Consider the following 1153433-nt stretch of genomic DNA (forward strand, 5'->3'; position numbering starts at 1 on the left):
AATTAGAGATTGTATTTATGCATATGAGTTAATAAAATGTATGTTGTATCTACAAACATGGATAAAACAGGATTAATGGCCATCAGACCAAGAAAAGCATCTTGAAATTAGCAAAAGAAACATAAAGAGGGCAGCGGAGTTGGCAAAGAGGTTGTGACAGCTTAGTCAGCTATGGTGGTAGGAAGTGAAGGCATGATTCTGGATTGACATGTAGGTGAGAGAGAGGTGAATTTTATCATTTGTCTTTGTGTGTTCAGTTGCTTTATTTCTATGCCTTTCAATAAGCTGCACACAATATGGTTTGTTTGGTTGATGGTTTTCTTTTTTTTCTTTTTTGCTACTGGCTGTGCTTTTGTTCTCAGTGACTTGTAGTCTTTATTTTACTATTTCAGTTGTTTTATCAGATCTCTGTTACTTCTCAGTGTTTTCCCCTTGGGCATTTTGGGTATCTAAAACACATAGTGTTTGTTGTGTCTTTTATTATGGATTGCTTCCCTTTTCCCAAATTAAGCCTTGTACACACACAAAAAAATCTCTTAATTTTAAACTTCAGAGAACTTTAGTAGGTCCATTCTGACATGCATATGGTTTTGTCTCATTTTATTTAAGTGATTTGTGGTGGTTGAAGTAGAGGGAGGCTTGATATAAGATAGCTTTGGCATCACCATGTGTGTTGAACAGGATAGTTTGGATTCAGCTCATCAGTTAATCATTGTTCAACCTGGTGAGTCATATTTACCTCCAGCTGTGCTTTTACACTCTAAGATGCTGATACACTGATCATCTTAATTCTTGCCCTCTCCAGCAGCCTTTTACAGGTCCTCATTTTTGCTACCTTGGCAAAATATGTTGCCCTTAAATTTGAATTAAAGGGTAGTGTTCAATAGAACTGTTTGAGATTTTCCAAATCTCTGTGAAAATTGTGAATTTGAATTAACCATTGTAAACAAATGGATGAAGAGAAGCTCCTAAAGTGTGTTTGAAAATACTCCATTTTGCCAGCTCCAGAACTGTGATTACTCACTTAAAAAGTTTCTATTACCTTTTTAAAAAATTTTTTATTCACCTTCCATGCAGTTGGAACAAAATTCAGCAGTTAAGACTGATAAAAAAAGCGTGGACTCTTCCATGCTAGGAAACCAGTAGCAGATTTAGGAACATTTTCAAATTTGAGGTTCAATTGAAATTAATTAAAGAATTGTGCAGATCATTAGAGTAAGTTTTGTGTTACCTTTTCAGCTTGGCTGAGAAAAGACAGGAGAAACCACTACTGAAGTATCTGTCTATTTACTTGCAGTATTGGGACCATACAATTTTCTTCCTCAGGCCATTTCCATTCTTATAGGCTAAAGTCTGTAAGTGAGGTCAAAGAGGATTAATTCATTTTAGAAAATTAGAAGTTTCCTTGACTTCTCAGGGAACAATTGGAGAAAGAAAAGGAGAGGAGGAAAAAGCTGACTTTCTTGGACCTGAGTATCTTCTCCAGTCTACTGTAGAGAAATGGAGGATACTAAGCTGATATTTTATTATAGTTTCCAGAAAGATTTTCTCCTCTGCTCCAAACCTGATACATTACTGGTTTCTCTGGAATATTATTTCCTTGGAAAGTCATCATGATGAAATTTAGTATTTGTGTTCCTTCACATGCCATTTTACATGTATTATCATCAACTTTACTTCCACCTTTCTCAAGTAGTCAAGCAGCTTCCTAGTGCTCAGGTCTGTGCTTGTCCAGGTAGACTGCTTTTAGTAATCTAGGCTAGGTACAGATGTTACACTTATCGTGAGATAAGTACAGTGAAAGCACTCTATAACAGAACAGATGTTCGTGGCACAGAGAGAGCTATAAAAATGGTGGATCCCACTCTAAGTTAATTCTGGATGGATGTGTATCAGACTACGGCACTTCTAGTTAGAACACTTTATCAAATATCTGTACCACATCCTATCACAAGTCAAGGTAGATCTCATTCTACTGGTATCTCAATGGCCCCTCACAGGGCGGTATGCTCACCTCAGCCAGTGCTCATCTGTTCTGGATGAGAATTGGCCCAAATTCTCACACAGAGGAGACAGAAAAGTCTGTTTCCTCCTTGCATGGCCAGAGCATGGGGAAATGGAGCTCCTGCTGCATAACCCTTTCCACACCCCCACCTCCTGCAGCTTGCTAGCTCAGGTCCTGAGACAGGCAAGCCATGCAACTGTCAGGAGACTGGAGTAGGCTGGGAGGGATAACAGAGTCTCCTGTTAAATGGGCCCAGCCCACTCCTGCCCAAACCCAAGAGAGCAATCTGGGCAGAACCATGCAGCAGAAGGTCTCTATTTGCCCTCCTGTGCCTGCCCCAGCTGTGGTTGCAGCTCAGAGCCACATGTTACTTTTTGCTGTGCTGGAATTAGGGGAGGGGAACAGAGCCCCCTTGCTGCATGGGCCAGCCCCCAGCTTACTGGTTCAGGTCTTAGCGAGGAGCCAGATTGGGCCTGTGCAGAAGGGGGACTTAGTTCCTCCCACCCACCTGTAGTTTCCAGTGCTGCAAAAATCTATGTGTGGCACTAAGTTACAGCTGTCAGGAGTTTGGGGTGAGCTGGGGGGAAGAACAGAGTCCCCCTGCCTGGGCCTACCCCAGCCCCACCCCCACCCCCACCCCAAGACCAAAATCAGTAAGCTTGGGGGAACATGTGGTAGGGGGCTCCTCCCTCACCCTCTGCCTGCCCCAGCTTCCTGATACCTGCAGCTCACAGCCACGCACAGCTTTTTGCTGTGGTGGGAACTACAAGTCCCCCTGTAACTTGCCACCCTCCCTTCCCCCACACAGCTTGCTGGCTCAGGACTTGGTGAGAAGTAGAACCATGCAGCAAGGGGACTCCATTCCCCACATCTGCTTCTACTTCCTGGTGCAGAGAAAAATAGTTTGCATGGCTCTAAGCTGCAGCTGTCAGGAAGCTGGGGGGAGGGAGCGAGAATAGAGACCTCCTACCATGTGGCCCCCAACAGCTTGCTGATTCACAATTTGGTCCCTCCTCCCAGCCCACCCCAGTCTCCTAACCGCTGCAGCTTGGAGCCACATGCAGCTTTTTGCTGCACTGGGAACTAGGGGTGGGTGAGGGGGGATGGAACAAAGCCCTGGTGTGCTTACCCAGCTTGGGCCCCCCAGGACCACAGCCAGAAAGCTGGGGGCCTGTTCCCCCACCCTTGTCCCCCAGCCACTGGCACTGACCACAGCCAGCTTCTGGAGGCGGGGCAGGGCCATTCCGGCCAATCAGGGGTGACTGGCTGTTCAGCCAGCATAGGCAGGGTCTAAGCTCTCTCCTGCGCCCCACCCACCCAACAGTGAATGCCTGTTCTGTTTACTCATAGTCTAATCTAATCTGATCTAATTGCTTTGAGTAAAGCAGTTAGAGCGCTTCCACCTCAGCACTGTTGAACATCTGTACTTAGCCTTAGTTAGCTTGCTTATGGATACATTGAGTGTTTCTTGATACACAACATCTATAGTATAGTCATATCAGTGCTGTTTCGAACTGGTAGAATTGCTTCTACCTGGAAGCTTACAGGACCTCTCAGTCTGTGTAATCAATTGTAGTTCAATTGTTTGAGTTATTTCAAAGTCAAAGGTCTGCATGAGCCAAGCGGTCCATCATGCTACTGTGATTAAGACACATCAGGTACTGCAGCCAGTGACAGACAAGGAATGAGTCTGGAAGCAACTCTAGCTGCCTCTAGCTCCTCAGTCTAAGTGACCAGGTACACATTTACTGTTTGTTTGACTAGGGGAACCTTTGGCACTAGCCTAGAATGTGGCTTGAACTCAGGTTTCTATAGCCACAAGACACTAGAATTATTCTGTTACCGTTCTCTCAGCATAAAGTTATATGATGGCCTCTAAGTAAAATTTGTTTCCATTTCCTGTACCTGCATTTTCAAGTTATTCTTTCATCTGCTTTGTGCAAAGATTTTGAACAGAAAAAATATTGCAAGAAAAAATGTGTCTTGGCAGGAAAATCTGGATCATCTAGTATTTCAAAGGAATTAACTACAGTGAGAAAAAGGATGGTTTGAGGTCAATCATAACTTACTAAGGTATTCAGTCAGTGTCAAGTCTGGCTTTGAGCTCTGGTTCGAAATATTTAACCTTTCTATTACTGCAGAAACTCCAATCAATCTATGTTACAGTCACCTTGCAAAAAATAACTGAAATCCCTCAGTCAGCATTTACAGAGCAGTCTATTTTGTTAATTCAGATAGGCTGACAGAATCTTGGCATCTGAAACAAACACTTATAAAAATCTACCCTGTAGCTTTAGAAGAATAAGGAGTATAAGCTACATATAGATGCTGAATTTCCCCCTCCCTGTTTGTATTAAGGTGTATTTTTTCCTATGATTGTTGTGTTTTCTTTTTACATGGAAATATTTTGTGAAATCAAAATGTATTTTAACGGTTCCATTCTAGGCTCATTATATAAAAAGCATGTTCTGATCAATGATGTATAGGCGGTCATGTTTCAAATATGTAACAAATTATATGCAATATTTCAAGGGTACAGTGCCAAAGTAGCAAATGTTTTATTTAATCAAGAGGCCATAGGACACTCATAGTCACTATTAAAACTTACTAATGAATGGACACACATCAAGTTAAAGAGTTAAGAGATCTGAGTTTTAATGAACAGTAATTCTTACCACATTTAATCCTGTCTTGGTATTTGTGCCTTTGTGAGGTATTATCCAATTTAACATCCAGTCAGGTAACAGATGTATTTGGTTCATCATTTCTCATTCACGCTACATAAAAGCGCTTTATAGTCTTCATCCTGCAGAGTCCCTTGTATAGTGGTTAGTTCTGTCTGTTTGTTCAGTGTTAATTATTTTTTCTTTTATGTTTAGGGAATTTGTGCAAATAGGTATTCAAGCTAATGAGATCTTAAGATTTGTGTATACATAATACTAACTGTATAAATTCCTCCTTACTCCTTCTTGCCCTCAGCTCCTCAGGCAGTTACAGTAAAACAGTAAAGTTTTTTGATTTCTTTGAATTTTTTACTTCAATTTACAAGCAGTAACTACACAAATAGCAGTACCCATACAAGTAACACTGTCTGGTGGCTTGCTTTATAAGAACCTGTCTTCTGTTGCTTATAAATTTTGTCAAACATAACCATTTAGGTTGAAATTTCCCATCTCACATGCCTGTCTTGAGTTGAATTATTACATGGGAAATTCAAGACAAAAGGTTTGGCCATTTTTCATAATGAAATCTGTGGGAAAATGTTTTGCTCATAGGTGTCTGAAGAGTTCATCTGTATTTAAGGATGCAACTGAGTCATTAATTGAGTTATTCATTTGTGATGTCATCTTTCCTCCTTGCCCAGTATCTTCCTCATAATTTTCCTGCTTTCCATTACCATTTCATAATCCCAATTGTTATGAAAGTGTGACATACTTCAATTTATGATGCAATAGAGCCATAAGGAACTAGGCTTGTGAGGTGGTAAAGCAAGAAACAGAGGAAAAGGGACAAGAGGGACTTAGAGATGTGGAGAATGGGATGAATAAGGAGCCAGGATGGATAGTGTATGGGCCTAGGCAGGGGAGAGAGAGACAGACAAAGGGATGAGGTTTGGGACAAGGGATGGGGGGGAGGAGGGAGGGAGGTAGAACTGTTTGTTATCACTAAGGTGCTGTTCCTTCTGAACCTGAAAATGAACTCTTGTGTGCCAGGGACCCATCATCCCATTGTTGTGACAGAAAGCTGTGCTAGTGACTGGCCAAGCCATTTTAATCAAGTATCTCTCCTACACAAGAAGGACTTCCTTATACTTCGATGACTTAGGATTGGAACCCTCCGCGCCTCAGATCTCTGATCCAGAGCATGGACATGATATCATTTTTTCTCACAGAGGTGTGTACAGATAATTTCCGGTGTCTACGAAACCAAGACACTGCCTTCAGTCCTATCCATCTCTCAGTCCTAACTCCTTATTTCAGTCGCATTATCTTTGTGTAACCTGGGAACACCCAAGGGTGTGCCTGTCCTCAATTGAAAAGGATAGATGAGGTGGGTGACAGAGCTGTGAGAAGGATACCTGTGATATGAATTTGGGTCCCTCTTTCCTCTATAGTCAGCTCTACACCAAAGCTCTTAACTATTTACAGTTTATTAAATTATAATCTACATCTCTATATCTATCTGTTGATCTATCTATCTATAGATAGATACACACACACACACAGACTATCCTTATCCAATATATACAGGTAATTATCTACAGTAGGTATCACCCAATAAATAAAGGAAAACTTTCAGTAAGCATTTCCAGTGCTATCATTTAACAGCAATAAGAGTATATACACAAGTATTTACAATATGGTAAGGCAGGAACCACCTCCTGGGAATGCTTGTCCTAATGGTCAACCCATCTCAAGGATCACCTTCTCAACCTTGCATCCTACAGAGGCCTGGTGGAACTGGTGAGCCCTTAGGATGCCCGTGTGAGGAGGAGGGGTGGAAAACCGAAGGGGTGAACCAGGTAAGTTAGGGTAAACAGGTAGTTTACAGGGAACCCAGAAGAATCATTGGCAGAGTACAACCAGATAAAAAGGAGGTGTGAGCAGGCAGCTTACCAATGAGGAACCAATTATATAAAACTAAACCAATCCCATCACATAGTGTGCAATATATCCACAATCAGGATAACAGTCTTACAAAATATATGGTGCAGCATATTACAAGATATAAGGTGCATCTACCCCTGGATTCCAGTTAGCAAGGGGTACCTCCCCTCCTATGGGTCTAGCTGGGAGGAAACCTTTCACCCGGGACTTCCCTCTGGGGACTGGCCTTATTTCAGGATTGCCTACCCTGAAGGACCCAATTCTGCCAGCAACTCACAGTCCTGTCTGAGGAGCTGTCGACCAGGACTCAGGGTCCTCTGCTCAGCCAGAGGCCCTCCAGCACTGTTTGCTCACATTGAGACCTTCCTTCCTGGCCCTGTGCCATGCTTTGGGCACTGAGGGTTCTTCCAGCTCCCAGGGGAAATCAAGCTGCTGCTGGCTGGGTTTACCGAGCCTTACGCCTGGGCCTTCCCTTTCCTGGGCCCTGTTTTAGACCCCGGGGCTCTTTTGGTTCCTTGGCCAGGCCACACTGTGGGGCTCTGGCTATCCAGCTTATGCTGGGTCTAACCTGAGCAGCCTTGAGCTACTCCCAGGGATGGCTCTCCATGTGCCAGTCTGCACACCACTCACCACTCCCTGAAATCCAGAGGACCTGAAGCTTGCAGATCTGAACTCAGTCCAGGAGCTCCTCGCCCTCTCCCTTCAGGAAAGGGGCAGTGTTGGCTCCTCCCCACTATCTCCTGGAAGTGAGAATACTCATGAAGTTTTGAGCTGCTAAAATCTTTGACTGAGCAAGTGCAAACTGATTTTTCACCACTTATAGTTTGGCCAGACTGGGGCAGAATTTCACTAGGACAGCAAAAGGTACATCTTTAAAAAGTGGATACAGTCCACTTTATGACAAATTTGAAGGCTCAGCTTTTTATCAGGGTCTTTTAAATTAACTTTAAAAAGTCAATATTTTTTAACATGGGTAAAACCATATATTTATGCCTGTCTTCAGTCTTGGAGAGGATTAATTCTTTTGCCTGAAATTATATATGTGTGGGGGGGGGGAGTCAGGGGGGAGGGGAAATCAGTAGGTAGCACCATGGAAAATTTCAGCCTGAATGCATTAAATCTGGCAAAGGTGTATAAGCAACTGAGAACAGGATCTTGTAATGAAAGTGTCAAGAACCTTATTAATAGGCAGTGCTACCAGCTGTGCCTATAATACAAGATCTGATATGTACGATATATGTGGCCTTGTATAGATTCCATGTCAGATGACTGGGAAGCAGTGTGCTGCACAGGCAAGAATCAGTTTTTTTATCTTAAATTTTTTGATTTTTGAAAGCAAATTTTTTTTTTTGCCCTGTGGGTTCTGTCAATGCCACCCCCCCACCCCACCCTATTTGGACAAAAGGGGAAAAAAAAAACCTTTCTTTGTTTTTGAATGTCTACTTCTATTTTCAGTGAAAAATAATATTGCAGAATAATATTTTGAAGAAATACACATACAAATTAAGCTGATGTACATCTTATACAGTCATACTAAGGTTGATACTCCAGGGAAAGACTTTAAATAGAACTATGAAAACAAAATGTTTGACTATAATAATTAGAAGCCACGTGCCTGATTTAAACACTGTGTTTAATTGATTTAGTTTTAAATTGAAACTATGAAAGAACACATAGAAAACATTTTCCAGATTTGAATGCCTGAAATTCAGCTGGCAAAAATGACATGCTTCTAATTTCATAAATGGGAAAATACACCAATTTACATGTGAATTTACAGAATCAGATTATTTCAATGGTTTGGATAATTGATAAGATTCTCTTGAATAGTTGTATTTGTTGGCATTCCATTCACACAGTAGATTTTCTTTCATTCCTGATATTATTCTCCTTCATCCCCCTCTCCCCACCTCTAGCTTTAAAAGGTTGATATCATTTCAAAATTCCCTATGATCCTAGGTAGATTTCTCACATGGATTATCAAAGACCTACTGTCTTTTACAAAACCCACATTTGCAGTGATATTGCCCTAGAGTGGCTCATTAAAGTGAACTGGTGCTCACAAATCTAATACTGTTCAATATTTGATTTTTATAAACATTTCATTCCATCCAGAGACCTACAAATATACAGTGGCTTATCCCTGCTTATCCCTGGAATTACAGTAGACCCAAGGAAGGTCACAGTCCTTTACAAGTTATTGCTGCACATAAATTGATCTAATCTTCTGAATAATGGCTCAACATGTTGTTGGTCAATATTTTATTGCTGCTACATCTTGAAAACACACAGTGAATTATAGGCACAGTTGTTATCACTCAACGTTGCCGACATAACAATAATATACATATGATATTATTGCTCTTCTTATGGTACTATTTATGAAACAAGCCTCTGGATGAATGATTTTATTTCTGTATTATTAAAAGCCTGTTTAATTTATGGTTGAAACAGCCATTGCCATAGTATGGTTCAAATACAATTTGTTCAAGGCCAGGAATGTAATTCAGTGTAGTTGTTTGCTGTAGCAATGACCTTCCATATCTAAGGATAACAACCTGAATTTGTTTCTGATTCTGGAAGCCAGTCCATACAATTGATGTGTCTTGTTTCAAAACCTGATTTGCGTAAGAGAAGGAAGATAGGCAATCACCAGAAACACTTTGTTGATGGTAAAAAGAAGGTGATAGATCAGCATTGTTATGGATGATCTGCAATTTTCAAAACCTTCCAATTTCCCTTTTCCCTGGCTTTAGAATAATAGGGCAGGTACACACACCATCTCTACTAATATTAGGAAAGGCCCTGAAATTACTTAGATGAAGTAGGCTACATGGTGCGTGGCATAAGTGTTCACACTCCGTGTACATTATACGCATTCTTACTTAGATTCAACTGAATTAATTTCTTACCCTTCAGAGTGCTGCAACTCCGTGGCCTACCTGATGGAGTATATACTCAATCCCATTTCACCTATTTATTTTCCTGAATACATCTCTGTTGCTGAGGCTTTGCTTGGGTTAATATCACTCTTAATTTCTACTCTAAGTGGTAAATTTCATTCTAGATGGCAAATGCAACATTAATGCTAATCCATAAATATTGAAAATAGTTTGAGCCATCAGTTCTCTGCCATAAGGGAAAAACTGTTATATATAGGATATGCTGGGTATAATTCCTTCTCTTCAACAATACATGCAACTGTTTTTTATTCCCTAAGCAAATTTTCCCTGTTGGTAAATCCATTTGATTGGTAAGCTGTATCAGGAAGTATGTGCTGGTTCAAGCAACTATGAAACAAGCAATTGTCTTGGGGTTCTAGTTAAGAGTACCATGCTAAAGAAATACTATGTAGGTAGTCTAATGGTAACAGAACATGAAAGTCTACCAAATGAGGAATGGGACCATAAAAAAAAACAGAAGACCTGAAACCTGTTGTAAGGAAACAGTGTAACAAGGTGGCTAATATAAAACTTAGATCACAGACATACCAGAAGTATCCTGCAACAGAATGAAAATTTTTAGCACAAGGTGGAGTGAAAAAAAGAAAGCAAGAAAGCCAAGGAATAATGTGTTTGTTTTGCAATTAAAAAACTAATTAAAAGAATACTACTGAAGGACTGAGCACTGAATGGTGACAGGTATGATGACATCAGTTAACTTCCTACTTGCCTCTACCCAGAGATTTTGTAGAGAAATGTACTACACACAACCATTATGTTTTGCTCCGTTGGGTGACCAACTCACAGGTCGCTGTCTTTCACAATATTGTACATGAAAGGTTACACTGGCTCAAGCAACTATTGTTCATTCATGCAAGCATGAAACATAGAAAATGTGAGTCTGAATTGTTTATTGTAAGAAGAAAAATACTTGTTTAATTTAAAAGAAAAGTACGTTTGTTACAATTCAGGATAAAGAATGTGCCACACACAACTATTACAGTTAGGAGGCCATAAGCATACTAGAATAGTTAAATAGCTCGTGTTAACCCAATGTGCATAATATTTACAATAAAACAACACAGTGACATAATCTCATTGATATGCATCATTTTCTTTTTTGTCATTATAACTGCAGAAACTGTATTGTAAAAACAGACCTTAATTTTTTTGCACCAGAAGCTTGTAACTAGATCTGTGAATTTCAAGGAGTGAATTTCATGGAGTAATCCCCCTTACAGTCAAAGAATTATTCTTCATTTAGAATAAACAAATAAGCAAATGTTAATATGCTTAGTTGGAACGTAATGAATAATAAGTAAATTAATACATATTCTAGCAGGTCGAGCATCGTTTAAAGGAGCTAATCAATTTTTTTATTTTTTATTTACAGATCTTAACAGTTACTTGCATGTGAGACTGAAATATAAGTGCTTCATCCAAAGCCCATTGAAATTAAAGGGAATCTTTCCATTGTTTTAATATTCAGTTAATAAGACCCTGAATTTGTAACACTTTTGAGTGAGCTGATGTAGGTGTGCTTACCAGAGCCCAAAGCTAATTGGGTAAATTCTGAGGAAACTTTATTATTATTATTATTTAAAAGAATAATTTCTGATTCTTCAACATTTTGATAGTTTGTGGAAACTATTATATTTCAACAAAAGTTCTGATAGAAACCAGATGGTACAGTGACTCTCAACTGAGAGCTTTCTGAGATCCTTTTAAGGGTGGCACAGCACCTGATCTTCATGCATGCACCCATTAGTATCCTGTAAACAAGCAGTGCTTGTAGCTGCTTTTATATTCTGTGTTCCTGCTCTAGATGGGTTGCCTGCTGCAGCCCACAGGTAGGCCCCATGGCAGTTGCTCTTGCACTCCATGGATGTGTAGTTGACATAGTGGGGCTGTTCTTTTCAGCTTGTTTCATCCCCTTATTCCTCCCATACTCCTGGAGTCAACAGGAGGAGCCATGGGAACGTATGGTTCCAGTTGCCGGTTTGGGAGTTCCCAGAGATGCAGTGATGCTGGTAGGGGCTATGCTTACCCCCAGAAGTACATGCTTAATGGTAGCAACTTACCTTCTCTTCTTTCTATGTGGTGTGGCCCTCCATAGCCAATGTAAGAAAAGTTAAGCAACCTTTCATGCTTTGCCTTTAAATACAGCAGAGTTACTGGGAGCACCCCAAATCTGGGTGACTACAGCAGATACCTCTAGGTTAAACCTTGCCTTTTTGTTTTGTATCAAATGTTATAGGATAGTTACCCAGGACTGTGATTAGTTCTTAGAACTGCTTTTCAGTTTTGAAAAGTAAGGTGGCTATACCTGTTGTAATTGAATGTGTTACATTTGTTATAATAAGAAAATATTAATCTAGGTCTTATCATTTTAATGCTGGTGTATTGATTTGAATAGACTTAATGCTAAAATAAATAAACTAATTTAAGACAAACTAATTTAGAAAAAACTAAAAAAAGAAAGTTCTGAATCCCCCCCATGAAAATTACAATACTTAGGGCTCTTATGGACCATAAAAGGGGGCAAGTATCATGGGTAAAAGCTTGTTCCTGAGATGAATTTTCAGATGAACTACTCTCATTCATTATTCATTCATTCTTTAAGGCAGCGATTCTCAACTTGTAGTTTCAGGTGAACTTTAAAGGTGTTGTGGTGGGCTGCATAGTATAGCAGCTACGCAGTGCACAACTATAGCAGCCCTTTTGTGTGGAGATAAGTGTTTGCTCTTCCTCCCAATCTGCTAAACTAGGGTACTGCTAAATTTGGAAAAGTTATAGAGTAGTACCTTGAGGCTAAAAGGGCTAAGGACCACTGAAACAGAGGGTTCAGCCACCCATGCTTACAAGGTGGCCAGTCATATGGATTGTCTTGGGGTTGGGATGATGTAGCTTTTGTGACAGAATTTGGAACACCAAATCATTTGAAACAGAATTATCATTCTCTGCCCAGCTCTAACGAAAAGTGTAAATCCTTAGCGGAGTAGGTGAACTAGTGAAGTATTTCTCATTTTTCCCTGGATGATACACTGTAAATACTGCTGGTACACAAAATTTACATATAACTTTGATATTTGTGTTGGTAATAAAACAGTATTATCAATTCAGTTTTACATTTATGGGATTGCTGATAATAGCAAAGATTCCCAGATTATTTGGAACCATAGTTTAAAGTAATTGCTTTTTATATTGCCTGCATCCACAAAGACCATTTCTTTCCTGCTGTTTAATGCAAAGACATTTTCTTCAAGTGCAAAGGTGCTTCTTACATATTCCATTTTTGCAGTTCATGTTTTTTGTTGTTTGATCAGTTCTTTGCTTAGCATATGCAGTATTTGGAAAAATATAAAACACCACATCAATATGACTGAACCACAACACTGTCTTTGGGCATTGTATAAAACTTCCTGTTCTTTATTAACATAAAAACAGCTCCTCAAAAAAAATCATCAGAGAAGAGTATAGTGTGTGCAAAGACTAATACATCACAACTAACTTGATCAATCTTAGGAAGAAAGAAGACTTTAAAAAACACTTGCCCTTTACCAACTTCATCAACCCTAGAAGAAAACAATACTTATAATAAATAAGCATGATCCTTCATGATAGTATTTAATACAGAGTATCTTAGGTTTTTATATTTAGTTCCTTTCTGGTTTAGTTTTCACCCTTCAGCCATCTTTTATGGGCACATTCTGGAACTGTTCGTAAAGTTGTGTAGGACCTTATCTTATGAATGACTCCATTGGCTTGATTGAGGCTGCTTACAGAAGGAAGGATACTTTACCATTAGTCAGTATTTAAGAATCTGGTTCTTAATCTCTTGCCTGTCTATTTCAGAAGCTTTAATGTTCCTTAAATCAGGATACTTATATCTTAAGGTTAGGGGGTTTTTTCGTCTTCAAGGCACTCTATGATAATAAGGCATTGGTCAAAGTAACTTAAACACTGGTTTCATCGTATATAACTGTGCGTTATAGAAGTGCAGGGATGACAAAGCAATGGAAAGGAATGTCTGTTCCTTCAACAGGGTTGAATGCACAAAACATTGTTTTCCTAGCCTATGCCAAAATATATTTTAGTTTTAGAATCTAAAAATGGGTACATTTTTGGGGATAGAAAATGTACATGGTAATCAATAAGGCATAGCCAAGGGCCAATCTAAGTACAAGTTCTTAAATGTATATTTATACTTGTGAAACCTACTATGTACTTGAAAGGGGACTTGACAGTGGCTTTCTGCTATATCAGAGGAGTGCATCAGGAGCTTGGTGAACAACTGTTCACTAGGGCACCCCTGGAAAAAACCAATTAATACAAATTCCTGGAAGGCTGCTTCAGGCTTAATACCAGGAAAAACTCCTTCGTAGTCAGGGTGTCCAGACTGTAGAATAAACTCCCTCTAGAGGTGGTGCAGTCACCTACTGTGGAGGTTTTCAAGAGGAGTCTAGACAGTCACCTCGCAGTCTAGACAGTCACCTGGGGTCACCTAACTGTCTAGACTGGGGAGGGGGCAGTTTATAACCAGTTGTCCCAAATGAGCTGATCTGAAATATGATATGGAGAGCAGACTCCTAAAATGGGAAGTAAAATCATTAGCTGCTTTTGTAAGGTCACTTCACAAGGTTTTTCCAATGCATATGTGTACCTTTTTTTGAGAAATTAATCTGATCATTAGTCATGGGCTTTGGAAATGTACTTCATTCTAGCCACTGAGGATATTACTAGTTTTCTGGAGTTCTCTTAAAATCCAAAAAATAAAAAATAAAAAACCCCAGTAATTGGTTCAAATTCATGATGTAATCTTGTATTATTCATCTTCCAAAAAATGAGAGAGAATGGCATATTCAGAATACTAGCATCTGAGTATTATAACTCACTACATGAAGGAAAAGCTCCCACACACAGAATTAAAGGCACTTATACACATGCCCAATGCCTGCTCTGATGCATATTGCGGGCAACCCCCACTTAAGGCTGTTTTGCTTAGTGCTCTTTCCCTATAGTGCTCATTTCAAATTGGTACCTGATTCCACTTAGCATTTAGCAACTACAAATATTGTAAAAAGAAGTGCTATCTTGGGACATTAAAAACACTTGGGTCATCAAAAACTTTTGGTTTTGCTTAACACTAGTTTGACTTAATGCTTAATTTTTCAGGAACAAATTAAGAGTGCAGGGATTGCCTGTAATTAGCATGCTGCAGCACTCTTGTGTATTCAGCATGCCTGCACTTCAAAATGGCAGCAGGGGCACTAAGACTTATCAAATGAGCTTTAGTTAAAGCGCCCCCATCACCATTTTGAAGCACAGGATGCTGAATACATGAGATGCTGCAAGCACTTGAATTATAATAGCTCTAATTAAAAGACACCCATACTATTAAAAAACACTTGTAAAGACACCCATACTCTAAGTAATCATTTGGGACCACTTTGCTTCCTAAATGAACCTATAAAGCACTAAACACTTGCAATTTACTATTTGTCAGCTCACAGGATTGTGGAGTGATGCATGCTAGTGGAAAATTGTTCCCTACCTGCATGGTGCAATTAAAAAGAAAACTCATTTTAGGTTAATAGTATCAAACTCTCCTCAGTTATTCTTCAAATTGCACATACAACAACATGTATATGCTTACCTGTTTCTACACTTTCTAAATAAAAGAGAGAAAATAGTCCCAAGTGACCAGTTGCAGCAGAGCTCCATCCACAAAGAAAAGCTATAAACTGACATATGGATCTGAAGATAAACATGGTTAAAAGTGACACATCCCACATCTTCATTGTTCATGTTACAGATACCGGTACATGGATGGCTACCTTGCTTCTTCCAAAAACTGCTGTCTTACCATCCTTGTGAAAGGGGGATAGATACAGTCCTATTAATATATACTTGGGAATGCACGTGCACAAGATTCACTGAATCCTGCCCCAAATTCCAGAAATAATCTACTTACTACTGTCTCCAAAGGACAGTGATATGTAATTTCTCATCTGATGTTTCAGAAGTTAAAAGCTAGATCACCAAAATCTGGTGTGTATCTGGATTTTCTGTTCACGGAGCAAAGTGCTCTGCTGAACAAAATTAGTTACTGAATTTCTGAATCCTCTTGCTGTTTTTGCCCAGAACTGTAGTCTGGAAAACCCACATTTTTAATGGCAAGGCATTTTTAAAAATGTCAAGGCAGTGGATATTCAAAACGTAAGCAAATGGGTAAACTTTTTGAAAAAAATTCGTCATTACTATTTAAGAAACCTTGAGCATATGCTGATGTGGGATGTATTAATACAAGCACTACAACTAGCTGCATAATGGCTGAGTCTGCAAGTGCCAGTAGGAAACTCAAAATTAAACTGAAAACTACAGGAAACAAAACAATATATTTTTCCATTAACAGTTATTCACTAGTTAAATTTCTCTTATTTCAGGCTGTATCTAACCCATATATTCACTGTAGTTGTTATTAAAATAGTCGTCTTTGGGTTGATTTCAGCTGATAAGAATTGACAAAGTGGTATTGACTTCAATAAAACAAAAGTAATTGGAATTTTACCCTTCAAATTGATTTGCCCCAATGCCAAAATTTCCCTATCTTATTCTTTTCCTCCAAGATAAAAGTAAGCATTGTGTGAAATCTTGCATACAGATAGGCTAGTCAATATAAGAAGTTAGAATGGAAAGGGAATTATCACTTAAAATAATACATAACGCACTACACTGAAAAGAGAGATTTTTTTTTTCTTTTTAAACCTACTGAAATTGGACTTGGTCTTCCCAATCCCCAAATGCAAAAAGGCCTAGTTATCATTGCTTGCTACTAGTGCAGTATTTTTACAGAGAAATCTTAGGACCCGGGATTCTGTTGAAGTCACCCTCTTATCAGTATCTTCTTATACTTTGGGTGAATTCCTCAGCATTGCCAATAATGGCCCATAGTCTCTAGTTCTAAATTGTTAATATCCATTTGAACTGCATATTAGTACCTAAATGCAATAGCTGAGATCAGACTCTGTACTGGGCTTTGTTCAGATGCAGGATAAGACATCCCGTGCATTTATGAGCCTGTAATTTAAACAGACAAGCTGGGATAATGGTAGGAGAATGACAGCATGAACAAATGGTGGGAATGGAGATACTACATGGCTTATATGTGTTCTTAAAGGAATCCTACGGAAGATCCAGAAACTGAGTCTGGATATCCTTCATCATGGGACCCCAGAATTGGGCACAGGTTGGATGCAATTCCTGAATTTGCACTTTGGCCAACATAATAAAATAGAATTTAATGCATAGGGTCAGATTAGGAAGAGATGGGGTGATCCACTGAAGGGATGTAGCACAAGATGGTACTTTTCAAATAGTTTTGGAGATGCTGCTTTGATAAGCATACCCCTGTAGTCCCTGGAGGAATTCTATATTTCCCCCTGCATTATTTCAACTATTAATACGTATTTTCAGATATGAGAATAGAAGCTTGCTTTGTGGTTTATTAAAATATGGTCATGAATCACATCTGGCCTTCTCAAAACCAGACTAAAATTTGCAAGAAAGCTAATGATAAATTACCACTAATTAATCCAGCCTATTTTAAAAAAAAAAGAAACTTGTACAATATATTTAGAAGATGCTTACATTTTGATATATTGGGTTTGCTCAGTATTTATGCATCAGAATGAATGAGAATACTGAGGGTTAATACTCAAGTTATCATGACCACTGTCTTTGCTTTTATGCTGTGATATTAAATAGGTAGAAAGCTACATCCTTCTCTTCCATGGAGTAGAGCTTTCTTTTCACCCTGGCATTATTTCTGTTGATGCTTTATAGGATGTACTGAGTGAGAGGCATATGCTAATCACTTTCAAGCTCCAAACTGTGGCTGTAAAGGAAGTTTTCTTGTTGATTTTTCAGCCATGATACCAACTTAGCGTATTTGTTTTCAACATGACTGTTGTCCTGTTTCCTATTGCTCTTTTAAAAATATATTCTGTTTGTATCATTATTAGTTCAAATTCCAAATGACTTGTGTTCCACCATAACTGTACTGCTTTTTATAAAAATAGTGTTTGGGGAGTCTTAATATTTGTGTTCACCCTTCTGTTTACTATTTGAACCAGAATTACTGCTTTTAGTTTGTTGCATGACCAATGAGCTTAAACAATACTGTTTGACTTGAGAATAATTAATGGATATGCAGAGGATGGACAATGAAGAACAACCAACCTACAGGCCAATATGTTTGCTTTAGATTCAGATTTTCAAGTTATTTAGATTTTTTGCAAGTAAGCACCTAATAGGATTTGCAAAAGTAGCTAAACTTATATGCTTAAAATCAGTTTAGAGTTAGGGCAACTCTGAATAACTTACAAAAGAGTTACCTATACTTTTAAGAACCCACATTGTTTCGTAAGTCTATTCCTTTAGAATCCAAGGCCATCTTTCAATGGTGAGGACATTATTGTGAAGCTCTCTGGAGAGGTGGAAAAATTAGCTATATATACTAATTGCATAGTTCTGTATTGATCATGTAGTACATCATTAAGATACAAACAATCATTTTAAGAAATAAGTATTTGATCCTTGGTATAAGTAACTTTTCACTAAAGTGTAAGAAATTAGCACGACTGCTTACAGTTACTATGGGAAAATGTGCTCGCAAGAATGTTCAAACAGTGCAGAAAATAATAGTGCATGTATGGTTAAAAATAAATGTGTAGATGCATTATTTGGGATGTAATAGTACCTGGAGGACCCGGTACATCATGAAACTTATTAAGTATGGGTACTTACAGCAATTACTTATTTCCTCACAATAGGGAAAGAAAAACCCAAACTGTGATTGCAACAGTTGAGTTAATCCTTTCAGTCTGGTGTAGGAGGAGATTATAAATCAAACAAGGAGATTAGAGACTGCAAAATATGCACAAGCTTTAGTTGTTTTTGGTAATACCACAGTGGCACGATATTTTGGTGTATTATATTGGGCAGATATGACTGGCAAAGAAAGAGAATACATTAGATTAAAAAAATACTATTGTGATTTTTTTTTTTAGATATTCTTCATGTTTCTGTAATAGTCTCTTATATGTTTGTGTGTATATGGATATTACATCAAGAATATATATATTTATATTAATTTTGTATTTGCATTCAAATGTTGTATTGCTTTATTTAGCAGTACTTGATTTATTTAACACTCTTGATTTGGGATCTTTGGGGAGTTCAGGCAGAGACATTGTAGTCTAACCTTATGGGTGACGGACAGGAAGAGAAAGAATAAAAGATTCTGTCATGATGCAAGTTGTGAATTTTTTTGTTTGCTTAATAATGAAATGCAGGGGGGCAGGGCGTGTAAAGAAAATGTTCTATGCAAACTTTCAGGCACATGCACCCTTCTTCAGGCATAGGGAGTCTCTGCTGATGATCTGAGATCTCCAAAGAATGAAAGAAGTTAAAAGTGTGACAGGAGGTCAGTGAGAGTGGAAATTAGGAAAACAGGGAGTAGAGAAGGGACGGGAGGATGAAGGTAAAATAATGCCGAAAGTAAGCAAAGGAGACTGCTATAGTTGAGTTCTCCAAGGTAGAAAAGAGGCAGTCTGTAAAAAAAATAAATAACTGGAAATTAGGAAGACAAAGAGTAGAAAAGGAGGGGAGGGAAGGAAGGGGGGTTGGGTGGGGGGGAGTAAATGGGGAGAGTAAATGGTAAAGTTAGGCAGTTGCCTGGTGAATTGGATGCCAGGCAGGTTATAATGTGTCATAAATCCAATGAATATTTGGTCCATGATATTTTTTTATCCAGTAGATTTATGAAGTGAAGTTAGTAGGCTTGTCTATGAAAGGTGTTTTGTAAGTTTCCTTTGAGGATTAGAACTGAGAGATTAGAGACAGAGAGATTGTCTTGTGAGAAGTGGGCACCCACAGGTAGTTGGATATTTTTGCTTTCTTGGGTTTTCAGTGTGCATTCATTCTGGTATGCAGTTTTTGTTTGGTTTCTTCTACATATTTTCCATCATGGCATTTGGTGCACTGGATGAGATGTATAACATTTGGTGGTGGTTCTGTTGTGGGGTAAGGTTCTTGTGGGAGTGGTGGAGATATGTTGGCAGGTTTTGCATTTCTAGTCCTGGCATGGTCTAGATCCATTTGGTGTGTTTTGGATCATAGGGAGATTTGCTTCTGGTGATGAGGTTAGCAAGGTTTGGTGCTTGTATAAAGGCTGGGATGAGTGGTTCTGGAAAGCTCTCTTTAAGAACTGGGTCATCTTCTCATATGGGTTGCAATTGTTTGAGGATTTTCCATGTAGATTCCAGGGAAGGGTGCTATGTCATAATTATTGGGATGTGATCCATTTCCCCAGCTCCCAGATCGCTTCCCTCAGCTCCTCCCAGGAGGTGTGGGCCCCGGATGATGCAGGATGACAGCAGGCCCTCAGCTATTTCTCCAGCCAGCAGCAGCAACCTGCTAAAACCCCGCATGCAGATCTGGGGGTCATGCCCCCCAGGAAGAGCTGGGGGAATGATCAGAGAGCTGGGGAATTGAATCGTGAGTTCCGAGCTCCCAAGCAGAAACGCAGCACCCTGCCGAGCTGCACTGCACCCACACCATGGTTTGGGTGTCAGGCGGGGGTGGGGACTGATTTTCACTGCCCCCCGCTGCACAGAGGGGCTCTGCTGCAGATGCCTAGAAGCCCCAACTGCCGCTGCCAGAGCCGGCGAGTGCAGGGCTTTTTTTTTTTTTTTTTTATCTCCAAAGCTCCGGAATCACTGGCTGCAGATGACAGCATGCTGCTGTTGCCAGCTGGGGCCAGTGACAGCACCTGAGCCTGCCTGGCGCAGCCTGCACCGAGTGCCAGGAAGAACCCAGGGCTGGTGTTGGCCCTAGCTGGCAGCCACAGCCTGCTGTCATCCCATGTGCAAATCCTGGGTCCCACACCCCCCGGGAGGGCTGCGGGGCTGTGCCAGACTCCTCCCGGGGAAGTGGGCCCCCAGATCTGTGTGCAGGATGACAGCAGACTGCTGCTGCCAGCGAGTGATACTGGCTTTACTTTGAACAGTTTGCAGTGAAGTGTCACAAAATTTCCTCCACCTATCTGCTTGAAATTTGGCAGCCTTCATAGCCACAGAAGGGGCTAACATCCCTGCAAGTTTCATCCAAATCAGACAAGAAATGACAAAGTTATGGCAACTTCTCCTGGCACCCCCACTCACTGGCTAGCGTTCTCAGGAGGGGCACCAGCACTCTTTCCTGTCCCTCTCCCTGAGAACACTGGCTGTCAGTGGGTGCACTAGCACTCTCAGGAGGTGCATATGCACCTCTGTGCACCTCATATGCATCACCACTGGTTATAGGCATTTTCATGATTTCCTATTATAGTCCATGGGCGAAACGTTGAAACATATCAAAACAGTTTCAATGAAATGAAATGGAACAGTGCTTCAAAACAGCAAAATGAAACATTGTTGCTAACATGGGCTTCATGATTAGTGAAGCCTGTGTTTTAATTTAAAATGCTGATAGCAGTTTTACTGGATTCCTTTTAACTCTTGAAAATTTAGGGGAAATGGTACAAGCTCTAGTTGAGGAACAAACTGCTCTGTATTTAATGGAAACAAAGGTGCTATGAGTTAGTCAGCCGTATCTCTTTAAGACCTACCACAGGTAGACCCATTGAGAGTAACGGGTCTGTTTTGGTATTCAATTTAGGATGTATTTAAATATTTAAAGGATTGTAGCTTTGGATAATAAATTCCTAGAGGCCAGGATAGTTAGGTTTATCTTTGGCTTGATTTGGTTTCAGTGTGGATGTTTAGCATGATCTACTGGTTCCTTCATGAACATTTAATTATAATTATATATTCACGCAGTAAGAGGAGCCAGTATGGGAGGTGAGCTTCTATTCAACAGAAAGGAAAAGAAAATAGTACTGTTTCTGACTGGGACTTGAGAAACGGGGTTGAAGTGCAACAACTTGAGTTAATGAAAATGGGAGTTGCTAGTTATGTTTAAAATTTTAGAATTTTTCATTATGCTTCTATGAACCAAGGAAGCAGATGCTGTCAGGTTGATTTGTTGGTCTATTTTTTGAAGGATAACTGAAAGTACATGCAATTAGTTGTTCGGTTTTTTTAAAGTCTATGTTTATTTAACTTTTTGAGGGAGCAAATGGGTGGGAGTAGGAAAAAATGATATGACCAAAAATAATAAAACAAAAATACTCCAAAAACTGATATCCAGTTACTATTATCAGATAGGCAAAGCAAATTTGAAAACTAAATATTGCAAATATTTAATAGGGGTCAGTGGACAATAGATTTTCTGGGTTTTACATACATATTATATTAAAATAATAAACGGTGGTTAGAGGAAAATTCATATGCATATGTTTGTTTTCAAAGGTAGTAAGAATTTCCATATTAAGGATATCCCCATGCTTTGTTGAATCAGATGGCCATTATATAGTCCTTATCCATAGCACACTTTAGTCAAAGAGTAGCTTTCCACTGACTTCAGGCTTTTTGTCAGTGCCAAGGGAGGGGGTAAGAGGGGAAAATATATGAAGATTATAGGGTAGCCTGTGAAATTAGTCTGCCCAGCATATGGTCCCAAGAACAGAATAGAGAACAAACTGGCTGACTCTCATTGTAGTAACCCATCTTTTCCTGGTTTGGGAAGTGAGGAGGTTTTAGGGGAGTAAGTTGCATTTTCTCATGTAGCCTGGATGAGCAGTCCCTAATGCATCCCCACCTTATTATAGAACAAAGTAATAGTGAGACTTGTTTCCCCTTACTCCTACGGTGAAGTGAGGAGTGGGAAAACCTTGCTTCTTGGATTGGGCAGCAATAGAATGTCTTGTTGCTGTCAGAATAAAATCAAAAGGGGAAATCAGTTTTTCTAATGGACATAACACCTTTTACAAAGGTGTCAGTCATTGTGGATGTGTTTATTTATATACATATTGCATTTCATAGTGAAATTGTTCCAAAGTCTCATATAAATTGTCATAAGCCTGTATATTTTGCAGCTGTGGTAGTTCCCTTTGAAAGGATATACAAAAGGAGTAATAGAATGAGTGATTGATAATGAGAATAACTCCTTTTAAGGATCAGGCAAGATGTTAGAGGGGAAAGGAAGTATGATCTGTGTTGACACAACATTTAGTTTCCCATTGAATAAATATCCCATATTTTTAACATAGAAGCAGATTACACCTGGTGCCAATCATTCTCAGGCTCATTAATTCTGACATGGAGATTTCATTTTATGTACTCAGCTGATTGCTATAAAATGTTTTGTGTTTGTTCTGTTAGTTGATGGAGAAAAATTTTCACTGAACATGTGGACTTACTTTTAGTAGGTTAGGCTTTTTTTCATGCTTGTCACCTACATCAACTGAAAATGGTTATGTTTAGTTGCCAGTCAGCAATCTAATGCCAGTTGTAAATGTCTTTGCTTTTAACTGGGCTGTGTCATGACATATGTGGAATGTCATATGTAGAAATTGAGAACTTCCAGTAATAGTGAGGCAGAAAAAAGAGGACAGAATAGACAGAATATTGCCTGTACATTGGTATAGTCTCCCTTGCCCCCCCCCACCCCCGCTACCATCTTCTCCATTAAAAAGAACAAGTTATTTTATAAAAAATAAAGTTTTGTTGCATGCTAAAGCTAAGAACGGTTTTTGAAGTTAAAAGGGGCTGTGCAAAACAGCACCGTTTCAATTCGACTTCCAATTTGACGATTTGATGAAACAGTGTTTTGTTTTGAGTTTTGTTTAATTTTGAAAGCATTGTTCCATTTCATTTCACTGAAACTGTTTTGCTGTTTCTATGCTGTTTCAATGTTTTGCCCATAGGTTATTATGGGGAAAGTGCAGCAAGCAGGCACATCGGGAGGCTCACCCACACCCCCAGGAGGGCTGCGGGGGCTGTGCCGGAGTCCTTCCAAGGGTGTGGGCCCCCCAATCTGCCTGCCAAATGAAAGAAGCCAGGTGCTGGTGCCTTGGACCAGCGTTGGGAAGATTGCTGCTGCCTCCAGTCCCATGCAGCAGCACCTGCTCCTCTCATCCAGCAGGCAGATCAGGGGCTCACCCACACTCCTAGGAGGGCTGCAGTGGCTGTGCCAGAGTCCTCCCACGGGTGTGGGCCCCTGATTTGCCTGCCAGATGACAGCCCACATCCAGCGCCAAGAAGATCGGTGCTGCTGCTAGCCCCAGGTGGCAGCATCCAGCTCCTGTCACCCGGCAGGCACATTGGGGGCACAATGCTGGGAGGACTCTGGCACAGCCCCCACAGCCTTCCTGGGATCCCAGCGGGCTCCCGATCTGCCTGGCAGCTGACGGAAACTGAGTGCTGCCACCTGAGGCCAGCAGCAGCCAGGCCTGTCTCTGGGGGAGTGAATTGGGGTGACCACCCTGGGTCCCATACTTTGGGGGCCTCCAGGGAGCCAGGTGGAGTGGCCATTGAAATTCTGCAAGGCCACCACCACTGGCTTCACATCTAACTGCTCACTACCCTTCCCCTCACCCTGTACTGGCTCCGGCTTGAATGAGGGTGTGAGACCCGAGGCAGATCAGCTCATGTGGGGACCTTCCTCTGCCCTGACATCAGGGCAGCAGGTCCCTGCACAAGCTGATCTGCCCCAACCCCATACGGGAGCCGGTCCAAGGAGACCAGCCCCCACGATGATCCTGTGCACCCTGGATACGAAGAAGCCACCGCCACCATCAGTGGCAGTAGCAGCGGGGTAGTGAGTGGCTAGATACGAAACTGCCACTGGCAGCACTTGGCTCCTGTCAGCTGGCAGGCAGGTCAGGGGCCTGCCAGCACCCCCAGGAGGGCTGCAGGAGCTGTGCTGGAGTCCTCCTGGTGGTGCGTGCCTCTGATCTACCTGTCAGGTGACAGGAGTTGGATGCTGCTGCCTGGAGCCAGCATCAGCACTGATCTTCCTGGCACTGGGTGGGGGTTGTGCCCAGTGCTGGTCTGTCATCTGGCAAGCAGATCGGGGTCCACAGTCCCTGTAGCCCTCCCAGGGGTACAGGCGAACCCCCACTCTGCCTGCCAGATGACAGTAGGCGAATGCTGCTGCCTGGGGCCAGCGCTGAAGCCATTAAGCCTTTCAAAACATTTCAAGTTCCCTTGTTTTGTTTCAAAGCTGTTTTGAAGGCTTTTGTTTCATTTTGATTTCACTGTTTTGAGCTCAAAATGCATTGCAGCAGCTTCAAAACGAAACACTGGGAGAAATTTCGCATAGCCCTAGTATATAATATCTGAGGCTAGCTTCTGTAAGCTTGTATTTATCTACAGTAGAAAACCTGGAAGAATGATTCTCAAACAGCACTGATCCCATGACCAGTCCTATTCCAGTTCAAGAGAAGTATGCCCAGAATTGGAAGATAAAGATGCTTTCTTTCTTCCTTTTTCCAATTCTGAAGTGAATACTCAGAAATTCAAAATCCATTTTTTTAAGTGTGCTCTTAATATTATGAAAGTATCAAAATAAGCAACTTGATTTTTAGAACAGTTCCCGTCAGTGAGAAATGCTGGTGCCTAGTACTTCTGAAAAATCAGAGAGTCGAGCATATAAAGATTTAGGAACTTTATTTCCAGCAATCATTTTAAAAATGAATGTTAGCCTAAATGCAATCCAGATCTGATTTTCCATATAAGTCGTTGCTTACCAGAATATTGTGTTTCTGTACTAGTATTGTGTGGTCGTGTCAGACCCAACATTTCTAAATTTCACTACTATGGAGAGGTGCAGATGCCTCTTCCCAGAAATGGGAGAGTGGAGTTCAAATGAGGCTATTATTATGATTAAATATGAAGAAAAGTTCAGCACTCTGAGACTGCAGGAACATAAATAGAAACATAAGTAGCTTTGCAAGCAACCAGGCTCTTGTAGCTTTGAAAGCAACAATACAGTCTATCAACCAGCTGTATAGGAGAAAATATGTGGAAGTGATCAGGGGTCGATCCAAGAAGAGTTCAGTTGTGTAGTTCCACACACCACACACCCTTTCATTCCTGCTCCAACCAGACTTTCATACTACTGCCTGGGAAGGGAAGGAGCATTCCTATTAGTTTACTTCATGGCTCATTATCATGGATTCCTGCTCTACTCCATAGATATCAATGATACTCAATCCTTTTTAATGGTCTTGATGCTTCCCTTTCAAACCATCATTTCTTCTGCAATGTTGATGTCTGTTTAGCCATTCCTTGTAATATTTCTCCTCTACTTTACAAAATCCAATAAGATATGTACATATAACTATGATGACTGGAAGACTTAATGACACAATACACTTTGACTATTTTTGCCTAATACATTGTATTTTCATTTTTAACTTTATACTCTAGCAAATGAGTGCATACTCCAATAGTTTTTTTCCCCCTTGGTTCTTAACTGGAACAATATAGCGCTAGCCTGCTACCATATTAGTAAAGTTTCTAGTTCCATTTTAATTGGAACAAAATCGGTGTTGTGTTACATATGCCACACCATCTGCATCCCCCTTCCCCCCATTTTCAAAATCCTAAATCCATTCGTGGTGGATGAAATATGCCAGGCCATCCTGAATATAGGAAACGTAAAGTTAGATTGCAATCCCAGGGCCCACATGAGTATGGTGGATTATGGGCAGCTGTGCCTTTGAACTATGAGTGTTGGAGAAACCCCATAAGGGATCTCTCTGTGAAATTGTATGAAGCCAGGTGCTTTTTGAGTTTGCAGTTTTCATTTGAATTCTCTCTTCATAGATTTCATAGACATTTGGGCTGGAAGGGACCCTGGAGGATCATCGAGTCCAGCCCCCCACCCCAGGGGCAGGAAGTCAGCAGGGGTCATAAGATCCCAGCAAGATAAGCATCCAAATGTGTTTTGAAGGCGTTCAAAGTGGGTGCTTGAACCACCTCAGGTGGCAGTCTGTTCCAAACCTTGGGGGCTTGGATAGTGAAGAAGTTTTCTTATGTCCAGCCTGAACCGGTCACAGTGGAGTTTGTGACCATTCAATCTTGTCATCCCTTGGGGGGCTCTGGTGAACAGTCATTCCCCCAGATCCTGTTGAGCACCCCTCATAAGCTTATAGGTGGCCATCGGATCACCCCTGAGCCTGCGCTTTTCCAGGCTGAATAGCCCCATTGCTCTCAGCCTATCATCATAAGGTCTGCTTTCCTGCCCTCTGATCATGCGCATGGCTCTCCTCTGCACCATCTCAAGCTTCTCCACATCCTTTTTGAATTGCGGAGCCCAAAACTGGATGCTGTACTCCAGCTGTGGCCTCACCAAGGCCAAGTACAGTGGGAGAATGACATCCCAGGATCTGCTTGAGAAGCATCTATGGATTTTTTGCTCACTTTACTAGCTGCAGCATCACACTGAAGGCTCATGTTCATCTTGTGGTCAACCATGACCCCTAAGTCCCTTTCATCTGTAGAGCTAACCAGCGTAGCACTACCGAGCCTATAAGCATGCTGCAGGTTTTTCCTCCCAAGGAGGAGAACCTTGCATTTTTTGGTGTTGAACACCATCAGGTTCTCATCCACTCATTTCATGAGTCTGTCAAGATCTGCCTGGATCACCCTCCTGTCCTCAGGTGGATGCTTTACCCCAGAGTTTGGTACATATACATAACCTATCCCAATAATAATCTTTTTGCATGTCCAACTGATGTATGTAATTTGCATTTGATCCTACACCATTAAAGGCAAAGGATATTTTACTATTTACTTCATGAGACTGAGTAAAAGCCACAAGCAGAGAATATGCTCATATGGGCTTTGCAGTAGTGCAAAACATGTTGACTCTTTCCTTTACCTAGTAGGTACGTTATAAACTGAGACTGAAGTGTTTATATTTTGATTGAAAATACAAAGGTTGTAAGGTTTGAAAGAACTTCTGAGTGTTTTTAATATAAAACACGTAAAATAAAATCATGAAAGGACATATTTATTTGCATTTCTGCCACTTGTCCCAACATTAACCAATTCTCCAGGTTTCTGGTCCTTTTTAAAAGTCAGGAAGAAATGTGTGGTATCACTGTGTAGCAAGTTCAGGTGCCAGGGGTGACCTGACACATCCTGGTGGCCATGTAACCCTTGCCATTCCTTAGCTCCAGGGTACCCTCTCCTCTCACTCACTTGCCATGCCTTGATTTAATTATCTGATTGAAAGGGAGGCTGCCTAATGGGTCCTAGATTGAGCCCCCATTCCTCTAGTTGCCAGCAGGTCCTTCCCAGATCCTGCTGGTCTCAAGCCTGTCCTCACTAGGTGGGCCTTCATGACCCATTTGCACCCTTCTTGGACATCTTAGGACTTTTCACAGCCTTAGGACTATTCTCAGCTCTGACCTCCTCTAAGCTACAGCCATGTCCATATCTCACAGATTTTACCAATTCATTACTTTGGGCTTTTGGCCCCAAATCAATATTGGGCTACTTCAGGCCTCCACACCCTTGTTGGGCCTCAGCCTTCCTGGCCTCCACCCCTTTCCTCTCACTGGTTCCCTTAACTTAGGCTCACTGTCCCTGACTTGGCTTCTGCATTCCAGATAGGGTGGCCATCATAGAGGATGGTCTGGTTGTCCTCTATTGGTATGAAATGGATGCCTTTATGTCCTCTATTTTCCTCTTGAAGCCGAAAACTAGAATGTCCTCTATGATGGCCGTCCTAGTTCCAGCCCTAGTCTCATCTTCTCAGGCTCTGACTCTGCCCCTCTTGGGCTTCAGCCCCACAGCCCTAAGCCTGTGAGCTGTACAATAAAAGCATCCTCATCCTGGGTCACAGCTCATTACAAGCCCTCAGACTGTTGCATGCAGTTCCCAGGCATTAACTTCAACTACAGTCCTCAAACTCTTCCCTCTGTGTCTTGCAGCCCCAGGGTGACTGCCTTGCCTGTTTCAGGCCCTGGGCTTGTATGATTCACAAGTCCTGCCCTCTTCTGATCAGGTAGTTTGCTAACCTTGATGCAGCTGCCTTCCTTTTATTCTAATGGGTTGCTTACTATTGCTACCCTGGTTGTCCTATCAGTGTCTTCATTGCTTAGGCAGGGTTTTCCCCTATTGTTTATTGCTTGGCTGCTGGCCCTGCAATAGTCATTCTTATTCTATAGCGCTATGGCTGCCTACTCTCCTGCAGCCGATCTGTAAGATGCAGTCTCCTCCTCACCTGAGGATATCCCTGCTGCTGCTGCTGCTGCTTTCAAGTAACAACAGCCTCTGCCTCTCCGTTACACCTTATTTCACTTATTTTCTTGTTTTTCACCTTCTAGCAGTATTGATCACTCCTAACTACAGAGGAGTTTTCAATATTTTGCATTCTGTGGATGTGTCAGCTATTGTAAATCTTAATATCATTTGTTGGATGTTTTCTATAGTTCTTTATCAAGGGTTTCATTGGTATTTCATGATAGGAAACTAACAGTTTCACTTAAAAAAAAAGATATATGCTGTTATGCTGTTCCCGCATATCTGGGGTTCCCCATAGGTATGTCCTGAGTCTCATATTGTTTAATATCTTCATTAATAATTTGGATGATATAATCAAATGCACACTTAACAAATTTGCAGATGACAGCAAGTTGGGTGGTATTGCAGATACTCCAGAGAGTGGGGTGAGGATCCAGAACAACCTGAATAGATTGGAAAATGATTCATAGTCAGATGAAATCCAGCAAAGACAAGTGCAAAGTTCTTTATTTGGGATGAAATAATTTTATGTATAAATACAGACTGGAGAATGGCCTGCTAGTTTGTGTTAAGATAGTTTTACTATCTGTACATGGCACTGCATTTGTGCTGAGGTGCCTTTGTCTGAAAACTGGATTCTCTGCAGGACTCAGTTAATACTGTCGTTGTCCTAAAAGGGAACCACTGTGACCTGGCAGTTTGGGGTATCAATTTTGTGTGAATAAATGCTAAAAAGATGTAGAGGATTTCCAAAGACTGCATTCAACCCATCATTCCCCTAATTTTGCTGCATCCCTATAGATCAAGTGTGCTCAAGCCCAATAATGGGCCAGATCCAACCTGCAGCAGAGCTATGTCATTCAGCTGCAAAGCTGTCCAAGAGTGCAGGAATTCAGCAGTGGGGAAGCGATGGCAGTGCTAATTGTCACTCACCCACTAAAAAAACTTTCCAGACTAATGGGGAGCTTTCCAGGCCAGATAATATAGCTCATGTACCTGGGCATGACCAGGTACCGACACAAGTCATCTGGCCTGCAGGGCTGAAACGCTGGCTATCACTGCTATAGAATATATTTTTATTTCTTCCAAGAATTAATAGCTTTTTTTAATTTTCCAATATATGAACATTTTATCAGTCTTTGAACACCACCTGAGAAGAAGTTATACGTGGAAAAGTCCTGAAGATAATGTTAGAAACCAAATTGAATACATTACCATCAACAGAAGATTCAGGAATGCAGTCAAAAACTTACCCAGGGGCAGCTGTGGAAGTGATTATGTACTTGTAGAATGCACCATCAAGATAAGGTTGAGGATACTTAAGAAACAGTGACAAAGAAGCTAATTTATTCAGTTTTAATGGAAAAAGATCTGATTAAAGAAAGGTACACAATTGCAGTCAAGAACTTGAAGAGTAAGAAAATGTGTTAAACTAGGAAATTTTCAAAGAAGCACTACTTGAAAAAGCCAAGGAGTTTATTCCATCAAAAGTAAGGCAAAAGAAACAGAAATGGATTACTGAAGAATTCCTTGAACTTATGGAAGAAAGATGAAAACCCATAGTATGGAAGAGTATAAGAAACTGGACAAAAGAATTTGATCAACGTGCAGTGAAGAAAAGGAAAATGGCTTAATGAGTTATTCCGCAACAGTTGAGTAGAAAAGCCATCTATTAAGAAGAACATGGGCAGTGTGAAAATTTTTAAGTGAGAAGTACGAACAGTTATCAACTGAATGAACACCAATAAAGCTCTAGGACCAGATGAGATGGTAGTAGAACAAATAAAATGTTTGGAAGTGTTTGGTATAGAAAAGTTAACGACTGTTATCAACGAGATTTATGAAAATGGAAAAATACCTGAGGACCTCAGTTAATCGCTCTTTATTGCACTCAACAAAAGACCTGGAGCCATTGAATGTGAATTCCATTGAACCATCAGTTTAATGAGCCATGTGACAAAGAACTTATTAAAGGTGCTGATGTTGAGAGCTAGTAGTAGAATAAGACTGGAGATTGCAAAAGTTCAATGTGGTTTTGTTGAAGATTGAGGTACAAGAAATGCTATCTTCATGGTATGAATGCTTTTGGAGAGGGCAATAGAAAGGAGGAAAGACTTTTTCTTGTGTTTTATTGATTATACTGAAGCTTTTGATAGAGTCAAGCATGAGGAGTTAATGAAAAAGCTGGAAGAACTGGATAGTGTTGGTAAAGATTGAGAATTTTAAGAAACCTCTATTGGGACCAAACTGCAGCAGCGAAGATAGAAAATGAATTAAGTGATTTCATCTAAATTAAGAGAGGCATGAGGCAAGGCTGTGTTTTTTCATTTGACTTATCCAACTTGTACAGTAAGAAAATGCTGAGGGAGATTGAGAATTTACCAGGGCTGATCATTGGCAGAGAAATTTTGAACATCTTGCATTATGCTGACAGTCTTAATAGCAGCATGATGACAGTCTTAATAGCTGATTCAGAAAAGAAGCTGCAAGGAATTTTAGATAAAATAGTGAAAACAAAGAAGGGTTTAAGTATCAAATGTAGAAAAACAGAATGCATGGTAATTTCAAAGAAGATCATTCCTGTATGCAACATCAAAGTGAAAAAGGAACAGATAAAGCAGGTCCATAAATTTAACTACTTGGGAAGCTGGATAACATCAGGTGGTAAATGTGATCATGAAATAAAATGGCAAAAGATGTATTTCTGCAAATGAAAAAGATATTGACAAATAGTAAAATTTGTATCAGAACAAAGTTAAGAATTTTAGATTGCTATGTTATACCAGTCCTCAAGTATGCATCAGAACGCTGGACAATATCACTAAGTATGGAAAAGAGAATTGAAGTAAGTGAGATGTGGTTCTTAAGGCACATCTTGAAGGTAGGTTAGACAACTCATACGTCAGATGAAGGTATTTTGTTAAGAGCAGACTGAAGGAGAAAACTGCTGATTAACATCAAAAAGAGAGCTGGAGTTTCTCAGACACGTTATAAGAAAAGAGGAAATTAAAAGTCTGGTCATAACTAGAAAGAGTGAAGGAAGGAGAGAACATGGAAGACAGAGGTTGACATATGCATGGGCAACTGGTACCTCCTGAATCACAGGTGGCACTTGTCCCCCAGCAGCCAGTCAGTTAGTGGGGGTTCCTCGCAGCTGGTCTCACACGCCAACCTGTAAGGAGCAGCAGTGCTTCTCCTGGTGCCCCCAATCCCTGGCCAGTGCTCTCAGGGGGGGCACCAGCACTTCCACCTGCCCCCACTGCCCATTGCTTAATCAGGGAGTGCACCAGCACTCTCAGGGGGTACAGGTGCACCCCTGTGCACCTCCTTCGCCTCGCCACTGGACATATGTCAAGAGTCTATCTAACTTGATGAATGTATCAACACTGGAAATTCTGTATGCCTCAAAGAGAAGAGATCTGTAGAAGACCATGGTCACCCACATCCTGTTCAGATATGGTACCAAGAGAGAGAGATCAGTCTTTGTATAAATTGAAAGCATACTCTGTTCACACTTCATTTTGACTCCTGGGTTATCTTATTCTTGTTAAATCAAGCTGTTGGGATTTGCCTCAATTTCTACCTCAAATATTTATGGAAAATTAAGTAATGGCTATTTACTTGGTTAAATCAATAAATTTTTTCAAACCATGCCTACAAAATAGGTTTGAATAAATAACTGGATAATATTTATAACTTTTTTTTTGTTGTTCCCTGACTAACATGCCTGGAAAAGGGAGCCTTGATGAGCTAAAAAAGGGAGTATTGATGAGCTGTCACTGTCCCTGAAAAATAAACCCTGCTACTGAATGGGAGGTTTTAGGACTAGCGTTCTAGACTTAAGTACCAGAATTCTTCCTGTGTCCTCCTTCCACATTGCTATTAAATCCTTTATGGTCTTTAGCCCTTACTGTCACAATTTCCCATCTGCCATATGGATATTATAGTACTCCTCTGTTACGTGGGAATGTTGTAAAGACTAATACATTTGTAAAAATAGTGAGATGTATAGTGTACAGTAACGGAGGAGCAATACATAATTTAAATAGGTAGCCATTTCCCTTATTTATCATCATGTAGTTACACTCATCTTCACCTTTTTTTATTTTGCCTCCTGCATGAATCATGCAATCATAGTAACGCAGTGGTTTTCAAATCATGTTCTGCAGAACCCTGGGGTTCTGTGATAGGTCATCAGGGGTTCTGCAAAGAGACTGGGAGTAATAGCAGAATGGGCCAGGAGGCGGCGTGTTGCCATTGCTGGCTGAGTCACCTGGCTTCTGCTCCACTCTTCAGAATAGAGATAGAGGTTCCACAGCATAAGAAGTGTTACTAAATGATCCCTTGACTTGAGGAAGTTTGAGAGCCACTGTGGTAGTGTAAGAAAACCCTGAGACTATGCACAGTATTATTAAAACTTACTATCTATGGGTCTTTGGACAACTGTAAGGTTTCACCTAAACAGATCTGATAAGAATCTGAGATAAAGACTCTAAGCTTTTCATGGTTTAATTGATATTGCTTAGATTTGTATGGCTTAGATTTTTATGCTACACTGTTGGACATTTGGATATATATACAAATAATAGAAGAGCTTTTCAGAACCAACTTGTTACTTTCAGAAGATATATAAAACATTCCATTCATAAATCTGAATAACGATAGTGTATCTTCTTTAGAAAAATCAAGTACATTTGATAGAATTTCATAAACTAACTTATAAAGGTATTGTGTACCAGCTTGGTATCTATGTCAAGTTTAATTTATTTTTGTATATCTTTATTAAAGAGTTATGCTTCTCACACTTCCTGAACCATCATGGCTACAACAACACTCCAACCCTAAAAGAGTAAAAAAGGCATGATAAGTTTTCCTAGCACTTTGATCATTACAAACTTAAAAACATTTCAATTTTCAAAATAAGAACGTATAATTTGGCCTAAAATAAAATATTAATATAAAATCTTATTATAACAGGTATAGATTTCATTGAGACCTGGTGGCAGCCTATATGTACATCAAGGGTGGTGTGCATCAGGATCTGGGGGGACGTCTGTTCACCAGAGCACCTCATGGGATAACAAGGACCAACAGTCACAAATTCCTCCAAGACTGTTTTAGGCTGGACATAAGGAAAAACTTCTTTATTGTCCAAGCCCCCAAAGCCTGGAATAAGTTCCCTCCACAGGTGGCACAAGCACCTACACTGGACTTCTTTAAGAAGCATTTGGACGCTTATTTTGCTGGGATCCTTTGACCCAAGCTGATTTCCTGCCCTTGGAGCAGGAGGCTGGACTTGATGATCTCCCAAGGTCTCTTCCAGCCCTAATGTCTATGAAATCTATGGAATATAAAATCTTATAGTAACAGGTATGAAAGACATCAGAATAAAACTTTAAATATTGCTTTAAGAAGAAAAGCATTGAAACATCTAATCATTAACTGTGAACACATTGTGAATATATTTCACACCTACCTGACATATAGTTAGAGAAAATATTCAGAAAATCAGTGAGAAAGGAATATAAATCAGTTATTTATAGTATGAGAAAAAAAATTTTGAAAGACTAATTTACAGTTGTAAACAACACATAACAGAAGGAGGGTAGTAGCTAAAATCTGGTGCTGTATTGTTTTTATGTAGCCTTTTTTTAAAAAAGAAAGGTAAAAGGTAAAATGCCAAGTTTAAGATATGGCTATGTGATTGGGGGCCATATACTTAAATTAAAATTAATAGAGAAGTCCAAATTTTACACAGTCTGAAGATCTAGTTCTTTGTTACAATTTTTAACTTATTATAGGTAAAGGCTTTGTATTTATGCATTGTAAATGTTGTAATAGTTAGCATTATCTTTTTTGGTACATTTGTGAAATGGCATGAGGGTCTGCTTGAAAATCTGTTGCAGCTGTGGAAGTAGTTAGCACTTTTGAAAATGATATTGTTTATTTAAACTAAGAATTTAGGACCCTGCCCAATTTGGTAAATAATTTGGGCTTCACCTCCACATAATTTCATAATGGGTATGTTCTTAAAAAATAACTATGAGATAGAAGTGTATAGTAAGTTAGGGCAGGGTGGGAACTCATTCCGAAGTTAAAGATTGATAGAGATGGTAGCATGCATGGTCCAAAGCAATGCTTAGACCAAGAGTGAAAATTGGAGGTTTGAGCCAGAGATGAGGAACACGGCCAAGTCAGGGGCTCTTGATTTTCATTGGAGTAAGGGAACCACAAGGAAATAGGTGAATGGGGCTAGGAAAGGGGTAAAGTACCAGTACAGATCCAGGAAAACAGGGCCCAAGGCAGGAAGTGAAGAAAAGCCTTAGCAGAGTTCAGAGCAATAGCACAGCTATGGGCACATGAGTAGGGCTGAGACCCAGGTGCTGCCTAAGGAGGCAGGTGGGCCACAACACAGCTGGTGGGATGCCACCTCTTCCTGCTCCCCAACATATCCTCTTCCACTTCTGTGCAACAGCACTGGTCAGATTCAGCACTGGATATGAGATGTGTGAGGAGAACAGAGTAGCAGCAGTGGAGTTGGCACTGGTCAGAGGTTTGATTATAGGCAAAGTGGAGGGAGGTGTCAGCTAACCCTCTTGCTTCTTTATTTTGCCACTGAATTTCAGCTTTTAAATTGCTACTTGATAGATTTCATGGGTTGTTTCCACATTAATCCCTCCTGTAGCAGTGACCTGTCCTGTTACTCTGTCAGCCCCAGCACCTGCCCCTATCCCTACTGTGGTGCACTGCCACCAGCCAAGATGCACAACTACCCAGTTACATTTCTGATTCAGAGTGCTTGAATGCCCATCTTTCCAAGAGTGCTAACAGCACAGTCTAAATATTGATGGCTTAGGACCCATGTCCAGTCCTGCATTCCCAAGTAAACATTGTTTAGATATGCACCATGAAAACCAATAGTGTACGCTTCGTAAATACAACAGTAACATCAGCCTGTAGGACAGCATACTTTGTGTATTTAATTTTTAAGAATAAGAGTGAATTCTTTTTCTGAATAACAGTTGCAAAGCAGTCTGTTATACAAGCTCTTCATTTAAAGCAGATACTGGCATGCATTAGATCTGTAATCACATAAATACCAGTGCCATAAATCTGACAAGATTTCCTATTCACATTTGTTATTACCCAGTGGCTGAACAACAGGGAATCAAGCATTGATTGGATGCATATCAAAGCACTCACTGATCTATTAATCCTTATAGATATAAAATGCTGAAACCCTCAATTACTTATCAAAGATGGAGTTAACAGACAACCTATGTCTATGCCATGTATTAATTGTCATTGGTATGAACCCCAAAGTATGTTGTTGTATAGGAAAAAGTCATATTGTTCTTTTAAGCCATAGAAACCAGACACAAAAACATTGAAAGTCAATTCTTGATCATGTTCTCTCTGTATTTAAGCTGGTCAAAAATTTAAATCAGAACAGGTTTTTTCAGAAAAATGCTGTTTCATCAATATGTTTTGTGGGAATGTCTCTAGTTCAACCATATATGACAGAGAAATTTTTAAATGCTCCATTTTGACTTTCTCAATAATGTCAGTGCTTTTCACTGTAGTATAGCACTATGTTTACTATGTATATAATATCTACAATAATAAAAAGACATCAATATTAACAAATTAGAAAGTTCCAAACTTTCAATTAAATATTTAGAGATTGACTTACATACTAATTAAAAAAGAAAACACATCTCTCAGTTACTTACATGATAACAAATTTCCCTTTCCGACCAGTTTTAATTCGTGATAAGTGAATTGATTAATGTTGTTTCCCCCTGAATGTTACTTTTTAAAATTCTCCATAAAATACCTTCTAAATAATTTGTATTCATGTAAATAAAAATATAGGGAGATCTGTCTGGATGGAGTAATTGTCTTTTGATTTTCTTTTCTTTTATAACACTGACAGGAAGAATGCAAACTTTGGTTGGTTGGTGTTATTGTAAATGTGAACACCAACCTGGTAGAAAGTTTTCTGAAAAGATCAGCTCTCTTAATATACTATATCCAGAAATCTGATTGATTTGTAATAGGTTTCAGTGACTTCTTGTATGGGCAGGCCTTGGATACGACTCTATGGCCGGGAGGCTTTACATCACCTCCTTTCTAGCTCGTAAGCCAGGGGTGGGAAAAATGCCCAGTGGCCAGACTCCATTTCCCAGCAACCCTGACCAGCATTCCTGCAGCTGGTTTCCATGGAGACCCCAACAGCTTCAGCATCATGACAGCACAGGGCCAGCGTTTCTATGGAAACCAGCCCCAGCCATGCTGGCAGGGCGTGTAGCTGGACAGGGAGCTGCAAACTAACAGAGTTGGGATCTTGCAGTGGTGACAGCATGGTCTGGAGCCACGTCAGAGCAGATTGCAGCTCTGCCAAGACTCCAGACCATGCTGTCACTGCTGCAGATCCCAGCCCCAGAGCAGTTCCCCACCCAGCCGTACACCCTGCTAACCCTGTTGGGGCTGGTTTCCATGGAAGCCTTGGCCCTGCACTGTCACAGCCCCACTGCTCCTGGGGTCTCCATGGAAACTGGCTGCAGTGATGTGGGTGGGGGCTGCTGGGAAATGGAGTCCACTGCAGGCCTGATCTAGCCCAAGGTCCAAACTTTGTCCGCCGCTGTTAAATGTACAGAAGATATTCATTTTAGTTTGGCCCATGCTCATAAGTCTTCATGTTTGTCATTTTAGGGGGCATCCTATGGAAGCTCTTCTGGATCAGAAATCTCTCCATTGAAATTATTGAAATAAATTCAGAGATGGTAGAGGGACAACCTCAGCCTTCTAAGATTTACAAGTCTTTTAAGTCATCTTTTGGCAAAGATGTCAGATAAACAATACTCCTGGAAGATGAACCAAATATCAGTTTTTCATTGCATGCTGTTCACACAGTAATACTGAACTCCTTTTTAATAGGCCCATAAAGGTTGTTTTATAAATATGGATTAGAATGATACTAATAGAATGTTGTCTACCTAGTAAAATACTTCTGGCCAGTCCTAGGGCCATGTATAGCAATAGCTAGAGAAATTTGTCTTTGCAACTCTGTTTATAGTGGATTGAAAGGTGTGGGTTTTAGTATTTTTGTTTTCATTTACTGTTTTGTCCTCATTGTCCATAAAACTAGTTCATTCTCTTAAAATTTACTGCAGTAAAAACAGTTCATATTTATGGCACTAAGACATTCTTTAAACAGAAGAGTATGGACTATGTAGTAATGAGTGATTAACTCCCTTGTTAAAAATTACTCTTAAAATACCTTTTTCTCTTGATGACTTTTGTCATAGGAAGTAACAACAGTGGTTGCAGTTAAGGTATTGGGCTGAAATGGCATGAGCTCATTTCCTGGGGATAATAATGCTTTTCTACCTCAAAAGGGGTATTATGAGGATAAATTTATTAATGACTGAAGTATTTGGATATTACTATGTTGAGGACTATATAAGTACCTAGTTTAAAGCACTGGATGATATTCACATATAAGAAGAATATGCCCTTCATGTTCCAATTACCTGGTAAGCAACACTCTGGAAAATAAGCCAATGAACCTGAAGGTCATGACTAAATGGCTCTTGACAGTTATCTGTACTTTTTCTTATATTTCAGTGTAGTAGTTTTATATTAGTTCATTAGCAAAATGCAAAATGTTAAGTTTATTAGGTAAACCGATTGATGTGTTGAAAAATGATGCATTAAGGAGATTAGAAGTGCTGGCATAAAAAATTATCAGCATACTGTAACTCCCAAATCTATTACAAGTATTTATCTGTGACTTGCAAGGAGTAAGAAAAGAATTGATTTCCCATTCATCAATTTACTGCTTATTTTTCAGCTGAACAGAAAGTATTATATAAAGGAAATCAATTGTTAGCTGTTACGTCTCCACTTTATTGATATTGCCTAAGCTTGCAAACTAGTTTGTGTAACTCGGATACACCCAAGGTTGTGCCCTATTCTCAAGCGGATGGGATGGGTAGGCAGGAGGGGGGTGCTGTGAGAGGGATGCCAGAATTTGGACCAGATCCTTCTTTCCTCTACAGAGTTAGCCCAAGCCCAAAGTTCTTAACTATATACAATTTATTGAAATACCAACATATATATCTAAAACTCTTTAAGATAGATATAACTAGAGATATAAACACAAATATACATATAAAGGTCTGTTAGCTGGAGGTAGTCAGCCTTAGGAAAGGCATTCGGGTAAGTACCTGTGCCTCAAGCCCAGAAGAGGGGTGGATCCCAGGACAGTCAATCCAGCAAGTTTATACCACAAGTGGGTTAGCTAATAAAGACATCCTTATTAAGCCCACTATACAGAATTAACACACCCAATTATTTATAACACCAACAATAACAATAGATACTGAATAGGAAACATAACTATACAGATATTAGCTGCACCCTATCTGGGTCCCAACCACTTAGAAATGGGATAGGGTCTTCTCCTGCTAATCCCACTCACCCCAGGGTCCCTTTTCCAGGGGGCCCCTCCCCTGCAGGACCTGGGTTCCTGGTAATTCACAGTCCTTCCTTTGGAGGCTGTCAGTCTGACCTCTGGGTCCCCACATTGTCTGAAGCCTCCTGGAGCCATTGGCCTCAGGTTGAGGGTTCTTCCCTCTGGGCCCTGGGCCCTGTGCCCCGCATTGGGCACCCAAGCTCCTGTGGGAGCCAAGCCCTCACTGGCTCTGGTTCCCCAGCCTCATGCCAGGGATCTTTCTCCTTTCCAGGCACTGCTTGGGGCACCAGGGCTCTTTTAGTTTAATATTGAGCCACACTGTAGGGCTCTGGTTATCTGGTCTAGAGCCAGACATAACTTGAGCAGCCTTGAGCTGCCCCCAGAGACGACTCTCCATGCACCAACCTGCACATCATGTGGGGCCTGAGCAGCCTTGAGCTGCTCCCAGGGCTAGCTCTCCATGTGCCACTTTGCACTGTGGGACCTGCTGACCCTCCAGGATTGCAGGCTCAAGCCACCACTCACGGCTCCCAGAACCCTGGCTCCATGTACCAAAATGTGCACCTTGACACCCGGCCAGCTGCCAGAATTGCAGGCTCGAACTGCCACTTTTGACTGTCAAAACCTTGACTCTGTGCACCAAACCATGCACTGTGGTGGGCCTTAGTGGTCTCACACACTCCCAGGGCCAGGTATCTGTGCATCATCCCCAGGCACCATCCACAGCCCAAGCGGTCTTGCATGACTCCCAAAGCTGCTCCTCCAGTAGTGGCTTCAGGAGCCTTGGGCTTATTGCCCACTGGGGATGAGCTTCCCAGATTTTCTTGCTCCACTCTTCTGAAGTTCCTCACCACATCTCTTCCCCCAGCCTGCTGAGCATGTTCCCCTTTTATACTCTTCAGGGGCTCCAGCCCCAAAGTTCTCTGGACCTGGCTGGTGCAGTTCCAATCCAGGTCCAGCTGCTTCTTGCCCCCTCCCTTTGGAAAGTGTGGGGCATTGTTTCCCTTCTGCTGCCTCTGGATTGGTGGGTGGGCTCCACCAATCAAACAGCAGACCCTCAATCCTGGGACTCAACCCAAGCTCTGAAAAGTCAGCTGGTCTTTGTAAAGTTTGTATGTAGGAGTACCAAAATATTATGGCAATTAATGAAGCCCTACTCCTTGTCATACTCTTACTGGAATTATGGGGAAAAAATCAAGTTATTTGGCAGAGCTAGATCAGGACCTAGAAAAAGAACACAAAATATGTTCTAGAGCTGGGTCTTTATCTGGAAAACAGAGTAAGAATATTCTGACCAAAGGCCCTGGCTTCTATTTTTTTACTGTATTACTGGTTCACTGTATGATCTTGGACAACACTGTAATTTGGCCATATATCAGTTCTCAACTGTATCATGGAGAAGATGCATCCTTATGAAGTGTTCAGAGATTCTCAGTTCATCCTTCACCATTTGATATTAGCTTGGCCAAACATGAAGTTGAATGTATGCTTTTGTTCTGTAGTAGAACAGCACGTAGAAACATACTCTTCACTGTGCTCATTGACCAGAATTGTGTGTCACTATAATGGATCAATGGCAGACTGATGGATAAGGATTACATTTTAAGAAATGCTCATTTAATATGTTGACTTTTTTTCTTGCTCTGAAGAATTCAATAAGCATAATTCAAAGTCTATATCCTATAATAATCCCCTCACAGAATATGCCTTTAATACCTGTATGTAATAACTGAACTTATTAAAATACATATGTACAATCTCTTTTCATTTTGTTGCTTCTGAAGGATTGAACAGCACCATTTGAATGAGGCACTTTTGAACATAGTAGTTGAAAGATAACTGCTCTTTTAATCTTATGAGAGGAAAACATAAACTGATGGAGCTGTGTACATGCAGATTGCACAGTATAAATTGAGTATCTGTGTCAGAGTTACTGAACCTGAAATCTGATAAAAGATGAAAATTATTGAGAGAACGTGTTTTAGAAGTAGATATTCTTCTTTGACAAGGTAAAAGAAGACTGTAATAACCTTGACTTGGACATGGAATCAGCATGATTAGAGTCAGTGCAAATTTCAAGCCCACTCCCTGACAATAAATAAATGGAGGTGTCAAGTCTCATTTCTATCACCTTCAGTAATGACCTTGAATGCATGCAAATGTGAAATTTACTCAATGGGGACTCTCTGGCAACTCTACGATTCAACTGTGAAATTAGAGTAGTTTGTACTTAAAGTGGAATTTCACACCTGCTGAACTAGCAGTCTGTTTCTGAGTTGCAATAGCTAGGTATAGCCTTTGTACAAAGCTGTAATTCTATTTGTTTGTGTGAAAGTGTAACTTTCACAATGGCATCTGCTTTATGTATAAATTAAATGAATTAATTACAGGGCATTAACCATAAAAACCCAGTCAAAGGTACCCCTGTGATAACATTACTATGGTAGGTTTTGTCAAGTTTATTCATTGTCAGTAATTAATTTATTATTAAACTTTTGCAGAAATGAGTATACAGATAAAAACATGTTTTTCCTAAGGAAGTTGAGCATGGCAATAACATACATCATTTTTTCCCCTGAGCTTCTTGATTTGGCCTACGAGAGACAGAATACCATCTCACCAAAGTTTTGATAGAATGCAGCTAATCCCCTACATATCCCAAAGAGCTTTGAAAATAGACAATTGTTGGTTACATAGGAAAAACATTCCTGCCAGTGCTTATACAGCAGTAACAGGAAAAAGTGACACTTCAAGTCTATATAAGCCTTTCTGAGAATTATCCCTTTTTGGGACCTTATCATGGGAATGCTAATTTACGGCTTAGCTATTGTTGGAAACTTGAAAAATATGCTCATCCAGTTCATTGTGCATGTATGGAGATACCACAAAAACAAAAATTATAATGGTCGCTATCACTAGAGTAAAAAAAAAAAACCACAATAAAAATGGAAAGCAAACAAAGTTGTTTTTCATTAGAAATAGTATAAAAAATTACATGTAGAGTTTAACTTCCCCAAAGTCTTCGGTGGTTTACAGTTTACCTTCACTTCCGTGCCTATGTCTCATGGTCTGGCTGTGGTTATAGTGGTGTATCTATTGCACATTGGTTTGATGCTTGAATTGCTTTTGCCAACCAGCTGGTACAGAGAGCTATTCCAGCAACAGTGTTGAATTGGTAGAAGACAATTTGAGGCTTATTACCGCCAGTGAGTTCTAAAGAAGTACAAGTTCATTTGCATCATGCAGTAACTTTATGGGAGTTTACTGAGGTGAATGAACTTTTAGAAGGCCTAATGTAAATGTGAGAAGACTGAAAAATTTCAGTGGGACTAAAGTAACCAGATATTCAACAAGACTATCTCAGTGTTTGAGTTCTGAATAGAGAGTGTTTCATGATAACTTGCGACTGGTTATAGAGGTGGTATCTTGGACCATATCACAGGACTAAGAAATCTAGTTTCCTCCTAAAATGTATGTATGTTCTTGTATAGATTTGGCCTTAGGCCGAAATAGCTTTTCTCAATGCCTGCAGTTTACTTTGATGTGTTCAAAGATAAAATTTTATCTCCTTTCAGTCTTCATTTTGTGAAGGCTGCAAAAGCAGTTATTTTAGACTTCCCACATAAGAAAAGCTCTCAGTTACCCTGATCATCTTAATAGCTCTTTTTTGCACCAGTTCAAGCCTAGGTTCATTTTTCTTGAACACATGTAACCAGAACTGTACACAATATTCCAGATGAGACCTCACCATTTTCTTATACAATGGCATTAATACTTTCTCATCTTTGCAAGAAATACATCACTTGATATATCCTAGATTTTCATTTGCCTTTTCCACTGTGACATTACATCGTTTTCCTGGGATCAACTTTTACATCCAGGCCTTTCTCACACTCATAGCTCTCACCTGCCTAGGAGAACACCATAATAACTAGATTATAAACTGCACTAAAAGATCTGAGGGCAGTTGGAGAATGGCGCTTTTGTATCCATTTCCCTTTCTAAACAATGAAATGTTTACTGGAGAAAGGAACAGAGCCAAGGTAAAAGTTAAGATCCATGTCCACTCTGATTCAATGTAGGGATTTGAATCTTGTCTCTTATTTCTTTGGGTGAGTATCATAACCACTTGGATATATTCAGGGAGAAGGCACTTCCAATCTATTCTGTTGGAACTGTTTCACTTTGTACACAATAATTAAAGTTATTGAAACAATGAGCAAAAGGATGAGTGACACTGTAACCGGGTGGCCAGCATGTTATCCTGGCAGGTGGGAACTGTAGTTTTGAATCCTGCCCTCAGCTAAAGGAGGGAACTAAGTCCAAGTCCTCCAGATTATGGCTGATTGGCTTACTGTGTTAGAAGGGAACACCACCAAGACCAGCATCCTCCTTCATTAAAAGATACCACTGGCAATCTTATGAACATAGCCTTTCATTTAATATTTCTTTTACAAATGCAAAAGCAAAACAGTCCTCTTTGGGCTGAATAGAATGTCTTATGTCAAATGAAATGAAAATTGGGAAGGGAAGGTAGACAAGAAAAGAATGCAGACTTTTAAAATGCAATCTATCCAAGCCAAATATCTCAACCTGATTATCAACATCCCCCTAACAAGGGAGTTTTTCCAAATATCTAACCTCAACTTCTCTTGCTGCAACTTGAGATTGTTGTTTCTTGTTCTGTCATCTACCACCACTGAGAACAGCCTAGCTCCATCCTTTTTCGAAACCCCCTTCAAATAGTTGAAGGCTGCTATTAAATCCCCGCTGACTTCTCTTCTCTAAATTAAATAAGCCCACCTCCCTCAGCCTCTCCTCATCAGCCCTGTGCCCCAGCTCCTGAACAATTTTTGTTGCCCTCCTCTGCACACTCTACAATTTGTCCACATCCTTTATGTAGTGGGGGGCCCAAAATTGGACACACTACCCCAGATGTGGCCTCACCAGTACTGAATAGAAGGGAATAATCACTTCCCTTGACCTGCTGGCAAGACACCTACCAATGCAGCCCAGTATGCCATTAGCCTTCTTTGCAACAATGGCACAATGTTTTTTGATATTCAGCTTATTGTCCACTGTAAGCCCCAGGTCCTTTTCTGCACAGCTGCAGCCCAGCCAGTCAGCCCCCAGCGTCTGGGATTGTTCCATCTTAATTTCAGGACTTTGCACTTGTCATCACTGAACCTCATGACGTTTCTTTTGGCCTAATCCTCCAATTTGTTTAGGTCACTCTGTATCCTAGCCCTAACCTCCAACATATCTACTACTCCCCCCAGCTTGGTGTCATCTGCAAACTTGCTAAGGGTGTACTCTATGCCATCTTCCAGGTTGTTGGTGAAGACATTTAACAAAACAAGCCCCAGAACTGACTCCTGGGGCACTCCACTTGATACTGGCTGACAACTAGGTATCTAGCCATTGTTTATTACCCTCTGAGCCCAATGATGCAGCCAGTTTTCTATTCACTTTTCACCTTTCAGTTTTCTATTCACCTTCCAGCCCATACTTCCTTAGCTTTCCTGTGAGAATGTTGTGGGAGACTATCAAAAGCCTTGCTAAAATCAAGGTATACCACATCCAGTGGTGTCCCTGCATCCACAGAACCTCATCATAGAAGACAATCAGGTTGGTCAGATATGACTTGCCCTTAGTAAATCCATGCTGGCTCTTCCTAATCACCTTCTTCTCCTCCAAGTGCTAAGGAATAGATTCCTTGAGGATCTGCTCCATGATTTTTCCAGGGACTGTAATAAGGCTGACTGATCTGTAGTTCCCTGGATCCTCCTCTTTCCCTTGCTTAAATATAGGCACTGTATTTGCCTTTCTCCAATAATCCAGGACCTTTCCTGATTGCCATGAGTGTCAAAGATGATGGCCAATGGCTCTGCAATCTCATCAGCCAACTCCCTTACAGCACCCTTGGGTGCATCCCATCCAGCCCCATGGACTTGTGTATGTCCATCTTTTCTAAATAGTCCCTGATCCAGGGGCAGGCAGTTATTTTGACTGGAAGGCCCCTTAATAAGTTTCAGTGAGCTATTGACAGCCACAAGGGTGGCCCTGCCCCTTGATAAGTGCCTGCCCCCTGGTCGCCATCTTGGAACCAGAAGTCTCACCTACTAACCCTTGACGTTTGCCATTGAAAAGTCCCTCCCTTTGCCCCCAGAAGTAATCCTTTTTGGAAGGGGGTTTGCCATCTTGGAAACAGAAACCCCCCCAAATTATATACTAAAAATCAAAATCCACAATAACATATTTTATTCCTGCTGCCCACTGGGAATGCTGGAACTGCTGCCACTGCCGTTGGTCAGTCTGGATGGATGAGTCCAGAGCAGGTGCGGGGTGCGCCAGGTCAGGGCACATCCCTTGCTAGCTACAACTCCAGTTGTACTTTGGCCTTCCTGACTTCATCCCTAGATGACTGAGCAACACCTCAGTAGTTATTTGTCCAACTGTCCACTTATAAGCTTTCTTTTTGTAATTTAGTTTACTGAAGCGTTCTCTGTTAGGCCAAGTTGGTCTTCTGCCATACTTGCTGGTCGTCCTGCACTTTGGGATGGTTTGTTCCTACACTCTCAGTAAGACTTCTTTAAAGTACAGCCAGTTCTCCTGGACCCCCTCAGTCTGGCTTCCCAAGGGATCTTGCCCATGAGAAGTCAGTTGAAGTCTGCTTTTCTGATGTCCTTACTCTGCTGCTTTCCATCCTTCCTTTTCTCAGGATCCTGAACTCAATTATCTCAGGGTCAGTGCTGCCCAAGTTGCCATTCACTTCTATATTCCCCACCAATTCATCCCTGTTTGTGAGCAGCAGATCAAGAAGAGCATGGCCTCTAGTTGGCCACTCCCATACCTGCACCACAAAGTTGTCCTCAACACTCTCCAAAAAACATCCTGGATTGCCTGTGCACTGCTATATTGCCCTCCTGGAAGATGCCCAGGTGATGCAAGTCCCTCATGAGAACCAGGGCTTGTGATCAGGAAACTTCCACTAGCTGCTTGAAAGCATCGTCCGCCACTTCCTCCTGGTCTGGTGGTCTTTAGCAGGCACCTGCAACAGCATCACCCTTCTTGCTCTCCCCTCTGACCCTAACCCAGAGATTTTCAACAGGCTTGTCCCCAGTTTCATACTGAAGCACTGAGCAATCATACAGCTCTTTTCCCCTGCCTGTCCTTCCTGAACAGTTTTCTGCACACCATGAGAGTATTCCAATCATGCGAGCTATCCCACCAAGTCTCTGTTATTCCAGTCGCATCATAGTTCTAAATCTGTGCAAAGACTTCCAGTTTTTCTTGTTTGTTTCCCAGGCTCTGTGCATCATGTACAGACATTGTAGGTAAGCAGCCAGTTGCCCTATTTGAGAAGAATGAGAAGCTCTCCCTTTTTCCCCCCTTCTGTTTGTACTTCCTCCAGGTCCCCCACTTCTTCACTTACCTCAGGACTTTGGTTTCTATCCCCTGGAAAACCTATTCTAAAGCCCTCCTCACTAGGGTAGTGAGCTTGTCTGCGAAGATGTTTTTCCCACTCTTTGTCAGGTGGATTCTATCTCTTCCTAGCAAACCTTTTTCTTGAAACAAAATCCCTTGATTGAAAAAGCTGAAGTCCTGCTGTCGATATCGTATGTGCAACTGTGCATTGATCTGCATGATTGATCAGATCTATACTGATAGATAAATTCAATGCTTTTGGTCCATAACAAATACCTAGAACAAATCTAGTGTTATGAACATCCTTCCCCAAAATGCTTAGGACCCACAGTATTGTTGTTCCCATAATATCTCAAGTTTTTTGGAATATATTACATCCCTGCCTCAAATTTAGCTTTTCTTTCCTTCCTAAACATGGTATATACTTCAGTCCTTTAGTTTAAATTATGATTGATAATCCACTTTTTTTTCCTATCTCTGTAAAAACTTAGTTAACATAGATTTAATAGATTTCACAGACATTAGGGCTGGAAGGGACCTCAGAAGATCATCAAATCCATCCCCCCGCCTGAAGGGCAGGAAGTCAGCTGGGGTCATAGGACCCCAGCAAGATAAGCATCCAATCTACTCTTGAAGGTGTTCAGTGTAGGTGCTTGAACCACATCTGATGGCAGGCTGTTCCAAGTCTAGTGGGGTCAGACAGTAAAGAAATTCTTCCTTATGTCCAGCCTGAAATGGTCTTGCAGGAGTTTGTGACCGTTTGACCTAGTCATCCCTTGGGGCGCTCTGGTGAACAAACATTCCCCCAGATCCTGGTGGTCACCCCGATAAACTTATAGTGGCCATCAGGTCACCCCTGAGCCTGTGCTTTTCCAGGCTAAAGAACATCTTTCGATAGTTCAAGTTCCTCCGTTTAATTACAACACTTCTTGTGTTACAATGTACAATTTCAGATGTCTCTTGTAGACCTACAAAAATCTAGCTAAATAAGGTACAGTATTACCTCTTACTAACAGTATTACTTACTTAGACATTGCTCTCATCAGTAATGGAATTTTTTTCTCCTTTCTATCTTATCTGCTTAACTCAAGTGTTCCTTTATCCATAGTTCTATCCCTGTTTATCTTGATTTCTTCTTTGTGTACTAGAATTATGTTAGTATAATATGTATATAGGTATGTAGTATGAGTGATGTAGCCATGACGGCCCAGATTTTATGTGAGTTAAGGGCTTATTAGGGTGATATCTTTTATTGCATCAACTATGTTGTTGGGATAAAGTACACTTTTTCGAATACAAAATCTTCTTCCTCAGGAGTGTATATATGGGTATACATACAAAAGTATCTGTGTATTTGATGTTACAGTTTTCTTCTTTCTTGATTTATTTGCATACATTAAATAATCCTTTACCTTACAAGATATTGGAATATTGTTTTTAATAGAATTGTTTAAAGTATCATAAATACTGCTTTTTCTGGACTAAGGTCATGTTACATTTAAAACAGAAATATGAGAATTGTATGGGAGCTCTGTTCTGCTCTGAAGAGTTAAACAGAAGTTGAATTCTTGGCAGTTTTTGCAGTTAAAGCTGATTCTTCTTGTTGGCCTGTTGTAGGTAACATTAAGATTCCCTTTGTTTAAAATAATGGATACTGCTGGATTAATTAATATAACCTAAAAGGATTTTTTTAGTCTGTTTCACTGCAACTTGCCAGATATCCAGGCCATCATTGAAACCATCCAGAACTTGCTTCCTAAAGAACAGGACCCTGGGGAAGAAAGCAGTACATGCTGCACATGCATGCACACATTTTTCTTTCCTGAGAACTGCTTAATTCACTGTTTTGGTCTACATGAAGAAGCTCAGATCAGAAAGTTTGGAAATATGTTGCAACCAGTCTAAATGTGGTGTTATTATCATATACCTAACAGTATATTCTAAGCTCAGACACTGCAAAGTCTAGTTATACTCTTCTTGTATGCAGTATGGTGGCAGTGATGCACGTTTATGTGTAATTCTCATTAAGAATAAATGAGAAAATGTGATTATTTAAAGTTAATTTTCTCCTACTGTGCAAGCATCACTGAATGTAATCTGCATAGTTGGTCTGATTGAATAAAGAGCAATAGCTTACAAATTGATTTGTTTTCCTTTAGACAATGATTAGGACCAATTTAGCTACAAAGGTACATTTTTGATAAATGCGTTAAAAGCAATAATTAAGGAATAATATGGCCAGCCACTTCAAAGCATACTTTAAATATAAGCACGATAAAGATTTTTGGATAATGATAAAATAAATAGTAGTCTCCCGCCTCTTCAGAGTGTTTTCATCCTTCATTCCCTACTTAATGAAGAGATAGTTTCAGATGGTAGCACAGTGTGACAGAATGGCTATATTTTATTTTGTGTTTCTACTGAAGCAGTGTTTAAAATGTGCACCTTCTGCTATGTTGTACAATAAAGCAATAGTTTACATTCCCTCACAATGAAATTGCATAGGAGCCCTGAATTTGTTCTAAATGTGTTATTTTTTAGAAGTTTTGCAAAATACCGTTCTTAGACAAAAGAAAGCTTTCTATGGTAAGACATTCTAAGAAGCATGAGAGGATTCACACTTAAATTTGAGTGACAGTTTCCTTGATAGGATCATAAGTAAAATTTTTGTGAAGAAAATGCAAAGTTAATGAGGACACTTTGCCTGTATCAAGGTTCATGTTAGTCATTTCATATAGTGCCAGAACAATCAACTATGGATAGTCACTTGTTGAATACCAGGAAAATGCCATTTAAAAGTTGTATCAAAATCCTTCTTTTTGTTATTGTTTTAATTTTGTGTTCTGCATCAGCATCTTTAAATACAAAAATCACATGGAAAATGTTCTGAAATTTTATTTCAAATCAATGGACAGCTTGTTTATTGAATTATGAAAAAGAAAATAAAACCCATGTGGATACTAAATTGTACCTTTTTATATATTTTCATATATATTGTACCGAAACATAACTTTATATTGTGTAAAATCTTTCTATAAACTGAAAATAACTATTGAAGGTAGCATGAACTGAGTGGTGGGCTAATGCAGGAAGAAAATCTGTGAAGTTTAGGAAAAGAGTTAAGTTTCCCAGTCCATATATAAGCTACATTATGTACCACATCAGCCATGAAACCTCAATAAGCCTCACTGTGTAAGCAGCTACCTTACTTCATTTGAACCTAAAATTAAATAAACATATTGTATAAATTCAAATATTCTGCTCCTTGGCATTTAATATAGCGCAGTAATAACATTAAGTTATGCAGTACAAACACTCTTCCCTGCCTTAGTCCCTCCTTTCTCTGGTTCCTACATTCAAGACTTCTTACTTCTAGATTCTTGTTCTTCTTGTACAGTCATTCTCATCTCTTTTAATCCTTAGGCTGTAAACAGATGTCTCATTTGAGGTGGTCCTGAGTGTCCTGAGTTTTGATTTGAATCAAAACAGGAGCAGCAAAGCTAGGGATGAGGAGGAGTGCAGCTGACAGAAAGGTTCCCATGCCTTCCAGAGACTGGAGTCACCCCGATTTAGAGAAGGTGTGGGGAGCAGTTGATCCCACTCCTTCCATAGATTGGGAGGGATGGAAAGAGTGAGAGGAAGGGAAGAGCAGCTATCAACTGCTCCCCACCTGCTTCTGACTCTGAAGTCTCTGGTATAGCAAAGGGGCTCTCTGCTTGCCTCACTGCTCCCACCCCCCAGGAACAGGAAGACTGGAGCAGACCACACTTACCCCAGAATGGGATCAATCCAGTTTCAGGAAGGTACAAGAAGCAGGGAAGAGGGAGCAGCTGTAGACTGAATCTCCCATAATCATTTCTAGTGGTAGAAATTTTCCACTGCTAGAAATGAAATTTTGTATAGAACCACAATTAGTCACCTCAGTGAGATTTTTTTTAATGGTCTCATTCAATGCTTCAAGGCACATATAATGAAAACGGATTATAAAATTTAGGTTATCACTTTAAAATTAGGCACTGGATTTCTTAGATATTTTATCCTTTCATCAAATAACATAAAACACTCTGAGCTGAACAACTTCTGCTGAACATTCCCAGATTCTACCAAAAGAAACAATGTTAGGAACTCAAATATTTGCTGTTTGCTGAGTGATTTTTAGAGTACTCTTTCCTTTCTTATGTCATGGTCCTTTAATTTATAGATATAGATTCAGATATAGATATATAATCATTGTGCTCATTGAATTCATACTGATAATCTAAAGCCCTCAATTTAGCATAAGTTTTTGTTTAAACATGAGATTAGTTCTGTTATCTCCTTTAAGGTTAAACATGTGCTTTAAGGGCTTGCTGGATTGAGATAGGCTAGATAGGCTGCCAGTGGCTTTGCTTATTCTTTTATCTTTATTTTTTTTTTTGTCTTTAATTCTAGAAACATTGTTCCTGTACAGAATTATGTGTTTAGAGTCAATAAGATAGACTTTATTAATAAATATTTAAAATTCTTTCAAATAATTGCAACATTTCTGCTTGTTAATTGGGCTTCTGTGGTTATTTGAATCAGTTTGCTATGCTTCAATGCATTTATTACACCTGTGCAAAGCAGCTAGTACTCATTTTGGATTCAGATTTGGCTAATTCGGGGGACAGTGATTCAATTCAGTGATTTGAATCACTGCCCTGATTCAATTTGGCTGAATCTGATTTAGAGATTCAGCTGCTGCTGAATCTCTGAATCAGCTAGGCGAGGCCTATCCCCCACCCCTCTCCCAGCTCAGCAATGGCTGGCCCGCCCACCCCAGCTCCCAGCACTTGTTAAAAAAAAGCCCCAGCTCACTGGGTGCTTCTGGGTGGGGGTGGGGCATCCCTACTGTCCTCCACTGCCCCACACTGCATAGGGGGCTCTGCACAGTCCCTCCAACCCTCCCCTCACTCCCCTGTCCTCCCATGGGTGCCCTGTACAGGCCAGCTCTGGCCCTTTAAGAAAAAAAATACCCCAGGACTCACTGTTCCTTTGCCACATTGGGGGCTCTGCATGAGTCCCCCAAAGCCGCTGCAGGTGTGGTGAGTCCTAGGGCTTTTCTGTGTTTTTTTCTTAAGGACCAGAGCTGGCCCAGGCAGGGCGCCCGTGTGGGGGCCAGGGGAGCAAATGGGGTCAGCAGGCTCATGCAGAGCCCCCCAATGCAGTGTGGGGCAGTGGGGATCACCCCTCTGCCCAGCAGCACCCAGTGAGCACTGGGGCTTTTTTTTTAAGTACCAGGAGCTGGTGCAGGCAGGGGTAGCCATGATGGGGCAGGGGTCGGGGGGGCTCGGGGAGATTGGAGGGCTGTCAGGGGCCCGCCCATGGTCCCCTTCCCCAGGGCCCACACCCCCACCCCCACCTCTAGTATTTGCCATCTTGGAGTCAGCTTCAGCTCCCTCTTGCAGGCACTGGGCACTGCCCAAAATATCAAAGCTCTCTGAATCTTTTCCAAAGATTCGGAGAACTTTGAATTGATTCTGAGCTTTAAATTGGTCACCTGATTCTATTTGGATTCAGAGGTCTGGCCACCAAATCGCGCTGAATCTCCTTTGAATTGAATCAGCACCCAAAGCTTTGCACAGACATACTATTTATCCTCTTTATTCATATCCCAGTTAATCACAGAATCCAATCAGAAGATTCATATGCATATGTTCCTGACACTTGGATATTTTTGCATTATATGTACAGAACAAAAACTTCATGAGAATAATCTATTCAGGCCTGTCTCTGAAATATTTTCTAAATTACAGTAGGTAGATTTCACTGATTTCTTTTTATGGTGAAAATTAATTTGCTGCAAGATCCACTTCTGCTATGACTTGAACAAGAAAGCAGCAAACCAGTAGTCATCAGGCTAAGCATTAGTTGGGATAACTTATTGTATGAACATGTAAAGGATTTTTATGTATGTAATTAAATCATTTTAACTGTCAGATCTTGTTACTGTAATAGTCTTCTTTTCTCTACATTGATTTTATTGCAACCATTTATTACTTGAGTTTAATTAGTTGGTAAACTCTTACATGAAGAAGCCATTATTACCTGTGATTGGGCAGCACCTAGCACAATCATGTACTGATCCTAAATAAGGTCTGTGACTACTAAAGTCACATCATGAAATTAAACACTGTTCATTAGAATTAACTGTATCTGCCTGAGTGTCTGGAGTATTATAAGAACTGTAGTCCAGGTTGTAAGTACAGGGATCATGATCTCTACCATTAAAGTCAATGGGAGCTTTCCCTTTAACTTAAAGTAATATGTATTTATTTGATTTAAGTTGATTTCTGTGCCACTCTTCCCAAGAAGGCTAATGGTAGTTTATAATAATAAAAACATAATAGTAAATAAAATACCATATTAAAATGGTGTAAGATACACAACTTACATGTACCTTGTTTTTGAAAGGAAGAAAAAGGAAAAAAAATAGACTAATTTGCTGCATAATAATGCATCACTGTCTACACATGTGTAGCATTTTGGTGAAGCACGTGTATAGCATTTTGGTGAAGCAGACTTATTTACCACTCTGCTGGATAGTCCCATCAGATGCACAGTATCCGGCAGCACAGTAAATTACTGTGCTTAAATGCATGTTTAGACAGTGACATCAGGATTAGTTTATTCTATCTCAAATTGAGCTGGAGTATATTCAGTCACAATAATTGCACATATAGATGCCCCCACTGAGTAGCAGCAGCTAGGGACTTCAGCCTGCTCATTGTTCTGCTCTCTGTATAATTACCCATAATTACTGTCACTTTTCCTTTGGCAAGAGCTTAAGCAACAGAAACTGTTGTTGCCGTATTTACTAGCTTACACTGTGTACCCAATTTCCAGCATCTTTTTTTTTTAAAGATGTGTGTTGTATATGAGAAAATATGGTAATACACCAGTTTTTTCAAAGCATACCTAGACTTTACCCCACCTGCTAAAAGCTTCCCAGCTAAAATGGTCCTACACTGCTTGTGTAAGATGTTCCTGCTGAGGCTCTGGGGGCCTCAAATGGGAGACAGTTCTAAAGCTGAGATGCTAAAACCTATCACATGTTTTGACTAAGATGACTTGTATAAATGGTACTTACAGGAATTTGCTTTCAACTGACCTTAGGGATGGTGATGGAGCATAAAGGAGAGGTCCTTAATATATGATTAAGACATAGGAGTTACTGAAATTTTTTTTTAAAAATCATCAAAAACATGAAATATATATCAAAGTATTTAAAACATACCCCTTTTCATTTTATTCAGATTAATATATTTTTAAATATTTCTTTATAATTCCATTATCAAAATATTATTGAAAATGTTAAGTGTTTGATTTCAGGTTTCATTACGAACTTATTTGTAGATGTGTGTTTTGAAGTGCCCATGATCCTTTTTAACATATTGTGGCGTCTTTCTAAATCCTGCCTGGATCCTTTCTCTAACAATGGCTGCATGCACATGTTAAAATGATGCGAGAACAAACCTGGGAGAATTATCTCCTGATAGGAAAATTTACCTAGAGATTCCTGAACAAATATTCAAATGTTTGAAGAGCAGAGAGCTTGCAGTGCTGATGCTGCACAGTCAGGGGCTATTGTGTACACATCTCGGTGTGCTCTCCAGGCTCCTTCTGTCTGCCTGGTGACAAATGACAGCAGTGCACAGGGCAGTCCTGACTGGATGCCTTGAAGCCTGTATCTCCCTGTAGCACAATTTGGGGATAGAAAGGGGGCATGTTCTGCCCCCACTCAGCTATAGCAATAGAGTGCAATGAGCAACACACTGTTCCTGTGGGAGGGGAGGGTAGTCTGTGACCGCAAAGCTCCTGGGATGCAGAAGAACTGTGCTGTGACTTCTCTCGGAGGGAATGGGCACATATATTCACTCTCGCAAGAGAAATTCTCCCAGGAATTGATTTAATCCTGGTTGTTCTCAGGTTATGTTTCTCTTAGTTATTTTTGGCCTGGGAGAAAAGTCCTAACATCTGTACACTCATGGTTTTTCCAGGAAAAGCAGCAAATAAATGTATGCACATGATATCACACCCGACTCTGGCTATAGTGTGCATGTTCATGTTTTATGTTGTAAATAACTGTAACTTCTTTTGATAATCCAACTGTTGTCTGGAACAGGGGTATCAAACTCATTCAAGGTCACGGGCTGGCTCCAGACCATGGGTCTCCTTCCTGGCTGGATTCAACCCAATGGATGAGGGCTACTGTAGTGGCCACCATGACAGCAATGGTGGCAGAATGGGGTCCCATTGTATTAGAAGCTGTGCAGCAGCTGATGTGCAGGGTCCAATGGCAACAGGCAGTGAAGAGGTGTGAGCAGTGCAGAGTCCTTCCTATCATGGGAGTAGTGCAGGGTCCCGGCAGTGGCACTGCAAAGTTTGCAGTGGTGGGGGAGGATCAGCATTTTCTGGAAGCAGAGGCAGTCTAGTGTTTGGTAACAGCAGGAGCAAGAGTTTGGGGCAGTGCAGCACCAGTGGAAGTGGGAATGGAGGCTGCAGGAGATGAGAAAAGAGATGGTCAGAGAGCTTTTATTGGGTCTGAATGACTTCAAGTGAGCATGGCCAGATGAACTCCATCCCAGGATACTGAAGGAACTGGCAGAAGCAATTGCAAAGATCTTAATAAAGTGATAGGAGATGTTCTAGGTACCAGAGGACTAGAAAAGAATGAACATGGTGCCTCTCTTCAGAAAGGAGATTGTGGTGAATTACAAACTAGTTAGCCTCACCTCAATACCTTCAAAGTTACTGGAGCATATGCTAAGGAAGGCCATTTGCAAGCATCTGGAGGAGGAAAAGCTAATCACAAGCAGGCATCATGGTTTTATGACAAACAAATTGTGTCAAACAAAGTTAATCTCCTTCTTTGACAAGGTAACTAGTTGGGTGGGTGAAGGGAATGTTTTGGAGATACTGTATCTGGACTTCAGCAAAGTTTTTCACAAGGTCCTGCACAATCTTCTCATAACAAACTGGAGAAATGTGGGCTAGATGAAACTACTACAAGGTAGATACATAACTGGCTCAAAAGCTGCAAGCATAGAATAATTTATGGTTCCATGTCAGAAAGACAGGAGGTTTTGAGTAGAGTCCCACAGGTGTCTGTCCTGGACCCAGTGCCATTCAATATGTTTATTAATGATTTAGATACTGGCATAGACAATTTCTTGAGTATGATTGCAGACTACACAAAACAGAAGGATTGTGAACATGTTGGAGGATGCTAACACAATTCAGAAGCATCTTGACAGATTGTAAAGTTAGGATAAACCTAACAGGATGAAGTTCAAGGTGCTACAAAGGAATACTCAAAATATAAATACAAAATGGATGACACCTGGCTGTATGTGAGCACTATGAAAGAGGACTTCACAGTCTTGGTAGATCACAGACTCAATATGAGTTTGCTGTTTGATGCAGCTGCAAAAAATGCAAATGCAGTTTTGGGATACATCAATAGAAGCGTTAGGTGCAAGACATGGAAGATAATAGTGCCACCCTACTCACCACTGGTTATAACTCATCTAGAGTACTGTGTGAAGTTTTAGCTTCACATTTTTAAAAGGGATGCGGAGAAGTTAGAGAGGGTCCAGAGGTGGGCAACAAGGATGATAAAGGGCTTGGAAAGCAAGACATAAAAGGAGAAGCTGAAGGAACTAGGCATGTTCAGCTTGTGGAAAATGCATTTAAGAATGGACATGACAGCAGTCTCCAAATACCTGAAGAACTTCCATAAAGAAGACTGAAAGTATCTTTTCTCTCTTGCTACTGAGAGGAGGACACAGATGAATGGCTTGAATTTGCAGCAGAGTAAGTTTAGATTGGATATCTGGAAAAACTGCCAAGAGAAGTTGTGTACCCTCCATTACTGGAGGTGTTCCAAAAGGGGTTGTGAATAGCCACTGATTGGGGATGATCTAGGTGTAGCTATTAGGGGTATGTGAAATGGGCCATATTCAATTCCCACAGAAATGTCCACTCCCCCCCCCCCCCCCCCCCCCCGCATGCTCAGTGGCAAAAGTGGAAGTTGATCAGAAGTACTGGCTTGGTGATTAGCCACAAAGGGGACCCTGAGTGCCCCCCCCCGCCCTGACCCAGGAGGCACCAGTTGCCAAGATAGCAGGGTGCAGGAGGGGGGCCCCCAGCGCGCTCCCCAGCAAACCGGGAAGAGGACTGGAAGTGCTTTGGATCCACTTCCAGGTCTGCTGCTGAGCACGCTGAGGCTCCCCCTGCACTCCCGTGGGATGCTTCATCTGCCCCAGCATCACAGCATTCACAAGTTGCCTGGTACCTTGAGGTACATAGAAAAAACATGTAAAGCTGTGTCTAGGTCCAAATTGCTGAATCTTTCTGAATCTCTCTGAATCGATTTGGAGGGTTCCAATTTGATCTAGAGAGATTAAAAGGTCTCCTGATTCAATTTGGATTCAGAGATTCAGCAACTGAATTGGGCCAGATCTCTTCTGAATTGAATCAGGGACCGAAGCTTCACGCAGCCCTAGTAGCTATATCTAAGTTCTACTATGGGTATTTGTAATGCTTCTGGGCTTAGCTGGTTGCCCCCACCCATTCTTTCTGCCACCTGTCAGTGTGTTTTTAAACCTCCCTCAGAGGCATTGTGTGTTGGCTACAGCTCTAGTGCTCCTGGACCAAAGCTGAAAGTCTCTGGCTAAAGGGTCTTGCCCCTTTGCTCAAGGTCTGACCGATTGACATATTTGGAGTTAGGAAAGAACTTTGCTCCATGGTCATATTTTGGCCCTGGACTGATTTAAATTGCAATCTCACATTTTTCATGAAAATAATGAAATTAAGATACAGTTGATAGTTTTATGTGGAGTTTAGATTATGGATTGTATAGGATGATTTGGACAGGGATGATCTAACCTCAGGCAGGGAATTGGACTAGATGACCTCTGGAGGCCCTTTCCAGCTCTACTTCTCAATGATACTATAAGTGTGGGGCCTGCCAGTGGTAAGCAAAGGCCAGTGGGGCCCAAATTGCCCTCATGTAGTCTGGTGGGCCAGATAGAGCGGCTCTTCCAGCTGAATTTGGCCTCTAGACTGTATGTTTGACACTGGTCTATAAAATCCTGTTCCAGAAATTTCTCATATGCCTTTAACATATCTCTTTCTATGTTTCTTATATATGCATTTTCAAGACCCTGCATATTTTGCATCCTTCACTTGAAGGAATACAGATGTAGATCCATGTCCTATCTTCAAGTTATATGTTTACTTATATTCCTGTGGCTGCCTAGGAAAGAGAGAGAGATTGAGACACATTGAGATGCTACTGAAGACTATTCTAATGTGATCCTTAAAGTTCAGAGGACAGTCTGAACAGTAATAATTATCCCTTCTTGCTGCCAGCCCCTGTAAGCACTTCACAAATTCAAGTTTCTGATTACTTATTTTCATGGCTTTGTTAACTTGGGTAGAAGGGATTCTGCATAGGCTAGGTAGGTTTACTGCGTAGGCTAGGTAGGTTCAAACAATCATACTGCTTTTGTGGGCTGCATTGCTGCCATTTTCTGACTAAACTCAAGAAAGAACTAAAATTTGCCCCATGCTATGGTATTCTTTCAATTGCATATAAAGTATGAATGTAGATAAGACGTTGTTGTTTCCCATACTTAATTTGAATTATGAGCTTGCCTGTATGAATGGTTCATCTCATCAAATCAGAGCCCAGCCAATAAAAAAGAAGTTGTTTCTGTTTAGAGAATGTGAATGCCTTTGTATGGGTTAAGATCAGACTTATTCTGTTGAACTGTTCAACTCCCTTTAATTGTAAATCAATTTAGTAATAGTTTAAACAAATGAGCAACTTTTTTATATGATACATTTATTATGTCTAATATTAGAGAACAAATGTTTTACAGTTTCTCTGGAATCTCTACTTTATATTGGTGTCTTCTGCCCTCCCTTTAAGCATATATGGCCAGCCACTAGTAATAGGGTGCTTCAATGTCAGCCCTCATAACTCAATTTTAAAGGCATTATATGTCCAGTTTACTGGCAGAGATTGTGCTGAAGATAGGAAGCAGTTGTTAGATGCATGTAAAAAAATGCCAACAAGCTATCTGTGGCCATTAAAAACATTATTTTGACTGTAATATTTATCACTCTGTGTTAATATTGTAAACAAAGAGCCAGATTTGCAGGTCTAAATCAGCATTATTCCGTTAACTGCAGCAAAGTATACTGATTTATGTGACTTGGCTGTAAGTGGTTGAAAATATTTCCATGTATGTAAAAGTTCTTTCTTTAACTTATAGTACAAGACTTATTTTTCTGTGGCCTTCTAGCCTGTCTTATTTGTGTATCACCGTTTGGAAAATCTTTCCAGTCATAAATATTAAAAAAGGAAAAGAAAACTTGACAGTGGAAGCAGCTACATAAGAATGAGAAATAGACAGATAAGCGATAAGCAGAAGCAGCAATTTACAGCATTTTATCTATGGCTTCTAAAGATTCATAGTATACTAGCCCTTATATACAACATTGGTCCAAGACCTGAACTGGGGTAATTGTGTTTGGAGGAAGAAAAAGCAAGACACATTTCTGGGAGTGTTACTTGTTTTGTTTTGTCTTGCTTTTGTTTCTGGAATGCTGATCGTTTGTACTGACTCACATTATCAGAATGTTAGAAATAAATTCCCAAATTCCAGCAATAAATACAGAATTTTCTCCTATTGTGACCAGTTTTAAATAGAAAAGAATTTCCAAAGCAGTTTCTTTTCCCCTAAAATTTTAATTATTTTCCCTAACCAAGTTTTTATGCACGAAATTATCAGGTTGCAGGATGACAGGCTATTTAAAATAACATAAAATAAAAATAAGTGAAATATTTTTTTAGAATATATGTATTGGTTTTTATTGTTCTATATTGCATTCTATAAAAAAAGATCCAGATTTGATTTTTTTTCTTTTTTTAATGTTGAGCATTCTGGCAAGGAGCAAAGTCATCTTAGCATCATTTTGGCACCAGAGGCATGAATTCAACCCTTGTTCCAGACTTCTCCTCTCCCATTTGACATGGCTATATATCTGTATATGGGTACCATTTTACATGGTCTGGAGGACAAAGGTGGATGAATGTGACATCATTCATGTTAGGGGTTGCAGAAATTGGGGCACAGCATCCATATTAACTCAATTTTCTTCTAGATATAGATGGAGACGGTAGCATAACTGAGAGGGTGAAGGGACAACTGGGGCAGCAGCCCTGGAAACTGCCTTTGGTGCCTGCCACTATTAGGACTAGAGCAGGCAGCCATCAGGTGGCTGATTGTAATGTGCATTTTCAAACGCTGGCCTGCTATGTAAAGAGGGTGCCTGGCTGCTAGCAAGGGAGGTAGCAACATCAGCCAACTGAGCTTCTGTTCGGGGACCTGGAGTTAAGGGAAGGGGCTCTGGGGAGGTGGAGGCCCCTGTTGTCCTGGGTAAAACATGAAACTGCACCCTTCCAGGGAAGGGTGGCCTGGTGGGGCTTCTAGTGGCATGAGAGCCCTCAGGAAATGCAAGGCCAGTTACCTCCCTGGTGAAAGGTGGGAAGGGGCACCCACATCCCTGATGGGGTTCCAGTAGAGCAGGGGGAGTCCAGGCTCATTAGGATCCCTGAGGCAGAGTCCAGGCCAGAGGAAGAGCTATGCCCAGGCAGCAGGGTAAAGCCTGGGGGTATGAGTAAACACCCTGAGAGAGAGGGGCAATGGACAGAGAGACCCTGAGAGAGAGGGGCAATGGACAGAGAGACCCTGCTGGAGAGGGGCAATGGATAGAGGCCCAGTGGGGACATGGAGGCCTGGCAAGGGGCCATTTAAATCAGCTGGTCCTGACGATCTCCACCCCAGAGTGCTGAGGGAATGAGCTGAGGTCATTGTGGGACCCCTGGCATGGCTCTACAAGCACTTGTGGTGCTCTGGTGTGGTGCCAGAGGACTGAAAGAGGGCCAATGTGGTTCCCATCTTCAAAAAATGGAAGGAGGACCCAGGGAACTATAGGCCAGTTAGTCTTAGTTCAATCCTGGGTAAGCTTTTCGAGAGAATTATCCTGGCACATGTCCACGAGGGGCCAGAGGGGGAGGTTGTGCTTAGGGGCAGCCAATATGGGTTCATCAGAGGCAGGTCATGTCAGACCAGCCTAGAGGCCTTCTATGACCAGGTCACAAAATCCTTAGATGCAGAGGTAGCAGTGGATGTAGTCTTTCTGGACTTTAGGAAGGCCTTCGACACTGTCTCTCACCCCTTTCTCATTAAAAAAACTAGGGGACTGTGGTGTCGACACTTACACAGTCAAATGGGTCGCTAACTGGCTGGAGGGCTGCACCCAGATAGTGGTGGTCGATGGGTCATTTTTCACCTGGAGGGATGTGGGCAGTGGGGTCTCCCAGTGCTCAGTCCTTGGGCCCACACTGTTCAACATCTTCATCAGTGATTTGGACGAGGGGCTAAAAAGCATCCTGTTCAGATTTGTTGATGATACTAAGATGTGGGTGTGCTAGAAGGAAGAAATAGGCTACAATTGGACCTGGACAGCTTACAAGGTTGGGAGAATGAGAACAGGATGGGCTTCAACACTAACAAGTACAAGATGATGCACCTGGGGAGGAAGAACCAGCAGCATACCTACAAGCTGGGGAACTCCCTTCTTGTCAGTGCAGAGGCAGAAAAGGATCTTGGAGTTATCATTGATGCCAAGATGAACATGGGCTGGCAGTGTGGGGATGCATTCAGGAAGGCCAACCATTCTTTGTCATGCATCCACAGATGCATCTCAACTAGGTCCAAGGAGGTGATCCTCCCCTTCTTTGTGACACTGGTCAGGCTGCAGTTGGAGTACTACATCCAGTTCTGGGCACCACACTTCAAGAGGGATGTGGACAACATGGAGAGGGTCCAGAGAAGGGCCACTCACATGATCAGGGGGCAGCAGGGTGTCGCGCCCCTAATGCCGGTGCACCCTTGACCTGCGAGCCTGGGTCGGCACGACCGGCTTGGCGCAAGGAGGGGGATTTATAACTGGACAGGTGGGTGATAACGGTGAGCAGGAGTCAGAGGATTTAAACACAGTGTATGGTTAAACAAAAGGTTAATTTTACTTACGCTACTGATGTGCTGCAGCGTAGGCAGAGGAGTTGATTTATTCAGTTACAGCATGCAGATATCATGTTACCCAGCAGTTACAGGGTGGGTAAGAGAGTTGCTTGTTACAGATTCCGAGCAATTCATACAAGCTGTTGCAGTCTGCAGGTTACCAAGAGCTCTTGATAAGAAAGATTACGATAGAGATAGAGAGATCGATGGGCCAGCAAGATGGAGATACGCCAGAAAGATACGTAGGCGGAGAGATAATATTTGTTCACGATCTGTTCTTCTTGAGTGTATACACAGTTCTCTGCTTTGGGCGGAAGTTCTTTCAAAGTTATATTTGCCAAAGGTGACCAATTACTATACACCAGGCATGAATAATTAATGAGTTGGCACTTGTGCTTTCTTTGTTTGCTCAGGTTTCAGAAAAAGGGGGGTTATTTTTACTTGGGTGGTACTGGTCCTGTTTGGTTACAGGATGGTGCGCATAGTATATTAATTAATTTTACAACTTCGCTAAAGTAGTTTCATTTTTATCTGGTCACCATGGGTACCGATATCTTTGTTTTTTTGACGTCACGGTACCAAGCTAAAATTTGTTCAAGGTTAGTGTCTTTCTCTTGTGTTGGAACTCAAGTGATTTGAAATGAGGCACAGACAGGGGTGTGTATGTGCAGCACTGTTAATACCGAGGGATAAATTACAATTACAGAGTTTGTTGTGTTAGCTTCTGACCTTTTGCCATCTGACCTTTTGCCATCGGCATCTGAAATCAAAGACTTTGATCTTTGACACAGGGAGGAGAGGCTAAAGGACCTGAACCTGTTCAGCCTCCACAAGAGCAGGCTGAGGGGGGATCTAGTGGCCTGTTACAAAGTAGTCAGAGGGGACCAGCAGGCATTGAGGGAAGTCCCTGTTCCCCCAAGCACTACCAGGAGTGACTAGAAATAACAGTCACAAGCTGGGAGAGGGTAGATTCAGACTAGACATCAGGAAGCGCTACTTCACAGTCAGGTTGGCTAGGATCTGGAACCAACTTCCAAGTGAAGTGGTGCTGGCTTCTACCCTGGGGGTGTTTAAGAGGAGGCTAGATGAACACATTGCTGGGGTCATTTGACCCCAGTACTTTTTCCTGTCAAGGCAGTGGGTCAGACTTGATGATCTGCTCAGGTCCCTTCTGACCCTACCAACTATGAAACTATAGGAGCAAGGTAGGATGAAAGTTGTAGAGTCACTCAGCAAATATTTAGGTGAGGGCAGAGGGAGATGCCCGATAGACTGTGCCAGGGCTGACCAAGGCATGGAGAGATAAGCCCAAAGCCAAGTGAAGCTGGGCAGTATGAATGTGGCCCAGGAGAGAGGCCGGGTGAGAGCCAGTGGATGAATAGGACCCTGATGAGAGAGGGGTGGCATGAAAGTCATCCTCCCAGGTAGCATGGAAGAGTTACAACTCTGTGCCCAGTTTGCTCCAGACCTAGGACAGAGAGGTACACACAGAGGAACATCTGAGAGTCATGGGGCATGTACAGAGGTGGTCGGAGTATGCACTTATTGCCCTAGTCATCAGGGCATACAAAAGGTAGCCTCCTGCTCAAGAAACAGCTGAACTTTATTTTCATCAGGGCATGACAGGAAAGTGGAGAGGGCAGACTGTCCAGAGACAGGGATAGACTGGAGGCATAGACCTGGCCAGGAAGGTAACCCCGTTACAGACAGATGCAAAAAAGCTGCTACAGCAGCCAAGGATATCAGTGCCTTTGACATCATGGTAACCAATCGTGCCCCATGCGTTCTGGTTGCCTCAGTTACGGAGTTGACCTACTATGCCTTTGTGTAGATATTTAACCTTTCCTTTTTTTATTTACTTTTCCTTATGTTGTTCCTCATAATGATATGAATGTAATTGATAAATATTAGTTACTGTGTTTTCACCACACGTTAGTGAGTGGAGGAATGTGGTATTTAACCTAATTTTATAGATGGGGAAACTGAGGTATGGCGAGATTAAGGTCAACACTACCTTGCTGAGTTTGCATGCTCAGTTTGAATCAACTCCAAGTGCTTGCTTCAGAACACTTAGTGTTAGATAGAATCAGATGTTCAAAGCACAGTTCCCAGTGTCTTCAGTTGTGGCTGTGAAGGCTCAAAGATTCTGAAAATCAGGTCCTGGGTTTGGAAACTAGAAAAGGAGGAATGGATGACTGGAAACCACAAGCAATAAATTTAGTTTAAGTGATTTCATTAAGAAAGAACCCTGTGGTAGTGGAAGGGATACAATTTGTTTCCCTAGGGTGGTACTGCACTGCATTAAGCATGAGACTATTCTTTCTTTACCTGCGATCTCCTGTCACATTAACACTTTTCAACTTCTGCAGCAGCTGAGGCAAAGAGCCAAAAATGAAGAGTTTCTTTTAATTCACAACTTTTTTCAATCCCCAGAGCAGGTACATTCTCTGCAATAAATGAAGCAGGTTGTCTTATAGGAAAAAATATGATGTTACCATGTAATCAAAGTCTGCATCATAATGTATACACATATTATATGAATTAAGTTAAACAAGAAATTTAATTATGGCAGTTCCTATCTTTTACATATTCAGGTTTTCTGTTCATAGAATCATAGAAAATGAGGGTTGGAAGGTCATCTACTCCAACCCCCTACTCAAAGCAGGACTATCCCCAACTAGATCATTCCAGCCAAGCCTTTGTCTAGCCAAGTCTTAAAAACCTGCAAGGCTTGAGACTCAACAGCCTTAATGTATTTTAATGCATTTTTTGGTTCTAATTTCTCAGGTGTTTACAAGGCAGAAAATTGAATGTCATCACATAAGTGATTCTGATACCTATGCTGGTCATCAAGAGGGCTGGTACCTATCCATTTACAAAGATGCTAATAGCAACCTTAGAACCAACTTTAGAGGTTCATAGAAATATGACTTTCACAAACATTTGCAAATACCTGAGGAATGGTGAGAAATTCAAGCTCCAATTTCATTAACTCTTGTCTCTCTAACAATTTCTGCTTTGTTCTTCTAACCTGTCTCTATCTCAGTCCTCTTTCCTACACCTGGATCCATATCATATTCCCATTCTCCTCACCTTGAGAGTCCCAAGGTGCTGACAGATGTGCAGCTCCCCACTCTATCTCATGATGTTTCACAGAAAGTGCCATGAGTTACAGCAACCCTCCAACCCAACAGATATTTGCTGTTGGGCGGGGGATCAAGCTTCACTTTAGAGTTGATCCAGGAGAAGCTGTCTGTCTGCCTCTCCTCACTACCCTTGTCCGCCCCAGCTCTGGTGCTGCCTGCAGAATGGAAGGGAAGGAAGATTGCTCCAGGCTGAGTTTTGCCCAGCCTGAGCTGGAGGTGAGGTGGGGGGTGTGGATTGGAGCCTGCCCTGATTGGCACAGGAGAGAGAGAAGCTAATGAAGGTGCTCCTCTTTGGAGTGTCTTCATCTGAACCCTCATTACATGAGGGCTAATTTGTCGTTCTGTCAGGGCATGGCTGTAGAGCATTTTCAAGGAGCTGATCATGAAACAAATGTCACTTCTTTCAGCACCCCGTGCCCATTCCTCAGAATTCTCATACCAGTCCTAGTCTCCTGGTCCTGCCAGAAATGTTCTTCTGCCATCTTCATGACTAAGGATTATCTTCATCTAATTCCCTTGTGTTCCAATCTTTATATCTCCCCTATTTCCAGTCTTTAGTTTACCTTGGCTTTCTGTTCTAGTTTCTTTGCCCAGCTGTTCCAAGTCTCTGAACTCAACCCCTAATCCTTGTTTCTTCACCTTTTATTTCCTGCCAGTCTCTAGTCTGTTTCTGTTCCATCAGGCTCTTTGTCCTAATATATTATCTCCACCATATTATCCCACAGAGGCAGCTGAAGTCCATCCTGTATTTGAAACAGCATCTTCCTTCATGATGTTGTTGTTCATGAGTAATGTGAATATCTCAAATATTTTTGCTAATAACTATAGTTTGCACTATAACATCTTAAACACGTATATAATGACAGAGACATCACAGGCCAAATTATCTGACTCCATTATTCCTCTGAGATGGAGTTACAACAGCAAAGAATTTGACTTACAATAGACATTTAATGACAAGTATACAGCATGGGAAGGAAAGAAACTTTTTTGTCAGGGTCATTATAAAGGTTATATTTTAAGTTCCATATATCAAAAAAGGCATTTTTTAACTAATTGAAGAAAACTGTAATTGGTTTCATCAATAAACTAAAAGACCGAGTTTGTGTAACAGGTTGTCTTTTAACGGAACACATGTTGTTTGTACTTACTTGAAACAAAAACTTCTTCTCTTATTACTGCTGTTGTGGAACTTTTCCAGCTTTTATCAGATTGATAAAACAGGTGTGATATATTCTTGGCCTGTTTTGGTCTATTTTGTACTTATAAGAACAAAAGAAAGACCCAATACATTAAGCATAGTGTACATGATATGTTTTCAAAACCCTGGGTAAAGTCTGTGTGAAATGCTTACGGTACTATTTCAAAGAAGCTAGTTTTCTAGCACACTGAAGTAGGAAATTACTAAAAAAGCTGTGAGACTAGTAACTTTGGCAACAGTAACAGTTTGTTGAGCCTAAGATCAGGTCCCAGGTGTCAGGTGGACCAGAAATACACAAAGGCATTCTTTCTTGCAGGTTTCATATCTATTTTTATCGAATCTGGGGCCTGGTAGACAGATGCATACATATCTCACTCAGTTTTCCTCCAAGTCAAATTCCAGCCTGAAATAACTATTTCAGTCAAAGTTATGAATAACTGAAAATAAGAGTTGGTGTTTGGAAAAATCTATCTTTGGCTTAACAAAATTTTGTATGCCTACAGTGATAACAGCATGATAGTAATTGCTGATTTATAGTAGTTGCCAAACATTGAAAAGAAAGGTAAATAGTGTTTGCAACCACCACAGGTTATTTAACCTACAAAACTCCATATTTCAGTTCTACAAAATAGATGCCAGAATTTAACTTTGATTTTCAGTGTCAATTGCTTTGGGTAAGAGACCAATTTCTTGAATTGTTGTTCTCGAGAAGAAAGAAAATAGAGGGATAAGATTCCATTGTACAACATTCAAGCAGCTATCTTATCAAAACAGAATAACAATTGCAATTTATTTGGGATTCATTTTACCATGAAGAAGACTATTCACTCACTATTTTCAACAGTCTACGAAACTAGTGTCCAAATCCTTCAGTAAAAAGAAGATTGTATTACTTGCAAGGGAAATTTAAAAGGAAAAATGATGGAGTGAACAGATCAAAAGGGTTATTTCTTTTTTCCTAGGAGGTACATGAGGCATAATAACCAGAGGTAAAGCCATGTCTTCTTTGTAATCAGAGTTGCTCTGTGGGCCAGCTCCAGCTGGACATGACTGAACATGCTTTGATAGCCATATTATATAAGAAACTTATTTCCAGATCTTCATGCCAGTTGTAGTACTTGTTTTGTATTGACTTTTCAATAATTTAAGAGCTAAAAGAAATGCTGAATATGTTTAATAAACAGTGTATGTGTGTGTGAATATATTTCAGTATCATCAATTGCTTTCTAAGGTAAAAATGCCCAGAGAAAACAGAAACAAAAACAATCCAGGGGATTATCTGGATTCCTGGGAATGTTAAACCTATACATCTCCAAGGAAATACCCATGGAAGGTGCTGTTTTGATGTACCACTACATGCTTCAGATAACAAGCAGCCCCTAATGACTGCATGAAGTACATAATGCGGTTAGAATGGACTTGTATACTTCTACATATTCTGTATTCTTTTTACCATCATACTATGGCTCTAGTGGTCACGGCACATAACCTCTAAAAATGATGTGTGATGGCTCATATATTTACCCTTGGATTTACACTGTTGTCCCTTCTATGTGGATCTTTTCCCCATGCATAGGCCTATGCAGGACTTTAAAGAAATTGTAGTCTGTTGCCATAAATAAATTATATGATTATTCTCTTCATTTTTTAAGGGTAATCTTACATGATTCTGTGAGTTAAAAGAAAAAAGAAAAAAGGACCATCTGTAAACAGGCCTGAATTTATTAGTGGGGACATGCTATAGTTTTAATATATATTTTTATTCTTAAATGTTAACTAATATTTCCTGAAATGTTGCTTCTACAATTTGTTATAGGATTTCTATTTTGCAAAAACCAAAAATCATTTATAGTAACCTCACTTAGCTAGACCCACACTGTCTGTCCCAGTGGTCCATCTCCCCTGCCAGATGGTGACTGTTAGCACCCTTTCACCCTATACCCTTTCACCGTGGTCTCCTGCCTGGGCTGCACTATAGCTTGGCCCTGTAGGGAAAACTGAAGGAGCAAGATCCCAGAGGCCTCCCCCAACTGCCCTCCCTGACAAGCAGTCATGTGCTACTGCCTGGCCTGGGCTGCTCTGGGTGGAATGACCTCAGAATCCTTTCCCCATAGACTCCCCCTCCACCACCACCCACCCGCACAAAGCAGTGGGATGTCACTGCTTGGCCTGGGGTGCTGGGAGGAGAGAGACCCCAGACCCCTTTTTTCCATAGTCCTCCCACCCAGGCTATACCATGGTGTAGGCCTTCAGGAGAAGCTGCAGGGAGGGAAACCTGTGATCCCTTCTCTTGCAGCCTTCCCCCCTGCCAGCAGTGGTGCTCTGCTGCCTGACCTGGGCTGCTGTGGGGAGAGAGATCCTGGAATCCTCTCCCTGCACCCACCTCCCCCCTCACCTGGGATGCACTGCAGTGTGGTCTGGCAGGGGCATCTACAGAAAGAGAGTTACTGGAGCCCTTCTTTTTCACTCCTGCCCCCCCCAACCAGCTGGGCTCAGCTGGGCTGGGCTGTGGTGCACTGCAGGGCTGGGACAGCTGTAGGGACAGAACTGCCCCCCCCCCCCCTTTCTTCAGCCCCCACCACCCACTGGCAAAGCTGCTCACCCTGCTGGAATCAGAGGCTGTCACTGACTAGGGTCAGTAACCTCCAAGGAAATTCCCACGGAAGGTGCTGTTTTGATGTACCACTACATGCTTGGATGAAACCACTAATGTCTAGATGAAGTACTTGATGCTGTTAGAATTGACTTGTATACTTGTACATATTCTTTTTTACCATCCCTCCCTTCAGCTGCTCCTGAGGGGCCAGGGCCAGCTTAGGCATGGGCAAAACAAATTATCTCTGCCTGCAGTGGGGATTTCACTCTAAGTTAATCCTCAATGGGATCTGAAACATGTTAGCACTGGATTTATGACCCAAATAACTTGTTTGGGGCAGACCCAAACTCTTAGACCAACCACAACTTCTCCATTCAATAATAGGCAATTTTATTGCTATACAGTGGTAGCAGATAAGAATAATGCAGACTCAGGCAAAAAAAATCCACCCCAATTCTACATCTACCAGTCCTGGGGTAATCACAGATGGAAAGTACATGTGGCCAATTCACAAGCTTCACCCTCTGATTCTTTCTTGAATGTCAGATGTCAGCAGCCTGGAGGTTGAGGGCCAGTGGGGTGGGTGGTGGCATGCTCTCTGTCCACAGTGGCCTCGTGTCTCCCCCTGGGGTGCCCTTTGCTGCTCTAAAATTCATCCTTTTGTATTCTTTCTCTCCTCTGGTGGCTCTTCATTCTTCGATACTGTTGATTGGTTTCCCTGTGATTGTCACGTTCTGTTCTATCAGCATATTCCTTTATTTCCCAAACCCATCACATGCACACATCTTAATTTGGTCCATCCACCAGAACTGGAAATCTCAAGGGCTCTGCAGTTTGACACTGTGACCTGATGCCAGTTCCTTACCTCTGTTTTGGAGTTTTCCAGAAACACTGTGGTACATATCTTCAATTCCCCAGCTTGTGTATGCCTGCTTGTCCATTGACCTCAGACACGGTGTCTGATAGTTCCAGATACAGTGGATCTTGAAGGAAACTGTCAAAACCAGGCTTTTAGAAACCAATTAACCCTTGCCATTTCCTTGCACCACTGTTCTAACACATATCTACTTTACCTACAAGCCAATTCCTAAAAGCAAACCTCTCAATATCATTTTCTTGCCATCAGCACAGACTTTCATAAAAAGCACTTTAGGTTACTACACATCCATTGAGGGCTAACTTATAGTGCAATCCACCATTTTTAAGAGCTCTAAGAGCCATTCAATTACAGCTTTAGAGCACTTTTTGCTTGCTTAATGTCCACTATATGCAAGATCTGATCTAGCCCTTTTCTCTGAAAATGAGGCCTTTCCTTTTACAGAAAGGGTAGTTTATTTAGGGCATTTATAAAAGGCATGTCTACACCATGCCCCTAGTAATCTGGGGACCATCATTCTTAAATACACCTTGCCCTTCCACCTTCAGTGACGTGCAACAATATGGCAAATAATCTATTTGGGGGGGGCAACTTTGCTGCTGCTCTTGAGAACTCTGGTATTCCTGAGATCATCAGAGTGGGACTGCCCATGTAGTGCTTTACAATTTTATTTCTGGGTTTGTCACATGAGAGGAAGAACAGGTTGATGGGGAATACTCATCAGTGACATCCTGAGAGGACCAATAATACAATATAGATATAACCTATAGAGATGATTTTTAATTCTTTTCTGTTCTTCCTTTGAACCTATAGAAGTGTGAATGAGATGAAGTTGTGTTTCCAGGGTTGGTCATATTTTTCCTATTTTGTGGTGGAGTGGAATGAATTTTCCTGGGTGCTGGGAGAGATAATTATTTCTGAAAGAATCAGGACTATTTTATAGCCAAAATGCCCTCAGACAGTGGAGGAATGTCACAGGAAATGACCTGTGATTGCGTAGCCCAGTCCCTAAAATGATTGGGAAAAGTATGCTGTAAAGCTAAAATCTCCCAGTCCTTTGTCTCTAAACCAGATCAGCTGGTTTCTTTTCCTCCTGTTTGCAGATTAGAGGATAACCTACAGGCCTTTGTTCCTAGGTAGGACAAAAAGAATGTAGTCCAAAACCTATTCCTTACAGAAAGATGAAAGGTTAAAAAGATTAAAGTGCTGCTCCAATCCAATAAAGTGAGTAAAAAAAGAAACATGTCTCCCTTTTGTTTTCATTCATTGTTTTTAATTTTGATCCTGTGTTTGACAATTTAGTTTCTATTTCTGTCTCTATTATACTGACCTATCAATCATTAGTGAATATTTGAAATATATTTGTCATCTTCCTTAGTATTCATCACCAACCAATGTCCTGTAGAGAGAATAACATTTTTATTTGCTCTAAAAATATACTATATCTGCTTGTACATCTAAGGCACACATACTATCAATACTTCAGAAACAGCCCTTTCTTTAAGTGATGAAAAAAAGCACAGGTGGCAGTGAGGCCTATTTCTACACTGAAGTAATTGATAATTTGTGATTTTTTTTTTCTTGAAGCATGCAAGACAGGAAATTCCTTGGTGTATTGCAGTAGTATGCAGTACAGATGTAAGGGAAAGCTAGGTGTCACTCAGTAAGGAATCCTGTTGGTATGATTGACACACAAAGCAAATTTTTTTGCCATTCTGATGTGTGCTTTCTTGCGGAGGGATAACTTGGAGACAAACTATAGGAGTAATCCCTCCCTATTGTCATCTGTCAAAGAGATTTTTATTCTAATGAAAGCGATCTGTCTTGTGTGCAAATACTAGCCTTAACTGTTTGATATGCACAGAAATTCAATCAGATGCTTAATTACATCTTAACATGAGTTCCAAACAGCTGGCTAATTCCCTTGTTTCTGATTAAAGAGATTACAAAAATAAAATTTAACATTGCATTTACATACAGCTCTAAGAGGAAACATTTGCACATAAGTTTTAGTCATTTAGGAAATTCATGTCTGTTCAGCACTAGGGATCAAAGCTTTTAGTACAATGAATCTCAGGCTGACAAGAGATTTATTTTTGAAAAAGGAGAAGGAAATAGCAAATGGAATTTGTCAAATGTTCTGCTTGTTAGTTATGGCAAGCTTCAATTTAAAATTTTAGGTCAACAGACTTCTGCAGATCTTGGAAATTTTATTTCATACATGCTATTGCAATGGCATAGGAATTAACTTCATTAAACCTTCACATGCACAATAAACTGAGTAAGTTTTGTGTTTTTAGGTTGTATTTGTTTTTGTATCCCAAACAAGTTACAAAAAACTAAACACTAATTTATTAAAATTAATTTGCTAATATTCAGAAATAATATTTGACTCTATGGCTTTTTAAACTTTTTATTACTATATTTAAATGTCGGCTTAATGGTAACATTTTTAGTGAAAATACAGTTGTTATAAAGTCATATTTTTAAACATATTTTATCTTTACAGATGATGGTATAAAATAGTCATCTATCCTGAGGTATTGGTTGTAGTTATGTTGGTCTAAGGACATAGGCAGACTAAGTTCTTTGGATATATCTGCTATCTTTTATTAGACCAACTGAAATAGTTGGAAAAGTTCTTCCTTTCAAGTTTTCAGGTACAAACAGCCTTCTTCAGGCTGAGGAAGTCTGCAGTCATCCTGTGCTCTTCCTGGATAGAACAGAATAGAATAGAATAGAATCCGGAGACCAATATGCAAGAATGCCAGTCAGTAAAAATGCAAATTGAGGCAGCCAATAGATGAGAAACAGGTTGGGGAGGGAGGAAGGGAATGTAGACCTGGTGATAAGATATAAGCTTAGACACTATCGAGAATGTTAAACTACAAACTACCATATACAATAAACCCATAGACCAACATGCATATCTGCTAGGCCTGTGCAAGGCTGCTAGTTTCATAGTTTCTAGGGTCGGAAGGGACCTGAGGAGATCATCTAGTCCAACCCCCCGCCATGGTAGGAAAGAATACTGGGGTCAAATGACTCCAGCAAGATGTTCATCTAACCTCCTCTTAAACACCCCCAGGGTAGGAGCCTGCACCACTTCTCTTGGAAGCTGGTTCCAGACCATTCACTTTGGATTCAGATTTGGCTGATCCAGGGGACAGTAATTCAATTCAGTGATTCAAATCACTGTGCTGAATCAATTCAACCAAATCTGATTCAGAGATTTGGCTGCTGCTGAATCAGCTGAATCTCCAAATCACACAGCCACCCCCACCCCCAGCCACAGCTCCTGGCTCTTTGGGGAGAAAAAGCTCCCACTCACCAGCTGCTGCCAGGCAGGGGGGCAATCCCTGCTGCCCCACACTGCCCTGTGCTATGTGGGGGGGTCTGTCATGAGCCTCCCAACCCCCTCCCACTCTCCCAGCCCCCACCATGGCTGCCCCACCCACCTCAGCTCCCAGCCCTTTAAAAACAAAAACAAAAAAGCCTGCACTCACTGGCTCCTGCCTACCAGGGTGGCAATCCTCGCTGCCCCCCACTGCCCTGTGCTGTGTGGAGGGCTCTTCCACAAGCCCTCAGAAGCCCTACGGCCACTACAGCAGCGAGTGAGTCTGGGAGGGGTTTTTTTTTTAAAGGTTTGGGAGCTGTGGTGGGCAGGACAGCAGGGATTGAGCCCGTGTCTGGCAGCAGCCAGTGAGTGGGGGCTTTTTTTTAAACAACCAAGAGCTGGGGCCAAGTAGGGCAGCCATGGGAGGGAGGGCTGAGAGAGTAGAGAGGTTCGGTGGGTGCTCAGGGGGGTTGGAGGAGCAGCCAGGGGATGGTGTCTGCAAGCCCCCCCCCCGCATTGTCCCCTTTCCCCTCCTCCAGCTCCCCTCCCCCACTCCCTACTTACCAGCACGAAGTCCAGGTCCAGCTCCCTGCTGCAGCCAGTGGGGACTGCCTGAATCATCAAAGCTGTCCAAATCTTTTCAAAATCAATTCAGAGAGCTTCAAATTGATTCATACCTTTTAATTGGTCTCCTGATTCAATTCAGATTCAGAGCTTTGGCCACTGTATCAGGCCAAATCTCCTCCAAATATAATCAGCACCCAAAGCTTCACACAGCCCTAATATCTGCACAAAATGTGTGATATCAGATGGCACATTACAACCTGCCTAACATCTGATACCCCATGTAACCTCTCTTAATAGGTTCCGGGAAGGATGGGATATCATACATACTGGTGTGTAGTTCATTGGTATTTTTTTTCTGTACTACAGCATTTTTTCACGTTGAAAGAGGTAGCTCTTTCAAAAGTGCAATCTATTTCTCTGGAGCAGTGTCCCTGTTGAGTAAAGGCACTTTTAAGATGTGTGATGTGATGATTACGGGTGTTCTTCTCAGTGTAAATTTGGTGGTACCAGATGGCTTGGCTGTATTTTGCATCTTTCTCCATGTGTTTAAGGTAATTCCTTGTTCTATGCAGATACATATATTGGTCTGTGGGTTTCTTGTATATGGGGTTTGTATTTTACCATTCTGGATAGTGATCATAAGCTAAGTCTAAGCTTACATCTACTGTTTAGAGAAGTTGCATGGGGTATCAGATGTTAGCCAGGTTAAGTCACTGCTCACAAAACAACCATTCTTTTTTCACTCTCAGTTCTAATCCTTAAAGGGACTTTACAAGACACCTTTTGCAGATGAGCCTACAAACTTCACTTAATTGACCTACTGGGCACAAAAAATCATGGACTAAATATAGATGTTGAATGTGGTCTAGCTGCCTCATGATGGGAATGGACCTACAGACAGCCTCAAAGCAATGACTGTGGTCTGCCACTCAGACTCATTTTACCTACAGTGTCTTCACCTTCACACCACAGTGTCAGCTAGAATAGTTGTGACCTTGCTCCTACATAAGGTCTGACATCACAGAATAGATATGGGCATTTGCCCTGGTGGCCCAACCAAACTGGTTCTGGACCGTTGCCTTGCCCCAAATGGTTTGTCCTCTCTGCTTCAGTTCAGTTTGGGATATGAGGTGCTGTCTCAGGCATCAGGTGCCTCAGGGTGTAAAGCTGGGCTCTGGGTGCCAGCATTGATTGGCACGATCCTGCAGTGGGGTGGCATATTACCCAGGAGGCATGCCTCTCAGAAGTTCTGGGGGCCACAGTCAGGGTCTGAGGGCTGCAGAGCCCAGCATGTGCTTGCAGTGGGGAGGCACAGAGCCCACAGGCCAGGCTGCTGGTGGCACATGGCTCAGGGGGAAGAACTGGTGGTGACACATGGCTCAGGGGGAAGAACTTGGACAACTTGGGACAACTTATCAAGGCCCTAAGAGGCCATAACTCAACAGGGAGGAGAGTTCAAGATGAGTGGTTGCTCATTAAGGGAGAGATCCTGAAAACACAAGGGATGTCCATCCCATCTCAGATGAAAGGTAGAAAAAGGGCACAGCAAGCCCCTCGGCTCAGCAGGAAACTTGTGGACCTCCTACATCTAAAAATAGAGGCTTATAAAGGATGGAAGACAGGAATCACAACTAAGGAGGAGTATTCTGCACTGATCCTTACCTGTAGGGAGCAAACCTGGAAATCCAAGGCTGCAACCAAACTCCAACTGGCAACACTTATCAAGGACAATAAAAAGACTTTTTTTCAGCTATTTTGGGAGTCAAAAGAAAAGCAAGGGCAACACTGGACTCCTGCTAAACCAAATGGGACAAATGACAACCAACGCATAGGAAAAAGCAAACCTGCTTACTGGGTACTTTGGGTCAGTTTTTCACCAGCCCAAAGGGGCCCCCCTGCCTATCATGATGTAGGATGGCCAGGGTGACGGTGAATTTATACCCAACATTGGTGTAGACCTTGTAAAGGAACACCTTGAGAGACTGGACACCTTCAAGTCAGCTGGTCCTGATAGATTGCACCCCAGAGTACTTATGGAGCTGGCAGGCATCATAGCCCAGCCACTGGCAAGGATATTTGAAAACTCGTGGCACTCTGGTGAAGTACACAAAGATTAAAAGAAGGCCAATGTGGTGCCTATCTTCAAGAAAGGGAGGAGTGTAGATCCATGGAACTACAGGCCAATCAGCTTGACCTCAATCCCTAGAAAGATTTTGGAAAAAATTATCAGAGGAACCATTCTTAACAAGCTAGCAGTTATCAACATCCTGAGGGACAGCCAGTACAAGTTTGTTGTGGGTAAGTCTTGCTGGACCAATCTCATCTCCTTCTATGATCAGGTAACACATCACCTGGACAAAGGAGAAGAAACTGACATAATATATCTGGACTACAAAAAAGCCTTTGATCTGGTATCCCATGATCTCCTCATGGAAAACTGGCCAACTGTGGCCTTGGCTACATTGCAGTCTGATGGCTGGGTAACTGGCTCTGAGGCTAGACTCAGAGTGGTGGTCGATGGAAGTAAATCATCATGGCGCTCTGTGACAGTTGTGTCCCCCATGGCTCCAACCTTGGACCTGTACTCTTTAACATCTTTATTAATGATGTGGACACTGGTGTCAGAAGCAGACTGGCCAAGTTCGCTGATGCCACTAAGCTTTGGGGTAGAGCGTTTACACCCAAGGATAGGCTGGTGATCCAGGCTAACTTTGATAGGCTTAGAAAGTGGGTGGATAAAAACCTGATGATATTCAGTATGGATAATTGCAATGTATTCTACCTCGGGGGGGCGGGGGGGAGCACTTATAGGCTCAGCAGTGCTACACTTGCTAACACCACGGCTAAAAGAGACTTGGGGTCATGAGCAACCACAAGATGAACATGTCACCAATGCAGTGTCACAGCTGGTAAAACAAACAAAACTCTGGCTTGCATCCATAGATGCTTCTCAAGCAAATCTCAGGATGTCATCTTCCCACTGTACTTGGCCTTGGTGAAGCCACAGCTAGAGTACTGCATCCAATTCTGGGCTCCATAATTCAAAAAGGATGTTCAGAAGCTTGAGAGAGTCCAGAGGAGAGCCATGCAGGAAAACAGGCCTAATGAAGAGATGCTCAGAGCCATAGGACTCTTGAGCCTGGAAAAGTGCAGGCTCAGGGGTGGCCCGGTGGTAGCCTATAAGTATATAAGGAGTGTGCATCAGGATCTGGGGGAACACCTGTTCACTAGAGCACCCCAAGGGGTCACAAACTCTTCCAAGACCATTTTAGGCTGGACATAAGGAAAATCTTCTTTGATGTCCAAGACCCCAAGGCCTGGAATAGGCTCCCTCTAGAGGTGGTGCAAGCACCTACTCTGGACTCTTTTAAGAAACATTTGGATGCTTATTATGCTGGGATCCTTTGGCCCTAGCTGGGGCAGGGGGCTGGACTTGACAATATTCCGAGGTCCCTTCCAGCCCTAATGTCTATGAAATCTATGAAACTACGGTCTAGGGGCTGCAGGGACCAGTATGAACCCACACAGGTGGGAAACAGTGCTCAGGGCCCCAGGTGTCAGGCAAGGGGTCTGGAGGCCAGCTCAGGTTAGCCAGCAAGCTGTCCCTGCCGAGTGGCTAAATAAGCTGCCAGCCACATGGTTCTGTCCCAAGCAGGAAGCTGGCCTCCTGCTGGAATGACTGACTGAGTGCAGGCTGCACCTCATGCCAGTGTCAACATATGTACTACTGCTCAGTTAATGTGTCATTTATGTAGTGCCTGTATGTGTTGGTACTACCAAATGGCACATTAGACTAATGCTCAGTAAGTCTCATGCACACGTGGTAAGCGATGGTAATGCTTTACTGTGTATTAAATTCGGCTAATATGTAGTAAAGCAAGTCATGTAGACACACTTGCTATGTAGTAAATACAAATACAAGACATTCTTCACTGGCCATCTGTAATAGAGTTAGGCAAGCTTGCAAATGCAAGATATTATGAAGAATGTCTTCCATTCAAAAGCTTGCTAAACTCTACTACAAAGGTGGTCTAATAAAAGATATCACCCTGAGAAATCCCTGCCTCTCACGTAATATCTGGATCATCTTGGCTACATCTCTCTTAAACTTTATAATGAACACCATTCTCACCCTGTTGCATAATAAACAGATTTAACATTTTCAGCTATTTGTTCAGTCAACAGCTATAGGTTGAGTAAGTAGGTTGCATCAAATGTTGAAATTTGTTCCAAAGTCTCATTATTTTGACAAGATAGATACATCATTGCATCCTCAGATGTTAGACAGTATCTGGTTGTCCACGTGGTCCTCTAAGTCCCCAAAATGCCACTTGTTCACAGTCTGACACTTCAAACCTGACCACATAACCCTATTCATGTGAATGACTGGTGATACACCAGATATAGAATACCAAATTGTGTGCAAGTGGTATTTGTTTGAACTTAGGGTACAATATTTATGACTTGATATGGCAGAGGTGGGAAGTTAGTTTGGCTGGAGGGCCACTTAGGGAGTTTTGGTGCACTGTTGTGTATGGGTCAGTACCTACTCCCTTGCAAAAGATCACCAAAACTCCTTAACTGGCTCTGCTCCAAGGTCCAGCCCTGTGACATCACCACCTGGTGACCCCAGCCCCAGCACTGGGATCTCCATGGAAACCAGACCAGGATCCCCACAGACAGCATACACTAACCTGGGAGGTTGGGATGGGGCAGCCAGAAGGTGGGGGGTGGCATTTGGGAGCAGGATGGCTGGGTGGAAATGGGATTTCAGGGTGGTGACAGCATAGGGCTAGGGACTGGAGCAGAGCTGCAATCCACTCATGGCAATCCCTTGCACATGGAACTGGCACCCACTGCAGGGATGTGGAGCAGTGGATTGTGGCTCTGCCCCAGGCCTCTCCCTGTACTGTCACAATCCCATGATTCCAGCCCCATCCACCCACCAATCCCACTCCTGGACTCTGCTCCCAGCCCACCTGTGGCCCCATCCCATTTGCCCAACTGAACAGCCCTGCCTGAGCAGGTCCATGGAGACCCTGCTCTCCCATTTGATCTGGTGCCCCTGCTGGTGAGTGGGGAAGGTGGGGCAGCATGCCCAGGTAGCAGAACTGGGACCAGTGCTAAAGGTAGCAACAACACAGGCAGTGGAAGCTGAAAGCTGCCACTGCTGGCGCTGCCAGGTAGAGTATTTGGGCTGCTATGCTGCCCCAGCCCTGCTGTACACCTGGGGCTGGAAGGACAGGCCACATGTACTGTAGCCTGGGTTGCTCTGTGCACCTGTAATGGGTGGAGCTGAGGGACCCTCTGCAGGGCAGATAAAATTTCTTGGTGAGCTAGATATGGCCTTCAGGCTATATTTTGCCCACCCCTGCGATATGGTCATCTAGACATCCAGAAAAGAATAGAACGCCACGTGGGCAATAGCATACTAGTGAGGAGTGAGAAGGGCCATGGCCCCCAGGCACCAGCCTGGGGGAAGGAGTGCCATCCAGGTCAAGAAGCCACAGCACCTCCCACATTTGGCCCACCCACCCACCCAGTGTGTTGTACGGTTCTTTACCTGTTACACCAGAAATTTCAGCCACCACCATTCCCCTGTCTAGTGTGCTGTGGGGGCTGAAAAGCATTCTGAGATGCTGGTGGACTCTGCTTTAACTTAAACCAAGAAAGGGTCTGGGACAGAAGTTCCTTAACCAGTTTGGCCCAAATCTGTTAAGTCTGATACTACATTCAACCAGGTTTATCTTAAACCAGTTTTGGCCATTTCGAAACTGATTTATGTGCACTGAACTTCTGTTCTGTTACAGATTTAAACCAGTTTCTGATCACTTAAATTAGTTTACAAGTCACTTCTGTCCCTAGCTATATTGGCCTGAATATTGACAGTACTACAGTGTACATGGGCTCAGGAATTTTGTTTTTCTATTATTATTTTCATAATCAAAAACATTAATTATGTATTGCTAATAAATATAGAATATGTGACAGCACAGATAGACCAGGCAGAGGAAAAAAGGTGTGAGGAGGGTTCTGTTTGTTCTGCTCACCCTAATCTGCTTGTATGCCTGACACTTTCATCAGGTAGGTCATGCAGAATCTCTTAGGCAATGTACATAATGACCCTGAATATGTATGTGAGTTTCAATGACATTTTAAGCTAAGACTTGGATAAATACCAACAGGGTGTCTTGCCAACGGCTTAGTCAGCAGTCTTCAGAAGTACAGAAAATTAAATTAGAAAAAATATATAAAATGCCTTACCAGACAAAAAAGGATGAAAAAGATTTAGAAGAGTTGAGAAATGCCGTGTTATCACTTATGCTTAAGGTTTACGCAAAAGAATAGATCAGAACATGTAAGCAGCAAAGTGACATACAAAACCAGACCTCCTTCAAAACTTATGCAGTAAAATACACATACTGTTCTATTTTTTTAATTCCTGCAAGAAACAGTCATGTTCAAAGTTCATTTAGTATTTAGTTTACACTTTAGAGAAAAAAATATAATATTAATCTGAGCACAAAGAAGATAGTTCAGGTGTCTCAAATGATGAAAAAACTAGCTCTCCATATCAAACTTCTTCTTAGAAATATTTTAAACTTCAACATTTAAAACTTGAAAATCATCCAAGAGTCAGACATATTCATAAATTAATTACCATATTTAACAACAGATTTAAAATCTGGAAAAAGTAAGGCATTCTTTCAGCAATATGTTTAGTGATTATAATAGCAATTATACGTATATGTGCATGGTTAAACAGGTTTAAGTGATCAGAAACTGGTTTAACCTTCATCCATTCTCATGAAACCATAACCATTTTTGGTCTCATGGGGTAACTTGTTACTCAACCCACATGAACAAAATAGAACCAGTGACAACAGTGTAAATGTACCAAAAACTATTTATTAAACATACAGATTGTTTGAAAGAGTATTTATGATGATTTGAATCCAAAATATTATTTACCTAGAACTATGAACAACATTTAAACTTTTTTTAGAGATTCAAAATGTGAATGAACAATTTGCTATGTCTGCAGTTCACACCATTTTCAAACTAACAATTACTTCCAAAAATATTTCCTAAGTGTTTTAACTAAATATTTCATTCCTCACAAAGCAGTGGTGATATACCACGGTGCACACAAGCAAATTGCTTAAATCTTCACGTCATTTCCAGGTTTTGCAATCATCTGTCCTTGGAGAAAAAGCACAACATCCACTCATGCTTGCACAAGGTTCTACTGGGGTGCACTGTGGCAATTTGAAATTTAGGACAGTCATACCAGATGTGATAGATTTAGACAGATTACATGTATGCATCATTCGTACTTTTATTTGTCCATCGATCAACTGTTCTCCAAGCTCCTGCAAAAAAATGCATCATCTTCTTAAATGTCATCTTTGCTTCCAGTTTGCATTGTGGCCTAGCCAAATGATGAGGCTGGCAATGACAGCCACATTCAGCATATTGAAAAATAGTGTCATTGGCCATCTGTTGATTTTGCATCTGCAGGTGGTCATACGGACTAAGTGGTCAGGGTTATCCTCTCCACCCTTGTTTTTATTGTAGTCATGGTTGATATGTGGCTTTCTTTGCTCCATCTGCTGACAGGCCATCATGCTTGACAGCAACAGCACACCTTTGGATTTCTTTGGAACATAGGAAATAGGGTGCGCTCCCCATCCAAAGCAAAATCAGAGTGGAAGATGGCCATCCATTAGTTACCGTGGATACCTGAAGTAGACATGAATGAGGTGTGAATGCATGCTGACCTTTCAGATGCATCCACCCAAAGTGGCCAAACAGAAATTGCACAAAAATGTATACAGAATTTGCACTGGGGTAACAAGTTACCCCAATGCATTAACATGGGCTTTGGGGTAAGTTGCTACCCCATATGAAAAAACACATTCATGCCTGGGGTAACATGTTACCATGGGCAGTTTTTCATTCACAGCGAGCAAACCATTCATGTAAGCTGGCTGTTCTTTGGGATTTATTGTGTACTGCAGTGCCAGTGACAATGTCCTAAAAAGGAACACTTTTAGATGTTTCATTAACTTTAAGATAATGCACAAAATATGTGTCTGGGGTAGGAAATTACCCCATGGGAATGTATGAAGGTTAAACCTGTAACAGAACAGAAGCTTAGTGGACATAAACCAGTTTCAAAGTGGACAAAACTGGTGTAAGATAAACCTGGTTGCAGATAGTATCAGACATAACCGATTTGGGTCAAACCAGTTTATGGAACTTCTGTCCCAGACCCTTTATTGGTTTAAGTTAAGCCGGAACCCCCCAGCTTCCCAGCATGCTTTCCGGTTTTGAGCTGGGCTGTGCAGAGCAGGGCTGGTCCTGACCCTGTGCTCCCTAACCAGAGCAAGGCCAGGGGTGTGGCCCCGAGGCAAAGAGGACAGGGATGGGTCTTATTCCCCTTTCCTCCCCTCTCCCCCTGGAATCCCAGCTGGGGTCCGCCTGGCCATGGTACAGCAGTCTCTGTCAGGGTGGCCCCCCTCACTGCTCTAGCGGCAGGGCCAAATGCCAGCCAGTATGATGAAGGAGGCAGGGAGGGGGTTTACTTCCCCCCTGCCTGCCCCTTTCAGTTCTTTAACAACTGCATGTTAAACCATTGCCTGCACAGCAAAGGTAATTTAACACCTTGTTAAAATGTTAATCCAAGAGCCATCAAGACTGCAATATGGGGCTAACACCTTTCATTGTTTCTCAGTTATTGACCCACCTACCCAGAAGAATGTTTTTTCCTATTCAAAGACTTATTCAAGGAAGGGACAAGATAGGACCCTTCTTAAGGACAAGACTTTATCCCCTCCCACCTCTGGCAAAGTGGCAGAGACTAAAGTAAGTAGTTGATAGGGGATGAGGAAGGGGAGGGAGTGTGATTCTCCTCAGCTCCCCTAGGCCATGTTGAGTGGAGCTCCAAGCCCTGCAGGACCAGACTGAGATGTAGGAAGTGTCAGCAAAGACCTGGCACAATCATTGCATGTATGTGCTGGAGATGGAGCTAAGGGAATAGGAGAGGGTCCTAGACAGCTTGAGCTAGAGTGACAAAAGAATGCAGTGAACTACATTTACATTATAAAGCAGAAGCTGTAAAGAGTGGGAGACTGGAATGCCTAAGCAAGGATTTGTCTTTGTGGTTTATTACATTCCAATTAATTTAGACTAAGCTGTGTGTGCTCTCACTGTGCTTTACTGGGCTGTATCTTAGCTTAGGTAACAGTTTCTGGTTTCTCTGTCATGTGCTTGAGGTTGCAAAGTGCTGTGTTCAATACATGCTTGCTTCAAAGAAAGGACTATTCTCTTGTTCAAGCTTTTATGAATTTAATGCCACTGCCGTTTTCCCCACCCCACTCCTCAGTATGGCAGTAGCTGCCCCCCTTTTCCTCAAGCAGGATTGGGGACAGAAGCCAGGCAGGCACGGCCCTCCCTACCCCTACTGTAGACCCAGGCCCCCACCCCAGCATGCTAGCCCTGGTCTGGTGCCTGGCCATGCCCCCTCTGGTACAGCAGAGAGGCATGTGGCTGCATTTCTTGCATCAAAAGTAAATGTCTGTACATTTGTTAATCGGTTCAAGCTGTGCAGCTTATACTAACCTGAAAAGACTATTGATTCAGCCTCTGGCTTTTTTACTGTTGGTATTAGCCTGTGTGTTTATTACATGTGCATGCACATGTGAGCGCGCATACACACACACACACACATATTATTGTTAGTATAATAACTAAACATATTGCATAATGCACACACACACAAACACACACATATACATATTAGGTAGAAAGAGAAATGTCACCTAGTGGTTTCAGGTAAAGAATGAAGCCAGGGACAGTCATTTCCCTAGCTTTGATATAGATTTTTTCCTATGGCTATTTTACACGTCATTTCATACTTCCTGCTTGGTTCTCCTACCTATAAAATGGATATATAAGCCTACTTACCATGTAGAATATTCAAAATATTAAGAATGAATTAATATTTGTGAACTAATTTCTAAACAGTTTTGTAAGTGTTAAGTATTATTTTAATATCAAATAATGAGTCTTGTTGTCATGATTTTTTAATTGTAAAAGAATCTAAAAGTCTTAAGACTTATCGTTACTAAAAGAAATGCCTATGTGTAATATGACCTCCTCAATCACTGAAAGAAAAAAACTAGATCCTATGGCTGTAAGTTAAAGATAAGATCATGGGATCATGCTAACAATTATATCTGCCCAATTTCTGCTGAAGATGCAGCCACTTAGAACATTACTATCACAAATCTTTTAGTCCTGAAAAATCATGGCTGGCTACCCTTTGTCAGTGACCATCCACATGTACCTCTTAAGCACTAGTGCCCATAAGCATTATTTCTTCTGTTAAGCAGTATTCCATTAACTTTTATGATGCCATGTCCATTTTTCTGATCTTTGTATCAACATGGTTTTTACCTGTATTAAATAATCTTAATGAAATATTGGAAATCCCAAAATTATGACAGAACAAAATAATTAAGAAAGGTGCAAACAGAGCCTATAATTGATTTTGTTTGCCAATGTATGGGTCACTAGGGTGCATAAGACTTACAAGAGTTTATGTCCCTTAGAAGAAACTATTTCTTCTATGAAGCTTTCCTTCACATAGTCTGGAAAGTTTATCTATTCTCTCTAGTTTTGCCTTCTTGCAGGGGTCTTCACTGCCACAACTTGTTTATGCAGTCATCAGACAAATGGCTTTTTTTTTTGCCTTGAAGTCCAATTTTTACATATTCCTAAGCCTGACTTGAATATTTATTATTCTGCAATTATTAAAAACATAGCTACACTGCTTCCTAGTGGTGAATGAATGAATTCAAGTATTGTTTGTTTTCAGTTAAACTTTATGTAGCTTTTAAAACTCTGAAAATGCAATTGCAGATTTTTATTCTTCAATTTTGTGTCCAGGTAATTTTATATTTTTTTTTAAGTTAGTCCATAGCTTGGTAAATGATCTGCAAGTGGCGATGGAAACTCAGAATTACTGCAACTCTGTTGAGTGACTAACCACAGGGTACAAAGACATTTAGGGTCCTGCTACTGCTCTTAAAGTACATTTTAATGTTCACTAAGGGTTCTGTTTTAGCCCTATCAGCTGAAATACTATGTCTACACAACAGCAATTCAAATTCCCTTCCCCTTGCTATAATAAAGTGCTATATTTGGCATGCTTTGGGGGAAAAGTGGAGAGAACTGGGTTTTTGTTTGGTTGTTTTATTCCCTTCTTTGGATTTCTCTGCTTTTCAGTTTCACCCTGATTACAAGTCTTTGTATAGCTACAAATGAGGAAAACCTCATACCTCTACTTGAAACCAAGCTAAACTCCACCAATGTGCAATTTGCAACTCTATTAGCCTATGTTACAAAGAAGTCTGTGGCTTTGTTAAATTGCAACTAAGTCTAGGGGTAGTCAAGGCCTTAATCCCTGTTTTCAGCGAGATTGCATTTTCCAGTTGTTATGATGTGATACGAATATTTGCTCATACAGATCTTGAGGAGCATTAAGGTGTTTAGGAATTCTTGCCAATACTCACCCAATTAGCAGAGTAATATATTCTTGCTAATACTACCTGGGAATAGGTAGTATTCACATCCGTTTATACAACAAAATAAAAAATCGCTGTGGTAAACTGTTTTCCAGACCCCCACATCTACTGCTGTTTATAATAGTTATTCTGTAGTGATTAGAAGTACTGGAACCTGATTATGTCACTTTTACACCAGTGTAAATCCTTTGATTTCAGTGAATTATTCCTCCCTTCCATGAGAGAATGAATTCCTCCCTACAGAACACTATTGTGCTTTCAGTAGGTATACAAAACATTAAACCCTGTAACAGGCTGTAGTAGCATAAACATATGTTACTGTTGTGAAGACTACCATCTCTCCTGGAAAGGCAATAGGAAATATAGAATATTTTCCTCCTTTAAACTGATGATGACACAGATGCCTATAATATAGGCTTATATACCAATATGCTAAGCATTCCACTATTTTAATGTAGGGGGTGACAAATAGGGGTAGCTCAGTAAAGACAGAATTTTCAGAGGTCTGTTGAAAAACAGGTTGACATTGAGATGAAATGTAAATAAGAAAGAAGAATGATTTGGGGATTATTTCCCCTTTTTTTTTTTTGAAGGACTGCTGCTTCTGCATGCTGTATGAACCTGTGCATAGGCTGACAATTTTAAAATCCCGGAAATCCAGGACATCATCCTGGAAATCTGGGACATGGCCTTCCCCCAACGCTTCTCACCAGTTGGTGAGGGAAGGGCTGTGTGCTGGGCAGACAGCAGTGTCTTTCTGCATGCCTGCGAAGTGCTTGGTGCTGCAGTAACTCCCACATGACTGCACTCCGTACCCCTACATTTCCAGGATCCCTATTATAATTCCCAACAGCCATCCAGGACCAACCTCTGAAATCTGGGAATGTCCCATCTAAAACAGGACATACGGTCACCCATACCTTGCAGAACTATAATGATTGGGTTGTGGTTAAGATGCTAGAGCACAGTTCTGGAGATCTAAATATAATCCCCAGTTCCACTATCAATTTTTTGAAAGTTTGAGGAATGTATTTACACTTTCTGTGCTTCAGTTCCCTGTAAATGGAAACAATAGCTTTCTTTTCCTTCAAAACTTTATCTGTTTAGGGTCAAATTCTAATACCTTCACTCATGGCTAGTAGCAACCTATTTCATAAGTGGGACTGGTTAAATAAGCATAAGTGGGACTGGTCAGTAGCAACCTATTTCCATTAATTGAAGTGGGATTGGTTCTATAGTAGGAGTAAGTACCTAAAACTGAATTCTAATTTGTGTGGTAATATATATTTATCTTTCATATATAATTGTGTGGTTACATGTATAAGCAGCAACTAGCCTAATGGAACCTGACTTCTTATTGGTTAACTTCTAAGTGAAACTGTGACACTGAAAATAGCAATTCTTTATAGCTCTATGAAGTGAACAAGTTGTTTTTTCTTTAGTTGTATCAAATACTGGCAAGAAATCCTGATTCAACCCCAAAACCAGATGTTTATAAATTTTAAAATAATCTAAAAACTGTTGAATGCATTTCTCTTGAAGCTGTTCATAGATCTATTAAGAGTTCAGTTACAGTTATTTTCCCAAGCTTCTGCTCTGTCCACATGTCTATGATCTGGCCATCTGGTTTAACTAATTTCTACTTCACAGTAACCCATTGGAAGAAGTCAGTAGTGGAGAGGCATGGCTAACTTTCACATCAGTAACTTTTTATCAAAGCCATGCAGAAAAGGGGATCTAGTTACTGGAAGTATAGTTGGTCACATGTTCTTGTGTTTTCACAATAGTCGTTCAGCTATTAAAATACAGTAACTGTGACAGACAAAACAGATTTTAAAATCCATTTTCTCCATGATGCACAGTAGGTTTTTCTCACATAATTCCCATTATTGTTAATGGGAGTTATGTGCTTGACTCCCTTGTGTATTCTGATGAAAATAGATCCCTCTGCGTTTAGACAGAAACATATCCAGAAGCCATGCTACACAGTGTTCAGAATTTCATTATAGGAAATTAATTCAGCCTAAGTATGTCATATTTTAGACAGTGTGTTGTCAGCATTCAAAATAACCCATGGCATATATATGATCTTTTATGTATTCACAGTAGCCCACAGAAATCTTGAAGTCATTTTTGTTTTGTTACTAGTGACTCGGGCATTTTATTTTTCTGAATTAAGTTCTGATTAACCTACAGCATTTTGGCAAAAAACATAAATATATAAACAACTTTATTTTGTTTTTATTGTAAAATACTATATGAAAAATATTACTCCATACAAAAATTAATTTTACATTTGTGTGTGTGCATGCTTTAGTGAATGTGTGTGCATGTGTGTAAAAAATATGTATAGGCACACATATGTATACATTAAATACATATAAGATGGTAGGGAAGTGGTCAGGCTGTATAGAACTTGGAGTTGCTCTGGGTGATTCAGTGAGAATGTATCTTAAAGCTCATGGGAGAAAACAAAGGAATAATAGCTGTGACACCCTTGAAAAGTATATTTTTAAGCATTGGCCTCTGTCCTTCCTGTCTACCACTTCACATTGTTGCAAGGCCACTAATGAACCTTGTATGCTGGAAGTATAGGGACTAAGACACAGTGTTTAGATGCTGTCTACATTTTTTGGCAGCAGGCCAGAACGATCTAACCTAGGTCTGACCCAGCTGTGCAGCCCACCAGGGGAAGAGGTGGGGGGGCTGCCAGAATGAAAGGGACCAGCCAAGGTGATTGCTGTCCCTATCCCTCACCACTGATTGGCTGAGAGGGCTGCCTGCCAATCAGTAGAGGGGCAAGGACACATGACAGATTGCCCTCTCAGCCAATCAGTGGTGAGGGACAGGGCCATATGACAAACAGCCCTCTCAACCAGTCACAGTGAGGGGTGAGGCCACCAGGGCCCCTTGGCCAACTGGAGGCATGGAGGGGCCCACCCCAATATGCTCATGAAAATGGTGGCCAGCCCTGTGATCTGTCCATAAGATCAGCCTGCCTCCTCAATTTGGGTGGTCCCTGGTGATAGGCAATTATATAACCTTTTGGTGGCAAGAGATTTCCTCTCCAAACAAGATACGAAAACTCTTGTAAATAAATACAGTTAGCAAAATAATTTTTCTCATTCATTTAATGGGACTTCTTGTGGTATATGTCATTAAACCAACATGAATAAGGATAACAGAATCTAACACAGTTTGAGTTGTAGTAGTGGACAACAATGGTAAGTCTTTGAGGGACCATGCCCTAACCTGAGTAAACATATGGAATGATTAAGATTTTGCTTGAAATGAATGACTTGCCTAGAGAAAGATTATATTGAGAATTACCTTGTAGAAAACTTTCCTTTAAAATGAATGATCACGAAAACTTGTGATCCATTTATTTCCTTTTGTATCTATCTATGCACCAATCAATTGACAGATACGCAGGTCATGTAGGAAAACATACTCTAGCTTTTATGCCTTATTTGTCATTTTTATGATTTTGACTGTTAGTTAGATGGCTAAATATTTTCCAAATGTAAGGACATAATTTATGTACTGCCCCTGGATATTGGGCCTTGCACTGCTACAAAACGTATATATGATGCAACTAAATCTGGATCTGTTCTTTGTTTATAGGTAAGATAGTGACTTACACTGTTTGTTGGGGTGTAAATAACTGTGCTTATCCCTCAATGACAGCTGCATAAACCATCGTACAAATGTTGTAGGGTATGACAATGCACATGTGCAGTTCGTGCAAAGTATTAATATTCTCTAAATTCTCACCTTGAGTTACTTCGAGGTGAAGTTTTTATGTGGCCATACCCAAGACAGGGTTGTCCAACTGGTGGCCCATGGGGCCACTGAGGGGTAAACTACAGCCCCCAAGCTCCTTGTCCAGGCACTACTACCCCTTTTGCTTCTTGCTGCAGCTGCTAGAGTCTCTGAGTTCCCCCTCCTTCCTCCAGCTTCCTCTGCCTGATCTCACCACTGGGGGTGAGGCAGAGCAGTGCAGCCTGTGAGGCTGAGGGACCCCATGGCCAGAGAGATTCAGGAACCTCATGTGGCATCTATGCTGGTGCAGTTCAGCAGAAGTCACTGTCACAGCATGGTGTGGGGAGTGAGAGTGGTATGTGGAGGGGTGGGGTGGGGGGGTTATGCAATACAGTGCAATGAGGGAGGGCCTTGCATGGCTCAGTGTGCAGTGTGTGGCAGGGGTCTTGTCGCCCCCAGCTGCCCAGAAGCCCAGACCTAAGAGAACTGAAGGCTTATACTTAACCAAACATGTAGCCTTTATAGCAAAACATCATAATAGTAATAGCAGTGTTATAGAAGTAGCAATGATCAATATTGTCTTTTCAGAAATTGCTTGTCCATAGAAACCAAATTTCTGAACAGACAAACAATCCATACCCAGTCAGAAGTGGTTATAGAGTTGGGAAAGAGGAGCTAACTGTGCTACTCCATGGTAACAGCATTTTGTGTCCATTTTATCCCACAACAAATAGAAGATGAACTGTGTTGATTTGCTCATTACTTTATTCAGGGATAAATGGTCCTGGTTTAGCTTCCACTTGTAACAGGATACAGCGGCCACAGCAAACAGTTATCAGAAATCAGCTGATGTGTGGTAAGCCCCCGCCCTCCCTCATTAACTTTGTATCATTTTGTCTGTCTGTACCTGGAGATTGGATGGGGATAGATCAGTTTTGAAAACAAATAGACACCAAGAATGTCAATATGATCAAAATGTTCCTTTATAGCTTTACAATAAACAAAGAGAGGTGTTAACTAGTCGTCTCCTCCTCCACTCTTCCTCCTACCCCTTCCCTGAAGAGTTGCAGCTCCAGTAGGCAGTGGGAGTGGCAGAGTGGTGTCAGAAGCAGTGCGTCATGCTGGAGCAGTCACCAGAGATTTTTTTGCTGCTGGGGGACATGTCACCTCCTTTTTTTTTTTTTTGCTGCTGTCACCTATGTTGGTAGCAAAAATAAAGAGGTTACATGTCCGTCCAACAGTAGAAACCACTTTTCTCAGAATTCCACTCAGTCATATTTCTGTGACACGACTTTTCCTGTTCTCATGTCCCAGGCTGCTGCCCAGAGGTACAGCATGCAGGGGAGCTGCCAGGGGCAGATGTGGGGGGAAGAAAAAGGGTGGGAACAAGGGATGGGCATGTGGAGTTCTCCCTTGTTCCTTTCTAGCACCCCCTGTCCCTGCCTTAGGCAGCGTCCAGGGTTCATGTCCTCCTCAGCTACCTACCCTTACATCACTGCTCGAACAGGAAACTGCAGAACAAGGAATTATCCACAGACTGAAATATATTTTCTTTGGTCTCAACAGGAACTATGGAGTCTTATTCTATTACTTGTATCCCCAGGTTAACTGCCCCATTCATCGTAATTGAGCTAAACAATTCCCCTGATAACTCTCCCCTTGTACCTTTGCCTTGTATATGCATTTTTTATTTCTGCCACTACAGTCACAATATCTGACAAAGTAGGTTGTTACCAACTAAAGCTTATGCCTCTCTGAACCCGTCTCTAAAATGCCACTTTGTCCTACCTGTTTTCTAGTCTTACAAACCTTGGGCTCCAGTCCTCCAAAGACTTAATAGGGTTCCATAGCAATACAGGAGCTAATTGTGGGATTAGGAGCTAAAAATCTATAAACACAACCCTGATAATAATAATCACTTGAATTTCCTTAAGTGAACAAGGCACCTAGACCAGCAACTTATTTTATTATTTTGTTTAGATGCATTTTGTCATATGTGAACCTGGCTTGTCAAGCCAGCATTCTAATTTACTAATTTCTTATTTGAAATTCAAGTTGCTTTTGCTAAAAATAAAAAAATGTGTATACGTACTTTCAGGGCAATGATAAGAATGATTTTCCCCCCCTGTGCATTCTCACATGTGCAGATGTGCAGTGTTCACATCTTTTCGATTAACTGCTTTGGCACACTTAAGAGATATAATCCCCTATTTGAGCTGCATTATGGAAATCCATATCCAGTTTTTGGACTTAATCATAACTCTCCTTGGAGTCAATATAATTTGGCTTCAGAATATGATCCTTTAGGTCACTAGTATGCAGTCATTTCACATATAGCAAATGCTCAATGCCAATACTCAATGGATTTTTACTTGTGGAATGAATGCAGAATATGGAACAGAAAACAAGACTAAATAAGATGTCCATAGTATGAGGTCAAGAGAATTAGCTCCAGACATGTTTAGTTTGTTGAAAAAAAATAAGTACACTTATATGCTAGGGAAAACAATGGGTAGGGTATATGCTCATGATTTTCATATTATCTGATGCCATTCTGTGGAAATAAAGAATGAAATACAATTCTGTTATTTAGTTACCTTTAAATGTTTACATGGAGAAAATAAGCAGATCGGTTTGTTTTGGATGTGTAGTTCATAAATGTTTCATTCCAGTCTTACTCTGCCATCTAGTGTTTAAAACATTAAGTTTCAGCTAAACCAAAAGCTAATCATTCGCATGCAGGGGAAAAACTTAAAAAGCATATATTTACAATGTGTTATTTGGGCCAGGTAATATTCCATATTCTAGAAACAAGCAAATACAATAAGTGAGATAAGAGGCACTAATGATCAATGATAAAATATAGTTCTTGACTCTTACAAGTAACTCTGTATAGCTTAATTAATACTACATTTGTTTGTGAAGTTAGTAATTGTCACTAGTAGAACTGGTAAATTATTGCTAGCTACCAGTTTAGTTAAGATTTTAGATTTACTTTTGGTTAATTTTTTAAGAACTGATCTAGATGCTCCTTAAAATGTATTTGTTAGACACTTCTGGACTGCTATTTCACTTAGGCCACTGGTAGACATTAAAAAGAAGGTACAATAGGATTTCATGTGCGAGCCCAACAGGTGTGCCTTATGCTATGCCACACTGTGCTCACCCAGCTGGGACCCCTGCTCAGCTGACCAGTGCTCCCAGCCTCCAGAGCACATAGAAGTCAATTTGTCAATTAAAAATTGTCAAGCATCCAATCATAAAAAGCACATGACTTAGGTAACTGAAAAGGTGATCAGCATAGCTGAAAACAAATACCAAGAAATCAAAGGCCTCTGAGCCATATTATACTTAAAGCATGATTAACTGGTTAATCATTTCTTAACTACTGACCTGGTCACACATTCATTCAATTAATGGCATGATAAAACTAGAAATAAGTACTACATTTATTACACAAAAATGTATTATAACTCAGTTGTTGGTTCCTATGAAACCTTTAATTGAATCTGTGACCAGTGCTCCCACTTCTCCGGGACACACAGTTGCTATACCAGAGAGGATCACCAGAATGTGAAATTAGTATCCATGTCTGAGAAGCAGATTGACCCTGGAGAGGCATGTCTGGAGGGAAGACCTTCAGAAAACATCTTAATGCTGCACTTCAGTAAGTTTCCTCTTATCCTCTGAGTCTGTTATTAATTTATTTATGATTAGTTCTCTGATGCAGGTATCACTTTTATACGTCTCAAATATGAGGTAACTGAGAATGAAACTTTCTCATTAAATATTTCACTATGCACTGTTCTTTTTACAAGTGTAGTGTTACTGTTTCAGTTTTTTGCCGTATCTCTCCCTACCTTCTGCTTCCCATTATTAGGTCTTTGCCCTCGTATGCTTTGTGACATTCTTGCTCTTTGTTAAACAGGTGTACCCCTTTGCAAGCTTGTATTTCATTGGTGAATGAAACATTTCCAGTGTGTATTCATAGCTTTTTTGGGGATGAAATTGGTGTATTTGATGGTCAGCATGAGCTGATAGATTCCTCATTGTTGCTGGTGAGGATTCCATTTTCACTTAGGTCATTGTGGTCATCATCAAATCCCATGATTACGCAAACTGCCAGTGTTGATAAAGTTATTCTGTGATTCAATGGGGAATCTCATAAGGAGAGTTCCTCTGATAGTTCAAAGAGATATTACACACTTTTGTTTTTTAATGTATTTATTTTTTTGCATGGAAGGTGCTAGGAACAATTGGAATGATGAACAAATAATAAAGAGCTGTGCCTATGCCTGTGCAGAAATTTCAGAATTATTCTTTGGGTTCATATATCTTTTGGGGACTGCAGTGCACAGGACAAAATAAGGTTGTATCTGCCAGTGATTTTCCGAAGAAGGGAAATATATAGCAATCTTGCCTTTGTAAGAAGACAAAAGGATGGAGTAGGTGGCCATAATAGGTCATTTCTGTACCTGTTTCTTTTTTTTTTTTGGGGGGGGGGGGTCCTCTCATTCCCTGTTCTCATAGTAATCTTATTTCTTTTTGCCTTCTTTAATCTACTGTTAACTCTCCTTCCTGTCTGAAATCTCTATTAATTTCAGACAGAATCTTTTCTTCACTAGCATTCTCAGAGCAGTGACTTATTGATTATATTGTATTACCAAAATGCAGCTTGACCTCAGAGGGATAGCGTTTTCCCAGCAGTACAATACCCAGCTTTAATATAAACTGACAGTTCTGCATTGAAAAGAACCAAAGGGAAAGGAGAAATAAATTCAAATACAAAGGCATGCTATACATACTTTGTTTTAAACCTACAGTTTACAGTGCTCTAATAGTTAATTTGCAAAGGGTTTTTTTTCCTTTTCTTTTTGGGGGTCATAAGAACTGCCATTTACTGGGTAGACCATAGGTGGTCTTGCCCAATATCATGTATCACACAGTGGCAGAAAGTGGATGCTGAAAGGGAGAGTGAACTGGGTGTCACCAGGATTTTTTCTACAGTTCCTCTCTCACTTGCAGCCTCTAGCATTTAAGGTCCAGGAAGTTCTGGATTTCCCCCTAGAGTCAGAGGCTGTCCCCCTAATTCCCATGGTTAATAGCTACTGATTCATGTTTCCTCCAAGAATTTGTCCAATTCCTTTTTGAATCTGGCTAAACTGTCAGCTTCCACAACATCTTGTGACAATGAGTTCCATACTTTATGTAAACAAACAAACAAAACAAAACAAAACAAAGTCATTTTGCCAGTTTTAAACTTGCAGTGCACTAGGGGGTTCATTTTATGACCTCTGTTACTTGTATTGTGAGGGATAGTAAATCACTATTTACTTTCTCTTCACCATTTAGCATTTTGCAAACCCTTATCATGTCTCTCCTCAAGCCTCTCTTCTAAACTGAATAGGCCTAGCTTCTTAAGTCTCAAATCATATGTAAACCCCTCCATACCACTAATCATCCTTGTTGCCATTCTCTGTACCTTCTTTAGTTTTCCTTTTTTCTTTCTGAGGTGTAAGGGCCAAAACTAGCTACTGCATTCAAGGTGTGGATGTACCGTGGATTTATTAAAGGGCATGATGATACTTTCCATTTTGCTTACAGTTCCCTTCTTAATTATTCCTAACATTTTGTTTTCCTTTTTGTCAGCTACTGAGCTGATGTTTTTAGCGACTGTCCATAATGACTCCCAGATCTCTTTCCTTTGTACTAACAGCTAACGTGGAGCCCATCATACTGTAGATATAGTTTAGGTTATTTTTGCCCAGGTGCCTCGGTTTACACTTATCTACAGTGAAACTCAGTGTAGTTGCCCAATTAGTAGCCCATTCACTCAATCATCCCAGATCTTCTGTAGTTCCTCATGGTCCTCCCTGGTCTTTAAAACTTTGAATAATTTTTTGTCATCTGCAAATCTGGCCACCTTACTTCTCACCCCCTTTACCGGGTCATTTATGAATATGCTAAACAGCACTGATCCCAACACAGATCTTTGGGGTAATCTTTTGTCATTTCAGCATCAGCAACACATAATAGTCTCCGTAAAGTTACTTAATTTAATTTTATCAGTTGAAGAGATGAATAAGTGGGAAGGAGCCTGAAACCTGCTAATTCAGGGGTGGGCAAAGTCCAGCCCATGGGCCAGATCTGGCAGGCAGTTGACTCCATTTCCCAGCAGCCCCTGCCAGCATGGCTGGGGCCAATTTCCATGGAGACCCCAGCCTCAGCTGCACTGTGATAGTGCAAAGCTGGGGTTGCCATGGAGACCAGCCCCAGCCATGCTGGCAGAACACATAGCAGGGCAAGGAAGGGGCTCCTTTGGAGCTGTTGGGATCTTGTGCTGGGGCAGCCTGGTCCAGGGCCAGGGCAGAGTTATGATCTGCAGCCTGCATGCTCTGGACAGGGGTGTGCAGGCAGTGGATCGCTGCTGTGTCCCTGCTTCAGACCAGGCTGTCACTGCTACAAGGAGCAAGGGCAGAACCATGATCTGCTTGCCTGTTTGTCTTTTCCTGGAGCATGCAGGCTGCAGATCACATCTTTGCCCTGGCCCTGAACCAAGCTACCCCCGCCACAAGATCCCAGAGGCTCCAGATCATCCCCCTTCCCTGCCTTGCTACATACCCTGCCACCACGGCTGGGACCGATCTCTACTGCAAACGCAGCCTTACGCTATCACAGTGCAGCTACAGCTGGGGTCTCCATGGAGACCTGCCTCAGCCATGTGGGCAGGGGCTGCTGGGAAATGCAGTCTGGCTGCTGACTGGATCTGCTATTTTTCCCACCCTGTGCTAATTACTACTACTGTGCCTTTATCTAATGATCTCAGGATGCTTAAACATGTTGGGCTGCCCTATCTATTATGCAGTGATAATGCGTCATGGACAGGTAGAAATGGAAACCATGGTAGGACTGCTACCATATTCCAGCAATATTCAGCTACAGGAATGGTCTCTTGAAGGTATACAGAAGTATTGCTGCTGAATAGCTCTAAATCAGTTATTCTTTCTGATATCCTAGCTGGGTGGACATGTTTATTAAAACTGATAGCCATGGGTGACTATTGTCAGTTTTCTGATTCTAAGAGCTTCCACTAACCTTGGATATCACACAATTTATGCCTACAGTTTTTCTTCATTAAATAAAATGGAATGACATTAACTTTGAAGTCAGAAAATTCAACTGAGGTATTATTAGAGTATGTTGAAAAAATGTGGGTGTGAGAGGCCTTTTTCCTTATGCTGATTGGGAGGGAATCTTCATCTTGTGTGTGTGTGAAGGGGGTGTATTTACCTATCACAAGGATAAGTTACTGCAGGCCATTTGAACAAGATATATAGTAGAGACCACTGTGCACAGTCTCCTTTAGCTCTGACTCTTTTTTCAAGTTGTGGTGAACCACTAAATTTAATATATTTTAACTTCCTCTTCAGTTCCACAGCTGAGCTGCACCTTGCTTTCCTATTTCCAAAGAGTCCTGTGTTTTAACCAGCCTTAAATGTCCTGCAAATATCACCAAATAGGGCCTATCCAGATTCTCCCTGTTGTCCCCTCCCTCAGGGTGGTGCATACAGTTACTGTGGTCCCACCCTGCATGGGCCAAGTGTGTATATATGCATGATAAAATAGTATACACTAGATGCATCTACATATTGGCATACAGTAATGTTGCTATGGCACCATACTTTAGTACTTCCTTTTGGAAGTACAAAGGCACAGCACAGTACAGGTGGTTACTGCGCCATGCGCACAGTGCATGGTTAGATTTTACCACTAGCTGGCCACAGTGATGCACTATACTATGGCATCACTATGGCAATGTAGCTGCTGATCACGTGTAGACCCATGTGATCACTATGTTACCTTAGCACTCTGTAGTAATCACTGAAACGCCCACTGAAGACACATTTTTTATGTTTGAGTTCTCACTTTTTCCATTCAGGAATCTTTTTATATCTTTCTTCAATTATCTAAAGAAATCCTATGAAAAACACCTTACAAATTACTCCTGACAACTTCCAGTCATAACACAATTTTTAGTAATAGACACTAAACACATAGGGCTCATGGAGATTTGACTACCATGAACATAAGGCCTCTCACCTAGCATCCTTTCCTAATTCTACATGTCTTCCTGATTTCTTTCATGGCATAGGTGAAGTCTAGTACTCATAGACTGCTTTGTACTGAATACAGTCTCTGCCTCAGATAATCTCTCCGAGGAAGTTAAAAATGCAGGAACTTACAGAGGTTTGGTGGTCAACAGACTGCTGTTTTTTGTACAGTCATCTCTTTGCCTTACCTGCTTCATGCCCTCTTAACCTTTCTTCAGGAGTATGTTAGAACCTAATCACAAAGATGGAGAAGATCCAACAACACTGGACTTTCTTTTATTACTTCCACATGTTTATGTATAAGTGTTCATTCTTGTGAGTTACCCTCACAAGAGAGACCTTCCAGGCTGAGATTGGAGCATTTTTCCCCTGGGAGAAATTGAGTACATGTTTGTATACTTGTAATTTCCACCAAGAAAGCAGCAATTCTCTGGTTAACATAGAGTCATAAAGAAGTAGGGCTGGAAGGGACCTTCAGAGGTAATCTAGTCCAACTCCTTGCCTGAGGTGGGATCATCCCTATACAAACCATCCCATACAAGAGGAGAGTTCCCCAACCTGTAAGTGTGGTGCCGGTTCTTCCTCCCCACATCCTTCCAGGTCGAGAAGAACCCATCCACTACCACCCTCTGGGTGCGGCCCTCCAACCAGTTGGCGACCCATTTGACCGTGTGGGCATCGACACCACAGTCTCCCAGCTTTTTGATGAGGACAGGGTGAGAGACAGTGTCGAAAGCCTTCCGGAAGTCCAAAAAGACTACATCCACCATAATGCAAACCATAATCTAAACTCTACAGAAGACTATCCTCAACCTTGACACAACATAGACATAACACTCTTACCTGCTACAGGTAGAGCAAGGAAACCAGAGCAGCCAATGCCCTACTTCTATAAAATGTTGTAAATATATGCTCAAGATGTCCGCAGTAAAGAGCAGCATAGGACTCTAATATGTATTTCTGGAACATGGCATTTAGTAGTTACATTGGATACAGTCACCTGTTCTACTGATAAACCCCAGAAATGCAAGCAGTCATTTTTAGTACAAACTACAGTTTGTTTAAGCGCTGGAACAAGGACTCTGACAGATCATTCATCTGCTATTATCATATGCTCTAATTCTGTATCTTGCTTTGTATAACTTATTTTTGCAACCTCTACATGGGTTCTGGGGCCCAAGGTGTTTTGCATAATATTGGTGTAACTGAGCATGGTAAATTCCCATATATTAAATCTTTAATGAGCAAATATTTATAAAATACTCAGCAAATATTTATAAAGTACATACTGAGCAAAGTAAATGCCTTTCAGATAAACAGAATTTAACTATTTTTAAATCAAAGTTAGTGTGCATTGAGTTGACTTGTCATGTATCTACAAGTTAATATGACTGCTGTAGTTATTCTGTGTTGAAAAATGTATTTCATGCAATGAGACAAGACTATACACTGTGTCATATTTTTTATTTTTCTAGACTGTTAGGTTTTTTTGTGGTGGTGGTTTTTTTTACCAAGCCTTGCACAAATTTATATGTGCCATTAGGTTATAACAAGCCATTTAAGGTGGTGGTTCAGTGTTTCCAACTGCTTTCCCATCTTAAACTTGAACAATAGTATGTATGTATCTTGATTATTTTGTACAGGTTTCCCTCACTTTATGCAGCATCTGTATGTGCAAATTCACTTTTATGAGATGACCCTTTTATACCAAAAATTCATTATATGCAAGGTAAATTCACTTTTATGTGATCAGTGTGGTGCAAACTCGCAGTCAGCTGCTTTATGTGGTGCATTGTGGGAGTGATGTGCACCAAAATATAGTGTCCTGTCTGGATCTGTGCTTCTCACATTATCTGCAACACACATTTCTGTAGTTGCCATCCCCATTATAGTAACATTCACCACCACCCTGTGCTTGTGTGTACTGTCTGCTGGTGGCGAGTACCAAAATTGCCTTGTAAAAGTGGTAGAAATGGGTCTGAGGGTCAGTACAGTTGAGGTCTTGGAACATAACCCTATTTGTTACATTGTAAAGTGGGTTCCCTTTATGCAAATTCAAGTTATGTGCTGTTTTCCAGGAATGTATGTACAGCATAAAGCGAGGGAAACCTGTACGTTCATTTAAAAACAGAGGTGCTCTAGTACAGAACAGTAAAAAGGCCTTGACAAGTTATTTGCAATATCTGTGTAGCACCATTAAAAATGGACCCACATGAAGGAAGAGGAAGGGCTGCCCTGCAAAGGGACAGAGTGCCAAGAGACAAAGTTTGTCTAAGCAAGGACACCATTTACCCTGAGGGCGAGTGAAGCTGCTTTGGAGGCAGTCCTCTTTGAAGCAGGAGGGGTGATGTAACCCCTAACAAACCAGCATGGTTTGAAGAAGAAACATTAGAAAAAGCCTGGGAAGAGTCCTGGCCTGGGATTGGCTGAGAGGCTTGATTAAAAGAGGGGAGCAGTTTTCCCAGGGAAGAGAACAAAGGTGAGAGAGAGGGGTTGAGAGTCGGGCAGAAGACCAGGAAAAGTATCTCCCCATGGCTGTCCCTCTGAAAGCCCCTGTCAGAGCCTTGCAGAAGTAGCAGCAAGAGGCTGTACCAAAGAGAAATACACTGTGTCCATTCTCCTGCCCTTCCCCTGGGAGCCCTGCCCGGAAAGGCACAAGATAGGAGCTGCCTGTCAGGAGCCTGGGAAGAGCCTCCTGTGTGGCTGGGTGAGCACCAGGGGCAACTGGTACCACCTTAGGAAGGACACATGCCCCCCCAGAGACCAATCAGCAACTGGGAGGGGGTCCAACTGCGGCCAATCTTGCTGACCGCGGCAAAACTCACTGACCAGGAAGCAGCCACAGCGCTACATATAGCGCTCCTACTCCCCACTTGGTGCTCACAGGGGGGCACCAGCATTCCTGCCTGCCCCCCCGCCCATCACCTAAGTGGGGAGTGCAGCCTGTCACAGGTTGCACCAGGGGTCTCAGGAGATGCACATGAACTCCTGTGCACCCCCTACATGTCACTGCTGGTGAGCACAGCAGGGGAAGGGGACATAGAACCAGGGGAAGATGGCTGGAGACTGTCCTGGTTTTCCCCCATGAGTGAGAAGGCACCAGAGAGGGGCAAGCTCAGGGTGCTGGAGGAAGCCCTGGGCTAGAGAGGCAGGGACTGCTCCAGCCACCAGAAGCCCCGGGGCAGGCAGGGCCCAGGGGGGAGCTGCGTTTGCCAGGTGCTGTGAGGCTGTGCTGGGCAGGGGACGTGGTTACAACCTGCAGCCCAGATGCTGCTTCCTGCTGTGCCAGGGGCGGGGAGTCTGGGCAGGGATAATCTGTCTTGCAAGTACTGCAGGGGAGGAGCCACCACATGGCTGCACTGAGACCCTGGAAGCTTGTGAGAGGAATGCATCCTGTGGCAGGGACACAGACCAGGCCTGCTTTCTGAGACACCCCACCAGGGGCAGTGCACACAGGGTCCTCAGTACACAGTGTACAAGTTATAGACTGTGTAAATAAGTTCTTATGGTTTATTAGTTGGAATATCAATGTATTTTTGTATTGGTTCCTTATTTATTGTGAGTAATTTGTATACTTTCTCCTACTGTAATGTGCATCCAAGAAGCATTAACCCTTAAGGCACCATCACCAGGTCATGTGGTGTAAACATATGTTTTATTGCATTGGTTATATGTTACCTTGTAAATAATTAAATCCTGTAAATAGTTTTATAATGGTCTACAAGGTTGTTTGACTGTAAGAGGAGGCTCTCCACTTGGGGACCCTGCAGTGGCTACCAAGGGAGCTAGACAGGGCCACCAGGTACCCCAGAATCCCACTGTTCAGGTGAGAGTGTGGGAAGTGTTGTTCCCAGGGTCACATCCGTATTGCACTTGATTTAAAGGTTTTGTGGTGAACATCTCAGTAATGTTAAAATAACATAAGTTTTCATGTTTCTGTCAAACAATTTTTTTGGCTTTTTCTTTTGCTATTTGTATGATGAACATCATTCTCTCAAGTAAGAGAAAAAGAAGACAAGATTAGAAATCTTCCCCCACTCTCTCAATATTTTTTTCTGGATATGGGAATCAGTATGTTGAATGTATATATTGCATTAACAGTGATACTGACTATTTGAATGGCCAGTACCATACACACACTAATAATGAACATTTTGCTGTGCTTATAATATTGTCTGAGTCAAACCTTGGTATTAACAAGTTTGTTAAAGTTGTTATTAGAGATTTGGCATGTGACAGCATAAAATATTGCTACAGCACAACTTTGCTAGAAGTATATACACCATATATTATAAAAAAACCTGTATTGACAGTGCTTTATGTGTACATTGTACTCCACACTAAAGAGCTTGTTCCATGCCCCAAACAGCTTGAGTCCCAAAGCAACAGGTAGATACAGTATAGAACAAGGAAAAGAGTAAACTCAAGTCTGTAAATGGAGAATGATTGCTGCTGATGAAAAATGTAACAACAGCAGTATGAAACGGTATTTCATAAAATCCAAAAATTGGGGAAATATAGTTTTAGTAGAAATTCCTTGCCATGAATTGTTCTCTTACAAGAGCTATTGCCTTCTCTAGCAAGTACATGAACCCTGTGTATGCTAGCCTCAGCAAAGATCAATGCTCCCCAGTTATTAATAGCATCCTCTGAAACATAGGTCTGCAGATCCATTGATCAGTCAGAAAAGATAAAAAATTGTTTCTTATGCTTCATTAAATAACATGTTTGGTTTATTGGCTGATATTTCTTTTTGTGATATTTGTTATCTTCTGCAAAGCTCTTCTACTGTCTACCAGAATTTCACAGATCAGTAATCAGAAATGAGATTTTGATGTTCAACCCAATTCTGCTGTTAGACATTAAATATTCTATGTGAAGGTCAGGTTAGAGTTGATTCATGGTACCTAATATAAATAAACTTATTTCTATTCAATTCTGTCCTTCAGAGAACTTTTTCCGTAACTGTCTATTTGTACCTTAGATATTTGGTTTCCTTACTGCATTCAGAAATTTTATATTTCTCTTTAAAAAAAAAAAAAAGAAAGAAAAAACAGTTGAACACTGATTGCTTGTATACTTCCAAGGAGAATGTGATAAGAAGTAGCAGACTTAAATTGCAACCATAGAGATTTAGAACAGATATTAGGAAGAACCGTCTAATTGTGAGGATAATTAAATACTGAAATATATTATCAGGAGTCTTTGTCCAGACAAAATGGAGTCACTGGAAGCTTTTAAGTACAGATTACAAACAGCTCTCTGGGACAGTTTAAACAAAGATGATCTGCCTTAAAGAGGGAATTGGATTTGATGACCTCTTGAGGACCTTTGCAACCCTATTTTTCTATGTTTCTATGGTTTTCCTCCTTGTAGTCTGAGGCTCAGGCCACTGACACTTAAGATTTGATGAAGTGGTTAACCATGGCTTAAGTAGTGATCTGGCCACACATTCAGTCAATCAATGCCATGGCATGAAAAAATGAGAAATAAGCCACAAAGTTATTACACAAAATATGTGTAATTAAATTCTTGGGTGGTTCTTATCATGTCATTCATTGAATGTGTGGCCCATGCCCAGCTTCTGAAGCACACAGGGGCCTTTCAAGACTCTTGTGTGGTCCAAAAGCTGGGGATGCCCCTTAGCTGATTGGACACCCAGCCAGGGATTGCATTGTATGCTCCCCATCTGGGAACTCCTAGCACCTGACTGAAGCTCACAGCTGCAGGAGGCATGGCACACTTCTTGGCTGCGATCACCTGACCAGGGCTCCTAGCATAGGGAGACAATCTTGCTACTTGCCAGTATTCAAGTAGCCCAGAATCAGATTCTCCCTGTACGGGCAATATGGTGCAATGGGATCTGATTCAGAATCCCACAATTTCACCTCCTGCCATGCATTTGTGGCATGGCAGGAAGTGTGACTGTTGGGATCCCACATCACATCGCATTGAGCCCTTATTTTAATATCTATCAGGGACTTTAGATTACAATTTCCTGTTACTGGCATAATCCTAAAGTAACTGGAATTGAGAGTGTACAGCACACCCTATAAAGTGTTTAATTCAGTTCAGCCTTACAAGATCACATCTTAAATTAGTTACTATTTCAGAAGAAATGCAGCACCAAATTTTTGCAAGCTTTTTCATTCCCAAAGATTATTATTATTATTTAATTGTTTACCAGATTTCTCTCCCCTCCTTCACCCGCCCAACCACCCCCCACCCACACTCCCAAACTATTTTCTTTTTGGCTTAAATTTGGCTATTTTTTTCCCTAAAGCCCTAGGAGCAATTTTTTTAAGGAAATCTAAGCCAAACTCATTCACCCATCCCAGGGACAGGTGGGATATTGGCATGGGCTACCTCCTACATGACAGTTTCTCCATGTTAGGGTAATTCTTAATTAATTCTGTCTGACTCCTTTTTTCCTGTTATGCTGTTCTCAAAGAAAGAAAGGGAATAAAAAGAAAGGAAAACAAAAACAAATTCTAAAAATATGCTACAGTAGTAACTATATGATTGGTTTGTATTTGTTTTTACTTAATACGGGGCAGGAAAATAGTAACAGAGATCACAGACAAGGAATATATTTCAAAATGTTATTATAAGACAAAAATTATAGGCATCAAATGTGAAATAATCTAGACAAATGTCCAGGCAAGTTTAAGAAAATATTTATGGCTGGTCTGCTAAAGATGTTTATGGAATAGTAAGGTGTGAGCATATGAGAATTCATTGCAAATAACTTCTCCAGGAAATTATTTTTTTTTCCTCTTTTTTTCTTAAGTTTTCCTTTGGGACTAGCCCATTGAAGTTTTAGCTGAAGTTAGTGCAAGTTTTGCCACTGATTTCATCAGAGCCAAGATTTCACCCATAATTCATATTTCTATCTTTCTAAGTCTTGTCAGAATTTGTAATATCCTCACTCTACTGCTCCATTCACTGGTTCATGCTGCTACTTCATTATAATCAGATAAAGTGTGCTGGAACCCTGTAGTGTGGATGATGGTAATTTACAGGCTTCTTGCATTAGGACTATTGCCTGAGTTTTGTGGGGTTTTGCTGCCCAGGGGCTTTTTTGTGTATTTGTTTGTTCGTTCTTGGGGGTTTTTCTCCTTTTTCTCACCTAATAATACTATAATCTGTGTGTAGTTGTCTCCTTCCATGAGTTGTCTGCATTGTCTTTTATAAATGAATAAAACCACTCAGATGGAATTACATTTCTTTATAACAATAGGAGGTCAGGCATGTATATCAAAAGCTAAAGATCTAAAAATATATAACAGGCAATGTTTAAGCAGATATATTATCTTTTATTAAAAGTCTGAAATAATACAACTGTAACATTGCAAGAACATTGCAGTCAGACTAATATAAAAATCTAAATAAATTGGTAGAGCAGAATGTTATATCACGGTGTTTGGAGGGCTGAAGTATTGCTCAGGAAAGTTAAACATTGGAGCAATGAGAAAAAGCTACTTCACGGATGCAGAAAAAATGCTTGCACCACAACAGTATTGAAGGTGATACAGCATCCACAGCCATTGACAGATGTGAGGAAAGGGCAGTGGCAGTCAGAACAGGGAAAAAATGGTAATCTCCACAAAGAGTGAGTCCAAGTTTTAGATCCATGTGGTAAAATAAATTGTTTCTAATACATACAAGTTTAATAATGTGTCATTCACAGAATTTATTTATATCTCAGTATATGTAGCTGAACCCTCAATGTTCATGATGTCCACAGGCCATTTAAGCTTTATACTGCCTTGTCTGCAATGAGGGGTACTACAGGCTACTATGATTTAATCTCTCTTAATAAATGTACATGTGATATTGGATGGAATAAGAGTGAAGCAAGAAGGGGAGAGGTGATTTTAAAATACAGAGAACATTTATCTCTGCATCTGTTTATTAGCTGATAGAGTCCATCAGCTTAATCAGCTTACACTGAAGCTTTGTTAAGGTTTAACACAATTCAGTTGTGCGGCTCATTTTGGAGGGTATGGTCAGAGGAAATGGGAGAGATCACATCCCTTGATTAAGGGAGAGTGTTTACTTTCCTTACCTAGGTTTTCTTTCTCAACTGCACCAAAAGGGCAATAACATAATCCAAAATTCCATTAAAATAAATTATTTCACGGGGTTTTTAACCAAGCCCTGACCTAGCAACAGTGTCTTTCTTTCCATATATATACATGGAAACCATGAGTTTGCAGACTGATGTTAAACACTGTCAACATTAACAGGTATGGTGGTTTTTAATATTATATAATAACAGATCATAACTCTCCTGTAAGCAACATTTTCTAACGTGACATTAAATGAGAAACTATAAAATTTTATTGAAAATCAGTGTAATTTCCACAAAGTGGATTTCTTTTACATAATTTTGATGGACAATTTAATCCCAAGGTGTTTATGCAAAGCAGGGATTTTTCTTCCAAAAATAAATTAATCATAGGGTTTAAATTGACTTGAATTACAAAGAGGTAACACAGAAGTGTGAAACTCACCATTTTATAGAGATCCAGCAGAGAATCATGTAACACACAAATCTCATTTAAGATGAAATGGTGCAAAGGGACAATAGTAGTGCAAATGTTATTGCCTGCCATTTTGTTATGTCCATGAAATGCACTGAGTAATTTTTTTTCCTGATTTCTGGATGCTATAAATAACATAGTATCCATGAAGGAAGGCTGTGTGCTTTCAACAGTAAATGATAAAGTGTAATGTAATGCATCTTTGGTGTGCCTTTCCAAGTAGATAACAGAAAGTATTCCTTTGTCATTTTAGGGGAAGACAGCTCTTATGTTTTAGATTTTTCTTTGTTCTTCCATGACAAGCACAAAGGCTTGCACTTAAAATGCTTTAAAGCATATTGATCTGTAAAAAAAAAAAAAAAAATTTAAAGGCTTTTAGAAAGAATGGCAGACCTTGGAAGCTGTATTGAACTAGGAGCTGTCTCCATCTGCACCCTGTAAAGTAAAACAGGTGTTAGTCTAAATTTATCAGACTATGAAACATTGATCATGAACCTTAAGGTGTTCAGCGCACCCATGTAAGTAGTGTATCTACAAGGAATGGCTTTGATTTATTTCTCAAAAGGAATATGCTTGTGGTTTTACTTGAGGTTATGGTATATATTGATCATTATTTTTGTAACAAGGGAGTTGCATTTTAAGTTTGGTTGTAGTTCTTCATTGATGTGACAAACTAAAGCAATATTTTTGTCCAATATGTTTGAAAAAAACATTTTAAAGATGTAAAGTGCTAGGTAAATGTGCAGGCATGAACAAATCCAAGAATTGGATTTCCTGACACAATCTCCATTTGCACCACTGAAAATCAGGGGTAATTCCACTGACTTCAGCAGTTTTATTCCTGTGTTACAGTATAATGATTTGTAGCAGAGCCCTGCTTACATGCATGTTTGATCTTTTGATCTACTGTACATACCCTAAAATTGGCACACCCTCATTGAACATGTAGATTCAAAAGGTTAGTGGCCTGTTTGTGCATAGTTCCTGATTCATGCCCTAAAAGACTAAATGTAAAGGGCCAAGGGAAGCCAAGCCTTTGTTACTGACAATATCTGTTGCTAGGCTTCCCTCCTGAATTTCTTCTTTTCAGAGGCACACAAGGGCTGTGGGAGCTAATTATATGGATGCCAGTGGGAGGTCAGAGCTCACAGTGACCTGGGCTAGCACTTGGCTACCCCACTTCTTTTTTTTAAAGAAAGAGAGCTTGAAGAGTCCAGAGAGACTCCAGACTGGAATCACCCTTTGAGAGCATTCTCCCTGAGACTGGTATAACCATCACTAGCAAAGACAGCTGAAGCCATCTTATTAGAAAGACCCAAAACCCAGAGGGGGTGCAGTACCCAAAGCTCCACAGTGACAGCCCCCCCCCCACCCCCCAAAGCAGTGGCAGCCCTGAGACATCGCAGAGATGCTGAGCAGTAGCAGACAGCATACCTCTGTGCCAAACCAGAATGGAGGAGTGATGACAAAACTGGGGCAGCTATACCTAGAGACAGCAGGGACCCCAGAAATGCTTCAAGAGTGGTCTCAAAGCCATATGCCTGCAGTGGATCAGGCCAAAAGCTATAGGGCCCTGGAGCATACCACTGCTTGGCTGGAGCAGAGAGCTTGAGCCAAGCCTAGCCCTCCAACCCTGCAAGGCGGTGTTTGTGGTGGGGGGCAGGGATACAAAGATTCCTGGGATGCTGGGGTACCGTGAGTTAACTTGAATATGGAAAGGATCTGGGATAGAAGTTCAATAAACCTTTTTAACCTAAGTCATTTAATTCTGATACTACATTCATCCAGATGTATTTTAAACCAGTTTTGGCCATTTTGAAAGCAGTTTATGTGCACTGAGCTTCTGTTGTGTTACAGATTTTGAACCAGTTTCCAATCATTTATACCAGTTTATGTGTATTTTTTGTCCCTAGCCTAAAAATCTGTCATTTATCATACTGCAGCTTTGACATTCTACATGAATATGGACTTTTTAGTTTGGCTGAGTATGAAGCCATACAGATATGTAAGTGAATGCGCAAACTTACTGAATAAATTAGATATTTGAGTGCTTGAAGTTTACAGAGTTAAAATTGGTCTTTATCACTTTTAGATAATTAAGACTCAGCATACTAATACTCATAATTAACTTAGGGCTCTTGCCCCTGCTACTAGAAAGAAGTAAAAGAAGGGGCAGGAGGTCACCTGGGAGACCCAAGGAAATAAGATGCAAGGTGCAGGCTGCTCATAATTAGGTAAATAATAATCCCAGCAGTGTGAGAGAGTGCCAACAGAGCAAGTGCAGCTTGCAGGAACCCTGTACAGAACAGGCCAGGAAAAGGGCCATAGGGCAAGCAGAGGTGTAAGACACCACTGACTGAGATAAGTAACAATGCCTGGACCCTGCTGTAAGAGGGCCAGGTCAGTTGATTAGACTGGGGAAGAGAAAGGACAGTATAAGCTTGAGTCCAGAGGCACAGATTATCCTTGACCCTGGAGAAGGGAAGGACCTTGTTGTAGGGATGTGGGACACTTTCTGGATAATCTGGGATAATCTTAAACTGTATAAAGCCTTTTTTGTAATATTACCAAAAGACAGAACCCAGTTCAAGGAGCATCACAGATGAGGTTGTCACAAACCCGCTTCCCCCATTCCCAGAGAAAATGACAGGGAGAGGGAAAGAGGGAGAAATGTGGAGTTCTTGAGGAGCAGACTCAATTGAATTTTTATTGAATGACGCAACAATGGTCTCATAACCAGTAAACTAGTGTCGTGTTAGAGCAAATTAAGTCCAGAGACCTCATCTTCTTTTGGGAGGGCTAGTGACCAGGTACCAGCTGCAGTCTGAGGTCCCATCTTTTCTTCAAGTACCAATTCCTTGCTGAGTTTACTGTTTGTATAATGACGAACAGAGAGAATTATAAATAGGGATCTACCTAAGTGACACCTGAAGTATGCTATGCAGCAGGTCCTTTAATCCTGCTCGTTTCATTGCACCCCCCACCCACCACTGATTGGCCCAATGGCCCTGCTGCTTGCTCCTGGTCAGCTGGGAGGCAAAAACCACAGTTTTAAATATGCCACAGTTTTGGCTTTCTGCCATTGGCATAGAGTACTTCTGGCATGATTTAGGTAGATCTCTAATTATAAACCTAACTGGTTACGGTGTAGAACAATATATAGCATTGAACAAAGGCACAATGCCTAGCCAATTACATGAAATATGATATAATGAATAGAGAGCAAGGTCTGCTGCTGTGCCCTTCGAAGGTGCTAAAAGGAAAAAGAGTTCAAGGATTTAATATAAGAGTGGTGAATAAATAATGCTGGGGTGGGGGTGGGAATAGGCTAGGATGTTGTTTTAAGAGTGTTAGGATTACCTGCTATATGAACTTTTACTGCCACCTTACCTGGGAAATGAAGCAGTCTTGAGTTGCATCTCTTTGTCAGTCAGCATCATTTAGAAGTATAAGCTGATTATAGTTTGTTCCAAACCAAGAAGAAATCATAGCCAGAAGCTGGAAAAGCAATGACACGGTAGCTTCAGATAGCTGACAAGCTCAACAAACAGCCTCATGGTATTCTTCGAATAACTAGGGCGACATATGGCAATTTTGTGGGAGCCTGTTTGTGAGAGGGCCCTAAGGGTAGCTGACTAGATAAACACTCAGATCTCAGCTCAGTTGATTTAGATTTAATCAACTAAATAAAGGAAAAAGTATCTCAACTTGTAGGATCACATTTGGGGAAAGGTTATGATTAGGTCACAGTTAGATGATTAGGTCACGGTTAGATAAAATGTGTTAGCTAATTCTCTAACCTCACTTCAACCTTTTTACCCTGATGCAAACAGTTGAAGGCATGGAGGAATAGAACAACTGTACCAATTCTGTCAGGTCCCACATGCATATCAGGAACACCTCATTTCAACAATATCAAAGGCCACTGGTAACATTAACATGGACACCTGACCTTCATACGCCGCTGGAAGGAGCCCCTTGACCAAAGAGACAAGTATTCTGTATTGCATTTACCTAGACTTGGAATCACTCTAAGAAGAAAAAAAGCCAGACCCCTCATAAAATTTAAAAGCAACCAACATCTCTGAAAAGAGTTTCTAAAGCAAGGGAAATGTACCGTCTGGCTACATGGCTGGCTTTTTCCCTGTGAGAATTCTAGGCCAATTAGATTTTTAAATTCTTTAAAAAATCCTACTAATATGTTCAAAAAGGTCTTTGAAGTCCTTGACTTTGCCTATTGGCTATATTTAATTCTCATTTCTAATACCCTGATAACTGAGTAAACATCTTATTTGGAATTCCTGTTTTTAGTCCTGATTTTATGAGGAAAACATATCATGTGCGTATTAATTGAATAAGCGTGATTAAATGCATAAATCTCTTTAAAATATGTTTACAATAGCTTATATTACTTGGGGCTTAGTTAAATGATTTGAGGGATATGATAGGACAATCAAAGGATTATGTGTATATTAAAGGATATTCAGAAAGAAGTACCAACAGTTAAGTTGCCTGATACTTTCCATTGAAACCGCCTGTTTTCAGAGGTTTTCCCCAAAAGAAGCCATTTGGGCTTAAATGTTCAATGCCAGTCATTCACCTAAGGCTCTTTTTTTAAATGTTTCCCTTTATTGTTCAGTAGTTTCTGAGAAGAAAATTAGATGTAGATTGCGTTTTTTTGTTGGTGTAGAGTTTTTGTTATAAGAACATAAGAAGTGCCATGCCATACTGGGTCAGATGGATGGTTCATCTAATCTAGTATCTTTGTCTCCGATGGTGATAAAAGTGGATGCTGTATGGGAGGAGCATTGAACCTGATACTTCTAGAATGATCTATCCCCTATTCAGTACCCTCCCTGGCATCCACCATGTATTGGTTTAGAGATGCCACAGGAAACATCCCTCGTCATTATGTCCAATGCTATTAATAGATCTATTATCCATTAATTTATGCAGTCCTTTTTTTATCTACCTACACCACCACCTGTAGCAAGGAATTCCACAAGTTAATTACAAATTGTGTACAAAAGTACTGTATCTTGTTAGTTTTAAACTGTCACCTGATTTCAGCAGGTACCCCCTAGTTCTAGTATTTTGGGACTTAGCGAACAACAGTTCTCTGTTCACGTGTTTGGTACTGTTCAAGATTTTATGAGTTTTGCTCGTAATTTGTTTGGATGCATTCTTCGGAACCAAAACATAACATCTCAGAAGGAGTTATGCCCTGGTGTTAGACATGTGCTTTCTTGCATTTCTTTGAAAAGACATTCGCATTTGACTATTGCAGCCTTGTAGAAATTTTGTTTGTACATGCTTGACAGAAACTCAGAGAGATAGCAGGGTAGCCCCATGCTTTGGGCAACTGTGGAGGATGGGGCAGTGCAGGCTGCTGTGATGCTGACAGCTGTGTCATGATAAGTTGCTACTGAAGCAGCAACTTTTTTTGTGTCCACAAAGGTGGTGCCTGGGACTGCTGCAGAAACTTGTTAGATTTTGGCAGCTAATTTCTGTGCAGATTCTATCTGCACTTGAACCTGCTTCTTCCCCTGCATAGTGCCTGTACGTTTACTGGACTAGCATTGTGCCATTCCCAGAAAGTGACCACGCTTTCAACTTCCCAGGGCTCTTCTGCCCCTGGCTTCTAGAACTCACTGTGGGGTAAGTACAAGACCTGAGCAAGGAGGCTTGTTCTCTTCTGTGCTTTCAGTGATCGTCCTTCTGGCACCAGGACAGTATGGAGCAGAAGGAGAATGCAAGCTGACTCTGATAAAGGGTGATGAAGAAAAGGATGAGATGTATAAGGATGATATAGATGGGTGAGACAGCAGATTAGATGTGAATAGAAGCAAGAACAATGATCTGTGAGCAGGGGAGGAGATAGGCCAATATGAATCAGTAGAGAAAAAAAGCTAGGTATCAGATAGGAAGAATGGGCTGGAGCAGGCTGATGGGGGTAAGAGTTGTGGGGAACTGGGAGAAAGGATCTGCAACCACTAGAATACAGTCCATTACAGAGCTAAGAATTCAAACCACTATTCTTGCATGTCAGTTCTTCTTAAATCTAGAAAAGAACTGTGACATTCACTACTGGGCACATCTATATCTGCACCGTTACTGCGCAGTAACTGAAAATTACTACCTGTGTGTCTACATGTGCGTGCCCATAGTGTGCAGTAACTATGGTGACTTACACTGACTTGGGCATAAATTTGCTACCTGCAACATGCTGGTAGCAAATTTACACCCAAGTAGTTACTGTGCAGTAGGGCACATGAAGACAGCTTAACTCTTCAGTAACCCTGTTTGTGTGGACTGACTTGGGACTAACTTTAGTCCCAAGTCAGTCCACACACAGTGTTACTGCGCTGTGTACTGGCATAAAAGTCGTTTACTGCACAGTAAATGCACGTGTAGACATGCTCATCAAAGAGTGTTTGTGTTTCTTCCCCTTTATTGTCAATTCACTGTAAATGATAGCAGCTTTCTACTGCTGCGAGTTAGCTCTGGTAATAGAAGTAAGTAGCTGTCACTCTGGAGTTTCACATTCAGGAGCTCTAACTTTCCACATGAAATGTTTGGTTGATCAAATTTTAAGTAAAAAAAAGTGGGGGTGGAGGCAGAGGGAGTTTACAGGCAAAATCTTCATTAAAAGATAATTAAGGTTAGAAATTCAAGTACTTAAACTAACCTTCATTTTGGCACATTTAAGCTTTTCCTGGCAACCATTAGCTTATTTTGGCCCATTTCTAAGGGCTTATACAAGTGTACACCTGACCCTGTAAAATGTTTCAAAGGCATTTAAATGTTTTAATTGTGTCCACACCTGTCCAATAGTAGTACAGCACATTGCAGGTGCACCACTGTCAAGCATGGAAAATTTAGATGTGACTTAGTTGTCACATTTTTATAAGACTACAACTCAAGACACATGAGGTTTGATTTATGGAAATATGAAGTGCTCATGAATGCAACTCAGGGATGCAAAGTACTCATTAAAAACATCAAAATAAATTAAAACAAAGAGACTAATTTCAAGTAGCATGAACAATTTTAATTTTTTACTGTTGGTTCTAAAACCAAGAAAATCAAAATATTGGTAGAAATGACAAACAAGGCAGACAGACTAAAATCAAACCTAACTCTATTGTGGATTCATATCTGTTGATTGATAGGAATTTAGACATGAAGAAAGTATTAAAAAGAGCATGCTTCCATCTTTACCACATTGCTGTCTAAATTGGTAACTCAGCAAAATAAACAAAGATTTCGTATTGAACTCAAATCCACCACTCTGTAAAATTATGGAAAATCTTGTGTTGAAAGTTTATTTTTACAGCAGGACATTTTAGCAAATGTTGCTTTTTCTGATTATCTCATTTTGACCTTTTAAATTCCTGTTTATCTAAGATGCATTTTAACTCATTTTTTCTGTGTTAAACATACATTTTAAAGGTAATTATTTTTGGAGTGTCAGCATAGGTGTTATTTTTAGCCTTGGCAAAGTTCCAAAAAAAAGAGTAGGGGAAGACGTACATAAATTCTTTCCTTCAGCTTTCCCCCAAAAATAACAATTCTTTCATGTTAAACAGAAGTTGGTTGTAATATTTTGAAGTCCCATCATTTTCTTAACAGTTGGATATTCTAGCATTGATCTAGTCCATAGCTGCTTTATATTCACTTGTTTTAATGAATTAGGTTTGTTTTTCAATTCATGGCAGTTGCAGTGGCTTCTCCGAGAAACTGACTACATAGTAAATTTAACAATGGATATATTCCAGGTTTCAAAGTATCACTGAAAAAATCCTAAAACTAATAAATATAAAGGCGCACTGTAAAAAAGATTCCACTAGAGGGCAACGTGTACCCAGCATTTGACTACAATTGCCTGATTAAAAGCCTTTCATTATTCAACTGACTTGGATGAAGTTCATTGATTTTGTATTTAGCATTTGTCTGTATTAATTTGTACTGTTATCTATAGCTTGCACATTGATAACTGTTAATAGAAACCAATCCGGTTTTATACGGTAGTGAGCATGGGTGTTGCTGTGTATACCTCTAATTAATTACAATTAAAGTTTAATATGTCTTTCATTTATCACTTGAACTGTCTTAACACAGCATTCTTTTATTTTAGAATGCTTTCATGGCTAAAGAAATGCTTATAGTGTCTGTTAGAAGGTCAGGCAGTAGGGTGTATATCCATTGTGAGTACTCACACTGGAGAGTCTGCTAATGACAATGTCGGCAGGCTTCTAAAAAATCACCACAAAAAAAGTTACACAAATAGAGTATCTGTCCTTTGTGGGATATCTAAAAAGATTTTAAAATGGGAGAGAGAGAGAGCATCCATTTAGTCTGAAAAATGCTGTGCATCAGCTTAGCAAGGCAAAACTGTGTATTTCTTATGCGCATTGAGTAGAAGTTTACTGTGCAAGTAATTATAATAAATTGAGTTAGACTACTCATGGAGTAAGGATGGCCTATTCTGGGCCAAAGTAATTAGATTATTCCTGCTGCAGAATGACATCTGATCAATGGCATCAGCACCCAGCTTGCAATCTCATCAGTTTCCTGAGTTTCACAAAAATCAAATCCAGAGTGCTGATGAGCATTTTCATCACTGCCATTTCAGAGAATGAGGAGAATAAACCAAAACTTCCCCTTTAAATTTCTATTCATGTTACACACCAGCCTACCTTGTCTCAATATGCAAAATCAACTTTAAAAATCAAGTATGGATTTTCCATGGAAATCTGTTCCAGGCTACCACTCAGAGCAAAAAACCCCAAACAACCCCCTCCCCCTCCCCCCCCCAAAAAAATAAAACCAAAAAAAAAGCAACCAAGCCAAAAAACAAAACAGAAGTTGGCTTTGAAAAAAATAAAAGATTTAAAAGTTAACTCTTGCTATCTCTAGGTATCTTGAGTACCAGATGAAGAGCTTCCATTTCTGGAGAAGAAAATCTTATTGCAAAAAAATTAATGCTCTATTCACAGGACTGTAGGGCAGGAACTTTCTGCTCTATTCAGCTGTATCACAACAGAATGCAAGTGGATTGGGGATATTGCAAAGGAGAATGTAGGAACAGTGACCAGCACTGTAGAGGTGGCTGCACCTCCTACTCCCAGCTTCCTCTCCTTTTTTTTCCCCACCACCACTGAGATGGGCAGTCTGCACCACAGGAGTAGCAGTTGGGGACTTTTTTAAAGTTCCCAGAGCAAGTAAGAATTCCTTCCCCCCCCACACACACCTCGCTCAGAGGCATGTCCACTTCCACTCACTTCTCCCTTCCCCCTACTATTTAGCTCTGCCACAGTCCCCACTATCTTGGAGGTGAAGGGAGTCCCAGAGCCACTCCAGCTGGGCTTCATGGGGCTAGGCATAGCCCAGGACAGTGGCAGTGGTGGCTGATGGTTGAATTTCCCCATCTGCCAGCCTGGGAAGAAGTGTAGGAGAGTATCTAGGGGGGCAGGCAGGGAGAGGGAACCCTCCTGTCTGCTGCCACCACCAGTGCTACCACTGTTCCCCCCCCACCCAGCTTAACTGGAGCAGAGTAGGAATTCCCCTCACCCCACCCCACAGACAGCAGCAATAGTAGCAGGTAGGGAAAGGGAGGGGAGGGGAGGGGATGTGCTTTTGAGCCCGGAAGGGAAGGGGATGTTCTTACCTTCAAAGATTTAAAACCATCCCTGGCTATTTCTCTTGCCACATGGTCACAAAGTGGGATGTAGCCACACTCTTGCACACCTCTGGATATGCCCTTGCAACAGAATATGGGGAAAATAGTCCTCTTTTTAAAACTGGGAAAAAAAGAAAGGGTGGCGCTTTGCTTCATCACATAACACCGTGGTTCTCAAACATTTTTTTTCGTGAACCACTTGAAAATTGCTGAGGGTCTTGGCAGATCACTTAATAAACCTTTTGTTCTACAAATCAAACCACACAACTCATATTCCAATAATAGTAGTCTTACCTTACAAGTACAGATATTCTCGATTGTTTTGCAACCTTTCTGTGGACCACTGGAATGGAGCTCATGGACCAGTTGTGGACCACAGACCACAATTTGACAAACTCTGACATAACACATTTGATAATCCTGCACATGTCTATGCTGCTGCCACAGAAGTGACTTATTGACAAGGTAAATTAGTCCATCTCTGAGTTCCCTGCTGCTGTGGCTAGATGGTTGCTAGTAACTGAGCTGTCTTATTTAAAGCTTGCTCTGCGCTGGAGCTGTAATTTAGACCTCCAGTTAGCTTTATCCTAATTACTTCACTGTTTTACTTTACTATGTTAATAAACAGGTTGTAGATTGTTTTTTAGGTTTTTTGTTTTTTAATTAGGGACAACTCTGTCTCTTATGGAGCAGCACTTCTTTGTAGCAACTGTGATAGAAACTTGCTTCCCACAGTAATTTTTCATTGAGCAATTCTATATAGACCAGAATTGGAGGCTGTATGTAGCAGAAATCTGGGTCATTCAACAATTCTGAAGGTCCAGGTATGGGCCTACGAAGTATATATGTATGTAAACACCATAGGTGTTCCAGTCAGTCTCAGCAATGAAGGGCTGCCAGTGCCATTGGTGTATTCAACAATAATGCCGTCCATTTATTATTGATCAACATACATAGCTCACGCCATGGTTTTCATGAGACAAATGCCACCGAATTCTGCCAAGACTTGATTTCTTGCTCGTAGAGAAGTAACAGTCCTTTTTCCCCATGGTTCTGAGTTTTTCAGTGCTCACCTTATTTAGACAAAGTCTTTTTCCTTATAGTGTTTTGGATACCCTGAAGTATGTGCTGCACCTGGACAGAACAGAATTCCTGTCTAGTCTCTTTATGTTTCTGGGACACCTTTACTAGTTGCTAGTCATTGTACCTCACTGTACCATAATCTCTTCTATAAACTCCATAGAACCGAACTATTCTAGTACTACTGACTGAGGGCATTTGTATTAAAAATTCCCTGCCTCATAGGTTATTCTTAGGCTATTTTTTAATATAAATGTGATGGATGATATCAATGTTTATTTTTAAGCATTTATTTAGATTTTAATTGATTTTAATTTGTCAGGATTGCGTGAATTTAGGTATATAGGGGGAAGATAATTTATTAATGACAAGCATAATACTGTAGGACTGCCACCAGCTAAGAGGCCCACCTGCCATCGGTCCTGGATCCACTTGTCTGTAGCTCCCTCGTCTGCTTTGTCACTTCCTCTTCCTTTATTCCCAGCCTCCTGGGTTTCTGAGAGTTTCAGTCCAAACTACAGTCAGTACAGTTTGACATCAGCCATCATTTTTCTTATGTCCCTTTTCTATAAATTTTGATTATTAGCAATAGAAATCTTTTTCATCAGTCCATGACTGTAACATGGAATCAACATTTATCAATGTTTACCAATAAAATCAAGTCCTGGCAAGCATAGTTATTCTACTAGTATAAGGGTAAGATCAAAACCCAAAGTGGGTATCTGCCATGACTTGTACATCTGCATTACTATTGAAGAATCCTAGAAGTAGTAAAAAGTTACAACGATTGATAGATTTTTGTTGCCTTTGTTCCAAAACTAAGTCATATTGGTTTTTTTTTTATTTTTTGACTGGGAGTAACTTCATTCAGCTTCAATGACCTGGCTGTTCTTTGACCACTCTCATTTTATAAAGGCATATGATGAAGCATTTCATGATATGAGGCTGTGGGTAGCTCTTTAAATTTCTGGAAAACTGTGACCTCTATCCTGAATACTGGGTTGTCTTTCCTCAGGAGTTGTTCCAATGGCTATAAAAAGGCAAAAACATCTGGAAGAAGCCAGTGGTAGAAATTTAATATGCATAAATATACCTAAAACTGAGACAGACAAGGTTCTTTGGGTGAATCTGATATCTTTTATTAGACCAACTTAAATAGTTTGAAAACAATTTTTAAGCAAGCTTTTGGGTTCAAAAACCCTTCGTCAGGCTAAGGAACCTTCAGCAGTTGGTGTGTGCTCTTCCTGGATGGAATGAAAAGTAAAGAAGCCAGAGGATGGGCTGGTATGCTGTCGCAGTGTACTGAAGTGCCTGCTCCTAGAGAAGGACAGGTGTTGGTTGCTGGGGCGACCACAAGGGTCGGCTGACCAAGAGGGGGCAGGGCCTGGCCTATATAAACAGCCCAGGCTGAGGCCATAGGCAGTTCCCCTCTGGCAGCTGAGGAAGAGAGAGCTCGGCTGGGAGTAGGCAGAGTTGAGAAGCCTGATGGCCTGAGCAGCTTATGGGCAAGGAAACCAGGTAGATGAACCCCTGGCAGGGATGGAAATGACAATTAGCCAGAGGGCTTAGGGTTAGAGTTTTAGCCAGGAGGTTTGGGTTTGAGTTAGGGCCAATTGGCTGATGATTTTTGTTTGTTGTTACACCGGAGGACCGGGTGAGGCAGTAGGGGTTGGGGGAGGCCTCATGGGAGCTCCCCAGTAGTGGGGGAGGTTCCTGGCGCTGGAGAGGGTGCTGCGTTTTGGGGTGTCCAGACCCCGGCCCCAGTGTGGGCAGCATTGGGAGGAGCCCAGTGTGGGCACAGGTGAGAAGCCCCAGTGGGGCGTAGGACCCGAGAAGGAGGTCTGGGGAGCCAGGTAAGGCCAAGGCCGCCTGAGCCCCGATTGCGGGCGTGAGCGTGAGCAAGGCCCCAGGGAGGGCGACTGTATAAAGGCAAGCCCAGGGAGGGTGAGAGCATTGCGGTGAGCCCCAGGGAGGGCATACAGGAATAAGAGCCCCGGAGAGGGCGAGCATACAGGGAAAGGGTAGAAGGGGGCCACTAAGAGAAGACAATAGACTTAACAATGTCCGGTACACCTGAGAGGCTTGGGGCATGGTATAAGGGGTAGTAGGAGCCACGCACAACCCATAGGGCTGGGTGCACTAGATCGACCTACACGGGACAAGAGCTGAGATAAATAAGAGCACTGTGTCCAAGGGGACAAGTAAAGGCAGCCTCCCTTAGAATACTTGAACCATCAAAGATGTGGCAGGCAAGAATGAAGGTGCTTGACGGACAACTTGGCACGGTAGGGGGCACCAGGAGAGATCACGGCCACTCCTGGGCCCCCCACCCTGTGACATATGCATACAAGACAGGCAGTCAGTGAAAATGTAGATTGAGCAGTCAATGGGTGGGAGACAGGCTGTGTGGGGGGGGATGGAAGGGGGTTGAATAATGGAGAAGTACCTGGGGAGTCAGGTTATAATGTGTCATAAATCCAATGTCTATATTTAATCCATGATTTTTAGTATCCAGGAGGTTGATGAAGTGGAGTTCATAGGCTTGTCTCTGGGAAGTGTTTTGTAAGTTTCCTTTGAGGATCAGGACTGAGAGATTGGGGAGAGAGTGGTTTTCTTGTAAGAAATGTGCCCCCACAAGTGCACTTTAGTGAGTCATGGTCTATTCAGCAACTGTCCAGCTTTGACACAACCCCTAAGCCACAAAGCGCCTGGGCCACACGGTACAGGATCTCCACAGGAACCCTTCCAATCACAGAGGCTGTGCTGACCAAATGAGTTCTCATGTATAAATACATAGGTTTACATCTGCATCCACCAACTATTGTGCTGCTGAAAAGAATGTGTATTGATTATGATAGCTGAAGCCTCCTATATGTATTGACTGGTTGTTTAATTCTTCTTCCGTGGTTAGATCTCTCTTTTTCCTTTTGAGACAGAATATGTTAAGTATCTCCTCCTCTGTTTTCTGTCTTCTCTTCTGTGGGTTTGATGTCTATTCTGCATGGCTTTTCATGTTGATAGTCGCTTTTCCGTTTTCTCACTTAAGGTTCAGTTTTGAAGCATTTATCATACAAGACCTTTAAAAGATACAAACTGATGCAAAATGAGTTCCTCCAACATGACTATTTCCATTAAGAATATGAATCTCTTACAACTAGATTTGCAATTTGTTTGCCATGGCTGTTGATTGTCCTGCAGTTCTAAGTACCAGTTATTGCTGCTTCCATAAATGTTGCTAATTTTATTCTGTTGGGCCATAAACTGCTTGTAATTGTCTTTGAATTATTTCATTATTAATACCACAAACCTATCTGTTTTGTAGCATTTTCTCTAGGACATCTCTAAATGAACTTTGTCAAAAACAACACCATAATTTCACCTTGCCTCTTTGTCCAGTTATGAAATGTTAAATGCTCTATGTAAGGTGTGGCTTTGGGATGTAATGCTCTGTTAAGATTTGTTGAATGATTTTCTAGACTTCTAACTTCCATTTTCTCAGGTTGTGACAAATTCCTGAAGATGGACTAGGACACTTAGGAAAATTGCTTTCTATAATCTTATTTGCAAGAAAATACTAATCTAGTCATTCAATATTGCTGCCAATCCTTACTTTCTCTATTTTCTTATTGATTGCCATGTTTGTTTTTCCCATCATCAGTTTCATAAAGGGATTACTTAGTGCTACTAAGTGCCATGCCACACGTTATACTTGGCATGTGTTAAATGCGAGTCCCCTGAACTAAATTATAAGCGCCCATTCAAGCAGTAAAACACATACTTAGTGCACTTTATCATAAAAAGACTTGCAACATTTTGTGTGAGGAGTATCTCCGAATTATTAAGTAACATGTGTTCAGCTATTGTTGAAGTTTTCTGTGGAAATAATATGAGCTTTTTGTGGTCCTCAGCCAGGGACCTCTCTATTGTATCAAGCCTCTAGGTAGGATGAGAAAATATCATCTGGTAGAAGGAAGGAGTCACTTGTTATGATCCTCCAGAACCAAGTTGGAAGTTGGGTATCCATAACCCTCACTTAAGTAGTAATTCAAAAGTAGGCTTCTTTGGCCCTGCTATTAGGAAAGAAATAATTTAGTTCAGGGGACTTACTTAATCTCAAGAGTTTATCATGAGATTCTTCTAACTGATTATAGAAGTCCTGAAAGTAAAAGTTAACTATACATTGATTCTAGAAAAAAGGAATTTTTTTAGATTTTGCACTCATAGGGCAGGAGTGTATTTTTGCAATAGCTAGGATTGCCATGTAGGACAGCCAAAAGAGGATGCATGCTATATTCAGGTATAGTTTAGAATTTTGAATGTATGGTATGAAGATAAGTCTTCGTAATAAGATTCACAGATCTTCAGTGATGGTGAACAACTGTGTTTTACTACAGGAGATTGCACATGCAACTATGTTCTTTCAAAAAGGACTCCATTAGTGGCCATAAATTCACAAAGTATCATCCATTCTGACAACGACATCCAGTCCTGTTGCTTTCAGAAAAACAGAGGCCACATGCTGTTCTTAACACACATGGATGCTGGCATCTTTCTCACAGGAAAAAAATATGAGCCAGTAGCCATTTTGAACTGATCTCTGTTCCACTGAAAACAATGGAAATGGTAAATATTTTAAAGGATTTTTTTTCAAGATTTTTATTAACTGCCATCTGCTGACATAAACTTTATTTTAATAGTAGTAATAAAACAGTAGTAAATCCAACAACCATTGCTTGTAAACATTTATTTTCAAAAGCTTCCTGTTGCATTAGATCTTTTTTAAGGACTGGATGGAAAAACTAGTATAGGGGATGGGGGAGTAGAGCAAGACAATGAGGAAACTAGGTTATTAGTACAAGGCATGATGGATTTGGAAGTTGCATTACAGAAAATGTGAGGGATAGGCAAGAGCTGGGGAGATTAAAAATTGGAGCAGAAGGATGGCCCATTGGTTAAGAAACAGCACTGGGACTTAGGAGATCTAGGTTCAGGTCCCCATCTGGATTTTTAGGCAAATCATATGGGCTTAGCTTCTCAAAGTAATGTAGTCTCTCTGGGTGCACCTACATGTATGCTTCACTGCCGAGTCATCTAACTAGCTCCACAGTAAAGCATCACTATCTATGTGAGCACCTGTATTACAACATAGTAAATTAACTCTGAAGTAAGATAGTACTGTTAAAGACAGTACTATCTTATGGAGGAGTTATTAACTATGGTGAAATGCACATGTAAATGCTGACCCAGGCATAAATTGTACCTGGTCAGCCCAGGCAGCAGGGAGCTGGACCCCTGCCTGCTGCCTAGCCACACAGATTCGCACTTTGAGCACTCTCATAACCCATCCAGCCCCACCAACATCACCACCTGGAGCCCAGAGCTGACCCTGCAAGCTTGCTGCCAGTCTGGGTCAGCTCCACCCCAACACAAAATGCTGCTGTCCTGAGCACACGTGTAGATGCTGCACCCAGGACCAATTAACTTTGACGTGAACTGTGCTGGAGTTTATTCCATTGCCTTAATTTTATGTGTAGATGCATCCTCTGTGTCTCAGTTCACTCTGTAAAATCTGGTGTTGTAAAGATAGATACTTTAAACACTGTGAGAGAAGAGAATCAGAGGTATATTTTGCAGCTGCTTCTCCTGCTCTTGTGATGCAAAGTAGCTGTAAACCCTGTTTAACAGCTTGCCATCAAGCATCCAGAGCATATTCTTGTCAACAAAGTAATACATATAGGAAACGAAAAAACCTCTGGCCAGCAGGATGTAAAGGACTATTTCTTTGACCTAGGCACCCAGGTGATTGATGACCAATAAACAACTTTTCACGAATGAAACACTTCTGTAAGCTACTGTATGTTAAAATTCTAGCTTCTGCACCTATTCATCATAGCTACATGATGCTGTGATGAAGTCAAAAACCACCCACAAGGCTTCTGTCAATTTAGGATCCACTAAGAAAAATTCTTTCCTGATCCCCCAAACAGGCAATTAGTCAGACTGTGCTCTCATAACAATGCATCTCCTATACTACAGTCACAGGGAGGGAGACCACGGCAGGAATAAGAGGCTCAAAACATCCAGGCATATACATAAATTATTAGGATGGGGGAAGAGTGCAGAACTCATTGGCTGCCTTCTTTCTTTGGCTTAACAGTAGAAAGAAAACATTACGTGAACTGGAAAGAATCTTCCCCCTTCTTCAGTATGCATTATTCTTTCCTATTTGTGGGCTGTTCATTACCGACAAAACAGTTTGAGATTTTTTGCAATGTCTTAAAAGTCTTATATGTTTTAATATCCTATATCTTATTAAATATAGCAAAGACCACATTATGCACACATACCCATTTAGATATCTGAGTAAAATGGATATTTTATATAAAATGCCAACATTTAACGTAAGTCTAAATAGAATAAAATAATTTGTTTTAAGAAATTTTCAAAATCAGCTCCCAACCTGAACTGAAAAATAAAATATTCATAGTATACCACAGCAAAGGCATTTGTTCAGCCCTGTGTAATAAAAAGTCTCAAAATAAATAGAAAATAATATTTGCTAAGTGATGTCTTTGAGCTTTTTAGAAAACTACTGGTCAGTGAAACAGCCGATTCAGCAATATTGAACAAAGGATTATTCCTGGGTGCACTGTAAGTTGCATTAAGATAGCTGAAAGAGTTCACCCAAGCAGCAAAGGTTGCTGCATCCTTGACTATAATCAGTGAGAGGAAGCAGCAGCTGAGAATACATATGAATTTAGCTGGCCTGCAATGGGAAAAATCCTGTTAGTCATATATTGATTTGGAATATTCTAGTGCAGTCCCTTGCAATTTGGTTGAGAAGTAATCTTGATTTAAATGTTAAGATGCTGAGGTTTGCATTATTTGAAGAAGTTAAAATAGTTACTATAAACCCAAGGTTTACCTTGAAGAATAAGTGAGATACAATACAATGATGGCCAAGTAATAGCACAATGGCAAAAGAGCCATTATGGTCTTACACTAGACCAATTAAAGATGTCAAAGTTCAGTATTATTATTTAAATAGAATTGTATTGTATCTTCAGTTCCCTTGTTGTACTTGGCTAGGCACTGCAGTGAGAGTGAAGAGACTTATAATTTCATTCTGATTCAGCTACTGACTTATTTTCTGACCCTGAGCAAGTCATAGCTACTCTCCATACTTCTGTTTCCTCTACCAGCCTTTGTGTATCTTTTTTTTATTTAGATGTACAACCTTCAGGAACATAAACTGTCTCTTCCTAAATGCTGATGTACAGTCTTTGTTAGGATGTTGTAATAGGGAACCCCAACCCTGTTACCTTGAAAAGGGAAGGGAGCAGGAGGCAGATGTAGGGGTCCCTAAAGGAATAAGACTTTTGTGCTCTGCAAGGGCAGAGGTCTGCAGCAGCCAGCAGCAACACAGACCTGTTGGCTCTGGATTTAGGGTCCAGATACCTTGTCTGGGGCAAGAGGACCCACAGTCAGACCGACCACGACCTTTCCATTTGATAATAGGTAAATTTATTGATACACAGTGATAACAGAAAAGAAGCAATACAATCAAACAATTCTATATATCTACTAATCCTAGGACTGTCGTCAGAGTCAAAATACATCTTGTCAGGATGCAGGCTTCGCTCTGTTGTTTCTCTCAGGTGTCAGCAGTCTGGAGGTAGGATACTGAGGCCCACAGCCCCCCTCCACTGGGGTGCATGAGACGGGCTACTGGTATGCCCTTGGTCTATGGTGGCCTCGGGGACCTTTCCAGGGGGGACAGGAATGGGGACCCCTCTTGAGGAGAAGAAGGGGTGGGACAAAAAAAGGGATGAGAAAGAACAGGGAGGGACCCTTTGTTACTCTCAAGTCTCTGTTTTTGTATTCTCCTTCCCTTCTGATGACTCCTGATGACTTCATCTGTGGCTGTCTCTGGTTGGTTGTCTCACTGTGGTCACACATCTACGTAGGCTTCTGGGCCTTCTTCTAATTTGGCCTGTTCCCCCAAAACCGGGACTCAGGCCCCACTCTGTTCTGGGTCTTTATAGTTGGTGTCACTTATCTCGTGTTATGGGACAGTATGGTACGTACTTCCTTGGTTCCCAGGCTGTGTGTTCTTGTTGTATTAGACAACCTGTTTGCCTTGGAAGCTGTGATTTCGTGTTATGGGATGCCCCCCTCAGTTCTCAGGTTGTGTCCGTGCATTGGACTTGTTGTGCTAGACAGCCTATCTGCTTCCAGGGCTATGAGAAACTTTATGTGCTACATTCAAGTTTTTTAGAAATCCATTAACCCCTGATGCCCATCTTATAATGCATACATCTGTACCTATAAGCCAGTCTCCCCTCCCCCCCAAAAAAAGACCTTTAAATACCATTTTCAAGCTAACAAGGTCCAAACACTGAATCCTGAGGCTGCTGAGCAGCTAAAGAGGACTGCAGGGCAGGGAAATCCAACTGACCAATGGACTGAACCCATTGGTGACCCAGAAATCCTTGAGCCCATCCTGAAAAACTGAGATCAGCTGACAAGAAGTGGGCAGGGCTTGGGTGAATGTATAATCACTGATTCTCTGGGCTGGGGTAGGCATTTTAGACCTTCAGGCTGCAGAGGGAGGAGTTACAAATAGGGCTGGCTGCCATAGAGTAAGAGAGGTACCCTGGAGCAGGGGTTCTCAATCCTGGACCCCAGCCCTGTGCCAGGCCACAGCGGGCTGGCTGCCAGTTCGGAGCATGGTCAGTTGCCAGTCTGCAGCAGTCAGCTGCCAGAACAGAAGTGACCATGGACTGGCAAACCATGGAGCAGGACAGAGAGGTCATGGCTCCTTCTGCAGGGCCCATGGCAGCACAGGGTTTGGCCCAACCCCCACCCAGGGGGCTGGGGGTATCCTTATCTATCTTCTGGCTGGAAATTCTGGCCACAGTAGGCTGTGACTGCTTTGGGAACCCCTGCCTTAGAGAATGGGGAACAAGCCAGCCCTTTAGTTTAGTAGTGCTGCAGCTGAGAGAGACCCAAATTAGGATTTGAGTCTAAACCTGCATGCAGCAGGGAGAGGAGCTGCAAGTTGAGCTGGCTGCCAGGAAGGAAGGAAGGTAATTGGAAGGCTGGGCAGACAGGACATCTCTCTTGGGTAGGAGTGATGTAGCAGTCAGAGACCCAAGGATGGGTTTGTACCTGAGCTGTAACTGAGTGCTTTATGGTTTGTGTTTAGAGTTGTTTGGTTTTCCTTTGGAGTTTGAGGGGCTGAGAACAAGGGGATGAGGTCTGAGGCTGTGGGCCAGGGCTAAGGGTCTTAGCTAGAGGAAAAAGACAGAGAAGGCTGATACCCAAATGAGGGTTTGAGGCCTAAGGGGACACATTTATTGGTTAGGTCAGGGACCCATATGGAAATCACAACTGAGTGACACTTGTGAGATATGTGTGTAGTGATGGAGGTGGCTGGAGGCCACAATTATAGCCCTAAGGCATGGTTAGGCCCAAGTGTGCAAGTTTAGCTTCTGCAGGACCATGATTGGTATTAGTAAGGCAGAGAAGCCCTGGGGATTGCCTTAAAGGGGATGCATCCCTAGAGAGACATAGAGAGGCAGGATTGTGTTTGGGAACTGAGAAGCCCAAGGATGGAGCCAAGAGTCATGGCACCAAAGAAACTACTCCAATCCAAGGGTCAGCCTCCCCAGTATCACTGTTAATATCAAGGTGTGGCAGGAAGAGACAGGAGATAAGGGGGGCCAGTAGGGCTGTGCAAAGCTTCGGGTGCTGATTCAGTTTGGAGGAGATTTGGCCTGATTCAGCAGCCACATCTCCAAATCCAAATTTGAATCAGGAGATTCAAGGTCAAAATCAATTCAAAGCTTTAGAAATCAATTCAGAAAAGATTCAGAGATTCAGGCAGTCCCCACTTACTGCCACAAGGACCCAGACCCTGTGCCAATAAGTGGGGGTGAGGGAACCAGGGGGGCCCCCTCCAGACTCCATCCCCTGCCTGCTCCCCCTGACTCCCACCCACTCTCCCAGCCATGTCAACGGCTGTCCTGCATGGCCCTTGTGTCCCTGCTCTTCAAAAAAAAAGCCCTGCACTCACTGGATGCTGCCATCTTCAGCTCCCTCTATCCAAAAATGAAGTTTATTTCCTACCTATGAGGGCTTTTTACCATCGTGTACCATCTACACTTTTCCCAGATCCTGGTGAAGGGACTTTGATCCTGAAAGCTTGCAGAAAAAGACAATTGTCTTGCCATTTTCCAGTTGGTCTAATAAAAGGTATCATTTTGGAACCAAGAGTTCTAATTTTTTGCATGATCTAACTTTGTTCACCCTTATGCAGACTTTACACTTATATCACAAGTTAGGTCAATCTTTCCATCGCTTTCCCAAATTTAACTTTCTTACCCAAATTAGAAATTCCCATTCAGTTCCCACGTCTGTGTGTGTGTGTATGTATGTATGTATATGTATGTATATACATACATGCACACACACACACACACATATATACAGAGATATATACACAAAAACAAAATGTACGTCCTCTTTACCTGTCTCTCTCTTTTCTGGTTGTCTTTCTGCTAAGCCTTCTTGGTTTGCATATGGAGATGAAGATACTCGTTTTGTCTAGGATCTTTTACATATAACACTGCATTTGGTCAACACTACATAATGGTATGATGTTCTTTTCTTTTTCAGTTCATTCTCCTAAAACACCCCCAGATTTTTCATTTATCGAGACTGCTATAAAGCCCATTTCTTTAAATAGGGATCTGGAGCAGGCAAGGAAGGCTGAGATGTCTGCATGTTCTCCTGAATTCAAGGGATAGTTCCTTACTGACATATGATTATTTTTAAGGGGTCTCAAGCTGTTTTATAGAGTTTCTATTCTATGTAGCTTTTTAATAGTAGATACAAGAGGTCTAGAACATGGAGTGTTTGTTCTTTTAATTTTCGTTAAATAAAATAAACAAACATATATTTGTGGAGCCATGCTACACGAAACAGCTTGCTCTCCCTTTGCAAATATTGTTCAAGCTTGGTAATGAAGTTGAGAGCTGTTAACTGTAAAAGGGAAAGTTAATTGACTCTTAAGCATGTGTTTTGTGTATTCAGTAGCTGAGAAATATAGCCCAATTAGCATATTGACAAAGACCCATCTTGAAGATATGAAAGAGCATTAATGATAGGGGTAAGTGTCGCATTCTGACAGCTATGCATGTATATGGGTAGGGAGAAAACATGAGTTAGATCAAATTTATATTCAAGTTGGAAAGTCTCAGTGAGGCCTTAGCTTTGAAATGATTGGGGGCAGGAAGTAATGCAAATATTAATTTCATATTAATTCACCAGTTAAAGCTTTGAAAACCGAGCAACCTACACAACAGAAGGATCTTTATTTACACACAACTGCCAGTGTGTGTAAGTGATACCTTTCTGGGAAAGGGAACTAATATATGCTTTGAGTTCTAAAACAGAAAATCTATGAAGACTAGGATATAGATAATGCTAAAATATTCTGTATTTTAAGCTTACATCTAGTCTGGTAATACTTTTAGAAATTTCATTATAAGGTGCATCTATTCTTTGTTTTGTTTTCATCTCCTTTCTGTAACACACCTGTAAAATTCTGCTAATGGCTCTTCAAATGGAAGATGAGGATGAAATGTCTGGCGGATGTGTAAGACCTTCTCTTCAATAAAGTACCAAGGGAACAATTGCTTCAAAACCTTGATTTTGAAATGCATGAGTAATCCATTCACCTATTAACATTATTGGCATGAATGATCATATAAATGGATGGCATTCTATAGGATTTGGCTTCTGGATGTTCCCTGTTCTTATCTAATAAAATAACAGTGGATTAATCCTTGGAATGGAAAAGCACTAAGTGCATTCCAGTACATATTCTCAGATCCTTATGAGCATGAATTTAAACTCAATTTAAGGCAAAATTTCTAGTAGCCAATAACATTCCAGCATAAATATATCTTTACTGGTAATGTCTTTCTTTCAATTTTTTTTAAACTTTGGCCATTCCAGTACTAAATAGAGCAGATTGATATTTATGTATGCATTGGATTGATGTAAATCAGTATGCTTCTTAAAATTTAGCTTACAATCTTAAACAAGCTTGGCCTATCCTCATTCTTCATCCCTGTGTTGAAGATGTACAGTACAGTGCAAGGCAAATACACCATGTATAAAGATGTATATTTGCAAAAGTATATACTTGCCTGTAAACCATTGTCTTATTTCTCAATATTAAAATCCAATGTTAACAGGAGGTGGGGAGGTTCTTATTTTTCTACAGGGAAATCCTGGTTTAGCTGGTCATTTACCTTCTGACTCCAGTTTGCTTTAGATTGCTTAATCAAGAATATTTTTTCCAGTGACCTTACATATTTTTCCTTGTTTCTTTATATTCTGTAATGGATCTTTTTTAATATTTAAACTGTAAATCCTAGTTGATGAATTAGAGGACAAATAATCCATAATGAAACCTTATGGGACTGTCCCTTTCAATTATGAAGACAAAGGAATCAATGAGGCTCATTTCCCAAGTTAAATGAGGTGATGTTATTTAACACTACAATGAGAGACAATAACTAATGATAAATTACAAGTGAAGACCTATCGGATCATGCATTACCTTGCTCATAGAGGTGTGGAGGATTAATTAGTCCAGGCCTTACTGTGCAGGATGTACTATCTCTTGTAAGATGTTGGGAATCTTCAAATATGCTAAAACAAAGGAGTTAGCACCTGTTAGAATTGATCCATTAAATACGAAGCATGTTTGATGTATTAAGGATTTTTATCTTTATTAATACTTACATGAAGGACAATAAAAAACTTCCAATGTCTGGTTGCAGATATTCCTATAGAGTTGGGCCATCGTATTTCATACTATGATTCAGGAAAATACAGGAATTACTACAAACTAAGGAGTGGAGCCATTCAGGGTAGGGACAGACATTTCACATAAACTGGTTTAAGTTATCAGAAACTGATTTAAACCTGTACAGAACAGAAGTTCAGTGCACATAAACCAGTTTGAAAATGGATGAAACTTTTTAAAGATAAACCTCATTGAATGCAGTATCAGACTTAACTGATTTGGCTCAAACCAGTTTACCAGACCTTCCCCCCCAACATCCCATGCTCTCTGGTCTGGGTGGGGCTTTCTGCTTCACAGCAGAACTGGCTCCTCCCTTCTGCTCCCTGGCTGCAGCTCTGGCAGAGACTTGCAGGGACAGCAGGGTCTACCTGGCTTCCCCCTGCCCTACCTCCCTACCCCCCTCACCGCTTAAGCAGGAATCCCAACTCCCTCCCTCTCATCTCCCACAGCATGGATCCCAGCCCCATGGTCCCTAGGCACGTGGTATGCTAGCTAATGCTGAGAGGTGTCTGTGTGCGTCTCTCTCTAATTTCACTGGGACAGGCAGACAAAACAGTGATTGCTTAGGGCTAGTTAGAGCTAATCAACAGGTCAGCTGGTAAGCTGTTTAAGAAGAGTTTGAGGTAATGGAGAGAGCCTGTTGTTTTTCTGTTGAGGTGATAATCACTGTTACTAGCCCCCTGCTGGATTGCTCACCTGTTAGTTTGCTGCAGACAGTATAAGGAAGCAAGTAGAAGGAGATTGAAAAGCTCCATATCATCAACAGATGCATACACTGCACATCTCCCCTTGCCTCAGAGAGCTGGCTGGGGGCTGGCAACACTCCTGCCCCTTGAGCAGCCAGCAGTGAAAAGACCTCCCTAAACAGAGGTCCTGTCAGGGCCTCGCTAACCCCCTCCCCCCCCAGCTCAGTACTGTGCAAGGGAAGGGGGAGCTGCTCTAGCGCCCCCCCCACCAGCTTCTAGCCTGAGCCACTGCAGGCATGTGCCTGAATTTCCGCAGTCCAGAGAGAATATCTGTCCAGTTAGACACCAGTTCAGCCTCGTCAGATTAGACTAACCTGCAAAGATTGAATCAATTCAGGACCAGGCTTTTTGAATGTCTGTCCCTAGCCTAAAAGTTGATTCTTCAAGTTCTCAAAATAAAATCTTTGCTGCTTTATTATGAAGATTGAAACAAGAAAATATTGTATTTACTACAGCTTGACCATTTATGGAGACTGGCCATGAAGCTGCATCATATCATTTATACATATCTGGTCAACCCTCTGCAAGCGAATGTGGTGGTTTGCCTCCTATTGCCATAATTTAATTAACATCATTCTTATATAAATGGACATAATGAAAATTAATTTACAACAAGAATTCCTATAGAATACTCATATTACACTATTTTGAATGAAGAGAAATGTAATATCGTAGTAATGAATGGTACTTTGTTTATAATGGTTATTATTTATAATGGGTGTTGTACCCATTTAGGTTTCATATCAGTCAGAGGACCTGATTCTTTAAGAATACAGAATCTATCTCACACCATTAATATATTATAAATTATTTACACCCACTTTTAGATTTTTACACTTCCAGAAAAGGAAGTTTCCCCCTTTATTTGGAGGCAAAAGTTAAAAAACTGTCATGGAACTACTGTCATTTCCATACTGGTTTAATAAGTAAACCAGTAAGCTAAAACAAGTTATCAATACTATATTTCTTTTCTCTTCAAAATAGAATTTTGAAGAGAAAAGACTGGCTTTATGGGTCTTCGTGAAACCCTGGGCTGAAATATTGGCCTTGTTGTCTGCTGACTTCAGTGTAATCAGAATTCCAATCATGGAGTCAGTGGGTGAGTATCAGTGCTGCCCCCAAAAACTGTACAGCAGATAATTGAGGAGACAATGGACAGAGGTAAGACTATGGATGACCCAGCTGCACCCCCCCTCCCATCCTGCATGGGCAGCATTTGCTGGACATAGATGCAACTCTGTTAACAGAAGTTTTTCTGCTATCAGAGCAACACTGGCTCCCCCAACAACAGAAGCCACCCTCTATTAATAGAGCTGCACCTGCATGGGGAGTTTTGCTAGCAGCATTATGTTGCCCACAGGATGTAATATTTTTATGCTCTGGCTTGACGGAGCTCTGATGGCAAAACTTCATAATGTTGACAAGGGATAAATTGGCCTGAAGCCAGTTTTTGTCCCATAATCCTGAGCTGCTATGCAGGTTGGAAAGCTCCCCAGCAAATTTTTAGGCAGCCCTGTCTAAGAGCTTATTTACATAGGGAAGCTACTGTGAAGTCTTGTAGAGTGTGAATTTAAAGTTATTCCGCACCAGCTCCCTATGCGGATAGTCTGATTAGGCATAAAGAGTGCCTTTCATTCTGTTTTAGTTTCATCCACAGCCAAAGTAGAGTGAAAAGGGCACTTTTGCCTTGGAATAGCTATTACAGAACTGTGTTTCCACAATAGTGATTCTTGTCTTTCTTCATGTAAACAGACCCTAAATTAGAATAGCTTTGAGACTATTTGCATGTACAAAGGATGTCCATGTCTAAGTGTCTGTGGGATAGAGTTAGGGATAGGGCTTGACTTTTTCTGTTCAGACCTGGGGAAGAATGTCTTGCATTCAAAAGCTTGTCTAACTCATTTCCCAACTATACAGTTAGTCCAATAAAACATATCACCTACCCTAAGAATTCTTTGCCTTTCATACAATATCATGATGTTCATCCAAAAAAAGTTTCTGTCTGGGTTCTCCAAAGATAAATGTGTGACAAATGCCCAGCATTAACCAAGTTAACTCGATCTACTTAAAATATATAGTCTTTTATAAAAGTAGCCAATTTGTAAATGGCAGTTCAGCCAATATGCTAAGCACAAGTCATTATCTTGCACTTATCTTAGTTTTAGTAAAGAATGTGGCAAGACTGTGTCCTGTTTAAAAGTACAGCATCCCGCCAGAAGAAAGTATTTCAGTAATCCATTCTAGTGTTTCAAAAAATGTACGGAAAGTAGTATATTCTCCAGTTCTTTCTAGTATAACTGCAGATCACCACAGCATTTTCAGGAGTCTGCTCACAAACTGATATATCACTGTATCTTTGAAGAGGACCTTGTTCTGTTACTTCTGTGGAATTATTTCACATTTCTTTTAGTACATATTGAAAGCAAACTGATTCTCACAGACAAAAGGATGTTTTGTCTCTTTGATTGTAAAACTCTCCTTACACAGGCATTCATTTTCTCTTAAGAGATTTGCTGCTCTCCCAGGAAAAATCCTAAGTGTACAGATGTTCAAGATTTTTCTCCTAGACAAAAACGGCTGCTCCATAAGAAAAATACCTGGGGACCACCAGAGTTAAATCAATCACATGGGCATCTCTTGTGAGAGTGAATGTCTGTACACATTCCCTTCTGAAAGTTGCCATAGCACAATCCTTTAGTATCCCAGAGTGCTTTCCTTCTGCCCACCCTCAGAGATAGTGTGTCACTTGCTGGACTCCAGGGGCATGTGTAGACAAAACGCGGCCCTAAATTGAAGTGGTGGGTTTTAAAAACACTGTTTCAGTTTAGGGCTGATTAAACCCCTGTGTCATGCACATACCTTACCTGACTCCCTGGTGGGGAGGGTGAGCTGCTGGCAGGTGGAGCAGTCCCTGAGCTGCAGGGGCTGGTGTTAGCCTCTGTGGCAGTGGCAGTGTTCCCCCCCCCCCCCCGGCAGCACCCACCTGCAGGCAGCCGGCTCGGGCAGTCCCGGGGGACACTGCAGGTGTGGAAGGAAGCACCAGGCCCCTGTGCAACTAAAGCAGGCAGGCAGGTAGACTCTGGGGGGCAAGGAGAAATCAGGCTCACCACTTTTCTTGGGTGGAACCTGCTTTCCTGGACTACAACCAGACTGCCTGCAGGACTTCCTGCAGAGCCATGGAGATGCACAGGGCCCGGTGCTTCACTCCATGGCTGTAGGAGAGCACGCTAAAACTCCTCAAAGGAGTTTTAGTTTGCTGCACCCCAAGTCATTTAAGGTGCATTACGTCACCGAATTTCCAACAGTGACTGGAATTAATGCACAATACACCACCAAGGCATGCAAACACTAACACCATTAAAAGAGTGCAGAAGCATTTAGCCCACTTTAAAGTTTCATGCACACAAGCCTCTTGTTTCGTCTACACACAGCCTAGTGTTCAAGGCCAAGCAGGAAGTAGAACATGCCCCATACACAATCTCCACATTATCCTGCAGGGAAACACAGGCTGACCATGTGTGGACTAAGTCTGCCAGTCAGGGTTGCCATATACATAAGGTGAGCATATGACACCATGGGAAATCCAGGACGCTGCCCCGTCCCTATGTCTCGCAAATAAGCAGCACTGCTGCAGGCAGAGGCAGAGGTAAAGTAGCATGGTGCATCAGGCAGGTAGGCAGAAACAGTGCCTGCCTGCAGGCTGGCACATGATGTTGCTCTGCCTCCTCACCAGACTGCATCCTGCACCCTTGCAATTTTCTCCCCCAGCCCAATGCTTTGACTCTGTCCTGGCATGGGGCTATCTGGTATCCCTTTGGCTCCTGGCTGCAGCACCTGGAAGAGGCATGGAGCTCCATGCGGAACCAGGCACAAAGCACACTTATGGCCAGCAAGGCCAGGCTCATTGCTCCCCCACCCCCTGCACCTATTTTGCAGAGGTAGCATATGTAAGCACCTAGTGCAGCACCAGCTGCACCTGGGCAGCCTTTTGCTGCTACTGCAGCAGTAGCAGCAGCCACCACTGGTTGGCCCAGCCAGGGCTGTAGTTCCAGGGCAGAGTCCAGAACCCAGTGCCACCATCCCATCATGGGTCCCTGGCAGCTGGGCAGGAGAGGGGGAGGGATCCTGCTTCCCTCTGGGTAGGGGTATGAGCCACCCACCATGCCTACATCACACATGCGCATACACACACACATGTATGTAGGCTCCTATGCTCACAGCAGCTTTCTCCCCCTGCTCCACCCTGGCCAATCCAGGACTTTTGCTTCTATTTTCACCAATCAGCCAGGACACCAGGACAGCCTACAAAATCCAGGACCATCTTGGCAAAACCAGGATGTATGGTCATCCTATCTATGAACTGCTGTCTTCTGACACTAGACATCCTGAAAGATCCTGCAGAGCATGCTGAGATGTATGTATAGACTCTCCCCCTGGCTGCACAGTGTCAGCACTGCAAACTCTCCATTCTTCAGGGCCTCTGCATTCAGATGTCTGTACACATAGTTGTGGATCAGTTTTTCTATCCAGAACTGTGAGAATCTGCCAGATTACTTGAATGTGTGTATGCAACCTATAAAACCATGCTTTTGGAAAAGCTACGACGGTGTACCAGATTATATTTTAGGCTGCATGCAGGGTAGAGATGTACCTTGTAGGTTAACTGAATTGGAGATGCTTAAGCTTGCATGAACAATAGGTAACTTCAGCAGATGCTATGAAAAGATATGCAGAAAACAAGCTATCAAATAGAGAAAGTGATTTCAATACAGTAGACATGGAAGGAAGGGAGATGGGTGAGGAAAACAGTGCTGGGATTGGCAAACCATTAATAAACCCATAGGGATATAAGCTCTACATTACAATCATATCTTTTCTGATCCCATCAATACATAACTTACAGATGTGGAGCAGGGATTCCTACATTCACAATAAAATAAGAAAAAACATAGCCACTCAAATAAACAGAGCTAGACTTGGACCTCACTCCAACTGGCTACAGGAACAATCCCAAGATAAAAACAAAAGAGAATCCCTCTGGTTGTCAATTACAGCCCCCAGCATCAATACTTTGGACACATAGATGACCCAATACCCCCTGGAAAATGGTGACCATCTCAGGATAGCCACTGGGGACAAATCTGTCCTATCTTACTGGTGGCACCTGAACATTGAACAGCATCTTGCAAGCAACAGGCTACCTAATACCTATTCTCACCAAGCTACCAGACCTTGCAACAGACCCAAAAGCAATTTGTACTTCTTCATCAAGACAGATCACATCATCAGTAGACTAAATAACATGGAGGATAGTAGGCCTGTGTGAATAGGAAAATATTTGGTTTGGATTTGGATTCAGATTTGTTTGACTCAGAGGACAGTTATTCGATTTAGACATTCGGATCACTGTCCTGAATCATTCCAGCTGAATCAGCTTCAGAAGATTTGGTGCTGATTCAGTGATTCGGAATGGCCAGGGAGAGGCAGGCACAGCTGAGTGGCTACAGGTCTTATGTGGCTTCTCTGGCTGCGCCTGCTTCTCCCTGTGTGGGGGGAGCCCCAGGAGAAGCCACCCATGACTGCCCTATTCAGCCCTATCCCCCACTCAGCCCCAGCCTCTCAGCACTTAAAAAAAAAAAAAAAAAAAAAAAAGCCCTGCACTCACTGGATGCAGCAGGGGCTGTTGGACCTCCTGGCAGAACCTTCCCCCCTGCACTTCCCCCACTCCCCAATTGCTCTCCCATGCCCAGCCCTGCCCATGATGACCCCTGCCCTGCCCAGCCACACTCACTGGCAGTAAACATGGCTGTGGGGCTCTGGAGCCATGTGGCAAAGCCCCCACTCCCCAATCACCCCCTCCCCCACCTAGCCCCACCCCCAATGGCTGCCCTGCCCAGCCACAGCATCTCAGCAATTAAAAAATAAAATAAAGCCCCACACTCACCAGCTCTGGCAGTGGTGATTGGGGCCTCTGGGCACTCATAGCAGAGCCCCCCATGCAGAGAAGGGCAGTGGGGGGCAGCAGGTTTCTCTCCCCCACCTGGCACCCATGCAGCAACTGCCCCACGGTGCAGGTGCAACACAGCTCAGCATAGTGCTGTGCACTGTCTGGAAGCTGGGGTGGCTGGGGCTGAGTTCTGCTGGGCTCTGGCTGACATGTGGAGCTACCCCAGCTCCCAGACACTGCATGACACCCTACTGAGCCGCACTGCACCCGCACCATGAAGCAGCTACTGAGCGGCTGCCAGGCAGGAGGGCGACCTCACTGCCCTTCAGTGCCCTGTGCTGCCCAAGGGGGCAATCCCACTGCCCTCCAGTGCCCTGTGCTGCCTGAGGGGCTCTGTCATGAGACCCAAATCGCTACTGACAAAGCCAGTGAGTGAGGGGCTTTTTTTTTTTTTAAAGTGCCAGAGGATGGAGTTAAGTGTGGGATGGGGCCAGGCAGGGAAGCCATGGGGGCTTCTCCAATGGCTCCCTCATCTGTGCCTGCCTTGCCCTGGTGGGGGGAGCCATGGGGGCTATGCCCTGCTGCCGCTTGCCCAGCCAGCACGGATGCGGGGGCACAATGCAAGCGTGGCTTGCTCCAGGTGGCAGCAGGGCATAGCTCCCTGCTCACCACACTGCCACACCCACATGAGTCCTGGAAGTGGGGGCTCTGCCCTGCAACCACTTGCCAGCTGGCACAAGGGTTGTGGGAGGCGGGATGTGGGATGCAGGCACAGCAGAACTAGGAGAGGGGGCTCTGCCCTATTGCTACTTGCCCCCTTCTGCCTGAAATAAGCCATGCCCGCATCCTGCCCCTCCCAGCTGGGCAAGCAGCAGCAAGGCAGTGCCCCCACTCCCAGCACTGCTGCGCCCACATCCCACCACCCCACCCACCTTCCCAAGTAATGTGCCCCCTTCCCCAGCTGGGCAGCTTGTCCAAGCCCCAGCCCCAATCCCTCCCTCCTTCATGCCCCTTTCCTCCCCCCCTTCTCCCAACCCCAACAGCCTAACCAACTGTAGGCAGCTGTCAGCTGCCTGTTTAGTCTATGGTCGAAACGCCAAATCGGCCAAAGCTTTTCTTAAGCTTTTCTGAATCTATTCAGATGTTTTGAATTGATTTGGAGCTTTTACTTGGTCTCCTGATTCAATTTGGATTCAGGGATTCAGTCCCCAAATTGAGCTGAATCTCCTCCAAATCAAAACAGCTACCAAAGCTTTGCACAGCCCTAGATGATAGCATTTGGTTCTGGTTGTTTACCAGCTTCACCTACTTACAATGCCTTTCTCCTATATACATTGGAGAAATGGGACAATGCCTACATGAAAGAATAGGGGGACACTAGAGTGACAGCAAGGCCAAAAACATGCAAAACCTGGAAGCAAAATATTTTATCTTTCTTGAATGTTCTATTACAGACCTTAAAGTAGCTGTTCTTCCGCCTGTTCAATAGAAATTTCAAAGCCAAATCAAATACAAAATTGTGGAACAGGAATTGCAGAAAAGTCATATACAGATGGTATTCTTAAGTATGATATAACAGGGGCTATGTTTTGTTATTCCATTACCTTAATTATCATTTTTTAACCTCTTTGTCCATATGGGTTTATTAGCACTGCCTCCACTTCCCCTTTTTCTCCACCTCCCTCCCTGATTCCCATCTCTAATTCAGTCTACAAGGTGCGTCTCTACCCTGTCTTCTGCCTTTAGACTAGTATCACTAATTACCTTTCTTGGCTTATGTGTGAGGAATTTCAGAAAGGTAAGAAAAGTTGTGGCTATTTAAGAAAAACATAAAATTGAAAATGGAGACATTTATTTTCTATCTCTTTAGTCACTTGATTGCATCTTGGTCACCAATGTGTAGTCTGCTACATCTACCTTAGATGCTCCCATAACAAGAACAACCTTCCACTATCTTTCTTTCATTCTTATTGTGTCCAAAATTATATTATTCTCATTGTGTCCAAAATTATATTATAGACTGTATCTCCGTCCCCACGTGTGGTCACTTTTTGTACTTCTGGCCTTGTCACATCTAAAACAATTCAGCTGGTTCCATCAAATGTAAGAGATATTGGAAACAGGTGGTCTTTCACTGGATGTAGAAAGGAGAAATGAGTTCTTTAAAATCATAGAAAATTAGGGTTGGCAGAGACCTCAGGAGATCACCTAGTCCAATCCCCTCCTTAAAGCAGTGCCATCCCCAACTCTATCATCCCAGCCAAGGCTTTGTGTAGCTGGGTCTTAAACCTCCAGGGAGGTTCCTTCTACAGAACTGCTGCTTAGCCAGTTGGTCCTCAGCCTGTACTGATAGATGGAATTGTTCTGTCCTAAGTTCAGGACTTTGAACTTGTCCTTATTAAACCTCATGAGATTTCTTTGGGTCCAATCCTCCAATTTCTCTAGGTGTCTCTGAATCCTAGCCCTATCTTCCAGCAGATCTACTACTCCTCCCAGCTTGGTATCATTTGCAAATTTGCTGAATGCACACTCCACCCCATCTTCCAGGTTGCTGATAAAGATACAGAACAAAACCAGCCCTAGAACCAACCCCTGGAACACTCCTTTTGAGACTGGCTGCAACTACTCATTGAGCTATTAATTACTACCCTTTAAGCCTAATGACCAAGTCAGTTTTCTATACATCTCATAGTCCATTCATCCAAGCCATACTTCCATAGCTTGTTTGCAAGAATGTTGTAGGAGACTATCAAAAGCCTTGCTAAAGGTTTACTGTAGGGACAGGCCCTTGCTATTTGCTATCAATTGCATACATTAGTTTGAAATATTGAGGGTGGCATGAACCCAGATGGTCTTCTCTTAGTCAGACAATGGCAGGGAAAATCTGCGTGTCACTGAACAGAGGCAACTTTGAATGTTTCAATATCTACGCTGAGATTTTCTTTGTAGCATGCTATTGCACATTGGCCATTGACAAACGTGAATTTTGAATAGAAATTATTAAGTTGCTTGATTATGAGGAAAATGAGGGGAAAAGTAGAGGCTTAGAAACACTCTATTCCTACCATTTTGGAAAGATTGTAAGTTCAAAGGTAATGTGGAGCAATAAGTAACAGTGTTGGTCAGTTAACAGGAAGCAGTTATTGAAGTTTATATGCATCATGTTTAGTCATCTGTAGTTCTGATGTCTCTCTTTCGTTGCACATTTTTTATTGTAGTAGGAGGCAGGTTACCTCGTCTACTTATGCCTAACCACCAGGTACCAAGTCTATTCCACAGTGTCCTGGATGGCTCTCTTTTTGTCTTGCCTGTCATGCTTTGTTCTTTTGTAGTGGCTTTCAGTTGACCTTACAGGGTCAGGCAGCTCAAAGGAAGTCAACAGCACTCTGAACTGGAGCCTCTGTGGGACCTACTTTACCTCTCTTTTGGGAGGTCTCCCTCAGTTTTCCTCAAAAGCCTTCTTGAGGAACAGTTTTAAATTGTTGGGGTTATTATGATGCTGTTGGAAAGACAAATAAGTTTTCATTTTAAAATGTTGCATCTGATTCTCAAAAAAATTCTGGCCACTCGTTGAAACAAAAAATAATAGTAAGAAAGTTGAACTGGTCAAGAATTTTCTGATTTAGGATATATGCAAATGTTACACTTAGATTGACCTAACTAGGGTTAGGTCTATCTAAATGCTGATCTGTATAGATGTTCAGTGAGGTTATATCAGGTTAAAAAAAAATGGTCAGCATTTGATCTCAGTGAGTGCACCTGAGGAAGTGGACTGAGTGAGATTAAGCATCAGCTAGCCTGATCTACTGAACTTATTTACATTTACCAGGTCAAATGACTTTTCACTTAATTGTTTTATTTTGTATAATAAAATTAAAAGAGGTCAAAATTGAACTCTACTTTCTTGATTTTGTAAAAGTGCTTCCAGCAGTCTAAAATGCTTTTTTCATTTTACTTTTCTTTTCTTTTTTTGCGGGGGGGGGGGGGGCAGAGGGAGAGTGGGGATGGGAATTTTGGTTCACAGAAAATTTCAAATTATTTTCTTTGCTCATGTAGTAGAATGTTGGCAATTTTGAAACTGGAAAGTGCCCCGTCCAGAAAGCAGAGTCTGGTTCTTATGCAGTTTTCTTAGGAATTCAATGACAATCTCGTCTTTGAAGAAACCAAACTTGAAAGTCTAGCATGTTTTGACTCCATCTCGTTTAGTATATTTTTTCAATCATGGTGACATTTTCTTTAGAGATTTGTAGAAATGATTATATGAACTGAGTAGTGACTTTTCAGTGCTGTAGTTGTGAGCACTTACATAAGGTGTTCCTTAGAAGCCTCTGATTGCAGCAAGTTTGGAAATTGTAATTTAAAAAAGCAAATAAAAAAAGAAAAAAATAGAGGAGGTTTTAAATATCCAAGTGAAATACTGAGCCACATCCTTCTTTCACAAAATGTCATACTTTAAGCCCAGTTTTAAAATTAGTGAGGTTTTTGGCAGCTTTGATTCGTTTTCCAGCTTTGCAATTTTACCTTAAAGAAATCTGGTTAGTCTTATAAATGTTATAAAGGAAATTGCAGAACACCCAGGTCATCTAATCTATATAGAACTTTGTTAACCTGAAAAGGAAAGATTGATGTTAAGTGTTAAACATTACCCATTTCATTGAAATCATTGTTAAACCTGAGGGTATAACTTAAGGTTATGTTTATTCTGCTAAAGTACTTTGATGGAACAACACTTCCCTCTTTTTCAAATAAAAGTCTTCTCTAATCATATTTTAACACATTCTGCAAAGTGAGACTGAAATGCAGCTCACACAGATATCTTTGGACTTGAACAAATAAGTAGAAAGAGATTTGTGCTGATTTTATATAACCACATTTGAACTCATATGGCAAAAAGGAAACTTTTCTAAATTAAACTATTCTCCCTTATGGAAGAAATCACTAATACAATGGTCTGTCTTTTATTTTACAATATTTCAGCAGCTCATATAGCTCAAATTGCTTCACTGAAGAAAGTTAAAGATGGCAGGAATGAAAATGACATTGCTTATATTATTTTCATATTCATAAAAAACATAAAGGATGCTGATCTCAAACTCTCTATGCCATGACATAACTAATTTCCACAATAGAATGTAACACCAAGTTCAACAAACTACTCTTAAAAATGCAGAATGCATGTCATCAAACTAATAGTATGAAATAATAGAGTGTCTCCAGCTGTCACCCACCTCTATCCCATATCCTTGGATAGAGTTAGAGATAGTCCTTTATACAATACCTGGAACATTAATAGATCTGTGCTCAGCTCCTATCATAAGAGCTCCTCTCATGAAGGACACTATACCAGGAGGCCCCTACTGTGTTTATGATGAGGCAGATCCAATAGTATATTATGATAAGACAGTAAATGTCTTACAGAATCCAGTCCTAAACCATTTAGGGTCTTGTAAATTAAAACCAATACCTTCAATTCTACTAGTGTATTCACTGGCAGCTAATTTAGGTTCTGGAATATTGGTGTTAACATGTTCCAGGCATGAAAGCCCTTTTTATCAGGAGGCCCTGGAATTTTTTAATAGTTTTCATATGGTATAACTTCATGTAGAATGCAATATAATGATCTAATCCTGAGGTAACAAGCTGTGACAAATTCTGTAATGCAGAGAAAAGGATTGCAGTTTTATAACACTAACATGGTGGTGTGTACAGATATGGTAGAATACAGGCGTGCTCTCAGAGTATGGATGTCCTCCAAAATTTGTCACTGTTCTCTGCATGCTTCACAACAGTATATGAGTGGTGGGCCTCAGTAAGGAATCTATCACAGATCCCTTTGATGTTAAGACAAGAGTTAAGCAAGGTTGCATCATCACTTCAACTTCCTTACCTCCCCCTGCCCCCATGAAGATGAGGGTTGCAAAGTAATTAAGGGATTGCTGACTTGTTCCAGCTAATGAGAAATGTGCAGCCCTTTGCAATTAAAACTGCAGCAAACAGTTGAGGGATGCTTCCTTGTGCACTGAGTTCTGAACCTCCCAGATAGGAACGATGTACTGTGTTGAAAAGTGCAGAGTGATTTAACTCTAATTCTCATTGAAGTCAGCATTAAAAATCCTGTCGTTGCAACGGGATGTTATGCAATGTAAGACTAGCATTGAGTGCCACTTAAAATCCTGCATTTTATGGACCATTTTTGTCATGACTAAGGGGGACTGCCCACCCCATATGGAAATACTGGACATTTAGGACACTGTGCCCCTACCTCCACCCTCTTCCTTCCTACCAAGTATGTGCCATACTGCAGGGAGAGGTGGGGGCAGAGCAGCATGCTACAACAGGCAGCCTGTCCAGCTACCTTCCTGGGACACCAGACTGCTTCCCTTCCCAGCCAGACTACACCCAATTCCCAGGATATCCATTTTAATCTGTGAGCCACACCCAGGCCAACCTCCAAAATCTGGGACCGTCCCAGGAAAAACAGGACAGATTGTCACCATGGCTGCCTGGGCACAGGATCTAGGATCCTACCTAGGATCTAGTAACTCAAAGCAAAGAACAAGATTATTGATCACTGATACTTAAAACAAACCCAAACCATAGAGAGTGCATATTTAAGTCTAGAATTTCTCTGACTGAACCAGTACTGGTGCAGTGCTGCTTTGTCTCTCCCTGATTACTTCCCCCTTCCTCTCCCCTTTGCCCTCCTCCACCCCAAAGGAATCAAGGGACCACACTACTTTAAACCCTCACAGCTCTTCCCTTTTAGATATCCTTTAATCCCAGAATGAAGCAGTATTTGTGATCCTTCAAGATTTTGCCTCCTCTTCCCACCAGGGATTATCAGAAACATTTAGAGCAGGGGTGCCAAAGATATGGTTCATGGGTCATATCTGGCCTGCAGAGCCCCCTATATGTATGGACTGCACATGGCCTCAGTGCCTTGATTCAATGTTTGCAGTTCACATGAATAGTCTGAAACATGTGCTGCACAAGGAGTGCAGGTCCAGGGCTTGCATTACATAAAACATCTGCGCACTGGTTCTGGGGCCAGTTCAGACCCAGCTGACAGATCCAGTGCAGAGCACTGGTGTGGAGTGGGTGCTACATCCAGTGCATCCCCTGGACCTTCTTTGTGTACCATGTGGGATTGGTGCATGCTGCACACAGTACACAGGACTAGGGCAGGCTCATGTGCTGCATGTGGCACCCACACCAGACTGGCCCCATACACTGGATCTGGGACCAGTCTGTATCGGACGCAAAGAGCTGCTGAGTATTCTGGATCCAGTGTACATGGGTAGTCTGGTGCAGTCATCCCATGCAGTGCACACACTTGCCCTAGCCCTTCCTGCCCTGTTCAGTGTATGTCCTGAGCCTGTCCCATGCACCACATTCTGCACATGGGACTAACTGGGGCATGCTGCATGTAGTATGTAGGGCTAGAGCTGGCATGTGGACTGCAAGCAGAATGCAGAACCAGTCCAGGGTGCATGCTGCATGTGGCAACCATGCTGGACTGGTCCTGTGGCCCACAGACTGGCCCACACCTCTCATCTAGCCTTCAGGGCCAAATGAGTTTGATGCCTCTGATTTAGAGGATTCCACTGGATGTCTAAGAATGTGGACAAACTTTCAGTCTCCCAGGAGAAACTCTCCTGGGAGACTGAATGTTTGTCCACATTCTTAGACATCTCTCCTGGGAGTGATTTAGCCCTGGTTGTTCCTAGGTTATTTTTCACTTAAAGCAGCCATTTTTACTCTAGGATAAATGACCTGAACATCTGTATATCTATGGTTTATCCCAGGAGAGCAAGAAAAAAACAGAATGTACTAATAAGAACGTTCAAACCAGGCTATAAAAATCTATCCTAGCCAGTGACTTCCTCACAGTTTACCAGGCAGACCTGCTTAATCCAAGATAAACCCTTATCCCAATTTATTATTTCTCTCTTTTCACTCACCTTCCATAGTTCATCTTTGTTCCATATGCTTCTTCCAGCAAACTGTAGAGATGTTCAGCCCCCTGGCATCTGTTTGTTAAAGATACCTTTAACAGCCACTGAAAAGATTACCAGTATTTTATATTAGCTGTAATACTATTGCTAGTTGTTATATGTTCCACAGCACTATATAATATAAGAAATAACTCGGATAATCAGCTACAGCAAATAGTCTAAAAGAGTCAAAATAAAATTTACTTTGGCTAAGTCACAAACAAAGCAAAAAATGTTGAATATATTATTACGCTGGTTTGTCTAAAAATCAAAGCAAATAATAGGAAAAATCCAGAGGAAAAAATAGCACACACAGCATAGGTACAAAGTGGAGTTGTATTTAACTGAGCAGTAGTTGATTACAGTGAAGTGTAAACACTAACTAAAGGTGACATAAAACATTTAGTGCTGATCTCTTCTTTTTTTAAGCATTGCTGCATAGGGTTTATGAATTCTGACCTCACATTTCAATGTACTTTTCTATTTTTTCTTCACTTCTCTGTGACATCTTTTTATCCACACTGGAACATATTCCAGTGAACTTAAAGTACCCTGACAGCTGACAGGCAGGTAGGATAAATTGCAGCTATGTGCCTGTAGTCTGCATTTTCATGGGTTTTTTTCTTCTTCTTTTTATGGGCTTATAGCTGTAAATCATTGCCTTTGTCAGTTCTTATAGATCTCAGTTTTTAATGTGTACTACATAATACATGGGGTGGAGCTGTTTTCATGGAAGACGCCATTCCCATGTGCAGAATCAATTCCATCCCACAACACCCAATCAGAGATGATCTCAGAATTTGTCCAACCCTTGATGAAGTGAGGAAAGCCATCAAGAAGATGAAGACCAACAAGGCCTCTGGATGGAAAGGGCTGATGGAATCCCCACCAAAATCTGAAGCGGAGGGAACAGGAGCTCACATCACAGGTCCATGCCCTCATCTTAAGGATTTGGAATGATGAGGAAATCCCAGATGACTTCAGGGACACCATGTTCGTGGCAGTCTTCAGGAAAGTAGACAAGTTTGACTGTTGAAATTACAGAGGGATGACCTTGCTGTCCACCACAGGAAAGATCATTGCGAAAACCTTTCTGAACCATCTCTTTCCACTTGCTGAAGAGCTCCTCTCAGAATCTCAGTGTGGGTTTAGGACATCAGAAGCACAACTGACATGATCTTCACAGCTTGTGAGCTACAGAAAAAATAATAGGAACAATATAAACCTGTCTGTGGCAGCATACCTTTGGGTGCTTGTCACTTTAAGGGCTGGAGCAGACAACCGACAGGTGCCTGATTAAGGTGGCCATTTTCAAACAAAGGTCAGCAAGGCAGAGACAGCAGTTAGCTGCTTGCAGTTGAGGGAGCACCACTATCTGGCTTCCTTCCAGCATGGAACATCCTGGAAGTAAGGGCAGGAATTGAGGGATGGTGTGGAGGCTCCAGGTCCTGGGTGTGACCTAAAACTGCATCCTGCAAAGATAGGGAGGCCTGGTGGGACTGCTGGTGGTACGGCAGCCCCACTCAAATATCAGAACTGCTCACCTCCCTGGGTGAAAGGCAGGTTGGGGTGCCTTAACCCCAGCCCTCACAATACTGTGTGTAAGGGGGCTAGGCATGGCTATGGCCACCTGAGTCCAGGGAGTTTAAGACCCTAGGAAAGAAGCCTGGGGCCAGGCACACCTGTGGCCAACTGAACCTTCAGGGGTAAAAGACTTTGGAAACCCCAGGGAGGGGATAGTTGCATAGCTCCAGAGAGAGGGGGTGGCAGTGAAGGCCCTGACAGGGGTTGAGTAGGGCTGAGGGTAAGCCTGAAGGGCAGCCCAAGAGGTGTGCTGAGTAGGGTTGGGGGATGGCCAGAAGGCAGCACATGGGCCAACCCCCATGAGATCAAGTTGTTGAGTGTGGGAAACCCAGTGAGGGGCTAGGGTGGAGTTAGCCATCTAGGGTGTTCTTTTCCATCCCAAACTTAATCTTAGGTGACCATATCTACAGAAATCCAAACACTGGATGGACTCTAGGCTTCAGTAGTGTCAGTTCCTTTTACTTCATAAGACTTTTGGCTATATTTACAGCTTTTTGTCCTCACTGTGCCCACAAGCAGAGATCTGGCCATCAGTGGTTTCGGATCTAAAAAAAGGTCTACATAGTGGTAGCCTGGGCAGTTCTGTTGTGGTAACCAGAAAGTAAAACAATGTTTAAATAATTCTCTTATATAATAAGAACATAAGAACTGCCATTTACTAAGACAGACCATGGGTTCATCTTACCTAATATCCTGCATCACACAGTGGCAGAGAATGGGAGAGTAAACTGGATCTGACCAATGCTGAAATGGAGAGTAAACTGGGCATGACCAGGTTTTTCCTTCTCTTCATCTCTTACTTGCAGCCTTCAGCATTCAAGGTCCAGGAAATCCTGATTCAGAGGCTGTCCCCCTAACTCCCACGCTCAATAGCTACTGAATCATCTTTTCTCCAAGAATTTGTCCAATTCTTATTTGTCCAGTTCCATAGATTTATAAATGAGCATGATGATACTTCCCATTTTGCCTACAATTCCCTTCTTAATAATCCCTAACATTTTCTTGCCTTTTCAGCAGCTACTGATCTGATGTTTTAGCAAACTACCCACAATGACTCCCAGATCTCTTTCCTGTGTAGTAAAAGGTAATGTACAGCCCATCATACAGTAGGCATAGTTTGGGTTATTTTTGCTCAGGTGCCTCACTTTATACTTATCCCAGTGAACTTCTATGTACTTGCCCATTTAGTTGCCTATTCACTCAGTCGTGCCAAATTCTTTTGTAGTTCCTCACAGTCCACCTCGGTCTTTATCACTTTGAATAATTTTGTGTCATCTGCAAATTTAGCCAACTCTCTACTCACTCCCTTTTCCAAATCATTTATGAATATGCTAAACAGCACTGGTCCCAATACAGGTCCTTAGGAGACTTTGCTCTTTACTGTCCATCCCCAGAACTGACTGCTTATACTCTTTGTTTTCGATCTTTAAGCTAATTTCTAATCCATCAATGGACCTTCACTGTAATCCTCTGACTGCCTAACGTTATTAAGAGTCTCCGTTGGGGGACCTTGTCACAAGGTTTTTAGAAGTCCAAATATACTATGTCATCTGGATTACACTGATCCACCTGGTTATTAACACCCCAGAAGAATTCTAGTAGGTTGGTGAGGCATGCTTTTCCTGTGACAAAACCATGTTCATTCCTCCCCAACAAGTCCTCATCCATGTACTGAACAATTTTTTTTATTGTCTGTTTTATTATTTATGTTATTATTGTTTCTTCCAAAATTATAAGTTAAACTCTTTGGCCTGTATTTCCCTGTGTCCCCTCTTGAGCCTTTAAATATGGGAGTCACATTGGCAATCTTCCAGTCCTTTGGTACCAAAGCTGTTTTTAGTGATAGTTTCATACTACAGTTAGGAGTTCAGCAATTTCCTACTGCTGAGTTGCTTCATCAGGTGAATGCCATCAGGTCCTGGTGATTTGCTGTTGGTGCTTCTCGCATGGAAGTACATCAATATTCTGTTAGGAGGGTGCTCTTATTCTTGTACTCAGTTACTAAGGGTCATAAATTGATTGTCACTATCATCATCCTTATCACTATCATTTGTTTATTTGTATTAGGCTAGGAGCCCTAACCATGGACCTCTAGAATCCATTGTGTTAAGAGTTATTCATACAATAAAAGTGGGAAGAAGCTCTTATTTATTCTCATTTGAAGCTGCTTCACTTTGCATGAACAACTTAAAAAATCCTTGAGCTAAAGATTGTGCATGTGTTTGCATGCACGCAGAAGCAGAGCCAGGGTGGAGGAAGCGTGCAGTGCTGCACTCAATCCCTTCTGCTGTGCAACACAGTGAGCAGTTCCCTCCTCCCCTACCCATGGCTTGCAGGGGGCAGGCTGGGAAGGGAGCAGAAACAGAGATCTCTTAATTTCATAAATATTCTACTTTATAATAAAAATATCTTGATGAGTCATTCTGCCTGAATTTCACAAATACAATAGTTTAGGATTAATCTCTCTATATATATCTAATATCTTTTAAACATGCCTAATGCTCCCATCACCCTTTTACCTTCTGTGGGTGGAAGTCAGGCTGAAAACAAATGTATTCATTAAATTCTCTCCTTTATGATGCAGTAGTGTTTCAGAAATTATTTCAGAGTTCTTCGGACATTTGTCAAATATACAGTACAGCATTGCCAGACTGTCTGAAGCTACCTATTAAAACTGAAATTTTATTTGTATTTGTTTTAATCCTTCACTTTGTTGATAAGGAATTAAAGCAGGGGAAAGACATCGTTTCAGATAAAATCTATACCAGAACATTAGTTTGGGAGGCCTTTTTATCCACTTGCTGGTTCTGTTGTGGCAATTAACTGGCACACTCAATTCCCAGTATTTTAAATGTATAATCTCTGAGGGATAAGTCTCATTTATAAGGAATCTTTAATGAGGCAGAACTAAGACTCCAAAAATTGTGCTGTATGCCACTAGATACCCATACATTTAGATATCCTGGTATATTTATGGTGTAGGAGCATGTTTTGGTTATATTTTATATCTTCATGGGAATCTTCAATAATTAAAATTAGCTTTTGCTTTAGGTCAAGTGAACAGTATAATGTATTCTCCTGTTCCTGTATTAAATTAGTTTTTTTGATCATGTTTATATTAACAAGATCCCTGGGTGAAGCTGCTGCTAGCAAATGTGTGCCAGCTGTAATTTATTAGTTTGTTTTTCTGTTTGCACAGTAATCAGGGAAAAAAGTATCACAAGATGTTCTATTTAAAGTAAAAGCAAAATACTTCCAGCATATTGGATAATCTGTTATAATCCCCGGAACACTGGATAATATATTATAATCCTTTCTGTAATTATTCATCTTTTTCTGATTCTAGGCAGAACACAGAAAATAAATTGACATACAACAAATACTAAATTGTTAAAAATTATTGCAGGTGAGTTGAGAACCTATACTACCATGGTTACAAGAGCTATAGGTTCCCTCCAAAAGTGTAGATATAATAGAAACTTCAATAAATTTACATTATTTATTCAGATTTAAATGAAATGGTATGACGCAGCATTTTCCTTTCCAGTGTTCAATTAGATCCATCAAAGCAAGATCTGGTTTTTGTTCAGATAAGGGGTAAATGGAAAGGATTTCAGAAACATACAGTTTTATGTTAAAAACATATATCTATGTCAGTGTTTTGACTGCAAATACGTGGTGTTGACTACAACTGATAGTGCTCCCTTCCCCTCAGCCCATCCTACTTTGTTGGCACGGGGGTTTATTCTATCTACATTCTATTCCCATTGACTTGTGTGGGAGTTAGATTGAATCCAAAGAGAATAAGATTTTTTTTTATCTTGGATGCATGTTGAGTTTGTTTATGAAGCTACCCTGCTTTTTCAACAGGGATCCTTCCCCTGCTTTAAAAATGTTGTGTTTTGGGGGGGGGGGGGGGGGGGGGGGGGTTAATTGGTAGATGATAGTCGAAGGAACTAAAAATTTGATTTTAAAAAAAAATTAATTTCTGGTTCAAAAGTATGGGGAATCTGAAGCAGGAAAGTCTGAATGAATGATTTTGAAGTTCAAGGTATCAACACTTTTATTTTGATTTTATAACTCCCTAGGTAAATTTGTATTTTAAAAAAGAAAAATAGGAACTAGCATTACTTGTAGGATGGTCATATTCATCAGACAAATTGCTTTTGGCATTGTAGGAGAAAAATAAATCTGAAAAAAGACAGCTTCTGTTCAGTTTGTAATACTTAAACCTTACTATCTCATCTAAAAAATACATTAAAGTTTTATGTGCCAGGGAGCCACTATATGATATCATCAGATATGTATTCCAAGTCTCTGACACCTACGTCTACACTTTGTATGAGTCTGCTAGCAGCCCCATAGTTAATTGCAGGCCTACTGATATGCTCCTATTCTCCAGGAAATGGTGGGTTCCCAGAGCTTGATGTCTTTCATTCTTGTGCTGAAGGAACTCTACAAAAAGTTATTTATTTGACCAGAAGTGCATAGAATCATCCTACCACAGCATTAAGCCTCATACTATTTTCAAACAGAAAGGACAACTGGACAGGCCATTTAGAGAATAGCTTGACCTTTCAGCATTCACCACTAGCTACTTTTAAGCAACCTCTGCATGCCAAAAAACAAAAGCTTTCAAGGGTTATATTCAACAGTATTCATGACAAGTCACATTGTAAACCAGGGGTTCACTTATGGACTAAGATATTTCTCAGTATAAATAAGAATGGCAGAGCCTGGATTGCAAGTGACTTTATAGCAAAGCTTCCAATTTAAAACAAACAATATTTGAGCACACGATCAGTAACATTTGCTGGTAATATTTTTTCCACTGAACTATGTTATGAGATTTCTGGAAAACACTTATGTTATCATCTAGTGCTCAAATCTTTTGGCTTTGTGGGCCAGATGAGTCGCACAGGGCTGGTCTGCAGGCTGGATGGGCCCTGGGGCCTGGCACCATGCTCTCTCTACTCTGTGCATCAGAATTGGACATTGGATACCTGGTGCTACTCCCTCTTGTCTCCTGCATACCAGGGTTGAGTCCTGTGGTTCAGGCACTGTGCCCTTCCACCACCACCCCTCCCTCTGTGTGCTGGGATTGGGTTCTGTGGTCCTGGCACTGCCTCCCCCCCCAGACTCCCATTCACCAGGACTGGGTTCTGGGGGCCAGGACCACTCCATCCCACCCCCTGTGTACTAGGATAGGACCCCAGCAGTCCAGCACAACCCGTTTCTGGCCCCCAACACTGGGATTGTGCCCTGGGGCCTGGCCCTGTGACTGAGATTGGACACTCCATCAAGTATCAAGGGGAGCTGTGACACCATTCCCCCACCACCACGTCTCTGGACTCATGAGGAGCTCTATGGGCCGGATGGCACAGTGCTGCAGGCTGTGTTAGGCCCACCAGCCAGCGGTTGAGCACCTCTGCCACAGAGTAATTGTGACACGATCTGATATTCCATTAGAAATTGTTTGTAATTTCAGTGTTGTCTATTGAGTAACATACAAATCTTAGGTTTGAAAAGACCGAAATACTTTATTTACAAGTCAAGGGCTTGCAGACTAGGCTGGCATACTGTGTGTGTCAGATACTGTTTGTCCGGTAATTCCAGTTTTAATATTAAATCTCCTTGTTTCTATATACATTATTTTCAAAATCAAGACCTAGTTAGGGATTCTCCTTGCCTCCCTAAATCTTTCAGATTGTACCATATAGGCAAAAGATGCTGAGATTTCATGAATTTCATTCATAGTGATTCTAGTATTTAAAGCCAGGATTTTATCTGTTAAGCTAATAAAATAGCTTTGCTATTTTGCTAAAATAGTGTTTTCCATAAGTTTTAAAATACAAAAGAGACAGAGTTTTTATCTAAAGCAACCTTACTGACTAGCACATAATCCTTACATTTAGAACTAGGATTTAGGACGAGGATTTAGGTACATGGTCTTTAAGAACTCTCTCAGAAATTCTATGTAATAGCATCTCTGAAGATATCTCAGGCTGTACCCAAAATAAGCCACTAAACATCACAGAAACCTTCAAAATATATCAGAAACTAGGTCTACATGCCAGTGAGAAAGATATGTATTGCTAATTGGTAAGGCAAACTTGAGACCAGAAAAACAAACAAACAAAAACACAGAACTGAATGAGCAGAACAGCTAACACATTAATTTTTCTTTAAGGAGCTACATGTATAATAAAGATGCACAAAAAATCAAATAAGCTGCTGTTGGGATGGATTAATTTGGATGTATCAAAATTTATGTAGACTATGGTGGTCATGTGGATGCAGGAGGCATCTTAAGATGTCAGAAATTTGTCATTTAAAATTGCTATTGGTTTTAACTAGGAGCCAATATATAGGGATAGCTATTTGAGAGTTCTTCTTATTCCATGTTACCCCAATTACAAATCAGTAGAGTCACTGTACTCAGAGCAAGCTTTATGTTGGTGGGAAAGGTTTGGTGGAGATTGTTTCACATGAAGGAGCTCTGATTCTCAAATATTCCTCCCTACTATTACAGTTCAGCTTTGCTGCACCTTCAGCCTAATAAAAAATGTCATAGTTGAACCAGCATTCTTTTTCTAAATTTGGACCTATCATAGTGTATAAACTATTCTTATTGCCATTTTAAACTCAGTCGTAAAGGGACAAAAATAAAAATAATTGTCTTTCTTCCCTTTTTAAAGGAACAAGGTCAAACTTAAGTTTTTGACCCTGATAATTTATTATTCTTAAATTATTTACAGAGCCTACAAATTCATCTATATTTATGTATTTCTAATTGTTCCCCAATAAGTTTAATTTTTTTAATATTGAAAAATAATGACTGTGGACCAACATCACAAGTGACCTTACAGTAGTGCAGTAGAAAACATATGTGATGGATGACAAAAGCTTCCAAAAGACAGCGGATTCACCTTCAAGACTCTAAAACATTAATCTAAGCAGTAACTGCATTAAAATGGCTATTAAATATTATGGAAAAATAGTTTTTATTATTGTAGTAATTTGTCACAAAAGCAGAATGTTTATTACAATGCATTTAATTCCCTAGCAAAACCTGTTACTGTTCTGGTGGATGTTGTGTGAATAATATACAGTCTAACCACATAAATCCAGTATGCTTGGGACCAAGCACCTGCCAGAAATTTGCAAATGCCTGATTTATGAAACCGGCATGGCAGCCAGTCATGGGGAGGTAGGTGGAGGTAGCGGTAGCCAGTCCTGGAGCAGTAGCCACATACAGAGCAACGGCATAGGGTGGTGAATGGTGGCAGCAGCCACAGTGTGCAAGCTTCCCCTTCCATGTCTGGGAGGGTGGGGAGGAGCAGTGGCTGGTCCTGGAGTGGCAGGGGGAAGTGCCGGATTTTTTTATATTTCTGGATTTGGGAGAATTCCGGATTTTTGATATTTGGATTTAGGTTATACTGTAGTTTCAAGGCATTGCAAATGTTACCAAACCACAGTTTGTGCCCGACCTCAGAAGCAGGTTGATTTAGATGTTTTTAATATAACACTAGAGACCTCTCTAGGCATTCAGGTAAATGCATAATAGGATCTGAAGTGTGATCCACACAATCACACCTCTTGCCATGCACATGTGCATGGCAGGAGATGTGATTGTGGGATCATGCATCACATCCTACTGTGCCTTATAATAGGTACAGGCAGAGTCTAGGATCACCATCCCAGGCTCCTCCCTGTACCCACAAGTCAAAAACTCCCATAGCACTGAGTGCCATAGCTGATAGCACTCACAGCCATGGCATTGCCCCATGGCTACTGAAGCCAACAGTTCTGCAGCTGCAGGACTGTCCCAGTAGGCATGGAGTGCCACCAGGATAGAAATTCCTGTAGCTGTGGCTACAGGATAGAAATTCCTGTAGCTCTTAGTCCTGGCAGCCATGGGGCATCACTGGGAGAGAGAGTCCCCTCAGCTGTGGGACGTGCAATACCTGTAACATGTAGAGGGGGCTTTAGTTAGAGCACCAAGACACATGTATAACTTTAGCCATGTAATCCTTGCCTTGACTTGAATGGGATTTAAGTGCTAAATTTTAAACAATTACCTTAAAATTTGTTTTCTTACAATTAGATAAATATGAGGAAAAGTTAGTTTCCCCTCCTCAGACCTGGTGAATAATGTCTTGCATTTGAAAACCTGTCAAATTATTTCAACCATGTGGTTGATTCAACTAAAGATATCAGCCCTCCCCCCCCATAAAGTCTTGCACCTCAAAGTAGCACACATTATAGGACATATTCAATTTCTTAAATTTTAGATATAATTGTCTTGTTGTAAGCAAAAATATAAAATATGTGTGCTAGTAGTATACAATGAATCATGTGTTTTTGCTATTACGCTTTATCTTACTACTTCAGCATACAGGTAATACTATACCACACTTTAGGAGAAGTGTGCCCAGAGTCAGATGAAAAAATGTTTTTAAAAAGGTTAGAATCTAAGCAAATCTAACCCTTTTCTAAATGTGAGTGCTTGCTTGTGAGTTCTGGGCATACTTACCTTCAGCCCACACTGAAAATATCATTTTTATTATATATCTTTTTGGAAATACATTAGACTGAGTTTTCTCTGGTGATATCTTCAGTCCTTTGTTCTTGGTGGGATACAAGTTAGTAGTGAAACAATTTCTAATGTTTATTTTCACTGCTAATTGTTTTAACAGAACCCCCTTTACCAGAGAGCTTGATTTAGGGTTTTATATAACTATTGCATACTGAATGTCTTTTTTTCCTTTATGTTTTAGTCACTTATTAAAAGTATGAATTAGTTGCATGAGAGATTTATTCTGTAGCCCTCACAAATAGCTTCTTGGGGGAGATTTTCAAAGATACAATAGCAGCTAGATATCTAACTACTTTGACTTCAGTAGGTAGGTATCTAGCTTTCATTTGTGCATTTAAAATCTTGTCTGCTGCCTTCAATGGGGCTATGTGGACTACCCATTCCCATTGCTTTTTATGAGAATTAGCATCCAGATCCTTGAGACCTAACTTTGAAAACATCAGGCAGGCCATAGCAAGCAGGAGGTTCTGACCCTTTATGTCTTCATTAAGGTCAGTCAAGCTTTTTGCTGTGTTTCACAATGTTTTCTCACCAGCTCCTTTCCCCAATATGCTCTAGAACTGGTACCAACTCCAGTACACATGGCCCCAAAATTAAGTGAACTTTGTACTCCATGCTCACATCCTCATTATTTATATGAATAAACAAAGAATTTTTTTGTGCGTAAGTAGAATGATCATGTGTTCATGAATGCCAAGAAATTTCTTGTTTCAAGGGCATGACTAACAATTTATATGCCCCCCCCCTCAAAAAAAAAAAGATCAGCTCCCTGAAGGTGTTCTTAGCCATCTCAAGTGAAAAGAGCATATGTTCCATGTTCATATGGGCAACTCATGGTCTATTCATAGGTCTGTCAGACTACCATGCCCTCAAGGAAGTCTGTCCTACAGTAGTACTACCATCCCTCTCAGCCTGACCACCTGCACATCTAGGGCAGGACCAAACTGTGTCAGACCAGGAACCGCTCTGAGGTGGTGAGCTTAAATCTTTCTTTTACCTAACCTGTGCTATATCTGTACTATGGAGTGTGCTAGCCTGTTGGAGATGGTAGGAGAGGAACCCAAATGAAAGAAGTAATCAGGATACTGCAAAAGACTAAAAACGGATGTTGTAGAAAAAGATTTACTAGATATTTTTGCAGACAATAGAGTCCAGGGATGCCAGGGTCAGAGCAAGAGGGAACTAGAAAGGAAGAGAAATTTCAGTGACGAGCAGGAGTGAGTGAGTGTATGCATGACCTCTCTCTTGTCTAGCAATCCAAACTACCAAACCTTTATGTGTATACTTCCCTGACACATACTAAAAACATTGTCTACATGTTGGAAAGAAAATACAGAAGAGTGAATTAGGACTTCTGCAAGCAGTTGGCATAGTACAATCTAACAGTTTATTGGGAAAGCAGAATAGAACAAAATATTTCTACATCAGGTAAAAAAAATGTTTGAATTTGTGTTGGGTTTTTTTAAGTATGCCCCAATCCTTATAATCACATGTCACTCAAACACACATCCATTTGGCTCAGTGATTTTGATTGGGATTACCAATTTGTCAGATCTGATAATGATAAATGACTTTCATATATTAAATTCTCCTGGGTCATGTTAGTTCATCAGTTTGGTGTTAAAGACAGCAATAATGTATTGCAAAAAATTATTTTCAGTATGGTCCAGTAAGCATTCACATAGCAGTCTTATCCAGACATTAAAAGAAGTTCTCTCACTGATGCCAACAAAGTTTTGAAAAATGATGGACATATGCTGGTGTCAACACTGTATGAAAGCAAAATCATGCTGGTTAGCATCATGTTTCATTTTAATAGCTTCATATTTCTGTGCAATTATAAGAGTAATGTTTAATTGGTAAGAGGTTAGCAATGGGTCTACCCATCTGTTCTTGGGCTAACCTCCTGCTTTCTCGCCGGCCACACCTTGGTCTTAATTGATTAATTAATAGCTGTAATTAGGGGGGGAGGCTGCCCATTTTCTGCCCCACTGCTAGGGGGCGCTATCTGCAGCTCCATTCCTCCCCTACACTGCAGCCCAAGCCTCGCTGATGACATCATTATGTTCTCATATGCACCAGTCCCCCACGATGGGGCCCACCTCCAGGCCAGTTGGGACACCAGGCCCCTGGCTCTTGGGTATCCCTCTCGGTGGGCCTCCTTGCCCTTCTTACCCTCCTGGTCCTGGCCCCCACCTGGGCCAGTCAAGGGAAGCTCTGGCAAGCCCTGATGTATAACCCATACTCTTATCCCAGGGTCCCCCTCTCTGGGTTCTCCTTTACAGATGTGGGGACCTGGGGTACCTCACACCATGACTGGTGCCTCAGGGTCTCACAGGGAACTCTCACTCCCTCCATCCCAGGCAGCAGGTCGTGATGCTATGACCAGTGTTATCTTTGACCCACACTCTACCTCCCAATGGTGGAGGACTTATTGGGGTCAGGGCTCAGCTCTCTCTCTCTCTGGCTGAGCCCCCTCTCCTCTCACAGGGCTCCATATCACCCTCTCTCTGGGGCTTCTGCTCATTGCCCCCTCTCACTGTGGTTCCACAGCACTGGCCCCCCTCTCATATGGGACTCCTCAGCACAGCCCCCTCTCAACTGGGGCTCAGATATTATATTTGACCCAAACTCTGCCTCCCAGCATTGGAGGACTTATTGGGGTCAGGACTTGGCTCTCTCACCCTCTGGCTGAGCCCCTCTCTCCCTTCAGAGGGCTCCACAGTGCTGGCCCCCCTCACACTGGGGGCTGCACAGTGCTCATAACACTCTCTTTACTCAGGGTCTCTGGGCTTCCCTCCACAGGTGGGCTCAGGTGGCCATAGCTGTGCCTGGCCCCAACTCTCCTCCTCAGGGTCTCAAACCCCCACAACTACCTCTGGTGTACCACAACCCACCCCAAGGTGAGGGCTAGGGGTTAAGGCACCCAACCCACCTTTCACCAGGGTGATCACTGGCCTGCCATTTCCTAGGAGCTCCCACAGCACTGGGAGACCCACCAGGCCACCCATTCCCAGCATAGTGTAGTTTCCAGTTGTACCCAGGACCAGCAGCCTCCTACCGTCCCCTACAGCTCCTCCCTTACCTCTGGATTAAACTCAGCAGCCCTCAAACCAGACAATGTTGTTGCCTCTCCCCCCTGCCCCCCCCCCCCCAACAGCCAAACTGCCTTGTTTATATGGGCAGCCCTAAGCCTAAAATAGCTTCCCTCATTAGGCACCTGGAGGCTGCCAGCTCCAGGGCCTTAAAGTGGTAGGCATACATAGTGCCCTGCCACAGTATGCAAGTATTGCTTGAAAGAGTTTCCTTAAAAAGGAATGCTGTTGATCTTAATTGCACTGCATTATGGATATTCATAACATGGTGGATATTTGATAGCATCATTTACTTAAAATCCTCCTGAGGAGAAATTAATAGAAAACAAGTGTTGTTTATGTTAGAAAATTAATTGTTGTACCATTAGAATTGCTCTGTCTTCACATGCATGCCTATAAGATCCTGTTTTCTGGGTAAAGGAAAATGTGTTCTCCTAAAAAATAAGAGAGAGTGTGTGTGTGTGTGTGTGTGCATGCGCGCAGGTATAGAAATGTGTGAGATATTATGTGTCTTGGGATATATGCTATTGGAAATAGTTTACTTTCCTCTAACATAAAAGACTTTAGGTGGAAACATGAATATAATGTTATTGTTATGAATTAAATGTGCAAGAATCAGAAAATCTGTTTGAAATACAGCTCCCACAACAGGGTTAGTTTGAGCTTTATGTAAATATATTTTAGGACATAATAGTGACAGAAACTCCTTGGACAGGAGGCCTTGTTATTTTCAATGTTTGTACAATGCTGAGTACACTGTTGGAATTCAATGAATAAACAATAAGAGCACAAGGATAAATTATTAGAACTTTTTTTTACCTTTCTAAATTCTATGCATTTAAATTCCTAGTCTTAACATCCCATTAATATAGTTGTGCTGACTCTCCAAAAATGTTTAAAGTCCATGTACAGGTGTTACATTTCTACCGGAAGAATCACCACTCTCCTGGGGGAAACCAGAAAAATAAAAATGGTCATTCAGGTTCTCCCAGAGGAAACTTCCTCCCAGAGAGGGCCTGATTTTTGACCCCTTCATAGATAAAGCCTTGAGTCATAATTGAAGAAACAGTCATCTGACTGCCAGCAAGGCCTTTTTTTCAACAGAAAGATAGGCTTGGTCTGGATTTTATTGTGGGATGGCTAGGGGAACCCTAGTATGGATTTGGTGGGAACTCTTCAGTAACCCGGGGTTTGAGATAAGACTAAGTATTAGAACCTGAATTAAGGGACCTGGGATGAGCAGATGAGCTTCAGCTGAGGAATGCTAGGAAAAGGTCCTATATAAGGAAGCAATTTTGGGAATGGGAAAGATTATCTGTTTAACATGAGGGAAGCTGATGCACACCAGCCAGGTGAGAAGATTATCTTAAAATTTTGTAATGAAGAAGGTGAGATCTGCTTCCAGCCCTCAACCAGAAGGTGTGGAAACGAAAACCTGTAGCAATGGGTGTTGTTCCAGGAATATAAAGGACTTTGTGGTGAGCCTATAATTAAGGGCTACATAATCCTTACTGATGGGTAAAAGGGATCGTGAAAAACTTTGACCTAAGGGAAAGAGTGTGAGCCTAAGGAGGGACAAATAATAGTATATTGATCTGTCAGTGACTTTCTTCCACAGTCCAGTGCAAAATCTGTCTCTAAAAGGCTATGGCCTAATGAAAACTGGGAAGAGGGAGATGAAATATCTCTTGAGCCTTCATATTTCATAGCTTCATAAATTCTAAGGCCAGAAAGGACCATTATAATCATCTGTTTTGACCTTCTGCATAACATAGGCTATAAAATTTCACTTAGTAATTCCTGCATCAAGTCCATAACTTCTAGAAGAACCAGAGCATATCTTTTACAAAGACATTAGGTCTTGATTTAAGCTTCTCCACTGCACCTCTGGATAAGCAGCATGATAATGGTTAATTACAGAAGTAGTTACCTTGTTAGTTAACAAGTCTCCAGATCCCTAATAGGCTCAAGTAAGCATAGAGAAATTAAACTTCAAGAAGATTTGAATAGCACTATGCATCTGCACACTAATATTTCCCAAAAGGTCTGTAACAGATAAGAATAAATTACCCTTCGGTGATTCTTTAACCAGTTAATGCTTAACCTGTTCAGTCTTAAGTGGTTGAATGCCAATATTGACTCAGAGAAATGAATGCTGATGTTACTCCTGCAATCCCATAGTGACTTGGTATCCTCCTGAAATCTCCCTGAATTAATTGTTGCTGCAGCTGAGCCTGGAACTGAGGGGTAAAGTGCCCAAAGAGAACTACAAATAAATTGTGGTTGGTGGGTTCAAGTGCAGCTACAGGACATACATAATTCTAGCTCATTCAGCACTGCTAGTATAGATACACTAAACCATTTTTAGGAAAGGCAGTCTAAGACTTCAAATTCAGTTGCAAATGGTTCAGCTCCCTGATGTAGGCAAGCTGATGTGGAAGTCTTTTTGGATGGTATGTTTTCCATACTACCAAAGAGCAGTTCCCAGAAGCCTTTGCATCTTGGGCAGTGTTACGTTTTAAACACTTTAGACAGGGAGTAGGAGCGTGCCTTACCTGCTCTGATCTATTTCATCTGCATGACCCTGTACTGATACAGTTTAGCTAAATTGCTCTTTGACCCTGAATGAAAAAAGACACTTGTATCACTGCAAAATATGCAGACTTCATAGCTAGAGTTTGTATCAGTTTTGTTTCGTAAAGATACAATTGTTTTATCAGTCTATACCCTCATATGCTAAACAGATCAATACTTTCTATCCTTTAATGAGTGATTTTAAAGAGACAATGAGATACTATGGAAAGTTATATTAATAACTTAGAAATAGCACTTCCTTTTGACTTGGGACCACGTAAACTCAAACCATTATATTGCAAGGTATTATACAGTTGTCTGCATGTGATGATAAATTAAAGCTCTTGCTATGTGTACCAAAGAACTTATAATAAAAGGAGGGTTATTATCAGTGCTGCAGGACAGATTGAAGAAAAGGAGGGTCATACTTAGTCCTGTAAAGTCCTGATATAATGTTTCAACACAGAAGTCTTAATCCAGCAGTTCCCAACCTTGGGGTCACAACAATAAAAAATGGGGTTGTGCACTCCCAAGGAGAGAGGTATGGTGGGGGCACATACCCCCCCACATTTGTGCACATGGTGGGGGTGGATGCAGGCTGCTCACTGTGGGCTCGGGGCTCCTCACCCTGCTGCCCTACTGCTGGTGCCTCCATGGTAGAGTGGGGCAGGAAGGCTTATTGCTGCTGCTGCAAGCACCACACAAGCTCTGTCACCATTGCAAGGTACCCCCTGCCCACATGACAGCAGCAGGGAGAACAACTCCAAGCTGCTGCTGCTGGGCAGCAGGTACCTCCCCATGGCAGCAGCACTGGGCCTCCCCAACCTTCCACAACAGCTGCCCACTGGGCCACAGAGGCCCCCATGGGGAGGGCAGCAGCAGTGGGCAGCCTGCATCCTCCCTGCCACGGGCTGCCACTCTGGCCCTGCTGCCCATGAGGGAGGAGATAGGCTTTGCACTCTGCTCTGGCTACAGCAGCTGCAAGTTCCTGCAGATGGCAGCCAGAGCTTGGGTGCTACTGGGGTAGGAAGGGGGCTACAGGCCCTGGTCCTATAGCCCTGGCAATCTGGAGTCCCCTCCAGCAGGACTGATAGGGACAAGGGGCTATGGGTTACAAGTGAGGGGCACCAGCAGGGTTGGTGGGGTGGCGGACTGTGGGTAGGGAATGAAGGCAGTGGCAGGGCCAGGGGGCTATGGGTGGGAAGAGAGGGGCACCTGGCAGGGGGGAGGCAGTAGGGGGGCAGTGGGTTGGGTGTGTTGGACCCATGCTCTGTAAATGAAGTCATGCTGAGCAAGTTTGGGAAGCACTGTCTTAATCACTTCTGAAATTCTGCATAGTGTTGCCATGTGTGATTTAATATGTAACAGAACTGCCTGCATTTTAGAGGTGGATGAAGGTATCTTCCCATACGAGGTCTTGTGGAGGCATAAGATGTCCATATCCCTGGGACTCCATCAGAAATGGGAATAGTTTCTTGTAGATGGCAATCCCCTCCATACCAACAGCATGTTAGGAGTAACCCTTCTAATGGATTCCTTATGGAGATTTTTTTTTTCTTAAAATATTCTTCTTTAGTTCTTTTTTAAGGAAGAAGACCATTTGGTCCATAGTTTTGACGCTTACCATTAATTCATCCAATAGCATGGAGCAGATGGAATAGCTATTTAGCAATTTGAGGATTCAAAGAGGTCTGTGGAGAATATTGTGTTGATGTGGTAAGCATACTTTTATATTTTGCTACCCTTGGACTGCTGTGGTTTGGACCTGAAACCAAATTAATGACAATAAACAGAAACCAGTCTGGCAGGATTTTCAGCTATGAGTCAGCACAAGATTTTGGCTCTGGGATATTTTGTTTGGTCTCATAACTGCACTCCAAGGCCTTGGTTTCTTTTGACCTTAAACATTTTTTCTCCTGCCCCCTCAAATGCAGCTTCCTCAAAATCATGAAGGACTTTGTTCTGTAGCTTCTTTGTTTTTATATTCTCTTTACATTAATTGGTTCAGAACTGCTGTTTCAAATGATGCATTTTTTCTATTCAGGCTGTGAACTGCTGTTCACATTAAAGCTAACATGCAGCTGTCAGAATGCTAAGTGTTAATTATATTCTCTCTGTGCCGTATGTTTTTACTTTAAAATATCTAAAAAAAAATACTATACAGTGCACATTTATATTTATTCAGAGTCTTATGTAAACAGCAGCATGACAGGCTAACTCTCTGATGATGCCTAATTTATTTACAATTATTGTATGAAGAGGTGGCTTGTGCCAGCCTGTGAATTAGGAGGACAAATTAAAGCATCCATACTTTTGCCTCTCATAGACCAAAAGACATGGACGTCTAAAATTTTCAACCTTTTTTTTAGCATCAGGTGCAATTGAACTTCACCCTATGATAGAGAAAGCCCTAGTTGCCAGACTCAAGGGTTGATTCCCCATTGTTCCTTAGCCCTTATTTTCTACTCAGATAGCAGAAAGGAATTGTAATACATTAGATGGTACTAGACAACACACCTGGAATAACAGTATATAAACAAAAATGGAAATTTATACATACTTTTTTGTGCTGCAACATGCCATATATCCAGTGTGACAGATATCCATGCAAGCTGACACACTGCGCTGCATTGCTTGCAGTTGTATAAGCGGTGAAATGCACATCAGCATGGGGAAAATGGTCGCAATGTGCTTTTGAAGTAAAACACCTTTGTGTTTTAATTCAAAAGTGGGCCACTGCCAATTTTTGCACGCTGACACACATTTCGCCATTTATATAGCTGCATGCATCACAGCGCTTTTCAAAGCGCCCAGGACTGCAGTGGATGCATGTGTAAAAATGCCCACCAAGTATGTCAACAAAACTTCACTGTATTCTAGCCTTTTTAATCTGTGAAACATCCCCAAGGAGGCTGTGACATTTGAACAGAAATTATAGCTAGTCTGAAACTGTTCTAACTTCTGTTTGGGGTTGGGAAAGTCCCTATGTCTGGGTTTGCAAAGCTTCTCTTTTCTTACCCTATTTGTGCATTAAATATAGCTTACTCAAAATGGAGAATCTAGGTGCATCTTCATGTGTGCTTTATTGCAGAATTGATTAATAAGCTCCTCAGTAAAGTGTCACCATCTACACATGTGCTGGTATTAAGGTGCTGTAAACTAATTAAATCCTCCACAGGATAGCACTGTCAGGGACAGTCCTGTCTTATGGTGGAGTACTTTACTGCATTATAATGCATATGTAGACTGGAGACACAAATTGCGCCGGATCAGCCAAGCCGGCCGGAGGCCTGCTCCACCCTGGCTCAAACAGGTTCTGCCCTGGGCATACATATAGATGCTGTGCCCAGGAGCAGTTCACTCTGGCTCAAAGTGCTCCAGAGTTTATTACATTGCATTAATTGCATGTCTAGATGTACACTCAGAGTCTCTGTTTACTGATTTCTTCCCTTGCTTTTTGAACACACATTCATTGTCTTCTATTGGAGGCATTCTGGCTCACAACTGAAGATCCTTGAGAAAATATGTAGTAGAAGTTGCTATTTAAAGTTGTATAATGTATGTTAAATCTAGGGTTGCCATATTATGGTTATGGGAATATGGGATGGGGGGGTGCCACTACTGTGCATACACACACACATATGTACGCATGCACACACCTCTGCTGACCCCGTGCCTCCCAGAAACCCTGATGCTGGGCTAGAATGGGAGATCATGGAGGCCTGTGGCTAGGCTCCATTCCCTAGTGCAGAGGCTGGGCCCAGCTAGGAGTGGCTCCTCCCCCTCACCCCTGGCAGCTGCTCAGTGCTGTCATGTGGAGCCCAGGTCTAGGCAGCAGCCACAGTGGCAAGGCACAAGGCTGCCAGGCGTGGGCAGACTTCCCAGGTCACCCATGCAGGTACCCGAATCCCAGCCTTAGTCCCTTCCCCCAGCCCACGCTGCCATGGCTGATTCCTACCCCAGGCAGGAGGAGCAATGCCCAGCTCAGCCAACCTCTCACGACTCCAGCCACTGCTCAGGAAGAGACAGGCCAAGCACCACAAGTAGTAGCCTCTGTCTCTGCCTGCATCAGCTGAATCCAGGCCTTTTTCTTCTATTTACACCAACTGGCTGGGACACCAGGACAGCCTATGAAATCTGGTCCCAGGCAATACAGGATGTATGGTCACCCTAATTAAATCTCTTTTGCCCAGCCAATGTCACAAAAGCACAGTGAAGTCATAGTTCTTTTTAGCCTGTTCAGATGGCTAGCTTCACTGCCAGTAAAAGTTGCACTGTTGCAGGTGGTCACAACATTCCTGCTTACTTTGCAGTATTTCAATAATGTTGATTGCTCCCAAACCAAACTACACAAAGAGAATGGAGAATGCTATAAATGGTGAAGAAAGCTATAAATATATGGATAAATATAATTACCATTTAGATGCATATGGCTTATTTTGCTTTGCCTTTCTGTGTAATTTGAAATCATACTGAGAGATTAAATTTAGCACTTTATTGAAAACCTGCCTCATTCCTAGGTTTAGTGTTAACTGTAGCATATACTGAAAGCTATAATGCATAACATCTGATGCAGAAGGTCAGCCTGTACAATACTAATGCCCAACTCCGCTACTAGCAAAACAACATATTTTAGAATTGTATAAATAAGCTTAAATTATGAATACCCTTGAAGGCAATCATTTTGATCCTAAAAAAAAGCAGATATTCCTGATGGATTATTTTTTCTGTATCACACAATTGTAGGTACTATATTGCAAGGTCCTGGGCACTTATAGGAAGCGCTGGATCTTCTCAACTCCTGTTGCAATCATTTTGAATGAAGTATGCTCAGAACTTCAGGATCATACTCCAGACAAATATAGAGCAAGACTGCTTTCAGTAATATATAGGAAGGGTTAACAGCTAACTGTTATTGCAGTTCTACTCTGAAAATATTAAGCACACCCTGGAAGCCCTTAAGATCCAGCGGCAGGGGATTCTTAGATCCTACCAGGAATGAATGTATTAAAGTTAAAGAGTTAAATCTGAAAACAGCAAAGATTGATTTGCTTCAGGGATCATTTCCTTGCAAGGTAAAAAGTTGTTACACAACATGCAGTATGCACTGAAGAGAATAACAAATTTGCAAAGTCTTTCGGCATGGCACAGTATGAATTATCTGTAAATCAATTCAGGCTCCGCTGATTTAGATTTGGACAGGAGTGGATATTGCTCACTTATATTTGATTCCCTCATCCTCCCCCTTACTCTCCTCCCTCTTCTCCCTCCTCCCTCCAGACAGAAATTGCACAGGCTAAGTAGGACAGGTAAAACTGTCAACTTTTTTAAAGGTGTTTCTTTTTTTAAAAAGGTGTTTGCTTCTTTCTCTCTCTCCTTTTTTTTAAACCTTTCTTCTCCTCCCAGCTTCCTCTTTCCTCTCTTCCCCACTTCCCCCCCCCCCTTTTTCCCAGGCGCCACTTTCTATCTGCAAGCATCAGGGGAAGCTTTATAAACTATACTTTGCTCTCATCAATAAACGTAGTGAGTTTTGAGTGCCAAAATTAAATGTTCCATTTTGTCAGCTCTTTGAAGCTACAGTGAAATATGCAAGTCAAAGGGAAAAAAAACCATGGTTTGCTCCTGGGTCTGTCCCTTGTTATAGTGCTGTGAGGAATGTTGATAAATATTTGGAAGAACTGAGAGGTGGCAAAGAAAGGTTAGGAACTAGTGGTTGCTGATAGACCAAAGAAGGCTGTCAGTTCATCTCTCCTGGCATCAGATTCTTCGATTTTGAGGAAGGCTTTACATCTGTTCAGTTTACCTCTGTTTGGATAACACAAACACGATGGAAATACAATTTTAAAAATAAATATCTCTAGTAGAAATAGTATTTTACTTCTCTTTCTTCCGAACAGGAATAGTTAACTCTAGTTCATAATTCCTAGAGAAAGTCCTGTAATTCATCTCTATCAGTACCCCAGGTGGAGGTTGTTGGTTTTTTTTGTTTTGTTTTTTTTTTTACCTGGCATGGCTGTGCTGTCTCTCATGCTGCTGCTTTGGCTAGTAGAAATAACTGCTGCCGTGGACATTTCGGCCAGAATAAAAGCAGGGTCAAGGTGGAGAGGTGAAAAGAATCGTGAGTAACCTGGGCTTTTCTTTCTCTTCGCTTCTGCTTCTATTTCAGGAAATGTGATAGGCCTTGTTTAGCTGTGTAATTCAGCATCTCCAGAAGGTCATTCTTTAATAGTCACTTTAAACTCGTAGCATTTTAAGCATTTAAATATGCATGTAGAAAGCCTGGGCCACACCTTCTGTAAGCTCCACATATCTGCAGTACAGTCCTGTATTTCTCTGCAAGCTTTCCAAACAGTCTGTGCTGATTAACTCCTATATTTCCAGAGAGTTAGCAGATTGTACCCTGCAAAAAGTCTTATCTGTATTTAAACATTCAGCCTCAAGTATTTGAGACAATATTTCAAATGCTAATATTGATCATAGTAGCAAATTCTTTGAGCTTACAGTTTTATTATGTAACCTTATAAGCACATTAATTATCTTTGGAAATGTTATTGATCATATTAGTTAATATTATAACCATGGGGGGAAGAGGTTTAACACACAGTAATGCAGTCTCACTCCATGTCTAGCGCTAGCATTTTAAGGAAACAGAATATAAATATTCACATTGAAAATCAAAGTATATGAGTCATGATAATTATTTGAGTGCATATGCTGCAGGACTTCATGCTGCATAGATGGGTATTGACTAAGACATCCAGCAGCTTTTTTTTTTTTTTACTGTAAAGGGCAACTAAATTCTTGTTCCATGGTTAATTCTCCTATTTTTAGCTAACAGTGCAACTGCACTTATTCTCAGTCTGAATAACATACCTTTATTGTCATTGTAATGTCATATTTTTGACAGGCTTCCTTAGAAGTGTTCCCATGACAAAAAAGAATGACAACTAGAAATGATATGGGAATATTTTAAGTTTAATTCACTTGTGTGTGGTGTGAGTGCTCAGCAGAAAACCGATTAATAAAATATTCATCAATTGTTCTTATGTGGAAATCTTTTGGAGATTATCTGACTAGCTCTCATTGTTTGTGACTTCAAAAGCTGAGCTGTATTATTTCCTTATGTAATAATGCTGTGTTTTAAGGGACAGACATATGTATTATATGGTCAGTCACTCAGCCCTCTTGCCTGCAGCCGCAGCAGAGAGGTAAAAGTTTGAATGAACCTGTAGCATGAACCACCTATTCACATGTAGTTCAGAGCCGAAGCTCCTACTGCTCGTGATACTTTACCCCATGCTATTCAAACATACATCAGTCCTGCACAGATAGCCTAATTTAGTTCTAAATAATTTACCATATTAAATAGTTACCTGTTGGAAAGTTGTATTGCATTTTAACAGATCGGAAAACTGAGGCATAGAGAGGTTGAAGGCTGAGCTGTACTTAGCAGGCAAAATAAAACTGACCGATTATTTTTTTTTTCTTTTTATTCAGCAAAACCTTTAATTTTCAATGTAAATGTCTTTTCAAGTAAAAAGATATCAGTTTTCCCCAGGTATATCAGTCCTTGGTAAAATAAAAATAGCAACCAAAAATTTCTCAGGAATATTCTTTGTATTTCAAAAAAAATGGTTTTCAGAACATGAAATCTTTGACCACAGTTTTTAAAAACTGAAAATTTTAAGGACATTCCATTTTCCAATAAAAACCTGAAGGGAAAATCATATAAATAGTTTTTTCCACAAATATCTTCATTTTTTTCAATTTTTAACCAGATATGAGTCCATGGAAAGATCAAGGTAGTTCCAGATTCATGGCTATAATAGTCCTACTAAAATTAAGATCTGGAGCTATTGCTGCTTAGGATCACTAAGGGGTGCATCTACATGTGCACTTTAATGCACATTGGCTTATTTTAATGTGCATTAAAGTGTCACAAAACTCTGCTCCTTACCTAATGCACAATAAAACAGACTAATGCACATTTTTCTAGTACCTTACAATGGAGGGTGCCTATGCATGAGTGCAGAGGTTGCTCTGATGCATTGTAATTACAGTGCATCAGAGCAGACTCAGTTAATCAAGTCTGCTTAACCGTGATAATTACCATGCTCCAGTCAGCCTCTGCATCTCATGTATCAGCACCCCTGTGCTCTGAAATGGTGTCAGGGACACTTTATTTAAAGCTCATTGAATGAGCTCTTGATAAAGCACCCCTGCCACCATTTTGAAGCATGGGGACACTGATATGTGAGATACTCCAGGTGCTTTAATTAGAGCAGCTTTCAGAACTACTCTAATTAGAGTGCCACTCCTCCCCCCTCCTCCATCCTCCACAGCCCCAGAGCATGTATATAGACGCCCAGAGGTACTAGATTTAATGCACATTACCTAAAGTGTGTTAATGAATGTGTAGATGCTCCCACGGAATCTTTCTGGTCTGTTTTTGGGATAGATGGTTTCAGATTACTGAATTTTCTATCCAACACCTTTTAAAAGTACTAAAATCTATTTTAAAAATAAGAAAAACAATATTTGAACTATATGTAGATGCAAGACCAAACAAATTTGAACTACCAATATCATACTTTCATACTACTAATATCATACTTTTAATTATTATGAGAAATATGTTGTGGAGTGCTTGGGCAGCATTTGCTTAATCCAAAGCCTCTTGAATTTACTTCCCAATGTTTTTTTGGATCAAGCTCTAATGCCCATTTTATTGAGGAGGCAGCCATGTAGAACTGTTTGTTCTAATTACTGTATGATTGGCAAGAGCACATTTTGTAGGGAAAAGTATTTGCAATATGTAAATATTGTGTCCAGTATCCATGACGTTGGAACTTCTGGTAGCAGAATATGTAGCATCTGGTGATGCATTTTGAAGAGTCTCAGAAAAATTTGGCAAGTTCTTTCAGAGAAAGTTTGAAATCAAAATGCTGTGATATTACTGTTGCTTTATTCTTTGTTAGTTGTTTAGTAGTAGTTGCAGTTGTTGCTGAGGTTGTGACTGTGTTTGAGGAGGTAGTTTGGTTACTTTTTGCACTTCATTATAAACCTCTGTATTTCTCTGAACTATTTATGCTCAGAGAGTTGTATACTTACAAGTCTTATCTACAATAAGGAAAGAACACCTGGGATAACTTGCATTACTTTGAACATCAACAGAACCTTCTTCTGAAACAGAAATTCAGCTGACTTACTTTACTGGGTAAAAGACACTGCCTGTTGTCCTACCCACTGAGGTTCCAGAGAAATGGTCCATATGTTGTCTTGAGGGGCCAAGTCCTGCACACCCCAGGAAATTCCTGGAAGAATTGGGCCCCTCAAACATCAGGTGTTCCTTCTTGGGGAAAGCCTAGATATCAAGAAATGTAGGACACAAAATATAAGAGAAAAATCATTCAAACATTATGACAATGGACATTCTTTAGATGTAGGGACAAACGCCAGATGCTGTAAATACACTTTTCAATTCTTATTCTATTTGAAGCTATCATCAAATACTTCTGAATGCCTAGGTTGTACAATTTATGAAGGTTATGTTTATAGTGATGAACACTGGCCTGGTCCCCAATGACTAGATTTCTTTTGCCCTGATACTAAAAAGGTGTTGAGAATGTTTTAGTGCTTTTGTGATTACCTATTCTCTATTAATGCTGCAGTATAGACAATGCACTGTGACACTGATATGTATTTAAATCTGAACAGGCATTAACTTTCTAAAGTTATTTTCAGGTGCCTATAACTTTGTCAGCCTTTTACCTCACTGGCTGAAATTTTGTAAGTTTTTTTTTAAGTTAATATTTTTAGGAAATGTAGATCAAAATGAAGATTCATGGAAAAAAAAAACAGTGAATGAAATATTTTCCCTTTATGCAAAAGAAAGTTGTAGCCTCTTTGGAACGTGTCAGAAGTATATCTCAGAAACTTTACATTTGGCAAAGAGATGGTTGTTTGGTAAAAAATGATAGGGCTACATGTAGCACTACACTAGCGCAGCTACATAACATAATTTGGGGTAGTAGCACATAAAGCAGGGTGTGACATGCTTCACTCTTGAGAGAGCATGTACTATGCCCATTTCAGTGGAACTAGATATGGTTTTATTAATGAATTAAAAGGCATTGAAATGCAAACTTTCATTGCATATTGTTTATTTTTGTCATGTCTTTCATTCACCTTGTATATTGGACAAAAAATATCAGGCCACATTACCTAGCATTGGATTTTTAACAACCCTGTTTTCTTAATTAAAGTTGTATGGATTGTAATGAATGAATATAAAGTTCATGTAAGTTCTTCATTCACTGTATATATGAACATGGAAAAACAGAGATATGAAGGCTCTAGAGCAGGAAAAGAAAGCAAGAATCATAAAAGTCCTAAATCAATCCAAAGTATCCACTGCATTATAGAAATGAAGTAAAGGATTATAAAGTCCATAAGAAAATTAATATAACCAGTAGGTTTCTGGTTTTTGAATTATAAATTATAGTTTTGCTGAGCCTGTAATGAGTTTGCAAAAATTACTTGTTGCTTGTTTTGGCCATTCATAGATTCCAAGGCTGGAAGGCACCTTGGAAGATTGTGTCTGGCCCCCTGCACTAAGCAGGAAAGATAACTAGGGGTCAGGTGACCCCAGGAAGGTGACCGTCTAGTCTCCTCTTGAAGATTTCCAGGGTAGGTGATTGCATCACCTCTGGAGGGAGCTTATTCCACAGTCTGGACACCCTGATTGTGAAGCAGTTTTTCCTAATGTTGAGCCTGAATCGATCTTCCAGAAGTAATGTGGTCATTACTCCAGGTTTTCCCCTCAGGTGCCCTGGTGAACAGTTGCTCTCCGAGTCCTTGATGTACTCCCTTAGTGTAGCAGTAAACTGCTACGAGGTCCCTTCTCAGCCTTCTTTTCTTCAGGACGAAGAGTCCCAGATCCCTCAGCCTTCCCTCATATGGCTTGCTGTATAAGACTCTGATCATGTGGGTGGCACTTCTTTAGACTCTCTCAAGCTTATCCCTGTCCTTGTTAAAGTGTGGTGTCCAAAACTGGATGCAGTACTCCAGCTGCAGTCCCACCAGTGCAAAGTAGAGCAGAAGAATTTCTTCCTTGGTTTTGCTGGAAATGCATCAATTGACGCACACCAGAGTATTATTTGCCCTGCTGGCTACAGCATCACAGTGCCAGCTTATATTCATACTGTGGTCTATTATCACCCCCAGGTCCCTTTCATTAGTGGTGCTAGTCAGTTTGGTGCCACCAAACCTGTAGGTGTTTTGGGGGTTGCTTATCCCAAGGTGGAGCACTTTACATTTGTCAATGTTGAACTTCATCAGGTTCTGATCTGCCCAACTTGCTAGCCTATCTAGGTCCACCTGTATCTGTATCTTGTCTTCAAGCATGACCATGCTTCCCCATAACTTGGCGATGTCCATTAACTTAGCCAGTGACTCTTCACCCCCACATTCAAATCATTAATAAAGATGTTGAAAAGTACTGGACCAAGCACCAACACCTGCAGGACACTGCTGCCTACCCACTTCTTGCCAGGATGACACAGATCCATTCACTATGACTCTTTGGGTCCTATCCTGCAGCCAGTTTCTCACCCACCTGACTATCTTGGAGTTAAGCCCACAACCTCCAATTTTCTCATGAGGACATCATGGAATACTAGATCAAAGGCCTTTTGAAAGTCTTAGGTATACAATGTCAACCTGCTCTCTTGTGTCCAGGCGATGAGTTACTTGGTCATAGAAGGAGATGAAGTTGGTAAAGCAAGACCTGCCCACAAAGAAGCCATGCTGTCTGTCATTCAGAATCTTATCTTCTGCAAGATTATCACAGATAGAGTCCTTGATGAACTTTTTCAGGATTTTCCCTAGGGTGAAAGATAGGCTGATTGACCTGGTCCTCCCTCCTGCCCTTCTTGTGAATGAGCACAACATTGGCCCTCATCCAGTCCTCAGGGACTTCTCCAGAGCGCCATGAGTTGTAGAAGAGTTTCACCAGGGGTTCCACAATGACTTCGGCCAACTCCTTCAGCACTCTTGGAAGAAGATCATCTGCTCACACTGACATGTATATGTCTGATTTTTTTTAAATTGGTCATACACCAATTCTATGGCAATAGTAGGAAAGCAGTTATTCCTACCATGCTCATCCTGTATCTACCTGGGGTTATTTTCCCCTTGAACCAGTGAAAGACCAAGGAAAAGTAGTCATTCAGGAGTTCAGCTTTCTCCTGGGTGCTGGTAACCAGTTCTCCTGAGTTGCTGAGCAATGGCTCCACACTTCCATTTGTTTTCCTCCTGTTCCCTATGTAACTAAAGAAGGACTTCTTGCCCTTGATTCCCATTGCTAATCTAAGTTCAGTCACCGTTTTAGCCTTTCTCATCTGTTTCCTACAAATGCAGGCCATCATGGTTACATGGCCTCCTTGGGGCCTACCCCGAGCTTCCATTTTCTATAAGCCTTTCTTTTTTCTTAAGAGGACTGTGATTTCCCTGTTTAGCCAAGACAGCTTCACAGCCCTTTTGTTACCTTTTCTCTGTATGGCAATGGACTTCAAGGATTGTATCCTCAAGGAACAACCACTCTTCCTGCATACCTTTCACCTTTGGTCCCTGGTCCTGCAGCACTTCCCCTACTAGTGACCTAAGCTTGTTGAAATTTGCATTGTTGAAGTCCAAGACTTCAATCCTGCTATCAGATTTGTCTGTGTTACATTGGACAAAGAACATGTTGGTTTCGTGTGCGCTGTTGCCCAGATTTCCCTCTATATTTAAGTCAGAAACATTGATATGTTTCTATGAGATTCATATTGACGGTGCTGACTTGAGATATAACAAAAATTGTCTGTTAAGGAAACATAACTGGAAACTGAGATGTCCAGCTGCCTCTTTGCCTTTATCCCTTTTGCTGACTCTTCCTCTCATAAAAATTCACCAGAACTGACTTGTGAAAATTTGCTGAATCTTAGTTTAAAGATCCCTTGATGAACCCTTATAGATAAAAAATATGCATCTGTCACAGTCTAAGTGCTGTTGTCTGTGTAGAATTCCATTCACTTCAATGGGACACTGCACAGGCACAAGTATCCACACAGCTGGAGTGCATATTGGATACAACCAGTGGAGTCAGACTGGAGTCAGATTGAGGATTAAGAAGTTAATGTATTTATGTATGTTCTCATACAACTTGGTGTCCAGTGTGTTTCACAGAATAAGTTGATCATACTGTAATAGTTAACATTTTAGAATATAAAGGTAGGTTAAAGTGCTACAGATTGAAGTTCCAAGTGCTTCAGCAGGGTCTTTTGGCACTTTTACCCAATGATCAGCTTTACATAAAAGCACCAAAAACCCGTGCTGAAGCTCCTGATCTATACAGATGCTGGGGAGCCAGGTCAAAATGGCTTGCTTCATCTTTTGGTAAAGTTTTTCTTTTTTTAACCACCACATCTGTCAGCAGTGACAGATGGAACAACAACAACCTTTCATACAGTTAGGCAGTTACTCATAAAATAGTATATAGTATTGGATTTAATTACCCCCACTTTCAGTGTAAATTAGCTCTGACAACATTGTCATAAGATTTTATGGCAGGAAATTAATTCAATATTCAGAAATTACAATTACTGACCATTAATAAAATGGATTCATCAGCATGCCCCAATTTTAGGGTAAGAAAGCTTTCAGGATGCAATATCTCCATTGTATAAATGAGATGTGAGACAATTTCCCAACTGTTAAACCAAGGAATTTTATTTAGGCTCAATTTTAAAACCAGGTAATTTTATATAGAAGTGTATTTATTAAAAGCTGCCATTCTCATATGGCCTGTATAACTTCTATTATCACAGAAATACTGTCCTTGCTCAGCAAATATTCTGTTCATTTATCTCTGAGTTGTTTCAAAGTTGGAAGAATTTGAAGGCAAACTAACTAGTACAAAATGGAGTTAATATTGAAGTTATTCTAGCATTTATTATTTGATTATCAAAGAGATTAGGAAAAAATGTATTTTTGAAAAGGCCTGTTATAAAAAGGGATAATTTACTGTTTTAAGGAACAGAGAAGCTATGTGTTTTCTGATTCAGCTCCAGCTCACAGATTAAGATCTTCATTGCTTTTCTAGAATGTAAGCAGCAAAGAATAGACTCCATAAGAATCACAGGTGGTATTAAAATGAGGGACTAAAAAGCTTATGCTTAAAAATCATTTTTGTAAATCCTTTCTTACTGCTGTTAATAATGTGTTAATGCTAGTCCTATACCCACTAGAGTACTCTATTTGACGTATTATTATATTTTTAAATATATCTAACTTAATTTTCTGTATTTATGATTAAAATGTTTGATCATTTTAACTTATGGTTTTAGTTGGCTTTATAATCAATCTCAGTTTCTAGCACAAAGTTCTTGTTATCAATCTGCTAGGGTCTATTTGTCCACAGAAAAATTGAAGATGATAAAATGGTTTAGTTCTCTTAGGTTTTGGTATTTATTTAAACAAATCTAAATGTGATGGTGTTAATTATAGTCACAGAAATATATAAGCAGTAAGTAATGAGGTCTTTTGAAATGTCAGGCAGTCAGTGTTGAAAGTAAAACTTATTGATATAAGGATTCTGAAACTGAAGTGTTGTAGTCATTTTTTACTAAACTATAATCTGCTTCCCTACAATAGGAATTATACATACTGTATAAACACTTATTTTAAAATAAGTGGGATGATATATGTGAGTAAGTATGAATAGAGGTTCACAAGGTGACATTTTACCCTTTCTGTCCACTTGTAGTATGACCAGTTTCTGTTGAAGTATTAAGATAATAGGATTATAGGAAGGTTGGCCTGGAAGGAACCTCATGACGTTATCTAGTCCACTCCCCTGCTTAGGGCAGGACCATCCCTGAGTAAAACATCCCATTCAAGTGTCTGTGTAAATTGCTTTTGAGCATATCTAATGATGGAGATTCCACCACTTCTGTAAGTAGCTGGTTCCAGTGCTTGACTTACCCTCATGCTCAGAAAGTTCTTCATAATTTCCAACTTACACTTCCTCTGCTTCATTTTGAGGCTCCTTGTCCTATTCCCTACAGTCAGAGAGAACCTCTTCTCTGTATCTTCTCTACAATTGCCCTTCAGATAGTTGAAGACTGTTGTTGAATTCCCCTCCAGTAGTCTTTTCTACAAACTAAGCAGTCTTAGTTCTTTGGCCTTTCTTCATAAAAAAAAAATGTTTCTCAGGCCTCTAATAATGGATTTTGCCTGTCTGCTGAGCTCTTTCCAATCAGTTTACATCTTCCTTGAAGTGTGGGACCCAAAACTGGACATAGCATCCCAGGCCTCACCAGTGTGGAAGAATACTTCCCTTGATTTGCAAGAGACACTTCTGTTAATACAACCCAGTCTGCCACTGGTATTTTTTTTTGGAACAAGAGCACACTATTGGCTCATATTCAGCTTATGGCCCACTGTAACCTGCAGGTACTTGTCTGCAGTACAGCAGTAATCATTCCCCAGTCCATATTTGGGCATGCAGTTGTTCTGTACCACAAGCAAGACTTTGCAGTTGTCCTTGTTGACTTGTCTTTTCAAGCATCATAACTTTTCTACAACTCAGCATATTAGTCCATTTCTTAAAGAACCATTTATTTACTGATTTTCAGTTGAGATTTCCTGCAGATCAATAAAACTCACTTCAAAATAGAGAATGTAGACAAAATTGACTATATTTTCTTGCAAAAACCCTATGCCTTTTCCCTCAAATCCAGCTGCAAAAAATTGGGATGCACACTATATATTAGGGAAAGGGTTATCCATGAGTCTGGAAACATTGGGTGGGAGTGAGAGGGTGCTAACGGGTGGTAGCATCAATTGCCACAATTCCAGAAACTACAGAAATTAAGGCTGCCATTGCTCCTGCCTTTGCCTGGCCTCCTCCCTTCTGCCACCAAATTTCTGGACCCATGGAGAGCCCTGCTCCCAAATTGAGCACCAGATCAGATGGGGTTGGTCTTTGGACAAGCACAGAACTTCAAGTCTGACCCAGCATATGGCCTTACAAGTAGCTCTAGAGTCAGCATGTGGTCCTGGAGTTGACATGTGGCTCCAGAGCAAGCATACAGGGTCATACTCAGCCTGAGCAGAACTGACATGCCAGATCTGTCTCCACCACATGGCCCCTTTACTAGCATGCCAGGTCAGGCCCCACTGCATGGCCCCAGACCCTGGACATTGGAGTGACCATGCAGTTGGATTTGGCATCATCGTGGACCCAAATGCTAGGTTGTTCTGTGGACTCTAGTCCACAGGGCTAGCAGCAGACTTAGGAGCATGTTTAGCTCCCTAGCTGCTGCTACTCAGTTACCAAAAAGGGTAATTTTTTTTGTTTTCTTCTTCAGCCTGTCCTTCCAAAATAAGGTGTACACTGTATGCAGGGGTGTGCTGTCACCAAAAAGTTACAATACAGTAAGCTGATTCACTGTGTTATTACTCCCCATTTATACCAGACTTACCCAATGATATGAATAAAGTGTCACACTCTTAAAACTGGAGAGAAAAAAGGGTAAATCTAGATGTTACCTCCCTCTGGTTCTGCTAATTCATTTCATATCTTATTATTCTCAATATTACATATCTACATTAATAAATATACAAGTGAGTATATCAACCTGTAAACATTATATATTTTAAATAGGAGAATAAGGATCCCTTAACATTTTTTCTTTAAGGTTGTAATTACATTCTTTACTGTGATTTTTAACTCTTTCACATACTCACACATTTTAAGCTCATTACCCTCACTCGAGTGGAAACTTTTAAGGGGTTTAAGATTAAGTCCCAAACCAAGACTACCTGTGGAAAGAAAGTGCCTCATGAACAGAGGAAGATTTGGCACAGTAGCATTTACTCTTTGCTTTCTTTTAGGCCAGGGTTCAAAGCACTGTTTTGTTCTTTCAGATAGGTGGCTTGCTTACGGGACAGGCTTTTCAGTATTCTAGTGTTCTACCAAATGGCAGTCGCATGAAAATGCCAAATGGGAGATGTTATTGTTTTTTTAATATGTATTTTTCTCCCCTCATGGGTGGAGCCCATGAAGAAAGCAGAAGGGAAAGATGAGGGGAAAGCAAGGTTATAGAAGATAAGCAGTGAAATGAAGGACAAAGAAAAATATACAGAAGGGAGAGGGAAAAGACATATGAAAGAGAAAATAAAAAGGGGATAAGAAGGGAGATAAAGAAAGTAAAAATGGAATAATACAGAAAATGAGGAATTAGTCTTTCAGATCCACTAACCAGGGAATTTCTCTTGAGTACTACCTATTTTGCAATAATAATTTAACTTGCCATTTTAATTATAGTTATCTCTAAGATCTGGGAAGTGTCCTTTTATGTCTAGAAATAAATTTACTTAGAACTTTCATTTGTTCAAATTACAGAGATAAAAAAAGAATTGATTTATTTCAAAATCTATTCAGTAATTTCTTATACTAGAAACTGAAATGAGTTGACATTTATTCATGAAAGCAAAGGGATATTAGAATAATTAAAATTTGAAACATTTGGTGCCATGAAACTTTTGACCTTTAATACATTTGAATGGGATTGAACTGCATTTCAGTGAATATAAAACATTTGATAAATAGACAGTGACACTGGATTACAGGATTATATCACTGTAAAGTACTTTAGAGTTAAAATCCTGACACGAATATGCCATGCTTAGGTAGGAAAAATATGAAGAAATACAAACTAGTAATGATACATTTTATTTATTTTAAATTTGTGTAAAATTATTTAATTACAGTTTTTAATTACATTTCACTCTTCACATACGCTTTCTCTGTTAAAAGTCATGGTGATTTTTATAAACCAGTCATATACATATTCAAATATATATATGCTCCATATGCTTATTTCTCCCACACCATCTGTTAAAGCAAGGATTGTGTAATTCTTCCTTAAGCATATTTTAAGTGGGTTTAAATCAATTCAAATCTAATACAAAGTAATCAACCCATAAAGCATTAAGAATTTTCATGATCACCAACTAGAAATTTGACACTTTTTTCTCCCTTCTTGTATAAACCTTTACTTTAAACAGAATAGCTAATAATGAGATATAAGCTCGCCCAGGCATGTTAGGAGGGTATGCTAACTTGCTTTAAACAGAACAGCTAATGCATTTTTACCCTCCTAATATGCCTGGGAGAGCATATATCTCATTCGCCTAAACTGGGTAGTTTTTACTTAAAAACTCCTAAACTGCTTTTCCAGTAATCCCCTTTCTCCTCGTTTTTCACTGGCTGGTGAACTGAGGCCTGATAAGGCAAGAGTATCAGAAATGAGAGCGGGAAGTTCTGCTTTCTGAGTCCTCACTGGGTAGGGTTATGAAGAGGGGGAGTCATGACTGCCTTCCTAACAAGCTTCACTTATTCCAAAACCATAAATGACCCTTGCATGTATGTATGTGCCTGTATAATTGTTTTCTATGCTTAGGCAAGCCAGAGTAACTCTCTCTCTGAAACCGATGGCATTCCATACTGTACTTTCTTGTTAGCACCCAAATAAAACTTACACCTTGCTTTTAGAAGACAGAATGTAGTAAAACAAGATTTTTTTCTATGGTCATGGCTGACTTCATGACTTAGAGTAAGTCATCCTGGAAATATAGGCTAGGGACAGACATTCAAAAAACTGGAGCCTGGATTGATTCAATCTTCGCAGGTTTGTCTAACCTACCTAGATTGAGCCAATTTGCAAGTGAACAGACATTCATGAAATGCATGCACATGCCTGCAGTGGCTCAGGCCAGGCGCCAGGGGGTGCTAGAGCAGCCCTTGGTTGCAGGGAAGCTGTGCTGGGGGCGGGCATGGCCAGTCCCAGCAGTAACTTCAAGTGAACTGGCTGGGGGAGGGGGTAATTTTCCCCCCCTTCCACTCCCATTGGTGCTCCTCCCTTGCTTCCGTTGCAGTGGGGCACAGCCAGACACCAGCCGGAATGGCTTCCTGAGGTGCGGGCAGCAAGGACAGGAGTTATTCCTCCTTCTGTGCCAACTGCCCTGGGGGACCACAGCCAGGGTGTGCCCATCCTGACCACTGCTACTGCTGCTCACTCCCTGCATGGGACAAGTGGTGGGATAAGCCCCCTCCTGCCCACTCTGCCTGATACCAGAGGGAATGGGGAATAAGCCCCCTCCCTGTCCCCTCACCTAAGGAGCCCTGCCAGCAAACATCTGGCTGGGCCCCCAACCATGGCGCTGGAGTGGTGATGGGCCAGCGCCCTGATGGAATAGCAGCCCCTATCCTGGTGTCCAGTGAACATGAGCCTCTTCCTGGTAGAGGGGCTGCAAGCAGCAGCACTGGGGCTTGGAGGGGGCATAGCCCCCCAAGCCTCCCCCAGCACTGCCACCATCACTGCTTACTCCATGCAGTCTGGGCTTTCTCTGCCCCACAGCATGCCCCCTGCCGGATAGAGGCTTGCAGTCTGGGACACCATGACAGGGGCTGCAACCCCCATCAGGGTCACTCCCCCCTCACTGCTCCAGGGGGATGGGGCCAGAGGCTGGCAAGCATGGCTGCCTTAGGTGGGGACAGGGAGGTGGAGGGGTCACTTCCCCATCTGCCCCTGGGGGACTGCAGCAGGATCTGCTCACTCTGACTGCCACTATTTGCTCCCTGCAGGATAAGTCCCCTCCTGCCTCCTCCACCAAAAGCTGGAGGGAGGAGGGAATAACCCCTCCACACTGCCCCTCCAACCTAAGGGGGCCATGCCAGTCAGTATCTGGCCATGCCTCACCGCTGGAACAGTGAGGGGGGAGTGCCAGGTAGACACCAGCTCGGGTGTGTGCTGGTGGGAGGGGAGGGGGAATTAAACCTCCTCCCTGGCCAGTTCACTAAAGGCTACTGCCACAGCTGGCCACACCCCTGCTGCTGGAGCAGCCAGTGAAGAAATACTGGGACAGTGGAAGGTGTCGCGCTGCTGTCCGATCGCAGTGCAAGGGACCGGAACGGCGGGGTTACAAGGGCCGGTTAGTTCTCTATGGGACGGTTAACATGAGTCCAGCTCGCGTCGCCCAAAGAGACTGGAGGTGAGGTGATAGTTACGGAAGCAGAGAGTAGTTGAAGGTAGAGGTTTATTTACTCACAGTGAGTGTTGAGGAGAGAAACGAGATGCAGAAAAGTAGACTACTAATCATGTCGGGGCCAGCAATGAAACGGCGTTCGGCAGTTGGGAATTGTGAACAGGAGGCGGAAGCTAGGTGATCGGGCTAGCGTCCCTTGTGATAATCGAAGCGGGTGATGAACAACCTCACTTGGGTGCAGCTGTGTGCTCCCTTATATCACTCAGGTGATGCGTCCAACGGTGAGCTGGCTGTTTTCACCTAATACCTCTCAGGGTTCTGTGTCCTGGCCTTATTTGGCATTGCAGACTAGCTGACTTCACCTATGTTGGTGACGCTCTGATAACAAAAGTAATGGTGTGGCAGCGTTTGTTTTACCCTTTTGTGATGGTTGCAGGGAAGAAGGGTGGTGCTCGCCATGTTGGTGCCTTGCGCATCGATGCCACCATTATGGTGTGCGTGTGACAGAAGGATGGAGGCAGAGGAGTAAATCTCTTCCCTGCTCCCTTCTGGGGCCAGCCTCTGGCCAGGCGCCTGGCCCTACCTGTCCCTGCTCTAGCTAGGGAGCAGAAGGGAAGGGCCAGCCCTACTCCGGTAGAGCAGAAAGCACAGCCCAGAGAGCATTGCAGGATACTAGGGGACTCTGGTTTAAGTTAAACCAGGAAGGGGTCTGGGACAGAAGTTGCATAAACAGGTTTGAGCTCAATCAGTTAAACCTGGTTGAATGTAGTATCAGACTTATCTCAGACTTCTCAGTCATTTTCAGACTGGTTTATGTGCACTGAACCTCTGTTCTGTTACAGGTTTAAACCAGTTTATGATCACTTAAACCAGTTTATGTGTAACTTCTGTCCCTAGCCCTTATATCCAGGAAGTGTGATATCCCATGAGATAGTCTGGGTGAGACAACAGGAACTTGCTGGTCTGGCAGGAGAGTGACATGGCCAAACCCCAGACCCTTGCAAAGGCAGTAGCAAGACTGTTACTTCTTTATTGCAAATAGTTCTTAATATAAGTTCCTGTAAATACTAGTATTGTAAAGAAAAATGTCAACTCCACACCACAAGTCTCATCAAGATACTACAGACTATATGCAGCAGCTCGCTCGCTTGAGCTGGGTTAATTGCTGCTTCCAGCCCAAGTAAGAGTCAATAGCTATTGCAGCTATAAGAAGGTTAACACAGGACTCGGCCCATTCTGCTTGTTGGGGTTACATGGAAACAAAAGGTAAGTTGGCAGCAAGATCTTTTGCCCTTCTATGCTTCTACTCCAGAGAAGAAAATCAGCTTCTCCACTTAATAAAATTACCCTAATTTTAGAGGGCTGATTTTGGTGAAAGGCTATATGTGAGAAAATACTGTATTAGCGCTCTAAACATACAAACACAATATGAAAAGGTAACAGAAGCAAAATGATGCACACCTAACAGTGCTAACTTTGTTTGGCACCCTGCAGAACTCTTGCAAGGCTCTCAGGACACCCCCCCGGTGCTGCAGTAGCCTGGATGAGAATCACTGATGCAGGCACTGTTTGTGGTAATGTTTGTATATTTATTGTATCTACTGCAGTATTGATGAAAGAGTCAATCTGCAAAACACTGAAGCCTATACACACTTCCTGGAAAATGTACCTTGGGCCTTTGCTTATCTAAAAGATCTGCACCAGGCCTGGAATCTTCCATGAAATGTGTGCTTTTCTGAATCGGTGTCTGAAAAGTTGGAGCACCTGTTTCCACTCAACTCTTTTAAGTGCTGAGAGTGCAAAAAGTGAAGTGATCCAGTAAAACAAACATTTTGTGGCTATGTGTCTTCCTGATGGGTATTCATAAAATTGTTTGGGGCCGCAATGTTAGAATTGGGGTGGGTGAAAGTAAAGAGTAAAATTTAACCACTATTGCATTTTATCAATTATTATAACATGTAATTTTAATATTTTCCTTGTCTATGACTATGTTTTTGCTTTGTATATTTTTCCACTTTCTTTTTTAATTAGTATGGGATCCTCCCAAGGCTTGAGGCAATATGTTTAGTAACTTGATTCAAGCACCACTGAAAAGCAGCTAAAAGACAAAATGAAGTCAGTTAGGAGTGCAGAAGATATCTATCCCCCAATATGCATGGAATTGAAAATTTAGGAAACTTTATTCAAGAATAAGGTATGCTCACAGAAAATTTGCAAAAATCTTGATCAGAGAGAGATTTTACCAAAGCCACTTACTTGGAAATGTTACTGTCATGTATCCAGCAGTTAACCTTTCAGCTTTGAAGAAAATAATTCACAGAGACTTATTTAGGAGACAGAGTTACTAGAGTAGAATGGAAAATGATGAGGAAGAAAGAGAATGTAAAACAAATAACTGAGGAGAACTGGGAAGGGTGGAAGGGATAAGAAAACAATTTCACTAGAGCACTAGAAATATTTAAAACAAGAAAACTGAATGGTTTCCTCATTCACCAGTGTCAATCCAATCCTACACTCATGAGGTTCCAATGAAATTGAAGGAATTAGATTGACAAAACAGTTGGAGAAAAGTAGCAATGAATGGAACTCTATGTGGAAATGAAAAATCTTAACTCATGCTGCTGAACATTTACACACATATATTCATACTCTCCTCCATTGGTAGCTGACTAAGACTATCATAACCAAGGCAAGATACATAATAACGAATTTCTGCTAACCAGTGAAGCTATGGGCACTTTATGTCAATTATTTTGTCTCATCTTCCTCGGGGATTATTTTTTATAATGGAATAATTTGTTGAAAGTGTAAGAAAAATAGATTATCAAAACTTGTCAAGCCTGAAGTTTAGATGTACTTTATTAGTACCTTCATATTAATATCTTCACATATTACAATACATAGACCTACATTAGCAGATGCACTCAAAGTTCCTGTATGTCGCCACAGTAGGTAAATCCTAATTTCAAAATCCTAGGAACAGAAGACAGGGTAATCCTACAAAGCCCCTTCATGTTGTAAAACTGACATTTTCCTTCTTTGAGCTATAAATAGGTTACCCTTGTGGTTTGAAATGGTGGTAAAATGTTGCTGTCATCAATAGATTTCATATTATGCACTGAGTAATGAATTATCACACCAGGAAAGCCCTGTATGTTTTAGTATGACTGAATGTATATGAGATTTTTCTTTGTCACAAGCTGCTATCTACCAGTGAAACTAAGGATGCCAGTTAATATAGCTCAATAGCTTCATAAAGCAAATAATATTTTATACTTATCAATTTCTATTTTCTTTAGTGGGCAACTGTATGAATACAGACACCCAGCTAGGTAGCTGCTTTTGTGCCTCAGACCTGTGTACAAGATATGCATTTTTAAATTAAAGCTATAAAGAGATAAATGGAAATAGAAGACAGTTTACAAAACCTATTGCTGTTATTGCAATGTGTATTTTTCAGTAGTTCCCCAGATCTTGTTTTATGCAGAGTGTGACAGGGCAAGCTCAGGGCTGGGTCTCAACTTCTACCCACCCACCTGTCTACGTGGAGCAGTCTGTCCAATCTAACCTGCCACAACTTGCTGATTTAATAAACTGGTGTTCTAAATGGGAGGCTCCCAAGTATAATGCCCTGATACCAGGGGGTGCTATCCATGGCTCCATACCACACCTACACTATGGCTCATGCCTCACAGATGGCATCTAAACAAGTTCTTACACTTTGACTATAACTTGGTCTCTCAGCATCTGAGGATTAACTGGGGTGTCCTTCTGACCCAGTCATGTGGCCTTGACATGCCTGAGGACTTACTGGAGTTGTGACTCAGCCTGACTCCTTGGCTGAACAACACACTCAGTCTCTGGCCCAACTGTGGCCTCAGGCATCCATAGACTAACCTTGGCCTATCCACCCTCTACCTGGGGCTTCAACTTATGCCTTTCTACTCGGACCTACTACCTATGCCCTTTTTCTAGGTCCTTCACCCATGTTATTACATATGTGGGGGTTTGCCCTTGGACTGGTTGTCAGGCTGTCTCCTCAGCCCTACCCTGCATACCCCCGGTGCTTCCTTGTCTGTGATAGGGGGCAATGCCCCAAGGGAAAACTTACCTCTTAAGAAAGAGCTCCCAAGCTGGAGGGACATGGCTGAAAACTGGAAGCCCAGCAGGATCAAAACCACAGTGGAGAAAAACACTGTGGCAATGAAAAAAGAAAAAAACAACAACACAGGTTCAGTAAAAGCCAGGGTCACCTCTAGCTCCAGCATGGACCCACTTCATAGCGCTGTACCAGTGCTGGTTCACTGCCCGGCCCCTTAGGGCAGAGATAAAAGCTCCACTGGGAGCAGAGCCAGGAGGACCAGAAGTGAGGCTTCCAGTGGGGCCAGGAGAGCCCTGACAAGGAGAGAGCTTCAGAGAGGAGCAGTGGTGGCAACCAGAGAAGGAACAAGCTTGCAAGGGACAAGATATGTACCTGAAGCTGAGGTGTGGATCCTGGATGCCTCTGGACATGACTGGATGCCCAAGAACCCTACAAAGGGAAAAGAGATCCAGGAGTCCAGACCACAGTAACGACATAGCTAAGAAGCAGAAACGTCCCTGGAAACAAGGTAACCCAGGGACAGCATGGACCATAAGCCAACCTTCATTATGACCAAGAGCTCAGGCCAAGTGAGGTCCACAACTTATTTTTCTTTAAGATCAAAAGGCCAAGAAAAAAAGTACTACCATTGCTCACCTTAGTGGTTAAAGATAACAACTTGAGGTTGGCATAAGGCGGGGTATAGGGGAGGCAGAGCACTGAATTGGGAAACCAGACAAGCAAAGCTACAGAGGGTCCCAGGGAAGGTGGGACGTAACATCCTACTCCCATTAACATCTTATTTTTTCATCAAGGATGGGGTAGGAGAGAACCCCCTGAAGGTCTTCCAAGACAAATACTCCAACACCAAGCTATCCGGATCCCAATGAAACAGTGAAACCTGAAAGGTTCCTAAGAGCTAGGCATACTATCAAACACCACAAAAACTTACACTGTCCCTTCAGCCCTACTTAGCACCTGCATTATGCACAGACCTTTGGGTCATAAAGATGCCACCTCAGCTGTCAGGCCATCTCCCTAGGGCTACACTACTGCCCCCTCTCTGGGGCCACACAACATCCCCCTCACACTGGTGTCTCTGGGGCTTTACGCCCCTGTGGGGCTCAAGTGGCCGCAGCCATGCCTGGCCCCTGTGCCTGACCCTGAATCCAGGTTACCCACCAGGATCTGGGGGCTGGAGTTTTAAGATGCCCCTACCCTTCTTTCACCAGGGAGATCACTGGCCTTGCATTTCTGGAGGACTGTTCCTCCATGAACAGCCCCAGCAGGCCACTCATCCCCAGCAGCAGGGTGCAGTTTCCAGTAATACACAGGACTAGGAGCCTCCTGCCATCCCCAATAACTCCTGCCCTTACCTCCAAGATGTTCCTAAGCAGCAGCTCAGCTGAATGTTGTCTCTTCAGCTACTTGCAGCAAACTACTGCCTATGCCCTGTGGGCCTAGATTTAAGATGACTGCCTGTTCATGGCAGGCCTGCACCTGCTGGCTGCCTGCTCCCAGCCTTAAAGTAGCAGGCACCAAAAAGTGCCCTGTCACACAGGGCTCCAAAAATGGCCCAATAGTTGCTATGCACAAATGGTCTGAAACAACAGAGATGGAGGTTTTGTAAGGAGATTCTTGGTTCCCTAAGTACTGGAGAGCATAATAGAACATAGAGTTTGACTAGTTGACCTGTGAACTATAGCTCCTTTGACTGTGTACATGTATTATTAGGAAGATAATGATATACTGTATCCACTTCCCAGCTTCTTGATTGGAAGGGAGTATTCATTCACCCACCTTCCACAGCTGTTTACTCAGGCATTACATTCCTGCATCAAAAGCAGGTATTTCAATGTTTGGGGTCTACTTTATCCAAAAGTTCTAGAAGTTATAATATCTTAAATCACAAAGAAATAAGGCCTTTTAAACAAATACAGCTTAAAGAAAACAACTTGGTATGTTCACCTGAGAGAACAAAGAAGGTAGAGAAAATAGGCCATGGGCATCTTGTATTACTTGATTACAAAAAAATCTGAAGGATGGATCATTTTAATTTTCCTCTGCTATTAGACACTATGGATGTCTATACATTTGTTCATGTGTTTGGGGTGGGGGGGGCAGTGGGGTGTTTTAATTAAAACAGTTCCTGGAGAGCTTCTCTAATTAAAACACCACAGTGTCAGATGTATTCAGTATCCCACATTTCAAAATGGCAGTGGGAGCACTTTTACTAAAACTAATTCAGTGAGGTATAGTTAAAGTGCTCCCACTGCCATTTTGAAATGCAGGATGCTGAATACACATGATGGTGAGTCACACTGGAGTATTCTAAGTAAAACAGTCCAGCAGACTCGATTAATCAAATCTGCTCAAATATATTCTGATTTGAATGCATCAAAGCACATGTATAGCACCCTATGGGTGCAGACAGAAATGACTATTTTTGCCTGATCTGGCCACTGAAAGCACTCTAAGGCCATGATGTAACACAAGCCCATAGCTGCAGAGTGCTTTAAATGTTCTAAATCCTACAACAGTCTGAACCCTCATTACATGAGGATTCAGATGAAGATGCTCCAAAGTGTATCTGCTTGCACCAGGAAATGAGGTAAGCTGACAGCCCAGCCCTGCTCCTGGTGCTGTTTTCAGAATGGGATGTGGAGAGGGAATGGAGGGAGCTCATTCTGGAGTTTGCCCAGCCAGTGCTAGAGGGTAGAGTGGATGAATTGGAGTCCCCTATCCCACTCCAGTACAGGCTGGGAAACCCCAGAATGGATCTCCCTCCCATGCCTTCTCCTCCAATCGTGAGACAGCACTGGGGGCCAGAGTACAGAGCTAGGAGAAGAGTCTGTAGAGAGACAGCCTCTGTCCCTGGATCAGCTGCAAATTGGAGCTTGATCCCGCACCCTTCTGACCCAACAGCTAACATCTGTCAGGCTGAGGTAATTGGTTTAACTCATGGTGCTTTCTGTGAAGCACCATGAGTAAGACTGAGGAGCTGAAATTCTGTCTGTGCCCTTTGTGTTCTTGAAATGCCAGTTAGCCAGTCCTGTTCACTGTGCCTTTGGATACTTTCTTGTAAGGTGAAAAACAATTAAGGTGGTTTTAAGTGTACAAAGGATGTCCAAATTGTGATGCTAAAACTGAATATGAATGTCAAGATGAAAATACATGATTTGTTTTGCTAAATTAACATCTAACTTTCAAGGGCACCATCTATTTTGTTGTTCCACTCTTTCTCTGATTGCCACAATAGACTAGCAATGCAGGAGAGGTTCTGAGAAGTCTCACATATATGGGATTAAAATTCCTTGGCATTATCCTTTAAATATAAATATATTATGTACTGCATCCTTTCAATGAGAAATAATTGTAACTTAAATTCTTAAATCCAGTAGTATATTTTGTCCTACCCATACTGAGTGCTGAACTCACCACTACATCTAAGTGAAGCTCTGTGTGTCTGTGTGCATCTGTGAAATTAAATTCTTTTGACTTTTTTCTGATCCTAAGGCCAGTTGGGATACAGCTCAATCTCTGGTGCATTTTAGAGCAGTTCCAAACCTGGTCAAAGGCCATTTCACACGGCACTTAGTATGCGTTAAATACACTTAAAACATCTGCCTACATGTTCAAGCAGTAAAACAAACTAAATTCAGTCATAGCAAACATGCAACTTTTTGCAAAAGGGGTACATCCGTGTCATACTAAGTAATATATGTTCAACTATTGTCAGTTAGCTCTACAGAGCTAAGACAAACAATTTACAGTCCTCCAGCATCGCAGATTGTACCACTTGTGCTCCCTAGGCTGGTCTGACAGAACTCTACTGCCTGGGGGTTGTTACTGACTTGAAGGCAACAACCTTACCTTCCCCCTGGCCCATATGGCACCACTCTGAGCACCCACTAAAAGATCTGAGGTTCACAGATGCCTTCCAGATTTCTTTGAGTACATGAACAGCAAATACCTAGTTTCATGAACCACACCAAACCAGATAATGTCCTCCTCAGAGAACTGCAGGAGGACTATGAATTCCTGGAGCTCATCTCATCTAGGGTGAGGAGAAAACCATCACCACCAAGGATGGAAAGGAAAGCCAGCAAAACTAGGCAGTCTATGAGTTCATCACAGCCCAGATGGTGACTCAGGGGAAACAGCAAGACTGGCAGTAGATCCACTCTAAAAACAAGTGCATGAAGTCAGTGTGTTCAGAAAAGGGATGTTGACAGGGTCTCAGGCCTCAGGAAGACCATGGTCTCCTACTACAAGGAACTGTTGAGGATTTTTGAGTTGGGCCACACTGTCACTTCCTGCCACACATGCACTGCACACCCATGGATCTGGTGCAGCATAACAAAAAAAATGGCCATGGAAGAGCACCAGGATGCCTACTCAATGGACTTGTTTCCCACCCAAACTCTGGGACCAGACCCAGGACACAAAAACTATGGACAACTCTGACAAGACCCTTATTAGGTTGCCAAACAGGGACAACTCAGCAGAAGCCACTGGTAAGTTTCAGCAACTTTGGGGAAAGTGGTGACTGGTGGTGTTAATCTGGGTTGTGGGGTGCCTCATTGCTCAAGGGTGACATATTGAAGAGGTGGCTCATGGCTTGAAGGTGATTCAGGACCTACTCTGGGGCTGGTTTATTGCCCAGGGTGACTTGGGGTTTTCTCTATGGATAGTTCATGACTTAAGAAAGTGCCTAGGTCCATCCTTCCTTCCTTCTCATGTCCTTGTTGTGACAAGGTATTTATCAGAATTTGCAGATTCATTAAAATCTGAGAGGGCCGCACTATGAGCACTTCTGTTATAGTCTAGTGCATAGGTGTAAGTGGCAGTCATTACAGATTGGCCCCTGCCTCTGGGACTTGCCAAAAGGAAAGGGGCATTATTTTTGGGAATTGTTCATACACCTATGCTTGGACCACGGCAATTGTGCAAGAGCCAATGGTACAGTTAAGGCTTGATGGGCTAGATAAAGCACTTTGTGGCTACCTAATATTATAGTTAACCCTAGTTTAACATTCATTTATTCATGCAAAGCAGTAAAAGAAAACCTTATCCACCTGCCTTGCCCCACCCCACCCCACCCCACCCCACCCCCAGACAACCTGCCTAGCAATGGCAGCTCACAGCCTGCCTCTCTTCCCTCTGGCCTCTTTTTTCTTTAGATATCCCACATGCGCTGTGGTACTTTGAGTTTGAAGGGACTACCTCCACCCTATCTGGTTATTGGTTACTGCCAGTTGAATATATGGCACCAGTCCTTAGGGATGGGCTTAACAGAACTCATGCCCACATGGCCACAGACCGGTTCCCTGAGACAGCTTTTTAGGGTACTGACACACAGAAACACACAATCAAAGGCTTTTATTTAGGCACATCTGAGAGTGAACAGAAAGGTGGCAGAGAAAGGAAAGCGCAGAGGCAGGGAGATGTACAACAGATTGTAGACCCATGCTATCCCACACCCGCACCCCCAAAGGGCAATGTTGAAATGTCCAGTGGCAGTCCCATACACTCCTCTGTGGGAGCCAGGCATGGCTATATCTGATGCCAGGGAATGCTATCATCACTTGAGTCCCAACTTGGTAGCTACTTCCATTGCTGCAGGGATAATGGCTGGAGCCATATCAGGTGAGAGTCAAAGCTGTTTTCCTTCAGGATTTTTGGTCCTTCACACACTTCAGGATCATAGCACCATCATGCTCAGAGTATTCAGGCAGGGGACAGGACAGGACATCATTGTTCAGGGAAAAGCTTGGGGTGGGTGGGGACACAAGGTCATCCTAGTTCAAAACATGATGGATCATTGCTTTCCCTGCTAGGAGGTCGGGCAGAAAACTGTGGAGCTGTAATGCAGGTGTAGAAAGGTTTCCAAGTTTTCACATACTTGCCATGAAATCATTATCTTTCCCAAAGATCCATTATAATTATCTATTCTCTTCCAGTGTTCCAGGGCTGGTGGTGGCACAAGAGCTCACAGAAACAGCAGAGCATATCACATGCGGTCACTGTTTGCAAGGTCAAAGAGTTGGAATGGACCAGTATGATACCTATGGCAACATAAGTAGTGCCACACCAGGAACAGGCGCTCACAGCACTGAAGCATGGAGTGCCTGTGGATTAAAACAGTCAGGGCAAGGATTTGCTGGGTTCTGCATTTGTCATCCCCAGGAAGCCCCTGAAAATCTAATTCAGCTGGGGCAGTCAGTCTAGGAGAACTAGTTCTCAGGCTGTGCATGTAAGGTTCATAGTAAACAATTACTGTGCAACTGCTTAGAGCACATTCTAACTGTAATGTCTCATAATATTCACAAACTGAGTATCCCAAGCAACAAGGCCTTAAGTTTCCCTGATTGGCAGTATCTTCTAAGGTGCCATTCTACCAGTCAAAGCTTTCTAAGAAAATCAGTATGCTTGGTCCACTCTGCCTTTTCTGAGATGTACCCCTGCTGCTCATTCAGAAAGGTGAAACAGAAAGGCAGTCCTTCCAGCTGTGCGCCATCTTGAGATTTTCTTTCTACCAGAAGAATCTCCAACTCTCTACTTAGGCAGATTTTATGTCGCATGAGCAGTACACAGAACAATTGTAATAGGAGGCATGGATCTAGCTGCAGCAATTAATAAAATTTTAATTAAGTTGTTAATGTATCGCATAGGCCATGAAGATAATTGGCAGACTCAAAGTTGGCACCCTTTGCTCAGAACTTGTAAACTTTATTTTCATATCTCTCAACAATAACAACCTCCTTCATGGGAAATCCCAAGGCAGCCACTTCCTAAAAGAGATCAGGCAGATCACTATTCTGCATGAGAGTAACATAGGTCACGTGCAGAAGAAAACAGCTTGGAAAGCCTTGGAGCAAGTGGAGGGAAATAGTGATATGGAGTATGTTCCTGTGCCTTTGCCAGATTCCCAGAGTGGTTTGCATCCTTGTGTTTGGCTATACAACAAAAAACACCTTTGTTTGGAAAAACCTTGCAGAATGTTTCCCCCTTGGGGCTAATCCAGTGTGGGGTTGGGTTTTTTTTTAAGAAGAGGGCATTATCTAGCCAGTAACATTGTCCATACAAGAACAGACTATTAGTCAGTGTACCTTAGTATTTCATCTTTAACTATAGGCAGTATCGTATGCTTCAGAGAAAGTGTGAAGCCATTAATAATGGACGCTTAGACATTATTGTGAAATTTTGTCCTAACCACAATCAGTTAGTGGTTGACTTGCATCCTAGTACAGCATTAGCTAGCTCTTTATAATATTTCTAAAAGAGACAGTGTATTTGTATATATATCTGATGCTTATGAGAATATTATTAAGATCTTGAATTCAATTTTATGCTACAGCTCTAAGTTCTGTTTTATTTTCCATTATATAGAAATGCTTCCTCTCATGTTTGTAAGTTGTTGCATATTGTTATTTGTTAGACCCTTGCTTTTATGAAAGAATAAAAGTTCCTAAATTACTTTCTCCAAACTTAGGAATGTTAATTTTTTTCAGAGAAAAGAAATATTGTCTTAGTTTTTATATTTTGTCTGACATTGATAGGTAGATGATACAATGTCTTTAGAAAGCACTGATGTCTATGGCTTGTGCACAGGTGGACCATCCATTCCATGGGTAATTTTATAACTGTTATTTCAGGAGGCTTCCATGATCAAGGTTTATTTTTTTCTCCTCTGCTGCCTTGCCTCCCTCCCATCCCCTGCCCCAGTAGCTATATAAATGTTTGTGTTATTATTCGTCACTGTGAAATATTTTAATATTTCATGTCTTTTGAATTATGCACATTCTCGTTCTGTGTGATATAATTTATGAAGCCATTGTTAAACCTAAACTTTCAAAAGTCCTGATTTAGTTTTTGAAGAGTAAAGGGGATAAATGCAAGAAATATTTTATTTCCAATTAATAATCATTTGACTAGCTGTAATTCCACTAGTCTGGAAACATCAGTGCCAAAAAGCTTTGTGCCCTGGTACTGTATTATCAGGTCATGCTGTTTTTCTTTAGCTGAATACTATATTTAAAAACAAATCTAGAAAGACAGTGACTTCAGTCTCTCCTGGGTAAGTGCTGACTCAGTGCATTGGACTGGAAGCACATCAGGGATCAAAATCATACTCAGAATTGTAATTAGTCCCCAGCTTTGCTACTTGCCCTACAAAAGAAAAATACTTCAGTGGCTTGATTTGGTTTTCATAGAGATGGGGCTAAATCTTGAGCCTCTCCCTCCATATAGGTCCACTTGTTGGTGGGGAGAGGGAGGCATTATGTGCTTTGTGGGAGAGGCCCTGCCATGGTTCAAAAATCTGTGGAATCCCAAACCTATTTGGCAGCCCCCAAATAAAGGGTTGCTTGTGGAAATGCCTCCCCATCTCTCCCTTTCCCCTCATATAAGTGCCCCTGATAGATTCATACCTTTTTTAAAGAACAGCTTCTCCCTACAGCCCAGATAGGGTAGTAGGTGTAGAGAATATATTGACTAACACAGCACTCCTGCCACTTCTTTACTCTTCCTCCCCGTGTATTCTGGATGGGAAGTGTCAGGAAAGCAGCCTCTACTCTCTCTTCCATTTCCCCATCCTCACAGTAGCCAGAGTGTGTCTGGACAGAGAAGTCAGCAGAACCACTTTACCGCAGAGCTGACTATGGGTTGTAACAATTTAGCCCAAAGAGTTATATTAAATAAAATGTTTCATTTAGAACAGCTTATTTTACAATGTTGAGAAAGCTGTTAAAAATCCATAATACATCATAAGCTTTCCAGGGATTAAAGTAATTAATGTGCCCACACACACTTGTACAGATGAAAATGAAAAACTGGCTCTGCAGTGCACTAAACTCTTGTGTGAAGACATACCTTCTCTGATGAGCATAGCAGATATAGCTAGTTTACAAAAGCCTTTGTATTTTTTTTTTAGCTTTGAAATAAATTGCCCCTCCACGGCCAGCTTCAGATTGTTGGGTTATTGGGATTCAACCTAGCCAGTGAACTGGATTTGCACTAGGCAGTTATTTCCTATGGAGGGTTCCCTGCTTCCCTGCTCCTCTGCCCCTGCCCTGCTGCCCTCTGTTCTGTGTGGGGAATTAGGTTGGTTGAGTCCCAGTCTCCCCCATTTTTCCTCTTTGCAAGGCCTTGCTGAGAGTAATTATCTTCCACCTCTCCTTGATCACTTTGTCCTTTTGAGCCTGTTTCAAGTGACAAGCCAGACTTGCCTTGGCAATCAGCAAAAAAGCACTCATCCAGTCTCTTTGATATCATTCCTAGGGACTTGATGAGGAGCAATGTAAGGTTGTAAGTAAAGAAGGGCTGACTTCCAGGCAGTGACACAAGCAATACTGAATCAGGCAAGATGGTTCAGAGAATTTACATAAATGTGTAGTTATGCAACTCCTTTTAATGAAGAGGCTTTTATGACTGGAACACAAAGCACTACAGAAAGAACGAGATACTTAAGGAGAAACAGATGTGGTTTGTGTAGTACTAGTGAAAAAGAGACTACTGTTTTACATAAAGGAAAAACACTATGTAATATTAGTAACCAGATCTGGAAGATGATTCATTTAGTTTTACATTTACTGCTTTAGTTTTTGCTTAAAATATGTCTTCCAACATTAGCCAGTTGAAAATATGGTGTATGTGCATGTGTAGATATCTACATCAGGATCTACATATAAATATATAGATATGTATGTGTGTATGTCCCAGTAATAAAATCACAGAGCTAATGTAGAAACTATTCCAAGAATTTGTGTTTTTAGTGTTTCACTCTATTTTATGGTTCTATTCTTTTTCTCCTGAAACATTAGCTGTCCATCTACGGTAATATCCAAAGATAATATTTTCATCACAATCAATTCCTGATTACTTTAACATCTGTTGACGTAAGTTCTTAATGTTCAGGCCCCTATTTAAGGTACTTTTTTATTTTTTATGTTCTAGTAACATAAAAAGGGTCTAACTCTAAAACAAAGTCTCACTGACTAAGGTTTTTTGCTTTTATTTTGTTTAAAGACCACTGGGAATATTATGGTTTTACGTGTCAGCAATTAATGGTTTTATATGCAGTATTTGATTTAAAAATTGCATGGCCCTGAGTAGCAGTTTTTGGTAGTTTAGCAAAGCCTGCTTAGTTTCATACAACACTGTGACATTAATGTATTCTTTTAATGAGTGTAAACATTTTAGTTTGCATTTTATATGCAGCACCTTTAAGTTTTAATTGGACATTTGATAGTCTGTGTACATAAGAGCCCAGTAGATAATGTGGAAATTGTGGAGCAAGAAGCAATGATGCTATTGTGCTGGTGGATGCAGACTTCAGCCTGTTTTGTCATGGAGTCTCTTAGGAGTGTCTGCTATATTTCAGAAACTCTTTTGATATGAACTGTTAGAGAAATATGAAAATGATGAGGCAGGTGCCAAAGCAAACCTTTGACAGGGCTTGCCTCCCACTTAGTCTATAAGGTGTGTGTGTGTGTGTGTGTGTGTGTGTGTGTGTGTGTGTGTTAAGTGCCAAGATGGCAGGTCTAAAGTTTAACCTCAGCTTCACTGCTATAACAGAGTAATTGAAGTGGTGTTTTGTTAAGAATCAGAAAGGCCAAATTTCACTGGATGTGTCTACATGTGCAATTAATGTGAACCAATAAACTCCAAAGCTTATTGCTCCTGAGTTTTTTGCTCCTGGGTGCACCATTTGAACATGTGCCTGGGAGCAAAAACTTCCAGAGCAAATTGCTCCAGAGCTTATTCATGCACCCCACATGGAGCCCAGTCAGAACAGTCTGGGCTGTCAGGGGGCCCAGAGCATCAGCCTGCCAGTCCAGGCCTGCTGCAACTGGGCTCTATGTGCGTTTATACACATGCTCAGAAGTGGGGGTAGGGTGTGTTTATACATATGCTCTGAGGGGATGGGTGGTGCTTTAATTAGAGCAGCTCTGAGCATCACTCTAATTCAAGTACCCAGAGCGTCACGTGTATCAGCATCACCATGCTGAAAAATAGCACCGGGGAGCTTTAACTTAAGCTCATTCAGCAAATTTTAGTTAAGCCCACTGCCATTTTCAGTGTGGGGACACTGATGCATGTCATGCTGGAGTGGTCCAGCAGACTCAATTAATCAAGATAAACATGAGCCACCAATGTGATGTCGCATCTGGTAAAGCAAACCAAACTCTGGTTTGCATCCATAGATGCTTCTCAAGTAAATCTCAGGATGTCATCTTCCTGCTGTACTCATCCCCAGTGAGGCTGCAGCTGGAGTAGTGCATCCAATTCTGGGCTCCATAATTCAAGAAGTATGTTGAGAAGCTTGAGAGAGTCCATAGGAGAGCCACGCATGTGATCAGAGGGCAAGAGAACAGGTCGTATGAAGAGAGGCTGAAAGCCACAGGACTTTCCATCCTGGAAAAGCGCAGGCTCAGGGGTGACTTGGTGGGAAGTACATCAGGGGATGCATCAGGATCTGGGGGAACATCTATTCACCAGAGCGTCCCAAGGGATGACAAGGTCCAATGGTCACAAATTCCTCCAAGACCGTTTTAGGCTGGACATGAGGAAAAACTTCTTTGCTGTCCAAGCCCCCTATGCCTGCAATAGGCTCCCTCCAGAGGTGGTGCAAGCACCTACTCTGGAATCCTTTAAGAAGTGTTTGGATGCCTATCTTGCTGGGATCCTATGACCCTAGCTGACTTCCTGCCTTTGGAGTAGGGGGCTGGACTTGATTATCTCCTGAGGTCCCTTCCAGTCCTAATGTCTATGAAATCTATGACATCTATGAGTCTGCCCTCAGTACATCTGTTGGGGGCTGGCTGCAGCACAGGGTGCCTCACTGTTGGGCTAGTCAGCAGGCAGCTCCCATGCTGAGGCACACTACACCCCAGTCAGCTCTAGAGAAGCATGTAAAGATGGGGGAGCAGCCAGCCCAGGCTGGCTGGGGTGCAGTGTGCCTCAGCACAGGGGCTGTACAGCATATGGAGACTTGGGAGCAGCCAGCCCTGGGCTGACTGCTTGGCTGTCTCCACACACTGCAGAGTCCCCACGCTGAGGCATGTGGAGATGGGGAAGCAGCCAGCCATCTCTGCATTGACTGCTCCCTCATTTCTATGTGCTGCTCTGTGGCTGGCTGGGGTGCAGGGTGCCTTAGTGTGAGGCCTGACTGCCAACTAGACTTGCTCTCAGGCACCCTGTGCGCCAGCCAGCCAGGGTAACGACTACATGTGCATTGCTGCACACAAAACAGCTCTGCAGCAGGATAGTACTTGTATTTTACACAATTACCCTACTGCAGAGTTCATTAGTTCTGTGAGACCTAATAGGGGCACACATGTAGACGCCAAGAATTTACTGTGCAGTTAATTGGTCAGTGTACCCACTGTTAGCAGCAAGACTTGTATTCCAGGTTTTTCTACAAGTTTTATATCACTCTTAGGATTGGTTAGTTTCAGTGGACAGATAAACCAGAGAGGATAGGAATATCTCCTACAGCAAGAAAAAATCCTTTCCCTCCAGCTTCAGCTGTACAGGTTACATGACCTTGGGTTAACCCAACTTGAATCCAACACAGCCTATAATTTCCTATTTTGTCATAATGCTGGACTCACTACAGGTGTTCACTTCAGAAATTCAATCTCACATTTTAGGATCATCAGAGAGTTCAAAGGAACAACACTCTCTCACTCCTACAGAGAGACAGCGCCATATAAATGGCACCAGTTCTGTTCAGCTGGCCAGTCCTGTACCCTACTAATTAGTTGCAAGGAGATTAGAAAGCATGTAGCATTCTTCAGTTTTTAATAAAACATGAGGCTTTAAATTATGGTGTTCTGTATCTCTGATATGCCTCTCTAGAAGGCATTATGGTTGGCAATCATCAAAAAACTCACAAGAAATGTGTAGTATTCAGATGTTAATTGTGGCTCTATGGTCAAGCACTCCAAAAGATTATTTACACTTGGATGCTTGAGAAAATGCTGCAGTTACAACTGTAAGCCTAGTATTTATTCTGCTCCACTGTGTATGCATTTCCAAACCGTCTTTAATTGCACAGTGCTCTTTGTCAAATAATGGAATGTGTTGTATGTGAAGGGAGTGTGGGGAGGGGGGTTATTTTGTTTTTTGCTTTAGAAACCTACACGCACAGATTTTTCTTTAACTTTTTATAATTTCACTAGTGCCAGTCTTAGAATGGCATACTACAGCTTACGTGTTTTCACTTAGGTCCCTATCCTCAAATAGCGGAACGAACCCAGAGAGCAGGTAGCTGGATGAGAGGCTTAAACATATTTATGGGACAAATTATCCTCATTTTGAATTGCAAATTTTGATAAGTTCTCCTGGCATCCAACAAAACATGCAGAACCCCCTTGCATTTCATAATGTCTTCTCCAGGTAGAGCCCCTTGGCATGTTATAGACACAGAACTGCAGGATCTGTTACAAGTCCCTGGTGCCTTTACTAATTTATAACAATGTATCATTATCTAACCTGACACTTCACTATGTAGTCCAATTAGCTCTGCATGCATGCACAGCACATCTTTCGGTGTGCAGTTTGCAAGTTTAATGACAGAAAACTATACATACTTATTGCATGGTTTCCAGAAACTCCAGCTCTACATCAAAACCAATGTTTTCTAGGGAAAGGTGTTGAATGCCTGCTCCATGAGGGTGGCTGCCAGACAGGGTTTCATTTTTTAGATCTCTGCTTTTTCAGTTATGTGACTGTAAGACAAACATTGGGGGCAAAAGAGGGGGTTGTTTTTGTTTTTTACATTAGCAAGTGTGTATCTTTTTCATTCTCCTCTTTCACCTCTGAATCTGAAATTTTACATGTTTAAATTCAGGCATGAAAATTATGAAAAGTCATCAACCTATGAGCTTCTGGTAATGGTGAACTAGCCTGGAAACAACTCTGCGTCTTGAACTACAGGAACTGATCTTTATATATGTAATATTCTGTGGCCAAATGTGTATTAATGCAATCTTAGTGATGCCAAACTAGAATTGCAGAAATAAACTTGAAAGGGGTATTTGTGAGGTTTGATTAATTAGTATTAGTAAAGAGCTTATGTATTGTTGGATGAAAGATGCCATAGAAGGGCAAGCGGGGTGTGGAGGGATGCTGAGCTGATCTACCTGGCATGTCAGGGTGCAGGGTTATGAAAGCCCCCAGTGGAGGCTTTCACCACCCCATGTGCTGGCTGGGTAAGCCAATGGTGGACCAAGCAATGTGGTCCCCCTCCCTGCACCCCCACCTCTCACATGCAAAGGGCTGGGAGGGGATGGGGCTAAGGCCATGCACAGGAGACTCATGGGGGGGCACAAGATGGTACATGCTCCCCCTGATATTGGTCACCACTGAAGCGGCCACCAGCTTCTGCTAGCAGCTGCGGGTGGTCTCTACTTGCTGCTTGCCACCGCTGACAGCACAGACAGCAGCTGCAGGCGGTCTCTGCTTGCTGCCCGCTGCTTGCCACCCCCCACCCCGCACCAACACTGCCACAGCCACCTGTGGGTGGTCCCAACTCACCACCGCCATGCCCCCCAGCCTCTGGGGGCATGCATCATTCATGAGCCCATGCCAAGCTGGTGAAATGGGCTGCGGGAAAGAAAAAGCCCCCTGGTGGGGGCTTCCCTCTCCCAGCAATAGGCAGACCCCAACTATGGGGGGATAGTGTGTTATCCCCCCCATCCCTCACCTCCCATGGGGGTGGGGTGGGGAAGAGGCAGGTCTCAGCTGATCCCAACTTGGTGGCTGAGTTGCAGGGTAGCAAAGAACCCCAGTTGGGTCTTTCCCCCACATGGAGCAAACCCTGGCTTGGGGAGCCAGTGTCAGGATGGGTGTGTGCATTCCCCTCTCCCCACTCACAAACCTGGGGCTGGGACAGGGCTGAACCAATCAGAGCCCTACTAGACAGGCTGCAGAAGGTGAAAAGCCCCCCATGTGGGGGCTTTTCTTGTAACAAAAAGATCCCAGCTGGGGGACCAGAGATGGGTAGAGAATTCCCCCTTCCCACCCCCAGGTCCTCAGAGGCAGGAGCTAGGGAGAGATTTTTTGCTGACTCCCCCATCCCTGCAGCTGATAGAAGGTGGAAGTGGAGGCAGGGGTGGGGGGGAGGAGTGAAATATGTCCAGCAGCTAACCAGGCATGGGCTGTCACTAGGCTGAATTTATCAACCTTAGGCAGCTTGGCATGGAGGACAGTGTGCAGGAACACCCCTAGGCTCCTGGCCTGGGCCAGTGCAGACTTCTGCCTGTCTTGGCAACCCAAGCAGTGAACGTCAGTTCAGTTTGTGATCGGCTCAAGCTATGCAACTTGATCCTTACCTGCTTCTCTGGTGGCAGGGGGGAGGGGAGGGATGAGCGAGTTGTCCCTGAGCTGCACAGGGGCCCAGTGCTTCCCTCCATGGCTGCAGCAGGGCCGATGCTTCCCTCCACAACAGTAGCAGTGCCCTTGGCACTCAGCTCGTGTAGTCCCGGGGGGGCACCACAGCCATGGAGGGAAGTACTGCCCCCCCAGCAATCATGGAGGGAAGCACCGGGTTCCTGCACAGCTCAGGCAGACAAGCTCTGGGATGAGGGGAAAAAAAAAAAAAAAAAAGATCAGTCTCCTTGCCATTGTTTTGGGGGTTTTTTCCTTCAGTCAAGCCTATCTGCCTGAATGGGCTGCCATGGCTTGGTGTGCTGGCAGCAGAAGAAGGTGATGGGGGTGGCGCATGGGGTACTGGAAGCCTGCCAAGCCCCAAAGCACATCAGCTTCCAGCACCTCAGTAGCAAACTGAAACACCTCGGAGGTGCTTCATCTTGCTACATTCCAAAGTTGTTTAAAGTAGAATACACCACCAAGCATGCAAACAGCAACACCATTAAAGCAGTGCAAAAGGGCATTTAAGCTGCTTTAAAGACCAATTTTGTGGTGTGTACAAAGGCCCATGTTACACAAGGTTAGGCCCCCCACACAGGTAAGCACAGTAGCAAAACTGCTATTACTTTACTGTTAGTCATTCTTTGCATCAATTCCTGTAAATAAAGTCTTGTTTCTGCATCATAAGTGTCATCAAGACACTACCAGTGAGTTACTCACTGTTTCAGGCATAAACAACAGTGTTTAGCCAATAGCTACTTCTTCGAGACGGTTCAAAATTCCACCTCTTCAGTTTGATGAACAGACACAACCAGCAGCAATCTTTGAAACTGCATGATATGCACCGTGTCTCCAGTAATGCTCCTTTTCAAGTGAAGAAAACAGCTTCAGAGCTTAAAACAAGCATCCCAATTCTGAGAGGAAAGACAGAGTGTTGTATGTGAGGAAATACAGTATCAATCAGAACACCTTTAAATACTATGAAATACATTCTCTATGCTCCTCCATCCCTTGTGTTTTGATTTTGCAGTCAAACAAGTTCATCAGTCTGAAAACTAGGAGTAAGAAAAATATTTTAAGTGGGATCCCGATCATTCAAGCAGTTACAGTATTGTCAGCTATGGTGCTTATTCTATTGATTTGAAATATACTTTTCATGCTTGAGAGGTGACAAGATTCACTGTCTCATTTGCAAAATATGTGAGTTTGAATTTCAGAGGGGTGATGGAATAAAATAGATAAGCTATAATGTCCTCAATGTATTAATATTTTTTATGTAATTATTCATAGCATAAAGTTGCAATATAAACTTTATTTTATACAATTTATTTGCTTATATTTCAGTTTAAACATTTGAAATATAAGCACTTGCCGAAACCTGCCATTGAAATCAGCTCACTGTGTTTTAAATTAATGAGAAGGGTCATCAGTGCATTATTAAAACTGGTATTATTATGGTTTTCATCTTACCCGGTCCATAGCCTGTGCATTTTAGATTATTGGGAAAATATTGCGCGTCTAATTTAAGTTGGGATTCAAATGATCTTGGAGACCCAAATTAACATGGTGATTTGTTTAGTTTTTTTTACAGTTGCTAATAATTAGCTGCAAAAGTTCCTAGGTTGAAATTAGTGGAAAGCCCATACAACAGTGTTTATGCACAGAATTGAAAAACTTCTGTTATCCTGGCTAAAAGTGGGAAGATTGTTTTGATGCACTGTGTAAAGTATCTGTAGTCCATCTGTTGTGAGAAATAAGTGGTTTTTATATTCTCTAGTTGCAATAACATCTATACTTTTAATGCCCAAAAGAGGCATATGGTACAAATAACTGTTTAAAATACTGTTGCAATTGTTTTTATTACCAATAGCAGTAGCATAACTTGGGAGGTAGGGTGGAATGGGGTGACCAAGGCACCTGCCCTGGGGAGGCTGCCAAAATGACAGCCCCCAGGGAGCCTGTTGAACAAGTTTGCACTGAGGCAGCAGCAGCCTGTGCTGATGCTGACAGCCTGCATGAGGAAAGAAAAAATCCTTCTGCTCCCAGCCCATGCACCTCCCCAGGCACCAACATTTAAAGTTATGCCTCTGACCAGTAGTCCAACAGTCAAATTTGAAAACCAAGTGCCATTTTAGTGGCAGGGACACTGCTTGTCTTAAAGCTTAATCACTTCTAATGTGGAGTTTAATGCATATCATTTGACCAAACAGGGTATAAATGAAGTATACTTCAGGTGTATAGATTGTAGTCATGTTGGTCTAAGGTTGTAGGTAGACAAAGTTCTTTGGGTAAATCTGATATCTTTTATTAAACCAGCTCACATAGTTGGAAAATTATTCTTTTCTAGCTTCTTTGTATACTTCAGATAGAAGTTAAAAGAAACAATGAGCCAGAAACTCAGCTGATGGACACAACTTTACCTCTTGGGCTGAGGAGCTGGCTTAGTGTTAGAGAGTCAATTTTAAGAACATCATGTGACACTGACCCTGATTGATAACAGGCTTTTAGTTCAATAGTGCATACAGGAGTGCAGGCAACCAGATGGCTGCCCTTCTTCTGCTCCCTTGCAGTTGGTACCTGGTGCTGGTGTCCTACTCACCCATCCCTAGTTATGCTACCATGCTGAAATAAAAATAACTAATAAAGTGGAGTGTTGTAACCTGGTGATCCAGTCTAAGACTACAAGTAAACTACAGGATTCCACCCTGAGGCAAAGGCAGATGTAAACCTACCACCTTGAAAGGTTGCTCAAAGAAACTCAGAGTGGCTAAACAATCACCTTGCTGGGGTCGTTTGACCCCAGTACTCTTCCCTGCCATGGCAGGGGGTTGGACTAGATGAACTGCTCAGGTCCCTTCCGACCCTACTAACTATGAAACTATGAAGTGGTTAAAGACACATCTGGTCCTGCACAGTAACAGAGGCAATAGCAATATGTTTAATTATGCCTCTGAACTGGGTATAATAGCATCTAGCAACATTTATCTTTTGATCCTGACTGGAGTCCTTAGATGTTATCTTAATGCAAGTAAATGATAATTGCAACATAAGCTGTTTAAAGTCTAAAACATAATACTCAGCATATTTCATGGTACATAGTTTTTCTTTTTAAAAATGGTATTCATCTACATACTGAAAGCCCTTCAGCTTGTTTCCCATGAAACCTATATTTACAGAGAATATCTGGCTGCAAAATTGGTTCACAGAGGCCTGTAAAATCTTCAGGTGGTGAAAAGTGGAATTTTTATTATATGGTGTGGATGTTTTCCCCTTTGATTTAAAAGAGGATCTTGGCAGGCAATTAACCTGCATGTAGAGATCTTGCGCAAAGAAGTTCTGTTTGAATTGCTAATAAGATACTCCCTTTTCTAAAAACAGTCCATGATGACCTCTTGTTCTTGAATCCAAACAGCTGGTGTCTCAAATAGCTTATTAGCATCATTTTGCTAAATGCACATCAGGGTCTTATGAAATGTAGGATTTCCCCTTGGTATTTTTTAGGCTTCACCTCGAGCTTTAAAGACCAAACTCAAAAGTCAACTGCCTGTTAATGAATTGGCTTGCTTGCCTTCAATTTCACTTCTAATACCACTGCACATTCCAGTACAGCACTGGATTGGGACTCATGAAATCAAGGCTTCATTTCCTGCTCTTCTACATTTGCTGTGTGGCACTGGGCAAGTTACTTTGGTTTAAATCCAACAAAGGACTTAGGCACCAAAGTTCAAAATTGTGATTCTAAGAATTTCTACTCTGCTGTTGTATATCCTCTGGAAGGCCCTTGAACACACAAGCACCTTACTTCTTATTTTAAAGTTCCCCAAGTGCCTAGAGTTTCACCTTTATGCTTGTCCAGACTGCCCCAGTCTCAGCAAGACAAGATTCTTTTCCTAAGTCTGATATCTTTTATTAAATCAACTCAAATAGTTGGAAAAATTCTTTTTGCAAGCTTTCAGGTACAAAGGCCTTTCATCTGGCTGGGGAAGCACCTGCAGTTAGGCTGTGCTCTTCCATTCTTCCTGGAATCCATCCAGAAAGAGCACAGACCAACTGCAGATGTTTCCCCAAACTGACAAAGGGCATTTGTACCCAAAAGCTTGCAAAGAAGAATTTTTCCAACTATTTGAGTTGGCCTAATAAAAGATTTACCAACAGAACCTTGTTTGCCTACGTCCTTAGAACACACAGCTACACCCTATAGCCCAATCTTAACAAGGATGTTAAGCTCAGCACCTATCAAATGCCTATGTTCAAATGGGATTAGGAAACAAGGTGCTCTCTGCCTAAGTCCTCTGAGAGACTTGGTATGGTCACCACTTTCAGAGCATACAAAACCCATGCTTTTAGAATTGATGCAAAAAATGCAGTGCCAGCTGCCACTTCCTTTTAAAACAGTAATTGGATAACATACCAAACTAGTAAGGACTTAAACCCAAGGATCTCACATCCAGATGAGTATCTATTCCAGTGCTTCTCAAGTTTTTTAAAGCTCAAGGCACACTTTGGGAAATGCTGGGTCTTAGCTGTCACTCATTCCTCAACTACTGCAAAATGACAGTGACTTTTCTGTTGTATAGTACTTTTAAAAACCACAATGGGGCAAAACAAAATTGGATTCTTATTTGAAATCTCTAATCAATAATGTGTAAGTGTCTGTACACCTAAGAGTGCTAATATTGCACAACAACCCACAGTATCCCATGATGCTATGGCAGCTTGGTTAAGAATCAGTGGTCTAATGGTAGGACAACATGACAGACACCCTCGATGCTTTCTCTCTGGCTAAGGAGTCTTTTTCTATACAGGAAGTCAGCTTTAACATGAGGTTAGCGGGTTGTCTCACCCATCAATGCATTTAGGGCACTGACCTACATGATGAAAGATATAGGTTTAGGGTGTGTACTGAGTATGGGTCTCCCACAACCTAGATAAAGTCTTTAAATACTATAAAATAGTAGAGAAGAAATGCTACCCCTTTCTCCATCAGTAGTATTTAAAAGAGAAAGTAAGCTTTTCTCAGTTCTTTGATGGAAGGGGCTTTAATCACCTACCTTCAGGACAGGATTCATGACTGTGGATCCCAAGTGGGTGGCTTGGGAGTGGCTCCTTGCAGTCTTGGTAAGAAAATCTTCTGAGTGATAGGATTTAACACTGCCCCTGTTCTCAGTATTTTGCAGGTGTATATTCAAGGTCAATCTTCCTCAATAATCTATTTTAAATCCTATTCTGAGATGCCTCACTGTCTCTATGTGCTGGAATGAGTACTAGATAGGAACTTAGATGCCTAATGCAGAGTTCTGGGTTCTACTCCATGGTCCAGCCACCAAAAAGAGTGCTACAGATTTAGCCTTTCACATGTACCTAATGGCTAAGTACAGACTGTCAAAAAGCCTGAGGCTGAATCAATTCAGTCTTTTCAACTTAGTCTAAAATGCAGAGATTAAACTGAGAAACAACTGGACACACATTTACCTTTGATTCAGGAAATACAGTCACCTGCCTGCAGTGGCTCAGGCCAGAAGCCAGCGGCACTACAGCGCAGCTCTCTGGTGCACAGCCAGCATGATCTGTGTGTTCATTTCCTCTTCCTCCTGCCCTTGATGTCTCTGGGATTCGCAGTCCAGAATCACAGTAGCAGGACTTTACAGAGTTGCTCATTGCTTCCTCTTCCTGTTTCCAGATGCTTCTGGGTTTTGTAGTCCACAGTGAGTGTTAAGTTTAAAAGAGTGGGGCAGGGCAGCCATGTACTTGGGGGAAGGGTTTAACCCCCTTCCCTGGCCCTAGACCCCAGTCAAGGTTTGCCTGGGAGTAGGGGGGCAGTCCCTGCCCACCTCACCTTCTCTGTCAAAGCAGACAGCCCAGCCTAACCCAGGGCTGCAAAGCATTCTGGGATGCTGGGGGACTCTGATTTAACTTGAACCAGGAAGAGGTCTGGGACAGAAGTTTCATAAACTGGTTTGACCCAAATCAGTTAAGTCTGATACTACATTCAACCAGGTTTACCTTAAACCAGTTTCAGCCATTTTGAAACTGATTTGTGCTCACTGAACTTCTGGTCTGTTACAGGTTTAAACCAGTTTCTGATTACTTAAACCATTTCATGTGTAACTCGTGTCCTTAGCCAATGAGAGTGACATCCTTGGTCAAACATGATGCTACTCAGCAATGAAAAGTGAAATATGAGACTAATATTATTACACTAGCAGTATGGAGAAACACCATCAGTGGGAGTGAATTAGCATAGCTCCCTTGACTTCAATGAAATTACATTCTTTTATGCTAGATGATGGTCTGCCCCTGGAGGTTTATAATTTCAGACTTCAGATGATACCAGAAAAATATCTTCAGATCTATCATTCATCTTTCTTTAATGAAACCTCCAGAGACTTGTTTTGCAGCTTACCACAGAAGCAACACATCGTGGGGATTGTTTACCTGTTCAGTATCTCTACAGTCCCTGTTAGGTCATTCTCTGAGTGCTTCTCTGTGATCTCATCCCACTAGCAAAATACAGCCCATGGAGCTCTCAGAGCTTCATTTGTCTATATTTCACTGCAAAGAAATTGCCAAACCCACGTAACTTAAATTTTAGTTGTGAAAAGACTACTATTGAAAACAGTCTCTGAAACCCTGCTGCACAATGCAATGTGTTTAAACTGAAGGGAATATTTTTAACTCTAGTAAATAATCCCCGCCAGGCAATAAATCATGCATCTAGGGCAAGCTCTCTCCTGTGTTTTATGTTAGCTTTGTGAAATTTTAAACTTGAGAGATTATATCTTTCTGAGAGGAGTAGCTTTATTGAATCAGTTAAAAGAGAAAGCTGAGAACCACAAGGATTGGGCCATTGTGGAGGCAAATAGGGTCAGGTGAGTGAGGACAGAATGAGAAGCATACTCAAATTCAGATTCAAACAAGAGAAACATGGAGCAATGGTAATAGAGGTTGTAAGTGACCTTCTTTTAGCAGCTCTTAATACACTCAGACTGGTTTATTAATTCTCTTCTATCATCAGATGATATATGTGTCATAGCTAGTATGAAAAGCAATGTAGGAAATGTATCATATACTCATGCAATTATTTTTTTTAAATGAATTTCAAGTCCATAGGCATGCTTTTAACTGCTTTGTCCCTTTTGAATGATGTTCACTGCAGAATTACTCTTTTGTTGTTGTTAATATAAAAACAGCTGAGAAAGGATAGTTAGCCATTTGTGATCTTCAGGACCTGCATTCCTTCTTTGCAGGAGTTCCAGTTGTTTACTTTACACTCAGATGTCATGCAATATATTTTGTGTATTTCTTGAGACTGTGAGAATCATCTTTTGTAGTTAAATGCCAAAGATCAGGGTCTCTAGTCAATTTTGCTTCCTTTTCCACCATTCAGGGGATGCAAGATAGTGAAAACCAAGAGTACATTTTATACCAGGTATGAAGAATCCTGCTGTCCACCTCTGGCTCCTACATCTCCCTTTCTATGGCTACTGGCACAAGGCATTAAGAAGAAATGGAGGCTAGGTTTTGGTTGTTCTCTTGGACTGAAGACAGATTATGTAAGATAGGCTAGTGCTCAGGGCTGGTGTAAAGAAGCAAAAATCTGTAACTAAATCACAAACACCCACTTCTGTTGAACACCCCAGAGAACTTAGCTATAAGTAAGCACTCCTACAATTGCTTGCTGTTGTTGTAAATAGTCACTTTGATTTCAGTTAGGTTAGTATAGTATAAGCAGTAATCGTTTTAGTTTTGCGTTTTAATCCTATCTGCAGGAAATAGTTCCCTTATGACCATGCATTACGTACGTTTGAAATTCTGAAGATTCAGAATATCTTTTAAAACATTGTCTGTAGGAGTGATGGAACGCTTGGAAAGCAAACACTAGAAAAAGGATTTTTTTCACAATTCACAAAATCCTAAACTTTAATAGGTTAGATACTAAATTGGAATAAGGGCCTTAGCATTCAGTTTCCAACTTCAGTTAAAAAGTTCAGGCATATCTGTCATCTTTATTTTGACTTAGCATTAATCTTCTTCTGAAAATTAGCTGACAATGCTGGCAAATATTGATTGACAGAGCATCCTAGAGACAGAAGTCCTCTTTTTTGGTTCACTTACAGAAATGGAACCATTATAGCATAGAGTACTTACACTCCAAGCTTTTCTCCTTTTATTTGGTCACTTCTTAACTTCTGAGTGCTCAGATCGGCATCTTCAGCATTATCTTAACATTGGTTGTGCTGCAGTCATGTTCTTGCCTAGCAGCTCTTAAATTTGAGAGCATTATGTATATAGACAGGTTATATGTATGATCATTGAGAATACGAGTCAGAAATTTACTGTAAATAATACATATGCATTATAGCAATATTTCTGATTCACGTATAATCAATAGTTAAATAACTGGAGCAAGAGGAATTAAAATACAATCCACTTCAATGGATGTACAATCCTCAGTAGCTGAGGGTCTATCTACTGGCCTTTAATCCCCTTGTTTATATACAATATTATACAATATTGTCCATTAATAATTTTCTTTCAATGCTAGTTCAGTACAAGAGATTGATGGCAGTCTCAGGCTTCCTGCCATGACCTCCAGTAGGTGAGGTGTATATTGGCCCTGCCAACTGGCTTAGGAGGGATGCCAAAATTGTCCCCTGCCCCTGCAGAGTCCATACGGATGCTGCTACTGATGCACAGATGCTGCTACTGCTGCTCCTGCTGCTGCTTTAAGAGCAAGAGCTCCGGTGGGCAGAGTACATGGCAGTGGTAGCAGGTGCAAACCTTGCTTGTTATGCCACTGATGACCTTTTTACAAAATGAATGTGAAATTTGGATGAACCCAAAGAATCTGCTTCCTTATGTCTTCCAAAAATCTTACTACTACTTTTTTGCTTAGTATGACTGTATTGCGGAGGGATCCATAAAGTTTGAGAAGGGTGAATCAGGACTTCATTTACAGGCCCATGAAAAGTAGCAGTAGTAAGGTCAATTTTCATGTTAGCTTTTTTGTGGTGTGAGCAGTTGTCCACAAGGAGGTGGGCTCATATGAGTGAACAGCCATTAGATGACAACAGTTCCTTGTCATTACTATTGCTGAAAGGATTTGAACTGGCAGTCTTTAATCAGTTGAAAGTTGTGTAGTTAAAATGCTAAGTGTATTGTCTGAACACTGTGAAATTCTTAATATTCATGTCAAAAATGTCAAGACCATAGCACTTGACATTTAATCATATCCATAATTGTTTGTGTGTCTGCAGAACAGCACTTTTCTGCACTACATCATCGATTAAACTTAATTTTTTTCACATTTTCTGGTCCTTCAAAAATATTTTGACCATGCATGCTATTCCCTATTCCACAACAGAAGATGCTGGAAATGGAAAAAAAAAGCTTTAGAAAAGTCAGGTGATTTTTAATTTCTCACCGATAGTTCAGGATATCAAAAGAATCAATGTTTTGTTATTACTACAATAGATTAAACAATCTGCAATAAATACTGCTGATGGTTATTTGTGATGGCACAGAGTGTTATTTTTGTTCTCTTTTGTAAAATTACAGCTCATTTACCGACATAAAGCAATGATACAATAAATAAAACAACTGGCAGTGTTTTATTTCTCAGAAATGTGAAATCATGCTGGTTGGGAACTTTGAGTAGTATGTGTTTTCACAGCTGAAACAGTGAAATATCTGAGTATGCTTGAATCTGTTGCTTCTATGGCCAAAGAAACTGAAAATACTAATAGTTTTGCAAAATTATTACATCAAGATACTATGTGTTGTTCAAGAATGATATATTACTAACACCATGAAGTGACTGTCTGAAATACAGAAAGGATTATTAGGTCAGCTATTCTGACCTCCTGTTGGACACAAGGCCTAGGATATCTTCCAGTTCCCATAAAGTGAACCAAGTATCTGGTGTTTTGCTAAAGCACATCTTCTAGAAGAGTCAGATCTTGACTGCACATTGTAGTAGTCCATTGGAATTTAATGCAGAGATAAAAATCAAAGAATGGGTCCCTTCTCGCATTAGAAGATAAATGAAACAGCAGTCTTCTATTCTAATTTAGCTGAAGATACATGTTTTTAAATAGAAATTGTGTAATACAAGTAAGATTTCACTTATAATTTGCAACTTCAGATAAGAGCACTACTTTCAAATGCTTATTACAATATTCTGGTAGGTGTATGCCTGTTGTGATCAACTTGCCTTATGCATATGACAGTGCAAACTCACCAGTCTGTCACTGGACAGGGTATTAGTCCATATCACATTAAAAAGACAAAATAACAATCAGAGGGTTTTTTTTTTACTCTGATGTTGGGCAAGTATGCAGGTAACATGAATTCACTTAGGGGCCTTCTACATGTCATATTTATGCCACAATTAACATGTAATTGCAGCATAAATGGCAAGGGTGCTACACATGTACTCAAATTAAAGTGCCATAAGATAGTAAACTACCCATAAAATATTCCACATATAATGTACAACATTTTCATGCCTGGTTTTTATGGTGTATTAAATTGAATGTTGGGCTTGTCACATGCTGAGGCTGCCCAGCACTGATGACTCACAATCACCTGATTAGCATCAGAATTAGCCCTGGTCTCCAACCTGTGTGGCAACAATGAGCTGATTGTTGGCATTGGCCCCCAGGACAGCAGTTGGGCCCTGAGCTGCTCCCAGGGTGAGGGGAGCGGAAGGGTTTCCCCTGGTGGAAAGTCCAAACCCTGCTCCCAGCAGCTCTGGTGGGGTTTCTGAGTGCAGGGCATCAGAAGCCTGGGGTTTTAAGTACCTAGTGGGGAAGCCTTGGACCCTGTTAGAACTGCTGGGTGCAGTGTTTAAAGTCCCAGGGAGGAAAACGCAACAGCTACTGCTACTGGGGCTGACAATCAGTTGATTGTTGGCCCAGATAACCCCTAATGAGGCTGAACCATGACTGTCTAGGTTCAGGGCTTCCAATCAGCTGATCATTGGCCCAGGGCTAGGCCAAAAATCAGCCAGAATAAAGCCAAAATACTCAGCATGCAGTATGCATTGTGTTATGACTTGATGCACCACACCTTTTACACCCTGCTTTTCAAAATACTACATCTCTTCATACAGGGTTGAGTCTTGAAACCTGTCCTTCTAATGTTAGCAACATTCCCACTGGGGTATTTTCCCACAGGACTGTCAACCTCCTCACCCCAAAGTCTTAGCATCGCCATGCTTTCCTCCTCCTGACTTAAATAGAGAAGCATTTCTTCGCGATCTGCTGCAAATGGCAAGTGAGGCAGAGCTGGGGGTTCATTACATTCTATCAAAGAACAAGCCAATTGACAATGTTAGTAAAAACTTAAGCAGAGTTTTTACACTGTCCCCTTTTGCTTTCTGGAAAGCATATTGCTTTTGGGCAATAGCCACATTTTAAAATGGAGTGCAGGGAAGTACATGTTTGAGGATACTATACTGGGTAAATGTAATGTGTTCGGTATGTAGGAGGAGTGTTCTGTGTACTTTACCTATGACAAAAAAAAAAGGACTGAAAAGTAATCTTAGCTATTATCTACTCTTCAGAAACAACAGTGCTTGTGGCAAATTTTAGAGATCCTCTGTTCTGGATATCAGAGGTATAAACAGCACTGGTGGGTGCCAGTGACAACTGATACACAGAGAGGTAGTGACAACTTCTGACTGCTACAGTGCCACCAGCTTCATTGTATGTCTGCAGTGGCAGGGGTTTTCTTCCCTGTGCTCTGCCCCTGCAGGTTGGTGCTCAGACTGGCTGCCTCAGTCAACCTGCTGCTGGAGATTAGTCATATTGGAAAGTGAAATGTACACTACCCAACTTGTTATTTATCTTTCCTCCCCCCTGCCTGAGAGGTCCTGGTCCACATTTCTGTCAGTTCTGGGCTCCTGCAGCCAGAATATATTTTGGTGTCACTTTGTTAGGGTCAGAATTTCACAATCAGCATTTGGGGGTAGAACTTAGAGCCTCTGGTTCAAAAATTTTTGAGCAAAAGTAGAATCTCTTGCAGCTCCAGCTGTACTAGAGATTATGAATACTGGCTCAGAAGGTCCAATTTTGTCCTTCAGAAAGCATACCCATATGCACATGCAGGCAAAGCCTGATATGGCTTGGCATCATGGTTGCAATTACAGATACAAAATGACTGTTCACCTAGATCCATTCATTGTTAGTCCTAGAGGCCTCTCGGAAGTAGCATAAAGAGACAGAATACCCATTAATTCTACAGCTTGAGTTTCAGTTTCTGATAATTGAAAGATAAGTATAGCCAAAATGTATAAGTTGCCAGACTCAATACTCTGCTTAATTTTTTTCATAGTTGTCTTACTGCAGTACGTGAACATGCAGCAATGTGCGTGTGAGGTTTCGGTGATGGTTAATGACATATCGACTGGGCCTGGGCAATTTAACATAGTGAGAACTGTTGTTGTTAGGGTCTTACAAATTCTTCCAAATTTGGGATGTCTACAAAAATCACCTGGTACCTAGGTACCTGTTTCTGTAAGTTTGGTTCTGTTACTTTTTAGGGACTTCACATTCCCAACTGCAAAAGGTATAAAGACACAAAGCAAGGAAGAAACATTTGTAAAATATAGCCTCCCTCATACAAAGCAGTCTAAAAGATTTCTGATGTGGGCATAAGATGCACACACAGCAGTTTATTAGCATTTTAATTTAGCAGTGAGCAAAACTAATTACAGCTGAGGTAGGCTGAGGACACATAACAGGCAGATTCTATACAGCATCCCAAGACTATGGGTCAGGTGTCTGTATGTGGCTCCCTTGAAAATGATTACCTGATATATTTACAGGAATCACATAAGAACATTTCCAATTGCTCCTGGATGAGAGGTGGTATTGAAAAAAAGATACAAAAAATGCAAACTAAACATCCAGCATGCAGAATCACTGCTCACGGGAGGGTAGTTCATGGCAACTTAAAGCCACCTTTGTGCCTAACTGATCTTCAGCTGCTTTTGGAGCTACAGGATTTTCTAGTATAATTGCAGCAGACTTGGGAGAAATGGTCATGGTAATCACAGATTAGGAATTAAAATAGATGAAACACGTTTCAAAATGAACTGCACGATGTACACAGGATAGGAAAATAAAATCCCCCCCAAAATGTTGTTAGTGGATGGTGAGTAAAATAATAAGATGCATTGAAACACAGAGGAGGAGGAGGAATTTTCTCAGTGACCTACAGATGGCAGAGCAATATAACAAATAAGAAACACACTTCTAACGTATTGATTTGCATACAAAAAGCAGAGTATATACTTTATTTTTGAAGACTTATCTTAGGGAAATTCCACACTGCATTATTCTAAAAGACAAGGAACTTTCTGTAATTTCTTGTTCCCCTTCCAAGGAATGTTTTGCATGTTAATATTATGTCTCAATTAGTTATTAACCTTTTTGGATCCAAGTTGGAAACAATGTTCTATACCAGCAATTCTGCACAGGAGAAATATTAGGGCATTTAGTTTCCCAGTGATGTTTTCAAGAATCATTTGGCCAAATTCGTGCACTGAGAAATACCTACATTTGCCTGAAAATAAAAAAAAAATGCTCACGTTAAAATCAAGGCAAGGATGAAAGGCTTAATGCTTGCCAATCAAAATACCCTATTTGTGTTTGCATAAATAGGATGCTTGCAAACGTTTCATTTGTCTAACTTTAAAAAATATAGTCATTTATGAATGTTAGTGAGCATTTATTAGAATTATTCTTCAAGCATTAAACAAAGGCTGTAACTTTTTAGACAGCATGAGGAGTTTCCAATATGCTATATATTTAAGGAAGAAAGGCTGATGTTTCATATTATGGCTATCCAGTTTCCCCTCCTCTTCTGGGATACTATATTCCAGTAGACATCTACAACAATATTCAATACAGTTGGTTCACAAAGTTACAGAGGAGGGGCAATAAAAAGCCTTTTATTAATCTGGCAAATGTGAAGTATGTTCAAAAAGGTTTTGAAATCCCAGTTGCATTAAATATTTTTCTTCCCTTTATAATGCTGATACTTAACACTAGAGAAGAATGCCTTTTAAAATTATGCGGAGGGAGCTAAAATTCCACCAAAAAATATTAGCCATTGTGCCACAAAGAATATAAACTGGGAGGGGGAAAATAATCACTGTATGGAGTAGTTTATGCTAAGGATGGCCGAAAACATCCCAGTTCAGTGAATAGTATCTTTGTTGAAATATTTTCTATTTGTAACAGAAAATGAGACTCTTAAAAATATTTTCTTTCTGGAAAAGCAAGAAACATTCTGACTGTGGGAAGGTAGAAGAAGAAGAGGTGTGAACCAAAGGGTTACAACTCTGGCCTGAGACTTAGAAGAACAAGGTCTGGAGCCTTAGTCTCCCAAATCCCAAACCAATGTGCAGTATTTGGCTTTAATAAAAGGCATTCTCTTGCTCTCTTCCTTTCCACTCATGACGTAAGAAACCATCAGACAAGATTTTGTTGGACTACACAGTTAAAATATACGTACATCAAACATAGCAGTTTCACACAAGTGGTGTTTTCAACAGAAAAGAAGAAGCTCATCAAATTTCTGATCAGCTCTCTTTTATATAAATGCAACCAATTCTTTGAATCAGATTTTACACTGGACCAAAACACACAAACCGGGGTAAGGAGAAGAACAATGACTTTAAACCTTATTTAAAGTATCTACATTCTGATCCAAGTTGGAGTCAATGTGATCATTTTCCCAGCCGCAGCTGCAAATGAGGGTAGCCTCAGGCCTTTTCTAATTTGCACTTATTATCTGGGCCACCTAAAGGCTACACTGAAACTCCAAATCATGCAGATATTCAGCAGTATAAATGCTCCCCATCCAGGTGCAGAATTCAGAGGCCACAGGTCTGCAAGGACTTTCATCTGAATTACATCCTGTGACTCCACACTGATTCTGTGTTGAATGACTACTCTAACAAGTTATGATACTGTTACATGACTTCCTACTGCTGGAACAGTATATAGGACCAATTTGAAGTCTTATAAATATGAAGTGAACCTTCTCAAATACAAAGAACTTGAATTTCCAAGTGTTGAAGCACATCTAAGTGTTACTACGTTTAGATTTACATAATTTATAGAATTATAAAGCAATTTCACTTATGCAAAATGGACAATATAAACCAATTAATAATTTTGGTGTCTAAGACACCAAATGAGCTTGAGGCCAGCTGACCAAATATGGTTTAAGAATCCAGGAAGACCATATTTTTCCACATTGTAGAACACAACTCAATAACAAGTCATGTCTTCTAGAGCAGGGGGAGGCATTTATTTCAGGTGGAGGGGCACAGTACCAGCAGGAACTCATGCTGCACTGCACTATAGAGCTGCGCAAACCTTCAGTCACTGATTCGATTTGACAGAGATTCGGTGGCCGAAACTCCAAATCCAAATCAAATCAGGAGACCCTTTAATAGCTCCGAATCTAACTGGAACCCTCTGAATCAATTTGGAGAAATTCAGAAAGATTTGGCAATTTGGACATAGCCACAGCTTTAAATGTTTTTTCTACATACCTCAAGGTTCCAGGCAGCCCATGAATGCTGACCCGGAAGTGGACCAAAAGCACTTCTGGTCCACTGCTAGTTCTGTCGGGGAGTGTGGGGGGAGCCCCCCTCCATCCCCTCCGATCAGTGACTGGTGCCTCCTGGGTCTGGGGGGGCACCTGGGGTCCCCCCTGTGGCTGATTGCTGAGCCTAGGAGGCACAGGGGGGAGCCCCAGCACTCTCCCTGGTGGACCCAGAAGTGTACCGGAAGTACTTCCGTTTTCCACCAAGCTTGTGGGCCACCCCCCCCATGCTCCTGTGGTACACTCCATCCACCCCAGCATCACAGCATTCATAAGCCACATCTGGTACCTCAAGGTATGTAGTAAAAGCATTTAAAGCTGCGTCTATGGCCGAATCATTGATTCCTCGAATCAGCATCAAATCTTCAGATTCAGACAAATTGAATTGGGAACTGTCCCCAATTCAGGGCAAATCTGAATCAAATAGGACTCATTTCTCACACCCCTATTGCACAGCCCCGATCCTGCATGCCTTGCCCCTGCTCTGGGCTCACCCGTCCAGGCTCAGCATCACCAGCGTGGGACAAAAGCTGCTGTTCAGCATGGTGGGAAAGCGGCCCTTCCCCTCCCGCTGCCAGCAGTTCCCTGCTGCAGCCACCCAGAGCCTAAGCAGAGCTGCCCTCCATCTGCTCTAGCACTGCCATCACTGCCCTGTGGGGCATCCTGGAATTGGCAGTGACAGTGGTGGAGACACAGGGCAGCCCCACACAGGCTTTATAAGACTGCAGCCTGAAACTGCTGGCAGTGGGATGGGGAGGAACTGCTTCCCCTCCTCCCACGCTGAGCAACAGCTTTTGCCCTGTGCTGCCACTGCTCAGCCTGGGCGGGCGAGCCAGGAGCAGGCATGGGGCACATAGGGTCGGGGTCAGGGTCAGGGCTGTGCAGCACAGCACAGGTCCCCACTGGTACAGTGGGGCTGGGGCCAGCAGCGGTGGCAGCTAGAAGGAGCTGCCTGTCACCTGAGCTGCTTAGAAAAGCAGTCCAGCTCCACTGGGGGCTGCAGGACATGTCATGGCTCAACTGTGCCTGGGCCAGGCTGGACTGAGGGAGCCTCCGTGGGCCAGACAAAAACCCTCCTTGGGACAGAACTGGCCGACAGGCCGTATTTTGCCCACCCGTGTTCTAGAGCTTTTTTTTCCCCACATCTTGTGCCCCTGAACCTCTTTTCTCTATCTTATATAATCACACAGCACCTTACAGCTGACCACAGCAGCAGCATATTTCAAGTTTCCTAGAACAGTAGAGAGGAAAAATTTAATTTTTTCTCTTATTTCATTGAATAAACACTGATATAACAACTGGAGAAGAGCTAAGAGCCAGATCTTTGTGGGCCAGTACTGTGTCCTATGGACAAAAGCTTGAATATAAAAAATAAGCTGGGAGAACAGCTCAGCAGAGCAAACAATTTTAGTTAAAGGGGGCGCTTCTACAGGAGACACTACATTGCTGTCATGACAAGCAATGATGCTTAGCATCAACAGGCACTAGCCGTGATTCTGCTGCTACTGTGCAGTAGCAATGAGCTACAAAACGACCCATGTGCTGCTAGGCCTGTGCAGTACAGGCAGGTACTGCACAGTACCAACTGAGCAGTCATAGGCATGTGTCAACACACCCAAGGAATAATACCTGTAACAAGTAATAATATATACAGGAGAAGAAAATAAGTAGAAATTGTATTCCATTTAGGGATCAACCCAATTGTCCTCAAGGAGACTTGAGGTCCTACTTGCAAGTAAGAAATTGTTCTTTTCTTTAACCCAAAGAGACACACTCTTAAGAACCTTAAAAAAAAAAAAAGGAAATTTGAACTGGATTAAACTCTCTTGTTTACTGTCCCTCCATTTAGAGAGCATTCAGAGGAAATCTATGAAGTCATTTTATTTTACTTTTTCCATTTTCAGTCTTAGTACAACCTCTAAACCTACAATTTACAATGTGCGTAGGGACAGCTGCACCTGTGAGGAACCCCACTGATATCAGTGAGACTCCTTGTGAGCACAGCAGTCCATCCACCTGTGGGCTGTAAATTGCAAGATCAGAGCTTTAGTTAGTTCAGCTTATTTAAAGTTCCTGAAAGAGGAGCAATGGCTAGAGCCTGTGTGGTGCAAGCAGGTGCTGCGCATATTTTCCCACACAGCATTGCCAACGCACATCATTCTTGACCTACAGAAACCCTCCTTCGCTTCTGTTTTACAAATTGACAAGCACCCAAAAACCAGGCTAGATTTTGTTATTGTAATAACAAATAGAAAGCACCAAACAGAAATTGCTGTGTGATCTAGGTCCAGTTTGAGCTCAGTTCTCTGTACTTACAAGGCAAGTATAGTAAATATAGCCTTCACATTTTATTCACATTTAATTTCTTTAAAAGGGAAATTGGTAATTGTATTTGAAGTGTGTTTGTGTTTTGTTTGGTTGGTTTCCACTACAGCCTTTAGGTTTTGATTACACTTGTGTCTTTACTTTCCCCCTAATCAATATAGCAAGCAGGTAATAGCTATTTCACCACAAAAAAAATATTACTCGGAGATAATGCATTTGTGGTGTTTTACTGTGAGATAGCTGTTCAAGATCAGTTCTATGCCACCCCGTGCTTGTTGACCGTGTCAAGTTTACTTGGAAAAGCTAAAATGTTTGTTTCCACTAAGTTTTTATAGATAAATAGCTCATTTGCATTAGCTATCTCATGGTAACAGCATGCTTTATTCTTTCCTTTGTTTGTATGTTTCTTATATGTTTATATGTCACCAAGGCAATTTGAATAATCAGAATATGCAATTCAGATAAGAAAAATACACAACTGAATGTTACAAAATACCTGAAGGTATTTGGAAACTCTTTGACATGAGTTGGGCCACTGCGTAATTCTAGACTGTGGCCAGCTTAGTAATTTTGACTGGAAGCTTTTAGCCTGGTGACATCATTGTAACAGGGCTCCTACCCCATTACTGAAGGGGAGAGGGAGCCCAGGGGAAACTGACCTGTCCTTGGGATGGGTTAACATGGGCAAAGAGCTCTGGAATAAAATGGCCACCCATCCCACATGCACACAGTGACTGACAGGGCTGGGGATGGAAGTGGAGGGTCAGGTGACCCAGGAAGAGACTTATAAGCACAAGGGCTGAGCCAGTGGGGGCATTTTGACCATAAGACCCTCAAGGGGTAGAGCTCCAGGACAGCACGAGTCTGGATGGCCCAGAGGAAGGACTCTGAGCTACAGAGGACTTGGAAGAAAGCCTGCATCCTGGACAGAAACAAATAAGTGGCTTGGGCCTTCAACGTAGGACTTCTGGAGGGCAGGACTGGCCCTTTTGTTTTGGAGCAGACCCTGTTTTTTTTGGTTTTCTTTTATAGCACAGGACTGGATGTGGCTGAATGGGGTGGGTTGGAGGCCACAGGGGTATTGGCAGGGGCCTCTCAGCATAGAGCCCTTCCTGAGGCCACGACCTTGCAGAATGACTGTTATTGGTAGACAGAGGGAGGAAACAAGAGATGGCAAAGAGATGCTGCAGACCCAGAGCTCACAATAGTAAGACCAAGGGCTGAGGAGCCCAGAGCCCACAGGGACAGAGCTGGGGCCTGGGAGACTGCAATCCTAGGACAGTGGACCACAGGCTGAGGGTCATAGCCAGGGTAAAGTGGGGACAAGGCCAGAGGGTCCCAGCCCAGATAAGGGCCTACCCTCCAAACCCCTTCACCCTCCCTTTCAATCAAGGTGTGGCAGGTAAGATAACAGGGTGGGACCCTGAGAGGCCAAAGTGGACCGCAAAGTGGGGGTGTGGGTGGTAAATGGGAGCAGTGGTTTCACTGCCTCAAGCACTGAATGCATTACAGTCATACAGAGAGGAGGCTATTGTCAGAGTCACAGATACAGCCAATTCCTGCTACTCTCTTAAAATTAAGTGAAATTTACCTTTTGTGTGTGTGTGTGTTGTTTGGATTTACAGAGATTTGTTCATTAAACCAAAATGCAGACATCTTTGCAAAGTATTAGGCTACTTACAAACTAAAAAAAATACAAGAAGAATAGTGCTTTACTTTAAACTCCACTTACCTCCACCAAGTCCAGTATATGCCCAGAAGAGGCATTGCATTAGTTGGACCTGGCTCACGCAACATCTGTATAGATCAGGCAATTCAGCCAGGCTTTTTTTTTTTTTTTTATCTAATAGCTGACTGAATCTGAAGCATGTGAACTAACTTACTGCCTGTTTTGGTAAAGTATGGGTTTGTTTGTTTTCTTTCATGCCTGTCGGCAGGCTTAGTGAATATCTTTGTTGCCTAAAGTTTCTTCTGTCTCTGACTACCGTATAGATCATTGTCTTGACTCATGTTTCCATCTGGCACTACAGCTTCATTATTTCATATTTAAATTGTGATTAATAAGATTAAGCTTTGTGTACTCACTTTACGTTGCATCAAAGAGTTGAAAACTCTATGTTGGAAGTTTTCCTCTGAAATCTTGAGGTAGTTTAGTTTAATCTGTTTTAAAGTTTGTCCAAGAATTACATTCTCTAATCAAGAACCAAAAAATACAGTTCTTAATTAATGATTATCAAAGGGAGAATTGTCATTTTTCTGTGTTTTGGGGAAGACTGTGTGAAAGCACTCAATATATAGATAATTAATCAGATGGAGGAAGCTAGTGAAACTATCTAAAGTTTCTAGGAGAGAACCAGTTTTGAAAAGAAAAGGTTGGGTACTATTTATACTCTTTGGTGATGCCTGTACGGTAAGCTTCCCATCTCTAGTTACAGTGGCCTTGAGAACATTATGCTTGTCTGGCATGCAGGAGCCTAATCTAGGGGTGGGGATAAGAGAGGCACCAGCCCTGGATGCTGACATAGACTCCCCTGGGGTTCCCTGGGGACTTCATGTAAAGAGCAGCCCTGTGCTTCCAGGCCATAGGTACTGGGACATGGCAGAAGCAGCCTTAAGCCAGGTGCAGGAGTGCAGCAGGCGGTCTTTAAGTCTCCAGGACAGATAAGACTTCCCTTCCTTCTCTCTCTCACCTTTCTTGTGCTCTCCAGTGCTTGGCACCCGTTCCCCCTACCCCCCAGGAAGTTTTGCACATGGTGTCAAACGTAATAGCTATACCTATGTTAGCATGTTGCTTCTGCTTGGTATGTAGTAGTTTAAATAGTATGATGTGTGCTAGTGCCAGTTAGTTTCCTCTGAACCTAATTTACTTTCATGTACAGTCACTGCTATACTGCTTTTGGTTTTGGAAGTTGTCTTCCGTTGGCATCTGGAATGTGCTTGAGGGCACCATCACCAGGGCCACTGATTTATATCAAACAATACCTAGAAAACTTAGCAGTGTTCTTTATCTATCTGTCTCTATTATAGAAAATGCACATGAAGTGAATATATCAAAATAATGCCAATGCATAAAATAATATTAATATTCCATAACATGATAACCAGGGGTAGAATTAGCGTATAGAATCATGGAAAATTAGGGTTGGAAGGAACCTCAGGATGTCATCTAGTCCAACCCCCTGCTCAAAGCAGGACCATCCTTAACTATATCATCCCAGCCAAGGCTTTGTCTAGCTGGGTTTAAAAACCTCCAAGGATTCCACAACCTCTCTGGGTAATCTGTTCCAATGTTTTACTATCCATCTAATGAGAGAGTTTTTCCTAATATCTAACCTAAACGTCCCTTGCTGCAACTTGAGAACATTACTCCTTGCTCTGCCATCTGCCACCACTGAGAACAGTCCAGCTCCATCCTCTTTAGAAACCCCCTTATACTCTTCAGGTATTTGAAGGCTGCTATCAAATCATCTCTTAGTCTTCTCTTCTCTAGATTAAATAAGACCATTTCTCTCAGTCTCTCCTCATAAGTCATGTGCCGCAGCCCCCTCACCATTTTCATTGCCCTTCTCTGGACTCTCTCCACTACATCCTTTCTGTAGTGGGGGCCCAAAACTGGACATCGTACTCCAGTGCTGAATAGAGGGGAATAATCACTTCCCTTGACCTACTAGCAACACTCCTAACAATGCAGCCCTTTATGCTGTTAGTATTCTTGGCAACAGGGGCATGGTGTTGGTTTATATTCAGCTTCTTGTCCACTATAACCCCCAGGTCATTTTCTGCAGAGCTGCTGCCCAGCTGGTCAGCCCCCAGCCTGTACTGGTGCATGGGATTGTTCTGTCCTAAGTGCAGGACTTTGCACTTGCCCTTATTGAACTTCATAAGATTTATTCTGGCCCAGTCCTCCAACTTGTCTAAGTCATTATGAATCCTAGCCCAGCCCCCCAGCATATCTACTACTGCCCCCAGTTTGGTGCCATCTGCAAACTTGCTGAGGGTGCACTGCATCCCATCTTCCAGGTTATTGATGAAGATAATGAACAAAACCTGCCCCAGAACTGACCCACTTGATACTGGCTGACAACTAGATATTGAGCTATTCACTACTACCCCCTGAGCCCAACGAACCACCTTACAGTCCATTCATCCAACCCCTACTTCCTTAGCTCACCTGTGAGAATGTTGTGGGAGGCTGTGTCAAAAGTCTTGCTAAAATCAAGGTATACCACATCCACTGCTCTCCCCACATCCACAGAGCCATCCATCTCATAATAGAAGGCAACCAGGTTGGTCAGACTTGACTTGCCTTTGGTGAAGCCACTGTTTTTGCTCTTTTCCAGTAGTCCAGGACCTCACCCAGTTACCATGAGTTTTCAAAGATGATGGCTAGTGACTCTCCAAACATGTCAGCTAGCAACACTCCCAGCTTCTCAGAGCACAGGCCTAAAACATACACATCTAACCAAAGAAACACTCATCAAACCAAAGGCACAGACAGTCCTAAATCCCTTACATTCCCTGGGCACGATCTGGTGCATGGCTTCTCTTTCTCTTCTTCCTTCTCTTGTTCCCAGTGAACTGCCTGAAAACTGCTTGCCCTGTTTGCTGCCTCTCTCTTGCCCTGTTAGTGTAAAAACATAAGTGATTAGATTCTGCCATCCACTGCTAGAATTGGACTCAAAGCAAAAGTAGCAGGTCAGGCTTCTGTTTCTTTGGAAGAGCTTTGCCAGATTTCCTACAATAGAGTCTGAATATATTTTCCCTCTCTCAAGACAGTGACATTGGTCCCTCACTTTCCTAAATGCTAAATTCCATCACAGTTTTTTTTTTTTTATGGAGAAATTAAAACACAAAAGAAGTCTCTTATTGGTGCTATAATCTCCAAGAGCAGGGATGTGTAAGTATTTAATTGCAAAAGTCTTTTGATGTTTCAAAATTATGTTGTTATATTGTGAATGTGATTTAGTTTCCATTAAGTGTTGCTTGCAAATTAATCTATCTTAAAATGCTGAATGGGCGAACAGATTGTTCCCTCATTTTCAAGCAATCTTATAATTATATCAGCAGGACAAATAAGGAAGGGAATCTTAGAGGACACAACCTGATGGGCATTTTATGTAGAGGGAATTGTGGGGGAGCATAATTTGTCTCACATAAATGTGTATATAATTTTTTCTATATTCTATCCTTGCCTGATCAAAGGTTCTTTCTAGATTTTAATATAGGAATCAGAGATGGAGCTTGCTCATGCAGGGGTTTACTACTGTAACAACATTGAGTGTTCTTTTCAAAATTGATGTGCATTAAAAAAGCAATTACAAGGCCAGTGTGTACTGTCTTGAATGTTTTATACTATGTCCTTCAATGTGCAGGTTCACTTACTACTCCCAAGAAGTTTTAAATTTATTTTAAAGCTACAATTCTGTGAAATAGTAGAATACAGAAAAACCTAATAGATTTTCAACTCTACCCCAGCTTCAGTTTAGGACCTTCCTCAAGTGAAGAAGGCTGAAATAACAAGAGCAGAAGTGTGCCCAGGAGAAAGGATGGCTTCCTGACATCCCCATACTGGATAGCCACAGTTGGAAGATGGGAGAAGTTGGAATAGGGAAGCAAGAGAAGGATGTGCTTAGTGGATTTTTTTTCTGAGCCAAAGGGCTAGAGAAAGCAAAGAGCCAGGAGGTTAGCTGAAGAGCTTGCCAGTTGACTCATCTAAAATGAAGTAGGAAGACCAGGGAAAGCCACTTTGCCCCGATCTACCTCAGACAGCTAAGGGGGAACAATCTTATAGTTTCTAGGGTCAGAAGGGACGTGAGCAGATCATCTAGTCCGATCCCCTGCCATGGCAGGAAAGACCCCAGCAAGATGTGCATCTAACCTCCTCTTAAACACCCGCAGGGTAGGAGCCTGCACCACTTCTCTTGGAAGCTGGTTCCAGACCCTAGCCGCCCTGATATCTGGCAGAGTGGCCTGTGAGTTCCTACTGGGAAGAAAAGGAAAGGCTTATGATAGAAAGTATTGGCATGGATGATTGTAGAAGGGGCTAGGGAAGAGTTTCAGAAGTGGCAAAAGACACCAGAGCTCTGAGACACACATGGTTCTGTGTTTAGAACTAGTCATGATGCACAGTGTTAGTACTGTTATAGCTATTTTGCATTCATGATGAAAATATCCTGTAAGGGTTACTGAACTTCTTACATAACTTTTGACATTGACCCCTCCTCCTGGTTTGGTTCCATACCCACCTCAACTCTCCTGGTCCAGTGACCCTGAGGTCATAGTACTTTTTTGCCTTTGTGTGGCTGTATCCTGATGTCTCTTAACAGGTTGGCTTACTGAATTTAGGTACTCTACCATCTTCATAGCACATTCAAATGGATTACTAAATTCTTCAGATATATTTACTCAAGAGACAACATCAACCAGCAAGCAGATCTCCTGTCCAAACAACACCATAGCTAGTATATATCCCATAGATCATTGCATACTGCTCCATGACATTAGGGAGTAACTCATCCCGCTCCACCTGATTGTCTTTGATGAAGGAAGACAGCATGTCAACCAGAGTATGGTTGAATAATTCTACCAATTCATCAGATAGTTACACAGGGTGGTGCAGATTTTGTTGATTTTCAAAAGGTCATATACATGATAAAATAGTTGAGATTGAAAATTTCTCCCCTGGTCAGTGTGGAGGGAGTGAGGTACACCATGGTACCACACAAATCTCTCATCAAGCACCCTTGCCACAGGCAGGGCCTCCAGCTCAGCCAAGAGAGTGTATGCTTCTTCCCACTTGGGAAAAATAGTTAGCCAGTACTAAAACAAATATATTTCTATGGGGTGTAAGGGGTAGGAGGACTTGGAATATCTATTGCTGTCATTTTCAGGGGTCTTCCAGCCTATATGGAGACAATGGGAGTCCTAATATTACTCTTTGGTCCTTTGCAGGTACCACAGACCTTGTATGACCTGCACCAGTCCTTAACAGATGTTGTCCAGCCTAACCAGAAATGCCAAGACTGGACCTTAAGAAAGCCCAGATATCATAGAGGGTTTGCAAAATTTTGCTCAGATATCATACAGGGTTTGCACATTTTTTGATATTTCTAATAATGTCACCACAGTAAACAGTTCCTCTCATGTAGTTGCATATTAGCACTCAGTTTTGTTTAATGCGCGCCTTGCATAAGCCAGTATCCTTTCCTGGCTTCCTTCAACATCACTTGCATCAGTGTCTAATAAGAACGAGAACTGAAGGTCAGGCTACGCTAAGACAGGCGATGACATCAACCACCATTAGCTCTATAAAAGGTGTCTTGACATTTCCTGATCCAGATAAACTTCACCTTATCGGAGAGCTTATGTAAAGGGTTTGCAATGGTAGCAAAATCTGCTACAAATCTTCTATAATAGGAGGCCCAACCCAAGAATCTGTATAGTTCTGTTACATTTTGAGGTACTGGCCAGTCCCTAACAGCCTCTGCCTTCTCTGGATCTGGGCCTATCCCCTTCATGGAGATCACATGTCCCAGAAAGTTCACTTCACTGCAGAAAAGTTGATATTTGGTAGGTTTAATTTTTAAGTTGGCTTCCTTTATCCTCGTAAACAATGCTTTCAGTTTCTGCAATTGCTCCTGAAAGGTTTAGTCTTTCACAATGATATTATCCAGGTGCACCAGACAGGCTGTCCCTTGCAAATCTGCTAAAACAATATCCATTAATCTCTGAAATGTACTAGGAGCATTACATAAACCAAAAGGCATTAAATTCAAAAAGTCTATTAATGCAAAAAGCTGACTAATCTTTGTCCCTTGGATATACTTCCACTGGCTAGTAACCACTAGCCAGATCAAGAGTGGAGAACAATCAAGCTTTGGCCAGGAGGTTTACTGTGTCATTGATTCAAGACAACAGGTAAGCAACCTTAACAATAACATCATTCAGTCTACAATAATGCACACAGACCCACACACCTTGGCACACCTCCCCATTCTTCTGCACCAACACCACAGGGGCAGCCCATGGGTTGGCAGAGGGCCTGATGATACCTCTTTGGTTTCAACTGCTGATCAAAATCCTGCTGTAAATGGATGGGTACTCTTTGAAGCCCCTGTTTAACAGGATTGGCCTTGCCAGTATTAATCTGGTACTTAGTTAAACCTATATGTTCTAGGTCACGATCTCCAAGGCTAAGTGCATCTGCTGATTCCAATATGACTTATTGCACTGCCTCCACTTGCTCAGGCTCTAAACCATGATAATTTACCTTGAACTTGTGTTCCAATTTTCTTGAATTCCATTGAAGGTTATCACCTGTCTCTCTAAGGTCTGGGCTCTTGTTTGACCTCAGTACTCTTATAGCAACCAACCCCTCTGTTCCAGGGTCATCCTGCAGGACAGCCACATCTGTCTCAAACAGCCCAATCAGTGTGGTCTGATATGTGATCTTTGGGGTTCTACTAATGTATTAGCAACCCACACTGGAATTTCACTCCTGTGGCTCTCACCCATTGCAGTTCCAACCAGGAATCCTCATTCATTAGATTCTTCTCCACTACCACTTCATATACCCTTACTTGGCCATCTGTGGTATATAAGGGAAACACCTCCCCAGAAAGGAACATGAATGTTTATAGTGACCTTATAATTTTTTAGAAACTGGGTGCCTAACAAGACATCTTTGCTACAAGGATTTTACATGGGGGCTGTAGGCCTTGGATGCTGATGATTGTACCCCATTCTTCCAGAATTGGAAGTGCTTCTCCATTGGCTGCCTTGATCATAAGCCTACAGGGCTAAAGACTTCTTTCTGTCTCTGCTGTAGCTTTTCCTATACGTGGCTATGTACAGTGGTACCTAGGCACTTGAATCTAGGAGGAACTGGCAAGGAACTTCTCTTAGCTTTCCCTTTAGGTAGTATTCCAACCCTGCAATATTAACAATCACCACCTCATTCTCAGGACTTTAGATAACTAGGGCTTCCAGTTTTCTCACCACCTCCATTTCAGTGGCTTGCTTTATGGAAACATCCAAGCTATGCGGCTTCCCCAGCTGAAGCTGGATGCTCTTCTTCCCACTAAAGTCTATACTGATGACCTGGTCGCAGGCCAGCAGGTCCTGCATCTCAGGGCCAACTTATGGAAAGGTCTTTACAGCTAATCATCTTAGGGCAATACCAAACTCTTCCACTGACTCTGCTGAAGTTTTCTTACAATTAAAGAAAGTTGCATGAGCCCAGTCAGGGCCTGCACCTAGTTCCAAAGCATTCCTGAGGGCCCTGGTCAGGTACTTATTTGGCTTCACTCCCTGGCCTTCTCTGTGAGCACTAAGCTCAGGAATTTTAGCTTAGTGGTCTCATTCCACCCATTTAACTCAGCTGCCATTTCAGATTGTTCGCCCCATTCTTGTTTTTGCCTGCTATAGGGTGCTGGATGGAATACAGGCCTTAAGACACTAGATGGGAGGTATGTGTTTTCCCCTCCAACTAGAGGTACCCCCTCCTCCCTAGTACTCGTCTTCCTTAATCAAATACCCACACAACAAACAGAATATATGCTCTCATTGCAACAGTTTGCTCTGTGCCTCATTTCCTGTGACCACCAATTCCTATTTCCCTCACTTATGAGAGAGCCCCCCACTTCAGAATCCCACTTCAATCAACAATTTGTGCCAAGCCTGCAGCTCTAGAAAGTGACATGAGACAAGAAGGCATTCCCACTTTTAAATGGAAAATCATATAGGTTAGGGTCAGAAACCATGAAGCCAAAGAGAGGGAACAGGTAAAATATAGAGAAACAATACTGTGGTAACATACTTATTACCCTAGTTTCCTCCCAACCTCCAGAGGTGTCCCCAAGCAAGCCTTTAGTCCCAGAGTGCTCAAACAGCAGCCTGCACTTGCCCCTAAGTCTGAGTCCAGCTCCTTCAGACCACAGAGTCCTGACTGACCGTGCCAGTGGGATCTCCAGCTCAATTATGCCCTCCTCCTGTGTAGGGCTGACCAGGTTCCATGTGCACACTGGTCTCTCTTCTCTTCAGTCCATCCTCCAGCTTCCTGTAGTCCAAGTTAAGTCTTTACAGCTTTGCAAACTGCCTCCTGGTCCTACCTGCTGTTAAACACATTACATTCACATTACACCTGGTATTTTGTAGGGTGAGTCTATAAAATCCTGAGGTAGTGTCCTTCAGGGATGGATTATGAAAGAATTGAGGGGGCACCATAACTGAAGGAACTGGGATGGTATGCTCAGTAAGTACTCTTTAATTTAGTCTCTGCTAGTGAGGACTTGTTGACATCACTTTTCTTGGGATGTAGCTGTGTGAAAAATTTCACTACTCAGATCCATATTCAGGCTTCAACCAATAGGCTGCTCTGTGCCTGGCAGCTAGCATAAGGCATTTTAAATGAAGAGTTCTCTCAAATGTAGATGCATACTTGAAGTTATATTAAAGCAAGTGTCTGTTGATTTAAATATGGAACTCATAATCTGATGCCTCTACTTACTCGTGGAAATTTACTCAAAATATTATGCTAATCATGATTGACATTGTTTAAAGCTACTTATGTTTGTGCTGGAAGGACACATTAGTCACTGAAGATAACACAAGTTTTGTTTCCATGGTAGAATATCCCAGCTCATAGATTACAAAAATGTAGCCCATGGGCTTTAGTGGCTCAGATCAAATGGTGCTAGGCCCTAAAGGAGAAGACCCATTGGAGAAATGGATATTTATGCCAATAAAATGAAATCTGTATTACCTTTCTATTGTGTTACCCTAAGCTAGGAGTGATTCTGTCTTTCTTTATTATGCACCAGATTAAAGGCAGGATATTTTTGGACTGGAATTCATAGGATTCACTTTCTTAGTAGTGTTAGAGTAATACAGTCATGACAGTCCAGGAATTATGCATGCGGCAAGGATTTGGTGGCGGGGGTGGCAACTTGTACTGGACCAACTGTATGGTTGGGGTTGAATTAGACAAGCTTTCAAATACAAAGCATTCCTTAGGTCATCTGGTCATCTGAAGAAAACTTGTCTAATTTTATGCCAAATATACAGTTGGCCCAATAAAAAAAAAAAAAAAAATCAATCACCAAAAAAATTCTTGATTCAGTTCATTATCGTTCATAGCTGTTGCATCTGAAAGAAATGTTAATCTTGTTTTTTAATCAAACCCAAAGTAAAAAAAAATTTGGAAAGGATTCTTCTGTGCTTACATGTTCATACCTCACCTTGTCATTACCTTATGACACTGTTTTTAGATTTCCTTAGCATGCTTATGAGATATGTAATGTGGTTTGGATGAATATACTATGTGCTCAGTTGGTTGGAATACCTTCCTCAGGAATAATTATCAATAGCTCACTGTCAAACTAGGTAGTTGTATAAAGTGGGTTTCGATAAGGATTTCTCCTGGGATCAGCAACAGTCAATATTTTCACTAAAGACATGGATGATAAAATAAAGAATGCTTATAAATCTGTAGATTATACCAAGCTGGAAAGGGGTTGCCAGTACTTTGAAGGCAGAACTTGAATTCAAAATGATGCTAGCAAATTGGAGAAATTGTCAGAAATAAATAGGATGCAGTTTAATAACTAGAAGTGCAAAGAACTGCACTTAAGTTGGAATAATCAATTACACAAATAAAAATTGGAAAATGCCTGGCTAGGAGATACTTTTTCAGAAAATGGTTATAGAAGATCATGCATCCAAAATCATAGAATCATAGACATAGGGTCGGAAGGGACATTGTAGATCTTCAAGTCAGACCCTTTGCCTGGGCAGGAGAAAAACTGGGCTCAGATGACTCCAGCCAAGTAGGCATCAAGCCTCTTCTTAAAGATCCCCAGGGTAGGAGCCAGCACCACTTCCCTTGGAAGTTGGTTCCAGATCCTAGCTGCTCTAACTGTGAAGTAGTTCTTACAGATGTCTAATCTAAACCTGCTCTCCAAGAACTTGTGGCCATTATTCCTTGTTATGCCAGGGGGCGCTAGGGGAAACTAGGTCTTTCCCAAACCCTTCCGGTCCCCCCTAGTGAGTTTATAAACAGTCACCAGGTCCCCGCTCAGCCATCTCTTGTGAAGGCTGAACAGGTTCAGGCCCTGCAGTCTCTCATTGTAGGGTCTGCCCTGTTGTCCCCGGATCATGCGGGTGGCCCTCCTCTGGACAATCTCAATGTTGTCCACATCCCTTCTGAAGTGGGGTGCACAGAACTGGACGCAGTACTCCAGCTGTGACCTGACCAGTGTCACGTAGAGGGGGAGGATCACCTCCTTGGCCCTACTTGAGATGCACCTGTGGATGCACAACAAGGTCCAGTTAGCCCTGCGAACCGTGACCTCGCATTGTCAGCCCATGTTCATCTTGGAGTCAATAATGACTCCAAGATCCCTTTCTGCCTCCATGCTATCAAGAAGGGAGTTTCCCCTCTTATAAGTGTGCTGCTGGTTACTACCCTACCGTCCAAATCACTGATAAAGAAATTGAACAGCACGGGCCCAAGGACCAAGCCCTGGGGGACTCTGCTACCCACCTCCCCCGAGGTCGAATGTGAACCGTCCACCACCACCCTCTGAGTACAACCCTTCAGCCAATCTGCAATCCATCTGACTGTGTAAGCATCAATGCCACAGTCGCCTAGTTTTTTAATGAGGGTGGGATGGGAGACGGTGTCAAAGGCCTTGCTGAAGTCCAGAAAGACTACGTCCACGGCAACACCTGCATCCAATGCTTTTGTGACCTGATCATAAAAGGCAATCAGGTTGGTCTGACATGACCTGCCCCTAATGAAACCGTGCTGGTTGCCCTTGAGCATCATCCCTGAAGCTGGCCCATTGCAGATGTGCTCCTTGATGATCTTCTCAAAGAGTTTCCCTAGGATTGAGGTAAGACTGATGGGCCTACAGTTGCCCGGGTCCTCCCTCCTTCCTTTCTTAAAGATGGGGACCACGTTGGCTATCCTCCAATCATCTGGCACCTGGCCCAAGCACCACGAGCACTCCATGCCAAAGGCCCTGCAATAACCCCTGCTAGCTCCCTCAACACCCTGGGGTGGAGAGCATCTGGACCTTCCGGAAGCTCTCTAACCTGGTCCTCCCCAACCTGAAGTCTGGAGGCATTCCCGTTGAGTCTGTCTTGTATCATGTTGGGGAAGTCCCGGTCCCTGCACAAGAAAACAGAGGTGAAGAATTGGTTAAAGAGATCTGCTTTCTCCCCTGGTGCAACCACCAGATTGCCCAGAGAATCTTGCAGGGGCCCCACATTTCCCAGTGCTTTCTTCATCCTCCCTATATATTTGAAAAAGGACTTTTTATTATCCTTGATCTTGGACGCTAGTCCTAGCTCTATGTCCGCCTTAGCTTTTCTGACAGCCCCCCTACAGGCCTGAGCAGAGGAGGTATACTCCTCTTTGGTGATAGCACCCCCCTTCCACCGGGTGTACACTGCCTTTTTGGCAATCAGACACTCCCAGACGCCCTTGGTGGGCCAGGGGGGCTTTTGGGCACTCTTGCCCCCTTGCTTCTTGTTGGGATGGTCACCCTTTGGGCTCTGAGTATCGTCTTCTTAAGGAACGACCACTTATCTTGGGCACTGAGTTCCCCTGCTCTCAAGAACCCCAGCACCTCTCCCATTAATCTCCTCAACTCATTGAAGTTGGTCCTCTTGAAGTCTAGGGCTACCGCCTTGCTGCAGGCCCTTGACACCCTGCGCTGGATGGTGAATTCCAGCAAGCGATGATCGCTATCACCCAGGTGGTCAAGAACCTGGAGGCCCCTTACCAGGTCTTCACCTGAGGCCAGGACCAGGTCCAACAGTGCATTTCTTCTGGTGGGATTGTGCACCTTCTGAATTAAGTGGAGGTCCTGTATCTTCACCAGGAACCTCCTGGAACAGTCCAACCTGGCTGACTGTTCTTCCCAGCAGATGTCCAGGTAATTTAAATCACCTATAACAACTACATCCCTTGCCTTAAATGCCTCTGCAAGCTGGCCTGAAAATTGCCGGTCCAGCTCCTCCCCTTGGCTGGGGGGTCTGTAGTAGATCTCCACCATTAAATCCCTCTCCCCATGTCCCCCTTGTATCTTGACCCAGAGCACTTCAGCTCACCTCTCCTCTGACCCCATAAAAGATCATATTGTTTAAAAAAAATACTACAACTACAAAAACCAACAAAAACTACAACTACAAATGTCATATTGTATTTCAAAAATACAAAACTGGGACGTATGAACAATAATAATAATCGAAACTGGGATATGTGATACAATAGTATTTTATACAAGACATGCAAAGCGATGCTTCAATTTTTCTCAGAACTTGACTCATCTTAGTGTTACCACATTTCCAATTTTAAAAAAGAGGATGTGGGGAGGGGCGGTGTTAATTTTATTGCAGGGGGACAATTTTATTGCAGGGGGACAGTGATATGCCCATCCCCTACTGCTGCCCTTCACTTCCAAGCTACAGCCCCACCCCTCCAGCCCTGCTGCTGCCCCTCACTCACGACTCACAGTACCCTCCCTCCCAGACCATGCTGGTACCCTTCACTCAACTTGCAGCTCCCTCCATCCCTGTTGATACTCCACATTCCTGACCTGCAGCCCCCTGGCCCTGCCTGTGCCTGCACTCCTAACCCACAGCTGTCCTCCTGCACCACTGGTCCCCCTCACTCCCAAGTCACAGCTCTTCAGCAACTGTCTCACCCCCGGGAGCAAAGGGACTGGCCCTACTGCCACTAGCTGCAGCTGTCTGCTGCCTCCCCCCCCCCAAAAGGTCCCTCTCCCCACTGGAGAGGCAGACACACCACCCACACCTCCCCTCTCTGCTGCAACCCCAGTGCCTGGATAGCTTTCCCCAGTGATGGGAGGCACCCTTCCTCCACACACACACTGACAAGCCCTAGCCCTAGCCCTCCAAACCCTGCCCTCCTGCCCTCATAGACTTACCTGCCTGCAAATGCCAGAGCATATGTGAGACGCATGTGATGCCCCTGACTCCAATCGCCCTTCCCCGCTGCCCTCAGCCCCAAGCAGCTCCTTGCTAGGGCAAGCCAGGAAGTGCTGGGAACAGCTTTGATGCTGAGCAAAGGCAATGCAAAATCCCAGACATTTATTAATATTTAAAAAAACTGCCCAGGCAGAGATGGGAGGACACAAAAAGAGGACATGTCTGGGAAAACCCAGACATTAACCTTAACTCATCTGACACCCTTGTCCAGGTTTGGGAACAAAGCTTCAAGAAAGAGTGTAGGCAGTCAGAGGAAAGCAACCAAAATGATATGAGGTCTAGGAAACATGATCTTTGAGAAAAGATGAAAAGAATTGCAATTCTTTACTGTAGATAAAAGACCTGTTATGAGGGACATTGTAAGAGCATCATAATATGTTAAAAATATTAGTGCAGAATGGACTTGTGTCTACTAGGTTTAGGAAAAGAGGGAATGAATTGAAGCAAAGTAGTAGGTTAGACATTGGGGGGGGGTGGAATTTCCTACAGTAAAAACAACATGGAAAAGTTAAGTCCTGGAAAATGTGTGGAATGACAAGCATCTGTCAGGAATGGTTTGGGTATTGTTGAGCCCTCCTTGGAGCACAGGACAACCTCTCTTGAGCTCCCTTCCAGTCTTGTTTTTCAGTGGTTAATCTCACTGGCTTTAATGGGGCTGCTCCAGGAGTGTGTTTCTACTCAATGCAAGTAACAGTAGTAGAGTCTGAGTGACTGCAGTTTTTTTTTATTTAGTTCCTTTAACTCAGGGGTGATAAAGATATAGCCCACTGGCTGGATGTGGCCCACAGAGCCATAAAATCTGGTCCCTGATGCTGCCCATGGATCTGAGACATTAAAGACAGGCAACTAGCTTGATTCTCACCTGACCTTTTTGTGTCACAGCAAGCCCCAGACCTTTTGGCTGGACAAGCTCATTGTCCCATATTAAGTACCTCTGAATTATTCAGATTAACTCTTTGCCTCAAAACAATCATGACTAATTCAACTTAATTGCCTAGCTTTTAAACACCTGTGATATGCCTGTTATGATGCAAATTGTATCTTGGCTTAATCAGGGCTGAATGGGGCCAGATGAGTGATACCCCTGCTCTATCTAGCAATAGAATTTGGATGAGTATAGTTATTACACCAGCTATGTATTATTACTAATTGAAATAGAGCAATATATATGTAGGAGCATGTTTGGGGTTTGAGTCTTTGCTTGAATCACCATAAATCACTACAGAACATCATCTTACATCCACTTGGAGATGAAGCAAGGTTTCATAATGTGCTTGTGAATGGGTGCTGACTTGCATTTTTTAAAGTTACAGACATACAGAAGTGAACAGCCTATTGTTCTATTTCACAATGACAAATATTAGCAAAGGTAAACTGAAACTCCTTAGTTACCAGAGAAAACTAGCACCTTAAAAATTGGAATGTGGTTTGGTGAAATTCACCCTGCCAACAAGTCCCCTCTAGAAGTGTGCAGACATGATTCACAAAGAATATTTCTTATAATCCATATTCAAGAGGCAAGCAGAAAAGTGCTTCATCCAAAGTCAACTTCTGATGAATTTAGATGCTAGAATCCTGCTTAGAGAAATGTCTAGTGAAAGATTTAAACTAATTTCTGCATTCCAAGTTTTTTGCACTGTTTCAAAGTAATACAACCTATTCCCACGTTCATTGTGCCTGCATACTGTGTTTCCCATGTCATTCAGATAAATATTCTATACACCAGGGGTTATCAACCAGAGGTAGGCATACACACAGAGGTACTTGGACCAGCCCAAGGGAGTATGCATGGACAGGCAGTGACGGAGTGCCACTGCCTCCCAGGAGCAGGGCTAGGGTGGAGCAAGAGCAGCAGCATCCCTCTGCAGGGTAGGGAAGCTCACATGCAGTCACCACCACTGCTACACACTAGTCCGATGAGCTTCCTCTCCCCACAGAGATGTACCACCGCCCTTACCCCAGCCCATGAGCATCCCTGCCCTACCTCCTGGGAGGTGGTGCCATTCCATCCACACGCACCATCACTGCCTCCCTGCTCCATGTCTTGCCACATGCTACCCCCTCACTCAGCATTTAGATGAGTGCTACCCACCCCCAACAAACACACAGCATCTGGCTGTGTGCTACTTCCACTACTTAGTGTTTGGCCATGTGCTACCCCACCTCAGCGTCTGGCTGCCAGGGGTACTTAGACCCAAAAAAAAAAGGTTGAAACCCCCTGCTATACAACTATTCCAAATTAAATTCATTTTTTAAAGTATGTATGATCACAGCTATACATAGGATTCCAGGTGAAAAGTCACCAACACTTTGAACTGATTCAAAGATTCATAAATTCATAGATGATAGGGTCAGAAGGGACCCCAACAGATCATTGAGTCTGACCCCCCCTGCCTAGGCAGGAAAGTGTGCTGGGGTCAGATGACCCTAGCCAGATGCCTATCCAGCCTTCTCTTGAAGACCCCAAAGGTAGGGGAGAGCACTACCTCCCTTGGGAGCCCATTCCATGTTTTGGCCATCCTTACCATGAAAAAGTTTTTCTTGATATCTTGTCTAAATCTGCTTTCTGTCAGTTTGTGACCATTGTTCCTTGTTTACCCCAAGAGGCGCCCTGGTGAACAGAGCATCTTTGATCCCTTACTGTATCCCCCTAATGAATCTGTAGGTAGCCACAAGATCACCTCTCAACCTTCTCTTGCAGAGGCTGAAGAGATGCAGGTCCCTCAGTCTCTCCTCATAGGTCTTGTCCTGCAAGCCCCTAACCATACGAGAGACCTCCTCTGGACCTTCTCAAGTTCAGTGCCACATAGAGGGGAAGTATCACCTCCTTGGAACTATTCGTCATGCATCTGCTGATGCATGATAAAGTGCGGTTAGCTTTGCTGATGATTTCGTCACACTGATGACTCATGTTCATCTTGGAGTCCACTATGACTCTGAGATCCCTTTGCGCATCTGTGCTGCTGAAAGGGTCACTTTCTAACCAGTAGATGTGCTGGGTATTTTTGCACCCTAGGTGTAGCAGTCTCCAATTGTCCTTGTTGTACTTCATCCTATTATGTACCACCACTTTTCTAACCTGTCCAGGTCTGCCTGCAATCGTTCCCTATTCTCTGGAGTGTGCACTTCACCCCACAATTTAGTATCATCCACAGACTTGGACAGAGTACACTTCACACCCACATCCAAGTCACTGATGAAGATATTGAAGAGTACAGGTCCAAGGACAGAACCCTGCGGTACCCTATTGCCCACATCCTTCCAGGTTGATACTGACTCATCTACTACCACTCTCTGAGTGTGACCGCTAAGCCAATTTGCCACCCACTGGACCATGTAAACATCTATGTCATGGCCTCTTAATTTATGAGAATAGCATTAGATACCGTATTGAAGGCCTTGCTATAGTCCAAGAAAATGACAATAACCTCTACTCCTGCATCTAAGCATTTTGTAATATTAATAAGTGCTGTCATTAATATCTCTGCTGGAAATATCTTGAGTGATATATGTTAGTTCACGTTGTCTTCTTTTATGACCATATCCATGGGTAGATCTAGGTTTTTGAAAAGGGAGGTGCAGATGGTGTGGAACATCAGTGTATACAATACAGCACATTTTTCTCCAGTTAAAAAGAAATTAGAACCTTTACTAAGTGTTGAATAAAAGAGAAATTGCTAGCAATGGCTAACAGACTGCAATATTTCAGAAGAAAGAATAGTTTGAATAGCTTATCATCAAGGCCATTAAAAAGGGTAAAAGGTCATTAATTCGTGTGGAGTGGAGAGAGTTTCAGGAATCTGGGAGATGATAATGACTAGGGACCTACCTAAATTGCAGTTTCACCACAAACCACAAAATCCAGGGTTGTCTGCAAAATCCGTGGGGAAAAAAATTTTTAAAAATAAGTTTGATTAAGTCTTCTCGTCCCAGAGAGGCCTATCAGGCCACCCGGGAGAAGGCGCTGGCTGGTGGGGCAGCATGAAGGGGGCCAGGAGACAAAATGGCAGCTGCCTCGCCTCCTTCTTTCCCACCCAGAGCCTCTCTGCCAATCAGTACTGAGTGGCAGGAGCCAGATGAAGGGCAGTCAGCAATCAAGATGGTTGCTGCTTCCTCATCCCTTCTCCCCTGGGCTTTTTCATGCTGGAACAAAGTCATGAAAATGGCTTTGTCTCACTGCAAGTTAAGTAGGTCCCTAATAATGAGCCATGGAATCAATTCAGTATCTCAGCACTGCCTGAATAGAAATGCTGTTGCCTCTTCCAGGTGGTTGGTTTTAAAGTTAAAGTTAGTTGGAGCAGGAATCAAAGGAGGGTGCAACTTCATTGGCATGGATCCACCCCTAATCACATTAAGTACATGTCTCTGAGTCATACTCTTATCACTTGTATTTCCAAGTCCTTCTGTTCAGTCTTTTCTAACTGATGTAAAAATAGCTTGGTAGGCTTCTATAAAGTCCCATTACCTATATAATTCAAAATAATTGTAAGTCAGTAAAACTACTGGCAACTACTGCATTCTGGAAATGTTTCCTGTCCCTCCTGATAATCTTTGACCTGAGGGTAACTGTTCTGGGATGGGCTACTATTCTCTCCCTGCTTTTGTAGAGTTGCACTCTAGAGCCTAATACATAACAATATTTTTTCTCACGGAGCAGCTACCCTGTGTTCGTCTGCCATCTTCTTCTGTCTTCTAGTGTGTAGCATTGAACATCATAAAATATAATCTTGATACTTTTAGCATCCTGTGCTGAATCTCCTCCTGGGGGATTGAGAGAGATAAAGTGTAACTACCTCTATCCCTTGATCCCCAGAGTTCTTACCAGATAGTTGGCTGACAGATGGGTTTCCATGAACTTCTAACAGAAAGGAGAGAAACTACAGTTTCTCCATTCCAAAATTTAAGAAAAATATGTATCACTTTCTCCTCTTTATTTAATCTTGCTTTTTCCTGGCTTGCAATAGAGGAAACTGTATAATAGCCTGCATTGCTCAATACTGTATCCCTCCAGTGACCTGGAGACATTTTAAAGGGCTAGAATAACTTTGTACACATCTTTTTCATTAGGGGAGCCATTGCTCTTAAATAAATATTGTGTTAACACCTAAATACCATTTATAATAAATATATTTATAAATGTATCACCAGTGTGAAAAGAAAACAGAACTATGTTTTCATTTAGTACCAAATAACCTTTAGAGAGCAATAGAGGTTGCTTTGCAAACCACATGGCCCTAAAAATAGTAGTTTTCATTAAAAGTTTGAAATAACTGGGTTCTCTGGACAAGAGTGTTATAATATCTGGATGAAAACAGTAGCAGAAACTATAGTAGTAGACGTGTGTCCAAAATCTTATATTCCATGTTTTTCTATGTCCTTGAGGTTATATGGCAAAAAACACAATTCTGTTTTATAAAATATTCCAGGAAATATGAGGAAAACACCAAGGATTTTTTTATAGTACATTGTTAAATATTGTTTTAAAAAATCTCTAATCTTGTTTTGAGATTAGATTATTGCTGGCGTTAGAAGTGTACCTATGGCCCATTTTTGGTTTGGTTATCCATAAAACAGATGTTATTACACACTTTAGAGAACAATTAATACAGATTATCACATTCCTAAATTAAAAGTAATTTAAACCATCAGCTATTTCTTAAATAGCTACTTAAAGCCACAATCCTTAGAATTAAATATTTCCCAAAGGTCATATAACTCTCCTGACCCCATAATGTAGTTGATTTAGTATTAATATTGATTTAGTTTATTAGTAATATTTCAAAGAATGGAAAGAAACGTAGTTACTTTCTATTTATTATAACAGAGGCCCTGATGACCAAAATCTTATCTTCAGTTTTCAAAAACTACAAAGTAACATGATCTGATCTTGTTTTTATTTTGATCCCATGTTGTTTCATTTTCTCTAATAAGAAAAACCCTATTCCATTTATTAATAAAAAGAGCTCTTAACCCCTGGATTGTGGTTTTAAACACTTGTTATGCTTAGGCCACTCCAGAGCAGAATCCTCTCTGATCTGCACTACCCAGCTTTTGTGCCATTAAGGTGTGGCCATTCCCAACAGATGTGCTGCCCACGTTGAAGTCCTCCAGCATCCCAGGATTTCTCACACCCCCACCCAGAAAGCAGGGATAGAAGCTTGTCCTGGCTCACCTGCCCTCTAATGGCAACTCACAGCTTCAGCTCCTAGTCCTACCTCTGCTCACCAGGCCTCCAGTGGTAAGTCACAGTTGTGCAGGTGGGGGACAGTTGGAGGTTTCTAGACTTAGGATGTGACTACTCCAAACTCTAAGCTAGCACTAACCACAACCACATTTGTGTGGTTCATGGCATAAGGTGTAACAAAGTTCTTGGCCTCTTGGTGCACTTGGGTAATATTTTTCAAGCTTTTTTACACAAGCTTAAAGGTTAGAAGTTGACTTTAAGGAAAGTAATAGGTGAGATTAGATGACAATTACAGTTTACTAGGAGCTGAGGATTTATGAAAATTCTATAATACCGTGACTTATTCTAAAATGAAGAGAGTTGACAACTCTGAGTCAATATGTTTACTGATATCTAGGAATACTAGGAATATGTATTTTAAGTCAGTTCTGATTAATAAGAACAGAGATTATTCATTATTACCCAGCATGAAGAATGTGAAATACTTAATTTGGGGCTTAAGTGGTGCAAGGAGCCCCTGCAGTACAGTTGTAACAAGACACACTGGTCTTTCAAGGGTGGGCTCTAGTCCAACTTAATCTGTTTCTAGCATCCACCCAGCAATAGCATATATATGAGAGCTGTAATTTCCAAGATTTTCATGGCTTTCCAGGTTAATACCAAGGTATGCTGAAAATGGAAAAATGGTTATAAATATCTCTCTCCCCTTTTCTTGCTTAAGAAACAACAGCATTTCTGATGAGTTTCCCTAGCACACTACAGTTTGGGAAGAGGCAGCTTTTTGTGGACATGTATACTTAAAAGACTGGGTTGTGTGATAAAACCACATTCTCCTGTCACCAAATATTTCTTGTCCATAACCTTAACAGTAGTCTAGCAGCCATTTTTCATTGAGAATAGCCTGGTTTATTCTTACCAATGACAAAGGTAATTGGAAGACATTTTTAATAATACAAGCCCAAATTAAATGTGAAAAACTGCTGTGAAATTCTTACCAACATGGTACAAGATTCTTTGATGCTATTGAGCCATTTTTTCCCCTCAACTTGATGCTATCAAAAATAGTAATATTATGGGGAAAAAAAAACAAATTTGGGTTTGGAATTTTTTCTTTATGTTGACTGTTGTAAATAGAAATTCTGAAGTTAATGGAGTTCATTGAGGTAAATGTATGTAAATAAGAAGGCCACTGGGCTTATACGATTATAAACCTAACTGAATAGATTAGAATACATACACTGGAGCTAACCTAACAGGCAAATAGGCATTAAAGTTTATACATTTGGAATAGACGTAGCATTAAGGTTCATACCCTAGGAATAAACATAACAAGGTATATGTGGTGGTGCCAAGGACGACTTTGCCACAAGGTCTATGTGCTCCAGAGTCTAGGGTGCCAGCTCTTCGGCCCGGACAGTTTGACCCATAGTATGTTCCACTTGCAGAGTACACCCCCTGGTTCACCTGCTCCCCTTTCACCCTGCCCACACCCCAACTGGGTCTTCAAGTGAAATTCACTCCACAGTCCCTTCTAGCCAGGAATAGGCTCTGTGCTGGCAATGCTTTCAGCACATGCTTCACCCTTACTACATTCAGCAGAGTCATGAAGTGCATGGATTAGAGACAACAAATGAATATTCTCAATACCTGAATGATTCACGTAGTCCTGATTCAATCCAAATGCAAATCAATCTGCATGCTTTGGCAGTTACAGTTCATTAACTTCCTCGGATCATTGATAAATAAAACAACTTTTTATAAATCAAATGGTCTATTCGTGTCCCAATTAATTCATTGGCATGTCACTCTGTGACCTCGGGTGATTGTCAGTCATGCATTCCCTCAGAGTCTAAACAAATCAAAATCTTCCTGAAATCAACTGTTTCCCTTGGTCTCAAACCATTCGTTGCCCCCGAGTCATTAACTCCATCCAACCCAAGCCACAATTTATCCAGGCTTCTGCCCAATTGGTTAATCAAGCCCTTGTCACCCAAAGGGCACCAAAAACTTTAAAACAAAACAAAAGCTATCTTAACAAAAAACAAACAAACCGTGTGCTCCCAAATCCTGTCACTTTAAGGGCCATTCATGTCTGCCATTGCACGGTGCGGCTTCCTTCAGCGTGGTGCTAACCCCTGGCCTTCTCCTGTGCCATGCCTTGCTCACTCCTCTCTGGAACTGGGATCCCTGGGCTGGAGACCCCTCCAAGCCTCCCGTCTCAGAAACTGGTCCCTTTAGTTGCTCAAGGTGCTTGCTAGGACCTTTGTGCCATGTAGCTCTTTCCCCTGCCTCCCAGCTTTCCAATGCTCTGCTCCTTTCTGGCTTGGAGCTCTCACTTATGATGTCAGCTGGCCAATCTGCAGTCACCATGAACTTGTAAAACTGAGCTGATGCTTTGCTCATGGCTCTATCATCAACATCGTCACTGGCCCTGCAGGTGATTGTAAACCGCCTCCTGCCCTTACCAGGCTACCACTCTGTCCCCGGAAACCACCAGGGATGCCTCTCAGGAGGTTGTCACCTCAGCATTGCTCTGCTAGGCCCTTCTCCCTATGACACAAGGGAATAATAGTTATCCAATAAGAAAAATGCTTTCGCAATATGTAACCAAATGGCAAGTAAGAAATACTAGCAATGGGATATTTACACCAAGGGATGCTCAAGCTCTCTCTCCACTCTGAGAGCTTTAAAACCATCCTTCGATGTTTCTGCACACATGTTTACCATTTGTTCCAGACGCTACAATTGGGTCCCCTCTGCCGTGACCCACCGGATTGGCTTCACTGCATGTTTAGGCTCTCTCCCCTGCGTGTCTTGCCAGCTTCAGCCTATTAGGATCAGGCCAGCTGCAGCTCCTATGGGTCCATTACTCACTCCACCAGCTGCAGCCTGTTAAGATCAGTCTTGCCTCAGCCCTGGAGTCTCCGCTGCTCATCTCACCAATTGCAGCCTCCCTCACTCACACACTCTCTTTTCCCGACCCTTGGTTTGCCTGCCAAAGCCCAGCTTCCCCCAGGCTTCCTTCCCTTTTCCCAGGAGCCAGCTGGGAAATGGAGTTCAGGCTACCAATGCAGTCCATTACAGTAGGTTTCTTTCTTACAAAAGTCCTGCATCCCTTTAAAGAGAAGAATGATGTGCTAATGAATTGTATCTGAGAGTTTGCTAAAGAGACCAAATGAATGCTCAAAATCTTGCAACTGCATGTTAACAGTTAGTGTGAAGACTATTGTGGGAAGAAAGATACTATATAATTTTGATTTCTTTTCCATTAGGGGAGGGGGGAAAAAGCATTATTCCTTCTCACATGCTGTTTTGCCATGAGATTTGCATTTTGAAATCATTTTAGCCTTTCGTGATGTAATAGCATCTTGAATATGTTTTACTTAACAAATATTATTTGTTTGTGGGTGGATCTGTTCATGTGCAAACCTTCAGAAAAAGTCAGTGCTAATTCTGAATAAGTAGGACCAGAATATGTCCTGAAATGACATTAGTGATTATAGTACTGGGTCTTCTAAATTATTGTAGAGCTCCTAGATACAGACAGATACCCTGAGAAGTCTTTAAATCCTCCTGTACTCAAGGAAGCATAATTGTAAATTATGAAAAAAATGCTGATTATATGACTAATTTTTTATCTTTAGTGGGATAAATACAAATGGCAGCAAGGCTCACCCCTGGATTCCAGAGCCATATGAAAGCAGGAGGTGTGACCAGAGTTTGTGCCAACTAGTTGGTGAGCTGCACTGACATGACAATGAGCATCCAGGATCATGGTAGGGTTGGGGAGGGAGCCATTCCCCCTTCACCTGTGGCACACGAGTTCAAAAGGCACGCTGCTCCAAGAGCTCACTGAACATTCACTGCAGAGCCAGAAGAAAGAGGTGTGGCTGCACCTTCCTTACCACAATCGTGCATCCGTCCATGCATAAAGATATGGCTTTGCATAGACATCCATGCAGCTAAAACTCTTGCCCAGAGTTGTCCAAAATGAGACATTTTGCCTCAATTTCTGCATCTTTTTTTGACCTTGACAATTAATAGCTTCATCTGCTCAGCTCCCCCTGAAGGCTGCTTGAATGTGGCACCCTGCTGTTTGCCTCTGTCCGCTAGGTCTCCTTGCTCCGATATCAAATATAAGCTTATTATCTTTGCTTTCAAGACCTGTTGTGGTACTTTTTCACTCTGCCTATCACCTCTCATTCAATATGAGGGAGGAGGTAGCGACAGGGCACTTTCTGATCACCTCATGATCCCAGCATAAGGTCCCAGCACCTTTCATCTTCATGCTGGTCCTTTATGCACTGGAGCAGTAAACATGCCATATGCTTGTTGTACTTTTTTTCAAAACCTTCCTTAAGACTATTCCCTGCCTTAATTCAAAAACAGAAAACTTGATGGTTCTTAGACAATTGTACACTAGGGCTAGGTACAGATATTCAAAAGCCCTGAGGCAGAATCTAAGTTATGCAGTTTTCTGTAAGTAGCATCGTTTAGATGAGTAGCAAACTGAACACACATTCTACCCATGGGGGCAAATCTTAGACTGGGTTCTGACATTTTTAACCAGTCTATGTGTACCAAACATCTGTTCTGTTATGGGTATAGACTGGTTTCTGATCATTTACACCAGTAAATGTGTAATGTCTGTACCCTAGGACTCTTGTCCATCGGTAACTGACCCTGGCTTATTATTGCCATGTCTGTCCATCTGTTGTCTCTAGTTTTGTCCTGTAATAGGAAGCCTTTGAGGCAGGAACCATCTTTGTTCAGTTTGTCCAATACTAGCCCCAACCTCCTAGGCGCTGTGGTAATCCAGTTATTTAAATAATAAAGAATGGGATAAGTGAGTGTTCAGGTAGATCGGTCTGTTTCTCAAGGCATCTAAATAGTTACGCATTAGTAAAACATGTTTAGATGTTTTACTATTTTTACAAACATTTCAGTTTTCTTGCTCTATAAAAAGGTGACAAAAAGTTGTTTTGAGTTGCTGTTGTAAAAACACTGTGTAATCACCAGTGTGGATATTACAATAATATCAAGCTAAATAATCTTGGCCTTTATTCTCAAGCAGGAAAGCAACAAAACTTTCTCAATGCCCAAAACATATTCTTTCTATTTTTCCCACTTCCCCCTCCCTCTTTCCTACCCTTCCTTTATTTTGCCACATCTTAATCCATTCTCTATATATAGAAACTACAAAAAGGCAGGATTTTAACATATATCCAATGACAGCCACCATAGTGTTGCAGTCACAATATTTTTTTCTTCTTTGTTCCTTTAGGCAAGGACCCAGGGTGGTGCTCCATGCCTCATAAAATGTCAGAACTCCATTTCTAGTCAATGCAGAGTTACTCTCATCTGCCAAAACTTCCAGGGTGTATTCCTTCATGGCATAAACATAGCAGGACTGTTAGTGATCCAGAAGATAAAAATGCATTTATGGACTGCAAAGCAATTCAGTATGAGACATGTTTTGATATATGAGGACATGCCTTGGAACTTAGAAAATTTCCCTAGTAGTAACAGTACAGCATTTGGTAGCAGAGTCTTTGGATCATGTGGCAGAACAAATTATATCACTTTATTCAGGCTACAGAGCTGGCAGCAGCGGGTCCTGTTAACCTTAATCCTCAGAACATTCATTGACATGGAGATGAATGAAAGGCAACATTTTTGTTTATGGTAAAATTTTTGAACGTGTGAAGTGAATGAATCATTATGGACATCTGGGTCATAGGACTAGTACATGAAGGTGCCTTCACTCTACCCTGCCTTAAAGGCACAGTACTTTCAATTGATGTTCATCATTGTTACTAGCTATAATAAATTCCAAATTAATGCTTCTGTCTGTGCTTGAGGCACTGACTGAACTGAGGAGGGTAGAGGTGGTTAATGTTGGTGACCTCTGAGATATAAACAAAGGAAGAAGAGGGGAAGTAGGAGGAAGCAAGAACTCTCGCAACCAAAATACAACCAGCATTTCAGATTAATGATGGCCCTTTTTTATTCACAACATAGGGGAAGTTGCACACCTCTAAAAGCTGCTCCCAGGCTTCCCTTATTCTCACTGGCCATTAAATTACTGCTTGATTTTAACATCCAGAATAAATTCTGAAAATCCACCTGTCCTCATATCTTAGTTTTGAAACCTTCTAGGCATTAAAGCTGAAACTAGTAGTAAGTAGAAAAACAAATCAGTGTTTTCAGTAGCCCACAAGTTCCCATTAGCAAGCATTGTTTCATTCTATGCTAATATATACTTTAAGCCAGGTTTTTAGCTGAGAGGTTTATGGCTGATTTATTTCCTGGTACCAATGAAATTTAGTATATAAATGGTATAACTGGTCATAAAAGGTACATTAGTATTTGGACACTATGCTGATGGTCCCTTCCTTGTGCTCCCAGCATAAAGGGTGTGGTTAGAGCAGACGTGCATCACTAGAATTTTCATACATCCTATCCATCATGTCTACCACTTTGGTGGATTGAGTTTCCTGCCAGCAGATATAATTTAGAAAAGACTGAAGCTTTCTTCAACATGTGCAGGGGACTAAATAGGCACAGAGAGGTCATAGGAATGAGGGGATGGGAAAGAGACCTTAAATCAGTCCTGTGAGCAATTCTCAACTCATCTGATCTGGGATCTGCCATAACAGAATACTTGATTGTCTACACTAACAAAGAAATTTGAAATGTAGCCTATGCAAAGCAATATGTAGAATCCAGATAATTCTGCTTGCTTATATAACGCAACTGAGAAAACCTGTATTAACATTTGATAAGTTGTTTAATTCATTTGCAGATGTCACTAACCCTGGCTGTATATGGAAGTTCTATAGCAACAAAGTTGTAATTAGGGGAGACAACTCTTTTGGATAAGTTCATCCCAAAGGTCTATAATTTTGCAGATGTTATTAAGCAGAATGTAACATCCAGGTGTTGTCTCTTGAGTTTATTATAAAAGCTTTCCATTAGTAATTTAATATTACAAGAAATTCTTCAAATAAAATTCCATCAAGACAGGTTAAGGTCTAGTTGTCCTTCAAGTCCGTGGGTGGATCAGTTCCTTAAGTGTCAATGCAAAATTAGGAAGTGCAAATCAATGCATGTTCTTGCTGTGAAAACACAACTAGTATCATAGTCATCTAAGTGTGTGTTCTTAATTGATCATTCATCCAGAAGGTAGCTTATCTCTGACTTCTGGTGTGACTGGTATATTGTTCAGATCTTATTTTCTGGTGTCTGTGCAATTATATGCATGTGTTGATGTATCATTTGAACATTGGTGTATGTTTACTAGACCTTAATGCAGAAATATTCTGCATAGAATATATGCAATGCTTACATATCTGTCATTACAGTGATTGTACAGTGTCATAGGATGTTTCTGGTTTTCTAGTTTATAGCAGGGTATCAGTGTTATGAAGTGGTGTTTATTCGGAATTGCTGGGAAAAGTGATTGCCTGGGAATTCAGAAACTACATTCCATAGCAGTGGTGATGCGTAGAGGGTGCACGGGGGTGCACGTACATCCCCTGAAAGCTCGGTGCACCTCCTGGCAGGTCACACTCTCCACTTAGGCGACGGGCAGACGGGGCAGACAGGAGTGCTGGTGCTCCCCTGCGAATGCTGGCTGAGGAGTGGGAGTGCCAGATGAAGTGCCACGGCCACTTCCCGGTCAGCGTAATCGGCTGCAGGAGGACCCCTCCCCTCCAATCACTGACTGGTTGTGTTACTTAAAATTGCCAATAGCTCAAATTAAAAGCAAGACCTTAAAAAGAGAATAAAGCAAAATGCCATGTTTATTGGTTACGTGAAGCGGATCCATATGCTTGGACACACCAGTCATAGAAAGACATATACAAGCATACAGACAAAACTACTCCAGTAAGATATTATAGTTACCAGAAGATGTTATTCAATATTAGCACTGGATGTCCAGGTCCGGGCTTATTGAGAGTGATAGGAGCGGAGGAGGAGCAGACATGCATGTCTGTGCTCCATGAGGTTGCAGAGGGTGGATTCCCCATCTTGGCTTGTCTGCATCCCACTTTTATAGGGATTTCAAGTCTCTGTTCAGCATTGGGGGTTTTCCATGCTCAGTCTTAAATTAGAGGTTGTTTCTTCTTGTTATCTTAACTTGAGGTCATTCTAGTAAAATTGGTTATCTCCTCTGAAAGGACGTACTAGATAACTGTATCCAAAAGATGTGGAAGGGAAAGCAGGACCAGGCAGTTACCTGACTTTCCTGAGGTAAGGTAAATCCAGAGCGAAGTCAGGCACTGAATCCAGCCCAGAGATCCAAACATAATACTAAACACCTCAGCTCATGCTGTGCTTCTTATTGGTTAAGAAGGTAATGATGGGCATGATAGTGGAATAAAAGTTTGTTCTTGCTTAGGTTAGTGGCTTGTGATTCGCTGATGAATTTTGATTGCTTTTGGACATTGTTCTCGTGATTGATCATGCTCTGCAATTTGTTTGCTGCTCATAATACTTTGCTCAGTGTTAGACTCTTCCACACAGGGTGTGGGTTCTGTGTATTTCACCATAGTGTGGTATTAAGATATTTTAATAAAGCATTTGTCTCAGTCTCATTCTGTATTCTGAACACAGGCTGGAGTAATGTAAAATTTCCAAGCAGGCCCAGTAGCCTCTAATCCCTGTTTACTTAGCTTTTTTGTTCTTATTCTTATTCTAACTCATGTGTGTTTTCTTGTGCTCTGAAAAAAACACTGAAGTATGCTTAAATCTTTATAATGCAGAAAGGCACAATATTTGCTCATTACATAATGAGCTGTGCAAAGTCTTTCTGAGTAAAAGATCAGAAGATAATCCAGGGCTGGGAGTGGAGAAGGTTCCTCATTGCTCTTCAGCCCTTCTGAAATTTTGTGTCAGTCCAGACTTGAGCTGTGCTCTCTTTTCCAAGGGGCCCACCTGTGCACAGGCATGTGAAAGTATCACGCAGTGCTTCTGTAGACTGCAATGTACAGGGGCAGATTTTGGCTGCCCATTCTGCTGAGGGGCATACACCCCAGACTAATTGAAGGTTTGGGAGGTCCTGGGGGAATTGCCTGTATTGATCTCCCTTTCCATTTTGTTCATGGCATTACAAGGCCAAATAAGGAAGCTACATCAATCCTCAGAAAAGCATAATACAAAATTGCTTAGGTTAATGTGTTTCTTGCCAAGTAATTCTGAGTAAGGAAGCAGTAACCTGCAGCCAAAGCTAGAAGTGCATGCTCTGTTGAGTATTATGAAAGCACGAAATTGGTAAACATATGGCAGAGCCTCTGCTGTAGAAATTACAGGAGGTAAACAGATCTGCAAGTGGTACGTTTCTTACTGAGAACGTCAAACAGATTTTAAAATAGAAATGCCCCCAAGCTGACTTGGAGCCTAGCACAAATATTGAAAATGAAGGTATGGATAAATGAACATTTTATAGTTCATGTTTAAAAATTAAACAAAAAAGGAGTGTCTTTAAATATTACAATTCTAGTGGGCACAATTCTAGATAAATAGTCAGACAAGCTCTTATACACATTTCTATTGCCAAATAACGCAAGAGAGTAATAAATGATATTGTATGCAAGATCAAATTGTTGATCTAATGTTAATTTCCCAGTGTATTTAATCTCCCGTTAAATTTGGATTTACATTTTTATTGGTTTGGAGGTCATTATTTGTGTATGCTGTGGCATCAGTTTTCTAAATTGCAACTTTGTGCTTTCAAGCATAGCAATTTTCATTTGAAAGGGGATAAACTGATAATACACTGAAGAGAACCAACTGTTATACAACGTTTTCCAGGACTCCTTTCCCAGGATTTAATGGTTGGTCCTTTCATCTGACCTGGAAGGAACATAGGAGCAAAATAGCCATATTTCTTGTCTAATATAGAGTTTTAAATGTCTGTTTTTATGCAAAATTCCTATTGTGTGATGCCTAAACTGTTGTAGTGTGGCATTATCTAAGATAATTTAAATTTTAAAGATTATTCTAAGATTAAGTTTTAAACCAGTTCTTGCCTCACATACAACCTGAGCCAGATGCAAGCCCACTATTTTCAGAGGTGAAAGGCCAGTGTAATAATTTTGCCATTTACATTCAGACTACAGATAAATGAGTGAATTTGGATTCACCAGTTTCTATTTGCCCCCTTTGCACCAGATGTTAAGACTCTCTGCAAAGTCCCTCAGTGACCATTAGAACATAGACAGCTGGGATTTGTGGTTTATGTTTAATTTATTATTTCACTATTAATCTATCTGATTGTCAGAGAACTGTCTCCTTCTTATAGTTTCCAGAAGTTCTTGTATTTAGGGACAATTTAATTTCCCTCAAGATGGGATCATTTTGCCTTTGGCTGTAAATTTACATAGAAGACACTTGGCACCAATATTTAGGATGCCATTATCAGTAACCAGTGTTTAAACACATCTCCCTTTTACCATAAATGCATGGATGCTACCATGATTACATGTTAGTCACAGGTTATAAAGTATTCATAGAATTGCTGCTTAAGCTGTAAAATGTGTATCTGTATTTAGAAGTACAAAAACACTGACTCAATATTCAATACTAATGATAAGAAAAGCAGGGGGCAGGGGCTGGAAAGATGTTTTGGTTTTAACTTGAGGATTTTAAATCTGCAAAAGAGAAAACTTAAGAAAACTATGTTAATATCTTTCTGATAAAGGAGGTTATTCTAGCTCCACTAGTCCATAATACTATTTTAATAGCAATTTTTTGTTGCCATTGGTTATGTATTCCATACATTTATGGCAAGCATGGATATATATGGGGCTAGGAATCTGCCACCACCTAAATTCTCCTGCAGTGCAGCACATGCTACATCTTACATGGAAAGCAATATAGCCACTTTAGTTGTAGCACTGTGGACTAATTAGCACTGCTGAGAGGAGGGGAAGAGGTGTTGTAGGCCTAATTAGCACAGATACAGCAGCACAATAATGCAGTTTTACTAGTTCCTGTGCGGGCAGTAGCATACAGAGGTAATAGTTCAGGGAACACTGCCTGGGACTGGCTTGTGCATCAAATGCTTATCCAAGATAGGCCTGGTGATGTTGCTTCCCAAGCTAGAAGGAGAGGTAATTAGGGTGTCCACAACTGTATACTGGGGGAAGTGGGGAGTATGTTACTTTACTTCAAGGTAACATACTTCCTCTTTGAGATGTATTGTTCATGTCTCAGGGACCAGCCCCTGATTAAAAGTACACAGAAATTGTTAACCAATGGATGCACTATTATCAAGATAAGACATCTTATGCCATGGATGAACATTTGATCAAATCTTGTTTGTCTCACAGAACTTATTAATTCATTATCTTAGTGTTATTTAACTTCTCCTGTGTCCTGTCCCTTGTTGAAGAGTCTGCCAGTATATCAAAATGTCATTTTAAGGTCCTAATTCTGAAAACCCATGTACTCAGTTCTTGGGGCCACTCATGCCTCCATCTACACCCGGCCTCCACTGACTTAGGGTGCCAAATTATGCACAGCTGTTCGCACTAAGAGCTAAATTATGGTGCTGAGATTTGAAACAGAACTTCCCACTGAAGATAAGAGTATTCTGCTCAAAAATGCTCATAGGGATCTACTGACATTTACTAGGGAATTTTGGAAAATCTGTAATATTGTTCAAAAAATGCTTTTATGAAAATTTATGATAACTTGTGGGATTTCATAGTATCTGTGGAAATGAGACATTTACTGTATGTCACCATTTTAATTAAGAGAATGTAACCTTGTATCAGAAAAACTCCCACAGGTAAACCCTATGGTCACCATGAAGGTAATGCCACTTTAAATTATTTTAACTTGCCCTTTTGACATTCACCTATGCGTCTTTCCCAAAACACCTGCAAAGTTCCAAATGAATGCTGTTTATAGTGAGAAGTGTTCATGGGCTAAGGGGATCCTGCTGCAGACAATCCCATAGTTCCCCTCCTGACAATTTTTAATCCATATGGGAGGAAGATTGGTACTAATCAGCGGGTTGGGTTAAGTGAGGGGAGATGGGCAAAGGGAGGAGGCGTAGCAGCGATTCTGTGGCTGGGAGCTATGCCTGCACAGTTATCGTTCCTCCCAACTCCTCCTTTCCCTGGTTGTGGTGTGAATGCAGCTTCCACCTGGAAGCTGGGGCTGGGGAACTGAAAGTTGCTCCCATACTGCTCCTTCTCCTCACTCCTCCTCCCCAATCCCAGCTGAGCCATGTGCATCCCTCCTCTGGAGGGGGGCTTCATTCAGCCTAGAGGAGAGGGAAGGGGGGCAAGAAGAGGTGGCATTGGTGTGGACACAGTTCATTTTATCTCAGTACAGGCACAGACATAGACAAAGCCCTCTGGTTCCACAGACCAGATCCAGTGGCTCTCTGGGTCATATGCTACCAACCGCTGTATAGAAATATGCAAAACCACAAATATAGAGATCCTCTTCCCCAGGCATTTTGATTCAGAAATGTTGCAGAAGGAGTGAATTGTTTTTACTTTCCTTTTATCTAAGTCTCTGGGACAGGACACAGGAGAACTTAAATAACACTAAGATAATGAATTAATAAGTTCTGTGAGATAAATTGGTTTAGTAAAGTATATAGGCATGTGTAGCAAAACGGGGCCCTAAATTGAAGTGGTGGGTTTTAAAAAACACCACTTTAATTTAGGGCTGATTAAACCCCTGTGTCGTTCACACACCCCACTGACTTACCTGCTTCTCCAGCGGGGAAGGGAAGGTGAACTGCCCGCAGATGGAGTGGTCCCCAGGCTGCAGGGAGGGGGGGCTAGTGTTTACCTCCATGGCAGCAGTGCCCCCCCCCCAAACAGCACCTGCCCACAGGCATCCAGCTCAGGCAGTCCCAAGGGGCACTGCAGCTGCAGAGGGAAGCACCAGGCCCCCACACAGTTTAGGCAGGCAGGCTCTGGGCGTGGAGAAAGATCAGGCTCACTGCTTTTCTTGAGCACAGCCACCTTTCCCAGGCTGCTGCCAGGTCTCCTGCAGGGCTATCTACGGAGCCATGGAGCTGCACAGATCCTGTGCTTTGCTCTGCGGCTGTAGGGGCAGCAAACTAAGACACCTTGAAGGAGTTTTAGTTTGCTGTGCTCCAAGTCATTTAAGGCACATTATGCCGCCAAATTTACTACAGCAGCTGGAATTAATGTGCAATAAGCTGCTGAGGCATGCAAACACCAACACTATTAAAGCAGTGCAAAAGCATTTAGCCTGCCTTAAAGTGTCATGCACACATGCCTCTCATTTCATCTACACATGGCCTATGATGCCAATATGCCAAAAAAGATCGGAATTGCTAGATGTATTTTTAATATTGCATTAGTCCTGGCACAGTGCACAATGTGGCAAAGCTGTACAAGCAAGGCATTGGGTGAAGCCTCAATAGAATTGTAAGTCAATCATTACCCTACTTCTTCTGGGATGTTAAAAGGAACCCATCATCCATCAGACATAAATCTGCCTTTCTTGCACTGGAAGAAAGGATCAGAAATCTCCATGATACCATCCCTTGCAAACCCTTCCTGAGATTCCAGAGTAGAATGGGGCACAGCATGTATAAGAGTTGTGGAAGATATGATTCTCTGACATTGAATAGGAATTGTGATGAAAAAACTACACAAGCCCAGAAGGTATCACTTTTTTCAGTGACCTCCAAGGAAGAAGATATTTGTTCAGGTGAAAGAAGACCAGACAGATTGGATTTATCAGAATTCCCTTACCAACCAGCTGTAGAACTGATGAAAATCATTCACGTCTCTAAAATATTCCATAGGATCATTATATTTAAGTAGTGGACAAGCTGTGGCTTTCACAAAGACATAGCATTGATTCCCAATGGAAGAATTTGGTAAATAGGCATTTTTCCCACAGGATTTATCAAGGGACAGGAAAATCTAGTCCACAATAACTACCTCAGCAATTATTAGCAGTATTTCCCAGAGCAATAGCTAGATGGTAGCTCTGGTAAAGAGAGGCCATCATGTCTCTAATGTTCAGTTGAGAAAGCTGCATAATTTGGGATTTATTCTCCCTTTGAAACTCAAGCATAACCATCACTGATGCTAAATGGGAATTACACGTGTGCAGTGAAGGGAAAATCAGGGCACTTGAAAGTAAATCAACATTTTAGTATTCTAAGTGCTTTAGATGTGATTTATAAGTGATAGCGCATGAAAAGATTTTATTTCTATTCTCTCCCCAAAGGTATTCTGCTATGCTCTAATAATGCCACCTACGCAGATAATCAAATAACATTAGTAATCAGTTCCACATAATTGAGAGACAAGTGATATTGGAAACACTATATTACTGACTAGAAATAAGCAAGTTTAGGAAGCTCAGGAGTTAAACTTTCAATTATCTGCTCTGCTTCTGAACTAATGGCTTTTACAAGCCAATGCATGCATAGACCACAGTTACTATATCTGTTCAAACGTATTTTACTGAACAATGGGTCTGATCAATTTTTCATATTAATTGGAAATCAGTGGTGATATGCTACATCCACACATAATGAGTTAGTATACTTTAAAAATCACCAGAATTGTAAGGCCTTAAACACCATCTCAAAAGTGTCAGCTAATGTCGGAAGTTAGTAATGAGTCTAAAACACTGCATTGCTGAAATTAAACAGGATCCAAAAGAATGTAAATATGTTAACTAGAAAATTCCAATGCGAGATCATATTCATGCAATAAAAGTAGATAAACATCACTACTAGGGACTCATAAAGCTTAGACTACTTACTTTTATTTATACTTTATATTATATACAGTGCACAATCATTGAAAGAATTTTCATGAAAAAAACTAATGTTATGGTAATAGAATATCACAAAATATTGAAAAAATGGCCTCATTTAATGAAGTAAAACCCACATACAGTAGTATCACACTTTAGTTCAGTAACATAGGACTCCTATACATATGTGGAGAGCTGTTCCATTGCACTGGAAATCCAGTACATCAGAACAGACTCAATTCATTGAGTCTGCTGGAGTACAGAAGTTGGCGTGCTCTTGCAGTCTTCCATGTCACTTGTATCTGCATCCCCATGCTGAAAAAATGGTGGTGGGGCACTTTGAAATAAAATATGTTCAATAAGCTTTAGTTCAAAGTGCCCCGCCACCATTTTTTCAGTGGGGGGATGCTGATACATGTGACTCATATGTGCTTTTAATTAGCATGACTTGCTAACTAAACTGCCTGGTGCCATCCCAAACCTGTGCAAAAATGCTCATAGGGATCTACTGACATTTACTAGGGAATTTTGGAAAATCTGTAATGTTGTTCAAAAAATGCTTTTATGAAAATTTATGATAACTTGTGGGATTTCATAGTATCTGTGGAAATGAGACATTTACTGTATGTCACCATTTTAATTAAGAGAAGAGACCATATTAAAATCTCCACTGGTGCATATACATACAATGATTCCTATTAAAATCTGTGGTATTTTATGCTTATAAACCGATTACCTTAATATTCTTTATTTGATACCCAATAAATATTGTAATACCATTAATTACTTGCAAAGGAATTTGTAAAGATTTTTAATGGTGGTCACTATAATTCACGCAAGATTAAATTCTACCCTAAATTACCATTTACAACTCTAATTTAGGTCAGTAGCCAAACTGTAATTACTATTTAATGTAGCTAAAGCACCTGTGATTTACATGGTCTTTTGCAGACATAGAAGAGACAAGGTCTATCCTAGGGTTGCTTATGTGAAAGTAAAAGCTGAATTTGGAACGTTATTAGCTGAAGTCTTAGTCTTACACATGCAGTACTATTGATGGCCAGCCTGTTTTTTCAATGAGTTTCCTATGCCAGCAAATGGACTTCGTTATTGTCAGTTTTTCTTGTGATGATAATATTACGGAGGCCCTTAAAAGCAGGAGGATCTGTATCAGCAAAGATGTTTTCCAAAGGAAATAAAACTGTACTTGTGACAGGCCTAACTTGTCCACCAGAAGTTCATTAAATCAGAAGAATGGATCTTTCTTTACTTTTTATTCCTAGAGTATAAATAGTCTCCAAAATACATAAAAAGTCATAGGCAGAGCGTTAATTATTTTGTAAGCAGTAGGCCCCGCTGACAGTTTCATGGTACCATATCAATTTCATATAGGAAAGTTAAATATGTATGTAAGTGTTGTCAGTCATGCACTCAATGTATCAGAGTTTGTGTATTGAACAATGATTGGGATCTAGTAAAAGGTGTTGAGATTTTAATAATGCAAGGGTCAGGATGTTTTGAAATACTGTTCCCACAGCAGCCACAACTTTGCTGTCTTTCCCTATATTCAGCACAATAAGGTTTTGACAAGTGCTTGAAAGTCAAACACTAACCTAAAAAAGTATATGAGAGAGAGACACAAGACTTTAAAATTTTAAGTTCATTTCAGATGGGCAGAACTAGCAGATAGACAATCATAATGAGCCAAGTACAGGTGATATTTCCAACTTCACTGGTGCTCCAGAAATTTTGGAGTTCAGATAAAATAAGATACGAGTCAAAGCGAAGGCAAGGAGGATTACGCCTTCATTACTTGGGACTGCAGGGAGGCTGTTAGGAAGGCCAAGGCAGAGATGGAGCTAAGGCTAACAACCAGAATTAAGGATAATAAAAAGTCCCTTTTCAAATACACAGGAAGTAAGAAGAAGGCACTGGGTAATGTGGGGCCCCTACAGGATAGGCTTGGCAACCTAGTGATTGCGGCAAATGAAAAAGCTGAACTATTTAACAAATTCTTTGCCTCCATATTCCTGAACAGGGACTGGGACATCTCCCCAACTAGAATTGTGGATGGACCCAGGGGAGGCACCGCCATGCCTAGGGTCAGGGACAGCCTAGTTAGGGAACTTTTGGAGGGGCTGGACATGTTTAAATCAGTAGGTACAGATGCTCTTCACCCAAGGGTGCTGAGGGAATTGGCGGGGGTCATAGCAGGGCCCCTGGCATGAATCTATGAGCGCTTATGGGGCACTGGCCAGGTACCAGAGATTTGGAAAAGGGCCAATGTGGTCCCCATTTACAAGAAGAAGAGAAAGGAGGACCCCAGCAATTATAGGCCAGTCAGTCTTACATCAGTCATTGGGAAGACCTTTGAGAAAATTATCAAGGAGCACATCTGCCAGGGCCCAGCAGGGGAGGTAATGCTCAGGGGCAACCAACATGGGTTCATTGAGGGCAGGTCCTGCCTGACTAACCTGGTTTCTTTTTATGATCAGGTCACAAAGTCCCTGGATGGGGGTGTCAGGGTGGATGTTGTCTTCCTGAACTTTAAGAAGGCCTTTGACATGGTTTCCCACCACATGCTCACAAAAAAACTAGGTGCCTACACAGTCAGATGGGTGGCAAATTGACTAGATAGTTGCACCCAGGGACTGGTGGTGGATGGGTCATTTTTGACCTGGAGGGATGTGGGCAGTGGAGTACCCCAGGGCTTGGTCCTGGGGCCTGTACTGTTCAACATATTTGGACGGATGAGAATAGGCTGGAATTCAATGCAGACAAGTGCAAGGTGTTGCATCTAGGGAGAAGGAACCAGCAACACACCTATAGGCTGGGGAATACCCTTCTTGTCAACACAGTGGCAGAAAGGATCTTGGACTCATTGTTGACTCCAGGATGAACATGAGCTGCCAATGCGAGGAAGCGGTCAGTAAGGCTAACCGCACTTTGTCTACAGATGCGTCACAAGCAGGTCCAGGGAGGTGATCCTTCCCCTCTACGTGGCACTGTTCAGGCCACAGTTGGAGTACTGTGTCCAGTTCTGGGCGCCGCACTTCAAGAGGGATGTGGCTAGCATTGACAGGGTCCAGAGGAGGGCCACTCAGATGGTCAAGGGGCAGCAGGTCAGGCCCTACAAAGAGAAGGTAAAGGTCAGGCCCTACAAAGAGAGGGTAAAGGGCCTGAACCTATTCAGCCTCCACAAGAGAAGGCTGAGAGAGGATCTGGTGGCCATTTACAAACTCATGAGGGGGGACCAGTGGGAATTGGGTGAGGCTCTGTTTCCCCGGGCAGTACTCGGGGTTACTAGGAAAAATGGCCACAAATTGTTAAAAAGAAGGTTCTGGCTAGATATCAAGAGACATTACTTTACAGTTAGGACTGCCAGGCTCTGGAATGGACTCCCGAGTGAGGTAGTACTCTCTCCTACCTTGGGGGTCTTCAAGAGGAGCCTGGACAAATATTTGGCTGGAGTAATATGATCCCAGCACTTGTTCCTGCCTGGAACAGGGGGTCAGACCTGATGATCTGTTTAGGTCCTTTCTGACCCTAAGCACTATGATACTATCAAAGTGTTGGTTTTTCAAAATCCAAACTTAACTAACAGTGGCTAACAAAATCAATCCTTCTTTGGTTTATTCTATTTTTGGATCATTGTGTCTCATCAAATGAAGATTTAGCCTCAATGAAAGACTAAGACGGTCAGTCTTTATTATTAATGATAGCGGCAAATGCATTTTTCTGGGGTGTTCCTGACTCAACTAGGTTGTACTGGGGGAAAAAAAACTGCTTTTAAAATGTTCTCGACTGATGGGAATTTTGAAGGTTCCAGACTCCTGCTTGGTCCCAGGTTTAGTACCACACTGGGGCCAGTTGAAGACTCCCATATGGTTTGGGGGCTGGAATGGACAAAGGTGATTTTCTGACCCGTTCCCAGGACCACACTGAAGACCCTGTTTTGTGGCACCTTTAATTCCTTAACTATGTGCCAGGTTTACTATTTATTGTGCAGTTAGCTGGTTAAATGCATCTTAATTGCAACATCTGCAAGGGGCCTTTTTTCTCCAAATAAAATTAACACTGGACAGTAGAAGACAAGAGAAAAGAGAAAAGTTCTAGTTGAGTTCAATGTGTTTTTTAAGGAATGGGGCACTATAGAAAGACAGGAAAACAATTTCTTCTGTAGAGTTGAAGCACAATGCTCTTTGCCTACACTGACTGGAAAATTCATTCTTGTCTTCTGGCCATCTATCTTCCCTAGCACTGACAAGTAGAAATGGCACCAATGGGATTTGATCCCAAAATTGTGTCATGCTGTACATGTGTGGTGCAATTGTTTAGTTATGCTCAGGCCTAGTACTCCTATTGCTGTATTCTGATATCCAAGTCCTGGTTCCCTGTTACATATTTAATTAACTAATGATTTAATTGACTGCTGATATGATGACCCTTGTCTAGGGAGTTCATCTCAACTAAGGAGCCTTTCTCAGGTTCCCAGGGTAACGCTGTGCTTGTCAGTTGGTTCTGTCACAGCCCAACTCGGTGTTACCTTAAGAACTTTGTAGACCTTAAGCTGAAAGCCAAACAAATGTTAATTTACTTAGTGTTGTTCATTCAGTTTAGTGGAGCAGCCACACGGTAAAGTGAAAGATCTGATCTGACTGTCCTTCATCTGCACAGCTGTGACTTGCCCCTAGAGGCTTGATGACCAGGACCCATTCGCTGCCCCTCCAGGCAGAGTCTACATAGGCGACAGGAGAAAATATTATCTGGGGGTTGGGGGCACTTGTGCTGTGTACAGAGGCAAAGGAACACACAATGGAGATGCTGGGGGTAGTGATATAGCAGCAGGGCATGGCAGCACCATTGTGCGGCTGCTGTTGCCAGCCTCCACAAGATTAGTTTGGGGCAGTTAAGCCCTGTTAGCCCCGGCCTTTCACCACCTATGGGCAGAGAGTGGGCCCACCACTGTGTCAGGTTCAGCGAGACCACAAAGACCTAAGGAAGCAGCATCCCTGGAGCTGTCTAGTTTCACTGAAACAGACATAACAGCTCCTCACTGAGATCAGGCTTCAGACCTGGCAGCCCTGTTCTCAGTACAGAGTTGCTGCAGCTCTATGATACCAAGCTGCTTCCTCGGAGCACTCTGGTCTTGTTGAGTTGCAGTGGCTCCTCACTGAGAGCAGGGCTGTCAAGGCTTAAGCTCAGACTGAGTGGACCAATTCTTTTCTCTCCAGAGGTCAGGCAGCACCCACCACCCTGCACCCCACCAGCCAGCCTGCTGGCTAGGCAGGCACCACCTGAGCTCTGAGGGACCAGATCCCTTTTTTCTCTGGAGCTCAAGTGTTGCCCACTCTCTGCATCACCACAAGTAGGAGCAGGTCCATCCCAGGTGGCAGAGGGAGGTACTGGAGCCACCAGGCTCTTTGGGGCCATGGCTCTCACTCTGTGGAACATTCCTGGGGAAAACTTTAAATACCAAGCTCCACTGTGCACTGGTGTCCCTGATCATCCTAAATCAGTATTCTGCAATACTGGAGGACTTCAACTTGGGCAGAATAACTGTGGGAAGTGGCCACACGGTAATGGAACAGGAACAAAATTAGGTGAATTGGTGATACTCCTGCCCTGAAATGGCACAACTGTAAGCTGAATAATGAGTGCTTTAAGACATTTAAAAGTTGTTAATGTGCAGCAAATCCTGGGATTAAGAGCTCCAGAAGCCACCTAAACTTACTGTGTAAAGAAGCCCTTTGTCTTGTATTCAGCAGGCATGCATGTGTGCTTGCAAACCCTGTGCTTGCAAACCCATGGGTAGGACGCCCGTTCATCCAGAAGGCATTCTAAAACATAGAGAAGGACTTCAGTCTGGCCATTTAAGAATTTTTGTAAGAAAATAAGAAAATTCATCACATCATTTCGTATGATCATCTGAACAGTACCCTGTGGGCACATCTACATGTGCAATTAATGCAACACAATAAACTCCAGCGCACATCATGCTGGAGTGTATTGCTTCTGGGCAGTGCATTTACAAATGTACTCAGGACCACAGCATGTTGAGCTGAGTCAGAGCAGCCCTGGCAGACAGGAGACCTCAGGGGTCAGCCTGGCAGCCCAGGGCTGCTCTGATTTGGGTCAACATACTGTGGAGGGGCTGGCTGGGGCATGAGGGTGGTCCAGTATAGAGCTAGGTGGCGGGCAGCCCCTGCACTGAAGTATCTTTATGTCCCACCCAGCCTTGTTGGTGTCCATACATGTTGCTGTGCACTAAAAAATGGGATAATACTTGTTTTTACAAGTGGTAACTGTTGCACCACGTAACCGGCGTAGCCCTTGACCTGCGAGCCTGGGTCGGCACAACCGGCTTGGCGCAGAAGGGATCGATAACCGGACAGGTGGGGATTAGCGGTGAGGATGAGTCAGGTCACTTAAGCGTATTAGTTATAACAAAGATTTATTGTACTTACACTACAGATGGTTGTAGCATAGGTAGGATAGCTGGCTTTGTTCAGTTACAGTGTATGAATCAAAAACAAACTAGAAGGGTCTGTTCACGGGGTTCTTAAGCCGAGCCCTTGCTTTCTACCCTGGTGCCAAAGCCTGGGATAGGTGCGGCTGCCCGACTCAATAGTCCCAGAACTGGTCAACAGCTCATATAAGGGAATGCACTTCGATCAACCTTCTGAGAGCTCTTTGACGAAATGATCAGACGAACCGGTGAACGAGATACACCAAATGAAGAACAGCTGGCAGGGAGAAGGTGTCTGCAGGTGGCCAATCTGCTGACTGTCTCCTTGGTGTGTTCAGAGTTCTCCGCTTAATGGTGGGAATCTGCTCTTAGTTATAGTCAGCAGTGACCAATCACTTCATGCCAATTGTGAATATTTTCTGACCGCCAATTACGTTCTTACATAGTGACCTAGATACATATTCAAGCGACCTAGATACCCATTCATTTGACCCAGATACATTATTCATCTGGCTGCCCTCAGTGGGTTCAAAAGGTCAACCTTATGATTGGCACCTGCAATACTTATCATTGCAGACAACAAGCTCCTTAAGTGTGGAGAACAAACTTTTAACAAACTCCAACTGCAATGCTTCTTTTAGCAAAGAAATAAAGGCTACTAGTGCTCAGGGGTCTTTATGGCCTGCATCCTTACTAAGTTATTATGGCCTTTTGTTTTGCTGGCATCAGCACTCTAACTGACAGGTAAAACTCAGACATGACAGTAACCTACAGCAGAATTAATTAGTTTCCTGCAGCCTAACAGGGCCGCATGTGTAGACACTGCAGCTTTACTACGGAGCCAATTAGGCAGCCTTACAGTAAATGTCTTGTCTAGCTGCACCCTGTGGATGCTTCCACACGAGTGCACACATGCATCTTGCAGCATCTCAAAGCCCTTTGAGATGCTGCAAGAGGCATGTGCAGGAACGAAAAAACTGGAGGCTTAGTCCTCCAGAGACACTCTGCTAGCCAGCCAGAGAATCTCTATGGCTGGCCCTCACCCCAATGCTGAAGCATGCTGCTTGCCCACCTGGCAGTGCAGGTGCCAGGTGGCTGGGGCTGGGCCCCATTGCCCTGTGCTGTGTGGGGGCTCTGCCACAAGACCTCAGTGCCCCCAACAGCAGCTTCTACTGCCATTTAGTGCAGGGCTTTTTTTTTTTTTTTTTTTGAGTCCCAGATTGCCGGGACTGGGTGGGGGGAGGCAATTGGGGAGTGTGGGCTACATGGGTGGGGGCTCTACCATGAGGCCCCAGAGCCCCTGCAGCTGGTGAGTTAGTTTCAGGCTTTTTTTTTTAAGTGCCAGGAGGCTGGGCCTATGTGGGGCAGGTATTGGGGGGGAACTGGGGGTGCAAGCAGGGGGTGGGGCAGCCATCGTGGGGGCTGCAGGAGCTGGCGGGGCATGGGGCTAGGCAAGGCAGCAATCTGGGGGGCTGGGGGAGCAAGTGGGGGTGGGTCATCTGGGTCCTGCGGGGGGGCCCTGGAGGGGGCATGTGGCCCCTGTTGGGGAGGCTGTAAACCTTCTTGGGGGCAGTCCATGAGCTGTGCAAGGGGCTGCACTCTATGGGGGGCAGGGGACCCACCCCTCCTGAGCAGCCCCCCTACACAGTTTCCCCACAATCCACCCACAGCTACCCACACACCCCACAGCCCTTCATAGCCACCCTATCTGAGCCACTGCAAGCGCACATGCTTGCATGTGTGGATGTGCCCTGTTATTTTTAAATCATTGTAGTAATACTTTATTGCATACTCCTGAAAGCTGTGATGTTGTTTTTGAAAAAATAAGGTTTTCTTTTTGTTTTGGGCTTTTAAGTTGAGATCTCACCGTATAGTATGTAGAATTCTGCTCTTAAAACACTGAGCATGCATAAAATAAGGAGTAAAAGGACAAGCAAATTACTGAGATTAGTTCAAAATGGAAATTACAACAGCACATCTCTGAGATTACTCTTATAGATTTAGCGTTAATCCATTTTACTATGATTGTGTTTGCTACATGCAGCCCATGAGCAAAAGTTAATGTCTTAGATGATCTGTAGTTCTGCTCACTTGCATGTACACATGCACGGCCAGACAAAATGTTAGCATTGTCTGCTAATACCTCCACTTGTAAGACACTACTTATGTTTTCTGTTAAAGAATCAAAGCCATGGAAAGAGCTTCAGTAACTTTAGGTCCTTTAACTTTTTAATATTAATAGTGGTCAGACATTCATATAAATCTTGGGCTGCAGAATGTCTGTTGATTTATTATTTTTGAAGCCTCTTGTTACTCTAATACTCTCTGGAGCCAACCTTTCTGACAGCATCATGTAGGAATACTGGTGACTGACAAATGAAACCAACCTTTATGTTGTTTGCTATGTTTCTGGTGCCACAGAAGAGGGGAGCTTAAAAACAACCTAGGATCTTTAAAAAATAAATAAATAAAAAAAGCTAGTGGGATGAGGGAGCAGGTTATGTAGTTTCAGGAAAAGAAATGTTTTGTCTTCGCTGTGGCCCTAGAAATGTCGTCAACACAATGTCAAGCCTATTCCCTTAAGCAGAAATCTTTACCTAAGATAGAACAGCAGGAGGATTGAGAAAATGGCCTTTATAGCAGCATTATTTTTATTAACTCATATAACCACAAAATGGTTGATTCAGGTTTTCCACAGCTGTACTCTTCTATGCCATTCTGCTCTGTCTCTTAACCTATTACAGCAAAGAGTGAAGAATGGATTTCCTTTTTATGTTGTATACATTAGGTTGCCAAGATTAGTAGTAACAGGAAATTCAAATCATATTATATTATCCCTTTGCATTCCATTCTTTTTTAAAAGATGCAATCAGCTTCCTTTATACTGTTTTCTTTCTGGAAAAAAAATAAACAGTAAAAGTATTCAGAATCTGTATAACTGTCGGTATATATCGGGTTTTTTCTCTGTAGATCTCCTTAGGGCCCTTTGACCTGAGGCAAAAAAGAACTCATTACAACTTTAAAAAAATTTTAGAGTAACAAACAGGCTATTCATCAACTCAGGGGAGGGGTTTGAACTATAGTTTTGTTGCATCTCAATTGCCTAAACCATCAGTACTTCACAGGGAAATAGCTAAAGCAGTAGTTTTTACAGTCAGGGCACCCCTCCAGAACATTTTTGAATTTGGAAGGGCCCCAGTTGATTCTGTGCTGCTTCAGCTTACCTCAGTGCTTCCCAGCCAGGGTACCAGTGTTGCCACCATCTGGTAAAAGTGCCTGGCCAGATCAGGAGTGGCTGTGGCACACATACGCATGCCTGGCAGTACCCCCAGTATTGCACTGCCTCAGTTTTAGAGTGATCTGATAAACCTAAAGCAGGCAGGTGCACACCCTCATGCCACAGCCGTTCTTGGTCCAGCCCCATATGCACCTCCTGGGTCATGGAGCAAAGGCAGCATGGAATTGGGGAGCTAGATGTCTCTACTGCAGACATTGTCAAGAGGTAGAATCATCCCATACCCCTCTGTTTCCAGGAGGCATATATGGGACTGGACCAGGAAGAACTGCGGTGAGAGAAAGTGCTGTTGCCAGCTTTAGATTATTAGAAAAACTCAAACTAGGTTCTGTCATGGCCACTCCCTGGTTCAGCTTTTCCATGTCTCCTAACAACTGAGGCATGTGGGAAAGTTTTTGACTTGGACCTTGCTTCTATCTCCAGGCTGTTGTGCTGGCTGTAGCAGCATAGCATCCCTACCAAGTTCTCACTGAACTCTAGTTTAAGAACCAGTAAGCTAGAGTATAACCTAAGATATAAATAGTATTTTCTAAAAATGCACTTAAGGACTGTTGCAAATGTTCAATGGTTAGTTGTGTCAAATACCTAATTCAGGAGAGGCAGATAAAAATGATAACATAATAATAGCCCATCGCTACTTATTTTGAAGTTACTGATAAATACTACATATACTAGAATCCAAGATGACTTTAAATTTAAGACAGCTCCCAAATAATTATATTGTAGACATGGAAAATTATGTATTTTTTATAAGTTCAAGTTTTTGTCTTCCCCCCAACCACCACCACCATTGCAGCAGAAAAGCAGTGGGCCAGGCAGTAGGGAAAGCAGAGGTACAAGACAACCAGGGGGAAAGTAGAGGCAGGGGGGACAGGTCACCACCTGTTGGGTAGTGTGGGGAGCAGGCCATTTGATCCCCACCCCTTTCCCCTGGTGCCTACTACCCAACCATTACTGCCCACTGCCTGCCTCCCAAGGAGCAGCTGTGCAGGGATCCAGGATTGGCAGTACAAGTTTCTCCTTCCTTGCTCAGCTCTCCTTTTCCCTCCCCTATCTACCCCAGTGGCTGAGAGCAGACTGGATGGAGGAATCCGTGCACCACCACCATCTCCTTGCAACACAGGGTGGAGGCAGGTGAGGAATGGCTCTGGAGCTGCCCTCATAGCTATGTCTAGTAGCATACAAATGCAGCCAGCCACCCAAAATGGCTTTCCTTCACATGGCCAGCACTGACTTCTGATTGCCACTGCCACCACCTTCATAACTGTTGCTGTTTCTGACCAAGCTGGGCTGCCTGCACAGTTGCTCCCCACAGGTCCCAGCTGGAGTGGTCTGATACCCAATTCTAAGATGAGGCTTTGTTTTCCACAGGATGAATTGTGGGGAAAGGGAGAACCTCATCTTGGAATTGAGCAAATATTGTATGTGCTCACACAATCTTGAGATAGCTGAATATAGGAATAGAAATCGAGAGACACTGAAAAGGAAAAAAATGTAGATTATCTAGGGGCTAGGAGGGCAAAGGAGAGCTGGTTAGAGCTTGCATAACAGAATTTTGGTGAAAGGAGGAAATGTGAGAATGAGGGTACTGCATCAGAGGGAAACTGAAATACACTTCATGTCCATATTGGGATAAACTGGAAAGCATGCTGCAGGCCAAGTTTCAGTGTCAGAAGGGCACCCTAACCCTTTTTTTCTTACTGGAGCCTAAGCACCTCTGAAGACCTTGTTCAGTAGGACATGGGCATAAATCACACTAAGGTTCAAGTCCATTTTCAGTGGACTCTTCAAGATGTGGCCATCCTATGGATTTATGCAGTAGCAGAATGACATCTTCTGTTTAGTTTTTAATTGCCTTCTTAATAATTCCTAACACTCTGTTTGTCTTTTTGACTGCTGCTGAACGCAGGGCTCATGTTTTCGGTGTCATAATTCCAAAATCTCCTTCCTGATTAGTAACAGGAAATTAACAGCCCATCTTTATCTAGGTGTATCCTGGGTTATTTTTTCCCGTATGTATCATTTTGCACTTAGAAACATTGAACATCATCTGCTATTTTGTTGCCCCTTCACTCAATTTTGTGAAGTCCTTTTGCTGCTCTTGGTAAACTTCCATTTTTACCGTCCTGAATAATTTCATGTTATCTGCATACTTCATACCTCACTATGATCCATTTTCATCTTGATACCATCAAAACTCTAGTAGGCAGTAGGCACAACTTTTCTTTATAAAAACAATCTTCCTCAGCAAGTCCTGTTCACCTACCTATTTTATTTATTATAGTTTCAACTAATTTGCTGGGAACAGATGTTTGACTCAACTGTCTGTAATTCCCTGAATCCCCCCCAGAGCCCTTTGTGAAGACTGGTACTACATTGTCTTCCCTCCTTCCTTTGGTGCAGAGGCTGTTTTTAGTAATATATTGTATAATAAAGACAGCAGATCTACAATTTTGAGTTTGTGCTTCTTCAGGACTCTTGGGTATATACCATCTGGTCCTGGAGATTTGCCACGCTTTAGTTTATCAATTTCCTTTATAACCTCCTCTACTGACACTTGAGATTTAGTCAATTGTACCAATTTGTTTCCTATAATGAGTGGATCCACTATGGGAAACTCCCTAACAAATGAAGACTGATGCAAAAAACTTATCCAGTTTCTCTGCAATGGCCTTATCCAATTTGACAGTTCCCTTAACAACATGACTGTCCGGTGGTCCCACTGAATCCCTGGCAGGCTCCCTGACTCTTAAAAAGAAATACCATTGCTATGTTTTACTTCTCTAGCAAGTTGTTCCTTAATACTTGTTTGGTTTTACTTATTATTTTTCATTAAACTTGCCAGAGTTTATAATTTTTTTCTATATTCCTCATTTGGACATTACTTCCATGTCTTGAATGACTTATGTTTTATTTTATTTTGTTTTTGCCTGCTTGTAGCCTGCTTTATTTCACCATTTGTCTGTGCTGGCTTTTCTTTGTAGTATGCATTTACTTCGTGCACTTTTAAGATGCTGCAAGCTTTTAACCCTCTCTGCTACCTGCTTTAATTTCTCCCTAACAGCCTTATTTTTGTGGTTCCCCTTTTCAAGTTAAATGCTACAGTGGCAGGTTTCTTGGGGGAGACAGGGGGCGGGTTTCTTCTGCTTCAAGGATGTTGGATCTGATTACCTTGTGTTCACTATTACAGAGAGACACTGCAAATATTACTTCTTGGACTGAATATGGCACACTGCTAAGGACTAAATCTAAATTAGCTCCTCCTCATGTGGGCTCCAGGATCAGTTGTTATAAGGAACATGAGAATCATTTATAATAGCTTGGAAGACAACTATTAAGAACCCTGGAAGATAAAACTTTAAAGCTAAATTAGACTTCTAGGACTATCTTGAAAAGATTATGAATCTTGAATAAATTATGAATGATTATATTTGTGGGAGTCCAGCAGGAAAAATAATGCATCAGGGAAATCAGCATGGATTCATAGCAGGTAGATCATGCCTGACCAATCTGGTTTCATTTTATGACAGTATCACAAAATGGGTTATGACAGGGTCACACAGGAGTAGAGGTGAATGTCATTTTCTTGGACTTCAGCAAGGCCTTCGATATGGTTCCTCTTCCTATTCTCATAAATATATTAAGAGGCTGTGGCTTAAATGATTACACAGTCCGGTGGATGGTAAATTGGCTTAACAGTCACACCCAGAGAGTAGTAGTAGATGGGTCGGTATCAATCTGGAAGGATGTGGGCAGTGGGGTCCCACAGGGTTCGGTCCTTGGACCTGTACTCTTCAATATCTTCATCAGTGATTTGGATGTGGGTGTGAAGTGTACTCTGTCCAAGTTTGTGGATGATACTAAATTGTGGGGTGAAGTGCACACTGCAGAGGGCAGGGAACAATTGCAGGCAGATCTGGACAGGTTAGAAAAGTGGCGGTACACAATCAGGTGCAGAACAATAAGGACAAGTGTAGAGTGCTGCACCTAGGGTGCAAAACTATCCAGCACACCTCCTGGCTAGGAATTGACCCTCTCAGCAGCACAGAAGTGGAAAGGGATCTCAGAGTCATAGTGGACTCCAAGATGAACATGAGTCGTCAGTGTGACGAAATCGTCACCAAAGCTAACCGCACTTTATCACCCATCAGCAGATGCATGACGAATAGATCGAAGGAGGTGCTACTTCCCCTCTATACTGAATTGGTCCGACCACAGTTGGAGTACTGCATCCACTTTTGGGCACCATACTTCAACAAGGATGTTGATAGACTTGAGAGGCTCCAGAGGAGGATCACCATGTGATTAGGGGCTTACAGGACAAGCCCTATGAAAGACTGAGGTATCTGCACCTTTTCAGCCTCTGCAAGAGAAGGCTGAGAGGTGATCTTGTGGCCACCTACAAATTCATTAGGGGGCTACAGCAAAGGATCGGAGATGCTCTGTTCACCAGGGCGCCTCTTGGGGTAATAAGGAACAATGGTCACAAACTGACAAGAGCAGATTTAGGCTAGACATCAGCAAAAATTTCTTCATGGTAAGGGTGGCCAAAGTTTGAAATGGGCTTCCAAGGGAGGTGGTGCTCTCCCCTGCCTTGGGGGTCTTTAAGAGAAGGCTGGATAGGCATCTGGCTGTAGTCGTCTGACTCCCTAGGCAGGGGGTCAGACTCAATGATCTGTTGAGGTCCCTTCTGACCCTAGCATCTAAATCTATGAATCTATGACTAGAAAATCTCCCTTTCAACAGACTTCTCTGGTTTTGCCTTTTGTGCCACACAGTACTAGTGCATCAGTACAGTGCTAGTGCATCACTAGCAAGGCCAGTGCTAGTGATGCACTAGCACTGGGCCCCCTTGCACAGGGGGCACCAAATCAAGTGGAAGTAATGCTATATAGTACCACACAAAGTGTTGCTCAGCATATGATCTGCACTGGGCACCAAAATGCCTGGCTGCAGACCTAATTCTGGGTAAAATGTAACAGGTACAGTATGCCAGTTCATTTGAAGGTAGTATTAAGTATAAAGTAATTTTTATACAAAGGGAAAGATCAGATTAACCCAGGAAAAAATGGTTTGTGATTTCTCTCAACCAACCTATATTAGTCATCCCCTTTTTAACACAATGTAAGACTTTTTAGAAACTGTTGTCAATCTCAAGTTATACTTAGTTCCTGAGGATGCCTAAACAAGGGTATTCTGATACCGAAAAACTTGTCAATATCTATCCCAACCATGAAGTTAGTGCAATAAAAGATATCAGCCACAAGAATTCTTGCCTCTCACATTTCCTGGACCATCATGACAATATCACTTCAATACTACCACAGTATGTAATGGCCATTCATAGTTCTATCACAAATATGCTTATTAGGATGAAAATGGTGAGGGGTTTTTTTCCTTTCTATTTCTGCTATGTTTATAGTAAGCATATGAAAAGTTGTTGGTGAGGTATCGACTTTGGTGGAACTTAAACTAGGAAAATTCATATGCAGACTATGATGATTTGTTAATCTAGTTAGAGGAGGATTTCTTGTGGTACAGATTATAATACTAGTAGGCTATTTTCAGCCAGATAAGCATTTCCAAGTGAGACAATTAATGATTTAGGGGCTACTCACATGAGCAAAGGGTACAGGGTAGGGATGTAACTATCAAAGTCTGTTCCCAGGATCTTGCTGATATAATCAATGATTCTGATGCTGTAGGAGCACGGAAGGAAATAAAGAAAAGCTGTGCTTGCCTCTTAGGCCATAAAAGTGAGACAAAAGAAAAATCAATGATCCTCAAATAGAAAAGGGGAGGGGCATTAAATAAAGACATTTTTTGTAAGCAACAAGGTGTATTTCAAGCCCAGAAAGGCAAGAAATAGTATTAATAGAAGAAAATGTGACAATGTAATTAAGTGAAGATTTAACAAAATAAAGTGTATGCAAGATGTTTGAGATAAAACACATTCAGGACTGCAACACTAGTAGTACCTTATGCTACTGAGGTTGGCTTGAAACTGAAAGTGTATTTGCATGGTTTTCAATAAATGAAAGGATGATCATAACATTATATGGGAGTTTTTGTATTGTCCTATCTTCCAATATATGTTCCATTAGCACTTTGTGTTTTGAAAGGGTATAACTTAAAGAAATTGGTTTAATACAATGTGATATGCTGCCATATTGTCCCTGAAACAGATAAAAGGTTTCCCCTTTATCTCTTCCCATACTGTCAGTAATTACTTTAGCAACTCACATTATTCTGAGAACCAAGTGGGGATACACTGTATTAAAAGTCCCAGTGTCCCTGGAGAGGTAGAAGGGGCAAGACGCAACCTTGTTGTATGATGAATAAGGTTCAGTAACACCAGCAGCTGCCAAACAGATGAGCAGTTCTTAACTGAGTGAGGGTTCACAATGAGATCTGGGCCCAGAACTAATCAGATCTAATTAAGACAGACATGTTATGGTCCGGTAGTGTTGACAGGGTCAGTATTCTTATAGCTCTAAATGAGGCATGATATAATTAGGATCTAATTGAAAATCTGGAGGTGATACACAACCTTTATACTGCAGAACCAAAAAAAAGTTGCTCTTCAGGTTCTGTTGTGTACCTTATTAGATTTTTAATGCTCAATTAGGTAGTTATGTAAAAAAAATAAGTAAATATGACAGGAATCAAGCATGGTTCAAGGAAAACCTATTTGAATTTCCAACATCTGTTTGGATTTGATTCAAAGAGATATAGTAAAACAACCATACTAAGAGATTGGTTTCTGTTTGCTTGGTTTTCTGTTCAGAGCTTATCTTGATATACAGCAAGGCAAAGTGCTCTTAGATTATTTGACTGAGCCTCAAAAATACAATAAACTTTTTCAAAGTATGTGAAATATGATGTATGAGGTTTAGAGGCCGCATTTCCCAAACCTAATCTGTCACCATCAGGGTATCAACAGAGTGTGGACAGGCTGTCTCATTCTAGAGACTGTGGTCCCTTCAGTTTCATTGTGAGTGTGACTGACATATGGTCTTATCAATTATCCATACTCCATCCCAGGCTCTTTGTCACATAATGGTTTTAATTTGCAAATTTTTCTCTAGTATAGGATGTACATTTTTTTGGTTCTTTTAATTACTAAGTTTATTTTTATTTTCTTATTATGACCCTACATGTGTGCTAAAGTAAACCTTTCTAAGAAAGTAGAGTCGAGTATTTCTATATTTCAGTAAATCCTATAAAATCATTTACACATGAACAAAGTACATGTAAAATGCTGCCATTGTTAAAAGGAGAATTTTGAATTGATGTAGCATTTTATATCCAGGTAAATGACTACAAAACATGCAAAGCATTTGAATTACACAAATTTATGGAGTATAGACCCATCAGGGACTATTAAATACAATAGTTAGGGATGTAATGTACTGATGATGATGGAGAGGATATGACAGGAGCTAGGTTGGTCACTCTGTACATGGATAAATCTATACATCTGTACTTGACTACTTTGTCTAAAGTATCCATCACTTGCTACTGCAGAGATATAAGTGTACCTTTGATCTGAGCTAGTGACAGTTTTCCTATACTGAAGACAGTGCAGAAGCAGACTCGTTATAATTATGTGAAGTAGAAAAATTTCTGTCGATGGTAGAGATAACTAGAATTCTGGATCCATGGGAACATTGTTCTAGTACTGATTTTGTTCTGCATGAGAATAAAAAGATAAAATTCCCTCCAGAATGTACATTTTTAAAAGTTAAATTTTGGAATTATTGGAGCACATTATTCTGGTAATATTATGTCCTTTTAGTTCAGTAACATATATATATATATAAATAAAATAGAATGTGCTTTCAGTTCTTTTAATCATTGTGCTAGACTAAAGCTGACTATGTATATTATATATAGTCATATTATATATTTATATATATATATTATATATTTATATATATATATATATATATTTATATATATATATATATCAGTTTTACTCTAGCACAAATGTAGAGTTTTCATAAGAAAAAGTAGCATATCAGTAAAAATATCAGTAACATATTTATGTCCTTTTCCAGTAGTATATATGTTACATGCATAATATATATGCATGTATATAATATATAAGATTTGTATAAAATACAATAATGTTATAATATAATTTAAATGCTGAAATGTGTTTGAATTAAATATTTTAACACCAAAATGAAAAGAGAAGGTCTAAACAATATTTTATTTTCCCATTAATAACCCAGCAACAGAGTGGCATCATGTATTTCAACAAAAAATCTCCAGTGAGAAACTGCTCCACTGAAAAATTATCAAACACATCTAGTTAAAGTTAATGAACTTCCCCAATAAAGAGACTAGAACAGTATAACCCTATTGAGAGATATTGATTGATATCCTTAACTTCTGTTTATTATGAAACTTCATCTCTGCTCAAGCAAACTGTTCCCTGAAGTAACATTATACAGACCAATGATACTTAAGCAGACCAAGTAGCTCATATGCAAATAGCCCTATTGAAATCATAAAGAAAAAAATGTGTGTAAGAAGTATCCACTCTGAATATGCATTTGGAAGACTGAGCCATGAGCAATTTTCTTACACTGTGGTTATTCAAAGATCAGTGCTTGTAACATAGCAGGAAAAATTTAGCATAAAAATATAGGGTATGCACCATATAATTTTCAGGTAACAATCAACTGAGATGGACTCTCCCCTCCTCCCATCATAAAGTTTCTGAAAGAAGAGTACTGAGTTCAAAGTAGAAGATACTAAGCACCTTAAAACTGGGCACTGTATTTCATATTGTGCTAACAACCATGGTTAAAGAAAGTTGCTGACTGAGTGGCTCCACTAAGAAGAGAGAGAAGTTTTTCTTCCTTGAAGCCTGTTGTAATCTTATCTCTTTCCCCCTGCCACCTTGATCCAGCAAGCAGCAGAGAAGGCAAAGAAGGCAAAGGTACTGACCTTCCCAATTGCCTGTCCTCAAGCAGTTTCCAACACAGCTGTTGCTCAGAGGACTTTTGTGTCTTAATAGTGCAAAAAGAATGGCATTATGGCTATTTTTTGTGCAGGTATAGGAAACAGGAATGAAGGAGAGGAAGTCCTTGAATTCTTTCCTTCCGTCTGTGTGTATCCACAAAGAACAAGGTCATTTAGCGATGCCTTCACTTTATAAATAGGATGTGGACTATTCAGGAAAGAAATATAGTTCTTGATGTTGATAGATGGCACATATATCTATGAAAAGCCACCACTCAGCAATGCATTAAGGATGTGGGTTTTAGATGGTTGCAATATTCACTTTGTGTTCTTGCATAATTATCTGACGCATTTTGCTGAAAGTAGCTTGTTTAAACAAAACCAGTCTCTCATAAAGTATAATTGAAAACAATGTTTTTACCTAAAATGCGATTATTGTTGTAAGGAGAGAAAATATTTATCACTAAAGTATTTATTAAGAAGTATAACCAGTGTGCATAGGATCGAAGAGTTTCATTAAGCATATAGGTGTATATACATAAATAACTAAATTGTGAGTGATCGATGATTCTGTGTAGAATGTATCTAATTCACCTTGGAAAGAATGATATGTGGTTCTTCAGTTTGCAGTCATCAGTCAACTGAGTAAATTGTACAACTCACTTCCTGAAAGTACAATACAGGGATTATGCCACAGAATCTTGTACCCAGAAAATTTCAAGTAACATACTGAAATAATATACTGAAAATATATACAGTGATAAGGTCCCTCTGTAGCAGATTTCTATCCTTTTCCTTTTTACTCTAAGCTTTACAATACACCATCAATTCTTTTGAAATTCATGAAGATTCCTTTCTTCATCTTCCATGTTTGAAAAAGTTTGGGGTGAGAAGAACATGTTCAAAATAGACTAAATATGAATTGATAAAAGACTGCCAAGTTACTACTAAGGTACTGATCTTTTAGTAACCTGAATCCATGTGGAGGCCTACTAACCTCCTCACAGGAGAATTCTTCCATCTACGTGAAAGCAATTACAGATCAAGACTTAGTTATAATTTTTGCAGGACCTAATTTGGATATGGCTTGTTAAACCAGTTAAACTCTACATTTCAGCCTGTAAAAGAACCTCATATAGAACAGAGCATAAATTGCTTGAACGTTTTCTATTTTACAATGTAAGTAAATTTCACTAGATGCCATAACTAATTAATGTAAAAAGGCAATTGTTTTTGAAGTGGTGTGTGTGTGTGTGTGTGTGTGTGTGTGTGAACAAATAATCTTGTAAAGACAAAGTCCTTGTCATCCTGGACTGTTTAGAAAGTAGAACTCTCCATCCAACTGTCTTAGAAATTGTTGATGTCTTCCTACTTCATAAAATAGTCAGGACCTTTCTTGTGAAGCCATTCTTTTGACATCAAAGGTTTTCCTAACATGATAGAAAGGACCCCTCCAGATAAAATTCACTTGGTTATCCTTTACTTCTAGTTTTGCCACGTGTTTCCTTGTTTTGATGAAAGAACCATCTCTTTGTCATTCCTCCAAAAGTTAGCCACCATTGACTGGATGTTTACATAAGTGGTGAAACAAGAAAAGCATTGGCCCACTTCAGTACATTAAGACTGGTAGATTAGTTTTTTCTTCTTCTATTTTTTGAGCCAGGATAGACCTTCAATGTGCCTTCAGAAAGGCACAGGATATAGCTGTTAGCAGCTATTCTTTTCTTCCTATTTCCTAGAGTAGAAGGAAGCCAACTAGCCTTTATTACTCAACTTGAAGGAGTGATTGGCACCACTCAGCATCTAAAATAATGACAATGACCAATTAGTACACCAAAGAAGATTCACAAAATATCACTAGTCAAGGAAACCCAATTTTCTGGTCTTTTCAGCTTTATTTTACGCTAGAATCTTGAAGGTCTATATGGCTAATTGAATATAGGGAATCTCTCCAAGGCCAAAGAGTTAAGGCCATGTTATTTATAGTGTTGCATGTCCATTCATAGTGGAAGTGTCCCAAATAGTTGTTATACATGCATTAGGCCATAGGCTGGCCAAAAGCAGAAGCTGACCTAGGTTACATTAGAAACTTCGCAGCTGTTCAAGCTTAGTAAATAACTCATCGGCTCTGACTTGTTTAATTTGCAAAATCTGTGTAAAGGCCAAAGAACTTGATGCAAGAAATGCTCAAGGTATTCAGTGGCCGCCTGCCAGGACATGTCTTTTCATAAACCTTTTTTCTGACCATTTCTTTTCATGTTAGGCAATTGTGCTCAATGCATACCCTTTTTTGTCATCTTCTTGCACTATGAGGTACCTCCAACTGCCATTTTCTCTCACTTTTATTATTTCTTGTGTCTGGCAGTAATTGTAAAAGGGTTCTTCCTGGAAACCAAAGTTTATCAGAAACTAAAAAGACAAAGCAAGTCTAAGGCCCCTGGGAGACATTACACTTAAGATGAAATTAACCTCAATCACGTCTTACGTAGTAATCCAGCCACATGTTCAGAAGATTAATGGTACCACAAAACATGAAACCAGCCATGAAATTATTCCCCAAAATGTGTGTAATAACTATATAGCTGGTTTCTATTGCACCTGAAGTTGAAAGTGTGACAGGGTTCCCTGTCATGAAGCCTGATGCTGGCTGCATGGCAAGACTTGACTCACAGCTCCCCCCAGTACTGGTACCACCATGGAATCTCCAGCTGGATCTTGTATGGTCCTAGGCTGACACTGACAGTCATTTGATTGTCAGTTCCAGCCTCTGGACCACACTGGAGTCTCCAGCTGGCTTCAATGTAGTCCTAGGGTTGGGATCCACAGTCATCTCATGGTTAGCCCCAGCTCTGGGACTGCCCAGGTACACTGGGCACTCAGCTTTCAACTTGCTGGTGTAGGAGAAGCCTAGGCTCATGATCCTGGTCTCCTTCTACACTTATAATCATAAGGAAAGTTGTAGTCATATGACTGGTATCTGATCCTCCTTCTCAAAATTATGGAACTTGCCATCCATATGTGGCATGACATGAGGCACAGTTGTCAAGATCAGAAAACAGCTCCCATCATGCCATTAAATGAGCACATGCCAGGTTCATCATATACTACCTGAGATAGTGTTTTAAATTTTACTGTCATTAGTTGCATAATTTGGATTATTCACACTATCTCATTTCTCCTTACATAAATGTAGCTATGTTTGCAGTACATAGTTTTTCTTATCAAAGGCTTCCAGGCAATTTTTTTTTCAAGCTGTTGCCTTATAAGTGCTCATTGTGAATAAGGCAACCATTACTACCTGGTTATCTGAGTTAACCTGGTTATTAAATTTTCTATAGAGAGTGGAAACAACACATATTTATGGTATTTCAGATATCAATGTCATAACTGATGGCAAAAGAAGACTTTTTTAATGGTGTACATTTAGCCTGTCATGAAAAAGTTAAATCTTTATCACATAAAACCATTAACAAATTCAAAATGTTGTGTACAAATTTCCTGTTCAGAGTTGTGCCTACTGTTTTGTTAAATTCACATCTACTCAAGCCTAGATTTACTGGGCAGTAAACTACTTCAGAGTAAGGGTTTTGGGTAGGCATCTACACATGTGAGGATTAGGGAGAAGATTTACATCCAGTTCCCTACAACCCTGCAATAGGCCACTGCTGCCCCTGGGGGGAGCTCCAGGCTTCCCCTGGGTGCTAGCCCAGGGGCTGTTAGGAAGCACCAGGCCCGGAGACAGATGTCCCCCTGCCCAGGCAGCAGGGAGCTCCTGGCCCTGGCTCCTCAATCAGAGGCATGGGGCTTGGAACGTGCTACAGGAGAGATGCATGTCCCATCCCCCTTCCCCCATCTGCCAGTGGGGCAGCTAGCAACTCTTTCCAAGCCCCGTGCAGCTCTTTTCATCCCTGAAGCTCTTTCCAAGCCCCATGCCTCCATCACCTGATTGAGGTACAGGGCTGGGACCCGCCTCTGACTGAAACAGTTCCCAGCGAGCCCTGGGCTGTGTGGGAAAGTCTACATGTGCCATGGACTGCCCAAACTAGGACGGTCCCCAGCCAACTCCAGGCTGCATATGCTTCCCTGTGTAGCCTGGGGATGGCTGGGAAGTGTCCCAGTCAGGGGCAGGTCCCAGCCAGCTCCAGGCTGGGTAGGAACTGTCCCCATGCAAGGAGCTCCCAACCCCTACTGTACAATCACAATTGTGATTGCACAATGGGAGCTGGGAACCTTGTTTCAAGTCCTTGCTCCATGATTGCCAATAAAGGTCTCCCAGCGCCCACTCCCCAGTGGCAATTTCTGAGTGAGGGGCTTGGAGCTCCCTGCTGCTGGCAATCCCTTGTCCCCTTGTGGATGGCTGACCAGGAGCAGATTTTGCTCCCGGTCAAACATCTACTGCACCTACCAAATGTCAAGTTAATTTGCTACTTGCATTTTCAGGTAGCAAATTTACTCAGTATTAAGGAGGTTTGCTAAGAAGTAAGCATGTGCACATGTAGACACACATACTTACTTTGCAGTAAACTACACTAATGCGAAGTTAAGTGAATTGTGCATACAAACCCAGTGACTGTTACATATAGCTTCTACTTCTACTTGAAATACTTAACAACAAACATTATTATTTCTAAAAAAACATATTCAGGCTGGCTTTTTCCTGTTTTTAACTTGGGGCCATTAAACTTGCACTAAAAAAAGGAACACTTATGTATGTTATTAAAAAATGGTGACACCATGTCAACCAAATTAAAAATGTCAAAAGGAGGAAAATACTTTCTCATTTTATCACTTCAGTTAATCCCTAACTCCAACAAAGTTTATCGTTTAGAGTTTGGAATATTTTTCTGAAAGCTGGATTTGGCAGCCTCTCCTTTTTCAAAACTAAATCCAGGTTTGCTCTTGGGGGAGGAGTCCTTGAACAAATGCTGAACTGTACTTACATGTAAACACTTTTTCATTATGGAAAAAAATATATTTTTTTGTTTGTTTCTTTTGAGACATAATCACTAGAAGTCTACTAACCTGTATAAAGATATGCTTATCTGCTGACTCCTAGGTTTTCCCTACCCTCATTAGCATCCTATATATGTATCAAGTTTCATTGTTCAGAAGAAAGATTGTGAGTTTCTTGCTGTTGGTGAAATTATGCATTTTAGGTACTCAAATTTGCAACCTGTTTCTTTGTGACTAGGCCTTACCAGTTAAAGGTTGCTGTGAAGCTGACCCTGGCTATTGACACAAAATTCTAGTCTATCTGCCACCTACAGTAATTCCTAATTATTCAGCATGAGCATGTGTCAAGTGCTGATAAACTTCAACATTAATTTGTTTTCCACATGAGTTATCATCAATATTTCATATGAGCTGATAGGACATAACATTTGCTTTTCTCATTTCCTTTCACGGCAGTTTGTCTTGCCTTCATGATTATAATAAAATGGAAGGCTACAGGTTGAGAACCTTGATTGACATGACAAACCTCTGAACTTGGCTGTATATTGTCTTCCCTGATTAACAAAACCAACAGTCTGTTCAAGTATGGATCCTATCTTTATAGGTACTGAGCACCTTTCAATGGGAATTGATGATTTTCAAGACTTTGCACAAGTGAACATCTTTGTCATCAAAAAAATGAATACTGTCTATTTGACTAGAGAGTAACACATACATAGAGTAGCCTGATAAACTAACAGGAATACTTTGTGGCATGGCTGGTGGCCAGGAGTGCTGCAGAACTAGTAGGATCAAGTGTGAGAAATAAGGGTCAGGGAAAGATTGCATCACTTGACTCTCCAATACCTCCCATTGGCCAACCCTAGAAACACTTTTAATAGATTCAATGGGAAATAATATTGATCCAGGACTCCCCAGTCACTGAAGAGTTTGTCAAAACAAAGTTCTTGAAGGATGATGGTAGTGGTGAATTGACAAAAGAACTGATAGATCTTAAAATATTTTACCTCAAAAAATTTTTTTCCATGCTATTTGGTTTCTATGAAAAGTACTTTATTTCTGTGTCATTAAAAGGAAAATGTCTGGAATTAATGGTTTCAGTGTAATGTGACTGACCTGTTCATTGGGAGGCAAAGGAAGAAAAAGTAAAACTCTTTTATCTCCCCAGTGGTAACCAAGTATTGGGTAACAGTTGAATCATAAATATTGTTATAACAGCCAACCTTGGGATGACACAACTGGCCAAAGTAAAAATAAATAAAGTCACAAACTAAGATATACACATATTTTTTTCAGGATATTAACTCTACATAAGAAATTTCAGGTATTGGTAACAGGAAAAAAATGTGATAATTTGCACTTCTTCACATTCATTCAGTTTAATGAAGTTTGGGTAGAGCTTTCCAAAGTGTTGGGTTCGAAGAATGTGTTTCCCTTCTTTGGGGGGAAGGAAGAGTACAGTATAACTTTGACTGGTGGGCATTTAGATACTGGCATTACTACCCTGGGGGAAGATCAGAAAGGACACTATTTCAGAGGCATAGTTTCCCACTGAGGAATTTTCTGCCTAAAGAAACTGTCCTTTAGGAAGGTGGTACATAGGCATCACCGATGCCGGCTCTTGACTGAAGAAGTAATTCAGAAGGGTTTTATATGCAAGGTGTGGCACTTCAAAACATTATAAAAGTGAGTTACAGTGTACTGAAGCCTCCAGAGGACAGCAAGAGTTCCTCTCCTGCCCCTATATGAATAAAATATAGAAGGATTTGCATATTAATCTTCAAAATAAGATTTTAAAGAAATAAATAACCAGTTATCCTAGTTTTGACACATACTGATACCAGAATAATGCAATCTCTTCAAAGTCAGATTAATAATATTTGACTTCCTTGTTGCAAAGAAAGTCCAAATTACACAAAAGTTTAAAAAGGAGAAACACACAAAACTTTTAACTATTTAAATTACTTTACTTTTAGCCACTCTCATTCAGTTTACAGTACTTAACCACAAGCATTACAAATGAAGGCTGAGGGAGAAAGATGTGTCTCTGAAATCTAAATAAAGAGAAAGTGCTTAGGGGGCTTATATTGATCTCTAGTACTTGTATCATTTAGTTGTATAGTTCCTGTTCTAGCATACAGTTGCTTGAATTCCTTATGGCCCTTTCATTTCATTCTTGACAAAATACACCTTCTGTAGTATATATTTGCTTATCTCTGCATTTGCTGTTCTCTGTCCTGTTTTTGGTGGTATCCTGGGCAATACTGTCTGTGGAGTACAAGTGAAAGTGGGGGGGATGCACAGATATACACATTATAACATTGCTGCTGAGAAGTGGGTATGATTTAGAAGTCTACATGATGAAGCAGTAGAAATTAGAAGTTTTACTTTTCAAGGTGAAAACAATCACTTCTCACTGAGGATCTACCCCGAATGAAAATGTGTTCACTGAGGTTTGACTTCATTATCCTAGTAATGCAGGAATCTGCAGTCTATTTTTGAATCAAGATTAGTACAATTAAGAAAAGGCTTTCTTCTGATAATACACATTTATTTACTTCCAGTATGCCTTGTATGGCACACTGAGAATCTAGTTTTCCTTGTCTCCTAAAGGTGACAGTCAACCTACATGCCAATCCTAGAGCAACGACAGAAGTATAAAAATAAACGTTAAAAGCATCGTTTTGATTTAAAGATTCATTCTCATATGAGAATAACCACACCTCTCACCTTTAAACTTGCCATCATGATACCAGAAGAATGACAAAAGATATGTGGAACACATTTTGTTCTGGGGCGTGTATAAATGACAAAGCACTGTGGTTGTTAGTTTACAAAACCTGATTTTAAGAATATTCACTCTGTCTGACTTCAGTATTTTTGAAGACAGCAGAATCACAGATTGCATAATGTATAACTTTAAGACCAGGACAATGGGGTGTCAGAAGCATTTTACAGGCATCAGTGCATGAAAGCTTTCTGCTAAAAGGTTAGTGCCTATCTTAGTGCCTGCCTTCATTTAATTTATGAGGCAACTGAAGCACAGAAAGATTTAAGCAACTTGCCAAGATGACACAAAAAGTCTATGACAACGTTGGGAATTGAATCCAGCTCTCTCTTTATCTATGCATCTATCTTATCCTTAGAACTCCTCCCAAGATAACAGAACACTGCTATCCCCCATTATGGATGGGGAACTGAAGGATAAGGAGATTACATGATTTACACAAGGTCATTTAAGAAGTTTATGGGGGTGGAGAGTTGAACACAAGTTCAATTTTAGCCAAGTTCAAATCTGTGTTTAGATATCACCTTAGTCCCCCCTTTCCCTTTCATTCTATCATCATCTCCTGAATGATTCTGTTCTTAAGTAGCAAGACAACTCTCCCCAGATGGTACAGTCCAGTTTCCAAAAGTCCCAACATTTCAGTGTTACTTTTATCACTTTTGCTGACAGCCATTTGTTTGTTTGTCTTGTATTTTGCTGCAGTTCAATTCCCAGATCCAATGAGTCATATTCCATGTAATTTACCTTAAACCCCAAACTGCACTAAAGTCTTTAATCTCTTTAGCACACTGGGGAGCCGGGCAATTGGATTGGCAATCATTAATGAAACATCTGCATAAAATGCTGTCTCCTGCTCCCCTACCCCTATTACAGTCCCTTTGATATCTGTATTTTTTCTTAATTCTGTGTACAAAGGGCTCCAGATAGGAAATGGGAAAGAGGATATCTTTGACTAATACCTCCACAGATTAATTAAAGATGCCTTGTTTTCAAATTATACCAATCAAGAATATTTCAGAAGCTGGATCAGGTTCAGCCTACGCTTTAAGCATTCTCAGATTAACGCATGGGCTTTTGAAATGAAATCAACTAAAAACCTGCAGAATACTGCAGAATTCATAGAAACGGTACGTCACTCTGGACCTATTGGCCTGCGGATCATTAAGCAATGCACCACATCAATACATTACATTAATTTAACATTAAAAGCAAAAATATGACATCTTCTAATAAGAAGGCTCCTTCAGTATGTGGTCTTTGCACTTGGTATTCACCACTAAATTTAGTGTTAATATTTATATAAGATTTTTACTAAGTTGATATGAAAACAGTTGCTGCACAGGTCAACAAACATGGCATTTACATAGGATTATAAATATGCTAATTTGGTTATTTTTAATGTTTAGACAAGGAAATTCAAGAAATTGTCTGGGCTCTGTTTTGTTAAGAAAATTGCTTGCTGCAGACATCACATAAATGTAAAATCTTCTGTCATTTCTTCATGTTTTTGTACTTCAAAAAAAATAATTCCAAGCGAAATGAAATAATTAAGTAGAACATTTAATCTGAAGTCCTGAGGTAGACGCAGGAGAAATTTCAATTTTCTACAGACATGTTCAGCAATGTTCTGTAGTGTCCATGGCTGTTTAATTCACTAGCCAATAGCTTTTCATAACTGCAAACTCACTTACCATGCCTTTATTCCTTTTTTCAATCTCTTCCTATACAAAGTTTGACACTAGAAGGCCCCCATGACCACTTCTCTAGGACACACAAGTATTCTTTAACATATGGGGCAATATCTCTCTGGCCCCCTTGAGTTTAGGGCTCTCTGTGCCTATAGTGCTTGGATGTCACGATTCGGCCAACTGAAAAATGTTTTTACCATAAGTGCATCAGAGTAATAAATGTACAGCAGGCAGCCATCAATTGTTTAGTCATGAAGATGGCTGCAGACATAGAGTTACTGATTGTTGTAAGAAGGTTAAGGGATAGTTCAATCATATTTCATTCACATTAATAGCAAATCAAGCACTACCTCCTTTGCCGCTTACCTCAGTCCTTAATCCTTGTCCTTTGACTAAGCACCAGGAAAGAATTCTCCTGTCTAAGCCATGAAGTAGCTAGGAAGTCTCTTTGTGAAGGCTCAGATATTGAAGAAATTGCTGCCCTCAGAGAAACAGTGAGATAATGTCTTGAGGATGGATATAACACCATCTCTCCACAATCACACCTTCCCCAACCCCAACTTTATCACCACATAAAATGAATGCCACTTTTACCTCTCCCATTTCTTCCACATACGACAATTGTGACATTTCTGCTGCAAACAATAATCCATCCGTGGCCAGAGAGGGAAGGACTACGTTTGCCTCTAATGATTTTCATTTTCTTTTAGATCAATACATTATAAACCTTTCAATGTAAAAAGGTGGTAAAGAGATCAGTATAATTTGCAATAGATATGTTTTAATGTTGAAAGAAATGATATCGTTGTTTACAAGTGGTGTTCATTTTTCATGTCATTGTTCCCACAGGAATTAACATAAATCAGAAGAGCTCAAATGTTCTTAGTTTCAGTGTGGGACCAGCAGCTGTTCCCCAGAAGTTTAGTGACTAGACATGAGGGACTTTGTGAGTCACAAGTCAGACAGGCAAACTCATATATATCCAGTTTCATTCTTGCTGTACATGTGCCTGTAAGAGATTACGATAACAAAAGAATTGTGTTGGACTTGCAAGAAGTTGTGAGTTTAAATAAACAGTTATGTAACTGCCCCTATGGTAGTCTGTAAATCACAGTGGCACAAAAATGCAGTCTGTCGGTGGCAGTTTCTCTTGGGGTGTTCAGAAGTGAATTGGTATAAACATAAGTCATTGAGCTACAAGTTACTTGGCTAGAAAACTGCTTTTTAAACCAATCTTATCATCTACAAGATTAGTATTTTTTAGTCAACATTACATAATAACCTACATTTAGTAAAGATACTTATTAAGTAAGATACTTATTAAATAAGCCACTATTTTTTCCTTTTTATTTTGTTTTTGGGGTTTTTTCACTTGGGGCTAGACGTCTCTGTGACAGCCTGTAGAAAGGGATCAATCATTGCTGCATGCATACAGAGATGTCCCAAGAAAGAAACAATGGCTCAAGGGGCCATGATTGCTCTTCCAGTGGCATCATGATTCCTCTTCCTTCCTCTAGTGGTATCCTGACCTATTTCCACAATGTACTGCATCCTTCTCTCTAGCTCTGATCTACTGGGGCCAAGCAAATCTAAGGCTCTGCCAGTTTTCGAACCCTGACTTACCACTTCCTGCCCACCTGCATATCCATAAGAGAGGTCTCTTCACTGCGGTGTGCCCAGAAATTTTAGGTCTTTGGTAGTCAAAGGGGTTGAGTCCTTGGTTTCAGTAGAGCTAAGATTTCAACCTAGGTCTGTTTTATCTGTACAGCTGTTGAAGAGCTGAAAGATGGAGAGGTGTGTCTTCTTTCATTATACCACTGTTTATAACGTGGGTCAGGTACTAGTCCCTTTTTTATGACAAAGGAGGTTCACCATAATACTTAAATGCTATAGGTCTTCATAGCTGTTTTAATATAAGTATAGTACAGCATGTGCACTTATGTTGGTCTAGTGTAAGTTTTAAAATACCCCAAATTTAGACTGTTTAGATAATTCACTATTAGTGAATTCACCTTGCATTTGTTTTGTACAAACTGCATAATAAAATAACTTAATTTGAAATCTATCCCAAACCCAGCGCCTTCCTCTCAAGCTGTTCCTCTGCACTTCCTTTTTCACAAACTGTGAATACAATGTGACTGATAACTTTTGTTCCAGACTTCCATTCATAGCAGTAGGAGCTCAGTTCCCACATGTAGGATATTGTATGGCCCCATGTCAACAGAATGGACCCCTCGCTGTGATGAAGTAATAAACCAGCACCATTCTATAGAGACAACAGAATCCTGCAGATTTATAGATTTATTAAAGCAATGAGCAACATTGTATCTATTATTTATCTATATAATAGTCATGTGTAGGAATAGCTTTTTATATTTTTAAATGCTTGATCCTGTCTCCAAAATTGTTAGAAATTTTACTTAAAGAATACACATTGCTTTCACCTGCACAGAGAAAATTGCTCCCTGTCCATTACTTCACTAGTAATTGGAATTTAGTAAAGATTTACTGCATTAAACCAGCAGGTCCCATTTGACTATTTCATTAATAAAACTGTTATAACATGACAGCACTCTTTTACCTTATTTCACTGAATGTATTTTTTCCAGAGAATCCATCCTCATTGTTTCTTCTACCTTCTTGAAGTGCATGTTTGTGTAATCATGCTTTTTTTCATCTTTTTGATTTTGTATCCTAAAACCAATTTGCTGCAAGATACAACTGATTGATGGAAAAATAAGGAGGTTAGTCTGTTGACTTTTGACTTTTTTCCTAATAGAGATATATAGGGATATTTAACAATGGCAGTTTGAGTCTAAAGATTAATTTCCTTATACTGTTACTTAAATCTCTCTTCCTTATCCCCTGTCACAGTGCACCAATATAAAACATTCAGCAGAGAATTTTGAATTACAATAGCACTGAAAGAGGTAATTTAAGCAGTTGTTTTTATATGGGAAAATTTATGCTTTAAAAATGGTACTAGCACAAAGCTGGATTATAATAAGCATATTAAGTGCAAAATTATAGTAAGTGTCATGCTTTTAAAGGCAGTGAACATCCATAATCTGTACCTAACTTCAATTACCATTTATCAATTCATTGAATGAACAAAGCCATAGACAAATTTATAACAGCACAGTTGCTACATTCATCTTTTTCCTTAAATAATGTAATTTGAAAGGTGAAATGGTGGCCAATGCTAATCTTATTTATTACCTTCTCAGTTTTATAACTTTATAAAAGTATACCTTGTTTTATAATAGCAGTAAAGACAGTGGGTCATATCATCAGCTGGAAAAATGTGACCTAGCTCTATTGACTATAACAGAACTGAACTGATTGACATTAGCTGAGGATGTGACCTAAATTTCTGCCTTCAACCATAACTAGGTTCAGGACCAGTAGAAATTCCTAAACTGCTTATTTGGGCCCACTAATAGCAAGACCCAAGATTCAATGCTTTACCTGCCCCAAACTTCTATTTTGTGTTAGCTTTGGGGGAGAGTTAAATATTATGTTTAAAATCATTCACTATTATTTTTTTTTTACCTTTTCAAAAGAGTGTGTAGCTCTAGTAAAACTGGCATACATTAAAATAAGAAATGTCAAAACATCCTCCTCCATTTAAAACTAAAATCTGTTCATTCTCATTTCCCTCTACAAATGTTGCTTCTTGCTGGTCCTGGAATTGGGCTTTCTGGAATAACAAGAAGGATTGTTTCCATACATTAAGCCTGTTCATTAAAATACAAGGGACAAGATATTTAGGAAAGTATTTTCTTTTAAGAAATCAACAAGACATCTATATGTTATCTAATGTTTTCCTTAAAACCCAGGTCAACTTCCCATTGGGCAAATGGTAGCTTATCAATAGATTTCAGGAATGCTATAACAGATCCTTGAGACAGGAAATTACTTAAATTTCCTTTTTCAGACAAGAATATGAATTGCCTAAGATAATAAAATTAAACTTAAGAAAACACTTAACCTACAAAATAGTTCTTGCATTAGTAACACATTATATGATATACAGAATAGTATATTGTTATTTCTCTAATACCCATTAAGAATTTCGAAAAAAAAATTCGAAAAAAATCAACATTTAAAAAAAAAGAAAATGCATCAGGCTTACAAATATTTACAAAGAAGTGCTTATTAGAAAGATATAAAGTGTATCTTTAAAAGGACAATAGCAGGTGATACGCAATAAAAGACCACAATGTTAATAATAGTTGTTATACTAAGTGAGGCAGAAGGTTAAAGGTCAGGCTCACAGGGCAGCTGTGAAGTTCTAAAGGAAGCTGGTTCAATAAAAGAGGTACAGAATGAAAAGGAAGATTGATTGCTGGACAGTAGGGTCTACATCTGGCATCTTTGATTTCATATGGATTCAAATTCTAAACTATGTTTAGCAGCAGATGAATTGTGTTAACAAATTATTCTAATTAAAGCAGTTTCATTTCATTGTAAGTAAAAAATTAGTCTCTTAAGTCATTGGTATTTTTATCAATCTGGTAAAGATTGTCCTTACAAATAAAAACTGATTTGTGGTAATCCCCCTAGTAGTGGCATATGAGCAGTGTCATACACTGGAGAGCAATACCCTTTCCAGAGCTTCCTACATAAGGAGCCATCCGTCTGCCCCAACATCTCCTGCTGGGGAAATAAGCCAGATACCCAAACTCTTCCTTTAACAGGAAGAGCTACTAAGCAGCTCTAATATTTCGCACTCTCAGGAAGTGGCTTTTATGTCTTGAAGTTGTTTTCCAGCTAGAGAGTACTACATATAAAAAAAAACTCCTGCACAGAAATGTTTCTTGTGAAATCTTGTGCATAGATTTGAGGACAATTAAAAATACCATTCCAGAAGGTAACTATGTACTGGCTCTAGACCGCTAGAAACAATATGAGGCTGCATGCATACACATATGTTTGTATATACATGCATACGTTAAAGATCTGTATGTTGTGTGTTGATCATACGAAAATGGCTATTTAAAAAAAATCCTAAGTATATAATATGCCTTTGAAGCCTAAAATTTGAGAGCAATATTCACAGTAGACTGTTTGCAGTGTAATACAATCTCAGAATAGTTTACAAGAGTTTTCCTATAAGTCTGCCAAAATGTGTGGGTCATTCTATCTGTCAAAACTACTGAAGAGTATATTAAAAAACAAAACAAAACATAATTTTCACTGTCTTCTTTACAATATGCTACTTTGTGTCCATAAATGCAAATACAGAAATGCAGGAAGCAACAACTTCTGCCAATTGCAATTTTAATAAAATGTGTTGGAACAGGATTGCTAAACTGTGACTTGATGACAGCAAAAGCTAGCACTGCAAGGGAAGGCATTCAGATTTGATATTCTAAAATATGTTTCAGATTAACTTGGTTTGGGTATTCTTCTGTAGTTTTCAAAGGCACGAGCCCTACCCCTTGAAGATTTCTAACATTTCTGGGGAAAATACTCCAAAGATTTTTTAGCAAACCCAAAAGGTATTTTCCACCATAGTTAGCAGGTGTGGAAGGTTAAAGTACGTAGGACTTTGCAATGCAATCTGTTTAACAAATGAGATTACAACCAGGATAGTAATAGTACTTGTTTTAAATAATGTTTTTTTGCAAATTAAAGAACATTCAATAGCATTAATATGATATGAACCTACTGTAGATTCAAGTTTTTGCACTCCCATCTCTACTATAGGCTTAAAGAAAATGTGGATCCCAGTCAGAACATCCTATGCCAGCAGACCCAGATGTTTGAGACAGGAAACTACTGTCCAGCTACTTTCTTTAGATGTATGGACAATCCATTAAAAAGAAGACTAAAAACATTTGTCCATAAAGTTCATAAAAAATTGAGCTGCGTGGCGCAAAGCTCAGTTGGGGGTACTGAGGTATTCATAGATTTCATAGAAGTTAGGCCTGGAAGGAATCTCATCAAGTCTTTATTCTGGGTGGGAGCTAAGACAGACTTAGAAAGGTGGTGTTAAACTCCTAAATTTGAACCTTGCCTTTGTTACTGCTGTCCAGGGCTTGGCCAAAGGGTTACATTTACATTATATAAAGCATGTCAGTAAAGGTTTGGTCATCACTAAAAAGTTTGCAGATTGTCATTTGTCAGGGGATGGGGTCCTGTAGGATGGCTGTGATCTTCCCAAGGCCCCCTTACCGTGCCAAGTTGGCCCAATGGGCACCCTCGATTCTCTCCTGCCACGTCTTTGATCGAATGATTGATAGGGAGGCTGCCTCCAAGTCCTCTTGCACAGGGTTGAGATTGACTCTCAGGACCTCATGGGTCTCCAGACCTCTGGTGGGTCCCACTCCAGGATGGATGTCACAATGAGTGTTTTGGGGCACCCTCACCTTATGGGCAATGTGTGGCTCCACCCCTTTTCCATGCCCCAAGCCTCACAGATGGAACTGACATTGTTCGGTCTGGGCCTTGTTATAAATTTGGCCCCCTGGTCCTTCCTGGGCTCCCCACAGCCCTGTCTCACTCCACACCTCCCTGGCACTAAGGCTGTCCACAGCCTTATCTTGCTCCATGACTCCCTGGCGCTTGGGCTCTCCACAGCCCTGCAAAGTGCTGCGCCCTCTCTGGTGCCTGGGTCGGTGCACCCCCAAATGCTGCACCCTCTCTAGCGCCATGGTTGGTACACCTCCAAATGCTGTACCCTCTCTGGTGCTGGGGTCTCCACACTGCTGTGGGTCTCCTATGAGACCTCCTCTTTCCCCTAATAGCCTCACCCAAACCACCAGTCTTATACAGCAGTAAACAAAACAAAACACAAGCCCCTGGGCTGCAGCATAAATTCAAGCCATCTGGCTACAACATCATTCAAACCATACTGGGGAATACTCCAGTCCTCAACAGTGTCAGAAGCTGCTCCTGCAGTCAGGCCTCTCCCCTTTGGTTGCTCTGGGAGAGCTCCTTCCCCCTTCGCTGCTAGCAAGAAACTGCCTTCCTGGCCCAGCTCTGGGGTTTATTTATGAGCCAGGCCCTGCCCCTTCCAGTCAGCTGACCACTGGCAGGGGTGGGCCACTAGCTCATTTTAGCTGCCCTGGTAACCAGCAGCTGGGGGCTTTCCATTCACTGCTAGGGTTCTTTCCCTAGCAGTTTTTACTCTTTAAAGGAGCAGGGCACTTAAGACATCATTAAAAATAGCTTTTTGGATTGGCAACTCTGAGACCCTGTTTTTAAAAAGTTTATGCTAAAATACAGAATGAAGTGAAACTCCTCGTTGTCCTCTGAATCTCATGCATTTATATAAAATTGTGTTGTTATCTCTGCTATGACTCATGCTCATTTTCTGTACTTCAAAACCAGAAATACAACAATATGCTGGAAAGAAAAGGGATCAACTAGATGACTAAATGACTAGATATTTTGTTTTTCAATCTTATTTATCTAGCGATGCTAATAATTAGTGGTCCCACTTTCTTTACACACACACACATACACACACTATATAAAACCCTTGGTCTAATAAAAGATATCACATTTACCCAAAGAACCTTGTCTGCCTGTGTCCTGAGACCAACATGGGTACAACCAACAACCCTATATATACATAAAAAATTCATTGAGACAGACAGAAAGACAGAATCCAAAATATATATCATACATATAGTTTCCTTTAATTTGGATTTCATTTTGTGTCCTTTAATTAAGCGTTATGAAATCATAGGTATTTCTGTGATGAGGTATGATTTTAGCACTTCAGTTAGAACATAGCTAGATACTGCTACTCTCAGCAACTGGGTGTATCTATAACCTCTGCCATTTTGATTGATATCCACATGGACAGGCAGAAAGTAAGAGTCTGTCATTTTGGTATCCAGTTCTAGGATACTTGAGTGAATAAGACTGCCCTGAGGAAAATGGATGAATAGAGAACACCTATCTGTTCAGTCAGTATTATAAGTCTCTTGACTGCAATATTTTCCACAATATCTTTGGTTTCTTTTTTTCTTAGCCCTTGGTATGTCTGTCTATAAGGTACCTGGCAGATGTTACATTTAAGGTGTGATTGACCATTTGATTACATCTTAAATAGTAACCCGGTCACACAATGCAATTAATGGCATGGTAAAACAAGGAATAATAGACAAAGTTATTATAAAACATGTGTAAAAACTTGCTCCTATACACGTGCAGGGAGCCTGCTCCAACGCATTGGAATTACAGTGTGTCTGAGCAGACTCAATTAACTAAGTCTGCTGAAGCATGGAAATTATGCTCCAGCAGCCTCCAGCATCACCCTGCTGCCATTTTCCAGTGCAGAGATGCTGATGCACATGATGCCGTGGGCACTTTTAGTTAGTGCAGCTCTTAGAGCTGTACTAATTAAAATACCCCCTACACCTCCTGAAGTATGTGTATAAACAAACACCCTCTGTGTCTGATTCCTATTGCACCTTAAATTGAGCATGTGTTTAGGCATACCTGATTGCATCCCCCAAGGATGGGATTGTCCCCCAAGAGCTCTGACATGCCTTGGAGGCCAGAACAAGCAGTCAGATAATTGCGAGTCTGGGGTTGGGAGTGGGGTCAGCTGACTGACTGTAGGCAGAGACCAGGGTGATGATTCTGAGCTCCTGCTGCACCAGTAATACGGCGCACTTGGGATATGAACCCTGATCTTACAATCACACCTCCTGCTATACACATGTAGCAATTGTTGGGGCCATGCATCAGAACCCATTATACCTTTAACTGAATGTCTGCTAAATGTTCACATCATTCTCACTGATTTTAAAACTATCATCTGTACATGTCAGGCTGTCTTTCTGGTCTGATTTCCTCTAGGAATCAAAGGGAAAGTTGTGTCTGGAACAGACAAATCTGGAGTTGTACTTGCTGCATAAAAGACAGAATTAGGAGGGGATGCCAAAGATGTAAAAAGAGGGCAAATGGGTAGACCAGGCTTCCATCTGTGGCATGTTATCTAAATGTAATCTCTTCTAGAGTGCTTGCCATTAGGACATAGTTTTTTCCCATGTTGCTTCCTTAATTCCTTGAAAAATACTGAATCCTTAAAAACTGAAATGTTTCCCTACATGTCTCAGGGTTGGGAAAAGGCCTTCTTCACTGTATGTTTACTTTTTTTCTGTGGCTAAATATTGGTCACCTAGGTAATAATCATAGCATGAGACTTAATTGGTTCTGGTGTCAGGTGGGTTGTGGGTATACAGATACTGTGAGTATTGCTGTAGATTAGTGATTCTGATGCAGGAATAAAATAAAATATTGACAGTCATGTTAATTTTAACCTGTAAGATAATATTAGGTAAATGAAACCTGTGTCTTATTTTAATGCTTTGACCCAAGATGGAATCATGGCTGTAGTGTCATGAAAGCTAGATCCATCCTAAATCAGATATAAAGAGAGTTCATTCGTATATTAGAATATATGTTATAATGATGTGTTAATGTCATGTGCATGGGAGAGAGTAGTGATCACCTCACTAGTTGTAAAACCACAAGGAGACCCCACTCTATTGACTTCATATTTTGTGCAATTGATATCTTTTATAATTGCTTTATAAACTGCTTGTTTTACCAAGCATGTTTACAATTTGCACATGCAAATTAAATTAGTCCCCTATTTATCTTATCTAGAAAACAGGCGTAGTTTAAGTAGTGGCCCTTGCTAATATGTCAGTTCTTTTCCACAGAGATTACTTCAAAGTTTAACTATTTTTTTTCTTTTATGCTCATTTACAGCTTGTCTGAGACAATGGTGTCAGCTGCTGCTAATTGTTGTCACAGTTTTTGTGATGAGGACACCTGTCCAGTAGAATCTAAAAGGAAACAGCAATGCATTTCACACTGAACACCAACCAGCTATTATATACAAGGGTTTTTATATTTATATGTAATAGCAAAAGCTAGATGGAGTAATTTTTTTTCTTTCCTGTTCCTTTGTTTCCTTTTGTTTCCTTTCCTTTTCCTTTGTATTTCATCTTATTGGTTTTGTTTGCAGCATGTCACCTTCGTTACATTATGTGAAATACACTAGGCAAGTCTTTCATATACAAAATGAGGATCACTCAACTAATGACTCTTTTCCCCAGTGGTACAATGTTTTCTGGAGAAAAAAAAATTATTTTTCTATCACAAAAGTAAATCCTTTTCCTTTGACAGTAGGCACATTGTTTTGAATAGTAGAAAAATAGTGTGAGTTCTGCATGCTCAAAAACAGTTCCATATTTTTTCGATATGCTGTACTGCATGCTTGTGTATCTCAGACTAGAATTGTGATGACCATTATTGATGGTGTAGCTGAGATTTTTGTTTCATAGTATTGTAATGTGTGTATATTCTTAGCAAATGAATCTGTTTCTACCCATTATTTATAATGAGTTTGTTTTACACAAATCTAGTTGTTTGATTACCTGTGAAGCAGTTGCAATAGTTACAGTTTGTTTATAAACTTTATAGTTATCATGCATGCCCTGAAAGTAGTTCAACCACACTGATTAAACGTATTTGTACATTCAGTAAATCCCAATACGATGTTGCACAAGAAGATGTTAGCACCCTTTTTTATCATTCTTAATCTGATTCCTAATTTCTTTTCACATATGAGATCAGTGTTTCCAGTGATGGATGATGATATATTTCTAAAAGGCCTAAAATATATTTTTAAAAGCTGAATGACAATCAAAAATAACATAGTCACTACATAATATGGTTTGCAACAGAAAAACAAGCAATTTCGTATATAATTAGGGTGACCATACATCCCATTTTGGCTGGGAGAGGTCCAGATTTTAATGTCTGGTCCTAGCTGGCTGGTGAAAGTTAAAATGTGTATCCCAGGCACGGGGTAGAAAGGCAGAGTGGCCTAACCTGTGAAATAGCAAGCCCTAGCAGACAGCAAAATTGCCCTAAAATAAATAAGTATAATTCATGGAATGACCGTTAAAAGTAGAGATGATTGTTAACTGTGAAGTAAAAAACAATGGGTCATTAATGGGCCATTGACTCCCTTAGCTGCCTGAATAGTAATACTAGAGCTGCACCATGGTTCCTTGCCCATGCCTCTGTCCCAGTGCTGTTGACTTGAGAGGTGGGGGCAGAGGGTGAGCAATGTCCCAGATTTCACATTGTCCTGTATGGTCACCCTATATATAATATTACTTATGTAGAAAGATCCTCCTGAACTAAACTGTTTCAAGTATCAGATTCCTTAAGTGTTGGATATACTTGGGAATCCTTAGCAAAGCTGACAAAACAGATGATTTTCTTGTTTTCAGTGATAAGCTACCCTGCTTTCATCACCAAGGATTTTGCTAAGGTTCAGATTCAGTAACAGGCAGTAATTAACATACTGTTTAATTGCTAGTTTTCTAGTTTTCTGCTCTTTGAGGAAGATTGAACTGGTTATAAAAGAGCACTAAGGTTATGGGAGGACAGCGGGATGCTGTGATGCCTTCTTTACATCTGACTTTGTATTTTACAGCTAGAAAACCTGGAGTGTCCCATGGAAGCCTCTTTTTTGCTTTTGTATAATAATGTAAACACAAATAACAGATTTAGCAATCTGTTCTAATCATGCCCACACTTGACTTAGATGCTGTTAAATAGAAGTCTGTGAAAAAACGTGTCTTACAAAACTCCGGCGTGTTCTTCTGATTTCATCCCTGACCTGATCCAAAGCACTTTGAAGTGAATGTAATATTTCAGCTGATATCAATTGATTTTGGAGCAGGCCTTTTGGGCCAAATTAAATACATTCCATAGCCTGCTTTGTCTTTTATGATTTTACTAGGTCTGTAGATGAAGTAGATACCCAGCCTGTGTCCTAATTTCGGTTCACAGGCTGCTTGGTATGTGAAAGATGCAAAAATATCAACTGATTCTATGTTCGTTAGCTTCATTCTAACTTTTGGCCACAAGCAGAAAAGAACTTGGTCAAAATTATTATATAATAGTCTACAATACTGTATGACATCAAAAGAGTTCATCCCGTCCATTAGGGAGAAAATATGATGGAAAAATATCTTTTACTAGCATTGAGATACCAATTTTTTCACTAGTGGGCCTTGTATAAAATAGCTCATATGCTATACATTTTGAAAAAACAATGTGCACATTTTTGTGGTGGTGGTGATAGGTTGCATAGGCTCATTTATCAGCTGGGTTTGTATTTATTTAGTTTTAGGCTTTCAGTTGGATTTCTGTAAATGGGACCTTTGGGAGGAGACTAATGTGTTTGCTGTCCAGTGATACCACCTTTTCTATTTTACATGGAGATTAGAGTTCCTGAGAAGTATAGTAGCTGAACAAGAATCATAGAGTTCATATTGATAAGTCTGGAAATGCATTTGAATAAGCTATATGCAGGAATTAACTAGCTTTCCATTTTGCCCTGCAGTACTTCAGTTTTAGATTGAGTCAATTCTAATTCATTTTTACACAGATTATACTTTCATAAGCTTAATTACTATTCTTTTCCTAATGTGCCCCTGAGGAGTAGCTATTTTGCTGCAATTACAGAAAATGAAAAGCAGAATAAAATCCAGCTCTGCAGAAGGCTAGTCTTTTCAACTACACAAATTAGTTTTTCTTCCTGATCTATGGAAGAAAACTGCAGTGTTACTTTGAATTTGTTTGATCTTAAAAGACCCAGGATTTTTATTGACAACATTAGGAATAATTTGGCCCTTTATTTTTAGTTATACCATGTATATAATACCTTTCACAAATATACACAAATATAAACATTGACATTTTTGTGTAGATTAGGCATTCACTGTTGTTTTTCCTGAGATTTTCCAAAATATGATTTAGAATAAAAAGTATAAGCTGACATTTTAAATGGTGCATACACAAACAAAATTGTTTAAAATGTCTTTAAGTAGTGATAAGAGTCTCTTAGAGTACGTCCAGACAAGTGTGGCCACAAGAGTTAAAAAAAACAAAAAACACAAAAAAACCTGGAGCAGCACACACATAGGCAACGTGTGCTGATGAAAAGTGGACTCCAGCCACCTGGAGCCACACTGCGGCTGCCAGCTAGGCTCCACCAGGGAGGATCCCCACACTGCAGTCCCAGAAGGCCTCCATGACCCAGGTAAAGCTGCTGGGGCTAGCATAGTATTGGCCCCAGCCTCCCACTATGCCACCTGGGGCAACTCGCCCCCTATGCCAAAGTACACGTGGAATGGACATTCCCCAAGAACAAGTAGCAGTGGTGCATCTTGCACCACAGCTCTGGGGAACCAAATGTCTGCACTTATCTGGATGCAGCCAGGTTGTCCAAAAACTGATTCATAAATTAAATGGGTTATTTCCTCTCCGTCTCTCTCTGTCTCTGTCTCTCTCTCTCATTTCTACATGCACAGTTTATAACTAACCATCTCCTATGATTCCAGCATCATGAAATGAAGTCAGAAACAAGCAAGTTGAAAGGGTGTACTTGTTGGTTTTCCCCATCTCTGACAGCCTGCAAGTGAAAAGCCATGGATTCCTATGTTTTTCTCCTTTAAAGGAGAATCCATTTTTAAAGTTTAATCCATTTTTCAAGTTTGTTCACAACTCTCTCATACATTCTTGCAACCTACTTTTGGGTCATGACCCATGGGTTGAGAAACACTGCTGTAGTAGTCTTTTCCTGAGGCTTGTATCCCTTATACTCAATATTATTTGGTCTCTAATCATGGACTCTTTTAGGTCTCCAAGGTTGCATATCTAGCTCAGCAGTCTGAGGTCTTTGACAAACTCTATTGTCTCAAATTCTTTCTTCTGTCTCATGTGGAAATTATACCTTTCAAAGGTTTCATTTTGTTTGGGTATATAATATTCCTCAAACTTTTTTATTACTGGCCCATAGCTTTTCTGTTCTACTCCTTACAGTTGTAGGCTGTTGTAAAGAGACAGAGTTTCTGGGCCTGCTACATTTACAAAAATAGCTACCTTGAGTGAATCTTCCTTCTCTGTAGCTTCACTGGCTATCATATATATGATGACACTCTGGTTAAATTTCTTCAAGTTCCATGTGGGGGCATAAGACCCCAGTTTCCCTAGTTAGAAAGGGCCATAGTAGTGATGTCCCAGAAAAGGTGCAATTAGTGGTAGGCTCTAGAGTGAGGGCAAGAGTGGAAGCCCCAGGAGGGGGCAGTGAGGCCAAGGTTGATCTTCAGATGCCTGAAGCCGTTGTTGGGCCCGAGACCAAGTGATGCAGCCACTGGGAGTTGTGGGTGGAAGGGGTGAGTAGTTGGCCCTAATGAGGGGGCAAGAGTGACAAGTTACTTGGAGAGGGACTTGGGTTAGAGCTTCATCCAAGGCAAGGCAAATTGGCTGCTCACCGTTCAGATGAAGATCATGCGAGGGCCCAGGAGGCTGCACGCCAACCAGCCAAGGAGTATGAGTAGGGAAGCCTGATTGCTACAGGGTCACTCAAAGGAGCAGGGCAGGTTGAGTATGGGCCAGTGAGGGGCAGTATGCAAGAGGTCCAGTGAGAGTGGACAGAATGTGACAGGCTGAGTAAGAACAGGTCGGGTGAATGAAGCCCAATGGGGTGGAGTGAAAGGACAAATGCATGAGGCTTAGCAAGGGGCTGAATTTGGCCCAGCCACAAGCTGGAGCAGAGAGCAACTCAAGGATGCCATCTGTGAGGCATGGGACATGATAAAGGGAAGTCAGAGTCGTGTGTACACCCCTAGGCATTAAGGTCATAAATGGGCAGCCTCTCACATTTTTACAACCAGTATCTTAGCAACAAGGCGTGGCAGGGAGACTGGGCAGACTGCCTTAGACAGGTGGGTGGGCCAGTACTGTGACCAGGCCATGGGAGTTGACTCCTGTCACAGCAGCTTTCTGTATGACCTACCATAGAACTCTAGGCAGAAATGGCCCACTGATCTACATAGTATCTTGAAGATACTTTCATTTAATCTTTTCCAAAAAAAGCTATTAATCTATGTAGGGTCACCTATATGCAGTGCTTGGCATGCCAGAAAATGTGTTGAAATACTTTTTTACTCTTTTAATTCTGCCTTTTATGGTAGGAATATAAAAACTAGGGAAGTGATAACAAATCATTTTTTGAGTTTCCAAAACAACATAATTTTGGCTTGGCGGTATTCAGTGTTTATTTTCTATCTATTAATGCCCCAAACTAATTTGTTGTGTGAGTATTAATTGCATTGCACTCTATACTATTCACTATACAAGTTCTCTATACTATTTTAGACCCTAGTTCAGTTAAATACTTAAAGGTATGCTTTGGCAAATCTTTGTTAAGGCAGGTCCTTAAATACACACTCAAATTTAAACAAATGGATACTTAAAAGTAAGCATATGCATAAGCCCTCTTTCTGAATGAGGGTCCTTTTTGAATCTGAGGCTCAGGGCCAAAACATTTTGTAATTCCATAAGAAAATATACTGAGCAGGAGGCATTTAGTAGGAAAAGGAGATATGGAAAGTATAACCACACAAACAGACATTAATTTATAAAGAATAGGTACTTATTTTGAGATTTGACTAAAGTGGAAATGTTGGATGAAATGAAATGGAGAGCTCAGTAACATAATACTTGGAGGCAAGGTTTTCCCTGTGTCTATGGTACTGTATTAATCATAATTTAATCCATAGTAATCTTCTTGATCCCTATCACACAACAGCTGTAACCTAAAATGCATTGTTTCATTTGCTTGCTATGGTTGCAAAGCTGACAGAAAATACTTTCCAGCTAGCTCTTGCAGATACTTTCTGAAGACACTGAGTTTGAACATATGGGCTTCTATTTGGTCGTTCTTCTAAGCAAAGCAAACACAAACTAATTCTATCATTTTCAGGTCTCTTCCATTAGCTAATGTTGTTTCATTTGTGATGGTGCCAAGTTGCAAATGTGTTATATTTCCCAACCAGAAGCATTAACAGCAATGGCAGTGTAGGCCTGGAATGAGAAGTCACATACTTCTCTACAAAACATTACAATTACCTTCTTCCATTTTAGCCTTGGAATGGTACACATGCCATTTGTTTTTTGAAGTAAAAAAAAAAGACAACTATGTGAGAGAAAAACAAATAGAGGTTTCAAACTTAATACTCTTTACCCTAGTAAAAGATGGTCAATAGGATATCATGGTGGCAAAAGAATCTACAGTCTTGTAACTCAAATTCCTGCTTTGTGTAATGCAAGCACAAAGAGACTAGGGCCTCCAAGCTCTTATCTTGAACAAAAGAAATAAATGAGAAGCCCAATTTTTTGGAGGACCTATTAACTCCTTTCATGAACAACTGCAGAATATCTGTTCGGGGAAACCACTGGGATCTGAATCTTTAGAAAAATCCTAATCCTTTACTTCTTTAAAAGAGGAGAAACACCATTTGAAACATTTCATTTTAAGCACAGAAGATAAAGTTTTCCAAAGGTTTTTATGTTTTGTTTTCAAAGGGGATTTAGAGAGGGGTGGTTAGCCCTATTATTCTGAACTCAGGCAGGAGGGCAGGGTAACACCTTAGAGACTAACTCATTCAGTGAGGCATAAACTTTCATAGGCTACAGAATGCTTCATCCGATGCTGTGAATGGACTTGCAGAGAAAAGGGATACTAAATAAAAAAAGAGTCATTTAAATGCATAGTCCTGGCTTCTTAAATGCAAAGGATAGGATAGAGGGGAAGAAAGAATAATAAGAGGGAGGGCACTGCTGAGAGAGTTGAAGGTGGATTCAAGAGGTCAGAAGGGAAAAGCAAAGACGTTAACCCAGTGAGGAGCCCAAGAGTGATAAAAGCTAGTCTACTCAGAGCCTCTGTTGAGACCATACTTATTATAATCTGATCTGTGGATGATTTTAGTTATGTAATTTTGTGTTCAAGTTGGGTTTTATAGTTTTGTTGTTTAAGGTACTCTGAAGTCAGTGATGGGATAGAATTTAGGAATACTGATTCTGTAGCTTGACAGATGTTGACTTTGTGCTACCATGAGAATTTTTAAGAAGGCACAAAAACTAAGTGAACAGACATCATAGCCCTTTTGTGCACCACAAGTGCTGAGCTGTAGTGGCACCAAAAAAGGTAATGACAATGTAATAACAATGCTGCCTTTTTGTGCTGACTTTTGCTGACTTATGGTGGGAGACTGTGGGAGAACACGGCCTACCAAGGGACTCCCCTTGCATATGTCTGCAAGGCACAGAAGAGAGCTCTCTCCTAGGTGTTCCCCCCTTCACTTGAACATGGTGCCCCAATCCAGGAGTGATAGCAGAAAAAGTGCACTGGATGCCACTGCACCTATCCTGCTTCTCCCCCCAGTTAAGGGCCATGTAAAAGCAGAGGGAAGAATCCCTAGAGATGTTCCCCTCTCTGTGCTTGAAGACCCACTCTGGGGGAATCATTCTCTCTCCCCCTCTGCTTGCACTTCCCTAAGATTTTCCCACTTACAGACCATGCCCCAAGTTGGGACACAGCACCTGGGGCCCTTTACTTCCAGGTCCAGGCTCCTGAATCCCTGGGAGGGGAGGAGACTGACCTTGGGAGACAACTGCCCCAGTGACATCTGCTAGATGTTCATAATGTGAACCACTGTGCCACAATATATCATGGCACAGTTGATCGTGCTCCAAAGAGGATATCTGTTTCCAGCCTGTGAGACTTCACCACAAAAGAAACTAAAACTTAAATTTTTTAAGCTATTCAGATATTACACTACTACATGTTGCAGCACCTGATTGGCAAGAGCTCTAAGGCTTTGTGTATATCAGGAAATTTCTGCAAAGCAAATGAAAATGATAATTAACAAGCCGTTATCTATTTTTGGGTGAAAACTTAGCAAGTGTGAGGTACTTTGTTTCATTTGAAAAGTAATGTACTTATCTTATTATGTATGTCCACAGAAGAAGTTAGTGAAGAAGAGTTAGAGCACTGTAAATTAACACCCTAATTTGCTTCACAGTAACTTCGCTATAGAGACAAGTTCTTAGGGTCAGGTGTGTAAATTTGGGTATTTATGTACTGTATTGTCTGACTTTCAATAATAATTTGATACCTAAATCCCCTAAAAATGTGGGCCTGTTATTTTTGAAAATGGGAGTTACGCTCTTGTAAAATGTTACCCTGCATCCTTAACCACCTATAACATAAATTAATTAATAGTGGCAGAATACTGCTCTCTTGCAGAAGAATTTGGATTATATATTGAAATGTACATTCCTTTAGCTGTGGCTTAGATAGGCTGGGCAGAGTTTTATGTGTGCAAAGGTGGCCCAGAAAAAGCAGCCCTGTCCACAGGGTAATTCCAAAAAGTTTAACAGCTGTTCTGAGTTATATCTGGTTGCCCAAGAAGCTGCACTGGTTTCTTAGCATGTATATCTTTCTGCTGATGAGCCCAATGCACGGAGGCCCTGGAAGGCAGGAAATAATGTTATTTTCATCAAAAAACAGGTAATGTTGTTTCATGGAAATGGTTATACTATGTGACCTAGTTTATGTTCCCAAAGCAAGCTATCCAGAGAAGGAAAAGTGCTTGGGAACTTGCTCTTCCAACACTGGCCAGTAAGGGGACCTGCAGAGCAGCTGGCAGGACCTCTTAGCCCCCTTCCCATTTCAGCTCTGCAGCTAATGAGAAGGGATCCCATGCAAAAGGGGAAACCAATGCAAAAGGATGGAGTAGGGTAGCAGAAGCACCAGGGCTTCAAAACCTTGTTAGGTGCTCTTATGTATGTGCTTTTCCTCTCTCCTCACCTTGTACCTAGCTTTCCAAACAATTTTCCTCCCCCTTTCTCAGATTACTATTGTATGTAAGTAATGCATGTTTATTTACACTCTGCTTCACAGAAAAGAGATGTTATTGGTTACTTAAAGAAGCACTTGTGAAGGCTGGTTGGGGAAACGGAGGAGGGAGGTGATTCTTGTCATCAACTGCTGAGGTAGCAGAGCTCAGCGTATGTCACAAAGAGTCCCCTTACAGGAAGTGGGGGGAGGGCAAGAGCTCAGTCCACCCTGGGAAGCTGGAGGATCTGACCAAACTCTATAGCACCCTATGTATGACCAGCCACACATTTAGATTAAAGCTTGATAGAAACCAGATACAAAAACGTGCTCAGAGATGCCAACTCTCGTGAAAAAATCATGAGACTCCTGATTTCCAAGTCAAATTAACTCTGACCTCATGGTCTCCTGATAGATCAAATCTCGGGATTTTTTCTTCTGGTGAGTTTCGAAAGTGTAAAGCTGGTAAGTCTGTGGAGGGGAAGAGGTAGAGGGGAAGGGTGGGGGGGAGTTGGAGGCCCCCATGGTGAGAGAGGGAGTGGGGCAGGGGCTGGGGTGAATGGGGCCCTGGGGCTGGGGTGAGTCATGCAACATAGCTGTGGGTGGCTGTCTCTCTGTGTGCGTGTGTCTGTGTGTCTGCCCCTCACTCCCAAGCCACAGCCCTCCCCCAGCCCTGCTGCTGCCCCTCACTCCTAACCCACAGTTGCCCACATCCTACCAGGGTGCGTGGGGACTCCCCCTCCCTGAGCTCCAAATCCCACACACACCCACAACCCATACATCTTCATGAATAAGCCCCCCCCGCCACACACGCACACTTCAGAAATAGCATCTCATGATTTACATTCCAAATCTTTTCATTTTTAAGTGTTTGTCTCATAATTTTTGACACAGTGGGGTTGGCAATACTACGTTCTACATTTTTCAAGCAACTTTTTTTTGGCTGTTTGGCTGTTCTTGCAGCTGGTAGACTATTTCTGTCATGAGTTATTTTGCATGTGTAGTATGTCTAAATGTATTGTCCAGTTAACCAGTTAATTATACTATAATTGTAATGTATGTCATGGACCTGGGAGTTGGCTGAGGGAGCTAGTTAAGCTCTATGCTGTGTAAAGGGGTTCACCTTGCACAATAGGAAATGGTGTGACAGCCAGTTAATACCTGCCCTGCAGCCTTTTTGTAGTACTGAAAGGGCCCTTGAATTATTTGTGATGGGACACTTAACCCTGGAAAAGACAAACTAGGAAGAAGAAACTGAGCATTATAAGCAAAATGAACAAATGAACAGATACAAATCGTCACTCTGTTTTTCAAGAACTTGCAAGTATGAGTTAGAGCTGCTTTTTCTGGACAGTTTCACTTGTGGATCTGTCAATCATAAGATAAAGAATTCAACACCTACTGGCAACATTCAGGGGCCAACTATAGAACAATTTCTTCACTGTGCTAGAAGAAAACAGACTTTGTTTTTCCAGCAACATCATGTCTGGACATCTTCACATATTCAGTCCCTTAACTCCTGTATAAACATACCATTGTATGACCAACATCAAGAAATTCTTGCTCCCGGTTCTGGCAGATTAATCTCTTATCCCTCTATAATGTTCTAAGGGATTGATGTGGTGCAAGATTATTCCTAACACATGTTTTACTCTGGCATTTAAATACCTGTAAAGCTATACAGTCAGAGTAATTTTATACTGTTATTCTTCTACAGCTGTACTTTCTATTGGGCAATGAATATCAATTTCTTTATCTTGCTATATGACACCAAGGGCCAGCTTTACCCCTGCTGTGTAAACCCACATTGTCAAAGATGAACCCACAACTGAATTTAATTCCCCAAATTTTTCTTTGTTCCCATCTCCCCCAAGTAAGAGTTCTTAGGTCACCAGAAATTGAAATGAGAAGAAACCTTACCATTAATACGTTTGCATTGTTTCATGTTAGCAGCATACCTCTATGAAGAAACAAACAAGTTTACTTCCTAATGCAATGCAGACAATATTCTTTCCAACAGATTACTACATTATTCTTTGTGTTAATGACATATATCAAGGGTGTCAGACGTATACCCCAAGGGCCATGTCATCCAGCCCACAGGGCTCCCAGAGGGACTGCGAATTCAGAGGTGGGACAAGAGAGGTGGGGCACACTGTCAAAATCTGAGGTATGGAGTCCCGTTGGTGAGGCTTGTCAGCAGTGTGGCATGAGTGACATTAAATACTATGATCACAATTGCCCAGGGTGTTCACTCAACTGTCGTGTCCAGATGCAATTTGTGAGGTGTCCTATGGACTACATTCAGCCCAGGAGGCTGAATGAGTTTGACACTACTAATGTATATGATAAAGAATTCATATAGTCATATTTTAAATCTATTCAGGGCATTCAAAAACTGTGAAACATTGTAGCATCTCCTTAAAGAAAGCAAATATTAAATTAGTTAGAAAATATTGGAGAATATGCATGTGTATAGTGCCATAAATTGTGCCATATACATTACTTAGGTATTTCTGAAAATACATATTTTGGATACAGTCAATGAACACATATACTGTGAGAGACAGATAGGGGAGTGGGGAAGAAGATGCTCAGATATAATGATAGTTTATTTGAATAAAGCCCTTATCTTTAGCATAGGTCAATACTGGCTTACAATTGTAAAGCCACTGGGAGATTATTTAAATAATGGCATGATGGTATCTGATTCCTTCATCCCAACAATTGCACATCCTGCTATACCATATGTTGTATGGCACAACATACAATTATGGGGATCAGAGACAGATTCCAACTGAATGCCAGCAGCCCAGCCTGGACCACTGGATGCAGGTGATGAAAGGCTCCCGAGGGCAGAGATGGATGTACCACATCTTTATAGTTGGTTTGCAATTTTATTGTGCCATAAATTGGGCAAACGTGTGGCATTGTTGTCATTTGTGGTACAATTAACTTGTTAATCGTCTTATAAATATAAGGTGTGCTGATGCCCTTAGTATCATCAAAAATAGTTTATGAATACTGTATATGCATTCTTAATTTTTACCTGCTTTTTAACCTCTTCTCAAACTAGTTTACACTTTTGAATGATTACTTCAACTAATGTTTGTATTTAATTAATAATGAATAAATCAGCAAAATCTTTTAAAATAATGGGTGCTCCCATGAAAGTATAATCCATTGCTTTTCAATAAGAAAGAAAAAGAATACTTTATATCTGCTTCTTCTTTTAGAAGAATGTGTGTATATATATGTATGTGTGTGTGTATATATATGTAAGTGTATATCTACATTTCAAATATATAAATATATACAGTTTATGTATATTTATTTATTTCTAAATATGCAGGAATAACACACACACATATATTTATTTGTGTGTGTGTGATGTGTGTGTGTGTTATCCCTGCATATTTATAAATAAATAAATATAAATAAACTATATATGTTTATATTTTATATATATATTGAAATGGGTTTTTAGACACTCAAAAGAATATATTCTGTTTTAATATAACCCTACCCACACACAGTTGTTTCTAATTTGTTACACAGATAATTCTGCAGTTCCCCCATATAATGTATATAAAAACAATGGGACTTTTAGCCAGTGTACAGTAAAAACAAATGCATTAAATGTAATTGTGCCCACTGCCATAATAGATAAATTCAGGCAACCTAAGTACATAAAAAGGCAAATAAAAAAGAGGAATGTAACTGCATAGTTCAATAGGAATAAAAATCAATATGCAGTAAAGGAAGGAAGTACATAATATGGAAGGTATAACATTAGCACACATCAAGAGGGATGACCCATGAATTAAACCTTGGGCTAGCTTTAATTTGCAGAATCAGCTGTTTTTGACAGATAACAAAAAAACAATGAACATTCAGCCTTTTATGCTGCATTCCAGAGCACAGATTTGTAAAACATCATATAAACTAATAGTATAATATAACTGACTTCAAGTTACTTCAGCTGATTCAACAGTTAGGCACGAATTCGTTTCTACAACACTGATCATGAGATTATCACAGATACTTCCAGGCTCAGCACATAAGGCATTTTCAATTAGAATTGGAGATTAAACTTGTGGATTCACCATTATACCCTTGCCAGGGTGAAACTACATGGGAATCACATTCTTGTAGGCTCCCTTTGGAAGAGGCACTTTTTCATTAGTAATTCTTAGCATTCAGAGACTGAGTTTTGAAGTTCTCTAAGAGAACAGAGTGAGCAGTAGACAGACACTTGGTTGAGATGGTTTAGTCAGGGATGTTGTTTCTTTGAGTAGGTATCAAGACTAGATGATCTTGTGAGGTCCTTTCCAGCCCTACTTTCCTAAGATCCTATGAATAAGCAACATTACTGGTGACCTGTTACCATATGATATCATCTTTTCTTTGCTCTTGATTAGTTAGATGATGTCTACTGAACATTGCTTCCAGTATGTCAATCCCAGTAAGTCAGTTTAGTACAATAGATAATAAATTTATAGAAGTACTTATGTTTACTTGTTTTGGGAGAACAGAGGTCTCTGAAAAATGTCTGTGTTGAAAGAAAAAAAGGTATTTTTTAGGTTCTCTCAGTAAGAAGATATCCATTAAGGTGCAAAGTCACAATGCAACTTGTGGTGTAATGTGACCCTGTTGTCCCATACTGTCTCGTATCTCTAATCCAAACCTTAATCTCAGCGTTGCATTTCCTCCACAGTCGCAATCAGCATGGACAGGTATGGCATTTGTAGTGCTAACATGTCCTAGTATCGCTACAAAAAATGAATGTACTGGCTATTTGTACCACTACAAAAGCACTGAAAGTGCCACAAAGTATTGAGAGGCAAGGATTTCTTAGGGTGGTATCTTTTTTTTATTGGGCCAACTATGCAATTGGGATAAAGTTAGACAAGGTTTCAAATGTAAGACATTCTTTCTCGGGTCTCTGATTAGAGGAAACCAGGCACAGCAAATTAAGCACAGGATAGGGGAGGAGATGTGTACTGTGGTGTCTAGGAAGTTGATGTTGGTGTAAGGGTATTCCAGATAAAGTTTAATCAGGAATGATGGTAGTTAAACCTGTAGTGGAAGTCAGTAAGTGAGTTCAGGTATTCAGTTTAGATCATGAAAATATCATGTATGCAATGCAGATATAGTGCAGGGTTGATGGTGCAATTTTCTATATATTTTTCCTCCAGATGCTCATAAAGAGGTGGTTGGTATATTGGGTGGTTGTCTTTGTGCTCATAGTTGTGCCCATGGTTTGAAGGAAGTGGTAATTGTTGAAAGTTAAGTTGTGGGTGAGGATGAAGTGGATGATTTGTTCCTTCCCCCACACTGGTCATCTCCCACGCTGTTATGGAATTTATGGCCCATTATGATTTATCCAACACCTGAATACTTCCCAGACAAGGAATATAAAACTGACCTCCAACCCCTACCCCTCCCAATTCCCCCTTTTGATAGGTCTTGATCTCCTAGTACTCAGCTTCTTTTTATTTGCTAATTGCTCTTAGCCTCTACCCTATGCTGTGCTTAACTTGCTGTGCCAGGCTTCCTATAATCAGAGAGCTGAAAAAGAATGTCTTACATTTGAAAGCTTGTCTAACTTTATCCCAGGTACATAGTTGGTCCATTACAAGATGTCACTCAAAGAAATCCTTGCTTCTCGCATATTTTCTGGACCATCATGACTACAACATTATGCTACCAGAACAAAATATTAAAACTTTCGAAGAACTTCTCAGTATTATTATGTTTTATAGTGATGAATGTGATGCCTGTACAGTTATGCATAGGGCTACGGGGGTTTCTAGGATCCCCAGAAAATCACAATCCTCTGCTCTTCTGTCCCCTGTCACCTCCAGGGAAGAGGGACAGAAAGAAAGTAGCTGGCTGCCCAGCCTGGAGATAGCATCTTTTTCTTGCTGGTTTTGTCACCATCAAGTATTAGGAATCTGCTAATATTTATTCTCCCTTTAAAAACAACCCCTTCTCCATACTTACAATGTGAATTCTTAAACTTTGCCATAAAAACAGGGTGAAAGTTTCAATGAAACAATTTAAATAAATTCCTAAATGAATGAGAAGGACCTGGTAATGAAGCAATCATCTGCTATATAGAAACACAGTATCCAAAAGTACAGCATAAATAGACAAAAAGGCTTTTTGTTTAATAAATCAGAAGGTCCTTTAGAAAAAGTCTACCTTGAACAACTTCTTAACTTGGATAAATAATTCAATGACTCTATTTAAAATTCCAGGTACTTTATTGTAAACATTCATGGTTAAATAAATTGCCATTTACCAAGGATAAATAAATAAATGAAAAGAAAAAGGGCAATTTCTGAAACTAATGTAGAATAAAAAGGCAATTATTTCTTTAATTTAGAAAAAAAATTAAATCAAGTGATCTGCTGTTATATTTGTGTAATCTGTTCACATTTGTTTTTGTTGTTCTTTTTCTTATAACTTGGATTTATTATTGCCTATTTTATGTGTCTAGACCTAATGTATATATGTTAACTTAGTTCTAAGGAATGGTTACTGTCACACTTAATGAGAATTTCATTTGGAATATAGTTAAAACTTCAAATGTGCTTACATGAATGGGATAGGAATAGTATTTTCTTGTCATAACTAGAGCAGTATTTGAGCATGTTTGGCCCTATATCACCTCAATTGGCCCTGCTCAGTCCTGTAGTACCCTGTGCCATCCTAACTGGTCCAAGTTCTCAATCCAGCAGTCAGGGCCATGCTTTCCAGTTCCAAGGCTTCCCACCTCCTCCCACCCAGGCTGGAAATTTGATAGTAGGGGAGTAGGAATTAGCTGCTACTGCTCCCCTGCCACCAAATTTGCAGAACTATGGAGAATCCTACAGGGCAGATAACAGCTCTGTGGGCCAAGGGTTGAGCACCCCTAGCCTTATTTGTGCTGGACAGTTCATTTGCATATTTTTTGTTCTCAAGAAACTTGACTGCAACTCCACCTGATTCTCTTTGTGCCCATAAATCACCTACTTGTCTCAAAAAGGAGGTAATTTTAGGATGGTTTAAGATTCAAGTTCCTTACAGAATTTAAGAAACAGCCATCAGTGTGATCCACTGGCTGGGCTCTCTTCAGCTTGGGGGGCCAAGCTACGTTGCTACAGTCTTAGAAGTCAGCAGAGAGGAATTGTGGCCAACAAAGATCCAAAGTAAAGAACACAAAAACATCTGCTTTTTTGCAAGAAGATTAAAATGCTGAAAAATTAATCAGTTTGAGGAGTCATTCCTTTTATTGCCATTTTTTAACATTAAAAACAAAAATGACATCAAGAAAATTAATAATAGAGATAACTTAAGAAGTAGAATGAATCCCTTTGAAATCAGGGATGCTTGAAACATCAAGGCAGAATTTAGGTGGGTCCTAAAGTGTTGTTATTTGAATACTCTGTATAAGAAAAAAAATGAACCAAGCCAGGATATATACAGAATGAAATGTCCAGAATAACTTTTATGAACATATATTTATGTTGCTTTGGTTCCATTAAGTATTTTTATTTTGATATTTTTCTTCTTTTTCTATTTATGAGAGAAAATGCCTTGCATTTTCTACAAAAATAAGTAACAAAGACTTGAAGAAAAGGTAATTGTGCATAGTCATTATGTAGGTTGCATTATCAAGCTTTTCTTCTTTTTCCTTTTTGAAATAATGTTCTTCATTAAAATGTGAAAAATACGGAAGTGTTTTATTTATGATATCATATGTATTATTTATTACATTAAGCCTGAACACAGGTGAATATTTTTTTTAAATATGTATGGAATTTTTTCTCAGGCTAAGACTTTGTTAATTTTCATTCTGGTACAGGTTTTAAAACCACATTATAAATGTGTGATCAAATATTTTCAATGGAAACTTCAAAAGATCTTTGACTACTGCAGTATGAGTAGGCACCATGATAATATTATCTTTTATTAGATTGTTCAGCTATAAAGTAGAATTAATATTGTACTAATCGAAAAAATAATGTACAAGCAGTAGTACTTGTTCAAACATTATACTATCCCACTCTATTTTGTTCTGGAATTCCGAATATCATTAAGAAATGCTGAGAATAGAATTTTGAAAGTACACCTTCAAGTTATACAATATTTATGATGATAAAGAATGTATAGTTGGTTTCCCACATAATCTCTTGAGGCTCCTTTGTTGCATAATTAGGGTAGGTATAAATTACGTTTCAATAAAATCAGCTGACTATTTCAATAATGCAGAAAAGATCAAAGAACAAGTAAATTATAGACTATAAAATTATTATAATGTTGTATTTTTTTCTTTTTCTTTTCTAATGATCTTTTTAAAAATTGCTCTAGCATCTGCTAAAGAGGCAAAGGTGGCGGTAGACTCAGCAAGCTTTTGTGTTCCTCCTGGCCAAGCTGAGAGATTGCTAACTGTGTAATAAAGATAGATTACCACCATCCTTGATGAAGATCTTTGAATATTGTTCTCTGATTGATTACTCTCCTCTTTGGGTAGGAGGTAGCCAGTACCTCTGCTTAATCATCAAAGTCAAAAGTCAGTAATATATTTGGAATATATCTTATGAAATTAGTTTCTTAGTTAAAATTAATTTTGCTGTAAGTGTTTTGGATTTCACATTTTTGTAATAGGAAATAACAGAGATGTCGCAGCCCTCTGACATCTGCTAAACAGAACTATATGTAAATCTGCATATGATTATGATATTAGAAGAACTCAACCCACAATACACATGCTCCATGTTTTACTATCTTAATCTGCATAATCTTTCAGGTCATACTGCCTGCCCTGTTCATCTTATGTTACATGCATTTTTTCACTAACAGTGTGATTTTGGTCCCATACCTTTAAGAGCCAAAATATGTTTAAAACAAGCAGGGATACATGGTGACAGTCTATTTTGCCAGCCTACCCTTTCAGATGCCCCTTTTCTTATGCTACTCTCTGCTTAATGTACAGTGCCCTAGAGTGAAACTGGCTATTTATTTTGAACATTCATGCAGGTGATTTACTGTCTAGAGACAGATGGAGGATAAAAATGATGTCTTTCTTTAAAAACGGGAAAAGTAAGACCAGGGAATTATAGATCATTCAGTCTAAATTTGATACATGGAAAGAACACTATCATCAAACAATCATTTTTGTAAACGCCTAGAGTGACCACCTAGAAGTGATAATTAACAGCCAACATGGATTTTTCAGAAGCAAATTATGCCTAATCAACCTGGTTTCCTTTTATCACAAGATTGTGAGCTTAATACAATGGGGGGAGAGCCCTGGATGTGATTATACCTCAATTTTGGTAACACTTTCGACTGTCACCATAGCCTCATAAAAAACAGTCTAGATAAAATAACTGTAATATGGTCTTTTAACTGGTTAGAAAAACATGCTCAAAGAATTGTATTCCATAGCTCATTGTCAGACTGATAGGAAGTATCAAGCTGAGTCCCCGAGGTGTCTATTCTGTGTCCATAACTGGTCTATGTCTTTCTTAATGACTTGGAGAATAGAAAAGAGCACACACTTCATAAATGCTAGGGTAGCACAGATGAGTGGACAGGATTAGCATCTAAGTGACGGTAATAATTTGGAAAAAATGGTCTGAAATCTAATAATGATAAGAACAAAAATATTGACCTAGCAAGAAACAATCAAATATGCAAACAAAAATTGGGGATGCATTGCTGTGCTGCAGAAAAAGTCTAAAGCTTTCCCTGGCTCTGGAAATGTAGCAGCAGAGGAAGTAGTGGCAATTTTAATTACCACGTCTTCTAGAATCATGGCAATTAACATTGCTACTGCTTCTTCCCCCACCCCACAAATGTCCAGACCCATGAGGAGCCCTGCAGGCCAGATGGCATGGTCCATGTACAAGGTCACTCCATGCCTGGATCTGGAAAGAGTTCAGAGAAGAACAGTAAACATTATTAGAGGTCATACAAGGAACAGCCAAAGAAACTAAGATTATTTAGTCAAAGAAGACAAAACTCAGGGAATTGGTAATAGTTTTTTAATACAAAAGGGGTTGTTATAACAAGTACAGATACCAGTTGGGTCCTGTGCCCACAGGGACAGGACAAGAAATAATAGGCTTAAATGGAAATAATGGAGATTTTGATTAGATATTACAAAAAATGTACTATGGGAATGCTTAAGTACTGAAACGAATTACTTAGAAAGGTTGTAGAATCTCCATCTTTGGAAGTTTTTAAGTGAAGGTGATAGATATTTGTTTCTGATGGTTTAGACATGAATGATCCTTCCTTGAGCAGTGCGGAGGGTGGGGGAGTTGGATTATGGGATCTCTTTAGATCCGCAATTTTCTATCATTCAACAAAATTATGGCTCAATAGTAGCTTTGTCATTAGCTTTGACTTTAGTGGAATCTAGAATTCACCATTCATCCTGATGAATATTTAAAAATAAGGGGATAAAGTTAAGAACAGGATAGCCTGGTTTTGTCACAAAGCTTTTGAGACCTGTTAAAGTGCCTATTAACTTCCCAGTAGGAACTCATGAAAATCTCCATTGCTTGTTGTGTATAAACATAAACTGACCAAATTATAGAAGAATGTATTATCTCGAACAATGTTTCTGGTTACAGGGAGATGGACTAGGTGACATGAGACTTTTACTACTCAGATTGTTTATGGTACCTAAACTCATAATGTTTCAGTAGCTTGACAAGTCTTAAGCACCTGTAGATCTTCTTTCTGCTGATATTGTTTTATAGGCTTTAATTCTGTTTGGTAATTACTTTTTTAAAAAAAAATACAAGATTAATTTTTCATGTTTCACTATAATAAGCCATTATTGACTCTCCTGTCCTTGGAATAGTATAAAGATTTACCGGCATTGAAAATTAATATTGATCAGAACTAAGGACTAAGATGGTGGTCAATGAATATTAAATTAAGGATTTTTTATCCTCACAAGGTTAAACTATGTTTGTATAGCTTCTGTTGTATGTTTCTGCTCCTGCTGTGTGCCAAATGCATTAGATATTTGTAAATAGAACTTTACTACAAGCTTAGAAGCAGGTATTTTCCTAAATCTAGGTATGCTTAGTGAGAGAAGGCTATTCTAATGAAAATTGATATAATTATAATTATACTCTGTCTCTTATTGTACTACAGTTTTATCTATACCTACAAGTTTTTCCAGCATAGCTATGTCAGTTAGGGATATGATGTTTTTTCTGTACCTAACTGATATAAATATGTTGGCAAAAACATTTTGTACCTTCTGTATGCACATGTTGTGTTGAAAGAAAAGCCCTGTTACATTTATTCTCCATTTTGGCAGTACAACTATGAGCTGCCCCATACACAATAATGCCACTATGGCATGGGGACTTCACAGAAGTCACTGAGTGACTGAGAATTCAATATGGTGATGCCATATCTACAGAGCACAATACTAAAGCTTAGTAAAAGCATGTATGTCTTAATGTTCAGCTTTGACTCTTTCATTTCCTGTTCCTCCCTTCCTTCTGATGTCAGGTAAAATCTTGAAAGGTTCCTAAGTCCCATTGGCTTCCTTCATTTATTTTTCATCCCTGTTTGGTAGTATTGCAGTCATATTGTAGCTATGATAGTCCAGGATAGGATATGCAAGAGAGAAGGATTTTTTTGTTGGTTTATCTTTTGTTAGACCAACTGCATAGCTGAGATTAGACTTAGACAAGGTTTTGTATTGAGGGCATTCTTCTTCAAGGCTGAGGATTAAGTAAGCTCAGGTAGTAGTAAAAATAGTCTACAGGGTTATGAAACTGGTGAATAAAATGTTATCATGAATAGCTAACCTGTAAGAAAATTGCAGAAGAAAGGTTAGCTTGATTAGTGGAAGACCAAAATCGTTTTAAAAAAAGGAAGGGAGTGTTCATATTTGTGGAGAAAAGAGATTCTAGCAGAAATCAAACAGATTATAATCTGAGTCATGAAATCCATATCTGTATGCAGTCCTTGGTTCTTGATGCCTTGCTAGCTTATGAATTTTTGTTCTCAGGCTTACCTTCTGAAGGTGTTTTATAAATTTCCCTTGAGAACAAAGATAATGAGACAAGAAAGTGAACAATAGTTGTTCTGTGAAAAATGTACTCCTTTGTGTATCTCTGTCCTTAATTTTTTTCCCCATGAAGATTCATTTTGGTGCATAGTTTTAGTTTGGTTTCACTCACATAGTTTCCTTGAGGGCATTTGGTGTACTGGTTGACATATACCACATTCTCGGACAGGTATGTTTGGGACCCATGGAAACTGATGGTTTCATTGTCAGTGGGGGGGGGTGGTGCTTATCAGTGTAGCGGTAGAGATGATTTGACAGGTTTTGCATCTCTTGTTTAGGCAAAGCTGCACTCCTTTCGATTTTTGTTGATCAATGTGGAGTTTGTTCCTGATGAGGTGAGTGGGTTTTTTAAAGCAAGGAATAAGGCGATGAGAATATTTCTCTCAAGGTCTGATTTTTTTTTTTTTTTAATATAAATTGTGACTGATGATTTTTCTTATTGGTTCATGTCGGGGGATGGTATGTGACCACTAAGGGTTTGCAATTAGGAGAGAGAAGGTAGGGTCTTGTGTTGTAGCAGACCTCTTTCAAAGGCGAATCTTCACCTATATGGTCTACTTCTCTGCTTGCATGTCCTTGTTGTATAAAGGCAGATTACAGATTGGCAGGTGAGTATCATGAGTATTCTCATCAGAGCCTTCCCCTCTTTTTTTTCCCCCCAATTTTTAGCTCCCTTGACCTACCTTTTCTATTATGTTATCCTGTTTAAATAAATAAATAAAGAGAGGTAGAGAGAGAGAGAGACATAATTTATGAACCCTCTCCCTCTCCTGAGAATAGTTTTATTTTTCATTTCTTGTAAAAATTTTAAAAGCACTAAAGTCATAGTTTGATATAAGTCAATCTCCTTGAAAGTCAATGAGTCAGTTTTTAAAAAGTCCACCCATTCAAAATGAGATTTAGACTCCTGAGGCACTTTAGTCATTCTGAACCCTTTGTTTCTCTTTCACCATGTGGAGTCTTTGCCTTTGTGAGTCTTTTCCTCTATGGTTCTTTTTATGTGCTTCCCTATTTATTTCTTTTCCTTAATACCCTCTGTAGCCTCTTTTGCCTCATACTGCATCAGCAGCCTCCCCATCCTCAACTAATATTCATTTGACACTCAGGCTCCTGTACCAATGGCCTCTGCCTTCTCCTGCTCGGTTCCCCACTTCCTTCCACTCTCTCTCCCATTTGTAAAGTGACATTCCTGAATGGAGGGGAAAGCAAGGAGGCAGAATATCAACCCAGCATAGTTTTTTTCCTCTGATTCCTTCTGGTACAGCATCTCTTGCATCTCCATTTTTTTGCTCATACTCTGAAATGCACATTATCAAAAAGTCCCTTAGGTATGAGAAACACCAGTAGACCTCAACTGCACAATGCAGGTAGGTTGATAGGCTCAGTAGGGAAAAACCTAATGCCTTGATTTAGCATGATTTTAAAGCAGAAATAATATTTCACTTCTCTCAAAATAATTCCCCAGCACTTTCCTTTCTAGTTCACTCTTGCTGCAGGAGGCTGTTAAGGATCTTTCAGATAATGTATTCTGTAACAGGCTACGAGGAATTGAAAGTGTAGCTGTGAACCACATGCTCCCTCATTTGCTTTACAAACACTTTCTTTAAATGTCTTTATTAGGGGTGAAAAAAACCTTTTAGCTATCATGACAGTTGCTATAAATAATTGTTAAAGTTTCATTATATAATCAGCATGCAGAGTCCATGATATTAATATTTCTATGTGCAACAAAATGCCTTATCGAATTCAAAAGTAAATCCTACTGTGAGGAGAAATGAAATCTTATGAGCCTGACACCCCTTTAATTTATAGCACTTTAAATCATACATAGTGACACTGATGTAACTGGTGGTACAATACTGTGAGATTAGAATTTGGCCCTTTTTCTGATGCTCTTCTAACTATCTAATACAAAAGCCATATAAATAATAACTTATTGGCACGTAAGCTCTGTGACGCATAAATTTGCACAGTGAGAAGCTAGACATATAAATTGACAGATAGCAACAAATATGTCTACATTAGTTTTCCAGCGCAATCAAATAAAAATATTTGTGGATCCCTCTGTTAATATTAGATAATATAAGATCCAGCATGTCTAATCTCTGCAAAAGTTGCTGCTGCTGCTGCTGATAAATGATGATGATGCTTTGCATGGATATACAATTAGAGCTGATGAAAACTCTTGATTTCAATTTAATGGAAAACATTGATATGTTAAAATCTACTTTTATTTCCAACCAACATTTAAAAAAAATGTTTCCCATGAATCTGACATGCTGGAAAAATGAAGTAGGATTTTTCTGTTAAAAAAATATATTAAATTTCAAACTTTTGCTTTACTATGTGTTTTTATTTTTATATTTTTTACTAAGTCATAACATGCTGTGAGTAGTAGCAGCTGACAATGTATGCTACTATTCTTGACACATTATAATCTAACATTGGAAGTGGAGTTTTCTGTTTTATTTAAAAAATAATTAAGCAGAAGTTCTGCTTAGTATTAATTGAAACATTATCTTTTCTAGATCAGTATATCCTGTTCATGATGTAATGAAATAATTTGTTATGACTATATTTTGTGTACATTCAGCTCTAATGCTACCAACAAGTCAAGAAACAGTGTAAAAATAGACGCTTAAAAATACAAAAATCAAAATCAAAGCAAAGTTTTGACATTCAAAATTTCCAAATATGAAGCTGTCATTTGGTTCTTTTCATGAGAATTTTTGTTGAAATCAACTTGTTTCCCTACCAGTTTTAATTTTAGCAAGACCCCATTTTCTATCAAACTAAAAGCTTTCCATTAAAATGTATCTAGCGCTCTGAATCAGAGATCTAAAGGCTAAATATACCAGTGCATGTAGGTATCTTTAACTCCTATTTAAACCCTTACTCCCTAAGGGGAATGCCTAAATGCTAGCCTAAGTGCTTTTACAATATGAAATGTTACAGTGAGGTAAATGCTGCCTCCATTGTGAATCACAAAGAAACTGTGAACATAATATTGATGATGGAGCTTTGTTCCAACCATTGCATAACATTCATATCATGTAGAGACACTACTTAGCAGCAAAACTCTGTTACACTTAAATTGTTTAATTTTGGCCAATGCCAGACCATGTGGCTACCATTACTTGGATTTTGACAGTGCTACAGTGGTAAAATAACATGGAAAGCAGAACAGTCCCTGTGCTGCTTTTTACTACAGCTACTATGTAACTTACTGACTTACTCTCAAATATGTAGATGCTGGTGGTGAGAGGGACCTGAAAGAACAATTAGTTTTCCTCTACCACGGTAGGATTGCTCACTGGTTTTATATTCTAATAATTTATTTAGTTTTGAATATTTCAAGCAAAGCAGTTTCTGCCACTCCCTCTGGAGGATGTCCACAAGTAAAAGGCAACAATTCCCCTGAAATCTTCTGTGTGTGCTGAGCCTTTGACTGAGTATTGCTTTTCTGAACTTTGGCTGTATTCTACAACTTTAAATTATGCTGGGTGCATCTACACATGTAATTAAGGTGTATGAATAATTTCTGGACCTTACTGTTCCCGGGTACTGCATTTTTGTGGGTGCCCGGGACTGCAGCACATTGACCAGGTCGGAGCAGCCCTGGCTGGCAGGAGACCAATGGATCACTCATCCTGTCAGCCTGGGGCTGCTCCCCCTGGCTCAGTGTGCTGTGGAGGGTTTGGCTGGGACATGAGGATGCTTCAGTATGGGGCTAGCCAGCAGGCATTCCCTGCACTGAAGCACCCTTGTGCCCCAGCCACCAGGGCAGTGTCTACACATCCGCTGCTGCAGTATAAAAAACACTGCAGCAGCATAGTACTTGTATTTACTGTTATTGACAGGTACTATCCTGCTGCACAGTAAATTAGGCTCCCGCCTAATAGGGACACACTTGTAGATGTGCCAAGTTTCCTGGGTGTGTCTACACATTCATTCATTTGCTGTAGTTACCACACATTAAGTCTAGTATTTGGATAACCAAGTACTAAATCAATGTGCAGTAACTCATGCTGCTGAACAATAGCACAGGCACACAGGTTTATTTCAGATGCTAACTGTGCAGTAGCCTAATACTACTGTGCAGTAGCATATTAGCCTGTGTTTTGCTTGGCACACTGCTGCTCAGTGTTATTAGGCCATTGTGCAGTTAGCGTCTCATGTAGATGCACCCACTATGAAGCTAATTAACATATTGCACAGTAAACATCCCATGTACATGTGCCCACTGTGTAGTACATTATTCTGTGAGTATTCTCACTGAAAGAAATGGATACTACCTAGCCCTGAAGGAAGTCAAAATGACCATAGTGGGTCAAGTCTGTCCAGTACAGTTAGCAGCAGCTTCAGAAACAGGTTCAAAATATTCTTCAATATGTAGTTGTGGAAGTAACTGATGGTCATAGAATATTTCCACTTCTAAATCCAGTGAGTTAGAAATTGCTGAACACTTGACCCATAAGAGTTTACATCTCTTTCATGTTTTATTCTTGTTTGATATTTATTATTATAAGCTCTTGTTATTTACGTTATACACAAATATAAAATCATGCTAATTTCCAAAATGAAGTAATCAAAATGAGAGGTTTTAGGTTACCTTGCTTTTTCCCCTTAATGTATATAGGCTGCAATACTCACTTGAATAACATATTCATATTTTCACACAGAAGTTTTTGCCTCAGGCTTCCAGCCTTATGAAGTACACAGAATGGAGAGTGATCATTAATGAACAGCTATTCAGTATATTGTTTTTATGTCATGGTTCAAATGGCAGGCCTATGGTTTATTTACTGCCCACTATTCAAACCATGGGCTTTTGTAAGGACTTCATCACTACAGCTTGTGAGTTTTACAAATATAAATTTATTTTCATAAACCCAGCAAGCTTAAGGAATACATTATTATTCCTATTTTACAGGTGTGGAGCAGGGGCACAGAGATGAAGGTCAAAAGTGTTTCCTAATTTTAGGCAAACTGATTGAGAAACATAGGACCTGATTTTCACAGTTCTTAACATTAAGTATCACTTCATATAGTGCTATGCATAAACTGTATATAAAGCTTATATAGCACTGTGCTTATATATAAAGCACAGCTGCCATTCAATACTATTTTAACAGTGAGTGCTCAACATTTCTGCAAACCAACTACCAGGCTTTTGCACTGAGTACACACTAGATGAAGAAAACAGAATTAGGGGAGCCATGTGTAGAATTTGGTTTAAGTTACCTTCTCATAATTATACAAAAACTCTGTGGCAAAGAGAGAATTTGATTCTGAAGAGAGTATTCAACCATGTTAATGATGGGACCATAATTTCTGCTACTCTCATTCCCTGTGGGTACATCTACATGTGAAATTAATGTGAGCAGAGCAGTTAACACCGGAGTCAACAGTGCAATGTCTACACGTGCAATTGGGACAGCAGCAATTTGAGCTAAGGCAGAGCATGTCCCCAGCTGGCTGGGCTGACCAGGCACAATTTAAGTCCTTGGTCACCATCTACATGTGTGTTTCAGTGCAGTAAAGTATTCCACTGTAAGACAGTGCTGTACCCAACTGTACTTTCCTACAGCAGAGCTAACTAATTTACTGCACCCTAATACTAGCATACATGTAGACTGTAGTACTTTACTGTGGAGCCAATTCATCTACTCCGCAGTAAAGCACACATGTAGAAGCACCCTGTATCATCATTCGCTATAAGCTCAAGATGAACAGGAATTTTCCAGCACAACATTTTTTCCCATGAGGAGATTGTGATTTGCTCAACCTGAAATGTTTTACCAGACCACGTTTATTTCATTAACGTTCTGATCGAAACCAGTCAGGTTGCTGATGGAACCCAGTCTTACAGTGGTCCTTAGAGCATCTGCCTGGTCTCCTATTAGCCCACTTGCATGAAAGGTTAAAATAAAATGCCACTTAGACACTTTGAAGTACAAATTTTGGAATTTTATTTTGTGGTAAATTTCATATTTTGATTTTGTTTCATTTTGAAAGACATATGTTAATTCCTGGTTTTCCCATGGAGAAGGAAAACCAGTTTCTAGTCACCTCTATCACAATTGATTTAATTTCTGCCACAAATTACACACTCCTGTTTCATCCATCAAGCAAGATCCGCCTGATGCAGAGGCAGGGATCCTGTGGAAATAAAGCTGTTAATTTTATGATTTTTGTACATTGTTTTTAAGGCATTTAATAAAATAAATGGAGGGGAAAGTACAAATTCTATTATGTGGAGCTATGGGAGTGCCACATGGGGTCATTACCCAACTGTACTATCCTACATGGAGTCATGAACTTTCCAAGCCTTGCATCTAGAGACAGCTTTCCAAAATGAAAAAGAGCTGAGAATAAATATGTGAAATTGTTGAAGTTATAAGCAGCTAAGCATTGGGTTTTGTAATTGGAAGTGTCCAGCAACTTCAAATCTAGATGTCACTATTAGCTCAGATAAGTTCCCTCCTGATTTCTGCTAAATTCATGGCTTCTCTCAGTGATCTTTTGGAAATCAGTTCTATAGTCTCCTTACCAGTTAGGTTAATAAATTTGGGTCACCACCTGCCACTCCATTAGAAAGTGCCTGTTGGGATCATGGCTGCTCTCTGTAAGTACCAGTGGAGTCTCTGTTGAGGTGCACTGGTAGGGTCTCTGCTGTCTCTCATGGTCATCTCCTCGTATTGTGTAGGATTGCTACCATATGGAGTTGCTGCAGCTGCCCCAGAAGGACAGTTTTGTCAGCTCTAAGGATAGCCAGTTGGAGTCTTTGTTGCCTCACAGGATCACTGCCACCACTTGCAATGTCTGCGAGCGCTGTGGGGGTTTCTGCTGCTGATGGTCATCATTGAGTGTGCCTCCTCGGAGGTTCGTTATTGAGACAGCTTCAGCTATTGTTTATTGGAGAGGATTAACCAGCCTCAGCAAGAGTGCCCTTACGGGGTGACAGATTGCTCCTATCACAACCCTAAAGCTTTCCTTCTTGGCCCCCCAGAAGCCCTACCACTTCTATCACCATCCTTCCATTTCCCCACCATAGTAACTACATGGAACTTGCTGACTCTACATGTCTAATGAAGGTTTACAAATTCCAGAACAGCTAGTGCAGGCCACATGACCCACCCACTGCACATACAGGCAGGGTTATCAAACTTGATGCTTTTCAATTTCCTTAGATCATCCCTTGTTTTTATAGTATGAGATAAATCAAAGATATCCTGTTCCATCTTCTCTGCATAGACATCTGAAAATGCATGTTAAACCCATCTCACCATATATACTAGTAAAATCTGCAATACCAAGATAGGACATCTGGGTGTGGGGAGCGGGATGAATAAAACTAGCATTCTGAAATACAAGCAGTATGCTACTATTTTTGCTTGTGCAGTACCTAGTATAGCTGGGTAACCAATTTTAGCACTGGGTGCACAAATCCATGTGCATGTTGAAACAAAAGAAAATTCTTTGCCGATTCCAACCTATTTGCCTATGTATAATAGTGGCCCATATGCATGATGGTTTCTTGGAGGGAGGGGAATTCAGTGGGTGGAGATGGTAAACTCTGTGTGGCACATTCCCTTGGCAGATTTCTTCTTGAAAATAAGCCCTAGAGTTACTACTGATGAAAACTTGTGTTTGAGGCATGTGGCCTTGATAAATTAATCAGCAAATAAAAGTAATCATTAAAATTGGCATTTTGGAAAACGCTGCTGCCAGTGGCCCTCTTCCAGACAACTCAGCTTTTTAAAACTCTTTTAGAATAAAATTGCCATTGAATGAGACTCTGTGAGTAGAAGAAGGAAGAAAGCCTGTTTACTATTTCTGTCTAGCTCTTTTAGCTGTTTAAGATCAAAATAACATCAGAAGTGTTTACTACTTGAAAGAAAATCCAGGTTTTCATTTTTTAAGTCCCCCTCGGATAAAAGGATTTGATAATTTTAAGATTTCTGACAAGGAAACATAGTCCTGAATTCAGCGTGCACTCATTGTATCTATGTACACATTGTTAAGAGAGGCTTATTTATTCAGAGAATGTAGCTTTCCAGTTAAAAATATGGTCTTTCTGCTTCATTACTGTTTTCACTTGTATTTGGTGTACAAATTGTTTTTCATCGATTCTCTGCTTTTCCCTATTACTTGAAGAGCTTGTCACAGGTCTTACAGAAGATTCAGGGAGGTTTGTGTGCCTTGTAGTACTAAGAGCCTTTTTATTCCTTTGGAATTCTGCATTGAAACTAAAAATAAACTTTTCAGGCATTTATGTACAGTTGTTGATAAGCTTCTGTTGTGAGCAGAGCTAGAAAAGAAAACAATACCATAGTGAGTTACTTGAGTTCTTTTATTGCTTCTCCCTGTGCAACCTGCTTTTAACTGTTTATTTTATGCTGATTAAACAGACTTCTTTCATTAACTGCACTTCCTTAGATACGGTTTCCTTTGCAAGCATTTCAAGTGCCAAAAATAACGTCATCTCTCCAACTCCCCTCCACCCACTAACCTGTATTTTTACTAAGCCATTCCCAAACAATATGTAAATGTAAATATAATAAGGTTCCATTAGCCTAATCATTCTGGCACAGAGGGAAATTTGTCTGCCCGCATATGTCAGAGTAGCCGTGAAATAATTGTTTACAATAGGGGGTCAAATTTACTCAACCCCCAGGCTAGAATCAGATGAAAGGGCTACTTATGGACCAGATCCAGATGCTATGGCAGTGATGGGATGAATGGCAGCAGTCATGAGCTAACTCACCAGTGGGGGTATCAGTCACCCCTCCCACCCGCTCTGACTGGGCATGTATACTGGATGTCCATGATGTGTCCCAGCCCCAAATCCTGGTTCTCCTACAAGCCCATCACCCAGGTGACATGACTGTCATGCTATATGCTTGATACCCCTAGTTTACAAAAAGAAAAATCTACCTTTGTAGTTCTAGCCCAAATTCCTTCTTCTTTCCTTCTTACACCAAACCCATCCACATCACTATCCATTACAAATGGATTCCTTTCTACAAGATTCTGTCCAGAAATAAAAGGCCAGATCAATAAATTATTCAACTTTACCCCCGCTGAAGATGAGGCCCAAAAGGCAGCTAAAGTCACTACCCAGTGCAATATGATTCAAAATCATGCATGAGGCTGAAGAGTCTTTAAAAACAAATACCTCCCTGCCCCACAAATAATAGTAATTGAAAAAACTGAAACAAAAATGGGGATGGGTTAGTCAGTTGAATAGCTCTTCAGGATAGAGATGATCTTTCTCTGCATGTGATATGAAATGGAAACAAGTGGTTTCAAAGTGCAACAAGAAAAACCCACCCCAGAATAGCCAGCATCCAGGAGGTGAGGTCACTAACCCAGGATATGAGACAGAATTCCAATATTTCTCTGATGGAGGCCAGGTACAGACATTGCACTTTTACCAGTATAAGTGATCAGAAACTGGTCTATACATGTAACAGAACAAAAGTTTGGCACACAAAACCTGTCTATGCCCATAACAGACCTGAAGTTCAACACATACAGACTAGTTTAAAAATGGCCCTAGTCAAACATTTGCCACCTCCCGCCTCTCCCTGGGGCAAATGTGTGTTCTGTTTGCTATTGATCTAAACTACTCTACTTACAGAAAACAGTGTCTGATCAATCAGGCTTTTCAAATGTTTGTACCAAGCCAAAGAGCAGATCTTCTACAGCCCATGAAAGTACCCTAACCAAGTTGTTATTCTGCATGTGCCTACTTCCTGGTTTTGATAGAAAAACCCGAGCTTCCCAAAAAAAGTTTTGTCATCACTTATGACAAACAAAAAGCAAGGGAGATGGGGCTAGAAAAAACCTGTTGGACCCCTACCAAATACAGTCCCCTGTGTTTACAAGAAGTTAACCCAAGCATTCCCCTACTCACCACTTCCAACCCTCCCCCATAACTACAAGGAATGACACTTGAAACACCTAGATCCTTCTATTACATGCCATAGATAAAACCAGAGGAGAGTAGGATACTTCCAGTGCCTTGCAAATGCCATGATGGCAAAGTAGTTGGTTAATATATATGCTCAGAAGATCCTAAGGAGAGGAACAACCCCCATGCTCCAGAGGAAAGTGAAAAAAAAACCTATGGTCCGTTCCATTGTGCTTAACTGGGGAAAACTTCCAGATCCCAAATTAAAAGGTGCTCAGCATTAACATGCTTGGTTAAGGATTCTTCTTTACTCAGTTTACAAAGTTTAGAATTAGAAATGCAACCACCACAGCAAAAACCAGGTTGGAATCATTCTTGTGACCACAAAACAAACAAGCAGCAACAATGATAAGGACAATGACAGAAGAAGGTATATTCCAACCCCTACTCCTTCTGCTTTTCCCGACTCGTCCCTGAAGAGGTTTTTCTCTTTACTTTATGGAAGTTTTCCGCTTTAGATCCATCCAAAAAGTGGACTTTAAATGATAGTTCTTGTAAACTTATTCAACTTTACCCCCGCTGAAGATGAGGCCCAAAAGGCAGCTAAAGTCACTACCCAGTGCAATATGATTCAAAATCATTCATGAGGCTGAAGAGTCTTTAAAAACAAATACCTCCCTGCCCCACAAATAATAGTAATTGAAAAAACTGAAACAAAAATGGGGATGGGTTAACAGTTAAGCCCACGGATGAGACCACAGAAAAAAAAAGAAAAACTCATTGCTTGCTATAATTATACATTATCCACCAATTTTTAGTGATGTTTGTTCAACGTACTCATCCAAAGGTGGTAATTATGTTTATTAGTCGATAAATATGAGCATAAGCAAGGGTTCAAGTTGTGTGAAAATATGCCCAACCAAAACCCCTGATATGTCAGACACCCCGAGAATGTATTTTCCTGGCTTCAACAGCATGACAGATGGGTTCAACTATGTGTATTTTCAATGGCTTTTGAAACAGGAAATGTTATCCTCGATTCTTAGAACAGAATGCAAGTGGCTATATTATCAAATCAATGGAGCTCATAAACTTTAATTTCATACAATTGTCCAGTTTTAAATGGAGATGTAGTTGAGAACAGGTTTGGGGTAGAATTTTACAAATTAATCACTATTGAACTAATTCTGCCACCACTGAAATCAGTTGCAGTTTTAATTTTCAGTGAAAACAACATTAAGCCAATGTTGCATTCTTTCAAAATTCCTACCATTACCAGGGTATGAATGCAACTCAAGTATCAGTTCTTTAGCATGAGTAGTAAGATTTCATCAGATGTGCAGATTTCATTGGATTGGATTGTACCAATACCTTGTACTTCATTTTCCAGGATTATTGCTGTATTATACAGTTTTGCTTACTTTTGCATTTCCAAAAAATGTGCTTAGAGCTGCATAGATACAAAGTTCTTGAATAGCTAGAATACTATGCAATCAATTTATAGATGGTGATTCAGATAGGTCAAAAGCAGTTTCCCTAGTAATTTCTATTCAAAGAGGAAGGATGGCATATATAATCAGTATTAGAACAGTTCATTTTGGAGTATTGCAGGAGTCTTTTGCTTTCATCTCTCACTCTTGCCTATTCTCCTTCCCTACCCTAAATATGAGTTATGTGTGTCTGTAGTAGTAGTTCTCAAACTTTTTACACTGATAACATGCCTCCAAAACTTTTCAAAATTTACCAGTACATGATTTAAAAATATATATAAATAATACTAGGTATATAAATATACTAACTATATTTTATTATAAATGTTATCCTATTATTAATTAATATTATTGATTTGATTGTTAAAATCATATTCACCCCACTGCTACTGCAGCCAAGTGTAACTGTGCTGCATACCTGCTACAGAACCATATCGAGAAGTGGCTATGACTGGAGTCTGTGTGCTTGCTACAGACCTTTCCTGGAAACAGGACATGTGGGGAAGATAGAACTGTCCCACATGCCTCTCTTTTCAGGAGGTACACTGGAGCTGAATTGAGAAGCAGCCTACCTGAATAAGACAATACATATGTCTTTCTGCTGCAGCCACTTCTCAGCTTTGCTTCAAGCTGCCTCCTGAAAACACAGGTGCACAGGGCAATTTGACCCCTCAGTGGTAGCAGTGCCAGTGCCAGTGCCACAGCACCCGTGGCAGTTTCTCCAATTAAGAACTACTAGTCTAAAGCTTTATGGTCCTCCTTTCCATTAGTGTTGGCATGTGGTTCTTCTTTACACTAACAGTTGGCTAGAGTGTTTGTTAATAAGAAAGTTCTTACTTTCTCTAATGCCATACAGATGGAATAGGTGATCACAGCTAGATGTACACCTTGCTGGCTAGATGTACACCTTTCTGGGGTCGTTTGACCCCAGTACTCTTTCCTGCCATGGCAGGGGTCAGACTAGATGATCTACTCAGGTCCCTTTTGACCCTAGAAACTAAGAAACTATGAGCAGCTGACCAAAGCAACAAGAATAGAAGTGATTGGGCCACAGTGAGGGCATGGGGAGCCTCTGTTCATCTCAGATTAGGTTTCCTGGAGGGGAGGACTTGAGTTCTTAGAGTCAGGGCAGGCTGCAACAAGAACATGTGGTCCGAACCATAAATACTGAAGAATCTTTAATCTCACTGTATGATGGACTGTGGTCCTGTAGCTAAGATTCCAGGCCTATAATCAAGCTACCCATATTCTGTTTCTTGTTCTGTCACTGAGCTGCTGCATGACTATGGCAAATCACTTCACTTCTATTCTTCATCTGTAAAGTACAATTAATGCTATTTACCTTCTCCCTATTTATGGTCATTTGGACTCTCCAGATGCAGAAGTATTATGTACCGTGATTTCATCTGTGTGTTTGAGCTAATGAGGAAATCAAAAGATTGAAGTTCAGATCTAGCTTAAGGAGAGGCAGCAAGAGAACCTGAGATTAGAATGAATCTTTTTTTTATTCCCCAAGATACCACTGAGATTCAAACTGCTCTGTCAGACAGCATGTCTCACTGTGAAGCCTTGCAGGCTTGATAATTAAGCTTTAATACATTAAGGGCACATCTACATGTAATACTATAGCAACGCACTACAGTGATGTAGCATTCATAGGTGTCTACACGTGACGAGCAGCTAAGGAATTTGCTTCCAGACAGCACTTTTCCTTTGCGGTCCATGTGGGCATTGGATTGATCCACCTACAGGCCATAGGCATTGACTCCCTGCCTATTGTAAGCATGATCATTTGGACAACTAAACCTCCATCCCCTTGGTATCCTGCTGTGATCCTGAGTTGCCTCTCTGCATGGCTCATGCTGAATGATGGGAATAAATATATATTCTTGTTAGAGCTGTACAAAATGGCTCTGTTTTGATTCACTTTTGGATTCGGCTGCTTCAGGGGACAGTGATTCATTCTGGTGTTTCAGATCACTGTCCTGTTTCATTTCAGCTTCAGAGATTCACCTCCACCAAATCTCCTCTGAATCTGTTTCGAACACGCTGTAAGCATCGCACAGCCCTACTGCCTAGCCAGGCAGAGCTTGGTGCTGGGGGCTGCAGGGCACCAGTAGGGAGTAGGGTGGAGCCATGGGTGGATCCTCTGGGGGAGGGCCACTGCCCTCTGTGCAGGCAAGAGACCCACACAGATCTCTGATCCCTATCATACTGTTGGTCCCTGTTGCACAATTCGGCTCTGCAGGGAGCAGAGATTAATGCTGGGGGGGTCTCCTCACCGCCGCTGCCCACCCTGTGCTGCCTGGTGACATGGGGCTGTGGGGGGCAGGCAGCAGCGGTGAGGAGAACCCAGCATGAATCTCTGCTCCCTGCAGAGCCAGGTCACACAGCAGGGACCATTACTGCCCTGCCATGCAACCTGGCTCCACCAGGAGCAGAGGTCTGTACCAGGGGTCTCCTCGCCACCACTATTCGACCTGCACTGCACAAAATCTCTGCTTCTTGCAGAGCCAGGTCACACAGCAGGGACCAGCACTGCCCTGCCACACGACCTGGCTCTACAGGGAGCAGAGATCTGCACCAGGGTCTCCTTGCCATCACTGCCCAATCACTGAGGCAGTGCAGGGTGAGCAGTGGTGGCAAGGAGACCCCTGGCACAGGTTTCTGCTCTCTGCAGAGCCAAGTCATGCGGCAGGTCAGCAGCATACAGCTGTTTTCCTGCAAGCCTGGCTCTGAAACACTGAAATTTTCTGAAACATTTCCAAAACGTTTTGGATGTCTTGTTTCATTTTAGAGATGTTTCAGAGCCTTCTGTTTTGATTCAGATTCTAAACGGCTACCAAAACAGAAATTAAACAGCTGCCAACATTTTGCACAGCCTTAACACACACACACACACACACACACACACACACACACACTCTAAAAACTTTGTTATCCAGTATGAGTGGGGTGGTGGGGTACCGGTTATCTAAAAATTCTGGTTATCTGAGCGTTATATTGGTCCCAGCCTACCCTGACCCACACAGATCCCTTTCCCCTTCCCCCACAGACTCCTAGCAGCTCCTCCATTCGCAGCGTCACTAACGTAAACAACAGAAATACATGATGCACATGCTGGATAGACTCAGCAAAGATTCTGGTTTCTAAAGTAAGGATTTGTATTGAGGGAATATTGGAAATTCTAGTTAATAGAGTATTTAAGTTAATACAATGCTGGTTAACTCAGCTTGTACTCTGTGTGTGTGCGTGTGCGTGCGTGCACGTGCACACACGCACACACACACATCTTAACATTATCCTTCTAAAGCTGATCCAGCAAAATGAATAGTTCCAATGACTTCAGCAAATAAATCACAAAAAGAGCTTGTAGACTAAGCTCCCTAAGTAGCAATTTTAGAATTAATCTTAATTGTATTAGAATTATGAAATTCACAATAATGTCATTAGGGTGACTTGAAACCTACAATAATAGATGGGTCTATTTTACCTCTGTAAACTTTCTAATACAGTTCAGATAACACTTGCTTTCTCCTGAGTGACCTCATTTTGTGCTGTTGACCCAATTTATGGCTAAATTGACTGTGATACAGATAAGGTCAATTGTCTTGCTCAAGGTCACAGAAAGTCAAAACTCATATTAGAACATAAGACTGATTTGATCCCCAGTCTCTTATCTCATTGCTTTGCATATTGACTACTGCCGTATCATTAGTCAACATTAGAGCTTGTCAAAAAATGGGGATGTGGGGAAATTGCTGAAAATTTCTGTACAAAGGGAAAAAAATATATAAATTTCTCTCTCAAAATATTCTGTCAATAAGCCCCCAAATATAGCCACCACATTTAAGTTGTAAAGTTTTAGCTGTTTTTTGACAAAAATGCTAAAAAAAACTCAATTTCCCTTGAAAAACAAATCACACATTTTCTGAACCAAAAGAAAAGATAAAAAATCTCCTACTTCATTGAAAATCTGTTTTGCTATAATGATTTTGTCCAGCTTTATCCCATACCACTGTAAGGAATACAACATTATTGCTGAAGGATTTAATTTTAGGGGCCCTGAAACACTTTCAAATCTGTGTTCCTATGTTCTAGTTTATCACACCTTAATCCTTCTACTTAATTCTATTTTCTGGAGTAGTTACTCCGGGAACCTGCAATAGGAATGATCATTCTTGACTGGTTCTAAATAATCCACAGAATTTGGTACAAAGAGTAAGTGTTACTGAGGCACTCTGCATTAGTGACCACACTGTAATTGGATTTTACATCCATGTAGGAGGGAAGACAAGAAGAAAATCTAACGCAGTAGCCTTTAACTTTAAAAAGGGAGACTATGCCAAGATGAGGAATCTATTTAGAGAAGAGTGAAAAGGGGCCTCTGAGGAGGTGAAAAACATGAAAGCAACATGGGGACTTTTAAGAATACCATATTGGAGGCACAGAGCAAATGCATATCACAAACCAAAAAGAAAGTGAACGAAAAGAAAGCCAGCATGGCTTAATGGCAGTTGCAGAGGCAAGAAACAGAAAAAAAACTTTTTTTCAAAAGCTAGAAGGCAAATCCTAATGAGGAAAATAAAAAAAGAGCACAAACTCTAGTAAATCAAATTTAAAAGCACAATGAGACTAAGAAGGAATTTGATGAGAAATTTACTAGTGACATATAAGGTAACAATAAAAATGCATTAGAAACCAAAGGTCTGCCAAGGAGTCAGTTGGGCCTTTAGATGATCGGGATGTAAAGGGGGCACTAAAAAGAGGATAGGGTCATTGCCTAGAGACTAAATGCATTCTTTGTATCTGTCTTCACTATGGAAGATGTCAAAGATATTCCCTCACCAGGTCCACGCCTCTCTGGGGTTTCAATAGTTGAGGTCATAGAGGAAATTGATAAACTAAACAATAGGAAATCACCAGGACTTCTTGGCATTCACCCTGGGCACATGTACATGTGATGCTTTACTGCCAAGTAGTATAGTTTACTCAGCAGTAAGCATGTGCATCTACACATGCACATGCCTACTGCACAGTAAGCCTCAATAACTGTGAGTGAATTTGCTACCTAAAGTTGCACGTAGCAAATGATTTCATGATTAGTAATGGTGCAGTAGTGGTTGTGTAGATGCTTAACTGGGAGCAAATCCGCTCCCGGTCAGCTGGCCACCAGGGGGCGGGAGATTGCTCCCTGCCCCCAGGAGCTGCTTGCTGCCAAGAAAGGCTCTGCCACTGGAGCCAAGGCAGGTACTGTGTCCCCCTGCCTTGTTAGCAGAGAGCTCCAAGCCCCCTGCTCCAAGATCACAATTGCTCCACAGTTACAGGACTTGGGCTGAAAGACCCTTATCTCCCAGGGGCCCCACAACCATAGGTCTGGCACTAAGAGCTTCCTGCTGATGGGAGCTAGGGAACGTGTTCCCCACCCAGCTACATGAGCACTTGGGGAGGAACAGGTTGGAGAGCCTGTTCCACGCTCAGCTCTGCAAACATGGGAGCTGGGCCAGGAAGAGCCTGTGCCCTGATCTGGTGATTGAGGCATGGGGCTTGGAAAGAGCTGCAGGAGTAGGGTAGGTCCCAGCCCCCACCCCCATCTGCTAGCACCCGGACAAAATCTTTCCAAGTCCTCTGATTGGGGAGGCAAGGCCAGGAGCTCCCTGCTGCCAGGGCAGGGGGACATTGCCTTGCCCTGGCATCAGGCAGCCCTAGAGGCAGGTCTAATGTCCCAGCCCCAGCTATCTCCTAGCCTGGTGTTGCCTGCCAGCCCCTTGGCTAGCACCCAGGTGGAACCTAGATCTCCCCCTGGTGGCAGCAGGGGACCATTACAGAACTCCATTAAGAGGGAGCTGTTTACTCTCATTAGCAGCAAATCTGCTTCTGCTTCCCTGCATGTGTAGACACCTACCAGGAAGCATTTACTCATGAATAGTTCACTTTTAAGTAAACTGATCATGGATCAAATGCATGTGTTGATGTGCCCCATAGGTCATGAAGGAGCTCAGATCAGGGACTACCAATCTCCTAATTGTATTTTGCAACCTATCACTAAAAACAACTTTGGTACCAGAGGACTGGAGGATTCTCAGTATGACTCCATGTTTAAAAAAGGCTCTAGAGGGGACACAGGGAACTCCAGGCTGGTAAGCCTAAATACTGTTCCTGGAAAACTGGTCGAAGCAATAATAATAATAAAAAAGAATTGTTCAGCAAATGAATGAACATGACTTGCTGGGGAGGAATCAGCATGTTTTTGTCAAAGCAAAGTTGAGTTCCACAGTACTTTGAGGGTGTTAATAATCAGGTGGATCAAGGTAATCCACTTCACGTAGTATATCTGGACTTCCAAAAAGCCTCTGACAAGGTGTCCCATCAGAGGCTCTTAATGAAGTTAGGTAGTTATGGGATTACAAGGAAGGCCCACTCATGGATTAGAAATTGTCAGAAACATAGAAAACAAAGAATATAAATGGTCAGCTTGGGGATAGAAAGAAATAAACAGTGGGGTCCCTAGGGATATGTATTGGGACTGATGCTGTTTAACATATTCACAAATGATCTTGAAAAGGAGTGATTACTCAGGTGGCCAAATTTGCAGATGACACAAAATTATTCAAAATGGTAAAGATCAGGACAGTCTCTGAGGAACTACAAAAGGATCTGGCACTATTGAGTGAATGAATAACTAAATGGCAGATTAAATTCAGTGCAGATAAGTGTGAAGTGATGCACACGGGCAAATATAACCGAAGCTGCCTATACTGGAGTTCTCACCCTTTTTTTTCCTGAGGCCTCTCTGGCATGCTATAAAAAACTCTATGGCCCACCTGCCCAGCTGCCAGCTGGTGCTGCCCAGCTCCCTAGGCCCACCCACATGGCCCTCATTGCAATAGGTGGGGCTCAGCAGCAGGGATCCCCAAGGCCCCACTCACCTGAGGAGTAGCAGCAGCATGAAGCCTTGCCTGCCTGCAGCACTGGGCACAAGAATCATTGACTTACACTATAATGGGCTCTACATTAGCTGTTACTACACAGGAAAGAAATTTGGGAGTCTTTGTGGACCATCCACTAAAAAATATCACTTCAGTGATCAGAAGCCATCAAAAAGATAAACAAAATGTTAGTAAGTATTAAGGAGTAAATGGTAAGCAAAACAGAAAGTATCATTGTGCACCTTTATTAATCCATGTTGCATCCACACGTTGAATACAGTGCCCAGTTTTGGTCTCCACACCTCATAAAGGATCTAGGAAAACTAGAGATGGTACAGAAAAGGGCTAACAAGGACAATTAGAGGTATGGAGGGGATTTCCTATGAGGTGAGACTAAAGAGGCTAGGCCTATTCAGTTTAGCAAAAGAGATACGTGAGGTGGAACATGGTAAGGGTTTACAAAATACTAAACTGTGAAGAGAAATTAAATAGGAATTTATAATTAACTATTTCTCAAAATACAGGAAGTCATAAAATGAAACTAGTAGGTAGTGAATTCTTGTACATACAGCATGGAATTCAAGTGTAGAACTCATTGCCACCAGATGTGGTAGAAGCTGATAGTTAAGCCAGATTCAAAAAGTGATTTGGCAAATTGGGCATCAGGATCTATATGAGCATGGGAGTTAGGGGAACAATCTCTGAATAAGAATGTCCTAGACTCTAAATACTGAAGGCTGCAAATGTGAGAGGAACAGTGTGGGAACAAACCTTGGTTATACTCTGTTCACTCTCCATTTCAGCACCCACTCTCTGCCAGTGTGTGACACAGGATACTGGGAAAGATGGACCTATGGTCTGAACTGGTAAATAGCAATTCTTACATAATGCCATTCCTATTCAGCTCAGGACAGCACTTGAGTCAAGTGCCTAACTTTGGGTGAGTATACACAAGCAGCGTGCTCTGACGTTCTGTAACAACATCATGTTGGAGCAGACTTGATTAACTGAGTCTGCTGGAGCATGTTAGTTACCACACTCCAGCAGCCTCCAGCGTCTCGTGTATCAGCATCCCTGCACTTAAAAGTGGTGGCAGGGGTGCTTTATCTAAACTCTAAAGCTTGTCCAATGAGCTTTAGATAAAACACACCCACCCCTATTTTGAAGCACAGGGATGCTGATACACGAGATGCTCCAGAGCATGTGTAGAAATGACCTGTAAGTCCCATTGTTTAAGTCCTACTATTTTTAAAGAGTTTGAAATACATATGGCTTTTGTACATGCTAACTGCTTTGTTGGAGTGCAACTCCCATTACATATTTAGACAGCTAAAGTCAAGTCATGTGACTGTCAAAGGCATTGAGCAGCTCCATCTGCCTGTCAGTACCACTGATTACTCATCAGTTCTCAGGCCTAAGTCATGAGTGCCAAAATGTGGGTATGCGTGTTTTGGCCAATTTCTTTTGCATGCTTTTTTGTCCTCTCTCATACTTTTAATCACTTAAGAAGTAGGGGCAAAGTTGTTTTGAAATCATGAGCCACAATTTAAGCAAGAGTATTTATCTTATTTTGCAGGTAAATCTAACCAAGTAAAAAGGATGATTTTACCAGTCATTTTCTGTGCTTATTAATTTATCGGTGTAACATATATAAATCCATTCTGGATTCACAGTTCCCAAATGCAGCTGTAGGATTTTCTCTCTTAATTAGCTGGTTTCAGCGGAACTTTAGAAAAACCTGTAGAGAAATGTAAAAGATTTCAGAGACTGAACAGTTAATGTAGAGAGTCTCTGTAATTTACTGTATTTACTTAATTTCCAGTGCTTCACTGAAGGTGTCAGTATTTTCAAGGAGACTCCAGTGTGTTTGAGAATGTGGCAGTTTTATGTAGCATTTTATGTAACAAATGCAATGGCAAAAAAAGTCCCTTATAATGCATTAAATGATGTGTAAGGTGCTCCATAATTAAATTAGAGTTTGGCTTACTTGCCCGAGTTCTCTGTGGAGAACATGCAACTTAGCAGTGAAATCCAATTGTTTTCAGGTTTGTTTAAATTTTGCTTAAAGCTTAGACAATTTGAGCCTTCTGCAGTAGATCCTCACTCATTTCACAAAAGTAGCTCTATTCCCCTGGCTTCAGCAAGGTCAGCTGTTTGATTAAGGGAGTGTAAGATCAAGCCCTCAGCTTTTCTACTGAGTACACTGCCTGTGAGTATGAGAATGAAGCTACTTCATTACATTTACTGTCTTCATTCCGCTTTCAGACTGTATATTTTACTTTTAATTTTGTGTTCAAGCATTTTTATTTTTGGCATCGCTTCCCCTATGCACAACCATATGTGATGTGGTGTATGTGATGATGTACCATACTATCTGCACCCCCCACCCTTTCAAAATCCTGTGCTGTGGTCAGGGAGAAGCTGACGTTTAAAGAAAGCAAAATCTGGCACAGACTAAGTCAATGCTATGCAATCCTATTTTTTACAAGTATTTCATAATAAAATGGAAAATATTGGTCTCAATCGAACGAAATTGAATTAGTGCCTCTCTTGTCCTAAGGAAATTCCATAGCCAACAAGGCTATCCCTCTGCCAGAACAGTTGGAAAATTTCCTCATTCCCTCTCTGCAATGAAACAGTCTATCTGCTCAATCCTGTCATCCAGGAGGGCAAACAAGGGTGATATGTGTATGCTGACGGGGGAAAGGGAGTGGAGACACCAGGAGGACCAACCTTCCTTCCTTCCTAACTGGGAAAAGATTTTGAAGATTACAGAAACAGAAAACAAGGAGCTATAAAACTTGAGGATTTAATTAGCTGTCATTTACTCATCAAAAGGAATGGGTGTGCGAGGGAGATTGTCCCACTGATGGATGACAGTTAGTAAAGAATTATGACTGACAACATCACCAGGTTTGGTCCCCTACATTTCCAGAGTATTAGATAGTATGTTTGCTTAGACAGCAAAACAAAACAAAGCCAATAGGTTGTACTCAGTATTATCCATATACCCAGCTGTACCCTTTCCTAGAAATGAGCTATGCCATTTGGACAAAGAAAGTTATCTAGTCCCACTGGTACAGATCTCTAACTAGCCATGTGACTCTTTACTGACCGTGCATGGTCCAGCTTCTTGAGAGCTGTGGACCACAGGAGACAAGGAACCTTCTTTTTACAACATGTCATACTGACCATCTCCTCTTCTGGCTGCCTTAGAACATTTTACCCTTCATTTCTGCCAGCCACACTACTATATACAGATGATCCAGTGCAAGCATCATCTACTTGTATGGCTCATGTGATTTAGAAGTGTGTTAATAAGTTTTGCTGAATCAGCTAATTTATCAAGTACTGTATTTACTTGAATCTAAGACAAATCCCATGCTCCCCCTCCACCCCCCAGACAACATGGTGGTAAGGGGGTCCCCCCCACCCCAAACAACATGGGAAAGTGGGGGGAAGCTTTGTCCTGGATACAAGTACTGGCTTATGGCAGCTGGTAACTCAGCTCTGGCTTTGGCCCTGGGCTCAGGGCTGAAGCTAAAGCTGAGCTAGGACCTGCCTCAGGCCAGAATGGCTCATTTGACAAGAGAGGAGGCTTGCAGCCAGAGGAGTGCAGGGGGAGTCCACACGGTGTGTGTGGAGGGGAACCTGCAGCCTGGCCCTCATCTGTCCCACCTCGCTACACCTGAAACCTGCCTCCACACCCCCTGCTTCTCCCAACTGCCCCATCCCCTATACCTTCTTCTCCAGCTCTGGTCCCTCCATCTCCAACCCACCTTAGCTAGGAAATGCCACTGCTTCTCCCTGGTTGGGCTGGACCAGAGCTGGACTAGGACTGCCACTGTTACTGGTTGTCCCAGGGAACAGCGCTGCAGCAGAAGGTAAGGCAGGCAGGGAGGAGGAGGGTGGGCATGGTTTAGGGGAGGAGCAAAGGGTGTGGGGGCAAGAAATAGGGAGCAGGCACAGGAACAGGGAAGAGAGTAGGAGGTGGGAGAAAGGCTAAAGGGGTGAGCAGGGAGAGGGAGAGGGAGAGCAGGCACAGGTTGGGGGGACAAAGGGCCGGAGGCAGGGTATAGGGTGGTAGGCACAGAGAAGAGAGGCAGCAGAAGTAGGGTTTAGACAGTAGCATGAGGGGCAAGGGGTGGAGGAGCTGGCTGCAGAGGGAGCAGATGGTGGGGGAAGCAGGGTGGGAGGACAGACATAGGCATAGGGGACAACAAGTGCATGGCAGGGGGACAGGCATGGAGGAGCATGTGGCAGGCAGGGGCATGGCAGGGGACAAGCATGGTGGTGACAGGGACAGGCACAGGCATGGGGGGGCAATAGGCAGCTGGGGCAGGCTCAGCAGGTTATTTTTAGCTCTAGATCTGCCCGTGGAGTCTAGTCTTCAATAGCAGCTACAGTTTGAGCTTTTGGCTGAGTGTCCAAGAGCTGCTGGCAGTTCATCTGTGCAAAGGTTAAAACTAGCTTTTGCCTGAGCAGGAAAAAAAGGGTAAGTTTGCTGAAGATTATGCTCTGTCCCTGCATTATGCAGCTGTAACTCTGCCATCCTATAAGCAAAGGTTGTGTCTTGTTTGGGGGCATGGGTGTGATGCACGAGACAGTATTTTAGTGATGAAAATAATCCCACTTAGTATGAAAAGATTCTGAAGCCCCAGTCCTTGGATCCAGCCAAGCTGAGTGTGTAGAAGGCAGCCCATGGTTGGGCTGGATATCACTTCTCGTGCATCCTTAACCCCTCAGATCGCTGTAGCCTGGTCTCATCTCAGATTAGATGATATCATCTTTGTAGGCTGCTTACAGACATTAAAAAAAAAAAGCACTTTACTTTCAGCTCAGCCTGCCCCAGCACCAAGCGCAGCACATGCCCAGAAGAGGCATTGCATTACTTTGAGCCAGCTTTCCCAACATCTGTATAGATCATGCGCTTCAGCAGGGGTTTTTTGCACTTTTATCTAGTAGCTGATTGAATCTAATAGCTGAAGTGCCCAATCTAAACTGACACTGGGGAGCTGGGTCAAACTAACGCACTTCCTCTTCCGGTAAAGTGCTATTTTGTTTTTTTCATGTCTGTCAGCTCCCAGGGGTTTGGGACAGACATGGCATAATCCAGGTTGAGCCTAATCAGTTAAGTATGATACTACATTCAACCAGGTTTATCTCAGACTGGTTTCAGCCATTTTGAAACTGGTTTATGTGCACTGAACATCTGTTCTGTTACAGATTTAAACCAGGTTCTGATCACTTAAACCAGTTTATGTGTGATGTCTGTCCCTAGCCATAGTGACAAAACAGCCAAGATCTCCAGAACAAAACAGCACTTTGGCCAGACCCAAAAGCATGCCTGCTATGTATTGGATGATGAAGAAACAGTTATTCTGAATCTCTCATCTGAGGTTTCTTTGGGCTGAGGCAAGTCTTAGCAAACCACTTAGTCTTTCTGCACTACTAGAACAGCCAAAAATGGCTGCAGTTCAGGTCATTGTCTGGCCCTTAAAAATCCAGGTGAAATTTCTCTCGAGTGGTTGTTAGAAGAGGGGGGCTATACTTTGATGGACCTTGAAGTACTGACAAGCTGATTTAGAATGCATGCCCATGAACACATGCACACACATGCTTGTTCTGTATATTTTTGGATTTCAACTCCCTCAACACTGATGTAGCTACCACACACAATACTAGGCTTTTGAAAGAAAGTTTAGGGCATTAGGTCAACAGTTCCTGTTACTTATCGGATTAAAAACGTGTCTTGAAAGATATTTTGACCTGTCTGAGAGCCTGATGAAAATGTATCCTCCTGATCATTACTAATCTCCACATGAGCTGCCGCAGAACGCTTTTATGTCATCTGTTAGTGTTATTTTTTAATCTTCTGTTATACCTGATGATAGTATGAGATTGCACAGATTAACTGAAAAAAAATACCTTTTACCTAAAATAACAAAATACGCAAAAATATACTTTACCATATCTGCTCTCACTGTTCCTCTCTCCCCCTCTCTCCCCACTCTGCCCCCCAAAAAAGTGTCAGACCTTATGCAATGGGAAAAACTAGAGAATAATAATCTTCTCACACATAGGGATTTCTGTATGAAACATCTAACACATCTAGATGAGAATATCCCCTCAAGTTATAAAGTGCTAGTGAAAAGGGCTGAAGCGCGAAACTAAGAACAAAGATTTAGCACTCTAGAATTCATGCGACTGCACTTAGAATGTAACAGTCTTTTTGAGCTCCTCTGTGACTGCTGCCACAAACAGAATTATGCAGTATGTCTATTAGAGTTGTCACCAAAAAGTGAAATTCTAGAAATGTAGCAGAATTATATTTATAAAGCGACAATGATGCATGCTCCGCATTTTAGGAATGTTCCACTTTTTTTGCCCTCTTTAACACTGGCAGTTACTTGGCTGAGATTTCATATGAGTCTAGTGTCTGAGAATTGCAACAGCTGCTATGGTATTAAAACACTCAGCCTTCATTCTGGGCAGTACTGGCCCAAGTCCCCATGATAACCGGCTAACTACCTTTTGAGACAACATAGGTTTGAAAGAAACCTTCAGCAGCTCCTCCTGTTTGCCTATCTTTTGGTAATACTAAGTGATTTCCTGAACTCTTGTTATACTAAGAATGCTTGGCAGTTGCACACATCCCAAGCCAGGCCTGGGACCCTGCTCTAGAGAATCACTTGCAAAATCCAAGTAATTTTGTGCACAATTAACATGGCATTGGCCTCTCTTAGTACTAGTCAATATGATTGATGGCTTTCTTTCATGGCAGTCAACTTAGTTGGTCGAGGATTTTTAGTGAATGAGTTATACCTCAGCAAGACAAAAAAAGTTTAAAATGCCTGCCAGGAAAACACTGAAACTAAAATAATGTATTTTGAATTTATCAATTATATTAAAAATCCCCATGAAACAATAAATCATGGTACTTTTGGGGAGAAGGGCCTTTAAAAAATCATTCAACATCCTGACTGGAAAAGATTGATTTTTGTGTGTGTAATTTGTGGGGTTTTCAACACAAGTGATATTTTTAATACACACTTTTTATAGGTTATACTGCACAACAGGTAAAAAGAAAATTACAATTAATTCAGAGCAACAAATGTTTTAGAAAGAGTTTATTAATTACATAAAATAGTGGAATTACTTAAAATATCAATGCACATGTTGAGGAAGGCAAGGTTCTTTGGGTAGATGTGATACTTTTTATTAGACCAACTAAATAGTTGGAAAAAAGTTCTTAGCAAGCTTTTGGACACAAACACCCTTCCTCAGGCAATGGGGGACTGCTGATGTTATGAGTTCTTCAAAGTAGAAAAGAAGCTACAAATGTGACAAGAAGTCTGTGAAGATGCAAATGAGTGGAAGTTCAGAAGACAAGGGTAGAGATAGGAGAGAGAGGGGTAAGGGAGAGAAAAGTGTGAAGGAATGCCAGTGGTCAGCTAAAGGAAGGTCACCTGGTACGTTAGATGTTGGGTAGGTTTTAATGCATCATAAATCCAACATCTATATTAAGCCCCTGATTTTTTTGTATCCAGTAGATATATGAAGTGAAGTTCATAGGCTGCTCCCAAAAAGGTGTTTTGTAAGTTCCCTTTGAAGATTATTGCTACCCTTTGTCTTCCAAACTTCCATTCATTTGCATCTTGACAAGTTTCTTGTCTATTATAGCTTCTTTCCTACCCTGGAGAACTCAAAACAGCAGCAGATTTCCCAATCCCTGAAGAAGTGTGTTTGTGCGTGAAAGCTTGCAAATAACTTTTTCCCAACTATTTAGTTGGTCTAATAAAAGATATCACATCTACCCAAATAACCTTGCCTGTATATGTCCCTAGACCAAAACAGCTACAACCAACAACCCATTTTTAGGAGACATTGGCAAAATTACCTAACCAACTCAGGGGGAGATTTTCAAAGGCACAACTGTTGGGAAACAACCTGACTCCCATTAACTTTGGAATTCTTCACCCAAAGACCATTTGTTTGGCAGGCTGGCTGGTGGCAGCTTGACAGCTTGAGCTGTATGGCTCAGGACGCTTGGTGGAGCATTTGCCTTCCCCATCAATCAGGAGAAGACAGAAGGAAGGCTTGCCCCACCTTGACCTAGGGGCAAGGTGAAGAAGAGGGCCTGAGGGGGAACTAACCCCTCAGGATTTCCATTGGTCCATTTCTAAGCTGGCGGTAGAGCCTCCAGAAGGGATAAAAGCCTGTGTGCCCAGCACATGGGCAGCTTTGATGAGGATGACAAAACAGGACTGCAGAAGAGCTGGTAAAGCTGACCAGCAGGGTAGAGCAGTTGTCCCAAAAGCACCCTGAAGATGCATTTTTGAGCAGGAAACAGCAGGCACCTGTGTCCCAGCCCTGCTGAGGAAAGAGCTGCAACATCGGTGCATGGGTCAGTGCACGGAGAGTCTGTAGAGTAGACGGGACCTGGGCAGCTGCATGAGGCAGCATGGGTCCCCAACCCTGCATGAGGAAGGAGCCCTTGGTACACAGAGCAGTGCATGAGGTTAGTAGAGCTGATGAGACACTGCGACTGCACAAGGCAGCATGGGTCCTCAGCCCTACACAAGGCAGGAGCCCCCTTCATTATACAGGGTGGTGCACAGGGCTGAGAGAGCCACGCAGGGCTGATGGGATGCCACAGCTGCACAAAGCAGCATGGGCCCCAATCCCTGCACAAGGCAGGTACCCCTTTAAAGCAGAGGGTAGTGCACAGGGGCTGAGAGAGGGCTGACAGGCCAGGTAGCTGCATGAGGCAGCTCGGGCCTTCTTACAACAAGTGGCAGGAGGATAGAGTGACCATACCAGCAAGGGGGGAAGCCACAGAGAGATGAGCCAACCCACAGAGAGATGAGCCAAGCCCACCAGAGCTGCTGGGAGTCATGAGTCACCCAGAAAGCGAACTGTAGTTCCCAAGAAGGGAAGAGAAAGGGGATTTCCGCAGGGGAGGAGAGGTCCTCCCCCATTTGGGCAATTAAAGGAAAGCCCCATGATGGGGAGGGGGGATCTTTTGTGTGGAAAGAAGAGCTAAGGGCCCCATTTGTTAAGGGTGGTATCGTACTTTTGGGGCCCACTCCTAGTCATGTGATGATGTTTCCTTAATGTAAGGGGTTCTTTCCCCTGGTATCACTTCTTCTTTGGCACAGTTGCTGTGCTATTTTTGTGTTCTGGTTCCTTGTATTGTTGGGAATTTTGCTGTAAACTTGCATCCTTATTGTGTTGCTTTATTTAGCCTGCTAGTAGGGTCTTCTAAAGCAACCTTGACTCAGTACCTGCATTTATCATATTGGTTATCTTTATGCATTGTATCTTATTTGATGTAATTTCACTTATGTATGTTCAGTTCCATCACTGCCAGGTCTTCATTTGTTGATTTACTGTCTAACCTGTGTTTTTTCATTCAGTGTTCCCTTGGCTGCCTGCCCAGAGGACCCTGCTGAGGGCAAGGGCTGCACACTAAACAGAAGGTCAAAGAGGGTCAAGGCCTATGCTAATATAGTGCCTTTGTCTGCCATATCTAGCCAAGATTGCTGGGTTTAGAGTTAATAAGAATGAATGTCTTTGTAAACCTATATTTGTAAATAATATGTATACACATATTTATATATGTACATATTTAGAAGTTTTATATTATATTGTAGAATTAAACTGGTAAATAGTTAAGCATCACTGGGTGTCCCTGGTCTATGCTGGGACCTTTTGAGCATATGTTGACAGTATTTCACAGAAGCAGGACATTGGCTGCTGTGGTTCTCCTGCTTTACCTGTGGTAGATTAGGCTGTTAGGTATGGGTCATGTCAGGGTTGAGAGTAGTCTTACGTAGCATGTAGATTATGGATTATATAGAATGGTTTGTATAGAAATGATAGGCGGTTGGACTAGATGTCCTCAGGAGGTCCCTACTTCTCTGTGATTCTCTGTGAATGACTGAATTAAATCTGCAAGGCATGGGCATGCCTATGGGGACAGCTAGAAGCTATGATTATTGCACTTCAGGCAACCAGAATCTTCAAGGACAGGATTGAGACCAGTCAGGTGCAGTGTCAGGGAACCAGACTTTGGAGGAGTCAGAGCCCTACAGAGAGACGAGCAGGATTGAGAATACAGCTAAAGGCAGTGCTAGTAGAATCGCTGCAGGCCCTGGGGTTGTGGGGTCGCCTTCCAATGTACATAACAGTGACATTAAGGCATGGCAGATGAGACTTCAAGGGAGCATGCAGAGGAACTGGAGGGGGACATAATTAAGACAAGTCACCAGAGGGAATCACAGTGTCCTTCACAGGCTGGTCCTGTCACAGCAGGATAGATTATAGACTAACTAACTAAAATATATAGAAATAGCACACTTTTGTGAGCTGAAGCTTACTTCATTAGATGCTATAGAGACAGAAAGCAAGATATAAGAAGGAGTGAGAAGTTAGAATATAAAAGACAAGGAGAAAGAGGGAAGAGGAGAGTGGAACAGTGCTCAAAGAGACAAGCAACCAAGAAGTAAACCCATAGGAACAAGGGGGTCACAAAAGCTAATCCATGTAATGAGATTAGAATTTATAGTTCCTGTTTAAACTTTATTTAACACAGTTCATTTCTTGTTTCACAATTTCCTGTTCAAACTGGTGTTTAGATTTTTTCTGCCTGAGAACAGTAGTCCTGAGATCAGTGATGGAGTGTCCAGGGAAGTTGAAATGTTCTGCCACAGGCTTTTGTGTCTTTCTTCAGTATTCATTCACTCTTATACATAGAGACCATCCTGTCTGTCCAGTGTACACAGTAAATGGGTGTTTTAAGCAGGTTATGGTGGATATGACATTGGTGGATATTCCAGAGTTAGTTTGATGGAAGCATGAAAGTTGTTAATGTCCTGGTAAAATTTAATGAAATCACAGAATCATGGAAAATTAGGGTTGGAAGGGACCTGAGAAGGCCATCTAGTCCAACCTCATGCTCAAAGCAAGACCATCCCCTATTATATCATCCCAGCCAACTTCTCTAGAGTTTCCTTTCATGTGTCCATATTATGAAAATGTCATCCATGTACCTGAGGTGTATCAAGGGGATGAAAGGGCAGCTGTGAAGGAAAAAGTCTGTCATAAATATGTTTGCAAACTGAGGGGTCATACATGTGTCCATGGCTGTGCCATTCACTTGTAGATATAAGGAGTCCCTGAACCCCACATTTACTTATGTGTGAGGACAAAGCGAGAAAGCTTAATGGAAATGGAAGCAGTTTTCTTGTCAGGAATAATGTTCTTTTATGAGTTGTAATCTGTCCTTGTAAAGGATATTTGTTGTAGCAACATGACATCCATGGTAGCTAATATAGCATTTGCTAGACCCTTGTTCATGGAGTCTGATTTCTTTAATAAATCTGTGGTGTCTTTTAAATAGCTGGCAACTCCAGTGCCACATGGGGTAGAGTCAATGTAGCCAGAAACTCCCTCTGTGATGATGCCAGTGATAATGGGGTGTACTGGGTTGCCCAGTTTGTAAATCTTGGGTAATATGTAAAAGTTGCCTGCCTGGGCTCCCAGGAGGTAGAAGGACTAATCATGCCCTGTGTTTTGAGAGAGAGCTTCTTTAAGAGTTTATTGAGTTCCTTCTGGTATTGTGCCATGCAGTCCTCTGTCAGGAGCTGGTAAAACTCTTTGCTGGAAAGTTGTCTCTTGGCTTCCCACATGTATGTAGTTCTGTCCATGACAACAGTGGCACAACAAGCCCCTTATCAGCTTGTTGCACAATAATGTCTAGGTTGTTTTTAAGGTTGAGCATGGTTTTCTGTTCTACAAGACTAAGGTTGTAGCATAATTGTTGTTACTTTTTGACCATCTTGGAGTGGACACAGAAGCAGAAACAGTTTATAGCTAAATCCAGATTAGCGCTGCAGCCTTCAGGTGGAGTCCAAGAGATGCTGCTCTTATTGTGCTGTGTATAGATCTGATCTGTGGTGGGTCAATTATTGTAAGACTCCTTGTCCTGGCAGACTTGGTCCAGACTTATCAGACTGAGGTCATCGCCAGACATCCATTTCTACTGCAAGAATAGCTCTGAAATTGTTACCAATAGAAAAAAAGGATGTGAGCAAGAGTGTATGTGTATTTCAGCCTCTTGGCTTGGGAGCTACACAGGTGAGCTGCTCTCTGAGCCAACCCTGAACTTTACTTGACAACCTGCCCTCTCCTGCCTGTCAACTGGCATTTGGCAGCCACTAAGGGCACTGACAGATGTGGTAGGTTGTTGTGCAATTGGCCACTGAAAGTGCTCTACAGTCATGCACTGACAGAAGGGCACAATTGCAGAGCACTTTAAAAATGCCTGATCGCACAACAGTCTGAACCCTGCATTCCCATCTCTGTGTCTCCTCCCCCCTACAGAGGTACACACCCTACAGCATGGCTGGGGAAACCCCAGAACAGATCTCTCTCCCTTGTCTTTCCCGCTTCCATTCTCAGAGAGTGAGGGAGCAGAGCTAGGGAACATGTGTCTTCATCAACTACCTGGAGATGGCATAGAGTGTACCCTCGGCAAGTTTGCAGATGACATCAAGCTGGGGGGAGCAGCAGATATGCTGGAGGGCTGGGCTAGGATTCAGAGTGACTTAGACAAATTGGATGATTGGACCAAAATAAATCCCATGAGATTCAATAAGGACAACTGCAAAGTCCTGCACTTAGGACAGAACAATCCCATACACCAGTACAGGCTGGGGGCTGACTGGCTGGTCAGCAGCTCTGCAGAAAAGGACTTGGGGTTACAGTAGACAATAAGTTGAATATGACCCAGCAGTGTGCCCTTGTTGCAAAGAAAGCTAACAACATACTGGGCTGCATTGGTAGATGTGCTGCCAGTAGGTCCAGGAAAGTGATGATTCCCCTCCATTCAGCATTGGTGAGGCCACATCTGGAGTACTGTGCTCAGTTTGGGGCCCCCACTACAGAAAGGATGTGGACAAATTGCAGAGAGTCCAGCATAGGGCAACAAAAATGGTGAGAGAGTTGGGGACCTAATTTATGAGAAAAGACTGAGGAAACTGGGCTTATTTAAGCTAGAAAAGAGAAGACTGAGAGGTGATTTAATAGCAACCTTCAACTATCTGAAGGGGGGTTCAAAAGAGGATGGAGCTGGATTGTTCTCAGTGGTGACAGATAACAGAACAAGGAGCAATGGTCTCAAGTTGCAGCAAGGGAAGTTTAGGTTAGATATTAGGAAGAATTTTCTCACTAGGAGGGTAGTAAAATACTGAAACAGGTTACCCAGAGAAGTGGTGGAAGCTCCATCCTTGGGGTTTTTTAAAACCTGGCCACACAAAGCTTTGGATGGGATGATCTAGTTAGGGATGGTCCTGCTTTGAACAGGAGTTTGGACTAGATGACCTCCTGAGGTCCCTTCCAACCCTAATTTTCAACGATCCTGTGATTCAATGGCAAACACTGTAGACATACAACCTTTCTCCCTAGATCAGCTCCAAAAGGGAGCTTGATCAAACACATTCCCCATCCAACAGTGAACATCTGTTGAATCAGGAGAGTCAGTTTAATTCATGGTGATTTATGTGAAGCACCATGAGATAGATGGGTGAACTGAACATCTGTCAGTGTCCTCAGAGTAACTGCCATGCACAGCCAAGCAGGGCTCCAGTCCCTGCACAATGTCTTCCCTCCCTCCCCAAACCTGTCCAGTCAAGTGACTGGCAGGGAAGGATGCATTTTCCAATGGTGGAAACCCTCCTGCTTTCTGCTGCAAGAGAATAGGTCATATTTCTTGCACTTCTCTGGGCAGACCCAGAGGACTGCTGTGGGAGGTGGAGACATTCTGCCACAGCAACAAGGTTCAGAGAGCCTTTCCGGCATAGCACAATGGTCTGCCTTGCCCCACACTATTCAGAACAATGCAGAGTGAAATGACAGCATTCCTGCTGTATATGCTGGTTTAAAGAGGGTCCTGATGCAAGCAGTAGGGGATGGGGAAGCCCCCTTATCCCCAACAGCTCATGTCAGGTGCCTCACTGTGCCAGAAATGGAGTGGCAAAGAAGCATACAGATGGACCTTCCTGTAGGAGAAATGTTGAAGAAATCTTTTTCCCAAATAAGGCATGCTACCTATGGGAGAAATGTAATGAATGCTTCTATGCTCTTAGTTTCTACCAGGAGAGCAGGGATACTCTTAGGAGAAACTGAACACCTGTACATGGCCTTAAAGAGCAGAATCAAAGTGAAATTTTGCCCTATCAGCTTGACTTCAGCATGTAATAACTATCGTTTTGTGGTAAAGACCATACTTGGACAACTTGGTTCAGGTTCTTCACTGAGTCAGTTACTATCTCTTTATATCAGATTCTTTTTAGAAAAATAGGGATGGTAATATCTTACCTCACAAGATATTAATATGTTGTTATAAGCTCCGATTCTGTGGTATGAAAGGTTATATTAAAAGACATAGGTATTCTGCTGATGAGAGCAACATCGAGGAAAATGAAAATATTTCTACTGAAAACTTAAGATGAGATAGATATATCTATAGATATATATATGCTGATAAAATGCTATATAGACAGCATTATATATATATAATATATATATATAGTATGTATGCTAATAAAAGTATATATATAATATGTGTGTGTATATGTGTATATATATATATATATATATATATATATATATGTGTGTGTGTGTGTATAATTTTATTAGCATTTTTCCAAGATGGGAGGATCAGTGTTTACCTACCTTTCTACATGAATAACCAGTCAAATGTAGCCTGGTAGTTAAGATTAGACTAAGTAGGAAACATTACCACATTTTTTTTTTCTTTTTTTAGCCCCTTTCCTTTTACCAAAAAATAAATGGATAATGTATCAATTTTTTCCTTTATAAAACAAATCATAACAGGGAGGTGGACATATTCATGAAATAAGCTGGACTGCTATAATACAATTTAATACATTTTCCAATATTCTGTTCTTTTGCCAAAGGAAACAAATAAACTTCCACTTGATTCAAGATGAAATCTGTAATGGAAAAACCTTTGGTCCCCCTTGTTCATGTCTAAGATAGAGAAAGCTACGGCTATGGAGTCCAGCAGCTTACACGTTTGGTCATGGGCAGAGACAGAGAAGATGCTGTCTAAATAGCTGCATATAATTCTAAATGGATATAATTAATAATTGCCATATATAATCTGATTTTACTTGTACAGAATAAATCCAAAAAATGAATTGTCAACACAATATTAATAAAACATGTTGCTAGCCAATTAATTCCCTCTTTATGTATACACAGTTGCAATAATTTCAAGGAAAGAGACTAAACAGCCCTGGGGACAGATCAGCATCAGAAAATGTTTCCACTCTTTCTCTCATAATTTAGGCTGAAATGCACAGAGCATTTGTCACTCTTTGGCTTACTTTTCATTGTGTGATGCTGGCTTGCCAATGTGTTGTTTAGTGACCTGTACAAATCAATAGAATATCTGTCCAATATTTGACAGGCAAGTATGGATGAGTTACATGCCAGCAGTCAATTGACTCTGTTGCTAATGCATTTTCCTGACCATACCATTCAAGAGAGAGAATTGTTTCTCAGCATGTCTCTCTACTCCTGCCTGTCTGTCTCCAATTGCTGTTTCCTTAGGTATATCAGCTGCTTCAGACTCAAATACTACAAGAAAAAGCAGTGGCAGCTCAATGATTTCTCTCCTGCCTCATGTACCATATGGTGAGACTTGTGGATGGTAAAGCAATTATGGAGCAAGGACAAAAATAAAGAAGTCTAGGTTTGCCTTGGGAGTCAGGAGATGCTTTGAACTGAAGGTTTTGCTTCCTCAGTCTCCTTCAACTGTTCTTGAGCCCTGACTCTCTTTGCATTTTGGTATTTATACAGTCCTGCTAAAAAAACACATGTGGGACTATAATGCTTCTACATTTTGATGATTACTATACTCGTAAAACAATGTTTCTTCTTCTAAATAAGTAGGCCGATATTTTCAAAAGCAGCCTCTGAATTGTGCATCCTGGCTTTCAGGCTCCCTCTACACATGCAGGCAAAGGTTTGATTAATACTAATGCTTGATCCACACAATCATGCCTCCTGCCATTCCACACATGCATGGCAGGGGACACAATTGTGGGATCGCACATTAGATCCAGTCACGCCTTATTGCTGGTGTAGAGGGTGTCCAATCCAGGGCTACCCTGAATCAGCCAGAAACAGGCTCCCCATGGCTGGAAATCCTCTTTGTTCAGGAGTCTCCCAGCTGTGGGGGTCATGCACAGCCGGGACTGAGAGCCACACACCTGATGAGCCCTGTCAGGTGCAAGGATTGTCAGTCCTGGATGCACATGTGAGCCTTGGGGATTATGGCTGCCATGATCCTCCAAGCCTGGGGATTTCATGCTGGGTATGGTGTACCCCTGCAACTAGGAGTCCTGTCAGCTGATGAGGCTCCCAGCTGTAGGAAAGACCCTGCTACACATGCAAATTAACACTGGATAGAAACCAGCTATAAAGTTAGCACATATTTTCAAGGTTTAACTTTATAGCTGGTTGAAGCTTTGTATTATGTGATAGCTCCTTTGCACATGGAGCTATTCGTAAGGTAATTGCACAATTACCTAGTTAGTTAAGTAATACCTGTAATGTGTATAGGGGACCTCATTTTCAGAAAAGCTAACTGTTCATAGCTTCATTTGAGGTGAGTAAGAACTACATGGTTCACTGTTAGCTGAAAGGTTTCTCCATCTGGGCACCCAGAAATTGAGAACACTTGGAAATTTTGGAGCTAGTATTATGTACAGCACTTTCAAAATCTAAATGACTTTGTAAACTTGAAGTACTAAGATAACTGGAACATTTATAATAACAAGAGTTCCTTTCAGTACTTCAGTGAAAGGAGGGATTCAGAAAGAATAAGAGGAATGAAGATTTTTGGCTTTTAGGTTACGTACAGACAGTCAAAAACCCTAAGACTGAATTGATTCAGTTTTTGCATGTTAATCTAAGATGAAAGATTGAGCCATTAAGCAAATGAACAGGCATTCACTTTTGATTCTGGAAATGAAGCCCCATGCCTGCAGTGGCTCAAGCCAAAAGCCGGGGGGGGGTGTGCTAGAGCATGGCTACGTGGCACACAGCCAGCATGGGCTGTGTGTTTGCTTTCTCTTCCTGCTGCCCCAAGTTCTCTAGGATTTGCAGTCCAGAATCATAACAGCAGGACTCTGCAGGGTTGCTCATCACTTCCTCCTCCTGCTTCCAGGTGCCTCTAGGATTTGTAGTCCACAGTTACAGCCAGCACTAAGTAAGCAGGGCAGGGAAGCTCCATGCTTGGAGGAAAGGAAGTTTAACTCCACTCTCTGGCCCCAAACCCCAGCAGGGGTTTGTCTGGGGAGGTCCAATGAGCCAGCTAGTGAGGCTGGTGAGCCAGCCCTCACTGCTCTAGCCAGGGAGCAGAGGGGCAAGGCCAGCCCTGCTCTCTGGATCAGACAGCACAGCCCAGCTCAAGGCTGCAAAATACTGGGATTCTGGGAGATTCTGATTTAACTTGAATCAGGAAGAGGTCTGGGACAGAAGTTTCATAAACCAGTTTAGGCTGAATCAGTTAAGGCTGATACTACATTCAACTAGGTTTATCTTAAATCAATTTCAGCCATTTTTTAACTGATTTATGTGCCCTGAACTTCTATTCTATTATAGGCTTAAACCAGTGTCTGATCATTTAAACCGATATAGGTGTAAAATTTGTCCCTAGCCCCTAGCGGCAGCCTCTTTTATCTAAAAACACTCATGCCTTAACTTTAGCTCTGCAACTAAATTTCCTGGCAATCTGCTACTCTATCCCTGTGTAAAAACATTTTTGTTAATTGCCATTGGCTCAGGCTTATGCATTCCTTGGCTGTTCCTTAAGCCATCCTGAGATTCTGTTACTGTGTGTACTAGAACTTTAATGCTGCTAACAGCGACAGGTTTCAGGGCAAGGAGGAGCTGTGTGATCAAAAAGAATTCACATATATTGAAAGCCAAGTTAGAAAAGCTGGTTATTATAGTCTTGTTATAAATAACAAGTTATTTATGTAGTGCCATAAATGTACATGTGCTTTACAAAGTATATAAAAGACTGGTTCCTTGCTTACAATCTAAACCATGTACAGACGTGATAAGTTAGAAAACATCCAGGCTAGAAAAAGGGTTGCCTATTTTAAATAGCCAAGTAAAACAAAACACAGATGGGTCTCCTCTTTCCCCTTTTGGGGGAATTTGTGAGACCAAGCTAGCCGTGATTCCTGGACAGTTTAACTTGACTGTGTAAAGCATAAACCATCTAAATCTTGTGTTTTTTAACATATGAATTAAATCTATCTATCTATCTATCTATCTATTTTTCTTTTTACAAGTGGCATGAATTTAACATTATTTTAGATTTGAATGGAAAAAGTGAAAATCAATTGAAAACAGCAAAAATGCACGTGCCACCAGAAAAATATCCCATACCATAAGGATAAAAAATCAGTCAGCAGACACAGTTATTTTCACTGAATACAATGGAATACATTACTTTTGTCTCACAATAAAATGTACCACAGATTCAGACAAGCGGCTAACTTGGATAATATGTGGATCCACAGGACCTTGGAAATAACCTAGAAACAAAAGCCCCTAAGGCAGAATTTTATCTAATGCAGATTTAAATCACTTGATGCTGCAAAACTATATCCCATGCATTCTCCACAGCATACATTAGGCTGGCAGTCTGAAAACCACTCACATTGGAAGGATTAATGCTGCATAAGTCACTTCAACACATTGAAATACGTTTGTAAAGTATACATTGCTCTGCATGCTAAAATATAATAGTGAAAATGCAGCATGGTAAACATGCTGTAATGATACAGTGATTTGGGAACGAACTTTGAGTCCTCTGTTTGCAAACAGATTTTGCTTGGGGCCCTATAGAGGCCAAAAATTCAGTCTTTTCACTGTGAAGTGTTTGACACGGTTTAACATGGGAAAATAGTCATTTCTTTCATACCATGCCCACAATTTGTAAAAAAACTACAACACTGTAAATGCTATGGCAAATATGCTTCCTTTTCTATATAGTATGGTAATAAATAGGTATTCAAGCATTTTCCAGCTAATACTATGTGTAGGAAGCCAAGCATGCATGTACTTTAATATACATAATGGGTTGAAAGAAGAATTACAATCCACACATGTATTATATTACATGCATTACCATGTGTGCATATAAATTATAACACTAAGTTTACAGGGTTGAAGGAAAAGAAAGGCTAGGTACTGTAGATAATTAAAACTGTCCTGCTTAACCATTAATAATTTTTCATTGCATATGTTATTGTGTTCTTGCTCTTCACCTGTAGTTAAATATATTTCTCCAAATGGATCTTGTGTGTTCAGGGTTGTCCACACATAATAAATAAATCAATTGATTTTTTCAGTTAACCTGTTTCAGTTTTTACTTTAACTCCTTAAACTGCAGAGAAGGTTGGCATCTATGTATGGCTTAGATCAAAATTAATCAAAACTAAATTTACTGTCAAGTACTATATTCCATATCTGGTATATAAATATTTTTAAAATCTATATAATTTACAACTTTAAACAGCTGATTTTACTGTTCCTATCATCAAAAATACTAGAGGCAATTGCTATAGGAGTAATAGGTACTATTGGTACTGTTCTTGTTACTTTGGTTTTATAGCAATATTACAAATATTAATATAATCAAGGTTGATGGTAGAGATAAATGGCATCATGAAAAGTAGCCATCTTGATTAATCGTCAGGTCATTTAATGTGTAATCTTTTTGATCATCTCCATAAGAACCAGCAGCAGTGTATCATCATGTACTTATGAGAAAAATGAACAGCACTGTTCAAAAGACTTGGGCAATTAATTAAATGATATGCTTGTTCATCTTGCAGGTCAAGCAGTTAATTGTGCCAAGAATTGCTTTGAAATCATGCATGCCTCAACTTAGACCTTTTGACTCCCATGAGAGAGCTGCAGGTCATAATGCATATGACACTCCTTGTGGATGGCAGACTAATGCTAGCTAATCCTGTTAGCTTACATAATGTATTCAGAGATATCTAGAAATCCACATTTACATGTAGTAATTCTACACACCAATTTAAGCACAAATAGCAATCTTGTGCCTTTTTGAATAAGATACCAAAATATAATTCATGTTTATTATTAATGCTCAGTGTTCAAAGGCTTCATTGGGTATGAGTTAAGATTATTAAATTATAACCTTTGAGTCTCTTTATATGTTTTATATCTTCAGTAAAATTTTGACTGATTGCTGTGCCTCTCAGCATCTTGCTCATACATGGATAAAACATTTCTTGACCATTGTATCTTTACTCTTCGTTCTGATATTTTCTTATTTATTCACATCAAAGTGAAAACAGATATTACAAATCAGTTTAGAAAGCAATTGCTTTGATTTTTCATTGTCATTTCATGACAGAGAAATAATTTCACAGTTTTCTGAATGCTACTCATCTTCAGGAAAAGAAAGTTACAAGCTTGTCAAAGGGCCAGTTGAAGCCAGACAAAGCCTGCCTGGCTCAGCATAAAAATGCCTAGTAGGACTTGTTCTCTCCTCTGAAAGATAGAAGGTCTGATCTTGATTTCATGTCATTATAAAGACAAAACTTCCTTTCAGCTTTTGGCTAATAATGTCAAACTCAGGTCCAGATACATTGCAGTGCTCCGATTTTGAGAAATTCAAGGTTGTGTGTATCTAGGTGTACTTATCATTCAGATAGAATTAAAGAGGGTGGCTCAATTAATTGGAATTCTCTGCAGTGAATATATTTAGTATTAGTGTAATTTATTAATATCATTACAGTATAGTTAAATTGCCATCGAACCTACAATGCACTCTTATGTACACATTTTCTGCCAAAGAGTGTCTTTCCTCTGGAGCTTATGGTCAGAAGATGATACTTACTTTATGTAATTCCAGAATGTTGCTTAATTCAAATTTTTTTATTATTTTCAAAAGCATCTTTTATATTAATAGTCTGTGAGATGAGAGTTTGAACAGAAGCATATTAAGTGAGAAGAGGGCTGGTTCTAGTCAAAGGTTTCGATTTGTAAATGGTGTGGGACCTCAGTGTTGTTACAGGACCCTGGAGGTAGTCAAGCACTTCCCCTACCTTGGTAGCCACCTCTCTCAGAGAGTAAATATTGATGAGGAGACCCAGCACAGGATCTGGTGCTCACATGCCTCCTTTGGAAAATTGCTTTGGTATGTTTTTATTCATTGAGATCTCCAAAAAGACACCAAGATCCAAGTCTACAATGCAGTCGTCACCCCCACTCTCCTCTACTGATATGAAATGTGCATGACCTACTGTCATCATCTCAAAAGCCTGGAGAGGTATCACCAGTGATGCATCCAGAAAATTGTCCACATCAAATAGGAAGATCATGGCACAAATGGCAGCATCCTTGCTGAAGCTAAATTTAGTTTGTGATCCTCAAGCACCAATTTTACTGAACCAGACATTGTGTGTAGATACTTGATTCTTGACTCCCAAAACAGGTGCTCTGCTTTCAACTTAGTAGCAGCCTGAGATCTCATGGTGGCCAGAGGAAACACTACAAGGACACATTGAAGGCATACCTCAAGAAAAAAGATACTGACATCAAGACCTGGGAGGAACTAGCTGCTGACCAACACCAATGGCACTGCATCCTCAAGCAGGTACCCATTTTGAGGTAAAGTATCTTGCCCTTGAGGCAGGGAAGAGATTGCTGAGAAAGGAAAAGGAGATAAATCCTAGCCTACAGACTACTCACCCTTGTAGAAAGAACTATAACTATTTCTGTGGTAGAAATCATCTTCAAATCGAGGGATTGCCACCACCACTAATTTAGTGAAAGGAGTGCTGGTCCTATCCAAAGGCTAAGATTTGTATATCCTGTTATAGGACCTCAGTGAGTCCCTGACATAGTAACACTGTCATGAATTCAGTTGAATAATACCTATTTATTACTGGAAGAATGGCAGGGTCGGGGCCATAACTGCTGGTGGTGCTTCTAGTGACATTCTCCTCTCTTTGACAGGAATTGTGCATTCTTAAACTTTCTGTCAGGGTTTTATCCAGAAATGGAGGATTTTTTTGTCTGAGAAGAGTGATGCTTAAGGGCTTGTTTGTGGATGTACCATGTGCAAAGATATAGTCAGGATAATAATTATGTCAAAATATTTCTGATAAAATGATAGCACCATCTAAAATAATAGATATCTGGCTGGGGTATTATGAGCTAAGCACTCATTCCTGCCCAGGGTAGAGGGTCAGACTTGGTGATCTGTTCAGGTCCCTTCTGACCCTAGAAAATATGAAACTATTAAACTATGAGGTATAGTGATCTGTAACATCCTGTGGAGGTTGATAATGGTAAATTGTTTCAAAGACTAGGGACAGAAATTCCCATAAATCAGTATAAGTGATCAGAAACCGGTTCAAATGTATAACACAACAGAAATTCAGTGCACATAAACTGCTTTCAAATGGGCAAAACCTGTTTAAGATAAACCTGGATATATATAGTATCAGACTTAACTGATTTAATTTAAATCAATTTATTGAAATTCTGTCCCAGGTCCCCTCCAGATTTGAATTAACTCACAGTCCCCTATCATCCCAGGATGCTTTGGACCTCCCCTACAACCTTGGCTAGCCTTGGCCTAAGCTGTCTGCTCCAGCTGAACAGGGAAGCATGATCTAGCACCTCCCCCCCCCCCCCCCGCTACACCCTCCCCGCCCTAGGCAGTTTCTGACCTGGGCCATTACAGGCATGTGGCTGCATTTTCAGAATCAAAAGTGATTTTCTCTTCACTTGCTTGTTGATTCAATCTACACAACTTAGACTAACCTGTGAAGATTGAATCAGTTCAGCCTCAGACTTCTGACTGTCTGTACTTAGCTAAAAAGTATGAGAATAACTACTTTAAATAAACTAAATTTTTGTTTGAATTAAATGAAAGGTGTTGTTAAATATGAGGCAGAAGAAAGTTTGGTGTGCCATTAAAGCAGTTGTCCCAGGATGGTATGAAATTTAGAAAAATGGGTGGGTTGGTGGATGAATTCATAGATTTCATACATTTCATCGACATTAGGGCTGGAAGGGACCTCAGAAGATCGTCGAGTCCAACCCCCCGCCCAAAGGGCAGGAAGTCAGCTGGGGCCATAGGATCCCAGCAAGTTAAGCATCCAATTTACTCTTGAAGGTGTTCAGTGTAGATGCTTGAACCACCTCCGATGGCAAGCTGTTCCAGACCTTGGGGCCTTGGACAGTAAAGAAATTCTTCCTTATGTCCAGCCTGAAATGGTCTTGCAGTAGTTTATAACAGTTCGACCTCATCATCCCTTGGGGCACTCTGGTGAATAAATGTTCCCCCAGGTACTCATGGTAAACTGATAAACTTATAGGTGGCCATCAGATCACCCCTGAGCCTACCCTTTTTCAGACTAAAGAGCCCCATGGCTCTCAGCCTGTCGTTGTAAGGTCTGTTTTCCTGACCTCTGATCATGCACATGGCTCTTCTCTGGACTCTCTCAAGCTTCTCCACATCCTTTTTGAATCATGGAGCTCAAAACTGGATGCAGTACTCCAGCTGCAGCCTCACCAAGGCTGAGTATAAGGGGAGAACGATGTCCCGGGATTTGCTTGAGAAGCATCTATGGATGCAAGCCAGTGTTTTGGTTGCTTTATTAGCTGCAGCATAACATTGCAGGCTCATGTTCATCTTGTGGTCAGTGATGACCCCCAAGTCTTTTTTCCGTAGTACTAGCAAGTGTAGCACTGCCGAGCCTATAAGGATGCTGCAGGTTTTTCCTCCCAAAGTGGAGAACCTTGCATTTTTCAGTGTTGAACACCATCAGGTTCTCGTTCGCTCATTTGCTGAGCCCGTCCAGGTCAGCCTGGATCACCCTCCTGTCTTCTGGTGTGGATGCTTTGCCCGAAAGTTTGGTGTCATCAGCAAACTTGGCCAGTCCACTTCTGACTCCAATGTCCACATCATTAATGAAGATGTTGAACAATATAGGTCCAAGGACAGAGCTTTGGGGTACTGCACTGGTCACAGGGCACCATGGTGATTGACTTCGATCAACTACTACCCTCTGAGTCCAACCACGGAGCCAATTTCCCAGCCAGCAGATCGTGGTGGACCCAAGGCCACAATTGGTCAGTTTCACCAAAAGGTGATGATGGGATACCAAATCTAAGGCTTTTTTGAAGTCAAGATATATGATGTCAATCTCTTCTCCCTTGTCCAGGTGATAGGTCACCTGGTCATAGAAGGAAATGAGATTGGTCGAGCAAGACCTACCCGCAACAAACCCATGCTGGCTATCCCTCAGGTTGTTGATGTTGGCCAATCCATTAAGGAAGGCCTCTTTAATAAACTTTTCTAAGATCTTCCCTGGCTGATGAGCCTATAGGCTGATGAGCCTGTAGTTAGCTGGATCCACTTTCCTCTCTTTCTTGAACATTGGCACCACATTGGCCTTCTTCCAGTCTTTGGGCACTACACCAGAGCGCCAGGAGTTTTCAAAGATCCGTGCCAGGGGCTGGGCTATGACGCTCGCCAGCTCCTTGAGTACCCTGGGGTGTAGATTGTCAGGGCCAGTTGACTTGAAGGTATCCAGCTTCTCAAGGTGTTCCTTTATAGTAATATATTTCCATATATGAGTTGTTATACATATATATATATATATATATATATATATATATGTTTCCTCTTCAATGGAAAAACAATTTAAAAGTATAAAAATATTGAAGTTCACAAGAAAACAAACATGAGGGGGTTTCCGGCCTATGCAGGGGTTTGGAACTTTACAAAAAAGTTTTCCTGTCCTTAGGAAAAACAGATTGTGGCATGACAAGTCAAAAAATGTGCTCTTGAAGACAGTGCTACACCCGAAACTCGTCTTCCCTGAAAAAAACACTTCAACTAGAGTTGGGCCCTGTTGTCATAAATACTATGTGTGTGTGTGTGTGCCTGTGTTTGTATGTATAATATAGTAACTGACAGTCTCTGCTGAATCTGCTTAGAGGTCCCTTGAGCCCCAAATACATAGCCTAGATCTAGGTCCATCCTCCCTGGTGTCCGAACAATTTCCTTCTGGCACTTTACCAGGAATATGAGTTAACAATGAAGTTCACCCTGTATTTTCCATCTTCCTATGGCTTCCCTTGTTTGTTACTAGATATTCTCTAATTCAAGAAAATCAGGGACTTGGGTTCCAATTCAAAGACAAACCAAAAAAAAGCATTTAAAGTAAGCACAGTTCTTCATTACTCTGCTGTAGAGAGATGAGGCTTCAATAAATCATAATCCTGTTCAATCTATATTTTGAAAGACTTGCTCACTCCTGTTGTGAATATTTACATTGTCCTAGCTTTGTTATTAATAGAGCTCTTTGTTTCCCGTGCCTGGAGTCCAGTACATAATGGCCTCCAGTGAAGTACTTCTGTAATGTCAGAAATGCCTCACAAGCCTATGCTAAAGTAAACATACTAAATAATGATATTTTATTTTATGTATGGACCTCATACCATTGACATGTATTGTAAGTTCCTCAGCAAGGGATGGCAACAAGTTTCAACACCTCTGGCTAATTCTCTTGTACCTAGCCTTGGTGCGAAGGATTTTTTTTTTTAACTGTGAAGGAATGCTGAGGTATCACACTCAGTACATATGGCTGATTTAAGTCCAGCAAGTTAAAGGAGAGACAAAGATGTTGAAACATTTTATTTCTAAATTGGTTTAAAAAAATCTTCATCACAATAATCTGTTCGGGCCTTACTTCACTTCAAGGAGCCCCTGCAGCATTACCAGGGATCTCACTCCAGGGGACCAAATGGAAGTTAGGAAGAAAGATATGCAGAAGTTTTGAACAGCATGTTACCTAATACCAGCACTGGGGAAGCCTGCAGCTGTTCATATTTTCTCTTTGTAACACGTGTCACTGTGGCAAATGGAAAATATTTTCATCCTCTAGGATTACAGAGCTGCTGAAAAGTAATAAACAAAAATATAACTAGAATTGTACATGTAACTGACAGTTAATGGGTCCTCTCAGAAGAAAGCAAGGGGAGAAAGGGAGTATTACTTTGCTCAGTCCATAATATATAATCTTATTTAGATATTCTTTTTCATTGCTTTTCTAGCAAACAATCTTTTTGAAGAAAGATTCCTGAGAGACACACTGGAAATATCAATTTATCTGTGTGTGTATTTAAAAAACAACCAAAAAACTCTACCTCATTCTCTCTATCTTTAAACATGGGACTAATACTATTTGCAATTACATACCTCTGAGGCCTGCGGTTGTTATCTAAGGTCCTTATATGACCCCTGTTACCATAAAATATGAGTATCTCTGCATTTTTCTTGTTATTCATACAATGAAAACATCCCTGTGAGGTAGGGAAGTGCTATCACAACTAATTATCAGCAAAAATTTAGTTGGGATATGCTTTAAAAAAAATAAAAACACTGGCACAGGACACTAGATGAGGGATATCTCCTTCACTGGAAATTTTTAAGAGCAGAATAAACACTGTTTCTAATCCAGGGCTTGCAGACAGCATGTTGACAATGAAACTCTCCAGCACTGATTGTGACCACAGAGAATTGAAATGTTAAAATGGACATTGATGGAAAGAGCAAAGCACAATGTTGCCTAAAGCTCATTTCTTGCTCTGTATAATTGTCCAAAGGGCCACTGGGTAAGACAAACATCTGTCAGGGATATCTGGTATGCCTTTCCCACCCCAGTACAGGAGTTTTTTCTCAAGACCGCAATCTGGTACTATATTGCCAGTTCGTCCATCCTACCTTCTTGCACTCCCAGGGCATACCTACGTGAGACACGTTAATGTGCATTAGCCTAAGTTAATGTGCATTATGGGCTTGTAGCTACACCTACGTGTCCTTAATGTTCATTCACTTGGGCTAATCAAACATGTGGGTGCAGGTATCAAATTAGGTGTGATTTGTTAAAGCACATTAATGCACATGTAGACATGATCTGGTGCTAACTTTAGTGCTGGGTCTGCCCTGCCACTAGGGGGCCAGCCTGCATCCAGCTACAAGAAGCATCCAGGGGTTGGGGTGCTGGGCACCTTCCCCGGAGCCTTCCACTACCCCCCACTCTGACCTTGAGGATGCAAAATATTGTAAATAGTTTTCCCCTTGGATATAGTTTCCCACTTGTGAGTGGGGTTTTTATTGTTGGTGGATGGGGAAAGTAGTGGAGGGGCTCTGTTGGTTGAGGGGGGAGGGGTTTTTGTTGAGGGAGGAGGGATGGGGGTGGGTGTTGTGAGGGTAATAAACTGTTTTTGTTTCACCCATGTGCATGTCCTGAGAGTGGTGCTGGGGGTGGGCAGGGGGTGGAGGGTGTGTGGGCACTTGGGCAGGTGGGTTGAAGTAGTGAATGCAGGAGGAGGGGATTGGGCAGAGCTTCCCACAGCCAGTGCCCTGGCCCCCAACGGTGGGTGCACAGCTGTTCTGGGGTCTGGGCAGGGTGTTGCTGGGGCCAGCACCATGGCCAGCAGGAGCATGGGGCTCTGTTGGTCCCTGGCAGGGGCCAAGCGTGTGTGTGTGTGTGTGTGTGTGTGTGTGTGTGTGTGTGTGTGTATAAGTACTAGAGTGGTATCATTGTGTTCAGAAATCAATCCAAAAGCGAATTATATGGCATCTTCTAAATTTGTCACTGATTTTTTTTTTCCCCTTAGGTGTGTAAGCCTAGAATCTGAGCTATACTTAACACATTTTGGAAAAGTAGGAGCAAATAAAACATGTTTGATTTAAAGCCTTCATCAGTAAAAGGGTTATCTGGCATTTGCCCTAGTTTTTTTCTACTGGGGATCACGTCAGCAGCCAGTGAGACCTGGAGGGTTCTTCTGGCAGCTAGGAATCCTACGGGCACAGGGACACCTTGGCCACATGTAATTTTCCTACACACATCCCTGGGCTGAGAGAATGTATAGAAAGCTGGATTTGCCAGGTTTATGGTACCATAAAGGAGTCTTTATTGGACCCCAAATTTGTGTGACCTTATGTTTTTAAAAAAAAACAATATTGCTTGCAATCATGAATAGAAATCCTTATTTATCTTGGCTGAAAGCAGTCTATCAAACTACCTCTTTTGTCTTTTCAATTATTAGCAGTAGTCTTTAGAAAGTGGACTCAAAAAGACTTGTAGGCACAGAAACAAGAACAACATATTTGGGTTAGAAAGTTAAGACTTCTGTTGTTAAAATATAAACCATCTACTGTTTAGTGAAAAAAAATGTGTAGCACATCATAATTTTGTTACTGCTTTAAAAATATAATTTGATAAATGAGAGCTGGTAGCCAGCTGGAACTGAATATTCACTACTTTATTGAAAGCACCATAAACATTTTTTAAAAATGGAAAGAGGATTTATGATGCTTTTCGCCTGATTAAGTGATTGAGAAGCTACAATCAGTGGGATTGAAAATGACTGTCCTCACTGACGAGCTGTATTTTTAGAATGAAATCTCTCTCCTTCCTAAGGTCACATTTTTAAACATGCACATTTGACTATATGGTTTTCATTTGTCAGGAAAATGAGCTTCAGTGACTAAAAATGTGAAGTTTTTATTACGTTTTGGTTTTTCATTTGACCATTTCAGAAACAAAGCCATATTAGCACTGGTACGAAGTATGGGAAGTATTCAAGACGAGGGGTTCTTAACATCTTTGCCATTTCTTTTGTTCAGCGATAACTGGTGTGACACTACTGCAAACTGAGCTGTCAAGTTTAAAACAATGTTTCTTCATTTAAGAGAAGCAGAGAAGTTTTAAATCTTACTGCAGTTGCAGGAAACAGACAAAAAAGAGACTTAAATCTCTATGCATTATAAATAGGGACTGTAGCACAAGAAATATAGCATATGTGAGGAAACATTTGAAGTTAGGTCATAGGGGGAATTCTCTTCCTTTGGAAGTGGCTAGCCATTAGTTTTCGCAAAAACTATGAGCTATATCACAGAAAGTAGAGGTACCTGTTGAAGTATCTAAACTCCCACTGAAATTGGAGTTAGTCAGCTAATACCCTTTTCAGACCCTGCCTTATGAGTCTGAGTTTCCCTTACTTTTCTTTGAATTGTATTAAGTAAAGATGTAACCTGCTTTCCCCACTGAATATGCTGGGAAATCGATTGTATGTCAGAGTTGTAACTGGCAAATGAAGGATGCAGGCAACGATTTCAAAGGGACCAGTTCCAATAATACTACCACCAGACAAAGTTAAGTTGCTAATGGGTCCTATAGGGAGCCCATGTCAGTAGAGGACTGCAGTAGAGATATTCACCTCCCTTTTTTGCACCATATACATCTTCTACCCTAATTTGAAGGACTACAGCACAGATGTTCAAGCAGATGCTTAAACTGACAATTTCCATTGATCAGAAACATTTTCTGCTGGACTTTTTGGAACTTTAGAGCAGGCCCTTTGTGTGCCCATTTTACCCAATGGGCCAAAACTTTCAGGACAGCATAACATATACAATTAAGTGCCCTCAGATATGTTTCCTTTCTCACTTTTTCATGGTAGACAGGCACAGTCTCCATTGCATGCGGATCTGTCCACTTTAAATGAAATCCTGTGAACGGCTCGAGAAGAAAACTGAGAAGTAACCAGTCTAGGATCCAACCAGTAGTCAATTACCAGTATAAACAGATCCCTCATAGCATTCAGGCAGGCATCATGATTTGAGCTGAAGACAAATAGTTGTTCAGGTAATAGAACAGATTGTGTCATTCCCCAGGAAGAGCACAGTGAAATCTCAACACAGGACTTGTCAAATGGAGATGATATCTGTGATGCAGGGAAAGGCAACTTGGGGTCAGGAAACTCAGAAAACCGTTATGGCTACTCAATATTTTAACGGTTGTAAATGCGAGGTTCACACAGGTTATGTATTGGCTACTTGTATCATAAATGTTTTTGTCTGATAAAGCTGTGGCCATTTGCAGCCACAATTATCTTTCCTTTATTATGTATGTTTGACTGTTTTAGTATTACCAGTAAGCAGAATTACACTAAAATCAGCTGGATTACACAGACTTAAATGAAGGCATTGTTTTAAACTATTGTGTTTGATCTCTTCAGCTGCCTAGAAAAAGGTAATAGGAAAGTAAGTAAGTAAAGAGGACAATCATGTTTTGAAAGCATTGTGCGTATTCATGTATATAATGCAAAAGAGAAATGGAGGAAAGCTTTTCAATATGAAATGTAACTGTAATTAAATACTCCAAATATAATTAGCCTCTGCATTGAAACGTCTACCTTCAACTGCTTGTTTCCCATCTTTCTGTCTGCTTAAGTAAAGATACTTTTAAAACATTTTTGGTTTAATATCATTTTTGTTCAGGATATAAAACTAAAAATAAACCATGGGCAGCCTCTACAAATTCTACTTTACAGTATTTCCTCTCTAAATGAGAGAATGATACATCTTTATATACTGATAGTCTTTATTTTGAAGGACACAAATGTGTGAATTAACACTAAACAAAAAATCGATCCAGAAATTTTTGAAAATATTTTACTAAATTGATATATTCCTTACTGAGAAGTTTTCTTGAAGCTGAAATCCATTTTGCTAACAAAACAAATGGAGTACAGAAGCAGGTGGTTGTTCACGGGAATGACTTCAGCAGGTCTCAGTTTATGCAGAAAGAATATCTTGTGCACCATTTTAGTTATGCCTATTCTGTTTCACTGCAGATGGCAGTAGCAGTTCCCCGTCAAGGCTTCTAAAGACTTCAATGATTAACCATAAAACAATTGTTTTATATCTTCCCTAAGGCACAAGAATCAGAACCGTGCCTGAGGAATTCCAGAATTTCTTTATAGTCTCAGAAACATTGAGCTTGTACTGTAACATATCTAAAATATTGCTTTCCTGTAACTCAAGCATAATTGGAAGTTATTGTCTGCTGGTACAGTTCATTGTGTTTTGGTGCCAAATGCACTAAAATGTAAGCCTTAAGCATATTTCATTTTTCCTTTAGTATGTATGATTTACTACAGGATTTGCTTGGAAACAAATGCCATGGTTAAGTTTGGAAACAGTTTCTGCTGTAAGTCTTCTCATAACATTTGAAAATTCTGTTCTGGGGTGGCTAGGTGAAGATCAAGGTTTGTTTGGGGTTTTTTAATGGGTGCTTAAAGCAAGCCCCCACGTTCATATTTAGAAACCTTAAATGGTCTGATTTTGAAAAGTGCTGAGTAGTCTGTTTTTCCTGGCAAAGCTAGCAGGTCAATTTACTGCTTAGCATTTTAGAAAATCAGGCCACCTATTTACATGCCTGATCTAAGCACCTATATTTTAAAATATTGGCCAGAATTTTTGTAAAGCATGAGGAAATTATTCCATCCTTTTTATCCTAGGCTGGGTTAAAAAAAGTTGAATAAATTAGCTTAAGAATAAGTTCTGAGAATGACTGCTGAGCATCCCTTCAAACTTTCTGCAGTGCTTAACAAAATCCCAACCTTTTATGAGATTGCTTCATGTTCTGTGATTTACTGTTTAATATTTTACCAGGCGTTAAAAGCATTCTTAGCCTTTTCATGAGAAGTAACATTCTACTTAATGCCTATTTGTACTGGCTATACTATGAAATTGTTATTTTGGTTAATAAGCCAGTTAATTTAGCTGGTGGAAATGGGTTACATTTCTTGTTAGAAATGTAATATTAATTTACAACTAATGAGGATACACGCCAATATTTTTATTAGTAAAAGAAGGGTGCAGGCGCTCTGTGTTTAATTTATAATGCATTCTACAGGTTCTTTTAGAGTCAGTTATCTCAAGCAGTGCTTTAGTTTTGTTGGGTGGTAAGAATCATTTTCAGAAAATCTTGGATTACATAGGTGCCAAATAGTGACGTGATTTCATTGAATTGCATCCTTAGTGCTGTTGGATTCTCTGTGGAGTTCTGTAAATGAAATTAGGAAAACATAGTGAAAATGTTTCCCTTGAAACCTAATTTTATCTTATTTATGTAACATGGAATGAAAAAAAGAAAAATGTCATGTTTTCATGAGTTCATTGTAACTTTACTTGGAATTGTTTGCGAAGCACATTCCATTATCGGTAACAGTTCCAACTCTGGGAGTCATATCCATTTAAATAGGGCCCCTGTATTTCTCTGATGCTTTCCAGGACTAAAAACTGCAGCCAACATTAAAGGAATTCCATGGTAATTTTTTTTTCTGGTAAATTTGACACCAGTGATAAAATATAGCCCTGCAGCTTTCATGGTAAGCTGCTGAATTCCAGGAGGCAGTGATACGAGATAGTTTTGTCTCCATGAAATTACTCATGGAATGTGTTCGTTGATTTGAAAATCACTGTACCTGTAGGGAAATGGACCTGCTGTAGATGACTCAAGAAACATGAAAAAGAGCGAGCAGGAATATCAAAGGTGGAAATGAGGTACTGTATGGATGGGCATTTGGCAGCTTGAGGTACTTCTGTAAGATGAAATACTGAAAAGGGTAGCCAGACTCAAGTACATGAAAGAACATCTCAGGGATTTAAACCCACATTGTGTTAGAATCATTGTCATGTTCTGTTAGGTTGCACATTTTGAAAGAACACGCAAGGAACACGCATAGGCCGTGCCTGTTTTGTTTCCTTTTATATTTACCAACCCATCTTTGCAGCAAAGCAGAAAATGAAGAAGGTACCTGCAGGGTTGTAGGCACACTACACAGGAGATTCCCTTACATTTTCAATAAAGCTATTTCCATACCATTAGGACAATGGGACTAGTGGAATGAATATACAAACATACATACATGTATCTGAACACATACACATGTACACATGTAACTAAAAGCTATATCTACACTGCAAATTTACCATGCCTGGCAGAAACATATCACGTGCTCTGTACAGCTTGCTTCTAGAACCCAAAATAGTAACTGCATTTGTACAGTGCTGGAGGGCTAATTGGCCCTATCAATTAACCTATCCACCCACCGGCAGTGGCAGGCATGCAAAAGCAGCTATTCCACTGATACTGCCTGCCAGGTTAAGGTTGTAGTCCACACATTCCAGAGATATTATGTATGGGCAAACTTCAGGGTGCATGAACTGTGTCATTTCTTAAGATTGTATTTGAGCAATATGATAGTTTTCTTGATGTGGGTGGGTGGGTGTGTGTGTGTGTGTGTAAAGTACACGACCCCATATGTACATATTTATTCATATACACACACTGGACAAACCACAGAAGTTGTGGTATGTTACTGTAATTGTTTTGTTTCATCTGTCCTGTGCCTATACTGCATGAATGTACTTTTATAGTGAGAAAAGTGCTTTCTCTGACAATGGTGACAATAATATCCCCAGGGGCTACCCATAAATCTAGCAGCTGATTGAAACTAAGGCCTTGTGTAAATATCAATACACAATTATAGCTTTAGCTAGGCCAGCTGAAAATAAAAGCAGCTTTTCTCTTTGTGCTTGTGTATATGCATGGCATTTTCTGTGTCTATCTATGTGTGTATGTACAATACACAGTTCATAGTTGAATAGTGTTACTGTAAAAGGTATATTAATGGTAATTTTTAGAAAGATTGAACAATACTGTGGTCACACCTAATCCTTCCCTACTGACAGCTGCACAGTAAAGTTGTGCCACCTCATACTGCACTATCCTGGGAGCTATAGAGAGATTCTTTCTGAGGATTGGAAGTTGTAGAGTGAAGGCAATAGGGAGCTAATTTGCACAAACTCCATAACTCATAGCCTGGGACCTGGGGATTTTGTTTTGTGTCAGGACATCTGCAGCAAGTTTACCTTTCATCTGTGAATTGGTTAGCCTGCTGCAAAGTCAAGGTCAGTGGTCTCTCCGGGACTGCTCAGCTCACAAGGTTGTGAAGGTTTTTTGTTAGTTTGGGCTTTTAGTGCTGCAATATGGCAATTTATAGGGTTTTTTTTTCCTTACAAATGCAACATGTTTACCATGAGCCCAAAGGAGCTGATTCAGACCTGATGTCTGTCAATGATGTTGCACATATTTAAATCAGGACTGAAGTTAGCATCCGAATGTCCAGTCCTAAGCTGGCTCCATGCCTTTTTCACAGCATGAGTCAAATTCAGAGGTGCCACAAATTGGTACATCCATGCATATGAAATTCTAGGGCTTGGAATGACTAGAAGAAGACAGACAGCAAAGAAGCATTACAAATTATTTCTGTATACCTTGGAAAGGGAATGTTTCTGTTTTTCACATTCATGTTAGTCTCCTTTTTGCTACAGCTGCAGCCTCTTGGTTTATATTTTGCATCACTTCTTATTATGGCCTGTAGCCTGTACAGTTTGATATTTTTTCTCAAAAGTAGTCCTGTTTTGCAGCTTCATGTTGAATGTCCCTAAGAAGTTCAGTATTGTACAACAATCAAAGATGTATAACAGCCGCAACATTGATATTTTGTTGAATCATCCATTCATATCAAAGACTGTTCTCTGCATATTTGGCACATTATCACAAAAAAAATCCTGACAATTAATTTCAAGAGTTTAGAGACAAGGTAATATGTTATGGATTGTGTTTCTTTTCTGACCCCAGTTGTTTTTCATGGTGGAATCTGTGGCAGTGTTCTTAAAGTAAAAGCACTGTTTACAAAGCAAACATTTTTTCTGGCTCCCAAATTGTTTGTTGTTCAGGAAGCAAACGTGCTATGGGGCATTACATATATTTTCAGTGTATGAAATCAAAATATATTATACCTTTTAAATAAAAAGTTCACAGACTTTCCTGCTGGCACTCACTTGGAAGCCATAACACATTTCCAGGACCTCCCCAAGTGAGACTCCTCGGATATCAGAGTTGTAGTGACTCATCAACTGCATGAGATGCAATTGAATTAAAAGTAAAATATTTATGTGTCTGACTCACTCAAATTGAAAAACAAAGCTGTCTTAATTTCTGGATGAGCTATCCATGATTCCTAGGAGCTATTTAGATTGCTGTCTCCAAAGCTATAATGGTTTAGCAGCATTTGCCTTTTAATTTTTGACAAAGTCTTTCTTGTTTTCATACCAAAGATTTTGTGGAGTAGACTCCAGAAATAGAGAACTGTAAATAAGGATTATTGAAGTGTTATGTTTATGCTAACCTGAGACTAATTGATTGCAATACTATTCCCAGGACCTGAATTACATAATTAAGCATGTTCTTTTGCTCTCCCAAACCATTAGTTTCAAAGATTGTAGAAGCCTAAGGAAAAAAGATTTGTAAACTCTACTGTACTGGAATGGCAGAATATTCTGCTCCTTTGGTGTACATATAGGGCAGGAATGAATTGGTCCAGGAACGTGTAAAAGAGACAGGTTCTCCCAATTCCATGGGTCAACAGTATGAACTAGCATGTCAAAGGAACATAGTTCCCTCTCTTCCAGCAGAGGAAGCAAGCTTGCTCTCTACCTATTCTTGCAAATGCTCAGATTCTCCCCCAACTTGCAAATAAATCCCATGCCCATGACCCATCTCCCTTCTTCCAGAATTCACCCACTTAGAGGCAAATTTTTTAAAGTGATGTTAGCTTAACCTCAGGAACGTTGCAGTAGCTCGTGCTTGCTTTTAGGTCAATAATGGTTCTGCTGATTTATCCTGGCTCTCACATCCTGACTTCCAGTCTTCCATCAAGCAAGTAGGAACATCGCTCTTTGTAAATCAGTTAGTGATGTTGTATTTCCTGAGATACTGGGTGCATCTACACATGCGCTTTACCATGGAGTTGACTAATTAGCTCCACAGTAAAGTGTCACTGTGTACACAGGCACCAGTATTAGGATGCAGTAAATTAACTAACTCCACCATAAGATAGTGTTGTAAGTATCTGTTTTTAAAGCAAATGATTGTGCTATAAGATAGTATTGTATTACAACACTATCTCATGGCAGAATAATTTGCTTTAAAAACAGACGGAGGCGCTGGCTGGGACACAAAAGTGCTTAAACGGTGGAGCTGTGTGGCTTACTCCCAAAACCTGCTGCCAACCTGGGGCTGCTCTGCCCCAGCTCAACCTGCTGCGGTCCCTGTCATCATCCACACATGCATTTTGGCAGAGTAAATGACTATGTCATAAGTTAGTACTGTTGGGTACTGAACTATCACGGAAAGTACTATTTTCTGCAGAGTCATTTACTGTGCCAAAATGTATGTGTGGACGATGACAGGGAGATAAGCAGCTTGAGCCGGGACAGAGCAGCCCCAGGCTGGCAGCAGACTTTGGGTGTCAGCCACATGGCTCCACCATTTCAGCACTCTTGTGCCCCAGGCAGCCCCTCTGCCACCCGACTAGAGTCTGGGGCTGACCCTCTGAGCCTGTTGCTAGCCCAGTAATGCTCTTCCCTGACTCAAACAGCTGTGGTCCCAAGCGCACATGAAGATGCTGTGCCTGGGAGCAGCTGACTCCAGCATAAACAAACTGTACTGGAGGTTATTGAGTCACATTAATAGCTCATGTAGATGCACCCACTGTGACTAAAATGGCTTCTTTTAGTTTTTTCTGGTTTTTACTGTATTAGTTCTTCTTGAAAGAGCCTTCCCAGCAGCACAGTGTGGTCTGATGGTATACCCAGCCATTAATTGGCAATTCCTTCCACTTAATGTTCTTCACTCAAAGGCACAGATGTCATATAAGCCATTGCCAATATTTTCCAGATGTTTTTAATAGAGTCCATCTTCATACCCTTGTGGAATGAGTATAAAACTTGTTCTATTTGTCTGTTTTTAGAGCATTCTTATTTAGCCCCAAACCAGCACTGTCTTTAGCCACTCCCATTTCCAGGCCTTCAAAAGATTTATGCTCCTGGCCAGAAGGCTGACACTAATGTGTTCCAGTTTAAATTCCACATTGCTTTCTTGTATATACAGTTTATCCAGATGTAAGTTATAATGCAGCTTCATCAAGCTCCTATTCTTATGCAAAGCTGCTCTGTTGTGCATTGGTACTCATCACTCTCTGCTGGTTGCACTGCTAATGATGCAGCAAACTGGATAGAATACAATGGAGCTGAATTTGTGGCAACTGTTACATTCTGTGATGAGCTTCAGCTTTGTGAATGCTTTTAACTAAATGTGGATGAGCGGTAGAATTCTTCTGCTTGTAGTGGTCATTACTGCATAGGAATGAAGTACTACATAGCCTGAAGTGAGATTCATAATCCAAAGCAATTTTTGCTTCATCTAAAATGGACTTTAGGGCTAAATGTAATGTTCTTATTACTACCTTTGCAGTATGGAAACTACTAGCTCATGATTTCATAACAAACTTCTCCCCACAAAAACATTTTTTACTAAATTTTATTTTTTATATGTTAGTTAACTGGCTACATCACTTTATTTCTTTTACTAAATTCTGTTACGCTTCTTGCTACAGCAGCTCATGTTTATCTGTATCATTCTAAAACAGGAGCCAGAGATAGTTCTTCTGATGCAAAACAAAATCAATCTTCCTTACAATTTGCTATGATGGTCAAAAGGAAGATTCAGGCCTTTGACAGACTGTCAAAGAAACTTCATCAGTTTTTAAAAGATATTATGTATATTGTGATTGCCTGTGACAGTAGAGAATGGGACACGGTGACCGAGGAGTTCCCTTCTAGTCTTACATGCTTAAATTTCAAACATGGAAGAAAGAACAAAAAAAGAATGAGAAGTTCATATTAGACACACATATCTTGATTAATTATTTCTGGATGCAAACAAAATCATCTGATGCAAACAAAATTAGTATTGATGGACCCAGTAGACCCTGGAATTCGTGCACTATTTATACTAATATTAGGTATATGCCATATGAAATTCTGTGGATACAAAAATCTTTTGAATACTTTGCCCTACTGACAGGCATTGATTTTTGTCTACCTAGGATAGGTTGCAGCTGATTACATTCATCCAAATCTTTATTATAGTTGATCACAAAATATAATAGAATTACAGTATCTGGGCATCTTTATTAGTGGTAATATCAACTGAAATGTTTTACAACTTCCCTTATACTGTGCATTTTGGATACGAGGAAAAAAAGGTAGATTTCCCATGAGATTGCATATGTAGGTCAAGAATATTTTTTTGGTAAGCAGTATAAAAAATTGTTGGACAAATGACTTAAAAATGTTTAAAATGATTGAAAGGAGTTCAGTTCCCAATGCCAAAATTGTTTTAGTTCTATATAGGATTAGGAACCCAAAGGCTAGGGCTATACATAAACTGGTATGAGTGATCAGAAACCGATTCAAACCTGTAACATAACAGAAGTTCACTGCACATAAACTGCTTTCAAAATGGCCGAACCCTGTTTAAGATAAGCCTAGTTAGATGTTGTATCAGACTTAACTGATTTAGTCTAATTACAAATTAAATAAATATAAATACACTCCAAAAAGAAAGCCAAAGGCATGATTAGTTCCAAAAAGAAAGCCAAAGTCATGAGAAATGGATGACAAGATTGCTAAGAGAAGACATGGTTGCTGTATCTCTTCCCAAAACTAAGAGGATCCAAGCATATGGATGGATCTCAGGGTTTGGACTCAGTTTTAGATGCATATTATGGGAAATATTGAGGAGTTTAGATGATAAACACTAGTCAGTCATTTGCAGGGTGTTCTACAGGTGACACTGTATACTATGTAGATAGTGGAGTGTCAGGGAACATCCAGACGTGTGTGGCAGCAGGTCCCTGGGAAATGCCCACGCCACGCATGCTTTGGCTTACGACAAATTGCCCCAGTTGGTATAGGGGAAGTGGATGTGCAGCCATGGCAGTCAGGCTGAGTAGAGCCTGGCCGGCAGCTGCAGCACAGCTCTGAGTGGCCTGGCTCTGCTTTTTAGCAGCGCAAGCTGCCTGAGCGTGCCCTTGCAGTACAGAGAACTCCAGTCTTTGCGGTATGTGGTGTTGCAAACATGTTTGCAGCACCACATACCGCATGATGATGCTTCTCTGGATGTGCCCTCTGAGTCCCGAGGCATAACAGGGCAGCTCTGCACTCTAAGTAGTGGCAGCACATGCTACAGCACCAACTGCTGCACTATCGTTGCCAGCAGCATAGCCAGCAGTCAGCTGCAGTGGCAGCTGTGTTTATAGCCTCCTTCTAAAGGTGCTGCTACCCCATTCACCTTTCCCGTCCTCCCTCCACCCCCAGTTATGCTATTGCAGTAGTCAGAGCATTTCTTTTAATGTGTGGTGTGCCCACTCAATTGACTTGCTTATTGCAAGACAACATAGCAGTTGCAGGTAAGCTACCTATATGAGCACCAGCTAAATCCATTTACTGGAAAAGATTCCCAGTCAGGAAAAATCCAAAATAGGATTTTTTTCCAGATCCTTCCACTTGCAATTACAAGCAAGGAAGACTCCTGAAGGATATTTAATAGTTTCATAGTTTTATATTTGGTAGGGTCAGAAGGGACCTAAGCAGATCATCAAGTCCAACCCCCTGCCATGACAGGAAAGAGCACTGGGGTCAAACAACCCCAGCAAGGTGTTCATCCAACCTCCTCTTCAACACCTCCAGGGTAGGAGCCAGCACCACTTCACTTGGAAGTTGATTCCAGATCCTAGCCGCCCTGACAGTGAAGTAGCGCCTCCTGATGTCTAGTCTGAATCTACCCTCTGCCAGCTTGTGACCATTATTTCTAGTCACTCCTGGCAGTGCTTGGGAGAACAGGGACTCCCCCAATGCCTGCTGGTCCCCTCTGACTAGTTTATAACAGGCCACAAGATCCCCCCTCAGCCTTCTCTTCTAGAGGCTAAACAGGTTCAGGTCCCGTAGCCTGTCCTCGTAGGGCCTGCCTTTCTGCCCCCTGATCATGCGAGTGGCCCTCCTCTGGACCCTCTCCATGTTGTCCACATCCCTCCTGAAGAACGGTGCCCAGAACTGGTGCAGTACTCCAGCTGCGGCCTGACCAGCGCTGCATAGAGGGGGAGGATCACCTCCTTGGACCTGCTTGAGATGCATCTGTGGATGCATGACAAGGTATAGTTAGCCTTCCTGACCACATCCCCACACTGTTGGCCCATGTTTATTTTGGCATCGATAATGACTCTAAGATCCTTTTCTGCCTCTGCACTGACAAGAAGAGAGTTCCCCAGCCTGTAGGTCTGCTGCTGGTTCTTCCCCCCAGGTGCATAACCTTGCACTTGTCAGTGTTGAATCCCATCCTGTTCTCATCTGCCCACCCCTGTAACCTGTCTAGGTCTGATTACAGCTTATTCCTCCCTTCTAGCATGCCCACATCCCCCACATCTTAGTGTCATCAGCAAATTTGAACAGGGTGCTTTTTACCTGCTTGTCCAAGTCACTGATGAAGATGTTGAACAGTGTGGGCCCAAGGACCAAGCCCTGCAGAACCCCACTGCCCACATCCCTCCAGGTCAAAAATGACACATCCACCATCACTCTCTGGGTGTGGCCCTCCAGCCAGTTAGCGATCCAATTGACTGTGTGGGTGTTGATGCCACAGTCTCCTAGTTTTTTAATGAGAATGGGGTGAGAGACAGTGTCAAAGACCTTCCAAAAGTCCAGAAAGACTATGTCCACTGCTACCCCTGCATCTAAGGATTTGGTGACCTGGTCATAGGCGGCCACCAGGTTGGTCTGACAGAACCTGCCTCTAATGAACCCATGTTGGTTGCCCCTAAGCATAATCTGCCCTGCTGGCCCCTTGCGGACATGTTATTTAAGTAGGTATCCCATAATGTAGGTATCCCATAATATTGAATGTAAATCTTGCTTCCAACACCTGCTGAAAGCATGGAGAGTTGCTGGAGCAAACAGCATCACAGCAAGAGAGAATAACCAGTGAGTGACCTCCGCCTCTGAGCAAATTGCTGTCCAAAGCCACTAGGCACTCCGGGTGGTGAGAGTTGGACACGCAAGATTCCTGTTCACATATAAATATTTGTAGTGTAAATAATGGATCCTGTGCATTAGTGCTGTCTACAAAAACATGAGCCTATGGTATTGAGATTCACCAGGTAACTGTTAACAAGTTACCTATCAACAGAGTATTGTACTTGTTGTCTGTGTGAAAACCTGTTTCTCACACCGGGACTCTGCTCTTTTGGTTAAAAGTAGTAAATCATCTCAGCAAGAAAAGTAACCTCAACTGGATGAGATAATACAGCTCTGGGCACACAGAAATTTATTTATTACTGGTGCAGTGAAACAGTCATGTCCTTATATTGTGAAGTATCATAAACTCATAAACCGATGTTGCTAAGTTTTCCCAGCAGTGACCAAATTTTATTTTATACAGCTGAATAAGAACAAAAAATATATCAACAGGAAATAACGCACCTACATACAAAAATGCACCGAGGTAAAGGTAATGTAAAAATGTGGGCTCAAAGTCTGGATATTGAAAGTACAGTAGGAGTGTACAACTTTACTTGGATTCAGTCTAGCAGCAGACTTATGCAAAACACCGTACTCTAATTATTGCTGCAAGTGATAAGGATAATCAAGGGTCTGTGCCTAAGAGCCATTGGGAAAAAATGTGAGTCAGTAAGCTACTCTCACCAATGTAGATATCCCAGTACAACACATTTTCTCTACCACACCAAACTCCTCTAAAATAGCCATTCTCTCTCTCACACGCACTCTCTATCTCTCGCTCTCTCTCTCTCTGAGTTAGGGGAACAATGAAAAGTAGCCAGCTCCTGCCCTAAAGTCATGATGATGGGCCCAGATCTTTTATTGGTTGCTAGTTTTTTAGGGATGTTTTAGATAGGGATTATTGTGCTTTGAACAAGGGCTTGAACTAAAGGAATTACATTTTACAGACTGATCTCATTATGCATCTATATGTAGTGCCTGCTAGAATTTGAACTTTAGAAAATGTATGATAGGTTTCCCCTTCCTTCCTCCATTCCTGTTGGAGGCTGGAGGGGGAACACCACAAAGAAATCCCTGTTGCCACATTATTATGCTCGATACTTCTTGCTTTTTTTTCAATCATGCTTTTTCTTGTGATACTTCCTCCATTTTTAATGTCATACTTTTCAACAGCAAACTCCCAAGGGCTGGCGAGGTGAGAATGTCGGATGATGTATAAAAGGATTTCTGGGAAAAATTTAGTAAATAAAATTACATCCAGTACTTAGGAATTACTTCACCCTGAGAATGTTTTATCCTGGATATTAACATTTTATATATTGGATCTTCACTGTCAAGCTTCACTTAGTTAATAAAATACAAACCTGTCCACACAAATGAAAAGATAATCTAAATATTACAGGAAATGTGCTTGTAAGGGACTTTAAATAGTCTCACAGAGCACTGTAATGTTTTCCCCTATGAGCTGCTCCTCTGTACAATACCTAATCTCAGTATCAAAGCATTCCTAATGCAGGAAGAGTAACCCAAGCATAATTTACCTTCTGATTAATCAGTTTATTTGCATATTTGCCACTCTGGTGCCTGTGGTGATATATGCTAAACACAAATGGGTGTTCTGATTTCACCCATATTTAAGATTTGGTGCAGCTGCATCTGAAAGTGGTGATGAAAATAACAAGGCAGATGTGGATGAAGATAGTTTAGAAAGAACCGGGCAAAGAGGTTTTACTTCCATAATGCAGGACTAAAAATATTTGGAGGTATTTTCTCTCCCAATGGATTCAGACTCTTCAAGTCATCTCCTTTCTACTTTGCTTCCTAAATAAATGTTACATATGGCAGTGATTTCTACACTGGGCATATTAATTGGGGTCACTGTGCTTGTGTAAGATACTAACAGTTATGGAGATATTACAGATACCTCATGAGACTTTAGCATGGATTGTAAGTGTTTGTGTTAACTGTAGCCAGCATGCTCTGTATGCCAATCCTTTCTACCTTTATAATTATAAACTAATCTCAAACGCCAGGACATAAATTGATGTTTTAAGTTTAATTCAGGATTGTCCAGTAAGCTAAGTACACTATTGGGATGATATCCTTCCTCTGAAGCATCCAGCAGAGTCAAAAATTGGACATAATGGGCCCAGTTGTTAGAGTCATTGTTTTCAGAACATAGAAGCAAGCATAATGGAAGTAACGCCTCTGAATAGTATATCAGAGAATAACGTGTCCCATGCTTTACCACTTCATAGTAGATGACTAGGCATTCTGCACCCTCTTCTACCCCGCTACTCCTGCCCATGTAAGAGATGTATTTAAATTTATTTAATTTGTCATTAGACTGCTCAGTTATGGTAGCCATGTGTCAGCAGTAACCTTGTGTATTATTAGTCTGCATGGGCAGCCTATTAAATGCAGGAGTGAATATCTCTATCACTCATGCAGAATCATGTAGCTTTAAAGTGGTTCAGGAAGTAGTGTTGTCAAGTATATGTAACCATTCTGGCTTTTAGCACAAGTGAAGTCACTCGTGGTGTTGTAAATTAGTTTGTCCTTTGTATGCATATATTTTATTATATTTTAATTCTAGTATACTGAAATGAACTACTAATATTTACTGACTGAGCCTCACAGAATCCTATATACTATTACTCCCATTTTACAGGTGGGATAACTGACTGTAGAGAGAGGCTAAGTAGCTGCGATAGGGTGGCCTATCCTTTTGAGAAGGGGCAGCCAGCCCTACTGAGGAGCAGCAGCTGTGGGAGGGCTGCTGAAGAGGGAACACCTCACTGGGGGTTTAAAACTCCAGAGAAATTGCTGTAAGGAAACAGCTATAACCAGCTAGGATTGCCTAGAGGGACCAGAAGGCTGTGCTAAGGTCTGAATTGCAGGGTTCTCCACCAAGTGCCCAGGCCAGAGCACCAATTTTGGGAGCTTTTTAAAAAATGTTTTCTTTGTTTAAAGACAGATTAATGCTGAGGATTGGCTGAAGTGTTCCATAAGGGGCAGAAGCCTACCAGGAGAAGCCCATAGGTGGCATAACCTGCTTATAGTAGCCTATACAGACATGAAGAGGTGAAATAGTGCCTAAACCAAAAGCAGAACACTGAAGTCATATGTGCTTTAACAGGAAGAACATAGTGATAACACTCTATTTGCACACTAATTAAAAATGCAGGTTCAAGATGCAAAAAATACTTCAATTTTTTAATCAAAGTGACCGTAGTCAGAATGATGTTTATAGACATGCTCCAAAGACCACTCTAATTAAACCATGTCTCATGTATCACCATCTGTGCACTGAAAAAATAGTGGCAGGGGTACTTTAACAACTAAAGGTCATTGAACGAGCTTTAGGTAAAGTGTTCACACAACCATTTTTCAGCACTGGGATGCTAATACACATGATGCTGCAGTCTGCTGGAACATGCTAATTACTCAATTAATCAAATCAGTCAAGTTTGTTCCAATGTGTTGTAATTACAGCACATTGAAACAGACTCCCTGCATGTGTATAGGTGCCTAGAGTTACTGAGTTGCATAAGGGTAGGAAAATAAAAAATCAAAACTTGTCAGTTCTTTGGATAGTAAAAAGTTATATCAGTTACAGTTCTGAAGTATCTGGCTTAAAAGAAAAGCTGATGGCTGCAACAAATGCTACTGAAAATAGGGAATGTAGAAGGTCCATGATATACCCAGGATTAATGAAAGCATTAAAATGACACTTTCTTTTTTCTTTTTCTTTTTTTAATTATTATTATTCTGTAGATGGTTAACATTATTTTTCTTGGGTAATTCCACAGCATTTCAACCTATTGCAAAAATGAGTAACATAAGTATTGATGGCGAAAGCACTCTAACCACTCAACTTTATTGCCAGATCTTAATGGCAGAGTGGTCCAAAAGACTGTTTAGAAAATGATTGGTGAGAATTGACTGTCAAAATTCTGTCAGTAACTGTGGCCAATAATGGGAAACTGATATATCAAAAAAGCAATCCTTCCAGATTATTGCAACAGTGATTTTACTCCATAATTATGCTTCTGCTGCTCTGAGACAAATGTTGGCATTGAAAATTCATACTTCAGGGCATTAGGGAAGAAAAAATAGGGTCATATGTTGTCATGGTCTTGAAATATATTGGATGTAGAATTGTTGGAAGGACAAATTCAAAACATTGAGAAGAATTGACTCATATAGGAGCTCTTTTCCTTCTTTCTTTTTGCTATTTTTTTCATTAAAGATCTCATCATCAATTATACTTAAATGATTAGATGGTGGTCAGTCATCTCCTTTTTTACTATTATTTTTCTTTGTTTTACAACCGTAAGTATTGGACTGTTTGATTATTTTCACTCTATCACTCCTTTTCTATTTCCTCTATCATAAAGCTGTCCTCTCCCTGCCTCTTTCCCATGAGTTGCACCATGATTGTAACCATACAAATTAAAGTGTTTATCATAGTATATCTCCATGAGAAGTGACCACAGCAGATATGACAGAGTAGACTTCTGTTTAAATGAAAGTTAGCATATGATACGTATAGACATTGATTTTTAGTAAATGTTAATGCCACATTGACAACACACGAAGACTGAAAGCTCTTATGTATCACAGAACAAATGAAATGTGACTAATGGCAGCATAAGCTTCCTCATGCATGTAGCCATGTGTCATCAAAATACTGTATTATAGGAAACACCCCTATCATTAAGAAAGTAGTTCTTTCTCCATGCCCACTTTGCTTTACTGCTAAGATGCCCAGTTGTTTTGCCATTAGGAACTGTAAAGTATTAGCAACTGTACTTATGTACTAGACCACCTACGCAGTTCATACATGGGTTACCGAACAGCCATTGGCTTGTATTGATTTTCTGTCACTGTTAATCTACACGAATTTGAACCACTAACCTACAGGTGAAAGGCAATGCATCCTGTTTCCTGACTCTAAATTACTGTACCCAACATTAGCTGACCTATATTTATAGGCTTTGAATGAGTAAAGATTTATACTTTGGTATAAAAATGTGAATGAGTGTTTCCATGTAGCCAATATGGAGGCTTTCCCAAATTCTTATCTTAAAACATTGCATTTCTAAAGTTCCTTCTTGCACTGTAGTCCAATTAAAGGCTCAAGATGAATAAATCCTGGTCAGCATGTTTCAGCTCTTCCTCAATTGGTGGTGCTAAGCATGCCTTTAAAGTGACAGAATTTGATTATTTCATTATCAGGCTCTCTAAAGTTTTTAGTGTTGGTATGGTTGGATTAACAACCAGGAATGAAATTACATGTGAGCTGTGTTTCTTAGAATGTCAGAAGTCCTGTAGTCTCTCTTCCTCTCATGGGATCCAGCATTTTTGAGGTCTCTTTTCACTGCTCAGTCCTCTTTCCTGTGTACTACAGTAGAGGTGAAGATTTTACACCAACTGTCAAGTATGGCAGTGATAAAGAGTTGTAGATAAGAGAGAACCCTAAGAGTGCTAATATAGAGCTACATAATGTCTTTCTATACCTTGATAAGAAAAATGAGTAATTTTAGAAATCCGCATATCTGTAATAATTGGCATCCATGTTTCTATCTGAAAAATAACAACTTTATTTAAAGTTCCTTGATGGTGGTACTATTATAAGGATAGTCTGTGATGCTTACCTATTGTTCTTGATCACTGGGCACTGACAGATGTGCAGGGCCTTACTCTAACTCATGGCAATTTACATAAAGCGACATGAGTTAGAGTGCCCTCGCCCAACCCCCAATAGACCGAGGTGTGGGGAGGAAATCAAGCCTCTCTGCAGGAGCCTGCCTGCAGGCAAGGAGTTGCCACTCTCCCCTAGTCCTGCCCCTGCCTCCCAGCTCCGTGCTGTCAGCAAGAAGAGCAGGGAGAGGGATCAAGCTGCCAGCTGGGCTTTGCCTGGCCTGAGCTGGAGGGGGGGCTGCAGCAGTGAGGTAGTGGGAGCCCAATCCACCCATCCCCATCTAGCTCAGGCCAGGCAAACCCTAGCTGGCAGCTCACTCCCCCTTCCGCCTCCCCCCTCCCTTCCTGCTCACAGCCCCAACCACAGCCCACAGCCCCTAGGGAACACAAGTTGTCTAAGGTGCTCCAAAGTGGTCCCTGATCCCTGATAAGGGTTAATTTGTCACATGATTGGCCATTTTCAAAGTGTTCTGCAGCTATGCATGGTGTCATGGCACAGCTGGAGAGCACTTGCAGGGGGCCAATCATGCAACAAAAATAACTTCTGTCTGCACCCATTGTGAACATGTTATACCTGTATGCCTTTAAGTGGCAAGTTCTAATTCCAATTCTAAAGTATAATCTAGATTTTTAGATTAGACCAAGATATTTTAAGTGGGCTGTTGCAATTTTTAAAATAATTATAATGAACTGGATCTTTGAATAATGAATCGAGCATATGAGGACTACAAGTTCATCTGAAACTCATCTTCCTTTTTCTTGTCTGACAAGGTCTGAACTTTGCCTGCCAGTAGCTGACAAAGGGACTGCCACCTAAATAATCCTGTCTACACTGTTTTAGTTTACTGTGTTTTTTTCCTGTAACACTTGATCCTGTTTAGCAGTAAATGTTTTAGACATTGTTTCAAAATCCACATGTAAAAGGGTTTTTTTAGTTTAGTTTCTTTTTGCTTTGTTTTGTTTCTTTTTGCTTTGTTTTGTTCCCCCTCCTCCCCACCCCTTCCTTAAAATCATTTGAAATTTTCTGACACAGCCTCTGAGATAGTCATGTTAAAGTGTGTTGTGCATACCAAGCTGATTCTTATACAAATACAGAATGATCTGTCAAACAAAGAATCAGGTGAAACATGTACATCTTAAGTGTTGGCATTTTTCAATGAAGGTGTTGAACTGTGAATGGCTATTATGAGCTCAGTCAATCAGTGTCTTACTGGTGGAGTATTAAAAGAATACTTTCTTGCCTTTAGATGTCACTTGTTCTTTAATCTGCTGCGAATAAAATTGACATGACAGATGTTAGTGAAAGAAGCAGTGCTTGAATTTTTCTGTGGTTCTACTTCCACAGAACTGGCTGTGGAACGTCTAGCTACAGAATTATGGAGAAATGAGAGAAAATGGAATTTGTTTGTGCTATCAATTTCATTCAAAAGCACTCGTAAAATTAGGATTCAGGATAGTTTATTCCATCCTCTCTTCCAGCAGCAAGTAACAGCAGCAAGTAAGTGTTTCCAGACCTACTCATTGATCACTGCAGACCTACACAATGAGGAAAGAAAAAGCACACAAAGAAAAACTGAAAAGAAACGTGAATGGAACCTCTCTTATGCAATAAAAGTCACTGTCTGCATTGTCAAAAATAATGAGTATAAGATAGAACAAAATGTAAATACTGGCTATTCTCTTACTCTACTAGCTTATACACCTCTATTCGCTTAGGTGGCATTTTGTTGCTGATTTACCAAGGGGGATACCAACACACACACACATACACACACACACACACACATTTTAAAAAGCTAATAGTGTTTGGAAGACCAACACAACCATTAAAAAAAATAGGAAACCTAGTGTCCAACCCTAGTAATCTTGCAATCTAGTTTTATGATTTAATGTTCTCATCTCAAAATACCTTTTTCTTCACACTCCATGAAAAACATTCATGCTTGAACTTTAACAGTCTAGACTAGAGAGGGGAGCTGATTGTTCAGAATATGAAATTGGGGTTGTTAAGCAGATGGTTAGTATATATGATGTAGGGTTTTGGTGTACAGAATAGTTGGTGACATTCTTTAAGTGTCCACAAGCAGGCATTTATTTCAGAGACATTTTTACTGGTGGAAAAAATAGCCTGAGAACAAGAACATACATAAGTTTCAGCCCCCTAGCTGTACAGCCTGCCTGTGGCTACACTTAAACAATGTCATCAAGGAAAAATCAGCATCATACACACTGACCATCTACTTAACAACCTCAATTCCATATTCTGAACAATCAGCACCCCTCTCTGCTCTACAAGGTTAAAGATCTACAGGCAACCCCTTGGGGCCAGCCCCACCTTAACAGTTTTGGAAGGGGACAGAGGCCACCCTGATTTTAAATTGTCATTGCAGATGAGCTGCATATGGGGAAATTTAAAGCCAGAGGCAGAGGGAAGCAGGGTCAGGGAGAGCACCCTCAAACCTAGTTCCTAGCTTCCCACCTTTGAAATTACTGCATGTGCCACTCACCTGGGAAACATGTAAGGGGCTTGGCCCCACGGTCACAGTCCCTTCCCAGACTAGACTGAGAAAGAATCTTACAGATACTCATTATTGCATAAGAGTTTCTCTCACGGGGAATACCTACTAGGTTTACACCTGGAAGATCTGTCTTCTGGAGAGAGCATGTTCCCCGAAGAGAAACTGAATGAATGGGAGAGCAGGAATTCTTGTAGTAGGAACCTACATGGCTTGTGTCCTATTAGGTGACTAAAATGGAAGAAAAAGTGTGTTATATAAAAGGAAATAGTTTGTAATAGTGTCTATCATTTTGGGATTTACAATCTATTTAGGTAACGCCATGAAGAGATGTAGTATTTGCTTTTTCCAACAGTTAGGATATGAGGTTAGAATTTCTGGAGGTCAGTTTTGTGGAAAAGAAGTGGTATCTGGATTGTAAAAATAAAGAATTTGAACTAATAGTTGTAGGCTTCAAAGGCTAGATGAGGTCTTAGTGATTCCTTGGTTTTTAATTGTTTGTGTTCAGTGGGACATGCACTTTTGCAATCTTAGCCAGTTTTTAACAGAGATCTTGTCTGAAGAGAGTTTCTAAGGTTCCCTAAACATTCTTCACCAATTTTGATAGTTTTACATATGTAGTCATCTACTACAAGATAAACTATATCACAAGCATTTAAACCAATGCAAAGTCATTAAATGGAGCTTTGGTGGTATAGGTGGCTTTGGCTGCTGGCGCTTTCCTTGAGCCACCCCAAGAAAAAGCATACATTGCAGTTTGGTCCTGGCACCCACTGGCCTGTCTCTGACTCAAGATGGGTCATTCCAACCTGCAACTGAAAATGTTTCCTTCTGCAGTATTGCAGAAGACAAGACAAAGATTTAGCTAGTTATGTGAATTAATGACCATAATAAAGGCTTTTGTTTTCAGATTTGTTATACTGTGGTTATATTCTCTGAAGTAAAATGACCAACTTTGGGAGGCAAAATCTGGGACATAGTCACAGATATTCCTCAGACCTCTGTAACCAGAAGCAGTCTACCTGATTAGTTCAAGGCTTCAGGTAAGTTAATTAGAAGAGTTAAGTAGCCTGGTTGTAAACATCTATGAATGTGGCTTGTATGGTTGTATATGTTCACATGACTGCCTGAAAAAATTAGCCTTCTCAGCATAGCTAATTAAGATAGTTATATTCAAGTTATTCTGACCATCTGGTACCTACCAAATTAGAAGCAGTAGCTGAATTGACATGGCGTCAGGCAAGGTCAAGCCACATCCCACTGACAGAGACACCAGGATACTTTCTGGGTGCCAATCAGAAATTGATTTCTCAAGTTGTGAAGAAAAGATCCAGAGGAGAGCCACGCGCATGATCAGAGGTCAGGAAAACAGATCTTACGATGACAGGCTGAGAGCCATGGGGCTCTTTAGCATGGAAAAGCGCAGGCTCAGGGGTGATCTGATGGCCACCTATAAGTTTATCAGGGGTGACCACCAGGATCTGGGAGAATGTTTGTTCACCAGAGCGCCCCCAAGGGATGACGAGGTCGAACGGTCACAAACTCCTGCAAGACCGTTTCAGGCTGGACATAAGGAAGAATTTCTTTACTGTCCGAGCCCCCAAGGTCTGGAACAGCCTGCCAGCGGAGGTGGTTCAAGCACCTACATTGAACACCTTCAAGAGTAAATTGGATGCTTATCTTGCTGGGATCCTATGACCCCAGCTGACTTCCTGCCCTTGGGCAGGGGGCTGGACTCGATCTCCTGAGGTCCCTTCCAGCCCTAATGTCTATGAAATCTATGAAATCTATTTCGGGAAGTTCTTGGGATACAACCCCAAGAATCTGGGACTGTCCTGGAAAATTCAGGATGGTTTCTCATTTTACCTAAGTATCTGAGCAAAGACCTACTAGTGGAAATTTCTGGATCAAAACAAAATATTACTTAATCTTTCTTCTAAAAAGAGTCACTGTTATCTTATCCTTGGAAATCACTGCTCACTGTTGATGGAAACGGACAAAACCAGAGACTAAGAGCAACAAAAATAATTTGCAAGTGATCTAAGTCCATTGAGGGCTCCCGGACCATGCTTAAGCATAGTGAAATTAATTAAGTATAGATTCAGGTGACAAGATACTCATGGCTGTGCAAAAATAGCTTCCTTTTTTATTCATGGTATATTTGAAATAAACAACTTTATAGCCTTTCTTGATAGACAAGGGAAATTGGGAGTATTCAGTATGTCCCAAGATCAGTCCCTTCTTGATGTTCTTTTTCTCCACTTTCCACACAAAACTATTCCTGGCTTTCTGTTCTTTGATTATTTTTTCAACAAATGCTTCTGAAACACTATGTTGGGGGGGAAAAACCATCTGATGTTCTTTGCCTTCTTTGTTGAAGTTCCACTGAGTCATTCTGAGATAAATGGAATTTTCTTCTTCAATCCAAGGCTTAATTATGGTAATTAGTCTGTGCAATTTGTAAAGTTTGGCAGTCAATTCAGCTCCTAATATGCATAAGCCTCTTTCTGTTACAATTTGAGTAGGTTTAATCAGTTTTAAAAAGACAGTGTCTTACTCTGTCTGCGTGGCACACTCTTAGATTTTCAGATTGGATGTTATTCCAAACTGCTACATCATTAGCAGTTTTAATATTTTTAATATTCATGAAGCTTTCATTTTAGCATTAATCCCCAGCATCTGTGATTATGATGGGCACTTCAGGGATCTATCTATTGTGTGTCTACTGAGAATGAAAGGCCCAGCAGTTCCTGGCAGTAAATTAACCCTCACAATGCCAGTTGGTGCCAAACACTCTTTGAAATACTGCCTTCTGCTGTGTTCCTTTCTATTCAGATTTCACACTAATGTCTGATTCCCTCTGCAGACACCAGCTTCATTTCTTTCTGATAGCCATCTGTGGCACCATGAATTTTTTCTTCCTTTTTCATTCACAGAATGTATCTTTCACTGTGTGCATTTTTTCCTACACTGAGTATTCAGTCAAATGAGGAAAAAATAGTCCAAAATGTCATGTTATACTTTAAGAGAAAAGATGCATGTGAATAAATTTTATTTTTTTTAAACAGAGAAGGAAAGGGGGAAAAACTTTTGAATTGTTTCTGCTATACTGGCTAGAACGAGTCTCCTTTTCTGGGTGCTTTTTTTATTGAAGAATTCTAGTCTGGTTCTTAGAGGTTTTAAGTTGTTTATAGCTATATGGTGATAGAAGTTTAATATAGTGGATGGAGCACAGATCTAGTATTCAGGATACTTGGGTTGTCTTTTGTTTTCCATTAACGTGTCATGTAATCTTATGGTAAAGACTTTGCCTCTGTTTCCCTTTCCATCTTATCTGCCTTGTCTATTTGGTAGGTAAGCACTCTGTTTTTTCTCTCCCTCTCCCTCTCCCTCTCCCTCTCCCTCTCCCTCTCCCTTTCCCTGTATGGATCCAGGGCCATACAAACAAGGGTATAAGTGTGGTACTACCGTTATAAGTGATCAGAAACCTATCCATACCCATAACAGAATGGAAATTCAGCACACAAAACTGATCTGTACTTTCACACACAGACTGATTTAAAAAAGGTGGGACTCAGTCTAAGATCCACCCCACCCCCAGGCTAATATGTTTTGTTGGCTACCAATCTAAACTATTCTGCTTACAAAAAAACATGTAACTTAGATCGATTCTACCTTTGGCTTTTTGGACATTTGTACTTAGCCAGGGTTGCTAACTCATCTGGGACATATAGACATTACTACAAGATAAACTATATCACATAAACATTTAAACCAATGCAGAGTGGCTTGACATTATTTTCCTTATGTTTTTCTTGGGTCATTTTTATTAATTGTGACCTGGATTCAGTCCTCCAATTGCACAGAAATTGTAGACTGAATTCTTTACCTCTGATTCATCTTTTGTTGTCTGCTTTGAAGCCCCAAGTCAGACAATGTCCTGCGTTCTCAGAGTCCATTGTAGTCTCTATAGGACAGACTACCCAGTGAATCCACATCTTCAGTATATCTACTGGCCGACTGCATTCTGGTGGGTCACACTAGTTAGCTCAAATCCCTCTCTCCCTCCCCAAGCTCATAGCCTCGAGGTGGTTGAAGTTTGTTTCCCTGTCTGCAAGTGTAGGTTTTATATCAGTTTCTCTAGTTTCTAAAATGTCAGTGAACTTCATCATGGTATGAATAAAGGGGGTTTCCTTGTTTGCATTGTTCTTTAAGTAATTCATATGTTTTTAATAATATAATTTAAAAGAAATGCAATTGTGGAAAAGCCACTGCCCTCAAAGATAATAGGTCTGTCATTTTGGTCAACATCCTGCCTTAATTCCTAGCACAACTCCTATTGACTTTAATTGAATTCTAAGCACATATCTGCAGTGGTATAGAGCTCCAAGAGGAAAACAATCCAGTTAAATGAAAAGGAGGGTAGGAAAAATGTATTAAAATGAATAGTATCACTGACTGCCAGGAGATCTGTAGAGAAACAGGAATTTGACTTCACGATATCCAGCCTACACTATATATTTTTTGTTTTCCCTTTAAATGTCACACTGCTACTATGACACTTCTATGCTGGTAGCTCTTCTGGTTTGAATGCTAATGTCTGCCAAGATTTGTACCACCACCTTGTCATCACTGCCCTGAGAAGGACTCCACATTATGATGGCAAAAATACAAACAGCTTTTCTACACTTGCATTACCACCATTGCTGCATATTTTAATGCAGTTAATATATTTGCTCTGCAGCTGAAAACAGAGGTGTAACATTATATCTCTAAGAGGTGTAAGGCTTGCCAGAATCTGGAACGGGCTTCCAAGGGAGGTGGTGCTCTCCCCTACCCTGGGGATCTTTAAGAGGAGACTGGACAAGCACCTGCCTGGGGTCATCTGACCCCAGCGCTCTTTCCTGCCCAGGGCAGGGGGTCAGACTCAATGACCTATTGAAGTCCCTTCCTACCCTAATATCTATGAATCTGAGCACCCCACGTGGCAACTCCACATGAGGCAGAATCACTATGTGCTTCACCAGTGGCGTGGTGACCATTGCTCCAGCTGCGCCTGTTTTTTCACTTGCACCTCTTCTCCCTCCCTGCCACCTACCCAATAAGGTCAGTGCCTAGGATGCCGACCCCCTTTATTACTCTACTGGAGTTAAAGAACATTAATAAACTGCTATGGCATAGATTGCAGTCAGATAATTGAGTCAGATAATTGTATACATACTTGTGTTCATAGTGTCAAAGCTTACTTTTCCCTTGCTTATGGAAAGCAGTGTTTTAATCTCTCTCAAGTAGCTGTGGCAGAATCAGGCACTAACCTAGATCTATTTAGTCACAATGCTGAGCCTTCACTATAACACCATTCTGGTTTAGATGGTGAAAAATGAAACTGGCTTCCAAATGACACCGACCACTATGTTCCTTTGCACACAGTTCTGAAAGACTGATTTTTTAATTTGTGACACAAGAGTATTGAACTATAGTGATACCGTCAAAAACAATATGCCTTACTTTCTTCTTCACTTCTTTCCAGATTATGTGGCACCTCTTCTTTCATTTAAGAGGATACCAATTACAAGCTGTACTCACCCAGTCTCAAGAATTGTTGATATTTGATCATAGACACGTGTACAGCTCGGGCACTAAGGATGGAATTTGAGAGGTTCCATTTGTATTACTAATGGAGCAAGAGCCTTGCAGTCCTATAAATAAAAGAAAGGTGACAGGACTTGCATTATATTTAAGAAAGCAGGACTCTAAAACAGAAATTCCTTCTGTGTTATTTAATAGCCATTGCGGAAATACGGAAACCTACAGTTTGAGGTCTGTTAATCTAAGTAATCTAAACTAAAGGTTAAGTCACACAATGAACAACTATCAGTGGATTTTGATCAAGTTTTACTAGGCCCATAAAATCTAGAGGAAGGGAAGATGTTCGCACTTACTTAGGTTTGCACTGGAAAAGGCTCAACTTTATGAAGTCCCATATAAATATGCAAGCCCAAAACAATCCCCGGACCCTGCTTCCAGCCACCAGCTTTTAAATAGCTACCCTTACTACTTAATTGGATGGTGGGGTCGGGAGACAGAGCCAGGATTTGGCAATGCCCTCTGCCTCTTCCCAAAACCAGTGTCTGCCCAGTTTGGGGAAGAGGCTGGGATTGGTTATTGCTGCTCCCCTTACCTCCTGGTCTACAGGAGAAAAGCAGCTGTCCCCCACACCTTCTCAAGACTGGGCTGACCTTTCCACAGCTCTAGTCCTCCTCCCCAGTGTGTAAGTGTTCAGTCTCCCAAAAGAAACTCTTCCAGGAGTAATTTAACCCTGGTTTTTACCAGGTTATTTTATTCCAAAGTGGCTATTTCTGTTGCAGGAGAAAAAGGCTGAACATCTGTACACTTCAGGTTTCAACCAGGAGACTGGAAATTCTCTTGGTAGAAACTGAGCATCTGCACCTGTCCTTAAATGCACTTTCTGTTCTTGGAAAGAGACAAATTCCTAAGAGGCTTCTTTTCTATTCTTGGTTTCTGTTTGGTTACAATCAAATTTTTCCAGCAAGATTGTACTTGTGATACTTCAGACAAGCATTGGACTTTGAAATATAGCTGATCTCACCAGAGTTGATGTGATATGCTTTAAATGTGAATACTGTCTAACCATGAGCTTACAGCTTGAGGCCAATCAGTATCTTAACCTCACCAATTCAAACTATAAAAAGGACCATTTTAGTGATTGTTCCATCACCTTTACTCAATCTCTTTCCCCAGATTTCTCTGTCTAAGCTCCAAAAGACTTTACATACACTCTAAATGGCCTTCAATAGGCTTTCTGCCCATTTGGCAAACTGCTATGAAGTGACTAATAGATTTTCCTGATTCCACACTCAGAACCCTCCTTTTTTTTAAGTTGTACTGTAGTGTATCTTTTACTGATACCGGTTGTACTAGGAAGACCATAGTGGACCTAAATACAGAAAGGGGATTTAGGAAGGGAAAATTCACAAGAGACTCAGAAGAATTAAATCAGGATATGAGTGGGCTTGTTTACCTCTCCTTCTCCAGTTTTCTTCCATTCATGTCAAATAGTAGCTGAGTCATGGCTGGAGCTATGGACTGAAACATTTTTTAAAGCAAATATTTGAACACATTGTTTAAATGTGTTTAATATGTGTTTATGGAGTGGGGTTAGTAAAGGCACTGTATTCAAATAAACATTAGATATTCCATTGGATAACATACCAACTCTCCACATTCAAATTAATTATTATTTTGTGCTGTAACTGTTTCTAAACCTCTGGCACAAGATGAATAAAATGTTTAGAAAACTTTTTGTTTATGGTCTTATTGGTGCATTCATCCATATCAATGACAGAAATTTATCTTGCTTTAGCAAATCAACAGATTTCTTTCTTCTGCTAAATGTTTTTGGCAACACATATGAAGAGCACAGCAGTCAGGGTTCCACTCAAAGGCATCAGATAACCGAATGGGTTACTTCCTCCATTTAAACCAGCTTGTTGACTTGGCAAAGAGCCTTGGTCAAGTAATACAACCAGTGCTGCTGCCATTTGTTAATTCTGCATAATTAAACACCAATTATACATAGTATTGTTTTGTCACAGGCTCCTCAGCTGGCTTTCCTTTATTATGGTTCCATGCCAGTTTCTTTCCTTATTACCAAAAATGACTTCTTATTTGTTATTGTAATTAGGAGGTTGAAAAGAAACCATATTTTTCTAAAACAAGAATAGCAAATGATTATTGAAGCTGGCACTTCATCTTATGAGAGGGACATTATATGTTATACGTGTTTTCATTCTTTTGCTGAAGTATACAAAGTGAGGATTCTGCATTGCACTAGTTGGGGTCTCCTTAACATGAATCTATATATTATCATGAATACAAATACACGAACATGACTAATGCTTAAGAGTTTGTATTAAAAAAAGACAAAAGAAAAGAAATTCAAATATGCAGCTAAGATTCATAGATGTTAGGGTCGGAAGGGACCTCAATAGATCATCAAGTCCAACCCACTGCATAGTTTTCTTGGGCCCTGATTCAGCAGCTCATCCTTACTTAGCAGAGTAGTTATTAACATTAAGTGCATGTTTAAGTCTCATTCACATTAAAGGGCCTTAATTGAAGCAGATCGTCCTTTAATATTGTATTAAGTTTATATGTAGGTGTTTTGCAGTGTAGGGATGGACTTACAAATGTTGAAATGCTGCTAAACTAGGGTATTAATACATTGCATGTGGCATGACAGACTACTGAGGACTCTGTGACCTTCTAACATCACTTTTTTTTCCCCCCTTGACATTCTCCATTGCTGCTATTACTGATATAGCCCCACTACATCATTGGGAAGGGACATCTTGCCCACATTAGCCTATTCTGTCTCAGAGCATAGGGATCAGTTAAGCAGAGAGTTGGAGCTGGATTTTATAACTGAAAGTTTTATACTGTCCCTTGGTAATGATGAGTGTATGTATTGATACATACTTGCCATTTGCCTTTTGTTTAATTAAAAGATAGTAAAAATCTTTAATTAAGAAATCAAACAGTGTGTAAATTATTCAGTTTTATTCCTTATAAAAGAAGCTTGTATTGTAATGAAAGGATGTCTTATAATCCAAAAACATATATCCATAGAACCACACCCTGCACCCCCACGCACAAGATACAAAAGTAAGACTTTATTTATGAGTTATTATTCAATCCTCTCTCTCTATACATACACATACATACACATTAGAACCTAAAAGCTTTGGTAGAACTTTATTGTCTCTATAGCTCTTAAACTATATGTTATTCAGCAGTTACACAGACATACTAAACCCATATAATGAATACCCTCATAAAACTTTTATTGAAGAACAATTCTCTATGTGAGCAGCACAAGCACATTTCTCAACAAAACTTTCCCTTTCTTCCTCTTTCTCTCCTTTTTCTTGTAACTTTTGTGCCCTTCTCCACCCTGTCCTTCATAGTTTGTACTATATATTTTGGACGGATTCAAATTTTTGAATTAAAATAATGTTAATAATCATTTTAAAACATGACAGCTTTGGGTGTGTTAAAAAACAAAAATTTAAACGATCAACTTGTATTTTACTAATCCTCAAAAACGCAAGATATATTTACGTGCTGAACTTTAAACTCTCTGTAGTCCCATTAATTTCATCAGAAGGTATCTAAGTCTTGTTATAGTTGTGAGAATGAAGCCATTTTACATTCATTTACTCAATAAAACTCAAGTCATTAATCTAATATGTACTTAGTATTTTTTGAAGCAAAAGCTTAAAGCAACTATTTTGATTCATTTTCTGCTAATTAATGTGCACCTTATGCATTATTTTAGTTCATAAACTCAAGTAGGGAAGAAATACTGTTCCGTCTCACTTTGGGCCCTAGCACATTCACCTGTGCCCTTCTCCTGTCATTCACAATTCTTTCTTTTTTTGTTTCTCACATATATTTTAATATGTTATTTCTAAAGTGCAAAACTAACAATTCTAACAATAGCTGGCAAATATCAATGTGGTATGCATCTATAGTAAGCTTGTAGTACACTGAAACCCCAGCAAACAGAATGAATATTAACCACCAGCACATAATTCTCTTCTCACCACAGAACAACCTTTCTTTCTCGCAAGATAAAGGAAATTTTTAGAGGGAAAACCACAGGGAACCTTAGAGTACTTGAGCACTGGGGTTTCTCTGTAGGGCAAGAGAGATGCTGCAAGCAGAAATGAAATCCCACTGTGAGGGAGAGAGGAAATATGTCTGTGGTTGTTTTTCCTGTTGTTTTTTAGTAGTATCTGTTTGAACCAACCCATACTGCTGGAAAGATAGTTATTACTAATATATTAATATTATGGTAACACCCAAAATGTGATAGGTATTGTGCAAATCGATCAATACATATGTGCCTTGTAATGTTCCTAATTAGCCAAGAGGTGTTGGAGTAGGCCCCAAATGAACAAAGCATTTAAACCTAAATCTAACTTTACTCAGGTGAGTAAATCATATTGGCTTCAGGACTGATCACATACTTAAGTACCTTCCTGAATCAGAAGTTAAGCACCTTCCTGGAGCTTGAAGTTGGGTTGAAGCATCTACTTAAGTGCTTTACGGGATCAGGAGTTCAATAAACAGGATGTAGGTTTGCAGAGCCACTGGTGCGTGATTAATGCAACTTGTCAGAGAGACATCTCTACACATGTGTATGTATTTTATATATACATTCCTGTGCGTGGTGATTTCCCATTGATCCAATTGCAGGACAATGTGAAAAGTTGCATTTGTAATTCACCTGGGATTGCTTCTCCTTCAGTCTGCCCATTAAGGCAACTCTCCTGAAGTTACTGTTGATAAGTCTGTCCAGGATCAGGGAGAGGCGGAAGGTCAGTTATCTAATACACTGTGAACATTAGAAATAGGAGATTTAAAGCATGAGAGAGGATGGCTTTCTAGTTTTGCTTTATGATAGCATTTGCCTCTAGCCACAGAAGGTCCCAAGACAGTAGACTTCAATAATGTTGCAATGCTATGTATGGAAAAGTCATTTCAGATCATCGTTAGAGATTTTTCTTTAATGATTTTTCTCCTCCATTCCATACTGTTGTAACTAAGTAACCCCATTCCTCTGGCCTTACAGAGACAAGGATATGAAAGAGGACAAATATAATTTTTATAACTCTCTGTAAAAAATACCTGAAATAGCTTGGCTATAGAAGAGGGACATATACAAAATATATCATAGTCAAATCCAAATCTTAAATTTAAGATGATCCCAATAATTAGATTTTATACATAAAAAATTATACATTTCTTATAATATTTAAAGTATAGAATCTAGTTAGTGGAAGCCATCTTAAATCTCCCCCCCCCCCCTTTCCCCACTGCTGTGGTGGGGAAAGCAGTGGCAGGAGGCAAAGGGGCCCAAACCCTTGCCCACTGTCATCTCGTGCTTGTGACTGTCCCCCAAATGTCTGCCCCTCACTCCCAGTTTGTGGCCCTCAGTGCCTCTGCCTGCTCCCAGCCCTTGCCCCCTATGTCTATGTCTGCCCCTCTACTCCATGCTTCCCCCTGCAGCCTGCCCCCTCACCCTACAGCCTGCCCCCTCACCCTGCCAGCTCCACCTTGCCTTCTGCTGCAGTTCTCTGTCTCTGGGGGCAGTGAGCAGCAGTGGCAGCCCCCTCCTAGCCTAGCTCCAACCCAGCCTGGTCAGAGAAAAGTGGTGACAACTCCTAGTTGGGTCAGTTCAGGTCTTATGGTACTAGAGCTGAAGCAGAAAGTAAAGGCAGAGGGGAAAGCTTTATGTGGGGAACTGGCACAAATACAAGGGGGCAAACGGTGGGAGGTGTGGGGCAGGTTGCAGGTTTTCCCCCAGACCCTATGGTCCACCAGCCTCATGCTCCAGCTTCAGCCCTGACCCTGAAGCCAAAGCCAGAGCTGAGCCAGCCCCAAGCTGCCCCAGGGTGGTACTTAAATCAAAGACAAGGCTTCTTTGTCCCCATGCTGATGGGGAGGTGGAGAAGACATCATCTTGGATTTGAATAAATGTGGTACCTTAGTGTGCACAGAGATGAAGGTTTATTGGGACTTATTTGTGTTGACTTGCATAACTTCATTTCTTGCGTGTTTTCTCAAGGTTGTCATCCTTGTTGTGCAAAGTGCTAATTTGGTGAAAAAAAGAGAATGAAAGTTAATTTCTGAAGTGAATTATTATTATCGTTGTTATTTAGATTTATATTGTGCCCTATCCAAAAGACTCTGAGCAGTTTACAATAAATAAGCATTCAGGATTCCCCAAAGAACACCACAAAAAGTGAGAACTCCAACCCCTCCACCTCTACAACCGCCACCTTCCTTCCCAAACCCCCACACTAGCTAGTCACTGAAGCTTCACTGAAGTTCAGCTGAATAGGGCTAGTCTCTGAAGCTTCAGTTGCTGATTCAATTCGGTGGAGATTTGGCCCAATTCAGCAGTCGAATCTCCAAGTCCAAATTGAATAAGAAGACCCTTTAATCAAATTGGAACCCTCCAAATCAATTCAGAGAGATTTGGAAAGATTTGATGATTTGGACATAGACACAACTTTAAATGTTTTTTCTACATACCTCAAGGTACCAGATGGCTCATGAATGCTGTGATGGTGGGGTGGATGGAGCGTCCAACAGGAGCGGGGAGGGGGTCCCCAGCAGACTCAGCAGTGGACTAGAAGCACTTCCAATCCACTTCTGGGTCCACAGGGGAGTGCACGGGGGGACTCCCCCCTGCCTCTCAGCTCAGCAACTCATGCCTCCTGGGTCTGGGGAGGCACCCGGGGTCCCTCTGGTCCTCTTCCGGGGTCACCGCCAACCATATGCCCCCCCCCAACACTCCTATGAGATGCGCCATCCACCCCACCATCTCAGCATTCACAAGCCACTCCTGATACCTCAAGGTATGCAGAAAAAACATTTAAAGTTGTATCTATGGCTCCAAATCAGCACTGAATCTTCAGATTAGGATTCAGGCACATTGAATCAGGACAGTGAATCAACTAATCGAATCACTGTCCCTGATTCAGCTGAATCACACACCCCTAAGTAGCTGACCTTTCTGCCCCATCCTATCTACACCTCCTAACCCCACCCACATCCAGTTACAAAAACCCTTAACCCCCACACTCCCCATCTACACATTTCCACCACTTCCCCCCAACCTTAGGAGAGATAATTTTCATGTGTACACCTCCATGCAAAATCTGTGGGTTACCCCTTGTTGTGTGGTAGAGAGTCTAATGAAGTATTCAGTCAACAATCAGAGGCAGCTGCTACTGCTTTTAAGTAGACCTGTGCAAAAGTGTCCTGAGTTTAGGTTAAGTGAAACTGGCATATTTTATTCTCCGGGCTGGGGTAACCATGAGGTTCCCATGAAGTTTCAAGTTTGAATTAACCCCAGAATCCCCCAGCAATGTGTTGTGAAACAGTTCACTGTAATTTTTTAAACTAGAGAGAGATTGCATCGATATACAATGAACAGTAACAAAAGATATTACTCTCCACTGGCAGAAACAGCTGCAAGAGAGATTTGTAGTTAATACTAATAAAAAAACAAATTGGAAACAGTACTGTTTCAAAAAATCAGTTTAGGTTTTCTGTAAACATGACTATTGTTTTAAATTTAGCAGATCTCATACTAGAAAAATAAGGTTTTGACTGGTGAAGACAATTGTAGTTAAAACCTTACCAGCACCACTTATTTCCTTTCATACAGAAGAAAGTAGTGTGTGTTTATATGAGTGATATAACTAAAGCAAATTATTTTTACATACATATCTAGTCAATTATGCTGCTTATATTAACGCCACTGAAGTGCCCACTTAGTGTTGGCCCTGGTAAATGTAATGTAACTAAAATGCACAGTGGCTAATAGTAAAATTATGATACAAATACAGAGCACTTGTGCAAGTATTCTGGGAGTTGGAGGAGAGGGTGCTTTAATTTAGAGCAGCTCTAAGACCCGCTTTAATTAAAGCTTTCAGACCATCACATGTATCATTATCCCCATGCTGAAAAATGGTGGCAGGTGCGCTTTAATTGAAGCTTGTCAAATGAGCTTTCATTAAAGCACCCACATTACTATTTTTCAGTGTGGGGACACTGATGCACATGACACTAAAGTCTGCTGGGGTGTGATTATTACCACACTACAGCAAACTCAATTAATCAAGTCTGCTCAATTAATCAAGTCAGAGCAGTCTCACTGCATGTGTATAAGCACCCACAGCTTCCTCTCCTAAAGGAGACACTAATCAACTCTAGTATTGATCTTATACTAGTTAAATCTCCAGTGCTTACATAGGCATTTTATATAATTTTATGGCCCGCATTGTCACAATAATTCAAATATTTAATTTTGAAAGACTCGTGAAGGTAGAGAAGAATTATTAACACTGTTTTGTAGAAGTAATCGTAGCCATTTTCTACTACAGCTAGCAATGAGACTTTATCAAACTTCCATTTTTCAGATTAATAAAGCACTCCATTGCTTTAGAAATGTACCTGTCTGAAGTTCATTTTATAGATAAGAAATGGAGAACCTGGGTGCCTCTACACATGCATATTAACGAGATGCAATAAACTCTGGTGCTGGATTGTAGCACATTGCACTGGGTCAGAGCAGCCCCAGCTGGCAAGAGGCCTGAAGGATCAGCTTGTCAGCCCAGGGCTGCTCCCCCCTACCTCAATGTGCAGCAGAGGGCCTGGCTGGGGCACAAGTGAGCTTCAGTGTGGAGGTAGCCATTGGGCCATCCCCACACTTATGCACTTTCATGCCCTAGCCAGCCTCTTCAGTGTCTGCATGTGTAGTGTTGCAAAGTTTTTTACTCCTCAGTAAGATAGTACTTATAAATACAAGTATTTACAAGTACTATTCTGGTGTGGAGTAAATTAGTTTACTGCAGCCTAATAGGGGCTCACATGTAGATACACAACATTTACTGCACAGCTAATTAGTCTACTGCACAGTAAAAGTATCTTTAGACATGTCCCCTGAGGACTAGCTTGCCAAAGGCATTTCATTCACCTGAAAAGGAGTTAAATGTTAAAACACCTTTGAAGATGGTTAAAACACCACCTGTAAAAAGGGCCAATTTGGTCCCTATTTTCAAGAAGGAAGGAAGGAGGATCTGAGTAATTATAGGCTAGTCAGTCTCACCTCCATCCTCGGAAAGGTCATTGAAATAATTATGAAGGATCATATTTGTGAGAGTCCAGCAGGAAAATAATACAGCAGGGAAACCAGCATGGATTCATAGCAGGTAGATCATGCCTGACCAATCTGGTTTCATTTTAGGATAGGGTCACAAAATGCTTAGATGCAGGAGTAGAGGTGGATGTCATTTTCTTGGACTTTAGCAAGGCCTTTGATACAGTATCTCATCCTATTCTCATAAATAAATTAAAAGTCTGTGACATAGATGTTTCCATGGGCTGGTGGGTGGCAAATTGGCTTAGCAATTGCACCCATAGTGGTACTAAACAGGTCAGTATCAACCTGGAAGGATGTGGGCAGTAGAGTCCCACAGGGTTCGGTCCTTGGACCTGTACTCTTCAATATCTTCATCAGTGACTTGAATGTGGGTGTGAAGTGTACTCTGTCCAAGTCTGTGGATGATACTAAATTGTGGGGTGAAAGAATACTAAATTGTGGGGTGAATTACACTTTGAAGGGTAGAGAATGATTGCAGGCAGACCTGGACAGGTTAGAAAAGTAGGCAGTACACAATAGGATGCAGTACAAGAAGGACAAGTGCAGAGTGCTGCACCTAGGGGGCAAAAATATCCAGTACACCTACTGGCTGGGAAGCGACCCTCTCAGCAGCACTGAAGCAGAAAGGGATCGCGGAGTCATAATGGACTCCAAAATAAACATGAGTTGTCAGTGTGACAAAATCATCAGGAAAGCTAACCGCACTTTATCATGCATTAGCAGATGCATGACGAATAGATCCGAGGAGGTGATACTTCCCCTCTATGCGGCATTGTACTGAAGAAGGTCCAGAGGAGGTCTCTTGTATGGTTAGGGTCTTGCAGGACAAGCCCTGTGAGGAGAGACTGAGGGACCTGCACCTCTTCAGCCTCTGCAAAAGAAGGCTGTGAGGTGATCTTGTGACTACCTACAAATTCATTAGGGGGATACAGTAAAGGATCAAAGATGCTCTGTTCACCAGGGCGCCTCTTGGGGTAACAAGGAATAATGGTCACAAACTGACAGAGAGCAGATTTAAGCTAGATATCAGGAAAAACTTCTTCATGGTATGGGTGGCTAAAATTTGGAATGGGCTTCCAAGGGAGGTGGTGCTCTCCCCAACCTTTGGGGTCTTTAAGAGAAGGCTGCATAGGCATCTGGCTGTGGTCATCTGACCCCAGCACTCTTTCCTGCCTAGGCACAGAGTCAGACTCAATGATCTGTTGAAGTCCATTCTAACCCTACCATCTATGAATCTAGCATCTATGAAAGATATGGCCCACACTGACTTGTTCAGTGTAACACTGTATGTCCTTGACAGAATTAGAGATTGAATTTGGTATCCCAAACTCAGTTTAACTACCTAACTAGTAACTCATCTTTTATTTCAAAATAATTTTGTCTATCTCTCCTTTAACTCTTTTTTTTCTCAGTTGTTTTGAGTCACACTTCCCTTAAAAAAAGGTTACTTTCATACAAAATAATCCGTATTTGACAAACCATTTCCACTGTGTAAAATGAAACCTTTGGGCACCTGTACACATGTCTGATGCTTTCTAATTAGAATACAGTTGAGCAGACTCAATTAATTGATTCTACTGAAGTGTGCTAATTAGCACTCTCCAGTAAACTCAGCATCATGTGTATTCAGCATCCCCACATTTCAGAATGGTCATGGGGGTGCTTTAACTAAAGCTTGCTAAAGTGCTCCCACCACCATTTTGAAGCACTGTGCGTGTTTTAATGAGAGTGGCTCCAGAAACCCACTCTAATTAAAGCATTCCCCCCTCCCACCCATCCCAAAGCATGCATAAAGATGCCCTCAACATGACCTTATTTTCTGCAGCAGATGGAGTCCTGGTACCACTCACAGCTCTGGCTCAGCCACCCATTTGTCTTTTCATGCCCATACATAAATTGTATGAATGGTAACAGCTTTTATATTTTGGGGGCATTGTCTAATCTCCTAAGTACATACCCAGAGTTCTCACTTCATATTTGTTTTTACAGTAGCCAGACTAGACATGGTAATAGCAACATTTAAAATTAAATTATATTTTTAAAAATTAAAAATGTAAAATAACAGAATATAAACATATGTATGACAGAAACCCTGAGCATATAGGAATTCTACTCAACCTATTACAAAAAAGTATTAGCATATTTACTCAAATATAAGATGAGCTTAAATGATCACCCAAGAATTCAATTCTATATGTGGAAAAATTATAAAGCTGTTATCATGTTCTAGGTAAATAATCTAATTGTTGGAGGTTTGCCTTGGATTTGTCCCCCTCCCATTGCTAAAGAAGGAAAAATAAATCTGGGGAATCAAGTGCCCTCCCCTCCCACACCCATTACTGTCAGGCTGCTCTCTGTGAACACATGGAAGTGAATGGCAAATTTGAAAACATTGACTTCAAACTAGGCATGTCTATTGTAATTTGCATATTGACTTCCCCTACTTATATTTAATACAAATTATTCATGACCAGAAGGTTCATGACTTAGCATATAGTTCATTGGCTGGGCCCCAGCAGACACGACAGCATTTCAAACCATGGTGACCCCACAGCTCAGTACATGTGATCCATGTGCTAATTAGCCCCATACTCATGATTGGAATGGGGTGTTCTTGTCACAAGTCCTGGGATGCTCCAAAAATGTAAAAGCATAGGGCACAGGTCTGGCTCTACCTCATGTAAGGAGGGACCACACTAATTACATGCAACAGGCTGAGGGGAAACAGTTTGGGACCCCATTTGGTGATGTTTGCCAGACATTTAAAGCTGGTGAAGAAGCAAGAATTTTTGTTTACTTTGTACATCCTACCAGCATCCTTGAAAATACAGTTCTGGAAACTAGGTATTTGAAGTACATTGAAACCTGTCAGCCACACCCATTTTCATGACCATGTCTCTCTACCAGTCCCAGAGAAGTGGATGGTTTCAGAGCTTGTCAGAAGTTGGAATCCCCTTTCTGCAGAAGCTAGTAAGATTCTGGGGTTGAGGGAGTTCTATTCTGAAAGAAAAATGTCATGCTGAGGACATTTTTTAAAATTAAAATAATCAAAGAGGCACATTTAAAAAAGGTCTACATGAAATTAAACTTATGAGCCCCACCTCCAAAATACATTGTTCAGTCAGAAATGGTTTCCAGTACTTTTAAAAGACAGATGAGGAGCCAGAGACAAAAAGTGTTGACAAGAACTTCTTAGACTACTGGTTCCATAGTATAAAATCTGAAAGCCTGGCATGGCAGGGGGTGGTGAAGACAGCCAGCTCCAGGAAGGGGATTCCCCTGGTGCTGTACGAGTGCAGGAGCTGCAAGTGAGCTGCATGGAGGCCCCATGATAGAGGCAGACCAGACACGCTGCACTTCTCGCCCCAACACACAGTGCAGGCTGGAGCCACATGCCACCAAGTACCAACATCTGCAACAGGCACAAGCAGCCCTGTCTGCTGCCACTGCCAGCTGTGGTGCCTATGTGCCAAATGGGGGAATGTGTGTGTGTGCCCACACACACACAGCCACACCCCCCACAACCCCTCGACACACCCCACCATATATACCCCCCACCTCCAACCACTCCCTGCACACACAAGACACAAGAGTAAGACTTTATGTATGAGTTATTATGCAATCCCCTCTATATACAGTGTGCAAACACAAATCATGACAAATGTTTTTTGCAATAAAATTAAAATGTTATAGTAGGTGTTTGACTTTTAGTGTATGATTTGGTTTTTTTCTGGTTTGAAGATGGCAACTCTTCCCTCCTAAAACAAGTATTTCCAGGGGCAAGAGGGAGAACTTCCAATGGCAAAGGTCAGGGTTTAGAGGGTGGAACAACCAGTCCCAATCTGGCAAGCAGGGGGCTGGGCAGTTGTCAAGGGCAGGACTCCCTATGCGCCACTCAGCAGCTCACCAAAGCTCATTAAGCAGCCCTCCAGCCAAAACAATGGCCCACTCCTGCTCTAGATTTTCAATTGCACAGCTACAGCAGAGGTTCTCAGGCTTTCTAAGCTTCTGTTGGAAGACCCAAATCCTAACTAGAGCTATGTTCATAAAATCATAGAAGATTAGGGTTGCAAGGGACCTCAGGAGGTCATCTAGTCCAGCCCCCTGCTCAAAGCAGGACCATCCCCAACTAGAGCATCCCAGCCAAGACTTTCTCTAGCCAGGCCTTAAAAACCTCCAAGGATGGAGATTCCACAACCACCTCTCTGGGTAACCTGTTCCCATGCTTACTGCTATCCTAGTGAGAAAATTCTTTCTAATATCTAACCTAAACCTCTCTTGCTGCAGTTTGAGGCCATTGCTCCTTGTTCTGTCGTCTGTCATCACTGACAGCAGTCCAGCTTCATGCTCTCTGGAATCCCCTCTCAGTCTTCTCTTCTGCAGATTAAATAAACCCAGTTCCCTCAGCCTCACCTTGTAAGTCATGTGCCCAGTCCCCAAACCATTTTCATTGCCAAATATTCCCAGGATGTCAGGATTCTAGGGTACACAGCAAAGCCTGGAACCCCAGCCCAGCCCGGATCCTGAGGCACTCCAAGCATCTTCCTGTGTAACTAGAAGCCCCGGATTTTAGAGTCCAAACTAAGCTAGTACAAAACTCATGACATTAATCTCTTGTAAATAGGGATGATAACAATATCTGCTTACCTCACAGGTGTATTGGGAAAATACAATAATTAACACTGCAAGCCCTTGGCCCATTTCTCAAAGATATGTTTGGAGACCTACATCCAAATGGATATTAGGCATCTCTAACTGTCTGTAAAGAACTTGCATATTATGAATAAGCCCATGTGAAAATTTATCATTCCATCTTCAGAGCAGGGGCTAAATAGTTTGCAGTATATAAGCCATAAGGTCGCACAATGAACAGCAAAGAGAAAGCCAATATTGACTAGCTATTCATGCAATGGGAACCAGCCACCTTTCCCCCTGAATAAGATAAGATCCTGTGAGGAAAAACTGTGGTCATGCAATTAGCAACTGTCACAACTTCTATGTGCAAGGAGTATATATTGAGTATTGTTGACTGCACATTTCTGAATTTCTGCGTGCTTAATTTTGTGATCTTAATGTTCTTTTAAAAATAAATTCTACATAATTCCATATGTGCCTACATTTATTGTGGAAATGTTTTTTTGCTTGCTCGAATTTTGTCGAGACTGATGCAGTATTTCGTATTTTCCTTATAGATATTTTGTTCATTATCTGTGTAGTCTGTCCCCCTGGTCTGCAAGGCTTGATGTCAAATCAGAGTTTCAAATGTTGCTTATTATCTACCCGAAACAAATATTGGGGACTTTATATGAATAAAAGTGAGGTTCTGGTGTTTTTCATGCCCTCAACCATTCTAGTTTGCTTTTTTCCTCTCTTATAATTTCATCCCCTCCCCTTTCAACAGCTGCTGTATCTCAGCACTATTCCAGCCACTAAAAGTTTCTCCCCTGAGGCTGTAGTGCACCTCTGTGACCTCTGCAGTGCTTTCAACCTCAGCTGCAAAAATTATGGGTCTATTTTCAAGTCCAGGTTCTCAGTGTGATAGTGAGCTCTATGAGTCACAGGTTAGTTTTACTAATCATCTTTATAATGCAGAATCTGTTTCTGTTTTCTTCAGATATCTGTTTCCAGTTTATCTTAATAAAAAAAAATCTCAAGTTGTTTTCTTAAAAGGTGCCATACACAAAACCCAGTTCATGCTTCCCAACCCCCCAGTATTTGAAAATCAGACTTCATCTATTACCTTGCAGCTTCCCTTAGTTAGCTGACCTTCAGAGTCTAGTGTAAGTCAATTCAAAGGTTTTTGCTAAGCTGCATCTTCAGCATTGTTTATTTTCTGCCAGCTAAACTATATAGTTTCTCTTTGAAAAGACGCCGAAGGCTCAGCAAGAAACTCACTCTTTGAGACTGGGAGGGTGTTTATGAATTAGGTAGCTGACCAACAAAATCTTTGCAAGAATAAAACGAGATTCCAGTAAAAATATACAATTTCATAACTTAAGAAATATTCACAAATTAAGGAATCATTGGTTAATCACCAATTGGATTATTTGTTTGTAAATACAAAGTCAAAATATAGGGTGATGATAAAATTGTACAGAATTAGGTTTTGTACCAGCGGAGTAAAAGGAAGAACTGTTGTTTCTGACTATGAACATTATATTTAAAATCAAAACTTTGACACTAGATTATGCTAGGTACTTATAGCTGCAGACTAGACCTATTTTATTCTCCTCTCTCACTCTCTGTCCAGAATGATCCAATTAAAGCCTAGTTGTGAACCCCAGCCCTTCCCTCCCATCCCATGGAACTGAAACAGTTTCTCTCATTGGTTGGCTGTTTAATAGAAAGGACAAAGATTAAAGCTGGCATTTTCACTGGAGCTTTAGACAGCTAAGCACCTGCCTGCCACTGAAATTCAGCAAGAGTTGAGCATCTAATTCTAAAAGCTTCCTGTGAAATTCCCGTGTTGAAAGTGTTTTAAATGTTCATTCTCCAGGCACATTTGAAATGGGATTTTCTCAGGAACCATGGGAACTGGAGTTAGGTGCCTGACTTTCATTGAATTTCAGTGCCTTACAGAAGACATTGGAGAAAAAATAGGTGAACCACCATGACCGTGGTCCATGCTGTCTGCATCTTCTGAATATTTTTACTCTGTCCTCCATCAGAACGGAAAAAGCCTTTCTAGTTGCTTACTATTTTAATACAAAGGTCAAGGCTTAAAATGAGTGTTTTCACAGGCGCTTTCACAGCACAGGAGTTAGGGAGTGAGCTGTCCTATAGACAGGAGAATGAACTAAAGAAATTAGTAGGACAGTGTCCATGATCCAAGATGTGTCTGTCTTCTGAAAAATCATAAGGTAGCTAGCTGTACATGAGCATGGAGGCTGCTCTGACATGCTGTAGTTACTAGATAAATTGAGTCTGCTAAATACAATGTCCAGCAGCCTCCTGATCTCATTTATTCACATCCTCACACTTCAAAATGGTGGTGGGGGCACTTGAACTAAAGCCTGTCAAATAAGCTTTATTTCAAGTGCGCCCCACCACCATTTTGAAGTGTGAGGATGCTGATACATGAGCCACTGTGGCACTTTAATTAAAGCAGCTCTTGGAGCCACTCAAAGTGTCATTCCACCCCCCACCTCTGGAGCACAAATAAAAGTTCCCATAAATTCTTAGTTGTTGGCACACTGTTACTGTGTGTGCTGAAACTGTGGCCACGATCCTCAGCTAAAGTAACCTGGTATAGTACCCTGAAGGCAATCTTTAGGAAATATACCAAGCATCTTAGAAGTTCTACCATATGTATAATATTGGCAGGAATTGCCATTAAGAAGTCGACAGTGACCAATAACATGCCACAATAATATTATATGGCCTTTCATGTTATAACTACTTTAGCATTCCCTACAACTGTACCATGTCAAAAAGTGGTATTGTTGTTAATTCCTTAATTGCAACTTCAGTATATTTATCTATGAACTATCTTTTTCTTTGATTATTAATATCTCATGGTAACAAGTAAATAAGAATTGTCTGGGAGCAACAACAACTTGAAAATTGGATTCTATGTCCAATTTCACCTTGGTTGAATGATGCATATAAAAATAAATGCAAAAGAGAATCAATATAGTCATTATCTGATTCACCCTCTGACTATGATAAATGAGGAATCAGGTTAAATTCAACCAAATTTTATTTGATATTACACTGCTAAGGAAAATTCATATTTTATTTTATTTTTATGGATTTTATTTACTCTTTAATAATTACTGTTTTTCTCACTGTTAGATTTCCAGTAGATTCTCTAGAATTACTGAGCTCATGTTCTGACTTATCAATCTCATTCTGGAACCTGATCTATATCAAGTGTCCACATGTGTGACATGCTGTTAATTCCCAATGTTTTGGTAAAAATTTTATTCAGAGTGTGAAATTCAGACAAATTTACATTTTTCTACCTAGATTTTTACAAATTGTATCTTACATTATTGAAACTGACTTCTTTGCTGCCACTATGAAAGCATAATTCTTTGCTACAACTAAGAGTATTTCCTAAAACACTGCCATTCAGCAAATTGAAAATAATTAGATGCAAACAGATCGTGTATTATTTTTTTTTCTCAGTGGATGCATCTAATTTACTCAAGCATCACTTTACTCAAGATTAGAGCAAATTACTGCACAGTAAGCATCACAGTCTACATGTGCAGATACTTACTGCACAGTAATTTACTCTAATCATGAGTAAATTTGCTACCTGTAAATACAAGTAGCAAATTTACTCAGGAGTAATTACTACACAGTATGACGTATGTAGATTGCCAACTGGGAGCAAATGTGATCCTGGTCAGCCAGGCAGCAGAAGGCAGGAGATTGCTCCCTGCCCCCAGGAGTTGCCTGCTGCTGGGCGGACTCTGCCACCAAAGCCTGGGCAAAGATAATGTCCCCTTGTCCCAGCAGTGGTGAATTCCCAGCCCTGACTCTGCAATTGCTTGGAGATTCTTATCTGATAAATGACTACTGCTCAATCCTTTACCTGATCAGTCTTTCCATGAATCTGATATTTCTACTCATTTCAGGCATTCTAATATTTTTCCCATTTTTCTAATATCTAGTGACACACAATTCTTCTCTCAGCTAGGAAGGAAGACTTGCTGCCTTTAATATCATATATGTTCATATTCCTCTCTAGATTCCTGTGTTCTGTTTTTAATATGCTCCTTCTTTATAACCCTGAGTCAGTAAAATGAAGAAGGTAAAACACTATTCAAATGTAATACTAGCACAAACCAACATACACTATTTTTGGCCTTTCACTTTTACAGAGTGATAATATACAAATTTGGGGAATATTTTCTGAGTTACTTTTATAGTTGTATCAGTGTTCAAATCTGGTTGTGATGCTCTGCATATATCAGTCATTTTGTTTGCTGTGGTTTGATTTACATTTATGTGTTTTTAGTTTGGAAGTCAAGCAAAGAACTACAGCACACTAAATTTTCAAATAAGTCCAGCTAAATCTTATCACTAGCTTCCAAACAATCACTTGAACACTATACATTACTTTGTGCATAAGTGTTTGCTTGAGCTTCTAAAGTCAGATTTAGATGCCTAATTAGTGCTCAAGTTTGTCAGTCAGCCTCTTATGTTAAGTGTGCTATTTGTACTTGGTTTGATTGTTGTTGAGGGAATATTGTTGTTCTTTTTTATTATTGATGATACCATAGTGCTCCCAGGTTGGGAGCACTATCGTCCTAGGCACTACACATAAAACATATGCGAGGTACTTTATGTGTAGGAAAGGTATTTCCTATACTGTTAAGGGTAAAGCATAATTCCCTGCTTAAGACATCTGGTTTTAATCATGTGTTGCAGCGACACAATTAACAAAAGTAAAGATAAATTAATAAAACATGGGGTTTGCTAACTGGGGTCTGACTGTTCAAGCTCTCATCCTTTTAGTTCCTGTCTAATATATTCAAGAGATATCAGAGCTGCTACCTAGCCAGCATTTTTTAAAGTCTCTCTAAAGGAATTTATCAGTTCTCATTGACCTGATATAGTCTTAGTGTATCTCCACCAGTGAGCATTTGTGCTTCCATTTTCAATTAAATGAAGCACTGTTTCATAGCTAATTTAATTATTCCAATACTCTTGGATTAGAAATCTGATTTGATGGCCTTTAATATTAATAACCTCAGCAGCATCACACCTTGCTATTTTGAAAAATCAGGAATGTATTACCTGACAGTTTATCTGAGAGGCTTCTTGGTATGAGGGCACAATTCTGTGACTGCACAAAGTACTCTGCACATTTGCTTGCAAGGCTGTGATTTAGGTCTTGCTCTCAACCGTATTTCCCAGATGTGATACTGTTAACCAACACCACTTCTGGAGGGCTGGGTTTGTTTATTGTTCACACTGACTAAACCCCTCTATTGTACTCCTCCTAAATCTTGTGTGGTTTAAAATGCATCAATTTTAGATGTTCATGTTTTATTGCTTTGGGTCCTGTGTCTTAATGTTACTATAATTATTTTTGAGGCTCCTATGGATCTATTTTGTTTTGAAACTGCTGCCTCCAGCTAATAATATTCATGCTCAGTATATACACTGTTGCAGATTAGCAATACTCCAAGCTATCTGTACATCCCTATAAAACCTGGCTCTCTCTTGGTGTTGCACAATTGCCTAATATTAATTTTGCAGGGCAGAATTCAGACACAATAGAGCAATTATTGATTGTTATACTCTGTCTGGTTTGTTACATTGTGGTTTTGTTGTGCCTGATGTTTGAGTTCATAAAGTTGAAGTAGTTTTTGACCCTGTGCTTTTCTCCGAAGCTCACTTTAATCACACTGAGAAATGAGATCCTCAGATAAAAAGTGCTATGGTAGTATTTAATTAACTCACAACTGTCCTTAAGACTTTTTCTAACTTACGGTTCGTGGTTTTAAAGCTGACTAAGCTATACGTGTAAGTTTCATTATGGCTTAGATGATCATTGTTGGTTCTTTATCTGTGGTTCTTCCTCTCATTTGTCTGAAGCATTCACAGGTGTATTAAGGGATTTCTGAATCCAGCCAATGTGAACATTTTGTTGTTTTATCGGCAGAGAACTTGTTTAAGCCTGCTATTAAACTTTGCAGACAAATGCTTATATACTGAATCATTTGTTTTACTAAGGATCTGGCTTCTATCAACCAATAATTGTTCAGGTGAATACAGGTAGGTGAAACACTGTAGCGGTGTTTCACTAGTCTCAAAGATATGCCCTTTATAGCATATATTTTATTGCCCTTTGTGCTTAGAAAAAGTCTTGCAGAAGGAAAATCTGTGACTGAATAACAGAAGGAAAAGAGCTTCTTAAAAGCAATTGCCTCTGCTTTCTGTACTAATAATATAGATAGAAAATGTTCATTGCAAATGAGAATTACTTGTAACCTCTGAGTCTTTCAGTCTCTTGGAAAGGAAACCCTAGCGTGACAAATAATTTACAGCCTCTGCATAGATATGTTCTGACACTAGGGCCTTATTGTGAATCTAAGCCTACATGTGATGTACTGATTCAGTATATATATGACTCCTTGCTTTTTATGAGGTGTCAGTTTGAGTGTTTGTTTGCATCACTACTTGCATTAAGTTTCACTGCTCCTTTCAGAATTCTTTTACTGCTGTAGTCTATCAAGTTACCTTTGTCCTTGGCACTGAACTAAGCCACAAAGAATCATTATTGTATCATGTGAGTGAATTCAAAATCCTTGCTTAGCTTTCAGATCATTTTTTAATATTTTAGAAAAGTACTCATGCTCCCCTCTCGGCTATGTAGTGGGTAGCAGAGAACATAAAAAAAGCATAAAAGACACTTGCGGTATGTGCAGACATTGCACTCAGATTGATCTAACTACGGTTAGGTCAACCTAAGTGTGAAACTGTACACAAGTTCGAGGAGGTTAGATCAGGCGAAAGATGGCTAACTTGGTTAGAATGGATAGCTTAGATCAGGCAAAAAATGTAAAACTTAGTTCACTAACATGTAGATCTTACACTTAGATCACCTAGGAAGTGAACTATATAGAGCAGGCTAACCCTGCCCAATTTAACACAAAAATGTGTAGACCTGGATGGACAAGCCCCCCCTGCCCCCAGACCAACTATAAGCAGCACGATTGTAGATTGAATCCAAGGAACATCTGTACATGGCCTAAGAGAAGAAAGGGGTCCTTTGCATCATGTTATGACTACACTTCTCTGTGGAGATCCACATAACTAAGGCTCCATGAGCTTCGAGGGCATTTTAAAAGTAAGGAGGAAAAGGCACCAAGGAGCATGTGTTGGACACATTGTGTAGAAGAAATTTGTTTGATGGAACTATCTGTAACCCCTCTCTGTGTTTGCAATTCCTGGGAAGTGGAGGCCAAAGGAAAACACAACAACGCCCCTAATAGGACTGTTTACTACAACGAAAAACACCTGGGTGGCCAGAGGTATATGTTAAAGAGACTTCTGGGATTTGTATGTTTTTTACCACAGACTTCCAAGCACGTATATTGGATTTAACAGCCAGGCTTTCTTCAGGTGCCAGTGAGATTTTGTAGGAAGATAGCATATCACTGGATGTGTTCATCCAAGTGTGAAATCACTTGGAACCATCTAAAATTTACCATATGTTTGTACAATGTCTCCATGATACTTTTCATGCTGAGCTCTGCTTAGGGCACAATAAAATATTAATTGTACAAACATGCTTAAAATATTCCACTGATAGCTCAGAAGCTGCCCGGGGTTAGAAAGATGTACAGAAAAAAGGTGAAGGGTTGTGACTGGGTGCAGAGGGCTTTTTTCACACCTTTTGAAATGTACACAGCTCATGTGAAAACACTTCTACACTAGATTTAGTTTGCAGTCAGTGGTGCAAAACTAGTCAAGAAGTGTTGAATTATGACCCATAAATTCATGTGTTATCAGAAGCATAACTAATAGCACATAAGCTTTCCCAATGGTCTATGGATGACGAAGAAAATAAAAGCCTACTTAACTGAGTAAAACCTGTCAAAGGGGTAGAGAAGTAGAACAGTAGATTCATCACTAATTCATCTATGCAGACTTGTGTTTAAATTCTGTGTTCAGAGAAAATTAACTTGATTCCATGCTAGGGCATTTAACCACATAACAGAACAATCATAAAGTGTGCCATTGAGTTAGCGAAACTTGACTAGAAGTCAGTTCTGCAGCCCTTAATTGCAAGAGTAGTCCCACTGGAGTAAATAGGATACTCAAGGTTGCAGCAACAAGCCCAGTGTCTCTGATCAGAAATGTTGTACATGAGCAGAACAGTTTGCTCCCTAACACCTTCCTAGAATTGACGTACCTATAGCTAATGATATTTAAATGCTGTTATTAATCATGTTCATTATTGTGGGAATTATCATTTGAAAAATATTTGATGCAAGGCAATTTAAAAAAAGAAAACAAATGGGTATGGTAGACTAGAAAGTTTGGTTTATACATATTAACAGTCCAACAAGTGAAGCTAGAAAAGGTCACTTAAAGCACCTTGAATGCACACGACATATTATTCATACTTTAGGTGATTATGCTGTTCATTTCAAGGCAGCCATTTATTTCCTTATCTCCTGGAGAAAAATGCCTTGTTGCTTTGGAGAAGGAAACATGGGTAGAAATCTGTTCCCCTCTTATTAATACATGGCTCCTTGTCCTAATTAATCATGGTGCCTTATTTAGGGTAGGGATGGGTTTCTATCTACCCTTGCAGCTACAGCAGCTGAGGCTACCACCTGTTAACTAATTTCAAGCACCACTTAATTAGCCTGAATAGCTGTTACCTTCAGTTTTGTCTAAAAGGGGCAGTAACAGTAACAAATGTCAAAAGGAAACACAAGAGATCTAAAATGGGAAAATGCTGAAGTACAGGGGAGGGATGGACTATTAAGGGATTTCTTACACCTTATGCTGTGAGCTAGGCAAAAGTTGATCAGTGTTAGTGCTAGCTTGGTACTTGGAGCAGTCACACCCTTAGTCTAGAAACCTTCTCTGACTGTCCCTCACCTGCACAGCTGTGACTTGCCACTATAAGCCTGGTTAGCAGGGGCAGGACTGGGATCTGTAGTTGTGAGTTGCGATTAGAGGGCTGGTGAGCCAGGACAGGCTTCTATCACTGCTTTATGGGTGGATTTGTAAGAGATCTTGGGATACTGGAGGACTTCAACTTGGGCAGCACATTGGTGGGGGGTGGACACACCTTCATGGAACAAGAGCTGAGTAGTGTGAATCAGGGATAATCCTGCTCTGAAGCAAATCATAGAATCATTCAAAATTGGGGTTGGAAGGGATCAAGTCCAACCCCCCTGCTCCAAGCAGGACCATCTCCAACTATATCATTCCAGCCAGGGTTTTGTCAAGCTGGGCCTTAAAGACCTCCAAGGATGAAGATTCCACCACCTTTCTAGATAACCTATTCCAGTGCTTCACCGCTCTGCTAGTGAGAAAGTTTTTCCTAATATCCAGCCTAAACCTCCCTTGCTGCAACTTGAAACAATTGCTCCTTGTCCTGTCATCTGTCACCAGTGACAACAGCCAGCTCCATCCTTTTTGGAAGTAGTTAAAGCTTGCTATCAAATCCCCTCTCAGTCTTCTCTTCTGCAGACTAAATAAACGCAGTTCCCTCAGCCTCTCCTCAGAAGTCATGTGTCCCAAACCATTTTTGTTTCCTTCTGCTGGGCTATCTCCAATTTGTCCACATTGTTTCTGTAGTGGAGGGCCCAAAAGTGGACACGTTACTCCAGATGTGGCCTCACCAGTGCAGAATAGAGCAGAATAATTACTTCCTTTGATCTGCTGTGAACATTCCTACTAATAGCAGCTCAGTGTGCTGGTAGCCTTCTTGGCAAAAAAGGTACACTGCTGACCTATATTCACCTTATTGTTCATTGTAAACCCCAGGTCCTTCTTCTGCAGAGCTGCTGCTTAGCCAGACAGTACCCCAGGCTGTAACATGGGATTATTCCATCCTAAGTACAGGATTTTGCAGTTGTCCTTATTGAACCTCATGAGATTTCTTTTGGTCCACTCCTCCAGTTTCTCTAGGTCTCTCTGAATCCTAGCCCAACCCTCCAGCATATCTACTACAACCCCAAGCTTGGCGTCATCCACTAACTTGCTGAGGGTGCAGTCCATTTCACCTTCTAGATCATTAATGAAGATATTGAACAAAAGCGGTCCCAAGACTGACCCCTGGGACACTCCACTTGATACCAGCTGCCAACTACACATTGAGCCATTGATTACTTTCCATTAAGCCTGACATTCCAGACAGCTTTCCATACACCTTACAGTCCATTCATCGAACCCAAACTTCCTCAGCTTGCTTGCAAGTGATGCAACTTTAAGCTGCTTAAAATCACTTCAAGGTGTTAATATGTAGACTATCCAAGATCTAAATGCTCCAGGAGCGGCCCAAAATTATTGTATAACAAGGTCCTAAGAGAAGCAGTAAGACTATTCAGCGGTGACAGTTAAATAGGTTAGGAAATGCCAGGGAGTATTCTGGTAATTAATTCAAATGAAAATAATGTCTGCTTGACATCAACTCCTATAATTAAATCTTTGTATCTGAATAGTAGCTGTTTAGTTAAATATTTATTTGGTACCCCTTTATGCCAACTACTTGCAAGCAAAACCTGTACTTTATCATTGGAGATCATACAGTGCAGAACTTGTTTCAAAAAGAATTGTTACTATGGTGTGCAGAATGAGTGTCTGGGAATTATATGATGACGATATTATTATCTACTGGAAAAATGACTATCTGAAAATCGTTCTTTTTTAAAGTTTATGTAATATGTATTTTAAAATAAAAGGTGTGTGCACTCCCAGGTCTTCCTGTGAGTGTGTGTAGCAACTGAAGGTTTTCCTACAGGAGTTTTGTTCCATAGCATGGGGCTCATTACAGCTCACCTTGGGAAAATGGCAAGATGGCCTACTGATGACAGTTAGCCATCATATTTGTATTTCAATGCAGATGTAAAAGGATAATTTCTTGATAATGTGGGGCACATCTACACAAGACGCTTACTGCAGAGTTGCTTAAAGAGCTGCGCAGCAAACATCTTGACTTCTACACGTTTTTTGCAGGAAATTAATAAATTCTGCAGCAAGTTAGTACTTGTACACATAAGTATTATCCTGCTGCAGAGTTTTTTGCTGCACAGTAGCAGATGTGTAGACACTGGAGGGGCTGCCTGAAGCACAAGAGTATTTCAGTGCAGGAGCTACCTGCCAGCTAGGCCCACACTGGAGCACCCTTGTGTCCCAGCCAGGCCCTCCACAGCTTGCCACTGGAACCACACACTACATGCCCCCATCACTTCACTGTATGTCCGGGTGTCTCACCTCCCACTAAACTCCCCCAGTCACAGGCTCCCCCACTATTTTGTGCTACTCAAGTGCCCTAGGCTTAGGGGACCATATGGTACAATTTAAAATCTCAGATGCTGCTGCTGCAGACAGACACGGGGGCGGGGCAGGGCACCACTGGTACTACTATTCAGGCAGCTAAGTAGTCAATGGTCCATTAATGACCCATTATTTTCTTCACAGGTGTTAATAAGAGTATTTTTCATTGTCATTCCACTAATCAAGCTAACCTATTAGGGTAATTTTGCTGTCTGCTGGGGCTTCCTCTTTCACAGCTCATGCCGCTCTGCCTCCCTTCCCTATACCCAATACCTGGGATGCTTGTCTTAGTTTTCACCAGCCAACTAGGACTGGCCTTCAAAATCTGGGACTGTCCCTGCCAGTCAGATACATATGGTCACTCTACCTAGGCTGCAAGCTCCCTTAGCCCCAGCACTCTGGACTGTAAGCCCCAACCCCAGAGACTTCAGATGCTTTGCAGCTGGAAGAGCAGCTGGGAAGGAGCCCAGGGTCACAATTTTAACCCATTATGGACCACATCTGGCCCATGGACTACCAGCTGGACAGCTTTGTTTGAAATCCAAATATTCAATTAATATAAATTAACATAGTTCATGATTTTCACTGTTGAAGAAATCTGGTCTGAGGCATTTACAACATTTAACAAACCAGCTTTTCTCAGCTGAAACATGCCATTTGTATCTGTTCAGTGACTATTCTGGACCTTATTTAAATATGCACCTGCATGCACACATACACATGCACATATACACCTACACATTTCTTAGAAAACCAGTGCTAAATTGCTAGGCCAGCTGTGTTCTAGGTATTGTTAAAAGGAAGACTTAATGATTTATTTCTGTTTCAGTAGTTAGTGTCCAAAGTCTTAGATTAGGGCTATATTGTGTGAACAAACCCAACATAACAGATAGTGCTACCCTAATCCACAGGTTTTTAGTGTGTCCACTTGCATTGCAGACTTCCCTGAACATAGCCAATATTCAGTGGATCTAAATTGTTGTAATTCCACATGAAGTCTCTGGAGCTGTGACAGTTTACAGGAGCCAAGGACCTTCTTGAATATGTTGTTAAAAAGTTATATCAACTTTTATTAAAGGCCTGACAAAATATAATTGTATCTCTTGAAGCAATTGAACCTTTTCTGTAAATCAATATTTAATACCATTTCAATCCATAGTAGGAATAATATCTGTATGAGCCTACCATACACAACATACTTCTCACTGTTACAGATATATCTATATATAATTTACTTAACTGAATCAATAGTTCTCATTTAAGTGCTGTACTTGTTTAAATCTATTTCTGCCAATACAAAAAGTGAAAGCATTGGGATGTGAAAGATCAAAATAAAGTAAAATTAAGTTGTAGGCTTCCTAGATTCAGAATTACAGGATTTTTTTAAAAACTTCATATTATGTTAACCCTTATGGTTCCAGTTAAAGTCTAGGAAAAGTCCACACTATTCCAGATTTGCACAAGTGTAGCTAAGACCTGCTTTTGATCATGTGTACAGCAAACCCGTGATACAATAAGCTACCATGTAACAGAAGCAAAGCTAAGTTTTAAGTTAATCTTAATATTAGGTAACATAACCTTAAAATTTTGAATTGAAAGAAAAAATATTTCGGTAATTCCTCATTTTAGATCTCTGCTTCAGTGTACTCAGAGCTTTCTTTCTGACATCTCTTCCCTGGATCTTCTAAACAGTGGGAGGGAATCAATGGGAATTGATCCAATTTGTAGAACACAATTCTAATATTGATAGTAATTTATATTAATTTGTTTTTGCGTAATCTTTCATTAATAGCCATCTTCAAAATATCAATCATAGCCATTACCTAGAAAATTTTGGCTGGATAGTGATAATAAAAAAAAATCAATCATAAATAAGTAAGTACTCAAAAGACACACTACAACTCAGATTCTAGAAGTAAAATGAAGCAATAGTTACTGAAATTCCAGTAGACATTTTTCATTACATAGAATTTATGCCCACTAATGATCTATGAAGTTTCTCTATTATTTTAAAAGAAAAAGTTAGTGTGGGGAGGTGCTTAATGGTACTCACCGTACAATTTAGAAAAGGAGAACGCATGGCATGAAAGGAGGTCGATGCATTTTGATAATTTTTACAGCATATAGCTAACAAAATATATCCACAGTGATCATAAAGTGAACTATTTTGTGATAATTTCAGCAGGATAACAAAGAAATTATTTGGAATAAATCTTGTTAGGCTGTACCAAGCTCGTAAAATTAGCATTTGCTGAAGTACATGTGAAAAATACTTGACTTATGGTAAATCAGAAGCTAAACAGCATACAGTTAATAAAATAATGTAACATATTACATTTTCTATTGCTAAAAGATTTTAAGGAATGGCTGTCACAAAACAACCTGGGTGAATTCCTGGTCCCTCTGAATTCAGTATAAAACATTTTACAAGCTGAGTGAAGCCTGGATTTCACTCAGCATATGAGAGATTACTTTTTCTATATATAATAAACTGTAACTGTGTACCATGAAATAAAATCTTATATGAAATGGCAACATTTACATTGTGTTATCTCTGAGTCATTTACAATACAGTATTTTAGGGACATCTCAAATAAAATGTTTGATAGCATTTAATGGTTCCTGAGACAAAGCAGCGGAACAAAGCTGTCCTCTCCTATGGGTTTTTTTTCTGGGGATGGAGGGAGTATTGGGGCTAAGAATAGCCCCTGTTCCTGGGGGGGAGATAGTTGTCCCATCCCCCTAAGTCTCCCCGCACACCCCACTAGCCCCCCTGATCCCGCTAAATCCTCTTGGACCCAACCAGCCTTTTCAATCTCCGAATGGACTTTGCCTGCTCTCCCTGATCCCCCTGAACCATGCCCCCAAGCCTGCTTGCCCCTTTGATTCCTCCAATTTTCCCCATAGCTAGCATCCCCATCCCAAATTACCTTAGATTGGGTGGGCATTTTTAACTCCATCTGACCTCCCTCTAAACTGCCCAAATGTCTGTACCTTTTGTATAAAATACTGAAATACTCATTAAGCCAGAACTTAAAGGTGTGAGTGAATCTATAAGCCAATGGTTAGGACACTCACCAGCGAGAGGGTATTGTGTTTTATTCCTGATTTTAATAAGACAGGTTTAAAACCAGGTCTCCTCCACTGGTATCCTAACTACTGAGGTACAGGGTGCATCTACATCACCTCCTCCCTTTTGTGAATGCCATCTAAATCCCAAAAATGATTAGTCAACCCAAATGCATTTACCAGATGCAAACCAAAATCATTAATAAGTATGGGTCATTCCATGAGGTATTCCCTGAAATGCCATGAAGTATTCCATGAAAATAAAGCTTAATAAAATAAAATGCCCAACCCTACAGGCAGCAAAAAATATAGGTAAGTGCAAGGGAATGTGTCCTTCCCAACTATTTGAACAGTTAGATACTGTAAAATTGGAGTGTTGGTTCAGTATCTGTCACAGCCGAAGTATGAAGCAATTTTATTAAAACCAGTGGAAGTTCTTTCAGCAATTCTCAATATGACTGAATTTCAATGGGTTGCCTGAATAAAGTGAATATGCTTTACCCTGTGACACAGGATGAAATTCATGCTCCTTCAGGGGAGCTCATACAGGACAATGAGACCATCTGTATGGCCTACATTACAAGCCCTCTGCTCTGTGGCATAAATTTCATTGATCTGAATTCAACAGGATTGGGAAGTGAACTTCATTGACTGTCAGTGAATGCAGTCATAGTATCATAGTACTTAGGGTTGGAAGGGACCTAAACAGATCATCAGGTCTGACCCCCTGCCCCAGGAAGGAACAGGTGCTGGGGTCATATCACCCCCACCAAATAGCTACCCAGCCTCCTCTTGAAGACCCCCATGATAGGAGAGAGTACCACCTCACTTGGGAGCCCATTCCAGTCCTTCAACAGGGACCATGCAGAATCTCTGTTTTTATGTAGGTTGAAATACTATATTCTTCATGATTGAGTTAAAAAAACAAAACAAAATGAACCAAAAAACCCACCTAGTGTTTCTCAACAAATAAAATGATAAATCATGTCTTGGATTATAAATTGCAATGGCCTTATCATTAAAAACAACCCATTTTCTTTTTTGCCAATATTACTAAAAGTCTCCAATATCACTAAAAGTGAAGAATAAAGAAAGACAGAGATTGACCTTTTCAGATTTAAAAGAGCAATGAAATGCCCTAAATAATTACTGCTTGATTTTTGAAGGGGCTGCAGTCACCTCCCATTGGCTTCTCTCAGTGGGAAACAGTTTTGGAAGTTGAGTTCTTTCACTTGGGTGCCTCACACAAGTTTGAAAAACATAGCTTATGCTAAAATTATATAAATAAAAAATATATCTTGAGTATGTATATATCTGGAATTTCTTACAGATATTGTTCCCATTTTTTATAGTTGCAAATGCAGTAGGACAGTTTAGAATGGAAAAAAGTGGTTTAATTATGTATTTTCATATAGCAATGTGTGTTAAATTGAAACATACCTCAAGTGTGGTTTAGCAAGACACTGATTTCTTTACTTGATAAAAAGAATCCTAGAGTAAATTTTATGAGCTTTAGTTAAAGTATCCCCACCACCATTTTTCAGTGCAGGGATTCTGATACATATGATACTCCAGGCGTTTTAATTAAAGTGGCTCTCTAACAGCTGCTCTAATTAAATCACACCCCTCTTCCCACCTCCCAAAACACGTGCATAAACACCAGTAAAGTCTGCCTCTTAATTCACTAAAAGTCTGGCCAGTCAAAACCTGCATGCAAATAAAAATGAACAATCTGTAGAGGAAGAATGTTGATCCACTCACTACACTGCCATTTTCAGAGCATATTTTAAGAAGGTACATTGATCATTACTGAGTTAGGAAAGATGAATTGTTGAATAATAAATGCATATATTTCACCTTCTGCATCTGCCCTTAGTACTACAGCATATCTTTTTAATATGTCCACAACAAACATGTAAAAAGACACTATCATTTTTAATTGACTATATTTAAATGTATGTACCCATGTATAATATATGTATAGTTTCTGGTGCAGTATCCTAACTAATTTGTCTTTAATATTTTTTAATAATGACTTAAAGGGACATGGGCTTCTTGATTCAGTTCTTCAAAATGGGATTTTCAAGAAGAAAGAAGTAACTTTTATTTGTGTGTTGTGTATCTGTCTATTTAAAAGTAATAGAAATTAGATGCATTGACAAAATCACTGATACCTTTGTGATTTAGTTGTCTATGATATTTTTTGCAAGTTCAACAAAATTATTCAATAAAAATAGGATTTTTAATGCCACTGTGTCCATCTTGTACAAAGAAACATTAACATCTAGCAAATAAAGTAGTCCAGCAACTGTGCTTAGGGTAAGATATGTCTTTCTTATGCAAGTTCTTTAAAATGTTTAATGAATTAGCCATCAACATGTACTTACGGTTCAAAATAGAAGAGAAAACAAGGTCAACATATCTTCTCATGTGCAAACGTTCCTAAAATCATGTTAGCTGGTTGTATTGTATGTGTTTGTCTTCCACCAGCATATTCAGTATTTTTCATTTCCTATTTGTTACTTGTCTAAAGAGAATAAAATAAAGAAGGTTAAACATATATGCAGTTTAACACCCTGTCTTGTATAGCTATATATAGAGGTGTAGCAACATTGATTAAGTAGAGAATTCCTTTGTGCACTGCCAAACTATATGCTGTGTTGTTTTGTTGTCAGACCTTGTGTGATTCTTTATTCCTTAAACTGTTCTGACTCATTATTATGAGTCTTCACCTTGTTTTGGAACTATTTTAAATTAGCAATTTATCTCACCAAGTATTAAAACACATGATGTCTCTGAGTAGCTATTTTTACCATGACATTGAAACGGAGTGTTTCTTTGCGATCTTTCAGTTCAGGAAATTTATCTCTTTCTTACGATGATAAACTGTTGCCTTTTCATAGATGAGTCCTAGCCCTTTCCCTGCCCCCTCCTTTTGAGTAGGTATACTATTCCAGCCCTGCCCCCGCCCCTATTTGACAAGACACTGTTTCCCCCCCCACCCCTTCCCCACAAAGAGGTGAAGTCCCCTGAGTCTGTAATTGCCAGGAGATGAAGCGATGATGGGGAGTGATCACAGTCAATAGCTTTGATTAACAATAAGGTAGAAAATTAGCAATGCTAGCATTCAACTACCCTGCCTTCTCTTCTCCATATGCTCACCACAGTCTGTGCTGGCTGTTCGCAGAGTGTAGACAGAGCACTTCACAAGCTGTGAAGTAAGAGTAAAGGTGCAGTAAAAGAATTGAAGTAGGGGAATAAAGACACAAAACAGGGAATTTAGGAACTATAAGCAATGTTACTGAAGCTGTTACAGTGGTTATCACAACCCAGGCTGTGGAAGGATGAAGCATGCTGTGTGCTGTCACTGTGTGTCTTTCTGTCATATGTGGATTTACTTGTGTCTGGGCATGTTTTGATCGAAATGGCAACTACTGTTACTACTGTGACCCCATCAGCAGCTCTGGTGTTGTTTCCGACAGACTCTGATGACCTAGAGAGGGGGAACGACAGCGGGACACCACTTCCCACCTCTGATAATGATGACAATTCGCTGGGCTACACAGGTAGAGTGCATCTTTCCAAAGTATTCATACTTGCATATTGCTCTCACCTTCTACCAACATCTGTCATTGCCACCTGTACACAATTCTTTAACCATCTCTGCTACCTGGCTATCTTCATCATCGTAATAGAACTTTTAATGTCCTTGTCACAGTCTGGAAATATTGTTCAGCCTGCTGAAATTCACAAGATGACTGCCTTTACTTCTATTTTTCCAAAGCATCAAAATGTTTATACAATACTTGTAAATGATTATATTATTGAAACAATAATAGTACAGTAGTACTAGTAGTACAGTACCATATTACAGTAGCCTAGTAATACAGTAATATCTTCCAAATTGTACACATACTATGGCATAACCTGCAATAAGAAAAAGAAAAAAAATCTCAAAGTCTCTTCTCTCATGACTAAAGGTAGCTCTTTCTCCTTTTGTGTAGTTGGTAGTGGTTATTAACAGAAAGAAAATATGATGAAAAATCTCTGACTTGTTTCACCTGCCTTAAAGAAGATTGTTTATAGGACAGGTGCATCTCTCAGAAATCACTGAGACACCCCGTTCAACCACACTTATTCACTCTGAATGGTGCCTTACTCCAGAGGTAATTGTGTTGGGTCAAATCTTCAGACCAGTTGCAGTGGTTCTGAATCCAAAGTAGCCCTGAATCTGGTTCACTTGATTTTGTCTTGGAGCCCTGTGTTGGGAAGAATGACAGTATCTATTCCTTCATGATTAATGAAAACTGTGAAAAACAGGCACATGTTCACTGTTTTTATTTCTGCTGGGAGTGACATGCAGGCAGGAGGGCAGGGATCTGAAAGCAGAGATGAAGGAGAGTGAGTTTTGCATCACAAAATGAGTTTAAGGATGGGTTAATACTGAAAAGCCTTGTGTACACTGTATGATTTCCATACAGCCAGATAAGTAAAGATAAGTGTGCATTACTGTTATCCCACAATTCACAGAAGTAGAAGTGAGTTTTTATGGACACCGTTGCAAATATTCCTACTAAGAGACACTTCTGCCAAATCATTTTGGTTTGGAAAATTGTTCTCTGAAAACTCAGATCTTTTAATTCCATTGACCCAAGCAATATAAACTGTTCAGGTGTACTGAATTAAGGCAGTTTAAAGAAAACTTTAAACTGGATGCAAATAAGATATTTCTTCAGAAAAATAGTGCTGTTGAATTATTTAATTACAGAGCTGTTTCTGTTTCTGGGTCTACCAGTGAGTCCAGGGGCTAGTCTTTTAACTTTGTTCCTCAATTTTTCCCATCTGCAAAAGAAGGGAAACAATACTTACCTTACAGAAATGTTTAGATATAAGTGTTAAATGCTAAGGGTAAATCTAAACTGATATTTGAATTGACCATAATGTCAGCCTGAGCCATATGAGCTCTTTTTCCTACATCTATGCTGCACCTTGTAGCTTACACCAACCATGTTGCACTGTGCTTATAGCTTTGAGCATGATGCTAAGATGCATTTCAAGTTCCCTTTTACCATGGGAAGCACAACCCTTCTAAGAGTCATTCTACTTGTCTTTACTTCTGGGAGGTAGAGAAAGTAGAGTGTGGAGAAAGGAAAAGAGAAATGTTGGACTGCTTGTGGTGGACTTGCTGTGGTTGGGGCCTGCAGTGCTCAAATTCCAAATATCCTGTAGGCTAGGAAGTCAGTGGAGCTCAAGACAATCCCCAAACCCAGAAGCGCTTCCAGAGTTGGGCTACACCACTACCAGGGTTCCATCTGGGGGCCAGGGGACTTTGGTGCAGATGGCTAAAGGGTGGCCTTATGGTCGATTCTAATTCTCGGTGGAGACATAATCCAAGATGATAGCAATCAAATACTATCAAAATTATTGTTAACCAGGGAGGCATCTATACAAGACATAGTGGAGTTGCCTTATTAGCTCCACAGTAAAGCACCACCCTCTCCATGTGCAGTTCTATTAGGCTGGAGTAAACTAATTAACTCTGCCATAGGTTAGTACTGCCCAATACAAGTGCTATCCTACCGCAGAGTTATTTTATTTACCCTTGGCAATATATGTCAAGACGTTGGCCAGTGCCGTCTGGGGCATGAGGGTGCTACTGTGCAGGGGCTGCCTGCTGGCTAGCCCTGCACTGTAGTAGTACCCTCATGCTCCAGCCAGCCCCTCCACACCATATCGAGCTGGGCAGAGAGTGGCTGGCCAGTAGGGGGTGCTCCTGCGTTGAGCCACCCACTTCACTGTGCCCAACCACCTTCCAGGCTCCGAGTGCCTCTCCAGGGGCACCTCACTTTTGGCCAACCCCCTTCCTGAAACACACCCACTAGCTTGAGGGTAGAGCTGCAACCACCCAGGGACAGGCTTGATTCTGACTCTGCACCCCCTGAGAAACACAGATCTAGTAGCCCTTGAGGGTGCTTCAAGAACTTGGGGTGCTTCCCTCAGTCAGAAGCACAAGTAGTGGTCTCCCTTACTCAGCCAAACCAAGGGGACCCCAAGGCATAATCTAGACCCACTCCCAATAAGTTTCCCATGCTAGGTACAAAAAAGAATTTTATTGATTACAAAGAGTAGGGTTGGAATAGGCCACAGAGTTGAGTAGTATCAGAGAAATCCCATAGAGCAAACAGGTTGGCTGGGGTAGCTTTTGATCATGCATCTGAGTTACTGCAAGCTATATATCTAGTTAGATCTCAGGTAGCTTACTCACAAGTATCCTCCAGAGGCAGGTGGAGATTCCCTCTGGAGGCAGGAAGTTCCTTGATCTTGAGTTTTGAGAGAGAGAGCATGTTTCAGATGGTCCAGCTCCTCTATCTCTCTGAGTTTTCCTCATGGCTGCTGTCCCTTCCTTCTGGGCAGTCCTTAACTTATATAGCCCTTATGACCTCATTTACCTGGTCCAATGGAAGCCAGCCCTGTTGGCTGTCAGCCAACCAATTTGAAATGCATCACTGGTTGCTGGGCAGACTGGCAGTCTCTAGTCCAGCAGGGTGCTCAAGCCCCTCACCCAGGTATATGATGCCAGTCACGTAGGCAGAGGGAGCAGTTTTCCCCTTCCCTCAGGAATGTATCCAGCTCAGGTTACCTAAAGAGATAGGGTACGGTGTGTATCCTCTGCTGAGCCCATCCTAACTAAATTGTCACAGAGCAGAGTTTTTGCAGAGAAACAGGTGGCCTTCTGCCACACAGAGCAGCTCCATGGTAGTAGACTGACCCCCTGGGTTCCCTCCCAGCCAGGGCTGTGCAGCCCCAGTTCAATGTGCTATGGTCCCAGGTGCACTTGTAAATGCTGGGGTCTATTGCAGAAGCAATAAACTCCAGCACAAACTGTACCAGAATTTATTGCATCGCACTGGGCACATCTGCACAAGACATTTACTGTGGAGTTGCCTAATTATTTCTGTAGTAAAATACCACTGTCTGCACCTGTAGTCCTATTAGGATGAATTAAATTATTTAACTCTACCACAGGATGTATTTGTAAATACTAGCACTTGGCAGAATGTGTTACTCTGCAGCAATGCACATGTAGACACTAACCAGCTGGCTGGGGCATGAGGGTGCTTCAGTGTGGGGGGTGCTTGCTGGCTAGCCCTGCACTGGAGCACACATGTGCCCCAGCCAGCCCCTCCACAGCACAATGAGGGTCAGAGCAGCCCATGACCACCAGATTGACCCACCAGGTCCTCAGCCAGTCAGGGATGCTCCAACCCATCTCAACACGTTGAGGTCCCAGGTGTAATGTAAATGTGATGCCCAACAGCAATAAACTCCAGTACAATATGCACCAGAGTTTATTACAGCATGTTAATTTCACATGTAGAAACACCCCATTAGTGTGTCTTTTTTACTATTATTTTACCTCTTACCTATCAGTGCCATCAAGTCATAGGCTTGCAGGAAATGATTTTGTAGAGGATTATCATTGGACTAATAATCTAAATATTTATGTGGCCCCATTTCTGCAATATTCCTTAATGCAACATGTTTTATGATATTCATCCTTGAAACATCCTGTGCTACTGGGGAAGTGCACTGAGGCACAGATGAGGATGGATTAATAACCAATTAAAAAAAAACTCTAGGGACCTCAGAGAGCATTTGGTGTCTCAATTCAAAATTCCAGTCATCAAAAACTCCCCTTGCTTGCCACTTTGCCCTGGCAATGACTCCGATCTATAGGCACCCAACATTTTTTTATTTTAAAGTTATCCTGGCACCTGAATCCTGCCCAATCCCTGGAACTGCCCCAAACTCAGTATAATGGTGCCTAAGTAATGCCTAAATCGGATAGGGATTAGCCCGGCTAACACATACTCATCTGACCAGGCTTTTCACAAAATGTAGTTGAATGCCACTTTCTTGTTTTAAAAAAGCTGTCAGGAAGAGGTAGTGGTGGTAGTTTCCTTTTTTATAGTCTAGTAGTAAATGCACCCATTCAAGGAGTAGGAGGATCCAGGTTCATATCCTACTTCTGACAGAGGGGATTCAATCCCACAACCCCCACTTCACCAGAGGGAGTACTATATGCCAATGGGGCATTTTCCACTGCTTTTCTTGATGCTTAGCAGGAGGTCTTTGAACCAGAGAAGGAGCACAAAAAGAAAACTTGAAGTTACGACATTCACCCGGGAGGGAGGAGTCCTGTGTTGTGGTTTTAGCATAGTTTGTTCAATTTATTTGATGGTTATTTCATATAAAATACAGAGACAGCCCTAGGACTATAACCCATGACTACGTCTTCACAGGTAAGTGCCGTAATTACAAACATTGAATCTTACCCCCTAGTCTGCCTTCTCTCTGGCTCACTGTGAGAATCTTGCATTCTTCATTACAATTCAACAGCAGTTGTCCTGCCCTAGAATAGTTTTATGCTTGGTGTTAACACACTCTTTTAGGAGTCTGAGTCCTGTCTAGCAGGGGAGGAAAGATTTCTACTTCCAGGTGTCTGCTGTAACCAACAAGCTAGTGTATAAAAAGAGAATACTATGCTCAGTTCTCTGAAGGAAGGGGTCAAGACCTATATCATCTGAGGAGGGTTCCAGCCTGGGGATCCCAAATGGATGGGGATGCCTCACTGTAGCCCTGAGTGAGAAACCTAAGCTCCAGATAGGGACATTTTTTAGGATGCCCATCTTCTTTCATGTTTGTATGTTTGGCCCGCTCTACAGAACTACACTCTGCAGGTTCTGACTTTTGTTGGCCAGATCCCATGCTGAGGTGTCCAAATTTTCCAAGGCCTTGTATAGAGAGTCTAGGCACCTAACACCGATTCCATGTGGAGGGGATATGAAACAACACCTAAACACTGGAAGCTGCATCATCCTTTCTTAGATCTGAAACTTAATCTATGGGACAAGGTCACACAGAAAGATTGGCAAACACTGAAACAGATTCTGGTGGTCAAATAGTAATCTTTATTCTCAGAGATCTTTTTAACTCACTTTGGCAAAAGTTAGCATTTAAAGTACTTCTAAATAAATAGGGATTAGAGTCTACCTTTTATGGATGTGGAAATTGTTGAATCGACTCCACCAAAGCATAGAAATTTGGTGTTCAGGTTAACAGATCCTCCAGTATAATTAGTGAAAGAAACTTCTGCAAGGTCAATGGGCCTCTTGCACTCAAAATATTAATTAGACCAAACATGCCATAATAAGGGAAGCAGCATAGTTGGACCAAGAAGTCAAATGACTGGTCTTAAAGTCCTAACTAATACCTTTCATGGAATTTGGGACCCACATACAAAGAAAAAAGTATGCATCTTTTAAAGGAACAAAAACTCTAGTAAAAATCAAATTATTTTCTATAATTATATAACAGAGAAAAATATTGACATATTTGAAAAGGTCTTTGTGGAAAAGTGAGGGATTTGCATTTAGTTCTGAAGAGTAATCAATGATAAACCTTCTACTACCTTAGTAAATATCGTCTTCTGTTATCCAACACATGATTGCATTTTTTAAGCTTCAGTAGACTTTTATTATCCTTTATTCCTTATAATGCAGCAGTGTCTAGAGGTCCAAATCAAGGTACTATATATACAGGGATTATGAATGTCCTCTCTGCTCCAAAGTATTAACAACCTAAGCAGATAGGCAGGTAGCAGGTCGAGGAAAAAGCAAAGAAAAAAGAGTCTGCGGAAAGGGTATATTTTGAAATGCCAGAATCTGATAAAATAAGCAGCAGTTACATTGTCCTAGCTGCTCAGCCATAGTAATGACTACAAAATCAATCAGAGGTAAGTCTTTAGGGAGATTAAAAAGGCACTTTTAATATTTACATGAAGCACTTCCTATGAAAGAGTTGGACCTGATACAAAGTATGAATATGCTTGAGGAAAAAAGTATGAGTTAATGAGTGAAAAACAACTTTACTTGTTAATTAGGCTAAGCATTGTGAAGTAAGGGAGGCAACATAATCTGTCAGCTGCACTTGGTCAAATGGTCATTGGATCAGAAGTACATAAGAGATGTTAGGCAAGGCAGTATTAAGCCATGAAAAACCTCATGGCAAAAATAAATTTGTGTTTAATAATGAGAAGCTGAGCAAAAATCAACAGAGCAATAAGATAGAAAGAGAATCTTGATTTGAAGGCATAATATTGTTTTGTTAGGGACAAAGAAAAAAGGGAATGAGGCATGAAATAAGGATCAGGATGAATGTTTTCTAAATACAGAATTCTAGATCTCAGAGACATAGAAAGAGGTATAGAAATGCCAGGTTTTAGACACACCTCAATCACATAGGTCTAGAAGAGAAAACAAAGTTAAGTATTAATGACTGGAAAATGATAGTTTCATCTTCAGGGACCAAAACAAGCTGCAAGGCTTGGAGGGAAAGAATTCAAACTTAATTTTGGCTTCATTGGGTGTCTATACACAAACAGTAAGGCTATTTCAGTGCTCTGTACTTACAGTACATCGGAGCAGATTCAATTAATCGAGTCTGCTGGAGCATGGTAATTACCACACTCCAGCAGCCTCTGGCATCTTGTGTATTAGTGTCCCCACACTTAAAAATGGTGCTTTATCCCCCCTCCCGGAGCAAGTGTATAAATGCCCATTAAGTATTAGGTAGTGAGAGAGAGAGATTTGTGAATAGGAGCATCCACAAATAGAGGGCAGAAGGAAAGGGAGAAATAGAGATCTTATGGTATTCCCTTTGAACACTGAGATGATATTACAGAAAACTCACAAAACAGTAAAAGTCAGTGAAGTAAGAGAATAGTAGCCCATGAGTAAAAATAAGATTAAAGAAGAAGAGAATCGATTGAGTGAAAAGCAGCAGAAACCTGAGCAAGGATGACCTCTAACAGAGACCATTTAGAATAGGCACAAGGGAAGTCAAGTTGGAGGAAGCCTAAGATAGTGATTGAGTGATTGTTTCATTGTTTAAAATTTAAAAAAATAATTCCTCTGGTGAGTTTTTTATGAGTCTGTAAAGCAGGCTGTCAAAAAAGAAAATAATATTTCCATGCTATATTTCACATATGATCCCCCAGTATAATTAGTAAAATAACTATTGGCTATTCCTGGATGGTCTTTTTTCATTCTAAAAGTAATGTGAGTGCATTTAGAATCAAATACGACCCAAGATTATTTTCACCATCTAATCAATGGCTGCAAAGCAATTTCTAAGATTGTATTGTACTGTGTTACTGAAGTGTGCTTATGCATTATATCCTAGGAAGTAACATATTTCATGTTTAACCAACTGTGACATAAATATTGGGGATCATTTAACAATTCACAGAATACGGCTTGTGTTACTGGGAGTAGAATGATGACTTGTTACATTAATAATATATATAGTCAAACATTTTCAGATAAGGCTCACTAGTCCTCATTAGAGAGATGCATTGTCTAAAGAAGCTTTCCAGACCAACATCTTATTCAAAATGAAGTTATTTCACACTGATTTCATAGCGTTTTCACTGAGCTCTTGCAAAAGGTAGAAGAATCTGCTGGTTTCCACTTGTGACCTCAAATCAGTCACTTGTGCATCCTCCCTTAATCCCATTGTCCAAATCTTTTGTAACTCTACTTCTCATGTTTCAAAGCATCTCTTGTCTTTTCTCACATTGTTTTGCCACCTCAGCCCTGGGAGTGGCTGAGCTATATTCTCTCCTTTCTTTGTAGTACTGTGAGATCACGAGTTATGTTCTGAATTCAGCAGCATTAGCAAGGCATCCAGATGGGAAATGTCTTTATTTTCACTTTGTAATGGAGCACATTTCAGGGAAAACAATCGGAATCATGTTATCATTTCTCAGGAAGTTTCACTTCCAGTTCAGTGATTTTACCTGGTGTCTGCTAAATTGTCCACTTTTTTGAGGTATGATCTTTTAGAAATGCATTGAATCCATGAATGAAACAAGACTTGATCTTTTATATGTGATTCTTGTACTTTGAGAAGCAGCACGTTCCCCACATTATCTTCACCCCTTTCCTTTTGAAGCAGAACAACATAGACTAGTAAGCCACCCAACAGATTCCTTCCTCCCTTCTTAAGCCGTACTCTGGAATGCTGGAGGAGAGTTGGCAAAAGATAAAGATGTGAGATGGGAAAAGAAAGAGATTGGGTTAGAAAGAAATAATCTGGACAGACATTGTCTTTCTTAGCAAATTAGAAAGATCCTAGTGTGAACGAGTCCAGTCCCTCGTTAGGTGACTCGGTTCCCGTGTCCCCTCTTTAGGTCACCAGTCTCTTTCTCCTCTCCCTTGGTCTTTGCGCCCGTCATGCTCGCCTGCCATGACTTTGATGTAACTTCCGGTTTAGTTGGATCTTCCTGTGCGGCGCGTGCCAAAGTGTCCAATAACGAGACTGGTGGGTCAGCGGGGACTCCTGAGGGCTCCTCCTCCCCTACACCCTCACCCAATCCTCCGGGTTGAGCGTCCTCATCGCTCCCCCTTTCGCAAAGTATCAGTCTCCCTTTTACCAGGGTGCTGTGGGGTAATCCCCTGCTGCTTTTATCCTCAGTCTAGGGAGGTTCCCATAGTTTCCTCCTCTGCGTCGTATGGCCCGGCCACCACTTGGGGTCTATCCGCCTTGGCCAGTCCCCGGCTTAATCCACGCCCTCTGCCCACTGAGTATTGTGATTCCTGGACACCTGACTCACAACCGGTTCCCCGCATCCGCGTCAGCCGTCCTTGCTCGCTGCACCCGAACGTGCGGGCACCGTATTGGATGGCGTGTAGTCGCTCTCGTGCATCTCTGTCTGTGACGGCAATCCCCGTCGGCCACGTTGGCCCAGCGGGTCCTCGTTGGGCAACGTGGATCTGCTCCGTCTCCCTCTTGCCTCCGGTCGGAGACCACGTCGTCTGCCCGAGCTCAGCGGCTCTGCGTGGTGCATGGTGGCTACACCCCTCCACGCCCTCGCTGGCTTCTGGAATCCCCGGCTGCTCCAGCTCAGCGGCCCCACGCCAGGCGGGGTGGATCTGCCCCTCCTCTCCCTTACTGGCAGCTGGAACTGCTGCTGACAGCCCCGGCTTCACGGCTTCATGCTGGGCGGCGTGCCTCTGTCCCTCCGCTTCCTCTGAGACAGCTAAAGACCACGCTGGCAGTGCCGGCTTCCCGGCTCGGTGCTGGGCAGCGTGGATCTGCCTTGCCGCTTCCTCCGCAGCAGCTGGGGACCACCCGCGCAGCTCCGGTTCAGCGTTCGTGCTCTGGGAGGCACCGATCCGCCCCTCCACTTCCGGTCCCACCGCCTCTCTCCACTGTGCGACTCGCGGGCCCTCTTTTAAACTTCCCACTTGATCCGGGAGCCTGGATCGGGGGAGTGATTGCGCCTGGGCTGAAGGAGCCTCCTGCAGCCCCCTAGTCCGGGTAGCTCCTGGACACCTAGGCAAAAATGGATAGGTTGCTTGGAGAAAAGAAGGGAACTTAGAGGAAGTAAAATTGCAAACAGGTGACAAAGAAATTATAAGGACTTCCATTCAGTAATAGAAAAAAAAAAAATCAATAACATTTTGCATGGTGGACTTCAGTATTGTAAGAGGAAGGATGACTGTATTGTGTAGGAATCCATTATAGTCCCAGGATTTTCTCTAAAACGATGCAGTAGAAGAAAAAATAAATGTGTGGTGGGACCCAGTGCAAGTATTTGGTTGGATTATATAGGAGGAGAAAGGAACAAATAAATAAAGGTAGAAGGAAAAGATTATGGATTTGAGTATTCTGCCAGGCAGTTAGTAGGGACAAGAGAATGAGATAAAGGCATGCAGAGAACTGGTATGAATTAAGGTATGGAGTAAGCAGGTAACAACCTCTTAATAAAACAATGATCTTGTTTTGATATAAATATTCATAATAATCTCTCATGATGTCTGTACATTGTTCTTTGTACACCATACCTAAGGCTTCAAACAGACATTACAATTATTCCAAGATAAACTGTTTGTGTTTGACAAAACACAAACATGCAGATGTCTATGACCTTTATCCTGCGATAAATCCTAAAGTCTCCCAGCTAAGATATAGCAATAGTTTATTGTGAGACATTGCAAAATATGGACAAACAGTTATCCCAGGATCATATCATTGATCAATGGCAAAAATTCAACACTGCATTCAGCTGGTCTCTATACCCTGATTAGAAGAGCAACATGTGTACACACCAATTAATCCTGGGATATTTGTGTTTCAGGATAAACATTAAAACAGCTTATCCAGAGATATATGCAACATCTGTCCCTAGCCTAAGAACAAAAAGAAGCATTTTGCACATTCTTTCTCCAAGTAGCAATATTCCTATTGAAGAGCAAGCTGAATTAATCCCCATCTTGGTATCAACAGAATTGTTAAGTAAGGTTCCAGCTCCAGAACATTCATAACTAGTAGTGATGCATGAATGAACTCTGTCTGACTTTTAGATTTCAGGCTAAATTTGCAGAGCTCACAGTTTGAACATCTCCCCACCCCTCACCCTCTATTTTTTAACTTATCAACTGACTAAATGTGATCTGGAGTTATTGGGAAAATGAATACAGAACCCCATGATACCAGTTTTCCAAAGATACTTCTTGGACTACATCTGCACTTTAGATCTAGGAACAGATGGATACTGTTATGCTAATTTAAAAAATATTGTCTCTGTTTTTGTCCATCAACAGTCTATTTCTGTCCACTCTGTCAGCCAAAACCACTAGAATGATGGTTTCAGTTTTGTCTGCCTCTGTTCATTTCTTTGCAAGCATTTTTATCCTTACAACACAGATTGAATCCCTAGCAGTATTTTAGTTAGGAATGTCTTCGGGATCTTAATCACAAAACTGTATTTGAAGGTGGAATCTTAAAGTACATTTTAAGTAAAACAGCAATGTGACAATGTAAACATGCGGTCAAAAATAATAAAATATTTTTCCCCTAGAAACTTCTATTCCTATTTTAGTAGAATATTAAAGTATAACAATATCCAGTTATCACAATCCCTTTTATTTTAATCTTGAATCACAGCCAATTTCACTGTCACTCTTTATCAAAACAGAACCATGCAATATAATTTTCTCATTATTTCTTCTTCTTTTCAAGATAGAACATTGATTAAAACTAAGATTAAGTAGCAACAGAAAAGACTTACAATTTTCAGTCATTCAGTGGGTTGCTTAGTGGTCATCAAAATGATTAAGAATATCAAAGGCAAATGTTCCCCAAGATGTGAACACAGAGTGTGTCAAGCAAAGTATTTCCTGTAGAGAGAAGTGCTATGAGGATGGCAAGGAGAAAATAAAACCTATCTTGCAAAAGAAGGCTGAAAAAACTTAGCTTATATAGCTTAGAAAGCAAAGGTTTATATTAATTCACTATAAACAAATCAGGCAGGTAAACACCAGACAGGGAGAAGAGCTATTTTAGGATACTAGACACAAAAATAAATGGAAAAAATAGCCCATGAATAAATTTGATTTGGAAATCAGAAAAAGGTTTCTAAGCATTAGGAAATGTGATTCTGAGTTAAAGCCATTCAAATTATCATCAAACATTACCTAGAATTAGTGAATTTAACACATAAAACAAGTTATGCCAGTGTCTAAGGGTATGTGAAGATGTTTCCTGTATCCAATCTATGATCATGTGGCTTACTTTAAGCCTTATAATTGTAGCTTCTAAATGGCTTATGTGCATGTTAACCAGTGCTGGGAGGTATGCCAGGAACTCAATATAAGTAAATTGGGGAGGGGAGAAGTTTGGGCAGGATTGGGAGAGGGTATAGCACAGTGGTCAACAACCCAGGGATTCTGATCTACAGGTAGATCCCAGAGCCTCTTTTGGTAGATCCTGGGATGTGGGGACAGCTGGGTGTGCACTCATGTGCACACCCCTGCCCCCAGCCCCAGCAGGTCAGGGAAGGGGCAGAGGCCAGATCAAAGCCTCTGAAATGAGCAGCTGACCGTGTGGTCCAGCCAGCAGAGGAAGGTAAGTGGGGCCCCAGCCTGGCTGGGTGGTGGGAGGGGTGCAGCCCAGCAGGCTCCTCCAGGGGCATGAGGGACTCCATCCCCATATCAGTGGAGACAGCAGAGGATGCTACCATTGCACCTCAAGCCACACTGCAGCTGGCCATGTACAGCTCAGCTGGCCATGCACAGCTCAGCTCAGCAGCGGGGACTCATGTGGGGTGGCTCTTGCTGAGTCTAGGAAGAGCTGGTTGTTCACGGGTGTGAAGAGGGGGGCCTTGCCACTGGGCACAGCCTGGTGGAGGCCTTGGGGACCCATGCCCCCCCACCTATGCTCAGGACACAGCAAGCAGCCTGCTGCAGCAGCCACCTTGTCCCAAGCACAGGTGGGGAGGCACAGGCCCCTAGGGCCTCCACCAAGCTATGCCTAGAGGCAGGAGCTCCTCCCCCCCAAGTTAATAATCTTAAATAAAGTGATACACCATAGAAAGGAGAAAGAGGTAAAAAGCAATTTCTTAAAATTCAGGCACTAAGATTAATATTGTTTTATATTTTTCAAACAATATATAATAAATATTACCAACATATTGGTAATAAATATGTTTCTATATATTGAAGCTTAATAAAACTGTTGTTTTATTGTGAGTTCTATCAGTGAACTTCTTATCAAATAATCACTATTTAGTAGGATAGCACTGCATACAAAGATAGCTTTTAAGATCCATGAGATAATTCAAAGAAAAGTAATTTGTTTTTGTCTAGTCAGCCTTTCCTCTTTCACAAAATTTATGTTTTGAATTACATTTTTTAGTTTTTCTCTGATTCTTGAAAAATGCATAGCTACAAGAAATAACAAGTGGAACCATCACTCACAAGTTAAAGCACTGTTGATAGCTTTCTATGAGCAGGTCTATTGATTGTTCATTGACCTTAATATGAACAGAGTACTTCTAGTTTTGGTATTTTTCCACTTTGGGTACAGTTTTCATCTTGCTGGATGATGTGTTTTAAATAGAGTTTCTTGCCTACCGTTAATACTTCTTAGAAGACAGCGAAAATTCCTCACAAAACCAAATCTATTTTGTAAGACAAGAAAAGTCCCAAATACGTCTCTTTTTCCCCATCTTGTGTTTAAACAAGATTCATATCATATCATGACTGCTTCCTCTTTTAAAAAAAAGTAAGCAACAAGTCTGAACTTTGGTCTAGCAATTTTGCTTTTAGGTCTCAGGACACTTCTCTTTTCCCATTAGCCATTCCCTGTAACGAAATGTGCTCAAGCTCCACCTCCTTACCAGAACCTGTTCTGTCCCAATCCAGTATCATTTACCTGTAATCTCACCTGGAAAAGTAAGATTATGGACCTTGGCTAAAGTGCTCAAACACTTTCCCAGATATCATCTACAACTTCTTAAAATTCTTCTTCTATAACCCTTTACTAGAAATGTCTTTGTATTTCTTGTTCTTGGATTTCTGTTAATAACCAAACACTCCTTCCTCTATGCACTACAAATGTAACTGTTCTTCAGTAGATTATCATTTTAAATAACTCAGACTTATCAGAAATTGTTACCTGTTTTCTCAGACACACAATCATCCTTTTTACTTTGTTTTCAAATGCAATTTTTGTTCTTTTTTAGTTTATTAGTTTATTAACAAAATAGAAAACTTCACTGATTCAAAGGCAAATCAAAAGAATTTGTGGGTGGTAGAAATGAAGGTTGCTGGAGTTATGGTGAGAATTCATGACTTTATAGAATGTAAGAAAATTAGGCTGTGTCTACATGAGCAGCAGTCTGCGCAGTTGTTAGTATTAAATGACTGCAGTAACTGGCATTACTATGCAGTACCAATGAGATACTGTAGCAATGAGCAGCAGTGAGGTACTGTATATTAGCATCTCATTTAGACATGCTCATAGAGTAGGAAGGCAAATCAAAACAAAGAAGTTCACATGGTGATATCAAGTTAGAAAAATAGAGAAGGTAGGTGAGGAGAAGGAGCAGGAGGAATTAAGCTAGTAATTATGAACTAAATATTACTCAAGTTAAAATTTCAGTATTCATGACATTAACTTTTAATTTGCTTCTTGTAAGTTAGAGTGCCCTAAGAAGAAACTTTTCTTTTTGAGAATTAGTAAAACATAATACCCACCTTTCTTTCAGGTTCCTTCAGTTAAGGCTGTCTTCACTTTGGCCAAGCAAAGCATTCTAAAATAAATAAAATGAAATAGTTTGTGTTTTAAAGGAAAATATAACCATTTATGCTATAATTATGTCAGAAAAAAATATAACATTTTGTTTGATTTGTTTTTCTTATACAAATCAGTGTAGGACGTTTTTTTCTTAAACTTAAAACAATTTCAAAATGGTGAACTTCCTTCTTAATAAGGCCTGATCCACAGCTAACTGAAGTCAATGAGTCTTCCAGTTCACTGGAGTAGGTTTTGGTTCAGGCTCATTAGTGAGAGCTTTGGCTTTCTGAGCAGATGCCTATTCTTGTGCAAGAAACAACCACCAAGCATTCAGATATTTGATATATTTCCATACAGTTACCATTTTTGGAATGCACTATGAACAACAGAAGGCACCCAAGAGAAGATAAAAGCAATTTTTTCCAGTATTTTAATTGTTTATTTGCTGAAATACCTTTCAGACTATCATTAGATGGACAAAGGAGATGCCAAATTCTGTTTGTAAAAAACTACTAAAGGAACTCATGGGAAAAGAGAGAATTTATGTACAATAAAAAAGAATCTCCATTGTAAACACAATGGATGGTTGCTGAGCATGTGATATCCCTCATGGGATAACTGGATAGCTGCAAAAATTGTCATTTGTGTTTTTCTATGAAATTCAGATATGCATGAATAACAAAGCTGGTTTTACTACTTTAATGATTTCTCTGGGTTTAATAAGAATTATTTTTCAATGTGTTTATATCCATAACATCAACTGAAGGTCCAGATGGTACACGCTGAAGAAGCAAAACACACATTTCAAAATATAGTGCCATATTTTTAGACATAATTAACACAGATGCCACAGGTTTTCCTGTCAATTGTTTTTCTATTTTTAGGGAATACTTTTCAAAAGTAAAATAATTGTAAAGGTACTCTAAACATTTAATTCTTTGTTTTCCATATTCACAATACCTCCACTCCAACCAGCACCTGACAGAGATACTTCAACCTCAAATATGTGTCCTTGGGGTGCACAAACCAGAAAAAAAAGTCAGCCCAACAGAAAGTTTTTGTCCTTTAGTGATGTTCTTTATATACTTCCAAAGGGAATAGTTGCTAAGATACAGGTGTGCATTCTTCTGTAAAAGTAAGATTATCTTCCACATATTGTCAGCAGCTGTGCAGTTATAATGATTGCTTCACTCCAATACTTCATCTTGTTAAGCTGTTTTCTAGTTTATCAAGAGCAGACAAAATAAGCTAAAAGTTATGGGTCATGAATACCTGAGGTCATGAATGTTTTATGAGTAGGGCAGATGAAGTTCAAAAATAGCAAGAAACTGCTCCAAAATTTTTTGTTCATGAGATCCTTGTGAAACCAATCTTAATTTAAACTGTTTGTGGTTCAAAATTATTATGTTCCTTTTTTTTCCTCCTCTCCCAAGAATGCATAAAGAAGGGTGAATCAATTCCTGGCTCCTCATTCCTCATACTATTTCCTGCAATATGAATTCAAAGGTAGAGGTAAAGGTCAATGGCCTGCTATTCTTCTTCAGGATACTTGGAGCATGGCCAGCACTTCCCTCTTCCGTTCATGGTATACCTACCCCAGCATTCTTTGGAGATAAGAGAAACATCTGTGAAAGGAAAAGCAAAGTATTTCTCAGTTTTATTGTTTTCAAATTGACAAGAGGGAAAAAGCATTGTGTTGAAGAGATGGGGCAGCAAGTGAGCCTGAGAGTTGTCCTCACCTTCCAACATGGAGATGTCTACACCACAGAGTTGTAGCTTGACAGTTTTTGCACTCGGGGCAGCAGGGGTGCATGAAGCAGCAGCAGCAGTTGCTATTTTTGTGCAAAACCTCTCCTAAATTGGTGTTTGAGACTGGTGTCCCACTCAATCCACCGTTAGTTATGCTTTTGTTACCCCATCTTTGGAAAAATGAGAGACCCTGAGACAGGTAGAACACCCTGTATCACTCTCTGAGGAGCATAAACAAAACCCAATGGTTATCAAGCTCCCCTACTGTCCTCCAAAATAAGAAAATGAGCTTTTCCCCCACTTTCAGAGGTTTCACAGTTTCATAGTTTCAAAGTTTGTAGGGTTGGAAGGGACCTAAGCAGATCATCAAGTCCGACCCCCTGCCATGGGCAGGAAAGGATGCTGGGGTCAAATGACCCTGGCTAGGTGTCTGTCCAGCCTCCTTTTGAAGACCCCCAGGGTAGGGGCAAGCACCACTTCCCTTGGAAGTTGGTTTCAGCTCCTAGCCACCCTGACTGTGAAGTAGTGCCTCCTGATGTCTAGCCTGAATCTACTCTCAGTCAACTTATGGCCGTTGTTCCTTGTTACCCCGATAGTGCTTGGGGGAACAGGGACTCTCCCATTGCCTGCTGGCCCCCCTTGGCCAGTTTATAGGTGGCCACCAGATCCCCTCTCAGATCCCCTTCTTTTGTGAGGCTGAACAGGTTCAGGTCCCATAGCCTCTCCTCATAGGGCCTGCCTTGCTGCCCCCTGATCATGTGCGTGGCCCTCCTCTGGACCCTCTCAGTGCTGTCCACATCCCTTCTGAAGTGCGGCACACAGAACTGGATGCAGTACTCCAACTGTGGCCTGACCAAGGCCTCATAGAGAGGGAGGATCACCTCCTTGGACCTACTCGTGATGCATCTATGGATGCACGACAAGGTGCAGTTAGCCTTCCTGACTGCATCCCCACACTGTCAGCCCATGTTCATTTTGGAATCAATAGTGACTCCAAGATCCCTTTCTGCCTCTGTGCTGACAAGAAGGGAGTTCCCCAGCCTGTAGGTATGCTGCTGGTTCTTCCTCCCCAGGTGCAATACCTTGCATTTGTCCATATTGAAACCCATCCTAGTCTCATCCGCCCACCTCTGTAACCTGTCCAGATCTAGTTGTAGCCTGTCTCTCTCTTCTAGCATGCACACTTCTCCTCACGTCTTAGTGTCATCTGTGAACCTGAATGAGGTGCTTTTCACCCCCTCGTCCAAATCGCCAATGAAGATATCGAACAGTGCGAGCCCCAAATTGCACCCCTCAGAGGTATTAGAGGGGTCATCATCCTATAGCCTGTGGGCTGAATCTGGCCCACAAAGGTATTGGATCAGGTCTGTGAAGTTCTAATCCAAGTCCACATCTTACTAAGGGTGTGCTGATTCCTAGCTGTTTAGTCCAGTCCACATTTTTCCCCGATCGCCTTTGCCACTGCAGCCAACTGCTACAGCCCAAATGGAGGGCTGCTCTTCCTCACTGCAGTCTGTGCTTACTGTTGCTCCAGGGTTGAAATGCTGGCCCTCAGCACTCACCAGTGGCAATCTCCAGCCCATGTTCGCAGAAGCTTGCTGACCCCTCTATTAGAATATATTCATTTTTCTATGTCCTAGCCTATAGATACATTCATGTACCAATGAAACCTACATCAATGAAATGGGTGAGCTCATTTCTGTGCACGGAGTGTATCTAGTTGTTGAAATGCTGACCCATGCTTAAACTGGAGAATGACCTTTAAGTATCCCTACAGGGGGCCTGGCACTCAAAAGGGAACAGATTGGAGTGTGGGTAAATGAACAGACAGGAGTTCCAAAAACATTATATAAGAGTGAGTTAGTCATTAAGAGGGTCACCTATGGCAAAACCTTTTTCTTAATATGTCAATCCAATTGAAGTAGCCTAAGATCGGTGTAAATGAACAAATGTATGTTATATGCACCCTTGCTTTCGTTACAATTTTTAAATCCAAGTTGCTCTTTGTACACACTCTTTTTCCAAATGATGAACCAGTTATGTTAGCAGAACAACATTCTTGTAAGATGAATGTATTTTTAGCTTTAAGTAATCTTAAAACACACCAAATATTTAAGTTGAGCTCCCTTGGCCTGATCTTGCTCCCCGTGGGAGTTCTGCCACAGACTTCAAGGGGAGCCGGCTTGAGCCTTCCATCTGGTGAAGAAAAAACTGCTAAACTTATTTTGAGCAGTCTGATTAAAAGGGGAAATTAATGCATTTAGACTAACAATTTGTATCAAACTGATGCAATTTGAAGTGGCTGAGCTAGCACTCCTAGAGCTCATGTTCAAATCCTGATAGAATTCATAGCCATTCTGACAGACTTCTGTAGTGACACAAAGTGCCGGAAGTCAGTCAAGGCACAGCTGGAGTTGAAGGTAGGGAGAAATTATGATTTACTGCAATCTTTTCCTGTCTATGTTAATTTCCCTTTAGTCGTAACACATCTGTTCACACTAGCCTGATCTAATTCCATTCAAGTCAACTCTATCTACTTCACCAGACAGTCCACTGTTATTGTATCTATGGGAAGATTTTCAAGAAGCCCTTGTGTGATTTTAGGATCATTATGTCCCACTGAAGGGCAGTGGGCCTGTGCTCCAAAATCCTTTTGGCTCCTTTTCAAATGTTGCCATAAAGCTATGTTTTAACATTCCTTTCTCATGTTCCCTTATCTTGCTATACTGGTGTCAAGATGGTAGCAGCTATGAAAAAAGGCAATTCTGAAGTGCTTTAAGTACTCTTCTCCTTTACTCTCCATCCTTCTCCCTGCTTCTATTCCCTTTTTCATAACAAGAATAATTCAGGATGCTAAACCATTTTTGACATGTATGTAGCCTCTTGCAGGGCCAACAGGTAATACTGACATGTGACATCATATCTGCCACTTACAAGTGTGCTAACTGTTAAATGTAAAAGTAACACCAACTGGTCTCACTTTTATAGATTACTGTTAGAAGGAAGAAATAGCTGGCCTCCGCCAAAAGCTTGGGATGCTGGTTTCAAACATACCAAAGTCTAGAGATTTTATCCTCTATAGACATGAGATGGGCTGCATTATTTAATCTAGATTCTATTCTCATATACTTTTACCCAAAAACACACACAGTGTGCATCTTGATCAGGACCTTTGATTATAACTGTATCTAAGGCCCTGTCATACAAAGGTCTATATATATGACTAGTGCAAGATATATGGAAGAAAGTGGGATTGTATTTAGGGGCCTGGATCCACCCTAATGTATGCCTTCTAAGACTACAACCGAATATTGAAATGCCAAATGGTTTTTCATCAACCTAAGGCTATATCCTATTCTACCTATTACTGAAGTATGATCCTATTTTGTTTTGCTTGAGTCTCTGAAAAACAGATCCTGCAAAACCTGCATGGGTTTTCCTCTTTTCCTTTGCTTTTTGTAAGGCTTAGGTAATGGAGTATTACAAAAGTAAATTTGTTAATGTTTTCTCAGCAACTTCCCTAGGGAGGAATAGGACCACACAAAGGCATTTAAATCCATTAGGTACAAAATAGGTGGAACAGGATCTAGCCCCTAATATCAAAAATCTAAGGAAACCCTGGGACTATATGATTAAAATAGTTGCAATGTACCAATAGGTTGTAACAAAGTTTCACAGTTTCTTTTGTATCTGGAGGTACCTGATACATGTTATAGGCAGTCTGCCTCTGATTTATAGCTATAAATGCCTCTTAACTAGTAAATCAAGCAAACTACTTCTGTGGCTCTTGCATACACATGCGCGTGCACACACACACACATATGTGTATAAATTTGGTGCTCTATCCATTAGATAGATAGATAGATAGATAGATAGATAGATAGATAGATAGATAGATAGATAGATAGAGGGCATTCTATATATAACGGCTAGAACACCAGATTTCTATCTATAAACTCTTTAAAGGCCATCCAAGATATTCTGAATTTTATATGGTATCTCTCTATTTCTCATGTTCTTAAATGATCTCTCTAGGGATTTTATGGCATTTTGGTTGAGAAGAATACTGTAAGGGATCATGTTATTAGTTGCCACTTAAAGAAAAGGATATTACAATTCTTCTTTTTTAGTAATAAGAACACTGCTAGGGATTTATTTTCCCTTTGAAGTTATTGAAAAACCTAGAATACAGTAGCATGCAATATATATTTCACTTCATTTGGAAATCATTGCATTTTTAAAACACTGCTTGATAAGACATGAATAATGTCTTAACCTGACTCAAAGCTAAATGGCTATGAGACAAAGCCCACAGAAGTCAGAAAAAACTGATAAATTTAGCTAGATAAGATAGAAGGAATGGTTGTCAGATGTTGTGTTGGTAGGTTCCATAGTAAAATAGTGAACATATAATTGTTATTAATGATGTTTAATGATCATTTTAACCTAAAATTTAAAATATCTCCTTGTTAACCTGGAAGCTGTGTAGGTGTTTTGATTTTTTTTTTTCCAATACATAAAGGCCTACAAATCAGAATCATTACCCTTTTGGAACCTGAATGTCACTTATTCAGCCATGTAAATAGCTTTTCTGGCACTTACAGGATTATATTACCTGCACATGGCCTGCATGGGTAATAGAAGGGAATAGAATCACAAACTGTAGTAAATTCCAAAAACACCACTAATGTGAATGGGTAAGTGGCATTTAAGTGTATATCAGGTAATAGAACCTGGGCTGTAATGTTCTAGACTGCTAACTTTCCACACAGTGTAAAAAGCACCAAGCTCTTCTGCTGTCTTAAATGTGTCCAATTCTAGGCTTCCCTCCAGTTATGGCATATATCATCTGCCAAGCTCCATCCCTTTCTCCTAAGATAAGCTAGGGATTCAAGGTGATGAAACTACACTGCTTAAGTTGTACATCTAAAAAATATTACAGAAAGAACATATATGCCAAGATAAATACATTAACTATGGATCACAAAGTCTTCAGCTGGTTTTGCACTAATATTTCTTAGTGTTCTTTATAATAATATAGGATACATACAGTGCACTAGGGAAATGGAAGTGTGAATTGAAATGTGATGACATTTCTGATGAATCTTTCTATTGATCATCTACAAACCTAAATAAATAAAAAGTAATGTTAAAACAAATGTATTTTTTCATATAGAGAATATGTTTACATTTGTTCTCAGACTACAAAGTGTTCCTGTAGCTGGGAAAGATTTGATGATCTATGTTTAAAACTAATGGTATATTTTTCACAGTTAATTAAATGAATTGACAAGTGGAATATGCTGAATGGCCCAAGTAATATTTTTCCTTTACTTTGGCTAGAATTCAGAGATCAACCAATTTTCTCTTGTATCACTATGTGAATAGATAAAATGATTACACATACATTCCTGACGGAAATAGGAATGCATTCATGAAGTGAAATAAAGCAAAGAGCCACCTGCTACCCCACTGAATTTGGTAGAATACCCACAGCATAATGAGAGCAGGACCAAGTCACAATATAAAAATGTATTTGCACATAACAAGAAGCACATACTAACTTTAAGGAGAGTTAGGTCATCATTAAAGTTAGCATGTGCTGGGAGTAGTTGCATGTTCAGGGTTAAAATCCTCTGTAATATGCACAGCTCTGACCTGGCAATCACCCCTTGGTGATCAGGGGTGTGGCTGGGAGGTGACAAGCTGCTCTGTGCCTGGCCTGTTTACCAGCTCTCTAGCAGTCACACATACACGCACACTCATTGCACACCCAGTGCCACTTCCCCTCCCCCGGTGCACCCTCAACTCTCAGTGCATGCTCACCCCCAACATACACACACAACCATCCCCAGACTTGCCTTTGACCACCAAGCAGCAAAGCCAGGGCTGCACAGAGCCTGGGAGGCAGTACTCCAGGGAGTACCTCAGTCGGCTGTGTCAATTGTGGCAGCATCCAAAGGAGTATGCATGCCATCCCCTGGGAGTATGCATGCTGTCCCCTAGGAGCTTTGTGTGTGAGTGTAAGTGTGTGTGTGTGTGTGTGGGGGTGTCTGTTGGGGATGTGTGTGTGCTGAGGCTATGTATATCCCACTTGGCCCTTCTTCAGCCCAGCAGTTCTCCTCCCCACTTCTCTCCAGTCTCTCCCCACACTGGGACCCTGTATAGCCCAGGAGTTTCCTAACTTTCTCCCTATTTTCCTCATTCAACAGCTGTCTGCAACACTTGTCATGTGTTGGGGGGGTGCAGGAAGAGGGGCATCAGAGCTCAGGCGAACAGCTAATGTACCTAGAAGTGGTGCCTCCTGGGGTACCGGAGGACCACAAATTAGTCATTTTATCATTGTGGAACGTTTAGAAGTTAAGCTAAAATGAGCTGCCTAACACAGCTCAAATATGACTCTTGCCTGAAGTGGTGTACCTTTAAGACACCTAGAAGGCACTTAGTCCTTGGTAATGACTTTAAACGTGTGATCATTCAAGTTTTAAGTGCTCTTAACAAACTAATTGTAATGTATAATCTCACCCAAAACAGCTTCAAGTTTACTATGTTAATTTTGCCAATTGTGACCTTAGAGAAAAAAAACATTTTTACACAGATGGTTTGCCTAGCTACATAATTTATATGTAGAAATATGACTTTGTTCATATGTACCAAGTGAAATAGCCCCCAGTCAAAAGAAGTATTATCGAGTCGGGGTACCAAGAGATCTGCCTTGGGTCTAGTACTATTAAGTATTTCTTAAAGAATAAACTTGATTGTACCACTATAAATTTGTAGGTGACACCAATCTGGCTGAGAGAGTAGGCACTTAGAGGTCAGCATTAGGATTGAAATTGACCTTGGTAAATTAATTGGGAATATAGTCTGAAATACAAAGAATCAAATTTAGTAAAAACAAGTCCAAGGTATACATTTGGGAAGAAACTATCAAATGTAAGATCTCCTGGTTGGAAAAGTTCATTTTGTGCAAATTAGGCTCAGATAAAAGTTAGAGCAGTCTATTTACTTTGAGGTAATTTGCACAAAATGAACCTTTCCATCCAGGAGATCTTACAACACCTTCAGCTCTCCTGTGAAATACGAATTTTCATTTCCACCTAGAAGAAATTTTACAATTGCTGCTTTCTCCTATGCCTGAAGAAGGGTGAATGTGCCTGAAAGCCTACAAATAAAGATTTTTTTTTTTTTTTTGCAAATATCAAATTAGTCTAATAAAATATATCACCTCTACCAAGAGTTCTGTTTACATCAGCTGTGTCTACACCATGCTGCAGTCACTGGAGTGTACATTAGATCTATACGTGCTTAGAGGTCACTTCAGCAAATGGATTGTCAGTTCTGAAATCATTTAAGTTCTTCTCTAATTTACACCCGAAATTCTATCTGAAACCCTGGCATAACCATTATAAGAATTGGTACAAGCAATGTGTTTACATCTACACACCTTTTGGAAGTACTAAAGCACGACACAGTACAGATGGTTACTGTGCTGGGGAAGCTGTGCACAGTTATATTTCATGCTACATCACCATAGCAGTGCGCTATACTGGGGGAGTGCACCACTATGGCGATGTCGCTGTCGATCACGTGTAGATCCACATGATTGCTATGTCACCATAGCTTGCCATATGGTGACATAGCATAACATGTAGATGCACCCTGTCTCTCTCAAAGTGATAACATTTTCTCATAATTTTGATTCATTGCTATCTTCTTGGGGTAGAGGGGGAATAATCAGTTGAAGATTTTGTGCAAGTTAACAGTAAGTAGTCACTCCTCCACCTAACCTAATCCCTTGGGAAGTAATCAATATTACTTTTCATTCAGCCTCCAGAGCACAAAATGTTGAATTCTAATTAGATAAGATTGAATTCTGTGACAAATGGACTGCATTGGTTCAGGAGAAGGTTGCTTTTTTATTATTTTATTCAATCACTGTTATTTTTTTCCCTTGAATTAAAAATGTGGATATTTTAACTTGAATAGAACAGAACCCTCTCAGTCTCACTAAGAAATGGAAGTCCATTGTAAATTATTAAGTGTTAGTGAATTAATGCAATTGAAATGCAAGGATAACACATCATCAAACACACTTTATATATTTTGATAATTATAGCCAGTTTTAATCACTAACAATGTTTCACAGGGTGATAGTGTGTGTTCAATAGACAGCCTTTGTAACATTGTGAAGCCTGAGTAACATGTTAACTTATTTCAGTCTCTGCTATTAAACATTTGCTGAAAGGTAAAGAGAGAGATCTGGAGGTTTCTTTTGTAGTGTGTAGATCAGGCACTGTAGAAAAAATAAAATTTAACCTAAACATTTTAAATAGCTTAATCAGGAAAAGTAAAAGCAATCATACTTGAAGTAAAGTACGTACCTAAAAAGTACATCATTGTGGTTATATGAAGAGTGTAGGATGATTACATTTTAACGCAAAGAGTTGTCTTTATTTTTGTTTGCTCCACAACACTAAGAACAGCAGCAATGCAAAGCAAATATCATTGTATATCTTGGAGGAGAGTCTGTAATTTGTGAGACAGCTGAAGTTATCATCTTAAGGAAAGCTAGGTTTACCCTATTCTCAGTCCTAGATCCCTAAATATTACTGCATGAAGTAGGTGGGTTTTTCATAGATACTCAGTGCTGCTCAGTGGAATTCAACCTACATGGCAGGAAATCCTCAGAAAGATAAGAGAAAATGTTATGGATCTAGGTATGCCTTCTTTTTGTCAAAGCAATTGGTTTGTCTTTATGTGGAAAGCTCACAGACAGTAAATACTGTATCTTCTTTCAAATAAATGAGCTTTAAACAATACTTTATAAATAATGAATACATTTATTATAATACAGGAGTCAAGAAGTAGAAAGTTGACTGAAAGACTGTTCTGCTTTGCTCATTGAAGCAGGGAATATCTCAGGGCTTCTTCACCTTATTGACATATCTGTAAAATTTGGCTCACTTTTTGAAGTTGCTTTTGGCTCATTCCACAAGATTACTCCTGCTGGATGTGGAAGTATTATCTCAATCCTTATTTTTATTGTGCATACCATTCTCAATCTACTACAGATTAAAAAGTATTTAAAATATTTGTGTGGATGAAGTCTTAGTAGTGTCAGCAATTTTCAGGTTTTAAAATTAATGGAGTTTCAAACATAATCAGAAATGGGAAAAGTGTGGAAAATTAAGGCAGGCACACACTTCAGTTGTCCTAACCTAGAAATCATTACCATAACATATTGGACACAACACACATAGTGTGCCCACAACTACAGCCATCTGTCATGATGGCTTGGTGCCTGCTCCAAGGCTGATAAGACCCTTGTCCCTGTAGTCTCAATGACAACAATAATGGGCTAACACAGCCAAACAACAGAATCCTGTAAATAACATCTTTCCTCCCTTTGGTACTGAAATGTTGGTAACACATGCTCCTTTCCAATTGTTCATGGCTGCTAATTAGCTGTAGCTATATTCTGAGCCACAATTTTGATATTGCATCTTTGCTGGATATTTAGTATACTGTGTAATACCACTTATAAAATAAGATTTTGAGAAATCTTGGGGCAGAAATTATCTGTCTATCCTGTCTGTGACACCAAATGCCTTTGGATAATATCATAACACAAATACTAATAATAATCCTTTTTTATACCCTTAGGAATCTATTAAAACAGATTTTAAAAAGATAAACACATACTAAAGGAAAATAGGAAGACTATATAGTTATAGATGGACTATATATTCTTGCTATTTTCTTTTAATATATGTTTATTTATTCAATGACCACATTTCACTAGCAGTGAGATCCAGTGTGCATAAGAGAATTACTATATTTTCTTGCATACTGCATGCCCCAGATAATAATGTACACCATGTTTTTGAAAGGCAGAATTGAGAAAAAAAGATCTTTCTGAGTAACAACAGTTAAGAAGCTGAGCCTGCTCATTGTTCTGCTCCCTGGGCACATTTACATGAGATGTTTACTGTGCCTAATTAACTGTGCAGTATGCATCTCAGTGTCTACACATGTACCCCTATTAGGGTGCACAAAACTTATAAACTCTGCAACAGGATAGGGCTTGTATTTACAAGTACTACCTATGTACCTTCTTCTCCTTTAAAAACCACTAAAGAACTGCTCAACAGGTCAGACTTGAAAGCTGACTCAGGGTGCCTATCATATACCTATCTGTCAATCACACACCTTTTCAGTGGAATTATTTGTTTCACTGTTCAAAATCTGTTTGGGTTAGTAGACATAGTAGTGGTAGTAATAATAGTGGTGTCTATAATAATTACCTAAGTCAAGATACCACTGTGAAAAACCCATACCTTTTAAAGAAGAAAAAAAAATCCTATTTTCAAAGCAGCTTAGAATAATAAAAGAATATGTCTTAGAAAACAATACGTTAAGAACTTCTACTGAAGAAATTCTTGGCTATGTAGATGTTCTGAGTGCATGCATAATGTGAAACTGCTCGTCAGGAGTGGACTTTCTTTTTAGAGCCCTAGCTTCTGAAGGGCCCTATATCCCACATCAGTATCTGCAGCACCCATCATTCATTCTCCCAAGATTAAGCATTGCCTCCACATTTAACACTTATATGTCATCAAAGACATACACTTTCTCAAAGTGATAGCAAAGTAAAACAGGAGGACAAAGTGCTTCATATAAAGAGAGAAACATGTCTTACAAAGTACGCAGGAGTGGTTTTCTATGTTTCTTCAACATTGATACGGACCCAATTCAAGCTCCTCACAATTTGCATTGCTTATACCACCTCTTTACTATTCACTCTTTCTTTTCTAAAAGGTAATATATATACATGTGATGAAAACCAATAACCTGAGATTATGAAAACATTTCCACTTTCCAGAGTATGTCATTCTCTTTGTGTTATTTATTCAAGAGGAAAATGCCCTCTAAAATCAGTGTTGGAGCCATTTCCAAAGCTGTTAAGCTCACCTTTTGACTACTACATTTTCACAGTGAAAGCTCTAATTTTTATTGTATTTATTTTATTACAAGAAGAGATTTTTCCCCCAAGTAGCATGGGGAGAAAAATCCTCTCATCTTGTAATCACATACAAAGAAATCTCACTAAATACACTGTCTGTCATTAAACTGATGCCAGAAGCAGTATGTGTTCAGCAATGGAAACATATTATGAAGTTGATTTACTGCAAACAGCTCTGAACATGATTATAAAATACATGGCCCACATTAGGCAAACATGCTGATGGGAACCTACCAGAAGAATAGGTTAATGTAGCACATCTGATTAAGATGTATGGTAGTGTCCATTAAGTGCTGCCTCCCTCATCGCTGACTCTTTTTCAAGTCAGGGTGAGTCATGACATTGCACTCAGTTCACCTGGAATCCCTCTGCCATCCCCTCTGTCAGTCTGGCACATATGACTAGTGTGTCCCACCCCACATGAACTGGAGCTGGCCAGGCTGCCTTGTGCCTTATCTGCATATACATTTTTGGGGCATCCCAGGACTTGTGACCCAGTTCCAGTCATGAGGGGGGGGCTAGTTAGCACATGGATCTTTTTGAGGGGGGATCTGGAGTACACACACATACTCAGCAGTGCTGAGCTGTGGGGTCCCTGTAGCTTGAAATGCTGTTGTCTTTACTGGGGGTTAGCCCAATGAACTATATGGTAAATCATGAGCCCTTGGCTCTCAACTAATATCATGCATAGTTTGTGCTACATATGAGTAGGAGTGCCTACATGTGCAATTAATGTGCATGAATTGTCATGTGAATGTGCACCCGGAAGTAAAAAGCTCCAGAGTATATTGCTCTGGAGTTTACTCATACCAGTTGAAGCAGCCCTGGCTGGCAGCAGCCCAGGGCTGCTCCAGACAGGCTCAGTGTGCTGAGGAGAGGCTGGCTGGGGCAGAAGGATGGTTCAGCATGGGGCTAACCAGCAGCCAGCTCCCATACTGAAGCACCCTCCTGCCCCAACCAGCCAGTCAGTGTCTGCACATGAAAAAACTCTGGAGCAGACTAGTACTTGTATTTTCAAGTACTAACATGTTCCAAAGTTTATTAGTTTTGTGAGCCCTAATAGGGGTGCATGTGTAGAAATGGAGACGTTTACTGTGGAGATAATTAGACAGCTCCTCAGTAAATGTCTCATGTCAAAGCACTCGTTAGGTGCTAGTGCTGCTCAAAATGTGTGTTTATAGAATACCTGTGATAAAACTTGCAGCAGTTTCAAAAAAGCTAACATGCATAAATTCTGGATAAGCTAAATGCAGGTGTACTATATATAAATTGCTACAGCCATGTTTAATTTCAAGGTTATTGTTTTCAAATTTGTTCCTCACTTCCATGTACTCAGTAGAGCAGAGTCTGACAGTAAGGGAGGGGGAAGGGGCTTCTAAGAGAAAATGTTGGGAGGAAGCAAAGAGCATAGGGCTACCTGATCCCCCAGATTTATTTTCCCTACTGTGGCAATGGGAGGGGGACAACTTCAAGTCAAATCTCCAACAGTTAGATTCTATACCTGAAAAATTAGAACAAATTAAAATACAAATTATAAACTAATTATTGGGAGGTCATCTTATAATCAAGGTTGTCTTTTATTCAGTAGTAGTTAGAAAATGCCATACTTCAGAATGCCCAGCCAAAGGTCAGAGCATCCTTCACGTATCTCCAATGTGTGAAACATTTCTATAGCATCTTTAGTAATGGAGTTCTGGGGCTCTTTGGCTGCACTGAAATTCAGATGACGATAACACAGTTTTAAAGTTAAGCAACCCCTTGACCTTGTCCTCAACAGTAGGAGAACGAAACAAAAGTCCTAAAATAGAGACAATTGGGTTTTCTTGTCCAACACCCAACTAAGAAATGCAGTCTGCCTGTGGATAAGTTAATGTTTCCTTCTCTGTCTTTCCCACCCTCCACTTTGAACAAGAGAGCAAAGGAACTTGAATGAAAAGTAGCAGATGCTAGAGAGAGAGTAAGATTATGCCAGCATGAAGATCTTGAACTACCCTTCCATGTGTTGCCATCTGGCAGTTCTGCTACCTGCTGGGATATCCAGCATGCTTTCCGGCTGGGAGAATTTTAGAGTTAATAATCAACACACATAATCATGAGACAAACAGCCCAGGATTTTGCACTATGATCATTTTGTGACAGTCTGGAGCTTCATTAGATGATGAAATAGGTCTGTAAGACTGAATCCCATAGGTGTAAAGAAACTTAAAATCTGGCATCTATACAAAATGACACACGGCATTAAATACCATTTTTCACAATTGTACAACCTTTTCTAGCCAGAGTTTGTAAATGTCACAGATATATATATATATATGAACCTTGTTTCTCAATAAAGAAAATTTGCTTCAGTAAAATGTTTAGTCTGACACCGGCCGCACATGCACAATTTCCCACATATGTTGGATATTGCCTTGAAGAGACTTTCAGATTCATAAGCTGCATATGAACTGCTATCATTCTTGCAATTAACATCAGCTGTGTATTAATTAATCCCTTTCACTCTGAAGTCAATATATAGCCAGAGAGAGAATAGTCTGAATTCTAGCATGTTTGAGTAGCTTCTGAATGTGCAGGATAAAGATTAAGTTTCAGGCAGCATACCTACTCCTCTCGTAGAAAATACAAACTGTTTAGAAGCTTAAAGTGGCAAAATAAAGAGCCTTCTTTAAAGCAGCTGGAAGAAAAGGAATGAAATCAGACTCCCATTTAATGCTGCAGGCTCCCAAGAGTGCAGAACAGTACTCCATTACTCATTTACAAAAGCAATGAAAACATTAATTGACCTCTTGATTAGTATTTAAATAATAAATAGCTTAGTGGATTAATGCACTGGCCTTTTACCTCGAAGACATAGTTTAAAACTGACTTGACAAAAAATCAATTTAATTACATGATACTAAAATTGCAAGTGCCAATAGGTGAGAGTTTCCATACACTCAGGGCCACACATCACATAATTATGCCAAATTGGTATTTATTCAGTGCTCTCTGTTTTTTTTTTATTCATGCATGTGTGGTGTGTGTTGAAAGAAAGCAGACTGCCACCTGCCACAGAAATACTCCATACAGCAGCTTTTTTCTTTCGGGAACAAAAATATTTGGTTTAAATATAAGAAATCTGAAAAACAACACAGTTTCACTATCACTTTCAGCTAATTAAAACACATGGTTTCTGGGGGGGGGAAATCTGTGAAATAGTGTTCCCTACAAAGCACACAACGCTCATACCTTTTCACATTTAAATTTGTGGGAACTAAATGCCAATTTTATTTTTTGGAAAGTCTTTGCCTCTCAAGTATAAATTAGTGCTGAGCGTTTCAGGTGATAGCTGCATATAAATTTTTCATCCTAAGGTTTTGGTGTTGAAGATTGGTTAAGGCAAGGGTTTTGTTATGGCACTGACTGTAAGGAAAGCTTTTGAGCTGTTCTCAGGAGATTTGTACTGCCAAATAGAAATCTCACAGGAACAGCTAGTCTTTTGAGGGGTCTTTTTTTGTGTGTATGAAATGCTATGAGAACAGCAGGCAATACCAGATGGGGAAAACAGACTATACCCAGGTCTGCATAGGACCTTCAATTAAAAGCTAAAGAGCCTGACTCTTCCCATGTCTGAGTATTATATGTGGCAGCTTGCTGTCTGAGTAGTATTAGAGCTGGTACCTAGGCAATTTTGTACCCTGAGTGGTCGTGGCACATGGGGGAGTGGCAGCAGTAGGGCTGCTAGTGGCAGTGGTGGCAGTGCTGGTTTTTTGCCCCTTCCTGTGTCTGTGCCCATAGCTGGTGCCCTGCTTACCCCCACTTAGTTATGCTACTGCTGACTGCTCACTTTAGTATCTGCACAGAAGATATAACCCTCTCTTTCAGATACACCATTCTAATTTGGGCCTCTGTCAACTCTTAAGAATAATGTCCTACATTTCACCCCTAATATTATCAATGCAACATTTCTACTTATAGTATTCACTGGTAATCTCATACAAAAAACTGGAACTCTTGGTTCCAAAATGATCTCTCATCATTTCTGCAAAATTATTTCCTGAATTTGTCCCAATGAAGGGATAGTTTTTGCTACTGGGCTGTAATCTGCCTTCAGATGCATACATACATCATCACAGAGCACAGCCACAATTACTAAATCTGTTTGAAATTGATCTCTGATTTTTTTTTCCAATAAAAAAAATGGGTTTTCAACAATTTGGGTAAATCTTGATCCTGTTGAAGTTTTGTATTTGGTTTGTAATAAGAAAAGAAGACGATACCTTTTCAAGTATGCAGATCAGCACACACAAGATTTTTGATGGTGAATAAGACACAAATTGAAGATTAGTCCCAATATTTATTCAGTGATTTTTTCTGAATGAAGAATAAACTTGAGGATTTCACATGGGTAAGGGGAAAGAGTGGTAAAAATGCAACTATAAATTATTTAGTGAGTAAAGCTGCTCCCATAAATGGAAGGTTATGATCTTCTACAGCAGGGCTGTCCAACTTCAGAGCATCTGGGAGCCACATATCACACTGATCGTGAGACCCAAACTGCACACCATGTGAGCCACATACCACTTGAGCAGTGTGAGCCTGCCCCCACCACATGCGTCCCCCTGCTACCAGTGCCACACAGGTGAGCCCCCAGGACCGCTGCTGCTGCACAATGAGCACAGGCCCCCTGCCATATGAGGCCCCTCGCCACTGCAACCACTGCCAAATGAACCCCCTTCCCCATGAGTAGTGTGAACTGACAGTCCATCCTACAGCCCCCTGCCACCACCACCTCCACATAACTCCCACACTGCCATGTGGGCAGTGAGCTTATTGGGCCCTTTCCAGCCATGCTTCCCTGCCCCAGAGATGCTGGCCATCATCACCGCAGTGGAAGCAGTATGAGAGTGGCAGCCATATACAAGCCCATGTGCCACACATTAAGCCCTTGGAGGCTGGGTTCAGCCCGCAAGCTGCCAGTTGGATAACTGTTCTACAGAAAAAACTGTGAATTGATCCGAACTTGTAGTGAAAGACAAAATGGATAGTTCACTGTAGAATTTAATTCAGCCGTATAAAATTCCTTGCACATATTGTTGAGACTGAATGCATGTGACAGATTTCCCAGCGATAGGCATGTCTCATAATTGCTTTTCTTTTCCACTGTCTTAAAACCAATAAACCAAGCTTGTTTTACAAAATGGTCCTAAAGCAATGTGACAGTTGGAATTCAAAGATAATGTCAGGTTGTGGAAAGGTACCTTCCATCAAGAATATACGGACAAGGAAGATACTCACAAACAGTTTTTCTCATGTGCATTCAATATTTCAGTGATGTAGGTCTCAGTCCTGCTTCACTGGATGTAAGTGGCAAAGTTCCCACTGATCTCTCTCTATACATGCAGTGTCAATATAAACACACTTCAGAAGGTACAGGCCTGTTCACCATCATCAGTTTTGGTTTGCAGGAGTTTTTAAGGCCGGTAACATTGTATGGCTTTTGTAATGAGGCCAAAACAGAATCCTGAACCCACCTTATCCTAACCAAGAAGTCAGGGTAGGTCATCCCCTGAACAAGCGCCACCTGCACTGAGCCCAGAGCAGCATCCTGGTCTGAGCTGTGCTGAGTGAGGCAATCAGGGCAGCCAGTCCTTTGAAGCCACAGACAGCAAGCCCCATCCACTCCAGGCCTTAAAAGCCAGTCCACAGAATCCTTGTCCAGGCAAAGGCAAAAATTTTTGCTTCTGCTCTTCAGTATGCTTCCTGGCTAGTTCCCTGGTTTTGACTCCGGGCTCCAATTATGACTTCCAATCCTAGTAAGACCCTTGGCATTCCCTGATTCTGGGTTTCTGCTCTTGATTCTAGCTCAATGTTTGACTCTGGCTTTTCACTTTTTACCCTAGTTAACCCTCATCTTACCTTGACTCCATCTTTAGCTTCTGACTCTGACCTGGACTACGGTTTGGAAGCCAGTTGTGATGCCAGACCCTCCAGTTCCCTGGGAACTGTTCTCAACTATGCCCACGCTTTGGGTGCCTAACGGCTAGGCCAGGCCACCCAGGCACATGCTTTATTCCACCCTGAAGTTTGTCCAGAAATTTGCATTCCAAATAAAAGTCAAAATGAAACTCGGTTGCCTGAAACCAAATGAGCCTGAAATCCAGTGCCCAGATAACTGAGACAGAAAAAAACATAAACCAGCCTAGGCTTACTCCAGATTCAGCCATGAATTTTAGTTATTCTTTCAGCTGTATGCTTTTAGCATCTCTTCAATTTTGAATATTTTAATGTTTTGGAAATACATTAAAATACAATGTGTAGGTTAACACATTACACTGTGGTGAACTTTCACAGACTGTAGTGAGTGATATTACAGATTGATCAAAACATTGTCTGGCAAAGTAACTGGAAGGTAACACTTTTGACATCCTTATTCTCTCTTTTCCGTGTTCTCTTCCTTCCGCTCTTGCTGTTTGCACTGCCTTCCCTGACGTAGGTCTAAATTAGATTAGAAATTCCTTACGGCAGGGATCATAATTTTGTGTATTCCATAAAACAGCTATGGCAGTCTATGTCATATATTTTATAATGTTTTTAATGTCTAACTTTCAAACCTGGGTAATCTCACACTGAAGAGAAGCTATCAATTTTGTCTGACTGTAATGAACTATAGCATCTGCATGTGTAGCGTATCTTATTAAGTCCATAAAAATAATAAATCGCTTTTAAAAAATCAATTTTCTCTTTAATTACTGAAGTGAAGGTGATTTTAAAAAGCAGAGTTCATTTCTTTATTGAGGAATGGGATGTTTCCTAGTTTCCTAATTCCTATTTTTCAATCAGAATACTTGTGTAATGTATTGTATGTAAAATTCTGTACCTGCCATGGCTCTTGGTATCACTGTCATTTCCTTGTGAACACCAGAGATCTACACTAGCATATGCTGAGAGTTGAATTTAAAGTCATAATTTCCCCTAAATCTAGAAAATTTTATGATGTGTTTAACTCTGGTTAGGCAGACATTATATTTAGGGTCCTACAGAAATTGCATTTTTTTGGATTTCACAGAAATCGTGAAATTCAGCATTGCCCGCAAAAGTGAGTAATGTCTGTAAAATCTTCCAAAAAAAAAGAAGAAAACTTACTGAAAATAAAATACTGGCTCTGCAGAGAGAGCCAGCAGTCTTCACAGTGCTGTGGATTGGCTGCACAACCCACTGGGGGAAGAGGAGGGGCAGCTACCAACATGAAGGGCAGCCCAAGATGACTGCCACCCGCACCCTTCACTGCTAATTGGCTGACATGGCTGCATGTCATGTGGCTTCACCTCTCTCCGCCAATCTGTGGTGAGGAAGGGGTGGGGCCATATAATAAACAGCCCTTGCAGTCAATCAGTGGTGACAGGTGGGGCCACCAGTGCCCCTCAGCCAATCAGAGAAGGGGGGGGGCACTGTGATCAGCCCATGAATTTGGCAGCCAGCCCCACAATCTCCCCACAAAATTAGCCAGACTCCTCCTGAGTTAGATAGACCCCAATTATATTTCCAGCACTACTACAGTAATATTTCTGTAGTATTTTCAGTGTTTTTTCACCATTCCACTTCAGGGGACAGACATGCATGCTCACTGAACTGGAATGATGGAAAAATGGTGGAAACACTACAGAAATGTTGCTGGAGAAAAGAGCAATTTCTCTGTAGTACTTCACATACCACAGTTTCGTTTTACCCCAGAATTTCACAGTGGTCCTCTCTCTCCTCTTACTTCTGCAAGAAGGAAGGGAGGGAGAGTACATGGATAGTAACTGAGCTCTCCAGTCTCCCACTTCACATGGGGGTCAGGAAAGGGGCATCAGCTATGGTGGACCGAGGCTCCAACCCACTCACTGTCAGGGGATGAGATCTGCAATTCCTTGGGGCTACTGTGCTCTCATGGACAGCCTGGTCTGGGGGCTGGAGCTCTGTTCCCCAGGAGGGAAAAAAGGAGCAGAGGCACAGAGCCAAGCAACCCTATATTGTACTTCAAGGCTGGAAGGCAAACTGCTGTAGGTCTTCTAAGTGATTTTGTAGTTCTCCAATTAGGGGATTCAGCAGAGGGAGAGCATCATGTCTGTCCATGCCTGCAATGCTACATTTTTATAGCACTTCCAAATGCTGTGGCATTTCTAGTTCTTCAAATGTTGCATCTGTCCATAGCCTCTTACATGCAGTATACTTAACAGTAACTAATACAGAAAAATATTAAAGACATTTTCATATCTTTAATTTCACCTTGTTGACCACTCCCAGCTTACTACCATAATATTACAGCAAGTTGGAGAAGTAGGGGGAACTCAACAGCCTGATTCAAGGAATCCTTTAAACTGCAGTCATATTCCAATAGAAATCTGTGCCTATGTATAGCTCTGCATGTAGAGAATGCTAGCTAGCTCTATGCATGTAACTCATTTTTGTTTAGGTTGAAGCTTTGTAAATTTAACTCAAATTTCAGCTATTAATGTAGACCTTGATTTAGCAAAGTACAAGTATTAAGACAAGTACCAAATTACAAGCATTTAAACCCAGAAATAAAATGGGACAATCTACATGCTTACAGATACTTGCTTAAGGATTTTGTTCAGTTTGGAAAGGATAATGGGCTTGACTAAAAATCCGTGGAAGTCAGTGGGAATTATTCTGTTGACTTCAATCATCTGTGGATCAAACCCATAATCCTTTGCAAATTGATGTAATACCCATAGTAAAGCACACAGCTAAGGTTCACATTTAGATTCTGGTTACCACAACTCAAATACCCAATGCTAATTGTTTCCCAAATAATGTGAATCACATATTCTGACAATTTTTATAAGCTGTTCTGTATGTTCCACTAATGCATATTGCATTATAACAACACTGAAAGTGTTAATTTCTTGAGACTGTGAAGCAGTACATATCACCTGTGGAAATATGATCTTCTTTGGGAAATAGTAATCAGCATGACATGCTTTAAAAGATATATAATGTAAGATTTTTTGGCAGCACATAAGTGGATGGAAATCCAAAACATTATTATCCGTTTAATCTCTTGCCAAATGACTCAGTGTTGTGGCTTAAAATTCATACAGGTGTTAGCTCTTTCTGTTGTGGCAACAAAATAGACATCACCTTGTTACTGGCTTTTTATAATGTTCTCAGCTCTCTTGAGATGCTGTGTATAGTTAAAAGATTAAAATAGAATTACATCTTTAATACACAAAAAAATGTATTCAGGACCAATGGCATATTGTACAAGAAATTGTACTTCTGGAGCTATATAGTTCAGCCTCAAATGGCAATTCTATGTCTCAGTTAATTCATTCGGAAATCAGTGCATATCAAATCATTTTAAGTTGATAATCCAGTAGGAATGACAGTTTCTATCTGGGAAGCCAAGAAGTAAAATGATATACCAAATTAATTTAGCCTTACATAAAAGTTGAGGTCATTAACAGGACAAAGTATATAAAAAGCTGTCAATACTGCCTACACTTTTGCCTCTGTGGCAAAAATAGGAGACTTTGACGTTCCATTTTGATATTCCTTAACATCTGTAGAAGTGTTGCAGTCAGATGCTAACATTTTATGAATGTATAGTGTCTATCACTTAATATTAAAACGGTAGAGAACTGAAATTTTTTCATATTTTTATATGGTGAGAATCACAGAAGCCTTTGACAAATCTTCTGGTTTTACTGTCAAGCCTTCTCCAGCAAAAAAGAAGTGTTGGCTAAATCAGGAGTTTTGCATTGACTCAAAGGGGTCAGGAACCATCCATCATGTTTAATGTTAAACAATGAATTTGAGAGAATGCTGGGACCTCTCATGCCTTGGTTTAGTGCAAAACATAGGTCTGATCTGCTTTATATTCTGTATTATTATCATTTATATCATTCTAAATGACTGGGCTATAAGATGTCCATTGCCATAATATCTGAGTGTATTTGCATGACTTCAGCTAAGACTACTATGTTCCCCTTTATATAAAATAAATAATGTATGATCCTGAAAACTTTTAAAGCTGTACTACAACTTTAAAAGATAGATGGATGAAAAACTTGTACTTTGGTTACTAACCAAGGGTTCTAGAACCTAAGTTAGTCAGAGGTCTGACAAAGATGTCTTGCAGTGCTTTCTAAATGTGTCTGTGACATATTTCCCATAGGCTGGAATTCCAAATGTAAAATCACTGTACTCAGAAGGCCTTGCACTTTATTCCCTTAATAGTCACACAATTGGAGGTATTGTTGAAAGAACAGAAATTACTGAAGGGCTGGAAAAACTGCCTTACAATGAGGCAGGAGGCCAATTTGTTTAGCTTATCAAAAAAGACAATGAAGACTGGACTTGATCATGGGATATGAGTCCCTTCCCAGGAGAAAATAGTACACATTAAATGCCCCTTAACCTATGAAAAACAGACATAATAAAGAACCAACAGCTGGAGGGAAAAGCAGGCAAATTAAAAGCAGAAATAAAGTATACATTGAGGATGGTAGACCATTAAAACAAGCAGTCAAAGAAAGTTGTCAGTCCTCCTCCCCTTGATATCTTCAGATCAAGTTAGGGTACTGAAATGAAAGTACACTTTAGCTAAACACAGGGAAAACTTATATCCTCTGTTATGCCTGCAGTAAAACTAGATTTTTGATGCTTCCTTCTGGCCTTAAAAAACTATAAATGTTTGGGTAGCTTCAATAATCCCAATTATGTAGAACTGGAACACAAGTGACTTAAAAAATAGTTCTTGGAAGTAATTAGATCCAGCAGGCCATCAAATCTTTAAAATAGCCTAGGATCTAAAACAAACCCCTTCTTTTGAGTTGCAAGTTAATATAAACTAGGGCAGGGTTGATCCAGATGGTCTGCCAGTAGTCCAGCATGCTACCAGAAGTTGAGGAGGACTGGCCAATGGAGCATGGCTTGTTGCAGATTTTGGAGTTCCTGGACCTTGATGGACATGGACATTGGCAGGAGAAGGATGATCAAGGGCTGCATATATACAGCCCTAATTTGCCCCAGTGCTGCCCAATCCCTAACCTGTGCTCTTGCACACCCCTTGACCTGCATTGCCATCCAATTCCTCAACCCACATTGGTACCCAACCAGTCTCTGACCCATGCTGAGGACATCTACATGCCTACTTTACTGTGGAGCTGACTAATTAACTCCACTGTAAAGCATCATTATCTACAGATGCAGAACTATTAGGTAGGTGTAAGCTAATTAACTCTGCCATAGGATAGGGCTGCCCAACACAAGTACTATCCTGTGATGGAGTTATTTACTCTACCACAGTACACATATAAACAATGACCAGGGTTGGTTGGGGCATAAAGGTGGTACAGTACAGTGGCTGCCTGCCTGCCAGCTAGCCCCGCATTGTAGCACCCTTGTGTCCAAGTCAGCCCCTCCACAGCATATTGAGCCAGCTCTGAGCTGGCAGGCTGACCATCCAGGTCACCTATCAGCTAGGGTTGTGCTACCATGGCTCAACATGCTGCAGTCCCAGGTACATGTGTAAATGCTGTGCCCAGGAATGATAAATAGCACACAGTGTGCACTGCGCCAGAGTTTATTGTGTCATATTAATAGCATATATAGATGCGCCTGCTGCTGCATTCTTCCAGACCCTTGTTGATGCCCAATCCTCGACTGCATTGCTCCTGTCTCTTGGACCCACAATCCTGCCCACCCCTGGACACAGGCTGCTGCCCAATCTTCAACCATGCTGCTGCCAAATCCTGGACCCATGCTGTTTCTCAATCCCTGACCATGCTGCTTCCCACCCTTTGATCTGCATTGCTACCCCATCTGCAACCCATTGCTGCCTTGAATGTGGACCCACGTACTGCCCTGGACCCAGACCCACTGCAGTTGCTATGGCCCAGGGAAAGCCACTACAATCTAAATCTGGTCTGGGACCCAGGGTAAATTTGACATATCTGAGTTAGAAGAAAATCAGGTGCACTATGAACTAAAATTTATCATTTTTTAGTTTTTGACTATATTAGGTGTGCTCAGCCTCTGGCCTGTGGGTCAGATCTGGCCCCTGGAGCTGTATCAACGAGCCTATAGGGCTTCCCATGTTCCCCTGCTGCAAAATGTCCAGACCTGGGGGAATTCCCATCTGGCAGATAACATGCCCCTACATACTATATCAGGTGTGTAAGGCAGCATAGAGCTTGATCATGGTGCAAAGGTGTACAGAGGTTACCCAAGGCCACATAGGACGTAATCAGCCACTAGACTGGCCCTACACTACTTTTCACAGCCCATGAGGCTGAAAGGTTGAGCATAACTTCTGTATACCTTACCTTTGAATGATCTGTGCATAAATGATCTGAAAGTGTGAAATAAAATAACCCCTTTCCTTGTGTTAGTTACTTACCACTGTCCTTATTCCTAAAGAAAGGAGACATCTGGGTGTACTGCACATTAATTTTTCTGACACAATATAGCTTATGGAGGGGCACATTCAGAAGTTAGCAGAGTAGAAAATATTATTCCATCATGCTTTTAAGGATAGAACTACCCAAGAGGCAACAAAAACATATGCAGTGAAAGGAATATGCCCTTTCCACTTTGTTTTTATTTTTTCCCTTACCATCATTGTAAAAGCTCCTCTCTTAATAGCCCAATCATGCTTACCAGTATTACTTCAGATTCACCAAATTTTGGAATCTATGTGCACCAAAAAGATAACAAAATTAAAGGGAGAAATATTTCTTGGCTCTTCAAACCAAACTGTTGGAAAATTAAGCTCTGTGTATTTGAATCTGCTATTAAACATATGGATACTAGCTTCACCAACTACAGCTATCACCATTTGTGTGGTTTAGATGTTTAAATGTCATTTATGATTAAGAAAATGGCCTTTTATGGAAATGGATACACTAAAGAGAAGTGTTCAGCAAATGGAATTTTCATCCTGTCAGAAATTAGTTTCTGTACTGAACTGGAACTGACAGTCAAAATATTCACATTTTGAGACATAAAAATCATGAGAGATTTCTAATGAGAAATACTGGAACAAACCTGGTCCAATCTAAGCTATTGCTTGTGGGCTGTTTAGCAATAAGAAAATTGCTTGCCATTGGGGTGGACAGTTAATCCTTCTACCCCATCTCAACTAATGTCAGTGCTGTAACATTTTCAGTCATTAAACTGACTATTTCCTGTCCTGTCCTATTTCAAGGTTGTTGTTTGAGCAGGCACTCTGGGTAACAATGTAATACACCTTAATGAGGTGCGCAAGTTGACTGAAGGCTGAAAACAGGCCCTGAGTAACAAGGTCTGAGCCTTAATGAGGCGTGGACAGTTGAGAGTCCATTGTTCCTGAAGTAATAAGCAGGCACTCTTAAATCAGCCAAAGTGGTGCATTCTATATTGAAGTGGATTCTGGCAAATGGTGTTATATGTGCAATTTAAGTAGATGGCCAAAGGTAAGGTGGGAAGCTGAGGTAGCTTACAATATAAAACCATTCTCATCACCCTGTCAGTCTTGTGTAACAAGATGTGGATTTGCCACAATTAATTTAGAGACAGACCATGAAGGTATTTGCAGCAAAGCTAACCCCCATACTTCCTGCAAATATCAGTGGCACAATGTAAAGATCTGTCTAGCCCTCTAATCCCTAGCATCTAGTGACTTGAAAGAAGTCCAAAAGTAAAACACTTGTAGATAGTCATAAGGACACATAACTTCATATGGAATTACTGAAGGATGATCTTGGTGTTATAACATGTAATCTGGATTTCAAGTTAGGTAGATAATGTATAATATAATAATATCATAATATAACTCAGGTATTGGCATTTTTTTAATTTGAATTTTAAATCAATTACATGATCTCCATTCTGATTCAGGGCCTCAAATTAGTTATATAACTAGTATTTTAATTTATATTAAAAGGAAGGCAAAGTTAGCACAAGTAAGACCTGATCAAATTAAGGAGCAAGAGAGTGAAATTGAAGAAAAACAATGGTTCAAACCAGAATAGGACAACTGCAGAACAATACATTTCTACAGCCACTGCAGCAACAATATTTCATTTTAAATTACTTGAAAAATGAAATTGTAGCCCCCAGATTGGGACAACCACATTTTCTTATGTGATATTGACAAAAGAAAATAGTTTTCCACACATGTTATTAAAGAGCAGAACTCACAGCCACAGCACATCTCTAGGGCTAATCTTACTGACTTTCAAAAACTGATCAGGCTTCTTTGGAGGAAGCAAGGTGAGCCAGACTTATAAAAATTAATTCCAATTAAGGAAAAGTACTTGTATCAAAGCTGAAACTGAAATACAATTGTTATGTATTAGAAAAGATCTTTTTAGGGATTGGTATATTTTGGCCAAATGTATTATGCTTTTGTTTTGATTTGATAAGGTTTTACTCAATTTGTACAGGTGTTAATGACCACACAAAAGGCAGAACAGCTTGATGTGAACTCTTCCCTATATATATTTGTGATACCTCAACACAAAAGGAAGGGTTACACACATCTTCACTCTCTTACTCGGGCATGTAGACTTATTCAGGCACAGTGACTGTAGTGCTATTGTTTGTGGGACTAAAACTTGCTTCTGCAAGAATATTAGAGTTTGGAACCACAGTAAAATGTAGGGAGGTATTTTCCTTCTAATGGGAATCAGGCAGCACATCAATAGAAGAATATACCCCCAAGCAAATAATTGAATGACAGTAATTAGTGGAAGAAGTGAGCCCTGAGACATGACATGCTCCCAAGTTTATTTCACTCTCTCTTTTTTTTATTAAATATAAATATTTCGCATTCTTACAACTATTTTGGTTCTAAAAACTAATAGGATCAAACTGTTTTTTCTGTGTTTGGATGATTCACTGCTTTCTGTCTTTAGCAGTCGTAACCCAGACCTGCTGAAATCAGTAAATACAAGGCATTTAACATTATCAAGTCTTTCCTTGAGATGCATAATTTGTATTCATAGTTATACTATATTACCAGTGTGATCTGATAGTTTTTTTGGGGGGGGAGGGAGGGCAGGGGGAGCATTCTGAGAGAAAATAAATAAAACATTTATTGTTGTTGTTTTTCATTTTAAAAGAATATATATACAAACAAAAAATACAAAGCCAATATAATGTAATAAGGAGAGCAGTTCCAGAATTAGAAACCATCTGTTTTCACGTTCAAATATGAAAGATAATCTTGATTAGTTTAAGGACCATAATAATCATTTAATAAGTTGCAGGAATTTAATTTGCATAAGTATGTGAGCTGTTTGGAAAGTAGGTATGGGCAGCTTTCTGTTTAATTAAAAATCCTTAAACAGGAACATATCCAAAAAGGCTAGCTAATTCAAAAATGTGATCATTTTTCCAGCTTTATTTTTAGCTACTGAATGAAGGCTCATTCTGCTTTCTAGTGATCTCCCTCTGGTGGAGAGGGATAAAATGGCATATGATATATTACAATGACTTTTCTCACAGTAATTTTCTATGTAACACAGCCATAAAACATGTAAAAGCATCTGCTTTGAGTATTCCAAATAATTTGTGCCAGTTCTTTTGCTGCCAAAAGAAAGTTTAGTATGTGATATTTAAAGAACATAACACTGGAAGCCTTCAAATTCAAAGGCCTGTGAGTGAATAAACAAAAATATGGCTTGTGTGTTTGCTAAATGAAGTCTGTACATGGTCAATAGTATGTCAAAATGTTAACTGTTTAAGGAAAATAAACTGATAAATATGGACTAGATTCCACCTATGTGGAAATACTGCATAGGGAAGGAGGGAAATGGAGAAACGTGAGTTTGCAGAGACTGCTTCATTACCATTCCCTCAAGGGCATACAGGGGGCAGGGAGGAGATGGAGCTCCTCACTGTAGAGCCCTCCACACTAACCCACAGGCTGGATCTGGGATAGTACATTGAATACTACAAAGGAATGGCCCCTCTCCCTATATTTCAGGGCCTCAGGAAAGTATCCTTTCCTTATGCAAAATATCTTATAACCTTATTACCACCCCAGTCAGTAGCAGCATGCACAGTCTAAACTGTCCTATAAAGCAAATGCCAGACTTAAAAGTGTAAACACACATACAGTTTGCCAGCCAAATGAAAGATACATATATCCAAGACAATAGAAGGCAGTCAAGATATTAAAGAAATTAATCACTAATTTCAATGGGAATACATTATTAAAACATAAAAATGAGTAACAGTGGTATCATTAGACACAATCACATAAAAAATACAGTGTTGGATGTTAGCCAGAGAAAAAAGCATTATATGATTAGTACATGAAGCAACCTGATTTTTCCTTTCATTGGTGATGGTGTAATTGAGGGGTAACTCCACTGAAAGAAGTAGAGATGTACTAAAGTCTGACTGGTGTGAAAAAAGAATCAGGCCCTTGTGTTTAGATTAACAAATAAGAGGCCGGAGTCTCAGTTTTACACTTCAACTATAGTTATGAATTAATGAAATTGAAGTCATATGTAGATGAGATGATGACATCAATATGGTAGGCATGTAATATGAGTTATGGTCTCTGTCTTTGACAGCTTAAGTACAAACAAGACAAATGGGTAAGAAGAGCAGGATAGGCAATAAGAGGTGAAAAGAAACAACTGTCCAAAAAAATGGGTCATGAGTAGAGTTGGAACCAGACCGAGGTGTCCTGATTCCCAGCCCTGGGCCCTATCTGCTGGAGCTTTCTCATTAAATTCAACCTCTACCTTCAAAAATGAGTTGAACTCTTTTGTAATATCCTCATTTATCAATATCATGGAGATTCAGACCACGCTGAGAGGAATATGACTTCCAGCTGCATGTGACCCCTGGTGCTTGAGCTTGTAGTTAGAACAAAAAACTCATACAAATGGCTCTGTGAGTTTAAGGAATAAAAACTTACAAATCTCATGAGAAGCAAGGTCGGGAGGAGGGGGTTGGTGATATTTTATTGAACCAGCTGTATAGTTGGGATAGATGTTAGACAAGCTTTTGGGCGAAAGCACTTTTCTTCAAAGCTGTCATGAAAACTTAAAAAATCTCAGAAAGATGTAGAAAAAAGAAAACGAGGGAGAGAAACTAAATAGATGAACATGGGAGAAGAGGAAAGGAGTGACAAAATCCCAGGTGAGATATGGCAAGCATGTCAGCAAAGTATTACAGAACAAGAAGTAGATGTATTTCATTTGATCTGTGACAGTTTCAAAGTTGGAAAGCCACTGATTTAGGCCTAAAACCATACTTCCTCTGACTATTCTTTTTTTTAGCCTTATCTTTATCGACTTATCTATATTTTCAGTGCTACTTTGGGGCTTGTGTAAGTGGGGCGGGTGTAGCTTCATGTCAAGTACATAACAGTAGCTGGAGGTACTTTGCCTGCCTATGGCACAGATGACCAGAACGCTTCCAAGGGCACTGGACCCGGCAGAACTCAAAAGCAGAAATTTTGATTGTTCCTGGCAGCCTGTGCTCCTCATAGTGCCAAATAGAAATGTCCATGGCTTTTTTTTCAGCTCTTTGGGTTCTGGCTGAACCACAAACAAAGTTATTGTAAATGCCATTTTTTCCTGCTGTGAAGAAGCTCAAATATTTGGGGGGATGGGAAAGGCAGAGAGACTGAGGTGAGACTGATGGCAGGGAGTTACAAACAAAGAGATGGTGTGACTGAGTCATTGCATAGCTTTAACTACTTCATATCTCTTCTTCTCCCAAAAGCTAAAACAATACATTAATTGGATTGGGCCATATACCACTGAGGACTTCAAATTTATTCTGTATTTAATAGATATTTAACATTTTCAGCTTATTGAGCTTTTTGACTTAATGGATTATAGACTTTTCTGGGGTTTTTGAACTGCAAAATATGCTGATTATTTGCATTCTTCCTAATATGCTAATACATTCTAAAGAAAACACCAGCAAGCATTGATGAGAGATATCTGTGTGAGCAAAAGGGTGTCTCTGGTCATCAGCATAAGCCATGGCTTACTGGGTTGTAGTATACATCAGACTGGATCGCTTTCCACGCCACCTATGCCTGCCACACACACACTTTGAACCCTACTATCTTGTTTATCTACTCATCCAGAACCCTACTACCTCTGTAGCAGTGACTTACATGGGTCAGGGTACCTACATATATGGTTGGTTTTAGAAATGTTTTAATGGTTGGTTTTAAAATGTTTTAATGAGTAATCGGAATGGAAAAAATCTAACTTCCAAGTTGTCTGGAGATCCCAACATAATGTATATAGTATTCTGTAAGTGCCTCCCTGCCTTTTAACAGTACTAACTCTATTGCAAGGCAATTGGGAAGACATATGTCACGATGGTGTGTTTCTGGTTCTTGTCATATATGTTTCCCTCTATTACTGCTCTCATCTGTTCACAAAGTCTGGATGGTGACACCACTGAAGGGACTCAGTCAAGAGGATTGGGCTAATTTCTACAGTGCCGGAGTGGCAGCTGTCAGAAAGTTTTTCTTTCATAAAAATCCTTTTTAGTCAGTATGGCATAAGAAGGAAAATGCAGACAAAGCACAGTACATTTTAAATGAAAAGTTTGTAAAGATGTTTTTGTTTAAATTTCACTGAGTGGGGCGAGGGGCTGTTTAAAGTGGAAGAGTACCAAACAGGCTATCCTTGTGCCTTTGGGAAGAGACACGTCATCAGTTTGGGGTTTTGTAAAAACTTTCATTGCCGTTAGAAAATGTTTAGCACTAGTAAAGGGTGTTGTTTTGACAGCAGTGAAAAGAGAAGTTTCACTCCAGAACAGGTGCACCACAAACAGTTGTAGTACTAGCTTCCAGCTCCCTCACAGCACACAGCCACTTCCTTTTTTGATGTATAAGGAACAGCCATTAGACACGCTGTACTAAAAAAGCAGACACAAATCTTTTTTCACTTCATCCATGTATAGCAGAGCTGCATCAGTCCCACCTCCAGTGGAGGGCTTTCCATTTGCCAGTCATTAAACTGTTTCCTAAAATACCAAATTCTCCATGAAACATAAAATGCTCGGGTTTTTTTTATTTGGTATTTAGCATTTAATGTTAGTTCCCTCCAATAGTACTTCATGGAGTGCTAGGACATATACTGTAGTATGTAGTATAAACCTGCTAGGAGAAGTGCTCCTACAAGGATAGTTGTGAAAGCAGATGTTATGGTAGGCACTGTCTAAAGCAGTGGAGGCACTCCTCTTTTATGGCTGGCCGTGAATATATTCCACAAGTACTTCAGAGCTTGGGGGGCGGGGGGCGGAGGGGGGAAAGGTGCATTCCTTCCCTGGATTCATCCAGAAAGATGCAAAATAGGCAAACGTGAATCTAATGAAGGGCTTGTCTATATGTAGAAGTTACTGTGTAGTAGCCAAGGTGGTAGGTGCCAGAATTCAAGCTACTTTGGGCTTCTTAGCCATAAAGAAGTTGTTAGTGCACAGTAAATCACTCCTCTTTCAGAGTATAGTAAGCAATCTGGCACAGTGCACCTTTAATGAACATTATGTGTCTCCACATCGGGGATAAAATTCCATGCTCGCTCACTGTTACTGATTTCCCCCTTACAGACAGGCCGTAGTTTGCAAAACAGTAATTTATAATGGAGGTTTCACTTATTAATCCAAATCAGGGTGTTCCACTGTAGTTGTAAAGTTTTCAGAGATCATGGACTTTGTATCACCGCATTCTTGGAGACCTCAGCATTTGCACATAAAAATCATATTGCATCAGACTTTTCTGTGGAAGCAGGGCTGCCTGTGTTGTAAAAACCAAATTAACTTATGACTAGCCCTTAGAATATTATTTATTTATTGGTTTAAAATGATAATACTTGTTTTGGCAACTGATGTTCATTTAATAGAACACAGATGTGTGAATGGATCTGTATTTATGTTAATGCATGGAGCTCTGTAATTTATAATCACCTAGGGTCTCTTTCCATCCACAGCAACCCACAAAAGTCAAGGTAGGTCACAGATGTTGGCTCCACACCTGGGCAAACCACGGAAGCCTTTCTGAAATGATGTACAAACTTGTGCTTCGGAGAGCTAAAAATGGATGGAGATTTCATTTAATCAATTTCCTTTTCTCCATCTCCCCACTTTCTTGCTTGATTCATGAGGATCCAAAACTTGCCTCCTGTGGCTGAGTAGCTTTCTTTTTTATGCCAGAAATTATACTGCTAAAATATATATTAATATTCCCTATGGAAACCAGGAAAACAGATTATTTTTCCCACAGGACTTTTTCTTGTGCTTTAACTGAATTAATGGTATGTACTGTATCAGACCACCACCTATCCAACTTAGAAAACACATGGTCTGATCCTTTAGTCCAGTGGTGCTCAAAGCATCTGGCCAATGGGCCAGATGAATTTTGTGGGCCAGCTTGCAGGCCAGAATCAGGACCCACAGCAATTAATGCTGCCACCACTCCCCAATCACCAAATTTCCAGATCCCTGTCCTGAGGACTGAATGACATGGCTCCACAGGACCATACAGCCTGAGGACCATACATTGGTTACTCATGCTCTAGTCCAGGGGTGGGCAAAGTCTGGCCTGCAGGCCGTCAGTGGATTCCATTTCCCAGCAACCCCTGCCTGCATGGCTGGGGCTAGTCTCTATGGTGACCCCAGCCATACCTGCACCGTGATAGCACAAGGCTGGGGTTGCCATGGAGACTGGCTCCAGCTGCACTGGCAAGGCACGCAGCAAGGCAGGCAGCTGCTCTGGAGCTGCTGGGATCTTGTGGTGGGGACAGCTTGGTTCGGGGCCAGGGCAGAGTCACAATTTGCAGCCACCCCAGTCTTACTCTATCACAGTGCAGGTATAGCTGGGATCTCCATGGAGACCAGCCCCAGCCATGTGGCAGGGGCAACTGTGAAATGGTCCAGCTGACTAGTGGTCAGAGCAAGATCTAAACAAGAAGAGTAAGGTAGACATAAGCAGCATTACACCCTGTGCCGCTAAGCTTATTTGGACCCCATGACAATTTATAGCAGTCCCAGAGGTGTTCTAATTTATGTCCAAAACCAGTTATCTTCATGAGGTCAATCTGGCCACCTATGAGTACAAAAGTATGTTTTTCCCTCCACCAATTCACAATATACCTGCTATCATTGGGGCTGCAAATACAGGTCACATAAGTCTTGCTTTCCTACCTCTGTGCTCATTGAATATTTCCTGATGCAGTCAAATAATCAGCCCTTCATTTGCTCCAATTTCAAGTCTTCCCTGCAGCATCAGAGCAGTACAAGGAAGACTTGATTGAGTGCCATGATCTGCTCTAATGACTCCACCCTTTGGAGGCTGCCAGCCAATATCCTATCCAAATGAATACATCACTCTTGGGTACAATTAAACACTTCACTTGTTATGGATGCCTACATCACTAGCCTGGGATGGCTTGGAGTGGCGGGATGGGAAGTATTAGGACTTTCTTATGAGGTCAATCTTTTCCATTAACATAACCTTACATTAGTAGTGCTGTTGTTGTTGTATCTCAAAGAGCAATGGGTCCCAAATCTTCATTGAATAAAGGTTCTTGCTAATACTAAGTAGAGGCTTGAATGTGTGAGTGGAGTATACCGGTTGTCTGCTCTGTCACTCATTCCATAAAACACTAAGGAAGTTCTGGCTTGAAGGTCCATGTATGAGCTACATGGGGAGTAGGGAAGTGAAAGCAGTCCTGGAGAAAAAAATCCAGTCATTTCATTCGGCAGCATGGTGGAATCTCTGAAAAGTGAACAATACTGCTAAGCATTTTAATTGGATAGAAATGCAGGCATAGTAGGGAGAAAAGAAGTTTTCCCTAGAGTGAGACCAGGTTGATATTATTTTATGGGCTTCTGGATCTCATCATATGCTGAGGTTTATTCTGACTTAACAAAACCCATATTCTGCACGTCCTATAATATACTGGTTGTAATTTTTCCTTTATTCTACTCCCTGCTCATATACTCTCACATAACTCTGGATGATGCAGTACAATGTATATGGAAGCCAGAGGACATATACCAATAGTAAAAGGTACTATAGATATTATAGCCCTGTTTTTTTTTTTCTTGCCTCATGTAACCTCAATGACTTCAGTGGAGTTACCCCTAATTCACATCACTAAAAATTAGAGGAGACTGGTTATACTGGTTTAGGTGTTCATTACCGCCTAAGTCAATTGGTAGCTACAAACCAGGGAGAACTAAAAGGTTCTTCAACCATACAAAAATAATCTTCCTTGAAACATTGTCTATCCAAAGTATGGTTTAAAAATGTAAAACATTAGCAGTTTATTTAACTGGGTCAGGAATCTAGCTCTTGGCCCCTGGGTGTAAATTCATTGTCTCAGCTTGAATTCTCACCTTTATGGCTGGTCTCAAGAGGTACCAGCACATCTGAAAGCAGACAGGTTGTACAGTAGGTCTCGCTGAAGAATGTTAAGCCCGTGCAGACCATTTCAGCTAAAGGGGGCCATAATGTACTAAAAGTAGGGTTAATTAATGACAACATATATTTTCATGGTTCTAATCTAATCAGCCTGTTTTTCATTTGGTTACATGAGTAAATACTTGTGATTTCTCATGAGAATAAATTGTATTTACAAAGAGACAACAGAGCACTAGAGTACTTGGAAACCTGTGTTTGTGGGTCTGTTATTTATTGCTCATTTATTGTTTAATAAAAAGTTCTAATATAAAAAGAAATGTGGTGCTAAGCTTAAGCTACTACAGCAAAAGGCAAACTAAGTGCAGCTTTTGAACCTGTCCTATTGCCCTGGGTGTCTCATTAGCACTCCAACCTCAGTTGAACTGCTTTAACCTTTTAATTTTTAATGAAAAAATTCAAGGCAAAATAGAAAGCAAGAAGAAAAAGTGGGGGAGGGGGAACAGACAAAAGAAATAAGAGATATATAGCACATAGATTTTATACACATACCATCTCTCTCTGTATATAAAGGTAGACATAGAAACTAGACATACATAATTCTCATAAATAAAATATGCATATAGACAAATTAATATCATGTCTCCATGATATAGGAAGACTATAATGTGACCTAGCAGAAAACTTATGCTTTTTATACATATATGAAGTCAAAGAATGCATAAGGAATAATTCTAAGAGTCAAACACTTTCAATTAGACAACAGCAACTGTCTTGTGTTTTTAGTAAGTACTTCCAACTATTAATTTTTAACTTGTTCCACAGGTCTGCACAAGAGTTTATTCCTCTGAAAAAACTCTCAATTAGGTTTTAAATTGGGGTCATTTGAGTGTACTTTTTAAGAATAACATGACAGCCAAGCCTTGTTGATGTCTATTTAATGTACCTGTGCTGTATATCCATGTTCATGTGTTTTAATATCTACATCACCACAATGTTATATTTTTCATCTACACCAAAGACTTTGATGAACAAGACATAACAGAAACAATACCAACTGTAAATACTCATTCTTTATAGAAATGTAGCCCTTGTTTATTCTCAAAGAAAATATCAACAGTCAATTCTACTCTCATTGATGAAATGCCATTGACTTCAGGAACTTACTTTAAATGTTAAAATATATACTGATCACCTTAGTGTATCTTCATCAGCAGTAGCCCTTAAATAACATGGAACATATAGAGCCCTTTCTGTACTGTATATGAAGACAAAAATCCCCAGAAATCCCACAGTTCATTAAAGATGCATCAGGCTTTATTATTATTCAAAAAATGGGTGAAGAGGCCATCCTCTGCACTGTGACAGAAGCTAGACTCTTATAAAACAAGCCGAAGAATTAGTTCCTTCACCAAGGAATGACATGAAACCCTAGCTCTGGTAGCTGTAAAAATAGTTAAAGGTCTTCTTTGTGCTCATTAGCACCACTGTGCTAGCATTCTGTGTTGGCAGCTTTTGGTTTTGCTGAGGCAGTCCTAAAGAAAGTTGTTACCAGCCTATATTCTACAGTTCACAGGCTCTCAAAAAGGACACATTAAAACAGTAAGAATCCCCAGGGCAAATGGGGAGATTAAGTAGCCTTCTCCCTCAACAGAAGCCCCAAGCAGACAAAGCTTGGCATTGTGTATTCAGTACACTATCTCTTTCTAGCACTGAACTTTACTATTGTCCTCCCAGATTCTAGTTTACAAAGTGTTTGGGGGGCTTTGCGTAACGGTTCACTGGCACTGTCATTGACAACCATCTGAGTGTGGGAACTTTTTAAAAGGACATGATGCCCCCCAAATGATTGGCCTATTATATCAGTCTTTAAGCAGACGCCAGTGGCAGCATTTTAGTGTGGGAGGTTATATCGGAGGTTTTTTGGAGTCTCATCTTTCATGAGAATACAAATTCAGGCAGGCAAAGCAAACATGGATTACTTGTTTCCTAACAGATAGGGTATTTTAGTTTTTTTTTACTGCTGCACTGTACTGCAGAAACCATTCATACAAAGAACCCTAATTGCCTCTGAATAGCTTCAGAGATTTTTTCCCCCAATTTTTGTGCTAGTCTGTTTTAAAGAATGTGGCTTGACCACAAGCTTCAGATGCACTTGCTTTCATTTATGAAATAGAAATGAAGCGGATTGCTGCAGTCCTCCACAATCAAGAATTTAAGCTTTCATTATAATGATCTGGGAATGATCCCAATTTTCCCTTTCAAAACAAAAGATTTTCAGGCTATGATGAGAAAAGCAGTTTACCAATATAGCTCACATGAGCTTCAGTCTAAACTCCAGTTTCTAAGGTAAAATATTTTTAGAGCGTTTTTGTCACATTTCCAGCAGACACAACGTATGTCCATTTGGCCACTTTGTTTCACACGTCCATACTCTTTTGAATGAGGTATTTTATACTGACTTTTTTTTTGTATTTTATTCTGTACCCAAATCTGATTTTTGGATGTTAGAAGTTGTTTAATTAGGCAGTGGTTTAAAGAACATCATAAAAAGCAGTAGCTTTAGTTCTAAACAGTGATATGTAAAGGCTGAAGTTGAAATTTGTTATAGAAATTATACTTAATGAAGAATATCCATATCACAATGGTTTCCACTGACCTATGTTTGGGAATATTTCCAAGCTGTGTGCTTAGCAGATTTTTCAGTACATTTTTTCATAATGTTTGCAAATAAGCACCTTAGGAAAAAAGTATAGTGTTCATGAAGATACACCTGGCTTTGAGAAACAAGTGAGAAAATAGCTGTCAAGCTTGCTTAACTTGAAAGCCCCAGTCTAGGAGCAAATGAAACTGAGGATTCGCTGGCTCATTATATAACCTTCATTTGAGAGATGTGATAATGGCCCAGGTCCAGAACTGAAGTCACTGAAGTCATTGATCTCCTGTTTGTTGTAGTGAGCTTTGTTTGGATCAAAAGCCTAGATGAAACCTAGAGTGGAGAGGTCTCCTGGGAGAAAGCACTGGAAGAATGTTTCTTTCACCTGGACTGCGGGTTTTATTTTGAGCTTGTTAAATAAATTAATCCAAACCTAAGAAAAAGGAGAAAAAGGAAGCCACCCCAGAGAGAGTGCAGCCCTGATTTACTTTCAGTGGGGAGCAGCCAGGCTCTCCACTGCTTCACCCCTATGGGCAAACCAGGGCATACTTTCAGGCCTAGCTGCTACCCTGACTCTGCTACAAGTTGATCATGATCACCCTATTTTGTGCAAGGCATTCCTGTGTGGCTTGACTCATCCCAGGACAGGTCAAACCACAGAAGAATTTCCCTCCTGCTTTGCACAGCCTTGAGTCACTCCAATATTTTGCAAAGAGTGGGAGGCATTTCCCAACAGCTGGAACCCTCCCAGGGATTCCTGGGAGGGTTCAAGCCATAACCCCTGCACAGACTCAGTTCTGTACACAGTATGGGAGACAGCCACTGCAGCTCAAACTCTCCCAGGGCTTCCCAGTCTGTGCAAAAATGGCAAGAGGCAGTCTCTGGAACAGGTTAAGGCATAGAGAAGTTCATCCCACCCCTTGTACAGACAGATGTTACTTCTATTCTGTGCAAGAGATGAGAAGCAGATGTGCTGTGGCTGGAAATATTTCAGAGCCGCAGAACACGTCAAGCTGTGGGAGACAGGCTCTCCCATGAGTAAGCTGATTGGTGGGACCCATTGGAGAGACGCATGAGTGCAGATTCTCTTACAAGTCAACCCATCCCAGGACAAATGCATCCGCCTGCAGCTTGCACAGACCTGGGTAGCTCTGCGCCTGTTCAGTGGCAGGGGACACTAGTACTGCTGTCTGAAGAGTCTGGGCAGTGGCAGTAGCAACATGGGCTCCCATCAGGCTATCAGTGCTCTTCCTCTCTTCTTCCCCTTTGTCACCTCTAGTCTTGAAATGATTTGCTTTATATGGGCCTTGCTTAATTTGTATATCCTTAGCATGATATCTTCACTCTTCCTTTAAGGAAAAATCCTTCTCTTCTGTAGTAAAAAGATTATAAAAACAAAGTTTTGACTGATATAGGCTAGGTGCAATGTTTAGTGCAAGAGGAAAGTATTTCTAAGGGTGATCTCTTTTGTTGGACCATTAATGTTGTTGGGATAGTTAGACAAGCTTTTGAATGCAAGATATTTTTCATCAGGTCTTGCATTCCAAAGCTCATTTAACTCTATTCCAGATACATAGTTGGTCCAATAAAAGTTATCACCCTAAGAAATCCTTGCCTCTCATATCATTTTTGGACCATCATAGGTACAGTTTTAGACCATGCACTCCTACACTACCTTAGTAAAAGTACATCTTCTGCCAGGCAATATGAGGGTTGGCACTGAGGGAAAAAACCCTCAAAAGCGTTTCATAGTAGTGTGTCCTTGTTAACTAAGCATTGGCTCTACTTTCCCAATCTATGTTGGCAAAAGAAAAGTGTATTTTAAAGGGTCTTTGTCATCACTAACCAATTTTTAAAGAGAGTAATCTTTTTGGAAAGCCTGCTTTTTCATCCTGTGTAATTTCATCTCTAACTTTCTCATTACAGCTGCATTTACTACACTCCCCCTGCAGCTAAGATGGTAACCTGCACCACAACAATTACATAAAACAGGGGTTTTCAGCCTTTTTTAATCTAAGTACCCCTGGTGGCTGGATGCTGAGCAGTGTGGAGGGGGAGGTAGCATGCAGCCAAATGCCCAGGGGAAGGGGTGGCAAGTGCACAGCTGGATGCCGGGGAGGGGGGATAGTGTGCTGCCAGTCACAGAGGATGGAGGCAGGGATGGTACACGGGTGGGCAGAGATGGAGTGTCGCTGCCTGCCAGGAGCAGGGCCGGGATGGAGCGGGAAGCTCACTGGGCTTGCGTGTGGTGTTGGCAGCCATTGCATGCGAGCTTCCCTGCCCCAGCCCTGTTCCTAGGAGGCAGCAGCGCTCTGCCCCCACCCATCCTCACATACCCCTAGGACCAATCCAAGTATGCCTCCAGGGGTATGTGTATCCCCAGTTGACAACACCTGAAATAAACTACTTGTTCTGGAATTATTTTTCCTTTTATGCACGGTTTCAGATCTCATTGAACCAAATAGTAAACATCTAATGACTCATATATAAACATAACACTGTTATCATATAACCCGAAATGACAGTAATTTGTTTGGAGGCAGAAATAAGGTCCTGAAAAATGTGTATATCAAGAAACCCTGTGTATTTTTGTCCATGATGATATGATTATAAAATAAATTGGATTAAAGATTAGATCTGAAAACCAGGAATTGTTTAGTTGTAACCCCAGCTCTATAACTAACCTTCATTGGTTTAGGCAATCAGTGTCCCAACCTTTCAGCTCTGCAAGCTCAATGAGGGGCATGGGGTTGGTCCACAGGCCAGATCCTGTGCAGGGTCAGTGTGTGGGAGCAATCCAGCAGGCCTGGATTTGTCCATGTACCACCTTGACCCTACATTGGCTTCCACATGCCTAGATCCAGCCTTACACTCGCCTGATCCCATGTGCCTGCATCTGGCCACACCAGCTTGATGCTGTTTGCCCAGATATCTACCACCAAATTTCCAGACCCTTGGGAAGCCCTGGCCAGGGTTGAGCCCCCCCCCCCCCAACCCCTCTTTTAAGCAAAGCATTTAGCTGCTTTGTTACATTCTTCTTATTTAGTAAACTTTTCTGCCTCACTGAGATTCTTATGAAGGAACTGATTAAAGTATTATTACCACAGCCTTGACATACATGTCAAGTGCATAAAATATCAATTCATAATGAAAGAAAAATGATAACAGAGTAAATCTGCCTTGGTGTTTCGTTCACGCTATTATCAGATTGGTGGCAGAAATGAGAGCTTACACTGGATGCAGTTGAGAAATGATTCTTCAGACAGGAGTCTCTGAAAAAACAGGCGTAAAAGGGTCAACATGTCAAAAATCTGAGATTTAATTACACTGACATTAGGTGGAACAAAAGCCTCTTCAAGTTTAAAGGTTAAGCAAGGAGGTAGCCACTAAGGACTTGGAAGGAAAATGTGTATCCACATATATACACAGAACAGGGTAGTCTCTCCAGAAATAGCCATTTAGAAAATATGAATTTAGGAAAGTTTATGGAAGTTGAGCGTTGTTTTCTAGTTTGGAACAAAGACAGTCTTGCTCGTAAATATTTCATACAATCTAACCAATACACTAAACTTTCAAAGATAATCAGCAACTTTAAGTATAAAGTGTACATATGTATGTTTGTGACATTTTCAGATTGTAGATTGAAGTGTACAGACTTCTTTTTACAATTTTAAAGAACATCCATGAGTAAAACACAAAAAAGAAATTATCTATCCAGTAATTCTGGCTTGCTGTACTATATGCATATCAGTAAGGTGACAGTCATGCCCACATGCTCTCATTTCTGTTATTACTTTTGCTATTGTATGACATTTACTACCTGCCATACGCTCATCCAGAAATAGTATTACATAACCTCAAACACCACAGCTGAAAAGCATGTGGTGCGTGACATGTTTGTCACTGTGCTAGAACACATACCTTATGCTGTGATAAGCATTCGACAAGGCACTTGTTATGACAGTTCCTACCCCCAAGGAATTGACAGCCTAAAAGACAGATAGAGATAAGACAAGATGCACCTGGTAACCAAGAGGTGATGGCAATTACTGTACATTATTTTTTCTTTTTATTCACTTACTCTGCCAATCTTTCCCAACACTTTTTTAATAAGCTGGTGCCTTGACTGGTAGGGTGTTTTTGTGTCCTGAGTAGGATTCTGATTTAGGAGAAAAGTGTTGAGTTGGGACTGGGTTTAGGAGACCATTCTTTACAAGATGGGCAGGAGAAAACAAAGCATAAAGACCGTTAGATTGTCAAATGCATCTGCACGAGACGTTTACTGCAGAGTTGCCTAATTAGCAGTAAATGTCTTGCATCTACACATGCAGGGCTATGAGGCTGGAATAAACTAATAAACTCCATGTAAATACAAGTACTATCTTGCTGCCAAATTTTTTACTTAGCAGTGTGTACGCAGACACTGACATGGCTGGCTGGGGCACAACGGTGCTACAGTGTGGGGGCTGCCTGCTGATTAGCCACATGCTATAGCACCCTTGTACCCCAGCCAACCATTCCACAGCATGTTGAATCAGATCAGAGCAACTCCATGCTGGCAGGCTGATCTCCTGGGGCCCTTGCCAGCTGGGCTGCTCCAACAGTTCAATGTGCTGTGGTCCCGGGTGCATGTGCAAACAGCACAGCCAGGAACAATATACCCCACGGTAATAAGCACCAGAATTTATTGCTCCACCCTAGTTGCACATGTAAATGTGCACAGACACTTATAACCAGAACTTTGGGGGAGAAACCTTCTCTCCCACCCCCAGGTGTTGCCTTTGGGTTACCATTGGTGCTGCCCATGCACTGAAGTTGTCCCAGGGGTGAAGCCTCTAAATTGCCATTTGTAATATTTGCTCCTGAGGCTCTCTGCACTTGGCAGATTAGGTCTGTAAGGAGTGAGTAGGGACAGTAGGACTACTCAGGGAGAATATATTTCCTCTAATTCATTTTCTAGTCCTGTCCCCAGCTGTGCCGATTTCTCTCTAACACTAACTAACATTTTTACCATGACACTGGAATGAGATTTCAAACCAAACTGTTGCTTAAGATTCTTATTTATCCTGATAGTATCTAGGCTTGATGTGAAGTCTTGTTTTAAGCACTCTGAAGTTGTTAGGTTTTGCAGGGTTACTGCTATGCCACTAAGATGTTGTCACCCATTTTAGCTATTCTAAGGCTCTTCGCTTCTCATTACTGCATCCTTGTCACATTTCACCAACCTCTCCATATGTCTATTCTCTTATTCCCTTCAATACCTTCTATCTTAGCTGTCTGCTCTGGTGTCTGTTTGTTGGAGTGTTTTTGCCCTCACCTCTCTCCTGGGAGTTGTACAACTTTGTGTGAAATCCATGGCCACCTTGTCTGTTCTTCCTCCTTCACCTCTTCCTGATGGTAATCTTTGAAGCTCTGACTGAAACACAACCTGCTCCCTGCAACATTTCTTTTACCAGAAGTCCTCATTAAGGATTGGAGCAGTGTCAGAATGAGTTATGTCAATAAATTCTCAGACTGAAGATAGCATTTGTATCATAACAGTTTGTTACTGTATATTAATATGGCTACAATAGAGCAACAGAAATTACTAGTTTGAGTAACTGGAAATTGCTGTATCATTTTTTAGATTTTTTTTGCCAATTTTGCTTCACTGATGTCCTATTTTGAACTATAAATTAAATTTTATGAGTGCATTAAATAAGTACTGAGACTTAGCAGGGTTACAGTTCATTATAACTCTTCTGAATTTCCCTGAGTTTAATCAGAACACTAGTTATTTTTTTCAAACTCATAACGGGGAAACAAAATGTTGGTAACTGGCTGATTAATCTTTCCTAATTACCATTTAAACTAGGACGTTTTGATGTCCTGCACCTGTGCTAACATTGAGGTCTCCTTTGAAAATGGATCATGTTTAACATGACTTCATAGGTTTCAGTGAGGCAAGTAGACCCACACAGAGTTGTATTGAAATAAGGAAGAAAGAGCATAGGAATAAGAGTCCACCTGTACCAGACTAATTGCAGAATTTGGTACTTAATTTGCACTGTTAAATACAAAATACCTAGAATCCATTATCTTTAGTTGTAGCACAATAGGTGGCAATGATTATGAGCAAGTATAAATGTTGATCAGGTGCAGTGTAGCTCTTAAAATATTGTGTTTATTATAGTTTCCACAGAGCACAATATGTAAATCATCTAAGACTGTGTTGATACATCTTCAGGCAAATATAAGCATTTTATCTGAACATCACATTAATTGATATTATATTTATAATTAGAGGGGGAAATAAGCTATGCAACCTCTTGGATCTTTTTAAATATAGTATCTCTTTTCTTATTTTATGTAACATGGGTATCTTGTTTGCTTTGTGATAGCTTGTTTGTCAAATAATCACAAAAGTAAGAAAGCATGTAAGGAATCTGCTTCACAGAAGAAACAGGAGGATAGCAAAAAATATGGTAGCTTAATATACACAACAGGTAATAGTAACCCTATCTACCTCCATTTGCATAGAGAACTTGGGCAGAATTTCTCTATAATTCTGAGTGAAAAGAGATAAGATCACTAAGGCTATTGTTTGTGTATTGTGCCTCCAGAAAAGCATGGGGTCAGTATTAGGAGGTGTTCTCATTGTTTATTATGCTTTGTACTTCAGCTGTTAGGAACCGACCAGTTCATTAAGGGGTTTGCTTGCATGAATAAATATTTGAAAAATCTTTCTATGGACCTAATGAACAAATGAATAGAATGCTGCTCTCAGTGGTAGGAAATGACACAACAAGGAGCAATGGCCTCAAGTTGTGGCAAGGGAAGTTTAAGTTAGATATTAGGAGAAACTTTATCACAGGGAGAGTAGTAAAGCACTGGAATAGGTACCCAGAGAGGTTATGGACTCTCCTTCCTTGGTGATTTTTAAGACCTGGCTAGACAAAGCAAAGCCTTGGCCAAGACGATCTAGTTGGGAGTGATCTTGCTTTGAGCAGATGACATCCTGAGATCCCTTCCAAGTCTAATTTTCTATGATTCAAAGTTAAAAAAGAACTTTTGCCATACTATTCTTACACAGAAAGTCCAAAGGATTGAAAGCCATGAGGATATTGTGGTGATGGTGATAGTCACTTTTGATGGTCTGCTGAATGGTATATCTTGAGTTGGAGGATGATATATCTCCAATTCAACCAGTCATTCATTTTACTCTTTAATATTTTGGATGGTTGGCTAGAAATGACTGAACTATCAAAAGAGCAAATAACAGAACTGAAAAAGAGGAATAGCTAAATAGGACACATATAAGGCAGTAGACTTCATAATATGAAGCAAAGACATATTTAGGACTTTAAAAGAGAAGGGATCCTGCATAGGCTAGTTCTCTACCCCTTCCCCCACAAGCAGTGTGTGAACTGTCTTAACAGTGTGGCATATTTTGGCACTAACCCAGTATTTAAATGAATATAGCTATCATGCCATAATGTTTATCAACATTTCATTCTTTTAAATCCTTAATTTTCAGGAAAAGATATAAAAATTATAATTATGACTAAGTATTATTGCCATCACTGTCTTCTAGCACATGTGAAAGTACTAGGAAAAACTAGAGGGACATATTAGTACAGTAATATCAGTAAACGGTTCACTAAAATGTATACAAGCCTGTCCAACGATTCCTAAATCAGACTTGCTGCTGGCAAAATATTCAGAGACTTTACTCTTCAACTGAAATTTTCAGAAAACTTCTATCACGTGCAATTTTGAGACTCACCTGCTGAGATTTTGTGATTCAAGTAGAACATAAAGGTCCTGTACCACAATCTGTCAGATGCCCACCTGAAAAATTAAACAGAATGTAATAAACATTCCTACAAACTTTGACAAAGTAACAAGAAGTCAAATTGGAAGGCCCATATAAATGACAAGTGCCTGTTTATAACTATACCAGGCATGAAAATGGTTATTCTCAACTTTTTGCTGGGTAATCTCCAAGGTATAACTGACTTCAGAAAGAACAAAGAGAGACATATAGGAAAACTGATGAAAAACAGAGGGTGTGGAAGAAATCAAACTTCGCATTGTGGTTGAATCTGAACTGACAGAGCCAGCTTTTCTGTATTTAGGGCTATACTGTGATCACAGGGAGGGGAATCACCCACTTGTCTGTTTCAAAGGAATCCTCCCCCTCTCTAAGTTTTCAAGCATATTTATACTTAAGACAGATAAAGAGAAAAAAAATACGACCTTGGAGAAACTAAAACAAGTTTACTTAATTGGACATCTGTGCACAGGGTAGTAAGACATGCAAGATTCCTTATCTCAAAATATGTAACTGAAATAAGCAGTATCAGCTCTTCTGGTCTTTGTCTGTTTTCCTAGTCAAGTAGGCCAGAAGCCCAACTAAATGTACTACCACAGGGGAGTTTGAGGCAACTCTGGAAAACACTGGAGAGTCAGAAGCTAGTGGAAAAGCTTATGACAACTGGAAAGCTCTTGGAGGCATTTTGTATCAAGGGAAAAAATGTACTGGTGAAAAATAGTGAATGTAGTCTTAGGGAGGGCTCAGGGAAGTCCAATCCTACTCAGAAAATATACTATATATTATAAAAGAGAGAATTGGAGAATATATATATTTTGAAACCCAAAATATGGTAGTGAAATTTAGTGCAAATAAAAGTGTAGTTTACCAGGTTCTTCCAACTGCTATCCAATGGAGAATATAGCTGTCAAGCCAAACCCAAAGAAGGCAAGATAAACCATAGAGACAAACACAGGAGATACTAAAAACCCACTGTGCTGATAAATGAAGACAGTTGTTACTGAAGACAGAAAAGTTGTTCCTCTTCTCACCCGTGCCAGTTTTTTAATCAAGTAATTTCATTGGAGTTGCTCTTGGTTGACAAAACTGCAAGTGAAAAGAGAACTGATCCTTACAACTTTTATCATATCACTCTGAAGTTGCCACCTAAGAGGAAAACTTTCATCTGTTACTCTAACCTACCATGATGAAACAGTTCTAAATTTCATAGATTTCAGAGACATTAGGGCTGGAAGGGACCTCGGGAGATCATCGAGTCCAGCCCCCTGCCCAAAGGGCAGGAAGTCAGCTGGGGTCATAGGATCCCAGCAAGATAAGCATCCAATTTACTCTTGAAGGTGTTCAATGTAGGTGCTTGAACCACCTCCGCTGGCAGACTGTTCCAGACCTTGGAGGCTCGGACAGTAAAGAAATTCTTCCTTATGTCCAGCCTGAAACGGTCTTGCAGGAGTTTGTGACCATTTGACCTCGTCATCCCTTGGGGCGCTCTGGTAAATGCACTATCAAGAGACTAAATTATTAGTGACAACTCAGAGACTAGAAATTAACCTGAATTGACAAATCTCTCATGATTTGGCAATCGTAACTAGGATGGCCAAGGTAAGATATCATTCATGAACCTCTGATTGATAAGATATCTGGTGCTGCCAACTATGGTCAGTAATGATAGAATTCTGAAATTTGGGTGCCTATACACATGCTTCAGTGCGTCCTAATTAGAATTCATTGGAGCAGACTCGATTAATTGAGTCTGCTACTGAGTCCTACTTAGAATGCTCCAGAATGCTGCAGCATCTTGTGTATTCAGCATCTCCAGATTTCAAAATGGTGGTGAGGGTGCTTTAACTAAACCTCATTGAACAAGTTTTAGAAACATGGGATGCTGAATAGAAGAGATGCTGCAGGATTTTAGTTAGAGAGTTTCCGGAGAGCCAATCTAATTAAAATGCACCCCCCCAACACACACACCATCCCTTCCCTACCCCAGAGCACACGTATCGGCACCCACATTTTTCTCTCTCAGTATATAAGTTTTGGACTGTCAGAGGCAAATACTAGTACAATATCCTACATTTTTTATTTTAAATTTTGGTCTAGAATTCTTGTTTGCTTTTCTTCCCTAAGAAAAATATAATGTAAACTTTCTTATCATATTTGTTTTGTATGACTTTCACATCAGGATAATATTTCTGTAAGGCAGTGGTTCTCAACTTTTTAGACTCGAGGCAACCTTCATACCTTCTGTAAATTGAGTCATGCTCATGCGCAGATATATACATGTATGCTCCCTAGTGGGAGATAGGGAAAAGACTGGGCTCATTACCAGGTCTTGGACTTCCCCCTTTGTAAAAACTGTAGAACAGGCAGAGGATTTAAAACAAGCCAAAGTGGAAAAGAGCTCAACACTGACAGGAGAGCTTGATGCTGACCCATCAGAGTTAAGCAGCACATTGATAAGTGTTTGTTTGGTTTTGTTTTAATAAAGTTCTCTCAGCTACTTTCATGAATCTGTCTGCTCCAGTACATTCTTCCCAAGTGTCCTTTTCTGTAGTTTTGCAAACCCAAATTATAGTTTGGGGCTTGCAAAACCTCTGACTCCACAAGTTTCTCTAATCACCACTTGTCATGAAAAATATGCTTTTGTGAAATGCCCAGAAGTTCTGTAGCTCCCTGTACAACTGGTAATGAAGTCAAGAAATTAAGACAGTGTATAAGCCAGCCCTCACCCCACCACCAGCCTTTTTTCTCTTCTCTTCTGCATCACTCTGAAAAGACTATAGTGATTAATCTGTTTTATATATAACATCCTAACATCCATGTTTCCTATTTAAAACTCTGTTGTGTATATATACATGTTTTATTTTAGATTTTAGATTATGGGAGAAGTCCCAAACTTGGTTAAGAGGAGGGCTGTCTCACAGATCCCCATGCCCCGCAGTCATACAGGCAGCTCTGCCTCCAACTGTGGGCAATGTGTGCAGCCCAGATCTTCCCTGCTGTGGAGGCAGTGTGGGCCACTTGGCTCCCCTCCACTGCCTATGCAGCAGAGTCTCCTCTTTGACTATATGCACAGCACAGGCAAACCGGAGGCTTCCCTCTGACCATGCATGCAGCAGCAGTAGCCTGCTATCTCCTCGCCATGGGGGAAGCATGACCAACTGCCCTTCCTCCTGGCCACATGTGTAGCAGAGATAAACCAGCCCCTCTCATGTCATGTGGGAAGCCTGGCTCTTCTCCTGCTGCCCAGGACCGGGGTCAGGAGGGAGGAGAGCCTGGAGATCCCAGCCACTGCTGGTTCAGGAGCAGCAGCTAGGCAGGGACCCAGGGGTCACATTTTAACTCCTTGAGGGCTGGGGGACTCTATGCGACACTGCTCAGGCCACAGTTGGAGTACTGTGTCCAGTTCTGGGCACCGCACTTTAGGAGGGATGTGGCCAGCATCAAGAGGGTCCAGAGGAGGGCTACACACATGATCCAGGGACAGCAGAGCAGACCCTACGAGGAGAGGCTATGAGACCTGAACCTGTTCGGCCTTCACAAGAGAAGGCTGGGATCTGGTGGCCATCTATAAACTTACTAGGGGGGACCAGCGGGGAATGGGAGAGACCCTGTTCCCCCAAACACCTCCCAGAGTAACAAGAAATAACGGTCACAAGCTGGCAGAGGGTAGATTCAGACTAGACATCAGGAGGTGCTACTTCACTGTCAGGGTGGCTAGGAGCTGGAACCAACTTCCAAGAGAAGTGGTGCTGGCTCCTACCCTGGGGGTCTTTAAGAGGAGGCTTGACAATTACCTAGCTGGGGTCATATAAGCCCGGTATTCTCTCCTGCCCAGGGCAGGGGGTTGGACTTGATGAATCTATGGGTACATCTATGAATCTATGGATATAGCCTGCAGGCTACCAGTTGGGACAGGCGTTTTGGAGCAAAATAGCAGGTTTTGTGAGAGAAAATACACAGTAATTACTCTGTACCATCTTTTTTTTAGTCTTTCAACAGGATGCAGAAGTGCCACAAAATGAATTTCCTATGAGACAACATAATTTTAGCAAAATTACTTTGTTTTCCTAACAACAACAACAAGAAGATCACTTCACTTTTAGTCACTTCATGCTAAAACTTAATGTTTTATTTGTGGCTGATGGAGCATGAATCTGTGGTCTCTTCTCCCACTAATTTGATATAGTTCCTTGAGGCAAAAGTGATCTCACCAGGGAGATAGTCACAGGATAATGAGGTCATAAGGCAAATGAACTACATGTCTCTTGAGTTCAGTGGCTAGAGATTAACATTAAACATACATGAAATGAAACATGATATTGGGAACCCCCCCCCCCCCCCCCGCAAATATAACATACAAGCTTTTGTTGGGAAGGCAGAATGAAGAATGAAAGATTTAAAAAAATACCATACCAATAAGTAATTGAATATAACAAATTCTAAAATGCAGAAAACCTGACAATGAACAAGTTATAATATGCAAAAACTACATTTGGGCTTCACATGTACTGTATTTACTCAAATATAAAACCAGATTTTTTCCACCATTCAACACGATGTCGACAGCATGGAGAGGGTCCAGAGGAGGGCCATTCGCATGATCAAGGGACAACAGGACAGACCCTATGAGGAGAGGCTACGGGACCTGAACCTGTTCAGCCTCCAAAAGAGAAGGCTGAGGGGGGATCTTGTGGCCTGTTATAAACTAGTCAGGGGGGATCAGCAGGCATTGGGGGAGTCACTTTTCCCCCGAGCACTGCCAGGAGTGACCAGGAATGACGGTCGCAAGCTGGCAAAGGGTAGGTTTAGGTTAGACATCAGGAGGCACTACTTCACGGTCAGGGCGGCTAGGGTCTGGAACCAACTTCCAAGAGAAGTGGTGCAGGCTCCTACCCTGGGGGTGTTTAAGAGGAGGTTAGATGAACATCTTGCTGGGGTCATTTGACCCCAGTACTCTTTCCTGCCATGGCAGGGGGTTGGACTAGATGATCTGCTCAGGTCCCTTCCAACCCTAGAAACTATGAAACTGTGAGGGAATCCCCTCATCTTATATATGAGTACACACATGGGGAGGAGGGGTTAGATTTGGAGCCACAGCCACTGCCCTCTCACTTGTCCCCCACCCCCATAGTCTCGGCACCCTACATGCTGCTTACCTTACCTTCATAACTCCATGTCAGGTTGGGGCCCCACTCTGGTTGGGAGCAGGGAGCACAGAGCATGTACTGCATCCAGCCCCAGCTCTGTATCATAGCAGTGGTGGCAACTCTCACCCTAGCTCCAGGGCTAGCATTGAAGCTCTCACTGCCATAACAGATGCTGTGTAGCTAGACTGGGACTGGAGCTAGCAGGTGCTGCTCAGGGCTGGAGCAGGACCCCAGCAGAAGCCAGAGACTGCAAGGGGAAGGTAAGCAGCAGTGACAGTGGGGATTAAGCAGGGGGGTGGCAGACAGCAGAGGGGAGGTGGCATGTGAGGCAGCGGGGGGGTGGGCAAGTAGTTTGGGGGGAAATGTCCGAGGAGTTCAGACACCAAGGGGAGGGAAAGGCATCATGGGGTGCAGGCATGGGTGGGGGGAGAAAGGAGGGCAAGTGGCAGGGGGACCAGGTAGGGGGAGCAGAAACTGGGGAAGGGGGGAACAGGTAGCAGGAGGTATGAGCATCACAAGAGGGGAAGACAGGAATGTCCTGGCATTGTGGAGGGGGGGAGGCAGGCAGTCAGGGTGGATGGTAGGTGATGTATAGGAGAGGTGAGAAAGGGTAAGGGACAGGCCCCTTGCTGGCTCCCATCCTCCATCTGCCATCCTGCTGCAGAAATGGGGATGAACAAATTTGACAGCCTTCCAAAAATTAGATTCTAATTGTAGATTTAGATTCTAATTATCTAGAATCTAATCACTGGGCCTTAAATGTAGAGTTATCTTGGATTCTGGTAAATACAGGACCTCAAATTCCTTATTACAGTATTGTCTCTACAACCAAATCCAGCCTACTGCAGCTGCACGAGGAGTGTAGGGGGCCTGTCACTGCTCCATTAACCCCCTAGCTGCTGCAAATCACTTAGCAGTTGGCTCTGCCTGATAGCAGCAGGAGTAGCTCTTCAAGTGAAAGGGCATGTTACCTCTAACAATAGAGGCAGGGATACACCAAGTGACCAATTAAACCTTTATGGTCTATCAGGAATGTGAGGAAGGATAGTACTTGGAGAATGGCTGACTTGGTGCTCATCTAAATGAGGAATTTATTATGCAGTAAACTAGGATATAATTTTACTGTTCGAACTCCTTTATTCTAATTTTCCATGTGAATACTCTACTCATAGAGGCTCTTTTAGGCTGTGTTTCTACCACTGCTACCATGATCTGAGGAATACCCTGAAATGTATTACCTGTCCATTCCACATGCATTAGTCCCAGAAATGAGATAATGAAGCCCCACACAAAGAGCTAGTCCTGCAAAAACAGTACCAAGTGGCCGTGTCTACACAAGATACTGCACAGTAGCTCATTACTACTGCACAGGAGCATCGCCAGGCATGAACCATGATGAGACACTACTGCGCAGTAGTAACAAGCTACTATGCAGTAAGCATCACTAGACAACCATGCCAGGATGATACTGCACAGTAACACTGGTTACTGCACAGTCATTTAGAACTTGGTTATGCAAGTACTAAATAACTGTGCAATAACAACTGTGCAGTCATTGTCTCGTGTAGACACGGCCAGTGTGTCTCTGAGTGCACACTAAGATTGTCCCTCAGTAAAAGAAATGGTCTTGGTAGGGGCATATATTAATTCATGTATTAGGCATGCTAGTTCCCACAGCTTGTTTCTCTGGTCTTCCACCTTTAGTTAATGAAGCAGATGTGTACGTAATGTAAATTAACAAAGATATTACTAAAAATAGGTTGGCTGCATGTTACACTATCAATAAACTTTAACTGCGAATTGGATCTGATTGGGATTTATTGTTGGATTTTACGCAAATGTTCAATTTATATTGCATATGCATACCATTCATGTATATTTGTATGTGTGTACACTATGTACATGCATTGTCTGTATACTTAAAGCTTTTACAAATTTTACTTGGTTTCAGGTTTTTATACTGGACCATATCATTACAGTATTATTAGTAAAAAAATTTATTTTGCTGTTTCCATTCAGTTGTGTGGAAAAGAAAACCTCACACTGGTGGGAATTGCTTTATTTTATATTTCTCTACTTCCCATGCTTTGTTGCTGATTAGGATGGTGTTTCAAGTATCACAGTTATTCTTCTATTTCTGACTGTAGAAAGGGACCAAGAAGAGCACTGATTTTTAGTGTATGGCCCTTTTCTCAGTAGTCTAGTTCTCTCAGACTTGTCCATTGACTTCTATAAAAGCAGTACTGTAATGGTAACAAAAAAAAATCACTAATATTTTATTTGATTTTAATATGAAGTATATTTTAATATCAGCTATATAGTTTTTCCTGCCTATCATTTAGTGTGGTGGTATGTATCTCATGAAAATAGCCTGTGCTAGATTTAATAATATTTTTCTAAGTTATTTATTAAAGCATTTCAATCCTCACTGACAATTAGCAATTTGAAATGTACTGTTTCCATTGCTGTATAATATGGGACAGTAAAGAACAAGCTCTATCTTGTGAATATTACTTTGGTTTAACTTATGAATTCATAACCTACTGACAGAGCAGTTCTTTGTTTGATGGCTTGGTTTTAAGTAGTTAGTATATTCTTTTCTACATAGAAAGTTTATTATCGATACAGCTTGACAGCATAAATCTGACATAATGATGTAGAAATGTAAACAATTATTAATGTACTCTGCATTCCAAGAAAAGGTTTCATTTAGGCATTCATCTTAAGAATATTGTAGCTCAAAGAATGTAGAGTCTGAGCAGAATCAAACATTATCTGATGTCACCTTATATTTTGAATAGTCTCACTTGACACCCTGTTTGGGTTACTCTTGGCTAAGAGGGAGGTTTTTACCCTGATGTGACCCCTTAGCTTTGCAGGGAATTGTTTTAGTAAACAGATGGATCATTTGATCCAGAGAGAGGGAGAGAGAAATATTCCTTTAAGTCTGCAAATCATTTATGTGAATGAGAACAGTAAATTTTAAGTGCCTGAGGCTTCAAACCTTTTGGGAGCTGGAATTCTGCATGAAATTGGGTTGTTAGCATTTTGCTTTTATTTTATGTGATTTATTCTTTGTACCCCATTAAGCTGCATACCAGAAAACCTTTAATTATGTATTTCATGGAAACATTTGATGTGTTGTATTTATTTCACTTTTTCCACAGCCATCCTGAATAGTATGTGATTGTATTCAATATAATCATGGTAGATGTTTCATTAAAGCATCTGTTTTCCAATCTTACTTGTAATCAACTGAAGACATGACTACATTGAAAGATACAAAAATTCCCATAACCTTTACAGTCATTAGGAGAAGCTTTTTTTCGCATTAGTCTATAAACTATAAAATAAATATGTGCTGAAGTGTGAACTATTTCCCCCATCTCAGCAGTGTGGACTTCCCTGTTTGTATGCTTACAGAACAAGTATGTGACCTTTGTAAGGTGTGAGTTGATTAAAGACAGCCTCAAAGAAACACTTATATGCAAATGTGTATGCATATACATCTGTATAATATGTTAAAAACTAATCAGCATTTCATAAGTAACAAGAGGCTTTTTGAGTTATACCACTTCCATGGTTCATAGACTTTTAAGACCAGAAAGGATCACTGGATCATCTAGTCTAACCTTACGTGTAACACAGACCTTTAATTTCATTTATTTATCCCTGTACTCAGTGCAGCAAAGTGGAACTTGTATTTGGCAAAAGCACATCTACTAGAAAGCCATCTAGCTTCAATTTGAAGATATCAAGAAATAGAGAATTCACCACTTCCCTTGAAACCTTTACCCAAAATCAATGCTCCTGTGATATAACATTAACTAACGTAATGAGACAGATTGGAGGAAATAGTTTCCATCAAGGAAATAATAATTGCTTGAAAATTAATATCAGAGTGCCTATCAGGAATCCATCTCAAACATTTTACTACAGTTGCCAGCAGTTTTACACACACAAGCACATTAGTCTACTTGTTTTTTCACTAAAAAGACCAGCAATAAAAACTACTACTTGGTTCTTCCAAGGTATAACAGCTCTGACCATTACTGTTAGGAAAGTCCATGCCTAAGGACTTAATGAATTTGAACTATTTTTCTATTATCACTACAGGAAAGTATTTATGGTGCTGATGTTTAAAGACTCTGAACATTTTAGGGAATGAGTGAATGAAACTTTGAAGGCTTTCTTGTTCTTTTTAATGTGCAGTATTATAAATCCAATACAGGAATGAATTCCTTATTGTTATTACTCACACATATCTGTTATATAACATAAGATAGCTTGCATCCTCTGAAGTAGTTTTCCTTTCAGTCTTCTATTTCTACCTGAGAGCTGATTTAAAGATAGGAAGCAAAGGGTACAGCTAAACTGAGGCTGTTCAACGCCCGGCTCACCAGCCAGATCCAGCCCCCAGTGATGTGTCATCTGGTCCACTGGGCTCCACGTGGGTTCATGGGGAGCTCTGCAGACTGTGGTCCTGAACAGAAAGGTGTACAGGGTGGTACAGGCCCTAGAACCCAATCCTAGCACATGGGACCATGGGGTACCAGAGGCTAATCCTAGCACACAAGACTAGGCACGGGTGATGCAGGACCCTGGCATCTGGGACCTGGTACTCTCTCTGACTTAGGACCCATGGCCCAATCCTGGTAGGGAGAGGTGGCTTAGGGTCCCAGGGCCTGATCCTGGCATGTGGTGTCCAGTCCAACCTGTGGTCTGGCTTCATGCCCCTCATCTAGCCCATGGGGTGAAAAGGGTTGGATGCCTTTAAACTAAATTGTCACTTTTCAGGGTAGAGGGAGGTGGGGTCCCACAGGGATCTGTTCTGGGTCCAATTTTCTTCAACATTGTCATCAATGACTTGGAAATGTGGGTTCACAGTGAAATCCCCAGGTTTGCAGATGATACCAAATTATTTCAGGTAGTCAAGTACCAAACTGATGAGAGGAGCTGCAGGAAGATCTCACCAAATTAAGCGTGTGGGCAAAAAAAGGCAGATGAACTTCAGTGTCAACAAGTGCAAGGTAATGCACCTAGGGAAAAATTACCTCAACTATACGTACACAATACTGGGTTCTGAAGTACCTGTTACAACTCAGAAAAGAGACCTGGGACTCTTTCATAGTAGATAGTAGATGGTTTTCTAAACATAATAACATCATTTCAATGTGCAATGTTGACCAAAAAAGTCAATAAAACATTAGGTATCATTAAGAAGGGAATTGAAAACCAAACAGAAAACCATCATGTCATTATAAAAATCCATGGTGCCCCCACATCTTGAATACTGCATCTCACTAAGGAAGTAGTAGAACTAGAAAAGATACAGAAAAGGGCAATCAAAACTATCAGGGGCCTGGCAGTTGCTATATTAAGAGAGATTTAAGAGTCTAAGGCTCTTCTGTTTAGAAACAAGAAGGCTGAGGAAGAATGTGATAGAGATCTATAAAATTATGAAGTGTGTGGACCAAATGAACAGGGAACTGCTGTTCATCAGGTTCCAGAATACTAAAACTAGGGGGTACCCATTGACTGTAGTAAGACATTAATTTAAAACTAACAAGAGAAAGTAATTTTTTTATGCAATGCATTTAGTTGACTTGCGGAATTCATTGCTACAGGAGGTAGTAAAGGTAGATGGCATACCAACTTTGAACAGGGAACTAGACAAATTTATGGGTGGTAGTTCTATTAATAGCTATTGGACAGAACAGTTGGAACTGTTTCCTCTGACATCTTTAACCTATAATGGTAATTGCCAGGGAGGGTAATGAATAGGTAATGAAGCTATCCAGTTCAAGCTTTCCTTCTAGCATTGAGTTCTGTCACTGGTGGGGACAAGATACAAGACTAGATGGACCATTGGTCTAACCCAGTATGGCACTTTTTATGTTCTTAAGTTCTTACTTTTTAAATGCTTTTTTAAACTGTGAGAATCAATGAAGATTGCTAGTATGTGTCTGTTGAAATAAGAAAATCATCAAGATTATATTCTTAATGAAAAATATGTGCCATCAGTTTCATCTAAATATCTAAAGTTTGCTGTCAACTATTTAAAGTTATTAAATAAGTGGGGCATCACTTTCTGTTGGAGAAGAGCAAGGCAGGTAGGACTATAGATAAGAGTTCTGTGTGAACATTTGTACTTCAAGCTAAATCTTACTGTTAGGCAACCATAGTTGTCTGTGAAAGTTTATGTACAAGGCCATTAGACATCAGCAGGGATCCTCTCGTGCCTGCAATATGGATCCTGTGATGCAGATATGCCCCTTTCTAGTCCTCTGCTATTCAAATAAATAGTCCATATCCATTCCTTAGTTAGGAAAAGACTGGCAAGTATGGTGATACTTGAAATTATCTTGTTTGAGCTGCAAGACACTAGCCTCTTCAGTAATTCCGTTACCTGGTAGTATCTGTAATATATAATCAGGATTACCAATCTCTATGGTGCATTTCTATTTATAAGGAAAGACTAGGGATGAAAGACAGTTCAAAGATTGTTTGACAGGGAATTATTTCAGACAATGACTTTGTCCAAAGACTAAGGATCATGTAATCCCACTGATGGAAATTTAATTACATTATATAGAATGCTTAACCCTTGGATTCTTCATTTTCCAACAGTAAATGACACTGAAAGTCGGGAATGTGGTAGATCAGTAGAAAGTTTGAAAAGAAAGCAGATGTATGTCTGCATAATGGCAAATTCCATACATATCTGTAAAGTGACAGGCATGGCTCACACATCTGCTCTCAGGCACTGAGTTGTTACCCCCAGCTACTGCCAGTCTGGGACATAGCAGATTCTTAGAACTAAAATCCGCTAGGGATTAGACTTAATCTACATAATAATCTTAAATCTGTTGTTGGTCTGATAACATGTATATTACCAAATATATTTGGACCTACATATATTAATCATTCAAGTGCAAATCCATTGTGACACTATGGGCTTGAAATGGCTTGTTTCACCAGGTGCCAAAATAGTAAAATATTTATAATTGATATCACAGTTTGCATCTTCAGAACATTTTATTTCATTCTGATCCATATGTCTGATGCATTGAGTATAATATGAAGGCAATATCAAGCCATTATTTCAACAAAGCAAGTCTCGAGAGAAAACAGATCTCCATATTGTAGGGAAGAAAATCCTTCAGACCTACAGTTAATCTGAGATCTGCCTTGCATTTTTGATGAGCATATTTATCCCTTAGAGCAAAATCTCTTTCAAGGGACTCTTATTAAAGGTTTAAGGGTGGATATTCCAGAGTACCTAAGGGAGTTGCATGCTTAACTGCCTTTGACATTCATTGGTGGTTGAACATCCAACTCCACTAAGCACTTTTGAAACCTTCCCTCTAAAGTCTCCAAGAAACACATTTGAAGATATGAAACATTGGAAATTGTTTGCAATTATTGGTGTGTGTGAGAAAGAATAATTCCACAACAGAATATATTAATTGGATAAAAATCCATGACAAAAGGACATTCTGTTCCTTACCTGAACTTTTATCAGTACAATATATAGTTAGAATAAAGTTAATGATGTGACTGCACAAGGTCAGCCTCACACCATAAAGTCACTTCAGAAAATGCCACTTAGTAGCAACCTTCATATTTTATTATACTGAAACTTTCAATGAGGTACTATTTGCAGAATTGTCTGCAGCAATATTGAGTTTCATGTTTCCTCAATGAAATCATGTGCAACATCTCACTAAATCTTTGCTAGCAGAATAGTAAGTTGGGAAAAAAGTAAGAGAAAACATGTTATTTGCCAAAACAACAACAAAACTATCCCCCCATCTTTAGAGTAATTATGCCATAAAATAATTTAATTTGAATTTTTCAATATAAGCTCCTTAAATTGCAGTTTTTCACTGTCATTTTCACTAAAGTTTCTAAACAAACTATGGACCAGGCTTACCCCATTAAGTTATTCATAATGAATATATAGAATATTTTTTAATAATTGTTTAAAAAATCACAGTAATTTATACTTCTAATTGGGTACGTTACAAGTGGGTATGCGGGTAGGTTGCAAGAACACGATAAAAAAATCCATCACAATAGTTTCAGTGAGCATTCTTGTGAAATACTAGAGGCAGATATATTCATTTTAAAAAATGATTCGTATATTGTGTGGCTGACACACAGAGAGTTTTAAGTTATTTAGTGCCTGCAATACTGCAGCTCTTTGGCTCTACAAAGTTCAGCACAATTTGACAGCTTGGCAAATATTTTGGCTGAGAAATTTTGGCATATCTTAAGGCTGAATAAAGTGTAGATCCCATTTTGGACTGATTATTACTTTAGAAAGAAGTAATTTAATTTTACTTCAATTTTTATATAATGTTGCCAGGTTATTGTATAGACGTTTAGCTGCAATGGAATTTAGTAGTGTCTGACTCTTAAATATGCCTCAATATTTAAGGGATTCCTCCCTCCCTTCGCTCTTCCCAACCCCCAAAACAGATAAACAGATCTAAAGAGATTTTAACAAATAACTACCAGCAGAGGGCAGGAGAGCATAGTTCACTAAAAAAGCAATATTGGTGGAAATGAGCCAATTTAAGACCAACCAAAATGCCTTGGAGATTTGGTGATTATTTTTAAATGCTACTTTATTGAAAATGTATGCAGATAATGAAGTGAATTAAAACAATACATCTCAATATAACTGTTTCATTATGATTAATCTCAGTGATCAAGGTTAAGAAAATCTCCTTTTCATATTTAAGGGCTTAAATATGTATTGCAGTAATTAAAAATATATGGATTTAATCCTACTTTCTGTTATGCAAGTGCCCAGCCCAGCATCTACATTGAAGTATTATACTGTACATGTAGGTGATTTCATTTGCACCAATGTATAAGGCCTTGGTCAAGCTCATTTATTTTTTTTTAAATCTAGGTAAAAAAAGAAAATTCCAAAGAGTGCAGTAGTTTTTAATGCATTTAACTGTACAGCATTTGGGACCAAATTCTCCAAACTCTTTCTTGTATGAATAGTCTCATTTACTAGTAAGAAGAGGCCATTGAATATAGCCAAGATAGTCTATCTCAGTGTTGCCAGCTTTTCCAGTGTTAGCTCCCTTAGGCTTTGGAATTGTACTGTCATTGTGTGAGAATTTGAACTTTCAGCATCAAGAAGAGGAAGTTTTTTAGAGCTCATGGCTCTGAAAGATTAAAAATATGACCTGTAAAGGCTCAAAAGCTAGGAAGAAAATAAAACAAACCACAATTATATATTTCTTAAATATTGTGATTTTAAATAAATCATTCATTGTTTTCACAACCTAATTCACAATGTTCACGTCTTTCACCTGCTTTTCTAGGAACTGCTGTTCGATTAATCATAAATGGGAAGGCAAGATCATATCATCCTATCCACCTCTAACTACACCACTGTTCTGCTGCTGCCTTGTTTCAGCTTTAGGGTTTAAAAAGATGCTTTGCTCTCCTTACAATCTTTGAGGAAATTGGTGGATCTATGCACCACTGGTTACATTTCTGAGCCCAAGGTAGAATACTTGCCAGCCCCTATTGCTGTGCTGGCTACATAATATCTGGAAGCAGAGAACTCTTGGGCTTTCACAATTGAGAGTTGTGGGTTAAGGAGGTAATGCTTTGTCACATCGGAAATATCTTTCTTATGTATGAACAGAAATGATGTTTTGAGCCATTAGAGGCCATCACTGCTTTATGGCCTTTTCACAGCCACACTGTTCTCCAGCACATTATTCATCAGTAGGAGAAGCAGCTAAGTGAGCTAGTCTCTTTGAGGGAAAGAGAAGTAGTTAGCCTTGTTAGTCTGAAGGCAGGCAGAAAGCAGGAGAGATAGGGTATCCCCTTAGAGACTAACTGGTTCATAGGTGACAGCCCACTACTTCATTAGATGTTGTTGGCACTGGATTTATGACCCAGATACCTTGTTCTGGGTGGACCCAAACCCTCAGAACAACCATGACCTCTGCATTTAATAATAGGCAAATTTCATTGATACACAGAGATAGCAGATAAGAATCATGCAAACAAATATATATACACACACCAGTTCTTGAATGCCAGACGTCAGCAGCCTGGAGGTTGAAGGCTGAGGCCCATTCCCTCCCAGTGGGGTGGATGAAATGGGCTGTTGGTGTGCTCTCTGTCTATGGTGGCCTCAGGTTTCCTCTTGGGGACCCTTTTTCTGCTCTGAAATCCCTCCTTTTCTATCCTTTTCCTCCCCTGACTCTTCATCTTTGTGTATTTGTTTCCCTGTGGGCATCATACGGTCCATGCTGTGTCCTGTCAGCATATTCCTTTGTTTCATAAACCCATCACATGCACATGTCCTATTTTTGTTCTTTCTGGTGTCCTAATTTGGTCTGGTTACCAAAATCAGAAATCCCAAGGGCTCTGCAATTTGGCACTGTGACCCATGAGTCCATACATAGCATCTGACAAAATAGGCTGTCACCTATAAAATATTATATCTCTCAGAACTAAGTAATCTCTAAGGTGCATCCCTGTCCTGCTTTTTGCTTGGTCAGGAAGAACATGCTGAAAGTCCTGTCACTTTGGTTGTTTTGTATATACAAGGCTCCCCATTTAAACCACAAGGGATTCTAGGTGGTGATGGTGGGTGGAGGGGCTGGCTGGAGCACAAGAGTGTGGAATATTCAGAGCCGTGTGGATAGACAGCAGGCAGGGCTGACCAGCTGCAATTTCCATCCCTGGTCACTGTCTACATGTTTTTCGCCACAGTAAAGTACTCCGCCTTACATAGTACTGTCCCCAAGAGTACTATCCTATGGCAGAGTTAACTAGTCTACTGCACCCCAATACCAGCACACATGTAGACTGTGACACTTTACTGTGGAGCTAATTAGTCTGCTCCACAGTAAAGCACATGTGCAGATGCACCCAGGGAAAGCTAATTTTGTTTTTGAAATGTAGTTGGCTGAGAGCCAGGGTCCTTTCAGATTTTCCTCTACCAGGCAGGCCAGGCTGACCTTGAGCAGAAAAGGAGACGAAAAAAGAAGACAAGCAGATATTCTGTTGCTTCATACACTGAATTGTAAAAGGCAACTTTAAAAGTACATCAGACTCCGGTGTGCATAGAATGTCTTCTAATTGGAGATAATAGTCACAAGATTAATTTAATTATTATATGCTTTAGATCATATTGTGTGTACCCTGCCAAGCTAATCCTTTTTCTGCAGAGCTTGGAATTACTAATATATGGTGATATATATGGAGAACATATGGAATAGTTTTACCACTATTTCTAAGATCACTCAGAAACCTAAAGAATCCAGAAAATGTTGCAAAACTGTATTATAATACTTTGGATGTTCTTAATAATTTGGGGACAAAGTACCATAACTGATCAGGTTACTGATCTACTGAATTCACTTACTGATTTTGATTTCCTATTCCTCTCTTCATTTTTTCACATCCCAATTAAGTCTTCTTTCAAGCTTTCTGAAGACAGTTTTATACATTCATCCTGGGTAGTCATTAGTTTTTGATGATCAACACACGATCATAAACTCCTCATATTTTTATTATAATGAAGTGTAAATTAATTAGATGAATTCATCAGAGAGAGACTTCTTGTTATAAGATTTAATTCCACAATTCAAATGTCAATCAGTCTGTTTTGGGTTTTTTTGACCACTACTGTTAAACAACAGAATGAATGTTCAGTAGAAGAATATAAGTAAATAGTCTTATCATAAAGAAGATACCACATTTTGTCACTTTTCCCCTTGTATTTAAGTAAACAATTATATTCCTCTAAACTCTAATTATAAATTTTAATCACATTTTTTGTTCTGAAGTGACTTGAGTTTTTTATGTAGAGTGATTACTTACTATTTTTTATTTTACCTTTCTAAGAAAAAGAGAAGAACGTATAACTATTCTTTTGCCTTACCAAGCATTATGTGTAGGGCTCAATGATTTTTTTCAATTAGTAATATAGCCACCAAAACACAGTTTCATGGGTACCAAAACACTTCCAAATGTAGGTCAAATTTGGTGAAAAGTTTTGCCCAAAAATGGGGTGACATTTTGAAAATTACAAAATGTTTCATTTGAACATTTCAACCTGAAAATGAAATGAAATGCCACAAAATAAAAGAAATTGTTTCAGCTGAGTAAGAAATATAATTTCCCCCCTTTCTATTTCTGCATCTTATTTTGTATCCATCATGCACAATTATAATGTGTAACTTCTGCAAAGCTATATAAACAGAATCCACTGGAAAGGGCTCAAATATAGCTTATTCATGCTTGTTCACTGCTCATTCATTGAAGAAGCATAGTCAGTTCCCCACCTTCTCTCCCCACTTCCACTCCCAATTCTCTGCCTTCCCTTAGTAGAGTACTAGGGCCACCAAAGTATATATTTTTCTTTTCTTTTTTTTTTCTTTGCTACCCACTTCCAGCAAAAGCAATGTGTGTACTGTTTCTGCTGGTAGGTAATGCGTTGCTGCTGGCAATGAACCTGTATGTTATCTTGGGAGGAAAGGAAGGTTCTTGTCTCCCCATCATTGCCCAGGAAAGTAATGAAGTAAGCTCCAACTCAGTAGTATAAAAAGGCACTTCTATGACTATTCTGTCATGAGGAGTTTTGTCTTTTCCTCCCACCAAAACCAAGGACAGAGTATGGCCTTAAGACAATACCAAACATTTTTTTAATTAAAGGAGGCTAAATATATGGAAGCAGATAGGCTTTCAACATACAATTATAAATTGTCCTGTGCAAGTAGGCTGGTTATTTTAACTTTCAACATGCAATTGTATATTGTACTGGGTGAGTTGGCTGTTTATTTTTAGTTGCTTGGAGTTCTGCTTTGCATTTGCCAGAGTTAATTCACTGCAGGTAGTCTGTATTTAAGTGGCGTCTGCTTTAAATATGTACAGTAATTCAATCAAAGAAATAAGATGGATAGTTTATGTGATTCTTTTCAGCTACGGATTGCCAAATTTAACTATTCACGGATTATAAATGTAAAAGAGTCTCCAGTTAATACATCTATCACTTATAAAACATTGTTTTGATGGCCCGTTGAAAACCACAGAGCATACCCTTCTAGTAAAATGTAATTGACAGAAATTAAGTATATGCTGTATCATTTTATTTCTTTTATTATTAATCAGAAGCTCTTTATAAATTAAAATGAATCTTGTATAACTTATTTGAAAACAGATATCCTTCAGAATATTAAACTGATACTATTTAAACTGAATACATTTTTTCCTACAGTTTTTAGGTTTTTCATTTTGACAGGCTTCCTCCTGTGCCAAAATATATATTTTAGAGAGGATTCAAGGCCAATATATCATGAGACACAAATCAAGTCCCAAAAGCAGGTATTACAGAACAGTAATGTTCTGTTGCAGCCTTTGTATTGTCTAGAGAAATTTTGAACAGGGCTCATTTGTGTGACATTACGTTTATTTATTGAACACCATTTGGATTTCTGTCCTTGTTAGCTTTTATTTCTTATAGATGCTCTGAACAATCCACTAGGTGACACTCTAATACTCCTTCCTATACTATATATGAAGGCAAGGAGATAGCTGGTTCTGAATGGTTCATTTGTTAAACATAAAACCAAAAGATTTCAGGGACAGGTCACTCTTTGTTTAAACAATATCCATGACAGCATTAGTTTTCAAACAAATATGATGTTGTTTGTATATAAATTATCTATTAAATAGATTATCATTTTGTCATTACAAAAGCCAAAACACAGAACAGAAGTTGTATACACTCTTTCCTATAATTATAATAATTTAAAAAGGCATTTAAACTTCATCCTGCTGCATGCTGAGTTGACTGACTAAAAAATATGCCTGTAGTGTTTTGTACTGAAGAAACAGACTGAATACATTTTTCAGTGATTTTTTCCAGTAGGAACATGGCACACCCTTTAAAAAAAATATATCTAGCATTTTAATAATGAACAGTCATGAAGGCACCATTGATGTAAATGAGTATGACACCATCACCATGGTTGGAATTGGTTACCTGTGCCAGTGGTGAGTTTAATCTGCATTCCTTTATGTTAGTAACAATGCTTTGTAAGTTCTTTGAGCAAGGGGCATTATCTTCATTTTTCTGTATGAGTAACAAGAATAATTAAATTTGACTTGACTGAAGCTTTTGGCCACTATTGCAACGCAAATACTAAAAACAAAAACAGCCCTCCCCCACAATTTTACTGTAATTATTAGGGCTCTAACAGGCATCACATTTGTTGTAGGCCAGACTGCCTGTATTTATTTGCCCTGCAACATTCATCCATGTAATTCTAAAACTAGTACAAAACGTTAGTGGAAAGTATGTGGTCTAATTCAGAGTTCTGTAACATTGGTGTAAATGAAGTAAAGGTAGAATTTCATCCTAATATAAAACCAGTGTAAATAAGAGCAGAATCAGCTTCAGTGACCTGATGTTTATAAACAAAGGAGTTAAACAGTGCAGACAAACAGAATCTTAAGACTTCAGAGGTTCTCTGTTAAGTTCTTACTCAAAACCTAACCAAGTTAATAGAAAGCCTCCCATCCAGTTAAATGGCCATTAGACTTAATTTTGGGGGGAAAGTCTTATTAATTTATAAGGAAACTTGATTTTTTTATGGTTTCAGTGTATTTATTTCCCCTACCTAGCTCCACCTTTCAGCAAGCAAAACATGGCTCAAAACTCAGTCTGTTGTTCTGCTATTGTTTTTTTAAATATATATTATATTAAAATGATGGATTATATAAAATGATGGATTATTTTGCATTCATGTGAAATTTCTGTTGAATGTAACTTTGGGTTTCATCTACAGATGAAGCAGGATTCAGAAATTAATATACAGCAGAGGATGTGATTATATCAAATTGGCAGCAAAAAAGTAATTCACATTTTACTTTTTGCATACCTCTCTTGAATTTTGACATTCCTCTTCAGGTTACTATTAAATAAACACTATTAATGTTTATCATATATACTTTTGGCCCTAAACATTTATTTAACAATATAAAGCCTCTTTAAACAGACTTTAAAATAATTTGAACATACTATGTGTTGCCTTGTATAAAGAACAGACACAGGAAATGTATTATTTGTCTGAGAGATGACATGGGAAGGGAAAAAATACCCCCTTACTTTTTTTAAACACTGACCTAGATGCTAAACAAGTTCCCAGTAATTTTGCTTGTGTATACTGTAATGTAGAATAAACTTAAAATGGGCTTTATGGAGTAATATCGCTTATTGATTAGTTTTTGCAAACCTTGAATACTTTACAAAATAATAGAGCACACATGCATGTACATACAAAAGCATGGTCATGTAATTTAATTTCACTCAACATTGTACTGTAGCCACTTCTCAGGTGGGTGGTGGCAGTTATTACACCATCAGCAACACTACATAATCTATTTTGGATTAGGAAGGGAAGAATATGATGTCCAACTAAGGCAAAACAAAACAAAAAAGTTTATGAGAGGAAAAACAGTCACCTTCATACTGAAATATAACCAAAACTTTGAGCATACATCCTATATTTTGAAAAATTCTTTGGGATCTTTAACAATCACAAATAGTTAGGATTTTAAAAATTATGCTTATAGAAATAATCTGAAATAGAATATCTCTAGGCACATTTTCCCCTAACATGATGGTGAACCCTGGTTTAAGTATCAGTCTGAGGAAAGACTGCCATCTACTGAATCACCAGCACCATTTCTCAGCACCTTCTCTTTTTTCTTGGAGGTTCCAAATCAAATGCCCTACTTATCAAACATAAAATGCACATGTATAACTCTCTACATGTGAGTAGTCCCATTCTCTTGTAGCCCCATTCACTCTGAAGTGATATGCAAAACTTTTTGTAAGATTAGGGGAGTATTGAAATGCCAGATTTGAAGCTTAGTCTTGTGTTCTTACTGTATGAACAGGAACTGCTGTATACAATGATAAATATTAGCATAAGAATTGTGGAACTGATTTTCAAACAGTGTAATTTCAGAATATGTTTGACCATTTATGAATACCAGTTCTATTAAATTCCACTCACTGGAATTGGCTCATGACTTTGAATTTCACTAAAACATGCCTTTATGTATCAGTGACTATATGGTACTTTTTGCCTATCATTCTTTCATTCAGGCACAGCAAGTACCCTTCTCATCCTAAATATACCTCTGTAACCTTTAGTTTGCCCACTTTCAGATTAATTATTAATAACTCTTATGTATACATTCTATACTGCAAAATTAACCAAACAGATAGGTCTAAATTCTAATGCATTGTGAACAAAGTATTGCCAAAATTCTAAAGATACAAAAATCAGATGCCTATTTCTGGAAACACTGACTTGAAAGTTGTTGGGTCTTTTTTTAATATCAAGGAGAATAAACACTCCCAAATGGTAAACATTTTTGTAAGAACATCTGCATTTGATGTAAATTATTTATAAGATATTCAGATTTACTTCTTCAGAATTTCTTGTAGAAATTCACTCAGCTGCAGCTATTATGTATTATTATGATTTAAATGAATTAAAACAGATCATTAGAGCAGTATATCTCTAGCTCTGGTTATTATTCAGGAAAAAAGCAAGCAATGGTATTGGAACAGAATATCTTACAAGGTATTTGAAACAGTGTGAAAATGCCAAAGTATGCTCACTCGAAGAAATATCAGTAGCTTTGTACAAACAGAAGATAAATATTTTTAGATCCACTTTGCAGATGGGAAAATTGAGGCATACAGTATTATATTAAATGTCCCTGGTCACTCACTGGATGCAATAGAAAGCAGGATTCATAAGCTATTTTCTTATTTGGAAATCTATGAATTTGGAATCTGTATCACTGAAAAATATGCAGAATACACACCCATATGTCCCAAATTGGCCATCTTTCAGAAGCGTAAGACCTTTTTATTTGGACAGGCTTTTAGCAGGTGGGGTTGAACTTTGGGGATTCTCTGGAACTGTTTAATTATTGTTTTATTAATTTATCTGTTTTTGTTACTTTGTTACTGTAAGCTATCCTGAATAATTTTGGGGACAGGTGGCTCAGAAATCAAATAAATAAATAATGGATGAGTATAGCAAATAATTTTTTCTGTACTCTTTTAGAGTGACAGAAATATAACCATGAATAGAGCTGGAAAACTAGTTTTTTGGTAACATGTAGAGGGTTATATTTAAATGCAGAAATCATTTTAAGGATTACTTAGGTAAATCCCTGTCTCTCTTCTTCGGACATCATATATACTAGGGTTGTGCAAAGCTTTGGTCCGATTTGATTTGGCAGAGAGTCAACCTGATTTGGTGACCAAATCTCCAAATCTGAATTGAATCAGAGGACCCTTTAATCTCTCCAAATCAAATTGGAACTGTCTGAATCGATTTGGAGAGATTTGGAAAGATTCAGAGATCTGGAAATATACACAGTTTTAAATGTTTTTTCTACAGGACTGTGGGGGGCTCCCCAGTGCGTTTGGCAGCAGACCCAGAAGTGGACGGGAAGCACTTCTGGTCCACTTCCAGGGCCACCGGGGAGCATGCTGGGAGGCCCCCCTATGCCTCCCCGGCTCAGCAACTCGTGCCTCCTGGGTCTGGGGGGGCACCCAGGTTACCCTGCGGCCAAGCCAGGGAGGGGTTGTGGGGGGGCCCTCCAGCACAATCCCTGGCAGAGCTGGAAGTGGACCAGAAGCGCTTCCAGTCCACTTCCGGGTTCACCACTGAGCCTGTGGAGGCTCCCCCCCCACCACTCCTGTGGGACGCTCCATCTGCTCCAGCATCACAGCATTCACAAGCCATGCTGGTACCTCATATGTAGAAAAAACATTTAAATCTGTGTCTGTGTCCAAATCACTGTTTCTCTGAATCAGCATCAAATCTTCAGATTGGGATTTGGCTGAATGAAATCAGGGACAGTGATGCAAATCAACGAATTGAATCACTGTCCCTGAATCAGGCCAAATCCAAATCTGAATCGAATAGGGCCAGCTTTGCACACCCCTAATATATACTTTCTATTCTTATGCAATCACTGCATATCTATCTAGCTTTCTGATATAGATATTGATATAGTTTGATATAGTTATAGGTGATAGATACAGACTTTAAATCACACCTTATATGAGCAGTGTTAAGAAAACAATATTTTTATCAAAAAATTGCACAGAATCTAAGATTCATGTAAAAACAAAGTTATAGCTAAATATTATTTTACAAATATGTGTAAACACCTTATTCCTAAATGAAATATACATTATTTGTATAAAAAAGTGTTGTCTCGTGCTAGGTTTGCAGGTTTGATTTTCCTTATTCATGTGACTGACTTAAAAGTATGTTTTAGTATAAGAAGAATGAATCTCATACAGCTTCATAAGTGCCTTATTTAACATGCCTTAAGAAGAACAATTGTTGTACCTTTATAGTTATGTTTTTTTCTTGTGAAGATTGGGACTACTGAAGTTAGATATTAAGAAAATAATTTCATAAATATAAAGTTAGTTGAGCAATGGAACAGATTACCAAGGGAGGTAGCCAAATCCCAAGCAGTAGTGCTCTTTAATATCAGGGCAGACAAATGTATCTGGCAGGCATTCTGGTCTTGGTCTGGGTTCTCTAATACTGTCTCAGAGCAGGGGGTTGAAGTATGTGACCTGTAGAGGTCCTTTTGAGCCCTACATGAACTTACAATTCTACTTATCTCAAGGCTTCTTCAGCTAATGCATTGAATTCCTCATATCTCAGCAGTAAGAGCTTTCAACTGTGTAGACTCTTCTATCATGTTTTAATCCTAGAGAAGAGCTGTGCTAATATGGCTTTTGTTTTATTACGTGTGAAATGATGGTTGCTGAAAATTACTTTTGGCTAAGCACACTTGTTACACAGGTAAACATCTGTTCCCGAAGAATTTAGGATGGACAATGAATTCCTGCAGGGTTTTTGGTTGGAGCCATGTTGGTCTAAGGACATAGGCAGGCAAGCTTTTTTAAGTAGATGTGATTATCTTTTATTAGACCAACTGAGTAGTTGGAACAAAGTTCTTTTAAGCTTGTGGGTGCCTGAAAGAACTTTGTTCCAACAACTCAGCTGGTCTAATAAAAGATATCACGTCTACAATGAATTCTTTATTTTTCTCTGAAAATAAAGGGGTAATTGGTGTTAAATGTCACATAAGTCTATTTTTATAACCTTGGCATTACTCGTGTAGTTTTTGCTCAGTTTCTTAATTCTTAACAGAAAGCTTTGGGAGTTCAGTTTTTGCTGGAAATGTCCTTGGTAGTCCTTGGTTTTTCACTGTTAAACCAAGTTTCTTGTTAATAGCTACAGATCTCAGAAGAATTCATAGTGCATCTGGTGCAATGGATAGGGTTTTTAATTATTATTTTTATTTTTAAAATGTTTTACTTAGAACCATTTTAACATTATCTGTGTTAAAAATGGAAGCTTATGTGCTCTAAACTTGATTGATGGAGTCAAGGTGTGGATAAACTGTGATTGATTTGGGTCTGTGTACATGCACAAGCTTGAGTGATTAATGGAGATTGGGATTATTAAAACCTGACTGGCTGATGATAAGGTAGTTGTACATAAATCCTTCTATGCCAGAAAAAAAACTTTTCTCTTAGGTTTTATCCTACAATAAAGCACTAATTTGCAATGAATAACTCAAAAGGCATTCTCATCTGCAACTAAACTTCTACCTGCACCTCATCCAAACCCAAAGCCATAAGCATTAATAAAGCCTAGAAGTTAGTGCACAGGAACACAATACCTAATAGAAATCCATGAAAGGAAGGATAATGAGTTGAGCTATGAAAGAACTGGCTTGTCAGCACACAGGATACCATTATCACACTTACTATGAACTGCAGCCTTAATGGTACTCTGTTATGGATGCTGGCCTAACATCATCTGCCCAGGAAAAACTGCCCTAAGTACGTCTCTACATTCATTCCTCTACTAAGACAAGTCTAAGCTATCAAGTTCCAATCCATTACTGAATTGGGGGGTGAGGAACCTTTTTGTGTGCCACAAATTAATCCTGCACCTACCTAAGTGCCACTCTAATCCCCTTCCCTGGTAGATCTACCACTCTGCTTTCTGCTCCCTGCCTGATCCGCTGCACTGACTTTTGTTCCTTGTCTGATCTGCTGCTTTGCTTGCTGCTTCTTTCCCTGTCCTCTCAGCCTGATTTGCTGCTTGACTTTGTTTTCTGCCCAATCTGCAGCTGTACTTCCTGTCCCCTCCCCAGTATGCCACATGCCACAGGCAGCGGCTGTCCATGCATGTCACAGGTTGGCCACTGCATGTCACAGGTTGGCCACTGCATCAGGCATTCACAACAGCTGTCCAGGAAAGAGAGATATGAAAAAAGTGATAGTGGGAGTGGACTTAAAGTTGCTGTGCAAGTTCTGTAGCTTGTCAAAGTTGTGATCATGGTTGATGTGGAGTAAAAAATTGTTTGCCGCATGTGTTGCAACTTATACGTTAGAACTTCCCTCTCAAAGTATGCTCTCTTTTAATTTCCTTTCTTGCTTTTGAACTTTTGGGTTTACTGGGGTCCGCTTTTTTAAGCTTTTCTCTGCAGCGATGCCAGAAATGTCTTTTCCCCTCCCTTTTAATGAAGCAGCTTAGCTGCAGGAAGAAGGGCTTTAACAAAGCCGCCGCCTGATGCCTTGAAACCCAGGATAAAATTGGCACCCCTATGGCTGGTAGCTTGTCTTTTCAGTCCCTGCTTTGTGTGTTTTTGCCAGGCACTTTGGAGTATGTGGCAGCTTCATACTCTTTGGCATACTTCTTAATGGGGAGAGAGAGTGGCAGCTTCATACATTTTGGGTTACTTATTCACATGTAAAGGCATTGGTATGATAGATGCTTTGAACACGGCTGCAGGGCTCCAGAGAGTGAGTCAGTGACTGCATGTGTATGTGTGCATGTGGGAGTGTGGCAGCTTTGTACCTTTGGGTTACTTATTATTAACATGTAAGGACATTAGCATGCTGGAAGCTTTGAACAGAGCTCTAGGGCTCCAAAGCATGAGCTTGGAGAGAGAGAGAGAGAGAGAGTGTAAAAACCACACAGTCCAGGTCCTGTACCAGCCTCGCACAGCTCCAGTTCATTACTCTGGCGTAGTTACTACTTTCCCTATTGCCTCTAATTCACTGCCTCCTTTTTAAAGAATGAAAGAGGCTGTTTTCATAACCTTGGCAGCGGTTGACAGCATTGCCACTGGTCGCTTGCTTTCTCAGTTCCCTGCTTTGTGCATGCATGCCAGGCACCTTCGGGTGCGTGGCAGCTTCGTCTGTGCGAGTTACTTATGATTCTTAGTACTTCCTATTCGCTTGTAAGAGCAGCGGTGTGGCAGATGGTTGGGACACAGCTGTAGGGCTCCAGAGAGTGCAAGAGCGCGTGCGTGTGTGTGTAAAAGGGGGGGGGGGCAACTTCCTATTCTTTGGGTTACTTACTAGTATCACATCAGTGTGCTGGTTGCTTTGAATACAGCTGTAGGCTCCAGAGAGAGAGAGAGAGAGAGAGAGAGAGAGAGAGAGGAGAGAGAGTGTGTCATGCAGGTCTTCTGCCAGTGCTGTCCTGCTCCAGTATATGTGTGTGTGTATGTCTGTGTGTGCGGGTCCAACTACAGTGTATGTGTGTGTCCTGCTCCAGTGTGTCCCACTACAGCGTATGTGCGTGTGCGCCCCAGTGCTGTCCAGCTTGTGCTTGTCGTGCCGCCCCGCTCTCACCAGCAGCTACATCCCTTTTGGTCCCTTCTCTTCCCCGCCTTGTCCCGCAAGACTCCCAGGGGGCTACCACAACCTCCCGCCTTCGCCCCGCGCCACCCGGGCTGTTCCATTCCGCACCGCCCGCACCTTCCCCAGAGGCCCGGAGAGCAGCGAGGCGCGGCTCCTTTAAAGCATCCTGAGGCGGCGGCGGGGCGGGGCCGCGGGGGCGGGGCCGGCGCGGAGCGGGCGCGCGCGAGCGACTCCGCGTGACACCGCCGAGTCGGGGCGCTGCAGCCACCGCGACCGCCGCCGCGTCCTGCGCCCGCCCGCCCGCGCCCCTGGCCCGGGCCATGCTGCGCGCCGCGCGCCGCTGCCGGCAGCGGGACCGGGGCCGCCCCCGCCCCGCCGGCGCGTCCTGAGCCGCAGCCGCGGATGCCCCTCGGCCCCCGCTCTGCAGCTCCGGGCGCCCGGGCCGGCGGCGGCGGCGCGGGGCTGCGGGCGTCAGGCGGGGGCTCCCCCCCTGGCATGAGCCGGGGCTGCGCGGCCGCCGCCTGGGGACAATGGTCGCGGAGTTTGCCCGCTTCTACCTCCTCGGCTGTGTCTGGCTCTGCGCAGGTAAGCGGTGGCGCCTGCCCTGTCCTGCCCTCGCTCCCCGCTTCGGCTCGTCTTTGCCTGAAGTTTCATGGGCTCCGTCTGCGCTCGGGATGGGCGCGGGGGGCGGCTTTCCGCCCCGAGCCCGTGCGGGCTGCTCTGGGGTCTGGAGCAGGAGTGCTGGGCGGCACGCGGGGACACACGCAGACAGGAACACACATGGACAATCGCGCACACAGGCGCACATAAAGGGGCATACAGGGGCATGCACACACGGACAGTCACAGCACACAGACGCTCACGCTTGCATGGGGGCAAGGCGCTTTGGCAAGCTCAGGATCTCTCGTTGCTCCCTCCCAGCCCATGAACAAGGAGCTGCTCAAAGTTCCCCTGTGGGCTCAAAGGCTTGTCGCTGAAACTGAGGAGGGAGAAGTGTTGGGAAATAACCTTTTTCTCCTGTAGGATCTGCTGGGTTGCATGGCATGGCTGTGTGTGTCTCTGTACTTGGGGGGGCAGGGGGTGGAGAGAGAAGATTACATGAATGGGCTGGTTTTCCCAGCAAACTTCCAGCCTCTTGATTTATGGTGAGAGTTCAGGCTTCTCCTTCTTTTCTTTCTTTCTTTTTCTAAAAGAAGACAACACTCTTTCCCTCTCTGGGCTCTTCCGTCTCAGCAGTGCTACCCCACTGCCTCATTACAGGAGACGCTTACTTGCCAGCTAAATGCAGCCTCGGCGACTTCTTGCTTTCTAGCCAGTTTAGCTTAACCCCTCCTTTCAGCCCCACAGATTTCCTTTGCCCCCCTCCTCCTCTTTCCCCTCCTCTTGCTTCAAGAAGTTGTAGGTGCCGCTCTGGAGCACAGCCGCAGCTGCTGAGTCTTGGGCAAGTTACAGGATCCAGGATCCAGCTCCCGCGCTGGGCGGGGATTTGTGCCTGAAGAGCCTGGTAGTGTGAGAGTGATGTTGTAGCTGTGATGGTCCAGTAATTATGCGAGAGATGATGCAAGAAAAATGATCCCCCTAAAAAACCCTCATCTGTACCCTTGAGATAAAGTTAGACAAGCCTTCCAATGCAAGATGTTCTTTCTCAGATCTTTAGATATAGGAAGCGGGGCACTGCAGGCTGGGATCATGGCACATGTGTCAAAATCCTTTAGTCCTGATTAAAGAATGCCCTTGCCTCCTGGCAAACCCCTGACATGGAGCCAGCCCAAGGCACGCTGTATCTTCCCAGGAGTGCTCCAGGGCAGCCCCCAGGAGTCCAGGACTAGTGGGGCAGCCGGATGTAGCTGGAAAGGAGTTGGGACTGGTGAATAGGTTAAAGTGTAAAGGCCAGCTCTGTTCTTCCCTTCATGCACCCCTTGGCTAATGTAGCCATCTCAACAGTTTGCATGTCTGGTTGATTGAGTGCTTTTTGCCACCAAGCGGGATGCAAATCAAGAACAAATCGTTCCCCCCTGCCTCTTTCCCTTCCCTCCTCCCCTCTAGCCCACTCCCAGTCCTCAGCTTTAATTTATAGCCCCAGATTGCTTTGAGATGATTTTTGATTCACCTTCTCTGTTAAAGTTTATTCACGTGTGTAAAGTGAAGTGTCAGTGTGATAAATGGAGGAAGGAGCGATCACAGAAGAGATAGGGGGATTAATGGTCATTAGTCACTGTTTGAGCTGGGTTTATGTGTGTTGGGGCATCTTATCATGCCTGTAGATTAAAGATAGGGTCATACTAACAGGGTATTGTTGACAGCAGATTTAGTTCCCTTGCAAATCCTCCACCTTTGAGAGTGCCCCATCACACTGTTGTTGGAGAAAGTATTGTGTGTGTAAATATGTGTGCATACATATAAAATATATGTATATGTGTATGTATACATATAGCTATGTATGTATAAGTGTGTGTGTAGAGAAAGAGAGAGAGATGTATGTATTGTATTTATATAAAAACTCTCTGGACATAATTACTTTTAACTGTATATATCCCTTTGGACTTTTATAATGATATCCAGCTAAAATAGTATTTGTTTCTCACTCTGGATTTTTCAGGGTTTTTTATTTTTTAACTTTAAATGTCCATTTATTTATTTCCTTTTGTTTCCTTTTGTTCTTGTTAGGCTTTCCTATTGTTCTTGTTAGCTGGCAGACTAGACTTGTCTGCTTGCAGTTTTCCTTCACGTTTAACTTCCAGCTGCTTGTATCTTGCATAAAACTATGAACGTGAAAGTACAACATGTAATGCAGCCAATTTAGCAAAACCTTGTCTTGTAGGTCTGATAGACACTAAACGTGAATAAGTAGCAGGTTTTCTTAATTGATTTTTATAAAATTGTGGAGGACTTGGATGAGTAATTAAAGTTCAGTGATTAAATTAAGTTTCTGAAAGACTTAAATACATTGTACCTGAAGCATCGACTCAAGTGCTACTGAATGTAACGTTTTATATGATAACATGATTGTAGCTAGAGATTGGGTGCCGAATTTAACTGTAAGTGATCTTAAGTACTGTATTTGGCTTACTTTTGTGGATTCTCCTTTCAAAGACAGAAACTGTCATGTTGCTCTTGGTCATGTATTGGTCATGATGTCTGTAGTTTGGCCTTGTATGGTTTCTCTTTGTATATGTTACATTTTTCATCAGGTATAATGGACAACTGGAATATTTTTTTGTGCTTCATAATAGTTTGTTCTGTTTATATCTTTTCTGCTAGTCTTCTGTCCCAGGAAAGTTGCCTTGCCTATAAATTGTCAAATTGGAATTGTACCTGAGTTCACCCTTTGTTCTAAGTTAAGTGATAAGTTTTGCTGTGTAGTTTTTGCCCTGTGTTTCTCTTCTCATTCCCAGAATACCTTGCTGGTGTTACTAGGAGCAACAGAATGAAATCAACACATGTTGCAACTTCTGAATCAGTTTTTGTAGCTGGTGAAGTGTGGAACCTTCAGCAACTGTATCTGTTTTCTGTTTCATTATTTAAAGAGACTTTTTTTTCTTTATAAGGACAGATCTTTATCCTTAAGCTATACATAAAAAAAGAAAATGCCAAGGGTAGGGTCTTGTCCTTCATTGCTGAACGTGCAATATTGTGCCTCCAGTTTAGGACACTAAAATACTTTACATGAATGTGATAAACATGATATCAAATGTTGGTTGCAAAACACATTTAGCTTTGAGGCCAAATTTGAAAATAGAGCTCAGAGTTCTATTTTGATACAAACAATGCATTGGGCTCCTAGATCTTCCATCCTCCATCTCTGTCTCTTCTTGACTGGGACTAAAAAAGGCTTCTGACTTATTCTTTTATTTTGTTTTTAAATTTCAAAATTTGGAGCTTCTCTTACATCCACTGAAGTTAATAGTCTAACTCAGTGGTTCTCAACCTTTGGTGTACCCCCCTGGTGATCAACGCAGCAAAAGTGAAACAGGAAGTTCCACCGCGGCACTTCCGGTTTCGCCACTGTGAGTCGAGTCCGACTTTTTCCGACGCGGCCCGTGGCAAAGCAGCCTGCGTGAAACCTCCCTCCCTAACCCCCAGCACACTGACGCTGGAGAATGAAAGCCCCGGTGTGCTGGACATGGCGGGAGGGGCGGTGGCTGGAATTTCCGGCCCAAGCAGGCAAAGACCAAAATGTACTACCTGCGTACCCCCACGGGTACACATATTATGGGTTGTGAAACATTGGTCTAAATCCCACAGCCTTAAAAGCACTATAAGCCTCTGCAGGGAGGCTTAGGACCAACAATTGAAGAACTTGTCAAGCATCAACTTGCCAGGGGGATGACAGGGAATTGACCAGCTGGTCGCCAATTTAAACATTAGGTGTGGTTCTCACTAGCAAGGCTCAGCTTTAGTGAAAAGCCTAGCTGCTGGGCAAGGAGGAAGCTGGAAATTTTACTAGGGTATTGACCTGTCTCCTTTTCAGATCCATTATTTTGTGGACTGGCCTGTGGCTAGTAATTGCTGAATAAAATTGAATCGCTCTCAGTGTTAGAATGGGGATGCTTTACTTCCCTACTTTTCTGTTTCAACTTCAAAGCCTGCTGGCAAAAGAGAGGGTATCTTCTCTTTATCCATCGGTTTATTTTCTCTTGTGGTATCTGTCCTCCACCCAGATCTCTCCCAAGCCTGTTCAGTATAAAAGTAACGTCTAAAAACCAAAACTTCGTATTGTGCAGAAACTGACTTAAATGCCACACCTTGTCTTGGTAGAAACAGAAGCTATAAGCGCTCATATTCAGTGATTTAATGATCTCCTGGGCTGGGATTTTTTCAGTGGCTGCATTTGATCCCTCTTTTTGGAAGAAATAATTCCTACCTTACGCTCTGATCCCAGACTTTCTGATAGAATTCAGTTTGTTAAACATGCTTTCTTTCTTAATACCTGGTCATTGTAGAGCAGGCTAACTTGTCCTCATCAATTAGGATTGCTACATTTTGAAGTAAAGAGAATTTTTTGCCTCTGAATAGTTTCTGTGGTTCAGAGTAAGCCTTTGTAAGCATGGGTTTGGAGTTGCCTTTGTAGGTATGGCTTTCACTGATAGTTCTAGCCAGTGGAGGGCAAAATTGGCTCTTATTTTCTTATAGAAAAGCCTAGTTAGAGCAGATAGAATTGGAAAGGCCTCAGAATGTATTAGAGCTAGTTGGTTCATCCGTTGAAGTAAATCAACATATTTGTTTGACCCAGTTTTAGTGGCATAATTTTGGGCAGCTATCCTATTCAAAATTTTTTTTTTTTTAAAAAAAAAAAAAAAGCTTTTTCCTACTTTATTAGAAAGGTGGGATAGGCTTCTGTATGGCATTGCAGTGCTCACAAATGGGTTTTTCCACTCCTCATGTCCAGCAATAAGGGGAGAAAATGATAACCTCCCCTCTTTCCCCTCCCCCCCCCCCAAAAAAAAAAACTAAACCAAAAAACCCAACCAAACAAGAAGAGAACTTTTGAACTGTGATTCAGATGGTCACAGGCTTTTCTATGTAGATTTTTCTGGTTTGAAGTTATTAGTTAATATAGGAATCTAACATCGTTTGAAACTTTTGTTTATGTGCAGATATCTTTTCTCTTAATAGAACAGAGTTTCTATTTGTATTTTATTATAGTGCATAATGCACAAAGTGTGTGCTATAACAACTTTTTTGAGGAGCACCTGAAAAAGATGGAACTCTATCTTCCATGCAGGTAAACTGTTGTCTATATTAACATGGTAGCCAAAAGCTTTTACTCTGCTTTTGTAGCAAGAGGCTGGTCACATATTACTAAATGCATCATTCCTTATTCATGATAGAAGACTGCTTTCAATAGCCGGTTGGCCAGCTGGTTGGAAACCACTTATTCATACCCAGTAATGATGCCACCTGTGGAGATCAAAAAATAAAGTGGTAGTGTTTCTCCAGTTTTGATTAGTATGGTTTGTATTATGTTTCTATTAAGAAGGGAAAATTTTTAGTGTTTTGGGTTAGAAGATAGACATTAGGAGCAGTATGACTTCCAAGATACATGTTTTTGTTTGTTTTTTTTAAAGAGCATTTCTTAAACATCAGAAGCTTTGTTGTATCCTTACTGTGGCACACACATTTTTGCATCTTTTCAGTCAACACCTGGTAGATCTTTGCCTCTTGCCACAAGGATAGAAATCTCACTCTTTCTTCCAAAGACGAAATGCCACAGTGATTCGCCATGTTGCCTAATATTTTAATCAATGAGCTTTAGGCAGCTAGGCTTCTTTAACCACAGACCTTTTCCATAGTGTGCAGACTCTTTTCTGGCTTGAGGCCTGGGAGGATTAAGTGCTTTCCATACAACTCAATTAAAAAAACAAAATACAAGCAAAATTACAGAAAAGGTACTGGGCTCTCAAAACATTTGCCAACCAATCTGTGATCTAATGATCATGATTTCATCTGACACTTTAAATGGAGCATTACAAATAATACCAAAATACAGAAACTAGAGACAACTAAGTAGCAGCATGGGTCACTGTCAAGTGTAAATGTGTGGCATCTATGCGAAATGGCAGTTTAGGATAAACCATTTATGAGGTGATTTGTTTTTGATTCCATAACTGATTCCTTAGACTATCTTCTTTTATTAGTTTGGTGCTACAGTTAGGATTGAGAGAGAATTTGTACGCAACACCCTACTTTTCAGCCAGTCCTCTTAGACAGATCTAATCCTTTCAGGCTGAAATTTTCCACGCTTGGTGTCAGTTTGAAGGGGGAAAAAAAAACATTCTTGGCAGAGTTTGATGAAACTTGAGCCTTTTACTTCTCAGTATATAAGAATGCAGGGGAAGGAAAAAGAATCGAACATTAGTAGTTTGATAGTTAATTGACTCAAGTAACCAAAATGACTTTTCTTTCACAACCGTAAACCAGCATAGCATTAGGTCTTATTAGGCAAAGCAGTTGCCTCCTAATTAGTTTAAAACAATATGCTGGAACCAGCCCTCATCCATTTACTTGCTGAGCTGCTGCAGCTTGTTAAGTTAGATTGTAGCATTGATTTCTTATGTCTTTTAATTATTATTTTTTGGACTAATATGAGTCTGAAAATGGCCATGTGGCTTGCTGTGACAGGTGTTTAGATTAACTATGCATTTAGAAATATTGCACTCTCCAGTGAAAATCATGGTGTATTTGCATGGTCAGGTGGATCATTATTGATTTGCCCTTTTATTTAATTAAATGGGTAGAAAATGTGTGTTACTTTCTTGATAAGCTTTAATATTAATGGTTATTTCATGATTAGGATGTGGCCTCTGTTAATGGATGAATGTGTGATCATAGGTCTAATTTCCTCTGTAAAATAAGAGGCTTGTCATTCTCATCATTCTATACTCTTGGAGTGAGAGAGACTGCTTGAGGGAAAGGTGGGGAGCCTTTACCTTTTTTTAATCAACATTTTAAAAAAAAGAGGATTTTAGTGGGATATTTGAAGAATGAGTGCATAAGCAAATAATGCTCTATTAAGGTAGAGAGAGGTAGTTAGCAGTATTAGACTGAAGTCAAAAAGCAGGGATTGCCTTATCTTCTGCCTCTGTTTTAAAGGAGATGTAAAACCATGAAACATAGTCAAGGGCTTTCTGAATCTGGTGGTATCTGCATTGTGTCTGCTGATCTTTGGCTTCTACATACTGTTGAAGCTACAGAAGTGTGTGAGAACTTTTAAATTAAAAGAGGAAGTGTTTGTATGTATTTGAAAAATTCTGAACCCAGCGGTTCTCAACCCTTTTAGACTCAAGGCAATCTCCATAACATTGAGCCGATTGTCTCTCCCTCCCTGCCTCTCTCCCAGTGACGTCCTTCAAATGCTTTCCTAGCACCGTAGCGTCCCACAGCATTTTGGTTGGGAATCACTGTCTTTATCTCCCCAAACCAGAGTTGAGGATTTAGGAATAGCTGGGCCAGGTTCTAGGCAGGTTCATGGAAGTTTGCAAAGCAGTTCTGTTCCCCCTTGTCTCCTGCAGGTTAACCTAGTTGTTCCTTCAAGGACAGGATGATCTACTCAGTGAAACTCTTTGTTCTGAAAGAGTTGAATTCTATGTTGTGCAGTGTAATAGGCACTCTCTTAAAACATCCTTAAAACTTCTTAGAGCATTTAAAAGTGATACTTAAAATCACTTTTTGTTGCCTCTCTGCAAAGTCTGAAGCTCAGGGTCTTGCAACTCTTGTGTTCCTCTTAGTAATTGGTGACATCACTCTTATCAAAGACAGTGCAAAGAATACTACTTCTTCACTGCTTTACCTATTGATGTGCTATCAGCTAATTATTGCTGGAGAACCATAAGACTTGAGTGTATGAATTCAGGCTTTGGCAAGTAGATACATTCAAGTTCACCATTTCAAAAAGTTTGTTTTTTAATGTAATTTCAATACATGCGACTTTTGGTCTTTTTGTTGTTTTATTTTTTTCATATTTGGTTTTAACTTTCTTTAAGTATGACATCTCTCTCTTGTATGTTTATAAAGTGTGTAGTTTACTTTGTGGAATACAATACCACAGGAGGTTGTAAAGGCAGATAGCATGGCCATGTTAAAAAAAATAAATAAATAAAAAGACTAGTCAAATCTATAGAAATCTATTAAAAAGAACAGTTGCAGATGTTTCCTCTGGTAACTCTAAGCAATGATGGTAGATGTGTAGGACGGTAGTGAACAGTGGATACATCGCTAGAAATATCTGGTTCACTGATCTTCCACCTAAAGCATTCACTACTGCTATTGTAAGAGGCAGGAAACTGGGCTAGATGGACCATTGGTTTGACCCAGTATAGTACTTGGTATTCTTAGAAGCCACAATTAAAGAAGCTGTTTTGATAACCATCCTGAAAATGTCAGCTGTATATTTTAAATACACATAACACTATCATGAAATGTATCTCATGTATGACTTGGTTTTTGTTCCAAAGAAACTCAACATGTTGATTGATGCTGAAGATTCTTTTCCTGCTTTCCATCCATACAAAAAAAAATCAGCCTCTTGATTTTGGTACCTAGCATGAGAGAGAGTTTCTAACCATATGTTGGTAGACCTTGAGGGGAGTGTATGCTAGACTGGGCTGCCTTCCACGCAGAATACTCTAATACTGGCCTTCTTACTTCCAAGTTTGTGGACAATGAGAATATCCTGGATGATCAGACTCTCGCAGCAATCAGAATCCAAGCCAAGGGATTTTTGCATTAGTATCATTTCTGGTACTGTGAAAAAATAGTGTCATTATATTTGGAAGACTTGATCTGAAGTAGTCCTGTGTGTGGTAAGAAGGCCATACCTGCTTTGTGGTTTTTCAAGGATATCCTTGTATGGATATCATTACATGGGTATCACATGCATGTGTAACTATGCTAAGGAGCATAGAGAAATGTCTGTAATTTCCTTACTAATTTAGACTGGTACGTTAAATTTCTGATGACATGTAGCAGTCTAAGAACAGGTGGAGATTCTAGAACGCAACAAATTGTAGTCCCTTTGGGCAGGAGGAAGAAGAAAGTTGTTTGACACACCCTTCTTTCTTGATATGACTGAGTGTTTTTCATATAGTTCATGGGCTTTGCTTAGCCAATCACTATTGCTTTTAATTAGAGGTGGACCAATAAAGATTTTCTTGGCTGATACGGATAGCTGATTATTAACCAGCCATGTTAGCTGATACTGAACTGATAGCTGATTTACAGGAATGCAGCTGAGTACCTTGAGGAGCAGTGTCTTGCCTGTAAGTCTGGGACAGGTAGGCACATTGAGGCTCACATTGTGAGGGAGGGAGTGGGACAAGCACTGGCCAGCTAGGGCGGTGAATGGGACCCAGGGCTGGAAGTGGAACGGAGATGTGGACAGCTGGTCCAGGGAGTACGGGGAAGATGGGAACAGGGATGGTTCCCTGTTGCTCCATGCACCCCTGGGATTTGTGCCCCTCCCCGCATTTGTGCATATTGTGAGAGTAGGCTGCCTGCTTTGGGTTTGGGGCCAGGGGCTGCGTCAGCCTCTTCCCGGCAGTAGGGCTGGGCTCAGGGCAGGTGGGGGTGGGGCAGGCTCAGCTGTGTGGGGCAGGCAATGGTGATGCTAGGAGGGTTGGTTGTGGGGCTACAGGGAACTTTGGGGTGGCTATAGTCCCTCACAACACTGCCTCTGCTTGGAGCTCTCTGCCCTGGTGCAGCTGAGCCTGGCCCAGGCCCTGTGCTGGGAAGAGGCTGGCACAGCTCCTGGGTCCAAGCCCGCAGTGAGCAGCCTGCCCTCACCCCGCGAACAAATCCAGGGAGGCACATGCTTTCCATGCCTCCCCTGGGGGTGTGCACAGCAGCAGGGAGCTGCCCCCCTCCCCCCGTGCCCCCTGGACAAGCTGTCCGCAGCTCCTTCCTGCACCTTACCCCAGGATCCCATTCATTGCCCTGGCTGGACAGCCCCTGCCCCACTCCCTCACTGTGGAGGCCTCAATCTGGCTACCCCTCCACCCAGTTTTGTTGGCAGGACTCTGCTCTCCAAGGTGCCCGGCTGCATTCCTGACTGCACGCATGCTGCAGCTGTATGCACGTATGTGGCATTTATTGGTGACATTATCGGCAATCAGCTTTTTTGACCAACAATGTTAATTTTTGTGTTGTCATTGCTGATCCAATATGTGACTGATATATTGGTGTACCTCTAGTTTTAATCTTAGTTTGGTTTAGGTTCTGCCACCTGCCTTTTAGTTTGAGGTAGGGGGTATTGGTATGCACTTTATTTACCGAGGGGGAGGAGAGAGAGAGAGAAAGGTACATCCAGTATAGATTTATGCTGTTTAAACTCCTAATATTTCATTCGTCTTTCTGATATCCTCCTGTACTTGCATGTGTTGAAAACAGGGATGGAATAAACTCCCAGTAGAAGCCCTCTTGAGAGCCATTGAGGTGAACACCTAACTCTTACTGCCACAGCTTCCACAAAACTGTAGTGCCTGGAACACTATTACACATTCAAATTAAAGCTGGATAGAAACCAGCTATAGAGTTGTTACACATTTTCAAGCACTATCTTTGTAGCTGGTTGGCTTTTTCTTTATAGCTGAATAGTCATTTTTGTTGTGTGATAATTACTTCGTACATGTGTGTCTGGTCTAAATTTATTCCACAATTAACTGGTTAAATTATGTGATAATTACTTTGCACTTGTGGCCTGTCTTACTTTGCATGTGTAGCTTATCTAAATTGCATGATTAACCAGTTAATTGAGTAATATATGTAATGTGTAGCAGGGGCCTTAGTGAAAAGAATGGAACTACTTAGATGATCTAGTTCATTGGGGGCCAACTTTCTTGGCAAGTCTGCCACAGATTAACCCCACGCCCTCCGAATGCCTCTCTGATGCCCTTCTGCTTGATCTGCTACTCTGTGCTGTGTGCCCTGTCTGCTGCTGAGCTTTCTGCTACATGTCATATCTACTGCAATGCCATCTGTCCCCTTCCTGACCTACTGCGTGTCACCCAGAGGCTGCCTGTGCCACTTGTGGTGTGGTGCACACACTGAAGATTGGCCACCCCGCTCTAGTTTATCTGTACCAAGAATGGCAGTTGAATCAGCAAAATTTTGTATTTGTCAATATCAAAGACTGAGGAACCCAGAGTCACTCTGTTCCATATTAAATATTTATAATGAATACTTCCTTACTGTAAGTAAATAAACCATTACAAGTGCATTGTAAACCAGAATAAGTGTCTAATATTACTGAAATGAAATCTATGATGTATTAGGCATAGTCAATGAATATTAACCTTTTATTCACTGTCATTTGAAGAGACGTATAACCATATAGTCATACATCTCTTCAAATGACGGTTAATAAAAGGACATACAACCGTAATTGCTTTTCTACCAAACCATGCTTGTACAACGCTTGCTGAGTAGGATGTTCCAGTATTCTGCATTGTATGTAATATAGTAACTGTGACACAAGGTGAATATTCAGCAGCAGAAAGCTGAAGATTTGTATAACTTTTGAACTTTATGGATTTCAAATTGCATGCTTTATAAACTCTGTTCTGAAATGGTTTTGTTTTCTCAAATTGGCTTCGTAGGGGAGGGGAAGTATTGTTTTGTTGGTAGCTGGTTTCATGCCAATAAAATATGGATAACTTTCCCTTTGGGAGGAATTGTGTGGTCAAAACAGTTTTGTAAGAACACCCAGTTTAATTTTTGTTGTCTACCTCCCTTAGCAATCTAAATTGGGATTTCCTTGATATTGTTGAACTATTTCATGTGTAAGCTTGAATAGTTTAAGTGTTGCACTAAATTTGCTTAGTTAGCATTTTAGTGCATACTAAAATCTGTGTATCCACAGATTTGGTATTTATCTTGCATTCTGGTTTTTTTTAAATTCAATTGGTTAGCTGCCTTTACATTCAAGGTCATGTATTTAAACTAGTTAAGCATGTTATGCTGTTATATGTATGAGTCTTCATTCTGGTGTTAGTTACTACAGTGACATAAAAGGATCAATTAAATATAAGATTAGTTTATGTATTTTAATATAATAAAAGCCTTACCACTTCTGTCTGTCTGTAATGGTCTGGGCCAACTCTGCATGCGTGGCCCAGAGACCTAGGACGGACAGATTAACAGGCAGACAGAGGTGGGGGCTAGGCTCTGCTTCCCACTTGCCTTTGCAGGGGAGGGGGGTGTCTTGCGACCATGGGTGGGGATGGCATGGTGTGTGCCCATAGAGTGCTGCGAGGGGAGCAGGCAGCGGGGCGTGGGCAGTGCCTGCTGACTGCAGCATATGGCTGTGGGGCTGGGCATGCCCCCTTGTCTGCTCCCTGCGCAGCACCCTGTGGTCATGCCCCCCATAGTTTCATAATTTCTAGGGTCGGAAGGAATTTAAGCAGATCATCGAGTCCGACCCCCTGCCATGGCAGGAAAGAGTACTGGGGTCAAACGACCCCAGCAAGGTGTACATCTAGCCTCCTCTTAAAGACCCCCAGGGTAGAAGCCTGCACCACTTCTCTTGGAAGTTGGTTCCAGATCCTAGCCGCCCTGACTGTGAAGTAGCACCTCCTGATATCTACCCTTTGCCAGCTTGTGACCGTTATTCCTGGTCACTCCTGGCTGTGCTCGGGGGAACAGGGACTTCCCCAATGCCTGCTGGTCCCCTCTGACTAGTTTTAACAGACCACTAGATCTCCCCTCAGCCTTCTCTTGTGGAGGCTGAACAGGTTCAGGTCCTGTAGCCTCTCCTCATAGGGTCTGCCCTGCTGCCCCTGATCATGACCCACATGCTGGGTTCACCGAAACACAGGAGGTCCATGGGCGTGGCTGCAGGGTGCCATATGGGGAGCGGGCATGAGGGGTGTGCCATGCCCTATGGCCACATGCTTCAGCTGGTGGGTGCTGCCCATGTCCCCCTGCCCACTCCCCTTGAGACTGTCTGTGGCCGTGCACGCACCCCCCATGCTACGCCCCATGTGGGGGCGGGCATGGCTACAGGGTGCGACACTAGGAGCGAGCATGGGTGTGCATCCTGCTCTGTGTGCTACAGGCAGCGGGCTCTGCCCTTGCCTTGCATGCCCGCACCCTGTCGCCATGCGTCCCATCCTCCCACACACCTCCCCATGCACCTCGCAGCATGCAGGTGCTCCTGGTGTGAGGGGAGGACGGATGGGGTGCGCGGCCATATGGTGTCACAAGAGTGGGCAGTGCCCACCAGTTGCAGCACATGGCGGGCAGGTGGGCCTGCTCCTTGCATGGCACCCTGCAGCCATGCTCCCCGCCCCCCCCACATGAGGAGCATCTGCCTGGGCACACGGCCACAGAGTGCACACACCATGTGGGTGGGGGTGGGTGGGCGTGGCACATGATTGCAAGGTGCCGCAAGGATAGTGGGCAGAGGGCCATGGGCAGCGCCTGCCAAATGTGCCTGCAGGACGGGGTGTGGCACCCTGTGGCTGAGCGGGCAGGGAAAACCCACTGGCTGGGTGTGGGGGGCTGGCATGGGGGTGTGGGCGGGTGGCTGGGTGGGTGTGTCTGAGGTGGGGGGCACATGGGGAGACACAGCGGGAGGGGGGGAGGCGTGTTGCATGCGGCCGGATTTGGAGTGGTGGCAGCGGTGTTGGTGCTCCATCCCTGTCCCTGCCAGCCACGCATCATTTTTGCTAGTTATAAGATGTCCTAAAAAGACTTAACCTAAATGAAAGACTGTGTGTTTTTTGTAAGCAAATATTCAGGCCAGGATTTTAAAAAGATTTAAGTGATTCCTGGTGTTGATCTGTGCAGCTAAGGCTGCAGGTGTAATTTACTTTTTTTTTCCCCTTTCAGTTTTGACCTGGTATCTTAGGTCTAAAATTGTAGCTTAGTCTGAAACTAAGTATTTTTAAAAGGTCTGTACTCAGCTAAAGTCAGTGGATGCTCACTATACCTAATAATCAGGTTGCAATGAACTTTTGTTTGAAGTTTTTAATGTTGGGAGAAACTATGTAAACTAATGTATGTGCATGTATGTAACTGTAACTCATTTTATGCAGTACACTGGTTTGTTTCAGTTCATAATATTTTATTCTTCACATAAACTTTTGTCTCACTATTTTAAGCTCTAGCAACAGTATTGCTTGTCACTGGCATTATTCATATTAGGCTCTTATTATGGTAGTACAACCAGTTTAAATCATTAATGCCCAGATTCTGATCGCTGTATGGCTGTTTTGCACTTGTTCTGCAGACAGATCCCAGAGATGAAGCCGACCAAAGGAGGATTACCCCAGCATGGGGTGGTACAGGAAATGTGGCTGTGATTATTCTGGCCCCTGACCCATGTTACATTTAAGACATGATTAACAAGTTAAGCGTGCCTTAAATAGTGACGTGGCCACATGTGCAAATCAATTTAAGATGCAATAAGAGTAAATGAACCAAAAAGTTATGCTATGTACACTGTGGAGTAACTGCATGCCCTGTTTGTATCATATCTTAAACTGAATATGTGGCGACTGTGCCCTGGAACCTGTCAAAACACTGTGCTACCCAGCTGGGAAGCCCACATGGTGCAGGGAAATCAGGGTGTCATGGCCAGATCCCAAGGTCCCTGTGCCTGGGGATGAGCAAAAACTTTGTTTGCTGAGCAGGTGGGTGGCACATGGGATTTATATGGCTCTGGGTGCACGGGGAGCTCTGAAACAATGTATGCTGCCCAGATGAGCAGCACATGGGCTTTTTACTCTTTCCTGGAGCTCAGGTACCCCCAGATCAGGTTGGGCAGCCCGATCCTGGCTAGTGTGGATTTGATTTACTGCTTAAATCAAATCCATTTAAATCTGCTTAAACCAAGTTAGTTTAAATCACAGTTTAAATCATGATTTAAATCATTTGTCAGGAAGCCTCAATTTAACCATAGATTTCATAGACATTAGGGCTGGAAGGGACCTCGGAAGATCATCGAGACCAGCCCCCCCGCCCGAAGGGCAGGAAGTCAGCTGGGGTCATAGGATCCCAGCAAGATAAGCATCCAGTTTACTCTTGAAGGTGTTCAATGTAGGTGCTTGAACCACCTCCGATGGCAGGCTGCTCCAGACCGTGGGGGCTCAGACAGTAAAGAATTTCTTCCTTATGTCCAGCTTGAAACTGTCTTGCAGTAGTTTATAACAGTTCGACCTCGTCATCCCTTGGGACACTCTGGTGAACAAACATTCCTCCAGGTACTGATGGTCACCTCGGTAAACTTATAGGTGGCCATCAGATCACCCCTGAGCCTGCGCTTTTCCAGGCTAAAGAGCCCCATTGCTCTCAGCCTGTCATCATAAGGTCTGTTTTCCTGACCTCTGATCATGTGCGTGGCTCTTCTCTGGACTCTCTCAAGCTTCTCCACATCCTTTTTGAATCATGGAGCTCAAGACTGGATGCAGTACTCCAGCTCAAAACTGGATGCAGTACTCAAAACTGGATGCAGTACTCCAGCTGCGGCCTCACCAAGGCCAAATACAAGGGGAGAATGATGTCCCGGGATGTGCTTGAGAAGCATCTATGGATGCAAGCCAGCGTTTTGGTCACTTTACTAGCTGCAGCATCGCATTGCAGGCTCATGTTCATCTTGTGGTCAAGGATGACCCCCAAGTCTCTTTCTTCTGTAGTGCTAGCCAGTGTAGCACTGCCGAGCCTATAAGGATGCTGCAGGTTTTTTTTCCCCAAGGTGGAGAACCTTGCATTTTTCAGTGTTAAACATCATCAGGTTCTTGTCTGCCCACTTGGCCAGTCTGCTCCTGGCTCCAATGTCCACATCATTAATGAAGATGTTGAACAATATGGGTCCAAGGACAGAGCCTTGAGGGACCCCACTGGTTACAGGGCACCATGATGAGTGACTTCCATCAATTACTACCCTCTGGGTCCAACCACAGAGCCAATTTCCCAGCTAGCAGATCATGGTGGACCCAAGGCCACAACTGGTCAGTTTTGCCAAGAGGTGATCATGGGATACCAGATTGAAGGCTTTTTTGAAGTCAGGATATATGACATCAATCTCTTCTCCCTTGTCCAGGTGATAGGTCACCTGGTCGTAGAAGGAAATGAGGTTGGTCAGGTAAGACCTACCTGCAACAAACCTGTGCTGGCTATTCCTTAGGATGTTGGTGTTGGCCAGTTCATTAAGGATGGCCTCTTCAATAAACTTTTCTAAGATCTTCCCTGGGATAGAAGTCAGGCTGATGAGCCTATAGTTAGCCGGATCCACTTTCCTCCCTTTCATTGTTTTCTACAAAAACTGCATTTTTGTTTTCTGATATAACCTTTGTTCAAGGCTATGGAAATAGGCTTTAGCATAGCCAGCATATGTTCTACATTTCTCTTTAGCCTAATGTTGAGAACTTGGCTATGACAGTTCCATCTATTTCATTACAATTTTGTTCACAGATTGTCATCAGATTAAGCCAGTTCTCAATATATAGTTAAAACAGTTTGCTACTGAGCTTAATTGCAAATCTTATGGGAGAGTTAGTTTGGTTCCTCCTGCTTTCTTTAGAGCAGCTGCTGGACAGTGGTTGTTATGGAAGTGTTTTGTAATTTCAAAAAGATTCTGCTCAAAATGTTTCTCTTTGTTTCTGCTGCTCCTCCCACTTTGCATTTATCTCCAGGCTCCCCTTCCTTGTCCAGATCTACTCCACCCCCAGCAATCCTCCATTCATTTTGCTTCTTGAAACTTGGGAGGGGAGAGAAGGGCTTAACTCTGTGTACAGGTAACTCAGAGAGACAATAGGGCTTATGGATAGGTAGTCACCTCTGTTATCTCTTGTCTCCATATACTGCTGTTAACAAGGATGATATCTGTGGAGACACACATCCACAGTTTGAGAACTGAAACTCAGCATCACAAGAGATGCTTAATGGGATCTTTTAGACTGAGCACCGAATCTTACTGGGTAGAGTGGTATTTTTTAATCTGTACTAATCTATAGAGGAGGCTCTGGGAACCCTGTAAGATTGGGCCCCTAATACAATCTATGGCCTGTTGTAACCTATTTATAAACTTTTCTAAAAAGGTTACATGAATATATTGTCTCAAATAGTATATCACTAGAAGTTATAATCCCTATTCTGTGAGGATATCTCTGAGCTTGAGCGTATTTTAAATTAAAACTATATAGCTTTTTTTTAAAAAAAGCATCTTAAAAGAATTTTAAAAAAGCTAAAATAAAAACAATTTGCTGATTGATAATTTGAATCTCTCAAGCCTTTCTTCTCACTTTCCTGTGTCCCTACCTGTCCACTGACTCTAATTGAGGGCCTGGGCACAACTCTGTTAGTGTTGCATGTTAAAACTGATTAGGGCTGAGAAGTGACAGATGAAAGCAGTATATGGGGGTGAGAACATCAGAGAAAAATTTATTGACATTTAGAGCTGTGTCTATGGCCGAATCATCAAATCTTTCTGAATATCTCCAAATTGATTTGGAGGGTTCCAATTAAATTTGGAGAGATTAAAGGGTCTCCTGATTCTTTTCAGATTCGGAGATTTGGCTGCCAAATCGGGCCAAATTTCCAAAATGAATCGGTGCCCAAAGCTTTGCACAGCCCTAATGCTTTCCCCTCCCCTTCCCAACTCCTTTACTTTCCCACTGTGAGGCCTTCTGGGCTGCCTTCTCACTCCCACCTTCTGCTGTCGGTCAGAAATTGACCAGTTATTGTTCTACCTGGACACTAGGTCACCATATGTGCAGACACTTCTGATGTACAACAGTCGTGGACCTGTTCCTAGTCAGTGACATTTGTTAACAGCTCAATTAGCATGTCTGTCCCCATGCAGATACTCGATAGGACTTTTTTTTTTTGTTTATGAGTATTTTACATTTTTTATTTAAAAAGATTTCATAAAATCTTTCATGTTGCATGTGTGTGTTCCCTTAGGCTTTTAAGTAGTAACTTTGATTAAAAATTAGTTAATACCAATTTTTTTTGGTCAAGTATTAAAAAGTAAATAAATAAATAAATTCCAAGTGTAGCGAGGCAAGAAAATCAAGATGCACAGTATTTATTCCAGCTAAAGTTATCTGCACCTTGTTTTGTTTTTGGCAGTTACTGGAGAAAAATGACTGAGCTGAACACTCATAGCTTAGTTTCATATAAGGAATTGTGTTTCCTTCTCATTGCTCATAAGACTGTAAATCCATAGGTGGATTATGGTGATGACATAAGCATACTTCTGCTTTTCTCCAAGTTTTTAGAGAAGACTGTGAAGAAGCCAGAGGAATGTGTGTTGAAGCGCATAAATTTTTTTAGTACAATAAACAATTTAGTCTTTTATGACACAGGTATTAAAGGAGCATGGCAAAGTTTTTAAGGCAGTGAATCCACAAGACAAGAAAATATCAGAGCTGCCACTCTCAAAGGTTTTGAGGGAAGCATTCTGCTTTGAAGCTTACTGCCAAAACCTCAAGGTAGAATTACAGCTTTAATTTAGGGTTTTAAGGGGGGTAGACTCCTTAGTAGGCTAGCTGAAAAGTGGGTGGGTTTTTTTTAACTTTTTTTTGGCCATCCTCCTCCAGTTCCCTTAACTGTGTTTTGTATCCCCTGTGTCATGTTTGTATCCTTTAGAGACAAATATTTTGACAGGTTTTAAAACAAACAAACAAACAACACCTTTGTTTTTCTCATGTATCAGCATTTTCACTGTATGGTCTTTATCATCACAGTATGGTGTTCCTCACAACATTAACCTCCACTGCCTCTCAGGAAATGGAAGCATATTATTCCCATTATACAGAACTAAGGCCTGCAGAGATTAAGGTTGCACAGGGAATCTGGCAGGGCTAGGAAAAGAATCTCAAGTCAGTGTTTTAACTGTGAGACAACCAACAGGGAGCAATATTATTACAGCATACCTCATTCTCTTTGGTCCATCACAAACTTGTATATCTTTAATCTATTTGAGCTACAGATATTTACATTTGAGACTTAATTTTGAGGACTAGTTGTGATTTTTCAGAAAAGAGTCATTGCATTGTGTTGTCTAGGTACTGCAGGCAAGTTTTTTCTAATACTGTTGTCTGGTTTCTGCCATGAAGTTGTTTTTTTGTTTTCCCCCCCCCCCTCCCTGAGGGGCTCCTCAGCCAGTCCTCCCAAATAAAGCACAGTCTTTGAGTGGCAAACTGATGTTCATATAAAGAAAACCATATGCTTCTGCACTGTTTTGGGCCCTTTTGGCTCCGATCCCAGTGCAGCAGCCTGGCCTCTCCTTGGTAGCAAGCTTGTTCTGCTCACAGCTTGCCTATTGCTTGCACACTGTTCCCTCACTATTTGCTGCTTTCCGCTGGGGTGTTAAGCTCCCAGTGGGACATTCCCTCATTGTCCAAATGCCCTTCAGCTGGGCTCTTTCAACAGGGCTTGACTGTTCCTTCTTAAAGGGACAGATTGCCTTGTTTTATGGAGTTAATACCTTTTTGTGAAAGACTGGCTTGATATGTGCTCTGAAACTTCATGTCAGCATTACTGCCTCTAAAAGGCAGGACCTATTTTCCATTTCTATAGGAATGCCTGTACTTCTGGATAACACTTCTTTGTTACTCTCTTTCCCGCCCCCCTCCCCCAACAAATGAAAATAAAGTTAATAAGACCACAGAAATGTAGGGCTGGAACGGGCCTCATGAGGACATCTAGTCTAGGCCCCTCAAGCCAGGGTTGTCTCTGAGGAAAGCATCGGAGCTGAGTGTCCCCTGCTTTTGAAAACGTGCACAGATAAATATTCCACAACTCTGGGTAATCCGTTCTAATGCTTGACCACCCCCATAGTCAGTTTTTCTTAATCACCAACCTAAACTTCTTTTGCTGCACTTTGAGGCCATTGCTCCTAGTCCTGTCCCTTACAGCCACAGAGAAAATATTATCTGTGGTGTCTTCATAATTACCCTCTTATAATCCCCCTCAATCTTCTCTTCGAACTAAATAACCCGAGTTCTTTCAGCTTTTCCACATAAATCGTTTTCCCAGGCTTAATGGCCAACAGCCTCCAGATAATAGGGTTTTTACTGAACTCTGTAACTTGGCTGTTTCATCACCACTTTTGTAAGTATACAGTTGATCATTTGCACTTGCATATATTTCAAAACCTTTTTTTTACCCCCCTCACTTGTTTATCTCACTCTAGCAAAATAAAAGGCCATATCAGCTTAACAAAGCCTTTTCTTTTCAATGTAGTGACCAGGGCACTTGCTTCTAGTTGTATAATCAGAGCCAGTTGACATCAGGTCTGTTTCTGGCTCTGTGCATGGTTTCCAAGGAATCTTACTCCACCTAAGCACATGGTGTGCACACTCTGTTACACTTGTTAAATACTGTTTAGAAAGCATTTTAAAGTAGTAGTTCATTTAGTTAAACTTAGAGTAAGGAAAAATGTAAAGACAAATGAAAATAGTTTCTGGTTGTATGGTGGTAATAATCAGTGGTGGCTTTATACCTTTTGTTGTCCCTACTACCTTTCCCAGAGTCCTCCTTAGTTTCCACCATATCTCTATACCTTTTGTTTTGGATTTCTTGGGGCGTTTGGTTTTTTCTTTTGGTTTCTTAGTTTGATAAACTTTTCAAAGTTCTTAATGTTTAAATTTATTGTGTTGTACAGTGTCCTTATTGTCTTGGGATAGGGCAGGGATTCTGGGAGTGATTTTAGTAAATATGGCTATATAGATATTTTGTGTTTTATATATTCTGTATCTGGTTCACTAAATATATAGAAACAAGTGAAATACTTTCTCTGTATGTAGTTCAGATGAGACTATTGAGACTGCAGTCTGATTAGCAAAAGACTTAAAGGCAGACAGAGCCAGTTAAGTGTGAAAAGTTGAGTGTAGATATTGCTTGTTTAGGGCAAGGAACTACTGCAGTGGAGATTTACAAAACTAACCAGATTCTATCATTTGTTGCAGTATAATATTTTCTAAACTATTCTTCTTTTTTAAATCAAATAATCAAAATAAATTATGATTAAAAAAGGCTACTCTGTGTAGCTTCTAGTATTCCTAAAATGATTGGGCTTCTGATTGATTGTATTCTCTGGGAAATAATGAATTTAATCTTTATCATGAAGAGATTTAAATTTATATTCAGCTATATCTTTAAATTTACATTCAGGTATATCTAGCTTCCAAAAATTGGCAATCACGCATTTTCCCCCTCGTTTTGTGGCAAACAATATTGACTTTAAATTCAGCTAGTTCACTGCTGATTCTAGCTCCATATATATATATTACATTTTTCTTTGGACTTTTAAGGGCTCAGGCTTAAGTGGAAGATCATTATTCTGTGCTTGAAGAGTGAAAGGTGATTAACTGTGGGTATACCCAGTGTAATTTTAGAGGCTACAAGTTTTGTTACAAGTCAGGTTAGGGTTTAAAGGTGAAAGTTTGGCTGAATGACTTTTACAGCTTTGAGTTAATGTACGCCAACAAAGAAACTCTTGTTTTCTGTTCATTGTGTGTAGTGAGCAACTACATTACAGAGAGGAAGAACGTGAAAATTACATAGCTTTAAAAAAAATTCAAACTGGATGCACTTGAATATTTGAACTTGGAAGTCCCATTAAATAAACTCAGTTTATAACTTGTGTTTTTTACCCTCTAAGTGGAACATTACCAAAGTAGTAATGAATTTAAAACAAGGGGGATCTACTTCTAAGTTAACTTTTAGACACGGAAACTTCTTATTTTGTCACATGTGATGAAATATATTTGAATATCCTAATGAGATTAAAACTCCACTATTGTGGTTGAATTTTTCTTCTGGATGGTTATCCTAAAATTGCACTGGCAACTTGACTCCTTTGTTCTCTCAAATGTCTGACTGGATCTTGAACTTAAATATGGGGGAACAAGTTGTATGGGAAGCTGTACATAACTATCAGCAAAATACAAGCAAAGGTTAAAGCTTTCTCATAGGATGATATTCTGATATATCATGTTAAAAGCATGAAGGAGAAATGAGAAGCTGAAAGAACTTCTGATGGAACTGGCTCTTTTAGGTTTCCTCCCTGTGTTCAGTAGTTCTTGAACAAAAAGATGTTTTTGTTTGCCTTTTTATGATTTATTCTTTTGATGAAGTAATCCTTTTGTGTAATCGTGGGTGTTTTTTGTAGAAGCACTAATGCTAGAACTGGCAAGACTATTCAACTACATCTGTACACCTGGTGTCCTCATAGTCTTTCTGATTACTAATCCCAAGGAGGAGTTACTACATTGTGGTTTAAAAAACAAAAAAAAACAAAACCAAAACAGAAAGGATTACCAGTAATGGACAAAATAAACAGTTTTCAGTTTTGATTAAACATATATTCCTGAAGTATAGTAAACCTGTTTGACATCATTAAAGTTTAAGGACTAGGTAGAGTGAGTAGGCTCTATTCTCTGAGGTCATGATAGAAATGCAGAGGTCAGGGCTTTGTACTTAGCCTTTTATAAACAGTGTCATGCCCTAGCAGGTTTAGGAATTGATTTAACAAGATTGAGGTGTGTTTTCTCTCTCTCTCTCTCTCTCTCTGAATCTCTCTCTGTGTGTGTGTCTCTCTCTCTCTCTGTGTCTCTTGGAGATGATGGCAGATGATAATTTAATCATGCAATGGGATCTCAGAAATTTTATCCCAAATCACAAAAACTGCACCTCTTGCTGTGGCAGATGTTCAAGGTTTGGCATGGAAGGATGTGCAATTTTTGGACCTGGGGTAAAATTCCTTGAATCCCGTTGCACGTCTGCCAAGCGTGGGGATCCCAGCACCTAGGTGCGGCTCACTGATGCCAGTTCAGCATGCCTGGGCATTTGAAAGGTGTGTGTGCAGTCCAGCTGTCTGCCAGGTGTCTAGCAGGTAAATGAGGTCAGGAATGGAACGTCCTGGCATTGAGCACATTAAGTGTTTATTGGATTCTTTCTGTCTGATGGATGCCTGTTGACATGGGCTGTTTCTTTTTCCAAATGTTAGATTTCATAAAACATGCTTCCAGGCAAATCTAGTTTATGCTATGTATAACCAAGAGGTGGAAACAGCAAATGTTTTTCAAGTCTGTGTTCTCAATTTTTGTCTCTCCTTTCAGTATGTGTGTGTTCCCTAAAACAGACCTATTTCAGTTTTTGGTCTTTTTATCACTTAATGCAAATAATTATTCAAAACTACCAGGGTGGTAATTGACTTGACTTATGTTTTCCAACCTGGGTAAGAATACAGCACATCTATATCAGAGTGGTCTTACTCCTTGCTTTTCATCCCAGTGGCTTAGTGCCCTCACTGACTGTCTAAATTTATATTCTGGCCTACATTTCTACTTGGTAAGAAAGGGATGCAAGAATGATTTTGTTTTCAAACGGTCTTCTCTTCTGAATTGAACAAAGTCTCTCCCTCTTGCCATACTCCACTTCTGACCTTCCCTAGTGACAGGCATCTTTTTATTATAATACGAACCCAGTAAAGAGGAATCACTTGCTCCCAATAGAATGTGCATCTGGTAGAAGGGTGATTGGGAAAATCCATAAGAACTTGATTGAGGTGGGACATCTATAACTTAAATTCTGAAAATTTAAGTGAATGAAACAAATAATATGGTTATTCAGTGTTTGACATACTTTACCTACTCATCTAAGAGCCTGAAAAATACATTACCGACCAGTTGGCTCATACTGAAGTCTGTTTATATATTAACAACAGTCTAAAACAGGGGTGTTAGACACTGAGGCTGCAGAACCCCGTATCCAGCCCAGCTGGGACAAAGGCTGTATGGGAAGTAGCCTGCTCTAGATCTGAGGCTGCTAGATCCTGGTGGAAATGGTGATTGGCGGGACAGCAAGCCAGGTATGATGCAGCCCTGGTAGTCTTCTGGCTGTTTCACCTGTCTGCATTGCCATAGCCCTGTTGTCTCCTCTGCTGCCACATGCTCCATGTTGGTTCTAGAGCTGCTGCTGTCATGTGCCCCGTGTTGAAGGTGGAACTGCTATTCCAGCACAATGCATGCAGAAGCGGTGCCTGCTGTGGCTACTGTGCAGGGATTGTAGCGGGAGCCAGAGCTATCACTGCCATGTGCCTCGGGATGGATCTGGCCCACAAGGAACCCCATAATCTGGATCCAGTTCAGGGCATGTGTTGAGTTTGACAGTTTTGATCTAAAGTATTTTTCTTTCCTTTTTAGAGTAGAGAGAGGTTTTCAGAATGGTTAGTAGGTTGTTAAAGAAATGGCTGTTCTGTTGCCTCAGTCATTTATCAGATTCGTCTGTTTGTGATGTATTCAGTTAAAATATGCCAGTTCCTCTACTGTTGTAGAACAGTGTATATTCTGATGCCAGTGAAGCCAAGTCACTTTATGGTAGCTGAGAATGTGGCTCAACTAGAAGAACTGGCAAATTCAGAAACAAACATTTATTCCAAAAGAACAGATTTGAACCAATTAAAGGTCACAAAGGCAATGGATGCAGGTGTTGCCATGGACGTAGTCTTTCTAGACTTCAGCAAGGCCTTTGACATCGTCTCCCACCCCATCCTCATTAAAAAACTAGGTGACTGTGGCATTGATGCCTACACAGTCAGATGGATTGCAGATTGGCTCAAGGGTCATACTCAGAGGGTGGTCGTGGATGGGTCATATTCGACCTGGGGGGAAGTGGGCAGCGAGTCCCCCAGGGCTCAGTCTTGGGGCTTGCGCTGTTCAATTTCTTCATCAGCGATTTGGACGACGGGGTGAAATGCAACCTGTTTAAATTCGCTGATGATACCAAAATTTGGGGTGAGGTGAGCACGCTAGCAGGGACGGAAAGACTGCAACAAGACCTGGATACGTTACAGGAGTGGGCTGACATAAACAGGATGCGTTTCAATACTGACAAGTGCAGGGTGCTGCACTTAGGCAGTAGAAACCAGCAGCACACTTAGAGAATGGGAAACTCCCTTCTTGAGAGCATGGAGGCAGAAAGGGATCTTGGAGTCACTATTGACTCCAAGATGAACATGGGCCAACAATGCGAGGTCATGGTTGGCAGGGCTAACTGGACCTTGTCGTGCATCCACAGGTGCATCTCAAGTAGAGCCGGGGAGGTGATCCTCCCCCTCTATGTGATGCTGGTCAGGCCACAGCTGGAGTACTGTGTCCAGTTCTGTGCACCCCATTTCAGGAGGGATGTGGACAACGTTGAAAGGGTCCAGAGGAGGGCTACCCGCATGATCCGGGGACTACAGGACAGACCCTACGTTGAAAGACTGTGGGACCTAAACCTGTTCAGCCTTCACAAGAGAAGGCTGAGGGGGGACCTGGTGACTGTCTATAAACTCACTAGGGGGGACCAGAAGGGTTTAGGGGAGACGCTGTTTCCCCTAGCACTCCCTGGCATGACAAGGAACAATGGACACAAGTTATTAGAGAGCAGATTTAGATTAGACATCCGCAAGAACTACTTCACAGTTAGGGTGGCTAGGAGCTGGAACCAACTTCCTAGGGAAGTGGTGCTGGCTCCTACCCTGGGAATCTTTAAGAAGAGGCTTGATGACAACCTGGCTGGACTCATCTGAGTCCAGTCTTTTCTCCCGCCCAGGTGGGGGGTCAGACTTGAAGATCTACAAGGTCCCTTCTGACCCTACTTCTATGATTCTGTCATTGTTTTTTATTGTTTTTTGGTTTTGTTTTCTAACCCTCTTTTTGAGGCAGGAGGCTAACTTTATTGGATACAGGGCATGGTTATTGGTACTGAAATTGAATTCTCGAGTGAAAAGTTTGCAGAAAGTTACTTCTGAAAATAAAAGGATGGTGGATACTTTGGCTTTGCTTTCTGGATTCTCTATAAGTGATAAAATAGGTCAGTGATTTCAGGTCTCTTGAACAAAAGTTGAGATCACAAAACTGCCACTCATTCAGAATAACTGGTGCAATTAGCAGCTTTTACTCAAGACTAAGAATTACTTAACATGAAGACAGAAGTCTCCATCATTTCCGTTCTGTTTATGGAGTTGAAGCCTCATATATGCAAGGGTTTTTGATATGTTTAGGAAATGTATACATAATTTATCTGAATTCTTTTGTCAGATAATGGGTGTGTGTGTGGGGTGGGGGTGTACACACGCTTTATGATGCTGTTTATATGCAATATGTTGTGGCTTGGGGTGAGGGGAAGTGCTTTATTGTCTGAGCTTTTAAATAAAAGTTTTCAAAGAACCTTTTTTTGTTTAAAGAAACTAGAAAGTCTAAGATTCAAATCCTGCAAATATTAAGCATGTGTTTTTCTTTAAGTACTGCAATAGATATGTGGAATTCAAGTGGCCTATTTGTTTGCCTAAAGTTAAATTTGTGCATAAGTGCTTGCAGCACTGGAGAGTCTGTGTAGTGGAAGAAACTTAGCTATTTTGTTCACTGGAAGATTGAATTACTATTCTTTCCTGTCCAGTGCCTTGCTTCCTTTGTGTCAGCAGACATTGTACACTATTGAAGTTTCTTGTGTGGAAAGCACTACATACTCTGTGCTTCTGGTCTCCAGAGTAGGAATAGTTTGTATCTTCTGCAGTTATGAGAATATTTAGTTCTTAATTTATATTTCCTGTTTGTTTGACCAGGCTGTTCCAAGACCAGAGCAGTACATACTATTTTAATATGTTTTCGTATGTTCCTAAAGCAATGGTGTTAATTTGGGTGGAAAAAGTTACAACAAGGAAAATAGCTGCAGTAGGCAGAATGCTAAGCTACTCTAGTACAGAATTATTTTGGTCTCTTTTTGAAGCAGGTTTAGCAAAAAGGTCTAGCCTGGGATGTTCTCGAGATATTTCCAAGTAGTCTTCAGTATAAACATGTTGGGACTTTGCAGGTGAGAGAGGATTCTTATTTGGGGTCGTAGTTACTTCTTGACTGATAACTTTATATAACTAGTTGTCATTTATACTGGTAGTTGGGGTTCATAGTTGGAAACTTGGAGCCCCTGATTTTCTGTTTCACAAAGGAGCTAATTTGGGGGACATAAATGGAAAGCCATATTTTGTGATGCTTCAAGATTTATTTCACCAAAGCTCTACTTAGCTGGTAGGTAAGAAAAAGCTTGGAAAGGGTGTGGGTGAATAAATAGATGTGGGTATATTAATGGCAGTTCATTTGGCTTTCTGGTCAGATGTTCTGTAGATGATACCCTTCATTGAATTGTCTTGTATGCAACACTTCACTAGCAAGCAGTTTTTTCTTTTTGTGTGTTCTGAAATTCCCAAGCATCTGGAGTGTCACAGGAGAGCTCTGCAGAAAGCTTTCTAAACTGCTGGTCTGGTTTCTCTGTCATTTAATGTTTCACTTTTTTTTGGGGGGGGGGGGTTAACCGTCCATCCAGATGTCCTATTCTTCCCAGCCCTGCTTTCAGGTTTATTTTTCCTTTTTAATTATAGCTTTGAGCTAACCTGTCTTTGAACATGTTAAGTTATTTTTTTTAACTGTATTAAAAAAAAAAAGTCTGACTCTATATAATGTATTTGGTATGTTTTGGAACATATGTAGTTCCATGGCAACTATTAAGCCAAATTATAGTCCTTTACACACATTGAAGTGTAGGAATTATTATTTTACTCTTAAGTTAAATACCCAAGAAAGTTTGGCAAATATTAAGTAATGCCTTTAGAGAGAACATAGCTTTTGAACTTATCTCTATTTGGGAAGTCAATTCATATACATACTATAGTGTACTCTCTCTCTCTCTCTTCCCCCGCCCCCGAGAGAATGTGCACATGCACACACTCTGACTAAAAACTCTGTGTGTGTATATATGTATATGAGAGAGGGTACACACATGTGTGTACCTCTATCTATGTGGGTGTACTTTATATATAGAGTACACAGTTATTAAAAGGATTTATTTTTACCCAGTGAAATAACTTGGTGGTCTAGAAGGCTAATTTTTTAAAAAGAAGTATTAGAAAGGGCCATCTTATTAGACTCCCCTTTTCTCCCAAAAGCTTAAATGTTTCTGTTTATTGTACCATCACAGTGAAGTTTTTCACAGGCCATGTCAGAACAATAGAGGTCCAGTGTCCCTAAAGGATGATTTGGACCAAAGGAAGTAGTGTTATTTTAATCGTTCATTTGTGAAGAGTGTTTGAAAGTGCACCCCCTGTGCACAAGACTCGTGTACCAGGTTTCTTTATGTTAACGGATGGTTCAGTTCCTGAAGTCCATATATTTGACTTCACAAATACACATACACAAAAAATAAATAAAAGAGGGAGGAATAATATTAGGAGGGAATACGAGAAAAAGAGCTAGGAGAACATCATTTTAAACAGTAAATTTCTACTGTTCTTCAGGTGTTTTTAACTACTTTTGTTAACTGTGTTTTTGCTTTGTAGAAGAACAATAGACTTGTAATGTGAGTAAACTTAAAAGTTAGAAAGATAAAAGCTACTCTTCTTTTTGCTACATTTAATTTCATATTGACTGAATAAAACTGTTTTTGGGAGCTCATCTAACTTGACCTACTCTAACTGACCCTATCCATTTTTGGAACTGCAAAATCTTGCTTCAGTTCTCTGAAAAGGATTAAGGAAACACTAATTAGCAAGCAATGAAAGCCATGAGGCATAGAGAGGAACACAGCACCCCTCCGTAAGAAACAATAGTGGTCTGGGGGAATATTCACCAGTTGGACCAATTAATGCCTGCATGCATAAGGCACTTTGTGATTTGTTCGCTGACTTTTAATTACTTACTCTTCAATAGTAGCTTGATGTTACACTGGGAGTACTTGTTGATTAAAAATACTTGTAGCATGAACAGACTTGTCAGAGAACTTGAAGAGGGCTAAGAAACTTCTCGATAGTCACAAAGTAGATTTGATGTTTCTTAAAGTTCACATATATGTGGGTGGGGTGGGGCATCCAACAAAATGCAAGTCTCAGTATTGTTTTTTACCTAGTAACATTCTTGGTTTAATTGTGAATAAAAAGGATAGTATATCTGAGAACTCAAAGAAGTGTTTATTGATAGCTATTACACTCTTTGTAAATAACTACAGTTAACAATGAAGTGGAAATTGGCATAATATACAAGTATATAAAGTATAATGGGCTTATTTACTTAAAATTGGCATATTCTAAATTCCTGATTTTTTTTTATTTTTATTTTTTAAATTGTGAGGTTTTTAGTTTCAGTCTTTCTAGTGTATTTTACTTGCCTTGAACTACTGTAGCATAGTAGTGACCAGTAGACAGATACTTTTCCCTTCTAATCCTTTTTCTCCCACTGTTGCATGATACTCCAATGATATTGATTGTTGCAATTCATTGTTTCTTATTTTTTCTCTGTACCAAGGTTCAGTTACCCCAAAGAATAGCCCTTTTTGGCCATTAGAATACCAGGCTGCTCCTAGAATTACAATATGTAGTACTGTTATCACAAATGGGAATCAGTCTGTGGTTTCTCATGGCTTTGTTCATGATGCCACTTCCAGTACTATGGAAAAACTACCACTAAGTTAAAAGAAAGTAAAATAAAAACTGCAGCAGGAATTACTGTTTGAAATACATTTGTGTTAGATAAATTAGTGCTAACTTTTATCAGGGGTTTTCCAAGTAGTGTGGACTGTTTACATAGATAATCTCATACTTAAAGAAAATAATGTATTAATATTACATTTTAGGAACTAAGGGGGAAAGAGACTCAGCTAGATTATATATACTTTTATTCTTGCTGAATGAAAAGCCTTGGGACTATTTGCACGGAGGAGGTGACAAAAAAACTTATGATTATTTTCAGTATCAATTTTATGTATGCTGTGCAGTCAGAAATACAAACTGGAAATGACAAGTGTAAAGATTCCAGTAGAATTGTTTTTATTTTTCCACATTTTGGAAAAATGGCACTGTCTAAAGAAAGAGTTTGAAAATGGTTATTGGCGTGGAATTTAAAAATTGAATCATGGGCATGTTTTCATAAAGCATTTGCTGGAATAGTTGAATACAGCAGCTTTAAAAAGTGTATATGAATACTTCTGGCACCAATATTTTGACATAATGGCAAAATCAAGAGAGAACTAGATTTAGGAGATGAATAAAACAAACATTCAAGTACAAGGAGTGGTTTTTTAAAGTGAAGGAATTACAAAATGTTTATTGTAAGCAAGAGATGTGGGTCGTTCCCCCCCCAGCATTCATAAGCAGATGAATAAATAGTCAAGGAATGATCATGTGAATAAATCCTGACCAGTGACTTTGAAGTCTTGAACAGGGGATCTTAGATGTTTTTTCTTCTTTGGGGTGCTCTGAAAATCTAGTTCATTTACTCTAAAGGCATTAGCTCAGAGTGACTCCTGCTGAGTCATCTGCCCCATTCTGAGTTTGAGGGAGTTTTGCTTGAAAGGGAAAAAAAAGAAAAAGAAAAAAAAAGAAAAATAGAGTTGAGGAGGAAGGGGAGAAGAGGCAACAAAACCCGTAAAGCAATTAAATAAAATGCAGTGAGTGATGTCTATTACTACATAGGGCTAAACTTGCATTTGCATGGCACTGGTTGATAAACCTAAAAATCTCATTTAAAAGTCAGTTCACAACCCTCCTAGTCATAACCATTCCTCTTTTAGAGTGTGTGTTAGTTGGTATTCTTGAGTGGGGTTGTGTACTGTTGTAGCAGTGATGGTTCAGGAAATGTCCTAGAGGCAAATTTTTTTTTTTTTTTTAATAACTTTTACTGAACCAACTGTATAGTTGGGAGAACTGTTGGACAAGATTCAGACCTGAGGAAGGGTATTTGGTTTCCAAAAGTTTGTCTAGTAGCTCTCCCAACTATACACAAAGAAATCATACAAAAGCCTTGCCCCTCTATATTTTTAACAGATATGGGTGAAAGGGTTAATGTGCTCCTTTAGAGACTGCTCCTGCCTGCCTTTTCCTGTTTAGGTTTCCTGGTAATCCAATTTGGAATAAGGTCAACCTTGCATAGCATGTATGGATATTAAGCAGTCTCTGTTTTGGGGTATGTTCATCCAATATCTCATGCATAGTCAGTATTCTCAGTTTTTAACAACACATTTGAGATGGGCTTTAATCCCTTTACAACCACTGGTTTCCATTAGAGTACAAGTTTAGGCATGCCAAAGATTTAAAGAGGGGACTATATTTTTTCCTGTCCCCATAAATTAAGTAAATGTCTAACATGCTTATTAAAATAAATTAGAATTAATAATAAGCTCTTTTAAGTTTTGCATCCTTTAAGGCTTAAGAAGCCTTAAGTAAGCGGAAGACCCCTCGATTTCCAGTGCTGGGTTTCTATCTCCGAATGTATGTTGTGGAGGCCTCCAAAGCATTTTCACTTGTTAAACTGTCAAATGACAATAAACAAAAAAGAAGGAAAATTCTCATTGGATATGTTTGAGAGAGAGTCTTTTCGCAGAAATAATGTCAGAGTAGACATAGTACTAACCAATGAGCCTTTCATAATTAAAAACTAACAGCATGTCTCAGACTGTGCTAGAGATGTGGAATGCTTTGTTGTGGGTAATTAAAATTGCAACATCTCTACTGTTAGATCTATGGGAACAAAGAAACTTTGGCTAAACCATCTTTCAGTGCATTTCCTGTAAGAAGGCCACATATGTGTGTGAGCAGAAAATTAAGTACTTCCCAGTTTGATTGGGTTGTGTGTTCCCTTTGCATTAAACACTACCAAATTAATACAGCTAGTGGCAAAGTCCATTTGGTTTTCATATCTGTCTCTTTCAGTCACAGTGTTGTATTTTGACCAGCTATGTCTGTTTTTGAAAAATACTCCTTTTCTGGTTAAACTTTTTGCTAGAGGGTAGATATTCTGAGCTCTACAAAATATGCTTGTATGGCTTCTCTCCTAGGGAAAAATGATCTTTTGGTGTTGCTGCTTTGCCAAAGTACTATTTGACTTTATTTTTACTTAAAAACTGAAGGCCACAGCAACAAAAATAAGAACACCCCCCCCAATATTGTTTGTTTTTTGGAACAACTCACTATCTATTGTATCAGAAGTGGTTTGATCCACATGTGTTTACTTGAAATCCTTTAAACTGTGTTTTTAATTTGTTGATATTGTATCTATGTTAAGTGAATTTAGTTATTAAATCTATATTTGGCTGGCAAATGTTTCCATATAAATACATTGTTTGTAGAGGTGCACCGATATATTGGTCCATATCTTATTGGCACCGATAAAAGGAAAACTGACATTACGGGGAATCAGCCTTTTTTTGGCTGATGTGGCTGATAATGTCCCTTATGAATGCTGCATGTGTGTGGCTGGGAACGCTGCTGGGCAGCTTGGAAAGTATTGTCCAGCTAGTCAATCTGTGGGGATGGATGGAGCATGGGGGAGGGAATGCATATGGGGGTGCAGATTGAGGCCCCCGTGGTGAGGGAGAGAGCGGGGCTGGGGGTAGGTTCTGCTGAGTTGGGACAGGGCGGGGTGTGGGATGGAGCCATGGGCAGCTCATCCAGAAGGTGCAGGGGGTGGGTAGGAGGTGGCTTCTGCTGCTGCATGCACCCCTGAGGGAGGCATGGTGGAGGAATATGCCCCCTAGATTTGTGTGCATGACAAGGGCAGGCTGCCCACTGTGAGCTGGGGCTGGGTGCTGCACTGGTCTCTTCCCAGCAGGGGCTGGGCCAGGGTTGTGCTTTGGGCAGGTGGTGGTGGTGTTGAGAGGGAGGCTACAGAGAGAGGGGCTATGGTGAATTTTAGGGTTGCTGGTGCCTCCTCCCTCGAGTTCATAACCGGCTCAGCCCCCTGATGGGAAGAGGCTGGCTCAGTCCCGGTGCCAGCTGGCAGCCCATCCTTGCCCTGTGCACAAACCTGGGGGGCACACTTCCCCCCGCCACTCCCCATATTCCCCTGGCCAAGCTGCCTGTGGCTCTGTCCTACACCTTGTCCTGGCTGGGCAGCACCTGCCCCAGCCCCAGTTCCTCCCTCACCATGATGCTTCGATCTGCCCCTGTTATGCCCTTTCCCTCCCCTTTGCCTTTTTCTTCCCCCCCCCCCCCGCAACTTACCTGCTGGATGCTGCTCTCGAAGCTGCCAGACTCCGTATTGGCTATTGGATTGGTATCAGCTGATATGGATGATTATCAGCCAAAAAAATCTTTATCAGTGCACCCCTATTCCTTTGGCTTGTCATCTGTTAAGCTATTCTGTTGTGTTTAAAATATCCTTTAAACCTATGAACTTGTATAAATAATACTGCATCACAGTTGAAGTTTGGGAATCCAGTTATCTGGCTTATTCTGTAAGACTCCCATTTGGGTGAAGCTAATTTGATTGATTTCGGTGATGCGTTGTTCTGAAGTTCATATGTTTTCATTTAATGAGGCCTCAATTTTGATTGTAGTAGCATCGATTATATTTTAGGAATATAAGTTTAGGGTATGAAATGAGGTATAATAAGTTTTTAGAGGTTGAGCATTTATTATTTAAATTTTAAAATCGCATTAAGAGGAAGCAGGGACCTTGTTTTTATTGGATCAACCATGTCTTCATCTTACCAGAGACCTTAAACCTTAAATGGTATGTCAACAAGAAAACAGGACTAAATGGTGTCAGTTCCTACAAGAAAAGCAAAAACAAACAAGCAGCAAGACTTTGATAGCAAAACCATTAAGATCTGATCTTTTCACCTGTTAAGCCCAGCTGTCCTTTGTGGGATTCCGCTTTTGTTTTAAGAACTCCATTTCTACTCGAGTCTATAGAGGAAACTATAAACCGTCTTTGACATTAACAACAGCTAGTTTTACAAGATGCGTTGCTAGGAGTGTCATGTGTTAGAAGGTAGAATTAACTTCTTAATGCATTTCTTTTGTGTTTTATATTGCGTTTTGGTGGCATTTTACAAACCAAGTCGTCATGCTTCCACTGCCAAACTGACTAATAGACTGGTCTATTAACACCATCTGTCTAAGGAATCCACAGCCGCTCTTTCTATGTCTGGTTCATTTTTCAGTAGAAAAGTATTCTTTGTAGAAGGCATGCATCCAGTGAGACCCTCACAGGGTCCAAAGTAGTGTTGAGTATTGGAATTTCCCAGAACACTTTCTCCTCATTTTTGCACATCCACTATGTGTAGTGAAGATAATTAAATGATGAATTTTGATTTTAATTTTGTTTTTTGGTTGTTTTCTAAATCTGATATGTTGGCATGTTATGTAGGATGTATTGAAGCTCTAGACTGGCTGGACAGAAATTCAACTCTTGTAGCTCATATTAAAGACCGTTCTCTTGTTTAATTTTTCTTGAAAAATCATTGGATGGGGTGAGGAAAAGACTCTTCTTTTTTAAATTAATGGACAGTTCATTTGACCAGATTTAACTAAACGCTAACTTTCAATCCTGCTACATGCTTTTTGCACCAAATAGTTTAATGCTTAAGAGAGAGAGCAGTTCTGTAAAACCTGCGAGTGTATAATTATACACATTATTGCAGACAATAATGTAAATGTCAGAATTCTTTTGGGAAGGATAAAATGTTTATTGATGCAAATATGGTGTCATAGTAATCATTAATGTCATTCAGGCTCCTCACTTGTAATTGACTACCTAAATGAAACATTAGCTCAGTGGTTTTCAACTTTTTTAGATTTGAAGCATTTTTTGGATGCACCATTTGAAAGAGGCTAGGTCTTAGCTGTCACTCATTTTTTGACTACAGAACAAAAATAGAGATTTTTTTTTTCTGTTGCAGAGAACTCAAAAGGCCACAACTATGGCCTTTGAGTTATTTGCAATCCCTGGCTTTCTCTGGTTCCTAACAGTACTAACCTTATGTGACACCCCATGATACCCTCGAAAAGATTCCAAAGCATCCCATTATTCTGTGGCACCTTGACTGAGAATCACTACATTTAACCTTAGACCGGTAATACTGAGATGGGAACTTGTCTGGGTGAGGTTAAAAACAGAAGAGAGTACTCTGAAAAAGGTGTTTTTTTTTGTTTTTTTTTTTAACCACTGTGTGGGCAAGGTACTTCTGAAATCTAATATAAAGAATACCAGTTTTTGCTTGTTTAAAGCTCAAGTAAAAGAAAAAGGCAAAACTTGAACATGAGAGCCTAGCCATGACAAATGGAACGGTTTGGTAGAGGTGACCATATTTTCAGTAAAACAAGTTACATCACCAATAAAGGCTTCAAGCAGGACTAATTCTGAGAGTTTGTGCCATGAAGTACCACAACTTCAGGTTTGCTCTTAGCTAATGGTTTCCAAGCTTTTTAGTCTGAGGGTGTTGTGTGCACAGGGTGTACAGTGTGAATTAAAAATGAGCAAGAATCTGATCAGGGGATAAGGCACAATGCCGCATTTATTGGAACATAGGACATAAAACATGCAACATGAAAAGAATAAAGAACAGTAAGGTTGTCTGCTTCACTCATTTCCATGGATGCTCATTCATTCATTCATGTAAAAGAGACGAGCGCACACACAGATAGTTAGACAGTCCTGCAAAGGTTAAGGTGTTACCAAGTTCTAAAGTTGCTCAGGTCAGTCTGGTGGCCAGCCAGATTGACCACGAGAGAAGGAGTCAGGTCTTGTTGGATGAGCCCAAAACTCCTCCTTGCAGGTGAAAAAGACCCCCAAAGCCTTTTCTTTGTGTTCATTCTTTATAGTGATAGCTGTCCATGAAAGCCTATGGATTCTGCTGAGTCAGATGTGAAGGTCATCCTCCTTGTCCTGATGGCAGGCTGAAGCATGATGTAGTATTTGATAATTCTTAACTGCTGACTCGACATCACTGCAGCCTTTAACTGTTAAACCACAGAAGGCTATTTTCACCTGCTGCAAGAGGACTGTCTTCCTTCACATTGTCACGTACATACATACATCATTCACTCTTTCGTTACCTCTTTCCATATACGCCAGACGTGCCACCAACCTTGCATAAGCATTTTCCTTATACTAAATTTAAGTTCTGAAATCATGAGACCAATAGGTCAAATACATTTATGCTAGGCAATAGGAAATTTAAAATAGATGGTTAATTCCAGAACACTAATAATGATTGATCAAAATATTATAAAAAGTGAATCACAGCAAGATAAAGTTAATCTTAATGGCTAGATATTTCATTATATAAAAAGAAAAGTAACAATATAAGTGATCAAAGCAATTATAGTTACTGCAGTACTACAAGGGCAGCTCCTAGGTTTCACTCACAGCATGATTACATAAAAATGAGGGCAAGTATCCTCTTGCAAAGAACTGAGAAAAGGTGACGTGTTTGACCGTGTGGATTCCTATTTGAAATCTTTGGGATTATTTTTTGGCTTGTATATAAGTGTTTGCCCACCTAACAGTGGTAATATAGTGTAGTATCCTCTGGCACCCCTAAAAGTACCCTGGTTCAAAATCACTGTTCTAGACAGCTGTTGGGAGGGAAGTTACCCTTTTTTATTAGTTGGTATATGTATACTGAATTGTGCAAATATTTCTCTTTTTTTTAAATGGCCATTATTCACAGTGTGTGAGAAATACTCAACATACTCAACGTTTGGGCAACTTGGGTGCTATAATTTATAAAGCAGATTTCTGTTTTGGACAGTTTCTCAATTAAATGATGACATTTAAAGTGGGAAAATCCATTTCCTCAAACCATCTCTGACTGGGGACCTACATACTTGCTGTTTCATATTAAAAATAATTTTCAGTGATATTGATTTAAAACTTTAATAAAAAATGGAATCATCAAGCCACTGAGGAATTAGTTTCCGATTATTAGCTGACTGCTAGCACCAAATAATAACTGTTGCCTTAAACAAATAGGAAAACTCTATTTTTACATTCAGACGTTTTAATTTTTTAAATAATTTTATATAGCGCACACCTCATACAATAAAAATGTGTCTAAACATTAAGCAGATACAGATATTCCTACATGATAAACTAATTCGAACATGTATGTTAGGAGCTGGAGCATGGGTGGTTGGGGTTGGTCACCTAACACAAAGTCTGGGGCTGCTTACTCAGGGGTCTAGAGATGCCAGCAGCCAGAACTGGAACTGGGAGCCAAAGGTGGAGTCAAGCGTCAAAACTATGATCCAATATGTGAAGCATGAGTTCAGGGACAAGTACCTGAGTCTTTTCTGTAGGCTGGCCATGGCCTTTAAATGCTAGAATGGCTGGGGCCTGTTCCTGGTGACTTCAGGCAACTGGTGCTCTTATCTTACTAGGACCAGCTACACCCAGGGCACTGATTCAGACTTGCTGCAGATGGTGTCTGTTCCCCTGCAGCCTCAAGTGTTGAATTCCTCTTACTCCCCTGATTGGGACTGGCTGGGCTCAGAGCTCTCTGATCTGGCCTTATCGCAGTGCATTGCACCGCACCTCACCTCAAAAGTGCATATCAAATTAGTGTAAAAAACCCCCAAAAAACAAACAAACAAAAAGCCAAAAATTAAGGAGATTTAATTTTTTACACCTAATTATTATTTTTTCCAGACTTTTTTTTAACCCAGTTACCTATTTCTTCCAAGAAAAATAACTTAGCAGTTGCATGTAATTTATAGGTGCAGTATACATGGGGATTTATCTTAAATGCTTTACAGGGGAGTTTAGAGATACAGATTAATATTCAATTTAGAAGAGCTCCCTGTTTCAGAAGAAGTAATTTGTATCCATATTATTCAAGATGTTTCCTTCAAAGAAGAAAACTGTCATTCTAATCATAGGGCCTGTAAAATTACTTGAAATGTTTTTAGTGCATCATCTATTGAAATTTGTCATTTTCCTTCTTACATGATATGGAATTGAATAATTATAAGGAATACTTACATTTCTGTGATATTTTAACTTGGAAGCATTTGAGTAATTACCCCTCCTCGCATATTTTGTTTTAATAACAGGGTTTGTGCAACATTCAATGCTAGAACTTTTTAGTATAAAAATGTATAACTGTAGCTTCTCAGACCAATAATGTTCTGTCTGGAAGACCGTGTATATATTGTAGGATGATAGGTGGGGACAAAGAAGGAAGCTTCTTTGTGGAAAGGAGAATGCAAAAATGAAGGAAAGCAGGTAAATTATTCCACATAGAAAGAGGGGGGGAAAAAGTAGGGTATGTTAATGGCATGCAAGGCTTTAGGCACTTGGATTCACAGCAGTGTTTTGTGGAGATCCCCTCCTGTAGCATTATTTTCTTTTCAGTTCCCCTTCCCCCACTAATTTATTCTTGACATTGTGAGAGCTTTTAATGTGAAAGTGGGGATTTTTCACTAATTTGCTTTTGGCTTTATGACAGCTTTAGCAGGAAAAATGGGATTTTTTTTTATTATGAAAGTTTACCATAAAAGGCTTTCTTTGGTGGTTTTGCTTGTGGTATTAGGACTTGATCCTGGAAGCTTCTATTTAAATGAGTGTTCTAACTCATACCAGTTGTCAAGTAATAAAGGGACGGCTCTCATAAATTAAGACTGCTCAAATGAGAGAGAATTTGTCACATTAGCCCTTTAAACTTCAGCATATAACGCAACTCTACACATCAGTTTTATTCGGGAAAGGGGAGAAAAATGAAAAACGTATTAAATTTCTGTAACATACATTTGAATTGAAGAAAAATTAGTGTAATTAATCATTTTTGTTATGGAAGTTACGATAGTGAAATACTATAATATTATGCTTTTTTCTATTAAATATGAATTTTCGAAGAATTACAGCATGATGCCCTCTTAAGGAACACTGTCAAGGAAAAGGAGGTTTCTTCTTCCATTGAATAAATGCAGAAGAGTAAACTTTCATTTCTCAGTTTCTTTTGGCTATTATCATGAAAGGATTTGACAAATCTGGATGAATAGGCAGCACAATGTCAGCTGAAATTCAGTCCTGACAAATGGGATGGAAAGGCACATTAGAAAGAATAATTTAAACTACTCGTGCAGTAATGGGAAAGTTTTCAGGAAAATATGTATCAAAGTCACTAAGGAGGCCATTGCAGTGATAGGGTTAGGAAGAGAATTCACTGAGCAGGTATATCTGTAATCATCAGCAACAGTATTTTTCTCTCTCCTTCTTCTGGACCATCTGGTACTAGTCATCATCAAAAATAGAATAATTTACTGAGTCGGCCACTGGTCTGATAAAATGGTCATGTATATACTTGGCCTGGTTAGTATGTCCATTCTTCTGAAAGAATCATAGAATAAAAGAAAATTATGGTTGTAAGGGACCTGAGAAGGTCATTTAGTCCACTCCCCTTGCTCAAACCAGGACCATCCCCAACTAAATAATTCTGGCCGAGGCTTTGTCTAACCTAGCATTTCCCAACCTTTTGGTTCTGGTGGCAGACTTATGTGGCCTCTCTCATCCCATGGCACACCGGCTGAATGCGGAGTGAGGGGTGGAATATAGTGGTGAGTGGATGGGCACAGACCGGGGGGAGAGGGCATGAGCAGCCAGATGAGGGGTGGTGGAGGGCATGGCTGAAAAGCAGATGCAAATCTCTGGCGGGAGCCCCTTCCCCGGTCTGTTTGTGTGTCTGTAGCTCCAGCCAGGTGGCATACCAGTTGGGAAACACTGGGCTTAAAAACTTTCAAGGATGGAGATTCAACAACCAAAGAGAAGGAAAAGAATGTTAGTGGAGGCTCTTTATAACTAGATCATAAAGTAGGAAGCTATAGAAGGCTCCACTTGTATTAGCGAGTACTTGAGTGAGTAGCTAGTGAGAATTCAAGCACCCTAGACAGTTTCTAGACAGAGATGGAGAAAAAAGCAAGAGTATGCCTGAAGACAGGGAAGAAGAGTAAATAATTCTTTGGTAGCTATCATTTTTTAATGGTTGTGAATTTGCAAATCAATTAAACACCTATATCCTACTCATTCTTTGGGACTTGGATCTAACTCTCTTATCTCTCAAAAAAAAAAAAATCCTTGCTTAAAACTGTAAAATGAAATGCTCACAGAGGAGCCATATGCCAGCAATGCATTGCACTCTTATTTCTGTAGAAAGTTGTACTGTGAATATGACTATTAAAGCCCAGCAATGAAGACTGCACTTGTCTGGTATCTCAAATAGTTAAAGGGCAGATTAGAAACTTTTAGAGGAGGCAGTGCAATGTACTTTTTGCAGCATGTGTTAAGCACACAGTGACAATTTATGTGCATGTGTGTGTTGTGTTGTTCAATAGGCTTCTCAGTTTTCAATGCTCTTTGGAGTCTTAAGATTTTGCTTCTGCCTAACAACTCTGTCTCGAGAGGCATGAGTAGCTCAGTGTCTACCTTAGACTTGAGTACAGTCTGAATTCATAAACCAAGCATTCCTTCACCTGTTTCCCCAGGGGGGGCTCAACCAGTAGGCATTATGTAGAATTGCCTACAATGTTGGGTATTCATACAGAATGCAGCACCAGCTGCTCCTTCCTTTTAAATACTGGTAGTTGTGTTTTATCCAGTAACTGTTTCATGTAGAACAGCCCTCGGCTGTGATGGAACACAGGACTCTCCTCTCCCCAAGCGAGCACCCTAAGTAGTAAGACAAGAGACGTGTGTCTTTCCTGCCAGCCTGCCTGCCATAGTGAATCTTTTCTGCAAAGTGGGCTAGTTTTTACAAATAAAAGTACTGGATTGAATTGAATCATTCTGACTCCTGGCTGTTCTTTTTAAGAGGAAAGGGTAAGACTTGCTTCAGTTCTTAAAAGAAAAGGCACTGGCATCAACTTTTCAATACCTAGGGTCTGGTTAGTCCTTCAGGCATCCCAAACTGCATTTCTCCTAACTCTCTGAACCCCAGATCCTAGTTTCCCTACCCCACCAGGGTGGGCAGACCATGTTGCCACTCTCTCTGGATAGTGTTAAGGGATCGTTAAAGTACAGTTAACCCTTAAATGGAGCGTGACGTATGAATGCAGACAACTCGGTGTCCTAAAATCAAAATGTAACTTTATTAGCACATCAAGTATTATATTAGCAGTTTCTGTATACAGCGAGAGAAATACATTCAGTACAATAATCTCATTCAATCCCAGATGTTACTTTGCTTAGCAGAGAAGACAGCCACTCAGTTCCTGGGAGCAAAGGATACATCATGGGCTGGGACGGTTCAGACAGGTGTTGAAGGCTGGATTTATGATGACAATGACAGACTTTTTTGCTCCCAGCTTTTTATGTTTTTCATCAACTTCACTCCTTTGAATCTTCGCTTTTGGATTGGTCTCTCTGTAGTCAGCATACTATCTTTTATCCCATCAGCATATTCCTTTGTCTAAGAGGCCCATCACAAGCACACCTCTTAATTTGGCCCTTTTCCATTGTCTTACTGTGCATTGTCCATTGTTTTCCCTTATCACCTTTCATTAATATATTCAATCCTTTCATCCCTCTGATTCAGCTGGTTAATGCCAAGTTCAGTTAATTGGCGCTGGTAACAAGGCCAGTGCTATGTTATGTTAAAAGAACTCACAGTGATTAAAAAATAAAAAGATATAATGAGCATCTATGAGCTCTACAAAAACAACTCAAAGCCAGCTAATAAAAAAGGTTAATACGAACAAAACTTAATCAATAATTAAATAAGGCTAAATATAAACAACACTTAAAAGCAGGTGCAACTTCAAAGCCTTAAACATAACATACTGCGCTAACAATGCTACAGGAGCAGAAGAAGGGACTTTAAGTCCTCAATCCAGTAAGAAGCTTGGCCTCCTCTTTGCATTCCCACTCTCCCCTGCCTGTTGCTGTCCCCACTGTGCCCATCTGATCTGGGGGAGGGAGGGGCTCCAGAACTGCTTTTGCTCCATTGCAGCTGGAGGTGGTGGCAGTAGCAGTAGGCAGCTTCATCCTCTCTGCCAGATCCCCTCAGGTGTTCCCTGCCAACCTGGGAGTAAGCACAGGGAGAGGAAACCTGCATGCTACCACTGGCTAGGAGCCACAGCTTTCAAGGCAGGTGTTAAAAAACCCTTGGGGAACCCCAAGAGCACATACAACACCTCCCCCCTGCTGGAACCACAGCCAGGGGCACACAGCTTCCCAGCCCCTGACAACCCCTTTGGCATCCTTGGAAGGCTTATGGTTTGGGTACTATCCCCATCCCCCCCACTGGTGTTTTGGTGGCAGTGCAATCCCTAAAAGGTGAGGATTCTGTTTAAAACATGTAGCAGTGTATTGTGAGGATACTTCTGCTAGGGACAGTTGCCCACTGGTTCCCAATTAATGATGTTCTTGGAACAGTTCAAAGTGTTACGTCTGTCTGCACCTTTTGTGTTGCATCATTTTTGTTCCTCTTTCCATGTAGTCATCATAGACTTAGGCAGTGGTTAGGTGTTAGAGGTGAAAAGGGGACTGTATGAACTGGTTCCTAGGGCTGTGCTCAAATATTTGGACAACTTTTTATGTTGTCCTAGAATGAATGGCTGAGAATTTTGAATGAAGTATTTTGAAACCTCTTACATTTTCAGTCTACTTTGTTTGGAAGTTTCATCTTTCGAATATCTTTAGTCTACTCTTTGGAAGTCTTATCTTTCCAGTATTGTTTTTGTATTTTTGCCCACCATTAGAATTTAGTTCTTACAGTTTTTGAATGTAATAATTCTCCCCCCCACTTCCCCTCTTTGTAGTAACTTTTTTAACACTCTGGTGTGATGGTATTCTGTGTGTTGCTTCTTTTTTTGCTATATCCAGTGGTGGTCCTTAAGTAAAAAGTACTGCAGTCCTGGAACAAAAGGGCAACAGCCTATTTGAAAGCTGAAGCCAGCACTGGTAAAAAATGAACCAGGAGACTGAGGTGTGTTACAGATCTAGTTAATTTCATATAGATTTAAAATCAGGTTAGAAATTAATTGTCTTCAAAATACATGTGCCCCATAAAACCTGCTAATTAGCTATGTAGTGGCACATTACAACAACAACAAAAAAATGAGATTAGTCCCCTACATGTAGAGAAGGGGCAACTAATACCAGTTAATCAGTTTGAACCCCTTACTGTGCATTTAATTCCTAGCATTTGTGTAAGGTACCAGTGAGCAGCTGTGAGCCTCAAGGCCTAGTGGTTTCATATAATTAGTCCCACTGAAGGCTTTTCAGCCTTTCCAGGAAGGCTTACTTTGGTTGAAGACTTGTTTGTTTCTGATAGTTGTTTACATAAAGCAAAAAGGGGCTAAATTTATCCTGCCATGTTTATGAGGATACAGAATTTGCCCTAGTTACAGTTTTGAGGGAGAAAAGCAATAGTACCTGTTTAGCTTTTAAAAAAAGGTAAAACAAAACCCTGATTTGAAGTTCATTGAGTAGTCCTCTGGAAGGATGGATGCAAACAAATCCTGTACCAGTTTGGATACATCTCAAGTCAGTTGATAGCTTACATTGATATAATAGAGATGGCTATTATTACTTCAAAAGCATGAGGTTTTAGTGAAATTAATGTGTGTTGGCTGTAAAGATGCCAGTGCTACTTGTATCTTCCTAGGGGGAGTAGGCTGATTCCATAGCATGTAGTCTGGGTTGAAGGCTGGGAGAGTATTTACAGTTTCTCTGCTATGTAATATACTTGAAAAAAAGGTGCAAGTTTAGCAAATAGGTGGTTTCATTCCATATTATAGTTTCATAGTTTCTAGGGTCGGAAGGGACCTGAGTAGATCATCTAGTCCGACCCCCTGCTGTGGCAGGAAAGAGCACTGGGGTCAAGCGATCCCAGCAAGGTGTTCATCTAGTCTCTTCTTAAAAACCTCCAGGGTATGAGCCTGCACCACTTCTCTTGGAAGTTGGTTCCAGATTAGATTAGAATTAGTTGGTTAAGAAGTGTTATTGTGCTTCCGAGTTCTGGATGATGGAGCTATGTCTGAGATTAGTCTTTTACTGAAATTGATGTACCCTACTTCTAGATAACTTAAATACATTTTACAGTTTTAAATTTAAAAAATGAGAGAGAACAAGATCATTCTGTTTTGGGTCTTTGTAAGGAACAGGAAAACTTGCTATTTCACTGTTAACTCCTGGTGTGCTTTAGTTTTCCAGCAGCAGCTTTAAAACTGTATATACATTTCATGTAGACTTCCTGTTCTTTCTTTCCTCACCACTGCCTACTTGCCTGTCATTAGACTGTGAATTCCTAAGCACAGGTAACATAAATGGTAATATGGCATTTACCTGCTTTTCACATGGTTGTACTATTCTGAAACTTATTGCTGATATTTCCCACCTTGGCGCTCCTCTCCATTTGGGCTATCATTCTGTTGATTCAATTTTTATGCCATCTCTAAAATCTTCATCACATTTCTGCCCTTTCCTGTCACTTGAACTATTTGTTTTAGCCACCTTTTTTGCTTTGCTAATCTCTGGTCTGTCTGTAATGTTCTTGTATTATATCTTACCCTCTGAAAGCATCTTTATACCCTGTTCAGATTTTTAATCTGCATTCAGTCATTTTCTTTTAATCATTCAGTCATCCACATCTTTCCTGCAAAGTCCTGTAGAACTCTATGATCTGTATCTCTGCCCTATTTTTTTTTGTTCCTTTTGCCTTGCAAGCATCATGACTAAGTGTTGGGTCTTGCCTTCTTTTCTTCTTCCTTTATGCTTAAAAATGTGTCCTGACCTCTCCGTTTGACCATTGTTTCTTTTCCAGTTCTTTCATCAAACTCTTTTGCCCAGAAGCTTTTCAAGAATGATCCACAAGGAGGATGTGTACATACTTTTAAAAATGTCAGTATGTTACAAGAAATGTGCAGCCTAAACTGCTCATGATACATCAAAACATAGGCTCTCTGTTGGTCAGATAACTATGTTGTTGTAGGAGTAATTTTCTGTTGTATTCATTGCAGTGCTTTTCACCAAACTTTACAGCCTTTCCAGACAAGTATACTAACATTTTTTTAAAACAAAAAAACCAAGCAGAAGCCATGTCATTTTATTTACCTGTAAAATTCTCACAGTTCTGTTGCTGTCACTGATGAACATTGTCTTCACTAATGCTCAGCATGTCAGACTTGGCTCTTTAAGGTTTAAAAATGACTTGAGATTTGGCTGCATTCCTTTATAGGTCTATTACTAATCCTTTAAAAGGCTATTTCAAATATTTTGCTTTCTGAAAGGAAAAATGACTTTAGACAATTACCCTTAAAATTAGGGTTCAGTATTTCATCTTACAGACGTTAATAACTCACCTAAAACTAGGGCTTTTGTATATCTTGAGTATGTATATTATACAGTACATTTTAAAAGCTTCATTTTGTGTGTTTAAATAGATTTCAAAGTACTGAGCTCTTAGGTAATTAACTGCAGATCTTTCAAAAAACCTACAAACATGCAGGAAAGCAGTTGGTAAATTCTTCTTCTTTAAACATCGCTGACAAATATAGTATTTGATTTGTTAGGAGGTGTATTATGTGTATCTTCAATTTTGTTTCTGTCCTTTGAGTTTGGCTTGTAGAGAAAAAGGCAGTTAAAAAGTTGGTCTGCTTGAGCTTTATGTGACTTTGAGCGAGAGTGCTCCTGAATGCTTCATTCAATATAAAACTTCAGTTGTCTTCTTAATATTACTTTAATTTTATCTCTGCCAAAAATAGGATAGTTTTCTTACTAGAGTCAAAGTGCTATGTGCATGAAATGTATCCAAGTGTATTGTTAGGTAGGGAAGTTTTGCAGTATCTGAAAAAGTTTAGAATTGTTTAGCAAAGTTACAGGAGATTTGGACAACTCCTGCTTGGTGTTTGGATCAGAAACCTTGGTTTACAGTGTTCCCCTTGAAAGCTTATTGCTGTGGTATTTGAATGTCTAATGAGTATATATAGAGTAAAAATGAAAGTTTTTATCTCTTCTCCTTTTTATTAATACATGTTGGACTAATAGGAGGTAGAACCTATTAGTAGGTAGGTAAGGGTACATTTACACTGATATTTAGGGTTGTCCTCATCAAGGCTCAGCTAGGTGAGCTGCTCTTGCCTGTTTACAGCATACGTTTCCAGGTTTCACAAAGGCTATCCATGTGATACTGCTTATTTCTTCAACATGGCAAGGGCAGAAACAGAAGTTGCCATTTTATGGTAGCAGGAAGGCAGTATAGACATGTAGCCATAATGCTGGTCACGTCAGAAACAGTAGCTGCAACAAAGGTGGTATTAAAGTGGCAGATGACTGTTTACCTTATGGCATGAGAGTGCAGGCAGTCTAGAGCTGTCTATGATCTCCAGCTGCCCCAGGCAGGTGCTCTGAGGTAGTTGAGGGATCCAGTCCAGAGCACCTTGGAAATTCCTGGGCAGGACTGGTTCCTCGTGTCTTGGGAGCGCTTGCCTGGCTTTTTCTAACTTACTGAGATGTGTCTCCAGAGACTGTGGCATGCATTTTGGTAAGTAGGGAAACGTCAACTTCCCCACTTATCAAAATGCACCTCTGGAGATCCTGGGGGTTTGTGTCTTAAGTAGGAAAACCTCGTTTCCCCACCTCCCCGCACTTTTACTGAGCTGTGTGGAGATCCTTGGGGCATGTTTTGATAGGTGGGGAAAGCTGAGCAGGGACTCTCAAGGCTTGTGATCCTACATGAGGTTTCCCAGGGTGTGCAAGACAAAGCCTTTTATGCCCCAGGAGAGCACAGCACCAATCGTCCCGCAGCATCAAAATGCAGGACAATGGGCAGCTTGTTTCAGCCAACAAACCACATCAGCTGTACTAGGATATATTCTAGTTCTCTTGTACTGGGTGAAGTGAAACCTTTTTAAGAACTGGTCTGCTAACTCCATGTCAGCTCATCTGGCTGAGGCTGGATGAGGGTAACCCGAAATATTGTCTATGTACCCTATCTGTTGTTGCATCACATTTTAGCCCTACATGTATTAATGGAAAGGAGAAGAGAAGAAAGGATTCTCATTTTTATGCTATAACAACCTTTTGATCCTGCAGACCAGATAAGTAGCATGGGGCTGGTCCTCAGGTCGCATCCCTTATGGGGTTGGGCCTTGTGCTGTTCAGATCAGGCCCTGCACTGCCCTGGCCCAGCTCCACACACCCAGAGTGAGCTTAACCTGGCCCCTTGCCCCTGGATTGGTGTGCCTCCTTAGTCCAGCTCCAAGCATTTTATCTAGTGTGCAGAGCCATGCTGTCCCCATGGTTCTGGAAGTTTGGCAGCTGGGGAGTGCTGCCACCGCTCCCAAATTTTCAGACTGATGGGGAGCTTGTTTGACCAGATGATGTGGCTCCATGGACCAAATCTGGTCTGTGTGCCAAGGATACAGCAGCCCTGCTCTATATAACCATTAGGAGAAATTTCTTCAGGGCTTGTCTCTACCAAGTTTCATAGAGAAAGGAGCTAGGATGCAGAAGGTGGTCTAGAAGTCAGGAACAAGAAATTGTAGGAATACTGCTTGCAGACTTTTATGCCCCTAGCCTGCAGTATGCAGGTAAGTTCCAAATGCAGAAGGGGCATGGGAAGGGAACATTATTGATCTTGTGCTTAGAAAATCAAGAGAATTTCCAGGGTCTAGAATACCACTGAGGGTCAGGGTAAGCGGTCAGCAGATATAGGCTTTCTAGTGACTTTAAGGTCAACTTTCATGCCCTGCTTAGACATAACATAGAGGAGATGCCTTGTTAGAAGGATATATAATGAGCTTGGTTTACTCAACAATTCTTCTTATCATAGTCACTTCCACTTTAATTTCTGTTTAGCATAAACGAGCTTTTCCTCATCATGGATTGGCTTTTGAAATATTGCAGAGTAAACTACTAGTAATGGAGTTATGGAAATGGATGTCCTGTCCTTGCAGCTGGAACTCAACTGATACAACTGACTATACCTGCAATGGGATAAGTTGTTAGTAGGGGTGCACCGATAGAGATTTTTGGGGTTGACAACGATAGCCAATTTTTATGGAAGCATATCAGCCAATACCAATCCGGTTTCTAATAAGCAGCCCGGCAGCTTGAAGAGCAGTGTCTGGCTGGTAAATCTGTGGTGGAAGGGGAGAAGGAAGGGAAGAGGTGTGTGGGCACAGATTGAGGCCCCTGGGGTGAGGGTGGGAGTAGGGCTAGGGCAAGCACTGGCCAGCTGGGGTGGAGCAGGGCATGGGATGGAGCTGTGTCTTGTTCAGGTGGCGCGGGAGGAGGGCGGCTCCCACTGCTGTGCACACCTTGGGAACATGGGGTCATGTGTCCCTGGATCTGCATGGGGTGGGGCAGGCTGCTGCTGCAGGCTGGGGTCAGAGCTGCACTGGCCTCTTCCTGTTAGGTGGGCGGGGCCAGGCTGCTCCTGGGGTAGACGGCAGCGGTGCTGGGAAGGGGGCTATAGTGGGGGCTGCAGCTACTCCTGAAATTTGCCGTAGTAACCCCAGCTCCTCTCCTAGAGCCACTGTCCACCCTCCCCGAGCACAGCCCAGCCCCTGCTGCAAAGACCCTGGTGCTGCCCCAGCCCTAGCCCACAGCAGCGGCTCATCCTTCCCCACATGAAGATCTGAGGGTGCATGCCCCCTCCCATGTCCTCCTAGGGTGTGTGCAGCAGCGGGAGCTACCCCACCACCATGCCCCCCAGGACAAGCTGCGGCTCTTTCCCGTGCCCTGCCCCTGCTGGGCAGTGCCTGCCCCAGCCCCACACCCCTTCCCTCCCCTCTCTCCTTGCAGCATAACAGGCTTATTAGCTGGACACAGCTCTCCAAGCTGCTGGGCTGTGCTCCTTGCCACCTGTGTGCTGTTATGGCTGCACGCATATACAGGGTATTTATCGGCCACATCAGGCAAAACCAGTTTCTGATGCAGTTAAATTTCTTTACATTGATGCCAGTCTGATATTGGACCAATGTATTGGTGCACTTCTAGTTGTTATCCCTGTAGTGTGTTCCTTCCATAAAAATCTGGGTGTGGGGCAGATTCCCAAATTATAGTGTAAATTTAAGAAACCTAACATCTTTTAGGGTATACTAGAGTCATGGGTTGTTTTTTTTCTTCTCTGAACTGTTGTACAACAAATGTGTTTAAATAACTGGCAGTCGGTAGGCAAAGACATAGTAGAATAGGGAGAAGACTTGGCAGTTCCCTGGACAACAGATTTAGATGACCTGTGGAACAGATTAGTAGTGCCCAACATTTCCAGGCTGTGGGCCAGACATTTGGTGCAGTTTTAGTCTGTGGGCTGGATCTGATGCATGGGATTAGTCCATAGGCCTGATCAGCACAGGGTTGGCACATGGACATGATTTGGTGCATAGCCCCAGCCACGCATGCTGTCCTATCCTTGCATGAGGTACTTCAAGCTCAGCCTGGCTGTGCGCCAGATTGGGTCTGTTGCCCTAATGTGTGCTGTCCTGATGCAGCACACAGGGTCATGTCCTATGGCCCACAGTACTTGGAAATTTGGCACTGGGGATGGGAATTTGGGGGGAAGGTGCAGCATTAATTGCCACTGCTGTCAAATTTCTGAACATGTGGGAGGCCCCATGGGCCAGATGGCATGGCTCTGTGAGCAGTTTTGGCCCGTGGGCTGGAAGTTGATTACTGCTGGATTAGACAAGTGTTGTTTTGTTGTACTGTGAAGTTCAGAAGTCTGATCTTTTTACATAACACACTATTAAAATGTGATGGGCCTCAGACCAAAAAAAGCAATTATCTACACTAAGTATGCAATGTTGAGTGCTGAATTTTTTTGCCATACAGTATATGAATTCTAATACAGAAACATTCTGAAATGTATCCTCAAGGGTGTGATTAGCTAACATTTTTACCGCTAGTAAAATATTCCATAAAACTTCTGAAAATGCTGTTTGTTTTAATTTACTGTAATGAACATCTTTCTCATTACCGGTGCACTGACCAGTAGACTCTCTACTTCCTTCATAACATAATCTACATTAATTTTATGAATCTTGCAGATGTTTCACTTCTAAAACTATGGAATGATAGATCAATTCTTCTCTTCCTTTCTAATGCCAAAGAACTCGTGACAAGAAATAATTGCTCTCCACTGAAATAATTTGATCTTTGAAACCCACATGATTTGCACGATCCTGCATTCTTTGTGATTACTTAAACAAAACAAAATGGTAATTTTCATGAAATGCATCAAGAACGGCACTGAATCAAACTGAATATCTGCACTGTGAAGTACTGCTTTAAGACCGCCGTAAGAGCTTGGAGGGCTTTGCCTTGAGCTACTACGAGAAAAACGAGAAACTTTTGGTTCCTTGAAGAATTGTTGCACCAGCCACTCCCTACTCTCTTGTTTACTTGAAAAGAGATACAAAGGGTCTCTTTGGCTGAATGTGTAGCAGTAAACTCTTAGCCATGTAGGCATCCAGAGAGGAGGTGGTGGTGTAGGGAAATAGAACTGATGTATAAACAGCTCTTCTACCCTGTCCATGTAGTATTCTGTCCTAGGGGGACAGAAAGCTTCTTCCATTGCCATGCAGATGTAGCATGCTTATTTGCTTTCTTTTGGTGTGTCTGTCTGTCTGTCTGTCTGTCTGTCTGTCAGTTACAGAAGGTAGGTAGGTAGATAACTTTAGATAAAGAGGTTTGTTTTTGTGATTAGACTTGAATTGAAAGTGGATTAAGTGGATTGTCCAAGTGAAGGAAAGAAATAGGGTTGGTACTTCAGCCTAAGGTTTTGCTCTGGCTTTGCTGTACTTTGGCTTTCTTCCTTGAAGATGAGTTTCTTTCCTATGGTCTAGATGTTGATATCTGTGAGAGACTTTCAGATACTGTTTGCCCAGTTGGGAGGATGAACTTAACTGGACTAGGCAAACCTACTACTCACTTCTGATTCGAATCTTTACTTTCTAACCAGGTTCTGTTTTCAGTAAATGTTAGCCTGCAACCTAGCTCATTATTATTAATACTATTTTTATTTAACGTTTAAACATTAGCAGACCCTGAAAGCTAACCAGGTCATGGCATCTTTGTGCTAAGGCTTTACAAACCTACAGTAATGTATGTGACTACAGCAAGTTTCTGGTGGAAATGTAACCTATCTCGCAATTAAGGGTATACCTACACTGCCTCAATGCCAAACCTGGGTCTGTCATCAAGAAGCTTTCTCACTCTGAGGCTAAGTACAGACACTCAAGAAACCTGAGGCTCAATCAATTCAGTCTTCACAGGTTAGTCTAAGATACGTAGATTGAACGGATAAGCAAGTGAACAGACATTCACTTTTGATTTTGGAAATGCAACCACATGCCTGCAGTGGCCCAGGCCAGAAGCTTCTTTTTTTCTTTTTTTTGGGGGGTGGTAGGGAGGGGGACTGCTAGAGCATGCCTCCCTGCTCAGCTGAAGTAGACAGCTTGGGCCAAAGCTAGCTGGCCCACCCCATGGAGGAGACAGGGGAGCTTTGTGGGGGAAATGCAAAGCATCCTGGGATATTGGGGGACTGTGAGTTAACTGGGATCTGAGACAGACGTTCAGTAAAGTCTGATGCTACATCCCTCCAGATTTTTTTAAACCAGTTGTAGCCATTTTGAATGTAGTTTATGTGTACTGAACTTTTCTTGTGTTACAGATTTGAACCAGTTTCTGTTCACTGTCAGGGTAAGGCATCGACCGCCTCCCTGCGTTGGGGCCGCTTACCGGGTACCAAGTCTCCGCTCACCTGTAGTTGGGTGTTTTACACGCGCTTGCCTTGCCTGCCACAACTTTGATGTTAGTAGAGTTGATTCAGATGGTCCGGTGCGTGTCATCCCGTGCTGAAGAGGGCTCCACCACTCCTACACCCTTGCCCGTTCCACCGGGTGGTGGCCGCCTATCTGGCCCAGCCACGTTTTAATAAATCACTCAGATTGTCCAGAAAAGAAATGTATGGATTAACACAAATGCTCTGGCCAGGGGTTCCCTGGATCGAAGCGGCTGCTTCAGCCTTCTGCAGACAACCTCCAATATACCCCTGTCCGCCGTGGGGTCGCATCCCCCTCTCTGGCTCCCACCGAGCTCTCTTGGAGGACTTATTCGATCCCTCCGTTTATAGTTAAGGCTTCCTGGGGCCGCTCCGCCCCTATTAATGGAGCTACAGCGCCCACAGTCAAGGAGCGCCCTTATATTAGAGTTCATGTGGTACTCGGGTCCCGCTGGGTCTCAGCCGCTCCTGGCTGGTAACGAAAACAGTCTGCTGGCCCGCGTGGCCAGCCGCCTTGGCTCAAGAGCCCCACTGGGGTTTTCCCTTTCCCCAAAGGCTCCTACTGCGTTTGAAAGCTGCTTGCATCCGCTGCAATGTGCTCCGGCCGGCTTCAGCTCCGCGGCTGCTACCTTCCAGTTCCGCTTCTGCCCTGGCAATCCCCGGCCTCTCTTTTATGCCGGCCCTGGGAGTACTGGCTCTTTTATGCCGGGCCCTTTCCTACACACCTGGGGAAGGTGAATTCCCGCCCAGCGTCTTGGGCCTGTGAGCGCGTGACTCGCGAGCTCCCGCTTGGGTGTGGAGCCCCGGAGCCTGCAAGCTCCTTCTCTCCCTCACAGTCACTTACACTACTTTGTGTGCAACTTCTGTCCCTAGCCTGAGTGGCAAGTACAGGAAACCAGTGTAGCCTTTGTCATTGTAGCTGCTTTCAGGCACTCTGTCTCAGATATGATTCCTGGCTCACGCTCAGGGTCACTCATAGGTGGGTACCCTGCCTTGTGTCTATGTGGCATTCTCTGAACATCAGCTTCTTGACAGAGTATGCTTCTCAGTAGTGGTTTTAGACATGGGATGAAGACAATGTAGATAAAATGTAATTTTTGCTTATTCTTAAGGAAAGACAAGTACACATTCTCTGACCACCATTTTGAATCGTTTAATGAAAAGTGATCATTTCAAAGCATCAGCAGATTTTTATTTCTTCTAATGAATAAGCCTTTATTTTAAGATTTTAAACCAAATACTCAGTGGATGCACCTGCATCTTTATCTGCTGTGGAATTGTCTAATTAGCTCCGCAGTAAAGCCTCACTGCCTCCACGTGTGCTCTTATTAACTAATTCCACTGTGGGATAGTATTGTCTAGGACAAGTACTATCCTATGGTGGAGTTTAGTGTGCTGAAATGCATATGCAGATAGTGACCAGAGCTGGCTGGGGCACAAGAGTATCACAGTGCAGGGACTGCCTGCTGGCTAGTCCTGCAGTGTAGCACCCAAGTGCACCAAGCTAGCCCCACCGCAGCACATTGAGCTGAGGCAGAGCAGCTCCAGGCTGGCAGGCTGACTTCTCACGGGGTCTCCAGGCAGCCGAGGCTGCTCTGCCCTGACTTAACGTGCTGCAGTCCCCAGTACGAGTATAAACGCTGCGCCTGGGGGAGCAATAAACTCTGGTGTGAGCTGTGCTGAAATTTATTGCTATGTGCCTCATTTTTGTCAAAGTTTTTTAAAATGTGTTACATAGAACACACTTCAGATGCATTTAAGATCTCAAACTAAAGCATTTTAGTATGATTTTTAAAGCATGTACGTGGTATATTTTGATCAAATTATGGTTATATTTTGCTGACATGAAACTGAAATATGTATGCAGTAACTATGATGTAGTTAGGGATCAGAAAAGAGGTACACAGTAGCATACTTTTACTCTTCCCTATACACTTTTTCATCACCAGTTCTGAAACTAGTAGTGTTAAAATGTATTTTTATCATACTGTACAAAATGAATTCCCCCAGTCCTAAATTGCTGGGCTGCTGTTTCTCTTGGTGTACAGGACTCTGAGGCAGGACCAACTGAATTTGGAGCTTGGGGGTATTTTTGTCATTTTTCCTGTAATCCTTTTGCTTCAGAAAAGCTTCAGATTCTCTGTGGTTACTGGTTTAACTTTTCAGCCTTAAAATATACAGTAAATGATTGGTTTCCCATCTGATATTGTCTTAGCCAAAAGAGAAATGTAATTACACTCGTAGCATCTTAGCACTACAATATACTTTTGAGCTTATGTTTTAAAAGGGAAGATTTTTCAAGAATTCCTTCAACCAACTTTAGATATCATAAACAACAGAATTTTCTTTTACTTTCAATAAACTTAAACCTCCTGTTTAATCCAAGATCTTTCAAAAGGAATTACTTGCTCTATCAGGGATCATGTTTTGATTACCGAGATTGGTGAAAGAATATCTTTCTGCTGACATTTGCATAAGACAAAACATTGCAACACCAATTTAAAAAAAATCTTTTTGATAAAAACATGTCAGGACCCACAGTTAAGTAATACCCAGTTTTTGGGACTAGAAAACAGGTCAGGTTACCTGTTGAAATTCAGCTATTTTTTTTTTTTTTTTTGCTTACTACAAGACTAGTTCCTTTTTCTTTCTTTCTTTAAACACTCAGAAAAAGGAAAATATTTTGACAACAGTGCATTGTTTGGTGGATATGAGAGTGCTGTAGAGTCCAACTTCTTGTCAAACTTGGAGGTGTTTTTCCCTATATTTTAACATTTCTAGAAGATTGGGAAGAATTGGACCTGTTCCCAGCTAAGTAGTTAAACCAACCTGTCACTAAACATATTTTAAAAATGGTGTCCAATAGGTATGACATGCTGGGTGGGCTTCAATAGGCTAATGTAACTTGTAATATTAATCGAATTGCCTGTTCTTTTAATTAAGATATCCACTGGGTGACAAGAATCTAGTATTTTTTTAATGCTTTGTCCTGTGGGTGGTTCAGAGTACAGGAGAAAATATATTCATAGGAGTAGTAGCAGAATTGTGATTAAATAATAATTGCCAGTAATCCTCTATCTGAATTATGTAGTTTGAGTTTAAATAAGTTAGTGGACAGTTGCCACAACAAATAAAATCTTCAGCTAAATTGAGTGCTCAGTTTTCTGGAAAGTAATGTTGTGTGTGTCCAAAGAAAAATGCTCCCATAAGAGAGAGCCTCAGAAATACAGTTTCTGCACACACGCTTTGGCTGTTCCTCCATTCAGTTGTACTCCTGCCTAGACATAGTTCCATGTCTGTGGCCGCTGTTCTTACTCAACTATTTTGGAAAAATCTGAAGGTTTATGCTTGGTAAATATTTCTTCATTATTTGAATGTCAGCTGTGGCAGATGGGAAAGTACAATGTCCTGACATTTTGGAATGGTTGCTGTTCAAAATGGCTGACACCCTTACAAGATATACAGATTACATTTGGACATGAAATAGTTTACTTGGAGTGAGCAGGAAGACTCTTGAAATAAGAACACATGAAAACGAAGTAGATTATTTAATCATGGTAGTAACAAATTGGGGATGGGTGGTGCTGAGGCTTCACTTGATAGTGGTATTTTTAATAATTTCAGTTGACTGTCATTGCTCTCTAAACAGAAAATACATGATGGGAAATGCAGATAGTTTTAGCTGGGCTATGCTACATAGGATAAAAAGTATTCCAGAAAAATAGCTTGTGTGAGTGTATGTATGTTTCTGAAGTTATTTTTTTTCACGTGATAATAAGCTGGGATTGTACTTACCTCCCAACTCCCCAGATGTGTTTACTTCAGGTGACAAATATTGCTGGTTACCAGTATTTTGCAGAAACCTTTTCTGTGTGCCCCTCGAACTTGTAATGAGTGATGCATATTTTAAATCTGCTTGCTGAAAGTTTCTATATACATTTTGGATTGCACAGATTGAAAAAAAGATTCACTCAAGCCAGAGTATATATGTAATACTAAGACCAGGAGAATGGAGAGCTGATCATACAAGTGAAGACTAAAAGAGCTTGGCTTATGTAGTGAAGTGAAACGGAGGTTGAGAGGGGCTGTGGTTGCTGTCAACAAATGTATTGGGGAGTTCCAAAAGTTAAAGGACAGTGTTGGCAGAAGAACAGCAGGAGTCTGCAGTATGAATAAATCTGAAGTGGAAATTAGGAGAAGATACTTAATTGTTGAGACAGCAAGGTCAGCTTTCTTGTGAAAGCAGAAGGGGAAAAAATCTGGTGTTGAGAATGTTCAACAAGTTAATGGAAGAGGTTATATAATGTGGTCCCTTTGACAGCACAAGACTGACTCAGTCCTGTCTCTAGCCTGCTGAGGTTAAAATGGGCTACTGAAGTACAAAACAAAGTTGGTTCGGATATCTTATTTGAGCCTAAATATGTCCAATTACAGTCTCCATTTTGAAACAGCATGAAGAGAGATTTTTCAAGGGAGTAAGCAGTTTACTTTTGCTTATGGAAAATGATTCAGAAATGAAAGAGAAAAGTACGTACCTGAAGGGGGGGGGGGGGACACAATGGCCCCTTTCTACTGCAGCAAGAACTTCTCTCTGTCAGTTCACTCACCCTAAGCAATCCCAGCTGGGACTTGAACTAGTATCTCCCACATGCAGAAACTCTACCACACAGCCACCAATGCTGGGACTGCTCCAGGCTGCTAGGGGTCTTGACCTTCCCAGAGCCCCTGCCTCACATCGTACTTCCTAACCTGTTTTTCGAGGAGCTGGAAGCAGAGCTGGGAACCTCTCAGGTTGCTGCTCAGATCCTTTCTGGAGCTGGGGAGCCTCTCCTGCTGGCTGCAGCCTCTCCCAGGGGATCCTCGAGCCCAGCAGGGAGCCTCTCCTGTTGGCCATACGCCATGCTGCTGAGGGTCCAGCTGCTGCCTGCAGGTCCCACTCCTTGAGGTGCTTCTGGGGCAACTGCTCCTGCCCCGCTGGCCCAGCTCTTTGAAACTCCTTTCTTATGGTCCCTTGCTGGTCTGTCCCCGAGACAGCTGCGCTGCCCCTTTTATCCCCCTCCAGGTGACCCAAGGGGCCAATCAGGGGACATGGAGGGTGAGTCTCTGGGGCCGGATTGGTGAGGAAAGGGAATCCCAAGCCCTCAAATCATCTTTTACCCTTTCAAAACCCCTGGGCTAAATCACGATCAGCTAGCCTGTCACACCTCTCGCGTACTTTCTGGAACATCAAGGCTACAACGTTACTTTAACACTACGCCTAGGTGTTCACATTGAGAAAACACCCGCATTGTCTGTAACTTTATCATAATTAAAGTCACTTCATTTCTGAAAGTAGACATTAGGTTGACCTGTGAAGTAATTTTATTGATTTTCTTTGGTGGAGTACATCCTAGTATAGTAATGCTTAGGTGGGGGTGACATGGAAATATTGTTTGTTTGTTGATTTATTGGTGTATTTATTTATTAATTTTATATCCCACTGTATCTAAAAGGCCCCCTCCACATGTTACAGGTATTGCACAATTAACTAGTAATTGTGCAGTTACATTGAGGCTAGTTACACATGTAAAATACTTATCACATAGTAAAAAACTCCTGACAGCTATAAAGTTGGAGCCTGCAAATGTGTACAGCCTTTATTGTTGGTTGCTAGCAAGCTTTAATTTGCATGCGCATCAGGATCTCCACTGTGACTGGGAGCCCCGTCAGGTGTGGGCTTCCAGCTGCAAATGTGCACCTTGCCCAGCCTGGGCTGCAATTCCCACAACTGCTGGGGATCCTTAGCCCCATCAGCTGTGGACTCTGGGTCCTTGTACCACCCCGCAGATGCCAGGATCCAGAATCCCACAGCTGCAGATGCCGGGTCCCTGCAGCATGCCTCCTAGTGATTTTCTACCCCCTCCCCTTCCCTTTCTGGGGATGTATGAAACTGCCAGGGTGGGAGGAACATATCAGGGGTGATCTTTCACTTCCCCACTTTCCTGGGCCTAGGAGCCCCTCAACTGGGGTGTGTCGGGCTCCCAGCCATGGGAGTTTGCTAGTGCAGTGCAGGGAGAGTCTGGGGTCAGCTTCCCCTGTATCAGCAATAAGATGCAGTAGGATTTAATGCACAATCCCACAATTGCACCTCCTGCCATACACATGTAGCATGGCAGGAGGAGTGATTGTTTGAATCGCACATTGGATCCCATTATCCCTTTACCTGCACGTGTAAAGGGGGGCAGAGGTTCAGAGCACAGTCAGTTTAGTAACAAAATACAGAGTAAATCCTATACAGGCTTTTCTGTGTAAAGACAGAGTGAATATATTAAAGATCTGAGTGTATGAGCATGTTAGGATGCTTTTACCTCTGGACTAATCTTTGCATTGCATAAATGCATGTAAAATGATGCATGTCTGCCAGGGCTCTGCATTTTTAACTGAAATGGAATTAATAATCAAGTTGGCGTCATCTGAGATGTGTAGAGAATTCCTTTCTTCCTGATAGGCCTGTCTAACTGCATTATGGTAGACAGTGTTTTTTTTTTTTTTTTTAACAGCATAGGACTGTGTATAGAAGAATCCTTATCCCCTATTTTGAGTGAAAGAGAATACCACAGAAGTTCTACATGGTGTATCCTTGAGAGTTTCATGATGGTCACATGTGAGGATATGCTTGTATCTCTGCAAAAGCCCTGAGCTTTGTTAGTTGGAATAAACTTATCTGGCCTGGCTTGCAGTATTGATTTGCATTGTATTGGTCTATATCTAGACATGGGAAAAATGAAATGAAGTCAAGTAGGAACAATTTTATAGACACTTTTCTAAAGTCTAGCGATCCGTTACATCAGGAAATTTTTATGGGTTATGGTGTAGATCGGCTAGGCCACCCTGTGGTATGTGTGCCACAAATGTCATGAGCAGGCTCTATGTGTGCATGTAGCAAATTAGGGAGTGGACAGACAGAACACCCATTGGTAGGGTAGGAAGCAAAATTGGAGCAACAGATCAGAAAGCATAGGATAGGAAGCAGAGCAGCAGATTGGGCAGGTGAAAAGGGAATTGGAGTGCCAATTGGGAAAGATGTAGGGCTAATTTGTGGCACGTCTGCCAGACTGATTGGCCTCCACTGCTGTAGCTAACTGAATTGATCTTTGGTTAGAAGAAATAAAGCTTTCTTATTTGCCCTAATTTTAAGTTTCAGAATTTTCCCTAGAAATTAAAAAAAAAAATTTGATTTGAGTTTCATGCTTCAAAGTTGTTAAAAACTTTTAGCATCACAATAGTGTGTTGTAATTTTGGGGATTTAACATGATATTATATTGCTTTGGTAGCAAACGGTATTAGATTGACTTGGGTGTATCTCCTTTCCCAGTGCATTTTGCTTTATTGCATATGCATATACAGCATCAACATGGTGATGTTGCTTTGGGAAGAAATATGGGCAGTTCTTTCTCTTAAGAGTTTAACTAAATATATGTAGCCTTCTTGAGCTCCTTCGCTATTTTTCTTCAAGCTCTGAATTCTTGCAGAAATAGCGAAAAAGCTGGAAAATTACATGATTTTTCATTGTTTCTTTAATGGGCACCGTGAAATAATCAATATGGTATACTCTGATAGGCAGCATCCTGTTGACTTCTTATAATGATTTGAATTGTATTAGACCAGGGAACATAAGTTAGTTTTTCTAACACAGAGGTCTGGTCTTGGTGAAAAATATCTAGCTCACTTTGTATTTAACAGTTTTCTATGGTGTGTAACTAATAGGTGCTGTTCTTCTATTTTTACCAAATATCCCTCGTGGGATGGATTTTTGACAAGAAAATTACGGGATTGGTGCCCACTGTAAGAGTTATGTTGATAATTGAAGCCGCTTCTACTCAATATAACATAAATGGAGCTTAAATAACAAGGCTAAAAGGAAAGAAAGATTAAAAAAATAACATGTAGATATGCAGGAAGATTATAACTTGGTTGTCATGGCCATTATATCCCCTCAGGCAGTTGTCACTAAATTTGCTGTTAATGCTCACTGTGTACCAGTCAACTAATGTCACTTTTGTCCCTTTCTCCTTCAAGCAATTTTGTGAAATTTTCTAGAGAAAGGTTACTTTATAAAATGCCAGGATAAAAATCTGTTAATGGACACTTCTGTCACTTTAACTTCTCTGCTGTAACCTATCAAAGAAGTTCAAAAAAGTGTATGAATGTACCAGAAGTTTCCTTGGAAGTTAAACTAATATAAGATTTTTTTTTTTCCCTCTTGAGAAACTGAGGCTGGATTTTCAAGGAAGCTTTGAGGACAGCTTTTATTATTTCATTGTGTATACAGTATTTGGAAAGCAGTGCAGTATAGAAAATTGACACAAAAATATGGAAAGAAGGCTTCTTTTTTTTTTTTTTTTTTACAAATTAAGTGCAAGAGATGAGAAAATTGAATACTGTTTTGTGCAGTTTTATATTGGCTGGCTAGCAAAATCTAGGAAATGTCAAAAAAGCAACACATCTAAAATGGGTGGAAGCTTTTGTCTTTTACAAATGGTGCTTAAATATTTTTGAGAACAAACATGTTTAAGCATATAGTGTTTTTGTATGTTCAGAGAGCTTTATAATTAATCCATTTTGATTTTTTTATTTCCATTAATTTTCTTATAAGGATCAAAATGCAGATAAAAAGAAGCAAGGACCCCTACCTGCTCGAGCTGCGTCTGTCTAGCAATATAACAAGACCCTCATTTTGGATTGGGGAAAGAGAGCTGCAAATATATCTTCCAGTGTTTTCTTCACAAATGCTTCCTGAGAGGACAGGACAGAGCTGAGTCCAGGAAAGGGAGCAAGGGTGGGGTACAGCACAGCACAGACTGTGTGTGCTGTTATGGCCTTTAAGCAGCTCTAAATTGCTCAATATGGGGTTATTCCAGTCTCCTAGAACAGTCCTGAATTTTTCTGGTATAACAGGTGCAGACAGAAGGGCAGTTCCCGCTGTAACTGAGAAGGCTTTACAGGAACTGTTCTGAGTCGCAGCAATCCCTTGGAACAAACAGAAGTTCACTCTTGGTTCCAGGGGGAGGAATCTAGGTCCTGGCTGCAGCCAATTTCTCCTAGGAACTCCCCCTGTTAGGCTGAAAAATTTTCTGAATGGGAGTGGAGGAAGCTCATTTTAGGGCTTCCCCAGCTAGCACAGGAGGATGGGGTGGGTGAACTGGAGCCCTTCCACCTTGGGGATTGGGGGGAGAAGGGGGAGGCTGAAACCCTCCCATATGGAACTCCTTGTGTTCCCTTCCCCCCTCCCATTCTGAAAACAGTTTGAGGGCAGGCAGCACAGACGGAAGTTACAGCAGACGCTCTGTTTTGAAGAGTCTGTGTGTGACCCCTCATTCAGTGAGTGTTCGGTTTTTCACCCAATCATCCATTTTTGAAGTGGTCTGCATCCATGTGCTTGTGTTTGGTCACAGCTATAGACCACTTTCTGTAGCCAGATTTGGTGAAAATTGTCACTTCAGTCTGTGCCCAAAGGTTTTTAAGACCACCTTAACCTATATTGTCTGAGGACTCTGCTCTGGGTCAGATAGTTGCAACATAGAATAGAATCATAGAAAATAAGGGTTCAGAAGGGACCTCAGGAGGTCATCTAGTTCAACCCCCTGCTCAAAGCAGGACCATCCTCAACTGTCTTCCCAGCCAAGGCTTTGTTTAGCTGGGTCTTTAAAACCTCTAAGAATGGAGATTTTCACAACCGCTCTGGGTAACCTGTTCCAGTATTTTACTACCCTCCTAGTGAGTAAGTTCTTCTTAGTACCAACTCATCTAAACCTCCCTTGCTGCAACTAGAGACCCTTGCTCCTGTCATCTCCCACCACTGGGAAGAGCCCAGCTCCATTTCCTTTGGAACCACCCACCAGGTAGTTGGAGACTGCTATTAAATCCTCCTTCAGTCTTCTTTTCTGCAGACCAAATACACCAAGTTCTCTCAGTCTCTCCTCAGAAGTCATGTGCCCCAGCCCCCAAACCATTTTTGTTGCCCTCTGCTGAACTCTCTGCAACTTTTCCACATCCTTCCTGTAGTGGGGTACCCAAAATTGAACACAGTATTTCAGTGTGGCCTCACCAGTGCTGAGTAGAGGGAGATCATCATTTCCCTCTATCTGTTGTGAGCACTCCTACCAATGCAGCCCAGTATGCTGTTAGCCTTCTTTGTAACAAGGGTGTGCTATTGACTCACTCAGGTTATTGTCCACTGTAACCCCCAGGTCCTTTTCTGCAGAGCTGCTGCCCAGCCACTCATCCTCCAGCCTGTACTGGTGCATGGGATTATTCTGTCCTAAGTGCAGGACTTTGCACTTGTCCTTGTTGAATCTCATTAGATTCCTTTTTGGTCCAATCCTCCAATTTGTCTAGGTCTCTCTGAATCTTATTCCTACCCTCCAATGTATCCGTTACTCCCCTCAGCTTGTTGTTGTTGTTTGTTGACTTGCTGAGGGTACACTCCATCCCATCTTCAAGATCATTGCTAAAGATATTGAGCAATGCTGGTCCCAGGACCTAGCCCCAGAGCTGCCCTTAAGGAAAATGGCACCCTGGGTGAACTTGTATTTTGGTGCCCCACCCCTGTTGCAGTCCCCCTGGTACTTACTCGCCAAGTCAGTGGCATTGCTATAGACAGTGTGGCAGGCAGTCAGAGTGGCATTGGAGTGCTAGGCAGGCAGGGTGGAGATTAGCTATGCAGGGCAGGATGGGGTGTGAGTGCAGGCTTCTCGTGTGCGTCTGTGTGTGGCACCATTCTGACCATGTGCCCCAGGTGGTCACCTATGTACCGACCCCTTACTATTACTAGATAATAGTATTCTAAAACAGTGGTGTTCAACCTTCAGGCCTTATGAGGTGAATGAGTTGCCTGGGGGAGAGTCCTTGAACCAGATTATGGTGTTGGTAGCCTAGTGCACCATATCCTGCCTTGCGCCACCTGGATTAGGCCATATGTGTCCAGATTCTGCTTGATGTTGTTGAGATCAGAGCCCACATGATGGGTCCTGTCTCATGAGGCCCAGATAGTCCATCACACCCTGATCCCGTTTTACGCTTCTAGGATTGGACCCGATGGACCTGGATTTTCCAGTTCATGCTTCCCTGTCGGTGGCTGATTTGGTATGCAGAGGCATGCTATCTAGCCTGTAGGGCTCCCCTTAGGTCTGGAAATTGGTCAGTAGAGGATTGGCAATAAATGCTGTCATTGCTCCCCTCAGTGCCAAATTTTCAGACCTATTATGTGGGCTAGATGACCTAGCTCTATAACTGGATCTAGCCTGTGGGCCAGAGGTTAAGCATCCCTGTCCTAAAGTGTATTCAGCAGCACAGGTTTGAGAGAAACCAGGAAACTCCTGAATTCTTGCATTCTCACTTTCATTCCTTAAAAATATGACAAAACTCCCCTACACATAGGCTTATCATATAAAAACTAAATGCAAAATTAATTCTGTTCTTATTTTTTATGGCTGAGGTTTTGGTTTGTGCATCTCCTATAGGTTTGGGAATCTCTGTTGCCAAGACAGAAATGAGGGGCTGCAGAAGTAAGCAAGTAGAACACAGATCTATTTTTTTTCTAGCTGTGGTTTTTGGGCATATATAGACTCAAAATATTACATTAATGTTAAATTCATCAGGAATATTTAAGTGCACATATTTATGGTATGTCTATAAATCTAGTGCTATTTCAAGTACCTTTCAACAGAGGACCGCAAGATACTGTTTATTAGTGGTTCAACAGATGTATATGCTTACTGATTACTAGAGTTCAGATAAAACTATATGTTAGTATTACATAGAGCACAAACAGGCCAGCCCTTGGCCCAGAGACTGAGGTTTACGTGCATACTATTGGCTGATTAGTGTGAAATTTAACTTGCACTACTTGGCTTATGGTGAGGGGAATATGAAATAACATTACATGTAAATTCTACATGTTGCACTAATTTGTAAGTCTGCATCAAAAACAGCATTCTCTCTGAGGTCCTCCTCCTTTTCCCATTTTTCCATACCGTTTTAATGCCTTCTGACCTGCTCTGAATAAGATTCTTCTGAATCTTTTATGATTTCTATGTTTTGCTTTACAGCTGTGCAAAACACACATTACAAATGCTATTAGAAACTTTTGGCATTTTCTATTTTAACTGTCAGGATATTTACCAAAGACATTTTCACTAAGATAAGGATTCATATAAATAAAAGAAAAAGAAGTAATAGGGGAAAAAAAGGAAATTGTAAGGAGATAAAATGTATCATAAATTTAAAAAACCCATACTCCAAATTGCTTAATGAATGTGTGTTTTGTCAGGCTGCCTAGCTTATGTTGTCCAGTTTTCCTATGGAATATATCAGTCCAGCACATTGTTATATTTGCTCCCTGTTAGCACATTGATTCATAGATTGGAAGGCTGGAAGGGACCTTGGAAGATCATTGGGTCCAGCCTGCTGCACCAAGCAGGAAAGATAACGGGGTCAGGTGACCCCAGGAAGGTGACCATCCAGTCTCCTCTTGAAGATTTCCAGGGTAGGCAATTGCACCACCTGGAGAGAGCTTATTCCATAGTCTGGACACCCTGAGTGTGAAGAAATTTTTTGTAATGTTGAGTCTGAAAACGTCTTCCGGGAGTTTGTGGCCATTACTTATGGTTTTCCCTAAGGGTGCCCTGGTAAACAGATGCTCACTGAGACCTTGATTGTATTCTGCTAGCCTAGCAGTAAGCTACTACCAAGTCTTCTCTCAGCCTTCTTTTCTTCAGGCTGAACAGTCCTGGGGCCTGCAGCCTTTCATCGTATGGCTTGCCGTGCAAGTCTCTGATCATACGGGTGGCTCTTCTCTGGACTCTCTCAAGCTTTACCACATCCTTGTTAAAGTGTGGTGCCCAGAACTGGATGCAGTACTCCAGCAGTGGTCTCACTAATGCTGGGTACAGTGAAAGAATCACTTCTTTGGTTTTGCTAGAGATGCATCGATTGATGCATGCCAGAATATTATTTGTCCTGCTGGCTACATATTCATATTCATACTGTGGGCTATTATTACCCCCAGGTCCCTTTCACTGATCGTGCTAGTCAGTTTGGCACTGCTGAGGCTGTAGGTGCATAGGGGGTTGTTCCACCCCAAGTGGAGCACTTTACATTTCTCAATGTTGAACTTCATCAGGTTCCAACTTGTCCTTGTCTCTGTCTCTGTCTCTGTCTCTGTCTCTGTCTCTGTCTCTGTCTCTGTCTCTGTCTCTGTCTCTGTCTCTGTCTCTGTCTCTGTCTCTGTCTCTGTCTCTGTCTCTGTCTCTGTCTCTGTCTCTAGATAGATAGATAGATGTAGCCTGTCATTAAGCGTGGTCATGTTTTCCCAGAACTTGGTGTCGTCTGTGAAGTTGGCATCATCTGTGAACTTGGCCAGCGAGCTCTTTGCCCCCACATCCAAATCATTGATAAAGATGTTGAAAAGTACTGGACCAAGCACTGACACCTGTGGGACACCACTGGCTACTTCTTGCCAAGATGACACAGATCTGTTCATTAGGACTCCTTGGGTCCTGCCTTAAAGCCAGCTTCATATCTACCTAATGATCTTGCAGTTAAGCCCACAATCCTCCTACAATCCATATATAATATGAAATTGTATGGTGAGGGTTTGAATTAGGTCTTCCTGTTCCGAAAGAGGTACTTCATGCTTCCCTTTTTGAATTGTTTTACCACAGATGATGGATTAGTTTTGTGGGGGCTGATAGACAAGAACAAAAGAAAATATCAATGGTATAATGAATGGCTTTACTATTATAACTGATTACCAGGAATCTTGGTTTTCTGAGTTTCAAAAATCCAAAATTCTCTGATTTTTAACCCTCCCCCCACAAATCCACGGTTTTCCACAACTAAAATGAAACGCCACGATAGTAGGTATCAGTTAAACACAATGTTTTAATTGATATCTTTACAATTGTAAAGCAGTTTGGTTTGGAAGCCTACCAGTGCCTCAGTCATTATAATAAAATACATTCTAAATACTTATATATTTTGGCATTTAATTTTGGTTTTTTACCATAGAAAATTAGTGCTCCCCTTCACTCACCAGTACCTGTGTGTTCTACAGCTGCTTTGTGGCACTTGCAGCCTTGATATGTTGATGCCCTGCCCCTGCCATTACCATTGTCCCTCACTCCCAAAACCATAGTCCCCCAATCCTTGCCAGTGCTCCTTACTCCCAACCCTCAGCCCCCTGGCCCTGCCAGTGCCCTTCACTCCTTACCCACACTCTCCCAGGCCAACCCACCCATTGTGTGAGGAAGATGGTGAGTGTATGGAGTAGATGGAGTGTAGGCATAGATGATGTGGGGGGTGAGGGAGTGTACATGTGCCCCACAGATTTCTGTGCTCAGAACAGGCATTGGGCTGCAGTCTGTCCCAACCAGCTCTGAGCAAGGGCTGTGGCAGCAGTGGGCAGGGGGTACCTCACCTTGGCAGCCATAGTGGCGTGTTGCTCCCTCCTGCGCTGGGTTCTTCCTCCTGGGTCATGGAGGTGGGTCTTGCCTGGAGCTGGTTTGGCCAGGCTGTAGCCCCATGCCTTGCTGTGAGTGTAGATATCAAACAAAATAAAAAAACGCACCAAACCTGAAGGATTATGTGGCTTTTTTTTTTTTTTTAATAGCAGGCTTTGTAAGAGCACCAGGCAACTATGGATTAGGTGTCATGTTCTGTTATAAAATATGGTGATAATGCAAGACCATTTGAGCAAAACCTCTATCGTTCCTTTATTTTATAGGCTCCCGTCTTCGTCAAGAGGATTTCCCTCCTCGAATTGTTGAGCACCCATCTGATCTCATTGTTTCAAAAGGAGAACCAGCAACTTTGAACTGTAAAGCCGAAGGAAGGCCAACCCCAACTATTGAATGGTATAAAGGGGGTGAAAGAGTGGAAACTGACAAAGATGATCCTCGCTCCCATCGGATGTTGCTGCCCAGCGGATCTTTATTTTTCTTACGTATAGTACATGGTCGCAAGAGTAGACCGGATGAAGGGGTCTATGTTTGTGTAGCAAGGAATTACCTTGGAGAAGCTGTGAGTCATAATGCATCTCTGGAAGTAGCAAGTAAGTAAAATTTCTCACCTTCTATCAGTGGTTTTGCAGCTGTATATTACTGTAGACATGTTTAAGAGCAAAACCTTTGGCTCTTTCCAAGAATACTGTCTGAAAGACAGAGAAAGAATCCATTCTATACCATTAAGCACAAGTACCATAAGATGCCTACCTATTATTTTAGGAAACTAATTACTTTGGCTAAATGAATGCTTATTTTTCTGTGAGGTCCTAGATATTGTGTCTGTGGAACGCTGCATACTTGATTTAAAGATTATTGATCCTCTTTCTCACTATAGACCATATCAAATGCTGGTCACTGCTAATAGTATTAGAACTAGGGTTTAGTCCAGCAGAGCACAGTTGCTAAATGGTGTGCATAAACATTGCAGAAAAATGATGAGCAGGAGTGGGTGTAAAAAAAAACTTGTCTTTCTCTAACTAGAGTGCTGGTAGGTGGCCCATATACTAACCCTTATCTAATAGTAGGTATATGTTCAAAGAGAGGAGCAGAGAGAGATTTTCATCCCCTTGTCTCTTTGGGCATGATTTTGAAACTCTGCTTTATTTGAGAGCCTTAAGACTTTTGTGTTGAGGTGAAAAATTTCAAATTTGGATACTTAAAATTATACACCAGAAGGAACCGAAATGAGAGTCCTGATTTTCCTCCCCACCACCTGCCCCTAGAAAGAAATTATTGAAAGCATCCTGGAGAGCCATACTTTTGGCCCTACTGTGCCTGTTTTCTGCTCGTATTTGATGTTGCATGCACGGCACTGCAAATGATGCTTTGCTAAAGGCTGTGATTTCTTGTTGTAATTGGTGCACTACAATGATTATTATCTGAGTACTTTCTGAAGTACAGAGCATGCCCTGTGCTCATAAAGTCTTGATTTTTACAGTGGATAGATGATTTTGAAATGGATTAATCTACTGGGTGCCCATCTGAATTCCCTTCCTATGGAAAGATGAGAATTTATCTCGGTACCTAATCCAAAACTCTTGAAATGGATTTAATATGCATTTGTTTTTAGATCCTTGTGGAACTCTCTAGTAGCAATAGGTTGGAGTGTATTACCAAAGTTTAAAATAATCTGTTTTTAGCTTAATGCTACCTATTTATTATATAACACAGTTATAAATTCTCCATATGTTTTAAGGATTTGGTTGGGTGAGGCATTCAATTCACAATTTATTTGATTGGCAACGTATGTTGGAATGTTTATTAACAATTTCTTAAAATGTACATTGTTCAAGAGTGTTGTATCTTGTATATTTAAAAACTTACATATTTGCCTCCCAGTTTCCCATGGAAAGGCAAGGAACTTGAGTTACGTTTAAATTGGTTGGTTCAGCGTGCGTTCTGCCAACTCGCTTGTCTGTTTCTAAATGTGTTTGTGACCCCTGTCTCAAGTCAGCTTGATTAGATTACAATGAGAGTCTTAGCGACAGGGTCTGGATGTGTATGCAAAACATTAATACAACCACAAGGTTTTTCACGTCTGAGCAATACTCAAAATCAGGATAAAAGACAAGTATCTTCTAACAGAGTTTCAAATGTTTGCCACAGTAATAGTACAGTATTAAGTTGCTAACTCAATTGAAAACCACACTCGTATTGATGACTACTCGCAGGGATGTGAAATGTGAGTAAAGTTAGAAGGGACTTGATTATTTTTCAGGTTGAATCCTACACTCTTACGAGGAAAAAATGCTGATATGTGTTAGGAAATAAGATTTATAGCAATGAATTGTAGTAATGCATGGCTTTAATTTTATGCTGATAAATTTTGCATTAAAAGGTTTTCAGCAGAAAAAGCAACAATGTGGAAATACAGAAAAGAGCAAAGCATTTCAAATAGTGTTTAAAGGTGAAGAACAAGATACGCTGTGAAACAAGGAAATAATTGAAGGCTACCGGAATAAATTTACATTAAATTTAACATCTGTGAAACATAGATATAATGCTATTATCATTATGAACTACAGTTGGATTCATAGTGGCCAGAGAGAAAATATTGTTTTGATTAGCTTCTCTTTGATACACCACAGTATTACAATACACAATTGCTACTTTTAAAACCCTTACATTTAGGTTTAATATTTGCATGTTTACATAATAAAATTGCCTTTATTTGGTATTCATTTAGGAAATGCAAAAGATCATTTTAGAGTATTCATTTGGTTATATTTTAATGTTACACAGTCAGTTTAACAGGAAGACATTTAAAACTAAGAAACAAAAGCTTTTTATGCACTGTAACTGCTAGGTGTAACTGGAAATAGCTCGAATCTGAGGCAATACTGTGCCATTTTTATAAAGGAATTGATTGCTACATTTTTTTTCCCCATCACTTTTGCTGGTGCTGACCTCAGTTAAATTTAACTCTTTTAGCACCCAGTGAATTCGTACATTTGTCTTCGGGTTAAGAAATAGTTTAATTCCACATGTAATCAACACTAAAAACAAATCATTACATAAGTTTTGCTGTCACATTTATGTTTTCGCAGTAGTTTAGTCAAGGGAATTTATTTTCTTTACAAGCACTTGGCCTGTTGTTTATTCTTTTCTTTGTATTATGATGCATTTAAGCTTTGGAGACTCTCCAGTTACAAAAAGAGTAAGCTAGGGTTAAATACAAATTTATAAGAGCTACAAAGCTAAATACAAACTTATAAAATGTGCAATAGTAAAATTATACACATTTAAAGTACATTTAAAATGTGTGTTGCATTGAAACAACCCCAGGGGTTGAAATCCTTCATGTATTCACAGAATAGATAAAACATGAGTTAACAGCAGTAAAGGGTTATTTATTCTCTCCTTTCCACTCCCCAGTGAGCCTACTGAAGGGGCTTAGACATGCCATTCAGTCTGAAGTATGCTGGCTCTTCAGTTGTCTTCCACTGAGGTGTGTCTCTTAGCTAGCAGTAACCATGTGGCCTTCAATGAATGTCATTGATCCAGCACTAATAACCATTTGTTATCTTCAGTAAATTGAATCACGGAAGTGGTTATCCTCACTCCAATCTTTGCATCTCAGAACGCTTTAAAGTCAGTCCTTTAATGTAGCTGCTTGTCCTTGGCATTATTTGCACCAGGGTCTCTTTAAATCTGCTTTTTGGTAGTTATTTGGGACACTGAATTACAAAGCAGCTAATATATGAATAAAGGAATGTAGTTTTGTTTGTTTATTTATTTTATTTTCACTGATGGGCTTAATTTTTGTGTATGCCATTGTTTCTATAAACTTTCGGAGATGAAACCTTCTTGCATACCTTTAAACTTAACTCACAGAAGAATGAAACTTCTAAACAGTGAGGGTGATGAGATAATGAGACAAGAGTAACCAGTCCACCTTCAGGGATGTCAAACTGGCTGTTTGCCTCTTTTTTCTTGACTTCCTGAACTCTGTCTTTTGCTCACTGGAGACCTACTTAAATTAGCTCCATGTTTTGTTTTTGAGGAATGTAACTGGTTTCAGATTACAATTACCTACCAGTGACACATTCCCTGGTGGTGAAAGGTCCTAAAGAATGTGATAATGGGCATGTCCCTGTCAAAACTAAACTGGGTAATTTTCATTATAAATGTCAGTTTTTACAGGTACGAATACAAAATTGATCACTGTTTGCTCCTCCACTAAGTGGTCTAGACAGGAATCTGGCCATCACCTAAACAACTTAGAAACAAAGATTGTTTGTCATTTGAGAGAGGCAAAAGCCGATTTGGAGATGTGATAAAAATTACTGAGAGATGAGAGGTATACTGTAGCTGTTTTAAGCAGTTGAGTTCCTGAAACTTCTCTGAGGACCAGCTGATCTTTTGTTTGGCATGTGACATCTTGAAAATCTCTAGGAGAATAAAGATGGTTTCCAAACTGAGCAGCTTTTATCAGCCACTAAGGGTGTTAATAGTTTTATCAGTAAGCAAGGGTGGTAATACTGTACAGTTGACACCTTTTAGTTTGTTTCATTCTGAGGATATTAAGGAAAATCGAATGAAGTACTGGAATGTTCACTGGATTGGTGCATCTTCATTTTCAAATGGCCTGTTTGCCATTAATGCTCCATGATAACTTGAATCCTCAAACTCTTTTAATCCTGTACAGATTTCCTTTTCAACATGTGGGTTTTGCAAACATGTTCTTAAATTGAAGAAAATTTATTTTTCATGAAGGTAAATTAATCATTGTCTTTAACTGCATGCCATTTGGCATTGTGCAGCTAAGATTCTTGTATTGAGTAAACCTGTTAAGTTTTGCTAACCCATTTGTTTTTAATTTAGAGCCATATGAGAACCTGTATAGCAAGAATCCAGGTGATACCATGCCATGATGGCTTGCTTGAGAATAATTCCATGGCATGGTTTTAACTTGAAGAATAACCAGAGGACTCCATATAATCTGTATTTCTAAAACACTCATGTCCCCTTACAGCAATTATTTTGGAGGTGTTACTTCAAAATGAGTTTTTGCATACATAGCTTTGATTGCTAAGAAGAAAAGCAGTAAACATAACTTTCGGCTGTTCACACATGAAGATAGATGAGCATCTGGGGGGTCATCTGATGAATATTCAATCTTAACGGATTTTGGATAGCAGCACTGCTTCAAATCTGTACCTGAAATGAATGAACACTTTGGATGAGACTTGCAGGCTGTCTACCTGTTACTCCCTACTGGTGAATGAGTGACTGACACATTAGCCCTTGTTTTTAGTATAATCAGCAGGATAAATTGACTTTGGGGAGAGTCTTGTTGAGCCTTCTTGCTCTCTAAATTGCTGCAACATGAAGCAAAACTACATTGCTTTTATGGCATCATTATTTATTAACTGATCTTTTAAGAAGTTTTTTTTTTTTTATAAGGCAGCTCAAAATGCAACATTTGCATTCTGAGCTGGAAAAGCTTCATAAGAAATCAGCATTGGTAACTTTTTACTTTTTCCCTCCTCTTCCTCCCCCTGCCCCCCCCAAAATAGCAACTTTCCCAATGTTTTATAAACTCAAGAGTAATGCCTTGGTGTCTGTGTGTGGGTTTTTTTGTTTGTTTCAATATTTACTTTAGTGTTAGGGCTTATGCCTTAAGTTTGATATCATATCTTCATGGTGAAGTTGGCTTTCTTTTTTCGGTACATCTGTGAACATGAGTACAATTCCTTTAAATGTCTAATGGAAAACAATTAGGAAGTGAGTAAGAATGGTTTAAGACAGAAGCTGACTGCAAATGGATTGCAACATCACTGCTGATTTTTATTTTCCTTCTTGTAGTAATGTTTCTAGTTCAGTTCATTTCAGAAAAATTAACTTTCTGTAATTAATTCATTGTTGTTGCATGATACGGTGTCCCACAGACAAAAAAAATCCCTTTTCAAACCATTTTACATGAGAACATAAGTGCTATACTGGTCAGTCCAGTGGTCCATCTCTTGTATCCTGTCTCTGACAATGGTAGTAGTAGATGCTTTGGAGGGAGAGTACTGAACTTGATATCTCTAGAGTGATATATCCTCTATTTGTTACCCTCCTTGGCACCTAGATTTATTGATTTAGAGATGACAGAAGGAATATCTCCAACTATTCTGTTCAACAGCTATTATTGGATCAGTCATCCATGAATTTGTCTAGTTTCCTTTTGAACCTGGCTATGCTATCTGCCTCTATCACTTCCAGCAGCAGTGCATTCCACAAGTTAGCTATGCATTGCATAAAAAGTATTTTCTCTTAGCTTCAAACCTGTTTTCTTCTGGTTTCAGTGGGTGCCCTCCAATTATGTTGTTCTGGAACTTGGTGAATAACTGTTCCCTGGTCACTTTGTCCACACTCTTCATGATTTTATATACCTCTGTCATATCGTCCATCAGCCTTCTCCTTTCAAAACTTGAAGAGTCCTAGACTTTTTTAGTCTATTTTGGAATGGCATCTGCTCCATGCAACTAACCATTTTTGTGTTCTTTGCTGTACTTTTACTAATTCTGCTACATCCTTTTTGAGATATGGGGATCAGAACTGCATTCAGTATTCAAGATGTGGGTACACCGTGATGGATTTATATAGTGGCGTTAATGGTGTTCTCTGTTTTGTTTTAAGTTCCCTTCTTAATGATGCCTGCTATTTTACTGGCTTTTTGGCTGTCCATGCACACTGAGCATATGTTTTTAGAGGGCTATCTCCAGTGAAGACCTTTTTCCTGAGTAGTAACACCTAGTTCAGAAGCCAGCATTGTGTACATGTAGTTGAAGCTGCTTTTCCCCATGTGCATTATTTTGCATTTGTCAGCACTGAAGTTTATCAGCTCCTCTCCATCAGTTTGGGATTTGACTACCTGGAATACTTTGGTATCATCTATGAACATGGACTGTGCATTCCTCCCCCCCGTTTCCAAATCGTTGATGAAACTGTTGAAGAAAATTGGACCCAGCACAGATCACTGCAAGACCCCATATTGGACCTCTTTCCATCCTTTACTATTTAGCCCTACCCTTTAGCTTCCTGTATTTTAACCAGCTCTCAATCCACAATTTTAGTTTTAGTTGCTTACTGTGTGCAGTGACCAAAATGGAAGGAGCACTTAATCAGATTCTGAATTGAAACAAACCTTAGCAAAGAGGGTTACAAAATGCATCTCAACACAATAATTTACCCATGGGGAAGTGAAACTGAGTGCAGATTCTTAAGAAGTCATTGCTGTAATGGGGCTGCTATTGTATAAAGATGTATTCAGATGGATGCAGTTATTTAATATGATAATTTAATGGCAAAGTTGCATTTTATTTTCATCAAACACGCAACCTCTAAGTAAATTGCCTAAAACTTTATCTTTGTATAACTAGAAAAATACATGAAAGAGACTTTACATTTACTGACACTCTTGACCTCGTATCCATTACGGGCATTTCATAATCTCAGTAAATGGTATCGTTTTGAGTATCTGAGGAAGATTGGAAGCTAGTATCTAGCTAGGTTTCAAGTATCAAGGCCAGATATATCCCCGAAACAGAGACATGGTGATCATGTCTGCAGTTCGAAAACAGTTGCAGGGTGTGGATAATTTCAAGCTCGTGATAGATCACAAGCCCAGTGGCATTATTAGTGAATAGAAAGACCTTAGACGGAGACAGTAAAGGCTTTTGAGGCTGGAAACTGCTCATACATTTGAGGTTTAAACATATTACACAATATGTGCTGTATGAGTCATGGGCTTCTCTTCATCTCTAGGGTTTAACTCAGGATTCTGATATTGGGATTGGAAACAGAACTTGGCATTAGGACATGAAAAATGGTACAAAATGGAAGAAAAAGTTAAATGGATCAATATCACACGGATTAAAAATTTAAGTTCATTGCAGTTCAGTATCCACTTTTTATATAACACTCTTCTGAGTGGTAGATTGTCTGGGCAAGACCATTCTAAGAGAATTAAGTGAACACTGCGGAGGTAATTGCTGCTTATCTGTTCTGGGCAGAATTTTTTTAGTCCAATAGAATCAGAAAAAATTAGACAGCATAATATCACTCAGATACCAAATAATGTAAGGAATTCCAAGAGAGAACACAAAGCAGTGGTTTTCAGCCTTTTTTCATTTGCAGACCCCTAAAAAAATTCAAATGTAGGTGTGGACCCCTTTGAATTGTGTGTGTTCTGTTATACTTTGATTGATCATAGTTGTCTTTCATGGACTCCTTAGACCACAAGACATCTATATACCAAAGCTTCCTAACGGTACCGGCAAGTCTTACTTGCATGATGAGGTGTAAGCAGGAAAGAATGGGTGACCAACTTGGCTACAGAGCTTTTTTTGAATTTAAGCCACTTAAGTGCTATGCAACTTCCAACCTAATTTCAGAAACAGGATAGTGTGCCAGCCTTTCTCTGATGAAGGAGGGGATAGGTAGAAGGAAATAGTTGGAGGAAGTCTTTTGTCTTTTTTTTTTAACCCGGAGGTATTCCTCAAAGCAAGGCTAAAGAAAACAAATTGCTAGAGGTGAGTGGAACTCTATTTTTGTTAAGTTTGCATTTTTTAACCATTATTTATCTCAGGATGATCATATTGATGTTCAACAACTTGCCCTTGAAAAGACCTATGGGAAACTTTAGAGAGGCATATCAATTTTAATTTGTTGCTAAGTGATTTCCTGGGAAAAATTATAGAGTTCTGAGTTTCCCAGGAGTTAGTGGGACAGGGAGGATTGGCTTCAAGATATTACTTATCTCAGGCCCCCATAAACTGCATTATATCTGTCTTGAATAAGTAGGAATATAGTACATTTTTTAGCTTCTGGCTCACAGTGTGCCAGCTGTGGGGAGTTTAGAGCTGGACTGGTGAATCCAGTGGTTCTGACTGTTTAGGCGTCCTTCAGAGAATGCCAAGTCTTAGCTTTAACTTCTTGGCTTCTTTTTGTTTTTTTTCTTTTTTACTATTGGAAACTAATAGAGCAATTTTTGTGTTACAAAGAACTCAGAAGGAACACAAGTCAAAATGCTTTTAACACTATGGATCCCTATTTCAAATCGCTGTTCATTTTGTGAATTATGTAGATGTTTGCATACCTAACAGTGCTAATGGCACGGGGATAATGATGAACCAGACAAAGAAACGCAGCCCTCTGTTATTCATCCATTGCTGGTTCCTCTCACTCTTGTTTTCCAGTTTACTTTTAATTATCTTGGTTTTATTGTAACCCTGAGGTACAGACAGGTTGACCCAAACTTAGGAAGAAAACTGTTATGTTAACACTTTTTTGTTTGTTTGTCCAAACAAAGGTGCCTATTCTGACAAATACTGTTTATAAGATTTATATGCTTATTTTTATTTTCAAGTGATCATTCCCCTTGAACAAAACATTTAATTTGTCCTTACAACTGGCGGCAATCTGTTTTTATTATGTTTACAGTGTAACATTCCTGTTAGCTAAATCATACTGGTTATAAAGCTAGGTTTTCATCTTTGTGTATGCATGATGTTCAGATGACAGTCCCCTGATCTAACTTGGATCCAGTATGTAAATTGATTTTAGTGGATTGCATTGAAAGAAATTTAATTTAAAAACTGCACTGGCTTCTCTCCCTGTGGTGGTAGATACTTTTCTACGTCATGTGTTAAGCAGTGCATAGTCAGCATATGGTTGTTCCTCTCTTATTTAAACTGTTCTCTCCTGGGAAAGGGAAATTCCCCTCAGACCAGACAGACATCTGCTGACTCTCTCTCCTACCAGCAAAGCCACAGAAAAGATATCTTTCCTGTGATTAAAAGAAATTCGTCTGGAGGCTTTTAGTTTTTGTTCAATTAATCAAAGATTAAACCCATGTGGACTCTAAAACTGAGTTCTTTTTGTGCCTTCCCTCTATCACCACTGATTGGTAGGGAACTATACTTGCATTTGTTTCGACTGATATTTAAGCTTTTAACCACACAAATGTTTTAATTCATTGGGAGAAAAAAGTTTCATGCTAAGCAGAAAATATGGTATAGAGAATGGTTTTACTGAGTATCCTTGTTGGCTCATAAGGCAATATAGTGTACAGTGCTGCATATTTTTATGATCTGCATTTTTCAATAAAAATAAAGTCTGCTGGATATATTAACACACTCTTTTATTCACAATTACTATTTGCTTCTATAACTACTTCCAGATGCAAAAGGCCTCTTAATTACTTCAGTTTCTATTGGTACATATATTATGTAAAAGATGTTACTGTGCATTGCAAATGTTATTTAGGGTAAGATGTCTGCAGTTTTCATCTCAGTTCCTCATCCCTGCCTTGTGAAATCCTGCAGATGAAATGTTAAGCAGACTTTTTAATCCTGTAGGATTTCTTCCACCTTCAAGATTGAGTTAGGTTCCCCCACAAAGTTTACTAAGAATGTGGATTGAAAATGTCGTGAGAGTAGGATGGCAGTAATTAAACGGATTCTCTGAATACCGGTCTGCTTTTAAATTTTTCATCTGACACAAATGAGCCCCTGTAAAAGACCATTTATCTGAAGATAATGTGGTTGGCTCCAGTTTTATTAGTGGAATTAGTTCTTTGGTATAGTCTGTGGCATGGCTGTGAAACAGCAGAGGCTCTACTGATAATGTGACTTTTCCAGTGTATTTGTACACAGCTTTGCTTTCTCCAGCAATGTTCTTTCTAATTATTCTTTGTTTGGTTCATTTGTTGATTGTTTTCTGCAGCAAAAAATAAAAACAAAATCTGTATGGGACCCCATTCAATTTTCTAAGCAGTTAGGATGGACGCTTGGGCATAAAGGGTTGTCCTTAATTAAATGTCACATGGTCACATTTTGTACTATTGATAAGTTCCTTGTATTCATTTCTGATCTTACTTCTTGAGACACTGGGTGATTGACAATTTACTCTTATTCCTGAATTAGAATCCTTGTACTGAATTTGTTGCATAAGACACTGTGCTAAGCATGTCCTGTATGGCACCTAGAGTAACCGGTTACCAATCCTAATTAAAGTGTAGAGATGCTTCAATAAAGAAACTGTTAAAACTACATTCAGGACCTTTATATTCTGGATTACTTTTTACACATACCTTATTACACATTGCACTTTGAGCTGCTCAAATGTTGATTGGTGTTAGTAGTAGCTTGAGTAGAGCAGTAATACCCTTAGTCTAGAAACCTTCTCTGACTGTCCTTCACCTGCACAGCTGTGACTTGGCACTAGAGGCCTGGCGAGCAGAGGTAGAACTAGGAGCTATAGCTGTGAGTTGCCACTAGAAGGCTGGTGAGCCAGGACAGGCTTCTATTTCAGCTCTACTAGTGGGGGTTGTGAGAGATCCTTGGGTACTGGAGGATGTCAGTTTGGTCAGCATGTCCATGGGGAGTGGGCAGACATTAATGGAACAGGAGCTGGGTAGTGCAGATCAGAGATAAACCTGCCCTGGAGTGGCGTAGCTTTAAGATGCATAACAAGTGCTTAAAACCACTTTAAGGTGTTAATGTGTGGATAGTCCGTGGGTTAAAAGCTCCAGGAGTTGCCTAAAATTAACTTATAACATGGCCTTATTTTCCTGTGTGTAACATATATAATCATTTTTGGTACTGAAGTAAATTTAGAAAAAGATGATCTAAAAGATTGAAATATTCTGTTTACTGAAAAAGCTAATACAGTATTTTGGTACCAGAAATGGAGTTTCTTTCAATACATGTTAACCTATATTTGATGAATGGCTTTGAAGAAATTATAGGATAATAACACTCCATGGCCCCTTAGGCCAGTCAGTTTCTCCTGAGAGAGTTGCTGCTTTCCCAGAAGAAACTGTGGGTATACAGATGCTCAGGTTTATTCTCCCAGAGTTAAAATAGCTGCTGCAGGAGAAAAATAACCTGATAATAATTAGGGTTAAAGCATTCCCAAGAGAGTTTCTCTTGGAAGAGTGAACATCTGTACACATTCTCTTCTGAAAGAAGCCACAGCACAGGTTTTCCAGCATCCCATACTGTTTTGCTTCCTCACTCCCCCCCTCCCCCCCCAAGGGAATGGACTCTGCTGCTTCAGCTAACCAAGGAACAGAACATGCCTACTTCACAATCCTCTTATGGTGATTCTGGGAGAGACACAGGAATCTGGGTCTGCCAGTCAGGACTGCCCTGTGCAATGCTTCCATTCTGTCTCTGGGTGGACTGGGGGAGCCAGCAGAACAAGTAGCTCTCTGCTCTTCAGAGGCTCAGCTTTTGAGCATCTGTTTAGGTATCTTAGGGTAATATTTTTTTACCAGAAGATCAAACCTGGGAGAATTCTTACAGATTATTTGAGCATGCATATGCAGCCCTAGTCTTTCCATTTTCCTTTTAGATTACCAAAAAATATTCTTGTTGATCAAAGGTTGAACAGCCAGTTTTCAGCCATCCATTGTCTCCAGAGCATCTGAGCGGTGTTTATACTATCGTGTTTTGCACTTGTGTACTTTGCTTGTGCCTCTAAGGTTCTTAGAGTACTTTCAAATCATTTACATAGGCACTAAAGAAATCTTATTACCTTACTTGTGTAAACAGAAAAAAATGTTCTCTAGTTCATACGAGAAATCTGGTGCAACTGGGAAGGCGACCTAGAAACCCACTTTTTGTGATTGAGTACAAGAGCACACATCTATCTTTTTTTTCAAATACTTGAGAATTTAAAACATTGCATGACATTTCTAAAGCTAACTGGTGTTTATAAACATAGTCCTTTGCTATATCTGCGGAGTTAATTTTATTTCTTTCGATCTAGATGATGTTTAGTAAACTTTTTTACTTCTAATTTTTTGTTTTTTCCTTGTATACATTAACTATTCTGTATGGCCCTAACCTCAAGGACATCTCTGTCATAGCCCACAAAATAGAGGTGCATTTTCAAAGTGGAAGAGATGCAAAATAGAATTTTCCTGCACAGAAGATGCTTGGCAATTAACACAGAGAGGAGCAGCCAGATTTAATGGTGAAAATTTAATTTCCCTTTCTTCCTGTAATGGCTCCAGTGCTCTGGCCACAAGGCACAGAATCTAGCAAAAAACAACAATTATCCCTGAACCACAGAAAGAGGTTAATAAAAGATTCAACAGGTTTAAAAATAGCATTAAAGTAGAAAGATTGATCACATGGGTGCATCGTCCTTCATTACCAGTAGAATCTGCAGATGATGCAAAACATTGGTGAAGAGATAAATAAAGATGGGGAAAGGTCAGTTATATTGGCTGACCTGGATTGCTATTTACTTGAATGACATGGATTTTGATACAAGCCAAATCCAAGGTTGTATATCTAGGGACAAAATAACTGGATTGGGGGACTGTATTCTGGAATGCATTAACACTAAAAAACACCTGAGGTCGTGAGAGATGATGTAATGAACGTAAGCTCTCAGTTTGATATTATAACAGAGAACAAGAATCCTAGCAACTAGGATCATTAGGGTAATACAAAGTAGATGTGGAAAGGTGATGTTAAACTATTACTCAGAGCAACGTATCTGCATTCTAAAAGGGATGCTGAAAAGGTAGTGAAGGCTCAGAGAAGACCTACATTTGCCTTACTCTGACAGATGTCTGAAGTTTAATCTATCTGGTATATCTCAGTGAAGGTTAAAATGTGACTTGCTTGTAGTCAGCAAGTACATAAAGAAAAAATGGTTGATAATATCAAAGATCCAGTAGTTGGACTCTTTCACTAGTAAAACTTGGATAAGAAATCATGTACACATTTATCATAGGGTGATTTAAACACTGGAAAAACATGCCTAGAGATGTAGAGGCCTTTGCCTTGTTTGACCTATTTAAATCAAAACTTAGCTGTATTTCTAAAATGATATGCTATAGCTCAGAGAAGTTTGATACATAACTAAATGAGTGACTTTAATTGCAGGTGTAATGCAGAGTAGACTTGATGACCATAATATGGACCCTTTTAAAAATCTATTAATTTTTAAGAGAAAACAAGTCAGCATCATGGTTTAGAACTTCCTTGCTCCAATTAAGGTCCCAACTTATTTGTCTTGCAAACATGGAAGTTAGAGTTGCAGGCTGCAATAATTGATGTCTTGGCTTATCTGCCTGGGAGTGGTAACTGCTAGACAAAAGAGGCAGAGTCTGGTAAGGTGGGGTCAGTTTAGCAGACATGGTGACGGGGAGAATTCCATTTGATTTAATAAAATAAAAGGAACTCTTGTCTGTTCTGCTGGGTAGCTATGCGAACTGCATAGCCACGAGTTACAACTTCTGTCTAAAGAAGTTGATTTACCCTAAGAAGTTGTGTGTTGTTTTTTTTGTTTTGCTGTTAGATCTTTGTGTCTCCTAAAAGATATAAATTTACTGTGACCTTTTGAGGGCAACAAAAACAAGATTTTGTTTGCTAACTGTAATATAAAGCAGACACATGAACTTATACTAATCTTTTTCTTTTTAAGTATTTTTTAGTTTGTTAGGTGTCCGAAATTTGTCTTTTGGCTACGTATAAATGTTCATTTCTACTGGAAGAAATCTCTTCCAGTAGAAATAAAGCACAGGAGCTGGATCGTGTAGACATTCCCTTTGCCCCATGACTAAAGAGCTTCATGGGCAAGGTCTTTAGTCAGGAGCTATCTCTGCCCTTGGGGGAGTCCATTGACAGACAGCCTGCACTCTCCCTTGTCTGGGAAGGGGACACACTGTCAAATGGCAGTTGGTAGCTGCTAAAAGCAGCAGCTGGCACAGATAGCTAGAGACTGTTCCCACCCTGAGAGTGCTCCTCCACCATCCTGCCAATCAGCTAATTGGCAGGTGGGGGTAGCCTTCTTGGTTCTTCCATCAAGGAGAGTAGCCCCTGCTCCTTCCACTTCTTTGGGTGAGCTGGAGGGGGGCACGGAGGCAGGGGCATGGTAGACTGTCTCACCTTGCACGGCTCCAGGCCAGTTGGGTTCTGTGGCTTGGCAAGGAAAGATGGGAGCTGGGCCTGGCAAAACCTTCGCATGCTCAGCTCCTAGTCCCTCTAGCTTTTCTTTGTCATGCCCACCACTCAGCTGAGCAACAAGGATGGCATTTCAAAAGCTGGAAAGGCCATGAGCTGGGCATCTCTCCCTTGCCATCCTACTGTCCAGTTGAGTGGCAAGGTGGTGATTTAAAGCCTGCAGCTGGTACCCAAGCCCTGCTCTCAGCAGCTGGCTTTTAAATACATGTCCTGATGAGATGGATGAACGGCTGGAGGAAATGGTGGGAGGCAGGAGTGTTGGGTTTGGGAGGCTCCTCTGAAGCACCTGTACCCACTGCCAGATATAAAATGGTTGTTTTGCCACTCAGTTGGGTGGAAGGGATTGCAAAGGGAAGTGAGCAGGAGCTGGCAAAGCCCCCTCCACTTCCTGAACTGGGGACTGCCTAGTTTGGGGAAGGAGCAGGGAATGGTGGCTGCTGCTTTCCTCACCTCCAGTCTGAGAAGGGAGCAGCTACCACCCATACCTTCTCCAAATGGGTGACCTCATTCTGGGGAAGGCAGAAAGAGTTAAGTCAGGGGAAAGCATATAGGTGCCCAGTCTCCTGGGAGGAACTCTCACAGGAGTGATTTAACATTGGTTATTGCCTTTCTCCTAGAGTGGACATTTGGCACTGGGAGAAAAAACCTGAACATCTGTACCCTTTAGGTTTCCACTGGGAAACCAGCGATTCTCCAGGCAGAAATTGAATGCTTATACCTGGCTTTTGTATAAACACATAATTGCACTAAATTCTCATGCAGTTTTGTAAAAAGCCTACACTGTTTTACACCCATAACGTAAAACATTTTGCTGATTCTGTCTCCATACCAACTTACATGGTGTGCTTGGAATTTAAATAAAGCAATGTTACGGTTTATTTCATTATTGTCATTTACTCTTCAATTAAGAGCACAGTAAAATATGCCACAGGAGGAAGGGATGAATATCTGTGTTGCTTTTCAGAGGTCATTTTGTTTCCTAAGTAAAATTTATGTTTGGAGGAAATGTATATTTATGCATATGTTCTCACTAATTAAGAATCTGAGGGGCACAGGAGAGAGAAATTGTTTGGAAACTTCAGATGCAAAAATTGGCAGGAACCAGAAATCTTTCTGTACTGTTGAAATGTAGGCTCTCTAGGCCATAATTTATTGGCCATTAGAATGAATAGATGGCCCCTTTTTAGTTGATTTTTCCATTTTGACAAACCATTTCAAGTTTAAAAGATGGAATAGTGATATTAAATGGAGGACAGTATCTTGTTGCCTATTCATTCAGCATTATGAAGGCTAGAAGAGACTAATGCATCTCTAGTGTATATATGGAAAAAATTGTGGTTTTATCATACTTCAGTTGCTGTCTTTCAGTTTTGTGGTTTTTTTTGTGTTTTTGTGTGATTGGTTCCAGTGGCATTTTTTAAGTCCATTTACCACCAGTGTGAAAAGATGCTGGTCATATGTTAGTCTTGCGTAGCAGGTTTATTTTAAATGCTCTTTGCCTTGCCTTAATGTAAATTTAGTGCTGACCTAAAAATAGGATTATTCTCAATAATATACCAGAATAACTAGTATTTATGGATCTGTCTAAAGGAGATAAAACCTTGCTGTCCATTATATAAGGCACGTCCAAGGACAGGACAAAGATCCAGGATGACCCTGACAGGCTGGTCCTATGGACTGAAGGCAATTGGATGAAGTTCAACGGGGACAAGTGCTAGGTCCTTCATCTGGGTAGGAAAAACTCTCACCGTATCTATATGATGGGTGGTGGTCCGCTGGCTGGCACTGCATCCGAAAGGGACCTGGGGGTGACAAGTGACCAGAGGATGACTATGAGCCACCAGTGTGATGAAGTTGCCAAAAGAGCAAATAGAAGTCTGGTGGGACAGCATCTTTACAGAAAAGCACCCCCTGGGATCAGGAGAACTAATGGGCACAAGCTAGTCAAGGAAAAGTTTAGGCTAGACATATGGAAAAACTTATTTTCTGTACAAGTAATTAGAATCTGGAACCCACGTGCAGCAGAAGTGGTGCAGTCACCATCCCTGGCAGTGTTCAAGAGGAGGCTAGATAAGCACCTAGTTGATCTTGTTGGAGCCCAATTACCTCCTGCCCATGGCAGGAGACCAGACTTGATGATCTTACAAGTCCTTCTTCATGTGATTCTAGAAAGCTGTTTTTAATGCCCTTATGTGTATACTAACTTCTTTGTCAGTGAAAGCAAATGAAGATTTTTTTTTTTTGCTGACATCTTGTTGATTAAAAGTTTAGTATTATAAATTTCCGGGAAGATATATTAAAAGTAATGATCCAACTCTGCTTATTTCCTTGCTTAATCATTGGAGTTTCTTTTTCTCTTCTTAAATTATGTAGAGAAATAGAAATTACTTCCTTTTAAGAGTATTACACTAGTTAATATGCTTTCTTGAGGCATCTGGATTATTAGTGTCACTAATGCATGATTCTTATTTCTGACTGATTTGGCTCTACTGTAGTTATATCTGAGACTGGCTGATATCTAGCAAGCATATCTAAATGGTGTATTGCTAAGTGGGGAAAAATGAATTTAGTAATCAAAAGAATACTGGTGTTAACCTTTTAGTGCCCTGTTTGTCTACTTCACTAATTTTCTCAGTAGTGCTTATAATTTTTTTGTTAATAATTCTGTCTTTTCAGCTGTAGCTATTTTGGAAGTTAGCTGAACTACATTTATGTTCTTCCATTAGTTCTCTAAACTATAGTTGGAAAAAAGTTGTGTTTATTTAAGTGTGTGTGTGGGTTAATAGTTGCGTAACATTTTAATTTATTCCAGTGTAGTCCAACATCCTTATTTTTCTACAAAAAGTATTTAGGGAACTTTTTAAAACTCCTATTAAATTAAGAGGCAAACATATCTAGTTCTCTTCCTTTTTCAATGATACTTTTAAAACAAACTTGAGGAAATTTTATTTTAAAATGCTGTAGGTAATATTCTGTGGTGGTTTGTGAAAATTTCAAAGCAAATTCACTGTTCCTTTCTTTACATTATTTGTTGTTTTGCCTTGACTATAGTAGAGCAGAGCAATTTCACTGACAACAGATGCAATGGAAAACCTCAGACTTAGATCTCTGTTATGTTATTGTTTATCTTGCGGCCTGGTTTTTTGGTAAGTATTATTTATTAGCAGTGTCAAAAGGTCTGTAACTAGCCTTTCCGTAAAAATGCCTGTAATACGGAGTACAATTATGATTACTGATAAATGTAAGGCTATCACACAGTGATCTGAAATCTAGGTACCAACATTTCCTGAAAGTTGTATATAATTGTGCTTACAAAGTAATTCATTCTAATATTAGAACACTAAGAATAATTAAGGGTGTCTTTTGAGTAGGACATTGTTTTTCAAGCTGCTTTTTGAATTATTATTCCATGATTGTAAGTGAATTGGAAAAAAAATACTTTGCATTTAGCAGCCAAGGACTTCATCATCATCATCCTCCTAACCCAAGTTAGAATATGTGGGATGTGAACGCCGCATCAATTTCTAGGCCAATTTATCTTTCATATTTAACCTTTTATAGTAGCCCAAACATCCATTTATGAGACAGGGCACACCTCTGCAATCAGTCAGAGCATTGCAATACAGTATTTGTGCTTGGGGAATTTTGTCAGGGGATTCCTAGGGCACACATCTTTAAGTGGGGAACCTGAGTTTCCCCCATTTGCGGTGGTGCACCCTGATGATTCGTGGTGTAGGAGTGGAATGCATGTACCCAGGAAATCCCCTTCTAGAAATTGGGAATTTGTGGGGTGTGCAGGATTAGGCCTCTGAAGCCCTGAGAGAGCCTGCCTGGGCTGACTGGGGGGTGGTTAGAGGGCTGCCCAGGGCATCTCTCTGCCTTAAAGAAAACAATTGTCTGTTGCAAAGAAAGCAGCACAAGTTTATAACAGTTGTCACATTCCCAAATTTTGGGCCTTTGTGGCACAACAAGGGGCATGCATGTATGTCTGTTTTCTTGGTCTTTATGGAAGCATAAAGGTGAGGTTTGTTTCTAGCCCTTCACAGGCAGTCAAATGATAGGGGTGGCAATGTTGAGAAGTTGTGGGCTTGAATAGCAAGTTTCAGTGGTTGACATCAGTGAAATTAAGCTGTCATAAAGTAAAAGAGAGGCACATGGAGCAAAAATGCCTGTGATGTAATCCTTGTAGGAAATTAGATTTGGTGTGTGTGGGAGGAGGGAAAGTCTTTTGGTTCAGGGGTCCAGTACTTATTTCCTTGTTTTCTGGTAGTCAGGAGCAGGAACTGGAATACCTTTCTTTCTTTCTTCAGAAATAGAGCAAGCAAATTTTCCTCATCTTGAGTAATGGTTTTATTTGTTTGTGTTAACAATGGAGGAGGACAGATATATCCCCAGCAGTGATGTAGAGACTGCTCTATGGAGTTTGTGTAGTTTTATTTTTTCACTTATTGTCAAAGGGTCTACCTGTAGGCTTTGCATCCTTAAAGTCACTCTTCATTTCCCCCTCTGTTATATTGGGGATTCTCCATATGCAGAATAATGGGGGTGGAATCTTAAACTGATATAGTTAAATCAGTACAAAAGTCTTCATGAGTTCTCCTATTTCAGTTTAGTTTAACTTGATTAGGAATACTGACATGTGTCCATGACTGATGTGAGTTTGGGAAGAATAAGACCTTAGTGAATTGTGCAGCAGCTCATTAAGACTGGACCAAACCTTCCTGTGTGCCATTTGGTTATAGTCCCTAAAATGTGTATTGCATTGGTTTGCATGATGTGACCAAAAAAGTATTGTTTAGAGGCCTAAGAAGCTATAGGAGTTGTGATATATTATAACTTCTTTTGTCCTATGTCCCGTGTAATTGAGTTTTGGTGATCGTATTATTTAGCTATGGATTCAGTAAATAAACAAGATAGATTCATTGCAAAGTCATCCAACAATAAGCAGTTTAATCAATATAGTCTATTGCCACTGTCGGCAGGGTTAGTCTGTGCCTGGATTTAGGCAGACCTGGAACAAAATGCGTGAAGGGTGAAGTTACATTTATACCATACTAAATCTGTGGGATGGTATGCAGTGTTAAAAACAGAATATGCGGTGAGCAGTTGCATGTTAAGGGTTAATATAATTTAATATAATATAATATTAATATAATTTTTTGCCTGCATAGCTGTGATGTGCTATTAGAGAGTTGGTGAGGATGGGCGTGGCTAGGAGCTAGGATACCTGGGGTCTACCTTCCCTTGGGGAAGGGGAGGCAGGCTGAGAGCGATGTATTGTGGGATGCTAGAGGATTGCATATTGCTCACTACCTTTGCAGAATTAACTGAAGTTACCCTAAAACAAGCTAGGTAGTGTGGCTCAGAGTTAACCTTTGCCTGGAGTGGTAGAAGTTTTGAGACGCTCATAAAACACAAATTAATGCATGGATTAATGAGCTATAACATGTGGACACTCAGGTTTTAAGTGCTCTTAGTATGGTCTAAGTGTAATGTGCAACTTCAGCTTGATCTGAACACTAAAATTTATAATTTAGTTTTGCTCAGACAACCAATGTTGTATCTTAATTTCATAACATGTCAAGATCTACATACACATATGTCCATACTCCATTTTTGATATTTACTATTGTTCTATGTTGCACATAGAGATAAACTATGAATTGTAACATTAAAAAAGAAAAAAATACCTCAGAAGATACCATTGATTAAGTTAAAAAAATCACATAAATTATGATCCATTTAAAAAAGACTAATACATTACCTCTCTAAAAAGTAACAGAAACGTCCTTGTTTATATTAACATGAATAGAACTCATTTGCACACAATTTTTATGTCAATATAGCTTTTAGTCAGTTTCACACATTTTTGTGTATGCAAGTAGAAGACTTTATGAAAAAGAATGCTCAAAATAAAGAATCAGCTCTACACCTTCAGTGGAAGTAGGTGGCCTTCTAAAGAAACGGGGTCAGAATACTCCTGAGAGGTGGGATCATATTGCAAATGAAATCCTTGCATTGTTTTGCTTTATGGACTTGTGGCCTTGAGGTAGTGACTTGACCTTTCAAGCTCAGTTTCCTTTTCAATAAAATGCTTATCCAAAGAATCCTGTCTCATATAAAGTAATGTTGATAAAGTACTTTTATGTACTTTATGATGGTAAAAGGGGCCATGTAAATGCTTTGCATCATTTTACCCAGTGCTGTAACTCTTGAGCTAAGTATAGACAGTCAAAAAGCCTGAGGCTGAATCAATATGATTGTTGCAAGTTAGTCTAAACTGCATAGATTAAACCGATAAGAACATGAACAGACATTCATTTTTGATTCTGTAAATATGCCCCATGTCTGCAGTGGCCCAGGCCAGAAGCCAGGGGGTGCTAGAGTATGGCTGCCTGCTTGGCTAGAGAAGATTGCTTGAGCCAAGGCTAGCTTGCCCACCCTGCAAGGGTGGGGGGAGAAGGTTGCAGGGGAGGTGCAAAACCTCCTGGGATGCTGGGGGATTGTGAATAAACTTGAATCTGGAGGGAGTCTGGGACAGAAGTTCAATATACCGATGTAAACTAAATCACTTGTCTAATACTACATCAATCCAGGTTTCTCTTAAACTGGTTTTGGTTATTTTGAAAGCAGTTTATAGGCACTGAAATTCTGTTGTGTTACACATTTGAACCAGTTTCCAGTCACTTATACTTTTTATGTGTAATTTCTGTCCCTAGCCTTGTAGAGCAACTTTGCTTGTATTTCCTATGATAGTGATTGACAGTGGTAATGTTTAACAAGTTTAAAATGCTACCTCCTCTGCTTCAGTTACAAATTAGCGTATTTTAAAAATGGACAGCTTTGTGCCTTATTCTTCATGTTTAAGAACTTGAGAGGCCCTTTAAAAACTTGCTGAAATCAAGATCTAAATCTAATCAAGAACATAATCATAGAAGAAAGAAGTCTGGACATAATTCCATGTATTTAGTCCTTGTCTTAACTGAAAGAGGTGTACTGTCTAAATTTTCCAAACTGCAGTGAGTTGGTACCAATTATAGATGTTAGGAAAGAATTTTAATTTCTAGAATGAAGTTCCAATTTTAGTTCAGCTTTGTAGGGGCCAAAGTCCTGAGAAATAGTGTAACAAAGACAGATGCACTTATTACATTATTACAGGTTCAGTTAATATTGCCTTTTGTCTTGCACTCTTTCACATATTTTTTAACAAGGTCTGTCACATGAAGAGTTGTTTTAGAGTTCCAAGAACTGTGAAGTAGTAATACTGAAATGGGTCTGAAGCAGACATACGATTTAATTTGGAAACTTGTAGATGAGGAAATTGTAAAAGCAATGTGAACAATTTGTTCTTTGTTCCTAGAACTACAACAGTTTTTTGGTCAACTTACAAAACCACAGCAATTGGTTCAAAGTGAAGTAATGCATTATTTTCTCATGAATAATTTCTTCAGGGTTTGCTTTGATTTTATTTCTTTAGCAAGAGAATATTGGAATTTTGCTTGGTTGGAGATGCATATCAATCATGAAACAAAACCAAACAGGTACAAAGAAAGTAAAGCTCCAAAGCTGCAAGCATGTATCTACTTCTTTCAGGTTAAGCCTATGTATAAGTGCTTGCAAAAGCAAAAGTTTAATTTAATGGATTAGTATGTCTCCCAACAGAATAATGGCATTACTGAGACCAATTATCCAGAGAGAAATTTGGGGCAGGAAGGAAAAGAATAAGCCAGAGTGTATGTGGTTCAGTGAGCTGGATGCTGCCCAGGGGTGGGTTGGGTTCCTAGTCCTTGCTTCCAGTGGGGTAGAAACTTTCCCAGTGCTGTTTATCCATTTTATATGATGAATATGAAATGTACAATGCAGTAGACCAGCTTCAAGATAGTACTAGAGGTGGATTCTGGGCTAATGGCTGGCCTATGGTGTGATAATGAGAGGACTGTGGTGGGCAGTAAGAGAGATGTAGGTTCAAATCCCTGCTGGGTAAGAAGAGGCATCCCCTCTCACCAGGCTACTGAGCAAAAATGTAAGACTGCATCCCTTCTCCCTTTCTTGCCTTTTATCAGCTATGTGCATAGGTTGATTTTGTTTCCCTATGGCAATTTAATCACAGACTGGAAGTGCCAAAAAACGCTTACATGTCATAAGGTGAAATAAGACAGCTCTCAGAGCTGCAAGACACAGGGTGGTTTCTGTTTGCCCATGTGCTGCATAGTTTGGGTTGTCCCTAGTTATGATGCTCTTATGAAGTGGCATAATTAACACATGTTAATTTCTTGAGTACTCTCCACTTTGAGACAAGAGATCTGTGGTAATGTAAAACCTATGCTTACAAACACTTATGCCATACATCTGATTTAGTTGTCTATAAGGTGCAAATCTACCCTGTCTTCTGTGTTAGCTCTCTCCATACCTGAATTTAGAACTCATTACTTTGCTTATGGCATCATGTATGGCACCAATAATGTGCTAGGAATTTTTTAAAAAAGCAAATCAGAAAAGAAGTCCGTAAACATATACTTTTCTTAGAAAGGAAGAATCATTCTTCTAGTTTTTTAGTTGCTTTTCAGGTACTATGTTTAAATGAAAATCCACAGTGAACTCATAGACTGTTGGAGAAGATGGCTCATTATAATCTGTCTTTCTGAGAAAAAGACTGTACATAAGTCTTTGTGAACATTGTTGAAAAAACTGCAGTATATTCAGTGTGTGTGGCATTAGGGAATTCCATTTTATAAGAACGGCAGTTGAATTACTGTATAAAAGTATCTGATACAAAATAAACACTGGAAGTACCTTGTAAAACATTATATTTGAAGACTTACTTAGACACATTTTTAAGGCATTTGTTATTTTTTTCTCACACACACACACAGAATCCAGAATAGTGAAAATGCTGACCTAACCTGGACTGTTTACATGAAGAAGTATTACTGGTGTTAAAGTTGTCACTATGTGGACCAATAAAGCATTCCTTTTAACTGGTTCTCAGTTTACCTGGTAATGGTATCCTTTGTTATCCTTTCTGAAGAATCTTCAGATAGATTGCCTGAGCAAAGTCCACATCTGACTAGGTTGGGTTCTTTTTAAGTTGTACTTCAATAAGATTTTGCTAGATTGGTGGGTAGAGAGTGGGTATGATAGAGCAACAGAAAAATCCATTTGCCTTTTCTGTTAGAGATGTCTTGACTTGTCTATTTTGACTAGTCATTCTTGTGTTTTTTTTATATCCTTCTTTGAAAGTCATTATCATATACTTTAATAATTAGTTTTTTCCTAATCTGTTAGTAGCCTTAGGAAACATGATACTAAGTAAACCATGTAGTAAATTTTGTTTTTTGTTTTTTGGATTTTGCTTAGTCAGTAGCCATCCAGGAGTCTTTTTCCATAAAACTTTACAAAAAATTGCTTTATTTTCAGTCTTCTCCCAAAGACTTCTAAACAGTCAGTAACAGTGTTTTTTCCCTATCACATTCTCTACAATATTATCTGTGCAGTAAGTTTAAATTTAATTTTAAAAGGAGATAACCATTCTTATATAGTGATGTTCAAGATACTACCATGATTTCGTTTCTTGACAGAGGGGAAATGATGCAATATCTGTCATAAAAGCAGGAAAATGCAGAATTATATAAACCAGTATTGAAAATTATATTGTCAATTCATCATCTAAAATTAATATTTTAAGGATTTTTAAAATTTGTATTTTGTAAGACTAAGATTAGAAAAAACGTATTTTTAAAATAATATTTTAAAGAAAAAATTGCTTATGCTAGACTTTTTTTATAGTACTTGCTCTTCCCTTCCTCCTTCCCTCCATTGAATCATAGAAAAGCAGGAGGTCATGTGGTTCAATCGGTTGCTGAGAACAGGGCCATCCACAACTAAATCATCCCAGCCAAAGCTTTGTCTAGTTGGGTTTTAAAAAATTCCAAGGATGGAGATTTCACAACCTATCTGGATAACCTGTTTCAGTGCTTACCTACCCTCCTAGTGACAAAGTTTCTCTTAAGTAACTTAAACTTCCCTTGCTGCAGCTTGAGACTGTTGTTGCTTATTCTGTCATCTGCTACCACTGAGAAGAGCCTAGCTCAGGGGTGGGCAAAATATGGCCCATGGGTTGGATTCAACCTGCAGAGGGGCTTTGTCTGGCCTGTGGTTGGTCCTTTGGTCCCACTTGGTTGAGGTGCTGCCCAGCTCTAGTGCATCCTGCCACTCCCTGAGCATGCAGTGGGGCTGCGTCCAGTTCTGGGCACTGCACTTTAAGAAAGATGTGGCCTGCCTTGAGATGGTTCAGAGGAGGGCCACCTGCTTGGTTGGAGGGCAACAGGGCAGGCCCTATGAGGAGTGGCTGAGGGACCTGAACCTGTTCAGCCTCAGCAAATGGAGGCTGTGGAGGGATTTGGTGGCTGCCTACAAACTTATTAGGGGAGATCAGCAGCAAATAGAAAGGGTCTGGTTCCCCCCCCAGCAGCACCTGGGGTGACGAGGAACAATGGCCAGAAGCTGCTGGAGAATATGTTCAGGTTAGAGATTAGGAGGCACTATTTCACTGTTAGGGTGGCTAGGGTCTGGAACCAACTTCCTAGGGAAGTGTTCCTTGTTCCTACCTTGGGTAAATTCAAAAAGAGGTTGGATGAACACCTGTGTAGGGTCGTGTGGTCCCAGTGTGTGATCCAGCCAGTGGTGGGGGTTTAGACTAGATAATCTATTTGGGTCCCTTCTTACCCCTAACTACTATGAAACTGTCCTCTTCTCAGAAGTCATGTGCCTTAGACCCTAACCATTTTTGTCGTCCTCCACTGGACTGTCTCCAATTCGTGTACATTGTTTCTGTAGTTGGGGGAGGTAGGGGGGGAGCAAAACTGGACATGGTGGCACCACACATGGAGTACTAGCATGGAATAGAGGGGAATAATCACATCCCGCTGACTTGCTGTCAATGCTTCTACTAATGTAGCCCAGTATGCTGTTAGCCTTTTTGGCAACAAGGGCACACTGTTGGCTTATACTCAGTTTATTGCCCCCAGGCCCTTTTCTGCAGACCTGTTGCTTAACCAGTCAATCTGCAGCCTGTAGTGGTCCATGAGGTTATTCTGTCCTAAGTGCAGGACTTTACTCTTGTCTTTATTGAACTTCATGAGATTGTCTTTTGGTCCAAGCCTCCAATTTGTCAAGGTCTCTCTGAATCCCAGCCCTGCACTGCAGTGTATCTACTACTCTCCCCAGCTTGTTGTCATCTGCAGACTTGCTGAGAGTGCACTCCATCCCATTTTCCAGTTTGCTTATGAAGATATTGAACAAAAATAGCCCCAGGACCAACCCCTGGGACACTCCATTTGATACTGACTGCCAACTAGAGATCGAGCCATTGATTTACTCTGAGCCCAATGATTCAACTAATTTATATTCCAGCCAGTTCCTGATCTTCCTTCCTGCCAAAATATAGTTTGCCCAGAACCAAATGTTGGTAATTTAAAGCTCACAAAAGCTATTCCTAGCATGGGGGATAAATAACTGGAAAGGAGGTAGGAGGAGGTAGAGAATGGAGAAAAGCCACATGTAGGTATTTAGTGTTTACGACAAGAATTTCCGATCATGGTGACTAGAAGTGTTTGTTAAACTGCTGTCCCAGGAAGCATGCCTAACTTGGGAGAAAGATCTGTATTCAGTGGGGAAGATCTTGACTATGGGAGAGGTTCCCCTACATGAATGAATTTTATGTATGCTCCTCTGTTACTCTGCTCATCCCAGACTAGGGGAGTAGACTCCCACCAGACTACTGCTTCCCTTCCCCGCCCCCCATTCTGGCACATACAGCTGGGGATGGGGAATTGTATACTCCTGGTGTCTTTTTAAAACTAGCACATGCAGGAGGAAAGTACCTGCTTCCTCCCATGTTGCTTTGAGTCAGTCCAGAGTAGTGAGAGGCAAGGCAGGTGACTACCATGATGGCAGGGCTCCCTGAGTTGCTGTGAAACCATGAAAGTTCCCACTACGTGAGGAAGATTTGATTGGCAAGGGAGAGGGGGCCATTCTCCTGGGCTTGGAACGCTCCCAGGTTGTCTGTGGTAGTTGCTGCTTTTCAGCAGCTGCTCTTCCGAGGCAGGGGAGAGGGAAGCCTGTCAATTAATGGGCTCTCCTAAGTGAGGGTGGCTCAGGGAGCAACTCTCTAATCTGTCCCCCATTTTCCAGCACCTGAATCTGGAGAGCTCACCTGTGTAGCTCTTCAGCCAGGGGGATGAAATATATGTATGCCCCTGTTCTTAAGGTATTTTTCTATTGATAAGAATTTCCAAGATATTGATATGGGTAAAATGAACATATGTCTGTGCTCAGAATGTAACTCTAGTCCCTACCTGTTGGTGGAGAATAATGCTGTATCCTTTGAACTTCCCATTTCAGCATAACTGGTAAGTGCTAGGAAATGTTTTGCCTATTTGTCTTCATTGAGGAATTATCTTGGGCGTAACCTGTAATCTAACTGTCATTTCCATACACATCTTTCTGGTGATGGTTTACATGTGAGCTAGCATAAGGTTTTGATTCTTTCCTCCTCCTTCGACTTGCTTTATACTGTAGGAAACATTAAATAGAAATTTTAGAATCTTCCTGTATGTTATTTGCTATTTTTACTGGCTCTAATTGCCTATGGAATGACCCATATAAAAATCACCTTTCTTCCATTATCTGACATCAGGTTCTGATCAGATTGCACAGTGGTTTTCTTTTTGCATGGAAAATTTTATCCATTATGTTTATTTTTAAGGAGATCAGCCATAGGGAAAGAGTTTGTTTAAACTGGCTCTGCTATGAAAACTTCAGCATTTAATGTTCAGGCTAACCCATTATATTTATCCCTACTTTATATGAAACTTAAGACAAAAAAAATTACTCCCCCTAGGTTGTAGGTAGCATACTAGCTTGTTTTACTGGAAGAATGAAATTGTCTGAGAAATAAATATACCATTATTATATAAAACCTACAAAACTTGTCATGTGACATTTTGAAAGGTCAAATAACTTTTTCCTCATTCTTTAACATGAAGGGGGAAAAGAGCAGTAAAAGCCCAGGCTGCCTGCCTTGATTTATATACAAGTAAAATAAAATTTCCTGGGGTTTTTCTGTACTCAACATTTCCAGTCTTTCTACAGTAACCCAGTGAATGTTAGGCGGTCTGTAGGTAGTACAGTCAATTGTTAGTAATTGTTTGCAACTTGCTGTGGTTGAATTTAGCTGAGAATATACAGAAGAAGCTGGCATTTTGAATTTGATTCAAACTTTAGATTTGATACTGATATAGTATACATATTTGAAACATTGTTATAGTAACTAAGACAACTGTGTTCTTTTCAAGGCCCTGTACCTTAGCATTGTTGTGTGGCTTCAGTTCCTATGGGGGGCACATTAATCACAGTGTGTGTTGACATGCACTTCTCATAAGAAGCCCCCATATGTTGTTTGGGATGATGAGGAAGTGAAAAGGAGGTAGTTTCCTTAGCTGTCTGCCTCAATTATGATTTCAAAATAGTTATATTTATTGCATTATATGATATGTTTTAAATCCCAAACATTGGATAATCTAACAGATCATTAGAAATGTAGAGAAGCATCTTTATTTAAATCTATATCATTGGGAGCTTCTTACAAAGGTTCAATAGAGATCACATAGGCCAACCTTTCTGGTAGATATGCCAGGAATTAGCGCCAGATTCTTACTGAATTCTGCTCAGACTCCCTTCCCCTGCTTGATCTTGTGCTCTGCTCCCTGGGCACGCAGCTGCTGCTTTCCCTTTACTCCTTACCTGACCTGCTGCTCTGCTTTCTGCCTCTTGTCCTGTCTGCTGCTGTGCTGTTTTTTCCTTTTCTGATCTGCCAGGTGACAGACACAGAAGCTGCATACACCACTTATGGCATGTGCCCTTAAGTCAGTTGGCCCACCCCTGACTTAGATGCTTTTTGACTTGGCATTTTTTTACTCCTGTAACTAACTTGTTTTCCTGCTTCATGCATTAAACAGAGGATGAGGTGGTCACTACTAGGAAATTTCTGGCCCACAGCAATAAATAACGCTAATTTTTAATGTTAGTGTTTTTTTTAATATAGTTTCCATAATACAGAAAAGATCTCTATGTGCCCATTATTTAGCATTGTAAAATAGGAAATTGAATTAATTGCTAAAATTTATGTATTGGACGCTATTTAGGGCGAAAAAAAGCAGTGACTTACCAAGCACAGTTACGTTGGCTTTAAAGATGTTAACCTTGGCATGAGACTGGAGGGTCATGAGAGAAACTAAACAATGTGATCTTGAAGACCTTTAAACAAAACAGTTCTCCAGTGAAGAGTACCAAATCTATAAAATGAGATATTGTTCTTGATTGGTCCTTAGGTACTACTCTAATGTACCTTTTAATGTGCATTACAATTCTTTCTAATGATATAGAAATAACTATCAGGAATATAATTAAGAATGCAGAAATTAATTGAAGATTTTGTTCCAGGTGGAGGGTGTTTAGATTTTTTTTTTTAATTTTTTTTTGCTTTGCTGGCTGCTTCATGAAACTGAGAAGGGATATTTTCTCCCTCCTGTTGCTACTCCCCCCCCCGCCCCCCCCCCCTTTCCCCACCCCTCCAGTCTTCTGAAATATTGTGTGTTGAGTGCAGATAAGGCTGGGGATTTTGATCTTGCCAATGCTCCTGTTGGGCCTAAAAATCTGGATTGTTCTTCCGTTCAGACCAATCACCAAGTTTGAGATCAGGAGGGAACTTTACCCTGATCAGCATCGATTATGGTGGGGTTTGCCTTCTTCTGAAGAAGAGAATGGTCCTCTTCTTTTGATCTCTTGAGTATATTTAACAAATTATTTCAATCCTTGTAGTGGCAGAACATTGCTGGTATTTTTGTCCCCTTCCTTTACCTGTGACAGGTTAAAGCAGGAGTGGGCAAAACATGTCCCGCCAACTTATTAGATCTGGCCCATGGAACTTCACATGAGGCTGAGCCCCACCTGCTCCCACTTGGAAAGCCTGTGCTGCGCTCCCGCCTGCACCTGCCGACCCAGGTGCAGTGTGCACAACTAATAGCGAGGCTTTTCCTGCTGCTGCTTTGTATCCGTTACCTCCAACAGGAGCCATCCAGCTGAACGTCTTCCCTTCACCCCCGTGCCTGCAGCAGGTGCAGAAGCTGCCACTGAAGGCGAGGGGAGCAGAACAGTACCCAGCCAGCTGCAACTGCACTGGGAATGGCCTCACTGGGAGCTGATGGCCGGGGCTTGGGTTGGCAGAGCTGTTCTGCTTCCCTTGCCTCCAGCTGTGGCGCCTCCTTCTGCTCCTGGCCCTGCTCTGCTGCTCCAAGGGGGTAGGCAGGGGCTCAGTTGAGTGGCTCCTGCCTTTGTGTGTGTGCTCTGGCTCCAGTTCCTGGCTGTTTTCCACCAACTCTGCCTGCCTGGTACAATGAGCAGCCATCTGTGTGCAGGCAGAGCATGTGGAAGCTGCACACTGGCTCTGGCTGAGGCTGCGGTTGGGCCAACAGGTGTGGGTAGGGATACAATGTAGGCTGCCTGGCCCCATGTGGAGTGCTGCAGAGGCAGCTGTGGATTACACCACCCAGGTGAGATCTGCTGCACACTCCCTCCCCTAAATGCTTCACAGTCCACTCCCACTCTCTCCCCTAACCCCTGGCTGCTTCCTGGGACCTAATGACCAGGCAGCCCCCCACAGGGCAGGGGTGTAGGTAGTGGATTATGGCTCGGCCCTGGCCCTGAGCTGTCCCCACCCCACAACCTGGCCCCATGATCCCTGTCACCCACCTGTGCCACTCCAGAGCACTGCTCCCTGGGCTTCTAAAGCGCCATAGAGTGTTTTGGTGAGTTGTTGCAGGTGGAGTGGGGAAGGTGCTGACCTGGCCTGAGATGGGGCATCAAAATTCTCTTTTTGGCCCTTAGGCTCAAATAATTGTCCACTCCTAGGTTAAAGTGTTCTTGATGTTTTTGGGTATTGTCCCCAGTATTTGTCTGAGAGAGTTGTTCATTCAGTTTTAAGACTAGGATTTTTAGATGGGAATGAACTGATGGTTGGACTAGATCACCTGAAGTCTTTCCCATCCATACTTTTTCCAGGTCAGAATCCTTATCCAACCATAGTGGTGATTCATGGAGCCAGGTCACAATCTTGCTGCAGAGTTGTGTTCTTTAAAAATTACACCATCCTTTGTCCTTGTCCATTATTCCTGGACCAGCTATGTTCTCCTGGTTTGAGACTGATAGGTATGTCAAGAGGTTATGAACTTGGTTTTCAGTTATCCACTTAGAGTAAAAAAAAAATCATTACAGTCTTTAGTTTGATAGGAATTTTCTTATCTCATATATGCTGCTTTCAAGCTTTGAATACTGAAAATACTTCAAGGCGATCTTTTCAAGTCAGAGCAGGGTAGTGGCAGTTAGAAAACATTTTAATGCAGATTGCCACGCTTAAATGCAGACTCTGCCACAGACTCTGTGGCCCATTTTCCATGCTTACAAAATGGGCATAACATATCTTTTTTGAAATTATGGGATGAAACAGACTAGTAAATGAAAGCTATTCTTGATATCGTAAAATCATAGAAGTAGGGTCGGAAGGGACCTTGTAGATCTTCAAGTCTGACCCCCTGTCTGGGCGGGAGAAAAGACTGGACTCAAATGAGTCCAGCCAGGTAGTCATCAAGCCTCTTCTTAAAGATCCCCAGGGTAGGAGCCAGCACCACTTCCCTAGGAAGTTGGTTCCAGCTCCTAGCCACCCTAACTGTGAAGTAGTTCTTGCGGATGTCTAATCTAAATCTACTCCCTAGTAATTTGTGTCCATTGTGCCTTGTCGTGCCAGGGGGCGCTAGGGGAAACAGCATCTCCTCTAAACCCCTCTGATCCCCCCTAGTGAGTTTATAGACGGTCACCAGGTCCCCCCTCAGCCTTCTCTTGTGAAGGCTGAACAGGTTTAGGTCCCACAGTCTTTCAATGTAGGGTCTGCCCTGTAGTTCCTGGATCATTCGGGTGGCCCTCCTCTGCACCCTTTCAATGTTGTCCACATCCCTCCTGAAGTGGGATGCACAGAACCGGACACAGTACTCCAGCTGCGCCCTGACTAGCATCGCATAGAGGGGGAGAATCACCTCCCTGCTCTACTTGGGATGCACCTGTGGATGCACGACAAGGTCCAGTTAGCTTTGCCAACCGTGACCTCGCATTGTTGACCCATGTTCATCTTGGAGCCAATAATGACTCCAAGATCCCTTTCTGCCCCCGTGCTCTCAAGAAGGGAGTTTCCCATTCTCTAAGTGTGCTGCTGGTTTCTACTGCCTAAGTGCAGCACCCTGCACTTGTCAGTATTGAAACGCATCCTGTTTATGTCAGCCCACTCCTGTAACGTATCCAGGTCTTGTTGCAGTCTTTCCGTCCCTGCTAGCGTGCTCACCTCACCCCAAATTTTGGTATCATCAGCGAATTTGAACAGGTTGCATTTCACCCCGTCGTCCAAATCGCTGATGAAGAAATTGAACAGTGCAAGCCCCAGGACCAAGCCCTGGGGGACTTCGTTGCCCACTTCCCCCCAGGTTGAATATGACCCGTCCACCACCACCCTCTGAGTATGACCCTTGAGCCAATCTGCAATCCATCTGACTGTGTAGGCATCAATGCCACAATCGCCTAGTTTTTTAATGAGGATGGGGTGGGAGGCGGTATCAAAGTCCTTGCTGAAGTCTAGAAAGACCACATCCACGGCAACACCTGCATCCATTGCCTTTGTGACCTAATCATAAAAGGCAATCAGGTTGTTCTGACATGAGCTGCCCCTAATGAAACTGTGCTGGTTGCCCTTGAGCATCATCCCTGAAGCCAGCCCATCACAGATGTGCTCCTTGAGGATCTTTTCAAAGAGTTTCCCTAGGATTGAGGTAAGACTGACGGGCCTATAGTTGTCCGGATCCTCTCTCTTCCCTTTTTTGAAGATGGGGACTACGTTAGCTATCTTCCAGTCATCTGACACCTGGCCCGAGCACCATGAGTGCTCGTAAAGCTGTGTGAGGGGCCCTGCAATAACCCCAGCTAGCTCTCTCAACACCCTGGGGTGGAGAGCATCTGGACCCGCTGACGTGAACACGTCTAGCCCCTCCAGAAGCTCTCTAACTGGTCCTCCCCAACCTGAGGTCTGGAGGCATTCCCCTTGAGTCCATCTGGCATCCCAGTGGGGAAGTCCCGGTCCCTGCACAAGAAAACGGACATGAAGAATTGGTTAATGAGTTCCGCTTTCTTGTCTGGCGCAACCACCAGATTGCCCAGTGTACTTCGCAGGGGCCCCACATTACCCGGTGCCTTCTTCATCCTCCCTATATATTTGAAAAAGGACTTTTTATTATCCTTGATCTTGGACGCTAGTCCTAGCTCTATGTCTGCCGTAGCTTTCCTGACAGCCCCCCTACAGGCCTGAGCAGCCCCCCCTACAGGCCCGATATAACTCGTCAAAATTCTGTCTCAATAACTTAGATGAACTTACTTTTTCAGAGAGGGTAGAAGAGAGCCAACACTAACTTGACTGTTCCATTTAGAAGATCTCCATTAAGTCTCTTTGACAATCAGTTTAGAATGGGAAGATCATCCTGAGCTCTTACTACTTGTGGTAACAATTTTAACTAAACTACCTCAGTCTCATTGTAAGTCATTAGCTCTCAATAGTCCCAGGGTAAGGAGGGTGGTGGAGAATGTGGTTCTTAGAGCAAAAAACAGAAAAGGGAAGAAATGTTTTTTCTATTAAAAGATGAAGTTTAACGTAGCAGCCTGATATTCCATTAGTCAGCTCCAGAATTAAGCAGAATCAAAATTATCTCCAGGTAATTAAAACACATAGAAAATAGTATAAAATGGTTCTTGGCAGTTCTTCGCAGACTAAGATATTAGTAAGGTAACAATGACTAATCAGTCTAGTTGCAGAGGCAAATCCTGCTGCAGTGGTTACATATGTATGACTGATTGCTGCTAGATGAGGGTGTATCTTTCCTCCTCCTCTTCTCCTTGATGGTGGCTCTGTGCTGACATTCAAAGAGGAGTGTTGCTTTTTTGATTTGGAGCCACTAGGCATCACAGGCTGCAACCTGTTTCCCACAGTTTGTGGTCTACACTGCAGGCAGAAAAGGACCTCTTCAGGTTGTCCTTGAAGTGCTTAGAAGGGGCCCCTCTGTCATGTTTCCCAGTTGCCAGTTCCCTCTGCAGAATGGCCTTTAGTAGGCTCATCCATCTGGACCATGTGGACCTGCCCTCTGCAGCTGATTCTGTGGGAGGATCTCCTTGATGCTGGTGGTATTGGCTCTTTGTAGCACCTCCACATTGATGACATGATCTTGCCATCAGATCTTGACAATGGTGGCATCACTGTCAGGATCATTGGGACATGCAAGCCTTTCCCTGAATCACAATCTTGTCATGGTGGAGATGCTTGCATGGAGCATTCCCTCTAAGCTGTGCAGCATGCACAGCCAGTAAGGCGTGCCTGGCAGCACAGCATGAGTGCACCTGCGCAGCTGCACATGCCATGCAGCTTAGAGGAGATGCTGCTTGCATGTCCCGATGATCCTAAGAGCAATGCTATCTGGAAAATTTTCCTGGTAGTGTCTCCCATGGTGGTAAGGTCAAAGGTAAGGTTCTGGACAAATAGCGACCCAACCCAAATAACTAGGGAAGGTGGAATTTTTAGCAGGCTTGGCAATCCACTTAGGATAAGGATACTCTGCAACTCTACAGCCTGGAGATCTCTGCTACTGTCCTAGTTCACTAGGCCATCACACACAACTTCAGGCCTAAAGGATGGGGCCAGTCAGCGCAAACTACTCTACTTTAAAGCTCCACATGCAGGCAGGAAAGAAACAAGTCCCCCCAAGTCCTACAGCACCGGGAAGAGGGGTGGGGATGACAGGTATAAGATAAAATACTACAAAATAGTTCACTGACAGAATTTATTTCCATGAGCAGCTCTCTGAATAAAAAGATGGTTTCTTTCTTTCTTTCTTTCTTTATTTTTTTAAAGAAAAACAGAATGAAATATGCAGAGGAAAGGATATTATAATTTATTAGTTACTATGAGAGCAATAGGGTTTGCTTTTGACAGTTATCCAAGACCATTCATAGTCTGAACTATTCTTACATGCCTTAATTATTTCTACTGTTTACTGTTCAGAATTCCTGTTACTGATCCCTATCAAAGTATTGACTTTTAGCCTGCAAAGTATGTATCATTATTGTTATTTGCAGAGCTAGTTACTGCAGTAAGACTTGGGTATGCTCTGCATGTTCTGTTTCCATGTTTAGAAATCTTTTGTTAGTACTTCTGAATTTCTTTGTAATATCCAAGATACTAGCTTAATTTACATGATGGTAAATTTTCAGGCTAGATATCAGGAAGCACTACTTCACAGTCAGGACGGCTAGGATCTGGAAACAACTTCAAGGGAAGTGGTGCTCACTTCTACCCTGGGGGTCTTCAAAAGGAGGTTAGATAATCACCTAGCCAGGGTTGTTTGACCTCAGCATTCTTTCCTACTTGTGGCAGGGGGTTGGACTTGATGATCTGCTCAGGTCCCTTCCGACCTTACCAACTATGAAACTCTGGTTATGGTTTTTGTAAGAGTAGTTGTGAAACAATATAGTACCAAAATGGACTTGTATAAAAGAGCTCAGTGGGACCCATACAGATGTTTTTGCTTTTGTGGAGCTGATTGTCGTAATACCAAGACAGATTAGTGAGGAGTAACATCACTGAACTGGGTGATGTAACTTAGTCCTGAAGTGAGAGAGATTCTGATTAACTTTTGTATGATTCCTTTTGCATTCAGCTGTGTAAACCTAAATCTGTATAGTAGAGATGTGGAGATGGACCTAACTTCCACATAAGAAAAGTCCAAGTATTTAAATCTTTCATTGTATGAAATAGATTAGGAAGAACTACTTTATTATAAGTGAGAAATCTAATTTAAGAAATCTATGTTTCTACTACATCATGGTACTATGAATTTTAAAATGGTATTTTTCAATTGTATTTTATTGTTGAAATGTTTTTTGGAGCAATTAGAGCTTCATTTAAAAACTACAAACCGCAGGTGCAGTGTAAATGCACCAAATCATCATCTGGAAAACTTTGACTAGCTTTAGCTGAAAGTGAAAGAGAATTTCAACAGCTACCAATGAAACAGAAGCTAATTACATAACTATGATTTTGTGCTGGTGTATCAATAAACTGCATCTGTTGCATGTTAAGTTACATTTACCAAATACCAAAGTATTTGAAAAACTCAAGACATTCATTAGTTTAAACTTTTAAGTAGGGTACTTAATTCAGAATAGCATTTTCCAGCTGCATGGTCTTCATTTATAGGTTTTCAGGATTTTTAAAAAGAAATCAGAATTCATTGTTTAAAATCAACTTGTTTTTAGGTTGTTTTTAGGCTCTGTCTAATTGGACAATTCAATGCCAAGTAGGATTTAGACTCCTGAGGTGTTAAAATATGGCGTGCTATTTGTCTTTTTTAAATATATAGATTTGTAATTGTCAATACTGTAGAATTTTAACCATAATGATTTTTTGTGTATTATATATGACATTTTCTGGGATATCACAGGAAACAGTACATTTTTGGATCATTTGGCTCTAGATTTCTCTGACGCTTTAATTTTATTTTTTTAAAACCAATGGTGCTCAAATCATTTGGTGAGTGGTGCTGAGTCAGTCGATGAGTTCAGCCCTGAGGGTATGGTTAGGTACACAGCCTGGATGTGGAGCTACAGGTTCAGTCTATGGTCCCAGTCCAGCACGTGGGCCTGTCTTTTCCAGCCCATGGGACTCTTCATGGGTTCTGAAATTTGGTAGCAGGATGAGTGGTTGTAATTTAAATTGCTGCAGCTGCAGCTTAACTTTGCTACCACTTCCCCATTGCCAGATTGCAGGACTCTAGGTCCAGAAGGCCATACCTTGATGATCACACCTGTTTTAAACCATAAGTAGCTTGTGTAAATGCTTGATTATGGTCACTACCATAGTCCAGGAATAAAAAATGCAGCTTTGAGATTAGTTCAGTTGTTTTATGCTGATAATTATTTCAACATTTTAAAACTCTGTATCCAAGCAGAAATATGGAAACAACAGTAGGGCTGTGTGAAGTTTCAGTAGCCGATACAGTTTGGAGGAGATTTGGCCCAATTCGGCGGCCAAATCTCTGAATTGAATCGGGAGACCCATTAAAAGGTCCAAATCGATTTGGAGAGATTTGGAGATTTGGAAGGGTTGCCGGAAACAGAAACTGAAAAGAGGGAGGGGGGATGAGGTGATTTTTTTTTTTTTCTTGTGTATATGGGAAAGGCTGAGTGGGAGGGAAACACTGTTCTGATATTGACATTTGTAGCTGGCCAGTGATTGCGCTCTTTTCCTGATTTCCCTTCCAATCACAGTGCTGTGGGGGAGGGACATAGAAACAATGTATAAGACTGTGTGTGAAGTAATCTGTGCTTTTTGTGAGCTGTTTCTCTCTTGAACCAGCAGCATCTGAAAGGCTCTGGGTTGGTAGCTAGTCTCTCTTCTGTGTTTTCTGTAACAGTTTGTCATCACTGGGCAGAAAAGCACAACATATGTTACAGACACACACATTTATCAGCACACCAAACATGAATGTGTGCTGGAAAGGCAGGTGCCAGGTGCCTCTGGCAGGGGTGGGAGAGGGGGCAGAGAGAGAGAGCTGCAATTTCCCCCCTCCCCCACCATAGATGCACTCTCTTTCCTGGCAGCAACGAGACTTCTGGGAGCAAGGAGGTGGGAGTAGTGTCTGCACCTGCACCACCTCCACTAACACCAGTAATAACCACCAGCAGCAGCATGCCGGTCTGCACCCCAGTTTCAGTTTCCAGCATGAGCCTTCCAGTGCCACAGGAGGAGCTAGATCTGGAAGCAGAGGAACAGAGTGCCATAGCTAAGGAAATTCTGGGGAAATCTGAGTTTGGGGGGGAATCTCACCTGTGGGCTTATGGTCACCGACAACGGGGCCAATATGGTAAAGGTGGTGCATGATGCCAACTTTTTTGGAATCTGCTGTGTGGCACACAAGTTCCACCTCATAGTCAGGGATGCCTTGGAGAGGGACAGGGCTCCTGGTGACGGCACTGTCACTACCACTACCAGCCATCTCATTTCAAAATGCAGGAAGGTGGTGGACTACTTCCACTGAAGCATCAAGGGGGACAAGATGCTGAAGGACAGATAGGCAGAGCTGAGCATCCTGTAGCACAGAATCATGCAGGATATGGAGACTTGGTGGAATTCCACGTATCTGATGCTCAAAAGGCTGGTGGAGCAACAGAAGGCCATCCATGAGATGCCCTTGCTCAGGGAGATTGGGATCAGTGGCCTTTTTAATAAGACGGGGTGGGATACCATCTCCCAGATATTTATGGTCCTCAAGCCATTCCTCAAGGCCACCGAGAGCCTCAAAACTGGTGATGCCCTCTTTAGCCAAGTGATCCCCATAGTGAAGGACCTTGAGAATGAAATGGAGAAGTTCCAGGGGATCAATATTCCTGGCTGGAGCAAGCCTCATTCTTCAGAGGTGCAGGCCTGGGTGAAGCGGCTGAAGGAGGGCATCAAAAAGTGGCTGGATCCCTTGTGGTCCAGTACGGTCCATGTGCTGGCAGACGTGTGCAACTCAAGAGTGAAGGGGAGCATCTGCAGCAGCAGAAGCCTGCATCACTGGACAGAGGTGCTGGTGAACAGAGTCAGGGAGGCAGCAGGGTAGAGGTGGAGGGAAGTGCAAGATGGGGATCCACTCTCCCGTTCCAGCAGCCCAACCCCCAGCTAGTCTCCTCTACTGCAGCTGCTGCCAAGGGCATAGCTTCAACATTGGGGGCCAGTGGTACCAGACCCTACTACCTGGCAGGTAGCATGGAGGCCTTGGTGGCTGTCTATCTCGCTAAGGATGCAGAGTCACTGGTCTGTGGTCTGTTGGCCTACTGGGCAAGCCCCAACCAAGTGTGGCAGGATCTGGCCACGGTTGCCCGGCAACACCTGTGTTGTCCACTGACCAGTGAGTTCCAAGAGAGCGGGTGTTCAGCATTTCTGGTGATGTTGACTAGATGATCTACTCAGGTCTCTTCCGACCCTAGAAACTATGAAACTGTTGTGAAACCCCACTGCACCTCCTTGAACCCTGGTTTGGTGGAGTAGCTGGTGTTCTTGAAGGTGAGCCTCCCGCTGCTGGGGTTTCCCAAGCTCTATGTGCAGATGGAGTGAGTGCCACCCTCCTCACTCCGCACTTATTTACTTTTTTATTTGCTTTCAGAACCTTGAAGTACACCTTCACAGAAACCCCTGCACCACTCTGCCTGAAACCTGGCAGGCCTTATGCCCACATGAGGGGCTACCATCCCTGATGCATTCATCCTGCTCTGCCTTAACACACACAAGTGATACTATTTTTGCTTTCAACAGTTTGAGGTGTGCTTTCACAGAAAGCCCTACACCTATGTACTTGAAACTTGGCAGGCATCATGCCTTCAGAAGGGGCTACTCTCCCTGCTGTTTTAATCTGAATCTGCAAGAAAATGACAAAGGTATAGTTATAGTGATTCCCCATTATAGTCTTTGACTGAATCTCCGATTTGGCACCAAATCTCTGAATTTGAATTGGCTGAAATGAATCAGGACAGTGATTTGAATCACTGAATTGAATCACTGCCCCTCCATATCGAATACTTGCTCCTGTACACAGGCCTACTAAACAGCTGTTTGGTTGAAACCTTTTTTGGAATTGATTTAGGTTAAACAGCACAAAAATCTACTGACTGTTCAAACATGCTTAAAGTTTTGGGACCTCTGTAGAATGATCTGACACCCCGGCCTACCTTAGGCATTTCTGTATTTCATATGGTGAAGGGGGGGGGGGGGCGCGAGTAGTGGAGGCTTGATTGTCCTGCCAAAAGAGGCAACTAGCAGCCAGAATCTGGCTATTGAATGGCAGTCAGCTCTGTTCTATCCTAGTGATTTGCAAGCTTGGGTGGGTTTTTTTGCTGCTTCTGTACAAAATGGCAGAAATAAATTCTCTTTTGCATTCAGATATATCCCTTTACCTTTGCAGCTTCTAAATGATGTATTGTTTTGGGAGGGAGAAGACCATTGCTGGCACTCTTGACCTTCTAGTAAATCTCAGATTGCATTATAAAAATATTTAGTTGGGGCTGTAATATAAATGGTGAATTGCACTGTTTACACCAGTGAAGAACTTAGCACACCATTATAAATGAAATACTATAGTAACCGTGCCTACAGTTACTTTGCATTATAAACAACTGTTGTGCTACAGCTTTTTAAGTTTTTTTAAAATTTAATACACATTTTTTTCTTGACTGCATATTTTTAAGCTACAGCAGTCTGGAGTATATTGTAATCCACATGTGATTTGGTACACTGCTGATGTTTCAGCAGGACAACGTACAGCATTTAAAGTTAAGCATGGCAGTATGTTTTACTAGGGTTGGGACTTTAAACTATTTCTTCCTTGAAATCTCAAATGCATTTTCCCCCTCCTTTTTTTGTCTCTGCTTCCCATCCTCTGTCTAAAGTACTGATACTAATATAATATACTGTAGATTAAGGCTTCAAGGAGCTAAAGTAAGCATGAAGCTTAGCCTCAAGCTAAACATCACCACTATGCTAATCTACAGTTTACAATGATCCATCACGTATATTTACAAGTAGGCAGAGGGCAGCTCAAAATTAAACAGCATATGGGTACAGTTATCCCTGTTAAAATGACCAACGTGCTTTGTATTGTGTATGGAAGATAACTGGACAGGTGGTAATCTGTCTTCTTGAAGCAGAGACAGCTGGTATTTTCCTCGTCTTCAATAGTGCTTTTCAGTGTAGTCTCACCTACCACCTGATATCTTGCTTCTTAATATACTCTAAAGTATATATTAACCCTTCCATTCCATGCAACTTCCAGGAGGGAGATGTATCTATGTGTTCTTTGATTTACAGTTTCTGGTAACGACAGTCTTACCTGTATTTTATCGTACTGTCATTGTTACGTTAGTTAATGTGATTATATTCTGCAGCTTTCAGCACCAGACAGTGGGTTAAATGTTCCAGGTTAAAAATTATATACTTTTAAAAAAAATACTCCATACTTAAAGAGTGCGGGAATGTTTTATAGAGTTAAATGGACCTTGTAGGTGTTCAGATTTTCTTCTTTTAAGTTGGATAGAGAGAAGGTAAAATTGAAGTAGCATTATTTTTATTTCCTAGTTTGTTGAACAGTTGTCATATTTATTGATGCTTATGTTTATACATCTTTCCTGGTTGGAGCAGATCATTCCATGTCTCACTCTAATTATGATAGCTTGGCTTATTTACTCTTTCCTATAGGATACAACTAAAAACAGCTATTATGTTATTTGCTGTTTATATTTTCTTTAAAACTCAGTTGTCTACTTTGTTTAGCAGCTAGACAGTTATTATATGTCTTAAGGAATATTTATATTCTATTTCAGGGATTTTATGATCTGTTGGAGGATTGAACTCTCACTTCTTTCACTTAACAGACAAGAGGCTAAACCTGTAGATAAAACTTTCTTCAGTTAACTTAACACATTTATTTCAAAATAAAATTATTTTATCATGCTTTAGTTGTGGTAAGGCCTATTGTTACTTGTAACTAAATTGTGTAGACCTATCAAATTTAGTTTTTGTGTTTCAAAGGAAGAGAGGACCACCATTTAAATTAATTTTGTTAGTAGAGATAACTGCCTTGTGTACTTTGAGTCTTATCTGGTATCAACTTCTCAGTAAACAGCCCCTCAGCCTTTTCATGACTTTTTTGTCTAGGAATTCAGGTATGTTATGTGAGACCATTACTGCATTTAATCTGGTACCCTGGCTCTGAAACCAGCCATGTACTTCAGAGGAAGTTTTAAAAGACCCTGCAGAGGATAATGACACGAGTCTAAGGTCCCTGGCATATGTTACATTTGTGCCACAGTTTTGTTTAATCATACCATAAATAGCAAGGATGCTACCTAGATACCCAATTTAAAGCACCATAGAATGGTAAACCAGCCATAAAAATGTTCCATGTGTAATGTAGACCATTTTTGTGGCTAGTTTATATTGCTTCTAATATTGAATATGTAGCATGTTCAGCCACCCAGGTCTACAATAAGTAGTGCAGATAGTTCTGTTGGTACCAGCCTGAGGCAGCCCTGGCCATGTGTGATGTGCTAGGAGGTGTGATTGTTGGAATCAGATCCTTATTAAACAAATGTGTGATGGGCCTAAGAAACAGACTAGTATACAGAATAAAATGGAGGCACAGAGGGGAAATTGTCAGAATAAAGATGCTAGTTCAAGTTGTATGAACAAATAAGTTCGGATAAAGTCAGGTAAAAGAGAAGCAAAAGTCCTATGGGTGCCCCCTATGGGGTTCCCCTTACTCCTCCCCCTGCCTTTTTAAAGACTAGTGTTATAAGAACCTCATTGTTAGTTACTATACTTTTACTTGGTAATACATGTTAAAAAGTTATATTGAAAATTTATAAAGAGTACTTGACCATATGTAGGGCCATGAACTTTTTGAAATGACAGCCCTGTGAATATAAGGCAAGAAGTAAATTTTAAGTAAATACTGGAACAATATAAATGAGTTGTTCAGAAATTCCTTAAGATTTACTCTTGGGTTAGGAATATATTATGAAACAAAAAATTGGTCTCACTTTGGAGAATCGTTTTAAATGGTCAGTTATATTATATTGTAAGGAATTGAAATAAATGTTTTAATGTCTTAATGTAGATAAAATAATTATTGTGGGAATCAATAAAGGAGGAGATAAAATTAGATTGGTTAGCAAAACAGCAATTTTTGCCAACGGTTTGGTTAATTTGGCCAAAGATGTAAGGGCTATTTTAGCAAAACAGCAGAGATGGAAAAATGTAAAGGCTAAAAACTGCTGAAAATAACCTTCACAGTAAAGTTCATGTGTAACTTTCTTTTTCTTCCCAAAAAGTTCTCTCAAAATTAAATTGGAAAACTTGGCATTGTTTTCAACCTCAAGACTGGGTCTGAAGGTTTTAAAGTACAGCTAACAGCTTTCTAAACACAGCTTTCTAAATCCTTTACTTCTCTTCCAAAATAAGTAAATACATAATGGTTTTGGTCCATTAGTGAATAATTTAGAAAATAGCTTATATTTTCTTCTCGTATGCCAAAATCAAGACTTTTTGTTTGTTAAATATAGTCAAAATTAATGTCTGCTTGAATAAATTAGTTATGTAATACAGTTACCACGATGATAAGGTGTTTTGCTGGACAAGTTAATTTTCTTTAAAAATTCCAGATGACAAGTCTTTGAGAATCTAAATATATTTTTTTTACTAGGAAAAGGCTTTTCTGTTTGAGTAATGGAGAATAAATATCTTCTCATTAGAATAAAAACATTGATTATGCAATGAAACCTACAATTACTTCGTAAAAGAACTGTTACCAAGTACTGTCATTTAGAATTGGGTGTGCACTGTTACACAATTGCTTCTAATATACACTTCTTAAGTTTAATTGGTTCCAGAACATTGATCTTATGTCCCTTTAGGGATATTTCTGGGCCTTTATTATTTTTTTTTTTTCTTGATGGGTTGCTGTTATAAAAGTCATTATTGGAAACAGTTTTCTGGTCTTGAAAGTATTTGTTCTGCTCTGCTTATACATTTTCACCAATATATGCTGGGTTATCAGATATACAATTCCTATCCTTTCTATTTAATTAATTAAAAATGAAAAGTTTATTTTCTGTAGGTCCCTCAACATAAAAGAAGGTTGGAATTCAACTGATGAATCTTAACAAAGAGGATAATTAGAATAACACAATTCTTGAGGCCTTCAGATTTATGAAATACATACTAGAAGTACAGAATACCATTAAAAATCCCAAATTCCTCACTTCCACATGCAGTACAACCTTGTTAACTAACTTTGATAATCTGTTATCATTTGGTTTTCATAACTAATCTTGTCTTATTTCTGGTGCATCAACAAATTACATATCTTTGACCAGCATATTTTTTTTTATCTCCAGTATGGTGATCTCCTCCCCACCTCAAAGTCTGAGGAGGAATTTTACAGGTTATAAGCAGAGGAGAATATGCTTGTTGGGAAGCATAAACAGTGTTAGTTATGCAAACCTGAGAAATGATTAATTGAAAAATTAAAGTAACTTTTTCAGTTTTGAAGTGTGTTATAAATATACCTTTATAATTTGATGGAGGTCCTTTAAAAGTTATTTTGAAAGTCTCCTATGTTATATGAACTTTGCCCAGTCATTGGTATTTTCATTTGGGTTAATAAGATTTGAATTGCTTACACAAATGAATATCTTGTAATAACAGCATCAGCAAAACATGCTTCTTTCAGAAAGAAAATGGCTGTACCTAGAGAAGTATTCACGATTATTCAAAGATCCACCTACCTTTCTGGGTTTCATTTTACAAACCTTAAATACAAACAACTTCACCCTAATTACAGCCGGGGGATGACTGATGAGGAGGCCAGGTGGTAAGTGATTGTGGAGAGATTGGGGAATGGGATTAGTCAGTGAAGGAGAGCAAAGCGAATTGACTTGTCATATGAAAGTGTATGAGTTTCTGTCAGTTACTGATCGGAGAGGTAAATGAATTATTGTATAAGTACATAAAATTTGATTTTTTTTTTTTTTTGCCAATAAACTTTTAGGGGCCTAAAGTTGCATATCTGAGCGTGTGCAGAAGTCCTGAAGCCTTGACCGTACACTACCTATTGTACACTTTTAGTGTCAGGCTTCCTGCAAAATGCTGTCTCTGTGGCCACTTCCATTCAGACATGTGACTAGTGGAAAAGGAAGTAGTAGTGATGTCCTGTGTTTGTGCAGTCATTATCTCACTGCTGTGGGATGTGGGAAATCTGGGCCCTATGGTCTTCTGAGCCAGAGGGGATTTAAACTCTCATTCCTCACCTCAAGAAACTGCTCTAACCACATGTGCATAAACTGTTCTGGGGTGAGGGCTATGTTCGTTTTCGTTCTGTTGAAACCCTGATGATTTGTCAAAGAAAAAAATCATGACTCACTAGGTCAGATAAAGGGAGCAGTAGGGAAGACCATAGAAAACATTAAAAACAGGTCTCTGACATTGTGCATAACAGGTGTAACCACCACGTTAAAGGTGGGTGTCATTGATATTGAGTTTTAGAAGCAAACTTAAATCCCCTTTGAGTCTGGACAATTTGGGTACCCAAGTCAAGAAAAGGTTTGGGCTGTGTATCCTGGGGTGTCTTAGGGTATGTTTATATTTCTCAGTTATGGTGCCTTTATTGGCTCTCATAATGCCATATTAGCTTGCCAAGCAGGGTTAAGTTCTGCTTCCTGGTTGGGAGGTAACCACCACAAAGTGTAGGCATGCATTGTCTCAGTATGGCTCTGCCTGGCACTGTATTTGAGTGGCATAAGTATGCCCTTATGTTCTTCTTCCCTTTATCCCTAATTAAATACTTAAAGTCTCTGAGATTCCCCGTATCCAGTGGTTCTTGTTGGTTTAACTTAGCAACTGTCATTAAGCTTGCTGGTTGCTTTGAATCGCATTCTGAGGCATTTAACCATTGCTTTAGGAACCAAAGACCTGAGAGTTAAACATTGTGATGCTGACAGTTGGCATTCCAAAGTTTCTCTGGGAATCTAACCCTTAGGGTTTGAGATCACAAGATTCCCTGTAATTTCTGCTTACGTGTACCTGTGCTTCTAATCCTTCCTTGCTGGTATTATATCTAATTATCCATGAGAGGCTAAGGTTGAAGGCGTTTTGCTTTCCTTAAAGAGTCCTTGAGACTGACAGAGAGAGCAAAGAAGGATACTGCCCACAGTGCATTCATTGCTCTATAGTGTTTCTTGTAGGCTGTTATAAAGACAAAAGGTAGTAGCATCTTTCAGTCCCCACAAGGTGCTAGCTAGCTATACAGTGATTAAAACCATTACTGTTAAAGGAGATATACTGTTGTGAAACTGAACTGATGCAGTGGTGAAGCAACTTTATTGGGATAGGAACTGAAAGTTGTAAACGGAGGCTTTGAGCTAAAGGACTGTATTCTTCCAATACCATTCATTCATTCCACCTATCCTCTTTTGTATCTGGTCATCTGTAATCAAAAACCTGATTTGCTGAAGGAAAAAAGGGGCTACAGTGCATTTCAGGTACATTTTTGAGGTTGATAATGGCCTCTGGCAAAGCACTGAGGAAGAAAGGAAAACCACAGACAGTGACAGGCTTTATGATTCCACTCTCATAACCAGCCTTTAATGTATTCCATTTTAATTGTTATCTTGGAGTCGATTGCAATCTCACAGTAGAGCTGCTGACAGGAATCATCAGTTATGTGCATGGTATTTTGCGAAATTGCAAATTCACAATACATCTTTCTCCCTTCAATGGTAGTGGTGTCTAGCAGTTCATTACCTTTTGGACTATGCCTTCTGGTCCATAGATATTGGGAGAAACTGCGAGCCTGGTTGATTGCTGTGCTTATTTTTACCATTTTAAAACTGCTTTGTAAATAAAGGGAATCGCAATGGAATAAGGCAGTTTTCAGAATAGCGTGAGCGTTTTATCAACCATGATATTAAAATGATGGATTAAAAGAGTATTAAAAAGGAACCTAGAGCTCTTATTGTTTATCAGCTTTATCATGAAGTAACTTTTGCCAATTATTTTTGTTAATAGTGATTTTTTTTAGTTGTTTTAAATGTTGTATAATTACCAATTTCATTTATTTTTTAGGATGCATGTATTTTCACTTTTTATCTAAATTGAAGATTTCTTAAAATAAAACTCAGTACAGAATGTAATAGGGAAGAATGCCATTTCATAAGTTGTTTATGGTTAGGGTTAAGAGTGTTTTTATGAGAGTGTTCCTCTTTGAAGGTTTGTGTATGTTTTAGCAGCTGAAAGTTTGGACTTGAAGGCTAGGGACAGAAGTTACACACAAACCTATTTATGTAAGCAGGAACTGGTTTAAACTTGCAACAGAAGCATAAATTTCAAAGTGGCCCAAACCAGTTTGGGATAAACATGATTGAGTGTAGCGTCATACTTAACTGATTGAGATAAAACCGGGTTATGGAACTTCTGTCCCAGACCCCTTCCTGGTTCAGGTTAAATCAGAGTCCCCCTGTATCACACCCTGGGCTGGGCTGTGGTGTCTGCTTCAGAAGAGCAGGGCTGGCCATGCATTTCTACTCCCTACCCAGAGAAGAGGAGGGGGTAGCCAGATGCTGGCCTCCCTAGGTTATTTCTCCACACGCTGCTCCAGCAACATGGACGTGGGCAGCCCCAGAAGCATTGTGAAACAAATGGAGGAGGGGATTTATTTCCCCCACTCCATCCCATGTCCCAGCGCAGCATGGACCCCAGCCAGGGTCTGCCTGACTGGGGTGCAACAGCCTGTCCCTTCCTCTCACTGCTGCAGGGGTGGAGCACAGCAAGGTGCTGGCTGGTATGGTCCCCCTGAGGCAAAGAGGGCAGGGAGGAGGTTTGTTTCCCACCCCCTCTCTCCTGCCTAGGACACCAGCCAAGGTCTGCCTGGCTCAAGCAGAGCAGCCCCTGTGAGGCATCCCCCCTCTATTTCTCCCCACCCCCATCACTGCTTCAGCAACAGGAGGAGTGGCCAGCCCTGGTAGCAGCCACAAGTGAACTGGCCAAGGAGGGGGTCTAATTTCCCCCTCCCTGAGCCGCCACCATGGACCCAAACTGGAGTCTACTTGGCACTCTCTCCTTGTTGCTGAGTCTACTGCTGGGGCTGGCCATGCCCCTCCCTGCACATTTTCTCTGCAGCCAGGGGCATGCTCTAGCATCCCCCAGTTTCTTGCTTGAGCCACTTCAGGCATGTGCCTGCATTTTCTAAGTCAAGAGGGAGTGTCTGTCACTTGCAAATTGGTTTAATCTATGCAGGTTAGACTAACATGCAAAGATTTAATCAATTCAGGCTTCACTAGCCAAAGAGTTTGGTAACTGGATAAAATGCCAGAATGGTGGGAGATAAGGGAGTATTTGGCAGTTGAAAAGTGGAAGATCAGATTGCTAAGCTGCTATTGTATACCAAAAATCAATTTCAAACCAAGCAGTGGTGATGGTTGTAGATCTGGAGATCTTTAATTGTGGGAAAAGGGCTGCTGCATGAAGCCGTGTAAGGTGATGAAAATGGCTAGATGGATACTTGTGAAAGTGGATGAGGTGAGGTGGAGGGTGGAACAAGGGGACTGGATTCCATATAATCTGGTCAAAAACTGTTAAGATTTCTCACGTTCAAGGTATCATAGTGCTTAGGGTTGGAAGGGACCTAAACAGATCATCAGGTCTGGCCCCTGCCCCGGGCAGGAATGGATGCTGGGATCATATCACTCCAGCCAAATATCTGTCCAGCCTCCAAGGTGTTTCCAGTTGATCCGCATTGGGTAAACTACAGTAGCTTATGTGTAGTAACAGAGTATTAACAGATTTGACCTGGCAAGAGTATGTTATAAAGCTGTAGGGGTTGCTAGCCTTTGGCCTGTGAAACTATTGGATCTGGCCTGTAGATGTGGGGCTGTGGCAGTAGGAGCCTGCGGTGATTCCATTGGGTAGTGCTTTTCCCATGTTGTGACAAGGAGATTCAGCACTGTTGGTGCCTGGGTCCTAGTACATGCCTCCCCAACTGACCCAACCTAGCTCATTCTAGACTACTACCTAAAAAGATTGTTGACCACTGTTATAAAGGATTAAAGTTTGCCCAAATTATGTGATTATTGCAGAAGTGTAAAACAACATGAGTTTTTTCGAAGTGGGTTTAACTTTTTCTAACCTCACACTTGGTCCAATAAAATATATTATCCCAATAATACCTTGCCTCTTGCATAATTCGTTGACTATCTCACCTACAACCTCACTTTAACACTACTATAAAAGATCTCCTTGTAGTTTATATTTCCTAAGTTTAGCCTACTTTACATAAATTGATAGCAGCTTTTTTCTTGAGGCAGTTAATGTATCAGTGAATTTACAGTGTTGGGAACTGAACTTTTTTTCTAGCAGGGTAAAAGGGCAACTTAGTTATGTACCTGAAATATACGATTATAAAAAAAATGAAACTATACAAATATTTGTTAGCAATGTTCATATATTGTGTCACATTTTGAGTATAGACTATTTCAGGGGTGGGCATAGTTAAGCTGTGAGCCACATCCGATCCTCCACCAAAGTTCAAAAGCTGCAGAGGTGGTGAGGGTGCTGAGTGACCTGGAGTGGAGGTGACCAACTCCCTCCCCCCACATCCCCCATCCAGCTGAGCCACCCTGGGGTAAGTGGCACGGCTGGAGCCCCTGCCCCAGCAGCCCAGTGCCTGAGCCAGCAGTCCTGGAGGGAGAAGGAGGGAGGAGGCTGGCTCCCTTGGGGCAGGCTCCCCGCGGGGAAAACAGCAGTAGGAGGTGCCAGGCTGTGCTGTCCCCGGGAGCTTCCTTAGGGAGAAGTGGGTGGAGCTTCAGCCAATTTCCTGAGAGCCGAAAGTACTGTGTTGGTGAGTCGTATGCAGCTCCTGAGCCATGGTGGGACATGTTGCTCAATGGCTTACATGAAATGAGGGACCGAACTTCATCCAGTTTCTTGCATTTGGATGTCAAAGTTGTGTAAAGCATTTTAACAGATAGTATTTGTTTCATGGTATCTTCACAGAAAAGTCAAGGAGCGTTAAGTATGTAGCGCTTAAAGTTAAGCATATTGGGTGCTTACAGATGTGGAACCCCCCCCCCCAAACTGTCACTTTACTTTGTTTGGCATGCCCCCATGATGAATGCAGCACATGCCTAGCAGAGGCATTGCGTTAGTTGGACCTGACACACCCAACATCTGTATAGATCAGGTCTTCAGCAGGGCTTTTTCATACTTCTATCTAATAGCGATTGCATCGGCTTTAGATGGTGCCAAAAAGTCCTGCTGAAGCATACAGGTACTGCAGAGCCAGATCGAACTAATGCCCTGTCTCTTCTGGTAAAGTCCTTTTCTTTTTTTTGTCAGCTCCCATAGTGCTTTGAAGAGGGTTGGACTGCTCAATTGGAGCATGAATGGGACTAAAACATAACCCTGAGAGGTTGCTTCTGTATAGCAAATTGTGGCTAAGACACACTGGTGAGGCAGTCATAGGAATCTTATACTTCTGCTGTCCATATTTTGTTTGTTATACAGATGAATATATGTGTCTGCCTGGCTTTGAACATCCAGTCGTGCGGCTCTGGCCCGGATGGCCGGTGGTGTTCACCCTACCATTTCCTGCGGGCCATTGAGAAGTTGTTTACTCCTGGCATGGTCTCCCCCAATCTCTCCTGCCACGACTTTGAATATTCTATCGGGGGGGGAGGTCTGACCACTTGAGGTCTCTCAGCAGCGGAGCATTCGTTCAGCGGTCTTCTATGGGACTCCACCTCCCCTACACTCCGCCCTCACACCAAACCTTGACAGATCACTGTAGTTTTCTTGGCTTTGCTCGCAACACCGTTGTGTCACTGGGTATGGCTGCCTGTGTGGCCCTCTCCTGTCTAGGGTACAGGCTTCCCAAGGGTGACTTGCTTGGATGATGCCAGGTTGCCTGAGATGTCTCCCTTGGGTCTCGAGGTTGGCTCCCTATCCCCAAGGCTGGAAGCTTGACCAGGGCCTCAAGTAATGATAGAGCTCAAAGGAGCTCTGCCTCCATCATTCTGCCTGTACCATCTGGACCTTCCCCTCAACCACTCCAAAAGGGGGGAACATAAAGAACATTTAAGAAAAAATACCCACTATCATGTTTCGAGGGACCCGTGTGATCCCTTCCTGGGTCCTTCCGCTTGGATACTGGTCACACGCCTTTCTATGAATTGGTAATGGGTTATGCACTTTGTGTGGCTAGGGTAGCCTGTGGTGTCTAGGATGGCTCGACTCCCCAGTTACCCAGCCTCCTGCCGCCTCCTGGTGCCTTGCAGACCTTCTTCGGATGCCTGGACACTCTTGACATGCAGGGTCAGCACCCTGCCTCTTGTGGCCTCGCTTCACAGCCCCTCGTGCTGCCCTTGCCTGATGCCTCCTGGAGGGTGCATCTCTTCCGCTTCCCCGGTGCCCTTGATGATCCCACCCTCTATGGCATGGAGAGTTGTCTGTCTCTCCGGCCCTTCTGTCAATGCTGCTGGCATCAGGGTCCCTTTGTTTCCTGGCTCCTTTTGCTGCCTTCCCTGTGATTAGGAGCAGCCCCTGGCTCCCAGCTCTTTTTGCCGCTGCCACCGCCATCAAGGGCAGCTCCTGGCTCCCGGCTCTTTTTGCCACTGCCACTGCTGTTGGGAGCAGCTCCAGGCTCCTGGCTCCCCCCGAAGGGTAGTCTGCCGCCAAGGCAGGAAGCCTCTGCAGAATCTCTTTCACTGAGGGGCTTTTGGGAGGCACCCAGTGTTGGTGCCTTCACCAGCCCTGATCTCTCCTCCCCTCCACCTGTCCCCGGACTTCCCCGTTTTCACTTTGGGGTCCTCTCTCCTGTTCTTCCTCATGACAATATATAATTTGGAATCTTTTTGCAGTAATTCACACACACAAAGCAAAGTAAACTTGTTTTTATAAGTGGGAGGTATCTTTGTGATCAATGTTTTTTACAGTAACAAGTTTCTGTTGAGTGATGTTGATTAATGCTTTAAATTTTTTGATGTACATACCAGTTGTTGACACTGTCCCTGCATTACTGTGGCATATTGCAGAACCACTCAGTAGACAGGAAGAAAAAAAAATATGCATCTTGTCTGTGTAAGAAGTTTTAATTTTGGGGTGAGAGAGAACTGGTCAATGACTATCAAAAGTAATTTTTTTCACCCCCCTCATATTAAGAAACACATTTTATACAATGATGACAGGGATAATCCTGTAACACTAATATGAATTAAGACCATATTTAATATTATAGAATATATAGAGAGAGTCTTTCAGGACAAAGATTATACAAAGTAATTAAAATTAATGATTTACCTTGTTACTGTATTTTTCACTGTCATCTTTCCTGTGAGTAATTTCTTAGGAACGCTGTTTAAAACTGTGATTTTAATTAACTATATTCCAGGCACAAATAGAATATGATTATTGGTTTAGTGAAGAAAGGTTTTGTTTTCATAATACCAGAATTTTAGGAAATTAATAGAAAATACTTGAAATTCAAATAAGGTTATGTTTAAATTTGGATTTGATTCAGCACAAAAATAATTATAATTATACAGATCTCTTAAGAAAACAGTAACATAAAGCCATCGTAACAGTATGTTATCCCAGACTGAGTAGAGGTTTAAGGTTATCCAGTGTGTACTGAAGCCAACAGAGGATAAGGAATCAGAAACCAATTATTTTTACTGGTTTTATAAATCTCTCTTTATTGCCTAACCTTTTCAAACAAGAAATAGATTTATCCTCTGTGGAGACAGTAATATAAATAATGTTATTCTTTGGTTTGAAATGGCTCTAAAGCCATTCTTTGATTTGAAATAGGATTGGCTGATTCCAAAGACATCCTTGGCACATGTTCTCTAGCTGTTTATCAAGAAACAGGTTGTATTTGAGTTTCTTGATATAATGGAGTTGATCAGAAATAAAAGAATCGCCACCATTGATATTTTTCAGTTGTTCTGAGCTCTAACCACTCATTCTGCTTTTACACTTAAAAATATTTAAAGCCTCAAGAAGATCCTTGAGTGTATCACTAGTGCTACTGAGTTTAACTAATGGGTAAGTTGTCTGAAATCTTGTGATGCTCACTCAGATTATCCTATGCTTCAAACCTTGAATAAAGAACCTCAGTTTAACCATATCTAGTTATGTTTTTCCTCCTCAAGAATGACCATCAGCTGTTTGACTCTTGTTAATAAAATAATAACCATTCTGAAAAGATTGCATAAAATGGCAGAGAGCATACGAACAAAGAAGTGACCTTTGTAGTAGAAAAAAGGGGAAATAATCAAAGTTATTAGTGTAGACACTTGATGATAAGGTATAATCTACCCCAGGTAAAGATGTATTCTGTCAAGAAATGATAGCTAATGCATCTTCTAAATATCAGAAGACAGAAGCCAATTTGTGTCTGTCAGGCCTCACTTTGTACAAATTTAAAGCTTTTCTGTTAAAGAAGGCTTTTCCCTCACTGCTGAGTTCCATAGCGGGAGAAAAATGTTTTTAAAAGCTTTCTGTCAATTTAAAATAGCATTTTTACAATAAGTACTAGTGTTTTAAATCCCTACTGAATATTTCAGATTAGATCACCATTAGTTTTAAAGTTTTAATATTTTACTTTTTTATTCCTTTTAAAGATAAAATACCTTGACACAAGCCTTTTAGTCTTCTGAGTATTTTTAAGCTTACCAAGTGCACAGTTGTGGTTAATATGGTCCTAGGTTTGTTTTATGTTTAGAATTTAATTTATGCTGCTTGAGTGAGGTGCTTTAATGAGATTTAATTGGTTGATTAACTTTTCAAGACTTCCAGATGTAACAGGCACTTTTCATGGCTGTCATGACATAATGGAACTGTGCATGTATGTGACATCATGGATGTGAACTCTTGAGTTTCCATTGTTTTTCCCACAGAAGTAATAGGTCTGGGGTAGCCCAGACCTGACATTGTGTGCAAAATTGCGTACTCCGTCATGCCAGATGGGTCAAATGCGTACCCAAATAATGTTAATGCAAATTTCAGTGTATTAAATAAAGATTGATATAATTTCTGCTTAAATTGCAGGAAGGAAGGAAGTGAAAATGTAAAGAAAGTAAATGCTGATGTAATAAAAAAAACTCAAATGTATTTCTTTCATTCTGCTTTTAGTATGCAGTGCTAAATAGATGATGCACATGTACTTCTCTGTTAGTGATCAAGTAATCTGTTAGTTCTTTGACATCTGTTAAAATTTATTTATAAATGATTATAGTGTTGACATTTTTTTTTAAATGACCGCTGGAAACATAAAGTGAAGTATGGTAAAATAATATATTTTTTTCATTATTACATGAGAGGCAAAGCGCTGCTCAACCTGGTACTGGCTACGGGGGACGACCTAATCGGCGACATAGTGATCGATGGGAAGCTGGGTGACAGTGACCATGAGCTGATCACCTTCACCATCTGCTGTAAAGCTGGCAAGTCAGTCAGCAACACAGAAGTCCTTGACTTCAGAAAAGCCGACTTTGACAAGCTCAAGAGGCTTGTTGGTCAGGCCCTTAGGGACCATGACCCCAGGGAGAAGGGAGTTCAAGAAGAGTGGTTGCTTCTCAAAGAAGCGATCCTCAATGCACAAGCTAAATCTATTCCAACACGGAGGAAAGGCAGCAAGAAGGCAAAGTAGCCCTCCTGGCTCTCCAGGGACCTAGCGGACCTACTGTGGATAAAAAGGAAAGTCTACAAAGGATGGAGGACGGGATTCACCTCCAAGGAGGATTATTCTGCACTGGTCCGGTCCTGCAGGGAGCAAACCAGGAAAGCCAAGGCTGCAACTGAACTCCAACTAGCTTCAAGCATCAAGGACAACAAAACGTCCTTTTTTCAGAAATGTGGGGAGCCGGAGGAAAAGCAAGGGCAACGTTGGACCCCTGCTAAACCAGATGGGGCAACTGATGCCCAGGAAAAAGCCAACCTATTAAATAGGTACTTTGCGTCAGTCTTTCATCAGTCCCATGGGATGCCCATGCCTGCTATGGGACAGGGAGATCCGGGTGATGGGGATCCCCTACCCTTCATGAATGCTGACCTCGTGAAGGAACACCTTGAGAAGCTGGATACCTTCAAGTCAGCTGGCCCTGACAATCTGCACCCCAGGGTACTCAAGGAGCTGGTGAGTGTCATAGCCCAGCCCCTGGCATGGATCTTTGAAAACTCCTGGCGCTCTGGTGTAGTGCCCGAAGACCGGAAGAAGGCCAATGTGGTGCCGATCTTCAAGGAAGGGAGGAGAGTGGATCCAGCTAACTACAGGCCCATTAGCCTGACTTCTATCCTGGGGAAGATCTTAGAAAAGTTTATTAAGGAGGCCATCCTTGAGGGACTGGCCCAGGCTAACATCCTAAGGGATAGGCAGCACGGGTTTGTTGCGGGTAGGTCTTGTTTGACCAATCTCATTTCCTTCTATGACCAGGTGACCTATCACCTGGATGAGGGAGAAGAGATTGATGTCATATATCTTGACTTCAAAAAAGCTTTTGATCTGGTATCCCATGATCACCTCTTGGCCAGACTGGCCAGTTGTGGCCTCGGGTCCACCATGATGCGCTGGCTGGGAAATTGGCTCCGTGGTCGGACCCAGAGGGTTGTGATTGATGGCAGTCACTCATCATGGTGCCCTGTGACCAGTGGGGTCCCTCAAGGCTCTGTCCTGGGACCCATACTGTTTAACATCTTCATTAATGATGTGGACATTGTAGTCAGGAGTGGACTGGCCAAGTTCGCCGATGACACCAAACTTTGGGGCAAAGCATCCATGCAAGAAGATAGGCGGGTGATCCAGGCTGACCTGGACAAGCTCAGCAAATGGGCAGACGAAAACCTGATGGTGTTTAACACCGATAAATGCAAGGTTCTCGACCTTGGGAGGAAAAACGTGCAGCATCCTTATAGGCTCAGCAGTGCTATGCTGGCTAGCACTACAGAAGAAAGAGACTTGGGGGTCATCCTTGACCACAAGATGAACATGAGCCTCCAATGCGATGCTGCGGCTAGTAAAGCGACCAAAACGCTGGCGTGCATCCATAGATGCTTCTCGAGGAAATCCCGGGACGTCATTCTCCCCTTGTACTCGGCCTTGGTGAGGCCGCAGCTGGAGTACTGTGTCCAGTTTTGGGCTCCACAATTCAGAAAGGATGTGGAGAAGCTTGAGAGAGTCCAGAGGAGAGCCACGCGCATGATCAGAGGTCAGGAAAACAGATCTTACAATGACAGGCTGAGAGCCATGGGACTCTTTAGCCTGGAAAAGCGCAGGCTCAGGGGTGATCTGATGGCCACCTATAAGTTTATCAAGGGTGACCACCAGGATCTGGGGGAACATCTGTTCACCAGAGCGCCCCATGGGATGACGAGGTCGAACGGTCACAAACTCCTGCAAGAGCGTTTCAGGCTGGACATAAGGAAGAATTTCTTTACTGTCCGAGCCCCCAAGGTCTGGAACAGTCTGCCAGCGGAGGTGGTTCAAGCACCTACATTGAACACCTTCAAGAGTAAACTGGATGCTTATCTTGCTGGGATCCTATGACCCCAGCTGACTTCCTGCCCTTTGGGCAGGGGGCTGGACTCGATGATCTCCTGAGGTCCCTTCCAGCCCTGATGTCTATGAAATCTATGAATAGCCTGTTTTTGTTTTTGGTCATTGTTGGGCTTGTGATGTTTATGCCTGTATTCATAATAGGCTACTCAAGAACTATCTGTAGGAAAGGGGATTTAAGTTATTTTACAATAAGTTGAGTAATAAATAATTTGTCACCAAATGACCTTAACTTGTGAATAAACTCCAGATTAATCCCTCAATCCCTTTAACATATATGATTCTTTATGTTGTTAAAATTCATCATTTTATATAGCTGATGGATAGAGAATAGAAACCTTTTTACCTCAGTACAACAAAAGCAAGTCTGTTCATACATTTAAGTAAAAACAAGGTTAAGTATTTACAGGTAACATAACTTATCAAGAGGTAGATTCAACTATGATGCATAAGGAAGAATGTTCTGAATTGTAGAAAGCTAATATGAAAATAACGTTCTTTAAATTAGAAAATAGAAGTTGTTTTCCAAATGAAAACTTGTCAACAGTGTGTTTACAGACACAATCGAGTTTCATTAATGAACTAAGTGCTCTGCAGTAATATTGGAAATGGCTAATTGGTTCATTCTTCTTCTACAAGTCTCTTTCCTCCCCTAGTAAGTTAGAGTAAATGTAACTCCAAGATTGTGTCCAAATGCCCACATTTAGATATTTTGTGCAACTTTGTTCCCAGGCACACTCTAAACTTGTTTTTCCTTTAAACGGAAATTGCACCGGTCGGTCTTGCGTAGATTTAGAATGGACTGAGACTTGTGTAAACCTCTTTGTGAAAGCTTGAATTGCCTTCTAATTGCTTAGAGCAGTTTAGCTTGCATCTTTGGGCATTTTTACATGTGGTCCCAATGTGGCGCCAGATGCTTTTTATTAGTGAGCCACACTAATTAAAAACACTTGGTGCCATGTTGGCAGCATGTGTATCAGTGGCACAGCACATTTCCACACTGAGAAAATGGTGGCAGTGCACTTTGAACTAAAGCACATCAAACATTTTAGTTCAAATCTCACTGCTGCCATTTTCTCAGCACGAAGGTGTGCAGTGCCACTGATACACGTCATGTGCAAGGCTGCCAGAGTGCATCAATTCACATGCCCTAGCAGACTCTATTAATTGAGTCTGCTCAGACATGCTGGATGCCCAGCACATTGGAGCAGGCTTCCCACGTGTGTGTGTGTGTGTGTGTGTGTGTGTGTGTGTGTGTGTGTGTGTGTGTGTGTGTGTGTGTGTGTGTGTGTAAGTATGTATGCAAGTCGGAGCAGTTCCTTGCTTGGGGCCTTGCTATTCTTACTCCCCTGACCCTGACCAAACTATTTTTGGCCTCCCAACTTCTTTTTGCTCCCCAGCTTTTAGTTCAGTAGCATCAGGTATATGAATTAAATGACATATCGAAATACCTAGCTACCAGAGTACTACTTGTTCTAAAATGCAATGATCTTATGATTTTCATGAATTCCTAGGGTGTTCTGATTTTATTTTTGTGCACCTTTGAAGTCAGGAAGATTAGTTTGTTTTAAGAACCTTTGTTAGGAGCAAAATGAAATATTAAGTGAATTGTTCCTTTCTAGGTTTGTATTGTGATACTTACTTAATTTTCAAGAGCCACAATTATATAGAACAGAACTTTAAGAGTTCTTGTGGTTGAGGTATAAATTCCAATGTCTTGTTTTTCTGCGTCTTCCTGGGCCTCTGATCACATTTGTGTCTACTAAAATCCAAAAATAGTAGTTACACACACTTACAGAAACTCCCAAAGGCTTCTGTTCTTGTTTTTGACATGTACTACAATTGCTCTTTATACAAGAAGGAATCATTTTCATAGATCCATAGATTATTAGGGGCTGGAAGGGACCTCATAGATCATTGCGTCCAGCCCCTCTGCGCTTGGCAGGAAAAGACGTTAGGGTCAAGTGACCCCGGCAAGGTGACTGTCCAGTCTCCTTTTGAAGACTTCCATGGTAGGTGACTGCATCACCACTGGAGGGAGTTTATTCCACAATCTGGACACCCTGACTGACGGAGTTTTTCCCAGAATTGAGCCTGAAGCGGCCTTCCAGGAGTTTATATCCATTGCTCCTGGTCTTCCTCAGGGGTGCCCTGGTGAACAGCTGTTCACCGAGTTCTTGATGTACTCCCCTGATATAGTGGTAAGCCACTACCAAGTCCCCTCTCAGCCTTCTCTTCTGTAGGCTGAAGAGGCCCAAGTCCCTCAGCCTCTTCTTGTATGACTTGTCTTGCAAGTCCCTGATCATACAGGTGGCTCTTCTCTGGACCCTCTCACGTCCTTGTTGAAGTGTGGTGCCCAGAACTTGAAGGAATACTCCAGCTGCAGTCTCATCAGTGTGGAGTACAGTGGGAGTATCATTTCTTTAATTTTGTATGAGATGCAGTGGTTAATGCATGCCAGCGTATTGTTTGCCCTGGTGTCCACAACATCGCATTGCTGGCTCATGTTCATGTGATGGTTGATTGCTACCCATAGGTCCCTTTGAACTGTGGGGCAAGTCAAATTGTTGCCAGCAAGTCTGTAGGTATGTTGGGGATTGTTTGCCCCCAGATGGAGCACTTTACATTTCTGAGAGTTGAACTTCATCTCTCAACACGTCAGCCTGTCTAGGTCTGCGAACTATCTTCTGGCATGGCCATGATCCCCCATAACTTGGTGTCATCTGCAAACTTGGCCAGCAAGCTTTTCATCCCCCACATCCAAATCACTGGTAAAGATGTTGAAAAGCACCTGTCCAAGCACGGATCCTTGAGGGACACCACTGACCACTTCTAGCCAGGATGACACATTCATTTATGAAAACTCCCTGGGTCTTACTATGCAGCCAGTTTTCTACCCACTGAACTGTTGAGCAGTTAAGCCCACAATCTTCTAATTTTTCCACAAGGATATCATGGGATACTAGAGCAAAAGCCTTTTGGAAGTCTAGGTATATAATGTCAACCTTCTCCCCTGTGTCCAGGTGGAGAGAGACCTGTTTGTAGAAGGAGATGAGCTTGGTAAGACGAGATCTACTCGTGAGGAAGCTATGCTGACTGTCATTCAGAATCTTACCCTCAATAAATGTATTGCACATAGATTCTTTAATGATTTTTTCCAGGATTTTCCTTGGGATGGAGATTAGAGTGACTGGCCTGTAGTCACCCAGGTTCTTCCTTTTCCCCTTCTTGAAGATGGGCACAACGTTGGTCATCTTCCAATCCTCAGGGATCTCCCCTGTGTGCCACAGTTTCTGAAAGAGTTTTGCCAGGGGTTCCGCAATAACTTCAGCCAGCTCCCTCAGCACTCTTGGGTGAAGTCCGTCTGGTCCTGCTGACTTATTAAGGTCTAGCTTTTGTAGTTGGTTTTGTACCAGCTCAGCATACACAGTAGGAAGGCTATCATTCCCACCATGCCCCCGGTGATCCTTATCTCGCTTGTCTTTCCCCTTGGTCGAGTGAATTTGAAAGAATCTATGTGCAATACACTTAGTGAGGGTAAGATTCTGAATGACAGCCAGCATAGCTTCATCACGAGTAGATCTCGTCTTACCAATCGAAGCAAGCTGGACATTCAGGAGTTCACTTTTTTTTCCTGAGTGTTCATTATCAGCTGTCCCAACGTGTTAAGCAGGGGCCCCACATTTCCATTTGTTTTCCTTCTGTTCCCTGTATACCAAAGGAAGGACTTCTTGTTGTCCTTGACTCCCTTTGCTAACTTAAACTCATTTGTTGTCTTAACTTCCCTAATAATTTCCCTACAAGTGTGGACCACTGTGGTACTGTTCCTAGCTTCCATTGTGTGTACACCTCTTTTTTTTTCTTTATCAAGAAGACCGTGATGTCTCTATTGAGCCAAGAGGGCTTGCCAGCCCTTCTGCTACGTTTCCTCTTCATGGGAATGGTTTTCTTTTGTGCTTCATGGATCGTGTCCTTGAGGAACAAAAACTTTGTGGGCCCCATTTGCCTTCTCTCCCTGGCCCTGCATCTCCTCCCTTACTAATGCCCTGAGCCTGAAGTCAACAATTTTGAAGGCCAGGACTTCAATCCTGCTGGTCAATTTGTCAGCCTTGCTGTGGATAGTGAACGTCATGAGGTCATGGTTGCTGTCACCCAGGCTACCCCCATTGTCCAAACCACACACCGGATCATCTCCTTTGGCCAAGACAAAGTCTAGGAGAGTGGTACCTCTGGTGGCCCTTGCACTTCCTCCATCAGAAAGAGCTCCTCGATCACAATTAAGCTACATGACTGATCTAACTTAGCCAAGTGTTCCTCCCAATCCATCTGGGTAATTGAAGTCGCCCATGACAACCAAGTCCCTTGCACATGTGGCTTCTGTCAGTTCTTGAGAGAACTCCAGACCAAGCTCCTCCCTTTGGCTCGGTGGTCTGTAGTAAATGCCCACAGTTAGGTGCGTCTTACCTACCTCCCTGCCCCAAAGCTTGACCCAGAGGAGGCAATGTCAGCCTTCAGAAAGGTGTACTGCTCCCTCACATAGAGAGCTACCCCTCCACCTTTTCCTCTGCTTGTGCAGGGTATAGCCCTCTACAGCTATGTTCCAATCATGTGAGGACTCCCATGAAGTCTCTGTGATCCGTACCAGGTCATATTGCCCACTTGTTCCCCATGCGTCAGGCTGAGCCCCCTGACTGAGACCCTCGATTTCCTGAGATGCTGTGGGAGAACTGTTCTGTTAGCATCTTCAAAACAGTTATTAGTGTCCTCCATGTGGGAGCTTTCCTGTGTGCCAGTCCTCAGGCATGCTCCACTTGGAGTCACCCCATCCCTCAGCAAAGTCAGTTTAAAGCCCTGTCTAGTAGATCAGCTATCTTGGCTGAGAACAGGGACTTACCTCTCCACATGAGGCAGATACTGTCTTGTCTCAGGAGTCCTCTTTTCCTGAAGTGTGTGCTATGGTCGAAGAAACTGAAGTCCTTGTGGTAGCATCCCTGTTGGAGGCGACTGTTTACTTCTTCCACGCAGCCTTCCCTCTTGGGTCCGTGGCCTGCAACAGGGAGCACAGAAGCAAAAACTACTTGAGCCCCCAGTCCCTTGAGCTCAGCCCCCAGAGCCCAGTAGTCATTCATGACACAGTCCGGGTTACTCCTGACTGTGTCGTTTGTGCCCACATAGATGAGGAACATGAGGTAGTAGTCAGAGGGATTATGGAATTTAATGCATAGATATTTTCAGACAAGCGTCTTAAATTTCTTTTGCTTCTCTAAAATGATTGACTAAAATGATTTAATCTGTTGTGTTGCCATTGTTTTTAAAATGACTTTTCTGCATGTGCAGTTTCCTGGCTGATATGGTTGCACCCAGTCTTAGGCATGTAGTTGATTTGTTTTTAGCACAATACTACCAGTAAGTCAAATTCCTTCAAACTGAATAGTTTGTCATGGTACCAGTTGAACTACCTAACATCTTGACAGGTATGGTCTAATTGTATGTTAGTTCAAATTTTACCTTTTGAAGCCAATCTTACTTTAAGTTTTAAGACTTGGAAAAGGTCTTGTGTATAACCTAAGTAACAATAGGTCACATACCTTCAAAGATTCCTCCAAGTCCTAACCCCTGTTAAGGAGATAACTCTATGAATAAATGGAATTTATAGCATCAGCAGATAGGATTAAAAGAAAGGAGTTTAAATTGAAAAGTAAACTTAATCCCATTTAGGATAATAACTACTTTACTTTATATTGAGATTCTTCCTTTGAAATTGGGTTATGAACTAAATAAATTCTCGAATGTTACGGTGAAAAGTTCACATTCATGGTTTATCTGTGTTAATATTTCTTTGGATGATTGCTAGATCCCTGGTTCCACTAAAACTGTTTTCAAAGAAGTTTCATGTTATGAAAGGTAATAGAAAAATCTTAAGCAATGGTAGCTGCATATAAAGATAAGAATTGGTAGGTAGGCTCAGCGTATGTGTTGAACCCTTTTTTTTTTTTTAAAGAAAAAGCTTCTTTGACTATGCATGTGGGTTGATAGTGCTATCAGCAACACATGTTGCCTACTGTATATCTTAATAACAGTACCAGATGACACAAAATAAGAAATATTATTAGTCCTTGATTTCTGTTAGTAGAAAATATATTTTATGAGTATTTCTCAATAATAATAATAATAATACTTCTTAGGTGCCCACTCTGTCCTTGTCAGTCTTTACATTTCCCTTCATGCTAGTATGTGCTATAATCTTTCCAATTTGTAATATAACCAGTGACTTAAACTATAACACTCAGCTTTGTACAGGTTTTTTTCAGAGATGGTGTATGACAAAGCCAAAATTGTTTCAAGAGGAGATGGCCTGGGGAATTCATAATTGGAATTTTGGACCTTTCACCTCTAGGTTACTATTCTAAATTAGGGCCACTCTTAAGAGTATCCAAAATTTGTCACTTTCAGGAGTTCTGCTGTTTGACTAAATGGAGTTACTTGTATCAGTCCACTTCCTAGACTTAATCATAAAAAGCCATCCTTACAATGATCTCTTTCTTAGGAGTTTCAGCAGAGGCCAAGGATCGTATGAGATTAAACTCCCTTTTCACTTTTAAAGATAGTCCTTAGAAATTGGAATTGAGTATTATGGGAAAAGCATTCCGGGATGAGTTTGTGTATTAATACATAGAAACAGTATTTCTCTCTGTAACCAATACCTAGATTATAGCTTTCAAGCAAATTGGAGGAAGTTCCAAGGCATCGTATTTACTCCTCATTTTAAAAATGTATCATGTACCCTTGAGGAAAGTACTCCAAGTTTTGGACTTTAATGTATTCATTTGCTATATGGCTGTTTTACTTAGCTTCTTCACAGGGTCTTTACAAAAATGAATTGTATTGCTCATAAAGTGATTTGAGTTGTTCAAATGAAAAAAATCTCATGAGTAAAATTTTCATAAATGTACATGACTTGAGCTGGGTCTCCGTAGAAATTATGCTCCTAAATCACTTACACACTTCTGAAAAGTTCTTCCATACTGTCTTCTCATTTTGGAAACTTCAGCTAACTTATGTTGATTTTTTTCAATGGTACTTGGGTGTTTATGTAACTTGGGAGCCATATTTAACTTGTAAAATGTTATATAACTGTAAACTGTGAAATACTAATCAGGATAAGATTTATAATAATAATAGCAATACTACTATTTGTGAGAAAATTTTAAACACTGCTTATTTCCAAAATCATCCTTAACTCAAGCATTCTGTTTTGGGCCTTTTCCATTCTCTCTTTTGTTTTAGTCATTTCTCCAAGATAGTCAGCACTAAAATAATTAATGATCTGCTTGTGGCTCAAAAGGTCTAAGTTTTCTTGTTATCCTCTGACATACCTACTACTATTGATGTTCTCCTCTTCTTCTCCAGAGCAGATTTTTTTTGACTCTGTATTCTAAATGTTTAAGTTCCAGAATAATAGAATCATAGAAAATTAGGGTTGAAAGGGACCTCTGGATGTCATCTAGTCCAACTCTCTGCTCACCACAGGTGTAGCCCCAATTAAATCATCCCAGCAAAGGCTTTGTCTGGCTAGATCTTAAAAGCTCCAAGGATGGAGTTTCCATCACCTCTATGGGTAACCTGTTCCAGTGCTTTACTACCCTCTTCATGAGAGAGTTCTTCTTAAAATGTAACCTAAATTTCCCTTGCTGCAACTTGAGACCATTGCTCCTTGTTCTGTCATCTGCCACCACTGACAAAAGTCTAGCTTCATCCTCTTTGGAACCACCCTTCAGGTAGTTGAAGGCTTTTGTTAAATCCCCTCTGTCTGCAGCCTCAACAACCTTAGAGTCTGATGGCTGGGAAACTGGCTCCATGGTCGGACTCCAAGAGTGATACTTGATGGAACCAACTCAACATGGTACATGGTGACCAGTGGCATCCCTCAGGGTTCAGTACTCGGACCAGTACTCTCTAACACATTCATAAACTATCTGGATTCGGGTGTCAGAAGCAGACTGGCTAAGTTTATGAATGATGCCAAATTATGGGGAAGCACAGTCACACTAGTGGATGAGCTGGGGATTCTGGCCAGCTTGAACAGGCTTGCAAAGTGGGTGGATCAAACCCTGATGACTTTCAACATCAAGAAATTCAAGGTGCTCCACCTTGGGGGAAAGAGCCCTCATCATACCCATAGGTTTGGCAGTGCTACACTCATTTGCACTACAATTAAAAGACACTTGGGGGTCATGATTGATGACAATATGAATATGAGCCACCAATACGATGCTGCAGCTGGCAAAGCAAATAAAACTGGCTTGCATCTCAAACAAGACGCAAGAAGTTTTCCTTCTGCTTTACTTGGCCTTGGTGAGGCCGCAGCTGGAATACTGCATCCAATTCTGTGCTCCACACTTTAGAAAGGACATGGAGAAGCTTGAGAGAGTCCAGAGGAGAGCTATGCTCATGATAGGAGGTCAAGAGAGTAGGCCTTATGAGGAGAGGCTGAGGCATGGGACTCTTCAGTTTGGAAAAGCGTAGGCTCAGGGGCAACTTTATGGCAGTCTCTAAGTATATCAAGGGTGTTCATCAGGATGTGGGAGAATGTCTGTTCACCAGGGCACCCCAAAGGAAGACAAGGTCTAGGGTCACAAACTGCTGGAAGACTGCTTTAGACTGGACATAAAGAAAAACTTCTTTACTATCAGAGTCTCCAGAGTCTGGAATAGACTCTCTCCCCAGAAGTGGTGCAGGCACCTACTCTGGACATGTTGAAGTAAAGTTTGGATGATTATCTTTCTGGGGTCATCTGACTGCAGCTGACTTCTTGCCCTTTTGGTATGGGGCTGGACCTGATGGTCTCATGAGGTTCCTTCCAGCCCTAGTGTCTATGAAATCTATGATTCAGTCAGTTTTCTATCCATCTTACAGTCCATTCATCCATCCTGTACTTCCTTAGCTTGATTGAAAGACTTGTGGGAGACAATATCAAAAGCCTTGCTAAAGTCAAGGTATATCTTGTCCGCTGTTCTTCCCACATCTACAGAGCCAGTCATCTCATAGAAGGCAATCGGGTTGGTCAGGCATAACATGCTTAATGAATCCATGCTGACTGTTCCTAATCACTTTTTTCTCTTCCAAGTGCTTAGAAATGGCTTTGTAGAGGACCTGCTCCATGATTCCTTCCAGGGGCCAAGGTGAGGCTGATTGGTTTGTAGTTCCCTGGATCTTCCTTCTTTCCCTTCTTAAAGATGAAGGAATATTTCCCATATTTTCCTTTTTCCATTTGCCTGGGACCTCTTGCACATTTCAAAGATAATGGCCAGCTGCTCTGCAGTCACATCAGCCAACTCTCTTAGAACCCTCAGCAGGGGTGGGGCTATAGCCCCCCAAATTTGACTTAGTCCCCCTGTATCTACCCTTCCCAGTGCTGCCCCTGTCCAGGCCCCCCCCCCCACTGCCTGCCTCATGCAGCTAAGCCCACCCTACTCTTATCCACATCCTGCAGAGACACAGTGTTCCTTGCCCGATCTGTTTGCATACAGTATGCTTTTATTCTCCTTTTGTGGATAACATCGATAAAACTCAGACTTAAGCATGCATTGTTTTAAAAGTTAGTAAGTATGTTTGGCCAGAAGATGTGTACTGCAACTCCCCACCCCCAATTTTCTGTCTAGACTACTTCAGCTCCTGCATGGGGAAGAGGCTGGCACCATCCCTAACCCTCAGGTGCATTATAACAATCCCCATGAACCTGTACACATCAGACTTTTCTAAATAGTCCCTAACCTGTTCTTTCACCACTGCCTGCTGCTCCCCTTCTCCCCATGGCCTGGTGCAGTAGTCTGGGAGCTGACCTAGCCTTTTCCATGCCATGTTACTGCTTTGTCTCCTCCATTCAATAAAGGACCCACACTTTCCCTGATCTTCCTCTTTTTGCTGAGGTTCTGCCTCTCTGATCAGTGTTTCAGTCTGTCCTTGGATGATGAGCTTCCACATATCCTTTCTCAGGAGGTGTCCTTTCTGTGGCTCCTTTCTCAGTTTTTGTATTCTTTCCTCTATATGCTTACATTCTTGGTGATATTTTATCCCTTTACATGATCAATAGCCTTTCTATAATGATGGAACTCAGTTGTGCTTTTGTTTTCTTCTTTTTTTGCAACGTATTCCCATAATTCATTCTACATAGAAATGCCTGTTTTTCTGCTGACTTGTAGAGCTCAAATCACAGCTGCTAACTGTATTAAAACAAAAGAGATGTCTTTCCCTTTGTTTTCTCCAATGTCTTTGTTCAGTAGCCTCACCATCCGCAATACTTATACTTCTAGTTATCACTATCAGAAATCTTGGTATTATTTTTTATCATTGACCCTTTTTTTCCCACTTCAGAAACATTTTTCTGTTAAAAGCCCTATATATTTTCAAGGGTTTTTTTTCCCTCCCAAAAGTGTATATGTATTTTTAAAATATTTGTTGAAGAGAAGGAATTAAAGTTACTTGGTTTCAGGAAAGAAAAAGCTATGACAAAAAAAAGCAGTAGAAGAAGAAATAACCAGTTAAGGTGACAGTGTATGATGATGGCGTGACTGTGTTTTTTGTGAGCAGTGAGGGTGATGACCAGTCCCTGACTGAATGTCAGTAGGCCTAGGAGTGTGTCTCCTTAGCCTGTATCAACTGGGCAAAAAGTGATGCATTTCTCCTGGGCATCTTAACCGATGCTCAGCCCCCAGATCTGCCTGGAAGCCTATCTTGTTGCCACGGTGGCTTCAGAGTCCTAGACCAGTGGTTCCCAGCCTTTTTTTCCCCGCAGCTTGCTGCTGCGTCACTGGAGGGGCTGGGGGGAGGAGGTCCTTAGATGCGGCATGGCTTGTTTTTTGTGTGTGATGCTGTTGGCATTGCCCCTGCGACCTTCATTTGGGTTGTGACCTGGGGTTGGGAACTGCTGTCTTGGACATTTTTCTAGGCCTGCCAGACTGTCTAGTCAAGAACTGGCAAGACCTTAATAAGGAGTTTGAGACATAGTAAGGAGAATGAGACAACAGCAGTAGCATTGTGCCTTTCCAGCCTTTCCTGTAGCAGATGGATTGTGGTTATCAACAACCTGGAAGCTGCTACTATGTGGCACTAGTATGACATCTTGGATCTGGCATTTATTCTGCTTGAAAGGCTCCAGAAGTGTCTCGTGGACTTTGGGAATGGGCATCACTGATTCAAGTGGGATGCCCTGTACCTGCCCACCAGTGAGAGAGATTTTGGTTTACCTGATGAAGCAGGGTGGCTGCCCACCATGTGTAAACTCTTCATTGGATGCTCTTTGCTGGGGAATGCCTCTCCTGGGAAAGACTACCTTTTTCTTTACTGTGTTAGGTGAGGGACTTCTACCTTGATCAGGAGCTTCTTCTGTTGGATCCTGATAATCTCAGCTGGTGCCCTTCTGTCCTTCTACCACCCTTCCCTTGGTTGGTCTACTTCTGACTGAGCCCCCAGAGTAGGCATCTGGACCTTCCAGAGCTGCTGCAGGAGTCCCTTGTCCATAACTTGGCCTTGTAGCAGGGAGCACTAAGCCCTGCCTTCCAAAGCTTCCATTGCTTCCTTGGTCTGCTCACTCATACTCTATGAAGTTAACCTACCTCTGATTCAGTGTGGTTTGTCTGACTTTTGGCCACAGCCCTGGCTGGGCCTGCACTCCATTCATTTTGATTTCTAGCTCTTTGCTGAAGTGAAAACTGCCATCCCCATAGATGTGCTTGCTTCCCTAGAAGACCACTTCTACACATGACAAGCCATCCCCACTGATAGGTCCTAGACAGATCCCCTCTCTTGCTGCCTATTTCTCCCGCTGTGGACAGCAATGGGAGTGGTGGGCCCAGCATTCTGCTATCCCTTCCTGTTCCTAATGAGAACAGCAGTAGAATCTGCCTTGAGAGCCTGCCTGGGAAGACATTTTCTTGTGGACAATCAGAGTGGATCATGCCCATGTCCTTGCCACTCTGAAATGATTTGGAGGCAGCATCTAGTGCTAGCAACAGTAGATCATGTCTGCCTAGCTGGGTGCATCCTTTACAAGCTACCCATTGCAAAGAGAACTGGTGACCTCCAATGCTGACTGCTGCATGGGGCCCTGGCCATGTGTACTTTTTTTTGCGTTCCAGTGGCATTGGTATCCTACTCTTTCTGTGAGGATGAGATTCTCTTCTATATTTTACTGGATTGTTCCTGGCTAGAGCATGTCTTTGCTGCCCTCAGCACCCTCTTTGGCATGCTGGACTTTGACTTCTCTGAGACTGTGTATACTTTATCCTGTACTAAGTAGCCAAGAAGAATGTGATCTGCCTGGCTAGTTTCCAGGTGTACCCGACCAACATGGTGGCTCTGAAAAACTGCAGTGGCCAGTTCCAGTGATGGCCTTCCAACTCTGCTTCCTGGTCTGGGCACATGCTGCAGTTGAATTTGGGCTCTTCACTTTGCAACAAAATATGGACCAGTTTGTGTCATGCTGGGCCGTTGAGGGGCCTGCTGCAAGGTAGAAGACTGACAGCTTGGTCCTATCTGTGTTACCCCATGAGGACCAAGGGGAAGGAATTTCATGCTTTGGTGACAGGTTGTTTTTTGGTGTTTCTAAGTGTTTCATGCTTGGCCCTTGAGAAGGCCACATGCCTTTGTACTTTCACCACTTGTTTCTAACATTTGTATAATAGACATTTAAAAGTAATATATGTGTATATATAGTATAACCTTTCTGTTTGTTTGAAGACAACCATAGTCCTTTAAAAAGTGTGGTGTTGTGAATCGGGTCTCTTTTTTAAAAACTCAGTTCCAGGCACCTCGAAACAGCACATGCAGTAATTTTAATGAAATTAGGGGCACTTGGTCTCTTGAGACCTTGTATGGATATTTATAAAAATGATTGTCAGACAGCATTGGCTTTCCCTTTTCTGGCAGTTGAATAGAGCTGATTTGAGACTGCTTTAACACATCGCATACCCCATCCCTGTCACCCTGTCGGCTGGTGGCAGCTTCCAGGGTACCAACTTTTCATGTCAAATGCATGTTGGGCTCTGTAATAAATCATGCATGAATAGCCAGTTCTTTATTTCTGTACATTGATTAATGTGGCTCTTCAGCAATGGAACAATGGCCAATGTGCATATGCACATGAAAAGCTCTTCCAGTGCTACAGCTTGTTTGGTCCTACATGCAGCATGCTTAGAAAGAAAACAAATACATCTTCCCTTCCTGGGTTTAGCTTGGACCTCTGGTAATTGATTAACAGAGCCATGGGCAGCATTTATTTGGCCTAAAACTGGGGTGTATTATGAGCCTTTGACAAGTCTCTATCTTTAGATTTCATTGGGCACACGAGCTACAAAGCTCAGAACAGCAAGACCTCCTACTTTTAGGAACTATTGGTAATATTACATGCAATATTTCAGTTTGACACCGATTTTTGTCCAAAGGGATGCTGAGTTTTGGCAAAGATCTCTAAGGCTAACTTTAGAGTGACTTTTCCCCCCCCACCTCCCTTTATTTTAGGGTGAGGTGGGTCAGGGAAAGGAATGAGTGGATATATAAATTACGGAGGGTGTTTTTTGCTCTACAAGAATTTTTCATAATTACTGGCTCTTAGCAGGCTTTTTTCTTTTTTAAAGGAAGTTGTTTGACAGCTGTTTTGAGAGCATTGCCCTTTCTGCATTCAGAAAGCACTTTAGTTCATTACCCTAAATTCATGTTCTGGACAAACATATACAGTTCAATGAGCTAACGGAACAAAGCCAGGGCAACACAAGACAGCATTGTTAATGTTTTTTTAAAATTGACTCTGTTTTTTTTGCTATCCGTATTTTTTTAATTATTAATAGGTGTATAAAAGAGCTTATTGTAAAATGCCATCAGATTGTTGACAGTAAAATTGCAAATGAAAAATAATTACTGCCTAATAAAACACCTACAGTCTAATTGTTCAGCTGTAGTTGTAGGAGGGATGCTGAACACTCTGTGACTCAGTACTGGGAATGTGAGGTGAAAAAGGTAACTTTGTTACCAGGTAAGCAGTGTAGATTCTGCCTGCTTACAGTGATGGGAATTTTTATTTTACTTTGAAAAAAACTTATGTTCTAAGAAGAGGGGGTGAAAAAGGAGTGTGTGTTCTACAAACATTTATTTGCTTTGGTACAGATTAACTATAGTAAACACATCAGACAGAACTGTAGCCTTCAGGGCTAGGGACAGAAATTGTACATAAACCAGTATAAGTGATTGGAAAAAAGTTCAAATCTGTAACTAAACAGGAGTTCAGTGCACATAAACTGCTTTCAAAATGGCCAAAATTGATTTAAAATAAACCTGGATGGATGAAGTATCAGATTTCACCAATTTAGGTTAAATCAATTATTGAACTTCTGTCCCACATTCCCTCTAGATTTAAGTTAACTCACAGTCCCTCAGTTTCTCAGTCTGCTTTCCTATACTTGGGTGACTGAGTTTGGAGAAGGCAAGGGGAGCAGTGGCTGCTTTAGTCCTCCTAGGGACTTGGAGGAGTTGAGAGATGTGGAAAAACTTCAGGGGTGTTGGTTGTAGCCATGTTGATCTAAGGACATAGGCAGATAAGGTTCTTTGGGTAAATGTGATACCTTCTAATTAGACTGACTAAGTAGTTGGAAAAATTGTTCTTTGCAAGCTTTCAGGCACAACCACCCTTGTTTAGGCATAGGGAGAGTCTTTGTGTGTGTTGTGTTCTCCTGGATGGAAAAGAAGTCAGTATGCAAAATGCAGGTCTGTAAAAATGCAGATGTGTGGCAGTGAGCATCAGAGGGAATGGGAGATAATAGATGTGAGACAAGTAGGTGTGGTGGGGTTGGGAAGGAGGAATGAAGACCTGGTGTTGCGTAGCTGGTAAAATGTACAGAGGTTATGTGGGTTTATCAGATGGTAGGCAGGTTATAATGTGTTATAAATCCAATGTTTATATTTAGTGTGTGATTTTATATCCAGTAGATTTATGAAGTGAAGTTTGTAGGCTTGTCTACGAAAGGTATTTTGTAAATTCCCTTTGAGGATTAGAACTGAGAGACTGGAGAGAGAATGGTTGTCTTGTAAGAAGTGTGCACCCACAGGTAATTGGGTATTTTGTGTTTGATAGACGGCCAATATGCAGGTACTCATTGGTGGTTTGGTTTCTCCTACACATTTTTCATCAGGACATTTAGTGCACTGGATGAGATATATTACATTTCTGGAGATGCAGGTGTAAGATCCGGGAATGGTGATGGTTCTTTTGTAGGGTGTAGTTATTATGGGATAGGTGGAGATATGTTGGCAGGTTTTACATTTTTTGTCCCGACCATGGTCTGGATCCATTTGGCGTGCTTTGGGCCATAGAAAGTTTGCTTCTGGTGATGAGATTAGTGAGGTTCGGCGTTTGTTTAAAGCAGGGGTGGGCAAAATATGACCCAAGGTTGGATCCGGTCCTCCAGGCAATTTCATGTGGCCTATGGGTGCCCACCAACTAATTGCACTCTGCCTAGCCTGGGTGCATGACTCCCACCCTCATGGGTGGAAGGGTCTGGCCCAGCAAGCAGGCAGATTTTGGGTGGGGGACCTGCTTAGCTTCCCTGGTGTCCTGCTTGCTCTGAGCATCAGGTAGGGAAGCAGCTGGGGTGGGGAGTGAGAGCGCAGTGTGGGATCAGGGCTGGTGGCAGGGCAGAGGCTATGCCCACGGGTGGTAGCAGTGTGGTGCTCAGATGGCCACGGTGTGGGTGTGAGGGAGTCTGAGGGGCGGTCAGGAGCCCCCCCCCCCACATTCCGCCTCCCATGGTGCACAGCCCCTGCCGCAGGCAGCAGCAACAGCAGCAGGCAGGGGGCCTGCGCAGGCACTGCTGCCCAGTAGCACACAGCTCCAGCCAACACTGCACGTGGTGGTGAGGAGTGCAGTCAGGCCAGCCCACCTATATTATGTGGGGCTCCCTGCAGGACACGTGCAGGTGCCAGCACTTGCACAGGTCAATGGGGGAAGCCCCACATGATGGAGCCGGCTGCCTTCCCTGCCCCCTGCTGTGCAGGTCCTGAGACTCTTCTGGGAAGCAAGGGGTGGAGCTCCCTTTTGCTCCCAGTGGAGTCCCGGGACCTGCACAGCAGGGAGGAGGGTAGGCAGCTGGCTACATTGCACGCGGCTTCCCCAGGTGGTGTGTAGCACAGGATAAATAACTAAGTATGATAAACTTGCATGCATCATAATAAAGACACGACTAAGATTCTGAAAAATTCTCTGCGGAAATAATTTGCCCTTAATGTACTTCCAATCCAGTTCAGTCCAGGGCAGGTTTACAGGGTTTGGCGTAACCTTTGACCCACAAATACAAGTTTCTGTCTCTCTTGGATGGGTACTTATCCTTCACTACTTCCTTAAGTCTTGTTTTGTCCATAGAACACCTCTGAAAGTTTGTACAGCCTTGTAGATTTCCCGTGGAGATTTGTAGGTCCATTATTAGTCAAATCTGCAGTAGGCTGTGTAAACCTATAAATTGGCTAAATATTTTCAAAGCAGAAAACCAAAGTAAAAATTTCGGTTTTGTCCCTTGAAAGTATTCATGTAGCATATGCCCATGTACCAAAATAAGAATCCATTTACAATTCACATTAAGGTGTACAATGATTATGATGTAGTGTTACAATAGTAAAATTTATATTATTGTTTTCTTCTGTCTGAACCATGACTGAAGAAGCCTGTTTTTTAGAGATGGAAGGGACATTCATGTTCTGTATCATTGAGTCTTGAAATTATTTTTTTGCATTTTTTGTCTCCTGAATTTTAACCTTCTTTTCATTCTCAAATGCAAGTGGGTTTTGATGACAGGCTCTCTATTTATGAAAATTGTTGTTATGGCAAAAATGAACTGAAAATATATTTTACATAAAGAGTAGGAAGAAATCTTCAGGAGAAGACAGGTGCACTTGACAGAGGTATCTTGAAGTTACTGTTGTGGCTAAGGTATGCCTTTCATATGGCATTTCTTAAGGAAGTTAATTGAAAAGACATTTCAATGTGTAAATGTAATCGGAAGAGATGATAGCAAGATCTTAGGGAAAAAAATAATTTGAATAGGTCTTCTGTATTCAGCAGTTATGAATGAGTAAGGTGTTGATTTGCAAGGACTGCAATCTTGGTTGAAAACATTTATTCCAACCCTCTTGTAGTTCATTTCACTTCTTCCTAGCTGATGTTGCCTGCTTAAACTTTGGCATGCAGTGAGAAGAGACTGTTGCTTCCAGCTTCTTCTATTTAATTTCCATTAGCTCCAGCAAATGAAAGTCTAATGTAGCTCCCTTCTCAGTTCCACTTAGGAAGAATTTGAAGCAAAGCAGAAGAGCTTGTTATTGAGATAACAGCTAAAGAATGATGTCCTTTTGTAATGAGAAGTGACATAGACACGAACATTTATTCTGAAGAAGCAAAGGAAGAACATGGGAAAAGGGGAAATTTCCAGGCTTTTAAGATGAACTCAGTGATAGTAATATTAGTAGTATCATTATTATCGTTACAACATATTAATATGTTGACAATATCAGTAATAATATTGGTATATGATCAAATGCAATCCCATGTAATGTGATAGTGACATCTCTTACATAAGAAACAATAATTCCAGATTATTAACAACAACAATGATGATGATGGTGATGGTATTCAGTGTGCCTCTTTCTCCTAATCATTGTTTACATTTTTCAAAGAATGATAAATTCCAAACAGAAGTGCTAGTGAGATATCTCTTTCCATGAGTGGATGCCACTTGCTTATATGGTCCTTCAAGTAAGAAATTGGATGAGGCCATAAAATCCAATTATCCAGGGAATCTCCCTTTGAGTAAGAAGAATTAAATGGTTACATTAACTTCGGCCAGCCAATATAATAGTGAGTAATGTGGAGCTGCATCTGAAATTACATTTTTTACATGTTAAAATATTATTATACCTCCCAGAGCTTCCATCTAATTAGTTTTCTTTCTTGGTCCATGTATATCAACTTGCATTTTTTTGAAGAATTTGGTATATTGAATAAGATACAGTAAAAGCTTAAGCTGCTGCTTAACTATGAGATAATTAAAAGTTATGTAGACTCAGTGGCAGTTACTGGTTGAAGCCAAAAAAGGGATATCTTTTTTCCTTTGCTGATTTTTGCGCCCAGACATAAGCTTCATGCCTCTCCTAATTAACTTCATGCTGTTGAGCAGATTGAGAATGGCTCTGCTCAGCGCTAAAAATGCCCAGAAACATGCTGTTTTACGGCCTTATGCAAAGTTGCTGAAAAATAAATTTTTTTAAAACCACTCCCAAAAGTCGTAAGACCTAGATGCACATGCTTCATGCTAGTGACAAAATAATAAGGTTATTGATATTCAACAATTTAAAACAGCGAACAGAATACATATTAAAATTGGGTTGCATGGTTTTAATTAATACAGTGAGTACCCACTGCGATTTTGGGTTGAAGAGAATCAGAATGGAAGTGGTAATAACTTGGTTTTGCAAGAGAGAGGTTTTTTCTGAAATGTTGTTAAAGAATTCAGATAACTGCTCACATGTCTAAGAAGACAGCTGAAGAACTGTAATCCTTTTCTCCTTCGTTACAGTGATTTTTTGCAAAGCAAACTTTCCAAGAGAAGAGATATTAAATACCTTCTCTTATTTCACATGAATAGACAACAGTGTCACATTTCTAAAACCACAGTAAGAAAGACCTGCTGGAGACAGTTGGAAAATGGCAGTTAAAGTTTACTATTCTTTTTTTCAGTTTACCAAATACATCTTTTTCCTACTGAAGACATAAAGATATTTATTTTAGTAGCCAAATCTTTGTTTGCATATTCATCCAGATAATTGTTTTTCTTATAGTTTGGCTTTGTATTTTGCACTAATACAATGAGTGTTACTCTAGGATACAAGTCACAGGTATATAGTACAATTCAACACACTTTGCTCTGAATTACTTTTCTCTGAATTGCACATTATTGTAATGTCTAGTAGTCACTCGTTTACTTTTTTATTAGCACTTCAAAGTAAAGGGAAACAAAACAACCCCGCCTTTCCCCCTTGCCAAACAAACCCTTATGAAAATCTGCTTGTGAAGTCAACATTTCAATTTAGAAACATGAACTACTCTGATTGACCAGGACTATCATTTTAGGATTGGCTGGCATCCGCAAATCGGGAATAGTTTCATATTTTCCTTTAAAACTTTTTTCTATCTTTCTTTAAATATGTTTTCTTTTAGCCCTGATTAATCTTTTGCAGGTATGTGACCAGATACTGCACTCTGAAAATTGTAAGCAAGGGAATACAAATTGTTATAGTAGTTAGATGAACATAGTAGCAAGAGGCTAATATAGCTATTGAATCTGTCAGTTTTGCTAAAATCTAGACGCGCATCTGCTTGTGTGTAGTATTGAAGGAAAACTGGAGGCCTCAGTGTAGCAACATAAAATGCCAGTAATTTTTGTCTGGTGTTTTTGTTTTGGAGCTTTCAGCCACTGCTCTCATAAGAAAGCTAGTTTAAATTGTGTTCAGATTGCATACAAGTGAAGCTTTGAAATGAGTATTTTGAATGGGAATATTTATGCAGCATTCACTTGTTTCTATACTTACTACTTGTCTGTATGACACAGACTGTTCTGATTTGGGCAATTTTCTGAAGCTTAAAAGTGAGGTATTGAATTATGTATTGAGAAAATACTACCATGATTCATTTAAGATAATGTATTTAAGGGGAGACTGCAGCTTTTATACAATGTTCATTCAGTACCTGGTATTCGATATGAACAAAGGATTAGAAATGTGAAAGCCCACATTGCTTATCAACTTTGACAGCTTCATGTGTAAATTGCATGCTTTTGATGACTTGAGATATGCAAAATACAGGCCTGATCCAGTGCTGAAATATTTATGTAAGTGTTTAAAAGACTGTGGTGTTAGACTAATTGGGCTCTGATTTTTACTCTGTGAAGGAAGATGGTTCAAAGGCAAAAGTGTAGTAGCCAAAGCATTGACAATAGGGAAGAGAGTATGTAATATTTGGAAACAAAAGTCATGGCTGTTTAGGTGAAAGGAAGGAGAGTTGAGGACTGTTGTGACTCTGCTAGCATAAGTACTAGGAGTCTTAAGCTCATGTTAGAAGTTTCTGTTGTTTTTGGTTACCTTCAGCTTTTCAAACCAGAGTGCCTACCATGCCTGTTCCTCAGCCAGTCAACCACCTAGGAAGCCCGGAGGATTCTACCTTTTGCTACATCTTATAGTTCTATCAGTGGTTTCATATGAATGCCTCCATGCCAGACACTGATGTTTTTTGGATCTCACTCGCCGAAGATTCTCAAGATTATGATAAATGATTATATTAACTGCTATATGGATAGAGAAAATGTGACTGCTTAGACTACTTTTTCTGGAAATAGCAGCCAAGAATACACATTTTTTGTTTTATTTTAATATGGGTAAGGGACATCCTTGGCATTAGATCACCTGTTTTCCTTTGTGCTGCTTGTCTGGATAAAGCATGAGAAGGTGAGGTTGCTTATGTGTTTGAACTTCCTTGAAACTCCCTTGGGGAAAGGCCTCAGTAGCCTGTGTGTTCATGCAAGATGTATAGAAGATCCTGTTTGGCTAAGTATGGATAGTCAAAAGGCCCAAGGGTGAATTGATTCAGTCTTTGCAGGTTAGTTTAAGCCTCAGAGATTAAACTGAAAAACAACTGGACAGACATTTGCCTTAGATTCAGAAAATGCAGCCACATGGGCTATGTGTTTACTTCCTCTTCATGCTGCCCGTGAGATGCCTGTGATTTGCAAATCAGACCCATAGCAGCAGGACTCTGCAGGTTTGCTCGTCACTTCCTTTTCCTGCTTCCACGTGTCTCTGGGATTTGTAGTTCACAGTCACAGCCAGCAGTAAGTTTAGATGTTGGAAGTAGTGCCCAAACCCCCTCGTTAGCCTCAGACCCCAGTCTGGGTTTGCTGGAGAGGGGGCATTGAGCCGGCCAGTGAGACCACTAGGGAGCAGAGGGGCAGGGCCAGCCCTACTCTCTGGAGCAGATACCACAGCCCGGCTGAGGGTTGCAAAGCATTTTGGGATGCTGGGGGGACTCTGATTTAACGTGAACCAGGAAGGGATCTGAGACAGAAGTTTCATACACTGGTTTAACCTAAATTGGTTAAGTCTGATACTGCATTCAACAAGGTTTATCTTAAACCGATTTCAGCCATTTTGGAACTGGTTTATGTGCACTGAATGTCTGTTCTGTTACAGGTTTAAATGAGTTTCTGATCACTTAAACCAGTGAGTAGCTTGTGTCCCTAGCCTTTGTGTTTAACTACCTGTTTATGTATTTCCCTTATAAATAAAATTACTTTTTTACAATTGCTCTACATAATTGGAATGGAAGTTGAAAAGAATACACAAGTTAAAAAAAAAACTTTGTTTACCACTCTTCCCCTTTTAAATTACTTGGTAAGAATGATTGATCATTGTTTCAATTCACTGTTCCTCTGTTCTAGAGAAACTCAGCACAACAAAATGTAGGATGGAAAAAATTTAATTCATTTTCTAACAAAAGTAATGAAAAAACTAGCCAGAAAGAAGGATTAAAAATGACATCCCTCAAAATGAGCAACAGTTGAAAGATAATCCAAGCACCGAGTTTTTCTTCAGTTTGTATTCGGAACTTTTCCCTTGTAATCTTAAATACTAGGGTTTAAATTAAAGGTCTTCAGAATGTGGATGGTATTTATCTTTTTGAGTGAGTGGATTATTCCAGTGTGCTAGGGTATCTTCCGTATAAGCTATAGGGAATATTAATTTAAAATGGTAATATTTTCATTACCACTCAGGAATCTTTTTTTTTTTTTTTTTTTTTTTTTAAATTGGTACCACTGTGTATGATCAATTGCCTTCAAAGTCTGTTGGGGTTAATTGTGATGTCCTCTTCCTTTTTCCCTCTGAATTAATTGGACTGTTTCTTCAGGGGGTGGTGACTCGGATTCACATTCACTGAGTTTTACTTTGACATCTGATTTTTGTCTGTTGTAAAATTGGAAACTTGAAGATTAATGGAATTTGCATCTGTGCAGTTTCTCTGTCCCTATGTAGCTAACAAGTTTCCAGTGGTTGGCATTTGCATGTGTTTTGGCAGGGGTGCGGAAAGATTAGGAAGAGTTGTAAACCAGAGCAAGTGTATTCTTCGCATGCTTCCTGATGTACAATTCAACATATGCATAACGTTATTCATCACAATGACATTTTTTCTAGATAAAAAGCTGAAGATGGCGGAAGATTCTTATAAAAATATAGTTAAATAATTATAAATGAAACTAATTGGTATCATAAAAACCAGTCCATATTTATGCAAAGGTTTTTTATGTAATCTGTAAAACAAAACAAAACAAAACAAAAACAAAAAAAACAAAAAAAGGTTAATAAACCTAATTATACAAAACAAAGGTGCAAGACAGTTATGTAATAAATATAGAATGAGTTCAATATAAAGTGTTTTTTAAGCCAGGACAGGTTTGAAGGGCTTTAATTTAATGTCATCATAACTCTCAGGTCTGTAGTGTTTGCCTAGTTGGCCACATCAGTTGTACTCAACCTTTGGTCCTGTGGGTCAGATAAATAGGGTGGAGCCAGTCTGTGGGCCATATGGAACCCCTTGCACCAGCTCCTCCCTACCCCAAGTGCTGGGAGTGAGTTCTGGGGCTTGGCTCTGCCCCTACCCACACACCTCCACTGGGCTTGTTTCCCAGAGGTTGCTCCTCCTTCCCATCACTCTGTGCTGGGATTCGTCCCTGGGGGCCTGATATCACCTCTCCCACCACTGCTGCTTAGTTTTGTGTACTGGGATCTGTTGCCTAATTCAGCAGTTTGGTGCTGGGGTTCCATATGGGACCAGAAATTTGGCAGTGAGAGAGTAGTGCCACTGCTCTTTTACTGCCAAATTTCTGAACCTGTGGGGAGCCTGTTGGCTGGATGGCATGGTGCAGTGGGTTGGTTTTGGTCTATGCACTGAAGGTTGAGCACCTCTAGCCTACTTAGTCAGCTGAGCACTGCATTCTAGTTCAGGAAAACACTCACTTAAGATAAACATGAGAAGTGGAAGAAGATCAGGTAGTCTGGCTTTATTTTTCTTTCTTAAAGGCCATATACAGGTATTATGTTTTTACTAGGAGAATTGCTGCTTTCTTGCTAGATATAGGCCTGTGCGAAGTGGCAAGTATTTGCTTCAGATTTGGATTCGGCCGATTTGGGGGAACAGTGATTCGATTCAGAGATTTAAATCACGGTCCTGATTTGATTTGGCCGAATCAGATCCGAAGATTCTCCTGCACCATACCCTCCCACCCTGGCTGGGCAAGTGGTGGTAGCGTGTGCATCCCATGGCCCCCTGCCCCAGTTGGGCAAGTGGTGGCAGCACCTGCATCCCTCACCCCTTCACCCCAGCTGGGCAAGCAGCAGCAGCACCCATGTGCCTCCACCCCAACTAGGCAAGCAGCGGCAGCACCCTCATCCTACACTCCCCTGCCCTGGTTGGGCAAGCGGCAGCAGGGCATAGCAAGGAGTGTCTTCTGGTTGTCTTTCAGGTTGACACCTAGAAAATCTCCTTTGTGAGAGAGTTCCGCTTGCAAGAATGAACACTTGTATGCTGGTCTAGGAGAGGAGCCACTGCTGGGGACTGCCCTATGGGTTGCATGGGTGGCAGTGGGAAGGTAAAGGGCATGAGGAAATGGGCTCAGGGACACTTTTTTTCTCCATGCCCCTGGTTTCCTGTTGCCACTTGTGCTGCCTAGCTGATGCACTCTGGTCTGGGGACCAGGTGCATGGGTGGCAATTTTAAAAGTGGGCAGGACCCGAAACTGGATTCAGGGAGTGATTTAAAAGTTGGGAAACCAGGATCTCTGATGGGGCCTGTTTTCTCACCACTAGCTATAAAAATGCCTATTGACAGCCTGCCCCCTTCCCAGGCAGGGGAGAAGTCAAACTATCAATTAAGGGTCTCCCTAAGGGTGGGAGTGGCCCAGGGAGAAGCCCTCTGATGTCCTCTGCCTGGAAAGTTCACCTGTATAGCTGTCCAGCTAGGGGACTGGGACACACGTGCTTCTTGCATACACATTCTTCCTGCTAGAAATGAGTGCTTGTCCCTGGCTAAAAGTCTGTTATCAGTAAAACTTAAGAAAGCAAACCAACAGCATGGATGGTAGATTCCTAAACTTATGTTTATCTGGCTGTTGGTTTTGTATGTCAAGAGGGAGTGACATATATAATTTTTCATCTCTTGCTGGTCAGCTCTTCGGTCCTGGATTTGTTAGTAGTTTTATATATGTTAATTCCATTTTTCTCAGTGTAATATTTGAAGAGCAAAGTGGAGTAATTTTAGCTCTGAAAGAGGTGAATACCCACCCTAAAGTTAATTTTGACTTTAAAAGAGCATCAGTAACATTCCAGTTGAGTTCTGCTTCCCAAGGTTATCTCCAGTACTCGGTTGTCTTCAGTCCTGCTCGGCATTATCCCATCTATATATTTTCATGTAGTTGGAGAAGCAAATAAAACTCAGCTCTGCTGGGATTAATTTATTGCAGCCTGAAGCAGCAGCAAACTTCTGCTGGCAGCTACTCATAAGCTGAATAAGCAGCATCCAAGCATCTGTTGAAAATATGGTTTTGTTGCAGAGGCCAATATCAGAAAGAGTTCTAAATATCCATAAGAACCAAGGGTCTCTTTGTCAGATAACAAACAAAGGAGACAAGTTTGAACGCTGAGCCAACTTCTGACACTCTGGTGTGTGGGACTAGGGTTGTCCCTTTTGTTTCTTACTAATTGATTATGTAACCCAGCCAGACTGTGAAGGTCCAAAGATTACTGTGCTATGGAAACACCATGGTTATGGTTTGGCTCCATGACTGAACAGTCATGTAAGGAAAACACGTTGTTTTACATTTAACTAGACCTCTTCAAAAGTGAATCAAAACCATGTTTTTGTGTGCAGAAAAGCAATTGACACAATAGAGTTTACCATTTCAGGGCTAGTAAGAACTATGTAAGTTTAACACATACTCTATTATTGTTTCTATGCATTTTCAAGTGGATTCACTTAATTTCTTTTCTTTTCTTGTGTTAAGTCTCTGCACCAATGTTTATTGACAATTTGCACAGCACCAAGCACAGTGAAGCTCCTTGCTAGGGGAGGGGAAGTATGGTCCCATGGTGGACAATAAATAATATTAGGTGGGATTCCCCAGAGCTCTGTCCTAGGTCTGCTATCATTTTAATAGCTTTATTAATGATTTGGATGATGGTATTGAGCACACACTTAACAAATTTGCAGATGACATGAAGTTGGGTGGAGTTGTAGATAGTTTGGAGGATAAGGCTTGGTAGGATCCAGAATGACCTGGATAGATTGGAGAAGTGGTGAGATGAGATTCAGTGAGGACAGGTGCAAAGTCCTTCACTTTTTTTGGAAGAGCTGTATGCACAATTACAGACTGTGGAATGACTGGCTAAACTACAGTATTGCAGAGAAGGGACTGTGGGTTAGTTAGACCATAAGCTAACTATAAGCCAGCAGCATGCGTTTGTTCCAAAAAATGCTAACAGCAGACTGGGTTGTATTAACAGGTGTGTCGCTTGTAAATAAAGGGAAGTGATTCATCTGCTCTGTTCAACACTGGTGAGGCCTTGCCTGGAGTACCATGTTCTGCTTGGACTCCACACATCAAGAAGAATATGGCTAGTTTGGAAAGAGTTCAGTGCAGAGCAACACAAATGATTAGGGGCCTAATCATTTGGAAAGTAAGACTTATTATGAAGAAAGGCTGAAAGAACTATGGTTATTTAGTGTGGAGAAGAGAATACTGGGAGAGATGGGAAAGGGGTTTGATAAGTGTTCAAATACCTGAAGGGCAGTTAGAGAAAGAATGGAGGTGAACTTTTCTCTGGCTTCAGGTTACAGGACTAGGACCAATGGCCTCAAGCTTCAGCAGGGGAAATTTAGGGTGGAGCTTAGGAGGAGTAGACTGTGAGCTCTGGAACAGGCTACCTTGAGAAACCATGGAATCTGCATCCTTGGAAATTTTCAAGAACAGGTTAGACTGATGCTTGAATGGGATGTTTTAGTTGGGAATGATCCTGCCTTGACCAGGGCCCTGAACTTAGATGACCAGGTCCCTTCCAACTGTATTTTCCTATATTCCTGTTATCATGGGATTCTGGAGACCTGCCTACAGCGTCCTGCTGGAGCTATTTTGGGTAAGTTGGGCGTGTCACTTGGTCTTAAAGTACCTCAGTTTCCCATCTGGAAAATGGGACTTTACCTCAAATGGATGTTTTGTTATGCATTCAGGCACTATGGAAATAAATTACTGCAATGCATATGTTGAATAATCATTCGAATAATTGCATTTCATTGTCACAGAAGTTTGGGAAATGAAGGTTTCAAACTTAGCAGTGGCATGGACAGGTATTTGCAGAAACTGAATTTTAATGTCACAACTATTCCCTCACAAAGTGGTCACATCAATGAGTGGCACTTATCCAGCTGGGGGACAAAAACAGTACCATGTGAATTATGTGACCATTCACAACTCATTTTAAAGTTTTATTTCATCTACTCAGACTGAGCTGTTTTCAGTAAGTCTGTAGAGACGGTAAAAATAATAATAGAAGAAAATATTTGAATAAAATTGATTTAATGTGTACGTGCTCGTGGATATTCTGTGAGAAGGAAAGAAGACTAAATATGTTGAATAAATTGTTCAGGATGAATCGGTTGTTTAGGTGCACACTTTATTATCACATTGGCGAAGAGAATGTTACCTATAATCAGCTGATACATATCAGTATTTGTTTTCAAAATATTAAGACCTCATATTCCTTCCAAGTTTTGTTTAAAGTTATGCCATGTTTTTACTAGCACATTCATAAATTATACTGTGATTAAAAAAAATGATATGGCAGAGCAAAATCAGTTTTAGACTGACTGTGAAGAATGTTAACTGTTGACTTTGGTTTTGTAGAAAGTTGCTTTATACATGTATTGTTTCGTTTCTAAGATTAGTTGATTCAAAAAAGTATCTGGGTTTTTATGGGTGTATTTTTGAAGGACTGTCTTTGCTTGTGTTTATACCTCATTTATTTTGTTTAAGAACTACTTATATGCTTTTATCATTTGTTTTTTTTATTGTTGGTGCCAAATTCTGAAAAATTGGTCCCTATGGTATGCTCTAGCCTTTAAATACCAGTCTGTTGCAGACTGCCATTTGAACTTATTAAAAAATGATTCATGTGATGCCAAGTTTATTCACAAGCCCTGTGCTGGGCAAGACATATGCAACAAGAAAAAAAGAATAGTAAAATCCCGTGGGCAGAGCTGGACAGCTAAACTCGGTTGGCTTAGTTGAGTTCAGTCTACACTGAGTCCAAAGGAGTGCTGCTGTCCACTCTCTTTGCCTGCTCATCATTTTTACTGGCTCTTAACTGGTCAAGGGGGCATGTGTTTGAACATGTGAGCTAACAGAGCTTCTGTGGTCCTAATCCCCTAATTAGACTATCTTGCACAGATGGTATTTAGACTTTTTTTTGGTGAAGAAAGCATGTGGTAACAATATTCATGATTTTTTATGAGATCAAACATGCTACTTAGGTTTGGCTTGCATATTTCCTATGACTTGTATTTCAGCCAGACCACTGGGTGGAAACAAATGTGAAATTGAATCTAAATACAGAATGACATTCTTACCAAATTGTTCTGTAGCATGCAATAAATATATAACTGAATTGCAGTGCTTTCATGGTATTTTAAGAAAGTGACAATTTTTCTCCAAATTGGTACTTAATCTAAACTGAATCCCAATCATTTCAATAAAGATCTACTGTATGTTGCAATAGGTCTTTACTTCAAAACCACATTTAAAGAGTGAGTAATTCTTCAAAATGATGATAAAGTAGAAAATACTTAGTTTAAAACATTATATCATTAAACTAATTTTTACACAGCAAATTAAGCACTTGAAGAATCTGGATTAATTAACATTTGTCTAAGTGGTAGTTTTTAGAATAAAGTGCCATGTTGGAATAAATCAATAGCAGCACATTCTTCTAATCCATTACTTTTTTTTTCTTTTTCTCTTGAACATCTATTGACTTTAAAATTTGTCTGCGGTGATGATAATATTTGGCACTTTTTTTGGTGATGCAACAGATAATACACAAATGGACCATCACGAATGTGGAGACTTACCTTTTTCAGTTTTTACATTGAACTCACCAAATATATGGCAGCTTTATATCCTGACTGTCACATTCAGTGGTGTGGTGCGACTTCTATGGCAGTTTTGTGATTTTTTTTCCAGGGTAGATTTGCTTAAGCAAAATAAGGTATATCCAGGTCCTGTTGTGTTGTTAAAATAATAATTGCTGCTGCTGCATTACATGTATTATAACTTTGTATGGAAATTTCCAGAGATTTAGAAAAAGACAAAGAAAAGGAATACCCCTAAGGAATTTACAAACAAAATTATTGTGTACAAACTGAGCAGAAAGGCAGATAAATGGGGAAGGAGGGGAGGAAAGGAAGGAATATGTTAAAAGCAACATAAATGTTAATTCAATTTTAAAATGTGTGGAGTGAATAATAAAGATCTAGTAATTTAAAATAAATATGGAGGTGAAGTAGAAAATTAGAAAGGAAAAAGAAGCTTTTAAAATCAAGAATGTTGGCATTGTCACAAGTAGAGACATGGTAAAATCAGTTGGCAGAGGGCAGGGGAAGGGGTATAGGGGAGATATAGGCAGTTTTTATATCAAGTAAATGTGAGGAGAATTTTTTTAACGTCATGCCAAAAATTCATGAGTCTTGGTAACAGTGTGACCACACATGATGCTATTTGGTTACGGTAATTTTCTCAGCGCTCTGAACTTTTTCAAACATTAGAGACTTCATTTATTTAGGAAGAATATACATTTCACCAGATATGATATTTCTTCTGTATAAGAGCACAAATCAGTGAGTCTTTTCCTTCCCTCAAGAGGTTGCTATTCCCCTAAGAGTGCCTAGATAGAGGCAGGAATGGTGTTCCTACCTGGGCAGTGGAAGGTTATGTGCAGTTTGAAATTCATGTCTTCCAAAATGGCTGAGATGCAAAATGAAATGGATTCCGTCACTGGAGCTGTTCAAGAGTTTGGACAGCCAATGGCTGGGGGTCATCTAGGCATAGCTATGCTTGTGCTCTATTGGTATTTCCCACACTGCTGGGCTTTGCTGATTGCCTCCACCCTGCCTTTCTACAGTGTGTGTCCGTCCATGTTTTTACTCAGAGGCATTGGGTGTTGACTATGGCTAAGGCTGGGGACTTTGCCTGGGGTGTACCGATGCTCCTGTTGGGACCAAAGCCAGATTTTTCTGGCTAGAGGGTCTTGCACCTCTGGTTAGGGTCAGGAAGGAATTTATTCCGTGGTCAGATTGGTACAGTCTTTGGGTTTTTTTGCCATCCTCTGTAGTGGGGGGTACCAGCTTCGACCTGGGATGATCTGAGCATGTGTTGATAACACTTCGTAGAAGCAGAAGATTGACTGCCATGGTTCCCCTGCTTTACCTGTGTCAAGTTAGACTGTCAGGGTTAAGGATAGTCTTACGTAGAGTTTAGATTATGGCTTGTAGAGGATGGTTTGGTTAGAGTTGATCCTGACTTGGGCAGGGGGTTGGACTAGATGATCTCTGGAAGGGTCTTCCAGCCCTAATTCTCTGTGATTCCATGATGTGTACCCCTTCTTCCATTTGGGAATATCAGTCTTCTGTTTCCAGAGTATTAATTTTCCAACTGGAGAGGATAAATGATTAACATTTATTATGCGTTGAAAATAAGCACATCTCTCCATGAGCCGAAAATAGTTGGTTCTGATAAGTTATATAGTGCACATTGGGTAAGATGCACTGTTTTCAACATTGTAGTTGGCTTTCCTAAAAAAAAAAAAATCTTTGTTGAATAATATTCTTATATGACATTAATTAGGACATTTTATAACTATATCTATTTCACGTATAAATGAGTTGCCAAAAGAAAATCTGTGGGAGAAATTCAGTGAAGGCACAGTTGAGAGAGCCATACTAGTTCTATTTTGGAGAGTTAAATATTGTAATCTCTTCTCTGGTTGTATTTTCATTTGATTTGTAGTATAGTTTTGGTGACTAAAATGCCAGTGATGCAAAATTTGGTCATGGTTAATTGAGAAGCTGTGCTAATTTCAAACAAAATATGCTTTTTACCATTTTTTTTCTTTTACTGAAAATATTTTCTGTCTGTTTGACAGTTTGCTTGCTGCTTTTGTTTGTGCAGTACCATGTGAGTGATTACCCAAAACCTGTCCTTCAACCTCTTTTGTTTCTCAGATTAATGCATTCATTCTAGCAGTAGGTCCACGGCACATTTCTCATCTTGTTAAAAGATAGATGTAGAGACATGCAATAATAATTGTTTGGTTTAAAATAACGTGGATTATTTTCCTTTAGGATACCACATCACATTATCTTCTGCTTTATTTTCATGAGTCTACAGTTGTGAAGTGAATACCATATGGCATTTTTTACATGTGCCCCAGGGCGGTGGGGAAGAAGCGCTTTAACTAGAGCAGCTCCGAGAACAGCTGTAGTTAAAGTGCCTGCAGCATCTCATGTGTTTGCATCCTTGTTAGGTTAGATATTAGGAAGAACTACTTCACTGTAAGGGTGGCCAGAGCCTGGAATAGGCTTTCCAGGGAGGTGGTGCTCTCACCTTCCCTGGAAATCCTCAAGAGGAGACTGGATAGGCACCTGGCTGGGGTCTTATGACCTCTCCCTCCCCCAGTGCTCCTTCCTGCCCATGGCAGGGGGTTGGACACTATGATCTGTCTAGGTCCCTTCCAATTCACGGATTCTATGATTCTCGTGCTTCAAAATGGCAGCGGGGTGCTTAACTAAAGTTCATCAGACAAGGTTTAGTTAAAGCACCCCTGCTGTCATTTTGAAGCACAGAGATGCTGATACATGAGATGCGAAGACTGGCTGGAGCATGCTAATTAGCATGTTCCAGCAGACTTGATTTAATCGAGTCTGCTCAGATGCTGCAATTACGGCACATCAGAACAGCCTTCTGCACGTCTGCAGGCACTCATAGATTGCACTTTAACGTTATTTTTTGATGTAAGGTAAATTTATAAAACCTCTTTGCAATTAGAGTTATTATAAAAAGTACAGGTTGTGAAAAGAGTAGGATGGACATTGCACTGCTTCACGAGTGAACATGCTTTGTCTTTGGCTGAATGAATAATGTTCAGATCCCATGATCATGTTATACATTGTTTGGCACTCAAAACAAGCCTACGGTGCTTGGGCATAACTGTTTAACTAGAACTCTCCCTCTAATTAAGTAGAAACAGTGGAATGTGAGAAAGAGAAAATCCTTTTTTAGCTTTATTCTTTGCCGTCAAAATGAAGGGAGGGAGGAAGTGAGTACCATAAATAAATGGTGGTGGTGATGGGCAGTGGCACTGAAGCAGATATATTCTAATATGTATTAAGCCCCATATCCCAAATGTTTCACCCATTGACATTGCTTGGCAATTCTGCCAGAAGTTTCTTCCTCTGTGAGATGTCACAGAAGTTACTGTTAGAACTATTCCAGAAAAAAGCACTGTATATGTGTATGATTTGTTTGGTTTCATATGGTCAGTGTAGCATATTTTTAGCAGTCTCCTAAGACTGTGAGAGGAAATCTCAGATTGTCCTAATTTATTCTCTGGAGGAAAAACAATGTTTGTGGTTGGTTGCGTTCAAGTGGTCTTGTAGTAAAGTAGGAGAAGTCCCAAACTAAAGAAAATATTGCAACTATAGTGTTACATCAGTGACGCTCATTGATAGGGACAAATGACTGTTTTATACAAAAAAAAAAAAATGGTGCATGGAGATAAATTAATTCTTTTGGCCTCTACTATTCTGGGCGAGGATATCTCTCCATTGTACTAGAGATCAGATTTTGCTGATTCAGGAGCATTTTGGAAGGCTTTCTCTATTTCAGTCTGTTTTTTAATCTGAATGAGAAACTATCAGCACTGTGTATACACATAAAAAGGAGTAAATAGAAACTCAAGCAATTGTTTAATACTCCCAGGAGTACTGACATGTTTTTATAGAAGCCTGGGAAAAGAAACAGACCTACTCTTCAATACTGTTGTGCAGCGGGCTTCAATGGATGACAAAATAATATGGACAGTCCAGAAATAAGAGCTAACAACTTAGTTATCCCATCCATTTCCCTTTCTCTGGAAGAGACAGCAAAACTTGATATCTCCAGAGGGAAATCCTAGTGCAAACGAAACAATAAATCCTTCTGAAAGTCACACAACTACCCAAGTTCTGAAAAAGGTGAATAAAATAAATGAGACACCTAAGGATAACACACTTTTTTTTGTCAGGGAAATGTGTTGCTTTGGAAAGGAAGGCAATCTCTCAGATTCAAGGAACTAAAAAGAGGAAAGATTTTTTTTTTGGCTTAATTGTAGATTATAGTATGATGTTATAGTTAAATAGGTTACTTAGACTTCATTGTATAGGAGGAGAGGTGGAAAAATAACTCAGCTAAGTAGGTTTTCTTTTTATGGTTTTTCTCCCTCTGCACTGGAAGATGGGAATTTTACAAAATGTGAATTTTACAATAAAAATGGCTGAAGTGTAAAATCTTTCATACAAGAAGAATCATATCAATAATTTTTCGTTACCATGCAACATAGAAATAAATATTTTGTCACTCCAACAGCAAAGGAAAGATAATAGAGTTCTTTCAAGAAGCATAGAGGATGGAATTTTGAAAGCACTCATTGGCCAAACTCTGCTCCCAGTTCTGTTAATAGTATGCAATAGAAAACAACCAATGCTGAGTGTGTATCAAAATATTTTGCAGTAATTTTTCATCACTTTCAGTATTTTAGATGCTTTAAAAAATCCACCAGTTGGATAAAGAAGTTGAAATGAAAAACAAGTAGAAGATCTAACAAAGACTTTTTTGATAAAATCACAAAATTGGATTTTATGACCATACTTTGGAATTATGGTAGATGAAGCTAGAAAGGCAGAAGTGTTTCTCCGTTTCAGAATAGTAGTGGTAGTGTGTACATTTGTGAAGCAAGAGTCTAGAGAAAAAAACAGAAAAAAAAGATGTATCATTTATTGTGTTGTTCTTCTAATGTATATTAAGTTTCTTATTGTATATAGTGATATGGGGAGGGTGTCCGAAGATGGACTAAAGGTCCTGAATCTATTCAGCCTTTGAAAGAGAAGACTGAGAGGGGATCTGGTGGCCATCTATAAACTCACCGGGGGGGACTAGCAGAAAAGAGGTGGGGCTCTGATCCCCCGGGCACCACCTGGGATAAGAAGGAATAACGGCCACAAATTGATTGAGAGTAGGTTCAGGCTTGATATCAGGAGGCATTACTTTACAGTTAGGGCTGCCAGGCTCTGGAATGGGCTCCTAAAGGAGGTGGTGCTCTCCCCTACCTTGGGGGTCTTCAAGAGGAGGTTGGATAGCTATCTGGCTGGGGTATTATGATCCCAGCACTCGTTCCTGCCCAGAGCGGGGGGGTCAGACTTGGTGATCTGTTCAGGTCCCTTTTGACTGTAGAAAGTATGAAACTATAAGTTTGGTATTCAGTGTATAGATGTATCTGGAGTTTTAAACTCTGCTAGAACACTGGCTTCTTTGTGGTCTTGGGTAGGTTGCATAAACAGTGTGACCGTTTTTGAGTTTTTTTGGGGGGGTTCCTCCCTGTAAAACTAGGATCAAATATTTATCTGTTTCATTTGGAAGATCAATATATTATGTATTATGATTACATGGCCTAATACTTCTCTAACTTAAGGTGGTATACAAAGGCTTGAAAAGCTCATATTTTTAATACTAGATACGATAAATGAAGGAGACTAAAGGGGAAGGGGATGGTTATTGAACAAGATTGCTTCTTTGCAGAATTCAGACAACATAGGGTACAGCAAACTTTGCTCTTGATTTATATAACAGATATACATATAACACCTTTTTTTGTTTTCTTAGTGACATTGGCCATAAAGTAAAGACAAGGAATGGTCATATCCAGCTACTTGGTGAACAATATATTTTTCTGCTGTTTAAGGCAACTGTTTGTGATAGCAGGAAAATACATATATTTTTATCATCATTGCACCATGTGAAAAGGCAAAGTATGGGTAAACCCAGTGGCTGTTCACTCTCAGGCTAAATAACTTTAATTTCCTATTGGTACATGGCAAAGCTAATATTATAGGCAATTTAGGCAATAACAGATATGCTAATCTACATTTTACTGGGGTAAATCTGGAATTACTTCATTGAAATCTGTGGAGTTACTTCAGCTTTACATGGGTGCAACTGTGAACAGAAATTATCACATCTGGTGTCTATACTAAAACTAAAATATACTTATTTCACCTGATTAATTTTAATTGAAATTGAACAGTATACAGTAAAATAAGTTTTTTCTTTTATTTCTTTCCGAAGGAATATGTCAGGTAGCTGAAGGAGTAATATGCTGTTGCCTTACACCACGTGTCTACCTATTGTTCTTAGTGTTGCTTTTATTCCCTGCTGAGGTCTAAGAATGGATAATTACAGGTAATGGAAGACAGCTGTGATGTACCATAAATCTTTTTCTTTCTCCTTTTATGTTTTGCTTGAATTATTCTCTCTGGTTATTAAAGGTATAGTTAAAGCTGCAACTCAGATTTCCTCAGTAAACCCCTTTCATTCACTTACAAAATTCTCAGAATAACATTTATTTTGGTGTTTAATCTTGGAAATAACTTTCTTATTTTTTCTTGTCTGCCTTTAGAGAGCTGTTTTTTGGATCTCTTGATCAATAATAAAGAAAAGGGCATGTGCAGAAATTAGAGTCCAGATGAGCGCAGTGAATTCTGCCTAGTCAAAGCACATCTTCATGGAAAAGAGCATGGGGCATCAGCAGCCCTTTAAAGTTTCTGGCTTATAGGCAGCTCAGGTTTGGAGATGACTGCAGCTGTCTTCAGACCGTGGCTGCTTGCAAGCCATGAGTTTAAAACTTCTGCCACTGTAAAAGTCCAGGGTACACTATATATAAAGCAAAACATTGAGTCCTGTAAAGCTTGTGGTTTTGAGGCAGTCTGACATGGGACCACCCACTGCTGCAGCAGTTTTGGGTCTGGAACAATTATCTCATTAGCTGAGAGGCTCCCTTGAGGGGGAGAGGGAGGGGGAGGAAAGGAGTAGCCCCCTGCCTGGAAGTGTGCCTTTGTGGCATCTTATGCATCATTTGGGGAGCTGTACACATGTGCCCAGCCATAGCACTCTGTCTTATTGGATACATAATTAGTTGGATTATCATTTCCTTACGACAACAGGCTGAGAGCCATGGGGCTCTTTAGCCTGGAAAAGCACAGGCTCGGGGGCCACCTGTAAGTTTATCAGGGGTGACTACCAGTATCTGGGGGAACGTTTGTTTACCAGAGCGCCCCAAGGGATTACAAGGTTGAACGGTTATAAATTACTGCAAGACTGTTTCAGGCTGGACATAAGGAAGAACTTTACGTCCGAGCCCCCAAGGTCTGGAACAGCCTGCCATCAGAGGTGGTTCAAGCACCTACATTGAACACCTTCAAGAGTAAATTGGATGCTTATCTTGCTGGGATCCTATGACCCCAGCTGACTTCCTGCCTTTCGGGTGGGGGCCTGGACTCGATGATCTTCCAGGGTTCCTTCCAGCCCTGATGTCTATGAAATCATGCTGAAAGAGAAGTCATCAGTGCCTCAGTGTAGAGTTGGGAGTAGTATTGAGTGGATTTTGCAGGGGTCTCTCCCTGGTCCAGTGTTGTTTAATGTCTTCATTAATGATTTGGAGGATGGGCTCGAGTCCATGGTTAGAATATTTGAAAAGCTGAGAGGAGTTGTGGATGCTCTGGGGAATAAGATTAGGAATGAAAATGATATTGACAAACTGGAGAAATGGTCTGAAATTCACAGAATGAAAATTCATTAAGGACAAGTGCAAAATTCTATATTTAGGATTGGAGCAATAGCATGTACAAATCCAGACTGGGAGATGATGGATTAAGGACATGTCCTGCCATATCAGTATTACAGAAAAGAACTTGGATCATAAACTAAATATGAGTGAACAATATGTTCTTTTTGCAGAAAGAAAAAGGCAGGGGGTTGCAGTAACACTTGAGCTGTATTAACAAGACTGTCATTTGCAAGTCAAGGGAAAAGGTTCTTCTGCACCTTTCAGCACTGGGGAGACCACACCTGAAGTACTCTGCTGTTTTGTTCACTGCACTGGAATGCGACCTACCTTTAATGGCGTCTAACAGCCACCTTAAGTCTGTTCCTCACCCTGTCTCACCAGGGCACTCTGTTAACTACCTGACATGCATTGTGGGTAAATTTATATTAATTTGTGAGGTTTCCTTTAGAAACTGGAATTACACCGTAGTTGCTTCATTCTGCCCTATTCATTATCAGGTTACTTGACCTGGCCTGATTTTTTAACTCTGGTGGAGCCAACAACTCAAGTACAAACTCCCTCTTAGTCTAACCTGGCTCTTCCTTTAGCCCCCTTATAACAGTTCTCCGAGTTTTTCTTTTGTCAACCCCTGTGAACAGTACTTAGCTAAGACTTTTAGTCATTGCCCTTATGCTCAGGCCTCCCTTACACAGGCCAGTATTCTCAGCAGCATTGCCCTTTAGCTCTACCGATTAATGGGTTAGGGACCTCTGTTACATGCACTTCAAGAAGAATATGGACACATGAAAGAGAGTCCAGTGTGAAGCAGCAAAAATTATTAGAGGTCTACAAAACAAGATTTACAGGGAAGATTGGAATTATTCAGTCTGAAGAACAGAAACTGAGTGGGGAATTGGTAACTGGCTTCTGATGCCTGAAGGGTGGTTATAAAGAGGACAGTGATGCACTGTTCTCTTTGTCTTTAGGGGGTCAGAGCAAGACATAATGGCCTTAAATTAAAACAAGCGAAGTTTAGTTTGTTTGTGAGGAAGAACTTCTAACTGTGACATGGAACAGATTACCTGAAGGTTATGGAATCCCAATTTTTGGAAATTTTTAAGACCAGGTTAGAAAACACTTGAATGGTTTAAATAGTAATGATCCTGGCTTCAGCTTTTGGGGAAAGGGAGCATTATTTATCAAAATAACCTTTCTCTCTTCTGCTTGACTGTTATGACTAACATTGCACGGGCATGCTGAGCTAGTGTCCTCTGATATGTCTAAAATGAGATTTGTAGACTTTACATGACTTGACTTTTGCATTAGAGAATTTTACGAGAATTTAGGAGAGGATCCAGTTCATAACTTCTTGCTTTATTTTTCCCAAAGAACAAGTTGTTCTGTTCTGAAAATCTTATTTTCAGGAAGCAATGTGAACTGAATATACTTCTGTCACCATTCCATGTGGTATTGTGTGTTAAATCTAGGAAAACCATATGTACTACATCTGAGAACATGTAATTATATTACATGTGACCCCTGGAAGTAGCATACAATGTAATTTAGCTCCCATTCATGTGTTAGAAAAGGAATATGGTCTGGCTAAGCTTTTCTTTACTATCAGCTCAAGTTCTTTTTTTTAATTTAATTTTATCTCACAAATATCATAGGAAGAAAATCTGATTTGTCTTTATATCCAATCACAGGCCCTTCATCTTGTTTGTTACATGCCTGATTTGTACTTGCAGAAGAAAAATACTTGTGTAGAGGACTCTCTCTTTAACTCCCATCATATTAATTTCCACTAAGAAAATGTTACACATGGTTGAATATTAATAAGTATTATATACATATGTTTTTAGTTTCCCTGTTTAACTCCTATAACCTGGCCTTGAGATTTTACTTGCTGAACACTATTGTTCGGCAATGTACTTGACTGCAGTGACCCTAGGATCTCTTATTAAGTTTTTGCACTTCACTTGAACTTTCTGCGTTATACCTTATTTACAGGTGCGTGAAAAGAGAGGAGGAGTATAAGGAATGTCCTAGTCACAGTCAGGTTCTCTTTGTTAACAACTGATAACTTTGTAAAAGGTTCATTTTCTATTATTTAATTTATAAAGTATTAACAGTGTTGAGTACTGTCCGTAATACACACAAGTATATATATACACAAACAATAACATTGCTGATTTGGAAGGATTTCTATCTAGAAGATAGATCTCATATAGGGACTTGGGGGTGGGGAGAGGCAGGGGCAGGTTAGTATAAATTGATTTTTCTGAAATGCTCAAACTCAGTCTTTTTCTATTTGGGTTGCAGAGCCTGTGAGGAGTTAGCTTGTAAGAATGCCATGAAGGAAAAATGTTTATTTTTAGGAAGCATTTGAATGACCAAATTCAGCAGATCTTATGTACTGTATTTGTAAGCTTGTTTCATGCAAGGGGGAAAGAGTTTTAACAAAGTATGGACGTGGAGCAGACATGGGCATTGGAATTCATGTAGTTAACAAGCAGAGTGAAGCAGCATGAGATCTGAGATGTGTGAGGTAGGGAGATGTTGGCATTGTAGTGTTTGAGAAGCTGTAGTGTCGAAAGAGTAAAAGAACATGAGATGGTTGCTTTGTCAACTTTAGTCTAGAAGAGGTGGAATGGAGTTGAGGATGAAAAATCACGCAAAGTTTTGTTCAGGTTAACTAGAGCTTTTGTCAAGTTGTGTAAAAATAGACAATTTGATACGTGAAGCTAAGAAAGAAAAATTATCAGCAGGGAAATGTCCCATATTATTGTAACTATACATAAATTCAGAATTAAGCATATTTTTCTGTTAGCTGCTACTTGATATACTTTCTAAGTAAATATAGTTTTGTTTTGTTTTTTATAATAGTCCCATTGGCTGCCACACAGCATGAACCCTTAGAAGATGATTGGAAAATCTTCAATTCTGTGCACCACAGTAAGAATAAGTCAGATGTTTCCATTCTTGTCTTCTGGAACCAATTTTGAGCAAACTTGGCTTTTAACATTTTAGTAGCACTTCCAGGAGAACAGTGTCTAATGTGGTGGCTAGCAGGGTGGTCTGGTTTAGTAGCAGCCTGATGCAAAGTCTAGGAACATCCTAACTGATGTTTCCTTCAAGGGGGAGAGTCTTCTTCTGTTGAAGACCCCATCACTATTCATAAGTAAATGGAGGAATGAAAAAAACGCTTTTGTGATCAAGCAGTGGACAAATAAAATATTAATATCAACATTCCAATTCATTTGGCAAGAACTGCTGGGTAGATATGTTAACTTTAGTAAGAGATGTTTGGAGAAAGTTGGGGCAGGGTGACAGACAAGGGGTACATGTGTATGCAGAAACAAAAAAAATTGTATGTTTGTACACACAATTTTTGCCAGTTTTTTCTCACTAATGGTAACTCGCTTTGTTCATAACTAAATTGTTTGTCAGAAGGAAAAAAAACCCCCTAAAACAAGTTTTCTTTTTTTTTTTCAGACAATAAAATTACAACTTTCTGCATCTTTGCCTAGCTAGGGTTCCTTTTTCTGAAACAGTGGGGGAGGGTTAAATACAAATAATGAAAGATATTTATACAGTCTCAAAAAGAGATGCTAGGACAGGAAATGGTAAAATAGAAGATGTCAAGATTAAAGCTGGTTTGTTAAAGAACAACTTTCTTCTTCCAGTAAGAACACTGAAGTAATGAAACATGCTTTTGTTTTTTCAGGCTTATTTTGATGAGAGGAATTTTTAGTGGGGACTCTAGTTTCTTCTTTTGAAAAGAACAAATGATTACCCCAACGAGAAGAAATATATATACACACATGGGCAGGCGGGCGCGCGGGCGTGTGTGTATATATAGATATATATAGATGTGTATATATCTATATATATCTGTACCCCACTCTTTCTCCTCCTGGACGAGCCACCTGTGGCTCTGTCCCACTTCCCACCCCAGACCTAAGTCCCATTCACTGCCCTGGCTAGTCAGTGCCCCCAGCCTCAGCCCCTGGCCCACTCCTTCCCTCACAGCTGGGGCCTTGATCTGCTCCCCCCACCCTCCCATGCTCCTTCTTTTCCATGGAGTTACCTTTAGGGTACTGCTCTCCATGGTGCCAGGCTGTGTTCCTGTACATGTACAGTGTGCAAGGACCTGGTCAGAAGGCATATTAAATCTATCGGTGACATTATTGGCTACATTGGCAAAAAAAAAGCCAATAGCCAATAATTAACTTTGTTATTTTTTTTAAACATGTGATTTTTCTTTTTATTGGTGCCAGTCCAATATGTGACTGATATATTGGTGCACCTCTATTGTAAACTGGTCCATACCCGTAACAGAACAGGAGTTTGGCTTACAGAACTGGTCTATACCCATACCAGAAAAGTTCAGCACAGACAGACTGGTTTAAAAATGGCAGAACCTAGGCTAAGATTTGCCCCCACCACCAAAGGGCAAATGTGTATTCTGTTCACTACCGATTTTAAACTACAACACTTACAAAAAGCCATGCAACTTAGATTGATTCTGCCTCGGGCTTTTTGAGTGTCTGTACCTAGCCTATAACTGTAACCACAACAGGTTCTTCTCCATATAACTAGAAAAGTAGAATATTCAATCCTTGTTGTCCTGGCTACAGCCATGTGACTCTTCTAATGTAAATTTAGATTTTCAATTTTTTTTTTGAAAAAGACACTTAAGAATCAAATTAATCTGGGAGGTTTTTAATATTTTATCCTTAATACCTCAAGATCACATGGAGGACTCAACTTACCCAGAATAGGAATTACTTTTTAAAATAGCTTTGGTCAGTCCCAGAACTGAGGTGAATAACTTGATTTTTTTTTAATTTAGTTGACAATCATTATTGATTTATTTGCTTTTTAAAATATTTTGAATCCCTATGTGTTCTCAGGGACTATGAAATTGGCACATTATAAATATAAAAATAAATACATTGAGACGAGGGGTAGTTTAAATATCACTGCAGTGGTTATTTAAGAGAAAAGTAAATATTGCTTCATGTACTGAGAATGTCTGCATTTCAGGCTGCAATGTAGCATAGTATATTTGAGCTACTCTAAATAAGCAGTTTGGCTAACAGGAGCAGTCTAGCCACAGCATTGCAGAGTTCTGCATGGGCTAATTTATTCTCAGTGCAATGTAACCACAAACTCTCTTATACTTCTGCAATGCTTTCAGTTTGAGTTTTAGTTCATTTTTGGATAATTTCTAATGTTTGTCCTTTATACTCTTAGATAATCTTAGGAAACAGATTTTGCTGAAGATCCATTCTTAAGTAAATGTTAAGGCGTTTCCAGGCTAACTTCATCGCTCCTTCCATGGAAAATGAGAGCAATACATTCTTCAAGTTTGTTTCAGTAATTAAACTGGAACTGGGGGAGTCTATTCCTAGACAAATAACTCATGGGATGTTGCTTCTGGTATCTGGTGTAGATGTTTTCTTGCATATTAAAATGAAAACCCACTCTGAAAAGTAACTGTGAAAACATCATCATTGAAAGGTCATCATAAGTATTATCAATATATCAGTTTCCTTTTTTTATTCAGACTCAGACCTATAGACTTTAATGACAAGAATACAGTAATATTGCATTTTAACCCCATAAGATTTACAGAGCCGGTACAGCTAAGGTGGAGTAGTATCAGCTCATTTGTGCACTGTTGGTAGAGTTGTTTAACAAGTTCCGGTCCATTGACATCCATAAGGAGTGTCACAAGTGTCACTGAGGAAGCTTTTGTGGGCAGCAGGGTTGCTTAGCTGTCACTGAGGGCCTAAATTAACTTGGAAAACTTTCATTATTGATGAATGTGTGTGTGTGAGAGGTCTAGAGTGTAAATGTTGGATGGTATTTGATTTTTTGGTAGTTAGAATTTTACTTTTGCCGTAAATTGAATGCATTTGATTTGTAGACTCTTGTAACCTTGTAAATGTGGAACCTTACAGCTGTATTTACATTTTTACAAAGTAATTTTTTAAACTGAAAAGTGAACTGTAAAGGCCAGAGTCCAGATTTTTTAGAGATTTAGATGCTAAAGACAGAGATATGTGCCCAGTGGGATATACAGTGATTTTGACACTTAACACGTATTGCAATAATTGATTTCACTGGAGCTGGACTCTTAATCTGCCTTGAAATTTCAGGAAATCCCACTACTAGACACCTGAATATTTTTGAAGATCTAGCCCCAGATCCTCAGCTTGTGTGATATGACATAGCCATTTTGATTTCAGTGGAGCTATACTGGTTTATACTTCTGTAGGAAATGGCCGTAAGGCTCTGTAACACCAGCCTGATAGTCTTCTCCATCATAATAGCTGTTTTTTCTTTCACTACTTGAATAGTAACATATTCCCTAGTGGAGAATTACTGAAAGTCAGTCAGTTGTGTGGTAAGTTATTATAAAACAGTCTTCTGCTGCCTCCTCATTGTTAATAATATATATTTATGAGTGGTGTCTAGTTGGCATGACAGATATATTTTTCTAGTCTCTTGTATTTTCCTTAACTAACTAAATGACCATGTTGTCTAAAAACACAAACAAGCATTGTCAAAAATTGAAGTCTGATTTTTATGTAAAATAATGCAGAGATCACAGCAGCCAAAATGTGTTCATTTTCCAGCACGTTCAGTATTTTGTGTCTGCTCACTGAGCGTGAGAGAGAATTTTCAAGTAGCAATTTCAGATATAGTTTCATTTTTGTGGAAACAATTTACTAGTAATTCAGTATATAAACAATATTTGTTAGCTACATGGTATATTGATGTGATAGCTTAGTCTAGTAGTTTGGTTGGTGTGCTAACAGGGTTGGAGAATAAAGTGTTAGTTTATTAATAATAATAATAATGAAGATTTTCTCACGTGTGTGCATGCGCATGAGCATGCCTTCACACACACTTGTAATCCAGAGTTTAGAGGGGTCTTTCATCAGTGCTAAATTCATTTATTCTAAGCTACCTATAAGCCAGTTTGTTCCCTTTGTTTTTGCTAAAAGATTTCTCTTTTGGTTGAATTGTTCCTTCTTTGATTTTAGGGAATAAAAAGTGTATTTAAGTATTCATTTCACTACTTAAATGTTCTAAAATGTACTGTTCTTGACAAATCTATATTCTAATTCATTTATGTAGACCCATGCACATGTGAAAAGCAGCTAATAGTTGTACCCCAAATTCTGATACTCATATGAAGTGTTTGATAAATAACTGACAGCCCCCATGTCAATAATGAAACTTGTTCAGGTGCAGTTTCTATGAAGCACCTATGCAGTTGTTGTGACCAGCGTGCTGTGTGGCTTGTTATTGCTAGCAAAGAAATACTGACATACTCAGTTACACTCAGAGTCTGTGTTTGAATGTCAAGGCAAGCCTGAGAAAAAGAAAAGAAGATGGGATGAGAAAAAAGCTTAAACGTCTCTTGCATAGACTTTTCAAAAAACACTGTGATAACAATAACTCTCATTTATGTTGAAGTTAGTTAAGAATAGCTCCGTTAACATCAGTGTGAAATTTATATCAATATGATCAGTCTGTGTATATTTATAGTATTTAATTATTGTAGTCGGGTGGAAGAGATTCTTAAACTATGGAGTGGAGTTTTGTAAAATAATTTAATAAATAATGTTTACTGTTATACAAATTCTTTTTCACTAAAATAACAGAGCAAAATCTATCTATTTCTTGGAAAGGAGGTACTCTTAGAAAGGAGTTACTTTAGTCTTTGTCCTTCTCTTCTTTTACTAACAAGAAACCTTTAAACTTTTTTTTTTATTAATTACTTTCCTTTGTAACCAAAACTAACTAATTTTGATGTCCTGCCCCCCATTAGCTTTTCTTTTTATTTAATTTATTTTGTGGTCAATGCAAGTGCATTGATCAGTTGGTCAGTAAACTATTTTAGAAGTGCCCAGTAGTATGTTAATGTTGGCAACTTTTGAATATGTATTAAATAAAGTTACTTAAGGGTGTGTAGTATATGCACATTTTTATTGGTATTTCCGCATCATGGAAAGCAATTAGTGTAGCAAAATTAATTTAATTTTGTGTTGCTACTATAAAAAAATACTGTAATTCTGAATTACTTTAATATCTGTACACCCTTGTTGGCTGAATCACATCTGTATGATATGTGACATCAAGAATATAAGGTGAAATAGGTGTGATATTGGAAGATGCATCATTGAAAAAAAATGTAAATTTACCCTTTCTTGTATAATTCATATGAGTTAAAAGTCTGAAATATTTCTTTGGGCCTTAGCTCGGTTGTCTTCTGTTATAATTGCAGATTCAACCTTTTGCTTGTGATACCAGTACTCATCAGTCTGTTTTCTGTGTGTTAAAAATCTCCCATGAGATTCCTCTGGTAGCTCATGCCTGTTTTTTAAATGTCTGGTAGCAGTGTGAGCCGGACAGAATAGAGCCACTCCTCAGTCTTTGCCTCATGCCATCCTATGGCTCCTCTGTTCACTGGTGGAGGTAGGATTAGGGTCCTCTGGCACACTTCATTCATTCCCTTTCCCCATTAAAAAACCTTGGCTGCTTCTCCTTTATTCTTACCCCTTTGGTCAAATTGTCTTGCTTGCTTATCTCTTTGTCTGTACTGATGTGCTAGAGACAGTTGCCTTTCTAGAAGATTTTCTGTAGTTTTCTTTCTTCTAAACATCAAGGCTAGGTACAGGCATTAAAAAAGCCCAAGGCAGAATCAATCTAAGTTTATGTGGCTTTCTGTAAGCTGCTTGGTTTTAGATCAGTAGTGAGCAGAACACACGTTTGCCCTTGGGCAGGGGGAAGATCTTAGACCAGTTTCACTATTTTTAAACCTGCCTATGAGTGCTGAATTGCTGTTCTGTTGTGGGTATAGACCAGTTTCCAATCACTTACACTGGTAAAATTATAACGTCTGTACCTGGTCAAAGTATGAATTATGAACGAGTGCTAGCAATAATTAGAACAAGCCTACGTTTGTGATTTTTTTTTTCCCTTCACCTTCCAAATCCCATTATTCTAATTCTATTCTAGTCTAAAAAAGGTGCCAAGAAGTGCTACAGAAAGTAGACTCAAAACTAGTGAGAGACCAGAACTAGTAGACTCAAAACTAGATTCAAAACCAGTGAGCGACATCCTTCAAGAAACTTCATTTAACATGCATATCAGACTCATTTTTGAAAAATGAGACTGCTAAGATTCCATCTTGTATATATGCTGTTAATTAAAGAAAAATAAGGTTTGGGCCTGCATTATTCTTTTAATGGATTTAGAAAAAATCAGATGTAGCTGTTTTTGAAGACTGTAGACCTGTGCCATTGTAAGCTGCATTTAAAAAATTGCTTTGGACAAAGAGGCAATAATGAAAATATGCTCTACTAAAAAAAATCCATAGTAAAAATGGCTGGGAAAAAAGATTAGTAAGATTGTCTGTTTTCCTGTAGCTCAAGTTTGTGACCTATAATTATTTAGTTCAGACATGTACCTCCTTGTTCTTCCAATTGTTAAACTTTAAAGGTGCTTTCATTGTTTGTTATCCTTTTGGCAAACTGTTAAGGTATAAGTAATTCTTGGCTCCAAGAGCTAACAAAATGATCATCCAATACAAATTGAGTTCATGGGAAGAAGGTATGCTACTTATTGGCACATAGTACAAGGCATGTTTTGCCATTTCAGTTCTATTTTGAATAACATGGATTTATTAACAATGCAAACTTGGAATGATTTAATTTAACATACTGCTCCCTGCTGAGGACAGACTAAGTGAAACATTCATAATTGTCAAGTAATAGATGAGATGGGTAATGACTCAGCTGAACATTATTAACATTTCATTTGTGTCAAGTAGAGGCAAGTGAAGCTTCAGCTAATGTTTTATTTTCTGTGACAGTAAATATGAACTAGAGTAAGTATAGTCTTCCTGTTTATGTATAAAATAGAATGCTCTATTGAGTGGCAAGCTTTTCTCATTGTTTTTAAAAATGAGTAGACTCACAGTACTGATTCATGCTTTCTCTCTGTCTATTCTTCCCCAAACCTGCAAAGCAATCTTTAAATAACATGATTAAGTGCACCTATACTACTTCAGACTAATTTTAAATGAAAAGGGTGCATTTTAGGAAAGTTGAACTGATTAAAATATGAGCATACGTTACTTCTGTTGGTTTCTCTTATAACACTAAGGTAAGACTTCCAAGGACCTGAATGTCTTCGTAGGTTAATTCACTTTTTCCTTCAGTAGTATATCCCAAGTCTTCACCATTCATATTATAATGTTTTTTGCTTTCATGGTTCAAATTTCTTACTGGCTTTTACTGAATTACTGTTTATATATATATATATATATATATATATAGTCACAAACTTCTCCAAGACCATTTCAGGCTGGATATAAGGAAGAACTTCTTTACAGTCTGAGCCCCCAAGGCCTGGAACAGACTGCTGCCAGAGGTGATACAAGCACCTACTCTGGAGTCCTTTAAGAGACAATTGGACATTTATCTTGCTGGGATCCTGTGACTCCAGCTGACTTCCTGCCCTTGGGGCTGGGGGCTGGACTCGATGATCTTCCACTGTCCCTTCCAGCCCTAATGTCTATGAAATCTATGAAATTTTTGTACAAACTTTACCATCTTTGGAGGTTAGGGGGAGGCCGATTCAGAATAGCGTTTCGTAAAAACAGCATGATGAACAGAGGCTGAAAACACTTTGCCATAAATATTTGTTATGGTGGCACAAAACCCAAGCAAGCAAATGGCCATGCCCCTTATTGCACCATAAGGGTGCGGCTGTGTGGTATGTGACATTGCAGATGCATCTGCAGCTCCACGTACCACATTCAGCTGTTCTCCATGCTTCAAGGTATCAGTGTGGGGTTTTTTTTTTGACCCTGGGAGATCCCAGAAGAAAAAAACCCTACCCAAAAAAAGGAAGTGGGGTAGCATGTGCTGCCCAATACTAGAGTCGGCCTGGCTGGGGTTATGCTCTGGTTGCTGGCCTGGCTCTGAGGACCAGGACTGCCACTGCTGCAGCCCCAGGAGACCTCCCCCGCCCCCAGGACCTGAGGTAAGACTGCTGGGGCCATCCCAGTGCTAACCCCAGACTCCCCTACCCCACCTGGGGCGACCTGCTGCGCGCCAGAGAGTGTGTGACGTGGGTGTTCTGTGGGCATAAGTAGCAGTGGCCCAAGGTGTGCCACTGCCTCTTGTCCCCAGGGAAACAAATGTCCATGCTCATATGTAGATATGGTTCAGGTGCCCAAAATTGTGGCCATGACAGGAGGTGGTAAATGTGTCTCTTTTTTGTGCTGGAGTTCTGTTTTCTTTATGCTGGGAGAACATGAGCATTTTGGAGCTCCCCATGTTCTCCAGCTTCCCTGGACAGGTGCTCTCAGGGCCTGATTTTGCATGCCATGGGAGTTTGCCTGAAAGGTAGGGTCCCTGAAGCCCTGGAAGTGCTTGCCCAACTTTCCCTGCTTGTAGAAGCATGCCTCAGGAATCACTTAGCATGGGATTTCCTAGATGGGAGTATTGTGCTGCTGCACCCTGTCTCAGGACAGTGAAGTGGCTCAGCTGTGCCAGGAGACATCCTGGCACAGCTGATGCTGCTCCAATGGCAGCGCTTATGTATAGTTAAAGACAAAGTAATTCAATTCAAAATGTTTAGGCTATTGAGTGGCTAGATTTTTCCTTTTTCCTTTATATATGTATACATGGTAAGTTGTGAACTGAATATACCAAAAGCAGTTAGCGTGTGAAGTGCAGATACAGTTATGTAAAGTTATGAATAGCATATAAAACTCTTCGGTATCAAGTATTTAATGCTAGTCATGTAGTTGATAATATTTCTGTCCAAGACCAATGTAATGTTGAGTAATGGAATTTAAGAAGCAAAGTTACTGAAAGAGTACAAAAAGATTATTTTTACACAGTATTCTGATACATTTTGTAACTTTTCATGTTTAGAAGTACTATTTGATATTATGCAATATGCATTGCCTTGAAAACCTCAGACTTAGATTAGATAAACTCTGTTTTTTTAACTGAAAATACATGAAAGGGTCTTGGGCATTTGATCTGTTAGCACTCAATAGGTTAAGACATTTAGGGGTCACTGAACCTCAGTAGATATAGACAGCAGGGTAGCTAGAGAAGTTGCATAATTTTTTTTCTACAGTAGTCCTTTCTGAAATTTAGCAGAATAGCTTTATAACATTTTTTTTCAGCTTTTAGAGCAGTCAGATAACTTTTGACTGTATTGTATTGTTTTTCCTTCTGTGTCTTAGGCATCTTCAATTAAGTAGCAGTGAATTTAAAAGGACATTTCTTGTCATAAATATTAATTTTTGCCTTTTCATTTTTTCACATTTTGGAACCATTTAATCTGTACCTGAGTGTTGCAGAAAGTGTTATTTTTTCTTCTTTTTTGTAATTAAATGCATTTAATTAATTTCCCCCCTCTTGCTAAGTAAAAAATAGCAATAATAAAAATCATAGAATTAACAAGACATTTTAGGCCATGATGGCGCTCACTGTTCTTTCTTTTTCTTAGTCTGTTAGCCTTGTCTTTTATAACTGTTGTTGTGTCATGTCTTACAGACTGGGGCCTCATTCACAGTTGTACCAAGGTACTACTGTAATACAACTAACCATATTTCAATATTCCATGGTAGACTGCCCTGCAAATGAGGTCATCGACTAATAAGCTAAGTCTAACTGGTCTGGGAGATTTGCTTGATTTTCATCAGTTTGAAAGAATAGCTGCACGCTGTGATGGATAAAAATTTGTCCTACTAAAGGCCTGATTTACTAATAAAACAGATGATTCCATAGTAGCATAGGTTCTTCCAAATCTTAAAATTTCTAGGCTTAGGAGTTTCTGAAGTTCCCTTTTCTCATTTTGTTTCTGTGCCAGACTTTTTTTCCATTTCTTACTATTATAATCCTTACGTTACATGCGACTAGTAAAGCGACCAAAACACTGGCTTGCATCCATAGATGCTTCTCAAGCAAATCCCGGGACGTCGTTCTCCCCTTGTACTTGGCCTTGGTGAGGCCGCAGCTGGAGTAGTGTGTCCAGTTTTGGGCTCCACAATTCAAAAAGGATGTGGAGAAGCTTGAGAGAGTCCAGAGAAGAGCCATGCACATGATCAGAGGTCAGGAAAACAGATCTTATGACAACAGGCTGAGAGCCATGGGGCTCTTTATCCTGGAAAAGCATAGGTTCAGGGGTGATTTGATGGCCACCTATAAGTTTATCAGGGGTGACCACCAGTATCTGGGGGAAAATTTGTTCACCAGAGCACCCCAAGGGATGACAAGGTCAAACAGTTATAAACTACTACAAGACCATTTCAGGCTGGACATAAGGAAGAACTTCTTTTCTGTCCGAGCCCCCAAGGTCTGGAACAGCCTGTCAGCGGAGGTCGTTCAAGCACCTACACTGAACACCTTCAAGAATAAACTGGTTGCTTATCTTGCTGGGATCCTATGACCCCAGCTGACTTCCTGCCCTTCGGGTGGGGGGTTGGACTTGATGCTCTTCCGAGGTCCCTTCCAGCCCTAATGTCTATGAAATCTATGAAATTAATGAGTTTAGTCTCCCTTAATGTGTCAGCTACCACCCTGGCCAGATTTTATCCCCAATTTATGGGGTAGTATAATAGGAGCACTGTCAATATTTACAGAAATATTATCATTTAGTATAAACTGTGGCTGAGGCAAAATTTAGATCTTTATATTCTTCCTATGAATAGCATTGTGCCTGGAGTATTTAAAAGGAAGGTGAAAACGCATTCTGTTAAATGTATGTATTTGTTCTAGATCTTAAGCTTTTGCAAATGTCTTACTTTGAGCTTGTAAGCTTTATATTTCCTATGTTAGAACAATGGCCAAGAATCAGTCTTTTTTTTTTTTAACAAAATCACACAACTACCTGGGTAAAGTTACTTCAGAATACTGAATATCCTGAGGGTCTCTTAAAGACAATGTTCTCTGATTATTTTTTTTTACATATCACTTGTTATACATAGCAATCACAGTTGAAAGATAGGTGCATGAAGTAAAATGTATTGCTTGATGTTATGCCAGTTCATCTGCTGCACTGGCATGCTGCATGTCTGGCAAGAAATGCAGTGATGTGTTGCCAAAATGCTAACAAGAATCTGTCTCTCTCTATGGAGGGCTCCCTCACTCATTCATGGTCTTTTGCACCGTCTCTCTCAATGATTTTCTGTATCAGCCCAATGATCCGCATGACAATCCCAGATTTTAGAATGCTTTATCCATGCCCAATCTTTTAATTCCATATTCTAACCTTTTTCTGACCAATTTCATCATCCTCCATTGCCAAAGGAAGAAAAAAGAAAAAAAGGGGGAGAGAAGAAGAAGAAAGCAAGCCAGCAATCTTTTGATCTAACCAGCCCAACCTCTAGCACTTAAAACAAGTCAGGGCACTTACTGAGGTATCTGAATATGAATATTTGGGTGCCAATTTCTAACTACAACTACTGTTGGCACATATGCAGGTAGGTTGTTGCACAGTTTCTTCCTGTGAGGTAGTCCTGTTGCTCAGCTAGGCTACTTTTGGTGATAGTTCTGAGTATTACCTTTAACCTAAAGGAAAGGACTTTCATTTCTTAACCTCCATTATACTTACTAACCTGGTAGTATAATAGGATTTTCAAGGAAGTATAAAAGTATCACTTACATTACCAGAATAGTGTGAAGGACTAAGAATCAAGCTCTCAATTGTTGGCATATAGTTCACAAATAAGCCATGAATCAGTAATACAAAATGTGTACATTTGTCCCTGAATAGCATGCACAGACTGCCTGGCCCTGCCCCCTGTCCATGCAGCTCCTGCGCAGTCTCCCTGGAGACTTTGGGGGTATGATAGTGCAGGGCGGTGACAGTGCTGGGTTTCGCTGGGCCAGGGCAGAGCTCCAGTTCTTCAGACCTATGTTGTCATGGCCCTGTGCTTCTGTGGTCTCCATAGGCTACTGGGAAATGGAGTCCACTGAAGGTCTGATTCGGCCCATGGGCTGGATTTTGCCCATCCGTGGCCTAAACTGGAGGGGGGAGAATCAGGCTTTCTTATGGATAAGTCATATATTCTATAGTATATGGTCACATGAGAAGACAAAGAAATGCACATAAAAATCTGACAAGGTTTTTTTTTTTTTTTCCAATTATATAGCTCAAGGGGTGCTAGTCTTATTGCCAGAATGCATGCTCATTCAATAGACTTCTCCTTTACTCATAGTTTTGTTTCACTCTAGACCACTGTTATAGTACAATTACTATAGAGTTCTCTTAATGCATAAGAAATAATGCAAATGAAGGCTATTTGACATTGAAATATGTCAGCTGTCACTAAAATAGTTTTGTGCATGTTATCTTTTAGAGACAGGATTTGCCTTTTTTTTTTCCTTGAAGAATCTTTTGGTTTTATTTATGTTTAACATTTTCTTTTCTTTGATGAAATATTACTTTCTGGTTCTTTCTTGCAAGAGTAATTCTTAGCCAGTGTTGTAGAGTGACAACCAGTATACTTCAGGATGCTAAAATGTGGCACAGTACTTTGACTGTTATTAATAGTCATAATTATATGTTTTCTAGTTGCATTGTATTATGGTTTCTCATAATTTGAGTTTTTTAAAGCAACTGATATTGAGACTCAGATGTCATATTTAGGCTTTTTGTAGTCTTTTTGGACAGTAGCCATGACATAAATGGTAATAAAAGAGAGTTGTGTCACTTTCACTTGATACTCTTCCCTTTCTAGTCAGTCTGAATGATGTCTGTTATGCTCAAAGCTAACTTGAGCCATGCCACAATACCCCAATAGATTCATTCAAACCACAATAGATATTCATTACATCCAAACACTTTTTTAAAGGTTCAAAAACCATGAGTTTGATTAAACAATATTATAATATTGGATTAAAAATCATGTGGTTTATGAATTAAGCATATTGTCCTTTTACTGCCTTTCATTTTTTAGGGAGAAGATGCTTACTTCAAGTTTGTATGTAATCATCAGAACAAAAAATCAAACAGAAATGTGTGGTCTCTTCTGGTATAAGGGAATTAATGGATTATGTCCTGCCCTTTTCCATTTCCCTCCCCCTCCCCCTCAGTGCTTTAGAAGGACAGGTATCTGTCCCATTTATATTCTGTTGCAGTGTTTTTTCACCCAGGCTTGTGCCAGGTAGTATCTGCATTTGATTTCTGTATTTCTCCCATCTCTCAGTGATACTCAGTATCCAAAGGACTGTGTTCTGTTGCCTTACTGATTTCCCGTTACCTTCTTGATATCATTTTGCTCTTCACATTCCACTTAACTCATTTTTACCAGATGTTCCTATAATCTCCTATGCTAGCTTAAGTCTCACTTTAAGTCTTGCTTATACTCTGCCAAATGTGTAAAATGTTCCCCGTATTTTCTCTACATTGTTATGTCCTATTTCATAATGCCATTTCCCTACTTACTGTTGCCACAGTCTCATTCTGTACATTGTGCATATTCTTCTGTGTATTATCTGTTTCTCACAGGATGAGAACCTACTGTTTTCCACAGGTGAAGTCTGTGAGTGAATGTTAACAATGCTAATGCATTGGCCTGTGAGTGTTCTTTATCTTTATGCCAAAAAGCTGAATGTACATTTTAGAGTCTTAAATTTTACACCAAATTTAGGGTTATAAAAACATGGCTATCCTAAAAATTTCAGGGTCAAGCTAGTGATTGTGGTGCTATGGTTAGCCAAAAGAGGTTACAGAATATTACCTATGGTCTATTTGCTTGTTGGCTTTAAAAAAAAAGGGAATTAAAAGATGGTGCAGTAATAAACAAGTCAAACTGCTTTGCTTTGAATTATAGTACTTGGATTCTATTATGAAAGTAGCCATGCATTGTGCAAAATAATATTCAGTCTTTTTTTCTCTGATGGCACTAGGACTAATTTAGAATTTAATAGATTTTTGTTTTAGTACATAAAATTAAGTCTCTGTGGAATCAAGGCCCAATAATGCTGTGCACATTTTAATAGTTTTGGGCATTTTATTTCATAACTCATTGTGATTTATATACTTTGTCCAAGTAGATCAAGATTGTTTTGATGGAAATTAATGGTAGCTGTCGTCTCTGTGGCAACAGCATAGAGTTGTGATTATTTGGAAGTCTGGAAAGAAACCTTTGGTCATGGATGACCAGTCATGACCTGCTGGAAAAGGAGGTAGTTCATTTGTCAGATTCTCATAATCCTACTTTCTACTAGGATAACACATTAATGTCAAGTATCTAAAGGGTTAAGGAAATATACTTATGCTGTGTAATTAAAAAGATTTATTATATTATATACAGTGTTACAAAATTTTAAACAGATACTCCTTGTAGAACAAAGTTAGAGATAACAGTTGAAGTGGAGTACTTAATTGTAAATTACTGAGCTTGATGAATAAATCTCAGGGGGGAGTAATTCTTTTTTCATAAATTATATTTTTAATCCTACTTAGACTGTACAGAAACACTTATCTAAAATATAAATGTTCTATAACCCTAAATGAGATCCTTAAATAGCTTCAGACCTGGTTATAGATTGATAGAAAACAGTAAAAAAGTGAGCCTACCAGAAGTGGGGTTTCATTTGCCAGCTCCTTACACAAAATTGAAAAATTTCAGTAAATTTCAGCAGGACCTTTTGAACTTTTGAACAGTAGGCTTTTTAGACTCTTTGTATTAAAATTAATGTGTAACATTTGTGAATTAATTCTAATATTTATATGAAATACATAGCTATAAAATGAATATATTAATTTTAAAATATTCTTTTTTGGAAAGACTGTATTTTAAAAGTGGTTATGAATACCACCAAGATGTGTTAACCACTAACACATTCTGCATTTAGAACTTTCGATTTATTTTAGAGAAAATATTTTTAAATTGCTGTGGTCGTTCAGGTGATTGCTATATTTTAATATTAACAATACTATTTTATTCAATATATTACTGTGTTTGTGGTGCCTAGAAATTTGCAGAGATTCTGGACGAGTCAGATGCTCAGAATAAATAAGGTTCTGGCTTCACAGACCTTGTATTTTGGGTACATTTACACATGGGGGAGAGAATACTAAATGGAACACTCTGGCTGATGTATACAATTATTGTAATACTTCTTTACTTCCTGACATCTGATTTGAAGCTTTTTGATTCCCCCACCCTTAATGCAAATGCTTGAACTGGAGAAATGATGTCTTCAGTAAATTGGCTTTGTTCTATTCCTTTGCTTTTAGTACTCTATTCGGTTTAATAGATTTTGAGTGAACAGAAACAATAATATAACGAATTCAGAGCCTATAACGCTTTTAGTCTTGACATCCATTCCGTTGGCCTCTTGGTTATTTCATTGCACCTTAATTTGCAACTGTTCATTATGCAAATGTGTGTTCCTTGTGGGTTATTTAAAAAAAAACAAGCCTTGGGAACAGAGCTGCATTGTCTGCATGAAACGGGGTATTTCGTAATTGACAAATGTTCCAGATACTAACCATCAGCAATAGATAAGGCACACAAAGGGTGGGACCAAATGAGGTGCTGAGACAAAGCCCTCATAAGAAGCTAGGTAGTCTCATGGATTCGGGAAAGACATTACACACAAACTGGTTTAAGTAATCAGGAACTGGTTTAAACTTGTAATAGAACAGTTGCTTAGTGCACATAAACCAGTTTAAAAATTGCTGAAACTGGTTTGAGATAAACCTGGGTGAATGTAGTATCAGACTTAACTGATTTGGCTCAAACAGACAAACCATGCTCATTTAAGATAAACCAGACACCCCCAGCATCCCAGCACTTTGCTGGGCTGGGCTCTCTGTTCCACAGCAGGGCTTGTCCCTCCCTTCTGCTCCCTGGCTGCAGCTCCAGAGACTGTGGAGTGCTTTCCCCCTCTCCTCACCACTCCCTGCTAAGCAGGAATTTCCCCCTCCCCTCTGTCTTGCTGAGAAGGTGCCTGTGTATTAGCTAGCAGACCACATGCTGGCTACCATCTGTGCTAAATCAACAGGCAGAATCAACAAGTAGCTGGTAATGTCCCTGTGTTGTTTTCTTAATTGGGTGATAAACACTGTTATCAATTCCCTGCTGGGCTAATCAAAGCTCCTGCTGCAGCCTGGCCATTCCCCCCTCAACTCTGATGTGGAAGGAAGGGAGGGCTGCTTTAGCGCCCCATGGCTTCTAGCCTGAGCCATTGCAGTCATGTCCTTGCATTTCTGAGATGTCCGTCAGGTTACAAAACTGATTTAGCCTGCTCTGTTTAGACTAACTTGCAAACATCAAATCAATTCATACTCAGGCTTTTTGAATATCTGTCCCTAGTCATGATTTCAGAGCTGCTAAGAAGGTTTTTTAATGTCTACCTCTAAATATATTACGTCTCTTTGTAGCATAATTAGGGTTGAGGGAATGGGACATAAGGCCTGGGTGCCAGTTATGAGGAGTTTCAGAATCACCATCTGATGAGTCTCTGTCATGCCTGGGCCTAGTAATTTGGCAGTGCAGTGCTGCATGAAATGGTGTCTTAGGGGTGGGGACACAAGGAGTGAGCATAATGGTTCTCCCCTCAGCCTGGGGGTCTTTGCAAGACCAGGTACAGCCCTGCACCCAATATATCATGTTACCTGCTTTGTTTTTTCATAGCAATCTTTAGCTAGACCATGCCTCAAAAATGTAAAGGTTTTTCTTAGTCTGACTCCTGGAAGTGGAAAAGAGATCTTAATACCTTCTTTCTTTAGCCAAGTATTGGTTGGTTGGTTTGTATTTTCCTCTTGCCTTTGCCTATGTAGGGCCCCAAGGTTTTCCTACTGTGTACTGTAGTATAAATATATACTACAAATGCTCAGGGCTTGTAAATCCTAAAGTTGCAACTACAATTGAGAGTTTTATTTAAAGTGCCAGGGGTATTTTGCATATTGATATTTCCAAATAATTTGTTTTTACAAGAAGTATCTTTTTAGTAATGTCTTTTAATATTTAAAATATTTATGTTATTTAAAATCCACTTGACAAGTACACCCAGAATTCTGGATGAGAGCTATGCTTATTATTCTTATTGTAAAGTGTCATGCTCTCCTACCTTCCAGACTCTTCATCCTGGGGCTTCAGATACTCCCAATTCCATGACAGGCATCCTACATGCAAAGCATAAGACTGGAGGCCTGGAGGTTCACACGCCACCTAGTCTTACTTGCCTCTAGACAAAAAGATGATGGAACAAGCCTGAGGGAAAGCCTGAGAGCAATTACCTACAACCAGAATTGTGTAGCCAAAATCCTCACATTTGGAGACATTTGTAGACTCTCACAGCGTGTCTGCCCACAGAGCAAGGGACAGTATCCAGTACTGTATAGTAGTATCCGATATTCAGAGATACTGCTACTTTAATTGAACTGAGTGTTTCAGACCTCTCTCATGTCCAAGTACATTTGGGATTCATAAACTAGATGTCAGTAGTGAATTGAGCACAAAGCACAGCAGTCACAGCCACTTGCATTTAAAGGAACAGTGGGTGAATGATATGGTGGTGCTGTTGCATGTCTAAGAGCGGGGAGGACTGGAGTTGTAGGTGCTCTTTAGCCAGAATAGGTTCAAACACATATAGTATATCCCAACTCCCAGAAGAATGCCCTAACAAAACTAGAGATAAGACTTGGGTAGCTGATTTCTAAATCATCATCAGCCCATCACCTAAGACTTGGGTGGTAGCTGTTGAAGCTGAGCCATTGTTCAGAAAGCAATGCAAGATTTATAGGGGCAGAGAGCAAGCAGGAGCATCTAGGTTATCACCTAGAGGGTGGAGTTCCTGGTTCTGGTTCCGGTGCCTAGGACTGCTGAAGCATTTTAAAGGATACAGGCATTGGATTAACTGTTGGATAACACTGTTCTGGAAGCACTGATGGAAAACCAGGTTTCCCTGTCACTGGGCTGCCATGTCATTCTTACTCTGCTTTTCCTCTGGCTCTAGGAAGCTTGCATTCTTGGTTGCACAGTGACAGAACTTCAGCTAAGATCTAATGTCTAGTTTAGTGCATATGAACCACTTTCAAAATGGCTGAAACCAGTTTAAGATAAACCTGGATGGATGTAGTATCAGACTTAACTGGTTTAGGTTAAAACCATTTACTGAACTTCTGTCCCAGATCCCCTGCAGAGTCAAATTAACTTGGGTCTCCCAGCATCCCAGGATGCTTTGTACCTCCCCTGCAAGACCAACCCTCACAAGTGGCCTAGCTTGGCTCAGACTGTCTGCCCCAGCTGAGTGAATGTTTGTTCATCTGTTTATTGGTTCAGTCTACTCAATTTAGACTAACCTGCAAAGATTGAATTGATTCAGCCTCAGACTTTTTGCCTGTCTGTACTTGGCTCTAACATCTTGTCGGGGGGCAGTGATATGCTGGTGCCCTGTCTCTGCACTTGCCACTGCCCCTCATTTCCAAGCTACAGCCCCCGTCCCTGCTGCTGCCCCTCATTCCTGCCCCGCAGACCTCTGGCCCTGCCAGTGCCCCTCACTCCCAACCCACACTACCCTACCCCCCTGGGCCATGCCTGTTGCCCCTCACTCCTATCCCAAAGGCCCCCTGTCCCTGCTGATGCCCCTCACTCCTGATGCACAGCTTCCCCCCCAACCCCTGGCACTGCCAGTGCCTTTCGCTTCTGACCCACAGTCCCCACAGCACTGCTGGTGCCTCTCACTCCCCACTTGCAGCCCCCTGCTCCCCAGAAGTGTCTCCCAGGTGCCTGTCCTCTGTGAGCAAGCGTACCAGCTCCAGTGCCATTTGCCTGGCCACACTGCTCCCTGTTGCCCCTGAAGGGCACCCGTGGCCCCTTCCCCTGCTGGAGAGGCAGGGGCCTGCCTGCATCCCTCCTGTGCTACTGCAGCCCCAGCACCCAGAGAGCATCCCCCAGCACTGTCAGGCAACCCCACCCCCCACGCTCAACCCCTCCGCACATCCCTGCCCTACGCACTTGGGCACGTACATGTACACCCATGCACACAGATTCGCATGTGCCACACAATACTCCTGACAATTCCCAAGCTCTGGTCCTTCATCCGCATTCCCCATAGACTTGCCTGCTTCCAGCTGCTGGGGCTGCTCCTATCACCCTGCCTGGCTCCATGCGGGCCACGTGCATGTGTGTATGCAGATGCATGTGGTGCCTCTTGCCTCCAATCACCCTCCCCTCCAGCTGTAAGCAGTTCCTTGCTAGGGCTAGCCAGGAAGTTCTGGGAAGAACTTTGATGGTAAGCAGAGTAAAATCCTGGACATTTGTTCATGTTATAAAAAAAATAAATAAATAAAAACCCACCTGGACAGAATTTGGACAACCTAAAATAAAGACATGTCCCAGAAAACCTGGACATATGATAACCCTTATTTGACACGGATATAATCTTGTATAATTTAGTGAAATCCATACTTGGATGTTTCTCTTCTAGTCTCCCTGTTGGGTTCCAGTTGTTTTATCGCAATCGAGAGCTTTTCATTCAGTGTACTGATTTGTGCACCATATGTACATGTTTGGACTGCTTCTTTAAACACCTCACTGTTTTACCAGGTGAAAAGGAATGATCCAGTACAATTTAATAAATTTACTTTTAGAGGTAAAATTAAGTTTAAGGTAAATTTAAATAGGATTTTTACTATTATTTTTAAATCATTATTTGCTATCTTTGTTCTACACATCTACAGCTCCTTTGTTTTTTAAACTAACAGGAGTAATTCTGCTAGATCTGAAAGATGACATTTTAAAAAGAAGGGGATTATAATAGCTTTTAAGAGATTCATAGAGAAAATATTAATGTATAGTTAATGCTTTTAGGTTAAGCACTGTATTACTTGATGTTACCCCTATTTTACCAAATGAATATAAATGCTAAATAGCAGCAGTTTCTTTGAGGCAAACTAATCTCAGTAGAGATTTCTCAAAACTAGAGATTTCTCAAAACTGTATCACTTGTGTGGGTCATTGAAGGACTTATATTTTAATACGAGCTGTTCTAGAGAATCGGTAGGGGTTATGATACATTGGTAGGCCAGCTCTGTGAAATAGGTTTTGACTTTTGATACTTATTCGTCACTTGAGGATTTCAGCGATGTCTACATTTACAGGACTGTATGACAAACTGAAAAGTTACTGTCATTTTCAGTTGATATTTTATTCCAAAAATTGTGTGCGTGCCTTCATTTATTTTTGTGCGTAACTGTATTCTAATAAAAACATGACAATCTAGAAGAGGCACAGAATGATGTCTCTGTCTTGAGATAACTATAAACTTTTTCAAAGAAAGCTTAAATTTAACTTTTATTCTTTCATTGCAATATGTGAATGAGTGTACACTTTCCATGCTGTTTAACTTGAAACAGTTGCATATTCCAGTGAGATGTCAGTATAATAGCAGACTAATTTAAATATAAAATATTTTTAATCCAAGTGAGAGAAAAATGTTAGCCTGGATGGATATTCCTGAAATCCTGATTCCATTGTTGTCAATGACTTTATTAGGTCCAGGATTCAAGCACATTTCAATTTTTATAATACTGTATTTTTTGGAATGTTTATGCTTGTTTTTACGGACTTCTTTTTTGATATGAAATTAAAGTATTGCTTTCACACTATGGATACCTGGGAACATAGAGATTTAATTCTCCAAATGTAGATTAATTTAAAAAAAATCTTATTTCCAACAACTCAGAAATAAAGATGTTCACAGATTTGTACCTAATGTTTAAAAGTTATTTCATACTAATACATTACTGACCGTTATATAAAATAATTCTTTTGAATCTGAAGTAGAACATAGACATTCTTTCTGCAGCTTCAAAACTTCCAGTAAATAACTTGCTCTGGTTTTCCTTTTGGCCATTTGTTCACCTACAAGAAACAGGTGAGGAGAGAATCTGTTGACTTCCAGGAGAATATTTTTAAAATTAGCGTAATGAAAAAAATGCTGTTTGGCTTAATTCACACACAATATTTTCCTAAGGCTCAAAAAGTTAAACACAACTTACAATTTTTTCAGAAATGCACGATACATAATAAAAAGTATAACGTGTGTTTGATTTTCTTATATTTTAATATAAGACTAGGTATTTTAAGTATATATATATATTATGGATGATTTATAGTGCCCCGTTTCCCAAAAGAATTCTGTTTTAAATACTGAATGTGCCCTACTTCAGCCAGTGTCATTTAGTTCTGTTATGGTGAATTCTGAAATATGTGTTTCTAGTTCATAGAGGCATCAACCAGTCAATTTCACTTAAATAGATATAGACAATTACCTTGTATTAACAACTATTTATTTTCAGTCTTTTCATTATTAAAAAAGGGTATCTTTCAGTAAAATGCTACAGTCCTTTGGACAGCTTTTCTGAATTGGGAGTGTATCATGAAGAATCAAAAGCTGTGCAGTGCTTTTAAGACTGTTGACTTACGTTGCAAAGCTGTTTCTTTATGTCTTTGGTTGATGACATGGGATTCATAAGTTTTGTGTTATATATTAAACCACTGAAAAAGTTTAAAACGTCTTTAAGGGGCAGTTCTTTCGCATAAATATTTTTCCTTCAAAAGGCAAAGGATATGAACTCAAACTATCAGAACTATGACTAAATTGTAAATACAGTTGTTTAGCTGTAAAAGGAGGTTGAAATTTTTTCAGCCATGACATTTTTCCCCATGTTTGTTTTTTCATCCTTTTTGCTCTCTAGAAATTTCCAGTACTTTTACAGTAAAGTTGCTCAGCTTCTAAAGTAAAATAATTAGATTTTATTTTTAAGTGTTTAACAGCTGTCATTCTTCTCAACTGGGAATGGAAGTCTGTTTTAATTCTGACCCTAAAGGTTTGAGCTTGAGTTTTAGTTTTAGCCTGTTGCTCCCTGCTTCTCTGAAGTTTTGCTAAACTTTGAGATACAAATAATTCCATTCAAGTTAATATGCACTTTTTCATCTTGGGTCAGGAAGGCTCAAATATTTTATTAAACACTGGCTCTAACACTTTAGCTAATATTTCATTTTAAATTCTCTAGTTGTTTCAGTTTAATGACCTTTAATTGGCTATCTGCTATCTGGGTTAAATGATATCTACAAGCTGGTGTGCTTCTTAATATTTCTTTTCCACAGAATTTGAACTATATTCTAAAGCAACTGCATCCTTTCTTTTGGATTCTTTTTGGATTATATATCCCTACATAGGATACTGACAGGCATCTGACTTCAGAGTTGAAGTCCAGTTAAAATATCTTGACAGCATCTGTAATTTCCTCTTAATATTATTATAGCTATTTTATTTCTGAAATTGTGCTGCATATTACGCTTCTGTGTTGTAAGTGTCCTGTTCCACATCCTACTAAAATAGTTTACACAATTATGAGAAACCTTTTTGCAGTCATGTTTCATTTACACATGCTGCTTTTCCATTTTCTATTCTTTACCACAGTGATAAAAACTGTAAGCTAAACATTTATGAGACTATAGTAAACAACCTCTGCTCCAGTAAATTTTACCAAGAAAAAAAATTCCGACTCATATCCCTGGAAGTTTCAAGTAGAGATACTAATTTGGAATGTAACAGAACCCGCTTTTTGTAAACTCAGCCAACTTTAGTTTCCAGAGCCAAAACTCTAGTGTTTGATTAATTGGTTTTTGTGCTATTTAGAGACTGTTTTTATTAATGCATTTTTCAAGCTGAGACGCTGCACATTATCGCCTTCTCCATCATTCTAGTAAGTGTTGAGATCTGAGAAGGCCTGCTGTAGCAGCTGCATTTCCCCTTGAATCGCAAAGTTAAAAACTTTCATCTCTGTTGATGTCTCAGCTGCTGGTCTCAGGCTATGGCCTTCCCATAACTCAAACCAGTTTCAAAGCAATGTAAGTAACCCCTTTGGAATGCATTTGGAAAACCACAGGATGGTTTTTTTCTTTCTTTTTCTTTCTCTTTTTAAATATAGTTCCTTTTCATTTTAAATGAATGTTTCCATTTTAAGGTAATATATTCACAACATCAGTTATGAACTATATACGGACATTTTTCTTGAATGAAAAATGTAGTGATTTCTTCTTGTCACATTAAATATAAAGAGGAGGCTGTGGGTTTAAAAGGTTTGTTTGAATCTTTTCAAATAGTCACATCAGGGGTGTGACCTTCAAGTCAACGTTGCACATTAAATTGCCCTGCATATGCTGGAATACTTCTGGCATGAGCTGCTTGTCTATTAAGTAATTTACCAGAATAGAGAAGTTCTAAATCATAAACGTGTACTTCTGAAAACAGGTGACCAGAGATTTTTAAGTCTTTCAAGACCCTGTTTCTCTAAAGATGTTACTTTAATTTATTCAAGCACTGGAAAAATTAATTATAATTATTTTGTTCCTAAGGTTTGGGGGCACATTTGCTAAGCATGGTTCCTACACCAAAGAGGTTACATTTGAGATCTCATGTGAAAAATATGAGCTGTAACAAGCTTGCATATGTGTATACTGTATCCTTGGTGTGTCTTGGCAGGAACATTACTGAGCAGGCCCCACTCATGCATTCGTGCTAGCACATGCCAAACCCTGTTGAAACTGCTCCAAAAGTGTTCCCCTTATCAATCTCTACTGCACTTGAGAGGAGCTGTTGGGAACATTTCCCTGTTTGTTGTTTGTGAATGGAAACAGATGGGCAAGGCCTGTTTGGGTGCATCCCTAATACTGCTTGGCAAAGACGCAGTGTAGACATATTCTTATTATAGTCATGAAATAGAAAGGAGGAATGTGGGGTCCTTGTAATAAGACTACATGGTTACCACAACTGGTAATGTATATAGCTTGATAAACAGGTAAATACAGTTAATTGTAGCAGGATTGGAGTGTTGTCATAGCTGTGATAGCCCAGAAAATGTATGAGGCACATTTTGAAAGGGGAGGGGGGTTGGGTTTTTTTGTAGGGGGTGAGGGGGGTCTTATAGCTTCTATGGCAGTTCATCCAATTAATGTTTAATTTTAATGTCTTCATTAAAATTTTAATTTCTTTAAAGTCTTTTAATTTCTTCCCAAATACTAAGATTTTTCCCTTCTCCATGCTGGCCCTAAGAACAAAACAATAATTGTAGAGAATAGTGAAGGAGAAGAACTAGGGGAAGGACTTGATTAAAAGTGCAGATAAAGAGATGCATGTTTAGGGTCCTGATGAAGTATAGGAGGAAACCTGTCTGTTCTACAAAGCAGTTGCAAAGTATTTTGAGATCTTTTCCATCCGTTACTGAGGAGATTGAGAATGATCACAAAGCAGTTGGATGCCAGCTAATCAAAATGCTAAATCAGTAACAAGAAGCTATTGTAACTGGCAGAACATTAATAAGAGCAATAGAAACAATCAAACAAGGTATTTTCTTTCTGAATGGTTGAATTGACAATGCAAACTCTGGGAGCATCAGAAATAGCACAAGTACCAGCGCGATGATTCTCAGAAAGTTATATAACAAATTGGTTTACTTTTGGATTTATTTTTTAACTAATGCTTGTAGTTTACAACATTTTATCTCAAGATTAGAGGATACCTTTTTTTGTATTTGCTTTAAAAAAAAGTTAGCATTTATTAATTACTTTTTTCTAAAGAAATGAAATGTGTTTTTGGTCTGCAGTAGATGTTATACTTAATATGTGATTAACCCATTGGCTGTGTCTTAAATAGTAATCCAGCCACATCTTCAGGCAATTAGTAGCACAACAAAAGGAAATGAGCCACAAAAATATTACACAAAATGTGTAATATTTTTGTCCCTTATTTTTATTGCACCTTAAATAGGCCATGTGGCAGGGTTAGGACTGCACTGGGGTCTCCAGTCAGCTCCTGTGCAATCCTTACTGGCTGATCATCAGCTGATTGTCAGTTGGATCCAGGATCACATGAAGGCTCCAGCTGGCCTCCTGTGCTTTCCCCACCTTCTGGTGAGCTCCAACAGGCATCCTTTTCTTAATTTATGGTGTCGAGAGAGCTTTGAAGAGTTACCGATGATGATATACCCCTGTTGTTGTTAGTAATTGAATGATTTATTGTTCATCATATCCTCTTTCTATTCAAGGAAATGGCATGAGGTAGGCATGCTTCACAGGTTGGTAGAGGATAAGGGGTCTAAGCAGAAGGTTTCATTGCTATTTCTTGAACCTTCTAAAGGTTTTGACCTTCGCCTATAAACCTATCACTGTGGTCAACACAAAGTTGAGCACTGATTTACAGGGCAGCCAATGTATCAGTTCTGAGCTCAGGCCCTTTGACCTTTTATTTGTTATTACAGAAATAATGGTATGTGGCTGAGCCCTAGTATGTAATAGAACTTTCATATATGAAAGACCAAAAGATTTTTTAAATTAATTCGTTTATAGTTCAGAGAGAGAGAGAGAGAGGGAGGGAAGGCAAGTTATTCATAATTAAATGTATTGTTTGATACCAAAAAATCTCTTAATGAGGATTGGCTAGTTGAGTTTGTTCTTCAGAATATAAATATAATTATTTTGTGGAAAATGGTTTCTGCCCATTTCCTCCTCCCATTTTTGTTCCTTTTCCCCATTGTATGTACCCATGCCCATGTAACTGTGGATGTGTTAGATAAAGTCCTGACCTTTGTATTTCTCCATCCGCAAATGGCCCTCTTCACAGTATTACACATATTCTGTCTGAAAGAATGAAATAGACCCCCACTGGGACCTTGTCAGTTTTCTTCCCGTTTCAGCATAGATCAAGGATGATGCAAGGTTTACTCCAAGGCAACGTGTGCCAGCTCTACAGCAGTCCTAGCCCCGCCAGACGAAAGCTGATTTATTTTTTATTTTATTTTATGCTAAGATGTCGACTCAGGGAGTCATTGTTTACATTGAGCTGTAATATGGCTGTACTATTGCTTATGTAAGTCAAATGTGCTGACTGACCATTTAATTATACAGATGGCTTCTTTTCTAGTGCATTTTGTTTGTATAAGATGGTTTGCGAAAAGCTGTTAATGGACACCAGTCTGTATGAGTTACTGTCATTTAAAAAAATGAAACAGCTTTGTGCAGTGAACAGCAGCTGTTTATTTCTTGACTAGGTTACAGTGTGATCAGAGTGGTGTGTGTGTGTGTGTATAAACAAGACTGAGTGTAGCACAGATTTAGTGTCAGAGTTTTATCATCTTTAATTATGAGTGTTTTCTGACATCCCATACTTTTGTATCTGCCTTTCTGTTTGAAGGGAAGTGGAAAGAGGGAATATAGCACATAACAATTAGGAGGTAACCACTATTGCTATAGACAGTAATAATGTGTATAAATGAAATGAGGGTCATGTGTGCATGACACTTTAAAGTGGGCTAAATGGTTTTGTATCACGTTAATGGTGTTGGTGTTTGCACATGTCAGCGGCATATTGCACGTTAATTACAGCTGCTCTAGCAAATTCGGTGGCATAATGCACCTTAAATGACTTGAGGCGCAGTTTGCTGCCCCTACAGCTGTGGAGTAAAGCACTGGGCTGTGCAGCTCAGGGGCCCTGCAGGCAGCCTGGCAGCAGCCTGGGAAGGTAGGCTCTGCCCAATAAAAGAGGTGAGCCTAATTTTTCCCCCCCCTCCCCCTCCCATTCTTCCCCCCCCCTCCCCCCCAGCCTGCCTGAGCTGTGCACGGGCCCGGTGCTTCTCTCTGCAGCTGCAGTGTCCCCCTGGGACAGCTCGAGTCAGGTGCCTGTGGGCGGGTGCTGCCGGAGAGTGGGCACCGCTTCCATTTCGTCTATGCACACCTAGTAATAGTTGCCAATAGGTAACCACTACTATAGGGAATATATTCTATAGGCAGCTAAATTGTATAATAATACATGGGTATAGCCATCCTTACTGATTGGTATAAGACAAGGATATTCAACCCCTGGCCAATGGGCCAGATTCAGCTCTCAGCCTCATGTTATCTGATCAGTGGGGCTCCCTGTGGACCATAGTCCTGCTCACTGCCTTGGGCAGTGCGGGGCCTTAGAGTCTAATCTGAATGTGCAGGACCTGATTCAGGTGCCTGGATGTAGCTTGGGGGCCCAGGGCTGATGCTGGCAGGCTGAGATTGTGCAGGGCCCTGGAATCTAAACCTGGGCCACAGGGGTGCAGGCCAGTCTGTGGAACTGCCCCATGCTACTCATTTGGCCTGAGGGGCCAAAACAGTATTGAGTACCATTGGTATAAGACATCCCCATATTTGAAGCTCTTGGAAGGATTCAGCTCCTGTCCATATGATATTGGATTGGATATTCTTGAAAGGATAATTGCTTATATCAATGAGTTGTTATAGGAGCCTTCCTTGAAAGAGATTTCTTTTTAAACTGCAGTTCTTCAAATTTGGTCATTTGGTATCTATTAGGAACATGCAGATAGGAAAAAAACAAACAAACAAAAAACCTTGTTAGAATTTATCTTGTACAAAGACCATGAATTTATAGGATGCTATAACAAGTCAATATATAACTTGTAGATATGATAACACAGCAGATGGATCTCATGGTGCTAGAAAATACATTGAGGATAAGTGATATGTACAATATTAATATATCAAAAGGAGTCATATCTGGGCTTTACTGATTTGGCTAGGGAGGCGGTAAAGACTCATATTCCAAACTCCCTCCAAACAAAAGTTACCCTAGGGAAAACAGATGCCAATGCAAAAGCAGAAGCCTTAATAATAGCAGTAGATTTACCATCTGCCACCTTGCTGGACAATTAATCAAGGATTAAAGATTTAATGGCTGAGAGGGATTTTTTTTTTCCTGTCCTGGATTTTGCCCATAAGCCCATATAAACTCTTTCAGGTTTATTGTGTTATATATTCCCATTAAGAAAGTAAGAGTTCTGTAGTCTTATCCTGAATTAGGACTTTCTTCAGACATTCTTTGGCAGCAGAAAAGGACCTTTTACATCACCCTATCGAATTTCCCTAGAATTGTAGAGACTAAAGAATTGAATGAAACAATGATGAGGGTTGTTTATAGGGCTTCAATTAGAAAATACCTTATCAGACAATCTCTTAACTTTGTTAACCCGTGGTATAAGGTGGAAAGAGTAAATGGCTACAAAAAACCCAGAACCAAAGTGTGCATCTTGGCTCTGATCACCACATGAAAGTACCATGAGAAAGCTTCATGACTTGCTGGTGAGGAAGCCTACTTTCTGAGGTACCCATAGGCAAGTACCTTTTGACAATTCCTTTTGGGCATGAGAAGTTTATTTTTTTTCCCCCCTAATTCTTTTTCCCCTAGGTCTTTCCCCTAATTCCATAGTTCTGCCACAATTTCTGTTTCTGGATTTTTTTTTCCGAACTTCCAGACAAAGAGGAGAGATCCATGTAGATTTTATGTACAGAAAATGCCAGTCTGAGTGAAAATTATTGACTTTGAACAGCAGAGCTTCTAAATACCTTGTTCTTCTTCAAAGACCCATCCTTCCCCAGGTTTCTCTTCATTCTCAAATACCTAAGGGCTCCAGCTTTGTAATATATTTTAGATATTTGTAACCCTGGCTGCTTTGGACCATGCAAAGAAAGTAGTAAGCAGGTAGATTGCATAGCCTGCTTTAGTCCAAATTCAAAGTTGCCACATCGCTTCTGATCTAGTTTCCCCTTACTTTTGGTAAGTGAAAAACTGATAAAATAGATGCACCTGAACAGTTCTTTCCATTTTAAATAACTTTTCATAATGATATCTCCAGTATTCACTGCTACTATTATACTACAGTGAACAAATAATAAATAGTCATGATATGATATGGGCTAGGGTGGTTTGAGCGCTATGGCACAAAGTTGGCTCAGATATTGCAAGTTGAGGTCAAAGTGGAAGCACTCATGGCATGGCCTGTCAGATTCCAATGAATATGCAAATTCTGCTAAATGCCTCATCATGAGGTGAAAAAGGAAAGAATTATAGGATTGGAGTCCCATTTTTCAAGGCAATACATCCATGTACATGCCATATCCTCCACAGAAGGATGATCCTTCTCACTAAGTAGTTACAAGCTTAAATAGATGATGCAAGCTGGCAAGGGTAGGGGGATATAGTAAACAGCCAGCAAGAATACAGGCTTACTGTGAGAAAAGTAAAATAAGCAGTCATAAGAACTCACTATCTGCCTAGCTGTTGTTTAGTTTTTGTAGGCATTGTGCCCTAGTTTTGTTTTAAAGAGAGATTTGTAGAAAGTCAATGTAATGACTTGAAAGATTTTTATGGGAAGCACTTCTTGGGTATGAAAGGTACCACTTAGAAATCACAAAGGTGTCTGAGGGGAAAATTGGAGTGAAGGAGAATAAATGCTGCCATCACTAGCAGACTGAAAATGGAGATTGACCTCTCTGTAGAGCATGAGGCTAAGTACAGGTAGTCAAAAAGTGTGAGGTTGAATTGATTCGGTCTTTGAAGGTTAGTTTAAGCTGCAGAGATTGAACTGATAAGCAAATGAACATGCATTCACTTTTGATTCAGGAAATGTAGCCACATGCCTGCAGTGGCTCAAGCTGCAGAGGGGGAGGTGGGCGCTAGAGCAAGCCTGCCAGCCACTGCCAGATGGGAGGGAAGAGTGAAAGATCTTTAAGACTTTTCCCCTTGTGCTGGAGTGGAGGGGTGTAGCCAGGCTCCAGCCATGCTGTTCCTGGGCAGGTGGGGGTGGAGGGTGGGGAAGGATGGTAGTGGCATTGAATTCATAAAAGCTCTCAAGAATAAGTAATTTCTCTGAAAAAAAAAAGTCTAAACTGAAAAACAATACATGCAGCATGGGCTGTGTGTTCACTTAATCTTCTTGCTGCCCCTGAGGTGTCTGGGATTTTCACTCCACAATCACAGCAGCAGGACTCTATAGGTTGCTTATCACTTCTTCTTCCTGCTTCCAAGTGCATCTGGAATTTATAGTCCACAGTCACAGGCAGCTGGGCTCTGTACTCAAAGGAAGGTAAGTTTAACTCCCCTCCCTGGCCCCAGCCTGGGTTTTCTGGGTGGTGGGGGTGGGGAGGAGCAGAGAGCCAGGCAATGAGGCCAGGGAGCTTGCTCTCACTGCTCTGGCTAGGGAGCAGACGGGTGGGGCCAGATCTGCTCTCTGGAGCAGGTAGCAGAGCCCAGCCCAGAGCTGAAAAGCATGCTGGGATGCTGGGGGACTATGATTTAACTTGAACCAGGAAGGGGTTTAGGACAGAAGTTTCATAAGCCAGTTTGACTAAATCAGTTAAACCTGATTCAACCAGGTTTATCTTAAACCAATTTCAGCCATTTTGAAACTAGCACTAAACTTATGTGCACTAAACTTCTGTTCTGTTACAGGTTTAAACCAGTTTCTGATCATTTAAACTGGTTATGTGTAACTTTTGTCCCGAGCCTGAGAGAGAACTGGTTGAAAGTGCTATACCATGAAGGTCCGTGAAAATGAAGATTAACAGAAATTCTTTGTAATTCTTTAGCTGTGTAACTGAAACCATAAAGGATGAGATGAAAGATCCTTACTAAATGTCTTCTTTCAGTTGCATATACCTTTCTCAAAAAGTTGCACATTTTAAATGAATATTTCATATTCTTGTTGTAAGGCCATAAATAATTTTCTTTTGCATACCACAAACATTACAGAACTCCATTGAGCCTTTGTTCATTGTACAATGAGATGAAGATGAATGGGGGTGAAGGTAAAAATGTTAGACTTCACATACTGTGTCATGCAGGTTACCATGAAAGGCTGTCATGCAAGTGACTTTTGCTTAGGAGAAATAATTAATTCTGAAAATATGCAGAACTTCAAAATTTATATACCAGACATGCAAGGAGTGTTTCTTTTATTGCTAGAAAATATGACTACATGTGATGTTTAGAGCTTTGGTGCTAGTGTTTTTGGCTGGGAGAAGGGTGGAAGGACCCTGTTTGCTTCTTTCATGAACCATGGGGAAGATGGGATTACCTGTTTTGTTCTAAGCATATTCATGATACGGATAGTTTTACATTAAGGTAAGGACTGCAATCAAATCTCATGCTTCAGGGCTTTAGGAGAGGGTCAGGCAAAGGAAAAAAATGTGTTCACCAATGCATAGTTGACACGATCTGTTCTGTTTTTCTTTCTTTCTGTCCTGCCTTAGTCTGCAATATCAGAATTTCCCCCTATACAGACACAGAACACTGGAGGACATGAGTCAGAGCACACTCTTCCTAAGATCTTAGTCTAGGTGTTGTGCTTGTTATGTGCTTGGGATCAAACTGGCCACCTCATTTGGGGGTGGGAAGTTATTTTTCACAAGTTTAGAATGTCAGAGATTTTGGTTGTGGTAGGAGGGAAGGCTGCCTCACTCTGCAGCATGACACATGTGTCATCTGATAGGATCCATGTGGGCATACCTTACCTTAAGGCAGGGGTGGGCAGTTATTTCGGGCGGAGGGCCTCTTGATGACTTTTGGCAAGCTGTCGAGGGCCGCATGGGTAGCCCTACCCCTTCATTTGCCCCACCCCCTGGTCGCCATCTTGGGACCGGATGTCCGGCCCCCCTGACCTTTGCCACCAGAAGCCCTGACCTTTGCCACGAGATGTCTCTCCCCTTGCACAACTTACCAGGTAGCAAGGGGCTGTGGCCCCTTTAACATCCTTCCCCAGCAGTGGGGTTTCAGGGGCATGAGACCTCCCCCAGAACTTCCCCCACCCCATGCCAGCTGGTCCCAAAAGGAGGAGGCTTCTCCACTGCTTCTGCTAGCCAGTGCTGACTCAGTTGGGCTCGCTGCATCCCCAGCAGCAACTGGTAGGCTGGCTTCAGCCGCATGTTGCTCTGGATGGGACGGACCCAGCCGCATCTGCACCAGCCAGGAAAGCCAGTATGCAGCTGAAGTCGGCTCCTCATGTGCTGCTGGGGATGGGAGGAGCCCAGCCAGAGCAGCAGGGGCTCAGCTGCACTTTCCCCTTGCTTGCACCAGTCAGTCCTGAGAGGCACACAGCTCCGCCATGGCTTCTGCTGACCGGTGCAGACCTGGCCAGGCTCTTCTCATCCCCGCCCCACCCCCCGCAAGCTGCAAATCTGGTCTGAGCTAGGGGCGAGGCGAGACCAGCTGTGTCTGGCTGAGGTCTGGGTTGGTTGCCTTGCAACCAGAACCCAAGAAAACAGCCTGAGGTCTGGCAGCTGGTGCTGCCAGAGGCTTTTAGAGAGGCAGCCACCATTACCTGGGTTTTTGAAGGGGCACTGCAGGCTGAAGGGAAGTGCTTGGCAGGTTGGATTCAGCCCATGGGCCGTATTTTGCCCACTCCTGCCTTAAGCTTTAATATCTTCAGCCATCTGAGGCATCTTGGGCTCCCATGTTCTGTGCTGGTGCAACAAACAGTTTCTTTTCCTTAGAGCTAAAAAAAAAACCTGGAGGTCATTACCCTCAATATAAAGGCATCAAGGTGAAATAGAATGTCGTATGCTACACAGGGAGGGTCAAATAAAATGGTAAATTGTTCCCTTAAATTCTATGAAAATGTATAAAGTTTATGCCTTTAACAAGCATGGAACTCTTATTGCTCTTTTTTCCCCTTTTCAGTGTGTTATTTGTAAAGAATTTTACAGCATTTTAAAATTGAGGGTATGGTAAGATCAGTATTTCAAGTGTTACAACTGTGGTCTGAGATGAGTATGTTAATAGAATCGGTAAGTAAGTACTACATTGCGCCTTTTGTACTTAAATACTGGGAAGCAGTTACTGTTGGGCTGAGGCCTAACTTTTCTGGATTTAACAGATTAGAAGGTTGGGAAATGTTTCATCCACAGGTGAAGACTTGTGAATATCTGGTCACTTGGCTTTCTTGCTGCTTCCTGTGTGATGGAGATAGAAACTATCTCTTTTTATGTGTGTGGTGCCCTTCATTAAAATGTCAGATTGCAGACATCAGTTGGGATGATTATGGATAGGAAAAAATAGGATCTCTAGTGGCCTTGGGTTTTATTCCCCCCACCTCCCTCCTTTTAATTAAATTTTAAATGTGTATTCGTAAGAATTAAAGGTAGGATTTTCAAAAGCACTCAGCCGTGGCTTAATCTGGTCCTAGTAGAGTCAGTGTCAAAGCTGGATTTGATGAAATTAAGCTGATTTACACCATCTGTGAATCTGGCCTTCATTAACTTCAGTGATAGCTGCCTTAGCCAACACTGCTTTTGAAAATCCCATCTTAATTTGGACTGTGCCCAAAATAGAAATAGTAGAAGCTGAATAAAAGTAAAGAGAAACAATCTGGTTTATATAGGGGCAGAACATCAATATAAATATCTCAAAATCCCTAGCACATCTGGAAACTACTGTATTTACCCAAATCCAAGAAGTCTTTGAATTTAAGACAACCTTCTCTTGTCCCCAATAATTAGATTCTATACATGTACATTTTGAAATTTGTTATTGTTTTCCATGTATAGAATCTAATTAGTAGAAAGTTGTCTTTAAATTCATTCCCCTTCCTGCTGCTACTGTGGTGGGGAAAATAGCAGAGGGGGTGAGGAACAGGCCATTGTCCCTGGTTCCCCTGCCATGTGTCCCATGACCCTTGACCTGTCTGCTGTCCTGCAGCCTGTCTCCCCCACAATTTCCTGCCATCTGCAGCCTGTCCCTCCACCCCCTGCCCACCCCTTGTGCCCATGCCCACCCCAGCTTTCCCTTCTGCTGCAGCTTAGTTCTGGTTCAGGAAAGTCAAAAGCATGGACCCAGCCCAGCCTGCCTAAGGAGAAGCAGTGGCAGCTCCTGGCAAGGGGTGGAGGGATAGGCTGCAGGTTCCCCTCTTCCCTTGTGGTCTCCTTGCTGTCCCTTTGGCTGTGTTCCCCCTCCCTCTCAGGTTAAGTCCCCAGTCCAGGGCTGGTGTTTTCTGTTTCAGTTTCAGCCCTGTGTCCCAGGGCTGATACTAGAATCCATAATAATTCTTTTTTTCCCATACTGATTGGGGACGGGAGGGTGAAAATACCTCATCTTGGATTTGAGTAAATCCCTAATGTTACCTCCAACTTCCTGTTTTTTAGTATTTGCTTCCTCTGTGGGTTTGTGCTATTCTAATATATGAAGCGTAGCACATATTGTGTATACGAGTAACTAGAGATCTTTTTTTTTTTTATCCAATGATGATAGTACTATGAAAACACAATGACACTTCAATATGAATTAAAATGGAGTTACATAAATGGAATAAAGTACATGGATTGTTGACCTGTCTCTTCAGTGAGTATGTTTGGCTTCCAGTATATGTGTGTGGGTTTAAGGGATACAGGTAAAAAACAAAAGCAAAGATTTTTTTTCTTAAAATCAGAATACACTCATTGTTCAATAGATTTGTTTTTAGTCGGCAGTAAAAGATCTTGAATTAGCTTTATATATACAGGAAAGTGTATATATATTCTGCATCAGTCTGACAGGTTTCTGACCAGTTGACAAAGCCTACATTAGACAACTTGAATAAAAGCTGTCGTTTTTAGGGATGCTTTTTACAGCAGCAGTTAAAGAACAGAACAGAAACTATGCATGCTATAGAACAGAATATGTAGAGAAACAGAATAATTTTTCAAATTCGAGAACTCACTGCTAAATCAGGCTATGCTAAGTAATAGCACCAGTAAAAGTGGAAAGTACTTAAGTATTTGTTTTTCTTGTTTTTGTGTTCATTTTTAACAAAATAAGTTGTTAATCTGCAATAAAGGTGTGTATTTCTAACATATTTTAAACATGCCATTAAGTAAAAAATCAACAGTTCTAACTAAATCTACATCTCAGACTAAAGTAGTGATGCAGTAAGGCATCAACATCATGCTCAGTAATAGCTGTGTAAACTTGCAGTGCTTTCAATAGAACTACTCTAGATTTTACATTTGTGCAAATGGGAGCAGAAGTTATACTAAAATATATAGCTTTGTGTAGATTAAATAAAAAAGATTCCCATAGAATACTTAATATTGTGGTTATGTAGTGACCTACTCTAATGTTGAGAAAACATATTCCATGTTGTTCTATAATACTCTCAAAAGACACATGGCAAAAAGAAAACCTCTCAGCCCTTAAAGTAGTAATTGGGATTTTAGCAGCAAGACTCCTTCTTGACATTAATACGTCACATGGCTTAAATGCTGCAGGTCTTTGGTAATATGTTCATTAATTGACTAGAGAATTGACTCTGTTTGCTCAAGTAGAGCACGTTTTCTTTTTTTGCAGCCTATGAAAATTTACTTCTTTTGGCCAGTTACTATGTATCTCAGTTTTTATCTCAAGTTATCCAATATGAAAAGTAGCTACCTTTACAATAATGATAAAGGTCTTCTAAAAAGTAATTTTTTTTCTGTATTGTGTTTTTGCTTGTCCATCCAGTACTGCAGGATAGACAAGCATGTGAGCTCATCATGTTTGTTTAATTGATGCACAGTATAGAGTGCTTCACAGCAGAACTTTGACACTTTCAGAGGATTCTAAAATGGAAATTAAATAAAAAAACATGCCAGAGAGGTCCAACACTGTTAGTAGCAGTTAGGGTGGCCACCTTTTCCAACTGGAAAGGTGGGGCAGAGAGCTGAGTGGGTTAAGGTAAGGTGGGGGCAGATGCGGGCTACCCACTGGGCTCAGGGCTCCCTGTCCTGCTGTCTTTCCCCTGGAAGCCCTGTGCCGGCCATGCACCCCGTCCTGGTAGTAGCAGGGGGCATAATTCATACTCATCTCAGACCACAGTTGTATCACAATTCCAGTTAGGAATCGGTGATCACCAAGTAGCAGTTCTTCAAAAGAGTTTCAAATAAAACAGTGGTGCCCAAGCTTTGTGCTCCCACTGGCCAGATCTGTGGCATGGGTCTAATCTGCAGACTGGATCAAGCCATGTAGGGCCTTGCTTGGTCTCCGCATGCCAGAATCAGGCCCTGGGATCAGGCCCTACATGGTGGGTTTGGGACCTGATGCTACTCCCTCCTGGCTCTGTGCACCAGGATTAGACTCTGTGCCCTAGCAACTCCCCCTGTGCTGGGATGAGACCCTGGGGCCTGGTACTACCCTTCACCTGGCCCTACACATTGGGATCTGGTGTCTGATCCAGCACATAGGACTTGGATATCCCCACTGACCTGGAAATGTGGTAGCAGAGGAGGGGTGGCATTTGTGGGCCAAATGACATGGCATTGAGGGCCAGATCTGGCCCACAGACTGGGGCTGGAGCTCCCCTGAGCTAAAATGCTTGCAGTTATCCCTTTACTATGACCTTTAAAGCAGTGTTGAAATTTGGATGCTATATGCCTCTCTTATACGTGCCTTATTTTCTTGGCTACGTCATGTACCTTTTCTCCAAAAATCAGCCACCCAAACTTGGGTTACATGCATTAAGCAGCGGAATCTTATTTTTGTTTTCCTCCCCCGCCCCAAGAAGGACCTTGCTTTGCTTCCTGCTTAACAGTGGAGCATCTCTGGTATTACTGTTCAGGTAGCTGAGGGAGTTAATGGCCCATTGCTCTTCTCTTCACAGGTATTAGCAATCATCTATCCTTTTTAATGGTCATTCCACTAATCAAGCTAGCATTCCTTAGGGCAATTTTGCTGTCTTCAAGGGCTCCTCTCTTCTCCTCTTCCACAGTTTTTTGGCTCTGTTCCAGATCATAAGTCTACCTATGGAGACCAGTCTTCAGCAGCAGCTAGGGTTTTAGTTGAGCAAGAAAGGGAGAGTGAGCCAGCTGTAAATTAGGCTCCATCCCTGCTTTCAGCAGGTGTTATTCTGGGAGGAAAAAAATCTTCATAACAGCTTTCAAAAACAAGGTGTGTATCCTATTTGTGGGTGCATTATATACAAGAAAACACTTGAAGTATTTAATTTTGAAGCATGGCAGTATTAAGTAGCACCCAGAATGATACCGTTATTTACTAGTTCTAGTTTGCTTAATTTTGGTTAAAAATGTAGGATAAAAATACTAAGGTGCCTTTTGAAGTTTGAAATGGAAATAAATGAGTAAGTTTACACCCAAGAATAATATTCTATTGTGATTTTACTCTTTTATAATACTGCAGCGCTGCTGATATATACTAGAGCTGTGCAAAGATTGGGGTGCTCATTTGATTTGGAGGAGATTAGGCCCAATTTGGCAGCTGAATCTCTGAATTTAATTGGGAGACCCATAAAAAGGTCCAAATTGATTTGAAGCTCTCTGAATCTATTCAGAGAGCGTCAGAGATTTGGGTAGTCTCTGCTCACCACTGCAGGGAGCTGGATCTGGACTCCATGACAGTAAGTAGGGAGCGGAGGGGAGGTTGGAGGGCAGGGAAGGGGACCATGGGAGGACCCCTGCCAGGCCCCATCCCCTGCCTGCTTTTCCAGCTAGTCAATGGCTGCCCCACCCGGCACCAGTGTCCTGGCCCTTTAAAAAATTTTTATAAAAGCCCTTCACCCACTGGCTTCTGCCAGGCAGGGGGAGAGGGTTTATCCCTGCTGACCCCACTGCCATGCACTGCTTGGGGGGGCCCTGCCACAAGCTCCCATCCCTGGCCTGCTCTCCCAGCCCCACCGATAGCTGCGCTGCCTGGCCCCAGCTTCCAGTCAGTAAAAAAATGCTCTGCACTCATTGGTGTCTGCAGCGGCTGTTGGGGCTTCTGAGGGACAGTGGGGGGCATCAGGGATCACCCTCCCACCTGGCAAGAGCTGATGAGTGCGGGGCTTTTTTTTTGTGCCTTTTTAAAAGAGCGGGGATGCTGGGGCTGGGTAGGGCAGCCATTAACAGGGCTGGGAGAGCGGGTGGGGGATGGGGCCCTTTTGATTTGGAGATTTACCCAATTTGATGGCAAGCTAATATTCAAATCAGATGCGGCTGAATCCATTCGGGACAGTGATTCAAATCATTGAATTGAATCACTGTCCCCCAAATCAGCCAAATCTGAATCTGAAGCAAATACTAGCCGCTTCACACAGGCCTAATGTATACTGTCAGTCAGTGTAAGATCTTTGCCAAGAGCTACTGATGCACATTGTAAATGTTAGTAAGTTTTCAGTGTTAAGATATTTCATATTTGGCTTTGAAGAGGATTTGAAATCAAATGTTGTAGTAAAAGATGCCCTTTTTAGAGGTCCAGTTGCTAAATGATGTTGAAGATGTCAAACTAAAAAGTCAAAGCACTGTTCTTCACAATAAAGCAATATACCATGACAATAACCTGTCATGATTTACTGCTTTTAATTAGTATGAATGCTAAACTATGCTAGGCCAATATTTATTGTGATGAGCCCTTATGTAATTACATGAAAGGGGGCTGCTAACCTTGTTCATTGTCCCATCCAGGTCTCATTTTCATGTCATTTGGTCTGTGAATCTCCAAATAATTTACAGGATACGAGTGACATAAGATGGTTCTATTATTACATTCAGAATTTTGTTACAGCTTCATAGATGTGATGGGGGTATTTCTAGAAGGTCAAGAATGCCATGTGTTTATTCAACAGCAGGTTCTAAAAGCAGTGGTCTCAATCTCTGCTCATATAACTAATCCTCTAGCAGAAATGGGAGTGTATGATTATGAAGCAGTTGAGGTGTAACTATATTCTTTTATTCTCATTTGGCAGAAACACAGACACAAAACTGCGCTGACATCAATAATTCCATGTATTTAGGCAGCCACAAGAAAAGACGCTGACAAAACTAAATACTGTATCTTAAAAAAAACAAACAAGCAAAACAGCAACAATAAAAAAACCTGCTCATACCTCAGTCAGTCTTGTCCTAGAGTCACTCCTATAAAGTAGTTTATTATTACTAAATTCACCCTACAGTCAGGAGTATCCTTTGTAGCTTAGGCAGAAGTGTGAGGCTGTAGGCATATGCTGCTCTATTTGGTATATTTTCAGGTTCATCAAACTGCACTCACCACTGTATTATCTAAGAAACTTCCAGCAGTACATTAAACATGCCTAACACATGTGCATAAATGTACGTGTATATACTGTGAAGCTAAAACTTAAAATACTTCTGCATGTTTGCTGCTGAGGAGAAATATTAGATAGAGGAGCTTCTTGGACCATTTGTCCCTTCTGGAATCTAGTGCATTAGATAGCTCTCACTGTAAATACTGACATCGCATAAGCCTGGATTTCTGTTTGGCTTTGGCTGGGTGGTATTGTTCGTAATTTTCAAAATATGCATTTAACATTGATGGACCATGGTATCAGGCATTGTAAGTTAAAAATAGTGAATGATATCACCAGGAGTCAAAATAAGTTTGTGGACTAGTGCATTGGAATGGATGAAAGTCTTGTAATGAAATGATTGAATACTATTGTTCTTTTTGTTGCTGATTTAAGCATGAAAGGACAAAAAGGCCAAGGAGACAGCACAGAACCACTATTTAGTTCACTTGTAGACCAGTCTTCGTGATTTCTTGGGTTTCTCAGTATTTCTGACTTCAGTAAGAAGCAGGCTAGTAGACGGTCAATAAAACATCTCATTCCCTTCTTGATGGAAAGTTTGGTCTGGGAAGAATTAAATCAAATCTGCTCATAGTTAAGCAAAGAATATGACACTTCATTATCATGCTGCATAATTTTTAACAACTCATGAAATTTGTTCTTATGCCTACTTTCTGCTTTGTGCTTGAATGTTGGAGGCAATCTGAGGAAATACTAGTGAATAGAGGGAATGAGGCAGATTGTAAAAAATAAAACTCCTGTTTCATGTCCTTTTTCTGTGATCCCCCAGAGCTGCTGAACAAGAGTGTCTAAGTAAAATTTCTCCCAGTAATCCTGAGTGTTGGATTTTGGATAGTTTTAAAAATACGCAACATAGAAACGTCTATTTCATTATACTGAAGTTGTAATGTTACCTGTGTAGTACTCGAGAACCTTTCTGATTTCTATCATTGTACAATGCAGCAAGTAAAATACAAAATAAACTATACTATTTAATTTTGAAGACTAAAATTAATATATTTACTTAAATTAGGAAAGATCTGACATTAATCTGATGAATTGCTTAGCTAAAGGGAAATGAGGAATGATGATGATGTTGATCTGATAGAAATTTCCTGACATATGTCTTTTTAACTTTATTTTTTGTTGCTTAAATTTTGAATTTGAAGAAAATTAAACCTTGATTTTTATCTGAAACCATTTCACTGAAACTGTGTAGATCTCTCTCTTCATTTTGAAGTGTGACAATATTTTGACATGTTGACAATTCAGAAGAAACAGTAATATGTTTTTTGTGTGCACATATATACATGTGCATGTGTGTGTATAGATACAGAGATATATATAGATATCGAGATCTCTCGAGATCAAGATCTATCAAGATCTCTTGAGAGCTAGATAGATAGATATCTATATAGATAAATTCCAGTATTTTTGCTTTGGCTATTTAGTAAATAGTATTTATATTTGATTGGAAATGATCCAGCCCATTGGGATACCTCCTTCAACTGAAATAAATAGTAGTAATAATCCACAAAAATAATTCTTTAGCAGCTGCATTTCTCAACTAAGCCCGGTGAAAATATTCACCTCTGGCATTTATTTTAAAAAGCTTTCAAGGTTTCTTTTCTATTATTCCTTCTACTAGATGCTGCTTATAAATCAGCATTAATTCCTTAAGTTAGGTTCCTAAATAAAATAAGTAGATTTTTATGGATTTCTGGGTAACTATGGTTCCACTCAATTTTTTTTGGAACTTACTTTCTATTGGTAATTTTGAAAATTGGCCATGTCTGTAAGGTTGCATAAATATAGTATTTTGGAATTTATATTTAGATATTCAAGCTTAGAGGTATTGCCTGAAAACTTTAACAAATTATTCTCTTGAGATTTGTTTTTGAGATCTGTGAGTGAATTTCAATTTGTGAATGATCTGCGTTAAATGTGTGGGTAGAGATGATGGTCATGTCTGAGTAGATTTCTATGACTCCTTTAACTGTGGTATGGGTAAGGAAGAAAACCAGAGCTAGGGACCGATATGCAAAAAGCCAGAGGCAGAATCAGTGCAAGTTACATGGTTTTCTGTAAGTGGCATAATTTAGATTGGTAGCGAACAGAATACACTTCCACCCTTCGGTGGCAGGGGTAAATCTTAGACTGGGCTCTGCCATTTTTAAACAAGTCTGCATATGCTGAACTTCTTTTCTGTTATGTGTATAGACTACTTTTGTGTGCCACACTTCTGTTACAGGTGTAGATGAGTTTCCAATCACTTATACCAGTACAAGTGAAATGTATGTTCCTGGCAAGTATAAATCCATCTTTACTCATGGCTCAGTAACCAAAGAGATTGTCTGTATCTGCATGTTTAAATGATTTCCAGATATACCTGGATCATTGCGGGGTTTTAGCAGCAAAGGAAAGAACAAATTCAGTCAACATTTCTTATTCAATGTATATTTTTGGGAAAACCTAAACTTTTTATTGTTATTTGTGCAAAAAGATATTTGGTTTCAGGTGATTTTTTTTCAGTTATGCAAAATAAGAAATTACAGGAGACTTCCCTTCATTGCTTTTTAGTACTGCTTAGAAAATAGAATTCTAAAACAAAATCTAAAGGAAAACTTGCTGCTTGTTCCTTTTGTCTTTGAATTATTCATTTTTATTTCATCTGCATTTTCAATGTGCTCTTTTAGACTTTATATTTCTATGCAGGGATTGTCTTTCATACAAAACCAAGCTATGTAATAAGCTAATGTGATTCTCTCACTAAAGCAGAAGATTGATTAATATAGTATTTAGAAATACAGTGAAATGTGCATTTCCCAGTCGATTAAATACAGACAACTTTGAATTCTTTAGTTGGTATAATTAATCTGTTAGACATATTGCCTCTATATCACTCAGGATGTATAATTTCTCAGTAGGATTTTTATGTAAAAATATTGCTTTGTAATGTTATGCTAAGTACTCCCTGCAGAAAAATTAAAAGACAGTAATGCCATGTACACAACATAAAACACTATGTTATATATGTTGTTGGGTATTCTTTATATTTGTAATGCTGATTGGAAGGCATCTGACACTGATTTATCATCCTGAAGTTTGGGCAAGATTTTTCAATAGTTACAGATTTCATCTCCATGTGCTCTCTTCCTGTGCCCTCACTAGAAAACTATCCACCTGCACAGGATTTGAGTAATTTACTTTTCTATTCATTTTGCTAATGAACAGTTTTCCCTTGATCTTCCTGGAAGATGGAGCTGTGTTATGCTTTAAGACTAGGAGATATATATTGCATAAATTATAGTGACAGTTGAATATGAGAAATTATTTTAGGTTCAGTCCATGAAATAGCTAAGAATGTTTAGAAGTAGCAAGAAGATGCAAGTCTTTTAGCAGCCTGCTTATACTATTTTGTACTCATTACAAGAGTAGAAAACTTCTGTAGCCCTGAAATTGATTACATTGGACCACACGTGGCTTGGTCAGGCGTTTTGCAGTATTCTGTTGAATTTATAGTAAGCGTTCATATGGACAGTTTTGTGAATAATCGACATAGATAACACCTGTGCAAAACTGCAGCAGATGAATAGACTTTTTAGTCTTCATTATAATTTAATTCATTTTATTTGAGAGAGTTTTTTGGTCCTCGTATTTAATACATATGTAAACCTCCTACAGTTTGGACATGTGTGTTCTTCAACATCAAAGAAAAAATAACCTGTCTACTCTTGAACCATCAGAACAGTGAAAAAGGATGTTCCTAGAAATGAAAACTGTAATTAGAATTCTTTGGAGGAAACATATTCTTGTTAAGTTAAGGCCACAAGAGAATTACTTCAAAGGATTTTGCTTCTTCCAGTTGATAGCGGAGTAACTCCCTAAGGCCATCTCCCTTAGACCACTGAGGGATGGTCATTTAGTAGTAGATAAGGAAGTCTGTGAAGTTTAATGAGTAATTCTGCCTGTTTAAAAGAAACAAAAACTAAAAATGCTTACAATTTTATTGTTCAATGAAAACTGCAGCTTTGACATTTTAGTTAGTTAAGGAGTGGGAGGGTGTTGACACCAACACTGATATTACAAGAATTAGAAAATAAAAGGTGACTGTCATTTTATTAGTGATAACGTATTTTAAAATTAAGTGTATTTTTTAGGAAAGTCACAGAAGAGAGAGATGTGTTAGAGCACATTCATGTCCTACTGGAAACACAGAATTACTCTCAAGAGTGTAGAATTTAGGCCAGTTTTACACAATGCAGTTTCTTCTACTTCACATGAAAGAGTATTCCACAGTCCATTTGGATATCTTGGATATTTCCCCTCAAATTCTAACTCCATTTTCTGAAGTTAATTTCATCTCATCAGTAATAGGCTGTGTTTTCACTGCACTGTTAACTTATTTACACTCAAGCTAGTGAAACTGAAGTGAGAAGAGCCCCCATCACAAAATAACACTGCACAGAACTACACAGAATGATTGTATTAACAGCATAGTGTGATTACGCTAACAGTCGATGAGTGCAGCTCACTCTATAATTTAGCCTATACCCCTTGGACAGGCCACTCAACATGAGTTAAAAGCACTGCTTTGCTTGCATTAAGGGGTTTATGTTTGAATAAGACTTGATTTAGGGGCAGCACTCAAATTATAGCACTGTTTAATTCAAGCTCTTAGTTATAATCCAGCACAACCTAAGTAACCCTATGCTCTTTTCTGTACCTAACACAGCATACCCATAGCAAGTTACCATATCATACTTTTGTCATATATTCTTGAAGGGAAGGGTTAGTATGGCTAAATACTTCTGCATAAAATACTTAATATTTTTATTGCTGATCACTGAATTCCCATCAGTTTGCTGACATGTTTCTTGGAACTGATGTGCAGTATTCTCTGTCATCCCCCATGCAGAGAGAGGTAATAAAGTTTCTAGTCTATGACACAGTAACTTTGGTTAGTCTGCTTTGCATCCATATAGTAAAATTTCAATTTCATGCTTTTTAAAAGTTAATAGAAAAATGCAAACTCAACTGATAGGTGTTTAGTGTAGAAAGACATTACATATTATAAATTGCAGTATTGTATTTATTTAAACTGTGCTGCATTGCTGAAAAAAATGTAAGTTGAGATGGTGTCTGAATGATAAAGACTAAGAAGTTAAATTAATACCAGGGTCTAGAACGCCAGCCTGGGTCCATGGCAGTGGCAGCTGCATGCACACCTCAGGGCACACAGTAGGCAAGGGGCCTAGAGTAGTGGAACCCCAGCCCCTTCTCTGTCGGGCACACCGAGATGTGTGTGCAGCTGCCACTGCCTCAGAGGTGAGCCAGGGCTCTGGATGATGGTGCAGCTGTTTGCATCCTGCTCACCTCCTGCTGCAAGCAGCCCTGGCTCCATGGCCAATGTCAGCTGCATGCATGCCTCTGGGTGCACAGCAGGGAAGGGGCCAGGGTTGTGCTACCCCACACTCCTTCCCTTCCATGTTCCCCAAGATATGCATGCACCTGCTGCCGCCACAGAGCACTGGTTGCTCACAGCTGGTGGCAGGGAGGTTGCAGGTCTTGCTGTTAGCAACCCAGGCTCTGTAGCAGGTGGTAGGAGCCTGCCTAGAGCCTGGGCAGCTTGCAGAAGGCAGCCACAAGCAGCTGCACCAGGGTCTGGAGCCCGGGCTCCACTCATTGCCGGCAGAGGCTGCATGCAGACCTCAGGGAGCATGGAGAGTGAGCCTGCATGGCCTCAATGAGGCCCCTTGTGATTTAATCAGGCCTCTGGTGATTCACCCACCATCAATCCCTGGCACGCCAATGTCTTCTAAGTTGCAGAGGGTTTTGGCACCTGGCCCAGAACCGTTGCCAACCCCTGTTATACAATGTAGATATTTTCAGTTAAATTTAGTATGGTCCTACCATACAGAAAGAAGCAAGTAAATTAGCCTTTTCTATCTAGGAGAAAGAAAATATATTCTCTGTACATTCCCTTCCTCTCTCTGACCCCAAGACTTCAGAATTGTCCAATGCAAATTATGTGCTACTTTTTTTTGCTTTTACCACTCTAAAATAAACATGGATTTTAGAGCCAGAAAGGACCTCTGTAATTATATAGTTGGACTTCATGCATAACACTGGCCATAGGATTTCGCCCAGTAATTCCTGCATCAAGGCCATCATTTGTGGTTGAACTAGAGTACATCTTCTAGAAAGACAACTAGTCTCTTAATTACAAGATGTCAAGTGACTGAGAATCCACTATATCCGTTGACCGTTAAAATTGCTCGCTCATTTTCCAGTCTGAATTTGTCTAATTACAACTTCTAGCAATTGGGACTTATGTGGGGGGTTTTCCTTGCTAGATTAAAGAACCTTTTTTTAATTAGCAATTGCCTTCTCATTTAAGTGCTTTACACTTGATATACTGTAGTTATGGTAGATCAGTGTGAAAAATAATTACTAATAAGCACACTACTTAACTATACTTTTCTGTTTCAGTTTTATGTGCTGCAGAATTGGTCTTCCTTTTATTATTTAGGCCTGTGCAAAGCAGCAAGTATTCACTTCGGATTCAGATTTGGCTGATTCAGAGAGACAGTGATTCAATTTCTAGATTCAAATCACTGTCCCGATTCAATTTGGTCCAATTGGATCCGAAGATTTGGCACCATTTTGGAGTTTTGGCCGTAGACTAAACAGGCAGCAGCCATACTAGACACAGCTGCCTCCAGTTGGTAAATCTGTTGTGGTGGGCAGAGCGGGGATTAAAGGGGCGTGGGGGATGGAAGGATTGGGCCTAGGGCTGGGACAGGCTGCCCATCTGAGGCGGAGAGTGTGGGACTCGGGGTGGGAGTGATGCAATGCAGGTGCGGCTTGCATCTTGTGTCCCCCTTCCCCGGCTGGGCAAGCAGTGAGCTATGGTCTGCTGCCGCTTGTCCAGCCAGGGTGAGATTGGGGCATGGGATGAAGGCACAGCAGTGCTGGGAGTGGGGGCTATGCCCTGCTGCCACTTGCCTAGCTGGGGTGGGAGGATGCAATGCCGATGTGGCTTGCTCCAGGTGGAAGAGGGCAAGCAGCAGGGCGTAGCCCCCGCTCACAGTGCTGCTGCACCCATATCCCATGCCCCCTCCGCCTCCCTCCCCAAGTCCTGTGCCCCCTGACCCCTGGCTGTTCCAGACCCAAACCCAATCCCTCCCTCCCTGCCCTGCTGTGTCCAGCTTGGTGAGGACTGCTGCCTGTTTAGTCTACGGCTGAATCTCTGAAGTGGCACTGACTCTTTTTCAGAATTGATTTGCAGGCTTCAGACTCAATTTGGACGTTTTAATTGGTCTCCCAATTTGGATTTGGAGATTCGGCTGATGAATCGGGCCGAATCTCCTCCAAATCAAATCAGTTATCGAAGCTTTGCATGCCCCTACAATTTTTATATGTTGTAACATGACACTCATGAAGGCAGTGTTACTACCAGTACTTCTACACACTGCTCTAGTCTTCCCTCCCTCAGAATTAGTCATCCAAGGTGATAATGAAGATGAGGATGGCAACAGAGACAACAACGAATGTGATTACAAGGGAAAGGACTGGGCAAACAGGAAGGGGAGTTGGGATGGTGGGACTGAGGGGGAGGGTACTGAGGTAGTCCTTTGTGTAACTGTGATGGTTAAAGGTGATGGCTTTTGTAGTGGGAATACAAATCATGTAACTGTAAAAGTATGTTTTGTAAAAGTGCTCTGGCCCTCCCAGCGCCAGCTTGGTATTGCAGTACCTTCAGGCCTGGTGTCAATTCCCTGTGGAGGGAACCCCTCCCCACCTTCTTTTTTTAAGGGGCCCCAAAATAAATATATAAAGTTCCCATGAGCATGTTTGCCCAATATGGGCCATGTGTTTTATAGTCATGCTCAGTGCTGACTACATTTAACCAACCAACTTCATAGTTGGCTTCCATTGCTGAGCATATGCTGCCTTTGGCAGAAGTTTAATGATAGAGAATATATTTAGTGGGATTTCGTGGTATGAGATTGAGATGAGGGGCTTCTTCCCCCTTGTCAGTTGTGGGGGGGGAAACCTCATCTTATATTTGAATAAATATGGTAACCTTCTCAAAGAAAATGAAAATAACTCAGTATCTACGTTTTAAACCATAAGAACCGTCACCTCGACTTAAGCAAGCTTCTTTTTATTTTAAATATTTATTGCTGTTTCTATTTATCCACTGGTCTGAAGTCTGGTAGAAGTCAGAATGCAGTGGCATCTTAGAGACAACTCATTAGAAATGCATGATGCTTTTGCGGGCAACAGCTTGCTTCATCAGATGCTGACAGAGCATTGCATCTAAGGAAGTAATCTGGCGCCTAGGAGAGGTTGTGTCTCTCTAAATTAGTTAGTCTATAAGGTGCCACTTTGCTGTGTCTTCTGCCTGACAGTTCTCTGGTTTTCTCTCTCTCTGTCTCTCTCCAAGGGTATTATCATAAGTTATGATTTTATTTAAGGTGGGATTTGGCCCATGTAAGCTTGTGGGGGGGCAGGGGAGGGTGCATAAGGAAGTCTGCTTGTGGATACGTGTGTGTGTGTGGAAGTCTACCCTGTTTACCTTAACTTCAAGGTTGACAGAAAAAAAAATAACTCAGCTGGGTGTACTAAATGCAATTATAGCTTGGATTTAACATAAACAACATGAGGGCCAACTTAAAAAATACAGTACCCATGCAGCATTTATAATCTGTTGACTTTCCCATCTAAATGTTGGTTATTGGGTGTTAAGTTTCCCTCACAAATTGTAGGAATGTGGGTTATGCTTTTCAGAATTAATTCAGTTTGTCTTTCAGTCCAAAATGTACGTTTATATGATGCTGTCATTACTACGCCTGTAATCAATTCCTAAGTAGATTGACTACTACCATTTTTCTAGTAATTAAACCTTTTTTGACAGCAACATGTCTGAAGAAGTGGATTGGTGAACTTTATTCAACACTTTCTAAAACAGTTTAAGTAGAAGCAGGCTGGTATTTTTGTTCTTGTTTCTGTGGCTTCATTTTGAGTCTTTCCAGTACACTGATAATACTGTTTTTGCTTGTTTCTCTGTGAGTAGGCTTGGATTTTTGGGGCTAAATTGTACTCAGCTAACAACTCCAAATCCAGAGTGAATCAATTGGAATTTTAAAATGGAGGAGGGAAGGCAGATTTTGGGGGCAGCTTTGCAGCAATTTTTTGCAAGGGTTCTAATGGCTGTAGCAGTTAACACAGGAATGAGCAAAATGAACTCTGCACAGGAAGAAGAACTTTATGACATTGGGTGGGCAGAGGCTTCCAGCAGTTAAGGGACCTACAAATAGAAATGCGTTCTGTCAAAGCAAATTTATTGCAGTATTTTGTAACTTCTTTAAAGGAAGACTCCTATGTTTTAGTACTGTTTCAGAAGGCCCATGGAAGAAGCAGCTTAGTCAAAATATATAAATTAAACAAGGAAATTACAAAGCAGTGTTAAAAAAAGAACAGAAGAAAAGAAAATCCTGCCAGGAAAATTTCAAAGTCCCCATTGTTCCCATCTTGTCTGTAATATGATCTCTCAAGGGTTCCATTTTAATGATAATTCCAAAAGCAAATGGAACCTGTTGTCATATACAGTATCAGTGCAAGAAGGGCCTCTTGCTGCATAGCATAGCAGCTAGAGATTCAGGAAATATGAAATTGAGGTATTAGCTATGAATGTATTAAAGGATATCCTAGAGATCCCTGCTATGGTTGGGACAGCATTGTGCAAGACTGTGCAAACAGAGCAAGAGACAGTCCATGCCCTGAAGAGTAATATAAAAAGAAGGCAAGTATAGGATAGAAAGCAGCAACCCTTTAACCAAGTGTACCTAGCTAATACAATGTTAGGTACAGATTGCGTTGCATTTTAATTTTCTTGCTTCATGTATACAAACTAAAACAGAATGCAGTCACAGGAAGAAGGGGTGAAACCTTCAGAAAAATACAGATATGTCTTTCCTCCAGCAAAAGGCAAAGTGCTCAGATCTTGTGACCCGTGTTAATTTCATATGACTAAGCATAGCTCTCCCAAGGTTATAACATCATGTCCGTTTGTCTGTCTGTCTTCCCACACTTGTTTCTCCCCCATATACACACATGCACACGTGTGCATGCACAATAGAGAGGAACTTCAGCATTAATTATCCTTCACACTGGGTTAATTGAGTAGATACATTTTCATATTCCGTCACAGCTTTTCCTCTAAAGTTGTCATCGTCCATGATTGCAATCCTCACGTGGACTTTCATTTTAGCTCCAGTTTGTCTGCATCTGTACCACAGGTCTGATTTTCATAGTTTAATAATATTTAGGGCCAGAAGGGAGCACTAAATTTCTGTTCTGACCTTCAGTGTATCACAGGCCATTAAATTCCATCCGGATATTCGTATATTGAGCCTGGTAGGTTTAGTTAGACTAAACAATTGTGTGCCACAGGCACAGAGCAGGAGAGTTCAAGATACTTACCAGTGCCTGCAGTGACTGCATTGGAAGAAAAATGAGTAAGTGAGATAGATGTGCCTATGATTCAAGCAGGCAAACCACACAGCATGCTACAGAGGACAGAGATCTGATTATCAATATGACTCTGATCATGTGAACAAGACATACCAGTTATGCTTATAAGAAAAAAATATTTCTCCAGGCATTGTTTCATTTCATTTAGTGTTCTGGTGCTACCTGTGGTGAATCTATGGTGCTTCAGAGGAAGGGAAAAACAAAAAAATAAAGCCCTGAATATATCTGAGCATTTGTACACTGGAGGAAAAAAATAATCCCTGCAAGAAATCAACTGAAACATGAGACTTACTTACAGTTACTGTCCTGATGCAAAGTGAAGTCTTATGACCAGGGCTATCCAGACCATCCGCCAACATTTACAGATCATAGAATTTCTCCTGGAAGAATTGCAGTAGGTCTTTTTTTTTTTTTTTAAAGATGCCCAATCCTGTCATTATAAACTTCAAAAATGATGTCTACCTTCCCTTGATAAACTTCCAATGTTTTATGATCAGCACTGCCAAGAAATTAGATCTTCTTACAAGGTTGCATTTGTCTAACTTCAACTACCATCTGTTGAATTTTGTTATGCCCCAGTTAGCAAAGTTGGAAAGCTTGCCACACAAAGATTAGTGGTAAATAAAAAGAAGGTCAAATAGTTGTTACAAATTGGTATGTATTTCCTGGTTAAATGGTCTCATACCAACATTGTTAATTTTAATACTGCCAAATAAAAGATAATAAAGATAATAATATTATCTCTATGTTGTCAGCAAAACGTTTACAGTAGTTTTTAGACTGTTACTTAAAAAAAAAAAAAAGGTTAAATAGCCTTTGACCAATAATTATGGGCTCCTATTAGAAACAGTTCATACATATTTCAACTTTATCTGGTCAATGTGTCCCTTTGAAATCCAATTAATGTGCATATTGTTAATTCCATAAAACATATGCTTTTTAAATCAAAATGTGGTATTACGAGTAACTCAAATGTGCCACTGAAATCCAAGTATGCTATATCAGCATCGTTACCTCTGTAACACAGACCAGTAATCCTGTCAAAGAAGGAAAGAAAATAGGTGTATTTGACACAACTTTCCATCATGGTAACTGGCCTTAATTATTTTCTTTGTGGATTAAAAAACTAAATGAACTGTTCTTTAATGTTTTCCCTTTTTTGTTTAGAATTTGTTCTAACTCTTCTAACTAGTTGTGCTGATATTTCAAATAACGTGCTCTGAATATTTGTCAGGTATGAGGAATTGCAAATGAGAAAATTGAAATATCACTTCATTGTCTAAAGAAGCTTGTAAAAGTTATCCAGCATTGTGTTCCTTGAGCCCAATTCTGATAGAGCCTTGGACCCTACTTTATGTTGTGATAACACTTTTTTTTTTTAGTTCCACAAAACCTGTTCAGTTTCTTTCCCCCTCCAAATAGCATGGCATATTATAATTGTTAAATATAGCAGTTGTAGATCTGGGGCAGTTTTTAAAATGCACTTTATTCTTCTGGTTCCATAAATGACAAGTAAAAGTTTACTACTTCCTATTTCTTATTATAAATGCTCATCTTAAATTAACTATATTTTTGTGTTACTAAGGAATGTAGATCTGATTTTGAGATATGGAGAGTTATACAGTTGAAGTTTTTTTCACATATGGATGTTAACTTATCAGAATGTAAGCTAAGCTCTTCAAACATTTTTCTAATGCCCTATGCAGCAGTTGCTATAAAATTTAATTTGGCTCAATCAAATTCCTTAATATATAGCAGCTGACTTCAGACTTTAGCAGTGTAAATAAAAAATATGTTCAAGTTTTGTCTGCTTCCTGTAAATAATTTTATTGGCTCAAAGCTAAAGCAAAGAATTTGTAGTAATCTATTTGATATGCATTAATTTTTATAGAAAGCTCTGACTTTCTTGTTACCAGAACCATGAATGAAAGGAAAAAAGGGGCAGTGGGGGGTGGGAAGGCTCTTGGCTGATAGTTACAACCCAAATAAAAGTAAAAAGAAGGAGCAGTTTGTATAGACAAAGTATAGTAGTCTTTCTTTTTATATGTCAGCAAACAGTATATTTAATAAAGTAGTGTTTGTAAACGGAATGCTCAGTTCATCTAGCAAATCTCATGTGATGTGGACAAGCAGACTGAAAGAGAGGATTTTCTAGCGGTTGAAAAACTAGTCAGGTAGACATGGTTTCAATTGCTGTAGACTTCTTTTGTGACCCTGAGGAAGTCGGTCTTTCCATGCTTCAATTTCCCCTCTGTAAAATACAGATAATAATGCCTCAGAGTGGTGTTACAGATGAGCGTGACAGATTGGATAAAGAGTTTGGTCTACAAATTCAAGCTTCTCTCCTTTTAGTAAGCTGCAGGGGTAAATATCCTCTTGCTGAGCAGTCAGTGCCCATGCTGGACATGGGTGACTGTTGCCTCCTGAATCTGGGCTACTGACGGCATCAGCGGTGGGTCTAGTGAGCACCCGCAGAAGCTGCTGGTGGCAGCAGCCCTGTTGGGGGGCACTGGCCCTGCCAACAGTGTCTGTGTCAGCTGCTGGGGGCGAGGGGGGCACCGGCCCCATTTGGGGAGGGGGAACGTGGTCCCCTGTGCCTATGATGCTAGTGGTTGTTTTTTGCATCCAGTTCATCATCCATGTGAATCCAGCTCAGTAACTTTAATTAGCACACTTTTACTTGAATCTTGGGATCTTTAATTTATACAAAGGAATTGGAAGCAAAATAATCTCAATATATACATTCCATTTAAAGGAGTTTAAACATCTAAATGTCTAACTTCTGTTATTAGGAAAAGGAAAAATTAAGAGTCAAAAGAAGTATGGAAAAAAATCAGAAGCTTCTAGAAAAGAGTGTTTTTTTTTTATCCTGGTCTTTTATGAATATTGTCTCCAAAAATGGAAAATATTATTTTACATATTTATATATATATATATGCATTTGCATGTGTGTGAGAGAATATGGTTATATAACATGTTTCAGAAGGTAACAGATTTCGAAATAAAACCATTGTGTGTGGGGTGGGAAACTGGGCAAGATAATGTCAAACACACCCATGGTTAACAACTATGTAGGGAACTTCAGTAACTGATTGTATACAAAATGTTTTCATTTTGCCATTACTTTTGCCATTGCCATTACTTTTTCAAGCACTCCCATATATAACCACCTAACCATAGGAGAAACTAAGTCATCCTCAGGTGTCAGCAATCAGATCCATTCTGCAAGCAGAGCACTCTCTTGCCATGTGTGCTACTTCTGCTTGGCTTCTGCTTTGAGACCGTAGAAGTTCAGACCTAAGAATTTATTTTATTTTTATTTTTTGTATAGCTACCCATTTTATTAAAGCATAGGTTGATTTGGAGTAGGAATTCAAGTGCAACATTTAGGTGAAGCAAGTAGCTTGAGGAATTTGAAGGCATTACATAGCCTGAGCTCTTTGAGTCATGACCTCTGTTTTTCTTGGTTGCTGCATCTTCCAATGTGAAACATTCCATTCAAAGGGCTACCCTGTCATTGTTCCATGGTATTCCCTATCCATAGTTCTCAAGTCTCTCACAGATATTAATCCTAAAATTCTAAAGAAAAAATAGTAATGTAACACTATGTGAACTTAAATGCCCAGCCTTTTGTCGAGGAAAAATCTTAAGTTTGGTGCTGCCATCACAGGGAGTTGAAACTACAGATAGGCCCCCAGAATGTGCCCTCTGGGTGACCTGGAGGCTTGTCAATCACAGAGCATGAGGTAATCTGATCTAACGCACATGCTCAGTTCACTGACTGCATGATGTAATTTGACTAGAAATTTCTCTGTGAAGAATGTTCTGATTGGCCACTAAATTCTCATAAAAGGTTTGTGAGCTGCCACCCGGGTGTGGTGAGGTAGTGTGTGTTTTGGCGGAGAGACTGTGCTCAATCCTGTGAGCAGAGGCTGTGGACGGCAGGTGGAGTGACTCGTCTTTTCGATCTCGGTTACGGGACTGTTTGGCTTCAATTTTGACTTCAGCTTACTTCGTTCTGGCTTCTCATTTCCGACCTCGGTTTACGGACTGTCTTTTGGACTGGCGTCATGACCCTGTTCCTCGATTCACTACATTACAGTTTTTGTTGTTTGTTATCCCGTTCATGAGCTTTTGACCAGCCCTGGGACTAGCTAGTGGGCAGCCGCACCTATCCCTTAGGGGGTAGAAAGCAAGGGCTTGCTAGTGAACCCCGTGGGCTGACAGACCCCTTTGTTGTTCGCTATACTGTAACTGAAGAAATATCTGAGCCTCCGCTTCCCAAGTGTGAGTAAATAAATCATCTCTGTTTAAACTTCCTGTACAGCTCACACTCCACCGCTGCTAATCCGACCTGTTCATATTCCAATTGCCACCCCAGCCCACCGTGACCTTGGGGCCTGATTCACTTGGTGTTCAGTTACCCCGACACCTTTAAGAATGTAATTGTGTTTTTGAAACACTAAAGCTATCTCCACGGGTAGGGACAGTGATTGGAAACTGGTGTAAACCTGTAACAAAACAGAAGCTCAGTCCATATAAATTGGCTTCAAGATGGCCAAAACCAATTTAAGGATAGACTTGGGTGAATCTAGTATCAAACTTAAAACCGGTCTATTACACTTCTGTATCAGATCCCCTCCTGAATTAATTCTCAGTGCCCCCCCCTTCTTAAAATGCTTTGATCTCCCTTGCAAGATCCCTTGGCTTTGGCTTCCATGACCACAGCCCCCTCTTTGGAGAGAGAGGCAGCAAGCTGCTGGGAAGAGATGGCCTCCACCTCTCTCCCCTGGGGAGGAGGCTCTTCTCAGCCAGGCTGGCTGACCTGCTCCACCGGGCTTTAAACTAAGCCCGCTGGGGGATGGGGGGACTACTGCCCCTGCTGGCCCGCTGAACGGCCCTTGCAAGGCCAGCGGACCAAGGCACTTAAAGGGGCACTTAAGGGAGCCCACCCCTGCCCCAGCCCTGGCACAATCTGTGGGCAAGGCAAGAGCCCCCAAGGGCACACTTGCCTGCCTGTACACTAATGCCAGGAGCCTGGGCAACAAGCAGGATGAGCTCGTCCTCCTGCTCAGTGCAAAGAAATATGATGTCATTGGGATAACGGAGACCTGGTGGGACTCCACCCATGACTGGACCACGGGGATAGAGGGCTATACCCTGTACAGGAGGGATCGTGTTGACAAAAGGGGCGGGGGTGTAGCTCTCTATGTGAAGGAAAGCTACATGTCCCTGCAAGCTGATGTTGGCGACCGGCATGGACAGCTAGAGACCCTCTGGGTTAAAATTCGTGGGGAATTCGGCACAGGGATCACAACGGTGGGAGTCTACTACAGACCTCCCACTCAAAGTCCCGAGCTTGACCAGGAGTTTGCCCGGGAACTGACTGAGGCCGCTTGCTCCAGGACCTTGGTTGTCATGGGTGACTTCAATTACACGGACATCTCGTGGGAAGATCACTCAGCTAAATCTGAGCGGGTGCAAAGCTTTCTCTCGTGCATGGATGACCTCTACCTGACTCAAGAAGTCTATTGGTCAACGAGACGCAAAGCGCTGCTTGACCTGGTACTGGCTACAGGGGACGACCTAATCGGCGACCTAGTGATTGATGGGAAGCTGGGTGACAGCGACCACGAGCTGATCACCTTCACCATCCGCCGTAAAGCTGGCAAGTCAGTCAGCAACACAGAAGTCCTTGACTTCAGAAAAGCTGACTTTGACAAGCTCAAGAGGCTAGTCAGTCAGGCCTTCAGGGACCATGACCACAGGGAGTTGGGAGTTCAAGAAGAGTGGTTGCTTCTCAAGGAAGCGATCCTCAGTGCACAAGCTAAATCTTTTCCAACACAGAGGAAAGGCAGCAAGAAGGCACAGCAGCCCCCCTGGCTCTCCAGAGACCTAGCGGACCTACTGTGGCTAAAAAGGAAAGCCTACAAAGGATGGAGGATGGGATTCACCTCCAAGGAGGATTACTCCGCGCTGGTCCGGTCCTGCAGGGAGCAAACCAGGAAAGCCAAGGCTGCAACTGAACTCCAACTAGCTTCAGGCATCAAGGACAACAAAAAGTCCTTTTTCAGGTATGTGGGGAGCCGGGGGAAAAGCAAGGGCAATGTTGGACCCCTGCTAAACCAGATGAGGCAACTGACAAGTGACGCCCAGGAAAAAGCCAACCTATTAAATAGGTACTTTGCGTCAGTCTTTCATCAGTCCCATGGGATGCCCATGCCTGCTATGGGACAGGGAAATCTGGGTGAGGGGGATCCCCTACCCTCCATCAATGCTGACCTCGTGAAGGAACACCTTGAGAAGCTGGATACCTTCAAGTCAGCTGGCCCTGACAACCTGCACCCCAGGGTACTCAAGGAGCTGGCGGGCGTCATAGCCCAGCCCCTGGCACGGGTCTTTGAAAACTCCTGGCGCTCTGGTGTAGTGCCCGAAGACTGGAAGAAGGCCAATGTGGTGCCGATCTTCAAGAAAGGGAGGAGAGTGGATCCGGCTAACTACAGGCCCATTAGCCTGACTTCTATCCTGGGGAAGATCTTAGAAAAGTTTATTAAGGAGGCCATCCTTGAGGGACTGGCCCAGGCTAATATTCTAAGGGACAGCCAGCATGGGTTTGTTGCGGGTAGGTCTTGTTTGACCAATCTCATTTCCTTCTACGACCAGGTGACCTATCACCTGGACAAGGGAGAAGAGGTTGATGTCATATATCTTGACTTCAAAAAAGCTTTTGATCTGGTATCCCATGATCACCTCTTGGCCAAACTGGCCAGTTGTGGCTTTGGCTCCACCACGATCCGCTGGCTGGGAAATTGGCTTCGTGGTCGGACCCAGAGGGTTGTGATTGATGGCAGTCAGTCATCGTGGTGCCCTGTGACCAGTGGGGTCCCTCAAGGCTCTGTCCTGGGACCCATACTGTTCAACACCTTCATTAACGATGTGGACATTGGAGTCAGGAGTGGACTGGCCAAGTTCGCCGATGACACCAAACTTTGGGGCAAAGCATCCACGCCAGAAGATAGGCGGGTGATCCAGGCTGACCTGGACAAGCTCAGCAAATGGGCAGACGAGAACCTGATGGTGTTTAACACCAAAAAATGCAAGGTTCTCCACCTTGGGAGGAAAAACCTGCAGCACCCTTATAGGCTCGGCAGTGCTACGTTGGTTAGCACTACAGAAGAAAAAGTCTTGGGGGTCATCATTGACCACAAGATGAACATGAGCCTCCAATGCGATGCTGCGGCTAGTAAAGCGACCAAAATGCTGGCGTGCGTGCATAGATGCTTCTCAAGCAAATCCCGGGACGTCATTCTCCCCTTGTACTCGGCCTTGGTGAGGCCGCAGCTGGAGTACTGCGTCCAGTTTTGGGCTCCACAATTCAAAAAGGATGTGGAGAAGCTTGAGAGAGTCCAGAGGAGAGCCACGCGCATGGTCAGAGGTCAGGAAAACAGATCTTACGATGACAGGCTGAGAGCCATGGGACTCTTTAGCCTGGAAAAGCGCAGGCTCAGGGGTGATCTGATGGCCACCTACAAGTTTATCAGGGGTGAGCACCAGGATCTGGGGGAACATCTGTTCACCAGAGCGCCCCAAGGGATGACGAGGTCGAACGGTCACAAACTCCTGCAAGAGCGTTTCAGGCTGGACATAAGGAAGAATTTCTTTACTGTCCGAGCCCCCAAGGTCTGGAACAGTCTGCCAGCGGAGGTGGTTCAAGCGCCTACATTGAACACCTTCAAGAGTAAATTGGATGCTTATCTTGCTGGGATCCTATGACCCCAGCTGACTTCCTGCCCTTTGGGCAGGGGGCTGGACTCGATCTCCCGTGGTCCCTTCCAGCGCTAATGTCTCTGAAATCTATGAAATAAGGTTGCCAGGCTACTCTTGGCCCATGCTCTCTGCTACAGCTGAGCAGGACTGGCCTCATCCTGGGCTGCTACAGAGCTGAGGCAGCTAAGCCTCTGTTCTGTAGCTTTGGTTTTGTCTGCATCTGGCAGCCTGGTGGGGCAGAAGGGGGAGGTGGGGGAACACAGTACCCCTTCCCCAGCCCTTGCACCAATCCCTGGTGTGTGAGGGTTTCCCCTGGGCCTGTGCCAGTTACTGACATGCAGATGAGAGGATGGAAGCAGTCATTGCAAGCCAGGGCTGGCCTGGATCTCCATGCCTCAGTAGAGAACCTGCCCCAGCAAGGTTCCTTAAACCCTGTCCCCAGGGTGAAGGGGAAATTCTTCCCTGCCACCCCTTCACATGGTCCAGCGCTTAGCCCTGCTCCCACAAGTGCAGAGGGAACAGTCTCTCCAGCCTGGGTTCAAGGTGGTGCTGGGCATCCCCCTATGTGGTGGGGATCCCCACACCTCTGGTGGGGTGTTCCCCCTCTCCGAGCAGGGTCTCTGGAGCACTGCTAGAGAGAATTTCTCCCTCCCACCCCTCTGGTGTTGGCTGGTGATGGCTTCACCTTGCCCTCACAGGTACAGGGGGAACAATTTATTCAGTCTGGGGCTGAGTTCAGGCCAGACTGTGCAGAGGGGTACCGGGGGGGGGGGAGGAATTCCCCAGCTGCAGTGGCATCAGGGGTCAGGGGACCTGCCAAGGTGGGAGAACTCCCACTGAGGCATTAATGTATATTAGGCTTAGTTTTAGCTTTTAAGTACTGTCAGGTGGATAGCACATGGGACAGTCTTTGAAATGCCCTTAGTTTTTGTAGCATTGCCTTCTACATTTATAATGATTGCTAGTTCAGAGGTGATGTTCATAGCAGTGACCAGTTTTGATCATGAAGCTGTGTATATTCTGAAGGTGAGTATGCAGATATTTCTTGGCATAGCCTTCAGGGAATACATAAAGTTTCACGTAATAACTTTGTCCTTGTTGTTTGCGTTGAGCCATGCGAAGGATCTGCCAGCCAGTCTGTTTTCATTTTTGTAATTGTTGAAGTCCATCTGTAGAACACAGTTCTGCAGTGAGACGTATAAAAAAAATCCAAGATCTTAGATTATTGCTGCTGAAACAGATATTGCAACTTGTAGCAGTGACACAGATGTATATGTAGACCTGACTACATGTACATCTGTCCCAGACCTAAATGGAAAGAACATTCCCATTCCCAAAGCAGTCATCTAAGCCAAAGGAATGCATTCCCTTGGCAGGACCTGGGGAAACCACAGCAGCATACCTTAGCTTCACATTTTCACTGATCTTTTACATAATTTTGTCATTACACATTTGGCTTTCTGAACTCATATTTTCTTTCCCAGCAGCAACACAAGGAACAGAAAAAGCACAAGACTGCAGTAGCAGCAGAGGTAGGGCAGAGCTCCAGATTGTCAGGGGACCTGTGTAAAAAAGAAAGATTTGATTAGCATGTACACAAGGACATCCTGTTTTACTACAGGATGTGAAAGGGAGAGTTGAGCATTGGGGTAGTATGGGTAGAGAGATGTTGTAATTTAAGGATTACTGGCTGAGGTAAGAATTTTGGTGTTAACCAAAATAAAATAAAGTGCATCAGGAGATTTATACCAAAAGACAATAGAAAAGGTCTGTGGTCTAAACATAGGTAGCATCCTTTAGTTGGGAGGCTGTATTTTAGACCTGTCTTGGATACAGAGTTTGATCTTTTTCATCAGGAAATGACAGAGTATTTTGCAGATAAAAATGCTCACATTCATGCTAGTTTCATGGTGATGGAGCATTAAGTTAAAGGTCAAACACAAAGGGGTAGATCCTACTCCATCTGTTAGGTGCCTAAGGCTAGGGACAGACATTACACACAAACCAGTTTAAGTGATCAGAAACTGGTTTAAAACTTTAACAGAACAGATGCTCAGTGCACATAAACCAGTTTGAAAATGGCTGAAACTGGTTTGAGATGAACCTGGCTGAATGCAGTATCAGACTTAACTGATTTGACTCAAACCGGTTTATGCAATGTCTGTCCCTGGGCCCTTGCATAAGATAAACAGACATCTGCAGCATGCTCTCTGGGGCAGGGCTCTCTGCTTCACAGTAGGGCTGGCATCTCCCTTCTGCTCCCTCACTGGAGCTTGGCACAGACTTAGCCAGAGCATCTTCCTGACTTCTTCCTGATAAGCAGGGATTATTCCCCCCTACCTTTTGCCTTACGCAGGCACCTCAGCATTAGCTAACAGACCACATGCTGGCTGTTGTCCCTGCTTTGATCAGCGTCAGGCAGACAGGCTATTTGGAGCTAATCAGCAGGTAGCTTAATGTCCTTCCTTGGAAGAGCTGTTTAAGAAGAGCTCCATTAGTTAATGGAGAGAGGCTTTGTTTTCTTAATGAATTGCTAAACACTGAGTTAAGGGTGATAAACATTCCCTGCTGGGCAGCTTAGAAGTGAGGTGGGGGGAGGGAATAATCAGAGCATCCTGCCCAGGCACCCCTCAGCTATGCCCTGTGGAAGCAAAGGGAGGGCTGCTCTAGCACCCCCTAGCTTCTAGCCTGAGCCACTGCTGGAATGTTCTTGCATTTCTGGGATGTCGTTCTGGGTTACAAACTGGTTTTAGAACTTGAAGAAATTCACTGTTGCAGATTTTGCTAGTACTCCCTGACTGAGGAAGAGAATGAGGTACACATGTGGCATTTTAGTCTTCTCATTTTTCTTTGTTTCTAATGGTGTAAAATTTAATTTGCACTTTTGGGTTTTGCAGGGGTAGAAGGTAGAACTATTATGTGACTGAGATCTTTTAGTCAGAGGCCCCCCTCTACATGTTACAAGTATTGCATAAATAACTGGTTAATTGTGCTGTTACTTGGAGACCAGCTACACATGCAAAGTAGCTATCACAAAGGTATGAAGCTCCAACAAGCTATAAAGTTAGACCTTGAAAATGTGTACTAACTTTATAGCTGGTTGCCATCCAACTTTAATTTGCATATGTAGCAGGGCCTCCCCTGCGGCTGGCTGTAATTCCAAAATCATGTCTCCTGCCATGCACATGTTACTGGTGGTAGGCTCAAGTTTGTGATTTCACATTAGATTCCATCGCACCTTTAGTGTTGAAGGGGCCAGAGAGCTCAAGATACTAACCAAAAGATTGCAGCTAGTGCACAGTGGGAAAGTTCACTTATTAACTTGCATTTCGTCCTCAGTATATTGAACCTGCAGTTCCTTATTTGCTCTTCCTCACATAATTTATAACTGGGGACTTTTCAGGACTCTGATAACAATGGACTATGCCCTGTGGACATTTCTTCATATAATTATAATTTGTTTTCACCTGTGAAGTCCTAAATGACTTTCTTGTTCCTCTTCCCTGATATATTGTCAGTTTTTGTCTTAAGACATTTGAATTGGACCACCAGTTGTTTAATTTAAATGGAGACACAGGAAAATACATTTTTTTTCTATGTAGTCTCAAATTTGGTTGCTTTTGTAGTGAACTGTAAGTGTAAAACTGGCATGCCATTATCAAATTTTGTAAGTAATCTAGATCTTACTGCATACCTCGTTATTATGGCTTTTTAGAAAGGCTCATTCTTAAAATCCATTAGTACTTTTTTGTGCCAGTTTTCCATATTTTCAAGTCATCTTGTCAGGCCTTTTTCTTTTTTATGCAGGTAGATACATAATGGGAATCAAGCATAATTTATGACCTGGTAAAAAAGTAGCCTTCTAACATAAAGGGCTGAATCTTCAGTATTGAAGACATGTCAAAAGTAGCTTGATAAAGACAGCAGTATTGAGTTTTTGCCATTAGACTGAAAGACTGAATTGTTACAGACAAGCCATGAAGTGAGGGACTCTGGAATTTGTGGTGAAAGGAAATTGAAAAGAAACAGAACATTTGGATTCATGTTTCATGAAATAACGTGTGTGACAGAATAGGAAGGCAGTCTGAGGGAAAATTGACATAATTTTTTCCTATGCCTGGGAAACGCCAGATAAATGTCAGTGTTAACAAATACACTATTGTACACTAGAGAAAAAGATTCAGAACAATTTGTAAATATTCATTTGTGTTGTCTTTTAAAGAGAGTCTATTTTCTTAAATTTAAATATGCACATTTTGTGTAAGTCTTTGATCATTTTCTAATTACCAATCTATCTTTGACTGGCATATATATGGTAACAGCAGTTACCTATTTGGCTTCATGGATTTAATTATAAAACTCCTAACATATTTAGCATGATGTATTTTTAGTTGCAAGAAATTGCTGAACTCAAAACCTCATTGATTAAAGGGTATGGAAAGTGAAACAAATAAATGAAAAGATATGGACAGCTACCCAAAAATGTGCAATACATTTGTAAACTGTGCAGCAGGCACTTTTTTGACGCTTACAGAGAAATTGGTTCACTGAGTTAGAGGTAGATATGGGGGGAAAAAAGTCTTAGTTTTTTTTGTAATTAGTCCCCACCTGTTAACACCAAATACACCAATGTTTACAGCACTGATAACCAAAACTATATTGAACACGGTGACTATATTGAACTGGTCTATCTTATATTTTGAAAATTGACACTGTGTATTAGGGTATACGCTACACTGAACTCGATAACAAAACGCTAATGAAAACAACTTATTGCACATGGATGGACCTTGAAGCCACCAGGTTCACTTGACTGCAGAAATGACACCATGAACTCTACATGTTTACTAGTGAAGGTAGACGTTACTTTCCAGCAGCATGTTCTTAAAAGGTGGTGTACAAAACGCTAACTAGCTTACAGAGCTCACCTCATTTGTTTTTCATTAGTGACCATCTTAAATTGCTGCTTACATTTCTTGGGCTTACTGGATCACTTTCAATCTATATACTGTTTTGGCCATTTACGTCAAACTACAGACAGCTATTTGTTTGATGCCCAGTCAAACACTTGCATTCAATTTGAGGAAAAATGTATTTTTTCTTCTTGTTATCCTAAATTTGTTTAATAGTATGGGTCTTGCTACGTTCTGAACTTGAAGCATGTGAGTTCAGTGGGAATGCTTGCAAACTTAAAGCAAGGCTCATGTCAAATTTATGAAATTAGGGTCTGTATAATGAGCAGACAAACTGAAAGAAAAGTCCACTTGTTAAATAACTCATCCTAGAAAAAAGTGAATTAAAAAAAAAATAAGGTAGTCAAGTTTCTGTTCATCAGTAACTTTCTCTTTTGATATTTAATGAGAATTGTATACAACAAAAACTAATTCTGTCGCTTGTTTTCCTACAAGTAGAGAGAAATTAATCCTTCAGCCACCTGTCATTTAGGCAAATGACAAACTTGGGGGCTAGTTTTGAGTTGATCCTTTAGCAGGGCACAATACCTCACCTGCTCTTTTTTGATCAGTTCTTTTTCAGTTACAATTAGAGAAGCTTGAATGTTTAGGTGCCTTCTTCTGCAGGAGTGTTTGTAGGTATGTGCTTAGGTTTCCTAGACTGGGATATTTGCTGAGAAGCAACAGAGACTTCCCATAGACATCACGGTGCCTAGCTTTCTTTTCCCAAACCTTATAGTAGCTTCTTACTCCTGAGTTATGACACTTCTGCTTCAATATTAAAATTCCATTGCTATTCTATTTATCAGACAAGACTTAACAACACTGTTAGCAAAGTCCCAAATGTGTAAGAGTAGTTGCAAGAGGGAACTCGGAGGGAAAACAGAAGAAAAAGAAAGAGAGAACAGTGGTAGCAGCTGTGTAGTGGGACACAGACTTTCTCAGTGAGTTATAATAAGTATAACAGTAAGACAGCAAATGTGTAAAGTTCACATATTATATGGAGGTTGGACTCACTCTTGATATCTGTGCAAACTGCTACCAACAATTATGAGAACACTTATGAATTGAGGAAAGTATAAAGGTTTGACAGTGTCTTGATTTATAGACCATAGTTGAGAATATAATCTTGTCCTCACCCCTGAACAGTTTTGAAATGCATGTTTTATATAGGAAAATACACTAATTACTGAATTGTGGCAGCTCAGCTCAAGAGGCCCCAGACTCCGTCAGCAAATTTGGCAGAAAAGCAATTAAAAGCATCCTTAACCAATAATAATAATAAACTCCTTGGCCCTTAATACTTTAGAAGTCTACTCTGTCCTTGTACCTTCATTACCTGTGTGCAGCTACCCTATGTAAATATTTTCCAAGGGTAGGGTTTTGATTTGTCTAGTATGACGTCGTTGTATTTTAAGTTTATTTTATCATCCCGTACCTCATTATTTTTCCTGGTCTGTACCATTACACATGTTGGCTATTTAGGAGCTATGTCCTAGTTTTGTTTTTTTTTCATTTGTGTTACACAAAGGAAAACAAGTAATATGGAAGCACTTTCTGATGAGTTAGTTTCATCTCTGGTATTAATCAGACAAGGCAGAAAAAAAGAAGAGATCTGGTCCATGCTGGGTTAATTCGGAAATCTAGTTTCTTTTGGGCTAAGTACAGACAGTCAAAAAGCCCAAGGCTGAATCTGTTCAGTTTTTTGTAGGTTAGTCTAAGCTGCAAAGATTAGACTGAGGAAGAGCTGGACATGCATTTACCTTTGTTTCTGCAAATGGAGTCACAAGCCTGTGGTGGCTCAGGCCAGAAGCTTGGGGGTGCTAGAGCACGGCTTTCTGGCAGTTCCTCTTCCTGCTGCCCCTGAGATCTCTGGGATTAGCAGTACAACAGCACAGCAGCAGGACTCTGCAGGGTTGCTCATCACTTCCTCCTCCTGCTTCCAGGTAGCCCAGTCGCAGCCAGTAGTAACTTTCAGTAAGTTTTAGCAGGACAGGGCACCTGTGTACTCGGGGGAAGGAGGGGTTTAAACCCCCTCCCTGGCCAAAAACCCCAACTGGGGTTTGCCTGGGGCAGTCCCTGCTTCTCTTCCCCCATCTCCAAACCTCCTTTGGTGCAGACTGCACAGCCGAGCCTAAGGCTGGAAAGCATGTTGAGAGCTGGGGGACTCTGATTTCACTTGAACCAGAAGGGATTTGAGGCAGAAGTTTCATAAACTAGTTTGACCCAAATTAGTTAAGTCTGATACTACATTCAACCAGGTTTATCTCAAGCTGGTTTCAGCTGTTTTGAAACTGGTTTATGTGCACTGAACTGCTGTTCTGCTGCAGGTTTAAACCAGTTTCTGGTAACTTAAACCAGTTTATATGTAAATTTTGTCCCTAGCCCTGATGGCTAAGTGCTTAATTTATTTGGAAAAATGGAACACTTGCTGGTTTGTCTTGGTATCATTGGGTAAAAGAAAAGAATAATCATGTTAAGACAGTGGTTTTCAACTTTTTTCATTTGCGGACCCCTAAAAAGTTTTGAAAGGATGTGCAGACCCCTTTGGAAATTTTGAACGGAGTTGTGGACCCCTTTGAATGGTAAGTGCGGGTATTCACATACTTTTGATTGCCCAGAGTTGTCTTTTGCAGACCCCTTAGCCATATTATGAAAATAATTTGCATAAATCGGTAAAGATAAAATATTGTTATGTCATTATGAAATATTCACTATGCTAAAGAGGAGAATTTTAAAGTGGTGTAATTTATCACTCTGATTGCATTGTTTTTATATGTACAGTTTGTACAAAGGCAGGAGGTTATATCAGCACAGCATAATGCTTGTTTCTTACTGGAAGACTAGGCATCTGTGCATAAAATCCACTGTTTAGTGTACTCTTGTTTTCTTATACTGTATAACTCAACAATGGAAAAATTCTGTTCACTGGATATTTTGAGAAATCTTTTAATGGAGTGTTTAGATTCATGTGTTATTACCATAATTAATATAATTTTTCATGTTAACTGGCTACCCTTGGTAATGCACTGATAACTGCAGGATGACTGCTGTTTTAATAACCATTTGGGATTTTTATTCTTGTTCTCTCAGTTGTTGGCAACTGTGCTTGAGCCTGTAAACTCTCTTGTTTTTTTTTTCTTGTTTTTTCCAAACTCCCAGCCAAATTAATGCTCAGGAGGCTGCATATGTCTACAGTCTCTGAAGGGCTAAGTATCACTTACTCAATAAGATCCAGGAGCATCTTTCTGACAATATGTTAAAGTTATTAGGAGCACTACTTGGAAAGAAGTTATGTTGGCAACAGTTTAAGGTATGCTGAAGCATAATAATTTGATTAGTTCTACTTGTACTTTCAAATTGACTGCAGATTTGCAGTTGACAACATAATTACTGGATTTACCCAGGCTTTTTCCTAGATGGTGCCTGTCTCAGGTTATCAGAATTAAATTTACGAAAAAAATATTGAATCACCATATAGGTATAGATGGCTGTAACTGAAACAGAAATGTGAATATAAATAGTACAACTTTCTTAGGAATTTCATTTCTCCTCCCCAGTTCAAGGTTTGGGAGAATAGAATTCACAGGTCATTTAGAAAGACAGGAAAAGATAAGTTTCTAATATATCTTAGATTGTCTTCAGGTACACCATTTGGGAGATGCTACATTTCTAGATCACACAATTGCTCAAAAGTCATTTTTAGTTCTGTCCCCATTTGGAATATCTTCTGTTTTCAAGATTCAGATTTTGAATTCTATTTTAAAAAATAATTCTATTTATGGAAGTTGTTTTTGGTCACATTGATTTCCTATCTTTCTGTTACTGCTGATTATCAAAAGTTTGACTTGAAAGAGAGAGTGTTGATAAAACCCAGTTTCTGATGTGCAGCCTTAGATGTGCAAATTATGATCATGGAGAATTTTTTAAACCAACAGATTTACTGTGACTTGAGAAAAGCCCACTCCACTCTGGTTATAGTTTAGTCAGTTATGATTTAGAGATATTAAAAGGTATGTTGCAAATAAATACTTCATGATATATTTAAAAAATTAGGCTACAACCAGATTGTCATAAGGATTATTTGGATAAGGAAGGGGACAAACTGAGGAATGAGATAACAAAAGAAATAGAGAGTTTTCAAGTCAGCAGGGCCGGATGAGCTTCATCGCAGGGTACTGAAAGAACTGGCAGAGGAGATCTCGGAGCTATTGGCAATAATATTTACAGAGTTATGGGAGATGGGTGAGTTACCAGAATATGGGAAAATGGCCAACATAGTGCCCCTCTCTTAAAAAGCAAAAAAACCAAAAAAAGCCCTCCAAAAACCAAAAAATAAATAAAAAACCCAGAAAGGAGAACGTAGGGAATTATAGACTGGTTAACCTCATCTTGATACCCGAGAAGTTACTGGAACATAAGGACATGAATTAAATGGACATAAGCAAATCCATTTGCAAGCATCCGGAGGAGGAAAGGTTAATCATAAGAAGCCAGCATGGATTTACTAAAACCACATTGTGCCAAACAAACTTGATCTCCTTTACAAAATACCTAGTTTGGTGGAAGATGGGAATACAGTGGATACAATATATCTGGATTTTAGCAAAGCTTTTCAGAAGGTCCTACATGATCTTTTCATACACAAATTGGAGAAATGTGGGATAGAAAAACTGTTATAAAATGGGTAGACAAATGGCTCAATAGCTACAATCAAAGTCTAATTTTGGATCTATATGGAAAGAGCAGAGGGTTTTCATACGAGTCTCCCAGGGTTCGTCTTGTGCCCAGTGTTGTTCAATGTGTTTATTAATGAAGTTGGATGCTGGAATAGAAAGCTTCTTGAGCAAATTTACAGATGACAAAATGGGGAAAGATTACAAAAGCACCCTGGAGGTCAGGAGTTAAATTCAGAAAGTTCTTGGCAGATTAGAAAGCTGGGCTAGATACAACAGACTGAAGTTCAGTGCTGACAAATGAGAGTCATTACACCTTAGGAAAAATAATAAAAAATATAAATGCAAAACAGGTGATAACTGGCTGGATGGCAGCACTATGGGGAAGGATCTAGGAGTGTTTGTGGATCGGTATGACACAGCTGCACAAAAGGTTAATGTGGTTTGGGCTGCATCAAGAGGAACTTTAGATTCAAGAAACAGGAGATGGTAGTGTCGTTTTTACTCAGCACTCATAGAGACCTGTGTGCAGTTTTGGGCTCCGCATTCTGAAAAAGACAATTGGGGAAGTTAGAAAGGGTCCAGAGATGGATAGCAAAAATCATAAAAGTCATGGAAGGGGTGATCTACAAGTAATTATGCTATGCTATAGTATAGATATTTCCCATGCTTCTGGGCTTTGCTTGTTGCTACATGAGTCTGGGAAAGACATTTTTTCTCCCTGTGTTTCTGGACGCATCAGGAGTTTTGTGTCTTTCTAAGAAGTATTAGGTGTTGGCTGCAGCCAAAGCTGCAGATTTTGACTGATGTACCCATGCTTCTACTGGGATTGAAACCCAGGGTGAGATCAATTGCTGTATTTGGGGGAAGGAAAGAATTTTACTCTGTGGTGAGTTGGTATGGATTGTGGGGTTTTTTTGCTTTTCTCTGTAGCAGGGAGCCATCGCCCTTTTCCTTGAATCTCTCAAACATATTTTAACAACCCTTGCAGCAGTGGGATAATGTTGACTATAAATGCCCCCCTCTGTTTTACCTTAATCTGGTTTACCTGTGGTGCTGTTGTGTTGCCAAGTGGATCCTGTAGTTTTAATAGTAAACCTGCTACCAGGTTTTGACAAGGATTTCTATGGGATTAATCCTGCCTCAGCTAGACCAGTGGAGGTCCCTTCCAGCCCTGCTTTTCTTTGAATGTATGATTATCCCTGTATTTTTAAACTTATTTTAAAAGCAAAATATTTTTGTGAAATCCAGTTTTTCTGTAACTTTACAGCTTTTATTAAAAAAGAAAGCAACAAGACTTGTTTTGGAATCATGGTTATTTTTTTATGAATCTGGATTTTTCACCAGAACTATACTAATGAATGCGCTGAACTATATCTTTTTACTTACCAACTAAGCAGTCATTTACCATAAGACTGGTTTTGTTACACTAAAATAAGTCCCTCATGATGTCAAACCTGCCTCTCTAAAAATGTAGTTTTATAGCAAATTCCATTGCTTTTAAAACAGAGAGGGTATTTTTCTATTTGTCCCCCTTTCCCCCTTCTCAAATCTATGCAGACTTTTTTGGCATTAGCTATTCTGCCCCTGGGCTTTTCTAATGATATGCATTAACTTTGTTTTGGAAACAAAATTAAAACCCAACTCATCATTGTCCATCAGGCATAGCAAACGTGAGTGTGCAGTCCATTTTTATCATCAGTGAAGTGATGTTCCCAGAGACAAGTAAAATGAATGGTATTTACATGGGATAAGAAGTTGACTGTAAACTTAAATTTGTTATGTCAAAATGTTTTGTAAATTGGTTATCTTATTTTGAGGGCTCACTTCAGAAGGAAATGGTCTCTTCAGCTACTTGTCTATCAAAGTCTAAAACTTTGGGTATCCCCTGACTGTATATACTGGGGCAGCAGATGAATCCTGATTCTTTATGAAGTGCTAGAAAGGTCCTTCGTATTTGCTGCAGGATGCATATGTCATAGTAAGTAAAGAAGGTATCTCCAATGAGTGTGCTTAGTGAATCCATCATTGTAGTAGTGTAGTGTTGTGCTCTTTTGTAGTAGAGAATAAAATAGACAGGAGTTCCTGAGCAGAAATATAAAAATTAAACACTTTGGAAGCTCCAAAAAATATCTCTGTTGACCCCTATTTAAAGGAACTCAGCAGTAGAGTATGCACTGCAAAAATCAGGTGTTTTAGTTGAGCCTTCTCTCAACAACCCCATTTGGCAGTGTGTTAAGTTTGCCTCTTCTTGTCAAGTAAGTCATTACTACTTCCACACTGGAAAGGTATGGGATAGTCTGTGGTGGCTATCCTTTTAAAGGCTAGATTCTTCAGTCTAAGTTACAAGCTATAATCAGGGTTTTTTTGGATAGGGGTGGGAGGGCTCAACCTAATTTGATGGAGGCTTGTGTCGTGTCTGTTGGAAGGAATGTAGGAAGATTTCTGCTATAAGCATGTGTACAGATAGGCCCACACTGCAGATTTCAGTGCTGCTCTCCATGGGTTCATGGGTTGGTTTGTGCAGATCTTCTTGCAGGATCAAAGACATGGGGAGCACAGTGTATAATATTTTACACCATTTTATGCCCCCAGTGATAAAAAGTCGTGCTATTATTTATCAACCCGTAAAGTCTTTCTTCACTAGTGGCATATTGTACAACTTTTGGAATTCATTCGTTTAGCTTAGGGGCACTTTGTGATTTCCATTTCCTTGTCCCATATAAAATTCTGCAAAAGAAAAGAAATATGCAGTGTCAGAAGAAATATTCATCTTCAGAAGGTAGAGAGAACCAATCTTGGATATAACAAAATTAAAATTTTCTGCTCCCACAGTTGAGTTACTGTTTCTTGTGTATTATCCCAGAATGTTTGTACTCTTATACAAATTCAAAATATAAGTGTTAAATCAATTTTATGAATTACACCTCCAGTCTGCCTTCCTGTATTCCTTCCTATAAAATGCACAAATTAAAATAATTTGGTCTATTGCGAAATTGTATGTAGATCCTGTAGAGGAAGAGTATTTTATGACCTTAGAGCTCTAGATGTGGAAAAAGATCCCGATGCTGTATGAGAGCAGAACAAAAAGACAATCCCTACTCCAAAAAGTATCAGAGCATAAAACAAGGGAATGCTGATGAACACAGATAAGGGATTTCAGTTCTCAGTCTGATAACACTGGAAAAATGCTAGTAGCCCTACTATTTTTATATTATTGTGGTTCTATTTTCCATCATATCAATAATTGCACTAAAATATGACCTAAAATCAAATCATCTTCACTGCAGACGTAACTGTCTAGCATGAATACAGTCATCTTCAGAATTGAGGTTTTAATTTAATTCATTTATTTTAGTTGCAGATTCTGCCCAAGTACAAAAAGGAAACCTTTTTGCCTTCCTCTGAACAGTCAAGATGCAACATCATGTTTTTAAGTTTTTGGGGTTTTTTTTAAGTTTCAGAATCTTAAGTTACTAAAAGCATTTAAAATAATTAGATGTAAAAACAATTATATATAATTAACTGTGGCTGCTATCCATTTTTTGAAATCTAAATTACTGGAAAAATAAATAGTACTATGAGGAATTGGCAGTAGACATCTGTCTGTCTCGCGAGACAATATTTTTGTGCAAAATGAGGCATTAACTAGTTAAACATCTGCGAGTGTTGCCGTAGAGCCCAGTTCTTGAGTGACAGTCTGCTCCACACTTACTACATTGCAAGTTAAGCCAGTTCTTAATGTGGTGCAGGGTTCTGTCTGAGGCTTCTTCTTTCTTCTATATGTTGAGCTTTTCTTTCTGCAGAAATCTTCATTCCATACTTAATAGACTGTTTTGAAGTGCTTTGATTTTCAGCAGTCTTCTCGCAGTTATTGGTCTCAATGTTCATTGCTTTCATATCTCTCTTGCAAACATCTTTCAAATGGAGACAGATGCCCACATGGTCTTCTTCCTATAAATAGTTCCCCATACAGGAGATTCTCAGGTACACAGCTATCAGTCATTCTCTGCGTGTGACCAAGCCATCACAATCGACACTGACTGAGAATAGAATTGATGCTTCTCCAGAGCCTCCATAAACTGCAAGGTTTTCTGATGATCTCATGATGTGTTGGCAGTGTTAATGTGTGACAAACACTACTTGGAGCAGAAGATTTTCTTTGGTTTCAGTTTCATGTTACTAACCACAAGCAAGTGACCAGCATCACAATCGGCACTATGGTAGTTACAAGTAAGGAGGACATTGCTGATATTGGACCATCTAGCGAGGATGAGATCCAGCTAGTGCCAGTGATCAAATCTTGGGTGTCTCCACGATGCCTTATGGTACAGTTTCATTTGAACTATTGAGTTGGTGATGCACAAGTTATGATAGGAGCAGAAATCCAACATTTCTGCTCCTGTTTTCCACTGTCATCCCATGTTATGGGAGCCCAGGCCAGGATTCACTGTCAGCACCAACTCTGGTCTTGAAGTCCCCCAGGAGATGTACATTCTCAGTGTTTAAAATCTTACTGACAACACAGCTGAAATCTAATTATCATAAAAATAAATAATACAAGAACCTGAAACAACTTTTGCAGGGGAGGTGTAAATGACTGACTGGTTAGGAGGTGATATGGGACTTATTTTGACACATCGTACTGTTTCTGCTCATCGAATTTGTCCAAATTTTACTTAATTCCCCTTCACTTTCTCTCCCTATACTACGTTCCTTGTAGCCTCTGCTTCCCTGCCTCCCCCCACAGCTTATTGTCAGTTGTAGCTCCAGTCTGGGGCACCGACCACATGGTAGCTCTGGTGTGGCAGGGAGGGGCATGTGTAAATGATTGCAGCAGCAGCAGCTTCAGCCCAGAACACCAAAGAAGCTGCTGTTATCACCGGTGCTGCAGGCAGGAGGTAGAGCAGCAGAGGCTACAGTGGGGTTGATGGGGGAACAACTAGTGCCAGGGGAGCACAGGCTGTGGAGAGGCTGCAGGGAGGGAAGAGGCTGCAGAGAGCAGTTGGGGGTGGGGCAGGCAAAGAGGCCTGGGGGTAGATGCTGTGGCATGGGTAAAGGAGAGGGGAGCAGGTTGTGGGGGCAAATGGTGGGGAGGGATAGGCAGCATAGGACATGGAGTGGGGGGGGGTCAAGCCATTTGCCTTGCTGTCCACTTGTTCCCCCTCCTCCTGCTCCTGCTGCTTTCCCCACTAGCCATCGGGGGTGGGGGGGGCAGACAGGGGGATGGGACAAATTTAAGGCCACCCTTTAATATTTGGGTTCTAGAAATGGAAAATTATTTTCTATGCCTAGAATCTAATTACTGTGGGACCATCTTAAATTCAAAGTTGTCTTGGATTTGGATAAGTACTGCTGTTCCAGTAGCGCTTCCTAATATTTTCAGGGCCTTGTAACAGGTTTTACTGTTCCTAGGGCTTGCTTTTCTTGTTTTTTAGCATTCCAAACTGAATAGCAGAACTTAACCATTTTTCTTTTACTGCTACTTGGATTGCATCTAATCTGTCAGTTTAAGTGACGTACAGAACATGCAGAAATTCATAGTCAAAAATCTGGAAAAGTCCACCATTAACGTGATGATGTTTATGAATCAAAAAGGTGTTGATGTGTCTGTTGATCAATTGTTGAAGCCAAACCTTGTGCAAGTCAAACTGCATCAACTCCTACTTTATTCAACCACATGGTACTTAGAGGAGTTATATTAAAATCACCTAACTAGGATGGGGTTATGAGGAACCTTTTCCCCCTTTCCTTATTTCCTTTTCATGTGGTTATTCCCTTTTATGTGGTTGCAGCAAACATATCTTAGTGTTGATGAAACTGTAGGACGGATATAGTATTTCAGATGCTACCCACATTTAATCATATCTGGATTCCATTGTATCTAATCCTTATCTTTGATGTTACATAAAGAGGCAGCAATTGTGGTAAATAGATCATGGACCTGCTAATTTGTTTAGAGTAACTGGATTACACTATGGAAGATTTTGCCCCCTTTCTCCTGCCACCTTGTGGGAATGATCTTTTCAGAGAATGAAGCGGGTTTATATTTTCCAGGTAATTGAGAATCTAGGTAACAACAAATACTATTCACCTATGGAAATTCTTAAATTAATTTTTTGAAAGGTAGGGGTAGCCATCATCTTGAAGACATTAAAATGGTACCATATTATTGGGTGCAATTTTCTTAGCTTAAGGATTACTGTGCAACAAAGTGTGCAGTACTGTAGCCAATACACAAGAATCAATTTAGAAAAATCTTGTTTTTATTACATAGAAGCTCAATGGCTGCATTCTCATCCTTTGATTAGGATTAGAACAGCTAACTCGGTTGCTGTTCAGTTGCCTTGATATCCTGTTTCTTTTCCCTGTATGAAAACGGCATTTAATACAAAATCCATCCTTGAAGAGAAGTTTAAGCATAAAAAAAAGAGTATCAGGAATTAGTCTGTACTGCAGATTCTTTTTGTGGCAGCACATTGTGTGAGGAAATCCTCTCTACTTTCTCAAAAGAAAACAACATTGGTTTGGGAGAGGTAGGTGGCACTTGGTTGGAATGCATAGATTGAAAAAAGTGTCCTAGGCAAATTAATAGCCACAGCCACATCTGCTGCTGCTTTTTTATTGGGAATTTTCACATGAAAACCTAGTTTTCAAGCTGGCGTTAGAAATAATTTTCTTTACATTGGACTCTGACTTCACTGCAAAAGGCAATTAAAACCATATGTATTAGTTTTTTGGATCCGAATTCCCTTTTGTCCCACACAGACCTGGGACTATTACGTGTAGCATAAGTGCTGAATTATGAAGCTAGTTATAGAATAAGGTTACGTTTCCAGGACATTGTAAAGAATGATTTCTCCAGCAGACCCAGCTGACTACTCCAGATTTTTTCTTTGTGTTTAAGCAATGTGAAAACCCTAATACTGTATTTCACATTTTGGCTTATCTAGAAGAAAATGTTGACCTTAACTGGGTGTAATGTTTTTAAAATACCAGTCTTAAAACACACATTCTCTTATTTAGCACCTACTACATGATAAAAACTATGAATACTAATTTGTGTGGCTAAGAAAACCGCATTATTGGAAGCTAGTCAAATCAATCCCCTCATCCAGTTATAGTTCGACAACATATGGGTATCCCATTTTATTCACTAATATACAGTAAAGATATTTAGCGGTTCATAGTTGTGGCATGATGACTCTTTACCTTGCTGGTGTGATATCGCTGCTGTGAATGGTAAGTTTTACAGTGTTTTTAACTGTTTTTTTTAAAGTTTGACTTTGAGTTACTGACATCAGTTAAAAAAAAAAATGCTGGCACAATTAATGTTTCCTTGAGGAGAAAATAATATTTGCCTGCCAAATGAACTGTTTAAAATTAAAGTTTGGATCCAGCAATATATTTTTTAAAGGAAAGTTGTTGACAAGGCTACAAATATTTTGAGAGGTTATGGTGTGACAAGATTGTTTCTGACTGGAAGCTCCGTTGACCAGTTAGATTTTTCTTAATTTTTTTGTTTGTTCATTAACATTTTGGGTATGAACATACCATAGTGAGGAAGAAACTATAGGATATATAGTGCTGGCCTGAGCCAGAAATATTGTTTCAGAGGCTATGTATGTTTAACCATATATGGATTCCATTGTATCTTGGGATGGAAACAAATGTCATCAAACTTGTTATTTGTTCTGCCTTAATTTTTTAAGGCTGCACAAATGCTGAGCAAATAGACATCCTTACCATTGTTGTGCAACATGACAGGAAAATCAGTGGGTCAACAGAAGGTAGTAATAAGGTAGTTCCAGTTCCATCCTCTCTGAGTGCCAGCTCTGACTCTGCTTCCTTGTAAACTGGCCAGCAAGGGTACTGTTAAAAGGTATGTGACTTGGAGCTTCCACTGGGAATATGCCTAGGTGAGTTATTAACTCTTAGTTGCTTCTAAGTCTGCATTTTCTGTTCTGGTGGTGGTAATACATTTTAACATTCACATGATCCTGATTTAGAAATCGCATTTCTGGAAAAATCGATAGCCTTGAAAAGAGATGGACAGTATTTTATTCCAGATCCCAGATACACAAATATTATCAACCTAAGGTTTAATTTTTGGCTGCTGCTTTAGTGCCTTGAAAAAGGTTAAAATAGTTTTACTCATGATTTCACACTGGTTGTCTAGCACAGTCCTTGTTCATCGAATCTTAGTTATGATATTTTGGTAGAATGCAGTCTTCATATTCCCAGTGACTGTGACAATATGGGTCACTCTTATCAGTTTACCTTTACAGGTATCCTACAAAACAGTGACCTACAAAATGCCTGATAATTACAAACTTCAGTATTATGTATTCAGAAATCCCATTCTAGATTTGTTTCTCCTAAGGCAGTAAATATCTTTTAATAGTGCAACACATTTGAAGATTATAGAAATGATTCATCAATTGAAAATTCTTTTTTATTGGAAATCTCAACCAGAGTTTAATATATAAATACAGATGCATTTCCAAATGGATATTTAACCCTAAATCAGAAGGCTACTTAAGCACATGTCTAATATTAAGATCAGTGGGATATTCACAAATACTGTATATAAATGATATTAAAGCATAGCTATTTGCAAAAGTTACTGGAAAGTAAGCTTGTCTGTGAACTTATTATGTTAGCCACATTTCAGTAATTGTTCTTACTCTGTAATGAGTTAGCTTAGTGCACTTTGGCTGAATGACAAGCCATGTTACACTAAAGAGAATGCGCCTAGGTATTTACTGTGGGGTAGCCAATATGCCAGGTGTTCATGTCCTACTTACCTTATGCTATCTTGTTAATATAACCATATTCTGAAACACATGCTTAAGTTCCTTGTTAAATTAGACCTTCAGGAATTACAAACTAAGAAGCTGAAGGCAAAAAGCTTTGTAAGTAAACACTACCTAAATGCCTACTAGTCAACAGAGGTACTACCAGATCTTTTTGGTCTTTTTTTTTTCTTTTTTAAAGGAAATTGGAGTACCTGTTGCTTTAAGTAGAAAGAAGTCCTGCATTTAAAGTGTTATTCTGTCTGAGAAGCGAGTCTATAAAATAAGCATTGCAGTATTTATGCGTTTTAATGTTTATAGGTCAAATATGTTTGCCTTTCAGTAAGCTCATACACATCAGTGAAAAGTGTCCTTTTTCCTGACTGTATAATAATCCTCTGGCTCTTTCATCCTCATCAATTCCTAATGTTCAGCAAACTGAATTCTTTCCTTAATTACACTTCCTCTGTATAGTTGCATGGGTGTAACTGAAAGGAAAATAGGCAAAATCAGAATTTCTTTTGGACCCTTTTGGGATCCAGGTGGGTCAGAGTAGGATCTAGCCTACTCTTCAATAGACATGTTAACAGCATTTTAAAGGTTGAGGGTTAAGGAAAAAAAGGAGTTAATTGTAGTAGCCCCATAATATATACTATGTCCAGGTCCTTTAAGTATGGTGATACTATTTTGCATACTTGCATACCAGAGTACAACCATATCTTAAACTGGCAGGCTTGTCTACATTACATACTCCTGGCTTAGAAGCCTTACTGAAAAAATGAACAAACTCAGTCCTTATTACTGAGTCTTCTTCCAGCTATTGGGCAGGTGTGTGAGGAATCTTGTGCACAATAGGAACCAAGCTGATGCAAGTTCCTACAAAACTTGTTTAGAGCTGGAGTCCACAAAGGACTTAGAATGAAGTACAGCTACCCAGATGAGGGGAAGGTGAAGGAAACTGCTTTGCTGAGGCTTGTACACCAGGGCTAGGAACAGGCATTATACATAAACAGGTTTAAGTGATCAGAAACTGGTTTAAACCTGTAACAGAATAGCTGTCCAGTGCATGTAAACCAGTCTGAAAATGACTGAAACTGATGTGAGAGAAACCTGGTTGAATGTAGTATCAGATGTAACTGATTTCGGTCAAACCGGTTTATGCAGTGTCTGTCCCAGGTCCGTTCCTGGTTTAACTTAAACCAGAGTCCCCCAACATCCCAGATGCTTTGCAGCCCTGGGCTGGGCTGTCTGCTCCAGAGACCTGGGCTGGCACCTCCCCTCTGCTCCCTGGCTAGAGTTCAGGCAGGGACTGCAAGCACAGCAGTCTGCCTGATTTCCCCTGCCCCACTCCTCCACTCCCTGTTCAGTTGGGATTCCCCCCTCTCCTCTCGCACAGAATGGATCATAGGCAGAATGTGGTATGCTAGCTAATGCTGAGAGTTGTCTGTGTAAGGCAGATAGGACACTGTCTGCTTAGGGCTTTTTGGAACAATCAGCAAGTCAGCTGATAATTTCCCTTCCTTTCTTCCTTGGAAAAAGTTAAGAGGAGCTTAAACTAATTAGAAAGGCTTTAGTTTTGTTTTGTTTTGTTGTTGATAAATACTGTTATCAACTCCCTGCTGGGCTTGGGGTGAGGGGAAACCTGTCCCTAATCAGAGCATCCTGCTGGAGCCTGGCCCTGCCTGCCCGCCCCCCAGCTCAGCAGTGTGGAAGGGAAAGGGGGGCTGCTTTAGCACAACTTCTAGCCTGAGCCACTGCAGGCATGTGCCTGCATTTTCTTAGTCCAGACGGAATGTCTGTGCACTTGCAAGCTGGCTCAGCCTAGTCAGGTTAAACTTACCTGCAAAGATTGAATCAATATAGGCTTAGACTTTTTGAATGTCTGTCCCTAGCTCAGATTGACTCATTGTTGGAGAAGCACTAAATTGATGCCATAGGCCTGATATCAGGATGTGATGAAAAGGGAAGATCTCTCAGAAGACTCATTACTAAGTTTTTTTAGAAATCAATCCAAGAAGCATAGTAAAGAAATTTAGAGAAGGCAGGCTATCCCAGAGATGTCTGAACTATCCACAAGGAAGAGGATCAGGAACCACAATCATTTGGGAGTCTTCCAGGGAGAGGGAAAAATAAAGCCAAAAGCTAGAAACAAGAGGGTTTTTTTTTTCTTTTTCTTTCTAATGTGGAATTAACCAGAGCAAACTGATGCAGGGTATGTCAGATCTTTACTGAGTACATATTTACAGTATTTTCATGGGAAATTTGCTTTTGAAACTGATGTTCCTTTTTAGTTCTAAGTGTGGGAAAGCTACAGGAGGCAGCTGAGAGTTTGAGCTGCTATGCATTTGTGCATGGGTAATAGACAACTCTTCTCCTTTTTCTGGTACCCAAAAGTCTGGCTATTTGGTATTTCCAGTGTCTGGCAGAGAGGAAGCCTTGAGTGAGAGTGCACTGACTCTTTCCTTATAGAGATGTTCAAGTGGGTTTATGGAAGAACGTTGTTAGTGAACCAGGAATGGCAGGAAGTATCTGCTTCTCTTTAGTACCATGTTACTCCTGCTAGATTTAAAAAACACTGTAAAGAAAGATTCCTACAACTGGCAGTTATCCTTTACCCATTTACTTACTTACGAATGCATTAAAGACCGTGGATTGCTGTATCTTCCCTCCCACTTCTGGCTGTGCAGTTCATATACAGTGAGCAATCTAAGTTTGCCAGCATGCTCAGTGCAGATCTTGGCCAGAGCTGCTGCTTTGATGCAACTCTGGAAACTAAGGAAGAACACTGCCGCTGTTCACCCCACACCCTCCTGCCAGCTGCCAAATTCAGTGGCAGAGGGAAAGTGGGGGAGAGTGGAACCTCCTGGCTTCCAGAGCCTCACTAAAGTGGCAGTTCTGACCAACAGCTATGCTGACTAGCCAGTTTGCTCAGAAAGTTTGCTGTGGATATGCCTACCACCAAGAAGGGGTGCAGCTGCCCGCTGTCCCCTTCCTAGGTTCACCCACCTTAAGGCTAATAATATATTCTACACATTGCAGTGTTCAAACCTTCATTAACATAGTTCACAATTTAATGATTTTTTTAAATCTCCAATTGTGATTTATGTTCCAGGGAGACGCCTTTTTTTGATATACAATTTGTACCAAAATTGCAACCATTTCTCTCTTGGGCTTTATCATCAGGTTATGCAACTTCCACATTGGATTACAGTAATGTGTCTGAGATGAAGCTTGATCTGCCTGAGAGTGTTCAGCCAACTTGGAATGTAGTTGTCTTTAATATCAGGATTCATGTAGCTGTAATAGTTGCCTGGGTGTATTATCATTAGAGAGACAGATCCTTGGGCACCTGTGTACTTGGGGCATTTTAACCCATGCTCTGGGAGGCATGGGGAGGGCACTTTAATTAGCAAGCCATGCTAATTAAAAGCACTTATTGTCATGCGTACCAGCATCCCTGCGCTGAAAAAATTGTGGCAGGGCACTTTGAAGTAAAGCTTGTTTGAACTTTAGTTTAAAGTACCCCCCACCATTTTTCAGCAAGGGGGTACTGTCATGTGATGCTAGTCTGTGGTTAATTTTTGTGCTCCAGCAGATTAAATTAATTGAGTCTGTTCTGGCGCATCAGAGCAGGCTCCCCTCATGTGTATAGGAGCCCTCAGGGTCCTGCATACCTGAGGAATTGTAGTATCAGATGAGATAAGACAATATTCCATATTGCAGTTTCCAGATGGCTGGTAGATGTGAGTGGGGCATGGTGTTTTCCTTTGCTTTCCTTATGCTGACCCAACAAACAACCCAAGTTTGTTAACCTTCTGGGCACAATGGAAAGCTTATCTGTGTCTTTTATAAGATGCTGGATCATAGAAGGGTGTAGTGGTTGTGGAACACTGCTAAGCCTTTAAAGATGCCTCTGGGTACTGACTGGGAGTGCTGTCTTGGCTTTCATATTTATTGGCAGAGTTGTAAATTTGGAGCATATCCAGATGTATAAATACAGATGAAGCATGTTAAAATATGGCATTATTATAACTTGTTTGCATGCAATCAGAAGTACAGCATGACATCCTGACCCTGCTTTTCAGTGGCAGTGCTCCCATTGACTTCAATGGGGAGAGGATTTCACTTGAGATGAGGCACATTCTAAATCGAGATGTGTAGTCCTTGCACTGTGAAATAAGGATATTTAAAATATTTGAGTTACTGCCTCAGCTTTGCAAAATGAGCCCCTGCTTAAGTACGTGGAATGTGCTTGGTTTATGAAAATCTAGTGTAGTTGTTTTACATATCAAGACTGTCTTCCCAAAATCTTATCAGTTTTCCCCCTACTTCATTATCTCTGTTTGGTTTAAAAATTCAGCCATTTTTATTAAATAATATTGCAGATAAATGAAGTTTCTTTTATAGAAGATTTACATAAAATGTTTCCCCACCCCGTGGTTAGAGAGAGTGAAAACACGTAATGGTTTTTATTGGTTTAAGCTCGGCATTTCCATATTACTCAAAGATAAAGCCACAAGTGTGTTTTTTGTAGGTCATTTCCAGCAAAAGCCAGTTAAACATTACATTGCATCCTGCATGCTCCATCCTCCCCCCCACAACTTAGGGAGGGGTTGTGAGCATGTTTGTAGAGGGGGGAAAATCTAGTTTATGGAAACTCTCTAAATTGCTTCTCATTTGTCTTGGTATTGTTTCTCATACCTCTTTTGCTAATCTGAGTTTCACCTCTGTAGGATTTGAAGGAATAGGAAACAGAAATAAATTGTAAGTAATGAATATTAGAAACTTTAAAAACTGGTCTAAAATAGCTTTTACATAAATATCACAGTCACTTTTTTAAAAGTTTGATATATTGGGAGAAACCCAGAAAAGAAGCAAGTGCTCCCTGACTGGAGAGAGAATTCATAGCTCACTAATGTTAGACAGCCTTTGTTTCAGGCCTGATGGGCTATGAAATATTATACTTTAAACCTGTCACTGTTCCAGGACTGAATATTGCCTATCCTAGGCCTTAGGGAAGTATAATCTGGAGTGGCAAATGGATGTTGGGGATAAGGGGTAGATGGAAATTCCATAATAAAGACAGAGAAGGAATATTTCCTAGCAGGTTTTTTTTAAGCCATCACTGGGACAAGCTGTTCGAATGCTTTGAATATTAGATGTGGCCTTAGGGGAGATGGATTAGTGGGTACAGAAGCAGGAAACAGGTGAAGCAGGCAATAGTGTATGATAAATTAAACTTATCATATAGCTGAATATTTTATTACAGTATCCAAGCATTTAATACATGCAATTACGGTGTATTAGACTTTATGGCGAAGTGCAGACATAAAAAAACCTGAAGCAGAATTGATCCGAGTTACGTGTTTTCTGTAAGCGGCTTAGTTTAGATAGGTAGTGAAAAGAACACATATTCACCCTTTGGTTTGTGTGGGGGGAGGGTAGGTGAAGGTGTATCTAGACCAGGTTCTGCCATTTTTAAACCAGTTTATGGGCTCCTGTAGACATGCAGGGAGCCTGCTCCAACATGCTGGAAAGCAATACATTGGAGAGACTTTTTAATCGAGTCTGAAGCAAGGAAATTGAAGCAATGTGGCAGCCTTCTGCATCACATGTATCAGCATCCCTGTGCATCGCCGTGCTGAAAAAATAGCAGTGGGGTACTTTGAAATAAAATACATTTGATGAGCTTTCGTTTTGTATGCCAGATTTTTGTATTACAGGTATAGACCAAAGTTCAGCACTTACAGCATCTGATTAACTTGGTGCTGAACTTCTGTTTACAGGTATAGACCATTTTACAATCACTTATACTGATAAAAGTATAAAGTCTAAAAGAGCAACAAAATGATTAAGACCAGACTGGGATATGAATGATGCCACCTTCATACAGTATCTTGTATATTATTGGGGCTACAAGTAGAAATGAGTAAAGAAAATATAGATGTGTAGCACAGAAAAATAGTTCAAAATGTATGTTTGTGGCCAGATAATGTGTTTATTTGTAAACACACATGTTCATATGTATGTTTTCATATCTGTGTCTTCATATTACAGATAATAGTATGTATATGTGCATGTGTGTATAAATTATAGCTAAAATGTGCATGTATATTTATAAGTTCTGCATGTGTAAGTGTACTATTAGGACGCCTGTATTGCATACGTTTTCTCTAACGTAAATTTTGCCTGTATCCTGTAATCTTGAAATATTCCATTGGAAAATAGAGAGAAAAGGGATTCTTTTTGAAACATGGTACAATTTAGCTAGAATAAATCATGCGTAACCATAAGATAATTGCAGACTGTCACATTTTTTTCTCTGTATAAAGTTCAAGACGTGGAACATGAAGTAATAGTAACAGAATAACCAAACACAAAAGTCCTGAATATCTCATTTATCTGGAAAAAAACCCAAAAAACTGGTCACATCATTTGATGTTTTGGCAAGCCTGTGTTTCTCTGTTTGGCTGCTAGTAGATCCAAGAAGACATGATGCAGTTGCTTTTGAATTCCATGCCTGAACATCTGTAAAAGTTTAGTTGGCATGTGGTAACAATTTTGATTTGTATGAATGGCAAAGTTGTGTTTGTGTGTACATATTAAATGGGTGAATATATTTAATTTGTCCAGCTTTGTATTATTTTAAATGATACTGTCAAGTTGAAATTCATATTAAGTGTAATTTTTAGATGTAATTACGCTTTAGAATATTAATACTAAAAGAAGAATCTAATTTAACTCTAGTCTTTTATTTGTTTGATTTTTCACACTTCAGGCAGCTTGAAAAATGAAAATAGACTTATTTTTTATAGTTGCAGTTTCTAATCAGTTTCACTTTTGTGTTTCTAAGTTCTCTACATGTGATAATGTTTCATTGTGAGCACTTAAGGGGAAACATTTATACTCAAATAAATTGCATCTTGTTTTTTCTATCCCTTCCCTTTCCCTCCCCTCCCCCCACTCCCCTGCCATCAATGACATGAACAAGTCCTCAGGCCCTTGGCCCTTTTCATGCATTTCCATCATGAAATATCTCTGATTATTCCCATGCACAGAATATAAACAGTTTCTGTGATAATAAATACATTTTCTTGTATCTGCTGAGGCCTAGTGAATACACTTGGTGCCTAGGAACTGTCTCATGGAGGAATTTGTAGGATCACAGCCTTGATTTCTTGTTGTTATTTTTACTGCAAACACAGAAAATATGCATGGGTGGTGTTCACAGATACCCCCTCCCACACACACACGCACACACTACCTATCCACTAGAAAGCTAAATTGTGTGATAAACTGCAACATTACAGCCCATACTAGAGATGATATATTTTAAAGAGAAGTAGCTAGTCAATTATCTGTGGCATGTATATACAAATAATTCTCAACCAGTGTCACAGGATCATTTTAAGTGTGTTGTGGGATGCTGCATAATATTAGCAGTGTTCAATGTGTAAGCCCTTCCACATGATCTATGAGATAGATAAACCCAGAGGTTTCAAATAGGAATCCATAGTGTCAAAAACATTCTGACCAGTTGTGGGTTTTTGGACATCTTTGCACCAGAAAATTTGTCATATTATTTTTCCATAGTCAAAAAATTAGGGAAAGCTATTTTCTGATTAGTGTCTGGAATCTAGAAAATGTTGAGAACCACTGGTCTATGTGTTAACTTCTCATAGTCAAGACAGGTACCTTCAAGCACACTGAACTGTTGCCTCCTAAACCAGAAGCAGGTTGCAGTGTTGGCACTCCTATGAACCGATTGGTACAGGCACTCAGCAGTACTGATTAGCCCTACTTGAAACTTACTGCAGAGGCAGGTACATGGTTTCCTTTTTAGGAAGCAGTCTGCGCAAAGCATTGTAACCACCAGGGGTGGTATGTTGCCCATAAGCTATGGCTTTAGGACCCCAAAAGAAGAGCAACAGTGTAGGGAAAGATATCCAGATAGCTGTTACGTTCTTTGTATGCCCTCTTTCCTTTTGGCTGTTACACATTTATTGTTTGATTATGGCATCTTCCATAGAATGTGTACCACTTAGCAGACTGACATGAAGATATAGTCCTGGCTCCCAAGAGCACAAATTCCAAAGTTTGGTAGCTAGCCAATGTTTCACTCATTGTATGGCTAAGTATGGACAGTCAAAAAACCCAAAGCTGAATCGATTCAATCTTCACAGGTTTCTCTAAGCTATGGAGATTGAACTGATAATTAAGTACACTGAAATACATTTTTGAATCTGGAAACGCATCCAGATGCCTGCAGTGGCCCAGACCAGGTGCCGGAGGCACTAGAGCACTCATAGTCTGCCAGCCATAGCCTAGGGCACTGGAGTATAGCTGAGCGGGGCACATCCCTGATTGGCTGCCTAGCACACACTCCCCCAACTCTCTGCTGTCATTCCTCCCCTATGGGGGGAGGGGTAGTCCCCCCAGCCCACAGCCAAGTGGATATAGGGCATCTGCTAACATGAGGAGGATTCTTGTGCCTTACTGGGCATTCTCTTGCCCTGGCAGGGTCCATGAGCACTGGCAGAGGGAGAATTCTCCCCTTCTGCCCCTCAGTACCATCCTGCATCAGCTTAGCCCTGCACCCTCAGGCATATAGGCGGGGAAACAGTCCCTCCAGCCCAGCCAGTGTTGCACATCACCCCACATGGATGGAACTCCGCATCTCAGCGGAGGGATTCCCGTGCCCTGGGCAGGAGCCCCTAAGCCCTGCTGCTAGTGCAGAGGGGGACTTCCCCCCCCCCCCCCCGCATGGCCTAGCACTGGCTTAGCCCCACCCCTGCAGGGGAACAGTCTCTCTAGCCTGGGACTGGGTATCAGCCCCCAAGGGTGGATCCCTGTGCTGTAGCAGTGGGTTCCACCCCAAGCAGTCTTCTCAGACTACTGCTAGAGTGGGAATTTCCATGTCCCACCTCTCAGCACAGTCTGGCACTGGCTTAGTCCCCTCTCCACAGGTACATGGGGTGGGGGGTAGCTCCTCCAGCCTGGATACCCTTGGCAGGATCCCACAAGCCCTGTTGCTAGTTCAGATGGGGATTTTTCCACTCCCATCCCTCAGTGTGGTCCAGTGCTGGCTTGACCCTGGGCTAGATGGACTTTTCCCTAGCCTCCACACCTCTAGGTATGAGGCTAACCCATCCCTAGACTGCAAAAGGGTGGGAGGGGGCAATTTCTCCTCTACACCAGCATCAGGGCTTGGCGACTCCTTCTCAGGGTGCAAGAATCCCCCTGCTGAGATGCAGGGATCCCCCGCATCTAGGGTGATGCTCAGTTCCAGCTCAGCCCAGGCTACAGAGACTGTTCCCCATCTACACCAGTGGCAAAGCTTGGGGAACACTGCTGGGGTGGAGGTACCCCCATTGAGACATGGGGATCCAGGCTGTCCCCAGGCTGGAGGGACTGCTTCACCTCTCCTACTTGTAACTGGTGCAAACCCAGGAAAAACCCTCACACACCTGGGCTTCAGGTAAGGACTGGGGGGGGGGGGCCAGCACTCTGTTTCCCTCCTCTACGTGCGCACACATCCTGCCTGCCCAGGCTGACAGATGCAGACAGAAACAAGGTTTCAAAACAGAGGCTTTGCTGCCTCAGGTTTGTGATAACACAGGGGCAGGGGCAGCTTCGCTTGGCTGGAGCAGGTTGTGTGGGCCAAGGCTAGCCCATCCACCCTGCCAGTGGGAGAGTGGGGTTTGTGGGGGGAAGGTACAAAACTGGGATGCTGGGGGACTGAGTTAACTTGAGTTGGGAATAGATCTTGGACAGAAGTGTGACAGACTGGTTTAACCTAAATTAGTTAAATTTGACACTACATTCATCCAGGTTTATCTTAAAGTGGTTTTGGCCATTTTGAAACTGGTTTATTTGCTCAGAACTTCTGTTCTGTTATAGGTTTGAACTGTTTTGTGTAATGTCTCTCACTAGCCTATCTGTACAGATAGAGTAGTGTGTGAGAAGTTGACAAAGAAGGTGAAAGATGAGAATACTTGCAGGGCAAATGGCATGGGGATAGAACAGTGCCATTTAGAAATGATACAAAGAGACAGTGTTTGGATTTAGACTGTAGTAGGCTAGTCTACTGCTTGTGTTTATATCCCATGCTATGCAGTTTCTGTGAGCTACTGACTAGATCAAATGGACCTCTCATTGTTGCCATCTTTAATTAAAATTACTGCCACTGCTTGGAGATTAGTCTTCATTTAGGTTAGAAGAATAAAATCCTTATTCTGATCTGCAGAAAGTAATTTACCACCAGGTCTTGTAAACTGTAGGGCAAAGGATGTCCTACACCACAAAGCAAATAGGCATGTCCCCACATCTGTTGATGGAATAGCTGTTTTAGTCATTTTAATATTTAGTCCATAAACAAAATCAGCACTTAAAAACTGTTGTGCTGAATTTTATGGAATGAGGTTAGTACTTAATGCTTACAGAAATTGCTATATTCTGTGATCATTTGTTATGCTATCATATAACAAAATTTTCCAGGACTTTATTGAAAGCTTTGAGATTCTCTATAGCAGTTGCATAGCAGCCTTGAGAAAATCATTAGGCTTAATCTGAGTGAAAAATGTAAGACTTTTTACACTTCCTCCCTGTGGAGGAAAAATACAGTACAGATCCCTGATATAATGTTCTGAGAAAGTCCAGTATTTGCATTAGGAAATACTTCACATCTCCTAGTGGGAATAATTAAATTGGATTCCTGTGGTGCGAATAGATGCCATAACTTTTATTGTGCTTTATTTTTTCTTGTGTAATTGAGCAGCTTTGTTGTAGGAGAACAAAGGTTAGATCTGTGCAGGTCTATCCATATACTAGTTTCAATTAGGGGAAATATCAACTGCTTCTACTTTTTCCAGGCTGGATCAAGCTTGTGTGTAAAGTACTAATTTACCATGACACCAGAATATAGGGAAGGATTTTTTTTTCTTCTGTTGTTTGTAGTAGTTATTAGTTATCTAAGGAATACACCAGTCATAGCCATGATGCTGTTATTAAAATGAACTTTAGGAATACCTAACTTTTTTTTGGCAGAGAAATTCATAGCAGGTAATATTTACTTTGATGACCAGACTGGCAAATATATTATGGCTGCTGAAAATCTCCTGGGAACAAATCAGCTAATCATACTTCAAAGAAACAAGTTAATCAGATGCACTGTTGCTTTCTAAGATATATTATTAGTATATTAATCTGCAGATGTTTTTGGTATATTAAAATAATCTTTGAAGAGTTTGTCAAGTCACCGGAGTAGCTCTAACCTCCTGTGTAGTCATATGGCCAGCTCTGATACTTGTCAAAATTACCTGGGAGCAAGGGCGGGGAGGGGGTAGGTGAATGCCTTGATTTCCTTGGAGTCAGCAAGTCCTACAAATGAGGAAGAAAGCTACATATTTTATAGTGCTTCTGTAGAGTATAACTTGCCTTTGTTCCTAGTTTAATACAAAAAAAGCTTTACAATATGTATGATTTATCTGGCCAGGTGACATCCTTGGCCAACAGTGTGAAACATTTTTGTTTGAAATTCTAATGAAACTATAGAGAATATAAAATTGAAACCTTTTTTTTTTTACTATAAAACTTTCTACTAAATGCAAATGAAAAAAAGTTCCAATGTAAAAACAAATTATCAAATTATGACTGGTTACAAAAAAATTAATCTAAATAAGTAAGTTATGTATTATTTTATATGCATATATTCAGTATTCTTATAAATGTTATATATATAATATGGTCCCAGTCAGACTGATAATATTAGCCCTAGATAAGTTTGATTTTTTTTTTTCATAAAAAGAGGGCCATTGGCATTCTTATCTCCCTTGGCCTGCCATATGGAAAAATGTAGCTATATATTTGATGCATTAAGTTGAATAATAATAATCACATAAGGAAAGGGATATATGAAACACTAAAAGGCATTAGGTGAGCAAAATGACCTATTTTCTGTAGTGGGAGAAGCTGGTCAAGAGAAGAGCAAACATATGCACAGAAGATTTTTGTTTCTGTACATCAATCTAGAATTGAGTTGAGAATTTCTATGAAATTTGTAAAAACATAAATAAAATAAGCTGCTTCCATTTGCCCCTTTTCCTGACTAAGTTCATAAAGATTTGTAAATGTCCAAATATTTGTGTTTAAATATGTTTGTTGTTAAATCAAAGTCCTCTTTAAGCTTTGTGTCATTACGACTCTCCTTTTTTTTTAGAAAGAGTTGAACATATTTCCATATTGAGCTATACAGTGCAGCTATTGAGGATTTTTCAGGGTATTTCAGAATTTTTTCAGAGAATATTCTTAATAATAGCTCATACGATATTTTGCATATGTAGCTCTCTCTATTTTACAGAGCAGTTGAGGTATGAAGAGGTAACACGATTTACCTGTGTTTTTGAAGAGGGTCAGCAGTAGAAGTCAGAATACAACTAGGCCTTCTAAATCACAGTGTCTCCTTCATAGTTGCTGCACAGGACTCTGGAAATGAAATCCATTGTTGGCTGTGCAGCACTCCAGGTCCCTCAGGATTTTCAGTACTAATCCTCTGTGTGACAACATTCAGATATCAGGCTCACAGATACAAGGGTGATGAGTGTGCTACAAGTGTTTGAATGGATGAAAAGAAAGCACACTGCTGGGTTGGCTCCATTTTTTTTAAATGAATAAAAAGGTCTCCGAAGGACTAAAACTCACAATAAAAATAAATTAGCGGGATATTTCTAATGCAGGTGTAATTGTAGAAGAATGTTAAGATAGTGATCTTATCCATACACAGCTTTACTATTTCTTTTTAAAAAAAGAAAGTTATCGAACAATTTTTCATATTCTTCCTATCCCTTTGAGGCACATTGTTCAGTGATGACTTGTTTCACTCAGCTTCATGTCCTCAAATTTGCTTGATTTGCCAAAATCAGTCAATACTCATTAGAAATAAACTTCAACACTGTGTGTTCAGATTCATTAAATAGGTTTGTTATTTTGCATGACACTGATCTTTAGAATTTTAAATAGCTTGTCACATCCAGATCGGATGAATAGCAACGAGAAGCCATTCATAAATCCTTTTCCTTTTACAGCCATAGAAATGGACTTCAGTTCTATAAATTGTAATTTTGTCTTTCAGCCCCCCTTCCATTGTTCTTCTGTGGGTGTCTATTAGACAGTAAATGCACTCAGTTGATCTACATGTAATACCATTTTGGTCCAGAAAAGTATTCAATCACATACATGGAAACTGTCAAGATATTACTAAAAACTGTTTAAATCCAGAGTTGGAGCAGATTTTAAAGTGATATCAGTCATGTTGCACTGAAATTTACAGGCCGGGGTGGGCAATTATTTGGACCTGAGGGCTACATAGGGAGTTTTGATCAGCTGTTGCAGGCTGGGTCAGCACTTCCCCACCCCTCCCTGCCCCATTCAACAACTCACCAAAACTCCCTATGGGATCCCTTTGTGTGTGCTGGGGAGCAGCATTCAGGAGTGGGACAAGTGTGATCCACTGCCTACATAGCTTGCCGTGTGAAGGGGGGAGTGGCAGGGGTATGTCAAGGGGGCATGTGTATGAAGGGGAGGCTGGGATCCCCTCGGTGGTGAGGCAGGGGGCATGTGCAGCAGAGCTTGCCCAGTGGGTGGCTGCCACCACAGCATTCCACATGGGGCCAAGCCCCACCTGGGGAAGCCGGTGCCATACTCCCTTATGCACCTGCTGGCCCCAGCCCCAGTCTGGGCCCTGGCCAGTGCAGAGCTTCTGGTGGGGCTGTTCCTAGTGTGGCTGCAGCCAACCATGCTTGTATTGTCATCATGAGGTGAGAGGAGCATGGCAACACCTGGCCAGCTGCAGCTGCACTGGGAGCAGCCCAGCCAGAAGCTACATGCCAGTGGGGCCCTGGGTCAGTAGGGCTCTTCTGCTCACCTTCCCTCCAGCTGTGGCTGCTGCTCCTGCCCCTGCTGTGCCATTCCAGCTGGGCAGGAAACTTCAGCTAGGTGGCTCCTGCCCAGGGCATGGAGTTCTGGTTCTAGCTCTTGCCTGGCTTCCACCTGCTCTGCATGATGAGCAGCCACCTTCAGGCAGGTGGAGTGGGTGGAAAGCAGCCAGGAGCTGAAGCTGGAACACCATGCTCTGGGCAGGAACCACCTGGATGAAGCTCCCTCCTCCCCACCCCCCATCAAACAGGCCCTGGGCCCTGGCCAGTGTGCAGCTTCCAGTGGGGCTGTTCCTAGTGCGGCTGCAGCCAACCAGGTCCTGCTGTGCTTCCCTTGCTTCCAGAGGTGGCCCCTCCTCCCACTTTTGCCCCTGCTGCTCCACTCTGGGCATGTGGTGGGGGAAGCTTGATCCCAGTGGGTCTTGTTGGAGATGAGGGGAGCGGCGGAGCATGTGGCTGGGTTCAGCCTTTTCAGAAGCTGTGCACTTGCCAGAGGCTTGCAGGAGCATGGCGCGGGCTGCCCTAGTGGGAGTTGCTGAGGTTTGGCCCCATGTAGAGCTCTGTAGGGGCAGCTGTGGGCTGGATACAGTCAGTTGGCAGGCTGCATCCAGACCACGAGCTGTATTTTGCCCACCCCTGCTCTAGGCCCTAATTTGATTGATTACTTTTTGGGAAAATAAGTAAGCTCCACCTGCACCCAAAGTACGGATGTCCTGGGTGCACATGTAGGTGCTGCAGCCAGATCATTGTACTCCAGCTCAAAGTATCACTTCTCATTAATTGCATGTGTAGATGTGCCCCCTGTCGCCTAAAGTCATTAACACCAGGCATTATATGGAAACATGGTAGAATCTTCCAAAGAATTGTATCTTTTTTTATAAGCTATATAACTGAACATATTCAATCTGAATATCTTTTCCCCTTTATACTACTTTGCAACAGTTGCTGAACCTTAATTATTTGATTTTAATTTAAATTAATCTGATTAATTGTAACTTTAAGCATCACAAATAATTAGAGCATGCACAACATCAGCTAAGCTACAACAAGCTCTTTAAACTGTAATTTTAACTAGATCACAGTTATAACTCTGTACCCAGACTTACTTGTGATGACAACCTCATTATCCAGTACAAATTGGTGAAGTAAATTTGTCACTTTTTTGCCCCAGGAATCTCATAGTCATTTAGTTTGCAGCTCTTGATAATATTAGAGGAACTAAGGGAAGAATTTTCACACTTGTGATATTCTGTTTTTAAATCTGCATCTTCTGGGAGACCATTTGTTAGCCAAAACCCCAAGCATAAAGTTCTGATAATGTTTACAGTAAAACTAGGCAAAAAATCTGCCCTGTGTGCTTTTAATAGGATTTGTCTCTGTTTAGTGACATAAAGAGTATATTTGGCTTTGAAGATCAGTATGAACGTAGCAATTTTTAGGCAGTGTATATACTGCAGATATACTGATCTGCTGTTCAGCCATTTGGCTGGGATGATTTAGTTGGGGATGGTCCTGCTTTGAGTAGGAGGTTGGTTTAGACGACTTCCTGAGGTCCCTTCCAACCTTGATTTTTCTATATTTCTCTCAGCAAGGTTCAAACCAAACACATTTCCCAATAACAGCAAAAGGAAGACCGCTATCAACCAAATAGGCTTTCATAATACATTACTGTAAGACATTCACATGCACATTGGTCATTGTGGAGGGCATGAAAATAGTTTTTACAAGTTAATCATTTTGTATAAAGAAGGACGCATACAGGATAGAATCTTCTCAGAATATAGAATCATAGAAGCACGTGGCTAGAAGTGACCACAAGATGTCATCTAATCCAACCTTTAGCTCAGTGCAGGTTCATTTTGGTCTAAACTATTTCAGATATAATTCTTTTAACCTGCAGTTAAAAGTATCCAATGATAGAAGTTCAAGAGCCTCTGTAGGAAACATGCAGTGCCAGTGTGTTGATATTCATGGTCTGTCTGTCTAAGGTACTTTTCTAGCATCCATCACAATAATTCCTTAATGGTTCACAGTCTTTAAATATGAGATAATGGAAGTGCAGTTATCCTAGCAAAAGACACTAAGCATTGAATTCAGGTTTCCCTTGGCCTTGATTAAAGTTGGATCTTGCTGGATCATCCATTGATCTGCTGAAACGCTGATTTGAATGTAGTTTAATATTTTTGAAGGCTTTCTAGATTAAATTAAACTCCTCAGTGAGATTAACTGAATGTCGAAGTCCAAAGGAAACAGGGGGATCTTTCAGCTTATTTAAACATTGGAGTCTTGCTTTTCATAATGAATATACAGTAAAAGAGAACTTAAAATTCTTATTTTAAGGGGGGCCTACAAGATTTTCACATAATTCTAAATTATGTAACCATGTACATATAAGTTGGTAATAGCTGATAAATATCCTGGACTTCTGTGAACTTCATATATTTGGACTTTCCCCAAAATGCCACATCCCTCTCCCCTCCCTTCCTCTGAAAACCCCCCAAAAGAAACCAAACCTCCCACCCTCCAAACCCAACCAAACAAAAAACACCTAAGATGCCCATAGTGTGACAAGGGTAGAATTAGGGTGCCTAAGAGCCCTTCTGCATTTACATTGCACTGATACATTTTTTAAATTTGTTTGCGACCCTTCCATATATTCTTGTGACCCACTTCTTGAGTTGCAACCTGCGGGTTGAGGAACACTGCTCTGTACATTACAGGTATTGAGCAATTAGCTGCTTAGTTGCACAATTAACTGAGACCAGATACACATGTGAAGTACCTATCACACCTTAAAAAGCTGCAACCAGCTTCAAATTTGCACGTGTAACAGGGTCTCTCTCCCCTGCTGCTGGGAGCCCTGACAGCTGATGTGGCTCCCAGTGGTAAATGGGGTCTAATGTATGATCCACACAGTCATGCCTCCTGCCATTCCATACGTGTACATTTGATCCATCACACCTTATTACTGGTTGGGGGAAGCTCAATCTTGGCAAGAAGAAAGGTCCCATGGCTGAATTACATAAGTAACTCAGCCGAGGCATTCCTAGCTGCAGGGGGACCCCACACATCTCAGCAGCTGGGAGATGCAGCTACTGTGATCTCCCAGGTTTAGGGGCTTCATGTAGTCTCACCCTGCAGCTGCTGAGGCCCAGCTGGGGCACTGCTGAGACAGAGTTGGCAGCTCCCAGGGCTGAGAGTCCTCTCAGTTGCAGAACTCCTGCCTGGCTAAGCATGGTGCACCCCTTGGCTGGGAGCCCCATCAGCTGTCAGGGCTCCCAGCAGCAGGGGAGAGAGACTCTGTTACATGTGCAAATTTAAAGCCGGTTGAAGCTTTTTAAGGTGTGATAGGTACTTTGCATGTGTATCTGGTCTCAATTAATGGTGCAGTTAAGCAGCTAATTGCTCAATACCTGTAATGTGTAGAGCCATGTTTCTCAACCCCTGGGTTGTGACCCAAAAAGTGGGTCACAAGAATATATGGAAGGGTCGCAAACACATTTTAAAAATGGATCAAACTTTAAAAATGGATTATCCTTTAAAGAAGAAAAAAAGTGGGAAACCGTAGCTTTGTCCTTGCAGGATAGCAGAGGTCTAGCCTGCGAGGGGCTGCTTGGGCCCCCCCACCCCATGCTCCACACACACTCTTCTGCCCCCACACTGGGGGGCTGAGGGCAGCAGGTCAGGAGTGAGGGACACTGGGTCACTACTGGCCATTGATGTTTACAAATGTGTCCTGGTACATAAAAGGTTGAGAACTACTGGCACAGAGGAAGTCTTAATCCAAAACTGTGTCCACGAGAGATCATTCACTTGCCATTTATCTCTGGTACAGTTTAAACTCCATAGGTATCTCAGGTGTTTGTTAGGGTTTTTTTGGGGATGGGGGTTAAATCTCAATGTTACTTAGGCACCTCAAATTCTGCTTATACACTTCCTCAAAAGCACGTTAGTTTTTACAGCGCTAAGCATCTAAGTGTCTGTCTTGCACCTTTTTAACACCCATGTCTATTTTAGACCCAGAAGTTAGGCCTTTCACTGCATATCTTTCCTGGTGTGGTCCATCTAGTAAGCACACCTACTGCACAGTTGAAGGATTGGGGACTCCACAAAATGGTGGTGGTGCTTCTCTTGTACAGCAGTCCACATTGTGAGACGTATTCAATTCGTTCCTCTATCTGAGGTGATTCAGACACTTATCTTTCATTTACCATGGAAATGCTGTAACCACTGGGGTATGTGCTGTTTTGAGGCAAGAAGGATCATTCTCCTCCCCTCATGCTGAAACTGTGACATTGCAGAAAATAATTCAAGATTGGATGGATCAGAAAAAGAGAGGAAGATAAAGGGGGACCTGGGGTCCTGTTTCAAAGACTAACTTCTTCTCCTTGGAGTCCCAAAGTTAAAACCATTTGGTTAATGTTCCAGTGACCTGTTTCAGCATGTCTGAAAATGGTTTACTACTTTATTGTTTGACTGAAATTATTCCCCAAATTGAGGCCACATTTGAAAAACTGTTTTGGTTGGAGTGAAGCAGCTCTTCTGGTGAATGAACTGTTTGTTCACTGAAACATTTGCTCAGCCCTGCTGGTGAAATACCATTGATTCAGCATTTTGCTTGATTGCAGGTAAAGCAGTGAAAGTAGTGGTCAATGGTTCTTTGTGTAAACTGTATTGTGAATGGGAGAGGGAGTTAATACTCAAACTCGCCATCTGTTATGAGGAAGGGAAGTTGTTCTTTTTTTTTTTGTTGCTCCTTCCAAGCTATCCTAAAACTGGAGTTGGGGAAGCTTCTCATTAGTGCTCTTGACCTGAAGGTCTGTCTATCCCTTTCCCACTTCTCTAGCTCAGCAGCCATCCTTAATTTTTATGAGGCTAATCAGGGGAGCTGGGGAAGGAAGAAGAAAAGGTTTACAAAAAATGAAGAGAAGCACTTGGCATCCTGCCCATGCTGAAGCCTCTTTTGCCACCTGTACAGTCGTGTACAAGAGAGAAAGGTGGGCAGGTGCAAGCAAAGAGTTAACCATTGCTTGTCAGAATGATGTTTGCGGGCATGATTATCGTGCCAGCTAGTCCTTTGGAGGTGGTGTTAGGTCAGGTTAAGCTGTGTTTTGGTGATTCATACCACCATTCCCAAAGCACGTGGAACAAAGATGACTGATCATTGCTAGTTCTATTTTTTTTTTAAGGACGGGGAGGAGGCAGGGGTCATTATTTCAAGTGGATTAATGATAAATACCAATTTACAACAGGATGGCAGGGATTTTGATACTGTCCTCAGGTTTTACATTTAAAAAAATGGAGATGGTCCAGCTCACTCATTGTGACAGAAACACACCATGTAAGAGAAGCTATGATGAATATACTATGCATCACTGACTCCAAGGGCTCTTGGGATTGCTCCACTTTAGGGAGGAATCTTAGGCCAAAATGTATGTAGTGTTGTTGTTACCATTGCGAGTAAAATCAAACTCCAAGTGGAGGATGAGTCTGGTTTATAATTTGGGGATCTGTGTTCTGTTGACAAATGGTAGGAATTTGATCTATTTGCAAAACTTTATTATTTTAATTATCCTACACTATGCTAATTATGGTAAAATTAAATTTGCCATTGTCAGATACAATTCTAAATACATATTCATACTTTGATTATTAATTTGTGGGAGGCCCGTTGTTTCTGTTAAATAACAAGTATAAATAAAACATACACATATCTGTGTCTGGCAGGAGGACCACTGTCTTTCTCATGGTCAAAGATAATTCCATAATATGCATATCTAACAGTACATGTCCTATTTTAAAAATAATTGCACATTCTGGTTTCCATCAGTATTCAAAACCCCTGGAGCAAGAGCACCCTATGCCATGTGATACCAGTCAAACAAGGCACACATTAAGGCAAGGATATATTCGCATAAAATGTTATAAAACAATCATATCATCTGAGTTGCTGTGCCAGAATGATCAGTCATTTAATGCTAGCACTAGCCTCGACTGAAGTCAGTTATTTGTTGATAATGTTACTGATTTTCTTCAATTGTATAATGCTGGATAAAAAGAAATTATGCTAGTAAACATGCTCTAGAACACTCCCTCCTCTCTCAAGCAATTCATTCTCTAAAAGAAATACGTGAATAAGATTTTTTTTCTGCTTTCATTATTTTGACATCTTGTTATGAAGCACTTAAATGTATTATCTAATAGAAGTGATTGTATAAAGAAAACTCTATTTTTTTTTTTAAGTTTGTCTCCTTAATTGGGAAATATGTCAGATTTTAAAGCCTGAGGAGACCATAATGAGCCCATAGTTTGATTTACCCTGCATTATAGAAGCAAGAGAATTCTGTCCAGGGATTCTTCCATATAACCCAACAGCTTGTCGTTCATCTACAACACAACTTGTAGAAAGACATACAGAGTATTTTGATCAATTACAGTTGTAGTTTATATCGCACATTAATTCTTGCTGCTTTTCTATTCTGTATCCCCTTTGGCTTACGTGAGTGGCATCAAATGAACAACAAAGAAAAAAACAGAATGAGGGACTCTATTATGTGGAACTATAGTCAATTCCATTTACCTGAATGAGAGCAGGAGAGAATAATTCTAATGCATTTTTGCAAAGTGGCTTGTACCATGATCAAATTAAAGTTCTTTCAGTATTGAATTAAAAAGATTAATATGTTTTGTTACTAGAATATACCATTATTTGGGGGGGGGAGGGGGGTCTCACTTTTCAAAAATATAAAGGCAGAATGAATTAATGCCTAACATTTGTCAACTTTAAGCATGTTGGAGGGTATTTATGCATGTATGTGCGTGTTTGTAATGTTTTAACTGTTTGGCCTTCTGAACGAACATGTCGCTCCTTCCCATCCCGGGACCAGTTCAGATATACTTTCTGCAGTTTCTAAAAAAAAAAACCCCAGAGTACCTGTCTGAAACTCTGGACACTTTTTCATACAATGATTAAACCCGACAGACAGATGAGCACTCTTTATTGTATTATTTAATAAAATAGGCTTCCACAGTGACCTCCAGTAATAATAATGGTATAAATAAAATGTATGCAGATGTGGATTGAAATTAAATTCCTTTAGCTTTCATGTCACTATCTCAAAGCATTTGTACGTATGCAGTAGGTTCACAGATCTAGTCTTTAGCTGACTAGGAAGTAGGGGGAGAATGCTCCGATGCCAAGGGGTTGTTTGTTAGAGGACTTGATACTATTACAGACTCCGTGTACGCTCAAGCTGTTCCATCTTGAAGTCAGTCTGACTGTAATGATGAAGGGGAGAAGGGGGCTGTAGGCAACAAGGTACCCAACGACCAAGAAGAGTGAAAGAATAAAAGCAGTGTCTCGAGCCCTGGCAAGATATTTGGAGGCTGCCAGTGTTGCTTATGGAATGCCACAATACTTGTGTATGCTTGGCATGAAGCCCCACATAAGAAAGCAGGTCTGCTCTCGCCAGCTTCAGCTTCTGGGTGGTCTCAGAAAGTAGAGTGCATTAAAACAAACCAGTCTCAAAATGACAGTATCATGAATATGTATTCAAATATTGTATTGTTAATTGTATTTTTTAGAAACTCGAGTCATAGAGAAGAGCTCTATTTGTTCTGTGCTTGTAAAACCAAATGTAAAACCAAGATTGTTTCTACCTTAAAATCTTAGTATTGTAATCTTTCTAATCTTAAGAGTTGCGCACATTGTGTTCTTTCCAGTTCTATAATCTTAAATTTTAGAGCAATGAGCCTTATTCCTCTACTGTTATTCAGTCTTCAGGTTCATGCTGACATTGAGTTATTCTATCAATAGCATTAAACATACTGAAGTGTAGGGAGCCCAGGACAGTACAGAAAGTGCTTCAAGGTAGAAGGCTACCTGGATGCTCATTTCTTGAGGTAGAAGAAAGTTTCTGTAGCTATTGCCACTGCCTTTATCACTAGACATTGGGGGACTGGAATTCCTCTTTCCTTTTCCTTGCATACCTTAGGCTTCTGCTTTTGAGAGAAACAGCTGCAGCCTGTTATCTTCCCTTCAGACAGCTTTTGTTATTCCCCACTTGTGTGGCTGCTCCCTCTCCAGTCATGTTTCATCTACTCCAGTGATTGATGGCACAGTCCTGATTCCATTGAATTAAATGGGCTTTCTGCCATTGACCTAATGAGAAAAGGAGCTATCTAATAAGAACCAGCACAAAGCAACGTGCAGATCTTTCTTTAAAAAAAAGAAAGAAAAGCAGAAAGGAAGGGAGGAAGCTCCCTAAAGTTTAAGAAAATTGCCTTTTTTTGGTGATCATATACACACACAATTTTGAGAGTTCCTAAAAGCTGGAAGTTAGGTTCTTTTCAAACATATAAGAGATGACAGACAGTCCCTGTCCCAGAGAACCTACAGTCTGAAAGACGGAGGTGGATGTTGCCAAAAAAAAAAACTGGATTGATGTGGAATAGATTGAGTAACGTAGGGTGTGCATGTTCCTCATCCAGCCACTAAGAGTGATGACAGCCCTCCCCCTGCTGAGTAGGTGTCATCTTCCCCAGAAGTCCATTTAGTGATTCCAAAGGGTATCCTGAAGGGCCTAATAAATCGATCAATGATACAGTGTAATCGCACTGTATAATATATACAGAGCATATAATATATGTAACCATATTCATTCATTTTCATCCTTTCCTATTACAATTTTCATATCACATAATCTGGAGTCAGGATTACAGTGCAATTAATTTTCTTCAATGTTATGTATTATATACAATAAAGCTGCTTCCAGGCGTCTGTTTAACCATATGCATTCCATGTCATGAAAGCCTCTTCAGCAACTTTAATTTATGGCATGTACATATGTTACATTTCTAGTGGCAGAATTACCATTCTCCTGGTAGAAACTGCAAGTGTACAAGTGCTCATTCAATTTCTCCTGGGGGAAATATCCCTCCTCCAGAAAAAAGATATTTCATGTTGCCCTTTGGTAGATCTCCCCATTGAGAATATTTCTGTTGCAAAAATGAACATTGGGAGGGAAGTAGAGCAGTACACCAATCTGGTCAGGGTTGGTGGTGGTGGTGGGGGGGGGAAATGGATCATTTGCCTGTCTGTTCCCCAGACTAGAGACTGTATGGTCATAGGAACAGGTCAGGGAGTGAGAGAGATTTCCCTGCTGTTCCATCTCCTTTTCTTTCCAGTCTACAGGAGAGGAGGGGAAGGGAGGGAAGGGCAAAGACTTTCTACCTATTCCCTAATCACTGTGTCCATGGTCTGGGGAAATACAGGGAGTCATTTTCTGCCAATCCAGTTCATCCCAGGAGAGGGAGAAGTGGAGCAGCCCCTGTTCTCCATGCCAGACTGGTCTCAGGAAGGCATGAGGAGCAGGAAAGAGGGGAAGGTTGAAGGCTAAACAACTGTATTGCTTTCTCTCCAGGAATCATTTCTAGCTGTGGAAGTTTCATTAGAAATGCTGGACTGTTTGTGGTCTTATTCTAAAGTATGACTGCTAACATTTTGATGTTTCACATGCTGATACCAATGTTTGACTATTTGCTCTCTCTGCATTCCAGTCTTCCCATTTAGTCTGGGCAGAAAATCTCCCCTGTTCATATGTATATGTATATGTATGTGTGTGTGTATTTTTTTTCATAAAAAAGAACAAATTTTAAATATAAATCAGTATGGAGGAGAAAATATTTGTTTGCTTTCATTCTGTTTGATCAACTGAAAAAGAACATCTGTACCATCATCCTTGCTGCAATTTTCCACCCTAGCGATTACCCACATGAGCAAAGATCATGTGCTATCTTAGAGAGTAGGATATAATTGTGCAGGGTTTTTGTTGATCTGGGTAATTTAGTGGAAAAACTTTGATTAGACTAAGCTTGCCAACGGGTGGTAATGGATGGTTTTGATGCTTTACCTTCTATTTAGTTTTGTTTTGGGCTCAGCACAACTTGGCATTTTGGTATATATAGAAAGGAATTTAAAAATATGTATTATTTATAGATAGATTTTTTAAATTCTTAATAGAAGCTCAGACTTTTTGTTTGTACATAGTGTGTTATCTACAGAGCAAATTGCTGCAGTATCTCACAAATGTCAAATATATTCAAATATTGCACAATTAGTTCCATTTTTGCTTCATTTAGCAAAGTACATTCAGCATTGTGGTTGTTTTGAAAACACATTATCCAGTTAGCAATTGAATAAAATATTTGTCTGGCATGTTGACATAAAGATTCAAAATCATTGTAATGTAATTCTTTTCACAGTGGTTACAATATGAGGTCAAAGTCAAATGTCCAATTCATTCATAGCCACAAAAGAGGGTTACTGGAAGGTCAGCACTCCTGAATGAATAAGTGAACCTTTAACTTTGGAAACAATGTAAACTGCTTTATTGAATCTTTCTCTTTAAAAAATGTTTTCATTGTTCAACTGAAGTAAATTGCAGTGTTAAATAGATTGCATTATCAGCACAGTCATCTGTATTGAAGGCTACTGTAAGTGCAGTGGGCCTGAGCCATATACTATTAATATTTATAAAAGAATTCCTATCGACTTCAAAAGGATTTTGGACCTGGCCCTAAAATTATATCTGTTGTGCATTGATACTTTTCATTTTTCAAGAGCTGAGAGAGAGATGCATTTCAAATGCCAGCGACAGAGATTGCCATTAGGAAAAGTGCATAACAGCCATGCAAAGCTCCTGATCCTCAGGGACCTGTACTCACCTTTAAAGAGGATGTTGTTTGTCTGATTATTCTCCCCTTCCCCCCTCCCAAAATCATTCAACCATCAGACTAGCTTATGCATAGACCTCTCTGGTCTTAAATCCTTAAATACAAGGGCCTAAAATCTCTGGGTAAGCCAAGAGAAATATTTAGAAGAGTTGGAACTGGGGAGATTCCATTTGCAAGGAATAGTACTTATAGAAAGAGAATTGAATAAGCTGAGATAAGCAAAAGAGAAGAAAAAGGAAGCTCATCATCTTGGGCTGCAATCTTAATGTATTTGATTCTGGAGCCTTTGTTTCTGAAAAGCCTGTACATTTCTTCCTTCAGATGACTGAAGCAATCACTCTTCTATCCTTTTCCCTAAGGACTTAGGCAGAAGAGAGAGAGAAGCTTAGCTTGAGCTGACCCATTGTTTACCAGGTATCAAGTACTGACCCTGGGCGGATTCCACTTCATGTTTTATGCATTGCCCAACTACCTCGCCCATCTGGTCATACACCTTTCTAGCTTTATTAAACACTAACTTGTTTTTTTGCTCTGTGGCAGAACCTCTCTGAAAGAAAATGAGCCAATATGTTCTTTTATTTTCTAATGTTTCTGTTTTATTAATGTTTCAGTTGACATGTTTTGTTGTTCTGTAGATTTCAACCACTGTTGCTGTTTCCCATACAGTTATTTGCACTACTGAAATGCAAACAAGTCAGCACAATAATGTTTCATGCCTTCTTTGTACTCACTTTTCAGACTGTTGTTTATTTTCAGAACGGCGAAGAATGTGTTGTTAAACGTTCTGCAGATGAAACTAATGTCTCAAATATTAATGACTTAGTGTAGGAAATATATTTGTCATGGAACTCTATTACCTGCTTACATTAAGAATAGTTATTGGGCCTAATTTTCAAAGGCACTGGTCAGCCAGTGCTCCATTTGAAGATATTGTGAGCACTTCTGAAAAATTAAGTCATTAATATGTGTATATGCTCACCAGTCCAATTAAACTCAGTCTTCCGTCTGACTCTTCGGATCTCATGGGTTCAGAGATGGTGTACATTAGGAGTCAGCGAAAACACCCACAACCTCGACTTGTAAGACGTTGGCATACCACAGGTGGATGGTGGGGTAGCTGCGAGGATCCTGATCCATATGTGGCAGCATAGCTCCAGCCCCTTCCCCACCATCTGCCCCAAGGAAAATGCCTTCGCAGGAGACATACTGGCATCTGTGCCGGGAGTTGCCAACCTGCGGTCTACAAGATCTTCACCTTCTAGTTTCTACAGCATCCCTGCTATAATCCATTTTGTCCCAATGAAGTTTTACTTCTGCATAATTCTAAACAGTCTGAGCCTGCTTTATAGTAGGGCTGTCCAACTTCTCAGCAGCTGGGAGCTGCGCATCCCAAGTGCCATTGCAGGGGCTCCACTCCATAGTCTGCTCCCTATCTCCCATGCAAGCAGCTTCTTTCTTACTCTGCACACCACATGGTACCTTGCCTCACTTTTGGCTACTCAGCCACAGCCTCCTCACTGCACCATGCTGCACAGGTGTTCTGGGTTGTCAGCTCATCTGGCACCATAGGCTGTATTGTGGGTGCCCTACTGTACTGCCCCTTTGGGGCAGGATCATGTACTAGAAACCAGCGGAGGGAGGGGGAGAACCAGCTGTTTCTGCAGCTGAAGCAATAAAGGCAGCAGCATCTAGGTGGAAGCTTGGAAGCAGTGCATTAAGCACTTATGGACCACATGCGGCCCATGGTTGGACAGTCCTGTATTATAGAGTTGTGTTATCTTCTTCCATGTAACCAGGCCTTCCAGTACCTCTTGTGTTATATAAAAGTTTGATGGAACAAAAATAAATTTTCATTGAGATCCTTACAGGGATTACTACATCATATTCCTGAGTTTAGTCATTCAGACTTTTAATTCAGGCTTTTTAAAGTCACGTACACCAAATACAACATTTATCCTGGCATCATTGATAATTTTTTTCAGAAAACACTAGTAGCAGAGTTTAATGTACATGCGGAACCACATTACCTTGAATCTATGGCAAACTTGGGCAGCTTACTTCTTTACCTCTCAAGTGTCGTCTTCTATTATGTTTGTTTAAATATTGTTTAGTAATTTAAAATTTAAAAAACCTATCTAGAGCAAATATTCAATGCTCACTTTGTATTATCTGCAACATTTTAAGATGTTTTACTATAAAATACTAAGAACTGGTGGCTAAAAAATCAGAACTTGGAGGCTTATTTATTTTATGCATAGGTCTTACAAAATACTCGTAAGACGATAGTTACATGCAACTACGTGAAATGAAAGTTTTTGAGGGAGTTCTGCACAAACATTTTTAATCAAAGTAGTATTTTTGGATTAAGATTTGCCAAACCACATTTTTTTTTCCTTTGAGTTTCAGTGCAAGACTTGAGAAGAGAGTTATGAATATAAATAGATACAAATCAATAGGAGCACTGTTTTTTATTATTTCTTTGGGAATTTCTGTACAATTTGAGAACAACTTGCTGCAAGTTCAGCAGATGATTAAATTTAACCTTGATCCTGAGTCAGCTAGATTGGCTTACATTCTATCAGCAAGGGATTTAAATTTACTGGGACACATTTTAATTGGCATTTATGCAACATGTACTCACAGATGCTGAATTCATTGAGAAATCCTGAGTGCCATCTGTTTAACTAGCGTTGCCCTCTATTAAAGCACACAATAAAATAAGGCCAGATCCTTTTGGTTTGTTCACATATTTATCTTTCCGAGTGCAATATTTTCAATTACCACAATAATTATGGGTTACTATATGCTAGATATTAATTGCTAAGCATAATTAAAAGTAACCTTATTTTACTTGCCCTATTACAAGCTTCTTCATCAAGAATATTTTTGAATTATAATGCGTCCTTGTTGCATCTGGCATGAACATCTCTTTAAAAAATATTCCCGTGGTCTTAACAGAAACTGAAATAGATGCTGTAATTGCTGATTCACATGGAAAAAAAATTATGCTCAGTGTTAGACACGAAAGGGCAAAAATATCTCATTCAAACAATGAGCTTAGGTTAATAAATATCACTGAAAAAAATGTTAATTTTTGTATTACTATCAATATAATTATTGTTCTTAATGCCATATATAATGTATTGTATTAACATGATAGATGTTAACATACAGGGCCACAATTTGGAGTGATTTTTGTCCATTGTTTTTACTTTGAATTTAAGGCAATATCACTGATCACCTAAAATATAGGAGTAGAGGCCTAGGTAGGGAATTAAGTTTTTTATTATTTGTGGCAGTCATTGCACATAATTGGAGCTTCTCACATTATTCCATGTCTTTGTAACTTCTGTGTTAAATTGTAGTAGTGCCTTCTGAATGGAGCAGTATCTTGAGACTATTGGGGAATTAAAACATGACTGCCAAATGTGAATCAATATTAGTTAATATAGAGTTATTCAGCATTGATCCCTAATGCTGTAAGGTAGTGATTCTCAACCTGGTGCCTTGACATCGTTTACAGGGTGCTGTAGGGTGGCACACAATGTTAGTTAGCACTATTGGTTACAAACATGATTCACAAGATAAAAGCAGAGATTTCAAACAAAGTAATTGTGCTAAAAGCCTTCTGACCTGTTGTGATGTTTCTGAGCTCCCTGCAAAGAAAAACAGAGTTGCTCTCTTGGTTTATTTTTGCAGTGAAAAACTGAGTGGAAACTAAACATTGGCATCATCAGAGGAGTGCCTTGAGTCCCATGAGGGGTGTCTCAAGTCTAACAAGGTTGATAACCACTGTTCTAAGAGGTTTTATGAACACTAGGTAGAATATTCCCCTCTAGATTTAGGGGTAAAATCACTGCAGGGGGCTTAGCTCCCGATTCAAGAAAATATTTAGGTATGTTGTCTCTCTACTAAGTCACACACATCAATCCACAATTAAGGATTGGATTGGATATATATCATGAGAAGATGCCACATCCATTCACTTCTTAGTATTGCTAATGGACACTTGAAGCCAGGGCCAGATCCAAAAGTCGGCAAAGAGATTGAAGCAGCCACCCACAGTGCATGAGTTGAACCCAGTGGTGCAGGAAGACCCCACTGGGACTTTTTAAGTTCCCAGAGCAGGTAAACATTCCCACCTTTCCCTGCATGCTTAGAGGCATGAACCTTCTCCTCTTCCATCCTTTTTTTTCCCCCCAGTCACTTCTGTTTTCCCCACTTTCCTGGGGGGTGGAGGAAACTTCTCTAGCTGCTCCTGCCCTCTCCAACCAAGCTGTGCAGGGACTGGGCTTAACTGGGAACAGAGGCAGCAGTAATAGGGAGAGGGCAGGTTCCCTCACACAACCAGTCCCCCCAGGAACAGGTATGGGAAGCTGCCAGAGCTGTGGCTGGGCTAGGTGAGATCAGCCCCAGCTCAGCCCAGCTGGAGTGGGCAGAAGCTGCTCTGAAGCTCCCACATGCCAGGGCAAGGGGGAAGGCACCCATGGCAGGTGGGGGTAGGGGGCGGGATGCATTTCTGCACACAAAGGCTAGGGGCAGTCATTACACACAAACCAATTTAAATGATCAGAAATTGGTTTAAACCTGTAACAGAACATAAGTTCAGTGCACATAAACCAGTTTCAAAATGGCTGAAGCTGGATTAAGATAAACCTGGTTGAATGTAGTATCAGACTCAACTGATTTGGGTAGAAACAGTTTGTGCAATGTCTGTCCCAGACCCGTTCCTGGTTTAACTTAAATCAGAGTTCCCCAGCATCCCAGATGCTTTGCACCTGGGCTGGGCTAGGCTGTGGTGTGTGCTCCAAAGAACAGGCTGGCCGTGCCCCTCTCCTCCCTGGCCAGAGCTGCAAGGGAGACTCAAGGCACAACAGGATCTGCCTGGCTTGCCTCACTGCTCACTGCTCAAGCAGGGATTTCCCCAGCCCCGTGGATGCTAGGCATGTAGTATGCTAGCTAATACTGAGAGGTGTGTGTGTCTCCAATTTCACTGGGACATGCAGGCAGGAAAGTGTTTGCTTAGGGCTTTTTGGAGCTAATCAGCAGGTCAGCTGGTAATATCCCTCTAGTTCCTTCATTAGAAAATGTTGTTTAAGAAAAGCTTACACTAATGAGAGAGCCTTTTGTTTTGCTGATGGTTGATAACACATTGGTTTGCTGATGGGCTGCTAAACACTGTGATTTTTATCAGCTCCTTGCTGGTTTGCAGCCCTGTCAGGTTTGCAGACAGGGAGAGGAAGATTGAAAAGCTCAGTATCATCAACAGATGCGTTCAGTGCACCCCCTCGCCCCACCCCTTTGCCTCAGACTGCTAGCCCAGTGCTGGGATCTAGCAATACTCCTGCCCCTTGAGTAGCTATTAAGGAAAAGCCTGATGAGATGGTGCAGGCAGGGTGGGGGTTTAAACCTCTCCCTAATCATAGCAGCCTGCTGGGGCTTGGCCATTCCCCCCCGCAACTCAGCACTGTCAAAGGGAAGGGAGGGCTGCTGTAGCACCCCCTGGCTTCTGGCCTGAGCCACTGTAGTCATGTGCCTGCATTTCTGGAATGAAAAGGGAATGTCTATCCACCTCCAAATCTGTTTAAGCTTTTCAGGTTAGGCTAACTTGTAAAGAGTGCATCAATTCAGGCTCAGGCTTTTGGAATGCCTGTCCCTAGCCAAAAGGAAATCCAGGCTTCTCTTCTACTTGAGGGACTTTTTTGAAGTCCCAAGAGGCTCTACTAGCAGGATCAGTCCAAAAGGTGGGTGAAGCTGCACCACAGAAACTTCTCTGGATCTTCTGCTGCTTGAAGCAACTGCAAGACTTATGATTTCCCTTATCTGTTGTTTGGACCTGGGACAGAAGAGAATCTTCCAAATTTTTATATTTCAAATTGCCATAGCAGAGATTTGTCAGCATGCTCTTATTGATCCAAAATGGTATAAGAGGTCCTAAGAATGCATTTTAAAAGGCTTAAGTTAATAAACCTGCTTCTCGCATCCTAGCATCCATTTGTGTATTTTCACACATTTTCCCTGTGTTTTCACCTTGGTGCACAAACAGTACAAAATGTTGACTCTTACTTTGTCCAGAATGCTTTTCTGTCTTTTGTGCAGTTGTTGCAAATGTGTGCAGTTGGTCCAATAAAATATACCAGCCACAAAAATGCCTTCCATGTTTTGCAGAACATCATGGTTCAACATCACTCTGACACTACCAGTACAAATCTTGTTCATATTATTAACTGTACACACAAGAATTAATGCTGGAAAAGGGCATCCCAGAAAGTTGTAGGATCATCTGTAAAAATGTAGCCGTACTTCTCTATCTCTGTGGGAAGTTGTTGATGCAAAAAATATTTAGTGGAATGGCCAAGCAATTTATTACTAGTTTTCGTAAATATGTGACCAGCTTCCTAGATGAATATGCTATTTGAATTGTAAATATTTACCGGGGGGAAATTATATGTACCTTATATCCTGGTTTCTCAGTTGTTTTTTATATTTTGGGGTGATATTTAGTAATAGGGTAACATGACCTTATAGTATATTGAAATGTAAAGTACATAAAAGTAAAGTGAATTTAATAGGTCTCTTTGTTTACTCAAGATGAGAGAGATACTGTGACTGCTGACCATGAAATAAGATATCTTCTTCATATTCCTATTCATTGTTTTTTTCTTTCTTAAGAGTTTCTTCAACCCAAGAAAGCTGATATTAGAATATTAAGATTATTAAAAAGTGTCTAAAAATCTCCAGCTTTTCCCTATGCAGAAAGTTAGCCTTCAGTGTTTTTGTTTGCCATGTTGTTTTTTGTAAATCTAGTTACAATAGTGCCTCAGTTTTTATCATTTCTGTATAGTAGGTTATATTGAAATAATAGCAATTCCCTTGCATACTATGCAATTAGCCTTGCTAGATGATACTGGATATAGAGATTCAGTTTCAAAAGAAAGGTTAAGATACCATACATATCTTTTCCCTTTGAAGTAGGCTGTTGAGACTTCATCTGGGAAGAAAGGGTATGGCTTTCTAGGGCTATAGGACCTACCTCAACAACTGGTAAATCAGATTGTTTCAATCTGTGTGCAAATGAGTGCCCTATCAAACATCAGATTTTCAAAAGGCCGAGGAGCTAATGAGGTAGACATTGACAGATCTAGCAGATTAAGTGTCTGATTGTATTAGCACAAATTCCTCCATCTCCTCTGAAAAGAAATCATATTAAATATGTGTGGGTAATAGCATTTTCTTGACACTAGTTTTTACTTTTTTGTTTGTTGTTAACAATGCCAAACTAACTATATTCCAGCCTAGAAACATATTTTTAATTATCCATATGGCTTTTTGTCTTGTTTTTACTACTTGCACTGAATTGGCGGTTGTGTGGATTTCAAATGCTATATAGATTAATTTGAGTTTGTGGAAGTCTTAAATTATTTATACTGTTTGGGAATAATATGTATTTTCATTGTTTATGGCACTGGTGTATCTGATTATGGTGCATCAGTCTTGTTTTATTGAAAGTGTCCTCTGTTAATTAAATCTCCAGATATTTTGATAACAGCTTATATACAAATGATGCATATATGTGTGTGTGTGTATGTGTATATATGTTACCCTATTATACCTCTGTGAACATTGATAGAATTTTGTTGTTGAGACTTTTTTTTGAATGGATTGCTTGTAGAAACATCATTTCTTATTCTACTTCTCTTTTTTATGTTTTGTCACATAAGCAGTCTTCTTAATAGTTGTTTTTTTAAACTTGATTATGTGCGGCATAAATAGATCATATGCAATAATATTGCTGGGCCGATGCCTTTCCTGAGTGTTAGGGGGAGAAAAAAATGTTTGGGGTGGAGGTGATGGGTAGCTGTACAGAAATACTGAATTCAGCTTCGATACATTTGCTGTAGATTTTTTGTACTAAACCACATATCCTATACATTTCATCGCAAATATGCATAGTTAGAATTTCAGACAAGCATCTCATAATTGCAAAAGAAAGCAGTAAAGTGGATAAAGAAAATTAATTTTACTCGGTTTATACTTTTTATAAACATTAAGGGTTATCTGCAAAGAAGTATGCTGTTTCTACAAAGTAGCTGCAGGGTCTCAGCCTGAAAATTCAGGAAAGTTTCTAAGCAATCATTTGCAATTGCAAAGCACTGGAAGATGCCAATCAATCTCATTCAAGCACAGAAACAACAGCCAAGCATTTTCTTTTGCAAAGAAAATTTCTGCTTGTGTTTTAGAATCTGATATGCAAATGAACACATGACTCCTACCATTTTTAACCAGAGATGATGAAAGGAATGTTCTAGTGCTTTTATCATGCATTTAACTATCAGCAAAGCTCAGGTTTGTATTAGGAGTGTTGCAGAAGCATAAATGGATTGGTGGAGCACTGGGTGCCAGTGGCCATGGAAGGGAACGGGGGGCTGTGCTGCTGGTGGCAGTTGTTGTAGCCTGGCCAGCAATGCAGCTACTACTATTTTTATGCACCCTCCTCGCCCCGCTGGGTCGGCATCCGGGGCTTGTGGCCTGGTTGACCTGGCCCCTCTCCCCTCCCCTCCCCTCCCCTCCTTCATTACACTACTGGAAAGTTGCTACTCTTGTGGTTCTTACTAGACCCAATACTACTGTTCATAAAAGAGAAGATCCTATGGACCTCTAAAAATACATCAGCAATCAGATGAGATGTGCGAGAAAGTATAGTGAGGAGGAAACAGAAGCAAAGAATTCTGATTAGTTGTGACTTGCTGAAGCAAATCAAGTAGTAGTAGGAATGCATAGGTCTTATGGGCTAAGGACAGTCATTACACAGAGACTGGTTTAAGTGATCAGAAACTGGTTTAAACCTGTAACAGAACAGATGTTCAGTGCACATAAACCATTTCGAAAATGGCTGAAACCAGTTTGAGAAATAAACCTGGTTGAATGTAGTTTCAGACTTAACTAATTTGGGTCAAACTGGTTTATGCAATGTCTGTCCCAGACCCCTTCCTGGTTTAACTTAAACCACAGTCCCCCAACATCCCAGATGCTTTGTAGCCCTAGGCAAGGGTTTTTGCTCCAAAGCTGGGCTGGCCCTGCCCCTGCCCCTCTGCTCCCTGGCTGGACCTCGAGCATAGATACAGAAGTTTCTGCCTGGCTTCTCCAAACCCCCCACACCAGTTCCTGCTCAAGCAGAGATTCCCCCCCCCCACATCACAGACCATAGGCAGCATGTGGTATGCTAGCTAATGCTGAGAGGTGTCTGTGTAAGGCAGCCACGACAGTGTCTGCTTAGGGCATTTTGGAGCTAATTAACATGTCAGCTGGTAATGTCCCTCCCTTCCTTCCTTCCTTGGAAAAGTTGTTTAAGAAGAACTTGAACTAATGAGAGAGCCTTTTTTATTTTTTACTTATGGGCTAATAAATGCTCTATTGTTAACTTCCTGCTGAGCTGGTCAGCAGTAGCGAGGGGTGGGGGGGAACCTGTCTCTAATCAGAATGTCCTGCCAGGGCCTGGCCATGCCCCACCAGCACTGTGGAAGGGAAGGGAGGGCTGCTATAGTGCCCTTGGGCTTCTAGTGCCTGCATTTCATCAGTCCAGAGGGGATGTCTTTATGTTTACAAACTAGTTCAGCCTAGCCAGGTTAGACTAAACTGCAAAGATTGAATCAGTTCAGACTTGGACTTTTTTAAGGTCTGTACTTAACCAGGTGGTTCTGTTAGCCATCTTAAGCACTTCATAGTGGAGGGTGAAGGTTAGCATTATTAAGGTAATCCGGCTTTCTGACTTCTAAGATAATGATATGATACTCACACACAAAGGCACACAAAAGTATTGTAATGTATTAGAAATATAAGTGCAACAATGTTGGTGATTCTATGCCATAGCAAATGTATGGAGAAGGTTAAGAGCTCTTTTTTCTCTTTCCCTCTCTCCCTCTCCTCCCCTGTCCCTTTGTGCATTTATTCAGTATTTTTTTCACCTGCGGTAAACTGTGTTGTGCATTGTTACTAATACTTAGCACTTGTACAGTGCTATGTAGTGCTGGATAAATTTATCTTCTATCCACTGTGTAGTATGAATACTCAAAACATTCTCTATGTTTCATATGCTCTATGCTGTGATTTTAAACATGAGACAGCCCATCCAGTGCTCTGATTGCCCTGCTAATATACTTAAAATCACAGTTCATGGCTAAAGATATCAGCCGTAACCTTTCAAATAACAAATTAGTATCACTTATTTTTTATGCCGTGTCCTGTCTGCCTTTCCCATATTTATCCTTTAAAAACTCTACCAGAAAATATGAACTAGGAAAGTTAACAAATTTAAGCTCCTTGAAATTGGCAAGAAGTGGATTCCAGAGCTCAGGGGCCCTTTTGGGGAGCACACCACTTCTTTTTTTCTATTTAAAAGGAAAGGCAGCATGAAGCTCTGCAAATTGCAACCAAGGTAAAATTTAATAGGGAATTTGGGGGAGGGACAGGAGGTCTTGCAAAGAATGAAGATGTGGTCTCATAAACAGGTGGGTTGCATACTGCTTGGGGGTTTACCAAACTCATTTAGAGCTTTAGGTCAACACCAACACCGTATCTTCTACATAGAAGCCAACAAGAAATCCACCCATGCTGCTTATCTCTATTTTCATGTATCCACACTAAGATGATTTACTTACTGAGAACTCCTGTGCCAATTTCAATTGCTCTGAATGAACCTGGGATTAGTATTTGTGGAAATGATAAAAGCATGGATGATTCCCTTTCCATATTTATATGATAAAGAAGTGCTCTGTTGGCAGCATGGAGCAGCCACCCACATTGCATGACTTGCTGCACCCATGCTTCCAGGCTCCTTAGACTCATTGGCCCACTTGATGATGTAAGTAGCTATAAATATAACTGAACCTCTGTGTAAAAAATGACTTCAGGTAGGTGGGATGAAGATCCCTCAGTGTCACCTCCATGCACACACTGTCATTTTCAGTGTCACAGTGTTTTTACCAGTATACACAACACCAGCAGTGGGATTAGAATTGACAAATATAGTTATAATTGTAAACATAGCATTGTTTTTTCTAACCCTAATTATCTCCGAACACATGAATTTTCAGTGTGTCAAGTTATGTATAATGGATGGGAGGCATTTTGTTTTACTGTCAGATTGTTTTGCAGTTCCTGGGATGACTTTGGCTAGGGACTGACATTACACACAAACTGGTTTAAGTGATCAGAAACTACTCTAAACTTGTAACAGGACAGATGTTCAGTGAACTTAAACACTTTTTGAAAATGTCTGAAACCAGTTTAAGATAAATCTGGTTAAACATAGTATCAGACTTAAGTTGATTTGAGTTGAACTGGTTTACACAATGGCTGTCCAAGACCCATTCCTGGTTTAGATTAAACCAGATTCTCCTAGAATCCCAGATGCTTGGGCACTCTGCTCCAGAACAGGGCTGACCTTGCCCCTCTGCTCCCTAGCTGGGGCTCTGGCAGGGACTTGCAGGCACAGCAGGGTCTACGTGGTTTCCCCCTACCCCCCGCCCACTTGCTGCTCAAGCAGGGATTCTCCCCTCCCCTCTCGCTCAGCACAGACCATAGCCAGCATGTGGTATGCTAGCTAATGCTGAGAGGTGTCTGTGTAAGGCAGACCAGACAAAGGCAGACAGGACAGTGTCTACTTAGGGCTTTTTGTAGTTAATCAACAGGTTAGCTGGTAATTTCCCTCCATTATCTTCCTTAGAAAAAGGTGTTTAAGGAGAGCTTAAATAAAAGAGGTTTTTACTTTCTTGATGGGGTGCTAAATGTTGTGTTATCAACTCCCTGCTGGCTCCCTTGTTGGTCAGGAGTAGCAAGGAAGAGCCACTCCCTAATCTTGCTGGGGCCTAGCCACACCCCTCCTTAGCTCAGCCCTATAGAAGGGAAGGGAGGGCTGCTCTAGTCCCTTTCCCCCACTCCCCCTGAAGCTTTTAGCCTGAGCCGCTGCAGGTATGTGTCTACATTTTCTCAGTCCAGAGGGGAATGTCTGTGCACTTGCAAACCAGTTCAGCCTAGCCAGTTAGATTAGCCTGCAAAGATTGAATCAGTTTAGGCTCAGGCTTTTTGAATGTCTGTCCCTAGTCTTTAAGCACAGCTCAAACTGACGACTCTGCCTAACCCACAAATCCACAGCTTCTCAGGACCACAACTGCCATTTCTGTTATATCAACTTAGTTTGTCTAGGATACATTTACAGATTCCCTATTCAAGTGGAGTACATAAGACCTGAAGACTATACACTCATTCTTTAATGCGTTAGTGAGCATCTACAGACATAGTATATTGTGCTGCTGGCAAGAAGATGCATGCCAGCCCATTGTGGCTTATGGCATTATTAAACTTGAACAACAATGCAATCTAGATTTTCTTTCTCTTGTGAGTGTTATTAAAGATGTTATCCTTAGCTGCAACACTGAAGTTACACAACTTAATTTTTTGTAGTTATTAAAATATTAATGAAAGTACATGACTGAAAATAAGGCAGATGACCCAGTACAAAAAGAAGTAGTTAATCAAAATTAAAATCTTCAGTAATGAAATCTGGCAGTCTTTGTGCATGTTTATTTTCATGCTGAACATGGCCCTGTGTTTCCTTGTTAATTCAGAATCATGCTGCTGGCTGCTGTTTTACTACATGGGATAATTCAAAACTTAATGCACTCCTCCCATCCAGGAGTAAGGAGTCCTTTGCTAACAGACAACATTTCTGCTCAGCTGTATTTGTCGCAAGTTAAATCCAAATATATCAATCAATGGGAAGATTGCCTCTGTGCATCTTAGAGGGAGGGAGGCCAGAGTCCAAATAGAGAACTCTCCATTATTAATTTATTGTCTTAGTATATAAATCTGAGCAACTTACAATTCTCAATTCACAATTCTCAATTGTGAGTTTGGTAAAGTTTGGCTTTTGGTTGATTTTTTTTTTTCTTGCTTATAGTAGTTTGTGATATTATCATTAAATTTGTACTTGGTTTATTCTTAGTATATGTAAAACCACTAGATTATTAGATTTAAGTTAAGAGCTCTTACTGTAAACAAAAATATACCTGGCCTTAGATTTTCAAATCTTGGACAATTAATCCACCATTGTTATTTTAGCTATTGCTTAATTGTTTGTCATATTCTCAGTACACTCAGTTTAGCACTGGCTATTTAGCAGTCTGTAGTACCAAGAGTTTTGCATTGAATAGGGTAACTATTCTATGTTTCTGTAAATTTACTGTTCTTTTCTAAACCAACCAAAAAAGCCGTAGACAATTTTCCCCCCTAAAATCCACATTTAAAAACAAAACAAAAAATGAAGTTGAAAATATATTCTACATATGATATCAAAGTCTTGTTAGTAAGTTACTGTAATTGTTTTCACTGAGAACTTTGTCTTTGTCTACTTATTAACAGTGTACTTTAAAATTTAGAAATTACAGAAATGCAAGAATACTACTGTCAGAATGAAAATGCATTTATAGAATGGGACCATTTAGTTTTATGGGACGCTAAAAGTCTGCTTTCTAACTAATATGATTTCATCTTCTAAAATAGTTCAAAACCATGAAGGAAAAAAATGTTAGGGTTATTAGTCTTCTGTAGAAGTTTTCCTACATTTTCACCCAGAGAAAGAAGTAGTGGTTCAGCAACGTTTTGACTGTGGTCTGACCATAGTGCTAAAAGTCAAGGAGCCTCTAATCCTGTCTCTATCATTGATTTTAGTTGTTTTGAACCCTTCATTGAACCTATGTATACTTAACATTTTCTGAAGCCTCCATCTTTTGATTGATATTCTGGACAGCTGCTGTTTGACCATAATAATGGAAATGTATTTTCTCCTTTATTAAAAAAAAGAATGAAAACTGTGGGTTTTTAAAAAAGCTTTTAAGATGAAATTATAACATGAAAAATTGTCATGGGAATAGCCTCTTTCAGGAAAAGTACTTTGAGCATTGTAGCAAAAATGGTTGATGTGGTCGAGTCATAAGCCAATGAAATGCACATGTTGACCGGAAGGAAATATGTGATTAAAGTGCACAATGACAAGCTAAATAAGTGTATTCAGTGCCTGAGGCAGGGGCTTCCCTGTACTGTATCATAATGCCCACTGGCAAAATTAGTATTGGTGGCACAATTCTGTTAATTCCGGGTTAACGAGTGCTTAACTTTGTGATTCTGAGGTGCTCTTCATATGGGGTGGGTTCGTTGGCTGGTTTAATCTAAAAAGATTTCTGTAATGTACTTTTGGCATTCTGGATAAAAGGTTCTCTAATGACATAAACAGTTGTTAAGTAGACCTATTATTTGGAACATTAATTTTAGAGTAACTTATTTCAAATATTGACTTACACTTGAGAATGCCTAGGTAATCCTTACTGCCCCTTTTCTTCCAGCACCACTGATTCTAGCCTTTCCTTCCCACCACCCACAAATTCTTAATGCAAAATACAGCTTGTGTTTGTATTTGCGTCCGTGGGCCTTCATCCACTCATCTTTTTTTTCACACAGAGTAGCCCTTTCCTTTGTGTTTTCTAGTAGGGGAGGAAGTCAGTACTATTGTGATTAGCATATCTCTTCACTGTCCTCATTCCCTGTTAGTCCTTTTTGAAACCTTAATTATCTCAACCAGCTCCATATACATTAAATTGAAAGGGGCAACACTATGTCTGCAATAAGTTAAGCAGTTTCCCTCAATGATTTGCAGCTCTTTTTTTTTATTTCACATCTGTTATTTTGATGCACACCCAAAGCAGCTAACAGTGGTTGTCACAGATCCTACAGTGAGGCAGAGAGGAGCAGAGGGGCCTAGCTGACATACAGTGCAGATGAAGAAAGAAGAATTCTCCCAAATCTTTGGGCTTGGAAACAGAAATCCTGACTTCTTTATTTGCCTGAGGAATCTCAACTTTTGTTCTTTCTTAAAGAGGAGAATTGACAGGAATTTTCAAGCTTAAAGATGCACTACTTCCTTTTTGGTTTATGCCTAGGGTCCAGTTTGGGGGCCCTAACAACTGCAATCTATTTCAACCACCATAATACAATCCACATCTTCCAGGCAAGTACAGTGTGCCTTCTAGTCACTGTGTCCCTTTAGAATCATACTAGAAACTGTCTTTTTAATATGATGAAATTCAAATTGTACAAGAACTCTGAGGAAAAAAAACTTCATTTATGAGCAAGTAAACAGGTAATTTTGCAAAAAGAAAGAAAGTATCAACAATTAAACCAAAGTAAAGGAAAACTCTTGTTTTTGCATTTGCATTTAGCAGTATGCTCTTTGTAGTGACAAATTCTAAATTAAAGACAGTTTAGCCTCTGCTAAGTCATAACATGTGGAATCTGCAGGATTTTGAAGGAATTACATTTTGGATGCAGTCAATCAGGTTCTACTTGTATATTCTATAGTTTTGAGAAACCTGAGCTAGGATTGATCAAATAGGGGTGTAATAGGGTTATTACACATAAGCTGGTTTAAGTGGTCAGAAACTGGTTTAAACCTGTAACAGAACAGGAGTTCAGTGCACGTAAGCCAGTTTCGAAACTGTTTAAGATGAACCTGGTTTAATGTAGTATCAGACTTAACTGATTTGGGTCAACCCAATTTATGGATTGTGTGCCCCAGACCCCTTTCCTGGTTTAAACTAAACAGTCCCCCAGCATCCCAGATTTGTTTGCAGCTCTTGATGGGCTAGGATGGGATGTGCTGTCTTCTCCAGAGAGCAGAGCTGGCTCTACCCCAGTGCTCCCTAGCCAGAGCTCTGTCAGACTGCAGGCACAGCAGGGTCTGCCTGGCTCCCTTGCTCCCCCCTCTCCTCCCCTGCCTCTCACTGCTCAAGCAGGGGTCTCCCCACTACTTCCATCTCCCACAGCATAGACCACAGCCCCATGGACCTAGGCATGTGGTATGCTAACTAATGCGGAGAGGTGTGTGTGTGTGTCCAATTTCACTGGGGCAGGCAGACAGAACAGTGGCTTTTTAGAACATTTTGGAACTAATCAACAGGTCAGCTGGTAATGTTCCTCTGTTCCTTTTGTGGAAAAAGCTGTCTAAGAAGAGACTGAACTAATGAGAGAGACTTTTGTTTTGTTGATGGGTTGATAAATACTGTGTTGTCAGCTCCCTGCTGGCTCCCTCAGTTGCCAGGTTTGCAGACATTATGAAAAACCAGGAAGAGGGAGATTGTAAATCTCAGTATCATCAACAGATGCATGCACCCCCCTCCCTTTTCCTCAGAGTACTTGTCTGGGGCTGGGGGCTGGTAACACTCCCACCCCTTTGAGCAACAAATGGCGAAAAGCCTGGGACCATTCAGACCAGTCTGGGGGTTTAAATTCCTCCCTAACTCAGAGGTCCTTCCAAGGGCCTAGCCACATCCCCTGCTTAGCTCAGTACTATAGAAGGGAAGGGAGGGCTGCTTTAGCACCCCCAATCTTCTAGCCTGAGGCACTGCAGACGTGTGCCTACATTTCCTCAGTCCAGAGGGAATGTCTGTGCAGTTACAAACTAATTCAATCTAGACAGGTTAGACTAACCTGCAAAGACTGAATCAATTCAGGCTCCAGCTTTCTGAATGTCTGTCCCTAGGCAAGGAGGTTTCCCTGTCCTTTGCCTTTAGGTATTGCATACAGTTTAGGGTTTAATTATGATTCCCACTGTTGTTAAATGTCCTTGTCATCATTTCAGCTATACTTCTTATAAGAGCTAAACTTGCTTCTTTAAATGATTTCTCAAACTTTGTCATGTAATTGACTCCTAGATGATCTTCTAGGAGCCAGGTGGTTAAAAAATACCTTTTCCTTCATTGAAAGATATATTGGAATGGCTTCCATCCTGTTTGTTCATCCCTGGGCCTTAGTGTTCAATGGATATATAAGACCATATTGACCTGTTTGTGACTGGATACTAGTGTGTTTGGTCAGCAACACCTGTAGCTTTCTCATAAGGTTTCTTACAAAAGTATCCTTTGGTTTCTTCTTAATTGTGGGGTTCAAATTTTTCCATCGAGTTGTAAATATGGCAAGACAACCTACAAATGTAACATTTTAATATCTGTATATCGCTTTAGCATTCATGTGCTAGATGACATGAGTTTCTAAGACTTACTTTAACAACCTTGTCTCTCTAGATAACTTGCATGTTCCAGTGCTCTTTAAAGATATCTGCATATGTAATGTACAACAAAGTACTTGTTGCGTCTCCACCATAGACATTAACAGGCCACGTGCCACAGTGCCAAACCTTATGGCCCTACTGTAATGGAGACAAGCCATGTTTTAAGTAAATCAGCAAGCTGAACTCTTCCTTCCCTTTTAATTTAAGACAGGAGTGGCCAACCTGCATCACACAACCCATAAGTGGGACAGGCAGCCTTTGTGTTTGTCATGTAGCAGATAGGGAGGGAATGGGCAACACAGTATATGGCAGGGGTAAGAAAGCTGTGCAGCAGCTTGAACAGAGGAGCACAGGGCAGGGAGCAGAAGGAGCAACAGATCAGGCAGGGATCACAGGGCTGGGAGCAGCAAGCAGACCAACATATTGGTCAAGGAGAAGGGATTAGAGTGGTGGTCAGGGAGGGCATAGGACCATCCTGCCAAAAAGGACAGCCCTCACTAGTTTAGGGCATAGTAAGAATAATGCTTAAGTTAGTTTCTATTCTTTCCCTTCACCCCAGGACACTTTCAAATCCAAATGAAATTACTTCTATTAGTAATATTCATGGAAGTTTTGTCCTTACATTGTGTTAACTGAAGTGTTTTCTGCTTGCATTGTGAACAATGATCATGGTCCCCACTTAAAAATTCAAGTATTATCAAAAATCCATGCATTTTACCCTGTCTTACAACAAAGAGAAGTTTTATTAAGGGTAAATAGTGACCTTCTAGTAGAAACTAAAAACAATCTATGAAGGATACTGATACTAATAAATAAATAGCTAATGATTCTAATACTAGCGTGTATGACTGTCTCAGTGTTTGGGCGCTTGAATCTAAGTCACATTACAGTATTTTGATTTTCAAAACCTGCACAGTAACTGGGCATTGAAAGCCATGCTTCTTTAAGATTCTTCAGGTTTGGAATTTCAGAAATGAAGCAATCAAAATCTTCAGTCCCTTTTTGAAAATCTTTGGTTTATAAATGCTGTGTTTCTACTAGATACTGTAGTAGAGTACTGTGGTTTGCTCCTAGCATACATTGCTAATGACAGAACCTGAAATGAGTGGGTATTTGCACAATTCCAAGAAAACTAGCAGATTCTGATGCTTTGATTTAGCAAACAGTTAACTGACCTTTACGAGGTAAGTTATACCACAGACTTACTGGTAGTGCATCTGTAGTATAAAGAGTGTTGATATTTTTACCTAGTAATTTTGTTTCAGATGTGTTCTCAAGTGAGTAGCAGTTAGAACTATAATGCTACTTCTTCCACCAAATAAAAAAAAAATGATACTGTGTATAGAGCACAAGGTTTAAGGTTTCAGGACTTCAAAAGCTACTAGCATTTGAAAAAATAAGTGATCTTACTGTGTATATATTATAATGCCTACAAGAACCTTAAACATGGTATAATTTAAAGTTTAAAAATAAAGGTTACATAGAAGGCTAGAGGAGGGAAAGTACATAGTTATAGAAGATAACTCATAAGTTAAATCAACATCAAAATAGAAAGGAAATAAGAGGCCATTTAAAACTCTTTTAAAGTTTATCACCCTAGAGTTTCTTCTAGGATGACATTATGGGTAATGTGTTTACAAACCAGTTTTTTAATATGAGTTGGTTGGTCATATGGGTGGCAAGATAGAGAAAAAGAATATGGAGCCTTTTGCTTTTATCTGTTTTAACTTTTATTAGGACAGTTTTTAAATTCAAAATGAGTATCTATGGTGATCTTTGTCAGATTTTGCTCCTAGCTGTAGAGATTCAACATGAGGATATTACCACTAAATTCTTATTAATACAATTAATATGCCTGAATACCAAATACATCTAGAGAATTTATTTTCAAACTAACTTATTGTTTCAGGATATTCAGTGCTGAGTTTAAAGAAGGGATGAAGTTTTAGATTGAAGAAGGCAGTTTTATTCAATCAGTTCACTTTGAATCCTTTCTTACAAACATAGAAATTAATGCTCAAATTGTTATATATGTCTGCTTTAAATATTGGTTTAAAAAAATACCAAACTGATCTATAATCAAGAGAAATTTCTGTTGTGGACAGAGATTTTATAAACCAAATCGATGTGAATTTTTCCTAAAAAATTGCCCAAACTTTATCTACTAAATAAATAGTAACAACAAGCAGTAATAGCAAAGTTATACATAGACAGCTACTCAATTCATGATTTCACAGAAACTGCACAATTGTGCAATGTCCACCCAGTCCACAGGAGTAAAAAAACTTACTGAAAATAAAATGCCGGCTCCCCAACGGGAGCCAGCAGTCCTCATGGCCAACACAGCCTGCTGTGGGGGAGGAGGAAAGGAGAAAGGGGTCTTCCAGCACAAAGGGGAGCAGGCAAGATGGCTGCTGCCTACACCCCTCACTCCTGATTGGCTGAGGGCTGCCTGTCATGTGGCCCTCCCCCTCCACCAATCAGTGGTGAGGGACGGAGCTGCATGATGGACTGCCCTCTTAGACAGTTAGTGATGAGCAGTGGTACTGTATGACAGAGCTCCTTGAGCCAATCGGCAGTGAGGGGCAGGGCCACCAGGAGCCCTTGGCCAATCAAAGGAGTGTGGAGGGCACTATGAAAATGTGGCCAGCCCTGTGATTTGCCTGGAAAATGGGCCGCCGCCTTGCTTGATTTGAGTAGGTATCTAGTTATATGACCTTGGTATGCAACATTAGGGAATGCAATGATGATATTCTATCCAGTTCTGATGTCCTTTTTTCCAACATTCATTTTGAAATGTAGAGAAGTTTTGTCATCCAAGTATCTAAGCTACTTCATTAAACATTTGATAATAGAGGGGCTTTTAGTCAGGTTGACAAAGGCATAGGGGCATCCAGTTACTGAAAGCTTAGGTGAGAAATGTTTTTAACTCTATTTGTGGTGCAGATGTATATCAACCTAGGTAAACTCATCTTTGAAACTGATTACCAAGTGTTACAGATTGTCCTCCAGTGTAGTGCTGCCTTGGGACCACTAGGATCTTGTCTGGTGTTTTAGGCTATGTACAGACAGTCAAAAAGCCCAAGGCTGAACTGATTCAGTATTCACAGGTTAGTCTAATCTGTATAGATTAAACTGATAAGCAAGTGCACAGACATTCACTTTTGATTCCAGAAATGCAGCTACATGTTTGCAGTGGTTCAGGCCAGGAGCTAGGTCGTGCTAGAGGATGCCTCCCTGCTTGGCTGCAGTGGACAACTTGGGCCAAAGCTAGCCTGCCTGCACTGAGAAGGGAGATTTGTGGGGTAGGTGCAAAGCATCCTAAGATGCTAGGTGACTGTGAATTAATGTGAATCTGGAGGAAATCTGGGACAGAAGTTCAATAAGCCTATTTAACCTAAATCAGTTAAGTCTGATATCCATCCAGGTTTATCTTAAACCAGTTTTATCCATTTTGAAAATGGTTTATGTGCACTGAACTTCTGTTGATTTACAGATGTTTCTTCTTGAGCAGGAGGCAAGCCTGAGTTCCTCCCAATTTTGAGATTCCTGGTTCATCTAAAAGTAGATGAACAGGTGCTAATTAATACAATCTGAAGTCCAGAGGAGAGCCATGTGTATGATCACAGGGCAAACAAACAGGCCTTATGAAGAGAGGCTGATAGCTATGGGATTCTTCAGCCTGGAGAAGCACAGGCTCAGGGGTGATTGGTGGCAGCCTACACGTACATAAGGTGTGTGCATAAGGATCTGAGGGGATGCCTGTTCAACAGAGCAGCCCAAGGGGTGACAAGGTCCAACAATCACAAACTCCTCCAAGACCATTTTAAGCTGGACATAAGGAAAAACTACTGTCTGAGCCCCTACGGCCTGAAATAGACTCCCCCCAGAGATGGTGCAAGCACCTACTCTGGACACTTTAAAGAAACATTTTAATGCTTATCTTGCTGGGGTCCTTTGACCGTAGCTGACTTCCTGCCCCTGGGGCGGGGGGCTGGACTTGATGATCTTTGAAGTCCCTTCCATCCCTAATGTCTATGAAATCTTTGCATTGTTGTATAATACAATGAATGCCAGTAAAGTAACTCCAAGTGTATATTGTCATATGGGAAAGAAAGAGATCAGTTCTTACATGTTTTAGTATTTTATTTTCTGTGAAATTTCACTGATAAACCCTTTTTAAAATTTTGGGGCACTTGGATGGCCCAAATATTTCAAGACTTTTATTTTTACCCTGCCCTACTTTCAGAGGTTTTCCACGGTGCCTAATTTTTTTTTTCTTTTAACTGTGTTACTGAAGGGTAACTGCCTTTGTGATTTGATTTAATGAACAACAGAGACTCCCTATGCCTGAAGAAGGGCGATTGCACCCGAAAGCTTGCAAAGAATGTTTTTTCCAGCCACACAGTTGATCTAATAAAATATATCACATCTACCCAAAGAACCTTGCCTGCAATTTCAAAATATGACATTCCCTGGATTTCTGAATATCAAAATTTGAGTCAGTGCAGTTTTAACCAACTAGGCAAAGTTTACCTCCTGTTCTTAGGATTTTAATGTCGAGAGCCATGTTTGCCAGGAAAAATAATATTTCAAAGGTAATGACATTTAAATTAATAGTCTTGTAATTCAGACCGTTTGGAATTTTTGAGTGTGACCTTATTTATAGACTAGGTACAGACATTCAAAAAACCAGAGGCAGAATCAATCTAAGCTACATGGTTTTCTGTTAGAGGCCTATGTTAGACTGGTAGTGAACAATATACACAAGGGGTTGGCAGTGTCTTTTAGCTGAGGTGCCAGAAACTAGGGCTGTGCAAAGTTTTGGTCAGTGATTTGATTTGGTAGAGATTTGGCCCAATTCAGTGGCTGAAACTCTGAATCCGAATTGAATCAGGAGACCCTTTAATCTCTCCAAATGGAATCGGAACCCTCTGAATCGAGTTGGAGAGATTTGATGATTTAGACATGGATACAGCTTTAGATGTTTTTTACATACCTCAAGTTACCAGGTGGCTCATGAACACTGAAATGGTGAGGCAGATGGGGCATCCTACGGGAGTGCGGAGGGTCCCCAGTGTGCATGGCAGCAGACCCAGAAGTGGACCAGAGCACTTCCGGTCTGCTTCTGGGTCCTCCACAAAGCATGCAGGAGACCCTCCCCCTACCCCCTGACTTGGCGACTGGTATCTTCTGGATCTGGGGGTGTACCTGTGGTCCCCCTGCAGCCAATCACCAAGCCGGGAGGGCACATGGGAGGTCTCCCGTGTGCTCAACCATGGACCCAGAAGTACTTGCTGCTGAGCATGCGCCCACCCCCCCCATACTCCTATGGGACACTTCATTCACCCCACCATCTCAGCATTCACAAGCGAAGTCTGGTACCTTGAGGTATGTAGAGAAAACATTTAAAGCTGTCTGGCCAAATCGCTGATTCTCTGAATCAACATCTAATCTTCAGATTCAGCCGAATCAAATTGGGACAGTGATCCGAATCAACAAGTTGAATCACTATCCCCTGAATCAGGATGAATCCAAATTGAATATGGCTGTCTTTGTATGCCCCAACCCTGACCCATGCCAGAACATGACGTGCCAGGGCAGATTGTGGGGGAGCCACAAGGGGCCTGATCTTTGTTGATGGTGGCAGCTGAACATGCACCTCTGGGCTGACAATGGTGGAGGGGATGGTCTCTGTGGCTGGCAGTGGCTGCCCAGAGCCCAGGCTAGTGGTAATGTGCCAAGCAAAATGGCCTCGTATGCATGCCAAGGGTTCCCAATCCCTGATATACACATTTTTCCGGTGGGGGGTGGGCATTGAACCAGGTCTCTCTTAGATGAGGTTCTCTCATTTTTAGACTGGTCTATGTGCATTAAACTTCTGTAAGGTTATGGGTTCGGATCAGTTTCCGATCACTTAAACCAGTTCATATGTAATGTCTATACCTGGCCATCATGACACATGAAGCCCCAGAAATTTCTTGGGTTTTTTGTACCTTTATTCAGCAAGATATTTAGGCTTGTGTGCATACGTGGATTGCATATGCCATCCCACTAAAAACAATGTTTAAAGTTTGTCTGTGTGGCTGAACTGAGATCTTCACCTTTGCTACTGATGTGCAGCATCTGGTGTGAACAGTTCGAGCTTAAGACAGACATTATATGATATGTTCATATCTTAAAAATACTAAGTGTTGTGGTTCAACAAGAGCTTAGTGTTTGGTAGATAGGCAGAGGAAAGGGTTATTGATGCTAACTAATGGGAAAATTGGAAAAGAGAGAGGTCTAATGCTGGTAGTTTTGAAAATGGAGAAACAAAGATAATATATCGATCACTCACTGTGGATGGCTTATAACCAACCTATGAATTTAAAACTTTCCAGGACCAGTTAAGATATAAAAACGTTTGAAAACAAAGATGCAGAGGGACAAGGTGACAGCGGGCTATTTACCAAAAATGATTCACCACTGACTGCCTGCTAAGTCAAAGTTGTTATCTGGTTGTGTGCCTCACAGATGTATTTGTATTCCAAGATGCACTGGATTTTTCCTTAATCTTGTTTTGTAGAATTTGTTTTCCCATAATTTGCTGTATTTTTACTTTTTGTTGTATTTTATCAGTTAAGTTAAGATCTATAAGGAAACTGCTTTTGGAAAAGTGCAGATTTGTTGTAGCTGCGTAGGCAAAAACAAAGAAACAGTGATTTCTTGGTTGTAATCTTTCAAGAATTAAAAAATGGGAATAGGCTATTTAAAAAAAATCAAATTAATGGTATAGTAGCCTTTCAAAAAGTTCATTGACATAAAGCAGTGCAATGGATCTTTTACACTGGATTGTTTGAACATGGAGTTTAGCTTGCTGTTAGAACATATATTTTTATTTGATCTAAGCCAATGCGCTTGTTAGTGGAGATCTGTTTCTTTTCAAAAGGGGTGTTAACAACTGACCGGTTATTTTAGCGAATACAACCTCTTCATGTCAGACTCCCATATGATCCCTAAGTAATCCAGAGCAAAACATGTTAATTTTGAACCTGAATATGATTTATACTGTCATAATTTAAGTCAAATCATGGATTTTGCTACAATGAAAGGAAACTTTTTTTATTAAGTTCACTGTGAAGGAAGTGAAATATTTAATTTTCAAGAGGACTCATATATACCTCAACTAACACGTCTGTGTTCCCCAAAGTAAGTGTCCAAGATAGTTGACTGGAAGATCCTAAGTCATTCAAGCTATCATGGCCATCCCCTGACCCCAAACTATCCTGGCCACGCCCTTGCCTTGTTCAGTCTCTATGCTCCTAGGATTGTCTAGCAGTTTGAGAAGGCTGCTGGCTAAGTGGATAACGTGAGGTTGGAATGATAGGCCAGGAGTGGTACAGAAATGTCTTACTAATGTTTTCCTTGCAGTAAATTATCATAATTTCTCCTTCCTTTGCCCCACAAGTGAGTAACACTGAATTACTGAAAGGGCACATGTGTGTGATGTGATTTTGTCACTGTCTGTTAAAAGTTCACAACATAGATACCTGTAACGCCCCCCTCCCCGCCCATGTATGTGCACAAGTATTGTAATGGAGGGGATGGAAATCTTTTAGAAGCAGTGGGCTGGAATAACGCAGCTTGGTCTGAAGTAGGCTGCCACTTGCAACCCAACTGCCTCCCCTGCCAATGAATTGCTGCCAGCTCTGGGCCAGATTAAATCCCATGGCAGGATGGATCTGGCCCTCCCCAGTTACAGCATGTAGCTCCCCCAAGAAAGTCAAGTTCTAAGCCAGATACATTCTAATATGCACCATATGAAGATGAGTGTTTATTGTAGCATAGGATACTAAACCACTTAAAGGCTGCTTGCTCTAGCAATTTGGATAAAAGCGATGTCAGCACTCTTTGATAGGCAAAAAAAATTGGCCAGCACTGGAAGGACAGTACAGTTTTGCTATTCTGACTTGGTAAAAGATCACTGCTATGTTAGTTATTTGAGATGGTTGTCTACAGACAGTGAAGCAGTTACGCTTTTCCTTCACTGGTGTGGGCTGTAGGCATCCCGACTGGTAACTGAACCTTTCTTTGTCTTAAACCTAACTTCACCTATATGCCATTTCATCCTGTAAGGTGGCACACATCCTTCTTCAGCGTAAAGCATAGAGAACAGACTTTCAGATTTGAAACTTTTGTTCAGGACCTCAGCAACTGTTTTTATCATGTTAGTTGGCAATAGAAGTTTACCACAAGTGACTCCAGATTCCTTTTCTATTTCTTATGCCATCAGGAAATTCTCTGTGGGAAATATAATTGTTTCACGGAGGGGAAAAAATAAAATGGTAAATTGTTGTATATGGCTGACTTCATTGTAGACTTATCAAAGCTGTTCCTGTCTCTGATTAAATTCAGTGAGTAGAGAGCCTCATACAAGCCAGTGAGGTTAAAGTGAGTTGCTCTCCTGGGCAAGGAGCATGGGATTGTGGCCATCATTTGCTACATTCTACAAAATGTTTGAGTACAGTATTAATAAAAGTTGCCACTAGTGTTTCTTAAATATGGGTATTTTGTTTAATCAAGATTATACAAATTAACTTCTAAAAGTCGCGTCCTGGTTTTATTTTAGCTATTTCTATTCCAGTTGATTTTCTGCTCACAAAATGAGATGCATGCGGTGAAATTTGACCCTTTGGTAACTGAAAGCATATACTGTACTGGATTATGAAGTATACTGCTATTATATCTTCAAAAGGAAACATATTCTCAATTTACAGTGAGCTTTGACTATAAAGGATACGGAAGAAAAATTGCTTTTTCAGCAGGAGAAGAAATCTTAGAATTTATAACTTTATGCCGGGGCCTGAGGCAAAACTGGAGTATGTATCTACTTTACAGCTGCAAAAATAATTACATGACCACTATCTGCAGAGTAATCTTTAATGGCTTACATTTTGTTAGCTTTTCATTATGTAACTATAGAGTCAAAATAATTCATACTAAATGGGAAAAAAATATTTTGATGTATCTTTGGCCTGGACCTTTGATGTCTTCCTAAGGCATTTTATTATGCATTGGTTAATTTGTGAAAGCTCTCAGTTTACAGACAAGTTACTTCCCTTGTAAAGATGATCTAAGCCTAACAAGTGTAGAAATTACTCAAGTAATTTGCTTTTATGAGGTATTGAACTTCTCTTTTTGTTTCAAAGGTGTTAAAAGATATCCAAGGTGCTATCTGATAGGTTTTCATCTTAAATTTATTAGGTCTTCCGGATTTGAAAAGCACTTAAGGTGTTACTTGATTTGTGTATGTGTGTTTTTACAATGTCTCCTTTTAAATATCTGTATTTTATATGGGTCATATATAAGTGATATGACTCTTGGCACTGTATTAGTGATACTCCAAATAAATTTTTTATCATGTCAGAATAGAACTAGTGCCAGATCAACTCACTGACACTTCCATGTGCTCTATCAGAAGGGGTCTACCTACTGATCAAGGAGGCAGGTGACTGATTTGTTGGCAGATTGCAGGGCTGGCCGCCATTTTCATGGGCTTATCATGATGGTCCTGCCCCTTGCCGTTGATTTGTTGACAGGGCTATCCATCATGCAGCCCTGCTTCTCACTGCTGATTGGTGAAGAGGGGTGTGGTCATGTGATAGGCAGCTCCCTCAGCCAGTCAGTGGCAAGGGGCCGCTTGCCTGCCCTACTTTGTCCCCCCTGCAGGTGGGAGGACTGCCACTGGAGAGCCAGCATTTTATTTCTAGTAAATTCCCTATCTGTCCCTCCCCCCAGATTTTGTGGACATCACACAAATTTAATGATTTCCATGAAATCTGTGAAATTGCACTTTGAGTTGATCCATATTTATCTGTACCACAGAGTTCTTCTGCTTTAATATACTTTGCCATAAGACTGACTTGCTGAAACTGTTTTCACTGTTTTCACTGAAACTCATTTTAAAGAAAAGTTCATCTAATACAGGGCTCACATTAAGGGGAAGAACTACCAATATAGGTTCACCTTCCTGAAAGGTGAATCTGGATCTCTTCAGCTTTCACAAGTGACGGCTGAGGAGAGTCTATAAATTTATAGACTATAGCCACCTGTAAATTTATCAAGGGAGGACAACAGGGAATTGGTGATGCGCTATTTACCAGAGCGCCCCAGGGAATAACTAGGAATAATGGGTGCAAACTAGTGGAGAGTAGGAAGAAATGTTACAGTAAGATTGGCCAGGGGCTTCCAGGAGAGGTGGTACTATCACCTAACTTGGAGGTCTTCAAGAGGAGGGTCGATAGTCACTTGGCTGGGGTCATCTGACCTCGGTCCTCTTTCTTGCTGGGTAGGGGGTCGGACCCAATGATCCATGTTGGTCCCTTTCGACTCTACAATCTATGAATCTATGAAAATATTTAAATTTAGATTAGACTTAATGCTGCTTTTTTGGCACGGGGTTTAAGAATAGCTTTCTGGTCTTGAGCCTGTGTTTTGGGTATTGCCAAAGGTGATGAGCACAAAGCTGATGTCCCCAAACCATGCAACTATTGGTGAAATCAGCAAACATACTGCATCAATCTCCCAGACTCAGGCTCAAACAGGTTACAAAAGACAGCAGACTCCATAGACGAGAGAGAAGTCTCAATCCCCCCACCATGTCCCAGACATAAATAGTTGTAACAGACAAATCAGCTCCAGGCAATTCTGCCTGCTACAATGTGAAAATGAGCAGAGATTATCCTTGCAGCCAAAATGATCATTCAGTTTAAATATTCACTTCCCTTTTTAACAAAGTAATATCTCATTAAAGTGGCCAGTGTGGCCACAGTGTTTTGCTGTCCCATGTGTGCACTAAAGTGTTACTACTGTTGTTTTCATTTTACTCTTCTAGTACTACGAGATGACTTCAGACAAAACCCTTCAGATGTAATGGTAGCAGTGGGTGAGCCTGCTGTGATGGAATGCCAGCCCCCAAGAGGCCATCCAGAACCCACAATTTCCTGGAAAAAAGATGGATCCCCTCTGGATGACAGAGATGAAAGAATTACAGTAAGTGTTAGAGAGAGAAAGACGGGGGAAAACACAGTTCTTTGCAAATCTCTCTCCTTTCCCCTTAACTATCTTTCCATTTACAATATACCAGGGCAAACCAAACTGATATACGAGTTATTAGTGTGGTGAGCATGCTGACCTTCTGCCATTCTTTATTCTCTCCCCTTCTGCTTCCTACTCTGCATGCCCCAGGAGGCAAACCTCATTTGCACATAGCTGGAAATGGATCCTGTCTAACTCCAGATTTATGCTGTCTCTTGGGACAGGAGGGGAGGAGAAGGGGGATTGAGCATTTCTATTTGTGAGGAATGATTCTGATCAACCAACTCCATCCCCACATTTAGGTTGAGAGTTTGTTGCAAACTGTAGCTCATGAAAATAAAAGTCATTACATTTTCTACTGTCACATAGTCTTTCTTTTTCTTGATTACTTTTATTGTCTTGGGTCTATACAGTAGACTTCTAAACTAAGTTGTTCTTTAGTGGTAAAGATGAGCTGTCAGTAAATAGCATAGGTAAATCTATTTACTTTTTGAAAAAAAAATCCTTTCAAATGTCTCTGCTATACCTCCCACAGTAGAGTTATGAAGCAGATAGGAAGGATAATGAGGCTTTTGGAATACAGTCACTTTTTTTTAGGAAGATAACACTCTCTTCACTTATGCTGTTTTCTCATTAAAGGAGTTTTCATACACATTAGTGTGTGTAGATTGACAACTATAATGCACCAGTTATTCCAAAGTATGGAAAAAGCAGCTTCTAAAACAGTTTTTCACTACCAGGACGCTGGGGTACCCAGGTGCCACAAAATCCTTTGAAGAGTATTTGAAGTGAGAGGAATTGAGCAGATAAAGGCAGTTTCAAGCTTCAGAAGGAGAGAAGCAGGCTCAGGCTCTCCCTGCTTAGCTGTTCCTGTCCCCTATCCCCACTGCCAGTTCACTTTGCAAGGCAGTAAGCCCTGTGATGAATTATTTTTTAAATGGGGTGCTACTCAATTCACAGAAATTATGGAGAGGCTCCTCAAGTCTGAGTGGTGCAATGACTTTAAAAAGATGAGAACCACTGTTATGATATTGGAAAACTTATTCTTCTAATTTATGAGAGGTAAAACAATAATCCATTGTGCCTAAATAGCTGCACAAATACAGATTAATACAGGGTTCAGAAATATATACGCTGCCAACACAGTGATACAAGACATCTATCCATATGGGCTGGGAAACATCTGAAACTTTACATTTTATAAAGATCTGAGTATCATGTGAATTACTATCCTTAAGCTTATGTAAAACAAGACAGAAGATGTATACTATTAAACCTTAATCATCTGCTGAGATGAATGAATATTGTAATCACCGAAAGCATTAAAACCCAGCACCCTCCTTTCAAAATTGCCATTCTTTTTTGACATCTAAATTGCTTGTTGTTTTTGTTTTCCTTTTAAGGGAAAAACAAAGCTTAGCTATTTAGTCCTAGAGAATTGCAATGGTATATAATGAAGACCTTATATTTTCAAATTTTCCATCTTGCTGGGGTTGTCTGATCCCAGCGGTCTTTCCTGCCCGAGTGCAGGGGGCTGAACCTGATCATCTGTAAGGTCCCTTCTAGCCCATAACTATGAGATGGATAATTATTAACAGAAATCTGTAGAATCTGTACTTATCTATTGCTAAACATGAAATCCCTTCCAGTTTTACTTTAAAAATATTTGTTTATTTCTTTTTCACTCTACAGTGATAAGTCCTGCCAAATATAGAAAAACAGAAGATCAAAATAGTATTGTTGCTCTGTGAAACATATCCTAAACTTGAGCTGCATGTTGGTGCAGTGTATTTGTGTGGTAGGAATTTCAGGTGTTCTTTAATGTGGCACTTTTTGTTGTTGCACTTTCAAAGCACTCTTCTCCCACCTGTGAGAACAAAGACACACCCAGAACAAAGGCGACTGTCCTAGGCTGGCAACACCACCTGTGCTTTTTGATAGTTTCAAATCAGTACTTGTTGTAGAGAAAGAGCCCCTAAGTCTGTCCTTGGTTTATGGTTATTACATACAGTGCCAGCTAACTAGCACTCTTCCATTATCCCACCTGCCAGAATTATTTTGTGTTATCTGCTTTGTTTCTAAAAACAAACAGGAAGAAAAAGGGAGGAGGAGGATATTTGCTATCAAGTCTAGAAATAAACTTGATTCAGATATTGTCTTGTGCTAAGATGAGTGTTTGTTTTTAGAGGTGTAAATTAATGTTGCTGAGATGGTAAGTTCAAGTGAATTAATTTGTGTCATATTTGCCTGGCATTGTCTGAAACAGTACTATTAATATCATGGTTTCTTTCTCACGCAGAGAAGGAACTGAAATGGCATTGTAATGCAGATTCCCATTTATATACAGCTGTAGGGAATCTTGCCAAGAGGGATAAATAAACATTCAGTTGCATGTCTTTACAGCTTTGCAGTAACAAAGTGCATTTTCTTGGTAGTAGCTTAGAAACAAAGGGAAATGGGGACCTGGGCTGGACAGCAGGCTAAAGGAGAGAAAGGTAAAAAGAAATATTGACAACTTTGTTTTGGATAAGTTTGGATAGATGACATAATGCTGCATAAGTCATTTCCCTTTTGGTTTTAGAATTGAGTAAGAGAGCTAAACCATTAAGATGGTGAAAATATTAGCAAAGAGATGTGCTTTAAAACAATGGATATACTTTAGTCAGAAAAAAGGTCAATCACTTCTTACAGGGTATAACATACTTGTGCTGTAAGTTGATTGAAAGTTTGGATCCACTTCAATCAGTGGACAAGCTCTTGTTGATATTAATGGGACCAAGATTTCAGCCATTATTTAGAAGACTTTAAAAGAGTAGAATTGCAGGAGCACGCAGGCCAACGGTTAAAATACTGTATACAAATATGCATGTCTGCAAAAGTATACATAGATACTACTTTGAAAGTGCTGATGATGTTTCCAGAGTTAATATTTTTTTGAGGTTTCTATACTGAGAAAAAACCAAAGAACATAAGAACATAGAAATTGCTATTAATGGATCAGGCAGTAGGTGTGTCTTTCCTAGTATCCTGTGTCACATAGTGGCAGAGAGTGGATGCTGAAGGGGAGAGTGAACTGGGTACGACCAGGGTCCTTTCTGCTGTTCCTCTCTCATTAGCACCCTTCAGCATTTAAGGTCTAGGACTTAACCTAGACTTAAATGATTAGAACTAAAAAACTTAATTTGGGTGCATCTTCATACGCAGTTAATTTGCTGCAATAAACTCTGGTGTTTATAGCACTGGAGTTTCTTGCTCCTGAGCTCCATGTTTACATGTGTGCCCAGGTCCATAAGACATTGATCTGGGTCAGAGCAGCCCAGTCTGGCAGAGTGCCCTGGAGGTATTCCTGTGAGCCCAGGGCTGCTCCAACTCAACACAGTGTGCTGCAGAGGGACTCCAGTGGGGCCCAAGGGTAGTCCAGTGTCAGGCTAGCCAGCAGGCAGCCCCTGCACTGAATGTCCCAGCCAGCCGGATCAGTGTCTACACATGTATTGCTGTGCATGAAAAACTGCATCAGGGTAGTACTTGTATTTTGTAAGTAGTAACTTGCTGTGGAGTTTATTAGTTTCCTGTGGCCTAATATGGTTGCATGTGTAGATGCCAAGACATTTACTGCAGAGCTAAGTAGGCAACTCCACAGTAAACATCTTGCGTCAACACACCAACTAAATGTCATTTAAAGCAAGTGTAAGTAGGAAATGGTGACTGAAGCATGTAGATAGTTGGAGGCATTACATGTATAAACATTGAAGAATCACTTTTTTAGAAAATAGGTTTATTCAGTTCACCTCTTTACTGGGCATGTCTACACAAGATGCTTTACTGTGAAGGTGTGTAGTTTACTATGCAGTAAGCATATGCATTTACACACCCACGTGCTTACTTCACAGTAAACTTAACTAAGCACTTAACTAATCACAGTAAACTTAACTAAGCACTTAACTAATCACAGTAAACCTAACTAACCTGCAATTACAAATAGCAAGTGTACTTGTGGTTAGTAATGGCACAGTAGCTCTCGTGTAGACACCTGACTGGAAGCAAATCTGCTCCTGGTCAGCCAGCCATAATGGGGTGGGAGATTGCTCCCTGTGCTGGGAGCTGCCTGCTGCCAGGGTGGGCTCTAGCACCACAGCCTGGGCAGGGACTATGTTCATCTGTCCTGACAGGAAGGAGATCCAAGCCTTTTGCCCTAAGATTGTGATCAGGGATTGGGACACTGAGACATCCTTATGTCCCAGTACCGGCTCTGGTGTTGTGGGGCTGACAGTAAGAGATGCTCATCTCCCTAGCACAACAGGCTGGGGAGCCCGTTCCCCACCCAGGGCCATGATCGTGAAGCTAGGTGGGGAAAAGGCTGGGGAGCTTGTTCTCCACTCAGCTCTGTGAGTATGGAGCTGGGTGAGGAACAGGCTAGGGAGCCCATTCCCTGCTTAGCTCCATGAGTGCAGAACTGGGTGGGGAGCAGAGTGGGGAACAAGCTCCCCAGTCTGTTCTCCACCCAGATCTGTGCTCATGGAGCTCAGTGGGGAAAAAGCTCCCAACCTGTTCCCCACCCAGCGTTGCACTCACACACCTGGGTAGGGAACAAGCTCCAGAGCCTTTTCCCCACTCAGCTTCATGCTTATGGACCTGAACAGGGGACAGCTTGCCCAGCTTCTGCCCCATGACCATGGAGCAGGGGCTGGGTACTGTCCTGATCAGGGGCAGGTCTCAGACCTGTGCCCCAATTAGGTAATAGGGGCATGGGGCTTGGAAAGAGCTGCAGGGTTGAGTTAGGTTCCACCCCCGACCCAATCTGCTGGTGGGGCAGCAAGCTAGATGCTAGTTGCCCCACCGATGGATGGGATAGGGGACTGGGAACTGCCTCTCCCCTGCAGCTCTTTCCAAGTCCTGTGCCCTGGATCGGGGAGCGAGAGCCAGGACCTCCCTGCTACTGGGGTAGGGGGACATTGTCTCCATCTCAGCAACAAGCAGACCCCCAGGGGCAGGGTGCAGTGTCCTAGCCCCAGCCAGGGGCTAGCAGCTCCAGGGCTAACACCTAAAGCTCCCCCTGGTGGTGGCAGGGCCCCATTGCAGGGCCTCAGGAAGCAGGAGAAGTTTGCTACCATTCATAGATTCATAGATGTAGGGTCAGAAGGGAACTTGTAGATCATCAGGTCCGACCCCCTGCCCTAGACAGGAGTGAAAACCGGGTTCAAATGACCCCAGCCAGTTAGACATCAAGTCTCCTCTTAAAGACCCCCAGGGTAGGAGCCATCACCACTTCCCTTGGAAGTTGGTTCCAGATCCTAGCCACCCTGACTGTGAAGTAGTGCCTTCAGATGTCTAGTCTAAACCTCCTGTCTAACAACTTGTGGCCGTTATTCCTTGTTACCCTGGGGGGGGCACTAGGGGAAACAAGGTCTCTCCCAAACCCTGTTAGTCCCCCCTAGTGAGTTTATAGGCAACCACTAGATCCCTCCTCAGCCTTCTCTTGTGAAGGCTGAACAGGTTAAGGTCCCATAGCCTCTCTTCCTAGGGTCTGCCCTGCTGTCCCCAGATCATGCTGGTGGCCCTCCTCTGGACCCTCTCAATGCTGTCCACATCCCTCCTGAAGTGCGACACCCAGAACTGAACATAGTATTCCAGCTGTGGCCTGACCAGTGTCGCATAGAAGGGGAGGATCACCTCCTTGGCCCTGCTTGAGATGCATCTGTGGATGCACGACAAGGTACAGTTAGCCCTACTGACCATGACCTTGCATTGTCGGCCCATATTCATCAATAATGACTCCAAGATCTCTTTTTGCCACCGTGCTCTCAAGAAGGAAGTTTCCCAGCTTATAAGTGTGCTGCTGGTTGCTACTGCCGAAGTGCAGCACCCTGCACTTGTCAGTATTGAAACCCATCCCTGTAACCTGTCCTGCTGTACAGGTCCTGCTGTAATCTGTCCTTCCCTACTAGCATGCCCACCTCACCCCAAATCTTGGTATCATCAGCAAATTTAAACATGCTGCTTTTCACCTCATCCTCCAGCTCACTAATAAAGACATTGAACAGTGTGGGCCCATTAGCAGCAGATCTGCTCCCACTTCCGTGCTTGTGTAGACACTTGCCCAGGAGCCTTTATCCATGAGGAGTTTACTTGCAAGTAAACTACTCCAAGATCAAACATATGTGTAGACACACCCGCTGAGAAGTCCTGCCCTATGTTAATGCCTTCACAATCTGAGGCAAGATATTTTGTGGGTTGTTTTTTATTGGAGCAGTTACCTAGTAGGGAGGAACACAGATAAGCTTTCAGATACCATGGTATTCTTCCTCAGGTTTCACAATGAAAATCCTTCCCTCCATTTTTCCTGGACCATCATATCTAAAACATCAACCCAAGGCTTTTACAATCTGAAAAATTCCTTTCCTTTCAATAGCAGAAGTAGTAGTCTTGGGGTAGAACTTCTCAACTAGTAGATGATAGATGGTTTTCAGGCAGCAGAAAGCAAGCAATAGTTTGGTTTCTGGGGCAAACCTGACATCATGAAACCAGTTCCATAATTTTTGTATTGGAACTACTTAATTTTTTTAAGTAATTGTTAAATAAGATCCAAGTTGGACACACAATCCTATGGAATGCAAGAAAAAGAAAATATAATTTTCTCCCAGTAAACTTCAAAAAAAACAAGTTGGTTTTTTTTTTGATAGCATGGTAATAAGGGGTTCTTTGCATATTGTTGTTTATTAAAGCAAAATAAAATTGCATGTGTTTAAGGTTCTGGGGAGAAATAAATGGAAGAAACATGATAAGAGAGTACAGATGAATGTAGTTATTGATTAGTTAGTTATTGGTGACTGATCGTGTGTGTGTGTATGTATATAGACATCCATATGTCATGACTACAGTTCTACTAGCATTATTCAGTTTTTTTCTTAGTCTTCATTGTAGTCTGATCACTATACACTAGTGATTCTCAGCTGGGTTGCCCTGGTACCATGGGGTACCTTGAGACCCTTTCAAGGGTGCTGTGTTGTGCCATACAATGTTAACACACATAAGTCTGATTTACAAGATAAACCCAGAGATTTCAGATGGGAACTCATAGCGTTAAGAATGTCCTGACCTGTTGTTGTCCGTCTAAATTCTTAGCAACAGAATTGTTCTGTTGTTTTTCTGTAGTCAAAAAGCTAGTGAAAAGTAATAATTGGCACTTTCAGAGGTGTGCCTCGAGCCAAATTAGGTATGCCTCAAGTCTAAGAAGACTGAGAATCACTGATAATCATGTTTCTACTGAGTTTGCCTGATGCACTGTGTGAAGAATCTCTGTCTAAACATTTTGTCTCCTTGTTTATAGAAAAATAGGTCCAAGAGCAATTTTCACAGTGCATTGGAGCTCAACATGATTTCTCTCCAGTGTATTCTTTACACCACAGTATGAAAGCATATGCTTGTAAATCTGGTTAATCCTTGTTTGTGTATTCCAAATGAAGCAGAAAAGAACATCTAGCATTGGGGGAAATGTTTATCTTTAATGTAATTTGTTGAATCTAAAATTTGTTGTCATAATGTCAAAGCAAAACAGGTGATATGTTCTGTTTCCATCCAATTAGTTTTTTTCCCCATGGGGGATATGGTGGAAATCATAAACTCTTCCTGTACAATTGGATAGGCCAACAGGGGTAGCCTTAAGTACAACCAGGGGAATAGCTCTGTTTTCCATTTCTGAACATTTAAAAAAAAATCAATTTTTTCAAATTTTGTCCCACTAACATTCCTTCTCGTTAGAGAAACTGGGAGCACCAGAGTACGGACATACTTTGCATCAGTCATTTGACAGCTAAAATACTTCTCTGGAGACTTTTTCCTAAGTCCTATTTTTTCCATTATGTGGCATATTTTTGAGTGCACCCTCACTAACGTTAAAAAGGGGATCACCTAGGTCAAAAAAAATCTGTAACATTCTAACTAAGCAACCTTTTTGAGCCTGCACTTTTTGGTATTGTTGTTGTTGGTATTGGGTCAATAACCATGTAGGCCTTCACTTTTACTCAAAACATTGGCTTTTGTTTTGGTGGCAATACTTATTTAAAAAAGCGCATTCACAAAGGGTAAATACACCTATTACATTTATATCAACCTAACCAATGTATGGAACACCTGTACACCTTCAGAGCACAGCCTCAGGACTGGAAAAGCCCAATCATACAGGTTAGCATCAGGGCTGCACTATTCTCCCTGACCCAGGGCTTGTTTTTGCCCCTATCCCTCCCTCTAACCAGGCAATCCTCCCCTCCCACCCCCCACGCTGAGTTACTTAAACTGGTTTCCCTATGTGGCTCTCAGGAGTGGCAAACACTTGTATACGTTGCCTCCCACTGTGCTAATGCAACTTGAAGTAAGCCATGTGAATGTAGACCATGTATGGTGAATAACTGGCCTTACCCACAACCACAGAATAGCATGAACAATTCTAATCCTCACTCTTTTTCACATGGGAAACTATATACAGAAAACTTGCTTAGTAGTCACAACCACACTGACCAGATCAGAAGTAAAGTTGGGTGAAATCAGGCTTCTTCTATTTTCACGTATTTCTTCAGAATGCCTCTTAATTTTTTATGTGAAGTAATAGTGAAGGTGATAGAAAAAAAAAGAGGGCATAGTAACTTTAAAAAAAATAAGTAAAATCCTTTACAGATGCATAAAAGGGGATGGTGGCACAAAAGAGTAATTGCTCCTAATTTTAACAAGGAAAGCCAAACTTTTGCATTGTAATATGGGTGCAATACTCTGCATGCAGTTTCCACCCCTACCTCTTATTAATTCTTATCTGTCATTTATCCTGAATAATCCTCATTTGAGTTTTTAAAAGAAAAATGCTGAGAAGCTACTCGTCTTTCTATGTTCCAGATTCGTAGGTTTTAAGATCCAAGATGTGAAATGAATAATTCAGGTTGTTATTGTTTTTATGTGTGCTGTTCTGTGACATCAGCATTTTTGAATGACACTGTTATCTGAAACACATTTTAGCTTGAATTGTATATTGCTATTTTAAACGTGACCTTTAAATAACATGTCAGAAGTCTAATACAGTCTGTGTGTCTTACAAAATATTGTATTTATGTAACTGAGTGATAAAATATTGACAAATTCAAAAATATGCCTGTAAACTTCTGCTGGAATAAATTGCTCCATAAAAACTGGTATGCACTCAGAAGTATTTTGTTTGCCACAATGTGCTTGCTAATTAATTGTTGAAAAAGGACTGTATTCAGCATTCTTTGGAAGCTGTTCTCAAACTCATTGTGCTTTTCACAGTAGTAAAACTATCTAGATCCTAATGTGATCTTTGTCATAACAGAAAAAACTCAGCAGATATTACTATGCATACTGATAAAACTGGTTGTTTCTAATGCCAGAAGAGCTGGGGTGCAGGTGAAGTAGAAATTAGTCCCATCTCTATTTAGAGACCTTTTATTTAAAGGATAAATTTCAGTGGTGACAATTGTACTGGGGGGATGCATTAAGGATGAGGCAACAAACACTGATGGAAGGGAATTTGTGGTTGTTTCTTGTGTGAGAATAAAGATTTTATTTACAGACGCACATGTGCATGTGTATTACATGTTTCTTTCTGTCTGTCTGTCTGTCTATGCACATATACATGTAAAATGTAAGCATTTAAGTTCTGGATTTCTGGGACTGGCAGAGCTTCTCCAGTGCTATCAATATGCAGAGTTGCATTCTTGCTGTGAGTTTTTTTCTTCCTGTCAGCTCTTCTCTGCCATTTTCTTATTTTCTTCCATTTTTTTCTTCTGTATTTCATTTCCTGTTTTTCCTGACCCAAGTTAACTCAATTGCTGCAAAACGCATATTCACTGTATAATCAAGTCGCTAATTTCTAGAAGTTCCAGTGGGATTACATATGAAGTACACAACATGCCAAGCAGTAGTTAAAAAAGAAACCACACATAAGTAATTCATTTCCTTTCAAGCATCTATGTGGTTCCCTCATCAACTTCTACTCATCCTAGTTCTTCCCTCCAGCTTCCTCTTTGCCTCCAGACTTCCTGAAAAGGTAGGTTCTTATTTTTTTCTTTCTTAATCTCCTCTGCTGACCCCACCATTGGTTCAAGGGTCAGGAGAAGTTACATTAATGATTTCCATTTTTAACATTGTTTGCACTAGTAATTTAACCAGGACTTTGTTGACATAAACTTGACACCCAGGATAGAATGAATTTGAACACCTGTAAAGTGGTCTTTAGAAATCACTGAAAGAAGATAAGGATGCTTCCAAAACTTGCTGTTTCCTTGTATACAACATTATTAAATGAAAAATCTTGGGTCTCTTACACCCTCCCCTCCATTCCAAATGCGTCTTCCTGATTCATCTGCTGCTCCTGCTGTTCTGACTGCATTTTGAACCCTCGTCTCTGGACTAACTTCTGTTTCACCACAAGGTTCTTGTCCTTGTCTTCTCCTGAGGCCATTCACAAATCTACCCTCTCTGTTAGCCTGTTCTTGGCTCTTATCAGATCTGTAGACTTCAGTTTCCTTCAATATCTGCATGATCGATCTTTCAGTCTTATAAGAAATGATCTTTATGCCACCTTTTACTCTGTTCCATTCTGTTCCAATTCATTTTCATGTCACTGTCATCACAATAATAGCTAATCACTTTTCAGGGATGCCCTAAGCTGTATGACTAACATCTGTCACATATGAGTCATTCTTCCTTTCATGGGGAGGAACTGTGAATGCAGTGAAGTGCATTGGTAGGATTTGGGTTTTTTTGTAGGCGTACATGAAAACATAAGAACTAAGTGCCATACTGAGTCAGACCATGGTCCTTCTAGCCCTGTATCATGTCTTTACCATATCATATGACAGGAGTAGATTAACTGGAGGAAAAGCAGTGAACTGGGTATGTCTGGAGTAGTGATTTTCAACCAGGGTGACATAGCACCCTGCGGTGACTTGAGATCCTTTCAAGATTACTGTGGGATGTCACACAATGTTACCACTGTTAGGTGTTCAGATTGGATTCACAAAATAAATGCAGGGATTTCAAATAGGAATCCATACTGTTAAAAGTATGTTGACCTGTTGAGGTCATTTTGAGTTTTTTGCAATAAAGGAATTGTTTTATTATTTGTATGTAGTCAGAAAACAAGTGAGAACTAAGAGCTGGCATTTCCTAATGGGTGCCTTCAGTCTAGTGTGGGGTGAGTTGCATCTAAAAAGGTTGAGGACTACTGGTTTGAAGTAATCTAGTCTCTGCGTCAAATTCAGCTGTAAGCTTCTAACAGCAAAGCGTGCCTTCTCCGATATGTTTGTATGTTATATATCAAAAGTCAGCTTCACTTTTGAATAGAGTCTACAGGTGCTATCACAATGCTGCTAATCATAGTGTCTGAGAGTAAACTGGTATTAAATTATTTAGTGCTCTGAGCATTACATTATTATAAACTCCTTTGTTTCTTATAGTCAAGTTTGGTAATTTTTGGGGGGACAGCATTATGTGTTTTCTAGAAAATAGGCTGGTCAATTTATAATAGATATTGTGCTTTAATCCTATTAATTTGTTGCTGTATTCATGTAATTTTTTTTTTAAATCTGAGCTTCACCAATATATCATGCATGAAATCATGGATGATAATCTACACATTTTGATATTATGATAATGACCAATTAATAAGAATTTGAACAGACTAAAATACTGTTACTGGATGATTATACCTGCAAAGGCTAACAAAGACTGTGAGACTTTTCATTGTGGATCTCCAAAAGAAAATATTGCCGTGTAAATTTAGATAATACTTATGCATGTAACCAAATATGAGCTTCATGATAAAGGACATGGAAGGTGTACCAGATGAGAGCCTGTGGATTTAGGGTATTTCCTACAGATATTTATTGAATTCTACATGGACTAGGTTTTCAGGTGAGCCAAAGTAGCCGCCTAGCCACTCTTTTTCCAGAGATATGCCTAACAATGTAAGTCATTGTCTCTGTGAGACTGTATTCAGACGAACTGAAACTATAGCCTTAAGAAAAGTGTGAACTTCCTCTATTCATCATAATTCAAAGTAACATGAGAAAACTAATTATGACCACTGAACAGCTAGCATTGTTAACTATTTCATTACTGTGTGCAGAGCCAAAGATCACTTATTTCCGGTGGCTGAATGCATCTGCCTTTTCTTTATTTTCTCTGAATTTTAGTTTTTCAGTACACAATTAGAATGACCAGTGATTGTGTATTTCTTTGAATTAGTGGTGATATTGCTATAATTGAGGCACAGTTTATTTTCATAAATTCAAAGTAGAAGCTACTTTGCTGCCTTCCAAAATGTTAGTTGCACTGTGCAACATGGAGAATATTAAAGTTTCTCTGTATTGTTTGGTCCAGCTGTAACAAACCTTCTACTGTGCTAATTCACTAGGCATGCGTGAATGCTGTACCTTATCTTATAGTGATTTCTGGTATTACAATATAAAAATAAAGTAAAGGGATGAGAGAAAAAATGAAGTTCCCTTACAGATATACCACTGGTTTAAGGGAATTTGTTGACTGCTAGATTGAGTCAAAATTCTCCATGGAATTCTTCTGTCTTTGGTCATGAACTGATGACTTAGATAGTGAAAGAAAATAAATGCCTGCAGCTGGATTAGGTTCTGTAGCAAATAGGATACATGTTAGATACTGGATTTTTGAAACTTTCAAAGGCCTAGACATAGATATCACAACTTTCTTTTTCAAGGGAATTTCTGAAACTGTTGAACCTTAAGGACCATCTGAAATGATAAAATTACAATTGAGGGGTGCTTCTCCACCTTTAAAAATTTGAAAAAAAAAAAAGGTGGCAATTATCTTAACACTAGCTAATTGCTCTGGGGAGTGGGCAGGGATGGAGCCCCATGCCCCCCACATCCAGACCTCCACTTCCCCTCCCTCCTGCTTCTTGGGGTGTAGGCTCATTTCCCTTCCCCTCCCTGCCACAGTGGAGGAGGAATGGGCTCGTGCCCGAGTAGGGGGGAAAGGAGGCACGCTACTCCCTTCCTGGTCAGGCTGTGTTGGGCCAGGCCCACTGCTCCGGCCCACCACCACATCGGGCCTGCTTCCCCAGCCCCCCATCAGGCCTGGGCCCACTCCTCCCCTTCCTCCCACCACCACCACCGTGGCACACTCGCTTCTTCCCCCCGTGTTGGACCCGCACTTCCTCTCACTGCTGCTGTGTCAGTCTTCTACATGGTAACAAAACAGAAGTGGGGAGGGGCAGGCCGAGGGCAGCACCAGTGACCTCACCCCACCACGGTGTCCTGACCCCGCTTTGTGCTGCTCCCACCGTCACCTCCAAGGAGCAAGGTGTGGGGGTGAGGCCAGCTCAGGTGATCTTGCGCCCCCCCACACTCCATCATCACCTGCAGGGAGCAGGGAAGGGGGTCAAAGTTAGTGCTGCTGGTCTGGCCCCCCTGTTCCATCCCCTCCATTACAGTTACCTCTAGGGAGCAGGGTGTCATCACCTCCAGTGAGCTCTGTAGCCAGTGCTCCATCCCCTGTGTCCCGTCCTTCTTGATGGCATGTTGCCACCTATCCGAACACTTCTTCCCACTCTGATGGGCTGTTTGTCATCCCATCAGAGCGTTACAGACAGAGGGACAGACAGATTAAGGCTTTTATATTAGAATTCCCTTTCAGTGCCCACAGCCTTCAAGACTGAATTCTGTAAATAGTCCAAAGTAAAGGTGATTTATTATATGAAGAGACTAAGAATCTGTTTTGTTTTTTTATTGGTTTAAATTATTATGCCTTATTGAAGAGAGAACCTATTTTTTTTGGTTGGTAAGGGGGGAAGTTATAGGGAAATGTGGAGAATTGAAAAGAGACTTATTTATAGTCTGTACATTCAGCCTAGGAATTAGCCTTAGAAAGCACATCCAATTGCTTCCTACACAAAATGAAACAAAAATATTTGTTGTGGGTCAAAGCAAAGATGAGTATGGGTTCAGCATGTGATGCAGATGTTTTAAAAGTACCCAAGACCAAAATATGATCTGAATCTGGAGGCTGTGAAATATGTTTGCATGTAAGTGGTATCATCAACTGTTGTGCAAGAAATATAGAACCGTAAACTCAAGGCTCTATTTTCCACTTACATGATATATCTATTTCCTATATTACAGTACTTATAAAATATGCTGAAAATGAAATAAACTGGAAACAAATTCACAAAATAATTTTGTCTTGCTCTCACTTTCACAAATGAAAGCAGTCTCGTCCACTAAGTACTTCAGGAAAACCCTAAGTAAATAAGGGGGCTTTGAAAGCAATTCTTAAAAGCAAAAAACTGACCTTTTTGGGTGCTGACAGACATGCAGCTCCCTGCTGTAAGTCATGGCACTTCACAGAAAGCACCAAGAATTACAGTGACACTCTGGTACCCCACAGACATTTTCTGTTTGGTTGGGGAGGGGCTAGGCTTGAACTGTACTTTGGAGCTGACCCAGTGGAAGGAGGCTGCATATCTGCAGCTTTTCTCCCCAGCCCCTCCCCCCTTCCCAGCTTTGTTACAGTCTTCAGGATGGGGGAGGAGAGAGAGCACCAATATGCAGTTTGCCCAGTCTGTGTTTTGTGGGGTAGATTGGTGGATGGGGGCAATCCACTTGCCCCCTCTCCCTGAAGTGCAAAGAGCACCGGGGTGGAGCTGGACTGTATCAGTCCAGCCCTGCTCACACACAAGAGCAAACAGAAGTTAATGAAGGTGCTCTGCTTTGGTGCACCTTCAGCTGAACCCTCATTAAATAACATGTTGCATGATTGGGCACTTCTAAAGTACTCCGTTGCCATGCACTTGTCAGGGAATGGCTGAGGAGTATTATCCCGGAGCTAAACATGCAACGAATATCATTTTTATCAGTGCCCTTTGTTAGACTAGTGGTGAGTGTACAGTTTGGAGTCAAAATCCATCTATAGGAAATGCCCTTTTCTACTCGTATACCAGGTAGATCTGATCGTAGAAATGGAGAAAGAAATACAATTTAAGGAAGATAAGAGCAAAGCTCTAAAGAGTTTTTAAGGTTAAAACCCACACTTTGCATTGCATCCTAGAGAAAAAATTGCAATGTCCACAGAGGTGACATGCTCCCTACAAAACTTATTGCCAAAACCATGCCAGCTATCTTCACAGCTGAGTAGCTTCAATGTAGGTGTTCTAGGTGAAAAATATGGGAAGAAGAGAGCTATTGATTATGATTTAACTGTGTAGTCATATTCTGTTACAAATTTCTGACTTTAATTTTTTGAATGACATTTGTCTAATATGTAGTGTGGACCTAAAACTAAATTCTGTGTGTATTGCATGTAACTGATTTTTCTTAAATAATGCTTGTTTCGCTATTGAAAGTAGTTTGGTTAAGCTAGCAGGACATCAGGTTGAGCTGCATTACTTTGCCCTATCTTTTGGTGACCAATGAGCATTGCAGGGACATGTACTGAATCAGGGAAATACGTAAGCACATGTTTATCTTTAAGCATGTGTTGAAGTCCCAACGGGTTTTTTTTTGTTTTGTTTTTTTTTGTTTTTGTTTTTTGTTTTTTTTAAAGGGGAAAAGTTATTTCTGTTTATCTAGAGTTAGAAAGAGATAACCGGCAGTTCTCCAAGTGCAGTAGTTTGATTATTTGTGATGGTTGGTATCAGAACTGAGTCAACCAAAATCTCCTCCCAATTTGACTTTGAAACCCACAACTCCCCTTTTCTGGGAGGAATTTTGTGCTTTTTTTCTTAAGAGTCTCCAATGGACAGTATATATTAGATTGTTCTTGGCATTCTTGTTATTTCTAGTCACTTGCAGACAGCAGGAACCACATGTTGTCACTTAAAATCTAAATATCAGATGTCAGCTAACTGAAGCCTCATTGTAGACTATGCTTTTTTCCCTGAATTATTATTTTTTTAAAGTAAAAGTACACCAGCTCTAAGAGCATGTTATTTAAAAAAAGGAAGAAAAGCCAAGACTCAGTGATCAGTATGCTGAACTTGCAAATATTAACTTCTAATCAAAAGAAGAAAAATGTAAAATAAAAGTAGGGGAGAAAAGGGATGCCCATTCTTGGAGCCTTGAGCACATGTGAGTGATTAGAGCTGTCTTGTTTGGATTGCTTTGATGGTTTGTGGGGGGGTTGTCCTTATTTTTTTCAGTTCTGTCTGTTTCACTTTTGCTTATTTCCCTTTGTTTGGATAGTTTTGCTTTACTAAATCTCCTGCAATGCTTCTTGTCATATGAAAAATCTAGTCCAAATCACAGCACTTTAAAAATAATAATTTTATAGTTCTTGGGTTTCCTCAACCCAACAGAGGACTTCTCTCTCTTTCTCTCCAGGTCCTAATATACTTACAATTTCCTCCAGTCAGGATTTTTTCAAGTAGTAAAATCCAGCATGCTCAGAAGAATGGGACTAGCATGTTAAGTCATTGGATATCATCCAAGACTCCTGTGTAGGACTTTGTAGACTAGACCAAAACTGAGAGGGAGGGAGATGGAGAGTCTTTTTAACACTGTTCATCTACTGGACTTATGTTGCTGTTTTTTGCATCTGGCAATTGATAGAATTTTTTTTTCTTCACAAGTTACAACTTCTCTCAATTATATTTTGGCATATGGTCAAATACAGGTTATTAATCCACTTGAGTAGCAGGAAGTCTGAACCAGTTGTATATGCACCCAGCAGGACTGTCAATGGATTTGAGTCTTTATTATGCATATATTTAATATTTCAAGAGAAGAAATAATGTGGGTTTTTTTCCCCTTCCCACAGAAAACATTTAAGAATAGCTGGAAGATGTTCAAGAGTCAGCTTATATATTCAATATTTTCCTGTTCAGACTTTGTAAAGATTCATGTTTAGGGCTTTATTGTTTTTAGGAAGGTCACAAAATATTGAATTGTTTGCCATGAGAAACATCTAACCTCTGGAAATCATGATGTCCAAACCTTCTAATGACTGCACCTGTAGAGAGACCCAATTTGTAGCCATGAGACTGATTTTGTTTAAGTACAGATTGGCATGCATGAGGAAGGGAGGCAAACTCACCTGCTCTGAAGTTTTCTGACAAAGACTGCATGCCAGCAGCAGGTGAAGAAGGCAAAAGGAAAGCAGAGGATCTCTCCTTCTCCAAATAAATAAAAGTATTTCAGTAAATTTTATTGAGAGGGCAAGTCAAGTCTACTTTCTTCTAATTTAATGTGTTTTCTTTTGGCTTCTGTTCCTGCTGTGATGGTGTATTTTTCAGGGGAAAAAAATTCCTTGTTTCAGCTTTCTGAAGGAGGATAAACTATTCAAATGTAAAGGAAAAGGAAATAAAAACTTCAACAAGTTAAGGAGAAAAGAGACTTCCTAGAGAGAGTGATTCTATTAAAAAGTAAAGCCCCAAAAGCTAAAGCATGAGAGCAAGCACTTTCTTAGATATCTGCTTAAACCTTCCCAGTGCTGAGTAGAATACTGTTTAGGTTGAAATTTGCCATGCAAATCTATGTTTATATAACTTTGGGTTGGCCTAGAAAATTTCCCATTTAGTTCTTTGAAAAGAATACAACCTTAATCATGGTTTTGACTTAAAGGTATTTGACTGGGAATTCTTATGTTTTATGTCCTGAAATTTCAAATTGACTATATCAGGTTATGATGCATGTTCTGAATGTTTGAATGAAAAGAAGGAATCTTCTTTTTTTTGTCCAACTTTAATGAAATATTTTCTGATGGCTGCTTTGTGTGTTGTGCTTTGGTTCTGAAGACCTTTCTGAATTGTAATATTAAATCTAAGCTTCTGTCTCGGGTTGAAGACTTCTAAGGCCTGAAAGGAGGGCTTGGAAATTATATGGAAATACTGTTTATAATTATTATTAGAATTATTATTTTAATTATTATTGTAGAAGCAGAAGTTGAAAACTGTATGGTTAGAATAGTTTATAGTAACACAATGTGAGCCCATATTCCCAGAATGAATGGTTTCATTTTGCTAAAGGATTACTTTATTGCCCAAAAGTAAAGACCTAACACCGTTACACCATAAAATTACAAATTATTCAAAACTGTTTTTGATCTTGAACTTCAAAGCAATTTTTTGAAGGAAAAAGTTGTAGATAAGAGAAAAGATTGTTCAGTGGTTAAAATAAATTAAGACCTGGGTTAACAACTATGGCCCATAGAGCTAGTTGGGTGGCTGGGGGCTGTACCCCCACCACAGCTAGTAGGTAGAGAGAAGGTTGGGTTCTAGCTCCACTCTACCTCTGAACTGAGCCAACTTGTTCTCAGCCCATGGATACAAAGAGTTGTTGACTGCTGCACTAGAAAGTGTCAGGAATTAGGAGATTCTATCCCAGGCATGATTGTTGGCTTCCTGTGTGCTCCTGTGAGTCGTATATGCTCCCACTATCAGATTCCTTCCCAATCTCAGTAGTCTTGTGAGATCTGCATTAATTCAATCTGTGAAGGATGAAAGGAAAGGGGCTAAGTAAGTAAAAAATATAATTACCAGATCCTCATTAGCTGGTTCTGTTTGTAAACAAATGGAATACATGACATCTTGTATGTCAGGACCTGAATTCAGGATTCCCTATTCTCCTAAAACAACAGATGTCATTGTTCCTTGAAAAACATAATGCACACTACTTCAGCTGTTAGTGATTATGCTGGTTTGAAAATGCTTTGTCTTATAATGCAAATGAGACTTTGTAAGTCTGCACGTGTAAGTCCCTATTTTTTCCTCTCAGGAGCAATTCCTCTAAGGTTGACAATACTTTAATGTGTAAATGTTTTGAGATCTTACTAAACGTTAAAAGAAAGCATTCAAGTTATTTTTTCAAAGCTGAAGGTGCAAAATTAAATATGTAAATGTTTTTGGAATTTTTATTTACACTTGGAATCCTGGATTTAAGCCTATTAATAAACAGAGAATAGCTTTGCAAGATGGTAACCTCTGTTGGAATCAGTGAGAGTTTTGTAATCAGAAGAACTGTGTCATTAATCCAGATTTGTGCCAGGCATTTTTCATCCTAACCAATTTAAGTCAATACCAATGCGTCTACTGACTTCAAAAGGAACAGGTGTGCATCCTGTAAGTGGGGCTGTAAATTAATCATGGTTAACGAGTTAATCATTGTTAATGTTAATTGTTTTAATGTGTTAATCGCACATGCAGTTTTGGAGCCCAAACCTGGGCTCAACTCTGCCACTGTCACCACCGCCTCTGGACCATCCCTTAGGGCAGCGGTACCAATGCAGAGGACCACAGGGCAGCCAGGGCACAGGCTCTGGGCAGCTGCAGCGGGCAGGGTGGGGGAGGAGGAGTGTGTCCAGACACACATATGCAGCCCTGCATTCCTGAGTTTGTGAATCGCTGCCCAGCAGGCAAGTCTGAAGGGGAAGGGGCATGGGCAAGGGAAAGGGTATGGGGGGGCAGATGGAGGCCCACGTGGTGATAGAGGGAGTGAGGCAGAGGCAGGGGCAAGGACTAGGGTGACTGCATCCCAGGTAAGGTCATGGCATGGTTGGAGCTTCAGGTAGCTTGTCCAGGAGCATGGGATGTCTCCCACCACTGAACTCACCCCAGGGGAGGCATGGGGGGCATATGCCCCCCAGATTTGTGTGCAGGGCAAAGGTGGGCTTCTGCTGCATTCTGAGGCTCTGTGCCCCACTGAGTCTGACCTGGGAGCCATGCAACGCCACATGCCGCCCACTGCCAGGTGGACAGGGGACGTCACACAGCCAGGATGAGGCCCTGGGGGCAAAGGGAGCAGGGCTCAGAGCCCCAGCCTGCAATGGCAACCTGCCTCCATCTCATGCATAAATCTGAGGTGCACATGCCCCCCATGTCTCTCAGGGTGTGCACAGGGGCGGGAGTCCCCCTGGATGAGCCTCCTGTGGCTCCAGCCATCCCACAACTCATCCTGAGGCTCCATTTACCCCAGCCCCTGCCCCTTTTCTTCCCTCACCATGGGGGTCTCTATCTACCCCTCTCCTTCCCCTTCCCTCCCCCCACACTTACCTGCTGGGCAGTGTCTTTCTGTGCGTTTGTCTGCCCCCCATTCCCTTGCCACAGCCCCCTGAGCTCTGCTGCTTCTTCTCACTCCTAACTCACTATACCCCACATCCTGCCAGGGTATGCACAAATCCCCCTCCCTGAGCTCCAAAACACACACACACACACCCCAACCATACAAAGTACCTGCATAATTTTGCATAACTTTTCTGCACATAACTTTGAGTTTTTAGCTGTGCAATTAAAATCGTGATTAATTGCAGCTGAGTTTATCACACAACTAATTGTGATCAGATTTTTTAATCATTTCACAGCCCTACCTGAAACTAAAGCATATCTGAAAAATGCTTTTCTTGCCATGAACAAACTGTTCAGTACTTTTAAATGCAGTGTTTGAAATGAAAAAAAAATGCAGTATAAATTATGAAGGGAAGAAAGTATCCTGCCAACACCTTGAGATTTGAAAGACACTTTTGTTTTCCATCATTCATTTGCTTCTGTGATTGTGGTTGGTGTCTGTAACGGGGGGGCTTCTCCAGGCTGACTTCCCAGTGACCCGCCCACCTGTTTTTGGGCTAATAGTCTGCCATGCCTTGTTGTTAATTATTTAATTGATGCTAATAAAGCAGGAGGCTGCCCATTTCTTGCCCCGTTGCCAGGGGGTGCTATCTGTGGCTCCGTTCCTCCCCTACACTACAGCCCAAGCCTCTCAGATGGCATCCAGATGTTATCAATATCACCAGCCCCACACTGGGCTCCCTGAATCCTACTAGTTGAACCCCACTTAGATCCCTCCATTCAGGCAGCCCATTCTGCTTTCATTCCCGGCTGCATAGCTCCCTGAGCTGCTCCCCCTTATGGGTGTGACTACTAGCCCTGGCCCACCTCCAAGCCGATCAGAACCTCAGGCCCTCAGCTGTTGGGCATTCCTCATGGTTGGCCCCAGCCCTTTGACCCTTCTGGTCCTGGCCCCAGCATTGACCAGTTGGGATGTTCAGACAGGTTTTTGAGTCTATGGCCTCTTGCTCTCTTTGGGGTCCACCTTCCAGACCCTACAAAGGGGTAACCCACCTGGTTGTGGGAGTTGGGGTTAAGGCTCCTGTGAAAGACTAAACAGCAACGTGGCAAAAAGAGCAGGAAAACGCTGCTTCCGGAGCTATTACCATATTAGGATAGAAGCTCCAGGAAAAGAAAGAAAAGGAGGAAAAGGGAGTCTCAGAAAGGGAGAAGAAAAAAAGAGCGTCTGAAGGAGAAAGTGAGGGAGAAAGAAGATCTCCAAGAGATAAGACACTTACCTCAGGATTTTTCTTGTCTCTGGAGAGAGCGGAGCTCTGAGAAAGAGGGGCGGATCTCTGAACAGGCACCAGAGACGCGGCTGGCAGCCATGCTGAAAAGTAAACAAACAAGAGAAGAGTGAATTGACTCACTCCCACAAGCTTAGTGAAAACAACTGAGTGCTGACCACAAGGATTCAAGGTTTCAGGCATACACCAGATGAAAGGTACACACTCAGGATAGCAAAAGAAAAGAGAGAGAAATAACAAGGCTTGAAGAGAAAAGCCTGCTCCAAAAAGAAAAAAAAAAAAAGGAACTAAACGGACAAACCGAAGTTCAAAGGACTTTGTTTACTAACACCAAGTTCAGTCCAACCAAACTGATAAAGGTTAAATAAGAACAGTATGTAGATAAAATTACAGAGCTGTTATAACTGTTATTAAAAAAAAAAAAAAGAGAGAGAGAAAAAAGGACCACTCGTTAAAGATAACGAAAGTTTGTATAGTGTTATGAAGATAAAGATTAGTATTAATCTGCATCTGATTGTGAATACACACACACACACACGCGAGTGTGTGGGAATAATCGAGTGAAGTTTTCTTCTGTAATACCGAGATTCCTAATAGAGACACCCAAAGAGGAAAATAAAACAACAAATTATGTGTGTCTGTCTGTGTGTACATACACACACATACATACATATAACAACCCCCCTGAGAAGTGACATCATAAAGCAGAACATATTAAATAACATCTAAGACGTGGCAGGCAGGAAACTTGGGGTACTTACAGGTCTTTGGGAGATTATAAAAGGATACAGAAAGGCAAGGTCCACCATCACAGCGCCCCAACCCACCTTTCACCAGGGCAGTAACTGGCCTGGCATTTCCTAGGGGCTCCTGCACCACTGAGAGCCCCCCCAGGCCACCCACACCCAGAAGGGTGCAGTTTTAGGTCATACCCAAGACTAGGAGCCTCCTGACGATCTCTTACAGCTCCTCCCTTACCTCCAGATGATACCACCAGCCCTGCAGCCGGGCAATGTTGTTGCCTGGCTTCCCAGTAGCAAAATGCCCTATTTATATGGGCAGCCCTGAATCTAAAATGGCTGCCCTAATCAGGCACCTGCCGGCTGCTGTCTTCTGGCCCTTAAAGTGACAGGGACAAACAGTGTCCTGCCACAGTGTCCTTTTTTTGTGCATTTTCCCTGGTTTGTCCACAGCTTTGCAAGGTTTATACATAGCTTCCTCTCCTTTTCTTTTGATTTTTCATTTTTTCCCTTCAAGAAAAGTGCCAAGTTATACTTAAATAACAGTTCTGTCCAGGAGTTGGTATTAGTCATCTAGAAAACCCCCACTAGTCTACAGGTAAGATGTGAGACTTCAGTTTCATCCTTCAAAAATCAAAGGATTGCATAGAATGATGTCTTACAGTTTGTTGAGAAATTCCTTCACAGCTATGAAACAGTTACCAGGCAATTCAAAGCTTTTATTGTAAATTTCACAAATGTAGAGAACACAGCACCTGAGGTTGGGGAGCAGGGGAGAATCTTTTATTTAGGCATCTTGTTTTAAGAAGTATATGTGAGCAGCGTTTTGTGTTTAGAAAATCCAGCATCTCAGTTTGATGTTATATTTTCTTTTTTTAAAATATGCACTTGTCAACTCAACAGTGATGAATGAAGTAGTTTTTACAGTTTGGTATTCACAGAAAGCTTGCTTCTGTCTCCTCCTCTGCTATGTACAATGCCTGCAATATCTAGGGAGTTCTCCCTTGTAGGCTGGCTTCTGAAAGCAGGCAGCATCTATTGCATTCCGTCCATCATGGTCACCCGCATTTCATTTATATCAAACTAACATTGTCTCATCTGAAAACAGCAAGAACATAACCTTAGAAAATGTTTGGACCTCAGTAGGAGCAAAACTACATCCTTTATGCACTAAGTGATCTCAGTGATAGCTACCTTTTAAAAAAAATCACTAACAGGGTTTGAGTTCATGAAAGAGGCCCAACACTGAAGTTTGGCATTTATCCTTGTAACAGGCACATTGTGGGCTATACTTTAAGCTTCCTCTCCCAGGCTTGTAAATGGGTCTCAATTTTCAGTTTTAATAGATGCTCTTCAGAGATGTCACCTGGACCTTTGACTCTTCTGCTGTGACTGTCAGCAGGTTTAACAGAGCAGTGCAGTGATGTTGGTGACTGGGATACCTGTTCATTTTTAGTCAATTCTGATCTGCATCAGATTCAAGTCACTTAGGCAAAAGGGGCGTTCATTTCTATTATGTTCCTTTACCCCAGGCTTATGTTTTGATTGTTCTGTAGACTAATTCATTTTTTTCTATATGGACATTGATGTATAAAATATGTGTGAAATTAAAAATATATATTTGTTCCATTCTTTGTTCATTTTTTTTTATAACTAGAACAAATCAAACTAAAATTCTTATTGCACATTTTAAAAATGGCAAAATAAGTGTCTGAGCTGCCTTTTTCAAACAATGTAAAATGAAACATGGTTAAAAAGTCCAAGACACCAAAGACATGAGAACTATCCCCTGTGATCCTAGTACTTAACTACCTTCAGAAATGTTAAAACCACTTTCTATGGACCCCTTGTTAATCATTTGGAAGTCTCTTTCTTCAGTATTAACTAGACTTAAGATTGAACTTGTCAGCCCAAGATGTTATAGCTGTGCAAGTAATTCCGTTCTCTGGGATCAGAAAAAAAGATAAGGACATTCTAACATAATGGAACATGTCTAGCCTATCTGACATTGACTTTACCTCCTGTATTAATATTCATTATTTTAGTTGTGTTGAATAATTGTGGTTCTCCAAAGACTGACTTCTATTCAGGATGTAAAGGGCGTACTTCCATTTACATAATAACAAAGAATTGAACAAGATTTTGATAACGACACTTGTGATGATTTTTTTTAAAGCTATTTTTCAATGAAAAATGTTCAGCTAAAAAAAAATAAACTATTTAGTGTTTTCAATTGTAGTCCTGAGTCTATGGGAAAATTTAACAAGGGGCATAAGCTCTGACCTAAGAGTGATTACTTTTATATGGAACAGAATCTCTACCAAAACAATGAGGAGTAACGCTGGGTGAGAAAAAAGTGTAAGGTAGCCTTACTTTGGGTAAATATCTTCTGTGAGGCAACACACACATGCTTGACTAGCCAAACCCATTCTCCATATATACCATATTAGTCATCAGCTTTGGATTCACAGAATATTGCATGGACATATGTCAAGGGCAGTTTTATTCCTGCCTCCTAAACTGTTTTAAAAGCTTTGCCACCTTCTGTATAGCAACGTGTAGAATCAGCTGTTCTCTGTGTCCACAGGAGCAAGAAAATTAATGGGATAAATCGCATTGAAGGACATTTAGGCTGGAAGATACAACTTCCTAATTAGGAGGGTGGCTAAGCACTGGAACAGATTAGTAAAGCAGTTATGGACTCTGACACTAGAAGTTGTGAAGTGCAGGTTAAACAAATATTTGTCTCTGGTTTACAAAGATGATCCTGCCTTGAGGAGAGAGTTAGAGTAGATTATCTCTCGAGGCTTGTTCCAACATTATTTTTCTAAGATTCAGTATCAGAGGTTGGTTCTATATAATTCTATGTCAATCAGTACTAGATTGCTATATCATCAATTCTTGACCTGAAAACAGCTAATATTAAAAATGTTCCCCAAAAGCCAAATAAGGCTCAGTAAATTCCAGAATGTGAATAGTGATTTTATTTTTATTAATGAGAAAGGCAACGATTTTTGGGATGCTCTCTTTTACTGGAACAACTGCAATAAAAGATACCATACCCAAAACATTCTTACCTTTCACATAATTCCTTCACCATTGTGGCTATATCATACTGACACTATTCATGGGGAAAAAATTAATTTTAAAGAACCCATCCAAATTCTAATTACGTACATGTCTTACTTCCATATGGTGTTTGTATGCTAAAGATGTCCCAAAACCATATGGCTTTAACTGTCAGTTAATTTAAGACATTTTTCTTAGTTCATTAAATGTAGAAAATGATTCAACCTTTTAAGCCCTTTAGAAAATTCAAGGTTTCTAAATGACAACGTGCTAATAACTTTCTGAAATATTCTGAAAAGTAGTAGAAATATCTGTACTCTTAAATTACTTTCCCCAAGTCAGTCTACATTTCTGAATTTATACAGTGCCTAGTGCATATTGCCTCATTCTTATTTGGTCCATAGAAATAATTGTAATAAATACTAAGAAAAAGAATATTGCTTACATATATAATGAACCCCCCTCCCTGCAGTTACCTTAGACATCTTTTTGCAGATCAACTAATACACTTGCACTTTATGAAACATAGCTGTATTAAAATATCGGACCTTCAGAGACACAAATATTCCTAGGTGAATGATTGTCTATGATGACTAGATTCCATCAGGAAGGATATAGTGAGATTGCAGTTTGGTTGAATATATCTTTTAAGAAGATTGGAGAAAGAAATGGGAAGATTCAGAAAGCTCATTTGTGAAGTCTTTTGCATTGCAGTTTTTTTTAGTACTGATTTTCATATTGAAGAAAATGTTCAAATATATGGAGTTTACTTGTCTCTTAACTGCTCTGTTTAATGGCTCTCTTTTGTTTTGTTTTTTTGTTTTTTGTTTGTTTTCCATGTTTTTTCTTACCATTTCAGCTTCACTGAAAATAAGATGGAAGGCATATATAGAAAAAAGTAAGACAATCAATGTCTTTTGTAGACATATCCAAAAAAAACCATCAGGATGCAATGATAGAGTAACTAAGGGATATCACTTATAGATCTGGATGAATGAATTTAAGCCTCTCTTGTGCCAAAGGCCATTTTTAGTTGGCCCAGCTGTACTGGCTTTAGCTGTTCTTTGGAGCTAAGGGCTAAGTACAGATGGTCAAAAAGCTTGAAGCTGAAGCAATTAAATCTTTGTGGGTTAGTCTGAGCCGCATAGATTAAACCAATAAGCAAGTGAACAGACATTCACTTTTGATTCCAGAAATGTAGTCACATGCCTGCCGTGGCCCAGGCCAGAAGCCAGGGGGCACTAGAGCACACCTTCCTGCTCTGCTGGAGCTGACAGCTTGGGCCGAGAATAGCCTGTAGTGGGGAGGACGGTTTGCGGGAGAGGTGCAAAGCATCCTGGGATGCTAGGGGAACAGTGAGTTGACTTGAATCTGGAGGGGATCTGGGTCAGAAGTTCAATAAACTAATTTAACCTAAATCAGTTAAGTCTGATACTGCATGTATCCATGCTCATTTTAAACTGGCTTTGGCCATTTTGAAAGTGGTTTATGTGCACTGAACTTCTATTGTGTTACAGATTTGAAGCAGTTTCTGTTCACTTAAACCAGTTTACATGTAGTTTCTGCCCCTAAACAATGAGTCAAGGGCTGCTGGCAGACATTAACATGATTGACCTTTTGGGACCTGAGGAATTGTATGCTTGGTCCCAAAAAATGCTGTATCCTACTATGCCAAACACACAAGGCAGAATGTGTGATTTTGAGATTGGAAATAAATGTCCTCAGATTCCGTTCATACAACTGCTGGTATGAGGAGCCTGGACCTTCAAAGAGCACTGTTGGAAGTGCAGCATCTCAAATCCATCCAGGCACCATGGGACTGGGATGAGGGTCTATTTCTTCAATGCTGACTAATTCTTTGTTGTTGTAATGAGGGTCTATTTGTCTGTGCTTTTCAAAGGGCAGGGAGCAGCCCTGGGTCCTGGCCACAAAACCTGATGATCAAGTGGGAAGTAGGCTTAGGACTAGGGACTGTCTTTAGTGATTGGGCGGGAGAGAATCCAGAGTCCTAGACCTGGGTTTGCCACTGACTGTTGGGTGGAGGCAAGCCCTGGGTCCAGGGCTTGGGGCTGCTTCCAGGCATTGGGGCTGTCCATGGTTCTGCCCCAGAGATTCGACACAGGGTGGCTGTGTCCCATATCCGGAGGCTGCATCCTCCTGATGATCAGCTAGTCTTCAGGGTAGGACGTGAGCAGCCCCAGGTCTGGTGAATATGCCATGTGTTCAATTTAAAGTGCAATACAAACAAGCCACAAAGTTGGTCCAAATTACATGTGGAAAATTCTTGTGGCTGGTATGCCATTTTATCATTCTGTAAATTGGCTGATGAGCTAGTATGTTGTAATTCATGGTGCAGTTACCAACATTGTATGATAAATGTAATGTTTACCAGGGCCCAAAGGGCATGTTTACATGTGCTCTGGGAGTGGGGGAGGTGCTTTAATTAGAGTGGATCCAAGAGCCACTCTAATTAAAGCACCCACAGTACCTCATGTATCAGCACCCCCATATGTCCAAATGGCAGCAGGGCACTTTAACTATAAAGCTAATTTGATTAATTATAGTGCGTTGGAGCAGCCTCCCCACTCATGTACAGGCACCCAAAGTGTTTAGGTGTGATGCTGTCAATATCACTTCCTTTGGTGCTGTTGGCTTCTAAAACTGGCACATCTTAATCATGCTAGTCCAGTGTGGTATCTAGGCTTGGGACAGATATTTGGCCTTTTCAAGATTTTTCTCTAAAGAAAGTCCTCCCTTTGGCTATGTATACTTTAAATAGGATTGCAGGGATGAGGGGGGAAGAAATATAAACTTATGGTCCTGAAACATGTTTAGCCACCGGCTCAAAAAGGTCAGATACATTAGCTCCTGTTCGCGCCTGACTAGTTGCCTGAAAATCTTAGCCAGAACCTTCACTGCATGAGTCTATTAGACATGAAGACATCTTTCTTTGTATTATTTGCTTAAAAATTGAAAATCTTCAGAATTTTTAAGGGTCGGAACTCCATCTTATTTTAGTTAGAATACATTGAAATATATTACCTCAATCTCAGACTGCATTTGGAGGCTAAAGTAACTATTTCTACATTCAGAGGGAGAGAGCACAAAATCAGATTTATAATGGGAATTTGGTTGTAAACTGCTAGTTTCATTCAATATTAAGTAATAAAAAGACAATTAGTGCTAAAAGAACTCCACACAGATGGTGCACCATTTTTAATTATTTTCCCCTTGTTTTTTCCAAATATCTTATCCTAGTCCTCTCTTGTTTTTATAATATCATCAGATAAAAGAGAGCCCAGGGGCTGATGCATGTTAGATAGAACTCCATTTTAAAATAATGCTGACAAAAACTACAGGGGGGAAAAAACAGGGAAGCAGCATACAGGATAATTTTAATTTCTTGAATATCTTCCATTGTCTGTCTGCATACAATCAAACTACCATAAAAAAGTAAATAGTATAATTGTTATTTGGCTACCTAGATCTTTTAAAACTTATGTTAAAAATATTAAGAACAAATGTAGGCAGCTAGGATTTCCTATTTCCAACAGTTTCTCTCCAGCCTTTTTCTTTCCCCTGCCTCCCCTTTGGTACAGTTTGCAATACCCTTCTAACAACAACAGCAATTGTGGCAGAAGTTTAAACGTGCCATGGCATCAGAGAGAAACAGCCAGGAACTGCTGCAAAGGAAGCAATTATCCCAGTAGGGGTCCACAGCCCTCTCAATAGCTTGGTCAACTGCCAGCTGAGAGCAAAGGAGAGAGTGCACTACTACACATTTGAGGAGGAGAAAGGGAGAATTCCTTGTTACTTTACTATCTTCATCTTTGTCATGGTTCGTAGTGTAGTCACTGACATTTACATATTGAGCCCTATGCAGTTTGCGGATGTAAAGGTAAAGACAGACCAGTTCTAGCTTTCTTGTGCACTGTGTTACTAGTAAGTGTCAATTGCTGGACTGCCAGAGTCTGCAAGCATGGCTATTATAGTTCAAGGTTGATAGGATATTAGGGCATATGCATCCAGAAGAGAGACAAACCTACAGTAAGAGAGATGTGAGAAGAGACAGTAAACTCTATCTATCCCAACCACAGTTTCTGTTAGCTTATTGAGGGAACAGTAATCAGACACTCTAAATGGAGTCAAGTCCAGTCCTCCATTATGAAGATTAATGTGTATGGTACACATTTTACAGCAATAAGATTGAAGATGAAGAAACTAATGAAGATCTACAAGACCCCATCTTTGTAGTCTGTTGAGAAGAGGATAGAGTAAAATGAGACTATTACAACACAAGCAGTTTGTTTTTAAACATGACAGATGGAAAAAAAATTGCAGTCATTCTGTGTGTTTATGTGATAAGTTTCTCTAAATTTTTCTAGAGTTGTCTGATTTCACACTCTCAAAATCTGCCCCGTAACCAGGGTGAGCACATTTCATTTCAACTAGAACATAACCTTACTGGGCATGTGATGAACAAGTTTTATTTCCTTGCAATTTTCTTTCATATATCTTGTAGCACCCCAGACAACCTGGTTGAGAATAACTGGTTTAGCAAGTAATCCAGTACATTGGTGCACTACACCTTACAATTTTGGTTTCATTCTAAATAGTACTGATACTAAGGCCAGGATGATATTAAAAATGGAAAAAAGTTGGGTACCCATGTCTTTACTTAACATATAAATAAAACTTAGATGATTGACTTCTGGCTTCCATTCCCACACTCTTGACCTAAAACGCTAAACTGTAAAATAAAATGAAATACAATACAATACAATACAATATTTGATGCATCCTGTATAAGGATGACTGTTGTGGCATGCTTTTTCCTGAAAACTTGTATGGCCATGACTGCATAAACTAAAGCTACTCTGTTTTCATTAGACTGCATCAGTGAAGAGAGTCATTGCAGAGTAAGTGAATATTTGTTATGACGTATGTCAGTTTTTGGGATAGAAAGAAGTAATCAGTGGAGTCCCCCAGGGATCTGTTTTAGGTCCAGTGCTGTTCAATGTATTCCTAAGTGATCTGGAAAAGAGGATGAGTAGCGAGGTGGCCAACATTTGCCTATGACACAAAATTATTCAAAGTCTCAAAGACTGAGGCAGGTTGTGAAAACTACAGAAGGATTTGGCACTACTGAATGAATGGGCAACTAAATGGCAGATGAAATTCAGTGTTGATAAGCGTACAGGGAGATCTTGCTACACATGCAAATTAAAGCTCCATAGCAGCCAGCTATAACATGAGTACATGTTCTCAAGATCTAACTTCATAGCTGGTTGGAGCTTTTATGGCTTAATAGCTACTTTATACATGTAACTGGGCTCGAGGTAATTGCTTAATTAACCAGTTAATTACACAGTGCCTGTAAGACGTAGAGAAGGCCTGTGACAGAATACTGAGCAAGATGGACCTAGTTCTTCCATGTTCTAGATTTTCAAAAGGTGTGTCCAAAGGAAGCTTTGACTGCTCAGAACCACTGAATATCAAGAAGAATTGTGGGACGTTTGGCACTGAAACAACTTCCTCTGGATGACATTTTTGAATATGAAGCCCCAGATGTCAAAAAGATAAATTTAAGTATATTTTGAAAGTGTGATTAAGAGGCAGCGTGGGTCAATGTGTGGTGTACTGGACTGGAAGCAACCAGGTCAAGTTCTATCATTCAGCTACTGTGTGACCTTGGGTACATCTCTTCCCATTTTGTGTCATTTATTTTCCGTTCCATAACTTGTCTGCCATATTATAATATTTTTCAGGCATGGACTGTTTCAGCCCAGGCATCTGCACAGTCCTTAACAGTGAGATCTGAATGCTAGTTTGTGACTCCAGCTGCTACTATAATGAAAGTAAAAGTAGTAGTAATAATAATCAGATGAACAGGTGGACATTTTTTTTAATGTCAGTCTTCTGAAGACTGCAGACTACACATGCAACTCCACTGAGTTATGACTTGAATATGCTGTAATTGACAACATTTTGTTGATCATCCATGGAAGGGTGAAATGTAGGAGGGAAATAAATGTCCCATGCATAGGGCTGATTATGAAATATGAAGAATATGTGAGTTGGGGTTTTAAGTTCTTACACAAAACTATTTAGTTCTTGGATTTACTGATTTACACATCACCTTTCCTGAAAAGGGGTAACCTACACCCAAAACAAGACAAATTATAAAATGAGCTCAAATATTAAAATAGAATAAAACTAACAATTCCCCAAACATTGGCTCAGAAATTAATTCCACCTGCTAAAAGCCTGCCCAAATAAAATGGTCTCACAATGCTTATAAAACAGGGATAGGCAGCCCCTGGCATGGGTGCCAGAGCATAGTACATGAAAGCGTTTTGCTTAGCACATGCACCTCAGGGCAGATGGTGGGGAAAGGAACAGGGCTGCACTGCTACAACAAGTATCAGGCCTCTCACAGATCCCCCAACATCTGCCCCGGCACTCCAGCATTTTCCAAGTTGAGGTTGTAGGTGTCTTTGACACTGCCCAAAAATATTGGCAATCCCTGTTACACATGTCATGTAAATCATGATTTGATATCTCAACACTATATATTACAGACTTACAGTAAAATTAATATTTTTAGTAACATAAATGCTAAGTCACAGGCAAATAAAGAACTATTAGATTCTGTTTGTCTCTTTGATAAAGCATATATCAGGTATGGAGATCATGATTCTGGAGTTTGCCATTTGCTTTGAAGCCAGAGGGACTTGGGCAAATCCTTAAGCTCTTTTTAACTAAGAAATAATCTTGCATCACAGGTCATCTTATTCAAAAGTATTGCAAAGCACCAGAGATTTAATATATTTTATCTTTTCAAAGGTATGTTTTCTAAAGGATAAAAGTGTCTTAATTACTGACCAGGAAACACTGGCATTTTTATTCAGAAGCAGAACTAGTTGAAACTTTTAAATGTTTCAATTTCCAATGAGAGGATAAATTTTTAGTCATTTTTTTAATTAAAAATAATTTTAAACTTCTATTTGCAAAAAACTTTTCTTTTTCTGAGAAGATTTTGGTGTTTAATTTCTAAACCTGAATCAATAGGCTTTACTGACGGTAGCAGATGCTGCTTTTTTACTAGTGCCATCATTCATTCACATGAGAAGTTTAGCTGGAGGGAGTGCCTTCTACCTGTATCTGATGCCTTTAAAAATAGAAGTTTTTTTAAAAATGGGCTTCAACAGCATTGCAGAAAACCCTTGGTTCTGGTCAGTATTCCTTCCCTTAACACATGGGCATGATTGTTCACTGTGTAAGATTTTTGTACTAAATGTGTAATATATAAGGGGAAAAAAAGTATTTCTTTTCTAATTCTTTCCATATGGGAAGTTGAATGTGCACGAGTATGGCTAACTGCACAAGATTTCAGAAGCTTATGTACTGTCTTCTCATTATTCATCATGGTAAAACTTTCAGAGATACCTGAACTATGAGACTCACTGTACCAGTGTAAGCTGCACTTTTTGGCAAGTGTGCCGCAAATTAGCCCCGCTGTCCCCGAGTGCCACTCAAATTCTGTGCCTGTTGTTTTTTTCTCCATTCCCTGTGTTCCACGCTCAATATTCTGTTCTGCTTTCTGCTGCTTGCTCCCTTTGCTGCTGTACCACCTGTTTACTCCCTGATCTGTCACATGTCACACACAGGCTGCCCATGCCACTTTTAGCACTCTTGCCATGGGTTGGCCATCTCTGTGCTATCATATTAAAGTTAGATCATATTAAAGAACCAACCCCTCCCCACTGCCCCCCCCCACAAGAAAACTAAGATGTTTAAAAAAGCAGAAAGACATAATTTCTCTTCCACAGTGAGAAGTTAGACATTATTTTTGAGGGCCTTCGTAATATTTTAAATATATTGTGCTTTTTTTTGCCCATTGAATATGTAATACTTTAGGTTAACCTAATTAGAACCAGGCGAGATTCTGAGTGCGACTGAAATGGCTAATTAGCCCCAGTTGGTCTAGGACTTTAACCTAAGCAGTGAATGAATAGCAGTGTGGTGATGATGCTTGAAAAAATTCCTGTGTAACAGATACTTCAAATCATTTTACTTGCTTAAGGGTAGAGGAATGAAGACATACCAGACACTGAGTTCAGGTTGAGTTCACTTTTATTTCTGATTCCAGTCGCTGATTACAGCAAAAGTTGTATATCCCATACCATTATATCCTGAATAAGATGGGTTAAATTTACAGTATCTTGATGTCAATGCATATATATCCTGATGAAAATGGCAGCTGTATCTGGACATTGGTACACAGTGTATGGGCCCCTCAAAGTAAGGCAGGGTCCATATTTATGGTTTGTTAGTTATTACATCATAACTGCCTTTTGTGCATGCTCTTACCTTTCAAAGAAGGTAGGGTACTCTATTATACATTTATGATGGCGTACAAATCCATACATGAATAGTTACCACAAATTAACTGGTGTACTGTAAGTTTATATCTCAGGTTATCTCTCAGCAACTTGCTTGTGACATAATTTGTGCACGTACCCATAGATTTTCTGCTGTCCTTCATAAAAGGCTGAGTATGTGGCTCCATAATGTTGTGTATATGCTACTGTTACTCAGTACACTGCTTTGTGAAAACTAGGCAGAGCTCTTCAAACTGATGTTCCCTGCAATCTTTTTTTTTTTTTTTTTAAAGATCTATAGCAGTTTTCAAACTTTTTAGACTCAAAGCACTCCTCTGAAAATTCCAGCTTAATTTTCACTCATTTTTTGACTGTGACAAAATAAAAGAGCAATATTTTTATTGCAAAGACTTCAGAAAGACTACCAGAGGTCAAAATCTTTTTTTACACTATGAGTTCCTATTTGAAATCTCTGGGTTTATCTTTTGAACGGTGTTTTCATACATACCAGCGCTAACGTTGGGTGACATCCCACGGGAGCCTTGAAAGGGTCTTGGAGCACTCCAGGTTAAGAATCAGTAAACCTGAGAGAACAGACTATTATACAGTAAGGGAGTAACAATATGGTTTTGCTGTACTAGCTTTTTTAGATTTGAATTGTAATAATGAAGTGCAACACAGTAAATACATTATATACTACAGTCAACTGAGGTTAGTATAGTAATAGAAAAACATGATTCAGAAAATTGTCTAATTCAAGAAAGTTCATGTAAGCATGGATATCCAGTTTATAAACGAGTTTTGATTAGGGCACCAGTATGGGTGTTATCTTCGGTTCAACCTTTCTTTGAAATTGGCAAGAACCAAATGTAAAACTAAGCATAACTAACTTTTAGACTTCTACTGTTTTGAATTTCTAAAAAAAGACATGCCGTGGTCTGAATTTTCTTTTATTAAAATTGTTTATCATGTTCAGGATATACCTTGCCTGCTCATACTTTCTCTGTTAATTAGAAGGAAATATATCAAGCTTGTACAGTCATTCTGTTCTTTGATATGTACTCATGTCAAGATGTGATTCACATTACCTCCCACTGAAGTTACCAGGCAGCTCAATGGAAGTTAACAACATTTAATACTTTGTAGATACTCATCTCTTTCAAGTATCAAGCACTTACTGGAGCTGTTTGTTAAAGGTGGGCAGAACTTCTTTTATTCTGTAGAGCAGAACTGAAACTAATTCCAGCTAACATATTGTTTGCTTGAGGTGGGATAGGTGCCAAAAGCAGCTTGGATGTTCTTTCTAGATCTCCACCCTCAACACTACTTTTAAGTGGTAAGGTTCTGCTGTAGTTGAGTGTTTGCCTTTATGTTCATTATAAAATCCACATCCCACACCACTGCTGCCAGAGGGGGTATTTGTTGATGAAGGAAGGAGGTTTAAAATTTGGCTCTTCACTGCTGCGGTGATCAGAAAATTATCAGAATCTTTTTTTTTTAATTGGCAAACAGTCTGTTTTGGGGAGAGAGCCATATATTTTTCGTGAACTAGAGGTAGAGATAAAAGATTTACCTGCGGACATAAAGCCAAATTGAATTGAAAAAATCTCTTGAAAACCAGTAATAGTCTTTTTATTTCCTGAGTAGCCTCTTACAGGCATATTCATGTGGAAACATTCAAAGCTTCACCCTAATTAACGAAGTATAACATCCTCCCCCTTCCCCTCCCCGGATTTTAGGTAACGTTCTGCTACGTTTTACATGAGTCTTCTCTGTCTAGTTCCAAATCTCTTTTGATTTCTTCACCATCGCCCTGCATCAGTAATCTTCTCCAACTTTGTCTATTTTCATTTTCATTCTTTACCAATTTACTTTTCAAATTAGACTGTAATGTTTCAAGGTAGAGGCCATGTCTTAACTATATAAATTGTTCTGTCCGACATACACTTCTAGATCTAAATAAATAACAGTAATATAATGACAGGAAAAGCCATACACCATTACAGTTTGCTATAATAAAATTGTTGTGAACTGCTGACAATTTTAGCCTTCAATCTGAATTTCATTACCTTAGAGATTTAAGTTAGCCTTTAGCATTTTAAAAATGTAATTTAGTTTTTATATACTATATAGAATGATGATTAAAAATTCTGTGTAATCCAGTTTAAATATGCTGGTAGTCTTTATACATAGACTTCCTAAACTCTTCTTTTGCTGATTTCATTCCCCACCCCCCACTTCTATAAAATTATTTCCAAAAGGAAAATGAAATACCTATGATAGATACATGGTGTGTGTGTGTGGATCAAGTATTTGTCTCACTTGCTTTGAAAAATTTTCAAGTATGGGGATGCCATAATTTATCCAGGTAACATGTTCTATTGCTTAACCACCCTCATACTGAAGAACTTATTTCTAATATCTAGCTTTAATTTCATTTCCCTTGTTGCAGTTTAAACCCATTACCCTCTTCTGTCTACTGTACCAACAGAGAATAGTCCATCACCATCCTGTTTATAATCACTCTTCTGTATACACAGGCATGTACACATACATCTTCCTAACCACTCTTTATAACAGTCTTCACATATTTGAAGACTGTTATCAATACCCTCCCCCTCCCATTCTCTTTTCCAGACTCAGTAATCCTAGTCCTTCAACCTTTGCTCTTAGCTCATGTTTCCCAGATATCTAAACATGTTTTGTTGCTATCTGCTGGAATCTTCCTAATTTGGTCATATCTTTCATCAAGAGTGGTCCCCAGAACTAGACACATTATTCCATGCAAGGCCTCTCCAGATCAGAACAGAGGAAAACAGGGGTGTCAGATATGTGGTCTACAGCCTGGATCTGGTCCCTGGAGCCTCTCTGTCAGGCCCACTGGGCTACTAGAGTGCCATCAGAACTTGAGGGATAGGGTCTCCCTTAGAATCTGGGACCCTTTTGCCCTGTGAGGCATGGCCATTGGTGGCAAGCTTGGATATCTGCTGCCACTCCTGGACTTCCTCCCCAGGTTCATTGATTCTACTAGACACCTCCAGCTAATGGTGAACTCCCTGACCTACCACTACTGCTGGCCCCCTAACTACTACTGTCACTGCTGCGGTAGCCACTGCTGCAGCCCCCATGCCATGTGCTGGACTCAGCCCTTAGGCAGTCCTATGGTCCACATCTGGCCCAAGGCCCCAGGTGAGTTGGACACCCCTGGAGTAAAAGAATCACTTCCTTTGACTTGCAAGCAATGCTCTTATTAATATGGCCCAGTATTGGCTTTCTTTGCAATAAGGGCATGCTGTTGGATCATACCCAACTTACATTGTACAACAATGGTGGTGTACCTTTCAAGCAGGCATGTCACAAGTCCCACCTCATTCCCAGGTGTCTCTCTGTTCCCAAAGGTGTACCTGATAGGGTTTGTGACGGGGGGGAGTGGGGGGCAGGAATTGAAGAAGTGTGTCTTGAGCCTCCAGGCTTGTGGAACACAGCATGGGCAGGATGCTGCTGCAAGAGAGATGTCACTGTCAAAAATAACCCTGACCCCACAGCTGCCACAGTTTTATATGGTAAAAGACAATTCAAAGTCCTGAATTTGGTGGCAGCTGTAAGGCTGGGGAAGGATTAACCTGACTCTTCGCAAGGAAACCTGGCACCTTCCCTCACAGCAGCATCCTGCCCCTGCTCCACTTCATGCATCCAGAAGCTCAGTCTTTCTTGCATTCATTCTGGTGCCTCTCTTTACTGAACTCCCAGGACTTGCGTGCCACAAACGCATCTCAGCTGCCATGCCACTTGAGGCATACTCTAACCCTCAGGTCCTTTTCTGCGGTACTAAAGCCTACCCAGTCATTCCTGTTCATATATGTGCATGTGATTGTTCTGTCCTAAATATAGGACTTAGTACTTCTCTTCATTGACTTTAAGTCATCTGAATTCAGACCATTACTCCAGTCTGTCTAAGTTATTCTAAATCTTAATCCTTTCCTCCAGAATGTCAGCAGTTCTACCCAGATTGGGATAATTTCTAGATTTGCAAAGTGTGCACTTCATCCTGTCCTCCAAATCATTAACAATGATATTAAACAGTACTGAACCCTAAACAAATCCCTAGTGAACTCACATGATACTTCCTCCTGATTAGACAAAATGAGCCATTAATTATTGCTTTTTGATCGCAGTAATCCAACCAGTATCCACCTTTAAGTAGATCTGGCTAAATGGCATTTCTTTAGCTTACTAATGACAATGTTATGGGACACTGCCAAAAGCCTTGCTAAAAGTCAGTGTATACTACATGCATTGCTCTCCCCCTATCTACAGAAACTGTCACCTTGTCATAAGAGGAAATGACTTGCTCTTCATGGTTCCATATGGACTGTTCCTGATCATCTTGTTCTTCAGGGGCTTAGAAATAAATTCCTTGATGACATGTCCCATGCTCTTTCTAGGTAGTCTACATATAAACAAGTGCAGCGAGTACATAATGGCATTATATGGAGCCTTTGGGATATGGTTTTATGGCCTTGATTTATTGGTCAACTGAATTGATTCGTTATTTGTATATTTTTTTGCTGGTGGGTGGTCATAATTTATCATTCTAAATTTAATTAACTGTTAAAGGACCTACAGACATTTTTATAGCTTTTTAAAAAATATTTTATAACTCTTTAAAGTAATGAGTTAAATGGGCCTGGGATGGTTGAATTACTCAGGAGTGGCCATGTATTTGTCCTTATGTAGGTCATCCAAATGACTGTTAACAGCTCTTTTTTAACATGCTATACTGTCAGGCATTCTTCATATGCAGTAAGTGTCACAGAAAGGAGAAAACATGCATATTTAAAAACAAACATTCTACAGCTACAGTTTTCCTCTGTTAAGTCTTTTTCTTTTAATTTTAAGACCCAGAGTAATGACTACTACTAGATAACTGTCATAAAGTAATGGGAAACTGAGGTACTCAGGCAAAGAAAGAAGTTCATTTTCAATCAATCAGCAGTGTAATTATAAATATAAATCATGTTTATAGTGTGATTGTATGTGTACATTTACTATGGACGTATAAAATTCCATGTAAAAATGTGTGTCCATCCATACTCTATTTATCCTATAATAAATTTATCAGAAATCTGTTCAATGTATTGTATTTATCCATTCCTGTTTATCCATCATTCTAGGAATGTATGCTACCATTACAAACCTCTCTGCAGTTTTAAAAAGCAGAAATAAAAAAACAAACTCAAACCTGAAACAAACAAACAAACCAAACATTCATGCCTGAGGCCTAGGGTTCAAAAATCTCCCGTATAACTATTCCCAGCTTTTCTAAACCAAGAACTACCATAACTTGTGTGTTAAGGTTTGCCAGACTAGAAAGAGAAACTGTGTATTAGCATTTATATGGGAAGATTCCTGTCCTCTCTTCCTGATATAACTCATCCCTTACAGCTAACCCTGAAAATTTCTACATTATAGAAACATGATTTCTGTTATTTTTCACATTTGACTTATTTTAACATTTCTTTCCATCTGAGCTTTGAACAGTTATACTTGTGGTAGATGAAACACCTGAATTTACAGAACTGAGAAATAGCTCCTGTAATATTTTATAAATTCGTTCTTGTAAGCTATGGGTCATACAGAATACACAGTGACAGGATAGCTGTCATTTGGATAGGATTTTCATGAGTACTTAAATGATCCAGGAACATGAGTACCACTGAACCATTAAGAAGAAGACCCAATTCTTAAAGAAATCTTTCCAGAACCACCAATCATAACCTTTAAACAAGCACTGAACCTCACTTACCTGCATCACTAGATCAGACTCCCTATGACCCAAACCACACCCGATGGATGCAGAGCATGCCAGAATGCAAAACCTGACAACACATCTCTACATCCCCATCCCACAAGAGAACCATCACCATTCCTGAATCTTATAACTGAACCCCCAGAAATATTATAAATCTCATCCACAGCACCAAGTGCCATGATGGAAAATATGTAGGAGAAACCAAACAACAACAACTGTGCACCAGAAGGAACACACACTGAAAATATATTAAAGTCAAGAATACCACATTACCTATGGAGGCATACTTTTCAAGCCAGTCACTCCCTCTCCAGTCTCTCAGTTCTAATGCTCAAAGGGAGCTTACAAAACACCTTTCATAGACAAGCCTATGAACTCACTTCATAAATCTACTGGATACAAAAAATCATGGACTCAATATAGATATTGAATTTATGACACATTACAACCTGCCTGACATTTTTGATTCACCAGATACCTGCCAGACCTGACCTTTTTACGCTTCTCTTTTCCACCCCTTCCTCCCCTCTCCTCCTTTTCTACCAATTGTCTTCCTAATTTCCAGCTATCTACTTTTTCACAGATGACCTCTTTTCTACTTTTGAAAACTGCTACAGAAACCATACTTGCACCCTTACTTACCGTTGGCTTTCCCCCCTATTCCTTGTTTCCCCACCCCCACACCCTTCCCTTCTTTATCTTTGTTCCCCTAATTTCCACCTATTTATATTCTCACTGACGTCTTGTCACACTTTTAGCTTCATTCCTTGGAGATCTTAGAACAGCAGAGACTCCCTATGCCTGAAGAAGGGTGATTGCGGCCAAAAGCTTGCAAAGAACTTTTTTCCAGCTACTCAGTTGGTCTAATCACATCTACTCAAAGAACCTGGCCTGTCTATGTCCTTAGACCAGTGTGGCTACAACCACAAACTCACCAATGGGTTTGGGGCTCGTAATTTGTGTACATGCATAATAATCATCTATCTGGGTTTGAGATGCATAATTTAACCATACTTGTACTATGTAGTCAATATAAATACACATTTAGGGCAAAATCTGTTTGCCCTTCACACACATGGTACCAAAATAAACTTTGTGTGACTTTGGGGGATGTGAAATAAAAATGAAATGTTCAAAGGTAAATCAAGATATATACAATCTCTTACTCTTGTTTTTCAAGGCATACAGCAAATAAAAATACATTTAGGTCATATTTAAAAAAATATTTGCAGGTCACCTTTTAATATTCCATTCTTCATGCTTCAAATCCCCATTGAAATTCAGCATTACTAGATTCTTGGATGATAAAGGACATACTTTTTTTTGTGTTCTCAAACAATGTGTGCCAAAGGCAAAAGAATGACATTTGTATGCAACACTATCTACATTATATGTGCTTGTTCATCTATCTCAATAACCGACTGTCATCTTTGTGTGTATATATCTTACAATGATAATAAGTGTCCAAACCTCCTCAAGATGTCAAGTTTTCAGGGATAGATTTCTAGCTGCGGGCAACCTGAGCAAAGTACCTCACATTAAGAACGTTTTTTTTTTCTTAGTCACTGACCATGTTAAGCTCTTTAATGTAATTTTATAGGCATTGTATAACTTTGGTTTAAAATTATTATCATGTAAGATTTTAAGTATAGCCTAACTTAAAATATGTACATTTGTAGGCATTTTAGTAAATATTATTTTCATTTAATCTAATTTATATATTCTGTTCTGGATGACCACTTTTGCTTAAATTTTAAAAATTTAATCAATAATTTTATAAAATGCAGAGAAAATGAGTATATTTAAGAGATTATAAGATTTTTGGCTACAGCAAATTTATTTTTAAGTATAAATTGTTGGACCACTCACTTTGGTAACAGCAAGTGGAAACTCATTGCCCGTATATACAATGTATATACTATTCCAAATAAATGAACCACTGTAAATAAGACCAACATTTAGGTAACTCCATATATACCAAATGCCAAATTGTGAATACCCCTACCTGAATGGTTATATTACTTCTGAAAATCTAAAACTCAATTAGAGACGTGTGGGGTGTTTTTTTTTGGGGGGAGGATGAGGGGGGCAGGTGTTTTGTTTTGTTTTTTAAAGAAAAAGCCAAATGTTGGTATGCCTTACAGTTACATAAGTTAGAAGATGCAAATCTGTCTTCATAGGAAAGCATAGTTTACTTGTTCCACCAATACTTGTTTTGGACAGTGCAATTAGTTGGAACTACTCTTTTGATGGTTCATGAGAACAGAAGTGACATTTTATTACAAAGTAGTTATTGTTAAGTTTTTTATTTTCTCTTTTTTCTCCTGAGTTATTTAACAGGTTTCTGGTACTTAAAGTTTTGATGCATTTTGTTGGTTATCAACTTTTCATGGTGTATAAATTGTGTGTGAAATGCATCTTGGAATGGCAGTTTTGCCCCTAATATTGGGATTTTTTTTTTCCCTCTTATCAGGCAGAAAAGTGTTATAAACAATGTATTGTGTGTCATACTTTGAAACAATGGAAATAGAAAATGAATAGTAGAACTGGTGTTTATCAAGTTTTAAACAGAAGCACAAAAGAATGGCTGTTGGCCAGTAGACAAACTGAAAATAAGGTTCTTATGGAACCATACAATTGATGAGATTTTACATATTGAACTCATTTAATATACCAGAAGGGGTTCATACTGCCATTACATTTAGATTGATTTAACTAAAGTTAGATCAGTATAAATGCCCATCAAGGAATGACATTTTTGAGGAAGTGAACTAACTTAGATTGGGACAGTTTAACCCAATCTATAAAATGTCTGTACATATTCAGAGTCCAGCCCTAGGACTGAGAAAGCCCAGCCTCTTGTTGCAGTCCCAGGGCTATACTCTTTCTACCCCAATGCTGAACAGGTTATTTTTAGCCCCCTGCTTCCCACCCACCCCCTGCCTACAGGCAGGGCAAACTCCTCCTCCCATCCGGTAGACCTGCCAGCCTCAATTCCACCTACATCTTCTCCTACCTTGACTTACTTATACCGGGTTCCCTATACAGATCCCAGTACCTGTAAACAGCTGTACATGCTACTTCCATTCTACATTCACATGGTTTAAAATAAAGTGTGTAAACATCAACTAGGTATAATGAACAGATGTACACATCCTAAAAGGTAAATAAGCTTTTTCTTTATCAACATCACCTCAATTTCTAACGTGATTTTACATGATTTAGCCAATGACTCCTAAACTGGTTTTTCATTATCTATGAAAAAGTTCTTTTAGACTACATCTTTCTTGTTTTGGGGCATTTTTACACATGGTGTGGGACACGGTGCCAGGCATTTTATTTAGTTAGCCATGCTAATTAAAAGTACCTGCCTGTCATGTGTTTCAGCATCCCCACACTGCAAAAGATGGTGGCAGGGTGTTTTGAACTAAAACTCATTAAATATGTTTCATTTCAGAGTGCCCCGCTACCATTTTTTCAGCACAGGGGTGCACAGGGAAGCTGACACATGTGAAACGGAAGGCTGCTGGAGCACATAAATTTCTGTGCTCCAGCAAACTCGATTGATCAAGTCCACTCCAACACGCTGGATTTTCAGCATGCTGGAGCAAGCTTCACACACATGTATAGGAGCCCCTAGATGCCAGAGCATGTGAAGTTTGTTCGGTATTGCATGTGTCCCATTGTTTAAATGCCAATATGCAGAAAAGTAATGTACACTAAATGGCAACCTGTGCTCAGCATTGAATGCTGTACTCATACTTATCTACACAGTGCTTCATATCTTTACAGACTGTACATAATTAATTGCTTACTTTTAAAACTATTTTATTTCTACTTAATTTATCCTAGATCAGAGGAGGAAAGCTCATGATAACCTATACAAGAAAGAATGATGCTGGCAAGTACGTCTGTGTTGGAACAAATATGGTGGGAGAAAGAGAGAGTGAAGTGGCAGAGCTTACTGTTTTGGGTAAGAAAAATTCCACCTGATCATTCTGAGCTGTCCAAATGACATCCCATAGACTACATACAGTCTGCAAGGGGTAAAATAGCCATACCCCCAGGCTCCTGCCTGACCATTGCTTGCCCTCACTGCTCCCTCTGCAGCAGCAGTTAGAGGATCCAGCTCCACCTCCCTCCTCCAACTGCTGTTTTTTACCCCTGCCTCAGGCAGTGGGGCAGTGTGGCAGCATGGAAAGCTGAGGGAGAGCCTGGTGCATGTGGTGCAACAAGGGATGTAGGGGGGACATCAGAGGTACATGGTGTGGGAGGGCAACTGCACGACTGCTCAGTGTAGTGCCACAGGAGGTCACAGATGCACAGTAGAGCAGTACAGTGGTGGGTGGGGTGGGGAGTGCAGGCATGCCATCAGGGACACACAGTGCAGTGGTGGGGAAAGGAGCTGTCTATGGAGTGTGCTATCCAGGAGGGCTGTGGCCCACCCTGATGTAGCCTATAGAGCATGCAGCCCCGACTAGTGGAGCCCAGTGAACCGGCAGCCCCTGTCCATGTCGAAGCTGGGCAGCCCACTGATAATGCTTCATTAGTGAAGTTTGAGCAGCCCTATTTTTTTCTGTCAGGAGACCTTTTCTGTCCTTTTCTCGCAGGGTTGGTATTGGAGATTTTTTGTATCGGTTATGTTTCAGAAAATGAGTAATTTATCTGGGCTGGTCAGCACATGCTAAAATATTGTACAAAGAAAAAAAACCTGTGTCTCCAGGACAGCAGAATAAGGGAAAGAAAGAAAGAAAGAAAAAAATAACACATATCAGCCAACTGTCAATGTGTGATCATACAATAAAGATTTATTTTTCAAATAGGTAGTCAGATCTGACTTGCAGATTTGGTTTTTATGATATATATACCGGCAGTTTCTCTTAACAATACCAGTATTATAGTATCAAGCCAAAAAAGTAACATCAGTTATTAGTACATACATAATTTCCCCTTCCTTGAAAAAAGTAAGAATCATTCCAAATATGGGACCGAATATTTAATGTTGTGAAATTTTGGAATGTGAATGACTCTATTAAATGTATGTGCACAATATAACAGGACAACGTTCTATAGGGCAACGTATCATAACCTTATTGAGAGCTACCTCTTTTTGCCTTTTTGCTTTCCTGAAGTGTGAGGCCCAAAACAGGACACAAAACTTCAGGTGAGGCCCCAACAGTCTGAATAGAGTGCTTACCTGGATATATAAGTGACACTTCTGTTGAGACAACCCAGGATTCTGTGGGACTTTTTTTTTTTTGCAACAAGAGCATACTGGTAATTCAAATTTAGCTTATGGTCTACTGTAACCCCCCGGTCCTCCTCTGCAATACTGCAGCCTTAGCCATTCATTTGCCAGTCTGCATTTCTGTATGCAATTATTCTGTCCCAGGTGCAGGACTTTGTACTTGTCCTTGTTGTGTCTCATCTGATTGATCCTAGACCATTTCCTTAGTTTGTTCAAGTAATTCAGAATCTTAACCCTACTCTGGAATAGCTGCAATTCGACCCAGTTGTGGTGTTATCCAGAAGTATGCTAAGTATGCACTCAGTCTTATCATCCAAATCATTGCTGAAGATACCAAACAATAGTGGACCCAGAACAGCTCCCCCAAGGGAATCCCATTTGATACCTCCTCCCAACTGGACATTAAGCCATTGAGCACTACTTGGGCGCATCTCCACATGCCCCTATGGCACTGGTGTCACTGTGCTGTCATTTAGTACTTCCTTTGTTACTACACCATCATTTAGTGGCGTGGTAACAGCCCATACTACACCATGCTGGCAGTGCATGGCTATTTTTAGCTGATACGTCAGAATAACAACATGCTGTACTGAGGGAGCACATTGCTATGGCAGTGTAGGGATGGCACTATGGTTTTTGACCATGGACACTACATTGCCATAGCACACTGCTATGGCAAAACAGTGTCATGTGTAGATGGCCCTTTGTTCAGTATGATGATCTAACCAATTACAGTACATTTGTCTAGTCTAGATGCCCTTAGCTGGCAATGAGTAGGGATCCAGATAAAATCAAATCCCCAATTTTTGGTTTAAAAAAGTAACCCCAAACTTCCATTTTCCATGATTTAAACTTCATTTTAATCATGGAAAACTGGGGCTTTTGGGTTACTTTTTTAAGTGAAAATTGGAGATTTATTTTAAATCAGAGAAAACCAGAATCCTTGTTAATGAGTGTGTCATTAAAGACCAATGTCAAAACCCTCTAAAATCAATATATGTGTTAGTTGTCTTTCTAAAGTCAACATATCTACTGCTAAAGTCAACGTATTTACTGCTCTCCTTCTATCCACAGAGCCACTCAAGTCACTTCAAAGTAGTGTAAGACTTAGGCTAGGCATAGACTTTCAAAAACCCAGAGCCTAAATTGATTCAATCCTTACAGGTTATTCTAACCTGGCTAGGCTAAATCAATTTTCTAACCTGACAGACATTCCAGAAATGCAGGCACATTCCTGCAGTGTCTCAGGCTAGAAGCCGGGGGGCATTAAAGCAGCCCTCCCTTCCCTTCCACAGCATGCAGCTGAGATGGGTGTGGCTGGGCTCTGGCAGGACACTGTGACTGGTCCAGCATGGTATTGATAACAGTGTTTATTAGCCCTAACTCAGTGTTTATCACCCAGTTAAGAAAACAACACAGCTACTTCTTGATTCTACCTGTTGATTCAGCAAAGACTGTAGTCAGACTGTGGTCTGCTAGCAAATACACAGGCACCTCCTCAGCAAGGCGGGGGGGGGGGGAGAAATTCCTGCGTAGCAGGGAAGGGTGAGGAGAGGGGGAAGCAGCCCACAGTCTCTGGAGCTGCAGCCAGGGAGCAGAGGGGAGGGACAAGCCCTGCTGTGGAGCAGAGAGCCCTGCCCAGCCCAGAGAGCATGCTGGGATGCTTAGGGGCTCTGATTTAACTTAATCCAGGAAGGGGACTGGGGCAGACATTGCATAAACCCGTTTGGGCCAAATCAGTTGAGTCTGAAGCTGCATTCAACCAGGTTTATCTCAAACTGGTTTATGTGCACTAAACTTCTGTTCTGTTACAGGTTTAAACCAGTTTCTGATAACTTAAAACAGTTTATGTGTAATGTCTGTCCCTAGCCTTAGAGAGGTAAGACATAGTTAATGACTTCAGGATGTTCCCATCCTTATAGTTGTTCAAATCTGGTTAGATTCAGTGTAGTGCCTTTGAATTGGCCATTGGCAATTTTTCTGGTTTTGAACAAATCTCCAAAGTCTCCAGTTCATTGGTGTGTTTTAATGCTGTTGAGAACTGACTCTAGATAAATTGAAGTCCCATTCAGAATTTTTTTTGAGTAGCAAAGATTTTTTCATTTATGTTGATTCTGTTGTGATAACTTTTGGAAACTCACGATTATTTTGTTTGTGTTGTTCTGTTGCTTTCATATTTGGGCATTTTAAAGTGTTTGGTCTATAAGGAAATGTATGGTTTTGAAAAGTGTTGACTTGCAGGAAATGTATATTTCTTTAAATCAGGTTCTCATGTTGGAATCCCATTCAGCTGTATTGGTTAATTTTCCACACGGGTTTCTTTAACCATTATCTTAGGTATATTAATACTGATTGTTAAACATTGCATGTTGGAAAGTGTACTTGGATTTAATTTCTAAAGACTTATAACAGCCATTTTTAATGGAGTTGTATGTGTGCTTCCCTGCCCCCCCACCCTTGTGGTTGCTTGTCTCCATGTCTTCCTGTTCACCTATGCTAAGTGCAGTCTCATAGAAAAGGCTTAGGAGAGCTCAAAAACCAAAAGTTCTCATGCACCTCTCCCCAGTTTGACTGAAGTTCTAGCTCTGATCCGCAGATATCAGGCATCTCCCAAGCACAGTACTTCAGCAACAGTAGATTCCATGTCAGCTCTTTTCACCAATCAGAAGAACTCTCAAGAATAAGGGCAATGGCAATATAGTTTCCCTCCAAGATTAGTGCAAATGATAGCAGTGTCCTTCTTTTTCGCCCTCTGCTGGGAGCATGAGCAACTGGTGCCTTCTTAATCTGGGAGGGCACCCGCAGAAGCTGCCAGTGGTGGCAGCCCTGTCAGGAGGGGCACCAGCCCCGCCGACAGCATTGGTTTTGGCTGACAGAGGTGGCACTGGCCTCTTAAGGGGGGGCCGGTGCACCCCCTACCAGTCGCCTATGGCTGGGAGCATTGTAAGTTGAAAGTCGGGACCAGCATCCCAGCTGCTGGGAACCTACATTAACAGCCCAATTGTTGATGAGGGAGTGGCTGCCTGGCTCTTCAGGCTCAGCAAACACAGCAATGGAAAATTGCTGACAGGGATCCAGAGCAAGGAGGACATAGTAAGAGGTGTTCAGGCCCCAGCCCTCCCTCACTACCCAATGTGTTTTCCTCCTGTGTCCAGCCTCCCAACAAGTCAGGTCTAATCCCAGCCAGCAGTACCATCTTACTGTGTCTTCTACTATTGCACACAAGGCAGCAATCCCTTTTGAACCTTGCAGATTTGAGCTTGATATCCCAAGGGTCAGGTCAGCCTGTATCCAGACCTCTTCCATGAATGTCACTTGAATGGAGTGAGGGACCTAATAAACACCTTCCAAAGCATTCTACCATCAACTTGTAACCTACTGTTTCTGACAGCAAGAAGGTGTTTCTGAAGCTGCTCAAAGTGTGACCCACCACCTCTCCTGTCCGAGGGGTCTTTGAGTCTAAAATTCCTGCCCCTCTCCCCGCTGCGTCCCTCTGAAGAGGGGACAGGTAATGGATCAAAGCTAGGATGATCATTGAAATGATTAAGTCTCACATGTATACCAACCCCTCTAGTCATCCTGGCAGAAAAACAAAAAGCACTAATGGAATAAGGCTGATAAATTTTGGAAAAGTCTGATTCAGAGAATTCCTCTAAAAAGAAGTTCAAGAGGGGAAATGTTAAATCTGTTCCCCACAGACAACATAAATCTGTAGAGTGAAACAGAGGATGTTTCTCTTTGTTTTCCACCCCTACTCATGTTTTATGGAATAAATTCTTGATGCTGATGCCCTTGCTCACCTTCATGGACAGATGGTTCTAAACACTGGTTTTCTGGCTCACCCTCTCTGAATACAGTATGGCAGATCAATACAGAAAAATACCAGGTCACAACCACCAAGGATATGAGGCAAGAGTGTATTTAGCATTTTGAGAGTACTGTAGAATCTGTCTACACTAGTAAAGCTATAGTTATATATCTCTCCTCACATACCCCGAGAAGGTGAAACGGTTGGCACAGAGACATTCTGCCAAATATAAAGGACAGGGAAAGTCTCAGGTTGTTGTGTTCTAACTACTGGGTTGTCATCTCCATCCACCAGGAGATTGTATTACAGAAGATCTAAAGAATGCTTATCTCCAGACTCAGACAGCTTCTTAGGTACACAATTTACATCTAGGTGATTAGGATACAATATTTCAGATGCATAGAAGTATAAAAGTAAAGCTACCTCTTTCAGTATCAAAGCTGATTTCCTCAGAGCTTCACTGGCAACAAGATCATATGTCTTATATAAAGAAACACTGTAAAGCCAACATCTGATTCACTGTTCATGTCTTTTCCAAATTCTGCGCATTCAACATCTGTAATCACTTGAGGCTATCTGCAGGTGGCAGGTGCTCTTTACTGTAGTAGCTCAGTAATTGTTAGGAAAGAATACCCTTTTGCACTTGTACTTAACTGTATAAAAAAACCTTGAGGGGTAAGTGAAAATTTTAGTGGTAACAGCTCAGTAGGGTTGTTCTTCTACACCATCTGTTTCTTAGGATGAGCTGCCCCAAAGCTCTACCTCTGTAGAATTTACATGTGGTCAGCATAACTCTGTGACAGCAGTGACTTCTGTGGACAGGAGTTATAAAAAAAATATATATCTTTTTTTCTGTGAGCTGGTCCTCACTGCAAGTCTCCCCACTGCAAGACTTGAAATGTTTGTAAAACACAAGTTACTACTGATTACAGTACATGTTTCTAACGAAGATGCTATGGTAATTTTAAGTAATCCCAGAGTTCATGATAATCTCAGAGATGCTGATGAAGCAATACTTAATTTGGGCTTCCATCTGAGTTACAACTTTATAGCAGTGTCATTGGTTCTGGACCCTGGTTTGTGTTGCAAGAGAGAAACAGATATCACAGAGCCAGGGCTAGCTATAATTTTTGTCATACATCCTGCAGTTCTTGAACCAAAAATTGACCAAATTGTACACAAGCACCCCAAGAAACACAGGTCAGTCAGATACCCCCAGAAGCTGTGGCCTTTATCACTGGTCTCCAGCCATTCTTCTCACTGCTGTAAGACCTCCTTTTGGCTGCACTCTTGCCCTCTAAATATGTGCCAGAAGAAAAGTGGCAGACTGTCCCTCAGGAGATTCATCTCACTGCTCTCTGCTGACTGATTACTGCTCAGGCAATTCAGTATACTAAACAAAGGAGATGGCTCTTAAGGGCATGGGGGATTTGCATGTAGTTCTAATCCAATTTTCATTTTCTTTCCTTGTAGAAAGACCATCTTTTGTGAAGAGACCCAGTAACTTAGCAGTAACTGTGGAAGACAGTGCAGAGTTTAAGTGCGAGGCACGAGGTGACCCTGTACCTACAGTAAGATGGCGAAAAGATGATGGGGAATTACCAAAAGCAAGGTGCAGTATATTTTGCTCCCTTTTGGATGAGATAAAATGCAATATACTTTTGATAAGTGATCTGTCATCTAACAGATCCACTCCTGTGAAGGCGGCCTTTAAGATCTAACAAGATTTTTCTTAGTTACATAATCCTCCGCTTATAGTTGTAATTCATTTTTTATATAAAAACTTAGAACTAGATCAGACAAAGTTCCTTATATTCTAACATAAAAAATTCACAAAGGTACCATGCTCAATCAATAATGTATGATGCACATTAATTCCATACTCAACGAACTTTCTGTAATTATCAAAACTACTGGAAAATGTATAATACATAATAAAATTAGGTTATAGCACCTAAATGGGTTAATGGAATTGCAATTAATGAAAAATGCAGCCTGTTAATTCATGGACTGCTCTTGAGGGATGTGCTCTCTTGTTATCAAGTCTGCTGTTCGTGTCTTTTCTGTCATTCCTCTATTGCAGAGGCAGAAAGTAAATCTGTCTTGTAAAAAGGAAATACATTTTATGAGGGATTCTTTCTCCATTTTGTTTAAACCATCAGTTTAAAATTGGTTAGGTTTTTTTTCCCCGAAAAGGAAACACTATAACACTTGGCTCCATTTGTGTTCTAGATCCCAGACTTGTTTCCTATTAATTCAGTGTATAACTTCACTAAAAACCCATTTAGTTTTTCCTGCAAATTTTATGCATTAATTTTTTATTTTCTTTGAAAAGAAACACATTAATTACATTAAGTCAGGATGAGAAAAAGGTGATGAAATCAGGACAAGCATGAGGCTACGTTCTTCCTTTTAAAAATAGTGTATGAATCGTTATTCCTTGTAACTTTCTAAGATGCTGATCGGTTACTTCATAAGAACAGTGTAGCTCTCTTAACCTTTTTTTACCCTTATATTTTCTTATGCTACATGTATTTTTTCCATCTCCTTACATTCAAATGAAGAAAAGTGTGAAGAATACTACCTTTTTTCAGAAATCTGATTAAATATACCCCCAAAATACATACTAAAAAAAGCAGGTTAAAATGTTACCAACTTTACATGGGTGAAACTCCAGTAATGTCAATTGAGAAAGTATTGATTTTCAAATTATTACTAAAATGGCAGCTAGACGGATGGATATATATCCATCTATCTGTGTACTTATGTGTATGAAGAAATGCTTGAAACATGCACCTTGCATTCATAATATAAAAGTAAGCATTTCAAAGCATCTCATGTATATAGAAGAAAATAGATTTTGTATTTTAAAGCAAGAGGTACCTATACTTACATTTCATATGCTGTAGAATTTCATGTGTTAATTTTACTCATACAGTCATGTTTGTTTCCTATTACATGTATTTAAGATATGAAATACGTGATGATCACACCTTGAAAATCCGGAAAGTTATGGCAGGAGACATGGGGTCTTATACCTGTGTTGCAGAAAATATGGTTGGAAAAGCTGAAGCATCAGCAACGCTAACAGTTCAAGGCAAGAATGGTTCTTTTTATAGTAGTTAATGCCAGAAAAAGCAAAAGAATGGATTTTCTAGGCAATGGCATTATTAAAATTGTCGATAATATTTAACATGTATTAAAAAATAGAGAAAATAATTTTGGTTTAATTATTTGAATCCTGTTACATGACTAAAGTGTTTCAAGCATAATACTGTATTTTGTTTTGTTTTTTCACAAGTATGGCAAGAGTTAAGTATAATGCTGGGAAAGGGAAGTGAATGCATTTAGAACTCAGTGTGATTAGAAACATGTTACTTCTAATCTCTGGATTTAAAAGCTGAGTAGGCAGGAGAGCCCCTTTCCCTTTGCACTTACCACATCAATTTTTTTAACTGGAAAAAGAACTAACTTCAAGTATCTGTTCCATTTTTATTTAAAGTAGTAAAGCTGATATTTCAATATTCTCAAATAGTAAAATTAGTTACAGCATACTGCATTTTGCAACTAATAATTACAAATCCATACAATATAGACATTAATACTATTCAGTACACTAAATCAAATCATCAGCATTTTCCAATGTTTTTCACATGAAAAATCCATGAAAATACAGTGCAGCAATACTGTTTCTTTGTATGATAAAAATTCAGTGGAACTCAGTGAACTAATATGTGTAAAAATTCTTCATTGCCTTTATATACACAATCCAGATGTTCGCTATTCAGATAATCCCTCTCTTCCTTTCCTGGCTAGCAGGCAGGCAATGATGTCATACTGATGCTTTTTTCCTAAACTAATGTCTCTGATCTTCCTTCTGTCCTTTCCTCTGTTCAGCAGAAATTAGTCATTATGGTATTCTGGGAAATATGGTCCTAAAAGTATTTTATTGGGTAACAACCTTCCCTTCTCCCCCCCCCTTTTTATTTACACATTTATTGTGATTGTGGAGGCCTTGCTCATAAACTGCTTAGCTTGTTCCAGTGGCTGGCACTATAAAATACATTTGGTGTTGTTGGTATCTGTGGCTGTTAGGAAAAATAAGGAGGTACTTCCTTTTAGAAGTTCTCATAAAAACAAGCCCTTTGACCTGTTTTATCTTTTTTTGCCTATTGTGATGCTTACTATGGAAATTACCATGTTCACACAAATGCGAGGGTTTGAGGCAGTTTTTTTTTTTTAAACCAGTCAGCATAAGGAAAAAAGCCCCTCATTTTATAATCCCTTACAAGGAAAGCATATTAAATATATTGTCTGTCATTAAACTGCTGCCAAAAGTAATGAAAGCCAATAATGAAGTTCATTAAATGTAGCCAGGGCTGTCCACAACTATAAGACACATGGTCAATATTGGGCAAACACATTGGGAACTTACCACAAAGACAGGTTAGTGCAGCCCATCCGCATAAGACATATGGTAGTGCCCATTGCATTCGTTCCCTTTCAGTGCTGATTCCTTTTTCAGGTCATGGTGAGCCACTACGCTGAATACATTCTGACTTCCTCTTCACTCACTCCCACCTTTTCTTTCCTGTTTCCAATTATTCTTGTTTTCTTATTCTTACCTTAAATGACTGGCAAATATCTGAATAAGATGGGGGCCCAAACAGTTCACATATGTTGCTCCCTCCCTCAGCCTGTTATATTTGATGATTAGTGTGACCCTGTCCTCCATGACGTAGCGACAAACCAGGTTGCCCTGCACCTCATCTGCATATACATTTTTGGAGGATCCTAGGACTCATGACAAGAACACCCAGTTCCAATCATGAGTGGGAGTGCTACTTAGAACAGGGTTCCTTTGTTGGGGGAGGGGGGGTATGTGGAATACATGCACATACTAAGCAGTACTGAGCTGTGGGTTCACCGTAGCTTGTAATACTGTTGACTCTGCTGGGGCCCAATCCAATAAACTATATAGTAAATCATGACTCTTGGCTTTGGACTGATATCATGCAGTCTTACCTCAATTCTAGGCAAGCTGTTTGAGAAAATTATTCAGGCACACATCCACAAGGGGTCAGCTGGGGACTTCATGACACCCACACAGTCAAATGGGTCGCAAACTGGCTGGAGGCCCACACCCAGAGGGTGGTAGTGGATGGGTCCTTCTCTCAACCTGGAAGGACGTGGGCAGTGGGGTTCCGCAGGGCTCGGTCCTCGGGCCCGCACTGTTCAACATCTTCATCAGTGACTTGGACGAGGGGGTGACACTAAGATGTGTGGGGATGTGGGCATGCTAGAAGGAAGCAACAGACTACAATCAGACCTAGACAGGTTACAAGGGTGGGTGGACGAGAATAGGATGGGATTCAAAACAGACAAGTGCACAGTGATGCACCTGGGGAGGAGCAACCGGCACCATACCTACAGATCGGGGAACTCCCCTCTTGTCAGCACAGAGGCGGAAAAGGATCTTGGAGTCGTCATTGACTCCAAGATGAACATGGGCCGGCAGTGTGGGGAGGCAGTCAGGAAGGCCAACCGCACCCTGTCATGCATCCACAGATGCATCTCGAGCAGGTCCAAGGAGGTGATTCTCCCCCTCTTTGCGGCACTGGTCAGGGCGCAGTTGGAGTACTGCGTCCAGTTCTGGGCACCGCACTTCAAGAGGGATGTGGGCAGCATGGAGAGGATCCAGAGGAGGGCCACTCGCATGATCAGGGGACAGCAGGGCAGGCCCTATGAGGAGAGGCTGAGGGACCTGAATCTGTTCAGCCTCCAAAAGAGAAGGCAGAGGGGGGATCTAGTGCCCTGTTATAAACTAGTCAGGGGACCAGCAGGCATTGGGGGGAGTCCCTGTTCCCCCGAGCACTGCCAGGAGTGACCAGGAATAACGGTCACAAGCTGGCAGAGGGTAGATTTAGGCTGGATATCAGGAGGCGCTACTTCATGGTCAGGGCATCTAGGATCTGGAACCAACTTCCAAGAGAAGTGATGCAGGCTCCTACCCTGGGGGGTTTTAAAAGGAGGCTAGATGAACACCTTGCTGGGGTTGTTTGACCCCAGTACTCTTTCCTGCCATGGCAGGGGGTCGGACTAGATGATCTACTGAGGTCCCTTCCGACCCAAGAAACTACAAAACTATAGTTTGTACAGTATATAAGTAGGTACAAAACTGCTGCCTAAAAGTGTGTTAATGGAGTACATGTGCAGAAACTTGCAGCAGTTTCAGAAAAGGTAAAATGTCTTAGTTCTCGACTAACTAAATTACTACAGACATGTTTATTTCAAAGTCATTGTTTTCAAGTTTGCCCCTCACTTCTTCATGCTCAGGGACAGCAGGGTCTGACAGGAAGGGGGAGCAGGGGAAGGAGGTGCATGGGAAAGAAGTTGGGGCAGAGGGCAAGGTAGTAGAGAGAAGGGGGACAAATTCAAGGCAAATAATTTGATTTTATATCTGGAAAATTATAACAAATTTCTAAAGATGCCATATATTGAATCGTATTATTGGAGAGTCATCTTATATTCAGGGTCATCTTTTATTTGGATAAGTATGGTAAAACATAAAGAAAAAAAATCATCACTGGACCATCTGCAAATTCCTTAGCTCCTGTACTCACCTTTAAATGAAGACTCATAAATGAAAATTCGCAACCAAAGGTGAAAGCAAAAGTATTGAAGTATTTTTAGACCAGGTTGTTGGACTTAAAACTATGGTAAACATTTACCCCTGAAACTTAAGTTTTTGTAACTCTTGATTCATTTCTTATGCTGCTGGAGAAAAGCAGCAAGAAGTGGCTCCAGTCCTGCAGCCGCTTATTCACGTAAAGAAATTTGCACATGTGAGTAGCTGTGTATTGGGTATAAAGACTAGTCAAATACAAATTTACCAAGCATTTGAGTATGTACAGGGTTGAGGGGAACCCTCCTAGGCCATTCCATCCGTAATCCTTTTTTCACCAAATAAGCCCCTTACCTGACTTAGCAAATTACTTGAGGTTGTTCTATAGTGCATACTTATTCCACAAAACACTTAAACACATTCTTTAATCACATTTACTTCCTGGGCTTAAGAATCATGGGCATCTATATATGCACCCGACACCTGCTCTGATAAGTTCTAATTAGAACGCTCCAGCAGCCTCAGTGTCATGTGTATTCAGAACCCTCACATTTCAAAATGATGGTGGAGGTACTTTAACTAAAGCTTGTTGAATGATGCTGAATACACAAGGCAATGTAGGTGTTTTTATTAGAGTGGGTCCTAAGAACTGCTCTAATTAAAAAGCTCCCCCTTCCCTCCCTCCCCCCACCAGCACCCCAGAGCACATGTAAAGATGCTCCATGTGTTTAATTTTAAGTTCCATGCTGTGCAAGGCAGAAAGAGAAATTTCATTCTCTACATGACAGAAGTGCTTAGAGGTATTTTTTTTCCTCCAGAAGGCAAAATGGACTAAGAGTTGGAATTGTGAGACTTATTTTGTTAACTTTTGTTCTATACACTGATGAAAATTTTAGTAATTGAGTGGATGAAAATATTAGGAATGGGGTGCCCAGAGTATAGAGTTGCTGTCCATATAAACATTTATAAACCTGAAGAAATAAAATATCTATTAACTACTTTAGATGGAGTGTAATGAGGGACCCATATATGAAATATAGGTTTAAATTAGTTATAGTACTACCCATTTATTTTAGCACTTGTTTTTCTCCTTATAGTTTGCTTGTAAATATTCCTTCCTTCTTGAAACTTAGTATTTGAAGTCCCATACTTAATGGTTTATTGGGAAGATATTTTTATATAAATTGTGTTTATCATTTTGAAGTTAGAATAGATTGAAAAAGTGAAACCTATTTTGTAAGTTACTTTGCACATAGAAATCATTGTTCTGTTGCAAATTTGAGCATTTTTACACCAAAAATGAGCAATATATTAGAAAGTAAATGCACAATGAAAACACCTTATGAAGAGTCATGTCGGCCTTGTTTTTCAGTCTTGTTTATTTTTCCATAAAGTTATAGGGATTTGCATTCAGTATTAAATATTAGAGTTGCTGGTATAGTCTCTCCAAGCATGAATGGATTACCATCTGAGCCATTTTCTAAATTTAAATCTACATCGTGTGGAATCAATTGATACATTGTAAGTGCCTATGACAAGTTTATAATTCATGATATACTAAATTATGACTAGCATCCATTACAAGAGTATAAAGAATACAAGGTTTTTGAGAAGGACTGAAAAAAGATACCCCTGAAAATCACATGTAGTCCTTTATATTCAGACTGCCCTTTTCTATTAAATATTTGTTTAAAGAAGAATTTAAGCATATAAACATTTCTTCAAGGGGCCAGCCGAACTATTGTGTTTCCAGTACAATGTTGGAGGTGGTCTAGGCTCAGGCTAATTGTTTGGCACTGCTGTTCATAAGAACATACTCAGCCCCTCAAATAAAAGATGGTTTTTCATGTGACTATCACTCAGGGTGATTTAAGAAGTGAATTTGACAAGTTGAGCCCGGTTTATGGTTAGCCTTGGCTTTATCATCAGCTGTGAGTTTGGTATTCATCAGGTGAAATGTTACTGTAAGGATGAAAGGATGGACGGAAGGCAGGGGTGGCATTCCAAATCCAGGAAAAGCATAGCGGCTTTTTTGCTATGATGATGATTTGCAAACAGTGATCTGTATTATATGCCATACCAAAACATATTATGTCTCTATGTAGTTGAAGGTATTTGACTGTAGAAAGGACAAAGGAATAGCATTTTCATCACTAGCATAGGATGCAGTCATAGTGTGGTGCAAAACACAGGGCAGGACAAAGAGAATGGAGGACAGTTAGCATTGATGGTAATTTAAGCACCCCTCCTTTGATGGCATTGCTTCTGTTAGTTACCCTCCAACCCTCTACAGCAGGGGTGAGCAGTTATTTTGGGTGGAGGGCCGCTCACCGAGTTTTGACAAGTTGTTGAGGGCTGCATGAATAGCCTGGCCCCTTGACAGGTGCCCCACCCTCTGGACCAGAAGTCCTGCCCATTAACCCCCAACCTTTGCCACCAGAAGTCCTTCCCTTGCCCCTGTAAATACTCCTTTCAGCAAGGGGGTTTGCTGTCTCAAAATCAGAAAAATACCAAATTGTATTCTAAAATTCAAACATCTGCAACATCCATTAATTTGATTTCAAAAAAATATTTTTGTCCTGACTTGCATGCGTTTGTGTAAAGAGGTGATCTCACAAAAGCTTAAAATGAAATCTTACTCTTGTATACTGCTGAGGGGTATAGTTTTGTGCGGTACCTGGGGAGGGTCTGAGTGTGTGGGGTTGTGGAGGATGGATAGGTGTTTGGAGTGTGGGTGTGGGGTGAGGGAGCATGTGGTTGTGTGCAGACCCCCACACCCCCTCACACACTCCAAGACACAAGACAGTTTTGGTATTCACCCACAGCAGAGAATACACTCAAGCACAAGGTGGTGGTAAATGTTACCATAATGAGGATGGCAACTACAGTGTCTCAGACAATGACCAAGATGTACAGAGAAATCATTGTTCTGTTACAAATTCGATCACACAGGAGACTGTATTTTGGTGTGCATCACTCCCACAGTGCACCTCACAAAGCAGCGGACTGCAGGCTTCCACCATACCAATCACATAACAGTGAATTTACTTCACATATATCACATTTTTGGTATAAAAAGTGTTATGAGAGCAAATTTGCACATACAGAACCTGCATAAAGTGAGGGAGACCTGTAGTTCTAAAAATAAAATACTGTAGGGCATGGTTACCAGGAGACAATAACCTTTTCCCCTGTGTCTGTTATGTTCCAGGCCTCTAACACTTTACTTGCGGTTGTATTTATGCTACAATACAGATGGTACAAGGCAATAAGAAGTTCAATAAATCAAGTTTTAACTGTGGTTTGGTTTGGTTTCTTTTGCTCATCATATAAGTATCTGACCTTTAGTATTTTTGCTTCTGTTTGGTGGAGGTGGTCTTTTCTCTGCACTGAGGTTGAAAATAATGGAAGTTATTCATCTTTCCTCTCCCATTATGATGCCACCAGCAAAGTAATTTTGTTACTACTTTGATTCTGTTCACAAATCAAATTTGGAGTTCTGTATCAACCAAGAAATCATGTCCCCTTCATTGGGTCTGCTGCTGTACATAATTGAAAAGGAGTTTCCATCTTCGAACTGTTTGCTCAGCAGTCTCATTTTATCTTCATAAAACTAAGCCATTTTAAAATTGGATCCCATTGTTGTTTGTTTGTGGTCTGATAATGAAAAAGGTGCTTTAGACTATTGTTTTTCATTCTTCTATGTTCTTTTTTTATTTTCAGCGTGCTGATAAAAGACAGTCAACGCCTTCCTAATGTATGTGGAGGAAGTTGACTGCTGATTAAGCCCTAAAAAAAAGGGAATGCTTCATTCGCTAAGAACTGCAATAAATTTGCCAGAACCACATAAAATGTGCTTCAGGCCGCTGGCAGACATTATTTCAATCCCACTAGGATTATTGTTTCATGCGGTGAAAACCTTGCACCATGTGCACAACTGCACATGCAAAGGGCACACTGTCCTGAGGGAGTAAAAAAAGTAACACCACCTTTGTGGTACACAAAGTAGCACACAAATACAGTCAGCTGAGGGAGCTCTCTAAGTTGAACAGTGATCATTAGTACAACTAATAGAGTGACAGGATCCCTATTCCCAACCCCCAGGATCCAGAGCTGGTCAAGGAGGCAGGGGATTCTTCCCCAATAGAGGCATGTACAGGGGAAAGGCATGTACAGGGGAAACCCCAAAGCAAAAGCTAGGAATTCCATTCCACATAGCATATTGGACAAGGTGCATCTGTGGAAGGGTCGGGGAGAGGGTAGGCCTGGAGGAATCTGTAGCCCTTGCTTTGCCCAGGGAGGAATTTCCCCCCTCTGCCTGCTGTGTGATCACCCAGCATCACATTTGAAGCACTGGTGACCAGTATTCTAGTACTTCAGAATGGGGCTGAGGATCCAAAGTTTGTGGTGCTGTGGCAGGGATATATGTCTTTTTATGTACATCTGGAGAGTTGAGTGGTATAGGCTAGGGACAGACATTCAAAAGGCCTGAGCCTGAATCAATTCAATCTTTGCAAGTTAGTCTAACGTGGGTAGGCTAAACCATTTTGTAACCATACAGACATCCCCTCTGGATTGAAAAAATGTAGGCACATGTCTGCAGTGGCTCAGGCTAGAAGCCAGGGGGCTAAAGCAAGCCCTCCCTTCCCTTTCATAGAGCTGAACTGAGGTGGGTGTGGTCAGGCCCTGGCAGGACACTCTGGTTAGGGAGTAGCCCAGCAGGGAATTGTTAACACAGTGTTTATCACATCATTAAGAAAACAACAGCCTCTCTATATTAGTTCATTCTCTTCTTAAAAAGCTTTTTCCAAGGAAGGAATGGAGGGACATTACCAGCCACCTGTTGATTACCTCCAAAAAGCCCTAAGTAGCACTGTCCTGTCTGCCTTTGTCTTGTCTCCCACAACACAGACCATAGCCAGCATGTGGTATGCTAGTTAATGCTGAGAGGTGTCTGTGTAAGCCAGAGGGGAGGGGGAAATTCTTGCGTCAGCAGAGAGGATGGGGGGAGCAGGAGAGTAGAAGGAAGCCAGGCAGACCCTGCTGTATGTGTAGTCTCTGCCAGAACTGCAGCCAAGTTGCAGAGGGGAGGGACCAGCCTAGCTCTCTGGAGCAGAGAGCCCAGCCCAGTCCAGAGAGCATGTTGACATGCATGGGGACTTTGATTTAACTTTAGCCAAGAAGGGGACTGGGACAGACATTGCATAAACCAGTTTGAGCCAAATCAGTTAAGTCTGATACTACATTCAACCAGGTTTATCTTAAACTGGCTTCAGATGGCATTTTCAAACTTATCTATGTGTACTGAGCATCTGTTCTGTTACAGGTTTAAACCACTGTCTGATCACTTAAACCAGTCTCTGTGTAATGTCTGTCCCTAGTCATAGTGACTGTAAATGGAATTGTTCTGTGGGTGCTTACAGTTCTTATTTTTATGTGTATTGAGAAAATCCTTCTGTAATACAGCAGTATTGGAGTAAAGTTGTAGTCATGATGGTCCAGTAAATATGCCAGGCAAGGATTATTGTGGGTGATATCTTTTATTGAACCAACTGCGTGGCTGGGAGAGATTTAGGAAAGCTTTCAGGTACAGGGGACCATTCTTCAGGTCACCTGCTTCAGAATTTTGGCATATTGTCACGTAGGATCACAGTGTGGGTGAGTGACAGCACCAATCCTAGTTTTTGGGTCACCTGAAGAAGCGTATCTTATACCCAAAAGATTGTCTAAATCTCTCCCAACTGTGCAGTTAGTCCAGTAAAAGATAGCACCCACAAAAACCTTTGGCTGTAGTATGATATGTAATATTCATTATAGTGGTTTGAAAAGATCTTAACCAAATCCACGCATCTCAAAATGTGTGAATTTGAAAATAGGGTCCCGATTTAATTCTGAACTTTCTAATTTGGGCTCCTTATAATGCAAAGATAATTCTCTCTGGGCCTTTTTAAAATTCTAGAGAACTCTGGTCTTCAATCCCCCTATAAGCAGAGATGGAAAGTAAGTCACAATTACGGATCTTGTATTTTTATTATTTTATTTTATTAAGCAATTTTTGAAGGGATAAACAAGGTAAAGCACCTCTTATGATCTGACAAAGTAGACTGTCACTATGAAAGCTTGGTTAGTCTCTGAAGCGGTTAGTTTCTAAAGTGCCATCATGCCCTGCCTTCTGCCTTGTGATTGTTATAGCTTTAAGGAACAGCAATTTTACCCTTAATGACTGCTGTAAACTATGACAGCGCTTCAGATTTCTATCAGTGATCTGAGGAGTTTGGCTTATGCTTTCAGTATTTCAAGTGAACTGATAAAAATCTTAAAAGCTAATCAGAAGAAAAGGTAACTGCATGACCTCACTTAGTATAGTTGAGAGCAGCTGCAAACAGTGAATGGGAACTAACTATTTGAAGAAGAGATTAGTGCACTGAATGTGCTGTCCTACTTGTATATGCAGTGAACAATAGGATACCTACAACTTTGTTGAAATGTAGGTAGAGGAAAGGATCAATAAATACTTCAGTGAAGGTAAGAAAAATGGCAGATTATTAAAGTGATTAACAGCAACTTCAAAGCCATTTAACTGACTTCAAGAAATAAAGAAGTTTTAAGATAAAAAGTTACCTTTTATCCTGTTTTTTTAAAGTTCTCTTCCCCTTCCATCTCACCCTCCCACTCCTTCCCCATCCCAGAGACCTTTTTGAATTGAAGTTTTAATTCAGAAATGGTATGCCATGGCATTCTCAAACGTTTTTCATAAAGGGACCCTACGTAATGGGTTATCTCTTATGAATTATTCCCCTTCCCATTATGCTCTTCTGGACCATTTCCTCTGCCTGTAGCAAATGTATATCATGATAATGATAGCAATTCCTCATAGGAAAGAAATGTTAGAAAATTTTTTGATGTCTCTTAAAGCTGTTTGCCTATGGGAAACAAGGACTAGAGACAGCCATTTCTCAGTAGATCTCTATAAAGTGGACTAAGAGCAGCCCAAGAACTACAGGTTTCAGAACATTGCTGGCTTAATAACCAGAGATGTTTGACTTGCTAAAATCGGTTGGATTATTTTTAAGTGCTGTCAGGTACATAAAATAATGTGTTTTAATCCCTCAGCAAACAAAGAGTATTTCAGTAAATAGATCTGTATAAAATTCAAAGATGGTCAGATAAAAAGGACCAAGAAAAACTTGAAGACTATTTTTTTCTAATGGCTGTAATTACCTAAGCCTTGTGGCTAGGGAAAAATCAATGACTGCTGTAATAGGTTTTACTCTTGTAGACTTATTTCATGCTGGTCTTCTAAAGATAGCAGATTAATAATGAAGCTGTTTTTTTTTCTTTGGGGATTATTTATATAAATATAATTAGTTTATATAATTATGTATGTGTGTGTTTTTATTTATATATATAATATAAATAAAATATAAATATATACATATTGTGTGTGTATAAAATACTTGAGTAGTAAGGGGATGGAAGTTTTATTTTTTAGCAGTTAAATTTTGAAATAAAGGGACAGACTAGAATTTTCTGGCATAATCAGACTAGCAGAATTTTATATAATCTAATTTTTTTACAACATAATTGATAAACTGGTGCATATGCTCTAAGTTACCAGTAGATAATAATATCCAATATATAATAATTGTATTTATACACACACACATATATTTAGTATATACTGGATATTATTTTCTACTAATTAATGTATATGCACTGGTTTATCAATTATAAAAAATTAGATTGTATCAAATCATGCTAAACACATATAAAAATAATAATGGCCTTTTCTCATTTGTATTTACTTCTAGAAAGTTGACTGAGTGATTACCAGTAAAAGACAAGCATTACTAAGAGATATCATATATGTTGTTTGTTCATTTGGATTCATATGGTAAGAGATATACCTCTCTAATGAGTGTGTATTTCTCTTATAAATTCCAAGAATGAAAATTAAATGAAATTTTATTTTATCCCTTATTGTCATCAGTCCTCAAATTCCAACAAAACAATCTTTCCGAATCCCACTTAGATCTATATTTATTTCTTATTTAAAGAAGTTTTTATGTTAAATTCAGATACTGGTATGTATTAACCATTAAGGCCAGGTACCAAAGTTACATTCAAACCGATTTAAGTGATGAGAAACTGGTTTAAACCTGTAACAGACCAGAAGTTCAGTGTACAGAAACCAGTTTCAAAATGGCTGAAACTAATTTAAATAAACCTGGTTGAATGTAGTATCCTGGCTTCTGACCTGAGCCACTGCAGGCATATAGTTGCATTTCCTGAATCAAAAGTGAATGTCTATTCGTTTTCTTATTGGTTTAATCTTTGCATCTTAGACTACCCTGCAAAAATTGAATCAATTCAGCCTTGGGCTTTTTGACTGTTTATACTTAGCCAGTCAGATTCTGGATTTTGTGCAGTAAACATTGCACTCACACCTTGTATTGCCAAGAGGCTCAGTATACCAGTTGGTAATATACAGACATTCGGTTTCTACCCGGAGAATCACTGCTCTCCTTCTAGAAACTACACATATACATACATTCCAGCTTATTTTCCTGGAACAGAAATGGCTGCTTCAAGAGCTTGACTACAACAAGTTAGAAGTTACTCCTAGGAGAATGAATGTTAGTACATTTTTCTACGACTTAACTCTTCCCAGGGACCAGGAGAAGTAGAGCCAAAGGAAAGACCCTCATGCTTTCCAGGGGCCAGGGTCACTCTGACCTGGAATCATTTCTGGTTCTGCTGGTGTAAATTTTCCACCATTATAAACGCATGTTTGTACACAGCCTAAGATTCATGTTTTGCTGGGTACTGAAATGCTCTTTCATTAATAATGTGAACAGCTCAGTACTGTTAATAGTCTTCACAATGCAAGCAACAGCATGTAATTAGGAACTATATCAAGATCCTTCAGTGCAAGTAAAAACATGCTGCTGCAGGCCAGGAAGATGCACACTGGACATGTCAGTGCTGCTTTCAGGAGGGGGAATTTACTTAGGTTTATGTGTATCCACTTCAGTTTGCTCTGCATACACATTCCCAACAATTTGGTCCAAACATTTATCTTGTGATTATGATACATATCCTTTGTGTGCCTATACATGATACTGTCTGAACTGGTATTGGGCATATTGCTACTTGTTTTCCTCCCTTTTGGTCACAGTGCAAAATCATTGAACATTCTCCTCTCAGTGAATGTTTCACAGGCACATAAGAGAACTGTAGCTGGTTCTTCTCATCACCGAAGTTAAATACCAGCACTTGCTGCTGGCACTCTTGAGAGCATTTCAGCACCTAAGAAACTGCCTCCCTGCAAAACAAGTGGTTCTGCAGAGTTGTGTTTGTATGGTCTCCTTATTAGGCAAGATTTTATGGCCTTTTTATAAGGTCTCTATCCCTCCAGGATTACCAGCAGTTTAGGTAGAGCAGTGGAGGTCTTTTGGCAGAAAATAACCAGTGGTGAAGTGTAGCTAAGTATTTTGCCAGCAGAAGCACTGATTGGTTTGGGCTGACTGATTTGCTTTGTCATCCTGACTAAATGAAATTAGCTTCTTTTTTTGCAAAGGTGTGGTTCTTTCTCTTAGTGGTTTTATTTTCTAATAGGATCAAAGGTGAAAAATGTGAAGTTTTGTTCCTGATACTGACATAATTGGCTAGGATGTCTTGCCTACATTCTTTCATTTGTGTAAAGTTGTTGGTACTTGTAATTAAAAAGTTCCTGTTATTTCATTGTTTGTTGTTACTGTTTATAAAGAAGGCACTAGGTGGCTTTGCCTTGCATCTGTCACATCTGAACTCCATTTTTTCCATCATAGCATTATTTTTTCTTCCTAGGAAAAACTGTATTTTGTTCATTCAACAAAATTCTTCACTTATATAGCATATCACTAATGAGATGTTCTGATGTTCAGAAGTTACTTCTCTGTGGCATAGACTCTCTTTTTAGTGAGTGCTTGGTAACCATTTCTCCTGGGCTTGCTGCATTCAGAAACTTTAATTAAGGAATTTTTAAATTAATTTTAAGGAGTCTTTTTTCTTAAGATGACAACTATGGCCCCACAAACGGATGCCAAGGAAAACAGCGACTTTATTTTTCAGTTCTATGTCTCAAAAAAACAACAACAAAGTACTGAAACAAGGTCTGTAGGTCTTGTTTCAGCAGTGTATGACTATTTTTATCTTTTTGTGCTCTTATTATTGTATGCCTTTATTTTGTATTTTTTTGTCTAAATTTTTGTATTTAAAATTTGTCTTTGTTTTTTTCTCTTTTTAAGCAGACAGAAATATAAATGTAGCATAGGTAATAACTTAGACTCCACCAGAGTCTTTATGAAATACAAAAGAAGAAACAGTATCTTCTCCAAGAAGTGCTGGACTGAAAAATGCTTGGATTATTTCATTGCTCCAGTTTTTTTTGTTTAATAGACAGAATTACACCAATACAAATTTGGAGTAACCTAGTGGTGATTCAGGTCCAATCAAGGCTCCCTAAATTGTCTATGGTTTAGAGAAGTGACATATTTTTATAAACTGACTCTTTTTCTTTGGAAGGAAAGTTTGTGAAGGGACTAAATCATCTTAAGTAACTTGTCCTCTGTCATAGAGTCTCTGTAGGGGTGCTCATGTCACCTCAAGGCAAGACTACAGGATGTATATACACGTGTTGAACTGAAAGTACTGTATGCGTTAGCCTGAGAACTCATTGCCTTTTGAACACAAAGTGTCTTTTTCTGTGACGTATTTTGGATTTTGTAATGAAAATCTTTTTCAGTGGCTATTATGAAGGGAGAGATTATCAAGATAATGGTTTCATAGATAGTTGCAGCACAGCCTGACGTCCAGACAAATAGTGCAAGTTTCTCCCCAGACCACCACCTACACGAAGCTTTTTCACAGCAATTACTTATACAGCACTCTTCAGCTGACGAGCCTGTAGTAACATATAAGAAAGATCCTGTGAGGCAGGTATTAATACCCAATTTTACAGATGAGACACAACAGCAAAGGTGGGCTGGAGCCAGATATAAGTACACTGTTATTTTAAAGCTACTTTTTTTAGAAGAGTTGGGTTCCATGTGGGGACCAAAATGAAGTGGCCAAATATTCAAGAGTTTGCAGGCTTTTAAGAACCAAAAAGGCCTCTGAGAGACTTGTGTGGTATGTGGACCTTGAGAGAGTCCTCTGCACAGTGATGAAGTTCTTCACCCTGCAATGATTAAGAGACCTAGCAGCATTTTGGTATGGATGATAATGCTAGTGTGGGATTGTTTGGTATACACATTGCAGAGATCAAGCCACATGTGATTCTTCTATGTAGGATGCAGAAAATCTTTATGAATTTAAGGCCTTTTCAACTTGTTACCTTTTTTCTCGTGGTTTTATAGGATCATATTGAAAGTAGGGCTGGATGGGAGCTTACAAGGTCACCTCTTCCACCCCCCCCCCCGGTCATTATTCTAAATATTTCCTTTCTGACCTTGTTATTTACACTCTACACTGATTCTCTGTTATCCTGTCACCTTTTTCATCATCACATAGATTCATTTCTTACGTTGTTCAATTGTAGTTCCTCCTTACCACCTCAATAAATGACTCTCAAAATGTCATCTCACAGTCTGAAATATGAGGTAATATTGTCCTCTTTAGAAATATAATTGCATATACTCTAGACTGGAATCACAGATCAGTTTTGTCTAAAATACTCAGAAACAAGTATAGATACATCTACCATATGTATTAAAATGATAAGTGTACTACCTGTTTGTACCTATTTCATGATACCACTATTCACAACTAGTAGCACAATACCCGTGATGTAATTTTACAGATGCCAGTGGAAATATGTATGGTTTAAATGCTCATCAAGATTTAAGGTAATGCAGTCTGGTCTCTTGGTGAACATAATTTTTTACAGAAAATCTGAAAAAAATGACATTATCCTGTGTGTCTGCACTTCAGTAGCAACTGAAAATACCATTTCTGTACGGAAAGAAGAGAATGAGGGTGAAAAGGGATACTCTGATTCTCCAGTAATGTACTAAGGATCATTTTCCCTTAGCTGTAGCATGAAGACAGATGAATGGCAGGATTTAAATTTTCTCAGATCTGGAGATGTTTCTCTTCCTTTCTTCCTCTGTAGAAAATGATACTTTACATGAATGACTGCTGATAAATGTGCATCTTGAGGATACTGAAGGTTTCAGATTGCTTTGATAAAATGAGAGCAGCATATAAACACAAACCATTGAAATAGAAAGTAAACACAGAACATTGACTGTATCTAACTTCTGTACTAATTCATATATTTTAAAAAGCCAACAAAGAACTACGTGGTATTTGTACTCATTTGTTCTTTGTGCTACCAAAGCCTATGCAACTTAAATCTTCCTTATAAGAATAAAACGCATATAATTGGCTTTCACAGCTTGTAAATGTGAGGAATGGAACATACTTGAGTAGTGAGAGAATGGAAGTTGGGTTTTTTTTAAGCAGTTAAACTTTGAAATTAGGGGACAGACTAGAAAGTAAAGGACTTCTGATTTTAAAATCTCTTTTAAAAAGAACCAATAGTTAGAGTAGAATTGCTTCATTTTATGCACAGCACTTCTAACATGTCCATGTTATTCTAGCACTTAGAACTTCTGTACCTTTTCATTCAACCACTCCAGTAATCTAGCATCTTGCAAACAAGGGAGGTGTCTGCAATTTGCAGCTGTTCCACAATGCAACATTTCATCCTCGGGGACCATCCTCACCTCTACAGCTTCCCCTCTAGGACTGCTCTGGTTTGCCAAATGCATCATAAATGCTGTGTGCCCCCTCCATTGCCCTGTCAGCCTGCTTGTAAGACTATTTTTAAAAGCAGACTAAATACAGTAGAACAATAGGTTTACATTTGCATACATCTCTATGGGGAAAATTACAGAAAGTGTTATTCAGAAATGTCGGCATTACATATGGTATGTTGGAGCTATTTTTGGTCATCTTTGTACATCCGTCAAGTACAGTAGTTGCTTCACTAACATCTGGCAACTGTACCGGTATGCAGTTTTGGGGCCTGAACTTGCAAACTCACACTCTTGTGAGTTGACTTACTGACATCAGCAATCCTATTGAGATAGATGGGTTTGCTGCCATGAATGAGATATTACATGATCACCTCATTAATCTGCAAAACACTTTTTAGTTCAGCAAAATTAAGGTATTTCTTCCACTATAAATCTCACCTTTTAAAGAAAATAATTTAAAAAGTAATTTCACTCTTCTGCTTCTCATGGTAACAATAATATATTTCCTGGGGTTTTTTTCCCCTAATTGCTTTGTGAAAAGGCATTGCAGATGGGGTAATTAACTTGCTTAATAACAACATAAAAAGTTCTGTCCAATAAAAATAAAGACAACTGCAAAATAATTTAACCTATTTTAAATTATAATGTCTGTTTTTATAGCCGATTAATAAAACTCAGACTGAACTCTTACTTTTTTTAAGCACACAATACTCCTTTAATGGATCTGCTTCAGTTTTGAATTTTCACCCTTTGTCCTCACCACAAAACTGCATCTTATGTGATGCGTTGTTTCAAGAGGGATTTATTTTAATACATCAGTATCCCTTGTGTTTTTACAGGTGGACAAAACATGCATTTGCTTGACAGTTATTCTTAACATGCAATAGCAAAATCCTCTAGAAAAAAAAGGAAACTCAGTATTTGTAAGTTAACTTACTTTGTGGAAATGAATTGAGCAACCAAGACAGATTTGTATACATTAGAGGTTTCAAATGAACTTTGCTGTGCAGTATTCATGGGTAGGTTTGAATAACTATCAAAAAGGCTAACTTTTTCTCATTTTAGCATGCTTAAATTACTGCTATATCAGTGCTTCACAGTTGGTTTCAAAGTGTAAGAATTTCAAGAACATTAATTAGAAACTTGTTTCCTTATCAAACTCTTTGGCATGAAATGTCAATTATGGGGGAGTTGTTTGTTTAATGGAGATATACAAATTCCAAAGTCTGTCATACTGTAATTTGAAGTAATTTGGACGTCATATTTGTAGCTGTTTAGTTAAAAAAGGTTGTGAGGAGGCCCATATGCTTAAGAGTGGCCTGAAGTTCAACTTCTGAGATGAGTAGGGAACTATAGTCTAGAGACCCAGTGGACCATCAGTTGGCCACATCTGACATGCACCCTTGATTTGCCTGCATAATACAGACAGAATTATTTATTCTTCTTTTCCCTCCAGGAAATGGTGAATCTAAACATTAAAATGAAATCCACCATATGTTCAGATTACTTTCCTAAAACTGAAGATAATTTTTTTTTTAAACCTCTCAATTCATTTCTTCCCTTCTCTTCTTTTCCATCCCCTCCCACAATAAACACCTCTACTTAACTTGAAAAGCATTCTGTATGTCGTCTAATTTTTATTGCATTCAGTTGGTCTCCTCTAGAAGACACATTTTTTTAATACACTGTTCTTATAATTACTATTTATGTACACTTCATTTTCATAGCACACCTGCAGTCTACAGTATGTTCCATTTATTTGGAGAGGAAGCTTATGTGTCTTGTGCCCAATGAGTTTTGACAGACCAAGTATTATTAGTTTCCTCCATGTGTTTTATCAGTGGATGGCATATTGCAGGTGTTTACCAGCTCATTATGAAAATGTACTCATGCTTAACAGTAGTTATTTTTACTCTCTATGGGAAAGAGTAAAAAGCAATAAAGAGGGTAAAAAATCCCCAATAATGGTATTGAAAGGCTTGAGATTTGCAGGCTATGTTTGAAAAAGTAAATATGGATTGCTGCTTATTGCAGATAGTTTAGTTAATTATTTTATACCAATTACTTTGTATTTGATTGTACTTTTTAGAATATGCAATGGATTTTGGAAACATATGAAGTGATTTTTGTTTTGTTTTTAATGCTAGTATGTTGATGCTTACAACATGTTTATAATTTTGAGGTAAAACTAACTACCCAGGAACAAACTAACTATCCAGGATTATAATAATTTTCAACTATGATTGAGAAGTATATGTTTGTATTTATATGTATAGATTTGTTTCACATGATTATATCTTGGGATCTATATTATTTTGCATTAAATCTCTGAATATGAATATGTCCCTAGCAGTGTAGAAAGGAAAAGTATCAGGTGGGATAATTTAATTATCATACAATACACCATTAAATATACTTATGGATTTGAAAACTGAATAGTACTGGTTCTGGTATATGCAGTCATTATACACAATCTGCAAATTGGGACATAAGCAAAAGGGGATTTCATACCTCTTATTTTTAAATTAATTTCCTATTAAATTGTTAGCTTAAAGACAGCCTTTCCCATCTCAGTTGCTCCAAATGTTTTAGGAAGGGATGAAATGTCATCATTCCCACTGAGGAGAGGTTTCAAACAGCTTTACTGTGGAGAGCTCATCAGCACAGGGGAATTGGGGAAAAAAGGAATTAAAATATTTTATCCATGATCACACAGCAGTCTGTTGTCTTGGCTTGGAACAGAACCCAAGTCTCTTGAGTCATAGTTTACTTCCTTATCCATTATACTGGGCAGCTTCCCTTAAGAAATCAATAGGGAATCCTGCTTTAAAATTAATGGCATAACAGTTCTGTGTTTGTGCCATATTTTTCATATATCAAAATATAATTGTGCTTTCTAAGATCCTTATCAAGGATCCTGTTGGTTTTCATTTTATTTTATTCTTGGTTTGTTTCATATTTGTTTACTTTTATTTATTCCATGTTTTCTTTTTGTTTTGTTTTGTTTTTAGTTGTGTCTGGTAAGTTGAAATTTTCTTGGCCATCTTCTAATCATCGTGTCACTGTGACTGGAACTTCTCTTCCCCTTTCCATCCATACCCTTCCATGTCCTTCAACCAATCAGCTTCCATCCTTTCCTTGTTATTGACAAGACAGACTGCACAGAATAGATTCTGCAGGAAGTATGGGTAATTTTGTGGCAAAGATCAAAGGTAATGGGTTGCAAATGTTTGTGTTTTTTTTTTTCCAGTTATGCTCAAGTTGAATTGTAATTTTCACTTTTCACTTATTCCCACACAAGTAAAACTTAATGTTTTCCTATATAATAAATTAATTTTTGTCTTAAAGATCCCAAGGCTAGGAAGAAGGGATTCCCCACCCCCTAAATAGCTAATGGCTACATCATCCTTTATAGCAGGGGTTGTCATCCAGCGGTATGCATAAGGAGTACACGTGGGCGGGGACAGAGTGCATCCTGTGGCATGACAGCAGCATCTCCCCCAGTGTGTTCCCATACTTTGCTTCTTACCTGGGGAGGGGTGTGCCTGGCTCACCATAGAACCTCCCCCCTCTTAGCTCACTGTCTGTGCCCACTCCCAGGAATAGGGTGCGAGGCGAAAGCAGCAGTGCCCCTCCACCGGCTGTATGGGGTGGGAGAGCTTGCATGTGGTGGCTGCCACTGTCCTACACCACCACCATGCCCTGCACTGATTTCTAGCCAGCCGCACATGCGTCTCTGTGGGCTGCTGACAGGTGGCGTGCTGTTGGCTGAGAGCAAGGCCCATCAGCAGCCCACAGAGCCATACGTGAGAACAACTAGAAAGTAGCATGGTGGCAGCAGCGGCTACCATGTGCGATTCCCCCCCCCCCCCCCCGCCCAGGCATCTGGACAACGCCTGCGCAACCCACTGCCCACATCTCCCCCAACCCTGCTGCCGGGAGCAGGCACAAAGACGCACTCTCTTCCCTTCCATTTTCAAACTTCCTCCTCCCCAGCCCCTTCCCTTTCTCCCGCCCCTTTCTCCCATACACACCTTAGCTGCTAGGAGAGGTGTCTGCGTGTGTGTGTCTGCATCTGCGTATGTGTGTCTACATCCTGTTTGTTCAGCAGCTGCAGGCACATGGTGTCATGTGGCTCTTGGGACAGTGGCAGTGAGGTGCAGAGTCCAGCCTGCAGCCCAAGCTGCCTCTGCCCTGCACACAGATCTGGGGGGCACGTGCCCTGCAGGCCTCTGCCAGGGTGCACGCAGTGGCAGGAGCCACCCCCCCTCCTCATGACCCCCGGATGAACCACTCTTGTGACACCATCCCTCACTCTGCCCCAGCTGTACAGTTCCTGTCCCTGTCCCACTCCCTCCCTCACTATGGGGGCCTCTGTGCGCCCCCCACCCCGTAAAAACAAGAAAAATACATAAACAAGCTGAAACTTTGAGACAAAAAGGGTACACTTGTTAAAAAAGGTTGAAAAACCCTGCTTTATAGTGTAGTCATGACATGCCACACATATTTTACTTTACGAAAAGAAACCTAAAAGAATGTTTTGGATTTTTTTTTTTAAGTGGTCATTATGAGTATAATTTTCAAACTTGACTCCCATAAAAACCATTGTAATTTAATTCTTCAGTGGTGGCAGCGTTAGAGTAATACCCCAAAAGCTTTTATGAATCCCACCCTGTATAACCATCTGGCTGACGTTTCCACCCCCCTCGTCCCTCCTGCACAGCAGTCCCCGAACAGCCCTTTTCACTAATTTGAAACTAAAGGGCTCAGCTGCCTCTCCAGTGGTCAACAATTTAGCACCTTGTTTATGATTATGTAATCTCTTGAGTACCAGGAAATATTAATGCTTCAAGTATTAATGTACCAACACAGAATTTAGAAATCCTAAATTCCCTCTTTTGTGAGGCATTTTGCCAGGGTTGGTGGAGTGTCAGTCCGCCTTAAATTTGTGTTCAGTGCACCCAATGGGAATTCAAGTAGCCATATAGGCGTATTGAGAAACTGGCATACTCCAAGTCCCCAGTTGGCTAGTACTCCCTTACAGCCCAGTGGAAACTACCCATGGGTTTCCCATCCTATTTGCAATCCTAAATTAAATCCCTTACACAGCTGTCAAAAAGCCTCCCTTCCATGATATTAATATTGATTGAATGTCTCCAGTTTTTGTGTTTTAAAAGTACAGTGGCCCCCATGGGTCAGTTTGACCTTAATCTTGTGTAGTTGCTCAGCAAGGCAGTTCAGCTGATGTTATAACATTTGGGTCCAAATATAAATCAGCCCAGTGTTTTCTCTAAGGGTTCCACAAAAAGGCAGGGGCCATATAGAAACAGTATATAGTTTTATTCTGACCTAGATAGAGCGCATAGATATAGAGAGAAATGGATAACTAAAATATTTTCCTGCATTAAGAAAAAAAGCAAATTGTCCAGAAAGGACTTTCTTAGTCAGAATAAGTCACAATTGTTTGATTCATATCTTGTACTTTAAGCTGCACCTCCTAACTGTTTTTTAAAAGAAAAGGTTATATGTAAAGGAAACTCTTTTAAAAAAAGAAAGAAATATAAATGTGCAGTTGTTAGAAGTCTGAATCAAAACATTCCCATCATTCGGAACTCAGACAAGAGGGGAGAATAATTAGCATTGAAGAGCTGATAAGAAATGACTCTCAGGAGTGTAAATAGAAAGTAAATAAGCTTTAATGTGGTTTTTTCCAAGTGTAAGAAGAGGACAGCTTAAAAACAGATACTAATATTTCTGGAGTAGCCCTACCAGTATATCTAATTCTGTCAACTGCTTTGACTCTTTTAATGTAACTGATACAATGTTTTGACATTTTATTTACTGCTAGATGAAGTGGTTTTTTAAGGCTGTATAAATTAAACACTTTGGACAATGCTAGCAGTATGTATAATGTTAGGATGAGCAGATGTCTCAAATTTGCCTTCATTTACATATATATTTTGTTTGAACATGCCCTTGCCCATGTAAATGAAGGAAGCATTCAGCTCCACTGTTGCTTTAAATTCATTTTTCTCGAATAATTTGGATTGAAGATGTTAAATGGTTATAATTTGCACAGTAACATTTTGGGGCTTTCCAGTTAAATTGAAATTTTTTGAGACCCTGACTACATCAAAAATCTTTATTCAAGCCATTAAGTGGATTTTTTTTCTCTCTCCAAACATGATGACTTAGAACTTGAATTCATAGTTATTCCATAGCATGTAACACAGGACTGGAAAAATTGTGCTTGGGGGGCATGTTTAGCTTCAATATTTTTTCATTTTGACTTGTGACTATTCTTCTCTTTTTAAAGCTTGATTGTGTCATACTTGTTCACCTTGGTATATGCTTACTCCTGTAGGTCATCTCACTCAAGTTAGTGGGACTTGCTTTTCTAAGTATTTGCCAACATGAATAAGAGATACACGATCTAGGTCTTAATACAGTGGTATAGCACCCAAAAGAACAATCCCGGGCACTTGATGTTGGGAGCCAAAATCTCCTTGTGTTGCATCTCAATATTAGAGTGGTGTTCATAACATGCTCCATTTTACACAGTTAAAAAGTGGTGCTCAGGCACCCACCAAGTTCCTCTCTGGATTTTAGTGAAGACTGCTGATATTAGTGTATTTTTTCCTCTTTCAGAGCCTCCTCATTTTGTTGTGAAGCCTCGCGACCAGGTGGCTGCATTGGGAAGAACAGTGACTTTCCAGTGTGAAGCAACTGGAAACCCGCAACCAGCCATCTTTTGGCGGAGAGAAGGAAGTCAGGTAAAGCCATTTTTTACTTTGCTTGCCTTACCACTTTTTTAAAGCAATAATGCCAGGCAAGTGGAACACATTTCTTAATTCAGTATTTTTTTGGATCAGTCAGAATATAACTGCTGGGCTTTAAAATGCTGGAACCCCATTTTAGTTGCAGCTATTACATTTTTCACATTTAAAAATGTATTGTTTTAGCTGGTTGAGCAAAAAAGTAAAGCTATGTTCTGCTCACTGTTATTGCTTTCCCCAGTGTTCAAACACTTGTATAATAAACAGCTGAAAATCACACCTTGATTTTCAGCATTGTGTTAATTTTAAATTTTATTTACTATTTCATTATTGTGAAACATGGGTGTGATATGGATAGAATAGATCATTAGAGATATACCATAGAAATGAGACAAAACAAAACCTTCAATCCAGCCATCACAAGAATTTGGATGCAGGTCTAATGCTATAATTTGTGAAACTGCACTATTAGACCTACATATCACCAGAGTTTAGGAAATCATGAATCTGGGCTTTATGGCTTCATACCACCCCAAAAATATAACTGTGGCTGGCTAACATGCATCCATATATTTTTCCATACTGCTGCATGGGAGTGGAGACCGTAATGGCTTGCGACTGACATGATTTACATTCTCAATTCTATTACTGGTCTTTTAGGTGGTCTAAGCAAGTGGCTTTTCCCCGATCCTTATTTTACATATCTGTAAAATGGGAATAACAATACTAAGCATGTAACATGCTTTCATATCCACAGATAAAAAGCACTATAGATGATTTTGGTGATGGTAGTGGTTGTTATATTATTATGAAAGGAACTTTTGAATGTAGGGATGGCATATAAGGGATGAGTTCTCAGTGATTAATTAAATGGCTCTTAAGCATGGCAAACCACCACATATTTTTTAACAAATGTCCAAAGCTACCAGTACATATCTAGACACTGGTTCCTTAAGTCTGTTTGTTAAATATTTGTTTAAATATGCTATAGCAAAATAAATATTTAGCTGGTTTCCTCTAGTTGTAGCTGATAATATAAATAGACTGATATGTAGTGTCTTTTTCAAGGTTTTAAGTTGTTTGTTTGGGTTTTTTGGGGGATGGGAGGTTGGTAGTGTTTTATTTATTACAAAATCTCTTCTTTTTCTGGATTGCATGGAAAGAGATGATGGATAACTGTTTTCTGTGTTTATATTGTAGTCAAAGTTTTTTTAACCTGCTGCTGGTTTGGGGAATTTCTGTAAAAAACCAAAAAACAACCCCCCCCCCCCCCCAAAAAAAAACAAAAAAAACAAAAAACCCCAAACAAATGCAGTCAGGTGAGAAGGAAAATTGACTACAGTGTCCATGAACTTTAATCATTTTTTTCATTAAATTTGTGAGTCAGATGGAAATTGGAAACCAGTGTTTGATGTAACACATGCGAGTCATTGTGGTTTCAACTCTGACTTTTGTGACCACTGTTTGTAGCTTACCATGTAAATTCATACCAAAACTGCACCAAGGGAAACTGACACAGGGTTTCATTATAAAGCATGCCTGATTATAGAATAGGAAAACAATGATTAAAGAGCTTAAAACAAGATCATTTAAAAAAATGTACAATACATTCCTGTCACTTACGTTCTCCATACTTAGGACATATAAAAGTTAGAACACGAATAGGTAAACCACCATCTTTTTTAATGTGTTTTTTTAAAAAAATCTATTTTTGCCATAAAAAGTATTGTGGCTTTGATCCTGAAAAATGTGCAAGCTGTACATTTCATGAACATTACTTACTGTGTGCACAGACTACCGCAATTGTGTGTATATTAGGTTATTTCAATGGGCTTTTTAAGTTGGTAAGTATGCTACCTTGGGCACATCTACACATGCATTTTAATGGTCATCAGTCCATTTTAATGTGAATTAAAGCATCACAAAAATCCCCATTCACTTTCACTAATGCACATTAATATAGGCGAACACACCACTTTTCTAGTGGCTCACAATGGACATACTAAATTTAATGTGCATTAGCAAAATGCATTAATGAACATGTAGACATGTCCCTTAACAATGAATATTGGAACGGGTCTGTAAGTTTTATGCACATATGTGTACACAAGTACACCTACATTTTCATCAGAAGTATGTCCCAGCAGTGCTGTTTGCTTCATGTAATAGAGTGATGATATGTTTTAAACAGGTATAATAGAAATCTTTTGCAAATAATGAGTTTATATTAATGAGCTTACATATGATTTCATATATTAAAATAAATTTACCATTGTGTTTCTATTCTGTCTAACCTGTGTCTTTCCTCCCTCTCCTGATTACATACGTATTTTAGAATCTGCTTTTCTCATACCAACCACCTCAATCATCCAGCCGCTTTTCAGTCTCCCAGACAGGTGATCTCACTATCACAAATGTCCAGAGGTCTGACGTTGGCTACTATATCTGCCAGACTTTAAATGTTGCAGGAAGTATCACCACAAAAGCCTACTTGGAAGTAACTGATGGTAAAGTGAAGATTTTTTTTTTTTTTTTTGCCAGTACCAGTTTTGCTTGTTCGTTTGTTATAAACCACAGCAATGAACCACAGCAATTTTGATGACTTGTCTGTTTTGGCTAAAAGGGTTTTGTATCCTAATGCACTGTCCATGATGCCATTTGTCCTTCTTTTAAATTCTCAGTGTGGTTGTTGAACTGAAAATTATGCCATTGTTCCTTGAGCTGTTAATGTCTGCTTTAGCTCTGTTTGTTAGCTCAGAAAAGCCTGGAGACGAATTTAAAAAATGAAGGCTCTATTTGGATTATGGGCTCCAAAAAGTGATCCACTCATGTTCACTATAACTTGTCCAATGCTAAATAATAATAATAATAATCCATCTTCTAAGGAGAGAAGGCCTAGCTGGATTGGAATCATTTGAGACAAAAAAAAAAGCAGGGAAAGTAGTTTAGTAAGCAAATAAATTTGCTGTTTACAAAACTGGAAGCAGTCCAGTAGAAGCAGCATAATGTGAACTCTGAAGATAAGCTTACTGCTAACTTCTAACCTCTAGATGAATGGGTTTTGCATTTTGAATCCTCATGCAATTTCCTAACTGCTGGCAAAATAGCAAATCACACTCATTAAGCCAGACTTGTCCCACTTCTACTGAAGAAAATCTCATGGATACAAGAAGAAATGTAAGGTCAAGAGGAAGTAGGGAAAGAGATCTTCAAGCCTTTCCCTGAATAAAACAGCCCCACAGCATTAGAAAGAATCAAAGAAGTCATCGTAAATAAGTGCTTATTACGCTGGCTGTACATAATTCTTATTCTGTGTAACATAGGGGCATAGTATTTTTTTTCCCTTTTAACAAAAGCAGCTTGCCTGTCTGCTAATCCATAAGTATAAGATAAATGAAGTGGCAGTATGCAAAGAATGAAATCATGAAATCATTCCCTCTTATCTTCAAGTCAGTGGATGTTTCAATGGCTAGAACTACACTGACAGAACACAGGTCAACTAATGGACTTAGGGAGTGGCTACATGAGTGTATATCATTAGAAAATCACTTCTGCCAATCGCAGCACAGTCATATTGATATCATCTATGATAGACTTTATTCTTAAGTGTTTCTCATCCTGGTTCTATGTTAGGATACTGTTATAACTCTCAACAAATCAAAGAGTGTCTTAGGTAAGGTATAACGAAGAAGTCAAAGTGAATGTATATAATGTAAACAAGTATCTCTAAGGAAAAGATTACAGTCTGTTTGTATAGTACCTCTCCCTCCTGTGGACCCAGAACAATTTATAAACATAACAAACTGAAATACGAACTACTTAGAGAATTACTTCAGCCATGTCTGGAGACAAAGTTGTTAACAGCCAAAAAAATGTGCAACAGTAACAGTACATCACAACAGATTAGGATGGCAAGTAAAGACTGAATTATACATTTGAAATAACAGGTGGCTTTTGGCCAAAATGGCAGTGTGAAGATGCAACTGTTACAAAAAGTACATGGGATGTTTAATGAATCGCAAATGATCGTGATCTCAGTTTTATATTTCAGACTAGCAAATCAGTTCTCAAGTTGCATCACCTCCCCAGCAAATGCTGTTTAAAGTTATGGTTATTTTATAGTTTTAATTTGTAAGAGGATATCATGAGGTAGGAGTTGAAGCTGCTGAAGAACCATGCAATAGCTTTTACTTCTGAAGAACCTGATTTTTCTTCTGGTAAACACAATTACATAGACATCTCCTCTTTGCAGGAATAATAACAGTTAATTTATACTGAGTGAATGATTAAATAAAATAATATGAAATAGTGTGAAAGAGTCTTATTCTTGTTTTAAAGCAGCACTGACAGATTAATTCATCACAGAACTGGGAGTAAGGAAATGTCAGGCACATTTTTTTTAATTGAAGAAGAGTGATAATTTTCTAGTCATCAAATCTGTGCTTATTGCATCCAACCTTTGGTCAGCTTTTTACAAGGAAACAGTGCATGGCTGAACTAGAAATATAAAATAAAAATATACTGAAAATGCTGTATGTATCTTCTCATCTAGTCTCTTATTTTGGTGATAAATGCTTCAAATCACCAATTGAATAGGTCTTGTTTGTTGTAAGACATGAACAAAGTAAACAGCATACCATTGCAAAGAAACGAGGAAGTCTTTCCTTATTTCATTATCACTCCTAAAGACAGCAGTACTGAGAAGATGCTAATACGTAATACATGAAACCTCTTTTCCTACTGAATATAGTGTATATCATTTTAATATGCTGTAGCTGTGCATCATATTAATTCACCCTGTCTTGAATAATGCATGTCTCCAACTTTAATTACTTGTTTAATTATCTTTAGTTTGTTTCAAACCCTCAAGCAACTGCTGCTGCTTAGATGATTAGAAAATTGCTTCCAGTTGGAGAAATCCATTTCCTGTTGTTTCTTCTGGCAGTCATTGCAGACCGGCCTCCCCCAGTCATTCGCCAGGGTCCTGTGAATCAGACTGTAGCAGTGGATGGTACTTTAGTACTCACCTGTGTGGCCACAGGTGCCCTAATGCCCACAATACTCTGGAAAAAAGATGGGGTCCTCATCTCTACCCAGGACTCTCGCATCAAGCAACTGGAGACAGGAGCATTACAGATCCGCTATGCCAAGGTAGCTAGCTTGAAGTGGCACCTTTCCCTTTATTTTGTTTTGTTCCATTTTGGTTTTGCCTCAGGTCATTTTATGTTGCAACCTCTAATTTTAGAATTAATGAAATGTTAAATAACAGTATTAATGTCATATTAATTTGATGCTTAGTGCCTTCAGATGATTCATTATCTCTGCTTAAAATACTTTGGCTTATTATTCAGCTTTTGGCAAATTACTCCAGATTTTATGAGGAAAAATACTTCTAAGAAATATTAAGAAAATTACTTTATACCTCTAACACATGGGTGGGGAGGAACCTTTTATCATAGTACAATGAAGCTTTACCATGTTAGTAAATAAGCAAGGGCTTCAGCCCTCTATTATATAAAACGAGTTGATAATTCCACACTGTAAATATAACTTTAGTCAGTGTCCTTACAAAATGTCCTTTTATAGCAGCAGTGTTGTTGTATTTTTTCCCAACTTCATAAATAAGATTTCAGTTCTCTGTCAACAGATGTTCCTATATAGTATCCATTTTAACTGGGGGTTTTTAAAGATTAAAAATGGTATATGCATATATAGCATAAAGTACATAGAAGGTAGATCTTGACAGCATAAACATTTTTTAAAGTAATTAAGCCCCTGTCTTTGAATGGCTTCCTGGAGAACTGGAGCAGGATACTGGGTCAGTATTTTTGTTCATTCCTGACAAGCTTATTAAACCTCATAAGATATTGTAAAGCTTTACTCGCACCTGTTCTTACCTTGTATCAGTTTGTGCCTTGGGACATCAGACTTTGTAAAAGTAGACTGGGTGTATGATTTCTCACCCAACAGTACTTTAACTGGCGATACTATGATTACCTAGTCATAAGATGAATCATTCTTTAGGTCAGCATTTGAACTTTTGATGTTTCAATTCTGAGTTGGGGTTTTGTTTTGTTTTTCCCTAGATCATCCTTTTGGACTGAGATATGAGTGAACTCTCATTTTTTGAGCATAGTGTCTTAGGAGGGTGATTAAGTCACAGAAGGGGGCATATAGTGGAATGTTCAGATTTTGGTGATAATGTGTGGGCTCCTTGTATTTGATCTACCAAAACCTAAAATTCACCCTAATGAAAGAGAAGGTCTGTGAACCACTTAGACTAAGTACAGAGGGTAGAAAAGCCCGAGGTTGAATTGATTCAATCTGCACAGGTTAGTCTAAGCTGCATAGATTAAACCAATAAGCAAGTAAACATATTAACTTTTGATTCTGGAAATGCAACCACATACTTACCATGGCCTAGGCCAGAAGCTCGGAGGAGATAGAGCACAACTTGCTGCTTGGGTGGAGCAGACAGCTTGGGCCAGACCCACCTGCCCAACCTGCATGGCAGGGTTTGCAGGGGAGATGCAAAGCATGCTGGGGGGCTGTGAATTAACTTGAATCTGGAGGGGGTCTGGGTCAGAATTTCGATAAACCAATTTAAATTAAATCAGTTAAGTCTGCACTATATCCATCCTGATTCATCTTAAGCAGTTTATGGCCACTTTGAAAACTTTGGGCATTTTTTAAATATGTTCCCAAGCCACGCTAATTAAAAGAGCCCATGTGTCACATGTATCAGCGGTGCACTGTGCCTCCACATCGAGAAAATGGCAGCAGTGCACTTTGAACTAAAGCACACTGAACGTATTTTAGTTCAAAGTGCACTGCTGTCATTTTCTCAACATGGAGGCCCACTGTGCTGCTGGTACACATGATGCATGAAGCTGCCAGAGTGCATCAATTTATGTGCTCCATAATGGAATCTGCCCTGATGCGCTGGATTTGCAGCACATCAGAGCAGGTTCCCTGCATGTGTGAACCTGTAGAATTTCGATAGATTCTCCCTCAGGCTTTTTGGATGTCAGTACCTAGCCCTGTTGTGTTACAGAGTTGAATTGGTATATGGTCATTTTATCGGTGTGATTTCTGTCCTTAGTGTTAAGGGCCGTTTCAAGGGTTAGAGTCATGCTATTGCTGAGGTCCTATAGCTAAATCAATATGCATTTATTTAAGAGAGTAGTAAGTTCATAGGGAGTTTTCAGTTCATAGGCAGTACATATTCACCTTGTTGATATTAATGGAAGTATTGCCAGGTAAGGAGTAAGTGTCGAGTGCAAGAATTGGTGTGCAGTTCTGTGTCACAAATAAAAATGTGCTAGTGTTATGCAGTGATGTAAACACTGCTGAATAAATATTCAGTGGTTTTCATTTTTCCATGAATGAAGGAAGGGCTGATAGGAAATTTTTAGTTGGAAGTTTCTGAATTGTAATGCATTCATGCATATTCATGGGGGGAAATGCAGATCTGTAATTACTTTTCTAGCCCGCTGAGTGCCTGATTGTTTAAAATATTTATTTTCTCCTCTTCCCACTCAGCTGGGCGACACTGGTCGGTACACCTGCATTGCCTCCACCCCAAGTGGTGAAGCTACATGGAGTGCTTACATTGAGGTCCAAGGTAAATCAATTAGGGTGTCTCTTGGTGGAGGAAAATAAACCATAAAATAAAATCAGAAATTAAAATGCAATTGCTATCTGATTTTGTAATATATTGCAGTACAGATGCTAACATAACTGAATACACTGCTGCTTTATTCCCTTCTTTATTAGAATTTGGAGTTCCAGTGCAGCCACCAAGACCCACTGACCCAAACTTGATTCCTAGTGCGCCATCAAAACCTGAGGTTACTGATGTCAGCAAAAATACAGTAACATTGTCATGGCAACCTAATTTGAATTCAGGTGCAACTCCAACCTCTTATATAATAGAGGCCTTCAGGTATTATGAGTCTCATGTGATCTGGTTGTACTTTCATTTATTTATAATGTATTGTGAAATAAGCCTGTGCTAACCTGCTCTTGTCTGTGTTTTGTCCTTAGTCATGCATCTGGAAGCAGCTGGCAAACTGTAGCAGAAAATGTGAAAACAGAGAGTTTTGCAGTTAAAGGGCTGAAACCAAATGCAATTTACCTCTTCCTGGTAAGGGCAGCTAATGCATATGGACTTAGTGATCCTAGCCAAATATCTGACCCAGTGAAAACACAAGGTAAGCCTAAATATTAAAGCACTGATTTTCCCACTGTTTCTGTAATAATTACATTAAGCTATGTGAGATGCGGGATTATCTTTATGATACATTTGACATGACATCTAAATACTGTAAGATATACTAGGTGGTAAACTTCTATTGCTCTGAAGCAATATTTTCTTATAGCATAAGTTCTAAAAGTTTTACCCTATATAGGAAAGACAGAGTCTGAAAGATAGTTACTTCGCCTGGGTCCAAAAGCATAAAAATTTTAGTTATTATAGGAAGAGGTCTCACTTGATTGGGTCCTTGAGTCTTTGACATTGATCTTCCATCAGGCTTGCTTCTGCTACAGTTGCTGTTTGGATGCCAGTTTGAGTGACATAACTGAGCAGATGAGTCAGTGATAAGTCCAGCAATTGTCAGCTCCTAGCATAGCCCGTATGATGTGGACATCTTTGTGATCCTGGGCCCAAACAATAACATAGTCATTCAGGTGCCAATGCTTACATAGCAGGTATTGCCATGATGTCTTACACCTGTTTTTCTGGCGGAACACAGTGCTGGTAATGGCAAGTTCGTATTCTGCATATTTGGTCAAGAGGAGAATGCTGTTAGAGTTGACCTTTCCTACTCCTTCCTTGCCGATGGTTCTGTTGCCAAGTTTTGAGTCCCTTCTGACTGGTGTTGAAATCATTAAGAATAAGTCTGTCTCCCTCCAGAATGTCAGAAAGGTCTTAGTCAAGATTGGCATAGAATTCCTCCTTGGTTTCATTGTCTCATGTGTCAGAGCATACATGCTGATGACAGTGACATATTGGCTTCCTGCCAGTTTGAGACAGTCATGAGGTGCTCCTTAATTCTGAAAGGGAATTTGTTGAGTTGTTTATGAGTACATTCTTGATGGTAAAACAAACTCCTTGTACCTGGCAAATTCAATCCCACAACACTCCATCAGAGACCAGCCTTTAGGAAGTGAGGAAAGCCATCAAGCAGATGGGGAACAGCAAGGCCTCTGGAGATGATGGAATCCCTGCTGACATCTTCAAGCAGTGGAAAGACGACCTCATATCACAGCTCCATGCCCTCATTTTAAGGATTTGGAAAGATGAGGGAAATCTCAGGGGTGCCATGATTGTGACAGTCTTCAAGAAAGGAGACAAATCCAGCTATAGAAAGTATAGGGATTGCCTTGCTGTCCACCATGAGAAACCTCCTTAACCATCTCCTTCCACCTGCTGGAAAACTCCTCCTGGAATCTGTTTGGGTTTAGGACATCAAGAGGTACAACTGACATGATCTTCACAGTTTGCCAGCTGCAGGAAAAATGCCAGGAACAACATAAACCTCTCTACAAGGCCTTCTTTGACCTCGTGAAAGCCTTTGACATTGTCAGTCAAGAAGCACTATGGAGGATCCCTCTGAAGTATGGTTTCAAGCAACAGTTCTCAATAATGGATCTATCACAGATCTTTTGGGGGGTTTAGATGGGAGTTCAACAAGGCTGCATCATCACTCAATCATTCTTCTCAGTATTTCTTATCATGATGCTACATCTGACTGCATGCTGCCAGTTGGAGTGGAGCTAAACTACTGAATGGATGGTAAGCTGTTTAATCTCAGCCACTGTGAGCCAAAACCAAGACCACCCCAACCTCAATCATTGAGCTTCAGTATGCTGGTGATGCTTTAATGTGTTCTCACTTGGAAACCGACCCTCAAGCAATTGTCAATCTCTTTTACTAAGGTATACACAAAAATGGGACTGACACTTAAACATTTAGAGCTGCTTGTAGACATGAAAAAAAAAGTTGGTACTTTAAACTCCACACGCTACCACACCTAGCCCAACACATGCCCAGAGTCAGTGTGTTAGTTGCACCCAGCTTTCCCGACTTCTGTACGGATCAGACACTTTAGTCGAGCTTTTTTGGCACTTCTATCTAATAACCTGATTGAATCAGCATTAGCTAAAAGCACCAAAAGCCCCACTGAAGCACCCGATCTATACAGACACTGCGGAGCCTGGTCAAAGTAACACACTGCTGCTTCTGGTAGAGTGCATTTGTTTGGGGATTTTCCCTCACATCTGTCAGTGCCCCAGAAGACTAAGTCGTCCATAAACAAGCTCTTAATGAGCAGTCACCAGCTCCAGTAATTCAAATTCACAGTGATACTCTTGAGAACATTTAAGTATTTCCCGTATATCAGAAGCCATCTCTTGCAGAGGGCTGACATCAACAAAGAAATCAAACATCACCTCAAATATGCAAGTGCATCCTTTGGATGCCTGAGGAAACAGGTGTTTGAAGATCATAGCATTAGATTCAAAACTAAGCTGACAGTTTATTAACCAGTTGTGATCCCCATCTTACTGTACATAGCTGAGACATGGATGACCTACAGAAGACAGCTCAAGTTGTTGGAAAAGTACCATCAACAATGTCTGCAGAAGATCCTTCAAATTCAAGGGAAAGCCAGACACACCAACATTAGTGTTTTCTAGCAAAAAAAAATCCACAAGCATCGAGGTGATGATTGTCCCACTTTTCTGGGGTGGCCATGTCATCCAGGTGTCCAACTCCAGACTCCTGATGCACATTTTATTCTCATAGTTCAGTCAAGGTGTACGCTCAGGAGGAGGTTAGGGAAAGTGTTTCAAGGAGATCCTCAAGGCCAGCTTGAAAAAAATGCAAGATCAACATCAGTTTGTAGGAGACTATTGCCCAGAGCTGCCTGAAATAGAGGAAGAGGCTTCTGAAAGGACACCTTGACACCTTACAGCAACAATAGGAGATAGAAACGTGGGAGTGGAAGAAACAGCGTATCGCAGACAGAATCATGAATCCAGAGCCACCCACCCTACATGGAAATGTGTGGCTAGTTGCAGCAGAATTTCTGGATCCCAGTTTGGCCTTGTCAGCCATATTCGGACCCACAGATAGGAAAGTCATGGAAGACAGTCATCCTCAAATGTAAGGGATTGCCAAAGATTATAGGAAACAGTGAAGTTGAACCATAGGGTTAAGGGGTTGGGAGGTCAGAACTATGTTCATACATATCCACTCGTTACTCCATTGTGTTCATGAAAGGAGAAAATAACACAGATGGGGAAAAAGTGTTGTTAGAGTTTATGGTAGGATGTTTAATTTCCTACTCACAAGAATGCCTTCGGACTGGAATCAGTTTGGCACATAAGCAACTTACTCATTTGCCATAATGCATTACATGCTTATGAGAGAAAGAGCATATACAAATGTAACAAAAAAGTAAATTGTATTCTAAAATCAAAATTCTTCCTCCGTAATAATTCGATTATCTTAGTGCCCTCAGAATGAAAGTTATCATGGCAAGCTCTCTTTTTTTTTTTCCTTAGCATTAGGTAGAAGAATTGGTTTGATCCATTTACCGTGTACAAGTGTAGGAGAAAGCTGTATTTGTAAGAATAAGTGCATTGTTGTCTGGGTAAGGAAGTTCCTTGGGGAAAACTGAGTCAAATAAATTAGTTTTCATTTATGTCTGAAATTGTTTGGGGTTTGGGTCATTCTTTTCTCTTGTGGGAATGAATTTTACAGGTCAACTCCAGCATCCGTGAAAGCCCCATCCTTTGCAATTACAAGTCGTCCCTATTGAGTGACAGTTTCATTATTCCAGTAGAAACAAACTGTTGTGGGAAGTCATGGTCAGAGAGGAAGAGCTGATCTTACATCTTCCTATAGCTAATTCCATGGAGGAGTTAATATACCAGGACAGAGACCTTGAACTGATTTCTTCATCCTATAGAAATGTCTATATGGCAACCTGGGTTGCTGTGAAGGAAGGTTGGAAGTAGCAAGCCTAAAGCTCCCAAATGCTTTGATTACTGTGGCACGGTTTGATTCTGCTGTTTTTCTAAGTGAAGCAAAATATTCAGTTCAGTCACAAATTGAATGGATATTTCATTTCAGCTCCTCATGTAGCTCAGTATACAAACCAGTTAAAGGCCTTGTTACATGTTGTACTTGGAGCCACACAAATGTTGATCATTTTAGTGCTAACTTGGAGTTTGGAGCAATCAGAGCAGTCTAGAAACCTCTGACAGCCCTCCCCTCCCCTCCCCACCTATACAGTTGTGACTTACCACTACAGGTCTGGTGAGGAAGGAGTCCCTTCCAGCCCTATTTCCCTATGATTCTCTATGCTTCACTTGTTCCTTGCCCACCATAGCAGCAGCGTTCTAGACTGCAGGGAGGAAAGGGAGGCAGCGGGGTCCCTCGAGGACAAGGCTGAGCAAGCAAATGGCTTCCCAGCCCCAGGCACCCACATGCTCCATCCTTGTCACACACATCCTGGCATGTCTTCTGGCCACACGCATCACTCAGAGTGTTCCCAGCACCTGGGCAACTTCAGCCTGAGTAGGGTTTAGTTTTTTCCTCTACCTCCACCCCTGCAGTTCTGCCTTGTCCTCTCCAACCATCCTTGGTGCTCTCGGGCCTGGTAGGGGCAGCGCAGCAGCATACAGGGCCAGTGGACAGACATTCCTGGACCAGGGGCAGACCTAGGCAGTGGCTCTGGGAAGCCAGCATCAGTGGGCACAGGGCTGGAGCTAGAGCTGGAACCAGGGGCTATGTCAGTGGTGGCTGGTGCAGCTCCACAGCTGGGAGCAGAGTCCATCCATAGCCAGCTCCCACATTCACACAGGCAGTGGCAGAGCCCCACACCTGCATCCTGGATTGACACGCAGCTACCTCACCCTGCCTGGAGCAGCAGCTTCCCCAGCAGAAGCCTGTACCCCACCCCACAGCAGCCACTGCCAGCTTTCGTTGGTCCATGGGTGGATTTGCATGCATGGATCAGGGTGCTGTCAGGGCCACTCAGCTAGAGCTCAAAGCTTGGCAGAGCCCATCGAGGTCTGGGATCTCTGGGAGCTTCTTTCACATGGCTGACTTGGAGCAACAATTATAAGTCCAATTTAAGGCTAGTTAACAAATCTAATGCCCTGGAGGAAAGGGAATGCTAGGAAATCTGGTGGTCATACCAGACGACAAAGCTAACCTCTTTAACAATTTTTTGCCTCCATCTTTTTGAGCAGGGACCGGGGCATCCCCCACACTGCCAGGTCCAGAGTCAGTGAGGACCTATTCAGAGAACTTCTGGTGGGTCTAGATGTGCTCAGGTCAGCAGGTCCTGATGATCTCCACCCCTGAGTGCTGAGGGAATTAGAAGAGAGTACTTGTGGTGCTCTGGTAAGGTGCCAGAGGACTGGAAAAAGGCCAGTGTGGTCCCCATTTTCAAAAAAGGGAGGAAGGAGGACCCAGGAAACTACAGGTCCGTTAGTCATACCTCGGTCCAAGGAAAGCTCTTTGAGAAAATTATCCAGGAGCACATCTGTGAGGGATCAGAAGGGGAGATCATGCTTAGGGGCAACCAACATGGCTTCATTCAAGGCAGGTCCTGTCAGACCAATCTGGTGGCCTTCTACAACCAGGTCACAAAATCGTTGGACGCAGGTGTCGCAGTGAGCATAGTCTTTCTGGACTTCAGGAAGGCCTTCGACACTATCTCTCACCCCATTCTCATTAAGAAATTAGGCAACTGTGGCATCAATGCCTACACAGTCAGATGGGTCACAAATTGGCTGAAGGACTGCACCCAGAGAGTGGTGGTGTATGGGTCATTTTCGACCTGGAGGGATGTGGGCAGTGGGGTTCCCCAGGGCTCAGTCCTTGGGCCCGCACTGTTCAACATCTTCATTGGCAACTTGGACGAGGGGGTAAAAATCACCTTGTTCAAATGCGCGGGTAATGCTAAAATGTGGAGAGAAGTGGGCACGCTGGAGGGAAGGGACAGGCTGCAACTAGATCTAGATAGGTTACAGGGGTGGGCGGATGAGAACAGAATGGGTTTCAACACTGACAAGTGCAAGGTACTGCACCTGGGGAGGAAGAACCAGCACCATACCTACAGGCTAGGGAACTCCTTTCTCATCAGCACAGAGGCAGAAAAGGATCTTGGAGTCACTACTGATGCCAAGATGAACATGGGCCACCAATGTGGGGACGCGGTCAGAAAGGCTAACCACACCTTGTCATGCATTCACAGATGCATCACGGGCAGGTCCAAGGAGGTGATCCTCCCCCTCTATGTGACATTGGTCAGGCCGCAGTTGGAGTATTGTGTCCTGTTCTGGACACTGCACTTCAGGAGGGATGTGGACGGCATCAATAGGGTCCAAAGGAGGGTGACTCGTATGATTAGGGGGCAGCAAGGCAGGCCCTATTAGTGGAGGCTACGGGACCTGAACCTGTTTAGCCTCCACAAGAGAAGGCTGAGAGAGAATCTGGTGGCCATCTATAAACTGACCAATGGGGACCAGCAGGCTATGGGAGAGTCCCTGTGCCCCCAAGCACTACCAGGAGTAACGAGGAACAATGGCCATAAGTTGATCAAGAGTAGTTTCAGGCTAGATATCAGGATGCGCTACTTCACAGGCAGGGTGTCTAGGATCTGGAACCAACTTCCAAGGGAAGCGGTGCTCGCTCCTACCCTGGGAGTCTTCAAAAGATGGCTAGATAATCACCTAGCCAGGGTCATTTGACCTCAGCTTTCTTTCCTGCCCATAGCAGGGGGTTGGACTTGATGATCTGCTCAGATCCCTTCCGACCCTCCCAACTACTACTATTACTATGAATGTATCTCTGCAAATATCACCATTAAATTTGTACAGAGGACAGAGTGTCCATAGTTTGATCAGGATTGCCACAGTCACCTCCTGCCCTGAAGTGGCATAACTTTGAGCTGCATCATGACTGCTTTGAGCCACTTAAAGGTGTTAACATACAAACAATCCACAGGTTAAGAGCTTGAGGAGCGTTCAAAATTGATGTGCATCAGGGCCCTAAAAGACTGGGGGACAAATTAACCATCTAGTGAAAATGCTCTTGCCATAAAGAAATGTCAGGAAAAATAAGTTCTTCTAAGTATCTCTCTGATTCTCCCACAGTCACGTAGCCTTGTATGAAGTACTTACATTGTGGCCCTTATTTGAACAAAATGTATCAGAATGTTCCTGGTTGACTTTCATTGACCTGGGCTATTGGCTGTAGTTACTTGGTGCTAAATGCAGCTCTGAAGTAGCAATCCCTATTGTTGTAAATCCAATCCGTGTGATTGGTACTGGTCCCATTCACAGTATTGTCAGTCCCAGCCCTGGAGAACATAATGTCCAGACTAGAAAAACAGAGGAGACAAGTTGTACTGAGTATCCCAGATGTGTGAATGTGTTAGCATTTTGTTATTACTGTTGATAACTTATCTCTTGTGGCCAGTAGAGAAGATATCACTAGTTACTTACTAAGCTAACTTTCCTTTTAAACTCTGGGTTGAAAAGATGGCCAGAGATTTAAACAATCATTTACACAGTCAAGGTTAATGTTTTTAAGAGCCTCAAAATGAGGAAAAAAATGCATTGATAGATGGACCACTTGGTACAATATATTACATGTGTGTATAGAGTAGCAGCTCAGCGTCATATTTATTTTTCTCACTGTTCATTGCTAAGCAGCCAGATTTGTCACCCACTGGCTACACGCTAGCCACGCTCTGCTTATTTAGTTTTGAAGACATCCAACACTCTTGTAAATACTTTAGAGACATTGCATGACAAGATTACCAAGTGGTGTAGTCTTTACAGTGGGCTGTGTTTCTGGATAAGAAATTTGTTCACAGGCCAGCTTTTTTATATGTGCTGATGATTAAAGAAAGCAAAAACACGGTGATAGATAATGGACTAAGAATGTAACCACACCATCAAGAAGTATATTTTTCCCAGGTTCTATTTTTTATTGTTGTTGTTTTTGCTGTTATATTTTATGTGAACATTTTTAAACTGCATTCAGCCCCGTTATTCAAATCTCAGCTTCACAGATGGATCAGGCATCTGCAACAAACTTATGAAATTGGCTTTATTCCAGTTGCAGATATGCAAATATGCAGTTCCTCTGTGCTTCTTCTCTGGCCATTTTTATGAGTAGACAGGTACTGAAATTGTCAAGAACCCTACTGAGTGCTTCAAGGAGCAGAGTGCTTGCACATTTCAATACCTGGCCCCATCACTTGAAGATACCAGACAGAAATGTAACAGACTGGAGCAAAAGCATGTTGTAATATACTTTGTAGTAGACTAGTATATCTGTGAATGTTAAAAAAAAAATTTAAATTCCATGTCATGAGTATTTCTGGGATTTTAATTCCATTGTCAGGATGGTTTTGTTTACAGTGAGTTGATAAAAAGGTGGGAATATAAAAAATGTACGTACCTGTATTCTGCTAGCTATCCATAATATTCAAGTGCTATGGTGATGAGTGCTCTATAAATGTGTAGAAAAGGAGGAAGTCATTTCTTTTCCAGATTTGCAGAACATTTGTCCCTGTTTTAGTAGACTGAGCCATACAAAATAAAAAGTGGAATCCCACCTTTTCCATACATACACGTGTTCTTTCAATGATAAGATACCAAGATTAGATTTACTAATATCAGGGCAGACAGAGGGCAATAGTGCCTTGATTCCTGCTCACAGAGCTTCTGCCATTTGAAAAGCTACATCCATGTGGTTCACGTTTTCACTTTAATGATGTACCATATGTAACTAAACAAAAATAAATGTGGTTGTTACTTAACGTTTAGATAGTCGTTGCTTCTGCCCTGTCCTCCTTATACTAGTACCTGGTCTCTGTAGTGTTTAGAAGTGAGCAGTTTGATTTTTTCCTCTCCCCGAATGAAAGAGAGAGTTTGGGGTGAGAGGACATGCTGTTCTTATAGCTAATCCTCATGTACAATAGTTATTCCTGAACCTTGGGCTGCCATAAACATGTTTATGGTGGCACAAAACATGAGCAAATATATGTTCCTGCCTCTTGTCACACCCCAAATGCACCAAAATGTTGGTATGATGATTCTTAGTAATAGTTTGAGCCACTTCTTCACTGCGGACATCAGTTTGCTTCTGGCACAAGAGCTCAGGCAGCCCAGGGATGACCATACTCTCCAGCTGCCCTAGGGATAGCTCCCACCCTGTGAGACAGTGGCCCTGGGTTCCTGAGCCTAATCTGGGAATCTTCTGGGGAACATTACTTGTTCCCCAGATGTGTGTACTCCCAGAATTCCCTTGAAGGATGGGGCCCCTGAAGCCCTTGAAGTCTTGTGCCTGTAGATACACACCTTGGGTTGGGGCCAGGCACCTGAGAACGTTGTCGCACACTGAAGCCCCAGACAGTGTCTTTCGCTGCCCATCTATATTATCAGTTACTCCAGGAGACATCCCAGCACACCTTATCCTGCTACAAGGATAGCATCTGTTTGTAACTTCATGGTTACTTTTTACCTTTTGCTTTCCTCCCCCTCCTCCTTCTCCACTCTCCCCTGACCAATTTTCTCCCCATTACTTATACTGAAAAAATGTTAATTGTGATTTTGATCTGTTGTCAAATAGGTCCTTTAGCTAGTTGGCCTTGAAAAACTGCTGTAACTCTGCTTGTTTACCTGGACTCTTCTGGTGGGTACTGTGGGATAAACCTATTTGTCTACAGTCATGTACTTTGAAGAGTAAGTTTATTTGTAAGAAGTGATTCTTAAATTGTTGCAGATGTTCCACCTACAAGTCAGGGAGTGGATCACAAACAGGTCCAGAGAGAATTGGGGGATGTGGTTCTTCACCTCCACAATCCCACCATCCTTTCTTCTTCTTCTATTGAAGTTCATTGGACAGTAAGTTAAATTATATATGTTGACAGGGAATCTTGAGGGTGGGAAAAGAAACCTTTATCTTATTTTGGGTGTTTGATGACATTGTGGATTCTGAGTTCATACTACATGCAGAAGCTTTACAAGTTGTTTGTTCCCTGTGAAAATTGTTCCCTGGGAACTGGCACTAACTGCACCTTACCATCTCACTGAAGAAGACTTCAGACAAAAAAAAAGATCCTTCACCATTATTTCTCCACTTAGGATGCTTTGCTATATAATGGGAGCTCAGCTTCACTGTCACAGAGCTACAGAACTTATCCAAAGGCAACCAGAACCCATGAGAGCCTTTCTATTGACATCTATAGACAAGTAGCTAATTGCCCGTCATGAACGATGGAGTGTTCAGGGAGTGTTTACAAGGCCTGCCCTGTGCTTACACTTTGGTGCCGGCCATGTAAACAGTCCCTCTGCTGCTGCCCCCACCTCCTCCTCCAGCCTCCAGCTCAGTGGCTCCCTACTCCTGCCCACCACCACCTCCTCTCCAGAACAGGGGAAATTCCCCCTGCCTCCCTGCCTGAGGCGGTGGCTCCTTCCCCCCGACCTGTCTCAGCCTCTGTTTCCACCTCCACCTCCTCCCCAGGAGCAATGGAGCTTCTCCCGCCTCTGCCTGAGGTGGCAGCAGCAGCTACCTCCGCCTCCTCCCCTGGAGCAGCAGGACTCCCCAGCCTCCATCCCTGAGGTGGTGACAGTGGCTCTCTCCCTGTCTGAGAAGGCGGAGCCCAGGCAGCCAATCACTACCCGCCCTCTCAGCAGGACATGCTCAGTTGCCCAAAAGTGTTACGGACAGACAGACACACAGACAGACAGACTAAGCCTTTTCTTATATTAGAATACTTTGTATTTGAGATAACACAGCTCTTTCGGTCTGTTGAATATGGTATGAAACAGATCTTATAATACGGGGAGTGAAGCAGAATACTCAGTTTCATGGTAAGGGTGGTCAAAATTTGGAATTGGCTTCCAAGGGAGGTGGTGCTCTCCTGTACCTTGGGGGTCTTTAAGAGAAGGCTGGAATTAGGCATCTGTCTGGGGCCACCTGACCTCAGTACTCTTTCCTGCCTAGGAAGGGGGTTGGACTTGATTTGTTGAGGTCCCTTCTGACCCTAGCATCTATGAATCAATTCAGTCACAAAACAAATGGCTATTTTATTTCAGCTCCTTATAAGGTTGAGGATTCAAGCCAACGACGGGCTTTGTTACGCATTTACTATGAGCTGCACAGATGTTTATCAGCTTAGTGTTAACCTGGAGTTTGGAGCAATCACACCGAGCAGTCTAGAAACGTTCTCTGACTGTCCGCCCACCTGACTTGCCACTAGAGGCCTGGTGAGCAAGGAGGTCCCTTCTAGCCCTACTTCTCTGTGATTCTCTATTCTTTGCCTGTCCCTCACCCACCACAGCAGCAGCATTCTAGACTGCAGGGAGCGAAGGGAGGCAGTGGGGTCCCTTGAGGGCAAGGCTGTGCAAGCAGCTGCCCTCTTGACTCTAGGAACCCACATGCTTCAGGCTTGTTGTCACACATCTGGGCCACATGCATTCTTCAGACTGTTCCAAGCACCTGGGAAACTTCAGCCTGAGCAGAGCTTAGTTGCTCCTCCTCCCTACCCACCCACCCTCAGTTCTGCCCTGCATCTACTCTGCCTCCCACTCCCAACCATTCTTGGTGCCCGTGGGCCTATTGGGGGCAGCTCAGTAAATGCCAAGTCAACTCTACCTACACAAACTATTGAGAAACATTCACACAAAGTGTAGATACTATTAGGTTACCCCAGGTAAGTTAATAAATGTGGTGAGGGAAAAGCAGCAAACTGGGAAGCTCTTAAGTCTATAAGTAGGTAGCCTGAAAGTCAGAAACATGAGGAATATGATACTCAAGGAAGTCAGAGTTTAAAAAATAAAGAAAATGAAAGAAGTTCCCAAAGAAGCTTTCTAAGAAGAAGGTCAGGCAACCATGACAGATGTATTCGGAGGGCATATGAAGGGAGAGAATGGGATAACTGGAACCTTAGTGAAGGGAGAAATAATGAAGAATAAGAGGGGCATGCATTTTGGAATAAAGGGAGTACGTGAAGGGAATGGGAAGAAAATAAAACATGAAATACCTCATTTTAAAGCAGTACTAATGAAGAAAAGTGGGGGTAGTGTCATGGGGCATGGTAGGGAGTTTATGCCAGGGAAAATAGTCTTGAAGTCTCTTCAGAGCTCCCTTTTGATCTGGTCAAAGTACCAGTCAGCATGATAGGTGCTTGCACCTACAACAGCATAACTTTTGGACCTTAAAGACAATATTTTCCCTTGTCAAGAACTGTATAACAGCTCTAGCACATTGGAGTCCTGGTTCAGGATAAGGGCTTATAGGAGCTACAATAATGCAAAAAATAAATAATCATAATGACGACTGCTCTGATCCACTGTAATTATATTGAACCCTGCATTAAGGACCACCTGCAGCATGCAGCCTCCTGTTTTAACAAACCACTTAACAGCATCTGCGAGGTTCCTGGTACAATTTTGTTTGACCTTTAGTTACAGACCCAGCTTTTTTCCAGGCAGCCAAATTTTGTTGGTCTCTTGGGTGGCCTGTGGCTTCACTGCAATTTCAAACATTAACCATTACCTCAATTTTAGCCAATGCATATTCTTCACAAATTATTTAAAAGGAAACATGTTACTAAGGTATTCAATTGCAAACAGGCACTTCTATTATGGCACAAGATGCAGTGGCTGTAAATGGGAAAAATCTGGTCTGTTTTTAAAGAGACTTTTTATTATTTTTTAACTTGCTTATACACCAACATTGGTTTTTTCTAAATTGAAAACAGTGGTTAAATGATACTGAAAGCTGCTCAAAAAACCACTTTTTTTAAGATAAAATTTTGTCTCAACTATCACCAAGTAAAATCAGGCCTGATTCTCATTATGGCGCGTCTAGTCTGCAAGAGTGAGATAAAGCAGCCTTAATATAAATAACAATTCAGACTTTTGGGTCCAACTTTATTAGTAACCTTCTTTTAAAAAAATGACAGTATTTAATAGCTTCTCAAGTAACCATTTAAGACAGCACCGTTTTCCAACACAGTAACCCCTCAGAAGGTATGGTATAGAGTTCAAGGTACAATTCTACCTATCTTTTGCCTGATTTCAGAAGCTACCTACCTACCTCTTTCTACAGTAGACCCTGGCCAAGCCAGTGAGAATGAAGAAAGTTCTTGGATTAAACTGGCCCATTGTCAAATATAATCAGCAGAAAGTAGATAGTGCCAGTTGGCTGCCTTTTTAAATCTACTTCCTCCAAGAGGAAGGAAGGGTTTCATGAAATTTGGGAGCCATCCACTCCTCAAGAGGGTTGGCATAGTTCTTTCTTGGAGCTCTGTATTCAGTGTCTGAACTCTTAAAGTAGACCTTTATCTTGCCTTCTCATAGGCAACCCCTATGCTCCTACAACTGCTCCTAGCACCAACAGGAGGATTTCACGTGGATATAAAAAATATTCTATTTTACAGGCATAGGATATGAAAGATGACTGTATTATTCCATTTTTACACCTGTATAAATCTGTTGAAGTCAGTGCAGTTTTAGGAGCAAAATAAGGGATTAGTGCAACTTGTGAACTAAGCCTATACTTTACTGTAATTTGTGGAGCTTTTATCTAGCTCAGCAATGTTATTTACTTTGTTGTATATAAATGGGAAGTCCAAGTATGAAGCAGAATATCACAAATAGTTTTTACAGTGCAGGTTTTTTAAACAGTTCATTATGTGGTAACTAATGTGTGTGTTTCTGTTGTTCTGCTAGGTGGACCAGCAGTCCCAGTATATTCAGGGATATAAAATTCTGTACAGGCCAACACCAGCTTCCCATGGAGAATCTGAATGGTTAATTTTTGAAGTGAGAACCCCGACCAAAAATAGCGTTGTTATTCCAGAACTGAAGAAAGGTGTAAACTATGAATTCAAGGCCCGTCCTTTTTTTAATGAGTTTCAAGGAGCAGATAGTGAAGTGAAATTTGCCAAAACCCTAGAAGAAGGCAAGTTGCAGCAAGGCTTTCTTCATCTTTTCTTTTTGAAGTGGGATTCTGGTGTGTTTCTCTCTGATATGTTCATTATTTGATTTTGTTTGAAGTGCATGCTGTAGGAGAACACAGCAATCTGCAGCTGAGGAGACTGTCAGTGGGTTAGATTGATCATTATGTGAATTGTTTGGTGACACAGGAGTAAATATTCAAAACCATCCATGAGAGGGAGAGAGGCATGTGCAGAAATCCCTTCCAACACACAATGGGAAATGTGCTTTTTATCTCTAGTGCTATGGGCACTCCTCCCCACTGAGTTCATGGTCTGGTCACAAGTGACTTGTGTCAGATTCAAACTCTTACTAATAAGTATCTGGCATAGATAAGCAGACACCACAGAAGTCATCAAAGCACTTTAGCTGAGAGAATGGAAACCACCTTTCTAAGAGGCTTTTATACATGGAGCAGTCAGCAGTACAAAATGAAAAGATGATGAACAAGGGCAAAAGATATAGGAGCTGAAATATACATCTTCCTCTGTGAATGTGCTGGAAAAAAGGAGAGGATTCACAAAGCCATTTCCCTCACTGTGGCAATTGAAGACCAGACATAATCAAGTTGCCAGTGTCCAGTGCCTCACAATAGTATTTCAGTGTGTTGACAGACTCACCCTCTACCACTTCCATGATAGACTAGGGGCTGCCTAGATACATTTAGTGGCTGTTCTTCACTGATTCTGTCTCAGCCTCTGGAGCAGCGTCACCTGAGCACTATTTAAACCCTGAGTGATTTAGGAAGACTTCAGTGAACAGAAAATAGTAATACTGAAGTTTCAGTGTAATCTACACAACAAACAACTAGAGTTTTATTTGAAAGAGGAAAAATTGTAACCAGAAAAATTAAAGCCTATTAACATATTTCAAACCTCCACCAGTTCTGAATGCCTAAATTTTTTGGTTTCTAACTTGACATACTTATTGCCTCATTTTTGGTTTGTTTTGGTTTGTTTTTTAAGTATTGAGTGCACACAACTCAATTCAAAATTAAGAAGATATCTGGGTCCACAGCAAGTCTGAAAGTCAGGCCTTAAGCATCTCAAGTTAGGCAAGCAATATGACTAGCATGTTTTGAAAATTTTTCCCCAAGTGGCTAAGTCCTGTGAGACTATGGCAGAACTCCCACTTGAATCCAGTATTCCAGTTCCATGTTTCAGCATGAGACATTAACATCAATTTAGCTGTCGGGCAGAAATACCTTTAATGGTGACATAAGAAACTCTAATATCAGGGCTAAATAGGTCATTTACAGGGCTCCTGGTTTTCTCTGATTAAAAAATAATCCCCAATTTTCCGATTTAAAAAAAGTAACCCTCTATCTATCAATCTATCTGTCTAACTGTGTGTGTGTGTGTGTGTGTGTGTATCTCTATATCTATATATATGGAGTGGTATTTCATTTTAATCAGGGAAAAATTTGGATTTTAGTTTGCTTTTCTTAAAATCTGAAAATTGGGATGGGGTTATCAGAGAAAACCAGGATCCCTGGTCATTTACATTTATCCCTCCAGGGCTACTTACAGTCTGTTTAAAAAAAAGTACTGTAACAGAAATTGTTTTTGAAAAACAACACGGCAGCTGACCATCTTTTCCCCCCTACAAACAGCTCCTAGTGCTCCACCTCAAAGTGTTTCGGTATCTAAAAATGATGGGAATGGCACTGCCATTGTGGTTACCTGGAAGCCACCCCCTGAGGATACTCAGAATGGAATGGTCCAAGAATATAAGGTAATATATTCTTATTCACTAGCAGACTGTTGGCAAGATATTGATGGAAAAGTTGTCCATGGTTACTTGGCTCCATCTACTGGCTAAAATGAAATCATGGGAAGAAAACAAAAAATTACTCTTTATTTTTATATAGTGAATTGCATTCTGTGTAAACTGATGTCTTTAAGTATAGAAAAGGTATTAACAGGCTTAATAATTTGAATAAGTGGATATAGTATGCAGAAATTCAGAGAAGGATCAATATTCATAATTATAATGGCCTTCCTGATTCTTTATAATAAAAGAGTAATCGCATACCCAAGTGGCAAAAGAACTGTATCTGTTTGAGACTCATATTGTGACCTAAAGAGGTTGTTTTAGAAATAAACATACAGAGATGTAAAGATTTGAATCTTTACATCTCGGGCATTATTATTAACCAGTTTAAGACCTGGCTTATTATACGATTGTGTTCTATTTGAGATGGTTAAAAACATACTCAGAACCTTTCCATGAGAAGTATGTTTATATAAGATTTAATATTATTTAATGTATAATAATTGTTCTTTGCTTGCCCATTTAATTTACCTTTTCATTCTGGCTCATTACACTCTGTGTGTGTGTGTGTGTGTGTGTGTGTGTGTGTGTGTGTGTGTGTGTGTGTGTGTGTGTGTGAGAGAGAGAGAGAGAGTGAATACACGCATGCGCGCACACGTGTGTGTGTGTGTGTATATGTATGTTTGACAAATTACAAATACACTATATGATATTTATTATTTAAGGGGTCTGCAGCAACATACTGGATTTTTTTTATATCAAATCAGTTTAAATGGAGAATGAATTACATAACAAAGAAGATGAAAATGTAATTTCCTAACCAAGGCTTAGACCTTTTAAATGTCTAGTCACAGATATCAAGGCTGCTTTATACCCAGTGAGTGGCAGGAGACTTAACTTCAGACTACCGGATTGGCATTGTTGAGAGAGATTTTTAAGAGACTATGTCTTAGGGTTTGTTTTTTATTAAGATAAAATACTGTAGTTCAGACATTTATTTTTTAAAACCATCAAAACTCATTTTGTTCTTTCCCCCGGTAGAAATGAAAGAGGGTGGAGATCATTTAGCTTCATGGTCGACTTAGAGTAATAAAATGCCTTTTTGAACCTGATTGACTTGTACAAAATCAGTTTGTGGCTTAGATTCAGATGTATAATGTAATTGGGGAAAAAATATTCACCGAAGAGGTTTTGTTTAAAAGCAGTTAGACCTTGAACTAAAGAGATTAAATTATTCTGCCACCAGAAACTGCATCAAAGGAATGTTAAGGTTCTGAGGGCAAAATGCAGAAAGACTGGAAATTCATATTTAAGAATGAAATATACTATATTGCATATGTGTTAGCATCCAGGGACAATAAGCTACAACGTGTGTGAGCATCTCTCAGTGCCTTGGGTAACAGAGAATGGCACACTGATGTGTTTCACAATTATAAGTAATCCTGTGCACATTGTTTATGGCTATCCTCATTTTCTTAATGTGGTTTGTGGTGGGTATTATTCCTGTGGATAGAAAATACGAATAATGAAAGCAAACATATGTCTTTGACTAGGGCATAATTATTTTTTATAACAATTAAACACCAAAATTTTCCCTGTCCCTTGTGCAGTGCTATAAGAGGCATGGGGAATGGGTTTCAATCTCCAGTAACACAGTGATTTATGTTGCTAACAAGAGTTTCAAGCTTGGCCCCTGGGAGGACCATATATATATATATTTGTACTTTCAACATTTATTTTTACTTCATATAAGATAAAGGTTTATAAAATAAAAAAAAGCCTCTCTTCTATCATGTTTCCCAACAAAAAAATTATTTCCTCTTCCCAACATCCCCAAACCATTCATAATCCAGACCTAGAGTTTGTGTGCTTAATTATAAAATGGAACAAATTTTAATGAAATAATGGTTTACAGTGAAGAAGTGTGTCATAAAAAGCATTTCCGAAGGCATTCAAATAAGAGTTGAGTCTTTTCTTTATCACAGCTAGCTAAAAGTTTCAGAGTTCCTTGCAGTGCCTTTCATTTTCTTTCTCTCTGGTGAATCTATTCCAGTGTCACTTCTCTTCTGTTTCCTACAACTTTTTGTCCGTTCCCACTTCATTACTCTGGTTTTATAATAGAGGGAAATACAGCTCACTTTTATGAATTGCATTTAAGAAATTCAGCAGATTTTTTTTTTTTTACCACAGCTATTCATTGCCTAGTGTAGTTTTGTTTCATTCATTTTACTTAGGCCCCTGGCAGCCATTACATTTGAATGGCTGGGGTCAGACATTACACACAAACTGGTTTAAGTGATCAGAAACTGGTTTAAATCTGTAACAGAAGACTGTAATGTTCAATGCACCAAACCAGTTTGAGATAAACCTGGTTGAATGTAGTATCGGAGCTGACTGATATGGCTCAAACATGTTTATGCCATGTCTGTCCCAGATCCCTTGCTAGTTTAAATTAAATCAGACTCCCCCAGCATCCCAGCATGCTCTCTGGGCTAGGTAGGGCTCTCTACTCCACAGCAGAGCTGGCCCCTCCCCTCTGCTTCCTGGCTGCAGCTCTGGCAGTCTCTGTAAGCATCTGCCTGGCTTCTGCTCCCCCACTGCCCTCCCCACTCTCTGCTAAGCAGGGATTCCCCCGTCCCTCACAGACACCTCAGCATTAGCGAGCAGACCACATGTTGGCTACCTCCAAGCTCTGGCACACAGGACAAAAGCTGAATCAACAAGTAGCTGGTATGTCCCTCTGTTGTTTTCTTAGTAAACACCAAGTTAGGGGTGATTAACATTCCCTGCTGGGCTGGTCAGGACGGGGAAAACCCCTCCCTAATAACATCCTGCCAGAGCCTGGCTACCCCCACCCCTTAGCTTAGCACTATAGAAGGGAAGGGAGGGCTGCTGTAATGCCTCGGCTTCTAGCATGAGCCACTGCAGGCATGTGCCTGCATTTCTGGGATATCTGTAGCTACAAAACTGATTTAACATAGCTAGGTTAAACTAACCTGCAAAGATTGAATCAATTCAGCTTTTTTGAATGTCTGTCCCTAGCTGATGTGTTAATAAAGCAATAAATTGTAAAATGCTACATGTTCGAGCAACTTATCACTCAAAAACACTCAGCGTCCTAGAATGGACTGCTCTCTCCTCCTCTCGGGGTTCTCCCATTCCCCTTCTTCTACCTGCAAGGTGACTGTGTGGCAACTGCTCTGGCAACATGCTGAACTCTGCCACCCCGCGGTGCCTCTGCTGGCAATGTCATGACTCACTCCTCCTCCCTTTCCCCAACCAGCCTTCAGGGCTAATTTATGTGAGAGAGTCCAGAGGAGAGCCACGCGCATGATCAGAGGTCAGGAAAACAGATCTTACGATGACAGGGCTGAGAGCCATGGGACTTTTTAGCCTGGAAAAGTGTAGGGTCAGGGGTGATCTGATGGCCACCTATAAGTTTATCAGGGGTGAACACCAGGATCTGGGGGAACGTCTGTTCACCAGAGCGCCCCAAGGGATGACGAGGTCGAACGGTCACAAACTCCTGCAAGACCGTTTCAGGCTGGACATAGGAAGAATTTCTTTACTGTCTGAGTCCCCAAGGTCTGGAACAGTCTGCCAGCGGAGGTGGTTCAAGCACCTACATTGAACACCTTCAAGAGTAAATTGGATGCTTATCTTGCTAGGATCCTATGACCCCAGCTGACTTCCTGCCCTTTGGGCAGGGGGCTGGACTCGATGATCTCCCGAGGTCCCTTCCAGCCCTAATGTCTATGAAATCTATGAAATAATGATCCATTAAGAGGTCTCACAGAGACCTCTTCCCTGTGAAAATCTGAATGTAAGCAAACGCTCAGCACAACATGCTTTACTTGCACACAACAGTAATCTGTGTATGGGGGGCAGGATTTTTTGGAAAGCTTCCATTTGAACAAGATGGGGAGAGAGGAAAAGCCCATACATAAAAGCACCTCATAAAGTATTCTGGGAGAATTTGAGCCCCACCACTTCCTCCCCCTCTGCCTTCCTTTGCCTCCACATGGGTCTTCCCTACTCTGTGTAAGAGCTATCGGAGAAGTTCTTTTATGCAGGGGGAGCTCAGAGCTCAAGTCTCAATAGCAGTACAGCTGAACGTATGGAAAGGAAGCTGGCAGCCCCTGCTAGCAGCTCACCTTGCTGGCAAATGCTGGCAGAACAAGTTTCCAGAGCACTTTTTTTCCTCTCTGGATAGCTTGCCCTGTTAATGTAAAACGGGCATGACAATTACTAGGGACCTTAAACATGGAAGAGGGCAGTTAGGCAGTAGTGGTGCTAATACTTTTATACGTGTTCTTTGCCTAGATATTGTGACAGTGGAGTAGTGACTACCTTTGTGAAGGTAACACAACAGTTCCCATTTCACCCCCTTGCATTCACTTATTAATAGCTTCCTAAAACATATACCCTTATAACATTACTCAATTAAAAGTATAACTTTTTCAAAAAGACATACAAAAAACTAGAACTCTTGGTTCCAAAATGATACCTTTTATTAGACCAGCTGGAAAATGGCAAGAAAATTGTCCTTTTCTGCAAGCTTTCAGGATCAAAGTCCCTTCATCAGGCTCTGGGAAAAGTGTAGATGGTACAAGATGGTAAAAAGCCCCCATAGATAGGAAATAAACTTCATTTTGGCACAGAGGGAACTGAAGATGGAAGGTTGTCCCTCTGGGTCCATGAGAGTGTCTTTGTGAGCTGTGTTGAGTAGCTCTTTGATATGTTGATCAGGTAGAATTCCTTCCCTTGAGGCGTAAGATGGCAGGCAGGGAGGTAAAGAAAAAAAACTTCCTTGTTCTGCAATGAAGTTTAAAATCCAAAATCAGCTAAAATTCAGCATCTTCCATGTTTCAGGAGTGTACTTGGTAGCCCTGTTGGTCTGAGAGAAAAAAACATACAAAAAACTAGAACTCTTGGTTCCAAAATGATACCTTTTATTAGACCAACTGGAAAATGGCAAGAAAATTGTCCTTTTCTGCAAGAAAAATGAAAAGGAAAATGACACTCTCATGAACCCAGAGGGACAACCTTCCATCTTCAGCTCCCTCTGTGCAAAAATGAAGTTTATGTCCTGCCTGATTCAATTTGTTGATTCCCATCACTGTTCCTGATTCGATTCAGCTGAATTCGAATCTGAAGATTCAGTCTTAGACACAGCTTTAAATGTTTTTTCTACATACCTTGAGGTACCAGGCGTGGCTTATGAATGCTGCAGTAGTGGGGTGGATGGAGCATTCCGCAGGAGTGCAGGGGGGGCCCTGTGTGCTTGGCGGCGAACCAAGAAGTACTTCTGGTCCACTTCCTGGTCCGTTGTCAAGCATGTTGGAGCCATCCCCCCGCATCCGCCTGGGTCGGCGATCAGCTGAGGGGGGGACCCGAGTGCCCCCCACAGACCCAGGAGACACCAGCCACTGAGCCAGCAGACCCAGAGGTGCACCAGAAGTGCTTCTGGTTCACTTCCAGGTCTGCTGCCAAGCGCACTAGGACCCCTCTGCATTCCTGAGGGATGCTGCATCCATCCGAGCATCTCAGCATTCACGAGCCTTCTGGTACCTTGAGGTATGTAGAAAACGCATTTAAAGCTGTGTCTGAACCATCGACTCTCTCTGAATTGTTTCAAAGAGTTCCAATTCGATGCGATTCAGAAAAATTAAATGGACCCCGATTCGATTTGGATTCAGAGATTTGGCCACTGAATCAGGCTGAATCTCCACCGAATTGAATCAGCGACAAAAGCTTCTCACAGCCCTACTGTTACTGCTAGTATTATAGATATTATATGCATATATTATTATAGATGTTATGTAGGGATATATATTATTATAGATATTATATGGGGTGGTGCATGTGTGTGTGTATATATATATTTAATATAAAAATATTATTTTGATTATTGTATTATAATACTCATTTTATAAAATTTTTGTCCTTTGCTTTATGTTTTCTTGTGTTTACAAATACATTTATGAAGATGGACTTTTCCACTTACTATACATCTCCCCATACTAAAAAATATGTTAGGTTTTCAACTGCTGGATTATATTTCAGCTGTTCATAATATCTCACAGAGTCCTCTGAACCCCTGACATTAAGGGAAAATAAATATTTCTTTCCATCTTCCCTGAAGGACATGATAGGAATGTTTGCGGTTTCAAGGCCCTGTGGCCTTCACAACGAATACTTTGGCAACTGCTCTCCTTTTTGTTATGAATAGGCCTCCATCTCAATCATCCCTTCTGATCTCAATTGCAGTAGAATAGTACAGGGAGAATGAAAACTGTCTTTTAAATAACTAGGTTCTAGGTCACTTAAGCTAAGTACAGACATTCAAAAAGCCAAGTCAAAGGCAGACTTGATCCAACCTTACATAGGTTTCTCTAAGCTGCGTAGATAGGATCATTAATGAATAGAACTCATGTTCACTCTTCCATTGGCCAAGTCAGGGAGATGTCTGCATTGGCTAAAGGCAGAAGGCATGGGTGTCTGGTGCCTCTTGATTCAGGTGGGGGAAAGGGAAAGGGGCATGTTCCCCACTTGACACCAGTCAGTGACTGGACAGCCAATCCTGCTGACTAGGGGGGCAGGATCCCCCGGCGGCCAATCCCACTGGCTGGGGGGGCCCTGGCAGCTGATCCTTCTAACTGGGGGGGGTACCCCACGGCGGATCACACTCACCATAAAAGTGGCCATGACATTTCCAGAAGTCTCTCAGCCATTTTTTCTGGCATCCCTGCTCCCTGGCTGGCATTCGACTGGGGGTAGCACTGGTGCTTAGGCCTGCTCTCCTGCATGTCAGCTCCACAGTAAAATGTCTCGTGTAGACAAACTCAGTGTTATCCATACCTTCTTTGGATTTAATCTCAGCTTCTTAGTTTTCATTCATCACATGCAAAAAAGTAAGATATAGTCCTTAACAAAAAGTGGCATCTTCAATCTCTATTTGGATAACTATTGTATAGGTATATATGAAAGAGTTATATACAGCATAATACATGTTCCATTATGTATTCATGTGACTACAAGCTTCTTGTGGTTGTTCCTAAGCAAGAAAATTGCAAAAATGTTTAAATGATGGTTTTATTTATATGAAACATTGATGGTTTTATTTTTCAGGGCTGATACTTAAAGTGTAATTCTGCCCTGCCTCATACTATAAAAGATCAGGATGGAGTTTATCTTGGCAGTTAATCTTTCTTTGTAGCTTATCTTTCTACAGTTTTTGCAATGCCTACAAGTCTACTGTCCATACCCACAACTGAGAGTTGTAGGTAGAGATACTACTGCAATAAACTATATTAGTTTTTAATGATGTATAACTCTCATCAACAAGCTAGAAGGACCCTATCATTTAATGTGATTTGTCTTTGAGATTTAACTTTTAACCCCAACATGTACTGTGTTTTTATCTACAGGTTTGGTGTCTTGGCAATGAAAGTAGATACCATATAAACAAGACAGTGGATGGTTCCACCTTTTCTGTAGTCATTCCCTCATTAGTTCCTGGTATCCGATATAGCGTGGAAGTGGCAGCAAGCACTGGGGCAGGACCTGGAGTGAAAAGTGAACCGCAGTTTATCCAGTTAGGTAAGTCTGCTGGTAATTCTGTCTCTGTATTTCAATGACTTGTTTGTTTAGTCTTTTACTGATCCCAAACTATTTGCAAGTGAATAATACCATGACATTTGATCTTTAAAACAACAAGATTAGGATGTGTAGTCCTAGAAATGTACTGGGACTAAATTCCAAAGACAGTGTTGTACTGGCATTTCTTGTTTTATAAGACATATAAATACTTAGTATATGGGTACTCTTAAATATGTTAAACATGAGCTACCAAAACTGTTCAGGGATTGATTTTGACCCACTTCACCTTAATAAAAATGTGATTTGTGACTATCAAACTATTTCACCTAAATCAGAAAAATAAGAAAAGTGCCAAAATTAGGTAAAAAGAATATCAAATATGGAGGCAAAGCTGGTGGATGACCCATTATCAGGGCTTAGTGTGGAAACACGTTCAAAGTGACTTTGAAACTCCCTTCCTCCTCTACACCAAACATTCCTCCGTCACAGCTGAGGACCCTGGCCACTGTATATGTGATATAAAAGCAATAGTTTTAGAACAATATTTAAAATACTTTCAATTCTAATGGTGCTTTTCTTTACAATTATGCTTGAATCAAACCAGCTTGTTATTACTTGTAGTTCCCTGCCCCATCAAATCAAAATGGAATCGCACGTTGCTTTTTTACCTTGTTTTTTTCTATCTATATCATCAAAAGGCTTGCCCAGGTATTTGACTTTAGATTTAAAAATACGTAATAACTGGGGATGAAAGGAGGACTCTAGTCACAGTAAGCAATTAATGTAAGACCCCAAAAATAACAAGTATACCAATTGGTCATTGAAATTAAGAATGTTTTCAAAGAATTATACTTATTTTGAGCTGTGTTTACCTTTACTTTTAATAGAACATGCATTGCAAGAAGGCTACATCACCCTTACTTTAATTAGTCATTATTGTACTATCTGTAGGCCTTTGTTGAGATTTTGTTTTCTGCATCCTGCTTCCATTCTCAAGAATTTAAGTTTTGCTTTCACTGAGAATGCTTTGAAACCCTTGAAAAACTGAGAGTTATAAATACTGCTTTAATAGAGGGGCCTTGACATTCAAAACTGCAGACTTGATGATCACATGTTTTTTCTTTAATCTATCTGCTAGTAAATTAATCCTAAATAAAGGTCAGTTTTACAAGAACATGATTTATTTTGCTGCATGTCTTTTCCTTCTGCGTTCACATATTTGCAAATGGAACATGCTCAAGAATTTAGCTTTTGAGGTTAGTTCAAGGCCACTAGCTGGCCTCCAACAATTGCCTGTATTAACACTACTATAGAAAGCAAGAGGCCATAATACTGTGACGAGAGTTTCAAAAGCAAAAATGGGCAGATAGATGCCCTCAGTCTATTAAAAGTCAATGTACATCCTCTACGTAATCCTTTGTTAAATGTTCTCCCAAACTGATAGTACTGTACAAGTGAAGGGATCCTCATTGAAAGTCAATGAGACTTAAGCTTCTCAATGCCTAAATTGTTTGTAAACATGGGACTTGGGCTCCTAAATCACTTTGGTACTTTTGAAAATGTTACCTAGATCATATTTTCTGATTCATCCCAAAACAGCAGAGTCCAAGTAATTGTCATTCACTGTTTAGAGATTTTTGTTTCAGTCCAGTTCCTAAAGGAGAGATGGCGACATTACAGTTAATCATGTAAGTGGTAATAATTAATTATCTCATTGATATTCTCGGTAGAAGCTAAGCATTTCAGATGTTCAGGTTAAGATGCAATTACATTATTTAAGACTGCTAAAAAATAAACCAGCATCTCATCATTAGAACTGGATTGGAGCAGTCTTTTGCTTTTGGGGGAAGGTGGGGAACAGTGCTGCATTATTCCCATGTCAGTCCCTGAAGCTTTGTGCTTGCTGCAGTCTCAGTGCTTTGAGGAACTGAATATGTCCTAACCAGGAAATGGCAGGTTGGCTTACATTTAAAGGTGCATAGCAGGCAAGGTTCTTAGAGTAGATGTGATCTCTTTTGTACACTTCTCTTGACAAACTTTTCCAGCCAGCAGGGCTGTGCAAAGCTTCGGTCCCTGATTCAGTTCGATAGAGATTTGGCCCGATTTGGTCGCTGAATCCAAAACAAATCAGAAGACCTTTAATCTCTCAGAATAGAATCAAAACTCGCCAAATTGATTTGGAAAGATTTGATGATTTGGACATAGACACAGCTTTAAATGTTTTTGTACATACCATCTGGTAGCTCATAAATGCCACAGTGCTGGGGCACATGGAGTGTCCCACAGAAGTGTGGGGGCTCCCCAGCGCTCTCAGCAGCAGATCTGGAAGTGGACTAGAAATACTTCTGGTCCACATCTGGATACACTGCCGAGCACGTGGAGGGCTGCCCCCACATTCCTATGGGATGCTCCATCCACCCCAGCATCGCAGCATTCACAAGCTGTACTGGAACCTTGAGGTATGTAGAAAAAACTTTTAAAGCTGTGTCTATGTCCAAATTACCAATTCTCCAAATCAGCATCAAATCTTCATATTCGGATTTGGCCAAATTGAATCAGGGACAGTGATCCAAATCAACGAATTGGATCACTGTCCCTGATTCTGGCCGAATCTGAATCGAATAGGGCCCACTTCGCACACCCCTACTAGCCAGTAATGATTGAAGCCAGCTTCTTTTGAAGGCTATTTCACTTATCAACCTTAGATTAAGCAAACCTTATGCTTTCTGAAAAGAAAGGATGGGATCATTTTTTAGTTCCTGAGCAGAAACTGTTGTGGACTCTTTCCTTTCACCTCCTCCTTATTGTGCACATAAGGAGAGTTGGGAACAACTTGTGGTGAGATGCTTAGCCCTTCTACCAGCCCCTATAAGAAGATTAGAAGGCCAAGAAAGCTTAAAGAGGTTCACCAAGCCCACAAATGGCTTGGCACAGGCTGTGTAGAAGATGGCTATAAGGCTGGTTCCTGAAAACTGCCTTGTAAACCCAGGGAAAGGTTGTGGACAGAACAGGACACAAGGAAAGCTTTGGAGATTCTGGGCAACATTGCAGCCCATAAAGGATTTCAGGAGAAGGTAAGAGTTTCCATAACAGGCCCACAGTACATTTTTCATGTGACTAGCATACAAAAAGGGACTCCAGCCCTCAGAATAGCCCAGAATCATAAGAGCACAAAAGTGCTTTAAAGCCACCTAACCCTTCCCTGGACCACAGGTTCAGAGCATGTGCCTCCCTCTCAGAGGCTCAGCAAAGAATTCCCCCCTGGTTTCTTGGATGTGATCCCAGAATTGTAGTGAAGTAGTGAAGAGCTGGCAACATTGTTATTCTGAGGAGAGAAAACTTAATTTACTAGTGCCATCAGTCAACATCTTTCACCAGCAATGAAGTCACTTAAATGGCAGGATACAGGGGGGCAGGAAAGGTTGTTTTGTTTCATTTTGTTTTGGAGGAGGAGAGAAGCAGATTAGTTGGAGTGGTCAGAGGAATTGCCAGTACCTGTAACTATACACGCAGAATAAAGTGCATTTTTGAGAATAAAGTTGCAGTTAAAAGAATCTATTTTGCCTCCTTACAGTGAGCAGCTCTGGTCTTTTGTTCTGATACTGTTAATAAAATACTATCTTTTTTGAACTATTAAAAATTCCATGTGTCAGTCTTTAATATCTTGTGTGATTTGTGTATACATTTAAATGCCTGACCACATTCAAATAAGATTTAGATCTTTCTCTCTTTTTCTTAATTAAAAATTGAAGGTAGATTGTGATAAGTCTGAAAGCATCCACACAGGGGGGTAAACTTGAGTTAGAAGCCCCACATATATCCAGCACATTTTATCCACTGCCCTAATGTAGCTGCATCTGGTGCTAGACAAGTCTTGATTAAAATGCTTTTACCCCCAAGAAATGACTAAGCAGAGTATTGACAGGCCATGTGGATGGAAATAAGCTTTGCTATGTATTCCTATTAAAGCACTAGGTGAGGAAAGGAGAAATTGCAATTCTGAGGCTCACAGGTTAGGGACAGAAGTTGCACATAAACTGATTTAAGTGATCAAAAACTGGTTTAAACCCGTAACAGAGCAAAAGTTCAGTGCACGTAAACCAGTTTCAAAATGGCCAAAACTGGTTTAAGATAAATCTGCTTGAATGTAGGATTGACTTAGATCAAACCAGTTTTTGGAAGTTCTGTCCCAGATCCCTTCCTGGTTCAAGTTAAAATACAGTCCCCCAGCATCCTAGGATGACTTGGAGCTCTGGGCTGGGCTGTGTTGTTTGTAGCCAAGCAGTGAGAGCTGGCTGACAAGGGGGTAGGGGTGGGAAACCCAGCTGGGCAACACAGCCTGGTCTGCCTGGCAGGAGCAGAGCAGCCCCTGTCAGGTACCCCCCCTTCTTCCCCCGTACCCCTTGCCACTCTAGCAGCAGGCCAGTCCCAGCAGCAACTCCCCTTGGCCAGGCTCGAGCAACACCCCTTGGCCAGCCCCAGCAGCAGTTTGAAGTGATGGGGGCGAGCGAGGAGGGCGTAATCCCCCCACTCCCTGCCTGTCCCACTGGCATGGACCCCAACTGGAGTCTTCCAGGCAAAGGCACAGCAGCCTCTGTCAGATATTTTGTCCTGCTTGCCACTGGAGCAGCAGGGGGCATGGCCAGACCTGGCAGCAGCCTGAAGTGAATGGGGGGGCTCCCCTCTTTCTCCCTGTTTGCTTCAGCCTGCTGCCAGGGCCACCAGCAAGCGGGGTGAAATGTCTGACATGGCTGCTGTGTCCCGGCCTGGGGTCCATACCAGTGAGGGGGGGAGAAGTAAAACCCCCTTCCTTACCCCTGTTCCCTTCAGGCTGCTGCCATGCCCCACTCTGGAGCTGGGGATGGTATGCCTGACAGGGGCTGCTTCCCCCTCCAAGCATACCCCTAATGGGGACTTTGCAGGCCAGGGTGGGGATTTAAAACCCTTCCCAATCAGCTTGCTGTGGCCTGGCTATGCACCCCACTCTCAGATCAGCTTCCCTCCAACCGTCCAGCTACTGTCAAAGGGAAGGGAAGGCTGCTGTAGCGCTCCCCATCTTCTAGCCTGAGCCACTGCAGGCATGTGGCTCCAGAATCAAAAGTGAATGTCTGTTCACCTGCTTCTCAGTTGAATCTACGCAGGTTAGACTAACCTGCAATATTGCATTTTTTCCTGCTCAGGCTTTCTGAATATCTGTACTTAGCCACAATGCCATCTCATGGTAAAGCAACTACATGTTACCTTTCATTCATTAATAGATTCAAAATTTTTATTTGGAATTGCCAACCTGAAGTGTCCAGAAATCATGATTTATGTTCCAAAAATCATGAGATTTAATAGTAAAGAAAAGTAGGTGTTCATTTATTTTTTTTTAAGCTTTAAGGCACCCTGACCCCTCAGTTTTAAAGTTTTCTCTGCAACTTTGAGATAACATCTATTAAAGTTGAAATTTTCTCATAACCAAAAGTTTCAAGAAGATTGCATGTTAAGGAAAAACAACTAAATAAGATGAGAGTTGGTAATGTCTAATCCTAGAATTCTTACATTTAAAACACTAAAAAGTAGGTAGTTTTCAATACTTTACCAGTTGAAAACTGGCTTTGACTCAGAGGGCTTTGCGCCCAATAATAAATCAGAACTTTATCTTTATCATGTCAGACTAAACCAAATGGAAAGGTATATTTAGGAAGATCCCGTGAATCCTTTTGCTCCTGACTGTCACAACTTTTGGGCTGAGGTGGAGCCTGATGCTCCATCTAGCTTTCAAATGTTGCCACTTGTTATCACTTTGACACTAGGTACATAGTGCAGCAGATTCTGTCTAATGCACCATTTATGTGAGGCAGTACAAATGCAGTTAATATGATTCATAAACACACTAACCTGCATGAATACAATTTATGCACTTATTTCTTGAGAGGCCTCTGTAAAATAATTACAAATGTTAAGTGCATTATTCAACTAGTGGATATCTCAAGTGTACAAAATACAAGAAACTCTCACCGAACCTTTATTACTCTAATCACTCACATTACAAGATGTGATTTGTGAACTAATTAGCTTGCCTATAGGGATGTTATTCAGTCAGCCACTCCAAGTACCTGTGTAATATCTTCTCTTTTTTTTAACGGTTTGCAGAGGACTTTCGTAAAGGCAAACTACTTTACTCACACCGAGCCTCAGTCAAGACAGTGAAGCTCTGCAGTTTACTGCAGCCTGTTCACATGTCCGTTGCAAGGTTAAGCCTACTAAAAAAGGCACTTTCCAATTATGAAAATGTATGCAACTAAAAGGAGCACAAAATACTTATTTGTAGATGTTGGTGATTTCTGACCAAAGAATTTTCATTCCTTGTCAGATATAGAAACAACTGAGGAAAACAACAGCTTTAAAATAATGTTATTTATGTTGCAAATCTAGGCATTTGAAAGTTGGGGAGTGCTATATTTATGATTGTCTGTGCACCCCAACCTCAGTTCTCCTGTCCTACAGCACATCCATTTGGTGTACTGAGTGTGGCAGGCATCCTGTGGAATACCTTGTATACAAACATATAAAGATTGTATCATGAGGCATACTTGTATAGGGTGAAATTAAAATTGTTTAGGCATCTGTAAAGCTGACATTTCCTAACTTGTGAATGATTAGCATTTCAACCTAAATAACATTACTTTAACATATATTTCATTGCGATTCACTGGCATATTTTCAGTAGAAAAAGGCAGAAATTGGTTCTGTTATATATAACTATAACAACTCCCTTATTGTAATCACCAGGATTTGAATCCTGCCTCATTAACGAAGTAGCAAAGACTATTAATACTTGAACCACAGACCTCCCAACAGCAGCTATGCTAACAAAGGAAATTGTGGTGTAGAGAAGGAAAGGAATGTGTCACTAAGGCTGTGCGCCAGGTAGAGGGAGCAGTGTGGCCAGCCTGCTTCAGCAATTCCTAGACATTCTTGAGTGTGTTGTATATTTCTAATGCTGCTTTCAGCAGCAGCATAAGCCTGGCCTAAAAAGTTTGTATTCACTTATTATTTTGGCATTCAGTCAACATTTTTCCTGAAGAGCACTAACAGCAACATGGATATGATGTCTTTATATCATGGGCAAACTGAATGACATTTTGGGGACAAAAAAGACGTTCTACCCTACTTTTTTTTTCCTTCCAAATTTTGAAGGCTTACAATGAAGATGTTACAAAAAGGCTTCAAGCTTGTATTAGCAAATGTCTTGGAAATTATTAAAGAAGAGACACAAATACAGATTAGATATAGACAGATACCTACAGGCAGATACCTACACATTCACTTAATCATAGAATCATAAAAAAGTAATGTTAGAAAGTACCTGAGGAGATCATCTAGTCGAACCCCCTGCTCAAAGCAGGACCATCCCCAACTAGATCATCCCAGCCAAAGGTTTGTCTAGCTGAGTCTCAAAAATCTCTAAGGACAGAGATTCCACAATTTCTCTGATTAGCCTGTTCCAATGCTTCACTACCCTCCTTCTGAAAAAGTTTTTCATAATATTTAACTTAAATTTCTCTTGCTGCAATTTAAGATTGTTGCTCCTTGTTCTGTCATCTGCCACCACTAAGAACAGTCTAGCTCAGGGGTGAGCAATTGTTTTGGGCGGAAGCCTGCTTAGCGAGTTTTGGTACACTGTCAAGGGCCGCATGGGTAACCCCGCCCCTTGACAGGAGCCCTGCCTCCTGGTTGCCATCTTGAGACTAGAAATCCCACCCCTGACTACTTACCCTTGCTACCAGAAGTCTCTCCCCTTGCCCCTGGAAGTACTTCTTCGGAGAAGAGGGTTTGCTGTCTTAAGAACCGGAAAAAAAAACCAAATTATGTCCTAAAAATCAAATACTCATAATATGATATTTTAATTCAGTTTCAAAAATATTTTTGCCCTGGTACCTGTTTGTTTGTGCTTTATATATAAAAGTGATTGCATGATAGCTCAAAATGTAGTCTTACTCTTGTATAGTGTGTGGGGTGTGCAGTGGTGGGGGGGTGGATGTGGGGTTTGTGGGGAGCTGTGGATGTGTGTGTGTGTGTATGTGTATGTGTGGTATTTATGGGATGTGTGATTGTGTCTGGAGAAGCGTGTGGCTGTGGGGTTTCCAGGAAGGGTTGCAAGGGGGGAGCCAGCCGGGCCCTTTCTGTCCGAAGCCTCATGGCCGCATTTGCACTCCAGCGGCTCCTGCTGCTGCCAAGAGGCTGGGAGCTGCTGGGGAAGGTCCTGTCAGGCTTGGGGGGGGCAGTGCAGGGGGTTCCTGGAGCCACTGGGAGTGGCATGAGTCGGTGGGGATGTGGCCCAGGATGCAGGAAGCCCAAGGAGGTGGGGCAGAACTTGCATCATGCACCTGAGGCTCAGGGCAGCAAAGGCCAGGCTGCACCCCACAACAGGTGGCCATGGGGTTGCCACCACCCTGGGGGATGGCCCAGCCCCCGCCCCCGCACCCCACAGGGGACCAGCAGCCTGACAGCAGCTTGCCCCTTGGCCCTGGGACAGACAGGGAGGCTTTGCCAGGAGCCAGAGCAGACCCACGGCTGCTTTTCTGCTTCTGAAGCTCCTGTAGCTTCCAGGAGGCCAGGGGCCCCAGGGAAGCTCCTGACCAGCCCTGGGAGCAGTGCAAGGGACCACCTGAGGCTGCTGGGAGCGGTGCATGGTCCAGAATGTGGGAAGTCCAGGAATGCAGTGCAGAAGTTGCAGCCTGCACCTGAGGCTTGAGATGGTAACAGCCTATGTGCCCCCCTCCCACACAGGTGGCCACGGTGGGTGCTGCCACCCCCCCACCCAACAGGGGCCCAGCAGCCTGGCAGCAGCTCACCCCCCCAGCCCCAGGATAGGCAGCGAAGCTGCACCAGGAGGCAGAGTGGAGCCACGGCTGCTTTTTTCCTCTGAAAGCTCCTGCAGCCTCCTCAAGCTTCCCATGCCCTGGGCTAGGAACCTGCCAGGTCATGCCATCCCTAGCAGCTTCAGGAGGTGACCCATGCTGCCCCCGGGGCTGGCCAGGAACTTCTCCAGGGCCCCTGGGCTCCTCGTGGCCGCAGGAACTTCTGGAACAGAAAAGTGGCCACAGATCTGCTCCTTGTGTCGCAGCCTCCCCACCCATTCTAGGGCTGGGGAGCAAGCTGCTGCTGGGTCCCTGTGGGGCAGAGGGGTCCGGGCCTTCCCCCTGGAGCAGCGGCACCCACCGGAGCCTCCTGTGGTGGGGGGGAAGCCAGGCTGTTACTGGCCCAAGCCTGAGGTGCAGGATGGAAGTTCTGCGCTGCCTCCGGGCTGTGTCCCCACCAGGTCATACCACCCCCAGCAGCCCCAGGTGGCCCCTGTGCTGCCCCCAGGGCTGAACGGGGGTGGTTAGGAGCCAGTAACAGCCAGGCAGTGCCCTGGGGCCAGTGGAGCCCAGAGCAGGGTGGCAGGAGCTGAGGGTGCAGCTGGCTGGGCTGTATGGAGCCGGGCCAGGCTCCCCCAGCACGGAGAGAGGGGAGCCACCCTGCTCTGATCCCTACCAGCACTGACTCCCATACGCCCCCTTGCTTCCAGCCCCTGCCCCAGTCCCCTGGCCAGATGAGGACCAGCGTGCCCCCAACCTCTCTTACTTGAGCTTCACACTGTGGCACAGGCAGGAACAGCGTCATGGTCCCTCTGGCTGGGCGGGGCGGGGCAAGGTGGACCCTGCTCTTCCAGGAGTCTGCTTTTGACAGGAGCCAGAGGCAAATAAATATTAATTTTTAAAAAATTTCTAGGGGCCCCACGAGCCAGACAGAATGGCCTGGTGGGCCGGATGCGGCTCGCGAACCATATTTTGCCCACCCCTGATCTACATCCTCGCTGTAGTGGGAGACCCAAAACTGGACCCAATACTTAAGCAGTGGTGTGCCCACATCTGAATAGAGGGTAATAATCACTTCCTTTGAGCTGATGGCAATGCTCCTACTAATGGAGCAACACTCCTTCTGATGCCCTAATGGAATGATGGGATTTATTTTCAAATCCCAAAAATCACATGTCCTGCCATTTTACAGGAGAGTTTGTAATGTTGAGATTGGGGATCAGATCCCAATGGCACCATTACTACTTGCCAGTCATGATCCCAGGCTCCACCTGCAGTGGCAAATAGAAACAAGGTGTCCAATGAACTTGTACAGCCCCAGAGCTGGGACCAACACTCGGCCCATTGTCAGTCCCAACCCTTGGGTGGTATTGGAGGAAGTTCAACATTCTGGTGTAGTCCCAAGTCTGAGATCTTGCCACACATTCAGTTTCAGTTGTGATAGAAACAGCCACAACGTTATTGCATCTACTTTGTGAAATGAATTCAGGGTTTATTTCCCATTTTATTTCTCCATTAATTACCTGAATGTGTGTCTAGGTTACTATTTAAGACTTGATTAACTAGTTAATCAACTTTTAATAGTGATACCCACCAGGGGCAACAGAAAAATTTATGTATCTCACTAAACCTCCACAAACATATCTATGGAGGGTCTGTGTCTGCTTATGCCAATTAATCTGATGACTGTAGCTGTTTCCCCGTGCAAAATCTAATATAAGAGTAATTTTTTTAATGCACATTAATATGAGGTACAGGTACTTGCAAGATAATTGAATAATATGACCAAGGAAATGTAGATCTGCAAGATAGAAAGATAAAGGTACAAAGACATTTCCTAGTATTTTGTAAGATGAAACAATCAGCAAATCATATGCTTAAGATTTCTGTAGACATGAAAGGCCTAGTACTATGTTTAGTTTGGTATGAAAGAGTTTACCAAGAAGCTTCCTCATGTTCAGCTTATGGTTTCATATAATTTTGTTGATTTTATCACATGCTTTTCTCTCTCTTTCTTCATGGCTTATTGTATGATGTTTCCTTATTGTAAATACTTCATTAGAAGGAAGAAAAAAAAATTCAATCCAACAAAGAAATTTTAACATATGCAGAACAATAGATGCAATGGAAAACCATTTTCTCATCAAAGTAAACAGTTTTGTATAGTAATTACAGAATTAAAAAAAAGAAACATGGTTGTTTTGAAATTAGAACGATGCTGCTGTTTTTTCATATTTTAATACAGACTCAGCTGCTATGAGACAAAAGATGAGATATAGAGAGACAGTTTTAATTCATTAGTCACAGTTCACTTTATACAGTTAAGCCCATCTGGCCACTTGTGCGGAACTTCACTCGACTGTCTCCATAAAATCTGAAGCAACCCAACTTAACCTTGCACAAATAGCCATGAAATCTATAAACACAGCAGACACAAAGGGTGCATTAGTAAGAAAAGAATAGGTCTGCTTGGTGAACTTTCAAACTATGAAATGCTCTGAGGTTCACAGAAGATGAAAGGACCTATAATATGGCATAAAACATCCAGTCAACACATAGTCAAAGACAGTGATTTCTTGTGAAAATAGGTATGCAGCTAGGATGTCACATGAAATGAAGTCTGGAATTCTCTACAGGAAAAACCCAAGTGTGTGTGTGGGTGTGGAGAAACCCTATTATCAATTTAATCGCTTCCAATTTGTTTGTATATCTGTTTCCCTGAGCATTTTTTGGTCTGTTTGAAAATCTAATTTGTCAATGTGGTTTTTTTTATACTTGAATTTTGTGGGTGTTTTCATACATTTTAAGATATTAAAAAGCTATTTGAATATTCACTGGCAAGTGCTTAGGCTTAGATAGTTTACATTAACAAAATTTAATCAGGTCCTTTGAGTGAACATACTCTAATAATAGTGCAAATCTCAGGACACGATACTAATATCATTACTTATTATAAGTAGTGGTTAACTCCTCAGGGTTTATGCTGAAACTAATCATTTGGTGTTGGTATGAGTGCAATATACACTGTGAGTAAGGGTTCAGAATCTCACCCCCTCCGTCTGTCTTCTTAAAACACTATACCGTGATGGTAAAAATCCTTTGAGAATTCTCAGTGTAGTAATGGAATATAGGTGGATGTGTGAATACTTTGAAATAATTCTCTTAGAAATGCTCTTTGAAATGAGTAGATAAAGGAAAATGAAACCATTGGTTAAATAATCAATACCTTGTATATCCAAAATTAACAATTACATGCATTTAACAATTAAGTAACATATATGTAGATGTCCTTTATTTCTGCTTTGATGTCTAAATGTGAGTTCTTTTTCCAGGAACTGTGGTTTTCTAGTAACAATGTAAGGCCCGTTCAGCTTTTTTTTTTTTTTACTGCATCTCGGTGTACTTAATACCCATTTCTTCTTCTCTACTTTTAAAGATTAGCTTGTCCTGCCATCCCAAGTTGGTAGAATCAGTTACTGTATTCAGTCACTTTTTAGCTGGTCCTGAACTTTCACAGGCTTTTTGAACTGAGGTCTTTACAGTGTGTAATATTAGATTCAAGCTGTCTGTCAAACACTGCTAAATGAAAAAGTATCCCTTCAATAGTCACCTTATAAAAACACGTATTGAATTTGTAGTGCTTCTCTGATTTTCGGTTTGGTGAGTGTGTGCGAGTTTGTGTAGCTTTCTTCTAGGCTTTTGTGGAGTTTTAGGAACAGGCTTCTTTAACATGTCCCCATTCTAAAAAAATATTTTCATCATGCTCTTTATTGGCTTATATGTATGTATTTATCTGAAAAGATTTGATCTCTGCTATATTTTTGAAAAGGTGAAAAATTAGAAGCCAAAATTTTCAGACCTGTAAACCTAAATTTGCCTTTCTAAGCCCATAATTGGGAATGCAAGTAGAAATGTTCCATTTCTTTTAAGAAGCACTGAATAATCACCATGCCACTGAAATCAGTGGGAGTTATAAGTACTAAGTGTTTAAGCATCCTTGAAAACCAGATAACAATGCTAGCATATTTAGTTTTTACAGTTCATCCAACTAAAGATTTTTTTAATACCTTTTTTCAGATTCCCATGGAAACCCTGTGTCACCAGAAGACCAAGTCAGCTTAGCCCAGCAAATTTCAGATGTTGTGAAGCAGCCAGCCTTCATTGCTGGCATTGGTGCAGCCTGTTGGATTATTCTTATGGTCTTCAGCATCTGGTTATACCGTCACCGGAAAAAGCGGAATGGACTCACTAGTACTTATGCTGGTATTAGAAAAGGTATTGCATCTTTCCAGCCATTAATTTCTGACTGCATATTGATTGTTCTTTCTCATAGGAAGTACCTTGCTCTTCTAAGACCTGATAAAAAGCTTTTGGGATGCTTTAAGAGTCTGCCTTTTGCATGCTTTAGTTGGATTTGGATCAGGTACCCAATAAAGAACACAAAAAGATTCAAATAACGCAGTGTACCTGATCTACTGATATGTCTTTTTCAAAATACCTGGAGTTGCTGTTTCTTTAATGTGTTTAGTCCTGGTACTTGTCTACATGCTTACAGAACAGATAAAGCATGGGTTCCAGCCCTTGCTGCTTTGTCACTATGCCATATGACTGACCAGAAGACGAATCGACTGGTAGTTCAGCATCCATCCTCTTTAGTTTTTTGCCCTTGTTTAGAATGCTAGCTGTTGGCAGTTATAGTAATGTTTTTGCTGCGTTCATTTCTTATTTCTCCTCTGTGATGTGGAGGTGAGAGTATTATGACTGATGGAAGGAATCAAAAGGAATCTTCATAAATGTGGTTCCAAGATCTTCCTGTGGGAATGAATTCTGAGGCTTGACACAGACAGTCAGCATCTTGTTTTAGTACAGCTCAAATGGCACTATCAGCACTAGATTCAAGCCATGTCAGTTTTCAGACACTTAGTATTTATGCCATTGTTTAGTATATGTGGTACTTTGCAATGGGCATTGGAAGAAACAAAAATTCTGAAAATCTGTCAATCTAAGAGCTTGACTTTTCCTGATCTTAACAGGCTTTGGATAAGCCTTAAAAGGCCAAATTGGATTGGCCTGTGACATTACAATTGGGTATGATACAGTGGACCTTCTTATATCTTAAATCATTGTCATTTATGTGGTAGTCATAAAACTGGAATGAAAACATCGAATGAGGAAGATGAAGAGACATGGAGTAAATCAGGAGTGCTGATTTCTAGATTATTTTCCAGAACTGTGTTCTCAGCTACATCATGTTGTTATATGTGGGATGTCTCCCAAACAGAAATTAGCCTCAACCCAGTGGCACTTGAAGAGTGACAGGGTCACTTAGCCTGCTTGCAGCACCTCAGAAATGACTACATTGCTTTAAAATTAAGAAGCAGCCTGCCTGGAATAACACAAGATGTTTAAAGATACTGCTCTGGAGAAGGGGAAGAGATGCGCTGGATATTTGATAACTGAAACATAGATGCAAGTTGAAAAGGTGTCACAAAGATGGCATATGGTCATAGGATTTTAAAACTGGGCAGACAGTTACATCTTAGTCATTTCAGGCATTGGAGATCTGCTGGGCAGCAGGTAATGCAAAAACGTTTCCAAATAGCAATAAGTCATTGCTCTATAAAAAATAGTCACTGAGCTAATTAAGGTTTTACAAATAATTTGAGGGATGGGAGATCATGTTTATATGTAGGCATTGTATATGATAACCTCACCCAAATATGCTCCCCTTTTCCAAAAACCCACTTCTAAACATCTTTGATGAAAGATTTGCCATCATCATTTTGGAAATGACTCTAGAAGCAAAATCCCTGTCTCCCATGACACCAAGGTTTGATTAGTTTTCATGACAGTTACAAAAAAAAAAAAAAACTAGAGCTGTTAGCAAAAGTTAAGCCTGGCAATTTCAGTAGAGTTGCAGCAGCACAAATCAGGGATAAATTTAACCTGTGATTTTGCTTCTCTGAGAATGTTAAGACATGAGAGATCTCTGCTGCATTAACCTGCTGTTTTTTGTTTTACTAATAGCATGCTGCCACAATGTCTTTCTACAAAAACTGTCAAACTAATATCACTATGCTTTCAGCTGTATTTAAGTGAAGCAAAAGCAAGAAAATATCAATTAAACAAAAATAATATTGGCATTTGTACCGATCTTTATTGTGTTCTGTATATTTTTTATAAAAATATTGTTTTTAAGTGTTAGAAAGGAGAAAACTTTTAATTACAGTTGTTGGAGATAGTTTTGTTAGTCTGAAGGTAGGTGGAAGGCAGGGCAGTGTGGCATCTTATAAACCAGGGGCAAGCAATTATTTTGGGCAGAGGGCCTGTTACTGAGTTTTGGGAAGCCATCAAGGGCCGCATGACGGGCAGCCAGGGGCAGATAAAAAATTTAGAAAATTAATATTTAGGAGCCCCACAGGCCTGACAGAAGGCCTGGCAGGCTGCATCTGGCCCGCGGGCCGCATTTTGCCCACCCCATTATAGACTTACTCATTTGGAGAAGTATGAGCTCTTGTAGGCCGTAGCTGACAAAAGCTCATGCCTCTCTGAATGAGTTACTCTGTTAAGTGTCACACTTATCTACTTTCTGCCTAATAGAGATGTAGGACTCAATTCTGCATTAACAATGTAGTTGAAGGCAAAATAGAGCCTTTGGAGAAATCATGAATCAACCTACCTGCATTCTGTAAGTGTATTAAAAGATATAAGTGAGTGTACGTACTGAGTGATAGTTACCAACTTTTATTAACTATTTACGTATTTTATGCTTAGTTCAGGCTTGATGTGTTTAAAATATTTCAGTACCCACATGTGTATGCACGCTTTGCACTAGCAGCACCACTGGGTACCCACAACAGTTTGTTAATGGAAGCCTTGAGAATTAAATTGTTGTTACTCTCTAAAGATTTAAATTAGCCTGACATCTTTTTATCTTCTCCTTAATTTGTTAAAAACTAAACTGGGTTAGCTTTCAGGAAAGTAACGATGAAGATTTTTCATCTTTTTCTCATGACCTTCTGATTGTAAATTAATGTGGACACAGTTCAATTTTTCTTGAATAACTCTCATTTTAAATGCACCTTTTATGAAAGCATGTTATTGGGGCTCTATGTTTTTTTAACATAGCTAAATTACACTGACTGTGTGAAAAGACCCAAATGAAAGAGAGCACGGTCGAATTCCCAAAGTAAAGACAGCTGTGCTCCAAATGAAGCCTGATTGGGCAAAGTGTTTAGCCATTTCCTGTTTTTGTACAGTATCACATGCTTGGGAACAAATTGGCTTTATAAGAGGCAGCAAACTTACTTTTTTGGTCCTAAACAGAGTCTGGAGCCCCTAAAGAGGGCCCAACAATACACCATAACTATCTACAGTGTAAAAATTGTATTGAGTTTTTTGAACATCAAAGCCTGCAGAACCTGCACATTATCTTTGTGTGGTAGGTCTGCTAACCAAATTGTCCTTCTAAGATACCTTTTAGTGAATATTCTGTGGTTTCTCACACATTTCTCCTTTTTTTTTGTCTTGAAATTAAAAGGGAAAAGGTTGGTCTTCCTTTACCTTTGAACTAATTAGGAACTATACCCCATTTTTGACAGGAGGGGGAGTGCAGTCAGATTGGAACCATGGAGGCTTGCATGTGTATTAGTCTTGATTGATCCAAAAAAGATTTATAGTGGCAGTAAGAGTCAAGGTTTTCAAGGACTGTTATTGTTCCATTGTTAAGTAGAGAGATGTTACAGGGTGAAGGCCATCTTTTATGCAAATAATTTTTTTTTTAAAAGAAAAGGTAGTGATTTTGTGATTTGTGTCTGTTCCTGTCCTTTCCACAAAGCTAGATAAATGGCTCTGGCCTACTGTAATGCAGTTGTTACAATGAAAAGATACAGTAAAATGGTTCAATTTTGTGGTTTCCTTTGTTCCTTTAAACGGCCATTGTTTCTTTATGGAATCATTAAGTGTGCCTCTTAATTCAGTGTAATGGGCATTTACTTACTGAACTGTAGATAAATTCAAGGCCAGCCTTGATAAGGCTTGCTGAAGAATTAATCAGTTTGCATTTTTAAATGATTAACAATGTAGGATTTTTGTTTGCACTAGGATTTGCAGGAAAACACAAGATACTAAACAGAGGGTCATCCAGAGGCTAAACCACACTATTCCCCTCATGAGTACAATAGAATGTCATGCTTTTTCAAAAAGGTACCTGTGGAGACAGGTTTCTTTTTGAATGACAAATTTGATTTTATTCTTTTATCAGTGTGACTGAACCACTGGGTTAGTTATTTACATTTGGTTACATTCAGCTGTCTGCTAGATTTATACTAATGTGGTATGTTTCCCTTTCTTTCTTCAGCTAAATAACCAGTTTGTATTTTGTTTTGATTTTTCAGTCCCGTCTTTTACCTTCACACCAACAGGTATATATTTGCACTTTTCCCCCCTTCTTTGTTAGTTTGGCATGCATTTGTTACACTATATGTTTCTGTTTTTCTAATATAACCACCGATCTGCTCTGAAAAAATTATATATAAATATATACACTTTTTAATATATATTCATTTTAATATATAACATTATGTATTGTGGATATAAAATATTACATATATATATTAAAATGAATTATTTTATTAATGGACAGTATCATTAATACTTATTAAGTAGTAGAGGTCTCATTCAGCATATATTAGAGATTATCCTTGCTATATATAGCTGAGCTTTTGCCCATTTGTGGATGCTGCTTCCTACAATTTGAACTACATAAACCCATCCATACAACTTTTTAGTGGAGTCCTGCTGATTCCAATGAAGTAACCTGAGATCCAGTCCTGCATAATTTTCTACTAATATGGGCTGCTGCATGGATAGGGTGTCCTGTTAATGTATAAGGTAGTACTCTTAGGCTAAGTACAGGCAGTTAAAAAGCCCAAGGCTGAATCAGTTTAGTCTTTGCAGATTAGTCTAAGCTATGTAGATTGAACCAATGACCAAGTGAACAGACATTCATTCACTTTTGTTTCCAGAAATATAGCCACCTGCCGGGGGGGTCTAGAGAACACCTCCCTGCTCAGGTGGAGCAGACAGCTTGAGCCAAAGCTAGCCTGCCCCCCCTGTGAAGGGTGGGGGAGGGGCAGTTACAGGGGAGGTGCAAAGCATCCCTGGATGATGAGTAAGTTCATTTGAATCTGGAGGGGAACTGGGACAGAATGTCAATAAACTGATTTAACCTAAATCACTTGTCTGCTGCTACATCCATCCAGGTTTAGGTTCAACCTGTTTTGGCCTGTTTGAAAGCAGTTTATGTGCACTGAACTTCTGTTGAACTGGTTACAGATTTGAACCAGTTTCCAATCACTTATACTGGTTTATGTGTATTTTCTGTTCCTAGCCCTAAGAGGTTACATCAGGGCTTCAGCCAGTACATGAATGGAAGATCTTCATGGGGCATCTATTAGAAATGTTTTGAAAAATATTGGTAAATCAAGTGGAGGCAGATTGTCCTCTGAGCTAGCTTTGAATGAATGGCTTGGCACAATATTAGAAAGCTGTGTGTGTGTTGCAGAAATTGCCAGCTTTTGGAAGAGACACAAAATCAAATCCCTGATCACGCATGGTTATTAGTGTGCACCTATGATAACTCTGGTTTGAGTTTGAATTTGGGTAGGTGAGGTTTGGCTATTTTACTGTCCCCACTTCTGTGCAGTATCAATTGGATGTGGTTTTCTTCACTTCCTGTTTAAAGAGTAGTATCAGTGTGCAGTGTTAAAAGAGATGTTCTGTTCTGCCATTAAAAGGTGCATTTTAGTTGGGAGGAACCAATTTAAAATAATCTGTTTCTTTTATTTATTTATTTGGAAAGTATTAAATATGACCATCACATGACCTCAACCAAAGCCCACCAAAGGCAGAAGGAGACTTTCCACTGAATACAGAGGGCCTTGGATCACACTGACAGCCTTTAAATTCAAATGCTATGTAACAGGAGTTAAATGGATTCCCACCCAACCATTGACTTTTGTGTGTTCTTCTTAGTCATCTCCTACAGGCAGATATCTGAAGGGATCCACAGGCCTAACAACATTTCAGTTCTGCATACTTTGTATTCCAATGTGTTTTAAAACAAAATGGTTTAGGGCCAGATTCTTAATCACACTGGGTGCATCTACATGTGTGCTTTGCTGCAGTTGACTAATTAGCTCCTCCATAAAGCTAACTGTCTACAGTGCTGGTATTAGGGTGGAATAATTAAATTAAATGAAATGCACATGTAGAAGGTGACAGGGGCTTGCTGGGGCACGAGAATGCTAACATGCAGGGGCTGCCTTCTGCCTAGCCCCACAGCTCCACACTCTCAGCAGTCTTGTGCCCTAGCCAGCTCCCCTACCACCTGGAGCCCAAGGCTGACCTTTCATGCCCCATGCCAGCCTAGGACTGCTCCACTGTGGCTCAAAGTGCTGCTGTCCCAGACACATGTATAGGCAGTGCACCCAGGAGCAGTTTCTTCCAGCTCAAATGGCTCCAGAGTTTATCATGTCACATTAATTTCATGTGTAGATACACTCTTTGAGTAGTACCTTACTTCACAAATGATCCGTTTTCTTTCAGTGGATGTGCTTACTAGTCTATGTGAGACAGTGTGCCAAGTCTCTTCCATAATGTTTCTGACGTCTTTGAGATTTACAGTTGAAACAAGCACAGTTTAATACTTTTATATTTTATTTGGGTTAACGCAGTTTTTCCATCCAAAGCATAATATAATACACTACTGAAATTTCCTGGAGGATCATAGATATGTGGATGCATGTTTTATTAGTAACAAATCTCAACTCTAAGAGAAAATACCAGCACTCCATATGATACAAACCAAAGCTGCAAAATAAACACTGATCATTTAAAAGAAAAAATGTGAAATGTGCGAAGTATGTAAGAAATAAAACAGAATTTACTTTTTTCCAATAAACTAGAACCCCAATCGTTGTGTCCATTTAGTTTAAATAGTAACAGACTCTCTTTACCATTACCTTTAATAAAGAACTTACCTGTAGAATTACATCCTATGTTTTAATCCTGTTATTGTAGTCACTGCCAGCATTTATCTCTCTCTTGCAGACTCCCAGCTTGGAGTTCTTCTAAAGAGGAAAATTTGGCTTCCTTTTTTTTTTTTTAAATGAATTCCTAGTTAGAAAATGCATAGCTGTAGAATCCATCACAATTTGCAGTGAGGCTAATCTCCTTAACCCCTTGCTTAACCCACTGTAGGCCTGAAGAACAGCAAATTTATAACACTTCCATTTACTGAGGTTTATGCTTCTTAAACTAACTTTAACCACAATGCTTTCTGGAAAGTACATTTAAGGTGCACTTAAAAAATTGCATCTACATTTGTGCCATCTTAAAAAGCCTGGTAATTTAGAACCATTCTTTCTGACAAACACATTGCATATAAAGGTGAATACGTTCACATTTTAGATCCAAAAAGTTGTAGACAAAGTCACCTGGTTAAATTTTAGAACATAAGTTTACAAGGGCTTATTTTTAAATCAGCTTGTTGCATAAATAGAGTGCAGTTTTCTCTAATGAGAGATCACACTAAGCTTAGGTTGTAGAAAGGAAGGATATCTGAAAATCACTAAAATGTAGTGCTGATGTCTGAATATAGCATGAGATGTTACAATAGGTTGTGATACACTGAGCCATTATTTAAATTGTAAAGAATGTCCATGCTGCAAAACAATAGCATCTATGTAATATTCTCAAAATAATTGTGTACAGTAGACCTTTAACCATATACTTATTTATTAAATAAATAGTGACCTAAATTCTTCCCTAGACTAACTCCTCAGAAGTCAGTAGAATTACATCAGGGATGAATTTAGGCTAACATATTACTCCATTCATTTCTAAGTGCTGTGTGTTTATATGAGGTTTGCACAATGAATTTTGTATAGAATGGAAACATAAAGACTTGCTGGGGCTTAGAGGTAATCAGATGATCCAAATATAATGTACAGATTTGAAAATGTTGAAAGGATAAATTACAGGATTAAAGTTTAACTACTTGAATTTAGAAAATTAGCTGCAAAGAAACAAAGGATGATGTTACTGCTATTTAAAGGATTCTACATGCTTATAAATTATTTGCTTTTTATCTTTTTAATATTTTAGTAACCTATCAGAGAGGAGGAGAAGCTGTAAGCAGTGGAGGCAGGTAATAATGTGGTTTATTTTGCAGGTTATAAATGAGGTGCAAATAAACTTAGACATCAAGAGTGCATTTCTGTTTATAAGTGGTGATAGACTGATTTCTTAGAAAGGCTAAATAAATAATATTACTGTACACTGTAGCCATATACTTTACTGTTTGTTCAGGGAACAGTATATTCTCTTCCAAACATAGCTTTCACTTCCTTTCCAAAATGAAGCATAACATTTTCAGTTGAGTTGCTTTGTTAAATGTTAGGAAAATGCATCTCAAAAAGCAAACAGCAGAGGGAGCACTTTGACTTCAATATAGAGGCTTACCGATTTTAGCACATGATTAAGGGAGTTAAAGTAATTAAGCTGTGGCATTTATGAAGATTAAGAAATATACCTGGTTCACAGATACTAAAAAAGAATAAAACACATTCATTGGAAAAATTTGCTAAAGACAGCAGCAGCTTATGCGGTGATTTTTTTAAAAAATTTGCAGTGAATGCAAAACAGTTAAATCATCACATGAGACAGTGTGCTGGAGAAGTAGAGAGAAATAGGTACCCTGTTAATAAAGGTTTCTGTGCTCTCAGAAGCTAGTACTGGTTGAGATTGAGGACACAACTGAACTGTATTTACTGGTTTTATTTTATTACATAATAAATAGCAACAGATCACAACCTCAGTTTCCTGAACCAAGGGTTCTGTGTTTTTCAAAAAACAAAGCATCAGTCCTAATACTTTAGTAACACATTTATTTTTTTTTTCTTTTAAGTCGCATGCAAAACACACCTGCGTTAATGTTAAGGCTTTGGCACAGTGGGGAAGCAAGCCCTTGCATCTCAGAGAAAACCCATCTCTATCTCCTGGGTAGTGACTTAGTGTCCTTCACTTATTTAGAAAAACAGCAAACACACATGTTCCGTATTTACAGAAGTGTAGCTGCTGAGGCATAATATCTTTGTTTGAATTTTAAAGCTTCAAGCTCAGCCATCTACTTCCACTTGTATAATAAGATACATTGATAAGGTCTGAGGGGAAAATGAGCACATCCTCTCCCCCCATGTAACATAGACGGGGAATGTTTGTAAGGGACTACATAAATCGCAGACCGCATGGAAATCGAAGGAAAGTTTTCAATACCTGTTTGGTAGTACCTGTGGGTGATATTTGTCCCCTCTCTAGAAAAAGCCCAAGTCACTCTGCAAAGGTAGAGGATTCTGAAATTGGCCCATCTATAACCTCTTCCCTGGCTGTATGGCTACAACACAAATCATTCCAGTTGCAGATCCAGAGAGAAGGCTCCAATATTAGCTGTTACTACCATATATTTAAGTACTTCTGAACTATAGATCCACACAGCAGCCCAACCACATGCTTCACAGTTTGCTTGAGGGTAATGGAGAATTCCCCTGTGCATTATTGAGAGTCCACAGACAAAAGCAGAATTCATAGTTGGTCTATCTACAAATCACGTAGCTAAGTCCCACACCTTTTTGAGACTTAAATATTGCAAAAAACTTGATCTTGTCTCTAAATTCTTTGGATAATTTTTTTACTTTATATGCAGAGTACTAGGAGAGCTGGGAATAGAAATGATGGTACTGATAACAGTACCAAATAATAGCATATGTATTATAGATTTGCAAAGAAAGTAAGCATACAAAATATGCTTTCCTGATGCAGATACACTTGGTCAGTTTATTAGTCTGACAGTAAGTCATGCTTCATCAGTTCTTGTACTAGATTGTCAGCTGCCATATATAACGCAGTTATACGCACGCACAAAAGCACGCGTGCACACACACACGCACACGGCATATATACTATACAAACTGCATCAACAGTTTGCGGGAGATCCAGTTTGCCATACTTGTCATTGTCTAGCAAAATATTGGATTTTAGATTTTTTTATGTATAAAATCCAAAATGCAATGTTTTGCTTGAGAATACATTGTTTTTTCTGGGTTTGGTGACTAACTTTTGAGGCATTTACAATGGTAGCCTTTAAAAACTTACCAACTATGCCTGAAATAAATTTCTTCTATTCTTGCATCTTTTCTTCTTTTTTCTTTTTCCTTTTTACATACAATAGGAAATGCTTTGAACAAAGTCATGACTGAGATTATGAAATTTAGTATGCATCAGTAATTATCAGCAGCAGTTGTTAAGAGACAATGTTGTTTGGCGCTTAATGAAATAACCAAACTTTCTTTTTAAAGACCAGGACTTCTAAACATCAGTGAACCTGCCACTCAGCCGTGGCTTGCGGACACCTGGCCTAACACCGGAAATAATCACAACGACTGCTCCATCAACTGCTGCACTTCAGGCAATGGCAACAGTGATAGCAACCTTACCACATACAGTCGACCAGGTTAGATATTTTGCTTTGTTGTTATAGGGCCTGTTTTACCTTACAAAGTACATGGGCTGATCTAAGTTGCATTCATATTTCTTAATAGTTATCTTTTTGGTTCCTTTTGTTGCCAAATTGTAACAGACTGTGTCTAGAGGGAGATCAAATTGAAGGACCCTATGGCACTACATGCTACAAATAAATCACAGGTCAGATGGACTGAAAATTTCTTGTGTTTGAAAAAGCCCAGATCACTTTTGTTGTTTGTACAAATATGTACTTCTTAATGTTGACTAAAACCAGAATTAGAATGTCAACATGCTGCTTTTTATTCTCTGTGCCTGGGACAACCAGAAGAAGGAGATGCCGTATCCTACCCAAGTTTCTTCATACGAGATTTCCAGGCCACTTATGTACATCCAGACACATTTTTGTTCACCTGTTGTTATAGAAAAGTATTTTATTTGAGTATCTGGGTTAGTTTTTTGATGGGCCAGAAAGTTAATAGGCTGAGGAGCATTTCTACGTATGATCAGTTGAATCTGAAGACCAAAATATGCTATTTAGATCAAAGTATTTGCTCTTGGGATTCAGGGAAGTATAAAAAGGGAACAGGAAGACCTTCCATATTTTAAAATAAACCCTACTGGGCTCCAAGAGAGCACTTCTTAGTGGAATGTTCTGAGAAGTAACCTTGTTGTTACAAGTTTTTTTTAATGAAGCTGGCCTTCCCTTCAGTTTCACCCAGCTTGTGCTAACCACTGACTGAGGAACAACACATCTTTAGTACCATCCTGTCTTGGGTACTGCCAGCAACCTTCATTGTACTTCTATGATTCCATTCTCTCATTTTGAAGTGCAGATACTTAAGGGAAAAATGATGTTCCCTCTAGATGATCAATGCAAGTCCAGCCTTGAAATGATTGTGGTGATCAATTTAATCCAGTATACGTATCAACCACTGGTCAGTCAGTCTAGATCATTGGTTCTTTAGTGAGATACCAAGGCACTCCAAGGTGCAACCAGATCCTTTCAGTGGTGCCATGACACAGGTGATCCCCGCTGCAGCAGTAGCCAGGTAAAACTGCCCTATGAGCCCTCCTGCTGCATTAGGGCTATGATCAACTACAGTGAAGCTGGTTAGGTTTACCGCTTTTCAATCCAGCCCCTGCTAATGCTTCTCCCAGAAAAACTATTACTATTTTTGAGTGTACAGCTCTCTTAACAAAATCCAGAATAGGTACAGACAGTTAAAAAGCCCAAGAAAGAAGCTATCTAAGTTTCATGGTTTTCTGTAAGCAGCATAGTGTAGATCTCTAGGAAACAGAACAGACATTTGTCTTTTGGTGGTAAATCTTAGACTGAGTTCTGCCAGTTTTAAACCAGTGTATGTGGGCCATACTTTGAGTATAGACTGGTTTTGTATGCCAAACTTCGGTGCTGTCATGGGTATAGATCAGTTTCCAATCACTTATACCAGTAAACGTGTAATGTTTGTACCTGACCCCAGTGACTGGAAGTTGAAGCTAAACAATTCAGATGAGAGAGAATATATATATGAATAGTAAAGGGAATTAAATATTATAATAACTTACCAATGTGAAAAATATTCTCATTTATCTTTGTATATCAAGATACGACATATTTCTAAGATATAATCTTTTGCACAACTAGAAGCTATAGACTTGATACAAAAATCACTTGGTGAAACAACTATGCAAGAGATCAGACCTAGATTAGCATAATGGTTCTCCTGGCCTTAAAATCTGAGTAATCTTAACCCTGTTGGCTGTGGTTAGCTAAAGAACAAGGGTGTGTATCTCTTATACATATATATATATTACTGGTGATGTTCTAATTAGGCACAAATATTTCTAATCTAATCCTCCCAGGATAGTTTTACTTCCTCCTATTGGGACAGCATCATTGTAAAAGGTAATATTAAATTGATAAACTGAGTTTTCTGTTAAATATATAACCCAGTGCTGTACAGGTAGTTTATTGTAAGACATTCTAAGAACTACAGTTTAAGAATGAACTAACAGTATGTAGTATGATGATTACATTTGTTCCCTTCAAAAAATCAAACCAGATAAAGGAGGAAGCAAGTGAATATATATGTTAGAACTGACCGTACAGGAAAATCCAAGTAAAAGAAGAGGCATTTGTAATAGGGGATATACTGGAAGATAATAGAGTAGGCAAGAAGAAATGGGAAGAATATCAGTGTTGCTGTACATGAGAGAGAGGAGCGGAAATGAAAACATTTAAGTCATAGAAATCGAGAAGTTGAAGACTGTGGAGCAATAAATAAATAACAGGTCACATAAGAAAAACATATAAAAGGGTAAAATCTTCAAAAAAATTGAAGCTGAAGGGCATGAAATGCGCAGTGAATGAGGTGTATGCAATTGCATTTGCTAGTCTTTTCCCTTAACCACTGAAGGGATTAGTGATTCTACTTTAAAGTGGTATTTTTCTGCTTTTACAATTAAAGTAGTCTAAGTGCTAGAGAATAATTCAGAAAATGAAAAACTATGTATAATAAAGTTTATTTTATACACCATAATCAAGAATCCAAATCCTAAATTCCACACTTAATTTTTTACCCAGCAGTATAGTACATCACTATTAATTCTGGTTGGTGTTTGCCCCAATAATGGCCTTCATGATTTGGACATAGGTTATTAATGTATATTAACTACATTTAAAAAGTTACGAAAATAATTTCTTCTAATTATTATATATTACTTGGTTAGTGGTAACTAATGTTTAATTGTCACTGTGCTGAGTTTATGAAAGCTACCTGTCTGCTACATGTGTTACCATCATTCAGCATTCTTACATGGGAAATAAATAAGGAGAGGAGATGACTATTGTGAAACCAGTGTGTATGCATGTGCTGATATTGAAGGGAAGCACATGAGACCCTTGAAGCAGACACATGGATCAAACTTTGAATACCAGTGCTGAATTCTAGAATTGTGGTTAAAACACTAGCACACATCTGATTAGTGTGATTATTACTAAGTGTTGGCTTCAAGGTACAGTAAGTTCTTGGAAGATAAATTCACATTTTTCTACATTTAATAAGGGGCTAAGGGCAATGATGTTTATGATTAATAAAACCCAGAGTAATTAATGATTGGCTATGGGGAACCTATTCCAAGAAAGCTTTCCTATCTTCTTGTTTCAAGCTCTTACATGAGATTGTATAAGAATGCTGTGTTCTAATAAAGTGTTATTAAACAGGTACTGAGAAACCTTTCATATTGTACTGTCTCTTCATTAATTGTTTCTGTCATTGTATAATCATCTTCAAAAACAGTTTTAGACAGAAGAATCCATAACAGTCCTGATTTTTGTCTCAGGTATGAAGGGGATTGTGCTATGTATTGACAGGAAACAGCTTTCTATTTTTCTTCCCACTTTTACTTTTTCCTTGTAAATGGATTGTTTTAATCATAAAAGTTGTCTTGTTAATTATTCAGTTGCTTATATTGTTTTTAGAACAGTGCTTAAAAATTAAAACGTTCATATGGTCAAAGTAGGACCAACAGAAAAAAAAGATAAGTTACTGTAGGTATAATTTGGTAAAGCTGAATTCACAATGGAGAGAAACCCAGGAAGACTGCATTGGATCTGGAGAATTATGAGTATAGAGCAGTAATTGAAAACTAGAAATCCTATGGACCCTTGGTTTTGTACAGTAACTTAAAAGGTAAATAAAGCTCCATGGATTATTTTAGTTATCTTATTGAAATCCATTTTTGCTTCTGGGAATCAGCTCATATTATGCATTAAAACATTTTGTAAAGGATATTACACATGAAGCCAAAGAGTGTAACTGAACAGAATGACCTTTTCTTTTTTTTTTTTTCTTTTCCCTGTGGTTAGCTGATTGTATAGCAAATTACAACAACCAACTGGACAACAAGCAAACCAACCTGATGTTGCCTGAACCAACTGTTTATGGTGATGTGGACCTAAGCAACAAAATCAATGAAATGAAAACCTTCAATAGCCCAAATCTAAAGGATGGAAGATTTGTCAGCCAGCCTGGACAGCCCACTCCTTATGCTACCACTCAACTCATCCAGTCAAATATCACCAATAATGTTAACAATGGCAGTGGGGATACAAATGAGAAACACTGGAAACCCTCTGTTCAGCAAAAGCAGGAGGTTGCACCCATGCAGTACAACATTATGGAGCAAAACAAATTAAACAAAGGTGAAGAGCTTTTTAGCTTTTTTCTCCTTTCTCTGCAGAGGATTTTTAACCTTCTTGTGCTGGGAGTCCAGAGCTTGTCAGGACTAGTAAGCACAGACCTCTGCAGTGCTTCTGGGCTTCCTCCTCTTTAGATTTAGAAATTCCCAATTAATAGTGTCAAAGAGTTAATTAGCACTACAGTAACCTTCAAAGATTGAATTTATTATAACAAATAAGCTGTAACTTTAAAGAGAATTAAATAAAATGTATTTTCATATGGCTTTGAGATTAATTTATATTTAATAGTAGGGGAGGGCTTGAGTAGGAAAGAGACCAGATCTTTATTCATTGAACAAATGCACATTGTACTCCACCTTAAATTTTAAATAGGTCAACCTATTCTTCCCCGTCATGGATGGAGACTAATTACATCTACATGACCATGTAAATGAATGGAATTTTGCACATCAAACTCTAGAATTGTATTGTGTTGTACACTGGGGACAGAAATGGACAAATGCAGTTCCTTTTAGATGTATTCCTAGCAAGGTTTCAACTCGCATAGTCAGAAGAATGCCACTGCACACAGTTTTGAAAACTAAATTTCCTTTGTTGCCCTGACTGAAGTCTATGGATCTAGAAGCTAGAAATAAATTGATTTCGGTGTTAACTTGAAACATCAGAATGTACTTTCATGGCCTTAGGGGCACACTTCTTTAATGTTATGTGTGGGAGTTGGAAGAAATAGGTATGTGATTTCTTGCTAGTCCTCCAGGCTACCATGCAACCTGCTTTAATAACCTGATTTGCAAAGTAGTATCCTTAGGATCTGGACCCATTCTATCTTTGAACTTTTTCAATGGATTGTTGTAACTTATGTGATCACATAGTGATATTGAAAAGTTGTCCAGGAAAAAAGACATGTTTCATTACAGAAGGTTGATTTCATTTATTTACTACCTGACCTACCTACTATAGAGTAGTCCAGAGGGCAATATAAAATGTGACACCTCCTTTTGACATAAACATGTCAAAGGAAAATTCAATTTTTGTGGCTCTGTACTCAAGGGCAGGGGTTTATTTTTATGTAATTAAGTTTATTTAGTGTCTTTTCTTTCATAAGTTTGTGTATTGCATATCTGTTTCAGAATTAAAACACATTTGTTTTTTATGCCCAGGAAGACGTTGCCTCTTTCAAATTTTCTATACTGCAGCTACACATTCTCTAGCATATTGTAGTGTGGAAAGAACCCCTTGAAGCATTGTCTGCTGATGGTCAGATATATGTATTTCAGAGTGGCAATTTCTTGTTTATCCTCTGTGTAAACATATGCGGTATGCAGGGCTTCAATATGAACTGTGGAATGCAAGTAGACTAAAACTATTACAAAGTACATTTTGGTGTGGAATTTATAATTTTGCTCTTTTTTTTCTTATTCTTACATTATCACAAAAGTATCTACAGCGGATAGGAACTAGATTCTTAGCTACTTGGTATTTTTTATGAGTTGATATTCTGATCTTAGATTTCTTATTTCCTAAGTCAAAACCATCTGGCTGACAATTTTACCTATAGCTTTTGTAATGAAAAAAATAACCATTTTGATGAGTTACATGCTGTGCTTCATTGTTGCTACTTTATATCCAATGGTTCTTTTTATGACTTTATTGTATTTGCTAATGAAAAGTAACTCAGGTCTTTGCTAGTCTTCTGTAAATTATACACACATCTTAAGCAAGAAAGCATTGTATTGTCTGCTGACTATTTTATTCCTGAAAATGGTTTATGCATTTGATTGCCAAATTTACCATTTAAAAATAAAACATCTCTGATGAAGTTTTTATTCAAAGCTTCAGAAGTACAGAGTCCAGTTATTATAGCTGCTAATAGTGAGAAGAAGTCATATACAACAACTGATGTAGATTTACTGGAAGTTTTTAGAAGAGGCACCTATGTCAGATGTTTTCAGAATGGTGAAATCTGTACCTTTGCAAGAGATATGAGGTCCCTTGAGACTCTATGATTCTATAATGGTGTCTACACCTGTTGGCCTAGAGACCAAGAGACTTTGAAGCTGACTTTGAAGTTGTAAACTGATACCAGTGCTGCACTGTTTTAGAGCAACAGAGAATTTGTCTCTTAAAGGGACAAACTGGCCATTGACACCTTTTTGGTGAACGTGACAGAATTTTACTCATAGCAACCACTTTTCTACTTGTAGCTACTGAGTTGCTATAATACACTATAATAAAGAGAGAGCTGGTAGGAAAACATAACTATGGTGATTTAAAAATATATATAAATACTTTTCAGTAAATATTTATCATAAAGCAGAGATATACGTGTGTGTTTGTGTGTGTGTGTATATAGATGTATATAGGGGTTTTTTTCTGAAGAGAATATTAACTCTCTTGTTGAATTTTCAGATTACCGGGTAAATGAAAATATGGCTCCAACTATTCCATACAATCAATCATATGACCAGAACACGGGGGGATCCTATAACAGTTCAGATCGAGGAAGTAATACATCTGGTAAGTATACCCCTACCAAAGTATGGCATATTACAATGTAATATTGATTTGATAATGTTGGCACACTTGATAAATTTTAGCTCTATTCAGCATTAATTATTAGCTTGACTGCAGTGCAAAACATCCACAGTCCTATTTAAGAAAGTATAACATACGAGCAAAAATCAAAAAAATTGGATGAGAATTAATTGTTTTCCATGATTCTATTGTTGTCGCTTCATAATTGTTTAAAATAAAGCATCAACTAATTGATCAGGGTGATCTACAGCTGTGAAAAACCATCTACTGTAGCGCAAATTGGATTTCCTAACTTGGATTTCCCACTGTTTAATAATGGGGCCTCCACATAGCAAATTCAATTCGATGTCATTATTGTTAAGAAAGCTATGTAATCCTTCATACTTCCCTTCCTGGAAGGTCCTACCTTCCTGACTCAGGCCCCAGCCCAAAAATCTGCCTTGTAATTGCTGAAGATACCAAGCATTTGTTTTCTAACAAAACTATTCACGGTGTATTTGCATCTGTGTGGTGTGTTTTTTTAAACTGACACTATACATTATGCTAGTTAAAAAAGAAATTAGAGATTAAAGGAAAACCCTTTGTTTTGTTTACTCAGACTCAATATCCATCAAAACTAATCGTACCCGTGATTTGAAGTGAAAAATTATACTTAAAGTAGAATTAACTTTGTCATAGTGTATCTCATATGTAAAGTATTCAGAAGGCTTTTATAAATAACTTCTTAAAAGAAAACTTTGTTGTGTGACCTAGAAATGCTTACCAGGACTCTAAACAGTTCAGGTAAAAACAGCAAATTTTCCTAAAACTAAATTCCCAGGGCTAATTTTTCAGGAGTGTGCAGCATGACTATACCCAGTCAGCCAACAGAAGAATTTCCTGAATCTACCCAGTTGTACAGTATTTAAATGTGAAACTCAGTAAAAAAAAACTTCATGGGAACCCATGCACGTTAAAAATAGAAGATCTGTATTCATCACACTTGATTATTCATATTGTGAACAAACTGTAGCCTTAAGCCAAGGACCACTAACAAGAATGAAACAAGGTGACCCGACTAATAAATGGGTTGTTTTTTGTATTTATCATGGTGGATTATGCTCAGAATACAGGTGATCATCTCCTTGGAGTGCTTAGGGGTATTCCTTGTATGTACCAAGATAATAATAATACAACAGATAAATTATGTACAGTACAAAGTATGGAACAAGAATAAGAAGAACTGTTGTCCATAGGTACACTAAATGAGACACCCAGTTATACAATCAATACAACATCCTTGTATTGTGTACAAATGCAACTCTGTTAGGTTATTATATTCAAATCCCTGTGCCTATTTAACTAAAGATTGTAATACAATGAAAAATATTTTGATATTACTCTCATTTAAAAAAAATAAACATATATAATATATAATTATCATTATTAAACAGAGAATAGCAAAAATGACAAAAAATAGATGCATCATCAGTCCAGGAAAAATGTACAACTAGTTTTGATTACAGACCGTACTAGAGTCAAAATTCAATAGCAAAATAACTGGTCTACTTCAAACCTGCTAGAATTGTAAAAGCTAAATCATTCTATTATAAGCCATAATCTTCCAGTAATAATGGTGAAAACATTCACAGCATATTTCATCGGTTTTCTTCATCTTTATAATTTTATTTTATATAAAGTTATTTTAGTTCTGCCAGCAATTATTTTAAACTACACCTGCCATTTGAACTAAAAATAGTAATTTCATTGTGCCTAAAACATTTCAGTGGACAAGTACAAATTACATATATTCAGTGACTTAATGCTACAATGGAACTTTAATAGATCATATCTGTATCATATTGTATTTTAGGTTCCAGCAATTAAATAATAGAAAGGCACTTTGGAAAATATGTCTACAGCTCATTTGTTTTAGATGATAATCTATAGTATAATTAATAGCTGCAGGAAGATCACTGTTAATGATACTGCTTGTAAAATTCATTTATGGTTTTATTGCATTTTAGCTATTTATTAACACTTCAAGTTAGGAATTGTGTATATATTTATCTGCTATATTAAAATTTCTGGTTAAAATTAACTGCTGCAAAATTTGAAATGATTGGTTTTACAAGGAAACTTCAGTTACATAAGTAGTTAGAAAGGACTAGGTAAATATCTCATTGACTTCAACAGAAGCTGGAAAGAGTCCTGAGGATTTTTTTCCAGGGGATTTAACAAAATAATTAGAGAAAAGGAGATAATGAAAATCATATTTAAATATGTGATTGTTTATTTGCAGGGAGTCAAGGGCACAAAAAGGGGGCTCGTACTCCTAAAGCACCCAAACAAGCTGGCATGAACTGGGCAGACCTGCTTCCACCTCCCCCAGCGCATCCTCCTCCTCACAGCAACAGTGAAGATTACAGTCTTTCTGTGGATGAAAGGCAAGAAAAATGAGCAATTCATTCATTTATTGTTTTGCTGACTAGATGGCTCAAATTGATTCAATTTAATTTGTTCTACCAAAGTGATAGGGAGTCTCTCTTTCAATATGTTTTGGATGCATCTGAGACAGATCCATATTGCTTATTAAAATAGGGTTTTTGACAGCAAGTTGCCTCAGTCAGGTGCATCATTAACAACTTCAATTCTAGTGCTGAGACCTGTGCACTGCTTCTGGATTTTAGGATGTTTTGTTTAGATTTGAGGAAGAAGAAATCCACATTGTATTCAGAGGGGAGCCATATATGAGTGATCTAACAGAAAACCAGCTGAAGACATTGCAGCACAGCATCTTTAAAAGTCTATGGGAATTTTACTTTAATCTTTAATAAGGCCAGGATCTAATTCAAAATGAAATGCAAGTGTTTCTTATGCTTATTTGTTATTTTCTGAAGTCACAGTCATGGTAGACTCTTTGACTAATATAAAACCTGCCTGGCAAGCAGTGTGGCAATGTCTGGCAATTTGAGCTAAATTTGTAAGAGTAGACGCTCTAAACAAGATTTTCAAAATGCCTAAATCTACATTTAATAAAACTGGTTAAATAGTTCTGTTGCAGTTATTAACTGAATCATTTATCCAATTGAAGTTTTAGGAGTATTTGGGCAGCTGTATAACCTGTTGACTGCTATTTGTCATGCTGGCTCCATGGTCTTAATTCAAGGGTGTCAGACTGGATGAATGATGCAGGGCCAGCCCCAGAGGCTAAATGAGCCCCCTGCTTCTCCCGCTTACCAGATCCAGCACAGATAGTGGCCATTCCAGAATTGCACTTGTGGCACCTTGTGGCAAAGGTAGTCTAGGATGGGTGCCACATGTGTCCACTCCAGGAACCACAATGCATGTATGCCCACACCAGCAGGCACCATGGCAATGTGAGTCCTTGACCAGCTGGAGTGGATGCCACATGCAGCACAATCCCAGACTACCTAGGGAGAGTGCTGCATGCAGTTCAGGTCCCGGGCCAGCCAGACTGCATCACAGGTCCTAGATTGCCTGGGGCCATTGCTACATCGGGATCAACTCTGAGAACCAGGGGCAGCACTGGGAGTGGATGTTGGGGCTCCACAGACCTTACGTTTGACACTCCTGCCCTAATTGATATATGATAGGGCACCTCTGTTTTGGAGGAAGGTGGGTACTGTGGTCTAAGGGGCATCCATATGGGTAGATGCACTGAGGACACTTTCAGGTCAGGTGGGCAAAGGAATGCCTAAAGCAAGAGATCCTGATGAGGCATAGGCATGAGGTAAGCTCATGATAGATGAAACTGAGGTGCTTCTGGGAATGCCCAGAGACAGAACGTAGGCTTCCTGACAAATGTCAGTGTCAAACACTTAGTTCCTACTCCAGGATTAGGCAACGGATCAGCAAGAGAGTGTGAGAGTTTTTAAATTTCAGCTGTTGGTGTTAAAGTCTGTTTGTGGGAAGGCTCATAGTGGCTGGCTCATTTAGACATCTAGGCTGTGTCCAGATGAGCGCAAACATTTGGTTCCCTGGGGACAAGTAGCTGCAGTGCAAGGGAACACCTGTGGCATGCAGGCTTTGGTATGTGGCAGGTAACCCAAGAAGTGGTAGGGAAGGCTGGGGCCAGCACTGTGCTCTCCCTGGCAGCCTTACTTGGCATCGTGGGGGTCTCCTGAAACTGCAACAGTGGTGATTCTGCCAGGCAGGGCCTGGCTGGCAGCTGCAATGCAGCTCCAGGAGGCCCACCTCTGCTTTTCAGCAGTGCATGTTGCCCATGCATGCGCTGCTCTGCTTTTTTTTTTTTCCCCCCACAGGTTTTTTTTACCCCTGGGTATCCAGGAGTCAAATAAACCTGTGGGAAAAAAATGTGGAGCAGCACACACATGGGTAGTGCACCGTTGCACCACAGAGAACACCTGACTGTGTGGCATGTGGCTCTGCAGTTGTGTTTGTGATGCCACATACTGCACAGCCATGCTCATCTGGACGTGCCCCTAGAGGTGTCAAGTTGATCATTTGGAGATATTTACAGGTGAATTTTCCAGTCTCCAAAACCACATAGGCAGTTTTATGGTTCCTAAACAAGGATTTGGGCACCTTATTTTATATACTAAACTTGGAAAATTTGGAGTGAAATCCCAGCCCCCTTGAAATCAATGGCAGAATTGCTGTTGTCTTCTGTGGGGTCCAGATTTAATCCCTGAAATTTCACTTATACAAGAAACTTGAAATTTACCTGGGTCTTTACACATATATAAGATCCAGTCCTCATTCCCATAAAATTTTACTTCTTAGCTATGACCAAGAAATTCCATGTCCAGTGCCACCTGCAAGGATGTATCTGCAGCAGGATGAGCTAGAGGAAGATGATGAGCGAGGCCCTACCCCACCAATCCGCGGAGCAGCTTCATCTCCAGCAGCCGTCTCATACAGCCATCAGTCAACTGCCACATTAACACCTTCACCCCAGGAAGAACTTCAGCCCATGTTACAGGATTCTCAGGAGGACATAGGACATGCACAGCACCCACCTGACCGGAGGTTTGTTTAAACAGACTTATGCAAAATTGACAAATGAAGTCCCACCATGTTAAAGCCAGTGGCAAAACTCTGGTTAAGTTCTCTGAGACCAAGATTTCACGCAGCATATTACTACTTTGTTTATGTTTATCTCATGATCTGGGAAGGTTCAACAATTTATATCCTTAGACATATGTAATTAAGTCGCTTTACTATTATACCATGGAAATAAAAGTGGTATATCATCTTATGTTACACACAATGCTGACACAAGTTAAATTCACAGTCATCAGGATATTAAAGTGGTATCGTTAACACAACTTACTGTATAATTACAGTTCTATTGTTTCCAATAGATTTACTGCATTATTACCATAAAATTGCATGCATTATTTCACAGTAACTGTGCAATTAACTTGTCACCAATATATATGAATATATATAATTTATATAACCTATAGATTTTCCTTTTCATAAATCCTAATGCAGTAAATTACTGCTTGTGAAATTTCCTTAATGTTTTTGCTTTCCCTCATTTAAAAATAAAAAAATCAACATTAATAAGATAGATATTAGTTTCAGAAGAATTTTTCTTCCCTTCCAAGTCTCTTTTAGTTCAGTCTAGTTTTTCTGTGTTCTCACAGGTTGTGTTCCATAACACAGTGAATTCTGAATTACTTTTTTTTGTATGTAATCATTCCTGTTTTGTTGATGGTACCACAGTTTCTGCATGCAGGAAAACATTCCTTGTAGATTTCCCCACTCCATGTAGTCTCTATATATAATTATATTTATAGTAAACCAATAAACTTTTACTACTTTAGTCATTTTTATTTAATTTCTTACTGTTTTCAATAACTTCTGGACTTATTGTTCCAAAATCAAATTTGAACTTCTTAATTTCTCATGTTTCTTATTGTTGCACTTATTTCAAAGCAATGTTTTTTTCTATACTGTCATCCCACTGAGTTAACTGCTTGACATTGATTTTGTTCATGTCATTTTTCATACGTTTGTTTTCCTAGAAAACAGGTCTAGAGAAGAGATTTTTCTGTGGTTGTTTTTGTTTTGATTTGCACCATTTTTAAACTTGATCCTTAGTATTTGGGCCTTCCTTTTTTTTAAAAGGGTCTTAAGTATGCTCCTAACTATATTCACCATTCTGTCTCAGTATTCCTGTTTCCTCCTCGTTATTCCATTGTTCTGTATCTTCTGCTTTTTTTCTTGTTGGGTCTCACTCTTTTCTTTCATCCCTTACGGGCATTCCTCCTTTCTCTCATTTAGTAACTAGCTAACATTGTTTCTCTGTAATTTGATTTGTCCTGATACTTAATAGCAAAATACCTATTTTATGCACTTAAGGACTAATATAGATACCTGAGGTTATTAAGGGATCATTTGAGACTGAAAAATTGAATCAATTGGAAGTTAATAGATAAGCTGTAGCTTGTTTTGTGAATGGCTAAGCAGATCCTCAGGGCCTATGTTCTGAATAGTATGAGGTGTGTCAGGCATTGTGCACAGAAGGGGAGGCCAGGTGGTAACGCTCGCAAAACTTCAATGTTTGTTTCAGCACAAAGAGAGAAAGGTGGCCATCACAATTCTCTCACCACACTTCATAGGATATGCAGTTAATTTGTGACTAAAAGGATATACCATTGTTGAACTGCTTCAGCATGAGGAAGATGGATGTAAGTTTTGTTTCTAAATAGATAAACCACCTGTAGAGGTTCAGCTTTGTTTAAATACCGTTGCCATTGTAAACCTGGAAAGTGAATCAGCCCTAGTAAAAGAAACACCACATCTGGTCTTTATTTTATTTTCTTAGACTTTTCAGTCTTGCCTTATTTTGCAGCATCTGATAAACCAAGCTTGTGACATATACACACTCTCTCTCTCTGGTTAGTCTGCAGTGTGCACATCTACCCTGCCTTCCTCTTTAATTACAATAGATGCAATATATTGAACCAACTTGTTCAGCAAACCTTGATCTTCTACATCTCCCACTTGAATGGCATTTGTATGAACTCATTAGCTTTAGAAGTCAGATTAAGCTGTTGTCGGTGCTCATCCCACTCTGGAAAGATATTTCCACCTGAAACATTTTGAGTGTGCTATGTCTTTCTAATGAAGAATGCTCATTGTGAAACAATTGGTTCTTCTATATAAGGATTCTTGATTAACTGAAGCGGTTAATCATTGTATTTAATGAAAACATCTGTCAGGGAAGTAAGTTGAGTATGTAGTTTTGTACCAAAGCTAGTATTTAAAATAATACTAACTGAAAAAAGCAAATTATTTTTTTGTTAGGCTACTGTAGTTGTGGTCCACAAACTGTATCCTTTTGGGGAGACGTTAAGGTTCTCCTGTCACTCCACTTCCTGCTTGTCTGGTCTTCATTGGTCATTGTGCAACCCCACTGAATGTGCTTTCAGAACCAGGCATCTAAAATACCACCCTGTGGTGCTAACTGTGCAGTGAGGTTGGCTGTCATGTCAGCTTACTGGGGTCATAGCAGATTGAAACAGGAAGTTGTGCCCTGGAAGAGTAGATAAGCACAGGAGAAACTGAAGATACATTGAAATGAGAAACAATGCCAATAATGAAGTCAGAACTACTGTAATTTAATACTTTGCTGGATAAAGAAAGAAATGCTGCTAAATCCATGCATCCGTGAATAGCCATTTATAATTAGTCCAGACAGCAAGTCGTATTCTCAAAAATGGTCTCCATATTTTCTAAGAAATTGACCATGTTACCAAAAACCAGAGAACAAGAGTTAGCAAATTTACTGTAAGAGTGGATCTTACCTACGTAAAGTTAATGTTCATTTAGCCAAGATGAAGCTGTATTGAAAGGCAAATAGTGGTGTGTTTTCATTTTTTTTTGTTTGATTCAAATACATGCCTCTACCATTTTGCAAAATGACTTTTTGGTTAATATGTCTCTACTTTTCATTGTCCTTTTTGCCTGTTAGTACTTAGGTAGCTAACAGAAATATGTGTGGAAAATATTTGTCAGGGACACTAAACTACTCAGTTCAGGGAGTTTTGTATTTTATCAGCTCAAGATTGAGCTTTTTTGGGAAAAATGTGTCCAAGTCTATGTATTTCATGAAATGAAAAACTGGCCCTTTTCCCAGTGTGCGTACACAAAAATATAAGAATAAATATATCAAGGTTGTGGTACAGTCATTTTGTGGAAATAAGCAATTTTGAGGTTCAAACCTTGAGAAATAGAACATATTTTCTTGAGGTATGTTGCAAACCAGCCACTGACAAAGTGTTCAGTAGCAGATTTCTTTGGTCATGAATGAAATCAACAGCAAGCATTCCCACACCAAATATTTTTCCTCCTGGCAAGTGGGAATTGAAAAACTTTTCTGGGGCTCTGGAAATAATTGCCAAAATTGATGACAAGAAAAAAAAACCTGCCAATACAAGCAACATTAGGACAAATATTCTTCTGAACAAAATATTAGACAAACAACTGATCCAGTGATGCTCAGTCCTTTTTGCTCTTTCATCTAGTAATATTTTAGCTTATTATTTAAGAACAGCATAAAATTAATGAAAAAACCCACACATACCTGCACATCTATTGAGATGGTTTGAGAATAGTAAATCCTGCATTTGTTTAGGTACCTTTAAAATTCTTTCCAATTTCTTACTCTATGATTCTATATGTGGGTAGCCCTGGAAATAAATTTGAAAAAAAAAAATTGAGCAATTTTCCCATAATACTACCTTCCAGAGAATTTTCAAAACTGATGAGAAGCAAATGTTGTTAGCCCTATATTTGAATCAATGGAAAAAATATTCCAAGAAGGATAATGTTTATGGAACAATCTGCTTGGGTATAGGTGTCTTTCAAATTGAAATTTTGGAGATTTAAACTGGGAAACCAAGTGGCTTGTTTTTTGGAAAGAGATTTTCTCGCATGTACTCTGATTTTTCCTCATTATTTTCTGAATGTTAATTATTCATAATATTATATTTATATGCAGACGCCAGCCTGTGAGCCCTCCGCCACCTCCAAGGCCCATTTCTCCACCACACACCTATGGTTATATTTCAGGACCCCTTGTCTCAGATATGGATACTGATGCACCAGAAGAGGAAGAAGATGAGGCAGACATAGAGGTTGCCAAGATGCAAAATAGAAGGCTTCTTTTGCGTGGCCTTGAGCAAACACCTGCTTCAAGTGTTGGGGATTTGGAAAGTTCTGTCACAGGGTCCATGATCAATGGGTGGGGCTCAGCCTCAGAAGAAGACAACATCTCAAGTGGACGTTCCAGTGTTAGCTCTTCTGATGGATCATTTTTTACTGATGCAGATTTTGCACAGGCCGTGGCAGCAGCTGCAGAATATGCTGGTCTTAAAGTAGCAAGGCGTCAAATGCAGGATGCTGCAGGAGGTATGTTCTTATAAGCAACAAAAATATGTTTAGTTAATTGAGAGAAGGAAGTGCCACCATAATGTGCCTTTTATTCCTAGCTTCTCTCTGAATTTCTTTAAGAAGTTAATAGTGAATTGACATGTAGAAATTCAGCGCACTGAGAATAAAGTTCTGCATCCATGTAATTAGACAGAGGTTTGTCCAATAATACACCTATGGAGGTGCAATGGGAGGCAGTTACCTTTGCTTAAGATCTCAAGGTTGGAAGGTCCAGGAAATCAGTTTGTCAGAGGTGTTGTGGAATGGAGTCTAAATCACAGGCAGAATACCAGCCTGTGGTGCTAAAATTATAATTGTTCTTTTGAGGTGTGTCTACACTGCATTCACTGTAGCATGTTAGATAGATCTAAGTTAACTTTAAATCAGAAGTTTAGGTACTGATGGCAATGTAGCCACTACAGCATTGACTGCATGTTCTTCAATTACAAGGATCTTTGAATATGGTCTGAAATTAAAAAAAATAAAAAAATAAAAAAAACAAAACAAAAAAAAGCAGGACCTCAGCTTAGGAGCTGTTTGCAAAAGTAAAAGCATTGAACTATTTTGTCTTTTTTCAGATGTTACAATATAGCCGTTACATTAAAGTAAGAAAATCAAAAACAGCAGAGAGAAGTCAAAAGGTTCACCTTTTGATTTTCTGTTATGCGTTGTTGTGCTTTTACATTACTTTTACCAACACAAAACTGCCTTCATGCATCATACCTGTTGTCTAGTTATCCAGTACCTTGTATACAACACTGGCTATTGCAGAATCTTCCAGGAGAGACTCAAAGCCAATTCACCTACCAGAGAGGTTTGGGATACTGTATAGTGAGATAAGTTTCATGTGGGTGACTAAAGGATGGTGGATTATATTTCCTCTGAACCATATTTATCTGTTTTATATCTTACTGTTGTAACTGTGGATATTCTTGTTATGCATATAAATGATGAATACCCCATTCCTTGTTTATGGCTGCATAGATTTCAGCCTCAGTGATGCATGTGGCAGTGGGTTCCAGTCTAATTGTGTGCTGTGTGAAAAAGAACTTACAATTTTTACAAATTTGCTGTGTTTCAATGTCATTGAATGTGCCATTGTTCTTTCATTGGGATGAATACAATGGTTAAATGACTCCTATTCAACCATTCCTTATTATGTATGTTTTTCTCAAATTTCCTCTTCAAAGTAAAGAATGCTAGTGTTCATATGAGGGTTTATCCTTGTCTCCTGGAATGTGTAAAGGATTGTTTCCCTTCTAAATTTTTATTTCCGAAGTTTGTAAGTTTAAGCCATACCTTTAGTGGTACCTGAAGATAGCTTTTTGCCATTTAATTTTTCATTATTGCCCTTATTGGATTATATCCTAATCTCTCATTGCAACACAATTGAAAAGAACTGGACTAGGAATGATATAATTTGCCACTTGCCATTCTGGGCAGTTTAGATTATTATAAACAAATCAATAAGATCCTTGCTGGGTTCCTTACCTTTCCACACCCTTGTATCCTGCCCCATTTGGTAACCAACAACTGAAGTCAACAAGTACCTTATATTTAAGAACATACCCTTATTAGTTAGTATTGTTAATAGGATATCAATTACCAGCTATCTGACTGCCTCACTTGCCAAATGGAGAGCGTGAAGTTTCAGGTAATAAGTAATAATGCCACAGAATAGAATATTGGATTAAAAAAAACCTAGAATTATTTTGACTATCTTCTAAAACTATCCAACCCCAAAAAACAGGAATTTTATTACATTTTTGTCCCCACCAACTCCGCAAAAGCTGTAATGTTCTTCTCACATTTCTGATCTCCTCTCTAACTTTTAACATTCCTTTGTTCTAACACAGCTGTTCATCACGGAGAACAAGAGGGGAGGTAATTTAGTAATTTTGGATGAAATCCTGGCCTCATTGAAATAAATGGCAAAAATCCCATTGACTTCAGGATTTTACCCTTTATCTGTGTGTGGGGGGGGGGGGTGTATTTTACATACTATTAGTATAAATTAAAAATTAGCAATATTCAAGTTTGTGCTGTGATGGGATTATTCATTTAATACTAATGCCTTTAGCCTTAACATAAATGCTAGATTTTGACAACATGAGTGAAATATGATAAAATATCAGATAAATAGTGTGGTGGCCCTCACATGCAGTACCTCAGATACAGATAATTATTCAAGTAGGGTAGTGCTAGATGCATTTCTAACAGGGCCTGAAAGTAATGTGGTGTCTGCTTATTATGCTGCTGCTGTATGTATGAGTCAATCTCTGTACTGTCCAGCTAGAAGACATGAAACCTAGTATGAAAGTGATAAATTTTCTTGTTGATGGAAGATGAAGTCTATTGTACTGGTAAAACATTCGGTATGATCATAGGCTTTAGATTCCTGGAAGCAGAGCTACTAGAAGCAAACCAGTTGGATAATTTCTGTGAAACTAAGCCAGCCTGTCTATTGATATGAAAATGAATGCATCTCTTCAGTTGTTTGTTACAATATAGTATTGAACATATTACAATAAGATTTACGTTAACCTAACAGTATACTTAAATAACTTCAAGTTTAATATGGCAGTGCCTGGTTCTCTTTTTTTAAAAAGAGAGAATGTAAAATATTTTATTTTGGAGAGGAAAAATAGTAACTTGGTGTTCTATAACATTTTTCAGGCCGTAGACATTTTCATGCATCACACTGCCCTAGACCTACCAGCCCTGTGTCTACTGACAGCAACATGAGTGCTGTTGTAATACAAAAGGTCCGACCTGCCAAAAAGCAAAAGCATCAGCCAGGACATCTGCGCAGAGAAGTCTACACAGATGGTAAGTCCATTGAAATGGGTGAAAACATCAGTGAACCTCTATAAATAAGCACTGCCTATATTCTTATGTGAAAATTTTTCACAGCGATAACATAATACTAAAAAACTCACTCATTTGTATTCTCTGTTTCTAAACATGGTAAACTAATTATTTTAAGAGCTATAGTTCCTAATTTTTCAATATTGATGCCTCCCCTACATACAGCAACTGCACCTGTGTTCCATAGTGTCCTAATCAGTTGATTGCTATCATTATTTAAGAGACTATATTGTCCAGATAAGTATAGAAAATAATCTACATTTGGAATTAAAATCTTCATTAAAATAACCAAGTAATAAATCCCCCGTAATATAATTTTATTTTCCTTGCAGAAATGACTGAGCATTCAAACGGTAGACAAGAAAGTATTGAATTTTAATCCTAACTAAAGTATTGTTTCAAACAGTTACTTTGTGATCCAAAAGGCAAAATCTAATCATCTTCTCTCATGCCTTCACACATAATATCGACTCCTGCTGAAAAGGTAACGCTTGTATTCTCCGGGGAGTATAGGAGGATAATGCAAACATTGTGATGTTGTCTAGAGAGAGCCTTTAATGAAAATGCCTCAGGTGGCCCAGCTTTTATTAAACCACAACCTTCCAGTTTTATAAAACATCCCAAGGGCTTTGTTGCAAATTCATGTAAGATAAATTCTCAAAGACTTAACCCATCTTGTCAAGTTTGCTAAATTTGCTAAAGGGGGAGGGGAAAGAAAGAGTGTCAGAGGCATCATTCCCCACCTCCTGGTTCTCAGCAACAACAATCTGATTAGGACTTTCATTACCAGTCAGAAATGTTTCAAAGAGGGGCATCATTTGCCATTATCATATGAAAGCCTAATATTATAGATCCTTATCCAGGGTTACAAGAAGGGGTTTTTGAGCCACTTCTCCCTATGATTCCTGCCACTTGACAGAAAAATTTAATACAAAGCTCACAGCATGATGAGCAGAAGTAATTTAGCAATGAGTGGTTGTCCATGCTATTATCTGTACTTTATTCTGAGTATTTTCTCTCACTAGCATCTATCTGATATTAGACTACATTAAATACTGGCATGACACAGTGCACCTGGGCCTCTTGGCTCCTGCCCAGGCCTCTTTTGTCAGTGAAACTGAGCTGTCAGAATATTATCTGATTTCAGGAGGTTATTACAGTGGTTTTGCACATGTTTGCTTCTGCAGAAGGACAACACAAGGTGTAAATCCCAAAACTGTGCTGGCAATTTTACATTTATGGGACCCCTGTAATGGCATTTTACAAGGGTTTGTGGACACTTTATCAGCTTTTATCATCATGAAGATAATGTGCTTAACTGAATACTTGGCGAAAGAGCAAACCTTGATATAATACATCTACAGGAATTAGGGCATCAAAGAGAAAATCTGGGCAGGAGCTTTCTGTGTGGCCATTTGCTTCCCACCAGCCCAGGAATAAATAATGGTTGGACAGATATTGGATGGCAGGTTTTTATAACTTGTAAGTACAAGTTAAACCCTGCAGCACTGTGGTTAGGAACTGCAACAGATTTGACAAGCGTGATCGATATTTGCTTTGTATCCCAAGCACCTGCTTATTTCAGCATATTTTCTAATTAGACATGAATTTCTGCTAACCTATGTATTATAATTAATGGGCAGTGCATCGTGTGGCTGTTAACAGAGCAGGGATTTATTGTTCTAATTTCTGCAATCCTAATAAACTCCAGTTCAGAGGTTATATTTTGTTATTATTTTGCCTCAATCTATTTACATAACCATATTTGGAACCTTACTGAAAGTTATAACCTTTCACTTTAATAGGCACATATAGAAACCTGTCCCTTTAGAATAGGCTATAAAACAGAATCAACTAATTGTTTTCCTTAAATGAGGAGCAGTGATATGTAGACATGAATGAAACAGTTGAACACAGTTGACCTTTTCCAGGTACCTCTTCGTTCTTTCTATTGGTTTGATGTCACCCTGTGATTTATTTCCTTTATAAGGCAATGCTCATTCCAAAAGAAGCTTCCGGGTTTTGCCATAACAAATAAACATACCAGTTTGTAAAAGAGGAGAACAAATGTGCCGAACCTGGGTATCGGTCATTGGACAGGCAATTATATAAATGCTAAAAAGATATGAAGATCCTAGTTGTTGTATTCATGTTGCTATCTTTTCAATAAAACATGCATTCCAAGTGACTGCTGAAAATGAGCTAATTTTTAGGTAGCAATGTAGGATCCCTGCTATTCCCATATTACCTGACCCATATTAGTTTAATTCTTGTTTCTTGCAGTTTTATGAACTATGTGTGATATGGAAGATTTTTTGCAATTATATGTTAAACATTTATATAAGTAAACAGAACCTTTAACCAGTGGTTGAAAATACCAAAAATAGTGCTAGCAGCATTGTACGTCTCTGTTTTCTTCACATGGTGAGATGTGTGAAGTTGGGTGGTGGTTCTTTCTGATAGTGTTTTCATTCATAAGGTACCAGTCAGTGGAGATGTATCTGTTTGCCCTTGCTCTTTTTTCAATAAAAGATCTTTTCCCTAGTTTACTGCACATAAATATAAGATGGCATATACCTAGATATCCTTTTCAATACTGATTCAGATTAGTGCTTGCTGAATCTGCAACTGGATTTCCATTATGTTAGTTTGTATATTGACAGTCATCCAAACTGTGAAATACTCTCCTTATTTGTTGCTAAAAATCTTTGCTTAGAAGGGGGTACAGATTAAAATGTATGAATACTTCATTCCTCTCCATCTAGTCTTTCAGAGAGTTAAATACAAGCAAAGTGCATTACTCGAACCAGCTAATGGTTATCACTTCTCCCCTTCCCAACTTTGGCTGACCTATTTACATATTGGATTTAAGAAGCCATTTATATATATTTGTATACACGTATAATATATGTATGACCTTTTTTGGCAGGTTCTTGTCTTTTAGATTCTCTGTGCAGATTTTATCATGTACTCAGCTTCCTTTCTTACAGTTGACAATGGGCACAAACGATAGCATTTAGTTAGCTAATGTTTGGTCCTGCAAATCAATAAAATATCCAAGTGTTGTTATTTACCTATGCACTAAATCAGTGATGCACATCTGCAGGCCAGAGTGGTGCAGAACCAGTCTGTAGCAGGATGGCACTCTAGAGTCGCCGTGCTGTCCCCTAAGGGTGACCTTAGTACCATGTCAGGTGTTCTCTAAGCACCCTCAGAATCTCACCCGCCGCATCTTTGATGTTATGTATTTATTGTAGGGAGGCTGCCCTTTATTCCCTTGACTATGGTTTTCCTGCTATGTGCCGGACCTGCCTCAGTCTCCCTGACACTTGGGCGCTCTACAGCCCTGCCTCGCTCCGCGCCCTGTTGACGCTCTGTCCCTTCACAGTCTCGTCTTGCTAGGGCTCTCTGGAGACCCGCCTCATGCTGCACCTCACGGTGCTCAACGTTGGTCGCTGCCCCTCTCTCTCTCTCTGGGGCTTCTCGCTGCCCGCTCTCTGGGGCTTCTTGCTTACCTGGAGCCTCACTGGCGCTCAGGTTCTCCACGACCTTGTTTGTTCTGCCTTCCGGGGTACTCGGGGTCAGCCCTGTCCCAATATTGCGCCTTTTCCTGGTGCTCAGGGACAGCACCCCGCCTCTGCTGCGCCCTTGCCGATGCTCTGGGTCAGCGCCTTCCCTGCACTGCCCTTTTTGGCAGTCTGGGAGGCACGCTCCCTCTGCTGACCCCTTTTGGCTTAACGGTTGCTGCTCCATGTTGGAGCTTCATGGTTCGGGGCTTCCCCCTTAGCTGCCCACTCTCTGGGGCTTCTCAGCAGTGCTGCCCCTCTCTCTCAAGCTGGGGTCCCCACTCTGACGTGGTTCCCCTATGAGGCCTCTTCCATCCCCTTACAGCCTCTCTCGATCCTCCAGGCTAACAATAACCAAAACACAACCCCCTGGGCTATAACACACATCTATGCCTCAGGGCTAAAACATCCTCCGAACCACAACACAGGGGTTCCATCTCTTACCCGTGTCACTAGCTGCTTGCACATCCAAGCCTTTTCCTTTTTGCTCATTCAGGGCTGAGCTCCTTCCTCCTTGGCCACCAGCAGTCCCCCACTCTGGCCTTTGGCCTGCAATTTATGTCAGAGCCAGGCCCTGCCCCTTTCGTTCAGCTGACCAGACGAGTGTGTGTCCTTAACTGCCTCGGGTTGGCTCTAGCAACCGGCACCTGAGCCACTCCTCCAGCTCTCCCAGTAGCAGGCACCTTAGTGCCCTGCTACACAGTCCATAGTCCAGATCCATCACTCAGTGTGAGTCCATGGGTGTGATCCATTATGCTGACCCAGCTGCACACACTATGTACCACGTACAGCCTGATCTCACACATCTGATTGGATGCTCACCAGCTTGACCCCATATGCCAGATTCAGTCACATGCTGTAATGACCCGATGCTCCAGATCCAGCTGCATGCTGTGCTGCCCCCACATGCTGGATCTAGCTTCTCACTGACCCTATCTCTGTCATCCGATCCATGGGGCTTTCCACCCCACTGCTCATCCAGAAATTTGCTGCAATTAGTGCTGCTACCATTCCCTGCTGCCAAATTTTCAGACTTGTGGGAAGATCCATGAGCCAGATGATGGTCTCACAGACTGGATTTAGTCCACTAGTTGGTGGCTGAGCACCCTACACAAAAGTAGGCCTGCGTAAGGTTGTGACAGCTGCATTTCTCACAAGTGGATCAAATATTTATATGGAAGACAATTTCAAATATTTTGAATCTTGCTCTGGCCCATGTTTAAGGGTTATAGTCCTCTGTTTGTCTGGTACAAAATGTCTAAATGGTGTAAGACATAACTTATAACAAAGAAAAGTTTTGTAACTCCACCGAATGCCAAAAATACATTTTTTCTGGAAAGTGATGTTATGATTTGGATATTCAGTATTTTGTGATATTCCAAAATAAACCACCTTTCCTTTAAGATGGGTATCCTGAGAGAGATTGACCTTGAAATGATATTTTTTTTAATGAAAAGTGATTAATAAGAATATATACAAACCTGAATTGAAAAACCCTTTTTGTGTTGTACTATTTTTGTACATGTATTCACTTATTTATCATCCACAGAATTTAGAACTGTAAGCCAACAGGAGATTTTTTTTTTTTGTACAACCATTGTTTTAAGTAACAGTGCTTAAAAATTTTAAATGATATATATTCTAAATCTTACAGGATCAGGTTCTATGTTGGCAGTTTTATTCATACGTTATATGTATTGTAGAAATCTAGTTTGGTATTTTATAGAAAGCAAACTTCAAGTTTCATGTTTATTTACTGTCAATTATGTTTTCCTCGGATATGTTAACAAAATTCTAGGGCATCAGAGAGTATTTTATTTTATTATTTTAAAGAAAAAAGTCCTAATAATACCTGGTTATTTGTTTTGTCATTATGGATCAAACTTGGACTCTTTTTTTTTTTTTTAGGCTGTTTTGCAGTCTCTCCACTTAAGTATAGAAGTGGGCTTAGTATTCCTTCCCCAGTTGTTTTTCCCATGATTCCTATATCTGTTCTCATTTAGCATCTTATTGAAAATTGTAATCACTCTCTTCAGAAGGCACATATGGAAGATTTCCCCTGTAGAATATGCTATAAAAAGGCATCCGTTAATTGTTTTTCTTAACTGGGCAACAATGCAAGCATAAATGAAACAGTTGAGCACTGCTGACCTTTACCAGGTATCTTAGATTGGTTTGATGTCACTCTGTGATTTATTTTTTATTTCTCGCAATGGAGGCCTTCATTTTCGTTTTAATAACGAAACATACCAGTTTGTACTAGAGGAGGCAGATTGAATCTGGATTTTCTCCGTTATTTGAGCTGTTAAATAAATACCACAGGGGTGTAATAGTATTGACCTCTGAAAAGTTTCCTTTTCTTGTTTAAAGGATTCCTCTCAGCAAGGAACAGTATGTTATAATGAAGATTTTTATAGTTTCCCTGCAGGTTGTGACAAAGTGCTCTCTGTCAAAAGTATCACTTTTCTGTTGTTACTACTGTACAATGGAGTTATTGCAATTTTACACATCTTTTTTTCATGCAGAGGCATTATCAAGACATAAGGTATCATACATTAGGATTCCTTGTCCTAGGGGCAGATGGTTAAATCTGGGGAGAAAAAAAATGTTTATTTAAAGTTATATTTTAATTTCTGGGATTACAGACTTTTTTTCTTTGTTTTGATTTGTTCATGGAGGGGCATATATGTTGGTGGGGGAGGTATTTACATTCAGGGTAGAAAAGTGAACTACCTTTAAGAGCTGAAAGTGTTGAGAGGGCATTTCTATTGGATTATTGTGATTGGTTCTGTGTTTACTTGCCAGAAATCATTGTTGTTTAGTTCTTGTTGGACTACACTGGAACTCTCTGGACTGCAAAGAGGTTTCGTTTTATATTTACAGCCTGCTCAGAAAGATAAGTCAGATTCACTGCCACAATCTTTCCTTTTTATTATAATAAATCAACCCTCACTCTTTAGATAAAGTAAGATTTTGTTGCAGCAACTTATTGGCATATTCCAGTTTCAAGCATATTTAAGCATGTGGACTGATCTATAGTGTGCCGTTTCAGGTTTGGTAATAAGAGTGGCTTTTCATAAGGTGCATCTGAAAATTGTTGAGACATGAAGACATGCTGACAGGAGGGAGGTAGCAGTGGCAGCCCATATTGAAATATAGCTACTTTGCAATCTAATGCCTACAGAATTGCCATTCATAACAGGGAATGAGGGAAAAAAAGACAGAAAGACATTGCAAAACACATCCTTAGCCAGTATTGTCCATAATGTAGGATTTGCTTCTAGAGGTTGCTTGGAACATTTGTTTATTAAGATGTTGAAGCTGATGATATCCACAGGGTATTATTGGTTTCACTTGCTTGAAATATTCTTTTTCCGAAGTTGGGAAGTTAGCTCTAAGCCACTTTTTTCATTTCCCAGATCCCATATCATCTGACAACTGAAATTATTCTGATCATGTCTTATGCATGTGCAAGACAGTTTAACATTATGGCACTGGAAGCAGTCCAGCATAAACCTGTGTACCAGGTATAGCTCAGTTAAAACGTCATGCTACCCTTCCTTCATATGTACACAATCCCCTGGCTGGACAAGATCATCACAAAGGTATGCTCTCCAGTCAGGGGATGATAGGGAATAAGGGGCTGATCTTTTGCAGTCCCTACCCCCACAGCAGAAAGGCTGCCTCCAGCTGATACCACTGCCAGCATAAATTGGAAGCAGCTGTGGCAGAGGTATCTCCCAGCCACCCAAGATAAGGGGCACGTTCTCTTCACCCCTGCCAAATGAGGCACAGAGAGAGGGGAAGACTGTGCTTGATAGCCACTACCCACAGCAGCATATGGGAGGGGGCTGATGTGGCATGCTCTCCTCACCCTCCCCAGTCCTGGGGAATATTGTCACACACTTTTTGTAGTACTAGGAGGGCATGGATAGTGCTACAAAAATAACATGTATCCAAGGCCATGGTCTAACACACCACTTCAGATAGCCTGTACAGGGTCCAACTGATGGTACACAGGCTGTCTGCACCCCTGTGGACCAGGGTTAGCATGTGGCCTGTACAGGGTTATCCATTTCCCCGGATGCTAATGCTGCAGCAGTTGGATTCTCCCTCCCTTCTCCAGGTTCTGCTTCCTACCCATGCTTCTAGGCTTGGTCAGCATAGCAGAAGGGGGCGGAGTGCCCATGCTGTGTGTACACCAGGGAGGGGACTGGGATGTTTGTACTGTACATCTACGGTAGAAAAGGGAGCTAAGCTGCTCACACTGCAGGTTTCATCAATCATGAAGCTTTGTGGAAAGTACTGGCCAGATTTGGATGCCCTGAAAAATGCATCAAAGTCTTGAAGCTTCTTCACAGCCAAATGACTGCAACTCTTCTTTGTAGCAGATTGGAGACAGATCCATTTCTCATCCAAACTGGGGTCAGGCAAGGATGTGTCATTGCCCCAATTCTGTTCCCCATTTTTTTTTTTTTTTTTTACTGTCATCCAGGTTCTTCTTCATCCTGGTTCTTGTTAAAAACCACTTCTCTTCTAGAATCGACCTGGAATACTGAACAAATAGAGGGCTTTTCAATTTGGGAATATTTCACTGAAAGACCAAAGTATTCAAACCAGCCATCCTTGTCCTTCAATAGGCTGATGACTATACCACCTTGTGTACACTGAGGAAAAAATCTAGACTGTGCTGGACCTCTTCACTATTAAACTTTAGGCTTCTCTCTCAAAATTATGAAGAATAAAGTGTTCTATCAGCCTACTCCAAGCCCTGAATGTGACCTCCCCTTCTCAAATTACCATTAAGGAGAAGACCCTGGAGATAATTGAGCACTTTCTTTACCCTTGGTAGCCACCTCTCTCAGAAAGCAAACATTGATAAGGAGATCCAGCACAGAATCCAGTGCACAAGTGCCTTCTCAAAGGACACTGCTTTGGCACATTTTTATTGATTGTGATCTTTGGAAATAAACCAAAATCTGTGTCTACTTTCCTCTACAGATTTTTAATGTGGGTAACCTGCTATTGTTATCTCAAGAGTCTAAAGAGATATCACCAGTGATGTCTACAGAAAAAAAATCCACATTGAATGGAGGGATCACTGCACAAATGCCAGTATCTTTGCTGAAGCCAGTGTTACCAGCACTGAGTCGGTCATCCTCAAGCCCCAACTTTGCTGAACTGGACACTTTATGCAGATACCCAACTCTTGACTTGCAAAACAAATATTCTCTTCCCAGCTGAGTTGCAGTCTGAGATTTCATAGTGCCAGAGGAAAATTACAAGGGCATGTTGAAGGCACAGAATCATAGAAAATTAGGGTTGAAAGGGATCTCAGGAGATCATCTTGTCCAACCCCTGTTCAAAGCAGAACCATCCCCAACTAGATCATTCTAGCCAGGGCTTTGTTGACCTGAGGCTTAAAAACCTCCAAAGATGGAGATTCCACCACCTCCAGGTAACCCATTCCAGTGCTTTGCCACCATTGCTCCTTGTTCTGTCATCTGCCACCACTTAGAACAGTCCAGCTCCATCCTCTTTGAAAACACCCTTCAGGTATTGAAGCCTGCTATCAAATCCCCCCTCAGTCTTCTCTTCTGCAGACGAAATAAACCAGTTCCCTAAGCCTGTCCTCATAAGTCAAGTGCCCCAGCCCCCTAACTATTTTCATTGCCCTTCACTGGACTCTCTCCAACTTGTCCACATCCTTTTTGTAGTGGCGGGCCCAAAACTGGACACTGTACTCCAGATGTGGCCACACCAGTACAGAATACAGGGGAATAATCACTTTGTTTGATCTGTGGGCAGCACTCTTACTAGTGCAGCCCAGTATGCTGGTAGTCTTCATGACAACAAGAGCACATGGTTGACTCATATCCAGCTTATTGTCCACAATAACCCCAAGGTCCTTTTCTGAGATGCTGCTCAGCCAGTTGGTTCCAAACCTGTAGCATCCTAAGTGCAGAACTTTGTGCTTGTTAAACCTCATGAGATTTCTTTTGGTTCAGTCCTTCAATTTGTCTAGGACACTCCGAGTCCTAGCCCTACCCTCCAGAGTATCTGCTACTCCCCCCAGTTTGGTCTCATTCATGAACTTGATGATGGTGTACTCCATCTCATCTTTCACGTCATTAATGAAGATACTGAACAAAACCAGCCCCAGGACTGATCCCTGGGGAGCTCCACTTGATACTGGCTGCCAACTAGACATAGTCTCATTGATCACTACCTGTTGAGCTCAACAATCCAGCCAGCTTTCTATCCACCTTACAGCCCATTCATACAAACCATACTTTCTTAGCTTGTTTGCAAGAGTCCTGTGGGAAACCATATCAAAAGCCTTGCTAAAGTCAAGGTATATTATATTCACTGCTTTCCCCACATCTGCAGAACCAGTCACCTGACCATAGAAGTCAGTCAGGTTGGTCAGGCATGACTTGTCCCAAGTGAATCCAGGCTGACTGTTCCTGATGCCTTTTTTTCTCGAAGTGCTTAGAAATGGATTATTTGAGGACCTGCTTCATGATTTTTCTGGGGACCAAGGTGAAGCTGACTGGTCTGCAGTTCCCTGGATCCTCTTCCTTCCCTTTCTTAAAGATGAACATTATATTTGAACTTTTCCAGTCACTCAGAACTTCCCCCAGTTGCCACAGCTTTTCAAAGATAATCGCCAGCAGTTCTGAAATCACTTCAGCAAACTTGCTTGGTAACCTTGGATGCATCGCATCTGGTCCCATGGGTATGTACATGTCCAGCTTTTCTAAATAGTCCCCAACCTGTTCTTTCAACACTGAGGGCTGCTCGCCTTCTCCCCAGACTGTGCTGCCCAGTGCAGTATTCTGGGAGCTGACCTTGCCTGTGAAGACCGACATAAAAAAGGCACCAAGTACTTCAGCCTTTTCCTCATCATCTGTTACTAGGTTGCCTCCCCTATTTAGTCCCACACTTTCCCTGACCTTGCTCTTATTGCTAACATACTTGTAGAAACCCTTATTGTTGCCCTTTCTGCCCCTTGCTAGCTGCAACTCTAATTGGACTATGGCCTTCCTGATTACATCCCTGCATGCCCAAGCAATGGTTTTATACTTTTTCCTAGTCTTCTGTCCATTCTTCCATTTCTTGTAAGTTTCCTTTTTGTGTTTAAGCTCACCAAAGAGTTCTCTGCTAAGCCAAGATGGTCATCTGCCATATTTGCCATTCTTCTGCCCATCAGGATGGTGTGTTCTTGCACCCTCAGTAAGGTTTCTTGAAAGTACAAACAACTCTCCTGGGCTTCTTTCCCCCTCTAACCTTAACCCAGAGACTTTCAACAGGCCTATCTCCAGCTTTTCCAGTTCTATCTCCAGTTTCATATTGGAGCTCTGAACAACCATACAAGTCTTTTACGTACAACGCAACTCCTTCTCTTCTCCCCTGCCTGTCCTTCCTGAACAATTTATACCCATCCATGACAGTGCTCCAGTCATGCAAGCTATCCCATCAAGTCTGTTATTCCAATCGCATCATAGTTCCATGACTGTGTAAGGACTTCCTGCTTGTTTCCCAGGCTCCATGTATTTGTGTACAGACACCTAACATAACTAGCTGTTTGCCCTACTTTCTTAGTAAGATGGCCCTACTTTCTCTCCTGCTACTGTCTCCACCTTGTGCTTTCTCCAGGTCTTCTGCTTCCCCACTTAGCTCAGGGCTTCGGTCTCCATTCCTCAGCAAAGATAATTTAAATCTCTCCTCACTAGGTTAGCGAGCCTGTCTGAGAAGATGCTGTTCCATCTCTTTGTCAGGTAGATCCCATCTAGTCCTAGCAGTCCTTTTTGGGACAGCACCACATGGATGAAGAAGCCAAATCCTTGCTGGCATATGTCAAGAAAACAGACAGCAACATCAAGAGCTGGGAGGAGCTGGCTGCTAACCAGCTCCAATAGTGCCACAACCTTAACCAAGCACCAGCCTGCTTCAAGATAGTGTCTCTTCCTTGAAGCAGAGAAGAGGGAGCAAAGGAAAGAGGAGAGAAATCCCACCTTACTGTCTATTCTCCCCTGTGGAAATACCAGTAAGACCTGAAACTTTTGTGGATGAATATGTGGCTTAAGGATTGCATTCATAAGTCACCTCAAGACACATCACTGATCTATGGTAGAGATTATCCTCAAATTGAAGGATTGCCAATGATCAGATGGAGTGTGTGGTTGAGGAAGGTGGGGTGGAAGCTGAGATGCCTGTGCTTCAGCTTTTTTAAAGGGGTAACAGCTTCCCTGTGACAGGAGAGTGGGCAGGGAGACTGGTGGGGACTGTCTGCCCACCTGTATACATGGCATGTGGCCCATGTAACTTGTTGCCCCCATGTCTGTGTCTGTGCTGTGTGCAGCCCCAGAGTGCCCAGAAGTTGGATAGTCCTAGCCTATAACACTATTTGCATATATGTTAAGCGCCCATTTTTAATTCCTTTCAACTCATCTATTCATCATCTTGTACCAATTTACTCAGATTTCAGTTCAGACATTCACCTGCTCAAATATAGCCCATACGATCTTAACATTTTATAGTATTAGTTAAGAAGTGCAGCTGTTTTGGGGTTTTGAAAGCTCTTTCAGATCCTCTCTGAGGAAGCAGTGAAAATGAATGTCTTTCATTACAAATTGGTAGAGCAGGGATTTTATAATTTTCAGTGCACTTCATTTTAGTACAGATGCACTTGGGATGAATGCATTATGAGCTCAGGACCATCATTTATACCTTTCAGAATCATTTTTTCATCTGTTCGCTTGATGTATACTTGCTGTGTGGTTCCTATAGTCTCGATGCAAGGCAGCCTTGCATCTTAGTTGCTGCATTTAAGTTTTTTACAAATTTCCTTCACTTTTAACAGTAGCATTGTGTGCCATAATAATGGATGTCTTTCCCTTTCTGTTTTGAAGGTGTTATGTATTAATGCAGGTATATAGAAACATAGCTGAATAAAGAAGGATATATGCACTTTCTAAATACCACTGTTCAAAACAGGATTTTAGAAAACTTTTAAAGTGCTAGTATACGTTTGAATTTGCAGGATGAGTTAAATTAAATAGAGCTTCTTGATATGGGCCTATCAGTTATTTGCTGTGTTCCAATTTTAATGTGGCCTTATTTGCAAAGATTCTAAGCCCCTAAGTTCATCTTGAAAACAGTGGGCTATCTGGGTACTCACAACTTCAGGAGAACAGACCTCGTGTTCTGGCATTGCACACCTAAATTGAAATCCACAGAAAATGCATGTTCTCACTGTCAGCCTCATGTGCCATAACACTCAAATAGGGACACTTAACAGTCCTTATTTGGCATGCCATAGCCTTAACCTTCCTCATGATCCATACCAAGAGGATAGAAGGCTGCAGTTTTCCTGCCCCTCCATACTAGTTAACCAGCATCATCTTGAGATGAAACACAAAGTTCAAGACATACAGCTCCAGTTGAAACCCCTTTTCAGTTTCTGATCCTTTCTGGTTTCATTTTAATTTTTTTTCTTAGACTTCCTTTCTTTTGATTTTTACACCAAAAAAATCCTCAAAAGAATAGATTAAATTAAATTAGGCTTCCAAGAAGATGCCTTCACCATTCTGACTTCATGCTGAGGCTTTACAGCCCTGTGAGGATAATGATGAGGCTGATAAAAGCATCCAGGACATCATAATACAATATGTTTACAATATGTTTGCTGATTCTCAAGGTAGAGCCTAGAGATAAATCCCTCTGCCACTGATACTTCTTTTCAGCGTAGATTGCTACATTTGATTGATCTTCAGTATAAAGATTTGTCTACCAACTTGGTCAAAATCTAGCAAGCTGCCATTTTGGTCTAGCATCCTCCATAAAGGGCCGAATGCATTTTCTCACCAAGCAGTCTTGAAATTGTTCAAGGGACTTAGCAGAGTTTCTCATTCATTTGCTAAAGACATGCTCTATGAGGAGGGGCAGGGCTGCAGTCCTCCCTATGACTTACCACTAGGGCAACATAAAAAATTCTGAGATTGAATATTATGGGCATGCATACCCAGAGTGAAGCTGCGCATTTAGATGTCATAGTTCAAATTACTCCAATTACTGGTAAGTCATTTCTCTTTTCATCCTAACACATAGTTAAGAACAGTAATTTCTTTCACTTCACAAAATACACATTGGAGCGGTAATTTTCTTGGACTGGAAGTGAGTGTATTAGCAAGAATTTAAGTATGTTGGTATGATGGAATAGCATTATGATATTGAGTTACTGTTAAAAAAAAGGACCATGAGACTACTTTAATTTATTTGCTTTCATTTATTATTGTTGCAGAACCACTAAGTCTTATGTGATTTTCAATTTTTTGTAAAAAAATATTGCCCGTCTTTCTATTTCTGCCTTCCATTGTGGAATATGTTCTTTACTTAAAATGACCATCATTTTCTATAAATTTGAAGAGGTTGAATCTGAGCAGTATGACACATATTACCCTATAGCATCTATAGGCAGAGCAGCTGTAGAAGTACAATGAAGAGTGATCAAGTAAGCAAGAGAAAATAAGGGAAGGTTTCACAGGTGTGGGGGATCCGACTTAGAAGTATGAGAAATGCCAGATGATACCAAGAGAGTAAAAAGGCTGAATGGAAGATGGGGGAGGGGGAGGTTGCAGAGAACAAGGAAATGTAATGTAGAAAAGGGAAGCTAAAGATGAAATGCAAGATTAAGGAGATTGTGGGTACAGAGGATAATTAAAAGAGTAAAAATAGCATAGCAAGTCCCTCTCCCCAAGCTGCAGGACTGAAGTAGATGAAGCTGTCCTCTGATCAGTCAATTGGGAGGCCTCAATTTTTGCACCATTTAAATTTGAGTTTAAAAGCTGAAATGATCACAGAGGATAAGCTTCTGCCTAGAGAAGGAAACAAACAAACTCTGGCATTCTCCTACCTTCCCCCAACCTTCTGGAAGTCATATTAAAAAAACCAAATTTATAGTATAAATTGGAATTTGAAGTCAGTTTCAGGGTTTGGAGGGAGGAAGAAAAGGAGAAGAATCATTTGAGTGCCCTTGTACGTTGATATGCTATAGTGTGCTTGTGTGTGTGCAGTTTTTGTGGAGGAACTGAAGTAAACCTAACATGCTGGAAGCAAAACATGATTCCTTAATTTCATTAGTTCATGATATAATTTGGGGTTTTTTTTGTAGACCTGCCACCTCCTCCAGTGCCACCTCCAGCTATAAAATCTCCCACTGCCCAGTCCAAGTCCCAGCTGGAAGTTCGGCCTGTCATGTTGCCAAAACTCGCTTCTATAGAACCAAGAACAGACAGATCTGGGGAAAGAAAAGGAGCGAGCTACAAGGGGAGAGAAGGGGCAGATGGCAGACAGCACTCTGACATGCGGGCAAATTCAGGAGAGCGCAGAGAATCGCAGGAACAGCAAAACGACGGGAAGCTGCGAGGGAATAAAGCAGCAAAGCGAGAAGGCACACCAGCAAAAACTCATCTTCTCCAAGGTTATTTGACGTGCTTTGAGCTTAATGAATGTGTTTATAGTAGATAAGTGGAAGGATCTGAGGCCATAGTTCTTCAGGTCAAGTTCACTATTAGCGTGAGAAATTACTGGAGTTGAGTCTGCTTATAGCAGTACTGAATTGTGGCCATTTATCTCTATTTATGTAGTTAATGCAAAGTTAATACAAACCACATTGTGGTGTTTCAAATAGGCAATCCTGTGGCCTAAAGCTAGTAGAATTTCCAGAATTGTCTTCTCTATATTATGATCCTTTTGCACACTGGATTTTATGCACAGACTTGACCTACTAGAGAAGAAAGCCAAAGAGGAGTATAGGGGTTGGGGGGCATACATACCTTTGTACCCACTTCTGCCTCTACACAAATTATTAAGGGAATTCAGTAAGGCTGCCCATTTTACCAGTGGATTGGAGATGGACTCATTTTACCTCACATTAATAAAGGAAAAATCTGCCACCCTGACATTTGATACTCTTCAAAATGAGAACAACACATGAATATTCAGCTCGGCAGAATGGAGCAGAGATGCAGAGGTTACAAATAGTAACTAGTACAGAGTCAGGAAAAAATGGGTCTCAAATTTTATGGAGGTCAGTAAGACTAGTGAAAAGTGGAACACAGATAATGGTATCTGTCTACAGTTCAGTTAAGCTTCCCACAAATATGTAATTCTTTCTCAGACTAGCTAGCCAGGGTACAAATCAGATGAGCAGAAATTGGGTAGTAAATTGGTTAAATGGGCACATGAGTAAGAGGTCATTGCAAATGGCAGTGGGTCACAATAGAGAGAAGTCATTAGAGGGTTATTTCAGGGTTGGTGTCGGAGCCATTGTTATCAATTTATGTATTAATGTCCTAGGGCAGGTGGCAAAATTTGCTGAGGACACCAATATTGGAAATGTTGTTAATATTTGAGCAGCATATCACCCTTAGAACAGTTAAAAACATTAAGGCATTGATTTTTGAACATCAAACTGAAAAAAATGTACTGTAATGTTTTTGGATGCTGAAGGCCTAAGGCAGCCTGGTGTGACTGGGTAAAGAAAAGAAATCTACTGATAACAAAAGGGACCTAAACACTTAATTTTGCACTAACTATTACTGATAATTTTTCTGTTGAATAAAAATGCTTAGCTATGGTAGGGTGTTCTTTATCTGTAGATCATAAAGTACTTTACAAAGACGAGCAAGCAATATTAAACAATTGATTTACAGACAGAACAAAATTTTAAGGGCAACATTTTTCAAGATGTTCAGAGATTTTAGGTGCCTCCAGTTTTGTGTACTCTGATTTTCAGAGGTGTTCCATAATTCTAGCTCCTACTGGATCCTGGGGAGTCGGGGGACTCTATATGTATTACTAACTCAGCTACTTTCTGTAGGAACATGGCCAAGCTTTTAAAAACCCAGTAATTTTAAGGGTCTGCATTTGTAATGCTTAGTGAACATTGCTTTATTTCTAACCTGAATATCAGATTTTCTTTAAGAAACCTCCTTGTCTGCTGTGGTGCAGTGATTTTATTGCATACTATGGCCAGTCATCATCCTAAATTTCTAGGTGTCTATTAAAAATAAACATTTAGTATTTATGGAAAAATTGCAGAGATGCCATATGTCAGAGCAATGTAAATGTACATAGTTCATTGTGTATTATGTATATGTAATGTGTATGTTTCATTGCACAGAGGACATCTTACCATACTCTAGACCTACGTTTCCAACTTCAAATAATCCTAGAGATCCCAGTTCCTCCAGCTCCATGTCATCAAGAGGATCAGGAGGTAGACAAAGGGCAGATCAAACAAATATAGCACGAAGGAATATTGCAGAAATGCAAGTACTGGGAGCATATGAACGAGAAGAAGACGAAGAATTAGAGGTAACTTTAACAGTGTTATGAAAAATGTGTAGAATAAAATTATTATCATAGAAAGATAATTTTCTGAACCTAGGTAGGATCCTAGGTGAAAATATTTTAAAAATTATGCGTATTTATCTGAGGAAAATTATTTTAGTGGTTTTCTATAATTATGGATTATTCCCGTTCTTAGAAAAAATGCAACATTAAGATGGCATTAAAACGGAAAATATGTAATGGGAAACAAAAGGTAAAATATCTCAATTATGCCCAAATCAAAAACTGTGTAGACAGGATATTCAGAATATGCATGCACCATGGCAGCAGCATGTCCTGGCCAGGATGGTCCCAGCACACCCACCCACCTACCTACCTTCTCCAATTCATCCATTCTGTTCTTGGTAAGACATTGATGAAGCTGCTCTAAAGTCATCACCAGCCCCTGCTCAAACATACTGGAGATCTAAGATCTCAAGAGTGCGCAGAAGGGTGCCTCAGTGTATCCTCACCACTGTATTTTCAAGTCTGAAGACTGTCTCTGGAAGCAGGTAGGTGCAGGAGACTCAGAAATGCCACAGTGTGGGCATGCCCGTAGATTTAAGGTTAACACATATTAGACTTGGTGATATTAGGGCCGTGTCACATATTCACATGCAGTGATTGCAAATCATTGGAATGTTGTGATGTATTAAAGTTAGTACATGTTAGGATAGAAGAGCACAATCACCGGCAACAGTTGCAAATTGTTGCAATGAAGTGACCAATTAAAGTTAGTATGTGTTGGGAGATAACCCTGGCCTAAAAGGGAACAACTTTGCAAGGCCACAAGAGCACTCGGCACATGTTAAACTGCTCGAATGTGGATCTGCTTGTATTTTAGCTGTAGTTAGTTAGTGTTACATCAAATGTCTGACACTCCCCTTAGGTGATATTGGATATATTAAATTTTATCAATGTAAACTTCAGATGAAGACATGTTATTGTTTTTTTCTTTTCTGTCCCTTGTGTTGGCAGCAACATTTCATTTTCTTTCCCAAAAATGATGACTAATATATAACCACACTGTATCAAAAACAAATTGTTTCTAAACAGTGTATTAAAATTCTTAAAACGCGGAACTCCAGCTAACATCTAGCCACTGATTTTAATTTTTTACAGGAAACTGAAAGCTGAAGAAGATGAGAAATGTACTCTCACAGGCTTTTGAAATCTAATCAGAAAAATATCACTTAAGATGCCTCAAGTCTGATGATGTTTGACGCCAGAAATAACGTTCAGTGCAATCAGAGTGTACAATTTTTCATTTTTATTCATGCCATCAGAATGCTAGTTTTTATTTCACTATTTCTTTTTTTAAAATCCTTCTCTTTTATGAACAGCCCCTGTCTATTCCTTAATGCTAAGCATATCATCTTCTCTCTGCCCAGAAAGGCAGGTAAGCTGCTCTTTGTGGTACTTGTACCAGCTGCTGTGTCAAGATTAGGACAGAAGATGGTGCCAAAACCTGGGATCTCTAGATTTTTTTTTCCCTCCAGGAGGCAGTGTTCAGTACACTGCTGATGTACCAAGGAGCCCATTGATAATCTTTCATGTAAAATACCATTGATTTAAAAATACCAACTTGCATAAAGTGAAAATTATGCAGAGGGTTCCTCTAATATAGTGGTTTTATTATAGTCTGCAATTAGTGCAAATGGTAACTTGCATTTTGAAAATAGACTGCGGGTTTTATTTTCTGCCAGTCTCTCAGATTACCCTTTGCAGCAGCAAAAGATTTGCTTTTTTAAATGCAATTTGGGGTGGGGTGGGATGGGGTGGCTCATATTGTAAATATATACTCATTTTAATTCTCCTGTTGTACTTTAATTTGTCTTTCCTATTTTCATCGTTTAAGTACATTCTTATTGAAAATGTCCCTTGGGATAGGCAGGAGCCAAGATGATAGGTACTCTGGTGGTCTAGTCATGGCATGAGTAAGTCTATCAGAAATTGTTCCACTAAAATGCCACTTATGAAAATAAGCAAGGAAATCAGTGGACATTTTTAATAATTATTGGGTAATAACATCTTTACTGTTACTGGCCCAAATCTCAGACCTCTAATTGTAGTGTCAATTCAACTTAAAGAAGTGCCACTTAAAGAAATTTTGTTTGATCTCTTTTTTTGTAATGCACTGCTTATCTTTTTTTTTTTTTTTTTTTTTGGTTTTAAAAGCACAATCACTAAACTTTATTTGTAAACCATTGTAACTATTAACCTTTTTTTTTTGTCTTTTGGAAAAATGTTAAGAAGCATTTGGGATTTTTTTTCATCTTTTTGTTAATACTCTATGTTTGTATTGGGAATATTTGAATGGTGACAGATGGTAAAGTAACGAACCAAAATATGGGCCATAAACAAAACATTTCTCACTTTTCCTGAATTTATGGAAAATTCTCAAGTTTGCGGTGGCCTATCTCAACATTGGATTTTCATTAAAGCTAAAATAGAGGCATTAGTTGCATTAAATTTGCCAAATGATGTCCTCTCTGTAGATTTTTTGGATCTTTTTTGTAATTATATAATTTCTTTGTCATTGGTGCTAATGGAAAATTGTGTGTTTGTTTATGGACAGCTATCAGGATTAGCCCCAATGGGAAAAAAAGAGAGAAAAAGTGTTTTGGTGTTTACTGAGGACTGAAATTTTTCATTTAGCTAACTTTTAAAGAATGGTTACATAGAAAGGGTGTGCAGTACTAAGGGAAAAATCCATGTGATTAATGTTTTCATTATGTTCATGTACGAAACCTCATATTTTAGCCATAATTTTGCATACTGAGGATCCAATAATCAGAAAAGTAATTTTTGTCACATTATTTATTAAAAATGTTCTCAAATACACCTTCTTTTCTTGTGCAGTTTTTTGTTTTACCTGAAACCCATTTTCATGAATGATTTTGCTCTTCAGTTGTCCTATTGAAGCCTTGTAGTAATGCGAGTATGAGGGTAAGATCAGTATTAGGCCTCCTACTTTTTACATAATTTCCACTGATTATCATAAAGTCTTGATTACTTGGTACTTCATGACTGCTGTTAGTTCCAAAAGGTAGAACCACTCCTACATCTTTTAGCATACACTAATTTCCAAAAGAAGCCGAAGAAAAGTCTTGACCTGGCATAACTCCATACCCACAACTGTAGATCAGAGAGGGGAAGAGTCATTTTTTATGAAAGACATGGAGTTAAGAGTATCAACATTCACAAGATCTTCTGTAGAGGGAATTACATTTCTGAGTCACTTGGTTGCTAGAATCTATGCAAACTTAAACAAAGGGTATTCTCAATATTTTCTACTGGCCTCTTCTCTCTGAGTCAACCCTATGTTACTCGTGTGATCCTTACAAATCCCTATCTTTTGGATCATGATGGGACAGGTAATGAATTGATTGACCATTTTCCCTTCTTTTTTTTTAAACTTTTTCCCACTTCTCACTATTCTTTTCCATTCTTGCCATGCCTCACCCTAGCTCCTCTGCTTCCTTTTAAATTCAAAACAAAACAAAACAAAACAACTCAAACATGTAACTAAAACATTCTGGACCAAACCCAAACTAGACTTGTAGACACCTAGCGCTTTGGCATCACAGCACCATCATCCAGGAGGCTGAGACAGATTAGATGCCTATATTTCCTATACAGTGAATAGGAAGACATGGGGGCCTCCCAAAGGCAAGCCAGAACAACTAAGCACTCAGCAGGGAGGTACATACATCTACCTTATAGGAAATGAAAGGCTCAAGAGATATGTATGAGTTCTCTCTCTCCCTTTTGGAGTTCAGACACCTGACTGCAAAGGTGCTTCCATTATGCTGAGATCCAGATTTCTCAGATCTACCAAATGGTAGACTTCTACCTAAATGGCAGAAGCCTTGACTTTACTCATGAATCCACCTGGTGGCTTACCTTTGGCCCAGTAGCCCAGTAAAAAATAGACAAGCGTACTGAACAAAATGTTTTGAGTCCTCCTCAGCTTAAGAAGAGTCAAACTCTGCTCATCCACTTCCAAAGAGATTACACGAGTCTGTCGGGGTACGGCCACGACCGCCTCCCCGCGTTGGGGGCCGCTTACTGGTCACCAAGTGTTGGCTACCTTGGGTTGGGCGTTTTACACGTGCTTGCCTCGCCTGCCATGACTTTGATGATATTAGAGTTGGTTCAGATGGTCTGGCACATGTCGTCCAAATATGAGAGTCCTCGGCGTCCCGCAGGTCCCATGTTGATGAGGACTCTGCCACCCCTACACCCTCGCCCGTTCCACCAGGAGGTGGCCGCCTATCTGGCTCAGCCACGTGTCCGTGAAAGAAATGTACACAGATTGTCCATGAAAGAAATGTACAGATCAACACAAATGCTATAGCTAGGGGTCTCCCTGGGTTGGGGCCGCCGCTTCTGCCTTCAGCAGACGGTCTCCGATATGCCCCCCGTACGCTGTGGGGTTGAAACCCCACTCCCGCTCTTGCAGAGCTCTTCTTGAGGGCTTGTTCGATTCTTCCCTTTATAACTAAGGCTCACTGTGGCCGTTCCTCCCTTATTATAGGAACTACGGTGCCCACAGTCAATGAGTGCCCTGCTATTAGGGCTTATGTGGTACTCGGCTCCGGCTGGGTCCCAGCAGCTCCCAGCCGGTAACAAAACAGTCCCATGTCCCACAAGGGCTGGCTGACTGGGCTCAAGAGCCCCGCTGGGGCTCACCCCTTCTCCAAAGGCTCCTACCGTGGTTGAGAGCTGCTCACATCCGCTGCAACGTGCTCCGGCCGGTTCCAGCCCCTCCGCTGCCTGCTTCTGGTTCCGCGCCGCCACTTCTTGCTGGCCCCTGCCTCTCTTTTATGCCAGTCCCGGGAGCACCGGCTCCGCCCTTCCCCACACATCTGTGAAAGGTGAATTCCCGCCCAGCGTCTTGGGCCTGCGGGCACGGGACTAGCGGGCTACCGCTCGGGCATGGGGCCCTGGAGCCTGCTGGCTCCTTCTCTCCCTCAGTCATCTAAATGGGCGACCCCCCAGTCAACCCTTATATAGCTGTCCCATATAGTAGAATGAATGATTCATGGGGCCAGAAGGAGAGCAAGTAAGAGGAGGTGTGATGCCATTGCCCAGAAATAAGAGTATTCCCCTGAGAAGGGGAGAATGGCTAATCTGAACTACTTTTGGTGATGCTCAGTAGTCTAAGATAATGGATGTCTATACACGTGCTCCATGGTGTAGGCTACTCTGTTGATTTGGTTCAGCCTGCTGGAGGAAGGTGCTGTGATGCCAAAATGTTAGGTGTTTACAAGTCTAGTTTGGGTTCATGATAACCAATGGTAATATACATTTCCCACTGCGACTGAACTATCACAACCAACATTTTTAAAAAATTGTTCACAATACGCAGTTTCAAATCCCTCATTTTCATGTGTATTCAGCATCCTGCATTTCAAAATGGTGGCAAGGGTACTATAAAACTCATGGAACCAGCTTTAGTTAAAGCGCCCCTGTGTCCATTTTGAAATGTGGGGGACTGAATACATGTGGCACTGTGGTGTTCTAATTAGAGTGGCAGTTCTCATAGCATATGAAAACAAGATCGAGTCAATGTAACCAGAAACTCCCTATGTGATAGTGCTAATGCCAGAGACAGTGGAACATCCTGGGTTGCCAGGTTTGTAGATCTTGGCTGATAAATAAAATTAGATAGAAGCATTAATCCTGTCCCTGTGTTTGCAGAGGTAACTTCTTTAAGAACTTACCTAGTTACTTTTGGTATTGTGCCATGGGGTCCTTGGTCAAGAGTTTATGAAACTCCTATGTAATGGAGTCAGGTGTAAATAAAACAGCCTATTGTTGTAAGCATTAGAAGGAATGGATAACTAAGAATGAAATCAATGCCTTTTTCATATCCTTCAGGTTTAGTAATGCTGAAAACTTAAGCTGCTTCTTGGGTATCAAAATCCAAAATCCTTATATCAACTTGGATAAACAGATGTAAATAACAGTGAATTCCAAGTGTATGAAGAACATCCTATGCTTGGTTCACGTAACTAATAGAAGAGTTCCATATGTCCTTGAGTAGCTCTATCCCTTCTACTCCTCAGGCAAAATTCACTCTTATAAAACCCATCTGGGAAACGCATGCAAATCATACCATTGCTGCTGTTTTTCCAATGTATTAAGTAGGATTCTCTTTTACCATTAGGGTGACATACACAGAAAACTAAATGCAAAAAATATGGTTACAAATCAAACACTCAAAATAGGAAACTTCAGAATCAATTTGTTTTGCAACCTCTGAATATATACTATATAGGATTTAATTACATGATCACATTGGTTTTTTTTTTCTAGGACCCCTATCTCTTTCAGTTCACAGGATGGACAGTATTCACTTTCTATTCAATATTTGATGCATTTTCCAGTCTTCAGTGTATAGCTCTATCCCTTATTTACTTCACATTATTTCAAACCCTGCTGTGAAGAGAGATTGAGTAATTTTTTTTATCATCTCTTCTTTAGCACAGACAATTTTGGCATTAGACTGCTTCAAGAATTTATCTTCACAATACCCCCTTGAGGACAGGTAGGGAACTTGAGGTGGAAAACTGAGTCAGAGGCATGAAGATCAACATCAGCTTTTGGTGCCTAATTTGAGATGTCTAGGGCCCTTTTGTTGTTATTCAGAGTACAGTTCTCTTCGACTATAGAGGCAGTTCATTGCTCAGTACTTCTGCAAATCAGTCCTCAGTTATCTCATCCTGGACACTCAAAATGACTTTATGGCCATGCGTGAAAAGTGTGATTGAAGTGACATACATTTTTAGAATCAAATGAGAATGCTGTGACAGGGTCAGGGTAGTTCTGGTTCAACCAGGTAGCATTCAATAGCCTCTACCATTGAACTATTCTTCCTCTTTCTGCTGTCCTCTGCCCAGCTCTCTACACATCCCCTAACAAATGAAGCAGAGATCCTACCAGTGGCAGATTCTTCACTATGTCACTTGTCACACCCCTGTACAGTGAAGAACTCCCATCAAGAATCTCAACTTCTTGATTCCAGGCCAACTTCTGAGGTGCATGCGTTTGTACGGGTCACAGATTCTCTCCCAAATCAGAACTGGATCCCACACTGAATTATTTCCACTTATCCTTTTCCCAAAATCCCCCAACACTACTCTTCTTCACTTCACCATCCCACTGTTCCCCAAATACCTATTCCTGCCTTCATGCCCCAATCTCACTACACTCTTGCTACTCACCCATCTGGTTATAGTCAGGACATTCCCTCAATGTCATCCATGATTGCTGTGCTCCATCAGAGTGAGCATTAAGAGTACCAGGCAGTGAGTCACTTTGTTAACAGGCCCTTGAGTCTTGTACATGTTGTTTTTCAGGAAGAGCTTCTGCAGACTTAGGCTGGAGCATAGTCAGAGCTGCTGATAGCTTCAGAGAATCTTAAATGCTAGACTCTAAGAAGTCTATACCAGTGGTGCTCAACTCATCTGTCTCCATGGGCCAGAGAGTGGAGTGGAGCCAGTCCACAGGTTGGTTTACAATCCTGATCTGGTTCACAGGATTGGTTTGCAGCCCTAATCCAGTGTACAGGATCTGCCCTCAACCCCAAAACAGTGTGCAGAGTCAGTCCCTGGCCCCAGTCCTGCCCACAGTACCACATCAGTTGACCTGGAGGGTGCCCCACAGGTCTTGAAATTTGATAGTAGGATGAGTGGCGGCAGCATTCATTGCCATGGCTCTGATTACCATGGCCATTGATGCTGACACTGCACCCCGCCCCCCCACCAAATTTCCAAACCAGCAGGGAGCCCCATGATCAGCTGACTGGCCACAGCATGGTCCTACTTCCTATAATTATCACCTGAATCTCCTTTAGTAATTACTTTAGATTGTCTCTTTTTTTTATATTCTTTGGTTAGATCTCCTCAGGGCAAATCTCATCCTACATTTTAAAAGGCTTGGCAATAAACACTGGTATATAAATTTCAATCAATAAGGGTCAGATTTTATCATCCTTAGTAATGCTGACTACCAGTATACTCCAAAAGTATCCTCATTCATTTCAATTGAGCTATTCACAGACCAAGATGGTGTTTACCGTAAATAATCTCCCCCTGAAAAGATAAAATTTCACTCTTTTCCAGCGTATAAACATGTTGTTATGGGGAGCTTCAATTAAATCAAGAATCTTGACTTGTGTATACACAAGGATATTACAAATTAATAATCATCTTTTTGTTAATGACGTCAATCCGCTGGCCGTCATGCGGCTGTTATCAGACCGCAACACAGGCAGGCTATAAACTTCTGCCCTACAATAATGGTAACTTAAAAGAAGCCCCAGTTTATCATATTTATATGGCACCTTATACCATAGTAGATAAATCCTTCATAATTTTTAAAGTATTTATCTTGTCACACCCCTGTACAGTGAAGAACTCCCATTTTTCTGTGTTATAGACTAGAAATTGAAAGGGAGGATGAGAGATTTTCTAGTCACCCAGGGCTGTGGTAGAGCAAGGCAATAAATTTAAGATCCAGAGTTCCATTTTCCTCTTTATATTCTGTAATTCTAGTAGCTCACCAATAGAAATAAGAGGTTCACTATTCAGCCCAATAATTGTAAGCTTCTTAGAAGAGAATTGGTATCTTCTTTGTACCTTGCCGAGACCTGAGATTCGCTATTCATGCTGTCAAAAAGGGAGGTAACTACTTCTTTTCTTCATTCACCTTTTGCTTAATTGAGTGGTGTCCAACATACTTTAAAGAAAAGAGGCAGGACAACAGTATCACCATCATCGTGTGCAGGTCAAGGCCATCAGGAAAAAAGGGGCTGCTGTAGTTTCACAAGACTGACAATGAAGAAGGGAAGAAACTTAAGCTATGATTGTGTAACCTTTATTTTGCCCTGTGTAAATTCAACCCTATGAATAAGTCTTTGCAGGGAGTCAGAAGTGGCTTTGTTTGCTTGTTTTGATGAAAAGCAAACAAAAAAAGGCCTTTTGCTTTTATTGAAGATGCTTGGTAAAGTCTTCAAGTCGTTTTGCATTTCTGTTGAAAAAGCACAAATGCAAACAATCAAATTCACTTTGTATTTCCTAAAAATGAAATTGTATTTTTAATGGCAACCTGAGAAAATAATCAAAAAGTGATATTTCCATTTTGTTAAAAATTATTTTTAAAAAACTGAAAAATAACAACCAGACCCAGTTTATAGGACCCAACTTGAACTGAAGCTGGACCAACAAGATTGTAAAACAGGGCCATTTACCTTTTACTTTTTGAGAAGTAGCAAAATATTCTCAAAAACAAAAGCCCGACTACCTAGAAGGATGGACTAAATCTTAACTGTGAAATTTCTGTGTCAAACAGATGCTATAGCTGCTTAATTTGAACAATAGATATGCATCAGAACATTTCAAGTCTGTAACAGAATTAAGACGCAGCAGGATTAACTAAACACTCTGACTATGAAAAGCTCAATATAAGCCTTTACTAGTAGCAATATTTCAATTATGTTTACTGTGTGATCATAGTCAAGATGACTTCTAAGTGAATTCTGGAGAGCTTATATTTATTTTGTTAACCAGAGCACTTAAGTAAAATAAATCAGTAATACAAAAAAAAAGCAAAAATAGATTTTGTGTGCTTTTTATTTTTTCCCCTTCTCACTGCTTGAAGCCTTGCTTTCTTGGATGCCTACACATTGCCACTAAATTTTGATATCATTCTTGTATTCTAGAAATGTACATCCCAAATGCCAGGGGGGAAAAAAAGCATATTAAATTGAGTGGGGGGGGGTTGTCTTTGTTAAAATGTAAAATAAACTGGTAGTCTAGTCTAGCTAATAATTGGCACATTTTATAAAGTATAAGTTATAGATAATAACATTCAACAAGGAAAGTAATGACTCGAGCAATCCTTATGTTTTAAAGCAATCAATTCAAATTTTACTGAAGATATGGATAGAGAATCGAAGAAAGAATAATCAAGTAGGATAGATCATACATTGTAAGATGCTCTGCTTAATCACGTTCTATGTGTAATGTTTCACTTATGAGAAACAATGGGTTAGATTTTTTACTCAAACCAATATTTTTTACATTCACACTAAATTTTGTGTCAACGAGAAAAGGAGAGTAAAATACTCCCAATGCTATTGAAATCAATATTGAAGATATTAACATAAATTATTAGGAATTGTTTGCCTTAACTCTGTAGAACAAGGCTTTAGGCCATGATGGTAAGTTCTTCTAGTTTGATAGTTGAAAATAATTATGGGCAAGAAATAAAGCATTCTGAAAAATTCAGTCAGAATGACAAACTTACGCCTTTTCAGACTCATAAGAAATAGGATACATTTTTAAAGGGTTTTTAATATCGTTAGAGAGTCATTTACTGGCTCCTCATCCTTTGGCAACATGAGTTTCCCTTCCAGCTGCAAGAAAGTCCACTTTCACTGACCCCCAGATAACTCTTCACTTACGTCTTTGGATACAGAAAGAGAAAAAAAAAACTTGAGAGTACTCCGGTCTTTAGAAAACATTGACTATAGTTCTTATGTTAGAATGCACATGGATTGTAACCCTTCAGAACTTGACAAGAAAAAGTTTTGCAGAAAGCAAGTGGATTAACTCCTCTTTGGCAATGGCCACAGCAGTTCTGAATTCAATTAGATTGTTTTTGGAATAAACAGGTTAAATATACATTTTGAAATCACTTGAGGCAGATAGGATTTTGTTAATGCAAAAAAAGAGAAGATATCTGGTAAAATAATTGAGGCAACTATAGACAGAATATTAACTAAGCTTTATACCTGTTTTGAATAATACAACTTTGCTTCTTTTTCGGTTATTCATAATAGTACCTGTCCTTGATATTACTATATCTATATGTCTAAAATATTACTGTTGCCAAATAAGTTTGAATGTATACCAAACATACCATATTTACCCGAATATAAGAGGAGGTTCCCCCCCCCCAGTCGATATAAGGGGGGAAAGCCCCTCATTTTACATTCGCATACAAGGAAACCTCACTAAATACATTGTCTATTATTCAAGTGCTACCAAAAGCAGTATGTGTTCAGCAACACAAACCAAATATGAAGTTGATTAAAGGCAGCCAAAACTGAGCATGTCTATAAAGCCCATGGCCCATATGGGGCAAACATACTGATAGGAAAGGTTTTTTTTGGCAGCCCTTGAAAAAAAAAACAAAAAGAAAAACAAAAAACCCAGCAGATAGTCCCTCCACAGGAAACTGGTACTGGGCCCAGAGGTACTGCCATACCAGGCCAGCACTGGGAAATCTAGAGCCATCCCTGACACCCTATCTCTGGTACCCAAAATGCCTGATTTTTATTTATTTATTTAATTTTTTTTTTAAAGAAAAAGTGTTCATCTCCCAGGTCAAATTAGCCAAATTAGCAAAATCAGTTCCAAATCCTTTCAATCATTCAAGAACCATATGTGGCCCTACTACTGGCAAGTATCTTCCATCCAAAACTTTTTAGCTGGGGATTTTAGATACTTCCAAGTCTTATGGTAGGCATCCTACATGCAGGCCCAAGCCCAGAGTCTTCGGGTTCAAATGTCCCCAAGTTTCACTTGCCCTCAACCATACAGCTGCAGGAGCAAGCTAGGGAACGAATCTCCTATTTCCATAAAGTCGGCATGTAGCTGAGATCCTCCCACTGAAAGCTGGCCAATGGAAAGCTAACTATGAGGCTCTTGTAGGGAGTCCTGTGTGCATACAGACAAGGGTGCACCCTCCACTACACAGTGTCATTTTAATTGCATTACCTTGGTCATGGTATTTCCCCTGCCAGGTAAGTATGCTTGATCTTAGCCAAAAAGCTGAGATTCTGATGAGATCCTACCAAACTCAACACTGCACTCAATCCTCCTCAGTGCTGATTTGTTCAAGTCATGGTGAGCCACGACGTTGCATACATTTCGGCTTCTTCACTCCCAAAGCTGAACTGCACCTTTCTTTCTCATTATTATCTAATAAGTCCTGTTTTATAACCAACCTTAAATGTCTGGCAGGCATTGCCAAACAGGGCTCAAACAGCTTATTCAGAATCCCTCTGTTGCCTCCCATCCCCCCTCTAATCTGTCACATATGATTAGTGTGATCCCACACTCCATCAGGTGCAGCTGGACCAGGTTGCCCTGTGCCTCATCTGCATGTACATTTTTGGATTTGTGACAAGAGCACCGAGTTCTAATCATGAGTGGGAGCTAACTAGCACATGAATCCTTTGTGGGGTATCGGAAGTATACACACATACTGAGCAATGCTGAGTTGTGGGGTCACCATGGCTTGAAATGCTGTTGTCTCTGCTGAGGCCCAGCCAAATGAACTATATGGTAAATCATAATCCTTTTGGCTTTGGACTAATATCATGCATAGTTTGTACTATATACAAGTAGGAACACAAGTGCTGATTAAAAGTGTCTATGGAGTACCTGTGCTAAAACGTGCAGCAGTTTCAAAAGAGGTAAACTGCATCAGTTTTGGATAAACTAAGTCTATAGATACAAGTATGTTTATTTGTAGGTCAGTGTTTTCAAATTTGCTTCTCATTTCCGTGTGCTCAGAGAAAGCATCTTACAATGAGAAAAGGGTGAGGAGCTGCAGGGGAAAGAAGTTTGGGAGAGCAAAAAACCTATCTGACCCCTCAGATATATTCTTTGCTGTAGTGATGGGAGGGGGAAAAATTCAAGGCAAACTTCCAATAATTACATTCTATACCTGGGAAATTATAACAAACATCATTTTTCCATATATTTGAGTAAATATGGTAGATATGCTTTCTAGCTACTCAATAGCTAGGCTATCAGGCTATCTAGTAATAACCCCCTTTGCCAGAGTAGGTCCCACAGATCCCCATGTCATTTTACATATCTGATTAATTAAAAAGAAATGTGTTCAAGCAAAATCCTTTGCAATGTTAATAACAAAAGTATATACTGCTGTTCTAAAGATGAGGTCTGCGCAATCATCTTCAAAAAGATGCTTATATCTTGCATTGTCTGTCTGTTAAAATGAGGTTTGAGAACATTTTAAAAGTAAAGAGTAAAGATTAAATTAAAATCAGTGATTAAATTAAGGTTGGTGATTAAATTGGTGATTATATTAAGATTGATGATTATAATTTTTAACTGAAACTCAGGAGATCTGTTTTGAATTCCTTCCTCAACCACATGCTTGCTATGTGGTTTTGGGCAAGTCTCTTCTAGTACATCCACTCTATCTCGAACCATTATTGAAAGATTACTCTGAAAATATGCACAGTACTATTCACTTTATGCATGTCCTGTGCTGTAAAAAATGTAGTGTAGCTGCCATTAGAGTGAAACTGAGCATAATTCAATAAGCATCCCTTAACCTGAGAGCCAGAGGGGTGCTGGGCATCTCCTGAGTATTCACAAAAAAGCACCTCCAAAATTTTTTTTCAATGTTTGGTGTGATTGAAGACAGTGGGAAAACCATGTTTTTCATAACAATGTCCCCCAGGGTGGTCAGAGGTAGTGTCATGATGTGGCATGGGAGAATGGGGGGTAAGGTCAAAACTAGCTGCTGTTGCAACAGCACAATTGCAGCAGCAATACAGTGACAACTAGAAGTTGCTGCTGCCTCTATGTGTGTGTCACCTGCCCCAGGCACCTGGCTGTGTCATCATGCCTCTGGTGTAGACATACCCTAAATCATTCTAAGCCACTATTTCTGATCTGTAAAATGGGTAAACACTTTCTGCTCCTCATTATTTGTATTGTTAATTTAGACTAGAGTGTAATTTCTTTGGAGCAGGAACCATCTCAGTCTATGTTTGATCTCATTGAGTTACACAATGGGACCCTATTCTCAGATGCAGCCCATGGTTGGTACACTGGTACTGAAATATAAATAATACAAAATAATTAATATGAAAATGTATAGTACAACTTATAAGATGCTGAACATAGCACGCTTGGGGATCATGGCCTTAGGAAAATGTGCATCTCCGGGAATTCCTTCTGCTGAATCAGGGGAGAGCTTCTTTAAAGGGGTGGGGGGCGGGGAGTGAACTGTAACCATTCTTTCCCCTGGCTTGCTTGGAACTAGGAGCATCATGAGGAGTGAGTGACCAGGCACCAGCCCTGAGCATTCAGAGACAGGCATAAAACCAGCAGTTGCCACCCCTGCCACCTCAGCTGATACAGCTAGCCTGCTCCTGTTGATAGCTAGAAAAATGATATTTAGAAGTTTGCTTTTGGGAATTGGCTTGTAGGTAATGATCCTGGGCAGTGGCAAGGGTTAATTGGTTTCTAAAAGCCTGTTTTTACAAAGTTTCCTTCAAGGCCAGCTATGTCTAACACAGGAAGCAGCAAGGAGACGCACAGGATGGGGAATTGAAGACAATAAGCCACACTGTTCCATAACATGAGATAAACGACTCCGCCACATTGGCCAGGTCACAGTGCCCAACTGCAGGACCCAGGGATTTCCAGCTTTGGGGAAGAGACCAAATTAGGAGGCCCCGTAAAAGCCCAAATTAAGATGTGTGCATGTGATGGGTTTATGAAACAAAAGAATATGCTGCCAGGACAGAATGTGGACAGTATGGCGATCACAGAGAGACCAATCAATGATGCTCAGACATGAGTCATCAGAAGGGGAGGAAAAAGTACAATAGGAGGGATTTCAGAACATCAGAGGGTCCCTGAGAGGGGAACCTGAGGCCACGATGGACAGAGGGCACACCATTCTCATCCACCCCACTTGGGCTTTTGACATCTAACTTTCAAGAGAAAACCTCAAAGTAAAGCTCGCATACTGGCCAGATGTACCCTGTGAACCCTGGGCTTGGTAGATATAGAACTGTTTGCATTATTCTTATCTGCTATCATTGTGTATCAGTAAGATTCACCTATTATCAAATGGAGAGGTCTTGGTCAGTCTGGGGGTTTTGGATCCACCCAGAACAAGGTATCTTGGTCATAAAAACAATGTCAACAACTGTCACTGCCCCTGCTGCCACCCAGGGAGCAGACCTGTTGTTATGCCTTGGATTATCACTTATAATAGAGGATAAAGAATATTGAAAAATGAAGTAATTGAATCCTTCAATGTGAATTTGAAAATAAAGGAAATTAATCTAAATGAAATGAATCTACTGTGTAAAAGAAAATAAATCTACTGAATCTAAGTTACTATAATTTAGGATAAAAAAACCCACAGGCTATGGTCAACTTGGTTAGGCTGAGCCAAGTGATTAGGCTGCTAGCTCAAGACTCAGGATATCTGAGTTCCCTGCTCTGCTATATTTTTCCTATATGACCTTCCATGAGGGGAAGAAAAAAGATCTGGAAAACTGAAGGCCTGTTAATCAGGCTTCAACAGTATTTTAGGTTTTAGAACAACTAGCATATTGAAGACACGGAGGTAAATGGAAAATGGGGGGAAAAAATCAACATGAGTTTACCCAAGGTAGATCAGTCTAAGTTGTTGTTGATGCATTTTCTAGATAAGAATCATGTGGTACTAATCAACCTAAATTCCAGCATTTGATCAGGAGTGCTATTTTTAGAGAGACCAAAGACCTGTGAACTTCTTCCACACTGGGGCACATAGATTGTCCTAATGCTATTATTTACCTATGATTAATACAAAGAAGAATCATACAGGAAGAACTGAATGAGCCATGAAGACTGGAATATTGGAACTGGTATGAAATTTAATTTTACAAAATGTAAGGTTATGAAGGTAGGGACTAATAACAAGATTTTTTTTCTGCTCTCTGCTCAGTGGTTGGAAATGAAAGTACATTAATTCATCCTAAGATAACTGTGAACCACAGCTATGATAGAACAAGGAGCAATGGTCTCAAGTTTCAGCAATGGAAGTTTAGGTTAGATACTAAGGAAAACTTTCACACTAGGAGGGTAGTAAAGCACTGGAACAGGTTACCCAAAGAGGTTGTGGAATCTCCATCTGTGGCGGTTTTTAAGAACTGGCCAGACAAAGCCTTGGCTGGGATGATCTAGTTGAGGCTGGTCCTGCTTTGAGCAGGGAGTTGGATTAGATGACCTCCTGCGGTCCCTTCCAACCCTAACTTCCTATGATGATGAAAAAGTCTTAGGATTTTATCAGGTGAGATGTCTCTGGTAAAAACAGGGAAGTATTAGTGTCATTTTACAAAATGCTGCTAAAACCTCATGAAGAACACTGCATACAGTTCTCCTTATTCATGTTCAAGATAAAAATGCTTTCTAACTGAAATACAGGGAATGGATGTTAGTGAAATAGAATGGTGAGGTAAAGGGAGAGCCTAGTTTATGCCTGTTTTACAAAAGGAGACTGAAAGAGCTTGACTTGTTTAGCCAAGCAAAATAAAAGTTGAGAAGGGGACATGATTGCTTTCTATGCTTATATCATGGGGGTAAGATGATAATAGAGAAGGGAATGAACCAAAACTGCAACTGTGAATAGCCGGAAACATTTATTTTGGTGCGTCAGACTCCAAGCCATAATTTTGAGTGCTACAATTACACCTTTAATGTTTATTTCCAACAGTACCTGTGGTGCTCACACATAAAAGAACTCTTAAATGACTAAAGCAAATCCCTGTATATAAATATATCCAATATTTGATGTGAAGGAAGTCTTTGAAAAAAAATAAGCCTGGAACTCAATCTAAATTTTATTAACTAAGCTCACTTCTAACAAATGTTAAAATGTCAGCTTTGAAGTTGTAAAGTTTCTAAGAAATGTGATTTGTTTTTGTCCTTCCTAGCCAGTTAACGCTGTACTTTTTAAAAAATACAGTAGTATTTAAAATACTAGTATTCTTATGAAGAAACAGCTAAAGAGAGTTTTTTAATCTCATAGTCCTGTTGGTCTAACTGGTCAATTGTGAATCTCAGTGCCCAATATGCAAGTCAATTTTAATATTCATGTAAGAATTTAGGATCTCCCAATACAAATATTCTGAACCGAGCTATAGAGAAGTATTTAAAAAGTTTCTGTCATCTTGCTTCCTTGTTGCATATAAACAATTGGTAAATATACATTTTTTTCCATATACCAGAAGACACCAGCGCACGGCAGGCATGGTATGCAGCAAGTTCTATTCATCATTCACCTGCAATCTTTTGTATAACAAGAATGTTTATGGAAGTATGAAGAAATGAAAGTTTAGTTTTCTTAGCAGCATTCTGTTCTGTGGTAAATCTAGAATGATCATCACTTCAAAAGGGCCTCAGTGGAATTGGCCTGAATTACAAAAGAAATTACTGGTACCACTCTCTCCACAACAGCAATCGCTCTTGACAGCTACATTTGTCAGGATCTAAGGAACTATTGACCTCTGGAGCGAAACTCATGGAGGCGCAAGATGGAGCTTTCTTGTCAGCTGGTTTGTGACTGTTGAACTTGCCTTGGAAAATGCACTAGAATGACTACCAATCTCCCCAAAGTGCAAAATGTACTACTTTAGCTGCAGTTTCCCACAGACACAATGATGCCAGAATAGAAAGTGGAAGACAATCAGAAGTAAAACCAAAACATCTATGCCAATAACCTTGAAGAAATTAAAGAGGTAATCGGACTACATGCAGCGTTGTGATACTTTTAAAGATACTGACATAGTGATAAGTGTGGTAAATGTTTACTTAAAAAATGAATGAGTAGATAGAAAATAAAGAGATTTAATTCCCTATAATAATTTGTCTTTGGAGACGATGGGCACAAATTTTAAGGAGTGGATGCAAGTACTTGAATTGTAGCAATTTTACTCTGTAGTTGGACCATTCCTGTTGTTTGGCTACTATACAGGAGAGTTTTCTTTAGTGAGTAATTCTAGTCAATTTTACGTTACTACCTGTGAAGATTTTACACTAGATATACTTATTTATTCTGTAACTTTCTATCACAGAATTTATTTTTCCTCTCAGAAATACCTGCACTTGTTGGTAATGATAATCCTCTGCCCAGAGTTGATCAATGTTTTCAAACTCAGGGTTTTGAAACAAGTGTTTCGCAAAAGCTCAAATTCAACAAGCAAAATACTTTTGTTTTATGAAAAAGTTACATTTTTCAACCAGCTTTAATTCTATTATTAACAAGCAATCAAGAAAAAATTCACTGAAGATTTGAATATATAATAGATGCTTTTTTACCGTATGATTAGGCTGGATGAGCAGGGTTTATTTAACCATATTTACTCGAATCCAAGATGACTCTGAATTTAAGACAACCACCCAGTAATTAGATACTGGACATGGAAAATTTATAATTGTATTATAATTTATAATGGGGGGGGGGAAGGAGAGAGGCAGTGACTGTGGCTTGGACTTAAACTCCATCTCCAACTCCAATGTGCTCTTAAAAACTCTCAGGGGTGAAGATTTCACAATTTCTGTAGGTAACCAGTTCCTGTGCTTGACCACTCTCATAATGTTCCTTCTTCTCTCCAACCTAAATTTCCCCTGTTGCAGCTTGAGACCATTAGTCCTAGTCTTGTTCTGTGCAGTCACAGAGAAAAGCCCATCACCATTCTCTCTGTGAGGTATTTGAAAATGGTTATCAAATTCCCTCTCAGGTTTCTCTTCTCCAGACTAAATAGCCCTGATTCTTTCAGCCTTTCCTCATAAGACTTGTATCTTAAGTCCTAATAGCTTTTGCTGCTTTGCTCTGCACAGTTTTCAAGTTTCCTACATCCTTCTTGAAGTGTGGGGCCCAAAACTGGATACAGTAGTCCAGGTGAAGCCTCTCCAGTGTGGAATAGAGCAGAAGATTTACTTCCCATGCTCCTGTTAATACAGCCCAGTATGCTACTGGCTTTTTGTGTAACAAGAGCACAATGTGGGTTCATATTCAGCTTATGGTCCACACAGGTCCTTCTCTGCAGTACTATAGTTTAGCCAGTCATTCCCCAGTCTGTGCATGCAATTCTTCCATCCAGCCTTCACATGTCCTGTTGAATCTCATCTGGTTGATTGTGGACCATTTCTCCAGCTTATTCAGATCGCTCTGGATCTTAGCCCTACTCTCTGGAGTATCTGCAAAACCCTTTAACTTGGTGTTGTCCACAAATTAGCTAAGTGTACACTTGATGCTATCATTCAAATTATTAATACATATATTAAGCAATGCCAGACTCAGGACAGATCCCTGGAAAACCCCATTTTATACCTCCTCCCAACTTGACATGGAGCCACTGAGGACTGCCTGTTGTTAAGCATGGTGATCCAACCAGTTACGTGTCCATCTTACAGTACTTTCATTTAGTCTGTATTTCATTAGCTTGTTAATGAGAAAGTCTTAAGAGACAGTGTCAAAAGCCTTGGTAAAGTCAAGGTATGTCACATTCATTGGTCGCCACCCATCATCATATCATCATAGAAGGGAATCAGATTGGTCAGGCAGGACTTGCTCTTCATGAATCCATGCTAGCAATTCCTGATCACCTTGTTCTCCTCTATGTGTTTCACAATGAATTACTTAAGAACCTGCTGCATGATCTTTCCAGATATCAATGTCAGGCTGATCGGTGTGTAGCTCCCCACATATTCCTTCTTCCCTTTCTTAAAGGTGAGCACTATATTTGCCCCCTTTTCCACTCAGCTGAGCCCTAACCTGATCCCCATGAGTTCCAGAAAAGATAGCCAATGGCTATGCAATTACCCCCAAAAATTCCTTCAGTACCCTAAGGTGCATCTCATCCAGCCTTGCCAACTTGAAAGCTTCTAGCTTCTCTAGGTAATCCCTAACCTGCTCTGACATTACTCTAGACTGTTCATATCCTTCCCTAGCTTTGCTGCCAGCTGAACACATTATCTGGTAGCTGCTCCTATTTGTAAAAACCAAAGTAAAAAATACATTAAATACTTCAGCTTTCTTTTCATCACCCTAAGATTACCCTCTGCATTATGTAAGAGATTTATGATTACTCTGGTCTTCCTCTTAGTTTTGACATGCTTCTATGTCCTTTTATGTCCTGTTTATGGACACGGAGTGCCTTTTATGTCCCTTGCCCCCTGCATCTCAACTTGTGCCTTGGCCTTTTTAATTTTCTCCCTGCAAGCCTGTGTAATATTCTTATACTTTTTCCTAGTACTGTGATCAAGTTTCCACTTCTGATAGGATTTCTTTTTTGAGTTTCAGCTTATTGAAGAGATTGCTATCTAGCCAGGCTGGTCTCCTGTTGTATTTTCCATTCTTCCATTGCATTGGGATATCTTGCTCCTAAGGCCTTAAGAGGCCCTCCTTAAAGTACAGTCAGGTCTCCTTGGGCACATCCACACAAGATGCTAGAAGCGCAGTAGACTAATTCTACTGTGCATTAGTGCATCATGGCAAAAGCTGTTCTAACACATCAGTGCGTAGTAGAATTAGTCTACTGCATGTTAATGTCACATAGAAGGAGTGTGCTGGTGCTTCTGTGCAATTGTGCCGATTAAGGTGCATTAAGTTAGTTCCTGTTTTTCCAGGTACTAACAGGTACTACAGATACCTATAGTACTACTAACTGTAGTACCTGTACTACTAACTAACAGGTATTAACTATAGGTATTATGGTTACTAACTAACAGGTACCCATTATTACTCCTTTTCCCCTACAACTTGCCGCATAGAAGATCCTCTTCAGCAGTTTCTTGAGTTTGTTAAAGTCTGCTTTCCTGAAGCCCAGTGTCCTTCTGCTGCTGCTTTTCTTCCTTCTACCCTTTAGGATCTTAAATGATCATGTCATTGTCACTGTCACGCAACCTACCTTCCACTTTTACATTCTTAACTAATTCCTCCCTGTTTGTGAGCCACTAATAAGTCTAAAAGAACTTTTGGCCCCTAATTGATCTCTCTACCGTTTATATCAAAAAGTTATCCCCAATACATTCCAGACATTTCTGCACTTCTGCACTGCTGTATTTCCCTCCCAGCAAATGTTCCAATAAATAAAGTCACCCAGGACAGCCAAGACCTGTGATTTAGAAACTTCTTTCAGTTGTTTAACAAAGGCCTCATCCACCTCCTCTTCCTGTTTTTGTGGTCTGAAGTAGATGTCCACCATGACATTCTACCTGCTGCTCTCGCCCTTATATCCAGAGGTTTTCCAGAAGCCTGCCTTCCACTTCATACTGCACCTTTTAACTTGTATACATAGCCTTTATATGTAGGGCAACACCTTCTCCTTTTTTCCCTTCCTAGCCTTCCTGAACAAGCTATGCCCATCCATAGCAGTACTCCAGTCATGTGAACTATCCCACCATGTCTTCATAATCCCAATTACATAATAATTCTGTGCTGGGATCTTCAAATCCTTTCTGTTTGTTCCCCATACTTCTTGCATTAGTGTAGACACAATTTAGGTATTTAACCGAATGATTTATTTGCTTCCTAAGAACGTTACTAAGGCTTCCATTATTGTTTCCCCTTACTACTTTTTTATTCAGGGCCACAGGCTCTGTACTTACCTCTGGGCTTTTCTCCCCAACCCCAGTGAGCCCAGTATTAAGCCCTTATGTTTATCCTTCTTGACCGAGAGTTTTCTTTTTTTTTTTTAAAGGGAAACTTACCCTGCATTTTATGAAACAGCACATTAAATTATCAGCAGGTGTAATACATAATAGCTGTGGTTTGGAACAAACAATTGATGGATCAAAGACACTAGTGACCTGATCCTGTTCCACCTATTGAACATTAAAATGGATGTAGGCATGTTAAGTGTGTTTCTATTCCACCCTATTCAAGTCCTGAAAATCCACTAATGCATCTACTTTTATATCACCCTATCATTTGACCTTTAGGACTGAGTTATAAAAAAAGCAATGAGGAGAAAGAGATGCCTTTGGTATTAGTAGTATTTCAGAGACTTGAGTGGGATGGAATAGAATCATAGGGCATTTTACATGCATTTCTGATGCAGCTGCGTCAGTGCTGAGAAAATGGCGGTGGTGCACTTCGAACTGAAAGCACATCAACGATGTTTTAGTTCAAACCACACAGCCACCATTTTCTTAGTGCTGAAATGTGCTATGCCATTGATGCATGTGATGCACAAGGCTGCCAGTGCCTGACAATTGATGTGCTTGAGCAGACTCCCCACATGTGTGTAAGTGCCCATACTCAGGCATCTGTTTCCACTTATTAACCTAATAGATACAGTAGAATATAATCCTAAGTATCTATATGTTTTAATAGGAAAATTCTCTTGAAAACTAGTTGCAGTATATTTTCAAATTTGTCAAATGTAAACATTTTGAACAAGAATCCCTAAAGTAAAAGTTTGAGTTGAAAGGTGCAAGTGTAAATTGACATCTTTTTTTCTTCTGTCTTGGATCCCAAAGGTCTGAAGCAGGCTGGCATGCAAAGAACATGGGATGATATTTGACAAACTTTCACATTATATCCAAACAGAAGCAAAATAATTGAAAAGAAAAGAGCAGAGCATTAGTGGGCTATAAAGAGCTAAAGCCTAGACAGAGACAGGGCCAGGGGACCCAGACAAGAAAGCTCTGCTTAGGCTAGGAAGTGTGGATTGTGCAGACCAGCAACCTGATGATGAGCAAGGTGGGTGCAAGGCACTGAAAACCAAACTATAGTTCTCTGAAGCAGCCTCCCAAATATATTAATGTTATCACAAAGACATGGCAGACAGAAAAGTGAAGCCAGATTGGGGAAGCTGCAAAAGGAGAATTGACACAGTATGGACCCTAGGGGACACTATAGCTTTCCCTGGAGACGAACAGTCTATGTTGTAATACTCTTTAACATTGCAAATATAAACAGATTAAATGTGAAATAGCCTTGTGTCTCATCCAATAAATTATTCATTGACTGCATGTGGAAAGGTCCAGCAATGAGGAAGTTATAATAATGCATATGTGAGATGAGGAGGAGCTGGACACAATATTAGACTTCCTGGACAGAAAGAAAAAGGATAGAACTTAGACCTTATAAATAAATAAGCAATTGAATATGGACACAGTTATGTATGTTCAAGAAGAAAGCAATTGAAGATTATCCAAAATTGTATTCCTGAGTGAAATATCTGCTAATAACAGAAAATAACAGACAAGCATGTAGAAGGAAAGATCAGGAGTAGTTTTAGGTATATAGAATTTAAGATGACAATTCAGTATTTAGCAGGAATTAGCAAGATTAGGAATGAAGAAGCCTATCTGGGAATTTATGGCTGTAAGGATATTTATTCAGAACTGCTGGTGAAGGCAATATCTTTTATTAGACCAACTAAATAATTGCAAAATATATCTTTATTTGAAAGATTTTGGGCTCATGTGCCCTTCCTCGGGCAAAGGGGAATGCACAGAATGGAACGTTTCTCCCACGTAGAGATGAAACTTCATATTGCACAAGAGAATAGAAAGATGATATAGGTTTCCCTGGCTGGAAACATTCATTTTATGCAAATCAGGCTCAAATAACAGTTGGAACAGTCTGTTAACCTCCAAGGTGTCTGATGGCAAGCAGGGCACTGAATTTTTCTTCCTTTCTGGTAAGATGTTTTCTATTACACAGGAGAGACGGTTAATGGGATGTTTTTCCTGGCTGAGGCAGTTCTGCTCTGTAGAGGTTGTTTTCCAGGTATGCAATTCATCTCATACAAAAGGTTGGAGCAGAGGTGTTATTCTCCAGGTCCCTGGGTGTTGGGTTTTTGCTTCTTTTTGTAAAAGTTGTTTTTTGTAAAAATGGGTGTGAGGATGACATCTGAAAATTTTGAATGGCTGAGAATGCTGATAGATATTTGAAAATGAAAAAGTAAGCACAGTGCAGACCTCCTATGGGGGAGAAGGGAAGAGAAGAAACCAATGAAATAGGCAGAGGACTTGATCTTCAGAAGTGTACAACTGAAATTGCTGAAAGTACCTTAGAAGCTGAACAGAATAAGACACATAATGAGAGAGTGGGAAGACTGAGACAGGCATTAGCCCAAGAAAGATAATGGGAACCATAATGATTTTCATAGCACAGTGAGAGTGAAAGCCATACCATAAAGAATTCAGGATGGACTATCGGGAGAGAAATATGTTAGATTAATTCAGAGATCAAGAGTGATGCAGCAATAGCTGAAGAGTCAGATATGGGTTCACAGTATTATTTTAATGAGTCAATTCCATCTCAGTGTCCTATCATGTATTGACAGATGGTATTATTTTCTTTTTACAAGTGAAAAAACTGGAGTAGGTCAATTGCACAAAAAGGTTAATTGGCTTGCTCAAGAAAAAGAAAAGTCATATATTAGCATCAGAGCTGGTACTCTAGCAGGAGGTCTAGCTCTTCATACTTTTCTAAAACTTAACTGCCTTAGAGTTGTATCAATAAAATGTTTTTACTTGCAACATGCATTGATTGGTCATACCTCACAATATGCAGATACTACTTCAAAAGGACGGGGTGGAAAATGGATCAATCAAAACCAGCATGTAGCCTGGTAGTTAAGGAACTATTTTTGTAACAGGGAGATATAAATGTGAATGCTGTTTGGCTGAAGAGGGCCTGGAACCTAGGCGTCCCACTTCCTAGGCAAGTGCTTTTTATTTCTAAGCTAAGAGATACATTTCAGTGTGACACCACTTCCTCCAGCCACATTTTGAACAATAAGAGTAAGCCTCTAAAAGGAATAGGTGTAGGTTCCTGCCTTTAAGGAGGGATTCTGAACTAGACTGAAGAATCAGAGTCAAGAGCCTAAATCTCTGAAAGAGGTAGGATTTCACACTAGCTATAGGTGACTTCCTGCTCAGAATGTGGGATTTTTAGGTCACACATTTATAAGACCTAATTCTTCCTATGCAGTGTTTAAGAAATTTGTGCGCCTAGTTCTGGGATTAGGGTGTTAGACTCAGGAAGCCAGGCACTGAAAAGTTAGGCATTGCCACACACAGTTTGTAAGTACCTAAGTTCTTTATTGGATTGAGGGCTAACCCAAATTGAAATAAATGTTTTAGTACAGAAGTGTGCAGGAAGCCAAGCCTTTGTTGTTTAAGTGCTTTTGGAAATTATATCCAGTATCAAAATGCTTTCCTTTGTGTTTTATGTTTATTATTTCATGATCATTTCTCCATTAATTCTTAATCAATGGCATTAAATTAGAATGCCCTAAAATTAAGGATGTAGAATACCTAAGACAGAAGTGTGCCATGGGAATGAGTATCCCAACCCATGGCGTGAAGTCACATGGAACTTGTGGACTGATTCATCACTCAAAGGGGGTTATCACCAAATAGCCCCTGCCATATCTTCAGAGACAGGGTTTCTCCCATCAGGCCTTGGAGAAATTATTTTGCAACTATATGAATGCATTGCGAGGTCTGGTCTGACTTAAATTGCAAACTCTTTGCTCAACACATCTGCTACCCTGCCACTGAGAGGCTTTCCACTTTCATTTTGTCCAAGTGTGAACTTTTAAGCCTCTGGCCCACACTTTCCTTTGTAGAACTGTTCTGCTAATTTACATGCTCAGTGTAAGAAGCAAGCCAGCCATAATTACTTTAGTCTTGCTCATGCTAGCCATAAATACAATGCTTGCAAGAATGTTGCTTATAGCAACATGTGTCATAGTTAATGAAATTACAGCATTGCATCTGATATTGTCCTTCAGGAGAAGAAAAAAATAGAACACAAACTTGTCTGAAAGAATCACTCATTCTGGCTCCTTTGTTTAAGCTACAATTTTGCATGAAGAGCATCTACACAATGGAACACATCTCTACATGTAGATACACTTAACTGTACACCTGTATATATGTTTATAGAAAGCTCAAGCCTTTCTTTTCCATTAACTTAAATGAAATAATGAGTAATTACATATTTTTGTTGAACAGTAATGTGTTTATATTTTGGGGAGTTCTTGTAGAATTAGAGATGTACAGCAAATAAAAAAGGAAGTCTACATTCTATGTGCTTGTAAGCCTCCATGCCCACATATCTAGGTCATACAAGACCACAAGCACTTTACCTGGAAAGGTATTCAGAGCTAAGGTACAAAAATTACTGTTACTGTGATGTAGCTGCGCCCTCCTGGCTTCCAATGCCTGCTCACGTGCTGCCTTGGCCCGAACTGTAGACAGTGTGCATTCCCTGGCTTCGTGGATCCCCCAAGGTGGGCTTTGGTTGTCCCTCTGGCCTCCCCCAAACTTTCGTGCCATACCTTTGAACCTTACACCAGTGGGGGGATAGCCTCAAAAGACCTCTCAGGGGTGGCCACTCTGCTTGCTGGATGTTCATGGAGCTCCACCTCCCCTACAGCCCAACCTTATACTAGCCTCTGGCAGGACGCCAGGACTTGAAAAGGCTGCCCCTCCAGTGTGGATGTTGCTCGTGAGTGCTCTATGGTATCGTCACGTCCTTGTGCCTTAGGCTGTATCCCCCTTGCTCCTTGGGGAAGGATATTCCTGGGGCTGGTGTGGGTGCCCCTGTAGGGTAGGAGTAAAGAAACCAAAATTAACAAAAGAAGAAAAAGAAAAACCCAACAAGGGCCTTCCAGTCCAGTGTTCTACTGGCCGGATCTCCCAGCCCTCCTGCCCCTGCTTTGCAGTGCTCCTTTGACACTGGTCCCTTGGAGTCCCCCTTCCCTTTCTGTCTCCAGCCCAGCTCCCAAACCTGGTACCTGGGAGCGACCGGGCAGGGAAACTTCTGTTCCCTTAGGGTTGGCCTCAGCCTCTCTCTCTGGGTCACTGTACCCATCGTGCCACCGTTCGGTGTCTCCACTGCCATGCTTCCCCAGCGATATTAGAGGTGAGTCACCCCAGATGCTCCTCCCCTTCTGGGGCCCAATCCCCAGGTGAGAGGAATCCTTACAGACTCTGCTACCGCCAGCCATCTGGGCGATCCCTGTTTGCGCTGGCTCCATCTGTTGCCAGCACAGAGAGCCACCGCCTCCTCACTCGCTCTCCCTGCCTTTCTGCCGGTGGCTGCTCTTATCCCTACCAGCTGGTGCATCCCTGTGATGTCACCCACCAGCTTTAATCATATAAAGGTGTGGCTTGTAAACCACATGGGCTCTTCTTGTCCCTCTGGTGTTGCTCCTCCTGCAGGTAAGTGGTCATTTTGTGTTCTTTTCTCTCTTTCCGTGTTTTTTTCTGTGCTGCGCCTTGCGGGCAGGGCTTCCCAGTCCCTCCTCTCACTGTCCCCAGGACAGTAGCCTTTCAGTTTTATGGCAAAAACTTTCATGAAACTAGATACATTGATATTTAGCACCCGGATAAAACTGTCCTGCTGTGATCTACTATTCACACAGCCTTCATTTTTATTAGGGACATTCATTTTTGTCTTCAAAAGTATTTATACATAAAGAAATACAGCATACTCAAAGTCAGAATGTTTGCTGGGAATATGTTGATTTTGATTAAATTTAGCCTGAAAGATCTTGGAACAAACTACTATGAATTAAATTTTCTTATGTTATATTACATTTCATTATGCTTTGACATTATTAAAAGGATTCATTTAAATGACTTACCCCACTCCTACCCCCCTCCCCCAATTTCTAATATGCAAGACATTTTAAAATTCCAACCTTTCTCCTAATCAGGGATCCTGATCAGGAATGAAAACAAATGAATGGAAATCTAGTTTTCTTATAAGCTTCAACTGTTATTTAGAATTTTTACATGTGAAAACCTTGACTTAGAACAGTATTGGCTGTTCAAGATTTCAGTGCAACTCATATGGACTTTTACAAACTCAAGTGTGAGCAGATTTTAAAACTTGTTGGAAGAAAGTAAGCACACTTGTCACACACAAATCCATTCCTGCTTACCATACAAAGGCTAATTACATAGAGGCCTACTGAGATCAATATGATCATGTTTCAAGAATCTAGATACTATCCTTCAAATTGACTTGAACCTTTTTCTGAAAATGTGAAATACTTGTGATGCATTGTATTATAATCTGTGTTTATATCACACAAAATATTATCAAAGAACCTTTGGTAATGCATTCAGACTGCATAGGAGCATAGAGTTTCAGTACCAATTAAGTTAAAAGTGTGGTAGTCAAATTTCTCAAGAAGGATAACATGACAACTGTTTTGTTACATGCACTTAGATTTTAAGTTATAAAAGCTTAATGCACCACTTCCTGTTCCAGAACTTGTGTTACTGCAGGACAGAGGGAAAAGTTGTTTTGTGTGCTTTAGCTAATCCTTGCTGATGCAATGGCCTAGAGCAGTAGGGTGACCACCTTTTTAAAATGTAAAAGTAGGACACATGCCTGCCTCCTTTCCCTCTGCCTCACTGGCACCATGGCTGGAACAGAGCTGAGCAGGGTGGGGGTGGATGCAAGCTGCCTGCTGTAGAATCAAGGCTCCCTGTCCTGCTGCTTTTCCACCAAAGAGCTCCACCAGGCCACACAGCCTCTGCCCATCTGGCAGCAGTGGGGGGCACAATTCCACACCACTGCTGCCCCTGCTGCTGCTGGACAGGCAGGGGACATGTCACCATCACAGTGCAGGGCTCTTGGGGGAAAGGCAGGAGGATGGGCAGCCCATATCCACCCCCTGCCCTGCATACACCTCTGGAGGGCCCCTCAATACCCCTGAGGGGGGTGCACATAGCAATGGGGAGCCATGTACTCCGTGCCCCCGCCCCATACACTACCTTGGTTGGGCAGCATCCCCAGCCCCTGCCTCACCTTGGTGGCTGCAATCTGCCCCTCCCCCATAGACTTATCTGCAGGGAGCTGCTCTTCACACTTCCCAGTTATATTCCCAGCCATGTGCATGTGTGTGGGCACACACACACACATGTGGTGTCCCCTGTTTTGCACTCCCAGCAACATCAGGCAGCCCCTTCCAGGCTGGATTGCTGCCAGCCTGCAAGGGAAAACCCACCACACAGCCTGGGACCAGGACTTGAGGGTCCCATTCTGGGACTCTCCTGCCCAATTAGGAATGGGTCATCATACTGTAGAGCAGTGATTCTTAGCTGGGTTTCTGCAGCACTCTGAAGGACCACAAGGTATTTTGAGGGTGCTGCAGAGATCCAAAAAGTAAGCACAGGCTTATTCCTACTCAGCTGCTCCTCCTCTGTCTGCCCCACTCACTGTCCAGCCTGAGGAAGTGAGTTCAGTTTTGTCCCTGTCTGGCCACTCCTCATCCCCCAGCCCCCAAACAACTGGTCCCTAAGCAACAAGGCAATAAAAATTAGCTTCTGAAGTGGAGAGCAGCTCAATTCAGAAAAGTTGTGGAAGAGTGCCTGCATCTGAACAGGTTGAGAACTACTGCTCTAGAGATTATTATGAATTGGTGAAATTAAGTGGGAGTAAATTTGTCTATTTAAGACTAGGAAAATAAAAATAAAAATGTAGCTTTTTGATGTGAAAAAAGTTGTTAATTTCAATTGTGCATAATGAACCTCTTAGCTAGACTTACAATATACAGGGCATGTCTACATGTGAATTTATGCCGGCTTAAATCTACTGCACATTAAGTGGGAATAGGCCAGAGTCTACATGTGCAGGCATTAAAGCGCATTAACATTGTGTGTGGACTGACATGGGACTAAAGTTGGTCCCAAGTCAGTCCACAAACACAGTATTACTGCATAGTTAGGTGTCTGCATGTGGATTACTGCGCAACAAATAATTGGGCATAAATTTGATATCTGTATGATTCAGGTATCAAATTTATTCTGAAGTTGGTGTAAGTCAGCATATTTACTGTACAGTATGGGTGCGTGAAGCTTTGGTCACTAATTCGATTCAAGAGATTTGGCCCAATTTGGTGGCCAAATCTCAGAATCTGAATCAAATCAGGGGACTCTTTAATCTCTCCATATCCAAGCCGAACCCTCTGAATCAATTTGGAGAGATTCGATTATTTGGACACATATGCAGCTTTAAATGTTTTTTCTACATACCACAAGGCACCAGGTGACTCATGAATTTTGAGATGGTGGGGTGGATGGAGCATCCCACAGGAGCGTGCGGGGGTTCCCAGTGCACTCGCTGGTGGACCCAGAAGTGGATCAGAAGCACTTCTAGTCCACCTTGGAGCCTGCTGCGGAGTATGCAGGGGACCCTTCCCTTACCCCCTGGCTTGGTGACTAGTGCTTCCTGGGTCTGGGGGGCACCCAGGGTTCCCCCGTGGCTGATTGCTGAGACAGGGGGACACAGGGGAGGGGTCCCCCACACACTCAGCTGTGGACCGGGAAGTGGACCAGAACTCCTGTGGGACACTCCATCCATCCCACCATTGCAGTGTTCACGAGCCTCACCTGGTACCTTGAGGCATGTAGAAAAAACATTTAAAGCTGTGTCTATGGCCAAATCACTGATTCTCTGAATCAACATCAAATCTTCAGATTCAGATTTAGCTGAATTGAAATGGGACAGTGATCTGAATCAAAGAATCAAATCACTGTCCTCCGATTTGGGCCAAATCTGAATCAAATATGACCTGTTTCTCACGTGCCTAGTATTCACATGCAGATGTGTGCCTGAACTACACAGTAATTTTGGTTACTGCACAGTAAATGCACACGTGTAAACATATCCAGTTTATAAAATGTAACTTTCACATCTTATAATATAAACCTGGGAAATTGACATTTAGGCCACATTCTTGTCATGTGCTGTACACAAGCAGACTGAGATACTTTTTCAGAGGCAACTGGGAACCATAAAGGTGAAGGGACTAGCATTGTGGGGTTAGATTTTTAGAACTCAGAGTCATTGTCTTTGATTTTAATGGCAGTTTTGCCATTTACACCAGGGAGAACAGGACTGGGCCCTTAACTTGATTTTTATATAACATCAAACCATTCCCAGGAATTGTAAATTATCTGGGACTTACAGCTAGATATACACATACTTATTTGTTACGTATTTTTCATCTTACGGAAATGTGCTTTTAGCAATGTCTCTGCGCCCATCTAAATAATGGAAATAAATATATCGTTTCTCTGTACTATCACAAAGAATTAGGAGAACAGATGGACATTGCAATACACCCAGAAGGTAGATGAAGTCTCTTCTACAAGACAAAAAAGGGAAATGAATTCCTGAATTGAGTTTCCTTTGGGATGGGTGAGGGGAATTAGCCATCGGTCATCACAGTAGGATGACAACAGAGGAGTTGTTCTCTGAGTCTGAGAACTATGACCCAAGCTATGTAGGATCATTGTCAAAGTCAGTACCTAAAAGTCAGTGAGCTTCCACCACCAAGGACTTCTAAGCCAACTAGTGGCCACCTTATGAATCATTGTATTTACAAGTAGTCTTTGGATGATATTCCCATAAGTGCAATACCTAGTGACATAAGCTAGAAAAAGAGGAGGTCAACCTTAATTTTTTTTTTTTTTTTTTGCCTAATTAGAAGCGCTCATGTCAACTCTGCTGCCTGGTAGTTGGGAGATTCACAAGCATCTCTCAGCTGCAAATTTCAATTTGTAGAGAATGGACAACTCTGATGTCTTGTGGAAACAGACAGCAGTCCGCCTCAAGCTACTTCAAGAACATAGTAACAACACTTACTTTTTAGGGACTAAACCTGAGACAGGTTGTTTTCATCCAAGTGGCTCAGTCAAACAGGGAAAATTAAACATTGTGGTTTTTTCCAGATATTTTCTTGAACAAGAGCCTATCAACTGCTTGCTTCAGTGAAGCAGGTATCCTAGCTTTCTGTGGGTTAGCATTAATGATTGCAACTGATAACAGACCCAACATGCCTCCCTTTTTCCTTTAAGCATCCAAACATGACTCATAATTTGTGGGCCAAAACTTTTAGAGCACCCCACCTCATTTTATTCCTAAAACTATGTTAATTCTGCAAAATATCAGTGTTCACTTGTATTGCTGAACATGATTTATCCACGAATTAATAATTGAACTGAGACATAAGAAAGTTATTTATAGTAACAAAGGAATTCAACAGGACTTTAATTTTCCTGATGCTTTCTTTTTGGAGTCTTTGATGCACATAAGAAACTTCATCAGATTAAAAGTATTTCTAGCATCTCAGCAAATAAAAGTTGATAAAATTCATGTAGAAATTACATATTTTGGTTGTCTTCATGCATAGATCTATCTGCATAGATACAGCCAGCTGCTGGAGAATTGGGCTGACCTTATCTATTAAGACAGCAAAACACTCTTAAGAAGAATCCTCAGTTGTTGCAAGCTAATTGCAAACCAGATGTTCCACGTACCTGTAACAACTGAAAGTAAGGCTTCACCGTTACAGAAGAAGAATATTTTTCTTTGCTGCTTACTAAATGTGGCATGATTTAAAGAACTGTGCTGTGCTATGATTAAAATGACTCATACCACAATTTTCAGGGCTGGACTTTCTCTTTAACCTCCATGTATTTCACTTGTCTGTTGCATGTCATGTGTACAGCAAGCTGAGCATGTGGATAATACTTATTGAGAGGATGTGGGAGTTCTCTACTGACTGTCAAAGAAAACAACAGCAAAACATATGGTCCAATTTTCCAAGGTGCTGAACACATTCAAGTTTTTCATTAGTTTCACTAAGCACTCAGAATCTGTATTTTTAGATACGTTTTTTCAGAGTAGAGACTACCTCTTTCTACATGTTTGCTGTAGCAGGCTGTTAATAATTCTTTTTGCAGTAGAATATTACCCTAAGAAAGCTCTGGAATATTAAAGTAAAAGTATTCTCTTTATTTGTAATGCAGGACAATATAAACTATTAAAAACCCATCTGTAGTTTGGCTAGAATGTATGTCTTTACAGTGCAAATGCACATTTTAGTAAACAAAAGATATATAAATAAATAGATAAATGAACAACTACTTATTTATTTAACATTATTAATTAAAATAGATCAATTATATTTTATTTAGGTTCTGAGCATTATGAACAGTGTATTTTCTTTTTGGTCCTGACACTTTCTAAGATCTAGCTTTTATAGCAGTCCTTTTTTTTCTTCTGGACAGCAACATCTTATCCTCTGATATTTCAAAAGTACATAGTCTTACAACTTAGCAAATGCTAATTCATTTACATATGCTATAAATCAGTTGGGATGGCAAAAGAATATGTATCACTTCTGGGGCTTACAGCTGCCATAAATAACATTTTCATTTTCTGGTACTGACAAGAGTTTCTGAGTTTCTCCTGTACTGGCGAGTCCTAATCATGTCACCTGATCTTTATGACAAGAGTAAATACTAAAGGAATGTAGACTTGATAGATCTGCAGTTGTCCTTTTTTTCTCTCAGCTTCTGGAATGAAATAAGGTTTCAATATAATGTATACCACCAGTAGCCTCACGGTTGGATGTATATACTATATCTTGTTGTTTCTTCAGCATAGTCATTTCTACTGTGTGTTTAATCTCTCTCTGTTCTCAGAAGGGAGATGGTGCAGGCTGTATAATATACGGCACAGATCCAAACTCTGGATCACTGAAAACTGGAGCACAGAAAGATTTATTGCTACAAAATAGGTCTAATCAAATCTTGACTTTCGTTTTTGCTTTTGACCTAAAGGAATACATTTTCAGGCAAATCCAGGTCAAACATATTTACTGTGGGACATTCCAAATTATGCCTACAGATCATAAAATCTTCAGGTTCAAGATCATCTCTTACTATGCACTTGTACAATGCGTAGCACATTGTAGGCAATTTAGGTCATCAACAATCTAGAGGCAATCAATCTCTATCAGGACCTCTAGGTGATACCATAATACAAAATATAAAACACATTTTTTTTAATTTGTGAGCCTGCTGACTAATTGCAGATGAAGACTATAGTACTTAGAACTCTAACTACAAGTGAATTTGAACCAGCAGTAAGTAAAATGCAACTGCAAAATGCGTTGGCACAATTGTTAAAGAGACACATTGCGCCAAAAACAAATGTCAACCTCCTAAAGAAAAAAAGCCATAATCATTCCTAGCATTTTCAATAACAACTGGAGTACCACATTAAAAGGTGCCTCATTTCATCCTTGGATTCTACGTTTTATTCTCTTACCTTGGAAATATTTTGTTCTTTTTGCTGTATTTTTTCCTGGCCTTGACTGTACTTCTGATGGGGTCATGCATTATTACTGATATTGTCACAATTTATCATTGCTACTATGTTATTTATTATTAATGCAATACCTACAGGGTTCTCAGCATTATGAGTGTCTGTAGCACACAGTGAGTATCACAGCACAGTAGTAGCTTGCCTTCATATATTCTGCTCTGGGCAGTCAGAATCCATTTTCTCTCCTTCTCTGTAAACTTAGCCTCTTAAAACTGTTCCAGCTCTGATAATTAGATAAGGTTATCTCCATATTCACAATATTCCTTGTAATTTCCTATACTATTCTATACTTGGTACATAAGGAATAATGGAAAATCTGCAGTAATATTAACCAGTGGAAGAATTCTGGCCTGGTATGTGACCTCATTTCCTGTTTTGGCTCAAAGCAACTCTCTGAAAGTCCCTCTGCTCTCTACCCTCAAGCCTTCACAGCAATACCTTAAATTACTCATACTACAGGGATTTACTGTAATGGTTTTCACTGAAGGGAAGTGTGCCATAATGCTGACATTAGGACAATGTAATGCACTTTCCAGGTACAGGTTGCAATCACAGTGGGTCAGATGCTCAGCCTGAACAAATTAGTCTGTTATTGAAGTCAGTATTCAAATAATGACTCTGAATGAGAAGCGCAACTGTGCCCAAAGCAAGCAGGCAGAAATTTCCGTTTGTGTCACACAGCTGATAAACTTAGAATTACTCCAGTTTATACCAGTGAATGACATGTCTCCATATAATTAATAACAACTGGTACATATTAACTTCATCAACCTGTATAATTATAGAAGGGGGAATAAGATACAAAGAAGGACACAAGCTGCCAGGTTATTACGCCATGACTCACCCCGAGTAGGGCCCTATTCTGTGAACAATTCCATTAACTTCAATGGGACTACACCTAGTATGGGACATGCACAGGATTCAGGCCTTTACAGCCAAAGTACTAACATTCATGACAGAGCTGAATAGTAGCAGTACTTGGCTGCTGCTCTGGACAAGTTATGTAATGGACTCTTTCACCTTCCAAACAGTAGTTGCTACATCAGACAAGAAACTGAGTTTGATAGACAAATCATCTGCCTTGGTAAGTCAAATCTTGTGTTCCTGTGCATTATATTGATTACTGTTGTGACAGTAGTTTGAAGGGTCTAAAGCTCACAGAACCATTTCTGCATTTCACTACCTCACCCCAATCTTCTTATAGCAAGGTCACACATGGTATCTCCTTAGCAATTAAGTAAGTGAGATTATTTTCATCTTAATCAGTGCTTCAAGAGCATCTATTTTGTTGTCATAGCTTTGGTTGATAATTATTGTAGATTTTAGAAAGTATCTGTAGATTTCTTTATATTAAATTTGGAAGACTTATTTACAGTGCCTATTTACTGATGTTTTATGTCTTAAACAGAAATAACTGTTTCCCGCTCATGCCCTTATTATTTTTGTTTAAAAAATTGACTGGCTTCTAGTAGTTCTCCATAAACTGTAAAATTCCCAGGATTAACATGTCATCATAGAAGATATTCAAGGTAAGATCAAAATTGAAGAATCAGTTTTTACAGTTAAAGTATAAGCCGAGATCCTTCCTGGTGTATGTCAGTCAGTGACATTGGAAGAAGCTAGTTATGTGAATTTTCCAGCTTTAAAAACAGACGGCCAGCCAAAATAAATAAATAAATAAATAAAAGAATACTTATTTGGAACATTATTGCTGAAATTTTCATTTACTACTCTATTCATTAATTATAAAGTGGGCAAGAGAAATGGAGTGATCTGATTATCTAATGAGCATTCCCATTCCTGTATAATCAGTACCATTCACGGCTCTGAAGGTGGAAGCAGCAAGCAGTGCTGATTACACTCACAGTTCAGAACCTCATTACTTAATTAACAATCTATATATATATATTTTAAAAACCTAACATTTTCTAATTGCAATAGGGTGCAGCAGTGCCATATTCATGTATTATTAATAGAGACATAGTTGTTTTGACAGTACTTGGACTCTGTCCTGAGCTTAATACGCTGGCTATGAATTGATTCAACATAATTCACACACTGTCATATCTTATTGCTAAATTAATTTATCATTTATATGGGGGTAGAAGTTTGGGGGGATTTAGCTGTGTGAGGCCCCATTAATGTCGCTGGGCATCATGCAGCTAAATCCCCTTTACCTTGGTTCAAATATGTACCCTAGAGTATGCAATTCAGTTTGCTGTTATGGTTACATGTATCCCTGTTCCTGATCCTTGTGTGTTAGGGCAATTTTATGTTTTCTGCACTGCAGTATTATTTTAAATGGTTGAGATGATTATATTATAGGTAGAGTAATGGTTCTGTCATCATTTCCATTATAAATGCTGCCTTTCAAGGGTTTATGACTCAACTGTAAAAATTTGCTTCAGGCTGAAACTTGCTGTATAGTATAGAATTTCAGCCAGGAAAGAATTATGTTTGTTTATTTTAATTCATTTATTTCACATAAAATTGGGTTGGCCATTTTTATTAGGTAACTATAGATTCATATGAAGGATGGGGAAAGATTTTAGATGTCTGCTTGCAATTTTTAATCAGGTCTTGGCTTCTAACTAATCTATGGCATAGACCCAAATATTCAAGCACCTTCCATCAAGTACAGAAATCTGACCACATAGAAAATGCCCAACTATCTCTCTGTACATGAAATGTTGAGTACCTACTTACTACTTTTGCACACCTAAGTGAAGATCATTCATGTGCTAATGGCTTAACATGCAAAAATTATATTCCTGTTTCACTAAATATCTGGCTCAATGTCAAGAATCCATTGTGTGCACATGGGTCAGTATCCCTCTTGGTTAAAGCTGGATTAATTCATAAGAACTATAGGTCTTATAGATTTATAAAATCCAGCTCATAGAGCCATGCAATCACTTCACAGAATAAGATTTCATTTTTTTTTTAAAGAGTGAGTTTTTAGCTGTGAAATCAAACTTAGAACAGTGACTCAAGTATAGAAAAAAAGAAAGTCTGCCTTAATCTGAAATAAAAGCTGGTATGAACTGTCTTCATCTCAATAAGGAGTTTTCTCTACAACTCCGTCATCTGGGGACCTTACTATAATACTCCTATGAGAGGACTCTGTGTGAATGTGAGAAAAAGACAAAATGATTAGAACACCCTCCTAAGCACATATGTTCTAGCTTCTGGGATAAAGCATGGGTTGGGACAGGGCGAGAGCTTTGGCTTTCATAGAATCATAGAAAATTAGGGTTGGATGGGACTTCAGCAGGTCATCTAGTCCAGCAGCCCCCTGCTCAAAGCAGGACCATCCCCACCTAGATCATTCCAGCTAAGGCTCTGTATAACCAGGTCTTAAAAACCTCCAAGAATGGAGATTCTGCAACCTGTTCCAGTGCTTTACTACTTTTCTCATGAGACATTTTTTTCTTAATATCCAACCTAAACCTCCCTTTCTTCAGCTTGAGCTCCTTGTTCTGTCATCTGCCACCACTGGGAATAGTTTAGCTCCATCCTCTTTGGAGCCACCCTTCAGGTAGTTAAAGGCTGCCATTAAATCTCCCCTCAGTCTTCTCTTCTCTGAGCTAAGGCTGGTTCCACTCTACCTCTCCTCAGGGCTAGGGACAGCAGTTACACAAACCAGTTTAACTGATCAGAAACTGGCTTTAACCTGTAACAGAACAGAAGCTTAATGCACGTAAACCAGTTTCAAAATGGCTGAAATGCATTTAAGATATACCTGGTTGAATGTAGTATCAGACTTAACTGATTTGGGTCAAACCAGTTTATGAAACTTGTCCCAGACCTTTTCCTGGTTCAAGTTATATCAGAGTCCCCTAGCATCCTGGCATGCTTTGCAGCCCTGGGCTGTGCTGTGCTGTCTGCTCCAGAGAGTAGGTCTCGCCCCTCCCCTCTGCTCCCTGGCTGAAGCAGTGAGGGCTGGCTGACAATGTGGGTGAGGGAGGGGGGTCAACCCTGGTTGGGGATGCAGCCAGGTCTTTCGGGGGTGGGGGACATGATTGCTCCCACCCAGGCAAACACCTCTTCCCCTGCTTAAACTTACTGCTGGTTGTGATTGTGGTCTACAAATCCCAGAGGCACCTGGAAGCACAGAGGAAAAATGATGTGCAACCCTGTAGAGTCCTGCTAATGTGATTTTAGACTGCAAATCCCAAAGATCTCAGGGGCAGCAGGAAGAGGAAGCAAACCCACAGCCCATGCTGGCTATGTGACAGAGAGCTGTGCTCTAGCACCTCTAGCCTCTGGCATGAGCCACCTGAGCATGTGGCTCCATTTCCAGAATCAAAGGTAAATTTTTGTTCACTTCTGTTGCAATTTAATGTATGCAGCTTAGAATAACTTGCAAAGACTGAATCAGTTCAGCCTTGGGCTTTTTGACTGTCTGTAGTTAGCCCAGAAATCATGTATCCCAGTCCCCTAACCATTTTTGTTGCTCTCCACTGGATTCTCTCCAATTTATCTGCATCCTTTCCAAAGGACTTCTTTCCAGGCTTCTTTTCAGCAAACGGGGAGAAAAAAGGACTTTCTCTTGCCGCTTCTGATGGGAAAAGGCTTTGGTGGCACTTGTGGGCAAAAAAAGGGACCCTATGTTTCTATCCAAACTTCTCTTGGAGGGGAACAGGTTCTGAGCCACTGCTGAATGGAAACAAAAAGTTGGAGGTACATGGGAAGAAGTCATATGGTATATTGTACCCTGACATCAGTGCAAAGTTAGATTGACCTCATAGATGCTGGTTGAGTCATAGCAAGCGTACGTTTAACAATGCAATAGGTTATCTCCAAGGATGTTTTATCTTTGATTTATTTATGATGGTACACAAGTTTATGTTTATTATTGTTGATGAATAATTATGTGAGGATTTGCATTTTATGGTTATAGTGATATGTAGCTTTTCTGGAGTTTTCATCATTCTGCAGTAACACAACTCCACATCTCAAGTTGCTCCCTTCGTCTGAGGGATAGAGGAGACAAGCACATTTAAAATGTTTGTGGTTTGTTCATTGATCTTCGAGAGACCATAATTAGGTGAAAAAGCAGTATTTATAAGAACTGGACGATTACATGTGACCCTCAGTGCTAGGGTAGTCTATGTTTGTTGATTCTTGTCTTGATACAGCAAGCATAAAATTTAAATCAGAAGAATTCAGTGAAGTTGTTGGTTTGCTATGTATTCATTAATACAACGTAAAATTTTGAGTGGGTGTGAAACCAGCATATTACCATAATAAAATTCATCATTATTCTCTGTAGTCCTCATGTTAAAGACTACCTTGATATAAATATATCCATACTTTGGGTGGTTTGGATGTGGACTTAGGCATGAATCATAAAGACGAGGTCATGATCCAGCTCCAAAAGGGATTGAATCAAAAATCACATCTCCAACTATGTCAAAGTTAGGGTTGTTCACAATCCAGATTCCGCTTTGTAATTCAGATGAATTATACCTCATTAGATTTGAGACCTTGGAGTGCTGTGACCCAGATCAAGGTGCCCCTGAGTGGCTGTAGCATTGGGCCATTTATTGTACTGCCATTTACTAAAAAGCAGGGAAAACTTTAAATGTATACAGCAACATCATTCATGCCCCCGTTGTACGTTAAACAAAAATATTACCTGAGCTTTAGACATAAATAGCAGATCAATATCCTGCCACAAATCTTATACCAAGAAACAAACAAACATAACGGGTTCGCAGATCTGAAATCTTAATCCTCCTCTGATCACCTAGTTAGAAATTACAATAAAATGGAACTGCCTCAGACAGCTAGGGAACAGAGATACTGTAGAGCTAATGACCCATAACCACAGACTTATTTCACTGTTATGTTGTTCCTTGTATGGTGTTTGGCTAATGAGCTCTAATCTGAATAATGTCTGCATGGTCACTTTTCACAAACTAAAGTGATCATGCCTGCACTCTGGAAAGTATCTGCCTTCTGTCTCCTGAATGGAACGCCCACAGTAAACACGGATCCCTCAAGTTCTAATGCTCTGTTTATTCCTTCTCCCCACATCCTTTCAGATATTAAAATGTAGAAAAATGAGCTCTTCCTCCCTCTTCGCTACCCCGCTATCTGTGATCGGTTTTTTAGTCCTCCCCATCAATTGCCTTTCTGGACTAGGCAACCCCTCCCATGGACCCAGCAATGCCCTTAACAGACCTGGACCTACCTTCCCTACCAATCCCACCAGCACCTCCTGCCCCTCCATCCCCTCCAAGTTACTAACACTTGCATTTGCCACTCCCAGGTTAGGTTTAGGCAGCTGGATATTCTGAAAAACTGACCAAGTTTAAAGTAAGCTGCTTAGACCTAAACTGCAGGCAAAAAAAGTCTTGTTTGCTTCCAAAGAGTGCGCGCAGACTATGGGAGTGAGAACAGATGCATGTTTTTTCTCTAAGGCTGCCAACTCCTTTGCTGGCCTGCATACTTCCTGAAGTCTTTCTCCTCTGTTGCCATGGATTGCAGGCATGGTGAGGTAGAGTTACTTGGTTCCTTCCTGTCTGGTGTAGGACCCATCCATCATGTCACAGTCTAATTACTGTCACATTTTATCACTTAACTTACTGCTTTTTAGAGTAGCTGAAACTGTTCATTCTCAGACTGAAATTAGAACCTAATACTTAAAAAAAATACTTTTAAAGCTATGCTATATTAGTGTAAATGAAAAAAAAATCCAAGGAAAAAGATAAATCCTATGCTATCATTACAACTGAATCCACAGAGACACCTGCCCTTTGGAAAAGTACAAATAAACAAAACTTGAAAACTTTCCCCTGCAATCTTACAATTAGAGTTGATCAAGAAAAAAAATACAATATCTGTAAAATTATCCAGTTAAAAAAAATTATAATTTTTTCTTTTAAAAAAAAAAACAAACACCTGAAAACTTATAATTTGGGGCATCTTACCATTTTGCCCTTACTTTCTTTTGTCATTTTGCCATTAAAAAAATGAACAAGAGGATAAAAGGAGAGAAAATTGAAAAGAGAAAATTAAAAACCAAGACTAATTGCTTGTTTTCTATTTTAGTTGTACAACGTCCAGATAAAAATAAAAAAAGAGAAAAATTTCACAAGTGTGATTTCATTTTAAAAAGAAAACTCTCTGGCTCAGAAAAATTTAACCAGCTCTACATGTAATTGACAGCAGAATTTTAAACATTCATCAATCGATTCCATCAAGAGTGGAACACGTCCCTAGATTTGAGTGGGTAAGTTCTAGTCTGTGCAAACATTACCTTCAATCCACAGAGCTATGCATCATATCCCATTTTTCACTGTTCCTGTCTCCTACCACCAACATAAAGATAAAGCTATCCACCTGTCTTCCCAGGTATGGATAAGTATATGCATAAATGCACACTCATATTTTTAAGCTACATTTATTTCAGCTGAAATGCTAGCAAATTTAGCAACTTCCGTCAGACTTAGATCAAATGTAAGAAAGAAAAATATGAAAAAAGATATGACAAAATGTTAATTGATTGTTGGTACCAGTTTTTTGGCAGTTTGTAATGTTAATTGACCAGTCCTATAGGACTTCTATTAGAAAGATGCTAAGATGCTTCTGTTAGGAAGATTTAATTCAACATAACAATAGTACTAATGCTATATCTAATTAAATGTTTTAATTGAACAAAAAATAAGAAACTAATGTTTAATTCCCTGCAATGCCAACAAACAGAAGCTAAGATGGCCACTGAGGCACAAGCATGGCTATAGAGTGATGGTGTTTTTTGACCATGGTGATGGGAGTATGTAATGTTGTTGAATTAGAGCTGGGTAGAACTACAGGCATACCTCATTTTATTGCGCTTCGCTTTATTGCGCTTCGCAGATATTGCGTTTTTTACAAATTGAAAGTTTGTGGCAACCCTGCATTGAGCAAGTCTATTGGCGCCATTTTTCCATCGGTTAGCATTTTTTAGCTATAAAGTATTTTTTTAATTAAGGTCTGTACATTGTTTTTTTTAGACATAATGCTATTGCACACTTAATAGACTACAGTATAGTGTAAACATAACTTTTATATGCACTGGGAAACCAAAAAGTTCGTGTGACTCGCTTTATTGCGATATTCGCTTTATTGCGGTGGTCTGGAACCGAACCCGCAATATCTCCGAGGTATGCCTGTACTTGTTATTAAAATCAGTAGCTGATGAATGAAAAGTATGACTGGTTTTAGCAACAAATTTGTGATAGAATTACTTCTACCAGCAGTACGTTTTCAAAAGAAGCTTGACATACTTATTGAGCCCATAATTTTCAGAGTTTGTGTTTTGTGATCTGTCATACGCATCCTGACTGGCTTTGCCTATTCTGAACATTGACACACTGGCCAATATTACAATTTTTTGCACTCAGTGCCCATCAGTGCCAACGCAGAAGAACTTTGTTATGATCTATGTATTTATTAGATATATGTACCACCCTCCCAGGCAAAAACTCAGGGCAGATTACAGGACAGTGCAAACTTAATGAACAAGAAAAAACAGAACAGGAGAAACAAAAGTAACTTATGAAGGTCAATAGAGTATTAAAATAAAACAACAGCCTGCTTAAAGAATATCTATTAAGGGATTATATTGACCCTAGTGATAAAGTCAAGATTGCTTTTTAGGACTCAGGTGAATACAACTCATCCACTCTAGACCCTCAGTTCAAACCAATTCACTGCTAGGCATCCACATTTCCATTGAAACCACTGAGAACTGAAGATGCTTCATACCTAGTAGAATTGAGTTCCTGTACTTTAACAGACAGATAACACTGATTTTCTTCAGCTGATTTCAAAATTACTCCTGATATTGGTACTCTATGTGCACAGGATTTATCATATTAGTGAATGTTAAAAGGAAGTTACAAAGTTGGCAGGGTAGAAGGTGCTACAGAGACTGTCCAAACAAGGGTGGTTACATAGTATGAGATAGGTGGGGGGAGAATGCAACAAGATGACATAGGAGGCATGTCGCCTGCTTAGCCTGGGGGTGGGGTGGGATGGGGGATAGGGAAGCTAAAGGTGCTTCATCTTAATTGCCAAAAAGCAATAGAGACAAAGGAGTGGAATGGCAAATGAATGATAAAGAATGGTGAGTAAAAGAGAGAGAATATAAGGGCAATGGGGAGAGAAGAGGAAGAGGTAGAAAGGTTCTTAAAGGGAGAGGAGAAAAGAGTGAAATCAAGGCTAGTGTCCTATCTTAACAAGGGCTCTGAGTTACACACAACCCTTCTTCCAATTACACCAAAAAATCAAATATAACGTTATTCACCTCCCCTGAACCTTTCCACAGAGATCCTAATTGTAGTGGTTGAAAATCCAATGTTTTCTAGAGGCTGATTAGGCCTCCATCCCTCCAGTCATTATTCCATCTTATTTCTTGTAACTCACTTTGATTATTTATGCAAGTACCATTTTTACTTCTGGCTACACATTCTTGAATATATCCCTCCAGCTTAGGTTCATCTTAGTTCATAGATGAGGAAATCCTTCACTATCTATTTCAAAGGGACATACTAGTAGCTAGGGCTATTATTTTTCTTTTTGACATTGAGACATATCTTTCTTTAGTCCACTAGCCCCCAGCAGAGGCTTTGGAAGAGGTGAGGAGATGAAAAGCCAATGAGATAAATAAAATGCAAGCTGAAGGTGAAATGAATCCATGGGTAGTTGCTGGCCAAATAACTGAAGAAATTAGGTTGTTGAATTACCACTGACAGGATGGCTACTTGTGAGGAGGTCACATGTTAGGTAAACAATTTGCCCAAGCAAAAGAGAAAGACAACTTCTTTACACATCCAGAGGCACTTACGTAGTTTACTCTGAAAGAACACTGTGCTCCTAGGGGAGAGCCCTATGTTGGGCAGATATGAATTTCACTACCTAAAGGTGCTGCTTTGGAGCATATCAGTAGGTAGATGGGACAAATAGCTATCCTTTATTAAATGTGAAAATTTTACAGTTTGCATCTAAATGAGCTAAATACACAATGAAAGCAAAGCTACATTAAACCATTGAAATGTGCTTTCTCTCATCTCTTATGAGGTTTATGTTTATTAAAAAACAAAACAATCTTCTCTCACTTGCTATTACCCTCAAAACTCCCTCAAAACCACAGGCCATCAACATATTTAGAGTTTCTGACAGCTTCCTAATCTCAATTTATACAAAATATCTCCTTCGCCCTGTCCTGGGGACTCCACACACCCCAGGGACTAGGAGATTACAGTCATGCCCCATGGCTGCTAGGATCCAACAGCTGCAGGACTGTGAGTCCTAGCAGCTGTGGGGTACTGCCAGGACCCAATATTGGCAGTTGCCAATGTGGACAGTCCCCTCAGTTGTGAGACTTCCAGACCCAGCTGTTCATAGTACATGACTGCAGTCAGCTGACAAGGCATCCAGCCACAAGGGACGCCATGTTACATGTGCAAATTAAAGCTGGATATCAAACAGCTATAAAGTTAGAAGTACACACTTCTGGGGTTTACCTTTATAGTTAGTTGGAGCTTTTTATGGCAGTTAATTGTGCAGTTAACCAGCTATTTGTGCAATACCGTAATGTGTAGAGGAGGCCTGAGTTGCTTGATGCTTCCCGTGATAATGCCATATTTTCAGTTACTTAAAATTCGTCATATATTAACTGTTCATGCTGAAACTTTCCATATTGGACATATACTTCAGGCTACGATGGTTTGAAGAACATCAGCCATGTATGGAATTTAAGACCAAGGAAAACATATTTTTGTACCCATTTGGTGACTTTCTTTGCTCTGGTATTCTCTTTATTTTGGATCAGGGGCCTTAGAATTTCATTATCATCAACAATCCCTCACAGTCGAGGGTCATTGTCTTCTATGATTGTCCTGTCTGTTGGTCCAAAGATCGCTGATGAGGCCTACCTCATCAACAAACTCTGCTACAGCTTGGACACATGTTTCTGTGTGTGGGTGTGGGGGGGTGGCTTTTGGTCCTTGGACTGGTCCATGACACATTGTTTCTGCTGCTCCCACTTTTTCATCTCCTGTTGTCTTCCAAAGTACTGAGATCCATACAGCAAGCTCTTCCTCCATTTGGGGAGGTCCTGCGTGATAGTCTCTTATGTGTTTACCTGAATGTTGCACTTTTTAAAGCTGGCCTTAAGGATGTTCTTGAAGTGCTTTCTCTGCCCTTCTCTTGAGCATAAACCTTGGCTGGGCTGGGAGAATAGAACTTGCTTTAGGGGTCTGGAGTCGGACATCTAGATGACAAAAATAGGCCAACAATGTTGTTGGATAGTTCCCTTTGGGGTCAGGCCAACTCCCAGGATCTCAGAATTGCTCTGCTAGACAGGAGGGTGCAATGTACAACTGCACATATACAAACACAGAACTCAATTAGGTGCATACAGACACACAGTCAATTACTAGCCTAGGCTTATGCACACCTGTCACCAGTTCAAACACCTACTCAGACTATACAGACCAAAAATTAGACCAGAATCAATTATCAATACCTGCACACCCAATACACATGCATGGATCACTAATTTGTATATAATGCACACAGTGACATATATGTATATCAGTTCACATACATACCATTCACTTACACGTACACACAGGTGAGTTCCTAACTTGGGTGTTGTGATGTGTATGTATGTATGTGCTTGGTGTACTTGGGATACCTGGGAAAGGTTAAGGTAAGAAAGTGGAAGTGTAGGGAGTGAAAGTTGCCGGGACTCGGATTTGAACCAGTTGACCAGGGAGAGCTGGGCTGAAGGCTTGGGGGTTACTTTAGGTTAATTGACATTAAGTGATTAAAGGACAACACCTAAAGCCTGCAGAACAGGGGAGTGATGCTGGAGAGAGGAGCTGGCACAGAGGCTGGGACTGAAGCCGGAGCTACAGGGGAGCCAAAAGGTAAGCAGGGAGAGGGAAACTGGGACAGAGGGTGCAGGGGAGCTAGAGAAGGTATGCAGGAAACTGGGGGCTGGCTCCGGGAACCAGCTGTGGGGAAGTTGGTGGCAGGCCAGAGGACTGTGGGGGGAGAAGGGGCAGCTAGCGAGGGTGTAGGGGAAAGCTGGAGAAGACAGAGGGAAGGGGGGCAGGAAAGGTTGGGAACAGAAGGTGGAGAGAGAGAGAAAGATAAGGAGCGGGGAGAGGCAGCAGGAGGCAGAAATGAGCAGGGCTGAGAGGCTAACAGTGGCAGGAAGAGCTGTGGAGAGACACAGGAAGGAGGCAGTGGACTGCAGAAATGGGGCCAGGAGGCTAGAAGTGGCAAAAATGGTGGGAAGGGCTGCAGGTAAGATGCTGGAAGAAGGTGGTGGATGGCAGGAATGGGACTGAGAGACAGCAGAAAGCAACAGGGCCAAGAGACTGCAGCAGGGGAGCAGAGAAGGGACAGAGAGGAGCTGAGAGGTGGCAGGAAAAGCGGGTGGGAAGCTGAGAGAGAGAGACAGAGATTGGAATTTAAGATGGGGAAGGGACCGGGGCTCAGTAAAATACAACTCAACTTGGGGTTATTGAACAGGGGAGGTGGTGACAATATCTTATTAGCACAATGGCAGCAGGGGTTAAAGAGGCTTGGTGCAGGGGCTGAAGTCTGGGAGGAGAGCGAGAGAGTCCAAATTGGAGGAGGAAATGTGCAGGTGATATCTACCTATCCCAGGCTGAAAGTTGGTCCTCGATGGCCAGTTGGGGTCTCTTTCAGCTTGGTGTTGTCCAGAAGGGGTCACCAGCAGGGCCCCTGGGGTGGATAGGCAGTGTGATGTGGAGCTGGTCTGGTTCAGATAGAAATGGTGTTCCCACGGGGTCTGTCTTCACTGCCCCTTTTTACAGGGGCAGACCTTGTGTGACCCTATTGACAGAAGGCATGCCCAAGCAAGGGTTAGCCCCTGGTGTACTGAGCATGTATGCTCCATGCTGGGATGTGCAATTTTGGGTGTCTGTAATGGTGGGGTACAATGGTAGAGTTGCTGGTTCTACAGGGTCTTTTGTCTTTCAAATGCTGGGTTTTTGTCTCTGTTCTTGGGTGAGATCTGTGGTTCCTGGATGAATCAATGTGAGGTAAATAGCCTGATTGTTACAGGCCATTCAGTAGAGGCCTGCTACCATTGTATTTCAATCATTCCCAATCACTCCCATTCATCTGGGAACCAATTTACGTAGGAGGGGTAGACATGAGTCACAGTTACAACACAGGGGGTGTCCAGGCAAAGGACACAAGATGGAGGCTTGACATACAAAATGAAAACTTGACATTACCTTGGTTCACTTACAAACACAGGCCTAAACCATACAATATCCCTATGAAACAATAAAAATCAATAGGAAAATGATATTAATACATTATACAACAGTAAAAATCAATACAACCCTAGCATAACGCTATTTACAATATATAAAAAAAAAGGGGCTTGTCATATAAGAACTTAACTTACCTAATACTACTAAGTACTTATAAGGGATAGAGAGGTCAGAAAGAAAGTTAGAAATGGTTAGGGAAGGGGAGGGAATGCATTTTTTTTTAAAGAAAAACTGAGGGGTTTTGCTACAGGGTGATCATTGCCTCAATGCTTGTGGTGTTTGCTTGTGAGAGGGTGCTAATGTTGGTGCATCTGCCTACCCACTGGATTTGAAGGACCTTCTACAGGCAGCATTGATGATACTTTTCTGCAGATGTGAGATGACTCCTGTATATTGTCCATGTCTCAGCTTCATATGCTAAGGTGGCAAGACCATGAGCTGGGTTTTAGAGTCCATGTCATGATCTTTGAACACCTGTTTCCTCAGTGTCTGAAGGATGCATTTGCACATTTGAGGCGATGTTAGATTTATTCATCAATGTTAGCCTCTGCGAGAGATGGCTTCTAAGGTATAGGAAATACTTAGTGTTCTCCAGTGTCTCACTGTGAATCTGAATTACCAGAACTGGGAACTGCTTATTAAGAGCTTGTTCATGGAAGACCTTAGTCTTCTGAATGTTAAGCATCATTCTCATGCTCTTGTATGCCTTGGTAAAGATGTTGATGGTTGCCTGAAAGTCTGCTTCCAAGTGAGCACATTCTATAGCATCATCAGCACACTGGAGCTCAATGATTGAGGGTTAGGGTGGTCTTTGTTCTGGCCTGGAGTTGGCTTAGATTAAACAACTTACCATCCATTAGGTAGTTTAGCTCTATTCTGACTGGATTCTTGTTGGAGGTCAAATTTGGCATTGTGGTAATGAATATCAAGAAGACTGTTGAAGCAATGATTCAGCCTTGCTTAACTCTTGTCTTAACCTCAAAGGGATGTGTGATAAATCCATTCTTGAGAACCACCACTTACATCTAGGCATGGAGCAGGCAAAGACTGGTGATGAATTTTGGTGGGCACCCATACTTCAGAAGGATCCTCCATAGTGCTTTTTGATTGATGATCAAAGGCTTTTGAGAGGTCAAAGAAGGTCATGTAGACAGGTATATGTTGTTTCCAGCATTTTTCCTGCAGGTGGTAAGCAGTGAAAATCCTATCAGGTGAACAGCAAAGTGATCCATCTGTAATTTTTACGGTCAGACTTTTTTCTTTCTTGAAGATTATGATCATGGCATCCCTGAAATAATCGGGGATTCCCTCATCATTCTAGACCTTAAGATGAGGGAATGGAGCTATGATGGGACCTTCTCCCTATAGCACAAATATTTCTGCATGGTTTCCATCAGCTCCAAATGCCTTGTTTTTCATCCAGTTGATGGCTTTCCTCACCTTACCAATAGTTGGAAGGACTCTGAGATTGTCTCTGGGTGTTGTGGAATGGAGTTAAGAATTCTCTCATCAAGAAAAATGTTGCAATCAAAAAGGTCTTCAAAATGCTCTTCCCAACAGGAATTGCTGGCTCCTCTTTCCTTGATTAGGTCTCCTTAGTCCTTAGGTCTCAAGGGGGTTTGGCCTCTGAGTGCTCAGACCATAGATGAATTTCGTGGCACTGAAAAACCAAGAGTATCATAGATGTCAGTGAGATGTTGAATCTCCTTCACCTTGTCTCCCCACCATCTGTTCTTCATATTGTAGGACCTCCTTTGGCCCTATGCCTGGGTGTATTGGTGATTCAACTTCTTTTGCTCGGAGTTGATGTCATTCTGCCAAATACAAAAAGCCTTGCATTTTTCATTCATTAGCTCTTGGATCTCACCAGGGTGACTGTGTTAGATGTGCCTTTTTCTACCCCTGTGAAAATTTTCCCTATACCGTCACTTTGCATGTCCTCTACAGAGGTAATGGAACTAAGAGGCAACAGAGATATGGAACATGTTGGGGGGTTACTAAAGGCCACATGGGAGAAATATTAAATGAGGAGTTGAAGGAAGCACTTGAATTTGCTCACCAAGAATGCTGTAGACAGGGAATTTGAAGGATTGGAGTGCTAGGCAAGGGAAAACTAGGTATTAATAACAGGCAAGGAGACTAGGACTGGGGAGTTCATGGGGACTGAAGAAGTATCCTGTCCTCTATTTGAGAGGAGAGAGGGAGGAGTGGGGAAGCAGGGAGACACTTTGTCCAAAAAAGATAGGAATCGGAAACAGGAGTATGAGAAGTGGAACTGGAGGCTGTTAACTGTCACGTGAGCCAAGCAGGACTAGGGAAGTAACCAGGAGTACTGAAGAGACAAGACTGAGAGAAAAACAGGTCAAAGAGGATGGAGGTGAAGTTGTTAAATAAGGAACCAGTAGACAGAAAAGTCTGCATTTGTGAGAGCCTACAATCCTTTACAGGCTGGAATGGAATACAAGACCCCTTAGTCTCACTGTTGCTTTGCTGTCAGCAGATATTTGTGAAACCCACTGGTAGACCGTCTCTCAGCTCCTCTTAGTGTTAATCCATATTGAGAACGGCAGCCTACTGCTGCTAACAGGGTACTTTGTTGGCTCAGGTAGCAAAAGCCTGCAGTGGATCCAAAGGTTTTGGCTGTGCAAATTATTTCTATAGTTGTCAATATGATAACACATGATGGGCTTTCCTTCTTAACAGCTTTTTTAAAACAACTTTATTGTTGTTTGCAATTTTAGAAGTTAAATATTTGAATTGCAAAGTTTACACCCACAGTAAAGAAATGCCTGAATTAAGGTTATCTTACATTCATTTACCTCTGTGTTTCCTGTATAGATACTAATTTACAATCTTTAATTATGTGAGGACATGCTACTTTTTCCTTCTGTCTCTGAGTGCCCAAATGGACCTGATGACATATATATCTTCACTACAATTGTCTGTTTTTGTTGCTGTAAGTTGAAAGGTGTAAAATAAGGAGGGGCTGTAGGAAGAGAAAAATTTCCTCTGGTAAAGGTAGTTGAATGCCACCCTGAAGAACTGAACTCTCTCCTTGTCTTTAACTCAGAGCTCCTATGACCTTTTAGAAAAATCGTTTAAATCACACTTTTGTTTTTAGAAATGTCCTCTAATTTCCTGGTTTTCAAACTGATACCCTAGGGCATGATTTCAGATCTGTTCACAGCTGCAACTAAAGTCAGTGAGTATTTGAATATGATCCAATCCCAGGTGTCTCCAATTGGGCATTCAAGGCTTGTGGATACTTTTGTCCTTAATCTCTTTATCCTGCAATTCTCTGGCTGTAAAATGGAGATGATCCTCACCTTGTCAGGATAATATGGAAACAAATTTAATGTTAATTAAGCAAAAAGATACTATAGTGAAGACTATCAAAAGGAAACGAATAATCCTGTATTTTCAGGAAAGGTTCTGAATAATTGATAAAGTGACAGTAAGACCCACATTAAAAAAAAAAAGCCCTATGGCACTGAACTGTAGCAAAATACTCAGTCCTAAGTGGGGCACTTTGTCTCCATGTAAAGAGCATAAGGGGAATTCATTGCCTCAGAATGGGACCAAATGTGGCAGGGTACCTGTGGTACCTGCCACTTTAAGGGCTCAAGCAAGCAGCAGAGCAGCCTGCAGGCAACAGCAGATCTGATCAGGAAGTCACATGGCAACCAGGAGGCCAGGCCCAGGGAGCGGGGTCAGCAGTTGAAACTGGGGAGCTGAAGGGTGTACATCCCTCAGCTGGAGTATTGCTGCTCCCAGAACTCCTGGAGATCAGGCTGAGAACTATGGGGATGGAGGGAGTCCCTGGTCTTGGGGCATGACCTGAAACTACACCCTGCTGGGGTTGGATGGGGTGCTGGAGCTGCTTGTGGTGGGCCAGTCTCCAGGAAATGCCACACCTGTGCATACCCCAAGGTGAGTACGGGGCACTGGAAAGCCTCAGCTCCCATGACCCGGTGGGTTACCCTGTAGACAGGTCTGGGGCCTAGGCATGTCAACAGACACCTGAGGCCTGAATGGGCTGGATGCCGAGTTTGGGATGCCTGAGGCCAGAGAGGGGTGGGGCTGGAGTCAGCCCAGAGTATGGGACATTAGACTTGATGCCTTGATTTAAGTAGGGCCTAAATTGGGTGTCCTGAAGGTATGCGGGGTCAGTACTGAAAGTGAAAGAGAGGAAGCCTGAAGGGCTGTATGGAATTGGGCCAAAGGAGCCTAAAGGGCCATACTGAGTAGGGCAGTGTGACTGTGGCCCAAGAAAAGGGGCAGAGTGAGTGTGGCCCTGCTAGGGGCAGTATGAAAGAGGCTCAGCACAGAACTGAGTTTGGCCCAATAAGGGGCCAAGAGAATGAATTGTCACCTGTAAGTGATGCCATCTGTGAGGCATGAGACATGGTGTAGGGGTGATATGGTGTATTGCACCCTTGGCATCAGGGCATTAAATGAGCAGCCTCCCACCTGGAAACAACTTGCTTAATTTCCAACAAAGGTGTGGCGGGTTTCATAGTTGCATAGTTTCTAGGGTCGGAAGGCACCTGAGCAGATAACTGAATCTGACCCCCACGTGTGCTTGGATCCCTCCTCTTCTCCCTGCTCCTGGCTCCTGGGTCAAGGTGGGTGGACTGCCCTAGACAGGTGGGTGGGCCAAAGTAGTGACTGGCCCAGAGATCACACCAAACAAGAACAGTCAGCTTGCTTTGCAGTTATTGATGATCAGCATATTGAGTGAAGGACTGCCTAGAGCTAAGCAAGTGAATTAATGACTTTGGATTAACGACTGGGAGCTCTCTATTGAAAGTAAGGGCTTAAGCACTTTCTTTCACAAGAGAACAGGAATCATTCTTTCTTTTAAAATATGACTGCCCTACACAGAAGCAGAGCTACCATTGTCTGTGGAAGTTTACCTTCAAAAACTGGTGCACCTACAGAATTTGACTTCCAGGGTTAGAAGTGGGGGATTTCAGAATTGCAGTTTCAGAGTTAGGAACCTCAGCCAGCTCTCTTTTGCCAACTGATTCTATGTGAATGCTGCACAAAATAAGGTAGCTGTTTTGTGCTAGATACAGCATGTGTTCACCTAACTAAAGACTGCATTTAATATTCACAAGGGAGTTGAATTAAGATGGCACAAGCACCCTTATTTCTGGCATTTTCTAACTTTGGAGTGTTTGACTTTGTTAACTTTAATGTTCTTTTTCCTTAGCTGCTTGGTGGTTAATAACAAAAATAGCTTATTGTCAACCTCTCTACAGTCTCCTTTGTTCTTTTAAACTTGTATAACACCACAAAATCTTTTTATCTGTGACTTTGCAAGATTCATAATAAATAGCCTTATCACTATGCTGTTTGGGAGCACTGTGCATTTGATCACAGATTTTAATGACATGGATATGTCAGAATGCAATGAATGTGAGAAATCTATTAAATATTTGTTGAAACCATATTTGTGTAGAACAGTCCTCAGATTTTTTTTGGAGCTGTACAGGTGGTGAAGTAAGAGCCCACTTCAGCTCAGTGTCCACCTATAATAATTTTGCCAATCCTTGGACTATCTGGCAGGGACCTACCTATATTGCAGTTCCACAGGTTTTGCAGAAACAGAAAATCCATCCAAAATAGTCTGTGATCACCAAGATCACCAGGAAATCCAGCAATTGTCTTAATTTCCTGCAAAATCAACCCCCCAAAAAGTGGTAGTTATGTAGACTAAATGAAGGTGCCCTCCACCAAGCAGCAGGACGGGGGAAGGGAAAGCAAGTGGTAGTGGTGTAGATATGGTGCCCATGAAATCCGTTCTGTGCTGCAAGCAGGCTGCAAAAAACTCTTTGTCGCATTGCCCACTTAGGTAGGTCCCTAGCTATTATTTGTGCAGTGACTGGCAAGCCAAGTTACATATGCACATGTTGAATTGGCCAAAGACTGATGGCATATTTTCAGCTGAAGAAGATTATTAACCAATTTGTTGTTGCAATTAAAAATCTTTTTGGTCTTACAACATTTTAACTTTTCTGGTGTAGCCTTCTAACTTGTCCTTCTCAACATATAATTACATAGAATAATGAAAAGGGAAATAAAGAAATGTTGTTTTACTAATGAATAGTAACTAGAAAGTCTTTTTCATTCCCTTTTCTGCTAGGGATAGAATTCATTTCTATTAGAAAAAAGAGCTGCTAAAAGCATGCAAACTCATAATGAACTATATTCTACATTCTTATTCTAATCATAGTGCATTCAGTTCATTTTTAATGTTGACAAATTCATTATGTTATGATTTTAAAGCAATATGGTAACTGTAAAGAGGGAATAAATGTTCACCAAATTGTGACAAAGGTTTTTTTCTCATGAGGTTTTGCCCAATAATAATTGCTGTCTCTACTGTGGAAATTGGCTCATGGGCTTGGTGACTAATTCATGCAGAAGCCTTATTCTCAGGGCTTGTTTGGAATACAAAGCCAGTGACAGCTGTTCACATGAACACTTTCAAGTGATCTTGAGTCATTGGGATGTTTTTATTCTCTTCCCATGGCTACACAAACAGTTATCTGGCCTTGAGGATGACTTTGGCACGTGGGTCACTGATAAAGAAAGAGTTGACAGCATCCCCTTTAGATGTATCTGTGATTGTATAACAGCAGGAGACACCATTAGGATACCATGCCCAAGTCCAGCCTTGGGGCTTATGTCAGCGTTGATAATGGGAATGTTTTTAAGCTTTCTTGCAAAGCCAAGTTCCTTCTTTTGTAATCTCTCCAACAATGGGTATGTGCTGATGGCAATGGGTAGAGAGCAATAGTACTGAGTAACACAGATGGTGGGACATCTGACATTGCAGATTGTTTTACAGTCAGAAAATGATTGTCACTTTTATGTTTGCAATATGAGGCCACCTGTACACTATCTGCTTCTAGGTAATGGGGTTGGAAAGAGGTGTGGGAGTGTTTTGGAGTGATTTGTAGGGAGTTTATAGTAGTAGAAGCGACCAATGTTTCCTTTTAACTTTTGGCTTTAGAACTTTTCAAAGAGCAACTTCATTACAGTGACTGCGACTTAGGTAAGAGAAAATTGTTAAATCTAGTACTTGTTCCTACGCTGAAACTGGCCCTGTTTTCATTTGTACAGCAAGACCAAGACAAAGACCAAGAGGGTGGACACCTGGTGGGGGATTCTGTGCTGCACTTAATTACAGCTCTATGCCAGACTCAGTCTAGGGAGTCATATTGTGTCTAGGTTGTTGTAAGCTCCCAGGGTACCCTCTTGATTCTGAGCCATGTATATTATGGCAACATCCCCATCTTGCCCATGGGTAACAGTGCTGTACAGTATCCTGTCAATGCTATGATTTGGAGCTACATTCCTGACACTTCCCCTTACCCGTCCAAACCTCCCCCACTTTGCCCTGGGAGTTTGTGAGAGGCATTTGGCAGTCAGAGGGAGCTGGTGTAGAGATAAGAAAACTCTTACTAGCCAGGGCATTCTCTTTCACACAGTAAAAAGTTTTAAAAATTGGATTGGAAAATCCACATACTGCTTTCTTCTTTTGCTACATGAAACTTCTATTAACAAAAAAAAAAAAAGATCTTCCTGAACAGGAATGCATGCTGAAAAGTTTCTTGTTTTTATTTTTTTAACCTTTTCAGAATTTGGTCATTCTTCCATTTCATAAAATCATAGAAAATTGTGGTTAGAAGGGACTTCAGGAGCTCATCTAGTCCAACCCCGTGCTCAAAGCAGGACCATCCCCAACTAGATCATCCCAGCCAATGCTTTGTCTAGCTGGGTCTTAAAAATCTCCAGGGATGGAGATTCCACCACCTCTCTGAGTTCCAGTGTTTTGCTACCTTCCTAGTGAGACAATTCATCCTACTATCCAACCTAAACCTCCCTTAGTGCAACTTTAGACCATTGCTCCTTGTTCTGTCATCTGCCACCACTGAGAACAGTCTAGCTCCATCCTCTTTGGAACCCACCTTCAGGTAGTTGAAGGCTGCTATTAAATTCCCTCTCGGTCTTCTCTTCTGCAGAATAAATACACCCAGTTCCCTCATTCTCTCCTCAAAAGTCATGTGCCCCAGCCCTCTCACCATTTTTGTTGCTCTCTGCTGGACTCTCTCCAACTTGTCTACATCTTTTCTGTAGGTGTGTGGACCAAAACTGTAAATAGTACTCCAGATATGGCCTCACCAGTGCAGAATAGATTGGAATAATCACTTCCCTCAGTTTGCCAGCAGTGCTCCTACTAATGCAGCCCTGTGTGGTGTTAGCCTTCTTAGCAACAAGGGCACACTGCTGACTCATATCCATCTTATTATCCACTGTAACACCCAGATCCTTTTCTGCAGAGCTACTGCCCAGCCAGTCAGCCCTTAGCCTGTACTGGTGCAAGGGATTATTTCATCCTCCACGCGGGACTTTGTATTTGTCCTTGTTGAACCTCATGAGATTCCTTTTGGCCCAATCCTCCAATTTATCTAAGTCACTCTGAATCCTAGCGCTACACTCCAGTGTGTCTACCTCATCCCCCAGCTTGGTATCATCCATGAATGTATTGAGAGTGCAATCCATACCATCCTCCAGATTGCTAATGAAGATATTGAACAAAACCAGCCTCAGGACTGACTCCTGGGGCACTCCACTTGTTATTGGCTATCAGAGAGATATTGAACCATTGATTACTAGCTGTTGAGCCTGACAATCCAACCAAATTTCTATCCACCTTACAATCTATTCATCCAATCCATACTTCCTTAGCTTGCTAGAAAGAATGCTGTTGAGGACAATATGAAAGCCTTGCTGAAATCAAAATATATCAAAATAATATGTCCACTGTGTTCCCTGCACCCACTGAGCCAGGTATCTCATCATAGAAGGCAATCAGGTTGGTCAGGCATGACTTGCTGTTGGTGAATCCATGATGACTGTTGCTAATCACTTTCTTCTCCAAGTTCTCCAAATGGATTCTTTCAGGATCTGCTCCTTGATTCTTTCAGGGACTGAGGTGAGGCTGACTGGTATGTAGGTCCCTGGATCCTCCTTCCCTTGCTTAAAGATGGGCACTATATTTGCCCTTTACCAATCATCTGGGACCTTCTTCCATCACGAGTTTTCAAAGATAGTGCCCAGTGGCTCTGCAATCACATCAGCCAACTCCCTCAGCACCCTTGGATGAATTGTATCTTCTCCATGGACTTGTATGTATCCAGCTTTGTAAATAGTCCCTAACCTGTTCTTTCACCACTGAGGGCTGCTCACCTTCTCCCTAAACTGTGCTGTCCAATGCAGTAGTCTGGGAGCTGACCTTGCCTGTGAAGACAGAGGTAAAAAAGGCATTAAGTACTTCAGCCTTTATCCTTATTATCTGTCACCTATCATAGGTTGCCACCCCCATTCAGCAATGGACCCACACTTTCCCTGACATCCTTCTTGTTGCTAACATACTTGTAGAAACCCTTCTTGTTGCCCTTCACATCACGTGCTAGCTGCAACTCCAATTTCACTTTGGCTTTCCTGACTTCATCTGTACATGACCAAGCAATATTCTTATACTCCTCCCTAGTTGTTTATCCAAGCTTCCACTCCTTGTCAGCTTCCTTTTTGTGTTTAAGCTCACCAAAGAGTTCTCTGCTAAGCCAAGCTGGTTGCTTACCACATTTGCTAGTCTTCTTGCACATCAGGATGGTTTGTTCCTGTGCCCTCAGTAAGTTTCCTTTAAAATACAACAAGCTGTCCTGAACTCCTCTCCTCTTCAGACTTACCTCCCAGGGGATCCTGGTCAGAGTTCCCTGAGGGAGTCAAAGTCTGCTTTTCTGAAGCCAGGCTCCATACTCTGCTGCTCTTCTTTCTTCCTTTTATTGGGATCCTGACCTCAATTATGTTGTGGTCACTGCTGCCCAACTCTACATCCAGTTCTACATCTCCCATCAGTTCTTCCTTTCCCACATTTGATGTGCTTCTGTGAAACTGATGGATATTCTGACTTGCTGGGGCTACCTCAAGGTTAAAGTTTGCTGTCTCCGTAGCAAGCCCCTGGCACACATTACACTTAAGACATGATTAACCAGTTAATCACATCTTAAGTTGTTACTTGGCCACATGTTGATACAATTAATGGCATGATAAAACACGGAATAAGCCACAAAGTTATTTCACAAAAAATGTGTAATAACTGCTGGCTCCTATCATGCTGTTTTTTTAAATGTGAGGCCAGGATGGGGCTCCAAGCTGCTGGGATGCTCTATGCATCTTCTGCAACTGGGAACCCCTTCACCAGGATGGTGATCCCAGGCTTCCCTTGCACCACCAAGAAGATGTGGTGTAATGTGATGCTCAGTTTCATCTTCTGCCATGCATGTATGACATGGCAAAAAGCATAATCATGGGGATCATGCATCGGATCTCATGGCACCTTTATTTGCACATCTGACAGGGGCCTAAGGGATATCTCCTGCTCCACTTATTGGGTGCCTATGTGTGATCCTATTCCATGCTTCTTGTGTCCCTAAAAAGCTATTAATACCAAAGGAGGGTGGGTTCCCTTCTCTTCTCTGCTGTTTTGTGACTTAGTTTCATCTTATCTTTAAAACTACGTTGGAACAATTGATGCATTATTGTTTTTTCAGAAACTAAAACAGAGTGGAATAGGACTGTGTTTAGGTTCATTTTAAGTAGAGTGGGACCTGCTTCCAAAAGCATGTGTCAGAGAGTGAGGAAGGTAAAGAAGCTATTGAAAATGATGGTGAGTGAACTAGTTTAGAAAATCTGGACCTGTCTTGAATCAAAGCCTAAATTTTGGCCTGTGCTAAATTTAAATCATATCAGAGAAGAGATCACTTGGCTGAACTAAGTGAAAACCAATCCCAATGAGAAAAGATCTCCCAGTATGAATTTCTGTGGCCCACATGTTCAGTGTTGAAAGTTTGTTGATTAATTCTATGCAAAAATGGAGAGTAAAAAGGATAAAAATGCCAAGAATCATAGCTATATCTTGCAGCAATCCTGTCTACATCTGTAAACCAAATGCAGCTTTGTGCAGCATTTAAGAGAAAAAATCCTTATTTCTATGAACTAATATGTGAAAGGGAAATCTCATGGTAATTTACAGAAATTAGATCTCTACATGTGAAAGTCAACTGATCTTTGTGTCATCATATTATCACCCCTGAACTCTTGCTTTGGATTAACTTTTAATAGTTCAAAGTTCTGAAGTCCATGATATTTGAGCTCAACATTTCTACTTATCAAAGTCTCCAAAAGCTAAACCACTGCTACATGCATATATGTTTAAGCAGGAAATTCATGGTTCTGATGAGAAACTCTTCTCAGTGATATAATAAATTAAGGACAGAGACTGGAAAAATCCTATTGAAAGAATGAATAACTGCACCATTACAAAAAGTAATATGAACAAATAAAACCAAGTGTCAGATTCTCAGCTCTGAATTTAATGGAAGTAAATTTGATTTACACCACATGGTCTGACCCTTTTAAGTGCAGTTCAGTTTAATTTCCCAACCATGTGCTGAGTTGTACAGTGACGTGGGACAGTACAGTAACTCTGGCAGTGCTTTGTTTCTCACACCTGTAATTTTACTTCATTGACCTAAGCAGACCTAAATTGAGGATATGAGAGGTAGCATGTTTTTTAATCCTCTTCAGCAACCACTTTTGCTGCAGTCTGTTGTGCACATGGGACTTCATTTTACTAGATGCTAACCAAACACAGCATGAAAAGATGGTTCAGTCTCCCCATCCCCCAGCGCTTCAAATCTATTGTTTTGGTATGAAAAATTCCATAGTGCCACATTTCCATCTTTAACCATTTTTCTGACTTATTTCAAAATGATGGCTACAGGCTTCTATATGTATTTCTAAGAAGTAAATAGCAGGAAATCAATACAGAGAATAAGTACATGAGTTGAAAATATCCCCAACAGAATCAACTTGGATGCTGAATTTTTCAGGAACCATGGTTAGTTACACGCAAGAATGAATACATCTTAAATACAATTTATCTCTTCCTTTCACTTTTGCATTTCACAGGAGTAACTCAGATTAAACCCTTCCATTAGCAGAAATGGAGAAGCTCTTAAAAATATGAACCAAATAATTTAGCAAAAAAAGGAAAAAACCTGTAAAGCCCAGCTTGTATTGGTGTAAAAAGGTATACTAAGTATTCCATATTTAATATGCAACAGATAAAAAGGTATTACTTGATTTCTTTCCCACTGAAAGTCAATGGCAGGCATACTATACATTCCACAGTAGGTAAGATCATAATGGTCAGTTATAGGTGGGGGGCAGAGGTTGTAGACAGATATAACTTTCAATTGGTTTAATGGGGGAGAGTTGCTGCTTGGGAGTGAATGTCAGCTTTTACAATGTAACTCTTTCTTCTGCTTGTTCCTATAATGGTACAAATGAGCTAAACTGCTGTAAATTGTTCTTCTGTAATGCTACAAAAATATAGCACCATGGGGACTTTTTGACTGCCCCTCACTACTGAATTTTTCTTCAAATAAACAAAGTTTACTGACAGTATAAGACTTCTGTATTTGGGACCTCAAGTCCGTTATCCCTACATGTGTGAAACTTTGGACATCAGTGGAAGATACTTCCACTGAGGGCTGAGCAGATCTGCATGAAAGAGCTCAAGAATAAATGTTACATCAGATGATGTTTTATTACACTGCTGGAAGCTAGTGATTTAGGTCTCAGAGATCCAGTGAAGTACCAGTTCATTTGGCTCTTAAGAGAAGACCAAGAGGAGATACAGCTTGTAGACAGCATTGCTGGAGAACTCTGAGTCAGGGTTTAGGGACCAAGAATAATCTGCTTTATTTGTGTAATTTTTTTTAAAAACAGAAACAAATGAGATTGTAGGGAGTTTATTTCTTTCCCTGGACCCATCTGGGTCTGAGAAATTGCCAAATATTCATTCATTCATTCATTCAATTTATATGCCACCCTTCCCAACAAAGTCTCCAGGCAGTTTACAGTAAGGCAACAGAATAACTTAAAAGCAGGAAAGCAACCAAAATATGGTTCTATAGCCATGACATTGGGGTGTGGCCTGCAGGCTGGATCTGGCTTGCCAGCTGATTGAATCCAGTCCATCGGGCACCTGCCAACTGATTGGATGCAGCCCATGGCTGCCCCACAGAACTGCACATGGGGCTGAGCCTGGCCTGGGGCAGCCAGCGGTAAATTCCTTTCTGCACCCACTGTCTCCGGCTCCAGTCTCAGCAAGTGCATGCACTTTCCAGTGGGGCTGCCCCATGTGTGCTGTTCAGCTTACCTTACCTCCAGCGGTGACTCCTGCTCCTGCTGTGCAGCTCCAGGCCAGGGAGGATGAGAGCTGCAGCTGGGTGGCTCCTGCCCCAGCACATTGGGCTCCAGTTCCAGCTCCTGGCTGCTTTCCATCCTGTCTGTTCACCTGCTAGGATTAGCAGACACCTGCAGGCAGGCAGGCAGGCAGGTAGAGTGGGTGGAAGGTGGCCAGGAACTGGAGCTGGGGCACCACGTACTGAGGCAGCAGCTGCCCAGCTGAGGCTTCCCCTCCATCTGGAACAGCACAGCAGGAGCAGGAGGAAGAGCTGCTGTCTGAGGCAAGGGGAGCTCCTAGACCAGGAGCAGCCCAGGAAGTAAACTGTGCCTGCTGACTGGTGTGGAACCAGTGGGTATAGGAGAGAATATGGTGCAGGCTACCCTGGTTGGGAACCTCCCTCCCTCCTGGCCAGCTCCCAGGACCTAGTGTCCAGGCAACCTTCCCTCTGTTGCCCTGTGGGGTCAGGCCAACTCTCAGGATCTCAATATTGTGCTGTTAACAGGAAGATGTGACAATTGCACATATACAAACACACACATCAATTAGGTACACACACACTACCAGCTCAGGCACCTACACATCCAAACAAACCTAGGCACATGCATGCCTATCACCAATTCAAGCACTTACACTATTAACCTTTGGGGTGTGACACAGATCTCTAATTTGTATATCATGCACACAATGACAATTTGTATATCATGCACACAATGTGTGTATATATATATACACACACACTCACCAGTTCACACACATACAACCCACCTACACATACACACAGGTGAGTTCCTAACTTGGATAGCACAGCATGTATGTGTGTGCTTGGGGTATCTGGGATACTTGGGGGAAGGTTCAGGTGAGAGAGAGAGAGAGTTAAGTGTAGGGAGTGAAAGTTGCCAGAACCGGGATTAGAACCAGTGGCCTACAGAGAAGCTGGCTGAGGAACTGAGGTTTGGGTTTACTTAAGGTAGACTGGGGCTGGAAACTGAGGCAGACAGCTGAGATGTTGGGTGGGGGGGGCAGATAAGTGGTGGCAAGGAGGAGACAGCCAGGAAAGAAACTGAGGCAGAAACCTGGTTGCTCAGGGGAAAAGACAGTGGGGATAAGACAGTTGCAAAGAAACAGGGTGTTTGGAGGCAGAGAGGAGCTCAGGACAGGTGTTGAAGGTGACAGTGAGCCAGAAGCAGGAGAGGGAGAAATGAGAGAAGTTAGAGGGGTGAGGAGCAGAGATTGGAGCAGGGCCAAGCCATAGTAAAGTAAAACCCAGCTTAGGGGTCTAAACAGTTTAATTACTCACTCACTCACTCTCTGGCAGCAGGAGAAAGAGACTCAGTGAAAGGGCTGGAATCCAAGTCCTTGGTTGAAGAGGGGGTAGGGGTGATAGCTACCTATCCAGGCTGGAAAGGGGTCCTTGTCCAGTAGGTGTTGTCCAGAGGGGGGTCCCCGGTAGGGCCTCTGGGTGGATCAGTGGTGTGGCACGGTGCTGGTCCAGATGGAGAGGGCGTCCCAAGGAGTCAGTCTTCACTGCCCCTTTTATGGGGCAGACTACCTCTGATCTCCTATGGGGAGGGCCTGTCCAGGCAATGTCAGTGCTGACTCAGAGGGCTCCAGGTGTTCTTACTGAGCATGTGCAGCCTTGGCACAATGGTGAGTTGCCTCATCTTTTGCTTTTTGGAAAGAACCAGCACCATACCTACAGGCTGGGGAACTCCCTTCTTGTCAGTGCAGAGGCAGAAGAGGATCTTGGAGTCATCATTGATGCCATAATGAACATGGGCCGGCAGTGTGGTGAGGCAGTCAGGAAGGCCAACCGCACCCTGTCATGCATCCACAGATGCATCTCAAGCAGGTCCAGGGAGGTGATCCTCCCCCCCCATGCGACACTGGTCAGGCCGTAGCTGGAGTACTGCGTCCAGTTCTGGGTGTCACACTTCAAGACGGATGTAGACAACATGGAGAGGGTCCAGAGGAAGGCCACTCACATGATCGGGGGCAGCAGGGCAGGCCCTATGAATGGAGACTATGGGAGCTGAACCTGTTCAGCCTCCACAAGAGAAGGCTGAGGGGAGATCTAGTGGCCATTTAAAAACTAGTCAGAGGGGACCAGCAGGCATTGGGGGAGTCCCTGTTCCCCCTAGCACTGCCAGGAGTGACAGGAATAAGGGTCACAAGCTGGCAGAGGGTAGATTCAGACTAGACATCAGGAGGCGCTACTTCACTGTCAGGGCAACTAGGATCTGGAACCAACTTCCAAGTGAAGTGGTGCTGGCTCCTACCCTGGGGGTCTTTAAGACAAGGCTAGACAATCACCTTGCTGGGGTCGTTTGACCCCAGTACTCTTTCCTGCCATGGCAGGGGGTCGGACTTAATGATCTGCTCAGGTCCCTTCCAACCCTACTAACTATGAAACTATGATTTGCTGAGCAGTATGGTATGGCACGCATGTGTAGATGCATGCCTGTACTGTGCAATAATTTTGCTTATTGCACAGTAAATGCACATGTAGAGGCACGCAATGGAGTGGTAGCAGCAGAGAGCTGAGATGGGGATGTGAACCACCTGTGTTCCTAGCCAGGCTTTGTACCCTGCTCAGATCTCCATGCTGCCATGGAGATGGCACTGTTATTGGTACTTGAAATGCTGTTACACTTTTGACTGCAGTGTAGATGTACTCTGTAATAATAAACACTCCTTTTAATTATAGGAACAGAAAACTATTAAAACTAACCTATTGTCTTTCTCATAATTGTAAAAATGGCTTATCTGATACTACATAATTTGAAAAATATTCTAAAGCTAAGGTTCTCTACACCTAAGGTAAGGCACATTTTTGGTAACTTTAACTTGAGTTACACCATGAGTATGATGCATTTAAAATTTTTCATTCTTCTTTTAGAAAATGCCTGCTACATTATTTCAACATAAGCTAGATATAGCCTTAGAATAAAGTTAAATATATAATCATGTCTTTGTTTAGCTCTAAAAAATATGAACTAAATCTCTGAATCTCCTTATCTCCAAAATTATGTCAACAGCCGTAACAAAATGACAGCTGCTCTGTAATTGTAACCAGAATGCATATTATTCAACACTTGTTTCGCTCTGCTTACACACAAAATGTCAGGTTTGCAGACACTTGACAAAGTGGTTTCTCTTGTTGATATATTTGATTCAGTTGCTTATAATTTTAAAAAACTGGTTAGTAAGTTTACTTTTTCCTGTACCTGTTTCAGAGAAAAATGTATTGGTGCCTCATTTGGCATAGCTCAGAGGAGGTGATAGTCCTGTCCTGAAAAACCAGGCTGTACTTGTTTTTCAAGGCAATATTTTTCTCAACTTCTTTCATCTTCCAGAATTCAAAGGAGAGCGTATGGGATGGTGAGAACCAGCTACTGAATATATCCCGAATTCAACATAATTCTGTGCTCCAAATTCTTCTGTCCTTGCATCAAATCTATAAAAATTGCTTGTAATGAGAAGTCTCTGACACCAACAACTGCAGCCATTGGCTTGAACACCCTGGTATACAGCCCAGTTTGCAGTGGTGCTCAACCTTTTTGGCCAGTAGGTTCATGGGGTGGATCTGGCCAGTGGTCCTGATTCAATGCCTGGCGTGGTCATGGTAGGACCCTATCCAGCTGTGCAAGGCTGTGGGGAATGCAGTGGGGGGAAGAAAGGGGCTTGATTTGGTTCCAACTAGGCTCCATAGGGGGTAGGCAGGAGGGGGAGAAAATGGCATGGCCCAGCCCCAATCCAGCCATGGGGGGAGGAGGTGCTGTGGGCAAGCCATAATCCACCACACAGAATTTGATGCTTGGGAATTTGGCAGCTTGGGAGGGTGGTGTACTACTTGCCACTTCACCCCTGCTGCTAGCGTCCTGACTTGTGGACAAGATACCATGGTTCTGCTGGCCACATTTGGCTCGTGGGCCGGAGGTTGAGCACCTACTAAAGTTCTAGTCACTGCAGAGTGAATACTATCTATGGAGGCCCAAGTCGGCCGGCAGTTAGGAAGGTCTACTCTGCCTATTTTAGTTACAACATCTTCTACAGGACCTTTTTTTTTCTCTAAAAATATACAAAAATATTCAGCTTGGATGATGGAATTTGGACAGGTTGTCATGTTTAGAAAATTACAACAGTTGGGAATTACTGATTGTTTAGGAAACAGAGACTGCTAGCAGTGACTGGTAGCCTTGGGGTTGCACGAAGATTTAGCCCTGTGTACACATGCCACATAGACCCTGAAGCTGCTTCTCATGATTCACATGTGTGGCATAAACAATAAGAGCTGAGTGAGTCAATGTCACTTAATGTTATAATAACTGTTTAGCAATAATCTTTTAAATGCATCTTCTCTTTATTTTCTACTGTGGCACAATCAGTCAGTTATGCCTAGGAAACAGAAGATTTCAAGACTCTCAAGACTGTACATTTATGATCCTTACTTCACCAGTGTTCTAGGTATAGTTGGGAAGCCATTTGGGTTGATGGAATTATACATATGTGCCACAAAAATGCCACCGACTATAGGGCTTTGCTGGCCATGATGATAGCAGTAGTGTTGCTGACCTGAGGAAGGACACTGCATCTGAAAGCTTGTCTAATATCTCTCCCAACTATAGATTTCTGGGAAGATGTCTGTATGGTATGGGTTTCAAAACTGTCATATTGTCTAGAAAAAACTGGGGAGTGGAAGACGCCTTTTCTCATCAGAACTGTGGTGAAGACCTGTTTAGACAACTGGCAGATTATTTTTTAAGTCATCCTGCATATGCCAAGGAGTGAATCACAAGCTTCTCGCAAGTATTTCAAGACATAGTAAAAGTTCTTCCACAAGACAATTCAGACCAATCGCTTAGCTGCATTTGGTAAATGGCAGCTGAATTTAAACCTTGAGCCTCTCAATCTGAAATTACATTAGTTGTTAATATGAGCCTTTAGCGCTCTTGTAAATAAAATATTACAATGTTATATACATATTTTTTACAACACCTATCAGTCCAACTGCCATCTCCGTGTACGCCACTCCTGCATAACTGCTATCGGTCTCTGTTTCCTAAACAATCAGTAATTCCTAGCTATTGTAATTTTCTGACCACAACATCATGCCCAAAGTCCATCAAGTAGTTGCAGCATGTGAGTTATGGCATCCTATCATTTTGATACTACTTATGATATATTGTGTGTGTCCATATGTCCAGTATACCAGCCTGAAGCACATAAGGCAAACTGCATCTCAGGGGAAAGTCTGAAGTTAAAGGTATAAAGGGAAGACTGCATGCTAAGAGTTTTTTTTAGTGAGAGTTATTTTTCTTTGAAGGGTGTCTCAATTCTAATAGGTTCGCTTTAGGTTAGCATTCTTAATCTGATTTGCATCATTATTTGCAGCCTCATTTCATGCCTTTTCATCCTCTTCTTTGCTTGATAGCTATTTAAAATGGGGCTTTTGAGAAGAGAATAAAGAGCAACAACAAGATGATCAATGCCTTGCGTTCACTTTATACAGAGTAACAGCCTGATCCTGCTGCCCTTCTTCTATTTAAACTAATTACAGAGTAAAGTACCACAAAATATAAGTAATGACCTAAGCCTTTAGTAACAAGGAACAGATAATAACTTGTTTTCCCTTGTGGTAGAATCCAAACCACAATTAGAGCTCCTTTATGCTAGGAACTTCATGCTACAGCTAAGTGAAAATCAGAATGATCATCCGTCAGGAAATTCCTACATGTCAAACATACTGCTTTAGTCTTGAATTGTATTAAAATTCAAAATTAAACTTTAATGAAATAGAAACAGTTTAGGAAAATGTTTTTGGAAATGCTGTAGTATTTCACTTTTGACATTTACTATACAAATGAAACATGTCAGTATTAACAAAATGATGATAAAAGCTCGTTTTAGGTTTTTGAGCCTAAAGTCTTGTGTTTTTAGTAGGTCTGCGTAGGCTGCCTCTGCCTGAAGAATGACTTCCATGCCAGTCAGTTTGTAGGAAGCGTTATGCTGCATGAAAGTGTTTCTTTGGCCAAAAAGCCCACTTTTGGGGGGAGAATGGGGACCCAGGGAACCTGAAATACAGTTCCTCTGTAAGGCCTCTGCTTAGGCTGAGAGAATTTTGATTCAGTTCAACAAACAGAAATATTTTGATTTTGGAGGTGGGGGGTAAGTTAAATGAAACTGTTTCAACTTTCCTAGAGGACAAGAAGAAAAATGGGGAAAGCAGAACCTTTCCTGAAGAAATTTTGTAGACACTTTATTTTCCTCCATGTGAATGTGTTTGACATAACATTCTCGATTAGCTTTGTCTATACACTACTTCAGCCTGAAGTGCTTTCAGTTTAAGCAAGGATGACAAAGGATCCTGCCTATCCACACATTCCTGAGTTCTACTTTCCTCTTAAACAAAGGATGACTTAAAGACTATGTTGTTATTTCCGAGCCACATACCTAAATCTTCCTTCAGAATCATTGTGCTCTTTGCTCAGCTCTGCCATCCTTGGAGATCATGATGCTTGGAGCTGTCTTCCATTTAAAATGGCAGCAGTGCCTTCATTGATACAGTTACTTTAATTCCCCTTTTTAAATGAACACCTTCAGCAGCAAACCACTAAAGAGAAATGGGGACGGCCAGATGCTGACGTGGTGTAAAATGGAATTTAGTCTCTCCCTTGATATTTTTATGTTTGAGCTCTGTTATCTGTGTCTGATTTAAAGGATAAGCCCCTTAGGGCAGTGTTTGCACAATGCCATGTTCAATGACAGGAGGCAATAAATCATAATAAATGATGATGATAGCACAGGATTGTTCCCAAAAGTACATTCTTGACCATGTTGTCCTTATTTTAAATATACTAAGTCTGGGTCCTTTGACACTATTCTCCTGACCATATTTCAGATAGTTTTTCATGATGCTGAGCCCGAATTTTTCCATTTCTAACTCCATTTTTTAAATTTCAAGGTATGTACTCCTGTAATAATGATATACAGCTTTTTCTAGGTGCATAAATATCCAAGATATTGAAAGCTGTTTATATATTAAATAAATAAAGTAACCTAACCTAAAGATTCACTTCCCCTTTCTGCTTCAAAAAATACCACTGGGAAAAGGAAAGACAAATAAGTACAAATATTAGTAGACATTTTGGTTAATGTATCAATACACAGTTCTTTCATGATATATACAATATAAGAAAGCATCTAAAAAAAGAGCAAGATGAGTCTGGAGTTTTTGGTTGCCCAAACTAATTCTAGAGGCTTGAATTTCTATTTGCCTTCACCTTGTGTAATTCCTTTACCAGTACCAAATGGGTAGAAAATGCTACAAGTTTGCCTGGTAGCTTTTCTACAATGGTTTTACACTAAATTATTATTAAATTATTGTACAAGGTCATCAGGTATTCAGGCTTCTGAAGTAATTTTTAATTTCTTTTGTAAGTCTGTCTTTCAAGTTTTGTGGTGATCTTTGTTGCTTCAGCTCCTTCACTCTCTCTCCTCCCAAATGTCCTCTGAGATGGATGGAATGGGCATTGGAACAAAACCTTATTTCTTCAACCTAAGTAAATAATAAAAACTATCTGAACATGTGTGTTTCATGTTTGAACATGCCAGGCATGATACTTCAGAGAGGGATGTTGCCATTTTGAAAAACAGACTTTTCGTAATAACATGTTCATAATCATATGATATTACTGATATAACATGCCACCATTTTTAGGTGCAGATAAACTGATTGCTGTGCAGTTCACCATGGTGCCGCCCAGTTCCTCCTAATGTCAATGGAAAGGCATCCTCTTAACATTTCAGTCAATGGTGAGTGTACTCTTGAGGCAGGGTCAATATAAAGCTTTTTGATAAGATCATACAAAGAGATCCTCTGCTCTCTTTGCACTTTAAAACTTTAAGGCTCCCACATGGTGCTAAAAGAATATGTTGCCTTATATTTCAAAGCCACCATTTCATCTCCTCTCTATTGCAACTAACAAAGGATAGTCTTAGTGATTTCAGGGAGGTATTTAGCAATTTTAATTTCAGCAGAGTAGAGTGGCAATTTATAGATTAACTAACGTGCCACCCTGTCCTGCTTTGTTGGTGACTTCAGTTCCTTGAGGTGATCAAATATCCTCTGCTGATTTTGCAGGTCTGCTGTGGAGGGAGTTGGGGAAGGAGAAGTATGCAGAAACAAAGCAATCCTGTAATTCCTTCCAGAGTGCAGAACCAGCTTTCTTCTAAAGTCTCTGAGCACGATAGTCACCAAAAGGCAGAGTGAAAATAGAGGAGATAAGGCAATAGTACTTCTTCCCTGCTTACTCCCCAGATTCTCTTATTTTGGGAGTAGTTTCCAGGCATGGGGACCCTGTGCCAGTATGTTAGCAATCTTTAAAATAAACAAGCTACTATAAATGTACACTGATGAATTATTATTGCTCTATGTGGGTGTGTGTTCTTGTTCACATTTCTGTTTCCAGAAAGCATATTTAAGCCTTTCTTTCTCCAGCCCATAGCATATGCTAGGCAGCTTTCTTCTTGTTAAAACCATCACATATTGCATGAAACTGAGGTTTTTGTTTCCTTTTATAGCTACAATATTTATCAGTAGGAAGCATTGCTTTAGGTTCTGAGTTGTCTGATTTGAAGATATTTAAAGAATGGGCTGTACAGCCTTAACACATCAGGGCCCTCAGCATGTCTTTTCTCTACTGAATTTAGTTTTGTCTTCTATAAATAACTGAGAGCAGCTTTGAAGAAAATATGCCTCATAGAGAATGTGGTGGTCAAGAATCAGAGTTCTGATAACTGTATTATACTTAATTTTAACTGTAGAATAAACAAATGCATGGAATAATTTATATCACACTAAATCTTCAAAGGAGGAGGAGGAAGAGGACTAATATCTACTTATTCCAGAAGCATTATATGCCTGCATTTGCTTCAGTTATAGATCTTTAACTTTTCTTGGTATAGATTGACAGAACAGCTATACACATACTCTGTGATAGAGAAAGTAATTTCTTTGTCCTATTATACACAAGAGAAGCAAAGTTTTGTTTCCTTATAGCCTGTGTCCGAGAAAAAAATGTTTTGCGACAACCATATTCTCCTCAATAGACTCACTTTCTTTGTTGAGGAGAGTCTAACCGAGACCCCATATGGTTTCAGACCACGCTGAGATACAATAGATATGATCTTTGTTGTTAGACAGTTGTAAGAGAAGTGCCATGAAGATCTTGACATGTGTCATGCCAGTTCATGGGTGGCCAGGTCTTGGGGAACAACTGGGATCAGAAGGTGTGGATGAAATTCAAGTGTTGAGAAGCCAGAAGGTCAGTGCATGAAGCTGAATTAGAGAGCCAGAGGGTTGGGTAGATCAGAGTCAGAAGACAAGCTGGGTCATGTAGCCAGGAGGACAAGCTAGGAGTTGGCTTTAGGAAGAGACTAGGAAGCTGAAGGAAGAGGGTTAGGAAGCTGAATGTTCAGGTAGAGCACAGAGTCTGAGGCCAAGGGGAGGGATCAGATAGAGAGCTAGTAGAGACGTGAGCCAGGAGAAACAGTGGAGCACCCTGGGTACAAGTTGAGCCCTGTTACCTGGATATATCCTATTCTTGTGCAAGGATTTTTGTGAAGGTTCAGCTGACACTCCCTGCCATATAAATGGCAGGAAGTGTAGGGATGGCTAGCCTCTGATTGAAGCTGTGTTCAGTCTCGGTCCTCAGCTGAGGAGGTGGCAGATAGAGCTGAGCGGCTATTCTGGGCAGGCCAAGGTCCTTGGTACTTAAACCTCTATATGAAATGTAATGCAAATAAAAGAGTAACAAATTTTAAAATGAAACTTGTTTTGAAATTTTCAGATGTTTTAAGGATCCAAGGAAACCTGACAACATGGCCTTCACTGACCTAGCTAAGGCCTTTGATTCAAGCTATAGAAAAGCCCAATGAAAGATCCTGATGAGTTTTGGATGCCTACCAAAATTCATTACTATTATCAGATTTCTTCACTATGACATGACAGCAATCATCCTAAGCATTGGCTTGACTATGAGAACTGGAGTGAAGCAAGGATGTGTTATTATGCCAACATGCTTTTTCATGTATACCATAGCTTTTCCGCATCTATTGCTGATGGAATATGAAATATAGCACAGATTGTAGTAGATGAAAATTGTTTCGACATTTTAAAATGTTTTAAATATGAATTTTGTAAAATAGTTTTTCATAATTCCTATTTTAAAGGAGATTTTGAAAAAATAGACACAAAAATTCTTTTTGGTTCTAATCTGGAATGAAAAAAAATGTTGAAAGACCAAACCCTTCTGTGAAACTGAAGTCTTTACTTAAGTCAGGCGTACTGATTAATAACTCTTTACATTTCTCATTGAGGATGTTAGATAATGGCATTACCCAGATCTTTCTGTGCATCTAATCTATATATTTCTAAGATGTCCATTACTGTTCATAGGACAAATGAAGTTATTAAATATTAAACATTCATTATTGATACCTCCATTCCTAAATAGATGAAAGAAAAATATGTGTTGTAACAACTGGTAAATTGGTAAATTCTGACTTTTTAAAGATGCCTACTGCCTGTCCAGGGAACATATTAAAAGAAAATTGTGATGAATATACATTTTAATTGCATTCTATTTTCCCATCAGTGGCAATAAGAGCTTAACTAAAACAATATTTTATTTCCTACTGTAATGGTGAGTACATATTAACTATATTATTAATCCAACTGAAGACTCTTGTACAAAGCTATTTCAAACCATTAGTTACCCATTGTAATTGATGGATTACTACATTACCATTTAATTTAGTATTGTTTTCAAGGCATAACACTCTGTTTGGTTCAAGTTAATTGTAAAATGAAATAAGGAAACAACATTCTCCAAAGGAATGAATAATACAAGAGCAGATTTTTCCTGATCTCAGGGGTATAATGGTATGTGAGCCGTATAGCAATTCTGGTATAGACCCTCTGGTTAGCATTGCTTTGCAATCTATGGCACTGAGAAGGGAGGATAGACTCGGGTATGTATGACGTTTGGATTCAGGTTTGTGATAGTCTTTTTTGAAAATGGAAATTAACATCAATTATTCAAATCTAGTTACGCTTTCAACCCTCTTAATTGCAAAGTGTTTTCCATTCAGTGATCAAGCCAAATTCCCAAAAGATAATAGCAATTATATCTATGTATCAAGAGGAAAATATAGACTGTTTAGCCCAATTTTCTGTTGTGATATAGCTCTTTATGCTACTGGTTTTAGCACAGAGGGATTGTTAAATTATTGTCAACCATTCTTTACCTAGGGATTTTTCCTGTGGGGGAGATGGATCTAAAGACACGATCACCAAATAACTCCCTCATGTAGTAGGTATGACAGGGAAAATGTTAGATGACTAGTAGTGGTTGCTGGAACAGCTCTTTTGGGGTCTGGGAAACCAGATATAAGCTAATGCAATTTTGAAACTGATCCATTTTGCACTAGCATTTCATCTGGTCCCTGATTTTGTAGCAAAACCCCCAGTTTTTCTCTTTTTTATTGCATTCACTCCCCTTCCCCAACCATTTCTGGCTTTTTTCTCTCCCTCTCTATTCCGTATAGATAAGTATAAGTAAGCTAAGATGTAGGATAAACTTTAAACATTTTTATTTTGGTGGCAAGTTTTTCATTTTGGATATCCATTGTTTTATATTGTATAATTATTAGGTTTGTATGAATTTTTACTGCTGTATATTGTATTATCATTTTTTTAAATCTATTTTTATTGTTTCATATGGTTTAGGCCTGTGTTTGTAAGTGAACCAAAGTCATGTCAAGTTTCCATTTTATATGTCAAGCCTCCATCTTCTGTCCTCTGCCTGGGCATCCCATGTTGCAACAATATGATTCATTGTACCACTCCCATGTAGATTGGTTCCCTGATGAATAAGAGTGATTGGGCATGATTGAAATACAATGGTAGCAGGCCTCTACTGAATGTACGGGCCATCACCTTGCACTGATTCATCCAGGAACCACAGACCTCACCCAGGAACAGAGACAAGACCAGCATTTGAAAAACAAAAGACCCTGCAGAACCAGCAACTCTCACCATTACAGACATGAGGAACTACACATTTCTGCATGGAGCACACATGCTCAGTACACCAGGGGCTGACCCTTGCCTGGGCATGCCTCCTGTCATGGGTCACACAAGGTCTGCCCCTATAAGGGGCAGCGAAAACAGATCCAGTGGGACACCCATCTGGACCAGCACCATGCCACACCACCTATCCACCCAGAGGCCCTGCCTAGATAGGTAGATATTACCTACATACCTCCTTGTACAATTTGTATTCTCTCTCTTTCCTCCTGGACTTCAGTGGACTTCAGCCCCTGCACCAAGTCTCTTTAACCCCTGCTGTCAGTGTGCGCGCACGTGTGTGCATGCGCAAGGGAACTGATTTGGCATTGTGTCACCATCTCCCCTGTTCAATAAAACCACTGTCATTTGCAAGCTCGAGTTGGGTCATGTTTTACTAAATCCCAGTCCCTTCCTTATCTTAAATCCCAGCCTCATTCTTTCTCCTTCTCAGCTCCAGTCCTCACCCTTTCTATTAGTTTTCCCATCTCCTCCCAATTCCATCTCCCCTTGTCTGCCACCTCTCAGCCTCCCCTGCTCCTACTGTCTTTTCCCTGTGACTCTCTGCTGCCCTGCCACCTGCTGCTTTTCCTGTGGTTTTCTGCTGCCTGTCTCTCTGTTTTCAGGCTTCCCCCACACCTTCTGTAATCTCTCCCCTCCCCCCCTGCAGCTTCCCAGCTCCTATTAGCTGTGCAGTTTTCTCCAGCTCCCAGCACCTACTGCCGCTCCCTGCAACTTCTCTAGCTGCCCCGGAGCCATCATCTGGCTCCCCATACCTAGACCCTCTCTTTAACACTCACATTTTCCCTTAGTCCCATTTTCCCCCTCCCCATCTACCTTTTCAGCTCATCCATAGCTATGGCTCCAGTCCCAGACTGTGCAGGCATGCTTCCCTGTTCTGCAGGCTTTGGGCATTGTCTTCTAATCAATTAAGATCAATTAACTTAAAGTTACCTCCAAGCCTCAGTTCTTCATCCCAGGCCCCTGTAGTCTACCAGTTCTAATCCCAGTCCTGGTAACTTTAACTCCCTACACTTCTACTTTTTTACCTTAACCTTTCCCCAGGTATCCCAAGTACACCAAGCACATACATACATACATATCACAATACCCAACTTAGGAACTCACTTGTGTGTATGTGTAGGTGGGTGGTATGTGTGTAAATTAGTGAATACATAGCTAGATATCATTGTGTGGGGTGGTATATGAATTAATAATCCACATATGTGTATTGAATATGCAGGTGTTGGTAACTGATTGTCTAAATTTGGTGTGTGCCGTGTGTGTGAATCTAGGCTAATTATTTTGAATGTGTATGTGTATCTGAGTTGCTAGTGTGAGAGTATATATGTGTGTATATATATGGGATTGTGTGCATGATATATGAATTAGCAATCTGTATCTAACTTTTGGGGTGTATAGTATATGTGCCTGAGCTGGTAGTGTGTATGTATTTGCCTAATGGGGTGTATGCACCTAGTGAGTGTGTGCTTAATTGATTTTTATGTGTGCATGTGCAGTTGTATTCCACGCCCTCCTGTCTAACAGCACAATATTGAGATCCTGAGCATTGGCCTGACCCCTCAGGGCAAAAATTTGGCCTCAGACTGTGTGGAATAAAACTACTTTTGTTCCTCACTCTGTTTTGAACTTTTTGGCCAGACAAGACTTCAACGGCAGTTACATTGTCTTTTAGGTTTCTGAGGTCAGAGGGGGTGACCTAGTTGAAAAGCATAACTATTGAGGATATGGCTATAGATATTTAATCCCCTTCCTTTTTTCTGATGCAGATGATGAATGGGTTGTGATCACTTTGCTTGCATGCATCAGGTGTGAGATATATTGGTTGCAGACACACAACACATTTACACCTCCTTACTGAGCACCTGGGGCTTGTGTGCCACACAGCACTTGCCAATGCCATGTGCAGTAGGTGTGCCATGGATTGGCCAGCCCTACAGTAGACACTACTGTAGTGCCTCACCACTTGATGGTGGGTGATCTTTTAACAGATTAAATTTATTAGGGCTATAGTGTTGCAAGTAGCAGGGACAGGCTGGCTCCAGCTGCATATGGTTCAGCTTCATCCTTGACCTGCTGCTTGCGATACTATTAAGCTTACTGAAATAGCACAGTGAGGATAGAGAGCCTTTAATCACTGTCAGCTGACAGATCAGAGCAGTGGTGGGGGAGGTTACACATCCAAAATGTGGTAGAACTGTTACATTGCTTATACCTTTGTTATTCACTGAATAGCTAAAGAACCTAATGGCTTTCTAATGATTATATAAGAAAGCCCAAATCACTCATTAGCACACAGAAAACTATGCAGGTGTACTCTATTCCACTATGCTGGGCAGTCTTCCAATTATTTGTCCCCCCATTGTTAAACCTCCTTGTTTTCTTGGAAAACATCACTTGACTTGTCATCTTCCAGGTGTGATCTTCAAGGGCCTTGAAACTTCCTGCTCATTATACCAGCCCAGCCGAGCCTGGTTCCCTTGTATTTATTACCTTCCAGGAAGGGAGCAGGTGAACTTGGTTAGAAGCTGAGAACTAATTAAACTAAGGAGACGTGGGGAGATAAGAGGCCTGCTGGAAGCTGAGTAAGGGTTTTGCTGAATCCTTAGCAAGACAGTATTGGGGTGTAGGGCCTTCAGTCTATCCAGCATCTATCTAACACATAACCCATATACCTCATACTGATGAATTGTGAAACCTGTTTTTCTGAGGGGGAATTTTTCTCCACAGTGATTTACACTGGTATAGAGCTGCATCTAGGCAAAATGCACCTGTGTAAATATATTGTGTTCCTGCCCCTTTAATCTATTAAATAGCTGTACAGTATGTTAATATTGAGGATAAGGATGAGTTACTTTTGTCTTCACTGAAAAAAAAACTTCAGGACTAAGTGGTTAGCTTAAGTTTGGGTTCCTGTGGGTTATTTTTACAAGGGAGAAAGATTGTTGATGAAATAAAGGTGTTTCTTTGATGCAGTCATATTTGCTGATAAAGGCCATTCAAAGCATTTCCCCTGAACACTACAGGAATGAGACAGCAGAAGATCACAGGTGTCTGATCCCAATTCCAAGCCCTTTTCCAGTCAGCATTTAGCTCAAAGTGTTCATCTCTCTCTCAGCTTTTGCTCAGAGGCTTGCTGCCAGTGCTTCTGTGGTGCTTCCCTGCTGCCTTTTCTGTCCCTTGTGCTATTTCGGGCTGCATCTTCATGTGTACAGCTCTAATGAATAATGCCTGGTTCAGATTCTGACTGGTCCTGTACACTGTTTGTTTGGAGTGGAAGCTCTACTGTGTTGGCTATCTATTTCATAAAGGAGTTTTTCTGTTTCTTTGTTTTATCCCAAGTGACAAGTTGGAGCATGCAGCTTCATGTGAATTTAACTCTGTGCATCTATACATGACAATGAGACTTTTATGGCTTCCATCCATAAAGGCAACAAAGAAAACAAAAACAGGAACTAAATATCGGTGACTTGGAGATTGTTGCCAAGCTGGAAAGTTTTTTGGCTCCAAAGTTCTGGAAAGTTTAGATGACATTTTGCATATGCCTCTTTTTAAAGATAACTGTTCTTTGTTGAACATGGATCTCGGTATGAGGGTTTAAATCTCAAAGGCCCCATAAAGTTTGGAGGGATTGGATTGGAGATTTTGGTCATTCCTATCTTCTGTGACAATATTTAGCACAATAGAGAAAGTTGCTATGACTGGCACACCATTTATCCCAATCTGTAAAAATGATACTAACTCTTTTTGTAGAAAATTAGCCTCAACATTTGAATACAAGGAAAGCTCGCTAATTCTTTGTCCATCATTAAAGTGCTGCCAAAAGCAGCTTATACTTAGTAGTGGAAATCAGTTATGAAGTTGATTAAATACAGCCAACAGTGAGCACAACTATAAAACACATGGCCCATATTGGGCAAACATGCTGATGGGAACCTTTCCTTGGTCCTTAAAAAAGAAAGACTGGGCATTCCCTCCATAAGAAACTGGCACCAGGTCTGGAGGTACTTCAATAGCAGGCCAGCATCCAGGAGGGTCAGAGCCAGCCCCAACACCCTCCCTTTGATGCCCAAAATTCTTCATCTTAGTCAATAATAGGTTAGTGCAGCCCATCTGAATAAAATATATACTAGTGTCCCTTTAGTGCTGTCCCCTTCACTGCCAACTTTTTCCTGCCCCAAGTCATGGTAAACCACTACACTGAATACATTTTGACTTCTCCTTCACTCCCACAGGTGAGCTGTACCTCTCTTTCCCAATTTTCAATAATTACTGTTTGTTTGCCAGCTTGAAATGTCTGGCAAATGTCACCAAATGGGGCCTCAACACTTCATCCGTAATCCCTTTATTGCCACCTTCCGCAACCTAGTGCATACAATTATTGTGGCCCCACTCTCCATGTGGTAGAGCCAGGTCAGCCCATCATTCACTGATCAGTGAATGATCAGTTCATTTCCTGCATCAGAAACACCCTGTGGAAGACCAACAACCTCCTAATGTACTGGCACACAACACTGTCAGCTGAGGACTGTAAAGTGGGACTGAGCTGCAGACTTACTACCAGAAAACAATAGTAGAGGATGATGAAGAGGTGGCAGAGATCATATGGCAGAGGTGCCACTGGCATAAACTATTCAAAGACACCCCCTTGGGGAGGAGAGCAGTGATGAGAAGGAAGAAGACAGAGACAGCAAAGAAGAAAACAAATTGAGCAGATTGAGTGACAGTGACAGTGACAATGACAGAGACAACACCAAAGACAGTGACATGAACTAAAAGACTAGATACTAAGGGAAGGAACAGAGGAAGTGTGTCTGATATCCCCTAGCAGCCCCTACCATGCCAAGTTTGCTTCAAAGCACCCTCTTTCTCATCTGCCACACCTTGATCTTAAATATATTAAAAGGGAGGCTGCCTCATCTTCTTGGTCACGGTGCTCCTGCTACCCCACATCTTGCTTCTATAATGAGGTTCCAGGCACCCCATCCTTATGGACTATGCATGGCTCCAATCATCCATGTACCGCACCCTAAGCCTCACAGATGTATTGGACATGGTTTGATCTGTCTCGCTCTCTGTGCCCTCTCAGGCGCTACGCAGCCTTGTCATGGAACCATGCCCCACAGGTGCTCTTCAATTGCTGCCCCCCGCCTTGCTCTGGGGCCTGCTCATGCTGCCCCCCACCTTGCTCTGGGGACTGCTCACGCTCAGGTGGCCATAGCTATGCCTGGCCTCAACTCTCCTCCTCAGGGTCTCAAACCCTGCAGATGGGCTCAGATGGCTGTAGCCATGCCTGGCCCCTTTGCTCTAGGGCCGGGGTCTGCGCACCCCAAAATGCTGCACCCTCTCTGGCACCAGGGTCTCCATGCAATCGTGGGTCCCCTATGAGGCCTCCTCCAACCCCTAATAGCCTCACCCAAGCCACCGGTTGTAAACAGTAAACAGAAGAATCAACCCCTTGGCTATAACATAAACCTACGCCATCTGGCTATAACAAAATTTGAACCACTCCAGGGCTTCTCCATCTCTCACCAGTATTGCATTGTTCAGTCATTCAAGCCTCTTCCTTTTCTTCACTCCAACAGAGTTCCTACCCTTATGGCTGCTGGCAAGGAACTCCCCTTACCTGGCTTCAGCCTTGGGGTTTATATATAGGCCAGGCCTTGCCCCTTTCCGGTCAGCTGACTCACAGTGGTTGCCCCAGCAACCTACACCTGTGCTTCTTCATTACTTTTCTGGCTGCCCTGGTAACCAGCAGCTGATCTCCCCACTCACTGCTAGGGCTCTCTCCCTAGCTGTTTCCACTCTAAGGAGCAGGGCACCTGCATGCTCTGCGACACACCTCCCCTTTTTATAGGAGAAGAGCACCGAGGACATGTGTGTGTGTATATATATATATGTGTGTGTGTGTGTGTGTGTGTGTGTGTGTGTGTGTGTGTGTGTGTGTGTGTATACTCCTAGCTAAAAGGGAGGTGTACACCCAATGGAAAGAAGGGGAAATCACCAGGGATGACTATACTGCAGTTGCTCGGGGATGTAGGGGGGCAGTCAGGAAGGCCAAGGCAGAGATGGAACTGGGACTAGCTTCCCAGACTGAGAACAATAAGAAGTCCTTCTTTAAATACATAGGGGGTAAAAAGAAGGTTCCGGGTAATGTGGGGCCCCTGCAGGACACGTTAGGAAATTTGGTCGTCGCACCAGGCAACAAAGCCAACATGTTTAACGATTTCTTTGCCTCCATTTTCCTAAGCAGGGACCGGAACAGTCACCCCCCTCCTGGGCCCCCGTCAGGCCCCAGGGGAGGCACACCTAGGCCAAGGGTTAGTGAGGAACTAGTTAGGAAACTTCTGGAGGGACTGGGCGTATTCAAGTCAGCCGGTCCAGACGATCTCCACCCTAGTGTACTAAAGGAATTGGCTGAGGTCATTGCAGGACCCCTGGCACGGCTTTATGAGCACTCATGGTACTCTGTTGTGATGTCAGAGGACTGGAAGAGGGCCAATGTGGTTTCCATCTTCAAAAAGGGGAAGAAGGAGGACTATAGGCCAGTTAGTCTTACCTTGATCCTAGGCAAGCTGTTTGAGAAAATTATTCTGGCACATATCCACAAGGGGCCAGCAGGGAAGGTCATGCTTAGGGGTAACCAACATGGGTTCATTAGCAGCAGGTCCTGTCAGACCAACCTGGTGGTCTTCTATGATCAGATCACCAAATTATTAGATGCAGGGGTAGCAGTGGACATAGTCTTTCTGGACTTTTGGAAGGTCTTTGACACTGTCTCTAACCCTGTTTTCATTAAAAAACTGGGGGACTGTGGTGTCGACACCCACACAGTCAATTGGGTCGCCAACTGGCTGGAGGGCTGCACCCAGAGAGTGGTGGTGGATGGGTCATTTTCAACCTGGAGGAATGTGGGCAGTGGGGTTCCACAGGGCTCAGTCCTTGGGCCCACACTGTTCAACATCTTCATCAGTGACTTGGACGAGGGGGTAAAAAGCACCCTGTTCAAATTTGCTGATGACACTACGATGTGGGGGGATGTGGGCATGCTAGAAGGGAGGAACAGGCTCCAATCGGACCTAGAGAGGTTACAAGGGTGGGCGGATGAAAATAGGATGAGATTCAACACCAACAAGTGCAAAGTGATGCACCTGGAGAGGAACAGCTGGCACCATACCTACAGGACGGGGAACTCCCTTCTTATCAGTACAGAGGTGGAAAAGGATCTTGGAGTCATCATTGACTCCAAGATGAACATGGGCCAGCAGTGTGGGGAGGCAGTCAGGAAGGCCAACTGTACCTTGTCATGCATCCACAGTTGCATCTTGAGCAGGTCCAGGGAGGTAATACTCCCCCTCTATTCAGCACTGGTCAGGCTGCAGCTGGAGTACTGTGTCCAGTTCTGGGCACCGCACTTCAAGAGGGATGTGGACAACATGGGGAGGGTCCAGAGGAAGGCCACTCACATGATCGGGGGCAGCAGGGCAGGCCCTATGAGTGGAGACTATGGGAGCTGAACCTGTTCAGCTGAGGGGAGATCTAGTGGCCATTTAAAAACTAGTCAGAGGGGACCAGCAGGCATTGGGGGAGTCCCTGTTCCCCCTAGCACTGCCAGGAGTGACAGGAATAAGGGTCACAAGCTGGCAGAGGGTAGATTCAGACTAGACATCAGGAGGCGCTACTTCACTGTCAGGGCGGCTAGGATCTGGAACCAACTTCCAAGTGAAGTGGTGCTGGCTCCTACCCTGGGGGTCTTTAAGACAAGGCTAGACAATCACCTTGCTGGGGTCATTTGACCCCAGTAATCTTTCCTGCCATGGTGGGGGGTTGAATTAGATGATCTACTCAGGTCCCTTCTGACCCTAGAAACTATGAAACTATATCTATGTATACACACAGGCACACACAACCTTGGGGGATGACCTAATCGGTGACCTAGTGATCGATGGGAAGTTAGGTGACAGCGACCACGAGCTGATCACCTTCACCATCCGCTGTAAAGCTGGCAAGTCAGTCAGCAACACAGAAGTCCTTGACTCCAGAAAAGCCGACTTTGACAAGCTCAAGAGGCTAGTCGGTCAGGCCCTCAGGGACCATGACCCCAGGGAGATGGGAGTTCAAGAAGAGTGGTTGCTTCTCAAGGAAGCGATCCTCAGTGCACAAGCTAAATCTATTCCAACACGGAAGAAAGGCAGCAAGAAGGCACAGCAGCCCCCCTGGCTCTCCAGAGACCTAGCGGACCTACTGTGGCTAAAAAGGAAAGTCTACAAAGGATGGAGGACGGGATTCACCTCCAAGGAGGATTACTCCACGCTGGTCCGGTCCTGCAGGGACCAAACCAGGAAAGCCAAGGCTGCAACTGAACTCCAACTAGCTTCAGGCATCAAGGACAACAAAAAGTCCTTTTTCAGGTATGTGGGGAGCCAGAGGAAAAGCAAGGGCAATGTTGGACCCCTGCTAAACCAGATGGGGCAACTGACAAGTGACGCCCAGGAAAAAGCCAACCTATTAAATAGGTATTTGCGTCAGTCTTTCATCAGTCACACGGGATGCCCATGCCTGCTATGGGACAGGGAAATCTGGGTGAGGGGGATCCCCTACCCTCCATCAATGCTGACCTCGTGAAGGAACACCTTGAGAAGCTGGATACCTTCAAGTCAGCTGGCCCTGACAACCTGCACCCCAGGGTACTCAAGGAGCTGGCGGGCGTCATAGTCCAGCCCCTGTCACGGGTCTTTGAAAACTCCTGGCGCTCTGAAGACTGGAAGAAGGCCAATGTGGTGCCGATCTTCAAGAAAGGGAGGAGAGTGGATCCGGCTAACTACAGGCCCATTAGCCTGACTTCTATCCTGGGGAAGATCTTAGAAAAGTTTATTAAGGAGGCCATCCTTGAGGGACTGGCCCAGGCTAACATTCTAAGGGACAGCCAGCACGGGTTTGTTGCGGGTAGGTCTTGTTTGACCAATCTCATTTCCTTCTATGACCAGGTGACCTATCACCTGGACAAGGGAGAAGAGATTGATGTCATATATCTTGACTTCAAAAAAGCCTTTGATCTGGTATCCCATGATCACCTCTTGGCCAAACTGCCCAGTTGTGGCCTTGGCTCCACCACGATCCGCTGGCTGGGAAATTGGCTTCATGGTCGGACCCAGAGGGTTGTGTTTGATGGCAGTCACTCATCGTGGTGCCCTGTGACCAGTGGGGTCCCTCAAGGCTCTGTCCTGGGACCCATACTGTTCAACATCTTCATTAATGATGTGGACATTGGAGTTAGGAGTGGACTGGCCAAGTTCGCCGATGACACCAAACTTTGGGGCAAAGCATCCACGCCAGAAGATAGGCGGGTGATCCAGGCTGACCTGGACAAGCTCAGCAAATGGGCAGACGAGAACCTGATGGTGTTTAACACCGAAAAATGCAAGGTTCTCCACCTTGGGAGGAAAAACCTGCAGCACCCTTATAGGCTCGGCAGTGCTACGTTGGTTAGCACTACAGAAGAAAAAGACTTGGGGGTCATCAATGACCACAAGATGAACATGAGCCTGCAATGCGATGCTGCGGCTAGTAAAGCGGCCAAAATGCTGGCGTGCATCCATAGATGCTTCTCGAGCAAACCCCGGGACGTCATTCTCCCCTTGTACTCGGCCTTGGTGAGGCCGCAGCTGGAGTACTGCGTCCAGTTTTGGGCTCCACAATTCAAAAAGGATGTGGAGAAGCTTGAGAGAGTCCAGAGGAGAGCCACGCGCATGATCAGAGGTCAGGAAAACAGATCTTACGATGACAGGCTGAGAGCCACGGGACTCTTTAGCCTGGAAAAGCGTAGGCTCAGGGGTGATCTGATGGCCACCTATAAGTTTATCAGGGGTGAGCACCAGGATCTGGGGGAACATCTGTTCACCAGAGCGCCCCAAGGGATGACGAGGTCGAACGGTCACAAACTCCTGCAAGAGCGTTTCAGGCTGGACATAAGGAAGAATTTCTTTACTGTCTGAGCCCCCAAGGTCTGGAACAGTCTGCCATTGGAGGTGGTTCAAGCACCTACAATGAACACCTTCAAGAGTAAATTGGATGCTTATCTTGCTGGGATCCTATGACCCCAGCTGACTTCCTGGCCTTTGGGCAGGGGGCTGGACTCGATGATCTCCTGAGGTCCCTTCCAGCCCTAATGTCTATGAAATCTATGAATATAAGACAACCCCCAATAATTAGACTACATATATGGAAAATTATAAATCTCTTACACACGCACATATGACTTAAATTCTCTCTCTCTCTCTCTCTCTCTCTCTATATATATATATATACACATCCCCCCAAAAACCCAAAAGAAGTAGGAGGGGGAGAAATTTAAGGCAAATCTGCAATAAATAGATTCTATACATGGAAAATAATAAGAACTTCATAATTTTTCCATATGTGTAGTCTAGTTATTGGGGTTGACTTATGTTCAGGCTTGTCTTATATGAAAGTAAATATGGTAAATGATGCCCTATTTTGAGGATTTAGAAGGAATTTAAGTCATGTGTAAGTTCTTCATTACCTTTCTCCAAAAAGGGGACTGTGGTTCTTTGAAACTAATGGAAGTCTATGCAGATATGACTGTAAAGTATACCCTGTCCATGTTTTTTGTGTCCTGTGGACTTCGTGTTACATGATGAGAAACAGATTCAGGATTTTACAAACTGGGGTGTGGTTGCAGCAACTTGTGCTGTAGGGGTGGCTGCATCCCCTGCTTCCGACCTCCTCTCTCTGCTCCTCCCAACCTGGGCTGACAGACAATGCTCCAGGAGTGGCAAGAGAAGACTTAAATGTCAAGGAAAGAAAACATTACACCCCTCTCTTTTTCTTTCCTCTCTGTCTCCTCCTCTCCCACTTGTCCCCAGCCCCTGCACTCCTGTTTGCTGCTGCCAGGTGCTATCTTGGAGTGAGAGGAGCTCCTGCCTGCCTCAGCAGAATGCTCAGGGGCTGCACTCACTGGAGACTGCAGCAATAGCCAGGCAGTGCATTACCTCTCCCCATGTGTGCTCCTGGGCTAGCAGGGAGCACCTAGGAGAAAGCAGTGACGGGGGCTGCACCTGCCCACTACTGCAATCCTATGCCAAGCACAGTCCCTGTGTAGCCCAGCTGCAGCCCCCCACTCGCTGGGTGTTCTCCCTGAGACAGCCAAGAGTGGGGGGAATCAGAGGGGAGGGGATGTGCATTTGAGCATGGAAGAGAAAAGAGGTCCCTTCTTTGAGGTAAGACTTAAGTCTGTGACCTGCTTCTCCAGTAGCATGTTTGGAAGGGTAGAGGGGAGGGGGGTGCAGCCACACCACTGCACCGCCTCTGGATCCATCCTAGATTGTTATAGTGTTATATGACTGTGAACCCGCTGCACAGTATGAGAAAAGAATAGTGATATAGATGCATGTTAGAGACATATTTCTTGTAGAGTGTTCCTGACAAATATATGTGCATGCTTTTTTTATATACATATATGTAGATATATTGGTGTGTAAGGTTGTCATCATGGATTCATGAAAATATATGATGTTATTATCTAGGTATTTAGAACAGTCGAATTGCTGCATTAAAATGCACATGGTGTAGTAAAAATGTGTTCGTTCTAATAGATACCTTTTATATATTATTGCTATAGAATGAGAGATGAAGGGAAAACTGCAAGATATGAGAAATGACTCCAGTGGTGGTAGCATGTGGTAACATTTGCCTTGGGCATCAGTTGGGGGTAGATGTCATATATTTATGTCATGATATAATGGCACACTGTAGGCCATTCTTGTATTCATTCTTATTCCAAGCTCATTTGTCAATTGTCTGCATAAATTCAACATCTTCATGCAGGCAAGTTTATGTATCTCTTTGCAGTTGACTGTAAACAAATTGCAAGTGTTGTCTGGCAGGAGATAAGATAGATGGAGTTGGTTGGGGTGAGGTTCTTGCAGTCTCAGTGTGATATTACAAACTTACCTGTTGGCTGCTGTTTTCCACTGGAAAAATTTGGGGCCTGACAGTAGATGTCATATCTAAAAATGAGTGGAACAGGATTTTTTGGGAGCTGAATAAGTTAGTTTTATTCTTAAAAAAATGTCTCTGAAGGTTCCGTTTAGCTAAGTTGCTGCTGTAAGGGGTTGGGCTCATTGAACACAATGCCTATAACAAAAATGAAGAGAAGTTGTTGTTCAACTATATTTTAGTCAGCACATTTGGGTCTCTGATTTTCACTTTATTATAGAACCTGAACCTTTAAGTAACAGTTTTATTGGACCTAGGTACAGGCCCGGAACTCTTATTTGAGGCTATGGCCTTTAAGGGTGACACGTGATATTGTTGAATGAAGGCTTTAGACTTTTTTTAAATGCCTTTTTTGTGTGATCTGCTCCTCTTGTAGATTGCATTAATGGCAGGGAGATCAGCTATTGTCATCATATACCGATTAGTGAGCCAAGGGATTGCTGTGATTCCCCTCCTGCCACTGTCACCCCAGGCAGCACTGTTGAGCAGGTCTCTCTAAAAAGAAATAAGCCATTCTAGGTGTAGAACTAGTGGAGCCAGGGCAAACCCAAGATCATATATGGTGACTTCCATGCACTAACCTGGCTCAGGGCATATGGAAAAATACATATTAGGATACAGTGAAATGTTCTATCTGGAACATAATGTGTAAAATATTAAGGCACTGTAAAGTCCCACGCCAACTGCCCAACAGCTAACTCTCCTGTGCCAACTTCTGAAACCATTTTTTTCCAATAGTAAACTATTCTGTTCTAAATATCTCTCCAGCACTTCCCTAAAAGGGTGAGCTTCATGATCTGAGATGTGGTATACTATTATATGGTTGCTATATACCCGCCTCAAATGACATCATTTTAACAATGGGCAAACTAACTCCTAGGGAATAAAATATAGGCATTTGTAATGTCAGCTGTTTGTCATTTCCATAATCCTGCTGAATAGAAATTCAAAATGTAATTTCAAGTGATGTAATTAACCATTTAGGGCAACAGGAACAATAACAAAAATCCCAAACCTCAACTTTAACTTGTTATCAGAAATTACCAAAAGGTAATTTCTTTGTCTTATTAAATCTTCACATATCTTTCTGAGATGGAATTTGAATATGAACCACATCTAATAAATATACAAGTGTATCATATTACTGTTGTCATGGAATCCACTGTTTGAAATGATCCACAGCAGGCCAGGGTGTTCCTGATATTTTCTTGACCATTCACTATGATACAATTACTGTTTTTATAGGAACAACTTAAATGTTAAACTTTCTTCTCTTTCAATCTTTTCCACTCTTTTCCATTACCTTTACCTCTGTTTGCTACACAAAGCTCATCCGCAAATAGTCACACCAGTTCCATTTTTTTTTTACTGTTGTCCTTTTTGTTTACGTGAAGAATGGTGAACCAGGATTTTCATTATGATTTTTATTTACATTCAGTACAAAAGAAACTAAAATGTATTGCATGTACAATACATAATGGTAAAATAGTTTCAACTGATCCTGTTATAAAAGTATGTATTTGTAATTTATTCAAACAATTCAGTCTTGCACTGGGGCAAAAATGTAGGAAAGATATATTAATTAGCTCTCAATTCCCCCCACCCCCGCATACCTGTAATCTTGAAACCTCTGCAAATCAATATGGCTTTGTTTAATGTGCTGACCATTTCTCCTTCGGAAAAGTGCATATGCATGTGCATATATCTAGATAAATAAGGGTAGCTATCCAATGGACTGACTATGGATACATTATTTATTATGGGTTACTGATGATCTTATATCTCACAAGTGGCAGAGCAAAGCGGATTCACAAGGTGCTATGAAAGCTCATCAATAACTTGAAGCAATAAATAATGTATTTTTGTCTACCAGTTGGATATATTGTTCATGCAACAGTGATTTTTCTAAGTGTTTAATAATAATTTTTGAGTGAGGAAGGGAATCATCTTGCTTGAATTTGGAGAAAGATTTGAAAATAATCTTTATTTTTATTCTGTAATTCAACACGTTTATTTTAATTATGTTGCTGTTTTGAGCTGATAGAAATATGAAAATAATTTTCAATGTGTGTCAATTTAACCTCTTGTACTGCTGGAACAGTTAAAATAGATATCTTCTTCATCAGATATAGATATTATTTTAATTCTATTTGGTGTCCTTTAAAATTTTTACTCTATGTTGGCAGGGCATATGTGAAAACTGAACTTGGTGATCTAATGCCATTTATATCAATGAGTGCCTTTGGATGAGGTCTTGTTTGTTTATGATTGGTCTGATTAATCATATGGTACTTTAATTCCCTGACTGGATGATAATATATAATCATCTCTTGATGATTATTTTTGGATAAAAAATTGTTTGTTTTTTAAAATATTTATTTATTTATTTTTTGCAAATTCTTGTGTGTGTGCATGTTTGGTCATAATTTTTTGCAATGTTCACACACCTCGAATGCACCTTCAACAGTTTAGCCTTTTGGAAATAGACTTTGTGCCAACTTTAAACCTGCTTGCCTGTGTACTTTGATTGCTTGTTCCATGAATATATGACCTGTAAAAAGCATGTTCTGTTAGTGTAGGTTTCTCAGCATTTTGGAATGAATGTGGAATTAGAGACTTGGGGCTATTGCCACAAAATAACATAAGCACTGCAATGCTCCTCTTCCTCCAATGTTTTAGTCAAAGCCCAAACTAATGGATCAGATTTTTCAGGTGAGAGATGAGAAAACTTGGCTTGTGGATCCTGATGGGCAGAAGCATATAATCTTGTCCCTTGCTATGTGCACATTATTTTTGAAACTACCAAAAGGATTCAACCCTGCTTCAGTCAAGTTCTTACTCCCACTGGCACCAATGAAGACAGGAAAAGCTTTTACTGGTAGTCTTTAGTTTTGTCTGTTAGCATTCCATGATTTCCTGAAAGTGAAATTCATCCCTATGTAAAGGGACAAGAGAAAGCTGGTACTAAAATCGCATGCAAACCAGAAATTAAATAGGAATTAAATGGTGCACAGCCTTTGAGCTGGTTCTATGAGCAAAGCTGAATTTCCCCATAAGCAGATTCTTAGCTTGCAGTGATGAGCTTTCAGTGTCACATTATCCTATTGTCAAAACAGCACAAGGCAGCTGGAGAGTTTTAATGAATCTGAGTTCTAGTGAATCATGAGACATGAGTAGATCTTTTTCCTTCCCCTCTTTCCTTCCCCAAATGTAGAGATCCTGAAGGCCCATCACACAATGCAGTACAGATCATTAGGTTCTCCATCATGTTCTGTTTTTTTTTCTTGGGATGTGGCATCCCTAAATCCCTGCCTACGTTGTTCAGTTTAGTCTGACCATTTTTTGTACGGGCCTCTGCTTCGTACCAGATCCAAAAACATGGTCTTTTGCAAATGCTTGTCTTTTCTCTGAGCTCCTCATTGGTGCAAATGATTGTTTCTTTTGCACCAATTTTTATTCTGATTGTGGCACTACTGTATATAATCACTATATGCTCTGTGAACTGACACTAAGTGCCCAAATCTGAAGGGTCAGAGAAAGACAAATACACAGTAAAAATAAATTATCCAAGTTCATAACTCCTAAAATATTAGATTCTTATCCTTGCCTTACTGACCTTCCCTGGAGAAAGCCCTCCTTAATAAGGCATCTTTTCTCACAATGTATAGCCACATAAGTATTGAGGTGCATATTCCAGTTTAACATTTTTCTTTATTCATAACAATACTGAAACATGAAACAATATAATATGAGAGCAGTGAATGTAACCAAGTGCATTTTGGGTGAAAGTTTCTGATCAGAATGTCATAAACAGTACCATGAAAAATAAATTATCTGATTTTTCTTCCCTTCCAGCCTTATCTCTAAAGAAGAGAAAGGGAGGAGACGGTGAGAGAAAGATCAAGGCACCTCAAAGGGGATGTAGTTAGTGAGGTACATATGATATTAGCCCTTGAACAACAATGAGGGTGCAGCTGCCATCTACAGCAATGGAGTTAATAAAATATTTTCTCCTATATCTAGCTTATTTTTCAGATCTTTGTTTTCTTGCAGAATTTCCATAATGAGCATGTTGTGCCTGTCAGGGGTTGCCTTCCTTACTGAACCTTTCATCCCCAAAGTCTCAAACTTCACAGTCACTTTCATCCCCAAAGTCTCAAACTTCTTGTCAAAACCTATAATTACCTTTGAGAATCAAATCTGCCATTAATCATCTCAGAAAAGCCACGTCACTTGAAGTGCTGGAAATGCATAGGGACCTCCTGTATCTATGTCATCTCTCTGGACTTAGCCGTCCTGTTCTGGAAAAACGGAAAATAAGCTAAAGTGAGCTTTGTTGGAATAACAAGACTTTCAAATAATAATACTGCATTATGTGAAGATAATCTAGTCATCTTTTTCTTTCCATCTTTCCTCTCTTTTCTTCAATCAAACAAAGAGTGAAGCCCCTTCTGTCAAATGAAGATAGATGCAAGCCCCTTCCATTAACTTCTACAATATGGACCCAACAGTTGGAGATGGTTTTTAGGAGATAAATATTTTTGTGGCAATATTTCTCCCAGAATCCTTACCCAATCAGAAGTCATACGAGTAAGCACATATTTTACAATTCTGGGTAATCATTTGTGAAAAATGGAAAAAAATCTTTAAAAAATTCAAAGTGTCTTTATTAAAAGGCTTTGGGAAGGAAATTGATTAAAAAAATGCATGGAACCTTTTTATAGATTTCATAGATTTTAGGGTCGGAAGGGACCTATTAGATCATTGAGTCTGCCCCCCTGCCCTAGGCAGGAAAGTGTGTCTGTCCTAGCTCCTCTTAAATACCTCCAAGAAAGGGGATAGCACCACCTCCCTTGGAAGCATAGTCCATATTTTGGCAATCCTCACTGTAAAGGATTTTTTTCCTGATGCCCAAGCTAAATTTGCTCTCCTTAAGTTTGTGGCTATTGTTTCTAGTTACCCTGATGGGTGCCCTTCGTAAACAGAGTATTCCCTTTTTCCTGCTGTCTTCCCCCCCACCCCATATGAGTTTGTAGATGAACACAAGATCACCTCTCAGCCTTCTCTTGCAGAGGCTGAAGAGATTCAGATCCCTCAATTGGTCCTCATAGGGTTTTTTCTGTAGGCTTTAAACCAGATGGGTGAAACTCCTCTAAAACCTTTCCAGGTTATCCACATTCCTCTTATGTTTTTATAAAGACTTTTTGGTTCTTTTAATTTTTTCTTAGAAAGAGTTGATTTTGTTTTTGAGAACAAATTGCCAATTAGAAAAGGACATCAATCAGAAAAATAACTAATATTTTTTTCATTTTACTTCAATTGGTTAAATATTATCTATTTTATTCAGCATTTCTCTGATGGGTAAATATTATTATAATCAGACATGGTTTGTAATGAGAAAATACAGTGGAAGTTATCAGTGGATTAATTTAATAGTCCAATTCAATATTCGATTATGAGCTTGCTTTGGTTAAGACACTGAGTACAATATGTGAATGTAGTTTCTGTGAGAACTGTAATATAGTAGTGCCTCAAAGAGGCAAGTGGTCAATTTCTTTGCCTTGCTGTGTCCTCCTGGTGATACTCCAGCCTAATCGCAGCTGAAGAAAAGGGGATTTTTGCTGGAATTCAGGGAGAACATAATTTTAAAGAGATGTAACTTTGAACAAAAGCTTGGATCAATATCCAAGTTTCCAAACTTTTAGCTTTGTCCATTGTAGAGAGAGAATCTCAAAACCTTAACATTCCAACTTTGTTGCATGCTATTTCCTGATCTATAAATGAAAAACAGATTCATTCATTTCTTTCTTTCTTTTTTAGTTAATCTCCTTGTGTAGGACACTTGGGATGTCAAGGCTCTAGGACATTAGAAATGAGTGTGAATGCAAATTTGTATTTTTTCAAGGTTCAGGAATGTTCATATTTGACCTGAGGTTTTGTGTCAAATCTGTCCCCCAGATGGACTCTAAGATGATAACAGTAAGAAAAAAAATCTGTAACAAATATATAAAATATTCAGTGTCTGATTCGTTGTAGGCTTCATCATTTGAAGGTAATTCAGAAGCAAGGGCTGCAATCCTAAGGGAAATAGGAAAGGCATGTCTGAAGTCAATAAAAATAGGGACTAGAAATGTCCTGCTAGTATGGGATGCAGTAATGTGCTTTGTGGATAACAAGTAAAAAACACAAGGCTAATTGGAAAGTACTTATTCAGTAAGGGACAAAAGTTAGGGATACTAACGAGAAGGCTGATTAGTGAGCCAAGAGAATTGAAGAGGAGGAGCCTGTTGTAGTTTGTATGAGACATGACAGATGGGTGACTGGGGATATTGAAAGGGAAATTCAAATATGTACCTTTGAAACAGAAAGGATATGGAAATAGTACTGTATTTTATTGCATGTAATTATATTATATATAATTCCATTCTTCAGGGCTTTTCCTGGTTGCTTATAGTGGCCAAGATTGTTTTCCTCCCTCTTAAATATGTACCTTGGCTTCTGTGACATTTTTTTTGGTCTTCTACTGAAGTATCCAAGATTTGTCTACAGCTAGAGAGGGAGGAGTGGTCAAGGTACGTCAGTACTATCAGTGGTATTAGGCAATCTCTAAGGTCCTGACATAGGCATCTTGCTCCTATGCTTGTTGAAACCAATCTCCAGATTTAGCTTCAAAGGAAATTTATGCTTGTTATAGGAAATTAGGAGCTGCTTTGTGACTTTGGAGGTATGTGCTGTAATAGGTGTTTAAAAGATGTCTTTTGGACTTAACATCTATTGTGTGGTTGCCTGTGATTGCAGGGATCTGGGCTTAGTTCCTCTTCTAGTTCTGTATTGTTAGGTGGTAAGTGAAACAATATATCTATGCAATATGTACATAAATGCAATGACATGAGGGAACATGGCTTACTTGATGCTGTCAAGCTAATGCAATTTTAGAAGATTGGGACTATTTCATAGGAAAATCTGAGTGGTAACAGTTAAAAATAAAAATGTCTAAATGGATGTTATATCATTTTCACATGATGTTATAACATCCTGATGCTGAATAAGAGCAGTGCTAGCTGTATCTTGGCATCTTGTCAAACCTCTGTTATAGAATTAATTTTCTATCTCCTGACCACCTTAAATAAGAATAAAGAATGTAACTGTAGATGGGAGATAGTTTAGGTATGGACAGGAACAACAACAAAACATTCCAAAGGAGAATTTCTATTCAATGCATCTTCCCATTTAAACTGATATTAGAATGTGCACAGCTTGCCAGTGGATGCCAGGAGTAGTTACAAGGGGAGTCTACCTGAAAGTGAAGAAGTAAAAGTGGGAAATATGTTAAATGAGAACCAGTTAGGGAACCACTGATACTGGAGTAACATTAGAATAACACTTTCAAGAATAACTGAAAATACTAGAACAAAACAACTGATCCCCCAAAGGTAAGTGGGGCAGAGGGAGCCGGCACAGCTGATCCGGAAGGAAAGCCCCCCGGATCCCTTTTAGCTGAGCTGGTAGGGAGCCACACCACACAAACTGAGAGCGCAAACAGGCGCGCTCTGTAAAAGTGCACCGGCGGGCGGGCAGGAAGGGCCAGGTGGAAGACTCCTGTAAGGGTAGGACAAAGGCACCACACCAAAATATAAATAAACAGCAACTTATATAATGGTATCAATGTGGAGTGCCACTAAGGCCCCTGCCTGGGGGGCACTGCCTACCCAGGGCTTGTTTGAAGCCTCCACCCAGACAGCTCATGGGGGAGCTGGCGTCCCCCTGACCCATGGGGGCCAGGGGGGCAGGGATTTAGGATCCCCACACCTATCCTGCAGGTGCCCGTCTTAGGGCCCTGGAGGTGCAGGTGGGGGAGCTCCAGGAGGAGGTTAGCAGGCTGAGGGGAATCAGGGAGGTGGAGGATGAAATTGATGGTTATTTCCTTTCCCTGCAGGGCCATGCACCAAAGGAAGAAGCACCCAGGGAAGTGCCCTCCACTGCAGAGTGGCAGACGGTCACATCCAGAACCAGGGCTGCTCACAGCAAAGCAGTACCCGTTCCTCCAGTTAGCTGAAGAACAGGTACAAGGCCCTGGCAAAGCTGCAGGAGAAGGAAGGGGAGGAGGAAACCTCCGAAGAGGAGGAAACTTCACACTCTCCACATTCTGAACAGGCCGAAGGAGCTAAGCAGGCCTGGAGGAGGAAACGTTGATTGATCGTCATAGGCGAGTCCATCCAGAGAGGTACAGAGGATCCCATCTGACATGCGAGGTCTACTGCCTGCCCGGAGCAAAGATTCAGGATGTGATGGGGATGATCCAGGCCATGATCCAGCCCACCAATTACTACCCCATGCTCCTAATCCATGTAGGTACTAATGATGTGCCCAGGAGAAGCCCTGATCACCTTATGATGGACTACCACACTCTGGGGGGCGTGCTGAGGGAGATAGGGGCACAGGTAGTTTTCTCTTCTGTCCTACCAGTAAGCGGGTGTGGAAGATGACATGAGACCTGCATCAGAGAGACCAATTGGTGGCTTTGGGAATGGTGTTTCAAGGTAGGCTTCGGCTTCCTAGACAACAACCTGCACATCAGGATGAGAGACATGCTTGTGTGGGATGGGCTTCACCTTTCCCCCAAAGGTAAACGTGTGTTCTCTTCTAGGTTGGGGGATCTCCTCCAGTGGGCTTTAAACTTGGCTTATCGGAGGGAAGGGGAAGATGAGAGCAGAGGAAGCCTTGGACCACTAAAGCAAGCATCACCCACAAGAACAGCCCATCCTAGACCGATGACAAGCAGAACAAATACCCAAGTAAGCAACGAGTTCTTCGCCTCAGTGTTCCTAAGCGAGAGGCATGACAAGTCTCTCACTGGGAGTGTAGGGAGGCAGCAGCAAGGCACCAGACTTCCATGCGTGGACCCTGAGGTGGTGCAGGGTCACTTGGAGGAACTGGATGCCTTTAAGTCGGCAGGCCCGGATGAGCTCCATCCGAGGGTACTGAAGGCACTGGCCGACATCATTGCAGAGCCACTGGCGGGAATATATGAATGCTCGTGGCGCACGGGTCAAGTCCCGGAGGACTGGAAAAGGGCCAATGTGGTTCCCATTTTCAAGAAGGGGAGGAAGGAGGACCCGGGTAACTATAGGCCAGTCAGTCTCACCTCCATCCTTGGCAAAATCTTTGAGAAAATCATCAAGGCTCACATTTGTGAGAGCCCGGCAGGACAAATTATGCTGAGGGGAAACCAGCACGGGTTCATGGCAGGTAGATCGTGCCTGACCAATCTAGTCTCTTTTTATGACCAGGTCACAAAACGCCTCGACGCAGGAGGAGGGGTGGATGTCGTATACTTGGACTTCAGGAAGGCCTTTGATACGGTATCCCACCCCATACTGGTGAACAAGTTAAGGGGCTGTGACTTGGATTACTGCACAGTCCGGTGGGTGGAGAATTGGCTGGAGGGTCGCACCCAGAGAGTTGTGGTGGATGGGTCGGTTTCGACCTGGAAGAGTGTGGGCAGTGGGGTCCCGCAGGGCTCGGTGCTTGGACCGATACTCTTTAATGTCTTCATCAGCGACTTGGACGAGGGGGTGAAATGTACTCTGTCCAAGTTTGCAGATGACACTAAGCTATGGGGCGAAGTGGACACGCCGGAGGGCAGGGAACAGCTGCAAGCAGACCTGGACAGGTTAGACAAGTGGGCAGAAAACAACAGAATGCAGTTCAACAAGGAGAAATGCAAAGTGCTGCATCTAGGGAGGAAAAATGTCCAGCACACCTACAGCCTAGGAAATGACCTGCTGGGTGGCACGGAAGTGGAAAGGGATCTTGGAGTCCTAGTGGACTCCAAGATGAACATGAGTCGGCAGTGTGACGAAACCATCAGAAAAGCCAATGGCACTTTATCGTGCATCAGCAGATGCATGACAAATAGGTCCAAGGAGGTGATACTTCCCCTCTATCGGGCGCTGGTCAGACCGCAGCTGGAGTACTGCGTGCAATTCTGGGCGCTGCACTTCAAGAAGGATGCGGATAACCTGGAGAGGGTCCAGAGAAGGGCCACTCATATGGTTAAGGGCCTGCAGGCCAAGCCCTACGAGGAGAGATTAGAGAAACTGGACCTTTTCAGCCTCCGCAAGAGAAGGTTGAGAGGCGACCTGGTGGCTGCCTATAAGTTCGTCAGGGGGGCACAGAAGGGAATTGGTGAGTATTTATTCACCAAGGCGCCCCCGGGGGTTACAAGAAATAATGGCCACAAGCTAGAGGAGAGCAGATTTAGATTGGATATTAGGAGGAACTTCTTCACAGTTCGAGTGGCCAAGGTCTGGAACGGGCTCCCAAGGGAGGTGGTGCTCTCCCCTACCCTGGGGGTATTCAAGAGAAGGTTGGATGTGTATCTAGCTGGGGTAATGTAGGCCCAGCACTCTTTCCTGCTTATGCAGGGGGTCGGACTCGATGATCTATTGAGGTCCCTTCCGACCCTAGCATCTATGAATCTATGAACAGGGGCCAGGGCAGTACTGAGATTAGGGTGCCAGTGCACACATCTTCAGGAAGCTTCAAATGCCTCTACACAAACACTTGTAGTATGGGGAACAAGCAGGAGGAACTTATCCTCCTGCTAGCTGACACCAATTCGGACATATCAGGGCTCACAGAAAAATGGTAGGACCAAACGCATGACTGGGCAGTGAATATCAAGGGCTATAGGCCGTACAGGAGGGACAGGACAGGGAGGAAAGGCGGGGGTACGGCGCTCTACATTAAGGAGGAATACACATCCTCATCAAGTAGCACAAGGTCAGAGGAGGGGCACATGGAAGTGCTCTGGGTTAGAATACAAGGAAGTCAAGGGGAAAGGGACTTAATGGTGGGGGTCTACTACAGACCACCCAACCAAGGGGAAGAGCTAGACTGGGAATTCTTAAATCAGCTCACGGAGGTAGTTAGGTCAAAAGACGTGGTCATCATGGGACATCTGCTGGGAAGAGCAGTCAGCAAGGTCTGACCACTCACATAGGTTCCTAGCCGAAATACAGGACCTCCATCTAACCCAGGAGGTGCATAGCCCCATCAGGGGAGATGCCTTGTTGGACCTGGTGCCGGCCACAGGCAACAACCTGGTGAGGGGGCTGCAGGTGCTCAACCACCTGGGCGACAGCGATCATCGCCTACTGGAATTTACCATCCAGCGTAAGGAGGCAAAGGCCTACAGCAAGGCAGCGTCCTTGACTTCAGGAGGGAAGACTTCAATGAGGTAAGGAGAATAGTCGGGGAGGCAATGAGGTCCCGGAGGGGAGGGGAGTTGGGTGTGCAAGAAGAGTGGTTGATCCTTAAGGGGACGATCTTCCAAGCCCAAAGGGAGGTAATCCCAACATGGATCAAAGGGGACAGGAGGGCGCAAAAGCCCCCATGGCTCACCAAAAGCATCCAACCTAAACTTCCCTTGCTGTAATTTGACTGTTGCTCCTTGTTCTGTCATCTGCCACCACTGAGAACAGTCTAGCTCCATCCTTTTTCAACCCCCCCCTTCAGGTAGTTGAAAGCTGCTATTAAATCCCCTTTCAGTTTCTTCTTCTCTAGACTAAACAAGCCCAGTTCCCTTAATCTTTCTTCATAGGTCATGTCCCCCAGCTCCCTCACCATTTTTGTCACCCTCTGCTGGACTCTCTTCAATTTGTCCACATCCTTTGTATATTAGGGCAAAACTGAACACAGTACCCCAGATGTGGCCTCACCAGTGCAGAGTAGAGAGGAATAATCACTTCCCTTGACCTACTGGCAACACACCTACCAATGCAGCCTAGAATACCATTAGCTTTCTTTGTTACAATAGCACACTGCTGGCTCATACTCAGTTTATTGTCCACTGTAACCCCCAGGTCCTTTTCTGCAAAGCTGCTGCCTAGCAAGTCAGTGCCCACCTTGTACTGGTGCATGGGATTGTTTTGTCCTAAGTGCAGGACTTTGCACTTGTCCTTGTTGAACCTCATGAGATTACTTTTGGCCCAATCCTCCAATTTGTCTAGGTCACTCTGAATCCTAGCTCTACCCTCCAGTATATGTACTACTCCCCCCAGCTTGGTGTCATCTGCAGACTTGCTGAGGGTGCACGCTACACCATCTTCCAGGTCACTGATGAAGACATTGAACAAAACTGACCTCAGGACCGACCCCTGGGGTGCTGAACTTGATACCAGCTGCCAACTAGGCATTGAGCCTGATGTTCTGGCCAGTTTTCTATTCACCATACAGTCCTTTCATCCAAGCCATACTTTAGCTTGCCTGGGAGAATCATAGAAGGCAACCAGGTTGGTCAGGCATGACTTGCCCCTGGTGAATCAATGTTGACTGTTCATAATAATCTCCTTCTTCTCCAAATGCTTAGAAATTAATTCCGTGAGGATCTGATCTATGATTTTTCCAGGGACTGAGGTGAGGTTGACTGACGTATAGTTCCCTGGATCCTCCTTTTTCCCTTTCTTAAATATGGGAACTATGTTTACCCTTTTCCAATCATCTGGGACCTCTCCTGATCACCATGAGTTTTCAAGGATGATGGCCAGTGACTCTGCAATCATATCAGCCAACTCCCTTAGCACCCTCAGTATCCCATCCATCCCGTGGACTTATACATGTCCAGCTATTCTAAGTAGTCTCTAATCTGTCCTTTTGCCACTGAGGGCTGCTCACCTCCTTCCAAACTGTGCTGCCCTGATACAGTAGTCTGGGAGCTGACCTTATTTCTGAAGACTGAGGAAAAAAGGGTATTGAGCACTTCAGCCTTTTCTGCATCCTCTGTCACCAGGTTGCCTCCCCCATTCATTAAGGGACCCACACTTTCCCTGATCCTCCTTTTGCTACCAACATACTTGTAGAACCCCTTCTTGTTACCCTTCATATCCTTTGCTAGCTGCAACTCCAGTTGTGCTTTGGTCTTCCTGATTTCATCCCTGAATGCCCAAGCAATGCTCTTATATTCTTCCCTAGTTGTTTGTCCAAGTTTCCACTTCTTATAAGGTTCCTTTTTGTGTTTTAGGCTATTGAAGAGTTCCCTGCTAAGCCAAGCTGGTCTTCTGCCATACTTGCTAGTCTTCCTGTACATCAGGATGGTTTGTTCCTGTGCTCTCAGTAAGGCTTTTTTAAAGCTTGACAGGTGACAAGCACAATCAGTACCCCAGTAAGAGACAGGGGCCCAGGTAGTCCTGGGATTGTGGGGGTGGTGCATACGCCCTCAGGAGGCCTTAAATGACTCTAAACTGATGCTTGTAGTATGGGGAACAAGCAGGAGGAACTTGCCCTCCCGCAAGCTAACACAAACCCAGACATAGTGGGGCTCACTGAAAGGTGGGATCCAACGCAGAACTAGGTGCTAAACATCAAGGGCTATAGGCTGTATAGGCAGGATAAAACAGGGAGGAAAGGTGGGGGTGCGTGCTCTACATCAAAGAGCAATACACATCCTCAGCAAACAACACTGGGTCTGAGGTAGGGCAGACTGAGGTGCTCTGGGTCAGAATACAAGGGGGTCAGGGGGCAAGGGACTTAAGGGTGGGGGTCTACTACAGGCCACCCAACCAGGGGGAAGAGCTGGACTGGGAACTCTCAGGTCACCTTGTGGAGACAGTTAAGTCAAGGGACGTGGTCATCATGGGTGAGCTAAACTATCTAGACATCTGCTGGGAAGAGCAGTCCAACAGGTCTGACTGCTCACATAGGCTCCTAGCTGAGTTACAGGACCTTCACTTAACCCAGAATGTGCATAGTCCTACCAGGGGAAATGCATTATTGGAACTGGTCCTGGCTACAGGCGATGACTTGATGAGGGGACTGTGGGTTGTGACCACTTGGGAGATAGTGATCATTGCCTACTGGAATACACCATCCAGCACAGGGTGTCAAAGGCCTGCAGCAAGGCAGCAGCCCTGGAATTCAGGAGGGCAGATTTCAATGAGGTAAGAAGACTAGTCAGGGAGGCACTGAGGTCCTGGAGGGGAGGGGAGGGGATTTGGGAGTCCAAGAAGAGTGGTCATTCCTTAAGGAGACGATCCTCCAAGCCCAAAGGGTGATAATCCTCATACAGATCAAACGGGGCAAGAGTGCTCAAAAGCCCCCATGGCTCACCAATAGCATCCAGGAATGTCTCAAAACCAGATGACAAAGCTAACCTCTTTAACAGATTCTTTGCTTCCATTTTTCTGAGCAGGAACAGGAACATCCCCCCACTGGGAATCTAGACAGACCCAGGGGAGGCACAGCCAGGCCCAGGGTCAGTGAGAACCTAGTCAGGGAACATCTGGAGGGACCAGACATGTTCAAATCAGCAGATTCTGACTATCTCCACCCCAGAGTGCTGAGAGAATTGGCAGAGGTCATTGTGGGACCCCTGGCACAGCTTTCTGAGCACTTGTGGTGCTCTGGAGAGGTGCCAGAGGACTGAAAAAGGGCCAGTGTGGTCCCCATTTTCAAAAAAGGGAGGAAAGAGGACTCAGGAAACTATTGGCCCATTAGTCTTACCTCTGTCCTGGGGAAGCTGTTTGAGAAAATTATCCAGGAGCACATCTGGAAGGGACCAGCAGGGGAGATTATGCTTAGGGGCAATCAACATGGGTTCATTAGAGGTGGGGCCTGTCAGACCAACCTGGTTGCCTTTTATGGCCAGGTCACAAAATCTTTGGAGGCAGCTGTCGTAGTGGACATAGGCTTTCTGGACTTTAGGAAGGCCTTCGACACTGTCTCTCACCCCATCCTCATTAAAACATTAGGCGACGGTGGTATCGACTCCTACACAGTTAGATGGGTCACAAGTTGGTTGGAGGGCCTCACCCAGAGAGTGGTGGTGGATGGGTCATTTTTGACGTGGAGGGATATGGGCAGTGGGGTTCCCCAGGGCTCGGTCCTTGGGCCCGCACTTTTCAGCATCTTCACTGGTGACTTGGATGAGGGGGTGAAAAGCATCTTGTTCAAATTCGCTGATGACACTAAGATGTGGAGAGAAGTGGGCACACTAGAAGAGAGCAACAGGCTACAACTAGATCTGGACAGGTTACAGAGGTGGGTGGATGAGAACAGGATGGGTTTCAATACTGACAAGTGTAAGGTATTGCACCTGGGGAGGAAGAACCAGCAGGATACCTACAGGCTGGGGAACTCCCTTCTCATCAGCAGAGAGGCAGAAAGGGATCTTGGAGTCACTATTGATTCCAAGATGAACATGGGCCACCAGTGTGAGGATGCAGTCAGAAATGCTAACCGCACCTTGTTATGCATCCATAGGTGCATAATTAGTAGGTCCAAGGAGGCGATCCTCGCCCTCTATGTGACATTGGTCAGGCCGCAGTTGGAGTACTGTGTCCAGTTCTGTGCACTGCACTTCAGGAGGGATGTGGACAGCATGAAGAGGGTCCAGAAGTGGGCCACTCACATGATCAGGTGGCAGCAGGGCAGGCTCTATGAGGTGAGGCTACGGGACCTGAACCTGTTCAGCCTCCACAAGAGAAGGCTGAGAAGGGGTCTGGTGGCCACCTACAAACTTGCCAAGGGGAACCAGCAGGCAATGGGAGAGTCCCTGTTCCCCCGAGCACTACTGGGAGTAACAAGGAATAACGGCCATAAGTTGACTGAGAGTAAATTCAGGCTAGACATCAGGAGGCGCTACTTCACTGTCAGGGCGGCTAGGAGCTGAAACCAGCTTCCAAGGGAAGTGGTGCTTGCCTTCAAAAGGAGGCTAGACAATCACCTAGTCAGGGTTGTTTGACCCGAGCATCCTTTCCTGCCCATACCAGGGGATTGGACTTGATGATCTGCTCAGGTCCCTTCCAACCCTCCTCACTATGAAACTATAAAGTACAGTCAGCTCTCCTGGACTCCTCTCCCCCTCAGTCTGGCTTCCCAAGGGATCCTGCCCATGAGTTCTCTCAGTGAGTCAAAGTCTGCTTTTCTGAATTCCAGGGTCCTTACTCTGCTGCTCTTCATTCTTCACCTGTGTGAATTAGTGAATACACACACATATATAGATATCATTGTGTGTGTGTGGTATATGAATTAGTAATCCACATATGTGTATTGGATGTGCAGGTGTTGGTAACTGGTAACTGATTCTGTCTAAATTTGGTGTGTGTAGTGTGTATGGGCTTAAACTGGTGATAGGTGTGCATGAACCTAGACTGGTTATTTTGAACGTGTGTGTTTCTAAGTTGCTAGTGTGAGTGTATATGCCTAGTAGGGGTGTATGCACCTAGTAAGCGTATGTGTGCTTAACTGATTTGTATGTGAGCATGTGCAATTGTACACCATGTCCTCCAGTCTAACAGTGCAATATTGAGATCCTGAGCGTTGGCTTGACCCCCAGGGCAACATTATAAGCTTCATTTTTTGTGATTTATCTCACTGAAGAGTTCCCTGCTAAGCCAAGCTGGTCTTTGCCATACTTGCTAGTCTTCTTATTCATCAGGATGGTTTGTTTCTGCACTCTCTAAGGCCTCTTTCAAGTATGGCCAGCTCTTGTGGACCGCTCTCCCCTTCAATCTGGCTTCTCAAGGGATCCTGCCCATGAGTTCTCTCAGTGAGTTGAAGTCTGCTTTTCTGAAGTCCAGGGTCCTTACTCTTCTGCTCTTCATCCTTCCTTTCCTCAGGATCCTGAACTCAATCATCTTGTGGTCACTGCTGCCCAAGTTGCCATTCACTACTACATTCCTCACCAATTCGTCTCTGTTTGCGGGCAGCAGGTCAAGAAGAGCATAGCCCCTAGTTGGCTGCACTTGCACCAGGAATTTGTCCCTAGCACTCTTCAAAAACTTCCTGGATCACCTCCCAGCAGATGTCACTATAAATGATACACTATAAACACAGACTTTGTTGCCATTCTGTACAGTTATTCTTCTGTTGTTTCAGGACAACAAAGACTATGGCCTTCATTTCGTCTGTCTTTTTAAACCTTCCTGTCCCTATCTGTATTGCCTACTGTATTAAAATTCCTTAATGATCCTGGGTTCTAACTCTGCTTCTTGTTGTGACCTTGAGCCACCTGTTTCATCCTGTAGCTCCTTGAAAATGTGCTCCACTACTGCTAGGGTCCAGTAAAAGGACTACTTCCTTTGCCAACCTCTGGATCTTCACCTACTCACACGTTGGAACTGGATTTTTTGATCCCTATCTCTATCATAATATCCCACTGTCAGCTCTTTTGACACTAGATCTAATCATTCTGTGGCTCTTGTGCTAGTCTCTGGACAATCCATACCCATTTCCTTGCTGGTAGGGGGGTAAATAATAAAAGACTCTGCTTGCCAAAACATTTACATTGATAACAAGGGAAATCATGGAGAAATGTATATGCCAACATCCATATCTGTTCTGTGAGGATGCTCTGAGTGTCTAGGTCCCATTTGAACTGTTCTGTCCTCTGCATGTGTTTGTGTGTACATTTCTGAGAGTTTAAACTATGCCTATGTTTGTCCTCTTCTAATAACAGGATATAGAATTTGCCAAAGGGCTAAGCAAACTGAAACACTAGGAAAAGAAATTCACGGGAAGCAATATTATGGCTGGCATAGCAATTTAGATAGAGATTAAGGATCATAAAAATGGTAAGCTGATTCTAAGATGCTATTGCATCTAGTTTTATATTCCTGGAGCTGCTAAAGTAAAATAATACTACTATGAAAACAAAAACCTAGAATCAGTTAATATATTTATATGTTGGTGTTTGCTGTAATGTGTTTGCTGTAATCTTTGATCTTGGCATGGCTTTAATTACTCACATGTTGATTTGGATATGACTCATTGCATCCAAAAATGAAGAGGAGGAACATTTTTTGATATGTATTTCAGGATTGCTTTCTTTCCCAGCTTATCAAAATGTTCAGATGGTTAGAGGCTATGTTGGACCCAAACCTAGAAACTGCACCAAGAATGATTAATAGGACTGAAGTCAAGAAACACCCAGGCTGGTACAATACTGTTAATTTAAAGTATTTTTAAGGGTTAGTGGAAGGTCTGTGAACATTCTGGTCCACAGGAAAGCTGACTTTGTAGAAATATGAAATACATTTTGATTTGGATTTTATTATGCATGGGATATCTAGTACAGGCGGTAGGAAAGACATTAGAAACAGTTGGAGATGTAATTAAAATCCATCCTGGTTCAGTCTAAAGGGAAAAAAGGCAACAGATGCAGATTTGTTTAAGTAGCAATGTAAGAATAATTATAAACAGAAGGTTTCTTTAAAAGTATACACAAAATCTAGTGAGAGGAGAATTGGGAAATATCTAAAAATAAGTATAAGCAAGTTAAGAACATAATTAGCACTCCTGAATATTGAAGTGTAAAGAGCATTGCACCTAACAAGGGATTCTTTTGTTGTATTTACAGTAAATGTAGAATAAAACAAATGTAGAATAAAGTGAAAGAATGAACTACTTAAAAAGGAAATCAGGGAACTGGAAAATGGCCTGTAATGCAATTACAGATTTGTAGAGCACGGAGAGGATGACAAGCTTCTCAGGACAAAGAGTATATTTCCTCGTGAAAACAGTAATCAGCACTTATATCACGTTAAACCTGTTCAAAGCTCTGTACACAATAGTAATGGGGAAAATATTACCCCTGTTTTATGGACAGGTAAGCTGGGGCAGAGATGTGACATGAAAACCACATAGTGATTCAATGATACAGTTGCGAATACAATCCAGAGATTCATATATGATAACAATTTATTCATATATTGCCTGTTTCTACATTTCCTGTTCTAGCAAGGAGTAGAAAGACATAAGGCCAAATCCTGGATTTAACCTGGATAGACAGTAGGAGATTTCAGTATGGGCAAAAGAGAGAGGGAGCAGCAATGTCCATTACCTTCATCCTACAAATTGCTTCTTGCAGAGCTCTATTGAATTATATGAGATTTTTTGTTCAGCATAAGTTCCTACCTTACGTGCACCAATGCAGTTTTCAGAACAGAGCCCTGACTTTGTGTGTGCTGAAGATGTTGAGTTTTAGTTAGCCTGGGGTCTGGCCATGTACCTTTGTGGATGTATCATGCACGCCTCCATGCTGTCAAGCTATTCACTGCAGTATTCAGCTTACAACCTTTTCTAAGCAGGGCTCAGACATCCTGCTCTGTTGCTTTGTGTATAGGGAGACAGGTTCCTAATGTTGTTTTCCCCTACTTGCCTTTACCCACAAAGAATATAGTGCAGCATAAGTGAAGAATTGGACTTTTAACCAATGAAGCACTTAAGAATCTGCTACATGTAGACATGTGTCTATTCCCACTGCTTTCAAGATCACTACTTGTTTGGTTTAAGTACATACTTAAGTTCCTAATGGGATCAGGGTCTCCACATGATATAACTACCAAGGTATAACTACCTTCATCCTCACAGTATAACAACAACTACTATGACTGTAAGAGAAGACTTCAGGCACTTTAAGGGTGAACAAGTACCAAGAACAAATATTCTATAACAGTGAGCTTTCAAGATGATTTCTGAAGTTCTCCAATTAAATTACTGGAAAGTTGCAAACATAACGTCATTAGCCAGATAGGTCCATGACATCAATTATGAGAAAATATTGGGACAAATGTGTGGGGTCATGGTGGAGCACACTGCAGTATATAATGTCTTTGGAGACAAGTAATGTGAATTTCTGATAGTTTGATGGGTATGGCCTAACAAAATTAAGGGCTTTTTTCACTTTTGTTCTTTCATTGTATTTGTCTATACATGCACCTACCTATTTGTTTGCATGGAATGAGATCAAGCAGGTTTTCTTTTAAAAGCTTTTTTGAACACTTTCTTCAACTATGAGAATTGCCTTAATGAAGGAGGATTGGTTTCTTGTAGCCACAGTACAGGAGACAAAAAGCTTTGATTTTTTTCTTTTAAATTTTAGTAGTCAAAAACAAGAATGGGACTGGATGGTCCAGGTGACTAGAAAAATGGCATGATGCTTTCCCCTCTATTTTCTCCATCCAGTACAGTCAGTGATAACTAAATAGTCCCCATCATTTCAAGTCTTCACAGAATTAGAGCTACTAAAACCCTGTTTTTGAAATACAATAACTTTTGAATATATAATCCAAAATTGCATTGGGCTTTATTCCAGGCCTCTCTAATCATGGCTGAGAATGAGAAAAAATTAGCTGGCATGGAGGTCTGTGTGGTTGTACCTGAACTGCTGATGGTACCTGAGCCATGTTGTTTTAAAAGTAGCTTGTCTCTCTTGCATACAACATAGTGTGCAGTTTAGCCATACCCTCCTTTCCCAGAGTCTCAGAGCATATGTCTATATGGAGTAAAATAGCACTGAGCAGAGTTCAGGTAAGCTAGCTCCTCAGTTGGAAGCAGTACAATGATAGTGAAGCTACATTGTTTCCAGTTCCAGTGCAGGGTATCACTACCTGCACAGTTTCCACATACATTTACGTACTTGAAAAACATGTCTTGGTGTTTCATTTTTTGTTTGCTATATATCTAAAGATGTGGTAGCCAACTTTTCTGGCTAGTGTGCCACAATTTAAGCCCTGCAGCCTCCACATACATCACTTCAATCCCACCCTGCAGAGGTGTATCTGATAGTGTGGTAGCTGAGCTCAAACCTCGGTCTAGCGACAGACATTACACATAAACCAGTTTAAATGATCGGAAACTGGTTTAAACCTATAACAGAACAGACGTTCAGTGCACATAAACCAATTTGAAAATGGCTGAAACCAGTTTGAGATGAACCTAGTTGAATGTAGTGCATCAGGCTTAACTGATTTGGGTCAAACTGGTTTATGCAATGTCTGTCCCAGAGCCCTTGTTCACTGAAATTAAATCAGAGCCCCCAGCACCCTGGTGTGATCTCTGGGCTGGGCTCTCAGCTCCAGCCCAGCAGGACTGGCCCCACCTTACCTCTCTGCTCCATGGCTGGAGCTGTGGCAGAGACTGCAGGTACAGGGAGTCTGCCTGGCTTCTTCTGCTCCTCCTGCCCCCTCCACCAGCACTCCCTGCTTGAGCAGTGGTTCACCCCTCCTCTGCATTACACAGACACCTCTCAGCATTAGCTAACAGACCACATGCTGACTATGGTCCGTACTGTGGCAGACAGAACAAAGGCAGACAGGACAGTGTTGGCTTAAGGTTTTTGGAGCTAATCAACAGTTAGCTGATAATGCCCCTCTGTTCCTGCCTCGGAAAAAGCTTTTTAAGAAGAGCTTGAAAAGCTGTTTGATCAGCTGATATATGCTAATAACTCCCCATGCAACTCCCTGCTGCATAACTCAATGCTTTGTTACCAACAGCGGTGGGGGGGCGGGAACAGGGCACCTCCCTAACCAGAGGGTCCTGCCTGAGCCTGGCCATGCCCCCTTCAGCTCATAACTGTGGAAGGGAAGGGAGGGCTGCTCTAGTGCCCCCCCCGCCCAGCTTCTAGCCTGACCCAGTACAGGCATGTGCCTGCATTTCTGAAATGAAAAGGGAATGTCTATCCATCTCCAACTTGGTTCAAGCTTTGCAGGCTAATCCAACCTGCAAAGAGTGAATCAGTTCAGGCTCAGACATTTTGAATGTCTGTCCCTAGCCTGGCAGTGGCCATGGCTGTGTGATGTGGAGCAGTGAAAGGATCCTACTACAAGAGGCAATGCTACTGTGAAAAGCCAGGTTAATCTTTCCCTGATCCCGCAACCGTGACAGTTTTATATAGTGAATGAAGATCCAAGCCCTCAATACAATGGAGGCCAGGGAATGGCCTGTTGGCTTTGACACCTGACTTCCTCCTGCAGCAGCCTCTACTCCACACCACAGAGTGCTCTGCTTCTTGCCTCCATTCTGGTGTCTCTCTTTCCTGAGCACCTGGGGCTTGTGTGCTACACACAGCACCTGCCTGTGTGAGTGGCTGATCTCTCCCAAGCTGAAGGTGCTAACTTTGGTGTTTTCCTGTTGTCTCTCCCTCATTGGGTATGTTTGTTTAGGAATATTTCCCTGGGCAATTCCAAAATGAGTCTCATTTTGTTATTTACTGCCCTTGTTTCAAATCTCTCATTCCCTGTATATAGCTTCTCTGCTCTGACTAGATGTGGTTTGCTTATTGTTTGCAAACAGTTTATTCATCAAATGCAATTATACTTTCTGTTTGGCAGTTGTCTACAAACAGAACAGTTTTTACCAAATGTTCATTATTCAAATTGGTCAAATGGTTTGTAGGAACGTTTCAGGCTAGATTGCTCCTGACCAAGTGCCTGAACAAGTTTTTGAGATGTTTCAGGCACAGAAATTATTGAGATGCTGAGAGGTGCCGATTGTAATCAATATTAATACCAGCTAACTTTTTCCTTTGATTTCATTACATTCTCCTCTTGCATTACCCTTCTACAAGCCTGGCAACAATTTACTCTGATTTATGGGAGCTGACACCTGTGCTTAGGTCTATTAACCAATACAAAAGTGGGGTTTTGGTTCCTCTTTGTCCTTCAGTATTTCTATTTAGATGTTACACTTTATGGTAAAAGATGATGGAATTCTTGGGGGAATCTGCATGAATTTACACATGCAACAGGAAACTTGCAGCCCTGTACTCCAAATGTATTTAATATTAAAAAAGAGGATTTAAAAAAATCATGGAAGCCATTTTGAGATGCACTGTATTTACTTGAATATAAGATAAGGTTTCTTTCTCCAGTCAACATGGGGGAAAAAGCCCCTTATCTTATGTTTGTGTATGAGGAAACTGCATTAAATATATTGTCTATCTTTTGAATTATCACTAAAAGCTGCATATGCTCAACAGTGGAAGCCAGCTATGAAATTTATTAACATACAGCTAGGAGCCTACCTTTTTTTTTTTTAATGGATTTTTTGGGGGGTTCCAAGTGAAATTGGCCAAATCAATTCCAAATCTGCAAGTCATTCAAGAACCATATGTGGCCTTACTACCAGCAAACATCATCCACTCCTGCCTGGGGCTTCAGATGCTTCCAAATCATTTGTGGGGCATCCTACATGCAGGCCCAATCCCAGAGGCTTGGGGTTTGGATGCCCCCAAGTTTCGCTTGCCTTCAACCATATGGTTTCAGGAACAAGCTAGGGAAGAGTCTTGCATTTTCATAAAGTGGGTATAAACCCAAGATCTTCCCACTGGAAGAGAAAGTGAGAGGTTAACTATACATTACCTTCACCTGGGTATTATCCCTTCCCAGAAAAGCAATTATCCCCAGCAACTAGGAAAACTGCCTTAGTGGTCATGGTATACCCCTGAACCTACCACAAGGATAGGTTACTGCAACACATCTAAATAAGTAAGGCTGCGCAAAACAGCACTGTTTCATTTCGACTTCCATTTTGCCATTTCAACAGCGCAGTGTTTTGTTTAGACATTTCATTTTGTTTTGAAACGCTGTTCTGTTTAGTTTCATTGAAACAGTTTTTGCTGCTTCGACGGGTTTCAATGTTTCACCCATAGGCTATAATGGGGAATCACAAAACTGCCTATAATTTTGTCATTTATTGCCTGATTCAAGTGGAAACAGCAGGAACGGTAGCTCCAGCTGAGGCCATGAAGCCTGCCAAGTTTCAAGGAGATCAGCACGGGGGTTTCTGGGAAACTGCACTTTCTTTCCCATTTCCAATTATGCCTGTTTATTTAGTAGCCTCAAATGCCTGGCAAATATCACCAAATGGAGCCAAAAACACTTTATCCATAATCCCTCTGTTAGCCCCCCTTTCAGATTGTCATATATGATTAGTGTGGCTCCGCTCTCCATGAGGTGAAGCCAGAACAGATTGCTCTGTGCCTTATCCACATATAATTTTTTGGATGATCCCAGGACTCATGACTAGAACACCAAGTTCCAGTTATGAGTGTGCGGAGGGGCAATTAGCCATGGAACCTTTGTTGTGGGGTATCTGGAGTACACACACATACTGAGCAGTGCTGAGATGTGCGTGACCATGGCTTGAAACACTGTTCACTCTGTCGGGACCTGGCTCAATATGGTAAATCATGACTTTTGGCTTTGGGCTAATGAATAGTTTGTACGCTCTCAAAGTAGGTGCTAACGTGCTGCTTAAAAGTATGTTTCTGGAGTAACTTGCAGCAGTTTAAAAAAGGTAAAATGCATCATTTCTAGGTGTACTAAAACTATGGGTACTATATGCAGTTTTCTACAGCTATTTTTATTTAAAGGTATTTTTACTTCAATGTGCTCAGGGAATGCATGGTCTGACAGTATGGGGGGGCTGAAGGAGGAAGGGTGAAGAAGTTGGGGACAGCAGAGGGAAAAGGGGCTACCTGATTGCCCAGATTTATTTTCTCTGCTGTAGCAGTTCAATGTTGACAATTTCAAAGCAAATATCCAATAATTAGATTCCCTACATGGAAAATTGTATTAAATTTATAAATTTTCCATATAGAATCTAGTTATTGGGGAGTTGTCTTATAATCAGAGTCATATTATATTAAAGTAAATATGTTATATTTCCTTTAATGTAAACTATATCAGTTCTTTTCCAGTTAGTTGCAGAGAAAACAGAAAAAATCAACAGTTTACGTTCCATTAAAGTAATCTTGCCTTATTGATTACTTTTCTGGGCATGCCATCCCCATTGTTTGAAAAGCACTATCTGGCAGTTGTATTTCCTCTTTGCTGAAAATAAGGGAAAGGATAGGCACTTCATCTTTTTTACACACCATCAGAGGAGCTCTGTGCTCTATTGCATTGTTGAGTGGCGAAGCATAGCTTCATTTGTATAAGCTTTCCACCCAGAATGTCTCCAGTAACAAATCTGGGAGTTAATAAACTTACCACTCGTGAGGTTGTAGAACCAACCTGACAGTAGTTTCCTTCCTAATGGGAAGTGAGTTTTTTTTCCCCTAGTGGCAAGAACTCTCTGCTTAACGACCCCATATGAGGGTCCTATATGTTTCCAGTTCCCATCCTTGGATAGTCCCATGTTGTTAAGAAGATGCTTTGATCTGGGATGACATATCACATGACGTATGGGGCCAAGAGGCCTCTTCATTACATCGGCAACGCTGAGTAAATTCTTATTACTCCAATACAGTCATTAAGGATGCCTATACACATGCTCTGGGGTGGAAGGTCACTTTAATTAGAGCAGCTCTCAGCGCTGCTCTAATTAAGGAGCCTGCAGCATCATGTTCTATTCAGCATCGCACACTTCAAAATGGCAGCGGGGACACTTTAACTAAAGCTTGTTTGATGAGCTTTAGTTAAAACACCTCTGAACTGTTCTGAAATGCAGGGACACGGATACATGTGACATGGAGGCTGCTGGAGTGTGCTAATTAGCATGCTCTAAGAGACTCGCAACAGACTCGATTAATCAAGTCTAATTATCATGTATTGAAACAGAGGTCTTTCATGTGTATAAGTGCTCTAAATAAATAAATATATTGCTAAATAAAGCTTAAATCACTATAATTTAAATCAGAGTCTCTGTACCTGACCAGTTTTTAAGGGCTTGGATACAGACCTGATAAGTGTAATCCAGGACTCTGAGAATTTGTTACATACAGGCACATCTCTGAGTTGGATTTAGCATGTGAGGAGAGGAGTTGTAAAATGGTAAAGGGATATTTGCTGTTGGGGATTCATATCAACAGATGAGGAAAACAAGTTAATAGACTATCACCACACTTCATTCAGCTTTATATATTGTGAGTATTTTTCTAAATTCCTTCTTAGCTTTAATCAAATATTTCTTACTCAGTGCTAATATGTGGGGAAACTCCCTATGAAGGGCAGGCAGGGATGGTATTCACTGATGCCAAGACATTCTAGGTGGAATGTTTGAGATGGCAGCATTTGTATCAGTGTTAAGAGGCATTTCTCAATGTTTGAACCTGGTCCTGGCTGCTGCTTACACTGCTTGGAAGAAATGTTGCTGGTTTACTTGCCTCACTGCCTGATTCTTAAGGAAACCCATTTTTCTAGCTCAGATTCAAGGCAGTACCACTTAGACTTTCTAAACTACTTTTCTGTATATACACTGGAGTTTTAGGAATGCCCTCCTTTTCTAAAACATGTTCCATTACAAAAAAAGTTTTAATGATGGTTATCCACCCCAAAAAGTTTCTTGACCTCATTAGATATCAGCTTGTCAGGTTGTATCAAAGTTCACTAAGGTTAAACTCTCTAAGTAGTTGCATTCTATATAAAGACATAGGCTGGAAAAAATGGTTTGAAATGTATTCAGCTCATTAAAGAAACTTTTCAGAGTATGAATATTGAGAAGGGGCAGGCAATTATTTTGGATGGATGGCTGCTTACTGAGTTTTGGCAAGCTGTTGAAGGCTGCATGGGTAGCCCCAGTCCTTAACTGGAGCCTTGTTCCCTGGTCGCCATCTTGTGACTGGAAGTCCCACCCTCTAACCCCTGACCTTTGCCACCAAAAGTCTCTCCCCTTGTCCCCAGAAGTACTCCTTGCAGCAAGGGGTTTTGCCATTTCAGAACCAGAAAAATACCAAATTATATCTCAAAAAGTGAACATTTACAACATTTATTAATTTGATTTTAAAAAATATTTTTGTCCTAGTTTACATGTGTTTGTCTAGTGTACATACAGGGGATTGCACGATAGCTTAAAATCAAGTCTTAGTCTTGTATATTGTGAGGGGGTGGGGATATAGGGGGTGGATATAGGTTTCTGGAGCTGTGGGTATATGGTTATCTGGGGTGTGGGAGAGGGTGTGGGTGTGTGGGGGCGTTTTCTAGGGGAAATGGGTGTGGGGGTGTGGGATGAGGGAGTGTGTGTGTGGGGGTGTGTGCATGGGTATGGGGTTTGTGGGGGAAGTGTGGCTGGGGTGTGTGAGGGGGTGTGGGTGTGGTACCATTGTGGCCCTGTGTTCCCGTGGTCTAACAATGCAGTCAGGAGCCACATAGTGCTGGAGCAGTGCACCAGCAGGAAGGCAGAGAAACAACTGGGGGTCGGGTGAGGTTGGGCTGCTGTGTCCTGCTGAGGCTCCCCCTGGGTCCTACTGCCCCATGATCCTGTCATCTTTGACAGGCAACCAGGAGCAGATAAAACTTAATTTTCTAAAAATTTTAGGGGCCCCATGGGCCAGATAGAATGGCCTGGAAGGCAGGCTGTATTTTGCCTGCCCCTACTATTGAGTCTGAATAGTCTCCCAGTATGTACTTACCTGTATTCCCTTTTATCTGTTTAGAATTATTTCCCTGTTAGCATCATCTTCAGATTGGATTTAATGTGTTTTTGAACTCCTCTTTCACCTCATTCATTAAGATGTTAAATTAGACAGTCTTAACACAGATCCCTGTAAGTATCAAAAGTTGCTATCAATAGTACAACTGGAAACAAAGCAAATAAAAGGAATGACTTGTGATCAAATTTAGCAGGATTTGGATCTGTTGCTGGATGAGTCACCAGAAAATCTCACTTGAAACATTTTTTAATCATCACTATTGCAAATAGCAGTTTTTCACTGAGCTCCATGAACTTTGTAAAATTCATATCTTCAGGAATTTGTGTGTGTGTGTGTGTATGTATTGAGAAGGAAAATATATATATATATATATATATATCTATCAATGAAAATATTTGCTTATTTTCCTGAACAAGACCCTTTTGGTGTTCTCTAAATTCAGTGTGTTTGTACATACAAATAAGCTAATACATCTGTGGCTAGGTCAAGAAACTTATTAGGCAAGTGTACATGAGATGCCGTGATGCACACTAGCCTATTCTACTGCACATTAGCATGTCATGGCAAAAACCATGCTAATGCACTAATACAGAGAATTAATCTACTGCACTTTAAGCATCACAAAAAATGTTTGCTTTTGCTACTGCACATTAGCACAGAATAATGTGTCTTCATGTAGTACCTCATATTACAGGTACTTCACTTAATGTGCAGTAGCAAATGTGCATTAATGCAGGTGTAGATGTGCCAACTGACAAGAAAAGGGTTACTGTATGAAAATCCCCAAGTTCATAAGCATATATGGTAGCACTTAAAAAAGCAAGCTGGTTTAGAGGTTCTTTGACAAAGGAACTGAAATACAGATCTTCTGTACAAGTTGTTTGCTAGGCTTCAGTTAGCTCATTTTGTTCAGTTTCATTAACCTTTTCAAAGGACAGGTATTATACAGCTAAGGGAACAGTATATGGCATCCCTGATAATTCAATGTGATGAAATGACAATGTACTGTATGGTATATAATAAATTGCAGGGATACCCCAGCTGACCATATTTCTGAGAGTTATGTATGATGCAGTTACATGCATTGTTGTGTATGAAGATGGAGTACTTTTTCTGGAAAGCACTTTTATAATTGATACAATTTACATTTTTATAAAAGTTTTGGAGAAAACATATTGTTTCTGCATCCCTGCCAAATTTAGTATTTAGTAGTTAAGCATTGCTAAACCTACTGTTTTGAAAATGCAGATGCTTAGATTAAAGTCCTGATCCAGTAAGACTGTTAAGCTTTGGGGTAGCATTAAGCTGTGAGTGGTTCTATGTATTCAGCAGTACTGCTTAAAAGCTTGAAGTTACAGATGTGCTTAATTGCTTTTCTGGACTGGGGCCAGAGCTCTTTGAGGTAAGGATTACAACTTCCTAGGTGTGTGAACGGACAGATGGTTGCAGACCATGGATGCTACTGTAATACAAATAATTTATAATACCTATCATTATGCTCTTTGGCTTTAATTATTAACATATAACTTTACTTGTTGTAGGATTCTTAGGGTGATATCCATGTTTTGATTCTGTTTGGTGACAAGCAGAAAGAATTCCTGGTCCATGAATTGGTTTCCCATGTTTCACTACAACAACAATAACAATGATTTACATGCATTGTTATTTTCTTTTGCTCATAGTTTGGTGGTCAACTTTAGTGGAGCATGTGTAATAAACATTACATATCATGTCACATATATTCGGTAATTAACTGGTGCAATGCATTTCAATCATCCCCACATGCAAAGTAAGAGGGGCCACAAGTTCTAAGTAATTATCAGAGGATAAAAAGGGCTATCCAGCTATAAAAAGAGCCAACCAGCTATAAAGTTAGTGCTTGAAAATGGGTCACAACTTCATAGCTGGTTTTTATGCAGCTTTAATTTGGACATGTAGCAGAGCCCTTAGAGACAGAAAAGACAAAGACAACTTGTATTATGTTTTAGGATGTTAAATAATTGCTGCAGGGATCAAAAAGTTGTTACTTTGGATTACATTTTTCTTTCCTGTAAATGGTATATCCTATTGTATATTACTTACTATGGATATATAGTGCACTGGGTGTTATGTAATGTAGTCATTTTTGAGAGTGAAAGATCTGTGATCTAGAAGTTAAGTGTACCGTTGTACATAAATGAAACTGTTTTAAAGCCATATTCTGCAGATACTTCATTGTTGAATATGGTGCTAATTTTATGTCAGTGAGATGACTCATAGTAGTAGGCAAAAGTAGGGCAGAAAGTTCTGTAGGGGCAGGCCCTTGTTTTTAAGTACAGGTATTTTTTTTTATCCTTAAAAATAAATGGAAGTTTTTATTTTCCATCCCCAGAATGATTAGTTAGATACTAGGATTTGTCTACAAAGGACTTTCCTACCTGATTTGAAAACATAACACACCTTCCAAATATATATTGTTCTAAGTATAACCTTTAAGGAGATACTCAAACAGCTTGCAAATGAGAATAAGACACATTTTTGTCAGGATTTTACATCTGCAAGAAATATTAAGGAGAGAACCATGAGACCACATTGAGAGTCACTGACAGCCTTAAAAATTGCCCTAATTGAGAATGAGACTGAGAGACACATATCCAGCTATTGCTAGAACCTTGAAAGGACTGGCACTCAATCTTCTAATTCTGTGTTATGGAATAAACTCGTGGTGTTTGTGACCTTGCAAAATCAGTTTGAGCTCAGCTGAGTTTTAAAGCCTTAAATCAAAATCCCGCCAGAATGAGATGATTTTCTAAGAATGATAACCCACAGATAAGGCAAAATGAAATTTAGTTGTATCTTGAAATAACTTAAAAAACTATAGCAATGGAAATGTCAATCACATGGCCTCCTACTAAGGTTAAATCTGAACTTCTCTTTGGCTCTGTAGATAGGATACCTTGGCAGTTATTCTAACACACATACGTATGCATGTGTGCACACACACAACCCAAAAGCAAAACAAAATTACTGTTAACAGTGGGTGAACAGTAGAATTTTAGGTTCAGTCTGAGGAGTCAGTGCAAGAAATAGCAGGGAGAGAGGTGGGGTATGAGGGTGACTTTGAACAGTGTCCATTTTTGGCACAGGACAGGAACCCAAACAATTCCTCTCTTCTTTGATCATAAACTTGAAATATAGAACTGAGCAAGGGAGCTTGGTTCCCGATTCAAATATGTGTTTTGGGGGAAGGGAAAGAGGTCATTATTTAGTACTTGTATTAGCAAGTACTAAATAGATGTGCAGTAACTCCAGTTACTGAGCAGTCGCACCAGCAAACTTTTAAGTGATGTTACTGCGCAGTAGCTTAATAATACAGTACAGTAGTGGATTAGCACTGTCCGTGCTGTGACATGCTACCGGACAGTATTATTAGGCTACTGTGCAGTCATCGTCTTATGTAGATGCACCCTGTATTTACTGTTTTGCTTGGATATTTTCTTCGCTAGATGATAAATACAAGTCTAAGCACCAGGTTTCCTTCACTGAAATTGTTTTGAAATTGAAAGAACTTCACTTTCAAAATAAATACGTCAGTTTCACTTGACACATCGAAGCACCTCAAACTGTAGTGATGTTTGGTCACTTATAAGAATAGATGATGTCTTGTCATTGCCTCTTACACCATCAATCTTCCACATTCCCTATAGCACCTGTAGAACACTGATGTATTGCTAGTATCTAGATGGAAGGCAGTGTCATGTTTCCTGCTATACATCCATTGTCATAATTAGAATTACTGTGACTAAAAGCACCCATTTTTAATGTGGTGGAAAATGCTTTTGGCTGGCCTCCAAACTTCATTTTTTGAAGCACAGGATTGTCTTTTCCCAAAAAAGTAAAAGGAGAGTGTAGGGTAAGAGTAATTCAGATTGCATAGCACCTTGAACCCCCTACACCAAGACTGCACTTAACTTTACATATGTTTTGCAGTCCTAGCATGGAGGGAACACAGCAAAGAAAGAGCTGGTCCAGCAGGATTCATTACTGTTGCTCTCTTAAATGGCTACTTAAAAATCCCATAATCTCTAGCTCTTCAAAGCTGCAATGGTAAGGCCTCCCTGCCATCCAGTTTCTACCACCAATCTCACTCCTCCACGTGTCTAATCTAGGTTCCCCATTCTACCATAGTGGCACTTCTGCACCCTGCTTCTCCACCACTTCTCTGTTTCACTCCTTTTCTAATCTTCATAATACTAAGAATGAAATCATTACCTTAACCTATTGAACTTTTTTCTTGTAGCAGCTTGTCTGCATGTGATATCACGTCTCCCTCCAGTGCCTTAACCAGGTCTGTCACAACTGCAACGCCTTTCTAAAAATATACTTTTCCCCCCATTTACCTCTTCCCTTGTCACTTCATCACTGTACCCTGTAGAGCAATTTTTCCAAAGAATGCTTTTAAACCTTGAGTCACAATGCTTCCCTTTCTTTTGCTGAATCTGCCCTAAGCAGATCAAATATGATGTTTTAGAAGTGACTCCGCTGGAGTCTTCTGAGAAGCCGAATGCAATATAGACCTGCACAAAAATAGAAAATCTGCAAGGCAGTGATGCAAGGGTCTATACTATTTTGTCTCCAATTCCTTTGTAAGTGGCTGCACAAAGAATTCTGTTAGACCGTTTGATCCTGGATGATAAGTAACAAAGCCGGTGTGATTCAGTGAATTTGTTCTCTATAGGAATGTTTGAATGGGGACTATTATCTGAAACTTTTTTTCTAGGTAAATCACATGAACCAGACATATTTCATTAGGTGTTTGTCACGAATTTTCTAGGTCTTTGGACCACTTGGTAAAAGTGCCAACCACAACATGATAAATAAATAAATAAAGACAGGGATTTTTTCCAAGCACTCAGAAGTAGATTAATTCTGATGCTATTTCAGTCATTGGTTTTCCATCCCTTGCTGGTAACAGAGTGAGACTGAAAATCTGACTAAAAGACTAAATTTTGTATTTTTTAATCATTTACAGAAGCCCTTTCTGTAGCTGGTAGACCATCAGCCAAGAAACAAACACAGTTAAAACAATTTGGAGAATATCAAAAATTGTGTTGAAAAAGAGAGAGCTTGTCAAAGGAATCCATTTACTCAGAAGGTGAGTGAAGGCTAGGAAAGAAAAGTAGTTGAGTCTGGTGGAAATAGACCAATGATGCATGCAAGTCCTAGAATCTACTTCCTTTTCATTCACAGATGTCCTAGCCTGCAGCTGATAAAGCATTCTCTCTCTGTTCTTCAAGAAGATGGAAATGTTGCCACAATAAAGCAAACTGTGCAGGGTGACATGAACATTAGTAAAACATAATTCTCTAGATTGACTAGAAATATATACAGCCAAGCTTAAGGGGAAAAAAATCTATCAGTTGTAAAAGCAGGGTGATTTAAATACAAAGTAGAAATTGCAAAGTGGGAAGCAAAAATCCCATGGTGTTTGGAACACGAGTAAATCAAAAGGCAGTACCTGGAGCAAATCGAAAGGCAATACTCTGTCTGCTGCTTTGTTTGCTGTCAGATATGACTTGTGTGTTATGTTTGAAACTGAATGTGAATTTGTGTTAGAATACAGTAGTATAACTGGAGGTGGAAGGTGACAGGAGCAGCACCATAGTTGGGAGTAGGCACAAAAATAGCTTCTATGAGACTGCCCTGTTATAGTTTCATGGTTGGTAGGGTCGGAAGGGACCTAAGCAGATCATCAAGTCCGACCCCCTGCCATGGGCAGGAAAGGATGCTGGGGTCAAATGACCCCGGCTAGGTGATTGTCTAGCCTCCTTTTGAAGACCCCCAAGGTAGGGGCAAGCACCACCTCCCTTGGAAGTTGGTTCCAGATCCTAGCTGCTCTGACCATTAAGTAGTGCCTCCTGATATCCAGCCTTAATCTACTCTCAGTCAGCTTATGGTCATTATTCCTTGTTACTCCTGGCAGTGCTTGGGGGAGCAGGGTGTCTCCCATTGCCTGCTGGTCCCCCTTGGCAAGTTTGTAGGTGAACACCAGATCCCCTCTCAGCCTTCTCTTGTGGAGGCTGAACAGGTTCAGATCCTGTAGCCTGTCCTCATAGGGCCTACTCTGTTGCCCCTTCATCATGCGAGTGGCCTTACTCTGGACCCTCTCAATGTTGTCCACATCCCTCCTGAAGTGTGACGCACAGAACTGGACACAGTACTCCAACAGCAGTCTGACCAATGTTGCATAGAGGGGGAGGATCACCTCCTTGGACCTGCTCGTGATGCATCTATGGATGTATGACAAGTTGCAGATAGCCTTCCTGACCATGTCCCCACATTGGCGGCCCATGTTCATCTTGGACTCAATAGTGACTCCAAGATCCTTTTCTGCCTCTGTGCTGACGAGAAGGGAGTTCCCCAGCCTGTAGGTATGCTGGTGGTTCTTCCTCCCCAGGTGCAATACCTTGCACTTGTCCATATTGAAACCCAGCAGAGTCCCCCAGGGCTCAGTCCTTGGGCTGGTGCTGTTCAACATCTTCATTAGTGACCTGGACGAGGGTGTCATACATCAACACGGGCATCACTAACAGGTCCAGAGATGTCTTGCTCCCCCTCCATGCGGTGCTGGTCAGGCCGCAGCTAGAGTACTGTGTCCAGTTCAGGGTGCCACACTTCAAGAAGGATGTTGAAAACCTGGAGAGGGTCCAGAGGAGGGCCACTCATATGGTTGAGGGCCTCCGTGGCCAGCCCTATGAAGGGAGGCTAAGGGACCTGAATCTCTTCAGTCTCCACAAGAGGAGACTGAGGGGGGATCTTTGGCTGCCTACAGCCTCATCAGGGGCACCATCAGGGACTCAGGGAAAGTCTGTTCACCAGGGCCCCCCTTGGAGTCACCAGGAACAATGGTCACAAGCTGAGGGAGAATAGGTTTAGGTTAGATATTAGGAACTACTTCACTGTAAGGGTGGCCAGAGCCTGGAATAGGCTCCCCAGAGAGGTGGTGCTCTCACCTTCCCTGGAGATCTTCAAGAGGAGAGTGGATAGGCACCTGGCTGGGGTCTTATGACCCCATCCACCCCCCAGTGCTCATTCCTGCTCATGGGGGGGGGGTTGGACTCGATGATCTGTCTAGGTCCTTTCCGACTCATTGATTCTATGATTCTATGATTCTATTCTCATCTACCCACCTCTGTAACCTCTCCAGATCTAGTTGTAGCCTGTCCCTCTCTTCTAGCATGCTCACTTCTCCCCACATCTTAGTGTCATCTGTGAATTTGAACAAGGTGCCTTTCACCCCCTTGTCCAAGTTGCCGATGAAGATATTGAACAGTGCAGGACTGAGAACCAAGCCCTGGGGGACCCCACTACCCATGTCCCTCCAGGTTGAAAATGACCCTTCGACCACCCCTCTCTGGGTGAGGCCCTCCAGCCAATTAGTGACCCATCTGACTGTGTAGGAGTCGACACCACAGTCACCTAATTTTTTAATGAAGATGGGGTGAGAGACAGTGCTTAAGGCCTTCCTAAAGTCCAGAAAGACTATATGCACCGCGACACCTGCATCCAAGGATTTTGTGACCTGGTCATAGAAGGCAACCAGGTTGGTTTGACATGACCTGCCTCTAATGAACCCATGTTGATTGCCCCTAAGCATAATCTCCCCTGCTGGTCCCTCGCAGATGTGCTCCTGGATAATTTTCACAAAGAGCTTCCCCAGGACAGAGGTAAGACTAATGGGTCAATAGTTTCCTGAGTCCTTTTTCCTCCCGTTTTTAAAATGGGGACCACATTGGTCCTTTTTCAGTCCTCTGGCACCTCTCCAGAGCACCACAAGTGCTCAGAAAGCTGTGGCAGGGTCCCATAATGACCTCTGTCAATTCCATCAGCACTCTGGAGTGGAGATTGTCAGAATCTGCTGATTTGAACATGTCTGGTCCCTCCAGATGTTCCCTGACTAGGTCCTCACTGACCCTGGGCCTGGCTGTGTCTCCCCTGGGGCTGTCCAGATTCCCAGTGGGGGGATGTCCCTGTCTCTGCTCAGAAAAGTGGAAGAAAAACATCTGTTAAAGTGATTAGCTTTGTCATCTGGTGCTATGCCTCTGTTTGAAGCTGTTAGATTATCTTATGCCTCTGTTAGAACCTGGTCTCTGGAAGGTGACCTTGGTATGGACAAGATCATGACAAATTCTTGCACCAGAAGCAGAAACTGTCCATCCTGCCTGAGCACTACAAGAACAAAAGAAAGACATCACTTGGATACACAAAAAATCCCTTAAATTTGCAGAAATAGCAATGGGTCATTTTCAAACATTTCAGAATTAATTCCCCACTATTTCCCACTTCTTTCTGATCAGCTCAGGTTTTAAATAGTCTAAGCACTGAGACAAATTTAGTGCTTTGTTTGTTCCAAAAAGTAGCTGTTTGGAAATTATTCCATAACCAAATAAAGTGCATTCTCAATATGCTTCTTTGCCAAACTTAGTCTTTTCTTAATTTCCTTCTATCACTCCTGCTTCCTTGATGCTCATGAATTTCAAATATTTTCCAAGGAGCTTCTAACAGGAAGACCTATCCAAGTACAGTGTCCTCTCTTTAATAACAGCAAAAATAAGATTCAGGCACATTAAGTCTCTCATGAGAGCCTGGTTAGAATGAACTTTCTCTTGACTTAGTGGAATTAGAATCAGGTTGTAAATTGCAACCTATTTAGGACAAAGAGGACATAGAGTTATGTCTTATGTACAAAATAGCTTTACCTAGTTTTGAATCAGTGACAAGTTGGAAGTAAATGATCTCGAATCTTTATGGTTCTCTCTCTAACAGTTATAGCACAAGATGGTATATGAGATAGTAGGTATACTGTAGCAAACACTACCTGGCTAAATGACAGAAGAGACTGATTGACTCCTTAAAAACCTATCTGTGACGTGAAAGGAAAGGTGTTGTGAGGCAATTCAATCTGAGAGATATCTGCTGGAGGTTGCCAATATTGAAATGTCCTAGAAAATTGTTTTCTATACACTTTACACAATCCAAGCTCAAAATCCAAACCAGCAGGAAGAAAATCTTATATATGCCACAGGCAGCCCCTCCACAGCACATTGAGCTGGGTTGGAGCAGCTCTGGGCTGGCAGGCTGACCCCCTGGGTCCCCTGCCAGCTGGGGCTGCTCCAACCTGGCTCAACATGCTGCAGTCCCAGGTGCACTTGTAAATATGGCACTCAGGAGGAATAAACTCCAGTGTGATATGTGCTGGAGTTTATTGCTGCATGCTAATAGCACATGTAGACACATTCACTAATTTCTAGAAGGGCTCTGACTGTGGAAAAGGAAATGTTAACCTTCAAAATAACAGGTGGGGGAGGGTCACTTGTGCAGCTGAGGCTAGTTGAAGGTGAGCATCATGACTGATCCTAAATAGAAGTGTAGATATGCCTAGTGATTCTGAAAGAGTTGTAGGTCATGAAGTGTAATCAACTAAATATGGTCTCCCAGTGTGATGCTGTGACCTTAAACACTAATGAAATCTTTGCGGTAAAAAGGGAAAGTGTTGAGCAGGAGTGAGGAGGTGCTTTATTACCACGGTAATTGGCTTTGGTGTGACCATTAACGGAATACTCTATTCAGATTTGAAGGATGATGCTGAAAATTGGAGGGGGCTCAGAAATGTGCCACAAGAAAGAAAAAGGGTTAAACATTACATAGCAAGAAATTAAAGCAGTTCAACCCATTTAATATATCATAAAGGAAGATTGAATCTATAGTAGTCTATAAGAATCTACATAGGGAACAGAAACTTGATAATCTAGGGCTCTTTAGTCTAGCAGACAGAAGCATAACAAGTTTTAGTGAGTGAAAACTGAAGCTAGACAAAACCAGAAATAGACATGGATCTGAACATTTACATTTGGGACACCTTACTTGGAACTGTGGTGGGTTTTCCAGCACCTTAAATCAAGATCAATTGTCTTTTTTCTAAAACCCGTGTTTTGTTTCCATCACAACATTGAATTTTAAGCAGAAACTAATTCAGAGACATCCAACAGGCTCTGTTATTCAAGAGGTCAGGGTAGACAAACACAAATGATTTCTCTTGGCCTGAAAAATCTATGAACCTGTGGTGATATGAACAGTTTGTATTATTTTATTTGAAATAGTATCTAAAAGGAAAATGGCATTTGAAATGTAAACAATTCACCTAAGAACTTTTCAGACTTTTTGTAACACTTCATTTGTACAGATAGAACAATGTTTGCTTTTCAATGCTCCATAGGTTTTTTATCTGAATTTTGTGGCTGAAAATGATTAACTACTACTTTGTGCTCGGCATCATCAACAGAAAATGTGATGTTAGCACTTTACAATATGATTGCAACAAACATCTTGAAAGGAATATTCATGCTAACAGTGAGAACCTACAGGCAACAGTAATGTTCTGTTCAAACTTCAATTGCTTCAGTGTATCAGTATAGTAGTAAAGATATATACTAAAGGTACTATATACAATATTGTAAAGCACAGCTTGCTGCTCCATCTTAAAATGCACCTCAGCTATTTTATGAGATCAAAATACACTGTTTTCCTGATAAAAGAAGAGTAAAAAGTCTCCCTTCTATTCACTGCATATGCAGCAAATGTCATTATGAAAACTTCATTAATATGCAAATTGCAACATTTTGATTAGCACTTGCAGACCCCTTTTGTTAAGAAGAGAGATGCAGGAGCTAACCAGATTGCAATAATTTGCATAATAAAAACTCAGTGGTGGCAATGCTACCAAGAAGAGAACCTAAAGAAGGCTATAATGTCTCTTTTAACAGCTTAATGCAGTATTAGAAACAGGAGGCACAAAAGGAATGAAAATATTTTTATTTAAACTGACAAACTCTTTTTTTGGGGTAAATTACAGATATGCTGTAGCTTATTTTAAGATGATAGGATATAACATGGATCTGACAATGCAATACGAGTATTTTGTATCATTATATGGTAGTTTTGAAATCAAATGAAAACTCTATTGCTAACTTTGTTTTATGAGGAATGCCTCTGAAGCTATGTAATAGCCCAAATCCTGTTCTCATTAAAATCAATAGAAATTTGTATCTAGACCTCAGTGGTAGCAAGATTCAAATGTGAGTGTTTTAGGAGATATGGATATGTTAGTATTTGATGCTTAAATTAAAAAAAATCATAATTACACAAAAGGTACTTAAATACCTAAGCATACAGTTTAATGAGTTAAGTCCGGGTGTCAAACACATGGTCCAACAGCTGGATCTGGTCTGTGGAGCCGCTTCAACTAGCTTGCCAGCTACTGGAAGTCAGGGATATTGCCTGAGATCCCAGGTCCTGGTGGACACCATGACCTGTGGTTACAAGAGGGTAAGTGAGAGCTGTGTTGATACAACCCAGTCTCCCTGAGGACTCTTGCTTTATTACTGCTGGCCCTTCCACTGTAGTCACCCTCACCACTGGCCTCACCAGTATATAATTTCCACTGCTGGTAGTTCCTCTTGTCCCACTGCAGCTGTTGTCATTTTGCTGGCTCCACTGCTCCTCCTGATGCTACCACTCTGTATTTATGAGTCTAACAGTCCTCGGACATACCAAGGGGTTCCCAATAGAAATTAGGGTGTCTTAGCACCTTATTGAATCATCAAGCTGCATCTGAACATCTTCAGGTGGTTTATGTTTAAATGACATTTTTTAGTTTTAATCCTCTAGATGGCTGAGGCTGAAAAGGGGAAAAATAATATGGATTCTAATACTATTATGAGCTTGCCAAGGTTCAGAGACCCCCAGGGCAAAACAAGAAAAAAGAAAAGAACAAAAAAGTAAGTTTGAATAGGAGAGGCCAATAACTCTGCTTGGTGCTATTTGAAAGTATATTATAGGGATCATACCGGATTTATCAGAAGAAACAACTGGGATCTTTTAAAATTAACTTGCTTGGTGGCATATTTTGCTTGTTACAGTTCTTTAGGTGTTTTACCAGATGGGTTTGATAAAGTAGGATGCATTACAATATAACTAAATCAAATATCAGTGTAAGAGCTAAGAATAACAATACAGCTTTTTCAGCATTAAAAGGATATTCTGTTTCATAGGATAGTAGTTCTTATGAAGCACTGTGCCCAAAGAGAACTTCAGAATAGGGATGGTTGAGACTGCAAATACTTTTTTGGTTTTGTTAAACCTTTAAAACACTCATAAAGGGTTTTCATGTTTTAAACCTTATTTCAGAAACTGGGAAAACTTTGTCAAACTTTTTTTTGGCTATCTCTCAGGATGCAGGGCTTTTTTGGTTTGTTGTTGTTTTTTTAAGGGTTCATAATACTTCCTAAATGGAGATGACGGACAAAGATGAGAAAGAGCTCAATGATACTATGCATGTGTAGTTACTCATAAGTGTTGGCATCTGTAAGCTCCTAAATAGATTAGCTGCCACATGGTGATACATTCTTCAAGGGATGACACTGATATTTCAAGTGTTTTAACAAGTAAATGGCATTTCCAGTCATCGTAATGTTTACAATCAGGAAAACAGAGGTAAACAGTAAATAGCTCTAGTAACTGGAATTTATTTTCTGTATTTAAAGGGGTGGGGAACAACATTGTAGGCTTTACCGTAACTAAAAGTACTGCTGGCTAGTAAGACGCATACCTATCAGAAGTTTATAGATGGAAAAAGCTTCCATGCGTGCCAACCCTGAAGCCCTAGAAACTGGCTCAAGAAGCAAGGATGAATTCCCACTTTTATGCAGAAAATCATAGGGGCTAGGTTGAAGGGATGGAACAGATAAAGAAACATCAATGCTATACTAATATACATTCTGCACCTTAATTCCCTCCCCCCCACCACACACACACCTTTGGAGATATCCCCAAACAAGCCTTTACCCCACCTCCCACACACCTTTGGAGGTATCCCCAAAAAAGCCTTTAGTCCCTAGATAGATCACTCAAACAGCAGCCGACAAGTGCCCCCAAGGCTGAGTCCAGATCCTTCAGTCCACAATCCTGGCTGATTGAGCCAGTGAGATCTCCAGCTCCACTGTGCACTCCTCCATGTAGGGCTGACCAGGTTCCAGGTACATGCTTCTCTCTCTCTCTCTTCCTCCAGCCTCAACTTTCCTCTTCCTTTTTCCCTTGGCCCCAGCCTCTGGAGGTTTTGGGGAGTTCCAGTCCAAATGAACAGACATCACAGCTCTGCAGACTGCCCTTTTGTTCTACTTGCTGCTATACACATTCCATTTTTACATTACACCTGTACTGCAAACAATACCCAATATATTATTTCCTAAATGTAACCTAACTCCCAGAATTTTAGGCCAACTGTTAGAGGCATGTAGCAGGGTCTCAGACTGGGAACTAGGTACAGGCAAGGTCAGGAAACCAAGGGTCCAGACTACAGGTGGGAGTCAGGGGATCAGGCGAAGACAGGTCAGAAGGCTGGGGTGTCTAAGGCACTGAGACATAGGCAGTCAACCATGGACTGGAGGGTGGGGTGGGGATCAGGAACAGGAAGTTGGGCTATCAGGGATATCAGACCCATATCACTAGACATGGGGTCTGGAGTAAGCACCAGTATGGGACTCTGACAAGGGTGATCACTTAGCTAAGCCATAAGCTAGGAGCTGGCTGTCAGAGGACAAGGATCTGGAGTATAACCAACATCAAAACACTCTGGAGGCACAGGATCCAAGGTGGAATCTGGAACCAGAACAGGTGGTCAGGAATCAGGATGAAGTCAGGAAACAGGACCCAGTGCACAAGAAATCAGAAACCAACAAACAGGACCAAAGAAACAGCATACTGGACTGCATTAGCAGGAGTGTTGCCAGCAGATAGAGGGAAGCAATTATTCCCCTCTATTCTGCACTGGTGAGGCCACGTCTGGAGTACTTCCTACAGTTTTGGGCCCCCACTATAGAAAGGGTGTAGACAAATTGGAGAGAGTCCAATGGAGAGCTACAAAAGTGGTTCAGGTCTGGGGCACATGAATTCTGAGGAGAGGCTGAAGGAACTGTGTGTATGTAGTTTGGAGAAGAAAGACTGAGAGGGGATTTGATAGAAGCCTTCAAATACCTGAAGGGTGGGTCCAAAGAGGATGGAGGTAGACTGTTCTCAGTGGTGGTAGATGACAGGACAAGTAGCAGTAGTCTCAAGTTACAGCAAGGGAAGTTTAAGCTAGATATTAGGAAAACTTGCTCACTAGAGGGTGTTACAGTGCTGGAACAGGTTACCTAGCATGGTGGTGAAAACTCCATGCTTGGAGGTTTTTAAGGCCTGCCTTGACAAAGCCCTAGTTGGAATGACCTAGTTGGGGCTGGTCCTGCTTTGAGCAGGGGGTTGGACTAGATAACCTACTGATGTTCCTTCCAACCATAATTTTCTATGATTCTGTGTTTACTACAAAACAAGCATTACCACTGCCTACAGGTACTTAATCATACCTACACATGAATTAATGCTTTGTAGTTACTGTGCTTTAAGTTTAGAACCTGTAAACAGAGTTTTTTTTAGTGATGCTAATGCATAGTAGACTAATTCTGCTGCACATTAGCATGGCTTTTGCTGTGACTTGTTAATAAGCAGTAGAAGTAGTGTACTGCATGTTTAGCATCTTGTGCATACATGCCCAGTGTAAACAATTTCACTACTTAATATATTCCCGTTGAGTACAGAGAGTACTTAAGTACATACAGGCAGTCCTTGACACAGTGTTTGAGTTGCAATGTTTTGCACTTAAAACGTTTATAAATTCACACCCTGTTTCAACTTTCTGGCGTTAGTTTTGACTTTACAATGCTCGATCATACACCATGCCATGCCAGCAAACAAGTTCGCTGCGTTGCTCATCTCCCTGGGGAACATTTGTCCAAACTTTCTTGGACACTTTCTTTAAAAAAGCCAACAAGACTCCAAAAAAAACCCCACGGCCAAGACTCCTGAGAAGACTCCAGCCAAGAGCCCTTCAAAAAGTCCAGCAAAGTCACCTCAAAGAAGTCCTTCCATATCAATATGATTGCTATTTAAATACATTAATGTATCTATATTACTCATCTAGAATTGACTGAGTACAAAATTCTATGTTATTTTTGGAGAAAATAGGGTAACAAGCCTTGATTCAGGAACCAATCCCCCATTTACAACATTGTTTCCTATGGGAAAAATCAGTTCCAAATTACAATGTTTCGACTTAAGATGCAGTTTTCAGGAACCAATTGTGTTGTAAGTTCGAGGACTGCCTGTATTGTGCTTATGACTTGGTTGAGGGGTGTAGTCATATAAAATATATTGATAATTGTACACCTCCTTGAAATTCAACTTGATGCTGCAATAGGAAATGAGCATAATGTATGTATATTGCTGCTGTGGCTTCATAATGCATACCTCCAATTTTACTGTTGCACTGATTAGGCCAATGCGTTGGATGAAAGACAATATAATTTAATTGCTTTCTTATACTGTATACCTGCTTTTTTAGGGAGTTAAATTTGCTGAAATATTTCTGGGCAACAAAAAATGATGTTCTCTTAATACAAGTGTCTACATCTTCATTATTTTATTATTTTATTTATATAGCATCACAGGCCATTATATACAGCTCAGTATAACTGGCAACTCGAATCAGTTGGATATCATGGAGTATACGGGGCTGCTAAAGGTCTCTTTTGGGCAAATGGTCTAAGATTGTAGTTCCTCTCAAAAACATTTATCACTGTAAGTGCAAACTATTTTTTTTGTTTGATTTTTTTTTAACTATACCATCTTCTACTTCATAGCTGGCAATGAATATTTTGCAAATATTGTACATCTTTATTAACCACTGTTGTTATCTTTTTTATAGCTAGAGATGCTTTATCTTAATCTTACTTACAACTTGCCTACTTATTTATATTAGAGGCATAGTTGGGCTGCTTTGTGCCCTGGGCAGCTGTGTGATGTCCAGCACAGCACAAGCTTGCTGACAAATAGTGGCTAACAAGTAGTCAGCCACTACTATAGTCACAGATTTTTTTTGTGATCCCTACAAAGATTATTTATAATCTTTATAATCTTTATAATGTATTTATTATTTTAATACAGAATACAAGATATTCACTTTTTTTTTGTTTCACAAGAGTTTTTAAAATTGATTTTCATACATATGAATATCCTCAGCTGCTGTTGAAATTGTTATGTTTTGAGACTGTAAGATTACCCAGAGGCTTGGTTTCCTGGCCAGGCTTACAACTGTGTTAGGTTAATGTGTCAGTTGGCTGTGTTACTGTGCTATTTGTCATAGGTAGACAGTTAAGCTGGAGGTGTGCACATGAGAATAGCAGGTTAAGAAATGTGTTTGTGGGTCCTTTATTTTGAAATTTTATGCAGTCTAATGTTGTTCTGGGTAGAAGGAGAATTAATTGTAAGATCAGCTTTGAGGTTTATTTAATTTTATGCACACAGGTATTTTATTACAACACTTCCATTTCTGATACAGCGTTAGTTTTTGTTTCATGATGGGGTTTTTGTTTGTACCAAGAAATTTATATAATATGTTTATATGTTTCCTTTGAAACCCTAAAGAGGTCAATAAACACTATGTTAATTGTAGGTTTAGCAATTTATGTCTTCTAATATGCCTCCATCAGTGTAACTGAAAAAAATGTCTATTGTGCAATTTGAATACTGTAACACCTGCAACAATCACTCTAACATTTAGTCTGCTAAAAAGGGGAGCCTAGAAATGCTAACACTACAGTGTTCATGTAATGGCAGATTTGGTGAATAGTGCTCAAGGAATGTTAATGTGTGTGAAGCAACATAAAGCAATACACACGGCCTTGGATATTCATACAATAATTCACTTGGACTACAGGGACATCATTTTGTCCAAGGAGAGAGAAAAATTGGTTAGAGCACCTAAAAATTGGAATCAGCTAATCAATTTTCAGTAAGTATCTGATTTATTTGTGTTATAACATGACTGACAATTTACAGCCTCTGCCAATAAATCTGAAAATTATGATTTGCTGCAGCCATTAACTGCTTATTTTACATAGCTGTCCTTTAATCTCTCTGATGATTGATTAATCAGTATACCATAAATAGAGTTGTGAGAATCTGAAAAAGATTTGCTTCATGATCAGGCTTTTTTATGTTTGTAAAAAGCTCTGCGGGTATTACACGTTCAAGAGAAAGCTTCATTAAAGTCAATGGAGAATTAAAGTGGGGCATGATTAGAGCCCTACAAAAAGATAACAATCATAGTTGTACTTAATATTGGTTCACCCTGACAAGGCATGGAACAATAAATAAAAGTAACCTCCCTGTAGCAGGTTGTGCCTCCTCTAGCTCATCCCAGGTGCAAACCTCCCCCCTTTTCTACGTCTAATCAGAATAACAAAATAGTAACAAAATCCTGCTCTGCCTCTCCTATCGAGGGTAAGGGATTCACCACAATTGTATACTGCTGCCTTTCTTCTCAGTTTCCCTACTCTCCAAATTCATCTCTCTGGGATCTTTTAACTTCCTCTGGGGCTGGCCAGCCATCCCTGTCATCTTGCCCAGTCCTCTAAGGCAGGCAGACTATTACCCTCTAACTTTCTGCAGCTGGGATTTAGCCCCTGAGTCACGCACCTTGTTATACTCCCCCATAATTAAGGAATAGACTTCAGCTTTTTAATATGTGTCTAGTAAGGGGCGGCCAACAGTTGCTTAAGTCCAGGGGAGAATGAACTGTGACTAGGAAACTGAAGTCTTTCCTTAAGCCCCCTTATTCTGGAAGGAGATTAAATTACTTCACCCAATTTGGTAAGTGAGCTTTCTCTCCCTACTCTCTGTACCTGGTTCTTGTGTTCTGGTTAGTAAGTTGGGACTTAGCCAGGGTGCCTACAATTTATATGTTTTGATTCCTAGCTTCATGTCTGGCTGCAGGACAGAGTAGCAGGTGGGCAGATACTATTCTTTCTGTCAGGGATGGAGTCACAAACTGAGAAAGTGTAACTTATTATTCTGCATCACTGAGTAACACCTGTGAGTATCATGTCCTGCATCTTTTTATGATGTCCACTCAGAGACATAACAGTGCAGTTCCATGTCCTGGGCAGCTTCTTCATATGGGATGGTGCCAGTTGTTGCACTGCCAGCTGTGGTGGCAGCTGTGTTTGCAGCCTCACCCAAAGGCAACACCTGGGACTGCTGTTTCTTTAGTTACGCTACTCTGCTTGCCAGTGTATTTTTGAAAGCTTTCACTGTTCTTTCACTATTTTACACATTTTATTATAGTAGTAAACACTAGTGAAGCTAAATGAAAATGTATGATACAAAGTGGGTATGTCTACATGTGCCCCTGACTGTGCAGTTGTTACTTCACAATCATTTAGTACTTGCTTTAACTTTTACTGCACAGTCTTGGTGGTGCACAGGTCATTTCTGGTCCTACTGCACAGTAGCTTGCTGCTACTGCACAGTAGTGTCAGTATCACAGTTTGTTCCTGCCAGTGTTACATCATCGTAGTGACTAGCTGTCATAGTAGATTGTCACTATGGCAACATAGCATCTCATGTAGATGCACCCAGTTTGCTCTCACTGATGTAAATTATTATCCAAGTTGTAGGGCTATGGAGAATTAGGACCATAGTAGACTGGAAGTATTAGTCTTTAGTGAGAGAAGGGTGGTGGTGGGGGGCAATGTTCTCATATTTGCTGCCTCTTGTTACCTTCATTTGAGTCTTCTTATTACTCTGAACCAGATTGATTGAGCACCTTGTGATTTTACTTTATGGAAATTGCTGACATTGGTGGAGACACTAAAGATAGCACCTTTTTATAAAGACTAGGAGTTTACCTTACTGTTTCTGGTCTCCTTCTCCAGAACTGCTGCACACAGGTTATCAACTGTCAAAGCTGCCCCTTACTGGCATTATTATTATTATTATTACTACCAGCATAGCACTAAGGAGGTTGAATCATTGAACCCTTTATGCAGAGACTGAAAACACAGTCCCTGGCCCAGCATGAACTACTGCATTTGTACAAGCTATAAATTACTTTAAGATGTAAAATACCATTGTTTCTAAAGAGCCTCTTGTTTATCATTATCAAAGTGTCATAATCTAAGATCTTCTTCATCTTTCTTTCATGAAAACAGATTGTTCTTTTGTCTAATTTTAGTATGAGTGCAGTCTTCTGCAGAATGAGCAGAACAAGCAATATTTAGACTGGACTGGAAATAGAAAAAAAGGAATCCAACTCTCCTAGCCATGTTTCTTTCTGGAGTGGGAAGATTATTGATGCAATATATTTAGCACATGTGGAGAGAAATTACATCAGTCTCTTTGGTATGAGTCATCTTTTTCTGGTTCTGTGAAAAAGGAAATGACTGCTGAAAGGAGGTTTGGTACATTGGTCTGCCTCTGAATATGAATGGAAACAAAAATAGGAAGGAGAATAACAAGATCCCCAGAGTAGCTAGGTTAGCAGCATGGTTTTTACTTTGAAAATATAGCAAGTTAAAATAACAAAATGTTCCCCTACTCCCATTCTTTTATCTGTAGGTAAGAACCCAATTCAAAGTCCATTCACATCAATAGGCATTTCCCATTGGTCTTTGAAATGGATTCTAAGTACCTAACCTGTAGCACAAGCTTTGGAAAAAACAGAATATCATATAAAAATTATTGTTCTGAGATGTCACGTGGATGCTATGGACACATGGTATACTCAGACTATAGTATATATGTTAAATGTTATATATACTTTGTATTATGATGGTATTGCATTACTAACTGGGTCAGATAAGCAATGGGTTTTTTTTTTTAGAGAAACTAAAGCCATAGTTGGATAACTAATGCATCTTCCCAGTGCTGCAACTACTCAGGCTTTTGAGATTTTACCCCTTTGGGAAGAAGCACAAGCTGTGTTTACCTAATTCAAGAAGACAAAGAAAAGAAAGGGACCCAAACTATATGATGTGACCACCCTGATGGTCTGTTGGTCTTGAGAATTAACTCTGTCAGGGCCTTGCATGGAAGAGAGGTGACTGGTGGTGAGAAGTACTTACAGGTTGTTTTGTGATTATATTTTCTCATTCGGGTTTTCATTAAGAATAAATAGTCCTTGGCTTTACGACAGCTGGGTTATCACTTACTAACTCTGTCATTGTTCCTCAGAGAGGAGGATTGTAGATATTGAACTAAAGTCAGACCTGCTGAGATGTCATAGTGAAATGAGGATTTTGTAAACCTAAGTCCCTGATTTGGAAGGAGACCAAAAAGGGCTCTTGCTTAGAGAAATGGGGGGAAATTCTGAGATCTAAATGTTGTGCCTTGAGATCATGGAAGAGATCAAAATTGGTTACCTTAGAAACCAGGGCATAACTTTTACTTCAGTCTCTTCAGAGCAGACAACTCCTGGAGTACTATTCAGAGCTCTATGATTCAGGCAATGAACCTTTATAGTACCTGATCCCTTCTTTTTCTCTGGCTCCAATATTCCTTCTACTCGTATCCCAAATGGGGCAGATTGATTTTAATGGAGCAATCTGCCCAGACTCTTCAAGCATTTCAAAATCCAGGTAGTCTGATAAAATATGTGTATTTGATGAGAATAATAAATACCATGAAGAGGGCTCCAGTTTGGAAAAGTGTGCAGAAGTTAAAAGGCCCAGCAGATGTGATTGCCACAATGTTTCAAGTTGGGTTTTTTTTAAGAGGCATCATCTGCAGTATCTGTATGCAAAGTTGCTGTGATTTCTATTCACTGTGAGGTTTTTTATTGTGGCAGAAATACAAAAACAAGGAGAATCAGGCCCAGTCAAAACTGTAAACCAAGGAATGAAGTTTTAGAATATGCTGGGCTGAACCAAAATAGACAGATTTCTTCAACCCAACCTCCTCTCTGGCAGAGCACATTTTTTTCAACCATATAATTAACTCCTGATTCCTCTTTATTTAGCCTGTATTTTTAGTGAAAAGAAATAATATTATTGTCAACCCCATCAAACAGACATTGACATAGGCTCAACAAAGCAATGGAGCAAAGCATTAAGAGAAGACAGAATTGTTTTATTTTGTGGGCTGAGGGGAGTGTGTGTGTGTGTGTGGGGGGGGGGCACCATCAAGTTGCTGGGAGTCTCTAATGCATATATTACATTGGCTGGCAGAACATTTCAACAAGGAAGCCAAGCCAGCCAGAAGTCCTACCCCATAACCTCTAATCTTATGAAGCTGAACTCTATTATTTGCTTTTAAAATTAAGGGTTACTGAGTTGTAACAGATGTCTTCAGCAGACACATCTTTATTACTAAAGAAGTTTAGGTAAATGGAAATTGAGCCCGAAATTTTACTTTGTAGATTATGGGCTTCAGTGCTTTGTGGTTGAAGCTGGCATTTTAAACATAAATTATAAATGCTTTGAAAAACCCTGTGCTAATTGATGCCTCAGCAGTTCTGCTGAATCACAATAAGAATAAAGACTGCTATGAGAAAGCAGTGTAGCAATTGCAATAACCAGTTGCCAAACGTGCAGGTCATACAGTGACTGACATTAGTTAGTGGACCCACGTTGTGCATCTCAGTGGAAGTATTTTAATTAACTACTCCAGGGAAACAAGAGAGGTGGGGGCAAGAAGAAAATCTTTCAGAAGACCTTTAATAAAAACAAGCTGGAGGATACATGATGTGGTATGAGAGATCTTTATGAATATGTACTAGTACAGGTGTTTTAATAAAAACAGAAGGATTTAGTTGATTTCTGCATCTATGACAGTTAAACAAAAAAGGGCCAGAAACCACAGGGAAAGTTGTTTTAATGAAGCCATTTAAGCTAGGATATTGCATTACTGTGAAACTGCCCTCTTCAACTTGAAATATCTAATATAAATCTAAATACATTAATATTCCACAAAATCTGGATGCATTTCTGTGTGCCTCTAGCATTGGATTAGAGACTCTGGATTCCAGAGTTTAATGCTATTCTTTTCCATTTAACAAATTGTATTCAAATGTGCTTGACAGTAAAATGAACTTAATCATTTCAGTAATATACCTCACTGCCTGCAGGCACCGTGGAAAAAAGATACTTGAATATATGGATCATGTTTTGTCTTATGAACTTTTCAGGAAAGAAATTTCTTTCTTTTCACTCTTTTGCTAAAGGGCATATTATTTCTACAATAGATGTAATGGTTCAAAAATTATGCTTTAAAAAAGAGCATATTGGGGATTTTGGGCATGGGAAGGGGTTGAAAGTTTAGCTTGTGTGACCTTTGGATGTCACTAGGACTATTACTAAAATGAATGGTAGTTGAATTGTTGATGCTTTCCAAAGATACGCTTTCTGAATTATTCTGAATTCATTCTGTAGCAGTCACATCCATTAAAACGTAAATAAACACAGAAATTAGGACAAAACGAGTTGTAAAATATGATCCCAGCTATGGTCTATGATTTTCCGTGAAGCTACTTGAATCATAATGTGAAATGGTGAAACCTTTAAAAGAGGTCAAATATCTTGTCTTTACAAGCCCAAATCTACCTCTATAAATGTTAATGAAGTAAGTTAGTGGACTATTTGTGGAATAAGCCCCTTGGTACATGTTCATTTAAAGGCACAATGGGATCTTTATGTGCATGGCAGGATTTATGCTTCTGGAACTGGGAATCAGATCCCAATTGTACCCTATTTTGCAGTGTATGGTGAACCTGGGCTTATGATCCTGGGCTTCCACTGCACTGGCAAGTTGAAAGCCAGGTGTCTGTAAGTCTGGGGCTGGGTCTGACAATTAGCTGATAATCAGTTCTGGCAAGGGGCCACACTAAGGTCTCAAACCATACCTTTTGCAGTTCCAGGGATGATAATCAGCTGATTCTTGGGCCTGGCCCTGGTTTGAGACCCCAGTGTACTCCCATGGCTGCAGTTGACAATCATCTAATTGTCCAGTGGTGGAATATGCAGACTATGGGTAGTGAGAAGTAAATGAATGGCAAATAGGACTACACCTTTTAACAGAGGGCACGTAGAATGTGAACATGTGAATGGGTGTCATTTATCACCAGATTTGGAGTCAGGGAAGAACTTTCCCTCTGGTCAGATTTTCAGGAACAGCTGTTTCTTCCTTTGTCATGTGGAGTGTGTTCCACTTTTAGGGATCTTATTGAGCATATTTTAACTCAAATGGTCTTGATTCAGGGTGTTGGTGGTGGCTTTGTCTCTCTTGTTCTCTTCATATGGCATTGGAGGTGGGGTGGGGGAGAAGTATTTAGTTGTGTTGGTTGCAGTGTGTTAGGGTCATGAGCAGGGACCCTCTTCATTGATTTCATAGAAATTAGGTTTGGAAGGGACCTTGCAAGATCATCTGGTCCAGCCCCTGCCCAAAGGGCAGAAAGTCACCTGGGGTCAGATGACCCCAGCAAGATAATCATCCAAACACATCTTGAATGTGTCCAAAGTACGTGCTTGCACCATTTCTGGGGGGAGTCTAGTCCAGACTCTGGAGACTTAGATGGTAAAGAGGTTCTTCCTTATGTCCAGTCTAAAATAGTTTTCCAGCAGTTTGTGACTGTTGGACCTTGTTTTCCCTAGGGAAGCCCTGCTGAATGGACACTTTCCCAGATCCTGATGTACACTACTGATATATTTATAGGCTGCTACCAAGTCCCCTCTGAGCCTATGCTTTTCTAAGCTGAAAAGTCCCCTGCCCCTCAGGCTGTCCTCATAAGGCCTGCTCTCTTGACCTCTGATTATGTGCATGGCTCTCCTCTGGGCTCTCTTGAGCTTCTCAACATCCTTTTTAAAGTGTGGAGCCCAGAATTAGATACAATACTCTAGCTGCAGCCTCACCAAAGATGAATAACGCAGGAGAATGGCATCTTCAGTCTTGTTTGAGATACATTGGTAGATGCAAGCCAGGGGTTTTATTTGCTTTGTTGTCTGTGGCATTGCATTGATGGCTCATATTCATATTGTGGTCAGTCATAATGCCCAAATCTCTTTCGGATGTAGTTATATAAGTGAAGCACTGCCAAGCCTATAGGTATGATGTGGGTTCTTTCTCCTGAGGCTGAGCACCTTGCATTGCTCTATATTGAAGGTCATCAGGTTTATTCTTGTCAACCTTGCAAGCCTGTCCAGGTCAGCCTGAATCTCCAGTCTATTCTCCAGTGTAAACATGCTTCCCTAGAGTTTGGTGTCATCTGTAAACAGCCTGTTTGCTTCTGACACCCAAATCCAGATCATTAAGGAGTTTATGATCCAGATATTAAGGAGTACTGGTTTCAGTACTAAACCTTGAGGAATGCCACTGGTTACTATACACCATGCTGACTCAGTTCCATTGACTGTCACTCTTTGGGTCAGAACACAGAGCCAGGTCCTCAGCCATTGGCCTGTAAGGTTGTCGAGGCCACAGTTCTGCCATGAGGTTCTGCCAGATTTGCCAAGACAAAGGCTTTTTTGAAATGCAAGTCAATGATATCAGCCTCTCCCCCACTGTCCGGGGGATGCATCACCTCATCATAGAAGGAGATGAGGTTGGTCAGGCATGACCTATCCACAATGATGCCATGTTAGCTGTCTCAGAAAGGTGCCTTCTGTCAACCTGTTCTTGATGGATTCTTTGATAATTTTTTTCTAAGATCTTTCCAGGGATTGAGGTCAAACTAATTGGCCTGTAGTTTCCTTGTTCTTCCTTCCTTCCTTTCTTGAAGATAGGCACCACATTGGCCCTCTTCCAGTCTTCGGGAACCTCATCTGAGGGCCATGAGTTTTCGAATATCCATGCCAATGGCCGAGCTAAGATGTCAGCCAATTCTTTAGCACTCTTGGGTGCATTCCATCAGGGCTCACTGACTTATGGATGTCCAGCCTCTCAAGGTGTTTCCTCACAAGGTCTTCACCAAATGTAGGAGTATGGTCACCTGTACCCTCGTAGTCCTGTGCCCTGTCAGGCAGAGTGATCCCCTTGGGCTGGTGGAAAACTGACACAAAGTAATCACTGAGGAGATTAGCTTTTCTTAATTCACAATTTCATGGAAATCATGAAATTCACAATTGTCTGCAAAATCAACTTAAAGAAAAATTAATAAAAATAACATGTTGGCTCCTCATTGGAAGGCAGAGTTCCTCACTGCCTCACAGCCAGCATGGAAGCAGAATGCACAGGATGGCAGGGCAGCACGAAGGACAGCCCAGGCAAGATGCTAGGCTACCTCTTGGTTCCTCCTGCTCCCTTCCCCCCGGGACCTCTCCACTAATCGGTAGTGAGAGGCAGGGCCACAAGAATGGCAGCCAGCAGCCAAGATGATGGCTACCCCCTTGTCCCCTCCTGTCCCCACCCAGAGATTCTCTACCAATCAGCAGTGAGAGTTGGGGCCTCCAGAAAATGCCTATGAAATACCTAGGAATGTGATTCATGCCACAACTAAGCTGCAAAAATTCGTTTGCCTAGCCATGAATTAAGTAGGTCCCTATTCAGGGATAAATGTTCCAGTGGACTCTTTTTGGGACTGTGTTTATTTCATAATTGTCTATTACTGCAAGAGACTGTGGACTGCTTTTGGACAAATATTTATTGCATAATTGTCTGCAACTGCAAGGGAATTGGGCTTAGTGGCCTGCGAGGTCCCTTCCAGTTTTATGTTCCTAAGTAAAATGTTGCCAACCAAAGGAAATCACCCTGTCCAGACTGAAGCTTATAAAGGGTGGACAATTATCTGATGTTGGACATGACAGAAAATCCAAAATATTGCAAGTTGAGACACTGAAGGCAGAAGGGCATACAAAGATCATAGAATCCACAAAAGCTCTACATGTTGTGGCAAACAGCACAAGCCAAGACAAATGCTTAGCATTTGGAAAACAATGCAAGAATTGCAATGGGTTACATGACTTTGTAAGAGTTTGTAAGCACCAGTAGTGTGTGCACAGCATGAAGAAAGAGGATTACAATAATAGCATTAACTCAGGGGAATTCTTCATGTGAACAGTGGATGACACCGCAGAAGATGATGAATGGACTATCAGCTTAAAAGCAAAGGGGATATGCATTAATTTTAAATTGGACATAGATGTACAAGCTGAAGTGTTGTGAGAAATAGTGATATTAGCCCTGGGAGAAAAGCCTCAGGTGGTAGAAGGTAAATGGGTGAATCTCAGGGGTTATAGAGATGAGCTTATTCCTATGACGGGAGCATGTCAATAAAATGAATGAATAACAATGCATTGGAAAGATACAATTCATAATAAGCTCTGATGGAGGAGTGCCCAGTTTGGAGTTAACATCACATGAAGCCCTTGGCCTCACCAAAGGTGTAATCACCAGAGGGGCAGAGAACCAAGCAACTGAGGAAAGGTTTGAGGATTTATCCCAGGGAATGGGGAACCTCTTGAGACAGTACATAATGGACCTGAAAAAGCACAACTTTCTCACAATTCACACCCTAAGGAAAGTTCCCCTTTTTCTAAGGAGAAGGAGGAGGCATTAGTTTTTTTTTTTTGTTTTGGCATTATAATGAGTTGATGAATTAGTGGTTTAGATACATTAACTAGTCATTGCAGGGAAAGTACATGGAACTCTTCACTTACGAACAAACACAAAAGCAGCAAATAATTTATGTACAAGGGGAACTTTTTCCATTGAGCAACATGGCTGATGAGAAAAGAGTTTCTAAGATGATAAAATCAGGGTTCTGGCATGTACCTTTATTTAAAAACAGTGCAAGTCCTTTTGGAAGATACCTTTCCCTCAGATTGCTATTTGGGTTGTGTTTGCCATGTAAGGTGTTTGCCTGTAAAATCTAACATAGTTATGATGGTATAGAGGTCACTAACGCTTTATGAATGAAGTTTTGATCAGAGGAAATACAATAAAAGAGCACAACCAGAGACTCGGACAGCTTTAAAAAGAAAGCCAGACCTTCTGAGATAAAGCTAAAATGACAAGCTCTAGGGTAACACAGACACATACTCACACATGCATGCATGCATGCATGTCATTACCCCAGAGCTTGTTAATATATATATATCAACTTGGGTTGCTGAGACCATGGCAAGTCTACATGAGGCTTGAGCTATGGGGTTATTACACTGTACAAATAAGACTAGATTGTATTCTAGTGTATGCCTCCTTAAAGAATCAAATGAATGCCAACTCAAGGTGTGGAATTGCAGATGTTTGGCTCTCCCCAGTTTTTCTCTAATGAATCATTCAGTGCAGCTGAAAAGTACTATTGTGTTGACTGAAATAGGGCTTAAACCAAGTTGATAGCAAACAGGCTTATAGTACTGTGGTATTAGCACGAAAGTCCTGTTGATTCCTATCTCGTCTTAAAATGACTATTAGGGCTAATCCAAAGTTTGACTTCAGTGGCTCTTTGACCTGGTCCTCTGCTGGTAATTGTAACAGTTTTGCTCCAAAGTCATTCTACAGTCTGATTTTACACTTTCATAATTGTAAATAGCATCTTTTACAGCATCTGAAATAGATTGTTGCCTAAGAGAGCTCATGTCTCTGAATCAATTAATTTCCAAGGTGCTGACCTGCTCTACCTTCTCCTATAATTGAGAAGAAAATCTGACTTTAGGGTAGATTATGGGTGAGAGTCTATGAGAAAGATACAGAAATACGGTGATTGAATACAGGAGAAAATACTTTTGTGACTATTTGTCAGTTGTTAGTCTAATCTGTTTAAAGTTCTTTTTAAAATGTTTGAATTTCCATATTGAGAATAAGATTATTTTTCAAATATTGATTGAGACCTATTGCAACACTTTTCTCTCACACTTCTGTTAATTATTTAAAATTAAATAAATGCATTTCTTTTTCTTATCCCTAACTGAAGGGTACATCTCTCCCAAAATAATTACATGTAAGCGTGTTAATAAAGAGTAGTCTGTATTGCTTATATACAAATAGAGTTGAAATTTTATACAGAGCCCTAAATTTGCCATTTTCTTACTTTTCTGTCCTTGACTGTAGAACTTCAGTGTTCTTCTTAAGGTAGGTTTCAGAGGGAATATGTTTAAATTTTCTGTTTCATGACCTGGTTCCTTTGTTCTAAAGCTGCAGGGCTGAGGTAAACTGTCAGATTCCTGACAGCTGGTACCACAACAGAAACACGGGCCTTTTTTTCAAGCTTATCTCATAGATTAACTCCTCAAAGTGCTTGAGCATTTGAATGGCAGATCTACTAAAATCCACTCTATCTCAGTAAATGTCTTTCCTTTTTTTTTTTTTTGAACAGCGATTGACTAGTATCCATTTGTCCCCTGCCAGGCTTTTCAGGCTGCAATGCTGAATTTCAATCTGATTCTTGCTGAGAAATGTCTGCTTCATAACTGGCACGCCCTGGCAGGCAATGTCATTAGAGGAGCTAAGGATTTCAGTAGCTCTGGAAATATCTCATTTGTATAGGTCTAAGCCTGACCTGCCTTACGGTTCCCTGTAATGGTTGTTGGTCCAGATCAGGTTGAGACATCATCAGCCTTCTGCATTAATGGTGAGGGACAACTCTTCGGCAGGTGTAAATGGTCACAGACTTCCCCAGAATCACCTCCACCATTTATGCTAATTGATGATCTATTCCACACTTCCAAACTGTCAGTATTGGACTTCATATAACACTTTGTTAAATTTTTATTTTAAAACCATTACTGTTTGTGAACATTGTGTTTACTGTGCAATTCATGTAGCATAAGCTTTAGTAGTGATCCTTTTTAGTGGTTCATATGGCCCACAAAGAGAAACAATTCTACCTACCTGTTTAATTGTTCAGAGATATTAGGTGCAAAAAATAGGAGGTTGCCTGTGAACTGAAAAATTGTCAATGTGGTCCTTTAGGCAGACAAAATCTGCATCCTTCTAACATAAAATCCTGTCTTTACTTGCATGGAGCATATACCTTTTCCTAAAAATCATCCTCCCAAACCTGGAAGTATATAATAGATCCTGGTAATATTTCTCTTCCATCCCAGGAGGGGGAGAAGTGGATTGAACCCTTTTGGGTCACAGTGGGTGCATCTACACAAGATGCCATTGGCGATGCGTAGGGGGTGCACATGCACCAACGTGCACCCTCTGAGATTAGCTGTGCACCCCCTGGAAATGCCGGCTGCAAAACCAGAAGTGCTGATGGAAGTGCACTTCTGGTTTCGCTGCTGGTGATTTTGGGCTTAGTAAAGGGTCACTGGGAGATCCCCCCCCCGGTGGCTATCAGCCACTGGCAGACTCACACCCCGCCCCCCCCGGTTGGTGATCTGGTGCCATCCCAGACTTGGGAGGCACCAGTTGCCTGTGCCGTACCTGTATAATACTGCACAGTAAGTAGCATGTCATAGCATGGACAGTGCTAATAAGCTACTGTGCAGTATTATTAGGGTACTGTGCAGTAGCATCACTTAAAAAACATTCACTGGTGCTACTGCTGAGTAACTTTGGTTACTGTGCATTTATTAAGTACTTGCTTATACAAGTACTAAATAAATGTGCAGTAACCACTGCACAGTAGAATCTCATGTAGACTCATCCAGTTTGTTTTAATGGTGTTATGGCAGCTGAGTAGCAGAAGGGTAGTGATGCTGAGGAGTGAGCACTACCCTTTCTGCCTAAGGCCAGCATTCAGCCAGCTTGGGTACATCCAGACAAGCGTGCATGTGCCTAATGTGGTGGCTCAAACCAGTTTGAGATGCCACAAGAGGCATGCGGGGAACAGAAAAATGTTTTCTGCAGTGTATATTTGCAGTGTGAACTCTAAATTTGATATCTGGAAATCCAGGTATCCAAAAAAAAAAAAAAAAACCCACGGAAAAAAAAGCAGTGCAGGACATGGTCCTGCAGCCCTGAGGCAGCTGTAGGCTGGGTTCACCAGAGACACGCTCTGGCATTCAGCCAGAGCATCTCTATGATGCTCCTGCTGCCCAAGCATTCTGCCTCAGTGCTCTGGGGAAAACGGGGGCGGGGCAAGGCTGTGGCATGAGCTGGACATGGGCACTGTCCCAGGCAAGCAGGGATATGGGGGGAGGTGTGTGTGTGTGTGTGTGTGGGAGGGGGTCTATACTTATAACCCCCCACTCCCTTCCTGCAAACCCCACATAGCCCTGACATTTCACCCTGTGCGCCCAGCTGCCAGACAGGATGGTACCTGCTGGTGGAGCTGTGGCTGCAGGGCCAGCTGTCCCCTCATCCTGGTTAGTGAAGGGGTCAGGGGGAGCTCTGATTTTGCTTTGACAAAAAACCCAAAACCTAACACCAAAACATATAGATATTTAGAAATTATTTTATTATGATGCTAGAGGCACTGGTCAGCTTCCAAACTGCTTTGAAATTGTAAATACATCTATAAAACATTGCCCAACTGATCTCTCTCTCTCTCTCTCTCTCTATATATATATATATATAGATCTATATAGTGGTGTTTCATTATAATTGTGGGAGAACACGGGTTTTGGGGTATTTTAAAGAGTGAATTTGGGATTTTTTTATCAGAGAATTAGCAATTTTTAAACAGGGAACATCAGCATCTCTGCTAGTGAGGCAAGTGGCAGGACCCAGGTGGAGGAGCCTGCCCAGGCCTGGCACCAGAGACACACAGATGGAGAGCAAAAGAGGTGGCTGACCTTCTGGCCAACTGGGGCCAGGAGGACATGTTTTAACAGTTCAAAGCAAGCCACCACACTGGGGACATCTTCCAGGCAATAGCTGCCCAAATGGCGAGGTGGGGGCACACATGGCAGCTGTGCTGCATGAAGGCCAACTGTGCAGCCACAGCCCACTGGCAGCTGGCCCAGAGGTGCAGATGGCTCTGCTGCAGTGCTTAGACCACAGCCCACATGGCTGTGGAGTCCTTGTCCAGGTCTGTCAGGCGTGCAGACATGGGGCTGCAGGTTCAAGGGGGAAGATATTGTCACAGGTGGCAGCAGGTTACAGCCAGGCAGCAGCCCTCACTGCCAGACTGATGCAGTGGGTAGAGGGTGCAGAATCCACTCTTGGTCAGAGCTGCTGCAGCGATCCAGCTAGCACAGTGTCCCCATATGCCAGCTGGCTGGGCCTCAGAAACTCCTGAGGGCAAGTAGCCCTGAGCTGCATGCCAGGTCAGCTTTTTATATTGCTGGGACCAGCAGAGGTGCTGGCCCCAGCCTTCTGCTCCCCCTGACTGAAGATCTGGGAAGAGCTGGGCCAGGTCAGTTTTTCCCAAATGGCACAACTTGCCCCACACCAAAGTGCATGTTCAGGTATGTGTGCTGAGGCACAAATCCCTGGCACAAATTTATGCTGCTCCTATTCAAGCTGCTGTAAGAGCACATGCCTGCACGTGTGGATGTTTGGTTCCCCAGGGACAACTAGCAGTTTCCCAGGGACAATGCTGCAGCTACTTGTCCCTGGGGAATGCCTGTGCCACATGCACTTTGGTGCATGGCAGGTCACCCCTGGGGCGGTAGGGGACCTTACCTGGGGTTCTAGGATCTTTCTGGGGCTGCAGCAGTGGTGATCTGTGCACTTCCAGGTAGCCTGGCTCCACTTTTCAGCAGACCGCATGGCCCAAGCATTCACTGCTTTGGGGTTTTTTTCTGCATTTTGTTTTGTTTTGTTTTTTTGTTTTGGACCCTTGGATATCCAGGGGTCAAAAAAACCTGCAGAAAAAGCCTCTCAGGCAGCACACCCTTGCAGTGTAGAGAACATGTATTTGCGGTGCCACACACCACACAACTGCGCTCCTCTGGACGCACCCCTCGAATCCATACTGAAGCAGTTAAGATTCTGGAAAAATCCTTTTTTCTTCATTCTTTCTTCACCAAACAAGGTCTGTGCCTTCTTTAGGAGCATGTGACATGATAATAAATATAGTACTGTTAAAAGTGCAGCAAGGCAACAACCTGGTTTAAGCAAAGCAGTTGCAACTATGTCAGCTGCCAGACTAGATACCCAGGAAAATCTTTCTCTGATATCTTTGCTTTCCTTTTGTCCACAAGCTTTTCTTTCATCTTTTCAACCACCTCATGCTATAACCAGGGCTGAATACATTATGCTGCTGAAATCTGAACAGAAGGCTAATTCCTAATCAAAATAGGCACTAATTTCTTTCAGTGCAAATTATCATCATTCATTGCAAATTTGCTCTCCTTGAGCTATGCCAACATGTTGTAGGATCTCAGTACTTCCAACCAGAGTTATAAACACAACACGACAAAGAACATTCTAAAAAAGGTTTGGCTCTTTTTTCTGTTTCTGCTGAATGTTTCTGAGATGAGGAGGATGAAAAGGTTATTGGAATGTTGTTATCATTAATCGTAGTAAAAATAAAATGTTTTAACTTTTGTTGGGTTCCATAAAAGGTGAGAAATTCCTTTTAAAAACATTGAGACTCTAAATAGTAATACGTGTTGTTTATCTCTTTTCTGCTGAAACAGATCATCCACTGGGAATATGGAGCTTTTAGAAAAAGATACTGCAGAGATACCAATGGAAATCTTTAGTCCAATATCCAATGGGTATTATTGTACAAGGATGGCAAAGATGCCATTTGATATCAGGAAAGAAAGATACACATAACAGCCATCCTGTAGAACTGGGCCTCCCAATTGTAATGCTTATCTATTATACATAGATTCTGCAGCTTTCCAGGTGTCACCATAACATATATATTGTGTCCTCTAACACCTCATCATAGATGCAACTGTGGTTTGCCACACCATCTGTTCAAAATATAGATTTTATAGGTTTACAATAATGCCATCAGGTAAATAGCTCTGCAAATTGCAAATAAGGTTAAAATAGACAAAAGATGCAAACATTAAACAGTGCTGTGCATTTTCTGCAGCCTTGAAATATATACATGTCTGGATTCAATTACCTTTTGTTATAGCTCAGGTATAGAGAACATTTGCGTGCAAACATGAAGCTGGAATATTTCTGTAATTATGGTATTTATTACTTTTTGTTTGTTAGTTTTTGTCATCAGAAGAAGATGAAAAGCTTTATTCAGATACAGTGCTCTTTACACATAAAAGTGTTAATTACAACATAAATGATGACATTGAAAATATAAGGAGATTTCTAATTTATCTGTAGTAGAAGTAAATGCTCCAAACAGCTTGTGATTTGGGCTGTTCGTAGGGATTCTTTAATAGGAAACAAAGAAAGCTGTGAAACCTTATGGTAGTGATGTACCCCAAACTGGACTTTCTCCATTCATTCTTAGTTTGCTACTAAGATAAAATATTTTCAATTAAGATGTAGAAACAATGTCACACATTGGTGCTTAAGCCCTGTTTTTGAAAAGTACCACTCACTTTATCTACATCAAAACTGAATCTGTTATATATTTAAAATGTTATAATCTTAAAATGCACTGTACATACCAGAGTTAATTTTGAAATCTAGGAAATAATCTTGATTGTGGAAGTGTAGATAATGGGATACTTTTTAAACCCAGTGGAATCAAAGAAGGCAAACAGCAATATCAGCAAGGCTGTATTCCACTTGACAATAAGATGATCTTAAATGCTATAATTAAAAATAAGAGTTACTTTCATTAAATACTGAACCCCCATTGTGCAGATTATCCTAGCAATGTTTTGCATAATGCTCATGAATCTATAATGCTTAAGGATACACAATAAAGATTACATCAAAGATATGAAACAGTAAGAATATTTTATAGAACAGTAAGTGGTGACTAACACTACCAAATATATACCCACAGTGGCCTCAACTGTGTTTCAGGTAAAGATGACCATCAACCATCCATTTTAGGGGAAGAATGTAATATATCACTTTTTGGTTTGGTTTATTTTGCAGTTTGTTTTTTTAGGGTGCATATAGTAGAGTTGAAAAAATAGTGAAAAATCTTACCATTAACATACTGTCACTTTTTAGAGTGAAATTGACATGAGAATTCACAGTTTGTAAATTTTTTGTCACATGATCTTTCATTCAAGAAAGGTGCTGTTCACAAGGATGCATATAAATGCATCTATTTATGCATGATTATATATGGCTACATAAAACCAATAAGTTCAGTAATGCACGTCATATAGCTAAAATAACATAGTATATGAGTTGGTCTGCTAGCTTTAGGGATTAAAACTGGGCAATGGGACAATTAATCAAATGAGATGAAGAAAGATATGTGACTGCACCCTTTGCTCAATAAATGATGGGTGGATGCAGAAATGTGATTACTTTTTGTGCATGTCACCAGGGTTAAGGGAATGTAAAAACTAGTTCCTATAATTTTTGAAGGTGGTTCTATCCAAAACATGGGGCTTTAGGGTGAGGGGGGAAAAAAGGAATGCTTGCTTAAGCCTATGTCTCTTTTAAACCTCTTCAACTTTGCTACTCACTAAGCCTTTCCTAAGCTGCGATGGTCATTCAGTTACAGAACAAAAACACATTTGACTTTAGAGGCCAGGCACAAAGCTCAAAGTTAAGTCCAAATCTGGATAATTTACACTAAGTAAACAATAAGATGAACATTTTATGCTGATATGGGTCCTAGATAAATGGAAACAAGGAACACTTGAGTAGGCAGAATCTTATTACCTGCAGTTAGCTGATGAAAAAGCTAAAAAAGATCTTGACTAACTTGTTTAACAGATATCATGTGTCCCACTACATTTTCTGTTTATCATCATTGTGATTCCTTGTCATTTAAAATGACTTTAAATTTTACTTTGTTCCACAAGGAAGCAATCCAGATTACCTTATTTTATGCAGGTGAAACATAGGTGATATAAAGAGAAAACACATTCTTAAAACCCGAGGGTCGATGAGGAGTAATCCTTGACCGTTTATCCTCAGAGCTACCACTCTGAAGTTCTGGGCTCAAATACCAAACAGACTTCACTCCATTTCTCTGAACTGGTAGAAGTGATTACATTTCAATCTTCTTTCTTGACTTCTATGGGATTGGTATGGGAATGATTACATAAAGGTGGCTATAGGCATAGCCAGTCTAGAAGCAAGGGATTTTCAGAGTATTCAGGGCCTGGTAAGATCATCTGTATCATAGTGAATTTCATCACTGGGGCAGAAAAACAGCTCTTAGGGTGCTTACAGAAATTATACTTTTTGTGTGACAGAGCCCCTGAAAGTGCTTAATAGCTACAAATAACAAACATTCATGGCTGCTAACTGCACACAAAATTAACTCTCAATATATCAGGTATTAGCTGAAGGTGTTCTTAGAATGGCTTCAGCTAATAGCTGATTAATTGACCACTAATTTGAGAGTGCCTTAAGGAATCTCTGTACAGATTCCATGCAAGGGTTAAATTTGGGTGATTCTGCACACATCCCATGTGCCTTTGTATGGATGGGCTGATGATTGTGCCAGTGAGCACCAGCCCAGCCCCACCCCGGGGCCATCACAGAGAAGAGAGTCTCTTCCCTGTGCAACAGGGGAGAGAGGAGAGATGGTGTATGAGTGGTGGAAGGTAAACCTGCTTGGGGGTCTTGGACAGAGCTGTCCTGGTCCCATGAGGTGAGGGGGTCCACTCTCCCCTCCCCCACCCCAGCTATAGCTGTGGCAAAACGGAACTGGCAGCTGTGTGCTCCACTGTCAAGAGGCTTGGGTAAGGTGTGGGGAAAGGGAGCCCCCTTGCCTTGTAGGACCAGCCCAGCTCCCCACAATACCCAGCCAGGTTAGCTGTGGGGAGCTGCAAGGCAGGGTCCTCCTTTCTCTCACCTACCACCTGAGCCTCTTGACAGAGGCAACACATAGCTGCGAGCTTGACTTTTCTGCAGCTGGAGCTGGGGTGGGGGGCAGAGGCCTCTTCCAGTGCAGCCTGGCCTGGCTCCCCACAAGACTCCAGCAGGGGTAGTTGTGGGGGGAGGCATGTGGTCTTGGGGAGGATGTATGGCTGGGGAGAGGAATGGTCTTGCAGCCTCCTGGGAGGCTGATGGAGTGCATATGCTTGCTGGCCAGGGCCAGTGCAGGCAGACTCAAGACCCCCCACCTCCACCCAAAAGATAAATAGCAGTTGGGTTTATTGGCACACTAACTGATGGCGCTTTGTGTAAAGTGCTATGAGTTAGAATGCCTCCCCAACAGACTACCTAAATGTCTATAGGCACCCTTAGGCAACAGACTTAAAAAATGCTGGCCATCTTGACAATTTGAAACAATGAAAATCTTTTATGATTTTCCTCTTGCGTGGATGTGAAGAGTAAGATGCTAACTTCAGAATGAATGTCTGCAGTGCAGTCAGAAGTCTTCATGGGTCAAAGGAGAGGTAGCATTGGTATGCTAAATTGCCTGCCTAGCTGGAGACCAAGAGTAAGAGAAAGCAATTAAAGATTACTAATTAATTATTTTGGGGGGTGTAAAATAATGAGATTGTCTTTGGAAGGTAAATAAATATTCATAAGATGTTTCCATTTTCGGAAAAAAAAACACATCAGTTGTGACCCATGTGATAAAAATAACCCCAGATTCAGAAATAAATGCTGTCTGCCTTGGAGAAGAAATTCTGCATTTTTTTTCTGTGTCTCACCTTAAAAAAACACACACAAAATTCCACAGATCTTTCGAATACCTCTTTATCTCAAGCAAACCAGTAAACTTCTCTGAGATCTGTATAAGAAGCCCTTTATTGGCTTCACTCAGGACAATTCAGGGCAAGCCTGTTAACATGTTTCTTATTTAAACAAGTACAAAAGACTTTTATCTCTGTTCATGTCATCTTACATGAACAGATGACTTAGAAGCAACTGATAAATTAAATGCATATGAACATGTTGTATTTATTTCATTAGTTTTAAAACAAGATTAAATCTAAAATAAAGCCATTTCTGGAGGAAGTTTTTATAACCTTGCTTACAGGGAATATTTTGTTGTTCTTTTTAATGATTTTCCATTTATTCAGCTTAAATTGCAAGTGGATCTGTCTTTTCTCTGTTATGTGACTACTGTACCACTTTATTATTTAAGTATTAAATCATTTTAATATGAAATAATATTTAAGTATGTTAAGTGCTACTGAAATGCAGAACACTAGGATCATGGAACCATGGGGTCAAAAGGGACTGCAAGAGTCAGTTCTCTTGGGTAGTCCAGCCCTCTCTCCAACAAAACTTACAGTCTAAACTGTGCTGTTACAGGTTGCCTTTAAAATATTTTAAATCTGTGTAATGTTATCCTGTTAGAAAAATTAAAGAACAATCACAGGTTAAGACTTAATGCGGTTTAAGACCTGTACAAATGTGACTTGCCACTTGTGGGCTGATTGGGCAGAAACATGGACAGAGGCAAGGATCAGGAGCCAGGACTATCCCTCCTCTGGGTTAGGAGAGAAGGGAGGAAGGTGTCATGAAGCTCAGATGTGGTTACCATGGGGGCTGTGCAGCCATGTGTGGGAGGGGAAAAGTTTTGGAAAAAAAAATCTGTTTGACTGCAATGGATATGGGGAGGGTGGGGAGAAGTAAAGTGAAAGGAGTGAAAAAAATTATAAAAAATAAAGGACCAAAATCTTACACATATTTCATGGAATTAGGATTGGGTCAGGGAGACGCTGGGTTAGTACTTGCATCAATTCAGAGGTGAAACCAGTGGGCTTGCTTCATGCCACACAGTGGCATGAAGGACTTGGGTGAGTACTCATACCAGGCTGGAGCTGAAACCCAGCTGAGAATGGTTTCTATTCTTTAGCTCATTCTTTTCACAGAGGTAGGTAGTAGGATTGCTGTTGCTGCTTGCATGGGGTGGGATGGGGTAGGCGGGGCTAGAACAAGTAGCACACTGGTGAGCTGCACTTGAGCACTCAGAGTAGTCAGTGGCACACCCTGGGGGCAGAAGAGTTCAGGATGGTTGAAAGTTGGCCTTTGGATGCTGAAGGAATGAAAATAAGGCATTTTATTTCCCTAGAACAGACAGACCATATCTGGGTAAAATGGATCAAAGATGCCCCTCACCTGAAGCGGCATAACTTTAAAAGGTTTAGAGGGTACTTAGTTTGGGTTAACATTTTAAGTGCTCCCATTTTAACTGGTGTCACAGGTTATATTTAAACCATCATAAGGCTAAGGACCTAGAGATTTAGACTGATCAAGATATTGGAAACAATAACACAGTCAGCCTAATAAGCACTGGTTTTAGCACAGCAGCAGCTTAACTAGTGTCAAGCTTTCTGCAGATTGTTTTGACAAAGGGGAGCTTTAAGAAGGAATGAAGCAGAACAGTGAAGTAGGTTATGGATATTTACAGAGAATGAGAGAGTGTATAGGAGGAAGCACTTGTAGATGGAAGAAATAGATGGAACCTGGCATTGTGGCCTGAGTGGGAGCAAAGGCAGGCCTTTTTCTGCTGAACAACAAACAATAGGTTGGGTGGGCATCTGAGTACATATTTACTCAAATCCAAGATGAGGTTCCATTTAACAGAGAGTGGGAAAGAAACTCCTCATCTTAGATTCAGGTATGAGGCAATAGGGGGGTAGGCGGCTGCTGTGGACCCTGCTCTGGCCCCAGCCATGGCCCTGGCCTCAGTTCCAACCAAGCAGCAGGGGAAGAAGCTTGGGAGGGCAGGGGGAGAAGGGGAGCCTGGGGCTGTATGGAGGGGGCAGTAATGGGTTGGGGGGGCATGGAGAGCAAATAGGCAGACACATGGCAGGGGGCAAGGCACTAGGGAGAAAGGGACAAGGTTTAAGCCCCACTGCCCGCCCACCCATCACCTCCTTCACTACCTGCCTTACAATATCTGCATTCCCCTGCACTGTCTCCCCCACTGCTTGCCTTCATACCACCTCCCCTACAACCTTCCCCCTACTACCTGCCTCTTTTCTATTTCTCCACCTTCTGCCCTCTACTGCCTGTCTTCCTACTCCCTCTCTGCTTGCCCCTGGACTGCCTGCCTTCCTCATCACCTGCCCCTCTGCTACTGCTTTACCTGATGTGGTGGTGGGGGGAGGGGGATGAATTTAAAATGATTCTTCAATAATTAGATTCTTTACATGGAAAATTATAACAAATGTATCCTTTTTTCATGTACAGAATCTAATATTAGGGGGATTCTTCTTAAATTCAGAGTCACCATGGATATGGGTAAATGTGGTAGTTTCTGTTTGATGCCATAGAGAAGAGGGAGCCCATGGAAGGATACAAAGAAATAGATTTAGATTGTCTAGAAAGTTGAAAGGGATTTATGTGTCTGCCTATGTGAAGCTATTTAAGCCATTGAAAATATTAATAAGAATAGACTTAGGAAACGTCATTATGAGAGATCACCAATAAGGAGAAATTTTAATATTTATTTCTCTCTTGAAGAGAAAAAACGCATTTTACAAAGCAGCTTTTCCATACTACAGCCATTGGAGAAATATTTCAGTAAGATGGGCATATGAATTTGTCTCTCAAGAGGAGTTTATATGCTACAGAATTAAACTTTTCCAGTATGATGCTTACATTTCTCTTCACAGATGTAAGGCTTGATCCTGTTCCCTGTGCAGGGAATGCAGCATTGTTTTTTAGAGTTCAAATGCTGGGCCAGATGAGTATCCACAGTACACTATATACCCAGAAGAAACAGGATGAGGAGGATTATATTCTTTGTAGAAAAATCTTTTTTGTGGCATGGTTCATATTTAGCACCCTCTCAACTCCCAGTATTGAGCACATGGCAGGACATAAGCAGCTTAGGTAAAATTCCCACTGTTTGCCACCAATCCTTGGTTGCTGGAAAAATCCCTATGTGTAGTTGTTAGCTAGATTCAGAGAAGCATTTAGATGCCAAGCTTGCCTTAAGAAAGTTTACATGGCTCTTCCTTGTACTGAAAACAGTGATGGTGCCATTTGGCTTTAAGATTGAGAGGCCACCAATTGTCCACTTACCTCTTAAACTTGTGCCAGGCACAGCTCGGCTATTACAGGGGACCTGAGTGATTATGTTCTCTAGGTTATCTCCATGTTGGGAAGAAGTCAGTAAACTGAAGGTAAATTAAACCTAAGTTACGTGGTTGAGAAGCAAAAATAAATGATTTATCAGGAATCTTTTTAGTGTCTTGTCCAAATGACAACTAAAGGAAAATGATAACAAGACTATGAATTTGCTGAGTAAACTCAAAGGGCTAAGAATTTTTGAGGGGGGAGGGGAAGAGGAGGAGTGGAAGGGGGAACTGAAGAGCCTATTCTTAAGAGTAATGGGTGCAATTAAGACAAATAATATTTAACTGATGGAGACTACGGCAATTCCAATAGTGCAACAAAAACAAGTGCTATAAGAAATATTGCAGATTGGTTTGGTACCAAGCAAATGCTGCTTTTGCTACAGTTGCAAATGCAAGAGAGCTGAGCCCTTGAGGATGTCTATGGAGATGGGAAAAGGAAACTATTGCTTGATTCACAGCTGTCATGACTGACCGAAGCTGCCAATATATTGTCAGCTCTCTTGTTAGATATGATGATGTCCTTTACCTTGGCATGGTTTCCAGTTCTCTGCATCCTGAAGGCATGTAGCCCATCTCTATTATAGTTATCTTGCATGTTTTGGTCTTTGTTTATTTCTTAGGCAAATGCCTGCTTGGCTAATTTTTTCAGCCAAATGTCCAAGCCTTTCCATTCCACTTACTATAAAAAAGATAAAGCCTGAACCCAGGAAGTGCCATAAACCATCAGTTTCCACTGATTACTATGTGAGATGAATGTAGTTACAACTTCTCAGAGGCTGCTGAAAACACCTCTAAGATTAACCCTTTAGAAAATTCTGGGTGAAATACAGCACTATTGGTGATTTCAAAGGCTGTATGCTTGTCTTATTCCTTTTCTCCCCCCTTTTTTTTGGTGGGGGGGTATACAACTTCTGGCAATACTGAATTTTGAGATCACAACCATGAGCTCATTTTATCCTAGTATAACATGTTTTGCTAATTTAAACACAGGTCTAAGCTAGCATCATTAATTGAATCTACCCAAAATGTTGGAAAGTAGCTTCAGGGTTCTTGTTTTTTTCTCTTTTTTTAAATGAAAAACTGACTGACAAGGATTTTTCAGGTGCAAATGCAAATCATATCTATTTTTTTGTTTCTACAGAGTGTTTTGAAATATTAACCTACAGTTGTCAGGGATTTATTTCCTGAAAAGCTGTTTACTTCCTTTTCTAAGAATAATGGTAATTGCTTAACAATAACTACAAAGTGTATATGCAAGTTTGAACAAATTGTGAATGTATTTATGCCTATATTAATGTATTATAAGCTCTGGGTATCCATATGTGCATTTTCACATGTGTATGTGAAATATATGTTTATATGGTGTACAGTATATTCTTACTGTTAAAGAACATCTGTTCATTTATACACCTCTGCCTTTTATCTCATTGTATGTAGTTAGAGTTGACTTACTCACAATATTTAGTTTAGGATTTAGACTACAAATAGACAAACTATACAGTAATATTATACTAAAATATCCTCCCAATGGGGCTTAATTTCCCTTCCTACAATATCTAAATACATTATGAAAGGTCTGAAGCAACATTCATGAGGTATGTGAGAAAAGTGTCTAAAGAACACGGTAGAGCTCAAGACAGTGTTGATGTCAGTACTGCCATCCGTCATTGTAATGAGTGCCCGAAACTCCTTTGAAAATTAGCTGTCTGTGATTACAAAGATTTCAGAGCATAGGCTGTTTCTCTATCTGATTCTGAAACGTATTAATATGAATGTTATGCTAATTTGTATACTTTTGACCTAGAGTTTATCTCAAAGATTCAAGAGGATATTGCCTCATTAACTCACTCACAAAGGAAAACTACCTTCACCTTCTCACTTCATTAGATGGAATTGTAAGTTCTCCTCTTTTTTGGGAAAGAGTGAATAAACAAGAGTCCTTCAAGATAAGTTGCTTATTTCAGCATCAAGTATAGTTGCCTCGTGCATATATAATAGAGTTATAACATTTAGTATTCAGCTGTAATTCTCTCCAGTCTAACTGATAGTGTTTTGATGGCTTTTGGAGTTTCAGTTCTGTCTGGGAATTTTAGTGATGAAGTAAGGCAGACAGACAACAGCTTGATTTTCATAAGCTAGTTGACCTTGCCGGACTGAGAAGTACAAAATGGTTGTTGTGAAACTGAATAAATATCCCTATCAAGTAAATGAAAAGTGTGTGGCTCCATCAGCACATAGCAAAAAGCCTGGGTGAATTTTAAATGATTGAAACAAGCAATGTGTTCCTATTATTCAATTTCTGTAGGACAAAAACATGTTTTTTAGCTGGTGTTTTAGTTTTAAATCTGTAGTATCCCCCAGAATCCTAGTTTATTCATACGTGTCAATATTTCTAATTACGTTTTCTTTTTTGAATATACGTTTTATGTTATCAAGGCATTATACTACAAAGAGGAGATTTAAGTTCATTCTTTCTTCTTTCCTTTTTTAGAATCAAACATAAATATTTTCCTCTCACAGTTTTGCAGGTAATTCAGCATATGGGGGAAAGATCCATCCTTTATTCAAGTCAACAGGAGTTTTTCTGAGGACTTTAACTTATATCACCTGTTGTCATTTTTCATGTGTAGTTTTTCACTCCTAAACAATAATGTACATCACATTGCTGCCCGGCTGAAGTGGCTTTGAAAAGTCACTCCTACGTATAAAACTACTCTGACCTTTGCCATAATCCAGAGCTTTAAGTCTGCCACCATATGCCCTCTATTAAGAACTTTGATGTACTGTATAAAAGCAAAATGCCAAGAAAAAAAGACTTGTAACTGTTTTAAGTTTACAGAACATTTTCAATTTGCATTTCACCAAAATACAAGAACGGGAAGATCTAGAGAAAGTTTTAAAATATCACAAGAAAAGCTTTTTATAGACATTTCTGTTGCTACAAAAATGGGTACTATAAGCAAACGCTAGAAAGCTCTGGTGAGATTTCCATCTAACTCTTTAAATTTAATCATTGGTGATAAAATAATTGTTCGGTTGCTTCTTTGACCTTCCAGACATTTTGAGGGCGTTTTTTATGATTACAATTACATTGGCTGACATAGCAGTTTTGGGTGGAATGTTCCAAGTGTAGCTTCTTTGCTGTTACTCCTTGAAGAACATGACCAACATACAGGAGTGCTCTTCTTTTGTACAGGTAGAGATGGGACATTCCCACTAGACAGCATACAGAAAGCAAATACAAATCTTTGTAGAAAAAGTTAGAGGTGAGGGGATAGGTCTTAGATACTCATTTAATCCAATTTAACACTTGCCCATGTTATATCCCTGAAAAGGGACCCATTGTTATGAGAAGGAAAACAGTACATTTTGCTCAGGATTATTATTTGCTTGATTATTAGCTGGCAGCAGGGCTTGGAGGATACCATATGCAGCCATATAGAGGAACACAAACACATACACAAATTTATCACCAGTATTTTAAAGATAACATTTTGTCCTCAGATTACTCGTACACAATTCAAACAGTGGAAGTTCCTTGCAGGTCTATGTGAGCAAAAAGTTATGCTAGTTTATTGCTACCACAATACTACAGTTTGAAAAGACTAACAATGCCTAACTTTTGTTATGATACCCGCACCCCTTAATTCAAATAAGCATCTTTTACAAGTATGTGATTAAAGGTCATTTTATGAATTTTGAATAATGCTGTTTGCCGATATCAACAGAGTCCAGTGTTGGAATTCTTCAGTCATTGATTATGTGTGTTTTAAGGCTGCTGTATAAACTTGGGATGAAAACAAAATCAGCTGTAGGTGCTTCGGGCAAACATTGCTTTCAAATACCTATGTATTTCGTGGGGACCATACCTGTTTTAGTTACAGCTGTGACAAATGATGAGTGACAGTGTTAGCTATAGAGTTCAGAGTCACATTCTGGTCGAGGTGTGGACTACAAGATTCCCAAAACTTTGGGTGGTTGGATTTTTTGCTTGGGTTTCCATTTTTTTTTCGTTCCCATTTCCCTTGCATAAACATAACACAAAAGCAATCTCACTGGGTATTTTTTTAACAGTAGTAAATGGATGATGTAAAAACGATAGCCCAGATCTAGCCCCTACTGAAGTCAATTAGATGGTGAAGGCTGCCAATACAATGACAGATTGATAGAATGTGATCTGGCCCTCAATCCAGTGCAGCCACAGGCAATATTTACTCAAAATACAAGTCAGTTGTCAGTTACAGCTTTTCAAAATTGTCAACTAAGCTGCTAAGAATGATGTTGTGAATATGACATTGGGGTTTATTATGCTTATTATAGGTGGAGGCATGCACACAGTGTGTGACAAATTTTTATTATCCATTCGATGCTCTGTCTACTAGACGATCCTGAGATGGCTATGTTCCAGACTACCAATCCTGAGCTGACTATTGCCAAGGGCACCTGAATGCAGTTAAGTGGGGCCCATAGGTGATATGTATGGGGGTGGGGCATGTGCCCCCTCTGAGAGATTGGCCTTTACAGGCCAGGGAGTGGGGGACAATGACCAGTTCCCCCCCACCAAGGATGTGGGGGTGCGGAGAGAAGTGCCGGTGGCACTTCTGGTTTGCCACCAGGACTTCCACCCCATCCCCCACCCCCCGGTTGGCGATCAGCTGCTGGTGCCCCCACCCCCCCCAGGATCAGGAAGCACCAGCTGCCCATGGTGGGGCCCATCCCTGATTGGCTGCCCAGCACACAATCCCCATCCCCCTGCTGTTCCCCTGTGAGGGGTAATAGTCCTTCTGGCCCATGGCCCAGCCAGCACAGGGATTCAGCCTATGTGGGGGGATCCCCACACCTCAATGGGAGAGTTTCCTCCCTGGCTAGTGTCCCCCAAGCCCTGCTGCTGGTGCAGAGTGGGAATTCTCCCTCTTATCCCTCAGCAAGGTCCAGTGCTGGTTTAGCCCCACCCCTGCAGGTGTGGAGGAAGAGTCCCTCCAGCCCAGGGTGCATCAGGCCACATGGTTGATCCCCCCAACTATGCCTGTGGGAACAGGGCTTAGCTGGTACCATGCTGAGTGGTGCAGATGGAGTAATTCCCCTTCTGCACCGGTGGCAGGGTTGGCCCAGGCTGGAGGGACTGCTCCCTTGGGGTCAGTGATTGGTGTGGGACCTGGGTGAAAACCTTACATACCAGAGATGGGCCTGAGGCGCAGGGCTCTGTTCCCTGCCTCCCCCTTTGCCCCACTGGGCTGGCAGGTGCAGGCATGATCAGGGCTGCAGAATGGAGGCTTTTCTGCCTCAGAAATATGACAGCCTGGGAGCAGAACCAGTCCTGCTTGGCTGAAGCAGTCAGTGTGGGTCACGGCTAGTCCACCCACCCACCTTGCAAAGGGCAGGGCTTGCGGGGGAGGTACAAAGCATTCTAGAATGCTGGGGGACTGTGAGTTAATTTGAGTCAGGAGAGGATCTTGGACAGAAGTACAATAGACCAGTTTAACTTAAATCAGTTAAATCTGATTCTACATTCATCTAGGCTTATCTTAAAATTGGTTCAACCATTTTGAAACAGATTTATGTGCACTGAACTTCTATTCTGTTACAGGCTTAAACTGGTTTCTAATCACTTAAACCAGTTTATCTGTGATGTTTTTACCTAGCCATAGTCTTTGAATTTTAAGATAAATAATGGGTCTTTCTCAGTGTTCACAATATATTCTGAGGGACAGATATTACTTTGACTTACTCTAGAATTTAAATCTTTTTATTGACAAATAGCAGGAAACAGATCTTTAGGAAGCATGATGTCTTTATCATAGAGCTAATATTATTTCACAACACCATGTTTGCTTTTTTAACACTTTTCTTAGAATAGTAAAATATTGGTATTAAATAGCAGTGGAATAAGTGCAATTGGCAGAATAAAATTCATATTTCAAAAAGTCTCAATCTGTTTTTGATTTTTAAGACTGTTTTCACCATGTGTGATATAGTCCTGAAAGATAAACACTTTAAGGAATGGATGCGGTATTTAGTAAAATGACTTTTTCTGTTGCCAGTGAAAGCCAGATTTTAATTTTACACAGCATACTCTGTAATCAAGATATCACAATGTGTTTTTCTATAATAGTGCTGGGTAAATGCCTCTATGACACTGATTGGAATGAAAATTCTCTTTCCATGATGCATTCATCCTCTGGTATGTTCTAGGACCATGTTCTGCTTTACCATTAAATTGGTGTGGTAAGGACAGAACAAAGAATTTTCCTCTATATTTCCTAGCCTTTGGTAAGGTGTAGGGATTGTTGTATTCCCTTGCTCACTGACTTGAAAGAACTATCTGTTCTTACACTTTCCCTTGGTGTAGAGTCCCACAGGCCCCTTTGCAACACCGACACCTGGAGAGATGCCACACTCTTTATGCGGTGCTCAAAGATAATATGACTTTGTTAGGCAAGAAACGCAGGAGACAAATTTGGCCAATTTTATATCTATAAGAGGAATGCAAAAGGGGCACAATGGTGTGGCAGAATCTGCCCTTCTCTATAAGAGGGTTGATAATATACCTATCAATGTGGTGTATGAGCTATTGCCATCAGAAGTTGTTTTATGTATAGCTGGCAGACTAGCTTATCACCTTTTGACAAAAGTGAGGATACAAATTAGAAAGAAAAAAAAATAAAATCCCTCCCTGAAAATTCTTCCAGTGGTATATAGAAGAAACTATCATCCTGGAGTATGGATGCTCCACTTCCTGTTCCATCAAAACTGGCTATATTTGGATCTAAAGAAAACAAATTCATAGGAAGGTGATTAAGAGAGTTAGAGGTCAGGATAAATAATGTGATAAAAATTTGTCAAGCTATTGAGATAGTACAATTGGTTTAAAGAAAAATTGCTGCTGCTAAGTTCTTCTATTTTCTGGCCAATTTGATCAAATAATCCTGAGAGTGGACAATTTGGAAGGAAAAATTGTGTGCTTACAGGGACAATCTTTTCAGACTGGGACTAAACTAGAGAAACAGACTGAAGAGTTTGGCCTTGTCATAAAAGTTATGAATGGGTTATTTAAACTTGAGAGCACTGGAAAAACTAGAGAAGAACCACAGCTGGGACATTCTTGAAAAACAGAGGTTAAGTACAAACAGTCAAAAAGACTGAGCCTGAATCAATTCAATCTTTGCAAGTTAGTCTAAGCTGTATAGATTGAATTGATAAGCAAGTGAACAGACATTCACTTTTGATTCCAGAAATTCAGCTACGTGCCTGCAGTGGCACGGGCCAGTAGCTTGGGAGGGGAGGGGGGAGTGCTAGAGCATGCCTCCCTGCTCAACTGGAGCTGACAGCTTGGGCCAAAGCTATCCCACCCACCCTGTGAAGGCAAGGTTTGCAGGGGAGGTACAAAGCATCCTAGGATGCTGGGGGGCTGTAAGCTAACTTGAATCTGGAGGGGAAATGGGACAGATATTTAATAAACTGATTTAACTTAAACCAGTTAAGTCTGATATTACATCCATCCAGGTTTATCTTAAACAAGTCTTGGCCATTTTGAAAGCGTTACAGTTCTGTTACGTTACATATTTGAACTAGTTTCCAATCACTTATACTGCTTTTTGTGTAATTTCTGTCCCTAGCCAGAGTTAGAATAAGGTAAGATTTGGGAAAAGGGTTATTAAGAGAAAAAATATTTTTTCCATATCTGTGCATTTGAAAGGTCTGTACAAGCACTAATCAATAAAGGCCCACAGCACCTCTCTGAGGTAAGCAATGTTACTTTCATTTTCTACGTGATGTGCCTAAGACTTAACCTAGGTTGTAAAAAAAAAAAAAAAAAAACAAGCAAAAAAATAAATAAATAAATAAAAAAGCAAATTTACATTTCTTGCACTAGCTACATATTTAAAACAAGTAGAAGATGTTATCTTGATCCTTGCTTAAACATATGTGGTTACAAGAGATAAAATTATATAGACTGGCTCATTAAGTGACTGGTTGACAGGCCACAGAATAAAATGAAGGCGCTCCCTTTGATTTCAGCATCAGCTGTCGATCATCTGGAGGGAAGTTATCAAGTCAGTTTTTGAGTCTGGCAATACTGTATTCTGAAAAAATCTTGGTCTGTAACACAGGCAATTGAAATGTCAGCTAATTATGAGAAGTCAGTTCTCTGTAAGACTGTATAACAAACTGGCTCAATCCTGCAAAAAGTCAGTGGGAGTTGAGGGTTCTTTAGCTTGTAAGTAGATACCCTGTGACCAGGATGGGAAAACAAGATAGCTTGACCTTGCCAGTTCTGATTTGCGGCAACTTTTGAGTTTTTTAATATAGCATTGAATGAAAATAAAATCTTTGGACAACTTTTATGGAAACCCAATTTCACCAAAAATGTCCATTTTGGGATGAGAAGCTGAGGGTTTCAGCATCATTGTATATTCCTCTCTCTTTTGCTAGAAGAGAAAAACAAACTTCTTTAATGAAAACAATATTTAAAATAATTAAAAGAAACACAAAACAGAAGACTTTTTGAAACAAGTTCTAAAAATACTGTTTTGGGGCATGCAAAAAGGGAAGAAAACAGATTCCATCTATACTTCAGGGCAGCATTACATGGTGGTAATTTTGGTTTCAAAAGCACAGTAACTTCTTTCCTTTTCTTGTTTTGCTTTAATTGTTAGCTCATGAGGGGAGCACATTATTACACAAGACACATAGACAATAAGAACATAGAGGCAGAAGGATATGCTAGGTTATGCTGGAGCCAGTCTTCTGCTATCTCAGACAATCAAAGCAATTTCCATCTTAAAAGTATATACAGGAGACCCTCACCATTCATGGAGGATATGTTCTCATATCCCTTGTGAATGGCAAAATTTGTGAATGAGGCACTGCATTCATGAATGCTGTCTGCGTTCATGAATCCAGTGCCCCTGGCGGCTGGGGGACAGGGAGTATGGGTGCGCTGGTGGTGGTGGGATCATGGCAGCATCTGGACCCTAGTGGCAGCAAGTGCGGAGCTTCCAAGCAGCTCCTTTAAGTGTATTTAAGAATATTTGAAACTGCAAATGCTGAACCCATGAATAGCAAGGGTTTCCTGTTTCCAAATGAAAGGTAGTTCTGAACCTCATTTGTATAGACAAAACAAGAACTCTTCTATTTTCTAGTCTAAATTAATTCATTTCTAATTCATTCTCACATTTGTTTTTATTTTACCAATTTCCAGTCACTTAGGGCTCCTAAACACATGACAGAACTCTACTCCAATGCATGTTAATTAGCATGTGTTGGAGCAGTCTCAGTTAATCAAGTCTGCTGCAAGAGCTGGAGTGCACTCCAGCAGCCTCTGTGTCATGAGTATTTAGCGTCCCTGTGTTTTGAAATGGTGTTGGGGGTGCTTTAACTAAAGCTCATTGAACTTCAAGAGGGATGCGGAGAATCTTGAGAGGGTCCAGAGGAGGGCCACGTGTATGGTCAGAGGCCTGCAGGCAAGGTCCTACAAGGAGAGGTGGAGAGATCTAGATCTCTTTGGCTTTCACAAGAAAAGGCTGAAAGATGATCTTGTGGATGCCTATAAATTCATCAGGGGAGGTCATCAGGGAATAGGAGATGCTCTATTTACTAGGGCACCTCCTGGAGTAACTAGGAAATGGCCACAGATTGATGGAGAGCAGATTTAGGATGGTCATTAGAAAGAACTTCTTCATAGTAAGGGTTGCCAGAATCCCTGCTTTTTATGTGTTTATTATCCTTGTGCACATAGAACTGGTATCTTTGAATAGCAGTGCCCTCAGGGGTTTCACCTACACTTGGGATGTCTTTTGTGTTTCTCGACCTGGCAGCATTTTTGTAGCAACCATAACCCACCCTAAATTTCTTGTTAGTGAACCTCCCCCCCACAAACTCCACACATGCATCCACACCCACCCACCCATACCCCTACAGCCCCCCACAATATACAAGAGTAAGACTTCATTTTAAGTTAGTATACTATCATCTCTATGTACACTACACAAACACATGTAAATCAGGACAAAACTATTTTTTTTAAATGAAATTAATTAATGTTGTAGTACACGCTTAATTTTTAGAATATAATCTAGTATTTTTCTGGTTCCAAGATGGCAAACCCGCTTGATGAAAGGAGTACTTCCAGGAGGCAAGGAAAGGGGCTTCTGGTAGCAAAGGTCAGGGGCTAGGCGGGTGGGACTTCCAGTCCCAACATGGCAATCAGGGTGCAGGGCACCTGTCAAGAGGCAGGGCTACCCTTGCAGCTCTCAATGGCTTGCCAAAACTCGGTAAGCAGCTTTCCACCAAAGATAATTGCCTGCCCCGCTTTATGTTTTGTCCATCCTATGACAGTTTAATTCTGCCTGATATCAGGGACACTTCTAATCTTCAACCCAAAAGAAAGCTAGGTTGCAAGTGAGAATGACCCCCAAGAATAAGGATGCAGAGGAGTTTGATTTCCTTAGGAGGAAAGACAGTTATTTTGTCTTGCTTCACCTACATGAAGAAAATTACCAGGTGTTGTCTGTGAAAATAGAAAATCCATGACAAAGGACAAAGGTTTGTCAATTCCTTCAAAATGGTCCTTCATGGAAGAGTTAACCTCTGATTAGCTAAAGGAAAAATAGTAGTTAAAATCAAGTGACCAGGAGTACTTCAGATACCCAAGCTCAGTTCAGGATTATTAGAATGAATATACAAAAGGCATTACAGATTGCAAGTGCTGGATATTCCAGACAGCCCGAGAATGCAACTGAGGATAAACATTTTTAGAGGACTGACTTGTCCAGCAGTGACTGATATGGCATTACAGTTGCTGAAAGGATGTAAGACTCTGTCACAGGGGGTCAGACTAGATGGCCCACTGTGGTCCCTTCTGACCCTAGAATCTATGAATCTGGAATGGGCTTCCAAGTGGGGTGGTGCTCTCCCCTACCTTGAGGGTCTTCAAGAGGAGATGAGACAAGCACCTAGCTGGGGTCATCTGACCCCAGCACTCTTTCCTGCCCAGGGCAGGGAGTCAAATTCGATGATCTACTGAGGTCCCTTGTGACCCTAACATCTATGAATCTATCAATGCTCCTGATCTCTAAACAGTTCCATTTTTGATTCCTCTCTTTTGAATATGTGCTACCAGACCTTTATGTAGCGGCTTCCATTCCTTACATTTATTACATTGCATTATATTAGTTGCTACAATAGTAATGTCACATAGCAGGGAAAGAGTTACTTGGAGTGCTAGGGAAACTAGACAGCCAAAATAACCAATCAAAAGTGAGGGTCAGCTTCCAGCAAAATATAAACAGAAGGCCTGGCTTCAGAAGGTTTTTCTGGGTCTGCGAGGAGTCTCATCCTGGGGAGCTGTGGCATCAGATAAATTAAAAACTCTGAAGAGGAAAGGAAGAAGGAAAAAAACTAGTATATTGTTGCAGCTGGTAACTGGAAAAGTGAGAGGTAAGCCTTTTACTCTAATGCCTAATAACAAGGTCAAAAGATAAGAAAGTTGGAAATAGGGAATTATGTGCTTGACAGCAGACAGTACCTTAACCTCAGGGCCCCAGGCTAAGACTCAGTGGAGTTGAGGGTGGATGCAGTGGTACAGTTGCACCCCTTCCCCCACTTTTGATTTCTGTTCCACCCAAAGTTTCAAAATAGCTGCCTGGCAGTGGAAGCAGCATTTCTCTTCAGAAATGCAGCAGTGATGGAGTCATTTGATTTCATGGCTTAATATAATCTACCTGATTCTCTTCAAATGCCTTATTCCACAAATGTGGAGAAAGGCCCATTCTCCTTTTAAATGGTCTTTAATGGGTTCCATTAATTAAGCAAGCTTCTCTTCTCCAATTCTGCAGTTTGTCAGCTGTTCCTGGTGATGTAGCTCCTATTTCAAAGCCCTGCTGTTTTTAACTCGGATAGAATTTTTAACTCAGGTGTAGAAATAACTTTCAGTGAAGTACTGGATACACTATCAGGTTTCTCAGGAAGGCCAGGTTTTTTGTGTGAATCTGAAGAGATGTACATTTAATGTAATGTCTACAAGACTAATCAACATCAGCTTTTCATTATTTTTGGCCTAGTTTGTTATGTTTTTATACATAACATGATATAGCAAATTAATGCACATTTCAATCAAGATATACTTGCTTTTGCTTTGATCTTAAACTGAATAATATAGCCACAGGCCCTAGCATATTAATAAAGTATTTAGTTTCTTGTTGCCTCGAGCAAAATGAGTTTTGTTATACGATGATGCACCATTTCCTCCTTTGTTATATGTGATGATGCATTCCTCTTTGCAAAATCCTAGATCTGCCCATGGTCAGAATCATATTACATCCTAATTCTTTTTCAACTGTTTAGGTAAGACCTTCCCTATACCCAGTACATGGAGTAAGTGAAGGACTTGGACCTGTCGGACCATACCAGGTCCTGGTACCATAATTCAAGACTGTGATATTGTGTGGTCACTCTCATTTTCAAGGTGGGGAATCTAGTGGATTTGAAGAAAGAAAAAAGCCTCATACAGTACACAGGTACCTAACTTTGTAGTTTGCATTATTGCGTTTTATTTTATTTATTGAATTCTAGTCCTCAAGCTCATGATCAAAGGAACATTCCTTTGATGCCAGCTTCACCAGTAAGAATATGATATTTGTTCAGAGACTGACCCTTAAGGACTGACTCTTTAGCAACTAGTAGGAGCTCCCTTTGCTCCAAAAGTTTTGTTTCCAATGAAATCTCCACTACCCCCTTCAGTTGTCTTAACTTCCATTTTTTTGTTAGACATCATCCTTTGTCTTCACGATCTTCACTGAAAGCTGAGGCACAATATTCATTTAGCTTTGGGACCACACCTAATTTATCTGTTAATCTACCCAGTCCTTACTGTTCAGAAGGCTCACATCTCCTTTTCTTTTTCTCTTCCATTTATATGGTTGAAGAATATTTTGTTATTTTGTTTTACTGTATTTTCCCAAATCCAAACAACTCTGAAATTAAGATGACCCCCTGAACAATTAGATTCTATACAAGGATAATTTATAAAGTTGTCATAATTTTCCATTTTTTTAAACTAATTATTTTAGGGTCATTTTAATTCATCCCCCTTACCACTACAGTGGGAAAAGCATTGAAAGGGAGGTATAGGGGGAGTCAATCAGCTTTACCTCTGCCTCTTGTCTTCCAACACATTGCCCCTTTTGCCTCCCTTCTCCCTGTGCATGCCTCCTCCTACTACCTGCCTCTCCTATTTGCCCTGGGTCCAGCTTGGTCCCATAGCAATGGCAGTATTGGCACTGATGTAATGGTAGTATAGATGTGTCATGTGCTCTTTGTCTTATCATTTAAAACTCATGGATTCTTGTATGCTAGTTTTTTTTTCTTGATCTTGCTTTTGCATTATACAAAAGGCATGTTGCTGGTATTTCATATTGCCACCTCAGCCCTAAAAAACTGGAATTTTTTAGCTGTCAGGTTAAGTTGATATACTTTATGCATACTGGGAAAACAAACATAAACAAAATTTTAAAAACCCACACCCAAACGTTCCCTCCCCCAAAAACCAAACCAAACCAAACCAAACCATCCCATATATTTAGAAAACAAATTCTTCCTAGTATTTTCTTCTACAGTTATTTTACTTTCTCTTCAACCAATTTGACATCAAGGTTACTTTGGCTAGGGACAAAAGTTACACATAAATTGGTTTAAGTGATCAGAAACTGGTTTAAACCTGAAGCAGAACAGTAGTTCAGTGCACATAAATCACTTTCAAAATGGCTGAAACTGGTTTAAGATAAACCTGGTTGAATGTAGTATCAGACGTAACTGATTTAGGTCAAATCAATTTATGGAAATCTGTCCCAGACCTGTTCCTGGTTCAAGTTAAATCACAGTCCCTCAGCATCCCAGGATGCTTTGCAGCCTAGGGCTGGGCTGTGATCTTTGCTTCAGCAGAGCAAGGTTGGCCCCAGCCCTCTGCTCCCTAGTTGGAGCACTATCACTGCCTGGTGGGGAGTTAGGGTCTGACTGGTGGGGTTGGAGCAGCCCCTCAGAGGCTTTCCCCGACTTGCCACTAGAATGGGGGAACAGGGGTGGCCCTGGGAAGAGGGGGTTCCCTCTGCCCACAGGAGTCTGCCCGGCAGGGGGCACAAGAGCCCCTGCCAAAGCTTTTCTCTGCTTGATGCTTGAGCAGAGGGGGTGGGGAGTATGGCTAGATGCCTGCCAGGGTAGGCATGCTGAAGTGAAATGGGGGAGTTAAACCCCTTCCCCTGCCCACATGGAACCCCAGCTGGAGTCTGCCTGGCAAGGGTGCAACAGCCTCTGCCTGGCTTTTCCCCACTTGCCACTGCAGCAGAGGGGGTGGAGGGGGTGGTCAGACACCTGACCCAGGCTGGCACACTGAGGCAGAGGAGAGCGAGTCCCAGGATGCCAGCTGGGGCTTACTTAGGAAGGCAGACCCTGTCAGATTTTGCCTCCCTTTCCCTCCTCCTGCACCCTGCTCCCCACAAGAGCCTGGGACCAGTTGGCTAAGGGGAAGGGGGCAGATTTAAAATCCTGCCATGCCTGTGTGGGACCCCAGCCCTGGTCTGCCTTGGTGGGGGTAGTCCCTGCCAGGATTTTGCCCGCTTAAGGAGGGGAGGCAGCTCCTGCCAGGGTTTTGTTTCCCTCAGTCCCCACTTGAGCAGAGAATGGGGTCCATGGGCATGCCCTGCCTGAGGCTGACAGGCTATGAGGGGGAGAGGGGTTTAATCCCACCTGCCTGGCTGCATGGGACTCCAACCCAGGTGTGCAGGGTGGGGGGGGGTGCCAGACCTCAGGCCCCCCTGCTGTAGTGGAGACCAGAGGGAATGTCCATGCCCCAGCCCAGAGTTCACATGATCAGGTGGGGAGGGATGGGGATTAAGCCCCCCTTTCTCCCCCTCATCATGGTGGCTCAGTCTGGGAGTGGAGGGGGTGGTGAATAAGCCTGGCAGGGGTGCCCCACCTGCTGCACTGGGGTCTCATATGGGCCATGGAGGGAAGTTTAAAGCTCCTTCCCACCCTCCTGGCCTCAGTGTGCTGGGGCCTGGCCATGCCCCCTCTGGCTGAACCACTGCAGGCAGGTGGTTGCATTTCCAGAATTGAAAGTGAATGTCTGTTCACTTGCTTCTCAGTTCAAGCTACACAATTTAGAGTAACCTGCAAAGACTGAATCAATTCAGCCTCTAGCTTTTTGACTGTCTGTACTTAGCTTAGTCACTAATGTTATATGTACATTGTTTGTTAAGGTATCTTTAATGTTCATACACACTGAATACCTACACCATAAGCCCATTATTTTGAACCCTGGCATCAATCCAGCTTGCATTAAGAAGCTCTGGTGTGTATTTCTGAGTATGAGGCAGTCTCCATCATCCCCATGTTGTGCTTTTATTCTGTTGCAGCAGGACTTAAATGCAGAAAGTTTGCCATCAGTAATCCCTCAGTTTGCATTTGGCCCTTTTGTAGCCCCCCCACATCTACTCTCTACTACTAGCAAGTAAAGAAAAGTAAGTAGTCTTTCTTGTAGTTCCCGCTGCTGGAATCAAGAGAGAACCTTAAAATCATGTGAATCAAAACATGCATGGGTTTCCTTTTATTTGCTTTCTGGTTTCTGAAATCACTTGTTTTGTGATTTTTGTGTTTTTTCTTCATAAGCATAAAACTGATTGTTTTAAAATGAAATGGTCTTATGCCATCTTGTGACTTGTATTATTTCCTGATTCATGCTTTTTGAATGCTTCAGGATGACAATACTGGTGATGGTCATACATGTGTTTTTGTTTTAATATTAATTGTAAATATTGATAGTGATCTATTTTTGAGGCATGGGTCCATGATACATAATTTCCAAAGACATTGGGGAAAGCAGATGGAGTGCTGAAGTAACGCATTCAAAAAAACATGCACTTCCAAAGAAGGTGCAATCCCTTGGAGAATGGAATCCATATGATTCTGTTTTCTGATTTTTACCTTTTTCATTAGGTTAGACGTTTTCTTAGGCTGAATTTGTTAGAGTGGTATTAGCCCAAGGCAGTTGGTTCAAGATGAGACATCATAAAATCTGGAAGATATAAAGGAAAAAATGAAGAAGGAATCCAAATGACACAACCTTATTGGTAGTTTGTAGCTGAACATGTTCAAAGTAATATAGTCAGATGTAATAAGTGAACAATGTGTCTAGACAGAACTTTCAAACAACAAGGCTGACTATTTACTTTGTGTTCTGTGTTAAGGATAAATGAGTTCTCTGCTGTAAGTGTAGCTTGTGTTTTGTGAAATTAACTCATTGTCGAACATTCCTCACATGCCTAGATACCACATAATTTTCAAACGAGCAAGTTCTTTTATTCTAATTTTTTCTGTTCTTTTTACACTTTATTAGTTAACATATCTGTGATGTTCATAGTACAAGGGAGAATGAAGAATAGAAAATAGTCAAAAGCACAGCAAAGGTCCCCAGATGTTTTAAAACTAAAAAGAGTCAGAGAAGCACATAGCTATTCTTATCTCCCCTTTAAGATATACATTTTTCCATGTATGTGTTGCATTTCTAACATATGGATTTTTATTGCATTAAAATTAATTGCTAATGCTTTGCTATGATTGAATAAAAAATTAGGATCTTTGAAGTTATGGAAAGCTAAGGAATTCAGGTCCTTTAATGATGGATGTGGGGCAAGCATGGATTTTGTCTTGGCTCTGGTGGAAGTTGAAGGAGAGAATTTTAGGAACAGCTTTCCAGAAGGATCCTGGGAATTATGATATTATTCAGTAAAATGTTAGTAGGAGGTATACTGTTGGGTATAAAGGATGGGTTATCCTCATAAAAGGGTGAATACGGGATCAGGCAAGAACTGAAGTGGGTTTCCCATCAAGAGAAGTGAGAAACCAGTCAAGAGGAGGTATCTTCTGAGTCTTAAAGTATGATTAAAAAATCCATAAGTAACTCTGGCACTTGGTAATCCATTGATAAATTTTGATAAATAAAGTTACTTTGGCTTGTAAAGTTCTGGTGATTATGAATGCCTAAGGGTACCACCATTTAGGCATCTTCTCATGGCAAAAGTCCATTTGGGACTCCCAAATTAAGCATCCCTGTCCAAAGTTCCCTGAGGTGTTTGATTGAGTAGTGGCTGAGTGCTCTAATCAACAGACATGAAAGGTGGGAAGTAATGAGCTTGCTGACCCGTGCTAAAGGGATGATGTAGGAATATAGCAGACAGCTTCTGGCTCCCATTACTTTAAGGAGAGAAATTGTAGCTAAAAGAGTCCAGGCAATGGAAAAACCCTGCTGCCTAGGCAGGGGAGAGGCCCATCAGAGTACAGGGTTGCTCCTGCTGCCAGTCAGGAGAACTCTGACTAGGGTGAGCTGGCTGCAAGGGAATAGGCAGCTGGAGACCAGAGGCAATGACTGCTTACCACAGGCCTAGCAACATTACAATAAGACAGTAGGGCAAAGCCTAGGTTGAGCAGCAAGAGGCTGCTAGAGCAGCAGTCCTAAGTTGCCATGGCAGCCAGATGTTAGGCCCTGAGAACAGGGCCGAGCATCTGTGGGTGACCTAATATCTTCGGGTGGCTTGGGGCTGTATGGGTGGCTAGAACCTCTACATCCCCAACCTCTCTAATATCTGTGGGCGGCTAGGGAGCCACTGGACCGGAGGAGGCAGGGCTTAGGCAGTATATAAGCCCAGAACCTGAGCTAGGGAAGCAGTCTAGTCCTACAAACCAGGATGAAGAGCTCCTGGCTAGGAAGACTGCAGAAGGATGATGGGCTGACTTCAGAGCAGCTCTAAGGACTGCCAGCAGAGGAATACAGCCCTTGCTGCAAGATAGTGAGCTATTATCATTTGCTATACCTAGAGCAGGTTGAGTTTGTTACAGCCAGTGTGCCTTTTTCCTTTGTTACAGTTTACTAGCAGTGGTCTGGGTGGTGTAGTTGTAGGAGTATATGAGGAGACTACAGCAGGGCACCCAAGGGGCACATTTTGGGTACCCTATAACAGAGTACCAGAGGGGTACACCATTGTTTCCAGGCTTGAGCCAAGGGGTTGGGTACAAGATAGACAGGGGGAAGGGCCCCAAAGCACAAGGGGGAGAATTTAGCCCAGAAGGTTTAAGAACAGGACCAGGATCCCATAGACTGAGAAGGGTGAGAATGTGGGCTGGGCCCAAGCCCAAGAAGGGCAGGAGTCAGAGACTGAAAGAGTGAAACTAGGGCTGCATCCCAGAACCCCAGTCAGGCACAGTGGGCCTAGGCTAAGGGAACCAGTGAAGGGTGTAGAGGCCTGAGGTGGCCTGCTATGAGATGGGGACAAGTGCCCTGCAAAGTCATTAATTGGTAACACATGTGAGGCAAGGGCATGGCTAGGGAAGGATGGAGGTGTGTATAGCTCTTAAATTTACAAGTACCCTGAGAGGCACAGGTGGACCAAGAGGGCCTACCAAGCATGAAGTAGAACTAACACCAGCAGGGTCTGGGTGGGACCTACTGACTGTTAGAAGAATGGAAACCTCACTCACAGCCCCTTAGCTTAGGCAGCCTCCCTTTCTAGCATGCGGTAGTTACATCAAGGTGTGGCAGGAGAGATAAGCCAGAGCATACCAAAGGTTGCGTGGCCACCAGGGAACATCATGGCCGCCCCTAGAGCATGACTTTGCTACAAAGTACCTAAGCTTAGGGAAAGCGGGGGTATTGTGCTTTGAATCTCAGGGGGTCCTCTGTTTAGTGTTTCTTCTTGGCTGGCTCAGGTATCTCCCTCCTCACCATGCTGACTGTTGTGAATCCTATTCATAGGTGCCCAACATTCACTTTATAGGGAATTTAGGTGTTGAACTCAAGTTGATGTATTCCATTCCCCAAGCCAAGTGCTTTAAAGAACAACCATAGAGATGGGAGTCTATGAAGGAACACCGAGACCAGGCCTTGGGGAACATGGAATGTAGACAGACCCTAGGGAGAGATCAGGTAGATGAAAGAAGAGTCCTCAGGCAAAGGCACATTCAAGGCTCAGAATGGGGAAAATGCTACTGATTTTGGCTGTTAAGAACAGGGAGACCATATTATATCATGGTCAGGAAGAGTCTTGAACTGTGTAGCCTAGAGGGAACTGTAGGGCAACTTAGTAACCTTGCATTAACAAGGATGAAAGGGTGTTCAGCTTGGTATGGAATGAAGGGTTGTTTAGTGATGAAAATGTTTTATTTCTTCTGAGAGGAGAGGGCATTATCTGGAAGGCAAAGCCATTCTACCAAAATAACATAAATTGTCCTGTGGCCACAAAATGACCTCCTCCAGAAAAAAAAACCCATGGAGGTACAGAAGGAATAACTGACAAAATGATGCTGAGAAAAGTAAGAATCTGTTTCTGGTACTTACTGGGTGCATCTACACGTTCTTTAATGCTCAGTAGTTACTGCATACTTCCTTAATGAAGTACTGACTAAATGTGCAGTAACTACAGTGCCAGTGCACAGTTTTTTTGTGATGGTTACTGCATAGTAGCCTAATAACACTGCATAGTAGCTTATTAGCATGGTTTTTAAAGTAGTAAGTGTCTGGTGTAGATGTGCCCACAGTTGATCAAATTGCTTCCATGAACATCTTAATATCCTTATGTCAGGTACTAATTTTTAAGCTTTAATTGCCTTATGGCATGTTTACTTCAGCATTTTACTGTATTAACAAATCATTAAAAACCTAGTCTTGCAAACATATATTTAAATCTAAATTTGTGAGTAGTTTAATTAAAGCTACATGTTTAGGTCAACTATAGATTTCAGAATCTGTTCCTAGGTTACAATCTTGAAATATCTCAATTTAGGCATCCTATCTGCTTTGATAAAACTAGGGGAACTAGCCACCTTAATAAAAATTTCCATGTTGTGCTTGTTATTTTTCATGTAACTACCAGTTTGTTTTGGTTTCTTTCCCCTTAAGGGGAAAAAAGCTCATCATTGTTCTTATAGTTGAGTCTTAATGTGCCAGTTATAAGTATGTAAAGTGATTCATTTGTGCAGGTATAACATTTTTGCTTGAATATATTATCACTACAGTAAGTATAATTGAATTGTCTTTGTACTATACTGCTGTGATACGAACGCATGAAAGTTTCTAGGAAATAGCATCTTGGTACTATCAAAAATTAGTATGAAATAATATATTATACCTGCATAATATGTGACTGTTTCGCAAAATATATCATCTCTTAAAGTAACTATACAGGCAGTCCTCAACTTACAACATTCTGGGTTACAATGTTTTGCACTTGCAACGTTTATAAATTGACACCCGGTTTCAACTTTATGACATCAGTTTTGACTTTACTACGCTTCATCCAATGCAGCGTCACACCTGTGAACAAGTTCTTTGTGTCGCTCATCTCCCTGGAGAACATCCGTTCAAACTTCCTTGGACGCTTTCTTTAAGAAAGCAGGCAAGACCCCAGAAAAACCTGCAGCCAAGACTCCTGAGAAGACTCCAGCCAAGAACCCTTCACAAAGTCCAGCAAAGTCACCTCAAAGGAGTCCTTCCAAATTGATATGATTTCTATTGACAATATAAATACATTAATATAGCTATATTACTCATCTATAATTGATCGAGTACAAAATTCTGGGGTAGTTTTGGTGGAAATAGGGTATTGGGCCTTAGTTCAGGAACCAATCCCATATCTATAACATTGTTTCTTATGAGAAAATTAGTTCTGAGTTGCAATGTGTCGACTTAAGATGCAGTTTTCAGGAACCAATTATGTTTTAAGTCTGAGGACTGCCTGTATATGTATAAACGGTAAATCTGTGTGGAACAATGTATTGCAATATAGTAATATCTCAACTAGCTCTGAATGAGCTATTTTGCGTGCCTGAGATTGTAATGATTCTTTATAGTGTGGCTTGTCTGAGCTAATAAATTCAGCTTCACAACATGGGTAGCTTGTTCAGAGCTATCTTGAGTATTGCACCATGTGGGCATAGCCAACATTCATCAAACCAGAAATAATACAAAAATCAACCATATGATTGTTTTATATTTCCCAGAGTTAGTACTCATTGCTTTTAATTGATACAATATCGTGACCATGAGAAGGATGAACAGTTTGATTCAAATAATTTTCCAAACACTATAAATTAAAAAAAGAGAGGGTTATTATATCAAAACACAGTATTTTTGTTTGAGCAATAAATTAAAATCACTTTGATAGGAAATTACTAAAGCAATTGGGTCAAGTTTTTACGTAGAATTTTCAAAAAATAATATTTTATTGCTTTCATCCATTGATTTCATTCCTAAGGCTCCACTACAAATTTTATCACAAACCACAAACACGAAGCCACTGAAGCTATTAATAATAGAACATATCCAGATGTTTCAGAATCTTAAGAAAGTTCCAGTTGTGAAATGTTTTGGTATATCTTAAAGGTCCAGAACTTATGTTTTCTGAACTGGGTAATTTGTTATTAACATACTTACAGCTCCCTTTGGTAACTTTTTCTTTTTGGAACACCCTGCCGTAGTTAATGGTGAGCAAGACATGTATTTCTTCTACAACATATTTTTTTAAAACCTGTTGACCAGATAGCATTTAGTGTCAATTCATGGAATAATCTCTATAGGAGTCTCTTTATTTGCTCTTTCTTAAATACTCTAGAAATTCACTAAAATGGAAATCTCACAGATAGTTTTTACCTGCCTTAGTGCTTTTTTCTCCTTTCAGTGCTCAGACAACACTTCCATAACTTGTCAAGCCAAAATTGTAATACTGAATTTGAATAGGGCTGTCTATACAGAATAAGTTTGTGCAGTGCATTAAGGTACTTTCTTACAAAATACATATATAAACACAGTATATCTGATGTAGAGAAACCCACTTTATGCTGTTCATTTAATGCAAATCAGGTATGCTCCAAGTGTTTCTGTCAGGCAGAGAAAATGAACATCAGAGAAGAAAAGTTTGATTGCCATTACAGATAGATTGCAGCACATACCTGTCAGATATAAATCTGCCTAGCTCTATGGAAGACAATGGAGCTATGCACATTTGGCCCATCAGATCCTCTGCCTTGTCATTTTAAGTGTCTTGGGTATCCAGTTTTATTTGCAGTGTAGAGGCTGACCTCCCTCAATATTTTGGTCATTTGGCCTCTTGATTATTGCTCTTGGGAGGACTGTATTTTAAGAGCCTGGCTATAATCATGGTACAATACCAATGGCTTGAAAAAAAAAAAGAGGATAACATCAAAGCTACCAGTTCTCAACCTTTTCAGACTTAAGTCATCTTTTAGAAAATGCCAGCTTTTAGCTTTCATTTATTTTTTGACTACAGAAAAACAAAAGAGCAATTGTGTTGCAGAGAACTCAGAAAGACCACAACAGGTCAGAATGCTTTTAACACTGTGGGTTTCTATTTGAAATCTCTGGGTTTATCTTGTGAATTATATGTAGGCATTCTTCATGCTTAACAGTGCTAATATTGGGCAGCACCCATGGCACCAGAAAAAGATCTTGCAGCACTCCAGGATGCCACAATATCTTGGCTGAGAATTATTGCTATAATAAAATATAAGGCAGGAAAAAAATGTTTTTTCTATTCTAAAATGACTGCTTGCTCACATCTATTATGCCTATACATTGGCAGTGTTGCCTTCTTTCCTTTTGAGGAAGTGAAAGTATGTGACTTCACTGTCAAGTTAATGTCTGGAAAACAAAACTGGTGACAACATCCTCCGTACTACCATATACATTCTAGCCCAACACAAAGGGCTTCGTGTATTATTGCTCCACATACCTCTCTACTATGGTAATGCAGCTGTTCTCCAGAAATGACATCCTGGTAAATCTCATGTTACCACAGTGAACACTGAAGAATGTTCAAGTGAAAAGAATATATATAATATTTTTTCCCCTAAGTGCAGACTTAAAGATATATGACAGCACTGTCAGAGTAATGCAAAGAAGACATAATGAACAATGACTAGTGTGGTCCAGTTTACTTAAGTGCTCTAGTGCTTTCAAGCAACCAACCCCCTTCCAAAAAAGTCCAGGTTTTCTTTTATGTAACTAAAAAAGAGTAAGATTACCTTCAGTGCTGTGGTAATAAATGATAAAATCTGTGCTAGTTTCCTCTTTGCTTAGAAATTTGAAAGTATTCCAACAGTTAAAAAAATGTTATCTTATACAAAGCCAGGGCTGTCACTTGGGGGGAGCAACTGGGGCAACCACCCCAGGCCCCATGGTTTGGGGGGCCCCTCAGTCAGTGCCATATAGGCCCTGCCACTGCTGAGTGCTGCCAGCTCTGTCACCACTGCCAAGCACTACCGACTCCAGCTGCTTGCCACCCCAGTCCCCCCGCTCAGCCGGCTCCAGCCGCTCACCACCTACCACCCCCCCCTGCCTGGCCCCCACACAGGCTGATATGCCCCGGGCTCCACATACCCCTAGGGATGGCCCTGTATAGCTATTTAAGGCCATATACAAACTGAAATCTGACTTTGTTTGCAATATTCACACTGAACTATGGCTTGCTGGTATAACATCTTTCCCTATGTATCTTGTACCCCTCCTCCCACCCAGTATATCTGGGTAAGAAATTGTTAGTTGGAAATCTATTGTACATAAATATGGTTTCTCATGTTTTGAGAGCAATATTTTAAGTCCATGTTTTCTCACCATTCAGGGAGGTAGTCTATACTAAAGTTTACTGACATACCTTGTCTGACTTTACTTGTTATGCTGCTATTTTCAGACAGTCTTCTGTTTTACTATAGCAATGATTCTCAGACAGGATGATGTGGCACTCTGGGGTGCCTAAAAATCCTTTTACAAAGTGTCATGGGTGCACAATATTATCACTGTTAAGCATACAAGCACCTACACATGATTCATAGGATAAATCCAGAGATCAGACAATCCCATTAACAACAGTATGTTTAAACATATTTACAGCTAGTGTGGTTGGTTCTTATCTTGATGCAAGCAAGGCTATAGTAGTGTCCTAATTCTCAACCTTCCTACCTGTTAGGTGCAGCAGCTATGAGTAACTGCCCCAAACAACCCTGCAAGATCATGACAGAATAGAATCCAAACCACAAAGCCCCAATCCAACAGACACGTTCTCTAGCAAAGCAACCAAGGATTTCTTTTCCTCTTCCAAAGGCTAGGGACAGACATTACACATAAACTGGTTTAAGTGGTCAGAAACTGGTTTAAACCTGTAACAGACCATAAGTTAATGCACACAAACCAGTTTCAAAATGGTCAAAACTAGTTTAAGATAAACCTGGTTAAATGTAGTATCAGACATAACTGATTTGGGTCAAATCAGTTCATGCAATGTCTGCTCCAGACCCCTTCCTGGTTTAAGTTTAAACCAGAGTCCCCCAGCTCCCAGATGCTTTGCAACCCTGGGTGGGGCTGTGCTCTCTGCTCCAGAGCAGGGCTGGTCCTGCCCCTCTGCTCCCTAGCCTGATCAGGGATGGGGTGTGGCCAGGCATTGGGGGGGCAGGGAGGGGGGTTATTTCACCTCTTTCTCCTCTCCTCCTGAGGACCCCACCCGGTGTCTGCCTTGCCAGGGGTGTAGCAGCCAGGCATTTGCCTCTCCCTTGCCTGAAGCAACAGTGTGTGTGTGTGTGTGTGTGTGTGTGTGTGTGGCCAGCTGCCTCCAGAAAAAAGGGACAGAAGGGGGTTTAACTCCCCTCCCCTTGTCTCATCTGCATGGAGCTAGGCCAGGGCAGATCCAGCTGGGCATGCAGCTGGGTGAGCAGCTTCTGACCATTGGCCCCTTATACCTGCTGGACAGCAGGGCTTATGTGGGCCCTGGCCCCCACAGCCACACAGAGCATGGGCTTACCCCCTCAGACCTGAGGCTACACCTGCAGCTGCTGGGTACTGAGCTGGGCATGCCCTGCTCAGTTTCTCTACCCAGCAGTGGGGTTGCAACACAGTCCTGTGTACCAAGTGCTAGGAACTGCCTCTGTAGCTTCCTTACCACTGGTGCTGTCACTCTGCCATCAAGGGAACACCCCATGCTTGGTATACAGGGATATGATGGAGCTTTGCCTTTCCCCCTGCCCCACCACAGGCATGACCAGATGCCATCCCAGCCCTGGGAAGGAGTTAATTCCTCCCACTGTTCCCCTTTTTCCCCCCTTGGGACTGCCAGGGTCTGGGCACCACCTCTGAGGCTTGCCTGCAGGCAGGGAGGGGGTTAATTCCTCCCTCTGTCCCCTCTCTCCTTTCCAGGGTTCCCCAGGGTGTGGTCCCCAACTCGATGGTTTGCCCACAGCTAGGCAGGGAGGGGGTTAATTCTGCAGTGGTCCTGGTCCTGGTCCTGGTCCTTGTCCTGGAGTGAGGGAAGGAGGACAGAGGAAGCAATTAACCTCCTCCCTGCCTGGGTGCAGACAAGCTGCAGAAGCAGCAGCCAAACCCTGGTGGTCCCCAGGGGAGGCGGGAATAACCCTCCTCTCTGTCCCCCTGCATAAGAGGCCCTGCTGGCTGGCCTCTGGCCATGTCCTTTCCTGGCTGGTGAAGTGGTGAGGGGAGAGTGATGGTGATGAGGGCAGCAGCCCCTGTCATGGTGTCCTGGGGTGTGAGCCTTTTCCTGGTGGGGGGCCATGTTGCGGGGTGAGGAAAACTGCTACAGACTGCATGGGGCTTGTGACGGTGTCACTGATTGAGGTCTGGGGGGTAGATTATGGCCCCCTCCAAGGCCCAGTGCTGGTATTCCCACCATGCAGTCCACACCGGCTCTGACCCCCACCAGAAAGGGCCCCATGCTCTGGGACACCAGGACAAGGGCTGCTGCTCCCATCGAGTGTCCTGCCCCCTTGCTGCTTCTTTTACTTCTCCCAAGTTCTTATCCAAGCTTTCACTTCTTGTAAGCTTCCTTTTTGTGTTTAAGCTCATTGAATAGTTATTGTGCTATTTTCCTGCACATCTGTATGGTTTGCTGTTCTTGGTGCATATTTGCTATTCTTCCTGCACTGAGGGAGGATTTGGCAACTGTCTTTAAATACTGAAAGGCTGTTATATGGAGAATGGAGGTAGATAGACAATTTTCTGTAAATGCAGGGGAGCATCTACAAGAAACAAAGACCTTAAAATGAGCCAAGAAAAATGTAGGTTGGATATTACAAAGAACTTTCTCACTCAGAAGCTGGTTAAGCATTGGAACAGAGTATCCAGAGAGGTTATGGACTCTCTATCTTTGGATGTTTTTAAGAGCAGGTTAGACGGGCACTATTCTGGGATGGTTTAGTTGGGGGCCATCCCAACTTGATGAAGGGGTTGGACTAGATGAATTCCTGAGGTCCCTTATAACATTACCTATTTTATGATTCTATGGTCCATATGTGCAACAAAAATTTCTCTGTAAAAGTATCTCATATCTGATGGAGATTAAGCCCTACACTGAATCTCGATTTTCAAACAAATCTAATAAACAACACAGTATGATATCTAGAATGGATTAGATCTAAATCTAATTCCTTCATTTTATATAAAGAAAAATTATTGGGCAGCTTTAATAATTTAATAATACCACCTTTCAGTATTTAAAGACAGTTGCGAAATCCTCCCTCAGTGCAGGAAGAATAGCAACTATGCACCAAGAAGAGCAAACCATACAGATGTGCAGGAAAATAGCACAATAACTATTCAGTGAGCTTAAACACAAAAAGGAAGCTATACACATGCAGCAAGGCTGCTCCAAAAGGCTGTAATTACAGCATGTCGGAGCAGACTTGATTCATAGAGCCTGCTGCAATGTCGTAATAACCACACTCCAGCAGACTCCATCATCATATGCATCAGCAACCCCAGGCTGAAAAACGGTGGTGGATCTGGGGTTGCTGATTCATTGAACTTTAAGTGCCCCTACTGCCATTTTTCTATGCAGGAATGCTAATACACATGACAGTCTCAGCACTTTAATTAAACCAGGTCTCAGAGCCACGCTAATTAAAGAGCCACAAGCCCCCTTCTGGAGGACATGTATAAATGCCCAATGAGTCCATGTCTACTCCCTATTCACCAAAACAATGACACCAACAAAACAGTAAAACTCAAGGGAGAGAGTAAACTGATGATATAAATATTCTTATAACTGATCTTTCCCATTAGCAAATCTCAAATATATAAATAGAATGAAAGAAACCCAAGATACATGGATTTGACTTTCACTCTTGTTCTAGCATTGGCAGAAGCAATGGTGGAGACATTAGTAAACATATTTTCATCTCCAAGAACCAGGCAAAAGGTTAGTTCACAGGGCAGTCTGAGTGGGAATCATCTTTGGCTAGGCTCAGGCATGCAAGGATGAAGTCAGGAAGACCAAAGTGCAATTGGAGTTGCAGTTAGCAATGCGACGGGTTTCTACAAGTATGTTAGCAACAGGAGGAAGGTCAGGGAAAATGAGGATTCCTTACTGAATGGGGGAGGCAGCCTAGGGACAGATGATAAGGAAAAGACTGAAGTACTCAGTGCCTTTTTTACCTCAGTCTTCACAGGAAAGGTCAGCTCTGACTACTGCACCAGGCAGCACAGTTTCAGGAGAAGGTGAGCAGCCCTCAGTGGTGAAAAAACAGGTCAGAGACTAGTTAGAAAAGCTGGACGTGTACAAGTTCATGCAGCCAGATGTAGTGCATCCAAGGGTAATGAGGGAGTGTGCTGATGTGATTGCAGAGCTGCTGGCCATTATCTTTGAAAATTTATAGTGATTGGTGGAGGTCCCAGATGATTGGAAAAGGGCAAATATAGTGCCCATCTTTAAGAAAGGGTAAAAAGAGAATCTAGGGAACTACAAACCACTCAGCCTCACCTCAGCCCTAGAAAAATCATGGACCAAGCAGGTCTTCAAAGAATCCATTTTTACTAGGAGGAGAAGGAGGGGATTAGGTACACTCAGCATGGATTCATCAAGGAGAAGTCATGCCTGACCAACATGATTGCTTTCTATGATGAGATAATTGGCTCTGTGGATGCAGTGGACATAATATATCTTGACTTCAGCAAGGCTTTTGATCTGGTCTCCCACAGCATTCTTGCAAGCAAGCTGCAGAAGTATGGGTTGGATGAATGGACTGTAAGGTGGACAGAAAGCTGGCTGGATCATTGGGCTCAACAGGTAATAATCAATGGCTCAATGTCTAGCTGGCAGCTGGTATCAAGTGGAGTGGCCCAGGCATCAGTCCTGGGGCTGTTTTTGTTCAATATCTTCATTAACAACCTGGAAGATGGGATGGATTGCACCCTCAGCAAGTTTGTGGATGACACTAAGCTGGGGTTATAGTAGATACATTGGAGGGTAGGACTAGGATTCAGAGTGACCTATACAAATTGGAGAAATAGGCCAAAATAAATCTCATGAGGTTCAATAAGGACAAGTGCAAAGTCCTGCACTTGGGATAGAAGAATCCCATGCACCACTACAGCCTGGGGACTTGACTGACTAAGAAGCAGCTCTGCAGAAAAGGACCAGGGGGTTCTAGTGGACAATAATATGGGAATGTGTCAACAATGTGCCCTTGTTGCCAAGAAGGCTAGCAGCACGTTGGGCTGCAACAGTAGGCGTTTTGCCAGCAGATCTAGGGAAGTAATTATTCCACTCTGTTTTGCACTGGTGAAGCAACTTCTGGAGTAATGTTTCCAGTTTTGGTCCTCCCACTATAAAAAGGATGTGGGCAAGTTAGAGAGAGTTCAGTGTAGAGCAATGAAAATGGTTTGGGGGATGTGGCACATGATTTCTAAGGATTGGCTTAGGGAACTGGATTTATTTAGCCCTCTGAAGAGAAGACTGAGTGGGGATTTGATAGCAGTTTTTAACTACCTGGAGGGTGTTTCCAAAGAAGATGGAGCTGGACTGTTCACAGTGGTATCAGATAACAGAACAAGGAGCAATGGTCTCAAGTTGCAGCAAGGGAGTTTTAAGTTGATATTAGGAAAAAACTTGCTCACTAGGAGGGTGATGCAGCACTAGGACAGGTTACCTAAAGAGGTGGTAAAATCTCCATCTTTGGAGATTTTTAAGGCCCAGCTAGACAAAGCCCTGGATGGAATGGTCTAGTTGGGGCTGGTCCTGCTTTGAGCAGGAGGTTGGACTACATGACATCCTGATGTCCCTTCCAACCCTAATCCCATCTCTACTCTCCAGAGTGTCTGCAGCTCCACTCAACTTGGTGGCATATGCAAATTGGCAATGTATGCACTCAGTCCCATCCTCCAAATCATTAGTGAAGATGTTAAATAATATGTATTGTATACTATTTCTATTCAGAAACAAATTTCTTGTTGGGTCAGGATTAATAATTGCACCAGGATCTCTATTTCTAAAGGTTGATTTAAGAAGACCTAGATTATACAAAAAGTGAAATATTATTGCAATTGAAACTCTCTCATTTACCCACCTTTTTTTCTATCTGAAGGCTGATTTGTACACAAGGTCAGCTTGAAGTTAAGAAATGTACTAACTTCTAATCTGATCAACACCTGTCTTTTGCATGCTACTTTTTCTGTAATTAAAGTACAAGATGTTACTGCTTGCTCATACATATTTCTGTAGGGAGGTGGGCTTATGAAATACCCTCCAAAGTTGATATTACTGTGCTGTATACAGGTTTACAACTATGGTGACCGGTTAACTCTATGCTTGTAAGTGGCATAGACCAGTGGTCAGTGACCTTTTCAGTCTGTGGGGAGAAGTGGGCAGATGGGCAGGCACTAGGACCCAGCTGCAGCCACTGCTTCTCCCTGTGGCAGCACGGCAAAGCAAGTGCTGCTGAAAAGCTATGTCCATGGGCCAGATGAAATGGTTTTGTAGGCTGTACGCTGTTCACCGTTGGCATACATAGTCTCGATTTTTTAATTTTGGTTTATAATGTGCTCTTATATGGATTACTACACAATTGATGGTATTTTATGGGGTTTTTAAGCTTTGCATTGAAACTATTGGTGCCTGCATGTTACTTTTATTTTAAATGTTTCTCACAGTTGTATAAGCTCATCAGGAACTGTTTTAGATTTAGTGGGTTTTAAATAACTACTGAACACATTTCTAGGAATAATTATTTGTTCATGGAAACTTAATGACTAAAAAAAGAACCAAACTGTTCTCAAAGCTAAATCTGACCCTTTCCAGTCAGTATTTGTTGAAATCCACAATAGGCACAACTATTGCTTCTCTGATATGAGCTGCAGACCTTTTCCATAGAGTATTGCATAGTTTTACTCCATGTGGAAATGTTCATTCTTATTCAGGAGTACAGGATATAAATGAGATGTGTTAGTGCTCAACTAATCCATAACTCATGAAGGCATATTCTTCATCAAATGATATCAAGTAGTCAGGTTTTGTCCATAAAAACAGGTACATTTTACCAACATATGGTTATGCTTAATTGCTGATTTTCTTTTTTCCAGAAGGCAGGGTGGTAGCACCTTGTAGACTAATTCTTTGACAGAGGCTACAACCTACTTCATCAGATGCTATGAATGGACTGCATAAGTTATGCTAGTCTGTGATGTCAAAGATCAAAGTCTTTGATTTCAGATGCCAATGGCAAAAGGTCAGAAGCTAACACAACAAACTCTGTAATTGTAATTTATCCCTTTGTATTAACAGTGTTGCATATACATACCCCTGTCTGTGCCTCATTTCAAATTGCTTGAGCTTCTCATACAAGAGAGAGAAACTGACCTTGACAGCCCAGCATGAAAGATAAAGTACCTATAGTAACGAGATTAGCTGACTTTAGTAAAGTTGTAAAATTAAATATGCTACGCGCGCCATCCCGTGACCAAACAGAACCAGTACCACCCAAGTAAAAATAATCCCCCTTTTTTATGAAACCTGAGCAAACAAAGAGAGCACAAGTGCCAACTCATTAATTATTTATGGCTGGCGTATAGTAATTGATCATTTCCACCCAATATAACTTTGAAAGAACTTCTGCCCAAAGCAGAGAACAAAGAACTGTGTATACACTCAAGAAGAACAGATCGTGCATGAATATTTCTCTCCGCCTACGTATTTTTTTTCTGGCGTATCCCCGTCTTGCTGGCCCGTCTATCTCTCTATCTCTGGTGTTATCTTTCTTATCAAGAGCTCCCAGTAATCTGCAGACTGCAACGGCTTATGTGAATCGCTCGGAATCTGTAACAAGCAACTCTCTTACCCACCCTGTAAATGCTGGGTGACATGGTATCTGCATGCTGTAACTGAATAAATCAACTCCTCTGCCTACGCTGCAGCATATCAGTAGCTCAAGTAAAATAAACCTTTTCTGTGTAACCACCATGCTGTGTTTAAATCATACTGACTCCTGCTCACCGTTATCACCCACCTGCCCGGTCATAAATCCCCCTCCTCGCGCCAAGCCGGTCGTGCCGACCCAGGCTCGACATGTGAAAGCTGCCTTTTGCCTAGCTTCAGACTAACTACTCTTTCCTTATTTCAGTTAATCATCATCATCAAGATGTTAGAAATAAATTTAGTCTATTCACTGCTGGAGCACAACTCTTCAATGTTCTTCACAGCAGGTTTCAGTGAAATATTTTCAACAGGCACTTATCTGCCTTTAGTGACCACTTTAACATGAACACCATGCGTGTTCTAGTACAACTTTGTCTGCCAAGGATCAGTTTTCTTGGTTTATGGCTTAAGCAGGTTTCACTGTTTTAAAGTGCATTATTGTTTTTAAGTGTACCTGTGAGACAGTAAATTAAAAATTTGCTCATTCCACAAGCTTGTATTTAAAACATTTCTGCAGATTTCAGTGAAAATTTCTTCAGGCTCTTCCAAAATGTACTGCTGATTTCTGTTGATTTACCGTGTTTGAAACAAAGAATGTAAAATCCATTCTACAATATGCTATAAAAAGCAGATTTCTTTTCTTTTTACAAAAGATTATTTTTTTCCATGCATTTCTAAATAACATACTTCAAATACTCCGTGTGTGCCCATAGTGTGATATAAAATTCCATCAGCAGGGAAAGAACTGAGAAATATTATCTTGTTATCTTTTTAAACCTCCTCTTTTCAATAGCACCCTGTCAGGTTGACATTTGTACAATATCATTTTCTTCAGTTTCTTGCACTGAATTGCTTTCATGTGCTCAACTCCTCTTGGTTTCGGATAAGCATGGCACAAATCTATTGGAAATCAGTCTGTTTGTACAGAGAACAAATAATGTTCTATTCCCCCCCTAAAGTAATAGAACTTTAGAGGGATCACAAAGCAGCATTACTGGAGATGCTGCTCTTTCAACACATGCTCCAGTAGGACAGTATCAGGCGTACATGCATTAAGAAGTAACAATAAAGTAGCTTGAACTTTTCCTCAAAACATTAGCAAAATCTCTAGCAGATTTCAACAACAAGAAGCTTCATGTTTCAGGCACAGACAAGCTGTTTTTGGATGAAAAGGTAATATTCAATACGGAAAATATAGGTCAGGAACAAAAAGTACTAGAATCAGATGGGTGCGTTGAACAATTTAAATCAGTTTAAATCCTTAACTAAACTGTTGCTGAAGAAGGCTTATGCCTCTCTGATTTAGTTAGTCTATCACTTCCAACTTTACCTTGTCTTTTGCTAACTAAAGTCATAGTCCAACTACATGTTCTTTTGCAAATATAATTACTGGCATTTGTGTACTGAAAATTCAGGGTAAATTCTTTAGTGCTTCTATTTCAGCTAAAGTGAATAATTCAGATTACTTTAGAGGTGAATGTCTTTACTGCTTTGCCAAGGAGGAGTAAGTAGGGGGAAAAGGGGTGTTAAGGAGTGTTTAATTCCTTATTCCTGCTGGACAGCTCTGCATAATTTAGATAGCCTTGGTGCCTGGCTAGGCTAGAGAGGATTTCTTAGGCTGTCCCACCCCTGGCATGTCCCCTATGTGAGAGCTTGCAAAGGGGTCTTCAGAAAGCAGTGTGCAGCTGTCATTGTCAATGTTTGTGCCAATATAAACCTCCCCTGTCTGGCTCTGTGGCTTTCAAAGCCCATCTGTGTTATGCCACCCTTTTTGTACCTGGCATACATAAGCTGGAACAGGAGTAAGGATCTCACCCAATAATTTAAAACAAAATACTGATTTTATTTCCTTGTTACATAATGTAACAAGCCACTATTTTGTGCTAAATGACTGTACTTTGGGACTTATGATCTGAGAGCTGTGAAAGCAGTGGTATGTAAGTTGTAAGCAGGTTTGTACCCAGGGTGGTTTTTCAGTACAAGAATCCATTATAACAACACTGATTAAAATCACAAAGGAGGGGGTTGTCAAGTGGTTTGAGTTTAAATTGAGGAGCATTTGATATTTGGAATACTCTAGGCTGTAATTTAGCAAGACATGTAGACATGCTTAAATTCAACAAGACTTAAGCACATGCCCAATCTTTTGTTGAATTAAGGAAAAACTTCTCTCTGCACATTAATGACTTGCTTGGCAATGGTTTTTTGATGACAGGTATATATCACTGTTTATGAGTTTTTTTTAATGGGTTACAGCATTTCTTCCCTCCAAGTGACTGATTCAAGTCCATCCTAATTCCATAGTGACCAACACATTTACTGTATGACATCTTCCCAAGGAAACACACTGATGGTATAATCCATCTGCTAGCAAGCAAGGGTTCAGAGAACAATAATGACCATAATGTAACCATAATGACACTAAATAGAACTCCTGTTGGCAGGTTCAGTGAGAGGATATGGAATTGTTAATAATATCAAGCTTGTGAAAAGCACACATCCTCAATAATATCTCAAAGCACCTTACAATGGAAGGTCATGTCTTTATCCTCATTTTATAGATGGGGAAACTTAAATGGGTTACCCAGAAAGCCAGTGTCAGAGCTGGGAATAAAACTAAGTTTTAGAATCTAGACCAATTTTCTACCCACTAGGTATGATTAAACAGTTTGAACCTACCTTTTTGCTTAATTAGTTGGCCTCATTCATTAGGTGCCTCCTGTGGAGAGCATTGAGAATCCATGTGCAACCTACATTGAGAATGACCACTCAGTTACTTTACAGGAGGTATCCCTTAAGCATGAAATATTCATGTTGATGTGTAACAAATGGCTTGAATTCATCTGGGACCTTTATCAAAGGCAACCCTTTCCTTACCCAGGTCAGTACTCAGGCTAACACTGGATCCTTAGCAGTCATATGAACAATGTCATCTGCCTGGAGAGGGGGATTAGAAAAGGATTCTAGCACCAGAATTTTGGAGTGAAGGAATAATCTTAGTTTGATTCATAGTTTGTGACTAGTAGGCAATAGGAACTTCACTTTCATCATTCAGCAGGTGACCAAGGAAGCATTGTAAGCATTGTTTTCCATGTCATAATGGACTAGCACCCTGTCAAAAGACAACAATAGCTTCACAAGATTGAAAGCCTTTTTGTGCAGTTTAGACCATATCCATGCAGCATCCTTATCCAGTAGATGATGCAAAGGCTCAGCAACTGTAGCCTTATTTGTTTTAGGAAAGAATGGTTTAAGTTAAACAGACCCAGGAATACTTGTAGTTCCTGCTTATTCTGAGGTGTCAGGGTGTTATGAATTGCTTCTTCCTTTGGATTTATTGGATGAATTTCAAGTGCATCCACTCAGAATCTTCGGAGCTCCATGGTGGTTACTCCAAAAGTACATTTCTTTTTTTAGTTTCAGGCCAGCATTGGAAATCAGTATAACACTTCTTGCAGCTGGATAAATAATTCTGACATAGACCCTGCTCTAGTGAGGATTTATGCCATATTTTGATGATATCCTTTAAGACTTGCAAGTAAGTCATCCATAACTTTTTGGAAAATTTCTAGTCCAATGCTTATTCCACATTGTAGTCACTTTGCTTGAAAGTCTACCTTATGGGTGGTGATTCTGCATCAGTGTTTGATCATCCACACAGTTCTTGATACTCTTGTGCCAAGTCTAATTTAGCAAAAACTAACCCTCTTGCAGGAGTGGCAAGGAGCTGGGTTACTGCTGGAATCTGGTATGGGTGCTTCTATAGTGTCTTATTAACGGTACATTTGTAGTCAGCACATAATCAAATATCACCATTTGGCTTCATGATAGGCATGATGGGATCAGTCCATGCTAGATTTAAATTTGCTTCTAGGGGACCTTGTTCCACAAGTTTATCAATCTCTGGATCAATTTTTTGATTAAGGGCACAGGAAACAGGCAAGTTGGATCCAACATAAATGACATAGGCTGGCCCTTAGGTACCATGCTATTTATCAAAAATCTTGCTGAAATCCCTTAGGACATCTTGTAAGGTGTCTATGATGAGGCTGTGCATTCCTGTTCATTTGAAACAGAACCAGCATCCCATAGACCAAATCAAGAACCCAGAGCCACCCACATCTCATGGAAATGTGCCTGAGTTGCAACAGAATCTGTTTATCCTGGATAGGCCTCCTCAACTATTTTCAGATCCACAGATGGTCCTATCCTTCTTGACTGCAAGGGATTGCTGATAATAATTAGGTAGAAGACCCCTTGGTGCTGTTCATAGTGGGCGTTGACATAACATGCACCTTTTAAGCCTAATGTTGTTTGTTATAACCTACAAGCTTGGCTTTGCACTGTGCAATTGGCAGACTATTTCTAAGCCATATGATTGTGCATCTCTCTTGAAAATAAGGTAAATTTGGATCCTAGGTCTATTTCCCTAGCACAAAGAGCACCTTGGAAAATCATTATTGTATAGGTCTTCTTCCTCTGTGGTGTTAGTATTTCTACATTACTAAAAATGTGGTAGTATAGGCATCACAGGACAACTCATGTACTAGAAATTCATTCATATCAGCAACAGTATTAATGGTGACTGGAGGTACATTCCAATTGGTCACTTTCTTCCTGGATGTCTTGGATTTCTGATGGCACACGTGTTCAATGTGACCCTTGTAGTGGCAATGGCAGCATCAGTAATGAAAGTGGCTCACATTGTGTTTGATTTTATCCAACAGCTTCCTTGCACCTTCTTTAGGAAGAAGAAATTCTATTTTGTGCATAGGTCAAGACTTGGAGATTTCTCCTTTTTGCTGATGACCCTTGGATTTTCCTTGAATGGAGTGAAGCAGCTTCATATGCAAGGGCTTCTTCTTGACCTGTGGCAAATGTTAAGGTATGCTTTTCAAGAAGTTTGCATCGTAGGGCTCTGCACTGTAGAAGACTTATAGATCCCTAAGAAGAGACTCAAAACTGATGCTGAAATTCACAGTTCTCAGTAAGTCTGCTACGCATGCAGCAGTTCCTTCCTCTGGCAACTTATTTTACTGGTTGAACCAGTGACTGGTTCCTTATGGGACTGGTGCAAAGTGATTTTTTTTTAAACCAATGTGAGGATTTCATGGTATGACTTGTTACTGGGTTTGGCCTAGTGAATGGATAATCACTACAAGGTACAAGTGAATGAATAATTTCAAAAGTCTTTGAGCTAATGACTCTCAATAGCACTACACGTTTCTGGTTATCATCAATAATCTTATTAGCTTCCAGATAGAAGTCTAGCTGGTCAGGTGAAAAAGTTCCAGGTAGACATGTAGGCTGTATGTAGGCCTGTGGAACATATGCCATGGGTATGTTGCTGTTAGATCTGACCATTTTCAAAGATCCTATGGCTAAATGGCAACAACAGGCCTGAAGCCTGACCTTGAGCGACGTACCACAATGTGAGCATTTGCAGATGCTGTGGCTGAGAACAGGGAAAGACGACTATTTATACATGTCAGGTAAACATCTGTCTAATTGGACCCAAACTGTAAGAACAAGGTAGCCTTATTAGCCAGGGCTAGAACAGCATTCTACCATTTGGTATGGCCAGTAGGGCCCTCTCTATTGATAACCAGCCCTCTCTATTGCCCCGTCAATTTTTCAAAGACATAAGTTTTTAACTACTGGTACCCTTCTTCACCCATAAGAAATCTAGTTTAATCCAGTTCTGGAAGTTTCAGTGAAATAAAGAAATTTAAATAATGAAGGATCATTTGTTAAAATATAAAGATCATGTTTACCTGCCATGTATAAATAGTGGGTATAGGCTGGGTGGGGACTTGGGAACTTCTATGTGATACCTGCTGGATTGTTTATCTGCTGGACCATTTGCCTGCCTGCAAGATCATCTGGAGGAACCCCCCTGCTGTGGAGACCATAAGATTACACTTTATACTCAGCACTAACCTTGCAGTAATTCTATTTTGTCAATTAATCAATAAAATTCTCACACTGGTTGGAATGGTCCAAGGATCTGTTTTAAATTCTTTTCACCTTTTCCATCCCATTTGAAAGTTGTTAACAGACAGACCTGACACATGAAATTCTTCAGTGTTGCCCAAAGTAGCCCTAAGGGGGAGCAACTGCACAAGCCAACATGTGGGAGAAAGAACTATAGGCCCTTCTCACTCACATCACTGATCATTGCATGTGTTTCTTCTGGTTTGACTTAAACACTAGAAGCATTCCTACTAACCAGGATCCCATCCTCATTATGAATGTCATGAATCTGTGGGGGTCTTGTCCCAGAGAGATCACGCAAGAAAGAACAGGGGAACTATTTTTATTAACAACAACTAAATCTTCCTGCATCTATACAGTAAGTCAGAAGAGCAAACAGTAACATGAAATAATGCAATTCAGGCAACACCCTCTGTAATTAGAGTTCAGGACATGTCTAGAGACACTCATTACACAATAGGTGGGTCCAGGGTGGAGGCTGGAAAGTCTGTGGTGGGGGCTGGCAGGTCCCTGTGGGAGGGCTGCTCATTTTGGGGGTGGGCTGGTTTTGGGGAGGGTGGTGTGTGTAAAAATAGCCTGCTAAGTGTTGGAGGTGTAAAAGCAGCACAGCCAGGGCTGTGGAGAGTGGCTGGGCTTTTGTTGTCAATGCATGTAAGTGTTCACTATGCCAGGTCAACCCCCGCTATGTTGGGATAACCTGCCGATCTAAAGTTAGTTCATGTTGGATAAGAACAAACTTCAGATGGAGCAAGCCATTTTGGGGGTGACCTAAGCACTGTTAATGCTTGCATACTGTGATATTTTGATCACCTTGGTTAGGGTGACCTAAATGTAACACTTTACTTACCCATAGTCTCTTCCTGTACCTCAACACTGAATATAATCATAGTTTGTAGGGGTTCAGCAAGGATTCTTTAATTTAAGTCGGTTTGTGACATTTGTGCTAATGTGAGGGGTTGAATACATTTAATTAAATCAGTATCTTAACCAGTTGCTTTACAAGTTGCACACACTAAATGTAGAGCAGCCCTGATTCACGCCTGTAGCTCACTGAAGCTTTTAGAATTATTTACTGGAGTATGGATTGCTCAGTAAATAAATCAATAATGAGACTATTTATATGCTAGTTCATGGTTAATCCCATTTTCAGCAATGTTTTTTGCCTGCTCCAATCTTCTTTCTAAAATCTAATTAATTCTCAGATTTCATCCAAAAGAACCCAGATTTGCTAATTCAGTATTCTCTTCAATTGCTAAAACACAAAAAGGAAGCTTACAAGAAGTGGAAACGTGAACAAACTACTAGGGAGGAGAGTGTAAGAGTATTGTTCAGGTATACAGGGATGAAATCAGGAAGACCAAGGCGCAATTGCAGTTGCAGCTAGCAAGGATGTAAAAAGTAACAAGAAGGGTTTCTACAAATATGTTGGTAGCCAGAGGAGGATCAAGGAAAGTGTGGGTTCCTTACTGAATGGGGGAGCCAACCTCGTGACAGAGGATTCAGAAAAGGCTGAAGTACTCAATGCATGTTTTGCCTGTCTTCACAGGAAAGGTCAGCTCTCAGATAATTATACTGGGCAGCACAGTTTGGGAAGGAGGTGACCAGTCCCCAGTGGTGAAAGGACAGGTTACAGACTACTTAGAAAAGCCTGACATGTACAAGTCCACGGGGCCAGATGGGATGCCCCCGAGGGTGCTGAGGGAGATGGCTGATGTGATTGCAGAGCCATTGGCCATCGTCTTTGAAAACTCATGGTGATCAGGAGAGGTTCCAGATGATTGGAAAAGGGCAAACATAGTGCCCATATTTAAGAATGGGAAAAAGGAGGATCCAGAGAACTACAGACCAGTCAGCCTCACCTCAATCCTTGAAAAAAACATGGAGCAGATCATCAAGGATTCTATTCCTATGTAGTTGGAGAAGAAGGAGATGATTAAGAACAGTCAGCATGGATTCACCAGGGGAAAGGCATTCCTACCTAACTTGATTGTCTTCTATGACAAGGTGACAGGCTCTGGGGATGTGGGGAGACCTTTTTTTTTTACCCTTCACATTCTCAAAGCTAGCTGTTTGGCATTTCCAACTTCATCCCTGCATGCCTGAGCAATGGTCTTATATTCTTTTCTAGTTATTTGTCCAAACTTCAACTTCTTATTGTAGCAAAACCCCCAGTTTTTCTTTTTTTTAATTTATTTTAACATGCATTCCCTTCCCCAATTATTTCTGACTTTTTCTCTCCCTCTCTGTTTCCTATAGATAAGTATAAGTGTACTCAGACTTAGGGTAAGCTTTAACATTTTTATTTTGGTAGCAAGTTTTGGGTTTTGGATATCCACTGTTTTATATTGTATTATTATTAGGATTGTATTGATTTTTACTGTTGTATATTGTATTATTATCATTTTTGTATTGATTTTGTTTCATATGGATATTGTATAGTTTAGGCCTGTGTGCGTAAGTGAACCAAAGTCATGTTAAGTTTCCATTTTATATGTCAAGCCTCCATCTTGTGCCCTCTGCCTGGGCATCCCATGTCGCAACTGTATGAATCATGTACCGCTCCCATGTAAATTGGTTCCCAGATGAATGAAAGTGATTGGGAATGATTGAAATACAATGGTAGCAGGCCTCTACTGAATGGCCTGTAATGACTGGGCCATCACCACACATTGATTCATCCAGGAACTACAGACCTCACCCAGGAACAGAGACGAGAGCCCAGCATTTGAAAGACAAAAGACCCTGCAGAACCAGCAACTCTACCATTGTACCCCACCATTACAGACACCCGAAACTGCACATCCTTGTATGGAGCACACATGCTTAGTATGCCAGGGGCTGACCCTTGCCTGGGCATGCCTCCTGTCACAAGGGTCACACAAGGTCTGCCCCTATAAAAAGCGGCGGTGAAGACAGACCCAGTGGGATGCCCTCTCCATCTGGACAAGCACCATGTCACACCACCTATCCACCCAGAGGCCCAACTGGTGACCCCCCTCTGGACAACATCTACTGGACAAGGACCCCTTTCCAGCCTGGCTAGGTAGCTATCACCCCCCACCCGCTCTTCAACCAAAGACTTGGACTCTGTTTCTCTTCTCTACCTGGACTTCAGCCGTTCCACTGAGTCTCTTTCTTCTGCTGCCTTTCTCTGCTTTCCTGCTGCCTTACTGCCTTTCAGTCTCTCCTGCTGCTTTTTCTGTGATTTTCTGCTGTCCGTCTCTCTGTTTTCAGGCTTCCCCCACACCTTCTGTAGTCATCCCCCCCTCCCCCTCCAACTCCCCCCCCCACCACCGCAGCTTCCCAGTTCCTCGTGGCAGTCCTGCAGTTTCCTCCAGCAGCTGGAGCCTTTCTCCAGCTCCCAGCACCTACTACCACTCCCGGCAGGTTCTCTAGCTGCCCCGGAGCCATCCTCTGGTTCCACACACCCAGAACCCCTCTTTAACACCCACACTTTCCTTTAGTCCCATTTTCCCTCTTCCCACCTACCTTTTCAGCTCCCCCGTAGCTCTGACTTCAGTCCCAGTCTCTGTGCCTCCGTGCTGCAGGCTTTGGGTGTTGTCTTTTAATCAATTAAGATCAATTAACGTAAAGTTACCCCCGAGCCTGAGTTCTTCAGTCCGGGTCCCTCTAGTCTACCAGTTCTAATCCCAGTCTTGGTGACTTTCACTCCCTACACTTCTACTTTCTTGCCTTAACCTTTCCCCAGGTATTCCAAGTACACCAAGCACATACATACATACACACATCACAACACCCAGCTTAGGAACTCACTTGTGTGTATGCATAGGTGGGTGGTATGTGTGTGAATTAGTGAATACACATATATATACACACACACACACATATAGATATCATTGTGTGTGTGTGGTATATGAATTAGTAATCCACGTATGTGTATTGGATGTGCAGGTGTTGGTAACTGGTAACTGATTCTGTCTACATTTGGTGTGTTTAGTGTGCATGGGCTTAAACTGGTGATAGGTGTGCATGAACCTAGACTGGTTATTTTGAACGTGTGTGTTTCTGAGTTGCTAGTATGAGTGTGTATGCCTAGTAGGGGTGTATGCACCTAGTAAGCGTATGTGTGCTTAACTGATTTTTATGTGTGCATGTGCAAATGTACACCATGTCCTCCAGTCTAACAGTGCAATACTGAGATCCTGAGCATGGCCTGACCCCTCAAGGGAAATGTTATAAGCTTCATTTTTTTGTGATTTATCTCACTGAAGAGTTCCCTGCTAAGCCAAGCTGGTCTTGTGCCATACTTGCTAGTCTTCCTATTCATTGGGATGGTTTGTTTCTGCACTCTCTAAGGCCTCTTTCAAGTATGGCCAGCTCTTGTGGACCCCTCTCCCCCTCAGTCTGGCTTCTCAAGGGATCCTGCCCATGAGTTCTCTCAGT

General features: G+C 40.9%; 1 protein-coding gene, 3 long non-coding RNA genes and 1 pseudogene across 4 annotated transcripts; 2 read left to right on the top strand and 3 right to left on the bottom strand.

Moving 5' to 3' along the window:
* Nucleotides 1-165710: 165710 nt before the first annotated feature.
* On the top strand, nucleotides 165711-962139 carry ROBO1 (roundabout guidance receptor 1). The gene is made up of 30 exons (XM_090059747.1): nucleotides 165711-165819; nucleotides 416978-417061; nucleotides 570923-571249; nucleotides 794360-794517; nucleotides 837741-837861; nucleotides 844418-844556; nucleotides 845914-846041; nucleotides 869021-869145; nucleotides 871484-871655; nucleotides 874094-874299; nucleotides 876691-876772; nucleotides 876925-877093; nucleotides 877195-877361; nucleotides 886967-887088; nucleotides 890923-891154; nucleotides 892802-892923; nucleotides 900393-900564; nucleotides 913491-913688; nucleotides 917810-917836; nucleotides 921582-921624; nucleotides 923831-923985; nucleotides 927865-928200; nucleotides 930607-930714; nucleotides 933014-933158; nucleotides 935479-935724; nucleotides 939710-940119; nucleotides 942817-942969; nucleotides 957751-958059; nucleotides 959764-959957; nucleotides 961095-962139. The coding sequence occupies exons 1-30, from the start codon at nucleotides 165711-165713 to the stop codon at nucleotides 961107-961109; spliced, it is 4974 nt and encodes a 1657-aa protein (XP_089915873.1). The 3' UTR covers nucleotides 961110-962139.
* On the bottom strand, nucleotides 222390-241373 carry LOC149874315 (uncharacterized). The gene is made up of 3 exons (XR_016439918.1): nucleotides 241127-241373; nucleotides 230299-230374; nucleotides 222390-227315 (listed from the first exon to the last, which is right to left on the bottom strand). It is a non-coding gene; the product is annotated as an uncharacterized LOC149874315 (long non-coding RNA).
* LOC149874316 (uncharacterized) lies at nucleotides 391187-477277 on the bottom strand. Its single transcript, XR_016443793.1, has 5 exons — nucleotides 477211-477277; nucleotides 431600-431655; nucleotides 428632-428740; nucleotides 415883-416022; nucleotides 391187-391362 (listed from the first exon to the last, which is right to left on the bottom strand). It is a non-coding gene; the product is annotated as an uncharacterized LOC149874316 (long non-coding RNA).
* LOC149874317 (uncharacterized) lies at nucleotides 811446-815975 on the bottom strand. Its single transcript, XR_016439919.1, has 4 exons — nucleotides 815875-815975; nucleotides 812827-813024; nucleotides 811633-811873; nucleotides 811446-811548 (listed from the first exon to the last, which is right to left on the bottom strand). It is a non-coding gene; the product is annotated as an uncharacterized LOC149874317 (long non-coding RNA).
* Nucleotides 962140-994881: 32742 nt separating the features above from the next.
* Nucleotides 994882-1053027, top strand: LOC149874318 (uncharacterized; annotated as a pseudogene).
* The last annotated feature ends 100406 nt before the right edge of the window (nucleotides 1053028-1153433 follow it).

The sequence above is a fragment of the Crocodylus siamensis genome, chromosome 1, assembly GCF_052110815.1.
Source record: "Crocodylus siamensis isolate JL-2025a chromosome 1, ASM5211081v1, whole genome shotgun sequence".
NCBI lineage: Eukaryota > Metazoa > Chordata > Crocodylia > Crocodylidae > Crocodylus > Crocodylus siamensis.

What these genes read in the sequence shown, in the direction of transcription:
- ROBO1 (XM_090059747.1), top strand. Translation starts at nt 165,711, where the DNA reads ATGGCTGTGCTGTCTCTCATGCTGCTGCTTTGGCTAGTAGAAATAACT. An exon ending in GTGGAGAGGTGAAAAGAATC is followed by an intron (nt 165,820 to 416,977) that starts GTGAGTAACCTG and finishes TGTTTCCGACAG; the next exon opens with ACTCTGATGACCTAGAGAGG. An exon ending in GGCAGAGCTTACTGTTTTGG is followed by an intron (nt 837,862 to 844,417) that starts GTAAGAAAAATT and finishes CTTTCCTTGTAG; the next exon opens with AAAGACCATCTTTTGTGAAG.